Source organism: Anser brachyrhynchus, assembly GCF_964034855.1.
Source record: "Anser brachyrhynchus genome assembly, chromosome: 3".
Classification (NCBI taxonomy): Eukaryota; Metazoa; Chordata; class Aves; order Anseriformes; family Anatidae; genus Anser; species Anser brachyrhynchus.
In genome coordinates, this window is record NC_137696.1 from 28,456,330 (window position 1) to 29,490,127 (window position 1,033,798).

The 1,033,798-nt window shown below is 41.5% G+C and overlaps 19 protein-coding genes and 4 long non-coding RNA genes across 79 annotated transcripts; 11 read left to right on the forward strand and 12 right to left on the reverse strand.

The window, feature by feature from the left end:
• The first annotated feature begins 1,308 nt into the window (after window positions 1-1,308).
• Window positions 1,309-9,683, forward strand: SRP9 (signal recognition particle 9). Of its 2 annotated transcripts, none has more exons than XM_080586321.1 (3): window positions 1,309-2,455; window positions 4,540-4,608; window positions 6,347-6,517. In XM_080586321.1, exons 1-3 carry the CDS (start codon window positions 2,291-2,293, stop codon window positions 6,500-6,502), a joined length of 390 nt encoding a protein of 129 aa, XP_080442447.1. In that variant the 5' UTR covers window positions 1,309-2,290; the 3' UTR covers window positions 6,503-6,517. The 2 variants fall into 2 exon arrangements, with proteins under 2 accessions (XP_080442447.1, XP_080442448.1); XM_080586322.1 differs by lacking the exon at window positions 6,347-6,517 and adding an exon at window positions 7,175-9,683 and having other exon boundaries at window positions 2,298-2,455.
• A 5,762-nt stretch (window positions 9,684-15,445) lies between these two features.
• EPHX1 (epoxide hydrolase 1) lies at window positions 15,446-62,753 on the forward strand. Of its 4 annotated transcripts, none has more exons than XR_013948909.1 (11): window positions 15,446-16,217; window positions 16,685-16,836; window positions 28,396-28,580; window positions 30,032-30,212; window positions 32,343-32,570; window positions 33,261-33,390; window positions 33,968-34,182; window positions 36,594-36,702; window positions 37,083-37,208; window positions 38,782-48,848; window positions 50,049-62,753. XR_013948909.1 is itself a non-coding variant. In XM_080586306.1 (10 exons), exons 3-10 carry the CDS (start codon window positions 28,401-28,403, stop codon window positions 39,005-39,007), a joined length of 1,395 nt encoding a protein of 464 aa, XP_080442432.1. In that variant the 5' UTR covers window positions 15,446-16,217; window positions 16,685-16,836; window positions 28,396-28,400; the 3' UTR covers window positions 39,008-62,753. The 4 variants fall into 4 exon arrangements, 2 of the variants coding, with proteins under 2 accessions (XP_080442432.1, XP_080442433.1); XR_013948910.1 differs by having other exon boundaries at window positions 60,343-62,753; XM_080586306.1 differs by having other exon boundaries at window positions 38,782-62,753.
• NENF (neudesin neurotrophic factor) lies at window positions 61,913-67,392 on the reverse strand. Its single transcript, XM_080586320.1, has 4 exons — window positions 67,208-67,392; window positions 65,771-65,831; window positions 64,378-64,481; window positions 61,913-63,566 (listed from the first exon to the last, which is right to left on the reverse strand). Exons 1-4 carry the CDS (start codon window positions 67,352-67,354, stop codon window positions 63,390-63,392), a joined length of 489 nt encoding a protein of 162 aa, XP_080442446.1. The 5' UTR covers window positions 67,355-67,392; the 3' UTR covers window positions 61,913-63,389.
• Window positions 67,393-69,622: 2,230 nt separating this feature from the next.
• On the forward strand, window positions 69,623-90,162 carry PACC1 (proton activated chloride channel 1). Of its 5 annotated transcripts, none has more exons than XM_080586318.1 (8): window positions 69,623-69,828; window positions 72,962-73,058; window positions 74,815-74,916; window positions 77,020-77,174; window positions 78,729-78,871; window positions 84,238-84,382; window positions 87,755-87,859; window positions 89,444-90,162. In XM_080586318.1, exons 1-8 carry the CDS (start codon window positions 69,793-69,795, stop codon window positions 89,603-89,605), a joined length of 945 nt encoding a protein of 314 aa, XP_080442444.1. In that variant the 5' UTR covers window positions 69,623-69,792; the 3' UTR covers window positions 89,606-90,162. The 5 variants fall into 5 exon arrangements, with proteins under 5 accessions (XP_080442444.1, XP_080442445.1, XP_080442441.1 ...); XM_080586319.1 differs by having other exon boundaries at window positions 69,625-69,828; window positions 72,899-73,058; XM_080586315.1 differs by having other exon boundaries at window positions 69,625-69,828; window positions 74,707-74,916.
• A 923-nt stretch (window positions 90,163-91,085) lies between these two features.
• Window positions 91,086-135,886, reverse strand: PPP2R5A (protein phosphatase 2 regulatory subunit B'alpha). Of its 4 annotated transcripts, XM_080586304.1 has the most exons (14): window positions 123,212-123,259; window positions 123,005-123,092; window positions 117,360-117,556; window positions 112,128-112,229; window positions 107,077-107,169; window positions 104,673-104,803; window positions 104,417-104,476; window positions 103,106-103,214; window positions 100,683-100,736; window positions 96,689-96,739; window positions 95,582-95,701; window positions 95,372-95,499; window positions 93,109-93,210; window positions 91,086-92,331 (listed from the first exon to the last, which is right to left on the reverse strand). In XM_080586304.1, the coding sequence occupies exons 1-14, from the start codon at window positions 123,242-123,244 to the stop codon at window positions 92,199-92,201; spliced, it is 1,401 nt and encodes a 466-aa protein (XP_080442430.1). In that variant the 5' UTR covers window positions 123,245-123,259; the 3' UTR covers window positions 91,086-92,198. The 4 variants fall into 4 exon arrangements, 3 of the variants coding, with proteins under 3 accessions (XP_080442430.1, XP_080442429.1, XP_080442431.1); XM_080586303.1 differs by lacking the exons at window positions 123,005-123,092; window positions 123,212-123,259 and adding an exon at window positions 135,322-135,886; XM_080586305.1 differs by lacking the exons at window positions 123,005-123,092; window positions 123,212-123,259 and adding an exon at window positions 134,964-134,988.
• Window positions 135,887-136,002: 116 nt separating this feature from the next.
• On the forward strand, window positions 136,003-172,466 carry LOC308192591 (uncharacterized protein). Its single transcript, XM_080586323.1, has 6 exons — window positions 136,003-138,241; window positions 138,943-140,550; window positions 151,036-155,173; window positions 157,551-163,957; window positions 168,712-168,784; window positions 168,894-172,466. Exons 4-6 carry the CDS (start codon window positions 163,713-163,715, stop codon window positions 168,903-168,905), a joined length of 330 nt encoding a protein of 109 aa, XP_080442449.1. The 5' UTR covers window positions 136,003-138,241; window positions 138,943-140,550; window positions 151,036-155,173; window positions 157,551-163,712; the 3' UTR covers window positions 168,906-172,466.
• Window positions 172,467-174,565: 2,099 nt separating this feature from the next.
• On the reverse strand, window positions 174,566-199,426 carry DTL (denticleless E3 ubiquitin protein ligase homolog). The gene is made up of 15 exons (XM_080586294.1): window positions 199,123-199,426; window positions 198,875-199,000; window positions 197,976-198,074; window positions 197,573-197,634; window positions 197,361-197,481; window positions 196,827-196,892; window positions 195,518-195,633; window positions 193,963-194,036; window positions 192,905-193,008; window positions 191,818-191,922; window positions 189,180-189,292; window positions 184,714-184,803; window positions 182,790-182,925; window positions 177,930-178,774; window positions 174,566-176,393 (listed from the first exon to the last, which is right to left on the reverse strand). The coding sequence occupies exons 1-15, from the start codon at window positions 199,409-199,411 to the stop codon at window positions 176,325-176,327; spliced, it is 2,415 nt and encodes an 804-aa protein (XP_080442420.1). The 5' UTR covers window positions 199,412-199,426; the 3' UTR covers window positions 174,566-176,324.
• Window positions 199,393-222,896, forward strand: INTS7 (integrator complex subunit 7). 2 transcript variants are annotated; one of them, XM_080586292.1, is made up of 20 exons: window positions 199,393-199,522; window positions 199,599-199,728; window positions 200,185-200,331; window positions 200,908-201,045; window positions 201,549-201,595; window positions 202,098-202,297; window positions 203,845-203,967; window positions 206,396-206,513; window positions 207,225-207,359; window positions 207,895-207,992; window positions 208,665-208,904; window positions 209,510-209,647; window positions 210,546-210,752; window positions 214,347-214,541; window positions 215,250-215,353; window positions 215,748-215,816; window positions 216,938-217,070; window positions 218,367-218,465; window positions 219,315-219,500; window positions 220,400-222,896. In XM_080586292.1, exons 1-20 carry the CDS (start codon window positions 199,429-199,431, stop codon window positions 220,685-220,687), a joined length of 2,889 nt encoding a protein of 962 aa, XP_080442418.1. In that variant the 5' UTR covers window positions 199,393-199,428; the 3' UTR covers window positions 220,688-222,896. The 2 variants fall into 2 exon arrangements, with proteins under 2 accessions (XP_080442418.1, XP_080442419.1); XM_080586293.1 differs by having other exon boundaries at window positions 199,414-199,469; window positions 200,150-200,331.
• Window positions 222,897-228,965: 6,069 nt separating this feature from the next.
• Window positions 228,966-238,369, reverse strand: LOC308192593. Its single transcript, XR_013948915.1, has 2 exons — window positions 233,368-238,369; window positions 228,966-233,252 (listed from the first exon to the last, which is right to left on the reverse strand). It is a non-coding gene; the product is annotated as an uncharacterized lncRNA (long non-coding RNA).
• Window positions 238,370-243,267: 4,898 nt separating this feature from the next.
• On the forward strand, window positions 243,268-311,264 carry LPGAT1 (lysophosphatidylglycerol acyltransferase 1). Of its 4 annotated transcripts, XM_080586309.1 has the most exons (9): window positions 244,229-244,368; window positions 245,308-245,530; window positions 248,307-248,444; window positions 270,239-270,357; window positions 276,514-276,609; window positions 279,966-280,239; window positions 287,875-288,001; window positions 301,186-301,292; window positions 305,480-311,264. In XM_080586309.1, the coding sequence occupies exons 2-9, from the start codon at window positions 245,488-245,490 to the stop codon at window positions 305,629-305,631; spliced, it is 1,056 nt and encodes a 351-aa protein (XP_080442435.1). In that variant the 5' UTR covers window positions 244,229-244,368; window positions 245,308-245,487; the 3' UTR covers window positions 305,632-311,264. The 4 variants fall into 4 exon arrangements, with proteins under 4 accessions (XP_080442434.1, XP_080442435.1, XP_080442437.1 ...); XM_080586308.1 differs by lacking the exons at window positions 245,308-245,530; window positions 248,307-248,444 and adding an exon at window positions 243,268-243,807 and having other exon boundaries at window positions 244,110-244,368; XM_080586311.1 differs by lacking the exon at window positions 248,307-248,444.
• A 25,056-nt stretch (window positions 311,265-336,320) lies between these two features.
• On the forward strand, window positions 336,321-346,336 carry NEK2 (NIMA related kinase 2). The gene is made up of 9 exons (XM_080586302.1): window positions 336,321-336,492; window positions 336,616-336,833; window positions 337,545-337,782; window positions 338,489-338,571; window positions 338,804-338,930; window positions 339,579-339,798; window positions 340,786-340,840; window positions 340,923-340,993; window positions 343,503-346,336. The coding sequence occupies exons 1-9, from the start codon at window positions 336,397-336,399 to the stop codon at window positions 343,727-343,729; spliced, it is 1,335 nt and encodes a 444-aa protein (XP_080442428.1). The 5' UTR covers window positions 336,321-336,396; the 3' UTR covers window positions 343,730-346,336.
• An 18,489-nt stretch (window positions 346,337-364,825) lies between these two features.
• SLC30A1 (solute carrier family 30 member 1) lies at window positions 364,826-373,461 on the forward strand. The gene is made up of 2 exons (XM_080585863.1): window positions 364,826-365,640; window positions 369,092-373,461. Exons 1-2 carry the CDS (start codon window positions 364,998-365,000, stop codon window positions 370,006-370,008), a joined length of 1,560 nt encoding a protein of 519 aa, XP_080441989.1. The 5' UTR covers window positions 364,826-364,997; the 3' UTR covers window positions 370,009-373,461.
• A 10,429-nt stretch (window positions 373,462-383,890) lies between these two features.
• Window positions 383,891-390,201, reverse strand: LOC308192767. Its single transcript, XR_013949125.1, has 2 exons — window positions 389,269-390,201; window positions 383,891-388,695 (listed from the first exon to the last, which is right to left on the reverse strand). It is a non-coding gene; the product is annotated as an uncharacterized lncRNA (long non-coding RNA).
• A 17,753-nt stretch (window positions 390,202-407,954) lies between these two features.
• RD3 (RD3 regulator of GUCY2D) lies at window positions 407,955-427,996 on the forward strand. Of its 5 annotated transcripts, none has more exons than XM_080586371.1 (4): window positions 407,957-408,236; window positions 408,530-408,653; window positions 417,094-417,419; window positions 424,310-427,996. In XM_080586371.1, exons 1-4 carry the CDS (start codon window positions 408,001-408,003, stop codon window positions 424,605-424,607), a joined length of 984 nt encoding a protein of 327 aa, XP_080442497.1. In that variant the 5' UTR covers window positions 407,957-408,000; the 3' UTR covers window positions 424,608-427,996. The 5 variants fall into 5 exon arrangements, with proteins under 5 accessions (XP_080442498.1, XP_080442497.1, XP_080442501.1 ...); XM_080586375.1 differs by having other exon boundaries at window positions 407,963-408,177; XM_080586373.1 differs by having other exon boundaries at window positions 408,173-408,309.
• An 8,637-nt stretch (window positions 427,997-436,633) lies between these two features.
• On the reverse strand, window positions 436,634-438,262 carry LOC308192606. Its single transcript, XR_013948919.1, has 2 exons — window positions 438,188-438,262; window positions 436,634-436,686 (listed from the first exon to the last, which is right to left on the reverse strand). It is a non-coding gene; the product is annotated as an uncharacterized lncRNA (long non-coding RNA).
• A 306-nt stretch (window positions 438,263-438,568) lies between these two features.
• On the reverse strand, window positions 438,569-464,160 carry TRAF5 (TNF receptor associated factor 5). 6 transcript variants are annotated; one of them, XM_080586344.1, is made up of 14 exons: window positions 456,797-459,287; window positions 456,519-456,720; window positions 451,199-451,343; window positions 450,460-450,684; window positions 448,275-448,332; window positions 446,862-446,963; window positions 445,852-446,016; window positions 445,474-445,551; window positions 445,017-445,091; window positions 444,659-444,751; window positions 443,865-444,005; window positions 443,181-443,349; window positions 438,962-442,670; window positions 438,569-438,643 (listed from the first exon to the last, which is right to left on the reverse strand). In XM_080586344.1, the coding sequence occupies exons 4-13, from the start codon at window positions 450,672-450,674 to the stop codon at window positions 442,093-442,095; spliced, it is 1,674 nt and encodes a 557-aa protein (XP_080442470.1). In that variant the 5' UTR covers window positions 450,675-450,684; window positions 451,199-451,343; window positions 456,519-456,720; window positions 456,797-459,287; the 3' UTR covers window positions 438,569-438,643; window positions 438,962-442,092. The 6 variants fall into 6 exon arrangements, with proteins under 6 accessions (XP_080442470.1, XP_080442474.1, XP_080442469.1 ...); XM_080586348.1 differs by lacking the exons at window positions 456,519-456,720; window positions 456,797-459,287 and adding an exon at window positions 463,559-464,160 and having other exon boundaries at window positions 443,877-444,005; XM_080586343.1 differs by lacking the exons at window positions 456,519-456,720; window positions 456,797-459,287 and adding an exon at window positions 463,559-464,154.
• Window positions 464,161-465,926: 1,766 nt separating this feature from the next.
• RCOR3 (REST corepressor 3) lies at window positions 465,927-492,511 on the reverse strand. Of its 9 annotated transcripts, none has more exons than XM_080586352.1 (12): window positions 492,335-492,511; window positions 491,903-491,959; window positions 486,379-486,456; window positions 484,863-484,915; window positions 482,955-483,116; window positions 482,471-482,595; window positions 480,818-480,914; window positions 477,903-478,121; window positions 476,213-476,290; window positions 476,078-476,112; window positions 475,383-475,440; window positions 465,927-469,378 (listed from the first exon to the last, which is right to left on the reverse strand). In XM_080586352.1, the coding sequence occupies exons 1-12, from the start codon at window positions 492,429-492,431 to the stop codon at window positions 469,034-469,036; spliced, it is 1,404 nt and encodes a 467-aa protein (XP_080442478.1). In that variant the 5' UTR covers window positions 492,432-492,511; the 3' UTR covers window positions 465,927-469,033. The 9 variants fall into 9 exon arrangements, with proteins under 9 accessions (XP_080442478.1, XP_080442475.1, XP_080442476.1 ...); XM_080586349.1 differs by lacking the exon at window positions 476,078-476,112 and adding an exon at window positions 469,809-470,050 and having other exon boundaries at window positions 466,101-469,378; window positions 492,335-492,506; XM_080586350.1 differs by lacking the exon at window positions 476,078-476,112 and adding an exon at window positions 469,809-470,050 and having other exon boundaries at window positions 466,101-469,378; window positions 480,836-480,914; window positions 492,335-492,505.
• Window positions 492,512-492,784: 273 nt separating this feature from the next.
• Window positions 492,785-692,254, forward strand: KCNH1 (potassium voltage-gated channel subfamily H member 1). Of its 9 annotated transcripts, none has more exons than XM_080586329.1 (12): window positions 492,785-493,431; window positions 500,813-500,906; window positions 518,593-518,716; window positions 518,964-519,070; window positions 529,010-529,138; window positions 537,585-537,703; window positions 544,429-544,821; window positions 557,489-557,918; window positions 594,586-594,785; window positions 598,402-598,654; window positions 614,810-615,006; window positions 685,310-692,254. In XM_080586329.1, the coding sequence occupies exons 3-12, from the start codon at window positions 518,694-518,696 to the stop codon at window positions 686,156-686,158; spliced, it is 2,700 nt and encodes an 899-aa protein (XP_080442455.1). In that variant the 5' UTR covers window positions 492,785-493,431; window positions 500,813-500,906; window positions 518,593-518,693; the 3' UTR covers window positions 686,159-692,254. The 9 variants fall into 9 exon arrangements, 8 of the variants coding, with proteins under 8 accessions (XP_080442455.1, XP_080442454.1, XP_080442459.1 ...); XR_013948916.1 differs by lacking the exons at window positions 492,785-493,431; window positions 500,813-500,906 and adding an exon at window positions 506,859-507,083 and having other exon boundaries at window positions 685,310-686,347; window positions 690,194-692,254; XM_080586328.1 differs by lacking the exons at window positions 492,785-493,431; window positions 500,813-500,906 and adding an exon at window positions 506,859-507,083.
• A 2,321-nt stretch (window positions 692,255-694,575) lies between these two features.
• Window positions 694,576-695,599, forward strand: LOC308192605. Its single transcript, XR_013948918.1, has 2 exons — window positions 694,576-694,667; window positions 695,394-695,599. It is a non-coding gene; the product is annotated as an uncharacterized lncRNA (long non-coding RNA).
• A 6,422-nt stretch (window positions 695,600-702,021) lies between these two features.
• HHAT (hedgehog acyltransferase) lies at window positions 702,022-868,421 on the reverse strand. Of its 4 annotated transcripts, none has more exons than XM_080586361.1 (12): window positions 867,629-868,415; window positions 867,217-867,365; window positions 865,542-865,609; window positions 863,017-863,130; window positions 862,650-862,844; window positions 858,634-858,846; window positions 852,331-852,502; window positions 840,383-840,533; window positions 823,757-823,792; window positions 784,106-784,307; window positions 767,522-767,666; window positions 702,022-704,314 (listed from the first exon to the last, which is right to left on the reverse strand). In XM_080586361.1, exons 2-12 carry the CDS (start codon window positions 867,335-867,337, stop codon window positions 704,223-704,225), a joined length of 1,509 nt encoding a protein of 502 aa, XP_080442487.1. In that variant the 5' UTR covers window positions 867,338-867,365; window positions 867,629-868,415; the 3' UTR covers window positions 702,022-704,222. The 4 variants fall into 4 exon arrangements, with proteins under 4 accessions (XP_080442487.1, XP_080442489.1, XP_080442490.1 ...); XM_080586362.1 differs by lacking the exon at window positions 702,022-704,314 and adding an exon at window positions 704,321-712,087 and having other exon boundaries at window positions 867,629-868,420; XM_080586363.1 differs by lacking the exons at window positions 784,106-784,307; window positions 840,383-840,533 and having other exon boundaries at window positions 867,629-868,421.
• A 380-nt stretch (window positions 868,422-868,801) lies between these two features.
• Window positions 868,802-910,754, reverse strand: LOC308192603 (uncharacterized protein). Of its 3 annotated transcripts, none has more exons than XM_080586378.1 (5): window positions 910,550-910,754; window positions 898,276-898,328; window positions 873,350-873,464; window positions 872,468-872,547; window positions 868,802-869,815 (listed from the first exon to the last, which is right to left on the reverse strand). In XM_080586378.1, exons 1-4 carry the CDS (start codon window positions 910,728-910,730, stop codon window positions 872,513-872,515), a joined length of 384 nt encoding a protein of 127 aa, XP_080442504.1. In that variant the 5' UTR covers window positions 910,731-910,754; the 3' UTR covers window positions 868,802-869,815; window positions 872,468-872,512. The 3 variants fall into 3 exon arrangements, with proteins under 3 accessions (XP_080442504.1, XP_080442503.1, XP_080442502.1); XM_080586377.1 differs by lacking the exon at window positions 868,802-869,815 and adding an exon at window positions 869,822-869,989 and having other exon boundaries at window positions 910,550-910,751; XM_080586376.1 differs by lacking the exon at window positions 868,802-869,815 and having other exon boundaries at window positions 871,682-872,547; window positions 910,550-910,745.
• Window positions 910,755-912,696: 1,942 nt separating this feature from the next.
• On the reverse strand, window positions 912,697-925,599 carry SERTAD4 (SERTA domain containing 4). Of its 6 annotated transcripts, XM_080586370.1 has the most exons (5): window positions 919,790-920,144; window positions 919,231-919,444; window positions 918,797-918,912; window positions 917,029-917,182; window positions 912,697-915,717 (listed from the first exon to the last, which is right to left on the reverse strand). In XM_080586370.1, exons 3-5 carry the CDS (start codon window positions 918,844-918,846, stop codon window positions 914,977-914,979), a joined length of 945 nt encoding a protein of 314 aa, XP_080442496.1. In that variant the 5' UTR covers window positions 918,847-918,912; window positions 919,231-919,444; window positions 919,790-920,144; the 3' UTR covers window positions 912,697-914,976. The 6 variants fall into 6 exon arrangements, with proteins under 6 accessions (XP_080442496.1, XP_080442495.1, XP_080442494.1 ...); XM_080586369.1 differs by lacking the exons at window positions 917,029-917,182; window positions 919,790-920,144 and adding an exon at window positions 925,581-925,599; XM_080586368.1 differs by lacking the exons at window positions 917,029-917,182; window positions 919,790-920,144 and adding an exon at window positions 923,371-923,628.
• Window positions 925,600-935,189: 9,590 nt separating this feature from the next.
• SYT14 (synaptotagmin 14) lies at window positions 935,190-1,023,683 on the reverse strand. Of its 7 annotated transcripts, none has more exons than XM_080586339.1 (8): window positions 1,023,528-1,023,683; window positions 1,011,266-1,011,313; window positions 997,733-997,897; window positions 991,236-991,454; window positions 965,285-965,553; window positions 963,000-963,449; window positions 948,556-948,745; window positions 935,190-944,403 (listed from the first exon to the last, which is right to left on the reverse strand). In XM_080586339.1, the coding sequence occupies exons 1-8, from the start codon at window positions 1,023,538-1,023,540 to the stop codon at window positions 944,090-944,092; spliced, it is 1,668 nt and encodes a 555-aa protein (XP_080442465.1). In that variant the 5' UTR covers window positions 1,023,541-1,023,683; the 3' UTR covers window positions 935,190-944,089. The 7 variants fall into 7 exon arrangements, with proteins under 7 accessions (XP_080442465.1, XP_080442466.1, XP_080442468.1 ...); XM_080586340.1 differs by lacking the exon at window positions 1,023,528-1,023,683 and adding an exon at window positions 1,022,772-1,023,439; XM_080586342.1 differs by lacking the exon at window positions 991,236-991,454.
• Window positions 1,023,684-1,033,798: the final 10,115 nt, after the last annotated feature.

The window sequence follows — 1,033,798 nt, forward strand, 5'->3', positions numbered from 1 at the left end:
CGGTTTTTAAACCTGTAACTAAAACAGTGCTACTTTTAATCCAAATCAGATCATCGGTATGATCCCCAGCTCAGAGTTACAAACAGCTGGGGCAGCACAACTGTGGAGCCACAGGTGGTGGTGGTGGAAGGGAATAGGAAATCCTTAAGATCTGAAGTCAACAACAGGCTATGTGGAACTGTACATAGGACTGTATACAACTGCCATAATGACACTCTACATTTTCTTCAGAGATAACGTCAAATTAAGAAATCCCTCTCTGTTCCTTGCCCTGGCTGCTTCAGCTTGTCACCTTCAGAGTTTTGTACATGTAATAGTTTGAGAAGTTAGATCCTAAAATGGATCTCAGAAATCATCTGGGTTAAGGAAAAAAAAATGCATATTTTTTTTTCTAATCTTACTCCCTTACATTAGCTTGAATTGCTAATTACATTACCTCTGTTACATTGCATGAATTTTGGGGCTAAGAGCTGGGCATTGGCAAACTCTTAAGCCAGTTCTTGCATCACAGAACACATAAAGGATCCTGAACATTTGAGTCAAAATGAAAATCCTCTGAAAATCAACCCCAAGGTGCTCCTGACTACACAGCCCAAAACTGGGACACCTCCTTCAGGAAGAAAATACCCGTATCCCACTTAAAAACCTGGATCCAAATTTGTTGAGCTATGGTTCTATGAACTAGGTGCGTTACAGGTTTTGCACTCCCCACACCTTTCATTTTCACATATTTACAACCCTATGCGTCTGTAAAACACTACCAAAAGCAATTCCTACTCTGCAGTTATAAATGGCTATGCAAAATGTAAGATGGTAGAGAAATGCTCCCTCTAGGTTAGGTTCTGTGTTTGGCTGAATTACTTTAGACCCTATTGATACATCTATCACCTTTGATTAGAGCTGTTGATTATCAGCCCCTCTGAGAGACAACTCCTAAGTTTCTGAAGCTGGGTTCTCCGTGTTGCATCAAAACTCTGCGAGCAGTTCTGGAAAGAAAAGTCCTGAGCCTTTCCACTGCTCAGTCTTCACACATTGGTGCAAAACCCTTTAAGCGGAATTGTTTAGACCACATAACACCCACAAGTTGCAATTTATTAAAGTTTGGCTGTCTAATCACCGCAGACTTTTCCGAAGTCGATCTCCACAGTAACAACTATTTTCTGCTTTACTGACTCAGGGAAATTCATTCTAGTTTTTCTCCCCTTACCTCCCATCCACCCTTTTATTTCTGTGCCATGTTTCCTCACTCTCCCCTGCATCTACTGCGCCTTTTGCGGTCGAAATAACTACAGCTGGCATTTCCCAGTGTTGCTAGTGGAGACTGGGATGGTCTGCGCGATTTGTCCCCTCACCAGCAGATCTGCCCTAAACTTGCCAGTTTGTTTGGCCACAGTTTCCTCAGTTCAGTAACAGTAACATGAAATCGTGAGTAATTATCTGGAGCTTCTGGTAACAGAAACAGGTAATAGCAGGCTGCAATGTTTTGTGTTTGCCGTCGGTTACTTCAGGTTTGCGACAGGCAGCCCAGCAGCGCGCCGGCTGCGAGGTCACCTACCGACATGGGGCTGGGAATTCCCACAGGAGAAATCCTGGATTTTTTTTCTCTCTCTCTTTTCTGAGATTAATTTTAGTCAGCTTTCTGTAAATGCTTTATTCACACGTAAAATACATGAAAAGCGGGATTCCCCCGCGTAACGCCGTGGTTCCCAGCCTCGGGCCGGACCCAGCCGCCCTCACAGCCGCCGGCCGGAGCCCTTTGAAAGCCCGGCGGCCCGGAGCCGCCCGGTGTTTTTTTTTCCAGCACGCTTTTGTTCAGCGTGGAGCCACCCTCCCGCCGAACAAAGGGCCTTCCAGCCGGGAGAACTTGGACCGGGTTCAACCTCGAGAAGCAAACCGCTTCGTTCCTGCGGAGCCAACCTCACGTCTGCGCCCAGCTCGCCCTCCGGCGCCCTGAGGGTTGGTCCCCGGCCCCAGGCACGCCTTCACGGCTATTTGTGACCGGGACACAGACACCACCTCGAGGCCTGGACACCTCAGCGTGCGAGGAGACGGCCCGAGCCTGACCCGGACGAGTCCCGGTGGTGCCTGCTCGTGCGGTGCCCAGCGGCAAGCTGCTGCGGGATTCGAACCCGTAACCCTGCGGGAGGCTCGCGGGAGGCCTCTCTCTCTCCCCCCCCACCGCGCCCCGCCTCGCCTGCTGGGGTCGCTGTGTCGGCCGCGCGCCCCGCTGGCGGGGCCGCGATCTCTGAGTCACGCGCTTCGTGATTGGGCGGCCGCTTCCCGCCGGCCAATGGGAGGCGGCCTCTTGCGCCGACGCGACGCCCGCCGCGGGCGCCATCTTGCCGCCGGCCGGGGCAGCGGGAGTAGGGGGACGCGCCGCGCCATGCCGCACTACCAGGCCTGGGAGGAGTTCACCCGCGCCGCCGAGAAGCTCTACCTCGCCGACCCCATGAAGGTGAGCAAGGGCCGCCGCCGCCGCCCCACCTCGAGCCTGAGCAGGGCCCCGGGGGAGCCTCGGCGGGCCTCGGGTGAGGCCCCGGCTGGCGGCGGGGACGGCTCCGTGGCTCCGGCGCTCTCGCTGTGGTGTCCTTCGGCTGTGAAGCCGTGTCCCTTTGAATTTTTCTCACTAAAAACCGAAAGAAAGCGTTTATTAGCTCACGGGTTGTGTTATTACCTGCAGCGTTGCTTCAGGGGGTTGTTTCCTAAAGAACAGTTGCTCTAGGAATTCACTTCTTGCTATATGACTGCTCTCGGGTTTGGTAACTTTTTTTTAGGTATACGGTTTGAGCAAGCTTCAGCCTTGCAAACATTTTGGCCAAAAAAGCAGTGCAAAAGGTAATGTGGGAGTCATAAGCCTGAGAAGACATCAGCAAAAAGGACTTAGTTTTGTTCACCCGAAGTAGGGGACACAGAACCTCTAGAAGTGGAATAGAGGAATGGAATAGAACCTCTAGAAGTAGCATGTCTGTCTTTAATTAGCATAAATGCCCCCTTCGTGTGCAATTGTCATTCATCTACTGATAATAAAGTAAACTGTTGTGTTGTACCCTCTTATGCTCTGCAGTATCTAATTAAGTGAAGAGTTTGGGAAGGGTGTCAGCACAGCCAGGAGTTGCTTTCCCCCTTATGAAAAAGATTGCGTAGGCCCTGGTACTCTCCTTCTAACTTGTAGGGGAGCTAGCTTGAGAAGCTTTCATGCACAATCACACTCTTCAAGGAACTGAAGGAAGAGTAAGACCTGTGGGAGATGCGTCTGTGTTCTTTTGGGGCTGATTAAGCTTGGTAGTGAGTGGTCTTGCCTTTTGTGGGAGCAAGATAATGCACGTCTGTTTGCAACAGCCCCTGTCCTGATTCCGGGCTTGCTCAGTTGAGAGATTTAGTTAGTTGTTGTGGCCAGAGGAAGACTGTTTCTTAAACAAGAAGGATAAACTTGTAAACAAGAAGGATAAACTTGTGAAGAGATCCATCTCAGAGCAGAAATCTTAAAACGTATTTTGTAGTCAAGATGGTGGTTGATGATATAGCAGGTCACTGTATGACAAAGATCTCTTTATAGCAAGAGTTGTTTTAATTCAGAATGTTCTCAAAAGCACAAGTTGGTTTCCTTCTAGATAGTATACTAATGCTAGCTGACACTAGAAACAGTAGATAAGAAATCTCCTTGGCCAGTTCTGCATTCAGTAGGAAGCATTTAATGCTCAGTCAAATGCTGAGAGTGTTGATTTTTATCACAGTGTTTTGGAGAACTTGTGTAATTTGAGAGTCCAGAAGGGCTATGGGTAGACTGAATCTCAGGGCAGGTTACTACAGTAGGAATTATTTTTAGTGACAAGCTGAATGCTTGCTTTCTGACTTCAAGTGTAACCTTGTTGAGTCTTGAAAGCAGTTTAATTTCAAAGAACTCTCTTCAGTGCTTTGGTTTTAATTACTCTAAAAATGTTATTCTTGTATCTTCCCTTTCCACTTGTAAAAGTCTTATAATGCTTCAAGCCTGTCTATAGGCTTTAATGTTGCTATTGAATTAACTGCAGTGACTGGAAATACAGCATTTACACAACACTTTACATTTTTTCTTCTACAGTACCTAATGTTGAGTTTACCCCACTCAGCAGATCCTTTTCAAGTCTTCACATAGAACTATTTTCCTGAGTGTTTCTTGTCTATAAACATAACTTTTCTTTCACTTTTTCTAAGTGGGATAGATGGCGAGTGGGTGTCTTGTAAGTAAATTGCAGGAGTCATGCCATTGCTGTACTTACGGTGGTTTTGAACGTGCCCTATGTAAAGCTCACTGACATTACTGTAATACTGATTTAGCGTGTTAGGCAAGGAAATGTGGTGATGCAACTTCTAAACCACCCTGGCTGTAAGGTTTGCGGACAGTGGAGCTGAGGACCACCAAGAGGTAGTGAAACGGTGAAGCAGTATATAACTTCAGTAAAAGGCAGTCTGAATTTGGGCAGTCTTCCCTCAGATATGTTGTGATGGTAATAGATGTTAATTTATAGATGTTAATTTGTAAAATGTTTGTCATTTCAGGTGCGGGTTGTTCTCAAATACCGACACTGTGATGGGAACCTCTGTATCAAAGTAACGGATGATGTAGCTGTAAGTAAAGAACATAGTTCCCTTTAAAAGGCGTACTGTACCTCTCAAGGACTTGTGCTTTGCTGTCAGTCAGCTGTCAGCTTATGAACCCTTGTCTTGAGCACGTGGGGGTTTTCTAAAAAAAAAAAAAAAACTAATTTTGCTCAGATTTCCTTAGTTTCTGTCTGTGACATATGCTGATCTGTGTTCAACTCTGCATAATCCAGTGGAAATTTGAACACTTAAGTGTTTTTTAGAGGTCTTAATGTAGTTGTTAGGATTCTATGAAAACAAGGAAAAGAGCATTACAAAAATCTTAGACCCTCTCTCCATCTGAAAGTTCTTCATGGAACTACGTTGGTAGCTTCCAATTAAGTGCATAAGGATCATCTTCAAACAGCTGTTTACTAGTGAGAGTTCAGTCCTTTCAACCTGCTCGGAGCGGTGACAACTTGAAACTGTAGGGTTATCTGCTGCTTTGTGATGAGGAGATGCTGGAGTGGTACCAGACTGAACTGCAAGATTCACTTGCACTTCAGAGGTCCCATCTTCTGAAATAATGTTATGGTGCCATAACCATTTGTTATGCATTCAGCAGAACTTGTGCTACATACCTGTAACGCAGATTTTTGCAGCGCACTTTCAGTGGTTGCTGTACAAGGCAATGGAGCAGCTGCATTTATTGATTGCTCTTGTTCTAAATAGCACTTAGAAATGTTTGAAGTTAGGATATGAGATGTAGACAGCAGGTAGAAATGGATTTGCATGTGCACACCAGCAGCATGTTCCTGGTGCTAGTGATGTTAAAGCCCAGTTGTTCTGCAGTCTGAGTAACCATCAGTAATTAGTATGCCCTTCTCTTGGGTTCAGATTTGGAAAAATCAGATTTCTCCTTTCTGGGAAAAAGTAGTCTGGCATTGGTATTTCCAACATCCGGGAAAGATGCAAAACTTCAGTAACGACACTTCTAGATGGGATAATAGGGCTTACAGTGGGTGAGGTGTTGAAAATGGGGCTCTGGTAACAAGCCAGTGAAGGACAGGTCAGTTGATACCTTCCATGGTGGAAGACTGGAGTCGGGTGGTTTGTGAACTTCCAGCTGTTTTCAGTTATAGACCTCCTTATGTGCTGCCTGTCGTGAGAGGCTGTTACGCTGTTTGAATTGTTCGTTCCCTTTCTATAAAGGGAGAGAAGAGAGGGTTTCTTTGCTGCTAACTGCAGAACTAAGGAAAAATCAAACTTTTTTTCTATTCTTTGTCTCTGAATTAAAATAGTTTATTGCTGGCAAAAGTTGCTGTGTTGAGGGCACTGAAGGATGGACCATTGTTTTTTTTTTTATTATTATTATTAAATAGGCCTGAACAGCCATGCTTATCGTGTACAAGCATAAGAAATTATTATCATGCAAAAAAATCCTAAGCAGCCTTTTTATGATCAATCCCTGATATTACTCTTGTTCCTTTTGCATTTACAGGCTTGTAACGTGAAATAATTTCTCTTTATCTTAATCAGATATTTTCACTGTTTAGAACCGTCTCAAACAGATTTTGCTTGGGGTAGGGGATCCTCTTCACTAGGAAATACGGAACTGTTTTTATGTCGCTGGCAGTGTGTATTCACTTTCAGAATAGAGAATAGGAGAGTGTCCTGGTTCCAGTTAGGACAGAGTTAATTTTCCTCCTAGTAGCTGGTAGGGTGCTATGTTTTGGATTAGGATGAGAAGAGCGCTGATAACATGCTGATGTTTTAATTGTTGCAGAGCAGTGTTTACACCAGGCCAAGGACTTTTCGGCTTCTCGCTCTGTCCTGCCAGCGAGCAGGCTGGGGGTGCAGCAGGAGCTGGGAGGGGACAGACCCAGGACAGCTGACCCAAAGTGGCCAAAGGGGTATTCCATACCATCTGACGTCATGCTAAACAATATATAGGGGTGGCTGGCCGGGGTGGGGGGGCCGGCTGCTCGGGGATAGGCTGGGCATCGGTCAGCGAGTGGTGAGCAATTGCATTGTGCATCACTTGTTTCTTACACATTATTATTATTAATACTATTATCATTATCACTATTATTATTATTGTTATTATTATATTCCTGTCTTAATAAACTGTCTTTATCTCAACTCACCGGCTTCACTTTCCCGTTTCTCTCCCCCATCCCAGAGAGGGAGGGGGGAGGGTGAGCGAGCGGCTGTGTGGTGTTTAGCTGCCAGCCGGGTTAAACCACAACAGAGAGTAATTTTGTTATCTAAACGTAGTAGATTTTAAGCCTGAACAAGGGTGTCCTTAAAGACAGTTTTAAAATGCAAGTTTTAGCACCTTTTTTGAGAGAGAAGACACTCTCAAAATGATGAGCTTCACTACTTTTGAAATGGAAGGCAAGAGCCTCTGAGAAAACTTAATACATATACATCTGTGCTTAAAATTTAAAAGACGGTAGGCTTGTATTGGTGCTGCCTCATGGTAACCAAATGCCACAAATCAGCATTTAAGTACTTACCACCTTTTGTGTGTTCAGGCACAAATTTGTTGCAACTATGAACAGGATAAAAGTAGTGCAAGTGAAATCTGATATTAAACAACTTTCTCTTCCAGTGTCTGCTGTATAGAACAGACCAAGCGCAAGACGTAAAGAAGATCGAGAAATTCCATAGCCAGCTAATGCGACTCATGGTGTCTAAGGAATCCCGCAGTGCTGCCATGGAAACAGACTGAATTGCTGAAAAGAAAATGAATGCTCCAGTCATATTTCACTGGAAGAAAATATCTCTGAATTGAATGAATAGTGGGACAGGAGATGCTTTGATGTACTGAAGTGGACAAGCTGACAAGTCTGAAGTATTTTCTTCCCCAGACTCCACTTTGGAAAACTATGAAAATAAATGCTTTCAATCGAAAGCTTATATTTATTTTTGGGAATTGAACAAGAAACTATTCTTACACACTAAGTATGTTAAGAAGACAAATCTTTACAAATGTATAGTACTTTTGCCTGATTTTGATGGCCCATACGTGTATTTCTGGAAAGTTGCGATAAAATTTCATATAGATTTCATTGTGTTCAAATGTTATGCTGATGTATTCTTACAGTGAGGTTTATTAACCGAATACTGTAGCATGATGACTGGATCTAATAAATATTTACATAAATGATATATTTGGGGGGGGGGAGGGTAGAAGAATGGGTGTTTTCTGAATTGAAACGTTAAAATTGCCAATGTATACTAACACTGTCACTAGCAGGATTTTAGATCTTTGTATTGATCTTGGTCATATGTTGTGTAACAGTATCAGTGATGCGGTCTGTAGAACTGTTATTGGCTAAATAATTAAACTTCTCTATTTAAAACCTTAAAGTAACACTTAGATTTTTGCAGTTACCTAGCAATACTCAAGCAGATAGTTTTTCATGTTATGCAAATACTGATATAAAATATCAGAAGCTTTTTTTCCAGTACTTGAACTATTTTATACTAGCAGGGGGAACCTTTTCCATCCTTGCCTCAGGCGAAGAATATCAGCAAGACATATTCTAGAAACTGTTGCCTATTATGTTAATAGAAAAATGCAACCAAACGCTCTCCGGGGTCGTCATTTTAGCAGCTTGCTAACTGCATTTTCAAATGTTATATGTGGCAGATGGATGTCAGCCAACTGAAAAAAATGGATGAAAACCAACTTAATAAATACTTAACTGCTGCTGACAAAAATAGATGAATGCTCATGTGGCTTAGACTTTTTCCCATTGTTGCCTCTGGTAGGGTGATGGAAACTTTAGCTGTCTTTTGCAAAGGCTTTTTGCTTGACGACCCAGTAGCTGAAATTGATACTTGCTTTAACTAGGCTTTGCATACCTAAAACCAGATGTTTTTTTAATGTAATTATGCTATTAAGCCATGAAAGCAAAACAGAGCTGTACAAAGACTTGTCTGTGCTGGCATTTAAATATAATAAAACAGCCCTCTTAAATAACTACCTGTTCTCACTTACATAAAAATAATTGTGCTACTCAGAAGCAGTGGAATTCCCATATTTTCCAAGGACTCAAACCAAAACTGAGGCTTGAATATTGTATGAGAATACCACCCATTCAGCTGATCATACAATGTTGCATACTGTTGGAAAATTGAGTGCTGAATTGCTGGTGGCTACTCCAAATTCTAGTATGTAGGTGTGACTGACGTGTAATGTTTTTTTTCTTTTGGATTGTTTTTTGAAATACAGATGAATCCGGAGAGAATGCTAAGCTTTGTTCATAATTAAACTGTGATGCTGAGGATTTTAATTGGTGTTCCAAATTATTGTCTTAATACATGCAATTAAATATTAAGTATTTAAATGATTTTAACCTAATAACCTAAAGCACTGTTCTACAGTATGTATGGTTGCTATACAGAAGTCACACAGTAAGCTTTAAGCTGTTGACAGGTATAACGGCTGCAGCTCTATCAGTGTAATTTTTGGCCATCTCTTATAAATCAGTTTGTCACTTAGATGTCTGCTCTAAGCTAAGGTACAGAAGGGCTTGAGTGGTATTTGCTTGTGCATGAAGGATAAAAGTAGAGAGAAAGAGAACTGCAGGCAGACTTGATGCAGCAAGGGGCTGAAAGGCTTAAACAGGTTTTAGAGGGGACCACTGCTGACTAGTTGAGGGGGGATTACAGGAGCAGTTTTTAAGGAAAAGAGGCAAGGAAATGGATTTCTAGTTTTCTAAATTTAGAAATTATTTCTGTAAAACTATATGGAAATATTAATACTAGTTTCTTAAGGGTATTGGTTACTCGGCTTGTTCTCCAAATACGTGCAGAAAAATGCAGATGGTAACATGCAATTATAATGAACAAGAATATTGATAAAGCTATTGCTTAAAAACAAAAAAGGTTTTTGTAGGTCCTTTAGAAAAAGGACATGTTTCTTGACTTTATCCTGGAGTTTTCAACTACTTTGGTACTGTTTGTAGGATAGTAGAAATGCTGTGAACTCAAAGCTTCTTTTTCTTGCTTTTGCTCTTGCTGAGAGTATGGTATGCATGTGTGCATTGTACTGTAGTCACTGTATCCTAATAAAACTTTGTCAATGGGTTAGCCCATCATATTGCCAACTACCTGAAGGTGTCCATTGATATGTGATGAAAAATCAGCTTAATACGTCTGCTGCTGCACCAAAGAGTGATTGATTCTATCTGCATTTGAAGCACGGAATTTGGCAGCCCAGCATTATCACCAAATGTTTCTGTTTCCCAGCTGGCAGTTTACACCAATTACAGGAGCGGATAGGTAACTTGTGCAGTAATAGGTGACCTTTGCAGCAGAAGTGGAATGATTAAAAAAAAAATGTTTTCTCTTCCTCTCTTGTTTTGTTGCTGCATCTTAGTCATCTTCAGCAACTGTTTCATTCTGCGAGCACAGTGTAATAAACAATATGGGTCTTTTCCTTTAGAGGTTTTAATTCTGAGCTTCTGAATATATAGTCTGTTCTATAAGCATATTCTGGATTACAGGAAGATCCCTAAGTTATCTGTGGTAGTGAGAATTGGTCACAAAAGTTTGGGTTTAGAGATGCTTATGCTTTGCTTTTCACCAAAGTCCTGAACTAACACTTTGAAGAGCATCAGATTTATTCTGGAAAATTAGGTGCTTTTGTGCTTGAGCCTGTGAAAATGGGAAATAGAATTGAAGTCAAACAAGTGCTTCTAAGAATGCTATAACTTGTCAAAATAACTATATTTTACCTCTCCAAGTTCCTTCCTGCAGTGTAAAAAAGTGGGTAATATTATTGAATATTACTGTATATATTGCTGTATTACTGTTTTGCTGTAATAAATGTGAAGGAACCTTGGTGTCTGCCTGACATGCTCAGGAAGACTTTGATGATTACTTATTACAATAGGTTGATTTTGTAAGGGAATACATCATCTGGAAAGCATGTTGGCCCTTATGCTATACAAATCTCACTTCACTCCTATTAAGTGAGGATGATATCACAGTATTGTCCTCCAATGTACCTGTGCTTTTTTCCTTTCTTTTCCTTTCTTAGGGAAAGATATAACACAGAAATAGCCATCTTTTAAATGGTGCTTGATATCTAAAGTAGAACAAAGAATATATAGCAAATAGCTGACATGTGGCTTTTATTTTCTATGTACGTTATTCTCATCTAGAGACCAGATTCTGCAACAGTCCTATTTCTTCAAGAGACTCTGAGCATTAGCGGGGGACCTTAGGGAGTGGGATCATGGTTGAAGACAGTATTATTCTTTGTACAATGCACTGTGCTAAGGTACCTTCAAATGACCGAAACAAAGTTGTTTTGGTCAAGCATATCTAAGGAGCCTTCTTGTAAAGATTCTTTAAGAATGGTACCACTAACGACTTTCTGTTTTCTTTTTTCTTTCTTTCTTTTTTTTTTTTTAAGAAATGTCTAGTCTGTGAAGAACCACATCTACATTTTGCTTAAGTTAATAGTGATTTGATTCCCAAGACATGGAGGTGTCTATTCTGAAAACTTGATACCGCTTTAAAGGTAGACGCTGCATGACTCAAGGTAATGCAACTGTTTGTTTATATAGATGTTTATCTTTTACACAGGCCTTGAAAGCTCAAAGACGGGTATTTAAATACAGGCAAGAGTTGAATCGTCTTTGTTGCTGGAGATGACGTAAAAACATACCTTTCATCTGTTGCTACCTTTACAGTTAGTAGACTCTTCAGACTGACTTCCAGATAAAGCTCCCTAGCTTGTATGGGGCTGAATTATCTCATTTGAATTACCATGCATGGAAGGCAGATGGGCTTTTCAGTCTGTAGAGGTGTTCCTGAGATGAGAATGATGCTGTGGTATTTTAGGAGCAGAATAGTTACTCAGCAGAATACAAAGCATAGTTTTTCATTAGCCCCTGCAAGTGTGCTTTGGCTGTTGTAACACTAAAAGCTGTCAGGAGAATGTGGGCTTAAATTGGACCATGTAAAACTAAAGTCTTGAGGACTGACCCAATAAAAACACAGTCGCAACGTGACAGCAGAGTTAGTTGCCTTCAGGCTGGTGCAGGCACTATGTTGAACATGGTCTTTGCTTCTGGTGTATATACGTGTTTATTTCTTATGATGCGCCTAAGTTAGTTACAGGTGTTCTTGGAGTCCCGTAACTGAGAATATAATTATTTTTGGTCATTCTTAAAAACATCTTCGGTAATTCGTGGCATGTCTGAGTGCTCATATTTGAAAAAATGGCCAGGGTCCTAGCAACAGCCTTATGCTCAGCCTATTAGTACCCCCCATGAAGACAGTTCCTAGTTTTTGGACGTTTTGATATTATAAAACAAAGAGTACATTGTTTCTCTACTACTGTAATGATGGCTTTTATGAAAGTGTTTTCTATTTAAATCAAGACCACTGTTACGGATATTTTGCTTTGTTTTTGTAGCAAATTTTGATTGTGTGCTCACATTTGTCTGTCCCCTTTTAGTCATTTTGTTAGAACTTAAAACATTAATCATACTGAGAGGTCAGGGAGAGGTTTTTTATTTGTTTTGTTTCCTTTGAAGTTGTATTAGCACATTGGGTTCATTTTTTGTCTACAAGTGATATCTTCATAAAAGGACTATAGATATATTTTAAGCAGGTTGCTGATGCATATATGTATATCCGTCTATAATATAGTTATCATTGTGTGGCTAAAAGATTAAAGGCTTGTCTCAGGGCACTGACAAATGAACACTGGCAAATTCTGAGCGTGTCTTAAAGCTGTTAACTCCCAAGGACATCTGTTCCTTTAGGGAGTCAGCAGATGAACTAATGCTTCAGACTCGTGAACGTGAAAGTCAATGTCTTTAAATTGCCATAAAAGATACCTTTTAAATTTGGAGTCAAGGGGGAAGCTGACCTTTCAGTTAGCGTCTGACTGTTGGAAGTTTGTTTTGTTTTGTAACAAATTTTCTATGGCACTGCTACCTGGTAGTTGAGGACAGTAGCCAAAGAAATAAGAAAGATTCACCAGGGCTTATACCCGTGGAAAAACCTGTGTGTTGGTCATATAGCAGGACCACTTAACACATGACTGTATTTAAATATGCTAATAACCAACCATGTTTTCAATGTGTTTCAACGAGAGAGTCCAGAGAAGGACAACGAAGCTGGTGAGGGGTCTGGAGGACAAGTCTTACGAGGGGCGGCTGAGGGAGCTGGGATTGTTCAGCCTGGAGAAGAGGAGACTCAGGGGCGACCTTATCGCATTCTATAGGTACCTTAAAGGAGGCTGTAGCAAGGTAGGGGCTGGTCTATTCTCCAACGTGCCTGGTGACAGGACGAGGGGGAATGGGCTAAAGTTGCGCCAGGGGAGCTTTAGGTTGGATATTAGGAAGAACTTCTTTACCGAAAGGGTTGTTAGGCATTGGAATGGGCTGCCCAGGGAAGCGGTTGAGTCACCATCCCTGGAGGTCTTTAAGAGACGTTTAGATGTTGAACTTAGTGATATGGTTTAATGGAGGACTTGTTAGTGTTAGGTCAGAGGTTGGACTAGGTGATCTTGGAGGTCTCTTCCAACCTAGACGATTCTGTGATTCTGTGTGATTCTGTGATTCTGTGAGAGCAAACAGCTACTTTTCAAATACCTTCCTAACCACTGCAGCAATATTCCGCGTTCATCTAATAAATGTGCAAAGATTGGGATTCTGTACCTGGCTAGGTCATAATACAGCTGGCTGCTGATTCCTGGCACTCCATCGCACTGGCTCTAGTGTGCCTCACAGCCCCAACTGAACCATTTCAGTTTACCAGTGCTTCAGAAAACTTAATGTTCTGGAGACCTGCTGGTTTGGTATTGTCCCTGATTTGTGTGCTGAGATGGTTTCACAGAAGGTTAGATGAGTGCTTGAGGTGGTAAAAGACAGGATATGGGAGCTCCCAGAAGGGCTGAGAACAATGGGAGTGAAAAGCCACCAGTTAGGTTGGCTTAGAGAGCCTAAATAACTTGCATTTTGTAATTTCCTTAATTTGTTTGTAAAAACCTTATGTCTGTCCCATTAAATGCTCTATAATGTACATGCCTTGCAATCTTTACCTAAAAAACTGGCTGTGACTGAATTTATTTCAGTATTGTTCATATGGATAGTACTCAACAGTGTAGAACCAAGGATTGTAGATGATTTTCTCTCTAAAGGCTACAGCTCCCTGGTGGCCTCTCAAACAGAGTAACCAGAACTGAACACACAATTAGGAGTATTTCACAGTTTTATAAAACTGTTGTAATTCTTGTAATGGTGGGCGGTGTTAAGAGGGATCAGCGTGTTGAAAGGCGTGTATGACCACAATAGCAACTGTCCAACGTGCAATAGCTCCAAACTGGTAAATTCTTAAGGTGCCTCCAGAACATATTCAGACGGCCACTCACAGAAACACTTGCAAACACTGCAACACCTACTGGGTATGATTTCAGTGACGGTGAGAATGGGCCATTTTGATTTCATAATCAGAGAAATGTGTTTTACTTCCTCATTCTTTTGACTTCTGTATTAAGCTTCCTTATTTTCTGACTCTTCATTCCTTTCTTCTTTTCCATTTATTTTAAACCTCTTTCTCTTTCGATCTTTAAGACATATTCATCTTATTTTCTCTTTGTAGTTGACCATGGTGACTTTTCTTTGTAAGAGGAATGTTACACGTTTGCATCTTTACTTTCTTCTGCTTGTGGATTTAATAGCAGATTTTTTTTCTCAAATCTGAGCTGCAGTAGAGGGAGATTCTGCATTGTCACATTTGTGAAGACTACATGTGTAGGTGTCAGACATTAATAATAAACTGCATGACCAAGTTCCTTATTCAGTAAAAGAAAATATTTTTCTGGATATCAAATAGAGCACTTAGGCTTTAGCAAATGAGAAGTTTCTTCAGCTCAAACCCTGTTCTGGCATATCTATCTACATTATAGCAATTAATTTACTTTCCTGTAATGCAAATTACATACTACTTTACATTATTTCATTTGGCAGATGACTGTCTCCCAGTCTGCAACTCATGATGTTTAGATATTAGCAATTATCTATAGTAATTTCTCATCAATTTGTCTTTTAAAAAATAGTTCCGTATATTGTAAGATAAAAGCTGTTCTATAACCACATGCACAGTTTTCAGTTTCTCTGTGTTTATATGATCCTTAGTCAAAGCTCTCTGCAGTTTCACTCACACTACTGGTCCTGTAAGTTTCTACCACGGCCATACCCTTCCCCTAATTTTTGTTTGCTGTTAACAAACACCAGCTCTTTAAACATGGTTATAATGCTCCTCTGTCTCAGCTCTAGGGTCTAAAGCAAAAATAATTTTAAGGAATGCTGGACTGGGGAGTTTAGTTTTAGTGATATATGCATCTCTATTTTCCTTTGATAGTCTGTGGAAGTTGTACAGATTTCACAGAAAATGGCCCAAACAGTTCCAGTTAAGAGGAAAGCAGGTAAAGAGCTGACCTGGTGTAACCTTCCTCTGCTCTCTGTATGATTGAGGTAACTTACTTGCCCGTTGCTGTTAACTACTGCTATGGCCACAGGGTCTAAGAGTCCTGCTCATGATCCAGAAGCATGGTGTGCTTAATACTGTTCAAGTGCAGAAAAACTAATAGTTAAAGAATTTGCACTTGGCATCTCAAGAAAAGTAGCATGGAGCTGTTGGTGAGGATAGATGCCCCTGAAAGGGCAGAACTCGAAGCCAGCATGCTTGGTGTGCAAGAAGAAAACGATCAAGACAAGCCTTACTTTCAGAATAGATTGGACACATGCTGCTTTAAATTCCAAAAGTAACCTGATTTAACAGCAATTACTATTGCTGTTCATAGCAAAAGAGCATAAAAGCTCCACTAAACACTCTTTTGGACAAAGGATGACTCTGAGCAGACTGGGATGATTGAGTAGAAGAGGTTGAAAGATGTGAGGGAGAAAGGAATCCTTGTCTGGGATCACAAGTCTGTTTGCAATTAATAAGCAATTAAATTTTAATTAGCAATTAAAACAGAATAGAGATGGCCTGCAGGTAATGGAGAAAGTGAGATTAGAGTGAAGTGGTAGGTGAAAACGGATCGAGTGGAATGACCTGGAAGGGCCAATAAAGAATTTTAAGTTGCTCGCTATGTCCTTACTGTCGGGATTAGTCGCTACAGCCTGATCTCCTGGGGTCTTGGCCTGAGCTCTCTGACTGGGTTTGGAAGGCAGGCCTTGGAGGGCACAGGTTCAGGGGAGAAGCACCCCTACAAGACGCGTTGTCTGCCTGGTCCTTCCGTGAGGCACCTCGCTCCTCTGCCCAGAGCAGTAGCTGGGGAGGTGGAGGAGTTTGTGCCTCAGAGCTCAGCGCGTGCTGGGGAGGTTGACTGAGAAGTACTTTAGGAAGCTCAGCATCAGTTGCTACTTGGCCGTGCCTCGATTCTGGCATTACGGCAGCACATTCTGCTTCGCTGGGCCGAAGACTCGGCTATCGGTGCTCCTTCAGCCCCGGTGCGGCCGGGGAGGGCTCCGGCTGCTGCCCGAGCCCCGGCGCTCCCCGCCCCCGCGGCAGGACTACATCTCCCAGCGGGCTGCCGGCGGAGCGGCCCCGGCTGCCCCGTGCCCTCGCCCGGGGGAGCCGGAGGGCGAGCCCCGTGCCGGCTCGGGCCGCGGCAGGTAACGGCGCCGGGCGGGGGGTGCGGGCAGCGGCGGCCCCCGGGCGCGCTGAGGAGAGGCGCGGGGGCAGCGCGGGGAGCGGCTGAGGGAGCGGCTGAGGGAGCGGCCTCCCGCGGCTCCCCGAGCTCGGGCGGGAGCGAGGGGAGATGTTCGGGGTCCCTGCCCCGGGGCTGGGTCGAGTTGGGAAGCGGGCTGCCCCCCCTTAAACACCGGGATCTTCGGAGCGTGTGCCCTCCCGCCCGCTGGCGGGACCAACCGTGGTCGTTATTGGAGGCTAAATAACGGCAGCGGGCTGGGAGGAGGTCTTGGGGTCGGATCCGGGAACGGGAAGGCCCTGATGGGCTTCTCTAGGGGGAGAGTAGGTGCCGCCATCCCAAACAGCTCTCTGTCGCCAGCCCTGTTTGTCCGATTTAAGGTCGCTGATAAACTGAACTTTTTTTTTTTTCTTTTTTATGCCCCTTGCCAAGCTTGAAACTTCTTTGACCGAGTACCGGGCACATAGCTCTGCTGAAGAGGCGCCTTAGGGATGAGAAGAAAACCTGCAAAACCTACCAGCTGCGTTTCGTTGCCCAACTGAGCGATCTGCAGAATAAGCAAGTGACACGCTCACAGTCCTGAGGTTTGGCTCGTTTTGTCACAATTCAATTGGAGTCTTGACTTTGCCCTGCAGTTAAAACATTTCCTAATCAAGCGCATTGCTTAACTTTCCGCTTTTCCAATCCTGATGAAGTGGGCAGTTTCCCCTTACTTTCATAGTATGGCTATAGCTAAAATAAGAAAATTTACCTATTTGCTGTAGGTGAACCTGCAAGATAGGATTGATCTTAAAAGCCACTGTCTGAAATGTACATATACGTCCAGAAATGTGAGGTTAATGTTTTGATTGGCATTGTTCTTTTGAGATGTCATGCTTCTCATCTGACATGGATAGTGCTCCTTTCTGAAGTAAGCTAAGACTGAGACTTGAGTGCACAAATTGCTACTGCGGCTTGAAAATCAATGGAAGATCGGCACCAAAAGCAATTAGACAGCTTAGAGAAAATCAATCCACAGTTGAAATTGTCCAAAGACAAGGATTAGGTCATTGTCAGAGCTGAAGTCTTTGTGGAGAAGGATTTGGCACTTTGTCAGGCTCATGACTGTTCATTCTACATCTTTTCCCATCAGAATTCATATATAAAAACGTGTAGGTACGCATTTACATAAACTCTGCTTGTTTGTTACTTCTCCTGGATTGTATTAGTTGTGTGGTCTTTTGTTTTGTTTTGATTTTGGTAAATGTAGGCAGTCATGATGTTGAAATAACTCATTCAAAATAGATCACAATTGGTAATAACTTGTGTAGCTGTTTGTATGAGTTGTCTAAAATAGGTTTTGGATTTTCAGGTGTTTTAAAAGCTTTTTTTTTTTTTTTTTAACCCTCCTGTTACCCTTGATACTTCTTGCATGTAGTCATTATGTATGGTAAAACCATGTTTTCAGCCTGTATGTGCAGGATTTCAGAAAAGCTTTCAGACATATCTAATATTTTTAGACTTAGAACCACAGTGCTTTATTATGGTAAGCACTGTGAAACAAGTTCAGACTTTTTAATAGAATATGCATGGCCAAATTTGTTCTAATTAATTACAACAGGTGAATGAAAAGGTTTGGGGTAATAACTTTTGAATGGTAATACTCCCAGAAAATCTTGTTTCTTCCGTGACAGTTTGTCAAGTAATTTGTAGGTGAAGAAGTAGCAAAGCATGATGGAAGATGAAGTATAGCTTATTGCTGTAGGCAAAATGAATCGATTATTGTGTATATTCCTGTGCTCATTTCTCGCATTATAGTTGCTGTATTCAAATTCTGTGGCCAGACGAGCAGAGGAGCCTTTGTGGTAGTGTGTACTGCTTTGCTGAGCCCGCAAGGATACTTTGTTCACACAACACACGATCCCAGAATAAGGGCAGTCTTCTTTAATGTGCAAGTTCCAAATGTGGCAAACAGAGCTCTAATTACTGCTTAAGTCCCTAAAGAAAAGTGACTTGGAAAATAGAGCATCTTTCTCTCTGAAGAGTTTTGGTCTGCTTTGTAATTAAGGCTGAAAATACTTTTTTCCCCTTCTGAGAGCAGCTACTGAAAAATTCCCAAATTCTTCCTCTGAACACACTATTTTTAATTAAAAGCATCATTGTATGTGCAAATGGAACAAAGATCTACTTCTAAAATGGCATTTGCTTTAATCTCTTGGTCACATTCCACACATAGCAGGATGGCTAGGTAACATAAAGATATGTACTCCGGATTTTATGTTTCGTGGTTTTGTTTTTGCTTTTTGTTTGTTTGCTTTTTTGTTTTTTTTTTTTAGAGTGGCATTATCAGGTTCTATTTATATTCGAGCACATTATTATTGATTGAGTGCTTTCTGATTTGTAAGGCTGAGGATATTTTTGTGGGAATTGTGCTAGCCATGCTTCATTAGTTCCTGTTTTGAGTAGTGTGATGCCCTGTTCTAATAAGTTCGTTAGAATGAGGAAATGAGCTGTGCTCATGTTTGTGGAGGGATCCTACTGGGGTAAAGAACAGGAGCTGTGTTCTGTGTTTCTTCTCTGAAAAGTGAGCTGTTCTCCAGCATTCCTCCAACATCTTGTTTGACACATCTGTTGGAAATGATTAGTTGTAGTCCACAAGTAAGGGCTCAACAAACTTTTTTTTTTACTCTCCAACTCAAGCAGTTCTCATTTTTCTTGCACTCAGCAGTAGATATTTTCTTTTCTTTTTAACTCTGCCTTAAAGACACTTAATTATTGCTCTATCAGTTTGTTCTGGATGTCCTGGCTGGCCACTACATCTGTACCCTGGATGTACTCTGCTATCTAACAGATAGGTAAGATCTTTCTGTCAGGTGAAGTGACTAAGTATTATGCATCATAATTTGACTGAAGGACCTAGTTCTCCTGTCTGCTTCGTCTTGAGTGTTAATTGCTCTAATGTGGTGGGTACAGGTAGTACGTTTCTAAATGAAACCCTTCAATCCAAAGAGAAATTAAATATTTAGTTGTTATTAAGATAGAGAAGGAGTAGCAAGAATTGTTCTTGTTACATGTTTACACTGGCACATCCCTTGGTGTTGCAGTATTTGACAGAAGATGATGGCTACCATCTGTTCCGCTCCTCTTCTCATCATCTAAAGTTCCTTTTCTCTGTGGGAATGAAGTCTTCATAGAGAGATAACAAGTTTCTGTCTCTTCCTGTTTGCATAATCACAATTATTTAAGAAAAATACAATTTTTTAAAACTCTGATACACATTTTCTTTCATGCTGCCCTTGCTGCTTGGAGTTGTGATCTTAATTTAAACTTACTGTGTGACACCTCATCTCACTGTCTTAAGTGTTTCTGTCAGTCGTCATTATATTTATATGTTTATAGTATTAATTGTTACCATCTCTACACCTTATTTTAACTGAAGGATTATCATGTATTTTGTTCTTACATACTTGGAGTACAAGATTTCATACTGTCTGCACTCTTTCCTCTGCAAGGCACCATGTACATACCAATTCTGCATATGTTAATAATTAAAGGTTTTAATAACAGTTTTCTAACAACGCTAACCCAAAAAGCATGTAAAGCTGCTAGCTAACTAAGATCTCTCTGTGATTTCACCGAAGAATCTTAAGAGAATTAGTCTAACAGAAAATCCCCCTGTAAACATCATTGCCAAACTGCCAGCCAGGACAGGATGAATCTGAGTCTTATCTAGAGATCAGACCGAGCAAAACATTGGCAATAATACTGTCGCAGGGGAGGAAGGCAACGTCTTACTGTTTAGTGCTAGAGAATTTGGTGAAGCTAAAAATAGAGCCTAAATTTACCTTTTTTGCCATTCCTCTCCGTAAAATGTAGACATTGGCATAGAAAGAGGAGGTTACATTTGTTATTGCTAGAAACTGGTAGAAGGCAAAATAGGAAAATGTCCAATTCATAATTTCTTTTTAGACATTAGAAATTGTTTTCAAATTCAACATTTCAAAGCAAATGTGGAAGTAAAGCTCAAGATGTTCTTTGGAGTCTATTTTATTGGACTATGACATTTAGTTGGCTGGATATTGGCTGTGAACTGTTTTAAAAACTTGTTACTGGCATGATATACTTACTTTTTTAACTGTGGCTTGTGATTTGGGAGAGTTGTATCTAGTAGACCCAGCTTTCAGAGGCATTCACCCCTAAGTTGCATGCCAGGCTTCTGTCACTTCTTTGCATATGTGCAAATATTTTTTTTTTCTTGTTGGAATTTGAAGATCATTAAATAGGGTAAAGGTTTGACAGGATAAAATCTTTGCGTTAGCCAACCTTAATGTTGTAGCTATCAAATGTTATGAAAGCTTAAACAGTACTTTTTGCCCTCAATTATTGTAACTGAATGATGCTGATTTAAGAATCCTTTAGCAGCTTTTCAGTTTGTAGAGTCCTAAACAAGAAGTTATTGCAGATGCAAAGAAGCAGATCTCTTTTCCCCTAAATCATGCCCACCGTTCAGCCATTTGATTACAGTAATGCGAGTCACAGAGAGCCTAGGGCAGATGCTGTCGCTGTGTATTTATGCAGCCTGCAGGTTGTTGGTTGTTTTTTTTTTTTTGACTCTTTGAAGGAAGTGGGGGTTTGTTCAAATATCATAAAAAAAAAAAAAGAAAAAGAAAAACTGAGATTAACAAGACATGTTGGATGCTGGTTAAAAACATGTTTTTTAAAGAAAGCACAGATTTGAAAGAGCAAGTAATGCTGCTTAAATATACATTCTTGTAAAGTATCTTCCTCTTAAAAAATGCGGCTTACAATATTTTAAATTATGATTGTGAGATGAGCTTTGGCCAGCCAGGGGTTGCTTAAATATGCCTTCTCTGGGTGAGGCGAATTGGTGAACTTAGTCCTATGATACTTTTCATTTATGTTAGCTAGGCTTGGGTCTCAGTTCTTGTCAGATTTCAGTGTAGCACTAAAGAGAGAATACTGCTGGACTATCATAGTATTGGAGAATAGGTGGGAACGTTACATAAGGTACTCACATACTCCTCCAGGAAGAGGATGCACCAGGGACTAATTGTCATAAGCAGAAGTTTTGGGCGGTATTTATAGGTATCCTCAGAGCCTTAAGTCACCTTTCTGTTGATGGTACTGCTCTCCAAAGTGCAAGGTCGGTTAATGGTGAGACTCTGTCCCCTTACAGCTGCCACAGGCGTTGGGCGTTCCTCAGGGTAGCCCCTTGGAGTGGTGATGGAGGTGCATCTCCAGCCCTGTCCTGGGGGCAGCATTCCTGCTCCGGTGGGAGTCTAGCTGCCCCCCGCCCTGTCAGGGAGTAACAGGGTTTCACCTTCTCTGGGGAGGTGACCTCTTTTCTTTGGTTGTAGGCTTCTGTTTAGGTTCCTGCTGTACCAGCTGACTCCTGATGGCGAACAACCTAGAAAGAGATTGTAGAACAGGATGATACCATCTCTTCCTGCTGTTTTGGAGATAGCATAGTGTGCCACCTCCCTGTGGCAGTAAAAAATGTAAATGTTAAATTTCTTATCGAGACAAGTCAGAAACTCTCTTGGATTTGAGTTTACTGTCTTTGATTTGCTTCCCTGTGTAGGATGCTGTATTTAATCCGATGTCTACCTTTTTTTTCATACATTGTTAATGTATCATTTTATGCTCACCTGGGAGATATTATCAGTTCTACGCAAAGCAATTCCCGCATTGCTAGGCTATTTTGAAGCTTGTCACAATGTTCCATAAACTACATAAATAGGAAGCTTTTCTTATGCAAATGTCTTCACTTTGTGGTTTACTGTTTGTTTCTGGTGTCATAAAATGACAAAAGTGTGATGCCCAGAGATGGTAGGACACCAGATTGAAGGTGAAATCTCTGAACTGTGCCTTGTTTTAGCCCCTTTTAGGCTGCCAGTGCTAAGGGACCCTGTTACAGGTGCTGTGAGTTTGTGAAGCCCTTCAGTGGGTTGTTCTGCCTTTCACATCTCCTGGGAAGACTAACCTGGAATTGCTACTCTCCAGGCAAATAGATCTATCTGTAAACAATGATGATCTGGCAGAGGGGTGCATTTTCAGTAAAAACCTAATGGGGTGGGAGGTTATGTAACGGAACAAAAATAAACTGAAACATTTCTAAATTGAGTTATTTCTCCTGCAGGATAATTAACCCGTATCAGGATAATAAACCTCATATCTGACAGCATTGGAGTGTGCTGAGTGCTCTCAGCTACCTTGTAATCTGCTAGTAAACCAACCTTAGAGAGAAAATGTTGTTAACAATGATCATGATAATCTCTGGCATACGTCTGAAAGCAGTATGGTCTCTGTAGAGCTTTTGCTTCACCTGTTCTGCACTGATACGGTTTCATATCACCACTTAGAGTTGTTCAAGCCATAACAGCTGAGTTGCACGGTGTTTGAGTTTTTGAGCACATGAGATTTCCAAAGGTTAAGAGGAAAGTCTTTCATTTCCTTATTTCTCCAATAACGCATTTCCCATGGATTCTACTGCTGAAAGGCAAAGATGAACAAGTACTAGTAGCATAAGGTGGGGAATTTTACCACTAGGATATTTCATAGATGACTGCTCTAAAAAATAAATAGCACTGTTGTCTAGAACATCTGTTACTGGATACTGATGAAGATAGGGCATGAGACAGGACATGGCTTTGATGTTAATAACTGCTCTGTTCCCGTGGAGCTATTTGTACTGCTGTTAAAGTAACAGAGGGAAGTGGAGAAAAAAAATAATAAAGAAGCTGAAAAAGTGTCTTCAACATGGAGCAGTAAGATACAGTAAGTTTTGAGGTTTTCTTGTAAACAGCAAGATACCTTTCTTCAAGGGTATCTAATTTTGGGATGACTTATTGGGATCCATCGCATTTCAACGTTTTTCTTTTAAAACATGTTTTTGAAGTAGCAGAACAAAAACTTTCTTCCTTGGGCTCTTTAGAAAAAAAAAGTAGTTAAATGCTACCTAGATCTAAGGTATTTAAATGCTGTATGCAAGCAGTATCCACCCTGGGGAACAGCACAGTCTTGGAGTCCAAGTTCCTGACCGTGGGATGAAAGGAGATACTTCCTTCTAAGGTCAACATGCCACCATGGTTGAATCACGAGATTTTAGAGAATAAATTCGCCAGCACTTTGGTTACATCTCTGAAAACTGCAGGTATAGAAAACTTGTACCCATTTATCCTTCCACGTTCATGGTGCTGTATTGCTGTACCATGGAACATATGTAAGGGGCTAATAGCTTCTATCTCGTAACAATTCTCAATCACGATTAGGGCAGGCAGTTCTGGTGCAGATGCCTCACGAGGCTGCTTTATGCTGTTCAAACACCACACGAAAGTTGTAGAGAATTAGCTTGAGCAGCAAACTCGGGCTATCACGGAGTGTGTTTGCTTTGAGTGCTCTCCTCAGCACAGGCTGGAGAGGTTGGTACCGGCATGCAGTGGTACGGTAACTCACTGCTAGCAAAACAATCCCTTTGAGTGTGGTATAAAGTGGTTCAAGGTAAAATACTGCTGATGCACTTTGCCCTTTTCTCTTCCTGCAACGTCCTGAGAAAAATCTACAGCATAGCTGGAATTCTAGGCCCCTGTGTTCTTTGTAACTAGAAATTAGAGGCACTTCCAAGTGAACTGAGAGATTGAATGTAGAGAGCAACTTGGGATCTCTATTAGCAAAAGTAGTCCAACTAGCATCAGAGGTGGCTTCTTCAAAATCAAAACATCCTGTGCGAACTGATTGTCATTGATCCCAATTCTCTGCAATAGGAGACGGAATTGTTGTGAGACCTGAAACTGATTTTGGCACTTACCGCTGGACTGTCAGCAAACTCACCCCACACTGTATCTGGAACTAATCACAGAAATAAATATCTTTTCATGCAGTGAGTTGTTTGCATGGATGTACCTGGGTGAATGCAAAATGTGCACGTTTACACAGAATCCTTCCCACGTGTTCTGCTGCAAAAGATCTGATTTCTCAAGTCTCATTGAGAGCAGATGGGGAAGAAGAAATATTTTTGTGGCTGGGGTACTCCAGTGACTTAGGACATACAAGTTGCTAGCTAGAAAACAGGATGGGATTCTGTTCCTGGGTGAAGCAGTTCTGCATTAGGTGCTGCACCACTGTCATCTGTTGGTAGAAGCTATGGTGCTGATGATACCAGTGTACAGTTAACTCTGAGTGGAAGAGATAAAATATGTGCTTTGAGGGAAAGGCAAGATGACCCAGGCCTTGGAGATGTCTAAAGGGTGATTAACTGAGGAACTGCTCGTCAGGAAGACCATTACATTGATGTTCTTGAGGGAAGCATCCTGACCATGCCCTTGAATACATCACCAATCAACTTAACGTGAGTAGTTGGCTGAGAAACAAAGAACAGGAGTATGTGAGCTGTCCTCGTAACAGTAAAAATCCCACCCCTGGGGTGGGAGATGCCAGCCCAAGAAGGGACCCTTCCTCTCTGCAGATGTGCAGAGTGCTTCTGTCATGTCAGCAGTGTGCTAATTCTGTCACCAGTCAGAGGCTAGGGGATTGTACAAACGTGTAAATGTGTTGATAAAGGATTGTATAAAAGGTGGTGTGGGAAATCCTTGTGTGTCTCAGCTTTGTGGGAAACTGTCTGGTACCCACACTTGTGCGATTCTGAAATAAACAGCGTCTTGACCTAGTGTGTGGATTGGCTTGTTGCGCAGCAAGTAACGAGTCTGAACGTTTATTGGGCAACACTGAAGTGGCGTATGCCATGAGAAATAGTCCTCTGATTTCTAGGTACCCCAGCCATCCTGCCAGAATTTTGGGGCTGGCACTGAAAGAAGCTCTCTTCTTTTGGTGTAGCTCTTTGTGGTGGGTCTTGTAAATATACTGAAGTTGGCCAAATATTTGCCTTTTTTTTTTTTTCCCTTCTGTGGTGTTTACATAGCTATTCTTGCAAACCTTTGTAGTCTAGACATGGCCTGAGTTGTGCTGTGATTTCAGGGAAATTGCTGTTCTCTGTGAAGATTTAGTAATAGAAATCCTATCTGTTAAATACTGTGATAGGTATTATTTCTATGTAAAGTGCTTTGAGGTTTCTAAAAGCTCCTCCAGTTCTGCTCTGCAGTAAAATTCAATTGTGCTCTTTAATTCTGGGATAAGCTATGGTTCAAGTATGGTGGAAGTGGGAAGAGATTGCTGTCTTGTACTCCGGTGAACATGGCAGAGAAGTAGCACTTTCTCAAATGACAGATATTATGGAAGGACCAGTGAAACAAATAAAAATATCAAGTTCTTCCAGTGCCTGTCATTCCCTTTTCTCTGGTTTCTGAGGACTAAGGAATTTCAGGTCACTTTGCAAGACTAGCAATTGTATGTGTAAGCAATATGTTTTTGTAGCTTGCTGTCCTATTTCCGTAGTGCCTGACCTTCCTACAAATGTTTTATTGGGTGCTTATTTTCATGCTTTTATCCAGCTACCTTATTTATTGCATGTCAGCCTTCAGAAAATTAAACTTAAGAAGTTGACTAAAACAAGTCCTGCACTTACAAGACGGGTCAATTTTAATCCTGTTATAATCACATGAACTCCTAGTAACCTTAGCTACAATTTTTATTTTGATCCGGGAATACATTTGCTCCATTCTGTTTGTAATGGAACAAACTCTCCCTTGGAAAAGAAGAGGTATTGTCAATGTTTAATTGAGCATCCCTATAATCAAGTACCATTTATATAGTACAGGACAAAAGTTATGTTTGACATTTAACCTAGGTTCACTTTGATCAGGAACAAAATGCTCCTTCTGGAAGAAACGAAGGTAAGTTGGCAAGAGAAAGTAGCCTTAAGTAGTCCTTAGGTGGCATGTGACCATTTCAGATAAAAGGGGTTAGGGCACTTCTTCAGGGAAGACCACCAAGGACACCCCAAAGAAAAGAAGGCATGTGCAGAAGGGCCTGAAAAGGAGCCAAGAACGACACCATGCAATTACACAGCTCATGTAGATTAGAATGAATATGTATTAGATCGGTAGAATATGCATGAATTCAAGGTATAAATGTAACAAAGAAGCTGGCATTGGGTGTGCTTTATTTGTGAAAAATCCACCGAGCATCCAGGTCTCAATAAAAGCAGCATCTCTCCTGAGTGTGTGAGAATTGGCTTATTGCACACTGGGTAATAAAGGAGCTGCTTTTTTGGACAACGTGTTTACTCTGAACAATTTCAGAGCATCAAGTTACTCTGCAGCAGCAAAACCAACAAAACCTCTCAGCTTTGGAGAGAATGTAGGCTGTTCAGTAACATAAACAATGCTTGCTGTACAGAAGTTTTGAAGTACTTAATGTTTTATCATTTTCTCAGTGTATGAGTGTTTGAAACATGGCATTCATTAAAGTTATGCCTTAAAAAGGTGACATCGCTGTTTCTCAACCCCCTTTCCATACATTTTTCATACTTAAAGGTTTGGAAAGGCATTAAAAATGTTACTCATTCTCTTTAATAATTTTTTCTACTTGCAGAATGAAGCAGTTCAAATACATTGGAAATTTATTCATTTTTTTTACATTATTCTGTTTGACTAAAGCACATCATCCCTGTAGCTAGATTATACAGATGTGCTGTGAAATCAGGTTGTTCTTCACCTTGAGAGAACTTCATTGCTTGGGGAGGGATGTTTTAGAGCCTGGAAAGCATTTATGTGGTCTTTTCTTTTCATAAAAGTTCAGAGGGAGAAAGAAAGGGAAGGGCCTTCTGTCTTTTGCTCTTGCTGTTCAGGAGTTATACAAATATTCCACCCCCCCCCCAGCAAACTGGGAGATACAAGATGGCTGCCCTCATGTTCCTCACTTATTTTGTATACACATCTTGTTTTTTCATCCTCCAAATCTGTAACAAAAGATATGTAAGCCTTACTGAAGAGATGCTCTGTTTTGGAATTCGTGGGAAATCTAGACCTTCAGAGGGAGAGAAACCTTGAACTTATGTCCACAGTTACCCCTTTTTTTTTTTTACTTTTGAAGTTTAGCAGCAATCAACGGCCACTGAGGAAATGTGTTTAATCAGAGGACTACTTAATTACCAAGCCATATAGTCTCTTGACTTGCTTTGAGTTCTGTTTTTATCTGGACAGGTTGGGTCGATGGGCAGAGGCCAATGGGATGAGGTTCAACATGGCCAAGTGCCGGGTCCTGCACTTTGGCCACACCAACCCCATGCAGCGCTGCAGGCTGGGGGCAGAGTGGCTGGAAAGCTGTGCAGAGGAAAAGGATCTGGGGGTGCTGACTGATGCTCGCCTCAACATGAGCCGGCAGTGTGCCCAGGTGGCCCAGAAGGCCAACGGCATCCTGGCTTGTGTCAGGGACAGTGCAGCCAGCAGGAGCAGGGAGGTGATCGTCCCCCTGTACTCTGCTCTGGTGAGGCTGCACCTCGAGTGCTGTGTTCGGGCTTCGGGCCCCTCACTACAAGAAGGACATCGAGGCCCTGGAGCGTGTCCAGAGAAGGGCTACGAAGCTGGTGAGGGGCCTGGAGCACAAGTCCTGTGAGGAGCGGCTGAGGGAACTGGGGTGGTTTGGTCTGGAGAAGAGGAGGCTCAGGGGAGACCTTACTGCTCTCTGCAACTACCTGAAAGGAAGGTGTGGGGAGCTGGGGGTCGGCCTCTTCTTACAGGTAACTAGTGACAGGGCTGGAGGGAATGGCCTCAAGTTGCACCAGGGGAGGTTCAGGTTGGAAATGAGGAGACATTTCTTCTCAGAAAGAGCAGTCAGGCATTGGGACGGGTTGCTCAGGGAGGTGGTGGAGTCACCGACCCTGGGGGTGTTCAAGGAGAGGTTGGACGTGGTGCTTAGGGACATGGTTTAGTGGGAGACGTTGGCGGTAGGGGGATGGTTGGACCAGGTGATCTTGAAGGTCTCTTCCAACCTTAAAGATACTATGACACTACTGTCTTTTACATAAAACACTTAATTCCTCCCCAGTTGAGGTGTGTAGGTTAAAATACCTTATTTCTGAAATTTCACAGAAGTGTTAATATCCTGAGACTTACAGAACATCAAGTAAACATGTAGATCAAATCCTATCATAAAAAGCAAGTAAACCTCTGTAGTCTTTACGAAGTACATCACATGTCTCTGAACAACCTGACTGGTCTTATCTGAGTTCTGTTCTTCTCTTACAGGCATTATGCTGCTTGAGGTATTCCTGATTCTGGGGACAATCATCGTCTACTTCTTACGTTCCAGGAAGAAAGAAGAGACATTATCCTTTAAAGATGGATGGTGGGGCAGGGGCCAAAAGCCTGACACTGAAGAAGATGCAACTATTTGGCCATTTAAGGTGGAAACTACAGAAAAAGATCTGAGCGTAAGCAAATCTCAGTACGGGGAAAAGAGCAGTAAGAAATGGCTAAATAAATGTTTACTTGTTTAGAAGTAATTATGGGACTGCTTATATTATTTGTTTGTAATGGATTTCTATTTTCTCAGCTCTGGAATTTTTAGGACTTTTTTTGTTCTCCTTAGTAATATTGGTGGACATTGATCTCCAATATGTTTTTCCCTCATACTGCAGACATAAAGATACATAACTTCTAACCTACAGATTTTAAAGAAACACAGGTCTGCATTACGACAGCTATTACTACATAATCCATCAGTAACAAAACCTTTTTTCTAAATAAATTTTTAAACTAGGAGATTTAAGTTATGATAGGACATATTACCAAAACATTTTGAAAAGACATTGAACATGGAAAAAACATGTATGTATAGATGTGTTAAAAGCTTCATTTAAAAATCCATGCTTTCTGTACATGTTAAATGACCAAAAAAAAGTTAGCTTACATATTAACATCTTGTCTAGATTGAGACTGCCTGCTCAGTATGAGGCATGAGACAGTGTATGCAAGTAACTCATCTTAGCAAATGAGAGTTGTCCTTATCATCACTGTATTAGAAAATGCTGCTCAAGTTTAAACCTCTTAGAGGTTTGAGCAGGGATGGATTTCCAGACCTGTCTCTCACCCTCAACTATTCTGTGGTTCTGTTTCTAATAAGAAGCGGCTTTTGGCTCTTCTTCCCTGCTGAGTGATTTTGGACTGAATTTATAGTATTGTCAGCATTCCCCATGACCATGAAGTGCAGTAGCAAGGTCACTTGAAAAGTTAGCCTAGATTTGGCAACTTGCTCCAGTTGTTTCACGAACTTTGTGGCCCTGTGAAATCCCTCAGTGTTTCCTGGTGTGGATGCCCAGCACCTTAGTTTGGGAAGGAGAGCAAAAGGTCTCAGCCAGATCCATGCATTGATTGTGAGGCTGGGCTCAAAGGTAGCCCTGGGAACAACATACCACGGAAAGGCAACAAGACTTAAATTGTGAAGTCACTTTGGCGCTTTTGGTAATCACTCTGTAAAGTGCCACATCTTCTAGTGTGCTGGTGGGAAAAAAAAAAAGAAAGAAAGAAAAAAAAATAACAATGTGCTATGGAGGTGAGTACCATAAGCAAACTTCTTCACAGCTCCCTGTTGTGTTTTGGGTGCTGTCAGAAGCCCATATCATCCTCTGTGGTTATCAGCCTGGCAAATGGGTTAGCCAGTGCTGCTGAACAAAGACAGTGGAAATATTAAGAACATCTGTAAGTGGAAGAGGAAGGGGGGGGTATCTGGAGGAGAACAAGAGTTGAAACAGCTGATGGAGCATCAGCAAATGGCACAGGTATCATTGGAGACATTATTTTCATTATTGCTCTTGTTTCACTTGGCCGTAAGATAGTAGATGCAGTGCTTGTAATGTCTCTTCCTTTTTCCTTTTCCCTGCAGGACTTGTATAGGAGGCTGGACGAGGCTCGATTCTCTGAGCCACTTGAGGACAGTTGCTTCCATTATGGAACAAACTCAGTGTATCTCAGGAAAGTTGTCTCCTATTGGAAAAACCAGTTCAACTGGAAGAAACAAGTTGAAATTCTCAATAAGTACCCACAATTCAAAACTAAGATTCAAGGTGCGTGGCTTTTTCTCTTAAAAATAAACAGTAATACATAATCTTGTCTACAACGCATCACAGCCATAAGAGTGCTCTTGGTCATGTTGCATGGGCCTTCCCTCCCTAGCTGTCATGACATGGATCTTTGCTACTGCTGCAGCAGTAGTGAGAAGCTACCTCATTGTAACTGAAGCCTTTAGGACAAGGAATGACAGATATAATTCCCTTGTGCTTGGATGGGTTGTCAGTTGGTGTTAACAGGAGCCAAGCACAGGCATTTGGCAACAGATCTGGATCTTGAGATGTAGACGTGTTCCCTGTCTTGCATGCAGTCGCACAAAAACACCCACAGATGCCTCCTCTTGATCCATGTAGTTCCCCAGCTGCTGCTGTCATGGTGATGCTGTCAGCCTGGCAGCTCTCATCAGCTGGGTGTGCTGGCTGCTCAGGTTATCCCTCACTGGGAGGGCCAGTGTGCTCTGCTGCACCATTTCAAGCCCTCCTAGAAAGCAGAATGCCTTTCCCATAGGGTTGATGTGCTGCCAGGTCCAAGTGACTGCTTTGCATTTTCATTCTAAACGCAGACACCTTTTGAAAGAGGCTGTTCAGCTAAGGTCTGATAGTACTGGAACTTGGTCAAACTGGACATTTTAAATACTTCAGTTAGGGTTGTGCTTGGGTGATTTGGGGGTACAGCTGTGGATTTAGAGCAAAGCAGACAATTGTTTCATGATTGCAAAATTCAAACTTGAGATTGGGCTATCTTTACTTGCACCCGTAAAAGTAGATTATTTGGAATGGGGCAGTTAACCATAATACTTAAAATAGACTCATGAAAATAAAAGGAGAAAAAAAAAAGTACTATCTGAGACAAGAAACGGAAAAAAAGTTAACAGTGCAGTGTGTTTAGATACAGGAAGAGAGATTTGAACGTTAAGAATGATTACGGAGATGAGCCATGAAAAGACAAGATCGAGCATGTGGAGTATCAGATTCTTAGCTTCTGTCATCACTGGAAGGTTTTTTAAGAGAATGCAGAAATCCACAGAATTGTAAAGGATGAGGAAATCTCAGTCATTGAGAGAGGCTGGGATTGCTGATGAGGTGGAGTTGATGCAAGTAAAATGTGCTTAAATACATCAAGGAATGGGGCATTCAGGCTCCACTAAGAGCAGATTATCGTTTCCTGGAAAGCAAAGCCCTGAACAGGTTTGAGGAAAAGCAGTTAACCCGGAGCTCCTAGTACAACATTGTGTGATCTCTATTGCTAATATATTGTAAGGATCACAAAGGAAACAGGACTGCAATTTTTACCTTTTAACCTAACAATGATGAGACTGGTACAAGAACATTTCTTCTGCTCTAATTTATCAAAAAATATACCGAAAGGTTTGGACAAAAGGTAGAAAAGAATCACAAAATTGAATTCTTTAACTCTCCTTTAGCAATGTATTTCTCGAATCTTTGATTCAGCATGATTAGTTTATCAAAAGTTAATGTGTGTGACTGGTTTACAGGTCTCCACAGACAGACAATACTTACTAATGGCTTTTAAAATTCCTTTTGCTGTAACATTGGGGTCAGTGGCTAGAAACAGAAGCCAGACATGTTCAAATGGGAAGTCAGGCACACACGAAACAAGAGAAGTGATTAATGCCCCCGAATAAACTGCTGCTGCTTATGATGGGGGGCATCTCTGTCTCTTGGTGCGTTAAAGTTGCAATTGTATGCCTTTCAGGAAGAAAAATCTGTGGCTGGGCAAAACCTAGGTGGTGCCATATAGCGATATTTCAGTACAATTATAAGGGCACTTGGTCTAAATGATGTAATTGTCTCTTCTGCCTTTAAGCTGTGTGAGTCACAGCTTTACTTTTTGAAGATTGCTTCACTTCTATGTCTTAATTTGCCGAATTGTTTTAAAACAGAAATATGCCGACCTCATTTAGGTGCTGCGATGCTTAATTGCCCATTATAAAGTACTTTAAGGTTCCTGGATAAATGGATCCAAAGAAATGCAGGGTGCTTGCATGCTCACCAAAAAACAGAAAAACGAAAGATGTTAAAAGATTTATTCAGAATCTGTTCTGTGATTAGTTTCAGTGTCATGGTAAGTTTGGGCATGTTAATTACTTGTTTTATTTTTTACAGGCATTGATATCCACTTTGTTCATGTAAAGCCACCTTGTTTGCCTGAAGGCCAGTCTGCAAAGCCATTATTAATGGTTCATGGTTGGCCTGGTTCATTTTATGAGTTTTACAAAATTATTCCTCTTCTGACTGACCCTGCCAGCCATGGCCTCAGCGATGAACACATTTTTGAAGTCATTTGCCCTTCTATCCCTGGCTATGGTTTCTCAGAAGCACCCCACAAACAAGGTATGATATATGAGAAGAAACTGAACTAACACAAGCCTAGTCTTACAATGAGGCAACCCCTACTAGCGGAACAGTAACTTCTGTCTCTTGCTTTGCCAGTGTAGAAACAAAGATCCTGTGTGTCATGTGGAAGGAGAGAGGTGGATACGACTGCAAATGACATTAGTTTCAGGAGCAATGGCTGGATAATTTACAAAGGACTATAAAATGTTATGAAGTAACAACTCTATGAATTAAAAAGTTTCTAGTTATCGTTAAGATAAGGTTCTGCATGCACAGAGGCAAAATGGAAACACATTCTCTGGGCAATGCTTAGTGCCTCAGACAGGGCTCAGCTGGAGTATGACTGGTTTAGGAGGAGTCCAGCAACCCCGTAGCAGGCTAAATACATGGAAAACTAGTCGGGTTAGGAGAACACCAGGCTGTAATGAACGCTGCACTTTCTTCTCTTGGTTTCTGCCTGTTCTCTAAGCCTTACAGTGTGACAAGGGCTGGACAGTGTGACAAGGGCTGGACAGTGTGACAAGGGCTTTCACGTAGACTGTCAGACAGACAAGGAAAAGTGGGCTTGTTGTTTCTTAGGAACTTTTTTATGCCAGGGAGAATAAATGCTGCACATTCAGAAGAGCAGCTGGAATTAATGCAATAGTGTTTTTTTTAATTATTATTATCTGTTTTTTTCAAATGCAGGCTTTAATTCTGTAAGCGCTGCTTCAGTATTTTATGAACTGATGCTCAGACTGGGATTCAGCGAGTTCTACGCACAAGGTGGTGACTGGGGCTGGCTCATTTGCACCAATCTGGCCCAGATAGCTCCCAAGTGAGTACCCCTTTGGTACAGTGCTGCATGATCGGCATATAAAGCTGTTTTATTCTTTAAATAGTTACTGCTTATGTACTTGATTGTTCCTAAGCAAGTCCTAAAAACAAGCACTGTGTAGTTTTTCTCATCAGTGCTCTATGTTAAGCAGTGATCCAGAACTGTATGCCTTGGTTTCTTCTGAAAAGATGAACAGTTGTGTGTTTTGTGATGACCCCAGGGAATTCTGGAATGGGATAAGTATTCATTTAAAAAAAAAAAAAAAAAGAGGATTTGTGCCTGTGTGTGTGTGCTCTGACTCCTGGTGGTTGCCGCTTTGGCTTGTTTTTTGTGAAAAGCAACACTATGAAGTACAATTAAGGTCACGAGCAATGATTTAATTAGTGGACTGGAATTTAAGGATGTCTATTTTTGAACATTGTAAATATAACATCTGTTACAATAATAATATATATAATATAGCATTTAATATTTAAATAGAACATCTTATAACGTTTTGATTCATTCTAAATATAACAACTTTGAATCAAATTTTATTTTGGTAATTTGTGGGGCCTTTTTCTGTCTTTATTTTTAGCCATCTGAAAGGCCTTCATTTAAATCTAGCCTCTGTTACGAACATGGGATTCACCCACCTGCTCTCCATTCTGCTGGGCCGCTATCTTCCAGGGCTCTTCGGTTTCCAGGAAGAAGACGTTAGGCGGATGTTTCCCTTCTTGAAAAAAGGACTCTACAGGATCTTGTTGGAATCTGGCTACGCTCACATACAGGCTACAAAGCCTGATACTGTTGGTATAGAAAGCAAACAAACAACAATAAAAAACATGCTTTTAGAGCTCAGAATACTTAATTTTTAGCTATAATGTCACAGAAACAAAACATGCTGCTAAAAATAGGCAGAAAATGAGTTTTTCAGGGAAATGGAAGTAGAAAGGCTAGAGGAAATTGAAGTAGGAAGGTCAGAGGTTTTAAAAGACAGTCTCTCTGTATCGAGTTGTAAAAGGCAATAGATGGGTGTATAATATTAAACTCAGTTTTGCATGCAAAAGGGGTGAATTATGAGAACTGAGCATTCTCTAAGTATCACTGACCACATTCTTAGTTTTCATAAATAGTTTAATACTTTTCCACTTCTGCTGTCATTGGGGACTGTAATTCTATTGCAAATGCAGGTATGCTGACAACAAAAGATAGTTTCTCCACTGAGAATGGATCACGATCAAAATGATGTAAACTAAGAAGCTTTTAGCTGTTTTAGCACACAAGCTAATTTATTAATAGGCAGAAGTAATACCTGAAAAAGTCAAATCTAGTTCTTACTCACTGTTATGAATCACTTGCAGACTTTCAAGAAAATAAAATGTGTGTACCTATGAATTTTCTTTCTAGATGAGCTAATCACTCATTGCTTAATCACTTTACGTGTCTAAGTATTAAACATTTCTGTTTTAAAAATATTTTTTGCTACCGAATTGGAAATCTGAGTCAAGATACTGAGTATATTTTTATTTTAGTGCAGCAGCAATTCACTCTGTAGATTTTATTAAAAACAGCTATAGAAACTATTTCTTAATGTCTTTGCATACACTTAGCTACAGAAGCAGGCATATTCTTAAAGTATGTAGGCAAAATGCTAGTTTTATGGATTTAAAATAATTTGGCTTGCTTTGAGTTGTGATTTCTAAAAATTACTAGTCTCCGATTCCTTTTTTTGCTTTAAGAAAAGATTGGAAAGCCGGTAGCTGACAGGTACCAAGATGTGTTCTGTTCTTCTGTCTGATTCTTGCCCTACTGGTAGTCTGTGGTCTGTCAGAGCAGACTGTGTGGACTGCACAGACTGTGAACCAGCAGTAAGCTCATGTTTTGGGAGCTGAAGCAGGAGCACTCCTGCAATTTTGAGGACAGTGAAGAGAGGGGAATGATGTGGGGGAGGCTCCCAGAGGAAAAATGACACCCTGAGGAAGGAAGCTTTAGGTAGCTGGGAGAGGCCCAGCCTGGTAGGCTGCCAAGGTCTTCCTGAGCCTTCTGGTGGTACAGTTCTACCTTGCAAGAACAGGATTCAACACGGAGCTATCCTTAGCAATGAAGTCATTTCTGACTTTTGGTTGATACTAATCTCTTGATTGTTTCGGAACTGGCTTTTGATCGAACCGGTTTACATGGGTCTGATTTTATAGTTACTCATGAGGATATTTGGATGGAACTTGGGTTCATTTTCAGTTGATTGAAGAGGCTTGGCATTGCCCGTATTCTGTACTGTTAGGGTTGATAGAAGTTTTTCCTACACGTAAACTGATGTACTCTTCTTTGTTCCCAGCTAAGTGAAGTACATGAGAACAGGCTATTGCTTGTCTAATTCTGCACATCTAGAAAGCATACTAGCTGTAACTTTTTGGAACACTTGGCATCCGATACATATGTTACTCGTTTAATAACTGAAACTCAACTACATTTAAACAGTAATTACTGATAAAGTTTTGCTAGCTGTAGTGTCAGGCATCTTATGGGACAGTTGGGCTGCAGGGGTGGAACTTCAAATATATTGCTGTTCCTCAGGAAAAGGTTTTTCTAAGATTTTTCTGAGCAGCTGGGACAGTTTATGGTCCCTGTATTTCACAGCACTAGGATGTATTAGCAAAGTTCCAAGCACAGGTGTGTTTTGTTGTTTTTTTTTCTATCCAAGTAAAACAACTATAAAAAGTATGTTAAGACTTGTCCTACATTAAGGCAGTTGGCTATTGCTAATGTGGAAGATGGACCTTTTTATAAAGTCTTGCCCTTCTTTAATGACCTTCTAATAATCCTTAAAAAGTTTTTGCTGTTAGTTAATGGTGTAAATTCACCTGGGCAACTTCCAGATTAATAGAAGCAAACCCTACTTGGCACGTAGACCTTAATCTTATTAGCTCACATGTGCACACACACACAAGCCAGCAGAAATGCAATATTGCTACATCAGGTTGAAAACATGCGATGCGAGCTAAGGTGGAGCTTGTTGGTATACAGATACTATGTTTATGATCCAACAATAAATGGCTCTGACTTGTTCTACTAATTTATTTGCTTAAAAACACAGTTTGCTGGAACTGCTTTGTAAAGTTACTTACCCTGTATTATAGTGGGCAGCTTCTAAAGCAGTCTGAGGTCAGCAGTAGAATATCCCAATTTTAGTTAATTTAGTTAATTTTTCTCCTCCTTTTCAGGTTGTGGCTTGAATGACTCTCCTGTAGGACTGGCTGCATACATCTTGGAGAAATTTTCTACATGGACTGATCTGGAATTCCGTAGTTTAGAAGATGGAGGACTAGAGAGGTAAGCATTTCCTTTAATGCCATTTTGGATGAGGTGACTATGCCACAAGTCGTAGCTAAATAAGATTCTATCTGAATGGATGGCCTCACATCATATAAGGAGTCCGTAGTGACCACAAGCAGTGCAGTACTACAGCATGCAAATAAGCAAACAGGCCATGAATGCTGATATGCTCCCTTCCCCCTTGTATCTCCTTAAAAGAGATACACCCTGCATTTTTTTGTGGATTAAGAGCTGGCTTAGTGAAAATCTTAATGAGTTAACTGTTTTTCCTACCTTGTTTTTTTTCCCTTACAACAAAACCAAAGTCAAGTCCCTGCTAAAGTAATGCAAAATGGTATTTAGTTCTAACTAAGCAATTTCTGGGCTCACTTATTCAGGAAGTTTAACCTGGATGATCTTCTTACCAATATCATGATCTACTGGGTGTCAGGCTGCATAGTCTCCTCCATGCGTTTCTACAAAGAAAATCTGCAGAAGGGAATAGGCACACAGAAACATGAGAAGTAAGTGTTTTTTCCTTTAAATGTTTTTGCCTTGAACTTAATGTTATGATTGCAGATGGGTTGTTTATATCTTATGGTTGCTGCCAAGTTTATGAATGCTTAGGAAAAGGAATGCTATGTCACAGTGTATCTCTGCAGGACAGGTCAGTTGATGCACTGTGCTCAGAAAACACAATAACTTGGTTTGAATCCCAAACCACCAGCAAGGGCAGCTGACTGGAACAACACTGCTTGAGGACCTCCCCTTCGTGGTGTATCATGTGTCTAGCTAGGGAAGAGCATATACACTTACTTCCAGATTTGATTTCAGTTATTAAATTAAATTCAGTTATCAAATTAGATACCTGGATACTGAGTCACCTAGTCAGTTTTGTTTATGAAGTTCTGGTACTTTTCTGGACACAGTTTGCTTATTTCTGGAAAAAAAAAAAAAAGTTCTACCTTTGGAAGTAACTTCAGTATAATGACAAATGCTGCATAATTTGAAAGTTGGTAAGACTAATGTTCCTATGTGCAGACACTTACGATAACAGCTTGGTTGCATATACCTCTGTCAGGTTGAGTACTGGGGAAGGTTTAAACCTGCCCAGAGGCATTCACAACCCCAGTTCACTGCTATGGTATTTATTGAGCTGTGAAATGATGCTCCCAGGAAGCTGACTTGGTTTTTGAAGCTGTTGTGGCTACACTGTGGGCAGTATTCTGCTCCAGTTCTGCCTACATGAGATGAGCTAAACAAGCTTCTACGTGCCTAGAGGAAAGAGTCTCAAAAACATACATAAGAGTAAGCACCCTGTTCTGTCTGAGTTTTAAAACCTGTCACTTCTGATAATGCAACTTATGTATATGGAATATTTCAACCTAGGAAATACTGCTGTTTATAACAAGCATGGCTAGTTCCACTTTAAGATACTTTTCCTTTCAAATGCAGTTGCTTCCCTCTATTTGTTCCTATAGAAAACATTCTGTAGAGTACATTCATGCCAGTTAAAAGTAAGAGCTTTCTTCTATGGGAAGACACTTTAGAGGACAAATTCTCATGTTAAGAAATGTTTCCTTTGAGCTAGCATAGATTTACTATTATTGCTCTCTTTTTCCCCATCCCTGCCTTAGAGCGAGTGGTTCAAGATAAATTCTTCCCCTGCGTACCCTCCAGTTGTCCTGACAGGCTCAACATGTTCTAGTTGTAATATTCACTGTAAATCTCTCTTCAGCCCTTGTCAAATTGTTTGCTTTCCCCTCAATACATGACTCTTGAGCCCTGAATGTGGCTTGAGGAAACTTGCCTCCTAGGGCTGTCTTCTTAGTTTCCTTTCTTCTAACTCTTATGCCCTGGATACCTAGCAACACTGCCTTATATATCAGTGTATGCAAAAAATTATAGCCATCTTTCTTTTTTTCTTTTTTCCAGGAACGGGAGCATTGTCTAGTGCTCAAATTTAAGATTTGGAAGTCAGTTTTTAATTGCCTAACACATGTGCCTATCTGTTGAGGAACATTTTCATGGGACTTTCCATGTCTTGCCAAATTACGTGTCTCAAAGATAAAATTGTTGTTCTCTCTTCTCTCTCAGGCTCCCAGTACAAGTACCTACTGGCATCGCTTCCTTCCCTAATGAAATCATGCACACACCCCAGGCTTGGGCCCAGAAGAAATACACCAACATAGTGTCTTTCCATTTGATGCCTAAAGGTGGCCACTTCGCAGCTTTAGAGGAACCTGAACTTCTTGCTGAAGATATTCTGCAATTTGTTGGGAGAGTAGAGAAAGAGCAACTTTGCAGAAAGAAAGGAGAGTAATTCTCCTTAGGAAAAGCAGGGTAATTGCTTATTGCTTACTAAGTCTACTGTAATCAGATCTTATTCTTGACCAGATATGAGAGGACAGCAAGAAAACTGCAGGATAGCTGAGATAGGATACAGCCTTGGAAACCCAAGGATTTTTCTTTTTTAGCACAGCTATGCTGAGAATGTAGCATGAAGGTTACTTGGTTATTTTCTCCCGCAAGCAGAAGCTTCTAAAGCCTGTTCTCTAATACCACTTACTCTTATTTTGAAATTGAGAAATAGACCTTACCACTGCTAATACTCAGTTTAATTATTACCAACAGCTTTTCTTCACAACAGCAGTAAAAGTTGAGTTGATGTATGTGTGAGATTCCCCACATAGACAATGGGGAACAGTCAAGCAAGACCTGACTTGAATGACTGTATCAATTAATCAGCACTGATCTACAGTGCTCATTAAACCAACCAGCTGGCTGCTGCTGGCTGCCTTTCTCTTCCAGCCTGTGCTGTTAAGCAGCTTCCTGGCTGGAAGGAAGCTCGGCTCCCCTGCACCAGGCTCCTAGGAAAACAATGTGTGAGGAGCAGCTGGATCGTTAGCTGAGTAGCTGAAACACACAGGCTTTTGTAGTTTGGACCAGAAGGAGGGGTTGGGGGTAGGCGTAATTACAGCCCAAGTAGCCTCTGCACGGAATTTGTGCTCTTAACTAAAATCATAGTCCTGGACAGGCTCGAGACACTATGGCTTTGCACTGCTTGTACGGGGTACTACTGTAAACACCTCTTAAAATAAAATTTTAAAAAAAGATTAACTTAAAATTAAAGGAAATTTGCATTCAAACTTTGAATAACACTTGCACGTACATATGCTTTAAACTTTTGACTAGCTGTGATTCTGTGTCAGTTCAGAAACTATTGATTCTATATTGCATTTGTTACAGACGTCAGGTGAAAGGCAGACTGCTCAAAGAAAACTGAAAGGCAGTGTATTTTTGCCAACAGCAGTACCTAGTATGTGCAGCTGAGCTTCAAACACTTTAAAACTGTAGCCAGATGACTGATTTCAGTATGGATTTGTTCTCTAATCACTTTTGATATACTTCCCTTCCTTGCAAGCATAGGGAAATATAATCCATTAATAACACTTGCATAGATTAGTGTTAGTTTAAAATATGAATCTGAATGGGAGCTGTTAAGTAGCAGTTACTGCTCCTTCCCACAGTTTGTTTGCAGAAGGCAAGTCAACAGTGCTGCTGGGCACATTTGAATTTTAGTGCTCAAAACCACCTATAAGCTGTGACAGAACATCATTAGGGCAGACTGCTGGTGGACCAATTTTAGCCATTTTTCTGAGCAGAGATGAGAGCTCTCACTACCTTTACTCTGGCCTGCTGTTTCTGCACCTGGGTGCTAGCAGAGGAAAGCCCAGTAGCTCTCAGGTTGCCCTGCAAGATTTGACTGCAGTGCTGCCACGGACCCTTCAACTGTACTTGAATTCTTTAACACAGCTGACTGCTTCCAGATTAGTATTGAGCACAAATTCTATACTCACCTGTAACAGCTTTCATTAGTTAATATTTATGTCTGTGTTTACAAAATATTTCTGGTTTAGGCTGGTCAGTTCTGAATAGATAGGCAGAAAATAGTCATTCACTTGATCTAAAATAGGCTCTTCTCAGAAAGAAAAGGTTAAAAGGTTCAATGTTATCATAGAATATCCTGAGCTGGAAGGAACCCATAAGGATCATCAAGTCCACCTCCTGGCTTCGCACAGGACCACACAAAAATCAAACCATGTCTGAGAATGTGTTGTCCAAACACTTCTTGAACTCCCAACAGGCCTGGGGCTACGACCACTTCACTTCGGAGCCTGTTCCAGTGCCTGACAACCATTCCTCAGTGAAGAATCTTTTCCCAGCATCCAGCCTGAACCTTCTTCTCTGTCACAGCTTCATGCCTTTCCCTCAGGTCATATCGCTTGTCACCGGACAGACGAGACCAGCGCCTGCCCCTCTGCTCTCCCTCATGAGGAAGCTGTAGGCCACGACGACGTCTCCCCTCAGTCTCCTCGTCTCTGGCCTGAACAATTCAAGTGACCTCAGCTGCTCCTTACACATCTTGCCCTGTAGACTGTTCACCATTTTCATAGCCCTCTGTTGCATGCCCGCTAGTAGTTTTATGTCCTTCTTGTACTGCGGCATCCAAAGCCGCACACAGTACTTGAGGTGAGGAGGACAATCGATCGCCCTGACCCAGCTGGCAATGCTGTGCTTGATGCACCCCTGGATAGGGTTGGCCCTCTTGGCAGCCAGGGCACACGGGTGATTCACATTGCTTTTCCAGGAGGAATCTGCTTACCTCTGACAGCAACAGCTGCTTGCAGGCACCACTGTGCTCCCTCTTGCACTAGTCCTTGATCTCTGGCCATTTGTTTTTGTCTTACTTCTGTCTCCTGTGTGGTCTTATATTTCAGAGCTGGAGATCATCCTCTCTCATCTTTAACACACATGCAGACATCTGCTGTGGTGCTAGGGAGCACTGCCATATACTGATATAACTGAATACTTCCCTAGGGACTGTTCAGTCACAGCGCAGTTAAAGTAAGTGGGGAGGAAGTTTGCTATATGATGCCTGCCAAACCCATTTTCAGATGCAAGTAGAATTTTCTGTCTCCCTTCTGGAGCAGATCTCCTTGAGGGGGCCCAGCCTCAGTGAAAGAAAGCACAGCAGGGGTCTATTTAGCAATCTTATGTTACAGCAGCCCATCTAGGCTCAGTCACCAGTGAGAGCTTGACAAAAAAAAAAAAAGCCAACCACCACCAGACCTTTATTTTTAAATACGTCTCCCAGTGCTGTGCAATTTGAGACGATGATAATGAACACGGACAGTAAGCGTCAGTAAGCACATCCTTGCCGCACTCTGTGCACCAGGTAGAGTGCATTTCAGCCTACTGCAAATGAGCAGTCCATACTGACAGCTTTATTTCATATATAAAATAGTCACAGAGAAATTAATTCCAGCATGAAAATGAGTTTGATTAGATATTGTCTGAAAGAAAAAAAGGTGTAGACTTTAGAAGCTTAAAAATGGTAAACACCTGTTAAACAGTGAAGATTTTTCAAATTCTGGTGTCACAATTCTCAAAACTTAAGCCAACAGCTATCAGCAGCTAGTGTTCATCTCCAACTATCTACACTTAGATATAGACACAGTAAAATCCTACAACAACCTACAAGAGTGCAAAATTCAGCTATGTGCCAGTCATAAATCCTGCCATCAACTCCCCTCCCCTTTTTCTCAAAGTAATCACCTGTTTTTAGCAAAATGCAGCCAAACCCACTGCCTGTAGTGCAAAGTTTAATGCTAATGAAGTGTTTGTGGGCTAATAATAGAATCTGTATGTCTTGCTGCAGGCAGGAAATCTCACACAAGCCTGAGATTTGGATGATAACTGCCTTGAGTGAATCCAGACTCACTTCTGATACACACTCTGCTTTTGGCTAGTGGGCAATTATTTGGTACAGTACTAAAGTGAGTAGTGCAGAAGTGAGTGTCAGATAATCAGAAATAGTTTTAACATTTGTTTTAGCAAGTAACTACATATCAGATTATTGCAATAGTATTTAGTAAGACAGGACCCCTGCTTTGTTATACTTAAGCAAGCCAGCTGAGTACCTGCTGTTCGGACAGTAAGTGTCCTCTAACAAGGCTAAATGCAGCACTTGCTGTTGCTGGCTGAGCTGTTTCTTGGGAGTAAGGCTTTTTGACATAGTAGCTATATCCTTCAGGAGAACCAAGAATCTGCTGATGGTTTGGTTCTCGAAGCATTTTACTCTGCTCAAGAGCCATTTCTTGGTGAAACTTCCATTTCTGGACCAAAATTGCCCTAGAGTCCCTGCTCAAAGAAATTGCTCTCCTAAAGGCCACACCTCCTTAAGTTGCTCCAAAACATAGATCTATACCACACTGAAAACAGAAACAGGTGACCTAAATGCTAGTTTTTAATTAGCCAGTTACTGCCCATGAAGAGTCTGGATAAAAGGTTCAAAAAACACAGCAATGCCACTGAAAATAAGCAGAACTTACTTTCTGAAGCACTTCAGTTAGGGCTGGAATATATCTGTTTCTGGTATGGAAACATAGTTAAAGTCGCCTTGTCATATATCCAGCAAAATTAACTCTCACTACAACCAAATTTGACTTCTGATTATTAAACTACAAATCAAAAAGTCCTTAAAATCTAAGCCACTAAATGCAGCCTTTGGAAATCTTATACAAGTAAATAAGGCTTTGTCAGGCTTTGTCCACACTAAACAAAAAAAGTCAGGCATTACTCAGATTATGAGTTAAAAAGTGTAAGACACTACACTTTTTGCACTAAAAAGAAATTTAAGCCATCATTTAAAAAATTAAAAAATTGTTAAGTAGCATCACAAGTAGACGTCTAGATCCATAAGGGGCACTTACCCATCACCACTGAGTCAGCAAGGGGTAGGGATTTAACTGTTCAAGACAGTCAATCAAATGCACGTTCTGTTTTACAAGCAGGTACAATACATAAAATGCATTAAATCAAGACATTTTTGTCTGAAAGAGGAATGGAAGCATCCCTCTGGATACTGTAGGAAGAGACAAGGAATAAATCCATATTGATTTCAGGCTAGCTTATTTGAAAACACTGAGAAATGATGCCACTTGTTTGAGTTGCTGTAATAGCACTTTAAGGAACATAACTCACACTAAAAACATCTTGCTTAGGATTAGTTTTCTTCTGTGGAAGAAATATCCTGTGCAGTGCCAGACAGCCCTGAGAGCATATTGCCAGTGCTGCTGGAAGAAGTAGCCCTATTACAATTGTCAGTTGTTTTCTGGAGAGCAGTATTTATAAACCAATCTGGACCGAGTGACAGCTCTTTCCCCTTGCTAGATGTAGTCCAAACGTCAGTCTTCAAAATACCTTCCTGACTGGATTTTAAGATGTTTAGAAGGTTGCTCATGCTCCCCATGTTTGATAGTACCACCTGCAATTTTGAGGATAGGAGTAACAATGAGATTTTCTACTTAAATGATGAATTTCCATCTTCTTAAATGAAAGATAGACCCTCTTTGGTGGGTTCAAACCACCATTTCAACCTATTCAAATGGCTGAAGCCACTGCACATCACAGTGCAAAGGGAGAACAGTACAGAGAAAAGGTGAATGTGAAACATGAGAAGACAAAACCCCACACAGCCGCAAAGCTCCTGAGTCAAAGACACCAACATGACAAACTCCACTGTATCTGAAGACTGACTGGTAACTGTTTCAACAGTACAAGAGAGGTGCAAAGAAGGAAAGTGACTACTTCAACTTTTCTACGCTGCCTGTTCCAGCAGCTGCAAGGGGCCTGGCCTCCATCTTGCAAAAACCTCAGCGCCCAAAGCTGAGCGAAGGGGCCTGGCGCTGTGTCAGGAGCCCAGCTGTCTGCCCCTCTCAGCAGCTGCAGCCTGCTTCGGGCAGGGGGAGGGCCAGGCCCTGGAGGCAGGAATGGTGAAGGCAGCAGGTGAAAAGAAAAAGCAGGCCCACGGCCCTTAAATTCCTCCCAGTCCCTGATTTGCCCCCCTCTCCCCGTATCCCACTTCACATCCAATGCTAAAATCAACTTTTGCCTGTCCTGCTGGCTACCAGAAAAACACATTCCCACCCCTCCTTCTCAGCACAACTCACATAGTGTTGCTTCATTCCTCGTTCTCCACCGCACAAGTGTGGATGTGCTCCACCCAGAGGTATAAACCAAAGCCAACATAAGCACCTATATTCAAATAACCGATGCCGATCTCTTCTGCCAAGGGACCTGAAAGGCCTAGCCCAGCTACTGCTTCTGCCTCTCTTCTGGATGGCAGTCCTCACTCAGTGCAATCTTACGAGCAGGACGCTTGGGTTGCAGCTATGCTCTGGCCGAGTATACGTAGTCCCATTCACTTTTGGACTACATGGCCATCATTGCTTTGTCACCTCTCCTCGGAGTGCACCTGTTAACCTTTCAACTTCCCAAACTGACGTAGTCTAAGGACTTGATTTTCCAGCAGTTACACTCTTTTTTCAACCAAGCCTACATTGTTGGAGAGGTTTTGTATGGAAAATATATTTGTATCTCTCGAGTTCTAGAAATTCTCAGGCAGTCTCGAGGGAGCTAAGGTCCACCTCTAAGTATTTGTCTCACTGATTTTTATTTCTATCACCCTAAGTCTTTTGTGGCTGGTAAAGCTTTTTGCAGTAATCAGAAAGAATCCTTAATGTTTCAGAGGAACAAGAGACAAAGAAGGAATAAGCAATATCTCACACAAAACTGAGCCCTTTGCAGAATACAGATAAAATTAATTGTCCTAGCCTCTTTATTATGTCTTTTTCCATTTAAAGCTAAATAAGGGGAATTATAGCTTGAATGAGTCCTCTTAAAGGCACACAATTATTCCCCAACTTTTGCCCTTTTCTTCCTAATGAATAAGCAAATTACAATTTCTAGTCTCAGAGCAGAATGAATTCTCACTGTTTTAGGAATAATTCTGAAGTGATAGTTGTAAAACATGAAAAAAATAAGAAAAGCCTACTTTATTCTCAAAGATTATGTCTGCAGCCAAATTATGGTTCTTAGCAATTTTCTAAATCATTTTCCCTTTCCACTTAACTCTGTGGAGATAGCTACTGGTTTAATTTTTCTATGCCTATAGAGGAAAAAACAAAACACAGCTGATTTGCCTTATGCAAAAAAAAAAAAAAAAAAGAATTTGAGTTCAAAGTTTTGACATGGAACACCTTCATTTAAAAAAAAAAAAAAAGCAAGCTGGTGCTTTACATTTCAGGAGAGTGGGCTGTAATAAAGGTAATTTATCTGAAACGCCAAATATAAAATAACACTAAATGCATGAAAGATTTTCATACATAAGGAAGAGCTGTGTACCAAAATAAATTTCTTACATTCCTTCTGTTCTCAAGTCTTCCTCTGCTATGATTTTTTTTTTAATAAATACCTGAGAAGCATAACAAATTGATATCTCTTAAAAACAGCCTCTAACTTCCATCACAAACCTTCACTCTTTTGCCTCAACTACATAAAAATTGAAGGTTCACAACCATATGGCAGTAATGATTTGAGCCAGCAATAAGTTCTGGCTCTGCTTCCTGGAGTACCTTACGACATACGCTACATTAGATTTCTGGAACTCCGTTGTAAATATTGCTTTCGAGAACAGTGTCTTAACTAACTATGAAACAAACACTGAATTAACCACTAAGTCTAGAAACAGTTGTGAATATTTCCATTTCTCCTTGGTTATTTACAGTCCCACCCATTCCATTTGAATATCATGCATGGATCTAGTACAGAGAGTTCAGAGATAGCAGATCTTGTAACCACTGTTCTGTGACTTCCCAGAAAAGCTATTCTGCTTCAAAATCTAAACATAATCTTCAGTCTACAGTCAGGAAAAGTGTTTTAACACCCTAAAATGACCATATAACAGAGATACAATAGTGTACATATCACAGTGTTTATCTAGGATGTGATAGATAAGATTGAATGAAGCTCTGGGCTGCTGAGGACCACAACCTTTACATCAGGAGATGTTGCCAATGCAATATTAAGAACAACAGCCTGACAACTAAGAATCAGGATTTGGGTTGTTTTAGACATTTCCGCAAGCAAATATGTACTGAATTGTCTGAATATCTCTCTGGTAGCAAGTAAGTTACGGTCTGAGGAGGGTTATAGCAGAATGAATGCAGTTTCCCTCTGACAAACAATACCACCTCCAACTGCTCATTTTAGGAACTAGAAAAATGTAAGGTGAAGCTTTTGTGCAAGAAGTAAAATACAGTAGTAAAAAGTAGCATTTTTAAAAATGCAGACGATCTAACCAAATGACTCAAAGAAAACTATCATGGCTGCTCTGGACATTTCCAAACTAAATCTTTAATAGAAAGAGAACTTCACCCAGAACTGAAGCTAGAAATAGAGTTAACTCTATTGAGTAAGTTATGGAAATCCTTACTCACACCACAGAGTATTATTTTCCACTAGCCACAGAAGTTGGCCTTGAGGTGGCAATTTCAATTCATTCAAGCTTGTGACGATCAGATATATGTTAAACCATAACTTAGTTCCTACCTTCTTAGCAAAGCTGCTACAGAAGAGAATAAATCCTGCCTCAGGAAAGCAATGTTTGCTATCAACCAGGATTCCAGAGTCACAATACCAGAAACTGCAGGTTCCTGGTTGGAAGAGATCAGTAATGGAAACACATTGAACAGTGAGAAGCAGCTTCATATACCCCACCCGTTACATCATGGAACTACATTCATCGTTTCATCAGCAGAATTAAAAGCTAATTATGGTGCATGCAGTAGAAAGATAGCTGATCTCGATATACATTCTCTCCAAACAACAAATGCTTACAGATTCTATTGACAAGTCAAGATAACCCAAGAGCTCTATATCTGAGCACAAAATATTGGGAAGCTGCACTTGCTGCAGCGGAGATGTTACAGTCTAACCAATAGGATGTCAGACACAAAGCAGAAGTAAGGAGGTGATCCATGAACTGAAAAATCAGAGGGAAGAATGTTCTATTATAACGACCCAATTTTCAGTGCCTTCATCTTCAGTCATTTCTTCTCTGGTTTGATCTGGCAGACAGCTGTCCTCACAGAGAAGGAACAACTTCTGTACCCCTGAAGTATCTGAAACAGGCACTTGCAGCTGTTACAGACAGGTGACAAACAGAATCCTTCAAAAAGACTTGTCCAGATTAGCCAGAAAAGGAATTTGCAGGGCCACTTTGGGAAGCTGGGAACACGTCCTCTTAGAAAGCTATGGCCGTCGCCATAATATGGAATTAAAAGTGTACATTTGCTTGTATTGTTGCAGTTCAGAGAAAAAGCTGTCTTTTCTTTGCACTCAATGGACTTGTATTCATGTTAGTGATGGGAAGATTTGTGGAGGAGGGATCTTTTTCTGTGCCTCTCATCACTTTTGGTAGGAGATGGGAACAACAAACTGTGATCCTCTGTGGTTTCTTAGACGAGGAACCTCTTGTTGAGGATGTGTTGTACTTGGGCAGGCAAACGAGATAGACTTTATATACACCCGAACTGGCACAGAGCTAGGTAGTATCTAAACATAGTATATGTCATTGGTTTGTGGTTGTTTGCTGTTGTTGTTGTTGTTTTGAGTCTCAGCATACCATACAGCATTTTCTTCACTAAAGAAATTTAGTCTTTGCAGAACTGATTTGTACCAATTTTCCCTGGGGTCAGTTCTTAAACTTTTCAGATATTGTGTCCTCGGTTGTGTCACACAGAGTCCCATCACAGACCATTCCGTAGGGCTTATTCATACTTGAATGTCAGACTGCCCAGGATGCTCCTTCCACAGGAGCTCTGCTTGTGGCGGTTGCTAGAACATAAGTAAGGACTTTGCAAGCAGGGAGGTGTGGGGCAGGGAATCATTCCAAGTGAGCAATGCAAGGCAAGCAGCAGGCGCTGGAACTCAGGAAATATGGCTTCTGGAAGTTACAATCAGTAACTCCAGCTGGGCCACTTGCTTAGACTTCTGCCAAAAGATTTATTAAAAGCACACTGAAGAATGTGAAATGGCTTTAAATATGCATTTCAAATACAGTGCAGCCAACATCCACATTTGTTGAGCTTCCATCCCTCAGCTTTTCTCTAAGGCTCTGTAAGGAATGCAAGGAGTTTCTCCTACTGATCTAATTTTATCCTCTCAGAGACGTCCACCAGCACGAAGGAATGCATTACAGCCAGTGCAGTTTCTTTATTACTTCCAGCTCTCAGGGAGGTCCAAAAGACACTAGCAAGGTAAGTGAGCACAACCTAGCAAATCTGACAGACCAGCCTGTAATTTGTGTGCTGCTACGCACAAAGGTGTTGTGATAATTTACTGGCAGACAAAGTCTTAACAATTGAATTTCTAAGCCCTACTGTGCCCATTTATGTTTCCAAAGAAGCTGTATTTTTACATATAAGAAACAGGTCGGCTGTGACTGTAAAGATAGATACTCTTTATGACAAGTTCTGTAGACACCACTAGTTTATACTAGTAAATTTAGTATCTTTTTTCCTTGCTCTTACATGAAGATCAAACCACTTGATAGCAGCATTTACCACGTTGATTCTCTGGAACTTTCTATCAGTAATGAGAGGGAAGTCTATTTACTGTACAGATAAAATAAGTGGTACAGGGTTAAGGTTAGAGAAGGTATTTGAATTGAAGTTGGTAGGTGTGAGAAAACACATATGAATGGTGAGACATTTAGAATGAGATTCTGGGCTGACACAAATCACTATAGCTCCATCAAATGTAATAGACCTACACCAATTCCCTGAGCTCAGAATCAAACTAATGAAGGTAATCTTGCAAGAGAAAGTGAGGCCCACACATGGGACTTGGTGTACACCAAGGAAGTCTGTAGCTTGCAGGAAAAATATATAGCAGAGATGCCAGCAGTGCTTCAGCCAGTGGAACAATTTTTTTTTTGGTTCTGTATCTCGTAGTTGGAGTAGGGATGGTTTGTTGCGCATGTTAGAACATCACTCAGTTTGTCTCTAGGTAGGTTAAAAAATACACTTCAATGGTCCGGCCGCTGGATGTCTCCCTTGTTCTACTTTTATGAATGAAGACTGGTCTCATCTCAGAAAGATAAATGGGTCGCTGTGGAAGGCCGGCTGTCCGGTGATGCCCAGCTGACCGAAACTATATGACAGCAGTCCTGGACTTGCCAACTCCTGACGTGATGGACTATAAGTGCAAGATATAAGCCAGAACAACAGCTGAGAAATGCATTTTTCTTCCATTACTAAAGCACTTCTTACAAGCCCCATTCTTCTCCAGTGTCTAGCACAGCTGTATTAAGCAACCTGCTGCCAATAACTGAGTATTATTTGAGGAAATGAGTTAAAATCAACAGTGCCTTTCTCGAAAGTTACAATATGTAAGCAAATACTTTGTTAGGCTGCATAGTGAAATTCACCAAGTACGTCTTCTTTTTTCCTGCCAAGGTTTCTGGTTCAAGTTGTTTCAGCTTGGTGGTAACTTCAGCCAGACAAGAGCCAGATTTCCTTTTTCTGGAAAAGTCTGCAGCTTCTATATATTTCTCTGTTCTGAAGCAATTAAAAGAGACACTTTCAGAGCTTCCCATGGAATCCTGTTCTGGAAAAATAAACATTAGGAGACGCTTTTTTTTTTTTTTTAACCTGTGCATGTTGAGGGTACAGGCTGAGGTCCTTGTTTTTGCTTAAGCAATGGAAGTCTTTCTGCATGCACATTATGTTGTTTGAGCATCCTGAGGTGTCAGAAATCAATGAATGCAGGAAAATGCTTAACAAATCCTTTTGAGGTTAAGAACTTCAAGATCTCTGGCTTGTATTAGTGTCGAATGGAAGAATTTCATAGCATGTCAGAGCACACAGCGCATAGCCTCCCTGTGCTCTGAGATGTGGGGCAGAACAGAATCAAGCCTCAGGCAGTGATATCAGGATTTCAGGGATTTCAAGTGCTGAGAACACAGGGTTTCAGTGATTTACCTAGGACAATACAGGAATTTGGGATTTGGGAGGAGTGTAATAGAGATCTTTTAAGTGTCAAGGTAACATGAGTTACAAGACTGGATCCCTTTTTCCATGCTTCACACTTTTTTTTTCATTAGGTGTTTCATCAGTATATTTTGAGATGCTATCTTCCCTTATGTTAATACTATTTTGTATTTATTTACATTTTTTAAAAATGCAATTTTTGAATGATAAAAGCCTGATGTCTTGAAGAAATCTGCTGGATTTTTTCTCTCTCTCTCGGTATACATGAAACAATTTTATATAAATTTTTACCTCAGAGGTTGGCCAGTGTTTGAGATCCTCTGGTTTATTTCTGTCAAAATACTGATAGGAATTGACACAGCTTTGTGGACATTCTTTGTAATCAAAAAGGGATTAAACTTCATTCAGGACTTCAGCAGGAAAAAAGACAATATGACACAGCTCCTTTGGTGGCAATCCAAGCCGCTCTGCTCAGGCAGCAGCGCACTCAGAAAACTCTCTCCCCCTCTTCTTCTCTCTCTGTGTGCTCAGGATGATTCTACAAAATGTTTCACTGACTTCCATCTATGTCTGAATATATAACATTTCTGAGTGAGTCACTTACACAATTTTGTGGAAAACATGGATGTGAACACAAAGGTCTGTACACGTGGCCCAGGTTTTTTATTTGTCTGACTTTTAGCTGCTGCTTGGGGGGTGACACCCATTTTTCTGCATTTTGTGTTTGTCCACAGTTAAAATTCAAAACCATTTTCCTCTTTAGGACAACAAACTGTGCTCAGTTTCACTTTTCGTTTCACTCTATTTCCTGCCACTTTTCTTTCTAGCTGCTAAAGGGTGCTTGATGAAAACGGGCAGGGAAAGTGTGCCTTCCACTTCTTCATAAAAGTTTATTGTATGAACAGATCTACTGTTATGTTTTGAAATATGCTGAGATCAGATTTTTTTGAGCTTCATTTCCTTTTAGAGCATCTAATCTGCATTTGGTCTTCCAATGGATTTTGCTCTCTTGTGTCTCATACAGTGGAATTATAAGAATATCAGAAGTGGCTTTTAACAGCCTAAAGTACACCTTAAACAGGGGATGTACTAAGTGTAATGTTTTTAATGTCTATTGAAGGTAAACCTGCATTTTGCTATACTGAACATTTTAAGGTCTCTACTCCTTCCAGACTCCAGCTTTCTCCAGTTTGAGTGTGAAAGATGTGTGCCTAATATGTATCATGTATATAAACACAATCATCAGAAGTGGCCATTTAGTGGAAGAAACAAATTGTATGGTTGTTATTTTGGGCTGTGAAACCCCTGGAAAGTTGCTTAGTTTTGAAAATTAGCATGCAATTGGAAAAAGAGTATGCACACACACACCCACCCACACACACACACACAATCAAGAATAAGCATTGTCACAATGTATGGTTTCTTTTTAGAGCTTTCCACTACATTTAGCAATAGCTTCAATGTTCATTATTACTATCCTACACTGTATCTTGCAATAACATTTGTCCTAGTCCTAGTGCTGTCAGAACTCCCCGTAGCATAGATGCATTATCTATTAAACCTCTGCAAAAGGAGCTGTGAGGGCAAAGGGATAACGATGTATGCAGACGAGTGCAGTAGAGTGCTGAATTTGCAGTGTATTTTCCAGTCAGAAGCAAATGCCTGTCTAATTCAAGTATTATGGAAGAAAACTGAATCTATAATTATGTTCACAATTTGAGAGGTCTTCCTTTGGAGCGTAATCTAAATAATATAAAGTATGTAGGCCTCTGAGCACCCTAGAAGACATCAAAGCTGATAACATAGATTTTGGTGGTCCAGGGAGAGGAGGAGGTTTGGGATTCTAAAATAGTGAAAGTCAGCAGAGCTCGGTCGGAGCTCTTTATTGATGTACACTAGTTGAAAATTGGTTTATGACTTCAAGTTGCGTGGAAAAAAAAGCAAACCAAAGAAACTGTTATGAAAGCAACCATCTAGGAAAACATGAGGGAAGAAAAATACAGTGAAAACAGAACTCTTCCTAAATTAAATTTACTTATTAAATTTAATAAAGTTTCCTAGTGGGGAGTTGCTGGAAAATGTAGGTTGAAATGTGAAGCAAACTTTGATTGCTCTCTTAGCTGCATTTATGGTATACTTACAGCAGGAAGTAAATTTCTTTTTTTCTATTACTTCTAAAGAATATTTCTAGAGAAAAATGTCCATACTTCGCAACCACCTTAAGAAACATTTGCTATGGTTGTTGCCAAAGGAACAGCTCAACAGTTTCATAAATACCAAAGTTAACCAGCTCCTAAAAACAAGTAAAATTGCCTGTAGGTGATTTCTGTTTATAAAGAAATAGTTACTCTCTGAACTTAAACTTTCTCCCTGGGCCTGTTACCTATTAGTGCATACTTTACTGTCCTGTTCCTGCTTCCTTTAGCTGTTTTGAATCAACTGTGGGTACAAGCAATACTTGCGTGAAATGTACTTGAGGGAAAAACCTGATCTGACAAATTATAGAAAATAAACAGCATTACGGATAGCTTGTGACTACGATGAGATCAGAAACAGGCTAATGGGAACACGCATCTTTTGAAATTGCAGTGGCTCTGCCACATCGTTTTAAAGCCGTGTTTATGACTGGCTTTGGAGAAAAGGTGACATCGTTCAGCCAGGTTGACAGTACTGTACCAAAAGGCTTCACGGTGTTGGCACAGAAGCTGGCACAGCTAAAGCAGCCTCAGGTGCTCAGCTCAAATCATAGAAACATTCACAACAACGACAAGAGACTGAAGCAAGGGCGAGCAGCACGGGTTTATGGCGTGGGAATAGTCTGGTGACAGCTGCTGGTGCTCACCTGGTCATGGAGGAGCTGATTCCATTGAGCAAGTGCAAGTGGAATGCGATTTAGTTTGGCACATCTGTATCCCCATTTGGGTGTCTATTAGGTAGAAAGGGCCCTGCCCGTACCCTTCTTCACTGTTCCTGGGTTTGGTAAATTCATTTTATCTGTAGACAGCTGTTCATCATGTTAGGTATTTGTATTTCACATTCCTCAAGTCTCCTGAATTCTTTGTCAGTGGGGAAGAAGCATTCATAAAGTTGTTTAGATAAGAAGTTTCTGAAACTTGCCTGTGGATAAAGTTTTATGTAGGAGCTTTTATCAAAATCTTCAGTTTTGTAAGGTGATTCTAGAAGTACACGGTTACTAGTAACACCCTGTGGAGACTGGTTCCCTCTGGAAAATGTATGTCTCCTTAGAAAAGATGATGAGATGTTGTGGTTTTGACTGACAAGTGAGTTCGTAATTCCCTCAGCTGCTATTCTTTGACACATCCATTCCTGGTGCTGCATTGCAAGGCGTAGTGTACAATATGGAAAAACATTTCTTTCTCCTTCAGGCAGTAAGTAAGCCTCTCCTGCTCTCCTGCTTTGAACCGTGGTTAAACAAAAACCATTACAGAACCCCAGAGGGAGAAACAGAATGCAAGATTCTATATTTCTTCTAATCACTGGGTACAATATAAAATATAAGTAAATCTCCAACTGTTCTCTCTTTAATATGTACGTCTCTTCCTTCCCCCCTATGCTAGGCTGAAATAATGAGGCAGGACCCAACCAGGTAATTAGGCTGGTTCTGGTTTTCTCTTACTCTGCTGTGACTGTTGGCATCGAAATTTCTATTACCTCCCCATTGATTAATTTTGGGGATTCTTCTCTACTCTCCTCCTCCTCCCGCTGACCACCGACTCCTCCTCGTGTCACTCTGTTTCTTTTCTTGAGCCTTTCAGTTTGCTCCATGCTGGCAGGATTGGACCTGCTGTATATTTTGTACTGTCTGATACAGGAAGCTGAAACCCATCATCCCTTGGATTTCTCTGGGTGTTGTGTAATCGAATTGTCTGGAGTGTTAATTCGCATTTGGTTATTCTGACATTCTTGATGAAAAAATATGTACATTAGAATCATAATGTAATTACAGATTTTTGCTTTTAGCATGAATATATTTCTTCACAGTGACATTGAAATTATTTAGTATTCCCAGTATTTATATATTATTTTGACAGATAGGCAGTGGGCTATGAATAATTTCAGGGTGCCACAGTTTACTCCATACAGCTTAAGAGGAAGGATTTTTCCCCCTCCCCTTTTTCCCCATCACATTTTTTAGATTATTATTAATGGATAAACCTGAATTGTCAGCTTTCCCTAAGCCTTGCTGTATGGGCTGGAGTGAATAATGAACTGATCAAATGAATTTCATTGTTTAACCACATCATTGACTAAGTAGGAGTACTGTACACCCTCTTGTTCTGGTTTTATTTTTTCTCTAGCAGTTCTCCTTCTGTCTTTTGCTTCATCCTGTTAATTTAAACAGAAGAGTTCCAAGCTGAAAGAGCCCATCATGTGGAAAACACAGGCTTCCAGGGGTTGTGTGGGCTAGGAATAAACTTCTGATTTTGTCTGGAGGCAGGATGCTATGACTGCGCAGCTGGCAGGTTAGTGATGATTGTCATAAATATTAAATAACAGAACCAAAACAAAACTCCAGAGAGAGACTTTGCACAAATTTGATGCACCATCACAACCAGCTCAGACAGCTGGCTCTCTGTAGACTTTCTTGACAGGAAACAGTGCTGAGGCGTATTAGGATGATTTTTATAAACCTGAAGGCCAACTTGTAATGCGTTGTTTGAAAGTTAGATGTATTAATGATTTATAGCTTGAAGCAGAAATCTGTTTTCTGAAGTAGATAGATGACAGATAAATGATATCTGTGCTGTTCTCACTTTTATTAGGTGCTCAAAACATTTTTGAGTTTTGCACTTGCTAAAAAGCTGTAGAGGGGGTAAGCCTTACCCTTGACATTCATACCAGTTCTCTGGTGTGCAGTGAGATTCCTACTCCTTCCTCCACGGTTCCTCTATTTCCTCCTTTTTCTTCCTCTCTAAGAAGACCACAGCATCATAAATTACAGTTGGTTTTGTTCCTTTCTTGTTACTGTCTGAGACAGGATAGGAGCTTTCTCTTCACAGCGTTCTTTCTTCCAGAGGCATAAAGCTGGCTCTTGCTACATGGAAGAATTGCTCCAGCACAAGCAAAAATGAACATGCAAAAGGTTGGGATGGAATTGAAGCAATACCAGCATAGGTCTGGGATGATTCCACTAACAGCTCTGCAGTTATGTTCTGTTTCTAAGAGGGTGAAAGGTTTCTAAAGGCTTCTAAAAGTGAAACATTCTCTGTGGCCCAAAGAGTAATATTTCTATTACACTGTAAGTTGGGGTCAGGTTCTTGTCTGATAAATTTGCACATAAGTGCTTTAACTTTTATGGTTATATAAATTTATAACAACTTAATACATGGTTCAGTGATTTTCAGACACCAAAAGGAATGAGTTGAAATAGCAAAGCAGTTTTTTTTAAGATAACTGCATGTAGGCATGATCCATTTTGTGCTGTTATTCCGAGTTTAAAAAGATAAAGTAAATCTAAACTATTTTTAGGTGCAATGAGTCAGTCTAAATGAGTTGATGGAAAAAGATATAAATGAAAGGACAGTCCAGTTAGAGGAAGTTATGGAGTGTAATGCTTTTATATAAACATTCTGCAGAATTCATTTGGCTTTCCAAACACTGTCTGTAGATCTAGAAGTGCTTTGCAGTGGCTCATGGAGAATTCACAAGTCATATGCTGTCTCTCTTTGGCTTCAGTTCAATTGCATTAAAAACAGAATATATATTTTAAAGTAGAATTTTAAAAGTATTTATGTAAATAATTGAAGCGGTTCTTACAGTGCTGTTATGTGTCTATGGACAGTGTACACAATCAGAGATAGAAGTGGCCAGCAGGTTCCTAGCTGTGAAGAAAAAGCATTCAGTGAGATCATTTTTCAGTTAGTGTAAGGAGGACCCCTGATTTATTTCTGTCGCTGTTAAATCAAACAGTGTCGTGGAATGGGAATGATTTTTTAAGGGTAACATAAGCCAGACGCATTTAAAAGACTTAGCTAGACTAGTTTGCATTTGTGTTTTCACAGAATCATGAGGAATTTACACACATGCTCTCTGACAGTGCATGTAATATGGTGAGCTACAATATTCTGGAGTAGTATCATTCCCCTATGTATTGAATGTTCCCAAATATATTTAAATATATATATACATATATCGCTTTGTGTAGCTGATATAGCTAATATAAATATTCAAATAAAATCTTGCTTAAGATTTTACCTTTTTTCCAAGCTGAAAAGCTCCTTTAGGTGCTTATGGAAGTTGATATTAACTTACCTTAGTCTGCAAAGACTACAAACAGTTGTTTGGGGATTGGAGGCCCATTTCTTACCCAATACCCAGTCTTTTTTAAAATAAACTAGTTAAGCCTAGTGGATGAAAAGTTTACCTCTAGCTTCCAGCTGCACCTTCATTTTGCACATTTTAGATGTATGATTACACCTCCTGACAATGTTGTGAAACACCTTCTACACAGTATCTTTAAGCATCTGAGCCAGAAATACTGTGGGGGTCATCATTGTTTCTACCAGTATTTCAACAGATGACCAATGGACCCAAACAAATTCAAGTGATGACAGACATGGATGAAGATGAGTAAAATGCACTCACTTCAGCTGAAAGTGATACCTGTTTGAAGGGACAAAATTAAAGCTACAGCTTCAGTAAGTGGCATTCTTAGTCTTCTGGCCATGTTAAGGTCCCACCAGCCAACCAACATTACCTTCTTCAAATGACTGAAAGCCCCAGCGAGGATGAAAGACAAAGGGAATTCAAGGGAAACATCAGTTTGTTTAACAGACCTGAAACCTGGCTTTACAGATTGCAAAGTTGTGCTGGAGCTGGTAAGTGCAACACCTTCTCAGTGCCCCTGGTCAGCTCTTCAGCAGCAAAACTCCAGCCTTCGTTCTTAAATTGGAATTGGGTATCTTTTAAAGATAAAGAGAGAAGAATTGCTAAGTTATGGGCTGAATAGCAGCAGTATGATTTGCTATGAATCCAGGCACCTGCAAGGTATCAAAGCCACTTGCATCAGTATTTTTGGAAAATGAGACTGAGGATGTCAAACAAGGAGCCAGCAGTCACAAACTGTTTAATTCACGCTGATTTTCCCAGAACTGTATCCGAGGAGGATGTCACACTTTTCCGTTCTCATGTTCAACCTTTCCTCTGAGTGCATCAGCAGGTTTCACCTCTTCTGAAAGTGTACTCTCCTGCGAGTTATTTATAATCTCCCGCTGCTTTCCATAAGTAGAATTTAACTCACCTTCCTTCTGTCTGCCGCAGATTGTTATATTCCACTGATGTACTGTTGCTTTGCATATAAACTTTTCAACAGGCTGTTTTCTTCCAGCTCCAAGACATGCTAGACTCAAAGGAGACCACTCTGAGAACTGGGAAGGAAGTATTTATCCTTGGCAGCAGCAATCTGGGGATGTATGTAAAATTCAATGTACAGAATCGTAGAGGCTCAGCACATATTCCTAAAACATCTCTACAAGAACGCATTTTTAAAGTAGATCTAAGAGATGCACAGCTGCACAGTTCTGCAGTTCAAAATGAGAACTTTATATTTTGTGGAGCAATATTTGTTCTTTTCAATGAGACTGGTTTTAGGAGCTTAGTTCAAACATAAAAATTAATCTGTGATCATTACCAAAACAGAATTGCAATTAAAAATAAAGGGTCTATAACCACAGCCTCCAACTAGAAGTGTAGACTCCTAGGATATTCTTGACCTGCCACAGCTACTTTGGACCAGTTGTAAGTTTAATCTATAAAGTTTCCCTTCAGGCAGTTAATTACTTGGTAACTAAACTCTGCATATCCAACACAACTGAATTTAGTATCTCTGCAAAAGAGCATAGAACTAGGCACAGGGACACTTTCACTCTAATCATGATCTGTCTGCTGGGGTACCAGAAAAGAAAAATGCCCTTTCCTTTACTGGCTGAAGCAAATGTTACCCGTAAGTCTTTTTCATTCAAAGACTCTGTTGTCCACAACAGAAGGGTGCAAGGCTTTAAGTTCAGCTCTACCTTCAAACATCCCTACAAGCTTAGGCCTGTTTGGATTCCGTACATGTGTTTATCATTAGACTCCTATCTGTGTCATCGTAATCTCTTAAAGCCCAAGTAGTTATGCCAAGAAGTGGACCCAAATTTCATAAAGTGAGGGTTACACAAAAGTCTCTGCTGCCTTTGCACAATATGAGAAAGCTTTCAGCAAAATCTGGAAAGTAAAATACGGACACTGGGACATTGATTTATTAGCTTTTCAGAGAGGTTTCTTTCAGTTGGGAGAAAACAATGTCATACTCCGATTTTCTTGTGAGTGGCTTATCTCCAAGATGGCTTGCACCCAGATTTTTCTAAACTTTTTACTTCTCAAAAGGATAATGTCTCATGTTAGAAGGATAAAGGATAACTTCATGTCAAGAAGTACTGCAGAGCACAGTCACCTGAAACATTCATTACAGTGCAGAATTTCTGATTGCAACAGCTACAAATAACCTATGGGAAACAGTAATAGGAATTGTTTATTCAAGAGTACGTCCTTTGGCTCTGCAGTTTATCCAGGTGCACAAGCTCTATTTTTTCACAGAATGTTAGTTATTGCGGATTTCTTGTCAACAGATAACCCTAGCCAAGATCGGAGCATAAGTTTTTTACACAAGTAAATTAGGACTTGCACCTTCTACTGAACAGGAAGAAAATAAAAAGCCAAAACAAAAGGAGTTCTGTAAAGACCTACAGATAGGGAAGGATGTAAGTTTACATTGTTGTCATTGACCGTATTTAACAGAAATAAAACTAGGAAGCACTGTTTGTTGCACGTACTCCTTTGCCAAGTCTACCTTACCAGTATGAATTACCCCAATACCACCCTAAGATACATTCTTATTTCCCACCTATTCTTTTCTCTGGGTTAGTTTTGTTGTTGTTTGTTTTTGTTGCACCAAGATTAAAACTGTGCCTATGCTGTTAGAGTACTTCTAGCAGTAATGCTCACCTATCACATGCTTCGAGACTTTGAGTGAAGAAAAATTGTGTTTGGATGTAGTTGATTTTTCTGTCAAAGTAGTCGGATACATTATGTGTTGTAACTATCTGAATCAGCATTCACAGGTAGGGCTCTGAGTCAAATACCTAAAAAAGCCCGTTAACTTTCAGATTTGTATTGTTTTAAATCAAAGCATTCACAGACAAGGACTGATGGTCTTTGAAACTAGTAATTCTGTAGACGATATAAGTAGTTTTCAAGTTACAAGTTCATAGCTTTTTTATTTAATCTGAATATTCCTCGTGGTGCATGGATTTGTCATAAGTTGCTTGGCTTGTATACTGTTTCCTGACTGGACAGAAAAACTTTAAGCTAAAGTTTAAGTGGATGATGGGTAACAGCGTGCGATTGTCATCACCTATGTCAGTTCTAAGGATTTCAAGATACCTCTGAGAATATCCGGTATTCATCTGAAAATATGCAAATACTAATCACCGTGACTTAGCACATCTTACTGATGGTGCAGCTGAATCCTACTGAATGGCAGCTTTTTCACTCACAAAAGTACTCGTAAGTTTTTTCAATTTCTCTTCTGTTTAACCAGATCAGCTGAAAAATTTGTGTTGAATTTTCTCATCACTTGAATCTCTATGAAATTTTCTCTTGAACAGATGCAAATTACGTTGAACATATTTCAGATAGACTATGTTTGTAAAAGTCAGCTAAAATGTTTTTTCATTTTTTTTTCTCTTTCACTCTGAAGTTCTACACGTTCTTGGGAGTTCTGCAAGGGAAAGACTGCAGCAATTAAAGACCTTTCCAACCTAGCATTTGTAGAATATGGAGACTGACGGTGGTTTTGAAACAAAAGTTAAAGGCAGTGGTTTACAAACCATGTAGAGGCTTCCCAGTCGAAAGCACTGTACTTAAATAGACAAGCATCCTCTTTTAATTTTTACTGAAATGTGAAAGTCTGGCAGGTCTGACAAGTACAGGCTGAAATATGATCCTACACTGATTCCTACATAATACCAGATATGAACTCAGAATAATCAGACCACAAATATCAGCCTAGGCTGAAGTTTTTGAAGAAACAGGAGACCTTTCCTGCATAAGAAAACCATTACAAAAACTGACCCATTAAATCAATGAAATGCTCACATTTTTGACACAAACAGTGTCTACATGCACACAACAGTTAGGAAAGAAGTAACTTGGTCTAATACCAAAGACATGGACTTCTTGGAAAAATCCCAGCTGCTCAGCCTGGAGGATTTGGAGTCCCCGCATTCTGGCAGGTAGTGGTCTTTTGATTAGGATGCAATAATAACGCTGTAATTAACCTCTGCTAATACATCTTGCATGCTTTTAGTATGTCTTAATTTAACTGCAGCCTCTACAACTGCAAAAATAAAGATAATACTTTGACCTGCACTTCATAACCCCTTTACTGGATTTTGCTTGCTTATATTGTTAGTCCTGTTGCTCCAGTTGTTATTCAGAGGAGTCTAGATTAAGGATAATAGAATGTATCCTGTCATAAAAGTTAGTCAAATGTGTCAGGATAAAGTGAGGAACTACCAGAAAAAAGTATCGGGTGGTAAACAGCAGCTGAGGTTATGCATCCTCTGAGCCACAAGCCCACCTGATATTTCTTAACATTCTGAAGAGTAAACTATCATTAAATATTTTTGGCACAGCAATTCATTAAAAGCTCGGACCATTAAAAAAAAAAAAAAGGAAGTCAGTGAAAACATTTCTCTGTTTACTGACATGAGTGAGAGCAGGTTGGATCCACAAGGATCTCATGCTAAAAGGGCGAGGTTTATATAACCATTTCCTGCTGCATCAGCAAGTTTCTTCACTGAAATGCACCTAAATTTTAGTACAAATAGGAGGTGAGTTACCTTCTTTGAGATCAGCAAAGGAAAAAGCAGGGAGGAAACAGTAACACGAAGCCACTCAGTGGTACTGGTTACAATCCAGCTACAAAATTATGTGTGTAAAATTTTTGAAACGTTGGTGGATATGCTGATCCTGGCTCAGCCAAGACTATGACACTAATCACAGCAGCACAAGTGCTGCAGCTGCCCCGTAAGTAACTGTGCAAGGAAAGGAAGGGAAGAGAAGGGGGAAAAACAGTAGACATGGGGAAATGATTTGTGAATTCCCGGCAAAAGAACTGCCACCATTATCACCAAACCCATATGCATTCTTGTAAAGATGGCAGGTATCTTATCAAGGAGCCAACTCCCAGCTGCTGTTGGTGTCTAATCAAAAGGTCATCAGTTATGATAACAGCAGCAAAACAAAAATAATTACCTGAAGCAGTATTTTTTCTTAAACAACAAGTTATTTATTTCACCTGAGAGCACTATCAAATAGCAGGGGGCTCACGGAACCCATCTGACAAATTAAGTGGTCTAATAAAATACGAAACAGGTTTGGAGTAAAATCAGTAGCACTGAGAAAGTAAGAATAAATATATAGATTTTTTTTCTATTTTTTTTCACTGACAGGTAGCTGTCCCTTTCTCCCAGCACAATATGCAAACCAGAAAGTGGAAAATAATCTAAATATATTTCCTTCAAAAAATGCCACAATGCTAATGAAATACAAAACATCTTTGAGGAATTAGGAGCAGCTACTCAGTTTTTCCATGACAATTCAACCTAGCGGGTAAATCCACATACATGACAATTTACATTCTACTTAAGTTCCTAGAAGTCAGTGGTTAGCAGCAATTTATATAGTACGCGCTTTTACTGTCCTCTGGTTGCTGAAAGACTGCCAGACACCTGACGAAAGGGGGGTGCTTTCACTCTAGAGGATCTGGAGTTTTATATTAGATTAAAAGGAAGAGCAACACGTGAATGCTTATCTCATTGCAATAATGATGAGGCTGGATTAAAAACAAAGAAAAAACTAACAGAAATTAAAAATGAGATTTGAAATAGTCCACATGAAGATGCAAGAAATATCCACAGGATTCTGAACTACTATAATAAACTTGGGCTGTAAGAGTATGTGGTAAACAGTGGGTTATCATTTCCTTTTTTTTTTTTTTGTCAGAGAAAGAGCAGAAGAAGCTAGAAGGAAATCGTTATAATCTGATATAGATGACATCTCTGATTATTTTTTTAAAAATGAAAATAAAGTGTCATTTATTCAAAACTAACATATTAAGTCTTACTTGAAATGTTACAGTAGTTCTCATGAGGAAAAAAAGATTTTCTTGTTTTATATCTGTAGGCTTTGCATAAGTATTCTACTGTAGCTGTGTTTTGAGATCAAGTGTTTTATATCCATTATTCTCAAACGTATCAAATATTAAACCCACAATGCCTTTTAAAGTATAAGCATCTATTACACCTGTTCATGCACATGAGACCTATACTCACTTGAAGTACAGAGAATTGATGTTAGCTTGTCCAGATAATGCATTCGCTTCTCCAAGGAATGGGAAACAGCTTGGGATTTACAAAAAGACCACTCATGTTTCAACTATTAAAAACTTTCTTTTCTCTGTTAAGGAACGTAATTTTACATTATATACTCATAGACAAAGAAACACAGGCAGAAAGAACTTGAATATTAAAAAGTTCTTGTAAATGGCCTGAGTGTATGCCACTAATACAGATGTTTGATTGCCTGTTTTCAGGAATTCATTACAACAACTAGCTATCATCAGTCAGTCTTCTGTTTAGAAAATATATGAGCGTGTACACACACAGTTTACATAAAGCGTTTTGCCTTTCAGGAAATGTAGCACGCCCCTCCCCAGGCATTCTCCGGGTACAAAAATGTTTATCAAAACTCATCTCTGATGTTGAAATGTGGCTGATCTTCAGGTTTAAAGTCTAGATTGGGGCTGCCATCTTCATTCAGGATTCTTCGAGAAGTATAGCCAACAATTGGGTATTTAGCCTTGTAAACATTATTGAAGATATCATCCAGTGATTTTAGCTCCTCTTCGGTGAGTCCTGTCTAAATGAAATAGGGTCAAAAAAAAAAAAAAGAAGTAGATATTTACATTCGTTTTTCTTTTCTGTTGATTACTCTGAATCTGACGGTCAGGTTTGGGGTTTATTTGCAGAGCATGATTAACTAAACTGATAGTGTAACCTGTAATTTTATTGTTCTGATTCATTTTCAGCCTTGACAAAACTTCAATACATTCAGGTCAAACAAACTGTCTCCCTTCATTTCCTTGCCTAAGTAAATCACACCTAAAATAAGCAGCCCGCTGTCACAGTTAGCATCCACTGCCACATAAGTGACACAGAATAAAGTAAACCAATTGACAAAGAAAGTAATTTACTTTCTTTGGCAGCATCTTTTTAACCAGCAGGCAATTTTCCCTTTACATGCTTACTTATATAAATTGTTTTGGCTCCACAGATTAAAAACTTTCCTCTCCAAGGCTTGTTAGCACGGCAGCTTTCATAAGCAGTTAAGTACATGTCCATTTTATGTATTGAAAGAATATTAATGCATTTTGATTTTAAATTAAAATATGTAAATGTACTTAAGGAATAAATAAAGTACATGTATAAAAGTTAATGAAATTAATAAAAGATAATAAAGTTAATAAAAGTTAATAGAGTTAATAATGGTCAGGCAGTTGAACTCGATCTTTTTAAGTCTCTTCTAATTGAACTATTCTATTCTAATACAAATTAATTGAATATTATAATACATCATCTTTCTGAGCTTTTCATGTGCATTAACTAGCAGCACACAAAGCAAAAGAATAAAGCTCTGCAAAGTGCAATTAAGATAATAGTCCACTTCTTACTATGTCATGAGTAAGATCTGCTGGATCCAGAGACATCTTTGCAACTCCTCTTGTTGAGTCTTTCCCAACCAAAGCATTGTATGGAGCTCCTTTTCCATAAAATTCTGTCAGAGGTAAACAAAACAAAACAAGACAACAAAGTGATGATCTGACAATGTACAGGATAGGTTCAGCCTCTAATTTTCACCAGCCTATTTGACTTGTTGTTGAAACCAACAACTCGAGTCTAAGACCCTTCCTTCCGAAACTGACTTTCGATTTGCTACTTTTTTTATAATATATCCCAGTCCTTAAACAAAAATGAACAAACAAAACCAAGCAAAACAAACAAAAAAAACCAGAGAGTGCAGTTGTATAACACAACTGTTGAACTCCTATACTGCAGTCTTAAAATTTTAGGGAGCTATGCTTTACATTCTCATGAACAGTTTGTAGACTCCAGAATTTGCAGCAGCAAGCCTTGTCTAACTTAGGATTTGAAGATCATCAGATATATATGTCCAGACAAGGTGTATTGACAAGCTTAGTACAAGTAAAGCAGTGAGCCATGAGGGTGCCTACTATGCCATTAGGGCAAGTGGCCAGGACCTGCTTGGTGCCTTCAAACATTTTACAAATGTTTCCTGTCTTCTATAAAAAGAAAAATGAAAAAAAAAGGGAAAAAAATCAGTAAAATCCCAAGATATAATTCATAAAGATTACTTCTCTTCGCTCAAATATTTAAAAGTATTACTGTCTTTTCATCACTGGAACTGGAAACTGGATGAAATAACCAGAGTTCAAATTAAAACATCTCTATTTCTTAGGGAAGGCACAAACAGCAAATAGAGCACTAAGCCAAGTGTAAATGATGAGACAAGAAGCCTCATGAAATAACAAAATTTTACAGGAGAAAAAATTACTTAGGTCTCCCCATCCAAAATCATAGCCAACTCTTCCAACAGTTTTGAGCATATCACTGCACAGCACGGGTAAGCAAAGCATCAGCATGGGAATAGGCACGGAGCTGAGGGAATGCTGCTACTACGTGGTGCAATATGCGCACATCTGAGGTAGTGGTGGCCTGGTAAGCTCACGTACCCAGGGCAGTAAAATGGCTGACTCCACAGCTGGTGAGGACTCGGGGACCCAGGCAGCTGTCATCAGCCTGCAAGCTTACTTGGACTACACTGGGTTGTCTGTCTGTGTGTGTTCTGTAAGCTCAAACCAGAGTAAATTCTAGACAAACCCTTAGCATGGGAGGTGCCAGTGGCAGATATTTTTTAAAAGGAAAAAGTGTATTATTTTTGCTGCAGCTAAACTGCAGATTTTTAATAGTTTGGGGACATTTAAGAACAAATGACTGAATAATAGCACAAAACCAAAGCAGACAGCAGAGGCGATGCAAACTTACCTTTTCCAGAGGTGACATCAAACACTACTCCTTTCACTGCTAGGTAAATGGGCTGTCCTTCCTGGAAAGAAAGAAGTCAATATATCCTCAATTCTTAAGGGAAGGCAAAAGACAATTACTTTTAGCTCTGAAATCCATACTTACAAGAGAATGAAATGCTCTTTTCTATATTCTCAAGGAGCTTACAATCCAATGCACAGTAAATATATAGCCTGGCAATTTTATTTGACCCCATAATCAGCAGCCTGGTAAAAATTATATGTCTGTGTGCATCTGGGTAACACAGTACGTGGCATTTCTATACCTGGCCGCTCTGAAGGCTCTCCTCTGTCACCTATCCATACATCCTTGTGTCAGCTACTGTCATCATGCAGCAGAAAGAGAAGAAACAAAAATGAAAACAGCACTGGGGACTATAAAGGAGATAAAAAAAGGACGTGCACTCCCACATCACAAGCTGCTCCCTACAAAAAATCTGAGTGTCACCTGGAAGACTAGTGGCAACATCGTATTTCCAAGCCTCTCTAGTCTGAATAGGGAAAGTTGAGAAATAGACACGGGTTAAAACTCAGTTTATTTTGTGGAAATCTGCCTCTCATTTTTGTGTATACAAACATACCTCTTCTCTCTCTTGAAATTTCTTGCTTGTGCTTTAAATTGTCCCAGAGATCTTTTGAGGATTTAAGCATATGGAGTAAGAAAATCTGTTTAATCTCAATGATATAGAACATGTCCCTTGTGCAAGTCACCTCACGACACTTGTCTGCTTGAAGATGATAAACTACATCTTTCTGTTCGTCATGCAGATGGATGCTGTCCAAGATAAAAAGGTGTGTGGCAAACAGCATTCTTTATTTGATTAAGGGAGTGAGAGGTAAACACACAAACACACAGACCTGATCTGCTGACATCTGTTTTACTTAACCAGCCCCTGCCTCTCCTTTGTCTGCTGGGCATAAGATGTATTTTTAGTCAGAAGCTGGTAAGTTTCTTGGAAGGATCTAGAGAAGACCCGGAGAAGGTCAGCCAAAAAGTTTTTCAAAAGAGAAGACATCTGTGTATTGATGTAGGATTTTACCATCTTGAAGTTTTGCTGAGGTTTCTGTGTCACAGAAAGCTCAGAACTAAATTCCTTTGTAGCTTCTGTGAGCTTGTAGGGGGGGAAAAAAGCATCCACACGGGTGGTTTAATGAATGACTCGGAGAAAATTGTTTTACCCTGAAACCCACTGGCAGCACTACCTTGCCAAGCAGGCAGGGAACAAAACAGGAGTGCGTCACCTCATGTCCGTCCACTGCTGCAGGGGGCTCACAGGGGGACAACCCGAGCACCGCCCGACCCAAACAAGCCGCCCCCGTGCCCCCGGGGCACAACCCACGTCCTGCGGCGGCTCCCTCGCCCCGTGCCGCCCGGCAGGGCCCTGCCGGCCTCCCCTACCTGCTGCCCGTCGTATCTGGCCAGCTCGGGCTCGGTGAAAAGCCGCACGGGGGCCTCGCCCGGCGGCGGCGGCGGCTTGAAGCGCAGCTCCCGCTCGGCAGCAGCCAGCAGTGCCACCAGCAGCAGCCGCCCCGCGCCGCCCGCCATGCCCGGCCCCGGCCCCGGCCCCGGCCCCGGCCCCGGCCCCGGCCCCGGCCCCGGCCCCGGCCCCGGCCCCGGGCCCGCCTCCGCCTCCGCCTCCTCTCCGCAGCCTTCCCCGGGCCTACCCGGCCCCGGGGCCCGCGGCGGGGAGCGGGTGGCTCGGGGCGGGTGAAGTGGCGAGGGGGCGGTTGAGGAGGTTTCGCTTCTCGTCGCGTAAACAGTGGCAGTTGGTTTTGGTTTTGTTCAGCCGAAGGATCGAGGGAATAAATAGTGGTTTTTTTTTTCAAATGACGGGGTGTCCCCGTGTTGTAAATACAGCGTAGGGGAGCGTTCTGGCAGAAGAATAAACAGTTTGATGTTTGTAATTCTGTCAACAGTTGAGGAAATCAGAAACTTTTAAACATTCCGGTGTTTGTGTGGCACCCCTCAGCGTAGCACCCGCGAGGGAGGACCTGAGGATCCAGGAGCAGGTCGCTATAAGGCACCCAGCAGCAAGAGCCCTGGCGGCCAGGCAATTCAGCAGGGAGAGAGAAGTGGGTCTGCTCTTTAAGGATTTTGTATAAACTCTTCTTGCCTAAAATCCATGAGCCCACCTCAGGAGGACACCCATTGCTTGAGGGACAGCCCTTTCTCCCCAGGCAGTTGGGTGCATTGGTGTAAGCAGAGGTGTGGCAGCAAACCCAAAACAGCATCTCCGTAGATCTCTTCTGGTCAACGAAAGCATCACCAGACGAGAAGCCCAGCAGAGCAGGCCGTAGGGGTGACAACCACAAGACAGGTGACAACCTCAAGACACATCCCTGTGCCAGGGAGCTGGCCCGAGCCTGCAGAGCCAGGGCAGGGAGAAGCAAGAGGCTGAGGCTGCCTGGGATCTGAATGCAGTGGATTGCTCTGTGGCATGGCAAGCTGGGTATCGCTGCTGTTACAGTGGTGGCTTAAAAATTGTTTCTGTGATTCTCCTCAAGCAGCGAAGTTTGCCTATTCTGCCCCAGAAATAGCTGGGCTTCCCACCCTGTCTGTGCATCATTTCCATCTGCTGCCTTCACACGCCACAAGACAGATAGGAAATGTCAAGCAGAAAAGAGACCTTTAGTAAGGGATTGGAGAGAACAGCTCCTGAGCGCTCCTGTTATGCACAAGCAAGACCTCCTATAACAGCACTGGAAATAGCTCTGGCATTTGCCTGGTTACTCTGCCTGCAGACATCCTGCATGGCTTCCAGCAGAGACCCATGCTGCTGGGAAATATGCAGAAGACTAATTTGTCAGTTTGGTTCAAGTCACATTATACACTTACCTATTATTCTGAAATAATTAGTTATTAGTGTCTCCCCAGGGAGGGCAGCAAGTGCTGAATAGCAGCCAACATCTGTCAGAAGTGTTAGGGATTTGGGGGTGAGCTAGAGCCTGCCTTTGAGCCACAGCGATGTGCAAAATGAGTAACGAGACCTAAAGTATCATTTCGGAAAGGAGAGGCTGTGCATTAGGAATGCTGTCGTCAAGGGACTTCAGTTCTTGGTTATTAACGTACTGGCTGTGGGTCCTAGGCACAGGGAAATGGTCAGCAGCAACTCTACCGCAGCGTTACGTCTCGGTGCAAGAAATGTTTTGCGTGCTTTTCCTTGATTATGAAATGTTACCAATTACACGCTGGGGAAGAAAAATAGGTAATTGTGTACGGATGGCTCATGAGTCAGGTCTTATGAGGTTGTTTGGTGGGGTTTTTTTTTTTTGGTCTTTTATCTTCCTGGAGCACCCCATCATCGGTGCTGCTGTGCCAGGCTGGGCCCTTGCTTCGGTGCATGGCTGGCAGCCCCAAGGGAGCAAATACACCCTGTGCCTCTCAGGGAGAGCGGGAAAAAGTGTTTTAAGTTGGGTCGTTCTTGCCTGGGACAGCTTGTGTTGTGAGGTGTCTGAGGTAATAAGGTTAAATAAGGTAGAATAAGGTAAGGTAAGGTAAGGTAAGGTAAGGTAAGGTAAGAATAAAATAAAATAAAATAAAATAAAATAAAATAAAATAAAATAAAATAAAATAAAATAAAATAAAATAAAATAAAATAAAATAAAATAAAATAAAATAAAATAAAATAAAATAAAATAGGTTTCTCCATCACTAAGGAGCACACTGATGTAATTACCCCGGAGGGAAACGTTCTTACAACCCTCACAAAGAACCGCTTTCGCTGTGAGGAGAACCCCAACGTCACGTTACGCAGAGCAGGAGAATTGGGCCGAGATTCCTAAACACGCCTCAAAACCCGGCACCGAAGGGAATTACCGCACTGATCGCTCAGCCGGCCTCGCAGCGCCAGCTCCCCGCTCTCCTCAGCGAGGCGCCGCGGACTACAGCTCCCGGCAGCCCGCGGCGGGGCGGGCAGCGGCCGGCGGGGGGGGCACCCGGCGCCTGCGTGTCCCTGCCGTGCCGTGCCGTGCCGTGCCGGGGCTATGCTGAGGCCGGAGGTGGCTGGGTCCTACCAGGAGGTACGGGCTGGGGCCGGCAGCGGCAGCGTGAGCCCCCCCTCCGGTTCTGGGCGGGCTCGCCGGCGGCTTCGGGTTGCCTGTCGCGAGTAAAGGCGGTGCGGGTGGGCGCCTGTGTCCGCTGGGCATGGTGCCGTGGGGCTGTCCGGGGCTTCGCGTTCTCGTGGTGCTGGCTGTTGGGGCTCTGCTTGGGGTTTTCACGGCGGGCTGGGAGGCGGTGGAGCGGCAATAGACCTGCACAGAGGAGCTCTCCGCTTGTCTGAGGGCTGTGTCCGCTAGGAAGGCTTTACCCCGCGGTTATCGGGATGAAACTGACTCGTGTAAAGGCGTGTGTGTAGGAGTGCTCGGGACGGTTAGCCGTGCCGTGGTGATGCCTGACGGCACGGACTGGCTGTGCGCGGTGCCCCTGTGTGGCACTGCCACCGCTCCCCGTGCCCTGGGCTGGCCCAAGCCCCCTGGTGCTTGCCTGGGTGCTGCGAGCGCAGCAGCTGTGCTCCTCCGTGCCTCCCCAGCCCCCAGCCGGGTGCTGAAACGCCTGCGATCACCGGTCCTGAACCTCCCTTTGTCCCGTGCCTTTCTGCCCCCAGCACTGAAGGGGAACTGCTGGCTTGCGAGCAAGCTCCTGCGGTTGTTTCCCACTCAGCTGCGTGTGGAGCCTTGAGGATTGCTGAACAAAGTTGTTTTGTGCCCTCCCTGCTCTTGGTGTCCTATCCTATCTCCACGTCCTCTGATAGCTTTAACTGCCCTGCGCGTCCCTGTTCCTTGCACGCTGGCACCGCGCTTCGCCTCTTTATCAAAAATAACACGTGGGAAGAGCCGGCCTGTGGGCGCGAACACCCTTGGTTCCCTGCTGCTGATTGCTGTGCGCTGGGGATTCTGCCCGAGTTTCTGGAGGAGCCAGGATCAGCTGGCACAGCCGTGCAGCGTGTTGGAGGAGCGCGGCCCTGTACGTCGGCGTGATGCCGCGGTGGGCCATGAGCAGCGCGGGCTCTTAGTGGCCTCAGTGGGCGTGCTTGCCTACCTTCACGTCTTGTCCGGTCAGGTGCTTGGGATTTGCAGCGAAATTATTATTTTTGGGGGGTGGGGGGGGCTTGGTCTTGTGTCTCAGCTCAGCTCAGTGCACCTGAGGCAATGTGAGCGCTCCCTGCTTTTGACTAGCTGTACTGGTGGTATGCGTGAAGGGCATGTGAGACCGCCTGCCTTGTAGAGATAATAAAATGTGGTCACATATTGTTTTCCTGTTTGTTTCTTAGGAATGCTGAGAGATTACATTCTTCTGACTTTTTCTTTTCCTATGTGTTAGAGCCACCGTAGATCCTCTTGAGAGGATAGTGAGTGTTGCAGATGGAGTTCTCCTTTAACCTTGTGTTGATACCTTCTTGCTGTCAGAAATAGAGTTCACCTACCCTCTACATCACCTCAGCCGAGGAGGTGTCTGTACCCGGGAGCCCAACCAGAGAGGTGTGGGAGGCAGCTGTGGAACTGCAGTGCCTCAGTGACTTGTGGCAGCTGCCTGGATCAGCTCTGCTGTGAGGAATTTGCACGGGTATAACTGGAACCGGCTATTAAGCTGATTTAGCAAAACCGGTACAAAAGGCCCAGTGAATATTCTTCCTGTGTCAGAATAGCTGGTTTCGGGTCAGGTAAACAAATAGAACTGATGGGGCCCTACAGAAGTTAAATTAAGGCCGTCTTAAATTTCGTTTATTTTATGCAGGTAATTGAAACAAGTATCTTCAGTTGTACTCCAGTAAGTCTCCTGCAAATGAGCTGAGTGTGTAGCCTGTTATTTACCTGTGTGCTCCTTGCCTCACACCATGGGAAATCATACTTTATTTATGTGCAAAACATTTAAAAACAATGGGGTTAATGCTTTCAACTTGCTTTGGATGGTGGAAACGAATACAGAAGTACGTCAGGAGGTGATGGAGGCTTTACGTCAGTCTTCCGAGATGTGAAATGAGTGGACTCTTTCCTAATAAGTGCTAATGATGATTTGTTAGTGGTGTAATGATGATGATAATTTTGATGCCTAATTAGAGTTGCATGAAAGAAAAATATTTCATTACGGATTAATGCGTGTTACTGTTAAGTAAGTTGGGGGAGTAAAGTTTAACAGTATTCAGTGTGGCTACTGCATTAACTGCTCACCTGTTTGCCTTAAAGTAGGACCCTTACTTAATTAGCTATTTGATACCGAGTGGTTAGCTTGGACTGTTCCTGTGCAACACATGATAGGCTGCAAGCTTAGGCCCCAGCTCACCGTGCTGTAATTTGTGTGTTGTTCCCTGGCATAAAAGCAGCTTGGGGAACATACAGTAGATATGTTTAACACACGGGGGAGGGAAAGAAATCCAGCAGTTCATGATCTCATGTGATGCCTATCTGATGCGGCAAGCTTCTGACCTCGATGGAGGTGTCCTGGCAGTTTGGGCACAGAGCTCTGAACAGCAAAACAAGAAAACATCTGGTCTCTGCTGCTGATTTAGAAACACTGGGAGGCTAATTAGTTGCATAACCACTAATACCGAGTAATACTTATAGTGAGCTCAAATAAGTACCAGAAATGTTGGGGGTGTTCATTGTACTTTAATGACCCACCTACGTATGTGGCTGGGACTGCGTTTGAGTTATTTGCCCTAATACCTGTCCAAACGCAATTTACTTTTTATGCACCTTTATTAAGAAGTGCTAATGGTCTGTTTGCTGGTTTGTGCTGTGGTTTGTTTATACCTAAAGATATGTTCTTGAGTGACAGAACGGAGTTCCTGCTTATTTCAGAAGGCATTGCTCTAATTGGGGGTTCAGCGTGAGCTGAAGCTGCCAGGGGAACAATTACTTTGATCTCGAAAGAAGAGGTGATGCTATCCTTAAAGGAGCAGGCTAGAAGTAGGTTAAATGTAATATGCCATTTTTCCCTTTTGCAGTGTGCAAGTCATGTAATTTTCAGGTATAGGTCTACGCAAATGTGACTCTTGAATTGTGCAAAGCGGAACGGGTTCTGGGTGCTCTTGGACTGGGGGCATGTTTTTGTGTGTTTGGTTAGTTGGAGCCTCTCTTATTTGTACCATAGAAATTCCAGCAATTTCAAGTTGAGAGCATGTTTGGAAATTGAACCACTGTTTTAACTACACAGCTGAGTGAAGATGTGGAGCGAGTATCTGGAAACCCAGCAGAGGAGAGAGGAGGAGAGATGGGAGTTCATGAAGATGCCGGCTCTGTTATTTTACCAGGTGAGAACTATTGACCAAAAAACTACCAATTTAAAGTGACTGATAAGCTGCTTCTATGCAAGCTTTTTTTTTTTTTTTTTTTAATTGCATTTGTGAGAGCAAAAACACTAAGTGACTTACTTTGAGGAATAAGTATAGCTGGAAAGCTAAGGAGCTTTTCTAGGGATTGAGATGAGAATATTTCTTTGCCATGAAATGTGCTCGGTCGAAGAAGATTTGTCACACCTGGTTCTGAGATAGTTTAGTATGTCATCTGCCTTTTGTGCTGGCTGTATCTTTCCTGAGTTGCAGTGTTTGTGATGGCAGTGGATTGCAAACAAAGTCTGTGCCAAATTTACGTGAGCAAGATGCAGTACAAAACACAGGCTTCAAAACAGGTTTTAGTTAGACTATTTGGACCTGCTTTTGGAGGGTGTGGAGCAGTGTTAAATGGGCTTATTGCAGCCCAGATTTGGGTGGTAAGGTAAGCCAACATGAAGTGAGTATCCCCTAAATGTTTTGCAGCTGTTTAAGAGGGCGTTTTGTTTTGTTTTGTTAGTAGTGCAATTTTATGCATATCAAGGTCTTAATTTTCTTGGCTGACATCTCCTGGCAATGAACTTCAGAACACGTGCGTGGCCACGGACCTTTGTATGAGGTTATGTGCTCAACAGGAGCTACAATAAGGCTAGTGTTTGCTGTGGTAAGGACCAAATACCAAACCATGCTGTTATAATTGAAGGGCAGAGTGTGGCATAGCCTGAGAGGGCCTGACTCATTAAATTACACAACACAGAAAAGTCAGTATAAAATATGCCTATTTATCTCCTATATGTCGGGTTTTAATGCTTGTTTTGTGTGTTCAGCCATATATTGCTGACAATCAAAATATGGCATGTAACCCGAGTACCTAAACCTTTTCCTTACAAGTATTGTCAAAAGGAATGGAGAATGCAAGGAGTATGGGGGGGAAAAAGCATTTGTGTAGTTCTGTGTGTACAGGTGAGACTACTGTGACGATCTTCAGAGGATAAGCTTTAGAGGCAAGGAGGAAGGAATCGGGTCTGTCTTTTTCTAGATATAATTGGAAGAAACCTTCTTTTGTGAAACTTTCTGCAGTATGCACAAGGAGTTACGAATTAGACTCCAGATATGAGAGGGTAGCAAATGCATAGTCACTGCTACTATGGTGGAGGCATAATATGCTCTTACGCAGCTATTTGCATTATTAGAATATTAAAATCTCTCTGCTGACACACGTTAAATGTGGTCAGAATCAGTTCCGATTGGAAGGTGGAGGGGAATAAGTTGTATTTTCCAGGAGGAAAGACTGACCATTAACTGTTTCTTATGAACTTTGAACTTTATTTGTGGGTTGACATTCTTGAAAATAAACCTTGTTTCCTGCCATGTCCTTAAGTGAATGCCAAATTCAACATGTGGAGAAAAAAAAAAAAAAGGGCACAAGCATCCAAAGACTGCCTCATGCCGGAGAAGGAAGCAGCTGTCTCATTGATCATTAAAAACAGCAATAGTTGTGTTTTTTTAGATCAAGCTGAGTTTGAGATTTACTTTCCTCTCAAGTGGTTGATCTTTAAATCAACACTACATAAATTCAGCCCCCAAATCTGTGTTTTAAAGTCCTAATTCATATTCTGTTTGGTTCCAGATAGTGAACTGGGTACCAGTGCCCCTTCTTTGCGTTTCAGCAAGACCTGCCTAAAGAATGTTTTTTCAGTAATTCTCCTGTTTATTTATCTGCTACTCATGGCTGTAGCTGTATTCCTTGTCTACCAAACCATCAGTGACTTCAGGGAGAAGCTCAAGCACCCCGTGATGTCTGTCTCTTACAAAGAAGTGTCCTTGTACGATGCACCCGGTAAGTCTGGTAACAAACAGAATGGGTAGAGTTGTTGTTCACATTGATCTTGCACTGTTCTACGTTTTCAGTGTTGATTCCCCAGGGCCCGGAGTGCATATAATGCTTTGACCCAGATCTTTTACTTGCCCTTTTTTTTTTTTTTAATTCTGTGTTGTGTTGACTTTGCATGGAATTGTTAACATTATAGGACAGATATATGGGGGTTCCTGCCAATAACATGAATGACAGCAGCTGTGGAATGTGCTGCAACATTTGAAAGACAGGAAATGTTTGCACACTCTAGAATGAGCCCTCCTTTAGGGAAAGAAGATAATTCTTCATGAAATACCCCCAAAACAGTATCATTCAAGCAGGGTAGCACATAGGATCTGCACCATGATCTCACTCCTGCGCTGGGCAGGGAAGTGCTGTTGACAGTTAAGAAGGTGGATTCTCCAAACAAACCACAAAAAAACCCACAGTGCCACTTCCTACTGTTGTGCATTATTTACAATGCCGTATCACATCAGAAGGCAACGACAATGTGATGTGGCTGCAGAGAAGAGTGTTGGCATAAAAATGTGATGTGGCACTAGAAAACTGTATTGCAGTTTGCAGGAGGGATTACTCTGCAGAAACCTTTTTTGAATATTGAGTTCTGATATTATTTTTTTGTCAAATTATCCAGTAACCATTCATACATAGAGAGAGCTGTGGCAGCAAGTGCAGCTCAAACAGCGTTGGAAGCTACTTGTATGTCAGTTTCCAATTTAAAAAATAACATGTCTACTTTAATGTCTTGCCACATTTTACAAATCACTGTTCCAGTACCTGTGGTTGAAAGGTGAGTGTTGTTGTTGTATTCCTGTGTTTTTTTCTGTATGGTTAATTAGGCTCAGCTCTCTTAGTAGGTCTCTGAATTTGACCTGTATAGCTTTGACAGTAAATTAAGCAGGTGTTTTCCCTTTTCTTTCTTGTTTTTTCCCTTTTCTCTCTTCTCCATGTGAGCTTTTTATGCAGCAACAGGAAGAAAATGTCATTGAAAGAAACAGAGCAACATACTTATAAATCCAGAAGTATCGGCAGGGGATTCCTGCCAGGTCAGAGAACATAAATTAATGTAGCCCTTTGCTTCATTGCTCTGTTAAGGTTAGATGAGATGTCAAGTTGCAAGCATGGAGCACTGAAGAAAGAAAGAAAGCAGTCTTAGACTGATGTATTCTGACTACTTTGACGTCTTGCATTTTGGTGGACAGGCCATCTCAGCTGTGTGAGTTAATCGTATCTAATAAATTACACTTTTTTGGTAGTTCGTCTAAATTATCTTCAGGCAAGTTTGTTTCCAATACTAAATGTGGCATAATAGGATTTTTGGTTTTGGGTCTTGTATTTTGCTAGCTTTCTACAGCTGAGGTGACTGAGATTTTTTTAATGCTTGCTCTTGCTGTGGAACCACAGACTTATGGTATATACATGTGAATGAATTTCCATAAAGGTGAAGAAGTAGCCTGCCTGCCTAGCAATAAAAATAATAAGGGATTGGTACAGTTAGTACTTGTTTTATGGCTTTGATTTTTATCATGACATATTTTGTGAACAGAAGATGCTAGATGTTCTGAAGAGCATCTTTTTGCTTTTATGAGATCAGCCAGTGACCTTTAATCTCTCATGTATAGTACATGTGCTTTTTCCAGTGAAAATACGACGTGTTAAATGACAGCATCTGGAAACATGTACATGCTGAAGCACTTCATGTCCCATTTGACTTCAGTGGTCTCCTAGCTTACTTTACACATTCTTCTCATTTGGGGCCAGAGGAACTCATTCATTAGCTGCAGGCTTGTGGGAGGACTAGGGAAACTTAGTCACTTCTGTGAACTTTTAGTTGTGGTTACTGAACTGGAACCTGGATTTTCTGCAATGCATTGCAGGGCTTCTGTCCTGATGTGGCTGGCACTGTTGTCCTGCTACAGGAAAATACTCGAGCACGTAGTTTAATTTGATTGTTTTGCTGGATTTTGGCAAGATAGCTCAGTATCCTGTGGGATTAAATCCCAGAATGAAAATCTACGAACATAAGAAAGAAGTCAACTCTTCTCAATGTTTTTTCTCCCGAAACAGGTATTGCCTTTTACCCAGGCAAGGCTCGGCTGCTTAGCTGCAAGCATCATTACTATGATCACATTCCGCCTCTGATAAATCCAGGTCAGCAAGGAAAAATTGAGTGCACCACTCAGAGAATCAACTACACAGATCCTTTTACTAATCAAACAATGGTAATAATATAATAGAATAAACCTTATTCAGTGAGGGGTTTCTGCTTGTAATGGTATTTGAAAATAAAAATATTTCTGAAGTGCTGCAAAATATCCTTGCTTCTGGGGAAGGGTTGGTTGCTTTTTTTTTTCTTTTTTTTTTTCCAAGCCACTATCCTATTGTTTTCAAAAATGTAAAAGACCCCAGTCAGTGTGTATATATGTTAGGAATGATCAGCTGTCATGTGGCTGTGTGCAACATGAAAACCTGAATGGAACAGGAGTCTTGTTTTTCACAATGAAACTCTCCCTTAATTCCTCTCCTGAATGAATTGGCAAGCAAACTCCTTGATAATGTAAATCTAAGATTGATTGAAAGCAGTAGCAGTTATGTCATTTAAAACAGGATAACTTCTGTCTTTTTGTGTGTTTGCTAGGAGTTAAATACTATTTTTGTCACACTTGAAAAATTCTTAATTGGGCGCCAAAGCATTTCATTGTATTGAAGTGTTGTGTGCCTATAAGATGATATGTTGATATATCTGTCTTAAATTCCTCTTAAAAACACAGGGAATTTGGCCTCTGTACAGGTAAATGTTCAGAAAATAAACTATTAAATATGATCATTTGTATATCATCTAAAGTTATTGCTCAGGCCCTTTCTAAGGAAACTAAACACGAACAAACAATTTAGTTACCTCTTTGGTCACCTTTTTTTTCCCCATCTTCATGTCTTGCCTTTTTCCAGTCACCATTTCTTTCTGGGAAGCAGCTCCTTAATATCTTTGAAAATAATACTTTAAGTCTTAATATTTAATTTCTCCCAGTATCGCATTATTTTTGCATGTTTTAACAAACTAAGAACCTGCCTTTTATGCTGTGTGGTAGGTTTATTTAGAAACTTGTGGATCCCATAGGCTCTAGTCCTGCAACTGAATGGAGAGGCAGTGAGGCAGACCTCTGAACCACATAGAGCCATGGTCAAATGGGTGGAGTCATTTTGCAAGCAACAGCTTGCTGTCCAGTGTAATTCTTGCACTACTTTAAGTTGTATTCTGCCTGCTAGCTAGCTTTTTTTTTCTTTCTTTTTCTTCCCCTCATCCCTCCTCAGCAGCTTGCTTAAGGAGCTTGGGGCTATGAAACTGTTCCTTTCTCGAGGACAAGCCTGATGTTCTCCACATCAGACTGCAAATTAACTTGTTTCATGTCAAGAGCTGAAAGTTCCTAGGCTGTAATGCCTAAAACTCTTTTGATTGTCTGTCTGCAGAATGCAGGCTGCAGAGCCTTGACTGGTAATTCCACATGAACCCAAATGACTGGGATGGAACTAGAGCAGATTTCTTAGCAAAACACTAAATCTTGATTTAGAGACTTCATTTTTACAACCAAAAGGAGGAATTTGTTAATACCAAAGCAGGCATTATTTGGGGATATTTTAATAGGTGTGCACTTATTAGAGGCCAGGAAAATCTCAATGTGTATTAGATTTATGTAGAGTATTAGTGAGACGGCAAATTCAAGAATGGGAAATGAGGATTCCTCTCCTACTCTCACTGTCTCTTTGTCTGCTTATAGAAGTATGCTTTGGTTGTTCAAGGCCCTCGTGATGTGAAGAAGAAGGAACTGGTGTTTTTGCAGTTTCATTTAAATGAAACAGACCAAGATTTTAGTGCCATTGACTACCTTCTGTTTTCTTCTTTCCAAGAGTTCATCAACAGGTATGTAAAGGGATGATGAACCTGTAACAGCATTGAACTTGCAACCACAGCAATACTAGTGCAAGGAAGGTATTTTGGGTGTAAAGTTAGAGAGGCTTTTATGATGATTCTTTTTATTAAAAAAAAAAGTAAAAAAAAAAATTTGGGTTATTTCTGTTGGACTTTCATGTCTTAGATTACTAATCTCACTTTAGAAAATGAATTGAGGATACTTTCAGTGACAGAAAGTGCCCTTCAGCTGAGCTTCAGCCATTTGCTGCTGCGCTTTCTATAAGTTTTGAAGTTTTCACTGTCTTGCTGCTGTCCACTGCTGTGGGTGATCAGGAAGTGGGTTGTACTTGGCAGTGTGATAATGAAGGGCACTAAGAACAAAAATGTTTCTCTACCTCTTTTTATTTTTTTAAGCAGTTACTATAAAGATCAGATCCCTAGATCAATTAGTTTCATTGATTTCATTGAAAGATTAACTGTGTTTGTACTGCTAGTTTTAAGATTCTAAAGGATGATGTAATTTTGTAGATGGGGGTTTTAAAAATACTTTGTTTTGATTTGATAGCGATGCCATTGGAGTGACTGATCAACCTTTTGCTAATTTTAATAGGAGTGGAATTAATCCTGTATTGAACTTTCTTGAAAGCCCCACTCTTATTCCTTGCTGGTGAGAATAAACTCCATACTTAAGTTGCTTAATTTTTGCTTTTAATTTAAATTCAAGTTCTGTTCTTCTCTCTGTGATCCAGATTAAAAGCTAGTCAAGAGGCATTAGTCACAGTGAGACCTAATAGAAAGCCTTACTTTGGTAATGGCTGGATGCAAAGTGAAAAAAGGAGAGTGGATAAAGGGCATATGCAGAGTGAGTTAAGGTGATGGAGGGGAAGAGAAGTAACACTTTATTGCAGCGAAGCATTTTTGGAAGCTTGGGCATGATCATGCTGGTGTTTTTCAGATGGAGCAGAGGCTGAAAGTGTTCAGTCACAGTATCTGTGGGTGGCCAAAGACCAGTTGTCTGAATTCGCTTCTTACGAAATGTTTCTGGTTCAGTGGAGGAGACAGACATTAAGCTTAAGTTATCACGTACTTCCTGTAACTGTACAAAGGCACCTCAGATGCCTCTAGCATTCCAGGTATTTTGTGTTTCAGTATGAGAAAACACCAACGGAGAGTAGTGATGGAGAAGGTGCTGTTTGTTCCTTGTGCATTGGATTTTTCTCAGTTTTTGTGGCTTGTGCTGCAGTTAGCGGTAGGTACAGTGGGACTGATTCCAGTGAGGTGCACGGTTGGGTCTGTGCTTCGAAACACGAGCATTGCCTGAGACAATGTCAGTGGAGGAGAGATCAGAAGGTGTGGTTGCATTGTACCTGGTCGCTGTCTTTTTGCAGAACGAGCGAACTTACCAAGACACAAATCGGACTAGGTATGCTCAAGTCTTGGAAGCCACATTTCTCTGCCCGTTGTACCCATTTGCAGATAAGCCATTTTAAAGAGCTGTTTGTTTCCAAACTAAAACGTGTGTGTCCCATTGAAGCTGGCAGTATGTAAAGCGTCTCTTCCTGCACAGCGGTCTGCATGCCGCTGTCCGAAATGCTTCTACCACGTGTTGTGCAAAGGTAGGTTAGGTGTGCAAAACAACAGTAAGTAGTATTGCCAAGGTCCTAGCTGGAAGGCTGTGTTTGTGCCAGAGTAGGTGAATAAGCAAGAATCACCCGTAAGCTGCCTGGAGAAACTGGGGTTGCAACTTCTTGCCTCCAGGTTTCCCAGGTCTGACAGGTTAGATGGCAGAATCAGTCCCTGAAGAGAAGGGGAAGTGACACGCTGTTCCTAAAGAAGCTGCTTTGTCTCTGTTGGAAGGCAGCAGAACTGAGACTGGGGCATGAAGGCTGAGCCTGGGTTATGCTTGGAGCAATGCAAAAGGCAGGAAATGTTGTCTGTTTGGGGATGCATCCTTTGTGCCTGTTTGTGGCAGACAGGAACGTGAGGTAAGGCTGGTTTGGAAGCAGCCCAGGTAATGGTGAAATTTGGCGAAGGCGTGTAGGCCTTTAAATGTGGTGGTAGATGATCTGCGTGTCTGGGTAAAGTACAGACAGAGAACCAGTGTGTGCGAGATGCTTTGGTACTGTCTCTTTTGCAGCATCCTCCAAAGCTCAGTACAAACTGCATGCCTCACCTCACTTGGGATTGTGTAGTGCTCTCCCAGCGTCCCAGGGCACGAACTGGACAGGTTTGGAGCAGGCCGAAAACTTGTGTTTTCTCCTGAGCATGTGAAATGTCATGCATGTGTGGGGTGCGTTTGGATGTGGCATTGTTCTGTCCAGCTTCCAGCAGGAGAGGAAGCAGAAATGGCTTCCGGTTCGTCAGCTGCTGCTAAATTTAGCTGCTGGAAGGTCTGGACTGATATCCTTAGGAACTGTTGCGTATCGACAGTGTAATTTTGTCCTTCCATATAGCCTCTAAGGGCTTCAAACGCTCACTGCTGTTAACTACTTTTCCTGACAAAGTGCCTCACTTAGGGGTTATGAGAGCATGCTCTTAGCACCGTGCCCAGCAACCAACGTAAAGTGCTATTAAAGACCCTGAGCTACGTCCTAAACCCATCAGCTATCACAATCACCTTTACAGTTTTATTTGCAATGGCTGCAAAGAGCTGAGGATGGAATGGATAGGCAGACTGCTGTAAAATATGTGTGTAGGTATTCCTTCATCTTAAATCACAATCTGAACACCTTTGAAATTGGTGAGAGTAGTCCAGCTGTATCGACAGCACAGCTTCTTTGCAGGCACTATTCTGTGCAGCTTGCTTTTGCTTTAAATAACAATAATCTTATCAGTGAACAGTAATCATGTCATAAGCAATAATAAAAGTGGCATCTGGATTCTTGTATCTTTAAGGATTTTCCTGAGGCATAGCAAGTGGTAAGGACTCAGGGTCCAGTTGTTTCTGTCAAGGGTTTTATTCTCTGCAGCTCTTGTGTTAAAATTGGATCAACAGACTGCATGAAGCTGGCAGCGCTTGCTGGTTTTGTTCTGGCCTTCACAGAGCACTGCTGAACTATATGCTATTGTTGGACTGAGCTGGAAGGGTACTGCCACTGTTTTTTTTCTTTTGTATTTTTCTTTTTTTTTTTTAAAGACAGTGGCAGCTGCTGTGCCATATTAATTGGAGGGAAGGAAATAATGAAACCCTTGCAAATTACCCAAAAATTGTAGCTAAAAATATGAGTTCTTTTCTTTAACTATCATTAGTGTAATATGGATTTAAGAAGAAAATCCTCTGAACATATTACTGTCAAAACTATTGTTAGCTTAGCATGTAAAATAACTTCTAGTCATGTGAGATGATGAATACCAGTCTGAACAGGTCAGAGATTATTTCTGTGTCTAAACGGAGCTTCATCTTTACTTCTTTGGTCTGGATTGCTGCACGCAGAGAAATAAATAACAACACAGAAGGGTCGAGACTTTCGGTACCACATCTGACCCTTTATTACATCCCATGGCTGTCAGAGAGTTTCCAGTTCCCTGAGCACAGGGGAACTCTCAAACGTTGCTTGCCCTCTGCTATTATTTGTGCAAAGCTTTTGTGTCTCTGCTCTGTCCCTTCCCTCCCTCCTTTTTTTTTTTTCTTCCCCCCCATCTCTTTGGCAGTGGCCTGGGTTACGGGCGCGCGCAAGGAGATGCCATCTCAGATTGCTTCTCCTAAGATTCTAACGTTTCTTTTTCAAGCCCACAATTACTGTCACAGGCAAAGTACTGTATTGCTGCCTGCTTACCAAGTGCGTTGTGGCTGTAGTGCTCAGCTCCATGTCATAGCTTCCTGCCTCAATTTTCCACGTTGGTTTGGAAGGCTGCGCTGGGATGCTGTGTTGAGTCATGCATTAGGCGTGTGACTGGCTGGCAGGGTGCTAATTATGTCTGTTCCTCCGAGTGGCAAAGTACCATGTTCTTCCTGACTGTCCCATCGGCTGCTGCTGTACCCATACACCAAAAGGGGAAGAAATAATTGCCAGGGTAGGTCTCCCTACGTCAGTGGTTTGTACGGCAAGGAGCAGTCAGGTGTTGGAGTTTGCTGTGATGCTTTGCCCAAATCTTCTCAGTGGGGGCTGGAGAAGTGCGCTACCATCCTGTTGGGACAACTAAGCAAACAGCTAATGGTACAGATAGATAAAGATACCACAGAATCACAGAATGGCTTGGGTTGGAAGGGACCTTAAAGACCATCCAGTTCCAACCCACTAGATCAAGTTGCCCAGGGCCCCACCAGCCTGACCTTAACACCTCCAGGCGTGGGGCATCCACAGCTTCTCTGGGCAACCTCTTCCAGTGCCTCACCACCCTCTGAGTGAAGAATTTCTTCCTAACATCTAATCTGAATCTCCCCTCTTTTAGTTAAACTATTCCCCCCATGTCCTATCATTATCTGCCCGAGCAAAAAGTTGCTCTCAAAAAGTTGTTTGTAGAAAGAAAAGGAGCCCTAATTCTGAAGACTAAGGAAAAAGGGAAAGTGCAAATCCAGCCAATGCTGGTGCAGGGCCAGTCTTCCCGACTGGCCTGTTCTTCAGGACAAGAGCCCGCTTCTTCAGCTCTCCTTGTCTTCTTTACTTCTTTGCATCTTTCTCCTGGAAGATCAAAATGGCTTAATCTCCCAGCAGGCCCAGCCATGTGCTCCCTCTGCCTTGTGAACAAAAGTATGCTCTTTGCCTTCACCTAGGAAGATTTGTTTATTCGGAGTGAAAAACCCTTTCCTTCTCCTTTGCCTGAAGGACCAGCATAAGCTGGCACGGCTCTATAAGCTGAAATCTATCTTTAGTAAAAATCAGCAGTCTGCGCTTTAATGCTTCGTGACTCATCACAGTGGTTTACCCACTCATTTCGAGCGAAACCTTGTTGAAAGGCAGCTGCAGGGATAGGCTTATTTCGTGGAGGTGACGTGAAAGTGGCTAAAATCACAGTGCTGAGGAGCTCAAAGTAAATGGAGAGGTGAATTCACCATGTCCTGTGCATTTGGCAGACACCAGACAGGCCCTGGAGCTACCTCTTCATCACTTGCTGGGTGAGGGGTGTTGGGAGACTTAAAATGGCTGAAAGTCACAGCGTTAAGTCACAGCTCCCCTGTAAAGCAGCAGATCTGCAGGGGGAGGCAGTACTGGGACGGTAGGGCACCAGGTGGTTCTTCTGCGATTAAGAACATGAGTGCAAGTGCTAAAACATTACTGCTAACAATGTTTTAGTTAGGCTAAAATCGAGCCTATCTAAATATAAAGGGCATTTTGAACGTGCTTTGAAGTGTAGGCCTGACATTTCAGTGCCTTCAGTGCCCTGACACTGCTCAGAGTTTGGTCAGTAAAGTAATGGGTCTTTTTTTCCTTTAGTCCAGAAAAAGCAGAATTCATGAAAGACTGTGAAAGTTCATACTCCAGCTGGAAGTTTTCCGGAGGCTTTCGAACCTGGGTCAAGATGTCCTTGGTGAAAACAAAGGAAGAAGATGGTAGCGAGACTGTTGAATTCAAACAAGAGGTAAAAATAATATTAACTTCCCAAAGATTTTATTTTATTTTTTTAGGACCTGTTAGTTGATTTAAAAACCGGGTGCTGTCAAAAAGTTGCATGTTTTTAATGATAATTGTCTAACAGAACTACCTCTTGGAGCACTTAGCAACATGAGTTGGAGAAAGGGGTTGTCTGTTTTGAAGTGAAGTATCAGGAGGCTGGCTTTTGTTTAATGGCATTTGTTATACCACTTGCCACTGAGCGGTTTTGGAAGCTGAACTGGCTGTACAGTTACTTGTGTTCTTTCTCAACGTGGAGAGGCTCTGTCAAAGTGTAAATGTCGTGGTGTGCTCTGCTACTGGTATGGTGACACATCTCTTAACAGAGAGGTGAGAAACTCCAGGCCCTGCCTCTGCCATCAGTGACACCTGTAGTCTAAGGTATGGGTCTGAAGAGACTGATGCAGAAAAACTAACAGAGCTACCTTAGTTCAAGGTAGGGATTCTCAAAAGAATGATCTAAATAATAGTAATGGAAAGAGGTACTGTTTAGGTTACCACAGGGTCTGATATTAGGATGAAGAGGTAACATAAGCTAAGTACCCTTTATAGCACTCTTACATCTGCTTTTTGTTTGGATTTGGTATTTTTATCTGTTGAGTGTCCTTAGAAATGTGGACTATCTCAACTTCTTGCATCATTTAAAGCTAGAAAATACGCAAGCGGAAGATGCAGACTTAGCTAGAGATGAAGTAAGTTTGACTTTCATTCCTGTTCTGTTCACACTAATGGACAGGAGAATAATTGTGTTTTGAGTCTGTTAGCTTGCTCCCGGTGTTGGTGGGAGAGGAAGAGGCTCATCGGTGATGAGAAAAGAGAATTTTAAGAGCAGTCCTTTTCAGATACTCCATCTTCCAGGCACACTACTATGCTTTCCCTTAGTCCATGGTCCACTTGAAAAGGGTGCTTAAGTGGCAAAGCCTTGGGAAGAGCAGAGGTGTGACTGTGAGGTGGGTACCCTCTGGTTCCCCTGGGGGAGGGCAGCAGAAGAATCCCCCAGTCACGCAGTGAAGGCCCGAGTTTGAAGGAAGGGATGCAGCGGTCGGCTGATGTCATGTAAGCACTGGCAGCAGCCGTCTGTCTGTCCTTCATCACCTATAGCTCTGTTTTACTTGTCCTTTGGTGCTTGCCTAGTGTGGGATTTTTGAAAGTCCTTCTTTGTGTGACCAAGTCTAACACATCTCAAAGTAGAAGTAAGAGGCTGACCCAAAGTTAGAAAAAGCTGAGCTTCTTGTGACCGTAAGCATCCATTCAGTCCAGCAGTTACAGGCTTTCCAGTCATCTGTGTAGGTGAACAGTGTACTTACTGCTTTTTTAAAACGAAAAATAGGAAGCAGGAATTGGCACAAATGTGAATTTTGTGTGTCAGTTACCTATTAATAATACAGCACAAGTTGAAATAGCGCAGACAAATTGCACTTTCTTTGTTTGACAGTAGAACGTCCGCAAATTGAGTAAGGAAATCCATTCGCCTTTCCAGTCTGAAACTGGGCGACAGCGTGCCAGAAGGGTGCATACAAACACCAGGGCAAAAAGCATAGCCAGTCGGTCTGTGAAGTAGTCCCGTAGCCATTACTTGGTCTTTTCTGCTCTTCCCATTGCTTTTAGTTAGCTGTGTGAACTGGTTGTTTCCTGCTGTGCGGTTTTCTTGAATGAGTATGGCTGGGGTGGTCGCAAGCTGCAATAATTAAATAGGCTGTAGGGTAACGAGAGGTGGTAAAGCTCCCATATGCTCAGAACGGACACGTACAGTGCTTCTGTGTGTTCACAGCCTAAAATCTGGTCGGGCACAGGGTGCCTCCGTGGAGGGAGGAGTCTGACAGAAATCTGAAGGTACGCATAAAGAAAGTAAGCCATGGTAGAGAGGTAGGAGGTTTCTGTGGTAGGTCATTCCCCATGCAGTGTCTGCTGAATCAGTTTTCATCTCTATCGTTCCCGTTACAATCCTGGAAATGAAGTAACTGCGCTGCTGGATTCATTACTTCCAGGAAGAGCAACAGCACTGCCCCGTTCACACACCAAGATGTAGATATTCCTCTGAGGTTTGGAGAAGGGCAAAGTCCCTCCATCATTTGTTCATCTGTAACTTTGGTGAGCTTTCCTGTTAGGCGACTGGCTGGCTCCAAGTGGTTTGTGTTGTCCTCCAGTGGTAGGGGGGTAGTGCAAACTGTGCTAGTATTGCCTGCAAGTGGTTCCTTCTGGGCTCGGGGTGTGTGTATGTGCAGACAGGACAAGATACGTGCTTCTCTTAGGCCTGATGGCTTAAGGCCCACACTTGGGAAGGCATTAAGACTGCAGTTTCATGTGGCCATAACATCGGTCTGGTATCTTAAACTGCACCCTGGCTATCACAGCTCCTGGGAGATGTGATAAAGCTCCGTGCCAGTCAGCGATGGTTTCAAGTGGTAACTCAGTTAAAGGGCAGCACTGGAGGTATTGGCTTTTTCTCCAAAAAAGATTATTCCTGCACCATTGTGTAGTTCTCTGGCAAATAATAGTGATTTAACCTTCATTCATGAGAACTTTTCAAATGCCAAATTACCCCACATAAATGAATTTTGTAAATGAACTCCCCACACCTGGAAGGGGAAAAAATGTTTTAGTGTTTTTTTTTTTTTTTAAGAGTGATGTATAAAGGCATTTCCAAAGCTCAGCTGCAGTTATCTTGGGAATGGATAGGCTGTCTTTAACGGGAGTATTCTTGATGTTCCTAGAACAAAGTGCTTTCAGTAAGTTACTTGGGCAGTAACGCTCTAGATGAAGGCTTTGATCTGGCACCTCTCACTCTTCCTTGAATTATACCAAACCTCCTATTGCCTCCCTGCAACTGGAACAAATCTGGCTTGTCCTTGCCTGGGTATATGAAGTTAACCGTGCATCTGTACTGTCATTTTGACTTTTAAAGAGAATATGGGCTGTGAGCGTGTGGGGACAGAAAGGAATACCTGTAAGGCACGTGTGAAGTAAGACTTGCCGTGCTAGTGCATGGCTAAGCCCTGTGCTGCCGCCCCGGTGCGCGCTGCTGTTGTGCCTTTGTTGTGCTGTGTCAGCGTGTGTGAGGGCATCGCATACAATAATACAGCATTGCTGAGTATCACAAGGGCTACCAGCATAAAATTGTACTGCAGTGTTTGTACTCGGTGAGAAATGGGAAATTATAATGAGCACAGAACCGACCTTTCTGTATTTTGGGAGCCTAACCTTCCAGGTAGAGGAAGGCTGAATTGGCTGAACTTCTTGTTTTCACCTTCTAGCCTTTTCTGTTGCGCAGGCGATTGGATTACACAACTAAAGAAAGTAACCTGCACCTTTTCCACCTTTTTTTTCCCCCCTCTCCCAGACTAGTGTGGTTAACTATATTGACCAGAGGACTAAACCAAGAAGTGACCAGCTGTTTTTTGTCGTCTTTGAATGGAAAGATCCTTTTATACAGACTGTGCAAGATGTAAGTAACTTTCTAGCACCTTCTTGAATTGTTGTCAGGCTATACGTGCTCATGGTGTGTGTGTATATGTATGCCTCTGAGTTTCTACCTGGAGTGAGGTACCAGAGGAAGAGTAGAGTTATTTTTAAAATTTCGGTCTGGGGTGTTTGTTTATTTATTTATTTAATTTTAATTCAGTAATAAGTATTAAATGGGGCTCAAGACTATCTGTGGCCTTCCCTTGTCTTAGTGACACTCAGCATTATTCTTGCAGCTAAAGGTGCACGTAGCTGAGAAAAACCTGTCCCCTGTACGTTAGCAAATCGTAGCTTCAGGTCAAGTCTGAACATTTTGCTTAAATAAGTGTGCTTGGGTAAATTGATTTAATGACTCTTCCTATTAATTGACACGCAAGAAGCCTAGACTTAAATCAGACTAATAAAAATAAATTGACTGGTCTAACTTTTGGCCCTTATCTGACCAGAACTTGGTACTGCATTTAAAAAAAAACAAAACAAAAACAAACTCAAAATTCAGCTCAGTGTACTGCAGCCAGAGGTGCGCCATGTGCCAGACAAGATCGCTGTCAGTCACTGGAGTGCCTAAGAAGTGTGTGGATCCCTGCAGGTATATGTGCTTAAGCATGTGAGATGGATCTGGTGCTCCAGGGGAGCACAGGGGAAAAAGATCTATTTGCCCTCCTCAGAAAAATACGGAACAGCAAAATGTGTGAAGTCAATCTGTTTAAAAATTTGGCATTTAAAATGGCCCAGCTTGACAACCTGGTCTGTCATGAACAAAATCTCTCAAATTCTTTTTTTTTTTTTCCCCAAAGCCACTGTGATTTACAAGTAGGGGAAGCCTGTTTTAGGACCCTCTGGCTTGGGTGGTGACCTAGTGACACGGCACTTGTGCGCTGGCCGTCATCAGTGCTGCAGACCCCGTGGCGAATCTGAAAGCTGTGTTACTTTATTGCTGCCTAAGCCCAGATCTGCTTGCTTCATCTCGAGATCCTAGAAGCCATCGTTGTGCCTAGGGGTGAAAGGAGAATTGCAAACTATAAATAAGCTTAACTACTTTTGAACCAAATATAGTTAAAAATAGAAACATAAAATACTTGCTGCAATTCTACAGAAACAGTTGCCACCGTCAAAACCTGGTTTGGCATTACAATACTGTCTTGTTAAAGCTTTCCAGCAGTTGCTTCTTTTAGGTTTATCTTTTGGAATATCGTCTTTCATGTGACTGTTTGTTTTTGTAAATCTTTAAATAACGTAGTAAATGTAATCCTTATGGTTAAATTAGCAGTTTAATAATTATCTCCAACACTTTAAACAATTTACCATGCTGAAATAGTCTAAAAGGAATTTAGCAGCTAGTATAGGCATCTCCTGGGATCTGTGCGTTTCCTTCCTCACAGAAGGAATTGGAAAAATCGTAGAGCAAGGCAGATGTGTGGCAAAGGCACTAACTCCAGGCCTGCTGTGCAGCACGAAGGCATGTGCCACAAAACACTTCCGTTAGAAGAAGAGAATTGTTCGTTAATGCACAGGTATAATATGTACCAAGTCAGAGGAGGGGAATAATATTTTTAATCTCTTTCAGATAATCACAGCAAATCCTTGGAACATGATTGCTCTTCTCTGTGGCATCTTTTTGGCTCTGTTTAAGGCAGCAGACTTTGCTAAGTTAAGTGTTAAGTGGATGATCAAAATCCGAAAGAGACATCTGAAGAGGAGAAGTCAAGCAATGAACCACATAAGCTGAGACTGACTGCCTCTTAACTATTCACAGCAGAAGGGACAGAAAATAACTGGAATGACCTTCATTCAGCGAGACAGCAGTTAAAGATATAAACCAGGTATGTTTTCTTCAGGAAAAACACAGCTGCTGGAGTAACAGCCTAGTGAACTGACGTTTGAACTTCAGAAAAGAGCTAACTCTAGGCAGGGCTAACAAACTCGTGCTTTTCTATTCCAAATTTAACAAGCTTACCTCAATGTATGAGGGGAGTGGGGAGAGAGGAGAAAATTCACTAATATGCTGTAGCAGTTAAATTCTTTATATAAAAAAAATTCACTGTTTTGAATGCTTCTCAGAACAGGAAGCTATTTAACTTCTGCATGAGCTGCGATCTGCATCTGCTACCAGAATGCAGTTACTACTTTGACAGTTTAGTGGAAGGGAAAGCCCATGCAAAAAAACGGTCTGGCCTCCCCTCTCCAAAGTGTGTGTTAAAAACAAAATACACTGGAATTCTATTACATGTCATTTTTGATTTAAAGTGTATTGACTTTAATATTAAAACAAACACGGTCAAATAAGCTGTTGTGTACCTTCTCTTGAAACTGCTGGCTCTCAGCTGCAGCTAGAGTTTCACAGGAGCTAATCTAAATGGGAGCATTAAGGCAAAACACGTAAGTAAAAAACAAAAATCTATCAGTCTAACTCAAAGTAAACTCAAGCAACTCAAGAGCTGGGCATCTGAGCTGATGACAGATTTCAAAGTCTAATTCTCAAGACTATTACCCTTCCTTCCTTCCTGAGGAATTAAAAAAGTCTTTCATCAGCCTGGCATTTAAATGAGATTCTGTATTATACAGAGAATGTGCACTAACTAACTGTGCTGTGTGGCGTGTAGTCTTTTTCTTCCTTATAAGTCCCTTACTAGTCCAGATGCCTAAATGAGAATTGTGCAGTCTACAAGGCAGCAGTGCACTACTGCCTGTTTGCTCAGAAGGGTTTGCTGCAAGGAAGGGAGCATGCCGAGTTAACTTTTGCTTCTTCCATCCTCTACTAACGGAGAGTGCTAATAAAGCAGTAAGTATGTGAAGAGCACCGCCAAATTCTTTTTATATGAGCTTTTAAGGAAGTGTTTTGGGACAAAATGTACTACTTCCAGGTGATTTCTAGAGCGAAATCAAGGCACTTAGAAAAGCAGCAGTACTGGCTGCATGCGACATACAGGTTCTCTCCTGTGTCCAGCCAGGTGAGGGGAGGAGGGAGTCACTTGCAGTTCCTGCTCTTGCCTCTTCCTCTAGCCCCACGTGCTTAATAGAGCAGAACGAATCCTTCCACCCTACTCACTAAAGTTAGAAGCACGGGTCACTGGGGTTTAACAGTTTTGTCTAAATAACTCATGGCTTTTCATTAAGTGACAAGTGTAGTGCAGTTCAAGGGTTATTTGTGAAAGCCGTTCTCATTCTCCTGGTCTTTACAAGCACAAAGATGTGATTACAGCACTAAATACAAACATAAAGACTTTATTGAATGCTGCTCAATTCCCCAAAGATCTTTCATTACAAAAGTTTTCCACACAACTGCAATTTAAGAGATTGGAATGGTACTCTGATAAAAGATGTGAAAAATATTTGATCAAGTAAAACAGACAAGACTTCTATAGTCAGCTTTCCACCTTTAAAAAGCAGACTGCATTTTCTTTAAATAAAACAAGGAACTAGTTACTGACAGCCTTCCTGCTGCACTAAAAAAAAAAATCCCAATTTTGGTCTCGCTCTTCAGTCCACAAGGTGCTAAAACTAATGCAGAGGTGTCCGAGATCGTCTCTAGAATGACACTACTCTGCAGGGAGTCCTTGGGCTGACCAGGAGCATCATTGATGGGCTCTCTAAAGGAAGCTCCATCCTCAGCTATAGCAGGAGGAAATCTTGGAGTAGGCCCAGGACCAACAGGCAGTGGGAATTGGGTAGAGGCACTCACCAAGCGGCAGGCAGATGCACGGACCATCCTGACCTGATCAAGCTGACTTTTTTTCCTTTTCCTACTTTGCCTCATGCTAATGTGAACTTGCACGTAAATCTAAATCTGAATTCAATCACAAATTCAAGAACAGCACCATGTGAGAGTTCCTTTCAAGGCTGTAAGGGGCACATACTGCATTTTTCACGTTACTGGTAACGTACCTTGGTTTTATTTGAGAAAATACAGCACAACTAGAAGCCTTTTCTATATTCTTAACCAAAGTATGCAGCGATGTGAAAAGCACATATAAAACAAGGAAAAAATGTACATAGCAAACTATACCACCTATGTGCAACACAATCAAAAATTCAAGTCATAATTCTCACCACTCCCGTAATTATTTCACTCATTAAAGGATGATAATTCAGTTCTATGAAACGCTGGAAGTGACAGTATATCAATAATTAGACAAATTTACAATATGCTGTGGTAATGACATCACGTAACTGCTGTATTTAAATTCAAATCTTTTCATTTACATTGTGCCAGAGAAAAAGCTGGCTGTTTATATACTGATGAGGTTTATTTTGCAAATTCTTAGATATTTCAAAAGGGTACAAAAAAAAGTATGTCTGCCGAGTAGAGGTTGTCATTTCTTTTATTTGGCACTTGTACTGTGTGCGTTTAGCACATTGTGAGTGCTGTTCTGCTTTTCTGCCATAGCCTTCTTAAGCTTTAACTCCTCTAGCTTTCTCCACAACTCTTCACGTTCCAATTCTTTCTTTTTCTCTCTGTAGGAAAGAGCGAAGTATCAATTTCAGATGTGTTTTTAAGTGCAATGTGGAGATGCAGGTACCTAAAGCAACCGTGTTCTTCTACACCTAGTAATTCATAGCGTAAGTTCTTCCCCAAAGCTATTTTGAGGCAATCACAGTTTGCTCTATTAAAAAGTGAACGTACAAATTAGTAAAGGTTAGAGGTAAAACAGTAACTTTGCTCCAACTCAAACAATTGCTGTAGCATGGTTTTGCACAGATGACTACAGTTCTAAGGAAGTTCTTTATCATGTGCAAACAAGTAAGAAACAAGAGCGTTTTGGAGTGGTGGAAGCACAACTGTTGAAAGGAGCCTTAGCGTGTGCTTTCAGCCGGCCTAGGACCACGTACACCCTGCTCCAGCAGTACGGTTTAGTAGGTTAGTAGGATACGGGAGGCCTTGGCTGAGCTACAAAGCATTTTCCAGCGGAGCTTTCTCCAGACAGCGCAGCCCCCTGCAGCAGCAGCTGAGCCCGGTTCCCCCACCCGAGACGGAGCACTCCATGCCAGGCAGGAGCAACGCCAGGGGCATTCCTGCGCTGTGCACCCCGGGGCTTCAGCGCCGGCCACGGCGCTGCCACACACCTGCACGATGGGTGCCTCTTACTCAAGTGACAGCCTGCAGCCAGGAGCAAACATTCAGCCAGCGCTTCCACTACGGCACCCCTCAGCCACCACCATTAAGTTCTGCTTGTCAGCTGGTACATGTTAGGTACGTATTCATAACACACATTTGGACGAAATAATCAGTACCTTTGCCTTTCTGCTTTGTATGAGTTTGTAAGATCATCAAAAAGCTTGCCGTTCATTTCCATCAGGGTTTTCAGCACGTTATATACCAGTGCCACAATAGTTCTGGAATGGAAGAAGTACAACCATTAGAATTACTCAACGCAAAATAAACTTCAGTAAAATAGTATTCAATTTCCTTTTTGGACTCTGAACTTTGTATTTAAGACACTACTGTAAGGTTAATCAGTTTTTGAAACAAAAATCTACTATAATTTCCTCTGTAAATTAACAAAATGCATATCCAAACTCTTCTTTTTGAAAGGGCTATTTAACTTTAAATTTCCAACTCTTATAATCATACAGGCTATAATTATCGGTACAGTGGCTGTACTATAAAGCCATTCAGTTATGTTACGTGTTTAACAAGCTGAATTCTAACAACAATTTTGCAATACTTAAGTAATAAAACATGAGAGTCTAGAAAAATAAAACTCCTGCCTAACAAGTTTAAGTTTGGGCAAAAGAATGCAGTGGAGGAATCACAGCTGCACAGTCTAATACAGCAGCTAGAAGCTCTGCCAGAACACTTAAGGGCAGCAGACAGTTCTGCTGCACAGGAGTGTCATAAGAAGATCAAATGGTTGTTTCAGATACCATGGCATCTTCAAGAAACTGAACAGCTAGAACAATACTGGCTGTGTCTTATGTGGCTGTCAGTATTTCCACTTTAGTTATCATTCTTTCTTCTGACTCTTTTTGTGAAGGTATTATTATTTCAATAATTTATCTTAGGTAAGTGTAATGTTCATCTCCTTTAAGCCTACTCTTAATAATTACGCACAGCAATGTAGAAATTGCAATGAAATTAAACATTAAAAAGGTGCCTATCTTCAAACTTATCACTTAGCAAAAAAGCACGTAAGCTGTCTTCCCCCTCTTTCCCCTCCCTAGCAGTTCACCTTCACACAGCAGTATTGATTGTAAGGCTGTAGAGCAGGGGTGCCATGCGGTCATCACCTTGAAAAACGAGTGAAAGAAAAATCTAAGGAAGTAACCAAAGTATACTCTGTCCATTGTGGCACTAGGAAGTCTCTCTACTATTCATCAGAGGCTTTACGCTCATTCAAAATGCACGATACATTTAGTCTGTCTACACACTTTTTTGAACATTGGCATTCACGTGGTTTAAAGACAAAAGCTTATTTAGGTTATTGGTTTTCTGAGAGGAAAAGCTTGGTTTTAAGTGAGTAGTTAAGGCCATGGTGGACAGATGATAGATAAAAGTATGTTTCTTTACACTCTGAAACCAATTAAAAGAGTTATACTTTCTACCCCCAAACTTCCTGGTCCTCAAGGGATACAGTTATCTTGTGTCTTTCATGTCCTTCCTGAAGTAAAGGGCAACTTCTGGCCATGGCTAGGGAAAGAACGTTCTTCAGATTTGTTGAGACCTGAAGTATTATTAGTGCTCCAAGAATTAGTTCTCCAAAATTTATATTCAGTCTCAGCTGGTATGTTTGCAACAAGACACGCCATCTAGATAAATTCAGAATAATTTCAGAGTCTCTGAGGACTTAAATAGGGTATCTGATTTGCTTCAAAGTTGCAGAAGGCTCCTGCCTACCTTGCCTTTTGCCTGTACGAACTTTACATTCTGCAGATTTGACTTGCAGCTCAGTTTAGGTTGCTGGACACAGCCAAACTTTGCATTTTAGTATTTCAGTGTCATTACTGTTTCTTTTAAACAGGAAATAGAAATACTAACAACTTGTGGAATTAAATATAAAACGAAGCAGTAACTCGTTCTTATTGCTACCATCCTTTACAGTGGCAGGCACTGCTTTTGTATGATAGGATCTTTTCGCCTTCTTGTCTTGGCAGGCAGCAAAAATTACTTACACAGTCACTGACAGAATTTATCTGAAGTAGTAAAGGACATCAAAGCACAACTGTAGCAGAAGCATCACTTGAGAAGTTGTTTTAGTCTAAGTAATATTAATTTGCTTTTCAGCCAACACATAAGATCAAGTGTAATTAGAATATCAAGACCACCATCCAGTTGCCTCCTGTGTTTTCAGTAAATTCCAATTCTGCATCATAACAATGCAGAACAGTGAAAGGGTAATATTGCTGAAAAGGGCATCCATTTTAGCACCCATAATCTCATTGATTTCATCTGATTTAAGTCAAAAGGAAGACATGTTTACAAGCTTAAGATCTAAACTCGAAAGAGTAGAATAAAAAAAAATATTTATGGTACTATAGATAGTTAAACATTACATACGGATTCCAGTGTTCTTTGGAGATCTTGTATAAACTGCCAAACATAATTGGTAGAATTTTATCAATGTTCTCCTCAATCAGACTAAGAATATATTCATTATTCCAGAAGTACAAAGCTCTTTCTGCAACCTGAAATAGAAAGTTTAGGGGTCAAAAAAAACCCACAAAATAAATTACTACAAGTTATTTTTGATGTTTTTTTCTTTTTTACCTGAAAATGTGAACTTGACACACACTTGGATATTTGCTTAAATAAAGGCTCTTCTATTTTTTTGAATTGTGTCGGTTCTATTACGTCTAAGATTTCTTCAATTTCACCTAAAAACATCACCTGTTGGTATAAACGAAATACATCAAAAAGTATGAGAATGTTTTACATCACCAGTGTAAACAAACAAAATGCAGCTCAGACATTAGTCATGAATCCTGCAAAGAACAATGTACGTAATTGCAATTGCGTTAGACATCCACTTATTTATTTATTTTCAGTGTGAAAGAAGTCAATCATCAGGTTCAGCTACCTGGTTACAGCTCCCGTTGTGGAATTGTTCTTTTGTGTAATTGCTCTAAACACTTAACAGAGCTGCTTTTGCAGAATATTTTTCTTCACAGTTAAAAAGATGCTAGAACATTTTATTTCTTCACAAATTGCTGCAGAGGTTACCTTTACTTGAGATCTCCAGAGTAGCTTCTGTAGTAGTAAATAGTTAATATCTGATTTAAATTACAACTTGCAGAACACTAGGTAGGTGGCATAAAAAAATTCAATACCACTCAAACAGGGACAACAGAGTTAAAGAACCCCACTTGTCAAGAGCTATCGGGGGGAGATCTGGTGCCATGAGTCATACTCCTGAGTGTACTCATTTTAATTACATAGAAGACAGACAACCAGAAAAAAAATAAATTTCCCAAGACCATTTAAACTTATTTTCATGCTATGGAGAAAGAACATACGCATGCTTTATCAGCAACTGAGCTACCGAGTAGAAGTCTATGTCTGGGTCATGTTGCAGATGACAAACCCCAACCTACTAGTGTAACTAGTAAAACACTTCTCACCCAGAAAATCTTTCTCTATGCAGTATCTCAATTAGAATGTAACTTTTAACATAGTTTTTAACATAGTAGCACAATAGTAAGAACTGACATTAAAAAATGGCAGAGCTGCCCGGCAAAGGTGAGCACTCTTCAGTTTCAAGAACTGCACGTTTTCAGCAAGATCTCTTGAAAAGCACAGCAGAGGTAAGATGTATGAACCTGACATGCGGTGTTTTACATAACAGCAGACAAGAAACTTGTACAAGACAAAACCAACCTCTTTCTGACTGCAAGTTTTTGGCCAAAATTTGAGCAGTCCTCTGATTACCTATATGAAAAATACAAAAAAGTTAAAACCAGAACAAGCTTCTATTACATATTTTATATAATTTAAAAATGAACAACTAAATAAAATATGAATTTGCTTTTCCCTATCCAGAGGTTCAATAAAAACTTTGTTGCCTTATTTAAACATTTATCTTGTTTTGGTTATCAGAATAATATAAACCTTATCAAAAGTCTTTGATTATCCATTCCCACTCCACTCCCACCTCACATTAATTGATATCATGTTGATAACATCAAAGCATCACAAAATGAAGTTAAATCTCCTGTAGCTAGACAGCCCAGCATATTTTTCTCCTGATCTATGTGTTGGGGAGCACCTGTCTTGGTTTTGAAGCCCAAGAGCAAGCAGCGTACACTGACTGCACAAACAGGGTTATACAGAGGAGCCCTGTCCTCTACCACGTCCTTTTTTCTTCTTTAATTTGAAGTGTGACAGACTGGAAACTCGAAATGATATGAACTTACAGAGAAAATAGTTTCCAGTATCTACACTGGAAACTATCACATGTAAGACTAGAAAAAACCCTTCAGGAAACTGAATTAGAAAGCACAGCTCCTAAGAGGGGCAAGGTGGAGGAGGAGGGAAACAGGGAAACAACAACAAACAAAAAGACTGGAGGCCCGTTTCCTAGAAACAAACATCTGACACGGCATCTAAATTACAAAATTAATGCTGGCTAAAAAAAGCCATAACTGCATGTTTTGGAAGCAGAAACATTCTCCAAGCACTATAAACTTTCATTCTGAGCAAAGGACCTCTGCTTTTATGATATAACAGCACTTAACGGATCATACCCAACCATAAAGCTTACTCAACTACACAAATACTTTCCGTATTTGATTTTTCCCATGTTGATTTTTTCTTCTTTTAACCTTCCCAGCTGGCTTTTTTGTTCACAACGATGTGTACTTTCAAAAGTGACTTTCTGACAGTAATAGGATTTTAAGTGCTCACCAGTTTTGATCCTAGGATACACAAACATTCTGCTTCTACAAAACTGAGTGTCACTTCAGATGAAACCCAGCACGTGAGGAAACCCCAGGCAGCTCACAAACTTATGCTCAAATCCAGAAAAGCAGCAAGTTACATGGGAAGAAGAGCAGATCCCTTACAGAGCCTCAGCCCTGCAGTTGCACCTAGCTGGCGACGTGCCCCAGCCAACCGAACTCCCAACGCCACCATCCCATACCTGATGGAGGAGTGGGTGGCCTGGGGCGGCCCGGACGGGGCCATTTTGCAGCCTGGCCACAAAGACAGAGCTCGCTCCCTGCCCCGCTCCTCTGCTGCTGACCTAGCCTCCTCGCTGCCGGCTCCACGAACACGGCACGGTGAAGTGGGGAGGGTAAACTCTGAGCTCCATTTCCCTAAATGACCCGATCTGGCAGTCCTCTCATCACCTGCTTCCTCTCCCTCAAGGAGTCAGGCTGGCATAAATTAATTACGCTTGTTTGTCTAGATTCACAATTTAAATACACTTTAAGTCTAGGGCCACTTTTTGTTGTCGTTAATTAGCTCGTAACTGAATGGCTGTTACACACTACTGAGATTTTGTATTTTTGAAGAACAAATCGGAACATTTACAGGTGCAATAGCTCATTCTGTCAACACCTTCCCTGCTCCCCAAAACAATGCAAGAAAGCCAAAAAATGTCAGATGGCTGCATTTGCCAAAGGAAAGCTGTGAGAACCTACCATACATCTCTTAACTGGAGCATGAATTTCCTGGTCTTGGAAGCACAAAACTGGGTTAGCTACAACAGCCCAGTTTCCAGCACTCGGTAATGAGTGCCAAATGTGCTTCACTACATAGACTCACATTCTCAACTGAACTTGACAAAGAAATAACATGTTCTTAGCATAGAAGTGCAGACCTCAACAACATACCTAATCCTTGCTCTTTAGAGGAAGGATCAGTTTCCAGCTTGACCATGCTTTCACATTAAAAAAGCTGATACCTGCACATTTAAGTTCAAAGATTTTATTCCAAGAAATACATGAATGCAGATCTGAAATCTTACTGCTCTTACTACACGATGCACACGATTAATATTGTTCCCTGGGCTACAAAATTCCTATAAAGTTGACTTACAGCAGCAGACACCTGCTAGACAGCTTATGCACCAGGGCTGCACGTTTAGCCTGATTCTCATGATATGAAATCTCTTCGATGTAAAGGCTATGGCACTTAGCAGGGTTAGGTAATGAGCTCCTCTTGTCAGTTCTGCAAACATCAGGACTGACCTAAGGCAGACTACCATAGTTAGAAGAGCTCGGACTGAATGTCCTCTAAATTGAGCCTGAGTGACAATTCCTGCCAGAAAAATAACTGTGAGGTACTCATGAAGATAGCCTTCTGATGGAGTGCTTAAAATACTACTTGACCTGAAGCCAAATAAAAAAAATACAATGCTATTTCACCAGTTGCCCCATCAAATTTCAAGACTTATATTTCAAGCATTTCAGAAAGTTTCTTAAAGCTTCACTTACTATCATATTCTAACTTTTACTGCTCTTATAGCAAAACAGGTTTTATAAATGTTCAAATTAATGACCAGGGCAAGCACAGGTCTCATGTCTTCTCCATTCCGAATTCATCTTTACTGTTGAAGAGGTGACCAGAATTGTAAGCTATGACCCAGGTGAAGTCTCAGAGTTGTACTGTGGCACTCCTACGTCAGTAAGACCTGCCTTCCCCCTGCAGAGTTTGGGCTTGGAGCTTGTATCACAGTTCTGTAAATTCACATCAGGACTTTGCCATGTTGTCACTTCATTCAGCCTTGCAGGTTTTTATGTAATGTTATATGCTTGCTGCTCATATGTCAACTTTAACTGCAGAAGTACCTGGATTGTTTTATCCTTTGGCTTAAGGAACTGAGCTTACACAATTCCTTTCTCCTCACCCTATCCAACAAAATCGGCTTATTGACCAGTTAAGCTGGCAACGCTGCATTGCAGTGGGGAGGAAGGCTCTTCAAGCAGACAGGACAAATTTATAGATGGTCAGGCCTACTTCCACCACCTACAAAATAACTTCTTTTCTGATGAGGAACACCAACACTAAGCGACCCTGCAGAAAACAAGCTTCCACTGAGAAGTTGGTGAAGATTAACATTGTTTAAGAAAAAACAAATCACAAAAGCTCTTCACTTTTCTGTCACAGAAAGTGATGAAGTGTTTAAATTCCAACATATCCCTAACGGAGTGACATCAGATTGTCAAACTAACAGTTTCTCTTTGAGCTGGTCTGATACTAGTCTGTTTCCCCATGAGCTGCTGTGCTGCCCTGCCTGCATTCTTCTTTATGGGCATTGCCAAACTACTTGCACAAAGCACTGCAATCCCCTTTCTGGCTGAGCTGCCGATGCATGGCGTGGGAGATTCAGCCTGGCAAAAGCCTCTGATGCCTGAAGCACCTGTACTATAACTGTCAAGAGGCACCCCAGTAACTGAGAGGACAGAACAGAAACATCACATTGGGAATGTCAGGGCCTTTCTGTCTAAATAAAGTGCTGTTACTCTTTCTCACTTTTATTTTCTGACTGTGTTTTCCCTGAAAATTTTCAAATTTATGCTAGGCACAAGCCATCAGCACCAAAAACATTGAAATTTTAGTTGTTACCAGGAGGGAGTACAGTTGTTACATAAGATCTTATATAAGGTAATTCGCATGATCTCAGTGGTTCAAATTTTTATTTAAATTTGTGCTCCATCTTGGAGATGGACTAAGAGAGAACTGCACTTTCAAACCCAGGACTTTCTTAACAACTGTCCTAGATTTAACTATTATTTTTCTTTCCCCCAAATGCCTATGGATCATTAATCAAGATATCACAGATAACACTGCTGTGCAGTTCCAATGAGCTGCAGTGAAATACTACATTGAAATTAAAAATAGAAAAATATTCAACTGAAAAAACACTTACAGGCTCTGTTAAAGTTGTATCTTTTTCCAGGAACTGTACAACACAATAGGCGAGCTAGAATGTAATTCATATGGTTATTTAGTTTAAACAGACACTGTTTAGACATTGCAGCAAAACTAAATATCCCGACTTATAATGGAAGCACTTCAGATGAGGAAGAAGGTACAAAAAACCCCAACCCAAACACCCTAGAACAGCCATTTAAAGTTCTTCCAAACTAAACAAAATAGCAATTAAAACAGCAAGATATACAAGCTAGCTGTATCTTACAAAAACTTCCTGCATACCAAAAATCTTCAATTTTATCATCTTAGAAGACAATCACTTTAAAACTTGACAGTACTTCCTTAACTCAGATCCATTATCTAGACAGGTTTTCCTCACCTTCAGTTCCTGTATTAACATTACACTGTGAATAAGGTAGGATTTTCAAACATCTATTTTGGGGGACAAAGTTGATACTTTCATTCAGAAGAAAAGCTTTAAAACAACTTTGACTGAACACACATTACTCGAATAATAGGTGTCAAAATTCAGCAGTAAGATTACATGTGAAAGGATGTTTGCCTATCCCAAGAGCTCAGATCCAGCTGAGGATCCTGTCCCCAGCAGTGGCCAGTAACAGACACTGGTGGAAGAGTGCAGGCAGTGCAGGAAGCATAAGGAGACTAAGTCACAAGCATGCTCTCCTGGCCCAGGCCAAAGTGTGATATTGTATGTTACATAATTACTTACATTTACCTATTGTTTAGTTACTTAGCACACAGTTAAGTAACAAAACAAGCACAGCTCTGCCATGCACAGAACCATATGCTAATCCTATTGCTGAAGCAGTTAAAACCCTAGATTCCATTACGACTGAAATGGGGAAATCACAGTATGTTTCATCTCGCAACATAAATCAGAGACAAAATTATTTACGGGCATTGCATACATATTTCCATACTTAACATGTCTGAAATCAAGCATTACCTCTCAATTTTTTTTGAATCTGTTATCCCAAAAGAGGTAATTACAATGCTGTAATTACAACAAGCCTAACTTACCGCTCCTACCCTCAGGATAAGGATGTGTATGCATGGACCCAAAAAAGAACACAGCACACATGAATCTCAAAATCCCATTAAAGTGTTCCTGTGCAATATATCTATTGTTCAAAGACACAAAGGCTCAATCTTAAGCCAGCTTTAAGACTTTAAGAGCAGGCTAAATTGTGCTGTAGCAACAAAGCAATGGGCCACTCCTGACTGTGAAGTAGGCTCAGTGCTGGTTTCCGGATAACACACAGCCAGAAATATACAGTGACAAAACTGCTCCTTCGTTTCCAAGTGCTATTTGGTACATGGCACTGGTGGTTTATCAAGGGATAGGTGAATAGCCTGGCCAGCAAACCAAATGCTACTTTAAAGCACCCAGTACAGCCGAGTTTATAGGACCCTTCCAGGTACCAATGGCCCAGATTAATCATAGTACAGAAAAAAGGCTATAGCTTGCTGTACTATCTATCAATGAGAATACCTTTGGCATATGACGGGTCCCTTTCATATCACTGACTCATTCCATGGAGCAGCCTATCGCACAGTAATAAATCACAAAGACAAGTGATTTAATTAAATTAGTTCCTAACTCTCATATAAAGTTTTAACTGAGCTCTTGTCTTGATCCTGTTTGTAGGCTATATAGTCATAATGATTTCACTTCATTAGAAGCTCATTTCCTTGTATCTTTTGTCTATAAAGGAGCTATATTAGCAAGCTAAGTTAACAAAGCAAATTTTTAATTAGCCACAGCAGAATTACTTGCGAGTTTTCATCAAATATATTCAATACTCAAGTGCCATATGTCTGGAAAGCATATACATTATTCCTTCAGTAAGATGATGAACGTCTGTGCTAAGTATAAGAATGGAAGTCAAATGAATAACTGCAACATTTTGACAGCATGTCATGGATCTACATAATTTCTGGCTGATCTGGAGAGCTATTAAGCATTTCTGCCATTTATATCCAACACCCTTCCCCTCCCTTCAGTCACTGGAATTTTAGAAATAAAAAAGCACTTCTGAAATAAGCACCTGGCCATACTCAAGGTTCCTTTATACACAGCGTTTAAGTTACATACACAAAGTAGCAATGGAACAAGGTCCTGGGATTAAAGTGTGACTGAGTAGCAAACCACAAAAACTTCAGTTGATGTAACTTCGAATTGCTGTTACATTCTATCGTTTTGAGATATTTAGCGTAATATTAAAAATTAACATTTAGACAAGATATGTAAGATCTTAAAAATAAATAGGTATCCGAGATTGCATTTGCAAATACCTCTGAATATTGACATTATAACACATACTGCTTTAAATTTTCATTAGTTTCAAATGCAAATACAGAGAAAACCACAACTCTTAAAAATAGGTAAAAGCTTACCTGTGCATGAAACAAAGCTAATCCCTTTGCAGTATGCATGGGAATCAGAACTTTCATAAGGAACTGTTTGTGTTCTGCTTTCAGTGGCAGTGCAAAACCATTGATAATACTGAAAACATGAAGAAGTAGGATTTATTTTTATTTTAAAAAAAGGCACCACCATCACCACCACCAAAAACAACACATTTTTTTCTTATCAATAAATCGAGAATTCCTGTAAATTAAACCTGATAATTATGAAGCCATAAATTAACTTTACATATGCACAATCTCTGAAGTGTTGGCATCATGCAAGTCTGGCCTCTTGGTAGGAACACAAGAGAACCACAGTAGACGTCCAATAATACTCTTCAGATGAGGCTGAAGTATTTTTATCATGACCTCCACTGGACAAAATAATCTACAGTAAGTCTTGCTGTTTAATGGTAAAGCTTACACACATCAGGAAGCGGATTCATTTTGCACAGAATCACTTAAGACAACTTGCCTTGCAGGAGAAAAAAAATAGACGGTATATAATTTTTATGCTATTTTAACATTGCAGTTTGGACACTTATTCTGAGATTGTCGAACAACTTTTCTATACAAAAATGAAGTTAAAAAGTTGTCACTAACTCAATCTTCTTTTAAGAGTCAGTTGTAGAACAGCAGTCCTTCAGGAGGTTGTTTTTTTTGGTGTGTGTGTGGTTTTTTTTTCCTCTAGATTTTAGATTAATTTGAGAAAACAGTATCCCTTTCACTTGATTTTCATTATGATTTTTTCCATGATACTTGCACGGTCTTTGAATTTTTAGTAAGGCAGTAATATTTATAAAGTTTTCTACTGTGAATATATCAGTGACAGTTTTAGAAAACTAGTAAAATGCTACCACAAAGAACTTAAGAAGTAAAAATGAAATTAGTGAATTAATGGCAAAAATGGTAACTAAAACGCTTACAAGGCTTTCCTGAATATAATTTAAACAAAACCAGCCTGCTGAAGATTAAAGCATTTTATTCAATGTGAGGTGAAAAGTAAACATTCGTTGTCTGAGTCAAAGAACATGTCCTTTATTGGATATATTCTTCACAAGCAAGGACTCTTGAGAAATATTTTGCCTGTCATCTTTAAAACTTGTACTGAAAAAGAACAATTTATACTCGATATCCTAATTTTATATTCACATGGTAACTAAGACAGTATTAGATTATATCAGTGACTGCACTTTATCACTCATTACTATACTCCTCCCTTTCCCATTTCCAAAGCAAGAAAGCTGAAGCAAACACCCACAATAACACTTCATATTTTTTCTGTCAGATCAAACTTACCTTCCTAATATCTCAAGAAGTTCAGCAACACCATTGAAGTGCTCTGTTTCATATATAAACCTGTTATGAAAAGAGACAAAAATTGAAAGATAGATTCAAAAAAAAAAGTCTTTAACAAATTTTAGATATTTGAAAGCCTGATGACAGATCAAAACCAGGTCTTTTCATTCAAGAACAAATCACTGCAGTCACAGACCATGAAGGTAATATAAAATATTGCTCAACCTAGACAGACATACAGCCAGACAGAGCATACCTGAGGAAAATGTTGTTAATCTGTTTCCTGATGAATGCTCGTAAACCAAGGAATTTTCCATAAATTCGATGAAGAACTGTCTTTAGGAAATCACGTTCTCGTGGGTCTTCACTATCAAAGAGCTCCAATAACTTTAAAAATTAAATTGAAATTTATTACTTTTAGAAGACTTAAATTTTGCCATGCTACTAACCAATTTGAGCTTTATCTTGAACTTACAAGTTTGCATTAGAAAAAATAGAATCAGTTTGACCTAAAATTTTGTTTGGATGTCCAATGTTACTTTCAAAATTAGACTTTTAATAAAGCTGTTTTTTTTTTTTAATAAGCAAACCTAGCAGCTTCGTTTCAGTCATATCAAAAAGCCTGTATACAACAGACATGAACAAAGCTATTCCAACAATTACACTATCAAAATAAAAATGAAATTTTAAGAATGAGATTATCAAGTTTTAGGTAAGTGGTTTAGGTAAGTGGTCTTTAAGATATAAGAATGAATTAAATTTGTGTCATATATTTACAATTTCTTAATTAAAATCCTGTAATACTGCTTTCAATAAGCTACTCACGTCTTCAAGGTTAAGCAAACCCATAATTCTTTGCAGAATCATTTTGTAAGACAAGTCTATGATAAGAATCATGCACATTTCCCCAGGGGAAGAAGAGGGATACATATGTTTAACAGAATGATAATGCATTAAAAATGGGCTAGGGGTGGGGGTGGGAAATCACAGCAAGTAGAAGTTGGTTCATTTCTGTCTGAATCTAACAGTGTTCCCCCGTCTCCTTTTATCTAAACACCTCCCCACCCCTCTACCCCCTGTACCCCATTTTCTTCTTATTGATTCTGGGTGATGATCATGTTTGGTATTGTTCCTATACAAGGAAATTTCAACATTCAAGATTTAATAAGAAACCATTACAAAAATCTAAATTCATAAGAATTAAGCATAAGGTAATGAAATCAACCGATTCTCTAAAACAGACTAAATGTCCCAATAAGCTAAACTAGCAAGACTTCCCACACACTTTTGCTTGTGGAAGGTTTTCCAAGGATACAGAAAAGACCACACTCTTGAAGACATCAAAAGATATTCCAATCCCATTACAGGCCACTACTTTATTGTTGTTTTTTTTTCCTCCTGTTTGTCCAAGTAAGAGCATATTTAGAAATACTAGCTGTGCTAAATAAGTTAGTAACTTATCTCAAGTAATCACTACAGCCTCCTGCTCAGTCCAGGTCTACAAGCTTAGGTATGTCTACACCAACCAGCAACAGACACTGGAAACAGCTGTTCAAGAAGTTTGCTCGGGCTCATTTCATTTTTACATTTAGAAGGAATTTCTCAGGGCCGCTATCCCACTTTTTCTCCCATATATAGCTTTCTGAGCATTACGCTGTCTTTCCTGTACTCTAAAGATCACATGAAAACATCAGGAACTGAAATTCTGCAACATGGCTCCTAAGAACCACGGTCCAATTAGTAAATTGGATTTCCACGGCCAGTAGGTCAGCAGCAGCTTCAGCCTTGAATTTTGTGTGCAAGTTGAACAAAACAGAGAAGGGAACGCCTATAAACAAGAACAGTAAAACCAAACAAGCGGAAATATAAACAGTCACTGAAGGTGAGAAGGGGAAGTGTCCATCTATGTTGTTATTTTTCATTGCTGTACTCTGATGGCTTGCCAGCACTCAAGCTTTTCCTTGAAAAAATGAGTATTTTGACATGGTAAAAATCCCCACTGACGTAATATGGGACAAAAATTGTTACTGTATCATACAGCCTTGACGAGTTATATTTACTGTCTCACTTAACTTTCTTGCTCATAGTTACTTTGCGTGGTGAAACAATTTTCCATGTTTTTCCTATGTATATTCTTACTTGATTTTCCCTCCATGTTTAACACATGATAGTATGAGAATGACACTATTCAGTAACAACAGGTGCTGGAACACATTTCATATACAGTAAGTTAGTTATTCACAGGAAAAACAATTCTGCTCTAAGTTTTCCCAGTATAAACCTCTATGAAAAAAACAAACAAAAAGGCACTACAAAGCACTAAAACAGTTTAATTGGCCCACTGTTGATTTGACTGGAAATAAATTACAAATCATTACAAGCACAACTTGTATTCACAAAATACAAAATACAAAAATCTTGTATTGCAAAGCACTGAGGATACCACCTGAAAACAGTGTTCCTGAAGTCGCTAATTACATATAGCCTGTGCGATATGAAGTGCTGTTCATTTAGTGTTTGGCAGAAATCATTGTTGGAACAACTAAGGTTTAACCCAGTATCAAAACAGAAGCTTTACTATCTCCTTAGTGTACAATCAGCAGGTAAGTTAAATCTGAGAGGAGATCTTTGAATCTAAGATAGGAAACCTCTCTACTCACCTGCTGTACAAATCTCTGGTCAATGTATCTCTTTGCAATGCTAGGCTGAAAATCCGGGCTCTCCAAAAATCTTAGGAAAAATTCATACACCAACTACAAACATTAAAATGAAAATTTTGAACAAGTTAATAAGCACACCATAATACAGATTTTATACCCCACCCAAGTCAGTGGGACTATTTGCATACATAAAAGGTATAAAAAGGAAACTGAGGTCTAACACATCACTGCTTAATCATGGCCTCTAGTGGAATTTACTGTAAGAATGTATCAAGAACATTTTAACTCTCAGAAGAGAGAAAGCTTAATAAATAATTTACTGAAGATATCACTGTAACACAAAAATCAAGTGAAAGATCTAAGTATTACTCAAATTCACACTTCCTACTATATTAAGAACATATTATGTAGAAATAAGTTATCCAACACTTATCAACACTGAGGGTAAAGTTAAGTGCTCTAACATTATGTAATTCTGTAAAAACAGATTAAAGAAAGTTTGCTAAGTGCTTCTGAAGCCAGGTTTCAGCTGCAAGCTCCAAAAATGAAAGGTCATTAAAAAGCTGAATGAATACGTAGAAGCTTAACAGTTGGGCTTAGCGTTACATTTCTACATCCTGGGCATTCAATTCAAACAAAAGGACCTTCTGCAGATTTACCTTCAATATCCTTTATATTTTGTAGGACTTATTTCTATTGAGTTCAAGTCCCCATTCGCTATGATCCTGCAAGGCCCACAGATGGAAAGACAGACAGGAGATAGAGACAGCGAGGGCCTGAGGTAGCAGAGAAAGGCATGAAGAAGCCAGAGCACAAGTCCCGTATTTTTGGATTCATCAGAAGTCCAAGACAAATTACTGTTTCCATAACAATGGCAGGTGGGGGAGGATGCACGCAACTCTCCCAATTTATAAAATACACATCAGGCGTCTCTTAAGACAGAATTGAGAGGAAAAATGTCTTCAGTTTAGGTACATTCAGGGCCTCTTATGGTCTCAATGCCTAGTCTTAGCTCCACGATAGTTAAACAATTAGCAGTAATACTAAAATGCAGTTTAGATACATGCAGACATCACTGACTGGACTTCTGAATAAAACCCACACTGAGGTCATATACACACGGGCACGTATTTCAGCGATTACCACTACAAGTACCTATCAAAAACCCCAAGAGCCAACATCTGAGTAACGCATAATTACGAAGTTCACTTGAGAAACGCGCTCAGCAATAAGTACTTTTATCTAGAACATTTGAGATCGCAGTTATTACGCATAGCCTCAAGTGGGGCATGCTGTATCTGCAGAGCAGAAGCTCAAAACCACAAGTTCCCCTTCACTCTTTCCTCCCCTCTGACAGAGACCATAACAATAGCTTTTCAAATCAACAGTCTAAACATACACAAATGTCATATAAACAGAATTGTATAAAATTCAAGCTTCCCTGTACAGCCTTAATTTGTCTTCTTGTGCATAAACACAGCAGACAATAACAGTTGCAGAACAATGGAGGACAAATTTTTAGAAGTCTGGTAATAGCCAATCCAATAGTGTAATCATACGTATTTCCACACTCCATCTTCTGCCTTAGAGATTGACCATGGCTACTGATCTTTTTCAAGCTAGAAATTAGATAAATTTTTAGTGGTTTGTATTGAAATGGGAAGCATATGACTGGAGGGAAGTCATTAACAGTTTTATAGGATTTAATTTTGGAATTAAATTTAATTAAATATTCACATTATTTCATATATTAAACATTTCTTTAAGTGACTACAACAAATAATATTCTTATGATAACTGCTGGGGTGATGCTGCATGCAATATTGGAAGCTATCGCCGGGGGGGGGAAAAAAAGGAAAAAACAATATCAGGGTATCAGTAAGAAAGGGACAAGATGATTCTGAAGGCCTCAGGTAATAATAGACAGATACAGGACAAAATTCAGCAATTGCAAAGACAGTTAAAAAGACAAGAAAAAGCTCTGCTAAGCAACAAGAAACTATTAAACTGAGCAAAGAAGGGATGAATACTGGTCCTGAATGCTAGTTAACCATGGGATAACAAAGATCCAGCCACACAATGAAGCCATGTCAGCGACAAGTGAAAGCCAGGCATATTCCAGGAAGATACTGATGTACAATACAGTACAGAGATGCACAGTCCTATGTATGCTGGAGAAAATATATTAAAACCTGAAAGGATACAGAGGAGCCCCTAGCATCCCGTTGGGCCACAGTGCCTCTTACGAGTGAAGCCTAAACGGGTGTGTTTTGCTTCCCCTAAAGCAAGGGGGGGCAGGGAGGACAATTATGGCTTCTTTCCATAAATAGATATGGGAACAGGGATAAACATCCAGCAGAAGAACTAGGCTAAAGCATAATGCTCTAACAGCGTCTTGGTACAAACTGCCCAAGATTAACTTTAGGGTATCAGTCAGAACCAAACCCAAGGTTTTGGAATAGGTGTGCCTCGTCTACAAAGTAGAACAAATCAATACTAATGCAAGAGTTTTCCATCAGATATTGAGAATAATTAGCAGCACGTCTCATTTCTACAACAGAGAGAAGATGCATTAGTCACTGTTTGAATGCTTTGTATAATCCTTGCTATTGCAGAACCTCAATTGTTGCTATTGTTTTAGGAGAGGAGCTTTCAGAAAAACAAACATTTAGGGCTCAAAAATCCCTGAACGGCTAGCTACTCAATCCGTGCTCAAAAGTGAGTTGCAGAGCTGGTAGAAGTGTCGAGTAACTCTGGAGTTCCTTGGGAACCTTGGGAAATCCACGAAGCTTTATCCAAGGTGTTTCAGGAAGCAAGCACTAATGGCCATTTCTGGACAGGCACCCCTCTCCTGTAAACTAAGGCTTGCAAACTCAGAAGCACAACCCTAAGCATCAACAAGGAGAGTAAGGATGGATTCTATCTGTAACAGACACTGGCTGCTCCTACTTTAAAACAAACAAACAAACAAAAAACAGACAGGTATGCTCAACTTTCCTGAGTGTAAGTGAAGGGTTACCGTTAGAAATACTACTAAATCATGGGAGAACTGTTGGCTTTGGTAGTTCCAGTTCTCAAAAACTGGTCTGCTTGGGTAAAAGAGCAAATAATTCCTTTTACATTTTGGTGATTCCGTGTTCCTTCTTGCAGGGACCACTAGAATATTATTGCTTTAAGCTAACAACTACCATCCACAGGTCCCTAAATAGAAACACAGGGTGACTAACGCCAGCCTCTGCACGCTAGTTTAGTTGCTACAACTGTCTGGAGCATTGCTTTAAAGCTATGTCTTTCATGTTGCACCACTTTCAATGTAGGTCTACAGTCTTTTGTAGCGGCTATGCATGCTGCTGGTAAGTTACTAAGCCATTATATATAATGTTATTGTATAGAGAAGCGTCAACAGATTCAACAGAACAAAGAACAGTAGAGATTCAGATTTGTTCTTCTTCCCCCTCCCAGAAAATTGGCTATGTGACAGATCAGAATTTTGCACTCTACCATCCAGTTGTGGGCACACAAAATGTAAAAGAAAGGACAGGAAAACACAAACTGTTGTCACTGTGCTGCAGTGAGCAAATCTATTCCAAGGACAGGATGAATAACTGACACAGGAGAAGGAAATCCACGATCAATAATCAGGCAGCCCGGCCAAAACTCATTTAGAAAAAGACAAACACTGAAAATAAAATTTCAAATAATAACACATAATACTCTTTCAATTTCTCTTAGACAAGCATAAAGCACAAAGTGAAGCGGTCACAGAAACCACAAGCGTTTTTCTATAAAAAGAACTATAGTTTACTTATGTCCTAAAGTGAACTGAGAAAACATTTACAAGTTTTACTCCTGAGAGACAGGCATCTTGAAGTCAGGTGATGATGCCTCTACCGACCATAAGAGACATTTGCATAGCCCTTATGCAGACCTCCCCCTGCCCAATCAAGCCTCGCCATTATTTGAGGCATAGCCATTTCTCCTACAAATTAGACTCAGACATCCATGAGCTAATTATTATCACAGCCTTTAGCCTGCACAGCTATTTTTTGTGATATCTTGTTTCTTACTTGGTTTAAGTCTGAAATACTATCCTGAACATGGAAGTGTAAATATCCAGTATTAGAAGTCCAGGCTTTAATAACAGCATGTCTTGATTATATTATATCATTGATACACAGGGACATATATGTCCATGTGGTATTATGAGGACAGAGTAGCATCCCAACTCCCCTGAGAGAGGGGAGCAGATGGTATACAGATATGCAGCACCTATTACTCTTCTACCCACTATTAGGAGTTGCTGCACGATAAATTTTATTTAACAGATACTACTTTTACAAATTCAGCAATAAATAACCTGAGATATGAACTTGGATGATTACAAGTGACTTAGGATTGCTCAACTTTTAACAGTTTATTGAGAAAAATTCATCAGTAGTGCAAGTCAATCACGTGATTGATACAGCAACGCTATAAAAATCACGAGATTGGTACAGGAGCGCAACAATAGAATAACTAACCAACTGTTACCAAACAACAACGCCTATATTGTAAAGTTTTTGCACAGAGGGAGGGAAGAGGGTGGGAAGAATGAGGAGATATCTATTTCTTGCTCAAAAGACAAATAAAGGCTATTGCTCCATTTTTGTTATTGTCACAAGAAACTGAATTGCTAACATCTGCTTATATTTCATTGAAATCATACAAAAATTGCTCAAGTACAGAAAACAATCTCTTAAATAAAGAACATAATTACCTAAAATACCCACACGATTTTAAGACATATATACACACACCACACTTCAACAACGCAATCCCTCTATTTAAAACAAAAACAAAACAAAAGAGCATTTAAGCAATTTGGAACGCTTACATTCTGCCATATTTATACATGCAAGAAAAACAACCACTTTTTTCCCTTATGAGCACAGAAACTTACTTATACTCGTAAAGATCAATTCTGAAGTTCATATCAAAGGCAAAAAACTACTCAAGTATGCATTCCCGGTTCTTGCCTTACAAGATGATTTGAAAATAAAGGAATCACACACCTGTATGTGGGGCCATGAGGCTTCAAGAGTTGGCTCATCTTCTTCTGGATCAAAATCTGGGTTATCGCTAGGTGGAAGTGTTCTGAAAATATTAGAACTAATCTGTAACAAAAAAAAAGAAGTTTAATTGTATTACTTTTTATTCTTCCACAGAGCACACTGAGCAAGGTATTGCTTTTATCCTAAAAGTACATGAAATGACACCAGCTAATAAAAAAAAATAAATCTTTTTCTTTATATTTTTTAAAAGCCCTGAATTCAAATAGAGAAAAGCATGAAGCAGGCTAATGAAAATAACAATAAATTAATTTTTGGCTTCATTGTTTCACAGATTTGCTGTTAGATATTGTCATATCTAATGTTTTTCTCCAGAGCCATTAAAGTTAAAAGAACATTTTGTTTCCTCCTTAATAAAACTTTTTTTTTAAACTATATGACATCAAGAGCTGAAGTTTTATATAAGCCATCAAATACAGCATGACTAACCAATTGTGATTTAAACAGATCTCTTCACATGTAAGACAGACAATCCCAAAATATGTCTAATTTTAGAGTTCTTCACTTAACTTCATTTCAAGGTGTTCTTTACTTGTAAGAAAGAGATGAAGAACTGTTTACAGTTTTTCATCTTCCGTCATTTCAAGATATTTCAAGGTTTGGGGAAGTCAAACTTACGTAACAATTGTAACCTTTTGATCTAACCACAGAGTAGCTTAGGAGAAAAAAAAAAACACACAGAAAAATGGTAATCAAAGTAATTCAGTAGCAAAATAGTCATATCAAATCAATTTCAAAAGAGTGAATTTAAAGGGGATTTTTGAAGTATATGCAAGTCTGGATAGCAGACCCATCTTTCACATGTCAAAAGAAAAATAAATGTCATGTCATCTGCCAGATGCAACACACTGGATTTTAAATCTCTTTAACACGAACAATAGAGAACATGAAGTTAACTTCATTTCTGCATTTTCTACTGTTCTCTCAGGAACACGTTTAACCCAATTTTTCCAATTAACTTTCAAGCACATTAGCCTCTTCGATCAAGCCTGTTTCAAATAGCTGCTAACCATCCAACCCTGCTAAGCACAAAAGAAAGGCTGTTTGACAGTTCGCAGCAAACGCTACTGCACAGCTTCCACGGAGTCTCCAAGGTGCTGGAAGGATCCTGCAAGAGGGCTTGAAAAGATCCTGAAGTCACCCAGCTGGCTTTGCATAGCCGAATCAGCTTCTTCATTAAACAAGACTTAAAGCTACTGCATGAACTCACTTTTCAGTTCCTCCCATGCCCTCCATTCTATGCCCCGTCCCTGTGACCTGCTGGGCACGTTAAAGCTGCAGGTACTGCTGCTCTAGACTAGAAGGGCGATGATGTTCTGTGTGGATGGCCATTAGAGCACGATCTCCTAGTTTTCTGAACAGCAGAAGCAGCATTGCAGTTGTTTGGTGTTGCAAACATAACAGGACACAAGTAAAATTGGCTGGAGGAAGGAGGGGAAAAACAGGAGTTTGAGAGAATTTGCATTTTATTAAAAGCCAAGGACCAAGCCTTGGTTCTGTTACTTGATAATGTCTACTCTTATTAGGTATGCAAGAAAAGATCCACAAAAAATATTCAACATACAAATCTGTCCCCTACTGAGGCTACCCTACATCTGCTTACAAGTCTTCTGGTAACATCTCTTGACAATACATCCTTTTATTTCTAGATGCATCTTGCTGAACTGATCCAGTCAAAGTTCGTAGTCCAAAACAAAGGTATTAAACTACCACACATATTTCTGTAGCAGAAAAACAGCAGTTCTCTCTGCCAGATCTTTCAAAAACTAATTTTATGACTTCCAGAGTATTCCATACCTCTACTAGCACTATCAGTCTCTTTCTCTAGAAAATCTTAGAACAACTGTATACAATTTTTGTACTAACCAGTCTCCGCTAAAGAACTGCTTCAATGAATTCATTATGGTTAAAATAATTTTGCTACCAGTTTCATCTGCTTCTTCTACTAATGTCTTGCTAATGATATTGATCAAAACGTGGTTTGGGTTAAAACCCTCATTGCTGTTCAATGGGCAAACTCTTCTGCATATCCTCTCATATTCTTTAAAACACCCCTTTTCATTTGTAAGGGGGAGGTCTTATCCCAAAACAGTGATGTGAGACGTACAAATCATAACAGATTTTTACAGGCTTTTGCAGCTGGATCAGTTTCCAGAGAAACTCAGCATTAGCTTCCTAAGTCTTAGAAACGTTTGTAAAGTGACATCTGAAAATGTATCAGTTAAAGTATTAAGATACAGCATTTTTTAAATTAGTTTTTAATAGAAAGGAGTGCCCTATTATCTGTACACTTCCCAAGGAAGCTAAACATTTGGAGAGATACTAGAATCAATCCTGATTTCTTAGCATGCAGACAGGGATACCTGGTGTCTTCTGAAATTCTGAATACACAGCTCATGCAATCTACTAGCATAACCTCACTGACATTAGATTTCTAAATGCTGGTGGGAAATGAGGGGAGGTTGGCAGGCAAAAGGAGACGGAGGAGCAATGTGAACTGGAGGAACATTTCTGCCGAACCTGGTACAGGCTATAGCTTTCGAGGTTCCCAGGAGGTTTTAAAACTTTTAAAAGACTTGTAATGCCAACCCCTAATTTGCTGTTAGCTTCGGAGTACTTTCAATAGACAATTTCCAGACTGAGGAACTGCTGATTTTGGATGACCTAGAAAGGAGGTGCACAGCCCTTTGTGCTACCCCTTCAAAACTATTTGTAAGCAAAACTCTTCCTCGGTTCTTAACACAAAAAGACTTTGGCAATGGAATTACAGAAAAATCAGGTTGCCTAGTACACCAAAAAATAATCCTGCACATCTAAACAAAGATATTTTTATAATCTTATTCCATCCTTGATGGCCTGAAAATACACTAGCGTCATTTCAACCAGTGCTGCCTACCTCGGGATCCAAGCAGAGCAGGGACAGTTACAGGAGGCATGACTGCGTGGTTTTGGCTCAGCAGCTATCATGGCATCAGAGACCACGCGAAGGGAAGGAAGGCTAGGAGACCTCCTCACCTGCACACACCTTGCCTATGCACTGCTCAGCAACAACAATTTGTTTCCTCTTGATATCTGTAAGGGATTGTTGACTTTGCCTCCCCAAGACACAGGCGATTCCAATGAAACTGTGCTGCTTCCTCTGCAAGCTGCAGGAAAGGGGTCCCAGGCGTAGGGAAAGACAAGGGGCTTTGGAAAGAAATTAGCTCTGTTTCTGCCACCAAGGCCACTCTGGCTTTTCTAAGGAGATTGCTGTGGCCCGTTCATCCTTTACAACCAGCCATGGTAGTTAGGATTCACTAAGGCTGATTTCTACTTTTTTTTTGCCTCAAAAACACTATCCTTCAAACTCTGGGAAAAAAAAATAAAATCAAATGCCTTTTCTTTTAATACACTAACACTGAAGAGAAAAAAAATCTGAAAAATAAATTAAAAAAAGGAAAAGTTCTACAACTCATAGAAGCTACAAAGAAAGGCCTCAAACCTGACACACGTGTTGTTTGAAGGGAGAGACCCATCCAGAGCTCTTTCTGAAAGCTGGTACTTAGTCCTAATTCATAGCAAAGACCTTTGCTGCTGCCAGTTGCCAGGGAGACTAGAAATACTGTTCAGGCTTGGAGGGATCTTTTGTCTCAAGCTCTGGAAAAGCTCTCATTGAGTATTTAAGGCCTTCTACATTTTCTGTCATTTTAAAGGAGAAAAGGAGATGGAAGGTTGTTGGAAAGAAAAATAAGCATCCAGAGCCCAATCATTTGCACAACAACAACAACATCCTCAAAAGAACAGCTTAACACCATATCTCCAAGAAAAGGAAGCAGCTCCAACATAAAAGAAAATCTCTTCACCCTTCAACAAGTATGGTAGGCTAGTTAGTATACTCTTTCTTTGAACAGGATGCTACAGAGGACACACAGAGTAAGAAAATACTACAAGGATTCAGGCTTGTTGCCACCAGCAGTGGGGGAAAAAAAGCTGAGGAATAGGTGGACAGACTCTGTCCTCTATATTGTTGGGTAAAAAAACACTTAGTAAGGAAACACATCTCCTTTAAAATAAATAAATAAACAACAGAAGCCTCCTAAATCTTTTGTGAAGATTAGAAAGCATCTGGTGAAACAGACAAAATTATTAGAAGTGTTTCAATATATCTTAGTTCTTCAGTATAACAGTATAATTTCTACACTAGTTTATATTAGTGTTCTTAGAAAGAAAAAAATATAACAAACAGATAAAAACAACACTGAAGGAAAAAAGATTTCCGTGTATAGAAAACCATAAAAAGTTGCAGGCCACATGCTTAAGTCTGCTTACCCACCCGATAGCTACTTTCAAAGTCAGCATTGTGCATACGTAAACTTAACCAACGTTTAGACAACTGTTAGCCTCAATGCAAGGGGACTAACATTATTTTTACATTTCAAATATCTAGACAAATCAGTTTCGAAAACATTCTGAAGTATTTTAATAGTCCTTCAGCTATGTTCCCTGCACGTGGAGTAGTAGTTATATGTAAAACAGCACTTCTGTAGCATTTGAAAATGCATATTAAAATCTGGGAAAGTCAGCAGATACGGCCACATATTTTGTTGCTTATTCAACAAACCATTTGTAGAAATTGCATGGTACAAGTCATTCTGTGGTTTACAACTCGAGAAGACCACTTAGACTAATCCAGCACAGCTCTCTAAGGCCCAAACAGTAACAAACAACCACACCACGTATTTACAAAGCACAGTCGTTTTCTTACACTGATAAACCTTTCTGTTGACACTAGCACCCACAAGAATCTTTACCAGAAGACCTTACGCTGTCATTCCACTGCCATTCTTAAAGAAACAAAAACAGGTAGCACTGAAATATTTCCATTTTCTGAATGAGAATGACTTCAAAGCTTATCCAGAATGCAAGCATCTGCAGTACACCAGTTCTTTCATTTTAATTACCCTGAAAGTATCATATTTCAGCTAATAATTATAACACACAAGTAGCGTGTTTTTTTTTTCTTTGCAAGCCTGTAAGCCAAGATATCATTAACAAATGATATTATATTTTATAAGCAGAAAAAAAAACAACAGCAATTCTGAGTTAGGTGCCATTACAATTGTAAACTGATTCATTTAGGATATTTTATTCAAATTTAAAATATCACATGAACGTTCCATTCCAGATTCTACTTACCATTTTCACTATGTCAGCATAAGCTGATTCAACAATCACTCCACGATTTGTTGAAACATATTCAACCAGTTCATTCAGTGTTGCTCTTTTAATTTCCTTGCTTTTCAGGTCTGAAACAGAGTCCATGAAGTCAAAGAGTATACAACACTGCTGCAACTTCTGACAAAAGAGATCTTGCTGTTCATTGGAGGTGGCATCTGTAAAAGGAAATAAAAAAAACACCTAAGCCCATACAAGCGAACTCAGGATTGCTAAATCTGTTCTGTTGACTAAAATTCGCATAATGTGTCAGATCTGTAACTGAGGAATGGTATAATGCAGGACCAACAAATTAATAGACAATACTGTAAAAACGGAAAGATACTGAATGGATCTGTTTAAGTATGCTAGAATGAAAAAAAAATCACTATTTGAAACTTGTATTTCACAGAAATAGTGAATAAATATAAGGTTGTAGTTGTATATACGGAAAATAAGTGAATTCATTTTATTTGAGATACACAGACATTAGTAAGTACCAACTCGCCCTCACCAAAAGTCACATACACAAGCAGTGCATCATACTAACCTTTCATTCATCCGATTTGTCTCATTCTGTTCCCTAATCCTTTATTATATAACCTGCTTAAAAGCTGTAAAATCTGCTTTGAAGGAACTTTGTCTTTTTTTTTTCTTTTATTTAAACCACGATGCAACATACCTCACATACTTTTGATACCATGTGATGGACGTTTCTCTTAAGAATCAACTCCAATATTTCAAAAGGATTAATCCTGAATGTTCATGCTTTGGTTTAAATAATTTATCATGATCTTAGTCACGTCAGGCTTTCCAGCATTTTTGGCCCGCTAGGACAATGTGTTTGTCTATGACTCTGCATCATCATTTCATGGTGCAGTTTCTCTAGTAGTAGATAAGCAGAATTCCTCCATTAGTATTTCACACTAGCTCTACAGCAGATGGATTATTGAGTACTGTATACTTCAAAAATATAATACATCCTGAAAATATTATAACCGTTCGGAAGTTGCAGGATCACAGCAAAAGCAGCTGTGGTTTTAACTACGAAATCCGATAAATGTCATACTGCCTAGATATACGCTGAGAACCCAAGTGCCCTTTGTTTGCTTTTTTGCTTTGCTCATTGGGGTTCTTAGTCACTCCAGCAATAGTATCAGCTCTTCTATCAGTCACTTGGGATTTCACCTGTTCTGCTGAAAAATTTTTATTCCCAGTTTCATCTGGGACTAAGGAATGCTTTCTCCCTATAAAACTTTCAAGACCTGTCTATAGCCAGACTACCTAATCCCTTAGCTTCATTAATTCCCTGCAGCATTTACATTAACGCTGCCGCTTCCTCAGAAGGAAATTAGCACAACAAGGAAAGGAACAGGGCCTTGTAACACTGCATGTTGAAAATCCTAACTCTCAGTTTAAAGGTTGAACAAAACACAGAAAGGTCTCACACTTCTCTTTATTGTTTTAGGAGTATTCTAAATAAGCAAACTTTAAGTTTGTAAATTTAACAACTCTGACATTCTTTGACGAAGCCAGTTGCTCAAGTTTCTTACCAAAGCACCTCCCACTTAGTGGCCAGAACAACAACAGGGGTTTTAGCATTCAGTAATGATCTGACAGAATTCTTGCATTTCCATACAAGCAAAAAAGTAATTGCTAAAATGGCCTGAAATGCCTCCACTGTAATCCCAACTGCTCGCCGTGCCCTGGAAGTCCAAACACCAGAATACTGTATTGCATTGCACTCCCTTTTGCCATCTGACAGTTAACATCTTATTAACTGAGCATAACAACTTCAGCGGGCTTTTGAGAAAGCCGGAGGTTATTATTCCCTCATAAAGAGCGATCTGTACTACTGAATGCTAATTCTGCAATTCTAACCATTTTTCTTTTGAATGCAGATGCCGTAAGATGCTTATTTTTGCTCAGCTATCTACAAATCGCACGATACCAAAGCCGTGAATCGTTACACCCTGCAAAATAATGAACGTCAGCTGTAAAAACATTTGTAAGTTACATAACATTTCAGCTCAGCTCTTCTAATACTCGGCAGCGGGTTGCATGAGTAAGACCTGTACCATGGCAACAAAGCAATAACAGTGACACGCTGCGGGTAACATCCCCAAAGCCTCGCTGGCGGAACTGCCCCAGGACGCACAGCTTCCCCCGACGCTAACCTCGCGCTGCCAGCCGTCCGCACGCAGGGCTCAGATCCGCTCTTACTTCTGCCCACTGAAAGCCTGACCGTGCTCCACCTTAGCAAAGCCCAGTAGTGAGGTGCAGCAAATACAGCACCTTTGGCTGATGTTCGATTAAATCAAGTTTCATTAACCAAAATTTTAAGTTTTAGAAAGCAGCTGACGTCGTCTGAATTCTCCTCATAGTGGTTAAAACAAACTTGTTAAAACAAAGTTGAAATCAAGCAAGCAGAATTCAGAAGAAATCATCAAATCGCTTATTACCTTCCCTAGAACATCAAAGGAATCCTGGTGTTAGCCACTTTAATTTCAACATCAGAGTCATAGAGATCGTATCTCTCCGGCCACGCATCACCAGTCCCTTTCATTAGCAATCTGATCTATCTCAATTAGACATCTTCCTAAATGAAAAGCCTGCCCATAAATCAGTTTTGTTACTTGCACCATTCAAAGCCAAGCCATACAAAGTATTTTCTTCTACACATGCATCCATTACTCACAATGACAAGGGGAAATCGTGAAATAACGACACGTGCAAGAGATGAAAACTGTAAGGAAGGTAACAAGAGGACTAGTCCTGCGGCATCCGCATTACCTCTCGTGTGCTCAGCCCCTGCCTGACACATGGCACCTGTATCCCAGGAATGCTGGGACAGGTGCCATGAAAACCACCACCTGCTTTGGGGAAATTCATGTCAGATAGCATTCTTGGCTTCTTAAAGCCTTGTCTTTAACTACATCTAATTTTCCCAGCACAACAAAAGCTGGACAACCCTACGTTGCAGTAAAATCATATTGCAATAGTTTATTCCAGCTCTATGAACAAAATAAACTGTGCCAACATTATTGCATCAATACCAGAGCTTTAAGCTTTAGTAGTTTAACCTGTGGCATGATTTTTAAACAAGTTTTAATTTAACTTCTATCAAGATTTATTCCACGCATCTGAAGTTCATGGTAACTGCTTACCCTAAATACCAGAAGGGCCACAGAAGGTAACACAGGTTCAAAGTAGGCAGTGGATGCTTCAAGAAAATAACCCTAGGGACAGGTTGTACTTTCAAGTGGAAAACAAAACAAAACACCAAAGATTGAATTCTATTAACCACCTGTCCCTAAATTGCTGTATGTTGTTGGAAAAGTCACTTTAAAAAAAATAATAGAAAATGGTCTGTATGTTGTCTGCTCAGGTGATCAAAATCCAATTGGCTCAGCTTTATTTTCTAGAGGCTGCTCAACAGAGGCACGTCTTAGGAAACTCTTTAAATCCACCGTTACATCCGTTTGAGGGCTGTTTGTCAGTTGACCTGGGGTCCCTGGGAAGGTCCTAATGACACTTCAGGCAACCACAGAGAGCCAGTTCATAATCAGATATGACAGTAGGAAATCCTAAAGACAAAAAGTTGTGTCCAATACCAAAAAAACATTGTAAATTAAGATCCATTTTAACCATCACTCTTTCTAAGGATTGTCATTGCCTCTGGTCATCTGCACAATAGATGGTAAAATATGTTTGTAACTGATTAAAATAGTTCATTTGATCCTTGCGCTTCATGGTACTCAAATTCTCAACAGACTACTACTACTACTGTTTACAAAAGCCTAATCATTACATACAGTAGCCATAATATCAAAGGATAAAAAATTACAAACAAGTGGACTCACAAGCTCCTCCTGAGCAGAAGTTACTAAACATTAAGGCTGCATGATTGTACAGATTGGTCTCGAAATCAAATGCTTTAATACTTACCAGGTTATCAGTCCAAGCCTGAACATGGAGCACTGAGTTAAAATATGATATTTTTTTTCAGGGAGGACCCAACCAAAATATAGATAGGGAAAGAAATTTTACAGTCTGAGCTACCTCATGAGTATATAACTATAGAGACAGACACCGCCATACCACCAGCCAGGGGACTGCATTGACATCTTCCCACACTGTATTTATCTCACGTTCACAGGCATTTCTCCTGGAAGGAAAAGAAAGATGCTTCTCCTTTCTCAACAGAACTGTTTATCCAGGACCTCCTGTGCAAAGCCAGGGAACACAACACAATCCTCGCTTCAGCAGAAAGCAGAATCCAAGTCCCCGGAACTCCCCTCTCAACTGGAAAGTCAAAGAATCAGAACTCCCTTCACAAACTGGAAATTCAGAAAACCTTACTTTCCCTGCCAGTGCAAAACAAACCCTCTCAAACATTTGTAACAGGTTTCCAATATTTACTGTGCTACATGCAGCTGCACTCGATGGCAGTGGGGTCTGCTAGCACAGAATGAAGCCCTAACACTGACACAAAGAGACAAGCACAGGTACCATGAGACATCATACTTGCTTTTTTTTTCTTCACATCGTTTGAATATCAACACTGTTGAATCTCTGGCCTAGCCTACGCAAGTCAAGCATAAGGAAACCTGCCTAACCTCATTTTAAATTTTATTTTTGTTCTGTGCAGTTCTTGTGTACACTGTCATTGCAATCTCCTGAAGCACCTGAAAGGGTCAGTGTTTGTGCCACAGACCTGGTAAGGAGGCACTGTTAAAAAATCGAGTTTTGATGCAGTTGATGTTACGAGACGAGACACAATATCCTTCCAGGTTCTCAGAAGTCTGTGTCTGCAGCTTGGCAGGCAGCACAATGGTTGGCTGACAAAGAGGAAAGAGGTCTCTTGCCCTTCTACTCCCTTGTCATTTATTCCTCCCTTCCCCTCCCCTGCTCCCAGTCACATCCATCCCTCAACACCGGCTCTGCAACTTGTCAGCCCCTTCTGCGAGCTGCTTTAACTCAATAACATGGCCATATTAGTGAGGTTAGATGGCTTCTGGAGGGGCCTGATGATCATCAGGTCTGGCACAAGGTTAGTGGTGGGAGCAGAAACTCCTCTTTCAGCTGCAGCAAGTTGTTTAGATAGTTCATTAGCTCATTTGTAACCGTATCCTCCAGCTTCACAGGTATGAGGTAACTGAAAAATCCTAATTATACATTAACTAGTTGATTTCCATTTTTTTCCTTCTTCTTCTGGAAAGCGACTTTAAGCTCCTTTTTAAAGAAAGATGCAGCCCCTGTATAAAATCTCATTGTATACTTGGCTATTCCAATAGTCTAAAACTTTCCTGCAGTAACTCCTTACATCTGTAAGAGAAGTTTCCCCATTTCCAGCTTTTGGTAGCTCAGCAGCCCAGCTGAAACTGGTGAGGCCACTCAGACCAGTAATTACGCAGCATGTTAGGTATCCAAGGAATCTCATCACCAGTATTTTCTTTTTTTTGCCCCCCATACAGAAAAAAAAATACTGCCTAAGGAATAAGTGCCATTTCTTATCAGACTTACGGGGGTTTGTTTGATTATTTGCTTCTGTTGTGTTTTGTTTTTTTTTTTTTGCCCTTTTTTTTCCCCTATTCAGAGTTGAACAGCATATATATTTGAATTACCTGTGGTCCTGAAGCCTACGTCTCTTGCTGGATTTCTGGAAAGGGCTGAGTAAGTTTCTCTGCATGTTTTCACTAAACAGAGCCCAGACTTTGCAAGACAGATAAGGGAGTCAGACAGAACATCATGCGTCTTAGAAATTAGCCAGCTCCCTATGCAGAAGGAGGTTTATTCTTGAGGGAGGTTTGGAAGACAACTAAGCAGAATACCATTCTCAAACACGATGTTACAAGGAAGTCCATACCACATATGGGAGATGGCCAAAAAAAAAAAAAGACTTGGCACAGAACTAAAGGTACAGAAAGCACAGTGGTCAATCCTGTCTGGGATCTGCATGCTCATATGGACAGCCACAACCTCCCTATTTCAGAAATCCAAAGGCCCGCAAAGGAGCAATCAAGGCAATGAGCTGAACTTCTCCTTCCAGTCAAACTCTTCTGCTGATGCTCACCAGGCAGGACTTACACTACTGATCCACCGGAGCAGTAAATTAAAAATACACTGCAACACCCTGCTTGCTCAACTGTCCCCACAGCACGCGTTTTATCCAATTTAATGCATACCTTCCTCCAACCAGTTGTGCAAAATCAAATTAAAATTGCAAAAAAGCAACCGAACTGCTAAAAAAAAAAAAAAAATCACACCACCATCCAAGTAAATCTCCATTTTCTTTTGAAATAGCTAAGAAATCACAAGTTTTGCTCATTAGAATATTGTGAATTTAAGATTAACTCCTTGATACATGCCAGGGCAAAAAAAGAATTTAAAGAGTCTCACACAAGAAGTAAAACTAAATAAGGACACAATCTATGACGATTTTTATTCACATACTCTGTTGTGGTTTACAAAGATAGCTACATATTCTAGGCTATAGAGAATTTTAAAGTTGTTTACTAAAAGCACTTCTCCAAAGCTATGTCCTGTCCAATACCAGATATTGTTTGTTCAGTAAGGCTCGTCTGCCAGTCCATGTGGCCAGCAGTTGACCTTAACAAATCAGTCCAGAAAATCTGAAAAGCCTACGCTGATCCAACAACATCTGTCACAAATTTTCTCTGACATGACTCCTTGGACTGATGGTAAGCTAAAAGTGTCTTTCTTATCTAAATTGTTTCTGTCATCTTCCAAGCATTCTTATAATCTCATATGGCTAAGAGCTCCTACCACGTTAAATCCCTTGATTTTAATGAGAATTTGACTCAACCAAAACACTTCAGACAATAAGAAAGTACCCAGCTGAAGTGCTTTCATATTTAATAGCCTTATTTCCTACCGGTTAATTACAGAAGACAACGTGAAGACAGATGCAAAAAGTAATGCAAATTACACTCTTAGTCCTCAAAAAGTTAAAAGAACAGCAAGACTCGTGACCAGACCTGACACAATTCACCTTATTTCTCCCACAACTTTCTCAAAAAGAAGAAATAAAGCCCTACTCATTTCCTAAACAAAAGAAAAAAAAACTACAAAAACAAACACCATGCCAACGAGTCGAATGGGAACATTAAACACCCTGCAGTCATCTTTGACAAAATGTACATCACGAACCCTACTAACGTTTCCTCAAGAGCACCACTGACAGCTCAGAACTGAAACTCAGTTACATGCAACAAAAATTCCGAGGAGAAAAAACAATATATATATATATGTTGTCCGATGACAGGACATGGTTACGCTGCTTTTAACAGAAAGCACCAAGATGCTGAGCTTTGCATATGGCTACCTGTAGGCAAGCTTTGTTCAGAATGATATAATGAATTTATTATAAAAGAAATTCTAAAAGAAATCTTACTATAAAAGAAATTTCAGTTTGTGCAGTTGTATATTTTCAAAGAACAATTATGCTACTCCTCTTGAATTCAAAAAAGCTTTCTTCCACCAGTAAGCCAACTATTATGCTCCCCAGTGCATTCGCTTATGTTTTTGGCATACGCTGATACTACATTTGCTGTCTTCATTTAAAAACCATCAAGCAGTGGTGACGACTGATCATACGCCAGGACAGGCCCATCTTGAATGTAACCAGAGGCTCTAGGAGTTCAGCATTCTCTCCTGCATGCAAGCCCAAATAATGGTTTCACTGGCTTCATGAAGGTGGAACGGCTCATGATTATTATGTAATACTGATCTTAAATTAATTTAAAATAGGAAGCCTGCTTCTTTAAGGAAGATAGGGATAAATTTAAGGCTGATAAATCCCATCACAGAATTAACGCGCGCAGCCAGATCATTAAACTGGGGAAGAGGGGTAAGTAATTCACTTTTGGAATGGGAAATTGTTATTCTGGAGATACAAAGATGGGACAGATGGCAACCTTTAACTTTAAATCACAAAGGCTTGGTAATGTGAACTGCTTTCCCAAAGAGAAAGCGAGAATAAATAGCTTTTGTTACATACAGATGTAACAAAGCCTTTTGTTATGGTAAAACATATGAGCTTTCAAAAAGTCCTCTTAAAAAGAGGAGGGCAAATAAAGATCAAGGTAAAGCCCTGGGTATATAAAGAAGTCCTCTCTTAAAAGCCTACTAACTCACAATTACTTTCTATTAGCCACAAGCCAGAAGCACCCACAGATAGGCTCCTGGTAGCTCACTGCACGACAATGTGTGGGAAAACCAACCACCAGCAGGACCCTACAGAAAGGGAACAGGACCAGGGACCAAGCCTCTCGGCCCGTGGAATCAGAAAGATTGCAGGGAACTGCCTCCGTGGTGCTGCTGGTCCCCGAAATACACGCTGCATCCAAACAACAGAGCTGTTGTCCGCTTTAGACCAGATGTTAACTCTACCTGTCCCCAAACACACACATTTGCTTTTAACTAAATGCTGTTTCTTGAAATCTAAGTGTTGGATAGAATTTAAGATTTCCCCACCTCATTTTGAAGATGCAAAACAAACCCTTGAGGTTGTGAAGAGGCAGACTCAAGGAACTGTTTCACACCTTCCTGGCTCAGCATTAACCAAGCAACGTGCGCAGCTCTGTTTGCTGCTGCTCCCTCCTCAAACAGCCGCAGCACTCCACTCATATGGGAACCAAGGGATAAGGATGGCTTAAAAGCAAGTGACAAAGCTGTGTGCCACACAGACGCAAACTTCAGCTCAACAACCATCGTACAGCACGCTATTAAAAACATCCTCAAACACCTAAGAACATAAACACCTTGCTAGACCAGAGCCTGAAACAAATTCATTTGCACCTTTTAAGCTTGTAAGGATAGAAATTGTATTCGCTATCTGAATAAGCTCCTTTTTTATTAATTTGAATGCAAGACCTCTGACTGAAACTGTGGTTTTTTATAAACAGTGACTGCTGATAATGAAATAGGCCATAAATGGATCCATTGCAGGATTTTTATTTTTATTTAAAGCCTATTAGCTTATATTGTTCCCTAGTTATTTTAAGATCCCACCTGATCTAACAAATTAATTTTGAATTAAATGCTAAAGTTGCTCCAGTTTGGCATCACACTAGAAAACACAAGTCAACATTACAAATCAAGTTTGTTTTTATTGTCCAAAAACTGCAGAAATGCTCTTTGAATTTTCATATGGCAAAATCAGTGTTGAGTGCCATACAAAAATATCTTTCATTGGAAACCAAGGGCTAACTGTTAAACATTACTTCGCAGAAGTACAGAATCTCATTTTGTAGTTAATTTAGCACTTACGCTATTTTAAACATGTGAAGGGGATGTATAGGGGAGTAATTTAATAGGAAATCTGTGCCAGAGGAAACATGTGATCTAGGTCTTCAAAAGCCAAGGTAAAATTTCATCCTTCGAATCCCTGCATAAATTGGGGTGGAAGTTACAGGTATTGGAGTAATTCCTTGGATAAATGTACACTTCAATATTTGGCTGAAGTCATATTTCTTGGTTTTCAAAGTTTTCTCAGACAAATAAAATAATAAGGTACTTAATCATGACTTAAGTATTATAGCGGGAAGAACTAAGCTTAAATCAGACTAGGAATACAGGTGAAATCCTGGTTTTGCTGCATTCGGTGACTTACCTGCCACTGACCTCAATGGGAACAGATCATTGTCTAGAGCAGACAAATATTCAAGCACTTGCAAGATCTCCTTGTCCATCTCACTTGAACTAAGCATCTAGTTGCATACATAAAAGCTCAAAAAGCTTTTATTTTTCATTTTTAACTATCAACAGTTACTTTCTTTCTAACAAAAATTGTAAACATCAAGCATTCAGTAATGAAGGAGCGATCCTACACTTCAGTGTATTCCCATTTGGCAAAATCTTGTAGTTATTTTAAAACTCTATTTACACCATTCTGATGTAGTGAGTTTATTTTGCTCCCACTTCCTTCTCCTAAGGGAAAATACTCACAAATGTAAATTATCAAACCTTGTCCTTCCTGACTGTACTGTGGGACCCAGACCATGTCTCTCCAGGGAACTCTGACATTTGCTTCTAAATTTTTCTTCTCAAAAGTATAATAAGTGTTTGTTTTCCTCAGAAACCAACAATGCTGAAATGCACAATTTGATTTTACATATGCGATTCAAAACCTACGTGCAGTTCTCATCACTTCCTCCTGTTACATACAGATGGGACCAAAATTTATGCTGCTTAACAGGACTTCAGTCCTACTGCAAAAAGTTTACACCTACGCCATATTTTAAATAAGCATAGATTTTTTTTGTTAGAAATATCATCCAGTTTTCAAAAACCTTACCCAACTAGGCTGCATTGGAACTTAAAAAAAATAATTAAAAAAATACCCATTTCCCCCCCGCTTTCCCATAAAATTTTACTTGGGAAGAAATGAATACGATAAAAGCTGTGCTTTTAATTTATTATTTTTTTTAAACTTCCAAAGTTTTACTTGCTTATGCAACGATGCACCCTGCCAGCTCTCAAGTACAGCAACAGCAGACAAAAAGCTGTTTCCCCCTTCACAGTCAGACAAATGGCTCTAACTTTTTATTCCTGCTTTTCTTCGGATCTGCCTTCCTGGCCCACGCTATATCGCCCTCCTCGCTCGCCCCTCCTCCTTTTCCAGTTCTTCTGAGAAAATCCCCTGTGCTACTTCCACCCCTTTTATCCAGAGCTTGTCAACTCTTCAAGTGTGCGATGGGCTCAGGTGTACTGATTACTTTTGATCAGCAATCTGAAAAAGTAAACTTGTATAACATAAAGTATTCCTGCTATGGTAGGGAGCAGCTTTAATGCTATTAATTCTTGGGAGTTTACAAATCACTGACCAGAATTAGAAAGCCTTCCTTTCGCAGCACAGTTCCGGGTTGTATACACACATCTACTTTTTGTCATTACTTGCACCTCGACCTCCCAGCTCCACTGCAAAATTCACATTACTCGGGGATGGGAAGCTGACAAAAACTATCCATTGGGAAACAACAGCCAAGAGAGGGAACTTGAGACAAGGAACAAGGTAGAAAACCTTTCCTAATGGCAGCCAAGGCAACGCAACAGCACAATCTGTTTCTGAAATCCCTTTACCATATTCACAGCAGCAATACGAGCTACTCCTTTAGCAGGCTACGGGACACCCGGATCAGCCCAGACGCTGTCCCTCTCTACTACCCTGCAGTGCTACGAGCTGGCGTTCTGCATCGACGTTCAGGGAAGCCCTCCTTGCCCCACGCACACTGCAGCCAGTGACTGGTAGCTGCAGGTATGTTCTTCTAATCTTTACGTTCTTGAGTTAAGACTCTCATTTGATGAACCAACTCGTCTTCAATCAATTCCTGGTATAGCAAGCAAAAACCCCACGCATATGAAATTTCAAGACTGATTTACCTTTACAGTCAGGGGAAGTCTCAAAAAACGTGGTCACAATGAAAAGCCATGAAGAAACTCGCACAGGATATGGCAAGAAACATTTCCAGTACGTTTCACAGCCAGCCTTTGACATTCTGGACTTTTAGCTACCGGCAAGGAGCAGGCTCCAGCCGCACACCCTCCTGCCCTCTCTTCCCACCTGCATCTCCTGTCAGCCCACCGCTTCTTACCGTCCCACCACCTGTAACACACTTCTGGGCTCCTGCTTTCAGAAAAACATATTGCAAGCTTTCTATACACTTAATTATAGTGCATGAAAACCAAAGAAAAGCCACGCACAGCAGCCTCAAAAGAGGCGGTTCCTTGCAGAGCAGCACAGGAGGTACTGAATCATCATCAGTCTTGCTACCGAGCTACAAAAGCTGCTGAGCACATCCGAGAATTTGGACCACATTAGATTAATTTTCATCAAGAACTATAAGCTAAGCTACAAAGTACAGAAAACGTCAGAGCTCAAGACCATTATTATTATTTTAATATCAACAACATATAATGCATTTTTACTCTAGCCTTAGGAACGGTTTGAACTGTTTTTGCTGAAACTCAGAAAATCAGCCTGAGGAACAGTTCCAAATAAAACTGTCCATACTTGGCATGGAAAACTTCAGTCCAAACTGTTTAGCAATGCTGTAAGCAGCTGAGAATAAGGTCTTGTGAAGGAAAATTGTAGGCGACCTTAACTAAGAGGAGTCCTGCCTTGAAGTCAAACGTATACCACTGAGACTGACCGCGAGCTCAGCAAAACTTAAGAGAAACTAGCTCAGTGACTCTCTGATAAAAATCAATGATTCAGATGTTAAAATAAGCTGTCGCTGTTGGTCCAGTTTCCAGAAGAGCATTTTGCCAAGGGAGTTTTATACAATAGACTTTATTTACTACCTACTGGTCTCGTTAGCCTGTGGTTCCAACCTTCAGAGTTCACACACTGTGATGAGCCTGTATGTATAGTCTTAGCCTGCTGGATTAAAACAGGAGTCAGGATTACAATGGCACAAACTCAACGTCAAACCCTTCTGAAGGGAAATGTCTTTCTTCATAATAACACTGCACATAGCCCTTCTATGCTTAAAGAGAACATTACTCTGTCCAGAGCTGTTGGTACAGTGCCTTTTCAAAAGCACCAAATAATTTTAAGATAGGTGGATATTAAAAAGAATTTTGCAGATTGATATAATCTTCTTTTGATCAGATAGCCAGAGCAGTAAGTAATTCCACTTGTATTTACTACAGCAACTACCATTAAAATCAGCACCTGCAAAACTAATATCTGACTAAACTAGAAAGCAACGAATATGGAAAAAGAAATCTGATCCTAAGCTGGCACACAGAAGATGTGAAAGATTTAAATAGAAAAGTTCATGTGAAGACTGTCAATAGGCTCTATATTTAGGAGTTGCTCTTGATGGAAGTATATTCTAAGACCAAAAATTCAAGTCTAAGGATAAAAAAAGGTCAATTTGTTAAGAATTAAAAACCAAATGTTCCACTCCATAAACTAGGAACAGTTCCTTAATATAGAAGAAAATTAAGCAGTACATTTTTCATGGAACTACATTAGAATATTAAAATAAAAAGTTCTTAAGTCTTCTTTAGATATTGTAGGTTCTCTATTTTTCAACATTGTAACTCGACTAAACATAAGATTTGACTACTTCGTTGTGTGCCCTGTTGAGACTATGCATAAAAGCTAAATGGAAATTCCTCATAGAACATCCTCATTTTCATCTGAAAAATAAAGATTGTCTCTGTTAAGGAAAAAAATCAGCCGGGAAGGTCATAGTTGCAAGTGAAGTTGAATACAAAAGGTATAGGATAGGGGACTACAGAAGAGGAAATAACAATGAATCATCAGGGATTTAAGAAAAACAAAACAAAACAGTGCAAATCTGAGCGACAGAAAACTGTCATTTAACTTACAAATATTTATGAAGGCTGTAGTAAAAGTAAACCATTCTAAAATTTTTGAAGGCTATTTTCCTTTCTGGAGCAAAGGCAACTTAATGTTAGCATGAATAAAATTCCTCTCAGCTGTTTTTAACTCTGCTTATTTTTGTCACTCTGAAATACACACTGTATGATTCAAAGCATCTGAAGTTTAAGGTCTGAACTGACCCTGCTGGATCTAATAAGGTTAAAATTTTAGCAATAAGCAAGCTTATTAGGCCTTCCTATAATGCTTTCATGAAAGCTTAGCTTGAACGCAGCACCTGGTTCTCAGTCAAATCCAGGCTGTCACTTGATGGTTTAAATAAAGCAAATACTTTTGATAACACCCGTTTTGAACCCCATATTTGGATGCCGAAACTGCATACTGGAAGGTCTTTTTAGAAATGTCTTATTCCAGTATACTTCACCACTGTAACTCGCAGTCCCACAGAGATTCTTACAACCATCTCTAGTCTACGGTTGACAGATTTTTGGACCAGTTTCCAGCTGTTCTGCTGTTAGAGCTAGAGTTTTCTCTATGGGGAGAGTTTCATTTGGAAACGAACACTAAGAATTTCTTGTAATATTTTTGTGCTCTGTGCATGTTATAGGAAATAAGCCTGCAGTGACAAGCGTCTTCCCAAATGGATGCTCAGTATTGAGAAGATCACAGAAAGACATCAGGAAATGTTTATTCATTCCAGCTGGACTTGACATCTCTGGTAACAGAAAAAAAGTACATTCGGTTTACAACCTGACAGTCCACATTAGCTGTGCTAAATAAAAGCAACAAGCTGCTTTGAATAAGATTTTTTTTTTCTTTCATCATATCTGGTCACCATTTTCCACCTGTATCTTCACTTGCTTCTTCAACCAAAAAGATCACAGAAACACGTATGTGTAGTTTCATTGCAATTAGACAGACTGGCTCCCAAGGTCAAGTTGGTTCTCTTTTTCCAGAAATGAAGGTAACTGCACGGGCTATTACAGTGTTTTAAAACAACTCGCTATTGAGACAAAATGACCACTTCTTAAGAATTTTAAAATAGCAATTCCTTCATCAGATTTCTTTAAACTCAACACTCCCAGGACTGTTCACTAAGTGATAAAATCCTGCTGTTAACCAGCATGCTACTTTGGCTACAAATTTTCAAAGGATTTGTATTAAGTAAACTGCAAAGTAACAAAATGAAAAGGAGATGGGAAAAAACAGCTTCAACTTGACACAGGTCTAACACTTCCCCCACCACCACCTTTTTTTTTTTTTTTTTTTAAATTATTCTGGTCTTCACTACTGCTTAAGCACTACAGTGCTTACATTCAGCTTAAGCACTACAGTGAAGTGTACACTCTCCTGAATAACAAACACAGAGGAAACGTAATTGAAGAGCACGTTCCTCATTTATTTTATGTATCCTGACATCAGTTAGGTTTTGCTAAGCTTTCATCTAAAGATGATGCATAATATCAGAAAAAATAATCTGAATTGTTAATGATCAACACACAATCCTGCTACACCCCCTCAACTTCTCCCTGTCCCCCCAAAACCCAAACCCCTAAAGCTAAGACCATGCACTATCTGGGACTGTCACCTGCTAGTCACAGAAACATGTCTTTTCCTAGCAGTGACAGAATATTCAGCTAAATCCAGAAATTTTGGTAATCCCAGCAGCAGCACAATTAACTCCAGAAATATATAAATAAGTATGTTATCTTTCTACAGGCTTTCAAGCAATACCACTTGGACCTGTATGAAAGGGTGTTACACGATCTGATCTGGCCCTATTAGTGACAAACAAACAAACAAAAAATAGTCCCTAGATAAAAGGGGAAAAAATCTGCTCAGGAAGATGTTTGATAAAGTGAATGGTTAGTTTTTATTTTTTCTTCTGGAACATCCTTCCTTGCAATAAAATGGAATACAAGTATTTCAGGCCAGCCTGACAAACCTATGTGGGAGTTTCAGAATACTTGTTATTGTCTTGAAAGCGATCAAACAAGACAGTAACTATAAATCAAATTAAGTATTTTTACTGCAGTGTAACACCAAACTGCTTCTTCATCTACAAAATGCTAATCTCCCAATACAGGCTTCAAACACCCCCCACTTAGCCCCTTAAAGATACCTGGAAAAGCAAAACTTCTTAATCTAATTTCCTAAGTGCACGCTGAGGGCCCTTAGGCACCAGTGTAATGACTGTACTTTCCTTTTTCCGCCCCTCCCTGGGAACGCTGGCTACCAGTCTGGAGATGACACTACGCTGGCAGCATCACAACTATTACTGAATCCCACATTGGCTTTAAAGAATAAAGCAGAGCTTCATCTTCCTGAGACGTATGTGATTACAACAAGAAGTTTCACAAAACCATACATTCATGGAGAGCAAACTCTTTCTATCAGCTTTTTTGGTTTGGGAGGCAGGAGAGGGTCAAGAGAGGAAAGGAGAGAAGCAGAAGGGGAGAAAACATCAGATATCCACAGCTGTATTCACAACAAATCTAAATTCCCCATATATCCAAACATTACAAACCCATGGGAGAAAACATGCAGAAGAGTGCTGCCCAGCTTTCTGGTAACTGGCTAACTGGGATACTGTTACTCATAAAAGCATGCTTTGCCCACAATTTATGTTCTGAAACAGATTTAGAGGGCAAGACTCTCAATATAAACCATAAGCATGAAGACAGATGCGATTTTCCTTTAAGAATTTAAGGCAATTCGAGCTACTATAAAACTCTGCTTAACTGAACAAATTCCTCTGATAGTTTATGGCCTCAAATTTCCAAACATCTGAGCTGCTGATGCCACACAAACTTTCCCCGTACAATAAGCAAAAAGCTGTAAAACTGCACTCACAAAACTAGAGGACTTAATCATACAAAGTTAAAAATCTAACGTTAAAGTCCCAGTTCAGCAAAGAATGTAAACTTGGACATTTTGCTGATTTAAGCTGGAATTGCTCCCTGCATAAAGTACGTACGCTTAACTGCTTGCTGGATCAGGACCCAAACTTTCTGAAGTCTGCCACCTATGTGCGATATTTACCAAGTGCTTTTACAAGGTCTCAAGAGTGGTTTTATAAAAAATGATCTTTGAGGAAAATATACTGTCTGAACAGCATGTGAATTAGCCTTTCATTATGACTAAAAATTGGCTGAAGTTTAGTCATGCCAGTAGCAGAAACTGAATCTTGATTTCACAGAAATCATCTTGGTTATAAATCCTGTAAATCCAGCTAAAGGGAGGACAAAACTTCACAAAGAAAGCTCAAAACAAGCACCCTGAAGAACACCTTTTCTGTTTTTAAGAGTAACGTGCACAGCCACTGAAACTAAGATGCTAAAGAAAAAAATAATTCCCATGTTACCTTCCTGCCCAAGCTTATTTGCATTTAATAACATTCCTGCTAATAGCCAGTTTCATGATTCATGAACATCTGCCGTTCAGGAGCAGCAAGAAACTGTCTGGAAATACTACAGCTGTGACTGTATAATCCACAAAAATCAAACAGGAAAAAAAAATATTTAGCTTTTAGGACTATTTTTAAGTCGACCATACTGCACTCTGATTTGGGGTATTTGCTGCAAATCATTAGAGTTATTTTTTCCCACCATCATATGATGCAGCTTCAAAAACCTTAAGACTTCAACACAAGCAACAGTACAATTGATAGGGAGTAATGTTAAGGTAATATCTCATCCCTGTTGTTCAGGTCCTTGTCAAATACTTTAACAGGGAGTTTATATTCCCTGCCGAATAACTATTTTTGTAATTTTTAAGAGGGGGAATATAGAGAACTTTGGTGGTAAGGGGGGGGGGGGGGCGAGGCTGCACTTAACTTTTGTTTAATCTTTGCAGTCTGATAGCAAACTGAGTCTTCCTGGATTTTAGTTTCAGGACAAAGGATAAAACCTTCGGTATTGACTTTAATGCCAGGGCGTCATTTTTTGATTCCCTGTGCGAGCGCTCCTGCACGGCACTAAGCAGGCTTTGAGATAACGCCTCGTTCTTAAAATCCGGCAGGGAAAATACCATTCAAACACGGTCCAAAAAAGCGATGGGGAGGCCCAAACGAGCTACATGCGAGCCCTCCCGGGCAGCTCAGGACATTATGCCACAGGCACCGAGTTCCTCTTTGCAAAACCCCCCGATGGGAGGAGCCACTGAAGGCTTTCAGCGCCCCGTTCCCTGCGCTCCCAAACCCAACTTACCGTCTAACATTTCGGGCGGCAAGCCTTCCAAAAAAGCACGCGGGTGATTTAGGGGCGACTAAATCACCTGGAGAAGTGCGTGTGGGGTGAGAGGAGGGGGGGGTAGCGGGGGGCAAGCCGCACGGGGCTGGTTTGTTTACGGGGCGAAAGCGAGCCCATGTGGGCACGGCAGGATCGGTGCGCAGCACGGCGAGAAGCTCGGTGAGGGGACGGAGGGGGACAAGGGGGCAGAGCAGGGGGACACGGGGACAGGGCAGGGGGACAGGGGCCGGGCAGGGGGCACGGGGCCGGGGCAGGGGGACACGGGGAGCGGCCCGGGACACGCACACGCACACACGCGGAGGGTTCCCCGAGGTACCTTTGAGCTGGGGCAGCGGCGAGAGCTCCACCTGGCTGCCGTGGCTGCGGAACTGCGAGGAGCCCTGCGAGCGCCTCTGCCGCTGAGCCTTGCGCACGGATTTCCGCGTGAAGCCGTCCACTTTCTCCGCGGCTGAGATGGCCGCCGACATGGCTGGGCGGCGAGGCGGCGCGGGGGGACGTCGCTCGCCGCGGGCATATATTAACGCGGGCGGGCAAGAGGCTCGGAAAGGAGAAAGGGGAAAGGAAAAAAAAATATATAACAATAATAGTAATAATTAAAAATAATAATAAATCCTCCGCGCGGTTTCCTCCCCGCGCCCAGCCGGCGGAAGGGGAAGGGGGGAGCGGAGGGAGAAGCCACCGGTGAACCGGCCCCGGGGAGGGGGGGGCGCTCGGCAAACTTCGCAGCGGGCCGGGCCCGCTGTCATCCGCCGGGCTGGCCGGGGAGGCGGCTCCCCAGCGGCCGGCTTCCGCACGCCCCTTCCCCGCCTTCAGGCGCCGCCGCCCGCGCCCCCCCGTCGCCCCGCCGCCATCCCGCCCGCCTCCTGCCCCGCCCGCCGCCAACGGCGAGGGGAAGGGGGGGGGAGTGAGGGGCGGGGCCGTGGCTGGGTGAGTGACGGCGGTGGGCGCCCAATGAGAGGAGAGGGTCGTGGAGTTCCCGCCCTCCGCGCTGGGAGGGGTGGGGAGGGGGAGCGGGATTGACGGTAAGGTGCTCCAATCAGGAGGAAGGAAACGGGGGTGGGCGGGACTTATCGCTTCAACGTAGGGGGGCGGTTGCAGAGCGCGGCCGTTGGGCGCGAGGCGCGGAGGCCGTTAGGTCGTGGTGCTGCCTCTGAGGGGGCCCCGGCCCCGCGGGCAGGGGGGCTCTGTGCCCGGCCCGGGGCGGTCCCCGGGGAGCTGGGCCGTGAGGGGGTGCGGGGCTCGGGGCTCGGGAGCCCCCCGGCTGCTCAGATAGCGCGGGGGAAGGAGGAAGGTGGGGGGCTGTCCTCAGCCACCCCTCCCGCGTGGTACCGGGCGGTGTTCCTCACGGGGGAGCTGCGCACGCCGGGAGCTCCGGCAGCACCTGGCTGCGTTTTGGGATGCCTCTGGCTTTAGTTTTGCATCCTCCTAGCATCGCAACGTTTTGGGGCGTCCTTATGTCTCCGGCTGGATTTGGCTGCCCTGAATCTGGGTTACCGTGGCGTTTACTCTCTCACACCGACTCTCAATCTCGTTCTGCAGGCTGCAAAGCACAAACTGAAGTAAACACGTGCTTAACTTTCAAGGGGTGAATTTTTATGGAGTTTCTAATTGCTCTGTTGACTTAGGATGAAAATACTGAGAATCATGTAGGCTGGGGGTAGCAAGTGTTGGTGTCTGATCCAGAGAGCACTGGTAAAATAGATAAAAAGGATGGGGGAGAGAAATACGAGATTATAATCTTCCTGCCCAAAAGATTTAAATGCTACGTTTGAGTAAAGTTTTCATCAGGTGTCTCAGTTACAAATGAGTTTCAAAAAGTAAACATGCCGTATGGTTTATATGGTTCAAGCTGAAGTTAGGCTGTAAGAAGTGTGCATTGTGATTGCTGCAGCACATGAAAAACATGATGTTTGTGCATGCGGCACTGGGCTGCCTTAATGTGACTTTTGCCCAGGCCCATTTCCATATAAAAACAGCCCAGCTTTTGAACTGCCAGCATGTGGGATGCCTTGGCTTATGGTCATACAGGTACAGGGAGGCTTTATGCACATCAGCATGTTTCTTCCTAGTGCCTAGCTTTAGGTGCCAATTCAGCAAGTAAGCATTTTTAGCATTTTAAAGGCTAAAATCTCTAGCGTTTTAAAGGCTAAAATCTAAAATTTTGGTAGGACATAAATACTGTAAGGTAATTGCACTTCATGTGCTCTCATGAGCCAAAGTTTAAACTTAGTATGCAGAATCCATAAATCAAAAGCCATATTTGGATAGTAGCTTTATATGAACGTAAAAATGGTTGTTTTGTAAACAGAGATAACTGTAATATACTGTTATCTTTCTTGTATGTGTGCAGACATTTTAATATATATATATAATTCCATAAAATCAATTTTGAAGACCAAATGGCATACTTTGGACACTTGCCCTTTAAACTGCTGACTTGTATCCATTGCAGTAAAAGAAATGCTTGCATTCCTTACCTGGTTAATTCCCATTTCACTACACGGCCCATAGGTCCTACTCAGAGAACGCTAAGGCCCAGACCTCGTGTCCGTGTGTTCCCCTGTTCCTGCCTGCCCTGCAACAGCTGTCATTTTCTTCTGCACCCATTTTTAGAAAGTGACATGGTCCAGCGTGTCCTGTATACTGTTTATTGGCAACTCAACCCTTGCTGCCTGTCCCCCGTGTGAAAGTGCCTACCTTCAAGTTTCATCAATTAAACATTTTGAAAATGGTTAATGAAAAGCATTATGTAGGTTCTGAGTAACATAAAAATATTTTCTGAGATGTAAAATATTTTCTCCAAGGTTACTAGGCTTTGGGATGGTTGCCATGCTGCTTAAAACAATGTTGTAAAAACCTATTGGCGGTTGAAATTTGTGACGCAAAGCCCTAAGTAAATAATAGGTATAGCCTTGCAATGATGGAATTTTCATATCAGTTGCACTGGAAAATATTTTCAGACCGTATCTTCATGGACTGCTCATAAAAGAAGTACTGGTGAAATCTGTCAGTGGAGCAAAAAATAAGCTGCTTTATTGTTGTGAATAAATGAAAAGTATTTTTAGCTATTGAGTTTTCTGTTGTCTTTTTAATATAACTCTTCTGGTTTGGAAAAGAATGAGCAGCAGCTCTGTAAAGCAGCTACGGTTTCCCAAATCGAAAAGCTAATGGTTGAACTGGTGTTTGCTTGAGGACGGTGGAATTACGTGGACATGGGAGGCCGTTTGAACGTAAAGGTGTGCGGACCAGGGTGTCTGGGGGAGAACTGAAAGCGAGAGCTGCGGCTGGCAGTCTGAAATAGCTGCGTTCGGGAAGGCTGAAGTTTGCCTTCCCCGCTTCTGCACATGCTGCTGCTTCCTACACAGCTGCCTGAGCTGCTTCTGAGTCAGCTTCTGAACCCCATGGTTTTGACAGAGTATTTAAAGGCACACAGCGATGATGCCAGGTTATAAGCTGCCGGCTCCAAATCTAATTCATAAAAGTCTGCGGTGTCCACAGAGAATGTTGTGAATAGTAATTTTCTGCCAGGCTGTTCCCACTCTTCAATCAGAGCCTTCAGTGTGCACTGAAGCACTGATTCTGCAAAACCTTATGTGTGTATCTAAGTTTACTCGGAAGAAAACTCATTATCGTTCATGATCGTTATTCAAAACGGAGAAGCAGCATTCTAGAACAGATTTAACTAAAAGTCGCATTAGCAGTTCTTTTCATTCAGTCACAGAGATTTATTCCCTGTACCTTCCTAGCATTTTTTTTAATCCAGGAGTGGAAAGGTGAATGGGACCATGATGTATCATTAAGTTTCAGATCCCTGTCAAACTTGGAAGCGTGGGGCTTCGAGTACCGGGTTGCTGGTGAGATTTTGCTATGGGGATTTGTCTGGTTGCCAGCAGGCAAGGAGTTAACCACAGTTTTGCTTTCCCATTCTTCTGTACAGGTGCTGAGAGGCCAAGCTACAAGAAACGCAGTTGTCAGAGACAGTGGGAGGAATATTTTAGTAAAGAGGATGTCATAAGTACGTGAACCCTCAACCAGGAAGGTTTGTGGAGAAAGGTTATGAAAATTTATTTTGATTTGCTTCTCAAAATGAAAACTTTTAAGGAAAACCCTTGTTGGCTGCAGCAGTGCTTGTATTTACTGTTGTGCCATTCCATCAGTTTCTCAAGGTATGTCAGCTAACATAAAATGCCGTCTGGGCTAAGGCTGTGTTCCATTAAGTTTAAGCACTTGAACCATCCCAGTAAAACCAAGCGAACTGCTCACAAACGTCAGGTTAACTGTGTGTTCTGTGGTCTGCACTGGCTAGTCACTATCTAGCAGAAGTTTTCCTAAGTCTTCTGCTTGATAAATCCTTAAATAATACAGAATCAATTATCTCAGGGACCATCTGTCACCTTCCTCCCAGAGCAGGATTTGAAATTCTGGGATTGGAAACCAGAGATTAGTTGGCAAGACCTTCTTTTTAAGGGCGCTGAGTAAGATTTCCTTCCACATACCTATGAATACGTCACTACAGTCTTTCCAGGCAAAACTATGTGTATGGGTATTTGCAGGCAATGGGTCGTTAAAACTAGCTCTGATTCATGTTGTTATTTTAAAAACCTTTTAATTAAGTCTTCTGTCAGACAATCCAGCGTGACTGGGTTGCAAATAAAAAATTGTTTTAAGGAGTTTGTACACACAAGCACATACATACATGCATACAGTGATTGTCATAACTGATAGTGCAGTGAGAATGTGCCCCAATTTAACTCCTTAATTCTGTCTTTGTCTTGAACTGTCATTTTGGGTGGAAACGGTGCTGTCTGAGATAGCAATAGGAATCTGGCTTAGAAAGATGCAAAGCAACCCTTAGGAACATAGGTTTACAACTAAGCTTTCAAAATCAGCTAGTGTCTTTGCTGTAATGACATTTTCTTAGCAAAAACCTACAGAACATGAGCATATATGTATTTATTAATCTGTGCTCTGTGCTAAAGATCAGCCTGTATTTTATATGTAAAATGGGGAAAGATCTTAAGCAAAAAGAGTGGATTTGTAGTATTTTTAAACATAGCAAGTGGCACCCCTATTCACTGAAATGCCAAAAAAAAAAAAATACCAAACCATCACCACCAAAAAAACCCACCCAACTGTAGCCTTACTACTACCACTTTCTAAATGCTTTTGTCTGTGGAATACCAGGTCTTTGTAAATGCCAGCTAGCACTCTCCTCAGCTTTGCAATCTTCTATAAAGCTTGTTCAACACAACATTTCGAAAATAAAAAGGAAGTGTTTCTGTTATGAAATGTTTGCATTTAATAGCGAACACCTGGAAGCTAGAGTTCTTTCAGAAATAATTCTTAATGCTCAGTGAAGGGAATTAAACAAACAAACAGCAAGGTTTATTCTGTCAAGTTCTCAGCAGGCTAACAAGAATTACTGCATGCTAAGAATCAGCTGCTCTTGGAAACTTAATGAATGTGGCAGCCAGAAAAGTACAAAACATGGCCAAGAGATGTGAACCAGATATGTTGGCTGCAACAAAGAGAAATGAAGAGAAGGGTAAGTCTCTCAGTAAATCCAAGGTGGAAAGAGTTCACTGTACCAGAGTTTCCGAACGCTTTGACAGCATAGCATATGCTATAAGGAGTTAGTTTTGCATCTTAAATTGTAATTCTATTCCCATGTCAGAAATAGTAATTTCTTACTTGGCAAATAATAGCAGAACATAATTTTTATATTTTCACGTGTCTCTACTGTGATTTAACAACTGGAAACAAAGAGCCAAGTCTTCTTCAACAGCCATTTCTCGATTTCTCTGCAGTCTGCTAGCCAGTGTCCTGACAACCGTCGTGTGCAAGTTTGTCCCCTCTCTGTCACTCCTTGGTTTTAAACTATATCTTTTCAGGGACATTTAAAAAAAAATGCTGGAAAAGCAGAATGAGTGGTTTTTATTACTTTAGGAGTCCTAAATATTGAATAATTATAACCCATCCCCCCACTCACCGGCTAATGGATAAAATCAAGTTTTATGCACTTGTGGATTCTATGAATTTATCATATAGGTTATGAAGCTTTTGTGTGCAGTTGCTTCACATTTTCAAGTTTTACTCAACAGTCTTCAGAGCTGGAAAAGTTTTAAAAGAGACAGCTATCATTGTCCTGCAATAACATTATTCCCAGAGCTGAATCTTTGGGGGGAAAAAAAAGAGAGAGAGAGAAAGTCATGACTGTGGTAATGCCCACAAAAGAGATTGAAATGAGCTTTTGTGAGATCTAAGTAATGTTTATACTAATTAGTCATTTGTCTTTTTGTCTGTAGCATACTTATAGATTTATTTTTGCCAGCAGTTGAAGTAAACAGCCTTTCTCGCCATTTCAGGAGTACACACCTCCATGTTAGGACTTGTCTACCTTGGGGAAATTTACCGCCTTTACTATAGCAATAGAGCCATAGTGGTCAAATTAAAGCGGCATAGTAATGCCCATGAATTTTCCTTGTGTAGGTGTGCTCTTAGTCATGATGGTAAAGGAAGCGGCACTCGTTTCTGCTGCAGTGAAGCCTGGCATTACAGCAGGAGCTGTCTCTCACAGGTCACTGTGTACAGCAGAGTCCCAGCCTTTCTGCAGAAGGATGGAGCCCCTTAGGTGACCTGACTTGCTCTCCTTCCAGCGGATCTGACACCACAGGCACTAAGCACAGACCGTGCAGCAAGCTCACTTAATCCTACCCAGTGAACACATGAGCCACAGTTTGCGTTTCAGTCTGTAAATTGTTCTTTTGTTTTGCAGGCTTTACTGAACACAGTTTTATTTCATGTGACTGTGCTATTTATGGAGGAGTAAATATTGCCGGGGGTCTATTTAAAAAGGCCAATGACCTGGATTTTTTTCCATTTGAATTATCTCCAGGAGTCAGACATGTTTAACAGCTGATTTTTTCCCCTCGTTGCTGTAGACAGGAATCATTTCCAATGTCTTAAGTCAACACCATTTAAAAAGATAAAGATTTTTTGAGAAATAAAACTTCATGTACTATGAGAGTGATTAGACAACGTGCAACTTTTCCATGTTTGGAAAAGACAAATTCCATCTGAATTGCCAGCTATCAACATGACATGTCTTTAGCTCTGAAATATCAGCCTTTTCGTACTGTTGTGGTAATTTCAGTTCATAACTCTGGTTTGATCATTTTGTTGTTTTTTACAAAACCTATTATCAAGTGTGTTTCCACATATTCTAAATAAATAAATAAACCATGTTTTCGGAAAGGGAAGATTTAAATAGAGTAAATGTTCTTCCTGCTGTCCTTGCAATCTAAATAGCAGCATTGCTTTACTATTTAAGAATCAGAAAGTTAAACAGTGCCAGAAAAATATTGCTGTATTTTCACTTTCAAGAAAGAGCTTTGTGAAAGCAAACAGGTAGCCAAATGTCAAGAATATTAAACATGTTTGAGTATTCTTAAAAGATGATCCAACCATATTTTTGTAATATATAACATTTTTTAGCAGCATAAAATGAGTTGATCACAATCGCAGTAAGTATAAGGGGAACCGACTTGAAATTTTGTTGTAGACATACTTATATTTATGTGGCCACGTAAAAGCATTAAAAGGCAGAAATTTTATACTGAGTGACATTCTATATATATTCTAAAGCTTGTGAGTTTTCCCATGCAGTGGGAAGGTGCCCTGGCTTCAGTGCAAAGATGGCTTCAGAAGTTACAACCTGAGGAGGTGGAGAGGGATGGCACTCTCTAGGGCAGTCTTACTGCCAAAGCCATCACCTTACCTAAGTGTATTTCTTCAAAATCCCATCTTCATCATGGACAACACCCAGATAGTTTACCGGCAAAGTAAACGAAGAGCACGTCTTTAATAATCTTCTGGCTCAAACCGCACTACAGCACAGAGGAGCTGTGCTGCACGAGCTGCCTGCGCGCAGCCCCACCAGTCCTTCTTAGCCCGTGAGAAGAACGCCACAAAGCAGCGGCACACCTCGTCAGCCTGTTGATAGCTTAGCACAGACAGTGATTCAAGACATTTGGAAAAATGTTGCACGTTGCTAGTCAAACTAATAGAAATTCATACTGACGGTTCTTCAAATGAAACAAAACTGCATTCTTGCCCTTTCTCTGGAAAAGATACTTTACAGGGAATAAAACCTTTTTTGAAGGTTTTCCATTCACTCTCAAAACTTATTACTTCAGCCTTCTCATTTCTGGTGTCCTTTTTCAAGCACCGGAGTTTGCCAGCAGGTTATTGCACACTTTAGGAGACTATAGTCTGCCTTGAGTCAGAATTGTTACTGTAAAATTAACTGTTGTCATTGACACCTACAGCCTCCTTCGAGATCAGTTGTACAAGCGCTGTTTCCTTTTCCGTTGTGAGTAACATATGTTTTCAGTTCTCATTTGTATTACTAAACAAGGGGTTTCAGATTCTAACTCAAACCATCTTTCAAAATTAAATTAGCTAAAGCCTTAATTAGCCAGCACTGATCAGAACAGATTGCAGTGACTGCACATGCTACTCCAGTCTCTCTCTTCATTAAAAAGCTGCCAGCTTTTAAAGAAAAAAAAAATCAGAGACTATTTTCCATCTTAGTAGACCTCGGAATTGTCTGAGGGGAAGCAGAATGATTGTAGTAATAACCAAGAACCTCTGTAATCCCTTCCTAGATTCTTTCTCACTGATTAACTGGTTTGAAAGTAAGGCAGACCTTAAAGGAAAACTAAGCTAAACCATTTGGTAATGTATGCCCCCACACAGGGGTATGTCAGAAATCTCTTCCATTTTTTTCCTTTGTGGAAAAACTGGTAGCCTGATTCTTCTCTACTCTGTTTTTTGGAGACCATAAAACCACAAAAGTCATCAAAGTTACATTGACATAAAATGTGCTAACGTCATTAAGGACCAATTCTTCAAATGAGCCCAAAGGCCAGATATTATAATAAAAAATGTAAATATGCAGGAGTGCCATTTTCTGAAATTAAAATTTCTTTTAACTAATACATTTCCTTTAAAGTGATTACTAAAATTGGTGTCTGGAACGTAAAGCCATCCATTTTCTTACACAACAGGTAGGCAGCAGAACTACAAACGGGTCTGGAAGTCTCAATGCTTTTCTGAGAAGACTGGTTTGAAAAGCAACTCATGATCCTGATCTCTCTGCCCCAGTTAAAAACATTAAATGTATACAGAATAGAACTGGACTAAGACTATGTGTATATATATATGGTCTTAAATATACATACATATATCTTAAGATCTTTTGAAATAGGTATACTTCAGACCAGGACACCTCCATCACATTGAGTACATTGGCCTGGGTTAGACGTCTTGCTACCAGTGTCCATCTCCATAGCCTTTGCTTGTCTGATTGCCGCTAGCATTCTACCACTGTATTATGTTACATGACAAATTTGTATTTAATTTTATACTGTATGTTCTATTCTGGTATTTCTGTTACGATTAAATTGAGTTCAAGACAGTCCCTTGGCTGAACAGAATGAAAGGGTCTGGAATGCTCCTTTGTACCACACCATTTCAGTTGCTCTTCGACAGAGTATCTATCTGCCTAATAATTGCAGAGTTTGGTATCTGCTCTCCCAGATCCTTGCAATCCTCAACACCAAAAATCTCTGACAAAGACAGATGCATTTGCTGCATCATTCTGCAAGGTACCGAAATGGTCCATATGGATACCCCCCGTGAGCAGGGTATCAAAGTAAAGCGCTGGTTCTCAGCCTTGGCACCAGCTGATGCCACCCCCTCACTTCTGTGCCCTGCAGGACTGCACACACTGCCTCCTTGCTCCCCCAGTCACCCTCAGCATCTTTGTGCCCTGCTTTTTCTTGTCTGTGGGGCTGCTTCTACTGCTTCTCCTCCCTTTCTTACCCACACAGTGGCTTGTGTTACCACCACTTCCCCCGGCTGCAGCCAGGACGACTTCTGGCCCCAGATGGAAAATATATTTGTATGAGTCTGCCCTGAACCATCTCTGCAGAGCTGGCATGAGTCCTGCCTCTCCCATCTCTCCTGTATTACAGGCGTTCATTAGTTGGGAACCTGTGCAACAAATTCTAACACCCTGCTGGGATTTACTCTCCTTGTCCTAAAATAATAGCAATTAAAAAAAAAAAAGAGAGAGAAAAAAAAAAAAGCTATTATCTTTTCCATGGAATGCATCATGCATTAATAGGATGTATGTATGCACTGACTTCTCACTACCCCAGTGCTTGTGGAAACTTCTTGTGTTCTGGGCAGCCACTACTAGTGGTACATCTTTAAGCCTTAAATACTGCACAGAAAATAATGAGGCAGCTTAGAAATTCATGAAATGGGAGAGCATTACATAGCTGATAAATTAAGGCAATCAAGGAAAATCATAATTGAGTTTGGGCTTGGATTACTTTGTAGAATTAAGATATTTCAAATGTGTTTCTCACAAAATAACTGCAATGCACCTGAGATGATACTTGATAAAGGATGTGAAAAATAAGGCAGAAAAGTATTAGGTGTTCTTTCAACATAATAAAACAGGATCTCCACTGATCCCAAAATACTCGGTACTGTTACTGATTTCAACAGTGTGACTTCCAAAAATAGGCTTTGTTACACAGACCTTCTTGCTTGTCTCTAGCCTAAGAATGGTTACTCTGATTTTTGGAATATTTTTTTGCCTGTTAAGAAGTTTAAGTGAGAGGAAAGTCTTTGTAAGTGCTGTTGCCGTGCCCTGAGTTTCTTGCATAGTATTTTTTTATTCTGTCCATGTCAACAGCTGTACTGGGCCATGTGTCAGGTGTCATGCTGTGAAATCTATGCCTGTTTTTTTTCCATTGTGCAAACTGAAGTTTTCATTAAAAAAAAAAAAAGTACATTGTTAAAAGTTGTATTCCTGTTTTATTTGATATGGGCATACTCGGCTGTTTTTCTAGATCACTCGGAAGAGTAGAAGATGGGATCACTTCTTATGACAACTGCTGTTAATATTCGCTGCATTTCCAAAATGACATAGACAAATTGCTATAATAACCTCATATATCTGATTTCTGTGCCATTCCTACCTCCAAATATGCATTCTAAATCGTGAATTGTTTTGTCTGCAGCAATTTTTACCCCAGAAGTTTCAGAGAATGTAGCAGTACTTAACTCTTTAAGGAGTGTCTTCACTGTAGTCCAGTGTTGAATGTACTGCTGTCTATGCAGGTAATTACTAAACACTACAAAACTGCGTTGTCATTTAAGCGTCTTTAGTGTTTGTTTGTCCTGTAGGGCAGTGAGGATTTCAAACTCTGATATGTATTTCTGCAGCTTTATTATTACCATTGCCTACCTTTTCTGTAGGAGAAAAAAAAAAAAGTGAAACGTCAAAGTCACTGTTACCAAAGTCTTATTTAAATATCTGTATTGATTGACTGGGGTGGTCAGCTGCTGTTTATGAGACTACAGGAGGCTCAAAAGTGAGTCCTGTAATTTATCTTAGAAAAAAACTAAACCATCCATTTTAAACAATATTTAAACTCTATTTGATCCCAGGAATTTGGGGTGGCCAGTATGTTCTACACACATCTTATGAATCTTAGACAAAGTTATTATGAATATGTTTTATTTTTAATGTGGAATAGAACATTTGCTGACTGGGCCTATGCCACATACTTGTCAGAGTGAAGAGTAATTAACTTTAATGACTGTACCAGATAACGTGGAAAGTCCTCAAACAGGAAGAAGGAACAGAAATTAAAAAAGAATGGCAGTTTCAGAAGGGCTCACAGAGAGAACAAGAGGAAGATTTACAAGGTCTTTCAAAAGTTTTGAATAGGAAAGGCACTTTTCTGAAGCAGGAGAAGAGGGACGTGATTTGACTGTGGGACCCTACAATGTAAAGAAAGCCACCTTGATTTTGAGGAGGAGCAGTGAGATACAAAAAGAAGCCTATAGAAATGCTAGAGTATGTCTGATGTACTGCCAAGTAGTACTGCAAAGTGCTATGGAAACCAAGGATTGGAAAATATGGTCGAGGCTTATTATTCTGTGCACAATTGTATATTTCTTTTCTGAGCTTAGTGCAGAGTCTCTTGTTTTGGAGTTCAGTACAAAGTCTGCATGGTCATGACCTCTGCCTTGCACAGCCGCCCAGACACTTGGCACGGCCTGATCCTGCCCAGCTGTAAGCACCTCACTTGGAGCGCCTCACTTGGAGCCCTGCTAACCTAGGCTCTCTCAGGAGGCAGAGGAGCAAGATAGGCACTCTGAAGTGGAAAGTCACATCTTGGGGGGACTGAATTGCTCTCTGGAGGCTGCCTGCCATGACCATCATCCAGTGTAGGTGCTGGGTGTGACCTGCCCAGGCCTTTGACTTCTAAAGGCCAAAGTACCTCCAAAGCTGGAGCTGTAGAAAAAGATTCATGATGATCGCTGGCAACTGTGGCTATAACTGTACAAGTAAACAGTGTGGGGTCTGTTCCCAGGGACTGGGGCTCTACTATCTCTATCACTGTTTAGCAGGAACAGCGCCTTGCCCAGGATGAGATTCCCAAGCCCCCATTGTGCAGTGTACAAGTTTGGTTTTGAGGGTAAGGGAGTTTTCTGGAACAAATACTGGTTCTTCCAAGCAGGTTAACCTCGGTGCCAAGAACTGGTTTCAGAAGAGTTTAATTTATCAGTATTGAAATGTACTTAATCTATGAAACACTTGGAAATCAGCTCAGACTTATTTGCATTATGGGCTTGCACAACCTACAGTTACTCCCTGTCCAGGTCACTGTGCTAGTACCAAACTGCAAAACCCGTATGTGTTTTGCTTCAGTTTGACCAGCTGTTCTTCCTTTAGGAAGGAACCCTTCCCAGGCACTGGCTTTTTGCTTGTCATACCCTAGAAATCGGGTACCACAGCCCAGCCACTTTATGGTTTTGGCAAGTAGCACTGTGGGTCTGAAGATATGTGGAAGTTTGTGCAGATAACAAGAGGAAACTGTCATCAGCACTTGGAGGAGTGGGGTGACTGAGTTCACTGTGATATTAGAATGTTCTGTTCATCTGAGTTAATTATTAAATAATAAGCACACTATTTAAACTATTTTTCTTTTGCTGGATATTTCAGGGTGGAACTAGTTTTAATTCATTAATTTATTTTCCCCATTGTTCTTTTATTACCATTCTATTTTCTAACAACTGTTTTGAGCCAATTTTTTAGCTCCGTTGCATAACTGAGTTCATCATCAACACTGAAGATATACTAATTTACATTAGTTGAAAATATGGTGATTTCTTCGGTCTTAACAAGTTTCTTTTTATTTTCCTGCCCCCCCTTCCCCCTGTATTTATTGTATGACATTTGCTGTTTTCGCTGACCTCTTTTAACTGCAAACAATCTGTCACTGTAGGGATCGTAGCGCTACGTGATTTAATGTTGCTGTTAACTCTGCAGACCAGAGTTGAAATTCTTTGTGTTACTTTCATAGATTGTATCATGCTGAGTGTCTTTAATCAGATTGCAAGCTGCTATCATGTTGCTGTGTCTAAGCATTAATTAGGCCTTCGGAGGCATAAATAATTTTAATAAGTTTAGGTAAATTTTAGTAACTTGGTAAGGAAAGGCATCTTTTATGGATCAGATAACTGAAACAGCATGGGCTATTTTCCAGAGCAGAAGCATATGCAGTTAAAGAGGTTTGATTGCTCTTTGGTAAAGGTTTGTGTTATGGGAAGGAAGGGCACACAAAAAAAAGAGAAACTGAGATAGGGCAGTCAGAAAGTGATGGCCACAGCCACAAAAATGCCATTAGTCTGACAATGTTAAAAATAATAAAATAAAAGATAACATTTGGGCAGAATGCTACCGGCTAAGGGGATTGAATTTGTGAGCAAAGCCTCTCCTGCTGCTTGATTCCTTTTGCATTCAAAGACATTTTGAGAGATTTTTTTTTTCATCTTTATAAACTAACACAACTGAACAAAGTAATATTGGAACCAATTTTTTCTTCTATAGAAAACAAATTGTACATTCCCAATTCTAGTTAGTAAGTGGTTAAAATAATCTTAGTGCTATTCTCACAGTTGTTATCCAGATTCTGAAACTTTCCATTCTACTTCCTCCTGAACCAACCCGACAAGAATTGGCGATTCTGTGCTTTCCCAAGAGCACAGACCACATCCTCTAGTGGTTGTTATCATAAGGTGTACTGCTTTCCTGATGATTAGGGTGGTTCTACACAGAAGATGCTGGTGAGGATGGGGAAAGTGAGGAAATACACATTTTTCTGATGTTTTCAAAGATAGAAGATAGCACTGCAAACTGATGCTAGTATGCTCACCCAATTTCTCTTACTGCTCCCTTCAGGAATAACAGCTTCCTAAGATGCTTGTTCATTTTCACAAAGGGAAAACAGCAGAAAACTGCTTACACTGCCCATGGCAAGAGGTTGGAACTAGATGATCTTTAAGATGATCTTCCAACCCAAACCATTCTGTGATTCTGAGTTTCTATACTCTTCAGTTTTTACTCATTGCTTCATGTGCATTAGAGGACTTAACATAAAATTCCAAAAATAATAAGGAAGTAGGATTTTTTATTTTTTTTTTGTGAGAGCTTCAGAATGTTAATCTACAGATTATGTAAGCATCGGGAGTTATTTTAGTATAGCATAATGCTGTCGTGTTATAATGTCACAGCATGATGCATTTGAAACTATCAGCCTTTTAAAATATTGGCTTTTGACAACATATTCTTGCAAACTTTATCTCTGTTGTTGTGACCTTTAACAAGGATTTTATGTAGATTAATTTAAAGAAAGGAACAGCAAGCTGAGCAGCAGAACTGATGCAGCCTGGTTTCCTATGGTAGGTGTCCAATGTCCCACAGAACCTCACAAACCAGAAGTGTCCCCCACGAGTCCTTATGACCCCCCCGGTGCCCCAGTGCTCTTTGGGCAGGACACAGCCAGTTCTGTGGTGGCTCTGAGGTCTGCTGCACATTGACTGCCCACCCAGGACACATGTACCGACTGTCCCCAAACCCCCATGGCTGTTGAGCTCTCGTGGCAATTTATTCTCACACTGAGGTAACTGCTGCGGTCTCCTCACTGCAACCCATGTGCAGATTTGTTTGACTTTGGAAGAGCTTTTATCTTTAAGAACCTTGCCCTTCTGTCAGATGTGGTTAAAATTGACCAACAGACTCAGGATTTGTTGTAGGGGTAAATCTAACGGCCGTACCAACAGACGGTGTGATTGTGTAAGTCCCATTTCCTTGAGAACGCAGGCAAATATATAGCTAGCATCAGGTTTTTTTTTCAGGAATAATAATGTGACCTCCATTTTATATTCTAGCCCATCAGTCAGCGTGAGGCTGGACGTGGCAGCCAGGGAGACCTTGAGGAATGCAGTGCTGGGCACAGCTGGCCATCGCTGCCCTGATCAGCCCCACAGGATCCTAGATCTTCAACCCGATCCCCTTGTGTGCTCAGCCCTGCCCGAACTACACCTCACCCGTACCCAGCCCTGGCCACCACGGCTGCCCTGGAGCTCCATGGGACCATCTGGAATCTTCCATTAGGAAGATATATATGCTGGATACCCCAAATATCCTGGTTTTTGGAATCACTTTATTTTCACTATACGGCATTTCCAATTGTACTATAAGATTAGCAGTATTTGGTGAAATTTCTAAATTACATAGTTACACGACTATGGAAGAATCATTATCATTTTCCAGACTTGCCTTATGGATCTTGGATGCTTGAATCTGGCTTTATGCATGACAGAAAACCTCAATTTCATAGTATATGGAGCCAGTCTACATGCCCCATTGAAACATTTCCAAGTCTAATCAACCTTGTCTGCATAGTATTATGCAGCTACCTATTCAAAATTACTTGCAGCCACTTATTCATAATTATCTGTTTATCTTGGATTGATGTTTTTGTTAAGTCAGAGTGGATTTCCAGTGTGGAACTTTATATTTTTCAGAAAAGCTGTAATATATGTAGTAATTCTGATGTTAAAACCCACCTTTTCTTTCTTTTTCCTGTTTTATCTTTAGGGCCAGTAAGAAGATACAGCTTTCACTCTTTGCTGCAACCAGTGCCATTCAGGACCGAACGCAGGCAGTAACAGTACTTCACAGTCTTGTACCAGGAGCAAGAAGTTAGAATCTCACAAAATATTTTTAAGGAAGCAAAATTGTGAGGTAATTAACTTTTAAATTTCTACTGTCATATCTGGACAGCACAGAAGGGAGAACTGATAGCTCAGAGAAACTGTCTGCTTGAATATATATCCCTGCCAATCAGTAGGAGCTTGCATCACATCTCTTTTGAAGAGAAGGCACTGGTATCTTCACAGAGAGCCATCACCTGCTGTGAACTGCTGGCTTTGCCAGGAATGGGTTTTTAGAAATGGGAACTGGATTGTATATTTAGCTGTTCGGTCAGTTTGTTCAAAGTCCAAAAATTTTAAATACAGATGAAAACTCGTTATGATTCATAGTGTGTGGCCAGCATTAGTTCCTTATGCTCTAACAGGGAACTGCAGTGTTTGACATTAGATCCACATTTACAGGAGAAGAACAAAGCAGCTGGACAATGATGCTGTTGTGCAGTTTCCACTGAGTACTGCTGCCCTTATTTGAGTATTTTGTGGACTGGAAGAGTAGTGTGAGCTCTTGTATATTTTTTGCTTGCTTTTTTGCTTGCTTATGTTATTACCTTGCACTATTTTCCTTCTGCTTTTGCAGTGGCCCATTTTTCTTTGCAATTTATTTTGTTTCATGGTACATCTCGTTTTGCAAGGCAGTTGGTCTTGCTTTTGTGATATGTTGTCCCAGAGTCTTGCTTCAGCAGTTGAAAAGAAGTGTGAATTTTAAAACCTCATGACTGCAAGCAGGTTTTAAGCACATAAAACAAAATCTGTGGGCTGTGCTCACTGGCTTAATATGCAACAACTATGCAGGAAAGAAACAGATGTGAGTCCAGGACCCAAATGAAATATAGACAAACACAGTGCTCCTAACCACAGTGGTGAAAACACTCCATCGTGTTGAATATTGATGTCTTCTCACTATTGATAACAGTCTGCAGAGAGCAATCCTAATTGAGTGCTCATTTGTATGTTGGTTCAGATAGGAAAATTTAGGATCTAAATTGCCCCTCTTTAACGACCTAGCATATTTGCTTTTCATAAAGACTGTATCTGGCCATGGGGTTCTGAGATGATAACTCAACCGAGTCTACGAAGGACTGTTTTTCTGGGACAATTTTTCTACAAAGGCTTGAGAGACTGCACTTCTACACCATGCATACAACTTCTGCATGCAGTTAATTGGATGTGTATTTCAAGATAGCTCCAGGCCCATCATCCTGGGTATTGGATAAGCCCACAGAAATACAGTAACTTTTCCAAAGGAGATGTATGTTAGACCCCAATGCTGATGTTAATTAACACATACGACTACTACACACAAAGTAATCTGGCACACATCACCAAGGTGCCTGAATTTGGGATCTATGGTCTCCGTGGTCATTGGAGAGAGGCAGTTCATTGATGAGCTGAAGTCACATTCTTGCAGGGCCTGGCTCTTGGTGAACAGGGGACAATTAGGCACCGATGCTTAAGAGGCTCAATTAAATGTTTGGAGTCAGATGGAGTTAAAATTTCCACCAGTGAGAGATACAGTATAAAGGGAGGGAGAAAGGTGAAGGTGCCACCTTGGATGAAAGGCTATTCCGCTTTCACGCAGCAGGCTGTGTATGCACAGTCATGCTAATGGCAACCAGGAATTTAACAGGAATTTCATGGGAAATCTGTGCAAGAAGCAATAGAGGTAGGACAAATGGGGACAGGATTGTGTAAGAGGCCTCCTGGAATCATGGCCTAAACAAATTGATCACATGGCTGGAAAAGCCTCCTGCTTTAAGTACGTCATGCCTGTTTTGAATTACTGGAGCATCCAAAATGTTTGCAAATCCCTTGCCAGTGTCGTAACTCAAAATAGCACACTTGATAATTTCCAAAACTGTAGGTACACCATATATTTTTGGTTATAATTTTGGTAAAAGTTTTCTACCCAAATTTGAAATGCTGCTATTTTTATAAACTCTTGAGAACTAGTGAGTGATATATAAGAGCAAAACAACTAATTCATAAATTTGGAAGTTACCTTCTGCTGCTCAGGTTTGTTAAGCTCAGGCTCTTTGGGTCTTTCACTGGACCAGCCTTTACGAATAATGTAGGTTATCTAATTTTTTTATTATTCCATAATTTGAAACTGTGAATAATGTTCCCCAGGCCTCATTTCTGAGCAAAGTCATTTGTTCAGCTGACTGGGGACTACATTGACATTTTGCTGGACATTCAAATTACAGTCAAATGAAGTAGTTTTAATATCTACCTTAACATTTTATCTCTTGAACTCCTAAATCCAGATTGCAAGTTGTAAAGGTGTGGTGAATTGTTTCTATCATGTATTTACTCTTGTGGTGAATTTCTGTGGGTACATCCAGGGTAAGGCTTCCCTCTAGAATGCCACGTTGTGTTAGATATGCTAATAATATTTCCCCTGTTGAGGGATGAGCACAAGCCCTACATAGCACTTATGTTTTTAGACCCGCAAAATTATGTTTCTTTGCTTAAATTTATGTTTCTTTGTTTAAGGAAAATATAGCATTTGTAAAGTGTGGTAGATTTGGTTCCTAAATCCTTGAGTACCATTTATGAATCATCATATATGCAAAGAAAAGCAGGCTGGTGCCAGCAGTGGCTGGTAGAAATCAGCATATTCTGTAAAAGTTCATGAAAACTTGGCTTTTCTATACTTTTGAAGCTAATCTGAGATTACTATGGGGTTAAGAAATAATGTAATTTCCAATGTATTGTCTTTTGAGCAAGCCTTACCAGGCTTGAAACTACCCTGATGAAGCTTGTCTGCGCACAGTGAAGTCTGTCAGTTATAGATAGCCTCATATCTGAGGAGGCCAGCCAGTGCTCCCTGATCCCAGCCCCTCTCCTATTTACGTAGCAGAGTACCTGTTGACTGAGCCTTATCATCAGTCTTGTCCTTAACTGGTTTATGGCTGGCTCCTGAGCAGATCACCAGCCCCAGTCATTTTGTTGATATCCTTTCCAGATTCCTACAGTCATGTCATGAGGATAAAAAAAATATTTCAATGATTCTAATTGTTCCACTTTGGTTTATAGCTAAGAGAAAATGTTTGGTGTTTTTAGCATGTCCTATATTTTCACTGTGAAACCATTTACCCCATCTGAGAGGCTGTCTGTTATCAGGATCCTATTGGCTGCAGATGTTTGGGGCTCTTTCCTACAGTTAACAAGAATTATGTATTTGGGATACTTTTAGTTACTCACTTCTGGTTACAAGACAGTTAAATTTGTTTCTCAGCAGGTACCTCCATGAATATGTACTAAGAATACCAGATTTCATGGTCACCTTGGAAGACTATTTAATAATTTTCTCCTGTATCATCTATGAAATGTCCAGCTCAAGTTCTGGCAACATCCATAGACCAATTTACCAAAGACCTATTTATTCTTTAAAGCTCAGCCTTCCTTGCAGCACAAAAATTTTGTTTTAAAATCTGTTTGGCCATTATGATAAAGGACAACCCAAGCCACTGATGGTCTGCATCTGGGAGAGCAAGAAGGGCCCATAGATAGAGGGCCACATGGTTCCCACATGTGGGGAGGGTGCAGTGCCAACCCATCCCCTAACCGTGCACTGTTCTTTAAGACATGGCATGACTGTAAGTATCACAAAGTGTAGTCTTCTTTGTAAATGACCCAAGCAAGATGCTGTCACAAGGTCCATTCACTGCAGACTTTTCTCTCTTTATGTAGAATAAAAAGAAAAGGTGAAATTGCTGAGAGTCTTTTGCTCTAAGACTCATTAATTTAGGCTTCCAGACATCTCTGAGTTAGGAAATGAGTCAAGTGGTTATTATTTACTCATCTGCTCTGCAGTTTCTGCTGTCTTAATCATTTTGGTTGTCGCTGGGAGTGTTACCTTCTTCAAAACAGAGACTTGAAAGCTGAGGAACTAATGGCAGTCTTCACTACCCTGATTACAAAACGCCGGTTCTTACCAGGCTGGCTGCCATATTCATGCCTTGGATCATGCGCTTCACTGCAGAGGTTAAAGGAGATCCCCCATGTGTTTAGTCTGTAAGGTGAGTTAACAGAGATGCAGTTTGTAATTCGGGGATTTTTGGTGGTGAGGCCATAGCCCAAGGGCTCCACGTACTCCCATATGTGGATCCTGAGCCCCACAAGCTTCTGTGCTCACAGGACTCAGGTGCAGTCAGGACTGGTCCACAGAAGTGCTGCAGAACTGCCATCCTATCTTCCAAGGGTTAGACAGCCCTGCTGTGATACATCATACCCCATGGTTTGTCTCCTCCTAAAGAAAAATGAAAAAAATCCTCTTTTCTTGTTCTTTAATCGTCTCTACTGAAATGTTTTCTATGCCTGAGTACACCTGTGGCAGTCACCCACCGCTGTGCTGTCTGAATGCCTTACACCCCCATTGCCACGCGCTCTAACTGCTTGTGCTTGCTGGGGCGTAGGTGCAGAGGCTGTGGCACATTTCGGGGCTGTCCGAAGTTTGAAGTGACTTGTTTGTATCATCTTCCTTAAAGCAGCAGCCTAATCGCTCAGTGTCTCAGTGTTTACTTCTGTTACTTCTGTTATCAGAGCAGCATAGTAGAGGTACAGGCTTTTCTACGGAGATTCCACATTCACCCACAACTGATAGTGCTGTAATTTTTCCTTTGATAACTGATAGTGCTATTGGTGCCTTGTTTGTTTGTTGTCTCTATCACTGTCACATAAATGTACTAGATATCACTTATCATTGAACTCCTGACCTTCCTATTTGTGCTTTTCTTCCAGGTAATCACTGCACTTTCTCACTTCACATCCCTTTATAATTTATTTTTTATTTTTTTATAGCAGCAGCTAGTGGTTCCAGTGAAATATAGGAGCTGTGGTTTGCATCCAGCATGCAAATCCATGAGAAGAAATTGTCCCTGCCCTAGTTAAACAGCTTACAGTGGTTAAAAAAAAAAAAAAAAAAGAGCAGCTGATAGGAGAAAGTTAAGCCATTTCTCATGTTCCTAGCACCTAGCGTCCCTCTCAGGACTGCTGGCAGGATCGAGACACTGGGCAGGTGTAAGTGCTGGTTCCAGACAGGCTGGGAAGAAGGCGGAAAAGTAGGTTCATCAGCCAGCCAAAGAGTTTCTCCTTATTGCAAGACGTACACAGACTGTAACCCGAGTATCACACCATCATTAAGTCCTATCCACTTACCTACTTCATTAGTTCAAGGATTGTGGCGCTTTTAATCTTTGTGATCTGGGTCACCGCAGGATTCAGGCTAATGTCTGAATCAACATGGTGCTCCAGCTTCCTACTTCCAGCACTGTGTGCTTTGCAGCCTGTCTGTCCTCACTCAAGCTGAGTAAACATGAAGGAAGGCAGATTTTGAAGCCTGGCTTTTTTCCTCCTATAGTCACGTCAGCTAGGGTCTTTCCTTGTTTTGTTGTTAGCTTGTTTATATGACCAACACCCAGTAATCGGGGATTAAAACCCCACTGTACTGTACTCAATGCTGGTCAGCCCTTTGCTTTTCCAGCTTGTGTAGATACATGCTTGGAGCTGTTTGGGGGAAAAGTTAGTTTTCTGGGCTGGGATCATTCCCTGAGCAATGTTTTGAAGCAGCCCAGTACCTACCCCACCTGTGGAGAGGACTTCACCACAGTGCAGGCATTTCTCCAGCACCCTTCTCAGTGCTTCCCCTCCAAAAATCAAATGCTTGTGCAGGCAGCACAGCCAGCAGAGAAATAATCCTCAAGTTTACCAGCCCAAAGTGTTGCACCCTGTCCGGTGAGACTGCAGTAAGGAAACCAGACGGCTCTTTGTACTCATTTTAGTGGGTAAACCTGAGCCCTCAGACCCCTCTTCAAACCACCGGTGCCATCCTTGGCATGATGTGATGTCCGCAGAGGTGGCCTTTGCTTCAGGTGAAGGATTCTCCCCCTCGTTGCCTCCAGCTCGTGCTTGCCTGCGAGCAGGCACTGCTCACACGCATACGGGGCTGGGGGTGCTGGCTGCCTCGGGACGTGCAGGAGCTCTTCCAGCAGTGATCTCCTGGTGTCAGGAGTGACCATGCTGCTGCCACCAGAACAGCATCAGGGAAGACAGACGTACACACGTAGGTGCCTCATCCTGTTTTGTGGGGTGGCTGTAGATTTCAAATTCAAATGTCTGATAAATATAAATGGGCGAGAGCCTCGGAGAGAATTTGTGTGGGGGAAAATAAAGTCTATGCTTAGGGAGACCTCTTTGCAATGGAAAATAGGCTGGCGAGGCAGTCTGATGGTAAGACCAAAATTATACCTCTCCCAAATTGTATTCATTCCCTATCTTCCTGTATGAAAATGCAGGAATAAGCAGGTAACAGTATTGCTTAATACCCACCTGTCCTGCTGGAATAACTGGGCCTGCGTTGGCCACCTGCTGCAGCTGTTTTGTTAACCCATGTGATAGGGAAGCAGAGGAAGTGCATGCTGGATGGAAAACTGGAATTTAAATGACCAGACCAGTCACTGTGATCTAAAAGTGTTGTGAGAGGACTAGGAGGAGTCCAGTCTGCATCGAGACCTGTGCAGAGGCTCGGGAACTGTGGAAGTAAGTGTGCAGAGGTTCGGGAACTGTGGAAGTAAGTGCACAGAGAAGTACAGCATGGAAGGAAAAGGAGGGCTGTGATAAAGAGAGGTCCAAAGAAAAATTGTGGGAGAAATGATAGGGAGAAAAGTAAGCACGTCCATGTAAAGTGACTTTGGTTGGCATTTATACCTAGTTGATACCGAGGTTTTACTATGTAGAACGTGACTTTGCTGTTGATAGAAACATTGCCACTAAAAACTGCACTCTGCATGTAAAGCTGCAAAAATTTTTGTGCCAGTGCACCCTGCTTTGCTTTGTGTACCTGGACTAAAACACACCCTTATAATTGCTATGAAGCCAGAAAGGCTTGCTGCTCTGCACTACCATGAGTAAAGTGGCAGAACTTACAAGCATAGATGAATCCTTGAAGACCTCGGGATCTTGTCTGGAGTAAAGAGAGTTTCTGCTGTTTGTTTTGCACTGCTTTTTAAGAATATTTTTTCTCTTTTAGTTTTTGCACAGAAATACTTCCTTATTGCCATATAATCCTCTCGGAGTACTGCATGCACTTAACAGCGTATGCTGGTTTGTTTCCCAAAGGTTTCTTTTCAATGTGCAGGGCTGATGAAGCTTTGAAGAGAAATCTTGAATCACTTTTTTAATGAGGTGTGGAAAGCGAACTGTGGGAATAAGTGGACTTGGCTGGACTGTATCTTGCGTAGGTCCTTCGGGAGCTTTGAATGTCCAAGGGATGCAAGAGTTTGATGTTAAGAATATCCCAGAAACATGAAGTTCCTGAAGGAAATACTAATCATCTTCACATGCGTCCTAAACCCTCGCAGCTCCTGAGATTTCAAGCATTTATACTATATCCATTACTTCAAAGGACATGTGCCTGAAAGGAGTAGTTGGATGGTTCGCAGTAAAGTCTGTAAATATTACAAGGCAGTAAAAATATGTTCTAAGACAATTAATAATGTTAACATTAATAATATGTCTGAACTTCTGTAATTTCAGCAAAATGGTTGGGGGAGGATCCTGACCTCCCTTGCCTCTGGAGCAAGGCAGAAGCACTATTCAAAGTGCCAGGGAAAAGAATAACCGAGAAACGTCATGCCTCAGCCCTTGGGAAAGATAAGCTAGATCCAGAAAGTATGAGAGGCATTTCTGCACACGTCAGTGCAGAGAGGGGACATACTTTTCTCTGAAGTGCTTGAAATACTTCATCTGTTTAGGAGGAGTTACAGCAGCAGTAATCAATGAGGTATTAGCTAAGAACCTCACGAAGTAACGGGGAGGATTTTATATTAACCACAAAAAACCTTAGGGGCTCATACTTGTATGTGCAATCATCTCTCTTTGCCGAGAACACGAAATGGCTTTGTTTTGTGGTCCAGACAGCACTAAAAGCACAGGGACTCCCTCTTTGCACAAGTGAGAAGGCTCCTGCTTCCCTTAGCAGCCCTTGAGCGCTGCCCGGGCGGCGTGCTGTGGCTTTGCACGCCCGGTGCATGCTGAGTGTGCAGCCAGATGCCTGCGAAACGCCGGTGACCACAGACTCACTTCACTGTATGCTACGGCATTCTTTGGGGAGGAGAGGCTCCTAGCAGCTCTGTTCGTAATGGAAGTGTAAGCATGCAAGCTTTATTACCTGCCACTGCCAGCTCACCAGGAAAGTATGCCATTCCTGCGCCGACGGATATCTAGCTGCTGCTGTTTAATTATCATGTGTCTGCTCTGCCAGAAGCACTGGCCCGCTCCGTCCTTTGGCTTTTCACTGCTGTACACAAAGCAGGAGCCTCTTGCTCCTCTGAATTACTGCTGGATGTTATTACAGCCACTGCAGGAAGGGAAATGCAGAGCAGCAAAGGTTTTGCCTCTCTGCTTGTGAGGGAAGTTTTGGAGGAACTAATTTTTCTGCACGTCTGTGACTTACAAAGTCTGTGCCTGAAACTTACAATGTTTGAGATTTCATAAATCTAAAAAAAAAAAAGAAAAAAAGCATTTCTGCAAACATGGTCCATTGTAATGGTTTAAATGGAGGGGGCCTTCACTGCCTCTTCCTGTGCTTGCAAATGAGTGCTGTCAGCTCAGAGGCAGACCTGTGGTGTTGCCATTTAAGTGCTGTGCAGAAGTAAGGTTATACAAATGCTGTTACAGGCAGAAAAAAAAATACAGCAAAAGAAAGCTGAGGGATTAAGAAGGGAAAAAGAGCACAAAACCCAGCCAAACCAAAGCCACAGGAAATGGATTCTGAATGTAGGCGCAGAAGCTAGACAGAAAGGGATTTGGCAGGAGAGAAATTGTTGCAAGAACCTCAGTGAGAAATATAAGGCCCAGTCCTGTATAAGACATGTCGATGACGAGTCTTTAGACCCCAAAATAAACTAATCTGCATGGCAATATGATAGCCTGCTAGGTCTAGGATCTGAGGAACGAGTGCCTGATAAAAGGGTTAGCAGTGCTGAAAAAAGGAAGGAAAGGTGGGAGCGGTGCAGCGCATGGGAAGGAGGGATGGCTTGCTGTCAGCTCCTTGGGCTGGCGCAGTCTCACCTACACAGAGACAGGCAGCGAACGCTGCTTCGCAAACGGGTGGGGAGTTTGTTTGCAAAACAGCAGCTCCGGATCTGACAAAAAGGGGTACGCTTCGCATATGCTTATTTGCCAGTTCTTCTGTTTCAGGCAGGATACTCCTCGTTACGCTGGATTCTGGATCCCTTCCCAGCCTCCTGTAGATTTTGGAAAGTCTCCCATTCAGCTGCCATGTGGAAGGCTTTGAACTTAAAATGGGAACAGGCACAGCACAACCGGGGCTGGGGGTGGGTGGCAGTCCTCCCACCCTCTCGCCCTTCTCTCCCCAGTGCGACCACCGCGAATCCGTCCTAGAGCCCCGAGAGCTTGGGGAGAGGCTGTGGGGAAATGTGTTCCGGTACTATGGCAAAGTGTCCTGCTTCAACAGGTGACACCAGGATTTCTCTGTAAAAACAAAACAAAACAGAAACAAAACCAAAACACAAACAGCTTCCCCTTCAAGAAACGGACATGTTGGTAGAGAAAATGCCACCTGTGCATCAGCTCCCCTCTGATTATAAATGTGCCTTAAGTCAGGAGAAAAAAAAAACAAAACAAAACTGCAAACTACTCAGCTGATAAGCACAAGCAATTAATTTAGTTGTGGCATACATCAGGTAAACCTCACTCCTATCAGTGTGAGTTGTGTGCAGCTCAATCCGGCTCATAAAACAAACACAGCTTTGGGCAGCTACTCGGCAGAGCCCCGTCCTGCTTCATCCCACTCAGAAGCGTAGTCATGGCCCTCATATGTGACACACTTATTTGTAGATAGGTGTGATGTTTGCATAAAGGGTCTGAACTGAAAAGACGAAGAGATACCCTGAGATACTGTCAGCATTGCCCTCGATACCCTTGATACACCTGGTGCTGTGTTTACCTGTCATAACGCGTTTCCGAAGATCTCCGTGTTGGCCTGAGGAGCTGCAGAGAGCTGCCGGTGCGCCACAGTGCCACAACCCACTTTCCTCACTTCCTTCCTTGTGCTGTTGAGTAAAGCTGTGGTCACCAGCACAGAAGAAAAACAGAATGGATGTATTTCATCCATCTTTTAAAAGGCTTCATCAGGCTTGTTCCTTGATGCGGCAGAATTGTGTTTGATTACACTGCCTCCGCGCTCTCGGTGGCCAGCACACCATGCGAAGCGCTGCACCTCAGAGGAGGAGGTATGGCCAGGCTCATCCTACCCCTCCTGGTTTTACCTGGGATGGAGATTAGAAATGCAGTTTTCAGTAGTGATGGGAAGAACATCACACCGGCGTACACAGGGATTTCTCACAGTTTCAGATGTGCCAGCACTGTAACAAGAAGCATCACACAGGAAACTCAGACGTCACAGGGCTGAGCTCTGCATTGTTGGTGGGTTCGTGGGTCTTGAAACATCCAAGATAAGAGCTTTGTCCTTTGCAGAATGCATGGGGGAACGAGAACCATCACAGTGTACAAATGAATCATGAATCTAAGAATAATTATTTTTACATTTTCACATTTTTTTTCACCATTGTATTTGAGAAATAAAATCTTTCCATTTTGCTTAAAAGACAGCTTGTTTCTTCTGGGCAGCAAAACGCCTTGTAACTAAGAAGTTGGACTGTGCACAGATAATTTATTGACAGGAGGCATTGATATTTAAAAATTGATCTTTAAGAATGTAATCAAGTTAGCTGACAAAAGCAGCATAAGAAATGTGCTCTAACCTGTCTTTTCCTCCAGTAAAGTGGAAAAAGAGGAGTATGAGACTTCTTTTGGCATTGTTGTTTGTCTTCATTGATAACACCCAGTGGATCTTTTCTGAATATCTAAGAGAGGGAAGTGTGTTACGTAGCTTGGCCAGTCGCGGTGCTTTGTCCTCCCTGTATCTCCCATCGGTTCATAAGTGTCCCTGAAAGCGGACACGCTCACGGCCAGGTGATGCACTGCCAAGGTGACAAACACACAGCTACCCAGGAGCTCTGTTGAGCTGTCTCTTATCTTGTCTTGAAGCTACATCCCACAGGCAATGTGCAGGTACTTGTTCCTCCACACCCTCCAGAGGAGGTGATATTGGTGTAGTAAGAGATGCTAAAGCAGCTCAGGAGCAGAATATTGAACTCAAGAAAGCAATCAAATTCAGCAGGTTTTTCAGGGATTTTTTTTTTTCCTCTGGGGTCTCCGCTGCTGGTCACTTGCATTTGTGTAGGTACACAGCATCCAGCAGGAGAAAAAAATTCCCTGCTGAAGAGGTTTCCAAGACAGAACAGCAGACAAGATGTGTGAGCAGTCACTGGCAGAAGTTGCAATGTAGCACTCCAGTCTGCTGGTATTTAACATTCAGCAGTAGGCATGGACCGAGTCCTGCTAATTGTAAGGACATCTTTCTGTTGCACCACACTGGGAACCCTCTGAGTCAGCAGCATTGACGATGCTTCATACAAACACAGTAACGTCTGCCAATACGCCTCGAGGGAGGGGAGGACTTTCTGAAGTAGAGGATGCCTCGTGAATATTTTTGAGCTGTTACCCAAGGAGGAGGGCTGAGCTGCTGCTGCCTGTGGATGGTGTGCCCTTTGCTCCCCCGATGCTCCTGCCCAGGAGGCAGGCGGCACGCTGCAGGCCAGCTGGCCTGGCCCCCTCGCCAAGCAGGACACCGCTCTGCTGGGCCACAGAAACACCGGTGGCCACGCTTCCTGACCAGAACCCCGCTTCACCCAGCAGGGCGATGTTCCCTCGGGAGCAGAGCACCATCCCCATTTCTCCGTTTTCCCGTTCAGGAGCACTTTGCCTCCTTCTCCCCTCCTGCTTCCCCCGCGGGTGAGCATCGCTGCAGGCCTCCCCTGCGGCCTGGTCACGGGCGCCTCAGAGCGGCGGCTCCCCATGGGGGCTTTGCCTTAAAAACAAGCCTCAGTCGCGTGAGGGGGTTGAACGGCTGCGTCGGGAAAACTGCGTAATGAAGGGCTTTCTGAAGCACGCATTATACCCATTTCAAACTACAAAGCAATTGAAAGATCAGTGGTCAGGGATTTACGAAATGATTTATTGTGTCAGTGACCACGGAGATACTTCTTGCCAATGGAGTACTTTTTTCTGTCACAGGGAGAACAGTTGTTTTTATCCAGGGCCAAAACCCAAAGCCATTATTCATTTTATTACTTAGGCAAAATTCTCATTAAAGACTTAAGGGATTGGCTCAAGACTTGATATTTCAAAGGAGACTGCATTTAGAACAGAAAATAGAAGCAAAATCTCCGCAAACATCCGAGCGTCTCTTTAAACTCCTTCTACAAACACATTAAGTCCACTGTGATGCAAAGAGGGAAAGTTAGTTCAGCCACAATCCCCACTCTTCCTGCATGCCAAGAGATTGCTACATGGATTTGTCCTGAAGATAACGTTGTTTACGCTCTACCGAGGTAGCCTTAGCACAAGCCCGCTCTGCTGCTTATCGTCCTGGCGCCTGAGAAGGTCTTGGATAGCCTGCAACTAAAAACACGGATGGCGATAGAGCCCTGCAGGTGTGCTGCCAGAGAACCAACGATGTGGTCGCTGGGGCAGACCGAGATGAAAATAAACAGCGTACAGATTTCACATTGGCCCGAGGGTCCCCAGAGAGAGATTGAGGGAACGGTGCGCAAACCGATCAGCAGGCATCGCTGCTGCCTGCTGGGTGTATGTGGTTTCTCCTCCAACGCAGTCGGAGAAGTATCTGTGTACATGCGAGGTACTGGGCGATTCTGCAGGTATGTTTTAATACTTAATTGGATGTTTTTAAAATATGGAAGTGGTTTACCTGTAATACATTATGCTTCCATCAGCCTTTGCCTAGATTTGACAATTCCTTAGGGCAGGAATTATCTTTCGTTGCAGCGTGCATATGGATGACAATTAAAAATTTAGCAATGTATGTGAGAACTGGAAATGACTGTAATTGCCTCAGTGTTTCTGAAGAGCCTTGAAACTTGCTTCTGCAGACTCAGACTAGAGTAGCTCTACGTTTGTACGGAGCGAGTATCAGATTTCAGAGGTCAGTTTTCAATATTAGAGTTTCCTACTGTAAGTTAAACCACCTTCCATCCCCAAAACAAAATCTCCCTCTTCATCCATATATAATCTCCCTCTTCACTCATATATCAAAGCACAAAAATGACATCATTCTCTGAATTCTCAAAATTAAAGTGATGAGCAGGAAGAGTTCAGGAAGGAATGATGTAAATTTTACCTTGTCCAGGCTTCTTGATAGCAAAGACAGAAAATGTATTTTTTGAGTATCCAAACCAGCATGAGAGTGAAGCAACTTAATTCACTTTCCCTCGATACAGCCTTAAAATTTTGAATTCACATTGTCCAGCATGCACAGAATTCACATTGTCCAGGAGAGCAGTTTTATAATTCTGCAGTGTATTCCCCTGAGTCAAGCCATCATTACCTGAAATGACACTCTCAGCTGTTCAGCCAGAAATACATGTGTAGAAATACTCATTTAACTCCAACTGCAGGGCTAATCCTGGCGGATCATCATTCAAATAAAATGTGTGTCTGCTAGGTAACTTCGTTTAACAGCCTCAAATTGCACCAGGGGAGGTTTAGATTGGACATTGGGAAGAATTTGTTCACAGAAAGGGTGGCCAAGCAGCGGAATATGCTGCCCAGGGAAGCGGTGGAGTCCCCATCCCTGGAGTCATTTAAGAGATGTGTGGACATGGCACTGAGGGACATGGTTTAGGGATGGCACTTGGTAGGTCAGGTTGATGATTGGACTTGGTGATGCTGAAGGTTTTTTTCCAACCTAGACGATTCTGTGATTCTCAGAATTGTGTAGGGACTATCAACTATGGTTAGAGGAGACATTTTTCTCTCCCCTTCCTTCACACCAATGTTCAGCAAACAGCCGTTGTGCATATAGACAGTCGGCTTGCCCATAATTTGTGAACCTGGACAATGCCAGCATATGTCAAGTGTTCCAAAATGTCTTTTCTGTATGGTCTGGGGGAAAAAAAAAAAAAGAAAGAAAAAAAAAAGAGTTGCAGAGAGAGATCATCGTTCCTTCAACATGTGATCACCATATTTAACATGCATATTTAACAGACAGGCATCTGAGTCCATGGCCTCGGTGCCCTGCTTGTCCCCATGTCACCATCCTGCTGGTCCTGAGCGCACTGTGTCCTCCTGGCTGCCCTGGTGTGCTCGGGCACCAGCTGTACGCCAGGCACTTGTGCAAGCTTTGCAAGGGAGTTGGACAGTAGGTGACAGGTTTTCAGGGCAGCCTCTAGGTCACCTGCCGTGGGTCACCTCCCCACACGGGGCTGACACAGCGCTGGGACGAGTGAATGAAGCGTCGCTCCCTGCTATTAGAGCAGTGCAATCCATTCCCAGCCTGACCTCATGCAAACCCTGCTCCTGTATTTATAGAGTGGAAAGAACAAGCACGGCCACTGCCAGCAGAGCCGAAATGCACGGGGTGGTGCAAAAATCTTCCCTACAGGTCCAGATCTGCTCTCACGCTGACAGGGGCTGCCCAGCTCCCCATACAGATGCTGCCTTGTGCTGCCCTCTCCCCATCTGGCCCTTCCCTCACCTGCCCCTCTCTTCTGGGAATGTCCTTTGCCAGCAACAGTGAGGGATCTCCCTCAGCATACAGCAAGCAGCACCCTACAAAATATAGACAAGCTCATGTAGACAGAGCTAAACCTCCCACAAGGTGTAATTTTTCCACTTTTGTTGCTTTTAAATGCAAAACCAACATAAGAAATGTATACAGGAGGTAAACAAGCAGGAGAGAGACCTTGAGACCTGTCAGCTCTGCATTTGGAGAACCTGAGCCCTCAGCAACATCTATGCTAAAGGTTATTTCACAGTGGCTCAAAGGAGAGGCTTAAGGATTTAAGGATTTTGTTAATCAGGCTGCGACACACCTCGAATCGTTCACCTCCGTGGGCTTCCTTTGCAAGAAGCCCGTGCTTTTCCGAACATTTCCAAGTGTAGTTCTCATTACAGCAGCGAGGATGAAAGCAGAGCAGAAGCAGGTCGCGTAGCTTGCAGGCACAGCAGTGCTCGGTGGTTTCAGGGTCTGCGCTAGGGATGGGAGAGCTTTTGGAGCAAGCACCCAGTGGCCACCAGAGCAGCCGCTGTGCCACGCTGCCAGGCTACAGGCTGTGAGAGGCTGGGCGATGCCTGAGGGGAGCGGATGGTCCAGATGATATTCCCTCGCATGCGTTTTTCGGGTGGCAGCACCACAAGAGTATGCAAAGAGCGAGAGGTTTTTTTTAGGGATGAAGCACCTGCACATTTGGACCTTACGACTAATTTTGGGCGGCTTCACTGAACTTGAAACAGTGTAATAAAATGTCCACCATAAAGAAATCATACTGTAAAAGAGACTCTTTTTTACCGTCTTAAGACCCTGATCGGATGAATTATTAATTACAGGGTCTTTTTGCAGTGATCCTTTCCTGGGTTCCCCCCTCACCCCCAGGGAGGTGCCAGAAAGAGCGAGAGGTGTCTGTTAAGCAATTTTTTTGGCATCCCCAGCTCCAAGGCAGGAAGCCTGTGGTTATATTAACTCTCTGGATTTGGGGGGCAATGCACTTAAACTCCTCTCTCCGTCAGTTACCCTGGAGCAGCGAAGGGCACCCCTCTTTCTGCAATGATTTTAAAGCATTTTGCAAGGGGCAGGCTCCACCAGCACATGACGTGAAAAGGAGAGGAGCAGCCCCAGTGTAAGGGAGGAGAAACAAGCACAAACGTGTCAGATAACCTGCATAGAGCTGTGCGGAGAGGAGGGTGTCCCTCAAGCCTCTTGCCCCGTGGACATCGGCAGGTACCTGAGCAGCCTTGGCTCCTTGGGGTGTCCCTGGCACGGCACTTCTGGTGTGGCAAGTGACTCATCTCCAGCCTTGCTAAGCAAAAATCATCATCTGTGATAAGCCTGCACACAGACCGTGACTTCCTGCTGTACGTGACAGATAAAGAAAAACAAGAGGCTTCCAAAAAAATCGCAGAAGTGGTAGAGGAAACTGTTGGTGTGTGCTACAGCCCAGTGAGCACACCTTTTCTTTTTCTGCGGGTGTTTCAGTCTCGCTGCTTCGAGGTGCGCTGCTGCAAGCTGCGTTTCCTATCTGCCTGCCTGCACCCTGATGGTGTGAAAGCTCCACGGGGACAGCAAAGCTGCGGCTGATGTGAGATACAGCCCAGCGAGATCGGGCTGCTCGCTTTGTTCGCACTGTTTATCTGTTCCCCTGCCAGCACACTTCCCCGTGCCCCTCTGGCGTGCTTTAGCACAAGCCAGCCCTGCGCCATGATTCCCCTCATGCACACAGAAACCGCCCCGGGCAGTCATCGGAAAGCCAGGCTTAATTTAAGTGAGGCATACTGGCAAGAAAGGACAAAGGTGAAGCTTTTTGCCCTCAAAAAGTGTGAAGCTGGCTGCTGCAGTCTGCTGCAAAGGAGATTTCATTTAGGAGCACACACACAAACGTGGTCCAGTAAAATACCATTCAAACTGTACTGGCAGCAGATCGCATTCTTGATGCTGATGTGGTACAAATGGCTTGATGTTTAAGTCAGACAAGAAACAAGATAAATAAATGTATCTACTGCTTTTCTGCCTTTCCATTGGGTTCACACAACACTGTCTGCATCCCTCTTTTTGGCATCAGTCCCCCTCTCCATAAGAGGGGCTTTCTACTTCCCCGTGCTCTTGCCCTTTGAAATGCTTTCATAGGAAGTGCTGTGGGTCTCTTGTGTTTAAAGAGGAATATTGATCACAGAGGTATAGAACATACATTGGTACTTACAGTTGAGTTGGAAAAAGTGCTTCTAAGGTATCGTTACTTTGCCACAATAGGATGCTGCAGAGACTTCCATATTAATGTCTGATTTACCACAGCATGACTGATGGAAAATGAGCAATGTGCAAGTGCTGCGACACGGGACATGGAGAGAACAGCAAATGTTTTCATGCATTGATCTGTCTGATGAGTTGATAAACCAGTGAGTTCTGCCTTTAAAACACACTAGAAAAGCATCCGAGGCTTCAGTTTGAAGATACTAGTCTTTCCTTTCCTGGGGCTGAAATGAGTTGAGATTTTTGTTCTTGTCAACTCAACCTCCGTAGTGAAACCTCCAGCGAAAACGTTTCCAGTGTGATGATGACGGTGCCCGAATGGGACACCCAGCTGGGGGGGCAGGAGTGGAAACCCAGCTACAGCTAGCCCCAAAACTGCCATCAGGCAGCATTTGGGCTTGCAAAGACCCGGTGAGAATGTGGTGGCTCCATGAGCTGAACCTGTTTGGAAATACACGTATGGAAAACTCCCCAGACAGCCCCATGTTCTGCCCCTCGGCAGAGGCTCTCCCCCTGCGTGGGGTCAGATCCAGAGTTTGGCTAGCTACAATGACACCCGCTCTGTTTAGCAACTTCAGCCTTAATCTTGAAATGTTCCCTGGTGCTGGGTATCCTTGAAAGACTGCCTCCTGCTTTCAAATGTCACTGCAGAACCTGCCTGAAAGTCCACGGGATGGAGGCTTCTCAAGGGTTCAAGCACTCCCGAAGATGTTCTTCTGTGCGGGTAAGGATTTCTGATCCTGCCCCTTCCTGCCCACGTAGCTGTGCCAGATGCTCCTCTACTCTGTTCGATGGTAATGGTCTTTTTGGGGTTGTTTTTCTTTCTGTACCAGGTTGCAACATGAAATGGAGGCGGTTTGCATTGTGAGCTCCCACTTGGCTTCCCATCGGTCACGGAGGATGTTGTGCCTTGGTTGCTGTCAGCTGGTATTACGGGAGCTGCTGTGATGGTTTATTCGTGCTGCATTGCTGTGCCTAAACTCAAAAAAGGAGGCTCTCTTCCAGTATCGACGAGTTTGGCAAACCACAGTGATATGAGGCTAACTCTTGTACGTGGTCCGTGTGAGACTGAACTGCTCTCTCTGCTGTGGTAGCGGGGTTTGCAGCACCCCAGTCTCGCTGAGCGATGGAAATACTGGCAGCTCTCACAGCAGAAAAGGGATTTTCTGCCCAGCATAAACCATTAGCAGAGCTATAGCATATTTGGTAAATAGACTAAGAAGGCGAAGCGAAGCTAGCAAGCCACTATACAACAGGAGGCGTTAAAGAAACCACCGTGTTCCCCAGCTTTGTATAATTAAATAGCTGCTCTGCTTCACCCCAGCCGTGGTTAATCTGCAGCAGTTGTTGAGCCACTTTGTTTGTGTAATACGCAAAGGCAGCCTGCAACGGGCTTCGGTTAGATGCAGAGATTGTATTGTCAAGACGAATAACGCTTGATTACTAAGAGATGGAGTCCTAGCCAGGAACAATATATCTCCAAGTTTACGCCTGTACGATTGGAAGGATAATCTATTGATAATCCAGTTTTTAGGAAGAGTAACTGGAAAAACAGTGTGAGCAGCTGAGATGGCATTCTGCTGCGTGTGTTTGGTGAAAGGATGTATTAGCACTGTCCCCAGCACTTAATCATTGAGTGCAATACACAAAAATAGCCAGGAAAGTTGCAGACTCTGCTGAATGGGTTGAAAGGTTGTGGGAACATGTTCTGGCACAGCCTTGTGCTGTGGTGAGACACACAACAAGGGAGAAAGGATAAACCTTCGTCTCCCTTTCATTCAGCATCAATTTGCTTCCTGGAGCAGAAAAGAAATTCCATTACTCATTTAGGGTAACACTTTTCTAATGAATATAATGTGGAAATTTCTCAGCTGTAAATCTTCGGTCCTGCTCAAACACTGGGAAAAAGCTTTCGTATATTACACAGTGAAGTATTTGTAAACACAGATGAATTGAGTTTAACAGGAACTTTGGTCAGCTGAAAAATAAACCGACAGCGTATTACAACATGACAGCAGACGAGCCAGGCACGGAACCTGCCTGCGGCTCTTAATAAAACCGCCGCTGCTGTGAGTAAAGCCCGAAGCCCGCTGCTGGAGCGAGTTGGAGAGCAGATACCCAAGGAAATTAGGATGAAGAACCACCTGGTTGGCTTCCTGTGATATATGTGAAGAAAAGGTCTGTAAAAACCTGTCATTGTGCCACAGTTAACATCCAGTTAGGTGCCTTGATGCCAGCCTGGCCAAGGCATGAATGCTAACAGTGCCACGAGCTGCTGCTGTGCACACAGGCCGTGCCGTGCTTTTCGCTCTCATCGTCGCTGTTTTCCACCTGGTGTAGCTGGGGGTGCTGGGACGAGGACATTCAGAACTTGCTTTCATGTGGAAACACTTCCCTGTTGCCTTCTGGCTAGGAACCATTTCTGTTTTTACGTAGCACCAGTCACCCAGCGGCCTTGCATCCCTTTCTGAAACACTCAGCCAAAACTGACCCTTTCCGAGGGCAGATTAGGTTAAATCAGAGCAGGCACTCCCTACCCTGGAGTAAGAGCAGCCTTTCAACTTGCATTTGCTCTTAATCAGGTTGGACTGGCACGTGTGGACAACTGTCCCATTGCACAGAGGAAAAAAGCGAGAGGATACAGATAGCAGTCTGATATGGAGGCACAGAGCGGGCCTCCCAAGCCCTAATCTTTCTTTTATGTACCTAACAAGTGTGAGAGGTTTGGTTTCTCCTGCCAATGGCATCTCTTATGCAACGTACTTTGTCCTTTCAGTTTTGGTCTTACATCGATTATTTGTACCTCTGCTTACTTCTCCAAACATCAGCTTTCTCTTTATCATTCGTCTCACTTCTTAGAATAGCCGTGTGTGTACAAACAACTGACTTGTTGTGATGCAACACTCCCAATTTTCACATGACCACCTTGCCATCAACTATCTACAGCAAATCAGTCTCTGCAGGCAAATCAGAGCTTGTTTCATTTATTTCAGTCACATGTTGTTTTCAAGAATCTGATGGATTCCTTAATCTCACCATACACATGCTGCCATTTCCTCTGTCAGTAAATCCATGAAAATTAGCAGAACAGAAATAATGGTAACACTGAATAATTCAGTAATACACCCTGACAATATTTGCTAAGCTCCTGTCAACACAGCCTACTTGGCTCTTGCACCAGCATGCAGTGTAACAGTCCTATGGACTATTATTGGTCTGTTTTTTTTAGATACCTAACACCTTTTGCAGGAATATAACAACAGACTGAGGTTATATCACACTGGTGTTAACGTTAGAAGGATAAAACCCCAAACCAACAAGCGTGCTCTCTTATTTTGCCACAGTTACAGGTAGGTCGATGTAAGAATGACTGACCGGCTGTACCCAGCTTGGTCTTTGGTGCTCGGATTTGAGTCCATCTCCTCCTCTGCTGCGCTCTCAGCAACAGCACCTGAGAACACACTCATGGGGCAACCAGGCAGTTGCATAATTTACGAGACAAATAATAAAAAAAAAGGCATGGTTACAGAAGTGGATGATTGAAGATACTTTACAGAACAATTCAGCCATTCTTCCTTAGACAAGAGGGGAGAAGTAAATCATAAAGGTGAGTCCTTGAGGTAAATGAAAGACAGAGTGGCTTTGTGTTAATACCGGTAGAGCTACTGCAGTGGCACCTTGATGCGAAGGAATGCAGCGCTTCCCTAGCTGTGGAAATATTTTGGTCTTTTGTATGAAGAATCTATTTAGCTCATGAAAGAGACTGATAGGTGTTTCAATCTCACTTCTGAATTTCCTACATATTGGATAAAATACCAATAGCAGTAGAACTACCTTTAACAGAGACCAAAAACAAATAATCTGAGCTAATAATTGAAAGGCAAAGCAAAATGAGTCAGAATCTTTTCACAGTATTTCACCTTTAGAATAATTTATATACAACTGTAACAGACTTGTGATCATTTGAATTCTTTAAATCAAGGGTGAACTGCTTCAAAAAAAAAATAACTGCTGTAGCTTCAACACAGTTAAAGGCATGATGTTGAAATTACTGAAACAGGATATTTGAACTTCATTATACATAATCCTTTCTCGACTTTAAGTCCAAGCCTAGTTGTACAAGCCTGGAGTAGTGGGTCTTCATGTTGTAACCCTGCTATACTTGTAGTTCCTAAAATTTTCTTATAAGGCTCAAATTAGGGTGGAAAGTTACTTGCTCTGATTTAAAAATAAATAAACCAATTTGAGGCTTAAAAATGAAAAGTAATCCTTGGCTTTAATTTTGCTTTGTCCTTTCAGGACAAAGCTTTCCTAATAACATAGCGCATATTCCTATGAAATAATTGACATGAAATGTTTCTTGTTAAGGTATTTTATAATAAATTATACATGGGCTCCTTGCTGCACTTCATGGTTGCTTTCTCCATTTCCTTGCTTTCCATCATGTTTGGTATTTTGTGCAGTGCAGATGGAGCACTTGGTGGTGGTTAAAGATGGTTTTTGAAAGTCAACCCAAGAAGGATACCACATAGGAGCAGAATGTATTTTATTTATTGTAGACTGGGTCACAGATGAATCACAGAGAATAAAAAAATGCAAGCCATTGGGTTAACTGTTACCAACAAAATGTAGAGAAACAAAGTGTGATAATTTCAACTCACTTGGAAAACTGTTTAGGTCAGCTTCAGAAAGGAAGAATGAAATTTGATTGTCATGGACCTGAAGATGGTCCAAACACTGTTTTTCCATTTACTGCCAAACCAGCATTGGCTACAAAAAAAGTCTTAATACTTGACCTTGAGGGATGTCTTTAAAAGACATTCTGGATGCAAGGCCTACATATAAACCCTTGAGTATTGGGACAGTTCTAGCCAGCTACCAAACGCTTTTGGTAAATTCCTAGCTGAAAAACATCTATTTCTAAACAAAGCTTATTAAGAAATTATATACCACATACAGAGAGCACCTAGAACCTTTTTTCTATGGCACAACAGTGTATTTTCCATCAACCTTTGTAGATCAGTCTACAGGGTGGTATGAAGGTAAGAAATCCAGATTTCAGCCATGGTCAGCTGTGCCAAAGGAAGACTTTAGCAATCCCTGGCCGACAAGAAGTTACCAATTCTACGCTTCAAGAAGTAGTTTGATGGAACAGTCCCCTTAGTGGGCATTGGTGTCCCCAGATTCTCACTTCCATCCCCTCAATGGTTTTGGTACAACTGTCTACCGAGTCAGGGAACTGTGGCAATTCAATTTTTGGTTTTCTTTGTAGTTAGCTTCCCCAAGAGATTCTTAAGTAGGCACTGTTACCAGAAGAAATGCTTGCCAAAGCCAGCTGACCAGGCATCTCTACAGAAGCCAGGAGTACCTCTTTACTTTTGCCAAGTCAGGCTAGCTCAAAGCCACTGCCAGCCTGTAAAACTGCTAGTAAGCTAAACTAGTTGACTGCTCAGAGCTGAGCAGTGCACGGCATAACTTTCAACACAGCATTAGTAACACCTATTGGAAACCCTATTGGTAACCCTATTGGAAAGGGTACTGTCATAAGCAGCCCTGGCCATTCCCAAATCCCACTTGGCAATTAGAAGGTAAACACTGAGGAGAAAGACATCAGTAAGCAGTATCTTCTGTGTGGAAAAACCTGCAAAATAAAACCTGCATAAGGTGGGCTCGACGTACATATGGGGTTTGGGGAATAATAACTCAAAAGAAGATCTCTCGCAACCATGGAGTACAGAATTTCTGTCAGTCCTTTAGAAGGAAAGATGATTCAGAGATATAGCTTGCTAGCTGAAAATAAGAGCTCAGTTCCTTGAAGGCATAGCCCCTGGTGCTTAGTTCAGCAAGTGTCTCAGGTAAAGACAGCACCTGTTACCTTAAACCACTTGACATATGATTTGTATCAGTGATTTGGTGCTCCTGCAATCATGACTCTGTCACAAGATCAAGGCACTTTGACATGGAAGAATAATAAGCTTCAGTTACTTCTCCTAGGCTCTGAACCAGGCTTCCGCACCCTAAGGTGACAGGAATTACAGCCTATGTTCCAGAAAACAAGTTATCCTGCTAAACAGGTACTATTTAGGAGGTAAAAATCTCCCATCCCCACTAATGGTTACCACTGGGATGAACAATCTTTAGTGTAAATCATCTCTAGGTAGTCATTTACAAGATACAGGAGATAATACTTTGAGTGTAGAACATTCCTGGAGGAGGAAAATATTGTGAAATATATGGTGGAACATGAAATCCTATTGCTGTTGAAATAGCTGACAAGACACTCATATACTTTAAGACGGTCCTTATCTCCTTATTCTGCAACCTGTTATGGAAAACTGGCTGTAGGCAAGGCAGTTTGAACCCTAAGCAGTCACTCTTATTAATTACAGTTAAGACAGAATTCAATCACAAAACTACCAGATTGCCTTGTTACATTTCTGCTACTTCCACCTATACAGCTCAATATCCAGAAGTAGGTTAATATTAAACTAACAGATTTTTTATTCCTGTTTCACTCAAGATATTATCAATTCAAATAATCAATTTAAAAATCCTTTTTTTTTTTTTTTTTTAAAAAGAGCACTACAAAAAAATGCCCAAAGCACTACATTACCTTCCCCACTTTCTTCTAACTTAATGACATCTCCTCAAAGGTCATGGGATGATGGCTTGTAATTCAATAAAGAAGAGGAAGTTGTTCTGGTCCCTACACATACCTGAGTGCTCCTGCTAAAAGCTTCAACTTGATGATGACTACTGTTGTGTTTTTTTTTTCTTTAAATTACATTACCCATTTATTTTTTCTTTGTAACTATAAGAGACCTTTCATAGAAGCCAGTTCTTTCATGTATTTTACTTCCTTGCAAAATACAATCCACAGCAAAACACAAACCAGCATGTTTTCTTCTAATCCCTTTCAGCTACCATAGTAATTCAATGATGCTGTAAAGTAGGTCTGAAATTTTCAGACAGAAAACATGAGTTAGTTGGAGCACATCCCCATCAAATACCTCAATACTTTTGCAATATAACGACTTAATAGGGATTCTGAGGTACTATTTATTTATTTCAGTTCATAGGAACTATCATACCAGAAGACAGACTAAATGCTCCAATCTAAAATACAGATCTTTTACTAACCACCCCTCTGGAAACCATGACCACAGAGTTATTATCATTAGCCAGCAGGACAGTGATCTCATTTCAGCTGGTGACCTTGTTCTATCAGCATCAGTGATGACTTACAGATGGCAAAGCATGTAAAACATTAATATGTAAACGTTGTGAAGTGCTTTCTAAGATGTGAAGTGCCCCCTAATTTACTAGGTATTATTTTATAAATACTGTATTATAAGTGTTATAAAGGTATTTTACAAGCAGTTATTAATGCCTTTGCTGCAGGCTGAATCTGTAAGAAGTTTCTGAGCAACCAGCTGTTATGGAGCACTATTTAGGATAGATTAAACTAACTTTTGTAACACACCTTGCCAATATTTTATGTTGGAGAAGTGACAAGCTGTTGGTCTCAACAGCTGTAGTGCTGATGGTCCAAAAGCCAGCTAAGTTGGTAAATACAGAAGTTTTCAGACTTGGAGAAGGAAGGCGGTGGCAAGAGGAGTACAGGTATTAAGTACATGATTATACTCTCTCTCCTCTTGGAATATAATCAGCTGTGCCATTGGATGGAGGTGGATACAAGGGCATTTGAAAGTCTTCTGTATTTATTTACACTTTCATGACTTCCTTGCTCGGTTGTTGTTACTGTATGAGAGGAATAACTGGAAATGCCATTCACCATGAAGTGGCTCAGCTCTACCTCCAGCACAGGCTTCTTGACACACAACACTTGCTTTTCTGGAGGGTGCAATGCTTCACGCAGTACTCTTAAGCAGAGAAAATTTCAACAGCAGATTAGTAACATTAAAAGACAAGCTTCATGTACCTGTCAACAATGCACAGCAGAGCTGTTGCTCAATTTGGGATATAACAGTTGCCATGTAAAAAATACTCCGTTTTCTTTACAAAATAAGATCCATCAGCTGAAGTGATTTAAGAAACCATGAGTCTCTAAGTGTTATGATAATTTTCCATGCTCGGCCGATTTCAAATGTTAATGGCTTTAAAAAGAGGAGAGTAAAAACCCAAGTTTACTGAGGTCTGAAAACAAACTGTGTAATCCCGGCACATTGCTCTGGCAGTGCTGCTAAATCTGGTCTCAATACCACAGTGTCAACATCCATCAGGTGCAACTGCCACACACCGCTTCAGTCATTCTGTGGCTTTCTGTGGAAGTATGTGCAGATCTTCCTCATGGAAGATGGAGTGGTTACAGCCTAGAAAAAAAATCAACAACAAACAAACCACAAAACCAATAAGAAACGTTTCTTGGTTAACAGTTCTCATGCTGCAGGAGTCTTAAAGTCTCCCCTCCGTCATTACTCCACTTTGTTTAGCTTCCCAAATAAGATAGGAAATGAAAGGTTCTTTACTGTAATCTGTTTGTCTCACAGATAAGAAGCTTACCACCTACAGGAAACACTGGCGAAAAGCTGGGGTTGTCTTACTGCTGTAGGAAATGCACTCTGGCTGCAGCTCCAGCTTCCCTACTGCAGATTACAGGGCTGCAGATCCCCGAGATGTAACAGATCAATGAGCGCTGCTGCTACTCTAGGCACCTTGGCAAGCCTCGGGCGTAGCACAGGCCATGAGCATCACAAAATCTGAACTAGAGCATAATGGGCAGGACAGATGATTGCTGAACAGTAATCTCTCTCCAGGGCAAATCTTTACATCTTGTCTTTAAACCCACACTATAAGTACTTGTAGGTTTACTATAACCAAGTTTTCTTGGCACAACAATAACATGAATAGCTCAACTGCTACGCATAACCTAAGGAGTGGTGGCTTGCCCACTTCACATCTGCTAGAAATGCTGGAAGAGGTGAAATCAATTAAGACATGAGATACTTCACCAAAATAAGCCTTAAACTCGGCAACAACTGCTAGCATCAGATGTTCAGTTGAGAGCACAACTAAACTGTGACAACTGAAAATTTACCTGACATTTACTGAAATAAGACTCAGTCAAAGAAACTGTTGGACGTCAAGTCCAGTTTCAGAGAAGAGACGAGTTTGGTTTGTTTTTAAAAAATGTAATTATCATTTTTCAGTATGCATGCTAAATCCTCAAGCCCTCACACCAACTTTTTTAGCTGCTTTATAAGCTTAACTTTCAGATCCTAGGATGAGCTCAGTGCCAGGCTTCTTGTACATCAAAAGTAGGATTATGTAGGTCAAATCCTGTCCTCTGTCTCTTTTGCAATTTCTTTGTTTTCTGACAGTTTTCGATAGAATGAACTGAAGGCATTATTTAGCCCAGAGTTTTAAGATAAGTAACAAATTCTTTTGCTACCTGGGCTAGAATAAAATTTAGCTCTTTCTTCCAATGCTAACATGTCTTTCCAGTAACGTAAACAGGCAGATGTGACTGTGAACTCATAAACAATAGATCTGCCAGGAAAGGTGCTGTCATTACTGTGCTTCTTAGAGAAGAGCTGTATTACAGATGACAGCTACATCCTTCAAACATCCAGCTGGGGACTACGAGGATTTCTGAGCTCCTGTATGCTCTAAGTTCCTTTCAAAGGATGGACAACACCATCCTAAGAATTCTCTTCCTGCACAGAGGGGATTAGTAGATAACAGCATTAATGTATCTAACTTATTAGGCCAGAAATCATCTCTTTTGTCTGTAATCAGATAATTCTTTGAATGCCTGGGTGGGAGAGAGCTAACCATGCACAGAAAGCGGAGTGTGCTAGCTAGGGAAAACTTCTTTCGTTGCCACTGTCCCTGACCGTCCCACTTACATTTTTCGGTGAGGTGGCCACTGCCGCAGCATCCTGTCGTTTTGCACTGGGACTGTGAGATGACGGGGGGCTGCCAGCTTTGCCAGTCCGTAGCTTCTCTCCCAGAGCAGACAGCCAGTTTTTTCGTTCAGGTGAACTATTCTCTTTATCTACTACATCCATGCCTTTTCCACAAGGAGATTGGAAAAGAAGAGGGGGAGTTTGAACGTCGGATGGATTAATACGGCTTCCAGAAAGAGAAGGCTCTTTTGGGCTGTGGCTAGAGCCTTCGTGCTCATTATCCATGTCAGCCAGACTTAGAGAGCCTTCATCGCAAGCTTTCTGCTCTGCAGCCAAGTGACATAAATTCAGCTTGGACTTCTTAGCCACATGGTCCAGTTCAGTCACACAGCTGCAGGCCTGCAGACACTTCTGTCTCACGTCGCCTTCCTTGCTGCAGTCAAGCCTCCTCTTGGCACGCTTTTCAACCTGTGAGTGTGGTGCTTTAGGAGTGCTAGATGCTTCCAGGAGACCTTGTGTGACTTCTGCCAGGGCTTTTCTAGGAGAAAGAGCCTTTTTCCCCACTTCTGGAGGAGAAGAGGACGGAGTCCTGGTTACCCAGTGTTTAATGGACATTTTGGAGGAAGGCACAGGTTTGGGAGAAGCGCATGGGCTGGCTCCACTCCGCTTTGCTGGTGTGCAGGCTGCAGCAGTTTGGGTTTTGAGAGAGACCGTTAGAGTGTTTGTAGAAAGAGGAAGGTCTCCAGAATAACTGGGAGCACAGGCAGCCGGACGTGGCGAGGAAACGCACGGATTGCCCGCTGTAACAGCCTTGGCAGGAGTATTCTGTAGGCTGGCTGGTGATCCTGGTAGAGGAGAAATAAGTAGTTTAATGAGGAACATAGAACAGCAGATGAAAGGCAGACCTTTCATAAAGGCCCCTTCCAGGCAGGAGATGGATTCAGCACTCACCCTGCTTCTCAGACATACTCTGCTGAACTACAGATTGCATAGATGCTTCTTATTTCAGTTAAACTGATACAAATCCTATTTAAAATCCTTTATCATATGGCTAAGTATAATACAGTAGATTGTTTTAATGTCTGACTTCTATTCATATTCCTTCTAAAACTAGAACCCTTACTTAAGCTACAGCTGAGGGACTGATGGATAGGCAAAACAGATCTTGAATTTTCTAAGTTTATCTAGCCTTGCTGGCAGCTTTGCAATGGCTCAGTCCAGACAGCTCTGTTTTGGGAAACTGAGAACAAGGTTGGGTCCTTACCTGCAGCTGGTCATCTGCACAGTCTTTAATGGGGCCATGACTGAATTGAGGAGCAAAGGTACCGTAAGAAGGTCCCATAGGTAATTATAGTACCACAGAAACTTTATGCTACAATGCCTTCCCAAATGAATAATGCTGATAGTCAGGTGTTAACAGTTGCATATTTTTAAGATAAAAAAAAAATGTGAGAATGGGAAAGGACGTCCTCCTCTTGTCCTTTTGAAAGAACTTTCTGCAGTGCTGTATTAGTATGAAGTTGGTAGATTTTTTACCACACCCAGGGAAATGTGATAAGTTCTTCACCTCCTGAACAAGGACTTCAGTTCCAAAGAAAATAAAATCTGTCACTGTAGTTCAGTAATTTCTTTAAAATAAATGATCCCCAGACAAATATGTCACAATGCTATTTGAGCTCACTAGTCAAGATGTAAAAATCCCCTGCTCTTTTTTCCTGAATCCCTAGCTTAAGTTTCTGAATACCCAGTTTATTAAAACAGTAGTCATAGGCAGGTTTACACCCAGAACCTCATAAGGATCTCAGTAATGACAGTGGGAATAATATATAGAAAAGATCTCAATCTGCAGCAACATTGGAAATTTTTTTTTTTAAGGCACCCTCCAGAGACCACATTAGCAGGTCTCTTAGATGCCTGATTTCTCATTCATGTAACTTGAGGTGATGCAATTAAGTAGGATAGCACATGAGTTACCCCAGGCATTTCCACTACCGAGCACAAGAGCTCTAAATGTTTTCTGTATTCCAGGGGTTTATTCTGAACTCCTAATTCTCAACATTAGCTGCTGTACTGTAAAGCACTTCATTAGGACAATGAGAAGTCTACTGTGAATAACCTGCCATTTTCTTTAGGTCTCTAGGCTGTCTGACAAATAACACGTCAAGCGATCACCTACACAACTCTTTGATTACATACCCTAATAAACCTCTTTTGATCTTTCCTTTTACTGCATTATCTAGCCCTTTAAAATACAAGTACTGGTGCACCATATCAGGACCCCATATTAACAGATCCCACTACAAACCACCTTAAAGCATAAACAGAATTAAAGGCTTTCCTGATAAAGTGTGCTACCTCATAATAATTTACTTCAGCCTGGACTAGGAGAAAGTGACTGCCAAGATTGGTTCTCTTAACCTTTACTTTAATGAGCACTTACAAAACAATAATATTTAAGCTGGGGAATTTGTTATATTTAAAAATTTAAGCTACTAGAAGAGAAGCAGCAAGCTCAGCAGTTCTCAATCCATAATGACCACCTACAAATTCATACAGCAGATATAAATGTGGCATGATTACCTGGGTATGAGTATTCTCAGTCTCAAACCAATCTGAGAGTTATACTGTGGAGACAGTGGATAAGCAAAAAAAGCTATCCTGAGAGTCGGACGGGAAGCAAACTAGCTACATCCCTGAACTTGAGATAAAGAAAATCAACACGAGGCTTTTTAGTAAGACTGCATGCATTATTCAGGCTTCTACTCAGTTCCAGGCTGTTTCCATTCATGCTGCTGCTCCACATAGTGTTGCATGCTTGTGCATACTTTAAATACCTGCAGTCAATTTGCATAACACCAATGCAGGTATTTGAGATGTTTTCCACCTTCTCTGCTACAAACGCTCTAAAGTGGTAGTACAAATCTCCAGATTTAAGACTCATGAATTTTTCAGGCACAGGCCCACTCCACAAATTTGGTTTCACAAAAGCGAAGAGAAAGTAGTGCAACTTCGGGAAACCACAAAAATAGTTTCCAAAGAAAAGGAAATTGCTTGCTACACTTCGTGATATAGGTCAACGGTTAATACCCAACCTCAGCCTCACAACTTGTTCCACATAAATAGGTGGAGAATTACCCAGATCTCATCCCAGCAAGTCTGAAATAGTACTTAATTGCCAATGCTGAATCAATCTCTGCAGATAACTCCCATATTCCAACAGCACGTGCTTTGTGCTCAACAGCCAAGGTCAGCAGGAAGCCTGCTGTTGTGCTTGCAGTGTCTGTGTACTTCCTTTTCCCTCCTGTGTTGCTTTAATGCAGTAAGAACAAGGAGAAATAAGCTATTTTTCCAGTAAAATTGCCAAAGCTGACTTGTAAAATTTTAGTGTACAAATTACTTCAGGTTTTAGGCTTCTACACTAGACTCATGCTTACTTCTGTGAAATACACGAAGTGTATTTTTCAGCCCTCTCTGTGTGCATGTACACACAAACCGTTTACCAGCTACAGAGCAGACCTGGCACTCTCCCTACTATTGTCCTGCAAACTTCCTGCAAGAGTTACTCACTGGCAAAAGGTTAGATGTAATGTTATCCCATTAGTGGGATTTGGAGACCTTCAGCCTTTATTTACGTTAGCCAAGGTGAAATTCATTTGGAAAGTGGCTAGAAAAGATAGGTGGAACACAGGAAGTCACACCAACAGCTGCTAAAAAGCTATTTTATTCTTAGTTCCAGAGCTACGCTACAGAAAAGCTCATCCTATTTCACTCAGGGGAGGGGGGTGTGTTATTCTCCTTTCACCCACTCTGCTGTAACAAAATGCAAATTTCACGCAAGTCAAAGCAATGCTATGACCCAGGGCTCCTTTCTTTTTGTTCTAGGTACTGTCCAGTGAGTAGCTTCTCCACCAGAGGAGCAGCAATTCACAATCAAGGCTACGCTAGAGACATTGAACATAGAGACTGATTTTTCCTGCTGCCAATTCTTCAAATGTACATATTATAATCATTTAGGCATCATTAGGCAACCTTAGGCATTCTTGGGTGTGATATAGTCCAGACCTGTCTGCTAGCTTTGAAAGCATGCTGCATAGTTTGTTTGATCACCTAGGCTTTGTAGACAGGTATTGTATTTGAACTGATGAATGCTACTGATTAATTTTGGAACAATATGATCATGTTGTGATTGTCTAAAGGCATTCTTGAAGTCCTTTCACCAAGTGCCATTTGTCTGTATGGACAGTCAGTCCCACTGCACAAAGGTAAAGAAAGAGATGTAATATTAATATCAGCAAAGAAGACTGACCAGAGTTCAGCTGCTGGGCAGAAGGAAACAATTCAGAGTTTCCAGGCTGTGCCATCAGCCCTTTACTTGGTAAAATAGGAACTGAAAAAAACATTAGATCTTACTGCTCTCTGTTACTATTTGACATGAAAAAAAATATGACTTGTTGCTACAGCTAATAACCAAACCCTCTTTAGCTGGAGATGTAAGAAAGCAGCTCTGAAGCAAGTGATTCTGGGTTCCAGCGCTGCCAGTTGAAGTCCATGCACACGGCATCTCCTTTGGCTGTTCACTTATCAAACCCTGCTGATGCCCACTGAAGACCTGGCTGCCTGACAAGCTATATTAATATTTACTTTGCAGGCTGGTCATGCAAACTTCATCATACTGTAAGCTACTTCAGCCAGCTCATCTTGGTGGCGGTAGAAGTATTTATAAGAAGTGTTTGGCTGGCTATATAAACTATTGCCTAACACAAAAAAAAATAGAAGAGTAAGACAAGCCAAGGTCTTTTGTTGGTGAACAGCCAAATTTCAGAAGCCCTGCTGGAGAGCAAGATATCACAGGGGCCTTACCTGCTCCACGTTGTTCTGTTCTCTTCTGTGTGACCCAGCCCACCAAGTTGGTTTTACTGAACGCTGACTTCTCCTCCTCAGGACAATGTTGTAGGCGCCAAATTCTCACAGTGTTGTCATCAGAGCACGTGGCAATCTGCAATATAAGCGTGTTTGTTGCAGTACCCGGGGCACTGCAACATGACCTAGGACAGCTACACCCAACACACCAAGCCAGTATGAATGCAGGGTGAAATCTGGTTGGCAAGGGGACAAGATTTACCCTTAAAGCAAATGAAACAACTCAACTCTATTTCATTGTTGTACCATTGACAAGTGTTTGCTTTAAAGGGGAAGGCTGCCTCTCAGACAAAAAGCCTTCAATTCTTTTTGCTAGAGAAATCCCAGCCACCAGTAACCCTTGGCCTTGCACAGCTCTGTAACAGAGGACAGCCTGCTCAGGAAGGGCCAGCACATATTTTGCAATTTCCATCACTCAGTAGCCAAAAGCAGACATGCTGCTTCTTGCACCTGCATCGAGGTCTGTCTCTCTTACTCAGGACCTTTTCTGCTTGGGGACAGACATTCTCAGCACACTGAGAAGGTGACACTGGAAGGCTGTTGCACCAGCCTTAAGTGCTATCTCTGCAGACTCAGATGTCTGGCAGAGAAACCAATTCTGCTAGAAACATTCACCTAGATTCCTGCTGTTCCGAAATGATCTGCGGAAGTTATTTCAAACAAGCAGCAGCACCTACCTAAGCCACGCTTTTATGGCTCTGTTTGGACAGGTTATCTGGTGACTCACATGGGAATCACCAGCAAGAAGGAAATGCTGTAGCCAAAGTTCATAGTAATGTGGATGGGAAAGTGTCTATACTGTGACCTGTGACACCAATATTGCCCCCCCAGAAAGCAACTTGGCCTCTCAAATCACTTCAAGCAGCTTACTGACCTTTCTTAGCACCGCATTTTCTCTTTTCTCCATGCTTCAGAGTCTGTAAAGTGGGTAACTATTTTTTACCTGAGTTGAGATAGATTTTAAAGGCTGTATTGCTCTGCATTTCCAAATCATAACGATCAGGATGCTGGGCCACAGAGACCAGAGATTTTATCAAAAATACCAGTTCACATATTCTTCTGCGTCTTACACAGCTAGAACAATTCTCCCTGTCTGTCTGCAAGACTCCCACTCTCCTATATTGTAAAGTTTTTTTGAACACCTGATGCTGCAGTGAAAGCTAGGTAAAGTGGCTGACTTGCATACCTATGGGATGCAAGAAACTTTAGCTATTATTAGGATACTGTCTAGGATTTTTCGGAGTTATTTCTCAGTTTGAGCTAGGCCAGTCATTTAAACCAGTTTCCTCTGTTAATTCTCTTCCTTCTAGCGATACTTGGGGCATAATAACTGACATAAGCATAAACTGCAGGTTTTGGAGTCTACACACAAATATTTGTCAAAAAACAGCTCAGATCTTGAAAAAAGTCACAATGAAAGAGTCCATGTGTCTTTTAGAGGGCATTCAAAACTTCTTACCACTCTGTACAAGACTGGCAGATGTATCAGTGGTCAGACAGTTAAGTATGGAACCACTAAGCAAGCTTTTGGCTTTTGAAAGCCCTGATGACATAGTTTCACAATTTTGTCTCTCACAGAATAGTGTAACAAGCTCTCATCAGGAGAAGTCTTTGTTCATTTACAGTTTGCTAGGTCTTATCAAACAGCTCAAATTATTACAAATATCAGAACCTTTTCATTATTTTTCACTCATGCAACAAGCTTGGTTTACTGCCCACCCCCTCCTCCTGAATGAACATTTTTGGAAATTATTAACTAAGAACTTCCTTCCAAATCAACAAATATTACTGCAATTTTGAAAAGCAAATATTGTCACATTACATCTATTGTTTCATAGGGAAGACAATTTTTCAGAAAACAAACCTTTGTGAAGTCTGAAGGACACCAAGCAATGGAGGTAACCTCTTGAGAGTGACCAACAAGTATCCTTGGAGGCAGGCTGGGTTCAGAAACCTTAAAAATTCCATAGAAAAATAAGTATAAAATCACAAGACCCAGAGCCTAATATACACCACTGAGAAGGGCCTCCGCAGCCCACCTGTGAAGCGTGCAAATACTTTGTCTTTTCCATATGAGACAGGCAAGTTAAATGCTTCCTGCCTGTAACCATAGTCCATTGCAGCTGAGAGGCAAACCCAAACCTAAATCCCTGTTCCTTACTTCCAAGACTTCTTTTTGGCACTGGCTGCCTGAGGAGCTGTCGCACCCTCCCTGAAGACACCGCAGCTCTGCAGTTGTATAAAAGCAGTGTTCTCTGGAGGACTGAATGTCTCAAAGCAAGGGAACAATTTCACAGGGATGATGTTAATAAAGATGGCTATTCCATGGCAGCTGTTCAGTGGACCACGTAGAGTAAGACCAGAGTTTACTTCACCACCTCATGGACTAGCCAGAGATGTCTTAACGCTCTTCCTTCCCCACAAAGCATCCCCACATCACGTACTGCTGACAATCTCTTCTGAGAGACACGGACTGACGGAGCTCTGAGAATCAGTTCGTATTTCATCTCTAGAGCTGAAGCAGCTGGCCAGCACTGAGAGGTACAGACTTGCCTGGAAACACTTGCTTAATTCCTGCTGCACGTGGGATTTCTGCCAGAGCTGTCAACCCAACACACTACACAAGCGTTTTGCTACATTAAGTAACTATCTGTTCTAGGTAAGATGCTTAAAAGTTTGGGAAGCTCATACTTTGAATGAGAATAGGTAAATATATTCTGCTGCTGTTTTGCAAACATCCCTACCACAAATGGTTTATTAAAAAAAACAAAACCACCACCACCACCAAAGTTCAATAGATGAATCTTCACTGGCTTCAGAACCGGTATTTGTATGGCTGCCAAATGTCTGAACCTCTTCCAGCCAACCAACTGGACCACAAAGCCTCTTAAGAGTTCACAAAAATGCTCCCTATAGCACACACACCCATTAAACTCGAACCCCGTTTCTCTTTAACCGTTCATAAACCTTTCTCATTTTTATTATTAATCCATATTATTATTACTCTTCAATCACAGCTCATGTGACAGATACAGCTGAAGTTAGCATTAGGTGGCCCAAGGAAGAAAACACACAAACATACACGCATGCACACACAGATTACATCCAAGCTTTGCATGCTTTCAGCAGACAATCCGTTCCAGATCTATGAGTCACCATTATTGACGTGATATTATAAGGGGGATTATAAGGAGGATTTGCATATATGACTAAGTGAATGAACTGATCCTTTACTGTGTGGGAAAAGGAGTAGATGTTACATACAGGTTTCAAAGAAAGATGCAAAACATCTGGGAAGACTTCTGATCTACACAGAAGTTTTTTGGTTACGTTTTTATTATTTTTTTCCTTGTGGATCACCTCCTATAGCAGCCTGTGGAATTGTAATCGAATATCCAGCTTCTGAATCTAGTAACTTGTTCTGATATTGTGAGAAAAATCAGGTTCTTCGTAACAGGCCACTTTTTTCCCCTGACATAGCAGAGGCAATCACTGACTAAATATCCACTAAATGCCTTGTTCAGATTATTCCTTCTCTGCCAAAACATGCAACGTCATGGAAACTAAATCCCTATTTAGGGAATAATCAGAGGTGCAGAGAACACCTTCATTTACTAATAGTCTTGCAATGCACACATAACAGACTGAGTAGTCACTAGTAGTCGCTGACTGCTGAAAGGAAAGCAGAGGAAGAAAATAACTCTTGCTGGGCCAAACTGGTTTTACACTGCAGTGGTGTAAATTAATAATGTAAATTGGGTTTAATTGGTTTGTGTACTAAAGTAGGATAGGATGCATTCATTAGAATATGAACAAGGAGGAGGCCAACCTACACTACCCATACTAGGGCGCTAGAAAAAAAAAAGCATTAGCAAGAGTTTTGTATTTCCTTATTTCCCTGGAATGCTGAAGTATTCAGAGTCCAGAAACCCTCATTTTAAGCCTTGCTTCCTAAGGAAGGGAGGCTTCTGCAGCAAGGGGACCCATCTGTCTACTTCAACCTTTGGCTGAAATTGTTCAGCAGGTCCACACCCAAAAGAGGGCAGTGATCTTGAAACAGCTTCGTGCTGATGAGACAGAGCATGCAGCCAGCGTTTCCCGTGGAGCAAGACAGGCAGAACTGCAGCCCCGTCCGTTGCATTTGGCAAAAGACAGTTGGCCAGCCTGTGCATTTCACGTCAAGATTAGCCACAGCCCATGCTGCTTTTTGCCTGATTTGACAGGATATTGTTGGAAGTCAGAGCTATTGTGGAAAGGTTAAAAAACAGAGAAACTTAGGAAATGAGACTTTATTAGTTATTCTACTCATTGAACAGCTGTTGTATCCATTATCAGGATTCAGCATAAAATGGTGTGTATAGGTTTATGCTTAATGATACAGAAGCACATACATTCCAACACTGGGACAGACAGACCAAAGGGTAGCTTAATATAGTTATATTGAAGGATAATGGAACTATGGAAGTGTACACCTATAAAGTACGTTTTTTATTACGGGGGAAGTAGCTCAGCTAGGTACCATTTCTGCAGACAGAAACGTCTCTGCTCTCTGGCTTTTATGATCTTAGGGTTGTTTGAGTCAGTTCATTAACTGACAGATTAATAATTAAAAAAACAACCCAACACAATAAAGTGAATGTTCATTGTCTGAAAGTGATGTTATACACAGAAGCAGACTGAAACAGCGCCCTCGTCAGCAATACCTTCTAGCCACAGTATTCCCTGGGAACTGCTGACCCAAGCACAGCTTGGCAGTGCTTCCAAAGTTCCTCGAAGAAATAATCTGGGTGGACAACGTCTTACTCTGTCTTTTATTCCTTGATAAGGTCTTGGTCTGCCTTTATTTCTCTCTAGATGTGGAAAGCTAGCGCTCTTCATTAGGTTCTTTCCAACATTACCTGTTAACTGTTCATGAAATATCTAAGCACATATTTTCACAGCACTCTAAATCCTCATCCCAGGAAAAGATACATGTGTTTCAATGTCAGTAAAGTCTTCCAACATTTAAGACAAATTAAGAAGCCTCTGCAGATGACAGATCTGAAAAAAGAGACCAAGTTTTACTGAAGGTCCCTCTTTCTAACATGACTGTGGGAATAAAAGAAAAGTGATTACCTGATTACTTATTTAATAAGTATGCAATATGATCTGTCACCCACATGTGACAGCAATAGAAGCCTCCTGTATGCAAATACCTTTAAAATGTATTTGCATAAACATTGAGATGTTATGACGTCCTTGAATGCTCTTGACCCAGTTCCAGCCACTTTTCCACGAAAAAGCCAGAACACGTGAATGCAGGATGCGCAGCCCAAGTTTCCACAGGTATTTTTGCTGAACTTGCAAAGAACTAAGGAAGGCTAAAATTACACTGCTTGACATGGAACTGGCCATGCTACTGCACTCCTGCTACTTCTGAGTAAGCAACCTAGCTGCTTACAAGAAGTGTTCTCACAATCAAAGGGACTACATGCTCAAACTACAACAAAAGAAGGGTGACCCTCTTCCCTCAGAGCTTTCTATTTTACTTTCAAACTCATTCTGAACAGGGCAAACAATTCAACAGTCCCTAAGATTACCCAGAACCTGAAACGAGCAGTCATCTGCAGCTTCTGTCTGCTCTACTTCAGGTAGGAAGTCTACTCTATTCCTGTACAGCTGTAAACTATGGAGAACAGAACTTGAAGCACGCCTTATTCTGAGGTCCCTGCTATTAACTTTGTGACATTTGCATTTCCTACACGTCAGCACAAGATGCCAAGTGACTAAGCCTCTCAGCTGTCAGACAGTGCTTTGGAATTTTTGCTGAAGGCTCTGGCTGAGCCCTCGCTATAATACAAAGGCTTTAACTACTGCAAATTACGTATGAGAAAAAGCTAAGTCTGCACCAAGAGCTAGAAAAGTGGAGGTGGGGAAGAGCGCCCTTTAAAACAATTAAGTTGTTTTTTTTTTTCCCTAACATGCTCCATTGCTAAACATGAACCAAGAACTCTCTACTTGTCATAGCTGCTTGAATCAACAGGATTGAAAGAGGACTGTAATGCCCATTAAAACCAGATTACAATCAGCAACTTGCAATAAGCAGCAGTGATGATAGATGTATTGATGGCAGGAGAGTAGCTCTGTTTTACATTAGTTACATCTAGCCTGGACAGCAACACGCTCTGGGCACAACATGCCAGGAGCTAACCCCACGCTGCTTTAAGTAGGAGTGGGAGGCAGGGAGTGTCCTACGTGAACATGAAAAGCAAATGAAACGAAAGAGCAGAGCACTTCTGGGCAGCCAGCCTGGGCAGGCCCGCTCCCTTGGGTTTCTCCCAAGCGTCTCACCTTCCAGATGTACGCGTTGCAGTCACTCGAGCCGCTCACCAGAAACTGGTCATCTGGGCTAGTACTGGATTTGATGTAAAAGCTAGAGTTCTGGTGTCCGCTGAAAACCGCCACTGTGAGAAAAACAATGAAAGTAAAAACACCACTCAGCGCACAGCTGTGGGGTTGGGTGCATAAGCAGGGCTGATCTTACAGGCTTTTCCTGCCCAGCCACGTATCCTCTAGAGAAAGTGGTTGTACTGCTCCCTTGCTCTAGGGCTCGGAGCTCCAGCCGGCAGGTAGCAGGAAGCATCATTCAACAGCAGCCCTCATGGCCCCTCATACAAAGCAGGTTTACCTGAACGGCTCTCTCCACAGCATTAGAAAGCAGTGGCAGGTTTATTAAAGCTTTGACCTGGTTGTGATACAAGCAGAGCCCAGACATCACGTGGGCTACCCCAAAGCTCTGGTTATGGCCCCTCATCCCTTCTTCCCAGTGCTGCGGCCACCAGTCCCACTACATTAACAAGGACAGTCGCACAGAACGCTTACGCTGAAGCAACCAAGGCATTTGCTACTCCTTTCTCTGGCTGCCAGCATCTCCATTTCGTCAGCAAAACGTCCTCTGTGTCAGCTACGCTCGTCAGACATCTATATTTAACGTCCCCGTAAAGCTTCACCTCGAGGCCCTGAATAGCTGCTGCTCTTCCTATTGCAAGCACCGGAAGAGCCAACGGCCAACACAGGAGCTGAACATGGATGTGGAGCACCCCAGCCTCGTTATCGGGGTGGAAAGGGCAAGTTTCCTGATTTAGCACCACGTGGGGCTGGCACACCCTCGCCCGGCCCTCGGAAGTAGCGACACTGTGAACGTTGCAGGATCCACAAGAGCGCAGCAAGAAAATGGCAGTCAGCAGTCAGTTAGAGGGCTTTCAGACTCTTTTCCGTCGTGTTTTTGGCAAAGAAGGTAACCCACAGACCAGAGGACGTGGTTGCCTCTGGCTTTCTTTGAAATGTGGTGAGACCCCACAAGATGCTTTGATTTTAACCTGCGGCTCCTTCTGTGCAGTGGTTACAGGCAAATCCTATTACAGAAGGATTTCCTCACAGCTCCCTTCCAGCTAACGCTGTCCCGGTATTAGATCGGAGCTGCTGCCGTCTGGATAAAGACCAGCGAGGCTGGAGGCCCTGCGTCCCCGCCGGCACCTCACGCCAGCCACAGGCCCGTGCTGCCCTCTGCGGGAGGCACGGCACACCATTCCCCGGCCAGTTCCCCAAAAGGCACGCACATTTTTCAGCCGGCTGGATGAATCAAGATTTCTCTCCAGGTTTTATCTGCTACACACGAGTCAACGGAAGGCAATAGCTATGTGCAGAGGCAGGTAGCGGAGTGTCTTGGGCTTTGTCCCGTTCTTGCCGGGGGACAGGCCGGTGGGAGAATTTCCACAGCTCAGTGGTGGCACCCAGGATTAAAATCAACAACTGACCTATTAATATTTAATCCTTGCACTACTTCTCAGCTTTGGAAGCATTCCCACCCAACAGACTGCCTTGCTGAAGAGCATACAGAAGGACACATTGTTCATTTAGTTTCAATTAACTGAAAGACTAAGAAAAGGCAATGGAAACTAAATCATATGTCTGTCTGGAATGCATCTAATAAGATTTGCCGCTTTCTGAGAAGTGGCCATTGGCCTATGACAAAGAAGCTTAGTGCACCAAAGTCTGTGACCCATCTTGTCAACAAAAAGGTCACAGATGCTGAGCTGAAGGAATCTAAAAAGTTGAGAAAAAAATGAGAGAAAAAAAGAAGCATCTCCACGATATGCTGGGGATATTTTCTCCCAGAAGCTGCTGCGGAAGCTAAATTAAACAGACACCTTAGAATATCTGAGTATGACATAATAGGTGATCACTTCACATGGATTCAGACCCTAAAAGTTGAAAGATCAGAGATTGACGGTAAGCAGAAGATTCAAGATTGCTTCAGGCGGGCAGCAGGTGGACACTAACCATTCCTCGCAAGATAACCAGAGTCAATTTGCAAACTACTCTTAGTGTCAGTCTAGCTGAAGCAGCATCTGCACTTACATATGTTTTTGTGCTATTACCTTTATTTATGATGGTTTAAAACTAAATATGAAGTCTTTGTAATATTAATATATAAAAGTATAATATTCAACAGGTGCCTTCTTTCCCAGGTACTTTCAGACATAAGAGAATCAAATAGGTTTTCTATGCCTTCAAGCTGGTCTCTCTAAGTCACAGTGCATGAGGTAGAAACCTGTCTTTCTATGCTCTGTAACATCTGGCTAACGCTGCCAGATGTCAGTCCATAACATGCTCCTTGTCTCTCAACTGCCCCACAAAACTGCTACACCAGGGTTCCAGCAAGTGCCTTGAGCACTGAGGGCTGGGGATACCAAGGGCTAGGGGTGAGCTCTTTGCACCTATTCCATCACATCAGCTGCAGCTCTAACAGTGTTGTTTTCATGGCTGATCAAGAACAAGTTTGCAGCAGAAGTCTGTATCCATGCAACACAACAGCAAACCAGCCAGCTGTTTGATTTTAGTAGATGCTTGCTCTTATGGATGACCTCAAAACTTACTGTACACAGCACTATTTTTAACAGGTATTTATCACAGATATCACTCTTACCTGGAGTGGTCTTTAAACTTGTCATATTGAACATGTAGATACTGTCGTCAGTGCAGTTAGCAAAGAGATTAGCACCAGTGGAATCCAAAACCAGACTAGAATATCCTTAAAAAAAAAAAAAGAATTTCTTTCTAAGAAGTAACTCCAGAAAACATTTTGGACAACAGGCATTCTCAAAGAAATGAGAAGAGAGGGAAATTTGGAAGTGATATCTATTACGCAAGATAGATTGTCATTGGAAAGTTTACTTGTTTGACAGAGCACTTGCTGGAGAAATAAAGTGCCTAGAACAACGTCTACATTTTCTCATGAGGATTCAGGGTGCTATTTAGAGAGAATTCCCACCTTCAGAGCAGGCAAGCAATTTATCTGATAGTTTCAAATGGATAGCAGGAACATCCAATTGTAGAAACAAAGGTTAAAAGTGAATAGAAGTCCTCATGCTTTGGTGGCTTAAGCCATCCTTTGATATGCTAGTGACTTAGCTTTAAGCAGAATCTTTTCCTGCAGGCAAGTTATTTTATAGCCAGCTCCTCAAAGACTTCCCTCGTTCTTGGGACTTATACTGACCGTTACTTATACTGACACATCAAGACGGTTGACAAGTCATCAGCAATTACTGTGTTGCATCAGAGCATCATAAGGTGCTAAGTACAGAGCAACATGAACAAAGACACTATTGTTTTTGATGAGAAACAGCTTCAATTATTGTTCGACTCTCAAAGGTTATGATGTTAAAAAACAGCCCCTTCTGTTGTCTTTGAAAGATACAATGCAAACAGAGTTCAATCTAGATTCAACTCATGTATCAAAAGTGCTAGCTAAATTCCACCTACAGAGCTCTATTATTCCCTCATCTCCAGTTCTGAGAACACACTGCTGAAGCTTATGCAAATTTGTATCATTGGTACAATGATAAAAAAGTGGAGCACTTTCAGTTGTCAACTTGAAAATTTGGTATTGGTGATCAAAATATCCTGCTGAACTCAGTCTTAACAATATTTGGCTAAAAATACAAGAGATGGCATTGTCAGTACTTCTTAAAATCACCTTGCAAATTTAGTAAATACCTTATCCAATAACTTACCCAGTTTGCGAGTACTGGTGCCAGGGTAGCAGAAAGACTTGAAAGGCAACGGCTCCTGACGGTAAGCAGCATAGTTCTTGCGCAAGTCCCAAACTTTGATCACGCTGAAATATAAAAGCACATGTCTCTAGCTTGTCAAAGCTCAAAAACTTCTCTTGCAATGCAGATAGAGCCTTCAATAAACACAGGAAGACAGGTTGCTTATTGAGGAGTGCCCAGCGATAAGGAGTACAGCAGAGCAAAAACAGAGCAGAGATGTGCTGAAAGCAAAGCAATTATTCTGCCGGGTACGGATGAGGAAGCAGTATTGTCTTCTGTAACTAACACAACCTACAACATGAGCTCACAAGTCAAGTTTCCTCAACTAGTAAAAGGAAAGAACAAGGATGCCTTTATACTCCTGACAGTTATGTTTTTAAAAATCAAGTCTTTTAAGGTTTTTCTTGCTCTTCAGGAGCAAGCCTCTTCTTGAGCCATAGGCAAGAGTATTATCTGTCTCAGAAAGACTCTGGAGAATACACCTCCACATGGTGCATCCTAAAGAAGCAAGACCTGAAAGTGTAATCTCCATGATAATCGGTGGGATGTTTTGCTTGCGCTCCAAGATGCTGCAACAGATCTGGCAGCTAAAAGAATGCATCCTTTATAACTCAAGGCAACATTTTCTCAAATGCCCACACATATCCAGGCACCAACCACCCACTCACATCCCAAAACAGCTCCCTATCTAACAATAGTCTGTTTACTTGTGGTCCTATAGGTCCATGAGAACAGACAGAGATAAGAACTGTTCTCATTCTGCCCCATAGCTAAAACACTAAAATGAACATTTACCACATATGCAGTTTGTCCCAGTGCTGCAATCTTGAATAAGGAAGAAAAGCAGCATTCAGCTCTGGCAATGCAAGCTGGCAGCAAGCTCAGCTGACTATAACTAAAGGTAATTGTAGCTTTGTGGGCCACTGTGTGATCTTTGGAAAAAAAAATATCTTCCAATCTTTTTATGCCACTAAGAGCACACAGAATAGCATGGGAAAGCAGGCATCCTCCTTCCTTACCCATCAACAGCTCCTGCAGAGATAAGAGTATGCTCATCCTGAAGCAGCACCACAGTTACACTCTGTTGGAAATCCTTAAGAAAAAAAAAGAAAATTTTGTTTGCTATCAAGGTCAGCAAAATCTTGCTGCTTTCAAGGCCAAGTGAACATTATTGAGGACACCTCCTTTTAGCCAGACAATCTTGTTCCTCTTGGCTGTAGGCCAGCCTGAGTTTTGCTCTAGAACTAGCTTGAGCTTCTTGGGCTCTCTCCTAACAGAATTAGCTTTGTGCTTTCTAGCAAGCTGGTCCCCACAGGCAGGAGAACCTGGAATACCAGATGCCATTTCAGACACAACCATCCTTTCAACACTCCCCCACCCCATCAGTGAAATTGCCAGTGAATTCTAAGTATTTGGACAGCAGTTTAGGATTACACCTTTCAGGTCAGAGATAAGATAGTTGTCTTCATCAATGAAGATTTAATAGATTTTGATAGATTAAATAAGACCAGTTCTTAGTCTGGTGAGGCAGTCATTTATGTGGTCAGACTTAAGGGGGGGAAGAAAAAAAATATTGGAATGCTACCTATCTTCCCCCCCCCCCCCCCCCCAAAAAAAAAATGCTGGCCACTCCTTTCCTCTCTGGAAAATAAGAAGTAATTTCACATGGTATTCACACAAAGATGGCTTTGATGGCATGTGGGTTGTTAGACAGATACACAACATCTAAAATTAGCCATATCAAGTGACCAGTGACCATGACACAAAAACCTGCATAGATAAATTGGAGCATTTACCAAAAACAAGCCAAATACTTCTCACCATTCAGAAGGACTTAAGGGTGTTGTTTGATGAGAAGCTCAACACAAGCCAGCAATGTGTGCTTGCAGCCCAGAAAGCCAACCGTGTCTGTGCTTCATCAAAAGCAGCATGGCCAGCAGGGCGAGGGAGGGGATTCTCCCCCTCTGCTCTTGTGAGACCCCACCTGCAGTGCTGCGTTCAGCTCTGGGGCCGCCAGCACAAGAAGGACAGGGACCTGTTGGAACAAGTCCAGAGGAGGACCACAAGGATGACCAAGGGGCTGGAGCACCTCTCCTATGAAGACAGGCTGAGGGAGTTGGGGTTGTTCAGCCTGGAGAAAAGAAGGCACTGGGGAGACCTTACAGCCACCTTCCTGTGCCTAAAGGGAGCCTACAAAAAAGTTTGAGAAGGACTCTTTGTCAGGGATTGTAGTGATGGGAGAAGTGGTCATGGCATTTAAAAAAAAAAAAAAGTAGGTTTAGATTAGATGTACAGAAGAAATTCTTCACTCAGAGGGTGGTGAGGCACTGGCACAGGTCACCCAGAGAAGCTGTGGATGCCCCATCCCTGGAGGTGTTCAAGGCCAGGTTAGATGAGGCCCTGAGCAACCTGATCTAGTGGTGGCATCCCTGCCTATGGCAGGGGGGTTGGCATTAGGTGATCTTTAAGGTCCCTTCCAACCCAAACCATTCTGTGTTTGCTTAGGAAGTCTACTATGTATAATCTTGTTCTCAGAACAGAGGCCCCCATTTCACTTGTATACCAGATACCTACCACCAGGGGAGCAAGACCTCTTAAGTTCTGCCTCTTCTTCTTGGGCTTGGAAGGAGTTTGCTTGTCAACCACATTGTGTGCTCCACTGATTTGATTCACCTGCCTATAAAATCCATCTGAAAGAAATCAAAAAGACACTTCATTAATAGTTTCTATGTCTACACAATTTTGCCACCACTTTAATAAAACAAGCAGGACCTGGGAATAAATCCTAAAAAGTGGCTGAGACTAGCCTTTAAAATCAGTAATATATCCAAAGACAGTAATTGTTAGTTACATACTAAACTAATGAGAACATAGTAGAAAACAGGAGCATATACTGCAAAAAATTGCAGAGGTCAATGTAGCACAGGCACTGAAGCCAAGACTAGTATGGGAAGGCTGCCCTTGGAAATCATTACCCCGCAGTCTGTTCTTCAACAGGCCTCCTGATCTTGAATGTTCAGCTGATTTCATCCTGAGCAAAACTGCACTTACAGGAAGGCTTCCAGTGCTTTCTAATTTATTTCTTGATTTTCTATTTAGCCTTTTGTCCTCTAGTTCTCACTTTATAATAGTAAAGCAGTATAATTTTCATAAGGTTACTTTTCTCCTTTTCCCCCCCCCACCAAACCTTCCACTCCAGTCAGGTGCAGCCTCCCTTTTCCCCCAGTTACCAGGCTCAAGAACTAGGGAACCTGAGACAGACAGCACAGTGAGATGTTCTGGCAGCACACGCCGGGAAACTGCTAGTGACAGAGCAGGGAGCTGAGGAGTATAAGGGCGTGACCTGGCAGGGAAGAAGCTCTAAGAAGCAGAAAGAGAGGAGCAGAATCAGCTCAGCCTGCATTTAGGTGTTCCCACAATACATTCAGTTGCTCCTCAAACTCACAAGGTCCTCTGCTCTGCTCTGTCTGCCATCCTTCCTACTCTGGTAGGAGACTTCCCAGCTTTGTTTCATCCCTCTAGATGGCTCTGGCCAAAACACCTCTCAGCCAGCCCATTTTAGTGCTAATATATTCTGATTATAGGTACACAAGGATATGTTCTGTACCCTCTTATCTCTTTACTGAGACAGAGTATTAACGGGACAGTGCGTAGATCAAGCTGCAAATCTGAGACAGAGTGGAACAACATATTAGACAGAGAAGAAATACTTATTCCATCCTTTTAGTGTACTAAAGCAGTCCCCTATTATCCGATAATCTTCTCCCTCTTACTAAAGTGTTGCCTACATTGTAATTGAAAATGTTAGTTCAATAATTATATTTGATAACTGTTTAGCATGTGATACGGAGCTTTTCTGATACGTATCTGAAAGTTCAGTTACCTTTCTTGTTGCATCTGGTATCCCAAACCATGATGTTTCCGTCTCTGCCTCCAGTACAGAAGACAGCTGAGAGAGAAATAGAGAGCTATTAGCTTCCAAAATGTGATAATTTAATGATCTGAATGCCATCTATGTGCCCCTGGCCCTAGAAATAGAAAGATCAGGCCATTGGTCTGCTGTGCTTTTTGATTAGTTTCCTTATTCTTCATGACCTTTCCTTACTACTATTCTAGAAAAAAAACCAACTGCTTATAAAGAATATTTCCATGCTTATGTATGTAAATAAGGACCAAGTGACTTCAATATCACGTCTTGACATCATGTCTAACTTGTCCAAGATCAGAAAAGGGCAGACAGCATCAGACCACTGTGAGGTTCCAACAAGTTGCTTTTGCTTCACTGGCTACGTCACTGTTCAGCCTGCCCATGCTATTTGTCACTGTCATGTTCCAAAATCCCCTTTTAGCCCCATAAGTATAGATGCGCTAGGGGGATAGAAGAAGGAAAAAGACAACGGGGAATATCAACATTTACCTTTCTCAAATCTAGAGAAAGCAACTGACTTGAGGCTACACTGGTGACCTTTGCATATGCCAAGAAGCTCCCCAGCTCTCACATCCCACACCTTGGCTGTCTGGTCTCCTGAAGCAGTGACCTTCAGAGGAAAGAATAAAAAGCTTTAGTCATTTTCTGCATGCAGTTGCCAAAGCATTAAGAATAAAGGTAGATGGGAAAAGACTTCTTACAATCCTGTATTCTCCTGGTACCCAGGCAAGGTCAAATACAGCATTTGAGTGAGCCTGCCATTCTAACAAGAGAACAAAAGCCAGGATTAGTTCAGTGCGTTGCAGCATGATGATATTTTGCAGATGGATAAAGAACATCAGACATTTAAATCAGAAATCTCATTATTTGTCAGCAGCTTGCCCTAGGCAAGGAAAACAACACAGAACAATTCACCTATTAGTGCTTTTTCTAAGAGCACACTCACACGGCTGCTTTGTAAACAGGATTCAGCAATGTATATGAAAGGATACAAGTAATGCCCACAATTGTGTTTTTAATCAACTTTCAAAAAGCTTGCTTGGATTCCAGTAAGTCACATACTTGTCACATCAAATGAAGATCACATTCTGTTACAGAACTTACCCTTAAAGATCACTTTGCTGGTAGTTTGAGCTTCGGTATCATACAGTCTAACAAATCCTTCTTCATTTGCAACTGCCAGTATATGCTCAAAATTTGGCGCTGAAAAGAAATTGAAGTTTATTTGTCTATTATTTGGCTGACTCAGAATTACTCCCCTTCCTTCGTGATGGGAGTACAAGCACCTTAAACAAGGTGCACACCTAAGGGACAGCTCTAAGGATAAATAGTATTCACATAAAAATTTAAAAGTTAAAAATGCAGGAATATTGCCACGTATTTCTTTCTGGATGTTCTATTCAAGAACTGTAAGTGGGAAATCAAGTGGCAAGGAGCAACTTCTATAGTAATGCATCTTTCACCAGTTATGATAGCTCCTTTCCTCCATCTTTATGGCCTGCCCTCCACAACATCCAGTACTTTCCTTGGATGTGGGCTGGAAAAGCAGGAAGCTGCCTTAGAGAAAGGCATGAGAACTAGAGTAGTACACATGGGAGATCTAAAGATCTTTGTCCTAAAGATCTAGGAGCTTCCACACATGCCAGGGGCATACATCCATCTGTTTGATTTGTACTTACTATTCTCCATCCTGTTACATCTTTTATATATTTTGAACAAAGCCATATTTGCAAATATTGCATCAAGAGGATGTACCTTGAAACAGACAAAGCTGAAACGCAAAAGCCATTGGAATAAATGCTCTTCAGTCATTTCTGTAAGGAAATGTTTCCACTAGCACACCTAGGAGCACTGTGATGCAGTATATATAGGATGTAGGAGCAAACACAGTTACACCCTCACAGAAACACGAAACTCCAACGCCAAGCCTTGAAGCATTAAAGATAAGCACGGCACGCAGCAGATCCCACACCCGAGAACGGCCTCCCAGGAGGCAGCTGTACCTGCAGAGAAGCGGCAGCCGAAAGGAGGGACCGGCATGCCCGTTTCCCCGTAGGACAGGTGGTCATCTTCCCGGCGGCACCGGTAGCTGTCGAGGAGATGCTGGAGGGGGAGCGCCGAGGGCTGACCTACAAACGAGACGGACGGACCCGTGACCACACGGGGCACGGCGAACGCGGACCGGGGGAGCCCGGAGGCCGCACGACGCCGGGTCGGGGGGTTCCCGGTGCGGGGGTCCGGCGGTACTCACGGGGCGGCACGGAGGGGGTGGCGGCGGCGCGGCGGAGCAGCGCCCGGCACAGCATGGCCAGCAGCGCCCAGGCGCGCACGCCCTCCCGCCAAGCGGCACCGACTCCCGCCACCAAGCGCCGCGCCAAAACCTCCTCCGCCCCCCTCATTGGGCAGCGGCCGCGCGGGCGGGAACGCCCCTCCGCGTTGCGATTGGGCGGCGCCGGCGGGAGGCGAGCCCCGCGCGGGCCACGCCCACCCGCCGCCCATTCACCCCGGGGTAGGTGCCGGGGCGGGGGGCGGGTGCGCATGCGCGGTGCCGGCGGCGATGGCGGGTGGCGGCGGGAAGTCGTTCCTGGCCGAGGCGGGGTACGGCGAGCAGGAGCTGGACGCCAACTCCGCCCTCATGGAGCTCGACAAGGGTGGGTGAGGGAGGCAGGCGGTGCCTGGGGGGTGGGCGCAGGGCTGCCCGTGCCGTAACCTCGGCTCTCGCGCTAGGCCTGCGGTCCGGGAAGCTCGGCGAGCAGTGCGAAGCCGTGGTGCGCTTCCCGCGGCTGTTCCAGAAGTACCCCTTCCCCATCCTCATCAACTCCGCCTTCCTCAAGCTGGCCGACGTCTTCAGGGTCGGGTAAGCGGCGCCGGGTCGGGGCAGGAAGCCGCTTGGTGCTGCCGAGCTGCGGGGCCGGCGGGCAGGAGGGGTGGGCGCACGGCCGGCAGCAGCAGTGACACCTTCTGGCCTCACCCCTGCCGGGCTGCGCCGGGAGAGCCGCGTCCCAAAGCGTGCGGGGCTCCGGCGTCTGCTTCCGCTCCGCTGCTGGCAACGGGTTGACTTACCCGGAAGAGAATTGGGCCTAATGTAACACTAACAATGCTGGAAAACAACGTCCTGTTAATACCCCGTTCTCTAAATCAGCCCACTTAAACGTGCCGTTTCTAAAGCATACGCTTTACCTTTTTTTATTAACCCTCAGAAGTAATAACTTTGTATCAGTCGCTTTCATAATAACTCCTTACTTTGTACTTAAGGTGTTTGAATTTGCATTGTAAAGCAGCCTGATAAAGATAAGCACGTGTCTTCTGATAGAAACAACTTCCTGAGGCTCTGTGTGCTGAAAGTTACTCAGCAGAGTGAGAAGCACCTAGAGAAGATCCTCAACGTGGATGAGTTTGTGAAGAGAGTTTTTTCAGTAATTCATAGCAATGATCCAGTGGCTCGGGCTATTACACTTCGGTATGTATGCATAAATGAACGTGACGTACTTCAACACTCTAGCTGATTATTAGCATACTGATCCGCAATAAGAAAATCTGCAGCTACCATGAATGAAGCGTAGGAGTTTTCTTCTACACTTATCATACAGGTGAAAGCAGAGCTGATGCTGGACACGGTTGAGAACATGGTTGGCCCTCTTGGCTGCCAAGGCATGCTGCTGGCTCATGTTCAACTTGCTGTCAATCAAAACTCCTAGATTCTTTTCATAAAAGCGTCTTAAAAAATGCTTAGTGTTTCTAGTACCAAAGCATGCTCTTAGTTTTATAAGAATTCTTGAAGCTTATCGCTTTTTTCCTTTCAAGCTAAAGGTACCAAAATATAATTGATGTTTTTATTGAATGACAAACATAAGACTCAGGCCAACACTTTTACATTGCCTACCATTAGTGTTTGTTTGTTTCTGTAATCAGCATGAAAGGAACACACATAAAAAATGAAACTTCAGAGCAGTCCTTTCTTGTTTCTATTTGGTTTCATCTTGCGTTTCTTCATAGTCATTGTGCTTCCTGATCTCACTGTGATCTGTTTGTGTAGGATGTTGGGCAGCATGGCATCTATTATTCCTGAAAGGAAGAACGCACATCACAGTATTCGTCAGAGTTTGGATTCCCATGATAATGTGGAAGTTGAAGCTGCTATATTTGCTGCTGCCAACTTTTCTGCACAATCAAAGTAAGATGTAATTTTTTTCTCCATTTTTCATATTACAAAGAATGGGAACTCCATTGACACTGTCACTCACAAAATGTAGTATTTTCTCCTCTGGTGACAGCCAAGTCATTTATAATAATTATGTGTAATAACAGTATCGTAGGAAAGTCTGAATCGAGTTTAATAGGAATCTTTTTTTTCTAAAATACTAATGAAAAGCTCGTAAATATGGGAATGCAAGGCAATAGAGCAACTTTAATCAAGGATTATTTTACAGAAATTATAGTTGGCAACTATGGGTAATGTTGCTTGTCACTTCGATACATATTTAAAAGCTTCCATTTTATCATTTGATCATTCCCGTGTGTAGGAGTTCCAAAACCCCTTAAGACTGGGCAAGCACTCTTGTAAAAGGTTTTGTTATTAAAATCCAAGGTTTGGTACTTCTGTTGATTTTTATTATTAATAACAATAGTAATCTATTTATTCTTATTTCACCCAGTACTTTGTCTTTTTCTCTACAGGGATTTTGCTGCAGGAATATGTAACAAAATCAGTGAGATGATTCAAGGTACATACAAATATTGAATGATAAAAAGAAAAGCTCTAATTACTCTGAGAATTCTTTATTATCCATATATAAATATCAGAATACTGTTGTCCTTATTCTCAAATAATTCCAGTTTTGAAATTAAAATAGCTAAGAAATAATCCAATATCTGGCTCTTAAAATCCAAGTTATCATAACGCCCCTTTAGTAAAGAATAAAAGCTCATCTGTAGTCTGGTGAATGAGATTCTATAACACTATTGCAGGTTGCTTCAGATAAGTTAATATGTGTATTACCTGCAATGAGGCAAGGAGCCACCTTTCCAAAGAACTCTTAAAGTGTGCGGTACTGTTATAGTTATGCTGGTAGCCAGTGGACGAGTTATTTGAAACTAATGCAGGTGTCTGCACGATCCACGTTAAGTGGTGATAGTAATTAATGCAAGAGTGTTGTGTGGCTTGGTACTGCCAAAAGACAGTGCAACGGACTAATCGCCTGGCAATGTCTCTGTTCGCTCTTATAGGTTTAGCCACCCCTGTGGACTTGAAATTGAAGTTGATCCCTATTCTACAGCACATGCATCATGACGCTAGCCTGGCCTCCAGCTCCCGACAGCTGCTTCAGCAGCTGGTAACATCATATCCTTCTACCAAGATGGTCATTGTTACTCTTCACACATTTACTCTACTTGCTGCTTCTTCTTTGGTTGACATTCCTAAGCAGGTAATTCTTCCTGAATTCATTCCTTCAAATTAAAGTACAAAGCACATTTGAAACCAAACCAAACCAAAAAAACTCAGATGCTAGATGATGTTGAAAATATATTAAAGGATATGCTGATTGCCACTACATGCTGTAGAGAAAGAGTACTCTAAAACCGATGTCACTTTGATATTTCCAGATAACCCCTTCAAATTGGGAACCCTTCTTTATAGCTTATAAACTATCTTTCTTGGAAATCAAGTGAATTAAGAAAGCAAACAGGTCTTTTTTGTTGTTGTTTTTGTTTTGTTTTGTTTTTAATCTGAAAACCTCCATCTTTCGTGTAGAACCCATGCTTCACTTCTTACTGCTGTATGTTCTCTTGGGTAGAGGGTATGCCTTTCACCTTCCCTGCATGCAAGGAAATGAATAATTCAACTGCATAGAGTGCATTCAAAAATGTGTTTCTTGATGGACTCTGAAGAATTTGAGTCTGTTGTTATAATTTATGTCTATAAACCAAGTTGTGGGAAAGCAATGATGGAAAAATACAATGCTTCTATGTTCTGTTAATGTGCTTTGTGGATATGATTTATATAGCAAGTCTGAACACAGCGACATTTGAGATCCATCTAACTAATCCTTGTAAAGTAGTCATAAAAAAATTATTGGCCTTCCTTTAATGCCATACAGCTATGGAATGCTGGTGTCTGTTACTGTTAGACTAGTAGCATTGATCTGTCTGAAACTTCTTCGAATCACTGATGTCTGTATTTCAGAGATAGTGCTGAATCTAAGCCAACTGAAACAACACTAGAACACTTGATGTGCTTTTTTTTGTGGCAGGAAGATGGTGTTTTAGGCTGTGTTTCCACAACACAGCAGACTATGCTGCGTATGTAAGTTGAGTAGCCAGAATGGAGTTGGAGAGCAAAACCACGGTTGACATGTTCATGCAGTCTCCCATTTGCTGGTTGTTCTATCTCCAAATCTCCAAAAAATTAATGCAACAAAGGAGACTTTGTTAAGTGTCATTTCAATTAATTTGAGATAAATACTTCATGTGCTGGTGGGTGTTTTTTTTTTATTTTATTTTATTTTTTAATCTGTTTGGGGTTTTTTGGTAGCTGCTAATACATACTCTACATCTACTAATACATCTACTGCTCTATTTTAACTGCAGATTATGTAGGCACCTGAATTAGTGTCAAATGCCTGGAATACTTGATAATAGCATAATCGTGACAATGTGAAGTGTTTACTGAGGTTCTTGGAAATGTTTTATTAGTATTTCTGTAAGAGGTGAAACAGCTCTCAGGGCTTCTTGGGTACGCAGGGCAGTGAAAAACACGGTGCATGAGCAGAGAGGGAGAGAAGAATAGCAGGAATTGGCTGGAATCTTGCCAGGGAATCACAGACTGAGTAGAGGCTTTGCCATGTAGCAAGCAAACAGACAGGTAGGGCATAGTAGTTTTAGATGAATATTCCCAAAGTTCCTTCTTGAGTACTTCTGAAAAGGCTTCCTTCTAGTAGCATCTCTTTCTCTTAATTAATTTACTTTGTTATAGGTCCAGCTTCTGTTGCAGTACTTGAAGAATGACCCCAGGAAGGCTGTGAAGAGGCTTGCAATCCAAGATCTAAAGTTGTTGGCCAACAAGACACCGCATACATGGACTAGAGAAAATATTCAGGTTTATGCATTTTTAAGCTAAAGTGTATTTTTAAGCTAAAGTTTATTATGAAACTTTGCAATTAGTTATAGAACTCTTTCCAAAAGAATAATTTTGGAAGTGAAGGAAGAACGTGCCTCTTCATATCCTTAATATAGACAAAATCTGCCAGAGTAGCCAAATATTAATGAATAACTGAAGTGTTACAACTGAGGAAAGGCATTTGTCATGTTGTAGGCCTTTTTGACGTAAGGAAGTAACTTTTGCACCTGACAAACTCATTTAAGATAGTAGACATGGGAGATGAATGTTTTTGTTAATGCTATGATACTGAACGTGTATTAATGCCCTCATGTAACACAGAACGTCTGTGGGATGTCTCAAAGCATGTCATCCAGCAAGGTATACTTGAACAGATGAAAGTAACTTTGATTTTATCACTAAGAATCAATGGGTCATTTTCAGTAATGTCTTTGTGACTCTTCTTGTATGAATGAGTTCCTAAAAGGTGTTTATAGCGTATCTGCATTATCCGGGGAAACCATTGTTACATTGGAAATAAGATTGCGTCTGTCTTTCAATTGCAGCTGTACATTTACATTTCTTTCCCCCCTTGCCTTTCCCTTTTTCTGGTAGAAATGACTGTAGAAAATAACTTCAAGTTAGATTAGATTCTAATTGGAAAAGTAAATATTTCAAAAGCTTAATGGCAGAGGCTTATAGCTCTGCTTATCTGATTTTAGTACTCTTGGAAAGCTACTTTTGCTATATGTTGTTGGAGTATAAGGCAATTGGGGAGAAAAAATATGTAGTTTTTCCTATGTTAATAGTCACATGAGAAATAACACATGCTTTTCTTCGTCTCCAGTACAAAGAGATGATGATTTAGTGTGTCGAGGTTTTTATTTTAGTGAAATGCTTCATTCTCCATAATGTTTTAATATCAGAAATTTATTTCTCTTAGGAATTTTAAGGAATTGCGTAACGGTATATGAATTCTTTGTGGTCAAAATGCTGCTCTATACCATTATATCCTGGTGGTAGTTGTCTTAGTACAAGTGAGAGACATGGTAATGTGGCTTTCATCGTTATATGATGTCTTAAAATAAGTATTTTTGCTAGTTGAAATGCACGGGAGAAAGTTCTGCTGTCATTGGAAGTAGACCAGTGACTAGGTTAGAACCAAATGAGTTGTCTGAAGGATGTTACTGCTTGCTGAGCCACATACAGTGGTCATGAGAGATCTTTCTGAATTCTGAAGTTTAACATTCTGAGGTGGGGAACTCTTTCCCATATATTTAAACAACTTGATAAATGTTTATACAGCAGGGACTGGGACAGACCCTCTTTTTCTCATGGCAAAACCTCTTTCCGGAACCATTTCAGCAGTGTTAACTTTTTAGCATTTTGGGTCTGGGTAGGTCAGAGAGGAGGCTTTGTCTTCGGACTGTGGAGGCTTTACTGACTTTCAGACTTAGGTTTTAGAAGCTGATGCCTTTGATGCCTAAAGCAGATCGTTGGGGTATATATGTCAAGATATTTTCTAGATGTGTCTGTCCTCTAATGCTTATCAGGTGGGCTAAGGGAAATTCTGCTTTGATTCTTTGACATTTTTTCCATCAGTTTTGCCTGTTTTGGTCATAGGCCCTTCTCATGGTGTTTTTCAAGGTTTTGACTTCAGACCAGAATGTATTTTTGTTTATATATAAACACATACCTGTTTAATAACGCTACTGTGTAAGAGCAGCATTTGGTCCAAGAGTGCTGTTGCTGAGCACTTCAGATGTGTTAACTAAAGAGAACTTACCAATGAAGACACAAGCTCTTGTGTTTAATGAGATAGAAATGAAAAAGGGGAGTTCCTACAGTGCTGCATGTCCGTGTATCCTGGCTGTTTACATTGTAATTAGATTGGAAAGGGACAACTCCTAAACCATGATTTTCTGAAAGTTACTGAAGGTGCATTTCTTCCTACTGACTGCAAAGGTAACTGACTGCAGCCTGCAGTCTGTCCTGCTAATTCCTCTAGATTTCCTCATAGGTACTATTTCAAATATCCTCTGTCCCTTAGTCCTGCAGATTGTTTTAAGGCAAAATGCCCAATATAGCTCTAATAGACTGGAGAATTGTCTTTAAAAGCTTTTGCAATGTTTGATCTATGAGAAATGGTAATACGTTTGTCACTGTTTTTTAGTCAATAAAGTGGTTTGTAAGTGGTGTTTCCTAGCATATGAGACCCACTGTCAATTTTTAGCAAGCCATGTCCTCAATCTACTAAAACCAGTGCTTCAGGACATGAGTTCTACCTTCTGAATTCAGTATAAGTATTTTCAATGGGAAAAATTCTGATTCATAGAACTTCTCGCAGGCAAGTGCAACTAAATATTTAATACATATAGCTCATGGGACTTCCTTCCCTTTGTATCTTCTCCTTTCTCTTAATCTGTAGGCGTTGTGTGAATCTGCTCTTCACACCCCTTATGATAGTTTGAAACTGGGCATGCTATCCGTCCTCTCCACGTTATCGGGGACCATTGCCATTAAACAGTACTTCAGTAGTGCTACAGGTAAGAAAAACAGATCAGATGATTACTTTTAGCATTTTTGGTGGATTGGCTACCTACTGATAAACAGGTCAATCACTAACCATTTTGTGGCATATTCTTAAAGTCTATTTGTTGTCCAGGACGCTGATTATCAGGCTGTTTTCACTGTATGAAAACTTAAATGGGATAGTATATACCAATAGACCCAGTCACAATCTAAGCTTCTGTTCTGGATTTTGTGGCTAATAAACTTTGTTTACCGTTGGGTTTTAAACTTCTCTATATACACTAAGGAAACAGCATGCATCTTAACTGGTCAACCTGTATTCTGCTTAAGGTGCTTTGAAACCATGGATTTGCATGGTTTATTAGTATGAATAAACTGAACAATGAAGCATGGAGGCTTTATGGTGTGAGAAAGAGTAGACATTTCAAAATGATTCAGGATGTCTCGTTCTTAAAATGATGATAGTTCCTGAAACATCAGCCTTTAGACCTGGATACTCTCTTGTGTATGTTTAACTTGCATTCATGAAAGGCTTTTGTGTTTTTATATATTGGAATACATGTTAAAATGATAGGATGAAAACATGTGAAGTAAAATAAATGATTAAACAAACAAAAAAAGTACCCTAAGTCAATGTAGGTTTTGTGCATAAATGTACTTGAAAGATTTGTGGCACAACTAAGGAATGTGCTCTTTTATGTCCTGTCTGTCTTATCTTTATTTAGGAACAGCAGCTACAACTGCAAGATCATTTGATTTAGTAAAACTAGCACAGGAGTGCTGTTACCATAATAACCGTGGCATTGCAGCTCATGGCGTGAGAATTCTAACTAATATATCAGCCTCTTGTCAGGAAAAAGGTAAACGAAAGCAAGGATGATGAGTCAGGCTTACGCACTTAACACATGTTAACTGGTCTTGTATGTAAGGCTGTCTGATCCTTTACCCTGCTTAGGAAGAATGGGGACTGTAATCTAGTAGAAAAAGTTTTGTAGGATTTTATGAATGGTTGGTAAGATTCCATCTTCTGTTAACTTATAGAAAATTACCAGGTGCAGCAGAACTCCTGTTAAATAAAAGCTTGTCTTACCTATGCTGTAAATTACTGAATTTCTTGTTAGCCTTTGAAAACTCTTAGAACAAAGTCTGTTGCAAAAGAATAACATGATATTTAGAAGTCATAGTCTAGAATTTTTATGTTGACCCTACGTATGTCACAGTTGATGTGACTGCTGAATAGTTACCTGAGAGATTGAATTGTTTGAAATCAAAATAAAGTAAGGCAGAATTATTAGGAAAATACTCATTATCATCACTGCAACACCAGTGCAAGTATTATACTGATTATGATCAGAAATTGTAACAGGGAACTGACTGACTGTTTGTTTTTCTTAGATCTTCTGCCTTTGGAGCAAGATGCAGTTTTTGGCTTAGAGTCTCTTCTTGTTCTTTGTAGTCAAGATGGCAGTCCAGGAGCTCAAGCAACCTTAAAGGTGACCCTACTGTTGTCTTTTCATTAGCACAGCTGTAAGTTACAATAATAGTTTGTATAGCAAAAGGGCTAATGTGCACCATATCCTTTTTGGTGGAAGCATAGCATATTGGGAAAAAAAAATTCTGTGTTTTGCCAGTAGTTGGAGTTCAGAGTGGTACTACACAACTGTAACATGACCTCTCTCAGCTCTAGAGTAAGTTGATTGTCATAAGGCTAAAAAGATGCGTCCCTCTAATGAACAGCTGTTCATAAGGAAACGTAAACTTCAATATGGGATCGAGGTGTCTCTGGAGGATGGAGAAATTTTTGGAGAGAACCTGGTTTTTGGAGATGGGGATGCAATGTGTACATGATTACAACACTCCTATGATCTATTATTTTTATTATTTTACTTCATAAGCTGCTACCAGGAATTTTGTCTAGTTATTTACCTGTAAAGGCTGTTATGAGAAAAAAAGTTTATTGCTTCTTGAATTTGTGGTATGTTTGTGCTGTGAGCTTAGGGCTGGAGACTTGGGCTCTTAGGATATCTTTTCTGTGTGGTATGTGATTCTGAAAATACTATCTCTTCCGCATTTCTGTAATCACACTTTCAGTTAAGTATCTGATTTTGGTTTATTTTCAAGTAGACATTGTATTCATTGTACGTGTTGATGTGTGTGAATTGCAGATCACCTTAACTTGCATGGTGAAGTTGGTCAAGAGCCGTCCTCACCTGAGCCAGTCGGTGGTTGAGTCTCTGTTGACCCAGCTGCACAGTGCCCAGGATGCTGCTAGGATCCTCATGTGCCACTGTTTGGCAGCTATTGCCATGCAGCTGCCCGTCCTAGCAGATGGGATGCTAGGAGACCTGATGGACCTCTACAAAGTAATCGGACGATCTGCCACAGATAAAAAACAGGAACTCTTGGTAAGACCTCCTGCTGGTGAATAGCCCTTGATGGATAAAGCCTACTACAGATGGAATTTTATTTTTGTTTAGTTTTTGTTTTTGTTTTAAAGGTGGCCTAAGCCGTTGGTTATGCCCAAGTTGATGTGCCAGCCTATAGCCTTATTTTCAGTTTTCTTTTAAACTTTGACTATGTAGTTCAACTCTATGAGGTGTGATTTCGATGTTGAATGCTGGCATATGTGTTCCATTAGATTTGCCAGCAGATGGCAGTGCTTAGACAAAGCTAGCTATAGAAAGTATTGGGATAGTCTGTGAAATAATACTTACAGAAAAAACAAGATGGCAGATCTCAATTTGCATGTGGTAATCTGATACGTGTCATTTACAACAAATATTTTAGTTACCCCAAATATTAAGAATGACATATGACAGAGAAGACTTCTTCAGTTAAAATATGCGTTAAGTCTCCTGTGTAGTTTTGAGTCCAAAATCAAGCAAACCATTTCTGTTAGTTTAAGAAATGGGGCTGGGTTGTTTTTGTTTTCTTTGATTTTTTTTCTCCTTGTTTTTTGTTTTGTTCCTGAAATCCACTGTTCTTCCTTCATCCTTCTACTCTTCACTAGGTTTCTCTTGCCACAGTGATATTTGTTTCCAGTCAGAAAGCCTTATCTTCAGAAATAAAAACTGTTATCAAACAGCAGCTTGAGAACGTCTCCAATGGATGGACAGCCTATAGGATAGCCAGGCAGGCTTCCAGAATGGTAAGTGAAAACATCTGGAGAAAAATGTTCTGGTGTGGTTGGAGGGATACTAGTGATTTCTTTGACCTGGAAAAAGAAAAGAAAATGATAGGAGTCAAATGATAGGAAGAAACCAGTGTTGGGGGGAAGAATATATAGCGTTCCCTCTTAATTCACTAAAATGCTGATTCAGATATGTACCATTCAGGGCAGTCATCCCATCAGGATGGTTTTCCTAGCCATTTGTCTTTTGGAAGTATTTGAGAAGGATAAAGGTAACAACCTCAAAAATGTCCTTGTTTTGAGCACATGGACTCTGCATTGCCTGGCTGTAGTGATACAGGCCATCCTGGTGTGTGCTTCTCTTCAGTGTGAAGAAAGGAAGGAAAAGATACTGTTTTTCTGTTCCCTTCCATCAAGTCATAGCTGGGGTTAGAATTGCATAGAAACCCTAGTACAAGATGCTGACATAATTTTAAATAGATAAAGTACATAATGCAGAAGAGAGGACTGAGCATAGTGCTGTTTTGGTAAATCAGTCAGGGTTCCTGGTTTTAGCTCTAAGCTGACCTGATAGTTCCAAACCCAGTGTTACTGTGGGGATGAAAGAGATGTTTTCAGGTTTTTGTTGGTTTGTGTTTAAAAAAAAAAAAAGCTCGACAAGATAAGAAACAAATCTAGAAATTTACTGGTCTGTATAAATAAGTACTGTAGTTCATACAGGCTGATCTTTCCATAAAACAAGGCTTTGTGGTTTTATTTATTGTTAGCATTGTCGTGATCAAATGATTGAAGGAAGTTTCACTATATTTATTTTTGAAGTATGACTAATTCTGGTGATGTTGCTCTTCTTATTTGTATTTGTTACTTAGAAACCCATGGCCTTCTTTCTTACCCCTTCTAAACCTTGTCATTACAGGGTAACCATGACATGGCCAGAGAGCTGTATCAAAGCCTGCTGACTCAGGTGGCCTCAGAACACTTCTACTTCTGGCTGAACAGTTTGAAGGAATTTTCCCATGCAGAGCAGTGTCTGACAGGTTTGCAAGAGGACAACTATAGCTCAGCGCTTTCTTGCATTGCTGAAGCTTTAAAGTCATATCACAAAGGAATAGCATCACTGACGGTTAGCACAGAGCTTTTACTTTATTGATAGTGGTTTTGTATAATGTAGGTCTGTTTAGTTCCTGTTCTTAAACCTGTGAAAAGTTTTTGCAGATGTCTGACATCTGCCAGCCTCTTTTTGAGAGGACTGCAAGGAAAAGCCAGTTTTAACCCACTGTATCTTCAGAGACAAGGTTCTGTAGCTAAGCTGACTAGCTAGTATCTCTCTTTTCTGCCTTCCCACCCCCTCACTTCCTGTCTTGATCAAATCATGCGATATGACAATTTTATTTTTTTTCTTGAAGGTACAGTACTCGAAATTTTTCACTCCTTGTATTGGCTGAATAAATGCTGTTGTAATGATTTAGCCTGGGAATTTGTCTGAATTGGCTCCTAGCTTGTTGAGATGCAGAGAGGATTAAATTGTCCTCCTTCCTCCTCCTGAGTTCACATTGCCTTGTATTTGACAATATGATCCTATAGAATCCCAACGATAAAGCAACACCAATTCAGTAAGAGGAGGGAGGACAATTCAATCTCACATCCACAGAATTCATGTGGCACCTGCTTTAAGCACATATTTTCTGCTTCTCTAAAGTAGGGAAAATAGCAAGAAGTATGTGCATGTGTATGGTGTCTATGTAAACAAAAAGCAATAATGAATATGAACCTCCAGTTCATGTTGTCGTCTTTAACAAAAGATGGTCCAGCTTCCTACAGTACTTCTTCATATTTTGGTTTTCATGAAGAAGTTTTTACATATGGATTTCAGTATATCTTCTAAATAAAATGGCTTACTTCTTTTGCAATTACCAGAACTGTCAGTGTCATGACAGCTCAGATATCAGTATTTATTAAAGCTCAGATACTAATATTTATTAATAAACTGCCCCTATATAACCTGGAAGGACATAAATTTTGTGCCTTTGTCCTGTGAGAGAAAGCTCCATTGTTCCTGAAGTATCTGTCTTTAATTTGTTGGCTGGGTGAATAAGGCTTTTAATTCATGCTTCAATATTTCTCTAACATCTAGAAGACATGGGGAGACCCATCTAATTAGATGTTTATATTTAATACAGGCAGGAAAATATTGTTGCTGAAACAGGTCAGTCTGTGGCTCAGTAATTTAATCTCTTTCCCTAGAGTTTTCTTTTTTTTTACTGTTGAAGAATTACTGTCCTCATCTCATCTCCTCTGCTGACTTGATTTCCTGTGTTGCCATGCATATTGCACCCAGAAAAGCACTTCCTTCTGAATTGTTGTGGTCCGCAGGAATAAGTGCAGGTTTCAGAGGGTTAGAGAAAAGGAAGCTGTCTTTTTGTTGTTGTGATTTTTTGTTTGTTTGCTGGTTGGCCGTTGCTGACTCGTTGCACCGCTACAAATTTCTCACCACACTTGAGTCTCTCAGCTGTGAAAGGAGCTGCTCGCTGCTTGCATCTACATAACTCAGTGTTTCAAAGGGGAGCAAAGTGTCGCAAAGAGCACATGGTAGTCTAACTGCAGAAGATTTTAGCTGTCTCTCTTTCCTCTGGCTCCAGCTTTACTGTCGCTTCTCTTTCAGTGTAGAGCATCACTCAGCACTGTTGGCACTGCAGACCATTAGTGCAAGTGATGAAGCCTGTGTAGTTGTCCACCTTGTAGCTGGAAAACACTGTACCAGGTAATCTGTTGCAGATGTTCAGTCAGCCCAGTTTAGCAATGATGAAATATGCAGGCAGTGTCTGATCTCATCGGAAGATTTCTCAACTCCTTCTTGATATACGTGCACCCCTCCTTCTTGCATTGCTGTATGCAGAATGTTTTTTCATGCAAGTTTCTCCCCTTGAGGGAAAAAGTCCAATTACTTTATGGACAAGAGGTGTATGGGACCGGGAGTTGTCATCAAGTCTGTCAGCCACAGTCCCCTCTGTCTCACAGTGTGCTTCCTTGTATAGTTAGCAAGGGTTTTGAAGTAAGACTTACTCCTTTTGACACAGAACACTCATCTCTTTGGAAACTTTTCTTGTTTTTCACTGCTGGTAATCCAGAGAAGATACCGAACTTGAACAAAGCATTTGTATATTTAAGTAGCACTAACTCCAAATACGTTGATAAGTGGCATCATTTGAAGAACTTAACTGAGCCAAAGAACTTTTTCTGTCATTTTCACAAAAAGAACTGTAACTCATTTATTGGCCATGGCTATATGGGGAGCAGATAATATAAATTGTAGTATTAATGAAACAAGCTTGTATTTCCACTTAAAAATCAAGTCCGATTTGTGCTACTAAAAATGTCTGGATTTTCTGATCTAAAGTACTGAGACCTCACTCTATAAAAACATGAACTCTCTGTAGAGTAATTACAGTACAGTGAGGTCTTTTCCTCAGAGGATTTTCTGAAACAACCCTTGCAGAATAAACTGAAGAACTTCCATTCAAAAGTGGAGGCAGGGGGATGGTTATGCCCTTGGAGAAGGGGAAGTAAAGTGCTAAGGGGGGCGGAATAGCTTGAGTGGAGAACAGCTTGAGTCTTGTTTAAGACATTTTCTTTGGTTGAAATCTAACCCAGTAGTTCAAGGTGATTGCAGTTGGCTGATGTTTCCTCACTTTAGTCAATCGTAGGCCAGTTCTCAGATGACATGGGATGTTTGGTGAAAAACTTGTTTGTTTTCCTGTCAGAAAAAAAAATGGTTCTTGGTAAGGTATTGTAGAAGGGTTGTAACTTCTCGCTTCTAGAAGTGGCCTCTGCTGTTGTGAAATGAGAAGCACTGGGTAAGACGTGCAAAAGTTTAATACTTATCCATTCTCTGTGTAAAATAATGTCCTGGTGCTTTGTTTTGCAGGCAGGTTTCCTCTCAGCTAGAGAAAAAAGGGTGGTCCTCTCAAATCCATCAGTATAGAAAAATAAGTAATGGATTTTTGGCCTGACTAGTATCAAATCTTTTGAGTGCTGCAATTTGCCCCCTCCTAGATTTCTTAAGCTGTCACGGATGCTTCTCCGAGTCAGATAAGCTCTTAAGGAACAGAATTTCATAGTGCCATAATTTCTAAAAAATAGCATCTTTCCTCCTGGGGTTCTGTTGTTTACTCTTCTTGGTTGTCACTGAACTGTCCCTGTCTTCATCAAATGCAAGTGCCTTTGTTCCTGTCCGTTTCACAATTCCAAGAAAATCAAAGTTGATTACTCCTTTTTGGTGCAGGTATCTTTAGCCAGTTCTTTATCTTGTGGCTCATGCAGAGAATCACTTTTTCAGTCATCTGCGAATTGGTAGGCAAACACAGAGTGTTCTCCCTTATGGCAGGGACTACCTGGACTAGTCATTTGAAGTCTAAAGGCTTGGCCTTTGGAAAAAGGGGAAATAGGTGCCCTAATAGTATTGTAGCAGCTCAAGTCACACTTGACACAAGGATGATACACTTGAAATACGGCTTGATAATTATCTAAACTTCTGTGGCCTTAATATTCAGAATGATTTACATCGAGCAAATCCGTTAACTGTGGTTTTGAAAAACAGCTTTTGGAATTGACCTGGAGAGTTCTGTTGCCTGATGAGACAGTTCAGTGACATTGCAAAGTTATTTTACCATGTTTGTTTTTGACCCAGATTGCCAACATTCCTATTACTGTGTTTCAGGCTGCTAGTACACCACTTAATCCTCTGAGCTTTCAGTGTGGATTTGTGAAACTCAGGATTGACCTTCTGCAAGCTTTTTCTCAACTTATTTGTACCTGCAACAGCCTAAAAACAAGTCCACCACCAGCTATTGCCACAACAATTGCTATGACATCAGGAAATGATCTCCAACGGTGTGGACGCATCTCTAACCAGGCATGTGTTCTTGTTCCACTCTTCAGTGTAGTTACTTTTATAACCGGTATGAATTTTATTTCTCAGCAGAGATATCAGATGAAAGAATTGAAAAGCATCAGTGAAGAGTCTGACTGAACAGTGGGCCTTGGTTTTCCCCTATAACTGTAGGGAAGCAGAGCATGTTTTTTTCACACAATCATGCACACAGTTTCCAAGAATATGCAAGCAGTAACCCAGGCAATACACTCAAAATTGCAGCAAGACCTTTCCACCTTGCTTTGAAACACGTCAGGTACTGTGATTATATTAGTTAAAAGTAAAAATACACATTTAAGGCTCGCACTGTAATTCTTCCTGGTGAGTGTTGGCAAGCAGCTTGGTACCATACAGAATACGTGTGTTTCTAAATGCACGTAGCCTGCAAGAAGGAGTCAGTTGGTAGTCTTTGAAAGACAGAACAGTTTGGTTTATCAGTGGGGGAGAGTGGAGGTTGTTCGTGGCTTTTGTTTTTAACCCAAAAAAGGATATGTTTGTGTTTTGTTACGGGAAAAATACACATATAAAGCATGGATAATACTCTGTCACTTTAATGATCATTATCTGTGTGAAGAAACAAAAGCTTTCCATATCTGTCTGAATGTTGTCTTATTCCTTCAGTTGTGTATGCTAGTATAGTGGTTTTCTGGATATATGATTTTTTTTTTGACTGGTAACTTGTCTCTGTAGATGAAACTATCAATGGAGGAGTTCCGAAACCTGGCTGCACGGTATGGTGATCTCTATCAATCATCTTTTGATGCGGACTCAGCGACCCTAAGGAATGTAGAACTGTATCCTTTTAAAAGCTCAGAATTAGTCCTCTCGTCTTCTCATGCAGACAGCATGAAGCTTAACAGTCCTTTCTTCTATGAAAGCTGGCACAAAGCCATTTTGAAGCAGTTTACCTAAAAATCAGGTACCTTTGTTTTTTTAATCCATTTGGAAATGGATACTGCTGTGCTATTGTTTGGAATTAGTTTCTGAAAAAGTTATGACTCAAAACTTGCAACTTCCAAGTATAAAACTTGGAATTTCGGTAGTGCTTGCTCTGTTTCCTAAAGGAACAGTGATAGGATTACTTCATGAAAACCAGAGAAGTAAGGAAAAGCGCCAGTAAGTAGTACTGCATTTCTTGTTTTAGGATCCAAGTTTGTAAGTCTCTTAACTCCTTATTGTTAATATCAGACAACAGCAGAGCTGCCTGTTGATTTCGCATGCGATTGAAGCTCTGATTTTGGATCCAGAATCTGCAAAGTAGGTTTGATAGTTAACTTCCTACTCTTTTGCTTTTTATTTCTAAATCCTTGGGGCTTTAAGTCTAGGAATTCAAGGAATGTTCAGAAAGTTTCCCAGTGGACCCTTGTGATTTTACTCAGGGTAGGCTTGAGGACACCTGTTGTTACTGTGCTGTAGCTGGCAGTGTAGAGACTGTGTTTCAGATTCTGCGTTTTTAAAATTACTTATTTTGCTCGAGAGCTATATCGCACTCATCTTAGATATAGACTTCCATTAAAATAAACAGCTTTTAATCTCTGGCCATGTATTTTAATATGTGCCATTCTGTGTTAACTCTCAGAATTGCAAGTGCAAAAAGTAGGTATATGTTAGTCCTTCATGTCTGAAGGAAACATGTTAGACATGTTAGATTAGCTTAAGCTTTCTAATGTAAATCCAGTACTTTTAACTTTTTTTTTAACTGTGGACTAGTATGCACTAGCAAAATTATGTTGAAGCAACTGTGAATTGAATCACTCTTTTGAACTCTGAGTCAGAGATTGAAGGGAAGATAATGTAGATAAATATCTTTATAAATGCGTGATTCTTCTAAGTAGAAATAAAATTGGACACCCCAGATGACTGTCCTACTTATTATGAACTAAGCATTGTTCAGAAGATACATTAATCATACTCCTTACAAGTATGAAGCTGTGGACTTCAAAAAGTTAGGTGTTTAGGAGGCGGAATTCTATTCAGAACATGAGATTAAGTTTCCAGATTTATTCTTAACTCTGACTGGCATTCTCCCTTTTCTTTGACTTGTGAGGCTTTTTAAAACATTGTAAACACTGCAGGTTTAAATAAAAGCTAGGGGAAATAAGTGTGCTGAGTCTTTTTAGACCTGTAACTGCTTCATGTGAGAAAGGATGGAGACACAACATGGTGGATAAGATATAGTTAAGAAAGAGTTTAAATGTAAAGTGCAAGTCTTAGAGTGAAAAAATAATAAATCTGTCTGCCAAACTGTTTACTCTGTTTATTTCTTAATGGACTTTAAGTTGTAACAGAAATGGTCTGATTGAGAATGTTTGGGATTGAGTGCCCTAGATTAGGATGAGGAAAATATACTAGGTACAACAAAATACTTTATTTTCTAGTTTCCAGGAATACACTTCAAACGGAACAGCACATGTTGAGAGTGAATATGAAAGAAGAATGATGTCAGTATTTAATCGTGTACTAGAAGAAGTGGAATCCCTCAACAGGAAGTATGCTCCTGTGTCTTACTTGGCAAGTAATTGTTTAAACGTATTTTCTGTAGGTGAAGGTTCCAAAAACCCATCAGCTCCATATATATATATATATATATACACACATATATATGTATGTATATATCTCCATGGTGGTCAAGAAACCGAAGAGCACACTTTAGTTAGTTAACATAAGCTGTTAGTGGCACTCACAGCCTGGTCCCTAAGGATATACTCTAATACTTGAAAAAAAAGTTTGCTGAAATACCTGTAACCTTATTGGCCTGATTAAAAACAATGCTTTTAAAATTCTGATGCTAAGAATATGGCAGATGTTGATAAATGTCACAATACCTAAAAGTAACATCAAGTCTCTGACAGGTCTCTAATGACACCCACATTCAAATAGTGAAGCATGGTGTGTTTACTCATGATGTTGTCACGAAGGAGTTCTTCCCCCACCACACACAGTGCTGGAGGGTCCAGCACTAGCCCGGCTTCAGTTTCTGAGCTGTTGGCAGTTAATACTACGTTGCTGGAGTATAGTGTTTCTCTTATCAGTGCAGGTCATCAGAGAACACAATGTAAAGCTTGCTGAATGCAAACAGTGAGCTGATAACATACTCCTTTACAGTGCTAATATAGTGTTGTCTCTTACTGTTACTGAACATCATAAAGCTGAAGTGCGTGTTGATGGAAACAAGGTTGTTCCTTTGTTATGGCTGGCTTCTATTTGCCTTTTTTCTAAATTCAACAGTCCTTACCAATTCCAAATTGCATATAAAAAAAATGAGTTGTGTAAAGTGTAGCTGAGGTAAACCCTGTAAACTTAGTTGTCACTGTCTCTGTGCCAGCTAAGCTCAGTGGTTTCAGTAGCACTTGACTCTTCTGAACAAGAAGGATGGTACAATGCAGTAGGGGAAGGAAGAGTGGATAAAAGGCTTAAAACTTATATTATTGCACCATATTAAGTTGTGGGAGATGCCAGTCTTGTTTGCTTGGGGGGGGATTACTATTTATTTTAGAGAGTTTGGGTGTCAGAGTTTTGTGTATGAGTGTTTTAAGCTGCTGACTCTAACGCTAGGACTGAAATAATTTGCATTTTTCTTTTTCTTGGCCTCCTTGTGCTACCCCGAGCAGAAAACCTTCATAAAGGAGAGAACATAAGCAGAGGCTGAATGTAGTCACTGTCATTGTGGTGGCTGTTATCATATGATTATGTCAATGTATTTCTGACTTTTAGTGGAAATTACTGCAGTTTCATTACTGTGAGTGCATGTCTTTTCCATATTTATGAAATATTTCATCTTATTTGTTTTGTTTCTGTTTCTTACAGCATACAGCTTGTCTGTGCAGTGCTGTCATTGCCTTGTTGAAGGTACCTCTTTCTTTTCAAAGGTACTTCTTTCAAAAACTACAGTCTACAAGCATTAAGGTAAGTACTGCTAAAATGCGGCCTAAAATTTCTCTTTATAGAGTCTTTACTTCATAAAAAAAGCCTTACTGAAGGCACAAGGCTTCAATATCTTTAGTGAAGGTACTTAACAGGCAAACCCAGGTGTGTACTGTAGTTAGGAATAACTTAATATGTATGTCATAACTTGAATAATACGTATGTAATCGTTAAGAACCACTAGGCTGTGACTTAATCAACCAAACAGGATTGAGTTCTTTAATTGCAGGATCTTAAAATAAAATCTGACTATAATTTTTCTTGATTCTGCATCTGCAGAGCTAAATATGTTCTATGGAAAGGCAGCCTTTATAAGCTTGTATTGTTTCTCCTTTTCCTTCAAAAAGCAACATTTACTATCTTGAAATAAAATTGTTATATTTATCGGTTGACTGAATAAGAATGGCTATATGACACCTTCAGGAGTGGGGGGTTGAGTGGATTTTGTATTTTTAACTCAAATGGTCCTTTTTCTGGGAAAAGTGAGAGCCTTAAGATACATATATATTATCTATTCGTACAGCTTTTTACTTCTATGCTTAGCTTCATATACTTAGAGCTTACTTGTGGATGTTTTCTAGAAGACTTTTACTCATTTTGAAGGTGTTTAGTTAAAGAAAGAGGTGCAAAGACCATGCCTGATATTGCTGATGATGCTTACTAATTTTTATAGTAATCACTGATACAAATTCTATGTTTACATCTGCTGGTTTCTCTACCAAATCCCTCCTTGAACTTTTACTCTAAGATGATGTTCCATTTCATCCTGGAATTGTCTTTGTTTCCCAAGAGGCATAGGATTACATATTTGTCTGTCGTCTTGTGTTTCAGCTTGCTCTATCCCCATCTCCAAGGAATCCAGCAGAACCTATTGCAGTACAGAACAATCAGCAATTGGCCTTAAAGGTGGAAGGAGTGGTTCAGCATGGGTCTAAGCCAGGCCTTTTCCGTAAAATCCAGTCAGTCTGTCTAAATGTATCTTCCGTGCTGCAGAGCAAATCTGGACAAGACTATAAGGTATGGGTAGAATATGGCCAGGAGGAATCTTAAGCTTTCGTGCTCTATTTCCCTTCTCTTTGTTTGCCTCTGGTTGAAATTAACGGGTTCTTCTCTAATCCTCTCACTCTTGACAGTTGACACTCAAGCACCAGTGGGAGCTGATCATAGTGCTTGGAAGGGATCTGGGATTTCTATGCTTGCTGCAGCTTTTTAGTAACAACTTTTCTTCCAAACTGAAGAGACTTTGTTTGGAACCAGTCATTAGAAATTTGCTTGAGATGAGGGAAATTCAGTCTAGCTATGTATCAAGGGAAACTCTGGAGGGAAAAAAGTCAGGAACAAATTCTTCTCTGCTGTGTAGCCTCTAGAACTTCTTAGTCCTCATATTAAGGGTTTTTTTGAGCATGGAAATCAGAAGGACAGGCTGTCCAAATAAAATAGCACCTGAGAAGATGCCTGTTAAAATCAAGTGAACAGTTTTATCAAAGATTGCATGCCTGAAGTTCAGGTTATGCTAACATAGTATTTAGTGAAAGGTCTGTTTTGGTCGATCTGGGGATTTTGGGGCTTAAGGGAGGTAGTTGCTTCTAAAATAGGACTAGGAAGTGTGTAGTGTTTGTCTGATGTGCATTACTCTGTGAAAACCAGAACCCTGGGGGGTGGGGGAGACTTGGTGTTAGCTGCATCGTTGTCAATAGATGTTAAAAAAAAATGTTGATAGATATTAGATAAAAGAAAATTACATTTGTCAATGAAAAGCATGTCAAAACTGACTCAAGCATGCATGTGCATTGGTCTTGGAAAACTGAGGACAGAGTTGGTTGTTTTTTTTTCCCTCCTGTCCTTCAAACAGAGAACATAAAACTTATTTTAAGAGGTTATATAAAATGGCATTTTAACCTTTCATGTGTTCTCAGATTCCTATTGACAATATGAGCAATGAAATGGAGCAGAGGGTGGAACCACACAACGACTACTTCAGCACTCAGTTTCTGTTAAACTTCGTGATACTTGGCACCCATAACATCACAGTAGAGTCCTCTGTAATAGATTCAAATGGTATTGTTTGGAAAACGGGGCCTAAAACAACTATTTTTGTTAAGTCTCTTGAGGATCCATACTCCCAGCAAGTTCGTCTTCAGCAACAGCAAGGACAACCATCATCACAGCAGCAACAACAAAGAACAGCATACTCACGGTTTTAATTTTTAATTCTTAAAAGTGTCTCTTTTGTGGTCAGTGGTATGACAGTTTTTCTTTGATGCCTTTTTGGAAAGGTGTATACTTTTTCTAGAAGGTTAAATCTCAGATGTCAATTTGTTGCTTTTTAGGTTGATTATCCACAATAAATTTGAACTTGATTCAGCAGAGGAATCAATTCAAATTTGTAGTTGTGCTTAATATTAGACCTTCTCTGTGATCTCTTCACTCCTGTTTACAAACCTGCTGCAGTAGGCTCCATGAACTTTGATAGCAGGGGACACCATAAGAGCTGTTTCACTAGTACTTTCTGTACTTAATGGTTTCATTTTTATTTTTTTTAAGCACGTGATTTCTAATGTTAGGACATCAGTAAAAACTTTGGCTAGTTAATACAGAATTGAGTGTCATACCAACGTTTTTTTTTTTTTTTTTTTAAATGTGAAAGAATTGGCAGGAATATCCAGAGGTTTTTCTTTTGACATTTTAATAGCAACTCTCAGTATTCGGCTGTTGTATTTGTATTACCACAATTCATCAGCACTATTTGATGCATGCATATGAAAGAAAGTTGCAGCTTACTTCTCATACCTGGTTGTTACAAAGGAAGAAGACTAATGTCAGGGGAGTCTTATAAGAAGCAGGATTTTACAGGTGGGAGCAATAACTGTTTCTCAGATGACATAGCAAAGATTACTGTGATGTTTTTACCTTCATGTATATGTATTTCAGAAAGAATTTGGTTTTGGGACGTTTTGGTTTTTTGTTTGTTCTTTAAGAGGAAATTAACTTGCAAGTTCGTTTTTTCTTTTAACTGCTTTGTTTTTAAAAAAGGAATTTATTATGTCTAAGCTTTGTAGTCTTGTGTACTCTTTGAGTGATTTAATAATCCTAATCGTTAGTTTTACAGGATAACGTGGAAAAAAAAAAGGGGGGGGGGCAATACTAGAAATTGATTCAGAATCATTTTGGAAATATGTTGACTCGTACATAGTTTTCATGCTTCCTTTGAAACTTAAAGGGTTGAACTCTGCCTGTGTCTGGACTCCCAGACCGCATAACAAGGATCACATAACAAGTCACTCACCTGGTCCTAATAAATTAGCTTTGCTTCTCACTGCAAGAAACTCTCCCACTTGAATGGGGAGGAGGAAGGATGGCACTTCTTACAGACGTCACAACTTATAAATGGTTTAATCCTTGTCATTGGAGTAGAAATTTCCATTGTTTTGTAAGTGAATTCCTGTTATTTCTTCAAGTTGATTTCACTGTAAAAGCTGACTAGAGCTTGCAGATTCTTCTTGCTTGATATGCAGAGAGTGCAGTTATTAATTATTACAAGCCTAGGTTTCTTTAGCTTAGCTGGATGAAGAATCATTTTCACTGTGTCTTCCCTTAACAGTTGCTTAAGAAGTCAACTTTCTTCCTCTTGGCTTGAGACTAACAGGGGAAAAAAAAGTTGGAAGTGCTCTTGGAAGATTTCATAATACCTTAGTCAGATCCTAAACAGAAAAGACGATGGGATGCAAGAATAGAATAGGAAGATTACAGAATTGTTGAAAAAATCAAGTGTCCTTCTTAAATTTGATTTTTATTTTGTGCAGGAGGCAAACTACCGCTGTCTACAGAAAGTGGTGTTTTCTGTCCCCACTTCAGTGGTTATGTAGTTAGTTCTGTGTGTGTCCATACATATATAATATGTGCGTACATGCATACGCATGCCTATAACTACAAATAGCTTATAAGGTCCAGAAAGAGATGATTCACCCTTTGCACATGCAGCCTGTCATATTGGAGACCTGAACTATTTGTGGCTGGTTGTTTTTTCATTAAAGTCCCAGGTCATTTTCTTAGCCACAAAACCCTTCATATTGTAATACAGAAGAGAGGAAAAATAAAGCAAAAAGCTCCAGCCTAAAAGGTTAAGCAATTTTTCATACTGCATAGAGAATGTTTCTTGCTCAGTTATTGACTGATATGTTGCTGGAAACCTGTGATGGCAGCATTCTAAACCAGCTTAGAAACAAAATGAAATTCCCACATTTGGAAGCAGACTTTTCTCATAAGTCATACACTATTCACAGTGCATAGCTGAGCTTATGAGAAAGCTAGTAGAATAAACTTGGGCCAGGTCGAGGCTTTCCCTGGTTGAGCCTTAACTGTCTGCAAGCCAGTAAGATTAACCATGCTACAATGCAAAAAAAAATAAATAAATGTTCCTTCTCCAGACAAAATTGTTTGCCTGATTTGAGAGGCGTTCAGAACTCCAGGGACTCGTGTCAACTTTGGAGCCAATAAATAATACCTGAAATCTGAATGCTAGGTATGGGAGCTTGGGGGGTAATGTCTTCTGGAAAGTGCCAAGTACTGTTTATTAGAAATTAACTTCTATAAGATGGCTTTCTGGAAAAGTATGTGAATTTCCGACAAATTACGAAGGATAAATCTGCTTCTGGCTCCTTTGCAGGTTAGATGTGCATGCTGATCAGGCAGGACCCTGAACCTGTTATTAAACTGCCATTTAAGCAAGTACAGTGTTTTAGGTTATGTCAGTTTTATACTGAGGTTGATTTTGGCTGTGTTTTTGTTTTTAAATATGTATTTTTATTCCTAACGCAGGGTGTAATACGCTTGGCAAACAGCAACCAAATTTTTTCATAGAAATTAATGACTCAAAATACCCGACAAGAAGTGAGGAAGGGTGTTAGAGCTGCAGCAATGTACAGAAAGCTGTTGAAACTATCAAGGGTAAATGCGATCCTTTACTATTAATAGAAATAGAGAGGTTATCTTGCTTGACTCCTGTTTCTGGTGCCTGTACTTGATCCTTTGTCACACATCTTCTATGAAGTATTTCTGTGATATGGGCCCAAGTTAAATCTCCGTAACGTTTCTCAATAAACAAAGCAGTAACTTGATCACTATGGGTACTGCACACTAATAATGGCAGATGATTCAGGTCTCTCGCTCACTGGCAAAAGTAGGAAAATATTCAGTGGCTAGTCGTTGGTCTTGAGCCTGCTGCTAAGAGTTCAAACTGAAAAGCTTATGCATTGTCATTATTGTCAGCTATGTCATTATTTAGTCTTTATAATTAAGATACACTTTCATCTAGCTTTGATAAATTCTTGGGATGGGGGAGGGTGGAGCTGATTATCAAACTCAGATGAGTTTGGAAACATTCATAATACATGCAGTCCTGCATTAAGCCAATAGTAATCAGGGGCTAGAATTTAAGCTGACTTCCCCAGGGATGATGTAACCAGACTTTCTCAGACGTGGAGAAAATCTCTTAAAGCTGGAGAAAACACATCCTTGCGAACCTGTGCTCAGGCATATCAGAAAGTGGCATTTCTAGATGCCCAGCCAATCTCTTGCTCAAGCCAATGTGGATCCTTAACAAGAGGTAGGAAAGGAGTTTTTCCCATTTAAAATTATGACTTTCTCCAGAGTTTAATTTGCCAAGATCACTTGAGTGTTTTTCATAAATGTTTCCCTGAAATTCGCATCTTGGACTTCCCTTTCCTTTCTCCTTGAATAAGCACTCATTTTACCTGAGGACTGAAATGCCTTAATTTAGCTAAGGTGTTTTTTTTGTTTGTTTGTTTTAATTTGATAATAAGTATATGTATATCTTGGATTTAAATCCTCTGAAACTGTACAGGAGTTGGGCAGGTCTAGAAGCAAGTTTAATGGTCCTTTAAATATAGACATAAATTTTAAAGTGAATTTCTTTACTGATACCACAAATTTAGTTTTATATATAAAAGGAATGGGTAAGATCTGAAAGAATTGCATTGTATTCTTAACATCTCTTTTAAATGATGTTAGTATGAACATTTGTGGGCTATAAATATGTATAGAAAGTACAGTAGCTCTAGAGCTCTATGCTGAATGCCCCAGCCAGGAATGTTGTGTATATAAGTGCCTGAAGGGAGGGTGCAAAACAAGGAACGTCAACTGGCAGCGTGTGCTTGCAGCCCAGAAAGCCAACCGTGTCTGTGCTTCATCAAAAGCAGCATGGCCAGCAGGGCGAGGGAGGGGATTCTCCCCCTCTGCTCTTGTGAGACCCCACCTGGAGTGCTGCGTTCAGCTCTGGGGCCGCCAGCACAAGAAGGACAGGGACCTGTTGGAACAAGTCCAGAGGAGGACCACAAAGATGTTCAGAGGACGGGAGCACCTCTCCTATGAGGACAGGCTGAGGGAGTTGGGGTTGTTCAGCCTGGAGAAGAGAAGGCTCTGGGGAGACCTTACAGCGGCCTTCCTGTACCTAAAGGGGGGCTGCTTCTTCTAGAAAGACAGGGAGAGACTTTTTATAAGGACATGTAGTGATAGGGCAAGGGGTAACAGCTTTAAACTAAAAAGGGGTAGATTTAGATTCGACATTACGAAGAAATTCTTTACTCAGAGGGCGGTGAGGCACTGGCCCAGGCTGCCCAGAGAAGCTGTGGATGCCCCATCCCTGGAGGTGCTCAAGGCCAGGCTGGATGGGGCTTTGGGCAGCCTGGTCTGGTGGGAGGTGTCCTGCACATGGAACCAGATGTATTACTACACCTGGCTACCGTGACTATTAATTGTCACCTAAGGTTTTCAGACAAGGTCTGTTCTTGCTAAATAAACTAGAAATATGTGTAGATTTAAATAGTTAATCTGTAATTAGTGGTTTGGGGGGTGAGGTACGGAATAGGTATATATGAAACGCAGGAGGATGTAGTAGTAATCTTGTGAAATCTGTTGTCTTTCAAGCTGGATTGGGCCAGGAGGATTAGTGTAATACCTGGAATGACTAAAGGAAAAAACTGTTTTTTGGTTTTGTCCTCAGAAGGTACCTTCAGCTGGAAAAATTGTCAAGAATAACTTGAAGTCTATATATTATTTTTTTCTTAGCTCTGCCTATTAAGCACATTTCTCTCCTAGTTGACAACTTGTTTCAGCAGTAGTCTTGAAGTTTAGCAGCTTCTTAAAGGCATGTGATATGCTGCCTTGTACATCCTGAAAAGAAAATGTGCACAGGTGTGCGTATGTATAAGTGGGTATGCGTATGTGTGCATGGAGGGAATGATACCTTGGTATGGAAGCATTTTGCCTTTGGAATAGCTGTATTTTTTTTTTCTGTCTTCTTTCTGCTGGCTTATGGTGCTTTGTTGTCTCCTTGGTCAGCATATTTATACACGTGCCCTTTTGGTTCTCAGCAGCATCTTCTTCTGACACTGTTCCGTTTGTGGCAGCGCAGGTGTAGTCAGGTATTGCATTGTCCAAGCCCAGCAGGGGGGTAGGAGAAGTAAGGGAGCGAGGAAGGAGTGGATTTAGGAGCCCTGCCAGCTCACAAAGCAGTTCTGGGTTGAGAACTGGTAGTTCTCTGTGCTTGACTGCTGTAACCCAGCATCCAGCACTATTAGAGTTGCTCTTGCTTCACCCACAGAGATGCCTCCAAGGACACAAGCTTGGATGCTAAGCCAGAGGAGACTTATCCAAATCCTTGTCCTATTAATCTCCAAGGCATAGAGAGTGATAGAGACCAAAGCACTTCTTGAAAGCAAGTGGAAAACAAGTGTTACGTTGCTTTTCTTACAAGATATGTTACGCAGTGTTGCAGTTACCTTCTGTCTATGTGAATTTGAAAGCCAGGTGCTGTTTTCTGTTGCAGGGAAGTTATCTGTCTTAGCAGTGACCCTGGATAGCTTATGTTCTTTTGTGCTCCCAGGGACGTCTCCCTGACAAACAAACAGCTACTGCTCAAACTCACTGCTGAAGTCACAGACTGCGTGTATTTCAGGGAGCTGTCTCGAGTCAGCCATCCCTGTTGCTGTACCTGCCTACTTCCAGAAAGTTGCCTTACTCTGCTGCTTGTCAGCTTAGTGCTGAGAAATAGGGCGTACCTCCCTGGTGTGCTTATTTGCTTTTAGGATAAAGTCTTGATCTACCTCTTGCTTGCCCATCTCTAATGCTGTCCAATTTAAGGACACGTTGTTAATGGAACTTCCAGTTAACCTCAACCTCTCCATCCAAGGATCTCAGTCAAGGTAAGAAGGGGGTCACTGAACTTCAAGAGGAAATCTTTCTTGGGCTAGAAAGAGCCCATGGAGGTCACTTAAGCTCTTGAGTCTGCTGGATGCTTAACTGTAGTAAAAAGGTGTGTTGTTGTTGTTGTTTTTCCCTTTTGTCAGTAATGAAACAGTTGACCTAGTACAGCAGTCCAAGAGATGCTTGCATTACTTCCATTGCATAGAAATAAAACAGGCTATAGCCATGTCACAGTCCATTGATTTTTTTTGATTTTTTTTTTTAACCATATTCCCTTAGATTTGAGACTGATGAAGTCTTTCAAAAATCTGACTAATAAAAGCCATTTTGCGGAGTTTTTAATGGGTATCAGTGATGACTAAATATCTCCAGAGAAGATAAAGGTTTGGATTGGGTGATTTCAAATTTATTTCTCGATAGTTTAGGTATTTCACTTGCTGGTACTCTGTCTTATAGGTCTGTTCCCTGCTCCCTAGCAGTACTAAATTTAGATATGCAGTTAAATTGAAATCAATGTGTCGGTGCTTAATGCACAGCTTTTAACTACAGGGCAAAACCAATGAGTAGCAGTTGAACTAGTAGAGACTGGTAAATATAAACTGAAAGGTATGTGAATGGCTGGCCTCTGCCAAAGGTGATGGGTGAGCCTTCAGGGTACAGTTTCACACTTCACTTCAGGCTGTCTAGCTGCGTGTTGTTGCTCAAGCAGGCTCCCTCTGCTTCTTGTTCCTGCTTCCATCTTCGTTCTTTACATCAGGTAATAAGTTTATCTAGTTAAAGCTTTCATTTTGTTAGGGTGTTTTTTCAGCTGAATCAGCAGGTCTGTCTTGGCTGACTGCAGCAAATTGATCGGAGCCAGTACCAGGAGAGTGCTGGGAGAGAAATACGGTGTATCTGAGAAGTAATAATCAACTGCTGGACGGACTGTGCATCTGCGGTGTGTTTCTGTATTTAACACAAGTCTGGAGGGAACAATCTGTTTGGAGACATCTGAACTGTGGCATTTCTGCATGACCAGTTGGAGGGCAGAGTTCACTTCCCTGCAGTAGTCACCAGCCAGCTGTCTGGCCTTCCCTGGTGCTGCAAGTCCTCACCCAAATGCAGGGCAGAAGGGAAGAAGTGCCCTCTGTGGAGTGATCGATAAGGCCAGCTCTGCGCTGAGATGTCAGTCTTTGCTCTGGAGTGAGTGAGATGTACTGAAAATGTCCCAGTTTGCCAGCAATATGTATGCTAACAGTCGTGAGCAATGACAGCTGCCTGACTTGCATAGTTTAATAAAAATCCTAAATTGTGCAGACGTTAAGGTTCTGATTTCACGGTTTTTTTTAGTTATACTGGTGTTATGTGAACACTGTAAAATTTTAGCTGGAGTCTGGCTTTTGTCACTTAATCTTAAATCCACAGGAATTAGTTTTGTGTGTACGTATTTTCAGAAACAGGTCTATGCAAACGACTGTGCCCAAACTGTGCCATTGTCTTGCTGAGTAAGGTGAAAAAGCAACATGGGTTGTGATGTATCAGAGCTCATCACCCACCTCAGACAAATAGGAAGTTCCAGGAGTTCTAATAATTCACCAAAAAATGTTGTCTGACCTCGTCAGAAGGTCTCTTTCCATCATTTCATGAAGGAAGAACAAAAGCTGTTGTAACTAATAATGCTAATTGTTGCAAGTCATTCAGTGAAGCTGTCATCCTGGCACGTGTTTTTCATGAGCAGTGTAGATTGATCCTGACTATGATGTACAGACCAATACAGCTAGTTCATTTTATTTCCTCTAACATATATCACCAATAAAGAATTGACGTGCATTTTATCTTTCCAGAGGGAAAGATTCACCTGAGGGTCTTCTGAGAGAGAGGTGTGGAACCCTTCCAGGGCTAGGCTTTGGGAAGGGTTTGCGTGGTAATGTGGACAAGGTCTTTGTGAGTTGGGTACAAATTCACGAGAAGAGAAATTCTGGGTGGTACAGCCCACACAATCTCTTCCCTAAAGAAATCTGTATTTCTGTAAGCATATGTACACTAGGTTAAAAACAAGAAGGTACTCCTTGATTTTTATTTTTTTGGAGAGTGGGGAGGGGAACAGGTGAAACATGAGGGTAGCTTGAAAGCTGTTGGATTAGTTGCCTTCCTGATATTTCTGCCTGACCACAAGTAAAGCACTTAGCTACTGTGTGTTGGTGTTCCCACTTTAAAAAGAAAAGAGAGAGAATTGAGTTTACTCCTAATGCTTTGTTCTTCAGAGTTGGGGGGATTAAATTTCCTTTTTTTTTTTTTTTTTTTTTAATTCTTAAGGAAAACCTTTCTCAAAAAAAGCCAGTGTTAGGCCAGGTACTCGTGTCCAGGTCTCTCCTTTCATGCTACGAATGTACTAAATGGCAGATGAGAGTGCCGATGACTCACTGACTACATTTATGCATATATGTAAACACTGCCGTACCAGAATACAGCTTACCAAGAGGGATATGGTAATTTGAAATCTGTTTCCAATGGAGCCCATTCTGTAGTATAAACACAGCGAGCACTTGCTGTGACAAGACAGATGGGAGAGCCCTCTGTGATGTCTGCCTAATCACCTGGGCCGTGCCTTTCGGCTCCTCTTGGGCTTTGTGCTTTCTGGGCAATCCCCTTATCGTCATGGCTAATAACAGCATTTAAGGGCTAATAATCTACTGTCAGGGCGGCCGCTGTTTATCAGTGATGCGAAGTACGTCTCCTGATTCACCTCACCGATGTCCAACCGCTTACTTATGAGAATGCTCTTTGATAGGAGAAACTGCGGGGAGCCTGGGTCTGCTTCCTGCTGTGAATCTCGGGTTGCTTCCAGGGGCTGCAAGGCAGCCCAGGGAGAGGCAGGCATTGGCAACCTCAAATACTCGGCTACGCAATCTGAATAAATTTTCAGAAATTATTCAATTTTTAATCTCTTGAGCTTTTACACTGAGCTGCTTCTCCACGCTCATGATGGCCATAAATAATGATTTACATAATCTCATTCCTCCTTTTTATTTTTAGTACTTGACTCCAGGATGTGTGGCTTTAAAAACAAAAAAGGAACAAATGCCACCAATCAAATGTACAATAAAATCTATCCTTCTGACAACATTGTTAATTCAATTAACTTTGATTTGGCCTTCAAATGCCCCCTCTTACAGGGTTGTGCCTGATATATTTGGCCATTCAAGGAGTAAAGGAATAGCAGAATAGCAAATAACAAGCCAAGTGTCTTCCACTCAAAATTGTGTAAAAGGAAGTTCGGGCAAGAGGTGGGAGGCACTTGTGTGAGTGAGATTTGTAAATTGACAAAAGTTGATCAGAAGGAAGTTAGCAATTTAAAAATGTATCACTGCAATTATCACCTATTGCCTCATCTCCACCTTTTGTGTGGGGCAAAAACTGAGTGCTCTCTGATCGTGTTCACGGAAATGATTACAGTAAATGAATGATATGTACTTAGTAAACTGGAGTTTTCAAATATTGATATCACTGGGAATAAAAATCCAACTTGCTTTGTCCTTCACCTTCAAGGAAAGATTTTGTCCAGTTTTCTAAGGAAACTACAGAGCCATTGTTATTCATAGCAGTTTAGCTGGTTGTGCACTGATTCATTTGTACCACTTCTGAGCACTAATTGTGTTGTTGATAATGAAAAATTGATGTCTGGAAATTACACAAGGACAAAGATGAGAAGAACCTCGTCCAACGAGACCAGCAATCCACAGATATGCTGCCCAATACATAACTTGTTTGCCAGTGATTTAGCAACTCAAGTTACTCAGTCTAGATGGATTTACAAGAAACTCACAGGAATCAGATTTCTCAATAGAGCATAGACAAAAGTTTCCTTGAATATAGGACAAATCCTGTTAACACTATAGTAGGGTCAACACAGGACACAAACTCTTTGCTATAGTTCTATATTGGACTTCTGTTAAGACAAGGTAAGACATAATTTATGCTCAACAGAGGCAGTCAAGACTATGACTCATTTGTGCCACTCTAAAATATTAAAACTTCCAGGCCACTTCAATTACAAACCTGGCAGGACATATAACCTGATACAGTGAAATATTTACCTGTGTTATCCAGACTGGCAGAGAAAGAATCCAATCATTGCAAAGAATGCTACTTGTGATTAATACTGTCATTATTTAGATTCTTTCTTTATTATTTTGACTACCTAGGAGTAGAAGGAGCTACAGTTGAGTGGGCATTTCTTCTGTTAAAATATGTTGGAGATGCCTGAAAGCTTTCTACCTCTTCTTCGAGAGTTTAAGCCTTTGAAGTATTTGTGTTCATGCAAGCAACTGCTACTCTGAAGAGGGATGATGTGGAAGATAAGAGACCAGACAAGCTTATACTTCTGTAATAGCAAAGATAAAAGATAAATAAGTTTTCAATCAGTTGAGTTTCATTAATATAAGATATTTGATTGTATTTGCTAAATAAACTGTTAACACCTTATTCCCCCACCCCCTCAACACTTGACTACCTTGAGATCCTTCTCAGATTCTCATTTGGAATTGAAGTGTAGTTGATGATCAACTCCAATGCAACAGGAATTAGAATCAGGAATAAAGTTTGAATTTTTAAGCACTTCTAAATTGCTAAAACTAGAATCTTGTTTATAATCACCTGTTTTAATCTATCTGGTAGAAATTTCTGGAGTCTACTTGCTCTTGCCTTTTTTTTTTTTTTTTAAATGACCGATATCATTGTATCATCAATTCATATTTTGATTCTTGTGTTTATGTCGGCAGCTCTGTTGAATTCTGTTTGCAGAATAACAGTGTACTTGAGCGGACTTAGCCCAGAACAGAGTGCATGCAAATGTCTGTATATGTGAAACTGTAGACTAGCCAGAAAAATCTGAGTATTCCAGCTCATGTTTCCCTGCATAATGAAGTTACTGACTAGCTGGGATCAGATTATATAAAAGGCTTCTTTGGCTTATATATAATACCTAGGTTCACATTAACTGTTTTTAATTGGCAATTCATATTGTTTGTCTTGCATGATGAAAGCATACAAAGAGCTGCTCATTTGTATACACTGTGGTGACCTTTGTTAGAAACCCTGCAGGATTTTTATAACCCTTCAAGTGAAATTAAACGTGAACCAGATCAGCTGTTACAGGCTTGGTAGGATCTCAGCAACATAGCTCACAGGATGAAGAGTGCTGTGAACAAGGACGCAGAGACCTAGAAAGAAATGGTTATTAGAGATTCTACTGAAAAGCGGTGATAATACGGGAGACAGACACCCTTTGACTACAATATATTTCTTTTCTGCAACACTCAATGCTTTCCTATCAGAATAGAATGTTAATCCATTGTATTTAGTATTTTATATTCTGTATGGACATTTCATATTTTGTATGGATATTTCTTTATTACCTGTTTTATAAAGACAGTGACCAGAGACAGCGTGAGCAAGTCAGTATTTTCATCTTTACGTATTGTTCGTAAAGTCAAGTAGTGGTATGCACATGGTCATTCAAATATACCTACCTAGTGCTTCCTTCTGTCATTCTCAAATTATCTTTGCAAAAATTGTGATATTTCAGATTTTGTCAGAGAGAAGGAAGAGCAGAGGGAGGAGGGAAATAATGTGCACTTGTGTGGTGGGTTACCAGGTGGAGATCACCCTCGCTGCTTTACATCTACCTGACCAGGCTGCGTCAATGGCTGCCTTCTTCCTTGTTCGCTCTTCACTGAGAAAATGTGGTGGCCAGGAGCGAGTGTTAAGGCAGTTGGCAGCATAACGAATAGCAGAGATGTGAGTGCATTTCCTCAGCTGGAATGTGAGCCTTCCTTGCCATAGACTGGGACATGTGTACCTTCTGCTTGCTTGCAGTCCTAGCTGCTGCCCCTGCCATCTAACCGAGCAGAGCCCAGGGAATGCTGTTGTGGTCTCAGCTAATGAGTTGTTTCTTTTCCTCCCCACCCCCCCCCCCTTTTTTTTTTAAGTTTTTCCTCCATGTGACCCTTTCCTGCTCCATCCTTAGTGGAGAAGTGATCAATATCTAAGGTATGTGGCAACTCCAATGCTCCCTCCACTTGGGGAGAGGAGTGACCACAGTAAGTGTATGTTACCGGGGCTGGAATGTGCAATAGTTTGCATACCCCAAATTGCTGGCCTCCACCTCAGCCTGAGACAGCACCGACTGATGTGGGACTGCAAGGTGTTAAAGCCTCAGCTTCCATTCCTCCCTGCCTTCAGGAAAAGAGGCAGATTATGACACATGGTAGGTGCTCCTGCAGATCCCTGTGCCCAAGACACTTCTCTAGGCAGGGTTGCTCCTGACTGGGCAGTCCCAGGGTGAGCTCCCCACAGCCAAGCAGGCACCAACTTAGTTCTCCACTGCTCACGCTAGAGAATACAAGCGAGCTGTAACAAACCCAGTACAATTTGTTCTTCAACTGCTGGATTTTATTTTTATGTTTCTCTCTAGCAGTTGGCTTCAACAAGGGTCTAATTCCAGTGCCCCCGAGTATCAATAATGGGAAAGAGGATGGCAGGCTGCTTTCTGGAGGCAACAGTCTCCTGGAAGACACAAGTACAGAGAAGAGAACATTGAATAGTATGTTAAATACCCAGGCCTACCCTCTTCTGAATCTTCCTGCTCCCCCAGCATAGTGCTGGTTTGATCCTTACTTACCGTTTGCCCATGAAGACACATTTTATGGCAAGATATCTTCATACTTTTTTCATGTTCCTGCCCTGACTGGAACTTTCAGCTTCTCTGTAGCTTTTTGGCCTAAAAGGTTTGAGTTAATGTCTTCCCTTTAGATAGATGCTGCTATTTAGAAATGTTATCTAAAAGACATGCAATTAAATCTTGACCTCAATTAAGTCAGTACAAAGTTCTCGCAGCTCATTGTGATAAGCAGTTACGGTTCTATGATATTGCATTTGCTGTGATGTATAATTTTACCACTCAGCATTAACACAAGGCACATTTTGTTTGATAATTTTTCAGAGCCTCAACACATTAGCCTGTTTCCTGTTCTCCTCCCCCACAAAATCTAATTATAGTGGCTTTCACTGCTGTTTTCAGTCTTGACAATTATTAGTGGAAGCAAGCAGAAAGACTTGAGTTATACCAATAACCAGACTTCTCATTTATTAGTCTCATAGTTTCATTTATATATATGACATATATATGCACACATTTCACCTCAAAGCTGGGGTTGTATCCTCATCTGAACTACCTGGTGAGTGTCCTGGGGTAAGTGCACCACAGATACGATGTCCTACTCAAGTATGCTCTTGGCCCAGGATGTGATCTTCTGCTTCCTCCTTCTCTGGGCTCTTTTGGGCCCAGCTTCCCTTTTAATTCTTGGGGCTTGAGAGTGCTGAGAGGTGAGAGCTGGGACCCTAGCGAAAGTGTGGTATTTGAGACAGTAGGTATAAAACACTGTTTTTAGGCTAGATTAGCCAGGTGGGGTTAAAAAAGTGTGTCCAGAGCAGCTCAGAGAAACAGGGAGTATTGAGGGCAGATATGGGAATAAGGGATAACTGTTTAGCAAATGCTAGAAAAGCATTTTTCTTTTCCCCTTGCATCTGTTTTGTGTAGGAAAAGTCTTTCATTTGGAGTGTGGTTTTTCTGTTCATTCATCTTTTTTTTTTTTTTTCCTCATAAAATATGATAAATGAATAAATCTAAGCAAAAGTAGCATTACGGTTGTGTCTCAATCATTTTGAAATCTTTGTTTCCCTTTGCCTTTTTGTTATGAGCTTTAGGCTGATCAAATCAAGCTATGTAATCCCCCGTGGTCTGGCTGGATTCACCCGTGCCATTAGGACTGCTTTTCTTAGCCACAGTTAACAATGGTGTAATGGATTTTATAACATTTTATTAAGTTGAAAGGCATCAATAGCACCGATGAGAAACAATTGTGGTATTTTAGGAAGAACAATTTCCAGCATTTATTGCACATGCCAACCTGCAGACCTTTTGGGCAGCACTTTACTCTATGGCATGAAATATGAAGTATTTGCCCATTATAGACATGTTTGTTGTGTGGCACAGACTTGAGGAAAGTAGTCTTGGAGTCCTGTAGTAAGAAGTATATAAAAGCATTACTTTCATCTTTAGATTAAAATTCTTCATCTGATGATGACTGTTGCATAAGCCTTTGCTGCTGGTTAGTCTAAATCAGGAAAAAGTGGCCTAGCTTGGATTTGGTGGTGATGCCAGTCGTACAATGCGACAGTTGTAACATAGCCTCCTCCCTTTGTCCTCCTCTGATTCACATTGGGTCTGTCCCTAGATTAGATCAATAAGCTTAATGTGAAAAGACAACTTAGATGCGTGAGGATTTTCTGGAATTCAACCTCCTGCATCTTAAAGCCTGAAGAGAAAAAGGTTATTTTTTAATGCTTAACTAATAGTGTTAATAGTCTGACTTAATTAATGATTACTGATTAACTAATGCCAACAGCAGCTGTAACTGAACTTTTCCAAGGAAATGATTAATTGCTATTAGCAACAGACAACAGTATTCTACTAAATTCAGCAAAAAGGCAGCGATACTGTTTTTTAGCCATGCAACAATCAGGTAGTGAGACTGCAGAGGGTGTGGGTGAATGTAGCTTAGATGCAAATCATGATGCGACTTCTTCTTTTGGATTTCCCAGTGCAGGGCTATTTCTTCAGTCAGCTTCAGCTTGTTGTGCAAAAACTGTGTAACTGGCTTGCAGCATAGACATATTTATCATTACCCTAACTCGGCAACCAAGTCAAACATGGTCTTGAGGAAGCTAAGCGAAAGAGTTGCACATCTGTATATGGCACCATAAGACAAAAGGCTTGAATGCTGTGCTAATTTGTGCTAAACCGGGAGAGGGAAGTTGAGTTTTGTTTTTATTTCTCTCTAGACCCCAGTCCTGACCAAATTTCACTGATGGTATTTATTCTACAATACCTACTTCCTAGAAATGCTCAGTGGACCTTGGATCAGGCCTGATCATTTTGTCCCCAGTGCTTCAGTCAGCTCAATTGGGATGGATCTTTGCACTTTGCACGGAGTTGTTTGAAGCCACTGGAATTCACATGAACAAATATACTCACTCCCCTGCAAAGGTGGCTGTCATTGTTATATTGGACTCTACTTTCTTTTTCAACTAGAAAAGTAACACTTTTCTGGAACATCAGTATTAATTTTAATGATAAGGTAATCCAACAAACATAGGAAGGATGAAGTGGTTAGAAAACCTCTTTAATTTTATAATAAGCTATCCATTGGGGGTAGGTATTTATATACAGTTCTCTTGTATTTGCGGTTTGATCTACAAACATTGACTGGATGTTGATAAGAGTTTACCAAAAAACAAGTCAGTCAGTCTGGTAAATGTTGACTTGAACTGAACTTGAATGGGTTTTTAAGAAAACAGGAGCTTAATCTGGTGACTGACCTCACAGCATGTGATCTTTACAGTCAGGGCCATGCAGTGCAATGCACAATCTGCCAGTACAGATGGACAAAAATATTTGAGATTAATTCAGTGCAGACAACTTCCCATTTTTCACTACATGTTTTCAAAATGGCTAATCGCAAAGCAGTACGATAATAGCTAGTAAGTGGTAGAGGAGTTCCATCCGCCTGAAGACAGGCTGGCTTCAGTTTTCCATTTATACAATGACCGGATAAGCAAGCACTATGGGATTATAAAAATCTTGCAAAGTGTAAATTTATACGTAATCAGCATATCAAAATTGCCTGAAGTAATATGATTCTGTAGATATGATTGAACTAAATCAGTTTGTCGTGAATAAACAATTTCATAACCAAGACAGTACAGAGGTTAAAGATTCAGTAAGTGGTTAAGTGTAACTTTAGAGCTCCTTTCTTTCAAAAAAAACAAAACAAACAAGCAAAAACAAAACACACCACCAAGAAAAACCATCAGCTCAAACTTTCCTTGGTGATGGTAGTGTCAAAAGATGAAAAATGCCCGTGTAACTGAGATGCAAACCTAGCATTGCTCTTTACTTAAGCCACCCATTGACTGACAAACACAGTATGGCAGAAACACAGTATCTACAGTAACAAATTAAAGTGTTCCTCACTGACCATCTGGTTGCATAGTGGTGTATCTGTTATCCATCCTTAATAAGTAGTCTCAGTCAAAGTCTTCAGTTTAGTTTTAATGAGAAATTAAACACCTCAAAACATCTGAATAATTCAGCTCGTGGTGATGGATGTTGGTGTATGGAGAAATCTAGTGTTGTATGAGGTGGCACTGTAATAGTACAACCAACCATTTTCTTCCCATATGTATGCTTACTGCAATGTTGAGAGTCGCATCACAACGTGTACTTTGTGGAAGCAAAGGCACAAATCTGAGACTCAAGGCATTATCCCTCTATGGTTAATACTAAGTTCTTGCTCATCTTATACCTTTATGAAAATTGTAGCCAGAAGTGAGAACTTTAAGTTAACTTGTGCTTCTTGGAGGAGATTGAAGCATCTGTTGAATGGTTTAGCTGTCTAAAACCTAACTTTTTTTGAGTGCTAACCTCTCCTTTTTTTTAAAAGGAGATACTGATTTGGCAACTGTGAAACAGGTTACAAGTAATCTTATCAGATCTCCTTGAGTTACAGAACATGTAGATGCAACAAGAGGCTAACGCTAGACCAAAACCAACAAAAAATATTCTGAAGGTGTTCTACATATTTTATGTAAAATATTGAGATGGAAAATCTGAGTGGCACTGCTGTAAAGGCTAACAAGCTGCTCTTAAGTGGAAAATTATGAAATTTACATATGGCTGATAGAAGAGAGGGATGATTACATCTGCTTCATGTTCTGCTATTCTTAACTAAGTGGCAAATTGTTCAAATGTGATTCATTTATTTTTTTTTCACCTTTTTCACAAATGGTAAAGGACATGAACAAAGACAAGTGTGCTGTTCTCATGCAAAACTTTTCATGCCAAACTTCTTGAAAGTGTTTGGGTTTGATCTTGCTATGCTATAGAAACAGTACGTACATTCAGATGTGAATCTACCCAAACCCTTTTAGGAGACCAGGGTAGCCTTCACTGAAGCGTCATGTGGCTTGGGCCCCCTCTGTAGCTTACAGTTAGTCTTGTTAGATTCTTTGTAGTAAAAGTAGTACAGGTGTTGGTTATCACACCTGTTTTTGTAATACAAAGGTAATGTGACCAAAACCCTTTTTTGCTTGTTTGTTAAAAAAAAAAAAAAAAAAGAAAAATCATAAATAACTGAGCACTTCTAAATTTTAGAACATTACCTCCACCTAAAGAAATTTACAAACTATCATTTTCTATGTGTTTGTACTCATCAAATCTACTTTGGCACAGCCTTGGCCTCAGGAAACTATCGGTAAACACATGATAAACAAGAATTATCTCTCAGGCGGGACTAAAACACATTCCTGTAGAGAGTGCCCAACTCTGATCAACAGGATCAGGAACAGGTATGATCAACAGGAGGAATACCATTTGTTGCCTCAGGTCCGAGTTGCTCAACTGCTTGGAGCAGTGGTGATCCAACAGATGAGTCCGATCAGCAGTGCAGGGCAGGGAGTGTTGTATCCTTGCTCTCGAGATTTCTCACTGCATAAAGAAAATCCCTTTTGCTGCAGGACTCGCTAGACAGAATGATGGGATTGTAGCCAGAGCCAGCAATAGATGTGAGTGGTCCTCTCTTTTCCCTAGTAGCACACTTGATAATTTGTACTTGTACTCATTTAGCGTAGCTGTGTCTTCCATGTCAGATGGCCTCCTTGGCTGTGGCTCCTCTTGTTCTCCTCAGAAGCCGTGGGTAGAATTTTAATTTTTACTTTATGTTGGACAGAATTTTAAGCATCACACTTGAATGGGAAGTGAAGGGATGTTTCCTCGCTGGATCCAGAAGTTGTTCTGTCTGTGCCTAACTATATGAAATTCCCTGAAGTAAAATTACAGATGCAATGTACCCGGTTATAAAATGTTTTCTTGAATTCATTTAAGCTTACAAAAATATTGGAAGAAAGTATCAACTCAAAGACATATGTAATGTTCAGTTTTGCCTAATATTTAGTGAATTATGATTAAAATATATATATATATATTTAAACTCAAGCAACATGACATCGATATGTGACCACCATTTCTATGTACTCTAAAGGAATACCTTCTGCTTTTCAGTCTCTCATATCCTAGTGATAGCCTTTTGATTTCTTTGGGCTATTTAGTTGTGGTTTTATATGGTTTGTTTAAAACCAGGAAGTCTTCTTTGCCACTTTCTCCAGAAAAAATACAAATGCCCCTAGAACAACTTAAGGCCTTAACTTGGCAGCCTGCAGTCTTGTCAGAACACTGTCTGAGGTCTGATGTAAACTCAAGATAGTAGAGAGGGGGGACAAAAGTGTGCATTTATCATAAGCCTGAAATTTTGGACACCCTTGTGACACATTTTCTCTGAGGCCTATAATTTTTTAATGCGAAAAAACTTAGGCTCTCATCCAAGAGCTTAAAATATTGGAGAAATGAGCAAAAATGACAATGCTGTATGATAGAACTGTAGGAGCTGGCAAGGCAGGCTTGCCTGCAGCTTGGCTCATCTTGAGGGATGTAACAGGTACTAAAGCCATTGGCACAATTTACTCCATTTTAGTGGCTCCTTCGTATTACCCTGAACTGTCCCTAGGCAGAGGTGCCCCTAGGAGAAGATGACCTTTCAGTGAAAGCTGCTTTTATTTGCAGATAGGCTGGTGGTATTTACTTCCTGGGGAAAAATCAGAAAAGGAAAATGGCCGTTCTGTTTTGTTTTCATTTTGTGTGCGAGTCTTCAAAAGGAACTCGTGCATCTTAAAAGATAATTGAAAGTGGGGCTTTTAAAAAGGGTGGCCTTACCACTGGATCAGTAAGAGAAAGGACGTAAGACCCTCTTGCCACTGAAGATCAAGGGACTTTAACAAGCATAATTTCCCCCATTCCCCCTGAGGTGCAGCTTGTAGAGGTGGAGCAACAGATTGCCCTTTAAGAATTGACTTGGAGCACAGCGGTGGTTTTACCTCTTTTACAGAGACCGGAATGGCAGTGAGTGTTGGAGAATACTATGGAAGGTTTAACAGATATTGTGGAAAAGAAATGAAATGTTCAATGTTCTGAGGATGGCAGTATGAAAACCCTCCAAACCAGGGTATTGTACACCCTGTAAAGCACCTTAGAATTGGAGGCTGCAAATTTAACTCTCTCTCTTTCAGGCCCACAGATTTTTTTCTTCATTTTTTTTTTCTGTTTCTTTTCACTGCTTTCTTTCTTTACTGCAGCACATGGAAAACATAATTGCAAGGTTCTTGGTGTTTCTTTAAACTTTTATTTTTCCAAAATCCAATATCAACTACTCAGTTCACTTGAGATGCTTTCTAGAATTACGCTGCCTTGAGCATATGCCCTATTTTGTGTTGGGCATCTTCCAGCCGTCTGCACTCTGCACACGCTTCCATCTTTGTAGTTCCTCAGTGTCAGTTTTGTCTACTTTTATCTTCACTCATGCTACTTTTTCAATAAAATTTATACTTCTTTTTTCAAGTAGTAATTTGCTCTGAGAGGTGGGAAACAGTAGTTGTTTCCTGCTCTGCGGAATTTCTGAGATTTCTCAGGCTGTTCCCTTGTCTCTGTTGCCTGTATGACAGGCCTTCATGATTTTTTAAAGGCAATTTTGGTTTTAGTGTCATCTGCACATGAATGCCTATTCCTAAGGCTTTTTTCTCAGGCCATATGGCATCTGTGACTTCAGTTTGCTACAAGAAAAGCAAGCAGGGAGAACTGATTGAATCTGGTCAAGACAAAGGAGCAGCTTTTTATTTCCCAGCCTTGGACCTGGACGGAGGTTCAAAAGCATTCCAAAACTTTCTGTTTTTGAATTCCAGAAACACATCTTTAAGTCTATTTGGTGTTTACAGCTTTGAACCTGGATTTCATTATGCCTCTGTGACATGCGGCCTGCCTGAACGTCTGCAGCGCATTCTCTCCTCGCAGCTATGCTTGGAGGCAGCTCTAACGTGACGGCAACGTTGCAATGCAAATGCCTGCCCTCGAATGGTAGCGTGCGAGAATCACGGCGGCCAGGGACTTCTTGAAGGGTACCCAGGGACAAAAAAAAAACCAAAAACACGTTATCTTCTGCAAAAGTCTCTCAAGGGGTTAATGAGTAAAATCTGACTTGCATCTTGTAGCCAGATACCGTGATTAAACCCAGCCTGGTGAATTCAGAACCTTGCAGGCTGTGCAGCTTGCCTGCGGTCATTTATAGGCTGGTTGGGGTAACTTCTTAACATAACTCTCTGAGTGTAACAGATGTGTTTGTTTATTACTGTATAACACTCCCACTGCCATAACAACATGTTTTTTCCTTCTTATAGGCAGGAATAAGTCTAACCTTTTTCTCCTTTTTTTTGTCCGTAGGTTTTCTTGGCGGTTGTGGGAGACACTTCCAGTAGTGAATTATCTGCTCCAGCTATGCCTGACATCATTTAACCACCTAATATTACCAGTGTCGGTATCTGTATATTTCTAACAGTTAATAAGCACATTAAAACATGTTTTTCCAGTGATCAGTATCGACATCTTTGTCAGTATCGTCTGCTGGGCTGAGAAGCCATAGTTACAGTGAGTTGTTTAGTTGAAAAATGTGTAAACTGCAGAGAAATGGTTTAAAAGGCCACAAATCAAGAGTTGCTTATATTAATCTTTACTCCTTTTTAAATGACAAATTACACATTAAGAAAACTCACAATCTCTTAGAAATTATGAGGAATTGCCTCGAGGAATTGAATTTAAAACAAGAAAAAGAAGAAAGAAAAACCACAACAAGCCTGTTGTGAAACTGCAGAGCTTCAGCATTAACAGTTATCAACCAAATGAAAAAAGTTCACTGCTGCTTAGTTGTTTTTTTTTTTTCTTTTCCCTTTTTTATTTACAGTAACGGCACATACATGCACAAAGGTGTTACTTTATAACAGGAAAGTTTCTTCAGAGCCCCAGACTGGATGACAGGCACCTCGGGATCTGTAAGGGCTGTTTCCTTGAGTGAGCTTCCTACAACATGGGTTGCCCACATGAAGGCCAGGAAATGAGGACTAAGGGTGGGTCTTTGCTACTAGCTCTTTCAGCAAAATGTTAAACCACAGCTTCCTAAGCTTTAAGGCCGTCGTGCTGACAAAGAATGCTTTGTATGCCTGCTTCCCCATGTGCAATTCCTTTCAGCTGTATAAATTACCTAATTGGTTAGTTGTCTAACATAAATTCTGCGGACTCTCTCATTTTGAAGCATCATATATCAGGATTTTATTACAAATTGTGCAGTGAATAAAACAGAATAAAAAGAGCAACCACATTTTATATGAAAAACATGAATTACAATTCATTTTTATTTTGGAATAATATACAAACAAGGCTTCATTTTGCTGTTGAGATGTAAAAATTAAAACGTAACTGTAATTATTACCTAACAGTTGTCCTTTGTCTTTAGGAGTTTGGACTGAAATTTTGCTGAGAGTAAGCTCAAGTATATGCTCTGAGTTGTTTGCATGTGATAAAAAAGAAAAAAACCCAAGTCCTACGGAAGTTGATAACACTTCAGAACAGCTAAAGTTGACTCCATAATGATTACTGAGTGCACTGTCAGATTTAACCTAGTAATAAAAATAACATAGCAAAACACCCAGAGTTGGAACCGCTTATGCAAGACTCGTCCTTTTTGTCAAGAAGGTCAGCAATTTTGTTTTGTTTTGCTCGAATAGAACATGATGGCATTATTTGGTTGTTTGTGTTTTAAAATTCTGAAATGAGATTTATCTGCAATAACAACTTTGTTTTCTCCCTGGAGTGGAGGTTTGGATTTAATTTCATTGATGGTACAGTCATCTCTGAAGACTCGGTGTCTGGGAAACGGTGGACTAGCATTACACATAGTATGGTTTTTATGTGAAAGCGATATGTTTTTCAGTCTAAATATTACCGTTTGAAAATTTTATTTTTCAGTGCAAAAGATGTTCTAGCACATCTCCTTCTTGAGGTACATTTATTTATTTATTTATTTATTCCAGTCTGTGTCTGTTCCCTGAGAATCAAGCCAAGTTAAAATTACGTGCACAAACCATTCAGCTCAGCTGAAGCATTACAATGTTTGAACTAAGCTGAGGAAACTGGGCCTGGTCAGTCTGGAGATGGCTGAAGGAGCGCACCAGTGGGAGACGGGAGCAGATTTTTTGCCAGACGTGCACAGTGAAAGGACAGAGGATTGCAGCAAGGGACGCTCCTGTTTCGTGGAAGGCAACACTCCTCCCTTTGCATGGAACAGTTTGTGAGGAGGGTGCTGCGGAGTCTCCAGCGCTGGGGCCCGGCCTGCAGAGCCTGCCCTGGTGGGGAGCAGGGTCTTGGGCCCGCTGTTGCTGTGACAGCCCCTGGGGACGGCTGCGGCGCTTTCCTAGAGGAAGCAGGGGACGGATGAGGGAAAAAGCTGGAGATTTTGATCAATACGACGCACGCCCTGTGCGCCTCTGTATGTAGAGCCAGCAGAACACACCGCGTTGCTGCTGTCCTTGGCAGGACCGATGGCACCGAGCCCTGCCAAGCCAGACTGTGAGGTGCAGGCTCCCGTCTCCCACACGGCCCCCTTCCCTCACTCCCCCGTACCTAAACCCGCTGCCAGGGCTCGCGAAACCCCTTCCCCTCCCTCGGGGGGCCGCGTGCCGGGGGGCCGGGGGCCGAGCGGCGCCCGCCCGCCCCCAGCAGGTGCAGGGGGCTCCCCGCGCCCGGCCGCGCGGGGCCGGCGAGGGCAGCACCGGCACGGGCAGGAGCGGGCGCGGGTGCCGAGGCCCGGCTCGGGAGAACCGAGGTGATCCCGCGGTCTGCGCCTGCCCGCCCGGCCCGCCGCTCCCGCCTCCCCGCCGCCCGCCCCCTGTCTCTCCCTCTCCCTCTCTCTCCCCGCAGGCTGAGCGGCGCTGCCGCGGCCGAGCCCGCCGCCTCCGGCTCCATGAGCCGCCGCCAGCCGCCGGCCGGGACTGCCGCCACCGCCACCGGGCCCAGCTCCCCCAGCCCCGCCGCCGCTTCCGCCGCCGCCCCGCCGCCCTGCCGGAGGTGAGGCCGCCGCCGGCGGGGCCCGGCTCCGCTCGGCAGCGCCGGGCCGGGCCGGGCAGGGCAGGGAGAGGCCGCCCGTGACCTTCGCGGGGAGCGGGGGGGGGGAAGATAGAGGGCGGCCGGGGGTCGGGGTCCCGGCCCCGGCGGGGAGGGAGGCGGGGAGGGCGGCGGGGAGGCTGCCGCCGCCGGGCGGAGCTGGGGAGCTGCCCCTGGCAGCGGGGGTGGCCGGGCGGCGAGGAGCCTCCCGCTGCCCCGGCCCTGCCCGGAGCCTTCACCTGTGCCCCCTCTTTCCTCTCCCCCAGGACGGTCCCGCTGTGAAGAGGATGGCCGTGACTTTCGAGCAGGCCCAGCGGGTGGGCTATACCTTGCTGAAAGCACTCCTCAGGTTCGCTTTTATGGTCGCCAATAACCTGGTTGCTATCCCGTCCTACGTCTTGTATTTAATTGTGCTGCAGCCGCTCCGAGTGTTGGATAGTAAGCTCTTCTGGTATATCGAAGGAGTGTTATTTAAATGGCTTTTAGCTATGGTGGCTTCCTGGGGCTGGTGGGCAGGATACACAGGTAAGCACATCTTATTAACTACACAATGTACGAATATTAAGCTGTCGACAAGTATGATAACGCAGATGTTTTAGTGTGGGGGTGTGCAGGGGAATAGCTAAACGTAGTGGGCATGGGGGGGTGTTTCTCTTTCAGGTGCCATATACGAATGCATTGTATTTCTGCACAGAGATGCTGAGCGTACCAAAATGTTTTTTAAACCGTAGTTACAAATTTATTGTGCGTTAAACAATAGAGTTTCTCAATCAATACTTTGTGTTATCAGAAACAATGCTTTTTGGCATTATGTGTCTTGATCGGTTTGGTTTAGTATTACATGAAAGAGGCACGTCTATTCAAAACAGTGTTGATTTGTACTGTGAATATAGCTGCTAGAGCCAAACTCTGAGTGTGAACAAACTTCCTTTGTAAAGTGCATGCATCTCTAAATCATCTCCACTTAAAACTGTCAGGACACAAAGCTAAGAAGTTTGGCATGAAGGTCATCTCAAAAGAATAGGTCTTCTGGTCCTTGAAACAGCAACTGTCTTCTCTGCTGCCTGAGAAGGGAGGGAAACAGAAGCAACCTTTTTCACAGAAATAGCGATGCCTGGTGTTTCTTGATTATATGGCTCTTCATTTACTGTTAGCAAAGCTAATTACAGAACCTGTAGGTTTTTCCCCCCCCTCTGCATGCTTGCTTTGCAGTGATTATTGAACTTATTTTTACTTGTTAGTATTCATAGGCTGATCAAGATGAAGGACTGAACTGAAATATTAAGGAAAGCTCTAGTCTTGTCCTTGAATACACTGATTTTCATCCTGGCTACTGCACTTTCTGCAAGAAAACAGCCGTCAGATCTTTGTATGTGCTTAGACCTTGGAAAGGGGAGGAAATGAATCTACTGAGTGCAAAATATGAACAGCCCTCCTAAAATTCTTTCCCTCTCTTCTGCCCAGGCTGCATCCGCAGGTCTTGTCCATGTAAACAAGGAAAAAAAGGAATGGCAACACACAGCTCTGGAGTCTGGTCAGACTCCCGATTAGTCAGAATGTCAGTATTGACCCAGACGGAGCGCTCTTTTTGTTAGGCTACAAGAGCTGAAGCCTCTGTGATAATATGCCTTTTGGTACCCTGTCATGTGCCTTTCCGAGATGCACAAAGTTTCTGTGGATACTCTAGGTGAGCTTCCAGTTCTTCTTAAGGAGATGGTGGCAGCAGCAAGCTAGATTCTGGTCTGTCGGGCTAGAACTGTCGCAGCGTTGCACTGCTTCGAAATTGCCTTGCCTGGTACAGCTCAAGCTTTTCCAGATATGCTGTTTTAAAAATCTTTTTATATGTTTATATTTGCTCATTAAAAGAAGTCCACATAGTATTTGCAGTGGCAGGTACATTTTTAAAAGTCTGCTTTATGCCTTTAAGCAAAAAGTCCTTCCGGAAGGGAGGGTTAATTTTCAAGGTGTTGTGTGTATTATTATTAATTGGAAATGGGAAAGTTCATGGGCATAATGGGAACGTTAAACTCGTACAGCATACGACCCTGAGGATACGCTGCATATATTGAACATGCTAGTTAAAATTCAAGCCGTTGTCCCATGACGATACGATTGTCAATTTTGAAGGCAGTTTCTTTGGGACAGTTTTACTGCTGACTGCAGAACTGTGTGGTTTCTTTTGCCTATTGCTTGGAAAGTGGTCTTAGCATGATCTGCATATCCTAGAGACTTCCTGAAGCATCTGTTCATTGGTGTTGCTGCTGTATCTTGACGATTTGAAATCCTTTGTTTTGCAGTCTTGAAATGTCCTAGTATGTTTATGTGACGTATCATTTACAAACAGCTACACAGAAGTGTTTGCTGGGATGATGTATGGGTAAGGAGGCCCTTCTCTTCGCTTCTCACTATAAAGCATGGCTTTTGACTTGGGGAGGATTTTAAGCAAGCGCTAGTACGAAGTCTCAGTTTGAATATATTTTCTTATTTGGTATGAAGACATGAACATGTTTTATGCTGAAAGCTACAAAATAGCAAAAATAGCTTGTTTCTTTGTCCTTCCTTCCTTTACCCTCATCAGTGTTCGGTACCACACCCAGAACAGACCTGGAAAGGACAGGATACCTTTCTGGCTGCAGTACATGTAGACGGGGTAAATTTGTGCGTCTGTTTCCAGATGGGTAGATTTATAAAAGGTTGTTGCTGTGGTCCCCTCTTCATATAGAGTATGACATACATTAATTCAGGACTGAAATACTACTTTATTAGAGCTGGTGCCTAAGACTTACAGTGGTGTATCTGAAAGAGACATCGCTCTAGAACATTTCTGTTTTCAATTCCAAGACTAAGCCAAAGACAAGCTGCAATATATTCCATCTTCGTGAAAGTAAACAGAAGATCATAGGTATGTATGGGTTCATCCAGAAGATTAAGGATTTTTCTTTTTTTGGTGTGGTGGAGTGGTTGGTGAGTTGGATTTTTTTATTTTTTTTTTTCCTCTCAGTTCAGAGGGTTGCCAGCTAAATAAGTTTACCTGTCTTTTAATTGGAGGTAATGTTATGTTTTGCTTGCGTTGTAGGTGTGTTTCTATTTTTATTTTTTACTTATTTTTTCCCCTTCCAGGCTTGGGTCATCTGTTGAGTAAGAAGTGACATTAAACTATAATTAGGGACTTAAACTCAGCCTGCAAGCTAGATTCAGGGCAGACTTTTTTTTTTTTTAATCCCCCGTGTAAGTTTGTATGTAATATGTAGGAGACAGCTCAACACCGAATGAAGAAAATATGGCGAGTGTTAGTTTTTCCTTCTGGGCTTTGCTCTTGTTGCATAATTGTTGGTACACTTCATTGAATCACGCTGGAACAGCTGAGGAAAACTCATGAACTAGGTCTGCCCTTCTCCTCCCCACCCCCGCATAAACCTGTGCTTTTGTGCTAGGATCCCAGAGGATTTGTTAGAGAAAAGTGCATGATCTGTGTCTCTAATCTGCTTTTTGATAAACTTAGGTGTCTCTGTTTGCCAATGCACTTGATCTTACGTAAAGAGGTAGTGGATAACTGGACTAGCAAAATAGGGAAAGGAATGGGAAGAGAGGTTGTCAAGATCCTTCCGCTTTCCCTAATTTTTCCTTTTAAGTTGAAAATATGAGAGAGAACTTGGAACTTTGATTTTTCAAGGGCAGAGGATGATATGTTGTTCCCGTGAACTTTATAGTATTTAAGAAAGGGAAAACTGAGTATCTTCTTATGAAGAATGTTCAGATACCTAACGGTGTTATTTGATTTTTAGCTGTTTTCAGAAAGACCTTCTTGGAACTCTTGTAAGCCATTTTTTTGAAGGCTTTTTGTGTAAATGTATTGCCCTTGCAGGAGCAGTTCAGTTAGGGCACTCAGAATCTGCGTATTAGGGTGGTTTGAAAGGCACCTTTGAGTAACACTTCTCAATATTTTTCCTGCATTTGTTGGAAGACGCAGCCTGAAAGAAAGTGAACTTGAGAATGCTTGATCTTTTGTTGGCAAGTACCTTTCTTCTATGCTATAATTTGTCATTTAACATACAAGTAGAACAGAAGCCCCTAAATAGTACAGCAGATGTAATGGGAGGGAGATGGAGCATATCTGCAGAGGTGAATTTCTGATGAGTTCCTGCTCACCTACAAAACTCCTTTTAAAGCAGCCATCTTCTAAATTGGAACTTCTTCGGGTCAGTAGCTACTACTGAGTTAAGTTTAATATCCCTGTGTCTAATCAAATCTCTAAAAATAGTTGGGGCTGGGAGAATTAAACCTCGCTTGGCTTAAAAATGCTTAGATGCACTGTTTTCTTGTCTTCTCCTGCCATCTATGCAGCACTTATCATTAGCCGGTGATATTGCTGTTGCAGAATTGCAATTATAAGTCTCCACGATAGTCATCAGCAGTCCTGATAATCGTGATGCTGATCTCATGCTTCATTCCTCTCTGCTCAGCTCAGTCCTGCTCGGGGAGTAGCACCGTGTGCCTCGCCCTTACCCGTGGCGACGAGGAGCTGGCGATGGGCGAGTGTCCTCCGTCTGCAGCAGTGCTTCTGCCTCTCAGGGCCCCAGGGGAGAGGCACGTCGCATGGGGTCAGTCTCGGAGGGGCTTTGCATCAGAGTGGTGCTTGCAGCATTTTGTACTCCAGCGGTGAAGAAGGTAGAGGGTAACTCGGTGCTACCTTCCGTTTCAGCCTCTTGCCAGCACACACAAAGTCTCTCGATAAAGTTGGACAGGTTGGTGAAAGGAAGAGTGATAAACCTCGGCCACCATGCAGAAAGCATCTTAGTGGCGTGAGGATGCTTGCTGGTATCGTGATGCAGGTAAAAAGCTGAACTAATCAAATGGCATTGCCTGTTACCGTTCTGTACCAGCTGGCAAGGACGTTTAAGTAGTATCTAAGAATATTCTGTTTTTGTCAAACGAGGAGAGTTTTTGTTTCCTCCCTTTTGATTATTCAGCCAACAAGAGTAAAACTGAGATTTGGGTTTTCAGTTGTCTCTCCCCTCAAGTAATTTGAAATCTATTGTAAGACACTTACGTAAAATCAAGTAGTGACCAGTATTTAACTTCTTCTGTATAACTTGTTCAGCAATCACCCTTTTCATTTTTTTCCCTAATTCAAAACATTCTTTGTTTCATCAGTCAACAGACTCAACTCCTTAAACCCTTTACAAATGAGAATGTTTTGGTAAGACCCAGGTGGGGTTCTGATAACATTTCACTGGCACAGGCCAAGCGTGCTGTCAGCGCCGCTTGGCATGGCGAGGGCCCCTCTCGTCAGGCAGGAAGTGCAACACGAGTTGGAAAACAGCAGATGAGATAAAAGTACGTTTTTGGCACCAAATAAGGCAGGGGGTGTTATTTCAGGAGACGTATCTATGCATTTAGCCCTGCCATTGTCTTCTACCCCACTTTGTTCCTGCAGTATGATTTCTAATTGGTAATATTTGGGGATTGTTCACCACTGCGAGGACTGCGCAGTCGGCTGGAGGAAATAGTCGTGTTTTTGAGTTGTGGAAATGAAGAAAAGAGATTGTTCTTGCTTTGTGGTTTTGTCTGAATGTGCGACGATACCTGATGTGTCTCGATGGATTTGGAAAGCAACGTACCAGGCAGAGACCAACGTTGGGCTTCTAGGCAGTCCCTGACTTGAGTGCAGCTCTCCCCGATGTGTCTAACTTCTGCGTAGGCTAGGGTTAGAACAAGCTGGGATCTTTGAATTTATGTTGTAAGAGGAAGTTTGTGTGTAACTAGTGAGCTGCCTTGATAAGGAAAGGTCGGAGTTGAATGAGTGAGGGACATTGGAGCTGGTTCTGCTGCGGCCTCAGAGCAAAGGCTCATTGTGTCTTTGCGTAAGAGGCGGTGAGCAGTACAGTGAACTCACTGTCCCCTTCTTTGTGCAAGGGATGTGTGTGTTTGTAAAGGGTGCTATGTAGTGACCCTTGACCTATTTTAATCACATCTAAAATCACACCAGGAAATTCCCATCTCGCCTTTTTGCAACACGGGCTTTGCCATATTTCTTGCTTTGTATTTCATCTAGTGTCAGCATCGTGTCAAAAGCAGTAATGCTCATCTTTTATTTTCCTATTGTATCATTTAACTATAAGTGGTCATTCTGAAAGATTAGCTATTGAAATGCTCTCAAAATTTTATTTTTAGAAAGCTACTGCCTGCTGGCACAGAACTTAAAGCACAAGCACATGCTGTTATTTTTTTGCTAGCAGTATTTGTGTTGTTTGTTGCTATTTGCTTCCTCTTTTTGAAGGTGGGTTAGTCTATGCTCCTGCATTTCACCTGATCTGGATAAAACAGTATGTTGCAAGCATACCAAATCTGTCAGGTAGACCTAAGGAAAGTAAGACTGGAGTTATTGAGGAGCACTCGTACAGAAAGGTGTGAAGGGGAAATTACTTACTCTGGGAATGCCTGTGGAATGCTTCTGAACTGGAGTTCCATTCCTGCTTACGGCCAAGATTTCTATTTTTAGGACATGTTTTCATCCCTCCTAGTTCTGGGCCTGACATTGTTTTTAGTGTATCTATTCATGCTAGTCATCTTACTTCTCCCTTCATTGCTGGTTAAGTGCCTGGAAGGATATGACTAAGAATACCTGAGAGATGTCTCTCCGTTCTCTGTACCTTCTTTTTTTTTTTTTTTTTTCCTTGATGGTAGGGTTTTAGGAACCACGTGAAGTAATTGTAGGAAAGGTTTTGTCCAGCTCTGGTTTGGAGGAGGAACAGAATCTTAGGGCATTGAACTCTTTATGCGCCAATTCTCTGCAGCGTGTGTGAAGGGGGATTTGGAATATGTCAGGGATAATGCCTTGATGCCAGAGATGTGATTTCTCCTTCTCACGTGTGTTTAGTATAACTGCATTAAAGCAAAAAAATAAAATAAAATCTTAGAGCTTTTCAAGAAAACTAGAGAAAACAATTGTATGACAGGAATAAAACCTATTTTTCTCTGTCATTTTGTTCTGAGAAATTACTTTTTTAGAATGCAGCTCAAACGAATAGATGTATTACTTTCCCTTTCTCTGTTGGGTGTGTGAGGGACGGAGAAGCCTTGCCAAAGGTTAGTTTGGCAAGGTTTTAAGCCGTTGAAAACAGGACTTTAAAAATTGAAGAGTTGTGCAACCTTAATTAGACAGGGCAGTTAGTAAATCCTTTATGGAATATAAGCTTAGTGGTGTAACTTTCCGGCGTGAACTGAGCCAAAATACAGCTCCAAGATATGTAATCTGCTTGTGTTTATTACAGCGGAATATAAACTAATGCTTAAGATGACACGTCAAATGCAGGATTGCGTAGGCACGTAATTGCACTGCTCTTGCAGTTGCCACACTGGAGATAATAGTCCATCCATTCGTATGTGCAATTACCGAAATAAATAAGACCAACATGTTTGCATTCCTAAAAATGCTCCATGACACCAGTGAGGGATTTTGCATACAAGGCTGTATCTTTTCTCCCCACAAGCATTTCGAGCAGGGAGTGCCCCTGAAGAAGGCCGGTCCCAGGCTTTCAGTCTCAGGGTTGCACCACTGCGTCAGTGTTATCGCCAAGTACTGCAATGATTGTGTGGTGATCTGCATCACGGCCCTGAGCCACGCTAAAAACTCCCCACCGCCTTTCTCGCTGGAGTACTGACGGACAAACCCCACCAGGTCCCTAAACCAGTTCACTGTACAGGTGGGGCGAAAGAAGATGGGAGCAGACAGCAAAGGCAAAGAGGAACTGCATCTTTCGGTGGCACAGCCAGCTTTGCCGTAGTCGTTGAACTACTGCACGTGGCCCCAGTTCGAGAGAGCAGTCCTGTGCTGGACAGGGCTCCGGTATGTGGTGGAGGTGTCACTGAGGTGAACTTCTTCACCTCCTTCTGCTGTCTTGTGAAGCGATTATTGTTATTTGGGCTGTAAAAGTGCCTTTTGCAAAGTTGCTTTAGAGAAGAAAATCAAACATAGGGCGAGATCGAGGGGCTATCATGAACTGAGAACGGGTTGATTAGGGAATAAAAAGGCCAGTGTTCGTTTTAATGAAAGCTTAGCAGTGGGGTTCCTCGGAAGTTTTGTATACTTGGCTGTTTGAGTTTGTCAGCTGCAGAGACAATTGTAAAGAACTTTGAAAGTAGCTAAGCTATATGAATAGCCAACAAATTGCAGAAGTTGTTCAGTGTTGAACAGTCCAAAATAATGAACATTTAAGCAAAGTAGCAGCTTAGGAAAGAGGTCAGTATCACGATGGAGAGCTTAGGGAAAATTTTGGCTCAATGCATGACTGCATGTTCTGTTATTACTCTCCTTGTTCTCTACATATTTTAATAAAAGTACTGGCTTCACGCTTTGCTGTTCTTGTCTCAGTTATTTTAAAGCTATTTGAGAATTAAGAAGGGGCTCTATGAGGGTCAACAGTTTCATTAACGCAAGCTGAAATCAAATGAGAACCATTTCATTCACGGCTAAACTTGAATCAGAACTGAACTAGACAACTTTATGGTTCTTTTTCCTGGGGAGAATAACGTAGAAGAGATGCAATCTCCCCACCTGTATGTAAAAAAGAAGGGGACTTTAAATATCATTGGAAGGTAATAAATTTAAATCTTTTAAGATTTAATAAGTCAGCAGTGACGATTTTTTGGGTTTTATTTTCCTTATGGCTTTTCACAAATACTTACTTCGCAGGCTAGGTGGTGTCATACAATATGATCTCAAAACCTTCTAAAAGGAATTGTCCCTGTGTAAGGGATCTAATAGTTTAAGCTAGTTTAGAGTGTCACTACCTTTGTAATATAAGTAAAGGAGGAGAGGAAGGATTAACAGCTTTATTACTGCTTCTCACTTATGTAGAACTAAAAGTAGAAAGTGTTCTGCAAGCCAGGGCCAGCGTGCTGCTGTCTGAGAGGACGCGGGTTCTGGAAAGTTGAATCGGTAGGACAATAACATAATGCTTGTGGGGGTGTGTTTTTTTGGTGGCAAAAGGGAGGATTTTGGCTGACTGTGTCTTTTTTTTGGTCATCCTGTTTATTTAGTTTCATTTGTTTTCTAGCATCCTGACATTCCAAGCATGTGCAGTTTCTGTGAATGTCTGTTGCGTCTGTGCTTGCTTGCCAGAACGGGGGGAAAAAAAAACCACCAACCTTCAGAATATGTATTTTTGGTTAGTATAAGCATCAGTTATGTTTGAATGTGGTATTTGAGATAGGCCATTGAACACCTTTTTGATGTAATTTGGTGACTTGGTTAATTTATCATACATGTAGATAAATGTTTTTAGTGTTTGTAGTATAGTTTCCTTTTGGGATTAAGCCCCTTGTTTAACAGCTCTTCTTTTTGTCATCCCTCCCACATTTTTGATTTGCCTCCTCACAAATTTGTCTGCAGTTGACCAGATGGTTCAGAGAGAATGATGTTCTCGGGAGTTTTGTGAAAACTGGCAGCTGAGCAGAGAAGAGAAAGACCCGAGCCAGTGCCTCAGCTGAGGGCAGAGCAGGCGGAATTTGGCCATCGTCTATCTCGCGGGACATCAGCTGCACTGCCAGCTAGTGCATAGGTGCTTCTGGGTTTGTCCCACCGCTGGCATATCTTGTCCAGCACGTTGTGGGAAAGGAGGTTAGGCAACAAATCTTTGGGAAACGAGGCTTTGTTACTTCTGCAGCTTCCAGAACAACTCGTTAATCTGGCAGCGGCAGATGGCGTCAGATGCAGCGTCCTTTCCTCTGGAAGATGTTTAGTTCACCTCGTTTATCATGGCCTTTTAGATCCCAAAGGTATACATGGGTAGCTGTTTAGTGTTAATATAAGGAAAAGAATAAGGTGGTAAAAGAACTTAAAGTATTGTGGGTTTAAGACTTTCTACTCACTTTGTGTGTGTATATATATATATATATATATATATATATATATATATATAAAGGAGTTGGCATAGCATCTCTAAAAGGAAGGCGTGAAGGACGTCAGCCCAACTGCAGCTCTTGAGGCAGAGCAGTGATGCTTCGATTACCGCAGGCAGGGCAGAGCCAGAGGAAGTCAGTCAGAAATCTGACCCAGGGTTACGTGGAAACATGAGGCTTGAGGTGCATTTGAGAGTGTTTGAAGAGACCTGGGAGGGAGCAACCGTGTGGGCGGTGAGCAGCGTGACGATCTGTCAAGCAGGGCTCTGTACCGTCACGCAGCATGCGTGAAGGCACCGCATTAGTAAGGTGACCTCTTGAAATTTGTACCTGTCTGGTCTGTTTTGATATGCATAAATACATATAGATGGCCTGGCAAAACTCCAGGTCTGGTAGCTGCCAGCTTTCTTTCCAAATGCATTCGTTTCATTTGGATAACGTACCCATTTTTATTTCCTGCGCTTGCCTCTGGCATCAAATTCAGTTTTTGTTCCTCCTAGCAACAGCTTTTACTTGGAAACAAATATAACCATAGCCTGTGTATGTGCTGATACACCATACACCAAACACAAGACGTTTAGTTTACATTTGTAAAAGGGTTTTCAGATGAAGGTATGGTTAATGTGAATGTCTGTTAAGCCTCTTGCATGCATTGGATTACATGAAAAACTAATGGAGGAGTATTTTCAGTATTGGAGATTTCTATTCGTGTCACCAAATCTAGCACTTTGGTCTCCTAACCCAATAATATGGGAAGGGAGTGGTACAACAGCAAAGTCTTTATCCAGATAGTTCTGTTGCCTTGGATATATTTAAAGGATCATCTGATGCCCACCTTGGGCTTTGAAGTTTAACGAGACTTTTGTAGGCTGAAAGAAGCACTTCCATGAGAGAAAACATTGAAGTACCTTTTTATCTTTTTTTCCCCATTATTGCTCCCATTCTTTGCACATATTTTAACAGCCTACTGAAACTTAAGAACTAAATTGCAGTGCTGAGTTCATCTAACCACGAGTGGTGTCACAGTGCGTCACCAAAGGCAGGCTAATTTGGGTGGCTGGTGGTAAGGAACAAGCTATTCCAGGTGGCACACTCCTTCCTTTTTCAGTCCCATTACCACCCTTTTCTGATGCAAAAGCAATGTCTGGTTGCTCACTAGGTTTGTTTCGAGGCAGGGTTTCTTTGAGCAAGTCGTGGAGGGTTTAGTTGGATAGGTAGAGTTTGATGTTTGAATGTATTGACCAAACTCTTACACCGTGCAAGTGCTAGACTTTTGTGGCTGAATAAACTTATTTTTGCCCACTTTTTTGCCAACATTTTTGATCATTTGTCAGAGGAAAGAGTAATTTGTGAAACTTGCAGCATGTGCTTCCTGAGTAAGTAAAGATGCTTGTAGCCACAGGATATGACAAGTTACCTTTCAAGTACTGTTGATAAACACGGCCTTAGGAGTGTTCACATTAATCATTTAATTGTAAAGTGGAATGTTGAGATTTGCAATGTCTGTTTGTATTTGTGGCACGTTTGCTGTGTTTGAAATTGAGAAGCCTGTTTTTACGGTCTCTTTCACAACTTTGTTGTTCGATCCCTTTACTTGTGCTCTCCAGAGAAGCTGCTCTACAGTGAAGTACTGGTTTTAATTGATGTATTTGGAAGTTTGTTCTTTTTTTTTTTCCCACACAACATTTGTCTGCTGTCATTTTTAGCATGTGTTCCCAACGTTTAGAAGAACTTTCTGATCTGAGACATGTGGATTTTTTTATTTATTTACTTGGGAGTAAGAAGAGAGATATGAAGAGAAGCCTCAATTACTGTCATTGCAGCGACATACTTCAAAATTGGGATTTATTGGGTATTTCTTTGAAAGGTACATTGAATATTAGTCTGTGTGCTGAGAACGAAGGGTAGATATTAGAGCCAGCTATTCAGAGTGTTGGAATAAGTTTGTTGGAGACTATAAAAAGTACTACTGAAACTCCTGGAAAGACTCACCTGCAAATCCAAGGTATTTTTTGCAGTTAGCAGGTATAAGAGGATTATTTGTTTTGTAATACTAACAGATGCCAGAGAGCTAAACTTTTTTAAAAATTAGGAACAGTACACTTTTTGCTGCTGCTTTGAGGTACATCAGCTAGAATAACGAGAGTGAGGCTGCCTTTCCTTCTAATCACTTCATTTGTGACAGCCTGAGAGCGCCACAGCATCTCTTCTGATTTTATGGTAATGGACTTCTGCTTACTGGCAACCTGAAGCGTGGCTACACGCTTATTTCTTAAGAGTCGCTGAACTGCTATAGGATAATATGGGGTAAATTTAAATATGTTTACATATTTAACTTGGATCATTTGCTGCATCGTGCCAGCAAAAGTACTAGCGTAAGTTTCCAACTAAAATGACTTATATATACTTTCCAGCGTGCTTCTCAAAGCTATTTGTGGCCTTTTGTTCTTAACAGTGGGCCTTGCATAAACATAGAACTGAATATAGGAATTTGATGTTATGTTAATCTGTATCATTAACTTCTTATTGTTTTATGATTAGTTTACTTTTATTACATTTGTGGTAACAGAATATCTTATTTCCCTGGGCCTTTGTAAAATCCATTCATTGAAAGAATGAGCATAGTATCTCAAAAGCCCAGGGGGAAATGTTTGTAGTTCTTGTTCATGTTCTAACTTCTTTGTTTTAGACTGTTTGTAGCATGGGTGAAAAGTTTAATAAAGCCCTTGAAACCCAATAGTGCAAACATTTAAGGCTTCCAAAAGCCTTCCAAACCTTAAAGGTTTGTCCTTGTGCTTCCTTGCATCTGTATCCAGTTATTTCTTGATTCTTTGCACGCCTTTCATTGTTAAGTTTTGCCCTCCACACTGCAACCTGAAAATGTTCAATGACTTCGTTATGTTTTCTGGTGATCTTAACCCATTTTAACACCTGGAGGATGGCAAAAAAAAAAAAAAATGTGTGGGGGGAGGAAAGAATAATGCTGCAGCTGCTTGATTAGCACCCAATTTTACAGTCTGTGGATATTGATTTTTAGATTATGCTACTTCTGCAATCTCAAAATACATTGTGTGAATATGTATTTCTGTTCTTACGATCATTCAGGCACACAGATTTGTTCTTTTTCTGTCTGGAGTCAACTGAGTTGAGGAGCTTGAAATGGTCAGTGCCCTTCAAGGGGAGACAAACTCCTTGGTTCTGAGTTGACTGCAGGGGGACAGTAAATAAATGCACAGAGTGGCCTTTTGCCTTTCCCATGTAGGCCTTTTAACAGAGATAATCTAAAAAGTAAAGGGTGTTCTGAATGCATTCTGCATTTTTTTTTATATATACTCCAACATAAGCTGGGCTGAAAAAGGTCAGTTGTATAACAAGACAGCATCAACAGCACTTTGCAGTAACATAGAATCACAGAGTGGTTTGAGCTGGAAGGAACCGTAAAAGCCCACCTGCCATGTGCAGGGACACCTCCCACCAGACCAGGCTGCCCAAAGCCCCATCCAGCCTGGCCTTGAGCACCTCCAGGGATGGGGCATCCACAGCTTTTCTGGGCAACCTGTGCCAGTGCCTCACCACCCTCTGAGTGAAGAATTTCTTCTGAATAGCTAACCTAAATCTCCCCCTTTTTTTGTTTAAAACAATCACCTCTTGCCCTATCACTACATGCCCTTGTAAAAAGCCTGTCCTTCTTCTCTGGCCTCTTTGAACACTGGAAGGCTGCTATAAGGTCTCCCCAGAGCCTCCTCCAAGTTAAACACCCCCAGCTCTCTCAGCCTTTCTTCACAGCAGAGGTGCTCCAGCCCTCTGATCATCTTCATAGCCCTCCCTCTGGACCTGCAGAGACATGAAGAATCCAAAGAGGTAACTGCAAGCTAACTGAAGTTGATTTAGGTAAGCTGAAGGAGAGCTGCGTTACAGGAGCGATCGTACGACCTTTAGAATCTTGATTCCCCGTAATAGTATCGTTGGTTTTCTTGACTTGAACCTTCATCCAGTAAGTAAAGTCATGTAGTTTGCTTCAATTTGGAGGCAAAGTCAACAGTCTCATATTTTTGAATCAAGCCGACTTATTCAGAGAATATATGCAAAATCATGGTTCTCTGAGCCCAGTTGGATTTAAACACTTGGAAAACATTTACTTGCTCAGCTGTTTAATTCTGGTGGTGTTTCCACCATCAACAACCCCCACTTAGCAAATCTTTCAAGAAGTGCAGTCTCAATTCTTAGCTGTAGTTGCTCTGGCAGCTTTTCTTGGGACGTACAGTCTTGGCTGTAACACTTGCCTGCTCCCAGTCCTGGGGGAACAGTCTTAGAGTCCAACACTTCCTCAGGGTTTGATCACACCTTTTCACCATGCTGTTTAACTAGATTTGATATAAAGGGATGAATGCACGCTTTTACTTGGAGTTTTAGGCAAGTTCAACATCTTATTTAAGAAAAAGTAATGCTTGTTCGCCTCCAGCCCTGTTGAGAGTTTTCTGGGTTTTGTATTTGATAAACCTCAAGGTGCTTCAGAGCATTTCATGGGTACCAGAAAGCCCTCCATTAGCGAGCTCTCCAGCTACAGTAGAAGCACGCTAGAATAATGTGCTTTATTGATTTCCTGTGAGAAATTGCTCTCCCTCTTTGCAGAAAAGTGGTGCTGGACTGCGCATTCTGTGTGTGTCGTACCTGAAGGAGACTCTCATAGTGCTCTGAAAAGCTTACAGTCCCCAAATATACAGTGTTTTAAAACTTGCAGTGAAGAATGGAAATGAGGTTTCCACCTCATGTCTTCCCATCTCTGGCTAGCCTCTCGACGTCCTTGTGTGTGCATAACTACCTTCTGCTGAGGTCTTACGCTGTCCCAAGAAAGAGCTGGTATTCCACCATATTGGGATATTTGTTGTAAGATTTCTGGGTGTATCAAGTTATTTCTTCGGGAGAAAAAACATCTGAAAAGTTTCTAGTTGTTCTGGATTCCTTGAAACGATACAGGATGCTTGCAGTCTGCACGTTTTGAGAGGAGAACAGTTAGCCATCTCTTCCTGAGCGTGTTCATTGCTGTAAACCACCAGTTACCTGCAGTTTGAAGGCATGTTTTCAACTGGCCTGACACGGAAGCCTGGACTAAGTGGTGCCATAAACTTCTGTATGCCTAGCATTGAGCCTTTCCAAATACCTCACTTGTCATTTAAGCAAACTACCACCAACGAAAAACCACCCTGAGCAGCAGTTTATGATAAGCTTTGCTGTAACAGAGCTTGCTCCCTCCTAAATAACCATGAAAACTTCGTGCTGATTTTATCAGGCGTTCGTTTTGGGCTGTGCAGCTGTCACCACAGAACATACTTAAACTTTTTATAACAAGTTCCTTCGTCAGATCTTCTGGGTCTGCTGTCAACAAGCAGTAAGGCCTCGAATCTGTCCGCTTTAAAAGCAAAAAATCCCCTATGAGAGGTATACCTCTGAACGTGCTGCAGATTACCCTTGATTAATAGCAGCCTTAACTATTGGGCACGCTGCGTAGCGTTATCTCAGTGGAGCTAATGGAATAACTGCCGTGCACGAGCTGCAGCCACCCCTTCTGATTGCCACAGGCCTTCTCCCTTACTCTGCTCTTGGAGCCGCTTTGATGTGAGCACTTGCTTTTATGTGCCAGTATGGGGAAAAAAGAAAAACTGATTAAACCTGCTGGTGACATCTGCCTACCTTCCTATTAATGATGGTAGATTATTCTTTATTTATAGCCACTGGACTCTGCTATTGTCTTTTTTTTTTTTTTTTTCTTCTTGAAGCAGAATTGCAGTTCTTCTCCAACTGCTTGTTTGAAGGCTGCTTCTGTCTTGTGGCTGCATTTTTTTCCAGGGGAATCTTTGTCCAGTTTCCCCAGTATTTGTGTTTTTCTGGACTGTGCAATGCAGACTGTTTCTGTGATAGGGAGAATTTCTGATTCCTCATGGCAAATCCAGTGGCATTGCATTGCACAAGTCTGCGTAAGCAGCCAGACAGCTGGATGGAAACCATGGGAGTGCTGCGGTCCTGCAGGATGGCCTGTTGATTATTTGCTTTAGCCAGCTTGCACTAGGCCAGCTAGTTGGCTTTCTTCTCTTTCTCTTAATCAATATCCTCGGATTTAACAGCTGAGGCTGTGAAGCAGGTTTCAGCCACCCCCCTGCTTTTAAGAAGGTAGCTGTCTCTCTGGAGGAAACAGGACTGATATTTCACAAGTCATTTGCTTTGCACACGCCATTTCCCTGAAGGCATTTTTCACATGGTTGGTTTGGATGCACTGAGTTTTGGTGCTGATTACACGCTCTGAGAAGTGTCCCTTCAGTTAAGGCCATGAACCCCTGGCATTGCCTACACCTACTGGTACAGTAGCTGTGCTTGTGGAGCCACCTTAACAGCTGATGGAAATGAAGTACCTTATGAATGACTCTGCTCTGGCCTCACAGGGAATTTCACATCTGGAAAGACAAGCAACAGCATCAAATTAGTAATGCATACCATTGCCAGTGACTCAAAAGGAAACTGTAGTAATAGCATTGTAGTTTGTGATAATGCCCCTGGGTAGATTCAGCCGTGTAGCAGTTGACTCTGCAAAGACAGCTCAGGTTATTGTAATGATGCAGTAGTTTAGTTGTGACAGAGGGCGTGCTCTCAGGGCGCTCTCTTAGAAAATAATTTTTATTTTCTTTAAAATCTGCTTTCCCTAAACAAACAGCAAACCAAACAGCTGTCGCCCTATCCCTGCCTAAACAGCGGTTCTGCAGTGTGTGTGGCACATGCTTACACAACATTTATAGCAAGGATTTATTGTTTTTTGAAGTAACTCATAGCAACTTGGGTGGCTTGTGCAGGTTATGCTCTGTATGTTGGGTTGATGGGACTTCAGCCTAGCAGAGCACAGTTCCATAAGGATTCATTCTGGTTCAGCTGGTGCTGCTGTCATCCCATCTTCTTGATACCTCTGATAGTGCTGTCCCCCCTCCACCCCCTTTTTTTTCCTTTTAATTTCCAGCACAGATGCTCACGTGATACTGCTCTAATATTTGCGAAGCAAAAGAAAGCCATTGCAACTTGCCTAACAGGGAAAATAAGGGACGGTGGAAAAAGAATAGGGGAAATAATTGAGGCCCTCCCATTTTACAGTGCAGAAGAATATGTGCGTGCTTTTTTGTTTGCTTACTACTACTCTAATCTTTAAATCTTGTGTTTAAGTAGGTGGTAGATGGCTAAATCTGAATGTTAAGTAGTAATCTGAATGTCTTGGTATTTGAGTAAGTAAAAATTGCTTAATTCAGATATAACTGCCTGCATGCTTAGTGTTTGACATGCAGACAAAACAGTCTCAGTGAAGTAGCTTGTTTTGCCATATTTTGTAATATAGATAAAGATACAGATGAAGATCTGAAGTTCTTCATCTTTGGATAACTATCTGAAGATATTACAACAGTGAACACAATGCCTTGTTGTGGCCAAATGCTTTGCTGCCTCAAGATAGTGTTGTTGCTTACTGACCCCACTTTTTGCCTTGGTCTGGTGGTGCCAGGTGAATCATATTCTGCATCTTACATCAGTGAGAGTTGAACTGTCCTTCAAATGCATTTACATCTTTGCAGTTCTGCAGCAGTAGTGTCAGCAATAAGACAGAACAACCGTGCCAGTTCTTATTTGAAATGTGCTTTGTGACTAAAGGCTGTTCCTGCTGCAGGATGAACTGGGCCCGGTACTCCAGGTGTGGCCTCCCCAGTGCTGAGGGGAGGACCCTTCTGGCTCAGGGTCAGCTTGTCTGCCAGGACACCAGGCCTTTTTCTGCAAAGCTGTTCCCCAGGTGTAGGGCTTGGCATTTCCCCCTGTTGAACACGGTGAATTTCCTGCTGGTTTATTTCTCCAGCCTGCCCAGATCCCCCCGAATGGCAGCACAGCCATCTGGCGTACCAGCCGCTCCTCCCGGCTCTGCGTTGTCTGCAGGCTTGCAGCAAACTTGCAGAGGGTGCTCTCTGTCCTGTCGTTCGGGTTGCTGACGGAGATGTTGAGCCGTGCCTGTGCTGGTACTGACCCATAGCGTGCACCTCTGGTCACGGGCCTCCAGCTGGACTTTGTGCTGGATGTGATGATTCTTTCTCCTGCAACTTTCCATCTTAAAGCTCAAGTCCTAGTGTCATCATACTGAATTTCAGAGTGCCATATCCCTTTTCTGTGTTGTAAACGACACTTCCCCCTTCCTTCTTTTTTATTTCACGTTCTTTTGAGATTGTGTGTACAGGGGGCCTGCCTCTGAATTATTCTGACGAGAATCCAGGAGGGAGCAAGTTCTCCAGCTCATGCAGCAGTTGGAAATGTGTATGAAGATATCCTGAGTTAAGGGATTGACTGTGGTGTTCCCATCGTGGTCTGTGCTGTGGAGTTGAAAGATACAAAGTGCAAACTGGTAGAAAAACCTTCCATGTCTTGTTTTTTGTTTAAAATTTTCATATCCTTAATATCTTTCTGGGAAGCAAAAGAACACATGGACCAACATTTTTCAAAACAACATTTTTTCCATACAAGCAGTCTTGTGGGCCCTGCGACTTGTGGCAGGTTTCTTTTTTGATATGTAACGTTGTATAGTCTTGGTAAACTGCAAATCCTGTCTTTTATCAGTTTAAGAACTTAACGGAGGTCCATCTATTCAGAGCCTCTTTGGTGTTTGTGTTACATAAATATGTTTCTTTACTTCCATCATTATGGTGTTACAGCTTGTTGGCCATCCTTCAAATATTTAGCCAGCAAAAAGCAAAAGCCATCTTTAGCTAGCCTACGTTTCTCCTTTTGGTTTACAGTAATCTCAAAGGCAGTCCCATAAATTGTGTGTCTTTGATAATGTTAAAAATCCACATTTTTGAACATGAATTGTTTCTTTTCCACAATATAACTAGGAATGATCAGCATGTTACTGTCAGCTTTAAATATGAACTGAAGCGATAGCTGTTCATCTGTAGTGTATTTACTGTTTGTCACCAAGGTCTTAGAAGGATCTGAGTCGTGTGCTTCTAATTAAATCATTTTTTGTCTGTCCTTTGAAACTCCTTGTGATTCTTTTAATATTCTGGCCTAGTTGTTTTTTTTTTTTCAGTTTGCCTTTATAACCTTTACTTGTTGTTCTGATGTTTCATTTCATGTGTTTAAAATTATGAAAAATTATTCTTCCACAGCAAGAAAAAATTGGGACAGTGGCCCATTGTTTTTCTTCTTGTTGTTCTAGGCTTTAAACAAATAATGATTCTTCTGGCCACTGTATCATCTGCAATATGTTAGGTATTAGGGCTTTAAGATATTATATTATTTCACGAATGCATTGATGTTCCTCTGGGTAGTTAATGTTTAATGCATTTTATCTGTCACTGGGGAGGAACGTGCTGTACAGCTGGCTCTGTCTGCAAGTGGTCTGACTCATGAGCTTCGAGGTACTTCAAAAGGATTTCAGCGCTCCATCCCATTCTTCAGTCTTGGAGTTGCTTTTCTAATAATAGAGGCAGCAAAGCAGGCAGCCGAATTGCTTCTCGGCTGCTGCGGTTTGTTACCAGCATAGCCCTGAAAACCGACATCAACGGCAGTGTGCAAGTTGCGCAGGGGAATGTGGATGGTGAGGCTGTGAGCACTGACCATCTTCTGCCTCCACTTGGAAGTGGTAACCGCTGTATACGACCAGGGTTCCAGTTTCTGTGGTCAGAAGGAGAAGTAGTAGGGCTTCAGTGCCTTGTAGTTCAAGCAGAGTTGTGGGAGTGGTGTAAGGTTGCTTTTGGAGACCTCCAGCAAGTACGGAGGGTATGTCGAGTGAAAGATGCATCCTCGTAAGACGGGTGATACATTGGAACTATGCCTTAAGCATCTGGAGCCGCACAGCTCATCTGTCCTGACAGAATTTGACTTTACAAGTTCTCTTATCGTGCTAACTGATTGCCTTGTGTAATTACGAAGAGAAGCAGCTCTTGGAATGATGCTGTCTGTACTGAAGTCAGTGAAAGATTTCGCTTCACTGAAGGTGAGCTAAGGTTTCATTTCTATTGATTCTCAGTCACACGTGGGAAGAATGAGCCCTCTCTTCAGCCGCAAACATCATCTCTTGTGCCAGTGAATTACAGAACTCAAGAAAACTGTGCCCATGAGGTCTTGAATGTGCATTCCAGGAAAATGAAGTCAATGCTCAAAAGTAGTCATCACCAGGGGCTCTTTCCAAATGGAACTGCTGTGCTTTAGGAAAAGGATGGTTCTTGGGTTCGTGAGATACAAGACAGGGCATCTCTGTTCTAATTGTCACTTGTTTTTACCACCTCTTATTAACAGTTAATTGCAATAAGATGACGGATGGACTTACAGCATAAATATTGTGGCCACCAGTCCTCTTCTCCACAAAGCAGCAGTTTGTAAATTTCAGTCCTAAAAGGTAGAAGCTGAAAAGAATGGAACTGAAAGCAAAAGGAAATGCTCCTAAAGGGAAATGTGGAGGAGCGTGAAATAGTTTGCTACAGGAAAATTACGGTGGTGACTGGGACGTCTAAGAGCCCGACTCAGTATATTAACACAAGCTGTACAACAGGCTCCTTTTATTTGTGGGTTTCTCTTCCCCAGCTTGTTCTTCTCTTGCTTCTCTCTGATAAGTGTTTTTCTTGAGGGGAAATAAGAAAAATTTCTCAGTGGAGGCCTGAATTGAGTTAGCTGTAAAAGACACATTTTTTTGGGTATCAAAATCTTGTTTGAAGCTATTTTTACAACCTTAAGGTGTATGTATTGTAATTACATTAATATTTAAAATACTTTTGTTAGTAAAGACACATTCTTTAATAAGAAAAACAAGATAATGAGTGAAGCTGAGTTTAATGATATCTGATGTCGTATGCACATCCTTTCCTTCCTTTTCTGGATAGTACTTTTATTAATCTACTGTGTGCCTTGTGTGTACATAGACAATATACGAAGGTGGTCTTGGCAGTAAAAGTGAATCTGGAAAAGAAAGGGTAGGGTAGGAAGAGCTTTTTTCCTCTTTCCAATATTATGTGTCTGATTTTATATAGAGGTTTTTAAATGCCTTCTAACCCTAAAATATTTATTTAAAAATAAAACAAAACTAATTGTGTGCTAATTTGCTTAGCCCATTGTTGGTTTTCTTTCTTCTACCATAGGCAGGTATATCAATTTGCAGAGACAAATGCCTTTAGCCTTTTAGTTAAGGAAGTGAAAAAAAAACACCCTTAGCATGTCTTTATCCACTTTTTTTTTTTTTTTTTTTTTAACGGGGCCAGGAGTGCAATTTCTTAATGCCAGCTATCAAGGAATCCCATCTGTAAAGGAGACACAAATGACTTTGACAACTCTAGCTGAAACATGCTTTGACTGGACATTTGTGAACAACAGTAAAGTAAAAAGCTTGCCAAATACAAATGCTGGAGCATGAGGAAGGATGTTTAAAATGTAGAAACCCAGTTGTCATGAGTTACAATTACTACTGAGCAGATGATAATAAGGTCCCTTATTTTTGAAAGCAGGGTGACTTTTGAGGAAGCAAAGGAGACTGTCCATTAATAACGCCATTTGTTTGTGACTAAAGCTTTGCAAAAACCACAAAAGTTGGTACTGTTCAGTTCTAAGCGTTGCCAACCTGCAGCTTCTTTGAATTGTTTTTTTTGAAGTCTTGCTTCATGGATGTATGTGATTACAGGTGATCGGAAGAAAAATAAACCACGGGGTGGGGAGTTCTGGAGTAAGAAGTTCTTAGTTTCTCTGATTTGTAGAGAAGGTTGTGAATACTGTGTGTAAGAAAATCTAAAAGGTAAATAAAGTGGATACCCAAATCAATTACACATTTATGTATATCATAATGTTCAGATGATATATCTAACTGTTCTATCATAGAATCACAGAATTGTTTGGGTTGGAAGGGACCTTAAAGCCCACCCAGTTCCAACCCCCTGCCATGGGCAGGGACACCTCCCACCACACCAGGCTGCCCAAAGCCCCATCCAGCCTGGCCTTGAGCACCTCCAGGGATGGGGCATCCACAGCCTCTCTGGGCAGCCTGTGCCTCACCGCCCTCACAGTAAAGAATCTCTTCCAAATATATAACCTTAAATCTACCCTGTTTTAGTTTAAAGCTGTTACCCCTTTTCCTATCATTACACTCGCTGATAAAGAAGTGTTTATGGCGTTTGGGTTTTTAATAATGCAATTAGGACACTTAGAGTTTCCCTGACCTTGCCATAAGCATTGGTCTTTTCATGTTTTTTATTTATGGAATTAATGTGGGAGCTTTCAGATTTGGATGATGCTGGTAAGAGAATTGCGTCTGGTTCCTTCACATTTCCTAATGGCTGTTGAAATTTCTGGAAGGAGGTTTTCCTTTTTCTGCTTTCCAACTCTGTGGAGAAAGAAGTTGAAACCCAATGTGATTTCTTAATAATAAGCCCAAGTGTTCACTCGAACTTAAGTCATTAATTTGCCAATAAAATTAATGCTGGTTCTTACTGCACAAACTGTAGTGCAACTATTAACTATAATGAAGAGGCAGGGATAGAAAATCTTAAACACTTTTGACGTTTTAAAGTGCAGTGTGCAAAGTGAAGTTGTTCATATTAATTGCTATGCAAATCAAAGGACTGCTTCACCTGTAGACAACGTGCAGAATACTAGGCTGTCATTCTTGCCAGGTATGTTCTGAAGTACGACATAAACCTGCTGAATTGCTAGCTAGCTGAGTAGTGATTTGCACAGCCTAATGACATGCTGCAATTAGAGTGCTTGAATATTTATTCATAGCATCACTTACATGCATGCAGTTATGTTAAGGACATGATTACAAAGCAGCCAAGTCTTCTGACAGCTCTCCATAGCTGCATTTAGATGTGCAATAGTTGAGTTACAATGTGAAAAAAAAAAATCTTTTATTGCTTTTATTTTCTTCTGTAAGCTTTGCAAGAATTAGATCATAAAAAGCTCAGCTTGCAGCTCATTTTATGAAATATTTTCTTGGTTTTAGAGACTTGTGTACATCTTGGACTTGGAAGGAAAAGTCTTTCTGTCTTGCATTTACTTGCAGTTGCATGCTGTGTCTTCATCCTTTCCTGGAGAAACCTTTTGCTTACAAAACTAAGTCACAAATGAAGTCTCTCTTACAGCTAAGCCATTTTTGTGTCGCTCCTGCTGGTAAAAGATTTCATTACTCATCAGGATTACTAGATTTGTTCAGTACTGAATTTACCATGGCTTCAAATTACCAGGTTAAACTGATTTCCTGCTCCTCCCTCTCTTTATATTATTTCACTATGTTACACCACATTTACAGAAATTTGTTACAGGGCTGTAGACACAGAGCTGGTATCGTTATAAAATGTGTCCTGGCAATACAAGCAAGTTGTGGAGGAATGCTTGCTGGTTTTCGGGCACCCTGAGCAACAAATATTTGTCTTTGAACTGTTTTTGTCTTGTTACAGTGGAGCAAAGCACTGTTCCTCGTTCTGCTGCCATGCATCTGAGGCTTTGATTTGAGTGTTTCCAATTGGAATGGAGGAATGTAATGGCACAAGTATTTCTGAAAGAAAAATGCTCATTTTGAAAACTTGAGAGCAGTGGGAAAGTCTGAGAGGGACATTTATTCCTCCACTGAGTTTAAAGGGCACTGTGAATTTAAGCTAGATGGCTTTTTTTTTTTTTCTTCTTTAAAAAAATGTGGTAATGACAATGGTTCTTCTGCACACTTTTGTGGTTTGCTGTTCTGTTTCCCATCCAGAAATGCTATGTGAAGGGCTTGTACAAACTGCTTCTTTTCTCCTTGATAATCAGCTCAATCAATTGACCATAAAACGATATTAAGCACAAGAGACAGTCAGGTTGCCTGAGGAGAAATGACAGAGGGAAAAGAAGCTAGGGGATGTACAGCTGAATCACTGTGATTTAATAACTTACTACCTGTCAGCTGAGCTGCAGAGGTTGAGCTATTAGTCTTACCACTTGATTTACTCAATTCATTTTGTCTGTCAACTAAAGGATTAAATGAAACTTTTGTTAACCTTGCCACAGAACTCACCTTGGTACTACATCTCTGCTGAAACTCGTTAGTGCATAGTGAGCTGGTTGAGTGTTTGCCCCATATTATATCTAACAAGAACAGGTAAAATACTCTAGGCAGCAGCAGAAGCTTATTTTTCCCTGTTTTCACTTGACTGGGACCTATCTGAAAATGTCAAGGTCACCTCTTAGTCTTTGCCTAGTATGTTACTCTTTTATGTATATATATATATATATATATATATATATTTTTTTTGGCAAAACAAGCTTTATAAGTTCTCCTCTTCAGTTGTTTTCAGTTGTGTGTTACTTCTCATGACTTTGTTATGAACTTTACTTTAATCCTTCAGAAAGCTGGATCTGTGAAACGCATTCCAAGATTAAAAATAGTTTCTTTTTCAATTGCTTTTTTTAAACTGTTCTGTGGTAGAAGTGATTAATAATATAAACTGATGTATTCCAAGGAAGTCTCTTTGGTAAAGATTCCCCCACCCCCAATGACAGATCTAGAAGTAAAATGGTTTTATTTGGTAATAATTAGACATTTGTGAGCCACCTTATTTTGCAAATGCTCAGTGTATTTAGTGCTTAGTTTTTGGTGCTTTAGTACTTCAGTTTTTGTTGGAAAGCTACAGTTAAGTATGACTATTTGTGTATTGGCTCCTTAGTAAAGTTGCTGAAGTAATAATTCCAAAGTGGGCTTGATACATTTCCTTTAAGACGGTTTTTCTTTCGTCTGACTTTTTTGCATTGTTGGGTACTGCCATGCCCAGGAATGTGAAATACTTGACCGTGCACCTGCCTCATCAGCTAAGATTGCGGCATTCAGGTGTTTCGTACCTTCCATGGAGTTAGAGAGGACATCGGAGGGAATTTGCTTGTAATCAAGGAGGAGGAACAAAGATGATCTTCAAAGTTCACATTGAGAAGAATTAGGAAGGACCTGTGCTTAGTTTGCCAGGGAGAAGAAGGAAGGTCGGGCATTATGGGATGAACAGGCTTCCCCTCTCTGTATTTGTAGTCTGATTCCCTCTACTTGTGACCAAGTAGAGTGTTTTATTTTATTTTTTTATTTTACTTTGTGCTTAAGTCTCAGATCATACTGCTTTTGGAGCTGATGGAAAATAAGCAGCAAGTTTCAAATATATGATGCTAATCGGATTTCTGCGAGGACAGGGAAGCTATGCATGGGTTATTGCTCCTTGCCTTCAGTGCGTAGCCTATGGGTTTCTCCTCAGTTAAACTACAGCTGGGAACACAGCACAAGTATAACCCTTGACTTGTCCTGCAGGGAGGGCTGGTTGCTGCCAGGAGACCTGTTAACAAAACCTTTCTTAACGGTCCTAAAGATCCAGTAGTGGAGCTGACATATCGCCTTTGAGGTCAGAAATGGAGATAATAGCCAGTGAGAACCACTTGAGGTCCTGAACGAATACAGAAAAATACTCATGTCCTACGTGCATGGGCAATGCATCTTACTTTTCCTTTTGAGCTTCACAGAACTGCTCAGCCTTTCCATCCTTCCCCTTCCCCTCGAGCTGCAGTAACCATCTCTTTTGTTGACGAGGGTCAGACTCTGCTCTTTGGTCTCTTTGCCCCAGTAAGAGCATTAGGTGCATGCTGGTCTTTGATTTATGGCAGGCGTTTTTGTTTTCTATCCTGTGTTCTTCTGCAGGAGGCCTTCTACTCTCTATTTATTTTCTCTGTAATGATGCAACTAGTGATTTTAACTCCTCCTCCTCACCTCAGCATAGTTTTGTTAGTGAGTGTAGATGTTGGATGATCAACAGCTGTGGCTTCCTCCTGATGTCATTCTTGCCACTGGAGTATCTGGTCTCTGGTCTACAAAATAGTGACCTAATAGTTTGTCACCTGAGCAGCTCATTTTCTGAACCCACTTTCTTGCTTACAGCTAACTTGATTTGAATTACTGAGTTTGTTTAATGTAGTGTTTTAAACAGAATGTTCCAACTAAAGTTTTTTTTTTCTTTTACCCGAGTAGCTTAATAGTTGTACGTGTAGAAATGCAGCAAACTTGCCAAGTTTTTTTTTTTAAAAAAAAAAACAATAAAAAAAAGCTTTTTTTACAACATGATTAAAAAAATAAATCTAATGAGGCAAGATGGTTGAATTTGAAAGCTGGGTCAAAACCTTACGTAATTTTGAGACCCTAGATATAGAATGGTGTAATGACAAAAAGATCAATCTCTGCATATGTCCTGATAGAGTATTTTTGTTTTGTTCTTATTCTATGCATGCAATTTAAAACTAAGCTGGATACCCTTTGCTTGGAGAAACGGTCTTGCTAATATAGCACATCTTATGCTATGTGCCAATTTAAATTGACATGTAGCATGTAGGTTTTCCTTGTTATAAGTGTTTGGGTGTGGAGGTCTTTTTTTTGTTTATAGTGAAATTAGCAATGTGGTCATTACAAAGTTTACCTTTTATTTTTCTTTTTCAATAGTAGTGGAATGGGGTGATGATGTTAAAGCAGTATCGGAAGATGAAGCCATGGTGCTGGTGAACCATCAAGCAACAGGGGATGTCTGCACTCTGATGATGTGCCTTCAGGATAAAGGCACGGTAGGCTACAACTGGGGAACGGGTAGCTTCTGTTTGCAAGTTGTAACCTTGGGTGTGCATGTGGCTGTGTGCGGTGCTGATGACTTACTTTCTTTTGTCTGTTAATCCATCAAATAATCCCAAGGCTCTGAATATAGGAAGCTTTTTGTTTAGATTTCATTTAATGTAACATTACCTTGGAGCAGGTTTTTAGACCATAAACGTTGCCTTTAGGGAATGTCAGGTACAAGCTGACTCAGTGTGCAGGTCTAGGTTAACGTAGAGGGAAGCAGATATCCTTGCAGGTAATCATGTCCTCCACTCTTTCCTCTCACCACATGTCCTTCTGCAATTCATACCAACTTTGTTGAAACCAACACAGCTTCTTGGCTATGACTTTATTCCAGTGTAGAATTTTCCTCATGAAGTCAGAAGCAAGGTCTGTATGGGATTTTGGTTGGAGTTCAGAAAGTGGACGTGACTCTCATAGGACAGCACATCCAGGCTAGCTAAGGTCAAAATTGCTTAAGCTCTTATTTCACAGACTCTTAAGCATTTCTCGGTGAGAAGTGCAATTAATGTCAGTCACTTCACACATTGCTGTTCAGAAAATTCACGTCTAAGAGTGTAGCGCTAGAAACGAGAGTAATGGATCTAAATTGAAAATTAAATCAATGAGGAAATTAGGGGAAAAGGGTAAGTATGATTAGGCTACAAATGGTGAGGGACATACCTGGCAAGTTGAAAAGCTCCATCAGCTGTGTCTGTCTTAGTGTTGTTGGTTTTCCTGCCCTCATACTGTGGGGAAACAAGGGAAAAAAAAAAACACAGCTGCTCTTTGCACAGCTTGTAACTGACACTGTTTTTCTTAGTGTACATTAATATAGATAATGTATCCACTATATCTCTACCAGTCATTTAACATTTTTTGTAGAATTTTTCCCAGATGTTACTTATGCCAGCAGAGCCGATTTAAAAGACAAAAGAAAAACAAACCCCCTCAACGATTTGAATTGGAAAGTATGAAAATGCCACTCAAGGCTGAAGAAAGAGAATTACTTCTTCCTTTCTACTATAACCTAGAGAAGAAAATGTTCTAGAAGTACTTTTAGTTGCTTTTAATACCTTTGGGAATTGAGGAAGTTAGGCTTGTATGGTATTCTGTACTATACCCAAATGAAGGGAAACATTTATTCTGTCATAGTACTCATCAAAATTATGCATAGGACAGTCTTTTGTGATCAAGATGTGACTGTGAAGATACAGTCCTATGGATGTGTATATCATATAATCTTGACTATAGAAGTCTCATGTGCTTTAAATATCACAGAGGTTCGTTGACTCATGTGTGTTTCCTAGTGTGCGCATCCATATGTATAATTTAAGCCATGTTTATCCTATTTGACTCCTTAGCTAAAAAGCTTCAGTTTAGGACAGAGCAAGTTTCAGTGAGTGCAGAAGATCCTAAAAATGGAGGAAGGTGTTGAGGTGGCAAATAACCTTCACTGTGGAGAATATTAGGTTTGTGGGTTTTTAGAAGAGCAAAACAGCCTTAAAAATCAGCATTTTTCCCTTAGAGTTGCTGTTGTTGCTCTTGGAATATACATGTCCAGAGCCTAGAGTGGCTTTAATATTTTTTTAGCTAATAAAAAAAATAAGTACAAACTTCAACACATTCTTAAAATATTGCATGAGTGGTACAACTGGCTAAAAATAATGAGAAAGATCAAGATAGTTTATCCTTGATAGAACTTGCTGAATCAGGCACTTTTAAATAGCATGCTTCATATTTCTGACCAGGAGAATTCTCTTCTCTTTGAGAGAATGTGAAACCACTGGGGGAGAGAGGGGAAAACCTTTCCAAAAGAAATCATTATATAATAAACTGCTATTTAAATGAGGCAGTTTTTTTTTTTTCTTTTTAAATAGAGTTTAAACTTAACGTGGAGTCTTTTGTAACTCTGATATTTGTCTGTAAGTAACAAGATAGTAATTTCCAAGAATCGCCTTTATTACAACGGTTAAGTTGTGTTAGTTCCTAAACACTTCTTACCACTTGGGAGACACTTTTCAGCTCAAAGTATTTGTGAAAGTGAAAGGCTCATTTCCATCTCACACAGAAGAGTGTATAGAGAAGTAAAATAACGTACCAAAGGTGGCCTCTCAGTGATAAGGCAGTGGCAGAACTAGGAAGAACTTCCTCCTGTGGCGGTCCAAAGTGTTTTTCTTTATTGTCCTTTGCAAGGCAATATGGACTGAATCCAGATTTAAGCAACAACCATGTATCCATTTGCTGCTGCCTTTTTAATTGTTAATTTAAGAAGTCAGAAGTATTCAATTTAAGACTAAGTTCTGTTTTTCTGTGTAGCAAAGTAGAATACAAAAATTTTCTTCTAGCTTGAAGATAGATTTCCTAAGGGCCAGGTCAGGAACTGTGACTTTTTTTTTCTAGTGTTCTATAAATTCTTATATACAGATGATAGCATATCTTATCTGTTTTAAGCAGACTTAATCTTATCGAACACTAAGTTAAAATGCATTTGTTAAGACATTTATTCTCTTTCAGATTAACTTAGGTGGATAAAGAAAACTTAATCTTTTATTAGTGAAGTGGAACTTAGCAAAAAGTTATGCTTTAATGGAAGGGCTGGTCTGGTGTTGTTTGACTAATGCCATAAGACAAGTCACAGAGAGCAAGGTTTCTGCTGAATCAGACGTGACCTTATTACACTTTTTATATAGCTCAAGAAATTTGTTCCAATTTATGAAAGTGTTTAAACAAACTCTTAGTAAGTTGGTTGAGGTCTCATAATCTTTAATGCCTGTGTTAAAGAAGTAGATTAAAATACTGCTATTACTGCATTCTGGCTGGGTTAGGACTGATAAATTTGATTACTTTTTTCATTAAAAACAGAAACAGTACAATGGAGAGGAAAAAAAAATGCAGCTTGCAGCTGTTGTAGTACAAATTTCAAGACATGCATACCTGGCTTTCATTGTTGTTATGGACAGGTGCTTTAAAAATGAAAGTCAGTCTACTCAGGTTGCTTTGTTATGAAATCTAAGCAGGGTGAAATGAAAATGGGCCTGTGAATAGGAGACACCTACATTTCCTATTAACTCATTAAAAACTATTTTCTGCATCCTGAACTTCGCTTAAGTGGGACTGGTGTAGAAAAAAGGACCTGAAACAGCATCCAAAAACTCTCTGTTCATGAGCACCTGTGAGCCTGCATTCAAAAATGTTGAGTGTCTTTGCTTAACCTACTTGAAATACATGTGATTAGATACTCACATGATATGTGTTGTTTTGTTCCTGAGGACACTAAAAGAAAGAGCCACCACCATTATCCTGCAGTTTGCTCTGCTCTGCCCTTAGTAGCAGAACAGAAGGAATACCCATTAATCTAGTTTGCTTTCTGATTGCAAACAAGATGATTGTGTTTTACCCTCTCGACTCCCCCTTTTTGATTTTATGTGCTTGTGTGTATTCATCAATTAACATACATAAATTATTTATATTTCCTTTTTGTACTTTATAGTACACCTACACAGGCCTACAGGCAGATTTGTAATCACCGAGCTCTGAGATTTGCCTTTCTGTAGCCCACTTGGCAGCAGTATGTATGTTTTGTCCTAGTTAAAACTTGTGTTACACCAGTCTTTGACACAATGGCATCACTCCTCAGCAAGACTGAGGAAGTCCAGGGATGGTAGTTAGAAACTCTTGTGTCACCTAAAACATGGTGAGATGGGACTTCAGACCCTGCAGATCAATGATCAACCTTCAAGATAAAACTACAGTCGTCTGAATTTGTGATCTAAATGCCCAGCTGGCACACAGCCACAAAAAGTGGTTTGGGAGGAGGGAAGCCCCAGCATTGCTGGGCGGGAATTCTTCCTCTTGGATTGCCCCAGTACATCTGGGGACCAAGGCTGACTCCTCAAAAGACCCAAACTGTTTCTTTTCAGGGAAGCAGATTATTATGCTTGTTTATCTCCTCTGGCCAAGCAGATTATGTTGGCTTAGCTTCTACTTGATAGAATAGAAAAATATTTGTAAAAAAGCCGAAGTAATAGATGAATGCTGAGGGTCATATGGGTGCTGCTGCAGACTAAAGCATCGTCAGTGGAATTTGAGCAGTATTTTTAACTTGATGATGACAAAGGATGCAGTTCTCTACAACATGTCTTCTCTAGGCTGGTGCATGGACATGAAGAGGTGGTATTATGCTGCCTTGAAGAGCAGTAACACCTCTCAGTAATGCTGTGTTTTGTATTCTTGCCCTTAGGGCACACCTTTTATTTCTTTTTTACTTCCCTAAGGCTTTCTCTTTTACTGAAATGAAGAGAATGAGAAGCTCTGAAAAAAAAACAATAAAAAAATGTTTCACCTATATTAGTCTCAAGTGGGCAGTTGTATCCAGGAACTAATTTTGTTTTTTATTCCTCATTGTTCCCTTACATATTTAACATCTAGTAAGAAATGTCACTGGCAGACAGGAGAGGATACTAGCATGTCATAGAAAAGAAATGGATGCTTGCTTCTAGAGCAAAGTGTTTCATGTCTTTCAGAGCTGTCCTTTTCTCTCAGACGTGGTTTCCCCTTCCACTTCCAGTGATGCTAGAAAGTCCAGAAACCGGTGCTCTAGCGTTATTCAAAATCTTCGAATAGAAAGTTTGCTGATACGAAAAACCCAGAAAAGTTACAGTGTTCTTAATGCATTCTGTGACATTTAGATTTAGCTGAGGTATCAGCTATATGTATAAGGCAATAAAACATCTTAAATGTTCTTTGGCAGTTATGTTCTCCTAAGTGTGTAAAAATTCCACTTTGCTAAGCATCTGGCCGCAGTTGTTTAAGGATAAGTAAAAGAAGCAGGGTATGTAACAGTTAGCTTTCTCCAAATATATAACCTAGGATTCATTTATAGCTTCTGTGGTCAAAAGGGAGAATAGGTAATCAGAACACTCCAAGAGAGGATTAGATTTATTTGGAAGGAAGACTTACTGATGCATGCAATTCTAGACAGGTACTGCAAATTACCAAGCTTTTTATTTTTCTTTGCGCGAAACAAAATTCCCACAAAACATGATCTTTGGACCGTCAGAGAATTACAGTGGTTCTCCATACTTTTTGGATTGTAATAAATGGAAGAGTATTATGTTACATGACTGAGTTTCGCTGAACTTGGAGCAGTCTGTGCAGCCTTCTAACACAGGAAAGAGTAGAAGGCAGCTAGCCTAACGTATCATTGACAGCATGGATGAGACATTGGATCTTCCAGTGTTGGAGAGCCAACTCCTACTCCTCTTAAAATATACGTACATATATATGTACGTATACATATATGTACATATACGAGATATAGTGGGGAAGGACCTTGGGAGCAGAAGCTTTTGCCTTCTGTTATCTACTTCTGGAATAATTCTCTTATTTTAAATCTCTGAGGACTGAGCACATGTAGTATCTGCTTTCGCTGTCCTACAGAAGTGATGGTCAGGGGGAATTTAATGGCTTCACTCTGTTTCTGCTTTCTCGCCACGCTGCTTGGCCAGGACAAGGAGCATGACTTAATGAAATTCTCAGGGACGCATGTGGCTGCTCTGCCACGAGAGAAATCCGTAATGGTATGCGGGCTGTGCATAGGTCTCAGTGAACGCCACTGTTCAGAGATTGTAGTGAGCATGTGGGGAGCATGTGCGCGTCAGAAACAGGAGAACAAAGTGATCTCACCCCAAAATAATCAAGTACAAAAAATGTAAGGAAACATTTTTGTGGTAGATATAAAACACTTGGAGATTTCAAACAAACCTGTGTTGGTTTGTGACCTTTAACAGACACCAGAAATGGCTTTAGTTTGCAGATGACTTAAAATTGTGATGGTATGTCAATAAGAAGCATTATACCTCCTGTGCAAAAAGACTGAGTAGAAATGACTGTAGCATAAAGCTAATAGAGTACAACTGTATGTTATGTTGCAAAAAGGCAGTCTGTATTTGATTCTGTTCTTGAGGGAGAAGCATAGCATTTGTGTAGCTTTATACTTTGATGCAAAAGGACTTTATTCCATATGTTTGCTAGTTTTATTGCTGTTATGAGGGTGACTGGTATATGCATAAGTCTCTACACGTTGTATTTACTAAGCCTTTTTTTTTTTTTTTTTAACTTTTCAGGTTGTCCGTCAGATGATGTGGCTGATGGATCATATTTTTAAGTATACAAACTTTGGCATTGTGTCTCTAATCCATGGAGACTTCTTTATAAGACAGGTAAATGGAAACATGTAACAGTGCTTTGATTTATCCTTATATTTGGGATGTTTCGGTGTTACAGGACTTACTTGTGCAAGTCCTCCAAGGCTGCTTTGCAGGATGGAATAACTATGTTGAAATGTGTTTGTATTTTGGTAGAGTTAATTCAGTATATTCTGAAATTTGTTATTTTAAAGCTTATTTTCTTACTTGCATAGACGTGAATGTCTACAGGACTTGATTATGATGAGTCTTTTGTGAGAGCTGGACAAGCAAAGTACGTGGGTAGTCCTCTTTGTCTCTCCACTTTTGACTGCCCATTATGGTCCTCTCTCTTCTTTCCTTAGTGACCTTGAAGCTGTGCAGTCAGCCTGGTTAATTCACTGCTCTGACTGTCAGCATTTCAGATAGAGAAAGGCAGGACCATTCCTTCTGACAGTGACACGGTACCAGTTTAAGGCAGTGGTGGACCTGCATTAATAGCAGTGAATGGATTCTTGAGGATCAATTAGTATTTGAGCATCAGGAAAGAATGTGTTGGGCCCAGCATCCTAAATGTTAATAAGTGAAAAAATGATTTACTATTTTTCTTTCTTTATTTTTTTTCCCTGGGCTTTTGTTTTGTTTTTGTTCTTTTTGGGGGAGTTTGTTAGGTGTTGATAAAACTACACTGTAAAAGTAGAAACGTAACAGTACAGTGATAAGTATGGATCTGGTGCTATGAACTGTAGTATCTAGCATACACATTTCTTTCCTCTTTATTTTTGTCTGAACTTGAGTTCTGTCAGCAACCAGAGAAAATCCACGTATTTTGCATTTACAGTGGAGGATAAGCTAATTTACTCAGAAAGAAATACAGCGATAAACATCTACAGTGAGATTTTAACTAAAACCAGAGTCCTGTTTAGAAAACATCAGGCAAAATTAGATAATAATGCTAAGGTCTTGAGATACACGACAGTGTACTGTGAGAGTATTGAAAAGAACAGGTTTGATACTTCATAATATATTTCAGTGGTTAAAATTCACAAAATACACATTTTGAGCTACACGTGGCTGTCAGTTTGTTAATTATAATTTCTGAATGTGTTGTTGCAATTCCAGTTACAAAGCTGAACTATTACTGAGCTGCAAAAAATAGTTTTCCACATTCCTCTTCAAGTGACTGAGGTCTGCAACATCAAAAACAAAATATCATCCTAAGTCTACATACAAACATACTGAAAATAAAATGTTTCTGAGTCGTTTGGTAGCTTCTTATCAATGGGCGTAGCAGACATGCTTAGGGTGAGAGAGTAATGATCTTTTACCTAACTGTAGAAAGGCCCTAAGCTAAGACATTATTTTACAGAAATAATAAGCAATTTGATGATGGTGCAATATAACCGATTTGGTTAAAAAGGTACGTTAGCCTCACTTTCATGAGCAGCAACAATGGCAGTTTTAGGAATGCTTTTGGCGTGTACTAGAAGGAGAATGGTGCTTTCTCTTCTCCCATTGAGAAATTGACAGGTAACGGAGACAGTCAGTAACTTGCCATATTGATGGAGCAAATAGCATGGCACCCTAAAGAATTTGTCAGTGCTTTGCTGCTACCTGTTTTCTTTCCTCTAAAGGAAAGAAAGCTGAGCCTGTTCCCTCTGATGCTGATCCAGTAGCCATGGCTTTCCAGAACTGGTTGTATTAAGGAGTTTCTCCTGTGTCTGTATGACTTACTTTCTCTTTGTGCTTGGTGGTATAAGTGCATTTATCCTCCAGGGTTCTTCAGTGTTCCACTAGCTGTTATGGTTGCTTTTCACCTTAATTACAGCCACATCTTAAACCTGCCAGTGTTTGCTAAATTTCAGTTATCCACCTGTCGTATTTGCCAGGTATGTTTAGGTTTTGGAAAGTTCTGATATTTAACTTGCATACAGTTCATTGTTCACTGCTCTTTTCTTAAGTACTGTGCTATCCTGGAGCCCTGTGGTCTGGTGTCAAAAGACCGTTTTAACTGAGGAACTCTTATATTGCTCTTTAATTGCATTAATATGAGCAGGCAGAGCATTTCCCTTCCTTTTCATGAGGTAAGTTTGAAATAATTGCAGTGGTGAGATTTTAAAATTTAGGATACAGACTTTCACAAAACTTGTATTTAATAAAATACTGTTTCTTCTTGTTTTCCACTTAACACCACTACTTCCCTCTTCCTGCCAGGGGAAAAAAAAAAAAAAAGTACAGTGGAAGGTTTGTGACAGTACCTTGAACTTAGAGAACCCTTAAAATGCTAATTCATGTAAATTCATGCCTGTGAAAATTTGGGTGGCTTGCTCTTGCTTTGTGTGGAGGTGGGAAGAGGCAAGATTGTTGTTGAAGATGATGTAGATATTTCTGCAGTAATTAAAGACAAATTTTACTGTCTTAAGTGGAAAAAGTTGTCCTAATATGTTAAAGAGGAGAAATTAATGAGTCTTTTTCCCTACCCTTGGTCCTTTGGGTTTAATTATCACCTGGCTATAGTCCATATACAGCTAATTATCAAACTAGGAGTTGGTGTCATACATCTAGTTGGCTAGGCTGTCTCTCACTTTCATTGCTGTGGGCTTTTTTTTTTTTTTTTTTGAAGTTTACGCAAAGCAAAAAATGCTTCCCACTCAACAGTTTCTCCTAGAGGAAGAAAACCTGTAAACATTGCAGCCCAGCCTTTCATTTTTCAAATGAGGCTTTTTTCCTTTCGTATGTGGTATGGAAGAGATCCAGTCCCTAAGTGTGCCCGTCAGGGTGCTGATTTCAGCTGAGGGGAAGCACCAAGCGGCCCGGTTTGGGGAGAAATCCGCCGTTCTGCTGGGGTGGGGAACCTGGGCCTGGCCGTGAGGTCCGGCAGTGGCTTCTGGTGCCCGTGCAGCTCTCGTCCCGGCTGGGGCTGAAGGGAAGAGGTGTGTGGAAGATGATGCAAGGAAAGTTAGTGTTCGGCTAGTAGAAATTACTGGTGCTACGTGAACCTCAGAAACACAGCTTGACCCCCAGGCTGTATTGCAGAATTCAGTTCAGTAATTTCAGCTTGAGGAGTTCAATAAGGAACTCTGTGATGACATCCCCCTGTTAGGTGGAGTGCTCATTCACCGTCCAGACATGACTCCTGCAGAGAAGTCACCAAATAGGGAGTTTCATCCTTGCTAGCAAAGATTTTCTTTTCAGCCTGTTTGTGAAGCACCAGTGGGTACTCTGAGGAGAAGCCACCAGTGGGTACTCTGAGAAGTATATTGTTTTATGCCTCACAGAGGCTTGTTTGAGTCTCTGAAAGGGGAGAGAAATCTTTGAAATGTATTAATTATTGGTCTGATGTTGTCTCTTTTAAGCATTCATTTTATTCAGGCAATGTTTTATTCTTATAGGGAAAAGCACACCGTGACCAGCAGCTTGTGTTACTCCAGGAGCATCTAGAAAAATATTACAGGAGCCGTAATCGGAAATGGATTGTTTTATTTCCAGAGGGTGGCTTTCTTAGGAAAAGGAGGGAAACAAGCCAGGCATTTGCCAAGAAAAACAATTTGCCATTTCTTAAACATGTCACCCTGCCAAGACTTGGGGCAACACAAGTAATCCTGAAAACGCTTGTTGCTCCGCAAGAAAACGGAACTCCTGCAGGTAGAGACGCTGTGATAAAAGGTAAAGATCACTTAACTCTTGGGGATAAAAAGCAAATTGAATGTCCAAGATGTTTGCATTGTTAAGCAAAACCTTTTATGTATATTGAGTTGGTCTGTCTACACATCAAATACACCCATAATGCACGCTCATTTATATAAATGTTTTCATATTTGCTTTTATTTCCTCTATTTTTGATGTTGAGACAAAAAGAAAACCTTAATTTTAATTTGATTTAGTCTGCACTGTGACTGCATGAATGCTTGTCTCAGCACACGTGATGGGCAGAGCAGATACTGGAATGAGCACCTGGCAGGGGCGAGGAGGTGGGGCAGCTCCTTTCTGCAAAACCAATGGTTTATGCTGCTTTACAGTACTATGGAACTGCAGTAAAAGTATTTCTGGAATATGGAATAAGCTACGTTTAAGTCTTTATTTCTGGCTTTAAAAGTAATTTTGCATCCAGTGCTGTGTATTTCATTCTTCTTGAACTATTTTCTGTTGAGTTCAGTTTCCTTTATTCTCTCCAGATTTTTATGATGACTGTCCTTTTGTTACTGGGAGTTGTGCTGTCACTGACAGGACTTGAAAGATTGGTTTGGGTCTCTTGTATTGGAAGAGTTATGAGGGATCAAGACTATTCCTGCAGCATTATTGTTCTGGGATGCCTGGGCTGTAGGGGAGAGTACAGCTGGGATATAAATAATGCCTGTAGTTACGGGACTTGGTGCTTTTAGTCTCTCAGTTTTAAAAATGAACTTCTTGGCACTTTCAGACAGTGGAGTTGGATCCTGTTTAACCTAGTTGTGGATTTCTTTTACTTACAATGGATAGGGGATTTGTGTTGTTCTCTTATTGGTGGGTGGTGCTGGTATTTCCATACCAAAATTATTATAATCATTTAGCAGTTTTACTCATTTGGAACCAAATACACAACCTAGTGAAGCCACATTCACAGATAACATTTTTTTTCTGTGCTGAAGTTCAAATTTCAGGGTTAAGAGGAAGCCTCACACAGAAATTACTTCCAGATTTTTAGTTTCAAAGTTACTTTTGTCAACATTGGAAATGAATGGAGATGATGCTCTTGCAGGAGTGGAAGGAATATTTTAAATGAACTGAAATCAAGCTGTGAAATGCATTAGAATGTTTCCTTTCAGGCTACGTTCAGAAAAGAAGGACTCAAGAAAGCCTTAATTTTCTTAGAAAATTCTAGGTTCTAAAAAATGAGAAGGAAAAGTTCAGCCTGTTCCATTTCTTCTTCTCTCAAAGGCAGAACAGTATGAAAAGTAAGTTCCCCAAACGAATTGCAGGTCTTCTGGTGCTGGAAGGGAACCAAACACACTTTGTTTTCATGATCTCAGATTTCTATCTTAGAGTGCAACTTCTCTGAACATCAAGCTCTGCTAGTTTTTGTTTGTTTGTCTGAGTGGCATGATTCAGACCCTTGAGAAATGGATATCTGATAACAGTTGACTTAGTTGGGTAACAAAATAAATGACTCATCTCAGAAATATAATAGAAGTACATCTACCCATCCTTCTGAAAAGACAGAATTGGGGAAAAATAGGAGAGAAATATTTGTTTTTAGCTATTATTCTTTCAGAGTAAAAGAGCACTGGACATGAAAACATAATAAAAGGGAAGGAAAAGAGAAGTAAAAATAAATTTTGTAGGCTAGGAAAGAGTAATATTTGACACGTGAAACCGAGCTATTTATTTTAAGTCCTCTCCTCTCTTAAGCTCACCAAAATGTTTTTACCATGGTAAAATTTACCATTGTAAAATTTCTCTTCCAGAAATGTATGAAAGTTTAGTTCTTGATCTATACCTTGCATGGAAGACTCTTGCTTTAATCTTCTGCCTTCCAAATGCTTTTACTTTACTCTTGCCACTTGAGAAAATTGAGGAATATTTGTTCAGCTGAAGGAAATAAAACATTGCAAGCTTATACAATTTTAAAGTGTAACAGGTTAGTGGTCATCTTTCCTTTTTATCTGTTTTATTTTTCCCTTTTTTAACCACTTGAAGAAACCTATCTCAGTGAAATCAAACTTGGGTGTATCTTCTTTGGTTTACCATCATTGAGTTGTGGATGCCAGAACTAGCTGCGTGTACGGTTTTGTTTTCACCAGTGCCTTGCATAGAAATTGTGCGTAAACTTTGTCCTTCCTTACTGCACTCCCTTGCTTGGGAAGTGACTTTTTTGTTTTAGTAGCATCGCATTTGAATTTCACTGTGAAAACATTTTTCCTCTGCACTACTTGTTCGTGTTCTCTGCACTGTGTTATTTAACAGTGTCCCTGGTGTTCCACTGTCCTGGGTTCCCAAGTTATTCAACTTATTATAGTAAGCTTTCTGCTCCGTTATTTATCATTCTCCCAATCTTTTTGTTACTTCCGAGTTTCATTAATAATGATTAGAGTTCATCTCCCCCCTCACCTGATTTTTGTTAAAGTGCTTTATACATTAACTCCTTCTCATCAAAAATAATATCCCTTTCCTGTTGAGTTTCCTGGGTGTTAGTGCAGAATAGAAACAGGACAGCATAAAAATACTTGATATCTGTCCATCATCACCCTAACCCTGTGGGGACTGATGGTTGGGCTGTTTTTCTTTGGTGTTTTTTTTTCCTTTTTTTTTTTTTTTTTCTTTTTACAGGGCACTTAGGCCACAGTTGCAAGTGAAGTGTTTCCTGAGTTGGAAAGAATTGATAGTCTTGAAAGTTTGAGAGTTCTCTTTGCAAGAACTAGCCAAATCTTCTGGCAAAAATCAACTAGTCTGGTTTTTTTTGTTGTTGTTCTTTGGTTGAGTTGTATGTAGATCCAACTCTTAAGAAGGAACAGTTGGCAATTCAAAGGGGTTTGGAGCAGTTGCTGACTGAAGATATGCATTACAGAGCTTATTTTTGATCAGCTGTGCTCTAGTACACTTTTTTATCCCTTTTTTTTTTTTTTTTTTTTTACTGTGCAGTAATTTCTGTCTGATAAGAGGGTGCTATGAGCTTGGTCACAGCCATATTAAAATGTTACCTGACTGTTTTCAGAGGTAGCACAGTACACTCAGTTTTGTTGCTTTTTCTCGGAGAAGTTCAATTTTCCTTTCTGCAGAGCTGGACTCTGGACTTGGTTTTTTTAGCTCACATTTTGATTCACTTTTTGTGGTGGAATGTGACTTGAATAACATGTGGGAAGGTGGTCTTGGCTGTTTGTTTTAATCCTGGAAAGGGGGCTTCTGGTTTTGTTCCCAGGTGATTTCTTGCAGAGAGATCTTGGGATGATGAGTAAGATGTTCCGTCTGAGCACTAATCTTTGAGGAAGGAGTTGGTTTTGAGGTCAGTGCTACAGCTGATCACAAGAGGACAAGTAGAGGGTGAGGGCAGGCCAGAATGTGTTGCAGGGGAGGCAGTGGGCCTCTTTTGGCTACATGTAGAGCAGCGTAAGCTGTTCAGGAAGCCACACCTGAATCCTAGTGAATGCTAGCAAATATTTTCTTTCACAAGTGGAAGCTGGAGTCCCCAGGTTCACTGTCGGTTGATGATTTCTTTCCTATTCCAAGTGCAATTTGACAGTGTTCCAGAGCTTGGCTGGAGGCAAGGTTTCCAGCTAAGCCTCCCTTTATAGCTTATTCTTTTTCTCAGTGGTGACTACTGATGGTCTGCTGGTGGCTTTGAAGAGTCCTGCTCCTAGTCGAACCTGGATGGCAGCATTGGGTGGGAGTAACACCAGGGAATAAATGGAGGGGACAATGAGAAGCTCTGAGGCTCAGAAGCTCTGAGCCTAAGTAAATTTCCAGTTGGAGATGGTCAAGTGTCTGCTGTGTGAGCACCACATAAAATGAGAGAGCACTGACTGTCTTGAAGAATCTGCCTGAACTAAATAAAAAACAATGTACCATTGCTGAATGCAGAGTTAGACAAAAAATAAGACAAAATAGTTATGAAGATTTATCTCTGCTGGTGATTCAAAAAAAAAAAAAAGTAGGAGACTTTGTTTTATTTTGATTTTTGTCTAGATCAGAAAACTGCCATAACCTCTGATTGCTCAGTCTTGTCTTTGTGCACGTGTGCATGTCTTAGCACTCACAAGGCAAGTGAGTACCATTGATACTGAGGTATATTTTTACCATGTGGTTTGAGTACAGCTGTGTAGGACAGATCCCCGCAGGCCTGTTGTGAACGTTTATGTACAGTTTAAAAAGAATCGGACTGCTGGCATTTTGAGGCAATTTGAGAAATTAAAATCATCCACCTGGGCTGAAAGTGGCAAGCAGTCCGATGCTGAGGACAGGAAAAACTAGTCCTTGGAGAGATCAGCTTAAATTTGGCCTCTGCAGCTGTTCCTGCTGCTGAAGTCTCTGGCAGCCAGGCTGCTCAGTCTTTCAGCAGGTGCTAGAAATGAAGGATGAGGGTGTCTTTTAGCGGAGGTAGAATGTTCAAGAGGGTTTAGCTGCCAGAAACATCTGTACCTGCGTTGGCCAAGCCAAACCTGGCAAGAGGAGTTCTTGAACAGGTATACTTGATGCCCTCTTTTTCTGTTACAAATACCAGACCTGAGATTCACACCATATTATAACTGTCGTAGTAGCCTCTTCTGAGTTTCTGCTTGTTCAAAGGTCTCCCTACACCTGAAAGCAGCATCCTCGGAGATGTGGAGGTCCTACCCCCTTGTGTTGTGTGCAGTTGTCCATCAGGATCTGCTAGAGCTTCGTGGCTTTAAAAATAAGCATGCCTCATAGGACACAGCACAATATAACCCCTCAAAAAGGACAGTAAGATTTATTTCACAATTAATTTTTAAAAAATCCTTGGTGACTTTGGCGCTTTTTTTTTTTTTTGTCAGCATGAGATCTTGGACGATTATATAAGGCTTATTTTAAACCAGAGTATGCAGAAAGATGTCTGGTTTTGATTTGATGGTGCTTTTGTAATTGCCTGTGGAGGTAGCTGCACCAAGACCTAGTTGCTCAAAGGAAGGCCTATAGAGGGTGAAGTTGCCTTTAGAACTTTTTTTTCTTTAACTTGGGGTTCCTGGTGGACTGCCAGAGGCAGGTCTTTCTCCCCACGCTGCCCTAGAAGGGGTTGGAGCTGATCTGAGGAATCCACGCACAAATCTGCCCCACAAAAGCAGAAGGTAAGAAATCATCAATGAGGAGGACTGCAGCAGTCTTCCCATAATGAAGTTTGACGCATTATCCACTGAAAGAACAGTTTGAAATTCTAGCTAAATATTTAATAAATGATTTTAAAACATTTTACTGTAAATAATAAGATAATGTGCCCATATTTATCTGGCGCTTTTTAATTACAATTAATGATCTTTGTTGCTTACTCAGACAATTTACTTGTCTTTGTCCATTCCCACTTTACATCTGGGAAAATAATAAATCGAATGGCCTTGTTTTGAAATCCATTTCTAAATGAATACTTATGTGGATTTACTATTAATTTCATATTGGCTTTTCTCTAATACATTGCTACTTTTAAAATGAAGAGCTCTGCACTTAGTGCTTTTCTTGAGAGCGCCTTGACAAGCACTCCGTCATGATCCTGGCAGGCCTGGAGCCTTGTGTTCTCATTTCACGTGTCTGTCAGCATTTTGAAATACAGTATTTCCAGAAGGTGACACTGTGGATATTTCAGCTTGACCTGTGTAGCTTGCACGTTGTCAGATTTTGGAACACTGCAGGCTGCATTCATGAACTAAATGGTATGAAACACCGTCTCGCCCCACGCAGGTAGTGCATTTGCAATGGTAATGAAGTGGTACAGGTAGACACCGCGACAACATTAGGTGCTTTTTTAAGATGACAGATAGATGTGATAGGGTTGCTGTAAATGTCTTCACACACTTAATTAAATTAAGTACAAATTAAATGAAATGCAGGTGGAAACCTGTGAGTCAGTCAGGTATGTTCTAGTTGGTGTGGCTTTCAGAGTGCGCCTCAGACTGCATTGCAGATTTCTTCATGTCTGCGGTAGCTCCTCAGTAAAATTTGGGTGGCAATTTTGGACAAGACCAGACATTTGTCTAACCCCAAATCTTCTCTGTGGTTCCAAATGCATACCAGAGGAAAAGTATGAACAGAGCAAATACACATCACACTCCTCCCGTCACACTTCTCCCTTACATTCTCCTAGTTTATGATTATTTTCAGTGTGGCACGTTTCGTGAGCCAGGTGGGGGTTTCTGCTTATTTATTTATTCCTCCAGTGGACATTTCCCTTGTACATGTCCAGTTTCCTCATGAAACCCAGTCTTGGCATCCTTAGCATCCTTTGGCAAGGAGTTCCCTGTGGTTTTATTTCCCTTTGCATGAAGAATCATTCTCCTCTGTCTCGAAACCTTTCTCTCTTGGCTTCAGTTTGAATACCTCTACCTATACTTGTATTGGAAAGGTTGGTGAACAGTCTTTCACTGTCTCCATGCTGTTTTTTGTCTCAACCTCTATCATATTTAAGTATCTCAGTTGCAGGCTTGAAGAGTCTTGAACGTGGTACTAAGCTGTAACACCTCTTACTTTTGCCAACAGGTGGTTATTTATAATAGACACCTTTTAAAATTCTGTGAGATATACTGCTGGCTATGATGTAACTGTATGCTATTACTCTACTAGCCCAAATGTGACATGACCTCAGACACAAGACAACTGCAGTTCCCACGGAGTGGAAATAAAATTGACAAACTCAGCTCAAAAGTGCCATCTGGCAGTGTGCCCCTTCTTGGCTCGCTTTCCAGGTCTGCTGCTCTCCCCCTTGGTGAACCTGGGGACTGAAGATGGGCCAGATGGGCTGAAGCAAGAGCAGAAAGAGGGCTTGGCTAAGCTGCTACCTGTTCTTGACTATTGCTGGTAGTAACTTACATTGAGGTTTAGATATGACTCCGCTGAATAATTTTCACAGCAAGCATGTTCACCTCCTTTGACCCTTTTTCATTTTCTGTATATGGTGAGAAGCGTAAGAGCATGCCCTGCTGTCGGCCTTCCAGAGACCTTGTGGATGGAATCTCCATTGTGAAAACCGACCATCTTTTCCTCTTCATTGCTTTCCTGTCTTTCACACAAAAAGTGACCAATTTTTCTGCTTTATCCTCAGATTTTTAAGAACCAGTAAGGGCTTTTTTTTTTTTTTTATTTAAACAACCAACCAAAAAAACTTTGAAAATCCAACTGTATTTTATGACACAAATCACCTTTATCTCCTTGCCTTACTCCGGCAGTGAGGTGGGTTGCCCAAAGGGATCTGCATGGCTATTCCTTCATCAGCGAGCTGCAAATGAAATAGGTGCTGAGAGTTCTTACAAAGGCCCATCTGTAAATGTCCTTAAAGTGCAAAGAAAATTGGATCTTTGTTTTTTGAAGTTTTCCTTTTGTGGAATGGGGGGAAGCACCTAAGATTTGGGCCAAGGTGGTATATGACTATACTCAAAAACTGGAGTTGCTCTGTCGTAAAATGTTGGTCTTGCCAGAGTTTGTAAAGAGTATTTCTGTGCTCTGAAATGAAATCTAGATTTGATTTTTGGCTGTCTTATGTTTTCAAATTTTTAAGCTATATTTGAGCTTCATAACTCCTAAAGTAATCTAAAAATGGAATAACTATCAAATCAGTGTCATGCACTTTCTGATTAATTTTAATACAGCATTTCTTTTTACTCCTAGAGAGCAAATCAAAAGGCCTCCAGTGGGTGATAGATACAACCATTGCGTATCCCAAAGGTGAACCTATAGACATCCAAACCTGGATTCTTGGCTACCGGCAACCAACAGTTACACATGTACATTACAGGTAGGAAATAAACCTTCTAGTCGCACATTGAATTAAAGTGTGTGTGTATATATATATATATATATAAATTACTCAGAAGTTACTAGCAGCATGTTTCAGGATATGGGAAATCAATAGCAATGTCTTGTGTATATGTGAGTCTCACACAGGTTGGCAACTCATTATTTAACGATTTTCTTGTGAAAAGTTCAGTGACCATTCTATGGCTTAGCATGTTAGAGTTGTTAGGACAAGGAGTTATGGTTTTAAACTAAAAAAGGGTAGATTTAGATTAGATATAAGGAAGAAATTCTTTACTCAGAGGGTGGTGAGGCACAGGCACAGGAGGTGCTCAAGGCCAGGCTGGATGGGGCTTTGGGCAGCCTGGTCTAGTGGGAGGTGTCCCTGCCCATGGCAGGGGGGTTGGAACTGGGTGGTTCCAACCCAAACTACTCTGTGATTCTGTGAAATTTTTGACTAATGCCTAATGGTTTAACGTAGTTTTGCAGAGTATATTTGAAGGCTATGTCATCTTTTCCACTTCAGTGTTAAGTTGATGCTAAACCCAGCTTAGTGTTTTTCTTTTTCCTATAATAACAACAGACAAAAAAAATCACTTTGTTTTTAAATAATAGGGCTTCTGAAAGATTACTATGTATAGAATTTAACTTTCTGACAAATTTCAGCTTTTTTTGCAAAAAGCACACTCTTAATTGTTGAGCAGAGCAATATTCTTGCAATAGCAAATCTAATTGAAACTTAGAATGGGTTACCATTTAAAATCTTAATCCTCAGCAGTTCTTTGTCTCAGGGCCTACACTAATGGAGAGAGAAGTTGTGCATATATATATATATATATAACCATCTGCTTTGTGGTTCTGTCTTTTTATATATCTACATCTGGATGCACAGAGTTAAAACACATAAATATGCAGATCTAAACTGCTTCTAGGAAGTTGATTAAAAAAGAAAAAGCAGCACCACATACCTGATTGTTGTAACACAGCTGTTACTTGCTTTGCTTTCACTTGTTTTTCATCTGCCCACAATTGATTGGATTTGATATTGACTGCTCAGAAATTAAATATTTTCTTGGAGTTTTTTTTTTTTTTAAGAGGTCTTTGTCCCTGGACGTGGGTAAAACCAAATTTTGGCATACAAACGTTTTCTTCTTTAATCAATGAAGCAAGCAAGGGTATTTCATTAAGGCAGGGTGTATCTCCTGGGCTGTGTATCACTCATTGGTATGAAGATGCCAGTGATGTTGTAAGTGAATGCTGGCTGAGAAATAATTACCTTGGTTGCTAGGAAGTTGTCATCATGCATACTCTTGGGGTAAGAACTTGATTAAAGATTAAATTTCTTGAAAAAATCTTATTTGGAGCATATTAATAGTACTTCATGATCTATTAAACTCTGCTGTATTTCTTCTCGTGCTGCAAATGCATGTGTATATATAATAGAGTTCTTGGGTCAGGAAAAGGGTGTGAGGCCTCAAGCACAAATACTTTAATTAGTATTTCTGATATGTCTGGTGGTTGCATGTTTAGTTGTTTTTATGTTAGTGGTGCTGGTCTTGATCAATATTATTCCCCACCATCATTTTCTGGATGTTCTTAGGCATTTTTTAGTGATTGGTGCCCTAGGAAGTAGCTGACAGACACTTTCTTCCTTTACTGTTACTTCTAGCTCCTGCAACGCTCCCTCTCAAGTGTCTCCCTGTTCCCACCCCATACACTCAGGAGTTCAACCACCAGCTGAAGAGGTCATTTTTTTCCAGAGAAATCCTTGTTTTGCGTAGGCCCTACACAGAGTCTGGGGGTGATAATATGGGAACTTTTTTCACAGCAGTGCTACAGGCTTTATCACCTGGGAAAAGCAACTTGCAGCTGTCTAAGGGAAACCTGAGGCTGCCTTGCTCCTTAGTGTTGGGAGCAGCTTTGACAGAGTAGGAGACCTTGATCAAGGAGGATGGCACTGTTTCTGAAAAAAATAAAATAAAAAAATGCTACCTTTCCATGACCAGAAAGGATTTATCATTTCTCACTTCTTTATAAAAAACAGTCTTTTGAATGTCACGTATTCCAGCTCTCTGCTTCTGCTTGGTAATTTCAACAGTGCAGTTGTGTGATTCAGTAAAAAAAAGAAACTCGTGTTTGCTACATACTTGGAAGTAGAACAAACTAAAGAAAATAAAGATAACAGAAATCTTCTGTATTGATTGTGCCCTTTAAGTTCAGTGAGTCATTATGTGCTTTTACAATAGATTCCTGGTTTGGAAGTCTGCTGCTCTCTAGCAAGAAGAAGGCCTTGCAGAACAATTTAGGTCTAGTTTGTTATAGAGTGTACTAGGCTGGGGCTCCTCTTCATCCTAAAATAAAACAGCTGATGCTCGTACATCAAAGATCAGGTCCATCTAAGATGAGACCACTCTTCTTCTTATCAACTTCCCTTAAGCATTTGCTAGTAACCATTGTCAAAGCAAATAAAGTAATCCTATCGCTGATGTTTCGTAAAAGTATGATACTTAAATTACGCATTTGGGTTAATGATATATAAAGCAGCCTGCCTGCATATTGTGAAACCACCAGCAATCCAAAGACTACCTGTCCTCATTAGGAGTGCAAGTACCAGCACACAGTGTATCTTGGGGATGAGAGGAAGATGCTTCTCCCACAGAGCTCTTTGATCTCCCAGTGGATTACTTTTTTAAAATTCACCCTGCAGTTTTGTTTAGTGCACTTCTTGCTTTAAACACTGTACACATTGAATCTTTTTGGAAGAGAAGTAATTCACTGTCCTGTTACAGATAGTACCAAGATGATTTTCTCTCCAGAAGAGTTAAAATCTGGTAATGAGGGCAAGAAATCACCCCAGCTCCTGCTTTCAGGAGCTTGGCTGGTGTGCATCTGGGGAAGCTGTATCTCGACATAGCTATCAGAAACTCATAATAGAGGCAATGTACTGTTTTTTTCTAGTCTAGGGATTTTTTTCTTCAAGCGAGTAGATCTGACTGATTACCACTTAAAATATTCTGCAGCAGGTGATGTGAAAGCTGCAGCTACAGGGAGAAAAACATACACGCAACCCCAAAGATATTTTATTCTTATTTTCCTAACTGCTGTTTGGTTTTGATTTGCATTTAATTGCAAGTCTGAAATCTGCAGGAATATTTTAATGCTCTTGCTATGTCAAATAAGTTGATCACGTTTGGATCACAAAATTGTGTGGTTTTGTCTTAATTCTCTTTTGCTGTTTACTGAGCTTCTGGCCTCTTGCAGTAAGGTTTCGGATCTCCTTATGTGGGTCCCCTTAGATGGTATTTTAACTGGGAATGACCTTGTGTGAAGCACAGTACAGGATGCTCACTGGAGTTCTTTTCTACAGCCATGTTTAAATCTGTTCCTGCTTTTTATAGAAATCTGCCTTCAGGTTTCTCGAAGGTGAATGTACTTATAATTTGTATAGGACATCATTTACCTAATATGCCTTATTCAGGTCATCTTAGTACTCCCTCAGATCTCTGGGATAATTGCAAGTTGAATGTATTTAGAATTTCACTAAAGAGATTTCCAAGACTACTTAAAGTTTTTTTCTTTAAAAAAGAATAAATCTGCGGTTGAATTAACTTCCTGCTTCCAAACATGTACATTGAAAACATAATTTTTAACATGAGCATAAAGATGTTGTTACCTTCCTTGTACTGAACTTGAACATTACAGTGCTTGTAATACTAAAATTTTTAAAACTGTAAGAAATTGTTTATTGCTGCGTGTGGGTTTGTTTTTTCCAGAGGGTCAAAGTCACTGATTTGGAGGGCAGGGCCTCTTGGTTTAATTTTTAAAAATAACTTCTAGTTCTCGTGACTGACCCTATAAAACTTTTTGAAGTATCCCCCAAATGGAAACTACGGTAGCAGCACATCTCTGAGGCTGAGCGCTGTGTACCATGCCTCTAAAATGAGAATGGAGGGTCTTGGTTCTGCCTGGTGCTGTGGCTGACTTTCCAGTCGGGGTCGTTCTTGGTTGGCATGCCAGCTTGAGGTACGTGTCCTCTGGACCATAAGAGCTGCAGTTACACCCAGGACAGCGACTCCTGCAGATCTCTGGGAGCAGATGGCAGCAACAAGAGCGTGGGGAGGGAAACCGTGCGAGATCCCTCTGCACATCGATGCTTGGTGGCTGTAAAAGGCCAGGCTGGACGGGGCTTTGGGCAGCCTGGTCTGGTGGGAGGTGTCCCTGCCCATGGCAGGGGGTTGGAACAAATTGATCCTTAAGGTCCCGTCCAACCCAAATCATTCTGTGATTCTATGGACTTGTCTGATACCCTTTTTAAACTGCTTACACTTTAGACTTTTACAACATCCCGTGGGATTTACTACATGTAATTGTTCTGGAGGGTGGCAGTAGGGAGTTGCTTCCCTTTTGCATTAAACTTTCCACCGATGACTTCAGCGGGTGCACCCTGTTTCCCGTGTCCTGCCAGTTACGGATGAATCACTCGCTCTGCGACCGACCCATGGCTTTGCAGCGCTGTCTCATATCCTGCCTCGCCGTGCCCCTTCCAGCCTGACGAGTCTTCGTGCATTTGGTGTCTCCCTACCCCAAAAACCTCTCAGGTTATCTTTGTGCCTTTCCTGGTTCTGCTGTAACCAGTTTGGGAGATGACCGATGTCCCCAATTCCCCACAGTGATTTTGGGATCACTTAGCAAGAACAGCTCATCTCGGAGCCTGGGGCTGTCTGTGCGCGTGTAGCTGCTCGTGCTTGTTCCTTCCCTGGTGTTCATTGCCTTGCACGTACTGGTATTTGAATTTGGTCTGTAACTATTGTCAGGTCCTTCTGCAGCTCTTCTCATCTCTTTGACTACCCAGAAGAATTCTATACCAGAACTGTCATACCATTTTGCTGTCCTTTTTTTCAGGCTTACCATATCATCTATGAAAGAGATGTGAAGAACTAAAGTATCTGGGACTAGAGCTGTGGTTTGGAATGAGCGCAGTGAATTTTCGCCTTCAGTGTTTATGATAATCAAATTTATTTTTAGATATTTCCATGTAGCTTTAAATATATATTTAACATTTATGTGGATAAATGTATCCATGTTTATCCATGGCAGCATTGGCAGAGAGCAATTGAATTTTGTGTGTGCATGAGTTCACTCATGTTGCATCATCTTTTTCTGTTGCTTACACAGACATTTTCTGTTGGATTCCATTCAGGGCATTACAGCAAGTGCTTCTTTCTTTCTTTTTTTTTTTTTTTTCCTAGATCACCTGGCTTTACTCATCAAGGGTTATTTTTTAACAGAATGCTGCGATGTCATGGACACCTTCAGGGTTTTAATAATTTCAAATCATGTACTGATGGTTTGAACCAGGTTGCTGGTACCACTAAGAACCTGTAAAGATGGAGTATGAGCTTGGGAAACAGGGTGTCGGGTAGGGAAGAGTAAGGAACAACTGTTCTCTCCCTGAGAGTTACTGGTGGGAAAGAAAACCTTACAGCTCAGCTGGCACTTGATCAAACCTTCTCCAGCAATGGGAAGCCAGATAATTGAAGCCCAGCGGACTGACAGCAATTTCTTAGAGCTTATTTTTGAAGTTATCAGCATGACCAATGGAAAACTCTCTTTAGAGCCTCCCAGGTAGTGTCCTCACATGTCCAAACGTACAGCGATGACTTGATTCCATTGCCTTGTCAGATCTTAATCAGGAATGGTTCTGTGGTGGAAAAAAAAAACACAAAACCTTGTATGCTGGTTAAGCTGCATGTCTTGACCTGGAAACATGAGCTTCTTCCAATTTGTCTTCTGCATGGAAACCAAAATATTACTCTAACAGAACAACCGGAGAGTCTGGGGCTGTCAGCGTGGAGCACAGCTGCTTATTTTGCAGATCATAAATCTGTGATGGTTCCTCAGTGATTCTTAATTCTGAGAACCACTGAACATTAACTACTGCTGGTCCCCAGCTGCATGGGCAAGTATCAAACCAGTGACTGAAGTCTGAAAGGTCCTATGCTCCATTAAGACCTGAGATGTCCCTTTGAAAAAGATTAGTACGTTTCTTTGTTAACTTTTTGAAACAAACTCAGTTTGCAAAAGGAGATACTGAAGGAAAGTGAGTTTTATCTTTTCATATAATTCCTAAAACAATGGAAATGTCAGGATTGTTTCTGACACAGGAGATCTCTGAAATTGCCATGAAATGTGTATAGAATATGTCTGGATTGTTGTTACCCACCTTTTTACTTTGTTTGATACAATGAAATTTTGCTCATTACTTTTCCTAATTTTGAATGCTTTGGGAGTTTACATTTAAAATATTTTTAGGGAGGTTATTTTAAATGACTGGGGAGAGAGGAAGGTCTGTGTCAGCCTGCGCTTTAGCACACCAGTTTCTCATCTTCTGTTGTTTGAACTGAGTTCTAGGTCTAGAAAAAATCATTTTTAAAAAAAAGTATTTGGAAAAAGTAAACAGTAATTTCACCAGATGCAATCTCTAATGTAAGAAAGGAGACTGGGGACTTGAAAATGCTTTTTCTTTGTTTAAAGCAATCCAGAGAGAGATGTAGCTTTTTTCCACTGCTGCTGTTCATTTTCTGTGCTACTTCCTTGCTCTGAAGTAGAGGAAGAGATTGCAGAGCCTCCTTTGTTTCAGTCGTTCAGCCAGACCTCCCTGCCATCCCCCTTGGTCACAATCTGTCTCTGCCATACTGTCTTCCAAATCTGATGTTTTCCTTTTCTCACAGCCTGTCCTTTTAATGCAGGATTGTTTCTTTCATCCTACTTAGAGAGCAGCAGGAGGAGTGTAGAGGACACAGTGACCAGCCTTATTTTTTCATTTTTAGAAGGTTTTTTTTTTTGCTGATGGAAATGTCAGAGAGAGTTCAGTTTAATCCAGCAATCATTTTTGGTTGAAAGCTCAGTTTTGATAGGTGAGTTAAAGCTTGCTTTTCAAAATACCATTTTCTGTACAAATCACATGGTTTTCAGAAGCTCATGTTTAGGCTCAGCTATGGCCTCACTTTTCCTCAAGATTTTAAAAGAACTTTCTTGGAAAAATGGGCAATTACCAAATTTCACATTCTTCAAAACACAGAGGTGTGAAAGCTTACCCTTTGAACTATAGAATAAATTTTTGACCCTCACAGACTTTCCTCAAAACTCTCTGGAAAGTGCTGAAAAACCATTTTTGCTCTCAGAAACATAAGAAGCAAGGAGAATATCCAATTAACTTTGTCCAGGTCAAACGGTGCCGGTGTTTTGGGGGGAAATTAGGGTGGCTGTCTGTTAGAGCACTAAGCGAAAGAAAAGGTTACATGCTAGGAGGTGCAGGGTATCTTTAGCTAGAGGAATCACTGTAAGATCTGTCAGAAAGGTTGGTCTACCCCTCAGAGTAGTTTAGCTTTGTGCAGGGGTCATCCTGTGTGATGTGCATTAAACGTAAATCCAGACTCACGACATTTACACTCTGTAGAAATAAGTTGAGTGATTTGGTGTCTGTGTAACAAGACAGCATACTGGCAACCCTCCTCAGCTTCTACTTTTCATCCACACTGAGCTGGGTTTTGTTGTTTGGGGGGGGATTTTATTTTTATTTTTACACCAGTCACTCTTCAGTCTGGCTTGGCATTTCTCAGCTGGTCTCTGACTTTAACAGAAAGATTTCCCTAGTGCTGCCGTTTGCTGTCAAAACCCAGGAGTTTAAAATTGATTTAGTTAAAACAAACAAACAAACAAAAAAAAACAACAACAAAAAACGAAACAACCTGTCTGTGAAGTTTTTTTGACATCTAGACTCCACTCAGTTAGGAATGGCTTGGTGTTGTAAGGTTTGTTTTGCACTAAACTTCGCCTCCGCGTACAATCATGTCCCCGGTTTGCTTTGGGCAGTACTGAGGGTAGTGTAGAGCCCCGGAAGTCAGAGCGAGCCATAGCCCCCTCCACAGCTGAGAGGAGAGCCGTGGCTGTGCTGCACGGAAGGACCACATTTTATGAAGCTACCTCAGCCATCCCGCTGCCACAGTGCAGATAAGAACTGTGTCACCTTCCTTCGTCATACCAGTTTTTGCCCCGTGCTGCTTTTGAAGCAAGCTTCTAGCTACTGAGGAAGTTTGTTTTCTGTGTCTGCGTGAATACAGATTTATTAAAATAAACTAGACTCTTAGCTATAAATAAAATGGAATATTTTGTGGCTGCTGAATGAGTTTTGCAGAAGCGTCTCTGAAGGGCATCCAGCGCGGCAATACATTTTAATATGCTTTTTTTATGCAAGTAACTTATTTCTGGATGTGCCTGAGATCTACCAATGACCTCCATCATGCTGAGTTTATTTAAAGAGTCATTGGAATGGCAAATAAGATGAAGAAAGAGGAGGGGGTAATAAAGAATTCAGGATAGGACAGAGGATGAAAGGCGATTAGTACTTACAGGTGGTATCTATGAACTTCAGAATTTTCATACAGAATTAGCGGTGGTTTCTCCAATAAGGGCTGTTTAAAAGGATTAATTGTTCCTGAGAATGCCACATTTCTGAAAATTATTTGTTAGCTTTTGAGAAAAGAGGAGGTGTAATGTATCTTGAAGTGTATCATTTAAATTGTTCTGCAGTTGTAGATTTTAAGATAATTATCCTCGTTCTGTCTTCCTGTGCTTTGCCATTCCTTTCTCTACTGCACAGTTTTACAAAGGTATTCTGGCTAGTTCTTTTTCCACAAAATTCCTCTTGCTCTTCTGCCTCTCCAGGTGTAAAAATACTTGTTTTAGTTGGTTTGCAGTCTTCATATATCTATTGGCACGTGCAGATACTGCTGGCGTTAGTGATAAATCTGTCAGTTCAAGGTGGGCTTCTGCCTTCTCTTTGGTTTTACTCTTTCCTCTGTGACTGAAAGCAAACCCCTTCCCATCTGGAGGGGATGGAGGCTTGGCATGGCTGCAGGCGCTGTGCAGTGTCGTGGCAGGTGAGAGCACTGCTCGTAGGCTGCTGCTTGGGATGAAGGAGTCACTTCTGAAGGGTATGGAGTCACTTCCGAGGGGCATGTGCTGTTCAAATGTGGGACAGCCACCTTTCAAGTCTTGCATTCTTGTTGCATGGATCATTTTAGATGTGAGGAACAGAAGAATGCAGATTAAACTGACTAAAAATAATTCTGTACGTATCCTTTGCTTCTGCGTCACAGGGTAGGGAGGAATCTAGCAAGAGTTCTAGCATTCATTTCGTTACGTGTACTGCTGCACATGCTTCATCACGAGCTTGAAGTGCGGCAGTCAGATGGGGTAGGCACTCAGAGTAAGTTTCCTTTATTAAAACTAAACCCAAGGACAGTAAAATACAATTTTTTTTCAGCGCTTCAGAAGTGGATGGCCCCAGCTTCCCTGTGAGCCATTCTTTTGTTAACTTTGGGACTGAAGTTACAGTAACTGACAATGAGGTATGAAGAGCAAAATGTTCACATGTGGTGGGCTGGGGCTCTTCCAGAGTATGTTTGGTCCTTGTGAGGGCAATATTAATGCTTTATAATTGGTGGCAAAACAATTTTTGTGGTAGGCTTGTGAGTGCGCGCATGTAATGCAACAGGGCTTTGAGAAAACAATGCTGCACGCAGCAAGAAGAGTGTAGGTTGTTGTTTATCACGGTAGTGCTAACAAGATGAGGCTGATTAGCTGTTGTGTGTTTTGGAAACCAGAAAAAACATCCGCTCACAGCGTCACTTACAAAATACCCTCCCCTCTTCCGGGCTTGTTACAACCAGGCAGTCCCTGACTTTGGGGAGAGCCGGGGAAATCCCTGCAGAGGGACAAGCGCAGTGTGCTCTGCTTCCAGCTGTGGGGCTGGGCGGTCGGATGCCAGCTCTAACGCTGCCTCAGGGTGCAGGCCCGCAGGTGCTGTGGAGAGGCTGCTGGGCCGGTGCCTCAGATGTTACCTCAAGAAACCAACAGGTTCAGATGGTTGTGTTGAACCAGTTCTTGAAAACGTTTTATTGTTTATCTGATATTCTGAAAGAGGATCGCTTATTTATTTGCCCAAATATGCATTGCTCTCTTGCTGTATGTCTGGTGAAAGCTTTATGACCGTTGGTTTCACTTGCAGTCTCGCAGATGGAAAAAAGCTTTTCTGTTTGCTGAATCTCAAAGAAAAATGCTAAAATAAATACTTTTCCTTGTTCAGTCTGGGAAGTATTCTGAAAACTTTATAGAATGAAATTGTGCCTGAGCTGAAGTGAGGATCTCTCCAGAGTTCCGGCAAGAAGAAGCTGCTTTCTTCGGTTCATGTTTCATGGGTGAGGGAGTTACACATGTAGGAGTCTGTATGTGTACACACCTCTTTGTATGCTGAGAGAGAAGGACGTACAAAATGTTTGTTCTAGTCTTCATCATGGATGTAATTACTGACTTCCATCACGGTGCAGCCTTGCTGCCATTGCCGCTTCCAGTGCCTCAGGTCACAGCCAGTGGCAGCACGGTCATTACTGGGGTTTGCCACCACCCTTTATGGTACTGAAGCAGCAGTGCCCTTGATAAGAAATGAAAGAATTTCCATTCTGCTTGACTTTCCTGGTCAAGTCATCTTACCTGGTGCTATTAATTTCTGTGTTTGCCACATCAGGAATGAGATGTTTGTATTTTCATGCAGGATGAGGCCAGTGTTGCTCAAAAACTGGCAGGATTCAGGTGCCCGAGAGACTCCAGAGGTGTCAGATACTAAGTATTGACCCACTGTTCCCTGTCAGCACAGTTCTGTATGTCGATACATTTTATTTTCTTGAGGAGTTCCTCCTTTCTTGGCATTCCTGATGCTGGAAGCACAGCAGTGGGTTGGAGCCAAGCTGATGCTTAGGCTGTGACCACGTTGACCAGCGTTTGTGTATCATTGAAAAGACAGAACTGTTCCCAGAATCTTTGAACAGCAGAGCTGGCAGACCTCGCAGCTGATGCCTGGTGATGAACCTGTTCCAGTCAGTGTGGTGCTTTCATCCTTTGGTTTTGGATTGTCTCTGTAGAGTTCTGTAACATCAGGCTTCTCGGTTGCCTTTCCTGGACCCAATCTCCTTTTAGCCGTCTGATGAGCAGAGAATGAGGATAGCGGCAGTGAGTGTAGTTTCCAGTGTTTAAGGATTCTTTTAAACATTTCATCTCTAATTAAGTTCATACTCTGCATGTAAAATATAAACCTAGATAATCTAAAACTGTTTGAACGTACTTCTAAATACACTATCAGTTATCATTGATAACGTGACAGTCAATGTAGCATTATTGGGAAACCAGTTGTTTTCCACTCTACATTAATATTCATTGCAATTAATATTCATTCAAAAAGGGTGTGACTGTGATTGCCTCTTTAAAAGTTTGAGTAGAAGTTTGGGAGATTGGAGTATTCTGATACCGTATTGATTCATGCAAGAACCTGAATGGATTCAGGCATGAAACTGCTATGTTGCACTCCATTAGTCTCTCAAAATATTAGCATCCTTTATGCTACTTCGCTACTCCATTAAAGTGCCAGCTGATAAGTAGTTTCTAATGAATATCTTGTTAGCTCTTGTGATAACGTTTTCAGACTAGTGAGTACATTCTTGGAAAAACATCAGGCTTGATTAGGTCATTGAGTAGTCGGTCCATTCAGTAACTGACAAGTGGAGGTGAAGAATGCCTGCAGCTTACAGTGGAAAATGCATGTGAAGCCAGGTAATCCTAGACTTCTGTCCTGAGCCCACGCACGCATTCTGTTAGTTCTGAACCATCTTCAAACTTGCGTCAGCAAGCATCTGTCCTTCAAAAATATACTGTGAAACACAATATTCAGTTGCTGAGTCCTTTTATCTCTTCACACCAGATAGACAGAAGAGCGTAAAAATAGTGCTTGGCAACTTGGTTGTGTTTGTGGACAGGGAGTCAGTCAGCCTTAATGTTAAACCCTCAATAGAAACGGTCCATCAGTGTGTTTTCACTCGACTTTACATGCAATACCATTTAATATTGATCTGTGGTATAGCATCTGGGCTTCAAGATGAGATAGTTCTTTACTACCTGTCTTTTTCATTTTCTTAATGTGCATGCTAAGGACTTGAGCTTACTACACTACCAACTGTCTTGTACTCTGGACAAAGACTTTTGGTACAAAGAACTCTGTGCTTTGAGAAAGGTGCAGGTAGAGCTGCTACAAAGGCTACAGAACTATCTGAGTTAACACTGACGCCATAGTGAGTAAATAAAATTGTTCACTTCTTTATAATGAAGTCTTCTCTATCTACCAAAGCACCATTGGTTTTTATTCATTCATTAGATCATTTTTTTGCTTCTTTTCCACTTATAGCTTATTTTGTCATGTGTAGAACTATGAAAGGAGGAGGTACAAACGACTTAGCAACAAAGCCAGGATGTTGAAAACAGGAACAGCAACAAAAGCATTCTTCAGACGTGTCCCTTATTTCTGTAGTCTGCCAGTATCTGCTCAGACGCTTCCCATGTGATAAAATTATCACTGCAAATTCTTTTCAGTATAATCAGTAAGACTGTGTTTAAAAACAAACAAATAAACAAAAACCCATAGCATAGATGACAAGGTAAATGGGAGCTCACCTGAGAAGAGAGACCTACAGTAAAGGTCTTACATTTCTGAGTGTAAATTTTTCAGGCTAGCCTGATACGCAGATCTCTTTTGTTGGCCTCCCTGTGAACCACAGCAGATATATAGCCTCTTGTATATATCAAAAGGCACTCACTCCACTGAGGAAATTTCACACTTACCGTAAGACTTGAAATTTTACTTTGAAAAAAATCCACTGAGGTATGGTGGGGTGTTTTGGGGGTTTCTCTCTGTATATATCTTAGTGAATTCTGTCATGGACATCTGATTTTTCTAAATAGCCTAGTACGTAATTCTTCCCTTGGGCTTTTAAAATACTGGTTCTTCAAAATTGTGGTTGAACTTTCTCAGTATTTTGTATTTGATGGTTTCAGTGAATGAATGTCATTGCTTCTTGATTGGTAATTTCTTTTAAGGATGGTAATACAGTGTGGTATTTTTCCATTAAAAATAAAACCACAACTTATTATCTTCTCTCAAATGCTGTACTATTGTATTTGATAGAAGCTAATAATGCCTATGTCTTCTGTGTGCATTGGGCTGGTAGTTTTGTTTTGTATTCTTAATACTCGTGGTCTGTGAAACAGAGAGAATGAATTATGTTTTTTCTTTGGTAGGATTTTTCCAATTAAAGACGTACCTGCAGAGCCTGAAGCTCTTACACACTGGCTATATCAACGATTCATTGAAAAGGAGGATCTCCTGACACATTTCTATGAAACAGGTAGGACGGTGTCTAGCTAAGAGAATTGTGCTTTATGTCTTTTTTTATAAGGATCTCAAAATGATTTAAGAAGTATATGTTTTTCACATCAATATAATACAAATAGATACTAACACTTTTTATGTGGCAAAAGAATGTATGCTAAGAAGTGATGTAGAAAACAGTTTGCCTGGCTGTGATTATCACTGGGTAGCATTTGGAAGCTGTCACAATTGAAACAGAGCTAAGGAAATCCCCTTGTTTCATCAGTAACATATAGTTCAGCTGGGAAACTTGCTGCCAAAGGGGAATAACTTAACAAGATTCAAAGAGGTAGTGAATGTTTACATGCACCCGTAAAAAGTATTCAGAGTTTAAGTTTGGAGGGGATATAATATCTTCAGGGTTTAAAAATGAGCAAGTTCTTGAAAAAAAGAGAATAAATAAAGCTCTTATGTGAGGCAGGTTTTGTTTTATCGTAGTTACCTTATATAGCATCTTCCTCAGGCACTTGTACAAACAGAAAAAAAATGGCCAAGGTAGTCTGTAGGCGTAATCCAAAATCGTAGCTCTCTTCTGTTTCCAGCTAAGTTGAACAGAAAGATGCTCTGATTGGAAGGATCTGTAAGAACAATAAAGCATAATGCCTTTGGAGTCCTTGTCTGCCTGCAGCCCTCTGCTGTGAGCACTGGTCTCCTTGCCATGACATACTCTGGGTCACTTCTATCATAACATACTTTCAGTGTTAATAGATCAGAGAGATCTAAATAGATTTGGGCCATTAATAACATTACTGAAGGGATACTGGCAAATAATGTGATTTAAAATACCAGGTAAATGCTTAACTGGGGAGGTGTTTCCCCAAGGCTCTTTTTTTTTTTTTTTCCATCCAGTTAATGGCTGTGGGCGTGCTTTCAGAGCACAGACCAGAGGAACTTATTACAATAAAAAAGAAATTCCAGAGAGTAAAAAATACAGTTTTGTTTAAACATACAGGAAAGGAAGTTTGTCAAACAGACTGAGTAGAAAGACTCCAGATGAAATAATGCAATGTGTTTTTGAAGAAAAATAAATCCCTTAGTGATTACAACAACTGCTGAGGAAAAATACAGTCTGTTGAATCAACTGAGTTTAATATTCCAGAGTGACTAATCAAAGATGTTACTTCTGTTAGATGATTTACTGCAATAACTGTTTTGATTCCATTTTGAGTGCTTAATTTATCAATTCTACTGCTTAAAATGATTGCTTAATTGAATTCGTTAGCAACCCAGCGTTGTACTGTGCTGTATGAAATACTGCTGTCATTCAACCAGAATTGATAGCCAAAGTCAGACTCTGCTGTGTAACTTGCATCCAGATGCATATATTAGACAAATAACTTTGTGAATCTGCCTAAAAGTATAGTCAATAGGATGTAAGGAATTGTTGTTATTGAGACATTATTTCACGAATACTATTCCAATAACATGGTCATGCCTAAAAACCTAACTAGACCAGAATTTCAAACAGTATAATGAATATAATCAGACATACTCCTTGGAATGTGCTTCAAAAATAGGATGATTGGTTGTAATTTACTGGGTAATGAGCATGAATTAATAAGGCGCTATAAATGTAAATGCTATGACACAGAACCTTATTAGGCATAAATTAGCATAATTTAAAGTTACTACTAATTAAGCCAGTTGAGAACTTACTTGCATTTGCTTTTGTTGTCGTGGTTTACTGCAAACGTGCTATTGCAGTTTTTGGAAAACCCCACCAGTCCCAAGGACTAATATGAAGGGAATCCCTGAAGCTGCCCGGCAACTTGCTTTTTAGGCTTTTTTAGGGGCGCGTTGCATTGTCTCAAGTTAGTGCATTTTTAAGACGTGGGGATGTGGCAGCATTTTGACTTTGTAATACATGCTGCTTGAGAACTTGTCTGAGTTCGTAAGGTTTACTTCAGGTAGTAACTTTCATTATGAAATTAAAATATTTTTATTTGGTGAACTATTTGTTTTAAGCCCGAGTAACATTTAAGGCTACTTGAAATGTCAAGAGCTTGTTACTGGTATATATAATATATAATTATATATAAATATATAATATATAATCTCTTATCATCAATAGGAATACATTCTTTTGGAGTATTTTTATTTGGGAAGAAGAAGAATCTGTGCCTAAAACACTTTTTCCCTTTTTGCAGTATTGCTAACTAGTAAGGACTTCAATTGATCTAGGGAAAACCTGTAATATTTGATGTCTTTAAAAGAAAAGTCTTAAAATTTGAAGATGAATTCTTCATTCTGTCCCATTCTTTCTTATAGGTACATTTTACAAATTTCATTTATGAAATTAAAACTATTTACAGTAAATGTCTGTAGGTATGAACAACACAAATATTCCTAGCAGTTAATGGAAAACTTATATTGGCAATTGCATGATTTCTCTTGAGTGGGATAACCTTGAATAAAGCAGTTACACAAATGGGATTACTTAGCACTTGGAGACTAGTTTTAAAACAAAAAACACTGGAAACGAATAATTGTATACTGAAGACATCACACTCCTTGTTCATTCTGATCATAAGCCAACTGATCTGATGTAACTAAAAAAAGTAAGCAATGTCATCCTACAGGGCAGCAGGAGGGTATTTTCAGTAGTGGTACAGAAATACTTTTTCCACTGTACCAGATCTGAAACCTCATCTGGAAATTCTGCATATAGATCTGTCAAGAAACATGAGTTGAACGGGGAAGAGGGGAAGGTAATAGGTGCTAAGATGACAGAGGGGAAGGAGGAGTTGTTTCTGGGAAGGACAACTGAAAGTGCTCGTCTAGCAAAGTGAAGGATCGTTTTCCCTGTAAGACACAAGTTGGCTTGGGAGAGGAGGAAGGGGAAGAGGCAGTTGCTGTCAGGTCTGAGGAGCAAGGAGTTATTTAAACCAAAGGTCAGTGTTGGTACAGAAAAACAGATGAGCCATGGAAGAAGAAATGTAGTGTAGAGTGGGCAAATAAGAGATCAGCAGTGAGAATTACTGGTGAATAAACGGTGTGGCAAATCTGCCCATGTGTGAAAATATGTGTCAATGAGAGGAGGATGGGACTCATCAAGATTTTTTTAAATGTGAGATCATTCATACAAAAAGAAAAGCTTTGTCTTAAGTACTTGATTGCCATTCCTCCAATGATTGCAAATGTGAAGCACAGAGATAAGTTACTGATGGTATCTAATTGCCCAAATTGTGTGGTTTCTAAGATTCAAAATTGACGATGCTGTATCTGTTCTGTTTGAATCATTCATCTCTTGTTCTTCTCTGAGTAGCTGGGACTCTATAATGCTGTAGCAAGAACGTCTTCATCTAGTATATTTAGTTTTTGTATCCACTGTAAATAATTAACCAAAAAAAAGTGGTTCATATCATCTAGGTTTTGTGCATCTCAGCAACATGTAACACAAATAATTTAATATACAGAAGTAAATATATGCAAACAGTGTGCTTATGATCATAAAGTTCTGGTGTATTTGGACACAGTTTAGTGTTGTAAGTCATAAAAAGTCAAAATAGGGAAAAATGTATTTTTAAATTGTCAGCTGTAACTCCTGCCAATCTTTCTCATACAAACAGACATCTCAAAAGTTATTTCTAGAAAACAGAGTAGCAAATCAGAGCACTTCCTTAGTCTGTGTGACCTGACTGGCTAATGAATGTTCAAACAACATATAAAAATTATTGTAAGGGGAAAAAAAAGTATATATACATATTATATATATATGTGGTTTTGTGTATATCTTCATATTCAAGAGGAAATTTGAGAGTTTAGTTGCTCACAGTATACCAAATCATTACCAAACAGCTGCGAAGCTTTATGCAGCATCCATTCAGTTTGATCATATGGACACTAACGCAACTATAAAAATAACCCAGAAGACTTTAGTTGTCAGTCAGATCTCCTTGCAAAGGTTGAATACTGTCAAGATGGTTGCTTTTAAGGAAAGTTTAAGTTTATATCCAAATGAAATGCATGTTACTCTTAATAATAAAACTTATTTTATTTTCTCGAAGATGACTGGTAATAGTGGAGATTATTTTGAAAATGTACAGCATAATACAAAACTAACCAATACATTGTTGTGGGTCAGGTAGCAATGGTAAAGACTAATGCATTAAGCCTGTCATTCCTGCTGTGAAAGCATTACCTGTGTGTTCTTTTCTTTTTCAGGAGCTTTCCCTCCACTGCAGGGTCAAACAAAAGCTGTTTCTCGGGCGATGACCCTCAGTAATCTGTGGCTAGTTGGCATACAATCACTTGCATTTTTGTCAGGCGGTATGTGGTACTGCATCTTACAGTATTTTTATCATTGCCTATTTTAAAAGTCGAATGGGACCTGAGGACACAGGGGGAATCCAGGCTCTTGCAAATGAATATCATATTGTATGTGCAAATGTGAATATACAAGAGTAAAGGAAAATACTGGATGGACTCTTACCTCTCTCTGGGGAAATTTTAAACTCCACTGAAAGTGAAGATCAGTAACATAGTGACCTGATGATGTATTATTTTAAGAATTGTCTGTATTTTTAAAAAGTGTATACTCTCACCCACACTTAAGCAAATTCAGCATTTGGACAAAAGGTGCAATCGTACAACCACCGTAGAAGAATGTCTGCGACAAGAAAACTGTCACTGCAAGTATTTCTTGGCATTGTAGTTAGAGCTCAGAAAATTCAGCAACTTGTCTCTTCAGTAGTGTGTACAGCATTGGTGTGGTAGAGATTCCTCATTTGCACAAACTTGTACTTTATTGCAGCTCATTGTGCTGGAGTCTGAGATACTCTGCGGAGCTGATGGCGGTAACTTTGAGGCTACCCAGTCAGCAGCTGTTGTATTAGACACGTTGATCTAAAACCAGGACCCAAGCAAGGTTCAGCGTCAGGTGTGCTTTGTGAGGAATCAGTCCTCAAAAAAAGCATTGCAGCATCATAATGTGATTAAAAGTTACCCACATGTGATGAATCAGCCCATCCCTGCTGTGGTTTTACCATCAGCCGTCCGAATTCTGTGTGCTACCAGTATCTCGTATTAGGAGGAAACTTGGAGAATATTAAAGTCTTAAAGTCACTTGGTCTGTTTCCCCGTTGTGTTCAGAATGCATCCCATTGATCATTATCACTTTTCAAAATGCACTTTTAAAGGTGAAAATACAGTGAAGGAAAGACACACATCTTAGGGAGTAGGAGAAAGCTTTATCTGTCATGCATTGGAAGCCAGAGCAATTCTAGCTGTTTCTGAAGGTCTGCTGGTGCTGCTGGTGATTTTTAGCCACCTTTGTATTTTGTATACTGCGGTCCCACCAAGGTGACCTTTGAGTGGTTTCTAGAGGCCTTTTTCTCCCTGCTAGTTGCAACAGTGCTAAATATACTTGTGGGAGAGTTTAAATAATTCAATGCCAACCATCTTAATGTTTTGCTAAGGAATAATAGAAGGAAAACTAGTTTCTTAAAAAGAAAAAAAAATAGGTATAATAGCTGTCATAAATTATAAAAAGATACTACTGCAAAAACAAAAGGTACGCAAAATATTCTGAGTAACTACATGGAGGGCAGTACTAATTAGCTCACCAGTGTGCTAGAAATCACGGTGGAAGAATGAGTTGAATTTAAAGGCAAGCTGGAACAGAAGTTCCAGTCCCGTTTTCAGATGTGTAATACAGGATACTTCTGAAAAGGTGTCTATGATGTACGGGCTTACTTCTGGCAGGTCTAGTTGGTATTGTGTTTATGTGATTATACACAGATTTGAAAGAGCTGTTCCTAAAATAAAATTAATCTCTCTAAATACTAGCAGGATAGCCAGAACTTCATACTCTAATTTTACTGAGAACATAGTAAGCCCTCAGTAGTTTTGGCTCTGAATCAGCAATATTGATCCCCCCCCTTCTCTCTCTCTCTCCTGCTACAGGAATCAGTAGGTGGTGTGCTGAATTTAAATAAATAAATAAATAATAAAATTTAAAGTGTTTCCTCTGGGGGTCAGGAAGAGGGGAGCGAAGAGCATACTAAAATGAGGCAATGCTGATTCTCCTGGTTTAATTGAAAGATTGTCAAATCTTGTCAAATATGCCACCTCTTATCTCTCCCCAAAAGCAGTAGTTTTATCCTAGTTGCAAAAAACTAGGATGGTTGCAAAATGCTAGACCATAGTAAGTTTCCCTGAACCCAGAGTCCCCTCATGGACTTAAAAGTACCTCTAGCTGACAGACAAAGGACAGTGTTTGCCTACAGCTTAATATTTTATTTAAGGTGTCTCTAAATCCCACCTATTTACACCCAGTCACACACCTGAATTCTAGTGTAACATAAAATCCACTTAAAAAGAGTTAAAAAGCCCTGAAGAGGGAGGCAGTCTTGGGAGTATACTTTTTTTTTCCTGTTGCTCTTGCTAAAGTACAGCTGGCAAAATGAATGTATTTAATCTGCCGTTTTACAGGCAGGTGCTGAGGCAGCCGGTGCCATTACTGTGTAAGTGGTTATGTCTGCAGCACGTGGGCATAAGTAGACTCTCAAAACTGCAAAATGCAGATGGTGAGCTAATTATTTCTGTCCTCCACCAGGTGGTTTGATCAGAACCGCAGAGATGCCCATGATACAGCTGGTTTTATTTTGAGCTAGGACGGACTAGAGTGATATAAAAAGGGAAGTTTATATAAGCAGATTGCACAGCAGTAACTTGCATCAGGAGGTTCTTTATAGACCCAGTAAACTCCATGTAAGATCATACTGTTTTTTCAAATGCAGTTTTTTGTTGTTGTTTTTTTTTTTCTTCCAGTGGATTACAGTCAATAGTGAGCGTTCACATGCTGCCTGAAGAAATTAGTAATGCGCAATAATGTTTCAGATAATCCTTTGATTTATCTGGTCCTGTGCATTTTCAGTTAGTTCCTTTATACTTCTTACTATTGCAAGACATTTGTTTGCAAGCACTGATTGTTGTTTTGATAGGGTGAGTACATAGTGTTAGGTCCTAGGCTTCTTTTCCTGCCTGCACTGGAAAATGTGAAGAGAGCCTGATGTTGTCTCTCTCTGCGGCTGAGTCACTGTAGATGACAGTGGAATGAAACTGTTGTTAACAAAACCCAAAGCACCCTCCCAGCACGAATTTGGATGCTACTTTGTTACAGAGAAGTTGTTCTATTAAGGGAAAAACATAAAATGTATACAATATCTGAGAGATTCTGTGCTAAAAATACCATGCTGGTGAAGACTGGAGCTTAGCAGGCTGGTTTGTAGAACATAAATTCCTGTTGGTTGCAGTTCGGTTCTGCCTGCTGGGAGTTGGCTGGTGGTGGAGTTGTAGCGAGCATTTTGCTGCAGCATCCGTGGGTTTCCTCTTCTGAAGAGCTCGCGATGCATTTTATAAAAGTGATGTTAATGAACCGTACAGTTGATCACAAAATGGTTAATTACTGTATCTTTGAATTTGTATTAGGAGAAATATTATGGAAGAATGTATAAAGTGACAGGATGAGAAAGGTAAAGAGAAATAATTGTTGCGCGCACAAGCGAGAAGATAGTTAAGTTTATTGTGAATAAAGACGTTTCTCTGCTGGGGTTGCACACAACATTTGTAAGTTTCTATGTTTAATTTTTCATAAACAGGTTAAAAGTGAAACAATGCAAGTCCTAATAGTTTAGCTCTTTGAGTCCCGTTATATGAAGAATATCTGCCCCTTCAAAAAGAGCAGTGTTTTTATTTCAGTGCCCTTTGAGTGTACCTTCCTTACAGATTCTCTTGTATTTTATGTATGGTTGTAGCAAGTATTTCAACAATGTCTCTTGCAGGAGGGACTTTTTTTTTTAAGTTGCTCTCATCAGATTTTGAGAAGAAAGATTGCAATTTACCTTGCTCACCAGAAAACTAAAAGCTTCCTTCTCCCTCTTACATGCTCAGCATCAAAAATAAGATGCATCTTACTGCATTAAGAATCCAGCAACCACTGTGGTACTGTTCATTATTCAGTTGTTTTGCAAATGATGTAATTGTTGTTTTTTTCCTGTCTGACATTGCCATAAAGTGCTGTTAACTTTTTCACTTGTTTGTACAAGTTAATACAGATATACCGATCACTGTGTGTGACAGGATTCAACTGCTCCACTTTGCCTTGTCATAAAATGTTGGGACCAAAGGTACTTAAAACTGGGATTTCCAAATCATGAGTCTGGGAATGGGTGCGTTCTGTGATAGTCAGCTGGAGGTTCGGTTGTTGATCTGATACAATCACACAAAGTAATTATACATCTGGGGTACTGTATTGTTTGGAAATAATGGAGCCATATGAAATAAAGGGTTATTTTGCAAAATTGCATATATGATAGCTTTTACACTTCTTTTTTTAAGAAAAGACAATTGGAAGAGCAAAATTGAAACCATACTCTGATTTTAAAAGTCTGCATACATTATGAACAGTTCTGAGCAACTTTATTTTTTCTGTGTAAAAACTGTAGACTACTTGGCTGTGATACAAACCAAGTCTTTAAAAGAATTCTATACATTTTAAAGCTAAATCTTTTATCATTGGATAATGAAGTAATCATACACTGAGCAACTGTCCTGTTAAAGTTAGTTCCTTTAAAGTTACTCTACAATATTGTTTGTTTTGTATGATAACAATTAGTTTTCTTGATACCATTTATTTTAGCCTCCAATTTTCTCCTTCCCTCCTGTGTTACTTGCATTTTGTTCTGTATGATAAAATGGATGCAGAAGCCTCTAGTGAGTCTCTGTGATTCTGCAAAGGGATGGTTGTGTTTGGATTTATTTTACTGAATTTATTTCATTGCATTTTTTACCAAGTCTTTCCAGCAGCCAAGATGTCTTTCACAAATGTAGAATACCAGAAGAAGCATTTCTCCACAGAGATTATTAGGTGTTTTTTCCCATTTTTTGTGTGTCGCAAAATAAAGTTGATTTTTTTTCAAGATTATTTCATGTGCTTCTAATCCTTAACAGCGGAGATGATTTTGTTTGAGGGTTGTATTTATTGTGGTTGTATCTAATAGATGCACAGTCTCCATTGTGCTTGCCACGAGCACTACAAATAGTAGGATAACACTTTAGTTCACCATACAGCGTGAGTGTTAATTTAAGTGATAATGTTGCTTGTAGAGCTCTCAGGAAGGATACAGAGAAATCCTTCTGTGCCAGAAGTGGTTTAAGGGGAGGAGCGGAGCAGTAGGGCAGAAGCAGCTTCTGCTGTCCTTGCCTGCTCAAGCACCTGCTGGAAACTTCTCCGGCACCAAGACCGCAGAGTTTCTGCGCAGGGCACTGCGTGGCAATGATTCCCCTTGAAGTCTGTGAGAGTTCAGGCAGCACCAACAGCAGGACCTGGGCCCCCATCATCCCTGGACTGCTGCCATCCAAGAAAGAAACGAATCCAACCTTTTTGTGAGCAAGGCTGTAATTGTTTTGTAGATGCATATATTTTTTTTTTTAACGGAGCAGTCTGCTTTTAAACAAGTTCAGCTAGGCAAAGCAATATAGAGCGGGACGGCACCCTTCGTTCTGTGGCCTGGGACAGCTCGCTAAGGATAGCTCTCAGAGTACCAAGAAAAGGAACTCCTTGGAGCACAGTAAGGCATCTCGCAAAACTGCGCAGTGGTTGTAGTTATGTCTACCTCTTTGTTTCCCTTCTGGGTTTCGTCCTGTTTTCCTGTGTGGTGTTTTTTGTGAGGGGTGGGGGGAATCGGGGAGGGAAAATTTGAAATCTAAATATAAGGCACTGGTGGGAGATCCACTGCTTACCAGCTGTGTTGTCATATTGAAAAAGCCATTGTTTTTAATTCCTGCCTAGTATGAAATGTTTTAAAAATCTTTCCTGCTGGAAAGAAAAATGTATTTTTAAAAAACATAAAAAATCCTTCTTTTGGCTATGAGAATGTCAGCTGTATGAGTTGTGACCATATCATGACATGCTGATCAGATATAAATAAATTTTTATCTCTCAGGACTCTATCTTGTATTTTTACTTTTCTGGTAACTGTCGTGCGGGTTTTTGCTTGTTTTGTTTTTGAAAATATTCTTAATTTCAGCTGAGGCAGCAAATAAAAAGGTATGTGAATGTCATGTCACATGCGCGTACGCCTGTGTACAAAGAAACATCTCTTGCTGATCCTAAAATAAAATCACCATGTGGAATGTATTCAGAGGCTTGCCAGTTCACAGCAAAGGGGAATTGCTGCAATTAGCTTCCACTTCCAGGTGCTTTTCTCCTTCCTTCCCTTCCTGCCTCTCTCCTTCCCTTCCATCCTCTCTGAGAGCTTTGGCTCCTGTGAAATGGTGCACTTAGCCTGTCTGGCATGCAGAGTGTGCGCGCACCTTTCCAGCCGATTTAAAAGCAGCCACCTTCTTACACAGAGGGTGCAGTAACAGCTCTGGCTGTAGAGTGATGCTCGTGGGGTACAGCAGTGTGCCCTGTGGGTAAAAACGGGCAGCTGAGGTGGTCAGGTGTGTTACATCTGTAGTCACTTTATTATTTTTTTTTAAATTTTGCGATCACAGTATCTCCGTTTTCTGGCAATAAATAAATAAATAAAAAGTTTATATTAATTTCTTTGTATAGATAGACTTCATTAATACCTACATTTTCAATGCATCCTTAGATTCTCTGGGCAATAAGGAAAAGTTCTCTTTGGTTGTCCTTTCAAGTGTCAGACTGGTTTTGTACTGAGTTAAGTGGCTGGTTTGATAAAAGACTGCATTTTGAAGAGAAATTTTCGGTTTGCAGTTAACTAGTATAATTCTCTGCAGATCAGTGATATACAATATATCTTCATAAATGAGATTAAATGAACATTTTTTATTCTATCAATTTGTTGTTTATGAGGATAAGTCATTGAGTAGTCCAAATCACTTTGTAAAATGTGTGTTTGACAGTAAGCATCGTAACAGAGGCAAAAGGAAGGTTATATATCTAGCCACGAGAGATCGTGGAAGAGTTCATCAGGAAGAGGAGTCATCCCAGGAGGCAGTGACAGCAGAAAGAATGGAGACATTGACAACCAATGACTGAATGCAAGTTTCCATTGTAACTAAATATAAATAAATAAAAGGGCAGACTTGGCTCTTTAGGTAGATAGGCCAAGTAGCAGCAGAGCGCGGTAGGATTTCTGTCTATGGCATTAATGGGACCATATGTTGAATATTGACTCAAAAGCAAGACAGAACAGAAAAGTTAATAAACCATTTTTTCTGCCCTATCTGTTTTCCTTTCTGGACTAGGTATGGCTGGCAGGCTGACTTGAGATAAAACATGCTGCCCACTCCCTTAGAAAATTTGTCTCCTCCTCCTCGGGATGCTCGCTGTTCCTTGCAGCTGCCTCTTTGCTGAAACTGCATGCTCCCTGCTCTGAGCAGTGGCTCTCTAACTTGTCTGCTTGCCACACCCTGGGGCCTTCTGAAGTTTTCTTTCCTTTTGCCCCAGTCTTGGTTTTAAGGAAGAATCACTCATTCCTCTTCATCCACTGGCTCCCCCTTCAGGAGACTCTATCAAACGAGATTAGAGGCTGAAACTTCAGATTCAGACGCGACGGTGTAAACGCTGCTGCCGAACTCCCGTCTGTCACATCCTCACCTCCCACCACCGTATCCAGACAGCTGACCTGGTTCCCTCTCCTTGCACGCATCTCCTTTAGCGAGGTGAGGGCGATAGGTACAGGAGCACTGGGAAACCCCAAACCTGCCACTACTGTTCTCTAAGGTGAAGTCGCTGGGTTTTCTTTTCCCTACAGGCTTTTTATACCCTTGAGAACGCTGAAGCTGTTGGTTGGTTGTATTCACGTAGTTGTTGTATTTTTTGGTTGTTTCGTTGGGTTTGGTGGGTTTTGGTTTTGTTTGTGTTTTGTTTGTTTTTGTTTTTCCTGCTGCTGTTGTGTTCCTTCATCTCTGTGTTTCTCTTAAGCTGACACGTGGGGATTGTGCTTGTCAGCAAGCACCTGAAGTGGAGAAACCCATACCTAGCAGACTGGGACTGTCCCTCTGCACTTGTGGCTTGAAGTGCACATGGTCATGGAGTTGTGCATCCTCTGAAAAAGAAAAGAGTGCTTTCCACTGGATGAGACAACTTCACTGCGGCAAACTTAAACTTGTGGAACAGAATTGTTGGCTCTGGGATTTGGTTTTATTTGTCCACTATTTTGACCAAATCCTCCCTGACAACTGGTTAAAAAATAAAAAATAAAAAGTGGAACATTGTTGTATGTGCAGTGCTCTGCTCTGTTACACCACAACCAGTGAATTATGGGGTCTACACTTGACAAGCACAAATTCAGAGACTTCAGAGTTGAACCTCACAGGCTATAATTAGGGTGGGGCTGTTTTTCCAGGAAGTTTTGTAGTCAAAACTGATGACAAAATATTAATATTATTTTAATTCATTGTCTCTAAATTCATTTAATGTCATTGCTTACAACTAAGCTCTATTTATTGCCCACAAGTCTGCAGTAATAGTTGCTGAAACAACATGGATTAACCAGTGCTGGATTAATCTCTGGCAAATAAATGTTCTCCTACTTCTGCTTATTCCAATACTGAGTATTGATTCCTGTGTCACTTGAAGCAGATGGATTTTGTTTCTCCAACCATTGCCTTCCAGTAATACTAATGAGGTTTGGTATGTGCTTTGTGTTTACACTATAGTTATTTAACCTTGAGAAAAGTAGTACGTTTTGTAGACAAGTAGGTATTTGCTAAGTGGACAGAAGAACACGCACGGGAGGACAGTCTCCGAAGGTTGCCTGTGACACCTATAGCCATGTGGCACATGCACAAGTTCAGTTGTCCAAGGTGGAGTTTAGCATTAGTCATTGAATACATTTTGGCTTTTTTTCCGTCCAAGAAGCTGAAATGAAATTGTACCAAAATCCAAAAAAGACCCCAGACAGCTAGTTAAAGCTACGAAGGTAATCTGGAAAAAGTTAGTGGAAGAACGAAGTCTAGCCTGTTTATTTTATCCCATGGAAGGTAAAATAAAATTGTATTATGTACAAGTCCTCTGTAGGTACTTTCACTCATGGACTACATAGTCTGAGAAGAAAAGCCATAAGGTGCAGCAGTTCTGTGCGGAAGAAGCTATCCTGACAGGTATGTATTCGGTTCTTCAGTCTTGAAGTTAAAACTGTCAACTTAAATATTTTACTACAGAGCTGAAATAGGAGTAGGTACTGTTTACCCTAATTACTACACCAGGAGGTTGTGACCTACATTATGCAGATTACTAGACTAGATGTTATCATGATTAGTTTTTGGTCTGAAAGTCTATGGAACTTACTATTTTGCTTGTAACTAGATTACCAATTCTCTTTTAAGGCTTTTAAATTCATAGGATCACAGAATGGTTTGGGTTGGAAGGGACTTTAAAGCCCATCCAGTTCCAACCCCCTGCCATGGGCAGGGACACCTCCCACTAGATCAGGTTGCCCAGGGGCTCATCCAACCTGGCCTCGGACACCTCCAGGGATGGGGCATCCACAGCTTCTCTGGACAAATTCTCAACACAACAGGCTTACAATGACTCTGATCCTGCAGGAGATAGCAACAAATAGCAAGAAAAATACTACTTTTTTCAGGCTTTTCAATGATTTTTCATATTGGCACTATTGTAATGCCTTCATTCATTATGTAAACACAGCTCATAGCAGCTGTACGGTGAATCAGCCCCCAGATATGCCTGAGCCATTATCTGCTCACCAGGAATAGCCAGTGCTGGTGCCTCAGGGAAAATTGTAAGGATCCCTGGAGTGGACAAGTGTCAAATAACCTTGCTATATATAGGATTTTTCTTCCTAACCTTTCCATTAGAAGCTGGCTTGTGTCCTGGCCCACTGGAATTTATATCCCAATTTTGTTTTCTTTTTAGTTTGCCTCCTCACTGTCTGTTCTGTTTTGTAGTCCTGATACATTTTTGTGCTTGGGGAGGTTAATGAGTCCTGCAGGCCACTTACAGGCTCTTTCAAGAGTCCACTGTGTTTCATAAAAAGCTTCATTAGATCTAAGTGTTCTGTCTTTGCATTGGTTATTCCTTCCCTCTTGTGTTAATGAGCAGTTTAAAAAATAAAAAATCCCCAATTTGTTTTTTTTTCTGTTTACCTTTCCTAGGTTTATATACCTCTGTCAAGTCTACAATGACTGGGATTACTCTGAGCCAACTATTTAAACTTCTGCTCTCATTCCTGTAGCTTTATCACCTGCACAGTTAACCTCCTTCTGCTTGTTATTATAACATTCAGAGAACTGATCGTCCTGTCAGTGTAATTCATTTAAATATTAATTTAAATACATCTTGATGGCAAGGTTAGATTTATTAATGGATTTACCATTAGCGATATCCTGACTCCAGTGAAACATATATAAATCAAACAGTAAATACGTTAGCAGCTACTACTAGCTACTAATAGACTACTGCCAACGGTTCTTTATCCCCTGCACAGAAATACACATTTAGCTTCCTTGCATAAGGAAGAATCCTAAAAAGATAAAATGGTTCCATAAGGTAGTTTCTAAGCAATCAGAGAATTTAAGAGTATTTACTTCCTTCATCCTAATCTTTGTCTATGTAAAAAAAAAATAAAAATAAAAAAAAACCCTTTAACAAACCGCTCAAGGTTAATTCTAAGCTTCTGCTTGCATCCCCCTGAAATCTTTGAGGCACGAGCTGATGTTTATAGAAACCAATGTGCAGCTACCCTGAATACCCTAAATCAGTCACTGACTGAGCAATAGTCCTGGCTCTCTAAAGCATCTATGAAATTTGGTCTCTGATTTTTATGTGGCCATTTAATTTACTATATGAAAATAAATCCAAAATATTCAGCTAAGCCAAAGAGTGAAAATGTGGAAAAAAATTCTTATTATTATGCAAAAAGTTATTGACACTTGTTTTCTGGCTTGCATGTCTCTCTCTAGCACTTTGTTGTGTAAGGAGGTATTATATATGCTGCGTACGGTAGTTCAGGCAGCACAGCAAACCTGAGTGTATTAAGGGTAGATATCACAAGGTCAGAAGTGCCAATTGCACTGATTAGTGCAATCCTGACTAAGAACAGTTACATGACTTTATTTTTAATGCGTACAAGGATTATGGGAATTTAGATGGAACAATAACCTATTTTTATCTTGTATTTTGTAAGCTCAGAAGATGAGTCAGAAATAAGCTGTATACTAAGAAAGGCGAGAGCCACAGCTAAATGAACAAAACTGCAGAAGCAAAAAATTCTTTGCTTTGCAGCACTGTATGAGTAGTAGGAAACCTTGAGGTTATAGCAATAACCCTTACTTGGTACTGGAAGTACATATTATGATGACAAAATGCAGTGTGGTGCCTACCTAGGAAATTTAGTGCAAGATTATTTTAAAAATGCTTCAGCATCTGCAAGTCAGGAGGAAAAAGAAAATACATTTTGCTAACAGATATACTTGTTCCTTCTAATTGCTGCATTACTTCCTATAGAAGGTAAAGAAGGCTAAAAGTACTAAAAAAAAAAAAGGAACTGTAGAGAATTGCTGCTTTTCAACAGTCCAGTCTTTCGTGCACATCACAATCTAGCAAAAGGGGTATCAGCTTAATGCTTTAGCTTCTTCAGCGATTCTTTAGAGACAGCTCATAGTTGTAAATAAGGTTGTAAGGATGCTCAGTCTGTAAGTTATTCAATTGCATTGCAATTACTGTACGTGGTACTAATTAAAGAATGCTCTAAGGCAGCACCACATAGCAGTTTGACAGACTACAGGCTCAAAGTGAATTAGAACAAGCCCATACAATAAGGCTCCTGTTGTTACACCTGACAATTGAATAGGTTGTGCTATGACTTGGAGTTCATTTCTGGCTCCTTGTAATGTGTCCTATCATGCTTCAGGTTGCATTGATCTTAATTATGATTCTTGTTAAACTAACTATAGTCACAATAGTAGCGTTGTGCTTTTGTGAGAGGGCTAAATGTTGTTCATCTGAAATCCTTTAACACCCATATCTTCCAGAATCAGGACTGAAGATACGTCCTGTTGTTGTGATGATGGTTGTTACATAGGACTAGACTAAGAGACAGCAGTAAGTGTGCTTGTGGACTCAAACAGGCCCTGATTTCAGTTGGTGTGAATACACCAGGCTGAGAACGAAGGCAGCAGGAGCTGACTGATGACACTTGCCAGACCTAACCACACTGGTGGAAGAGGTTACCACCCACAGAGCTGGAGGGAACTTCCTCTGGTGTCCTGATTAAATCCAGGTGGGCTCATGAAACAACACCTTGATATGATGGTTTAACCACTTTTTCACCTAACTCTGCTCAGGTCTTGGCCACACGACAATTAAAATGCCAGTAGTCTTGTTCATACCTGTGCTCCCATCGCCACTGACACTGGTAGAATTGTGCCAAAAATCAGCAGAAGAAAAGTGCAGAGAAGAAAATCTAAGCAGACTACAGGACAGGGGTCTGGAGTGCTCACTGATGTGGTTAACAAGGTTATGGGACAAGTACTCAATATTCACTTTTATCAGGTTTGTGGCCCATTCAGAAGCAAATTTAATGTTCTGCCCTGCCCTCTTTTGAACTGTTCCTTGCTAGGGGGCCTATAGTGTTCGTAGTACAATTTGTCTCTTGCTGCCTTTTACCCTTTTCTGATAGAAGCACCTTACTTCTAGCTTGTTCTTTCCACAAATCTGAAGAAAAATAATTACTTGACTGAAGCAGCTAATTTGAATGTAAGAGATAGGAAACAGCTTTGTAGAAATAATTATGTACAAGCATGCAGTGGTTTAGTTAGATTGGCTCAAGCATGTGTAAGTACTCATCTTCTGCTCTGAAACATATCTTAAGCTGTTTCTGGTAAGTCCCCAGCCGCACTAGCTATATTGCTGTCAGTAGTACATCTTTGCTGGAACCAGTGCTACTGAACAGGACTGCAGGCAGACCAGTTTCTCCTTCTTCTTTCCTGCATTTATCACTGCAGAAGTAACACCATGATTTAAGAGCTTTTATAATGGTATAATAGCCTGTTCTATATATTAACATTTGAAAACAGCATAAGGAAACAGAGATGTTCTCGTTCTTCCTTTCAGAGGGAATGAGAAAAAATGTCTTAAATTGTCTTAAGACATGTCACCTGCTCCTTGGACCCATTTTCATGGGGGTGTCTGTCTGTTCATCTCTCGGATGCACGATGTTAAGAGGAACATTGATTCCTATGAGTGCATGCCTCTTGTTGACTAATGCATACCAGTAGATACTGTGGATGAAGCACCGTTATGTAATTGTGCTTGTTGCAGGCATTGAACCTCTCATGGCATAACAGATCCTGTATTAAAGACAGAAGCAGCTTTATCCTAAGTATTATTGCTCATGTGAATAGACCTAAACAGGAGCAGATGTACTGCAACTACATGAAATGTTATGTCACTATGATGTTAATAATTTTCAGTTAAAAAAAAAATTTTAAAAAGTTTAATTTCTTTATAGAGAAAAAAATAGATCTTTGAGTTCTGAACATTTTGTAGTTTAACATCTGTGACGTTATAAAGTCAGTACTAGATAATTGTAAGACGTACATTAAGCAACATATTTTGACCTTGACTACTCTGACCTCAATTATTCAACCCTTCCAGTTATTATAAAAGGGGTCAGGTCCTCTGATGTCTACTAATTAAAATTATAAATAAAAACGTTCCAAATTTATCTGAAACCTCAAAGCATATTTAGTATACCTTCAGAGAGAGAGAGAGAGAGAGAGAGAGAGAGAGCGGGCAAAAATTTGAAGGTGGGGGACCGTGGGAGGAAAGGCCTAATTCATCAGAACACTATAGATTTTGACAGTGAAATCTTGGAGACTGTTTCAAATATGTAAAGCAATACACAAAGCCTTTGGACTGTCATTGGGAGAGATTTAGAGGCCATACCCCTCTGGCCTACCAAGTGACTTTGCCTCACTGTGCTTTCATTTTCTGCGCTGAATAATCCTGACAAAAAATTTATGTCCACTCAAACCAACCGATTGCTTCCTGCCAGCACAATTTTCAGAGCTAGCTTGTGGAGAGATTAAACAGCAGAATCCGTGATTCTGGCTGAAGTGAAGCTGCAGAGGTTAGGTAACAGGTCGGCGTTTCTCCTGGGATGTGACCAACATGCCTTTCACCTCAGAAACGCAGGACTAAGGACACCATTTCAGGTGAGGATTAAAATGGGGCCCTACACTCTGTAGGATGTCTTCTGGGCCTCCTCTCTCCATGTTGCACCTCCCATGTCCCCGTACACTGTGTCCCCAGGTCTTCTGGACAACGATACCTCAGGCTCACTAAACATTACATGTTTTTGTGCTTTAACTACCATTGCAGCACCCCAGTACTAATATTGCAATATTGATCTAGGTATGTTCTGGATACTTATGGTATACCCATGAAATACCTTCATGAGAGAATGGGAGAGGATTTTTTTTTTTTTATTTCCAAGTCTTTTTTTTTAATGTTTAACCTTTTTATCTTCTTGAATACTGTCTAAAGTTCCCTACGTAGAGGCAGATTTCTCCCTAGAAATAAGGAGGAATTTTGCAAAACCACATCTTTTCAGAAAGGTATTTCTTTTCTGTTTGGAAACATCCTCAGGAATGCCTTCTGTGCAAAACACAAATACTGGAGGACACTGCTATTTTTTACAAGTAGTTTAATCACAGACAGCTAAAGCAGCAATCTTCACCTGAATTTTCCATTTCAGAAATGAAACCTTTTCAGGGAACTGACTAAGCTGGCAGAATGATCCAGCAGGTGACAGGATTGATTGATTTCATGGCAACAGCGCAGAATTCAGTGATCTGTACCTCTGAGAAGCACACAGCAAATGGTCATGCTGTTACTAAAGTTACTGAATGAAAGATTTCAGCTTAGTGCAGTGCAGGCCAATACATCTTAAGCAGAACAATTTGGAGCCAGTTCTTGTTAATTAGGAATCACATAATGACTGTACGGTATATTTTTCTATTAAAGACATTAGGAAAAGCCTATTGGGAGAAGAAATGTATTTTACAAATGTATTTTACTAGATCAAGTAATAAAAGATACTGCCTCTTCCTACAATCTTGCCTGAGTCATATCCTTGTAGTTGCAATGATGTACAGAAAGTTCAGAATCCATTTTTAGATTCTTTGACACGGTGTATAGCAGGCAAGAATGGGGCTTCAAGGAACTGTGCTGCAGGGTATGTCTAAGCTGAACAGATAAAGAAGTCATAGAAAGGTAATTTTTAATAGATGCATTAATGTAAGAGAGAGAAGTGAGTACAAAAGCTCATGAGAAAAGTCTAACCTCAGCTTAAATTATACCCTTACTCTTGTGTTTCTGAGCTGAGTTACTGGTCACAGCCAGTCACACACACTAACCTGTCACTTACTTAACCTCCACGAACATTTATACATTGACTGATGTTGATTTGAGCTAATCAACATATTTATTGTTAAGGCACTTTCACAGTAACACCACTCTCTTTTGGACTACATAGAGCTGTCTTGGGTCTCCCTGTTAGCTTAAGCAAAAGCATACTCTTGGTGTTAAAATGCTGTTAATAGGACTGGGGGTCAACGTCAGAGAACAAAACTGAACTTACCTATGACCTTCAAGTCGATGCTAACATTGTAAGCACAAGTGCAGTATGCTGTCATTCTCATAAACACTGAGATGCATTAAAATGACTGTATTTGGATTGTCTGCAGTTAGTTGGGCCAAAAACCAGGCTTTCTCTTCTACCTACTTTTTTTTTGATCAGACTGCGACTTAATGGGAAACTCATTTTAAGACTGAATATCTGGATTCAACTGTAACAAAGGACAGCTCTAAAATTAGGCTGAATACATTTACAAGGCATTAGAAAAGCACCTTATCTGTATATGACATTTTTATTTATAAAACTTATAGGCAAAATTATGCTGTCCATCCACTCAGTCATATTAGCGATTTACAGTGAAATATGCTATAGGAATATTGGATTATCCCAAACCCAAAAGGTTTTCAAATCTGGAATTATCAAATTAAGATATGTAATTATTAAATGTTTATCTAGGACATAAAAAGGATTCAGCTTTGTCATGGCAGTATAGGAAAATTACCTTTAAAACATCAATATGCCTTTAGAGTATTGTATTACATTTAATTGCCATAAAACAGAAGGTTTTCTGGGAGTCAATATTGCATTTCCATCCCATGCATTAGGGATGGGAGAAGCATCCCCAGTTTCCTAAGGGAATATGATCTTTGTGGTTGGTCCATCTGTTGTTACCCTGCCCCATAGCGTTCAGGCCTATTGGCCATACTCAGCTACATTTAAATCAGGTAGAAATCTCAAGTGTGATCCTAAGAGGGATTTTCATTGAAAATTTGATAGCTGCATGGAGGACAGGCTCACCATTTTAGTGAGTCCCATAAGAAAACAAAACAAAATACAGGTAGAATACATGCATTTCAAAGAATTTGGTCAGCTGGCCAATATGTGGGTGGCTGCACAGTAATTGCAGCATGTGCCTCCTGTGCCCAGTGGGCATCTCAGGGGAACATGCAGCAGAGCTACTATTATGTGGTGGGAAACAGCGTTCAGGCAAGAAAGAAAAATCTGTAGGAGCCCAGCGTTCATTGCTCATACAACAGCTTGAAAGAGTTTGTTTTCTACATTTCTTTGAGGAATAATTCTTGGTTTATGCAATAAATTATCACAGAATAAATGCATGAGAATGTTGATAATGAAAGCATCCTACTTTTCTACACTGCAACCCATCAAAAGATCAAAATTTTGATCATTACCTGTCTCCTGTGAAGTTTGTAGCAGTGCTCATTTCATTCCAGAGTTACAGAAGTGACTCACAGCCACTGCGTCCACACAGGAACACCAGCAGGGAGGGTTTCAGTAAAAAACAACCTCACCATTTTCAACAGCAGCATGTAGATAACTGACCTTCCTGTTGTCCTTGTTTAAAGGAAGGAAAAGGCTTATTCACTTACTATCTGAAGATGAGTGTGTTCTGGTTTTAATCCACTGAAATAATTTGCTACCTGGAAGTAGCAAGTATGTTGCTTGTTGGACCAACCAGGTGATTCTGTCATTCTTGTAGAAGTTAAGTTTATGGAAACCCCTTGAAATGGTCTTGTTTTCTGAAGTTTTTCACTTATATGACTTAAAGTGGTTTTTATAAATGATGCACTTATTTTATCATCACAGGGCTAGTTGCTAAAATAGTACTAATCTAGCTATTCAGAGTGAAGATAGAGATGAGGCACCTGTTGACTTGAACAGAGCTGAGACTTCATGTTAATACCTTAGTACAACATTAAGTTTTGATTTTACAAATTCAGTTGTGAAGATGTTAAAAACTAAGGAAATGCCTTTCATCAGCTGGACAGGAACCTGTCCGTGCTGTGTGTAAAAATATGAATAGCCCCAAAGTATTTTGTGAGCATGAATGGGAGACTCTTGGGGTGCTGAGTTGGGAACAGATTGGACTGAGCCCTATTCCCAACCCTCCCCAACCCTTTCACCTGCCTCTCCCTTGCACGTAATGCCTGTCCTCCCACATCTTCGTATTCTTGCCATGTTTGGGTTTCTTCAGCGACCAGCTTCAGCAACAGTCTTTAGCTTGCATCTACACGGGAAGGTTGCAAAATGATTAGGTCAGGTTGGGATCAGGGAGAGGCCACATCTGGGAACCTGGCAGTGAGCCTAGAGCAGCTCTGTGCGACACTTTCTGTGGGCATTTGTACAAGAGTGGGTGAAATAAATCTCTACTGAGTACAGGTGTCTAGCCTGGCAGGACCCATGCTCAGACAAGGTAGGTTGAAATTCCATTTCTTTTTAGAAAGGGGAGAGATGACAAAGGGAAGTGAGGCAGTTTTGAGGAGAATATAAAGAGAATACAGATCGGTTTTCTTCACCCTAGGCCATTCATTATTTCAGGACTTTGCCCTCATTCTCAACATTGCAAGGCCTAAATTACAGTGTGTACATTAATAAATCAAATCAATAAAGAGAGGATCCCCTGATGCTGTGTATTGTGGGACTGTAGCCAGTAGTATCTGCTTTTATAACTATATTGGCCTCAGTGCTGTTCATTCTGCATTGATACCAGTGTTAGAAAGAAAGGAGTTGTGTGTATTTTAAATTTAACATGTCCTGTTTTTCTTAGCCATGTACACAGAATGCATCCTTTCATCGTCAGTTTGCTTTGGGCACTGGTAGTGGAAAAAGAGCCAGCTAGAAAACAGAAAGTCTTCCTAACTGTTTCTTGATGAAAACAGCCTTTGATTTCCTACGAGTTGAGCAAGGTGTTGGGCCATATGTTCTCCAAAAATCCCAACTGACCAAAATTGTTCTAACTCTACGCCAGCCTTCTGTTTAGAAGGAATTGCTACATCCCGTGGACCTGTGTGTGTTATTGTGACAGTTCTCTTCCTGCAAGTGAGAGCTGCACTTCTGTGGGACTTGAGGACTCCTGTACACAGAGGCCGTCAAGGCCAAAGCTGCTGCTCTGCCAAGACAGAGCAGCGTACATGAGTGTGCCTTGTCCATGGGCCTGCCTGCTGTTCAGCAACTTCTTGTAACACCAAAACTTGGGGAGCGGGGGTGAAATGAGGACGGGATGGCAATGTTCAGAGCAGAGATACCTCACAGTAATAGTTGCCGTCTCCATTACTGTCAAATTAATTCTGAATTGCTGCACATCATACACTGTTTAGCTTGAGGGAAATGAAATGATGTCTTTGCTTCCTTGGCAAAAATAACAGTAGCTAAGCCCTCTGAGGAGCCTTGCAGAGTGGCAAAGGAAATGTCAAATAGCATTTGGTCAAAGAGTGTTTTTAAAGTCCTCTGACGAGCAGTCCTTGCTCCATACACTTATCTCTACTACATATATAGAACAAAGAAATAGAAGCTGCTTTTTATTTAGGAATTATCAGCTCTCGGACAAAGCTGGGGACATTTACAGTTGTGACTACATTTAGACTGAGACTTAACATTTACAGACCAAATAGGCACCTTCAAGCAGATATACTTTGACTTGAGATCAGAAATGAGCTGGTAGATGGGACAACAGACTGAAGTAATTCAGGATAATCAAGCTCGATTTCTCACTCAACAAATAGCTTGTCTTGTGGCCTCAGGCAAGTCTATGACACTATCACCACTCCCTTTCTAATCCAGCACAGTAAGAATCTCAGTGCAGCAGCCCCTTTCATCCAAGATAACTACCTCAATCTTTAAACTCTTAGATAAAATCTAGGCAACTGCTCAGTTGCTCTGATAAATGAGATTGAACAAGAATGACTGTTAAGTATCTCAGTAAATGAAAGAACATCTAATCAGATGCCTAGCTAGAATTAAAATCACCAAAGAGATTTGTTTCTACCTTCATACTGTACATACATTTGGAGAAATGAAAAGATGATCACATGCTGAAAAGAAAATAAATAAGGAAAACTGATCCCTCTGTGGTCTACCTTAATCAGTTTGATCCCTGGATGCTGCTCTATCAAGTTGCTGGTTCTTTTAAGCTTTCTCCTCCCTCTTCTTGAATCCTTCAGTTTACCAAATTGAAATTTGGTGGCAACATTTTAAAGAAGAAAACAAGAAAGTGCACCGCAAGTTCTGTCTCTAAAAGCCAGTTAGGGGTCTTGGTAAAGAGGCTGATGGTGCTGAATGAGCTTCCTGTGATAGTCTTGTCCAGAAAGCACTAGAAAGCTGAATGCTACTGGACCTGTACACTAATACCAGAATTATTTAGATGTATGGATTGTGAGATAACGATTAGGCCTTCTGGTCTATGGTGCTGCTGCTGGTGTGGAATTTGTACTGTACTGAGACAATTAAATGTTTGAGTCACACACCTTGGGGTGATTACACAAAAACTGGATTATTCTGTGGGGTCAAGCACCTCATGATGTTGCTTAAGGCTTCAGAGATTAACAGTCATCCTACATCTTGCAAAGTGACCTGAACATTGCAGTCAAAAACAAACATAGAAATTATGATGACAGGCTGCACTAATTACCCCGTTTGCCTGCAAGTAGGTACAAGTAGTTTCCTACATATGCATTCTATACGCCTGGCTAAAAACAGTGCGAGACTCTCAGCAGGAGCTGGCGAGAAAACAGCTAACAGAAGCCCAGGTGCAACCCGTACAGTCACCTCAAGGGCAGAGCAACCCCTGTAACTCCTGGCAGGGAGTTAGAGACCAGGGATTTTGCTCTCTCCCTTGCCTTCTCCCCTGGATTCGTAATGGTGGCTGTGTGGCTCCCTGTGGCCAGAGGGAGAATCACTTCTGTGGTGAGCAGCTTTTGCGAAGATCTTGTTTGCGGGGTCACTTTGAAATGATTCTAAGAGGTGGCATTATAACTTTTGGCTGTTAAGTGCTCCAGTCTATTCCATAAAGCTTTGGAGTATGACTAATTAATATAATAATCACCTCTAGCAGAGAACACATTAACTGCCTGAACGCTCAGGACTTAAAAGATGAGAGAGAACAAGTTGGAAGACGCTGAGAAATTGAATTAGCAGATTCTCAGGCTGGCAGACAGTAAGGGACTTCATGCTCTCATGTGTGGTAAGGGAGGAGCACCATGCCCCGGGGACCCAGGCAAAGCCACTGTCTTCTCTGGGATTACACCATGTAGGCATGTCCCCGAGGACAAGAAGGGAATAAGCTCTGGAGCCCTCTTTTTATTCAAACTGATATTCTGTGAATCAAATGATCTAATCAACTAAATGTGCGTTTGACCACAAAATGTTATGTTATTTTTAGCTAGCATTGCAAACCTGCATCAGGGTTGCTTATTTTTTTTTACTGAACCTCTGCATCAATTTTCTACATAATTACCCTGTTTTTCTGATTTAAATCCTCAGTAACCTGCGTGGCTGCTCTTGAATTTTGAATTTCAGAGCACATGATGTCTGTTCTTCCTTTTTAGTGATAATAGGCAATTGTAATCAGGTTCTTTGAAACAAGTTGTAGCCAACAATACAGGTACAAGTAAAGTTTTCTTTCTGTTTTCAAGTAGAAAAAGAGATGGAAATTACAGATCAACATGACCCCCAAATTACATTCCAATTTAGATTTTGATTTCAGATCTCCCAGGGTTCAGGCTGAGTTTGAGATGACATTAAAATCACCAAAATTGAAACAAAAATATTATCAGATTCTGAGTTTTGGCCACTCCAAAACTGAATGAGGTATCATAGAAATTGGATTTCACATGCCGAGAAAGTCTCAGTGGCCTTAAATATTTGTTTGTTGTGTTCTACAACAATTGTTATCATCTTAGTTTTGCAGACCTGGGGTTTGTGGGCTGCCTGAGGTGTCAGCAGCTGCTACCCTAAACTGTTTATTTTATACTGTAGCAACCAACAACATATCACCCTACTGTGTAAGAGTGCTGCAACATTTTGTCCCATTCTTAGTTTCCAGAAGATGATAACAATCTGGAAGAAAAAAAAAAAAAGTGCATGATCAAAGGCTGCACAGATGGTTCTGTAACAGCCGATAGGTAGCTGTGGTTGTTGATGACTGTTTTGTAGGTGACAGACTGAAAGGGCAAAGAAGAATTACTACCAGCATTTAAAGGGACTCTGCCAGGTCACAAAACAGTCCCGATGGAAGAAATGCTTCAGAAATTTTTCCAGCACTGAGATTTCTTAAATGAGAATAAATTCCTCCAAAAGACAGGGACAGCTCTCTCTCCTTTATTTATTTATTTTTAAAAAGGCCATTTAAAACCATGCTATGCATTAGGTATGTCAGAAAATATGACCCTAGGAACAGAAATCTCTCAGGTGTCTTGCGCAAGCTACTCGATGTGTGCTGCTGTGAACAACTACAGAATTACCTTCTGTTGTAATGTGGTATGTGCAGTGTCTTGTAGGAAAGAGCTCAGGTTGTAACAAGCAATAACCGTAGCTCCTACCAAGCTGACTTTTGACACCGTTCCTACCCAGGAGTGTTCCTGGGTCCAGGACCAGTCAGTCAGCCCCATGAAGCGGCAACACCTGCGCGTGCCCAGCAGCTGAGAGCAGCGCCCAAGGCATCCTGGCACACACAGCAGGCTGCCCGTGGAGGACCTGTGGTTCCTCCGAGTCCTCTGGGAGGTGTTACATAGGTCTGAGCCTGCAGATGGCACCTTTTTGCTACCTTTCAGTGCCCAAACACTACCACATTTAAAAGCTTAGCCACACAACCCTCCCATTTACTGCTGCAATGCATGCCAACAGCATAAGGAGGAGGCCAGGTACCGTGTGGGCATGCCAAAGTATCCCAAACTATCCCAAACAATTGGATGTATGATCGGGCAGTTGTCATGAAAGATAAGTATAGTTTCAGTATTGGGTATCTGTGGAGGAAAAAAAAAAAGTATGTATAACTTCAGCATGAGAAACTAGGGTCTGATTAGCAGTGGTCAGAGGAGACTTTCTCTTGTACCTCAACATATCTGAGGCTATTGCCTTCCCCGTAACCCCATCAGCAGGTTGGCAAGATGACTGTCAGATTGAAGGATGAGAGGTTTCTGAACATTAAGGTGTCCTAAAACAATGAACGGGTTACTGTTGCTCTGCCTCCAAAAGCCTGCCATCCAGCAGAGTTTTTTTAGGCAGTTGGGCCTTTCAGAAGTTTGGAGCCTGCCACCCACCAAAAAATACTAGGTAGCCAGCATCTTTTACAGCTCAGAGGCTTTCAGGTTGGCAAGTCATTCCATCAGCTCTCATGTGTCTTGGGAGATGGAGGAGTTCGTCCCCAAAAATGATCACTGAGCTTTGAGACAACGTTAAAGCCTTGGCCAAGTGTCTGGAGTGGGAGCTGAGCACTGCTGAGCCATTTTTTTTTTTTCCCAGTAATCCTTAGCAATGGCTTTAGCATGTGATAGTACAACCTGTCATGATTCTGAGATAATGTTCTCAAACATTAAGCAACAAATGACAAGGACCAAAGTTGGTTTGGGAGCTGGTCCTAGCTCCAAAATTCACATAGCCATTCCTGATGTATTTAGCCTCTTTACACAGTTCTGCTCTTGTTATAGGTGTCCTTGCTTTGCTTGAGGGCCCACTCCATGCGCAGACAGATAAGGTACAACCACCTGCCAGTTATAGTCAATATATCCCTATTACCCTTTTTACTTAAACACTCTGAGCTGCCTCTAAACTCTGACCTTGTGGTCCAGCCTTTCCAGGAGTCTATGACTGTAGGTATTTTTTATATAGACACAAAGCTACCTTGAGATGCAGTGGGTCTTTTTTTCCCCTTCTGCTCTGTCACGGGGCTGAGAACAAATAATTGTATCGAACAGGCAATCCCCCAGAAAGTGATATCAGCCCTGATTTCATGCAGCAGGTTCCCCCCGTAGTGCAAGACACGTCCAGGTAGATTTCGACATTTTCTGTTATTGGATTTGCCGAGTGCCAAGATAACTCTCCTCTGAACATGACAGGAACAGCTTCATTGACCTGGAAAATTGTGACCTGTTTTTTTCTCTTCCACTTGGAAAATTAACCTTGAACTTCTGACGCTTGCTACCAGCAGCTAAGTCTCACTGATTGCCAAGGTGCGGTGGGTGGCATGAGTCACAGCGCTACGACCTTAGCGCTGAGCCTGCTTGATGCCTGTGGCCATATCAAAACTGCAAACGTTCTCCCACCTATGGTCATAGGTGTCCTTAGCTCTCTCACTGAGGGAAGACTGTGTTCTCAGCCTGACTTCCCAGCATTGGCCTCAGACATCTTCTCTGCAGTCAGCTTAATGTACACCTAGGCAACAAATCAGTGTAGACTCTGAGAGGATAAATCAGGTTGTTGCTGCAGAATGGCATTCAGGAGCATGGCTGAGGTACAGAAAAGCCCACTATATCGTACTGGGGAATCCCGCATTAAAGGACTGTGCTGGTTTTAGGAAACAGCCCGACCAACAGCCACTGAAAGCAGCCACATTTTTGACTGGACAAGAAATGCATACACTTCTGTTTGAAGCATTCCTTCCCATTTCTTCCTTCTCTATGAGCAAAATCTGAAGAATAGAACAAGATTTCATGTCAGCATCGGCCACATCAGTCCTGCAGTAGCTGTCTTCCTGTTTTTTTTTTTTTTTTTTTTTTTTCCAGTTAATCTGTATGTATTATGTCTGTCTTTTCCATAATGACTTCTGCTCAGATATTACAATTAAACTTGGTGCTCCCTAGGCAAGAGGTCATCTTAATCTTATTAAGTCTCTTCCTGGAAGCTTCCTACAGTAATGAGGCTTAAGAATTGTGAGGGAAAAAAGTAAGGTGGCCACCTTGCTCTTTAAGGCTTAGGCCTAACCACTCTATTTGCTGATTGTTTCAAATGAGGACAGATGAAAATATTTAAACTTATTTGAGCATGAAATCAAAATTTGCTAAACTGCAGTTGTGAGGTGCCAAATAACCTAAAGGCATCTAAAATAGATGGGCCCCTGACTTAACAAAAGGGCTTCTTTAAAGAAAGAAATCACTTTATACTTGTATGTTTTTATATTCAGACATGTTATTTTCCTTTTGTTATTTCCGCTGATGAGAGTGGGCCTCTTCTGCAAGCCTGACTGCGTACCCCTTGCTTGCAGCATAAAATTTAAGCAAGAAGGAAACATGCTCTCATCTGGTCTGACTACCTGAATAGAAGATTTCACGCTGATTGTTACGGATAGAGCTTAATAATCTGCATATGGTTAAAGTTTGTCTTTCAAAAAAAGGCATTGTCTTGATCTGTAAACTTAAAAAAAAAAAGAGAGAATCTCTGCTTGCCTTAGCTGTCTGCTCTGAAGGTTACTTACTCTCTTGGCTAAAAATCTGTTCTTTTTCCTCTAATTTGTCTGACTTCGTCTCCCAAAAATCAGTTCATATTATGCCTTTCTCCATTAGTCTAAAGAGCTTGTAAGTACCAGGCATTTTCTCCACATGAAAGCACTTATTCACTGTAATCACCTTACTGTAACATAAGTAGGACTGGGTTTCAATTTGGTTTCAGAATAATACATGACAGATCAAAAAAATATATATAGTTAAGTAGAAAGGAAGCTTACTTTCCTGTGGATAGCTCATAGTTACACTCTCTGGTGTCCAGGGTACACACATTAGTCAAATATTTTCCCCCAAGCCAGTCAATATTAGTATAAACACATTCATCATCATCATCACCATCATCATCCACGTGGATTCTCTGGTTTAATAATATAGTTGAGCTCTTTAGGATGTTTCTCCTTTATTTTTTCGAGTTATTTTCTTGGAACTTGTAGGAATGTAGTATCTTTAGGAATAACTTCATGGGGAAGGGATAGCGACTAATAGAAACATATATGTGAGATGATCGGTTCAGTTCCATTTCCATAGGGAACCAGACAAAAATAAATAAATAAATAAAAATCAGTTGTGTGCAAAGTAAACAGCGTTTTCTGAACTTTTACAGTGGAAAATGCCACTCCAGGTGGTTGTATGTGGACTTTCTTGTTTTTAAAATCTTTTTTTGGTATCGTCATTGGGAAAAACAACAACAACAACAAAAGGGATTCCTGTAAGGTGATGGGTGTTACAGGGGTACAGCTGCACCAAAATTCAATTCTTTCCTCTTTAAAATCAGGCAACTTGTTTCTAGTAATTTGAACTTAGTGACTCCAGGGAGTTCTGTACCATAGGGTACCAGAATATGTCTTCTACCAAAAATTTCTGTCTCCTCATCCTCTGCTCCAACCACATGGCCTATTTTCCTTAAGTCAATTAAATCAGACATAACTGGTATTCTTGGCACAACAGTTTATTTGTCTCCTGAAAGCAAATGATTGTTTCGGGGTTTCTGCTTGCTTCTACATGTGCCTACAGTATGTCATGTACATGTACATGTACTGCCAAGAGTCCCAAAAGGGGCAGCTGTTACCTGTGCCACTGCTACAACTGTTTGTGGATCTTGCATAATGGAAAATGCAGTCTCTAGCCCATCTATCTAACGTAACCTGTAACATTACAACATCTGAATGCATGTTATGGGCAGTGCCTGAATAAGACTAGGCATTCTAATTTGAGATCATTATGTTAGAGAAATTGATTCCTTTGGTATATGCTACAAAATATCTCCGAAACAGGTATTTACTTGTAATAGATAACTAAACTTTTCTCCTTCTCCTTTTGCTACTAAATAAGCAAATGTAGGGCTGCTGAGGATTAAACTCTGCCTTTACCTAAGTAGAATAGAATAGGGGTAGTACTCTCAGTCTCTGCTCTCAGTCAGTTTTAAAAGTTTGGTCAGTCGGTGCATGCTTCAGCCAAAGAAATGTGCAGTGTGAATGAAGCTGGACAGGGTTTGGCTGTCCTCCAAGCCTAAAAGCTGAGATATCAAGACTTTGCAGAAGCCGTTGTGTCATTAACAAGAGTTCCAAATTACATAAAGCCTTCCATTTGAAGGCTTTGCTGCCTGTCTTTCCAGGCATGGTGACTCGTGAGGCAGGAGATATTTGGCAGCTCCACACTACCTTACTGCCTTACTACCTCCTGAGTGTACAGAAAGGTGCTGGATCCATACAGAACAGGTCTGAACTGCACGACATTGCCCAGGTGCAAAGACCTCAGAGAAAATGTGGAAGAAATTTTGCTGTCACTATTTGTGATTTTGCTTTAACATCTAATGTGATTCTTGAGCCTTTTTCTCCTACAGGAGACAGAAGGTAGAGGAAATAATATTGTTTTTGTGGATAGCATGGGTCCATAATCATGGAGATTAGAGAAATAATGAGTGGCCTGGCAACAAAACCATCTGTGACAACAATGGTGCAGTGCATGCAAACCTGGTGATGGCTTTACTTGAAAACATTTCTCCCAGTATGTCTGAAGGGACTACAATAAATAAATGGAAAAAATATTTGAGACAGACTGTTACACATAATAAGCCCTAAAATAGTTTATTTTATTTAAAAATAAAAATGTGCAGCTCTGATCAGCAAAATACTCACTTATTCTTTTATTTAAAGCATTTTTGTCAAACATTTTAATGTATACTACCTATAAATGTCAATCTGGAAGGTTACTATACTACTTCTCTTTCAAAAGAGAAGAAATTGAGGCATAAATTATAAACCTGTCTATTTCTGTAGAGATGAGTTAGCAAGAGAGACCAGAAAAGACATCAGAAATTGCCATAATATTTTTTTTGCTTGGAGACAATTCCAGTTCTTCAGATTTTGATGAGTTCAGGGTTTGATGTTACTCAGGAATTTCACATTTAAAGTTCAAAAAAACATCTCAAAGCACCTCAAAAAATTGGTGTCTTACTCAATTTAAATAGTACTCTTAAAGATCGATTCAAGCACCTTCTGTTGATGAAGTAAATGAATGCTGTCAGCATATACATGGAGACACATATAGCAGATAGGGCTGTTAGTTTCACTTCAAGACTCAGAGCTAGGTAATTATATACTTTCAAAATGTCCAGCCATGTATTTAAATATTCCCTTACAGAATTTAAGAAACACATAAAGCAAATCTGGAGTTAGTAGAATTCACATGCTGCCCTCTCTGAATGCAAAAATGTATTTTTATTTTCTTCAGTCTCTTCCTCATTAATTCCCACAGTTAGCTTTTTCTTTTTTTTCAGTGCTACATGCAGAAACTTAACTTGCTGCTGAATTTGTATTTATTTCATGTGTTTTTATGTTTTTCCTGATTTTAAAAGTTTGTTTTACAAAACTGTAAAGGTGTGGCTGCTGCAACAAACTCCTCTATTGAAGCTTGCTTGCTGCATGTATTTCTTTTAGAGTCTAAGCTGGCATTGAATCCTAACATTACAAAAAATGAAATGTAGACTGTACTTAAGCTCTATAATTGATGCTTCTAAATTTTGTTCCTTTCAGCCCTATCCACAGCTGTGTTGTGCAGAATTTCATCAATGAACATGTTCTTTGTTTCCCCCTTCAAACCAGTAGAGGAAAAATACTAGGAAATTTTACTGTGGTACTTTTTTTTCTGACATTTAATCACATGCCATGAATAAATATATTGGAATTTTTCTATTATTATGGAGCTATTATCCTCATCTTTCATATGTAAGTTTGTTGAACGTGGATGTCTGACAAAGGTGTAACCATCTAAAATTCTCCAATTCTAAGTACTGTAAACTGGAATATTCCAGAAAGCATTAAACTGGAATTTCCAGTAAACTGGAATATTTCCATGGAAAGCATTATTACATCTCAAAGTTGATAGTGATTATACTGAACTTTGTTTCACTACATTAAATTATTCTAGAAAACTGTTTCTGAATGTGTGTCGTTTTTTTTTTTTGTTTGTTTGAAATCAAATAAACAGTTCTGGATGCTTCATTAATCTTTGCTTACCCAGTCATCTGTTTAGATACAGAAGGTTTTCCACACTGGGGTGTTTCTAAAAGGAGAAAAGTGCTATGATGTAATATCCCAGCATTTTTATGATTTGGTTTTGTTTTAGTTGTAGATGTGAATTTTGATGATAAAATCTGTGTATTATAAGCCTTGGTAGATGTAAAATTTGTGTTCATGAGACTGAATGAGAAAAGTTGGAAGAAAAAACAACCAAACAAACACACGTTTGCTAATCAAATAAAAAACAATCTACTTATGTGGTGAAAATGAACTAAAATAACACACCAATGTCTCAGTCACTCCAATTTTTATAATTTCTCTTTTTGTCATTTAAAGGAATTCTTTAAAATCTCTTACCTTGCTAATGCCATGTACTCAATTCCTCCTTTTTGCTGGTAGGCTTCGATGTATTTCTGAGATCCTGGAATATGATTTCATGAGTCTTGAAGAGAAAAGACAACATTTTCTTCAGATATTTTTGTAATTATTTTTTACAAAGTGCATTTATTTTTCATTAGAAAACTCTGTCTGTGTTTATTTTGAGTACTTTTCCAGTTGGACATGTTTTCTGTTTCTGAACCTCTACTTCCATGCAGTTTTCTCTGAGTGGCTAACAAAAATTTGCCACAAAAATAATTTAACTTCCTACTGTATTTTAGAATACTTTATTTTTGCTATCAGTCTGTATAAATATACTCAGTTGGACTCCCACAGCAAGTGTTAGCCATTTATGTTACTTATTTCCATGCACAAAAGAGAAAACATCTAAGAGAAATAGAACTTTGTCTACCATATTATCTATCTTTAGTGTTTAATACTTTGTCAGGTAACTAGGCCCTGGAATAAGGAAAATGGTACCCCTTATAGCAAAAATGGCAGATACCACAAAAATTACCAAAATTTGGCAATGAACTATAGAAGAATTTTATTTTTTTACCAAGTTTTAGGAAACAATTGGTGAAAATTGATGTTAAAAAAAATAGAATAAAATATTACAAGCAATATTAAAAATAGATAAAATAGATTATAAAAAATGTTTTGTAGCTTTCAAAGACCTGAAGTCAGGACATGTATTTTCAGGACTAGAAATCTAAGAGTTGCTTCTGAATTAGAGATCAGAGTTGAAAATACAACACCCGACAAAAGTGGTCTCCACTTCAAACTTGAAATATATTTTTGGAATCTTTGGACTCTGGGTTCTCTTATATGGTAAGAATGAGAAAGAAAAAGAAAATTGGGCACCTACTGAAAATTTTAATACTAATTTTTAGAAATGCGTTTTTCTCACTTTATCAAGCTCTTAAAAATAAGTATAATCAGAACAAAAATGACTGTGCTACTGGTTTTTGGAGCATGACCTTTTGACATTTCTATGATTCAAACCAACGTTTCTAAAGAAACTTTTAAGACAGAGCCTAGATGAAACGCAGTATTCAAAATCTACTCTGTTTCTTTTGGAATATAAATAGAAAGGCTCCCATTGATACCAGTGGGGATGCATGATGACCTTTTGCTAATTTAAAAGTACAGAAGTTTGAAACAGAGAGAGACTTGAAACCAGAAATGAAGCTTACAGCCTGCATAATGCATATTGCAATTTGTGTCATTTTTATCGCATAATGCCATAATTTATTTACGAAGCTAATACTGTATATGGGAATTTTCTTTTAAGGTAGTAATTAAAAGTATTGATAAAAATGAACAATTTAGAGTACCCCGTTACTCATTAACAACAAAATTATATACTATATATGTCTTTATACTCAATTGCTCGTTTTTTCCTGTAATGAGTAGGCATCTACAGATTGAAAGCTATAGAATTCTTATAATGGAGGAGCTTTTGTGCCTCCTGATGATTAATGTAAAGGCTTAATTTTTTCTAACCCTTCAGAATATAAGAATATTTCATAAATGTTCAGTGAGAGCATGACATCTATGCCCCCCAAACCATTTTTAAAGTCTTAAAACTGTTCATTTTTGTACTTGATTCAGGAACTATACAAGTGTGTTACCATTCCTTGCTGAAGGAGTTCCTGCTTCAGTCATAGCCATTTCCACGCAATTAAGAGAGATTAAATTAAACTGAATCCAGAACCAGACTCCAGTATCACCCCAAAATTATCCTAAATGATGCTAAATCATACATCACATACTTAAAATCTCTGTAATGCTATTCAGTGTACTGTAGTGTTATACAATGTGATTTAAGAATAATACTCATAATAATTACTGGTTCAACATTGGGATATGGACCTACACATTCCTGCTGTCAAATTTACATTTGAGCCTTTGCACCCTTCGGTTTATTTTCAGAAGCTGTTTGTCTGTGGTAGGACAGCTGTTCTCATATGGTTTAACTGTCACTTTTGTGGAGTTTTTAACAAAGATTTCTTGAAGAATCATTTTTCCCCGCTGGTCTCGGAGGATTATTTTCCAGAACGCTTTCCTATCGTTTTAACGAGCGTGGTGTCTGTAACGCCCCACCTCAGGCCGCCCCCCTCAGGCCGGCCCCGCTGCGGCTCTCGCCATGGCTGCCGCGCGCCGCCTCCCGGCGGTTGCAACGGCCGTTAGTGGGCGGGCGCTGTTTACCGCGACAGCCAATGGAAAGCGGGGATCCCCGGCAGGGCGGGGCCGCTCGGCCAATGGGAGGGCGGGGCGGCGCGTTCAAACGGCGTCGGGGCGGGGGGCTGCGGGCAGCTGGTGGTGGCGGCGAGGCCGCCATTTTGGGCGCGGCCGCCATTAGCGCCATGCCCGGGCGGCCCGAGGACTATGAGGTGCTGCTCACCATCGGCGCCGGCTCCTACGGCAAGTGCCGCAAGGTGCGGCGCAAGGCCGACGGCAAGGTGAGGCGGGCGGCGGGCGTCGTTATCGTCGTGGTGGGGGCGGCGGAGGGTTTTGGGGGCTCCTCCTCAGCGAGGTCGGGTTGGGGCTGGGTGAGCTCAGCGCTGGTGTCCGTCCCCTTGTAGATCCTGGTGTGGAAGGAGCTGGACTACGGCTCCATGACGGAGGCGGAGAAGCAGATGCTCGTTTCGGAGGTGAACCTGCTCCGTGAGCTGAGGCACCCCAACATCGTCCGCTACCACGACCGCATCATCGACAGGAGCAGCACGACGCTGTACATCGTCATGGAGTACTGCGACGGCGGGGACCTGGCCAGCCTCATCGCCCGCTGCACGAAGGAAAGGCATGTGAAGTACCTCTGGGGCAATTTGGGGCTGCGTAGCGTGAGGCATATTGGGCAGTCAAAAGAGTGAGGTTAAAGTGAAATGTGTCTCTGAACTTGTGCCTCTGAGTCCATCCCTCTGGACCCAGCAACTGCTCTGAAATGTGCAAAGGGTTGTGTGAAACGCTGCTGAGAGATCTGCTAACGGATGCACCAGCTGATCGGATGCTTCTCTGTCCAAAGGATAAAAACTCTGTTTCTGAAGTATAATGTTAATCTTCACAGTCTTAGATCGAATAAGTACATAGTGCTGCCTGTGTTGCTCTGTGAGAGCAGTCCAAGGTGGCGTTGGAGCTGTATGAACCGAATTGGTGCTTTCATTTAAGGAGGGCTATATTGAAAATCAGGTGTCTTAGCTCTCAACTTGTCAATTACAATTTGATATTTGTGCTATTAGTAATGGCAATGCTGCATACCTGTTAGACCCTTTGAGGGAGGAAGGGAATATTATGTGGACAACAAAAATCTACACCTTACATGTTTTTCTCAATTTCTGCTCTTAAAATAATAGATGTCTGCTGATAGCTTATCTTTAAAGATGATGAGCTTGATTCAGTGGGTTATAAAATTAGTAACTTTTAAAAATATAGGACTAAGACTGGCAGCAACTACTGAAGTTGGTGCATGCTATAAAGCATCTATTAGCATTTGTTAAATGTTTTTGTCTTTCAGGCATTACTTGGAAGAAAGCTTTGTTCTCCGAGTGTTGACTCAATTGACGTTGGCCTTGAAGGAATGTCATAGACGGAGTGATGGTGCAGTCACTGTGCATCGTGACCTAAAACCAGCAAATGTCTTCCTAGATAGCAAGCAGAATGTTAAACTCGGAGATTTTGGACTGGCTAGAATATTGCACCATGACACCAGCTTTGCCAAAACATTTGTTGGAACTCCGTATTATATGTCTCCGGTAAGACCTCTCTTCTGTGCCTTATCTTCCCTTTTGTCCCTCTAAGAACTGTTTTCTGCAGTGTTGGTCTCAGTCCATTAATACCTAGGAGGATTTAATTAAGGGTTGCTAGTCTTAAATGCAGGTGACTCTTTGATAAAGTGTGTGTATGTTCTGGAGACAAGGTTATTTTGCAGATGGTTAGCTTGCAGATACCTTCATCTCCGTTCTTCCTCACACCATTACTACCTTCTAATCAAGGTTACTTTTCACTGTATAAGTTTTACGTGCTTGGAATATTATAGATGTAAAGTAATTATGTTGGAGTATCTTTCTGTAAAAGGAACAGAGAAGCTAGAGAGTTCTGTTTCACAATGTCAAGGTAAAGAAGTTATTAAATTACACACTGAAGGTAAGATTCTAATTTGTATTAGAAATGAACAAGAATGTGTTTCCACTGATAGTGCCTTTTGGCAGGGGGAAGATTAATGTTGCCTGAAATGTGGGGTTTTATCAGTTGAAAACTGGTGCAACACTTCAGTCTTCTGTAGCGTGGCATTGCTATCATTTGTTAAGACCTTACTAGTAAGATACCTGTGGAGGTTAATTAAGAAAGAACCTTAAAAGTACCCCCAGCAACCAATGGTTTAATTCAGGTTCAAACAGCAGCTGATCCTGCAATAGGAGAACAATGTCTCTAATATTAAAGATTGTTCTCTCTCTCTAGGAACAAATGAACCACATGTCATACAATGAAAAATCTGACATCTGGTCTCTAGGATGTCTCCTGTATGAGTTATGTGCTCTCTCGTAAGTATAGTAGCATGGTAATAAATGTAGAAGAGTAACTTTTAATGCGTAAGCGATTACATTTTGTATAAATGAAAGCTTAAAGGTTTCAAAGACCCGTCCTAAGATTTTTATTTCTATTGGTCTTGACATGAGGTAACTAATCTTGCTGCTTTTTTCTTAGTCTGACATTTTAATGAAAATAAATCCTGTAAAACTAGTGGGAGACTTCAAGAAAAATACTCTTCTTTAGGCCTCCATTTAGAGCTTACAACCAAAAGGAGTTGGCAGAGAAGATAAGGGAAGGAAAATTTAGACGAATACCATATCGTTACTCAGAGCAGTTGAATGAACTTCTCAAAGAGATGCTGAATTTAAAGGTAAGAACCAACTATTATTTTTCCACCCATGATATGAACTAGTACTGAAGTACTAGTTTTCCTTTTAAATTACGGAACAAACTGATCTGAAGTAGTGATGCCATCATCTTTTCACCAGCAATATCATTTGCATGGGGAAGTGGGGGAAATGGTGCTTTCAGGCCACTTAAATAAATAAAAGAAGCAACTCAAGCATTACGCCATCATAATAAGATATGAGATGGTGTCTCAGTACTGGCCAATGTGGAATTTTGTAGTCTAACTTTGGGGTTAAAATGGTTCCCAGTGTGTTTGGAACTTTGAAGAGGTTTTGTCTTCACTTGTGTTTTATATGGCTAATGTATAGCTTGCCCCACACAAGTGGGATGGGGGTGTTGAAAAGAGCTTTGCATGGGACAACAAAGCTGTAACAAGAACCTGAGTCTCTAACAGGTGTGTATCCTTTAGGACTTAAGTTACAGTGGGAGATGCAGAGTGTTGGCGCCAGAATCTTCTGGCCTCTGCAGGCTGCTCCCACCATGCTCTGAGTTTTTCTTTCACTGTATGGCACATAGCTGGTTCCCACCTGAGGTAGGTCTTGCTAGGGAATCCCTGGCCATAATGTTTCTTGGCTGTAGAAGTGACGTGTTGGTAATTTCTTTCCTCTAGGATTATTGCCGACCTTCTGTTGAAGATATTCTGCAGCACCCCTTGATAGCAGACCTGGTGACAGAAGAGCTGAAAAAAAACTCTGATAAAAGAGGCCGGAGATCCGGGGAGCCAGAAAGGCTGCAGCATCTGGATGCTCCAGTGAATGAGCTGAAACTGAAGGAGCGACAATTAAAAGAAAGAGAGCAAGCCATTAAAGACAGAGAGCAACGTTTGGAGCGTATGATATTTCCCTTTGGGAAGGGGGTGGCAATAGGATTCTGATTGAAAAGATTAAGTGCTGAGGAAGAGAAGGTTGACTATTTTCAAACCCCTCATCTTAGTGCCCTAGGCTGTCATATTCCTGTTGTTGCTAGTAGAACTCTGTCTAAAGGCTAAAACAAAAATGCTTGGACTTGATCACCAATACTAGTTTGTTCTGGGTTTCAGTTACTAGGATGTAGGTGACAGTTCAGAAATGGAAGTCTGGTCTGTGAAGATTATTAAAAATGAGCAATAATCTGCAAAGTATGCTGAAAAAGTCTGAATATACTGCCCTGCACTGTGCAGTGTAGGTTGCTTTTCACCTACTCTGTGTACATTAACATTAGCTACCTTAATGTATAGCCTAAGGTGAGCATAATGTTGGAGCAAAATAAAATATACCTGAATGAATGGTTAGCTGCTTCTATAGCAGCTGTACCCTACAGGTAGCTTACCTGTGAAACAACACAGATGGCTGTTTCATCTAGTCACTTATCTTGACTAGATAAAATATTACTTTGCATATGTAGTGGGCTCTGAAAACAGGTTTTAACTATGTATATTCAGCTTTCTGAGCCTGAATAACAGCTGCTGCTGTAAAACATGGTGTTCAGTCATAGCTGACTTGTTAGCTGGCATCTAAGTGATTATTCAGACCTGGTGTCATGTGTGCCATGATATAATGTGCAGAGTAGAAAGCTTGTATAGCTTCATTGTTGTAGGTGTGGCAGACTTTTAAAAAAAGACTAGCATTTTGGAGCTCTTGTCCAGTGCTTTATTAATGTTCCGTTAAAGCTTGTGTCCACACAGCAGCTACGCTGCTTTGTTTAGAACCACAGGAGTAGAAACATTGGAGCATTTGGCAGGCTGTTACCACTGTATTTTTCTGCAAGAAAATCCATCATGCACAATCCCTTTAACACTTACATTCTAACACTACATACTGCCATATTTCTACTTCCAGAGAGAGAACGAGAACTCTGTGTTCGAGAGAGACTGGCAGAGGACAAACTTACTAGGTATCTACTAACCTATAATTGCCTAGATCGTAGAGTTTCTAATCTTACAACAAAAAGCTTAAACTTATTTTTTTCAAAACAGAGCTGAGAACTTGATGAGGAACTACAATCTCTACAAACAGCAGAGGACATTAGCTTCTGCAGATGGTCCAGGTATGCAAGTATACGAGAAGCCAGTTGCACTGATAAACGTAGGCTGGTATGACCAGAAGAATGCCTGTGGTGCCCAGCGTGCTGTACCTAGTCCCACTGTAGCAATACAAACCCCGGTTATCTCTGCATGGCTGGGAAGAGACTTCTGACTTCCTACTGTACAGGAAGACTTGATGAACGATGTTTGCTCATGAGTATGAGTTACCACTGTCAGCACTGCAATTTTTTTCTTTTAAAACTATTTTTTTATGATGAAATACCAAAGTATTGACTTGTAATCTAAACTTTCTCAGAGCTGTACTTATTTTAGCTGATTTCTCACAGACATTGATTTAGTTAATAAATTTTTACATTCTTAATCACTTCAGCTTTAGTTCAACTTCTAAAGTCCTCAAAGGGGGGACTAATATTTGTTACCAGCCACCCAACTGTGATCAAAGCATCATGTAAGCTCTGAAGAATACAAAATGCTATTCACTTACTTCAGTTTAATTCACAAGAACCAAGAATAGCTTTGAAAAGGTGCTACAGTACTTGACCACCTCGAGTCCAGTCTGTTTTACTAGCTCATGAGTATTTGACGCTCACTTTGGCCTTGGTAACATTGAAGTCCTCTCTATAATAAGAGAGGTAGTATCTACTGTTTGTTGCAACTTAGATATCTTTAACAGTATAGATGACTAAATACTCTTGCTTTCCCTAGGAGAAAGGAAAAGTAAGACAAAGAGGGGGTATTAAATGGCTGTGTCTTGGTAGTAATTCTAGAACAGTGAAAGGTGAACACACTTAACATGTAGCAAAACATCTATTCATTTAGTTTTGGTCAGAAATAAAGTGAAATAAACATATGTTACTGTCACCACTACAAACAAAAACTCTTTTTTTGTCCCCCCCATGGAGTGTTTATACATGGCAGGAAAGAACACAAGTAAAATATCCCTGGAAGTTAGTGGTACCTGAGCATCTCTAACACACCTGTCTACTTTGACAATTCCGCCCCTCTCTATTTGATATGTTAAAGAACACAACATTAAATAAATTTGTCTTGGGCTTTCTGTTGCTGCCTCTAGCAGTGGATGACTGAAGCTAAACAAGCTGCAGCACATGCTTCTGTTCTCTTCTGATCCCTAACTCCTTCATACTATATTTTGATCTTCACAAGTACATGAATTTTTTAAGAGGAGCAAAGCCACTTTGAGTAACTAATGTGTCTAGATAGATAATGCAGAAAAGTGAACATAAAAGAGTGACCAGCTCTTGCTATGTTCTAAGCTGTAGATCATTTGATTAAACACTTCTATATCAATATTTGCTAATCTTCTAGTTTGTTCCACAATATTCTTGTAATACTATTTCTAAAATGGCTCTAGTCCTGACACAGATGGTGTTAAGTGTTCTTGAAATATGTTATCAAGATCACTTGCTACTTTTATCTTGAGTTGCTCTAATGTTACCATCTTTCTCACCCATATGCCTAATTTCTTCCTCAGTCAGTTGTGTGGTTCACTTCACAGTAAAAAGGAATACCAAAAATCCAAGTTTCTATGACCATGTCCTAGACACTCCCCGATCTCTGCAGAGATTTTTCAGCTTCCCAGGAGATGTTTTAATGTTTAAAAAATGTATCACTTACTGGTATGAAATTACACTGCTCTGAAACATTCACTGGCCTTTTCAGTTTGATCCTTTTCACCTTTCTGTGCTTATTGCATCCTTGCTCTAGCCTAACAAACTGAGAATTAGGGTTTCAGCAGAGTTATGATTAGGACAGTTGGACTGCTAATAAGGTCTTCTTCTGTATTTCTTATTCAACATAAGTCGTATAAAGTTGGCTCTTTTGAGAGACAGCTCAGCTGTTATAATATTGTTTGATGGTAGTTTTTGTACAGTAAGTCACTGAAAATACCAAACTGCCTCTTGATTGCGGCGATTGTGTGGGTGAGGCACAGCTATACTATGAAAATTCCTGTTTTGAAGGCTGCAGTGAAAGCAGCTTGTTAATTATTGATGCACCTGAACACGTTCATTGAGTTGGAGCCTAGTTTGTACACCACTGACTTAATAGGATAAGGGTTGGAACATTGTGGGTAGGACAGAAGGACCACCACAGGCAACTTGGGGTTGCCCCTGCTACGAAGGAGAGAGAAGGTTTTTAAGTAGCTGAGAGTTTAATTCTACATTTCCCTTTTGAACTGGATTGTTACTGCCTATTTTTTGTCCTGCAGGAGAAACTCAGTGTTTTTCTTCTTGTCTCAAGTAGTAATATTTCCTTAGATACTCTCTAGAAGCTGCAGTGGTATATATCCTTTTATCACAATGATTTTAAAACTTTGCTTTCAAATGTTTCTCCAAAAATGGGAAAGAACTCTTGCTATGAACTGAAGCGTATTCAGTTAGATCATTGAAATCCATAGGTAGGCAGCAAAATGGGTGACAGGTTTAAAGGACATCAGTTAAGCAATAAATGCTGAGATGCACTAATTCAGTTTTTGTTTGTTTGTTTCTTAAGACAATGAGCTTCTGTTCCCCCTTTCTACAACCAAGAAGAAAGTCCACTTCGGTGGAAGCGAAGAGAATGCTATGCCTCCTGCTAATGTGGAAAACTACCCCCTTCCCAAAGGGAAATGCGCGGATCTCAAAAGACGCCTGTATGCTGCAAATCTGCGTGCTCAAGCACTGTGTGAACTGGAAAAAAACTATCAACTGAAGAGCAGGCAAATCTTGGGCATGCGCTGAAACTGTAACATAGGTATATGGTATTTATCTTTTTGGAGTTGATTAAACATTTAGGAAGATATTTATGCCTTCTTTTAAGCTGGAACCTACTGAAAATAGAGTTTAACGGTCCTTATACGAATTCTTTTAGTCTACTATGGGTAGACATAGTAAGTCTAGACATAGTAGACATAATAAGGACATAAGAGATTGTTACAAAAATAAGTAGTTTGATACCCAGCTGAATTGTATTACTTAAAAAAAAACAAACTTTTGTTTTTCTTTGTTTACCATACATCTCTGAAAAAAAGTAAATAATGAATATAATAAAACAGATTTTTACAGATCTGGTGTAAAAAACATTCAGCTGAAAAAAATACAGAGATTCACAGTCTCTAGGTTAAAATGATGCTGTACATAATGTACAATACTTGATAAAAGTATTGATATTTTGTATATGTGGAAAAGTAGTGGCTTTTTATCTGCTTGTAAATATTTTTTTAACTCTCAAAAGAGCAAAAAGATTTTTGTATTTCCTCTTACTAACTAGGTGACCTATCAAAGCAGGCTACTTCTAGTTTAATGTCTTTGACAAATGATTGTCAGCTTAGCATAAGTGATGAGTTTATCGTCCTTGCTGCCTGGACAGCTGCAGGGCTTTTTGTCAGCTCCTAAAAGACTCGCTTTGGGGTATAGTATCACCAGTTTGTCTTGAAACTGAGACGTAGACTGATCCCCTGGCTCTGCTGTCCTGGACAGGACTCCATCCAGGGTATTAGCACCTGTGTTTCGGGGAGGGGCAATTCTACTTGGAATAGCAAGTCTGTATTTTCTAGAAGCTTTCTTCTAGAAGCTTCCCTCTTAGCTCTCACTGTTCTTTTCTAGAGTGGGTGTTGCATAGGGTGCTGTAAGTTTCATGAATGAACTCTGCGTCAAGATTCAAAATAAATCCTTTGGAACTGCAATGTCTGTAATATATTGCATACAAAGATTTATTATTTCTAGGTAGAAATGCTATAAAGCATTCACAGAAAACAGCTGATCTTTAAAACACTTGTTTTCTTCTTGGGCCATGAATCTTATATAAAGAGGTATTATTCTAAATGTCTTCTATATGGAAAAGAATCTAATTTGGAAAAAAAATATTTTGGCATATTTGCTGATATTAGTATCACCAAACAATATTAATAAAAAATAAAATAAAATTAGTATCACCAAACAATAGTTCTGCTCCAGCAAGGCCTCAAGAACCCAGCAGAGCTTATGGTATCTAGTTGCAAAGTGTTTACTGTTTTTGCTACCTTTGCTTAAAAGAATTAAAAGATAATCATTTTGTTTCCTAGTCTAAAACTACCAGTACTCTGGTGGTCACAACCTAGCACTAGGTGTGGTGGGAAGTATCTGTCAGGTGTGTATAGCCAAAGTAGCTGTGCCATGTGGCCCAGCGCAACTTTCCTTTTGCATTCTTAAATATTGCTTTAAGAATCTTACACATATTTGGAGGCTGAATCCCTACTTCCTTAACATGTCTGTATACTCAGATTTTTCTGTCCTGTGCCTCAACCAGAAAATCTGCAATGCAGTTCTTCTGGCCTTCATGTGGATCTTTATTGTGTAGCCCATACAACAGCAGAGGGTAGAATATGTGGTAATATTCTTCTAACCTGAAAAAATGTGGGATGCGAGCATTGTTGATGTAAGCTTTGTCATCTGCAGAATACAGGTACCAATTAGCCAAAGGAGGAAACCAAGCAACCAAGAAAGTAAATGAATAATTTGTGATTCAGGAAAGACTGTATTGTGAAATGGCTGATAAAATGCTTTGATTTTAACAAGATCAAACTAATAAAAAGTCTTGATATTATTATTTTTTTCTCGTGGACCATATGTAAATAATTTCTGTATTTAAAAGTCAAATACCTTCAGAGTAATTAATACCTGCACCTTCCCTTCTTACTTGGTTCTCTACTGACCTCAAGATGGCACTGTTGCCCTTTAATCGACGGGACTCTCCTGTAGCCTATTGATACATTCATTAACACAAAATCTGGTTGAAATATGTTTCTGCCTGTTTTGTTTCAGAAAATCATAAGTGCGTTGCTGCAGGATGGGTTTTTTAGGTTACAGTTGCTTTTGTACTTGCTGGTGCATTTAATTGTAATTATCTGTAATTTGCCATTTTGCATCTTTATGCGTGTTTTATAAAAATAGTTGAATCAAAATCCTAGTTAACAATTACACTATTATGTATAGAAAATGCTACAGTGTGTGCAAACTATCAATCATGTTGGCAGAAATAAATGAGAACTTAGCTTAAGATACATCTGTAGCATTGAGCTACTTGAGATGCCTTACCAACAATGTCCTCTTGAAGTATTATTGTTCTAGTATGACAAATATAGTCTTTCTGGAGTTTCTTTTTTGGAATAAGAGCTTCTTACCAGCGTATGTCGAACGTAGGGGAAGACATCCTGCGGATTGTCTTCATTATGTCTTGGGATTTTTCCTTTGGAATACTGAAATTTACATTTTTCTACAAACGCATAATTGTTTTTCCCATAGCATGCATGGGAGTCACATTCAGGTTTCCAAATACGTACAAGGAAATAAATAGAATGTGTATGGGAATAGAGATTGCTTATATACTGCTTGCCAAACATTGCCATCATGCTGAGGGGTATACTCATCTCCTAAGAGTAAGGGTGAATTTGTACATATATAGACAGTACAGCTAAACCTTCCTCTTGCATGGCATACAGATTGATGATAACAGTGTTCACTGTTGGATGTTGTGAGATACTCGCTACTGTTTAATATTAGTACCAGGAATGTTAGAAATGTCTATAGTTGTGGGCACTCGAAGGATATACAAGCGTCACCTCTGAAGTTACAGAAGGTTTCTGTGCATGGAACACACTTTGGCTCAGATAGATTAGAAGGAAAGTTGCATCACTTTTGGAAAAATGTGGACCAGATCCCTCGTCTTCAGCCTTTGTGTGAGACCTTGCTCAAGACCCTGCCCTGTGCCTTAGGTTCCATCTGTAACAGGCTTGTCACAGGGGGGAGCTCAGAGACAGCGCTGGGATCTCGTACAGGTCTGCACTTCTGGCAGATTTTTAAAGGAAATCAGGTTTAAAAGTAGAAGACCATCAATCCTATTCCTAAACATAAATATCACAAAGTCCTTTAATCTGTTCTGTATTATTGAATAGAAGGAAGGATAAATCCTCTGTAACAAGTAATTACAAAATACTTTTCACCAGGAAAATTCACATTTTTACCTTTACTCAGCAAATAAGCCAGGAGGAGGCAATCTGATCCTAATAATGACACAAACTGGTTCACAGGTGCTCACTGCAAGAGTCCATCTGCAGTTTCCCACAAGCACAAAAACGTGCAGAGCAGAAGCTCCCTGCTGCAAGTTCTCTTTGTCCAAAAAAGAGAGGTTGCTCTCACTTATGCTGTTCATCATCTTAGTGTCTGTGTGCACTTGCTGTGCTGATAAGGACAATGTCTATTTCCCAGTAAGCATAGCAATCATAATCCAAAATACAGTCGGACCTAGTGATGGTACAGCGACAGCCTTCGGGCCATGTCTGTGTCCTGTTCTTCCCTTGTGTAACTCGTGAAGCCAGAAGAATCCTGATAACCATAAAGCCGGGGAAGACTTTGGCATAATTAAGGCTACATATAATATAATCCACCTCAGATATAAGAAGTGAGTTTTATTTGTATATTTACTTTAGAAGTTAGCTGAAAGTTAAATATTAGTCTTTACAACTTTAAAAGGCTCCACAGACTGATAGTGTTGTGCCACATGTTATAGTGCTTTGTCATTTAATCTTGCTTTCAGCTAGATCAGCAATACTGGGAAGTGACTATACTTGAGGCAGCGACGCCTTTATCTGACATCTTCCTTTGAAGGCAAAGTGCACTTCTGAGGCTTAGCTGCCATGAAAGGATGAAGTTTTATCGGAAGAAAAATCCTCTATATTCTGCAAAATGGACTCCTGCCATTTGGATCTCACTTTCAGGCTGCACCCACGCTCAATTATTAGGTCCGAGATACAGAAATCTGCGGTCATTTAGTGACTTATACAACATGCATTTTTACTCTGTCAAAATGAAAGTACATAACTCAAGTTGCTGCCAATGATATGAGTCAGTTTTATGATACAAAAGGAGAAGAAAGGTCACAGAGGTACCTAGCATTATCTAGCTACAAATTGTCTTATTTTTTAATGTAAGCTCTTTCTGGATAAGAAACATAAGGTATTTATGAAAAAATATCACTAATTAACTTTCATTTTTTGACTGGTTCCTATCGTGACTGATGTATGACTTCTTGCTGCTTCACCTGGTTTGAGCAGAGGTAATTCATGGGCCCAGTTATTACTGCATTGTTTTCTACTGAGAATTATAAATATCTATGTTATTGGTCTCAATGCATGATGTCTATTTCACTTGGCAGCTGAAACTGTGGCTAGGATGTGACATGCAGCGACTGATAATTACTAAACAATGCAGTTTCTACTACCAACCTCCACATGCATTTTTTTGTCATAAAACATGCAACATGCAGATTTCTGAGGAATATGGCAGGAACTTAACAGGTGCTTGAATATTTGGCTAGAGCTAGTAATTTTTTCAATTATTCATACTAATCTGAAAAACTTTTCATTTGCAAAGATAGCTGCTAAAAACTTTTTTACTGATTAATCAGCTCTTTCAGCAGGTCCTGCTCTTGTAAGGTCAACAGAAGCAAGCTTATGCATAAGACAATTTTTTGCACGTATGTATCAGTTTAAGTCCCAAGGACACAACAGAAGCCCAGTAAAGCAGATGACAAACTTCCCTTCAAATTCAGTGAAACCTTGGCTGGACTTCAACTTCATTAGCATTAGATGTCTGTAAATACTTACTCTTGTCTGCGATACGTGGACAACGTGCATTGCCACGGGCACAGCAGGAACGATGCATCCATCTTATTCAACAGCAGTGAAGACAAGCCACTTTAGGTAGAGCTCTTAATCTTGGCTTCCACCAAATCGGACTTTCCTTGACAAGAAGTCACATCAATAGCCCTCTGGCAAGCTGGGGCACTACAGACCTCTCTGGAGTTGTATGTAGTATTTAGGGAACAGTGAATGCATATTTTTTTCCTGCTCATAATGCATTTTATCATCCAATTGCAAATAGAAGCAATATTATATACCTGACCTCTCAGCTCTTCACAGACCATCGGGGAATATTCCAGTGACCCCAGAGCTAGGTGCCTATTTAGGTCATCCAGGAAGTTTAGAAAATCCTGCCTGACAAACACCAGTGTTAAAGTCACGGACCAACTTGAGCGCTAATTGCCATTTAAAGTCTTTCCTGACTAGTGCTAATCAATCTCTAGTTGCCACTAGGGAAAGATAATATAGACTTTCTGAGACTTGGATGATAACATAAACAAAGCCATCAGGGCAAATGGCAGATCATGACAGATAATGATTTCCTGGGAGGTGAAGCAAATACCTCCTATGGCAATGATCCACGTAATTAGCGTGAACTGGATTGTAAGTACTTTGTGGTTGCAACTAAAAGCAGGAGGAAGCATTAGCATTAAAGAAAATGATATAATCAAGGAAGTATTTGGTTGATTGGAAAAAATAACCTAGTTCTGTAAGAATTATTACAGACTTACCTTTAGGGCACATTTTGAATTTTTCTCCCCAGGTGAACTGAAAGCTAGGAAAACCTTCTCACCATTAGGTTAGTTTCCAGAGGGACCAGTGTGTTCAGAAAACAGTTGTGTGATGTGCTCAAAGGGATCTGTCTGCCTGTAAGGCAGGCTGGGGCCTCACCCTCATACATAAGGTCACTTTTCACCTATTTTCCTTCAGTCACCCTCAGCCATGTGTTGGGCACAGATCAACAGCGTGGTGAATACAGGCGAGCAGCCAAGAATGTGTCGCTCAGTCTCTGCAGAAGATGCAACAAGTAAAGCTCCCTACTTTAAATTTCCCACTCTTTTTCAAAGCTAAATTCCTGACTCAGGGCTCGATGCCTCAAAAATGAAACCGGAAACAGGGGAACTTCACCTCTGTGCAAAACCATGTTCAATGGACCTCCATTATCAAAAAGCAAAAGGGCATGGAAAATTTTTTTCTAGTTACTGATCTTAACTAAGGTACTGAAAACGAGACCCTGCATTGCCTAAGTTCAGGGAATTTGTCCGGGCAGAGCCCTGAAAACCTTACTTCAGAAGCTTGGAAGGGAATTTGTGTATGAACAACCACAGCCTTCACTTGTGCATGTTTTTAACCTCTTTCCCTGTTCATTTTGCTGTCTCACGTTCAGACTAAAGGAATCCACAGCAGACTAGTCTTGTAGCTGCTGCTAATTTGCACATGCTGCTGGCATGGCTGCGGGTGCAAACAAAACAGTTAAGTGTTGGCAAGAAGCGGTGGGTTAATCATGGTCTTGGAAGCCTGGTCCTCTGCTTGTGCTCCAGGGAATGAGCTCAACTGAACAGCAGAGCCCAGCCAAGGAACTCAGCCTTGGGTTCGTGCCAGGCAATAACCATGAGTTTTGTTTTCAAATCTGGCTCTGCGGGAACTTCTTATATAAAACCCTAGAAGCTTGGCTTAAGTTGACCAGATGTTCTAATGGTCACTTGCTTTTTTTAAATTCCATTTTTGACGGTTTGGATTCCAGCTGCAAGGCCATTTTCTGGAAGTGAAGTAGCACTTGCTACAAGGGTCGATTCTAAGCGTTATCGCAATGTTTTGCAGCATTTGCAAGTGGCCTGCCATATCTGCAGTGCCTCAGTTGCATGCAAAACTCCCTGTCTGAAATGGGAACTGTTTCTAAAGTCCTGCTTACCAAGATGTTTCTCCACATCTTCAGCTTGGGCAAACAGACAACTTTCTTAAAAAAATTTCGCCTTAATAAGGTGGGACTGAAGCAATTCCTAGGCCATGGTGAAGTATTTTGAGAACAGTACATGCTGAATAATGCTATTTAACTGTTCAGAACTTTGGAGTTACTGGACATGTAAAGCTATCTCGTATGTAACCAATTGGCATTGGTACAAAGTTGGGGAAAAACTGTGTATGTTCTGCATGGGTTTATTATTGTTATTATCATATAAATGTATACTGCCAAAGACACTGCCAGCTTTAGTCCTAATCCAGTATCCCACAGTACCAGGCTGTGAACAAATATTTTTAGTGATCCTACGGTAAAATCACCAATTGTTCCCTTACAGAAAAACAGAAGCATCAACAAGAAAAACTGAATCAAACCAAATCTTTGCAGTGGTAAGGACAGCTTTCATCATATGCAAACACAGACCTGTCTTCTACTCTTCTTTTGACTAGCCAAACACAAAACAATTAGCCTCTTCCCCAGTTTACAGCCTCATTCTTCCTGGTGACTCAGCCCTGGAAGAATGGTAGCTGCTCACTTTTTTAATGCCAGGGCAACTCCTTATCATGCTCTAAATCATCCTGTCATGTTTCACCCTCAGCAGTGCTGAGAAACATGACGTGTATGCAGTGTTATCACCACCTGCCCCTAACTGCATGTAACACCTTTAAGACCCCCGGCTACTGCTGAGGTACTTTCCTGCACTTGATAAATAAAAAAAAAAAAGTATGAAAAGAACAACAGACAATTCTCAACCTGTCAGTTATTCTAGGGAATCTTATATTTGGGACTTCCGTCACCTGTCAGTAAGGTTTTTGTTTTGTTTTAAGCATGTTGCTAGTAGGAAAAAAAAAACATGCTAATATGTTGTCTTTACGCAGCTACTGGGTCATTCATAACTTACCAATGTGGGCTACTAGGTAAACTGGAAATCCCTCTATAGCAACATCCACCCTTCTAATTTTCTTAATTAATTTAATACCAGTCTTTGGGTTGACAGCCCAGTAGCCTGACTTCCTACCTTCACAGGAGGGGAATTCACTCTGAATTAACAGGGTGAGACCGTCACCACATGCACTCAGTGCTCTGTCTTCTCATCAAGGTTCCTCAGATTTGTGTCACTTTTGCTTATTTGTTTTAGAAAGTGGTTACTTCAAAAAAGAGGGAGGATAGTCTTAGGTAATTTTACACTGATTACTGAGAAGGTATCAAATGATAATAATATTTGGTATCCTTTCCCCTCTTTTTATTTTGTCTGAGCTAATCCTCCTTTGGCATGGGAGCAGGAGTGGCTGTTTAAACAACAGTAGTTTATTTACAGCTCCTTGGGGTTTCATTGTCTTATGTCTGGGGTGGTAGAAACATTAACCCTACATAAGCGTTGTAGGAAGCAAAGGATTTCCATGTAACTGCTTTTGCAAGGTGCACGTTCTAAAGGAGAATTCTCATTTATGACCATTTCACAATCTCTTCTTCTTCTATGGGTTTTGGGAGAATTTTTCACAAAATTGACCAAGAATCATTGGGGCCAAAAAGTCCACTGATCCCTTTAGTTGTTTTAAGGCCATCTCTTTGCAGCGTGTTACTTCAGAGGTGTTCTCTAGCACTGAATCCTGTTACCCGGCTGCACATACAGCCTACAGGATGAGAGGCTGGAGAGCTGCACCACAGAAAGGGATCAGGGGGTTTTGGTCAATGGCAAGTTGAATATGAGCCAGCGGTGTGCCCTGGCAGCCAAAAGGGCCAACCGTGTCCTGGGGTACACCAAGCCTGGCTTTGCTAGCTGGCTGGGGAAGGGATTGTCCTGCTCTGCTCTGCGCTGCTGCGGCCTTACCTGAAGTACTGTGTGCAGGTTTGGGCACTACAGTATAAAAAGGACATGAAACTGTTAGAGAGCATCCAAAGGAGGGATGGCCATGAAGATGGTGAAGGGTCAGGAGGGGAAGATGCATGAGGAGAGGCTGAGGTCTGTTGGTTTGTTCAGCCCAGAGCAGAGCAGGCTGAGGGGAGGCCTCATGGCGGCCTGCAGCTCCCTCACGAGGGGAGCGGAGGGGCAGGCGCTGAGCTCTGCTCTCTGGGGACAGCGACAGGACCCGAGGGAACGGCATGGAGCTGGGACAGGGGAGGGTCAGGCTGGGGGTTAGGGGAAGGGTCTGCACCCAGAGGGTGCTCGGGCACTGGGACAGGCCCCCCGGGAAAGTGGTCACGGCACCGAGCTGCCATAGCATGGGAAGCATTTGGACAATGCTCTCAGCCACAGGGTCTGATTTTTGGGTGGTCCTGTGCGGAGCCACGAGTTGAACTTGATGATCCTTGTGGGTCCCTTCCAACTCAGGATATTCTATGATTCTGTGATTGTTAATGTTTTATTTATCCACTCCTGAAACATTCCCACCATCTGGATGTGAGTGATTGTTGCTGCTCTTGCCAGAACAAACTGGCAGCCAGGGGACAGTCAGACTGCAGGGCTGGATGTACTGGGGAATGAGACGGCTTCCCCATGACCTGAAACCTTCTTACCACTGCTGGCTGGATTTCAGAAAGGTACTACGCAGTTCAGGCAGTAATCTTTGATGTGAGATTCTCTGAGTCAGGCTTTAAGGTTACTTCAATGCTACAGCTCCTAAGGATGAGCCTTTGAGCAGTAACTTCAGAACTTGTCTTTGAGATTACATGTTTTTCTTCCTCATTCTTTAGAGCATCTGTGAAAGGCATGTCTTTCTTTCCCAAAGAAACCTGTCCTTTCTTTTTGGCAAAATATATCCAACTAAAAACTATCCCACTATCCAGATAAATGCTGAGTATTTCCCTCTTTCCCCAGCTGGCAACTCTTTTAAGTTTTAAGGTCTGGGTGATACCAGATGTGTGAAAGTGTGGGTGCTCACAGCTCTGGCAGACATCTGCCCCATATCAGACACTGATGAACCAAGAGGTTTGCAAACCAAGGAAAGTTGCTGAAGTTTACAAAGCCTAGGGGAAGATTATAAGGCTTGTCCTTTGATTGTAAATGCAGGAGGAATCCTGGCCCCAGGGGAATCATTGATTCAGTTCTGGCCTGGGTTGCATATAAAGGCCTGCCTTTTTGATTTAGAATGTTTATTTGTTTCCAATCCTTTTCCCCCACCAACCCTCACTGCTGCTCTCCCTGGGGATGATTCAGTGGAATAAAGCCACATGAGTTTAACGCCCATCCAGCAAAAACACTTGAGGACAGACTTTAAACTGAGAAAGTGTTTTATTACTTTCTGAAGAAGAATGTTTTCATTAAGTGACACCCTTATGTCTAATACAAATAATAATGTCTTATTAATAAGCCAATTTAGCTAAAGAGAAACCTGCAGAAACTGCCCCACCATCCAATAATCAGGTGAGGCTGGCAGAAGGAGGCAACTCTGCCTGTTACTTGCTTTTGATTTTTTTTCCTCTTGCTGCCTTTGCTCCACCTTGTCTGCTTGTGCCATTTTCTTTATATTTTTCAGACGCCTTTTTTTTTTTTTTTTTTTAAACTGGGACAAGTGAAGCCCCAGATGGCACACTTTGACCACTATTCTAGTCTCCAGCACCAGGCAGCCAACACTGTTTTCCCAAGTCTTTGGACACCAGGAATCCTTGCTCTTTACCTCTAACCAACACTCAGCAGGAAGATGACCATATTTGTAAGACTGTGTGCAGACAGACGCCTGTGTACACTTTATGTTACAGTTGTGATCATCTGAAATTTCACAAACTAAGATTTGTTCTACAGTTCTAAACCATCTTGGAAACACAACTATTTTCCCATTTCATTTCAAAAGCAGCAGTCCCGAGAATTTTTAAGAAGGCTGAGGAACTCACTGGTCTTGCTGAAACCGTCAGGGGAAATAGATAGCAGCACAGACATTAGCATGCTAAATGCAGGCCAGTATTTACCTTGGGTATCTGAATAATCTCTTGATGTAAAGGAGTATTGTATTCTCCTTAGCGCTTTGCTGCAGAAGCATTTCTCCAGCAGTAAAACCGAAAAAGCAGGTTTAATTATTAGCTGCTTTGCCATCTTGGTGGCTTCAGCAGGCTGCATGCAGTCTTTGCAGATAATGGCACTCAGGCACACCCAAAGGCTGCACAGGCAGAGTCTTGAAAGAAAAAGCTGGAGGTGACCATTCCCCCCTACAGGCTCCATCTATCCCAGACAAACAGCTGCACAGGAGTGAGCCTGAGGTCAAGGAGCTGGTCTGAGTGCTGCTGCTCCTGCTAGTCAGCTTGCTGCAGGCAGGAGGGTCTCCATGCGTCTGTGCTATCCTGCTGGCCCAGAGGGACGGACCCATGCAAGGTTCCCGTGCTGGGTGGAGCAGATAATACAGAAACATGAAGCTGAGCTGCCTCCAAGTCTGGCGTTATGCTGCAGCACGTCAGTCACAGGATGACTGAGCCGAGCTTTAAGCTCTGTGGCCAGTGGCTGTGCTCTGCCTGGGGCAAGGGGTACTGAAGGCTGCAGCACCTGGCTGGAGCTGAGAATGGCACAGTCATTCAGCCCCCTTTGCTGGCTGTGGTCTGTCCTGCCTTTTGGACAGCCCCGAGGAGGTTTTAGATAGTCTGAACATGATGTGGGATCCACAGAGACTGTATTTGGTAGCATGCAAACTGTTGAGTTTTGGCTGCCTGTATGGCCTGCCTGCACGGACCCGTGTTACCAAACCAAGCAGCACAAGCAGGCTGTGTGACACAGCTACAGCAGGTGAGAGAGAGACTAAGAAGGTCAGGAGGACAGTACAGTATGTGGGGCTAGGATGAGTCACCTCAGCAAGAAGACTTCGCCAAGCTATATGTCCCAGCAGGAGCTGCTGGGCCATGTAGTGCTGCAAAAGTGACCCAGTTGCTGCAATCGCTAGATCAGGCCAGAGTCAATGCCAGGAAACCATTACATACGACCGGGGTGAACTGTAATGACAGCGATCAAGCAGCTCCTCCTCTCCCTCCTCTAACATTTCCTAACCTACGTGCTGCCTGCGTGCTGCCGTACTGAACATTTCGGGAGGGGCCATGCATGTACACACCTGATTCCATGTTCACCTACATGGAGTGTCCCGGAGGGCAATTCACAGCTGTGCTCACCTCCCACAGAGGACCGTGTCAGGTCAGCCTGTTGCAACTCCTTGGGGAAACATGAACGTGCGAACGCTATCAGTTGCCTTTCTGTGTGCTTGTAGGCTACTGTCAAGCCTACAGAAATCCAAAAGATCAAGTGGGAAACGTTCTTCCCATTTAGGATTAGACATAAAGTTGTTGGCTCTCATTATTAACAAGCATAGAAGCTCTGAATACCAGATAGACAAAGACCTACTCATTCATTGATTTTTAACAACTGGTGTTGATATATGTGCATATTGATAGTACTTATAGTGATTTTATATCAGTATAGTGGTATAAACGGCAAATACCAGTGCATTAACAACAGTGGGATGTTGTGATGGTGCTCATCAAATAAGTATATATTTTGCTTTTTTTATTATTCCCTTTTTTACATGGAGAATATCTTCCTACGGGGAAATTTCCAAGAAAGAGATAGGCTTTGGCTTATCTAATTATCAAAGGCACAAAGTATGTCCATCATATGTGACTAATAACAAAATGAATAAGCATATTCCTAGAACTCCAGTTCAGTTGGAACAGTGGACAATTCTAAGGTTATATGGAGTTTAACAGTAGTTTTTTTTGCACAAGAGCTTGACATACAGCAGGAAAAAGACCTTTACCCCACTGTTAACTAACTAGATGATATACACTGTTAGTCAATAAGGGAGATGGAGCAGATACTTTGTGAAAAGATTACTTGGAAACTTGATGGACGAGCCCTTCCTAGGACAGCTTCAGTAACTGCTGTATTTAATATTTGTTTTGCCACCTCAGCAGCGATAGAAATGGGTTCCTTCCATTGGCTCTGTGAATACTGTGGCACATCATTTCATCTACCCATGCTGATGTGAACTTGGTTTTCCCAAACATTATGACAGAAACATCTGGGTAGGTACTAAGCAGGTCAACACAAATAAGGCTTTCAAGAAGCAATATTCACAGTTGCTTTATGTGAATAGCCATTTGTAATGAACTGTACAGAATTAGCTTGTAAGAAATTTAGAAGAACATTTTAGAAAAGTGCCTGAAGTGAGGATCTTCCATGCTTAATCACCTACATAAATGTCCTGCTTTCCAAAAGTTGCCACCACTCTTGTTTGCTTCTGAGGGAACTGTTGGCTACCCAGGACTGACCATATCTAAATACTTCCTCTATGCATGTGAATTTTGGCTCGGAGACACAGCTTTGAACATCACATTTCTAGTATGTTGGTATGAGCATCAATATTAGCAGGAAGTGCCACCAGGTACTACTCTTCGTTCTGACATTATTCAGTTTGGGTCATTAAAGAATTCACCTAACTCACATTTTAGTGTACAAATAATAAATAAATAAATAAATAAACAGATTCCCTTACAATAGGCAGAACTAACACTTGGGGGCAGGAGTCACCTCATTAGCTGTTGACTTCATCTCTGAGCTCTTCATACCAGGCTTTCTTTATAGTCATGGACAGAAATGGGTGCTCTGAGGGTGGGATTCATCTCATCAAGTACATACAACTCTAGGAGGAGATAAATCACACTGTAGGCTCCACTGACAAAGCTGATTAGATCTCCACTGAGTCTACAGGGAGACTCGTGATCTGAAGATGTTTGTGTGTCAGCTACCGATTCCCAGGCATGAATCCCTCCCTTACTGTCCATTTGGAACTGTGGTTTCACGATCAGCGTAAACAGCTACGGGCTGTTGCTAGTTTATGGTCACACACTTTTCCCTGCCCTAATCACATTGTCCTATGTGTCAGCTCTAGCAATCCCGCAGCCCTTGGTAAATAGGATTAACTTGCTGAACTGGCTGAAAACTCATGCTGAAGAAAAAGAACTGGGTGTTGGTTGCACTACCAGGCAGAGCTGGTGCCCCTCGTGGGGCATCTAGCAACTGCTAGATCTGAGGCCTGGTTGGGGACGGGAATGAAATTTCCGGTGTGGAAATATGACTGCCCTTTTTGGCACCAGCTTTTAATTAGACTGGCTTAAGCTGACCACAAAATGGCCTCCATGAAAGGCAGTTACAAGTATTAATAGATTGAGTTACAGAATATGAAGTCAACATACTTATGCTCACTGTCTTGGGATATGATTTGACAAACATCAAATACAACTTGTCCTTGGAAAGAAAAGAGGTGATGAGACCTACAAGCACAAACCTTCATGTCTCCCTCCTTATGTGAAGGCCACTTTTCACGCCTGAAGAGAGGAGCAGTGTCCAGAAGGTCTCAGAGTCAGGTTCGCAGCATGTTCCAAATCACATTGGCTCTGGAGAGGAGAAATTTAAAATGATCAGGACTGACAAAATGTCACTTTTGCTCTGGACAAAGCTGCTTTTCAAACAGGTCCTGAAATGGTTACCTGCACAGAACGTTTATAGTGTTCGCAGGCTTGCTTTTAGCAGAAGGCATTGATCATTTGACACCATTTGCTAAAATGGCACCTTTCTAAATATCTGCAGCTTAGAAAGGACAGTCTTTGTCATGAGCTTGTTTAGTGGCTGAGGAACAGCTATCCACAGCACCTACAGACCTAAATGGGGAAGGGAAAGGAATTATTACAAAAACACTCTGAGTGGCAAAATAAATGATGATTTTCCATGGATATATCCATTGTGTAATAAAGGGAAATTTGTCCTTCTCAAGCTGATACAATTAATATCTAAAATATAAATGGTAAAATGAAGATCCCAGCTGCTTAAAAGACTTTACATGAAAAAACCTGTGTCATCAAGACGGCTGGATGCAGTTCTGACCTGATGCGTGTTGTGGCACCAAGTGCAGCAGAGCTGGGTGGGTAGACGAGCTGACTGGAAACACCAGGTGAACCTGGGTTGCCTGCCGAGGATGAGCCTGAGGCCGCCCTCAAGATCAGACCTGTTGGTGCTGGGTCAGAGCGGGAGCCTGTGAGCGTTTCACAGGGGTCCCCGTGCCCGAGCACGCCCTGCAACTCCTGTGCCACCAGGCTGCTTGGCAGGCTGGTCTCGCAGAGCAGAAACGATACGATGTGCCACATCCTGTGCTCATGGCCCTTCCAGGAACCATCCTTTAAACTCTGTACACAAAGCCAGCGTGATGGCTTTCGTTCCAATTTGCCTGGGGATTTTCCTCTTCTGAGCCAATACTGTTCCTGTACGAAGTTCTGACATTGGCTAGTTCAGTCCCTGGGACTGAAATAAAATATTTGCATGGTGTGCCCTTGATGTCACCGGGCTCCCAGGAGATGTGGAGGTGTACCAACATGACTCCATTTGTTAGGGCAAAACGTGCCACCATAGGGCATTTCTTCTTTCGTAGCACTACACGGAGGTGTTTTGCAGTCTCACATGATTCAAAATTGCACTTGTTGAACTAGTTTTGAAATGACTTTTCAGGTGCCAGAACATGCACATTTATGATTTCCCTACAATATTCACTCGTCTTGTAGGGACTTCTCAGGACTTATCTGGAGGGACCTGAGTGTCTTTCTTCCTGCAAGCAACTTTTAAAAGTCCTACATCAATGAAATCCAGCATCCTATAGCAACAGTGGAAACTCCTGCCCCCAAATGACCAATTTTAATGCCAGAAAACTTTGTGTAGTCACTGACAGACTTTGTAGGTAGGTGGGACAGGCAGCTGCTGGAAGCAGCACAACAGTGATAAGTGCACATCTCTCTCAGCGTCTGTGCTCAGTAAATACCCATTGATTCTCTGCCTGAAGGGTGCAAGTCCCAGTACGGAGGAAAATGAGCGTTGGAGTTCAAAACCACCTGGCTTCACTAGCATTGCTGACAAGAGGGGTGTCCCAGAAGTAGGCTGTTAATGACACCAGTGTAGGAATGCTGGAGTTACCACCTGACGTGAGCGATCAGCCTCCACCTCCCACCTGTCACTTGGTCCTCACATAGCAACTGCAGAACGGTAGAGAAAACTGCACTTATCCAAATAAACAAACAAACAAATAAATAAAACCACCACCAATGTGATGCCCAAGACAGGAGCCTAAAGAGCAAAATTTCCCAAACCTGTTTTTTAGGTTAGGCACATTCCACAGTCAGCCGCCTAGGAGTGTGGTTGCATTTCTTGTATATGCAGCTTGCGCCTCTGCCAGCTGTCGTGGGGGAATGCTGGGTGCCCAGCACCTTGGGATCCGAAACCTGAACGTGACAGGCGGCTCCAAAGTTTAACCACCACAGTCTGAGTGCATTGGCTGGAGGTCCAAGAGGATCTCTTCTGAAAGTGAACTTCAGAGCATGTAATAGATACTCTGTTTGTCCCACAGTTGTTCCAAACAACAAAGAGCTGAGATGAGTGTGCCGGGCCTCCAGCCACTTGTGAGACTATGACGTGTGTAAATGTTAGAAGCAAGAATATTTGTATCAATAACAAATACTTTGATTAGATTAATTAAGAATATTTAGATTCAGATAATGCTTAGATTACAGCTAGAGAACTTATGTTCTTTCTAAAAATAATAAAAGGCAGAGCTTAACAAATATGATTTCAAACGTCATATGAAGGATAATTTATTTCAATAATAATAAAAAATGTTACTGAAAGGTGTAAAGACTTTTTTTTTTTCATTTGATGAATTCTATATTTACAGAATTTTCCCATCCCTGTTGAATCATTATTACTTATCTTTCCAGTGGGAAGCTGCATTGTGTGGAAAAGTGAATAACGCCACATTTTTTCCTGGCTTTTTTTTTTTTCCTTTAATGATTAATATAGTGATGATTTTTCTAGTAGGGTAAACTTGAACATTGGTTGAATAAGTTATTAGCTCTAAAACCACAATGTTTGTTCACAGCTGATTAGAGCAAGAATTTTACCTGCTTACCTGTGAATTTTAAGAAAATACTAATTGTACCATAAGCAGAGCGAGTGATAACCAAACCAGTCAGGAAATGCTCTCAAGTCCATTGAAAAATGCATGTTGATTAAAACCAGTTATAGATCGGCTGTGCAGTTAATCGTGGCAGAAATTATGATGCAGCTGCAGGCTGCCAAATGCTATTGGATCAAATAAATGGACTGACAGCAAGAAAGCAAAACAACCAACATACAAAGGAAAGGTCAAAACTGAACATAAGAGGCACATTTTAAAACCATTTTCTTTATTAGAGAGAAAAAAAATCAAAAGGGAAATTATTTTTTTTTTCATCTGCTCTACAAGGTTCAGAAGAAGTATAAAGAATGTTATCCTGACCCCTCAACTTGTCTGGAATTCTGCTGCTGACTTATAAAGGGCCCAGATTTTACAGCCACAGGAACCAACTGGAAGAAGAAATCTCTTTACAGAGCAAGATGCTCTTCATCTCCTATCTTTAGGCCAATTACAGCTTATAGACTTTCTTCACAGACCACAAGTGAAAGCATTTAAGCACATGCTGAACTTGCTTCTATTCAAAGAAGGCCTTTTAATTAACTGCAAACACATGTTTAAGTCCTCGCCATGATAAAGCTGATTTCCTGCATCAGGATGCAATAGTGATTTTGACACAGAGCTGCGTGAACAGTAATACTTGCTTTTCATTTGTATCATTTTTCATTACAGAAAATCAGCTTGGCAGTACAGGTAACTGGGCAGTGAACGCTTTTGTTCTCTTTGGTGCTGCTGACCGGATCTAATTTGAAGAAACCTTGTAAGGACAGTTAACAGAGACACACTGCCTGCAAGAAACGCAGCCTACAATGAACACTGACAGCCTTGAAGTGGAACAGACAGATGGAGTCATGTTTGTCAGAGTCCCACAAGCCCTTATTAAAAGCAGACAGGTCTGATGACTGCACAGAAAGGGAACAAGTTAGGTGTTAAAAGGAGGCCGTGTGCTCTGTAATATGTGACCGCACTGGAGGCCTACAGACAGTCATTTCCAAGTGGAAAGACATGTAGCGACGAAGAGCCTTCTGTGGCTGACCTCTCTCCGCATGCAAACTCGCACAGAGATTCAAAGGAAAAAGCAGTGACTTTATTTACTCAGCAAACATGTGAGTAATAGTGAATCTCCCAACCAAAGTCCTAAATCTTCCCACAGCGCTTAGAGCAGACTTTGAGAGTTCGCCAGCACCCAGTGCACAAAATTTTGCCCAAGACCAGGCAACAAGCAGCAGCTGTCTTTCTAGCTTTTTCCTATCTTGTCACCCAGATCTGGGGTGGTGTGTAGCTGCACGCCGGAGATTCAGAGTTACTTCTCCCCTCACGACACGGGGCATTTTCAGTAAGCAAGCAGATTTGGAAACTGTTCATTCCACATGTGTGGACCGGAAGCAGAGCCGAGAGAAGAATTGGGTTAGTCACAATGCCTGGAAGCCTAAAAAAAAACCCCAACCAACACACACACACACAAAAACAACACCAGTCCTCCCCGCTTTGAAGATATAGTATTCTCTTCAAACACATAAGCAGGAACAAAATGTTCTCCTGTAAGCACATCATCTTACGGCTTGATTAGGTACCTTTAGCAGTCATCTTGCTATTAATCTTAAAATTCATAATGTTGCCACATGCACAGCCCTAAATTTAGGAACTATCCCTGTTCCTCTTGGATGCTGATATATGCTAAAACAATAGAAAAGCCTGGGAACGGCAGTGCAGAGCACATTGGTTAACAAGAAGGACTCTGGGGCAGAGGTAGTGATGGGAGCTCAGCTGCTGCTCTGTGTCTGACAGGACCAGCAGTGGGAGTGGGTTCCCACTGGGGACTATTAGCCCACGGCCCTATATTTGAAGTAAATGAATATAACGGTGGCTGCCGGGTCCCCTAGGACAAAGCTAGATGCCCATCCCTCTTCATCAGGGAGCAGAAGAAGGCCTGAGGAACCATTACCACTTCCAGCCTGGCAAACAGTCATGGCCTTCCAGTCTCCTGAGGTGTACGGTCCCCGTCTCATGACTTTTGGGCCCAAAGAATTCAGTATTCAGCCTGGCATAGCAGGAAGAAGAGCTATTGCTGGACAAGGGCAGGATCAAGAACGTGCTGTCCCTGAAGGGGAAGACAGTGGCAATTTGACCAGTTGTATGGTATCTTTGAAGAGATTAGGAGGTCTTATGGTGAAGAAATTTTAAAAGGATCCCAAATTGACCTAGACATTGTTTACATCCTCAGAAAGAAGCCGAGAAAGCTCTTTACACAGTTTATGTTCAATGTTGATTAAGTTTTATTAGTAAGTAGAGTATCAATATCAGTACCATCCTTATTTTGGTGAGGAGGGGACTGAGTACTTCCAGTCATCTAGAAAACCACGGAAACATCATGGGGGAACCAGCTTATGCTCAGTTGTCCTTCATTGCTACCTGAACTCCTCTGGATTAACACTGATCCCTGTGAAATGATAACCCACCCCACCTGCAGGAACTAAGAACGGTTTGAGCTGTATTAGTTTTCTTGACCCGTATATCTTAAATTTGGATAACTCTTCCTTATCAACTAATGGCTGTGGCAGTGGTGGTGGTGAGGAGAGGACACATGTTCCACTATAGTATAATGGCTGGTCAGCTGCTTGATTATGTGTAACACCCTATTAAATGATATTATGGCATATGGGAAGTCAAGTAGATGAGGAGAACATTATAGCAATCTAACTGCTGACACTCCTACAGTACCCTTAAAGTACTGGTTGTCATTAAAGCATTCCATATGGTTTCCTAAGCTGAACTAAAAACAGAGCAGACCTAGATTTTGACACACGAACAATCTCACAGAAGATACAGTTCAGGGTCATAGGGCAGTAGAGCAGAGCCTGTGGTGCCCGAACTGGGTCTGTAACGTAAAGAACACGACGCTGCGTTGTAAGTGAAGAGGAGACAGTGCACAAAGATCAGAAAGACATGGTGGACAGATGTGGACTTGCTGGGACTCTGCTGAGTCCAGCGTAAGCCGGTCCTGAACTACCGGTCTGTTAGGCCTGTTGACACTCCTCCCTTGCAGAAGTGTGACCGCCTTGTCGTGCTTTCCAACTCCAGCTGTCAGAAACCTTTGCACAGACCCTGAATCTCTATCTCTGTACAGCAACAGGCTCTGGCAGTCTTGCTCCATCTTCTTTTCAGAGCACCGTTTTGTTACTGCCTCCACACACACAGCTACGTTACACACAGCAGTGGCTACTTGTTTCCTCTCTCTTCATTTTCCACCCGTGGATACTCTGGGGCACCCTGTCTCTTGCTGCCATGTTTGCGGGCCCCCTGGAATGCTACTGGTGAAGGAAGGACTCAACTCTGCCTTTTTGTAATTACATTTTTCTAATTTTTCCAGATGTCTCAGGAGATCATTTTCCCTTGTCTTTCCTTGACTACGGCAAATCCAATAAAACGAATAGCATCTACGGAGTGATTTATTAGTGCCCAAATGCTTTTGCTACATTACAGCTTTCTCAAACTTCCTCAAGCAAAATTACCCCCTTCTTCTCAGTAAATTTGTTAACTGTGAATTGCCAGTTACATACGTTACGGGTGTTATATGTGTTATGGATGTTATATGTGTTATGGATGTTATAGGCTACAGATGTTACATGTGTTAGGTGTTATAGGTGTTATAGGTGTTATACGTCACACACGTTATGTATGTTATGTATAACATGCGCATAACACGTTATGTTACACACGCTATACGCCACGCACATGACAGGGCTGGCTGTGAGGGGGCCGCCTCGCCCCGGCACCCGTGAGGGGAGCTGGCGGGCGGGTAACGGCCGCGCGTGACGTCACGGAGCCCCCCGCCCCGCCCGCCGGCCGGGCCGTGTGGAGACGCGCACCTTTTGCACGAGTCCCGCTCGCCGCGGGGCGGGGCCGGCGGCGCGAGGGGGCCGTGGCCGAGGCGCCGCCGCCAATGGGCTCGGCCGCCGCGGGGGGGACGTCACGCGGCGCCCCGCCCTCCCCCCCCGCCTCCCTCGGGCGAGGCTGTGCGGCGGGCGGTGCCGGCAGGGCGGGGCCGGCCCGTCGCGAGGCGGCGCCGGCCAATGGCGGGCGAGGCGGGCGGCGGGGGCGGGAGGGGGCGTCGCCGGCAGCCAATGGGGAGCGGGCGGGGGGGCGTGGCCGGGCCGGCTCGGGTTCCGTGTGGAAAGAGTGAGGGGGCTCGGGTGCAAAGTTTGCTCGCCCGGCGCCGCGGCAGGGAGCGGCGGCGGGGCCGGGGCCGGGGCCGGGGCCGCGCTCGGGGCCGGGGCCGCGCTCGGGGCCGGGGCCGCGCTCGCCCTCGGGGCTCCGCCGCGCTCGGCTCGGCTCGGCTCGGCGCGGCGCGGCTCGGCTCGGCTCGGCTCGGCGTCCTCCCCTCGGGCCGGGAGCCCCCCGGCGGGATGGCGGCGGCGGCGGCGGCGTCGGGGCCGCGTCGCGGGCGGCGGTGGTGGTGGCAGAACCGGCGCGCGCGGCTGCTGTGCATGCTGGCGCTCACCTTCCTCTTCTTCGTGGTGGAGGTGGTGGTGAGCCGGGTGACGGCGTCGCTGGCCATGCTGTCCGACTCGTTCCACATGCTGTCCGACGTCATGGCCCTGGTCGTGGCGCTGGTGGCCGTGCGCTTCGCCCAGCGCACCCGCGCCACCAAGAAGAACACCTTCGGCTGGGTGCGCGCCGAGGTGATGGGCGCCCTGGTCAACGCCGTCTTCCTCACCGCCCTCTGCTTCACCATCCTGCTGGAGGCCATCGAGCGCTTCACCGAGCCCCACGAGATCCAGCAGCCGCTGGTGGTCATCGCCGTGGGGGTGGCGGGGCTCGTCGTCAACCTGCTGGGGCTCTGCCTCTTCAACCACCACGGCGTCGGGGGACACGGCCATGCCCACGGCCACGGCCACTCGCACGGCGGCGGCCGGCACCCCCGGCTCGGCGGCGGAGCCAAGCCCGAGCAGCCCCCGGGGGACGGGGAGGCCGCGCTGCACCGGGAGGAGACCAGCACCTTGGTGGAGAACTGCAGCAGCTCCAACGGGGTCGGCCAGGAGAAGCTGGGTAAGCCCCCGGAGTGCCCACGGCGCAGCCCAGGAGGGAGGCGGCGTGAGGGTGGCAGAGGTCCCTTCCCCGAGGGTGGCGGTGGGTGTCCCGGTGGCCCCCGGCACGAGCTCCGTGGGGACCACCCATCCTTCTCCTTGGGAAGGGGCAGCGAGCGGTGGCAGCACTACCCAAAGCCTTTTCTCCGGGCGCTAGGAGCACCTCGCATCGTGCTTTTGTCGTGCGGACAGGTGGGAGTGTGAAGGAGTCTTAGGGTAAAGCGGTCTCCCTTGGGAGAAGTTGGGGCTGGCCGCGAAGGCACGTGACGAGCGTTTTTTGCCTAGCGACACGAGCTGTCACACGGTGTTGCCCTGACGCCTTCCGAACTGGCCGCGCCTCAGCCCGAGCGCAGCTCAGCACCGTGGTCCTGACAGCCAGACCTCTCCGCTGGGTCGCTTGTGAGCTGCCCGAGGGGCTTTCTCCCTCTGGACGCAGCACACCGAAGTACGTTCTGTTGCTGTGGTGTTGTACTTCTTCGTGACGTGCGTATTAGAAGGAGAAATTCTTGGAAATTGCCAATCAGAGCTGGGGAAGTGGTGCGATAGTTGCTGAATGCAGAGCAGGTTTCAGAGCACGCACGTGGTTTCTTTGAGTTAGTTTCCTTCAGCTTTCCGTAGCAGGCAGCTTCCCACTGTCTTGTATGCAGAGCGAAAAATTAAAGCTTCCCTTCCCAATGCTGATTAAACTGTCTCTTTTTGTGGGAGGGAATTCCTTGGGTGGTTGTTTTTAACGGATCCAGAAGCCTGGGTGCTTTATTTGGAAGTCACTTGGTCTAAGCCAAGTCCTGTGTGCTCGCAGCACGGAGAGGGTGTGTTTGCCACTTCTCAGCCTCGGTCGTGTGGCATCCCTGTGACAGGGAGGAAAGGGTTTCAGTCTTCAGACCCGCGTCTCTCCTTTATTTCCAGGGCAGCATCAGGACACCACTGGTTTAGCTTATACTGCACTTTCTTCCTTGGAGTGAACTTTGCTACAGTTTCGGTATTTCAGATGTTCCAGTCCAAATGTGAGAAACTTGCAGTTTCTCTATTTATTTCTCTTTATCTTCTTTTTTTTTTTTCCTCTAGCGTTCTGCTGGTTTAGAAAAGATAGGTTTTGCAAGAGGATAGGAAAGTTCCCCTGAATATATTACACTATTTTCTTGACCACATAATAAGCTCTTAATGTTGTGTTAGTCCCAACAAAGGTATCTTAATAATTAGTTTCAAACAATGTAAAATTCATTTAGCCGCTGATCTAATTGATATCTTCTTGGCTTGTTGAAGGATAAATTGTGCTTTTAGCTACATTCTTGTCTGGTTGAAGGCTAAGAGGTTGACTTGTAGCATGGATTAAAATACCTCCTGTTTGGGGGTAGCTTGTCTGGAACATCCCGTGGATGTCCTGGCAACAAAGGATAATTTGTTGTGGGTACTTAGGAAGTAATGGGGCGTAATTTTGGTCACAGTGAAACTTTTAAGTAAGTTTATGTTTGCTTCTCTGCCATGTCATGATTATGTAATGGCTGGAGTTATTCACCGCTGCCCGGTGGACGAGTTAGAGGTGAAGGTGCTGGGAGGCTTGGAAGAAGCAGTGGGATGCGCGCGTGAGGAGAGGGGAGGCGACGGAGCGGGGTGCTGTGCCTCTGCTGGAACCGGGGCTGGGTAGAGCCTCTTCTCCTGGGGCTGACGTGGAAACCTAGCGATAGCCTTAGGGGCTGGGCTTGCACAGTATTACAGAGAGATTTAAATGAATCAAAATTCAGATTGGCACATTTAGCCATTTACCCTTAAAAAGACTGGCGCTTTCTGGAGCCACGCTTCCCGTTTTCTGCCCCTTGTAGATGAGGCTGCTGACTCTCCAGATCTCCTCGGTTCGCAGCGCTTCCAGGAAAGGTCCTCTTTCCTTGCTCTCATTGTGGACCCTGAGGTCTGAACTCTGTAACCTGAGCTGTTTTCCTCTAATTTATTAATTTCTCTGGAAAATTACTGGCCCCGGTGACATTTCCATACTTCATAACTCCTAGAGGTTGTGTGGAAAACATAGCTGGAGCCTGAGGACGACTTGTGGTGCCCAACATAACAAGCCTGGGGCTCGGGACTGCCCTGCTCAGCTGCCTTTGTACGAGCCTACCTCTTCTCTGGGGAGGAGAGAACCTGCAGACACTTTTATGATGGTAGAATTACAGTCATGAGAGCAGAGTGGCAAAAGCCGGAGGTCATACTAACATGTTAATGTTTACAAAGCTCTGAACTGAATGACCATGGAAGCACTAAGCGCTCCTTGTTTTACTTGGTCAGGCCCGTGGCCAATGCTCATTACATTTCTTTAACACGGGAAGTTTGCTGTCCAAAGATCTTCTAAAGAAACACAAGAGGTTCAACTTGTAAACTAATTTCAATTGTGAAGTTTGGAAAATGTATTTTTTTTTTTTTTCAAAAATTTCATGCTACCCCTTTATAATGGGGTGTACCTTTGCTCTTATATAGCTAGTTAGGTGTGGTGCAGTGGTAATATCACAGCCAGTTTTGACAAAGGAGGGCACTAAAATGTTCATTTACTAATTGTGTGGTTTGTGACGCATGGCTTTGGGCATCAGCAGCTATATGCCACTCAACAGCTATACGTTGCTTGAAAAAAAGTACTAAAAATATGTTTTCAGGTACACTAGAATACAAATAACGCTAGTTTGTAGCCTCTGAGAGTGTAAGTGATGACTTATGCTGTCCTGTAGTTAATGCTGCTGCTAAATTCTGCCTTTTAGACCTAAAAGCTCAGCTCGTTGTATCTCACAGTTCGGCTGGCTGCATGCGCCATCTCAGAAAAGCTCCCTCTTCCTTGACTTCAGAAGTCTTTTGGAAATGAACTACTCAACCTGAGAAGAGAAGAAGTGACTATAAAGTAGTATCCATGCTGCTTTTGAGCTTCCGGCCTCATAAAATGTGATATAAAATAGAAATGCACTCCTATGGTTCAAGAGAGATTTTAGTAATGTAATTCTCAGCCGGTATTCTCCTGGCTTTTTGGAAGAGGAAGCAAGTATCAGTTAGTTAGCTACCTAACCTGCTTGTATGCATATGCTCTGCAAGTCTGTGTTTTGTTTAAGAAATGAACAGCGATGATTAAACAACTGGAAAATGTGAAAACAGCCTTTTGGTAAAACAAATTAAAGTGCATTCATCTTCATACTTGGCCAGTTGACATCTTTAAACGCCGTGTACGAACGATTACCTTTCAGGCTGTGTAGATCGCTTATTGGAACAACTGAACGTTTCTCAGCCAGAGGAAACGTTGCTGAATGTTATGGGTCGAGATGCTTGTTTTTCGGTTTTGTACGGAACGTGGCAAGCTTCACATTGGTTCTTATTTTATACAGAATTGTGGTAACGTGTGGTGTGAGATCATGTGCCTAATCGTTGCACTGCTTTCTTGTCAGGTGATATGAAAGACGACACGACTGACCTACAAGTGAATGGGAATGCTGGCCATTATCCTCTGGACGTAGAGGAGGTTGAAGAAGACTCTAGCGCGCAGCTTAACATGCGTGGAGTATTTCTGCATGTTTTTGGAGATGCCTTAGGTTCGGTAATTGTGGTAGTGAATGCCTTGCTCTTCTATGGCTTGTGGAATCCGTGCCCCAAAGATGGGCCCTGCATTAATCCATGCGTCAATAACCACTGCATGGAGAATGCTACTTTAGCCCCAACACTTGGCAGAGCCAACACGTCTGAGCAAGAGAGCGTTACGGTGGCAGGTCCATGCTGGTTGCTATACTTAGATCCTGTCCTTTGTTTGATTATGGTTTGTATACTCCTTTACACAACCTACCCGTTACTTAGGGAGTCGGCCCTTATACTTCTGCAGACTGTTCCCAAGCAAATAGATGTTCATTCTTTGAACTCAAAGTTACGCACCCTCGAAGGAGTCGAAGCAGTCCACGAATTACACATTTGGCAGCTAGCGGGGAGTCGGATCATTGGCACTGCTCACATCAAGTGTCCCGACCCTTCCACGTACATGATGGTGGCAAAGCGCATAAAGGAGATCTTTCACGACGAAGGGATTCATGCGACTACCATTCAGCCTGAGTTTGCCAGCGTTGGCTCTGAATCAGGGAGAGGGAAATGCGAGTTTCCTTGCAGAACTCAGTGTGCTTTGAAGCAGTGCTGTGGAACAGTGGAAGATAGTACTGGAAAGAAGACAGAAAAATCTTCTTCGCTTAGTATTTCTTGCTCAGAGGTTGTCATTGAATTTCCGCATAACAAAACCAGAAGGACTAAATCGGAGAGCGTTCCTTCGGTTAAGCTAGAGGCAAACACCGATCAAAATGAGCAGTTTGAATCGTCGTTGTAACTCCGGGGGTGGTGCTGCCTGAGTTGTGGTGACTTTGACAACAGCTGCATTGCAGGAGGAAGAGACAGATGTTGGAGATGCAATTTTGCCAAGTAGTGTAATTGCTGAAGTCCTTGTTCTTGTCGTATTGCTAAACCTAGAATGCTTGTTTCAAAGAACATAATGTCACTGTCATGATACAATATTTGTGTTGACTTTGTACTGAGACAGACAGAAAGTGCACCGATGCTGTAACAACTTCAGAAAACCAGTTCCAACATTTCAGCCGAGACACTTTTTGTTGTTCTTCAAACTACTTTTTTCTTTCCAGTGAAAAGGCATCTGAGGGATAAGCATATAGGAACTCGATTGTATTGCAGATTTCTTGGACCTGCTCTTTCCTTTAATATTTGATTTGTAGATATTTTAATATATTGTTTATTTAGAAGCCCTAAGGAAACCAAAGTTGATAGAACGTTTTTAAAGATATAACTACTTAAAACTGGAAACCACTTTGTCAGTTTCACATATTTTTCTTAAACCTATATAATAAAAAATGTGAAGGTTTTTCTAATGAATTTATCGTATAGCATATTTTAAAGGAAGCATCATATGATCATTAGAAGCTGTCCCCGCTTTTTCTGGTAAGGTAGCGAGGTAAAGAAAATAACTGCCTGTGAAAATATCAGATGTGAAAGGGTTTTTATTGAAATGGAAGTTCAAGCTACTGTATACTGCTCTGTGATCAAGACGTGAGACTGGCAGATAAAGTAACGCATACTTTAATATTTTATGTATTTTCTGGTGTTTTTCATTATTTCCGCATTGTGTCTCATCATAGAAGTCTTCGACTTTAAAGAATATTTGGCTCAGTGCTAGGAATGAAGAGCTGGAGCTTCAACTGTAACTGATGCTCTGTTGGTAATAAAGAATCCCTTGGTTCTGTCAGCTCTATCGGGGGGAAAGTTTGTCGAGCACTGACAGCGTAACTCATGTTTTTCGAAAGCATGGACGGTAGCCTCCGTGCGAAGTGACTCGGTGATGCATTTTGCTTGTCGCTGAGTGTCTGTGAGCACTTGCAGTGACTGCAGTCCTGGTCTCCGCCGCACCCTCGGGAGCGCCCCACTGACTTCTGCTGAAGTGTTTGGGGGAGTAGGATTTCACTCACTGTATTGTACATTTTGAGACGTGTATCACGAATTTTCACTTACAGGTGTCTGATTCTATGGTTTAAGATGTTAAATCAGTTAACTGACAACTGGCTCTAAAGAAGCTGTTACAGTGTGCTGCCAACTTACACCTTAACAGAAGAGAAGCTGATCCGCGGACTCTGTGAGTTTGGCAGAGACTAGATGAGAGTCGAAGATGAAAGGAACCTGGTCTAAAACCCTGACCCTTCTGATCCACCTGGAAGTTGTGTATGGGAAATAATGTCTTGTGATGAATCAACTGCTCCTGTGCTCCAAACTGGAAAGCAGCTCACTTCTTCCACTGTTTGCTGTATGACTCTGGACGTGTCAGATAAACACTCTGCCTCAGTTTCCCTGTCTTAAAACGGGGATAATACCTACCTCACAGGGGTGTTGTGAGGCTTAACTCTTGTGTGAGGAACACTGAGATCTGTTACTGGAGGGCGCTGGAAGGAGTACGAGATACTAAATTACATTGTGTTTACTCCTGCAAATGCATTGCAATACCTTGGCACAACAGAGGGAACTGAGGATAGTCTTGGCCTTACAAAATTCTTTGATGCTGTGGTTTTCAGGTTTTCAACAGTATTTAAATGTAGATTTTTTAAAAGAATGTTTTGCTAGTGAAGGGAATGTAGCTTCACCTCCAGATACAGAACACCTTGCTAGTTTGCATTTCTACTACGCATCTTGTATGATAATTGCTCACACGTAGTTCAGAATAGCCTGCTGCTCATCGGACCCGGGTTGGCCCGGGTTGTGTCAGTAGTCTTACCTAACTTCTCAGCAGAGCATTGCAGTCAACTCTCGATTATCCATGGGTGGATTACCAGTGTTGTGCGTTAACCGTGCGGGCTGCCCGGCCTCGCTCCGTGCCCTATGCCGACGCGTTGGCCAAGCACCGCGTGCCAAGGGGGAGGAATAGCGGGGCTGAGCCCTGCGGGGCTCGGCCCCAGCGGGCTCTCGGGGGCTTTGTTAGCTCGGTGCTGGTGCTGTTGAGGTGCCCCCCACCTCTCACTGGAGAGGTGCATCCGCAGGGCGTGCGACTGCGTCCCCTCGGCTCAGCGCTGTGCCCCGCCAGCATCAGCGTTGCGGAGCCGCTTCCGTGGTCACGCTCGTTGTACAGTCTCCTGAACTAACTTAAATGTGTTAATATGCTATTTATATGTGGGTTTGTTTTGTCTGAATTACCTTAACTCTTTTCTCCTGTTACCTGTATATGATCTAGAGTTGACTGTTAACTGAGATCTTGTATGAGACTACATTTGCAAAATATGCTACCACTGCTAGTATACTACAAAGTATTATCCAAGTAAATTTTGAAATGAACAAAGTACTATTTTTTTTTTTTTGAAATGTGTCCTTGCTTTTTATGGTAAACTTTCACTAATTATTTTGCTTGCTAGTTTAAAATTGGTCTCATTAGTATGAATCTTTGAGGTCCTGCTGTATATCACTAATGCGCCATATAAATACTACTGCTCTTTAGTTTATTTAAAAAAAAAAATTACCAAAAATCCCCATTGTAGCACTGACAAGCCTGACTTACTTCTCTCCTGTTGCTTTTACAAAAAGAGAGCAACCCTTAAGTCGTGGCAGTTGCCACCATTGGCTGACAGTCTCTGTAAATGCGTCTGCATAGATGGAATTGTGCTCACGAATTCCACTGTAACTATTTAATCTTTTTTGTGCCAGAAGTCATATTTTTCTATTACTGTGTCCATTGCAGGCAATGGCTAGCTTAAAAGACAAGAAGCTCTCCCCCGCATTATTTTTATTATCGGGACAGGATACGAATGTGATGATGGTGGTGGTGATGGTGATGATGCCGATGAGGGGGGCAGGAGGGGGAGCCGTGCGGCCTCTTTGTCCTGCGGCGTGTTGCGAGCGCAGCACCAGCTGGTGTTAACGGGGCCCTCCAGCCTCCTCAGCCCTCAATGGTCAATGCACCGAAGGCAAATAGTCAGGTCAGGTGGCTGTGCAGCAGCAGCAACGCAATGTTGGGGTTCGTCCTGGCTGTATTTGACCCAGCCTCAGCCTCCTACCTTGCAGTACAGCTTGATTTTTTAACCTGACCTGTGTGTGGTTACACAGACCGGATTTATCCCGAAGATCGTGGTTCCAGCGTACCGGGAGCGTTCAAAACCACTGCGCAATCTGTCTTTTTTTTTCCACAAAGCATGAAACTAGTGAATCTCATGTAAGTGAACACTGCAGCGGTGGGGAGCTGATTGTATTGTGTATCACATTCCTGAATTTTTAAAATAAAAAGAAATGGAACGCTGATTTTAAGGAAAAATCAGTTTGTATTTCGGTGTCTAGATCGTTTATGCTTCTGATTAAATGTGTCGGAGATGTGCCAAACATCACCGGGTGAAATATTTTGTGTTTAGTTCATGTCTCATCCGGAAACCTGCTGCCTGTGGGGCAGAACTAATTTGGGCACTGACTGTGCTCGTCACAGTTCTGTGAAACTTACTCTTTTCAGCAGAGTAACTCGCTTCTGTGGAGCTCCTTATAATTTTAGGCTCGACGGCGTGCAGCATCCACTCTAGACTTTTGGTAATATCTTTTATTGCTGCCTCATGGTATTCAGCACGGGTGCACACGTAGTTATGTAAAAGGCAAGACTAGCTCCAACTTGTGACTCCCCAAAAGTCATGGCAAGGGCTCAGTCCTGCAAATTTCTGCTTTCATGAATCGTTTCATCGGGCTGACGAGTAGTTACTTGCATGCAAGGAATTACTCGCAGGAATGAGTCCAAAGCTCCTCTGCCAGTACAGCCCGTCTTTTGAAGAACGACTGGAAGTACCTGGATTTTATGGTTATTTTACAATCAACAGCATTTTGGTGTTTCTGAAAGTGCTGAACTCACTTCGTTTTGACTTCCAGGGTTGTACCAGGGCTTATTCCTTTCACCCACTCTCCCAAAAGAAAGAAAAAACCCACCGAGTGTCCCAAGGCTAGTTAACAAGTTGAGCTAAACTGATGCTGCTTTGTGCTTCTGCAATCCGGCCGTCTGGGTTTATTAAACGCCGACTGGTGGGGTTGGGGAGGAGGGATAAAGATTCTTGCCATTCTCCTTCCCCTGCCCCCTCTTGGGCTGCACCTTCTAATCTCTTCAGCTATGGAGAGCCCGGGGGACCGAGGGGGCGAGCCGTGCAGCTAGATGTTCCGAGTTCCACGCGGATGGCATGGGGAGCACTGCCAACTATTTTTAAAGGCAGATAAATATGCTCAGACTATTTTAGTTTCATAGCAAGGCGTCAGTTACTCCCTTTTCAGATATGTGTTTTAGTTGTTCGGCTCTGTATTAATTTTGGCTTTTTCCTTGCTGGACGGAAAGAGGCGGATGCTCCGTTTGCCTGAGCTAAAGCCAGTCTTGACAATTTTCCAAATCAAATGCGGCTCTGCTGATAACAGGAGGTCTGATTCCCTGTGACCTTTGCTCTGTGCAGTTAACTGCCTTTGAGGTACAGCACCATGTTTTAGCAGGCTCACGTTTAGATTTTTTCGCATTCGCTACGTTATCTCAATGGTTTAACAGCAAAACCACAACACTGAAAAATACATTTCATCCATGTCTCCCAAAAGCACGTGGGATTAATTTCGCTTTTTTTTTTTTTTCATGTCCTGGATCTTGTTTCTGAACAATGCTGAAATATAATTGGCGTAGCCGTATTTCATTGCTGAAATTACATTTTGGCTTCCTTTTAAATAAATGCTAATGTTCTAACTTTATGAAGTACTGGAAGTCCTGAGAAAATAAATGGAGCTCTTGAATGGCAAGTACTATTAGTTGGGATTTCTTTCTTAGCTCAGTCCCTAGGAAGAAATTTGACAAGTCACAGTGCACTTTCATGGTCACCCGAAATCTCAGAAACAAGTACAAGGAGCACGAGTAGAAGAGGAATTAAAAAATTGGATGTCAGATGGTGCCCTCCAACTGTCTGGATTCCAGGTGCAATTAAATGAATAATTGCTGAGTTCTGATACGTGAAGAGTTAATTGCAATTATGCAAAATGCACTTTTTTCCTAAGAAGAATAGCCTTTGAAAGGAATGAAAAAATCGTCCTGTCCTGTTGGTTGGTAGTTGTTAATTACCTAACACACAGGTCAATAAAGCGGCTTTGCTAACAAGTGCTTGTCCTGCTTTATTTGATTTCAAAATCTTTGGGACATAGCTGCCCAAGGACAGAAGATGCTTTGGTGTTTTTCGGCTTCATTTGCTTCAGTTTGGAAACACTGCAGCTTGATCACATTTGTTGGGAGAAAAGTACCGACTGCAGAAAAATGCAGCTGCCAGTAATACTACTGAGGGGGGCAGGACCGTTGTATCTGCCGTGAGCTGCTCGAGAGCTTGGTGCAACTTCAGCAACTCTCTCCTCTCCTCTCCTCTCCTCTCCTCTCCTCTCCTCTCCTCTCCTCTCCTCTCCTCTCCTCTCCTCTCCTCTCCTCTCCTCTCCTCTCCTCTCCTCTCCTCTCCTCTCCTCTCCTCTCCTCTCCTCTCCTCTCCTCTCCTCTCCTCTCCTCTCCTCTCCTCTCCTCTCCTCTCCTCTCCTCTCCTCTCCTCTCCTCTCCTCTCCTCTCCTCTCCTCTCCTCTCCTCTCCTCTCCTCTCCTCTCCTCTCCTCTCCTCTCCTCTCCTCTCCTCTCCTCTCCTCTCCTCTCCTCTCCTCTCCTCTCCTCTCCTCTCCTCTCCTCTCCTCTCCTCTCCTCTCCTCTCCTCTCCTCTCCTCTCCTCTCCTCTCCTCTCCTCTCCTCTCCTCTCCTCTCCTCTCCTCTCCTCTCCTCTCCTCTCCTCTCCTCTCCTCTCCTCTCCTCTCCTCTCCTCTCCTCTCCTCTCCTCTCCTCTCCTCTCCTCTCCTCTCCTCTCCTCTCCTCTCCTCTCCTCTCCTCTCCTCTCCTCTCCTCTCCTCTCCTCTCCTCTCCTCTCCTCTCCTCTCCTCTCCTCTCCTCTCCTCTCCTCTCCTCTCCTCTCCTCTCCTCTCCTCTCCTCTCCTCTCCTCTCCTCTCCTCTCCTCTCCTCTCCTCTCCTCTCCTCTCCTCTCCTCTCCTCTCCTCTCCTCTCCTCTCCTCTCCTCTCCTCTCCTCTCCTCTCCTCTCGTGTTTCCCTGTTACTCGTCACGCACCAGCAAGGTGTGTTTGCTCGTACTGTAAGCATTGCACATGAGTATGAATTTTGCCATTTTCCACAGCTATTTCTACCTCGCCATGAGATGCGATTTAGCCTTAATACGAACATCCCCTGTAAGACATGCTAATGAGGGGATTTTTAATTAATAGGATGGGAAGGGAAGCCTCAGGCCTATAGCTTACGTTTGCCTTTACCCGTGCCGCTCCTAGACCGTAACCTGCTCCCCTGGATGGTTTCATGGCCACCTCGGGGACCAGACGCAGCTCCCAGAACATCTCCCCCTTGCTGCTTTCCCACCCGAGGAGCTGATGCCCCAGGGGACCGTGTGTGGCTGTGGTTTATTCCCCCCTCACCTCAAGGCAGCCCCGTTTCTGGTCGCCGCGCTGTAGGCCCCCCACGGCTTTCCTCACGCCAGCCCGCGCAGCTAAGAATAGCCGCGGTGATGCTGTGGAACAGGACGTGCAACCTGCTGGGTTTCCTGCGTTTGTACTTGTGTTGCTGGCCCGTGCGGCTCCCTCTGCCCTGCTGGAGCCGCTGGGTGAATTCGTTAGGGCCTGGATTTGGCTCTGCTCGTTTGTTTGATGGCCGTGTCGCCCTCCCAGCGGAGGGTGCAGCGTAGCAGTGGCGCATACCGCGAGTGCCGCCCGGGAAGCCTGAGCAGGCCATGAGGTCTTCGGCGCTTACCTGACCCCGCAGCTCGTGCCCTGGGGACGGTGCTCCCGAAGAGAAGTGCTGCACGTGTCGCTAGAGCCTCGAGATTTTGGCGTTAGCCAGCATCGACTAGAGGCACAGCATCTGTGTCCCGGGACGTTCCAGGACTCCTCCCCAGCCCGCTGCAGATGAGCCTGTTTTCCCTTGAGAAAGGGATTACGGGAATTAACAAAATTGGGGTGATAATTTCTGCTTGTATTTTTGTGGCCACGTGGGAAGGTTCTGACCCAAATGAATGGGATTGCTTCCTGCTGAGCACAGGGTCTGGGTTAAAACACCAGGTAAAATCCAGGCTCCAGCAGTTCCTGTTCTAAATACTCATCGTAGGGGGCGGGTCTTGCACTTTTATGCCATGGGAGGGAATTTGCTCTTCTTCTCACACTGTTAAAAAAAATAAAGGACTGTGTTTAATTATCACGAGCGCTATTAGCCAGCCTCAGTAGCCGTGGGTTTGGTTTCCCTGAAAATCTCCCCGCACACGGTAAGCGCACAGCAGAGACTTAGACGAGTTAGCTGGCAAGCTATCACGAAAAAGGAGGTGTTTGGTCCATATGCTGCAGCCCGGGGGTGGAGCGACACCCGGCACCACAACGTCCCAGTTTTCTTTTCCCAAGCACCAGGAAAGCGGCAGAAGCAAATATTGAGGCAAACTCCGTGGGCAGAGCCCCTGCGTGGGGACCGCTTACGTCGGGCTGGCTGCGGGGCGGTGCTGGTGGTGCCCCGAAGGCAGACACATTGCTGGAAACCTCGACGGTATTTGCTGAAGACTCGCGGGTTTGGATTTTCCTTGATGTATTTGGAGGGGTTTAGCTGTGCCACTTAAACACCTGACTAATGATGCACAAGGGTAGCCAGAGGGCTTTAGACCACGGTCAGCAGCTCGAGCTGAAAACGTCCCATTGAACCCAGAGCTGAATGCCGTTGTCCTTGTGCGACCTTTCCAAAATTGTCTGTGGATGCCAGGTAATGTCAAAATAACGTCCATCTGCTGGAAGCTGTGGGGATAACGAAGCCCAGGGCCCGTGCAGCGGCTGCTGCCAGCATGCTGCCAGCTGCTCTGCTTGCAGGAGCGCAGTGAGACCCCCATCTCTGGTGCTCCTGATGGCCAGCTTCTGCTGGGATGGTGTTACCATAACCAGCATCACCCAGAACGAGAAGGGGAGAGGGACTGGAGGTTTGAGCCTTTTTTTTTAGCGGAATGGAGGCAGAACGCTTCACTGGGGTGGTGACTGCGGTTAGGGGGAGCAAAGGAAATTGTGGCATCAGTGGAGAAAAATGAGCAACTCCGTGTGTGTGGATTTTCCTTTTGGACCAGCTATCTTTTTTGTTTGTTTGTTTTGTTTTTGTTTTTCCCTGCAGCTGTTTTGGTGAAGAAGCGATGTTCTCTGCTCTTCCCCTCCAGCTCTGCAGTGCCCACGGCTTCTCTCTGTGAGACCTACAGGTGGTGTCTGCGGAAATCAAAGATCGTGGCCAGTAGGGGAAAAATCCTTAAACTGATCACAGGTGAAACCAAGACCTTCAGCTTTGCAGGACTGAGAAGGCAGCCAGCATGGCCTCAGCTGCTGCATCAGGAAAGGATAGCGCGGTGCACCAACCTCAGCACCCTGCTCTACAAATGGTGCAGAAAATCAGGTAGCAGAAGTCTGGTGTCACACCTCGCTGTGTGGGAAGGAGCCTCCGTGGAGAGATGGCAGCCTGGCAAAAGCGATGTCTTCGTGCTGAGGTCTTCTTGCTGGCAACACTTAAAATCCTGACGAAGCAGTATTTCTCCACATAACTTAAGGTAAAGTAAAATGCAGAGACTCCTTATGCAATGTGAAGTTCCCCTTTCGAAAGAGTGGTTTGGAGAGAGAAGCCCATTGGTCGGGGCTAGGACAAAAATTGCTTACACAAGATAAACGAGGGTGGACTGCTGCCATCTTTCCCTTCCCCTTTATCTCTAAACCTTAACCTTAAATTACAAATCTGAGGTTTACTCAGTGCAGTGCATCTGCAACTCCAAAACCAGCTAAATTTTAATAGATCTTACTACAACAATGATGAAGGCTTGTAAGGTTCTCTAGCTGACAGAAATGCTTCCAAGCTTTTAAAGTTCAAATGCAAATATTTTATATATTACTAAGAATGTTTTCAAATTAAATAATTATTTCTCCTGATACAGCGTTTCATAATCAACCAGAAAATGATTCACAAATTCTGTATCCTTGTTTCTAATCCAAGTAGTTCACAAAACACAGAAATAAACTTCGTTTTCAAAAACCTGTCCAACTTTTGTGAGCACAGTATTTCTTTAAACGTCAGCTGTAAAGAAAGTAGGTTTGGGTCATAACACCTGAGGCAACTCCACAACCTCGGTAGGAGGTCACTCGCCACTAACAAGCGCTTCAGCAGCGTGCAGAGCTCCGAGTGGCTGCGGAGCATGTCGTGAGACCGGGGACCAGAGCAACAAAACAGGCTTGGAAAACGTTTTCCTTAGTTTTACAAAGAAGAAACCACTGCAGAATTATGAAGGTAACTGCTCAGCTGATCCTAAGTGGCATTTTTGCTTCTGTTATACATCCTGCAAAAGTAACCTGCCATGGTGCTGACTGTGTGCTGATCGCTTTATTCCAGAAATACCAGGTCAGTCCCATCGATGGTTTGTCCAGGTGGTGAAAATGTGGTAGAGAGGAGTGGAGAGCATGATAGATGCATTTCTGGAGCACAGGCATTTTTTTTTTCCCATGAAAGTGTGCTTGGGGTTTTACCCAGATCTGATCATCCTGGGTTTTGAACACCTTAGTGCTGACGGATTGGTTCCGAAGGAGAACGCCCTACCCAAAGTGGCACTTCGCTAGCTAAGTGATATACTTTCTATTAACCAAACCTACACATGCAAGCAGAAAGACAGAAAACGCTGTGCCCTGCAATAAGAGAATTATACAGCTTCCTTCTTTAGCAGGAGCCAGGCCGAGATGCAGAGGGAGAGTTTACATGTTTGCTGTTTAGTTGTTTTCCTTTCCCGCTTTACATGACTTCTCATTAGACAGCTGGAAACGAGCTTCCATTAACTTTTGATTACTATGAATCCAAAGAGCAGTCCTGGAAAAAACCCGGGGTCCGAGAACACAGCAGGGCAATGGGAAACTTAATAAATACCCCGTTGTTACAACATCTGTCATTTTAGCATTAACAAGCTCATGCCTTTAGCTGCTGTATGATGGCAGCTACGCGCTGCAGATTAAGGGAGAGGCTGCTGGACCTTTCAAGCAAAAGCCTTCCACGTGGCAGGATGCTTTAACCTCTTCTATCCTGCAGCTCTTTCGCTAAAGCAGGCTGAAAGTGATACCGAGAGGCTCTTGTGTGGGTCAGCGAGGAGGGCTACAGAAGTGGTCTTCCTCATTTTGTTGTCTGTGAGGCCCAAAAGTCAGGAAAAAATATAAATTTTATTTTATTTTGTTTTATTTGGCCATGCTTTGGTTAGAGAGCCACTACTGGCTATCTACTGGCTGTAGAGAGGAGATTTAAGTGACTGTCTCAAAATGAGTAAAAATCACGGGGGAAAACCTACAGATTTCCACTGTCTTTAAGGCAGTGAGCTTACACGAACCGCAAGCAGCCAGCGGTATTTTGGTTCATTTTAAAACAGGCCTATGTGAGGAGCACAGCAACTGCACGAATACTGAACCCCACACAGCATGTCCCACCACCTGTTTCTGTGATTTCTTTAGCCTGTTGACTCATATTTTTCTTTTCTGGAAGCTAAGGAAAATGTCTGCCACGCTGAAAATGCTCCTGGTTTGGTTCTGGTCTCGGACGAAGCTCGTCCAAAATGACTCGGTGGCGATAATGTTTCTGACTCTGTTATTTTTTGCTTTTGCGTGTCAGGTGGTGGAAGGAGAGCCCCCCGCCACGTGAGGTGCAAGGGAGGGCTGTGGTGTAGGTAGGCTCCTTCATATGCCTGTGTCTGCTTGCTTCGGGCAGGATGGGGACTGTCCTGGCCATGTCACTGCTTGGGAGAAAAACCCAACAACTTAAAAACAAGTAAGGCCGGGTTTTTAGGGAGACTGCATCTTCTGTGGCATGACTGGAAAGCGCAGCCGTGATCTGGGGCGTACAAAGCCCTGTCTCAGGCCGTGAATAAGCAGCCGCTTTGCTTTGCGTGCTTTCAACTTCTGCTCCCTTTAATGTCATTAAAGCAAGAGCAAGAAAGGGAATCTGCATCCTCCCCCAAATTTTGAAATTCCCAGTGCAAACATGTCGCTAGCTTGTGGTGCTTTCACTGAAGTGATGACTCTGGGGGGGGGGCTTTGTGTGTGTGTGTGTGTGGAAAATGCTTTAACTTTCAGAAATATTTCCTGAAAACCTGCCTCTGAACCACGTTTCATTTTGCATTTTTTCCCCCTTTCATCAGTGAAATTCCAAGTTCAAATTCTCTCAGCATTTTGAGAGGAACAAAACATTTTGCCCCTGGTAGCTTTTGCTAAAGACTTTCCAAGCTGTGAACAGGCAAGAAAATCAGTTCCTGGCACTGCGCTAATTAGAGCCCGTCCAAGAACGAGAGAAGTGAATCCCAACAATGCAGCTCAATGGTAGCGCTAAAATCTTGCAATTAAACTGTGCTGTAGGATTATGCATATTAGCACATGAATTACTCTTTAAATGATAAACATCGAACCAAATAATTATCTAAAGCTTCTGGGAAGGGACAAACATTAAGGCTAGGCTGGTGAAATACAACGCTTTTCTTCTGCAAAGTACAAATAAGACTACAGCTTGCTGAAAACACACCAAATTGTTCCCTGCGACTGAATGGCCAGGTTAAGCAACACTGCTTCTCTGTGCCGTACAGGTGGCACGCTATGCGCTCTTCCCTTTCAAGCCGGGCAAAAATGAGACTAACCAAGACCTTGAGGAGCGCCTACCCGCTTCCAAAGGCTGGCTGCAGAAAGCCCGGGGGGTGCTGGTTCACCTCCCTGTCCCTCCTGCAGAGGGGCTGCTTTCAGGGTGGCGGGGTTGCAGCTGCCCCAGGGCGTTGCTCACGGTTTGATGCCGGCACAGGCCGGGGAAGAGCTGCCAGGAGCCGGCCGCACGCTGCTGCCGGTGGATGACTAATCGAGGAATTGCCCTCGTGTTGTAAAATGCACTTTGGGCAAATGAAACCGCTGCCGCCACATGCACCTGATGGAAGTGCCCGAGCGGCTGCTGCTAGCGCGGAAATTCATCTTTTCCAAGCCGCACAGCGGGCACTTAGCTGTTTTCTAGGGGAGCAGCTCTCCCGTTGGGCAGCCCTCAGCGAGCACTGTTCTGTGCCTGGGGTCTGCCTGTGTGGGTTTGGGCCCGGGGCCACATGTTATGTCCCGTGGCAGGAGGGGGACAAATTGCTCAGGAGGTGCCAAAAACCACGTGTCGATGACTGTGGTCAGGCGATCGATATCCACTCGCCACCAATAAATATTCCTGGCTTTTAAATGATGATGTGCAACAACAGGCTGACAGAGCCAGCATCTTCGCGTTCATGGCTGCAAGCCTGTCTCTCCTCTGCCGGCATCTTCACAGGGTTTTGTGTGTCTGGGTGTGTTTAGACAACTGAACCATTTTCCTTGAGCGCTCCCGCTGCCTGCTGTGCTGCCGCCCTGGTGGCACCCTTGGTGGCGGGCCCCTGACAGAGCTTTGTGTGCTTTGCACCCACCCCACCCCGTGTGCCTCTGGCTGGGTCACTCCTTGCAGCACCTCCTTGTCCTGGCTGCTTTCGGGTCAGGTACACGGCTCTGCCCGCACCGCCCAGCTGGCGGTGCCGCCTATGGCGTTCATCCGCACGCGGCTGCAGAAGTGCCAGGGTGCCCAAACTCGACGGATCGCCTGCCTGAAGTATCCAGACGCGGTCACAGCTGAAGCGTTTGTTAGGGCGTATCAATTCCTACTTGTGCCCTATTTTTTTAATTACAAAGTTCAGCCTGCAAATGGTCTTTGGAGAACTCTCTTTGGTATTTCCTCTTCCTGAAGCGAGAAACCCTTTGTCCGTAGCTTTCCTGCTTTCATATTGGAGGGAAAATAGGATTTTATGTTTGAGTAAGTAGGATGCAAAACACCATTCTCTTTGAATCTGGGCTGCTTTCCGTTGACAGGTGAGAAAACATTGCTGTTTGCTTTTCTTAGATGCTGGCGACACTCTGCTACGGCGCGAGATGAGCGCTGCCAGCCAGAGAGGAAGGCAGGGGCTGGATGTGGAGGGAAACACGCGGGGCTGGCAGTGCCAGAGAAATGCCTCCTCGCTTCCCCGAGGCACCTGGCAGCTTCGCCCGGCCGGCGCTCGGGCGCGTGTGCGGGCTGGGGCTTCCCAAATGCTGCCCCAGGCCGGGCCGGGCGCCAGGCGTCTCCCACCGGGCGCCGGCAGTGCTGGCAGGCAGGATCGGGCCCCGGCCCCACGCTCACCTCTCCTGCCCCTGCAGGGCTTTGGGTGCTCCTGGTGATGGAGGTGAGGGGGTGTGGAAAGCCGTGGGTCCCGCCGAGCTGAGGAGGAGCAGGAGATTAGCCGAGAGGAGAGACAGATGTAATCATCTGTGACAGACTCAGAGGCTGTGTGTGCAACCATTTCCTCCTGAAGACCTAGGTACACTCGAGAAAGAAAAACTTCCTGGTCTTGCGCAAAGACACATGACATCATGATTTATCACGGGTGAACTGTCCTGCCCTGAACCTCTGTTTTCCAGCTTTCAGTGCACCTGTGGCATCACCTGCCCCAGAAAAACAGCTGGCGAGAGTCCAGCTCAGAGGTCTGGGACAGCTTTGAGGTGCCCAAAGGATTTTCCTTTCTCTCTCACTCCAACCTGTGGGTTTCTTTTCAAGGTCCCAAATGGTTACTTCTGTCACAAGTAACACTAAGATGCTTTTTTTTTTTCCTTTTTTTTTTTTTTTTTTAAAGAAAACCTAAGGGAAAAAATAAATTCTGCTTTCCTTCTAGGAAAAAAGGTTTGAAAACAGATATGTGAGTGATGGGATGGGAGAACACTGCCTTAGTGTGGCTTCTGCAGCTGAAATGCCAAATCCCATATCGGTCTGAACTGCTGCTGATCATCTCTTAACCAGGAATATTTCACTTCCACAGCTGGCTCCAGCTTTTCCAGCCCCTTGTGAGGCTGGCAGGCTGTGGGAGCCTTGCACTGGGGTGGAGGAGAAAGAGGAGAGCCTGGTGGAGTGGGAATTGTCGGGGCTGCTGGGCAGCGGGGTCCGTGGGGCAGCTCGTGAGAAATGCACGCTGCGGCCTCCAGCACTTCATCCCTTGTTCACTTTGAGTTCAGGGCCTTTTGCTGCGCAGTCATGGGGTGGGTTTTGGTGACAGTAAGTGCTTTGTCCTAGTGACCCTATTTTGGTTGAATGGCTTGGCTTGGACCTCCTGCCGCTGCAAATACCGGTGCTGAGGGATGCAACGCAATGCTAAGGTGCCAACTCGAAAACATCGATACCGTGTTTTCCCCCTGGTAGTTAGCAGTATTTGCCTTTCATGTCCATCAGTGCTTCTTGGCCTGCTCTTCCTTGCTTTGTCTTGCATGGAGCCGCTCTGCATGGACAGAGGGGCAGAGCTGGCATCCTGCCTCTTCCTTGCTCAGTGCACAGCTCACATCATGGCTTTCCCTCGGCTCCGGGATGAATTTGCTGTCAGGCAGCCACACAACGGGGAGAAAACCCACGCTCCAAGAGCAGCAATGCACGGCTCAGTATCACAGACCCGCTAGCTTTCGACGTTTTCATTAGGAGGTTGATGGGGGAGCAGTGAATACCCGGCTGGGGGTGCTCGGGGCTGGTAGGAGCTGTACCCCTTTCTCGAGAGGAAAGGCAATGACGAACCGAAGCACCCACGCTGGGGTGAGCAGCAGAAATCACCGCGGGGCGCATCCCGCCTCTCCAGTGGTCCTTGGCGCTCCGAGGCAGAAAGCACTAACGACTCCGCCAGAGGGATTAACAGCGATCTGAATCAGACATCGCTAGGTACACGTCTCTCCACAGAGGTGACACAGTTCTTGGCACGCCTGCAGCCAGCAGGGCTGGGAGGTGGGTGCCTGCCCCACAGCAACCTCAGGGCTCAGGAGGAGCCAGGCTGGCGCTGGGAGGACGCTGAGGGGCACGCGGGGGGACGGACGCCCGCCCGGCGCAGATGGGAGCGGTGGCAGGGGGAGGAAAGCGTGGCGGAGCCGGCGCTGGGGGAAGGACGAGGGGTGTGAGAGAGAGGGAGCTGCGGACCGGAGATACCTGTTTCGTGCTGCTTCACCTGTGACTGCTCGGGCAGCTCATCAGGTCTTCCTGTGTGCTGCAGTTTTTAATCAGCCCCGAGATCTCCCGTAAACTCGCCTGCACAGGTGAGCGCTCCGTGTGTCCTCGGAGACTCAGGGCAGCCGTGTAAAATCACATACGTGTTGGTGCTGCGTGTATCCAGAGCAAACGGGGGTGTCAGAAGGAAGGACTAGATGCTCTTGTCCTCCAGAAGGGAGCTGCTGCTCATGGGGGCCCAGACAACCCCTCAGTGGGTTGTTGTGGTGTCCCTCATTCCCTGTTGTTCTCAGCAGGGATGTGCTCGCCCATGGTGGTGGTGGGTTGGGCTTAGCCCCATGTCTCCTGTCTCATGTTGGGGCAGCTTTGGCAGCTCTTGGACCCCTGTTGGGGCACCACCACTGCTGGGACACATGGAGATCACCCCCAGGCATCTCACAGGTGTAATGCCCCTAAGGACAGAGGATGGGGCACCGGGGCGCAGGGGAAAGGCACTCAGCGGGAACTGGTGGTGTCCCTCACTTCGGGCAGGAACACGTCTGGCCCCAGCAGCCACGCTGGGGATGGCAGGATGGGGCTCCTCAGCCAGCTGTGGCCTTGCTGATTCATGGCACAGGGCGAGACCTCAAACCTCCGGCCACCCCATGGGCGCCCGGCCCCATGTGGAGCTGGGACACGCGCCTGCAGTCAGGGGGCACCGACCTGCTGCAGGCCCCTGAGCCACAGCTTTCTCCAATGAAAGCCCATGGAGCCATTTTTCTCTCTCAAATACGGGCTCGTGATGCCCAGAGATATGCAGGGTTGGCATCTCCAACCGGGATGGCTACCTACCACGGGCCTGACACCTTGCTTGGTCTCTCGCTGGTGGCTCAGGGCGCAGGCACAGGAAAGGTGTTTTTGTCTGCTCTGTCAGGTGCTGCTCTGCAGGCCCGGCTCCTACACGTGTCACGCAAGCTGCTAGGTGCTCCCTTCTGACTCACGACCACAAACACAACAAAAACCAGTCACGGGGAGGCTGGCCGGTGGGCGTTACTTGCTCACCGCTGCTGTCCAGGCCTGGTGGCTGCTGCTGGAGGCCACCCGCTCCGTAATTACAGCCCAGCAGGAGCAGGCCCGCCTGTCTGCGCGGCGCTGCCGGGCCTTTGTGCCTGCTGGAGGTGGCTCTGGAGGGCGGCTACGTGCACAGCGGGAGGACAGGACGGAAACCTGATCGGGAGGATAAGGAGAAGATGCTCGGTGCCGCCGCAGGATTGCATGCGAGAGCCCGGTGTTGTCTGAAGGGAGGACAGCCGAGATACCATCGTCTACTCCTGTTATTACACCCCAGGTTCATCAAGGGCTGAAGACAAAGAGCCAGTTAATTATTTATGACATACGCATAAAGGGGAAGGCAGGAACACACAAAGGGCTATTTCATCATTTTTTCAGCCTAGCAAGGCTGCTTAGTTTGTATGAACCAGCACTTCTTTTAAGTCTCATTTTGAAATTTGCCAACAAACTCTTCCCCTCTGGCATCAGTCAGCCCTGTGGCAAATTCAATTTCTGCTCTGCTCTCTTTATGGGCACCTCCACACCCGGGGTTTATTTTGCCTGCCTGCTTCAGCTTGTCTCGGCCCTGACCTGCGAGGTCTCTGGGGAAGGGCTCGGTGTGTGTAACGGGCTAACCTATTTCACGTGGCACAGCTTTCCCTTTGGAAGAAGCTGATTCATGGAAACACTACGTACAGTGGTCTCGATCTTGCTTATATTTCCAGTTAACGTACTGGTCAAAGTGCCTCATTTTGCCACATTCAAAGTGCTTCCTCAGGCCTGGCATTGCAGCGTGGTGCACTGGACCTACCTGGCAGCCACTGTGTTGCGTGTGGCGCTGAGTGAAGTACCTCTGCCTTCGGCAATGGTGGAAACAGACAGGAGCTGGGCTGGGCTTCTGCCCAGGCTCCCTGCTTCCCAGAGGTGCCCAGCCTTGGTCTTCTCCTGCGGACACATCATGCGGCTCTTGGGCTGCCTTTCCATTACATGAGGAGTGTCCACAGGCTGGTGAAATGTATGCCTGAGCTCTTTCCTCTGCTGCCTCTTTGCCTTCGCACATTTTCCTGCAAGACCGAAACACCTCCATCCCCTGAAGGAGTGGCGTGTCTGCCTGCGGAGTGGTTTCTCCATCAACATATATTCGTGCTCCTGACTCTACCTCCTTTTGCTGCCCCGTTCCTCAAGAGCACTTTCATTGCAGCACAGCAGGAAGTTTTTAGATGGCACAATGTTGTTCGGATTCACAGAGCGGGCTTAGTGATGTTTCTGAGGAAAGTACACCTGGTAGAGATTATTTCTGGGAAGAGTTCGGGTGGGCATGTGAGAGGAAACTGAACGTGTCCCCTCAGCAATTTCCTTTCAGTGTGGGGCTGCCAGAAGTGCTTGAGCCAACTCTGGCCTGGCCTTGGTACCCATGGGTGCTGAAGGAGGGATTCGAGGCTGAGCCACTGTGGTGGGAGAGGTAACCCCTCCACCAGGACAGCCGGTGGCCTGCAAACAGCACTCCCCAGTCTTCACCACTGCACAGTTTTGCTGGCTTTTTAACTGGGAGTCCAAGCACAGAGAACCAGAAGCAAAGTAGTTGGAGACACAAAGTCCTCCTCATCCTCGGTGGCATCCTCTGTAACGTATTGCTGCGTTTGTCTGAAGCCTGAGGAGATGGCAAAAGCCTCCTGCATACCTCACGAGTACTCAATTCAATAAAATCGGAACAGGAGACTTTATGTTTAAGGGATACAAAAGCCAAAAAGATGTCACCTGCTATTTCAGGAAGTCGTGGGTTGAGCAGCTGAACTTCTATGAACTTTTTCCTCAGCGGGGGACTCTGGCAGGAAACCGTGCTATTTAAAATTTGGTGACTTACCAGCAGTTTGCTTCAAAAGGCTCTACCCTGCCCTTAATTATGATGCTTAGATCCAGGACTTTTATTTTGTTTAGGTGAACAAGTGTTGTGAAACGCCTTTGTGAATCAAATCTAATCAAGTCAGTGTTCTCCAGCTGGAGCCTGGAAACCTGCCCGGGGAGGACGGCGCGAGAGGCAGGGAGTGATGACAGCCTGCCAGGGCAGGGACGAGCAAGGTGGAGCAGTGAACTGGCCCTAGCAGACAAGGAGATTTCCACGCTTTTCTTCTCTAAAGCACCTGAACTCCAGGACGCACTGGGCGTGCGAGTTTACTCCAGCGAGCCCGAGGCAGTTTCAATTTATGCAACTGCTGTTTGCTCAGCAGCTGAGAGGCCCAGCTCCCTCTGATCTTGGTGATGCTCAGGGAACAGCCTCTCCTGCAGCTGTCTCCAGCACCCAGGTGGGCACCTGCACGACGCCAGGTGTGGGCGTGCTCTGCATTTATCCAAGCCATGAGTTTGAGGGGAACTGAGGATGAGCATCTGAGGTCCCTGCAGAGAGTTAGGAAGAAAATGTTAGCTTTCAGAAGAGCAGGCAGAAGGAAGGGATGTTGCCTTGAGTTTTTGCTCTGGATGTGTGACGGTGGCCCACCTCCAGGCTTGGGGTGACCACACCAAGGGGGCTCAGGCGCCGGGATGCGCAGCCCCATTGGTCTCGGTGCTCTGACAGGGACTGCCGGCACAGCTGCAGTAACGCCGCAAGGAGGGCTGTCCTCCCTCTGCACGGGCCAGGGTCCCCAGGCCTTCCCTGAGTGAGCTGCCAACGGCTCATGAGCAGATGGGGACTTTTTTGGTCCTCTCTCCACAGCTAAAGCCTTTTAACCAGATCACTCGGGGGAAAACCTGAGCTCCCGATCTCTGCAGACGTTTGTGTCCGTGGTGCAGCTCCATGTGCCTGCAGGCCCCCGTGTGCTCATCAGGGACGCTGGTGGTCCCGGAGCATCACTCCTATGGGGCAGCCTGGCCACAGGTAGGGATCCGTGGCTGCAAATCGGCAGTTTGGGAAGTGCCGGCATGTCTGTTCTGTAGGGCTGGCGTGACCAGCTTGGCTCGACGTATGCTCACCTGGAGGCAGAGGGGAGACTTCTCCACCGCCCTGTCTCCCAGCGGAGAGACAGCGTGCTCAGTGATGGTAGAACCGGGAGAAATCCGGCGCGTGGGGTGTCCGGGGGAAATGTCCTCCGGGAAACGCCACGGCGTGCGGGTGCGGGTGCGGGTGCGGGCGGCCGCCGCGCGGTGTCACTGCGGTCCCGCAGGCAGCAGAGGGAGGGCCCTGCCCGGCCCGGGTGCGGGACCGGGGCGAGCAGGGAGCGGGGCCAGCCCCCGGCCGCCCCCCGGGAGGGATGGGGAGCCCGAGGCGGCCAGCCGGCCCTCCCGGTGCGCTGAACCGGGCTCCGTTTTCAAGCAAGCTCCAGTTCATTGTCCCTAGAGCAGCTTTCAGTAGCTGTCCCTGCCTCCTCTGGTTTCACCGTTCCTCCAGCTTCTTGGTTTTTGCTTCCTCCACCGGTCCTTTCCCAGCCCAGGTACAGGTGTGTCCCCGGTCTCATGCTGAAATTAGGGAGCCGTGTGGCAGCCTTGCCTTTCGGGTGGAAAAAATAAGTCCCAGCACTCGTCTTTCTGGAAGGAAGCTTCCCAGCGTAACTGGCATGCACCCAAGAGGCTGAAAATGTGAAGGGAAATTAAAGTATCCCACATTCAGTTTTATTTTAAATCTGACAACTTTGAAAGCTCGTTGCGTGTGCAGGGGTGGGGAATGAGGGGATCTGGATTCACTCCTTGACTCTGGGGTTGGGCATAGCAGTCTCAGTGCAGGTGGAGGGATTTGCTCCCACCACACACCTATTGTGGATCTGGCCCCTGTGCGAAACCACTCAGGCACTGACCAGAGCCGAGGTGGGGCAGGGCCCCTCTCACCCGAATTTTTTCCGGAGACATTTGGGCCCAGAGATGCGATGTGGCACGGTCCTGGCTGTGCACAGTGCCACCAAGTCACATCACAGGGGGCTCCATGCTGTCCTCAGCCTCACCTCTTTAGGCAGATGTGGTGGAAACCCAGCCCTCAAGGAAAATACGGGTGTATTTATACCTGCTTACCTCCCCTTCGGGAGGTGTGAAATCAGGCACCGGTGGGCACAGTCCTGCAGAGCAGCAGTGGCTTTGAGGGGACTGAGCATCTGCCTGCCGGAACACAGCCTATACGTGCTTGAGGCCAGCACCTGGCCCCGAGAGCTCAGGAGATTTTGGGTGGCGTCTAACACAGGTGACACCTCTGTCACCAGCTGGGTTTCTGTAGCATGAAGGGAGTAACACAGCACCCGGGCAAAACACAGGCTACGCAGTCACTCTAGCTGCATTCAGGTGTATGGTCCTACTTGCTTGTGTATGGAAGAGAGGAACGAATTCCTGCACTCCCACAGATAAATTACATGATGCTGCATACAACAAATATTGTATAACGAGCTTAATAAAGGCTGGAGAAAGCTTGGGCTGCGATGAACAAAGATGTGGGTAGAGATGTGGATTGATTTGAATGCCTCTACGTGATATTTTTGTGTACAGGGGTATTTTAAACCAGCTTTGTAATTGGCAGCGTTGCCTTAAGTTGGAAAAAGAAGTCAGGCTGGATGTAGGGAAACAGCTTTTCCAGGTGAGGACAGGTGAGCAGCGGGGCAGGGCGTCCAGAGACGCTGTGCAGCCTCCATCCTCAGGAGCATCTGAGACCCAGCTGTCCAAAGCCCTGCACAACGCGGCCTCACTGCTGGCCCTGCTGTGAGCAGGGGCCAAGACTCCACGGCCCCTTCCCACCTGGGCTGTCCCTGTTCCCACCTCCCTTCCTGGAAGGACAGGGCTCAGCACCTTGCACACCCCCCCAGACACCCGCTCACCCCTTCCCTCCCACCCCGAGCAGCCGGCATGCTGCGGGGGGGTGATGTCATCCCATTTGCTTACTTAAGAGAGGCGTCATTAGCGGGTAAGTAATTTATGTAACTCCGGTTAAGCGGGCCCAGGGCAGTGCGGGCACGCTGTGCCTGGTGGGCCGGGAGGAGATTGCTGCAGGAGGCGAGCGGCAGGATTACGGGGGATCAGCGGAGGGAGGGATGCTGCCCTCGCTGCCAATCGCCCAGCCATCGCGGTGCCACCACAACGGAGCTCACAGGGGTGTGCTCCTCGCCCCGGCAGACCTGCCTGTGGAGGTCACACAGGCTCGAGTATCCGTACTAGATCCCCCTGCCCTTGTAATTCAGCAGGTGACGTTCCTGCCCAGCGCAGCCCACACAGTGCTGGTTTGCTCATGTGGCTAATAAAGGTCTCCTTTGGATTAGCACTCGGGGCAAGGCGGCCAGGAAGGACAAAAAGTGGTAGTCAGGATAATAATCATCACTCGCTGGCACACTAATAAAGACCATGCTGGTGTAAAAGAACAAATGTTATTGAACAATGTCCTAAACCCACTGCTCTCTGCAAGCAGTGAGACCACACCCACGGAGGAGAGGGAAGGAAAGCAGAACAGGTGAGCAACATCACCACCACAGATTTTCAGAGGTTTAAAATGTTGTTCGGAGAGCTGTCGGCATCCCTGAGGTGACCAAAGAGCGACAGGGCCCAGCTCCTGCCAGGGCTGTGGGCCGCACCGGCCCCTCGTGCCCAAGGGGAACGGCCCCGCTGAGAGGAATTACAGAAGTCAGGCCTGTGTCACGAGTCGAGCAGAGACCCCGACGGGGTATAGACGTGGGGTGGCAGGAAAGGAGCCACCCTTCGCACCCTGAGAGCTCTCCGGGGCTTTCCCAGCTGAGGAGGGGCCGCAGGGACTGCGGAGGCCTGCCTTCCGCACCCTGAGGTGGCTGGAGGGGACGGGAGGGGACTGCCACCCTGCAGCTGCGCCTCCGCCCTGACTGGGGCTAAGGACAACACGTCCCTGGGTCACTGGGCGTTCCTGCTCCGAGCATGAATGTCTGAGCACGAGAAGCACAGCCTGACCCCATACACAGGGTTATTCCTCACACAGAGCTCAGCTCCCCTCCACACAGAGGACAGCTCCACGACCCGTGCAGGAGCCACCTTCCTGCACTCCTGCCCGCTTCGGGGACCCCTCTACGCATTTTTGGGCATCCTTCAGGACCGCACGCCAGCGTGTTCACCCCTTCTGAGGGTGACTGAAATTGCATGGGATTTAAAAGTAAAATGATGTGTTACCACACAAACCTCACTAAAATTGCATTTGTTGTGCTATGTATTGTGTTTAAGAGGAGTTATTCTTATAATCACATTGACAATTAAAAGTTTATATATAGGATCTAGCTAAAAATATGAATTTTGCTTCTTGACTATAATGATAAATTTAAAAAAAAAAATAACACCTCTCTCTTTGTTCTGCTTTTCTTACCCGAAGCAAGAACCTGGTTAAATCAGTTAACTATTATCCTACACTTCAGAATAATGCTGCTAAAAATGAAACATAAAATTAGCCTGTCATTGTGCTGTCGCTCACATGAGATTCGAGCTGCCCTTCTGCAAAGCTTTTAATTTCCATTAAAACACCTTGGCAGTGGGTGGGTGCAAGGATTTTCAGCAGCAGCAACCAACTCCATACTGGTCCACCCTCTCGCCACCTCCAAGCACGCCCTGCCTGGCAAGGGCCGTCCTGCTCACCACTTCTTGAAATTTGGCTGCTTCTTCCAGCAAAAGCTGCTTCTTCAGGCCAGTTAAAGCAGCACCAGCCTCCGGAGACACACCGCTGGGATTTCAGCTGTGGGCAGAGTCCTACAGGATTTTGCAGCACAGCGTGCCTTATCTAATGGATGGGAGGCAGTGTTATTTGGGTGGCAATACAGGCTCCAAAACCCAGGTAGCCAGTTAGGTTGGCAAAAAGGATCTGAGAAAAAACTGAGGACGTATTAGTGAATGTTGAACCTAACTCAGCAATGGCATAGACTGGAGTGAGGCAGTGTGAAGACCACAGCAGGCAAGAGGGAATGGGCAGGGAGGCCCGACTGTGGTGGATGTGATGGAGGCCTTGTGTGGGTAGGAGGAATTAGCTCCACATCGCTTCTAGGAGACTATAAAGGGCTGAGAGAACAGTGGAAAAGAAGGGGTGAGCTAAAGTCGTCATGGCCCAGCACAATATCATTCACCATCACCTGAGAAAATGCGAGAAGCTGGCCCCTTTGTGATAGGCAGCGAGTACCTCTGCATTAAGGCAGCTGGGAGTCTTCCCATTCACATGTGATCGGGCTATTTTGGTGCTGGAGGAAATTTTGTCTCTAGTGATTCATGAAGAGGCTTGTACTGCTCCTATCTGTTCAAACAGTGAGTGCCACCGACTGACCAGGCAGGCAGAGCAGCAAAACTCCTCAGAGATTTTGTTGCTTTGGTGCTTTGCTTGTCCTGAACATCTCAGTTTTAACTTCAAGCCACCAGGATCAAAGGGAGGAATTTTAAAAGCCTAAGGAGAGTCTGGAAGTGACTTCACTTCTAGTTTTAGCTCGAGAAATCAGTGCATGGGTCATCTGGCGTGCAGCTGATGCTCAGTCCTGCCCAAAGCCAGATGAAGTACTCCATCTGATAGAAATTCTTGGACTTTCAGCTTTATGTCCTAAACCCACCAGATGCCATTCTGCTTTTTCAGACAGCCCCTCTGCTTACTGCTAACTTTAAGATGTCACCTGTAGCTTCTAGACCTGGCTTGGCCTTGCTTTTCCTCCCCAGGTTGAAGACTGTCGATTGTGTGGGGGTGCACCAATACGCGGTAAAACTGCCCATTAAAAATGCAGTAAATGTTCCCAGTTACTTAAAAGCTGTTGTGTGCCTTTGGTGCTGCCTCCAGTGAATGCTGGCTGAAGCCAAATCCTTTCTCCAGCAACATGTGGTGGTTTGCTTTTGACCTGCAGTATTTGGTGGGCTTTTTTCAGCAGAAACCCTCAGTCACATTAAGCAACGTGAATGACATGTGCTCTACTGATAAGCAAAGATCATCCAGATCTGGGAGCTGTTCTGCTTATTGTCACCTCTAACCAGCTCAGGAAAGGCTGCTCTCTCCTGGGCCCCTCCAGGCTCGTATCCAGAAGAGATGTCGGTCTGCCAGCAGCCCACCTCTGCTTTCAGACACCAGCCCACACTGATCCCAAACTCCTTCGGAGTGTAGGAGATCTGCTCCTCTTTGGTTTGAAAGCTACTTTCCTTGCAGAGACAGCAGTGACTGCAATTGAAAGGACCTGGTGTCCAAATACCCCCCCCCGCCCCTTTTTGAAAACATTCCTATATTTTCCAGTTATTAGCTCTTCCTCGGTGAGCCTTGAAACTCCTGCTGGAGTCACAGGAAGCAGACGCGGCGATGCTATGAATGCATGAAAAACGCTTCATCTATTGCTGCAGTTGGTCTGGGGTGCCCCAGCCGTGACTCACCCCTCCTCGTTCAGCTTTGTACACCTCCACACATCTGCCGGTGTTTTTAGAATTACGCTCCAGTGGGAATAACAGTTTGTTGACTCAGTGAAGGCAGCATTACTGGTGCTGCACAAAGCTCCGGATGGCTATGCTACTGATGAATGTGGCACCAGCATTTTCCAACGTTAGGTGAAACTGTTTTGATACGCTGTCAGAAATATTTTGAAGAAATAAATAGTGTGATTTTTTTTTGTGGCTTGATGCGGCAGGAGCTGGAATTTGCAGGCCTGTGACTTGCAGGTTACCAAGCCCTGCTCTGACCAGCTGTGCAGCATCACACTTCTCTGCGGCAGCAGTGCCTGGGGCGGTGTGTGGCCACACGCTCCCCTGGGGCAACACAGGAGGAGATGCCTGATCCAAAACCTGTTGCTAAAACAGCAGGAGCACTGTTTCTGAACTTTATGGCATTGGGCCGTCTTCTAGCTGAGCATCTTTTACTGCAGTCAGTAGCTTCCTCTTTTTAAGTTTCCTATTTGCACGCTTATTAAACTCACCTGCCTGCGGCCCTTATATTCCATCTCCTTCAAGATGACTGCTAAACATGTGCTCAGAAAGACCCAGGTGTGCAGCTTTCTGCATGGAAGGGCAGGCAGGAGTGAGACCTGGTAATAGACGACAGCAGGAGCTCGCAGTTTCCTGCTATTTCTGTTGCTTTCAGATACCTCTAAAACGAGGTGTTTCACAGCTATAGAGTGCAATCTGCAGTGATGAGACTACACTCTTACTACACAAGTAAGGCTTACTGGGCCACTGCTGGCAACCAGCAGAGACCTCGAGGACTAAGTGTCACTGGAAATCGAATGACCAGTGCCTGCACAGCTGATCCCCCCCCAGCCAGGGCAGAGCAGATGGCAGGCGTGAAGCTCTCCCTCATCTGACACTGAAAGGAAAGCAGGTCTTCAGGATGCTTACAGCTTCTATTAAGAATAAATAAGCCACCCACGGACCCGAATAATAGCTCCAATAGCCAGGGAACACCATAAGGAATAAATGTGCAGGTAAATCCTGACAGTCATCTGAATGAGGATACTGCGAACCCCCGTAGGGGCTGACCAGTGTTTCTGTTGAAAACAGCATTCCTGGCTGGTGTTATGCTGTCATTTTGGTATCATAACTCAAAAACACATTTGTTTGTCTTTGTTCATCAGGCACCACTACGCATAAGAGCTAAAACAAACAAACAAAGTGCTGTTGTACAAGCTTCAGCTTACCACAACTCAGTGTTTCCTTCGTCTCCTTTCCTTCACGTTACTGCCTCAGCTGTTTTTGAGAGCTGGCCCTACTACTTTCTAAAACACTGTAACGCCCGTGGCTATCACACAGCTGGCAGTGGTGCAGGAGCAAGGAGTCCTGCGGAAGCTGCTCGCGGAGCCAGCACCCCCTCCACCACCCCATTCCCAGGTCTCTTGGGCTCGTGTTGCCCACGTTCCCAACAGCATCACCTACCGGGGCGGCACAGGGCCTCACGGCTGGCGTTGAGGCCCAGCAGGCGCTGCGTTGGGCTGAAGGACTTGCTGTACGTGCCCATGAGGCCCTGAGCGGGTCATCGGCCTGGCATGGGCCCAGAGGGTTTTGAAGCCGAGACTCGCGGTGCTGCGGTTGTCATGAGCTGGTTCTGCTCCAGTTACAGAACTGGAAGAGCCTGTACTAATGCCTGCTGGAGTCAACAGGAAAGCTTTCCCAGTCCAGAAGAGAGAAGCACCCAGATGTTTTCCCTGATTGCTCCCTACACATGAGTTTCAGTCACCAAAGACATGCTCTGGACGGCTATGGGGTGCCACATGAAATGAGACCTTCTGTTACCACGCTGAGGAGCACCAGCACTCATTCCTTGCCTATTTTCCCCCACCTTCCAGCTTTCTCCTGATAGCACATAAAGCACATCAGTTCAATACCAAGGATTGGGCCCCACAAGTCAGTGCGATGTTTTGGCCACTCTCTGGGGCCCTTTTCAAACCCTTACAAAGCCTTTCACTAGAGCCAATGAATTATTCTGCAGTTTCTGGAACGCTGGACTCAGACATTACAGAGCTAATCCACCTGTAGCTCCATCAACGAAAACACATCAGCATTTCTGCCCTTCAGCTTCTTTGCCTTTGAGCTACTGGTATGGGATCGGGCTCATTCTGACAGAGCTGTGTTTCATGAATCATGGCAAGCTGCCCTTTGCAGAGATGATAATCATTCTAATCTTCTGCCATTATCTCCCAAAGCATCAGGAATGTGCTGGGTAAATATTTGTAGCAGAAAGAGGCAAGTCTAAATTCCTGTCTAGGCCTCAAGCCCCCTGTGGCTGAGCAGAATTAAAATCTGACCTTTTGCTCAGAGCCCAGCTCCAGTCAAAAGCCAGACTGTATGACAGACACAGATGATTTGCTCCAAGCAGGGCTGGAATGAGAGTAAAGATGTGGGGAAGGCATCCCAAGCCAGAGATTGCTCTGATGTACCCATGTGTTATATCCCATGGTGGTGTGAAGAGAGTGGAGTCAACACAACTGTGGTGACTTACCTTAAGCTGAATATCAAGTCTTTCAGGATAGAAGTTACTTAACTGCAGCCATCAGAAATTTACTTCATTAAAAGGTAAAATAAACAAGTGAGCTGTTAAGGCACCAGATCTGTTAGAGCGGGGCTCAGTCTCTCTCACATGCACACAAGCTGGCTTTCATGACACAGTGTTAACTACTACTGTGCTGTTTCTTTTAGCCAGTCTGCTGCTCCACAATCACTAGATCAGCAACAAAACATTAAGAAGACTGTTTCTCCAGCTGCTCCTTCTGTGGAGGGCAGCACAGCCCTTTGTGAAATGGGGCAGCTTCATAGCTGTACAGGCCCGTTGATCCCATGAGGTGGACGGCCTGTGTGGGCACCACAGTCCAGCCCCAGAGCCTCTCCACACCATGGTTCATGTTGGGCTGAGCTCTGAGGAGGAACCAGAGCCATCCACATATTAACTCAGTGCAGATCCCAAGGTCACTGTGGTCACTCTCTGGGCTTGGAAGCCTTTCATGAGTCTTAGTCTATGAAAGACCATGACGGAGGAAGGCACAGCAACTGAGGAGCACTGTCCCCATAAAAATGTTGAAGAGGTTGGGTTTCTATACAAGCCACCAAGACTGCCACTTGTGACAGCCATAAGTTCATAAGCGTATCAGAAAAACAGGGCAAGACAGGCAGATCAAAGTCCCATTTCTCCAGCTCAGGAACCTGTTGGGGGCCTGGGTAGGAGGATGTATGCTTACACCCCCAGGAAGAGGAGGAAGGCCAGCTTCGCAAGCTGTATGGTGAGCATGTTCTGGGGCAGTGAGGAAGACATGCCACTTTCCAAGAAGGCAGACTGCCCGCTGCTGCACATCAAAACCCAAGAAGTTGATCTGCCACTACCAAAATGCAGCCCACTCCTCAGAGTTTGCACAGCTCCTCTGCAGACCACCACCAGGAGGGTTTGAGGCCTGACAGCGGCAGGAGGGAAAGGTAAGATGGCAGTCAGGCCCGCTGCAATTTTGCTTTAGCAATATATAGCTGAAGGTGGAATGGATTATTTCTTTTGCATTTTGCTTTTTGTCTGTAATTTTCCAGGATAATCTTTCTAATTGTGCTACCTGCTGCTAAAGCGGGGGTCCTTCAGCAGCAGCAGCATCTGGCAGTCCCTCTTCAAGACACTAGCTTGGTCACAGAGGTTTCCATTTCATCTTTTGCTAGCACTTGAGGGTTATCTACACACACAAAAATAATAATAAATAAGCAAGCATTGAGTATTATGGAATATATTATTTAGGAGAATTATTTAGGAAAAAGCAGTCTTACAGCAGAAAAAGTGTTCTCACAGAGGCTGCTCTGAAATGAGACAGTCTCTTCCTTCTGGTAGGCGAACTCTGAGCAGACTACCATGTCACTGCAATGCCAGGAAGGAAAGGGGGGCTTTCTTTTTAAAACCATTCCTTGCCTCAGGGCTTTGCTCAGCAGCATCCTGCCCAGACTGGTGAGGTCCTGCTTTCCTCGCAGGTCCCACCCTGGAGCATGGCTCAGTCTTCATGCCCAACCCAGCAGGTAGCCTTTCTCTGCAGACCACAAACAAGGCAAGTCCCTGCACTATAAACAGGGGGTACAAAGCGTGTCCCCCTCAGAGACTGGGCTGGGAATGGCACCCACTGCTGCACTTCGAACGTTTTTCCTCTGTAAGTCTGGAGAGGCTGAGTACATTGGGACAGAGACTGTCTTTTCACAGAGAATTACTTGAATGCAACATTGAACAGAGATGTTCAGTATTTCTTTTGCTAACTTGCACGAGGGAATGGCTTGTCTTTTTTTTGATATAAGGGGGTGGACAGCTTTTGCATGTGAAAAGAATGTCTTGCTTCTGCATTTTCTCTCCAGACTGCCTCTGCTCTTGCTTGCAGAGCTCCTATCACCCAGTCCTCAGGTTTTCGGCAGGTTCAGCCCCCTTATCTCAATAAATGATCCCACCTACCAAACTGTTATTTTCTACAGTGGGGAAAAAGGTTCAGAGATCCCTCAGGTTATGGGATTTCCTCATAGGTAAGGTGCACAGGGAGCTCAGCACCTCTCAGAATCAGAGTCTGCGTTTTATGAATTTTCTTCCTGAGACTAGACTTCTCTGGTACAGTGGCTGTGATTTGCCTGGCCCACTTATAGGGAAGAAATCTTCAGTGAAGTTAACATTGGTTCCCCTTTTTCCCTTCAAGTTCCTGAAGAAAATCCAGGATCAAATCTTCCTCTGAATTTGAAAGCAGGTTTTAGCTTTGTCTTGAGAAGACACATGTCGTGTGCCTCGGAGGCTTTGTGTATAGATGTCCAAATGGCTGGCCTGATAGTTGGGGTTGGCCCTGGCTGCCTTCGTCTCACAAAAAGGCCGTGTTTGGGGACATATTTATCTGCTTTTCTTGCAACTCTGAGCACTAATGCTGTTCCTCAATCTAAGAATAGCTTGTCTTCATCTTGATGGCTGTTGAAACTGCATGGACCAGATCAGCAAATCATGGTAATGTGCAGGCCAAATCCTGCTCTTAGTGGCACAGACTTCTGTGCAGCTACTTGTAAGCTAATGGTGCACAAGGGACACTGTGGTGTAGATGGAGTACTGTAACAAAGAAGTGCTGGCTGAAAAACCACTCTCAGAGCTCTCTCTGGTTCCTTTATCTCAGCATAATTCAAATAAGGCCTCAGGGGGATTTGCTACTAGCCTGGCTTGGCTGGATATTTTTATTAGCATCCAGTGGGACTGACTGGAGAATATATTTATATCATTTTGCAATTACTTTCTTGCCAGGAAAGACTGAAAGCACCTGGAGTGAGGGCCTGAGATAGAAATGCTCTGGACTAACAGGGGAAACTGACCAGAATGAAATTCAATAATGTTGAAGGCAAAATGGTATATTTAGGAATGCACAACTATAAAAGCAGCAGAAGTACTGCAAAATAAGACCTGGAGGCCACAGCAGGTCACGAGATAAATACAAGTCACTGGTATGATACTGTGGCAGCTGTTCTCCCCGTTGACTTTGTTTAAGTTGAGGGGAACTTTTCCTAGATATGAAGAAAAATGCTGTTATTGTGAAACCCGTGAAGCACAGCTAGTAGCCAAGGGAGGCCACAGGATCCCTGACATTGGCAGTTTAAGAACAGATTAGATGAAGATGTGTCAGGGACATCCTCCACGTGCTTCATGCTGCCTCAGCACGGGTGGTTGTTGACATGACCACCTCGGTCACTGTTTTGCTGGTCCCTCCTTGCTGCTTTGCTGCTAGGCCTGGAGCTGCTCTTGCCTTCATTTGGAAGCACCATGGACCTTATCCTGAAATCCTCGTTTGAGGGAATATACTTCCACCACAGAAATAGTCCCCTAATGTCTACGGGCAGCAAGAATAAGGCCCGGAGGGACAGGATTTTTGTTCTGCACAAATTGTGGGACAATTGCGCAAAGTTGCTGAATTTCTCCACGTGGAAGAAGAGGTCATAAGAGGGCATTTCAGTAACCACGTGCTCCTGAAGTCCTGTGTGGACTTTGCAAACAGAAAAGGGAAAGTGACAGTCTTGTTGACATATGCTAAGAAGAGAAAAAGGAGAGCTGACCAGACTTTGAGAAAATAATTTAAGAGGATTGGATTTTGAAGCACTCATGTACACTTTGAACAGCTCCTTCTCTGCTAAAACCAAGATTATTTCAGAAAGTTGCCAAGCAACAGAGGGGCCATATATTGTAAAGTCTATATAATCCAGACACTTGCTCCTTAAAAAATGAAAAAGGGATCTGAGGGCCAGATCAGGAACATCTTGCTTTTCTGATCCTCTGTTGTGTTTTTCATCCTGCTTCTCCTCTCACACAGGACCCCTCTCCTGCCCCCACACTTCCCCGGCTTCATTTTCTGTATTGGGTACAAAGGAGAAAACAATACGGTTTAAAAAAGAGATGGATTTAATAGGATACTTTTTGTCATTTTTTTTGCTATTTTTTGTTCCACTTATTTCTCTGAGGGAGCCAGTGAATGAAAGGCTTTCAAGCAGCTGCCTGGCACTGCCATGTAAATGCTGGGGACGTGCAGACACTGTGTGTGCAGGGGGGTGGCAGGGACCTGCGCGCAGTCCCCGCCGTGCTGCTCCTTCATCTCCTCTCTGCACACTGAGCCCGAAGAGCCCCTTCCTCTGCATTCTGCAGCACACTCACCCTTCCCTCGTGTCATTGCAAATGCCAAGTAACAATGGTGATACTCTCTTCTCTTTTAAAAAGTACATGTTTTAAACTTCTTTTTTTTTTCTATAAGCAGGTTGTTGGAAAAGTTGTTAGCCTCCAAAATGTGGTTAATCTTCGGACAAATAGACTTTAAACAGCGCGCTGTTGTCTAGCAACTCTACTATAAACAGCCCTCCATTTGTCTCCTGTGGGTAATCACTGATTTCTCGGGGATTAAGGCTTAAGTAACACTCCAATCTAGGTGCGTGCATCAGACCACGGCGTATTACAGCAGATTACTCCTCCTGGCATACAGCTTGCTTAACCATTTAGAATCACAACAGAAAACTGATGGCTGCAGCGATACGAAAATGAGCACTGGTAGCTTGTCAAATAATTAATATTTTGAGTTATGATGTAGAACATTTATTGGCAGGCTCAAAAGCACTTCTGTCATACAGAAGGGAGGGGTGGTGGATAACCATCAAACTAGAAGATCTCATCTGGGCTGAGCCTGAGTTATTTCAAATACATCTTGATAGCTGCTGCCCGCCAGCCTCTGTGCGTGCTCTTGCACTTGCTGCCTCATGCCACAGGTATGAAGTTTTGCCTTCCAGTGGTGTACAGGACCATGCTGCAGTGAGATACTGCAACTCAGAGGCTTGGGACTGGTTGAGCTGAATGTCTACGTGTTGTGAATACAATTTACTAGATGCATCTGCTTCCATAGATCACCGTCTGTTTAGGAGACTGAAAACATGTGCTGTTGCTAAATCACTGCATTTAACACTTTCCCTAGTGAAGCTCCCCTGCAGCATGTGCAGTCTTTGGTTGCTGATAGTCTCAGCGTAGTGCTGGGTAATGGGTAGTTGGGGTGGCCTGGGGCTGGCCATAAGGAAAGAGCAAATGTTCAGTTGAATTTAAATGGGACAAAAAAGAAAGGAAAAGGAAAAGGAAAAGGAAAAGGAAAAGGAAAAGGAGAAGGAGAAGGAGAAGGAGAAGGAGAAGGAGAAGGAGAAGGAGAAGGAGAAGGAGAAGGAGAAGGAGAAGGAGAAGGAGAAGGAGAAGGAGAAGGAGAAGGAGAAGGAGAAGGAGAAGGAGAAGAAAGAAAAAGAAAAAGGAAAAGAAAAAAAGAAAAAGGAAAAGAAAAAAAGAAAAAGGAAAAGGAAAAGGAAAAGGAAAAGGAAAAGGAAAAGGAAAAGGAAAAGGAAAAGGAAAAGGAAAAGGAAAAGGAAAAGGAAAAGGAAAAGAAAAAGAAAAAGAAAAAGAAAAAGAAAAAGAAAAAGAAAAAGAAAAAGAAAAAGAAAAAGAAAAAGAAGAAAACAGAAAAAGAAATCACAGGCTCCAGATTTAGAATAAATCTCATCATTTGTGGGATTAGAGTTTCAAATGTTGACCTCCCACACTGAAAGAAATACAGGTCCGTGGGTGGGTAATGCTACATTTCCTTTGGAAAATGGGTGTTTAACTGAAGGAATAATGCTCAGGACATTTATCTTAGGATTTACCCGTAAGAATTCATATTCTGAAGAGATCAAGTTTGCCATGATCTGAAAAACTGAACTAGCACTGGGGTTCCCCAGTTCCTACCCTCATTGTGTAATCAATAAGGCTTGTTGGTGACCCACAAGTGGCAACTGAGGTCCCCCCTCACCCCTGCAACACTCAGTCTCTCCCGGCCTTAAACATGCAGTCAGGAGGCAGCAGATGCAACGCACTCAGTTCACTTGTCAAAAACCTGATGTGCAGAAACGCGTAAATTGTTGTGGTTGTGCTCTGTTTTTCCCAGCCCAGCCGAGCTGGAGCAGTTCTTGCAGCTTCTGCAGCAGCAGACTCCTCTGTCTCCTGGTGAAATTAGTGAAAATATGGGGAGAGCAGGGAGCAGTGCCCCGAAAGGAAAGGCCTTCTCAGGGCTGAGCCAAAAGGTATTTGGTGTGCTTGGCCAGTGTTCAAGTGCTTGGCAGGTCAGTGGAGCAGCACAAGGGGCACCTCAAATGGTGGGTTGAAATCTGTGTTGATACCACGGATGACCTGGGACTGTGGATATAACAAATATCCCATGGAATGGGGGCTTAATTCAAATGCACACCGGGTACTCCTCTCTGGAGCATCACCATTTCAGAAAAGTTATTCTTAAGTGGCTGTTGGCATTGGAAAGTGGTGGTCCTACTTCCCTAACTGTGGGATGTAGGCTTTAAGATCTTAGGATGTAGTGACAGGGAGACTTTATACTCGGTATCTTTTCCTAAACATTTAAAAGAGGCACCTGCTAAACCCACAAGCACACGGGCATGCTCTGGAGCTCAGAAGAGTGTGCACATCTCTCTCTAGGAGGCACTGCACAGAGTGTCATCCTGCTGGGGCTTGTTCAGATTTTCAGTTCTTGCCTCCAGAGGACCTTTCCACTGTTGTGTCCTCCAGTCTCAAATCCCTAAAACAGTTTTGTAAGGATCCTTGTCTTCTTTCCTCCTACTGGTCCCTCCTGCAGGACATGTATCTGAGAAGGTTAATATTTCTTACACAATACATCCCCTAACATTTCAGAGATATAATTAGTTCAAACACTGTGTGGAGCAAAAGTTAGAATCCCTATATGCTTTGCATTTGGATTAAAAGAAACTTATCATCTTTTTCCTTTTTTTTTTCTTTTCTTTATTTTGTCAGACTCCCTTCCAAGTCATCTCAAATCCATCCATTGATTTCAGCAGATTTTGGAACAAGCTCAGAGTAAGGGCAAGGTCTTGGTCCTGTAGAATTGAATGGCGAAATTCCTCTTGTACTGAGCAGTTCCTAAAGAGAATGATTCAAAGCCCATTGCGGCTACTGAAAAATTTGTCAATTGCTGTCAGATCTGCTTCAAACAGTGTAAGATAAAATAATGTGCATTTCAGTAAGACAAAGGAGAAATCTGCAAATATGGTGTGAAAGGAGTTAATGTCTTTTGTACTGGAAGAATTTTCATCATGTAACAAAAATCATTGCTCAGAAAACTACTACGCATATAAGTGTGACATTATGGACTGCGTCAACTTTTCAGACATGGTCATTTTAAAAGCTAACAACCTTGATAATGTCCTTTGGAGATTATTATATGTTAATAGTTTACATTAAGAACCAAGCAATCAGACAGAGTGCAATTAAGCACATAATCGCAGATATTTTTGACATCTGTCTACTTGTAGGCTCCATGGCATTTTTTAATTTTTTTTTTTTGCATTTCCCACCCTGCAGCCTAGTGTCTTCAATTAATTTACCATGACCATCTGTGTTGTAATTTTTGCTGCTCAGCTTGCCTTTCTACGTCTGTTTTTTGGCTGAATATTTCATGACACTTCATCATTTTCACTCATTCCGCTAAAAACATGGAACTAATATTTGCTCAGTTAAGTTGCTCGGTTAAGATAATCAGCCATTAAACAGCCCACCGCACTTCTGTTAAATGACTCTTTATAGTGGTAAACAGAAAGGCAAGAAGGAGGGAACATTTTAAAAACTGCGTATCGGATTGTGTGGTGCTGCATGGCTGTGAAGCACAGCAGTACAACAACCAGAGGTTCTGCCAGTTACTTATGCTACACACTTATGGGATGCCTCGGAGAGAAGGGAAAATGTCGTAGCTGGAAGGTTATTGGGTTATTGTACTCTGGATAATCTCGACAAATATACGTGTTTTTGAGGGCCAGGGCTAAGTACACTCCGTGCACCAGGGTTCAGGATGCTCTGAAGCACACAAGGCTCAGGGTACATCCAGCCTCTCTTCACAGACTACAGCATAGCAGTGGCAAGAAGCAGTTAATGCTGACTGCACTGAGTGGGCAATGGATGCAGCAGAGAAGAAAGACTTGTAGGAATTTACCTCCTACTGCTGCCAAGGTTAGGGGTTTAGTGTTCCTGGTGGGGAATTCACTCTGCCTCCCTCACTCTGCAAAGCAAACATTTTCTATTGCTTTGCCAGAGTCCTTTGAAATGTTTTGTTTTGGGACTTGTTGTCTACAGGAAATATTTGCACATGATGTAAACCTTTTATGTGAGTTCACAGCTTCTGTCTACATTTTCTTCCTTTAAATTTCTTCTTTTACTCTAAATTATATTCCTTTAAAATGCTCTCTTTCCATTCCTGGCATTGCAGCACCCCATGATTGTTTTCCACAGCCTTAGGTTCTTCATGTTTTAGTTAGCCATAGTGCCTGTCATTTTCTTCTAAAAGAGGGAAGGGGAGGAAAAAAACCACCAGCTCCTACTCAGACACAATAGCATGCCTATCACACAGGAGCTTGCGTGAGCTGACAGGAGAAAGGCCGCTCATTTCAGAGTTATCCTTGCTAGAACATTATGGTATGATTATCTGAAGGCAAAGGTCTCCAGATGGTGCAACTTATGAAGTACAAATGTCTCTGTAATGGTCCTATCTAACAGGTTTTCCTGAGAAACACCTGTATGCCTTCCTCTTCATCCAGCTGTGTGCTGGAACACTATATCCGAGTGCACATCTCTTTTACTGACCCAGGGTACTGTTGTGTGAGCTGCTCATTTTTAACCCTCTGGCCTGGCAGTCCCTGAGGGGGACTGGGGCAGGTGACACCCAGCAGCAGCTGCAGTATCAGCCCCAAACCATTCAGCCTTGGTGGACACAGCCCCATGCCCATGAAGCAGCAATAGTGTGCAGAGGGAAGATGGGGCAGCCCCACATTTTGAGGGGGCAGAGAAAGAGAGATGTGCTGGAAGAGACACACTAACCTTGCCAGTTTTTCCCAAGTGAGCCTCAGTGCCAAAAAGGCTTGGGACTGCTGCTGGAGAGTGAATGAACTTTTTCTTTTTCGCTCATAGTGCACTTGTGTGTGGGTGGGCTGACTGGATTTGAGGTAAACAGCAGGAAGAAGATCTTCCCAGTGAATGAAAAACTGCTTCGCTGAGGGAAAACAAGCGTGACAAAAATCTGACAAATAGCTCTGAAAATGGCACTTTTCTAAGCAAGATTTTAAGCCTTTGAGAAAGGCAATGTTCCCTCTGTGAGCCCCATTATATTCATTGACACACTTCACTAGCTTAGTCAAAAGCCAGCAGACCCAATATAACTCTGCCATATTATATTTGCTTTTTGTCAGTGATTACATGAGATTATTTGCTTATGGTTAAACCCATGCAGAGATAGTAGCAGCTCAATTACTACTGATTGGAGAAGCCCGTTTTAAGTGCCAGTGTCAGAGGGGTGGGACTTTGATGCTGCAATGCAAAGGTTCTGCATTCAGCATCACAGGGGCTGCAGCTGTGGTGCTAGTAACATGCTCAGGTGAGTCAGGACAGCATCTGATAAATGGCAAAATACAGCGGTCCCAAATGGACCGTACTACAAATTACCACATGGCGAATCTTGATTGTCATGCCATGTCTTGAAAGACATACTGCTGAATACAGCTCTACTCCTTCTCTGTTACTGGAGTACTGCTACTAAGCAACTGGTGATCCGACTGGTTACTGATCATCTCTGTCGTATCAGTGCAAGTGTAAGATTGATTGACTTCAGCTGCTAAATAAGGTGTGGGAGAGATGAGTGATTGCTCCTATATCTCCAAAGAAATTCTCCTGAAGATATTTGCCAGCCATCAGCATCCTGAGTTTGTGGCAGGAATTTCCCAGGAATTCACTGTGTTGAAACTACAACTCCTTTACCTGGTACCTCAGTGTTTCCGAGATGGGTTTTTTTCTGCATTAGGCAGAGATGATGACTTTAGAAATAAGTTTTAATGGATGAAAATATAAAGGTCTTTAGCCATGTAAGATGACTTTTAATTAAAACTCAACAGTCCTGGGTTGAAATGAGCCCACAGAGAACGTCATAAATCTCTGCATGCTGGGTAGTCTGCTGGGCTGGAGTTGAAGCTAAGGACAGACACATAATCCTCCACAAATAATTAGAGCGGAAAATGCTTCTAATCTCTTTGTTAGTCCGGTTGTGTCATTTGATCTAATAATAAACTAGACATTAAAAGAAACCCTCCTCATACATTTTAATTCGGACGGCCATGGACATCTTTTAACCTGTAATTGTTTCGCTGGGCTGTTTTGAAACTGAGGTTCCTCCTTCCCTCTGTTTCGATTTACGCATGTGCTGTACTGACTTAAAGAGTCCGAATCCCCGCTGTCCTCTCGTTGTGTAAGTACCAAGGTGTCAGAACGTGGGCCCTGACTTAGGAAACCTTTTCAGCATGGACTTGACTTCGCACACACACTTGGGTTTCACAGGTGCCCCAGGGTGAGGGCTGTCACACTGCTCTCTCGGGCAGCTCCAGGACAGTTCTCACTCCTCTCACCTTACCAGCCTCTCACTAAACACAGTCACCTCGCAGGATTCCTACAATCTCTGTTTCCCAGACCTCTCTCATGCCTCTTTTCCAGATGAAGTGCAGCCCTCAGACACCCCCCACCATCAGCAGCTCCTCCTCTCCGACCCCGCTAACACCTTCACCTCATCCAGCTTCACCTCATCCCGCCTCCCCTCCCCACAACACCAGCCACCCGGTGACTGAAGAAGCCCTCGGGACCTCGGCCAGCCGCCTTTATTAAACAAACTCATTAACCAAATGAGCGGCTCCGTTCAGCGGGCCGTTATTTATCAACCCCCCCCCCCTCAGGGCAGCGCCGCCTCAGGGCCCCCGAGCGCTATGGCGCGGTCGCCATGGCAACGGCGGCGGCCGCGCCTCCGCCCGCCTCAAGCCGCCGGCAGCGGGCGGCCCGCGGCGGCTCCGCGCAACTTCGGCGCTGCCCCGGCGGAGGAGGAAAAAGAGGAAGAGGAGGAAGAAGAGGAAGAGGGGACGCTGCCGGCGCCCGGCGGGACGGAGGTGGAGCAGCCCGCTCTTTCCCGGCTCTTTCCGCGGCTCAAAGCGGGGCCGGGGTCGCTGTGCGTTCGCTGTGAGGGACGGGGCGGCGGGGACGGGGACCCTGCCGGGAGGGCTTGGGCGAGGCAGCGTGCGGTGAGTTGCGTGCCTTTCTCCTCAGCCTGGGCTCAGCCACGAGCTTGGGAGAGCCCACGGAGTTTTGGGGGTTTTGGGGGGTCTTTAAACCGGTGCCGGAGCCCGCCCGAGCGCAGAGGTGCCCGCTGCGTGACAGGTGGCCGCGGCTTTTGGGGTCAGGAGGGAGCCCCAGGCGCAGTGCCGTGCTGCTGGAAGCACAGCTGTTACCCCTCGTCACCAGGCCTAATCCGTCCCCGATGCGGGTTGAAGTTTGCCGTGCCAGCTCTGAGGGCTTGACTTCGCGCCGTGTCCTCCTGCGGGCACCCTCCTCGCCCCGGCTGCCCACGCAAGCGCTGCTGCAAAAGGTGAGCCGGGTGGGGTGGGTGGGCAGGGAGGGGCTGGGGTGCTCCCGCGTCTCCCCAAAGCTGGCCTCAGCCCTGGCACCTCTGGGAGCTAGCGCTGGGCGGCTGGTTATGGGAAGAACCGGCAGTCAAAGAGGAAAGCGTGGCTTGTTTAACAACGCTCAGGTCAGGCACCCATCCCGGGAAGTGTCTTTGGTGGTAAGCCTGGCATTTAGTAACCCCACCTGCTACCGCTGAGGTCAGTCAGGCAGATTTGGGTTTCTGGAAGTGTAACTGAGAGCAGACTGCACTTTACATCCATTAATGCTAGCACAGAAGTTAAATTCGATCTCAAGACAGCACTGTTCCTTGCTGCCGTCTGCAGATGTGCTGTAGGCAGGGCGTTCACGGGTTGCAAAGAGAAAAGTGAGCTTTCGCAGAGCTCTGCTGGATGTGGTTTCAGAGCCTGTGCTGTAAGTGGTTTCCTCGAAGAGAGGCTTAACTTCTCGTACTGTAAGCTTAGCATTCATCCTTTGGATGCTAATTTTAAAACAATGTGTGTTTTTAAGTAATTCCTATCACAAGGACCAAACTTGAACACTGATCTTGGTATTCCTCAGAACAGGGAAAGCTCCCACATAGGTTAACAGTTCTGCAGTGAATTGGGGCGGAGTGAGACTTAAAGCCTGTCCTGTAAATATTCTTTCTGATGGATGCTGTAACCACGGTTGACAACTGATCAGAAATGTACAGGTGCCTGTTAAAATGTATTCTGACGTTATAATGCAATGAGTTACACTTGCTTTCTGAGCAGAATCAGTCCTCGATCTGGATGGAGAATACACATCTTGCCCACCTATTTTCACAGCACTTAGCCTGGTCTATGGCACAACATATGAATTAAAAAAAGAAACAAAACTACTTCAGTGGATGTGGCAACAGGTGAAATATGCTTTTGGGTCTGAGTTTCAAGCTCTCACTTTTATATAATTCTATAGCTATATGTATCTGCTGTGAACAACAGCATTAGGAACTCCTCGGTTTGTGACATTAGTGCCCATTTAATAACGTTGCGTAGTTACAGTAAGAGCAGACTAGAGAAGGATGAGCTGGGGATCTCTGAGTTTTAATTTTGAAAACCTTTTATGTTTGAGCCTTGCATCAGATGCCTGTTGCTGATTTATTGCAGCATTTTGTGGTTTATGTAATTTTAATAACAGGAAAGCTATGTGCCTTTGTTACTTTCCGAACTCTCACTTCCATGGCTGGTGGAGAATACTTCGTGTCCCTCTGCCCTCGCTGGAAACCTGACTTTGTAGTCTGCAGAGATCAAAGTGAGATACAAAACTGAAGGCGTGTTTGATCCACCACAGCAAGATAGCGGTATCTGGGAAAAATATAGGAGTTTTAATAACAAGTTAGGCAAACAGAGCAAATCGGTGTGTTTTCAACTTCCTGGCTTCAGTAGGTTTAAGTAACAGCCTCGTGTAAGTTGCATATGGTAGTGTTTGTGTGGTTAGTATTAGAAAACATTGTTTAAAAGCACGAGTGGGAATTTGGCACGAATGTAGGCCTGGTTCTCAGCAGATGGAACTCATTTGCTCTGATAAGAAGACAAACTGTAAAATGCTACTATGCTTCGTAAGCAGATTTGGGTTACACCCACCCTTTTGCTTCTGCAGATAACAGGCAGATTATCTTCTGTACAGAGTCCCAGCCATTAGTGGAGCTCCAGGCTATTGGGCTCTTCCTTCACTTTTTCTTTAAGATCTGTAGATTGGATTTTCATCTGGAGTTAATCAACATAGCTCTTTTATTTATTGCAGCGAGGCAAATCTGTTTTATATTGGTCCAGCACTACTGAAGATTATGAAGCTGTACCGGTTTAGATCACCTACCGTTTCTGCTTGTGTTTTGACTCGTGGTTGAAAAACACCTTTCTCATTCATACCTGAGCTTGGAGCCCAGCTCATGCTGAATTCTGGTTTCTTCACCATGCAGATACAAAATGCACCAGATACCTGTTTTCTAAAAGACTGTAGCTCTGAGAAGGGATTACAAATGACACAAATTCTGGGGAGGTAAAAGCAGTATTTTTAACATGTCCTCAATAGTAACGAGCTTCATTATTAAAAAAAAATAAATCTTTTGAGAGCTACTAGCTGTAGTGACATAACCATTGTAGCGTCTTCAACCTCGAGCTTTCTTCTCATAGAAATGGCACCACTTCTATTTCTGTTTTGTCTTGCAGCACCACGTGCTAGGCTCTGGCTGTCCTGTTATGCTGCCTAATGGTGATTTTTCACAGTGGAGCATGTTCACAAACGGTTTAAGTGACTCATGACTCTATGGCAATTGCACCAGGCAAAGAGCCAGGCCACTTCTACGATGCTGAAATGCAAAGTCTGATGGAGGAAAAAATAATATAGAATACAAAAAGTAGGCTGTGTGCAGACTGGCAGCGTGCTTCTCGCATGCTCCTGGGAGCACTCGTCATTCAGCAGCGTGCTGAGGTGGCAGCAGGAGCTGTCAGCCTGCAGCAGGCTGGGCAGGCCCTGTGAGTGCTGGCTGGGGACTGCAGCGCCCCATCCCGTCCTGCTCGCCCTCTCACACCACTGCGAGCCTCTTCTGCCTGTCCCTAAACACCTGCAGCCACACAGACTTGACAGCAAATATCGTTTCATTAAAGTCTTGGCTCGATCCCCTAGGCTTGTTATTCAAAACGCCCTGCTGCTTGAGACAGGGGTCATGTCTTTGGATGTGTTTTAACTGCTGTGAACATCCTTGGGCTGTAAGTAGCTCGTGTCCATCAGAAGGAGAACAGGCGCACTCGTGAAGCGAAACGCCCCTTCTCCTGCTGCGCTCTGTGCGCAGATCCCCGAGCGTCCCCGGGAGTTCTCTCTCCTTATTCTGCAGGTCAGAATGAGGAATGCTGTTGCATTAAAAACATGATATTTGCATTGCTTTTACGTTTCTTCATTGAAAAGCTCCATGTACTGCTTTTTCAGCATTAATTGCCTCATAGCAACTTCGGGAGATAGATGTGGGCTCTCAAGCTGAGGCTATAGTAATTTCCACTGAGATTACAATCGCACAGCAAGTAGCTGTAAACACGTACCCTCCCATGTCGCTAAACAATAAGGGAGCCTCCAGCCAGATAGGAAATAGGGTTCTTTGGGCCCTGCTGAAGTAAAAGTCCCTGTATGGAGAGGATAACAACATGAAACTGCAGAAAAGCAGCAGAGAGCAGAGGTTCTTACAGAGTTCAGGTGGGCTATAGAAATAAAACTGTGAGGGTGTTGGCAGCAGTTTCTTGATTAGAACTTGCTGAGATCCGTTGCTTAGAGCAAAATTAAATATCCTTTTCACGGGAGAAATAGCATTGGGGTTCATCTGTGACACTGTCCCTGCTCAGTATCTCATGCAGGTATGGGCAGCAGCACAGCCACGACCACAGATTCTGCCCGAAAGCTGGTTAAATGCTGCATCAGGTAGCACCTAGAGACTTCAGAGCTGGCTGTAGTCAAACCAGCTTTAATCTACCTCTGTGCCGCAGTGGAGAGAGTTGCTTAGATGCCCTTGCTGTCCAGAGGACATTGAGCTTCTGGCTTTTCTGGATAACATAATTCAATCTTTACCAAAGAAGCAAATTAAAAAATTAATTACAGTAGTGTGCTCCACAGTTCCACATGTTCTGTTTTCCCTGTAGCTACATCTTCTTAAAAAAGCATGATCATAAGCACAACTTGGGGATGGAGCTTGCCCCTCTTCTTCTAGAAATCGTTTTCCTTGTAACCCTCTGATCTGGCACGTGGAGAAGGGCTGGGTGGGTATCTTGCAGGCACAAATTCTGTCTCCCTGCTCTCTGACTCTAGTCGTAAGGAGCTGCCACCCACGAGGTGAGAGGGAAGGCATTTCCCCACTCCTCAGCCCGGTTTGTTGGTACGCTTTGCCTGGGTGATGGTGGATTTCTGGGGACTATCTATAGCCAGCGGAGTGACAGCTTTTCCACTGATGTCACCCAACTTTGGATTAGGCTCCTACCCACCCTGCCCCTTAAGTCCTTTCTCCTTCCGCTCTGACACGACTGCCATATCCCTACGACTGCTGAGAGTCACTAGGGACTGTCAGTAGTGCTCCTGGACCGGCAGACTGTAAAGGCAAACCACAGGAGAGTTATCAAACTGAGAACACAGCTTTATAGAGAGACAAACTATATTCTCATTTTTTCATAAATACCCATTTCCCACCCTCTGGCTACTCCTTTCCTGTTCTGGAGGGCTTTGGAAGCTGGGAACCAGGAGGAGTGTTAATGGAAAGGAATTTTATTTTTTTTATTCAGAAGTTTATTTCCTAGCACGGTGAACAGGTCCTGCTGATTGACTCATGGTTTACCGGAGAGCAGCCCTGCTGTAACAAGTCTTAGCAGGTGGTGATCTGGCCTGCAAGAGCCGAAAAGAGGCTGATGTCTGTCGGGTTGCAGGGGCAGCCTCCAGCTGGCAAAAGAATAGCCAGAGATCAAGCTATGGAAACATTCCATTTTCTGCTAAAAGAGCCAGGAAAACGTGAAATCCTGTTATGGGAAGGTGAGAAACCCAACGAGGCCTGTGGATGCTGATACTTGTGCTGATTCTTTGATACGTTCTCTGGAGCAAGAAGAGAAAATCGCAGGGGGAAATATGGGAGAAGGTAAAGAAGTGGAAGATGGGGAGAAATTACACAGAACATGTTGTGGGGAGGGAATGGAGAAAGCTGTAAAGTATGTGGGAAGGAGAGAAATGCAGTTGTTGCCAACGTGGAGAACAAAAATGAGATTTGGAGAGGCAGAAAGCTTCTTTAAAGCTAAAAGGAAACTTCTACATGAAGAAAGTCTGAGGTACTTACTAACAATCCCTAAAAATAGAAGAAAACCCTCAGAGACTGTGTGAGAGGGAAAGCGAGGTATTCCAGACTTCAGTGTAACTTAAGGTGAACGTATGCTTAAAATCCTGTACGGTGCTTGGCCAGGCTTGCAGTAACGGTGCGAGGGAAGGTTTGTCTTGGGGCGGGGTCACTGAGGCAAAAATCTTGAAACCTAGAGCTGCTCCTGGAGTGGAACTACTATAAACCACTCGGAAATTCTCATAAATAGCACCTGAGGAGCTGCTCAGGTGCAGGATAGCCTGTTACGAGGAACCAGAAAACTGACCAATTTCAGGACAAGGAAGGTCCACACTCAGATGGGGCTGTGTCTTTCTTTCTTTTAATAATTTTGACATGAATGCTCACGAAGTGTAAATTTGTCCTTCTCCCCAAAGAAGATCAGGCTGAAACTTTTGCCATCCTTTGGTTGCCCACATCCTGCCACCAGTCCTTTGAGCCTTTCTATTAGGAGAGCCATTTTGAGTCATTTAATGATTAGCCTGCATGTGAACTTTAAATTGAAACCAGCAGCTGCAATTAATGGAGCCCATGCTACCTTCTGCAGGCTGCAAAGGCCAGTAGGGGAAAGAGTGGAGGCTTGTCAAGCCTGCTAAATAGAGATGGCCGGCTTCCAGCTCTCAAAAGGAGGAGGTGATGGATGAGAGAGGGGGAAGGAAACAATCTCATACAAACAAGACTCCCTTAGGAACAGCCAGCACAAGCTGCCACCGTGCATGAAATGCTTGGACAGGATTTTCCTTCGTTTGAGGACTGGCCATTTCAGTTGCAGGTGAGATGCTTTTCTTGCTTTATATTGACCTCATGTGGAAGTAGATTTTTCAAATAACATATGGGAGATGAGAGCAAGCCCTGTTTGGAGCCAGTGGTATCTGTGTTCCAGTCTCACTTGTGTTCTTTTTCAAAAGCAAGTCCATTTGTGACCAGTGCTTTATGAAAGCTGTGGGATACTTCAAAGCTTGGGTCTGGCATGCCTTGCTCAGATAAAGTGTCCAAAATGCTTTTCTTACTGACTGTCCTCTGCCATCAGCAAAACAGCCCTCCTCAGGCACAGCTGCTTTATTCAGGGAGCCCTGCGGGGTGAAGCAATAAGGTAAAAACAGTAGGAATGCTGCAGGGCCCTGTGGAAGCCAGGACAGTCAACTCAGAGCCCACGTCTCCTTGCTCTGTTTCCCAGTTCTCACCTCCAAATTCCCCTCTTCTAACGAAGCAGCTGGTGAGCTAGGAATAACTGGAAGGATGCTCTTCAGCTTCACAGCTACTCTGCTGCACCCCGACTTGCCCCTAACTCGAGTCAGGTCAGCAGAGTTAAACCAGTGGGAGACCAGGTCACAGCCAGAATAAAAGCAAACGAATCCAACCTTTTGCTGGCAAAATACAACTGATAGGGTATGCTTTCCTTCATCTAGTGAAGGTGCAAGTGGAAATAATAATGATATCTTAAGAGGTTAGATACCTGTAAAAGTTTATGATAAATTGTAGTTGTCACATATGCTGAAAAGAAACGGAAGCGTTACAGTTTGTTACAACAGCCTGTGGTCTGCTCTGCTGCTCCCTTCTGCTACCTACGTGATACACGGGGTGATAAGAGCAAAGACGAGGCTCTGAGGATCTTCACCCGTAGCACGTCGTGGTGAGTGGAGGCCACCACGTGGCAAGATCTGGGCACATTTGGATGGTGGCATTATGGAGCTGACGGTGTCAGCACACCAGTTCCAGCCTGACTTCAGCCATCCTGGCAAGCTGGCCAGCAGCAGCGATGATGCGAGGGCAAGAGAGCAGCAAGCTGGAGGCACCGTGGTAGTGGAAGCAAAGGAAAGGACCCGCTGCTCCTCCTCCTGCAGAGCACAGGAGCTGGACAGGAGCAGATTGCTTCCAGCAAATGCTGACTCTGGCTGGGATCATAGGGATAGTCAGAGCTGATGCTCCAGGATGAAAACCAGTCACTATAGTGATTCCTCATGAATAGGCGTTGTAAGCTAGCAAAGGAATTAATGCTTATACAGGTCCAGAAGGGTACACGCAGCCTTACGCACCCAGGTAGCCAGATCTGTGTCCTTGGGAAGTTTTCACCCCTTTTATGTGTTCCTTCTGAAGAAACCAGGATTGCTTGCTGAGAGAGGTGGGATATTGGGCCAGAGAAACTTGTCCTTTGATGCATTTCGGCAAACTTTGTGATTGTAGAAAAGCCTAAGCGTTAGACCTTGAAATCCCTTCAAACTTGGGACACTGCACAGACTAGCCAGGTTTTGGGAGCATTTTTCTTTAATGGTGTGACATATTTCTGTGACATGAACGTTTTTTGAAGGAGAACAAGGCTACATGACAGCAAGTGATAAAGGTGCAGAAGCAACGGAAGCAGCCTTCTCACCCAGTGCGGATGGTGATGGGATGGCAGCTTAAAAGCATATTTTTCTCCCTTTTATGTCTGTCTGTGTGTCTGTCTCTCAGTAGCGAGGATTTTCCTAGGCCCTGCAGAATCAGGCTCTTTAATGCGCTGCCCTCACGTTAACTTGTGACACCCTGGCCTGACCGAGCTGTTGCCAGGAGCAGCCTTTTGGTGGTCCAGCTGCAGCCCTTGCTTGTGCCGCTCCTGCTCCCTGGGGGCCTGCAGAGGGGGAGCAGCGAGGCACGTAAGCGTGCTGCGTGAAGAAACAGATGCTGTTTTGCTCCTGTCCAGGTCCCTGGTGCCTGCTTTGGGCTCCATTGTGTCGCAGTACAAATACAATAGTTAATAACTCTGTTCCACGCATTGTCCTCTGGAAGTGGCTACACAAAGGGGAGTTAATTCTCGTTCAGCTGACTGGCAGGGCTTGTTTTGCCTTCTCTGTAAACCCCCTCAGCAGAGACCTGTGGCATCCGAGTGGTAACGCTCGAACCCCGCATGCTGCCACTCCGCTCTGAGCCCAGCCTCGTTCCCTCGGCTCTGTTGCGCCCAAGGTGCGTGTGCCAGCAGGGCTGGCGGCTGGGCTTCTCCTCGCAGAACAGGGGGAGCCTCTCCCTCCGCCTGCAGAAACGCTTGTTACGTGCCTGAGGCTCTTGTAGTCAGTGCAGCTGCTGCTTCTGCCAGCACCGACGAGCCCTATCGCTTGTGCTCCAGCTGGAGCAGACGTGCCCTGGGCGCCTATAGAGACGTGTCCACGTGTGGGGATTTTGCACGTCGGGTGCTGCGAGGTCCCGCTCTCCCGTGAGGTTCAGACAGGCGGGCGCTGGTCCCAGCCCCTCCGTGTGGGCAGGGGAACGCTTCCCCAGCCTAACCCGCAGGGAGCAAGGTATCCTTACAACTTCAGGTGTAGGAACTGCGCCTGTCGTTTTGATTATGTGGTGACTGGAAGTTCGGGGGAGATGGAGCCTCTCTGTGCTTTGTCTCTCTGCGCGAGCTGGCTGCCATGGGTGAGATTTCTCAAGGTGCTCAGCACTGACTAGCTCTTCTAATCCAGTAGCACTTTCAGGTGAACACTGGGCTCGAGGGGTGTGTGGGGGAGAAAGTTCTCAGCTGTGTTGAAGATGGCACTGTTTTTTTTCTCTCCCTCCCTGCCCCCAGTTTGTTCCCAGTGAAGACACGCAGGGCGCTATGTCGCTGGCATCCTGGTTCAGGTGGAATGAGCCCCCCAGCCGCATTTCCCAGAGGAACCCCACCGAGATGGTGGCCGAGACGCTAATGATGGAGCTGAGCTGGCAGATGAAGCAGGCGGAGAAGCAGCAGCGGGAGCGGGAGAATGAGTATCGCAAGATCAAGACTGGGGTGGACTACGGCTGGCTGGTCAGCTATCCAAAGCAGAGCTATGATATCAGCCCTGGAGAAAGGCTGCAGCTGGAGGACATGTGTACCAAAATACACCCCTCCTACTGTGGGCCTGTCATACTCAGGTACGGTAACAGATCTGATGGTACTGACCTTTCCCTTCCCCTTCTCCTCTTTGTGGCATGGGAGGGGGGAGCAAGAGTTTTTAGGACCAACAGAACGAAGACTCGGTATGCTGTATCAAAAGTTGTGTTGTGGAAGAAAAGGGATTGAACGTTTTCAGTCAGTTTAATGTGGTATCACTTCCTCCAAAAGGCGCTGTTGTATTTTTCAGCCTGAGTCATATGCCCAGAAAAAGGAGGGAGTGTGTGCTTGTCCCCCTCGTACACCTCCCAGATTCCTGGTAGGGAGCAGGGTGCTGGTGGGGCGCAGTTGGCTTGAAAGGCTGGGCTGCTTCTGCAGCGCAGGGGTGGGTGCAGCCTGGTGGGCCTTCCCAGCAGTCCTGGGCACGGGGCTGCTGGCCGGGCAACCGTGCGGGAGACGGACTTCAGGGATAGAGCTGACCCCCCAGTGGCATCCCAGCTGGAGGGGAGGGAGGCGCCTTTCTTCCTTTTGGAGCGGCTGTTCCAAGTTAAACCCTCTGACGTGGCACAGTGCGAGTGAGGAGTGACTCCGAGGTCCCAGGCAGTCGCAGCAGAGCTGGGAGATGGGCCCTTACAGCCCTCTTGCCCCATTTCTATGGGTTCTTCAGCTGGGACTGGGACGGTCCTAGCAGGTCACGTACGTGGCCAGGAAAGGATGCCCAAACTGCCTCTCTCGCCCTTATCTTGCCCAGGATTGAACCTTGGAAGCAGGGGGGCACAGGGCTTTGGCTATTGCAAAGGCTGCTGTGGTGGCAGAATCAGAGATCTGGGGGCACTCGGTGGCCGAGTTCTCCCCAGTTAAAGGCTTCTGGAAACAGCACTTGCCTTGTATTTGTATAGCTTGGAGCTACGCCGTAAACAAGCCACTAAAACCCCTTGGCGTTACAAGTAATTTTCAGCATCCCCAGGGCCACTGAGCAAGGCCTGTCTGGCAAACGGGAATTTCCATGAGAGCAGGCTTCAGTCACGGGAGCTGGGAGGCCCCAAGGTTCCCAACTGCCTTCAGAAGAGTGTTAAGCTGAGCCATGTACAATTTGCTACTTTTTCTTTTTTTTTTAACTGCGACAGGTCATGCAAGATGCTGAGTGCTTGTAATTTTCGATTAATTTCAGTGTAGCTTGTAGTGGTTATTCCCTCTTGTTCAGGATTCAGTATGTGGTTAAGAGCAGATAAACAGACTCAACAACGCTGAGGGGCTGTGTGCGCGCATAACTGAAAAATCACAAAGCCATCCTGTTAAAAGGCCTCTCAGAGGTTGCTCTGATAGGCTATCGCAAACGGCGTTCCTCTATCATTCAAGGAGTGGCATCATTTGTCTGTTCCATACTATGCCGATTGTGTGGTTAGCAGAGCCCCATGGAGAGAGGAGGCTCGAGTGCCTTTGTTGTTTCAGTGCAGTGGTTGAAAAGGGAATGCCACGGCCACACAAATGGCAGAGCTGGCCTGGGTCAGAGGGCTGTTTGATCCGGGTGCAGTGCTGGAGCTTCTGCAGAAAGAAGAGAAAATGAACAAGGCAAGCAGATACAACGGTGTGGACGATTACAGTATCTCGTGACTAGCCGCTGACTTGCTGTGCCTTGTAGCTTGGAGGCTTTCGGAGCCTGCAGTGGTCCTTCTGGCCGTAACTGCCCTACGTGGCTTCTTCTTTCAGTAGTTTGTGGTTTTGGTTTTTTTTTCTAGTTTGTTTTTGACCATGTAAACTTTTAGCGTTTGTGGTGGAGTTCTACATCTGAACTGTGGCTTTGCTGTGGAAAACTGTTTTGCTTGTCCTAAACTAACACGCACTGGTTTTATCTGCTAATCCCTTTTTCCTGTGTTGGAGAAGTGAATGGTTGATCCCTCTTCTTCCCTACCTCCTATCTGACCGGCCAGTGGTTCAGAAAATGAGAAAGAATGGGGCTTGCTGTGCTAGGAGCTGAAAATGTGCAAGAGAAAAGAAGGACTGTGCAAGCTAACTAGAAGACAGACAAAACTAGGTCAGTTCTCTTCTCAGAAAGTGAGATAACGTGGAAATTTTAATAACTTGCCCCAAATGTACAAGATGGGTATGATAGCTAGGAATTTGACTGAAATCCTCAAACTTCCAATGACGTATTTTAATCACAAGATCACTGCGCTTCTGATGTTTCTTCCTGAAATACCCCGTGACTTTGCAATACGTAGCAAGTTTTAGAAAAATCTTCCACCAAAAAAAATAACCTACAAACCTGGATTTGGAAATTTGGATGCAGAGTTTGTTCTGCTTGTGTTGTTCACGGTCTCCTCCTTTGTGAGATTCTGAGCTAATAGTCAAAGCTAGAACAAAACAGTTTTGTATGAGTTGTCAGAGATGTCACTTCATTCTCCAAAGGAGTAAACAGTTATCCAGGTTGTCCTTTTGTGTGGCTACGGTCACATCCACTGAGAGCAGAGTTTCTATGGGTGTGGAAAAGACCGGAGACTTCTTAAGTGGGAGTGTTTTTTCCAGGTCCAGTTAGCCTGTCCTGTAAAAGCTGTATTTTGAGTCGATAGAACTTTTATTTGAGCCTCTTGAAATTCTGTATTTGGAAGATTCAAATACCCTTTAAATACCATCACTTCTGCCATCAAATATCTGGAGACTCTGATTCACCTCACTGCAAATAAAGCTGCTGGGTTCAGGAGTAACTTAGCTTCAGGTTACTGGCTTGGAGATTGCTGATAATTTAAAATTTAATCCTGGAGTCATTTGAAGGGAGTGACAGTGAGTTTGGTCAGGCTCTTTCTTGAGGATGATCAAGGGGCTGGAGCACCTCTCCTATGAGGACAGGCTGAGGGAGTTGGGGTTGTTCAGCCTGGAGAAGAGAAGGCTCCAGGGAGACCTTACAGCGCCCTGCCAGTGCCTAAAGGGGGCCTGCAGGAACTAAAAGAGGGTAGGTTTAGATTAGATGTAAGGAAGAAATTCTTTACTGTGAGGGCGGTGAGGCACTGGCCCAGGCTGCCCAGAGGAGCTGTGGATGCCCCATCCCTGGAGGTGCTCAAGGCCAGGCTGGATGGGGTTTGGGCAGCCTGGTCTGGTGGGAGGTGTCCCTGCCCGTGGCAGGGGGCTGGGACTGGGTGGGCTTTAAGGTCCCTTCCAACCCAAACCGTTCTGTGATTCCATGGTTAGTGCCACAGTCCTTTGAGAGTCAAGCAACCTCCTCTATCAAAGCTGTTCATAGCTTCTTAATATAACCAGAAATCTTGCCCCAAATAAAGATTTGGAAGTCAGCAGCTAATTATTAGCACTGGGCACCCCGTGTTTTCTTTGAATGACTAACTCTGGAGCTCCCAGTTCAGACAGGTGCCCAGGAACACACTTACCTATAGGCATATTGTTTAAGTCCAGTGACTTGTACTGGATTTAACAGGTCTTTAAAGTTCAGGCTCTACTTAGGAAACCGTTGAACTGGGGACCCACAAAATAAGGTAGACAAGTGATGGCACTTAAAAAAACAAACAAACAAAAAACCAGTGGCAATACGAGCCAAGCGTAGCCACTCTTTAATGGCTCTATGAGGAAACTGAAGGGTCACGATTTAAACAGATTTGTTTGAACTGTGACCAAAGCACAGCTGGACTAGAGAACCTCCCTGTGTGTGCATGCACACACTCCTTAGGTTTCGGTGCTGGCTCAAGGTGGCTTTTGTTGATAGTCACGTCTAAGACGTCGACGTTACACTCACACAGTATATTACAGGTTAGCTACCAGGAGCATCACAACTTGTTTCACAAATAAGACAGATAGGTCTACTTTTCTGATGAGCAAGAAAACCCTGTTGATGGATTTTCAGATATGGTTGTGCAGTCGCCGGGTTCAAAACTACTCCATGCAGAAGCGCGAGGGCGTTCCCCTGCGCTAGAAGGCAGGTAACCCTTGTGCAATTCTGTGGGCTTGACCCCACCGAGCAGCTGTGCGCGGCGTGTTTTTCCCAGCGATGGCATGCAGGACACAGGCCCCCACTCCTCGATTCCAGAGGTTTCACGCGCCGCGTGCTTTGTGCACGGATCAGGCAGCTGATCAGCCGGCACGTCGCCTGGCTTGCACCGACAGCCAGGGAGGACGGCTTCAGCTGCGCACGGGCGGCTGCGGCAAGCATCGCCCGTCTTCCAGTACACGGACTGGTTTAGCTGGACCCCAGCCCCTGGGAAAGTGCCCGTCCGTGCTGCTGGGAAGTGTCTCGGGCGTGCACGCCTTCTGAACTTTATACACGGACTGTCCCTGACACAGGCATGCTGGTCAGCGGGCACTGGTAGAGGGACAGAGTTCATCCCTCTGTGGGGGGAGCAAGGGGCCCCCTGCCCTTCTCCGTCACGGTGACGGTGGCTTTTCTTTGGGTGACTGGCAGACGGGCTTTGGGATGGCTTTCTGTTTGGTTTTTAGACTTGCTCAAGTCCGTATTAAGCAGTTTGTGTGTCAGTCCTGGAAAGTCAGAGGTAAATGTTAACCACAGGGCAGAGTTCACAGCACAGTTCTCGCTGCCATAGTTAAGCAGAGCGCAAACAGGCAGGTGGCTGAGAAGGTGGAAAGTTGCACTGATTTTACAGAACTACTTCAGCTACATCCACTGGGAACGTTATTAGCACCACGGCATTACAGAGCTCTGTGCTCAGGGGGTACGTGTCCTGTAGTACCACCCCTGTTTGCTCTTGTTCCCAGAGTTAGGCGCTGGTCCTTGCTGCCACGTGCTGCTGTCCGCTCTGGGGCCACAAGCCAGCAGTGTGACAGCCTCCACAACCGGAGGCTCTGCAGAGGTCTTCTGGGTGCACAATTGCCAAGACAAAAGAAGGGGATGTACTGGTAGACGGATGTAGTATGACAGCATCGCTCTTTAAAATACACACAGAGGTAAAATAATGGGATGACTCATTCAGTTCACCTCTGCAATGAAAGACCTTTGAGGATGCTTTCCCCAGTATAATAATAATGGTGTGGAGACTTGAGTTTTGATGGAGACTTGAGTTTTGATGGACTCATCTAAGTGCCTGACTAGGATAAAGGGAAAAGTGTATTTGTTGTGAGAACTGCATTTGTGGCTCTGTGATAACGCCACTGAAGTGCCTCCTCAGCAGGCAGGAAGGGTGCCTGCAACATACAGCAAGTCTCTGGTAGCACTGCCGTGTGTGACCCTCAGGATGGGGGGTGATGAGGGCTAGGGCGAGGCAGATCAGGAACACATCCTAAGCAACTGAAATGGCTAAGGAACGTGGTGGTGACTTTGGTAGGCAATCCTCAGGTCCTGAAAGGGACTGGTACCTCTGCGGATGCTGTTTCCTCAGCGCCGTGCAATGCTGGTCTCTCCACGGCTGCACACGCCGCTGCCAGAACTTGCTGTGAGAGAACCAGCACTGAAATGTCTGGGCTATGGCATGGTGCTGGGAGAGGTGTCCAATACCAGCCCTGCACAGTAAGGGTCAAAAGGTGTAAACACACAGTGAATCTTTCTGCTACATCTTTGGCTTTCCTTCTGTCCTTATTGTCTTGGGTATCCCTTGGTACCATTAACCAGTGCAAATCCATAGTGTGTTGAACTCCCTGGTATATCCCTAGGGCTGATTTAAAATAAAACAAGAGGCAGGATCTTACTCTATCAGCAGCTGTCATATTAGGCTTATTTAAATACAATCTCACTGTTTTCCATCATCATTCAGTTCTTTAAAAAAAAAACACACCAAAATGCTTACAGACCTCACACGCTTCAGCTTCCATTAGGTATAAACACCTGGCTTTTAGTGAAGTTCTAACTTAGCTCTGTTTGTGGACAGAATTGTTAAGAAGTGAAAACTGATCACAAGAGTAGCCTCATTACCCTCTGTCATAAGCACACGCTCTTGCAGAAGAGCAGGATATCTGCACAACCAGCGCGGGAGCCTTGGGAGCGGCTCGCGTGCTGGCGAGGCCAGGGGCCAGGTCGCCCAGCCAGGTGTCCAGAAGGGTACGCTCACTTCTCGGCCCAGCCAGGGGCTCACTCACTGACTCCAAAACAACTACCCTGCTCTGCATCTCATCTTCCTCGCCTGCAAAAGAAACACTGGTAATTGTTCACTTCCCTCATATTGAGCTAGCTTAATGAATGTCAAATCTACCTATATATATATATATATATATATACACACATATATATATATATTTTTTTTTTTTGAGCTCTTTGCTGAGAAGGCACTGGGGTAATTCGGAGCTGTCTAATGAGATCCAGCATTGTGCTGCCAACCTGTGTGTTATCAACAGAGCCACTCTGTTATCTTACATCCATGGGAAGACAAAATGCCATTTCACCAAAATTTAAATATTAAGAAATGATCAAATGTATAACCAAGAAGTTTTACTGGGTAAGAGTCTGGCTAGTGGCCACTGGGTAATCGTATGGGGAAAGAGAACATGAAACATGGGAAGTCCAGGGGGACCCTCCCTGGTTTTATCCTCAGCTTCTGGTAAGCAGCAGTTCAGGCAGTATTTGAGCAAGAATTTGCGTTTGGACAATCGTGTTTAATCAGCACTGATGGGGACGTTTTCCACAAACTCGCCTAGTGATTTTGTTCCTCAAGCTACTGATAGCACTGAGCTCTGATTCAAGAGGTGCTGTGTGAAAGGAGCACTTTCCGTTTCAAACGTGGCACCTTCTAGCTTTGTTTGGTGCTCCTTATTGCTTCTTGTGCCTGTGAGAAAGAGTGATTCATTGCTTCCTTATATTCTCTGGCTTTTTTGTGATTTTAGAGACCTTGAGCATATCTCCATGGCTCCTCCCTGTTGTTGTTCTTGATCCAAGGAGACCCGTTTTGCAAGAGAGCGCGAGTTCTAAGCCTAGCGCTGTGCCTTGGCAGCAAGCCCTGATTTGATGTTCTTAATCAAAGCTGTGCCTTGACTGTGCTTGCAGATTCCGGCAACTCATTGCTGAATACGAGCCAGAAGTGCAGGAAGTATCCCGGCTCTTCCGCTCCGTCCTGCAGGAAGTGGCTGAGAAGATCAAAGAGGAGGAAGAGGCCAAGAAGCTCGCCAGGCAATGGAACACAAAGAACAAAACCAGCCTCTCCTTAACAACGTTTAAATCCCGGTCCAGGATTTCTCCGTTCATCAGCGACATCAAGACCATCTCTGAAGACGTCGAACGGGGCACCCAGCCCACCAGGAGGGTTTGGAGCATGCCCGAATTTCGGAACGCCAAGGATTACTGACTCTGTACTGAACAAGGTTTTTAAACAGTGATCTTTCAAACTCCCCGTTAACCCTTTTTTAGCCCTACCATTTTTCTCTGTTCCAGCTCTCCCTTCCCGTCTGTCTCTCTCAGAAGCTGTGACCATAGCAACTGCTGCTGACGCCCGCGGTGTGTGACAATTTGTTACTAAACATGCTAGCCTTTCCTTTAATTTAGTAGTATTCGGTAACCTTACGGGCAAGGCTCACTTACTGTCTCATTTTTATTTCTGCTTCCTTGTGGAAAATGAATTAGTTCTGTGATGTCTCTCTGCTCCCTCTCCCCCCAGCCTGGATGTAGTTCCCTACCGGAGCTATTGCCCCGAGCTGGTGAGCGCTGCGGGCTGGAGCAATCCTGAAGGCAGGGAGGCCGCTTACACGAGTAAGGCTTGCAGGATCAGGCCTGCGGGTTTGGGAGAGTAGAACTGAACTTCCTTTTTCAGCAAACAACTTTTCTCAGTGCTACAGCAGACTTCACAGGTAAAACCCAGCACTGCTCTTGATCAGCTTTTTGCTGACAATTAGCAACGCAGCCCGAGCGGAAACAGAGCCAGGCTTTTTGAGATGGGAGACCAGCTTTATTCCACAGCAAGGGGTTTGTGCGTGCTCAGGTTTCTTGGGTGTTTTCTCCCTTGTGCAGGCAGAACCCCTGAACCTTGCACCTGCAGAGCAGACAGAAGCACAGCACGCCCGGGGTACCTTGGTGCTGGGTCAGAAGCTGTTCTTGCCCCTTGGTGTGCTGTCTTGCACCCCAGTAACAAGTCACGGGGCTGATATTAATGGTTATGACTAAATCTGAAAGAGCACTGAAGTATAATATCACCAAAGGGTGAAGGGAATCAGCATTCATCCAGAGCGCTCCTAGTACAGCTCAGATCATTTCAATAAGCTGCTGCTGTGAGCGACTGAAGGGCTCTGGTACATGAAGGTTTGTTCCCTCAGTCTTCTCCCGAGCGCTCAGCTGAGCGCTTTCCCGTGTCACGGGCTGAGGTGACACCGTGACAGAAGCAGCTTTAATGCAAACCGAGTAGCCTGTAGGCCAGCACGGTTCTCCTGAGACCTTGCGTAAACGAGAAAATGCCACTGAGGAGAGCTACTGGGGCCCTAATTCAGCGTCCGCAGGGAAAACTCACCAGGAAAGGGAAGAGTGTCACGGAGTGATCATCATGGGTCCCGTAGAGAAGCCAAGGACTAGGAGGATGCTTTGTGGTGGCCAACAGGAGATGGGGAAGGAAGGAAGAGAGGAATCTCCCTGCGTGACTGGCTTCTGGGGAATCATCCCAGTGGGATCTAGCCTCCTGGAGGGCCCTCTGGCCTTCTGCCTGCTTCCAACTCCTTTCCCCAGGGATCTTTGCGTCAGCACGTGGGTACTACAGCCAAGATGAAATCCTTTGAAGCCATGCCAACTCTGGGAAGAATTCCAGCACATGAAATTTATCCTAGAGTAGAAATGTGCAGTTTCTTCCAGAGATGGGGGAGGGCAGCATAAAACAGAAATCAAGATGAGACCCTTAACCGCTCTCTAAAAGTCTGTGGGATTCTGGCTCCTTCTCCTGGCTACCCAAGATTGAGCACCAGGCCGTAGCTTCTAGCCCCCTGGCGAACATTGCCACCGGCACCCCTCCTAGGGCCAGAGGGCAGAGACTTCTAATCAAAAACTCAGGGCTTTCAAATAGAGTTTGGGATGGGCTATTTCAACTCTGGGTCACCGAGGGAGATTTAAAGCCTTCTGACAATCAGCTTGGTGTTGTTCAGCTCTATGTCACTGTGAAGTCCTGTGATTGTGTACGTGAAGTAAAACAAAGGCTCGACACGTTTGGCATAGCCTTAGCTGTCTAAAAGCTGTATGATTTCTGCCAAGGGATCACCACAATTTGCAGAAAAAATGTTTTGAAAAAAAGTTAGGTTTTTAAAATACATTTGCAAGCCACGGATGGTACTAACGGCTAAGATGAGGTCATGAATTTCATGCTACAGCTCAGTAGTCTTTTTTTTTTTAACTCACATTCTATTTTGACACCTTTAGTATTGAGTGCATTGATGCACTGTTTGATGGACTGCTGGGAGAGAGAGGCCCTTCTGATACATCACCTCACACTGTTACCGTACAGCATCTGTGATGTGCTCACTCTTTCCTAAGGAGACTCAGGAGTAACTAACTTCCCTACACCAAGGTACAAAGCCAAGGAAAGCCCCTGAAGGCTGCTCACGCTTAGCACAGCATCCTGTGATGGCGCTGCGTCCCTCATTACCATCCTCAGCTAGCAGATACCAGTCTTGTTTTACAGCCAGCACAGGGAGACTACTCTGACCTTTGGTCCAAGCCACGCACGCATGGAGGCCAGGCTGGCAGTACCCATGGCAGCTGCCGTGCCCCCACTCACCTGTCATTTCTATTTCCACAATAAAATGTCATCCAAGCTTTCAGACAGTGTCACTTTCTCCCTGTACCTCTTCTGCAAGCTACACTGGGCGCACAGTACCATCCGAGGATAAAGGGATGTTCAGGCACCAAGCCGTGAGGTTTATATTCTCACTACAGGACACCCAGTACCCCAAAGGTGTAAAACAAGTACTGTGCTTGCCCGTGGCCAGCTGCTTGGTGGCTGACTGTGCCCTTCTGCGCTGTGTGCGCACCAGCAGGTACTGAAGCAGAGCTGAGGAGGGGGCTAGGACTCTCAACTGCTGCACTGTGCTTGTAACGCTTGTTTTTTTTCTTAGAAATGCTGTAGACTGAGCTATAACTGATCCTTTGGTCACAGCAGCAAGTAACTACCCTTTTTGCCTTGTCCTAATTCCCTATTTTACGTGGCTGAGGGACTGCACTGTGCTTAGCCGCTCCTGAGAGCCCAGGGTCTTCACTCCTACAAAGGGTAGAAAGCGAAATAGCAGCACAACACCACCGGCAAACCACTGAGTGAACTGACCAAAAGTCTCTCCAAGTCCTCAATTAGTCTCAACACTGAGCAAAGATTTTGGTGTCAGCCCAGAGCGTCACTACTGCCCCAGCGCTGGTCGTGTTACGCTGTCCAAAGGACGTGTGACACGCAGGAAAGGCAGTCCGAGGCTTACTTCAGGCGCTAACACGTAACGGCAACGCCTCCACAGCGGCTCAGGTGCGCTGCTCGACTCGAAGGGGCTGACGTTTGTCAGTCCCTGCTCCCCGCTGCAGCCCTGCTCCTACAGCAGCCGGGCCGCGGGCGGTGGCAGCCCGCGAGGAGGTGCAGGAGGAGAGCGCCGCCTCAGCTGGCACACCCTGGGGAAGGGAGCGCACTTCACAGGAAATACCTGTCTGCTGAGAGCGCGCTGTTTGTACGTTTCATCGGGGAACCTCAGAGAATTAAAGCAAAGCTGTGAAATATAAAACAAATTTTTGTGTTTGTTGTCTTTAATTAAAGAAGCATCACCTGTCCACACGTAGCCAAACACGAGAGCGGTTCTACTTCTCTGCTGCACACTGTGTGTGTATCAAAGGAGGGAGGCAAGACTGGTAAGGGCACCAAACCTAAACAAAAACCCCATCCTCTCTCTACAAGGTACAAACGCAGCCACCTACTTTCTTCCTTGCTGCCTCTACAAAGAGATCCCAAGGCTTCAGGTGATAAATAGCTACAATTAAACAACTGCAAAGGCCTGAAGCTCTCTGATGCTAAGGGGTTTACAGATACAGCCTTGACTTGAAGCCTTCATCAATGTGCTTCCAAGCACGTCTTACGTTAATTGGTATTTTCACACAACGAGAAGATAAAAGCCACAAGAGGGGTGTTTTGTCACCAGATCCCTTTGAGTCAAGTGACTCCTATCGAGTCTGTACCTGATCCCAGAGACTAACCCCGTGGTATCAGCAGGTGGCTCAGGGCTCCCTGCGCTAAGCACTGCACAAGCACACACACGTGTGTGTTAAGCAGGAGGAAGCATTTCCCCCACACACGACGGCTGGCCCTTGGCTGGAAGGCCGTGCCGATAGTCCTGTCTCCTGCCACGCCTCCCAGATACAGGGCAGCGCACAGCAGTTTGGCCCCCAAATCACTCCAGACGCAGGGGGCTGCGGAGTCAGCACGTTTTTGGCGGCGCCCTGTGGCAGAGGAGGGGCTGCCAAGCCTCGCTCAGCTGCACCCACCTGTGCCAGGCAGAGCCATGCGACGCGGTGAGGGAGCCTGCCTTCCCCTGGCACTGCCCTGCGTGCCGCGGCCGGCTCACAAGGGGCCTCTTGTTCCCTCTGTGCGCTCGGGCGAGCTGTGTCAGTGTCAGGCTGACACCGTGCCGGCCCACGTCTCCCAGCGACTGGCTGTTCTCTGAGCGGCTGCTGCACAAGGGTACTCGCAGACAGGGACGCCTTTCGCAGGATGAGATCCTAAAGAACAAGGCAGGAAGGCGAGGAAAAGAGCTGCAAGAAGCACAATGCACTTGGAGGTGATTCGTGAGTATCTGCGTGCAGCACCCTTCATAAAGTTATAAAATCCTAGGGCCTTGGCTGGACGACCAGATTACAGAACCTCAGCTCCCCATTTTGGTCACAATTACATTTTGCCTCTACCAAATTAACCTAATCTGCAGCAGCGGCAGAGAAGGCAGGACAGAGGGGATGGGACAGAGCATGTGTATTTTCAAATCAGAGTATCTACCCGCAGATTTAGTAATTACTGTAAAAAACCAGCAATTACTGCTACACCCATTGAGTGATTACAACGCTGTATTCTCAGAGGCTTCTCTCAGGTCGAGGTCCAGGCACAGCGCCTCCTCCAACCTCACTCTCAGCAGCGTCAGGTTGCCCAAAGCAACAGATTGCACCCGATTTACTCTGAAGACACGTTAAATAGCCAGATGGGGCAGCAAACCATGACAGTGACATACTCCTCTTTCCTTTGCTTTTTTATTCTGGCACTGGAAGCCTGATGTTATTTAACAGATGGAGAAGAGCAGAGTGCAGTTGCTGAAGAACTCGGCCGTCCCAGGTAAGGCTGGTGCAAGAACACCTGGTCCTCCCGGGTCCCTCCCGGCTCCCAGCAGCTTGCTGCTGTTGCAGGCAGTACCTGGGAGCAGGACAGACCGGGGTCTGTTCAAAGCACAGCCGAGAGGGGGAAATGAACAAAGTGCATTAAATCCATCGGACAGCAGTAACCACCGTGCCCCATAAGCAACACATAATTAGCTCTTTGCAGGCTAATTAGAGGGTTTGGGAATACGAAAGTGCAAAGCCAATGCCCAAAGGGGAAAAATAAAAGTGGTATGCGGCAGCCCAGCCGGGCAGCAATGCCACCTGCTGGCAGGCTCCGAGCAGAGACTAACCAGGAACCAGGCAGCAACCTTGCAGCCCAGCCCTCCCGACAAACACCGATCCCTCTGCGTGCTCCCGCTCCCTCACACCGCTGTCACGCAGAGAACACACACGAATGAAGGGCAGAACGCACACAGCCGGCGTTAGCGGCGGTGTTCGGCACCCGGTGGGTGCCGGTACCTACCAGTCGTCTTCTTTAGCACCGCACCTCTGCCGGCAGCGCGCATTTATCGGACCGGACACGAACGATGTTCTTTGTGCTGCCTCCTTACGGCCACCAATGCCGTGTCCTGCTCTGCCTGCAGGAAATGCCAGATGCTTCATGCTCCTTCTGAATCACAGCTTAAGGCCCAAAATGAACAGGCAGGAAAAAAATAACTGCTCTCAGCAGCAGCCGAATAGATCGTGATCTCTGCACTGGGCACTAATTTTGGTGAGTCATGTTGTCCAGAGATGAAGCTAGAAGGCTGTGTGTCTGCTGACCAATTTAAGCAGCTCTTCAGAGGCTCCTCACCCCCCTGCTTCACATGGGGTGATCAAGTAACCAGCCTGGGGGGCGTTCAGGTGGGCCCAGGACCTCACGGCCTTCAGAAGAACCCACTGCCTCCAAACCTCCAGCCCTTTCAGAGCGCCCAAACAAGAGCCAAGCTCCCAGACTTACGGGCTGAGCAAGAATTCTGGAAACCTGTTTCTAAATAAGCACAGCAAAAACCGGGAGGACCATGTTTGACACCTACGTGAGGCAGAGCTCCATCCGGTGGTCAGGGCCCTGCCTGCACCTCGCCAGGTTCAGCCAGCCTTCGGGGTGACCGCGGGACAAGTTACTTGAGCCTCTCTGACCTTTGGTTTTCTCCTGCACACAGGGCTCGCTCTGTTTTTCCAACTGCAGAGGGAGATGTTCCAGGATGACTGGGAAACTCAAATGTTCCTGCAGCAGGAATTTTTCATCCATGTACACGACAACGGCGCAGCTTGCCCACGTTGAACCATTCTCAGCACTGAAGAGGTCCAACTGCAGGCCCTACCCTGCGCTGCAGGATGCTGCATCCTGGTTTGACGGAGGCAAGCACTTCCAAGACAAAATGGCATTTATAAGCATTTTGCCATTTTCATCTCTCAATGTTTTCGCACAGGCAAAGGAGTCAAGTTCAGGCAAATCATGAAGTCAACACAAATAACAAAGGACTGCATTGCCCATGAGAACCAGCTGAATCATTTAATTACTTGCATCAACCATTCTTTCATGTTTGGGTTTTTGCCTGTTTTCCCTAAGAAGAGACGTGTATGAAACTGAGCTCTCTCCTCTCCTGATAACTTTTGAGTCTACTACCAACTGCACCAACTGAAGGCACCGATTTTCTTTAGAAATACCAGGCTCCTTTCCTGTTTCCTCCCATTTGCTCACTACGCCCAGGAGCACCAAATGGGCCCCCACCATGGGACAGACAAAAACTGCGGGGCCAGCACACACCTGTGCCTGCCTGCCTGCAGCACACAGCCAGGAGGCAGCACCAGTGTGCTGCCAAGGGCTTAAAAGCAAGGGGCACGAGACCCAGGGCATCAAGTCTTATCAACGCTGCTGCTCGTGGCACAGCTTCTCATAAATGGGACAGAATACTTAAAAAGGACAGAGCCAAGGAGGAAGGGCACGGCAGCAGCACTTCAGAGAATGCATCTTCCTCCACCCTGTCCCCAGCAGTGACTCAGTTTCTGGAATTTCTGGTAAAAATGAATAAATCAGTCAAGTTCTGCATGATTCCCAGAATGGAAAATGGTGCAGGGATACAGAGAGTGGGAAGACTGTCACGCACATAAAATGTAGGCTTCACATCTGAAAGACTCCCATTACTTAGCATATTAGCTAGAACCTCACCTTGTCCAGCCAGGTGGGCCTCAGCATCCCCCTCCTTACCGCCCTGCCTCTGCCTCCCCGCCATGACTTCTGACAGACGCAGCCTCCCTTCATCCCCACCTCATTCCTCTTCCACTGTTCCAGGCTTCAGCCCTCCCCACGACGAGCGCTGTTCTGAGACCCGGTGGCAAGGCTGTCTACCTGCCATTTGCATATCGGGTCAGCATCCCACGCCGCTAGGCAGCTCCCTCATGCAGATTTCTAGATCCGTACTTCACCAGATTCCTCCGCAGCTGTTACCTTGCTGTCGTAACCTTCACATCGGGCTCAGCTGCCACAACGGAAATCTGACGCGCTATTAAGAAGTTATGCAAAAAGCAGATTATTTCAAATAAGTCCCAAGCCTCCAATCAGTGCAGTTCTTTACAAAGCGAGATCTCAGCGTTTCCTCTTTCTGACTACCTTCCAAATTTCTACATTCTTTTCTCCTAAATTTTCAGAAAATGATACTGTCTTTACATATAATAGCCCATGGAATGACAAGGACGTTAGAATATTTTTTGGAATTAACCTCATTAGGAGAAGTCAGGAGATAAGAGCTGCTTATCTTGGCATGACGCTTTGGCATCTCTAGAAAATAGCATAGTAGCATAAATCAAAGCACAGTCCCCATGAAGCAAAGGTGGAGTTGGATTCTTTTGTTTTCCCCTAGAGACATTTCAGAACACTGCTTCCAAAAATGCTTCCACCACTAGGTTGAAAGTCAAGGAAACTCCAGTTCTTACCTATGCGTTTTCATGTTTTATTTTCAGAAGGATAAAAGGTCTCACTCTGCTGAATCAGGGCGTTAGTCTCTAAAGAGTTACCTCTCTGAAACAACTGCAAAATGTTCCACAACAAAAAAAGCTACAGAAAAGACAGGATTCCAGCATCTCCAGAAGATTTCACTACTCCAATTAAAAAGTTAAAACTTGAGCAATGGTGCAAATCTTCAGATTTACTCAAAACACCACGCTAGACACAGGCTCAGTGAGCTTTCTACTTGCTTCCTCTGTAACGAGCTCCCCTCACTCTGACCACTGTACGCCTGGTACTCTTGTCAAAACCCACTGCCCCGACTCCTTTTTCTAAGCGCACCTGAACCGTGGCTCCTGAGGAGCGCTTCCCACACAAGCGATTCCTGTGGAGTTCCCACGGCCGGGTTACGTACACGGGGCCTGCTGCCAGGGCTCTGAAGGAAGCGAGCGCTGAGACTACCGAGGCTAATACACGCATGTGCACCCAAATTATGGATTGTGCTCCTGCTGCACACCCAGGCCTGGCTCACTCTCACCACAGGGCAGCAGCACACCTGGACGGTCACCGTCACTGCCTGCCTCAGCACCGTTCCTACAGCTCTTTCTCTTTCCCTTAACTAAAGACGCGTGGTGTGTGCCCGGCAGCACTTCACACAGAGGAGGATTTGATACCGGATCGGAAAGGCGGGCGAGATCTTCAGGCTTTTTAGCTCTAGGAACTGCAACTCTAGATACGGGAGTAAACTACCTACTGGGAGGGTGTGCTGCCTTTGAACAGCTGATCCGGATAAACAGAACCAAAGACCTTTCCTGCTTCGATTTTGGGATAAAAATTATTCAGCTACCATTATTGCTCCAGAATATTTTACTGTTGACGCTTCCTAGTGACAAGGAGTAATAAAACTGTCCAGAGAAGGACCGTATCTCACACTGAAAGAATATAATATATTAATGAATGAACTGTCAAAAAATCATTTATGTAAAAGGATGTTCTATTTACAAAGGTCAACCTGCTCTTTAGGACAAGTAAAACCACTACTGGAAAAAATATACATATAGAAATGTCTCATCTTTCAAATAGACATTTACAAATACTCTGCTTTGTTTAAGCGACTAGAAACATTAAGACATTTGAAATTAAAAGTGTGTTCTGCATGCAGTTATGATAGAAATTACATTATTGGACCTCAGCGTGTCACTTCTCATCATTGTCAGTGACACACTCTTAGGCTCTTCTAAACCACCACAGCCTGGCTATTACCTTAGGATCTCAAAAGGAGGACACGGATCTTCATTAAGAGGTTATCAGTCACTCTTCATTTTGCCATTAAAAAAGGGCATCCTGATTGTCTTCACAGCAGGAGAGTCTGTCTGGTCTTGTCGAACTCGGCGTCCTTTTCCCTGAGTTTCCCGCTAGTGTTTTGCTAGGCATGACGATCGTTGGCTTGGTGTATGTACAAGTCCTTGGTCAGCACTCCTCCCCTTACAAGGCAGAGTTCAGAAATTCAAGCAGCTCTGCGCGGTTCCGATCTCTCTGCAGGGCAGAAAAGCAGAGGCAGCAGATCAACAGCCCTGTGCTCAGCAGGCCAAGGCTGCACAACCCTGTTTTTGGTGGGGCCTTCACACGCTGGCGCCCTGCACAGCAAGCGCTACCACATCCGAACACCAGGGTTTTACAATCTCCCAGGTAGGTGTGAGTGCCTGCAGGAGGCGCAAGGCAACGGGTACTCAGGAGACAGACTTCAGGAGCCAAGCTGTCACCGCCGCTAACCCATGATATATTTTCTAAGTGGCTCCCTGTGGAGGCTCCACTGGGTTGCCATCACGTAGCTCACAGCCTGCTCAGGAGGGAACTCGCAAGCGGAACAGATGCGATTTCTGCTGTCTGAAGCAACTTTCGCTGCACACACAGCAAGTCTTGCTTTCTGGGAAGTATTGTTTTCTCTGCGCATAAGCAGCAGCTTGTAGCACAACAGAAGGAACCGGGAACTTAGGTTCTTGCTTTACATGAGAGACAGCCCAAACAGTCAGAACACTTTGTTTCCAGTGTTTTTAAAATCACAGTTTATGAAATGATTGTTGATTCTTAAAATATTGTGAATAACTGGTATTGTTCAATTCAGCATGTTCATGACTAGGGCCACCAAGCAGAAAAAGACCAGCGTCAAATATTTGACAGCAAACACTGAAGCAAGCAGGTTACTGGGAGAAGGCTAGCAGGCATTCAGCATAATTTAAGGTAAACCTTACTGCCACAAAAAGCAGATAATGTATTTTTGATCAAATCCAACTTGAAATGCTCAGGTCTATTTTGGTATAGAACTAAAGTACAAACAGTTATGGTTAAGTCAGAACCTACTGAACGGGATACCTCAGCAAAGTACCACTTTTTTAGCTTTTTAACTAAGTCAATATATTGACTCATATAGAAGCCCTCTGCAGATCACTCTAAGGTACGGACATTGCTGAAAAGAGTGACAATATTTAAATGCTGAGTCTAAACACCCACAGCAACAGTAGAAAATGCTACCAGTTCATGATATCTAGTGCCCTGGGTATCTCAGCAGAAACACCTGGCCACTTTGAGAGAATGCACAAGCACTTGGTCCAGATACTATTATCTTTTTTTTCTTCCTCTCCAGATAATGGCTAGTCTCACACTCATTAGAAAAAATAGAGTAAAGCAGGTATTGCCACATTTGATCATGGGAGACTGGAAAAAGCAGAGGATGATCAAAAATAGAAGAAGCTAAATCAACAGGGAAAGCCACAAATCAGCCACATCTTATGGTTCTGAGAACCTACACGTGTTTATCTATTCATGCCTAAGTATTCCAAGATCACACATTTAACAAAACCTGACAAAAGAATGTATTTACATTTCTCAGGTGGCATCACAGCCACATTAAATGCTACACCCGATTTACAACCTGTAAGATCTACTCCTCTACTAAAGAGCACTATTAGAAAAATATAAAAAGAGATTATATTTTCCATGAGGGATACACAGACTGTTTTTACTATTACCTCTTTGTCCTTCTTAGTTTTCTTTATTTTCATCTTAATTTTCTTTCCAGTTATCATGCTGTAGTTTTCATTCTTCTTTTTGTTTTTGAAGAACTAAAATGAGATCACACATGAGGAAAAAAAGCTTTATTTTATCATGTTACAAATATTAAAGAAAATTAAATGATAATCTTTTATACTTCCTAAATGTCTAAAAAAAATAGAAATGTATCCCCATTTTTTATGACAAAATTGGTGCTGTTAGAAACATTTTTCTGACAAGACATTGTTTAAGCAAGAGATACAATGGGAATTTTGACTTAAACAAGCATACCTTAGAAAGCTGGACAGGTCCTGTCTTCTCTCTTTTTTTCTTCTTTTCTTTCTTTTTTTTCATTTTATTCTCTTTTTTCCTTTTCTGTTAGAACAAGACACATACTGTAGTGCTTACAGATTCGCAAGTGCAGAAAAAGGAAACCCACAGAGCCTTTTCATACTCTGGCTAGTCTAAACAGCCCCTACTGCTTATTCTCATCACTGCTGAATAGGTCCTATGTGAAGTATGCAGAATATAATGCAGAAAAGTTAGCAACCCTTTGGATCTCAAGAAACAGGAACAGTACGATCCCTGATTCTCTCTCTTTTTTTAACGTACACCACCCAATATATAAAATCACTGAGCAGAAGGTCATATAAAAATGAGAAAAGAAAAAAAAACAACACCAGGAAACTGTTACTCTGACTATAAACAGTTTCTTCTGACAAATTCCATGAAGTTATCAAGATTTCCACTTCTTTTCTTCAGAGACTACTCTAAATTCTAGGACCTGCAACGACTGTTAAAAGGCACCATAAATTACTTCTTCTTTGGTAAACAGTCAAATGTACATCAGCTTAATCAGTTCATCTCCTGTTAGCACTACAAGTATGCTTGAGATTTACATAGCCACAGACAAAACCAGTAAGTATTACACGATATTTAGGGTTACCAAAACACAAAGAACTATTTTCTGTTTGTTAACTACTCACTACTACTTGTTTGTTAACTACTCATTATTGTTAGCAAAACTTTACCTTTTTATTGTGCTTTTCTTTTTTCCTTTTCTTTGATTTAGACTTAGGAGAATCTGGAAAAAAAAAATATCTAGGGTTAGTACTCTGTAAAAGGCATTTGGTTTTACAGATAAGGCATGTAGATACATAAAACATAAGAAGAAAATGCTTTAATTCAGTTGAATATATCAATACTGGTTGAAATTAATCCTGAGAAAAGCAACACATCAACTTACTGCCACTTACTGGTCTAACATGGAAACTGAAAATCACCTGAAAACATTATCACAGTATAATGCAAATGAAAAACTTTTCCTACTTGCTCAGCTCCTGTTTCAAGTGTTTCTGTAAAGCTGAAACTCACGCATTCTATAAGCTGATCATAAATGTAAAGATTACACTACGACTGGTACGTAAGGAAGTTGATTTTGAAGCACCAGCTCTGACTATGGGACTGTAAACCTAGAAAGACAGTGAAACAACCCGCTAGTCTTCCAACAAACTGCCTCCAAGCTACCAGCTCCACAGTTCCTTCGTAAGAAATTCCAGACAAAAGGTAATGTTATAGGAATACAGCAGAGCACAGCCAGGCTCAAAAGTTAAAAAGGGATAAGGTAAGGCTGGCTGCCCAAGCACCGTTCTTCTGGCCTCCTCACAACAAATACATCACAAGCATGTCAGAAGAAACGATGAAAATTGTAATTCCATCACCACGTTCAGTCTCTTCCTAACACCAGATGAACCTGGCAAGGGATGCAAAGAATCTTAACGAGATTTTACAGGTGCCTTAGCCAGGAAAGGAAGACTAACGAGGGCATACCCTCTCTGATGAGCAAGATGGACAAACTGGTGACAACAGACATGGAGAAGGCTGAGCTACGCAGCATTTTTTTTGCTTCAGTCTTGACTGGCAGTCACTCTTCCCACATTTCTCAAGTCCCTGAACCTCAAGGCAGGGATTCGGGGAGCAAAGTCACTGTGAGTGAAGATTGGATTTGAGACCATCTGATGAACCTGAGCATATATAAGTCTACAGGGTCCAAAGAAACACAACCCAGGGTCCTGAAGGAACTGGCTGATGGAGTTGCCAAGCCACTCTCTATCATACTTGTAAAGTCCTAGCAGTCAGGCAAAGTCCCCAGTGACTGGAAAAAAGGAAACATCACTCCCATTTTTAACAAGGTAGAAAGGAGGACTGGGGGAACTACAGACCGGTGAGCCTCACCTCCACGCTCAGGAAGATCATGGAACAGATCCTCCACGAAGTTATATTAAGGCATACGAAAGATAAGTAATTTGAGACACCCAGCATGACTTCACCAGGGCCAAATCAGATTGGCCTGACAGATCTGGTGGCCTTCTACGATGGAGTGACTGCATCAGTGGATAAGGGACGATGGACCAAAGTCATCTACCTAGTGAAGATAGACCTAACCAATTTTATCATTTTACCCATATCTCTTCCAGCCTCGTTGTCACTTTGTGGTGGTTTACCCATATTTAAAATAAGCTTTAAATGTTTCCAGGAGTGCTGTCAAAACTCGTAAACATCAGGTATACATGTCGGTAGCTTACCTCTGCTACTTGAAGAAGACGACCTTGACGATGAGCATGATGAGGAGGAAGAAGAAGAGGATGCAGTACTAGAAGATGATGTGGATGAAACAGATGATGATCTGCTTCTACTACGTTTTCGCTTCCTTTTTTCTTTACCTTAGGAAGACAGGAGGCAACAGTGACATGCCTGCTAGTAACTATGGTCTACAAAGATGACTCTTACAGAAATTTAACACAGTAAACTGACATTTTGATGAGTTCCCCCCCTTTCCAGTGTGCCACGGGGTACTGTCATTAGCAAGTGACTATGGTACATGTTACAGCCAAACACGGTAGCAGACACAAAGGATAACGCATAACACAGACACCACTGCTCCACTGGAGCCGATTAACAGCACCTACCTCGGCCTCTCAGCTCCTCCTGTGAGGTTGCACAGAGCGTCCTGCTTTTTTCATCCTTCTGGTTATCCATATCTAGCACGAGACAAAACCACGTTCACTAACATCACCTCCAAAAGCCTTTGAGGAAAAAGGGCATGCCTCGCACCCCTGTGAGGCAAAACTTTAGGCAGTCACCCTCCTGCAGCAGGAACCGGCAGCCCGAGCCCCCCTTCGACCAACACGACGCGATTTTTTATTTTTTTTTTTCACGCCAGGGCAGCCACCGCGAAGGCGGCCGGCGCCTGACGGGGCCGCGGACGAGGCGGAGGCGCGCGGGCCCCGCGGGGCGCCGCCATTTCGGGGGGCCGGCCCGCCGCCGCCTCACGGAGCCCGCCCCGGCCCCGCACTTACCGGGGGCGGCCACAGCGCTGCCCCGGGCCCCTCAGCGCCTCGGCTGCCGACCCGGAAGCGTTACGGCGGCGACCCGGAGGCGGGAGGCGGCGGCTCCCGGCCCTCCCCGGCCCGGCACCGCCTCCCGGCCGGGCGCCGAGCCCCGCCATGGCTGGCCCGACCCAGCCGCCGGGCCACGCGCACCGCACCCGGCTAGGGAAAGGCCCGGGGCGTAGGAAGAGACACTCAGTTACAAACGGTCAATAAATACATTAAAACATACCGTGTGCCCACGTAGAAATACCATACGCTCTTCCGTTACTTACTCCACACAATATTATTGAAAAGTTTTGGTTTTTTTTTTTTTCCCCACACAACAACAAAATTCTTCCCGAATACTCATACACCATTGTTTCTTTTCTTTATTGGGAATGGGATGAAATTTAAAATCCAGTGTACAAGTAGTAAAAATTGCTGAAAATCTTAAACGTACAATTCTCAACCACTGTAACAAAATGAACCGATTTAAATAAGGTTGTCTTTAAAAAAATCGATTTTCTCAACTAATTCATTATAAAACAGGCAGTATTTCAAAAGGGGTGTTTCCATCACCCAGGATGAATTGTTTGTGCTTCAAAATTTTTAAAGGAATATTCATGACAAACAATAAAACCTACTGGTAAGTAGAGAGATTGCAGTATGAACTTTCTACAACCAAACATGCTTTCAAACTCTGTCCAGCAACACACCAAACACTTACCCACATCACTACACCATCACCAATTCCAACAATTAGAAATGGAGTTTTAATAATACTTAGCTCTTTTCATGCTCAAAATTCTTCACAAACATTTAAACAGTCCTAACACTTCTGCAAGTATTATTATCCCCATTTTACGCTCGGGGTGGCGGAGGCAGAGGGGACTGGTAATTCGCCACGATACAGACCGCATCCTTTCCCTCTTGCCTCAGTTCTCCAAGTTCTTTGTCACTTCCTTAATTTTACACTTCATGTACTGGAGAGTCCTAGGAAATGCGGCTGACATGTTTCCATCTGTGGTTATTAGGCAAGCTGTGCCACTTTGGATGTTACATGACAAATATTAAAGGAACAATTAACATGAAGTCCACATCAGAGGCTCAGAATTGATGTCCTAAAATGCCACAACATCTTAAAAACAAGCTTACTCATTCTGTAACAAAGTGTTAAGGACATAAGGACTAATTCTCTCTGCTGTACGGACAAAAAGGACTGTAAAAGTCAGTCATGGTAGTACAAAAGAATAAAATTTGGCCCTCATCATCTTCCTGGGAACACTGAAAACCCCAACAGTGGCCCAGCATGTACTGACATTGTACAACAGAAAGAGCATCTAAACGAAAACAAAGTTTCTAGATGCGCTATCTTACCAGGACATACAAATAACTAAGGTTTTTCCTCCTCTACCCCTCAAATTTGAAAATACATGAGTCTGAATTACGTCTTAGAAACTGTGTGGAAAAGTAAATGTCTAGCAGTGAGCTTCCAGGTATAAAATATGGTATTTTGCCTTCATCTTACTGACAATCCCCAATTGTATTATTTCAGTTGATACTAATATTCTGCACAGAAAAGGCATTTCTGATTTTGCCACATTTGCCCTCTTGAATTTTCTACCTTATACCTTGTAGTCTGTGCCCCATTTTGATTTTTATCCTGCCTAGTTTAGTCTTACTCTAAACCCAGCATGATTTCATATTATCCTTTTCAAAAGCTTCAGCTTTGCTCTGCCACTGGACTGCAGGAGCAATGGATAACATTTCAATGCTTTGCTACCTGATCTCTAAGAGTTGAGGGACACAAAATTCTGTCACTTCTAACAGCAAAATGACCAAGTGTGCAAAATTACATCCCTCTTACAAGCACCTAAAAGGCTACAAAAAGGCACATAAATACTTTGTTGCTTGTTGTTTGGTGCCTGTTCTTGGCATTTTTAGTGTGTCTCCAATAAACGACATACAATGAACATGTTCCCTTGCAATATGGTGGGAACTTGGGATAAAAATGAAGATCTTCAGAAGTACTTCACAGCTAGCAGTTATTGCTCAGCAGCTCTCCTTTCAACAAATGCTAGAGCTGCACTACCACCTGTGAGAACCGTGTTCCTACGGCAACCTCAGTCCCAAACCTCATTCCCTAATCCATTTCCCCCTTCATTCCCAAACATCCAAATTTCTAGCAGAGGGGAACGATGCATGTTATGTGGTCTTTTTCCCTAACAGATATCCAAAGCTATTCCTGCCTTCTGTAGAGCTGGTAGGCCAGAAAGCATCTCTTTTGCACAGCTGAAGAAGCAAGAATGAGAGATTTGTCCCCCCTTGGCAGTGCAGCCAAAAGGTGGCAGGCTGGCTGAGCACCTCACTTATGGCCATGTCCTGAGAGGTGAGAAGCACATACGGCTTCTTTTGACTTCAGGTGGGGACTGTGGATGTTGATCACCAATGGAAATCAGTCCCAAGGCACTAGGCAGGAATGAAAAAGACATTAACAAAGCTGCTGTGACCTCCTATATAGTTGAAATATCAGGCTAGAAAAGTAAGAGGCATTGGCATCTTCCTTTGGGCTTCCTTGAAGGAAAATGGAAACAAAAAAGGAATGCAAGATCCCTGACAAATGTCTGGCTGAAGCCATTTCTCACTGCTTCAAAAATCCAGGAGATTAAGGGATCATGATACATTGATTCAAATGAGCTAATGTTGAAATGTTTCCATTTCAGACAAGTGCAATGCACTTGCACATTGTGTGAGAGTGGCAGGAGCCCACAGGCCTGCTTGGGCTCCACAGGGTTTTCAGGACGATTTTCATCTCCGAATGCCAGTTTCATGATGTGAGCCAAGCATTCACACCCAGCCTGCACTAAGCCAGGTCAAAGCACTGGACTGAATGCATGTTCACATCACATTGGACTTATAGCTGCCTTGAAACCGCAGCCCTGAAAAAAGGTTAAAAAAGGAAAGCCTGACACTTTGGCAATTCATTATCTGTTACGTAGTCCAAAAGCCTCAAAACATATCAGTAGCTCGACTAGTGGCAATTCACTATTGCATGACTGGTAGTCACAAAGAAAGCATTTCTTAATAATTAAAGCAGTCATATTGATTGGGTGCTTTTTTCACAATTCCTCCAGATCAGTTAAATCCACAACTACTTTCAAGAACAGCGTGTCATCTCTAACATAGGTATTCTTTGTGTTCTCCAGAACCGTGTGCGGCACAAAGCGCGGACATCCAGAGGCAATATTCATTTCTCCATCCGGCCTTTTGAAGCTGCTGCTGTTGGGGTCAGCTCTAAAGATTTCCACAATGTGATTTTTTTTCCCACTTTGGTCCAACAGCATAAGCGTAACTTTTTGCTTGAAAGGCCAAGGTAACAGTGAGTCAAACTCGCCTCTCATGACTACAAAGTAAAGCGAGACGTGCGTTCCCTTGCCTGAGCCATCCCCATTCAGATATGCTCTCGCACATAACCTGTACCCACAGCGGCTGGTGTAAAAAGGCTGGCTGAATATAGAGAGCACACGGCCTTCCACTGCTTCTTTTTTCTTCATCTTATAGTCCGTGATTTTCCAAATTAATTTCCCACTGTAGCACGTGCCTTCCAAAAGCTTAAATCGTTCTTCATTCTTATTGAGCTGTGCTTTGTGAATATTGATCTGGAGATCATGTTTGCTGGACTGACCTTCCAAAACAACTGGAAAAAAAAGAAATATTCAGTGAAATAAAACGGTCAGAACACTGTCAGAACACAAAGAGCGACCAGACTGGAGCTGACAATATGTAAGAACAATACTGAGTAGAGACTTAACTAATGCTAACAGCACTACAGCTGTTGACTTTTAAAAATTATTATTATTACTGTAATTGCAGCAGGTAATCGAACAAGGTAAAACATGACTGCAAGCCAGATTTAATGTCTGACAACAGACACTACCACTGCTAACATCACAGTGCTCCAGCCTGACCAAACCCAGTGCCTCAGGAATTCAGGAGCTGGGCCCTGCGGTGACACTGTGGAGTAGGGGAAGGTGGGAGGATGTAGCACACACAACCACAGGTTGGTCTTAGAAAGCAAGAATAAGCAAGTTATTTCTGGCTAAGAGCCGCAACTGACTGACTGCAGTACCAGAGCCTCTACTTAGCCACCACAACATCAGCAAAAATCCCAAACCCACGCAGAAAAGAGACAGAAGTCCCAGCATACCTAAGCGCTGATCGTATGACTCCATAAGGGCAATCTTCTGTTTTACATTTTCAATTGTGTCAAACAGGGGTCGCAAGTCTAATTTACTTTGCTGCTGGTTTGCCATCTGTATTAACTGTTTCACCTGCGATTCCAGACGTGCAGATTTATCCAGGTGACTGGCAAGAGCCTTCCCAGTTAGTGCCATTGGAAGAGGGTGGGAAGTAGAGACAAGAGACATTCATAAAATCAGCCATTCCATTTGCAACAGAGAAGTCTTTAATATGTCAGCAATACCAGCTACAACGTGCAATCAAAAGTAGTCTGCTGCCTTAGGAATGTAACCAAATGTTCCCTCTCTCGGCATTTACTGACTGAGAAACCATCCCTCATTCAGGTCCGTTCACTCTGCAGTACTTCATTCAACTACTTATTCAAATTTACACCTTCCTATTTACTATGATCTAACCATGGGGATTTATTTAGTGTTTTTGCCGGGATCAGATATCCAGACTTCTTTATTGGTTAAAAGAAGAAGACAATACTGTACTGTAAAAACCAACAGCAACGACAACAAACCAAGAAGGGCTTGTGAAATGTCTGGGAAGCAGTATTTGTTATTGTCTTGCTATTAATGACAACTGGATACACATATTTCAGGATGCAAGAAAGCAATTGGCCAAAAAGGTAAAATCAATGTCTCACCTGCGTGCTTACCATCAAGTTGCTATTTTTACCGAACAGCTGTGTAAACTGTCTGAATTCTTTCTCACACTTTTTAACAGCCTCTGCTAGCTGCTGGATTTTAATCTCTTTAGATTCCAGGCTCTTGTACAGGTCAGATATCTACAAACAGAAAAATACAGTGTAAAAACTCCAAACATAACAAAACGCCCAATGATTGCATTGAAACACACGTGATAGTACAGGAAAAAGAAGAAAGGTTTATAATGCAAAGTCTCTAGTTTAGCTAGATAATTCAAACTTTGTGGATGAGCTCTGGCAAATACTGAACATCCCTGCACCTTAAACCTGACCAGTTGCTGCCCAGCTTACAAAGCAAGATTTTTAAGCCACTGTGTTAATGTGGATTTAGGCAGGAGGCTCTGCACTGCTCTGTACTTCCTCTACAGAAGGGACACCTTGGGCGTCTAAGGGCTCCTTTTCAAAGCAATCTGACTGGCCTCTGAAACCTTACAATGCTCTATCTGCAAACCGTGAGGCAACTGTAACAAGAGGCTGAAAGCAAATGAGGTGAGCAATGGCAATGAGCCTCCCATTGTGCCTGCCAGAGAATATACGTGCCTGAGCACAAAGAGGTTTCCATCTAATTGCCTGACTTCAATAGAAGAGCTTATTCTGACTTCCGAGGTGTGCAAAGACAATAAAAACAGTCTTTTAAAGTATAGTTGAGCTAAAATAGGCAACAAATGCAAAATCTCGTATCGTCCTCCAAGCAGCCAAGAACTGTTGAAGAATGCTCATTAAATATGACTTACCTGTTCTTCCAATCTAGAGTTCTTGTCTAAAATCTGCAGCATGTGTTCCCTCAGGGCACCATTTTCATGTTCAGCAAGTTTTCCTCTTTTAACCTTAGTGAGGCAGAGGGAGAAGTGAAAGAATAAAATAATCAGATGCACAGATTTGTGAAGCTGGTGGGTAAAAAATATATTGATGCAAGCACTTAAAACATCCCCTCTGTGATTTGGAAGTCAGGGAATGGCAGTACTGGTTCTCTGTGGTAGCATCTTAGCCAATACTAGAAACGGTTGTGAAAGTACAAAAAAATGGTTATTTTGATTAATTATTCTGATTGGTTTGGAGCCCCAAAGCAAGCAAAGATTTATAAACCAGTACCTTTATAAGACAGCCATACTGCTTATACGGGCAGTCCACTTCAGTCTCAGGACACACAGCGTGATGCTTCTCAATCTGTATATATTAACAAAAAGACTTGTAATAAAATAAATATTAAATTACTTATTGCACTGATAAAATCTGAATACTTGCATGAAGGGTGAATAAAGGCCAATATCATGACTGATCACATAAAGAGGAAAATGAATATTTAGAGACAATAAGCAAGCTTGGTGTTCTCCCATACTGCTAAATACCAGAGCTTTGCCATGACCAAATACCTCATTTGTCAGGTGGGACACATATCACTTACAGGCGATTACACCAAACAAAGAAAATACTTGGAGTGATGAAGATTTATTGGTGCAAGCCAATGCTTGCGTCTATGATGCAAGTTTCAGTTTTCATAGAAGTGTGCAATTTACTGAATCACAGTATGTGAAAGAACTACTAGTACCTCCTTTTTTAGAATTATTTGTGAGCAGTTTTGGAGACAAGGCACAGGATAATCAGGACAGTCATCTTTCTCGTGATTCTGGGGAAAAAGAAAAACAACACAACAGTTTGCATTTTTCTAAAGTAGTATACATAAGGAAAGCTATTAAGTAATCATAAACATGCATGTACAAGCCCCATATCACATTGTTGGTCCTAAGAGAGCAACAGTAATTGGTATCATTTAAAGCAAATTTATTATGCTTTCTCCTTCAGCTACTCAGCCAAATTTTGCTTCATGAGTAGAAAATCCCCACTGCAGTGTTAGAAATTTTTTACTCAGAACTATTAGGAGGTAAAACATTTGCTATGGATTCCAGGGAACATTTTATAACCTTACCTTTATATTAATTAACATCACATATTTATTACAGTACTGACACATTTCTTCTCGAAATTTACAGTGCTGACTCAAGTGATCTTTCAAATCTTTTCGAAGGATTTGATCAAAACATCCATCGTTAGTGCACTGCAGACTTTCAAACAAACACTGTTGAAGATGCTCCTGCAACACATAACAGCAAATTAAAGCCCAGTGTGTTTCTCTGCATCTCCAGTTGTCCAACAGACACACAGAAATATTTGGCAGTCTGGTAACAAATAAAAGTTCGTGCACACCTTCCTAGTGTGAACTTAAAACTACAGCAAACCTGAAAATTTAGTCCTGTATTTGATTTCTACTTTTCATTCAAAAAGATCAAAATGGCCAGTACACCTTGGCAAGTTTTTCTGAATCAACTATCCCACTGTGCCTAAGTGTGCAGAAATTATGTACAGACACTATGGATATACTAAAGCTATCTCTGAGCTTACTCCTTGGATAGCTGGAGCCAGGAGGCTTACTGTCATGGCTCTGGGATTTCCCTGGCCTCAGGCCCTGCTTAGCAGCATGGCAGGGAGGTTACATTGAGCACCAACCCACTAATCTCCTTTGTGTCACTCTCCCTGATGCTGCATCACACTGCACAGACATTCTGATGTGAGTTATCCTTGCTATTTTTATCATTTTTAAATTCTCACATTATTAGTTTCTCACTATTGCATAGAAAACCCTCAGAATTTGACCCAATATGATCCTCCTGAACTTGCAAAATGATAGATGCATTCATAGCAACATAAAGCAAATGGTTCTTATTAAACCACCAAGGCAAAGCTGGAATAAGCTTACAGCCATAACATTTTAAGCATGGCTATACACTGTGAGTAACAAATGTTAAGTGATAGTCTATGCACTTAAACCACATTGCTACAAAAACTCTGAAATCTGAAGACAATCACTGAAATTTATCTTATAATACACAAAATTTGCATGAAAATCAAAGGCTTCAAAATTTGATTGAGCAAACTCACCTGATATCGCCCCAGAATTATTTTTGAATTGCAGTCAGGGAAGTTTTTGCAGAACACATGCAAGTTCAGAACTTCTCTTTTACAACAGTTGTCTTTGAATACCTGTAAAGGAGTTAAATCAGTCTTCATATATAGTTATATGGGATATTATAAAATATATAAAAAACAAATATTGGTAACAGATAAAAGTCCATGTCGAAAAAAAACTGCAACAAATCTTCTAAGCACCCAAGTGTAGACTCCGTAATTGTCAGTATGGTTCTTGGTAATTCTTACTAAAAATACCGTTAAAAACACAAACTAAAACTTATATTGTGAATCTTCTAGTAGACACGGTGTTCTCTCCCCATGTAGTTACTCCACAGGTGCTAATCCACCTCTCAGCCTGCAGGATTAGTAGCTCAGGAGCTACAAAACCAGTGCCTGAATGCAGAAGAAACTGGGCAGAGCTACAGGCCCCGAAGACCAAGTCAGCTGTGTGTACTGTTCCAGCAGTGCAGAGCACCTTTGGGATGGCGACGATGTTCACACACCCCATCTAGATAGGCTCTGAGAAACAGCACTGTTCCCAGTTCTGTAAGCAGAAGCAAAGTAAGCTCTCAGAGCAAACTTTCAGTCTTATTTAGAGATCTACCTATACAGAGCATTATACAGCTGCTCTGACGCCTGCTAATGTCATTAAGATTTCCACAGGGTAGAAGATAGCGAGTGAAAAACAACTATCACATGGACAGTCACAATTTCGTCTGAGGAGTAAGAGAGAGAGAGGGGAAGGAAACATTTGATTTCACTGGGAAATTCATTTTGGCAGGACCAAGTATGTAGCATACTTTCAAGCTTTGGCATATAAATAAGAACAAATGCATCCATTACAAATATTCAATAGGCTGCAAAGTAAGAAATATGAACTTGTCTTTTCTTCTAAGAAGTTACCAAAAAGCAAATTAAGTCTGCTGGATTAATTAGATATTACAGAAATAATCAAGGCAGCAAATTAGAACCAAGTCAAAAATCAAAGACAATTAAGTAAACAAGATCCCCCAGCAAGTTCGGGGATAAAAAAGTAAGTCAATAAACTCTCGCTATAAAATATAAAACTCCACTATAAAAAACATCCAAAGACTAGAGAAGATTTAAAACACTGTGAAACTACTTGACAGTTTACTGGAATACAGAGGACTGAAGTGAAATAAGTTCAGAACGTGAGGTGTAAAATGAAGCTTTAGCTGTACATCCCGATTTCCTTTCTGAGAGAACATCAGTGAATATACAATTGCACTCAGCATTGTTTCATACGACAAAAACTATTCTTCCCCTGAGGACTAAAAGACGCAGATCTGCCTCGTTCTCATCTGTCTTATTTTTTCCACGCAGATGGTCATTGCTGAAGCAACTGCAACTACAGCCACTTACCTCGTGCATTTTTATTGCTTCTTTGTCGACAGGACAGGTGGGTACTGCATTCAGTTCTCTAGATTAAAAGAAAAGTTGCATTAGCCCTCAGAAAATTTCATTTATTTTATAAAATGAGGCTATGCTACAATCTGCCTGGCAGAAGTCAGTACTAGATACATAAGTGACAAGGCAGAATACTCACATAATGTGAATGGCTGAATTTCAGTATGGCAAAGGGTAAAAGGGAGGATTTCCCTCCATTTTTATGAAGCCCTTTAAATGGTCAGCTATACCTTGAAGTCTGAATTTAAGTATCTCTTATTGCAAGATTTCATTCCATCTGTTGACACATTTCTTACAAAGCATCACAAAAGATCCTTTATACCAAAGCAATACTTTGTTTGTGAAATCACTAATGTTCTAGTTCGTTAAACTATCCAAGAAATACACACCCGGTCCTGTTAATTTACTAGCTCTAGAACAGAATGCTAAACCAGGCATACCTTCAATGTTCAAAAAACATTTTGGGGCTTTTGCACAAGCGCCAGGTAGTACAGAATACAAGCGAAAACAGTCTTGCTACATGGATTGGTACTTGAAGCAGGTGGTTACCTAACAAGTAAGGATGAGGAAAAGGCAGAAGCATTTAACATCTTTTTTGCCTCATTATTTAATAGCAATGGGAGATCTTGGGTAGCCTGGACTTTAGAGTTGGAGGATCATGACTGGGGGAGCAGTGACTTTCCATCTGTGGTCACAAAATTGTAAGGCAAGAGCTGTATCAGCTTGACGTTCATAAGTCTCTGGGGCCTGACAGGATTTGCTTCAGAGAGCTGCAGGAGTTAGTGGACGCTGCAGCTGGAGCCCCCTCAACAATTTACCAAAGGTCGTGGCAGCCTGGGGAGGTCCCTGCTGACTGGCAGCCAGCACTACACCCGTCTGCAAACTGGGCATGAGAGAAGGCCCAGGAAACCACAGAGCTGCCAGTGCAACCGACTGAGAGAGAAATGTGTTCACACTTGGCTGGGCGATGAACTGGCTCGATGGTAGAGCTCAGAGGGTTGTAGTGACTGGGGCTGCATCTGGCTGTGGGATGTCGCCAGCAGTGCTCCCCAGGGCTCGACTTCAGGGCCAGATCTGTTCAACGCTGCTGCCGACGGTCTGAGTGCAGCAATGGAGCACGTCCTCAGCTGGCTGGCTGATGGTGCTCAACTGGGAGGTGCTGCTGGCTCCCTGGAGGGACGAGAGGCCTTGCAGGGGATCTGGATAGGCTGGAGCTCTGGGCGACCGCCGAGAGCACACAGCTCAGCGCAGGAGAAGGCTGTGTGCTGCGCCTGGGTGCCGTGATGCAGGCCATGGGCTGTCCGGTCTGGGGAAGAGGAGGCTGAGGGGCAGCCTCGCTGCTCCCTACAGCTTCCCAAGGCAGGGAAGCACAGAGGGAGGTGCCAGGCTCTGCTCCTGGGAACTGATAGCAGGATGCACGGGAACAGCATGGAGCTGGGTCGGAGCGGGTCAGACTGGGCACAAGGAAATATTTATTTACCCTCAGGGTGGTCAGACACCGGGACAGGCTTCCTAGAGAGGTGGTTGATGCCCCATGCCTTTCAGTGTTCAAGAGGCAGTGGGACAATGCCCCCAGTAACATGCTTTAAATTTTGGGGAGCCCTGAGGTGGCCAGGCACTTGGACTTGATGGTCTTTGAAGGTCCCTTCCAACTGACCTATTCTACTCTATTCTAAAAATCAATGCAAGAAATACAAAATCCAATCTAGCATGCCCCAGTCCTCTTTAAAGAAGTGATATGGAAGCAAATGAAACCAACCTTAATCTAACCACCAGTACCAACCAATAATGTGAAATAATTCAAAAAAAAATCACCTGAATAGTACAATAATAGAAAGACAGACCTAGACAGTGTCTCTCTCAATAAAGTTTAAGTTTACATCAAAAATTTCCTTATGCTGACTTTCATGCAGTTACCAAAGCAATCCCATATTCCTTACCAGCACCATGTAAGGTCGTTAGAGATATCTTTAAAAGACTGAGTATGCAGTCATTAAATTCAACAGTTTCCACTGACTCCTACATATTATCAGACGATTACTATTGCTGTGGTATTTACTGTTGATTTATGAAAGGTCCTGACTTCTGTTCAGAACAGGAGGATGGGGAGCATGTAGATACAGAAGGAGTCTGTACTAACCGCAAAGTAAGAATGCACTGCTGGCAAAATCGGTGACCACATCCTGTCTGGTGGGGATTGTGAAGGACTAGGTGGCAGTAGGCACACTTGTACCGGTCCTCTAAGGTTTCCACAAACTTGTAGTCAGCATCAGGTTCGAAGTCCAGAGAAACAGCACTGGCAGAGTTCTGGCGTGTGAAGATGCCTGAGAGACCAGTGAGTTCGTCACAGGCCATGGAAGCTGCACTGTAAAACCACATACAGGAAGAATCCCGTTAAATGCTCACAGTCAGTCACGTCACCTCAGCTACAGCTTACAGCAGACTGCCACCCGTCTGAAGGTTTTCATTTGCAGAAAGGTCCAACAGATTTCAGAGGGAAATGGGGCATCGACTATAGAAGAACAACACAAGGCTCAGAGGACCACAAGACGGTGTTTACATGACAAGCACTAAAACACACTTTATAAGAAGCTTCATAATCTGAAAACTATTCCCCAGAACAGAGTAAAAATAATCCTTAATTCCTTAATCTTTTTGCAGCATCTGGTAGTCTCAAAAAATTAAAACAGTCAGAGGTGCAGTCGGGGAAAGCAGAGGCCTAGTCGTGACCTTAATGTTTGCCAGGAAAGTCTACATTTAATGTAAAGCCCTCCCACATGGTATTCCGAATTCATTGCACTGGTGCAAGCAGAAGACAGCTTTGTGATTCATGGCAAGGAACATACAAAAAAAAAAAAAAAGGAGCAAGGAGATTTTACCTTCAGTTTAGGTGTTATAGGAGTCAAAGCCTCTTAACTTGACATCTTTCTTTTTCCAGCTGATCACTCACAGCAGTAGACTATACTCCTATTTTTTCAAAATTTTACTTAATTACATGCAAGTTCTCGGCTATATTAATCCTGCCTGCAAGATGTGATGAAAAAAAAAAAAAGGAAGATTGCAGTCAGAAACGTGACATAAGTTTTTCACTCAACTTAGTAAAAGCTCACAGACAGCAGATGAATGCTATGTTAGTTTTCTAATAGAAAAAACCAGCAACATTTGTTTCCAGTCCTAATAGTCACAAACCTTAATGTTTGCCCTGGTCCTTCAATCTCGCAGTACTTTTTTGCAAGTAGCCCAAGACCTAGAGCTGCTCAGGTTTTCATTTCTTGCAGCTCTGCATTCAGAATACATTTATACTCACAGGATGTGTACAAACACGCAGTGCCTGCCACAACCACCTCCTCTTAAATAAAAAACATAACTCAAGAGTTTGCTCGTTGGCTTGTGTGTCTGTACCTCATTCCTGACAGCACAAAACTCACTGTGAACAGGCGTTACAATGAGGCAATTAAAACACTTACCCTCCATCTAAAGCACTGCCTGTAGGGTTATAGCGATGCAGAAGTTTTTTATTTGCGTGAACTCTAAGGCACCCTGCGACAGAGCTTTGGCTCTCAGGACGCTTCACAGGGAGGTGCTCGATTTTGCGGCCGCACTTCAGCAGACTGCTTCCCTGCAGGCACATCACCCTCCCTGTCAGTCACCTGAGTCACTTTTACTGGCAGCAGCTTCTCCCCGAGAGGTCTGACTCAGCTCCTGCAAGGTCACAGAGGGTGCATGCTGCTTTAGCGGGGAAGCAGGGCTGGCACATCACCATCAGCAACCCCACAGCTGGCATGAGGCAGCACGCCAAGTGCTGATGCGCTGGCACGCCGCGTTCAGCTGTGGGCTGCTGGCCTAAGAAAGCAGCGATGAGTGTGGTGCAGCATGGAGCTCAAGCATCTCCTGGGGTTCAGAAAGCAATGTGCATTTTCTTTGCTGCTTCGAAATCCCACTCTGGGCAAGGAGATCCTGAAGGTAGAGAGCCAAGCCTCCTTGTTGGCTCTGTGGGGTGCCCACCCACTAACCTACAGGACAGGATGTCAAGCTTGTCAGTCACCATTGATCATGTCATCTGACCCTTCCTCCTCCGAAAACAGGGTTTCCATTCCTCTGGTGCTTACTAAGGAGTGATTTGATTCTCCTCGTGCCCAGCGGGGACCCAAAGAGGCAGCCCAAAGGGCTTACCAGCCTTGTGCCTCAGCCCAGTGGCAGGGGGCTTCCATGGCAGGTGAGTGATGGCCACGGTGACCTGTACAGCATGAGCCATCTGCAGACAAATCTGCTATGAACCCACTGCTCAGCGGGAACCCCAAAACATATTTCCCTCCTCTTGGTTACAAATGCTCCTTCCCATTTAAGTAACACCCAATTTCTCCAGTCCTATCACACTACAGGACTCACATTGTCTGGTGTTACGGATTTAACAAGTTGATGCTGCACTGTGTAAAAATCACACCAAAGATAAAAATCCACGATTATCAACTTTTGCCTTTAAGGGTCTGCACCAAGACCCATCCACACCTAGACAACTCAGGACATTTACCATCGCTGCCAGCTGTTTTATGACTGCTGTAGGGTTGGTGGCCATTTTTATGAGGGAACAGGCCACAGGAGGTGTTTCTGTGAGGAAACAGGCCACATGGAGCATTTTTGTCAGGAAACAGGCCATGCGGGGCATTTTTGTGAGAAAATGGGCCATGTGGGGCACTTTTGTGTGAAAACGGGCCATACGACATGCATTGGCCCCACTAAGGACCCCAGGGTGGCCTCAGCCCCTTGATGGCCCAGCATCTTCCTGTCATTTCCTAGCACAATCCTTCAGCCCAGGATCAGCTCTTCCATAGGGCTGGGACTGAGCAATGTTGGGCATAACTCAGAAAAGGGGCACTTTTTGCCACATGCCAAAGCCAGGCCCACTGCCTAGGCGAGCCCTGAGGAAGGCTGAGGTGATGCCTGGGTGACATACCTGCCACCAGCCAATGCTCAGCGTGATGCATCCCCACCGCCACCACAGCGGCTCTGGGCTGGCTGTAGAAGCCCTTCTTCCCCTCCCAGCCCACGCCTGTTCTCTTTGAGCTGAAACCAGTGGGAAACCATCGGGGGAAAAAGCACATTTTGCGCGTGTGCGCCCGCCGCTGGTTGACTGAATCAACTTCCTGCTTGCGCCAGTGCCCGGCCCACGCTGGAGCTGAGGTGTGCTTTCACTTCTGCCTGCTCACGGCCGCGAACAAAGCGAAGGCATCCTCTCTTTGCATATGCGGCGAGTTTTTCTAGCGTGTGTGTGAAGTGCAATGTCGTTTGAAAATACGCAGCGCTGGTGGGCCCGTGCTGCATGGCGATGCTCTTGAAGCAGCCACGCACGACAAAGCGACCCCCCTGCAAAAGCACCCCAAAAAATGAAACAATCTATAGGCACTGAAAATCTACATGTCAGAATTGGATCTCTATACAACAAAATGAACAGAATTAACTTTGACCCCACATTAGAGAAGCGGTTTGAATCACCTGAAGCCAAGCCCAAGTCCTGCAAAGAGGTACCAAAGGGTGGGAGCTGAATGGCAGCACAGCACAAAGAGCTCGCTGCCACGTCCCCATGTCGTTTCAGCATCCCAGCCCTACCTACACCGACAGCAGAATACGCAAAACGCTTCTGGAACAACTTCTATATGTAACTGTGTTGCATGCAGATGCTTTAATCTCACTGGAAATAATCCAAGATGGAGAAATTTCATAACACAAATACAATTTCTTAATTGGGGGCTATCCAGTTTTAATTACCACCACACCAGATGAAGGCCAAGCATTTCTGGAAAAATGGTCCACACTTGGCATATCTTGCTGTTCAGAAAAGGAGTAAGACACGCAGAACAAAAGAAGAAAAATCAACATGGGGATGACTTCCTATCATATGGCCATTATATTAACATTTCTAAACCCACATTAAAGCAGTTCCCCCCAGCAGTGATGCTGCCTGTCCACGTCACCAGCAGTCAGAAAGGAGAAGACACAGTGTGCAGCACTGATATTGAACTATCACATTTTTTTTAGCCATGTACCTACTGCACACAGAGAAAAACGCCCCTGCAATGCGGTAGTTCTTTTTTAAGAAAGTATGTTTTTCCTGTTTTCTCTCACGTGAGAGTAAGTTCCCAAGAGAGGTTATCTCATTGCCACATAAGCTACGAGCACATCAGCCACCACAGCTGGCTGTTGCACCGAAATGTCCAGACTTGTAGAACCAAGGCCCAGGCACCAAATGCCACCATGCCTTGTAGACGGAGAAGGGCAAGTATGTGAATTATTATCACAGGTTTGGTCATTAAGCTTGGACAAGAACACAGGATGCTTGGCCCTGCTGGCTAGCAAGTAAGAGGCGCTACCAGCTGAGAGCACAGTCTCAGTCAGGTTCACTGTGTAAAGGAGGATAATGCTCAGCTATGCTCCAGGGTTGCGGCACTGCTCAGTAAAAAACACCGTGATCATTTCCTTACCTATCATGCTTCCATGAAATACATATAATAGGGCATGAAAAGAAGTTATACACCTGTATTCCTACACTCTAGCTCTAGTTCAGCTCTATTGCTTTGCCCCAAGATGCTTGCTAGGGAGAGGTCTTAGAGGATGCTGTGTCCCTCCCTCTGAAGATTATCTACCTTATACGGCCTACCAGAACTCGAAGCCTGCCTTAGTCATGACAGGGTAAGTTTTGTAAAAATCAATACACTTTAGAGGTTTAAGATCAATTCACTTCATTGGGAGCTGACAAAGAAATGATAGAGGGGAACATACCTTGCATTAAAATGACCCTCTCCAAGCTGCCTTATAAACTAGGTAGATTAGCTGCCTCCTGTACTTTTGAATTAAAATAACCAAGTTATATGATTTACTAGTAATAGAAGGCTTCTCCTTAAAAACAGGAGACAACAAAGATATGCCCCAACTCTTAATGTACACATCTGAACAGGTAACGGTCTGCTAAAGGACTACCATTAATGTCTACTCACGTTTAAAATACATACTGATTGAAGGTACAGTAGATTATATTGAACCACAGAAAGAAAAGCAGATGATGCCACCTGACATCACTGCTGGATCATCCTTGTCCCTCCTAACCCGGGAAGAGTTACAGTATCTTGACCGCTGATAACAAAACAACTAGCAGAGTCCCTGCAGGGAGAAGGAGCCTGGCTCCACCACTTTTGGCCTCTCAGCCCTGAGGTCACGGAGCAAAAGGATCCAGCACAGACTCACCACTGATAAGCAGGGCTCACTCCTTCTTCACCTGGCAGCAAATCAACCCCCAAAGCTATCCTGCTATTGTCCTAATTGCTTAAAAATCACAGTGCAGTGACCAACTGGTATCCACAAAAGAGTACTTCCAACAGCAATCATTTCCTATCGGATATGTGCCTGTGGCCCCATAGAGCTTGTTGCTGCAGAAGGCAGCAGAATCAAATTTGATTTCATTTGTATTTAGGCAATACTATCCCATTCAAATTCCAGTATCACCTTATTCTAAAAGCACAATAAAACTTTACTAAGCAAGCATCAATTTGCTAATTTCCAAAGGCAAATTTTCACTAAGCGGAGTAAGGCAGTATGGTTTTCGTAAGCATTACAGTAAATCCCAAAGCATTACAAAAAAAAAAAGAAAAAGAAAAAAAACCACTTGACTTCATTATTTTTAAGGCATAGATTACAACACAGATAGCACTTTAAAAATTAAAAATACACTCATACAACTAACAAACCATATTGGGTGCTGAAGTAGCTTTGATTTTACGGCCAGCTTGCTTATTTGCTATTTTCCCTGGACTTCCTAATCACTCATTCATTAATTTTATATCATCAATAAATCTCTCTCCATCTAACCAACACAATGTTATGTTACAGTAATATGGACTTTTGTCTTAAAATAATCCCATTCACAGCTGGGAATTAATTTTCTTCCTAACACTGCCGGAGGTTGCATTCAAAAGTCATTAAAAAGAAGAAGAAATCAATGAAACTACCCTATAACCTAGAAATTAAAACAAAACAGAACACAACACACTTTTCTTTTCCCCCCAATGGCTGCATTTCAAGCCAGAAAACCCTGATGGTCCTCAAGAAAATATTGTACAGGTCGTTCTCTATCAGACTACCGTGCTGCAGAACTGAGCAATTCTTTCATTTGACATTCACTTCTGCATCAACACATGGATGTTTTACCGTCTTCCTGAGCACCAGCAGAAATTCACGCAGGAAGGCAGCCAGCAAGTCTCACCGCCGTTACAGCCCGGCACTCAGCGCGACAGTGCCGGTGTGGCGGGTGAGCGCCGTTCCTGAGATCTTTCAGACTCTGAAGCCTCCTCCTAACGCAGCCACGCAGCACCCACGCATCCCCCTGCAACAGCTAGTACCTGAAGAGCCACTTAAGGATGACAAAAGGTTATAACAGTATTAAATTCCTGCCCTCATTAACGAGACGCGTTTTGGTAGGACTGTACCTGGAAACTGTAGCTGATCCTCAATGGGGAGAAAATGAGAGAGACAGAGAGAGAGTGAGAGAGTGCGCACGAGTCTGAGCTTTGTGGTTAAAACAACAGTACGAGCATTTTAAAACAGCAAGGGAGTGGAAATCCCCTGGTGTAGCTTTGAAAAGATCACGGCTAAAACAGTTTCAGAGGTGCTAGGACAGAAGAAAGCCATTGAAAAGTATTTTCCCTTGCAGCACTGATGTAGCGACTGCAGAATTTACTATCTGGAGTAGCATAAGGTTACCAAGAACTTTTCTCTTCCTCCTGGAAGCCGAGGAAACTGCACCAGTTTGAACACGGAGCTATATACAGGAACTTACGCTCAAGGCTGCATGGGCATTTTACATTTGAACTGAACTTTCTAAGTGAAATAAAATGACTTTTATGAAAATAAATGTTTATATTTAGATTTGCAATAACTAAAGTGGCCATACATCCTAATTATTTCATAGCCTGAAGTTAATTGCACTTGCAGCATTCCCGGCAGCCTTCACCTCCACAGACTGTGTACGTCACCCTCCTTTCCCCTGACCAAGCCACACTTCCCCTCCCGTAGTGCCACAGGCTCCATCTCTAGCCCCTCCACTGGCTTTCTGGTCTCTTCTCCTAATTTATTTGGTATGTTTACAAAGAAAGCCATCAGCTTGAGTACTGGGCCTTGGCTTGGTCAGTTAGATAAGCCCCTAACTAAGCAAAGTAATAACAATTACTTGCCCCGCGAAGTTATCTTATTTTCTATAAAAGCAAAACATTTGAGCACTCCTGTTGTTTAAAATTCGGGTATTCCAAAGAAAGCTTCTGTTCTGTCTCATAGCAAACGCCACACATACTCTCTTTAGCCTTTTCCCTTTAGTTAAGCTTGCTCCCAGAGCGTTTCTAACCTGGTTCAATCACTATCTCCCCTTCCAGGTGGCATTTCAGCTTACCACATTTTCCTGAACCTTCCCTGAAGCCCTGGAACAGCTGTGTCATCGCTGAGGTCAATACAACGCTGGTAAAATGAAAGATCTATTTGAAGGCCTGCTTCTTCTTTATGTGATCGATTAAACTGATCCAAGATGCATTTCGAGACATAGCCTAAGCCCACTTCTGTGTTTAAGCTCTATAAAACAGCAGGTACCGTTTCGTCCTTGCAATGTCCTTAGGATGTGCCTTGGTCGAGCAGCTGGCTAGGCACAGCCTCTGCAGGCTGACATCAGGAGAGTGAAACAACTGTCATGGGGATTCTCCTTGAAACGGGCAGCTCTGGAGGAAGCACCCGTCCCGCCGGTGCCGTCGGGAGGCAGCGCTGCAGAGAGCCTAACGCAGTGAGCGCAGCTCCAGGAAGCGCCATCTGCTTCTGGGAAGCTTTGGGGAAAACCCCAAATGGAGAAGTTGAGTAGGAGCAGGATCTTCATTTTAAACAATTTCACTCTGCAGATGAGTAGCAGGCGACGGGCCAGTCTTGTTCATGGGCACCCCTTGATTTCCTCCAGTGCTAAGCGCAGTGCTGAGGACTGACCACGGCAGGAGGAACCAGCAAGGAGCATCAGCAAGCACAGAGCACTCATGACAGGATGACAGTAAGTGAAAAGACAGAAGGGAAGAGCATTTAGGAATGAGGGGAAAGAAACAAAGATGCGGGAACAACATAAACAAGCAAAAAGTACGGAAATGAGGTAACAGTAAGGGATGGAGAGCAAGACAATGAACTTTCTTTTTCTTTTTTTTCTTGAAGGGTATCAAAACCAAAGCGAAGTCCTCACTTTCCCTAACAAATAATAGGCCACCACACATTTTGCATGACTAGGCCCAAGAAGCTTTTAACATTACCTCTCCTTCCCCGCCACGAGTCACACACCGTTCAGTCACTGCGGCCATTAGTACCTATTCAAGGCACAGAAGTCTTATTTTAATTCTCCGAGCACACAAGCATCTGACTTGGTCTTAATGAGTGACTTAATCAGCACATACACAGAAATCTGAATAAACTCAACACTTATCTCTCTGAATTACTAGGACAAAATCAAATTCTGCTAAGTTCTCCAGGACACAGGAGATTTTGGCAGGCCACCCACTTTTCAAATGCTCACTAGTTCCAGGTGTTAAAGACTTCTTTCACCCCAGCTGCAGGAATTCACGAGCCCAGTGGATTTTGCTCAAATACACACATGCATCTGATGACATACAGATACACGTTTCTTAGCCACAGTCCTCACTGATAGGGAAATCATGAACGTCAGAAACCGAATGGCAGCAGTGACCCCATGAACTTGCTGCTGGGGAAGTGATGACAACGGAGATTGTCACCATTGTCTTTTCTTAAAAACAAAAAAGGGGAAAGGACACATTCTTAAGAAGTCCTGATGAGATCAAGCAGGACACGCCGGAGGTTTGCACAGGTAGAGATGGGGAGGTGCTCTTGCAGAGCCCATTATCAGGTGAGCTGCCATGTAAGGATGCTAACACACTCAGGGTGGCACTCAGCCCCGCTCTTGCTGTTGGCACCACTTTTAGCTTTATTATACATATCATATAATTATTATACATATATATATATGTAAGTTTTAGCTTTATTATATATATTATATATATTATATATTTAGCTTTATTTTACTGAACAGCATCACTGCGTTTTTAGCGACCTTAAGGTGTGCCTCATGCATCGCCAAGGTCAATGTTGGTAATTCCTCAGGGAACAACTGCCCTGACACGAGGTTTAATGTCAATGACAAAGAAACAGACCAGTTTTCTCCACAGATAGTGCCCAGTAGCCTTGCATAATGTCTGCCATTGAATAAGTGTTCCGGTGACCATTGATACCTGCTGTCTCTAGGACAATGTTAAGAAATGAAACCTCTGATTTTGCTTTCATATTTAGTAAGGACCACGTTCCAGTTTCAAGTGCATGGATTCATTGTTGGCTTAGGGCAGAAACTCTGTGTCAGAAACTGATAACAGCCTCTGAGCAGATGAGGCTGAAAACTGTACGGGCTTACCAATGATAAGACCTCACAGCAACTATTTTGGGCAAGACTACTTTGCAGATTGCTCCTCTCCTTGAGGCTTGTTTCATCGCTAGGTGGCTTTGCGTAACAACAATAAATAGGTTTTGCATTTCAGTATTACCTTCCACAAAATACGGACACAGCAGCATAGAGAACATGGTATGCAGACGTCAATATACTACAAACATAAGCTTGCTTTAAGAGTTCCCCACACAAAGACAAATACGCTTATCTATGAAGCACTCTGGGCAGTTCCATATCAAAACCACTGTGGTTTAGGGTGCAGACAGTTTCTCACATACTTATTTACTTGTTGCAAGGCTGAGCCATGGAGACTATGGAAATTTTTGCTACGTTTTTATTAACAATATGCATGACTCAAGTTTCCTTACCCTCCCGAGCAGTGCTGCGCACCAGGGTAAAGAGGTTAGCCTCTTTCCTGGGCTGAGGGAAGAAGGTGGAACAACTGCATGTACAACCCAAACCAATGCAGATAAGAGTGGGACGACTAACAGCATGAACATTAACTCTTCACGGTCACGAGCCAAGAAACTTGGGAAGAAAAGGGCCAGAAAGCAAAACGAGGTTCTGACACTGTCACTGCAGATCAGGGCACAGACCCAAGGGGGCACTGGACGTGTCAGCGTGCTGCTCCTGGCAGGCCACCAAGCACTGCAGAGAATGGGATGCCTACAAGGTGAAAGAAAATACCTCTATCACTGCACTTACCAAGAAGATTAAGAACCCAACAAATTCATACAGACTCCTTGGAGTGCCAGAGAAAGAAATGCTCTCTCCATAGCCAACCACTTATTGAAGAAAAATCACCTCTATCTCTTTATAATCAAAGGCTCAGAAAAAAAGAACTGACGAAGATAAAGGCCTAGACGTTAGCTTAAAGAAAGGACACAAATAAAGCCAGGGAGATCAAGCACCCAACACGTCTGTAGCTGCACACTGAAAGCGTTTTTGCAGTTATCCAAACAATGTTGAGCACAAAACGAATAGTTCCTGCCCTATCTGAGACTGGGACTATTAAATAGGTTTGTCAGTGAAATGGACAGTGGGACCGAGTGCACCCTCAGCAGGTTTGCTGACGACACCGAGCTGTGAGGTGCGTTTGACTCACAGGAGGGAAGGGATGCCGTCCAGAGGGACCTGGGCAGGCCTGAGAGATGGGGCTGTGTGAACAACATGCCGGTCAACAAGGCCAAGTCCTACACCTGGGTCTGGGCAATCCCAAGCACAAATACAGGCTGGGTGACAAGAACATAGAGAGCAGTTCTGATGAGAAGGACTTGGGGATGCTGGTTGATGAAAAACTCAGTATGAGCCAGCAACGTGCACTTGCAGACCATAAAGCCAACAGCATCCATCTAATGCAGCGTGGCCAGCAGGGTGAGGGAGGTGACTCTCCCCATCTGCCCTGCTCTGATGAGACCCCACCTGGAGCCCTACAGTCAGCTCTCGTGCTCCCCGCACAAGAAGGACATGGATGTATTAGAATGAGTCCAAAGGAAAGCCATGAGGATGCTCAGAGGGCTGGAGCACATCTCCTACGAAGACAGGCTGAGGGAGTTGGGGTTGTTCAGCCTGGAGAAGTGAAGGCCCCAGGGAGACCTTACAGCGGCCTTCCTGTGCCTAAAGGTGAATACAGGAAAGCTGGGGAGGGACTCTTGGTCAGGGGGTGGAGTGACAGGACAACAGGGAATGGATTTAAACTAAAAGAGGGGAGATTTAGATTAGATATTAGGAAGAAATTCTTCACTCAGAGAGTGGTGAGGCACTGGCACAGGCTGCCCAGAGAAGCTGTGGATGCCCCATCCCTGGAGGTGCTCAAGGCCAGGCTGGATGGGGCTTTGGGCAGCCTGGTCTGGTGGGAGGTGTCCTTGCCCATGGCAGGGGGGGTTGGAACCACCTGGTCTTTAAGGTCTCATCCAGCCCAAACCATTCTGTGATTCTGTGACATGACCTGTAGCTCCTGACCTGGACTGCAGCTCTCTGCTTTTGATGGCTACGCAAAAATTATGTTCCTGTCTTCAGGAGACTGTTTAGCAAGCATGTGGGTGAAATAACGAGCTGTCTGGCTTCTGTTCTTTGAATTCATTTGAAATTCCTTTTGTCAGTGTCTCCAACAACAGCTTCCTAGCTTTAAAATCTTGTTCTCTCCTGGATGTCATTTCTCATGCTCTCTAAACTCCATAATTACTACTTTGGTGCATCTTCCCATGACCTACGCAGCGTCAGCGAGTGCCACAAGCTCTTCTTTCTTCCTTCCTGACTTGACTTCTCTCCAGGCAGTTAACACCTCTTTAGCCAAAGCTTCCTGCCAACTGCTCGCAAGTTCACCGTACCGCTGCAGACCATCTGCCTGCAGAAACTGAACTCTGGGTCCCTCCTCCAGCATCTGTGCCGGGGATGATGGCCAGCTCGGACGCAACCCACTGCCTTCCCCACGGGCCCCCTTCTGCCCAGTCCCTCGGTACCTGCGTTTGGCACAACCAGCCAGGATTACTCTTGGGTTCATAACCTTCATCTCTCTCTCTCTCAGCTTAAAGCATTAGATCTCCACAGTGTCTCACCAACTTTTTCTGCTTCGTATCTACATACAACAGAATATTTCTTGTCTACTTACACACATAAAAGCCTTGTCCATGCTCTCATCCTCCTCCTGCTTTCCAAATACCTGGTTCTCCTGTAATGTGATCTGTACTTCTTATTTATCCGTCCTGGATGGTTCAGGGATCATTTTTCTAAGCCACAACTACAACCACATCACCTCTCACTTCTCCACTGCACCAAAACCCCAACTTTCAAAGCCTGTTCTCCTCTCCATGCTCTCAGAGCCCAGCCTCCCTCCACTTGCTCCATCACCACCTCTGGCCAGATGACGATACCAGGCTCCGCTGCTTAACCGTCATACACCTGAGCAAGCGCGTACTGGCAGGGCAGGTGTTTCGGAGGGATGTTAGTCATCTGTTCTACCTCACACCTCCTTTGCCAAGCAGCTGCAAACAGCTGCCTTCTGGTGAGCTGTGGAGAGCTGGAGGGCCCCTCTTGCTCTGCCCTGACGCCAGCTGCAGGCCCCCCTGTGCTCGCACGCCGCGCTCCTGGCCCCGACGAGCGCTTCTCCCCGTGACAGCAGCGCACGAGGTGATCAAGCTGGCAGCGAAGGAAGCTCCTCTGGTGGCGTCAGGCTCTGCGTAACAGACGAGCACCGCGACTCGGGCGAAGATAAAAGGCACCAACGCAACGCAGCCGGCGGAGCCAACACGAGGCGCGATGCGGGGCCAGGTGGGCACCAGGGCTTTCTGCTCGGCACGCGAGCCGTGCCAGGTCGGCCGGGGCTGCTCTAAAACACCCGCTGCCAGCCCCCAACAGGCTTGACCCCGACACACCCCGCTATTTTCAGCGTGCAGCCGCAGCCTGCCGGTCACCCCGCAACTACCAGACGCCAGCTACGAGGGCACCTGCTCCTGGAGATAACGGGAGGCCGAGATGAGACCAGCAGCCAAGCCACCGGGCAGCAGCACGGGCTCCCCATTTCCCCTCTGACCCCAGCCCCGCCGCAGCCCACCCCGGTGCCCCCAGCCCAGCCTTCCCGTCCCGGTTACCGGCAGGAGACCGGCCCCCAAATCCCCCCAGATCCCCCCCAAACCGCCCGGCCCCGCTCCCCGCCCCCTCCCCTCAGCGGCCGCGGCACCTGCCGGGCCCCGCCGCTCGCCGCCTCCCGGCCCCGCCGCACCTGCCCCGGAGCTCGCTGCCCGCCGGGCCGGGGCCGGGGCCGGGGCCGGGGCCGGGGCCGCCGGTGGCGGCGGGTGGCGGCGGGAGGCTCCGTGCCGGTGTCGGGGCGCGGCTCCGTGCGCGGCGGTGGCGGCGGGGCTGGGGGGCGCGGCGAGGGAAGCGCAAGCGCCGCCGGCCCCGGCCGTGGCTGTCGGTGCCGCCGCCGGGAGCCGCTTTCGGTTTCACGGCGGCCCCGGGGCGCGGAGAGCCCGGCGGCGGAGCGGGGCGCGCAGGCTGGAAATAGCGCGCAGCCGCGCCCCCGGCGCGAAATGGCGGGGGGCTGCCGCGGCCCGCGCCCGGCCTGGGGCGGCGGCTGCTCGCCCGCCTCGCCTCCGAGCCCCCCGAAGGCCCCTGAAGCCCCCCCGAAGGCCGCCGCCGCCGCCTCAGCCCGCTCCAGGCCCTCCGGGCAGGGTCGGCAAGGCTGGATCCGGGCAGCCCGCGCGCACCTCGGTGCCTGCCCCGAGGATGCGCGCTTCCTTCGCTCTTTGCATCTACAGGGCCGAGGTAGCCAAAGGCCGGGCCGAAAGTGCCAGGAATAATGCCACTAGCTCTGCCGCGTGTCGTGTTCTCAAGAAGGAATTTGTACGAACTGAGAAACGCACCCATTCCCGAGCCAAGGGGACCAGTGCAGCCATTTCCACACAAGGTCCCCATCGCCTCATGCTGCAGATCGTTCTTTCACATTTTTTCATAACCCCCCCCCTTTTTTTTTTTTTTCGTTTTCCAACCTTAATGATTCTAGGATTAAACTGCCTCTAAGAAAACCAGTCTCTAAGGAAAATACCATCCTAGCGCAGGAACAAAAAAGCACGAAGGTGGATGAAAACCAACCAGACTCCGTTGCCTCAATTGTCTTAAGAGCATGCTCTAAGTAATAATAATAATAAAAAGTTTCAGAAAGATTCTTCTAATGCTATGAATGAAAGGGCTGGGGCTTGCCACTCACGTGTGTCTGTCCATATTGCATTAATTTTCCGGGAGTTCTGCAAAGGTGCAGAGACCAGTGCTGCAACTGAGAACTTACCAAGAACTCCCCCTTGCAAAATTGAGGATTTTTTCTTTTATGAATATCCTGATTAGTCTGGGTTCTTCCTCTCTGGGAAGTTTACTGAGACATCAGTCAGAGCAGCAGGCATTATATTTCTGCCAGTATTTATACATAAAGGTAAAGGAATAGCTTCTTTGGAGGTGGGATTGGGTTCCCAAGACGGACATTTTCTGTGCTCACAATCCTCAGCCTACTGCAAAATGTTTTAACTCCCCCAGAATGTAGCTTCGTGGTGACAAAGAGGGTCTGTCAAAAGGACCATCAGGTATCAGGGTGCCGACCTTACTTCTGACATTGCAGCTCTTGATACTCGGTGAGCGCAACACAAGACTTCTTTTCTATTAGGACAAAGTCATGTTCCTGGAGCAGATTGTGATCCCTGAATCTCTGAGACTACTTTTGTGATAGTCCTAAGGAAACCTTCCATGTCAGTAACGGCAATGAGGCTTTATTTTGCTGCTATGATTATTTTGATGTACAAAACTACACAAGTAGGATTTATTGAAAAGTTCTACTTCAGTATCACTTTTAGGATGTCCATTATATAAGTGGGCTAGTTGCTTACTAAATAGTCCAGATACTCTTGTTTGTATACTTTATTCTCTCCTCCCTACTGGAGTAGCGCTTTTTTCGTCCTTAATTCACCACTAACAGGCTACAAATGGTGTTAAAGAATTTACATTTTTCTTCTGTATTTCACATACAACTTCCTACGACCTTAAAGCACATCTCTTATCATGCCGGTGCCTGCTTTTAACTCACTCCGAGAAAGGTAAACTCTGAGGTTTAGCTATTTCAACCTCAGGAAGAACTGGAGGTTCACCACATTTATTAAAACTACTGAGTTGCATTCAGCACATTTTACAGCTACAGTGCAAAATGGTGCACTCTAACAGCTGATAGCTTCTCTATGGTTTCCTTTCCATTTTGAAATGCAAATCTACGCAAACACTTTCAAGAAGTTTCTCTTTGCCCTGGCTTTGCTTTCATCTCTGACAACTACATTTCTGCCTAGCGCCAGTTCTCACTTCAGCCTATTCTCTTCCTTTGCTAGCAAGAGGCTCAACACTGGTCTAGTAACCTTCATCCTAAACTCATACTTCAACTTCGTAATTCTTGTCAATTCATACTCAAGCTCTGTGGACTGTGGTTTCCAGAATAAGAGGTGTATGACTTAAGAAAAAACAACAAAGATGAAAACCAAAACCTAATGACACAGGTCATTATAATTCCTTTTGCTCGTGATCGACTGTAAAACAAATTAAACTGCTTTACTATGATGTGCAATGTTTAGTGATTGTTTTTATTAATGCAGAAACACCTGCTTAACTTCATACCCATTCTGATTTAAAGTGCAACAATTAAATCTGATATTTTTGTACATCCATATTTTGCAAGTGTTTTTCCTAAGAAGACATGTAGTTCAAATTATGCCTCGCATTTGTAAAACCTATCATTTTTAGTACCGTTTTGCTTTATTAACTAAAATAAACTGTACAAAAAGCTGTAGAGTTACATTAGCATTGAACAATGTAGGATACACGTTCTCTGCCAAACTTTAGTGTGCAAACATTTTACATTTTTTAAAGTGACAAAATTAAGCCAACCTTGAAGTCAGAGTTCATTACTACATTACAAAAACAGGAGACTAGATATGGCAAAAGAAATTCCCCACCGAAATCAACACCATTGTATAATTTTATTTCTAATTCTTAAAAAAATATAAATGAATTTAGAAGAGAATCACAGTATAAGGGCCCTAACATATTAGACCATTACAAGGTACATAAAAATAGAAGACACAGATTTCTTTGAAACTTTAATCCTTTGATTAAGCAGCAAGCATATCACTCTCCAGGCAAACACTGCTTAAAACAAACCCTACCCCCAAAAACAGGACGTGCAAACTGTATGCACATACTCTGCAAAGCACACAATAAAGACATTTTGCTATGTACATACTTATTTAGTACTACAAATGCTAGGAGATCCCTACTGTGTGCTACAGTGTTTGTAAATTAAAAAATACTACCTATCTCTGACCCTCCCTCCCCCATTCAAATACAGCACCTTCGCCCAGTTATAGAATATTTAAACAAGATTAAACTGAATTACAATGTACTGAACAGTTTTATAGCAGTTGGCGGTGGCCAACTCTACTGCAACACCCAACATTCTGCATACTGAAGTCTATCGACAAGAGACAAGACAAAAATTAGCAAAGGTACAATACGCACACCTGGGAGACTCAATGCTAAAAGAAAAAAAAAAAAAGAAAAGAAAACAAAAGAGAGCAAGAAATACTGATGATTTATCCTTTCACTATTAAAAATTAAACTGAGATACTTAGGCTATCAAAAAGGTTTTCGTATCAGTTTGGAATTCTGGACAGCAGCCAGATCAGACCTGTGTGTAGCTGTTGAGGGGACACTCAGGACTTCCAGAACAAAAGTTAAAGTGATCACAAATTCCTTGGTGCTTGTTCTATGATGCTGCTTCTCTTAGAAGAGAGGTCAACTGATGCTCTCATAGTGGCTAAGAACCTACTTTGATGCAGAAGAACATTCCTAAGAAGGACCTTTTTTGTATGAGACCTCAGCACACTAGTGATAGCTGTTCAGAAAGAAAAATCAAGTTTGATCTGGAAATATATTTGAGTGAAGAACTAAACTATGCAGGTCAGCACCTTAATTTCAATTCATGTCACAAATATCAAACTCTAATACAAGATTTAAAAAGGAAACATGATCTGAGGCTGTAAGAACTTCCCTTTGCACAAATGAAAAACCTTAGACAACTGCTGAACTGAACGTTAGACCGTTCAATTTATCTGTGAAAAAGCCTAGGGAGAGCACATTCCATTTTCTAATATAGTCTCATCTTAGTCAAGGGCAAATCTAGTTAATAACAGAATGGATTTAAAAGGACTTGCAAACACCACTTCAGTTATAAACAAAAATAATTTTATAGAACAGTATGGCAGTCAACACAAATGTTTCTACACAGTCAAGAATGCAATGTTTTTCAATAGCTTGATTCAGATCACAGTTTCAAACACTGCTACTCAAATTGAAGCCTGATTTCCTTGGAAGGTAGAAGCATCTATTATAAAAAATACAAAAAAAAAATCACTGCTGGGTATGAATCAAGGTTTTCAGACAACAAGAAAAAGTTAGCAAATGCACAGGAAAATAATAACCTTTTAATCTCCTAAAATTTGGAAGCTGTAATTAATAACCAAATGCAGGTTTTAGGTAGTGAACAAAACAAAAGAAAAAAGCCACGATAGCCTCAACCCAGCTATTCAACTCTGCCGGCAACAGCAGAAATCAGAGATACTCCTTCAACACTCAGACTGGGCCGGCAGCAGATAGCCCTATTGCCACAGTATGCTACCACCATCAGCCTCTGTACTTTCACAATGAATTTTTAGACAAGAGATCAATGAGCTAATGCATATGAACTGCTAACAGCCATTCTCAGAGGAATGAAATTCTACTGTACTTAAGTTAGAAGAATCCGTGGAATAACAAATTAAATGAATAGCTCTTGCTAAACAGTTCCTCTCCTGTAATCGCCCTGGGTGATGGATGTTGCTGCCTTTCTCTCTACCCCAGCCTACGAGTGATACTGCAGTAGGACACTGGACTCCTGTTTTCAGATAACTTCTATGATTAGAACACACATGAGATTTATTATGTTTGGTACAATAGCTCATTGAGTTTTTAGAACACTCTTTTAGAGGACTATTTAATAAGACCGTACCTTTTTTTTTTTTTTTAAACAAGAAAAAAAGTGTTCCGGGAAAAACATGGAGAAGAAACACCCACATTTTACAATTGCATGAAATGCTACTACCGTTACCTAAACAGGGCCAAAAATTCTGAACCTAAGGCCATTAGTTTTTTTTTTGTCCACTAAAAAGTACAAAAAATAAAAAACAAAAATCACACACACAAAAATAACGCTACATTTAAGTCTCCTACAATATTACTTATTCCTAGGTTTGCCAGACTACTTTTCTGTAATTAGATGTTTGACTACAAAGAACTGTAATAAAATAAATAGAGTAAAAATCAGTTAAACCAAATCTTGGTGTGTTGAACATTTATTCATGTAAGAAGTTAGCTTCCTTCAACAGTTATTCACATAGAGGAGGGCTGTATTGTAGGCATTATTCTGCTGTACAAGTCTTCTACAAAAAATATTTTTATACAGGTGGTCGTTCACGTGGTTCCATTTCTGGTTATTATCTCGCTCCTCTGTAAAACTGGTCTGATACCTGTGAAGGCTTGCTGTTTTCTCCCCTTCATTATTTGGAAAAAAAAAAAAAAGTACATTGATACTGTTTTTCAGCTGTAGGAGTTAGCATAATTCTGCTTTATTTCTTCAGTGCAGAGTGGACTGTGATTCTGTCTGAATTCCAATAAGCGAGGGTGGTTGCTGGCCGCTAACTGTGGTTAACACCGGCCTTGGGTTTAGACGAGGAGGCATGGAATTAGCTGGGCGGATGAGCGGCGGGGGGGGCTGATTTAGAGTTGGCCTTGGCTGAATAAATCGCGCCTGTTGTTGAAGTGGCGGAGGCTGACGATGGAGCGCAGGAGCAGCAGGAAGCGCTGGTCGAAGTAACGGGGGTGGCTGATTTAAAGTTGCCATGGGAGCGGTAGGTGCTGGAGCAGATGCCTGTGCTGGAGGTGAAGGGCCTAAACACTGAGTGGTCGGAGTGCTTTGTGCCTGCACAAAGGACAAAGACAAGATTGCGTGAACAGCCGTCCCAGCCGGAACGCCATGCCGTTGGGTTGCCACTGTCCACTATACAGGAAACAGCATTTATCAAACAAAACCGAAAAACTGAGAAGTTACTGAAAAGAAATCGCCAACCAAAATATTATAGACAGCAGAACTAAAAATATTTATGAAGCAAGAGTCTTCTTTCTAGAACAAGAACTGTATTTTAACAATAAAACAGTAACGTGATCGTCACTATGCAAGGTGCAGTCCTGTTCCCAGCGGGTTAACGACATTGGCTGAGGTTCTATGCAAGCTTATCATCATTCTTTAGAATGTGGTTTGCTACTCCGCACCAGTTAACCTTACATTATATCACTAAATAAAATGCTGTTCCTCAACCCATGCTTACTTATATCTGGTACACAAAACACACCTCATCTTCTTCATCAGTGCTCTTTCCTGATGGCACATTAGAAGTATTTTTTGTGTCCTCCCCTAAAGCAGAAGCATCACCATTAGAAGCCAGGGTTCCTTGTTCCGCTTCCCATTCCTGCAATACCTCCTCTAAGTTAAACCGACGCCTGTAGTTTACAAAGAAGTTCTTCACTTGGCCAACAGTCTTGTTGCCAATTACATCTGCAATAGCTTGAAAATCTTTACCATATTTGCGGACACCTGGAAGGCAAAGTAAATAACATAGCTGTGAAGAATCAGTCAGACACAGCTACGTGTGATGTATTTATAGAGAGAACCTACGGGACCTGCAAACCAAGGACTCACTAATTAGGCGGACTTCTCAATTAGGAGAAGGCCTCAATTTCTATTAAAACAAAAAAAAATTTAATTGCATAGCTATCAACATATAAATGAAGAACTTTATTAAAAGGTCATTACCCACTCTTCTTAAAGATCCTGGCTTACTCACCAAGCCTCCCAACCTAAAACCACAGAGATCCGGCCTCTGACAAATGCAGTAAATCTTTCAGTGTGCTTGGACTGAAGGCAGAAGCCCAAGCTAAGTTCAAGATGGGAGAGGGAGGGTGACTGAACAAGTGCGTACAGCTGTAACAAGACATGGTGTCAGAAATGCCAAGGAACAAACATTGACAGCTTCGATAGGTTCCCTCCGTGCCAGCTGCCCACCACCTGTGCGAGAGCTGGCCAGCAGGAGCACTGAGGGCAGCAGCCACCGGACCACGCACAGGGGCACAGTTCTGGAAGCCACAATACACGGCTCATTCCTCCATTTGTAGAACGCTCTACGGGGGCTACCGAGGGTAACTGGCCAGCATTCACTGGACAAAGTCTTTTTAAAGCTTTCGTTCACCATTCAAGCTGGGTAAACAAACCTGGAGTTTTGGGACAACCACCTAGGGGAAAGTAAATAAATATAAGCTATTGGTGTCTGTTTCTAAGACAGCCCAGCACAAGCCTCCAGGATCAAATTCTCCAGTAAGAAGCAGCATGACAGAAGATCTTTGCATTGTTCTTTTCACTCATTTTCACATTAATATCGGTAGGTTACACACACTCCAAAAGAAAACACTGTTGAACCTTTCCAAAAATACCAATACGGGCTTTTTAAAGTTCTAAAATGGCATTTGCATATAACAACAACAACAAAAGGTCTACAGACTTTTGTAATTTTAAACCTAAAATTGGAATTATGATCTGAACTTTATTGGTTCTGTTTTATTTAGGATACATGTCTAGTTACTCCTCTCTCTTGCTTAAGAAGAAAATCCCGAAGCTCTCCAGCATCCTTGAACACAGCTGCACAAAGTCTATTTTTAATCATAAGTGGCCAGAGGTTTAGAGCCTAGAGAAATAAAACATTACATGGTTGTACTCTGTGGTACTGTAAGGCACACTCCAGGCTCAATAAACAGAAGACTCATTTTTCCTCTCAGCTATGCATGAGTGAATTACAATTTGACTCCTTATGTGAAGCTCCTGATAGCTGAACTCATTCAGAATATATTACAGTGTTTAGAGGACAGGCACCCTGTCTCATGCCTAATTTCACGTCTTGCTTCAGAAAGTGAAACGGAAGATTCAGAAGGTGAGAGTTGTTTCAAATCCGAAAGCTATGCTTCTTTTCAACTTAACTGTTAAGAGTATGATCTTCATCTTGTTCTGCTATTTTCTACTTGCTTCATTAATAGGCCTTTCTGATGTGGCATGTACACTCTCTAACATTTAAGAGAAAATTTCTGCTTTAGGAGAGTAACAATTACTGTAGCTGAAGCTGATGCTACAACTGTCAAGAGCCTGGCTACATTATTTAAGATCTTTTCTTGGGCATACAAAAGAATCTAACCTCTCTGACTGCCAGAACCTTGGAAAGAAAACAAAAGGAGCTAGCAGAGCCTTGTGGGAGAGAACATATCTAGGCAAGGCAAATACAGGGATTTGGCTTTTCATTCTCAGGTGTTCAAAGTACTAGCTAAACCCCTTAACAGCTGCACATGCCCACAGAGCACTCCCGCCAATGTTTTAATATTGATTGCCCTGCCATTCTGACCCTTACTAATTTATGATGGCCGTTAAATGTCTACAGCAACATATCTAACATCCTGTAGAATTCCTTAAGGGAACAAAGTGCCCAGCAGAACAAAGCACATTTTTGTTTGAAAACTACTTCAGACTTTTAGTGATTTCAGGATTTTCTGTTATTATGCTCTCCGTATTTCTTCCTTCCCCTTAACCTGCAAAACAGCTGAACCTGTTAGCTAACTTGAACTGAAGCTGGCAGATGCAAGGTCTTAAAGCCTACTTCCAAGCAGACAGTTGGAAAACAGTGCATCGCGCCTTCACTGAGAGCCCAACGACGAGAAACATCTAAAGAAAAACAAGTTTCATCAGTTTAGCTACACACAGCACTTATCATTTTGGACTGTTTTCAGAGTGTTATTTAGTACTGCTATAGCATCACCACAATGGCGTATACACAACGATATAGTAAAGCATTTTTAAGCTGCATCAGAAACAGAGGGAGTTCAATCCTTGTTTGTGAGAGTTTTACATGTGTTGGCACACCTGTAAGAGTTCATGCCAACTCATCATCCCCTTCAAATTGGCGGGCTTTACATACACATCCTTCTACAAATTCTGTGCTAAACATCACCCAAATTATTTCCAAAGTGTTTAATATGTTATTAAATAATTTTATTAGGCTGCTGCAAGTGCAATTCAAAATACAGCTGCACAGCCTCACTTCACAGGCACGAATGCCCTTTCCCTGGCTCAGATGGAAATAGTCCTGTTCATGGGAACCCTTCAAGCTCCTCTAAACTCTGCCCAGGTAAGAGCTGCACTTAACCTTGCTCAATATTACAGTATTTCATCTTAGATGTGCAACTAGGGGAAACTCGTAAGCCTGAGTTTTACACTGCCTATTGCTGTCTGATGTCGTGCAGCACAGCACACACTGACAGGCGCACAAAAACATCAGCCTGAGTCCAAAGCAATATAATACAGCACCACAACGAGGCAGAAACAGTTAACCACAACCTCCAGGTTATGACAGCTGCAGTTCCACTGGGGTGTGATTATAGCGCTCCTGGCAACTAGCTTATGTAGAGTTGTTTTTTCCAACTGTTTTCCACTGCAATGATACGAAAATCATGCCTGCTTTTTGATTCAAATTGTGTTGTTTAAAACATTTTTGCAAATACAATTTTCAAATGGCTGAAATCTTAGTTTGAAAAGATGACTGCGCTCACAGGTTTCTACAGACAAATAAACTTTGTAAGTTAAGAACACCTTATATGACGAACTGTCAAAGTTGAACAGTAACGTGATTAACTATACTGCACAAGATTGGCTCAGAGATCATAAGTCTGAGTTCACAACCCCACTGCAGGCAGCCATGCTACTTTTAAGATTACACACTCAGCAATATCTTAAGGTCTTTTTTGCATTACCTCTCTTCTTTAGTTACTGCCAATCTCTTGAGACAGACTACAAGAGTTATTTCACGTTTAGAAAAAACAGTACCAAAACTGTGTTACTGCAGGTTATTTTTCTGATTCCGTGGTAGGATTTAACATCTGAATTACAGTGAAAAAATCCCAGAAATGCCACCTACCTGATTAATGCTTATGATTTCTGTAAAATTATTAAAATCACATGCCAAAAAAAATCAGTATTTGATGAACTATATCTTTTTTAAGCATACAAACTCAATGTCCCCATGCTCAAGTCAACTGGCAAGTTCAAGCCTAACACACACTACAGTGGCTTTTAGTACAGCAGCCATGGCTACTTCTTTTAAAAGCAGAGTCAGAGCAAAAGATAGCATGGCTCTCTCATATATTAGGCTACTAATTCAAATAATTATTTTGAAACAAGGGATGGGATTTTAATACCTACAACACTCATGTCAGGAGGGAGAGTTTAACACCAGACAAAAGGTAAGGGTGGGATAAGAATATTTTGTCCCTCATGCTAAGGTGTTCTTCCATCCCCATTTTATACAGTGGCCAAGGAAGGGGACCAAAACGGAAACGATATACACAAGAAGCTCATGGAAGTTCAGTGAAAATAGTTTTCTTCCAGCAGGCATGCTTTCTCATCCCACCCATAAGTATTGAGGCTGACTACCTTTATAAGACATGAAACATTCCTTCAGGGAGAGGCCAGAAGGCTAGAACTCCTCTCCAGGCAATCGCCAATCCTCTTTCTCTTTTCTCCATGCTCCAGTTTTCTCTTTTCCGTTGTTGATTACATAGTGCCATAGCTCAATAAAAGCTCAGCGCATTCTTATCACTTCCCAAACTGTTCCTTGGTTAGAGCTCTGATAATTAAACTCTGAAAATGCACGATGATTTGAATCCTTTCATCCTAAGGCAGGCACAATGAACCTGGATTATCCCCAGTTCTACAGCAAGCATTCTACCTACTAGACAATCATATTAAAGGTAAGCACCTCCTTCTGTTGCATTCAGAAAATTAAAAAGTGAGCTAGTTACTAATACTGAGAAAAAGAACTTGGGACAGAAAACAGTTTGGAGATGCAAATCCCGGTCTCAGAGTCATGTAAATTGAAAGGCATGACTTCAGACACACCATTCTCTTCAGTATTTCTATTCACATTTCAAAATAAGCCTAACTTCGGGATCAGTCTTCTGGCAGATGACTACCAGGTACGGCATGCCTGACAACTTCAAACTCCTATCCTGATCTAACTGAAGGTTTGGTACTAAAATTCAGTCTGTCATTTTAAAGCATGTGAAGAATACAGGGATATACTGTAGATACGTGTAACTAAGCTGATCTGTACTATCTTAGAAAAGATGATCCACAGAAATCAGTCAACATATGACGACTTCAAAACAGTAACAGGCTCTCCAGAAATTTCCTTTGCATGTTCTTTGATTAGGCAGTGCACACAGAAGCAGGACAAGAGTCCATTTTCTTTCATAGAAATGAAATAACAGCAAATTAGCCGTATTAGTAGCCTGCTAGAAAATAATCTTTTTTTTTTCTCCAATAAGACAGTTAGTTCAGTATCCATTCAGACTCTTAAAGGCTGGCTAGATATCTGCTCTTTTATTCCCTCTTGAGCAGAGAAAGAAAAAAAATGTTATTTCCTGTAAAGCAATTTTATTTCTGCCTTTTTGCTACTTTAAGGATATGGAAAGATGTCTTAACAACTTTTTGCTTCAAATTTTATTACTTCAACCACTACCTCAGTCTTCCATTTCAGAGAAATTCATGTAAGGTTATTTAGAAAACTATTGGAGGGACTTTTCAGTACTAATACAGCTGTTAAACCCATCTTAGCTTTTCTATTTGAGATTTAATATAGGTAACTGAAAGACTAGTGTCATGTTGCTTGAATAAATATCCTAAATATTCTCACTAGTTTTGTTGTTTTCTCAGTGACTTCCTTATAAGACCAGATAAAAGTTCATCTTTCATTAGAAGGAAACATAAACATACGCCTGAAGACCTCTTAAAATTCTTCACATCAGATTTCAAGTTGCTACTACTATTAACATACCTTGTACTGCAAGAAGCTGCTCTTCTGTGGTCCAACGGGCATTGATTTTCTGATTAGACTATTAAAATTAGAAAAATGGCACAAAGATCATTAAAATGTTTCAACAGCTGTAAAATATCTGAGCATTAGAATGTGTTTTAGTCACACGACAGACTGTATTACATAAGTAAAAATCTCTTGATTGTAAGCCATAAAGTTTTGCTTTCATGAACAGGACATAGCATTTAAGGATTTGAGCTTAGATCTATAGCAACTTTTTCCTCTGCTTTATTACGGCTCTTCACCTACAACATAACTTAAGCACAAGCTAATGATCTTTATGCAGGCAGAATACGAATTTAACTGTAAAATTTATCTAAACTATTAAAACTTGGTGTCGGGAATGTTTTGCATTCGTGTTACGTTTCATTTGCAAGCCCTTAAAAGAAGCAAAAACAGAACCTCTGTGGTAATATATCACTCACTTCAAATGCCCAAATTTATATATACTGATGTTTTCACAAAGAACATAGAATTTACTGCTAGCAATCCACATAAACTACTTTTAATCAGAAAAACAATATATCAGGACTCAATTTCAGCTCCGTATTGTCATGAACGGATACAACATTTCAGTTTCTTCTGCTTCTTTATTCAGCCAGTTGCCATAAAAAAGCCTACTACTAATTTCTTGTAAAAAGACCAGACGGACTCACCAAAGCATGTTATTCAATGGATCCTGTTTAAGCTGCTGCTGAAATGCAAACATTATGCTGCAGCAAATCATATTTCTGTAGCTTCCCACTAATGTAAGTGCAAGGCCACAAGTTCTGATATTTATTCTGATTTACCTCAGGAGGTTTGAATTCTTCAATCCCGCCTTCCATTTTCTGTTTAAGTGCACTGTTTACTTGCTTAGCATTTTGAACCTTGGTCAAAAACAACAAAGTTAATCAGCTCCACAAAGAAAGTTGGTCACTTTACACATATATCTTCACTAGGATTGCCACAAGTGTACCTCCTAAGTTAGAAAGAGAAATATTATGGTTTAAGGCTTCACTACTTTTAACCATTAAAGAAAAAAATAATAAAAGATACAGCACAGTTCACTATGGAGAGAAAAATATTTAAGCCAGTCTTTCAAAAGAACAGTCTGAAGAAATATTAAAAGAAGGACATAAAATGCAAGTTTTGATAATGATACACATGTTCTTGAAGAAGAATGCAGAATATATGGTTCTTAGGTTTCTAAGTGAAATGTACTGTATACATAAATTTCTTCCTTCTCCAAAAAGCACTTTGAAAAAAAATGGAAAAGTATGAGATGTTTCCAGTTAGTTACTTCTGACAGACTGCTTTTTATTGATCTAAGACCATCATAACGTGGAAATTACTTAAAATATGTAAATAAAATACCTTAGTCTACGAAAAGAAGAGAACTTCTAAATTGTACATATACATATCTGTTAACCATTTAAACCTGACAGTGATGCACATAAGGTAACACAGTGAGAACATAGTTTTGCAAACTATGGTGCATAGTTATTATAAGAGTGCTTTAAGCATGGACACAAAAGCAGACAACGCAGTGGAGGATTCCAAAGGCTGTGTCCCTGAGATCACTGCAAGAAAAGAAGAGAAAGGCAACCTCAAGGATGTAACTCACCTACACTCAGGCTAAACAGTGAAACCCACCTATGCTATTTAGTCCCAAAGTCCTGCTGTGATAGAAAGAAGCATATTTCTCCTGCAAAAGAATACAAGCGAGCAAGAAACCCACGAAACCCTTTGTTCACTCCATGACTTTGCAACATGGCAGCTCTTAGCAGTCTATAAGGAGGCAGAAATTCCAGGAGATAAGCCTTCAATTTGTAGCCACATCCCTCCTAGAAAGCAAGCACGCACATACTGCTGTACCCTTAGAAATTTGAATAGATTCTGTGTTTCCACTTAAGTGCCACAAGTTAACTTCTTCATGCAAAGGAAGGCAAGCAATAGTCCTCTTAAATGTGAAGACTACAAAGCAGTTGTTCTAAATTTAGTAAGAAGTAGAAAGCTCACCAATTCAAACAGAGAAATTAACAAGGCCCATGATTTTTCCCCCTTATACTTTCACGTGATGTGGGGTAAGACGTCCAGGAAAACAGCTACAACTTTAAGCATAACAAATACAACTTCCACTGCTTCATTAGTCTTATTCTCACTTGTCACATAAATGCTTTTTAACAAAGTTAGGAAAAAAAATAAATGTGACTTCAGTTTTCTCCTGTCCCCAAATCAATAACACTGTTTTCATGCCATACTCCCCTCCTCCCCTTTTTAAGGGGGTCATCTTGTTTCACGTTATCCACAAAACATGTGAACAAAAAATAAAACCGAAGAACAGCTAGTATCCAGCTTTTCTGGTGATAACTGTGGAACAAATTTGGAAGGCTTGCATTAAAGAAGGTTCACAATTTTCACAAATAATCTTATAATCTACAAAATCATTACAAGAACAATTTGAGATGAAAACAAAACAAGACCAATAACCCATGGTACCTGTCGCTTTAATGAGATTAGTTCCATATCCAGCTGTCTAAGAATTGTGTTGGCTGCATTGGGACTACAGGAAACAGCTATCACATCTTCCTGGGTCAGGTACATGCCTTTTGGTGGACGGCATTTGGAACGCTGAGAATGGTGGCGATGCTGCAAGCTCTGATACTCTCTTCTACCCAGCCCTATTTTGCTGGTCTGAACAGGCTGCTCATTATTGCCCTTTAATTTACAAGAAATAAATCATTAAAGAATAACAGTAACTTGCATTCAATTTCTCTAAAGAATAACGTATTGCATAGCATTGTAATGTCATGTTTATGACCCAGAAAACCTAACCTAACATCCTCCTCTGCATGCAGTATCCAAACTAAGTCTCACAGATGCAGTAACATAGCATACTAGCCATTTGCATTTTCAATCTTTTTTTCCCCCTCTTGAACAGAGATGAAAACACAGTAAACTGTAAAGAAATCACAGTATCAATACTGTAAAAGAAGGCTGGAATCACAAACCTCTTACGTATGCAGAAAGTAAAGAATATATACACTGTATGTTTAAACCAAGTAATCAGGGGATTTATACATTTCATTCTGGTTAGCTACAGAGATATCAGGTGAAAGATGGGGAGAAGAATCAGTGAAAGTCAACCAGGACTGGCAAGAATGCATGATGGCATTTTTCCCTGCTGCAAGTACTCCAACTTGGAAAGCAATAGTGCTGTTTGTTTTGAGAGGGGATTTGAGATTTGGAAGAGAAAATGAATTTACCTTTGCAGTCTTTATAAAAATCCATGCAATTTAGCAAAGTTAAACCTTTGTTTTTCACTTCTTTTAAGTGGAAAGGGATGGCAAAGAGGAGATAAAGTCATTATAACTGCTCTTTTGATATATTTGGACGCCTAGGAGATCTTTGCTAAAAGTTTCAGCTTTGTCTTCAATAGGCATTGTTGCACAACAGCTAGTCTGCACCTGTGTGACTCTTGTAGAGCAACTGGGTAACCTACAGAGCAACCTACAGACCAGGAACAGAAAAGCAAAACTGACTGTCCCTGTAAGGATTTTTCAGTTCAGAGCAACACTGACTACCAAAACAAAGATGGGATTCAGGCTTTTTTTCCTACCTCGAACAGCTACCCACTGCTCCTTCCTGCTGACATCCATGCAGGATAAGAGCAGGTGGTCAACTGATCACAATGAAAAGAACACAAACTGCAACAACAGCCCTTATCATGTTCTGTAGCGTTAGTACAAATTAGCAAACAGTATTTTGCTGTCCTAAGCTTGACCTTCTGGCACATCCTCTTCGCAGCTAAAGTAACATCTTAATCCAGTCCTCAGACTTACAGAGGCTAACTTAAAAGCACTTAGGATATTTGCTCCACCTTCAAAGTTGATACAAAACCTTACACCTTAGACATCTAAAAATCCCAAGCTTAAGCATAATTCTGGCCCACTTATACCATTTGTTTTCTGGTTCAGCATTGCTCTTTCAGTGTGAAATTGCAGTTCTTGGCTGTTCAGTCTAGACTTAAAGAGAAAACATTCCTTCAAGTTTCTGTCCTGCCAGGCTAGAGTGTTTGGCTTGTTTTAGCTTTCTCTGGTAAGAGAAATTAAAATTGCCCTGTGCATTCAAGTAGCCCATTCAGTTTGTGTTTTACTTAGGAAGTGAAAGTATGCAAATCTCACCAGAAACATTAGATCACATAATTATCTAGTGTAGATGAAATAGCTGTTCAGAACTGCAAAACTCATTGTCCTGTTCCTAGAAGTCTATGAACATACTACTTTCATTCTGGAACATGTGTCGTGATTCAAACAATAAGTAAATTGAACAAAATAGCCATTATTGACAAGTGGCTTAGGCAGCAACTCAAAGCAACAGATGGTAAGAACATCGTTATAATGGCAGAGTAAAAAGGTTCATTATCAGAGCTTGTGCTATTTCAAGTTCTAAAAAACATATACAAGCATGTAAAAAAATAATAAAAATCTCAAACTCTTATACAGAAAGGGGTCTTTGTAATTGTCCTTTTTTCCTACCTAAGGCAGTTAGAGAGAAAAAATGGTACACTGAAGGTCATGGAAAACAGAATGGAATCTAATACTGACAGTCTCTTACTCAGCATCATTTTTGGTAGAACCACAAAGTTTTATTAATAATCCTAGACACTACTTTATGAAGATACTATTTCAAGATGGGATATTGAAATTCTGCACTGTCCTTTCATTCTCAAGGAGCACGAACACTCAAATTTTAGGAAAATCACACATACATAAAAGTTGAGAAAGAAAACAAATGTTTACATCTGTAACTGAGCTTTTCTAGTCTTGCTCATAAATAACATTTATGAAAATAAAAATAATAACCTGAACATACCCCACACACAGCACTTATTTCTAAAACTAGCAGCAAGTGCTCATTTAATGAGACAAAAATATTTTTCTGTACATCTACTGGTAAGAAGCATCTCAATAAAGCCACAGATCAGTTGAAATGCATAACCTCACTGTGGCTTTGAAAGAACAAAAAAAAGTTATTCTTAGAAAAAATGTCATTTACTTTTACAACGAAAACATTTAGTTTCCAATAATTCACAACCAATAAAACTGTAAACACGCAGTAACAAGACAGAAGCAGGGGGCATGTTGTTTTGCCAGGTAGCGATAGCATGTCTCTTGTAAAACTAAGATCATTCAGGAGATAGCAAAGGTTTGAGAAATACATTAAGCCCACAGATAGAAAACAAAAATATAAAGTTTAGTTTCAGTTGGAAGTCATAAAGATCTCAATAAACTAAAGACCCCATGATTTCATCAGGCTGCAAACAGGTAGATGTCAGATTGTTAAATCTCTCTACTGCAAGTTATGCTCTTCACAGTAACACAGTCACAGAAAACAAACAAACTGACATTCACCATTAAGTTATCTGTTACCTCCTTTTTGGCTTCTTTTTTGGGGTCATAATCGCTATCATTTCCATCCATTGGATGAGCTTCTTCTACATCATCATCACTGCAGACAGATAAGAAGCTGGTCACGTTATCAAATTTTTAACCCCAAACATGTACCTTGGTAAGACAGAATTATCTACTCTAAATATCTATTCTAAGTAGTCAAGCTTTATAGTTACACATTATATGACATCTCAGCAGTACTTGTAGTTTTCAAAATAGAGCTTCTACAAGCCTGTTTCTCTTACTAAATTCTGATAATTATTGCGATAAACAAGCAACCCCAAACTGTAGTTTCAAAACCACTTGTAAGATAGTTTAACTGGTACCACTGCCAAGAAATTTGGTGTCACCTTTCTTCAATTCAACCACTTGTGCCAGCGTGAACACTTAGATGGTCAACTATATCAAGGCTAGAAATAACCTTTCATTTGTTGGGTTAGTTTTAACAGAGCAGTTTTCCAATCACTGCACCAGATGTATGAATAAACCCTTGTTTAGGTCTGTGGGGAGCAGAAGAGGACAATGTAAGATGGGAAAATACAGGGCTATTTTTTCACCGGTTAAAAGTGCTGAAGAACTAAAAGCTTAGGAGGGGAAAGAGAAATGTGCAATCTGCTGTATTTATTCAAAGACAAAAGATTGAAAAGAGAACAGATTTTCCTAGTCCGTTCCAGTCATTTACACAATACCATTTGACTAACCTGAATGTAAAAAAAAAAAGTTCTAGTTATCACAAAACCTCAAAATGCTGTATTAGAAGCAAATTGATTGTCTTCCATGATTTTTCAGCTATACGGTCATAAAGTAAGCATATGAATTTTTAAATTTCAGGAGGTTTTTCTTTTCATTAGCATAATTAATTACACTCTTTTACTCTGGTTTGTCAGTGTTTCATCCATTAAAAGTCATGCCTTCTGATAAACATGATTATGGTACTTACACAATCAAATTATTAAACCACTTTAAAAAAGGTGAAGGATAATACACAAGTATACTTAGCGCAATGTAATTTTAATTTCATAATAACCAGGTAAAATGTCATTCCCCTTTACCCAAGACAATTTAACACTGTTTTGAGCTTTGATTCCCTTTGACTCACAATAGTTCTATGTCTCCTGAAAATAAGATTTATACAAAAATGTTTTAAAGTTTTGCTATAGAACAGTACTTAGGCATTCTGATCGCTACAGATCTTCACAGCAGTTGAGCTTTTAGTTATAGTTCCATCCTAGTTTAAAAAACAAAACCAACCACACACAAAAAAAGCCTTGCACCCCCACACACTACTCCCAATAAAATAATAAAAGATAGGGTTACATTTCCCTAATGAAGTGTTATTTCTAAACCACATTCCCAAACTTTGCGTTCTTTAAACCCATTTTTACAGTTATCAATTAAGTATTCAGGTGTGTTATAACAACTGATACTGACCAGAGTAATATAGTTCTTAAAGCACAGGTATCAAACCCCTTGCTAAAAGCAGAGACATCACCACAGATGCTCAAATCTAAAAGTACAGTTCATGCTTAAGCACAATGTCTGGAAATTACTAAAAAATCTTTACACAGAAAGACTTCAAGTCTCTAGTTAGCTACTTAAGAATACAAAACTTACCTGTCACCTTGATTATTTCTATTAGCTAGCTTTCGAGCCTGCCGATCCATCAAACTTGTCCTAGAGCGAGTTTTTTTCCAAGAATAGTAGTATTTTACAAGGCTCGCAATAGTCTTGTCTGGAAGCTAGAAGAATTCATTAACACATTAATACAATTTTTCATTAACATTCCACCGAAGTTTATAATTCTGTTCTGTTTACAACCACCTTTACCCAAATACCTTAAATGCATGGATGAGATTGAAACGAGGGATTCATTTCGTGTGCATTTTTAAAAAGTTGGGGGGGGAACAAGGAGGAACTTTATTATTAGAGAGGAAAAGCTATAGCTCCAGGAGACATGAAGAAATGAACTTAAATCTTACATTCTAAGTTGTGCCTGAAGCTTCTGTGCAGAATTCAAGATGAAATTTTAGCCCAATGGGAGCCCTTGTTCCAAATGCATCTGAACTGTTTAATGCTACTGATCAAAATTTTACTTTACCATTTGCTGGATCCTGTGAAAGCTTTTTCCATGGAAGCTAAATGCTTGTTCAAATAACACTTTATCTTCAACTGTCCATTCATCAGGGAAAGGAGTGAAGTTAGGGAGATCCGCAAGGGACTTCTCAATATTGTGTTTATGCCAGAACAACATGCCGAGAGCCTTTGAAAAGAAATAGTCCCTTTTTGGATTTAGTCAATTTTCTAAAATGTCAAGACAAGTTACATTAAAGAGGCAAGCATTTATTTTACATAAAATTCACTATCAGAACCCATTCTCAAAATGTATTTACAATTTATTGGCTATGTACTTATAGGTTACAAAATTCTCTTTGGAGATGGTGTGAAGAGTGGGCACATCTGTACTTTATTAAAACTATGACAGCTAGATAATTTAAGGTCGGCATGGCAGCAGTACTTCTGAAATAGCATAAACAAGGTTGACAGGCTCAAATCTGACCTGCTTTCTTCCTTCACAAGTATGTATCACCTACATAGTTCCATATAGGCCCTCAGGCCTTTATTACCAGCCCACTCAAAAAAAGAAAATAAAAATACTTTTCAGCAGCCAGAGGATCATCCAAAATGCAAGTCTGAAAGTTCAAAGTGAGAGTGGTCTTTCTACAACTCTCCAATCCACACATAACAGCACGACCGCTCCCATGTCACACGCACCTAATAAGGAATGGAAATTTAAATGTATATTTTTTTACATGCTTCATTTCTTCATATTCTTAAAGAATCTTAGACTAATTAGACTTACTGCCAGAGAATCAATGACAGACTTGGCATCAAGTCTGGCATGGGAATTGAGAAATGCAATCCACTCAGTTTCAACCATACAGTGCAGACATGATCGCCAGTTGCTCATCAGCTCTCCAGACCCCCTGATACACATCTTCTAATAACCTGGACATAACAAACCTCTTCTCATGTTAAAATGGCAACCAACAAGCATCTCTTGCAAAGAGAATTTCTATTCCACTGTGAACAGCCTACAAAATACTTTGTACTATAAGTTGCTTTGAAAATTAGTCCTTTTGTAGACTTATTCTGAGATCCCTCCATTCTCTCTCTCCTAACAGAAGCCAAGCCATAAATAAACATTGCCAAACTGTACTACTCTAGGCATCATAACACTGGCAGCATCTTCTTCAGCTAGCAATTGACGGACAACTAATACGTCTTTGCTACCATGAGGTTTCATCTTCCAAAAGTTGATCATACACCATGTTCCTATTTGTATATTAAGTTTTTTTTATTTGTTTTTTATAATATGTAGCCTCAGTTTTACATAAGTTAGTTAATGTACAAAGAAAACTGCAACAGAACTATGTGCAGACCAGCAAAGTTATAACCTATACTTTTTATGGGATGGTGACTAAAAGTTACTAAAAAACATAAAAATAATCTTATTTGTTACTCTCAAACACAGAATTTGATTCTGTTTTCCTGCCTCTAGGAGAAAAAAAAACTCTTAAAATTGTTTTGCTTTTTTTAAAATATGCACGAGACCTTACCACTTCTGTCCCTATCCCAATTAATGGTTTAAAATTGTACCATATTTGCATTCTAATATTAAACACTGATTTTGTAAGCTACTTCCCTAAGAAACTCTTTAGCTAAATATACACACACAATTGCATGACATGCCCAGTGTATCAAGAAACATACCAAACCTTTCAAAAGTGCACATTACAAGCTGAGCATGTCATGAAAACAAAGAGCTCAATCTTTTGCAGAGAATCCAGAGCACAACTGTATGCAGATCCATTTAACTGCAGTGTTTGCTGCCGTGCCTGAAGAGAAACAGCGTTAATTAATGGTAACCAAGGGGAAAAAAAGAGTCGTGTTATACATTTATATTAAAAAATCCTTTAAATTAGCACTCTCGTTTCATGGCACTTACCTGTTCCACATTGTATCCATGTTTTTCCTTTGCTATTGCTATATATTCATCCACTGTAACAAAGCAATGTCAAAGTTATTCTTTAGTACTTAGAGTTCTGCTATAAGGTCACACAGAATTAGCCATCTAAAAAGGGAAGACAGTCTTCCCATGCCTTAATACACTACATAGGCCCTGGACTCCCTAAACAATAAATGTATTTGTAGCTTTATTCAAAGTAAAGAAGCTCGCTGTCTTTAATACATTTAATTTTGTATTAAAGTTTATACACTAGCTAATCAGAGACTAGCTGTTTAGAGAAAGACTGTCTTCTTGGAATCCGCTCCTCTCCTAAGAGCACAGACACAATGGGGGTGCCCAGACAAACGTTAAAAAATAGTGTAAATAGATTCTAGATCAATAACTATGCGTATCCTTGATGCTAATATAATTTTCACTGACCATCATTAATTTTAAACACCACATGAAGTCAGTTTTCAATAGAGAACACAAAAATCCAATGAAGTCATTAACTTCACCAATATTTTTTAAAATCATATTTTTGTATATTAGACCCAGCTTTGAGCTGAACATTTTCCATGACTGAGCAATTAAGTCTGATGGAAGTCCTGCTAGTTTTGATCTTCAACAGGTACTCTATTTCTAAAGAAACAAACTCATCCCATTCACCCATTGCAGTTCACAATTAAGTGGCAACTAAATTAAGTTAAAAGGAAGCATAATTGAGAAAAGGAAATAATTATATCCTCATTACTCAAATGAAACAGAGATGTCCTTGCCATAAACTGCTGCAGCAAAGAGTTAATCACACTCTAAATGAATGAAGAAAATGCTCAGTAATCAGACCTGTATTTTATTTCTAACTGTTCTTCAGTAGAATAAGGTACGTTCCCTCAAAGGCGAAGAGGGGCACAAACCTCTAACTACTGGTAATATGTAGAAACTGCCTTGAGGACCAGATTCTCATGACTGCATCCTCAAAGTTTATTACCCTATTCTACATATGGGGAATCCTATCATAGGAGGCAGGTTTAAACTGGATTAAGCAGATAATTGATTACATTTAGTCAGATAATTCTACTATTTCACATCACTTTTGCGGGGAGAAAATGCTCAGTTTTTTCCTGATGAGAAAGAAAAAATAATATTCCCTTGAACAGGGCCTTAACACATCTTTCCTGAACATATCCATTGCAATTACTTCTCTAAGAAATTTAGTGACAAGTGCCTCATGTTTAGGTGTTTTATTTCTTTCTTAATAATCAAAAGGTTTCAGACACTGGTCTGAAACATGTAACACAGGCACCGTGATTTGAAACAAAGACTTGACTACAAAGTAAGAGAAGGGGATCTTTCTTTTCCCTATGGTTCTCTAAATAAAAACAACGTTTCTCTTTTACTTCACTTTACTAATTTGGAATTTCACTATGTGTAAAGCAAAGAGCAAACAAGCATACAAGAAACAATTACTTAGTTTAATTTCAACATTCAGATTCCTAAGTAGGGCAGGACTTACACTTGGCATCTGGAATACTATGATATGGAGACCATACGAGCATCCCTCCATTATCTTTATCAGTATATTTTGTGGCACCTGTAAGAAAACAAGCATGTCTCAGTATTTATAAATATGATCCTGAGAACAACTATTCATGCAACACTAAGTAAAAGTCAACCATACTAAGAAGTCCGGCCCAACTAAAGTGAGGGGAAAAAAACACTAATTCCACATTAATTCTTTAAGACATTGAATAGCTGACTTTGAACGCTGCTCTAAGAAGGTTCATTCAGGACTGTCTAGATAAGATCCTACTTACCACAATTTGAGCATTACAGCCTGTTACTAAAGTTGGCATAGATGCCAAGTTTAAAGGTGCTTGTTTTGGAACACTTCTTAGGGATTCTCATTGTCTACCAGCACCCTAACGTTTATCACTCTCATAGGAGTAATGGAATCTACTACGTTAGGCTTTCTTAAAACAATAAAGTTATGAGATAGGGGTAGAACACAGTAACCAATCTCTGATCTTTTCAATAAGGACAAAGCTATGCCAATGATTCCAGAAACAATTCTGTTTATCATTGATCTCTACAGACAGTTTTGATTTCCATAGCCATGCAATTTTGATATTCACAGCCAACCAAATTGCTGTAGAAAGTATTCAGATTGAAGAGCCTTCGTTTGTTTGTTTCTGCTTCTCCTCCACCTGAATGCAGCAAGGGAAGCAGCCTAAGCCACCTAACCTACCAGGAGGACAAAGCAAGTTTTGCAATACCAATGCAACTTTGTAAAAAGCACTAAATCACAGTCTCTTTGATTTTAAAAACAGATATTTAAAGAAATTACCCAATATTGGAAAAGCGTCAACTAATAGTTATCTTCCATGAATATTCTACAAATGTATGGCAGTACAGAAAAGCTCTTACGGTCTGTTTGGTTACAACAGTTTCTCTTGCTAAGACACTGCTCAACAACTGGAGCATTTACACTAGTGTCAGTATAAACTCCTTGAGGAAGCACCTCAGAAGAATCTAGCTTGCATCTTTCCTGGAGGTGGACAGACTTATGTCCCCAGTGAAACAATTACTTTTTCACTCCATTTTAAGCTTTCACCCTTTATATTTAGGTTCTACATCTTGTTGAGGGAAATAAAAGAACAACAACAACAAAAAAAACAGTGCTTTGGAAAAGATAACTACTTAGTGCTTTCTAATCTTGTACTGTGTTTTGTTGTTCTTCCCTCTTTAGCTTGGCAGCATTTTGTATTTGCTATCATCTTTGCAGTCTTCAGATCCATTCCGATTGTGAACTTGAAAACGAGTTAATCAGAAATGCTAAAAGAACTCGTGTGTTGCCTAAAATCTGTATGACAAGGAACTGCAGCAAGTTTAAGAACATGCACAGAAGCCATAAAACAACACTTTCAAAGCGTAAGCTATACACCACAAACAAACAAACAAACAAGCAGCAACCTTTCCAAGTTTAGTATAAGAGCAAATTCCTTAATATAACACTCCACTTCAGATAAGGAAAGTATGCAATTGTTAATCGTTAGGAAAGCAGTATTTTCATGGAGAGTGATGCAAACCTGTTACAGTCACATCACTTCTCTCATCCAGTCAGTTTTTATCAGAAGGAAATGACAGTTACTCTGTACCCCACTCTTTCAGTAAGAGATGAGTAGAGAACAGGATGACCACAAGAGAAAACACGAGTTTACCAGTTTCCATTTATGTACATAAAATGACTAATGTAAGCATACCCTCAGTTTTTCCTTGGAAAAAAAAAAAATCCAGACAGACACCTGCAGACTAGTTTATATCATGGATATAACCAGCTATTGGGTATTCAAGTACTAAGGTAAAAAACTTAATTTGTCATCTCATTTGCACCCGTGGGAGATCACGCGTGCGGTGCCACGCTCAGGGTGCCAGCCGCCAGCAGCGCACCCTTGGGAAGCAGCGCTGTGCTCCGGCAGCAGTCAGACGTCTGCACCGCTCAGGTGCCACCTCCACACTGCTGAAAGGAAAGCAAGGTGACACAGGCAGCATGGGATGCGCACAGGGAGGTTGGTACTTGTAGGGAGGCATCCTGTCCTCAACCCAGGGTATCCATGGCTGCAGCACAGGGATTCCCTGTGCCATAAGCAAGCCCGGGATGTGTCTCATGAGAAATGCTTCTCGTCCTTTGCGCCCCAGGTATTCAAGCGAGCAGCACCACCCCACCCCTAAAAAGGCTGCATTGCTTCCCAAAGGTGACGCGATCCTTCTCCGCGAGACTTACTGGGGACAGAGGTTGGAAACACCGGGCAACACAGGAACCCACATAGGCTACAGGAGCAGAGCTGCATGCCGCTAAGGACGATAAGAGCCCACGAGCTACACCTCTGACACAGCCTTCCCTCCCCACCCACATCCAAGCCACTTCAGAAAAGGTTTCTGCACGCGGCTGCTGCGCCCCTGCCATCACCCCGTTGGGAACGGGGCTAGCTGGAGGTGACCCACGGGCACGCCAGCTGCTTCCACCACTGCGGCAACACCTTGGCACGTGCTTGATCTCAGTTTAGCATTAATAGAAGTTAGGTATGCTTGGAAAACGCTGTTCTGTACGCAATTACAAGTACTGAGAATAAAGTAAGTACCTAGAAGCATATACAACTTAACGAGGGCATTGGGGGGGCTTGGAAATTTCAAAATACGCTGTTTCCCAGCATATAAAGTCCCATCTCCTTCTTAAGAAGCTTTTGAGGCTTTTTGAGGAACAAAACCACAGAAACTAGCAGGAGAAAGAACTAAGCTTTGAAATTAAAGGATTGGACATCTTAAAAAAAATAAATCAGGGACAGATGGCAGGGAACAAACAGAAAATTGTATATTCTTCACCACGCCATTTAATAATTTCAATTTAACTAAGTCTGTTTTCATACAGAGGTTAGAAGGAGAAAATTTGTAAGGGTGTACAAAGAAATGGAATCCATAAATGACCTTAAATGCTACAACATGCTCCTCTTAATACCCTCCCTCCCCGCAAGAGCAGGGTAAATGGGAAATAAGTATTTCTGTCTTAAGCGAGCAGAACTCATCCTAAAGCCTTTGGGAACTCCTGACCTGGCAGTTAGGACTGCAGCCATTCTTTATTCTGAGTAAAACAAAACTTCTTTAGCAACATCTCATGCGGATCGCACAAAGCATGGTGCATCCCCAGTGATGGCCCGCAGTACAAGGACACCAGCTCCCTAACATCCTGCTACAGCAGGAGGTGAGGCAGAAAGTAGAGGCAGAAACAATTTCACCTCAAGAATATAAAAAACTATAGCAGGAGGAAACAAAACCCGGAGTGCAGGAGATGGTTTATTAACTCAGTAAATTAGGTATGGAGATCTAGGGGTTTTATTTTATTAAAACCATTTTTCACAGCAAACAAATTTATCTCAGTGTTTTTAATTGTCATTACACCTAATAGCAATTTGTTACAGCTCTGTCTGAAGGCTTGCCTGTAAAATGGGGGTGGTGTGTAGAAAGTGGAAAGAGTGAGTATGTTTAAGCTAACTTCTTCTAGTTGCTGCTTTCAATTGCTTGTCCTCCCCAAGAGGCTGACAAACAGTTGATTAACTTTTTCTTAAACTATTTCTTATTTCACACATGAACTCGGGTTAAAACAAATTTACTACTGTCAACCTTAATCATGAATGTCTTGTTCCTCAACATATTGTTGCAAAGCCTTGCTCACAAATATTGATAAATGCTGGCTAAGCGAGGCCAAAGACTTGTTATTTGTTCTACTCAGTATTCTGTACGTGTACCAGAAGCAGGCTTTGTACCTTAGACTGTATATCTAGTTTCATCTGACACTGACTCCTGCCTTCCACCTATTTGTTTTAAGGGGGCTAAGAAGCATTCAAAATACTGTAAATAAATATATACTCTAACATACCTGGTAAACAGTCAGAAAAAAGGGCCTTAAAACAATTCCAAGAAGAAAAAACATTAAAGTTAGTAAATTAGAGATAGTGCCTGCATCCATATATGCAAACCTGGACGCCTGATGGAATGCCCATTCCATCATTTGTGCCATGAAAAAATATCTACGTGCCTACGTGAGAAGACAACAAGAGTGCTGCTTTTTGCCCAGTATCTCTCACAGATGCTGCCTCAAGAGTCATCAGAAAGAAAACATGAAAGCATGAGATCTTGCTGAGATCTCCTCAGATAACCAATCTCATAACTAGGTACGTATTGTATTTTTACACTTTATGAAGTTTTTTAGCTTTTTATTTTTAATGTAAAAGATTTAGCTGTTCCAAGAAAGTTAGTCTTGTCACCCCAATAATCAAAATTTGTGCACTAGGAACAATATTATACATTATATATCTTCTACAAGACTTAAAGAAAAGTTTCCATCATTAAGGAGCTGCTCTGATAAACTAAAGAGTATATATTGATCCCAGTTGCTGGGGAAGGGAGCATCAATTGAATGCTAGCCCCCCAAACAACACGTTCAAGCCCCAAGATGCCTGGTTATAAAAGAGGATAAAATTAGTCCTGTAGTTATCAGTGCAACGATACTGATGTATATGTAAGTTAACAAAATTGAAACTACAGAATCTCAGTTATCCTACAAGGGGTGAAAAGCTCTTTTAATCAGAGGAAAAACAAACGCTCTGCATTTTTCTAAGTGGCCTGTAGGAAAAACAAGCCCAGGCTGCACATTAGAAATGATCATTTTTATTTATTTTTATTTAGGCAGTGTGAAAAGAGAAGGTGTAAGCGGTTAGTCTCATCAACAAAGAGACCTGGACTACGCTCTCCTTTCCGGGGGGGAAGGCATTCCCTTATGCCAAGAACCCGCATCCATTTAATCCCACCCTCCCCCTTTCTTTCCCCTGGCCTTTCTTTGGCCTGTGGGGACTTGTGCCCATCAACAGGGGCTCCGAGCTTTAGGAGGCACTGTGTGAGCAGCTCTGGCCCAATCCTCTTCCGGTGGGAAATCATCTGACACCAATGGAGCCTGTTTGGAGAACAGGAAAGTAGATAGGCTTCATCCGACCGCTACAGCGAGAACCGATGAACCCTCCTCGAAACCTCACCGCCCGGTGCGGCAACGCCAAGCTGCCGAAAAACCGGGCACCGGGCGGGGCGGGAGCGCCCGGGGGCAGGGGCTGGGGGGCCGAGGAGGATGAGGAGGGCGAGGAAGGCGGGCGGGGGGCGGCCGGGGCTGCAGCACCGTGCGGGGCGAGGTGCCGGAGGTGCCGGCCGAGCGCATCCTCGCCGGGCGGCTCCGGGGATCGCCGCCTCCTCGATCCGGGGAGCGGCTGGGGGGAATAATAGCGGTTAATGAAAGGAGATAACCTCGGTAAAAGCGCCTAACCTTGCGCTGCCTCGGCGGGGGAGCGCGGCAGGGCTGCTGATGAAGTGTATGTGGTGCTCCCCCCCCCCCCAGCACAAAGCCTCGGAGGACACCCCCCCCCCCCCCACACACACACTCTGGTGAAATAAAAATAATAAAGAGGTAAAAATTAAAAAATAAAAAAGCCATTTACCGGGCTCGAAGTCGGGGATGCGCGCCTGGTATTCCGCTCCGACCCTCATGCCTACATCTGCAACACAAGGGGGGGGGGGGGGGGGCGGCGGTTAACGGCCGCGCCGTCCCAGCCCAGCGCCGTGTGGCGGCTGGGGGGGGGGGGGGGGGGGGGGGAGCCGCCCGGGAGCCCCCCCGCCGCCGCTCAGCGCCGAGCCCCCGCCCCCGGCCCCCCCCCCCCCCCCCCAAGCCCCCCCGAAGCCCCGGCGACCGCCGGGGAAAGGGGCGGGGGGTCGGGGGAGGTGGCTCGGCAGAACAATGGGGCCGGCGGCGGGCGGGGGGCGGTCGCGGTGCCCCCCCCCCGCTCCTCACACACACGCACACACACACCTCAGGCGCCACACGGGGGCGGGGAGGGGGGGGGGGGCGGCACGGGGAAGCCCCGGGCTCGCACCGTGCGCGTCGCCGCCGCTCTCCGGCTCCGAGGGGCGCCCGGCGGAGGAGGGGGCGGCCCGGTTCTTGCCCCACGGGGGCTCCGGGCCCTTCTCCATCGCCACACGGGCCGGGGGGGGGGGGGGATGTGTGTGGAAAAAAGCGGCGGCAGCACTTGGGGGGGGTGGGGGGGTGTTAACACGGAGCCGCCATGTTGCCCCCTCCTCCTCCCTCACACCCCCCTCACTCCCTCTCCCCCCCCGGGAATCCCTCCGCGCCGGCCCGGCCGGATCTAGCCGTGAGGGCGGGGCTGCCGGCGGAGCCCCCGGCGGCGGAAGGATTCGAGTCGAAGCACAGCGGCCGAGGGGCTCCCCCGTAGGGAGGGGGAGCGGGGGGGCGGGGACTACTTTTTGTCGCCGCCGCGGGAACGGGGGGGGCTGCCGCGGGTGTGGGGGGACGGTTCGTACCGGGACGGGTCGGGGTGAGGCGAAATGAGGGCACGGGGGGGCTGGATCCAGAAATGGCAGCTCGGCAGGTAGTTCTTGGTGGCGTGATTCGCTTGCGCGTGGTGCTTTTTTGTTAAAAAAAAAATATGCTTATTTAATATTTTTATTTTCTTATCTTTATGTAGCTCGAGTGTACTCCCAAACGTCACCGTCCACGTCATGTCAAAATAACCGGTTTTTAAGAAAAGCGGCTGAGACCAGCTCCAGAGAGAGGCTGAGTTAGAGATGTGGCAACAGTCACGGCAGCGAACCTGGAGATGTGTTTGTCGCGTTTTCTTTCTACACGTACACATTTAATGTCACCGTGGCCATATTTTCAATATACGATAAATACATTTTTAATGCTTTAGTTACAATTTGTCAGTCTGATTTCGTGAGTTAAAAAAGCATAAACTTAGCAGCTGAAGTTGCCCCTGCTCTGCATGGCAGTCACGTCTCTCATTCTGCCTCGGACTGTCTGGCACAGTCGCTGTTACACTTTGTCACGTTTTAGCCATTCTTATCAAACTTCATCCCGGCAGCTGCCTGCCAGAAGTTTATTATTATTGTTAAGGAGTGCTAGCTAGAACGGTGCAGCTGCTGTCTTTCAGTGAGGTTAAGGAAAGGTGACTAGGTAAGTGTTGTTAGTGCTTGACAGGATCGCAACGGGATGTAGATTGCCGTGTTTGCAGGGAGCTGTCTTTTGATGCTTGTCTTGAAATTAGCCCACTGTGGTCAAATTTGAAACCTTTAAAAAATCTCTGATTTATTTGTGCTTGCTAGAATATGACAGAAAAATATTGCCAAGATTTTTCCTATCTGGGGAATATTGTGGTCTTAGGAGAACTGTTTTTGTCACAACTTTTGCAAGTTGAGCATTAAAAATGAGAGAGAAAAATATCTCTGATTCCTGTATGCTTACTGTTCACCCTCTCCAAGAGTTAATAAGGAAGCTATGGTAAGGAGAAGTAGGAAGCCCCTGCAGAATTGTGGATCAGGAGAATGTGGAGAAAAGGCTACAGAAACCCAAAGGTGAGAAAAAGCCATGTTCCTCGTCACCCTCTAGGTTTTCTTGAAAAAGCCATGGTGAACATTGAAGAACCAAGTATTACTGAGGAAAAAGTAATTGAAGAAAAGTCTGCAATGTGGATAAAATGATTGAATTTTGCTGATGATTCAAGATGTCATCTTTTTTCTTTAAGACTAGTTCCCTGTGACAGATTTGTGAGCTCACTCTGTGTGTCCAGTTGCCATTCATATCCCAGAAATTCTGGAATTGTTTGCACCTTCCACCCAAAATTAACAGAGGTCTCAAAGATAACTAAGCTCCCGTAAGCTTTGTGAAGGTAGTTGGGTACCTGCAAGTACCTCAACAACTGAGGAAAAAGCTGTCATGTGATCTCATATTTTAGTACACACAAAAGAATTCACATTAGAAAAAGCACTCACAAATACCAGAACCACAGGAAAATCTTCAGCCAGGGTTTACACTTTAAATGTAAAATCAATAAAGAAACCTGCAGGAAGGTGGGCTGCTTTAATTTTAGTCCTTCCAGAACAGACTATTTGAGGCTTTTTAGCTTTACTTTGATAGGATGTGAGATTTAGGCATACGTGTGGAGTTATAACTGTGTATGTCTGCCAGTTCTCTTAACTGATAAAGCCACAGAAAATTATACGTTAACGCAACTTTCAGGGTTAGTAAATTGTTAATAAACATTGTGAGGGGAACCTGAAAAGAAGAAAGATTCCTTGTCACTAGGGTTGGGAGGAGGATGGTCTTAAGAGTTTACTCCAAAGGACTGGTGTTAAAACTACGTTTCAAAACTGACATAAAAAAAACATAGATTCACTAAGTCCACCACTAAAGAGTTAGCAAATACCTGTAGTGAGTTTTTTTTCCCATGCAATCTTAAAGTTGCCTTGCCTCCTAAAATACTTTTGCTTGTATGGAAGCCTTCCATTGTTTTTTCCATAGTTCCTCTGTCGCATTCAGTAATCCTGGCTTAGATGTTGTATGCTAACACAGACTTGCTTGCGAGGTTGATCCTTCATTTATTGTAGAAAGTCTGCATAAGGAATTGGTTAGGACTATTTATCATGTATTTACTTATTCTTGATTTTTTCTTTCCACACATAGGCTACAGAGGACAGCACAGTGATCAAGCCAAAGCACTCAGAAAGGATGGCTTGGGCCTCCTTTTGTCCTCTCCCAAAGCAGAAAAATTAAAAGTTTAAAATACTGATATTTATACAGTCAAAGGATTCTTTGTATGAGCCTGCCAGTTTTTGAATCTTGAAGATTTAAGTGTTTCTTCTTACATCTCCAAGTTATAGTTTGGAGGGGAAAGGTTGTGTTTGGGCAGGAGGGGAGGGACTGCTGGAGTACAAAGCGGATTGCAACAGGGAGGAAGGGAATTGAGGAATGAAGAAATGTTGCAAACGAAGAAGGTGAAGTAGTCGCTTCCGCCTTTCAGCAGAGTTGCTAAAAGGCATTAGCAGAAATAGGAGATCAAAGGAAACAGCGTTCACTAGCCATGAGTTAGCTGCTCTTCTAACCCATATGGCTTTTGAGGTTGTTCCACACAGGTTTGAGGCCTCTTGTAATCATCTTTGTTAGAGCAGGTTCTTGGCATCTGTTGCTCAGTCTGAGATCAGGCTCTTAGATTGTGGGTTTCTGCAATTCATTATTATGTCCTTGCACTGAGGGATAATGAGAACATTAACTGTTTGGGGGGCGGTTGTGGGAAACTGAAGGCTGGCTATTCAGAACAAAATCATTTCTTGAAACACTGGATCTTTGCACATGCTTTTATTACTATGTTGTGTCCATCTCACCTCTGACATTTCTAGCACCTCAGAAGTACTGCAGATCACATGCTTGGCCTTTGTCTTATGGTCACAATTCTATACATTATTATTATTATTTTTATTTACAAAGAGTATCTTGACAGTTCCCCAGCTTGGGAAGGTCACTTTATGCAGTTTAAAATCTGTGTGTTTCTAGATCCCTTGAAACAGGTCAAATTAATTTGTGTTGGTTCTTCAGAAGATTTGTGAATATAGAGTATGTTGAGTGAAAAAGGGAGAAAATGGTATGACCACGAACCCTTTTGGCAATATCCAGCCTGGAAACTTGTCCTTTAATGCAGAGATTTATAATTTCCTTTGGTATGAATGTTTCATAAAGAAAAGTATGCTCTTTGTCTCCCTAAGCACATTGAGAAAAGCATGCCTGGAATCAAGGTAATTTCAGATAAATTACTCTGCTTGGAGTCTGTTCGCTGCTCTGCTGGAAAATGTATAGGTGTTACTTGTCAAGTACTATGTTTCTTTTATATTAAACACAGCTCAGCTGGCTGGATGCTAAGTGGGAGGCTTAGAAGTGGATAAGGTGAGATTTATTAGCTTCTTCGGACTGATGGTGGTTGCTCTGTTACGTGCAACATTCTTGAATTTTCCATCAGCTCCATGCTTTAGTGGAACCACTGGAAGATACTGGAAGCCACGGGTTTTCTACAGCTCTGCAAAATCATGCCGTCACTCTCAAGCTGGACACTCGCTAGTGTTTCTGAATTTTAGTATTAATATTTTTATTAAGGCTGAAATCAGTAAAGAGTGCAGAAGTTAAACTTTGTTCTATGACTGGCCAGTGAAATGCAATAAAACATCTGCTAACTGACTTGCTGCTGTTAATATCTCCCAACTGAAATTCGGGAATTCAGCTGTGTTTGCTTTATTTTTGTTGTGCTGTCTTCCCACTATAAGCTTCAAAAGCTATCTGCTCTCCAAATCCGGTCAGATTTTTATTTTTTTTTAGTTTAGTTAGCATCCTAGAATATAGATAGTCTGTATAATAAGAACAGTCAGTAACTTCTTCGTGGGAAATGGAGAAAATCATGTTGCAGTTTCTTTGAGAAGTCTAAGAACTTCAGCGATTATAAATACTTTTCTGTGTTTAAATACCTGCCACCAGCCGATCAAATTGTACTCTTCTGAAACCTTTGCCAAAATCGGAGGCTACGATGTGTTGGAAGATGGTGGTGGTTATGCTGAATGAAGCTGGAAATGTTCGGACTTCGCACTCTGTTAAAAATAGTATTTTGAAACCATTTATTTTACTATGGGATGGCTTATCTAAGAGCTAGTGTAATGGGTTAGTACTAATGTCCTCCTTGTTCATTACTTTGATCCTGACAATTACTAAAAGCAAAGGCTGCGGAGGAATTCATTTTGGGGCAGATGCCATAATCTGCATTCCTCCTTGGCGAGAAGCCTGTTCTTGGTCTTTTAAAGATTTGTTAAAGCTCTGAAGCGTAAAGCTTGATATCTTTTGAAAAAAAAAAGATAATTACATTTTCGAATCCTCTAGATACATTAGGAAAGTATCTGTTCCAGCTTTATGTATTTGTAGATTCTTCTTTCAGTGACTTGCTATAGCAGTGAGTTCCACTGACAATGTATGATGACTTTTTTGTTATTTTTCTTTTAATAGAAAAATGATTTTGTTTTCCAAATACCATCTCTTTCTCAACAGGAGAGACGGGTGTTCCTGTTCAGCACTTTCAGCCTCATTATTTCATTTTTGTACAGGTAACCTAAATCTCTGTTAAGCTGTCCCATTTACAGAAAGTAAAGAGGGTTCTGGGTTTAGCTGGTTATCATGATGGACTGTGGGAAAAGCCTCAGTTTAACTGGCTTAGCCTTATGTTACATAGACAACTTGGGACAAGAGGTCACTTCAGAAAGTCAGGCATCATTTCGCTACTTAAATTTGTCCATACCCTCTTCAAAGTACATTTTGGTAACAGCTATCAGTATGTCTTTGAATCACAACACTGGCATTTTGTATTGCCTGAAGATTCTCAGTCTGCCTGTTAATAGCCCATGCACATGGCTGAAAAGGCAGCTTCTCTTTACAAATAATTTTGGTTTAGGGTTATTTGTTTCCCACAGGAAAAAAAAAAAAGAAAAAAAAAAGAAAAATTAGGCATTATAATTTCTCTGGTAAGCCAGCGGATGTTTACTTTGTCTTGTCTTATTTTTGCATACAATTACTTAAACTGCTTCTCACTGGACTGAGCATTGAAAAGCCACCCTCACCAAATCGATACTTAAAGATGTTGGACTTAGGATCATTAACCATAGAATCATTAAGGTTGGAAAAGACCCTTCAAGATCATCTGGTCCATCCATAACTTGCTTAAGAAATGTCGTTTCTTTCTTCTGCACAGCAATGGGATGTCTGACTTTTCAGGCACCATTTTATTTTATTTATTTATTTTTTTCCAGCTGTGTTTTGATTTCCGGCACTTAGTGAACTGTATGGTAAACTCATGCTTTATTCTTACCTGCCAGTGTGTCTGTTGCTGTTGTACCTGAAGAAATGGCCATTTATTGTGAGCTAATGAAGTTTGTGCTCCTTCCTGTTTTTTCTCCTCCTTTTCTTTCTGTGAAGTAGCAGTACAAAAGGAGCAGACTATGAAGGATTTCATCCTGGGCAACTGGCTCTAGGTGGCCCTGCTTGAGCAGAGGGGTTGGAGAAGGTGACCTCCAGAGGTCCTTTCCACCAACCATCATGTGATTACATGATTTTTTTTTCTCCTTGCAGTTTATAATACCAAACACTTACTTGAGAAAAATATCCTTTAATGTACTCTAGAATGAAAAAATGACACTCTGTATTATTTTGTTGTGTGCCTTATCCTGAAAAAAAAAAAAGAGAATCTTATCCCTCTCAGTTTACTATTTAATATGGATCCAGTCACTGTAACAAACAGGAAAAACAAGGAAGGGGTACTTTGGAAAACACCAGTAATAGTTAATGTGAACAAACCAGTACTGTAACTCTGTACTGCCCACCTATTTAACAAGTGACAGGATCGCATGGAGTCATTGTAGGAGTAATCTCAAGAGATCTGAAAGAACCAAAGGCAGTGGTACTACAGACCTAATTTGAGGCAAATGATGTATCAGTGTGTGTAAAAGTATAAGGAGCAGCGTGGTAACAAGTAGCAGCAGCTTGTTTTGCTGTGTGTCTCAGGCCTTGGACTGTAATAACGTTTAATGCTACAGCATGCTGGCATCTCCTGCTGATTTTTTTTTTGTGGTTTAGGGAAAAAAAAAAAGGAAAATAGCACTGACTGCATGTAACCAAAAGAAGGTTCCTGAGATGTTACAAGAACTTTTTTTTTTCTTTTTGTTTTTTTTGTTTTCTGTCTCATGGTTTCTGTAGAAAAGTATATACTATTTTTGTAGCAATCCTTGTGTCATGGAGCTGTGCAGAATATTGGAGCCAAGCATGTCTGGACTGTGTAGATGCCAACACATTATCGCTATTAATGCATTGTATTGTTTCCTACTGTAACTATTGTTTGGCTGATGATCTGTATAGTTCAGGTATGCAGCTTAGGAGGGACTAACAAGAGGTTCCATTTTGATACAAATAAAACTGTTAATTAATTTTTCTGAAATGTGTAAGAATTATTTTTCTCTGTGAAAATTTATTATTATAATAGCACTTTATTAGATTTTCTACAAGTAAATATGTTTCTCTTGTATCTCTATTCTGTTAAAGAAAACTCTTCAGGTTGTATTAGATAATGCTTTCAGGAATAATGATTCCTCTTCTCTGGTCTGATGCAGATATACTTAAATATAAAACTGAAATCTTGCATTTGAGGATATGGGTGAATAGATTTAGGGTTAGTCTACACCGGGAAAAATTCTCCTTGGGAAGATTTCAGGAGTTAGACTCGACGATCCTTGTGGGTCCCTTCCAACTCGGGATATGCTATGATTCTGTAGTTTCCAGTATTTCTACCAGAGTGATTCTTAAACCAAGAGGTAAAACAAAAAATCATGCTTAAATAACTTGAGGGTGAAAATGCTGGATAGCACTAGGACCTTACCTACAGCTGGGTTTCCACACAAGATTTTAGAAAAATACCCGCCTCGAGTTCACTCTCAAACAACATCTAAATACTCTTATGCTGGAGCAGGTGATGTACCTACTTTTTCATATATAGTTCATCATCTTTCATCTTCATTGTATCCTTATTAATAAAGGTGGCTTCTATCCTTGGTTTAAGGATCTATCTAATGAAAACTTGGAGCATTGCAGTCTGGGAGCCTGTTATGATGTCCCTTTGTATTAGCTATCTAATCTTCTGAAAAATCAGAGATAATCCAGGTTTCAGAGTTGCACTCTAAGCTCACTGCGATAGATCAGTTCTGTACAAATATTATGGTACTGCCAAAAGCATCTTTGATAGACAATGTTTCTGCTGTTCTACCATATATAAATGCTTCTAATATCTGTGTTCCAGCCCAACCATTCCCTAACTTTGCCTTCCTTTGTGCCATATACTGGGTTTTGGTTAGGTGACTGGAGTCAGGTTTGGATATTGTGGTGCATCTTTTTTTAAAGAATGTCCTGAAATTTCACTGTCCTGTGTGACTTTACACACAAGCTTTTATATCAGTTAACTGGTATCGGTTGTCTTTGCCTTACAATAATCAATGGAAGCACATGAAGGAATCCTGTTCTGTTCATTTAAATACTTTTGTTTTCATAGAGCATGTATATTCCTAAGTGAACATCTGTAAAACATATGTTTCTTATGAGTATTGTACCTGGCAGTGCTTGAGCTGAATATATCATTAAAAAAAGTAACCGTAATTAGAAAGGGCAATAAAAAACCCTCACAACAGGTATCCATGTATTTACAAAAATCAATAGCCCATCAGACTTTAGGGCCATTTGATATCAGTCACTAGGACTAGGTATGATTCCAGTGCCAATGAAGGCCCTGGAAAAAATGCTATTAAGATACAATCAAACTTAGAAAATTAGGATTCTTTTTTTTTCTCAGCGCAGCTGCAGAAGATAACAGTACAAGATTGGTTAGAATGAGAAAATCACTAATCTCATTGTAAATTAAAAAAAAAAAAATAAGGAAAAAAAAGTGATACTAAGCTAGTTACAAAGTGTTTTTTTTTTTTTCTTCTCACAGACTCGTGCTCCTGAGTTGTTTAGCTACTTCTCTGCATATCCCTCCTGCTGTCAAAGAACAAGACAAAGTTCTAACTACGTAGAAAGCAAATACTGTGAGTAATCCACCCTGTTGACAGAAAGAGCAGTAAGTGGGAAATACATGAGGAAATGCTGCGTTCAGTAAGACTTTGAAATGAAGCGAGACAAGTTTTTTTTTTGTTTTCCTCCCCTGGTGTGGGGATTTGGAGGTTGAGAGTTGTTGGTTTCTGTCTGTTGACAAACCTTCTTAAATTGAAATCCTACGAGCAACAAAAATGTTCAGTAAAGTTCTGAGGTGAGAGATCGGCTTTATAAAAAATACAACTCAAAAAAACAACAACAAAAAAAAAACAAACAAAAGCAAAAAATACAAAAAAAAAAAAAGAATTCTAAGCATGTGTAAGGCAGAAGCAATGAATTACAAGCCTTATGCAAGAAACTCATTCATTGTTTTTAGTGTAGTTTTGTCCTGGGTACTCTTTGAGATGTATTTCTTGGAGAGGCTACATAAAGGAGAAACTAGCAGTCTACTACTGTCAGTTTCACAGGATGCTTCTGTCCAGAGAAAAAGCAATGTGCTTTTTTGAGATTGCTTTTTAAATTAAGCTACAGGATTTAGGCTATATATTATAATTTGGGGAGTCTGTTTCCATATTATTTAGAAATTCTTGTTTACATTAGATCCTTGGAAATTGTTGTACAGTAGAATCCAAAGTTTGTTCAGAAAGCTAATAGAGTTTTGGATCAAGGGCAGTGGCTAAAATTGGATGTCCTTGGGCCAAAGTGGAGACAGGAGTTGGAAGAACTGCTAGCTATCACAAGCGTGTTCGTAACTATGGGTTCCTAGGCTTATTGTGGACAGGGGATGCAAACAGAAATCTTTTCCAATTACTCAGTGAGGGCCCCTGCATTCTGTTGGAGTATGAGCAAGCCGTGTCTCATTTGCTTCGGTTTGCCTTGGTTTATATTGAGCCAGGCACAGGAAATATGAAGCAAACTGAAATACACAATAAGAACATTAACAGCAAACCTGCCAGACCTGAAGCCAAAGAAACCATGGTTGTTTTCTTTTCCTCCTCTGAGTAATAACATTTCAGTTGGTCACTGACTGATCTGAGGCTGGAAGAGACCACGGGCAGGGCAGGGCAGGGCAGGACAGGGTTGAGCTGAGAGGGTTGGTAGGGACACCTACAATGAGGAGAATTGTGATCTGATATCATAGTCAGGATGTTTTTTTCTTTTTTCCTAAACCCAGAAGGACAGTGTGTCAGCTCCTGTTGAAATAAACAGAGATAGACATACTGTCCAAATGGAGAAAAAAAATTGATGCCCTTTTGAGCTATTCTAAGAAGGAACAGTTCTTTCCTGTTAGCCCACACTCCAAATGTTGGATGTATAAATAAAAGACTGGCTGTGTACTCTCTCATCAGTTTTATTTTGAGAATTATTCCATTCAGAACATAGGATTTTTTAGTTATTTTTCCATATTTGTTCCCCAGAAAAAGTCTGGAGGAAATTCAGAAATTCCATAACTGGAAAAGTCCGTATTTAATTTTTGACAAACTTATTGTGGCTGTTTGGGATCGCTAACACTTTTCAGTTCTCAGGTCTACAGACTGATGTGCAACTGGATTATTGCTCTGAGTTAGAAGTCTCATTTAATTTTAGAGTACAGAAATAATCGGGTCTTAGGAACCTCAGGCTGAAACACACCAATGGCTGGAGCACATTGGTTAAAATGAGTTGAAGAAATAAATGTAAGTTTCAGTAAGATGCATATATGTCTTCCCAGATTCTTTCCTTCTGATAGTCATCCCTGTACTTGTTATACGATGGACTCATCTTCGTTTTAAGGCTGGCTTCTGTTTCTTGTTGCTCTTTTCATAACATAATAAATAATGTTAATCATGAGTAAATAAATACTTACACGTCTGAGTAGTTAGACTGGGGCCTTAGCCCACAGACCGCTGGGGGTAAGAATTTGTAGATTAATGACTGCTTTGTTGATTTTATGTAAGTTAATACAAATAACTTTTTTTTTTATTACAGTTTTTATTCATTTTTTTTTAAATCTATATGGCATAGTAACTTGTGTACTATCTTTTATGCTTCATTATCATATCAACGCATGTATTTTATTTTGACAGTAAATAACAAAGGCATATGGTAGCAAATGGAACTCAATGTAAACATCCAATGTTCTTTATATTTTCAGGATTGGTGGTAATTTGTTATAACTACATTGTTACATTTTTTGACAGTTAACTTTTTCAACAAAGGATTATGTTATGTGAAACAGGGTAGAAATTAAAAAGGCCTCGAATCAAAACTGTGATTTTCAGTATAAATTAATTAAATTCTGAGCATATGAGACTTTCCTAACCATCCTATGTTCCTTTACTGATTTGATGCTGTGAAGGTGAAATGACAAGTCCCAGAGAGCTAATAGACTCTCACAGTAAAAGTCCTGTTCAACTTTGGAAGAAGTGGGTTTGTTCAGACTTAAAAGTGGCAACAGCAGACAGAGGAGCATTATAGCAATTTTTCACATATTTGAAAACTTGCAGAAGGGTTGGTGAATTTTGTGTCCACAGGAGTTTTTATTAGCTTTGAAGACTGAATGACTTAGCTGTATTTTAAGAAAAGCTTTCTTATCTTGAGATTTGCTAGGGGTTGGAGCAGATTACCTGGAGACACTGTATGGCTGATGAATGGGAGGTTTTTAGGGGAAGTTACAGTAGTATCTCTCAGGAGTGAACCTTGCGAAGAGATGAAAGAAGGTCTCTCCTCTGTGCTTACATTTTTATTTCATAGGTGCCATGGGGTTTAGTGGCATTCCACTAATAAGTACATGGAACTAACGTTTTTATTAATGGCAGAGTTTTCGAGGTATTTTGTGTATCGACACTGGAACTTACAGTCATGTTACTGAATGGGCTGCTGCCAAAAAGGGAGGTCTCAGCTGGTTTTCTTCATTTACCACCAATGCTGGGTTTTCTGTCGGGATGGTTTTCAGTTCAAGTGGGGTGACACATATGCACAGCTTAGGTGAAGGCAAATCGGCACTTTTTTTTTTTTTTTTTTTGAGCAGCTGCTCAAAGGGCTTGGTGGAAAAGTACTTAAGGCTCTGCAGCTAGAGGATGGTGCCTTTCCAGAGTACTAGAAGTCCTAACTAGGGGCTTTTTCAGGAAAACAAAAACAAAAACACAGGCTGAAAGAGCCCAGTAATAATATAAAGCTGAATGTCCCCTATAATGGGTGATAAGAGGTCAGTAGTTTGCTGATCACATGAGCCTTATGTAGAAGTGTCAGGTAGTAAGTTCTATCCAATAGGCTTTAGCAAACAAGCAAATTTAGCAATTTGAGTTTTCAGCTTTTCAAAAAAACAAGATAGCTCAAGAGAGTTCCCTTCAGGTAACCATCTGAAAATGAAATCAGAAAGTGTACCTGTGCTGCTTCAAGTGGGGCCTTGCTTCCAGCTTTGTACTATTTGCAAGATTTACCGCTAATGGCAAGAAAATGAGTATAGAATTCAAAATAATCTCAGTGAAACATTAGCACAGTGTCCCTCTGCTCTTTGGTGAAAAATTCATATCACCAGGTGGAATCGTATTTTGCAATGGGGAGAAACTCTAAACAAGACAGAAAATAAATGAGAAATCTTCTGTTTGCTCTAATATTTAATTTATTTGCATTATGATGGCAAGGTAGGTGTAACCCCCAACCCAGCTAAAACGATATCTTTGATATGTAATTTGTGGGATCAGCATGATGCTCTGAAAAATTAGATTATCAGAGGTAGATAATCAGGGGCTAGATCAAATTTTTACATGTAAAATGAATGAATGGATAGGGGAACAAATGCAAGACAAACTGCAGCCAGCTATACTTCAGGGAGTTCCAGAAAATATATGGCTTTTCTTTCTTACTCTGTGTCTCCTTGCTCCTAATTCTGTGTACTTGCTGATTCAGTTTAATTTTTTTTTTTTTTTAAAAAAAAGCCTCCACATTTCTGTAATGTATGCCAGCTGTCGGATGTCTCCAAGACCTAGAGATTCCTGCAGAGCCCTGCAGACGCTCAGATAGCATGCCCTCTGTCACAGTGGCTTAGAGGAATAACGAAAGACTTTTGAGATCCGAGTTTTTTCAAAACCTCACTCTTAGTTATTAGGAGTTGTGCAAATTCAGTGTCAAAGGTAACCATTACAATTTTTCTGGGGAAATGGTCATCAGGTTTGTCCTGTGCTGCTGAAGCTAGCAGGGATGGAACAGCATGGGACTCTGTATGTACAGTTGTTGGGGTAGATTCAGATATATAAAGATAGCAATGAGCATTTCCATAGGATTTTTCAAAATACGATTTTCAGGGACAATTAATAGCCTATTTGCAACTTCGGGTGCTCTCCTAACCTGGTTTTCTGGCTATTGTACTGAATGAATGAAAGCTAACGAACAGTGTAGAAGTGGCTCCCATGGCACGGCTATTTCATGAGCTGTACTTTTAGGAGTCACCCGTCTGTCCCGCTGTGAGAGGGCCTGCTGTGGCTGCCAACACCAGCACGCTCTGGGACTGAACCTGTAGCCCCTGCTGCAGTGACGTTGTTACCTGCCTGTGCTGCTCAGCTCCCCCTCGTACTTAGCATGCACCCCGTGATTTAAAAACTGTGGAGGCAGAAGGCTGGTGGCAGCAGGACCAGGCTTTTTGCCTTTTGGTGACAACCACAGGTTGTGTGGCACAGCTGGATCAAACAGACCGGGGTCTGTCCTCCGGCCCGGAGGCCAAGCGGCCATGGCACAGCTCTCTGGCCCCAGCTCAGTGCTCCTTCCTCCCAAACAGCTGGAGCTGGCTGCGATCCCTGGCTGTGCCGTGATCTGTGGCCATGCCATGGCCCCTGCCCAAGCACTGCCAAGAGAGAGCTCAGAGGTCAGTACCAAAATTTTGTTGGAGTGCTAACAATTAAAAAGCCCGGCTGACTTGGACCATCATCATTGCCTTGCTTTACTTGCTAAGTGTTGTGGGAAACAGCTTTTCCACACGCGTATGATCATGTGAAACATACACGTCTTAAATGTGCCTTAAGTTGCAGAGCCCGAAGGTGCTGCAGTTACCGAGGTGTCACAGCAAGCAAATGCCAGTGCCAGCTAATTGTGTTTAAAGAGATCCGAGTATTTTCTGTTTGCTGATAGGTGGGTAAAGGGAAAAGGACGAAGTAGTTTTATCCCTGAATGAAAAACCTATGTGAATTGAATACTTCAGAGAGTTTAAGACCTGTCAAAGGTTATATATGTCAAAGGCTCAGGGGAGGCCTTATTGCTCTCTACAACTACCTGAAAGGAAGGTGTGGGGAGCTGGGGGTCAGCCTGTTCTCACAGGTAACTAGTGATAGGACTGGAGGGAATGGCCTCAAGTAGCACCAGGGGAGGTTCGGGTTGGAAATGAGGAGACATTTCTTCTCAGAAAGAGCAGTCAGGCGTTGGGACGGGTTGCCCAGGGAGGTGGTGGAGTCACCGTCCCTGGGGGTGTTCAAGGAGAGGCTGGACGTGGTGCTTAGGGACATGGTTTAGTGGGTGATGCTGGTGGTAGGGGGATGGTTGGACCAGATGATCTTGGAGGTCTTTTCCAACTGTAATGATTCTATTTAAATATTTCATCTCATTGCTTCCACTGAGCTGTAATAGTAAGTAGCCTTAAATGATTGTAGGAAGGGGCTGAGCTCAGCGGGCAAAGCCTCGGGGGGTCGAGGGTGTCAGGCCAGCCGCCTCCCCGGGCCGGTCGTGAGGTGTTTCACAGCGCACTTCGAGCTCCCAGGCCGGTGACGGGGCAGCCGGCCCTGAGGGACCGAGCCCCCCTCTGGGCCACCGCTGGGCCTCGCTCCCCGCCGCTCTGAGGCGGCTTCGAGCTCCGGGGCCCGGACGATGGCGCTGCGGCACCGGCCTGGAGGCGGCGGTGGCGGCGGCGGCGGCGCGGCGGGGCGCTGCCCGGCAGGGGGCGCCGCGGGGAGGTCCGGCGGCGGCGGCGGCGGCGGCCGCGGGGCTGCGGTGCGCGGGAGGCGGCGGCGGGAGGGCTGATGCCGCACGGCCGTGCCCGCGGTCCCGGCGGAGGCATGGGGCGGGCGGCGGAGCGGGGCTGAGCCGAGCCGAGCCCTCCGCGCCGCGCCACGCCGCCGGCAGAGCGACTATGGCCGGGGGAAGGAGAGGGCTGGTGGCGCCTCAGAACACCTTCCTGGAGAACATCGTGCGGAGGTCTAACGGTGAGGCGGGGGCTGAGGGCTCCTCGGAGGGGGCAGCCGGCGGCAGGTGCGGCGGCGCCGAGCCTCGCCGAGCCCCCGGAGCGGGCAGCCGGGGGCCAGGCGGCACCGGGAGGCGAGGGGGCTGCGGGGGGGTCCCCGCCGGGGAGAGCCCGGCGCTGGGCACCGCGGGGGGCGGCGAGTTGGGAGGGAGTCGGGCGTCTGGAGGGCTGAGGGGAGGCAGCGATGGTTATTTTCTTTTTCCCCCTCGGAGAATCGCGCCTCGAATTTCGCCGTTCGTGCGGGTATGCATTGGCGTTATCCAGGTTCTCGCACTCCGGGACTTACCCTCGGGAAGCCTTGCGGCCGTGCGGGCGGCTGTGTGCTTGCTTGAACCTGGGCACGGGCGGTTTTTGGAGGCTCCAAGTTCTGCCATCTTTAAGGCTCCCTTGGACTTGGGTGCCTCGGACTTACGGGGTTAAGAACTTGTGGTGCGATCGGGAATACGCAGGATCGAGCCCTGCCCCGAGACAAGGCGACAGGACTTAATTAAACAGTAGTCAGTCGGTTCTGATAAGGCAAAGACAATTAACCCTCCCGATAAGCAGCCAGAACCTCAAATTATCCAAAGAGTGATTTTCAATTATTTTCAATTACGGGATATTATTGAGGGGAAAAAAAGAATCGCCTTTGGTAGGAATGTGTTTTCACACGGCATTAATCGTGAGGCTATTTTTACAGGCTGCCTTTCTCTGCAACTTCCCTATAGAAGGGGGTGGAAGCTGCCTTCCCGAAAAAATACTAGCCGTCCTCGTAGTGAAGCCTGCCCTCTTTTTACAAAATGAGATGTCAACGTTTCATCAGATTCGTGTTGCTTCTCTAGTCTTCTAACACCGGTTAGCTAAGGCTTTTCTCAAAACTGTCGTGAGTTCGGGAATAATTTCCTTCATTAAAAACCAAATTTCTCTGTTGGCTCTCAGTGCCAAGAAATAAAATATTGCAAAGTGCAATAAATGGGTTGAGGTTTGGAGATGGGGTTATCGTGCAGGAGAAGCTTTGCTCCGTTTCTTCCTATTTTCCCCCATTGTTAAGAAGGTGCCGTAACAGAGCGTGGTGCCAGACAGCACAGGTAAAATGACAGCACTCCATCTCCAAATGCTTAGCAAGTCCCGCGGGCTGTAATAAATACAGGTTTTTAGATGAAGCCTGGTAGGAAGTGATGCACCCTTCAGACATATTAGGAGAAGCTTTGGGAAGTGACTCAGGTTTAGCAGCCCATTTCTCCTGTAATGTGCCTTCTAGTCCTTGCTGTAATGCGATGCCGTCACATACAAGCGCTGCATGATTCAGTTCTAATGTGGGACCATCAGCATCTTCTGACGTCCGTGGCTGTCAGGAGACGAGCACGGTGTCCCCATTCTCCTCAGCCGGCAGAGCTGTGTCGTCCAGCGCAGGGATGGCATGGGAACAGCCCAGTCCCGCGGTGCCTGCCTGCTTGGCCTTTGAGATGCCCATGGGACGAGCGCTTAAACGGGCCCATACACTTTGAGGTTTGGCTCCCCCTTCTCGGTTTCATTCGATTGGATAGTAACGTGACCCACAGTGAAACTATCTAGCCCCTTTGGGATTTGCCAAATAAACCCCGGGCTTGTTGTCAAACTCTATTTGCTGGCACCCGTGGGCAAGTTAAGTAGTGCCAACAGATATTGCATTGATACATATATAGCAATGTTGTTAATTTGGGGATTCCCTTTGAAAGGAGAGGAATTTGCTCATGGAACTGAAGGAGGTATAACTGAGTAAGTGCTTCACTTGAAGGCACTTGTGTATGACGTGCATCTACAGTCACAGGTGAAGTGAGAAAAATACGTTCTTGATCCAGGTTGTGCTGGGAGATTTAACTCAGTGAACGAGGGTTATGGTAACAAAAAAGTCATTGGCATGCAACCACTTTTGGAAGCATTACTCTAAGGACAGCACAAGTGATGCCATTTTAACCAGTAATTTAATAATTATTTGGACAGCCTTTCATATTAGGTGTGAGACTGGCAAGCGGATGCACCTTCAATGGCTAGAGGTAATAGCAGTATCTATATGCATGAAAGTTCAGGGCTTTTCCTTTAGGGTTAATATTTTGTTCATATCACACCATCTGTAGCAAGATGCACCTCAAACTCCAGTGGCCTGAAGTCTCCTTATGAGTTTTATGGATGAGAGTTTCCTCTTAGGTTGCAAATCAGCCGAGATGGGTTCTCATCCGCTAAGCGCCAGACAGAATCGCTATCCTAGGATTACAAGCTGCAAAAGATCTCCACTCCACAAACTGCGGAAAGAAGGAACTGAGAATTTGTCAGCCCATCTTGGGATAGGATTGCCTTAATGTAGCACACATGGGAAAGAATGTATGAAATGTCATCAGCCTAGACCTGTGGTCCTCATTTGGTCCTCTGTGATTTCTTCTCACAAGACCTTTTGGATGAAGTGTGAACACTAAGGTTCTTCCTTCTTTGAAAGGAGCATCTCTGACATCCTTCCTGTTGGAAGTCTGGAGGAAAAAAATAAGGACCGGGGACACTACAACCCTGCTTGTCGGTATTTAATGTTTAAAAGCTGTGTTTCTGAACTAGCCGTGTAGCTCTAGAAAAATAAATGTTGCATGTGGTGCTTGGTCGACAAAAATTTGTTTGAAGCATTGAAATATTTAAAGGCCCAAGCACCCAATGGGACAGAAAATGAGCCCATGCCATAAAACAGTGCAGTACGTAAAGAATTGCTAGCCTCTGATGGTTACTGCTAATGTGATATTAATGTTTTTCTTGGGTAATGTAATACACCCCCAGTACACAAGCACTATAACAATAACAGTTATAATCTTGGTTCATGGCCAAGGCACCGAATTCAAATGGCGTGGCATGTTATAGAGAGAACTGATTCTGTGATATTCTGATGTTTTATCAATAACTGGAGGCAAAAATACTTTTATGTTCACATAAATACCAGCTGGATTCTGCAGTCCTTCCCTGTTGCATGAGAATTTAGTGCTTGTAAGGATGGCAAAAGAGAGCCCTGTGTTTCCATGGCTTAGGAATTTCAGTGGAAGTCACAGATACTTTTCTGATTTATTGACAAAACAAGGAGGTTGGAAGAAGGGGAGGCTTGAGGGCATAAGGCTTGTGCGGGTTTAGTCTTGCTTCCCCTGGGAGCACCCTAAGGAGAGACCAGGTGTGGAAGCAAACCTTTGATGGGGAATGCAGTGAGTCCCCTGGAGAGGGAAAGAAAAAAGCACCCTGAGAAACAAATCCTGAGAATAACAGGTATTTCCATGATTTATGGCATTACTTCCACTGGAGACTGAAAAGTCCCAGTACAATAAACATTCTGCAACCTGGGCCTGCTAACCTTGTACCGCTGCCCGAGACCTAGGAGAGAAATTAACTTCATTATAAACAGCCCTGGAACTGAACAACCTGTTTTTGTGTTCAGCCAGAGACAAATGGGACGGAATCTATGACAGAATGAAGAACAAAACGGAGTTTTATTTTCGTATTTTTGCACTTTAATACAATGTTTATTTAAATGAAATATTTGCAAAGGATCCTTAACCTGACGGCACTGTTTCTGCTGCAGCCTGGCTTTGCTGCTTGCCTCCGGTTCCGAACCCATGAGCCTGGAGGCAGAGACATGGCTGCAGCTCATCTGGTTAGGGTCTAGAAGCAGTGCAGGCATGCTGCCCCAAAGGCAGGGTTTACTAGTTTAGGTATTAGCCTGTTCAATTCCAGACTCAGAGCTGTTACGTTGGAAGGGTACGTATGTACGGGCATGACACGTTCCGCATCGCTCTTCTGTGTGCGATGTGCCCAGGGTAAGTCGTGTCCTGGGTATCGCTGGGCTGCCTTGTACTGCCACAACACCTTTGGTAAATAGCATCAGTCATCAAGAAAGTATTTTCATTCTGAGAACAGGAGTGCTGCAGTTGAAATAAGGAAGCATGGTTTTGGGGTGGAGCAGGTTTTTCTGTTTCCTTCTGATAGAATATGTTTGGTTTCCTGCCAGTTCATAAATTCCCAAAATTTACAATGAGTCTTCAAGCAACACTAGGTGAAATTCATTCTTTGCAGAGGGCCAGCTCAGAAGCCTTGTGCTGCAGGTAAATTATGTCCCAGTGTGAGCTAGTGAGGTTCTATCTAATAGGGAAATGTAGTTTAGAGACTTTTCAGACGAAAGTACTGAAATGGACAAACTTAACTGGGTGCAGGGAAGAGCAACATTGAGGCTTTCCTAATGAGTGTCTTGGATAGGTTAAGCTATCCTAATTGTCAAGGCTCCCAAACGAGCTGGTTTGGAAGCCTGGAGCAGATCTCCAGGAGGCTTACTTCTGCATGCTCTCAGTTAAAGGCTCATCTATTTTCCTGACCTCAGTGGGTTAACTTCAAAATGAAAAATGGCAGTGGAATAGATGGGTCTGCCAAGAGACTACTCCTCTTACCTGGCATGGAAGGATCTTTGCCAAGCCAAACCTTGCAAAAGATGGCTGCAAAACTGCTGGGTAAGATGGTGCTGAGTGCAGAGCAGAGTGCAGAGTGGCGTTAGCTGAAGATGTTGCTTCTCTTACCTTTACTGTGGCTTGCCCTATGCAAAGCAAAGTGAATGTTATCCTCTACAAATCTGGCATCCAGTGGTTGAGCTCAAGTCTGTGCCCTTTCATAACTAATCCTACAAGACTGCATTTCCAAGGTTTCATGTAAAAACACGAGTGCGGGTCTGTCTGTTGGCACTGATTAAAACAAGACATCGAGATGTGCAGGCAGCAAACCTTCAAAAACTGCAAGAGAACAACTTGTAGGTTCTCTGTTAAGGACATTTTTCCAAACTGAGAATGAAACAAAAGAAAGGAGTTTGTTTCTTCTTGATCTTCCTTCTTTTCTAAGTTACCAATTATGGAGGCACCTTTATTTTCATCCACACTGTTGTACAACTCGTCGGTACATCAAAATGTCTATTGACTATTGGCATTTTTTTTTTCCTTGGTACATCTTGAGTTGATTATAAAATATTTCTTTGCTGGCTGTTATTAGGCCAGAAGCTCCTAAATCTGTGTGCACATCTTTATGCATTTAGAAATGCATTGACAACCAGATTTCCTTAAAATGACTTTTATAGATAGTAAGAAAAAAAAGTACAACACAGAGATGATAGATAATGTGCTTTAAAATTAATGTTCTGAAAGCTCAAGAAGTTCTACTGTGATAATTCAACGTATCAATCCATTTCTGCATTAAATCCTAGAACAAGGTCGTAAAACAAATCTTAATGAAACCCATTCATTGGAGAATTTGTTAATGCATTTTTGTAACTCGTATAGCTAAAAGTGAGCAGGGAGTTAGGTCTTGTCAAATGCTTTTAAGGCTCTTGATGGCTGTAGCTATAATCAGTAAATCAAAGGGCTTTTTTAAACTGACGTAAGACCCCTATAATTGATGCAACCAAATCATGCTTTTCCCTGGATTTCTTTCAAGATCAAACTGGAGGGGGAAAACCTGACCAATTAAACAGTGAAGTTGTGCTGTTAAACAGTGTTTTGAATGGAGCAGTGGATGACTTTTACAGCTGACGAACTTTCTAATTACTGAAAATTATCTCATGCTAACGTCACTTTTGTCTGCCTTTTTTTTTTTTTTAATTTTTCAGTATGGTCAGTACTTCAGAGATAGGCACAGAACAATGCTGTGCATAAATTACATATGACAGCTTCTGTGCACTTCCCATTTCAGCTATTCATCTTCCATTTTTCTGCTCTAATTTCTATTTTATTTTTTTATAATACAGATAATTAGAAGATTTTACAGCTACTAATGTTGGTAGGATGTATTATTCTTTCCAGTTTAAACTTTTTTCATGGTAGAGGCATACAGTGAAATGCTTACTATAATAATGCATAATAATAAATTTTGAGATGGAACCAGTAGTTTTTTATCTATTACTGCTGGCTGAAATTGGCATTCATTTTCTGTAATGATTCAAAGTGAGTCACTTGAAGTTGTTGTTTTAGTTGGCGTCTCTCTGTTATTTGTAGTAAGTATGATGAAGTACATTTTTAAATAATTCTTTTCAGCCTGTACTTGCAGTATGCTCTGCATACAGTGTAAGTCGTGTTTGAATAGAGCAATATAATGTCTGCATTAGTGGATTTTTTTCAAGTTCTAGCAGCCAAGAGTTTTTAAATCTTATCTTTTTTTTCCTGTAAAATACATATTTTGTTATTTATAACTTCTACAAAACGTGTAAGCTAAAATGAACTTATCTATAGGGTTTTGTAATACATTGTTTTACGTTAGATTGATGCTGTGGTTTAAAATAGTTTGATCTTAATGTTAAGGATATACAATTTTGAGGCCTCCATACCATTATTCTATAGAGAAATCATTTTTTTTTTAAATAGGATATTTGAACACTGATGCTTTCCTACTCTAGAAATGAATGCTAGGAGGTACTGAGTGAATGTATGTATCCATGTGACACCACTGACTTCCATAGCAGAGTGAGGGTGGAAGAGCAGGATTTTGTCCTATTACTTTTATTCTACTAAGTGAATAGATTTTTGGTCCTTTGAGCAGCTTTGTACTTTCTTTGAATGCAGGTACAGCACTTGTGTTAAGGTGCAAATTTGGTTGAGTCTTGTGTATTTGTCCCTGAAGTGTGAGCCTTGGATCACGTAGGTGCAAAGAAAGGATTGAATAAGTGGTGGAAATTCTTTTCAGTTTGACTTAATTTGTACTGATTGAGGGCCATATTTTGACCTCAGAAGTTACATTTGAACAACATAAGTAGTCTCTGTGACTAAATGCTGCTTTTTTTTTTTTTTTCCCCAAAAGGTAAGACTAAACATGAACAATACACACGTACCTATCCTTTGCAAACTGTTAAAGCAAAAGCATGGTATGTATGAGCTGCGTGGCTGTAGCAGTTTTGACAGGTGTACTTATAAGCAGCATTCTATTTCCACACATTGGGTTCCTTACAAGAAACAAAACCAACTCTTTCTTTCCCATGTCAGAATGATACTACTGGTGATACAGGTCACAAGTTCGTAAGTATCAGGATTGTTTGGAAACTTACCTGTCCCCCATGCTTAAGCTTAAGCTGCTTGATGCCCAGCTAACAGAACAGTAACTAAGGAGGCTGTATCCCCCGCCTCTATCCTCAGTGGCCGTGGATAGGGTAGCAACCTCTCCTCAGTGAGCTAGTCCTGACTGGCTGCCTCTGTGAGATGTCTCTTGTCCTCAGGTGTTTCGGAGCTTAGAGCTGACGGACAGTTTCCATTAAATAGAGCAGTGCAGAAAGCAACACAATTCTGTAGATAGCAGAAGTTTTGGTGGGGCTGGATGTTGTAGAGGCTTGCTGTCACTGCTGGTAAAGGATCTGTGTTATTCAGAACGGCGTTTTCTGGTTCTTCTGTGACGATGCATTTTGCAAGTGGAGGAAAGCACTGGTTTCGTGACTGAGCAAAATCCATCCTTACATTGTGGAAGGAGTTAAAATGCTGACCTGGGAAAACGCAGGCTAGAGAATATGAAGTGGGGCATTTCACAAAGTAGCCAGCGCTGCAGACCCTGGTCACAGAAGCTCTCCCTACTTCTGCAAGTGATTGTGCTGCCTGTGAGATGCTGCAGTTTGTACAGGTGTTTCTGCAGCAGGAGGTGCTTTGTGCTGCGCCTCTACACGTTTCTGTGCCTCCCAAGTGTCTGGCTCAGACTGTGCCAAGCGCAGCACAAGCCAGAACCCCGAGCCTTATTTATATGCGTTCAGACTCTCCAGCTCTGAGCTCAACTCTTGTCAGGGCTGATAAGAGGAGCCAGCAAGGCTTACAGCTTCTCCTTGGGCTGGGCAATACTGCTAAGCTAATTGGCGTTGTGTTAGAAATTGATTTCCTGGTAAGGGAGTCCTTTGAGTCCTTTCAGAGAGGTACCTCAAATCACTAAATAGTTTGAATACAGCAGCTATCACATGTGCATTTTATCCTATCTTTGAAGAGACTTTAGCAGTGGATTTCTCCTTCGTGGTCTTCCTCTGACCAGCTCCTGGCCTGGCCTTGTTGACCCACTTGTGAGTACTGTAGAGGCCTTGCTCTGTGATGCTCCAAGAGTTCACCAGAGCATCCCTTGTGCTTGTTGTGCAGCAAAGCCACAGCTGCTTCCTGGCCTCTGGGACCCTGTGTCCCTGCAGATGGAAAGGCAATATTTGCCTCAGTGGCTGTTATTTAATATTTTCTTATGTTAGGAACAATTGTTTAGCAGATTATGAGCTGTCTCCAAGCAGCACGTTGTCAGGGATGTCAATGCAATTGAATGTAAATGATAGCAATGAGAACAGCCCTTCTACCTCCGGGTTATCTGTCAGAATAAACTATGCAGGGGAGTTACAAGTGGGAGTCCTTGTTTTACGCTGTGTCTTGCCAGCATTCGCACAGGCAAAACACCACTGCCTGAGAAGAAATGCAGGCGTGTTCTCCACGTAGGCACAGAACTACCTTTGTATCATTGTTTTGTCTTCAAAGAGATCTGGGAAGATGAGTGAGTAACTGGAAAGAAACTCCTATTTGTCTCTGAGACCCCTTCTTTACTGTGTGGTGTGAGGGCAGAATCTGTCCCCTCCACGCGCTGTGTGGACGCTAGGGCCTGTGAGGACACAGTGGGCTAAGGAAAAAGAAGTGGGTGCAGGAGGTTGGGAAACCATTAGTGCAGATTGCCTGTCCCCTCACAGCAGCGTCAGGAACAGGGAGTTGGTCACCCTGAGCCTGGTATCTTCCCAAGGAAGGTGGGCAGAGAGCGGTGGCTTGGAAACCTCTTCCCCGGCCTAGCGATTTGGGTGCTGCTGTGCTACGGCTTCTCTTGGCGGCCTGGCTGCTGGGCGAATGGCTTCTCTGTAGGCTTCCAGCGACACAGGGAGTTCTAGAGCGCTGGTCCAGCTTCAGTATTTACTTTGTGCATTTGTGTCAAAGCTATGTAAGACCTGGACCACAGATGGTGGGTCAAGGTACATGAAGTGGAAACTTGCTAGAAGTGAGACACTTATCAAACAGTGGGATCCCCAAAACCTCTGACTTGCTCCTTGAATCGATAAGTGCACGCGTTTTTGCTGTTGAAGCTTGATAGTTACATAAAGGTCTCTCAGTGTGGTTGTAACTCTCATCTAAACCCAACCTGGATTCTTAGATGAAGCACTCTACCCCCACCTCCCTGGAAAGGCTCACACAATATAGGCTAACAGGATTGCCTCATATGGATGCATAAAATACAGCAATCAAGCCACACTGACTTAAAAACTCAAATGGTGAGGATGTTGGCATCCCTTCTCTTCAGCAGCTTGATGGTTAGAGCAGTCATTCAGGACTTGAAATGGAGGCTGAGCTTTCACTTCCCTCAGGTAGCCCCACATCTCCTAGGAGAACACCCAAGCTGCTAGGCTTTCAGGAGGGAGGAAAATGTATGCATGTTCTCTAAGCAATCTTTGGAAACTGGTGGTCCAAAAAATCAGGCTTCATTGGCCAAAAGGTAGGCGAGTGAGAATGTGATTCTTTAGCTCCTGCTATAGTAGCAAAGAATCTTGGGTGTTATCTGTGAGAGCTGGGTTTACATAAAATCTGCAAGAAGTGGTCTTACATTAAAATAGTTGGCATCATAAGAACTACAGGAGAGGAAAAAACCTCGATCTTAAAATATGAGAGCTGGGCACCTAGGGGCTAGGCTGTAGCAGTCTCGCCTTTCAGTGCTTAAATCCCCGTGTAGACTTAATGCCTTGTTTTTATCTGTAGAAAGGGGTTATGAGCACTGTCCTACCTCATGGGCTCTCTGGTAAAAGTAGGATCTGCATGGTATTGGCCATCAGAAAAGTATGCTATATAGCTTTTAGTAAAAAAATACCAAAAAATGAGCTTATTTATCTAAAGACAATGTTGAGATTTAAGTGTGCAAGGAAGGTCATTGCTTCAGTTAATAGAAGCTCTTCAAGGAGCTCTTGAAGAAGTGGAGAGAAGGGTAAATTACCTTTTGAGAAGGGGAGATGGTGAGAAGGAACGAATGCGTGAAATAATCAACACCATTCAGATCAGGGCAGAACACAACCTAAGATTTATATTTGCATATTTTTTTTGTACTTCCTGATGAAAATGTAAAAATATCCTAACAGTGCAGAGCAGTGTTTATAATAGACACTCAAAAGCACTTGCTTTAGCAATGAGAAATGACTTGGCTTACTTATTCGTAGGAAGGGGTAAAAGACATGTATTGTTTCTGGAACAAAGTACTTCAACCAAGCAAAAACCATGGTATTTAGAAGAGGCTGTGAGAAACAAAGCAGTTAAGCTGTCCTGAAGTTATACTACTGGTATATTTCATTCTAAAGAGTGTATAAAGATACACTTAATCTTGCTCATGGGATTGGGCAATGGATTTAGATAGCAACAGGAATGTTTTATTTAAACCTGCTTGAAGTTTGCAACAGGACAAAACATTTTGAAAGAGGAAGTTAAAATAAACAAAACTATTTGCAATTAATAGGTAAAAAGTCTTGTTTGTGTCTCTCAGTTGCAGGAACTATTGATGACAGCTATGTATATTTGAGCAGCTGGGGGCAGATCCTCAAAAGCAGATAGCATAGCAGATACCCTTAGAGACTCCCCTTCGATATGGATGCCTTGAATCTCATGTGGCTGCCTATGCCTTCTGTCAAAAGCTGGGGGTTCTCTGCAGCTGTGAGAAGAGCCACCATCTCCTCCTCCTGCATGTCAGTGCCCAGACACCAATGCTGCTGTCTGTCGTGGCACAGGTGTAGACAGTTGGCTGCACAAGAGCCAGTGCAGCAGAGAAGCAAGGTCTGGGCCTAGGATTGAGTATATTCATTGTTTGAATGGAATATTAATCATACAAAAGTAGCATTCAAAGAACCGGTGAGAATGGAGGTTTGAATCCTGCTCGTTCTTTTTTTTCTTACTGGCTGAAACTCATTCTAGCTTGTACAGTGAACAGAAAGGTCTTTCTGCTGTTGTAAGTATGGAGCCTAGCTGTCTGGTGTCTAGTTTGGGGTGCTGTGCTGTACACATCATGCAGGGAGTATTTGAGCTTGTGTGGCCAGGAGTGAAGGTTGTATATGTTCAAATGAGAAATACCTCTTGTACTGTTTCGGCTGTGAAGAGGCTTCTCATTCAAACTCGAGTGTCATGGTGGATCAGTGTATGTGGCACAGGGGGAGCCAGTTTGATGAATCTGTCCTTAGTCAAGCATGAATTTTACCTGCTTAACATCATGTGTTCATTTGCATAAAATCATCCTCCTTATCTGTGCATGAGTAATTAATATTTTCTTACCATAAAAATTGACTTAAAACAGGGAGTAGTCCTGTTGACTGCATTTGGAGTAGTATCCGGGAAAAAAACATGCAGGAATGGAAGCAATGAGTTTGGGATCCCAAAATGAGTCTTTCTACTGATGCAACCGTAGCCTTGTCTAATGTCTAACTGATGTGTTCTTTCATACAGATACTAATTTTGTCTTGGGTAATGCCCAGATAGTGGATTGGCCCATTGTGTACAGCAACGATGGATTTTGCAAGCTATCAGGATATCACAGAGCAGAAGTTATGCAAAAAAGCAGCACCTGCAGGTATTTGGGAACAGATTTATTTTCTGTTAAATAGCTTGTAGTGTTGTGCTTCTTGCTTGAGGAAAACAGTAATCTGTTTATCCCAGTTCTGTCTTTTATCTCCTGGGGCTGCGTCTGTCAAATATGCTTTTTCAGGTGAAACAAAATCAAAGAAGGGCTATTTCTAAATAGGTTCTTTTCACACTGTAAACAAATGGCTTTGTGTCTTTGTCTCGTATCTGACTTGAATTCCTTGCTTTATTTGCAGTTTTATGTATGGAGAGCTGACAGACAAAGATACAATTGACAAGGTCCGACAAACATTTGAGAACTATGAGATGAACTCCTTTGAAATCCTGATGTACAAGAAGAACAGTAAGTAGTTGATTGGTTTGTTCGTTAATGTAGGTGTGTAAAATTGTTTTAAATCATAACACGAGCTACAAGTCTGCCAGCCTGGAGTACTGTGTTTTACGTAGGGTTAAATAAACCCCTGTTCTGCCAGCTGATCTACAAGGGAGAAATGAGAACATTAGGGATGAAAGTCACTCATGGAGGCCGAGGAAGCTCTAATTTGTTCTGACCTTTAGAGCAATTCGTGTGTGATGATGACACCCAAGATTTCATTAGCAGTGTTAATGCCCAAGCTAGGTTTATGCAAACGATTATTCTTACAGAGAAGTTACTTTTAATTTTTTTCTCAAATTTGATATAGTAAAACCAGTGTTTAGATATGGCTTCATAATAAAAGGATGCCATATTTTGTTTTAGAAGTTGAACTACTTCCTTTTGATGTCTTGTGATGAAACTGTCTTTGCTTTGCATAAAACTACTCCTTAACTGTAGCATGACTTTTTTCTAGGAATTTTAGTCTGTCTGTAACTCCACATGTCAGCAGATGAATACTTGCCCAAAATTTGTTGCCCCACTCCATGACTATGGCATTGCACAGTTATTTTCATCTGCCTAATATGACCTGAAGTGCAAATTCACTGGTGTCTTCAGGCTGGCCGAATGTCAAGCTAAAAGGCTGCATTCTGTTACCTTCATTTTGCTCTTAACGATTTTGTTTTCTAACCATGAAACTGTTAGTGTCTGTGTACAGGGCAGGGTACCTTGCAGAAGCATCCTGCTAGCAACTTCTTCCCATTACTATGATGCTGTGATGATCAGTTTGATCAGTCTTGCTGTGGTGGGCTCAGGGTTTCTAACCAGAAAGTATAGCAATAATAGTATCACATAAACTGCTATGATGCGATTTTCAACAGTTAACCTAATTGCTACCTTATTCTTTGTCAGAAGGAACAGTTTTCTGAGGAAACATAATCCCACCTACTTTTATGCATGTAGCCATTGGTCTTTCTGTTGAAATAACCAGCTAGTATTGAGCGTGGAAGCAGTGTCAAGGCACATGCAAAACAAGGAGGTGATCTGAGACTGCCAGCACGGCTTCGTCAAGGGCAAATCCTGCCTGACCAGTCTGGTGGCCTTGTATGGTGGTGTGACTGCATCAGTTGACAAGGGAAGACCAACTGATGTCATCTACCTGGACTTCTGCAAGGCCTTTGACATGGTCCCACATGGCATCCTGATCTCCAAATTGGAGAGAGATGGATTTGAAGGGTGGACCATTCAGTGGATAAGGAGTCGGCTTGACAGTCACACCCAGAAAGTTGTAGGCAATGGCTCTATGTCCGGGTGGAGGCTGGTGGCAAGTGGTGTCCCTCAGGGGTCTGTCTTAGTACCTGTACTGTTTAGTATCTTTATCAATGGCATAGTTTTGATTGAGTGCACCCCCAGCAAGTTTGCAGATGACACCAAGCTGAGTGGTGCAGTCGATACACCAGAAGGAAGGGATGCCATCCAAAGGGACCTGGATAAGCTTGAGAAGTGGGACCATGTGAACCTAATGAGGTTCAACAAGTTCAAGTGTGCAAGGTGCTGCACCTGGGTCAAGGCAATCCCAGACAGGAGAACAGACTGGGAGAACTCACTGAGAGCAGCCCTGCAGAGAAGGACTTGGGGGTTCTGGTGTACAAAAAGCTCAATATGGGCCAGCAGCGTGTGCTTGCAGTTCAGAAGGCCAACTGTGGCCTGGGCTGCACCAAGAGAGGTGTGACCAGCAGCTTGAGGGAGGTGATTGTCCCCCTCTGCTCTGCCCTTGTGAGGCCCCGCTTGGAGTGCTGCATCCAGATCTGGGGCCCCCAGCACAAGAAGGATGTGGGAATGGTTTTAAACTAAAAGAGGGGAGATTTAGATGAGATGTTAGGAGGAAATTCTTCACTCAGAGGGCGGTGAGGCACTGGCACAGGTTGCCCAGAGAAGCTGTGGATACCCCATCCGTGGAGGTGTTCAAGGCCAGGTTGGATGTGGCCCTGGGCAACCTGATCTAGTGGTGGCATCTCAGGGGCATTGGAACTAGATGGTCTTTAAGGTCTCTTCCAACCCAGACTGTTCTATGGTCATTGGAGTTTGGAGAGAGAACCACAGGGACTCACAAAGCTAAGACAATATGTATGTGCTGTAATAGACAATATGTATGTGCTCATCTGTGGATGTGTGGAGCTGCTTGTTTTCTATCAGAATTTGTCTGCTCTTTCAAGAGCTGGTGGTGCCAAAGTACATGGAATTGGTTTCTCTCATCTTTTAGAGGAAAAAAGAAGTCCTTAAGAGATTTTGTCTTCATCTGTTTCCTAGTCTTTTTGTCCTGTTCAAAGCATCGTGACCTGTGACACGATGCCATTGCTCAGGGCTTTTCTGGAGCACAGCTTTGCTAATCCAACTCATTAGAAAAGCTGCATGCACTGTCTGGATGGCCTTGCTTTATGCTTCATGCCTTCCAGTGCTACCCACCTCCAATGTTTACCTATTTCTTAGAGCTGATTTCTGTTCCTAGCTAAGTTATTGGCCGTAGGGACATATGCAGCTCACCTCTATGCATCCAAAGCCAAGTAAATAAGCTGCAGTGTGGGATCTGGGAGGACACGGAATTCTCTCTTAGCAGTGATTTGGCACCAAGAGGCTCTGCAGCTACTCTTCTGTCATTGCTGCAGCATATGGCCTGTAGTACAGCCTGGGGCCTCTCTGTCTTTTATGCAGATTTAAAGCAAGGTAACTGTGGAGTGAGGAATATTTCCTGCCCTGCTGTGCGCTTCCCTGAGGAGAGGCGGCCTAGAACAAAGTCCAGCTGTGCAGGAGCTGTGTTGTGCGACATGCCAAAAAGCAGGGCTGCAATGGTTCTGCTGCGTGCATGGAGGGTCACAGGCATGGGAAAAAGGAAAGCACAGAGCTTCCTTTAAGTTTAACAAAACACAGTGCTCTTATGTTTGTTAGACTTCCAGTTTTAAAGGTACCTTAACTACTGTTAGAGAGACTGACTAATAACACTAGAGAGCTGTAACTGAGTAGTAGCAAAAGAGGGATGTCCTTGTGGCTCATTCTGAGAAAAACCTCATCACAGAAAATACTGTCTTGTTTACCAGTCTTCTAGCACCCAGACTGCTGTCTCCTTTGTCCTTGTAGTCACCTAACCTCTGCGTGAAACTATGGCAATTGCTTGCTTGGGCAATGAACATGATAGGTTTCAGCCTACTCTGAAGGCTTTGGAAAGAACCCTGAATTTTGTTAGGCATCTTTTTTTCCTGCTCTTCCTTTTCTTTCCTTCTTTTTTTTTTTTTTTTTCCCTCTTTCTAGTCTTCACTTATTCCATTTTTCTTCTTCAAATTAGCCAATAAATTAGCCAGGAAATATATTTTTGTTGTTCTTTACCTGTCCACTCCCTCCCTTTAAACTAACTGTTGTGATAAATAGCAATTTTTTTCTTCCATTTTTGTGCTGTTGAATAAATGGGACATTTTCGACAGCCTTTACATTAATGTACTTCTAGCTGTTTAACAATACAATCTCTCCTTTCAGGGAAAAAAAAAAAGAGGAAAATAAAGCAAGAGTATCAAGTGAACCAGGTTGTTGTTACTGCAGGTCAATCTTCATCTTGTATCTTTAGTGAATGCTTAAGAAATTGAATACCATGAAGTTTTTTGTTGTTGTTGTTGTTTGTTGATTTTTTTAAACATGGCTTTCCTCTTCCCCCATCCCTGTGACACACGTACCCTTTGGCACTCTTAGATGTCAATGATAAATAAGCCCAAAATAGTGATTTGGCAGATTCTGCTTGCACTTACCTTTGTAACCAGTGCTTTCTACAGAGGTAGAAAAACAAGGTAAAAAAACAACAACTCAACCCATTCCAATTTATAGAGAGCAAAATTCACTTTGGGGGTGGTAGACCTTTGATTGCCCACTGCTAGGGAGAGTTTCTCATAACTGGTATTGATTTAAACCATTTAATAATTTATATTTGTGTGTGCTGTGCTTCTCGTGTCTGCAGATGGATACTTTTGGTATATACATTGATAAACTAATGTTTGCATAGGACTAGAAGCAGGAATAAGGGAGCCAGTGTAAACTGTCATGTAGCCTCCTGAGCCTGCCACTGAAATCTAGCTCCGTATTTTTCAAACATTATACACATCTGCATCCTTTTGTGAAATCCATCTGCATGAGTTCACTTACCCTCAGGAAGGTTAAACCAAAGTATTCCGGATTCATAAAACTGATAAATTCCATTGACCTTGATGACTTCGGATGTGTTGGCAAACAAGACCTGCTGTCATCTCCTCTATGGTCAGTACAGTGAGACTTTCCAATAGTACTCCTTAAATATTTTATCTGAAGTAAATGGAAAGAAGATTTTCAGGCTTCCCTGTGTCTTACCCTTCCTTATACACACTTCCTGGTTTTGATTTCCCTGAAGAACAGGTAAACCATATCAACACGGCGGCAGTAGGGTGTGTGGTGAACCTTTTTATACTGTGTTGTTCCAGTGTCATAGGATAACTCTGTGCATAGCGATTTCACCTTTGGGGGCTGAAATTGATTTTCTTTATCTTAGCATGTAAAGGTCTGACCTTTAGAAGCATTAGCTGTCAGTACATAGCAACACCAGGTACGGAACCATGAAGGCAATATCTTTTAAAGTGATGGAAATGTATTGTAATGTCTGCTATTACTGGCGCAGCGTGGTGAGCTCTCACATACTGAGCTGGTTTGTTCTCACTCAGTGCACACTCTCTGCTGAAAGCTAAAGTCTATAGGAAGACTTTTGCTTTTTGTCTTGCATGGTCAAATGCCTGAGACTCCTCTGTGTTTCTAGTTTAAAAACTATGTGGATATAGTGGCTTGCCAAACTCTTCCAAATCAGCTTTTGTGTTAATTTGATATAGGACAAACTATTTGGTCTGTGGTGGTAGACAGAAACAATCTCACAGTGACCTGGGCATAAGTGAAACTCCAAAAAGGGTGACTGTACTGGTCAGCTGTGCTGTTTACATAACTGAAGTCCTGCTGTCTGCATCACTGCACGTAGTAATTACTGCAGACACAGCAAGTCCTAGCTTTTTCACTGCCATACTGCTTGACTGTTTATGTTCAGGGCAATAGCTGTCTGATGACCACTTGATCGAAACATGAATTAATACAGAAGTTGTACTGCTTTGGGGAGACTTGCCCCGTTCAGTGAGGAGGGTGAAGACATCAGCTGAATAGTCAAACGTGTTTTTTTTTATTCTATGTATAAATTAATTTCATTCTACTTTGTGGAAAGAAAAACTGCTCATTGCAGTTTTATTTAAACAATGTGTTTTTTGTAGTTTTGAAAAACAGCTGGTAAATTGACCTGTTTGGTTAAACGGTTCAAGGTATGGAGCAGAACATGTTTAGACGGTGATTTTGATTTTCATTATTAACTATTTTGGTTTGAGAGGAGGGAAAACTGAAGGGGTGGGGAGGTCATCAGTATGCTCAGGAGGAGAAGCAGGAATAGACCTTTAATGCCTCATTCACTTCCGTGCATTGAGTTTCTGAAGGACCTTAACCAAAGCCAAATCGCATGTCGAATGCTGGTGTTCCTGGCAGGAGGGTGAATATATCACTGGTGAAATACACAGGGCTGGAAAAGAGAAGGAAGAGACATTAGTAGTTGTGTTACAGATGGGAAATGATAAGGTGTGGAGATATTTAGTGTATGTTGGTCTGGAGAAGATATGGGACCTGAATCATGTCTCTTAAAATTGTCTTGCCTTTAAGGCACCGCCCTAAGTTCTGTGCTCAAGCCAGTGAAGACCATTACGAGCTGCACCTGTTAATTCTCTAATTAGCTACGTAATATGGGTACCGCAAGACAGGCTGGTGCTACAGATCACTGTCAGGAGTTCGTTGTAGATTTTAATCTTTTAGGATTTGTTCTCACTACTTCTCCACCAGCTTTGAAGTGACATTCCTTTTCTAGCAGGATTGGTCCTATGCCATTAGAAAAACTCTGGATTCTTTCACTGTTGCTTCCAAATCTAACGGAAGCCAACGTGGCTTACGAGTGTTTACCTCTTTGTTTGTGCATTGGCATTATCATTGAACTCCACCAGTGAGAGACTTTGCCAGAACTGAACACAAAATGTAAATGAAAGTAGATGTATTGTTGGAGACGCTGGTAAACAGTCTCTGAGTGGTTGTACATCAAGGCACGCTGGAGGCATAAGGGGAAGTTGCTCTTGTTTTGCTATGAGAGCTCTGAAACACATGCTGCAGTTTCTCTTACTGCCTGAATAGCCCATGGACTGAATCTGAAAATCACATTTTTCATTAGAATAGCCTGGTTTGTGCCTCTTGCCAGCAGTGATTGTCTGGCTGAGCAAGGACATCCGCTTTGACACCAAGAGTATGAGGGCTGCCTGTAGGAGGTTGAAATTCTAGTTTCCGACCTGATTTATAACTGGTTTATACTTCAAGCTTTCCTGTTTAATAGTTAAATAAACTGTTTAATGTTTAAAAAAGTAAAATTCTTTTGATAATTAAACCAGTATGCAGGGAAAAAGCTGAGCACAGCCACATACCGGCTAAGCCTCTCGGTGCGTTCTCACAGTTTGGATCCCAGTTCCACGATGAATGAAGTCCTGGTTGCAGAGTACTGTGGAAAGCCCACGTAGCTCAGCCCTGTGAACACTCACCTCATGTATCTGTTTTTGTATCCACTTGTCTTCTATTCCCAAAGGAGACTGACAAGATGGTGATGAACATACTGCAAGGAGAAGTTCCGCTTAGTGTCGGGGGAGGTAGATAGGATGGCTGGGCAGAATTTTCCATCTACTTGTTTCTGCTGTTGCTTTGTTACTATGTAGATCTCAAACTGGAAGATGATTTACACAGACCCTGTGTACCGCCTTGATTTGATACTCTTACCTGCAACACATCCTGTACATGGCACTCTGACACTCTGGAAATGATAGGGTTTCCCAGATAATGACAGTTATCAAAAACTTCTAATTTTAGTTAGCAAGGATATCTGCCTCTTTCTCATTGCCAGTGGGCAGATTGTGAAGATATATACTTGGTTCTAGATGAAAGAGTTGTGTTTATCCTTTTTTATAGAAATAATGCAGCACAGGAGTGGGAGTTGAAGGAGTCAGAAGGTGAGAACCCTGCTTCTGTAAGCCCCTTGCCCAGCAGCAGCCTCCTACAGGTTGTCAGGAGAAGTCTTTCCTCTTGCTGCATTCAGGACATGGGAAAAGTCATGCAGCAACATATCGTATCATAATCACACAGAGGAAATAACTGCATACATCTGACAAATAGCCAGAATAGGAGGATGAATTGCATCTTTTCTGTTTCTCTGATGTGCACAGCATCTTCAAAAGCAGGGTAGTAATTTATACAGCTGTGAGAAGCAGAGATGCAGCTGAGTATGGAATCTGGCCTCAGAGCTATAGGCTTAATATTACAAGTAGCCTGTAGCAGAATGGCTGTAGCTTGAAGTAAGAAAACAATACAAAATGTTTTGGGGAATGGAAAAAATCCCTAATCAAAAAAGTGAGAGCATGTAGGCTGTAGACAGAGATTCTGGCTGATTAAAAAAGTTGCAGTGTTAATGAAGGTTGTTGAAGTGGGTAAAATAAAAAGTAATTGGTCACCAAAGTGTCAGAGTAAAACCAGTGTACAGATTTGATCAGCCTCGCAAGAATTCACATATGCAATTGGGAAGAACAAGTAGGCAAGAAGAGATGGAGATGGGCAATTTTAGGAAATTGTGAGAAAGGGGAGTGTAAAGGGCATTGCTGTCTTGAAAATTACTGTTGGCTGCTTTGCAGCAGTGTCTTCTAAGCTCATTAACAAGTTAGTGATGATTTTGCTGGCACTGTTATTCTTTTGAATCTTTTCTTTCATTTAGCGTTTTTGTTTAATTATATTTTATTGGAAGGGCTTGTTCAGGAATGCTGGCTCTTAAAAACAAAATGCACACACACCAATATTGATCCCTGAATACTTCTTGTTGTGCAGGCATGCTCCAGAAATGTCCATCCGTGACTCCATTTGGATTTCTCTGCTCTTTGAGTGGAGGGCTCCTTGCATCATATACCCTGCTGTTTATAGAGGTGGCTGTACATATGGCATGGAAGCGCAGCCAGGCTTTGAAATTGCCTGTGCTATACAGGCACAGTGGGGAATCAAGCTTCATTTATGGAAGTTTTCCATGGGTCTTGGAGATGCCCTGGCTTTCTATGGCCAGAAAAGATTGCTAAGAACAGAGGCTGGGAAACAGCCAGGTGAGGCACTGGTAGCAACATGCTCTGTTATATTAACATAGGTGAAAAATGCTGCCTTTGCTTGCTTTGCTGAAGAGTAAGTTGTGAAGTACCTGAGGGTTCCTGGTGATCCTTAGACAGTAAGGACACAAGTTGTTAAATGTACTCACATTAAAATATCGAGTAATACAAGTGAAAGAGAATCTGGTCTCTAGCCTAGATGAGGGTCCTGTGGTCAGGACAGAAAAGAAATAGTCTTCTGAGATCACCCTTTATGAAATAGTCTGTCCTGCACAAGTGGCAAAAAATTAGATGTAGTGCTGTTTGTTCTGGTTTTCCCAGATGGTCAAAGCCTGCTGATTTTTACAGCTGGTATTGGCTCCTTGTATATAGATCCTTCTGTCAAGTCTAGTTCAGAAGGGAAACTTGAGAGAAATGTTGCTCACAGCAAGCAAGCCTGAATCCTCTCTTTGGCTCTTACATCTTAGGTTCACAAAAGCAATGAAGAATTTTTTCTTTGCGGTCACTGAGGGGATAGGGACAGTCTGAAAACTCATGTACAATTAGCCATCTTTTTAACACCAAAGTTAAGACTACACAGAAAAAATGGTGCCTTCAAGAAACCCATGTTATGACATAGGGGAGGATAGGAGGGGGAACAACTGTTTTTTTTTTCTGAGGCCTCCAACCTTGTTATACTCAAGTGTTACCAACATTGCTGTAGTGACTCCCGTGAAATGGGAGTGGTAGACACAGTCTTGATAAATGGAACTTCATTGCTGTCACTGTTGCCTTTCCAGCAGCCTCAGCAGAACGGCTAGAAATACAGAAAGGCAGGGCTGACTGACAGTTTCTCTCCTCAAGGTGATCTGTGTGGACAGATGTCAAGGAAAATTGACAGCAGCATCTGAAGGATCATTATCTGGGAGCATCTTTTTCTGTGATGTGCAGGCTCTAATCTCTGAAGCAGTTTTCACTAGGAGTTTTTCTACTGAAGTAATTAAAAAAGTACGGTTGTGTGCAGTACATCCTACTCCTGTCCACAACCCATGGCCTGGTGTTGATGGCTTATTCTCTCCTGAATTTGGTGGAGTCCTGTTTCACGCTAAGAGTGATTGTGAGCAAGCTCATGAGAAAGTCAAAGTCAGCTTGCAAAGAATATCCCTTGTATGGGAGGATTTGCAGACAAAGCCAGAGCTGACATAGTTGCTAGTGACTGGTGCTCCCTGGTTGCAGAGAAGTCTAAAATCAACCAAAATGGTCATGTTCCTGAGTTGGGACTCTATTATGGTCATGGTCTAGGCATTGCTGGCCTCTCTGCAAGAGTTGCATAGAACTAGCAAGACTGTGCTGCATGCACCCTTGCTTATGTGTAGGTATATGATAGGGAAACTTTCCTATCAGATCTCAAAGTATGTCATAAGTTCACATATGGGCTTTGTAGATGAAACCCAGAAGTAGTAAGTGATTCCTGAAGATTAAAAAGCTAATCAGAAGTAGAGCACAGAATTTAACTAACGCTTGTCAGCTGCTTTGTCATTTTTCCTGGTAGGTGTTTGCAAAAAAACCCAAAATATTCAAGTAACATTTATAGAAGGCTGATTTGGATGTATACAAATCTAAACTAGCACCTTACTGTTCTGTCTACCATTGACCAACTTCTTGATATGTTTGTTTCCAGGAACACCTGTCTGGTTCTTTGTGAAAATCGCTCCAATCCGAAATGAGCAGGATAAAGTGGTTTTATTTCTTTGTACTTTCAATGACATAACGGCTTTCAAGCAGCCCATTGAGGATGATTCATGTAAAGGTTTGTCTTTTTCACAATTATATATTTATGCTGTTTCTGTTCATTTGCCCTGGTCTTGAAAGAGATGAAGTCCTTTAAATACCAAAGCCAAAGGATTAGATGTTAAAATAACTTGTCATTATGCCAATATGGACTGCATATGTGCGAAGAATGGCTACAGGTTTCTTAAAGGAACTGGCTATGGCCTGAACTAGAACAGGTCATTGCTAATGAAACCCCCAAGTGCTTCAGGAAGCGGAGTTTACTTAGCAAATAGGTGCTGCTCTTCCGTTTAAATTCATTATTAATCCCCAGGTCAGCACAGTCTTCAGGCAGTGACAGTGTTGCTTAACAGTCTCTTTGATCTCAGAGGGAATTGAAGGGTATTGGCCCTGTACAAACCGCGTATGACACTTTATGTAGAAATGTAGATACTAACCCTATCTGAGTCTAACCACTATCTGAATTATTTCATTCTGCCTGGCTTGACATGAATTAGCATTCTTATGGGATTCTTATATTAAAGTTCAGGACTAGTGTCCTTTTACATCTGTGAAAAGATTACCATAGTCTTAAATTGAATCAGGTTCAAACTGTCAGGTTGAGTGAAGTAGTGCTGCTGTGTTTTGCTGTTAACCCTTTGCTGAGTTACACCCTAGAAGGCTGGAAGCAAACTCAGCTGTGAGAGAGGCATAAATTTGCACTCACATTCAGATCCTGTCAGAAACAAACCTTTTGTACCCACATGGAGAATTACACAGACTTGCATCCTCTGGGCGGGGGGAAAGGACGTAAGTTCTCCTGTTGTTTGCATTTCTGTAGTATTTAATAATATTTGTCGTATTAAATTAAACAGGAAACTTACTGTGAAGGTGAACTGATTTACATTTATTCTCAAAATATTAGTCTTTAAAAACGCAGTTTCTCAAAGTGGAAACACCTGTTACCATGAAAAAGGAAGTACAACCTTGACAAACATACCCTCTTCCAAGTTACATTTTTTTTTTTCTCCTTTTGAATACTATTTGTTTGGGCTTTCAGTGCTTTAATAAAATGAAAAAATGAGTCTTCTTGCAAAGGTTGGGTCTACAATATTTTTTCCTCTGACTAGTTGTCTTCACTGAATCCTGATGAGAACTGACATCATAGATAAATCAGCATGATGCAGTAAAGCTGTCTCTCATTTATTTGGTAGGAGTGAAGGCCTTTGCTTGAGGTAGTCAGTTGATAAGCAGAGCTTTCATTCAGGGGTGGCAGCTGTGCCTTTTCTCTTTGGTTTTGCAGAAGATCCTTACTGTAGCAGTGACCTGTGCTCTTCTGAGAAGTGTTTGTCCACTTTCAGTACAGGAAACACTACAACCTCTTTTTGGTTTCAGGAGAAGTATATTGAAGGAAGATTTTTTTTTTAATCTCCTTTGTTGGATCTTAAGATCATGCTATTCTTGCAGTGATCATGGTGATTATTAGCAGGTCCATATCTAAAACAATATAATGACTAAGCCTAAGTACAAGTGCACTAACTTGCAGAGGTGCTAAGCAAAATTTCTTCATCTGGCCCATGGAAACTTGCTAATGACTACTGAAAGTTGCAGACAGAGCAGAAGAACTGGACATATTATTTAGAGGCCAATTATTGACAGCTTTGTACTCCCTCCCCGAGTCGTACAACTCTATGTATGGAAGAGTAGGTGTACTAAATAAGTGTTCCAAATATTGCTTCCAAATCTCCTAAAATTACTGAAGTTGCACCAGTTTCATGCCAGTAGAGTTCTCTGTTGCTGTATATGCAAATCAAATGTGATACAAATGAAATCACACATTATTTTCTAACCCTTAATTTATCCTGTGTTTTTTCTCTTCTATAAATGACTTCCTATAGGCTAGCTTTGCAATTTTGTTGTGTGCTCTTATTAAGTGATATTATGCCAGTCACTTGATGGCTAGATGAGCAGCAGTTCCTTGTAAAAGAAAAGCTAATTTGCCAAACAGAATGTTACATGCATGACCATGTCTTTAATATCAGATCTCATTGTGCAGCTGGATACTGTGAAGGTAGGAAAAGCAGGTGTGGAGTGTTAGACAATTGATCGTCTCCAATGGGTTCTGGGACTCATGGAGGGGAAAAATATTTTTGGAAGTTCCAAAAGAGGTAAAATTGTATTAGCTGCTTCTAAAAATCACTACTTTTACAGACCTGAGCTTTGCAGAGGACATGTTCTTTGCACCATGTACAACATTACGTTGGAAATTTGTAGCATATATTTGAAGGATAGCATTTTTTGTAGGAACATCCCTAACATTTTGGAAACAAATGAGCTCCCAATCTGAAACTTAACACTGAATTTACGTATTTATTGTTTTTAATTTAAACAAAACTGGTTACTAAATCAATTATTTTTCATTTATCACTTTCAATCAGCTTTTATCAACTACTCCTCTTTTAGTGTGTTTATACATGAGATCAGTCTCGTGTATTTGACCAGTTAATATGTAATAGGATGCTTGCAAATGCAGAAATTTTGTTAATGTGTGTGCTATTTGCGTAGTTGCAGAATGGCATAGTGTGAAATATTTGAGTTCTTCAAAATTAATGCCTGTATGTCTATGCAGAGAAAAACATTATCCAGTACAAGAACATGGTTCATTTAAAGAACAGCTAATCTGTCAGGCTGAGCCTGCTTAGCTGCATTATATCTCAGTTTCCTATCACTTGCTGGCAATTTTAAGCATGACTGTTCAGCTGCAAATGATGCAGTCACTCCTTAAGTGCAAAATGTTAAACTATAATGAAAGGTGATTGACTTGTACACAAAAATTAATAGTCATCTTTTATCCAAAGCTGATTCATAGGAAGATAGAAGGTCCTAGTACCATTTATCATTCTAAATCCTTTTTTTAAAATTGATAATTTCAGAGATTGAAATAGATGAAACAAAAATATTTCTAAAGTCAAGCAAAAAGTAGGCTTCTAATTGTGTTGTTTCAGATAATTTAGTAGATATTTATTTTATGACTGCTATGGAAGTTAAGTAAATTTGCTTTTAAGTGCAGATGCTTTAAAAATAGTATGTTCTAAATAAAACAACTTAAAAATAGTATGTCAGTGATGTTGATGATATAATTTTTTAAACAGCTTCTTTCCATTTTTCCCTGTATACTGTCTCCTTTAAAAATAAAAAAACAAATCGGGAAGAAATAAGTGGGTAAAAGTAGCTTTGAAGAAGTAGGCAAAATCAAGTGATACCATAGCTAAATTTGGCTTGGGAAGTGATAGGTCACCATCTTAGCTGAATTTTAGAGTATATGCTATATTCTGGAATTACAGTCTGTCTGTATGTGTCTTTTTTGATTTGAGATCCAACACACCAAGTATGAGACATTTGAGAATAGTGTATAAAGCGGAATGCATCATTTTATGAAAACAATAACTTGTGCAAACAAATAAAGCCTGCATGCAGTCTGAGCAGCTAGTAGGAAGCAGGTTTTGCACATGTGAATATGATGAGAACGTAATGAGATGCATCTATGCTTTATAAAAGTTTGGGAATTGTGCTTTGGATTATAGATATATATTTTTTTTAATAAAAAGGTGCTATCAAGTTCAACATCACTGAATCACATGAGAGAATGGTTGTTAGCCTCATAGCTGTTTTAACCTCCTGTGCTTTGTAGCAATCATCAGTTATCTCTTCTGCAGAAGCTTTATTTTATTTTGCAGCTAAGCTGCCATTTGCATCACAAGCAGGGCTGCACAAAAAATAGTATTTTGATTTCCTCCTTCATCTCAATTCAGGGAAAACTCCAGCTTAATGTTTCATTTTTTTTTCTTCTTGTTTCTCTATTTTTTGTTTCTAATTTTTTTGTTCTGTTTTTAAAGATGTATTTATATGAGAAGAGCCAGTATTTGAAATATTTTGATTGTTATACTTTACTTTCATCTAGATGAATTGGTTTCTTAAAAAGGAAGCAAATGAAAGGGAAGCAGTGAGTATATTAAAAACTTCACTATGCTTTTCCAGTCCAGATGGAAAAATAACACAGTTTTAAGTTATGAAGTTTCAAAGGAAAGGAGCGTTAGGACTGCAGAGAGGCATGATGGATGTAAGCAGGGACCTTTGATATGCCAGAAAGCAATGGTGGTTCCAGTGGAGGTGATAACTGCTGGAATGCTGATTTGCTTGCATTTACGCATTTCTGTGTGAACAACAGACGTGGCCAAAGTTACTTTTTCTCTGGCAGTCATGTCTTTGTGGTCTCACTCTAAGAATTGTTTAAGTCCTGAATCAGCAACGTGATAACAAGGATTCTGTAACTGCCATGGCGCTTAATGTTTAAATTTGTGAGTCATTATTATCAAATAGAGGATATTTATAGGAAACAAATAACTACCTAAAATAAATAATAAATGTTGATGTGGATTGAGTATCAACAGATCATACTCATCTCAAAATACAGCAAATTGGTGTCTTTGGCTTGAACAGTTTGCTAGTGAAGTGAGATCTTGGTGCATAAAATATCCCAAAGGTGTATTCCGATGCCATGATTCCCCAAGAAACAAAGTTAAGGAGACAGCTTTTGTCCCTGTTGCAGGCATGTTGTTGACTTGGGTGTTTTCAGGAGCAGTTTTTAGTTACATTTTTACTGTGAAATAGTGAAAGACTGAAAGAACATCATGGAATGCAGGACAGCTGAAGTTAGTGCTGGAATCTTGAAGGCTCTTCATCCTTTCGAAGCTGGAGACATGAGTGCCATCTGATTGCTTTGCAGAAAACATCATGCAGGGACAGAAGTGGAAAAGGAGACCAATAATTATAAAAAATGAATTAGAATCAAAGCCATGAAGAAGCACAGGCAAAGCAAAACCATGGGGCTGGCATCCAGTTTTATGTTTTGTTTCTGAATTCCAGGCTGTCTTCTCTGAAGCTATGTGAGCTCATGCCTGTTTGAGGAATATATATACCTATATATGAATCCCATAGTCATTGGATTTCAGTTTAATTTATATTTTATTGATTTCCAGAGGAAGAAAATGGATGTAGGGATCTTGCAACTAACTGCTTGTGTTGAAAGAGAACTTGTAATCCGTATCATTTGGTCCTCTAGTCTTAGCAGTACTAACATCAATATGTTCCTACACCACTGTGGAACCTATTTTCTTTCTTCGGAAGTTCTATCTTCTTTCTCTAATTAGCTCTGTGACACTAAGAAAATAATGTTTATGTTCTCTTTTGTGGCTAAAGTCCAGTATTTGACCTGTGTTCACTGAAGCGGTCTTCACAGCTGTAGGTTGCTTCACTGCTTGCTGTAGGTTGTGTCTGTCTTTAGCATCCTGAAGGACGAGTTGCAATACATTCAGTACATACTACTGTCTTTTCGAGTAGTGTTAGAGAAGTTATTGTTCAATAGGATTAGTGCTGACTTTCTGTCTCCTTTTCATTTTTTTTCCTATGCCAGAATGTGTAGATGCAATATAACTATGCTTCAGAGTTCCCACATTTTTTTATTCCTTTCATTAAAAAAAAAAGGAAAAAAAAAAAAGAAAAGAAAAAGAAGAGAGGAAAAAAAGAAAAGGCAATACAAGAAGGAGAATGTCCTGTCCTAAAGATGAGATTCATACACCTGGGATACAGACAGAGTGACTCAGTTTTATACATTTCATCATACAATGTCATGTGCTACTTCATGCTGGGTTCCTATGTGCTCACCCAGTCTATGGGGAGAGCACAGGTATATATATTCCAAGCCTCCTGAATTCAGGTCAGCAGTGGTTCAGAAAAAGCTAAAAAGCCCTGCCTGTTGACATAGTCTCTTGCTTGTACAGTTACATCATTTTCAGGTCAGAGTTTGGAGTATGTGGTAAGAGCTAGCATGTTTGTAGAACAGCTCATTTGCATACCATTTGGGCACCCACGGATGAGAAATTTGCAGCATGACGCGCAGGGTAGGTGCTTACAAGAGATGCTGAGACAGAGGAACAGGTTAAGCTCTGCTACTCTGCCTTTCAAACGGGGATTGAAGAAGATTGGGAAGAGTGCATGACAGTGCTCAACGTTCATAGCCACAAACCACGTCCACAGAGATGCCTGGCAGTGTTTTTGTGCAAGATAACCCAGGCGAGGTGTTTCCTTCTCCTCCTCCCTCTCTGTATTTATGTCGAAATAGCCTGGTTATTAGACGTCCTGCTGACGGGAAGAAAATCGACACTCAAAGTCTGCCCTCTGTTTTTGAATCCAATTTTGCATCCTTGAGCAGAATGGTTTATCAGTCTGTTTTGGGTTAGTAAAAGGGGCTATTTCAGTTGGGATTAAAGCTATCGTGTGCCTGGTGGGGGAGGCAAACAGCTCCCAAGGGAGGCTTCAGCTCCGTCCCGCGGGGCTGGCGCTGGCCAGCAGCGGGGCCTCGCTTCAGCACCGCGGACAGCGCCCGGCCGGAGCGGGGCATGCCCGGGGATGGGGCCGGGGAGGCTCGGGCGCTCCTCTCCCGGCCTGGAGCACGGGTCTCCTGCTCGTATCCCCTACACCAGCCTCCCCTGGGCCTCATCAGTCCACATTTACAGCAAGGAAAGCCTCCCCGTTCCGCTGGTCTTCTCCCTTGGTCCTGAAAAACAGGAGGGAAACATTGCATGGAAGTTTGGTGAAAGCCATAGTTTTGGGGCAGTGTAAGTTGCTGTAGCTGGCTTTGGCTTCACAAAGTCTGGTCTGATTACATCACCTGAAGATCATCCCACCCGATCCATTCTTTTAACCTCTGCCACCTTTTATGAGAACATGGTAAGGCATTCATGCTTCAGCCTATCAGTGGTAGTTGGACTTCTTCACGTATTATGAAGAATACTCTTTATGAGTCTATCTATTACATATAAATAAATAAAATCTACCACCTTCTATGGAAATGTATGTGAAATTGAAGTGCTTTGGGTCAGGTTTACAACAGATACGTACTGACCTCAGTTGAGGTTCTGCCACGTTGATTTGTTTCTTTGAGAAATACTGCTTCACAGTAGCTAATCTTACATGGGTTTACCAGGAAAGCTTGGCTTCCTGGGTAGAAATCACGCTATCTACTTTTTGCTGAATATTGCCAGAAAGAGTTGGCTAATTTTATTCAACTTGGCTATTAAATTACTCGTGCCAGGCTTCCTTTAAAACATGCTTTAAGGTCTAAGAAAATGTTCAATTGTGTTCTTGATTTTAGAGGGGTATGATGTACATGATTCTTCCTTTTAATAAATGCATTGCGTGGAATATTTTTAAAGGAGAAAATGCTAACCTGTCTTTTCAGGTATGGTCTGGAAGACCTTGTTCAATAGCCAATCCAGGCAATTTGTTAATTTTTTGTGTTCACTTCTCAAATTACCAAATGTTTCTGCAAACTCCATCACAGATGTCAAACAAGGATACGTTCAAAGTACTGGATGGTATTTTAACCACCCATGTTCCTTTACTTGTCATGGATCATTGCAGGCTAAACTCCAGAGTGGTCTTTAAAAACAGTCACTGTTAATAGTATCGCATCTTTTGGTGATGAAATTATAATGTAGAGGGAACATTTTTCCAGAAGCAGGATCTCATTAAGAACTGAGTCTGCAAAGTGCTGAACATCCTCAGTTGGAGGAGGTGAGACTGCTCAACAGTTCCCAGGTGGTGCTAGCATTTTTCAAGATTGGGACCAAATGCACTGATACTTTCCTTTCAGACTACCAAAAATATCCAGACATATACTCTGCCTGACTCTTTTTGTTATGCCAAAGCGCTACACGTAAAGGTTATAGTTAAAACTAGTTCATGTGACTGTCATTCAGGCCTTCTGTTTTGAAGGGTATTTGAAATGACTGTAAAAATATTCTGAATTAAAATTCACCACATGACTTCTCTGCAAGAACCTGCTAAATGTTTTATTAGAGTTTGAGAAAATCTATTTGTATATTTTCCCCTTTTGTTTAGAGAGGATAAAATTAATGATTTTGTTTGTTTCACTTTGTCTGCTCTGCTTTTTATTATGTTATGTACTTTGCTTTGCTTTTGCCAGAACTACGCTCAGTACATCTGAGGCCAGATTCACTTCTGTTACAGGCAGCTGTAATTTTCATTGTGCCTGATTCTATTCCTACATCTTTATTAGTCTGGAGAGTCTTCTGCAGGGTTGTGAGATCCAAATCTGGCCATTGAATTTAATAGAAGATTGTTGCGAAGTGGACGTTTATCCTTACAAAAGATGCAGTTTGTGTAACAGCACTCTTGTAGAGCCATTGAATACAAAGTCACTGCAGTCACTGTGGGTTTTATTACTTTACCATCCTGCCACCTTTTCTGTGTCTTGCTTTTACCTGATACATGGTTAAATTATACTCCAATGTGGTCAATACTAACACAGATTGCTCATTTTTAATTTTAACTTTTTTTAACTTTATGTGATACACTTCCAGATTTTTTTTTGTAACGTGTATAATCTTTCACGTTTTTTTGAGGTTGGGGAAAGTTTGCTCGCTTGACCCGTGCCCTCACAAGCAGCCGAGGTGTGCTTCAGCAGCTTGCTCCGAGCGTGCAGAAAGGAGAGAATGTTCACAAGCATTCACGACTTGCTGAGGTAATGTTTCCTTTTCACAAGAAACGGCAAAGAAAGGTACTTAGCTTTTGTGGGTATGCTGTCTCTGCATGAGCTGAACACACCCTTGCCCTGGGATTCTGAAGCCTGGTGGCAGGCACAAGAGTTCAGCAGTATGTGATGTGCTGTGAAATGTCTGTTGTGACAGTGGAATGGAAGCTGGTGTTTAGAAGAGACTTGAGGAAACCTAACTCCTGTTTTGGCTTCTGTATCTCGGCAAAGTCTTACAATGGCATTATTATTAAAATAATACGTTTTCTTTATTTTCCTTTCTTCTGAAGATCTCAGTGCTAGTAGGATCTTGAACTATTTGCTTGTTTAAAATTGAGGTGAGAAAAACTAAGACTAGCACAGAAAGAAATTCTGGAGAATCATTGACACAGTCGTTCTCTGCATTCATTTATATATAGTTCTCCTTTAGTAGGATCCCAATGTGCTTTACAAATTGGTTAAGATGTATTTAAGGTACTGCTTTTGTGGACAGAACAGCTATAAGGTGTCACAAGCAATACTACAGACAATAGAAAAATGAAATTTTATGGTTTAAGTAGACTCTGAAAGTTTTGTGAAAAGCTCTAGGCAGAGAAGAGGCTTCTTGATTGAAGTACCAGGGTTTTAGGGCTTTCGCCACGAGGGGGAGAGACTGTCCTGAATTTCCTGTAGTTGTTTCTAGGATCAGTAGCAGGGTCTCCCTGGTGTTAAAAAAAAAAAGCTTGGGGAAAGTCTTGACGTGGTGTTAATGACAGTATGGCCAATACAACATGGCACTCCTGTATCACCTATTGCTGTCAATGCCATGGCAGCAGCTGTGATTCTTGACCATAATTCTTAGTCTTCCTTTGTAGCTGGAGGCGAAAGCCACTGACGGGCTCCGCGAGTCTACATATAGTCAGTACTCTTTAAGTTTGTCCTGTGTATGATTTAGTTTCTATGCAAAACATGCAGCTCCTGCCCAAGTCTGCATTATTATCACACTGTGACCATGAAATTCCCATGGACAGGAGCTTACCCTTTCTGTATTTAATACAGATGCACTCCAGAGTGGAAAACTGATTTCTGTTGTGAGCGTTTTTGGAGAAAATAGCTTAGATCATACTAGCACAGGGGAGGGGCAGACATTCACATGGGCACTATACTGTAGGAATACCATGTGATTATCACATTTCCACCCTTAGATTGTTTTAGTGTCCTAGAATTTGGGACATTTTCCCTCATAATCTAACTCAAGACTTAGCAGCAAATAATTCTTCTTTCTCTTTAGATGTTTGCCCTTGAATTTTAGTTCATGCTAAAATTTAGGCAGTAGAATATAAGGCAGAGAATCTGAGGTTATTCTGTTTGGCTCTTTGAACCTCAGTCTGGACCTCAGTGGCTACGTTGCTGAAACATCTTGCTGGCTGATATGTTAAACAAGACTTTGCAAGTATTCTAACTGGCACAGTCAGTGGATTCATTACAAATAATAAAGGGCAAGTGTATAGTTTATGTGTCTGAAATGAGTTTTTGTAATTGCTGACTGAATATTGCCGTCGTTATTTTAAAAAGAACATTAGCCCCAGCTGTGATGTTAGGCACCTTGTAGTATATCTTCTGTAATTCCACTAAAGTCAATAGAATGGCACGAGAGAAAAGCAGAGTGCAGATAATCACACAGACAAGCACACTTTTCTTCCTGAGAAGACAGGGGCTGGCAGGCTTCTTATTCTACAAAGCTCTCCTGATAATATTGAACGTGGGATCTCTAACTGTTCCCCACTGTATTTTCAAATCTCTTATTTTTTTTCTTCATTTCTGCAGTAGCCTATTTGAAATTTTAAGCTCAAATGAGTGCGCATCCTATTTCTTTTACCTATTTACTATGGCATTTCACATACATCTTCCCTTTGCTTGGGAAGGCGCTTAATTTATTGGAAAATTATTAGTGTTACTCCATTATTACTTACGTTTTTGAAGAGCTGAAGAGCCAGTTGTGTCCTAGAAGCTGAATGGGGCAAGGTGTTGTACAAACACAAAACACAAGCCTGCCATGAAGGCTTACAATTTATGTTACTGTTTATGATAAATTAGTTTTAAAAAGGTTTTATTGAAAAACAGCTTTATTTTATCCACAGGCCATGGATAATACAAGCAGTGACTGTTAAGCTTCGGTCACTGATTTTTGCCAGGGTGTGTAGATTTGTCTAGCATGACTTGCCTAATAACAATCATGTAAAAAACTGCCTAAATTTATTATGCAATTAATGCAGGGGTGTTAGGTATCTCTGAAAGTCCATTTTGCAATGAGAGTACAAAGTAGTTAATATGTTTTTGTGGCTTTATTACTAAGGAATTAATTGTAGGAACCATTCTTTCCTGGTCACTGTAGAGTGTGTGTGTCCTCTGCATCCATTGTACTGGCTGATGTATTCTGTACATTACCAGGAAGCTCTGGGTAAAAAAGATTGTGTCATAATTTAAAAAAAATGTAATAGTTATGAGGAATAAAAGCAGAAAAGTTACAATGGTGCTTAGCAGCATTGCCTAATCAAGAATTTTATGCCATTTTTTCTGGTAAACCCTGTTTACCAGGGACTTATAACTGCCATTAGTATCTACTTCAAGTAGAGACTTAGCACCTAGCTCTTGGCTTGGGAGCAATTTGTGTGGGTGCCTGTAAGAACAAAAGCAAGGGAGAATTAGAGAGAGCAAACATGCAGTTGCAAACACAAAAAGGGGGAGGTTAAGCTGAAAATGAATGATTGTTTTTTCCCCAGTCACGTGGTCTTAAAAATAAATCATCGTAACCACTTGTTGATGCACTTTTGTAAGTCCTGACTGGTTATATATTCACCATTTTTCAACAAATCTAGGATAAATGTGTTTTATGTTAATAAAGAAAGAAAGAACACACACTTGTGAAACCACTGTTGAAATTTGTTATTTCTGCTTTTGAAGTAATATTCTTTGGCTTTAAAGAACAATTAAAACATCATGCATCATTACTGCAAATAATAAATGCAGATAATGTGACTGTAGTCGCTGATGAATCATAAGTAATTGGAATACTTCCATTAATAACTTTCTGAAACAAGCATTTCTTTTACTGTGGCATAACTGTGCAATGGAGAAAAAATCCTCCAAAACCAGGGCTGTTTCAGTTATTTAGCAAACGATATTAATGAAATATTTCGTCATTGCACATGGGTGGAGGCTCAGCATGTTGGTTTGTTTAGTTGCTTACATTTTCTTCATAATTAATTTCATATTTCTGTCGTTACCTCTTCAGGAAGTATCTTTACAAGCAGTTTGAATCTAGTTAGTTCATGTGGGTGGGGAACCACACACGACTGCTTCAGCAAATACTGTGGTTTGGGTTGGCACTATTCTCCCCAGAGGCTGGAGTACAGCGAGAGTGGTTTGGAGTAGGGCAGCAGGTACTTCTTGCATCTACCTGGCTTTGCTGTATGGTGCAGAGAGAGTGGGGTTTATAGTTTATAATCTCCAGGTGACCCAGTGGTGGTGTGCGTGTCTGGAAGGATGGTGAATAAGTAGACTGTGTGTGGCCCTTGGTGTGACACGTGGGGAAAAGTGCTCTCCCAGCTTGAGTGCGGCAACCTAATAACTATGATGTAGAGTTTTAGCCCTAGGCTCCGTGGAGCTTCTTCCATTATTTTGTGTAGCACTGAGCTCTCTGGTTGTATTTAATGCTAAAAACACACACTTGTTCTCTGAGGCAATTAAGTTGCATTAGAGGGGATTTTCCCCTTTCTTCAATTAAAAGAATAATTTGGTGACTTTGAAAGCTCTTGGCTGGCAGTCCTGGAGGATGCAAGACCTTTGCTAATCCGTTAAGCAAGTTGCCTTTGCAGGCAGAGGTAGTGTGCTGGGGCCAGCACCCTTCTTCCATCTCAGCCAGTAAAATGATAATTCATCTCTTTGGCAATTCCAGCAAGATGTTGGAGTGGTTTTATGTGTGTGTTAGTGATGTAGTGAAAGGGAGCCAGGGCTAGAATTCGTCACCCCAACCACCTGAACAAAAAGCTGGAGACACCCTGGGTTTTCTGCAGGTGGCTTTCTCCACCTTGCAGCTGATCATCATGTCTGTGTCATTCCTTGATTCCCGCCCTCCCCTTGCTCTTCCCTTTGAGATCCACACGCACACTGCTGATGCACATCCTTCCATTGGAGACCGGGAAAAGCCATTGCCCCCTGTTCATTTTAAATAGCTGCTGGTAGAGTGGAAGTTCAAAAGATTTATTAATAAATCTAGCCATTCAGATAGTTTAGAGTACATTTTCTTTCTAAATAAAAACGGAAGGAGACATTGATCCTTTTACTTTCCTGTGCTGTAGCCTTTTGGATCTCAAACAAGCTAGTGGAGAGTGCTTTCTACTTGGTGATGACATTTTAAAACACTGAAGCAGCAGATTTGTTTATTTTCCTAATGATTTGAAATGAGAAGTCTGTTTCTCTCTGCATGCAGTTCAGTTTTACATCCATGCAGTTCCACTGGCTTTACTGGCATTCTTTGTGATTTACAGCAAAATAGCTGACTCCATAATTAAGCTCCTTCTTTATTGCTAAAGAGAGACTGTTCTTGCCATTGGTCCTATTATTCATATATATGGGAATCCATTAGTACATTTTACAGTAACTTCAGTACGGAGGATGTAAAATCTCCACAAGTTCTTGGAGTGGAGAGAGGTTGGGGATGGCCAAAATGGGATGCATTATACAATTGTTAGTTGAGAATTTAAATGTGTGTGTGTAACAACCAATCTGAAGACAAGGACTTACAAAGTGATTTTTTCAGTGTTTCATAGTTGAGGTTCCTGTACCGATTGGAATCCTTATCAAAATGTTTGACTTTTTCCTATGGTATCGGTGAGGCCAAAAAAAATAAGCTCTAGGAGTCATCTGATAGCAAAAGAAGAAATCATGTTTCATCCTATATTTAAAGGGTGATAAAATGTTACTATGTGATTGAAAGTACTTGGTTTTGCTGATCAGTTATTTCAGTGAGTGAATATTGCCCAGTGGATTTCAGGATTGGGGTCTTACGTTAGAGCTGCCGTTTGTGCACAGCCTCATAGAAGCCAGAAGCCAGGAGGTGTTTGAAATACTGATCTTGGGCTAGAAAAGAAATTCTAACATCTGTAGCTGGGACTGCAAACAAGCCCTGAAGGAAACACGTGCCCTGAGTACACATACCAGCTCAGTACACAACATACGCCTCTTGCAGTCACTACCAGCAACTTCTGTGGACTGTGTTGGCTGGCCAGTGCCTCCTGCAGAAAAGAGACTACTTCAGTCTGGTGCTTGCTTTCAGCTCCTCACACCACAAACCAATGTTTGTTTCTAGAATGGAGAATCTGAGTGAATCAGGTTTGGGACTGGCAGACCACTTAATGCTGCAGTGGCCATGTCCGACTCCTAGTTTTGTCTGCAAGGGGTCTACTTAGGGGGAAGTGTTTCATTCCCCTCTTTGCTGTGATTCTAGAAACTTAGCGAAACAAACAAGTTGTTGTTTGTTTTGTTTTGTTTTTGTTTTTATTTTTTAAGTGTTGATGCCCTTAAGCTAATCTGCAGTTCTATCTAAGCAGGCCATGCTATTTCTCTTCTGGAGAACACAATGGACTTAAAGTCAGCAGGCTTGTTTTGTGCCTTGCAGCTCCCATAGTCATTTACGCATGTGCAAGGGGCTGTGATCTGACAGCGTCTGACCCCTGTTGTGCACAAGAGTAAGTGATTATGTGAGGTTCAAAGCAGCGGGGAACCTGATCTGAGGCTGTTTTGTCCAAATAGGACTCTTGTAGCTGATTGTTTTCTTTTTTGTCCCTTTTGGCTTAGTCTTTTGGAAAAAAGCCTACCAGTTCACACACACGCACAAAAAAAAAAGTACTCAGAAAAGCCTGCAGGTAAAAATCGGTGTCGAAATAATTGACGTTAAAAAAGCTGAGATACGCACATGAAAAGAAGACATCCTCCTATTATAGGTATGCTCTCTGATCTTTTCCCAGAGAGAGTGGCCACTTACTTTCCACATCTGCTTCCTCTTGCTCTGAACTACAATGTAAATTAATGTGAAATGCTTCTAAATGTTTCTTCCAGGTTCTGTGAGTTTGACATGAGGAAACACATCTCATTTGAGCTAATCTCCATCTTCTTTTCTGTTTTCACCTGTAACTCATCCAGTAGAAACTTCAGTTTATTGAGGCTAATGAATGTCATCCATGAACTTTAGTCCTGCGCAGCTCAGAGAAGAGGAACAAAGGCCTGTGCATTCATGATGGGTTGTAGGTCAGGGCTTGATTGCAGATGCAGTATAGGGAAGAGTTAAATGACCAGCGTTGAAAAACAATGTCCATGTGCTGGACTGGAAGTCAGATGTTGTGGTCTTCTTCCTGGTTTTGCCATTGATTCCTGTTCACAATTGCCTTCCTTCTCATCATTTATCTGTCTCGTCTATTTAGACTGCGGAAGGAGCTGTCTGTTCTCTGTATGTCTTGGATGCACAGCACAGTAGGCATAGTCAAAAACAATTAATGACATTAGAAGAAACAGGTTGCTGATATGTTTAGCAGAATACTTATCCTGACCATTTGCTAATTTTAAAAGAGGCTAATGAGCATGTCTTTTTTATCAACTGAGCTCAAAATTCTAAAATGTAAAAAATAACATTAAAAAATTAATGTTTCCTTTTTCTCCTGAAATCCTTGTCACTACAGGTACTGCAGCTGGGCTCTGAAATCCTCCCACAGTACAAACAAGAAGCACCAAAGACTCCGCCACATATAATTTTGCATTATTGTGTTTTCAAGACTACCTGGGACTGGATCATCTTGATTTTAACCTTCTACACCGCTATTTTGGTCCCTTACAATGTCTCCTTTAAAACCAAACAGAACAATGTGGCCTGGCTAGTAGTGGACAGCATTGTAGATGTCATTTTTTTGGTAGACATTGTGCTTAATTTCCATACCACCTTTGTGGGACCAGCAGGAGAGGTGATCTCTGACCCAAAGCTGATTCGCATGAATTACTTGAAGACCTGGTTTGTGATCGATCTGCTCTCATGCTTGCCGTATGATGTCATCAACGCATTTGAGAATGTTGATGAGGTCAGTATACTTGTTCCACTTCCACCCCCCTAATTATAACTTAACGTTCGGGACTGGGGAGGGGAGAAGAAAGAAATGGATGCTTTTAGTTAAATATGTTGGATTAGTGTACCTATGTCTCTAGTAGCTGCCCTCAGCACATGTAAAAGCTTTGCTGATGAGTCCTAGCCAGAAGGGTCCATCTTTAACTGGAATAGAGAAGCTGAGGTTTTTGGTGTCAGAAATCCATATTTATTTTCCTTCCTTCTGCATCCTGAGAGTTCAGGAGGACAGGCAGAAGCAGATGGCAGAACCTGTGTACAGCACTGAGGAAAACTGCTTCATGAGACTTACCATAAACAGCTTGAACTGGTGTGTAAAGACGATTTCTTAGGGCAGGATTCTCTTCCTTTCACTGATGACTGAGCAGGGTATGTTCACTAATGGCAATTTTTCACATGAACAATTGGGAAGTAGAACGCACTTTTCTCATCTACTTCTAAAGTGATGTATCAGGCGGCAGATGCAGGCAGTGACTGACTACGTCTTAGATCAGCAGAAAGTACTGTGAGGGTGCCTGGTGATCCCTGATCTGTTATTTGGCAGCAGTTGTTTTAGAGGAAGATAAAGCATTTGATGCTTGTTTGATAATTACATAATCAGAGGAAAAAGCAGGGAGAAAACTGGAAATCTAGGCTTTTCCTTAATTCTTGCACATTTGTTTGGGAACAAGTCACAAGCCAGCAAAAGAACTAACATTCAGACGCTTAAACCACAATACTAGTCTAATATAACTGCTTATTTTCCTTCTGTATCAAGTTGCCAAGAAAATATTCCTAAATTAAATGTCACATGAAAGTTCCATGCCCAACTAGTTCAGAGAGTTAATGAACTGTTAACAGAATCTTTATGATTACAGCAGTCTACTTTTTAACTATGTCTTATAAAATCTGTATCATCAACTTGCTAGGTGTCTATATTTCTATGTGATACTAAACCTGTAATGTACATGCACATTTCATCAGAGCTTAGTATTTAATATTTAGCCTGTAATATTTAATTTTTATGAGTGTCTTTGAAATATGCCCATGTTATAAAGGACAACCTAGCTGTTAAAAGAAATTATACCCAGGAAAATATCTCAGTAAAAACATAAAGGCTTTGCTCTTATAAAAATACACTACATGGGTTGTTTATCTAATTTAAAATATTTTCTCTATGACTTGAGGATAAGTAGGAAAACTGTTGGATATAGGGGAATAAACATGACGTTATTTGATATTTATCTCTCTAGAGAGATTTTCATTTTATATAAAGCTACAGACTGAAATAAGACAAATGAGAGCATGCAAAAAGCCTTGTGAGACCTGTCCTTAAGTATTTGTTTGTCATAAAATGCATTCAGGCTGCAGATTCAGGGCTTTCACATGTTACTTCACCATGGCACTGATAAAGCAATGGAAGGAGTGGCCATACATCAGTTTCTGACATTTAGACTGAAAGATTAAAAAAAAAAAGGGGGGGGGGTGATTTTCTCACCCTTTGCAAATAGTGGCAACCTGCTAATGATTTTGCTGGAGGGACGTTTCATAACTGGAGACTGGTGATGTGACCTACAGAACATCCCTTGGGAGAATGGCTGTACCAGAGGCCATGCGAGCCCCTGAGCTGAGCAGACTCCCTGCGCTGAGAGAAATTCTTGTTACGGGGGTTTGAATTTCTCCAGGTTCTTAGTCTCCGTGTTGCATTGTAACAACGAGGAGCTGGTTGGTGCTTCATTTTTCCTGTGGGTCTTCAACAGTCTCCTTAATCAGTATAACAGTGTTAGTTTTAGTTATTCTAGCCATCATGCCCAAGGAAAAAAAAAAAAAGTTGATGCTATCCTTTCAAGACTGTTCATCTCTGTTTTCCCTAGTGGGTTCTGACATTTAACTGGTATAAATCATTGTAGGGCCATTAGAACAGAGTTTCCACTGGTGTAAATTGCTGCTCTTCTGTTAAGGGCTCATAGACTGGCTTACAGGCCCTGAGGGGCTTTGCCAGCAACGTCAGCAGAATAATGTAGTGCACATCAGGTGGGGATCTGGGACAGTGCATGCTGATCTCTGTTTTGTGAACTGCCTGTAGAGAAAAAGATAACCTCTTATTGAAAGAAGAAAAAAAAAAGCCACATTCAAGGAGTCTTGAAAGCAGAAAGGCCTTATCTTATATATTCTCTGCCGAGTGCAATATTCCCTTGTGGGCCAACACCCTTTCTCTTGTTCTTGCTGGTTTAAATTTTCCTTGCCTCTCACCCTGTTTTGCGTGCCATATTACTTCGCTGTTGGATTAAGTCAGCTGCAGGGCTGAGCTGCTGAAGTTACAAGTGGCCAGACTGGGTTGGTACCCATGTGTTACTCTGACTTTGCTAAAGGTAATTCCCTTGGGACTATGAGACTGCAGTCACTGGGTGGCTGTGGCTGCTGTGAGATTTTTTCCAGAGAACGCACTCAAAAAAATTTTCAGGGATTAAATGATGCCCACTGTCAGCAGTGCCTGTAAAATGAGATAAAGTCTATGAATTACAATTTTCCTGTGTCGGTGTTTTCCATATATGATTTTAAACATGAGGAAATATAATCCTGGCTTTGTTGCAGTCTCCATAGTAAAGGCGGACTGGGGCAGGTTAAAATTCACTGTTTTTTCTGCCTGTTATTTTGTGTTAAAAGAAACATCACCAAAACCACTGAAGATGTCATGGAGGAACTAACTTGACAAGTTGGTTTATTTCTAAGAGTGACATTATGACTGTGAAAGAGACATTGAATTGATTTGCAGTGGACACAGGGTCTGGACCTGATGAACTAAAAAGTAGTGTAGACAGGGTGTTGAGACTTTTGTGTCTTTGGGTAACTTTGGGACTGTCCCAACACTTAGCTCTTGATAGATTAGTAGTGAAGCCTTTTTTGTCTTCTTTAAAGTGTTCCTATAATGCAAGATTAATTATAACATATGAAGCTAGAGTTGATCAATATTTTTGACAAGAAAATACCCATTTAAAAAGAAGTCTGATTTTTTCTATATTTTGAAACAACTTTTAGTTTTGCAAATTTACCTCAATTCTCATGTAAAATTTAAAGGAATGTTTTTAAGCCTATTTCAGAATTCTTGGGTTTATTACAATTTGGAACATTACTATATTTTCCATTCACATTTTTAAAATATAATTGAAATTCCAGTTTCTTCTTTGTACTGTTCAGAATATTTTTTTCCATAAAAATTCTTTGAATTCATGAACTATTAATCAATACAACTATTAACAACTGCAATTAATACAAGAGGAACTTAGGTATGAATAACCACATTCTACAGATGGAAGAAGAAAGAAAAAACATTAATGTCTTTGTTCAAGGCCGTGGAATTGAGAGTCTCAATATGAGAATATCTGAAATTTTTTATCTCAAGTGCCGTACTGAAGGAGAGTGCAGCATCTCATATTCAGACGTGAGCAGAATCCAACAAATGAAGAAACAAGTAGCTGCAGAGAAATTTCCATTGGTACCCAAATGAAAGAAAAGTTATAAATGTTTCTCCTTTTTTTTTTCTATACGTTGAGCTGATTATACAGTTAAATAGAAATTACTTTCACGACCTGCATAGAACTTCAAGAAAATATTCCATTGATTGATGAGTCAACGTAATGCTAGGCTTAGTCTTTCTCCTGTTAAAACAATACATCATGCTGTAATATAGTTTGAGTAAGAAGAGAATACATTGGTCTAAAATTTACACAGCTCTTAAAACATGGTATTAATATCTTTTGAATTCGAATAATGACAATAACATTTGCCAGTGATCCTTTACAGTAATTAGTATTATTCCTCACGTAAGGAAATACCACCTACTTTGGGGGATAATGTTATCTTTTTGTGTTCAGACATCAGTCAGTTGATTTAATAAAAAACAGGCTTAAATAAAATTCCACAATTTTTGCCAAGAACAATGCAATCTAAGTCCTCAAATTCTAAAGGCAAGTTGAAGTATTTTTTGCAATGTCAGCTTGAGCAATTTTATATTGTGGTTTTCAGCCATAATACTATAAGATATAATTTACGTTGGAAAAAAAATGACATTACATGTGACACCGTTGTGAAATTTCATGGTAGGAGTGGAATCCAGTCATGTCAATACCATATAAATCTCCAAAACAGCAGTTTTCACTACTAACTCCCTGTATGTATTTGAATCAAACACTGATCAATTGTTGGCTGATACCAAACTGAGAACCATATATTATTCTTATGAAATGGGACCGGCACTGTTTAACACCTGTGTCGGTGACATGGACAGTGTGACCGAGTGCACCCTCAGCAAGTTTGCCGATGACACCGAGCTGTGTGGTGTGGTCGACACGCTGGAGGGAAGGGATGCCATCTAGAGGGACCTGGCCAGGCCTGGGAGATGGGGCTGCACTGAACCTCGTGAGGTTCAGCAAGGCCAAGTGCAAGGTCCTGCACCTGGGTCAAGGGCAATCCCAAGCACAAATACAGGCTGGGCAGAGAATGGATTGAGAGCAGCCCTGAGGAGGAAGACCTGGGGGCATTGACTGATGAGAAGCTCAGCATGAGAAGGTGTTATGTGCTTGCATCCCAGAAAGCCAACTGCATCAAAAGCAGTGTGGCCAGCAGGTCAAGGGAGGTGATTCTCCCCATCATGAGATGCCACCTGGAGTCCTGCATTCAGCTCTGGGGCCTTCATCACAAGATGGACATGGACCTGTTGGAGCAGGTCCAGAGGAGGGCCATGAAGACGACCAAGGGGCTGGAGCACCTCTCCTACGAAGACAGGCTGAGGGAGTTGGGGTTGTTCAGCCTGGAGAAGAGAAGGCTCTGGGGGAGACCTTCCAGCGGCCTTCCTGTGCCTAAAGGGGGCCTGCAGGAAAGCTGGGGAGGAGTGATAGGACAAGGAGTAATGACTTTAAACTAAATGAGGCTAGATTTAGATCAGGTATAAGGAAGAAATTATTCATTCAGAGGGCGGTGAGGCACTGGCACAGGCTGCCCAGAGAAGCTGTGGATGTCTCATCCCTGGAGGTGCTCAAGGCCAGGCTGGATGGGGCTTTGGGCAGCCTGGTGTGGTGGGAGGTGTCCCTGCCCATGGCAGGGTGGGGGTGGAATTAAATGGTTTTTAAGGTCCCTTCCAGCCCAAATCATTCTGTGGTTCTTATTACATGAGGTAGAGAAGAAATAAATGCATAGTGAAAGATCATCAGGAAAGATGTATTCAATAAAAGTGATCTACTATTCACTTAAGTGCATGAAAAAGAGAGAAGCTAGCATTTAGGCAAAGATGACATAGAGCTTTCAAACAACAAAATTTATGATGATAAAAAAGTCACAGGAAAAACACAATACAGAAGTAATCAAAGAAAATTAAGCTATTTAGTGCTAAGTGAGCATGATGCAGCTTGAAAGTAAACAGTGAGTTGTAAGAGAGGAAAAAATGAATGTGTTGCTTGTCAGATTTTTGGCAAATGTGAGGCAGTACTTTTGCAATAGATTAATTTAAAACCTTATTAGTGAAATAATCTCTCATGCTAATACAAATTAGCTATCTAGGAATTACTGTAGTAGCTCTACTGAAAAGCATGCAAATTGCCTTGATTTGTTTTACCATTTTTTTGCAATAAAGGGCAAAGTAATAAATTATCATGATATTTATAGTTTTATTGAATAATCAGGGGTCCATAAAGAATTTTGGTTGAATTTTGCAAACTGGAAAATATTATTTTTAAAGTCTCCTAAACTGCAAACAGCTATGTAATTTGAAGTCTTTGAAACTTCATAGTTCATCTCTCCTATTTGTGCCTGTCTTATTAGGCAATACTGTAACTGTTTAGGATGCAAGTCTATTGATAAATCTGGTAATTAATTAATATTTTTTATGTGGCTAATTAGAGCTAAAGCAGTCATAACCTACTTTTCTTTGTAATGTCTATAACAAAGCAGCTATATATCAGAGTATGAGCCAGGCATTGCAGAAATGTTGGTTAACTGTGGTTCTTGGATGTGCTGACAGAAGATGGGAAGGGATAAACTCCTAAAAAGCCATCCTCCGTGCTACTAATGAAGTGCCTCCTTTATGCGACTGTCGTGAGGGGTAGGCTGCCTTTTTCTTCTAAACCCTGTTTTCCAAACTGTGTTGGTTTTATATGTGAAGGCACATACACCTCCTCGGTATAGGTTCTGCTTGTGGCTGTTAAGATGCCAGTTAGCTCTTCTGCACTACTAACATTCAAATTAGTCTTTTTGCTATGTCATGGATAAGTAAGGGTGCGATTACGTTTCAAGGCTACTTCCTAGCTTTCAAAAGCACGACATGATTTATCATGCTGTTAAAGACAGAATAGTAGTCTACATAAGCTGTTCAATCTATATAAAGCTAAAAGAATTAAAACACTGAATTACATTTTCAGTGATAATCTATGGTGATAGCCTTTGTCCAAGAAGGAGAGCTAATTGAATTTATTAGATTCTGAATTATTTCAAAAAGCTGCTGTTCGAGTGATGCTTAGGCTACACATAAAGGGAAGCATGTTTCAGAGATAGGGATCAGTTTCATTTTTTCCCCAGTTCAGCATGCTTTTATTGATCTGAGGCAGAAAGTCAGATGAGATGGCAAAGGGTATTTATCTGAGTAGCTAAATGGTTGCTGTATAGTCTATTTCATATTAGGGATTGGATTAGAATTTAAGATGGAGTGGTACTAGATGCCAGTAACGCTAAATCTTATTTGGGTGTTTTGCCTATTTGAGGTAAGTAAAAAGCTTCTGGAACTGGCTGGTTCTTTGAAGCAGAGGCATTGAGGGAAGAAGATAGGTGTCTGTTAGGGGTAAATTTTTGATTTGGTAGTGTGGAAAGTGGGATGGAGAATAGCACTTTGAAGCTTTAGATTACTTATATGTTATCTTTATCCATGTTCTTCCTCTTAAAGTCAGCGCTTTTAAAAAGTGCTTGCTTCCTGGATATGCTGTTTTCTGGTGAGGCAAGGATGGGCGTAGATTTATAAATGAAAAATCAACCTTTTCATCTCTTCCCACACCCTGTGCTCGTATGCATGAATTATTGTTGTTTCTCCCTGGAATCTAACCAAGCTGGGAAATGTCTGACTGAAATAAGCATTTTGAATTTAGAGACCTGACTTCTTCAGTACTGAGAACCACAGCAGTAACCAGAGAGTTTAGGTACTGATTTTTACCTGTATGCGTAATGTTATCTCATCTGTTGGCTGTTAAATATGGCAGTCTGTAGGAAAGGTTTTCAGAACCTGATTAAGAAAATCGGAAGAGGCAAATAACAAAAATGAGAAGTCCTAGTAACAACCTGATAAAAAAGTGTTGCTTTCCATGTCTCATGTCTCACGTATGCTAGTGATAAATTTGGTTCATTGTCTGCTTTTCTGGATAAATAATTTATTTTTTTGTTCTGTTTCATTCCTTTAGTGGTTAGCTTTTAGTCTCCTTCATCTCCCTTTAATTGAGGTAAAATCAGAGCTTCAGCTGTTGTAAGTGAGAAGAAAGTGCTGGAAAACCTAGAGCAGATTTGTGTCAATACTAAATGTTTTTATTTTTAAAAATAGGTAATAGGTAGGAAATAAATTATACTTCCTTTGAGCCTAGAAAAAAATTGTAATGGTTGGGTTAAGTCCATTTTCTTTCTGTATATGTAGAAAGTAAATAATGGCCTAAAAAGTGAATATTATACTGTCATGCAGATTGAATCTTACTGATGTCCTAGCTTTAGTACAACTCTAGGAGGTGGGATGAAAGTTGCAATTTACTTCTTCCCAAAAGTTGTTCATTCTGTGTCCTGTTTGTTTGGAAGGGAAAATGAATATTTTTCACTTTTTTTTTTTTTTTGCCTGTAGGTCATTTTTATTGCTGTTCTTTAAACTGTATTTTTTTGTTCTAGGTGCAATTCTATTACACAGTAAATTTTGGGTTGAATTTCATTTTGCTTAGCAAACGAGCAGCAGTAACTTCTTTTTATTTGTACAGCATCTAGTACTGTAGTGTCCACTGTTGCTGTTCATAGGCACTGTAATGACACAAGAAACAAATAGTTACTCTGCTACAGCCCTTATGTTTTCACAAACCTTCACAAAGTAATTAATCACAGTGTCTCATCTCTTCAACCCTTTTCATGGATGTGCCAGTAATGGTATAAATCTTCTGTTGTCTGATGCAAAGCTAAAAACAAAACATTGATATCCTGGATCCTGTGCTTTGAGAGAAAATTACATCTGAGATATCAGTGCAAGACATGGGGTGCACTGACAATAGATCATGTCTTGCAGAAAGCAGGGAGATACAGAAAGAAATCTATGTGTAAATATGCACAGTATCTAGTGAGTAAGTCAGATTTACAAGTTATGCATGGAAATTTAGTTCTGGCGCTATTTCATGGATAAACTTCTGAAGCATTCTCTTTTAATATAAAATGTGGGTTATGCTTTCCTCCAGTACTAAGGAAAACTGATCTGTTTTTCTGTTGGTTTTGAAGTGTAGTTCTATTCTGCAAAGACTGCATAGGAGGAGAGGAAAGGGGAGGGAGTGGTTGTATTTATTATTTTAAGCACTTTTGACAGGTTTGCTCAGTCAGAGAACACAGAGTTATTTCTTCTGGCTGTCAGTGCTTTGAGCTTGCCCTTTGGTTTGGAGGGGACTTGCTACAGATTCTTCAATTTTCATGCATCAGCCATCACTAGCAATGAAAGTAAAACTACCAGCATATTAAATATCTGAATAAATGTCAGCAACTTGTTGTGGTTTAACCCCAGTAGGCAGCTAAGTACCGCTCAGTCGCTTGCTCACGCTCCCTCCAGTGGGGTGGGGGAAGAGAATGAAAAGGGCAAAAGTTAGAAACTCATGGGTTGAGTTAAAGACCATTTAATAATTAAAAAATAAAAATAGAAAAAGCAGTTGCTTGTTACGAGCTGACCAATGCCTAGCATGTCCCTGAGCAACAGCCACCTTGGAAAATTCCTCTTCAGTTTTCTTGCTGAGCATGGCACCATGTGGTGTGGTATGGTATATCCCTTTGATCAGCAGGGATCAGCTGTCCTGGCTTTGCCCCCTCCCAGCTTCTTTTGCACACCCAGCCTCCTTGCTGGTGGGGCAGAGGGAGAAGTAGAAAAGAGCTTGATGCTGTGTGAGCGCTGTTCAGCAACTACTAAAGCTTTTATCTGGTATCAACACTGTTTTTGTCACAAATCCAAAATGTAGCACCATACTAAAGAAAATTAACTCTATCCCAGTCAAATCCAGTCCACAACTATATGTGGGTATCATCTGCAGAGTATTTAGTTTCATTCGGTTATTTCAAACAATTTGATATATAAGCTTATGTGAAATTCAGCATTTGATGCCTTATTTGTGTTAGTGCTGCACACTAGTTTCCCCTGTAACAAAAATATATTAAAAATGTACTGGTTTTCTGCCTTGGCCACAGAACAGATTTCTTAGCTTTTACATACCCCCATGAGGAGGGATCTGTTGGGTAGAGTATGAACAGCTGGAACCGTGTATGTGAAAATCTGGCCCAGGTAGGACTTTGTGGGATATTATTTAATCTTGTCCTTTCCTAGGCTGACACGCAGAAGTGCCTTCTGGTGATCCTTTACAGCAGAGCATCTGAGGGTGCCTCTCTGGGCAGTCTGGGACCTGTGGTACAATTTCTAGCTCTTTATGAACCAAGGTTTCCTTTGGGCAGAAGTAGCTCTGAGCATCTCTTAGTTTGCAACTCAAAGGCTGTAGCAGGAGCAAGAACTAAGAGGGTGGGATGTGCATCAAGGGGAGTAAATTGAGTTCAGGCTCTTCTTTTGTGTGACATCGTGGAGCCATCTGTATGATAAAAGCATAAAAATAATCTGCACTGATAGGAGCATTAAAATGGACAGTAATCAAAAAACACAGTTCTATTTTGGAAAGTGGCAATCTAAAAATGCCAGTTTTGAATCCAGCAGATCTATTCCTGGGAGTATTAAAATATTACTTGCTAAATTTAGTGACAAAAAATACTGTTTTAAAGTCTTGGGGAAGGATCTGATTTTTTTTTTTTTTCTGCTATATAGTCTATGAAATAGGCTATTATGTTTCCATTGTTTATACCCATTTAAAATTCTGTCACTTAGGAATTTTTAAGAGAACTGTATAAATAATTACTTCCCTGGGCATTTCTTCATCTTGATATTGATCTATTTAGAATAGACAAAACCTTTCTTCCCTGAGGAAATCAAATAGAAAATACCATTAATGCTGAGATTAAAATTGTGATTTCTTTTTTTGCTTTTGCTGAACTTTTAGAATCTTAGTGGCAATGCAGTTGCATGAAATATTGTGACTGATTTAAATATTAAATGCATCCTTTGAATGCAACCAAATCAAGCATTTATTTTCTGTAAATAAGCAAGTTCTTTTTGTACAAAAAACTTAATTCTCTCTACCTCTGATCAGAATTTGGTAGAATGCCTTTCTCCCAAGTGATACAGTTCTATCACATTTGAAATGTTTTACAAAATTCCTTTTTGCATATTTCACAAGGGAAATTAGGATAAGAGTACAGCGATCTCCAAATAATCTGTTCTGAAGCTCTGAAAGCAAAGTAGCTCGCTTTGAACTTTTTCATCTAATTTCAAACATCGTATTCATATTTTTTATCTAGTTTCATCTCCCTTTCTGTGATTTTTTTTCCCCTAGTATTTCTAATCCTTATTTTCAAACTAATTTGATTAAGAATTTACCAAATTCCAAGAATTCCAAGTCCTTCCTGAATCACTGTTTTTATTTGGTAGGACTCTAAATGACAAACAACTTTTTTTAACCTTTTTTTTTTCTTTTTTTTCTTTTTTTTTTTTTAATCCAGCAATAAACTTTAATTTATAGAACAAGTTTTGCATCATCATTCTTGGGCAAAAATAAAACTAGTATTTAGAATGCTGGGTTATAATTTTTTCTTGCCATTGCCTGAGACTGTGTGATTAAAGAGTTTGGCTTTGAGACTAGAGCTTAAGGAAGGTCATTACTGGATACTTCTCAAAATGTGGTACAATACAGTTTTCCAGTTAAAGTTTGTAAAGGAGCGAGGGAGAAATGGGTTTTGGTCTTGAGGAAAAAGGCTGGAAGGCTGTGCGATAGTATCAGAATGCAGATATTTAGACTGTAGAGACTATGCGTGCTCATCACTCAGGGACTTGCATGTCTGGTTTCTAAAATATGGTTATCACTTTATAATTTGTTGTTGTTAAGTCTTTTCCCCCTCTTTCCCTCTCCATAGTGAGTCTTCAGAAGTACCTACGTTCCCTCCCCTGGAGGGAAATTGCTAATGTGTTCCCAGGTAACAAATTATATCTGTCTCTGAAAATGAGTCAGTGTAATCATGACAAATTCATGAAATAAAGAGGAAATACATTGCTGCAGTCCCAGGGAACATGAGTCAATATGCTTTATGTAATTATTTAATAAAACATCTCTTCTAGTGCATTGAACCAGCCTGAGATACCAAAGCAGTTGTATTTATGCAGGAATAAACAAACTTCCAGTAAAAGCTGGTGACCAGAAGCATGCAATTATACATTTCCAGAAATACTCATTAAACCAGTCTGCTTAAATTTTAATCAGACTTCTATGTATGAAAACCATCTTGATAAGGGGGGGGAGAGGGAGGGCAGGAAAAAAAAAAAAAAAACACAAAAGGTTTTTATGAAAGGCTGTTTAGATATTTTGGTTTCCGAAATGGCTTTGAATTTTTGTTTTTATTTAACTACTTGAGCTTGGGAGTACAAATCTGTCTGAAAGTTAACAATGTAAAATCCTACATGCTGGCTTAATTCTGTTTTATGGGAGCTGTATTAGTATCAGCACAGAAATACTACATTGATAGCAAAGCTGTCAAAAATAAAATAATGGGGGGATTAGACAGTGAGATATTTGAAATACCTAATCTTTGTGTAGTCCGTCTGAGAAATGTCGTAAGACTGATAGTGAGTGAATGCTTACATGAAAGTAAAGTCATAGGAAATGCACTTACACTGAAAAATTACAAATCACCAGGTACTTCCAGCATTTTTTGGCCGCCCTTATTTATCTTGCTGATGTCTGAGCTAAATACTGCAAACTGTGTTATATCAGAGAAATGAGAGCACACGCACTGCCCTGGATCATAAAGAGAGTTGATGGGAAAGTCAGAAATAGCTATAAGAGGTTAATGAATCCAGATGCTGGAATGAATTCAGTAGGTGTCTTATTATGTTTCTCTCAAACATTAGATTTGTATAATTTAATGGTTGGTGACTTCCATATGTATTTTCAGTCAGCCTAAAGTAGCATCAGGATACTCAGGGACAGTTCACTTGCACAACTGGGCACGCAATAAATAAGCTACGGTTTGGAGCCTTTACAAAGGTATTTGTAGACCTATTCAAAGCATCTGAGAAGGGAGGTCAGAGAGCAACCCACAAAATGTTAGTGCATGAAGACAAGAAGGCACGTATCCATCCCTTAAAAGGGTCATTAAGCTGTTCGTGTTTCACAATCTTTTTGTCTGATGGATACCTACTTGTGATAGATCACCTTGTGTCTTTGCAAACTGCAGTTATGAATATTGTTGCTTTAATATTTGATTCTAATGGCCACTGTGCTTTATCCTTCTAGGGCATCAGTAGCCTCTTCAGTTCACTTAAAGTGGTCAGACTACTTCGACTTGGTCGTGTAGCTCGGAAATTGGACCACTACATTGAATATGGAGCAGCAGTCTTGGTTCTGCTGGTGTGCGTGTTTGGTCTTGCGGCACACTGGCTGGCCTGCATTTGGTACAGCATAGGAGACTATGAAGTTATTGATGAGGATACAAACACGATCCGAACTGAGAGCTGGCTCTATCAGCTGGGAATGTCGATAGGAACACCTTACCGCTTTAACACATCAGGCTTTGGAAAATGGGAAGGCGGTCCAAGCAAGGACTCTGTCTACATCTCCTCACTGTATTTTACGATGACCAGCCTCACCAGTGTTGGTTTTGGTAACATCGCTCCAACTACAGATGGGGAGAAGATCTTTGCTGTTGCTATGATGATGATTGGCTGTAAGTATTAGAGATTCTCTCTCGCACGCAACATCTGATAGCCATGTGCCATGAATTCTGAGTATCGTAAGAACATCTAGAATCATGCTGAACATTACTGTGCAGTTAAAACCAAAATATTTTGGGTGGCAACATAGTTATCACGCTTTCTTACTGGTTAGTTTTAAAATCACAGATGGGAACATTGCTGTGACTAGCAAAAAATCTGTCATTTTGGAAGCAATATTCTGTCAATATCCTTTCAATATTCTCTTGTAAGTAAAATAGAAAATGTACAAAGCCTGAGGTATTAAAATTAATAGAGCGAGCATAGACAACCCTTGTGCCTCGCTTTGGTATAAGCTGGGGGAGGTTGAGGAGCATCTCACAAGGAGACAATAGTAGCTCTCTGGAGGCCATCAGCTCCACTGAGGGCTGAGAATACATCAGATCCTGAAGCAAATAAGATAATACGGGCCTTGGGCACCTCTTCTGGCTCATATTTCCTTGTTGCAAGGGGATTCGCATTGCCAAGCTGTCCAGCTTTTGGTCATGTTGTGTCACTTCAGTGCAAGATCTTACTCAAAGTGCCTGGAGAGCTGCTTGCAGTTAAGAACTGTACTTTGGCCACCCTTAAACTCGGTCATGCTTTTCTGCATAAGGGTGGGATTTGGACCAAAATAAGGAGGAAAAAAAGTTCACACATGGAAAAGCATGACATTGTTATGCAGAAAGAGAGAGAAACTGCTGTACAGTGATAGTACATTTAGAGGGGGAAAAAAGTTAGTCCTTGCTCAGCAGAAAATTAAAACGCAATATATGATGAAACTCAATTAGCACCACAGTGCCTGTTATATCAACGTGCAGCTTTGATTCTGATGTATGTGTCATTTTACAGCAGTACTGAAATCATGCACTGAAATATGCATGCGACATTGAGCAGGCTGAAGGCCATCAGTAGAAAGACAAGCATTCTTGATTGAGTAGGGATTGGGAATTTTTAGTTATAAAAATTGTTAATTGAATTCTCCTAGCTTTTTCCACTGCTTAAAGTCCCATTATTGTATTAAAACACAGTGGTAGCAGAAGTGGAATTTATATAAAAGTTGGAGGCAATTATGCAATTTCCTCATGACAATGAGTTAGACAATGTAGCAGTGGAGTACAAAACAGGCTTCCATACATATTTCTTGATGAAGGTATCTTTTTAATAGGAAATATCCTGACCTTTGGCTTATTGTTCATTATGTTATGCTCATGATACTAGCTAGACAAGAATAGCTAGTACTCTTCAGTATTATTATTCAGTACTGTGAGTACTGGATAGACCTAACCTTTAAAAAATCAAGAATATAGTGGGGATGTTTTGGAGTTGTCCCTCCTCCAGACTCTTCATTTCAAAGTGTGGTGGAAACAAACTGAATTTATGCAAGGTGAAAATTGATAGATATCTGCTCTGAATTCTAAAATGAACTTTAGTTTCAGTAAGTTTTTTTTAAAAAATAGTGTTCTGGCAATTTTAAATGTCATGAACACAATAATATTTGACAGAAACAATTTTGTTTGTATTTGATTGGATATCTGGAACCTTAAATATCTATCCCTATAAACGTCTCTATATCTGAGCATCTTTATCTTGTGAACACCTACTTGGAAACCATTAGGAGTGTTCACAAGATGTGTTTGTAGGAATGGCAACTAGGTCATCCAGTCTTTCAGTTTACCTCTGTGGACTTTGCAGGTTCTTGATTGCTTTTGGCATGCTGATGGTTTGAGCTGTGGTCAACTAAAAAGATTTGTTTAGCTTGCAGCTATTTGGAGCTTAATTGCTGATAAGGTTTCTTCCACTGTAAGATTTCATGTTAAAGTAATGCTATTTTGTCTTTAGAATCAAGCTCTCAAACATTCATCTGAACTTGAACTAGGGTAGCTTTATAAGAATTTTATCGGAACCTAAAAGATACGTAGCAAATGTATTGGGGGACAGATGTGGGGAAGGGAAAAGGTGTGTCCTGGCTAGAACTTCTGTACGTCACTTAGGAAAATCTGTATTTGTACCTGGCCAAGTAGAATGTTTGCTAGGAGCTGAGCTTGTAACTCGTATCACAGTTGGTGGCTGCACGTTCCTGTTATGCTCCCCAATTTGCCTGTGTCAGATCACATAGGTTTGCACATGGGGTGGATAGCATCTGTGCATGTCCAAAGCATCGGAAAGAAGCTACTGTCTACTAGTAAAAGTTCAGGGTATCTGATATCTCTTTAATACTTTACCATTGATACTGCAATTAATTTAGGATGTATTTAGTGATGCAGATCTCGAAAACATGAAACATTACAGATTTTGGGGTGTGCTTATACAAATCAGACATACGTGTGCTGGACAGAAAGTCTTTTGCAAGTAAACTTCAAAATAAATTAAAATTAAGTTGGCAAACAGCTGAAAATTTCATATTATTTATTAATAAATGTGATTATACAATAAATTATATGTTTGGGGTGAAAAATGATGAAAGCAAATACTTTAATAAGCTTCCTACCCAGGTTGGTTTGTATCACAAGCTTTCTGACTTTGACAGAAAATAGATTTAAAAGAGGTCAGGCAAATGTGTTGAGGTAATCTTCCTGACACTTCAGATCTAGTTGTGTTAGGAACTCAAAGGGCAGAAGCCTTGAAAACCAGAGGACTATACCACAGATGTCTATAGATTTATATATTTTCTGAAGATGCAGTCTTTAGGTCCTGCGATTAGCTGAATATCTTTAAACTATGTACATGAAAACTGAAGTGTCCTTGGTGTGATAATTAGACCTATGGCCTGTAGTGGAAAAGAAGAAAGCCATTTTCACTAACAAATAAGCACAAAAGTATAGGATTACATTGAAAGTCCTCTTTTCCACAGTTGCATCAATTTGGTAGTTTTCTTCTCTTTCCCACAAATGTAAGAGCATCCAGGTGCACACTAACTCTCAAAACTATGCTCGGGTGGTGTGTCTTCTCATCTTTCAGTAGCACGGGGAATGCCATTTTCTTTCCGTGAAGGCAGAGAAAGCCAAGTGGTTTGGCTATCTAAAACTCCAGCTGAAGATATGTGGGATTTGCAGTCCAACTTCAAATTCATTACTCCATTAACTTCTCCCCTGCTAGAGGTTTTCTTTAAGAAGTGTGCAAATTTGTCTTGTGTTTGGAATGGCTAGGTATAGGCAAAAATACATACCTGTATATTTAAATAGTCCAGTGAAATATGTGCCAGTCAGTTTACAACCTTTTGTGTATGAAATGGAAACACTGCTGGCACTTCTTCTTTGAGGGTGTTATAATTTTTGTGTAGTTGAGTAAGCCAATATGTTAACAACATTGTTTTTGAGATCCCCAAACTGTCACTATAGTGTCATCAAAAATGGATATTTGGGGACAAGTGTATAACAACCAGCATTAATACTTCGAATTAATTCCAGCAAAATTTTACTTTAAATAGGCTGGAAATATTTGATAGGAGGGATTTTTTTTTCCCCCTTGGGCCAATTAGCCTCCCAACTGTGAATGAATGGTACAACTTCCAGTAGTCTGATGGGGACAAATGTAGCTGATCAGAAAGGAAGTGAGAAGATTTCCTTCTGTTTGTGGGTTTTATCCTCTGTGCTTTTAGAGTGGCAATAAGAACTGTGCTGACAAACTAGCAGCTTGTTAAACAACACCATGGCCAGCCAAGCCCCTCGTCACAATTTCATTGGCAAGACCGCCTTTGAAATTTTGATCCACTCTTTATTGTAAAAGAAACTGAATTTTATTGAAACAGAGGCGGTGGTCAACACGTGAAGATGTCTGCGACCTCCACCTTCTTTGCATGGGCTGGCAGCTGACACGCAGAGAGTCGAAGCACCGGTGCCGCATCCGTGCATGGTGAGCGCCTGCCTCCCGCTGGCAGCTGGCCCAGGGGCTTCAGGAGCATGGAGCTTGCTCCTTCCTCGAGGTGCTCTCCCTGCCTCCAGCCGGGTTGTAGCACTGCATTTGCACTCTGCTTCTCGCTTGTGGTGTGGAGGGTCTTTACGTCAGTTTGCTGTGGTAGGGGCATTGCAGAACTGCTTACCTGCAGCATGGATGCTGGCATCGAGTGGAGAGAAGTCAAGAATTTACTTTTAGAAGTGTGAACTCTTCTGACTCAATGAACATAGAAATAAATTATTATTATAATCAAGGGGCTGGAGCACCTCTCCTACGAAGACAGGCTGAGGGAGTTGGGGTTGTTCAGCCTGGAGAAGAGAAGGCTCTGGGGAGACCTTACAGCGGCCTTCCTGTACCTAAAGGGGCCTGCAGGAAAGCTGGGGAGGGACTCTGTGCCAAGGGGTGGAGTGATAGGACAAGGGGTAATGGCTTTTAACTAAAAGAGGGGAGATTTAGATGAGATGTTAGGAGGAAATTCTTCACTCCGAGGGCGGTGAGGCACTGGCACAGGCTGCCCAGAGAAGCTGTGGATGCCCCATCCCTGGAGGTGCTCAAGGCCAGGCTGGATGAGGCTTTGGGCAGCCTGGTCTGGTGGGAGGTGTCCCTGCACATGGCAGGGGCGTGGAACTGGGTGGGCTTTAAGGTCCCTTCCAACCCAAACCATTCTGTGATTCTATACATACATGTGCATACTTACGTAGCATGTGCATACACATGCAGCCCAACAGAGAGAGTATCTATTATGATGTTTAAAAGAAGAAAAGGAGCGTGTTTTTTTTTTTCTCCACATGGATATTTCTAAAATGATTTTTAATAGAGTGGATTTAATTGTGCAAAGTTCATGTACCTCTGGGGAAGGCCTGGCATGGAGTGTGTTGCTCAGAGTAGCATTGCCAGGTCATGCATTTTTGCAGGCTGTCTCATCCTTGTTTCTAGCAAACTTGGCTTTTGGTTTGGTTTGGTTTGGTTTGACTGAGTATCTTGAATAGTTTCTGACAAGGAAGGTTGTGAGTAGCAGCGATACTGTTTCCTTTGGTTTTGGACTGTTGTCTGCTGAGCCTCTCGGTTTTCAGGAGAGGAGTTACTGTGTAAATAAACAAGGGATTTCAGGATGTGTGTTGCTGTCTCCTCCAGTGGAAAACTGACTGAAAGGCTCCTGGTACAGTCAGCACAGGACTATGGTGAAATCAAACCCAAGACATTTGTGTCAGAAGGGCTCAGAATATTACAAGTATTAGAAAGCATAAGCAATTTATAACTAGTGCTCCCTCCATGTGTGTTTAGTGTGCTTATGCAAAGAGTGCTGGAATTCATTCTGTTATGCTCAGCCGCTGATAGATCTCCTTCTCCTCACTGCTTACTCCTGCAAAGCTGATCCCGAGGCAGAAATACAGTTGTGTAATGTTAACTTTCTGTAGGTACATTTACCATTGGTAATAGCACTTTGCTATAAATATTAAATAGGTAACTTCCATTTTCCTTTTTATGCAGTCTTTTGTTACGGTAACTAATAAATCCAGGTAACTTTAATTAACTTCACTTACGTATCTCTGTATTTCATCCTGGACCAGTGGGAAATTTGGCTGAATGAGCGCAAGTGTTGGCCGAGTAAAAAGTTTAAGGTATGTGAACGTGTGGAAGGAAGGGTGGGTGTATGTCTCACTAGCAGCACATAGAACTGGAAGGGCTGGTTGAGGTGAAACAGCTGCATGTGGGCACTGAGCCTGTAGGGCCGCCTGTTTTGGTTGGTTTTACACCTGGGGCGAAGCAGAAGAACCTTGGTGTGCCTTGGTCGCAGCAGCCCTGGTCTCTGCTTGGGAGCCAGAGCTGGAGGTGGTCTTGTCTTCTGAAATGCAGGGTCCTGCTGACCTCGTGGTGGCCGCAGGTGTCAGGGAAAAGGTGTTTATTCGTTATTTCAACATGGGTAGGTGCAAACCCTGGAGTTGCGAGGCACTGCAGTGTGCTCATCACGTAGCCCTGGGGATGTATGGTCCATTGGTCAGCCCCACCGAAGGGAGACGTGGGTAGGTGAAAAATGCTCTCGATTCTTGACCTCATGTAATGCACATCTGCTTGAGAAGAACAAATTATTTTAAGATAGATGTGAAGTATCATTTGTCTGCTCTTGAGGATTTCTGTTCTGTGGATGCTTGCTGCTTCTGATAGGCAGCAATTCATATTGCTATGTAGCTGTTTTCCTGCACATATGGTAAATTATAGTTTTGTAAAACAGGCTCTGTCTCCACACCTGTCAGTGAACTGACCTGCAGGGTTTTGCCTCTATTTATTTATTGAGTGTATGCATGTATATATATATATATATATATAGTCATAGGAATGCCATTACTGGAAGTAAAAGCAATTGGCTCCTCAGCTTCAGTGTAGATGAATCAAAACATATTTGCTTATCCCTTTTCACAGATGAGCACTAAATTTCCGATTAATAGGGTATATATCTACAGACATCTTTCAGAGAGGCTGATGCCACATAAAAACAAGTTTAAAACCACTTTCTGTGGCTGTGAAAAGACATATTTTCCATTTTTAATATTTGGGGGAAAAAAAAAGTTAATGCAATTTTTAGTTTCTCCCCTGTGGAGGCATATACCTCAAAATAACAGTTCTCATATATTTTGTTCAGTGAAGCTGTCAGGTTGGGTTGTGTATTGTTTATTTTTTCTAAGCAGTAGCAAAAATGCGAGGACTTTCATTTGCAGTTTTCATATCTGGGCACTGTGTCAGCAATCACCTTGCTCTGCAGGTAGAGTAGGGATGAACAGCTCTAAAAATGCTTTGCATTTTCCACTTATAACATAATATTGATGGATGTTTGCCTATCTGGATTTTGAGCAACTGAGCAAAATCTGTCATACCTGTTTTGGAAGCCTCTCACTAATGTTTTCGGTTGCCCTGAAAGGTCCCAAACTTTTAGTACCATTTTAAGGTAAATTACCCTCGGGAAGTAGGAACCCCCTGGAACTGCAGAGCTTGACTCATCCAAAGGAGGCAGTTCACTGAGGAAAAGACGCATGTTTGAGGGCTAAACTAGATCACAATTTTCACTGTGAGCACTCTAATTAGTCCAGGTAGTGAGAGGGATGATGGAAAAAAGAACAAAAGTAGGAGTTAAAAGGTCAGACTGAAGCACATGCATGCTTACGTACTGTAATAAATTTTCAACCACTGAGATCATTAATCAAAACAGAGCAGACACCAAAAATACTCATCTTCATTGATCTTGTGCAAAACTAGCATCATGCGATCCCTGCTGCACTTCAGCAGTTGTCTCTGTTTAAGGTAGATGCACATCCCAGGTCTGTGGATAGCTTCTTTCTCATTACACGAAAGGGAGAAAAAAAAAAGGAATGAGGATAGCATTAAGTACATTTGAAAGCATAATCAAGTAGTCTTATTTACAGTGGTCTTGCTGAAAGGAACAGCAATCTGCCCTAGCAATGTGAACATCCCTCTGAACTATGAGAAAATGGTGGTGGTTTGTATGCTGACACAGGTCAGTGTTGCTATTTCACAGCGTCACAGGGGAGTAGCATGCTTTGGTGACCCCCAGCAGGACAGAAAGTGTTCAGAGGCACTTGTCAACGAGGATAGCCAGAAACAGATGAAAAATGGACTGTTGTTATCAAAATACCTGAACAAGAAACAGGTGCACTGCAGCATCATGTTTGGTGATGGTACTGAGGCATGCGTTCCCCTTGTGATGCAGCTCCTCAGTTGTTAAACAAATGGCTGTGGCCATGCTGCGTGTACTTATTACCAGATTATCTAATTGTAAGGGAAGCATGTGTAGCGCACACACTGAACGGTTCCTTGCGACTGTGCCGCTTGTGCTACTCGTCAGTAGTGATACTGCTTCAAAACTAGATGCGAGACTAGATCCTCAAAGCAGTTACCTTGATAAACTCCACCTCTTGATCCAGAGTTTATCTGTATAATCTGGAGTAGGGAAGAGGCAAATTATATTGGCAGAGCTCTAGCAAAAGATAGCATGCAGTACTAGTACCCTTTCAGGTGCTGGGGGCCAGGGGCATTGCGAAATTGGTTTGCTGGAGGTCAGTGACCAGCCACGTGTCAACTGCTGGCTCGGTCTGCTGAGGATATCACTCACGGGCTGAACACAAAGGCCTTCCAACCCAAAGCATCTTCTGTATACGTGGTTATTGCAAGTGTGCTGTTTTGATTTGGACACATGCTGGGAAAGAAACAAAGAACCTTACCCTGGAAAAATGGTCTCTGGGGTCTCTGTTCCTCATCACTAACCCTGGCGATGTGGCAAAGATCTTTTAGATGCCACAGACTTCTTGCTAGCCACTGCGGTTGCAGTTGGCATGCTCCCCGTATGGCTGATAGCTTTGATTGCTTTTCATTCTCGTCTGTCTTAGCTAGGAGCAACAACAGTCAAATTACTAATTCCTAACTTTTTCCCCCCCTTTTTAATAAGTAGGGGCAGTCTTTCCAGATCTATTCCCTCATCCCTCTCTGCTCTGCTTTATTGGTTGTTTGTTGAAGCTGCTCATGATATTTGAAGAGCTGGTGTGTTATTGGTGTAATTGCTAAGCAACTGTTTGGGATTTCTGAATGTTATTTTCCTTGGATGCTTTCTCCATTAGAAAGAACCACCAGATGTGTCGTAGATATGGTTTTCAGCTACATCAAGTTTCAGCAAATCTGGATAGAGTTTCTCTGAAGGAGGCTTTGGCTGCCAGGGCAGAATTTGGCCTGGTTATCTCTAAATATGAAAATACCCCATTTTTTCCTGTTAAGAGTAAAGAAAGTTTAAAAACCAGAAATCAAATGAAAATAAATGACTAAAAACCAACCAAACAAAACACTGAAACCCCAAACACCAAAGTCATTGTGATAGCAAAAAGAAGTGGATAGATGACATCGTTGTAGGCTTTTTGGTCGTATAAACAATCCTTCAGCTGAGTCCTGAGCGACGCAGTTTTCAGCGGAGCGAATCGGTACCTCTCATCAGCAAGCGTGGGACCGCACCAGCTCACAGAGGCATTCTCCAAACCGCCGATGAGCTAAAGCGTTTGTGTCTGGCCGGCACGGAGTTACATAATTGATATTCAGCACAGACAGGACACGCTGGAGGGATGCGGTCAGTGCTGACGGACTTCACAGCACAGCAAACTCAAACCCAGAGCTGCGCCTCGTAAAAGTTGCCCCCTCGTAGGGTAAGGCATCAGAGGCCTGCGGACTTTTAAAGGATCGCTACTACTGCAACATAAAACACTGGTGGCAAAGCCAGCAAAAGGGCAGGCTCTAGGTGACACGTATGTAAATAGCTCACTCCTACAAAAATCATTGTCTCCAGGCTAAGATGGGCTGAAAGGTTTTTTCAGGTTCGCAACGCCAGTGCTAATCCTGTAATAAATCTGTCTGAGCTAACGACCGTAGCTATATGAGCCGTGCCCCATTCATATGGGGTTAGTCATCTCCTCACCACAACATACTTCAGGGCAATATTTATAGAAGAAATAAAATGGTTTTTGTGAGTATATTAATTTGGTAGTACTTTGTTTCCTGGCCTGCTTTTAGGAAATATAAACTAACTCTGTGTGAGCTGTTATTTCATACGATGCAAAATTGAGTAAGCAATACTCTTTTTCTTGTTATTTGAAGTGTAAGATGAAAACTAGATGAAATTCCTGCTGTTGAACTCCCTGCAGAAGGCAATTTGCAAATGGCAATGGTAAGTTTGCCACGTCCATTTGTTTGTGGGGGGAGAAAATATATCCAGAGGTGTATCACAACATTCTGGATGAATTGTCCCATGATGTGTTGTCTTGCCTTAGTGACTTCAAAAATTTCAGCCTGTACTTCAGCCTGATGGATTTAGGGAATGTTCGTACCTCAGAATACACTAGAATTTAATTGCTAGAATATTCCCATGAAATTTGACTCCCAATCACTGTCAGAATAATGCAAATCCAATCAGGATAATTTCTGAAGCGAGGTTTTTGTGAAAAACTGTAATTCACGAAGTTCTTACAATCTGTTGTCTCCTGCAGAGTTTAACCTGGATCTCCAAGCCACTGGAAATTTTTGAAAGGACTGTAAACGTAAATGGAGAAAAAAACGTTCCGTTTGACAGGAAAGAAGATGAAAGCTGTAAAGTGTTAATCATTTGTTTGCTTTTTTGAAGTTGTGGATGAGAGCTCACACTACAGTAATGTTATAGATAATTGCTTTTTCTCTCTGTCGTGGAGTGTTTCTAAATCTGTACCTTGAGTTATTTAATTGTAATGAGGAGAATGAGGAAAACAAATAGGTATTCCAGCTGTAGGTGTCTTTATCACCTGATGTCTTTCATATCACAGGCTTCTGTAAACTTATTAGTGCAGAATTTTGCTTTTCTTAGGCCATCTCTTATACTGCTTCCTATAACTAGATTTAAAACACTGAAACCTGGTGGCTTTTTCAAACTTTTGTCAGCATGTGCAACCAATTTGTTTTGTGATTTTTTTTGGATTGTGAAGGAACATCATTTACTCAAGTTCATGTTTGAGAGGGAAGAGCCTGAGGTGTCCAGAACGTGGACTGGAAGGGGTGAGGAGAGGGAAAGGAAGAAGGGCTTCAGACAAGGGGATAACATACAGGGGATAACATACAAGATGAGTTTTATGCTTAAATTACTGAGGCACTCTGAAAGAGTGCAGTTTGTCTGGTCAGAATTTTATTTTGGATTCCCACCTGTAAAATTAGCTAAATACCATGCACAAAAAGTGTGACAGATTTTTGTTTCTTTTGCTGTCCCAGAATTTTCTTAAGCAGCAGCTCTGTTTCTGAAGGATAGAAATCCTGAAAAAGGATTTGGTTTTGCATAAGAGTAATCTGTATTTCAAAGTCCATTCCTGTCTAAGAAAAATCCAATTAGACAGGCTTGGGAAAAAACAGCAAAATAGTGCACCTAGTCATATGACACATTGTGCCACTTCTCATCTTAAACGGAATATGACAGAAGATCTGAAGCATCTTCCAAGCACCTTTCACCTCTGCATCATCTTCAAAAAGCGTGTAGTTACTTTACTGTCTAATTGCTATTGGACTCAAAGGCTTGCTGTAGGTTACAAAATGTTGGAGTAGAGACAGCTCGCGTCGCTGTAATGTGTAAGTGGTTTACGGATCATGAGATGTCCCTAACTACTCAGATGAGCTATCCCATGACATCTTAAGACTGAATAAGGATTAGTTGCGCTTTCCAAATCAGTGAGTTTTAATTCGTTTGGCTGGTTTTTGTATTTTAAAAAAGAATTTTTCCATTTTAAAAAAGGATAAGTAATTTTCCATAGGATGTAGGTGCTGCAGTGGGTCATACGCAGTTTGTTTCTTGAAGCTCTGAAATATTCTAGTGCTGAACTTGAGTTGCCATCTGAAGATATATCCTAACATAAGCAGCGGTCTGATGGAAGAAATTCTGATCTTCTGAGAAAATATGGACTGCGTGTGAAAATGTCAGTAACTTTTATTCCCAGTACAGTGACTCTTGCTGCAACTGGTGTGAAAAAAGTGCAAGGAGAGAAGTAACTTATAGCTCCTCTTGCCTGGAAGGAAAATAGAAAATTTATTCTTCTAACTGAAGGGTTTCAACAGCCAGTAGGGCCTAAAGTCCTATGTGCCGTAGTCTTTACCATAGGATGCCTTATGGTAAAGAATGAAACAGTTTAGATATTAAAACCTGACATCAGCGTGAACTGGGAATGCTTTTTTCCTTTTTTCAAAATCAGACCAGTAACTGCACTGGGTGTTGTGGAAGTAGATGCTTCTGGTCAGATAACGGGCAAACCTTGCCTGTTCCTGCTACTGCCTTGAGAAGTGATCGCAAGTGAGGGGGGTGATTCATGGTCATGGTTCACTAATTCTTCGGTGTTAACAGAAAGATCCCGAGAGATTTTCACTACAAGATATGAGGGAGCTGGAGACTGGTAACATATCCGGAGTGCTCAACGGCCAAATTGAAAGAGAGAAAATTGGACTTAAGATAAAGAACTACTTTCTTTGTAATTGAGGTCGAGTGAACTTTTTGTGATTTTTTTTTTTTCTGGTAAAATTAAGATTTACTGCAAAAACTTGGAAAGCAATGGAAGGGTTTTGAGTCATCTCTGGCACAAGAAGACCTTAAATAGTCTCAGAGGTTCTAGGCAGTGCATTTAAGGCATTATGATAACCCCAAGCTCACTTGTTATAACCGTATCTCTTGTTGACAGTTTGTAGTCTTAGTGTAATTTTTTTAAAACACTAAGTTGCATATTTACAGGGATTTTGAACCAACCCTATCGTAATTTTCCTTTTAAAAAACCTGTCAGCCCTCTCAGAGGGCAAAAGAGTGGAGTTCTACCTCCTAATGATCCACTCTACTGTGGCACTTTGCATGCATGTTCCTGGACAGTGTGTCCAATGACTTTGTTAGTGAAAATAACACAGTATCTGCTGAGAACAGTTCACAGATGCACACCTTAAATCTAATGTGGCTGTTCTCCTGTTTCCAGTTCTTTCCAGTTTCTTCCTCCTACTTTTCTCTCGCTTCCCCGCACAAACCTTCACTTCTTGGCCTGTCACTGCTCTGAGGTTTGCCATCCTGTTTGTTTTTGCACAGGGAGAATTTACTAAGAAACAAGGAACTGAAAAAGCTATTCAACTTGCCTTGTTCCTTCTCTGCTTTTAGGGAGGGGGGTTATCATAAACTATAATCCCTTGAACATCTTTACCCATTAATTCTGTTGGACCTTAAGCTGCTCATTCAGCCTGGTGCATTTAAATGAAGGGGAAGGGGACAGGAAGGTGTTTTCCTGTAGTGTAAATATGCAAAGTAGGCTTATTTTCATGATTTACTTTTAATTGCCTTTGATTTGAATATTTTTGATTCTACTTATTTGTCCCCATAAAAGCCTTTCTTCACATGACTGGGAAAACAATAAAATGAATTTTATCTGGAACTAATTATGCCAAAACCAAAATTTCCGCCAAAGCTAAATTTTCCAGGAACTGGCTTTCTCATGCTCTTTGCAAATAAGCTGACTACAGGTTAATAATGAGGTGATGGCAATAGAATGTGGGAGGGGAAAATGAACACTTTTCTGGAAGGGAGGCTTATTCCACATAAAGTTAGCAGCCTCCTGTGATAATCATAGAGGGATTACCAAACAGGCAAATTACTTTGAGCAAATCACTATGTCATTGTAGATATCACACTGACTGTGAGCAGCTAAAAGGAGAATATCTAGCTACATGACTGTCTTTGTTTCCTTATGCTATTCTGACCTGCTTGTTTTTCTTATTTCTCATTTTCAAACTTTTAAACTTGTTTTTCAGTGGATTTCCAAGAAACAGAATCTTGCATGGTAAATGCTTAAGATGGGTGTTTCTTTGTACTAGTTACTGACCTGTAGTCCAATTGATGAGCAATATTTCAGTTCTTCAGTCTTCTTGGCTGAAAGAGCATAGTTTGAAACATGAAGCTTCGAAGCAGACAAAGACTTAGAAGGGCAATTCGATATATTTATTTAGTTGGAGAAGAGAGTGTGCTAAGGCATGAGGTAAGTATAGTCAATTGACTGCTGATTTTATCAGGATTATTTTACTCTACAAAGTGTTGTGATCACAATTATGCCAACATAAAACATACCTCACTGCATGAGGGTGTAGTTCAGATGCAGAATGGAATTCTCTTTGATTTAGCCATAGACTTCAATAATGCACAAGTCTGCAGGGAAGAGTAGTGTTTTGAGGGACCATTGTGTTTTATCACTGGGCAGTCAGACATGAAGAAAATGCTCTCAGCCATTACCAGTTTGGGTTAAAATGGAAAATATGATGCAGCAGGCAGCTCTAACAGAAAGGCATGACTGGCTGGTTCAGTACATGGAGTACTGGCAGGCTTGCAAGGGTCTGCAGCACAGTTGAGCAGTTCAGTGGCCAGTGATAAACCGGAGCAGATCGGACATACAGAAAAGCAGGGAAGGTAAAGGAGCCTGAGTGCAGCCACACTTCTCCAGCAGTTTGCCTTGAGTTGAGAAGGACACGATCTGCTGTGAGGGTGGTCCGTCCCTCCTGCACAGAGGGAATGGTGATGGTAGGACGGCTCAGGAGCAGAACTAACTTTCTAGCCTTGTACACTTAGCAAATGTGTGTAAAGCACTGTTGGTGACATTATTAATACTGTCCTTGTAGAAGCAGTTAGTTATGGGGTTTCCATCCTTCCTTACAGCTGTTCTGTAAACCACATGATGGCTGTGATCTTTCTTCAGCAGAGATGTAGTGGAAGAGTGTCAGAAGTGGAGAGCACTGTGGAAGGACTCAGGGAAAGCACCTGAGTGCTGCTTGTGAAGGAGAAGTGCTGTCTCCTGTAAGCTGCTGACGTTGGCTCTTGACAGGTCTCTGTGCAATACGCTAAAGTCCCACTGACTGAATGAGACTTGGGGGAGTGTCTTGGGGCTGGGTTTGTAGTCCCATGCTTTAAGATAGCACAGGGGGTGGCTCGAATGGCTCGAGTTCAATAAAGTTTGGGTAAATGGATAGTGAAAGAAGCACCTTCCCAGAAGGAGGCAGTACAGTGGAGAAAAAGAAAGAAATCTGAGATGGATATTCATGTGTGTGTGTGCTGCTAGCATTGCCTTCCTCCTCTAGTTGCTGTCTCTAACCTCATACTGCAGGAGAGTACTGCTTTCTACTTTTAAGAGGAAAGTATCTGTTTTTTTACCATTTTCTATGCAGCGATGCACAAAATGGTTGATAGATGGTAATGTTTGCCTAAGGCTGCACAGCCAAATTCCCTGCTGGTTGCTCACAGGAAAGTTTTGTCTTTCAATAGTTAGTTGCTACCGGCTACACGTTAGTACCTCTGTTTTAACAGCTCTGGAGGATTTTGCCTTCAGTCTCTGGCTGCCTGGTGGACCAATTGCCTTCCCATAAAGCAGGACTCCTTTCCCAACAACCTGCTGCTTGAAATGCCCATTAATTAATGGGCATTTGAAATGCTATGGGAGTGCATGCTTCTCACAGTTCAAAGGCTGCAGATTCAGCTCAACTGAAAAAAAAAAAAGAGTACTTGCTTTAGTTATAGCTGAAAAACAGCAAGTTTCCTCCAGTCTGTGCGGAGCCTGTGGCCAGGGTATGTAGAGAAAGCAAGCTGCTCTTTTGTGTCCTGCTTCTGAATGATCAGGTGCTCCAGGAGAGAAGGCGGCATATAAATGCGCCAAACTGAAGAAAATAATCAGCACACAACCCACAAAGCATGTTTACCCTAAGGAGCAAATTTTACTTTCACACAGGTTTCTTCCTCCACCAGCTGCAGTGGTGCTTTTTCCTGAAATGTCCTGGGAGGAGTTTGGAAGGCGCTGGCCCTGCAGGAACTGCCAGTGTTTCTATTTCTACTTTGAGAGTTTTTGCAGTAAAGGAGGACAAAACATCTTTCATCGAAGGGCTGGATTTCTTCTGAGCTTGACTCAGAGTCTCTATTTGTAAATGCTCTTACTGTTCCTCATATAATGTTATTGGGGCGGATTTTCAAATTATGTAAACACTTGAATGTTCAAACAAAAAAATGCCTGTTGACAGAGTTGGACACTATTTCATGTGCTATCACCTCTTTTTTTTTTTACCCTTGGCAAGTCATTTTGACCACTATTTTTGTGGGTGCCTGATAATTTGTGTGTTAACTTCTGGTTTTCCCCACTTGGTACGCTGCAAACCTTGCTTACGTTGTTAAGCTGATGACACAAAATAGAGCTACGAGTACGTAGCACCTTAAAAACAAAGAAACAAAACAATGAACCTGGTCTTAAGAATTTTAAATATCTTCTACTGGTGACCCATTGGAAAACCCTGACCTTGGAAGACGGGGAATGGGTATAATAGTATATGAATTGTCAAGTTAATGATGTAGACACCTAGATGTCAACAGCACCTAAGCAGGATGCTTAATAGAGAAAATCTAGATGAGATTGTAAAACTAAAATGCAAATGAAAAGCTTTAAGAGTGAAACCTGCTAGCATAGGCTAATTCTGCCAGCTTGAACCCCCGAGTGGTTTGCGGCAACAACTGCACTTTCAGTGCTGGTTTTAATTGTCGTGGTCTTGTCAGGCAGGAGCTGCAGCTCGCAGATATGCGGTCTCTCTAGTGAGAGGTGAAGGCACCTTCCCAGTGTCAGCTGATAAGTTTAGCGCTGGTATCTGCGCAACAACAAAACCATACTGTGCTTCTGTATTCCTTGCATGATCTCTCTGCTGTTTCTGTGTTTTATCATTGTGCAATGAACACACTGGGTGTGCTGTAATTCAGACTGTGGACTTTTAAAATTACAATCAGACAAGTAAACAGAGCATAACAACTATGATCATCAATTCAAAACAGCTTGATTGGACCAATGTCTTCTCATTAGAAAGGGAAAAAAACTCAACCCCAAAACAAAGAGACTTTTTACTGATGGCTTTGTGCCTTCCACAGGCTGATGATGTGTTTTATGTTACTGCTTGTGTTCTGAGTCCTTCCTACCATTTCTGATTTTACTGCTATTATCTGTCTGCTGCCATCATGATAGTATTAGAAACAGAATGTAGCAACATCTATAATTAGAGTTGTCTACACATTTTCTTTCTATTTTCCATTTGACTCATATTTCTAACTTTCTAAATCTTTCAGTTTTCAAGTTGAGATCATCAAGACCAGCCATTTCTGAGAACAAGGGTGGTGTTTGTCCATTTAACTAAGCCAGATTTTGGTCTTGAGAGCAAATATATAAGAAGAGCAGGGCTGGAAATTGAAATTTGGCAAAAGAGAATACCCATAGAGGAGAAGTTTTGGAAAAAAAAAAAAAAGAACCTTCTTTCAAGAAAGAGACCAAAAATATGAGGACCTTTAAGTGGTGACCTATCAGAAAATGCTGTCTTTAAAAGATGCATAAAATTGATGCAGTTATCTAGGTAGGTGCATGTGTACCTTAATGACGGTGGAAGTGCTGAGCAGACATTAGAATTATATGTGTTGTTTTCTCTGGATGAGTTTAGAGGAGACCGAGAGTCATGGGACGGGCAGGGAGATAACTGCCTGTAGTGTGACTCAGGAGAAGATGGACATGCCTAGCTCCCTAAAGCCCCTGCCCTGCAGATCAGCCAAGGCACCATTTGGCTGCCAGTGTCAGCAGCCCAGCCAGGCAGGCTGAGCACATCTGCACGTTATAGGGAGGCACCTGGTGGGAACAGCAGCATGGGCTGGCAGCCCTGTACCTGCTGGGCTGACTAACCTGATCCTTGGTACCTCTGTCTGTAAGCTCCTCTCCAAGAGGTTTTCTGCACAGTCAGTATTGGCTAGACCTCACCTGAGCTGTGCTACTAAGCACAGATGTGTGTTAGCGGTGTGTGTAAGCCACGAGTGACTTGTTGGTGTTATGAGTCGTCTAAAGTTGGAGCTTTTTGCATTATTTTGTTTGTTAAGACCCTTCAAAGCATCCTGCTTTGTGTCATGTTTTGGGGAGTAAATTCCCTTCTGCTGAGTTCCTTTCTGCTCTCACTGTGATACCAGAGAGAGCGCTATGTGCGGTTCATTGCAAGCACAGATTTTTTAGATGTGTGGGACTGGCAATCTGTGAGTTAATTGTTGATGTCTGCATGCTGCAATTAACCTAATTATGGTTTTGATTACATTAATTAAACTCTTTGTCCAGGACAGCAGCTGTTTAATCATCTGCCTTAAGGCACTCCCTCAGTTGGGGTCATTCTGAACCCTGCTGTTTTGGGCTGGCAGAATTTGGTGAATGTATGATAGTCACCAACAGTACCTAGACCCTTTTCTCCCTAAGTCTTAAACTTTCTCTTTTTAAAACCCTGTTGTGAAATTTTGAATGCCATTGGTTGGCTTCCCTATTCCTGTTCTTGGGAAGCTCTTGAAAGTGTGGATCTTCACCAAGGTGGTGAGAGAGTTGTCTTTTTGCACCAATTTACACACATTTGCCTTCTGGTGAAGTGCTGGATGCACAAACCCTGAGAGAAAAATTAAGTCTTGCTTTGCTGCTGTAGCATTAATTTTTATTTATATATTTATTTATTCAGTACAATTAGCTGCTTTGCATTCCAGCTTGTTTTGGAGACCTGTTGACTTGTAAGGGTTAGGATTTGGGAGCTGTGCCATAATGAACCTCTGAGTCAGTTTTAGCAGAACCAGCAGTGGCATAGCATGATAGGTAAATAAAGGTACTGGTTCGGGGCTTTACAAGATGTTCCTATCTTTGGTAGCTATATTGAAATAAGTAGTAAATTGTGGTGCTTTTGCTGTTCAGAATATCTGTAGAGATCTGGTGTAAATCAGTAAGGGAGGAGGATTTTCAGTGGAGAGCAACATTTTTTAAATTTTATTTTCAAGGTAGAGAAATGTAGACTGATTATTTGGAAGTAGATAATGACGGAGGCTCACTGATTGTGTCTTGTGCTCTTCAGCCCTGGTTGCTTCTCCTTTATCTTGTGAACAGAGATGCTGCAATGGCTGTTCATTCCCTTTGCAGAAGTTTTATAAAGATATAAAACTTTTATAAAGATATAAAACTGTTAGAGAGTGTCCAAAGGAGGTCTACAAAGGTGGTGAAGGATCAGGAGGGGAAGATCTATGAGGAGCGGCTGAGGTCCCTTGGTTTGCTCAGCCCAGAGCAGAGCAGGCTGAGGGGAGGCCTCATGGCGGCCTGCAGCTCCCTCACGAGGGGAGCGGAGGGGCAGGCGCTGAGCTCTGCTCTCTGGGGACAGCGACAGGACCCGAGGGAACGGCATGGAGCTGGGACAGGGGAGGGTCAGGCTGGGGGTTAGGGAAAGGTTCTGCACCCAGAGGGCACTCGGGCACTGGGACAGACTCGATAATCCTTGGAGGTCCCTTCCAACTTGGGATATTCTATGATTCCAAGTGTCAGTGTAGCTGTTCAGTGTCTGTCAGCTAAGGGGTGCCTGGCTGATGTGAGCAGGGAGAAGGACTTGGTCAGGGAAGAAAGTCCTTTCCTCCCCCACTCATCGTGTTGTATACTTGTTTCTCTGTGTTAAAGCTCCAGCATTTGGGCTGACGTTTTAGAGCAGACAACAGCAATTCAAACATGCTACTAACGTTGGGCTGTTACATGGGAGCCTGATGGTAGACTCTATTGCTTACTGACATGGTGGTTTGATTTAGTTCTTGAACTGAGAAACCTTCACCAGGGGTATTTTGACAGTAGCTTAGAGGGATAAGAAGGTGTGGACATGGGGAGGGAGTATTAGTTTAGAAGTGAGATGCATTTTACATAAAGGCATTACAAACAGTTTATGCCTGGACAGTAGTCTCTGATCTGAGACAGTTCAGCACCTGTGGTCAAACCATACTTGTGCCACATCACAGCACATTGCCATGTAGTTGGGAAAGCTTGGCCAGACCATGGCTTTCCTGAAAGCAAGGAGAGATGTAGAACTTTGGTATGGATTGGTAGCTGACAGAAAGCAATGAAGAAATGGTTACTTTAGCAACAAAAGGCTCTAGACCTGGTGGAATAAGTCCTATGGCAACATTAATACCATTATACCTTTCTTAGAAGACCATGGGTCTTTTAAATGTGAATGCTTCAGCACATGCCTAGGAGTGGTTTCTCCACAGCCTTGTAGCAATTGTGATCATCTATATGCCTATAAAAGTTTCTGTGCTGATTTTGTAGCGTGTTATCATTTGGTCTATGCAGAATGGTCTAAGTGACTGTAAGTGCAGTGAAGAGGGAAACCGGGCAGTTCCATGCAAATATATATTACATGGAAACAAGGGCTTTCCTGGTGCTGCACAGCTAGGCCTCGTTGTTAATGCTCAGGGAATGAGCAGAAGGCACTAATGCAAGAACTGTGTTATCTTAATGGTGGTTTATTGCAATTGGTGAAACAAAAGGAGGAGGAATTTAGCTCTTCTTGCTGTTGTATAAAACGCCTCACAACAATATTTCTGTTTTCTGAATGCTTTGGTTTGCCCCACTTTGGGGGTTCTGGTCTTTTGGGGCACATGGAAACCCCATGCCGTTTGGCTTGTGACAGCTGAGGGTGCTGTGCGGCTTGAAGCATCAAGCCTCAGGTTAGAAAGATTGCTTTTCAGAACTGAGAAGCATTTTAAATTGATGGCACTTTTACAGTGAATACCTTTCCAGAAGACTGAACAGCAGCAAGCCTACAGAAGCCAATTCCTTTATACATTGCCTTATCCCTTGTGATTGCTGTGACGATTAAATAACTTCAGAGTAGAAAAAGTTTGAATGGCATTTGCCTTGAGCATTCTTGTGCAGCGCTTTTTTAATGAGTTCCCACACTTCCAGCTTGCAACTTTTAGTATTTAAAGCTTTTTCTGTGCTTTCAGTCTTATTTTAATGTTGATGAAGGTGTTTTTTTTTTTTAAGGACTTTTATTATCAGTTGTCTTTTTTATGTGGAGTATGAAACTGGATTAAGAAAAGGATGTATATTCATTACAACTTAATACTGCTCTAAGTTTAGTCTAGCTGGAACCCTGAGTCTATCAGATGGTACAAAGTTAGTATAATATATGAAGGAAAAAGCCCTGATAATGAACACTTGACCATTCCAAAGTATTTTTAAACACTTCACAAAATAATTATGAATGTTCATGAGACTGCTGTGACAACACATTCCCACTATCTGCTGTTGGAAAAGCAAACAAAAAGCAGTGAAAGACATTGCTCCCCTTCAAGGCTAAGGAAGAGGAGACTGAGCAAGTACAAGCAGAGGGAGTCAAGACTGGGCATTAGCTGCTGGTAATTCTCAGATCACAGTGGTCAGTGTCTGGAAGGGGAAACTGATGTGCAGGGTGAAGTATAGAAAGAATTCTTTTAAGAATCTTCTGCCTTCTTTGTGACGCACGTGTTTTCTCCCTCTTGCACTTGGATTAGAAACATGAAAATGCAGTCCTGAGTGTTCTGGGTTGGGAATCCTGATGGTGAATCCAGTCAAACATGGTTTACTGAACAGTTTCTATTTTACCTGTGCCCTTCTCAGACCACACTAACATGAGGCCTGGCATGGGGTTGCATTTAGAACTGTTCAGAATTTGACAGCTCTGCTTTGTCAGTGGCAGAAAAATAATGACAAATAGGGAAGGCTTCTAGTAAAACAGATCCACACAACTGGGCAGGAAAAAAGGTTCATGATATCAGCAGCATACACAGAAGAACCAGTGCCTCATCAATTTCCAGCTGCAGCGCAGTGATGTCTAGATGGATGGATGCTGTCCCTAAATGGCACAGTGATAAGGAGAACTTGGGTAAGTGAAAATGCTGTTAAGAGACTTGTGGCTGTGCAGAAGCTCTTGAAGATCCCTTCTGCCAGACTGCAGAATAGCACAAAGGACGTCAGCCCTTCCTTTCACGCCCTGCTTGTGACAACCTGTTTACTTAGGCTTTGTATGGACGATACTGTTAGGACCCAACATTTTTGTTCTGTTTAGTGCCCTCAGCGATAATCTGTCTGGATTTCTTGTCTGTTCCTCTTGGCTTGTTCTGAAGTGTTTATTCTTTCATCTTTCTGACTTATTACCTAAGCTTTCAGCATTGGAAAAAAAAATGGAGAAAAGTAAATAACAATCATAGAATATTTGCTTTAAGATATATATTTAAAAAAGCAATTTATTTTCATTAGCCTCTAGCAAAGACAACATTCTCACTGTACTATTTGTTATTACAGCCACTGTGTTTCTCTGAGCTGACTTGCACAGTCTAATGTGTCGTGCATTGCAGTCAGTGTACTGACACACAGGCTTCCAACAAAGCTTTTAGGGATGCTTGGTAGGTACAGCTCAGCCTACTACTTCTGCATTTCACTTGCTGATCTTAGCAAACATCTTCCTAACTCCTTTTTTCATTGAGCAGGCTTTTGGTATGATTGCTTGCTCCTGGATAAATGGCAATTCACCCAGAGACATGTTTCTGTGTCCTACTGGGAGCTGGTTACCTCATGTTCGGAGGCAGTCAATGCTTGTTAGCCTCTAGAAGCTGCAGAAGGTTCTGGACACACAGAAAATGGATCTTATGGCCTGCAAAGGATATAAGCTGATCGGCAAAAGGTGAAAGAAACCCTGCTGCTTACCTCATTGATGCTGAAGAATGCTGCAAGTGCAGTGAGAGCCAGCGGGGGCTGGTGCACAGGGGAGCGGGCCTGAGGAGGCCGGGCTGGGCTCAGTTCCCAGCTCCGGCACACACTGTCCCGTGGGACCTGATGCAAACTGCACCGTGTCTCTACTCCACAGGCCTTGCCTCTCGTGCTCTGCACTTCTTGCAAGTACAGACCTACCGTCTTTTAGCGTGCTCAGTACACACCGTACTACTGTGCAGCTATTCCTCCTCTGCAGTGCTACTGAAATGTCTTTTTGACTTTAAGGACTTTGGTACCAGCAAAGGCAAGCCTGTCCAGAAACTGGACATTTAAACTCTCTCCATACTGTTGACCAGTTCAGCTGTCATCTGGTGCTTTCTGTTCCATGTGACTTATTCCAGTTTTTGTTTTTCTCTGTTTCTGTGCCCTCCTAATCTTGTGTAGATTCTTTCTCTCCTCTTCTGTCCCCACTCTTACTTATGCTCGCATCCCTGTCCCTCCCCCTCTCCAACCTGTGAAGGCTTTCTCTGTTCTCCTGACCATCTAATTTAACTTTGATTCCCTCCTAGTCATTAGGCTTCTCTAGTGAGGCCAAGAAGGTCTGGCAGCCTCTTTGATGGGTCTGCTAAGCTGTTGATTTAAATTTTGCAGGCTCTGCGGTGCAGAGAGACTGCTAAATCACTGTTCCCATGACAGGTTTCCGAGAGGCTGGAGGAAGACAGAGTATTGAATAGAAAATTGGAAGAGGTGAGACAAAATAGGAGGGCAGAACTTCTGGAAGGATGCATGAAGAATATTTTTGGGCCACGCAGGTGACAAGAATTTGATAGGGGGAAGCAGTTTAAAGAAGAGTGTGTGCTCTCACATGGGGTATATGGAGAAGGCAGGATAAATGTTTATCCATCAAAGGGACATTTGTCAGAGGGAGCTGAAACTGTGGTGACCAGATCCAGAATGCTCAGCATAAGGAGCAATATTTAGGAGACAAGAGACACTTATCCAGAAAATCTAGCTGTGTAGTTTGCAGGCAGATTCTCTTATTTAATTTAAAAACAAACAAACAAACAAAACCATAAACTGAGGCTGTGTTCCATTCCAACCGCATCAAGTGAGCTAGACAGAAAAATATTTTAATAGCCTGGTGCTCATGTGCTGATTGATTACAGCAACAGATCAAAGATAAGTATTCTGTCAAGAATCATTAATATATGTCAGCCAGTAGTAGCTATATAGTATAAAAAATCTTGGCTGCTGAGAGGTTTTCTATCCGTGCTTTGTTCCTAAGACGAATAAATGAATATTCACAGTAGTGCACACAGCTTACAAATGGTTCTTCACATAGCTTTTAAAAGATGAGCATGCAGATTATTACCACAATTTGTTAAGTGCTAAACTGCGTTCCTGCATTTTTACGTCTTTATAATTTGATAACTTCAATGCCAGTAAATGACGTATAATATATTTACCATGACTGTTTGCCCAAATCATATTGTTCCTCTTCAATGACTGCATGAGCTGTAAGATCTTGTTTTGTCCTCTGTCAGTGGAAAGGAAGAATTTAAGAAGAGATGGTAGATGCTATTTAGGTGATACTGTATGTGGCAGAGAATTACAGAAGACAAGTACTTCAGTGCTGAAACAAGGGAAAGACTTGTGATAACTGCAAAAACTCCTCTTCTGGAAGTCCTCTGATGTTGTGAAAACGATTCTCAATCTGCTAGAAGAATTGGGGAAAACTTCCATAGTGACAGCCTCAAGACTGGTGCAAAATTAAGCAGGATCTGGTATATAGCGTCAGCAGAGAGCAGGAATCTCCACTGTCGGGACATCTTGTTCTGGAATCCAAAGATCAGAGTTTAAGTTCAGGAGAAGTCACTGTTCTCATATTACCTGCCCTGTATTGTGATGATGAACTGTTTATTCTGAGGTGTGACCCCTGATGACATGCTAGGGCTAACATAAAACCTGAGATTCTGAATACTTTTACCAATTGCTACAGCCACCTTATATCCCTGTGGTTCCTGTGATTTTGCTGATGCACGCATATGAAACCACTTACACAGGCCTTAGAAAGTACATTTTTCCTAGGATCTTTTTGGAGTGCTAGGGTTGTAGGTGTTCTCCTCTTGTGCAGCTGGCCAAGTAAAGCTTCCTGCCTGCCAGAAAATACGTAAATCTAGAGAGAGGTGAGAGCAGAAATGCAAGTGTCTATGTGCAAAGATATCTGCCTTCCCCATTCTAATTAATGATACTACATCATTACTTTTCACTATATAAATTAGTATATGTGCAAATATATTTGTGTTTTGTGCTGGTTTGCTATCACACTCATCAAAGCACAAGGCTCAGCTACCTGACATACTTTATAGATTTATACAGGTGACTTCTGTGTAATGTTTACTTCAGAAAGAAATTAGGCAGTATCGCTTACACAATGACATCTACCCCCTGAGTATAATGATGTTTTTTTAATAAGTTGGGTGTAGAACGCCCAGCTGTATATGTGCCTGCCTTTTCTGCTGCTTTTAGTCGTGCTGAGTTCTCGTAAACAGCAGGGTCAGCCTGGAATGCAAGTGTTTTCAAGATTGAGGTCATAGGGACAGTAATGATTACACATTTCTGAAAGTTAGGCTATAACCCTCTTCACCGTTCCAGAGAAGAGTATTCTTCTCACATGCAGTCATCCATGGTTTCTCATTAAAAAAACCCATATGGTTGCTTCAGCTACTTTTTAATAAGTTATGCCTTCGCTAATCTGTCATTTCGCTCATCAGTAAAGCAGGCCCCCTAGAGAAGCCACAGACTGTGAACTTTTCCAGTCTCACATTCTTGCACATACTGTATGCACCTATTGATGCTGGTTTGCAAGCACATCTGTGATTAGTGTGTGGGAGGAGCATGACTCAGACCCAGTCATTCTGGTGACAATTAGTCTTTAACCGTCTCAAATTAGTCTTCACCTGTGAATGTCATCTGTATTGCAGACCTCACTGGCTTACCCAACGTAATTAAAAACTTCAGTATTCTTATTTGTGTTGTAAACAACATTAAATATTTGGAGCTATTTAATGACATAAGAAAAGGGAAGCTTTTAGACCAGTTTGTCCCTAGGTTTCTTTGGGAAGCATTTGAAAACCTGGTGTGGAATATAGTCACGTAACCTGTTTGTACTTGTTGCAGCCAGAAGTAAAATGTGTGTATGTGCAAGATGGGATTTGCAGGTCACTCAGTGCCAGCTGAAGAGCATCGTGCAATCTTTCTGTGGTTATTGAAGTAACACTACTCTGGGAGCCTGGCTTACCAAGGTTATTGCATCAGAAGCCTCAGAACCCAAGCTGCAGGGAAGCCAAGCAGTCACCTATAAGTCCAGTTAAGTGCAATAGCTTTAAGGGCTTAATTTCACAGCAAAGTGAACCTGAAGTGAGAATTAGTTGTTGTCCTTAACTTGGGTATCCGTTCATCCTCGTCCACACCACTATCAGGTCAAATGCAGTGGTGCTCTTAACTCCAGCTGGCAGGCCTGTCAACTAAATGGGCTAGACAACCCCTTGACGATTAACACAACCGCTCTGTGCAGCTAGTGTATAGATCATGGGTTGTTTTGCAGTGTGACCACCTGGAGCAAAGTTAGCTTCAAAGGTGCTGGTAAATGAAGGCCAGGTACACTACAGAAGACCCAGGTTTTCTCTCAAATATACAATTTGTTTTGAGGGTTTTGTTTAACTAGCTTTTTGGTTTGGGTACAAATGTAGCTAATCTGGGGATGTCACTTCTCTGTGGAACGTGATGTGGAACAAGAGATGTACAATTTTTACATCAGCTAGTTGGGTAAGGCCAGCACTCTGCCACCCACCTCTGGTTCACTTCACAATGGAACCATAGTGCCTTCGTCCCACTCTGCTTTTATACTGGGATAATTAATAGGCATTAAAATCTTACCTTTTCATTTTTTCCCAGAGAAGACAAAACCTATAAAAAGACTGTGATGTACTTGCTGCATAAACAGCAAAAGCTTTTCTAAGTTAGTGGTTGAAAGCTAGTGGTCGACGAGAGCTTCTTTGTCTCGGCATTTCTCCTAACAGTGTCCTTAACTTTAATCGCAGGCATACATGCTCACACCTGTAGAATAGTGTTTAAAGCTTGTGTTTAAGTGCATAGCTAATAAGAAGTAAGATCATTGCAGCCTCAGGGGAGGCCTTGGGTCCTTCCTCCTTGTATTCTTACTGCTGGATGCAGATCTGAACTTACTCACATGAAATGCAGCCAGCTATGAACTTACATGGGCACTCTGGTGGGAGTAGAGAGGATCAACCTGAATCCATTTATCAATGTGAATGTAAATGTATATGTAAATATCTCACTTTAAAGTATGAGAATCCTGAAGAATGCTGCTGGGGCACTTCTCAGCAAGTGACTTTAGCCAGCGTACTTTTGTGTTGCATGTGTGGTCGAGGAAAATACGGTCTAGGATTCAGTATGTGTAAGTTCTGGTTGATGTGCAGCAGGATTGTAGGGAAAAGGCCAGAAAGTCTGGGTAAATAACTGTCTCCTAAAGCCCCTCTATTTCCCTCCCCCAAGGCTTTGTGGAAAACTTCGTACAAATCACAGAGGAAATAGCATAAACAGGAGCCAGAAAAACCACAAATGTAACCAGTTTCACATGAAAAGATAACAACTCTTCCTCCTTCCTTTAATCTTTTCCTATTTTTTTATTTATTTCTTTATGTGTAGGTCTATTTCAGTAATAGATTAAAAAAATCGGAATTTGCTTCTAATTGAGGGTAACCATTTCAGATGAGCCGAGGGTAGATAAAAAACAACTTTCAAAGCAAAAGCCTTCGTATGGGTACAAATCAGTAAAAACCTATAAAGAGTATCTGGAGATTTAATTTTAACCAAGTAATTGAAAATGGCCATGCATTACCCTGTATAAATTGTAGAAGAAAAATGATGCCCTTTAATGGCTCAGTCTTCATTTAAATAGTGATCTGTTCATTAGTGCTGTGAAATGAAATGGAAATCCATTTCAATTTTCTAGACAATTTAAATTTTATTGTCCATAAAATTCTACAAAATAGTAAAATGGTGTCCTTTCTTGCAAATTGCAGAGGATTTAATCAGATTTTACTATTTTAATAATTTTCCTCATTATGAAACCTGCTAGTGAATATGTTGAGCTAAAGTCATCCCATGTTGGTAACTGTCCCAGTGGTGAATCTGGCCTCATATGTTTGGAATACAGATGGTTTTTGCAGCTGTAATCTGTTTGTGCAGTTAGTTTCCTCCCGATAATCAGATTGGCGTGGTCTAGAGCAAGGCTTAGCATTCGCTGGAGAACACATGCTTAAAAGTTAGAGCATCATCAAGATACTGCTCCACATTTATAACCCTTCCTGACCCCCTGAAGATGTTCAGATAAATATCTTGTTATTTATAGGAAATGTAGCTGTTGGGTTATTTTTCCCCCCTTTAACTAGTTGTGAAAATCAGGACATTTTCTGGCTGTTCTGCCTTTTCTTATCAGAGATGAACCCGTGTTACAGGGGATAAAGCATGAAGAGGTAACTGGAAAGTACAATTTCTGTGGAATTATCTTTCTTTTCCTCTAGTTTTACAGAAACCTTTCAGTAAGCTTGCTGACATTTCCCCTTGCCTGTCTTCTTGCCAGTTGCTCTTGCTATTCCATATTGTTGTATTTTGACTGAAATAAAATTTGATTCTGCCAGGAGCTGTCTGTGGGCTCATTGATCAAACTGCAGCAGCCCTCTGAAGGTCTTTTTGGTGTCAAAGGCTAAGGCCCTAATTTCAATTAATTTCTAGGCATTACTGTGTTTGGAGTTAGTCATGGCAATTATTCAGGTTTAAGAACTTACCTGTAAGCTGAAGCAGAGCATGTATTTTCATAGCTATTTTATGATAAACCTTTGGATATAAACTGATGTTTTCCCATTGGGCCTAACCTGTAAGCGAAGTACAGAGCCTTAACAGAAATATTCATCTCTTCAGATAATTTCAGTGAGAAGAGTCAGGTGAACTCCTTGATGTGCAAGTGCTGTTAATAGAATAAGGATATAGAATAGAATAGAATAATTTCCTAAATGTGAGAGGAGCACATGGCTGGAAATTCAAAGTCCCCTGGCTTGACCTCTCACACCCAGGATGTTCTTCTCTCTAATTCCTTTCAGTGTCGTGTTTATGTCTTATGTTGGCTTCCTTTTACAGCAAAACTGTAATACACAACTAGACTCTTTAGTCCTTCGCTGTGCAACCAGGAATACATCCAGCTCTTCACAGGCTAGTTCCCACTTGCTGTGCATCTGGTTGCTTTGGTAATCTGCTTTTCTGCAAGCATCTTGGCTGCACTGGAGTCTGGGGCTGCCATTAGACCCCCCTCTGGATGGCTGTTTGCACCTTTCACTGTAAATACAACGCTGAACTGTCAAAACAAGTGAATGACAAGTTTTGTGCATTGGGATTCTTGCCATTTTACTTGTCTAGATGCTTCCTAATTTGTCAAAATCCAGACCTTACAGTGTTAATTTGTGTTAATTCAGTCAGGTGCTGCTGTACACAGGTAGGAGTTTAGGCCTTGGCCCTGGAGGTGATACCCACGCTTCCTTTGCACAGATTGCCGGGGGGCCTTTTATCCTCCCTCTTCAGAAGCAGGATCTTGGATCCGAGGAGCAGCCTTCCACAGAGTGCCGCCTGGTGTTGGCCCTCCTCTGGAGCTGTTTGCGTTGGAGAGCTCTCGCATGGCTCGTGCTGAAGTTTGTTTTACTGGCTTTTATTCGCTTTGGCTCTGATCGCTGCTCCGATCAGTTTTGGTCTGTGTTTTCCTGTGCTGTTTATCTCAGCCCAAACATGCTGCAAGCGAAAGCAAAGCTAGTCAGAGATCGGCGGTGCCCGCGATGCCCAGGCTTGTGAAATCCTTGTGAGCCAAAACACCTGCGATTGCAGCTACCAGCTGCGTGGGTGCTGCCAGATCAAATCAAAATCAAGAAACTTCACTTCTGAAACGTCCTTAAGGATGCTGGAGTTCAGTGTCGTTGGAAGGCTTGGTGGTTTGCCAACACTTACTTCTCTTCTTCCATATTAAGCCTTAAACTGGCAAAATGTAAGTGGTGTCAAGTCCCTGAGGTAACGGGAGGTTATTTGCCTGTAGGTCTCTACTGCTGTAGTAGCAATCTGCTTTTATTTTGTATTGCTAGGAAAGGGTGCGAGGAGAGGAGGAGTGGGACTTGCCTGTGGTGTTTGTTCCAGAGCTGTTCTTAACTCTTCCCTTTGTGCCCTTACGCGCTGCAGACAGCCTATTTTTAAGGTGCACAGATGTTTCTGTGACTGCAGTCCTTGGTAGTTGCTCAAGTGGCTTCTTAGAGCAGCTGTTCCCTTGTTTATGTCTCTGACTTGTATTCCATTGCAGTTCTTGGTCTATGTGGTTGGTTTTCTTTTTTGGAGGGGGGATGGGAAGGGAAAAAATGATGTCTATAAAGCTCTGTTGTTTACCCCTTCTCAGCTGTCTCCTTCCTAGTGGCCTGTCCTTCTGCACGGGGATATTTCCATTGTAGCTGGGGCTTGGTGTTTCTTCCTGTGCTCCATCTGTTGTGAGCAGCGTGATGTCAGCAAATGCAATGACAAGTGTGAGAAGATTTGCAGTAGGATTTGACTAGGAGTTTGATATAATTTGCCCATGGTCTCTCACCTTTCATCCTAGAAGTCAAAGTGGTTCTGCCACATAGCTTGATGCTCATTCATGTCCCACGTGGCCCATTCAGGCTTTCTGCTTTGCTCTTTGTCATCGTGTTGATTTTAGGCTTGCTCAGTTGATAATAGTGTGCCAGTCCTTCAGCCTTTGCCATTGCTACTGCCCTACTCTTGCTTGTGGGGTACCTAAACTGAGGGGGAATTTAGAAGCTGGTGGAGTGAAAGTGGAGGGAGGTGGAGCAGTTCAGTGCATCAGTTAGTCTGGGAGAATAGAGAGCCGTGGGAAGAGCCAGCGCTAGCAGTCACTGGAACAGCAGGGGTGACAGTTCCTCTGGAAACTCACCTCAAAAACCATTTTTTTCCCAAGCTGTAAAATGCAGGAATTCATGTACATGCTAAGCAATTGTAACTTGTTTTATACCTTGTGAAAGTATTATGCAAATACGTTGTGAAAATTCACAAACTATGTAATATTAATTGACCTATTAGATTGTGGCTGTTTACATTTGTTTCTTTTTTTTTTTACTAGCAGAATGAAATGATACATCTCTACATTGCTTTAATAACAAATAAAAGCTAGGCAAAAGATTACAAGTAAGAAAAACATTTGTAAAATACAAAGCCTCCTAAGAAGAACCAAATTAAGCAGCTCTGCGCCTGTCTTGATAGAAAATGGTGCAACCTATTTAAATTCTCTACTGTTCTAGAAGGTTATATGGATACTAGATAAGTAAATCTTACTTTAGATGCTGCGATTGAAAGTTGCAAGTCTACAAATAACAATTCTATTAAACTAGTACTGTAAATAATGCCTTGATAAGATACCTGTTCAGTTTGGTATTTGCTTGCTGGCTGTAATTAACAGTGCAGTGTTTTTCTTTTAACTGCATACTCTCTACCCTTAAGTAGGAATAATTACCACTAATCAAGACCCCTAATCTCAAGCAATTATAAGCTCTTACATTGTTCTAATTGCACATTTAAAAACAATGTGTTTTCCTCATATGATTATGTTATAATCCATACAGTTATTAATTTCTGCTTTTCTTTTTATCTGATCAATGTTGATTTTGTGTGACCTCACAATGTGTTATCTGAAAAATGCCTCTGGGACATGCATTTTTTTGTGGTTAATTTACTGTTGTGTTTCATCTTCAGTGAGAAGTGACATATTACGAGTTTTCAAGGCTGTGTTTTCTCTCAACTCATGCATGAACTTGATGTACACTAGGAACCCGTTAGTGAAACAAAAGTGCAGCAATACGTTTCAGTCATCTACTGTTTGTAAACCCAGGTGATTGCTCTTTGAATATTATTTAGATCAGCACAGAGTAATCCTTAAGTATGTAAGAGAGGTGCTCTGTTTTAGAGGCTTTAAGAATTGTTAAATAGAGCTGATATGCAGGCAGGCAGACTTTCTGGATCAGCTTTCTAGAAAGTGCAAGTGAAGGTGGCTCAGTTTTAGGAAGAACTGCAGGTCTCAGGGGCAAGATGTGAGAGGTTGTTCGCTGGTTGGTGTTGGTCTCACTTGTTGCTATCTGGTTCTTATGCACGCATTTTGTATGCAGGGGATTTGGATGAGTGCATTTTGAACAAATCATCATCAATCTGATGATTCATCTCAGGAACCGCATGCAGCACTTACATCTGTAATTGGGGTAATTGCAAACCTCTCATTCTTACAGATAGAAATTCTTCCTCTTAAAATTCTAAAATCAGATCCCAGGTCTTCTATCCGTGGTAACTGAGACCTACCGTGGCTTGTATTTATTTCTCTATTCTTATTTGTTACATCATTAAAAGTAGCAGATTATTTGGTGACCTTTCCAACCTGTATCTGACCTTCATGATTCACTCATGCGGGTAATTGGCTATTGAAATTACTGTGCTTTTATCTTTGACGTTATTTAAACGCTGGCTTAAATGGGGTGACACAGACTGCATTGTAAATGGGTGGCCACATTGTTGAGGACAATGTGTTTTTCTTTATCTATTGTCAGAGAAGAATATTTATGTCTTGGTGGGGAGAAAAAAACCTCTGTCCTTTCTGAGGGATCTTGACATTCATGGAGGGGAGGTGTTTGCTCTCTGCCTGATGTGCTGCAGCTCTGTATGCAGGGCTAGAACTCGCCATTGCTTGTTCTGCAGCAGATATTTTCTCCTTGGTCAATGCGTAGGCATGGTCACTACAGGTTTATTCCTAGACACCGTTTCTCAAAACCCACCACATTGCCTCCTTCCAGCGATGCATCCAATGAAGCTTTTAGGGTCAAATTAATTTGTGACCTTCCTGTGTGGCACACTTGTGGCCTTGCTTGAGTCAAATCCATGTCCCGCGAGGACATTCCCCTCTTTTCCCCCAGTCCTTTTTCTTTATTTCTATTGTCCCTTGCACATAGGACCACTAAAGAACTCATCATTTCTACAGAGTTCATAAGGCAACGCCACAAACTGCAGCAAACAGCTCCAGGGACCTTTGGGTGTTGGACATGAAACCATATGACCCGCGCTGTCACTGTTACGGGGCAGCAGTCTAATGTCACGGCGTTCAATCAGTCCTGAAACAAGGATCTTGAGGTTTTGCTCTGTCGTAAATTCTCCAACTTTCTTCCTGTGGGAGAGTGTTTGTTTCTGAAGTTTCTGGGGCTGTGATGTATTGCAGTGGATTCATTTCATTGTTCCTTTGAAAGAAGGGAAAGGGACACAGCTAACTATTTCTTTGCAGGAAAAGGTCAGTGTTTAATATGCTAATGTCTCTACCCAATTTTAGGCAGCAAATATCCATGGCTTTAATGTGTCTTTAATAGTAATAAAGTGGTTAGCTAATGATAAATTAAGGATTGTAAATTTGGGGATTTTTTTTTTTTAATGAAAAATTAATGTAGGCAGCAATAATTTTTCTTGCCAAGATAATTGTCGTACTGGAGCATCGTAGCTGCAATTTGCAGTGGAAATTGCTCTAGGATTGCTCACCTTGTAATAATCGAAATGAAGAATCAAATATCCTCTTTTTTTTTTTTTTTTTTCTTTAGGCTTCATGTAGCTGGACAGTAAAGGGGTGGATGGGGACTTCATTTTTCTTTTGCTGGCATAGGCCTATACATCCCTAGACATCAAATCAGCAGGTCTTGCTGTTTGCCAGAACACGAGACAGTTGGATGCCCACAAGTATGGTGGCCCGGAAACCCGCAGATAAGAATTTGCTTGTGACCATGTGCCGTACCTGTCATCTGTTTTCAATGTTGTATTGGTTGGCAGAAGAATGATGTTTCTGGATGACTTTTCCTACTGCAGAGTTCAACCAGTGGGTCTTGCACAGTTTGGGATGCCCTGGTTTGGTTTCTTGTAGGGAACCTGGTAAAGGTCTGTGTAAATAGCAACGTTTCAGGGGTCGTGTTTGCATCTGCATGACAGAGGGCAACACAGGACATAGTAAGGGAAAGGTAATGTTTGTTTTTAAAAGCAAAGTACTCATAGATTAAGGAGCATATATAGTCAATCTGTTTGGGTTTTCTTCTCTGAAGCATTTCTTCATTCTTCAGGACTCATTGCATCAGAGCTTCAGGTACGGTTTAGCTCAGGCATAAATTGAGGTTAAACAGAGAAATAATCTATACATTGCTAGTCCCTGTGTCCCTATTAATATTCTCTACTTTAAAAAAAAAAATATTAGTTGGCATGGTTTTGTATGTATGTGTCAAAGGAAGCTGACATCTTGTTGTTCAACAGAAGAAAACATTTGAATTGCAGAAATGGGTAAATCCTTCTTACCATCTGTTTCTGCAAGCCTGAGTTGGTGAGGCTGCACTTGAGAATCAAGGGGAAGGTCTGTTTTATGAGATTCAGCCGAGGCTTTAAATGGACTTCCTTTGCTCTCCTGCAGAAACAGGTCAGGAGCCTGCCAAAAGAAGTGAATTTTTAGGAGAAAGGTAGTCTAACTTAAAACTAGGACTGTGCATTAAGATCTTTTTTAACTTCATTGCAACTCCATGTGGAATTCAGTTTTCTGGACATATATGGAAGAAGGAGAAGGTATCACTCTTTGGAAACCTAGTTAGAGACCTAAACTCATATTCAGCCTTGACTCATATTCAGTGTTTCAGCCTTGACTCGTATTCATTTTTTTGAGGCTTGAGTCTCTTTTGATAGGCTTACTTGGAGAAGTTTAGATTGGAGTTTTTAAGTGTACTTGTCTGTGAGGTGTGGTGTGAGTAGCCTCCTAGGTGGAAAGAAAAGTTCCAGAGTAGGTCTGGAGTTCAAATTCCATGCCTTGATATGGGCCTCTCACTATGAGAAAGTGCTTTTTTTAGATATTTTATCCAGGTGTATGTCTTGGACAAGGTTAAATATTGCAATGCCAACCAACTGAATTTGGCTGAGGCAAAGCTGCCTTTTCAACCTGTCTGACCATTCAGGTCATTCTAGGCCAAATGTAATCATATCCATAAATTCATAGCTTAATTATACAGATAATTAGAGGATACAGAATCATATCCTAAAATAATAGTGCAGTTTTAGCATCTTTAGTAGTTTGAGTGACCAGCGTTGTTTTAGCTCTGGATGGATATTGCATGTTAAGCAGCGTTGTTAATGGTGGCTTGCTATTTTAAGTAATGCCCTTTGTTTTCTTACCTTGGTTGTGCTGCAGCTTGTTACCCTAAAATGCAAGGTAATCATCAGCTGCAGTACAAAAACTGCACAGGTGTCTGAAGTGGTGTTTGGTGCCTTGTAAGGAAGCTTTATTTTGAACAGGATAAAACATCGGACCAAGATTTCTTAGTGCTAATCTTTTAGGAAATAAGTAAAATCATGGAAAATCAAGGACCATCCCTGAAGTGTTTATGCAGCCACTGGAGACATAGATACTTAAGTACAAGCTGTGTGTCTAAATACCATTTTTTGTATTTGCTCCAGAGAGTAAGTTATATGGCAGCTTTCCAGCACATCAGACACTTGAAGGCAGACTGATGAATTGGTCCTGAAAGAGGAGCTCAGGATTTGTTAGAATTGTCTCTCAAAGCTGAGCTCTGTACCTTGTTCTCCTTTTAATAGTTGCTTTTATTTGTGCCATTTCTGATAGCAAAATCCCTGGATCTACATCTACAGAAATAGCTGCAATTGGCTAAAACCTGAGATTCCTGTGCAGCCTTTAACCTGTCTAGCATTCCAGAGGTGTTATGGAGCCTATCTGGCTTGAGAGCCTTTCATAGTTAATTCACTCAGGGTTTGCACTGTGGATACCAATATTTGTACTTCATAGTGCATCCTGATCAGTTTAGGGGACTGAGGAAGCAAAGAGGTAGCTGTGCTGACTAAGCCAGGTAAGTGCCCCCAGGTCCAAGCTCCCACTTGTTGGTACAAAGGGGTAGTGGGAAAAGAGGGGAGCTGGTCCCAGCAGGAACTCATGAAAATCAAGAAGTTATACAACATTAAGAAGGAATTCTGTAGAGGAACAGCTGGGTAAAGACCTTGAGCTAGTCTAATTTTAAATTGCATCTCTCGATGATCAGGGAAAAAACAGTCCTGTAAGCTTCTCCTGCATGTTATTAAATTTTATTTTTTTTTTTTGTTGGTCATAAAACCCTAAAGAGTCTTAGCTGGCTTATGGATATCTGACTACAATGCTGACCTGAATAAATAGCTGCACTCTCAAAGGAATGAATGAGGAAATATATATATTAAAAAAGAGGGGGTGAGGGAGGAAGTAACAGCAAAAAGGGGGATTTAGATAAGGCAAAAAGCTATTTTTTTTAATAAATATGATTTTCAATTATTTATTTTTATCTCAGAGTGGAACATATATGATACTGACAATTCAGTGCCTGTTTTAGGGGACAGGAAATGATAAAGAGGAAGAATGTCCTCAGCAAACCAGAGCACTTACTGGTGGCTGTCAGCACGTTTGCTGTCTGACTGTTCCTCTCCCTGACTGCAGAGTCAGCCTCTCACCTGCTTATCGCCAGCCTGATTCCTGACACAAGAAAGCTCCCTGTGAGGTTTCCTGTCCGTCCCTTTCTTTCAGAGCTGGATTAGCTGAAATAGCCTCAGCCCCAGCCTCTGCAAGACATCAAAACATAACCACCAAGACTGCCACCAACCTCCTGTCCCATCTGGGGCTTTGGAAGGTGGATTTTCTTGAGTCTTGTGCCTTTTCATCTACTTCCCTCCACTACTGGAAATACTGCTTTTTTTTTTTTTTTTTTTTCCTCACATTCATTATTAAACACATTTTGATCTACCAGCTGGCTTTGTATCTGTGCCCTGTGCAGACAGAAGAGCAGCGTGGCGGTCTGCGTTTGAGGGCTTTAGCTCTTGCTTCAGGCCTTGCTGTTCTTCTGCCCGAAGAATATAAAACATAATGTGAGTTTTTATGTATTATTAAACTTACATCTATAAATCACTGACCCATGGTAGCTGTTTATTACATATTCCATCTTCTGCTTTGATGCATTGTTGTTGTCACACTGAGGTGGGTAATGATGACTCGGCTTACTACTGTGGTAATGCACTTAGAGCTTGGAAATCTGTCACTGATGGCATTTCAACACAGGCACTATAAACCAGAGATGAAATTTTAAAGTGTCTGCTGTCAAGCAATTTGTCTCAAAATTCTTGTTTCTTCTGTTGTGGTTCCGTAAGGGTTTGGATGCTACTGAATTGTTTGATGGACAAAGACAAATAGTTGTGCTTCGGTAACTCTGTGCTGCAGGCCTCGTCGTCACAAAAGCTGGCGGAGGTCCTCAGCTTGTAATGCTAAATCTGACCTCCAAAATGCTTGTGCTCATCAGGCCTCCCTAACAAAGCACCGAAGTTGCATGCGTTTCTATGGACTTTTGGCATTTCTTGTCTTTTACAGCACACTAATCATATACGCTAATCAACACAACATATTATTTATTATACCTATTGTTTTTCTTTTCTTTTTTTACAGCCCTTCTGTATGCAACCATTTTTGGTAATGTGACAACCATATTTCAGCAAATGTATGCTAATACGAACAGATACCATGAAATGCTGAACAGTGTCCGAGACTTCCTAAAGCTCTACCAGGTCCCTAAAGGACTGAGTGAACGTGTGATGGATTACATTGTTTCCACCTGGTCAATGTCCAGAGGAATAGATACTGAGAAGGTAAGTAAATTAAACTGCAAGGAAACAATTCACATCCTGAAAGCATTGTATTAAAATAAACAGGAGGTACTTCCTTAGTAAAGACGACAAATATTCTTTAAATAGTACCGGGTAGCAGCTTCCCTTAATTGTAAACTCTCAACTACAGCATTTCAGCTATTCTGTCATATCGCCACTTACATTAGTGGTAAAAGTGCATATGTGTTGCTGGTGATATGGCATGAAGTAATATAAAAATGAGTGAAAGAGCTTGGTTTTCAGAAAATAAAATAACTAACTAAGTTCCAAGTTCTAGCACGACCTCAGAATTTCTTCAAATGAGATTTTAATGCAATTTTTCTGTTATAAGAGGTTGTTTGCAAGTATGGGGGCCTGAATGCAAAGTATAATTTGTCTTGTCTTGGTAGAATTTGATTGGAATATGAGAGATACAATAATGACTTCCAGATTTCATTAATAATAATAATGTATTGTTTGAAAGCTATCTTATTTGAGGTGAATGTTATCATCCTAATTCACTGAATTTACAAGTAAAATTTCTATTGTGTTTTTTAATGTAGTAAATGGCCATTCGCCAGAACAAATGTGCAAAGCAACTACTTTCTGCTCTTCTGTTATTTGCCAGCTTTTATGGGGATAGATACTGTTTTTCTTCTGCTTGTGAAGAGATGTAGTTTTGGAGGGGGTTCATTCAGGAAATCAGATCAGTGCTCCAGTCACCAGCTTTCTGCTTGTCTGCTTACTTTCGTATTCAGACCTGTAGATGCTGGAGTTAAAGAGCAAACAAAGTCATTTCTGTCTAGTTGTTAAAGTGTCGTTGTGGAAGAGTAGAGCAGATGTGGCCTTGCACTGTGCGGTCTGGAGACTGCTGGGTACAGGAGGTACTGTTTGCTTTCCTCAGTGGTCTTCAGCATATCTGCCAGTTAGATCCCAGATTGTGATTTTGGGAAGCACTCTCTAACACCAGCTTTCAGGAATAAATGGTATTGTAGTGCTAGATAGTGCTGATTATAAGCTGCTCTGTGTGTTTTCTCACAAAATGTCTTTGTGTGTGGTTGTGAGCATTGAGGTAGGCACATTTGGGGAAGGTGAAGAGGCAAGACCTGAAGATACACAGTGTAAGGAACGCTGGTGCTTTCATTCACTCCTCAGTACAAGCTTCTATCATCATTTTAATGTGGCAACAAGAAAAAATTGCTATGTAAAACAAATTTGTTTTAGCTTATCTTCAAAGTCCATTCTTGTTTTCCTCTGATAAGAGGAGAAATGCTTTAGGAATGCCTTTAGACACAGCAGGATAACCAAACCAAGCACAACTCACTGTAGCCTTTGAAAATTACCTTAATAAATAGGGAAAAAAAAGTCTTAAATTATCAAAGCATCAAAGAGCATAATATGGAGTTGATTTCAATAACCGGTGTGTGCATAGCTGAACTGCCAGTGGTGATGACCATAAAACCAAGAAATCAACTTTCATCTGCATTGCAAAAGCTAACACAATGTAAGACTGACTAATGGCTCTGCCAATCCGTAAATGCTCGGGCCTGAGCTCCATTGGTTTGATGCCTATGTATAACTCCTCGGATGCCATGCAATGAATAAAACATGTATTGTTCCTGTGATAGAACAGCGGTAGTTGTGCTGCTGTGTAATGTAATACAGTTTTCTACTGGTGAGGCAGATATTTAAAGATGAATTTAACACAGAACCAATCTTTTCACTATTTTGTAGGCCACAAATTTGTCAATTCGGTGTTAACTGCAGGCATGCCAAGGAGTGAATAATCAGCTGAAAGCAAAGTCTATAAGTCTAGTAAATGCCACTACAACAAAATTTAACCAAGAGCTGCTGAGATTCTAAAATTAAGTCATGATGATCTGGTTTATACCTCCCATATAAATGAAAATCTTCTGCTGTTTGTAACTTTCAGATGTGTTTAATTCCTCTTTATTTTTATGAAGTCTGGAGACAACTTCTATTAAATGGAGAATGGAAAATTAGCTAACTTCCTCTTAGAATGAGAAACCAGAAGGTTTTTGGATAAGAGCCTCTTTTTAAATGTTCTCTTGTATATTCAGGTTTTCTTATTACTATTTCTATTACAGCAGCCCTTTGTGTGTGTGATGTTCAAATGACAGTGAAGTGTACTTGTGTATAATTCTGGTGCCAAATATTGGCAAGCATCTACAAATACAGAATGTTTTTGCTGCCAGAATAAATGAGATAATTGCAAAGACAGCTATGGCCACTGCCTATGTTCCATGTTTAATGCTGGTCTTTCTGTCCCGACCCATTCCTGTGAGCCTAGAAGTCTGGGAACTGGCAGGTTTGGGGGCTGCTCGTTGTAGAGCAGGTGAGAGAGATCATCCATGAGTGACCTACAGTTAATTGCTATAGAAATATCCCTTTCAGAAGTGATATCCGTAATAGCAGGTCTGCTTGGAGGTGGGCCAGAGATGATTTTAGCAGTGGTAGAGCCATTTGCTCTTGGAGTAGCAAGCCTAACACCTGGTGCCACTGCCTTGCACAGAGTTATGAGCTTAGTTCTTTGTTCAGAGATCTTGCACAGAGCATCACTGAGGGTGTAGGCATAGCCATTGTGCTTCATGTGTTACCTTCACGTTTTCCAGGAGTGTTTGCATCAAAGCATCCATCTCCTTCCATCCAGGAAAATGTGTGGGAGTAACTCTGAAGCTCACCCAGGGTGTTCCTTAATTGGATGAAATAGTTATTACTGGGGAAAAATGAGGCAGACACACTACTCAGAAAGTGTTCTGCAAATAATGCATCTCGAGATGTACTTCATCACAGTCTTTATCTTACAAGGATTTTGTCATCCTTGTTCACGTTATGTGTTTCCAGAGTTTTTGCCAGGAACTTTTAACCTGTACATGTAGTAGTGATTCTGTATTCTTTCCACTCAGCTTTCTCTATTATATTAAAAACCTTAAGAAATAGTCCTGACCGGTACCACTGTGCTAAGCATTGATTTATGTACCCTTGGGAACACACATCATCAATAGCCAAAAGTCATGCAACACAGTATAATACCTGAAATCCCTTCTTGTGTGAGGGGAAAGAAAAAAAAATAAATCTGGTACTGCCACTGAGGAGGTGAATTTGAATACATATCTGCAAACCTGAATATTACGAGCTAATGAAACTAGCAATATTTTTTTTTTGTAAAGGGTTATGAGGTTATACTTCTTTCTATACAACTGTTCTCACACTTGGAAAATTTGTGCGGGTTTTTCACAGAATATGTCTGTCTAAATAGAGACCTACCCACTAGAAATGATCCCTTCAGCAGGCTTTTTTCCACCACTTCCCATACTGATGTACAGCTAATTTTTTGTCTTAAAAACCTGAGGCCTTATCAGGGTAATTCAATATCCAGGAGAGCATGTTGCTGAGATGAAAACATTATTTTCCTTCAAGTATTGTAAAGTAGACTGAGTATTGTGGCATATGTGTACCTATAGAAATAGGAATATGGACTGAGATTAGAAGTCTTATGGGGAGGAAAGCATTTCATAAACCTGTGTAGTAAAACAGGGATAATCATGTGGCACTCTTAAGCCACACGCAGGAATTGATTGCCCAATTTCCTTTTCAGGTTTTGCAGATATGCCCTAAGGACATGAGAGCAGATATCTGTGTGCATCTGAACCGTAAAGTTTTCAAGGAGCATCCAGCCTTCAGGCTGGCAAGCGATGGGTGCCTTCGAGCGCTTGCCATGGAGTTTCAGACAGTGCACTGTGCCCCAGGAGACCTGATCTACCATGCCGGCGAGAGCGTCGACAGCCTCTGCTTTGTGGTTTCAGGGTCTTTGGAAGTAATCCAGGATGACGAAGTCGTTGCTATATTGGGTAAGTTTCACAGCTGATACACACGTTGTGTACAAGTATAGATGCACAGAGAGTTTTTATAGCCTCTTCTACTCAAGCACTTTCGTTATTCTTTAAAAAAGCTCCAGTCAGGTTAGCTTTACCACAGCATGGTGAGGTATATTTTAATGAATTTGGCAGCTCTATGGCATTAAACATTTGTTGTCTGTCGAAAAATTGAAAGAGAAAGGAACAAATACTTGCTTAAGGTCGGTCATACAGGAACACTGCATAAAGTCATTGGCTTGTCCTTCCTGTTCCACGTAGGTAAATAGGAAGGGCAATCATGTCATCTCCAGATTGCTCCAGCTCTGTTTCTTCTGGTCAATGGCAGCTGTACTTGAGCACTGAGATACTCGACATTCTTGGGGTTGTTCCTTCCTTGCCACATCTCCCTTCATTAGAAATTCCATTTAGAATTGCAGAAAACTTAAAGTGCCGGGCCTCCCACCCCTCTGATAAAAATCCAGTTTTGCTGAAAATTTTTCAGTTAGCTTGATTTCAGATTGTGTGTTGATCTCTTAAAGACAAAATAATATAAAATATAGAATATATAATAGTAAAGAATACATATAATGATCACAATATACAATCATATATAATATATAATGTATGAAATATAAAAATTTAAAGCCGATCTGCATTAACTTGGAATGACATTTTTAGTCCAGAGGCACTCAAAAGAAGCTGACAGTGCTGTGAACAACATTCTGAAGTAAAGCTAGGAGAAAAGAGTGAGATTATCCAATAGATACAGATAAATGATGGGGTGGCTACAGCACTGAAAAGGTGATACTTATCCTTTGATTCTGTCAGACCCTTTTGTGATAAGGTAAGTTCTCACGGTGGCTTTATCCAGTACCTGTCACTCATGGCAGCCTGGCAAAAAAGACAAAAACTTTCTAAGTTTAAACTTTGTGATCACATACAGCCAACTCTAAAAGGAATGTCTACTGGAAAATGAGGGGGCTAATAAATATGCAGAGTTCACTTTTCCTCTACTTCTGAACAGGTTTGCATATATAGCATAGTATGAATTTCATGTCCTGAGGAATCAAGTTCATGATATTTTGTACTACACAGGAACCTAAAAAGGTGTAAAGTAGTGGGGTAACTAGTTCTTTTGTGTTCTGGAATCGGTTGTGTAATTCAGTGCTGTTTAATACTAACAACTGCTCCCAGGTGCAAATACATGCTGAGCGGAGAATGGATTGAGAGCAACCCTGAGGAGAAGGACTTGGGGTTGTTGGTTGATTAAAAAATCAACATGAGCCAGCAACATGTGCTTGCAGTCCAGAAAGCCGAATGTATCCTAGGCTGCGTCAAAGGTTGAAGCCCCTCTACTTTGCTTTTGTGAGACCCCACCTGGAGCACTGTGTTCAGCTCTGGGCCCCCAGAACACACGAAGGACACAGACCTATTATAATGAGTCCAGAGGAGGCCATGAGGATGCTCAGAGGGCTGGAGCACCTCTCCTATGAAGACAGGCTGAGGGAGTTGGGGTTGTTCAGCCTGGAGAAGAGAAGGCTCCAGGGAGACCTTACAGCGGCCTTCCAGTACCTAAAGGTGACTACAGGAAAGCTGGGGAGGGACTCTTTGTCAGGGGGTGGAGTGACAGGACAAGGGGTAATGTCTTTAAACTAAAAGAGGGGAGATTTAGATGAGATGTTATGAGGAAATTCTTCACTCCGAGTGCGGTGAGGCACTGGCACAGGCTGCCCAGAGAAGCTGTGGCTGCCCCATCCCTGGAGGTGCTCAAGGCCAGGCTGGATGGGGCTTTGGGCAGCCTGGTCTGGTGGGAGGTGTCCTGCACATGGCAGGGTCTTGGAGTTAGATGGTCTTTAAGGTCTCTTCCAGTCCAAAACATTCAGTGATTTTGTAAGTTGGACATCAAGAGCTTACTACCTTTTAACATACTGAGCTGCCATGAATTAACATGGCAAATGTTAAAGCCTCTCAGTTTGGGTCATCTTGTATCCCATGATGCCTCCTCCTGTGTCCATCACAAGGAGAAAAGCTCAGGAAAAACTTGCTGTTCCATTTAATCAGTGTGAGTTAAAAAATATTGAAGCAGGCAGCAAAATGCCTTTTAAAGATATGTTTCCTCCTAATCTTTAACAGTACTTTCCGTGTTTTATCATGATGTTCACTTTAGAAAACGTTCAGCCCAGGTTCCTTGAAAAATCAACGTTAAGGAAACCTGAATCTCTGCTGCTGCAGAGTGATGGCTACAGATAAATGAGGCTGATCCCTTGGTATTTGAATGAATAGAAATATTTTATGTTGTTTTTCTCCCGGGACAGTAGCAATTGATCCTTTTCTCTCCACACCTTTTATTGGAAATTTGGAGTCAGTTCTCTGGCTGCCACAGAAGTTGATGCTCTGTCATTTTCTGTGTAAATCTAGTAGTTAGAAATGAAAGCAAAATGAAGTGGGTTCAGTGTGATTTGGCAAGATTTTGTTTTGGATAAATGTATATCGATTTTTGCATTTCAGTTTCTTCTGGACTAAGGAAGATTTTTTCCCCTCACTCACATGTACACACACACACAGAGGTTGTGAAGCCATCCATTGGAGATTTTTCCATCCAGATAAGAAATGATGTAGTTAAGTGAAGTTTTTCCCTATTCTGAATCATGAGTTTTCTCCTTTAGAACTGCAGAACTGCAGAACTGCATAATGTAAGAACCACATTACTGAGGACGCTGCAGGAGATAGGACAGGATTTCCTGCCTAACCTCTTTGCAGTCACAGTTTTCTTATCAGTAGAACAGCAACGATTTTTTTTTTTAAATTTCATGTTCAGCTAAACTTGCCAAGCATTTGATAAAAGCATACCAGATAAAACGAGCACTCAAGGAAAAAAAATAAATTCTGCATTGTACAAGAAACATGATTGTTGGTGATCATTCAGCCAGAACAGCCAATTCCATAAGTTTTGTTTGCCAGTCACAATGAAGCACAGCTCTGAACATCTGGCATGTAACAGCTAACCACGTGAGGAATTCTGTAGGGTAATTTCAGTTAACAGATACGTCAGAGTGACTGTAATCTCCTCACAGACATTCTTGAAATAAAAATAAAGTGTATAAATTATCCGAGGTGAATTATTTTCTCAGCTTTGGCTGTCACTTAATAAAGCAGCCTTTGCAATTTGTAATGTAGCCTGTATCTTCCGTACAATAGAGAAATAAATTGCATCTCTAAATTACTGTGTGACTGCTGCACAGCATTACATAAACCAAAGGTAAACTACACTTAAGCCTTAAAGGATCCAATTCATATGAAAAATTTTCAAGTTTTGAAATCAGTTAGCCTTGCAGGCTAGGATATAAATGTCTATCATGTAGCCTTGGAGTTTGGAGTGTAGTATGTGCAATTGTGTCCTTCCAGATTGGTTCTAATACCCATGTGAGAGGTAAATTCTCAGATTAGGCTTATGTTCTTATAACAAAGAACTAATTTTGACTGACTTGGGTTAATACTTGAGTTAGAAGAAATTGTACATGGGTCAGAAGTGAAAAAAATGTACTCTTTTTTTTGTGTGTCACCTAAGATTGCATTCCCTATTAATTTGACTTAGAGATAAACACAAAATGTATAAATTTCAAAAAAAAAAAATTCTCTGCAATGTTTACAGTAAAAGTTTAAATAAATTGAGGTATTTTGTATTAGGTTTGATTTGTTGGGATGAAAGATACATTTTTTTGAATCTATCCAAAATTTCTACTGAAGCTAAGAAATTACTAATGTTCATGTAACACAATCTTTGGACTTGATGTATCACAGAAATAAAAAATAATAAAAACAAAAATAAAAAAACACCCCCCAAAATAGAAAATTGCCTTTAAGCAAGGTGATTTATGTATTTGTGATTCATTTTAATATGAATGAGGAAAAAAAAGCAAGGCGTTGCAAGGCAAGCCACTGTACCACTGTGTTTTTTTATGTTAATGTGTAGGTTATGAGGGGAATTAAGTAGCAGTGATGATTAGCTAGCGGGAAGCAGCCTGGATGAAATACAATTCAGTTTTCTGTAGCTCTCTCTTCTTCCATTTATACCGTTGTTATTGCTTAGGATGAAACGCTGAGGTACACTCATCACTTTATGGAAGACAGAGACAAATCACCCAGTCCCTGCCCTGAAGAGAGCTGAGCAAAGCATAGGTCATGCAGAACTTCCATTAAGAGGCTGTTTTCAACTTGGCTTTGCTTTTAACTTTTCTAAGCCTTACCCATTTGGGCTGTTGCTGCTTTATCCGTCTGAGACTGACTTACCTATTTGAACTACTGCTGCTTAAAAACTTCCCCATTTATCCAAATGTGGTTAGGGGAAATGAGTTAGTTTGTTGCTGCTAAAAAACAATCAGCCATTTATGTGCGCTTCATTTGGCAGCACTGGTTTCTCTGCTTTGGAGCAGACCCTTCGGGCCGATCCCCTGGCCTTCTCAAAACCTGACCTTGTCACAGGTCATTGAAAAGTTAAAATTTATTCATGCTTAGGAGAGGTTTGCTGGATTTTAATGTCATGAGTATCTTGAAAAGATTCCCCCTGAATTAAACGTGTTTCAGGCAGGGGCCATAAGATCTGGCTGCAGCCTTCTTTGAGATATGCATGAATTAAGCTTGCCCTAGCTAGTTGTTGTTTCTTAATTTAGGAAAGCTTGAGAACCAGAACTGTCCTTCAATGTACTTTTTGTATTTTTCACATTATGAAGGTATGCATTTCCTTAATGCAGCATGAGAATACAGTTGTTTAGAACTGTTGTAATCAAGAAACTGCTAGAAATCTGGCTGAGCAGATGCTATATGCCATTGCTGAGGCTGATACGGCACTTACCTGAGGCCTTCTAGTCTGGACCTTTTTAATCTCTCCTCACAATTATAAGAGGAAGTACTGGTTCTTGTGTTATGTCTCCAATTGCATGTGTGCATCAGAAATTTATGTAAAATTGTAATAATAATAAAATCATGAAGTAGTAGTAAACTTCTTATAAATATTTTCTAGAAATACAGTGAAAGAGAGGATAGGGGGCCTTGTTAGAAAACAATTTAAATTGTGTTGATATAAATGTACAAATACCTGAATGATTAAGAGTGCCATTTTTGATTTTAGTAGAAAATCGATTCTAAATTAGAAATGCTTGACCTGGTTGTACTCCAAGATTGAACAGAAAATCCCTCTGTTCTAGTGTAGCTGAAGGAAACAACTGATTCTTGAACCCAGGTTGGATCCGACCCATTCTGTTTGAAACTGGGGTCATCTTTGACATTTGGAAAAGCATTTCAGTAAAAGACTGAAACTGAGAGATGAACCTTGAAATTAGGGTGACGAGCTGTTTTTCTATAAAATAGCGTCTTGTCCTTAAATTTTCAGACCGCTGCAAAAGTTGTCAACTAATGACTGCCAGAGGGCCTGACTAGGCAGCAATTCTTCACTTCTGTGAGTTGTTCAAAGTTGCTGAACTGCAAGGGGGGGCTGTGTACACGGATAGCAAGACTGGAGGTTAGTCTTAAAGATTTGATTAGACTGGGAGCCTTTAAGCCTTTGTTTAACAATTAAAAAAGAAAGCCTATAAAACCACTGTGGTCTTCAGAGCTGAGGAACGGATGAGAAAAATAACATTTATTAGAAGGTTTAGTTTAAAAAGAAAAACAAAACCCCCACAGAAAACAGTTTATCCCAAGAGTAAAGCAATTTATTCCCAGGCCTTACATCCCAGCTGTTTTGCATTTATTGTGTTTTTGCTATCCTTATTTGAGCTAAGAACTTTCAAAGGAATAAACTTTTTAATTGACTTTTGGTTTAGCGAAGAGTATTAATGAATTATATCCCATGCTGTTCCACAGTGGTGTTAAAATTTGTTCTGTGGACCCTGTTTAGAGATCAGCTATTAGTATTAGTGGAATGATGTGTGATATAAAAAGTCAACAGAGACCTTTATATGTACACTTAGTTTTCCCACAGGAGACTGCTTATAAAATTTCTCAGATTTCAGGCAGGTAGATAGGATCATTCCTTGTTTGCCCTGAACAAGAGTAAAGGGTCCCAGTCTCATCGGCAGGTTGGAGAATTGTGCACAGCTTTTGCTGTGCTGTGCTGATCTACAGCCCGATGACTGTCATAGTAAGTCATCCAAAAGTCATAAGACAACATGAAGAAGATTAAGCTTCAAAATAGATTTATTAATCCGGCATCGCAGTTCAATAAGAAAATGATCGTTCCCCATTGTGCATTGTCCTGTGATTTGGTTCCCGGCTGCCTTGTTCCGAGTGCATTACTGTGCAGTTGCACACAGGAATGCCTATAGGTTTCCTTGGTACAGCCACAGGCTTGGATGACTTGTAACTGACAATGGCCTGAGAAATAATGTGAAAACATTATTTGTGTCGTGTGTGTGCTGCTAAAATGCATTCTGTTTGTGAATGGCTGTTCATAAGCGATGGAATCAGCAGAAGACTAGGTATAATTTCCCCTTATGTAATATGGCCCCGGCACTTGAATGGGAAAGGGAAATAAGAATAGAATACATTATTTATTTATTTATTTATTTGCTTACTTATTTATTTCCCATGTCACTGGGTTCAGCTGAGATTAATCATGGCTGAAGAGATTTTTGCACCATTGAATCCTGTGGCTAGCTTGGTTGTAGCCTGGATTGCACCAAACAGATTGGGGCAGACCTGCCTGCCTAAGGAGGGAAGGATTGAGACATTTTGCGCTCTCCTCATTCTCTCTCTCTCTCTCTCTCTTTTTATTTATATATTTTTTCTATTTTTAAATCATGCTTATGGGGACTTAGTGGAAAGCCATTAAGATGGTTGATCTGCTTTTAGACTTATACTTGCTGTAGCCATCCACAAGAGCACATCCCTGAGTTTCAAACCCTGTAATACTTGTCTGCTCTGTAGTCTTTGACCAACTACTGCAGCAATTTCCCTTTTTTATAGTTGAAAAAAATGATCATGACCATAATAGGGCAGAGGGACTTAAATGGCTGAATGTCAGATTTGACCTTGGCTGCGATGAGTTGGGAACAGTGTTGTCCCAGCACTGTACATGTGTGTCTCTGCAAGTGTACAGTAGCTGGTGGCTATGCATAAGGCATCTGCTAAAAAGAGTTGGATCCTGTGTCACAGTGTAGACAGAAGATGGAGAGGCAATGCAGAGATTATTGGGTTTACTCTGACATTCGCAGAAAGTGGTGGTTCCCTGTCCCCATCTTAAAAACCTGTTGCAGAATCTTACACCAAAGCAAGCAGAAATACCAGGACACAGCTGCCTGCAGGTGTAAGTAACCACCTGCCCTGCCATGTGTCAACCTTAGCTTCTGCTCCTGGTACACTTGTCAAAAAATGGCAGTACTCTTTCAGTCCAAAGGGAGGAGGCCACACGCTTATTTTTCCGTACATAGAGTGTAATTTTGCTTTCAGCTGGCAGGTAAACGTGAATGAGATAGGAAGGGAAATCAATGCGGTAACTTATTGTGTGGGAAAATCATTGCCCTCCACAAGGACAGTTTGCTTTTGCTATTTCTTTTGCTGTTATCAAAGCTAAAGGAAAACAAAATATGGATAGTACATAATTATGAGAATAACATATGCAGTAACTGAATGTCAAGAACAGGAATTAGTAGTCTAGACCTGACTGCATTATTTCCTACTGGTAGAGGGAAAGTGGGATATAGATATATCATGTATTTCTGTATCATCTATATCTCTACCATCTTTATCTCTTGCTTTTTCACTTTTTATTGGAGGGGCAGGTCGGGAGCTGCATAAGTTGCATGTAGATTTACTTTTAAGGTCCCATGTAAGTTGGAGGAAGTGAAAATTGAATGTCCCGAAAGTGCAGATCTTTTATTGTTATTTACAAAGCTATAACATTGACTAGATTGGAGCCTGTGGTTTTAACATGATATCGTAGGAGAGCTTGGTGTGCCATGTTTTATTTCAGCAGGATATTAAATGCTCCATTTGCTTTGTGTGGAGAAATTCCTGCTGATTTAATTTTATCTAATTGCAATCTTAAAGGAGCATTATAAGAACAATTGTTTGTTTTCTTCACAATTGTTTTAGCTTACTCATCTAGCCATAATAATTTCATTCAGATGTAGACCCAAGAGGCTTGATTCAGCTTTTGGTAGGGCAGATTTGCATCCAGATAGGACAGTGCAAATTGTAAGTGTAAATGCACCAGAGGGATGGTTTATTTTAAAGGAGTGGAAACAGCAATGCAGAAGTATTGTCTGTCTTAGGCCTTCTCAGTGGCAAAGCATTGCATCTTCCGCACAGTTATGTGGAGATTGCTTCTCAGCAGGCTTGAAAATGTTGGAGGTTAACTGCGCTAAGCCCAGGCCACTATCTTTATACCGCCTCCAGTACCTGAGCTAATTCAGGTTTCCCTGAACTGAACTGCTTTGTGTACAAATCAATTTTCAGAATTTGTATGCTTTGGGGCTTGTTGATTATTTAACACCAAGTCTTTGAAAAAATCCCTTATTTCTTTATTTTTTATCTGAGCTTTAAAATCAGGTAAACCTGACTTTGTGTCAAAAATGCCTAGCTGTTGTGCTCTTGGGCTTAAGAAGTGAGTGCTGGATTATGGATGGTATTAGACTTTTCTTATTATTTTCAGACACAGTGTCTAACGTCAAAGCATAGTTTGTGCTATTGAATAAAATAACGTGATGTGAATCGTGCTTTTTTTTGTTTGTTTCTGTTTTTGGAAAAAGGAGCGATTGAAATTAAAATCCAGCTTTATCTTCAGTAGTTCTACTGTGCTCTTTATATTGTTTAAAGCTGGTTTACTCAGGTTGACATATATAGGCAGGTTGGACAAGTTGCATATTTCTATGAAATGATACAGTGAATATCAACTGAAGGAACAATTTTTAGAGCTGATTTCCTCGATGCCTGTCTAAGCACACTATTAGGAAAAGAATTGGAAGTGGAGATCATGCCAAACTTTTAAAAAGATGCCATCTAACTATAGCATAATGGAGGTCCACAGTAATACAACATTTTAATTTCATGGTGGAGCAGCACGAAAACTTCTTTTTCAGAAGTACAGGTTTACTCCAAATGGTATTTTTGGAGAGAGAATTCCTTATCCCTGTACTCAAGACATCCAGAAGATGTTTGGATTGACATCAGGAATTGGCTATTTTGAGACTTCTGTATGACATTACCTGTTCAGTGTCTAGTTTTCGTAGAGCATTAAAAGTAGGAATTATGAAACAGCCATTGTCCACTGTTATATATAAATGCTCTAAAACTGGACCTGTGCAAGTATTGGAAACACAAACTTATGATTTATAAAACACTTAATGAATGACCTACTGGAATACCTGGGGAGAAGGGGGACACACCATGGATAGAGGCCTCAGTCACAAGCTTCTTGACACTGCAAATCAGATGACTTTTTCTGTGGCTTCATGATTTATTGTGCCAAATTAATGCACCTTTGGAGAATGTGCCAGCTACTCTTAAATAGTCTGATACCATCATGGGCAGAAGAAGCCCCGTTTTGAAAATGGTAATGCCTTGGATGCTACTGGCAACAGTGGTTGATCATTCACTGACAGCCAACATTAGGATATGGTGAAGATGAGACCGTCTGTTCTGCATACTCCTTGATATCTCAGGGTGGCTTAGGAAGGCTTATCCACCGTGTTTGTATACAGACTCCAAAGACAGGTGTGAAGAGTTTAGAGAAAAACAAACAAAAATAATCATGGAACAGTTGCACGTTTTGATTTGTTTTCTCGAAGTTTCACATTAAAACTTTTCTCAGATTTTTGTTTCTGAAACAACGTTGTTAAATTTAACCTCAGGGAGATGCTAGAAATATTAAATAAAAGAGAAGTATACTATAGTTATGAACTTTATGGGTTTTTCAAAATGTTTATGTACTTTAGAAGGCAAAATCCACTTTAAACTCTTGTAATGCTTTTGACTGAAATTAAAAAAGAAAAAAAGTTTTTCAAATGTGAGGGCTTTAAAGTAAGCTTTAGGTAACAGCTGTAGCATAAAACCTGTTTCTAAGTCATCAGAGAAGAACCCCAAGGATACTGCAAAATGAGCCTCTTGTAGGTTTTTTGATGAGAGAACTAGGACTGTCCATGCAGTGACAACATACATTGAGCTGTGTTTTTCCCATTATTTAGCAAATGCAAATAACTTCAAGTACATTTGTGACTAGTCCTTTGACTAGTTATTTAAGCTTGCAACTTCTTATCTTCTGAGTTTGTTACAAACTGGCCATGTCTTTATAACATCCTTTTAGGTAACCACTAAAAAGAAAGTAAGGACAAATGATTCTGATGCAGCTTCCTAGCTTTTTGTGAGGGAGCCATGTAGAGCCCAGCTGACATTTTAAAGCTGTTCTTCTCATCACAGTAAGTCAAATATTGAAATATAATCCACACTCTATTCAGAGAGACAAATAAACATATTAATTATAGCAATAATAGAAATCTTAGCTGTAACTATTTCATGTTGTTGCTAAACAACAAGACAGTGCTCTAAAATAAATGTTTTCATTTTTTTCTTGTACAGTAATGTTCTTCAACAGAGAAAATTGATGCAGTTGTATAGTAAGCTGTCTGCAAAACCAATGCAAACTGTTTTAAAGCATGAACAGATACATTGTGTTTCCATCCATGCACCTGGCAAATCACTGAAAGTGTAATTTTAGTTTATTATTACTGTAACATTTCTTTTGATTTCAGTGGGACTGATACTCATTTTTTTTTGTTGTTGTTGTTCTTCCCTCCTGCCTTTTGGAGGAAAAGTGATTAAAAAACTCTGGTTAATGAAAAATAATACTACATGTTTTAGTCCAAACTTGAGAAGTCTTAAGAAAATCTAAAGCAGCAAATCACTTCCATGCATAATCTCCTGCCAGCTGTAGTGTGTTGGAGGACCAAACTACAGGCTATTTAGTGGCTGTCAAATTGTGCAAATTATCTGTGGGACACATGCTGTGTGCTCCACCTAGCTCTGTTTCTTCTGGCTGGCAGTTACTCATTGCCTAAAACAATGCACCATCAAGAGGAAAATTTATTTTTGCTCTGGTGCTTCTACTTTCCTTGAATCTTTCTTCTCTCTGTAAAATGGGAAAATTTAATTTCCATGCCTTGTTCAGATAAGGAAGAGAGGAGAGGGAAAGATTTTCAATTCAAGCTAAGCAGACAAGTGCTAGTCACTGAGGGGATGACCCAAGTCTTGCATCACTAGCTTTGAACACCAGGGGTAAATATACTGTCCTTAGTGGAGTTATGCTTGAATACCATTGGTAGGTCCCTGCACTACGGGATAACTTCACTTCCTGTGGTTCTGTTCGTACTCGCTCAGGAGATTGAAAATAAACAAATAAACAAAAACACACAACAACAAAAACAGAAAATCAGACCAACTTGTTTGTTTTGGTTGGTTGTTTTTTTTTTGTTCTTGTTTTTAAATTTCATTAGCATCTTGCCTGAGTAGTCACTAGGATAGAGAATGTCACAGAGAGAATCTGTGTTTGCCTTCACAGCAGCTGGTAGTTCCCTCTGCCTGGAGGTGGAGAATGAAACCTGGGGGCTCCAGGTCAGTGTGGGCACTTTGGAGAGCAGCGCCGGCAATCTGCTTGCACAGGTGCAGCAGCTGCTGTGGATGTCTGAGCAGCACTGCACACATTTGCTGACACCAGATTTCCAAGATGAGCTTAGTGCTGCGCTGTTGCTGAGGTACCATCAAGCACGGTTTGGTTCCTCCTGCTTAGGTTGGTTCTGCTAAGTCTGTCAGATCACAGTTCTCCTACAGTTCAAACATGCTAATGAAGGCAAGTCTAGAAGGGACCTGCGCCAGATTCTGGTATGAGCTGTTTTAACAGCTATTACTGTTGATTTGAGAACGATTTTAAGATAAATATTTTGGTTGATGTGCTGAAAATCCTTGAATTTATGTGAATCCCGTGAAAATCTATGCTGACTTGGAAGACCTTCAGCATACAAATCCCTGACCTCTTCTCACCCAGCTCCTATTATTAGCATCATACCAAAGCTGTACCACAACTCCCAGACACCCAGAACCTGAAGGTGATCTTAAGTGTATTGTCAGTCAAAATATTTCACGTTGTGTCATATTTTATGAGTAGCGTGGAATACCTTCTGTTTGAGAACTCTTCGATACTTCACATTTGTAGCCCTGAAGAAGCTAGGTGTAGGTCTGGTGGGCACATCACGGCAATGCATAAAGCATGGTTCTGTTCTTGGCTAGGTTGCAATAATCAGATCTTGATTCTGGGTGCTGCTTTTAGGACAGTGGTTGTGGGTTGACCTTTTGCCTGACTCAGGGTGAATTTGCAGTGGTAACAGAAATCCTTCTTTCACTTTAAGATGAACAGTAAATTTGCTATGGGGAAAAGATTGGCAAAGAATAAGTACAGAAACAGAAAGTGCTGGTTTTATGAAATAATTCTTCGGAGTTTAAGTTTATCAGGGTTTGGGGACTTACAATTAACACAAGCAAGCAAACATGAAAGGCAATAAGCTATTCGTTTTTCCAGTGCATGCTGAGCTGACAGTGGAAAAGGTTCTCATCCCACAAATCCAGCAGGGAATATAAATGATTGATGGTAAAAGCTTAGATCATCAACTTCAAGTGTGATTGACAGATAGTGTTCCTGGCAAAGGCCTGGAATTCAGCGAGCTGGGAATGAGAAATGCAAAGTACTGACAAACAAATGGCCATCTGCATTTCCCTTGCTTTTTAATCTTTCTTCAGAGAGTAAGGTGAGATGTATAAATCTTGGAGTTGTATGTAAACGGAGGCGTTTTGCTCAGGTTCTCTAATGATGCCTTAGACTTTGCCAAACACATTCTGACACGTTTAGAAGTGTTACCTTACTCTTCTTTCTTTCCAATTGCAAATGTTTTTGATAAAACAGCCACTTCTTTTTTTTTTTTCCTTCCCTTTTCCCAATTGATTGTTCTTTCTTTATGGAAAACATGTAAATAAAGGGAGGTGGTACACACTTTCTTATTACATACGGGAGGACAATGTTATAATCCAGAGCAGATACTTCTGGGTGGAAATTTAATTCCTGCTTGCTGAAATACTTCCAAGTGCTCCTTCTCCCCTGCCCCCACTCTTCTGTGAATGTCACAAGTTTTCTTAGAGTCTGACAATCGAGATTGATGCATTAAATATGCATCATTTAAAAATGTGCTTGGCAGAAATAAAGCAGTGTGATGCTTGCAAGTCTGCCTCGCTTTGGAAATCTAACCATAATGTGGCATTGATTTTCATCTAGAGCACTGGCTGTTAACTCTATTAACTTCAAGGAAATTGTTAATGATGGAAAACTGTACAACTTCTTGTTTTAGCCTGCTTTGCTTCTTAAACTGTGAGGCTTCTGTGATCTGACTCAGCTTTTGATTCACGTGTTACTTTTCTCTGTTTGGCTTGGCTAAGTGAGCACCCAGCAGATGTAGTGTGCTGCTCCTTGCTGCAAGTGGGAAGCAGCTGGGAGCGCCTTACTTGGGGTGGCAGGCAGCCGCAGCGGGGAGAGGTTTGGGAGAACTGCAAATAACAAGGGGAAACTGGGGCTGCTGGCACAGGTGAAGGACACAACTGTGAAAAGCAAAGATACATTTTTAGGGTAAAACCTAACTAACTTGTGTGCTGCATGTCATTTCCTATATAGGCAAAGCAGCACCATAGTGTTTGTAGCTGCTTTGTACTAATTAGTCTTCATGCTGCTATGGGGCAGTAAAATAACCATTGTCATTTTAAGATAGGGAAACTTGTCTGGAGATACTAAGAGAGAGGCTTAGAAACAAGCTGGAATTTCTCTCCTTTATGCTTGGACTACCAGCTCTGACTGTTGCTCATCAGTGATGGCACATTTCTATACTTGATAGATTCCAGAGCGTTAATTAAAACAGTTGTTTAGCTAATTGCCTGGAAGATTGCAAGTAAAAGCATATTTATTCCAAAGGCAAACAATCCATTTTTATCCAGTGAAGCATATCAGTTTTTATGGCGCATAAAAGTTGTTTCACTTCAATTTTGAATATATTGTGTGTTTGTCTGTCTAAATGCCTCATGGACGATGATCTATTTTAAGTGCATGGAAGCTATTTTCTAATTTTCTTTTCCATTTCTTTACCGTTTTTAAGGTATCTACTGTAAGAGCATGTGTTTAAATAACTGAAAATGTGAAAAGTCAGTGCCATTAAAAATGAAAAGTTGCTTACTGCACTGACCTGTTGGGCTACCACCATTTTTACTGATATGCAGCCTTTGTAGTATTTCTGGATGTTGGCACTGCCCTATGTAAAGGAGCAGTGGTAAAAAGGATATCATTATGGTGCTTTTGCCCAACTTTGTGGGGAAAAATGTGCTTCTGGTACAGGTGGTTTCAGTGGATATATGCATTAGAAAAGGAAAGACATTATACTCCTACAAAGCATTCAAGGAAAAACTGGTCCCTGGCAGGTGGATTGCACAGGCATTTTGTGGAAGACTGGGAGCACAGCAGTGAACCACAGCTTACTATGCTACAGCGTAGCATGTCATCAGGATGGTAGCTTCTCCTCAAAGAGAAGATGCTTATTGTCTGAAGAAGAGATCACGTAATGGTGGAAGTACGGCTCAAGAGCTGACCTGGGCTCTCTGGGTTAAATTTAGAAGGCATCTTGACCTCTTTATTCATGAGAGTTCTCTTGATTTTCATGTAGACTTTTATGCTTGACTACTTATTTAGGGAATGAAATCTAAAAAGACCCAGGTGAAGTCAATAAACTAATATGTATCTTGATGCTTTGGCTTTAAGAATTACTACAGGCAAAAATATTACTTGTAAGACAAGGGACTGTCTGGCGCATCCCTGCCACAACTTAGTAGATGTGAGCGCATTTCTTTTGTTGCTTTGTCTTAGAAGAGATTTGCAGTGCTGACATAACACAGCAAAGATTTAAGAGAAAAGCACCATTCAAAACAAGAACAGTGTAGTTATTCATTATCAAGAAAACAACTGAATATTCTTATCCTGTTAGCAATAAATGTCAGAAAACGGGGGAAAATAGTGACCATTGCTCTTCAAAGCAGCTTGTAACTTTCTCCTAAACACCCCTTCTGTGCCCATCCTGAGCTGGGGTATAACCAGTGAAATCCTCACTGGGGGCTTCTGCTCAGGCAGATTTTGGTATACTTGCACCGTGTTATAGTGCCTAGATTGGTACAAATGTCCTCGCTGTAGTATTTCTCAGTAGGAATTTCACTGGCTGTCTCCAAGCTCAGGAACATGGGGACACTTACGAGAAAGTTGTAAGGAAATGGCCTGTTTTCTATCTTTCCATATGTAATAACCGAATATTCTTGTCTTGTCAGTATTATTTTGATAACATCTCATCTGTACTTGTTTTGGACCACACTGTTACCTTAAACCTTCAGTGTATTGTAGAGTGCGCACATGCACAGCTACTGAAAGATTTTTTCATGACTTACCAGCTGTAAAGCCCCTAGAGCTGTGAGATCTGCTCTTTTATGCTGTGGTAAAGGCGGACTTTTCCACTGATGATCTAGCAAACTAGACCAAACTTACTTGAATTCAGATGTATACTGATGTATAGTAGTGTTTTGTTATAGCCTGTAACTGCACTGATCTGTTATACAAAATGAGTTTATTGACACAATATTGAGTGATATTTAGCCAGGTTAAGAAAACTCAACAACATAGATGTAAGAAACAAATCCTTTGCATGTCAGTTACAGGAAGAAAGGGAAAAGGCATTTCTTCTCAATTAATCTCTTTGAAAAGGCTCAGAAGAGAATATGAGCCAAGAACAAAGTATTTTTCTTGATTCTTAGAGAAAAAACTTTACTCATATTTAAAGGGGAATCGTCACACGAAACACCTTTTAATTGTGGTTTATTTTTAGAAAATTTTGCTGAGCTGTAGTAATTAATAGAAAGAAAAAAAAAAGGTTATCAATGGAATATTTAAAAGATTTTGTTTCCAGACAGAATTTTTTTCTGAGTGCATAAGATAGAAGAACCTTGACCCCATGGAGGAGATGTATGTTCTTTTATATTTTTGGCAGAAATAGCATCATTATTGAAAGAAATGCTGCTTCTTTTCTCTAGGCAAAGGAGATGTTTTTGGTGATGTCTTCTGGAAGGAGTCTACCCTTGCCCAGTCCTGTGCTAACGTAAGGGCTTTGACCTACTGTGATCTTCATGTGATTAAGAGAGATGCCTTGCAGAAAGTACTGGAGTTCTATACAGCCTTTTCACATTCCTTCTCCAGAAATCTTATTTTGACTTACAACTTGAGAAAAAGGGTAAGTAGATTTGATTTTTAACATACTCTATAAAAGATCACTTCTAAGGTCTGTCTGTATGAAAACCTAAATTGTGCAAAATCTGGCATTCTTTGTAGCCTCTCTTACAAGATATTTTTTCAGAGCTTGCTTAAGTGACATGGCTAGCACGTAGAGTCAAAAGCCATAAGCATTTATTCCAGTGCTAATTTTAAAGGGAGATGGTCTGTGTATATCTGAAAGCTTTACTTTTCTATGAATTGGGCAGATTTCAGCATATTTGCAAACTGTCATGTACTTATGATTAAATAATGTTAACTACTTTAATTTGTAAAACAGCTACAAAGATGTTAAGTGTGTTGCCTGAAGTTACAAGGAAGGTGGAAGAGAAGGTGTGAAATCTAATAATGTAGAATAAAAATCAACAACTGCAATCACACTGGAAAAGTAATAGGAGCATGACTGATTCTGTCAAGAGTTTTTCTTTTATTATCAATCACATTTTGGAGTTACTTTGCCCATCTAATTAATGCTTCCATTTTCTTATCCTTGATATTTTGGTTGTCTTAATTTCTTCCTGGGTGCCAGTTCAAGGTGTTTTGTCAAATGTGAATCATCGTAACCTAATATTCCGTTTTAAATTCTCTGTGTAATCTTCGGTGAACCACTACTGTAGAAATTTATTAAGATTGTAATAGGTGTAATTCAGGTGATATTATGGTTCAGCATAGAAGGCAATAATATTACAATGAAAATAACTTGCAGCAGCTATACTTGTTTTAAAAGAATTTTAAAATATAAGGATACCTGAGATTAGCTAAAGAAATATGTTTGATAGTTCTCCATGGTAACTTCCAGGTGCCAAGTAAGTGCCTAGATAATTATACCTGAAAAAATAGAAACCTTTTCATCTTTGAAGTCTGTTTGGAAAATTAGACTTCAAGCCTAGAGTATCATTTTTTCGTTGTTGTTGTTGTCATTGTTTATTTGTTGTTACCTAGTGTTGGCACACTGAAATTAAAATAGTGTGGTAATATTTTCTATCTGCATGTTATCAATATCAAAGCATTTAGTGTTTGTATTGGGCGATGCAACATATCTCCATTTTGGAGATATGCAACGTATCTCCATCTACTGTCTCTGTTTTGGTCAAATAAATCAAACCTCTGGTACCAAATCTATATAATTAAAAACTAAGAAGCAAATTTACATACTGGAGGATTTTCTCATAAGACATTTTGTCAAATGATCTTGAGTTCCTTCAGGACAACGAGAAGACACACAGCTGCAAGAAGATTGAGAGACACATCCAGTTAAGTTTAAAAAACAGCTACTTACCTGGTATTAATAATGTGAGAAATAAAAACAATGAACGACTTGAGTATTGAGATCATCGGAAGTATCTCTGTCACTGACTTTGGCATGTTCTAAAATAACACTATGGGTAATGTAGTAAGATGGTCTAAGAATGCCTACTTTTTTTAAATAAAAAACCATCAATAGAAATAGCAGACTGTGACATAGAAGACCAACACCTTTAACGCTCACAGTAAGGCTAGCAGAAGCACATCATTTTGGTTCAGCTCTGAGCCAAATGTTCCGATTTGAGAATCAAATGTCTGCTCCAGAAGTGACGCTCATTCCTTCCATGTTCATCAACGTAGCTTTTCCCGGCCCATCTTACAAATCACTTTTTAACCACAGTATCATAGTTCCTGTGCTGTCAGTTTTCTTCACAAAATGTTCCTAATAAAAAGGTACATTTTATGATAGCAATTTCCATCCAGTTATTCAAATAATTGGATTTTAATTGAGTTGCAGTCAGCAGAAAAGTGGCGTTGATTGATAATGGAAGTGAGAGTTTGATGGTTCTAGGTTAGCAGACTGTAAATTTATTTCTTTTATTGAAAGAAGACTGATTGCAATCAGAATGCAAATGTTAAATAAAATAAATAGTGTATGCTTTTGGAACTGCACAGACGTTACGGTGCCTTAGAGACTGAAGATAATGCACATTAAAAGGCAGCTTTTTAGAGTTTGGAATTTAATCTGGTTTAAATGTCTGCGAATTTCAAATAGAAATAGCTCCCTGGCTTGTTGCTTCTAGCACTCCTCCTGGTCTATTTCTGCAAATGGAATTTTGTAGAATTCAGATGAACCGGTGCCTTCTGTGAGTTACGTTTGTGATGTATCGCATGTCCTTCAGAATATAAATACCAGAATTGCACTTTTCATTTCAATAAACACTTTCATCCCAGGCTCCAAAAACCTTCAACTAGTTGAAGGGTAGATACTGTATATTCACTCCAAATATATTCATACAGCTTCCAAACAAATGGAAAAGCAGCTCTGGTTGTTTTTTCTTTCCCTTCGCCACTCCAGCTGTATAATATCTCAGGTATATTTTTAGTCTTGGTGACTCCTTTGAGGTGTCCCGATTTCCAGGGTGCATCTGCCTTCACGGCCATGGTGCTGGGCCTTACTGCATGGAGCAGGGTGTTTCTTGGTCAGGCTTCCCTTAGCTGTAGTGAGCTTTAGCATTGCCCCACTGTTTCACCACGTTCACACGTTTCTTGGCTGCCGGGTCTCCTGCAGTGACCCCTTGGTGGAGCTGGGCCTCCCTGGCCCAGAGCAGAGCCGGTGAGAGGGGCTGACCCTGCCGGTGTCCCCCCCACATACCGGGCTCTGGCCCCACCTGCTAATGACTGTGACAGAAAAAAGCAGGCATGCAGGCGTTGTAAGGCACCACTCAATCTTGGTTTTAGCTGTAAGGTACTAGTCGGTCATGGTCCTAGCTGTAGGGTACCGATCAGTCATGGTCTTAGCTAATTCTAGGGCTGGATTTAGGCAAAGTAAAAAGCACCTTCCCATTTCCACCTCTCTCTCCATTCCTTGTGCTGCTTTTCCTACTGGCCTGGAGCATGCCTGGAGCTGAGCGGGGAGCCCAGGACGCTTCTTACCCCCTCCCTAGCACGTGGCTGCAGTTATGAAATGCCATCGCCCGTCAGGCCTGAGGACTTCGTGACTGAGTGTAACGCTGCCAGTGCTCTGTCCCTGGCGTACTGTGGCTGTCAGCGGCCGTGCTCTGAAAAGTTTCGTTTCACTCACTTTCTCCTTTCTAAAACTGTCAGTCCACTGTCAGGTGACTCCCTGAGCAGTTTCCTCAAGTGACTAAAATCCCTCACAAAGTTATTAGCTGTCTAGTTACCTCTGGCTGGAGCTCAGACTTAGAAAAATTTTTATTTTTCCTAAAGGGGAAGAGAAAGGAGATCTCTAATTAACTCTTTCTGCTGCCAGTCATTAAAATTTTCATCTAAATGGAAGCAAAGGGAGAATCAGCTGCTGCTTCTGGGGCTCCAGCATCTTAAACTGAAACTGCAGGCTGGGGCTGCAGGTGGCTGTGTCAGGCTCAAGGGTTTTGCAGCTGAGAGGAAGCTGACAGAGGATTTCTCAGTGTGCTTCCTACTGTAACAATGTTGTGAAATTAAAGCAGGTTAACGTGATGTGTTTTTTTTTTCCCCTTTTCGGAATTTCACGGCGGAACCAGAGTGTAGGCACTGGGGGTGTGTGGGATGGTCAAGTGACAAACTCAGCCTTTTGGAGGCTGTACTACACAAAGAATGATTACAGATTTGGAGGGCAGCAGGTTGGATGGTGGTCTGTTTTCTCCCCAAAAATATTTAAACACTTCTTTCCAGCCTGGACTCCATAGCTCCCAGTTAGAAGAACCATAAGAAGCTTGTGAGATAGCTACTTGTTGTCGTTAGCTTGGGATGAGGCACCTTCTGTAGAAAGGTGAAGGGCCTCTGACAGCATTTGCAGCATTCTGTTTTTGGCAGATGTTTCTTTTCATGTCTAGGAGCTTTGTAACCAATATTTACTTATAGTGGGTTGCACCACAGTGTATTTGCTCAGTTCATTCTGCTGCAGCCATAAATGATGTTATAGCTCGAAAGATCATACACGCTACATAAAAGAGAGAATTCTTATACATAATTTATTAAGCTGAGATTTCTCTAGTAAGCCATTTTAGCCTGGATAGAGATTAAATGACTAATTCTGAATTCTTTGGAGCATCGTGATAGAAGGCAAAAGCAGTTTCTCCAGAAGTTGAAATTTGTGGCCTGGAATAAAAGAAGCCGTGCAGTAGCATGTAGGTACATTATTTGGAATTTTGTAAGATTGAAAGAAATGGCAAAGAGCACTGCGTTTTTACAAAACAAGCATGATTTAGTGATTTAAAGCCAGAGCTCCTAGTCAGAAGGTATTTCTTGACAGAGCAGTGATTACAGCAGAGTCTCCCTGCTGGTATCAGATTGCCTTGGTACATTTAGTGGTGTGCGTATTCTATGCCATCCCAACTGTGCCAGTGGAAGGGGTTCCTGCCACCTCTTTCTAAAAGCAATTTTAAAATATAATTGTGTTTTTCTGTTCAGCATTAGCTTCACTTTTCTTCCCTTTTATACTCTAAGGTCTAACTTGAGAGACAACCTCTCTCAGATCAAGCATTTCAGCTAGGAGTGCTTGGAGTCATGATTTGAAATCTCATGGGCTTGGCAGCATGGTGTTTTCAGAGGCAACGGCCTTGTATTTTTTCTTTCCACATGACAAGTTTTCTAATTTTTTTTCATGATGTAGGTTCAAAACGGTATCCCAGAATTCTTTCTGATATAGAAGACTGAATTTCTTGAAGATTTTAACAAGGTTTCTTAAAATAAAGGAGAAGAGTGAAAAGTTTTAATTTTAGAATATTGGCCCATTTGTTGATGGGTTTCAGAATTGTCAAACTGACAGGTTTCTTCTTTCTAGTCTGTTTGTATTCACTGAAATAACCCCACAGACCCTGTGGGAAGAGGGTCTTGATTCTTGACTGGCATACATCTCACAGCACTGAAAATCCAGAGCACTGGACATGGCTAAAATGTCTGCGTGGCTCTGTGGCTTGGGAGTTACGCCATATTTGCTGCGCAGAAAGAAAAATTGTCATTTTCCCAAGAAAAATGCATAAATGTAAATAAACACAAGTGCTCACTCTGTTCTTTCCCACAGTGCTTATTAAAAATTATTCAAGTAGTTGAATGTTCTTATATTCCCTGTTTCTCCATGCCAATTTAAGCAAAATCTATTTTATTCTGCTTCCTCGTAGGTATACTTCATATTGCATTTTCTCTCTGACCTTGGACAAATTACTTAACTTTTGTCTCTGCTTAACAGATAACTGTTTATCTAGCTCACAGATTTTTGTGCAAATGGTCCTTATGCCCTGATCCTGAAGTGCTTTGAGGCATCTTACATGTTGTTAGGTTTGCACGTCTGCTGTGTATTATTTAAATGATGTGACTGAATGAATTAAAACCCCATGCTCTAGGGATGATGAGCCCTTCAATTTCTTCCTACTCATCTCCTGCAGCTTGTTGGAACCCTTCAGGTAAAGCCTTAATACCTAGAGTTTGAGAGGATTTGGCCAACTGCAAGCACTTACTATTCATTTTTCTACAGTGATTCTAAGTATTCAGCCCAGAGTAACTCCATTACCTTTCAGAGACATCACCTTAAAGTTTACTTACCAAAACTTTCCAACTCTAAAGTTATTTCTGTTCTATTTAAATCTGTATGGCCTTGAGCTTTAGGGTCCTACGCTTCTGCAGAGAAGGATTGGGCTACAAACAATTGATGTATTTTATGTAGTGGGAACGTATATGTACAATAGCAAGATGAACTAGGAAGTTCTAAGACTACGAAATTGTTCTGTTGCTTGCATTTAGTACATAATACATTTTCAGGTAACTTTTAGCTGTAACCTAAATTAATCTATGCGGGTAAGTATTGAAATGCTTCTTTAAAATGTTCTTAAATAGCTAATCCCTTCAAAATTGATTAGACCAATTCATCATTTATTTGAGTTGCCTTCTACTGTTAGTAATGAGCAGTTCTTCACACGTGGATGCTGCAATATAATGTCTGCAAGTGTTATAAAAAAAGTAACTTAGTTTATCATACAACAGCAAGAAGTGTATTTCCCCAAAGGAGTATTAAATTGGTGAATTTTTGATAGGTCATTCACTAGTAAATTGCATTAAACTAAAGTAACCTAGTGATCAATAGGTATTAATAACCATCTATAAATGAAACTGGTGGAAAAGCTGGTAAAGATGAATTCTGAATTTGAATTCTGACCTTTACAAATCGTGTAGTGTTTACAAAGGCTTTCCATATATGGTAAACCTATTCTGAGTAGATGAAAAATCCAGCTGATGAATTAAAATATAATTTGTCTTCAGAATATTTGAATCTTTTAAATATTCATATTTTGATTTTGTGAAGCTATTTTCAAATGAGTAATAGAAAGTTAACATAAAAAATGGTTTTCTCTCATTTTTAACATGTACCACCACCCACACCAATTCGTTTATCCCAAGAGAAGAAAATGTATGACTTTGATTTCTCCCCTCCTGCACCCACACAGACTAAAGCATAGAGATAGTTTTAATATAGATAAAGGTTACTTAGTGTGAATGAGGATTCCTCAGAATAGCTCCCCTGGTGCTTTTTAAAGTAGAGAATTTATTTCCTAGGTTCTAGGAGAATTCTGAATGTTGGCCCACCAACTGGGACAGAAGATGATAACCCAAGGGACAGTTACAGCTGCTCTTACGCAGTCTGGGAATCTGGTCTTCATTGCAAAAACAGTGAAATGCTTGCTAGTACTTTTACAGTAAAAAGGATCAGTACTTAGCTTAAACTGGTATTTTTCTCTCTATTGTTTGCCTATGTAAATAGGGGAAGCATAATTTGGATATAAGGGAGGCTCTGTGTAGTGTGATTCCTGTTTTCAGCATGCACGCACACTGCACTGCCACTGCTTTCAATTAAGTGTAGTTAAGTTTAGTCCAGTTTTGGACTATGCTGGCACAGAGAAGGGGGTTGCTCCATGCAAATTCAAAGAGTTTCTGTGCTTTCTTCGAAGCTCCAAGTCTATCTTCTGCTTACCATAACCAAGTGGCTGTACTTTCTAGATCTGTTTTTCCTTTTTAAATTATGGTGCCTGTCATTCCTGTTTATGTACATGTGTATATATACATATATAATGACCGGCCTACTTATTGCTGGGTCTCTCAAGTAAATCAAACACATAACAGATACATTTTCTAATAAACTACCAGTGCTGCCCAGGCTTCTGCCTGTATGTGCCATGTTCTATATCATAACTGCACTGATCATTTCAACATCTTGGTAACCTTTGTGCCCTTGTATTTTCTGATTGCCTTCACTCTGATGCTGCACACACTGTTGAGTATTACTGACCAACCAAAAGACAAAACAGTGGCCTAAGATCCTTATGTATTTTTTTTTCAACTCTAAAAATGATCTCTGATGTCTGTGGTCTAGGAATATAGGTCTGGGAAGCATCTGACTCTAGGACAAACTCTTACTAAAAGGGTGTGATTTCCTGACGTAACAGCTTTGATCTTGTGGTCTTCTCTAAGGTCACTAAAAGCTTAACTCATGGTACTGCAAGTCCAAACACTCAATCCACTCAAGGCACTCCATGAAGGAAAGAGAATGTTGTTAGCTGTGCGATATGAAAGCTGAGTTACAGTGGCAAAGCTACATCCCTGAGCAATCGAACTTTATGGTCGAAGTGATCAGATGGGTCCTTTCTTCAGCTCTCCAGTGAAAGCTGGAATAGCTGCCACCTTTTAAAAAAAGAGAATAGAATTAAGGAAGTTTTTCTTAAACTATGAGGCTTTTATTGTAACTGTGAGCTATTGCCCGTCAAGACAAATGAAGCTCTTTTCCTCTTTGCCTGCTTGCATCAGATCTCGATACCACCTCCAAGGACTCAATTTGTTATGCATCGTGATGTGCACAGAACAAGTAGCTTACCTTAAACTTGACAAATGTTAAGACTTCTTTTTGAAACAAAACCATTTCCCAGCTTGATTTATGAACACTGGGAGGTATCTACAGCATTTGTGTTCAACTATCCTGTATGATTAGACACCTGCTATTTTTCCTATATGCATCCCTGAGAATCAGCCTTCTAGTTGTCTTTGAACAAGCGTCTTGCTGAAGGGGTGCAGCTGGGACCATACCACATTCCTGAGTCTCAAGCCTGCCTCAAAAGAGTAACACAGGGGATGCGGTGTCTGATGTAAACCTGCTTAGCAGGCTGCTGCCCCATTTCATTATGTGGAATTGAAGTGTTTGACTGCTGACCATGAAGTGGAGTAACCTTTAGGTGTGGCCTTGTGAAGGTTTTTGATTTTAAAATCCAGTAAGCTTTAATATCATGGGAATGAACCAACTGCAAACAAAACTCGATATGGCATGTGGCACTTTGCCAGTTGCCTGCTATGACCATAGCTACCCACTATTGCCACAGCTTAGTCAAGTGGTAAGGAAGGCGTTGTACTGGGCTGTGGCTTAGTACAAGAACCTACAGAAATATGGTGAGAGTACAATCATGAATCAGCCCCTCTTTCTTTGGTATTATTTTTGCACCAGGCAACTGTGTTGGTTTTTTTTTCCCTTTTTTCTTGAATTGTGTGTGATTGCCTCTTCAAAAGAAGTGCATTATCACATAAAATTCTTGTTTAGATTCAGATTTTCAAACAGAAATGTGATACCCGACACTGATGTAGAATATTAAAGCCCTGTACAAATGAACGTACTGAGTGTTTTTAGGGTAATTTTTCTAAATCAGTGAACTGGAGAGGGGACTTAGCCCTGCCTGAGAACACTTTTTATTCTCCATCTTGCTTTCACTTTTTTTTTTTTTGTTCCAATTCATTTTCTCTTTCCATCTATTACATTCCAAAATGAGGTGTGCACTTCAGAGTCCTGCGTAAAGGTGCTTGCATTTATACTGAGTTTAGTAATATCTTCCTCAGCTGAAGCCTAGTGGTTGGCTACTCTGGGTATACTTACTGTCCCAATATAGAACTTGGAATAGGTATGGCAGTATCCCCAACAGCTGTGCAGCTGGACATGTAGTGATTTTAATTAACCACATGCTCAAATCCATTGCCTCTCTATTCTTTCCTAAGTTAGCTGTGAGACTGCATAATATTTTCACCAGATTTTTATCAGGAGTTGTATCTGCTTAAGCCATTTTTAATTAATACAGAGTTATGAATATGAAAACCTGACACTCAATTAAAATAATATTTGAGTCTCGAATAATGTGTGGTTTTGTTCCCATACACTTAGGTCTTTCTTCTTTTTGTCACCATCTTCTGGGGTCTTTTCGAAATACAGAAAGCAAAAAGCTCAACACATGCCTTGTTCTAAGCCTTTGTACCTTGTCAGGCACCATCTACACAACATCTCCAGCACATGTTCCCTGGCACCATGTACCTTCAGAACAACCTGGTATTTTCTTGCAATTCATCTAAGATACTGCACCTTCATCTTGATATTCCAGAGGATCTGCTTCTACCATCCTAATAAACTTCACCCTTGGTCATTTCTCCCATATGCTCTGTAATAAACATGCCATGCAACAAAATTATTTTGTGATTCATTTGCAGAGCTGACATCAGAGGATCCAAGAAATCTCTGCCAAAATCATTTTGTAACGCAGTGGATGATTTATTTTGTAAACTGCCTTAAGCTTTGTCTTTTTGTGACAATGCACAGATATGTTCCCCTTTTGGCTTTTTTTTCCATTATTCTTAAAAAATGCAAAAATCTCAGGGCATTACTTTTTTAAAAAGTTAATGATATACCCAGCTGCACCAGAATAGATGAATCCATTTCTCCAATCTTCAAGGTTGATGCCTATTGTTATTTTGTACAGAAGTTGAATAAATAATGTCAACTCCAGCGTTTTTGCACTGTTGCAGAAGTGAGGCATGTTGCAGTCTTCCTGTAAGTAAGAGGATGTGCAATTTTTTAATTGTTTTTCAAGGTTTCACTGCTACTTTGCAAGAAAGCTGTTATTTATGGCCAGTTATTATCTTGATTAAAGAACACAAAATTGCTGTTGACTTCCATCATATACTTGATATGATAGTTTAGACTACAGCTGGAATATTAGGATGGTGTAACCCTTACTCTTTGCTATTAGAACTGTGGTATTGTCTAGAAACATATTATTAGCCTTTAATTTCTCTTGCCTGTGTTTTTAAATTGCTCAAGCAGCAAGTCTTGTAGGACTAAAAGTTGTATCTGGCAGTTCAATAGCTTACATGCTTTCAGTGATTATCAGTGAAACAGGAGATTCACTTTTAGTCCAATGACAAATTCATTGGACTAAGTGGAAGAAGTAATAATGAAAAGCTTTTATTTGGGATGTCATTTGGGAACAGTTCTATCCTTTAACATAAAAGCATTATGATGTTCTTTGTCAGTAACATTCAAAACTATAATTTGTTTTTGACAATCAAGACAGTTCAGAAATGACCTTCATTGTTCATGCCCAAACCATCCTCTAGCACAGATGCAGCCATGAAGGGAGTTTGAAAAACTTGATACTTATGGTTTTTATTGCTCTGTTATTTTTATGGTATGCAGTATATTTGTTAGTGATATGAAGGCATAATTTTGAAAATAGTTTGAGGAGATTCTTAATGTGCTCTCTGAAAATCTATCATTAAATATTGTGTATCGCTTGCTTCACCATATTTTCCAGTCAATAAGATCATCCAAACCCAATCAGTGTCATTACAGAGGTGTCCAGGAAGGCATACTCTGTAGAATAATAAGGACCCTACCGAGACCATGTGGATGAAAAAAAAGCAATTAAGACCTGACATTGTCTTATTCAACAACTTGTCCCCTAGCTGGCCATCAAGTAAACCTTTCCGATTACTCCATTTGCCAGCCTATCTGCCATCCCTTCCTGCCAGTAGAAGTTGCAACACAACAACATCCACACTGTCATGATCCCTGAGGAACATTATTAAAGCAGCCAAGAGAACAACATGAAGAAGTCCAGAGCACCTTCTAGGGATGTTACGGTACTTGAGGTGCTTTCTCAGCTACCCCGACAATCCAGGATCACCCTAGTACCCAAGTCTAACCCTACCAACATAGTACCGTATAGGTAGTCTGATGTGAGACCATGGTGGTACAGGCTGCGTGTCTTACTGCCACAAAGCTTGCTAGAACCAGGTGTACCCAACATGCTTCTTCAGAAGCTGTGTGGCATGGCTACAGAGCCCACCTTCCCCTGCGCCATGATGACCATCAAAAGCAATCTTACTCGGTATTTCCACATGAGAACCCAAGTGGGGCATGATTGATCCTGCTGCTCCTTCTTCCCCTGTGTAAGCATGAGTGACAGAGCTGCTTTAGGGACCAGAGATGTAGCACTTGCATCCTGCAACCCTCCCACTGCAGAGAAGCGTGTGATCAAGCTGGAGGCTGCTGCTCCACAGTTTCTGGATGAATGCCACATGGGGGTTTGTCAGACTATCCAGACTTAACTTAGCAACCGTGCGCGGGCTCGGGATGTGCCAAGCCAGCCTTGGCACACTGGGCCGCCTACCTTTGCTGGAGCGTGCCTGCCGGGTCACGTCAGCTGCAGCAGGGAAGGCTGCAGTCACGCTCCAGCTCAGGGCCATCTTGTGTGCTTGGTCCTTCTATTTAAGAACATCCTCGTCCTTCTTTCACCGGTAATTTCTTGTCCCTTAATTTTGGTAAATGCCGAATCAACTCTTTGCACAGTCAGAATGAAGTGCAAGAGAGTCTGGGGAGGAGTAGAGTAGGAAGAAGACTGTTAATGCAATGATAAAATGAGGTAGACTAATTGCCTTTGTAATGGGTGTAGCGTAAAGGCAGCTAATGTTAGGCACTATTTGGCTGTTGTTGGATCAGCAGCTCTTTTGTTCCCCCATGCTTACCTTAGGACATTCACCATCTAATGCATCATTGCGTTAGGAAGTTTCCTGTTTTCTTTTTCCTTTGATTGTATTGTAACTTGCACTTAATGCAGGAATAAAATCAAAAAGAGAAGATTTCAGAAATACTTTAATAGCGTAACATAAATTGGTAAAAATCCTTTTCAACCCAAATATTTTTTATTTACCATTAAACAACTTCAATTGCCTTTAGATATCCTAAGTGATTTAGAGAAACAGGCAAATGATTTAATTTTGATTTTGCTTTATACTTCAGTGGAGCAAACAACAGATTTGGAACAAGCTGCTTACTAGACCTTGGAAATTAAACTGTTCTTCATACTGGGCACTGGTAGAGCTTCTCTGCCTTTCCTGGTGGCAGACAAGCCCACAATACGTTGACTCATGCTTGTTTGGATTCCATCAAGCTTCTTTTATTTCCTTGATTATAATTCTAGCACTGCTGCCCCAGCCAAGCTCCTGCTTTGATTTCCCTTGAAACTCATGCTTTCCAGAGAATGTCTTCGCCCTAGAACCTGGAGTGAGTTATATGATGAGAGCCCAAGTTACAGGAATATGCCTAGTCTTCAGAAAGCTATTGAATGCAGAACACTGAGGCTTTTTCTTCTCTCCAGTGTGAATCTGTGTCCATGCAGCATTAGGTAAGATTGAAACAGGGGCTGTGGAAGACAGCAACAGTCTAATTTTAACTTACAAATCTAACTGTTTTGGTAAGCCCATTGTTGAAAGCCCATGTTTTGATGACTGAACATGATATTTTGAAGCACTCTTGTTCACGTCATTCTTGGCCCTTTGTAAATCTCCTCGAATTTTGAAACCAGTAGTCAGCAGCTTTTCACAGAAGCGTGGGAGCTTCAGGTGAGTGAACCACTAACCTAAGAACACTGAGTAACTCATGAGTACTTTTTATTTGGCTTTCTTAATTCACTCTGAGATATGATGTTAAAAGATCAAGTTTCTTGCTTGGGTAACATTTTTTTCAGGCTCTAGAAGTGCTATTAATAACCTGTGTTAGCCTTCATGTGGATTCCAACTCTGTGTGCTTATTGGTGGGGCACTCCGGGCATGAACCTACAGACAACAGTTTCACCCAATTAGTTTTATTTCTTGAACCACTAAAATAACAATTGCTATACTTATTTATTTTTTAATTTGACTTCTGTTCAGGTTTATGGAGGTTCTTATTCTGCCTTTATCACCATGTTACCTGAGCGTCTTCTGGTGAAACATAAAGCAAAAGCACTAACATCTGAGCACATGTAGTTTATTATTTTGGAACTCTTTTCCCTGAGTAAGTAAATGTATGTTCAGTATAGTGGTTTGTTTTGGTAGGGTTTCTTATTTGTCTTTGTCAAAGAAGGTGGATCCTATGCCCTGGGAACAGCAATTGGTGGCAGTTTCTTAAAAGTGAGGTGAAGTAGAGCCCCATCTAATATTTTACATTACTACATTTCCTCAATGAAATGCATCTCACAAGCAGTTCCGTCTATTTCCCTAAGAATGAAGGGCTGAAAGATCATTCCCTGGAATTACTTCTGTCTTTAAAAAGACAAACCACATTTCCTCTCTTAAGTGTTTCAAGAATCTTCAGAATATGACTATGTAAATATTAACAGACAACACAGTGGCAATCTGATGGTATTTGTTTTCTTTTAAGAAAAACATACAATAAAAGAATATTCCAATCTTGGTCCTCCACAGGACATAGTATTTGATATATCTCTTAATTTTGTGACATTTAAATGAAATCCCTGACTGTGCTAAATCTAAAGTATGTTCTTTATCTTAATGCTAAATAAAAAGAATAAGTAGACAGTTGTATTTTCTGTTGGGAGAAGAGAGGATTAATTCTTGGCTGTTCTCTTCAGTTACTGTTGAGAAAAGAAATCTATTACCTGTTCCAAAGTTGCCCTGTTTTTTTGAAGATCCAGTCCTTGCAGTTGCTGCATCTTGGTAATGAACTCAGTGCTGCCTAAATCTGTGGGGCTTTTTAAATGATGTGTTTATAACCTCCCTCTTTTTTTGCTCTGACTCACATCTTGGATGTTAAATTGTGTAACCTGCCAGGCAGTTGCCTGCTATGAAAAATGTTGTAGCTGCAGGGATTATTATTAAGTATGTCTAATAATTTTCATATTTTACTGATCTATTTCTGGATCATTATGCAATCCACTAGTTAGTGGGACTAAGCTGAAGGGGATAGGGCAGGTTGGGGTGGTAATAAACACAGATCTTTTGGTATGCTCAGTCAAGCAGTGGGGTGTGCATCTGTGTGCAGGTCATCATTTAAAGCTGTCTTGCTTTGTAGAAGGTTTCTACATCCCCTTCCACCCCCAAATACCAGGCCATTTCCTCCCACTTAAAGCTCTGCACAATGGGGACAGGAGGGCTTTCAGCAGCTGCTGGATTGGCAGGCCTCTCCTGCTATCAGGTAGACGTGCCCCTAAACGTAGAGCACGTGTATTTATGTTTGTGTATGCAGTAGACAAGGATTTAAGTGCAATTCAAAACAGTGTCAATACATGCTGGAAACAGCACAGTAAATCACCATATGTTCCAGAGGAAATGCCAAACAAAGTCATGATCGCTTTATATGTGCACAGCTGACTGGCAAGCATAAAGGCAGACTCCTGATGGGGGATGCCATCATATGCTTTTCTTCTTCCTTGCTATAGCGAAGCATGATTAGAGCCCATCTGTTTCCCTTAGTGCTGGGGAAGGGTAGGAAAACATTCAGCCCAAAGTTTTGCTGCTGGAGAATACACACCACCAACAAGGAAGCTAAAAACAAGCAGCTCTCAGATGTGTTTGTTCTCCATTTCTCTTGAAGTACAGCATTTAAAAATTGCTTTGAAATTCTCTTCCTTCTGTGCATCATATTGCTTTATGTTACTGTAGTGACAGCCTGACGTTTGCTGGCTCTGGTTCACAAACCGGGCATGTTTGGGAACAAACCCTAACACTGTGTGCCCATTAGGTTCACTCATACAGTTGGGGAAGGGGCAATAAGCATCTCTGTTCTTTTTACCTGTGCCAGCATGGATTATTTAATGTCTGACAAAGGCTCTAAGTGCAGGTGTAAGAGTGGTGGTATTTACTGACATGTTTGGCAATCTGTTTGTTTTGCGTATTTTCCAAGCTCTTTAAGGATACTTGATATATCTGATAGAAAGCCATAGAAAAGCCTAATGACTTTTTTTTTTTTAATTAAACCTGAATTAACTACTGTAATTTAGCTCTCTTCAAACTAGATACCTATGTAGATTGAAGTCGCTGTACAATGATAACGTTGACTGCCGTGACACCTACTGGTCGAGCTGAGCTGAACAAGGAAAGCCTGTGGGTACTTGCTCTTTTCCCTTCCTAATGATGATTCCAGGTAATGTTTGACTCTTGGGGCAAACACAGCAGAGGTGGTGTCTCTTGGAACAACTAACACATCTTATTTCAATAAATCTTCTGTTACTTTGTGCATAGATATAGATAATCACTTTTCTTTTAGCTTTTAACTTCTGTGCTTTCCATTCCTAGTAGCTCTTTAATCTTCAGCCTCTTTATTTCATCTGTCTTATCTCCATTCAAGTTTCTTTTTTATCATCCATTAATACTATTGGGAACTGCAAGGATATCACTTTGAAGTCTTCTCTGAATTGTCTTCCTCTCTTAGAATAGTTCTTCATTATCTGTGATCATTTCTTTAGTGCCAGAGACCAATTACCATTCTTACTGCCCTATTAGGCATTCCACTTTTCTGGGAAAGGTAAGGAGCCCTTCATGCAACTTCTTCCATGAGATTTTGTACTAGAGGATGTTTTACAAATATTGAGAAAATTTGAGCTTTTCCATACATATAGAAATAAGGATGTTAATAATTCATAAAAAAACAGCTTTACATCTCCACTGAAGAGTGGCACATGGATAACATTTCATAACCGTAGAAAAAAATTATGTATACTTTTTCAGAGGGATAGTTTTTCTGCACTCAAGTAGTGCTGCAGTCTTCTTAAAAATGCATTGTCCTGTTTGAATCTGGAATACAGTATTAATTCAAAAAGCTACACAGAGGTGTTCTTAGGTTGTACTTTGAGAGACTTCCTTTGAAAAACAATCTGTAGTCTAGACGTTTGTGTAGCTTCAAGTACTGGAAAGTTACATGAGGTGACTTGACCTGATCTGGTTGTTCCCAGTAGCTGAGAGGGGAATTCCTTCAGTCTCCTCTTCCGTGTTTCTCATTTCATGTTCCTGTCACTTGTTCTGTGTCCAGCAACTCCAAGACTGTCCAGAACCCATTCTGCAAGCCCAGTCAATACCTAGCAAAAAAGAGAGAGGATATTTTTTTTAATAGGGTGTGTTATGGTAAATCTGGTCAAGTGCTTACCATTGGGTATCAGCAAAGGACAACATGGCTGAGAAGAAGGGGTGAGGAAGGAGCTGGAGTGGAAAGCAGGTTAGTGAGGCCTCTCAATTTTTGGCAGCAACAAGGTGACAGATTCAACTGTCGTATGTAGTTTTCTCTAGGAAAAAGCATTTGCCATTTCTTTCTGGCTTTTTCCTCTGCCTGATATGCCAGCTCTGCAGATTTTTGATGTGAGCTTCTCTTCCTCTGTCCCTTTCATTTTCTTTGATTCTGGGTGGGTTCCTGCATTGCGCTCGTTAGAGTAGGATCTGACTCCCATCTTAAGGCATCCCTCAGCATGACCAGCATGCTTTTCCTCTCTCTTCCCTTGTGGGAGAGTTGGGTGTTCTCAATAACTATTTAAATTTTTGGCATGTGTGGCATCATTTTTATTAGAAAAGGCCGGGGGAAGAGCTATCAACTTTACACTGAAGGTTGAAATATTTGTGAGGTTCCTAGAGTACATGATGGTTCTGATCTTTAAGAAGCATCCACATCCTGCACAAGTAAACATTTACAGTATAAAGTCATTGTACACCAATGGGCAGAATATTATGCAAGGATTTTCCTCTAGAAATTAAATGGTCTTTAACATACTCCTAGAAGTTACAGAGATGAAGAGAAGATGGGAGACTTTGAGCAAGGTTTTATGTTCCTCAGGAATTTAATGAAAAGTTGAGTTTGTATATGATATTATCACAACAGAAAATGATACTGAGGATTCATGTAGGTGGTCTACACTAATTAGAAATGTTGTGTTGTGTATCAGTCTGTAGTCTAATTAAGAAACACCATGAGGTGAGTAAATAAGCTCAGCACTGGAGAGGTAGGGATGGAATCTCTATCAGATGGCTGAGATGGTTGGAGTGTTGCTTGCAGTAACCGCTGCTCCTGAGCAGATGAAGTGACTTTGCTATGCCAATCAGAATGAGCTTGTTTTGCTTTTCAAGTCTATTCCAGACTTACTTTTAAAAAGTTGTTTTGAGGCAGTGGTGTTATTGCAAGGTGCTGAAAAGTTCCTGCTTACCTGTGCCCTCCCTGAGTGTTGAGGGCAGTGGCTGTGTTGATATTTCATTTTTTCTATGTAGTAACAGTTAAATGCCCTTAGCAAATTGAGACCCTCAAAGTTGCCTATTGCTGTTTGCAAGGAGCAGTCAGCATGTCAAAGACCGTTATCTGAAACAAAAGGAAGGTTTATAGATTAGGATGCATTATTCCTGTTGTAACAACAGGGAATTAATCTCTCTCTGTCCGAAGGGTTGGAATTACAGAAGTGTTCAGTACGTTGCAGGATTTCCTAAACTTGTCAGGGTCCAGCTTCCTATAAAAGTTGCTTAACCTTAATAATTTTACTCTACATTTTTTGTATCCTGTGACATTAAATGGCCCGCCCAAGTTCACGGGGGTAATCTGTGACAGACTTTGGAGCTAAATCTTGATGGCTGGATTCCCAGTCCAGTTCCTTAGGCACTTTCCAGGCTGACATACCTGAGAGCTAGATCCTGAAAAGAGCCTGTCAGTCAAGTGGCACTTCCAGCAAGCCATAATACTGCTTAGACTACAAACCTACAAAGTAAACCTGCATTTTGTAGCTATTTTCACACAGCATTAGTGTGCTGTATAGTGACATATGACTAAAAACTGTCATTTGAAATCTCAAATTATAGAAAATCTGAGTCTTATTTTAACCACAATCCTATGTTTAGCTAGAGAACCCTACGTAGAGATGACTGACCTTGACTTAATTATATACTTCCACAGTGCCTAATTTGTGGGGTTGTCGTTTATCTCTTGGTAAAGTTTCAGAGAGTGGGGAAGTGAGGGACTGCGATTGAATTTCACTGTTTCCTTGTGCTGCTGTGGCAGTTTGACCTTGGCTTCAAGATGTAGAAAGGCACTGTGTCCTTTAGAGGTTTCTGTATGGACTGGCTGGACCACCCTCCTGCCGGGTTTGGGTACAGCTCAGACACCAAGGCAGAGCTCTGTTGCGCTCTCTGGCCCCAAATGAGCTCCAAGCAATGCGGTTCTGCTGTCTCTAGTGCAGCCACTATATTGAATTACATTTTATTTCTTTTGCATTCATGCTGTGAGATTGAAAATTAATTACCTAGAGAAGGGTTGTTCAATCTGGGGACCTCCAAGGACAGTTTGTTTGGTGCCAGATGCAGCCGTGATACTCTGCTTGCTGAGGGCCCCTCAGGAGCAGGACAAGGGCTGGCTGGGTTTCTCCATAGCGAGCTTCCATTCGCCATCCTTCTCAGGGGGTGTGAAAGTACCTACAGACTCCTCTGTGGTAACAGGCTTACTTACAGCATACAGGACTGTGCCACGCATCCCTCGTACCTCGGTGACTCTCCTCTCAGTTTACTTGCTCACCAAATCACAGAGTGGCTGAGGTTGGTAAGGGACCTTTGGAGGAGCCCCTTGCTGCATGCAGCCCGTTGCAGGTTCTGGGATGCTGACAGGCCCCCCTGGTGCATGTAGCCTTCTCTGTCCTGAGGATCAGCTGCGATGCACAGGCAGCTGGAGAGATGGGGCTGCTTGCAGGTGTGCCTTCTGCTCATGGGGCAAGGAGGCAGGCAGTTTTCCTTCCATATTAAGTCTCCTTCATGGCATTGTCTCTGCAGAGCTACAATGAAGAGTTTGTCAGCATGCCCGTTAAATGTTTGCAATTAGTAAATGGGAGTTGTTAGGCTTACATGCGCCCCATCTACTCAACGTCACAGAGACCAAAAATAGAAATGTGATTTTCTTTCTAACCTTGTGCGTCAGCCTGAATAGTAAGAGCTTCTGCGCCTTTGTGTTGCCTTCTTCTTTTGCGTTACTGTAAAGATATCTGATTGAATACTAAGTATTCCTTATTCTATCAAAATCACAATTGGATGCTCCTGCAATCTTTCGTTATTATGTTGAGCCTCTTCTTTTGTAGCACAGATAACAATCCCTCATAAATTTTGTGCCCAGTGCAGCATCTCTCTGCTTCCCTCTCAAATTTTTGTATGGTGGCACTGCATTGTCTGTAAGCAATGAAATAAGGAAGGATTTGTTGTGAAGTCTGAGTGATTGCACGTAGCTTCTGAGATCACATGGTTGCTCACTGAGAATTAGTAGATCTATAAGCTGTTAAAAATAAATAAATCACATCTCTTTCTGGCTTCTGCGCCTGGGGGGGACAGAAAGAGCAAGTTTGGAGTAAACACCAAAGATCTTGCAGGGACTTGTGCTGCCTACTGCCAGCTCTTGTCTAGGGTTTGTATTTTCATGTTAGAATTTAAGTATTGCAGAACGACATGATAAGAGCCATTGTACATGTCAGGATAAACTCTGTTAAGTCTAAATCCCTGACTTTGGGTTCCTTTCTCTTTTTTTCCTTACCAGGACTCTTTGGTCTTTTTAATGTACTGTTGCTGGAATCTGCCTTTTTACATTAGTTACCTTTTTGAAAAGCTCTTCTCAAGTTCTTAGGAAATAGGTACTCTTCAGTATTTAGTCCAAAGTACATTACCAGTCTGCTGAATTTCTGATGTAATAGTTAAACTATATTGTGTCTCAACATGGTAAGTGCAAATAATTGTTTGTCCTAAAACATTTAGAGATAGGCAAACTCAGACCTGATGAAAACCCAACTTACAGCATTATCATTCAGACCTGGTAGCAGAGGCAACTCCAGGCTTACTCTATATTCATTTCTGCTTGCAAGCATTGGCCTGGTGCAGTTGTGCTCCAGAACTGTGCATGCAGTCATTTAGTTTGTCGTGGTTGTGCTTACATTTTTACAAGCATATCATTCAAGGATTTGGATGCTGTGGTTTCCATATCACCTTCATTTTGGGAGAATGTAGTCTTGCAAAGACAGTGAAATTATTTGGTGAAGATGAAGGTGAGATCTCTGCTTTTCTATCAGGTATGTAAAGCAGAAGAAAGGATGACTGTGGTCTGAGGTAGTAGCTATGGACTCCACAGTTATGTGGCTCTAGTTGGGTTGGTATCTTTAACTACATATTTACTCAGCTTCCTTTGGAGCATGGGTACCACTGTAAAGAGATTGCTCCAGAGGTCCATCTAACCAGGTGCCTGGTGTTGGACAGTGACCACCGGTACTGCCTACAGGAGAGCACAACTGCAGGATATGAATATAACAGTACTTTTGGGGATAATTTCCTGGCATTTGGTTAATTAAGGAAAGGAATCAGAAGCAGTGTATTTTTCTTTTGTGAATTTGTCCTGGTACCTTTCGAATCTCCTTAAAGCTAAAATTAAAAAATTTGAAAGTCCCATGACAAGGAAATCCAAAGGTTAGTAGCAAGCCATGCGAGAAGAGCTGCCTGTCTTGTTTTGAACCTGCTAATATTATTTGATACTCCCAATTCTTATATCAGAGCAACTGTTCCCTGTCCTCTGCCATGACACCGATGATTTTGTAGCTCTCTGTAGACCCCTCTGTGCTTTTCTTCTCCTCCTTTCCTTTCTTCTCTTCCTCCCTCCACCCCCAAGGTGAATGTGAGACTACCTGTCGTGCACAATTTCATTCTGAATTTGACTAATAAAGCATGATTACAAAAAGTGATGAGGTAAAATTGTTCTAACATTTTCAAAGTCAGGTGGTTCATAAAAGTTCATAAGGTTCATAAAAGTGTAATTTGGAAACACTGAGCAATATAAGTAGGAAAGAAAAGCTTTGAAACGAAGCATTTTTGCTTGATTAAAAGTAGATCTTCTGAGGATTTTTTTAGGAGCTTATTTCCATGATAAAACAGCATTTTTTGAGTTTATACAGGACAAGACAGATAACAGGATTTTCCTTTTTTTTGAAAATGGAATCTTCTCTCCCAGCCCGTGCTGCGCCTCGCAGCTCTGCAGACCTTCAGACCTGTGCCCGTTCCACAGCAGGAGCCAGGTCAGTGGGACACCAGCTTCTAGCCAAAATCCAGAGTCCAGTGTGCACAGGGTGTAAATGAAAACAGATTTCGCTATGAAGAAGTGGTTCTCCCTGCAGCCTTTAAGCAGATTTTGGTACAAGAGCATCTTCATTTTTCTGCTTCTGGTTTGGATTCATACCCTTTTCTGATTGATTTAACAGCTAGCTAAGGACTCTGGCTAATCATCAGTTTAACTCTTAAAGTTTCAATATAGCTGCTTATTAGAAAGTTAAAAATAATGCACAAAGGACCTAGTTTATTTTTTTTTTTAAATACTGTAATACTACCCAAAATACTATGGACAAATATGGACACAAGGCAATTTTAGTCTTCCTAAGTACAAACTCTCAACCTCAGAAACCACAAGTACGTCATCAGGTATAAGCTTTTTTCCCTCCACTTAGCTTTAATCTCTTTATAGCTAACTTGCAGAATCATCAAAACTTCTCGGTGGCCCTGTGGTATTAATTAGCTTTGATAGATGGGTTTTATTGATAAATCTGAAATTCCGTGCGATTGAATACGTTATTTGGCTCCTAGCAACTATGGCAGTGGTCTCCATAGAGATTACCCAAACACTCCTTCGTGGCCAGATACTTCTAATTTTGGGGTGACTAAATCTTTGATTATCTGGTTTGAGACATTTGGGACCTGGCTATCAGAGAAACTGGGACATTTCTGCAGCTCTCATCAGACCTGTCTTGAACCAGAGGTCTAAAATGGACACAGTCAAAACAGAGATTGCTTTGGAAATGTTGGCTGACCTTTCTTTAACTTAGTTTACACAAAGGTAAAATAGGAAAATTATGCCATCTGCTCCACAGCAAAGTAACTGTTCTGAGGCTTAATTATGTTTTAGATTGCAATAACAAACATAATGAGGGTAGCGAGAATTTTTTAGTTAGTGACTCTCAGCAGATTTTGTCCATTTCGAACTTCCTGGAGGTGCACAGAGGACGAACATATAAGAAAATGATATGGGGGTTGAAAATAAGTGATTTGTTAAGCTGTTATCACTCAGTTTTCTTTGCAGTGGGGAAAAGTATGAGAAACTTGATGGTGAGGAAATTTTTAGGTTTGTATAGGGAAGTAGTTGTGCTCTATACGTATGTACATCAGTGTGCATCTCAAGCATCTTTCAGTTTCTTCAGTGATAGGCAGAATATTGAAAAGCTTGAAGTGACAAGTCAGAGCCCCCTTATTAAAAAAAAAAGGGGGGGCTTAACAAATTCTAGAGCAGATAGTATAACAAAGTGGTGAGAAAAACCCAGAAATACTGCTAGACGGGGAATACACAGAAGAAAATTATATGCTTTTTTGTATGTAAATTGTGTATGGGCTGAACTTAAGTATTGCTTTTAGTTGCAGGCATCTTGTTGTTAGAAAGATGTAGGAAGACAAACTGAAGGAATCTCAGAAATTCAGTGTATGATTTGGGTAAGTGCTACATATGATTAAACACCTTTATACAATTTCTTATAAAAAAATAAGGTCTTTTAATCCAGTATATGTTAAAATGCAAACAATAAACTGGGATCAAGACAGAATAAAAATTAACCATCAGAAAACAAGAGCAGTATTTAATTTATTTATTTATCTATTTACTGTGGAACAATAGCGCAGAGCAGCACAGTGTTTCTCTTTCACTGCAAGTATCACAGAGAAAAAGAGATTAAGAAGAATCTTTGAAGCAAGCAGAGTATTTTACAAACTGATAATATGCAGCAAGGTAAATCAGCTAGATAAGTAAGTTGCTACAAGCCTGGATAACTCCAAATTAGATTTTGTCCCCTTTTTGAAAAGTGAAGGGGTTTGTTTTCTGTTCTTGTACCGTAAGGAAAAAAAGGTGCAGGTACATGAATATGCGTGCTCATGACACGCTGATCCCATGCCCAAGTGTTTAGCGGGCTCAGCTGAGATGCGAGCTGTATTTTAGAGGCTTTGGCCCAGCCTGCTGTGCACTGGCCATGCTCACGTGCACTTCTGGAGGGAAACAGGTGTGAAGGGGCTGTGGTAGATGGAGCAGTGGACGGGCCGTGCTGTGTGGGTGCTGTGGAGCTGAGTGCCGGGTCTGGCAGGGTTATCTCCATCCTCAGCTCTCCTCCCCAGAGGCAGCAGCGTGTGTGCGTGTGAGCCCACTGGGGCCAAGCCGAGCCGGGGGAAGAGGAGCAGGCGTTGCAGCAGGGCTGAGCAGGGCTCTGCTGCCCTTCCTTCTTCAGCCTGGCACCTTGCGCTGTTAAAGGGAATGGAAATATTTGCAGAGTAAGGTACCACTTACTACTATTAAAAGAGCCCTAGTCTAGCCTTATATTAATATTTATTTAACCCCACAGTGCTAAGGAAACAGTGCTGTGGAGTAGGGAAGCTATTTATTTTTCACACAGCAGAGGCATTTTGAAAAACAAGAGCTGGTAACGCAAAGCTGCTCCGAGGAATGGGCGACACGGGCGTTGGACGTGCGTGTAGGGGGTTCTGCTTTCAGCTCACCGGGTGGAAATTAAAAGCAAATGATCTGTGTCAGTGGGACAGCAGAGGATAATTTGGGAGCCTGCTGTTGTTTTCAGATTTATGTTTTTATTAATTTACTTCCTGATTTTAAACCCAACACAGATAGTAAAACTATAGGCCTAGTAATATGTTACAGTACGGCCTGGGATCTTTCAAAGGGTGAATAAGCAGAGGGATATTGTAACTGGTTTTGGGTGCTGCCCGACTAACCTTCAGCCATTCTTTTCCTAAGTCTCACCAGAACGATGAAGTGGCTGGGTGGGAAATGCAAGTGGGTTTGTCAAAGCAGAGACCTTGTTTTGTATTTCAGAAGAATGTTTTGTAGTCCTTCTTCCCATTCGGAATATACAGATTTCTTTTCTTTTAAAATATTGAAACCATCATAACCAGTATAATTTTCATGACGTGGTTGAGACTCTGTGGCTGGTTTTGCCCATGAAGCCAATTTATGCAATCAGATCTGCTTGCTGTTGCTGAGGAAGGGTGACAAACATCATGAAATGACCTTTTGACCAAACCCTTTCCTCTTCCTTCATCATGAGGTGGTTTGCAGGGAATCCACCAGCTATAAGGACATCAAAGAGAGCAAGGCATAGTCTGCAGTAATTCAGAGAGGGTTTGGTAAAAGCAGTAGGATAAAACTAAGCAAGCAGGTTTTGATGTGCATGATAAATTTTGAAATGCTGCTGCCTTGGAAAAGTCATCTTTCAAGTGGTTGTGATTCAGTCCAGAGATGAGTTCCGGGGAGAAATGAGAAGTAGAAATGCACATATTGGCTGGTAATTGTGTGAATAGCAATGAGTGCATAGTTCAAAGCCAGCAGATTTCAACTGTTGGGTTTCTCTCAGCTTTTTTTTCACAAGTAGTAATATAAGCTGGGGACAACCACTTTTGTTTGTTACTTTGTGGGGTCCAGACTGTTTCCTAGATAGACAGATGCTCCTGTGTAACATGATAGATATTAGAATTTTCTTCTGTGCCATATTTCAGTGGAGATTCAACAAGAGAAAAACCTCTTTCATTTGATTATTTTATGCAAATTATCTCCTGTAGCAAAAATAGTTTCAAGCATTATCTAGGTCATTACTGGTAGAATGAATTAGTTTATGAAGAAGTACCACAAAAGAAATGTAAATCACTGTGCCCATCTATTCTGGGTAGATCATTGGCATTGCATGTACTGTAAAAAAAAGAAAAGAAAGAGAGAAGCAACAAAAACATTTTCTTGGCTTAGGAATGGATAGTTCTTTCCCTTTCCCTTTTCTATTTTTAACAGTGTGGTGGCAGCCAACGTAACTAGTTTTGTATAGATGAAGACTGAGGTGGGAATATCACAACTCTGTACCATTCAGAATTGTATTTTCAGTGAATTAAAATTATACCAAAAGTGTGGACTTCAATTTTCATGGCATGGTGATGAAATACGTTGGATGGCTAATGAGGCAGAATCTGTTTCCTTGCTGCTGTTTAGCAGTTTATAATCCAGGGTGAACACATTTAGCTGTGTTTAAAGTTTGGCGCTTTTTACACAAAAGTATGGTCAATAGTGATCATGCCCCGCAGCCATTTTGCTCTGCTTGCTGCACGTATAGGAGCTACGCATGCTTTTGGCTGAACCAACACGAAGATGTGTCAGAGCCCACAAATGCAGTTCACCCTTGGTGGTAGCAGTGGAAAAACTTGTGCTTCCCCCAGCTCATGCTACCTCTGTGCTTCCTCTGAGCAGGACGTCAGCGACCACCTCTTCTCCTTGCAGTGTCTGTGTGTGCCTCCTTGACAGAGTGCCAAGGAGGCTCAGCAGCTGCTGCAGTCACCTTCATTCATGATTCCACTTCTTTTTTGCTTAGGACAGCATTATTCTTTCTTGTACTGCATGGAAGGAAGAGAATACACTGAAGAACTGAAGCGTACAGATGTTCTACCACCTTCAATGCAAACATTTCATTTATCACTTTTTTTTTTTTAATTGGAAACACATTGTACTTTGAGATAACCATTCATTAAAGTGAAGGCTTAATCAGCATTTTGGGGATATCCGAGACATGAACAGTTTAATGTTGAGCAGTGGTTTCTTCCAAGGAGTTAATGCTTTATGAGCAGATACCAGAAATCAGACGTGGTATGAGCTGTGAGAGTAATTGCAGTTACAATATTTAATTTCTTCATAGATTCAGTGCTGCAATGATCAAAAAGGTTTCTTACCTTCTTGTAAGTCTTCAAAGGGAAAAAAAAAATATATATATATTTCTATTTGAAAATGTCAATTCTTGCAAGAGAAAATGAACAGACAGAAATGCTGAAAAAAAGAATTTGGAAAGAGGAGGAAAAAATCTCCCCTTTCCCCAGCTTCGGTTGTTTTTCAATTGGTAAAATTAGGGAAGCTAGCCAGTTTGGAAAAGTAACTCTAAAAAGTGAATCTTAACACACAAGTTAGCACTTAAAAGTGAAAGACTACTTAACACATTACTTCTCTTTTTTTTTTTTTTTCTCCTAAAAAAGCTGGCAAACCAGGCTTCTTTGGTAAATCTTGTCAGGAACAGGGAAGACATCTTAAAGGAAATTACTGAAGGAGAACGTTTTCTGAAATTACAAAATACTTCTTTCAAGTTACATTTTTGTTTTCCCAGAAGTTTTCATTCTTATATCTTCCAAATGAAAAGTTTTACTTCCCTACTGCCCCAAATTAATTCTGAGCTAATTAAATTTTAGCAGTATTTTTGAACATATCTGTCATATTTAATTAGTCCAATTCTGAAAAATATATGGCCCGTGTAACACAAGGCACAAAATTCTAATGATCATAAAACGTTCATGATGGTCTAATTCATTTCCTGGGCTTATTTTCGTTGCTCCTGAGTTATGCCATTGAGAGTTTCAGAGACAAAAGCAACAGATTAGATTTCGGGCATTGGGATGGGTTGCCCAGGGAGGTGGTGGAGTCACCGTCCCTGGGGGTGTTCAAGGCAAGGTTGGACGTGGTGCTTAGGGACATGGTTTAGTGGGTGACATTGGTGGTAGGGGGCTGGTTGGACCAGATGATCTTGGAGGTCCTTTCCAACCTTAATGTTTCTATGATTCTGTGTTACATTGATCAGAGGCTAGAGCATGAGCTGGAAAAGGTCATGTGGAACATGTGGAACAAGGCGGATAAGGCTGCAATTTGCAAGGTCCTGCATTTTTGCCACCTAACCTAACCCATAGAAGTGGCCTAAAAGAAAGCTGGAGAGGGGCTCTATCAGGGAGTGTAGCGATGGAACAAGGAATAATGGCTTTGAACAAATGGAGGGGAGATTTAGATTGGATGTGATGTGAGGAAGAAATTCTTCACCCAGAGCACAAAGCACACATGGGAATTAGGGCTGAAGATGCACCTTGCTATAGATAGGTATCAATTTCATTGAAAATTTTTAAAAGTTATTGATAGAGGTTTTTTTTTGTTTTTTTTTTTTTGACATAGAGGAATAGGTTTAACTAACAGCCAAGTTCAGCCTCAGCTCTTCAAGAACAAGAAAATACTCCTCTGAAATAAATATGGAAACAGTGCACAGAACAAGGGGCTCAAATGTAGATATTTTGGTATAACCTGTTGATGCCATTTTGTACCACTTTCCTCCCAGTATGGGCTGTTCTAAGTCTTCTGTGCATATATATGAAAAGACAAATTCTGCTTACTTCCCCTCTGGTTTTGAGTGTTTTTGTTACAGTTTTTCCTTCCCTGATTCCAAAGGGAAAAAAAAAACGTATTGGTAGAATGTGAATATCTGTTTTGCTGTGGGATACAAATGTCCTGCTAGAACCATGTTACTGGCCCCAGTGTTTGCAAATTACATTTCCAGACAGAAAAAAACACACAGTTGTTTTGTACTTACTCATAAATTATAATTAAATTGCATGTTTAGTGCTCTCCTCACCAGTTTTTCTAACAGTTTCCTTACAGTTGTTTGGCTAATGTATACGTTCTGTGATTTCCCATAAGAACATTCCAGTGAAAAACGTAAGATTTGTTAAGAAAAACAAAGTAGAATTATTAAACCATAAAGAATGAAATAAAAAATTTGATATTGAATTGCCTTTTTTCACCCATTTCTTTCAGAATAAATGATTACAGCAGGGATAATTTTCAACCTATTTTTTTCAAATGTAAACACAGTGTCAAAGTGCAAACATTACACTGGAATTAAGGGTGATCTTTGGGTATTTATTATGCAGAGTTTGCCTACAATTTTAATGATAGGCTTTGACATCTAAATTTAACCAACTTTGTACTTCATCAGCACAAAAGGAAAGCCACTTGCTGTGTTTATTAATTGATTTATAACTCCTAAAAGCATCTAATAGTGCAAGAGCAAAATGCTTATTTACAAAATGAAATTTGTAATGAATGAATTAAATTTGGTTGCAGTTAGTAATGTTAGAATCAGAGTTGTTTTCTCAACAATACTAAAAAAATTGTACAAAATGTACAGTGGCTTGGATCATCTTTGGCTTTAGTGAGACTGAAACTAGAGCTTTGAAGGAAGCTCTGGAGGGAAGGAAATGATATGATGTGAAAGAGATGCTTCAGGCATTTTTGGAGAATATCGAGTAGAATAGTTTCTGCAACAGAGGATGGTCAAGTCCCAGGTCATGCAGGGTTGCATGCAGTGCGCTCTTGTTAACATCTTGCTGCACAACCAGAAGCGATAAGAAAGCCAGTTGTAAGACTTAGACTGATAACTGCTTTCGTGTTTCCCCTGTGGTACCACTGGAGAACATCCTGTTTATTCAGACGCTCAAGGCTTCAGATGCTGGGGGTGGGTGACCACCCTACGTGACTTGTTGTCTCCTGGCCCTGCTGCCCCTGCTTCTTCCACAATGACAGCAACTCCAGCACTGCTTCCCCCTCCTATATTACCAGCCCCTCTTCCCTTCTTGCACGTGTGTCTTCTAAATAACTTCTCCATGGTGTCCCCTGAATAAACCCTATAGAACTTTTACAGAAATTGCTACTAGTAACCTTCATCTTATTACTAAGCATTTCTCTCCTTTTACCATTCCACCAGGGGATGAAAAATAACATGACTAGAAGCTGCCATGATTCTAGCTTAAATTTCTGAATGTGAGGATGTGGACTGGACTTTCCCACAAATTTCAGTAGGGCCAGCTTGGCTAAGAGGTTTTTGTCGTTACTGCAGTCTTGTTCCTTTTTTTTTTTTTTTTTTTTTCTGATAAATTCAACCTACTACATGCAGGAAGTAGTGGTCTGTAATGCTTAGAGAAGTGAGCTTTATCCTAGACTTATTTATTGTGTGGCAGGCACTGTTAACTTTTAAGACAATTAGATCTTTAAAACCTTCATAAACTCTTAGTGCTACCTAGAGCCAGTTGTGCTTTGTGTTGTTATCATGCATATTTTCCAGGTTAGGAGATCCTACAGAGAAGCTGGTGCTGGAAAAGTTGGAGGTTGTCTCATGTTTAAGAGGGTGTTTGAAATCATGTTAGTGGCTTTTATAAATGATGTACAATATGCAACATTGGCCCTTAAAATGTTGTAGTTTAAGAGCATTTAACGGTGTAGATATATACTGATCAGTCATGGGAAGCTTGAATGAGCAACTGGTTTGACTAATTCCTGTGGAACTGAAGCCACTGATGTTAGTAGAAATGGCTTTAATTTGTTTCTCTTCCAAATGTACCTCATTATGATATTTAAAATGCTGTAGCAACCTGCTTTTAGTTTATTCCATTCATTGTGCAGTTCAATATAGTGTCTCAGCATTCAGTTTGGTTTTCAAGTGCTTAATTGACTTCATTTTTCTACAATGAAGCTCATGATTTTGCTTATATAGTCATAATTCTCTTTGATATTATTTTTAAAGTCTCAGTGCTGAGAAACTCCCAAAGTAGGGAAGAGTAAAATTAAAATATTGCAATATAAATGGTTTGCTTTTTGGTATTAGCTTTAAATTTGTAATTTGTAGGAAGGGTAAAACATCTTTGAAATTACAGAAAAGTGTGATCCTCGCTGAGATCTGCCAAATGAACTGTGAGGCACACAGAGACTGACAGCAGCATACCAATAATGTACAACAAAGCTCTCCTTGTATTCCTGCTCTTCCTTCCCCATTTGTTTCTGTCATCTGCTGCTGTTTAGCCTCCAGGTTATGCTGAGATGGGAATGCTTCATGGAATCTAATCCTAATGCAGAGCTGGATTTTGCTCTCAACGGGTTCCATATCCAAGGTGTATTTCCCTTTTGTAAATCCACTTGAGGCTGGCTTGCTTATGTTGCTTGAATAAAGTGTAATGAATCTGCAGACATACTCCCCAGGCTGTTCCCTTTTTTCCCTGTGGTTGCTTGGTTGCTTGGAATTTTTCAGATTCTGAAGCTGTGATAACTCACAATGTTTTGTTTTGTTTTGCTTTGTTTTTCCATTTTCTGATTGACTTTTCATGTTTACCTCTGTTAAAAAAGCACAGTTTCTGTGCACAGTCTCCAAATGATAAATGTCTGGTATTTGACTGTTTTTCTGTATGTACCACATGTTGGGAAAATGAGGGATATTAATGAAAGATCCAGAAAAGAAACAAGTGCACTTGCCCGATGTTCAGCAGCATGCATCTCTTCTATCTCACTGGATTTCGAAGGTGAGGGCAGAGCTGCTTTCTCGAGAGTACATGGAGCAGAGAGGAGAGGTGGAGCAGAGCAGATGGGGTAAGATGAAAGGTTCAGGCTGGGCCTGAAATCTCATTTTACATGGTGGTGAAGAATTTTGTAAGTGCACATTTAAACGAACACTTCTGAGTGCTAGCCAGCCTACTGTTGTAGATCATCACTTATTTTTTCTTTGCATATTGAACTTATTTTCATTTGCAGGCACTGTTTGGTTCTGAGAGCTAGGCCATTAAAAAGGCACTTTATAGTTTAAGATGCACAATAAAGTAGCAAGAGTCACAATGCTTGCCAGCTCCTGTAATTTCATGAAAATAGTCCATTTGGTGCTTTTTCCTCTAAGGCACAGTTCCTGGAGACAAGTGTCTTTGTAAGAAACCCAACTCATACATTCAGGAATCCCAGAATTATAAATCTTTGGAAATGTGTCTGGTACAAATCCTAAAAAGCAGGGTATTTTTGGTTTTTAATTTTGTGAATTCTGAAGCTACTCACATGGCTTTTTATTGATTATGATAAGCAATAAAATCGTTGATAACACTGCCTTCTCCCTGTTATGAAAAAAAGAGGAAAAAAACAACAAGGTTATTTTATATTCTTCTTAGCATTGCCATTCAGGGTCTTTTATTTGTCCTCTGTTCCATATATAACCAATATATTTTAAGTCAACTATTTTATTTTTATTTAAATTAGGCTATAATTTCACAAGCACAAAAATGGTATTAAAACTTTTAGTTTTGTCTGCTTTAACATTTATTTATAAAATAGCTGCTTCAGTATGAAATTAGGGAAAGGAAAAAAAAAATAGTCATAAGCTACAGGACTTTCTTTAACGATTTGGGATATGAAAAAGCTTGCACAGGAATGTATTTTGTCATTCTGTTGTAAAGATGTAGGCATACATTCATATAGAAAAACTACATTTTACTTGACACAGAAGTATAACGCTTTTTTTTTTTTTTAATGTATATGCAATTATCTTTTGTGGCTAACTGATTAAGGTGCTAAATAGAAACTCTGCTAGACTTACTGATATATTGATAGTCCAGAAAAAGCCCTAAATCTTTGTTTGACTGCCAGCTACTATATCTACTTGAATAACAACCAAACTTATTATGACAAGATATTCCAGGAATAAGGTCCTTCTTTTATAATTAATAAGTATGACTAGTACCAAAAAAAAGCTACCTGGAGAAACTGGGGAGAAATCCAAACAGTTTCCAAGTAATAGGAAGCAGGGTACTGCTTCTTAACAGATATGGAACAACCTTGCTGCCAGCTGGGAGCCTGCCCTTGTGGACAAATCTGCCTTTTTGAAGACATTTTCCTGGCCACAATGAATGCTTCACAGAGTGATTCAGGTCAATATGGCATCCATCAGTAATCTTTGTTTTTCATGGGCTCATCTCTAAGACATATTGTTCTTCCAGCCCTTTTAGAGTTGGTGGTCAAATAGTTTTCTGCCAATATGTTTTCTTTAATTTGAAGGCAGAAAATGGCATGACATTGCTTTTGATATAAAATATTATAGTGGAGAGCTCAAACATTATAGTGGTGAAGAAGAAATAAAATGGGACTTCAGGACCATTACTTATGAAGAAAAAAAAAAGAGTAAGGCTAATGCCAAATAGATCTACATTGATCAAGGCTAAATTTAGATGGAATTCAAAACAGGGTTTCTAATTATTGAAAGAGTGATATAATGAAACTGACTTCCAGAAAGACAAAAAACGTCAAAGTAGGTCTAAGTCAGAACTTGCCAAGCCAGTGGAAAGGATGCAGTTGTCTGTAATAGCACAGCATTGGACTTGGGGGAGCTGTCTTAAGCCTATGTTCCCCTGTCCCACTTGCAAGAATTATTTTATTGCTATGTTTTTGTCATGTTATTAAAGCAATCAGGCGGGCCTTGAGGTCTGTGCCTCTGTGAGGGTGTTGACGCTTGGGGCGCAAAGTCTGGAATCGGGGGTGATGGCAGAGCCAGAGGGGACCTCAGAGAACCTTTGGCATTTCCCTCCTTTGCAACTCCTTCCTTTGCCCAATTCAATTTGAGTGGAAGCCACTACATCATTTTCTGTGTGACGGCGCTATAGTGGGGTGTCAGTGAGTCACTGATTTAGCACAGAGTTTACCCCTGTGCCAAATCTGCCTCTTGCCAGTGGAGTGTCTGGCCTGGGCAGTGGAAGTGGGTTGAAAAGGTAGCACTGATTTGCATCTACCTCTAATGTACATTGTTGTCACGAGAAGGTTAAGCTAAAGGTTTGTTGTTGGTTTTGTTTTAATTTGGTACACTTCAAAGAGGCAAAATCTTTTTCTTACAGAGTAGAAAGATAGACTAGTCTGTTCTTAGTCTGCCATTTTGCTGTTAGATGGGATATTCTATAGCCTGGGCTAGGTTCTCATTTGATTATAACTTAATACATTCTCTAAAGAAACATTTTAAAATGGAAAAAAAAAAAAAGGTATGTTTTATTTAAATATCAGTACTAATGGATTTCAAACAATAAAAACAACAGCTTAGTAAAAATTAGCTTCATGGATGAGGTTGCAGTATTGCAATGTGGCAAGTTTTTCTAACTCCTCCTGGGAGGAAAGAGTTAATCTCAGAATATGGTTGTGTTGATAACTAATATTAAACGAGGCTTTATTGCAGTGGGAATCAAAGATGTCTCAGAGAAAACAGTGACACTAGCTCAGGTTTTAGGAAAGCTGGCATTTAAAAGGCTAAATGATTCTCTTGTCACTTGCCCATGACTGGAAAAGTCAACATGAAAGGAAACTCTGATTTATGCTGTGATTACCACAGCAGTAACCGTGCCTTTATCTTGATTATTTTGCCCTGCTAAAAAAAGAAATCTTAGCACAACATTCATTAAAAAGGGCAGCTTTTGTTTGCTAACTTCGAGTGTATGCTGTAATGTTCTGGTGATGCAGAAGTATTTCTGATGAAGAGATGATAAAAAGCTGTTTGGTGATTTAAATCTCCATTGATTGCAAAATGAATTAATCTTTATTTAGCCTATTTAAAGCATGGCCCAGCAAAGAAAACAGTTATGTAGCTCTTAATCCATTTTTAACAGTGACCATTGAAGTGCTCCCAATAGCATTGTTATACTACAGACAGAAGAGCGCCAAAGTGTGTGTATGAACTGTTCACTGTAGGGAACACAGCTCCCTAAACACATTCAGTCCCTCAAATCTGCTCTTTGTTTCCACTTGTTTTACAGAACCTGGGGTCTGCCTTGGGAAACAAAACATTGCAGGAGCTTGCTAGTGTTGGGAATGGACAGTCACTTAATGCAACAAAGAGCTGATGTTTAGAATAGAAGCACTCATGACCACCAAAAGGCGAATGTGGACAATTAAATGTCAGAGACAAACTGAAACATCCCTTAATCACAAGAGCCATCTCTCCTTCTGTTGTTCCTTATGGTGGGGCACTGGCCAGAACCGTAGTGAAGACCGACAGTCCTCAAATGTGCAGGGGCTCACTGATGGAGTTCAGCAGGGAGAGCATCAAAGATGAACAGAACTGGGGAGAGGCCATGAGTTTTTCTGAGGGACTTTGGAAGATCTGTACACTATCAGAGAGTACATTTCCTTTCACTTGTGCCTGAATTAGTCTTTATGTAAAAAATCACATAGGCTCTGTGGACTACTTTTGCTTTCTGTTGCCACACAACTACCTGGCCTCCCCTTGTGATACTGCACAAACCTTCTTGAATAGGACTAAGGGTTGCAGCACAGCCTGGTGATAATACAGGTCTCAGTGCTGATCTGGTATGAGAGGGTAAGGCCCAGTATTTGTAGGGTGGTTAGCCAAAATGGACTTTTAGAACAGAAGAGGTACCTTTGTAGAATTATTTAGAAAATCCTTTTTTTATTATTATTATTATTTTTATTATTATTATTATTCTCTCTGTAGTCACTTGGAAAGATCCAACTTTGTTCTTCATAAGTCTGAAGTAATTCTGGTAGGGGAAGAAAAGCAGGGAAGAATGCTTGATTTGTGTCACATAACCAGAAGGAGTCAGTACAGGTGATGGCATGGGTAGACAAGGCAGTAGAAGTTTTGAATGGCTCTGATGGATAGGAGGATGACTAGGGAATTTTACACAGAAGAGCAGAAGTCAAGATCTTGGCTTAAAATATTGAAAAATACAATTCCAGAAACCCTGAAGAATATCTCTCTGGCTCCATATTGGACAGAGAAGTGGATATGGTAAATCCTTATATCTACAAGAACTGAAATATTTCAATTACCTCCTACCCAGGTGTCCCATTCAGGATCAAAGTAAAGATTTATAAATTGTAGAACAAATAAGTGTAAAGAATAAAATTCCAGCCCAAAGAACCTATTAGTCTAAGCAACTTTAAATATTGAGAACTCCAATAAATTCAGTGAACAATAGAAAATGACACTCTTGTCAAGAGTTCATTTGCTAGAAGGGTGCTTAGTTCTGTTCCTGTGTAGAACCAGCAGTAGTCAAGCAAAATAAATGACTCAATCCTGGATGTGTTAGAATTAAATGTGTTTGGATCTTGGTGCAAGTTGCATCTGCTGTCTGAAGATTATGAACAGTAAAAGGATAAATTTGATGGTGCTGACTTCAGTAAAGAATGACATTAAGGTAGCTGCAGGCATGCAGCTTTTAAGATGCATTCATGAAAATTCACCTTGCTTATGACTGCAGGAAAACTAGTTAAAAGGCAAACAAACATTGTAAGAGAAGTGATAGGAAAGCTTTTTCTCACAGTAATTGAGAGAAATCTGTTATGAACTGTTGGATCTACAATGTAATTTAAATAAATTATTTCATGATAAAATTAGAGTTTAGAAGGTGCTGGCAGATTGTCCTTGTTGAATATTGTGATGCTGTTTCTCATCTCTTCTTTCAAATTTGTACATCAGTTTTATTTCTAGGGAGAGCTAGTCACAGGGAGATCCCTAATTTCTTTCCAACTTTATTCTAGAAGGAAGAATACTGGCCTCTGGCTCGGCATAGCTGGGGGTAATTCTTCTCCTGTTACGTACCCTTCCAGTCTCAAATTGACCTGCGGATGAGACAGTAGTCACTAGATGTCCCAGCAGCAATTTTTGCCTTTGTTTTTGTTTTTCTTTTTTCTGTGATCAGCACCCCTGACCTTCCCCTGCTCCTCTTTGGACACGTGCTCCATCGTGCTACTGGCCTCGTGGCAGAGTGACACAGCTTGTTCTGACCTTTCGATGAAATCTGAATGGTGCACATAGGTTACCCCTAAACGTTTCAGCACTGCACCTCAGAGGTCTCAGGATCCACTCTTAAGGGACTAGCAGAACAATTCCAAGAAGCCCATTTTCAAGCAAAGCTACCTTACAAAAGCAGAACCATGAGCTGGTTGTAACAAACATAGGGACACTTGATGGTGTTAATGGATGTAATTTGTTTACACACAGTTTGAGCAGACAGAAATATTACATACAGTTCTTCCAAGTCAGATTTGAGTCATAGCAGAAGGGCAGTAAAAGAGAAAGCACTGCTGTTGCATAGATTATACCACAAATCACAAAATACAAAAAGAGCAAGTGGTCCTTTACTAAGTCTCTCACTCACAGCTTATGCAGAGAACAACCTGTTGAGTAGAGGGTCGTAATGCCACAGATTTTTATATGTTGTTAAGAGGAAATTGTCTAGTCAGACAGGGCAATTCTATCTTTCAAAGACATCTTTGTAAATGGAAATCAATATGGTTGTTAATAGGTTTCCAACACTAATATGAATGTACCTGGTAATTTCTAAGCAACTGAGTGATAAAAACAAGTTCCATTATACTCAATGGAATTTACTTTTTGTCCTCTTCATAAAAGCGGTGCTAAAAAAGACTTGGGAATCTTGGTTTAGCCAGACAGTCTGGTTTCAGTCCTCATGTTTAGACCGAGGTAGAAAGCTGCTAGTTCACTGTGTTTATAATTTGCTTCTGTCTTTTTCTTGTATTTTTCTTTTTGAATATTGGCAATATCTATAATTCAGGCTGTGCAAATGTGTATCAGTAATCTCTGAAACTTTGCACTGATTTCAGCTTGTCACCAGGAGCAAAATATACTTCTGTGGGAGACCATCAAATCAAATGGGAAGTGGCTGTTTCCAATTAAATGCTGTGACAGTACTGCGAGGTTCCTACAAGCCTGAATTTTATTTCAAAGAATGAAGGGCACCACTTTGAACTGAACAAAGTCAACCAAGATCTTTAACTGCAATTGCTATGTATATACATATTTATTTATTTACTTATTTATTTATAAAATCACTGCAACAAATGCTGTATGAAACTACTTACATGCTCCTTTTTGATAACCAGATCAGCCTCAACATTGTTTACAAAATACTGACAGTAAAGGTTTCACTTCAAAATGGATTTGGACACTGTTGTCTTCCATTCATTGGAGCATAGCACCAATAAATTGGTATGAGTTTTTACAGACAGTGGCATATAAAACAATCACAGAATCACCCAACAGCTATGATTTATTATCAGTCAGCTGGAGGTGCCAAAGCACCAGAAGCAAAGAATTGTTTTTTAAAAGATTTGTATTGGTGGTGTGTCCGCTTTTTGCCTCTGTGGCTGTTGCCAACTCCAGTAAATTCTGGGAAAAGATTTACAGGAGAGTGATGAGCTTAGGTAAGAAAAACAACCATCAGTGAGATGGGCTTTCATTTACATCACTGCAAATTGGTAGATAGATCATTGACAACTGTTGCCTATCTGCAGTGTCCTGCATTACCACAGGCTGTTCACTCTCTCTTGGCCTATACGTCAGCTGGTATTTGTTCTTTTTGACCACCTGCATAGAGGGAGGGGATGAACTTTCTTTAACTTGGTGTGTTGTGCAGCACTGAGCTACTGCTTTCTCACTGTGAGGAGAAAAATGCAAAAGTGAGGTTATATTTTCTTTTGCTCTTCCACAAAAGATACCACCGTTTTTCCCTATGGCACTGCATTTGTACTGCATGTTTACTGGTAGTCCTACAGGCAGCCTCACCACTCAATCAGTTGATTGTAATATTCAGAGCATTAAGGAGAAAGACCGAGCAAATGGAGTTTTCACCGTAACAGTCTTGTATGATTATTGCTGTAGACATCTTGCAGTGATTTAATCTGTTTACTAGAGACAGAAATGTGTAGCCATTGCAAACTGTCTATAATAATTAGTTCATGATAACAAAGTTATGCCTGGATGATTGCAGTGCAGAATCCTGAGTGCATTTTTATGGAAGATATTAACAATGATGAGTTAGATGAAACTGAGCTAATCCTAATGTTTTCTATTCTATTTATATTTTATAAGCAAGAGCTGTCAGCTCTTGACCAGTGCAATAGAAACAACATATACGGTTATTTATGATACTCTGGATGAAATATCAGTGGCAGGTAGTGAGCCTGTGCTGACCCATTGGAGAATGTGGCAGGTGGCAGTTGGTGATTCCTCTAGACCTTTCTTCTAGACCTAGAGGTATGATTCTGTGTATGTGTTTGTGTGTGTTTACACCCCAATTTCTCCAGCTAGTCTTTTTCTTGTCTTTCTTGAGGTCTGCACTGCAGGTGTCTAAAGGTATAGCCACAGTTTCTCATTCCAGTTGGTTTTACCTATGGTGGAAGGTTTTCTACTATGTTTTTTTTTCCCACTAACACCCTTTTCCCTGACATTTTGTTCTGACGCAAGTTAGCTGTGAGCAGCTTTTCACTGGAGCATGATAGTTCTTGAACTGCTTCATGTGAATAGCAGAAGCTAGTTTTCATCAGTCTTCCATTCCTTTTTTTGAAGGGAAATAAATCGATCCCCAAATGCTAAGGCCACCACTACAGCATATACTTCAGAAGTCAGCACATGGAGAAGGATACTCATGGTCCTTTCTGTGGTATGAAAGCAGAGTAAGAGTTTTTTCATACTCTAAAACCCTGCCACCGAGCTGAGAAAAATAGCTGCTGTTCTTTGCATTTCCTGTGGGAGGCCAGGAAAGCATCTTCCCAGTGTCTGCAGAGTGCTTTGTTGGAACGCAGGGAGATGCTCCAGGTTTTTTGCAGGGACACACTGAAGGAAGTGTGTTGCCTAATGGTTAGATGCTGAATGCATGCACAGGTGACATACACATCTCTGAGTGAGGTTTACCACTGAATTTCTACAGATATGGGTGGTGTGTGGTGTTGTCTAATATAAAAATTGATGTTGACTTCCTTTAAAATGGAGTGAGGCTTTTGTGCATTTTGAAAAGGTAGGAGGAGAATTCAGTAGCTGATAGGGTGACCTGCACGGAAGTTGTAATGCTGTTGGGGACAGCAATGGCAGCTGTAGTCACAATTACCTAATTTGAAGTTCACTGAGCATTTTCCCTGAAAAGGTACCTTCTGGAGAAAACTGCACATACGTCATATACTTATCCCTGCACATGTACAGGCCCCCAAAATAGGACACAGCAAATACAGCAACACTCGGCCCAAGACTTTACAAATCAGATGGAGTTGAGGTCCCCTTTTCTGCTTGCTCTTTTCCTATTGTCCCTTTGAGATTTCCTAAATGGCTACCTAGTCCAATAGCAGTTTCTGCTGTAACAGTGGTAGGCAGCTGCTTTCTTCCTGAGAAAGGTACCTGGTCTATTTAGGGCTTTGTCAGCTGGGTGGGAAGTAGGTATTCCCTAATTCAGGAGAGGAGCAGACCTCCATGGGACTGGAAGAAGTGAAGAACAGGGAGCAATCTCTTCCAGCAGTGGCTGGTAGTGGAGGTAGGTGGTGCGTGTGGAAGGAGCAGAGTGAGCTGTGGGGGCCGCAGAGCTCCCACTTGGTGCAGCAGATGCTTAGCTGTGGTCTGCTTCTCCTGCTGCAGAAGCTCTTCTGGTGGAGTAGGTGCCAGGGGAAGGGATTTGCATGTCTGACATCTTTCAGCCAGTTTTAAAGGAAAGCCAGAAATAGCTTTTGTGGGGGAAGAGGGAGCTTAAAAAGTTTCATTTCGTGCTACTCTAAAGCTGTCCCCTTTCTCAGTGATTTTTTTTACATTTGTTTAATAATTCTTTTAATATGCAAAATGTCAGTGGAAATGGATCTTTAGGCACTTGTTGCTTACGCATGGTTTAGCTGCGTGGCACTTTTAGTCTTAATAGCGCAAACAGAGACCAGGCACTGCCTTTGGGAGGGAATGTGTCTCCAAGCCAGCCGCGTGCCTGGGATCTGCCATACAAATACATTTCCTTTTATTTATTTATTTGGAAATGAGGGTTTTAAGAACAAGACCAAGTGAATTGTTAAATAGTGGTTGCAATGACTACTTCCATCTAGAGGTATACAATAAAGCATACAACTTTTAGGAAATATATTAATAATACTGTTCTTTATAATGAAGAAACAGTGGATTCCCAGCACTGTAGAGTTTCAGCAAAGGTTGACTGATATGGTATCTTCAGTTTCACAAGTCACTATGGAAAGATTAACTGGGTAGCCTAGCCATACATTTTAGGATAAGGAAGGTATCTTTCCAGGTCTTGTGATGAGCCTATGTGTCTGCTCTCAGCTACATTTGAAAAAAAAAGAACATGATTGATAAACTTTAAACTGGACAGTCCACCTGGCTGAGCAGTTAACTGCTCTAGATTTTACATTCGTTGGTGTCATTTCTCATTCCAGGGCTGCAGCTCAGCTGATTAGAGGTGACAGAGGATTTACCTTTGTCTTCTCAAGTGCTTCAGAATGTCAGAAAATTAGATTTCCTTTGAAACTGAGCGAGTAGATGTGCCCATTATGCTGCTCTGTCGCTGTGTGTTTTGCACAAAGTAGGCGTTTCTATTTTAAGTATTGCTATAATCATTTCTCTCTATATATGTCTGGTTTTGTAATGTAAGAGACATCCTTAGCTAAGGCAGGTTACCTGTTATTTACAGTTGCAGTTTTGTCCTCCTGGGGGTCACACTTGTCTGTGCTTACCTGAAGCCTTAGTTACCTTTGGAAAATTATGAACCACAGAATTATAGAATGGGTTGGGTTGGAAGAGCACCTTAAAGATCATCTGGGTCCACCTACCCTGCCATGGACAGGGATGTCTCCCACTAAACCAGGTTGCCCAAAGCCCCATCCATCCTGGCCTTGAACACCTCCAGGGATGGGGCATACACAGATTCTCTGGGCAACCTGGTCCAGTGCCTCAGTCCCCTCACAGCAAAGAATTTCTTTCTTGTATCTCATCTAAATCTTCCCTTATTTAGTTAAAAGCCATTAGCCCTTGTCCTATCACTCCATTCCCTGACAAATAGTCCCTCCCCAGCTTTTCTGCAGGCCCCCTTTAGGCACAGGAAGGCCGCTGTAAGGTCTCCCCAGAGCCTTCTCTTCTCCAGGCTCAACAATCCCAACTCCCTCAGCCTGACTTCTCCAGTCCCCGGGCATCTATTGCTGGCACTGGCATCAAACTGGTAGGAGTTGGATGGCCTGAGGTTTCCCCCCCTCAACAACTTTAGTGTAAAGCCCTCTTCACCAGCTTGACAAGCCTGTGGCCGAAGGTGCTCTTCCCCTCCTCTGACAGATGGACCCCATCAGCTCTATTAGACCAGGTTTCTCAAAGCAAGTCCCATGGTCTAAGTAGCCAAAGCCCTGGCTGTGGCACCAGTTCTGTAACCATTTGTAGGTTCACCAAATTCAACTGGCCCTTTTAAATCCCATCGCTTTGACCGGAAGGACTGATGGAAAAAACTGCCTGTGCTCTAGGTGGTAAAGGTCCCTTACTGCCATTCCCAGGGCTCTGTAGTCCTTCTTGATACTCCTCAGACTGCTCCTGGCTGCATCACTGGTGGCCACATGAAACACCAGCAGCAGATAATAGTCAGTGAGCTGTACAAGGCTTGGTAGTCTCTCAGTGACATCCCTGATACATGCCCCCATTAAGCAATACAGCTCTCTAGAGTGCCTCAGGTCAGCAAATGGGTGCCTCCATGCCTCTCAGAAGAGAGTCATCTACTACAATCATCCATCACCTTTTCTTAGTTGACTTCCATTGACTTTCCTGACGTGACAAGTCTTTCCTCTTCCATCCGCAGAGCAGGGAAGCGGTTCTGCAGTGGCACCTCAGGCACTGGGGCAAGCCTCTTCCTCCTGCTGGTCCTTGTCATTGCAAGCTGCCGTTCTTCTGCTTTACCGGCCTCCCTCCCTTCTGCACGTGCTGGTGGGGGAGTTTTTGGCCATGTGGCCACAGGCTGTGGGTCCACTGCAGACTGCGTTTGGAACCAGCTATCTAGTTCCTTCTCAGCCTCCCTGAGAGGAAGGCCCAGGCACTCCCTGCAGCCTGAGGCCTGCACTGCAACCTCTCCCTTTGTGCAGCTGCAGTGGGAGTCCTCAGGGCAATTTTTTGCTCACAGGTGTGAAGAGCACATATGTGCAAAGCTTTTGATACAGAAGGGATGTCTGGGCTGCATCCCTTTGTGCTCCTCTCCCATGCCCCTGGCAGGAGGCTGGGCCAGGGCTGCAGGATGCTTTTGACACAGGACCACAAGCAGAAAGCCCCATGCCTGCATATAGTCTGTAAACCAGTCCGTAGCCAATGTCACTGCTGTCATTCCCTAAACTAGCGGTTGTCTCTTTTTGGCTGTTTGCTGCCCATTGCCTTCAGCTTTACTTTGGCTAATCTCTGGTGTGTGGCAGTGGCCAAGGAGACACAGCAGGCTGTTGGCACGATGCTTTGTGCTCAGCATCACTTACCGTACCTTCCCCGGGCAGGGATGCTCTCCCAGCTCTGCTGTGGTACTGCAGCATGGCTCCTTTGGTATTATTCATTTGAACCACATGTCCAGCACCACACAGGCCATGACTAATACGACCCAAGACTCCTGTTGACAGAATGCCTAATAGTCCTTATAACAAACAGTGCAAAGCTGAGATACTACAGGGCTCTTGAATCACTTAAGGTATTTTGCTTGCTTCTGTGTGTATGTGTAACATATGCAAGGGTTCAAGGCTTAGTTCTGATCCTTCTAAAGTAACATAAGGCCTAATCCTGTTCCTACTATGATAGATTTATCAAAGCATCACTGTTAATGCTCTAAAGCTGACTGAGAGACAACTATGTGCTGCGGACAGACAGCAGCCAAAAGTTCACTCCTACAGCTACCATGGGAGCAGGAAAACAGTGATGAGTAATAAGAGTGAGTGGGGAATTTACAGCAATTAAACAGCAAACAAAATGAATGTAAATTGATAATGTGCCACCTGCATTAATATTAATTATTTCTCTCACCAAAACAAAATGAAAGGAACATTGTAAGCACTCATTTTTAAATGTTAAGACTATATTATTGTGGTACTTGTAAGATGCATTAGGAACTTGCTTTCATGTTTTATATCAGAAATAAGAATCTTGGCACAAGACAAACTAGTAAAAAGGAAGAACAATATTTAAAAAAGAAAGTCATGAAAATTTCTCCTTGTATTCTTTCTTCCTTGTCCCCCTCCCATTTGTGGTGCTGCCCTGCTGCCACAGCATGTTCTGCACTTCCTATTCTCTGAGAACTTGATTGATTGCAGTAGGTCTCTTTGTAGAGTTCAGTCCTGTACGAGGAGTGATTTAACTTGGAGAGTACAGCCTTTGGTCACAGTTCATAATCCTTCTGTAAATTGCAGTATATAGCGGTGCTGCTCCTCACAGAACCTTAAAAAGGATTATGACTCCCTGCTTTGTTCCGAGAAAATAGTAATTTGCAGCCTCCAGGAGAAACACTGCATTTGTTATCTGTCCTGGCTATTGTTTCTTTTTCCCCCAGGCGCTGCTTGGATGTGTGGGGTAGGAGCTGAGGATGGGGTCCCTTGAATTTTGCCCCAGTCATATATGCAGGTAGCTTCTGGCTTTACCTGTGTGCTGAAAGCTGCGAGGATGCAATTCAAGGGTGTTTCTAAGTGATCTTATGGTAGCTGTATAGTGTAGGGTATCACTCCTCCCCTTAAGCCAAAGGTTTTTCTTCGTACTTGCACATATAGCACATTGCATGTTTTAGACTGATATTTAAACAATCAGCAATGATAATGACATATGCAGATAAAAATATTGCAGATCCATCCCCATCAACTGTCAGAGGTGCATCAGGGCTCCCCCTATCTCTCCTGTTCCTATTGATGTGCTGTAAGTGCCAGGCCCTTCTTAGGTGCATTGTGTCTGCTACCACAGTGAGTGACGTGGCTGTACTTCGGGATATAGGTACAGACGCAGGCAGCGGCAGCCGCCTGTCAGCACTGAGAAGTCGTTCTCTGCAGCTGTTCCCAATCTCTTCTGTGGAAAAGGTAGCTGTGCAGGTAGAAAAATCCTGAAGGATCACTTTGGCCTACAGAGCTGCCAGCTGGATCTTAGTGATCTGGGCTAAGGTCTTCTAAGCATGCTGAAGTTGTTTTCAATTTTCCATTACAGAGAAAGAAAAAAAAAAAAAGCTGGAAAATCAATATAATTTCTGTTTTCCATAGGAGACAATGGACAGATTGTATGCTTTAAGGTCAAACAGATGTTTCTTCTTCAAGTGTTTTTCTCTTTTTAATCCATAAAAACAGAGTGGGAAAATATTTAAAGAGAAAAACTGTTTCAAACAGATTAAGGTTGTATTTTTGTTTTATTGCAAATATTTTAAAATGTCATCTAGAAAGAAAAATGTTTAGCTTTGATATAGCTAATAAAGTCCAGTCATTTCAAAGCCATCTTCTTACTTGTTCATTTTATACAGAAGCAGGGTGAGCTTTCTAAGTCATGAGTGAAGAAAAGAAGAAAGAAGATGATTTAATTCTTGTTAATAATTGTCAGAAGATGAGATTCTAAAATGGCTGGTGTTTTGGTATTTAATGTCAGGTTTACTTCAACTTGAAAAGCCATATGCTAAATTACTTAGAATAGTTGTGAATACAAAAATTCTGATAGTACTATTTAAAATCTCTTACTAAGAGAAACAGAGAAAGCAAGCTGTGCATTACATGAATATGGCAGTGTACAGAGAGGGGCGTCAGAGCTGTCAGCAGAATGTATTCACTGAGTTTGGCACATTCCAGTTTGCAGGTGCAGCAAAGTGTGGGTTTAGAGCATGGAAGTATGGAGTCAGTGTTATTCTGATTGCTGGTAGATGTCTGTGTTTGCACTAGGGTGACAGAAAGGGTATCTTTCACTCCTGCATATTTAAACCAAAGCTCATTGTGGAAAACACCAGGTAGTATTTTGTGCTTATACAAAGTCTGGTGTGGAAGAGCCCATGTGTAAACAAATGGTTTCTTTCCAGTTTCTGAACCCAGAGTAGCCTGTGAGTTAGGAGCTGGGGTAGCTAAACTTCTTTGCCTTATTATGTTCACTGGGAACTTGTGCAGACAACACGGTGACCTGCCATTGATGTATGATGTAGGCTGGGGGAATAATGCATCCTTCATCGGTGTTCTGGGAAAGGCTGCACAATTTAATATACCCTGATCTGTAAAGTTTATGAAGACTTTATTCAAAGAGCACTCTTGTGTGCCTTCTGCATGTTCAACATCAGATAAGAAGCTTTATAACCCTGAATTATTTATGGGTTGGTAATACAGTATATCTGACCTTTTTATGGGGTGGCATCATGCAGAAGGGAATGCAGTATTTTAGCATAACGGTCATTTATGCAGGGCACAGTCTTACTGTTTCAGTTGTGATGTCTGCTAGCTTTGCTCTCTTCTAGCCATTTTCTTTTGTTTGTTTGTTTGTTTTTTCAATGGCACTTCTTGTGTCTTAAGCGTGAACTGAGAGCAAATAATGCAAAAAACTTCTCGTACATTTTGAACAACAGCTTTCCATTTCAGCTGTGATTGATCAAGTGCAGTGCTATAAAACCAGCTTAGTTATATCCATTCTGCTTGTCCCATAAGGATGAGCATCAAGGCCTGTATTTCCCAGTTTATTGAACTTGAGCCATATCTTTTACTTGCTCTAATGCAAGAATCTCGAGTTGAAGAAAATTGGCATTGTATTCCTATGAGTCACCAGAACAGTAGTGGAATAAGATTTTATCTATGGCATAGAAAAACTAAAAAACTGTTTTAATATGGTCTTTTGGTCTGAACCCACAAGCATGTCATAAATCCACATACCTTTCTTGAATGCTCTATTTTGATTTCAAATCTAGTTTGCACATATGTGGTTTTAACCTCATCCCCCCCCCCCCCCCCCCAGTAATTCTCATGTGGGGTACTTCATACAAGTACAAATTCTACTGTTTATCCTTGTCATTAATGTATTAAAATATTTACCACCTGTTTAGTAATTACTCTTTTTGGTATCTGATGGCTTTACAATGTGCCACATAATTGCTGCTTACTCCTGCTTCAGGTTAACCTAATTTCTTCATTGCATCTTCCAACATAAATGTGAAAAACACGTGGTCTGGAAATTTGCCTGTTCTTCATTGTGAAGGACACACAGAGCAATACACAGAGATTACTGATAGCCAACTAAAAGCCAAATTTTGAACATCCATGTCTACACTTCGGAGCAGCCCAACCCAGAAGAGCTCCTTTCTAGGTAGGGAACAGGAACTAGACACCCTGAACGGCAAGTGTATGCGGGTACTTGCCTTCCTCTTGACCTTGATAGGATTTTAAAGGAAGGATAAAATGGTAATGTGTTAGGTAGGCTCCTGAATGCTCCTCATGTCCTAGAGTTACCTCTCTGGAAAATACAGACTTGGGCTGCTTGCATTTAACCTTAACACATTAAGTTTGTAGAGGATTTGCACTGCAGACCCCAAGGTAGACTGAGGCTTTAAAGCATACCTAAGGTGAAGGAAGCAAAGATAAATCAGGCAGTGGTATTGCTCATTTGGGCGCTGCTATTCAGTAGGGCTTTTTTACTTATCTAGGAGGGTAAAATAGGGATATTAAAGATTCAAGCTGAGCAAAACATGAGTGTGAAATGGCTGCACTCTCTCAGTGGTTTTAGTATTGTAGCACAGTAAGGAAGTAACGTGGGGCAGTGAATGAAGGCAGAATAATGACTGCATGTAGGCGACTTCAGAACATCTCCGTACAATGCTCTTAGATTCTTGAAAATTTTAATCTTTCCTTTAATTTGTCACAAGGCCCTTCGAAAGCTTGCACTACAAAAGTTTGTAGCTCTTCAACACTTACTCCTGTAAGTGCTGTGGCTCAGGTGTCCTCAGGGCTCCTGTATGGCTCCAACTACAGCCATTTTCAGCACTTGGCCTCCCAATTTCAGCATGTTATGGAATTTACTTCAGCTAAAGCTTTAAAGATGGTTTGTAACCTTTATTCTTGTAATTACAAAGATACTGTAAATCTTCTTTAGAGAATTTGGTAAGAGAAATATGATGAGGCTGAGCTCTGAAGTGAGGTAAGAGTTGAATGTCTTCCAAAATTAAACAGATATTTTTTTAATTTGCTGGATTTTTGTATGGATTTATTTTTACTCTGAAACTTCAGGCAGTTCGAGTAACTTCATTGGACTCGATGATCTTTTGAGGTCCCTTCCAACCCCTTCAATTCTGTGATTCTGTGATTCTGTGGACATGTGTGTGCTCCTAAATTTGGCTATTTTAAGGGCAGGAATGGCCCATAGTGAAATTCAAAGACCCATTGCCCTGTCTGTGTCATGACAAAATCCCAGACCTTGTACCACATGTACCAGTATTGTGTCTTTCATAGACTTTGTGTCCAGAACGGTTTTCTTATGTGATTGTCTGCAAAGAGCCATGCAGGAAGGCAGCCTACAGCTTCTGCCCACAGCACTGTCACCAGAGGAGACATTGATGGACCTAGGCTTGTAAGGCACTTCTTCGGCATCATTATCCTTTTCTGCAAAATTAAAGGAGTGAAGCCAAGGCAAAATGATCTCTAAGATTTTCATTGTAAAGGGCGATTGAATCAAAAAAGAGTAAGCTTTTTGTACAAAATTTTGTAATTTTTTTTGTACAAAATAATTAAAAAGGTATGGGATAACTTTATCAAAAATTATCTGTCTAGATATTCTTTCTTTGTATGGTTGTCAGCAGTAGAAGTGGCTCTTCAGTGGAGCTCAGAGCTTCTTCTTGTCTGTTTTTATTGAAATCCCCACTAGCTGAAGTATGTCATCCCCATTGTGCAGAGTTACAGCAGGTATCTGTCGGAAAGTTGACAATTCCTTCTTTGCAGGGTGAGGGTGGCTTTGCACAGTGTGGGCACTGCAGACCGATCTCTGCTTGATGTCCAGCGTATTGACACGGAATGAAAATGGCACATTTTCTCAGTGTAGGAAGCTGTTTCTTGTTGTGATTGCACGAAATCCTGGCTTACTGTGTAAATATAACATAGCATATAAATATGATATACAGATATCCATACGCATATGCTGTATGAGAAAAACATGGCACCAATAATCTCACTATGACTGCAAGGCTTTTGCAGAGCACCATTAATTCTGTCCTATTACTCCCCATTGAGTAGATTGAAAAAAGCATAATGTTCCTCGAGTTGCTTGCTTCTGAAAGCTTCTACATTTCAGGAGTTCTTCCAGCTCTTTTGAATCAAAGGAAAGGTGGATCCTGCCCTAATTTACTGCTGACTCATGCCTCTTATGGTACTGTTCTGTTGCACAGTTTCTTTGGAATTCTTCAATGTAAATGTATCAAGATGATAAACCAGCCATTTTAGGAGATATATTTTCTTGAGTCATAGCTAGTCTCTGTTTGAATTTTCCTTAGACTCAAGGAAAATTTCTACTGCCCTAGCATACAAAGATCTTCAGAGAGGTCTTTGTTTGTTTTTGTTTTTATTTTCACAGCACTGGTTTTCATAACAAAAACAATTCAATGCATGTGCTTTGTTGTTTCTTCTGGATTTTTTCTTTTAATTATTATTTCTTGAAAACAGACTTTTCATCTCAGGAAATCCTTTACTTCAGACTACTGTTTCTTCCTCTTATCTATCACTTCCTTAAAGAGCTGCCTAGAAAAAAATGGCTGACAGCCATCTTACAGAAAAATAGATCAAAAAAATAGTTTGATGAGTTCCCCTTAATTAACACACACAAATATATATATATATATATATGTAAAGGAGTATGGGGTGACATGTATGTATAAGTGTTGAATTACAATAGGCTTTAAACACTTCCAAAATCCTACTGAGTTTCCAGCAGTTCTGAGAGATGTGCTTGCACTGGGGCTTATGACATTTCCCTCCTTTTCTGACTATTCAAAAATGTGTAACTTTCTATGCTCCTGACAAAGTCATCCTTCAGGCACCACCAGATTCGTACAGCTCTTTACAGACTGTTTCAAGCTTGAATGCTTGTGTGCTTCTGTATGCACAGACGTCATAACACGTTTTGATCCTTGTTTTAAGTTAAAGGATGAACTACATGCATTAATATTAAAGAACCAGTCTGGCTTGATTATTAAACACAAGTCTGTACTAGGAGCACTCAAACAATCTTTCTTCTGCAGGTAAATGCATTGGAATGTCACAGGGCATTGAGAAGAATGCGTTAATCTTCGGAAAAGAAAAAGCTACTGCAATGAAAAAGCCCACAAGGAAATTACTCTTTGGGCTGTGCAGGGTTTGGATGCTGCGTATGCCTGTGGTTGAGAGACTGGGTCGTGCAAAATGCTGTGGAAGAGGAGAGCAAGTGATGAACTCAGCACCGCTCATAAAGCAGGAGCCCTGGGTTAGAGGGCAGCACTTGCGGCTGCATGAGTAATGACCGTGGCATGAAAGGGGAGTTGTCAGAGGCAACCAGAGCCTGGGATTTCTTAACACTCCGGCCCCGCACAAGCCTTGTGTCGGTGCAGCTAGTTTCTGAGAGTGAGTGCTTTAGTCTGTGAGGGAGGGTTTTCTGTATCTGGGGGCTGCTCTCAGAGGTTGAGGAGAGGTACCTGAGCTGAATGCCGGTGCCAAGCGCTCTGCGTAGCCACTGAGCTGCACGGAGATTGGGGGCGTTCAGCTCCATTGAGTATCCAGCTGTTTAAGCTCTGCTTAGGCTTTTAAATCCATCTGGGTTTGATTTTGGAGTTGCTGAAATCCCCCAGCACTCAGAAGCTGAAGTATCATCATCTGGCGATGGAAAGATATGCAAATTACAGGCTTTATGTGTGCAGTATTTTCTACCTGAGAAGCTTGGCCTGGGACTGTCTGACAATATGAGTTTCTTTACAGTAATGCAAATTGATGGGACCTGCACAACATTGTAGGAGTGAGATCGATTTGCATTTACCTAAAGTGATTTTTCTTTTTCTGTATATAAGTCTAGTAGGTAATGGCATTAATGCCATAGGATAAACTGACCCCGATTTACATTACAGTGGTAGCAGGTAGAATCACGGTTTTACCGCTATGATATCCTTCTTGCCTGAAAGCAACTGATCACACTGAACCAGAAGTGGGACCACCTAGGATATTACTGTTGCATTACACAAGTCAAAATCATATATTTACAGCACTGATAATTAAATGCGCTGTACGTAACTATTTTGCAAGCATATATGACCTTTGGAATATTTGTTCTTGCAATGAACATCCTACATTACCGGGAAAACTGGGATTGCTTTTCTCTCACCTGCCAGCATCTAGTGTAAAGACTAGGCTGAATATGCTCTATTTTCACTCTTGATGCAGGCAGCAAAAGCAATAATATTTTCCTTGCCTCAGAACCTGTTACGAAGTTGAACCTACTTGAGATTCACAGGCAAAAGGTAGTATTGAAGTGGGCAGATACTGTTTGTATATCTGTTTCAGGCAGATACACTAAAGCTTGTGCCGCAGCCTAGATAGGTAGTCAACAAAAAATAAGTGAAGTTGACTGTTGGTTATAAACTTCAGATCAAATCATACTTATTTTTACTGGGAGACCTGCTACGCAAAATAGCTTCAGGACCTGTTCATTTTAAAGTTCATTTATGATCTTCTAAAATAAGAAAGAATATGGTATCTCTTATGGAACCGGAGATTTTTCCTTTTTTTTTTCCTCTTGGGAAAAGAAAAATTTCTGGAGTTGGTACTTACACCCTACATTTAGACTATGAAGATGTAATGTTGCTTTTTTCTTTCTTCAATTAATTCCTTACTTCTGTAGTTAACAAAATACACAGTCAAGTAGAAGGCAGATGTAGGACAAAAATGGTTATGTACTTGGACCTTGTTGCACAAGAAAACAATAGCTAATTGTGCTACTTGCAGTATATTTTAGTTTATCATTATAATTGACACCAAATACTCTACTGGTCTTGATAGGATTGGTCATATAGCAGCTGACAGATCCATTTGGTCAGGTAACCCACTTGTGCCAGTGGTCAGTATTTTGTCCTTTAGAAGCACATGATCTTGCTATCCGCTAAGCTGCAAAACATGAAATTATTTTATTGTCACAGAGGAGGAGAGGAATGATGTTTTTGTCACTGCAGAGGGACATGATTCAGGGAGGTAGTACCCTGAGTCCAAGGTTTTATTTTTCCTATTGCTTCGTCTTTGTCTTGCATCACTGAAGATGTTATCAGTGGTCATCAATTTATCCATCTTTTCATGAAATTTTTGTCTTTCAGCTATCGATTCTTAGATCTATAAATTCTACATATTTCCTTGGAAAGAGTTTCAATATTCCTTTTCCAGTTAAAATGAATGACTTCCCATACGCCTGCTGTCTTCCTCCACAATGCCATCACACCAGTGGGAACTCCAATTACTTTGTGTCCCGGAGCCTTCCGTGAGGTTTGCGCCAGGAGGACAGCAGCTGCTGGAAATGTGACCTAAAGGTTATAGCTAGGGCTTTTTCGTCCCATCTTAAGAAAAAAACAAACAAACAAACAAAAAAACTAAAAAGTTAAACAAGATATACTGTAAATGTCCTGTAGAGGGGTTTAAGTGTGGTGTTTAGTGTTAATACCAAGCCACCTGTAAAAAACACAATCTGACACTTACTTTATTTGAATCATTTTTTTTCCTTTTTTCCTTCCCACTGTTATTTTGGTGTTGATTCTTGATCCATTTCCTATATATGACAGACAGATGCAGCAGACATTTCGATAGCTGGGTATTTACAGAATTGATAGAAAGTGACCAGGAAATGAAGCCGTGTGGGTGATGCCTGTTTCTTCATCTGAGAACAGGATTTGTTTTTTTTGAGCCTTTTGCTTATGGCACATACTTCCTGTATGTTATTAAACCAAGTTTGTTATCTGTAAGACACTTTGAACTTTCCTCTGTTCTACTTGTTTGGCTTTGTAATCCTAACACAAACTGGAAATGTTTCCAACAAAATCATGCTGCTCTAAAGCTGTGTCCGGCAGCGTGTAGAGGCCGTGGTGGCATCCACTTGTTGCTTAACGCTGCCGGTGTTAAGAGGGTGTCGTCAGCTGCGGTTAGACACAAAGTTTAGCCTCAGTCTGGCAGAGAATTGCAGGAAGAGGGAAGATGCACATCCAACTTCAGGCCCTGCCTCAGCTTTGACAAAGTAAAGAGAGTAGATCCGTCACTCTCCTGTTCAGGCCTTCAAGTCTCCTGTTAGAAATATCTGATTTTAGAAGACCTAATTAGAGCAATGGCCTCATCAGAGATGATGAGTTTTCCCAGTGCATCTTCCACTGCCCAGGAGTGCTTGACCTTCCCAGCAGCAAGCTGGGCTCAGTCCTGGCTCCTGACTCCAGTGCCTTTGGTCAGGTCAGATTAGCAAGCAACAAAAATAGCCAAGCAGCTGCCGTCAGCCACGGGGAGTCTGAGCTGCCCTAGTCCCGGTTCCCTTACATGCAGAACACATCTCAATGCAGTGTATCATGCTCACACATTTCTCTCAGTTTGTTTCTGCAGTTAAAGTGAGGACACAGGCCAGTCAGCGTTCCCTTCGGGTGTTTGGTCTGCGAATCGTTGCTGTGTTTGGAGCCGCGTTGGTTAGCCAGAAACCTTCCAAGTTCCGCTTCTGGGTGTGTGGCTGTCTACAAATCCAGCAAGGCATAGCTGGATCGTCATACTCCTACATCAGCCTACTGCCATTATGCAGCACTCTGCAGCATTTAGGTCCTGCAGGACCTCTGCAGTGGCTGGTACTACTCACTGCACAGAAAGCTTTCGATCAGCCAGCCCCAGGCCAACAAGAGAAAGAAGGACCTTTGTGTAGTATTAATCTAAGACTTGGGAGATCTTAGTCCACTTCTCTGCCCTGCAAGAGATTTCTCTGGTGGCCTTTAACAAATCATTTATTTTCTCCCGTCTTCTGTTCTGTCTATAAAACAGATATGGCATCGTCGTGCTGGCCTGTGGCTAGGAGAGTTAATGGGCTGTGCGTACTGGAAGGGTAACGTGCTCTGTTCCGAGTTTTGATTTCACTTGTTTGGCAGGTGTCACCCCAGTCACCAAGCTGTTTTCATGCAGTCCAGGAGGCTGGTTTGTGTCTCCTGAGGTAACCAGCAGGGAGGCAGAGCAGCCTTGCCATAGGACTCCCAGCTCGTCAGGGCTGAGCTGGATGCTGCGGAGCAGCCAGGTCACATCTGTGCTGTGTGACTGGTTGCCGAATTGCTGCATGGAGCTGGCAGGAGAGGAGACGTGCTCTTTCCTTGCCCTGGTGCCCACTGGGGTTGTAAACACAGTTAAAGTTCTGGACGCAGCAGTAACAGGGTAGGTCTGTCTCTGAGAGCGTGAAAACCAGGAACAGTGACAAAGCCAACAGCAACAACAAGTTTTGGAGTGCCTTAGCAAAGAACTGCGTGCTTCCTCGTCACCGCTTTGCTTTGCTGTCGGTAGCTTTGTCCTTGAACAGTTTTTGAATGCGAGGAAGCCTCTCGGAGAGCAGCATTGTTGTACTCAGGCATGTAAATGCCTTGGAAATGCTCAGGCAATTGAGTGACTCACTGCTTTAGCACCAGTGCCGGGGATCATTTGACAAGATGTGGCTTAAATAACAAATACATTCGTGTACATGGGCCAAGTGTTTTTGGAGAGTGAAGGCTTGGCCTAACCCAGTGTTACGACGTGGTGCAGAGCAGGGCCATGCTTCTCCCTGCCCCCAGTATATGGGTTAAGGTATTCTTATACTCAGCCAAGTCATCTTATCTGCCCAATGACTGCTTCTTCAAAGCTCTGATGTGCGAGATGTGTCCAGCGAATGATGGATTCAAGAAGATAATGAAATGATGAAATGCAACATAATGTGCCAAATAGCTATTAAGGTAAAAAAAGTTCCTGCTTTCCCCCTCAGGAATCCTGCTCCCTCGAGCTGGGCAAAGATGAGCTTTGTGTGCTGATGAGTTAAAATATCTCCTGTGAAGTAACTTGGCTCAGCTATCACTGCAGCACCCTGTGCCTCTGCTAAACCCTTCTGGGTCTGCATGCTGTAGCAGCAGCAGGCAACCAGCTGCTCATGGCCAGCTCTACACCACTCCCTGGCCAACCTGAGGCTCTTCCCAGTGAGAAGCTCTAATACCGAAGTAAGAAGGATCTTCTTTTAACCACCTCTGCACCTAGACAAAGCTGGAAGGTTGAATGCAGGTGATGTAAAAGTAAAAAAAAAAAAAAGGCAAAGAAAAGTCAAATGATACTTCTGTAACTCATATTTTCAGCAAACTCAGTTCCAGCATGTGCTGAGTGCAGCTGGTTTGCAGAACAGGTGATAATACTTAGCTGTACTACACGTAAATACTGAAAACCACGTATGACACTAAATAACGGCTTTTCAACTTGCAGTGTTCCAAGGATGATGTTTCTGAAGAGCAGTAATTTGAATTTTAGCTGTTTTAACCAAAATTAATGTTGTAGAAATAATCCTCTCTATTAATAAACCAGATGTTTTATTTCCTAAGAAGTCACATGTGAAATGGCAAGTGCTAAGTAAAAGGAATACTATTAGTGTAAAAGGCAAAATCTGTTTAAAATGTTGGATTTGACAAATTTTCCTGTTCAGAGAAACATCTAACAGAAGCTGAGGTGGCCTTTTCCTAACTTGGTAAGAAAAATTGTTGTGGGGGAGAAGATTGATTTGGACAGACAGTTGAGAAGTCTCCTGGGCAGTGCGTCTTTAAAGGGTGTTTCTGTGCAGTCCAGCATCCCAAGTGACACCTACCTTATTCCTTGGAGCTGCTGTTGAGGTTACTGTGTCTGTCTGCAAGCGGATGCCTTCGTGCAGCTGAGCTCACGTCCTGCCAGGGTCTGCAGTCAGGCGCTGCACAGCTGCAGTCAGGCCTCGCACCGCTCTGCCCGTCACTCCCACCCAAGCAGCAGGTCTTCGTGACATGTCTCCCATTCCTCCCAGCACCCGTGTTCAGCCTGCGCAGCACATTTCTGACACATCTTCCCAAGGGCCTTCTGAAAGTTGAGAGGTCAAATACACATTTATTTTTTTTTTTAAGAAAACTCCTTTAAAAAGTTTAGCATTTGGCACTGTGTTAGAGAACAATGGATTCAGGAGATATTGGCGATATCCAGCATCTCTCACTGTCTGTCCACGAAAGAAGGGCTTCGTGGGTCCAGCTGTGCGTGGTGAGGAGAGTGTTTTGTCCCCTGCCCTTTGTCCCGTTCTGCTGCTGAGCTTTGGGGAGCAAAGAGAAGGGAGGGCAATGAGCCCCCCTTGTATGGTAACTCTTCGCCTCTTCTGGTGCAAGACCCGGCTAGCAGAGAGAAAAGGCAGTTCATCTGCTGTTCTCACCCACTTTTTGGAAGCAATGAGACACCCAAGAGTGCCACCTTGCCCCGACACTGCCTGATGGCGAGGACAACCCCCTGCCCCGTGAGCCACCATGCCATGAGCTGGCGGTCCCGAGGGCTCTGCTCTGAGCACAGGCACAGCCACCCAGGCAAGGCACGCAGTGGGGCCGCTCATTTACCACCCACTGAGCTGGTGCACAGCTCTTCCATGCAGAGAAGGCGTCAGGCACGTCGAGAGATGCTCCAGTACTGGCGTCCTGCCTGGGGACTCTTGTCCTGGGGCTGACATCAGATCCAAGTTACAAGTGAGCGGTTTTTGGAGTTCAGGGGGATTAAACGATCTCTGCCGGCAGTGCCATGCGCTCTTTGACATCATTTTCCAGAGCCTTCTGTCACTGAAGAGCAAAAGCTGGATCCTGGCAGTTGCCTGGTGCTTCCATCTACTTCAGCCAAACGGGCGATTTGGGCTGGATGCCTCCGCAGCACAATGCGAATAATGGAAATCATTGCTGATTTACTGAGCAGCAGTGCCTCGGAGCCAAATGGTTTCCATCTGAATATGAAGCAATTTGCCCGTGCGCTGCGTAACAAATGCCGATCTCTTTGCCCGTTCTGTGCCTTTGTAGTCAAATGTTTGCTAGAAAGTCCAGTAGGAGATAAAAATTGGGAACGGAGGGGTAGGAAGCCACAACCTTTAGAAGTGAGTTTCTCTAGATTTAGCATAGATTAGGAGCTCGAAGTGTTGGAGAATTAATAAATTAGGAAGAATGTAAACCTGCTCTGCACAGACTCGCCCAGGCTTCAGCAGGGATTGATGTGGAGTGCCCACACCAGGAGTCGTGAGGGTTATGTTATTTCTTGTTGAGAGAAAGTGTTTGCTCCTCTGGCATTTTGAAAACCTGCTCAAAATCCAGAAGCGCTGTAGCTTCTTTGTATGAAGCCAGTGCCAAAACCTCTGCAGCGAAGCCCCTGTGCCATCAGTAGCGTGGAGCCAGATGAAGTCTTTTTAAGGACTTTAATTTGCAACCTGATCTAAATCTATGCCATGGGCAGATTGGCGATGGAGACACGTGGTGGGAGGTCCCAGGGGCATTTGAGAGGACCGCGGTGGTGGGGGAGCAGATGCATCCTTGCCAAGCTTGTGAGTCCTCTAAAATCTGGTAGTCCTTTCCAGCCCCCCCCGTGATGGCTCACGTCCACCTGCTCGGAGCTGTGATTTTGGTGTGGCTGCTCATGCAGGAGTCAGGGATTTTCTAAAGGGCGTGCAGAAGTTAGGTGACAAATCCTAATTGATGGGCGAGGGCCCATGAGAAACAGGGTTATTATGCAGTACGGAACGTGGTCCTAAAAGCAGTCCATTTGATGAGGACGTCATTGTGCAAAAAACTACGGGCACTTTCCCTTTATGTGGAACGCTGAAACTGTTGCCAAAATCCTGCTTTCTGTCTCTGGTGCTAGTTGTAAAATGACAACTCGCTCTGTGTTTCTGGGTTTAGTTGAAAACAACACCACGAAGAGGTTCTTCGGTGTTGTTTGCTGTTAGTGCAAGCACTTTGATTTTCCCTAGGCTCTCTGTTAAATTCTTCAGCTGTGTCATTGCTGAATATGCACGCCCAGATTGGTCTGGCTGCTGCTTATTCAGGTTCAGACCAGTAAACTGGGCTATACCTACTGTTGCCATTGCTTGAATTTAGATCCATTCTAACATGAGTTTGGATGATACTGTCTTTTTTGTTGCTAATTAAAGTACTCCATTAAGTGACAATTCCCAGTATCTTGAAACACTCTCCTTAAGCAATCTGGTATTATTTCTATATGCACTTAACTGCTGAAGTGCCTGCTGCACCCGTCAGTTGCTAAGGAAATAGTTTCCTTTTCTGGCTGTATATATTTCATGTCTCAGCTTACGCCTGTGGTAAGATCATCCATCTTCTCACCTGAACATTTTTAAGTGAGTTTTGGGACCAGTAACTCTAGCAGGCTGGATGTCTTACAAAGGCGTAAGAAAGAGCAGAAAGGAGAGGAGAGCTCTCATGGAGGCAGGAAGAAAGTGAATTTTGGTTTTGTTTGCTTAATTCTGAACAGTTAAACAAATTTGTACACTAGTCAAGTACAGTAATTGTTATAACAGAAGATGTTTACAGCACCTATTGAAGCGTCCACTTATAGGTTACACTTTACAGTGGGAACTGTTCCCAACTCTGTCTCAAGGACATAAGGCCCTGGTTGTGTACCCCAAGTTGCACAAGGTGTGTGGCAAACCTTTATCTCCTCTCCCTGAGCACAGCAACACAACGTGACGGCACCAAAGCAGAAGGTCACTGCACCTGCTAAAGCAGCATGAAACCCACTGGGCTTCCAGAAGCTTCTCCAAGTTCTCTGTGTCTGCAGTTCTTCCAGTTTGGGGGAAAGTGAGAGTAGAGCCTGCAGCTTACAGCCTTTACTTCTGGCCAGGATGGTGGTGTCTTATATTCCTGCACGTGGGGTAAGAATCAGTTTGTGTGAAATAAGACCAGAAAATGAGTAGTATAAAACATAGTATGACAGCCTCCTTGAAAATACCTTCATGTTTTAAAGATAATAAACTTCTATGTAAATATGAACCATAAATGCACGTGGACAACTAAAAAGCCTGTGGCACAGTGTAAGCGGAGGTGTGAAGATGAGATTACAAGGCTTCACTTCCCTCCTTACCTGGGATATGGCTTTGGTGGTGGCCTCTCCTGGATACTGGTACAACTCTGAAACTCAAAATACACTACGTTTCAGTGAGGCTTGGAAGTTAATTGCAGCCCAGTTTTACCAGTGGAAGAGAGACAGCTTGATCAATATAAAGCTACAGCAAGGGCAAGATCTGTGTCACATCTCTTTCTTCCCTCATCTCAGAACTGTGGAACAAGGAGAAAACTGTGTTGCAGTGTCCCTTAGGAGAAAGCAAGGAGATGTCACCGCAGGTGTTTAAGTTTAGCCCAATGTGACATTAAAGAGGCAGAGATGGCAAAGCATGATAGTTAAATGATCAATATTTTATTGATCACTCAGAAGCACGTAACCATGTCAAGGCAGAGTCTGTACTCTACCTCACTTAAGATACAGCTGAACTCTTCAAATCTGCCCCTCGAACAAAAACTAAATGTTTTGCATTGCCTCGGTAAAGTGGAAAACTGTGGGGAGAGGTGAAAGCTTAAACGAAATATTGCCTGTAGGATGAAACGAGACATTTTAGTTTGGGGAAATGAGAGGTTAGAGTTTAAAAGAAGAGAGAAGAGGTTATTAGATGAAACTTTCAGGCTCAGGACGTTCATTTTTTGTTGATTTGAGAAGATGAGGAGGAAGGTAAAATTCTTATTGGGGGTTTCTGGGATTAGGTGTTGGAGCCTCTCCAGCAGAGACTTTCCATTCTGAAGCAATGGTGGAGGCGTTTGCTAGAGCAGAAACCAGAGTGTGGGGACCCCACCTCTCTGGTGAGGGCCTGTACCTCCAGGCAGGAGCACCATTTCTGCCATCTCCTGCTCCCTCCTGCCCTCGGCCTACTTGGTTGTCCCTGAAAGTAGAGCAGCTCCAGCAGCAGAGAATGAGAGTGCCACATCCATGCCCATTACTACCCGCGATGTGACGCTGACAGGAAAGCTGGGGGACCTTAGTTCAAATCCCTGCTTTTAAAGGCAGGAGGATTTCCTACAGCCCTTGCTTTTAGACTCATTTCACTCATTTGGAAAATTATTTGGTGCGAAGGACAGAGACTGGCTCTGCAGCCCTGAAGACAGAGTGCTCTGTTGTGCATCCAAAGTGAAATGGCAAGGGAGACCAAGAGCAGCTTTCCCAGAGTCACTTACCTCAGCCATTGCTGCCTGTGCCTTGCTGCAGTGAATGGGCACTTCTTGTCACAGTGCAGAGCTCGGGGAGGGGAGGAAGGCAGGGAGAACTTCCCTCCTTGCATTTCTGGGTGCCTCTGAAGCTGAATAGTTTTTGTGCTGGCTGAGCAGCCCTAACGTGGTGACTGGAGCACGCTCCTGAAAGGAAAGAGTGTTCAGATCCTTTTGGCAGAGGGGAAAAGTGAATTTGCTCTCTCTGCTGTCTGTGAGTGCTCTCAACTATACAGAAAATGGGAGATGACACCACGACTGTGTAGTCCAAGAGTCTGATACAGGCATAATTTTTCTGAACAGAATCTTTTAACAAAAGTAGTTGCAAGCACAGTCTGAATTTATGATGACTGAAATGGCATTTGGGGATGAATAAACTATTCTGAATACATATTATCTGCTTATATCCGTATGCAAGAAGGAGAGGTGTGATATAAGTGAAGGGTGGGCCAAATGCGGATTTTAGGCTTTCATTTGATGGTGCCAGGGATTCTTGAGTTTGCAGTTGCTACTGTTCCTGTAGAGGTTTGCAATATTTGGATTTTATTTTGTCATTTTTTGAACTCACTTGATGAGAAATATTTTTAAAATGACTGTTTCAGTCTGCTTGCCGGGAAACAATATGCTTGTGTTATCGTGTTTACCTCTTCTAGAGCAACTGTTTTCTTCAGGAGAAACTCCAAAATATTCAAGCTAGTTGTATTTAAAAACCTGAGTCTTTTGACAAATTATATTCAGGATCTCTTCCCTGTAACTTTTAAGGGTGAACCTTTACCAGCCGTAACAGAAAGGGACATCTAGCACAATTAGCATTTCGAGGTGCTCATAAATTCTTGTGTGGCTGACATCAGATATTTTGTAATACGTGTTGGGTCTGTGATGTCTCCCCATGAAAAGGACCATTTTGTCACATTGAATAATGGCATTTTGATCTGTGTGTGTATAAACTGAAAGAATAATAACAACCTTAAGCATTGCTACTGTATAAATAATAAAAGTAATGGAGTTGTCATATTTGAAGGATTGAGGAATTGCTGTAAAACATTCAGAGATGTGTGAATGAAGCACACTGATATGATAGGAAGCATCTACCTCTATCAGTATTTGAGTCTGTATTTGCCACGGGACCTAAGCGTCTGCTCTTACAGAATAAAAATACATGAAACAAAACCAAGTACAGCTCTAAAGGATTCTCCGTGAAGTTATTTGGAGGGATCTGTCAGTTCTTGGCGATTTTAATTAGCTCATCTGTGCATTTACTGAATGGGAGACAGGTAGCAGGTTTGACAGTTGACAAGGAAGATAGGGCCGTCACTTCTCACCAGATGGACCGGACGGCAGCAGACTGTCAGAGACCTGTTCCCAGGATCTGCTAGCGAAGAGAAGCTCCTGGTAATGAGATCTGAGACAACTTGCCACAGTCAACTGTTTTCTTTCTTTCAAGGTTTTAAGCTCCTGGCTGTTAGTTAGGGCTGAAGAGCTTTGACAGCTGCTTTGGGAAATAGCGAGCAATGTACTTTTTATTGCTGATTCTCATTCAGTTATTAACAGTTTGCTTCCTTCTTGCATAACATTATCCAAACAGTGCTCTTTAATAGGGAGGGGACAGACCGGCTGAGTGGGACTGAGCTCTTGGATGTGCACGGCTGTGCTGCCACGCTGGGCTAGCTAGTGTGGAGAAGGATTAGTTCTCTTATTAAGCAGAGCTGCAGGTTAGTTTGTTTATCTTCAGTATTCTGGCTGAGGCAATTTATGCAACGAACTTTCAGCTGAGCTTAATGTAATTCTCAGTTTATAATTTCAAGAGCTGCACAAGCCTTGTACATCAGGGACTTTGAGCATTGTGTTTGTGTGGATCAGTTTATGAGTGGGCATTCAAAAGTAGCTGAATGACTCGTAAGCTCTTGGGACTGATGTTGCCTGATTGATTTGAATACATCTGAAAACACATTTGATACCCTCTTGGAAAGTAAAATACCTGTCAATCACTTTAAGTCTAATGACAGAATGCAGACAAATGAAAGCAGGAAAAAAAAATGCATGAAAGACAGACACTGGCTAAGAGAAAATTATCTTATTGGGAAGCTGGTGTCTAAAACGTAATACTGAAAACAAACTGCAAAATTTAACCATTATCTGAACACATAATTGCTTTCCTCAACTCTACAACCTCTGCATCCATTTCAGATCTCAAGTGGAGTTGTCTCTGTGTTAGAGGGAGAAAAATCCCAAATCCTTGACTCACACACGTTGCCCGATTTTTTTCAGAAAGCACTTGACAAATCGCAGCAAGCCACAGGAGGTTTGGGGAAACAGCCTCTGACTCTTGAGAAGGCACGCTGTACTCTTTAGATGTTGGATTATGTGACATTTTGTATAGTTGTAATTTAGGTGACAGAGAGGTAAGTTCCTGCTGTGCCTTGGGCTCTCCTTAAAGCAATTCTTGAGGCAGACTTGTCTGCCCAAGAATGAGGGTAGTGTCTTGGTCTAGAAGAAGAAATGAGTCTCCCTGAGCTGTTTGTGTGTCTGGTGTGTGTGCACCAGTACCACATGTACTAAAAAGGCAAAAAATAAAAATATAAAAATAAATTAAAAAAAAACAACCATGAAAACAGTAATTTCTAAATGTTGCTGCTGGAAACTACTGACAGTTGTTAGGCAGAAAGCATGAACATTATTTTTTCCTCATTTACAAACAAGAAGTTTCTGCAGAGCACTTCGAACGTTGGCAGACATATTAGTCCTCAATCGGTGTAACATTCTCCACTCCGATCTAGCCTAAGTTCCCCAAAGCCCTTGCCCACATGTTCAGTATTTGCTTGTAACAGGTACTTTTCCTCTCACAAATAATGAAGATCTAGTAGATCTGTAGCAGTATATATTTTGGTGGATTTCTGTATTATTCTTTTATTTTTTTTCCATAAATTAGTGAACAAGGTTGCTAAATGTGCTGTAATTGTGAATTTTTGGATATCCAAACTATTGACCAATGCCAGAGGTGTGTCTTTTCATTTTCATTGTGTGGTTCTCTACGTTTACTATTGACAATGCTTTAGATCCTACTTTGGGGAAAAGGCATCTCTTGAAGGCTCAAAACTTGTTAGTGTAGGCTTGTAGATAAGGTTATAACCAGTTTTAATCTGCTATTTCCACTGATTGCTCTGGACATATAATTCTGCCTTGTCTTCAGTAGTACTTTTGTAAAATCTTTTTCCTTTTCTCTCAACACTAGCATAGCCTGTAAACATGAATTAGAATGAGGAGTTTGACATAAAGGAGTAGAGCCTTGAGTTGTGCAGAACTTTTAAATAAATAATAGTGACATGATTAAATGCTAATATTCAAATCAGTATTTCTAGAATTTGTAACTAGGCTACAAAATGTGCTGTCACAGAGAAGAGCTTCAGTGCAGTTGAAGCTGCTGGTGCTCATGACAGTAGCAGTTAGCCCAGATGTCGTACTGTATAGACTAAAAACCTTGTTACCTCTATTCATCTGTATAGCATGAGTGCTTGTTAAATTATGAATTAGTGTTCCTTCCAAACACTCGCATACTAATGATCTAGCTGTGCCCAGAAGTCTGATTTTTGACGAGTAAGCAGGTACCGCTCTGCCTGAAGGGCAGGGCTGAGTCCCCACAGAACAACGTCCTCCTGGAGGTGGGAAGGGGCCGTGCCCACCCACAGCTCCTGGGCTGCATGTGCCCCAGGGACAGCGGAGGGTTCCTGGTCCCAGCACTCTGATAACAGCACTCCTTTACAGCCCCACCACCAGGACCTTCCAAGCCTTGCTTTGCTCTGAGTTTTCAGAGGTAGGCATGTTTGGGAGTGCCCTGGGAGGAGTATGACATTAACTGGTGAGGAACCTGTTCCTCTTCAGAAGCAGAACCCAAATTCTTCTGTTGCAGCCAGTAAACCTGGGGAGGACCTCCTGACACCTGCCACGTTATTGCAGATGTGAGTTTTTGCATGACCCTAAGTCCCACGTACAAATCGTCTGCTGAAACCCGGGGTCAAAGCTGAACAACACACAAACGGGGTAATTTGCACCAGCCTTTGAACAGGTATCTGTATTTTGTGGCTTGTGCCTTGAAGCTTGAAGTGCGTAGCGGAATCTGTTCTCTCACCTGTCATAAATGTGACCCGTGTACTCATATACCTTCTCACACAAATTCCCTTTATGTCCTAGAGGTGCAACTGAGACTAGTGCTTAACCCAGGAATCATCTAGGTAATGGCAGTGAAATCCATTGCAGATTTTGGTAGGAAGCTTTATGAGCCTGCCCTTTCAATCCTATATTATGTGAGGTTAATTCGCTCCTTTCTAAGGACAGAATTTGTAATTGTAAAAGACAAAGTCTTGTTCCTCCACCATTTTCCCTGTGACCTACTAACGTACTGCTATAAGGATTTTTCACCATCGCACACTATGTTGATCGCATGCAGCTTTAGTTTCTTCAACGTCAGTGTCAAAAGCATTTTTGCCAAGCCTGTCTCTAGCATTTTTTCTCATAGTTTCTTCTAAAAAAAAAAAAAAAGGAAAAAGATTGGATCCAATTTTCATTGGACTAACATCAGCCTGAAGATATTTTCATCAGTTCTTGGCAGATGCTAGATGGGCTGCGTAGTAATAAATGCCTTCTTCATAATTGTTTTCCTCACACTTAAGTCCTTTTTCTGTGAGCACCGTATGAAGTAATTTTAAGCTTTTAATTGTTTATGATATCTGGCACTTCCAGGCTCTGTGAATGTTTCTGTATCCATGAAAGAGAATTATTAAGCACCAGAGGAAAATGCTGCGATGCTACTTGCTGTTAATGCTGAGGACAACCTGCCAAATCTTGCAGTATTTGTGCATGCTATAGAGGTGGAAAGGAGGGAAGCTTGCAGAGCTAATAATAGCAGCAGCTTCGTGGCTGGGAGCCTCATAATTGTAACTCCGTGATGACAGTCTGATTCGAAATGTGTTGAAATCCATATTTCTACCTATTCCCGTGGGTCTTGGATCAGTTCTTACAAATCGAAGTTGCAAAGAAATGGGGGTATTTTTGTGGAAGACTGAACAATCCTTTCCACTTCAGATGCAAGCAGGTCTTTTTTAGCCTCTGACAGGATACGGTTTGTAATATATTCATAATGTGTTTTAAATGAAGCTCCCCCTGATCTTCAAGACTGTCTCATGCAGTGCTGGCACAGTGCTTGCATTTACAATCAGATAACAACAAGACCAGAATACAGCTGCTAACACGTTACTTCTGCCTCACTCTTCTGTTTGTTACCTTCCTGGGACCGTGCATACGTTCAGGGCAGAGTGTTAAAGAAAATGAATTGCTATTGTTCTGCTGACAGCATTGTTGTAGAGTATTTTGCAGCCTACCAGCCGCTCAGAGATGGTGACGCCCCCCAGTAAGCTGTTCATTACAGCAGCAGCTGGAGACAGTGGACTTCTTAATTTCCCATGTGCACCAAGTGGCCTTCCCTGTTGTACCAAATTAACACGCCAGTTTCAGTTGTTTCATTCAAACCTGAGGAGGTTACAAAGCTACGTCAAATCTACGTAGTACCACAAACTAATGGCTTTGTTAGTCCTGCCTCTCCCTATATGCAAGTGAAGGGTGTAATGAGAGTAAATATTTGTCTGTAATATGTGAACAGCCTGCTCAGATGTTTAAGGCTTGGATCTTTGAGCCTTTATTATATTTTCTTCTGATGTTTTTCCCTCCTCTGGCACTTCCTCTATCACCTTCACTGAAAATGTTTCCTTGGTACTGAGGCAGCAGTTCCAGATTTGACCTATATAATTATTTAGGGTTGCCTAGGGATAACTAAGGAAGCAATAAGAACAATGCTTTTGTTTGTGACAATTCCTGCAAATAGCTTTGCAGCTTCCAACTATTTTTAACTGAGGAGATTTCCTGAGCAGGTTACCAGTTCTGTCTGTTTTTGCATTCAGAACATCTTTCTTTTTTTTTTTTCATGTTTACTGCATTCAGGTGAAGAACAATGAACTTGTCTTTTTTTATGTGACTCCTCCCACTGTCATTCGTTGCCGTTGCTTTCATATATTTTCATACCACACTGTATATAATCGATCCTTGTCTACTCTTCTTGGTGTTGTCTCTGATTTTATACACCCCTGTCCTATTATTCACTCCACACCCCCCAGTCTTTGTGTAAAGGGAGTAGGCACTTAAGTTACTCTACCTCTATTTGAGTCTGCTCAGATGAGATGACACTGTTGTCTGTTGAGCGTGTCAGGCTTTTATCTTGTTGCAAAGCAGTCTTCTGTTGCAAAGGCCAACTTGGGATAGGTTCTCGGAAGTGTCTTCATGAAACAAAGCAAGCAGCCCTGTGCCCATTCCCATTTTGTTACTGCTCAGGAGAAACAACTTGGAGCTATACTGGATAGTTCCAGAGAAGCATCAGGTCAGTGCAAATAGTGAGATTGGAAGAGGGATGGATAGCAGTGAACCAGCAGAGGGAAACAGCTGAAAGACTCGTCGTAGGATTAGTTGTTTTACTTGACTTTTTAAAGGGACCCGCATATTTCACTAAATCAACTACATATTCTAGCTCTGAGCAAGAGTGAGAATTTAAGCACTGACTATAAAAGAGTTTGGAAGGTAGGGAAGAATTCAAATCTCTTTGAAGAGTTAAAATTGGAAAGCTTAGAGTTAAATTGAAAATTCTAAACATTGGGACTTTGACTGTTTAATATCAGTAAAACCTCATTGTCTAAACCCTTCACAGTAGTACCTGATTAGCTCTACTACTTCTGAAGAGATTTTTGAACATAAGACTCTATAATCAGTTTCTAAAAGTGAATGTTTAAGAGTGTGAGGGGGGAAGGAACAGAAGTGTCGCTGATGTCAGACAAACTCAGTATTAAAGCAAAAATTGCAGGCATCTTTTATCAAGATGTGATGATGGATTCTTTATTGCCATCAAATGGAATATTTTTTCTGAATGATGTAATCTCGTTGCTACAAGGTGGCTTTCAGGGAATGCCCCTCCAGAGCAATCCTGTGACCTGCCTTACATTGGAAGTCACACTGCAGTCTGTTCTTCTGGTCCCATTGTAAAGAAATTATGGAAGTCATAGCAATGAAAAATGCCCGCAATGAATTATTGAAATGATGCTTGTGTTTCAGTGCCGAGCCCAGGAAAATCCAAGTAATAGTTGATGGGCACTCCACATTTGATAACTAAATGGGTAGTTCGAGTGTTCATTTATGTCCACCTGATTTTTTGAATACTTTGGGGATAAATCTTGACCTTAATCTCTAAAGGCATTGATTCTACGAATACAGCTTGAAAATTCGTTGAATGTTAAAAAGAGGATGGAACCTGTCCCCAGATTTTCTGAAGACTGTGGCATCTTCACAACTGCTTAATACTGAGGAAAGGAAAACTTGCTGGGTGTAATCCTGTCTTTTTTCCTTGGACATTGCTCATGCACAGGCAGGAATGTGGCAACAGGGTATATGCTGTCATAGGTCAGTGGGACATATGGGTGCATTACTTCTCTGAGTGCATCGTCCACAAATAAAATTGATACTGAGTCATCATAACTGCATACCTCAGTCAAATGTTTATGAGGTGACTGCAGTAATCTGTGCCTAACAGAGCTATTTTTCAATTTAATTTAATTTTATTTAATTTTATTTTGCAATTCTAGGCTAATATTCCCACAGTACTCAAGTACTCATGTTTCTGGCTTGGGAGTCTTTCCTGTGGAGCTACAAGATGCAGCACCTGTTTAATAAAGATGGAGTTATGACACTAGACTTGAGAATGGATGTGTGATGCATGCATTTTTATGCCTGGTGTTTACATTTCTTGCTACTTTATCGCAGTTCAGGTTCTTCATACATATTTAGGTCTTCACATACTTTTAAAATGTTCCCACTAGATTTTTTTCTGTGTGCATAACTCCTGCACTATCCCTTCTCAGAAAATAATGAATGCTTGGAGAGAGCGATAAAGAGAAATTGAACTAAAAACTGTCTTAGGAGCTTTGCCACATTTTGGGATTTAACTTTGATTAAAATTTATATTTGTAGCCCTATCAAATTCCACATGAAAACTGATGTGTAGGACCGGACTTCTCTTCCTTATAACAAATGAAAACTATTTTCATTTCCTTTGTACTCTGACTGCTTGTGGGGGCAGGTATACATATGTCAGCATAACCACCACATTTTCTGAATGCCTTTTATTCTGCCGAGGCTGTTTTACCATTTAAAATTTTTTTTTTTTTTTTTTCCTCAACAATTGTAAGAAAACAGTCCATTTAAAGCAGCTATGGGTATTTTTATGTGTTAGGGCTTGCATTTAACATCAAGAAAGACAGCAACAAAAATCCAAAATGCAGTTACGCAGTCTTTTCAGTTCCTGCTGAGCTTTGCATAGTTACAAAACTTCTGCTTAATCCATAAGTATGGATTTCTCTTAAGAAAATGTGGCACTGGGGAGCTTGCCAAAAACGAGACCTGTGGCAGCTTTTCCTGGGCTTCCCAAAGACAAGCTGCACTCTGACAGGTATTTATCCAGTGTCTTACGAGGTCGGTAGGAGAAGCCAACCCAAGATTTGGAGTCTGTGTGCCCTGGCAAATGTGCGTAGATTCGATTTGCGCTGCATGAGCGCAGCTTGTCACATAGATGTATGTGTTGGACAGGATAGGAGACCTGAGGACTGCATTTTTGCATTCATGCAGGTGATTGCTGCAGGGGTTTATTTGCCTTGTAGCTGGTATAAGGCCTCATATACAAAATGGAAATGAGGGATCTCCTCGGCATGGTAGCAATACCCATGACAAAGGCAGTATCTTCTGTAATTGCTCCGTCCACCTCTGCTCCTGCTTCTGTTGTGATCTGATCTCCTGAAGGTAACGGCGTGGGCACGGTCAGGGCCCTGAGGCTGAGCCTCACGCAGGGAGAAAGCCGGTGGCAGGTCCTGCGTGGCCAGGTGTGCCAGGTCTTGTCCAGGCAGCGCAGTGGAAAGCAGTGGGGCCTGTGGGTATGATGGGCACTGCCAGCAGCATGTCGCCCAGCGCTCGCCTCTTTGAGTTTGCTGGTGAATTGGCTTCTCTTGTCCTGCAGCATGGAGCCTGTGCGACTGGCTGCGTGAGGTGCAGCGTCTAATACAGGTATGGGTCAGGTTAGGCTGTTAAGAAGTTATTGCTTGGGGCTTGCTCCACTGCCCTCTCATCTGTATTGTGCAGCAGCAGGGGCAGCTTCTCACAAATAACTCCCCAGTTTGTGTTAGAAAAGCCAGTCATTAAATAGTCAGAGGTACTCCAGTGCTTACCAGACACGATGCTGAGCAAGCTGTGTACAGCAGGACTTGGACTAGACACGGGCTCTACGAAGCAGCCTGTCCTCTAGCTCTTCCAAGCACCCAAGTGCCATCCCCGGTGACCCTGTGAGGGTGACAGCTGCACCACCCGGTCATACGTCCCTTCTGAGCGTTTAGGGAAGGAGCACAGTCACACTGACACTGCGCACGTGCAAAGACACACTTGTGGGCAAAGTCACAGCAGCCCCACTATCTGCATGTCTGCCTGGCATGGCACCACGCAGGCCATGGATGCCACACCAGCACCAAGCATGCAAGCTCTGGGAGAGGGAGTGCTCGCGGACGCCAGAGTTTGCAGAGACAAATTGCCCTGGCTCCTACCTGCCTTGGTTCGCTGGGGCTTTGTGCCCCCAGAGCCGGCCTCAGCCTGCTGCAGGAATGACCCCGAGCCCCTGCCTGGCATGGCTGGGCTCAAGCTGGGCTGACACTCTTCCTTCAATTAAAGCAGGGGACTGCCAGTGTGTGGGAAGCCATTAGCCTGGAGCACTGTATTGATTCTTCCTTCCCTGTGAGTAAGTGCTATTCCTTCACTTCTAAGGATTATGCTTCTTTGTCCGCTTTGTACTGAGCCTACTGCAGACTGAGTTTCCTGGAAAAAAAAAAAAAAAGTACTGTCGAGTGCTCAGTTTTCTTATTCTTATCTAACATTTAGATTCCTAATTGCAGCTTGAAAATAAAATATCCTTCATGCTAATTTTATTCTTTTGCATTTGGGAAACGCTGCCAAGTCTGACAACTTCTTCTTTCCAAATAGGAAGCGTTAAGGTATTGTTTTCTCCCTGCTTCACAATGACAGAACTGTCAAGAAGCATTGAAGTTGAGAGAAACATGCATTTTATGTGTGCCAGTGAAGCAGCGCTTATGATGTTTATTTTTATTCAAATCTCTCTGCAACAGAGGGATGGGTTTATTTACACATTTGCTAATAATGATTTGAACCTGAAAGTTATTTCTGCACTGGAGTATAAGGATTCAGAGCAGGTTTTCCCAAAGGCAACTGAAGAGATCAGGTGGCACAGTGCTCAGTAGAAGCTGGGGGATACAGCAGTTATGCTCCGTACTGAGACCCTCGGCTGTGGGGACTTGCCATTTTCAAACCAAACTGCTTGCTGGTTCACCTTTGATACCCCACAGGAGGGGCTTTTGCTTGAAAAATACCAATAATAATGTAAAACACACGGAGTTTTTTAAGAGAACGTGTTGCCAGCAAGTTCAGGGAAGAAACACTCCCTTGCTGTGTTTTGTGGTTGTGTGGGCGCTGTGAGGCTTTCATTGGTACCAAAGACATTTAGGCTGCTCCCACAGGGGCTGCTTAGCTTACAGGCTGAGGTAGGAATAATTAGGAATGTAAACTGAAAATTAGTGTTTCTTTGTGCAAAAAAGTCCACTTTTCCATAAAAATGAAGAAATAAATCAGAACATGAAGCTCTTCAGGCTGTTCTAGTAATCAGCCATGGGTGGCTTCCCCTCAGCTCTCAGAGCCCATTCCCCACTGTTCTTGTACCCCTGGGACTGCCTTGATCTTCGTCTCGTCCCTAAACTGTGTGTTGCTTCTAGAAGAGGGTATGGGATGGATGGGAAGGCAAGAAGCACTTTGCAAAATGCTGCTTGGAGAGTCCAGGGTGTTCTCTGCTCTACTGACCCCACCAGTGGCCAAACCGAACTAAAATAGTACCAGAACTTTTGCATGATGTGTAGCAAGTGGTGCTACACATCGCCCTGAGTGTAGCTAAGGGATGAGGCTGCTGTAAGACAAGGGAGTGGCTCTTTATAATACTAGAATATTGGTGCTCAACTCTAGACTTAGCAAAACAAATATAAGAAGTCTCTTGTAAGACAAAGCAGGGCAAGTAACTTCCTGGCTCTATTATATGTACGATGGCACTGCCTTGGTGACTTCTCAGAACTGGAGAGCATATATATATTTTTTTTCTTTCTGATGTTATAAGACAGATGATCCTAAATAATGAAATAAGCCATGTTCACAAAATAAGACACTTGAAAACTGCAGTAGTGTTGCTGTAAATGCGCAGAGATTGTGCATTTGTTGGTTATAATTAATTATTTCAAATAATTCTTTCTACAACTTCTCCCACTTGAGAAGGGTGCAGTTAATGACAGCGCGAAATCTCTTTCCCCCTGTAGATTGTGTTCCGGAAAATCAGCGACGTGAAACGTGAAGAAGAGGAGAGAATGAAGAGGAAGAACGAAGCCCCTCTGATTTTACCGCCAGATCACCCGGTCCGCCGGCTGTTTCAGCGCTTCAGGCAGCAGAAGGAGGCACGGCTCGCAGCGGAGAGAGGGAGAGATCCGGATGACCTGGACGTGGAGAAGGGCAACGTCTTAGGCGAGCACTCCTCGGCCCGCTCGGTGGTCAAAGCCAGCGTGGTGACCGTACGGGAGAGTCCAGCGACCCCCGTGTCGTACCAGTCGGCTTCGACGTCTGGGGCGTCCGACCAGGCGAAGCTGCAGGCCCCGGCGTCGGAGTACACGGGGTGTAAAGCCTCGGGGGATTACCCTCGACGGAAAGGCTGGGCCAAATTCAAAGATGCCTGTGGGAAAGGTGAAGACTGGAACAAAGTCTCCAAAGCAGAATCCATGGAGACTTTACCAGAGAGAACTAAAGCTTCGGGAGAAGCTACCCTGAAGAAGACAGACTCTTGTGACAGTGGCATCACAAAAAGTGACTTGCGCTTGGATAATGTTGGGGAGACACGAAGCCCGCAGGACCGCAGCCCGGTCCTCACCGAGGTCAAGCATTCCTTTTATCCTATCCCAGAACAGACTCTTCAGGCCACCATGCTGGAAGTGAAACACGAGTTGAAAGAGGACATCAAGGCTTTAAACACAAAAATGACCAATATAGAAAAACAGCTTGCTGAGATACTTAGGATATTAACCTCAAGAAGAAGCTCCCAGTCACCACAGGAGTTGTTTGAAATATCAAGGCCCCAGTCTCCAGAATCAGAAAAAGACATGTTTGGAGCTAGCTGAGGTGTTTCTTTATGAAAAACAATCAATCAAACAAACAGACCACCCCCCTAACATTTTAAATTTAATCTCGAAAACGAGTGAGGGACCAATTCACTAAGCATGTTCCCTGTGTCTAAAAAGGTACGGTAGCAGGAATTGCAACCTCATGTCAAGATGGCAGCTGACTCTGAAGCCTTTTTGACAGCAAGGGTACAGTTTATAAAGTTTTTCTTTTCTGCATTGGTTCCCATTCCCCCCACTCCCTCTCTCCCTCAGGATGTTGAAATAAGAACTCGGAAAGCAGCAGCCATCCCAGTGAGCGCCAGGTGACCTCTTAGGTTATTGGAGCATGCCTTATGTAGTTAGCTCAGTTTTGGCCTATATGAATAAGGACTTGCCAGGGTGCTTATGTTTTCAGCTTTTATTTTATTTTATTTTATTTTATTTTGCTGCTGTCACTGTCTCAGTCACCTGTTCAGTATGTTGAATGCCACAGTGTGTTTTCATATACCTGTAATAAAGCAAAGAGCAGTAGAATGAACGTGTGCTACTTGATAGCAAAGTTCATTTTGGGATGTTAAGAGAGTTGTAAAAAAGGGGAAAAAAAATGTAAGTTTTTGTCTTAATTTACATATTGCTAAACCAATTACATTTAACAACATCCTCAGAAACAGGGATAGCATTTCAGGTCAGTCAATAAACGGGATCATCCACATTCTCATTCTGTGAGCCAGGATACCGATTTCCAAAAGCTTAACTTCTGTCTCAGATGTCGTTGAATATCGTTACCTTTGCTTTTAACTCCAGCCACTGGAGGACAGAGGTTTGGATGTGCAGTGTGCCTGCAGAATGTGTCCTGCCCACAGCAGAACGTACCGTGGTGCATCGGTGCCAGTAACTGTTCTGCAGATTTTCCTCCCTGTGAAAATACACTGTGGCATTTATGTCCCATTTTTGCTATGAATCTGCTCTTTTAGTTCTTGTTAAATTATTATTCAGAAGTTTCTGTTTTGGTAATGTTCACTGTAGCCAAAGGCTTTCACAGAACTTTTAGAGGTTTTAGATTGTGGCATTTTTCTCTACACCCAAATGTATTGTTCCTGATCTTATCTAGCTAGAAAGCAAATGGATAATAGAGGTAGAAATACAGTGCTTACTGTATACAAGCACTATTGTAGCAAGGAAACAAGAAGATCTGCTTCTTAAAGATGTTTCCAAAACTTATATTTTCATAACTTCTTTGGAGGAAGATTGAAGCACTTTACCAAAACTACTGTTCATTATTCATTAGGTAGGGTAGCGCAAATGGTATCAAGGCTTGGGATAGAGGTGTGTATTCACAGTAAATTCTCTCCACTGATCAGGTACGTTCACTATTTATCAGTAGGTTATTGCACAGAAGCACGATGCAACACTTTTTTGGGTTTTCATTCTTAATGGTAATAGGTCAATACAGTTCAGTAGTAGTTCTCATTCTTTTTCTATGGTACAAACTCATTCAAAAAAAAAATATATGACATGATTTTGGGGGAAGAAAATTTGGTTCAGGTTAAGTAAGGAAGAGGTAAGGGAAATGACCAATTTGAAAGGATTTTGGGTGGCCTGATGCTTGCATGGTGCCATGCAGAACTGTGCCAGCCATCCCTGGGGAGGTGCAAGGTGCCCTGGTGAAGTGGCACAGCATTGGGGCTGTGCTGTGCGAAGCTGGGAGCTCAGGTCTCGAAGGCAGGATATCTGTTAATATCTGTTCTTCCAGTAACTGCCTTGCTCTGAGATGCTGATTATTCAGAGCAGCACTGCGGTTTGCAGCTGGTTTACGGTTAGCTTTCAAGGGGCATAGGCCTTGGTTCACTACAGAAGTGTCCAGAGATTATAAAATCTTACCCAAGGATTGAAAAATTCCAGAGGAACATCTGTCAGGATCAAATTTGTATGCTTCTTTCTTTCCCCCATTCCCAAGAAAAGGCATTAGTGAGGTGACTTGCTATGAAACGGGTGCCATTTCCTGAATTTACTTCTGGCTTCATGTTTAGGTTTTTCCAGTGGTGACTGGTGTCTGTAACAGCTATGTACTGAAGACACACAGTACTGAGGAAAGCTCTTTTTGACCAAATCACAGTGTGTGTTTGGTGCTTTAATCACTGTAAATGGCAGCGGTTACCTGCAATGGCTATGCCATGGTTACCATAAGAAATCCACACAGCATTGGTTTCAGTTAGAAACTCCTACATGATTTTTCTCTCTAGTCTTGTCAGTCAGTAAATTCATCCAACAGTAAAATTATGCCAGAATAAACCACAGGTTTACAAGTATATACGTATTTCTAATTGATGCCCAAAAGTTCCAGCAGGGTTTGAGAGGCTAACTTGGTGTCGGTTTTGTAATCCAGGCAAAGTGCTCTTCAGCATTATATTCCCAACATCGGGTTTCCTTCATAAAATTTGTGAAAGGCTGAAAGTCTTGCTGAACTCAGCAGGTACCCATCTCCGTGTACCTGGATAAACATGAAAATTGGCTTATCCTAGGCAGATGGGGGAGGAAATGGTTATAACCCCCAAAGGCTGTGCCTGATATCTCGAGTATCGCAGCGCAGGCGTAGAGTTAAATGTGCAGTTGCAGGTTACCTGGCCCTTTGCTGCTGGCGCTGTGTTGATGTTTCTCAGCGGTGTGTTTCATGTGCCCTCAGGGATGTGCTTAAGGTTTTTCTGGTGTTGCTGATTGCCGAATCCTGGCGTTATGGCAGGGTTAAGCCTAGAAGCCCCCCAGTTATCCCCTCTGCCACATGTAGTACTGTGAGTAAAGGAGCCCAAGTCCCCATCTTCTGGGGGCACCTCTCATGCAGCCTGACGTGCAGCCGGCGTGATTTGGTGTGCTGCTGCCTGCTGCACTGCGAGGGGTGGGTGTAGCAGAGCCCATTTTGAAGGCTTTTATGAGGCTGTCATAATAGCCTATAAAGCCATTTATAATCCATTTGTGAAGCCTTGAAAGACTGTAATATACTACGGAATTACACTTAAAATGTAATGTCTTTGAGGAATATGGCCAAATTTGATTCTGTTACAGTCATGAAACTCCAGAAAAACTCTGCTCCCTCCAGTGACACCTTCAAGGCGTCTGCTGCAGGCCAGCACTGGCAGCAGGCAATGTCATTCACATTTGCACAGCTGTAACAGATCAGACCCATTTTATGAGGGTTTTATGAACTGGTAGGTACTAAAACTAGTTGTAGAAGACTGCATCATCCCTCAGTAACCAGTATGTGTTGTTAAGAGAATTTGAAATAATATAATAGTTAGGATGAGCTTTTGGTCTTTGGATTCCCCGGGCTACCTAGTGATTAAAATGAGCACAACTCTGCCTGCTATGGAACTAGTGACTGCTTTGGCCCTCAGACTGGTTTGGAGCTGTAGTGTAGTGCCCAGGCTCAGCAGATCCAGTGCTTCTCCTTTAGGAAGTGATTGAAAGCACCTCTGTTGCAAATCTGTCTCTATTGAGCCTTAAACTTAGATGCCTAAGGCTGGGTGGTGTACATACCCATGGTAATTTTTACTTGTTCTTCCATTTCTTTGTCAGCTTTTCCTTTTTCTCTCCACATGTTGAGCAAGCCTTCTCACTTAAATTATTCTTCGGCTTAGAAATGAATGACCTCTGAACATGAGATTCTGCCCCTTCACAAGCAAATGTTTGTACAGTCTGTAAGAAAAAAGAAAAAACAAAGCCCCTGTTTTAACGGTGTTCTGGCATAGTGCTTCTACCATTTAACAACCTGCTAAAGAGCCTGTATTAATCAAAAAGTGATCATGCATTCTGTTTTTACCCTACATTCGAATGAGATTTCAGTCAAAAGCTGGTGGTTCAGGGAAAGAGCCTGGGTTATGAATTGTTCAAATAGAAATGTGTAAAAGTTTGTACTTAACCAGAATACCAATATGCAGCACAGGATTAAAAAAGCAAAAACCAACCCTCACCCCTACTGTGTTCAGATACATTAACTTCTGTCTGGTATTACCTGTATACTTTTAAAAACACCCTTCTTGCTTTAAATCTCTTTCACAGTGCTGCTCTGAATCCCAGCGAGCACCCTGTTTAACAGCTTCGAAGGTGATGTTCTGCCTCTACAGTACTTCACTTTAATGAACCGAACAAGATATTTACTGTGAATATCTGGTGATACTTTCAATCACTCTTAACCAGTCTGTGAAAGAATTTAATACATGATTTGTCTTTGCTATATAAACAACGTGTATGATTACACTTGTGCAAATGCGTGTACATACACACATATATATAATATCTATGTACAGATAAGTCTATGGATTGTGTTCTGTTCCGTAAAAGCACATCCCTCATTTAATGATTACAGTTCAAGACGGGAACTTAAATCTTCCCAGTAGCTACCCACTGAATGTCCTAGTTATTATCTTGTTTGTTAAATGTTGAATTTCTAAGGCCAAGACTTTTGGTTTCTCTAGCGGGCCTCAACTTTATCCTGTTAGTCTGGCTAGCTGTGACTGAGAGAAGATCTGGCAGGTGCTGTGATAGGAAAAGGAAATCGTGTGACATTGGAAAAATGCTGCATCATAGTTGGTGGGAATATGGCTCATAAGCCACCATTTGTTGCTCACTCACAATGTCTCTGAAGCTAAGCTGCCCTGGTATCGCTTCTCGTGGCTTCTCCTGCAAGAGGGACTGTGGAACAGGCGGATTTCTTTTTCCTGGTACCAGGGGATGTCTCAAAGGTGCTGAGCCTATCCTTCTTCTCATGTGGCACACAGTCACCGCACCTCTGCTTTCTTGTCCTGGTATTAGGTGGTGAAGAGCACCTTCTGAATTCTTCATTTCCACGTAGTCTCCTGTGGGTGTTTTGGCAATAACAAAGTCTGTGTTTCAGCTGCACTTCCGATTCATTGCAACAAACTTTTTAGAGAGAGACCCGTGCAGGGAAGCGCCAGAAATTTGAGGTGAGGTACAGTAGATTACTGCATCCTTTAATCAGACATAGTTTTGACCACATTGTTGTGGCAAGCGTTGATTCAATTAAATGAAAATAAAGCTTTTTGCAATAAGATATATCCAACATTTAGCCTTAAGACCCTTTCATAAGTGACACAATTCAAACTGTGATTCCATTCTCCTTCCTTCTTAATGTTCTGTAGTATTTACAATGTTGCCTAAAGATAAAGCACTTTGATTAGCTTTCTAAATCTGATGGAAATCACTTGTTGGTAATCACATTTATTTCTCCACTTATTGCCTTCTTCTTAGTATAATAAGTTACTCCAATAGTCCTCTCCCCTTACAAAACCAAGATACATAATTATTGTCTAAACACTTTTGTACATCAGGGAGCCAGCCCGTCATATCATGAAAGTGTTTGTTTCAAAGATTTTTTTACAGTTCAACAACGCTAATGTGAATTTACCTGCGACTGTAATTTGTTTCAAGCTGATTGTTGAGTGTTGTGTAAACATATTTGATGTGTAATCCCAGGACATCTCTGTAGGTGGATTTAAATGCCTGGTGTTAACAAAAGTTTGGGGTTTTCACTCTCTGTTCTGAAAGGCTAATGTCCTTTTTTCTTCTTCCCACTGAATCTGTGACCACTAACATAGAAAAAGAATCATTTTAGCTGTAGATGAAAGACGTTCAATAATCTTGTATCAGGATGAACTGCTATATAAAGAAATACGAAGTTTTCTAATGAATGTGTTATATTATTGTACCTACATACAATCAATATTTGTACATCTGTTGGAAATCTGTCTGCGTTTCAATATTTAGCCACCACTGCATGGACACTTTATTGATATGCAGTTAATGCAGTCGCTTTGGCGCTTTTAAATGTATTTCACTTGGTTTTATCCTTTCTGAAATCCACCAAATACTCTTCTTTCTTTTTCTTGGCATTTGTCACTTTGTTCAATGAAGCATGACTAGACAAAGAGAACAAGTAGATACTATTTTTGTGGTCAGCAAAGCAGCTGCCAGTAGATAGACAGTGTGTGTACGTACATATACACGCTGTTTGGGAATGTTTCAGTTACAAATGCAGCCACCTACATTAATGATATCCCTGTTCAACATTTTTAAACAAGCACAAATAATATTTGTAAAAAAAAAAAGTTTAATTTTATTTATTATAGTAATAAACTATTTTATACATTATAATCGCCTTGGTGTGCTTTTCTGTGTGTAGAATACATGTATATAAGAGCAATGAGGGGATTTTGATTTACACTCTAGAGCTTCTGGCTCACCGTTTTGTTCCTGTTGCTCTGTGTGTGGAGTGCTATCAGCAGAGAAGTTCGGTGTTACCGTTTTAGCTGTAAATGGTTCAGGTTGTTTCCTCAGACTTCGGCCTGCTGCATATCAGCACAGCCAGGATTTACGCTTGCAGGGCCGCTGGAAGCTGGAGGCAGGTTTTCTGTGGAGCAACCATCCTAGCACCCTGCATTGTGGATTCCAGCCTGGGCCAGGAGAGGCAAATCCATACCGAGATCACTGCTCCTGCAGCCAGCAGCCGGTCTGGGGGTGTGTACAGGATTTTACTCTTCAGGATGTCAGCCTAGACCCCGTGAGCTTCACACCTGTTTGTGTTTCATTCTCCGCAGCATGAGCTTAGCCCATTGCCTCCTCACCCTTGTGGGTCTGGTGAGCGCTGCTGTCACCTGTACAGCAATACTTCATGGGATTGTGAACCCAATCTTCAAAAGAACAGCAATAAAGCATAAGCTTGCAGCCTACAGGGCTGAGGCTAAACTGTACCAGCTACAGCCAAGGAGCACAAGAAGCTATTTTTACCATCGTTTCTGCATCCACAGCAGTGTGTCCTGTGACTGGCTCTTTAGCTGCTACTATTTCACTGACCAGCACGACCAGTCTCAGCTTTATTTTGTCTGATGTTATATACTGTGCTCCCTGTACTTAGAACAGGGGACAGTAACAGAGTGAAGGCATGTACTTTGTTATTTCATTCTGAGGTCTCTGAAGGCTGCTGTTCCCATTTTCTGATCTCTCTGTTTTTCACTTTGCTCAGGCTCCTTGTGTGCTCAGCAGCCTCGCCAGTGGTGTCGCAAGCTCGACTTAATGCAGGGACAGATAGCATTGCCTGGACAATGTTCCCCATCCCTGCTGCCCTCCCCTTGCCAGCCCCACAGCCCCATGATCATCTTGGTGGCCCTACAGTGGACCCACCAGTACATCTCTTGTACTGGGGGAGAGAACTGGATGCAGTGCTCCAGGTGCAGCCTCACCAACACCGAGTAGAGGGGAAGGACCATCTCTCTTGACCTGCTGGCGATACTCTGCCTAGCACAGCCAAGGATGCCATCAGCCTGCTTAGTGACAAGGGCACATTGCTGGCTTGTGTTCCCCTCTGCGTCCACCGGGATCTCCAGGTCCTCTTCTGCCAAGCTGCTTTCCAGCTGGGTGGCCCCCAGCCTGTCCTGGGGCCTGCGGTTGTTCCTCCCCAGGTGCAGGACCCTGCCTTTCTTGTTGAACTTCATGAGATTTCTGTCAGCCACCTCTGGCAGGAGGGAGACTGCGCAAGGGGAAACATGTCCAGGCCTCAGTGTGCACACCACGGAGTCTGACTTCCCTCAGCAGTAAAAGCAGGGCCCGCTCTTTCTGTTTTATCACAAGCTCACGTGCAAAGGGCAGCACCTCCAAGACACATGATGGTGGGTGGCCGGAGGAGAGCTCTGGTCTGGAGCTTGTGCCAGACCGAGCGCCCTCCTCCAGCACCTCCCTCACATCCCAGCCCAGCCGGGCACCCCTCGCCCACTTGCTGCGGCTGCTGGGGAGGCAGCGTTATCTTGTTTGGCCACTGCGAATTTTGCATTTTGCAGCTGCTGCTGTGCCCCAGCTCGCCTGCTGTGCCACCGAGGCAGGGCTGGCCGGCCAGGCTGCCCGTCCCGCTGGGCAATGCCGAGGGGCGCGGGGTGGCCATGGCGTTCATGGCTGCCCGCCGTGGGAGGGGGTTAAAGGCGGCAGGCACAGGGCGTAGGGAAAATAACAGCAAACAAATATTGTTCACCTGCATTTCCGCTCCCTTCATTATAATTCAGCATGGCCTCTGTGATGGGATGAAGAGGCTGGGGGAAATAACCTGTCCTATTCCTCAGTGACAGGAAGAGTAAAAACCAGTGAGAGAGCCAGAGAAGGCATTAAACAAACTCTGAATATAGTTGTCAGCAGCAAATATGAGGACGGTTGTGCATAGGTATAGCTGCAAAACACACAGTCTCAGGGCTGTCTTCTTTTTAATCCTCTTTCCTTTTCCATTCCTGTTCCCCCTTGCTAATCAAGGTCAAATTCAAGCCCTCCTACAGCACAGCCACATTCAATTTAAGTGCCTCCACCCCACCCCCCCCACCCCCTGCCCCACAGCACAGGTGTAGGTTTAAAAACAAGTTTAACTGCAGCATCTTTGTCCATGAGGGCAACTTGTCAGATTTTCACCCTAGAAATCCCACCTGGTACAGATGGAGGAAGGGAGTGCAGGAACAACCACAGAGAGCTTGCTTGTGAGGTGACACACTTCTCTCGTTTGCCACAGTTTCTTCTCTTCTCTCTCTGTCTCTCTTTTTTCTTTTTTTCTTTTTCTTAGCTTTAGTCACTTTTAGTTTTCCTTAAAATGATCAGAGTTGAACATGTCTGTCCCGGTGGATGAGGAATGAAGTGAAGGCACATCTTTGCTGTTAATGCCTCCCTGGGGGGGGCGTGTTGCCCCTGTGAATGTCTGTGCATTTGTAGACGTGGCTCTGAAGGGGATGCAGGTATTGGTACAGGTATTTGCTTCCACATCCCCTCCTCATAGCTGAAATACACAACTCGGGGAGAAGGAAACTCTGCTGGACGATCTACATCAAGTGTGGCCTTTCCATAAACAGAAGACTAAGGCCTCTTCTTCAGCAGGGGTCACCATTTGGAGAGAAATGCTCAGCAGCAGTAGCACACTGAGTGCGGTATTAAACCTGGGAGCTATTGTGGGCTCAGCAGCTGGGCAAGAATTGGTTCTCTGCAAGCGGTGGCTTACAATGAAGGAAAGCACAGATCGCTTTCAAACCTCTCCAGTATCTTTAGTGTGTGTGTGAGTTTTACTTTCACAGTTAAGCAGAAGGTATTTTGGAACTAATGATAACAGGAAAGTTTATTGAGAATTGTCAGCTGTGGCAGGGGGATAAGAAAGAGAGTTAAGATAATCTGTATGTAGCCCCAAGCCAAAAATAAATTATTTGTTTTGTTTTTCCTTCAGCATGGTATTATTGCACATGCATCCGTATTGAACCTGGCTATTGGAGGCACGGAGACAGAAATGGAAACTGAAACAGCTCAGCTGAAAGCTAAATTGAAAAAAGCACCCATTAGGCAACTGTGCAGAAACTGCACATGAACTACTGCATGACATTACAGTTCAGGCACCAAGAATTGTAAATGGAGCTGTAAAATTGGGGTGGTCATGTCTCATTCGTGAGCAGCAAATAATACACCTGTAGTCAGGCGTTCAGAGTAGCTGCAGGCTGGTTGCTCTGACTTTAGTGCAGGTGACCAGATGTCAGAAGAGTGTAAGGTCATAGCAGTAAATGGAAGAAGGATATCACGTAGCAAAAGCATGGATCCTAAATGCATGTTTATAGCTGTCAGTGCTCTGAACATGAGGCCTGTAATAGATTATTGCTTGCTGTGCCAGACGTAGAGGTTAGGCACACCCCTGGATCTCCAACAATATGCATGGGTGGCATCAGCTTTCATCCCCTTGTTGGTAAACCCTGTGCACCTTTCATTTTTTTGGATAACAAGAATTTTAAAAACTGCTCCACTATGTTGGTTAACCTATGGGATGACAGTGTCTTTGGCAAACTGAAGGGAGATGTCAGATGCTAAAGGGCCAGCAAGGGGCAGGCAGTGAACACCTTGAATTATTTTCAGCACTAAGATGTCTCCAAGTGAAAGCAGAAAGCTTCTCACGAGCTGGCAGGTGAGGTCTGGAGCCCCCCCCAAGCTTCAGGTAGCCTGGGAGATGCTCCATCTGCATGAGTACAGGGGTTCTTCAGGACATCCAATGCCAGTCTTGTGCTTACCCTGTGCCACATCCCTCCCCTGCGGCACCTTGGCCCCATCTCACCTTAGGCTTGGCTGCCTCTGGAGCAGGAGGAGCCCTTGGTAAGACCTGCCAAGAGGGGAATGATGGCGGTGCTCCCCGACACAATGTCCTTACCTCTGCATGTCCAGTGAGAGACTGTGGGACCACGGACACTTGTGAAGTGAGGGCAACTAACAGGTAGGTAGGGACAGGGATCATGGCACACTTTGCTTGCAGCCTCTGATGAGTAAGACGTTACTGAGAGGGGAGTCCCGGTGGAATTATGTGAGTGCTGTGAAATCTCACTGACGCTTTCCCCAAAAAAGCTTAATAATGAGTGGGATTGTGAGACTTGCTTGTTTGCTGCCACCATGGCGATGAGCAGTCGCATTTTCATGGCTGTGGTAGTAGTGGTGACTGCCATCTGTGGGTGAGTGGAAAGAAAAGGTACAGTATTGTATTTTGGATGACTTTCATACTTTTAAAACCCGTATAACAAGTCAGTGTTCATATTTAACCTGCAATTTTTCTTGGTCAACCAAATGTCATTGGTTATTGGCATAACCACTCAAGGTAAGCAGGACTTAATACAGAAAATCCTTTGTAGGTCTCAGTTTTCACAAACATTTGACAGGATTTGGTCAGATTGAGGAACTCTGAGAATAAATAACCTGAGCAAAAGCTGCTAAGGTCTGGCCAGAAACACCAATGGTGGCATACCAAGTGTGGGTCAGGAGACATCTCAATTAACAAGTTCTGAGGTCAGGACCCAGAGCTTGCTTGCTCACATGTCCTTGGTGACCTTCTGGGCTACCACTGGGACGTTGCTATCTGGAGCACTGGGGGCTCCAGCATGTTTGGGGCTTGAAGGAGTTAAAAACAGTTTCCTGAAACAATTGCTTTTGCTGCCAGGCTGGAAGGAGGTGCAGTCAGAGGCCCTTGTGCTGAAGGGTCCTACGGTCTCCAAGTCACAGACTCACAGAATCATAGAACATCCTCAATTGGAAGGGACCCACAAGGATCATCAAGTCCAACTCCTGGGTCTCCAAAGCACCAACCAAAAAATCGGACCCTGTGTCTGACAGTGTTGTCCAAATGCTTCTTGAGCTCCAGCAGGCTCAGTCCTATAACCACTTCCCTGAGGAGTGTGTCCCAGTGCCCGAGCACCCTCTGGGTGCAGAACCTTTCCCTAACCCCCAGCCTGACCCTCCCCTGTCCCAGCCCCATGCCGTTCCCTCGGGTCCTGTCGCTGTCCCCAGAGAGCAGAGCTCAGCGCCTGCCCCTCCGCTCCCCTCTGAGGGAGCTGCAGGCCGCCATGAGGCCTCCCCTCAGCCTGCTCTGCTCTGGGCTGAACAAACCAAGGGGCCTCAGCCGCTCCTCCTGTGTCTTCCCCTCTAGGCCCTTCACCAACTTTGTAGCCATCCTGTACACTCTAATAGTTTTATGTTCTTTAGTGTTGACAGTGTAGTAGTGTAGATGCTCTCTAATAGTTTTACTTCCTTGTGTTGTGGTGCCCAGAACTGCACACAGCACTCGAGGTGAGGCCACACAGCACAGAGCAGAGTTGGACAATCCCGTCCCTCGGCCGGCTGGCAGTGCTGTGCCTGACGCACCCCAGGATACGGTTGGCCCTCCTGGCTACCAGGGCACACTGCTGGCTCATCTTCAACTTGCCATCGGCCCAAACCCCCAGATCCCTTTCTGCAGGGCTGATCTCCAGCATCTCGTCTCCTGGTCTGTACATACAGCCAGGGTTGCCCCTTCCCAGGTGCAGAATCCAGCACTTGCTCTTGTTAATCTTCGTAATGCTGGTGATGGCCCAGCTGTCTAATTTGTCAAGATCTCTCTGCAAGGCCTCCCCACCCTTGACAGAGTCAACAGCTTCTTCCTCTTCAGTAACATCTGCAAACTTACTCAAAACACCTTCTAGTCCTACATCCAAGTCACTTGTGAACACATTGAAGAGAGCTGGCCCTAAAATGCAGCCCAGTGAAACCCCACGAGTGACAGGCTGCCAGCCTGAAGTAACCCCATTTACTACAACCCTTTGAGCCCAACCCACAGGGGGTTTTCTCCATGTTTCTTTCTCCTGTGTTTTGTCATGTCATAGTGTGATTCACAGTGGGCCTGCGGTAAAGCAGAGCCCCAGTGGGGCTGGACTATGATGCTGCCACACGGTGTTTTAGCGTGGGACCCACAGCAAGGCCACATGCAGGCAGGGTACCGAGGGCAGGCTTTTACCTGCCCAGCCCCAGCTGCAGGGTAGATAGATGCATGGCTCACCTGCCCCAGGCAGACGTGAGCCAGGGTAGCAGCGAGGCTGTGCCAGCCTCTGTGTTTGCAGCAAGAACTGACCCTGACCGAAGGGGCAGCCTTGGGGCAGGATGCCAGGCTGGGGGGAAGGCGGCTGAAGGATTGCTGAAGTAGCCTTAAGGAGAGATGTGACCAGATGAACATTGTTAGTCCGTAATTTCAGCACAAACCACCACCTCAGCACAAATACTACTGCCATAAGAACAAAGAAACCCATAACTATAAATTAGCAATAATACCACTGAAAAAACTGTCTCGTAAATGTGTACTTTTATCTCTGTGCAATTTGGATTACTATAAGGTAATACTCCCACATTACCTGTGCATTTAAAACAAACTTAACTCTTCCAGCAGCAGTCTAAAAAAATCAGCTGAAGTTTCTTCTTTCCATAGGATTTTTCCTTTTAAATTCCTTCACCAATGGTGTGGATGTTTCTGGGCTTCAAATATCATTTCCAGTTGTTCTATTTTTGCCATCTAATTTGGAAACTCCAATGCACTAGTGCAGGGATATCAGTTCTGTGGTCCATAAAAATTAATTAATTTTGTCAAGAAATATCTAGAGGGAGTGCTGGTGCAATTTAAACTTCACAGGTTATAACCAAAGTCATGTCTCTGTTTTATTTCTTCAGTAAACTTTAATTTTTCAGTGCTTGCATGATGCACCTGTCAGCAGTGATTCACTTCAGCTACTCAACCGTATGTAAAGCTTTTCCTAAATCCCTGTAGATAGTGATGTATTTTTGTTACCTGTATTCTGAATGTTGCTCGTGAATTCATATGCCACAGGTACCCCATTTTTGTCTGACCCATTTCTGACAGGATCTGGTACACCAGTGCCTTAGCTTATTTACACTCAGACCCAACTGGCCCCAAATGTGATGAAAAGCGGTGCAGCCCAATTTGTGGTCAAAATTTGCCTGTTAAAATGTTCATGTTAGCTTTATTTGCTCTCGTCCAGAGCTTTGTGACTCCCAGCATATGGAATGAAAAGGTTTTCCTAGTATCTGTGTGTTGGATTCCCTTACCTAATGCTGCCATGCAGTTCCCACCCTGCCATGTTCTCTGTTGGCAAGAGCCCACTTCTTGGAGCAGCAGTTTCCAAGGCCAGGGATGCTGACAGGAGGCTGGAGGGCTGTGGCAACTTCCCTGAATGGAGAGGCTCAGAAGCTGCTTGGAAGTTGGACCTTGAGAGTGTTCTCCTAAAATATAGGGGTCAGGTTCATTAGGCTTTTTCTTTTCCTCTCCCTCTCCTCCTGGGCACTGGAGGCACCCCTGGAATCTGCTCATGCTTGGAGCTGACAAGGCTCATGCACAGGCCTGGGACGCCTGAGCCTGCAGGTCCACCTGCAGTAAGCTCAGGTGCAGGTGACTCGCGCCACCATGGCTGGGACACAGCTCGGTGTTAGCTGTTCTCAGCAGGCCTTTAGCTTGACATTATCTCCTTTGCTGAAAGTGGAAAACTCGAGCAGAGCAGTTGGCTTCATCTCTGCTTCCTTTTACAAGTAACTAGCCAAGACACTGCTCCACAGGCAGCTACTGGTGAAACTGCTGAAATGGGTGCAGGGGCACACAGTGCCCTGGGCACCCCAGCCTGAGGGGGCTCGGCAGAGAGGGGCACCAGGGAGGGGCAGTCTCAGAGGTCTCTTAATGCAAGCAAAACTCTGTTGTAATGCAGCTCTTCCCTCATTCCTCACAGGTGTTACAGATGCAGAGTTCTTCAGAGGCTTTGTGGCAAGCAATATGTCAGCTGTCCCTGCTGCATTAAAATATATGACTTGACTAACAAGCGGCTGTGCGTGGAGAGAGTTATTTTGCAAAGCAATAACAGGGAGAGCTACCAGGGGGGTGTTTGACTATAAAGCACAGGCAGGAGAAGCTGTGACACACCATGCATAGCAATCCCCTCGCTCTTCACAGCTCCTTGAGGAAAATCACGCCAGCATGCCTGGGGAAGGTAAGCCTCCCGTTATCAAGTGTGGGCTGCAACCGGCTCAAGGGGCAGCAGTGATGCAGGAAATGAAGCGGGTGTGCAAGAGAAGGGAGAGGCACTGTGCGACTGCTATGACTAATAACAAAATTGCTGCAGGTTTTCATAGTTAAGCTGTTTTTCTTATGACCTGTGGTAAGCTGGTTATTCCGACTAATCTGCTTTTAGCTCTGAGATGTGAAAAAGATATGTGAGCAAAGCCTCGCTTGCCCTCTAATCAATGCAGAATTAAAGAAAGAGCCACTTAGCGTAATCCTGCCATCCCCAGTAATAATTATGGCTGTGAGCACTTTGTTAACCAAGTAGGGGTTAGGGGATGAACGCATACGTGCATGCGTGACTTGATTGCTACAGCTTTGTGGTAGCTGCTAAAGCCATATATACGATGCTTGCTAGTTGCTTAGCCGTGCTTTTCACAATCACTTTTGACCTGTTTTTGTCAGCAGGCACCACGCGCCTGCCCAGCTGTTTCACAGCCACCACCTCGTGCTTTCGGTCACAGCAGTCTGACTTCCAGGGCTACCAGCAGCACTGCCCCTGCCTCCCCCAGCCTACAATCGCCTCCCCTTTGGTTTGAAATGGCCAATGTCCGACTTTGGAAAGTTCTTTGTCAACTGTTTCCTAGGGCCTGTAATTAGCTTTTCCTTAGTGTCTGGAAGTCACCTTCTCCTCCTCCCCATACCTTTAATTTATTTATTTTTTCCTTTGGCAACTGGGGTCATTACTTCTGTCTCTTCCAAGCCTCTGCAGACTCCCACCTCCCTAGGACCATCACAGAGGACACGGAGGACGGCACTTCTGGCTACCACCTAATTTCAATTCCAGCAGGCACCATGTGATAATGAAAATGTGCAGGTCGTGCTGAGGAACGGGCCTCCAAGCTGAAGGTATAGCTGACTACACACATTTAGAGTGCTTCAGGCACAGCCTGTGCTCTGAACAGAGCTGTCTGGGTGACCAAGTGTGCCTTACGCCTGGCCTACTGGTGCTCAGTAAGCAGGATGGATCAGAAACCTTGAGAGTGGGCTTGTTCGTGAAAATACTTCAAAGTAGCAGAAAAGGAACCCCTGGAAAGACTGAGAGCGAAGAAATTTATTTACTTCCTTGATGATAAATATTTAAGAAATAGTATCTATTTCTTAAATTGTGCTAGCAATCTTCATGCTTTTGACTATGGACCAGATTAGCAACGTTAGAAAGGGAAGCATCATTTTACTTTCATCCTTTTACTTCCATCCTGCTCGTGTTGACCACTCACAGAAGCTTCACACACTGAAATGTCACCATAGCTAATATACCCATGGTGTATTTGGTTTTCAAACTCACCCCATCAGGAAATGCACGTTCCATATGTGCACAAGGGGGACAAACACAACCAGTCTGTACTGCGCCCATCCTGCAGGCTTCCAGCGCATTGGAGCGTTTCTAAATGGCAGGGAAGCACTTACTTTTCTTATGCCAAACTGTAGGTTTCTAAGACACAGTTCTCAAACCAACTGTCAGTTTCAGCTTTATTTTTTGAAACAGAAAAGGATACAAAATTAGGGAAGATGTATAAAGCACTGAAAAAATACATATAAAAAACAATTTTGTTTTAGAAAGAAGCATAGTCTAGCTGACCTTCAGGGTCATTGCCATATTAGAGCAGGGCACTTTGCATGCATACAAATTGGAATCCCATCACTCAGTAGCCACTCGTGTCATGCAGTAATGGTAATCGATCAGACTGAGGAACAGACTCATGACTTTTCACTCCAATGCTAATTCCACTTAATTACAAAGTCTGAGTTAAGTTTCAGGAAGTTCTTGCCCTTAGCTCAGTGCTACTCCAAAGCTGAGGCCAATTTCAGACCTTTTTAGAAAATTTGCAGGCTGAGAGCAAAATACTTCTCTGGCTGAGAGGAACCCTGTAATCACCGTAAATCAATCCAGAGGGCCACGTCTCTGGCCGGGCAGCACGCATGGTGCGTCTTATTTTCAACAGTCCATCGTATCTCCTAGAGATAACTTCCAAGGGAAATAACTGCATTTGCACAGTGGAAAAATCCTTCCCTAAAAATAAAGGGCTGGAGGTTCTGCCCTGAAATAGTAAGGGAAAGGCTGGGTCTCTGGATGGGTAGACGGCTGAAGACTCTGCCCTTTTTTCTGCAGCAACAAATGAAGGGGAAGAAGGCGTCAGAGCAGCAGAGACATCAGAAATGCAGGCACTGAGCTGAAGCCTATCTCAGGGACTGAATTTCTTGCTGAAGGGATGATCTCGATCAGACTGTCCAAAGCTGCAGGAGCGACGGACAGCAGGACACTCATCTGTGCCTCCCGACAGGCTGGGATGGCTGCCGGGGGCACGGAACCAGTTTGGAGAGGAGCCCTGCTGCTTCGGGTGCAGGAGCTGCTCTCGGCAGAAGCAGTGCTCTTCTCCAGGGCTGGTGGCCTTTTGCTGTGCCTAAAGGAAAGCCCAGCCACATACACTAAAGGCCTTCAGGCTGATTAACAGGGAACAGACTGGGAGGTGCCCCTTGTACCAGAGGTGGGTAGGGTCTCCCTTCCCCCTGCAAAACGGCGCGTGCCAGCACTCGCAGCCTCAAGGCTCGCAACCAGACAGGCAGAACTTTGCCAGCTCTGGGCAACCCCGTGTTTCAGCAAAGATGCTGCTGTGACAGGTCTGGCTGCGGGCAAAGGACATGGAGCTCTGGCTCATTTGGTGCCACTGTAACAGACAATTTTTATTTTATTTTTTTTTTTAAAGCTCTTATAATGCTGCTCCTAGTCTGTCTCTTTAATATTGCAGGAGCTAATTGCCTGGACAGCAGAGGATGAAGCAGACCTACCATTCAGTCAGCCCTGGCTTATCTCCTTTCATAGAAAAGCACCAGAGGCAGACTAACCAGCTCCCCTGAAGGTGGGATTCACTCCATCACAGAGGTAATATTACACGCTTTAGTGCTAACCCAAGGCAGACAGCACTTAAAGCCCAAGGAGCTGTAAGGTCATATTAGATTTAAAAATAAAAGTTGACTTTTTTTTTTTTTAAGGCCTGCCTTCCTCTTTTTGAATGATCAAACACATACACTCCCAAGAATACCAAAAAAAAGTGTTTAAATGAGAAATTAAAGAGAAAAAGCAGACTTTGCTACAGTAACTAGAAAGTCCTATAAGGCTGAAAAACTGCAAGCAGTGAGAACACCAAAAATGTTCTACCTTAAATCAGAAAGCAATCAAAATGAACTGATGAGCACCCTGCCTGTCACAAGTAATGTAAGTGCAGGGCACAGCCCTGTGTGCCCCTGGACAGAAGCTGAGAGAGATTGGAGGTTTTTTTTGAATTGTGCAATGTAGGAAAAAAGAATTTTCTTCAGTACGACAAAATAGGCAGCAAAATATTGGAAGAAATAAAAACAGTCTTTATCATATGTGAAATACATATTTTGAGGTGCACACTTTCAGCGTACAGTCACAGACTTGTTTTATAAAAATAACATCATTCAAAATGCTTCATAATTTCTCCCCACCCTTCATATAGCCCATTAGTGTTTCTGCTTAAATTCCTGAATTCACCACCCAGAAGGAACTAAATGAGCTTTTAGTTTTAACACATTGACCAAATACTTGGTCTGGCACATTGTTCTGCGGATAAGACGTCCAGTGTAGAAAACCGTCGACGTGTAAGCTGCCATGAAACTCGTCGCTCTGCGTCACCCTTAATTCACAGCGTAAGTGCGTTCCCATTCGATTCCCACGTGAGAATAGCAGTACAGGAACCCGAGAACAGTCAGTGTTGCCCATGGCCAGCCTATAAATAGAAAGACAGACAATCCTAGTCAGAATAATTAATGACTGCTTCACACAGAAATACTCCTGGGATGACCAACTTACGATGCTTTTAATTAATTTTATTAGCAATTTGGTATTATAACTAGAGCCAACCCACAAAATTCGAAAGGGGAAACCTGGATTGACTAAAGCTTCAGTCTTTTCCATTTTCAGCGAACTGGTTCAGGGTTACTCCTGCTCCACATCCCCGAAGGACACTTGCTGAATTATAGAGGTCTGTTTCAATCCTCTCCTTTGTGGCAGGTTTGTCTGTCAAGCAAAATCCCTGAACGCATCCCGATGCTTTACGCTGGCTACAGTGCTTCCTATGCACACAGGCATGCATAACCATAATGCAGGTTATTAAAAATCAGCACAAATCCAGCTACCTGTTCTGCAAAAAGAGTCTGAAGAAATCTCTGACTGAGGCTGGTTTGGATACCCTGCAGCTGGGTGTAAAATTGATGCATGTGCTCTGCAGCCCAGTGACAGCTAATGGGGTCAGAATAGCACCGTGCCAGTGCAGAAGAGACAGCCCCATTTGCCTGATCTGTACTTGTTAGGTTTTTATTTATTTATTTAATAAAAAAGAAATACTCCTCTAGTATATAACACTTTTGCTGGGGAAACGTCACATTTTGTCATTATTTTTAATTCTGTTTAGCGGAAGTCACCCTTTTTCACTGGAGCTTTTAGCAGCTAAGCAAGTGAGCAGCAGGAGGTCACAAGCCAAAAGGACAACCCTTTCCCAGGGCAGTTGCAGATCACTTGAAAAATCTGTATCAGTGGATTTCAGAATCAGATAAATGAAGCTGCCTTTGTTGATACTTTTCCTCCTCTGCTCATTTTCTCCATCCTCATCTTAGAATTTACAGGCTGAAAGCCCCAGCATTAGGCCCTAATGTTTTGTTGAGGGGAAGGGAAAGGGAGGAAGGTATTTGAGGTTTTTTTTTTTTTGTCTTTTTGTCATTGTCAACACAGGAACTCTGGTTGTGTGTTTGACTGGTTTTCTATATGCCACCCTTGAACCAACAACTGCTGCTTTCAAAAAAAGGGCTTCTGCGCTCCCATTTGGAGAAAATTCTGAGCAGAGGAGCCTGCTGGCAGAAATGAGATTCCTCAGTGGCCTGCAGAAGGGATGGAGAGAAGACATACCCTCTCCACAACAGAATACTCTTTCTGAAGCATGCTCACGAGGTATTTTGCAGGCTGGCTTTGTCCAGGCTTCAAGCCCATGCTAGACTGGGTGCTGCTGAACTGTGCTCCCGTCTTGCTGAGCCTTAACAGCCTGCCCTCAGCAGGGCTGGCTGCCTCGGGCTCTGCCCTGCACTTCTGGGGACTGTGCGTGCTGGGACCCTTCCTGGGCACACAGAGAGCCCAGGCAGTGCAATGTTTGACCCTGCAATAGAGCTAGAAAACGTTATTTTTTTCCCCCTGTGAAGAGCTGTGTGTTTCATGGATCTCTTAATTGTTCTGTCCTTGTTTCATGGTGAAATACAGTCATGGGACCGGAGTGATTTTCACCGAGACATTTACAAATGTTCATCAATTGTCTTCACAACACCCTAAAGCAAAATTATACTTTCTCATTTAATTATTTGTTTCACAAAACAAAACTGCTGAGGTATCTCCAAAGGGATTTTTAGCAACGAACTAGCTTAGTTTCTTCAGTAATATTAGGCCAGTGTAGAGTGGGTTTTACCTTCAATAGCAAGCTAAAGCCTGGATGTACTTTGTCTATGGTAACATTTAGCTTGAAAGCATGTCAACGGATGCAATAAAACCATCCCTTTCCTGGAAGCAATATTCTGGTGTCTGCTCTGTGCAGACAGAGACAGCACGTTAAAAGATGACAGGCTCTAGAGCTGCTTTTTTGGTTTGGGTTTTCAAAAAGGGTACTTTTGGAAACCTTGCCAGATAGACATCAAGCATTTTTTATAATGCTTTAAAGACCTGGCACACAGAAAATGCGCCGGCAGTGGTCCTTATGACTTGGTTGTTATCGCAAGCCAGTACATGTACATTAAATCCTAGTTATAAGAGACCTTGGCAGGATACGTAGGTACACGCTAGAAATCTTTTCTAGATGCCTCAGACTTAAGATAAAATTCCTTCTCAGTGCCCACGACATGGCTTTATGGGGCTCTCATGGCGCTATAATCAGGCCTGTGGTAATCCTCTTGGAAGGCAGGGAGTTTCTCCTGTACAGTAACAGGTGTCAGGGATTGCATCCAGCAGATTATCTCCTCCTGATCTAATTAAGCTGAAAAGGAAGGGGGGAGACAAAGTCACCCGCTATGGGACAGGGAAAAGAACTTTTTTTAATTTATTCTTGCTACAGCTGCTCTAGGAGGAGCCACACAGATCCCAAAGCACTTCTTGCTGCAGGGGCAAGAGGCAGCCCTCTCAGAGCTGGGCTGGAGGAGGAGGTACCTCTGCCTTGCAGGCCCATCCTTGCCCTACAGGAATCACGTGCACTGCTACGAGGTGTGGGGAAATGCGTACGGCACCTCCACTGTCAGTCAGCAAAACAAAGGCATCGTGTTCTGCTTCCACACGATCCTGGATTAACCAATTCACTCAGAGCAGATTTGCACAAGTGCATCCACACCTGAAAAGTGGCCCGAGGACAGCCCGAAGCAAGCAGGGGCTCTTTAAACTCTTTTCACCTCTCTGTTCCATTTCATGACTGGACACAGGATGAACCTGACGAACAGACTGAAGAACTTTGTCTCCAGAAGGTGATGTTGCAGGGAAGGACGCATCGAGCAACACTAACCCAGCAAGGACGTCATTTCCAATTCTGTCTGGCGTTTTTTCTGATGCAAACGGCCCACGTGTCATCCTTGTGTGTGACCTCCATAATCAGACAGCAGCACGAGCTGCCCTCTCGCAAGATACACTCACAGGAGCCTTTTCCATGCTTTAACAGTTTCTCTTCATAAACCCAAGCAACCAGAAGTTACTGATCTATTCAGGTCCATAGTTCCAAGGAAATCACACTTTTTGCCCTGGGCCAGCACTGTAATGTATTTTCTTTTCTCAGGCCTTTTGCTCTCCCTCATTCTGCCCTTACCCTGACATCACAGTTCAAGGGCTCTCCTTTCTGGTGGGTCCCCAGCTTTACCTTATCACCCTAAATCACTGCATCCTCGTACAGAAAATGTCATCCACCCCATAACGTCCTTCAGACTCCATTCAGAAGTACACATGCCTGCATTCTGCACCAACATTTCTCTGCAGAATCGTATATATAAAATGCACTTCTGTAAACAATATTACTAGGGTCATACTAAGTACTAACCTTAGGAAATGACTGAGGTAGGTTTGCCTATTCAAATACAAGCCACACAGCACCTTAAATCTTAAAATTTGTTGACTGTCAGCAGTAATTTGATTTTAGACTTGAAAACCAAGTTTCGTGAGATGACTCAGATTTTCATAATCTTTTTTCATGGAAAGATGAATTAGTATTCACTAACATATGCTATCTGTACATCTAAGAACAAATTCATATGCTATTACCTAATCTAGCAAATTCTGTAAGATTTACATACATATTTTTTATTTTTAGACAGCTGGACTTTTAGCAAAGGGATGCTGGGTGAGAATCATCAGTGGAATCACAACCAAATTCTCGACTTACCCAGGTGAACTGCTTCACAAAACTCCAACAGGCTTTTTTGTGAAGAGGACTGTGAAGCCTGTGTCAAGGTAACAGCAACGCTTTATCTACCATATCACCTCCTCCCAAAAAAGTCTCCAACCCCAAGTGGGCAGGAGACACTGCTCTGTCACACACAGCTTATTCAATAGTCTTGCTGGTTTAAAACTGCATTTTGACATGTTATGTACTCACCTTTCAGTGTAACGAATATGAAACTTGTTTTCATTACGTGCTCAAAAAAGAATTAACACAAACTAACTGCAGCAGGAACAGCTTTTGGAATAGTTCCTTCCCTTGAACTTCCTATCTCCTCTTCCAAAATGCTTCTAGATACTTTGTGAACATCTAGATAAGATCATGTTTCTGGCCCATTCTAGATTTTAAACTGAAGATAGTAGGGTAAAACTAAGCTTTCAATCGAAAAGTAGTTGCTTGGATCACAGCTCTCAAAAGTCTGGTATGTCTTCATTACCTCACTTCAAATCATCTGAAAAACCATTTAATTATGTATCCATAATGAAATTCATTCACATTTCCTAATCATCTACCGTACTGCAAAAGAATCATGCTAGCAATGTGCTGGGGCCTCTTGAGCTATCACAAAATGTCCAAACGCTAGGAAACGGTGTTTTGTTTCCTCCAGCCTGTGAGAGCTAAGAGAAAGGGGCAGCAGTTGCATCTTACATTTCCCAAAAGTGCCTTACTTGCTGTGGGACCTTCATACTGTTTTTAGATGAGACTTGGCCACACAGTCCTCAAAAGTCATCAAAGCACAAGAGTAGTTATTAAATCAATTAAAAAAAAAAAAAAGGTCTCTTTGAAAAGCTTGACTTCAGGAGCGTACATGTTACTGTGACTTGGATTTGGAAGCACCTAAGTTGCTGCCAAGACTTTGCACTCAGGAAAATCTATCCTTAAACAACTCTTCACATGTGACAGGACACTGAAGTAACCACCCTGTACAGAATCAAGGAGACACAGCTGTGGGGATGAGGAGGAGGACCAGGCACTGATTTGTCAGGTTGAATAAAAAGCCAAAGCAAACCAGCATTTGAGGCCAAGACCTCTCTTACCTACAAGTGCTAACATCCTTATGAGATCAGTAAAACTGTCACATTTTCAGGAAAAATAACACATTCAAAATTAAAGATTAGTTGGAAGAAACCTATTATCTGGTCCAACATCTGAAATAGAGGGCAAACTCTGGATTTTTAACTTTAATTTCAGGTCTGTCCCTCGCTTCCAGGTGGACCGCTGCTGACCATTCACGGCAGGACATGCCCAACAGGATGCATGACAAGCACTGTGCAGCCTGACACCTCGTTACCACCTTTAGGGGGCTGGAAAAGTAAACCCTACCTATCTTCAGCTATCATTCAACACACAGATACGGGACTGCTAACTTCAAAGCCCACCAGAGGTGATCCCGCTGGCTTACACAAAATTGCTCCATGGGTTGTGCATCAAATTTTCCAGCTACTGCATCTACAGAGACATGATGCATGCGGCCCTGTGTAATGCTGGGCACTGGGTAACACTGTGTTATAATGTATGCCTACTTCTCTGTTTCTCCCAGAGTGCAGTCCTACTCTGAAGGTACTAAATCAGACTATGAATGAAATGATAATTTTCAAATTTAAAAAGTTATTTCTGAAGGATACTCTGAAGCTTTACAATACGCTGTTCAAAATACAGCATTCAGATGATAAATAGCAAAGTCACCCTTTTCAGAGAGTGTTTCTACAAACCCCTTTACAGTGCCTTTAGATGCTAATTCCTTCCAGTCTGCCTCCCCTTACTCACAACTCATCCAGACAGGAACCTGGGCATTTTCAATTACCGTGCACAGAAAAAGACCCAAGCACAACTTTTGTTTGCTTGCTTAAATTATTTTAATATTCATTAAATAAAGCCAAACACTTCAGAAATACTTGCTGAACTGGAACCCATAATAGTAAACAACTGCACTCCCAGGTGCAAAGAAAAACCAGAGGCAATTATGGAAGCATTAGAACTATTTGGAATTCAGTAAAGTTAGCTTTTATGCTTTTATATATGTAAATATATATACTAGAGAAGAGGAGGCTCAGGTGAAGAGGAGGTCCATAAATACCTGAAGGGCAGGTGCAAAGAGGACAGAGCCAGGCTCTTCTCAGTGGTGCCCAGCGCCAGGACAAGAGGCCGCAGGCACAAAGCGGAGCACAGGCGGTGCCCTCAGCACCCGGCAGCCCTTCTGTGCTGTGCGGTGATGGGAGCACTGGCACAGGCTGCCCAGAGGCTGTGGAGCCTCCTCCTTGGAGATGTTCAACATCCAACTGGACACGGCCCTGGGCAGCCTGCTCTGGGTGTCCCTACGTCAGCCTCCAGAGATCCCTGCCAGCCTCACCAGTTCCGTGATGCTGTGATATATCCCACCTCTTCAGTTCCTAATCACATTCCGTCATTGCTTCAGATTGCTGGTTTATTAGTGGCTGGCAGCATTGTTTAAGCAGTGCTGTGTTACAGCCTATCCTAAGAACAAAATTTAGAGGTGGAAAGATGCAAGTAGACCTGGTAAGATGCCAGGAAAAGCTCCTGTATTTGTTGAATTATGACCACTCTGCAATAAAGTAAACTGCAGTATCACGTAGCAGGGCCAAAAGCAGAGAATTATCACGTAAGATATTAACTGAAGCAATGCAACTCCCCTGCTGCATGGCTGCAGCATATCCACATTAAGTTTTACTACACCGTTGGTACAGCAGCATAATTAGACTCATGGAAAATTTATTAATGTATCTTAATCACCCAGCTGTACCCTACCCCAATCACTGAGGCATCTCTTAAACCTGCCCAATCTCTGCTGACCTCTGTATGCGCTGCTTGAGCTGACCTGAGCTGGCAATGATCTAAGCCTGATTTAAAGAGTCCCCCCCACCCAGTTTGTCCTCCCATTGATTAGGAATGCAGTTTCTCAACAGCCTGTGTGTTCTTGAGCAGTGCTATTAAAAGACTTTTTCTGTGTGCATCGTGCTGTGGAAACGGCTTTGGTCAGGGAAGCGGTCTTCGCATTATTTGAGTTCTTCCTAATCTCCTGGAGTTGGGGATCAATTTTTTTTTAATTATTATTATTTTCATAATCCACTTTTGAGGACAGGCCCTTAAAAATACAAGGTTGTGCATAACTACTGGCTGTAGCTGTTCCTCTTCAAATCCAGAAGAAATTTTAATCCTTGAAATCTTAGCCTAAGGACTAATTATGGTTCCTGGGTTTAAAATGTAAATTGAACAGTCTAGTAGTTTTTATTGCTCACATATTTAAATGCGACTGTGGTACTTTTCTAAATTAATGGCCAACTTAAGCGTTACTGTCTGAAAACAGCCTGTATCCTTGTGTAGGAGTTCTTACTAATAAGCATTTTATTTTTGCATACTTACAGTTCAGCTACCTATACACTCACGTCAGTTGATAATAAACAGGCCTGGAAAAAAGACCTGATGCACAGAATTTCACTTGCATTTCACTGGCTTTATGGCTGTTGTGTGGGAGCACTCAAACCAGGGATATCAAATCACCCCCCGGCACGCATTCAGGGATAACTGCAAGGATGGTGAGGTAAGGTGCAGCACACAGAGGACTGTGAATTAAGTTGAAAAAAATGCATATGGCAAACAAAGCCCTAGCATAAACCATAGCACGGTTATTTTGCTGCTGCTTTCAGCCTTCACGTTGCATGCTTTGCTCCTCCTTGGGCTGGGTGAAGAGGAAGTCTCACCTGTGCCACGATGGAGGAGCGACAACAATTCTGCCAGCACGGGCACAGCCCCAACCCCAGCCGTCCCCCACCCTGTAAAGCAGCGCCCAGATTCGCGGGGTCTCTATATTCAAGGTGCCACCTTGCCCCACTACTAGAGCCCAGCAAAGAGCTCCCACATCTTTCCCCTCCATCCACAGCAGAGCTTGGGAGCAGAGCCAAGCAGCACCAGCATGGGAGACTCCAGGCCAACTTTGCTAATTGTTACGGATTTTCAGGTGTTGATGCTTCAGCTTCAAGTGTGGGTAAGGTCCAGATATTCAGGCAAATCACCACTGTACAGCAGGGGGCACTGCAAAGGAAAGCCAGGGAAGCACCGTAAGGATGACTCAGAAGCTGTCCCATACAGAATCCGTGAACAAGGCTGAAAAGCACAAAATGCTCAGCTGCCAGGTCTAGATCTGAACCTCACCCAGGTACGTTGGCAGTAACCACAAAAGCTTTGTCTTCAGCAGACATGAAGTAATTTCCAGCTAAGGACATTAACCAATGTATTACATAGTAGTCTACTTATGTGAATTTTAAATTATACCATCCTGGAGAATGCTTACATCTGTGGCTTTCCGAGGAGTACTTATCGCTGCTGAGAAAAACTGCAAATGGAGAGATAACAGTCAAAGACCATCATCTGCAGTGCAGGATGACTGCAACTCAGGATCAGCACTGCTGAGAGCAGAAAGCTGTAGTCTCTGAGCATTGGCATAACGCAAACAGGTTCCTTTTAGCAGAAACAGGAAAAACAGATACAGATCACAAAAGCTGTAACTTTTCTTTGTTCTTATTGAGAGTGGATCCACACTTCACCAATAGCTAAAATAATTTCGCTTTTATGCTTGATGGCACTAAAGAAAGCTGCCTGCTGACAAGGACTGCCTTAAACAAGAAAGCAATTCAACCTACGTCAGGGATGTAGAAAGCATGTTAAACACACTAGATAACTAAGATATCAACTAGATAAGATGCAAATAAACAATTTCATAGGTAGCTCAAAATACCGGGCTATCATTTTACAAAGCACCCCTTGACATGATTCAGTGATGATGCCAAAACCATTTGCATTGCACTAAGCATGCACCTGAAAGAGAAAAACTGCTGTCTTATTTACAAATGCTGCTAAATGCCCCATGGATGTGGGTACCCATACAGGATATGATTGCCTTTGGAGCCAAACCCCACTTACTGATACCTAACCACGATACTAGCAGCTCTCCAGATGCTGTACAATGCAGATCAGAAGCATTATTTCCCTTGTACATAACACATGAAGTGAGCAGGGGGATGCTGGTAACTTCACTCTACATTGTTTGATTTTTTGTGGTATCGCCTGACCATAATTCTGACAAGTAATTTACTTGAAATACTGTATAAAGAACAAAAGAAACACAGCAGTTACGCTTTCTGCCTCATGTTTTAAAATAAGCTTCACACACTAGTAGTTTTTCCAGTACAGCTAGTCAGTGGAAAAAAGTCTGAGATTTTAGGCTGCAATCCTGGTCTCACACGTTGACTCTGGACTAATTCAACTAAAATCAAAAGAACCACATTACTGCAACTGCTGGACCTGAATTTAGAGTAAAAAAAAGACAGCTTAAAACTGCCTGGCAGAGTCTTTCTGCCACAATTGATAATAGGAAAAGAAAAGAAATCCAAACAGCTTTAGTTTCCAGATTAAGAAGGGGTGAATCTATAAGCTAGAAGCAACTTTCCTGCTCCTCCCAGGTCTTTAGTTGGGAACCGCACCAAAATAACGTGAAATCAAAGCAAACAAAATAAGAAATTGTGCCTTTTTTCTTTTTTTTAAAACAACAGAGACAAAAGCTTCAAAAAGCAGCACTGTAAATAAAGATGTATCTTCACCCGGAAGCAAGGCAAAAGAGCTACCTCTTTGAAGTGTCATGCAACAAAAACACTTTAAAGTAATCTACCTGTCTTGCCATGCATAATGAGGGCAACGCTATGCTTATCCTTAAATGTCTGCTCAGGCATTCCCAGAATAACCTCCTTAAATAGAGTGTGAACAATTACGGAAAGCTAACACTTGCAAAGATTTTATGGTATTTTCTGCTTGTAATTATTTGTTGACAGCATTACGGACACCATTCAAAACATCAGAGCCACGAGAGTCCTTTTGTTACGGCTGCATGATGAAATGTGAGAATACAGAGCTAACTCCCCAGACCAGACACGTCCCAAGGGCAGAGCTGGACTGCTGCTGCCTGGCACAACCCCGAGTCGAGTATCTAGTTATCTGTTGTTACTGAGCAGAGATACCCATGACACACAAAGAAAGACAGGCTGAGCACAAGGACGAGTTAACTTCCCCTTTACTACAGCTTGAATTTCATGAAGATTTCTTTATCAATCTAATTGGGGGTCTCCCTTCTCGGATTTCGGTTTGTGTGTCAGCCTTTTTGCATAGTGCTTGGGAGCTCTGGAGAAATCAAGGCTGTATCAAGGCTTTGAAAGGGTGAGAATTTAAACCACCCATCATCAGCAAGCAAACATCTGGGTAAAATGGTGAAGTACTATAATTTAATTCCCCAACCCAATTTCTGAACAAGGTATCCTGGAATGGTCATGAAAGTAAGATGCTTAAATGATGAAAAAAATAATAAATTTTTAATTGTGAAGTATATTTACGGATCAGTTATTCTCTGTCCTCCTCCTACTTGCAGCAACCTTTAGTCTACAATTTTCTCTTCTCATCCACAAAATCAGTTATGTTCCTAGATCATTTCAGCAATTCTGTGGCGTTGCCTTGTCTCTCGTGGTGTTAAGCAGAAGAAAGCAAGCAGTGCAACAAATTTAACAACTACTTACAACCAGCTACACGAGCAATACACAAACTGCAATGTCTTATCACAGAGGCCTTGTACAAGAAATTCTCTGTGTAACAAAAATTATGTTACCTGTTACAGCTCCATGCAGTAAAAGAAGGGCTGAGGACACATCAGTAATTTACAGGAACATGGCATTTGGGATAATTGCTGTATCGGTATAACACTAGTACTACAAGTGAGGACACTGAATCGAGTCCTCACTTAAGAGAAATCCAAACATCTCAAGGGATGGAAGTACACAGATAAGGGAACCAAGCAATCTTGCAATCGCTTATCAAGCCATAACAATCAATTCAGGACTAAGGTGTTTTTAATGCTGCTGCTCTCAGGCTGTATGCAGTTACTTCACTTCCACTTGTGTCTTGTTTCCACAGCATCTCCAAACAGCGACCAACGGTGCAGTTATCGCACACAGCTGTGGAAGGACAGTGGCACCTGAAGCTGGCAATCAGCCAGTAGAAAACATAGACAGTGAACAACCTCCACATCGCATGAAATATAATTATTGCATAAAAGTTATCTGTAGAAAAAGGGCCATATGTGGTTAACCCCTTTTTGATAGAACAGCTGTTACACTTCTCATGTGCGGAGGCTGACCTGACCCTGCTGTAGCTCATATAATCATAGCAACTAAATACTAAAATTATCATAGAAAGGCTTGGGTTGGAAGGGACCTTAAAGACCATTCAGTTCCAACCCCCTGCCATGGGCAGGGACACCTCCCACTAGATCAGGATGCCCAGCGCCTCACCCAACCTGGCCTTGAGCACCTCCAGGGATGGGGCATCCACAGCTTCTCTGGACAACCTGTCCAGTGCCTCACCACGCCCTGAGGGAAGAATAGTTCAATTATAGATACTTTGTAGGTAAGATTGAGTTCTTTTTGGGTTTTTTTTGGAACAAAAGAATGCGTTAATCCACCATCAAGACCATTTGTAAGAGAGAAAAAAAAAAAACCAACTTAAAATTACTTGAAAGATAACAATATTTAGTTGACTTTAAGGTCAAAATCAGACAATTTACTTGTATATTCTAAGAAAACACGTTCTGGATTTTATGAGTACATCTTGTGAGTTCTTGAGGCCTCATTCCCTGCTTTCTGTGTGAATTAGCAGTGTGACTCTGTGACAGAGCTCAGAGAGTATCTGAAATTACAGATTTACCTCTGTAAGCTGCACAAGCTTGAAGCATATCTGAAGCAAAATCTAGCAATCCCTTTATCACCTGTGTCAGAACACAGGAATTAGGAATACCCAGGAAGCTACCTCAACACGCAGCTTCTGTCAGCACTGCCAGCCGCAGGAAGCTTGTGTCCTGAGCCCCACTCTGCCTTCCTGGGATCTGCTCTCAGACCAGCAGGAGACCACCTGAGGGAAGGAATTTTGATCAGCATGGATCTGAGAAAGTTATGTACCAACTTGGTAACTGCGATCAAAAAGTCCGTCAGGCCTAGCCCCTCCATCTGTGCACTGAGGATAACAACACTTCTTTGCCTTTGTACCCTGCTCAGAGGAGCGCATATGAAAACTTCAGATGTTGTTGTTGTTGCTCTCCTTGCTTTCCTGTTTTAAGAAAGCTTCCTAAACAGCTGCTGAATAGGACCATTCACAATGTTGCTTGAACATTAGATGGCTATGCTGGTGGAGCAAAGCATACACAAGAAAAATTTGATTTCTAAAAGAACCCCCAATATGTACTTTTTTCCCAGTGATGTCTTTAGCAGGATGTTGCATTTTCCAGAAGGAAAAAAAAAAAGCCACAGCCATGAGCTCCTTTACATTGAAATACAACCGAGTAAAGCAGTATTACTGTGTCTTGCTAAAAAGCTGGTGCCAATATTTAAACTATCTTATTTAACAAATCAGATGTGATCTTTCCATGTGCTTTCCTGGCCCACTAGAGTCAGCCAGGATCATTACCTGATACAGGCTGTTATACCCTCTGCTCCTCTCCCACCCTTGCACCTCTACTTAATGTAATAAAAGCAGTGCTGCAAATGTTTAACAAGACTGCTGATAGCTCTAATATACACATCATGCTCAAAACCAACACACGCCTCTCCGAAGGAAACAAGTGACCCATTTATACACATCAGCTCCACGGTGTTCAACTAGCTTCTTGTCTCCTTGTCCAGGAATGCAATGAAGTGACATTTCTGTGACTCATTCGTCTCTGCCACTTCACAGCCTGGATCATGTTTGCTACTGATGCAAAGCAAGAGCAGAGAAGTTGAAATCAGCTGTACAACCCCGAGGGGTGGATCTGCTCGGCTGCCTCACCAGAAGATGTATGGGACCTACATGGATGCCAGGGCCGAGAGGGCACCAGCAGGCTCTCATTGCCCTGACCAAGCTCACCAGGGGCCTCCAGAGAGCCATCATCCTCACAAGCGTATTTAACTGTATTATCCCATATTGCATACACCACACACGCTGTGCCTGACCCTGACTTGACGTCCACCTCAGCCCTGCCTTGCCACCCTCGGCCTGGCCCGGCCCCGCTCCCCTCGCCGAGGCCGCTGTGGCCATGCCGTACCATGCCGTGGGACAGGGCCTTGCTGCCCAGCCCCGGCGCAGCAGCCCAATGGCAGGCATTCGTCTTCAGTCCCGCGCGGCAGCGGGATTTCTCCCAGTCCCGATTTCACACCTCATGGGAGAGAAGTATAATGAGAACTGGCTATGAAGCAGTCATTTCCATTTGTAAAGAGGGGAGCACAAAGGAAGTAATGAGAACAAATTTCCATATGTACAGCCCCTTCTAAACAACATTTCTGTAAGCCTCTCCGCACTGTGCACGCTTCCTTTCCTCGCCGGATCAGCCACGCACCCAGAATAATGAATGAATTTAGACAACATCATATCAGCTCGGAGGATCCAGTATAACAGAGCTGGATCTGATTTGTTTTATTTCAAAGATCACACTTCACACATGATGGTGTGACCACACAGATTAGCCATATTAAATATAATTTGGGGCTAAATAATGAATGCCGCATCTGAGGCGGGCCCAGACTCCCTTCAGACATCGTTGCTTACAATCACTACGTGCCAAAACAACACCTTATCACATCCCTGATCTGAAACTAAAGCATGAGGTGGGGAATGCCTGATGGGAGAGGTGCATGCAGTGGCCACAGAGGGCTGGCAGGGCACGCACGAAGCCCGTGTGGAGGTGGGACAGTCACCGCGTTCACGTGATGGCACACGGCTCCCTGGTGTGAGATGGAGCCCGCCCTGGGAAGAAGACCTGGGGAACAGCTGCACAGCTCAAAGGTCCCACTGGGCTGTTCACCTCACTCCCAACATCTCCGTTAGGATCAATAGATGGCCCAGAGAGGTCTCCTAATGCAGATCATATTTTCAGTGTGGCGTAAGAAATAGAAGAATGATGTATCGTAAAACCTGAGGTTAAGAAAATACCTTACTAGATCTGACCCGCTTAGACAGGTGTGGTGAGATGGCAGAAGGAAACCTAGCCATGGAAAACAAGCTACCAAAAGAGGTACCTGTGATTTTGTAATGGCTGCAGTAAAAATGTGCATGGGCTTAATTTGACTAGGAGTTGCTTCATTTTAGTTAGAATTGCCAAAGCTAGAGGTTGGCAGTCTTTGGTATGCTGGTGAAAGCCTGTTGCCAAATGAAGATGTCAAGGTGTCCATCATTTTGACTGATGAGCTGGAGAAGAACCAAAATATTGCCATTTGCTGTGGGGGGGACATGGCTCACCGCTCTGCAATAGGCGATTTTTCTTCTGAAGGCAGTATTACTCCTGCTCTTGTCAAGGAGATTGATGCTCATTTCTTTGGCAAAAATTAGGATACCTAATAGAAAGGAAAGATAGTTTCTCTTCTTCCTTTACCTCTTTATTTTCAGTTGGATTTTCTATTGGTACTAAATGAATTATTAGTAAAATTCCTCATACCAAACTACACATTCTGGATGAAGGAAACACTTCTAAAAATGTATACATGCTCACTTAAAACACTTAAGTGGATGTTTAAAGAGAAAAGTATCCTTTTAATTTATTGGTTCTTTAATGTCTAATGCACAATCTGTTTCTCCAGCCTTACTCTTCTTCCCAAAAATCTTTTGAATGGATACTGGCACACCCAATACAAATTTTGAAAGTTTTGCTTTTTGGATCAAATTTACTGACATGAGTGTCAGCATCCTTCATGTCTACTCACACTGTGTTTATCATATGGAGTAAGGCTGCTCAGGTAATCCTCTATTTCCTCTATAGAAAATCATTTTGCATTGGGATTTGGCTCAGGGTTCACTTTAGTGCAGTACCCAAAGACAGCTATGGATAAAAGACCTTCCTCTGTCCTTTAGTGTTTCACTGAGTACCACACTCAAGCGAAGAACTCAGCTGCAGTCAAAGTTTGTTGTAACAAAGAAGCCTGATTAAATAAGAGAAATTCATCATTTGGCAGAGTCCTTCAGCCATTCTTAAAAGGAAAAGTCAAACACAATACTTATTACTTTGATCAGAAACTCTGCTTGTGTCTTGGACCTGCATCCCTGATGACCTTTAAATTGCATTTGAATACATTTCGATTACCAAGGCAGGAAAATTACCCTGGCAGATGGACCAAGGTCATTACCAATCTACTATCATATCTATCTTCCCTTTTGCTGAAGTCCCTATATCTTCTATGGCTTTAGAATGATAAATTATTTTTCATTCTTCAGAGAGTAATGGAGCTTAATTTGTTTTAAATCCTAACCCAAACTCTCCAACAGATGTTGTAACTGTTGGGTAGGATACCTGAGAGGCCGTGGCACATCTCCATTTTGATCTGAAGCATCAAAGTAAAATAAATAAAGAGGATGGAAGTAAAAGGGTGACTCATATGCATTGTCATTATTCTAGACAAAGACTGAAACAATTAAGATAAAAGGGTTAAAGTGATCAAGTGAATCTCTGGAAGGGAGGAAGAAATGTTAAAGGTAGACTCAGAAGTGAACTAGCTAATTGGCAACAGAGAAAAGGTGGTCTAGGAAGCAAGAGTCAAACTCACAAATTTGAACAAATTCTCTTTTCACTACCAAGAAAGCTATCAGTGGCTTGCTCAACTCATCAGTTCTGATCTAACAGTCCAGTTAGGAAATGGGCTCTATACACTACATTTGAGAACAAATGGTCTTAATCAAGTATGTTATGAGACAGTAAAACATTAAAGTTCTCTTGTTAAACATTAATCATTTTTTAGAAAAGGAGAACAGAAAAAAGATTCAATAACAATACTTTTTTCTCCCCCCCCCCCCCCCCCCCCCAAAATCTTAGATAGTTATTCTTAGTCTTAAGAGGGAGAACAAACAAAGCCCCCACCGCTCACATATCAACATAAAACTTCCCCTGTTGCTCATGAGCCTGCCTCTGTAGGGATCCTCCTTAGGTAGCTCAGCTTGCCTTGTGGCTTTGACGTGCACATGCATCATCTGTATATGCCGAAAGGATACCAAAGGTCATTTGGCAAAAGACCCCCCTCCAAAATGATCAGTTTATACAGGTGGTTGCTACTAACAAGGATGGACTTTACCTGGTAAAAACAAGGTCCAGTCTTTCTAGCCTTCATTCAGAGCTAATTATACTAATTCTTTTTTTCAGACTACCGTGGAGCTGTAGGCATGGTACAAGTTGACCAGTAGCTTAGCTGTAGCTGCATTTAAGTCTGACTAATGCAGAAAAAGTTTATTACCTTCCCTCTTGGAGATATAACTGGATTTAATCTTACATCTCAATCAAGCTTAACAGAACATTAAATATAAATGCTGTCAGTAGCCAACTTCTTTAATGAAGACAGCAGTACATAAAGCTGAATTGAATTATTAATGAAATTACTCTTGCGGAACTCGTGTGATACAAGAAACTCACTGCAAAAACGTTAAGTAAATTGTAACTTTTTTTAACGAAATAATCACTATCTTTGATTAATGGAGATCTAATCAGACTACACATTAATTTTGAATCATCTAAAAATTTTCATGGAAGCAATTTGTGTCATCTTTCAAAACCAGTGCAAATTTGGCAAAGTACCATGCATAATACAAGGTCTTTAAGTAATTAACTTTAGTGACTAAAATGCTCATAAAGTGTGTGTCCTTGGCTATGTATGGCACTGCCGTGGTCTCAGTTTCAAGAGAACTGATGGGTCAGCACTACTATTGTAACTGAAATACAGGAAGGTTACTGTAGGCTGACCTTTACAGTTGTTTTATATGCTATGTGCCTGCACTGAAAAGAAATTATAGGTACTTCACCTAACACTGTAGATAGTGTGAAGATATAGAACGCAAAGTGTAAGCAGGACAAAAAAAATCTTTTCACAATCACAGTCAAGACTCAGCATTTTAATATGTGACGTGTATGTACAATTAGTTTTCTTCTTTCATTTTTTTTTTTAAATTTGTTAGAGGCCAGTAACAATGCCTGAGCCATGCCCACAGTAGTGCCTGCCCACCATATTGTAGCAGCAGCCTCTATTGCACTTGCTGGGGCAGTAATTATATTGGACCAGATTTCTAAAGAGAAACATGTATGGCCCTGGGGAGTCTCTGCTGGCATTTGCCCTGGAGCTGGTCCCTGGTGCTCGGCTCAGCAAACCACCACAGATTTTCTGTACATTTGTGGCTTGTGCACTTCCCTCCTTGCTTCACACACCAGATTTTGTTTCTATCCAGTAACTGTTAGAAGTAAAACAGACTTTTCAGGACAGTCCATCTGGCAGAAACTAAACCAAATGCATCCTGCAGATGCTTCCAGCTTGTCCTTAATGTTCTCTAGGAGGCATCTGGAGCTCAGGCAGGACTGAGGACATCCCACTACTCCATTTTACCTGGGCAGCAGGCAGTAAAGCTGAGGGCAGATTTTCAGAGGAAGAAAAAAAAGCAAAGAAAGCAAGCCTAGAGCATCATAAAGCACCCTAACCTGTGCATGACAGATACGTACATTAAGACAGACAATGCTGGAGGAGAAAAGGGGGATGGGGCAGAGTGATCTCCTCTTACGTGATATATTTTGCCATTTCCTCTAGACTGTGGAAGCAGGTAAAAGCTAGCTGTCCCTCTTAGTTTCTCCTGTTATCATCTCACAGCCTTTCATCAGCAATAATGTTACTTAAAAAGATAAAGCTCGTGTCTTTGACTGTGATGCAGGAGCCAGCTTTACTGAGAGACAGCTCAGAAATGCTTACTGCAACATAAAGAAGGCACCGCTGTGTTAGTGAGCCATCATGACTTTTTAAACAAGGACTTGACCTTTCCAAACTCGGCATAGGTCGAACAAATTAAGATGTGCCTAATTCATGGAAACTCCTTTTATTTACAAGGCAGTTACTGCTGTCACTGAAGACTTTGCTGTCAGCTCAAGCAGCACAGAAACCAACTCACTGAAAGGATCTTCTGACACTGCTGGTTCTTCCTTCTGTGCGACCGAGCTCTGTTCATGAATCCCCAGAGAACTCGGCGTTTAAGCAGGACTGTGAAGAAGCACATCTTAAGGAGGAATGAATGCTGAAAAACAGACTGACAGCAGTCACGAAAGCCAAGATCTGTTCCCCGCTCTGCTACTGACTTGCCACTTCTCTTTGTGCCTTTGTTTCTCTTTGTTATTTGTTAAGTGACTGGAATTACAAAATTCTTCAAATCTTTGGGTCAATATCGGACTACAAAAGGATACATCAGTCTATTGCCATATTTTACACAGGCTGCTCAGAAGCTTTGCAACCTACTGCAACCTTAAAGTTGGCCAAAGGATGAAATGACATCAGAAGAAACCATTCGCTCTGTCTCTCCTCAGGAGTGGCAATTAGAAACAAGGCAGGTTTATAAGGAAGGGTGTTCTGGGGCATTTTTGAGCAACTCTGCCAGTGTGACGCAAGTTTTACTGCAATAAAGACAGCTGCTATTTTAGTGTTTTTCAAATAAATGGCATCATGATGTAAAATCTGCATCTTATCAAACAGGTTAGCTCATACAGCAATAAACGCAGAGCTCCATGACAGCATCACCATCAGTCAGCAGCAGGCTCTGTGGAAAGGATGCCTTGGAAACATCCGAATGATCTTGCTGCTGCTAGGAAAGGCCTTCAACCCTGGCTGCTGAGACAGGGTCTGGGACTTTGTTGTTCAGCAACAAAACTGTATCAAAATCTCTAGCAAAGCTGCATGTCCTGTACAACTAAACTGCACACATCAGTTTGAACTATAACAAGGTTCAATCCTTGCTCTACGTAGTTTTGCTGGTAGAAGTTACAAGAGTGTTCCTGCAATTCCATGTCATTTCAATCCAGGGAAGAGTGTTACTGAACCAGTAAAAAGCATGGATTTATGTGAGATGTCCTGGTGGTACAGCCTGTGGGTATTCCTGCACCTGCAAAGGTGCCCTGAGCCTATGAATTGGGAATACAGAACCAAGCATCAGCCAGACAGAGTTCCCTTCACGTTTTTTCCCCACTTTGAAATGTGGTCCTCCAAAGAAATCCCAGACTAACTCCAGACATTTGTTAGTCCTTGAGAAATGAGGCATCTTCAATTTATCCTGCATCCCTCAGGGCTAACCTCCCCTCTGTGTGGAGGCCAGAGCTTAATTATGATGTTTCTCTAACTACAGATACCCTCTGTCCCTTATACCAAGAGGGAGCCATTAGCAATTTTCCCCCAGGGAAGCACAGCTCATTATAAGCTATTGTCAGGTATAAAATAGCTTTTGGCTCATTTAGATTTTTTGTTTTGCAGCATGATAAAGAATAAAAGGCAATGTGCATTGAGCTGTCTATGTGATAAAGGCACTAGTGCCACTACACAAGTTGAAGCAGCTCAATAGCTGAAAACAGATGCTTCCTGCAGTGAATTGATGTGACAAAACTTGAACTCATTTTTTGGAGTCAGGCAATAGATCTTCAGCCTAGTACAGAGCAGCAAGTGTACCGAATGCAGGCTGTGTAAAATTCAGCATGCAGCTAGCCTCCAACTAGCTTACTGTGAGGTGGCCTTGGAGAAGATCACAGAATCATAAAGGTTGGAAGAGACTTCCAAGATCATCTGGTCCAACCACCCCCCTACCACCAATGTCACCCACTAAACCGTGTCCCTAAGCACCACGTCCAACCTTGCCTTGAACACCCCCAGGGACGGTGACTCCACCACCTCCCTGGGCAACCCGTCCCAGTGCCTGACTGCTCTTTCTGAGAAGAAATGTCTCCTCATTTCCAACCTGAACCTCCCCTGGTGCAACTTGAGGCCATTCCCTCTAGTCCTGTCACTAGTTATCTGTGAGAAGAGGCCGACCCCCAGCTCCCCACAGCTTCCTTTCCAGTAGTTGTAGAGAGCAATAAGGTCTCCCCTGAGCCTCCTCTTCTCCAGACATGCCTTTCTTGAAGAAGATTTCTTAAGAACAACACACCTTGATGGTGTTTTCTAAGGCTGTGAAGGTGCAAGTGAAAGAAACAAAGATGGACTGCAGTAAATAAAAGTTTCAACATAGCTGGAATAAGCTCCTACTAATATTTTCATATGACATAATAAAGCCCAGATTTAAGTACTGTGGCCTTCACAGGTAATTGGTTTACCTGAGAAAAGATGATCCAGACATTTAAAACTGGCACTGATAAAATCAGTGGTGATTTTGCCATCAGCCTTAATGGAAATAGGACCAAGTTCCTGGGGCACAATGCTATCAGTTGCGTGGTGACCTCCACTCCCAGCAACTCAGGCAGAATTTAAAAGCACTCAGTAATTTGGGGAAATTGCTTGGAAAGCAGCTGAAATATCAGTGCCTACCACACCTTGGAAATATGCCATTTGCTTGTGACATTTGTTGGAGAATTTCACATCTATGAATAATGAAGAGCAGAAATGACTACCTAATGCACAATGATCTGGTTGGAGGACAGGACCTTCTCTGACATTCCCCTCCCAAACTCTCAAACATATTCCCCACACCTTCCAATCTAAAAAACAAACAAACAAAAACGTGCATTAAATATTTCATTAAGTAGCAATACTCATGTATTGAATGCATCTCTAATAAAATAGTTGAAATAGAGGAAAGGAAAATAAACAGATCTTTTCCATCTGCTTCAATGAAAAAAGTAGATACTATCTGGTATAGACAAATCATAATACTTCTGGAAAATGAAACCTGTTTAACAAATAACTGCCATACTCCTGTAAGGTTTTAGATCTTCTACTCTAACTTTCATGCAAAACATTTAGAAAACTGAAGGTGACACTTGTTTCTACTCTGAATGTGTAAATTTCCCTTCAACAAACTCTGCTACAATGCCTCCATCTATCAACTTCTTCACTGCAGCATTTGGTTACCTCTCAGCTGCCAGCTTATTTACCTACATGATCATTCTGTGCATGGAAACTGTCCTACCCGTTCATCATCCCTGTTGCTCTTCTCCAAAACCTGCCAACCTCTGATACATGCTCTCTCATATGCAGGAAGGCTGCAAAGCTCGACAGCTCCTGTGTATAAATACCAGCAGGTTTAATCACTGCCTGTGAACGTTGCAGAGTCTAACACAAGTCCCATCCAGGACTGACAAACACGGCAGGAGGAAGCCCAAAGTAACAGGCTGTAAAAGGGCCAAAATGAGGTGGGGATAGGAAACAAATGCAGGTGGAATGGTACATAGAGCAGGTATCACAAGAGGAACAACTGTCTCAAGAGCAGGACGACAGAGATAGTGAAGCCATCACGTTGAAACCAGTAAGGGGATGTCCAAAAAACCACAACATTGGAGCGGGGAAAGCAGAAAGGTAAATGGCACTTTCTATGTTGTGCAGACGAAAGTCTGCCATGCTGGCTCAGGACTATGTAAAAAAACCATGTATGCTTGAGCCATACACTTATACAACTGACAATGCTTGTGTGTGATGCCTTTATGAACTTGCGTATGGGAGGCTCAAGTACCAGAGAAACCCAACCAGAACTGGCATGTGTCAATGGTAAGGCTCTGTCCTGCAGTCCCCACACAAACTGTTTTAGCTCAGACTCCAGCCTGATCTACACCAGTGATAAGTCTCCCAATAACCTTTGTGCACCAAAAAAATATGAAGCGCAACTGCCCTTGTTAACTAGAGTATGGATTTCCGAGTAGGAAAAGAGCGGTTTCTTGCTTCCTGAAAAACAAGAGGCCAAATTCCAACAGATACAGCTGTTCCTCACCTCTGGGGCACAAAGCTAAGTCCTCCCCATAATTCTCTTCCCCTTCTCCTCCACTCCTACCTAACGCCAAGTCTTGCCTCCAGCCTTTCGCAGAAAACTGCCAGTCTGGCTGTATGTGCTTCAGCCCCACGTTTGGAAATGCCTGAAGTGTTTTGGCTGAGTCTTTTCTTCTAGGAATTGGCCTGAGAGACAGCAGAAGTAAAACCTCCAAAAAAACAAGAAAAACAAAAAATCAAGTACAAATTAAACATTTTTGTAGTGAGAAACCTGAGGTGCTCGTAACCTTATTTATAATACATGAATTCAATCTCTTTCAGGATTAGTATGATACAGAAACATTAAAATTAGTCTTCAGTCTCCTAATTTCATTGTAAGAAAAAAGAGAAAAAAGCAAAAAGTCTTATTTTAGCAAGAATAAGTGCTCAGGGTGCAGATATATAGAAATATTTAGGTAGATACTAGCTCACAGTCGTTCAAAATTATTTTGCCTGTCAGTTCTTGTTCAGTACCTCTTTAACCAGTTGGCAGGAAAACTGCTTATAGTTATCTTGCAGCTCATCCCATTGGAGTACATTTGAAAGCCACAGAGTTTCTAAAAGGCCCGGAAACTTTTTCAGATGGTAGAAGGGAAGGCTGTCACAGGACGCCTCATGAGAACCCACGGAGCCAGTGAGATGCGTTATGAGTGCTGGTCAGGTAGGTACCAGCTACTCTGTATGTGGGGTTTTACCTCAGTGAATGTGTTTCAGGCATCTGGGGTACTTTGGGTTAGAGAAAAAAAGGAATAATTCTCTAAGAATCAAAACCTGCAGCCTGTCTGGGATTTTCTTTAAAGCCTGTATAACATTATAGTCTGTATAGTGACTGATCAGGAACCAGCAGCAGAGAAGGCTGGCCAGCCTTGAAAAACACAACTATACGCAAGTACAAACTATTCTGAACCCAGATTTGCCTTCAGTGTGCACACAAAACACACAACTCAGCTAAAAACAACAGAGTGACACAGATTTACTTCTCTGCCATGCTCTCAGAATTTCCATTAAGACTCTTTTTTTCCCTGATATTTCCAATCTTCTTTTCACATTAAAAGATCTCTGGAGTTGGCAGGAACAATCTCCCTTAGACTCTCCTAAATGAGCAGCTCCAGGCTTTGTAGGCGTTTGCTGAACACTGAAACGCACCAGCACAAACCAGCCCTGAACACTGACAGGACCAAGAGACGGCTCTTCAGCAAAGGAAAAGGGGGTTTTCAGGAAATAACACAGCCTACGAAATAATCACTACCCAAGATCGTTTTTAATACTTAACATTGGAATACTGCCATAGAAGTAAAAACGGAGCCTATATTTTCTTTCCCTGAGAAAAAGAGGTAACTTCTCTTAGATTTATGATTTCGGGTATGCATTGGTTCAGTCACTAGTGCTCTGGGACAGGCTTTGCAGCCTAGCACGTGGCATTAGTGTGCAACGCAAGGAAGAAGAGTTCTTCCAGCTCCGTGCTGGGAGGATTTTTCCTCCAAGTGACTTCACATGGTAAATCCAGATTGTTCATCAGCCACCCATGGCTGACAGTCACCTTTCAAAAACCTCTTAAATAGTTAACTTTGCATTTTGTAATTTTAAGCCAAGTCCCTGCAGCAGGAGACCATGTGTGATGAAGATGAAATGGAAAGTTTATCAACAGCCTCCCAACCTCCGTGAGATCTGTTAACCTGGAAGACTCTAAACAGCAACGCCTGGCACTTCAATACAGCTCCAACATCAAAGCACTTTGCAAGCCCCACATACGCTGCAATAAAAGACCTGGAGAACATAAAACGCTCCTCTGTCAGGATGACCGTGTCACTAATTGCAGTTTAACTACGCCATGTCAGAAGCCTTCCACCAGCTTCCCTGGGGGCTTACTCCTAATCTCATGTATTTCACTGTCCAAGTCTTTCAGACTCTGCAGTTAATTGAGCAATTGCTGTGAGTAAAACTTAGGGCCATACACAGATCGAGACTGAGCATCCAATAATGGGCATATACACCATGTACACCTGGTGGCAGAAAGCAGCCACGGGCTCTCGTTGAAGTTTGCTTCCATAGCAGAAAGAGGAAGAGCGACGTAGGCACCAGGTGCAATGCACCACGAGACTTAAATACAGCAGTGGAAGGCGACACAAAGGACCAGCAGTTCAGACTGAAGACATGGATGGAGCAAAAGCTGTGGAAATCAGCACGTGCTGGTGCAAATGGTGCAGAGCTAGACTCAGGAGCTGAGGCACAACTGGTAAGAGCAAAGACACAGTCCAACACTCTAAGAGTGTTACTCTTACTAGCTGTGTTCAGGATTGGATGGAGATTAAGGAATTTATTTCAAATGATTTTTTTAGCATGTAAATTAGATTTTAATGCATTTTACTTTTTAAACAAGTTTAAAATTTAATAAGAAACTGATGATTTTCTTGAATATCTGTTGTTTTTTTTGTAATCTACTGAAATAATTTATATAAGAAATATTGCATTACTGAGTCATTCTATGAAGTTTCATAAGTTAAAGCGTGATGATTTTATTTGACTAGGAATGGAATAAATAAGAGCTGTAGCTATGGATGTCAATTCAAGCTTTATAAATAATGCAGCAAATAATACCACGACAGAAATATCTGTCTGAGAGAACTCCTGCTCTATTTTAAATACTTTTCTACTATAAATGCAAGTGTTTTTGAATCCAAGCATGAAAATGAGCAAGTTTTGTCCTAAATTATTTTCGGTTGCAGTTTGCTTAGGAGATGCAGGGTGGTGTTTTCTTTGAAGTAGCTAAAAGTCAGACAGTGATTCTAGACCCAGCATTCTTTGCTTTCCTCTCCTAACCAACAAAGAAAAACTGACAGAGTATATAAAAGCCACTGCTAAAAAAAAAAATCAAGTATATGGGCCAGACTTTCTAAATGTCTTAGATATCCAAAGGTGCCAATGAGTTCTTGAGTGCTATTGAAAATCCCCCTAAACACAAAAGTTGGTTACTGTTGTTACATACTGCTGCCCATGGAGTATCTGCATCTTCAGAGACTAAAGCACATGCTTTTGATTATCAGTGGTAAGTTTTCCTCATCAGGATTAGTTTTCAACCTGCCTACTCACAAGATGGGTTAAAAAAAATCCCTTAAGAAATCATTTAATATGAAGCGCACTTTTCAAGACCTACTTTTTGTGTGTCCAAAGTATTTCAGGCAGCCTCATTTAGCTACTAAGCTACTAAAATACACCTAAACTGTAGTACTTTTAGTTCGGTTTTCCACTTAAAGCTTGGTATTCCTGTTCTCGTTAAAACCCACAAAAAGTTCACTACCCTCACACCTAGCAGCACTCCAGCAACATTCACATTATTCCAGCAGGGATCTCTCTCCAAACCTCCTACCCTTACCCACCCCTTCTGACACCCACTGCCCCCCCGCTGAGGTCTTCTCCTCCCCGCCTTCACCCAGCACCTGCCAGTCGCTCAGACCAAGACTGCTGCCAGGATGTGGCATTTCCTAAGGCTTTGTAGATGTTGCCCAAAGGGAGCCCCTGCTGCATCTTGCCTGCATTACAGCCAACAGGCCAAATCACCACTGCTCTGGCAATGCAGAGCAACACCTAGATCCCTTTAAAAATGCAGCCTTTAGGTACCTATTCACCCCATCTTTTTTTTTTTTTTTTTAATGGGACCTCAGTGCTGTCCTTGTTTGGTGCTAAGGATCTTCTTCAACTTCTGTATCTTCTTGATCTTCTCGATCTCCTCTATCAAGAAGAACATAAATACACATAAACTTGCAATCTCTTTGCTTTTATCACTGTTCCTGTCCCCTGCTCTTCCACTAAATCCATTCATGATAACATGATGTACTACTCTTTCTGCTATATTTCATTAAAAAGGTAATGCAACACAACCACTGAAAACCAAAGTCAGTATCTATGTCCACAGAAAGACAACACGTGTTTGTATTTATCCTGAGGAGCAGTGGCTGGAAAGGATCAAAGTCTCAGGAGGTGATGTGTAGAGAATATGCATGAACTACACCATCAGGAAGAAAGCTGTACACTTTGAAATTGAGAAGCTCTATGCAGCCTGCCAGCATCAGCAGCAAATTTTGCTATTGTCCTACAGCGCATTTGAAAGCAGTAACTCAATTTTACAATATGACAGTATTCATGTTTACAGAGTTTTAAAATATTAGCTTTTCATAGAACTAACCCATACTTCCAAAACTTTCTTTTGCCAGGGATAAAACCCATAAATAAAAATATGAATTCCCTCCTGCTCCTTCCTATATTTTGAAAAGCACTTATATCAACAATTTCCTACGTTTTGAATGTATATTTTTCCTTTCTGATTTCAAGAAAATATAACAAACCTCTGAGTGTTAACTCTAAGTAAAACCTTTGCGTCCCACAATATCTCATGACTTGCACAGGTGAAGTAATCTTTCTATATTCAGATCAGGAGCAATGTCCAAACATTGTTTTAACCTTGAACCTACGAAAAATCAAAAAGCTCATATCCTCTTTCCAGAGGTATGAAGCAACCCTCCTACTCCTATCAGGTTACAAGATGTTAAACAATAAAAAACACACTATTTTTACCATCTGACTTTCCATTTATCCCTACGTTAGAACTACAAGATGACTTTAACAGGTAAAGAAAATGGTCTCAAAATCCTAAAGATAAGCATATCCCCTTTCGTGGTACAGACCTCTGGCATGAAGAGATGGTGACATTAAACTGATACAAGTAGTGTAATGAAAGAGATTAAAGTTTGTAAGAATATATATGGTGTTCAGACTTCACATTTTCCTAAGCACTACAATAATAACATAAAATGATAAAAGCTTGTGTTGATTATTAGAAAAAAATATCTCACTTTAGGGTTCTTTTCCTGCTTTTTTAGTGCAATTGCTCACATTTTCTTACAAAACAGCTGAAGCTTTTTGAGAAAATCATTCCAAATAGAAGTTTTGTTTCAGCAAGGAGGTAGCAACATGACACAAAACAATCTGCTTATTCAGCTTTTAGAAGATGTTAGATGGTGATAGGTAGTACTTGTCATTTTAGTTGAGGATGAGAACTGTACTATTTAAATAACTACTGATAATTAGATAAAAACTAATAATTAGATAAACAGCCCAAGAACTGAAATGTTGCACTCAGACACTCATCATTACTTTTCAGAGCACTGCTTTTTAACATTTTTAACCAAACTTCGTAAAGCCTGTTTTCCTCAATACTGAGTGCATGTTCATTGGCGACGTTTGTTGGACCAAATTCATATAATTTAATGCAGTCTCTGCACGAAACGCTTGAAAGTAGTTTGTCAGAAGAACCCAGCTAGAAAGCTGAACCTCAGCATTTCATTTGTGAAAGCCTGAGCTCCTGTGTCAGACAGAAGGTCCTCGCTACAAGCAGATCTGGAGAATCCTGTTTATAATAAACAGAGGCAACCGATAAATATTACTGCAACTAGTCAATTGTGTGACTGGAATGTCAAACTTTATACAATACTGGTAGTTAAATTGCTTCACTGAGCAGAAATTATGTGGATTTGAAAGGATTATAAAAGGATAAATTATCCCAGCTGTTCTCATTCTTTTAAGTCACTTGTATTAAAATATTTGCTGCAGGCAGTATTCTTCTGCTTAATTTTCACAGCCACTTTACAGCCCCGTAGAACAGCAGAGCTCTTATTGACCGGATAATGTTTATGTGTGGCAGACAGACAACCAATACGATCTTTTTTTTTTCTTTTTTTTCCAGAAATCAAATCAAAGGGTTACCATTCTTAGCAAAGTTGGTTTCTTTTATATGTTGTTGAATAGGCATACAATTAATTTCTGTCCAGTTTGAAGAGCAGCATACTGTACTGACTGCTAGTTATTATGCACTTGCAATGTTAAATTTATTATCTTAGCTCATCTATTTCAACTGACAGTTTCATTGACAATTTCATTGAAATGAACTAACAAAAATGTCAGGAACAGAAGTGAGAGAGGTGACCACGTCCTGAGCTTCAATATTAGCACACACAGAAGGAAAGAAGGCAATACTTTGTGACACTGCATACACTTGTATTTCCTTCCTGACATCACTCTCTAGAAATAATTGTGCTCTGGATTTCCATCTGGTGGAACAACAGAAAACGAAGCTGGATCAAGAACTTTTCTTCTTCCTCCTTCCCTTCCTTCCTTCTATGAGCTTAGGTGAAAGCTCATTACCATCTACCAACCTTTTTCACATTAAATAAGGTAGTGATGCTTTCCAGTCCTTGAAGGAAAAGCCCATCTGCTATTACTTGGTATCACTTGGGATGGGATCTCACTACAAGTAACAGCTAAAAGAACAACAACAAAAAAAGCTGCTTTCTCATTAGTAGAGGAAGCCTCTGCCAGCTAAGTTTAAAACAGGTGAGCATGTGCAAGTCTGTGCTGTTCTACATCTTGGGATGACGACCAGCTTTTCCATCTCCAAATCAGATGCGGCACTTAATTTTCCATAACACCAAATTCATTCAAGTATGCATGCATGTGTGTGCATGTGGCGGTCTCCTTTTAAGCCAGGACAGCTTGATACAGTGTGTTATATGACAGCATTTAACCATGTTTACTGATTTTACAACACGACAGCAATCCTGAAGAGTAAAACAGTCTTGTTTTTCCTTCTCTGAAAAGGTAAGACACTATATTTTAAAGTGAGACCCATGAAAACACATTTTCTGTGTTCACTATATGGTATGGTACACATCAAGAAATATATGCTCAAACATACAACAAGGTGAATTGGTAGAGGGGGAGAAGACAGGATAAAAAAACCCTCTCCTTCTGGGTTCAGATCTTTTGCTATATTAACTACATTCATTACATATTCAAGGGGATTTTAACGGATGCCAGACCAAAAGAAATAACTTCAATTACTTTAATTAGTTTTCCTTCATAACCACATATAAAAGTGACAAATAGGAATGATGAAACTGTTTTCCATATACTTGCTTCTTAGTCACCAAGGAGTCTGGATTTCTCTCTTCCCCTTCTCTGTTTCTTTTATATAATTTTAAAGCATATTTATTAAATCTACAGCATGAAACAGATTGTCCCGCAAAGAACTATCACCTTTCTATGTCACTGTCAGGATATTGTATTCTGGTAAAACCAACAGATTAATTAGAGAACTGGCAATTCATTCTCCAGCTATGGATCTTTTTCACCTCCTGGTAAGTTAATGAATCAGTACACATACATTTATCAGGGAACACCTGCTTTTAACTGAGACACTTATTATGATCAAAAAACCCAGGATCAAACCAGGAAGACAATGCTGAAGGCTTTTTTTTTTTTCAAAGTTTTCCTCCCCACAGCAGTATATTTTCAGTCTTTTCTGTGATAATTATGCTGATCTTTTTCATGTGTAAATACACTGAGTTTTGATTTCAACTCAGAGCCATGGATGTCATTATTAAATAAAAATACACCATGTGTTTTTTAAATGCCCTACTTCTAAATATCCTGTCTGGGTGCCTGGGGGAGGAACGGGTCAAGGAAGCTATTCAACATCCTTTGCCTAGACATTTAATGAGAGAGGCAGCAGTCAATGCAATGCTGTCACCTGAACACACCAGAACTGCATCAAAAAATCAGAAGTTTTCAGCCACAGTTTTCAGTGCAGTGCTTTCTGGTAAAGAAAAACTGAACTGATGTCAGTTAGCACCATGGAGCTGATGGGTTCATCGAATGGCTTGGGGGGGCAACTGTGAGCTGAAGAGAGCCAGAAGTTTGATTTTGCCCCCTGAAACACCGGTGTGAGTGATCACAGCCCCTTTGTTTAGGGGTGAAGCCTGGCCAGCTTCTCAGCAGCTCCACGCTCTGCGCTTCTTTAAAAGCCTGACTTTTGCACAAATACTTTGCTCTCCAGCAGGAACAGCTCTAGCTGCCGCTGCGGGATCCTGAGCAGGCTGCAGCCAGACACGCTGCCAGCATGGACTTACTGACCTGGTCACTGCACGGCTTCGGGCATTTTGAAGTCATTGTTAAATGGGGTTGGGAGGCAGGGACAACAGCTGCCTCTGATTGAGAAGCATTACAACTTCCTATTTTAATCAAATATTTTTATGAGGACAGCAACAAAAGAACACATCTGTCTGCCAGAAAATTAGCAAAGTGCAGATAACAGGGTATAAAAATCAGAGAAAATGCAGTGAGCTTCAGATTTGTTGAAGTCCTTCTCTATCGAAGGATCATTTAATGCCTTACGCAGGTAAGAAATCAGCCAGACACTTGAGCTGGAGCTGAAGGCACACAATAGAAACACTCACCAGCCGTATATGCAGCGTTGCAGAGTATGTCATAGTAAGAAACCAATTGCAGACAGATAAATCTATACTGCACTGTATGTCTGAAACTATACTGATGTCTCATCTCCTGTCTTATACAGAGCTACCATAAATTGGCACCTTTTCATACAGATTGATTATGACCAGCTGTAAAACACTGTATTGGTTGTCAATGGTTAGAGGCAAAGATTGTTGAAGGACTTCATTTAACCTAGGACTACAAGTGACCTACTGTTTTCGCAGCCTACTTTCTCCATCCAGGACTTCTCATACTTTGTAGTCCTGCTTGAACTTCTCTCACTTTGAAGAATCTGATGCTGAAATTGCAGAAAGAAACACTCAAACTTACCATGCACAAGTATGGCACAGTAGGAGCACACTGAAACGTGCTGGATTCAACACAAGGTATTTAGGTACTAGTGGCTGACTGAGAGCTTTTCTGACCTCAAACATACTGACACACTGAATCTGCAGCTCTAGGCAGGCAGAGCCTAATTTACATTAACGTGGTGCTTAGCTTCTCATAAGTAAACTGTCATGAAACAGACCCTCTTACCATTTCTTATACAAGGAAAAATATACAACCCCTGCCCCCATAATCTTGTTTTGAAATACAATCTAAGATTTTATTTTTCAATAGGAAAAAAAAAATCTAAATGAAATTTAAACCTAAGACAAACACATCTCCCTGGGCCCTATCCGACAGGTCAGCCAAAACAGCTGGTTTTTGACTTTTAATCCCCTATCATGTCCTGAATTTTTTTGGAGAGACAAATACCCCCCCAGGATGGGAAAACAATTTCCCGTCCTGCTCTGGCTTCCAAGAAAGGCTTTCCTGGATTAGGACAACGAGTCTAACAGAAAACTGGCTACGCATTGTCTATTTGAGTTGAAAGAGTGCCCACTGACTATCAGTGGGAGGAAAATTCAGAACTGTTACCTCCAGCCATATGCTATCCAGAAAGTCCAGATAACTGCTATGAAACTGGCTGTCTGTATCCTGGCAGAAAAGAAAGAGAAAAAAAAACAAGCAAGCTTTTGCTGTTGCTGTGAAGGTGGCTCCAAGATGCCAAACAGTCAATGCCTGCCAAAGCACAGAGAATAAAGTGTTGCAACTGTCCTACCTGATTGATCGTGCAGCTCTTTCAAAGCTGCTCCTGAGTCACTTCTACATCACAGCCCTAATAGAGAAGCTTTCCGCAGTACCCGCTTCCATCAAGCATATAAATAAACGTGACAAGGTTTTAGAAGCAACCTGTTAGCACAGTCCTTGCATTAGCAGCCTATCATGAAGAAATGGCCCAAAGCTTTTAAAGATGAACTAAGAAGTGCCCCCTTGGAAGGACTAAACTGTTCAAATGCGAGAATTTAATTCCTGCTTAGCGATGTTCACAACACAGCGTGTTAAGCATGAATTTAAAATGGCCTTTGGTTTGCAACTACACCACTTCCCCTCTGCCCCCCAGCAAAAGCTGGGGATGAAGGCTTCATCACGAGGGACTGAAAACCTCTGAATTCTTTTACATGGCTCTAGCAGCAAAAAGGAAAAAGAAACAAATTAAGAAGCTTAGGTGCCTAGTCTTTCAGCTTTAACAAGTCTTTTATATTTACCAGCCTTTGTGCTCTAACGCCTCATTTCAGCGGGGACAAGACTTGGGAAGACTTGCTCCCACCAGCTGCAGAGCAGTGATGAAAGCAGAGCCAATGCCCTAACCCCCAGCTTTGCTTCACGCCCGGAAAGGGAGGCTGCCTCGCTGCGTGGTGTGATTGACCATGTAGGCAATCACCTGCGTACACTCTGACCGAGCTCTGATGGACAGGGGGGTGCCAGGACGTCAGGGAGCGGCTGATACAGCCCATTATTAGAGTACAGCCCCGTGCTGCCATCCAAAAGCATGCAGGTGTGTGCATGCCACCTTAAGCTGTTTTGATTCCTACCTCGAAGACGCACTTTGATCACCTTAGTAGAAGAGCTGACCTTACAAGAAAACAAGACCAGAAGCTGCTACAAAAGACGGCCACGGGCACACAAAAGCTTCCTGCAAAGCAGCATTATTCATAGCCGGCTGCTGCTGCTGAGCATCAGCACTCCCATCGGCTCGTGAGTCAGCAGCACCTGCTCCCCATCACCTTCCTGGAGGATGCACAACTCACTGCCACGCTCAGCAGCCCTCCTAAGCATCCAGCCGCCTGCGGTAGGACCTCGCCCACGGGACGTGGACTGCATGCCAGCCAGCAGGCACTGGTAGACAGGAGCACACCTTGTGTTAGTTGCATTCATTTTGCTTACGTGCAGGAGAAACTGAACAGCTATCTTATGAAAGCATTATTTCTAAGCAGAATCAGATTTGAGCAGAATTAGTACAGAAAACTTTGAGAATACCTTAGGAATTTTTTTTTGGAGGGCTCAATGGGTGATACTTTAATCTCTGTGTAATCCTCAACCACTGTTTCAATTTAAGTATGCCTCTATGAAGGCACGTACACAGAAACCTCATATATAACACTTGTATTAAACACAGAATTTTCTCTTATTTTGACCGAAAAAAACATGCAATACTATCGTACCTGGTGATCAGTTAAAAAAAAAAAAAAAGAAAGGAATTTAAGATTCCTGTGTAGGATTTCCATACAATAATAAATCATGTGCATACAACAATTCTTAAAGAGTGTTCTATTTAATACAGCAGCAGCTGCAATTTCCGTAGATGTGAAAATTCTTGACAGGTAACAGGCTTACAATACTTTGAGTACCTCCAGTGTTAAGTAATTTACCATCCATCCAGTAAAGTTATGATTAGCCTAATGTCCCGTTGCTTATTAATTATCAGCTCTACAAGACATTTAAGCGGGAAAAAAATGCCTAACAGGCTGCTTCCTGCCATCCTGCTTATTTGCTGTAACGAATGCTTGCAGAGTTTGCAACAACACATTTGGAAAACTGGGTGGGATTCCCAAAAGCATTGTTGTTCGAAACACAGAACAAATCCTAGCATTTAAGATGGGGATATTTGTTGTGGCAGTGTGAATTCCTCCTTCTCTGCAGGAAGTGGGACGGTCCAAGGAGGTGGCTTTAGCTGACTGAAGGAATCCCTCCTGCCCCCACCAAGGTAAGTCCCAGTCTACACCACACCAACCAAGCCGGAGCCCCCAACTTCAAACAAAAGTAACTCTGCCTTTTAACATGAACTGACTCCGCTGGGCTTTGATGTATTTCACAGTGGAGATACTGATCTTGAAGTCTTTTAACTGACTTCATAGTTGCCTGCTTATTTTGGAGACCGGGGTTTTAGGCAGAGTCCAGACACCACTGAAAACTGTGGGAATCTTTCGCATTCCCATCATTCAACCTTGTAATTTTGGGCACAGTTGCACAACGTAGGTATCTACCTCTCTGACCTGCACACAGTCAGATAGCTGTGTATCCAGTTTGACCTAGACTGCACCAACTTTAAAACTTTAAAGCCAACTTTGCGCTCAAGTAAGTACTGCCCTCTTAGCTCTATTTGTTTCAGATCTGCCCTGCACAAAGTACATGCTGCAAAGAAGGAATCCAGCATGGCTCTTGGAGCCAGGCAATCCACATCACCTTTCATCACCAAGGGGCAGAAGCCTCCGCATGCCTCATTGCTTTCTCTTCTGTGAAATTAAAAATAAAAATTATCCATTTCAGTCGATACTGTAAGAATTTCTGCACCAGCTACAAGTTTTGTGTTCTTTATGTAGAGAGTGAATGGAAACGTGAGATGTAAACATCATGCTACAGTCAGTCACATACGTGTGGTCCACACACAGATCACTGTTACTGGAAGACCTCCGAAGTTACCTTTGTTCCTGCTAACTCTGACAGCTTAAATTTGATTTTTGTTCTGGATCTCTTTCTAGAGGAGAAAACGGCAATGATCACAGAATGTTGATAATGTGCACAATAAAAAGCAGACCTCACTATCATCCTCGTTTCATTGGCAGTATATTGGCATTTTGATGTGCCCTGTTGACAACATCAGTTTGTAGACCAGCCCTGGATGTCTCCTTTTTCATCTAAGAGGTTCAGCATGTGGTGGCTCCCTCATTGTTCCAGTGGGGGCTTCAAAACTTCTCATTTCTAAGGTTTACAGAACTTATTTCCTGGAGCATGCAGAACCCTTGGACATCAGCAGGAACTAGAGAAGACTAAAACTGTCTCTATGCTTTTCATGTGCCTCATTAAGTGCAGTGGGATTTGAATATTGGGAACCACACACTAAAGACAACAATTTTCCTATTATTTAAGAAGCCATTCTTTCACAGATGCAGTCTTTATTTGACAAGCGCTCTGCTGAGCATAAGATCAAGCAAAGCAGACCGAAGTCGACTTTTGATTAAACTCAACAGCTTTTCCTGATTCATGTAGGACTTGACTCCAAGCATAAGACATCTGGCACAAACTTTGGATGCTAGGATGTCATGTTTACTTACTTCTTCCCTTTGAATACACACAGATACATGCATATGGAAGTGGCATGAGATAATTTTGTTAAAACCCCATTTATTTATTTAGTGCACTCACTTCCCGCCATTCATTATTGCTGCCTGAAGTACTTCATCTCACAGAGAACATTATTAGAACCCAACGATACAACATATGGCCACGTTCGCTGTTCTGCATACAGACTGCTTCGACAAAAGAGCAGGATCATCACAAGATATAAAAAGCACAGGTTCAGAAAAGGACTGCTGGTGTGCAGGTACGATAATTTGTTTTCTTTTTTATATTCACCCTATGGAGAGCCTTTGGTTCAGAATGACTATGTCTACTCAATGTGTTTGCATTCTTTTCTCCTGTTAATTGTCCACTTTATGTCACAGTGGATGCTGATGTGTGTTCTTTCACATGTAGCCAACATCACTCCCATGAGCATTATCTGAGTATACTTCAGGAGTGTGCTTGTGCCATTACTGTATCATACATTTTCTTATAATATGGCTATGCAACAAAAGCCAAGGGATGAATGCAGGGTAGTCTCCATCTTACATAAAAGACAATGAGAAAAAACAACAACACGCAGGCCTAATTTTTCTTGTTCTATATGAGCCTATTTTCTGTCACTGTTGTACATAGTTCCCTATAGCTTAGAGACAGGGTCTCATGAGAGTCAACAGGTTATATGATCAGCAAAAGCTTGTGTTGTGCTATGTATATACCACTTTAACTGTAAAACTCAAAGCAGGGTAAGAGGATGGAGCTTTAGACTAGAATCAGAGAATCTGATTTCCACCTGGAGCTTTGCTACAGCCTTGATAGGCAACACGAGACAAATCAGTTCACCTCTGTGTGAAGTCTGCTGAAAGCCGGACTTCTCTGCAGGAGTGTAGAAAACAGGAAGTTTATGTAAGTAACATCTGCAAAATGCAGAAAGATAATGGGCTAAAGGCTCCCACACTTCCAAATAAACAAAGGTGATGACCAGAGCCCAACTTCATTAAATATTTTCTCTTCTCTTCACATGAAATGACCAGACTGAACACCCTGAAACATTTCTGGCAGAACAAAGCTGTTATAACAAAAAACCAACCAAACAAAAAACTCTTAAAATAGCACTAGAAATCAACTAAAAATGTTGTAACTAGGAGAGAGAGAACTTAACATTGGCCCACAGAGAGCTACATTTCCCACGCAGCCTCCGCAAGTCCATCTAAGAGCTCCTCGTATGGTTACTCCCACCTTCAGAGTTCTTTTTTTTTTTTTTCTTTCTTTCTTGAGTTGGAAATCAGCTCCAAGATAGAGATGAAGTGAAATAGTAATGCTGAACTTCTAACTGGAGCTATCAGAATCAAAATTCCTACCTTGTGAAAAGTAGTTTTGTATTTAAAAAAGCTCCAGATCCTGGAGCTACATTAAAAAAATCAGCTTTTCATTCAAGCTATTGTTTGTACTCAGCCTTCATATTCATGGACAGCTACCTGAAACGCAATTAGATTTCAGTCAAGAGCCAAGAAAACAAAACTATTTTAGAATATGCAAATGAAATAAAGTTATAAAATTATTTTTAAGACTTTGTTTATTTAGTTAGTTTTGTGATCAGACTTCTGATATTTTGATATTCGCATTTGGCAATGGTGAGGAGATCCAAGTGAAACCAGTTCACAGTCTACTCTAAATCAAGAGTGTCTTTATCTGTGGCCAAGTTAGTTCTTTTGTGACATTTTCCCTTTACCATTTAATAGTGCATGCTCTCAGACAAAGAAGTGAAGGTAGATGAGGACTCCCTTGGCCCTGGAAATAAGGCCTGCAACTTTTGTCTTTATTTTGAATCACCACCCTGAAAATTCAAGGTAACTAATTTGGAAAACAAAACAACAAAAAAGGAGGGCTGCTCTGCAGGAAAACCAGACTAATACGTTTAGCAGGCACAACATTTGTTCAACAACAACAAATGAGGAAGAAGAATATTATCATTTTGTTTTACATCACATCATGTTTCCAGTTGAATTTATAATTAGTTACAATTCATTCAGATTTGGCCTTTACTGGATTTAATAAACTATGATGTTCCCTACTGCCCTTTAACAAAACTGCACAGCAACAAGAAGTAATGGAGGTAACGAGGGACATCAGGAAAATAGTACTAGACAAGCTGATAAACACATCTGTACATCACGATACGGGTACTTTTTCTCGATGCCTGATTTTGCTCAGTTAGAGAAGAACCGGGAGATGTGCTCAATGTTATTGGAAAGCCATTGCCAAGTATTATAAAAATAAGACAATGAAGTTTTGGCTCACTAATACAATTCACATCCAAAAATCAAATGCTAGCGAAGTGAGGGTTGCAGCGGGGTCGACTGCCACACCTGAGCTGGCGGAGAAGCGCTGGGACAGCGGTGGCTGCTGCCGAAGCTCCAGTCCTGCTAAGTGCTGTGGCCACCTGCCCATAGCTGCCTGCCAAATGTATGCTGCTACTAATTATAACTAGTTCAAATATGAATGAGTAAAACGAAGCAGGGAGCCCATTATTACAGAGGAACACTACAAAGCACAGCCTTATTTTACCTACATGAAAGACAGATTTTTGTCACTTGATAGCAGCATGAGCAGAATCCTGCTAATTTCCTTGTAGCAAAAGCAGTGATTCTCAGCAACAAAACTCCCGCAGCTCCTGCTCTGTCTCAGAATAGATTTATTAGTTAGGTTCCATACTTGAAGTCTCCTATTCCTTGCTTTTTTATTGTCTGTATAATTTGGGTTCAGTACCACGGATTTGGTGTCCTTGGTCTGTTTTGCCTAGTAACTTGCAGAATTTGGCCATAAACAAGTAACTCTTTGCACCAGGAGTTTTATGGATCCAACTCTTCCCCTTAGGTGCCAGTCACTAAAACACACGTTACTGCTTCCAGGTATTCAACTTCTCCTTGTCTGTAGCTTCTGCGGTTTGAATCTCATTTGAGGATGCCAGTGCCAGTCCCTGTCTAACTACAGACAGAGAAGGGAGAGACAAGAGACTCAATGTGCTGTGTGCACATTGTCAGTACATCTCTTTGTTTGCCTTTCTACAAAGAAAGAGCGATTTCTACAAGGCTCATTTCCTCCATCAGACTCAGAACAGCCCTTACAACCCTTGCAATTGTGTCTGGTAGGCAAGACACCAACACAGCAGCTCTCCCAGGAACAAAGGACTTCTCAAAGAAACATTCCCGGGACGGCATCACGCACTGCAGTCCTACAATGCCACCGTTTCTCTGCTTGCTCTTGGCACCTGACTTGAGATGGCCATCGTGAGCTGGCACTGCCTGTTGTAACAGGACCTCCACTTAGCTCATTCCCCTCTCTCTTGCAACTTCTTACAGCTACTTCAGCCCCAAGAGCAAATCTACACAAGCCCAGGATGCAAAAACAATGCGTACTGCTTGTTTTCTTGCCCAGAACCCTGTCTGTACAAGCAGCCCCAGGAATACGTGCCAATGCTGATCAATACACATCAATGAAACGACCCATTTCATTAGCAGCAGAGCTCTGGAGGCAGCCTCTCTCACTGCAAGCTGGCTGGGTGCCACGATGAGCTGCTTTCAATCTCATCTTCTGCAACTTGCTGCATAACTGGCAGACAACAGATGAAAATTCAGGTAGACTGTGTTAATTCCATCATTAATTTTACTGAAAGAAAGGCAACTTGGGAAATAAAACACTTCCTCAATTTCTCCTCTTAAACATGTTGAATTCAAGTCAAAAGCTGGAAGGTTTTGTAGTATACAACACCATATAACTCCCAGCAACGATGACGAGAAACACTGACGATAGGGCTCTGGCAACTTGTGATATCACTGTATTGGCTGAACCCTAAAAGCACCAGGCTTTGGACCTGACATTGCTCAGCCCACACCGTGTCTGAGGCTACAACCAGCATAACTAGAAGCCGAGCATACTCTGCTTCTCTGCTTCCATCTGTCTAAGTCCCAGGTGCAGGAGCCAAAGCCGTAACTCATGAGGTTTACCACTGACCTGTCATTTGGATGACTGCTCCAAGCAACGAGTACCAGATAATGAAAAATTGTGGGGAGAAACAGGGATTCATAGAACCAAGTGAACGTGCAAAAACAAGCTCGAGCAATTAAGGTTTAACGAGGCTTTCACTGACCAGAATCAATCAGCAGCAGTCAGAAGAGTGAATTTGTACCAGGCTAATCGGAAGTGACAAAGAAAAGAAACTTGCTTTGGAAAGGACTCCTGGAACAGGTCACCCTTGACAGCCATGAGCAAAAGCCTACAAAGGCACCGCATTTAGCTGCATGCCAATGGCAAGCTCGGAGCTCAGCAACACAAGCCACGCAGATAATTCCTTGCTCAAAACACCTCTCCAGCTCTGCAGCCCTGCAGGACCTGCGCCCAGTTCTGGACTTGCTGCTGCTTCAATGCCAGCCTGGTGTAGGGAGGCCTGAGGTCCGTGTGATGGTTGCTGTTAACAAACAGCCATTTCAGCGAGCTGCTTTCACTCTTCTGCAGAAGCAAAATCACAGCTGTCCATGCTTGAAAACAGAGTAAGGAAGACGCATTATATGCACCACAATAACTAAGGGTACAAATGAAACTGGGCTGGTGCACAGCTAATGCCAAAGCTGGTTATAAAATAGGCAGAGAAAATGTCAGGGTAGCAAAAAAGGAAAACAAAAAAGGAAAGACCTGCAGAATAAGCGGATAAGGAAGTGTCAAAACAGAAATTCTGGGGACAGAGTATGAGAAAATAGCATATGCAAAAGGGAGAGGAAAATGAGCATGGAAGTAGAAAAGGAGACAGAAAATAAAAATGAACTAAAAAACAAAACAGCAAATATTTGGCAAGCACAGAGTGGAACGCTGAACTGTCTGTCAGCATCCTTACACTGTACCTCAGACACCAAGGATTTCAGCCTGGCTGCCTCTGCATCTCGTTTGCAGTGTTCTGTTGCATTTGTTAAGATAAAGCTAATCCTCTCTGTATTGTTCCCATTTGAAACTGGAAGCAACTTTTTAAAATGTTGAACAATACAGTAGAAGAGAGATAAGCTGCTTTATCTGCCATACTCAGCCGCAAGCCTCACCAACAGACAGCTAAACCTACATTTCACTGTTACAGCGGTTCAAGTAAATCTAAAAGCTAAACTGAAATCTGAGAAACCAAAAATCTATCACAGTACCAGCGAGCAGGAAAACAGATGAGGATGAGAAGCAAGTTGGAGATTTTCCAATCTACTGCAGACTGCTGGCTCTTCCAGGCTGTTACACAGAGAGAGGTTCTGCAACAACAGTTTTTTCACCTGTGATTCATTTTAAACAATAGATCTGATCCTGAGTAAGTGTTACTTATCTAGTTCATGCTGGATGTTCCTGACACAGTGCATTAGAGTGAGTTTAAAAAAATATAAAAAATAAAAATCACTTTCAAAAGGAGCAGATTCACTTCTGAAATGACTCCTCTGATCGGCTCTGCTCACAGCTCTTTGATTTGCGTCACACAGCAATCATGACCTGCCTGAATTGATTCCTGTCAGCTGAAATTAAAACCTTAAAATGCTGCCCAACAAACCCCGTCTGAAGCAACCTCTTCTCTTCATGAAACGCACTTTGCGTAGACGTGTGGGCGTAGGCTGGGACTTCAGACTAATTCAGGTCAGAAGGGACCTCTGGAAGTCATCTGCTCCCATCCCCTGGCTGAAGCAGCACTGACCTAGGTTGCTCAGGGCTTTGTCCAACTGAGCTCTCCAACCTCTCTGGCCAATCTGTTCCAGTTTTTAAATATCCTCATTCTGAAACCTTTTTTTTACATAATACTTAATTGGGTTTTCCTTTGTTGCAACTTTGTTGACTCTGGTCCTGTCTTTTTCATACCCTTGAGAAGCTGAAGAGAGCAAAAAGATCCCCTTCACCCTTCCCTGCTTAAAGCAGAAATTTTTAATGTGCACCTAAGCTGCAGTACCGACTCTGAGGCTGTGACGCCAGGCAACATTTTCCTTTTTCTTGTCAAAAGCATTTTGCAATCAGCAGGCCCTCAGCACCGACTGTGCAGCTCTGCTCTGGCTTATGCAGATGCAGCCCGCACCTCGCCGGTCTGCGTGCGGCGAGCACAAGGACAGGCTGCCTGGGAGCACTGCAGCGCGCTCAGACAGGTAATTTTTTGGCTTGGCTACGAGCCATAAGAAGCTTAATTGCATTAGCCCAGATAAGTCATTCAGCAAAACCATTTCAACAGAGATGGCCAACAAGCAGACCCTTGGCTACGAACTCATTCGTTCAGTATTGGATCTGGATTGGAATTAAGGAGAAGGAAAAAGCTGCAGCTCTTACGGACCTCTGTGTGAAGAGGCTGTTGTTTAGGTGGCTGGAGGGACTGTGCCACTGTGTCACGGTCCTCCACAACCTCAACACTAACACAAAGCTACCACGATACAGTCCTGACTCATCTCTGCTTTTTTGTATATTTAAAATCTCAGTTGCTCCCAGCAGCAACTAATTATTTATTAATCCTGCCACAGAAGATGCTGTGAGGGATTTACAGTAATTAATACAAGCTAATCTGCTTTCTGCCCTGAACGTGAAATAATGAAGCAGTGACTGACCCCAAGCTCCAGAGCTGCAAACAGAAGGCTGAGGTCTGTGCCACCTTTTCCCTGGTACTCAGGAAACGTACCAGCAATGTGCAGGACAGTACCTTAAAACAACTGTCTCCTCTATTTTAAACCAACAGAAAGTGGACAATTGCATCCATCGCCTCTACATCCGTCACCTTCCTGTCATCTTTCAGTTTATTTCTGTCACTCTTTGTGGGAGGAAAGGTATGTCAATGCAGCTCATGATCACGGGCCGGGGTCACTATTTGTATTACAATCCATTCCATTGCTAATACTTCACAATCCCCATTCTGGACTTGTTTGCCTGTGCAATAAAGGTATGAGATTCACAGTGCTGGCTGTATTTACAAGGTACTCTGTACTGATGAGCACCATGAGCAGAGGGAGATATGAGAAAAAATACCTGTAAATCAGGTCTGAATCAGTTCAACTTTGCATTTCAGGTATGCAGACAACATGCATCATGCCATTCATCACGTATTCCCTTTCTTAGATGCACTCATGATTAGCAAGACAGGAAACAGTAAAAAGAAACCCTTCTTTCCCTACTTGACCCAACAGACATTCCCTGGCTTAACATACCCTTGTGCTTCTCCACTGACACCAGCCCAGCATTTCCAAAGAGCGAGATGCTACACACATGCTAGGGTACCAAGTGCCCCCTTCCAAATCACTAACCCATTTTTCCTACACAATGAAAAGGTAGCTGCAGCAGAGCAGTTAGTCTCATTTTAATGAAGAGCAGCTGGAAATGCTGGCCTGTATAATTAGTAAAAGAATGCAGCAAATATTTAGATAATGAAATCTACAAACAACCTCTGTGATGACAAAGGTAAGAGTGATAAGCAGCCATGATTTAAAACAAACTAATTATTTCAGATAAATCTATTCTCTTTCTGGATAAAGAACATAGGAAATTTACTAAATCTGGTAATGAGTAAAACATAGTGGGATGGAGTGCAGCTGCAGAAATGTCAAACTATCCTCACAAGGTTATCCTTGACATTCTGGGAGAAATGCAAACAACAGAAACTTGGAAGAAGAATTCCTAAGTGTCCTTAAAGAAGTATAATTAGTTATTGCAGGTCAAAACTATACCAAATAGCATGATGGTGATGAGAGCAAAAAGCAAGCTGATTTTGCCTCTTGCACTTTGCCACTAAGTAAAAGAAAGAAATGATAGGCACCCCAAAATTCAGATGCTAATACGGTATTCTAGAGCAATGCTAATGTGGTAATGATTATATTGTTATGCAAAGCTGTACAATTTATTTTTGCTTCTTCTTTTAAACTATAGAATGCAAGCTCATTCTTGAATGTAAATTCTCCTTCATCTCAAATTCAATTTCATTTATGCATTTTAACTTGAATTGCCAGGAAAAAATACAGATTTTTCACATATTAACTTATTAAAATTATGTAATAATAACTGTTGCCCTCTTTAAAAGCAGAAAACAAAAACAAAACAAAAACCTGCAACAACAACAACAAAATCTACAGAACATAATTTTCACTGTGAGTTTTCTGCTTTTTTTTTTCAGACAGAACAGGACTGCAAATTTGAAGACACTGAAAGCACGGCTTCAGTGAATGACTTCCACATATGCGCTCAAGTGTACAGTCATTTGTTTAACATACATTTAGCATGATGACACAAAAAAAAGCATTTACCCATCTCCTAGCAAGTTTCTTTCTGCTCAACAAGGAAAGAGTACTTGAAGTTGAAACCACAGTGGGGAGTGGTTTCAATGCCTTCAGGTTCTGCTGTTGACCATCTGTATGTCTGAGAGATACTCCATATGGAAACAAAATATTAAAAAGAAAAACAAATAAACCTTTTGTAATTATTTCAATTGGAAACTCATATTCTGAAGAAAACTACTGTATGTTCGCAAGTCCAGAAAGAGGAAAAAAAAGTTGCTGCATTGCCATGGACATCTATTTGTGGTATAGCTATAGGGCTTTTTCAATATTGCTCCAAAGTCAGAAGAGATCTTTATTTTACAAGAAAAATATATTTGCCCTCTGTCCCAAGTCACAAAGGTGACGATATTTCTAATGCAATATTTGAAAATGTGTTTTGTTTAGCAGAAAGAAAACACCCAAGACAAGAGATCCCCCAAATTCAAACTCACCTGCCCCTCAATCACTAATGCCTAATATTTCAGAGCTATTTTCCACTTGCCATAATACAGGTTGTCTAAGACATATCAGTTACTTGTGTTTCTTCACTGTTATGGGAGCATCAGACTGTTAGGATAAAAAGCTCCATACCATGTCTCCAGCAAATTATTTTTCCCTCCTTTTTCAAGGGAAAAATGCCATGTCATTAGAACTAGAATTAAGAAAAAGCCAGACAAGCAGCTTACATTTATGATCTGGATGCCAAACAATATCTGTACTTCACTTGAAAAAATAAAGAATGGCAAGGCTTTCTGCTCAGCAGCACTGACCAGGAGTAGGCCATTCTGCGGTAACTGGCACTTGAAATTCAGTACTCCTTATTTTGGAATTTTAGCATTGCTTTTCTACACAGGCAAGCTGTAAAAACCACTAAAATTAAAAACACTGAAACAAAATGATTATTTTAAGAAACAGAAATCACTAGCAAGACAAATTAAGAGATAAAAGCTAATTACTGTCCTAAAGGGGAAAGATGAAATCCTGGAGCATACCCATAACATTTTACATAAGTTATGTGGAAGCACTGAGAATCACAGCAAATTCTGCCATCAGCCACTACTAATTATGAGATCTGGAGAGCACTGATAAGACAGGAGGTTAGACCTACGAAAAGAAACCAAATACAAAAATTACAAAATGCAAAAACAGTGTTAACACATCAAAGTCAAGACAAGATATTTGTAAGAAGGTTTTCTCACAACATCTCGTAAAAACATTTAGCATATTAACACCCGTTTTCTCTGTTTGAAAACTCAAGCATTAGGAAATTCGTCAGACAATATTCAAGGCAAACTTCTACCTGACTTGAGCAAACAAGTGGTCTCAGACACTTGATCAACTTTTAAAAGCTGCTGTTTATAAATTATTGTGTGATAATTACCTCACAAGTGCTCTTTACTCACTGTGAAAGAACAGTTTCTCTCTGGGTTTCCTCAATTTATGGTTAGTAAAAGGAAAAATGGCAGAGCCATTTCCCTTCAAAATTTATTGTATTTAAAGACACACATATCTATTTGGATTGCAGTTATATCAGTGTTAAAACTCAATGTCTATTTAATACTCTACCTGCAAAACTGTAACTTAATATTGATTTGATGAAAAGGAATGTTTTCAGCTCATTTTAATTACACAAACACAGTAATGACCACGTGAGCACTCCTACTCTAGGTTATTAAGACTGATGCCAACAGTGGCATAAGAAAATTTGTTTCTAATCTGCTCAGCGTAAGCTGAAATACTCTGTTAGGCACTCTTTGCAATAGCTCAGGGACTGTGATTAAAACTTCTTCAAAACCAAGCACCTGACTACACTCATAAATTACACCTGTTTTACCTGATTACCTGAAATTAGCTGAAGGTAAAATGATGCCAGGCAAGCATTTATCCTTATGCTTTAGTCAACTGGAAGACAGTTGTATTCAAACCAATTCTGTGTGGGTAGACATCCCAATGAATTTACTTGTAATTACTCCAGCATAACAGGAGGCAGACTGTATCTCCGAGGTTTTAATGAAATATAAGCACTGCATTTCCACAGCATCAGTAGGTAATAACCTGAACATGCGGGCACACCTGAAAGCACCCAGTAAGAATGGTAAGAGACCTGGAGGCAGCACAGAAGAAAGACTGATGGAAAGATATACGGAAAAAATGATGGGGGAGCAGTCAAATCTGTAAAAGACTGGAGGGCTTATTCGAGTACCTGTCTGAAGTTACATAGCCGTAGCACGCACACGCTGCCTGGGGGCTGCAGATAGCAGGAAGTCTGCTTGAAGGCCCTGCCCAGGCCTACCTACCACCTCCACCTGTGACGCACAGAGATCACATGCAGTTATAACCACCCTCTCAATGCACATTTTCAATTACATTTTCTGGTACATGATGGAGTGTCAGTATTCGGCTCAGTTCTACTTCTTGCCTGACACGTTCACATATAACAAGGAAAAAAATAACACATGTTCAATCTGAGGAGTCACAAACTAATAAATCTTCTATCTGTATCCAGCAAACTAGTGAAATGATCCTATTGCTTCACTGTTTTCCACACGTTTTCAATTATTAGGGGTGCATAGTTTTCATATAGGAAATTTATTGTACCTATTACAACTACAAGACCACGAATGAAAGAACCCAATTAGCATTCATCATACAGGCTTCCAAAAGTCTTTTAATAAGGTCATTCGCAAAGAAGGAGATGAAGAACACCCAGAAGCCCAACAGAAAAACAAAATATTTTGAAAACAGAAGAACTATCCCGAGACAGAATGCAAAGAGGGAAGATAACTCTGTTCTATAAAAACTAGCGAGCTTGGGTCTTGAAGACTTCCCATTAGTGCTGTTTGCTTTAATAAATCTGAAATTTAAAGAGGGGTGAGATAGACAGTTGCCACAAAGTTATCAGCTTCTTCATGGGACCAGCAAAGGACTCATGATGAAGAGATATTTCTTATGCAGTGGAGGAACCTACTCAAGTTCCCTACAAGAGTATGGGAAACTAATGCAAAGCACTAATGTCATCTTCACCAGATACTGTACCAATCCAGTGCTCAACAGAGTTAAAAATTTGAGTTTGCTGTTTGCAGTTCACATGAAAATCCTTCCTGCTCCTGTAATATCAGTAGACATTCAGTAACACCTTTGTGAATGCAATTTATCATACTGAAATCTCCTTTTGTGCTTCTTAAATCCCATTACTGATTTACTTCCTCCTGAATACATTATCCAAAAACTAATGCTAGTAGTGCCAAATACATCACCTCATTAATCATTTGTATGCTACCCAGTTTCCTCAGGCAGTTGTCTGTTCTTCAATGCCCTCAAACTACTCTTATTCTCCTATATAAGATATGTGCAGGGTGATCTTGGGATTACGGATGGGAAAAAGCAAAAACCCCAAACCATGATATCCTAAATGGTCACCAGTTTGTGACAGTTATTGCAGAGAACTATTACTGTCAGTCTGTCAGCAGGCAAGAATGATAGGCCACCCATCACACATCCTGTAGCCTGGATTGAATTCTCATGTCTTTCAATGACCACCAGTAATATCTGATGTTATCAAAAGGAATGATCTCACGAAGAATTAACAGAAATAAAAGTAATCACAAAAATAGTCGAGCACTGATTTTTTTCCCTCAAAAAGACTAAGAAAAAAAGGATATAAGAGGATTAAAATATGAACAAAAGAAAAAAATAAAGTCAATGTGCCTGCTCTCATGCTTTGCAAGAACACAAAGCTTCACTAATGTCTTACAGTATTTCAGTGAAATGTTAAGTGTTGATGAAGTCAAATTCATTTATGCTTTTCCGGAGCCAGCTCTACTGATAATAATGATAATAAAGGCTCACCCCATTGTTGGTTTATTGTTTGCTTACTTGTGGTTTTCTGTTTGTTTGTTTTTGAGGGAAACAATGTATGGAAAAGGACATTGCCAGTGCATATTTGTGAAAACTTGAGATAACTGAATATAGTTTGGGTTTTATTCCACATGACACTATGGAAAAAGACATATTTTCTGATCCTTTCTAAGGTTTTATTCTTCATGATGTTTCACGTCAAAATGGTGGAAATACCAGAGAAATAAGTCACCCTATATGTGATACATGAATATTTCTTAAGATATAAAGTAAGAGAACAAGCGCTCAGGGGTAGCACAGCCAGAATAGCTGGGCTTTACATCTTTGATAGACCTTAATCAGACTTCATTAAACGATAGCAGAGCCTACTGTATTCTGCAACCTCCAGTCTGCTGACATTTCTTGTAAATTATCAATTTCAGCAAAAACTGGAGAAGCTTTGAGGCTGCTCTAACCCCTACCAGTAATGACAAAGTTGCCTTCATCACTGGAGAGTCCAAAGAGTTGTTTCTCTCCTGTCTTCCCAACATCATTTGAGAGAATCAGCTTTGACATGAAAACACACAATCTGTTTCCAGTTGAGAGCTCCGACTGCTGAAACAGCCTTCACAGGCTGGGTAATTTTCTCTAGGTGACATTAACAGTGATGAGAAAAGATCCAGTTCACACTGCAAATAAAAATCAACATGCAGGCAGTTCACAAAATACATTTATGCACTCTGTGCTTTGGCCTGCAAATACAATACAAACAAGGGCTATAGTCTAACATCAAACCCACTATTAACCCAAACTAAAGCTCTTACCACAAGAAAGTGGTCTCTTGAATGAAGTCTTCTTGGATATGTATTGGATATGTTAACTGGAATTCATGATTATGTGCATATGTATTGAAAAGGATTAAACTATGAACTGCCATGATGCACTCCCTTAACAGCGGCCCCACAGTCCTGCAGCCTCAGAATGAGCCCTTTCAGGTGACTGTAAATTATCAAGAGACAGCTACCAGCAAAGTCTGCCTCAATAGCCATGACGACTGAACGTTTTGATGGAGAAAACAAAAAGAAAAGAAAAGAAAAAGAAAAAAGAATCCTTTTAAAACTCGGAGAAGGAGAGAGGATGAACAGGAATTCAAATGAAGTCAGCACAATACTTCCTTGGATATATTAGGATCCCAGATGGCAGATGCCAGTCAGAGGCTCTGACCTGTTCCCAGTGTTGGAGAAGCTGATTTGTACCTACCCTTTACACAGCATTAAAAACAACAACAACAACAATCATAATAAAAGAGAGGGAAAAATGACCTTACTGTTCATGCTGTGTTACAGTGCTGAGGTCAGCTACCTTGCTCAAGTTGTCCTTGGCAGTTGTGTCAGTGCCAACCATGCAGGCTAAAGCAGCCACCCATGAGATTTGAATCCACACTCTGCTTTATAGATTGAAAGTGTTGGTCCATATTACATTTTTAAATAGGTATAACTTATTCATTCATGGGAATGTACTCTTGCAGTGAGTTGCTGATCCCGTTGGAATCTTGCACTGCATGACACACTGCCTTGTTCTCTGTGCTATGTTGTAGTGGGACTGTCTGCTACATAAACCAGTCCAGTGAAGGAACTAGACAACAGCTTTTCTGCAAGCAAAGAAAGAGTGAGACATTATGGAAAAACAGATGGAATCTCCAAAGACAGAGTAGGATTCAATGCAGGTCTCTCTTCAAGATTTGTTTTGTATGAACTTGCACTGTTAAGAAATGCTCAAGCTAGACTTTTTCCTTTGCTGAATCTACCTTGTTTCTTTCCATTTTTTTCAGTCCTCCCTCATAGCCGTTGTCTTCCTTTCATCTCTGCTGGAGCTTAAGGAGGAGCTGAGCTTGGAAAACTGAGAATACAGCTCCATTTGTTCAAAGCAGCAGTCAAAAGAATATTAATTAGCTTTTGTCTTCTGTTGTTCTCATGCCTTAGCTGTAGTTAAACAAGAATATGACTTTTAACTGGTTTAAGCAGAAGGGTGCAGAGACCAAATACATATTTGTAAGATAAAGAAATAACAACTGCTTCCTCAGTTTCATAAGAGAAATTAAATCCCACTGTTTAAGGGAGGTGTAACATTACATACTGCCCTATGCAATTACACAATACCGCCCAGCAATTATGGACTCCCCTGTGCATGAGGGAATCCACTGCAGCCAGTGACACATCTACCAGCCAGACTTTCAATGAGGCCCAAGTAACTATTGTCCCTGCCAAGAGCTTCTTCAGTTCTGCTAAAAGGCAAGCCGAAGGAGCATGTTTACACAACCTTGCCATGGCCTCTCCTTTTGCTCAGACTAAGGAGTGTATTGGCTCTCACTGTAACAAAAGATTTTGCTGTCCTGCACTCTCCAGACCTGGAGTGTTTCTTTTGCTTTTTTCTCTGAACATCTGGGTGCTAGCTGAGACATGACAGTACTAGCTGAGACATGACAGTACTAGCAGACCTTTGAGTGTGCCAGGAGTGGCCAGTGTACTAACAGTCCACATGAATGCCTGTCACAATGCTGAAGGAATATTTGCACTTTCTTGGCAAACTGAGGTTGGGTCTTTAACCACAGCTTGCTTGTAATTCTTGAATTAGTGCCTGTGGTGGTTTCAGACTGATGGACAGCTCCCTCACTCCCGCTCCTCAAAGAAAGAGTGGGAGAAAAGCCCTTTTACAATGAAAAAGGGCTCACGGTTTGAGATGAGGACAGGAAGATCACTCACCAATTACTGTCACAGGCAAAACAGACTCAGAATAGGAAGATTAATATAATTTATTGCCTATCACTAACAGACTAGAGCAGTGAAAACTAAAAGCAAACTACAAATACCTTCCCACATCCACCCTCTTCCACCTCCTCCCCATGACTGACGCAAGGGAATGGGGGCTGCGGTCAGTCCCTGACGCTTCATCTTCGCCGCTCCTTCACGGTCACTCCCTGCCCCTGCTCCCCGTGGGGTCCCTCCCATGGGATGCCGTCCTTCCCAAACTGAGCCTGAGGGGGCTGCCCACAGGCAGCAGCTCTTCAAGAACTGCTCCCACATGGCTCCCTACCACGGGGTCCATCCCCCAGGAGCAAACTGCTCCAGCACGGGTCCCCCACGGGCGGCAGCTCCCCCCAGACCCCCTGCTCCTGCGTGGGCTCCTCTCCACGGGCTGCAGCTCCGGCCCGGGGCCTGCTCCTGCGGGGGCTCTCCATGGGCCGCAGCCTCCTCCAGGCCACATCCACCTGCTCCACCGGGGGCTCCTCCACGGGCTGCAGCGTGGAGATCTGCTCCGTGTGGGACCCATGGGCTGCAGGGGGACAGCCTGCTCCACCAGGGGAGGTCTTTTGGCATGTGGACAAAAAATAGAGGTGCTAAACAGAGTAATTTACTCTAGTAGAACTATGAGTCCAATAACATTACAAGACTCTCTATACTGTTCAGGGCTATACTGACGGTTTTCCCTTGAGGGTCTCAATGACCCTCCTTTTGCCTCTATATACCGACTCACAGTGGCACTTTGCCATATGTATCACTCTGATTGCCTGTTATTTATAAGTGGTGACCAATCTGTCTTGAGGAGATAGATGAGTGGAACTACTTTTGCTACTGGAAGCAACATTCAAAGCTCTATGGAAGTTACTCCTCCTAGCATAGTTGGGGTGGGACAAAAACTGTATCCCTGACTTTTTTGTAGCTTAGCTGCTGTCTTGTATGGCCAGCCTATTGACAAGAGAAGGACGGAGGTTCAGTCTCCAAACTTGTTCCACTGCTAGAGCAGTCTGCAGACTGCTTCATACTGCTGAGTTCCTGCTCAAAACCAGCAACTTTACCCGAACCCTTCTTCTCAGTTTGTATACCAGAGGCAAGGAAAAAACTATCAGGTGGTATAAACTCTATGCTGCTACTGACCTGGAAAAAATTTGAACTTAAGCTAAGGTGAAAGACTGTACATGCCATTAGCAATTCTCTAGAGCTATCCAGTCATTTCATTTTCCACATTTCTAATCAGTCTACAGGTTGACTGGTCTTAAACATTTAAACATGCTATTTGGGCAGGAACAAGCAAGTTGTCTCCTGTCCCAATACTGAAGTAAGAAATAAGATATCCATATGATGGACTTGGTCTATCATGAAGGGTGCCAGTGTCTTGAAGATTATCTTGTTTCACACGCAAGCTTTAATTTCTGATTTGCTATACTAAAAACATAACTGAGACAGTCTTTAGACACAGCAATGAAGGAGTATTAAACAACACTCTCAGTTGCATGCAACAGACATGCTGGAACAAAGATCACCATTTTAAGCATTTAAAATCAAAAGTAATAGCAGCTTAAGAACATTAAGATTCTCTGATATGCTGCTTCCCAATCAATTACATGCAGTTTATTTGTTAAACAGAAGATGCCTTCAATATATACATGTAATTAACAGACTGAGAAGTTGGCAAAGAATTATAGTCACAATATTCAAGTTTAAAACATTTTCAATTATTTGCAACCTATTCTTTACCATATGATGCACATTAACCTGCAGGTAATGGAATAAAACACACATTTTCGTCAATGTTAAGATCTACTAAAGAAGATATTTTTTCCGTCTGAACAATGTAGCTACTTCAATAACTCTCTATTATTTCTAAAGAGATAAACAACCCTCCCACAACAATCCTCCAGACAAGTACCATGATTAGAGCTTTTGTCCAATCCAGATTCAAGACAAATCTTTATTCTGACATAAAAGTCCCACAATGGGGAGATTTTTGTAAGGATAATTTGTATTATAAAACACAAGAGACTCTTCTCTCAGGGACTGCTTCAAAGACTAAGTTAGAATTTGTACAAGGATTATTATGTTTGATAGAAGGTTTAGCTGTGGGTCTAATGAAAAAAAAATATGTGAAAGAGGGCAGAAGTAATAAAAATCAATAGTCCTGTGTTGTTATATGGTTAGAAGTATGGATGTTAACGATACAAAACCTATCATGTTATCTATTGGGAGACCTGGTTATCCAGGATATGGAGAAGGATGAGGTACTCATCCTCCTCAATGTTTTTTTTTTGCCTCAGTTTTCACAGCCCAAGTCACAGAAGTCAAAGGCAGGGATTGGGAGAATGAAGAACCACCCACTGTAGGAGAAGATCAGGTTTGAGACCAGCTAAGGAACCTAAAGGTGTACAAGTCCATGGGACCTGATGAGATACTTCCACAGATCATGAGAAAAATGGCAGATGAAGTTGCTAAGCCACTGTCCTTCATATTTTAGAAGTCACGGCAGTCTGGTGAAGTTCCCCCTGACTGGAAGAGGGGAAATGTAACCCCCATCTTTAAAAAGGGAGAAAAGAAAGACCCGGGGAACTGCAGGCCAGATAGTCTCACCTCTGTGACTGGCAATATCACGGAGCAGATCCTCCTGGAAACTACACTAAGGAAAGTGGAAAATAAGGAGGTGATTGGTGACAGCCGTCATGGCTTCACTAAGGGCAGATCATGCCTGACAAATCTGATGGCCTTCTGTGATGGGGTTACAGCACTAGTGGATAGGGGAAGAGCAACTGACATTATCCACCTGGACTTGGGCAAAGCATTTGACACTGTCCCCTGTGATAACCTTGTCTCTAAATTGGAGGGACATGGGCTTGACGAATGGACCACTCAGTGGGTAAAGAATTGGTTGGATGATCAAACTCAAAGAGTTGCAGTCAATGGCTCAATGTTCAAGTGGAGATCAGTAACAAGTGGTGTTCCTCAGGGGTCAGTACTGGGACTGGAGCTGTTTAACATCTTTGTTGGTGACATGAATGATGAGATTGAGTGTACCCTCAGCAAGTTTGCCGATGACACCAGGCTCGGTGGTGCAGTCGACACACTGGAGGGACGGGACGCCATCCAGAAGGACCTGGGCAGGCTTGAGAGTTGGGGCTGTACGAACCTCATGAGGTTCAACAAGGCCAAGTTCAAGGTCCTGCACCTGGGCTGGGGCAATCCCAAGCACAAATACAGGCTGGGCAGAGAATGGTTTGAGAGCAGCCCTGAGGAGAAAGACTTGGGGGTGTTGGTTGACAAAAGCTCAACATGAGCTAGCAATATGTGCTCACAGCCCAGAAAGCCAACTGTATCATGGGCTGCACCAAAAGAAGCGTGGCCAGCAGGGTGAGGGAGGTGACTCTCCCCCTCTGTCCTGCTCTTCTGAGACTCCACCTGGAGTGCTGCATGCAGCTTTGGGGCCCCCAGCACAAGAAGGACATGGAAGTATTAGAATGAGTCCAGAGGAGGGTCATGAGGATGCTCAGAGGGCTGGAGCACCTCTCCTATGAAGGTAGGCTGAAGGAGTTGGGATTGTTTGGCCTGGAGAAGAGAAGGCACCTGGGAGACCTTATAGCGGCCTTCCAGTACCTAAAGGGGCCTAGAGGAAAGCTGGGGAGGGACTTTTTGGCAGGGGGTGGAGTGATAGGACAAGTCATAATGGCTTTTAACTAAAAATGGGTAGATTTAGATTAGATATAAGTAAGAAATTATTTACTAGGAGGGTGGCTGCCCAAAGAAGCCGTGGAGGTGCTCAAGGCCAGGCTGGATGGGGCTTTGGGCAGCCTGATCTGGTGGGAGGTGTCCCTGCCCATGGCGGGGGTGGTTGGAACCACATGGTCTTTAAGGTCTCTTCCAACCCAAACCATTCTGTGATTCTATGATCTACTGTTTTTCACATGCAAATAATAAAGTACCTTAAAAATAAAAATAACGAAATCATTTATTAACATCAGAGCATATTTTCTGGTTAAGATGCTTAAATACTGCTATGTTAGTCTGTAGCTGCAAATGACTCACTATTTACTGCTAATTAGTAAAACAGGTGAAATTACACTGGTCTGGCAGCTTCACAGGGATTTGTGGAAAAAGACTCAGGTATCTCAACAACTGTCAGAAGTAAAATGCTGGATCTTGTTAAATCATGGAGGGCAAAGACATTTGTATCATGCTTTTAAGTTAATCTATTAACCATGCAAGTTCAACACCTTCAAGATATCCACACTAACACATCACAACTGGGTTTCAGTATATGCTCTCCTTATAACAGGATTTTTTCAAATAAGTGAGAAAAGGGAAAGATAAAATGGAAAAGGAGTTGGACTTGATGATCCTTATGGGTCCCTTCCAAATCAGGATATTCTATGATTCTATGAAAACATCTTGTTAATAAAAACCACCCTAATATCAGAAGTCCATTATTTAGAATAAATGTTTTTGAGGAATTTCACTGCTCTAAAATTCATCATTATTTCACTACAGAATGAACAGCAAGCATTAGATGTAATTTGTGACAGTAAGTGGGAGAGCTTATGATGATCTCTGACTTTATAACTGAATTTAATATATTAATATTTATTGCATTTATTTAGTCTAGTATCTCAGCTACATACTTTTAGTAACATGCACTAACAGAAAAAATGTAGCATTTCTAGGATTGTTAAAGTTAAGTCTAAGAACTTTATCTTATGCTCGGTTCATTCCTGTTGCTTTTCTTTCCTATGGCACAGGTGACCCATCTTTTAGAAGACAACAGCCTCCTCTGTAGCCCGTGTACCTTCACAACACAATTGTTAAGAGCATCTCTGACTTCACTGCTAGAGATGCAAGAGCCAGAATGAACACAGCTTGATTTTCTGATCTCAAGCTGATATGCAGGTCTGGCATTTGGAAAAAAAAGAGTCTCCATTCAAACTTGTGTGGCAGTTTTAATGTTACTTCCAGGGCTGAGAAAATTCGATCTAGCAGGCTCTAAGTGGCAATAATTGTGGAACCCCACAATGCTGTTTTTCACTTTCCAGAAAATAAACAACTTAGAAAGTTGCCATGAAAGTCTCAATGATTGCAAAGCTAAATACAGCTGGTGTTCCAGTTCCTGCTGTTAGATGGTTACTTTCTGTATTTGGGAACTGTTCTCTCAATGAGCATTTGAAAAAAGCGAAAGAGTCAGGACTAGTTAAAATTTGAAGACAGATGAAAAGAACTGACAGAAGGAAGAAATAGGATTCAATGATGAGAAAGAAGTAGCAGCTACAAAGCTCCTGGAAATTTCTGAGCAAGGGGAAGAAAAAGATTGCATCATTCTTTAGAGAACTTTACTCGACGGTTCCAAGACTTAGCTGAAATTATTGCTATTACTGATCAGTTAAATACATGTTACCACATCCATGAGTTCACATACGTACACATTTCTCAATAAACATAGCGACACAGTTAGCATAAAATAGCAGTTCCATGTATTTTATGTAACACTATGTTACTGGGAGACACTGTGAGACTTTTGCTGTGTGCCCATACAGAGGAATCAGAAGGCAAAAACATGAGCATCCTCTGACCTCCTAAATTTCTTGGCTGGGCTAGTTTGCCTTGCAAAAGCTAGCAAGTGCAATGGCAGGGAAGAAAAACAGTCACAGTCTGTGTGGGTCACTAAACTTCTTCCTCTGCAAGATATGTCCAAAATTAGATCCCTCCCCTCAACACTAACTATGAACAGGGCCTGGAGTGGGAAAGAAAGCTAATGGTCTTCACAAATTAATCTTCCTGATAATGCACAACAAGAAAGATCTAGCATAACCACAAGGGAACCACATTCCCATCTTCCACTGTTGCCTCTGGAAGCAACAAGTCTGCTGCTCCCTGTGGCAGTGCTCAGCCCTGTTCCTCAGTGGTTAACCTACCACTCGTTGGGAAACTAAGGAGCACTACTCCCATCTTGTTAACAATTCCCAAAGAACAGTTTCAAGAAGAAATGGTTCCGAGGATATTGCTACATGGCCTGCTGACATGTTTGTTGTACTATCTGATGTGCATAAGGAGCCATCTGAGAACAGCATTTTGGAGGTGTTACAAGATTTTTTAAAAAGCTCTTCCATAAATTTTAAAACCATTCCCACACTCCTACTTCTTCGCTGAGCTCTGCTATAGGAATTATAAGTCATGTGTTGAAGAGCAATCACAAGGACATGGCAATTTTAAGCTTTCTGAGACAAAAACTGGTTTTATTTCTTATGCTCACGCTATGTTTAATACATGAGGATTCCACACATTCAAAGTGCTTCAGTCTCTGAGAGATGTACTAAAATAGCACCTGCTGATCTGCCATACCACCATAACATGCATGTTTGGCTGTATCGTTTATTTTAGCTTCCACACTAAGCACATTGCTACCAGCACAGTTATACCTGTAAGACGGATTTGGCCAACCGAGATACACCAACTGCTCACCATAACATCCTACACCTTTACCGCCATTACCATAATGGTAAGAAAAAGGCTGTACGAAACCTGCCCAAGTAATTGAAAATCTGGGGGCATTTTGCCTGTGATAACAAAGCTCACTAGGTAGCAAACTTGTTCTCTTTCTGTAAAGTAAAACTGCCAAGAAGGCAACATGACGTACAAACAACCCCCATTTTCTGTGCACTGCAGTTTATTTACTTCTTTAAGTCATGTACATCATAATTCACAACAATGAACATTACTTCATTGATGTGATTTCAGGATCAGATCCTAAGAGTTTGAAGATAAATGGTAAACTATTGAGATTCGCCAGCAACTGTTAAATTTAAACATGGCAGTCCTCCAATAGTTTTCACCCAGAATGGCAGCTCAAACCAATATGATTCAACACAAAATGGCAGAAGAACATACTTTATTGTTTCAATTCTAAAAACCCTCCAAACATATGAATATCTGCTTTTATAAAGCTCTAATCCTCTGGGAGGTGAAGGAGAAAAAACACTGCCTCCTTATTTTTGCAGACCAAAATTTGGTTTTCTTGGTATTTTGCCAGCTCACTTCCCAATGAACTGCACCCACCAAGCAAGGTCACATAAATGATTGCAAAAACAAGTTTCCTTTGTGCATAAAGAGGAATGAATCATTTGGAAAAATGTGACATCTTTAGTACTATTCCTGCCACTCTGCAATATTTCTCTAAATTATGCAATCCATCAATATAGCATTCATAAATGTATTTTTGGAGAAAAAAAAAAAATGACCTTAAGTAAGTTTCTGCATAACAGCAGCAAGTGGGACTTCTGAGTGAAAGTGAAAATCTGGAGGAACTAGAATGCTGGAGGACCAGACGCCAGCTACTCTACAGCAAGAGCTTCCAAACCATAACAAGGGCCACCCAAAAATGCAAGCGCCAACTCTGAACAGTCAGTCATTGTAGCAAACCTCCTTCTTCTTTCAGTTGTAAAGAAATTTGAACGAAGGCTTTGTAACAGCTGCACAGAATAGACAGCAAAGTATCACACAGACACAGGGACAGCTTAGCTGACAGGTTTGGGGGCCTCCTTTCAGGTCTTTTGCTACTTGATTTCATTCTTCCTGTAACTTAAAGCCCCTTCGTGTCTAGATAGTTATGGATATCTGCTACCAGTCTCAGAAGTTATTTAACTGCAATATGGCTCCTAATACTTATGTAGTAACACACGTACACATGGCAACACCTCAGAGTTAAGAAGTCCAACAAAACACTTCTATTCAATAACAAATTCTAACTTATTTGTTCCACTTCTTTTTGTTAACTTCCTTCAGCCCTTAAAACGCGTTAAGTCTGTTAACTAAGCTAACTAGCAATATTCAGAAAGCTTCTGAAAGGAGAGATGCTGTTGTGTGAACTGCTGGTCATCCTGAGACATTTTCCCTACACTCATTACTGCAGCAAATGAGGCATATGATCAGCAACATTAGTCAGATATGGGTAGGCATGATCTTACACGAGCCAGACCACAGCATGCAATAACTGACACAGGAACTTTTTTTTTTTTTAAATAGAGAAAGGACCTAATTTTACTGTCTTCAGAATCAAAGGCAAAACTTTTAAAGACAACAGTAGTCCAGGACCATATCTCGAAGGAGCCTGATACCCTTTGCAACTCTCAATTCATTCACTAGATGATTTACTTAAAAAGAAACAAATATAAGTTCGGAAAATAATCTTCAATACTGTGATATAGTGTAATTAAACAACATCATTTGAGTTTAACATCATAAGATAACGATGTACTATTTTTGCCAAAGCAAGCCAAAAATTCCACATTTATGCATGTTATACCAAATGCGTCACACCAAACTCTTTGGTTCACTCAAACCTTCAAATACCATTTGCCACTATCATGGAAATTCCCACTTTCAAGTCAATGGCTAAGATATCCCATGGAACACAGTATGAGATAGGGTTGCAGAGCTGAGGAGAAGAATTTCAAAGGCTCCCTACCTCCATAAAGTTGGTCAGATAATCATTTGGTAGTGACAAGAAAATCTCATTTTTTCCTATAAATTAATCAAATAATTGAATTCTAATCAACGTAGGATCTGATTTTGCTTAGAAGAAAGCCAAAAGGGAAAACTGGAGGCAAAATAAAGGCCTCCCCATCTTCAGTTAGGGAACAAATACTGGACATTTGGAAACCAGCTTTAGTTTTGTATAGTACAATTCGTTTTAAACGCTCTCAGAAATGTATCTAATGAAATATCCATATATAGCACTACACATTCCATCCTGAATGCTAGAAGAGCAAGTATGAAACAGGAAATATTTCAGACTTCTCCATGAGAGTATTTGTTGGTAGTTTAAAGTTGCACCATCACTTCCACTATATTGTATCTTGGTCACAGTGCTAAGGGCTTTTTCCACTACCTGATTGCCAAACTTCAAAAAGAAATGTTCCTGAAACTGCAATTTTATACATTACCAAAGTCCTTAATTTGCTGAAGAAAAATATAAACCCAAACAAAAATCCTGCGATGCCACACAGAGTTGTCTGTATCACGTAAACAGCTTTATCTGCTGATAAACCACCCACAGAAAATAGGGCTTGGAATGGGTCTGGAGGCCATTTGGAGGTTCCTCCTACACCAAGATGAAATCAATATTTTCTACATTGCTTGAAAGATTTTCATCTACCTGGAGACTGTCCTCCAAAGATGGCAATCCAACAGCTTACCTTGGTAACATGTTTCAGTTATTTACCATGCCTCACATTTTGAAAGTTTCTCCTACCTCAACTAAAGCTTCCTTGCTAAATTGTACAGTTATTTTTTCTTCTCCTGACCTCACTGGAAATCGAGACCAGTTTGTGAACAGAATTCTTTGCAGAATCTTCTATTTACTTATTCCTCCCCACAATACTTTCCTTTCAGAACAAAACAATGCCATTTATTTTAGGGTCATGGCTCCCAGACTTCCCACCATTTTACTGTATTCCACTCTCCCTAATTGTCAGATGATTCTTTTCTTTTTTTTTTTTAACTGCAGTAACCAAAATTGGACATTATTTTAACTTTAAACTTCAGAACATCAAGTATGAGAGGAGGTTATTTTACGCATTTTACACTGCTGTCAACACATCTTGGCATAAGGTCTATTTTTGTTGGAACTGGTATGACATTTTTGATTCACAAAGTTTGCAGTCTGGTAGAACGGTCAGATACCCTTCACTGCAGAACTTCTGCCTAGCCAGGCATTCTGTACTCCTGCAGTAAATCATTTCTAACTGGGGGTGAAATTCACTCTTTGCTGGATGTCTGCTAAAGGACACCTTCTCAAAGGTTAGATGTCTAATCTGATCTAGACTAGTCCCTACAAAACACCTCTGAACACAGTGAAGAGTGCCAGTGCATCTCATCTCATGCTAAGATGTATGTGGGATGAACTGCCCTCAGGAGAGGCACTCTTCTCCTCACACTTTAGTGAGGTAAATTGGATATTTAAATACTGGTTTATAGTTAAGTTTAACAATAGCTGTCCCATGTCCATGAGTAAAATACACTTCATATGCACTGTGCATTTTCCTCATTGATCTGGACTCTGTTCCTCACCAACCAGGAAAAGAACATGAATCATTTTATACACTTTATGCATTTAACAATACCCAACACACTTGTGTCCCCTCCCAGCTTAATGCCTCTGGCCACGCTTGGTAAGATAATTAAGCCTCTTAACCAAAAGCATTGCACAATGCCAGGACCAGGAGAGAGCCCTTCCAAACAAAACCCCCTAACCCTAAGTTAAGTTTTTAGAAACAAACAATATGGATGGTCCAAAGAGTCTGAGAACAAATTTAAGAATTTAACACATACAAATAAGAAACACACACATTTGATATCATAATTGACAGTAGTGTTTTTAATGATGCACAGAAATTCATGTTTAAGTCAGATAAATTAATTTTCCATAAGAAGAAAGGAGACCTTTAAAAATTGCTGCTACCTGGCATGCTCAAATATAAACTCTCTTTGTCAATGGAATGGGATCTGCAGAAAGCACTGACAAGGCACTCCAAAACAGTTCAAATGCCAGTCAAACAAGAATTCCAGAAAAAGAAAAGGGATAAATATGGCACGGCAAGGGGTATTACAGCATCCAGAGCTTACCACATATGAAAAATATCCTCATCTAGATCCTGTTCCTTTCTAGGAAGAAAGCAACCCAAACAGTTTTGATCGCAGCGGTACCTCACTTGCATGGTTCTCAGATCTATGTCCTCTCCTCCACATTCTCAGACAACTATATAAACTTTTCGTAATACTCAGTCTTTGCAAAAGAACACAGTAGATCCTCTTCAAAGCCTTTTCTCCACATAACCAAACAGCAGAACTACAAGTCATTTTGTACATCTTTACCTTGACCAGAACTTCCATTTAAGAGTTGGCCACTTTAAATCTGTGTCACTGTCACACATATACTAATGAACAAGTATCTCTACTACATGCTCAACACCTATACAGACACTACTCTGTTTTTTGATAAATTCAGTGCACATGGTGGGAGTGATAGGGTAGGAATAACTGGATACAGAGTCCTGGAAGTTTGAGAGGGAAGCATCCCTGGATCTTTCCATGTATTTCAGTCTGGTTAGAGAAAATGTCACCTCCTTGGAAGCCTCTCTCTAAGTGCTGTTTTTAGGTATTACACAATATAATTCAATTTCTGACTGTAATACACTGGGCATTTGAGGTTTTAAAATGCTGATGTTCTTGATGTTTGCTTCCTTGCCAGACCTGGCAATTCCATGCACACACAACACCTGAAGTTCCACCTAAAACTGGAGATTTGATTCCTGCCCTGAGATGTATTTTATTGTTCAAATTTGGCATACGTGTCCTTGAATAATTTTGCTAGTGATCTACAAATGGCGGTTGTAACTGTGGAATGATTATCTATTCTCCTTCTGTTTTCTTCCTACTTCTATATATACAAGTCTTTGTACAAATAATTCTGTGGGATTTAAAGGAAGGGAACTGACTATTATTCCTGTGCAGCTGATGTGCATGCAGGTGAACAGCTTTCTTTCCACAGCTTTTCTTTTGGGCTGATCTCTATTCCTTACCTCAAAAGGATTTTATTTCACACTACTGCTGCAGAGTCCCCTGCTTTTTCAGTCAACCAACCTCAATCCCGCTGCGCATGTTGCCGAAAATGCAGAGGTGTCCTGCAAATGCAAATGACTACTCTCTAGATTTGGTTTTACAGTGGTACAAAAGATACTGCTTGGGTTTCCTGAACTAAAATGAATTTCAAACAGATTAAAAGCTTTAAATAGAGCAAGGACATTATTTTTAATATTTTCTACCAGAAATTCACTACATGCATGCTCTTCTTTCAACCCAAAGGTAACAATTAGTCACTCAATCAAATAGATACATGATCAGTATGTCTTACTAATACACTGCATAGCATAATATTGCTGTGTCTACCACATGTGAAGCCACAGGCATGTATATTATGTAGAGAAGTGGCTTGGAGGTCCCTTGCCACTCACCCACTACTACCACTCCTACTTCTCCAAGCAAGTCAAGCATATTTACGTTTAATTTCTCACAAGGTTAATAACAAAAACTCAAAGACAGAAAACTAGATCATCTCACTTGTCCCTGGGCTAAAAGGGATGACCATACAATTCATATTGAAGTATTTAATTTGAATACAACAAAATCTTGGCTGATTTTCAATTTGTACATGTGAGTTGTAAGGATCAGTAGTAGAATATGTGCATAGTTATCTGTGTGATCTGAGGATACAGGCATATAAATCTTATCACCTAGATTCCTACTAGTAGAGTATAAGCTGCACTAAGGAAAAGCTTCAAAGTTCTAAAATAAAATTAATTTGATAAACACATCATGGAAATACATCAAGCATAGTGTCCCTGCTTGATCAGGGTTCTTGGACCAGATGACCAGAGGTCCCTTCCAACCTCTACCAGTCTGTGAAACCCTGTTGCAAATGACCTCATTTGCTCTTCATATCTCAGACACCTGGAACTTCATACTGAGGTAACTACATGCGCTCACAGCATAAGACAAACAGAAGACCAAAGAATTATAAATAAAATGAAGAAAAAACCAAAAACTCTAGAAAAACGGTCGATAATTGATCTGGTTTAATAAAATACTGCTCAACTTGCTAAAACATTGTCCTTCTTCAATGCAAAAATCAGCATTCTGCCAACTGTTAATCCTTCTGATGAGGAAGACATACTTTCTCCACTTATAATATATAGATTGCATTTAGAAAATACTTTGCATTAAATTATAACCATGAAATGGACAATTTCAGTAGATACTTTTTTTAATCCATACAAATTGATGTCTAACTCTACTTCCAAACTTATTCTCTTAGTTTTATTTTTATACTGAAACTATTAGCCAACTGATTGGGAGGAGGGGAACAATTTAACAGAGGTTTTTAAGAAAATAGAGGATGAATCTCTTATGTTTTCAGACCAAAAATCCAAACATGAATAAGTATTTCACCCCATCTTCCCTGCCTAGTATTAAAAAAGCTTCAGCTATGTGTTATGATGAAAATTTTACCTTCTCAATGTTTTTTCAACCTTTATCTCTTGAACACAGAAGAAAAATAATTCATTTTATGTACAAAACTTACTTGTTCATTGTTTCATTATTTTAGGATTCTTAAGTAAGACCCCAGAGCTGACCTCTAAACCACCACACGGAACACGTGGAGAAAAGACTGCACAAAGGAGCAACAGATAACGGCGGTCCTCATAGTGGAAATCTTCTAAGCACAGAAGACTACTAGTACTTCTCTGGCTAGGAAGAAATATTTCTCTACAAGATCTTTGTTTGACACAGTAGGGCCCTAGCAGCCATGAAAACCTAAGAAGTGAACTGGTCCCACCTGAACTGAGCTCTAGCAAAAAAAATAAAGTTGGATTTGTTCCCAATACCACCATGAGCTTATACCACCACCCAAGTTCCCGTATACTTAAACTCTAGCTTCAGTATTCAGAAGGTCCCTACCCTGATTGATCCACTGCCAAAAAACTAATTGCTCAATTATGCTGTATTATGCAGATGTTATTCAATAACCTTCTGCAGAATCTATGGGGTTAGCTTTAGCATACCTTCTCTTACTGATGTACATGAAATACAGAGCAGGAAAAAAATCTCATTTGGCTAACCTGTCACATATATATTACCAATCTTCAGTGATTTCACTGACAGAGATGCCTGATAACTCCCTTTCTGCACTTTATGAGAGAAATTCAAAGTTACTTTGCAGTCACGCAGCATGCATCATTATTTAGATTTTATCAGACAGATTTTTGTTAGTTTTGAACAGGAACAGAAAAAAAAGTTACTCCCAACTAGTGCACTGAGAGAAGTACCTGGCTCAGCACATCCATGGTAAATTCTGGAAAGTTCTATTATATAGAAAGCACATAAAAATAAACTTGCCTTCCATAAAGATCCTGTTCCAGTAGATTTTTCCAACATGATTTCCCCCAAGAAATATTAGGTTTGATAAAATCAACATCGAAGTGCAAACAGATGCTAGGACGGCATGAAGTCGACGACGAATTCTTGGCGAGAAGAAATGCTCCTGAGGGCCGAAACAAAAGGTGCAGATGAACTTAACAACCCCTACAATTTTTCAAGCAATGTTAAAAAAAGACATTGTAGTTATGACAAACAACTTTTATACCAAAGTTCAAATCCTTACGGAACAGATCCCAAAGCTTGTAACATATCTAGCAGAACTCCCACCAATGTCATTTAGGTTAGGGCCAGATTTTATGATATAAAGCAGTGTTGAATTGTAGTTCAGGGTGTCAGGGTGGAAGGGACCTCTGGAAGTCACTTAGTCCAACACCCCCGCTCACAGCAGGGTTGTTAGCTAGAACAGGTTGCCCAGAACTGTGCCAAGTTTAGTTTCTTCCCCCACACTATTAGGTACCTATACGCTTTGTAAGACACCCCCAAGCCTTCTCTTTTCCATGTTGAACAGTCCCTGTTCTCGGAGCCTGTCCTCATATGGCAGATGCTCAAGTCCCCTCTTCATCACGTTTGTTGGACTCACACCAGTATATCCATGGCTTTCTGATACCAGGGAGCCCAGAACTGGACACAGTTCTCTACACATTCTGTGTCTTAATTCTTTGCTTCTTAAACGTAGTCTTTGAAGAATTTTTGTTGATGGATGTGAACACTAACAACAAGCTGCTGGGGTGGATAAAACTATGCAATAGATTCCAGTATGGTGTAAAACACATCAGTACAAATCAAGTAGCATAAAATATTTTGGAAGTCAATAATGCTTTGGTTGATTAATAAGACTTCACTGAAAGATTCTAGAGTCAGATCAGAGTGGGTTACTGGAATGAGTCTCTTAATAAACAGATATTTCCTTATAAAAGTGACTTAAATACACATGCAATCCCAATGTTTTTTCATTGCAAGTATTACTGCTCATATTCAAAAAGTACAGATCTGTTGTAAAGCTCTTGGCTCTTAGTACTGTCCTAATGATACAAATAAAGCAAGTCTCCCTCCGTCATATACTAGCGTACCTTTTTCTACATTTGTATTTTGCATTATCACCTGAGGTGCAAGTGCAGCAGGGAAACTGCAGAAAGGCAGTGAAAGAAGAATGAGAAAGTTTTAGCTTCTTACAATTCTCAGTTGTTAAGTCATAAAAATCATTATAGCACAATATGGGGAAATAGTGCCTCATTACAGTACTGCATAAGAAAAAAATATCTTGTTCATCATGTCCCCAGGCTGAAAGCCTCTTTACATAGTGCCTGAATCTGCAAAAGACTGAATGGTTCTTGCAAAGTGATGAGCATTGCCAGTGTATGGGAACTAAGGAAAATATCACAAGGTGCTTAGCCTTCAAGTCATAAATGTTGATGTTGCAGAAAACAAACAGTCTTGTGACTGTAGTATAAAAAAAAAAAAAAACAGTAATAAATCTTTAATAGCTGCAGCCAGACTAGAATTCATGCTCACATACCTGAACAACAGACATAAAAATACATTCCCAGACAATTAAATTGCTAGTTTGATATGCATCAAAACAAATGTTTCAACTTATAGATTATTAAGTCACAAAATTTCAAATAAATGAATTACAAACATGAAAATATAACTTTAACATATTAGTGCAAAGTACATCTCTGGTATCTAGTGTATGAGTCTATCTCAGTCATCACAACAATGGGGATAGATAAGCTTCTGTCAACCTGTATGCGCAATACTATAATAGCTGATCTTCCATATAGCACTGGGAAAAATATTCATATATGAACACAGAGATTGAGACTTTCCTCTTAAAACTCTGGATCAAAACTAGGGCATCATAGGGAAAGGGAGGAGAATTTAAGGTATGTATATTAACATTCACAGACACAGGCAGTTAGTGAAACAACTCTTTCGCTTTCTAGTACTTTGCATTCCCAAAAATGCCCATAATGTTCTCCTTCAGTCACAGACAGGTAGAGGATATCTTGTCTCCTTCTGAAATGCAGAGTATGAACGTGTATTTGCATGTATAAAAACATAAGCCTTTTCAGAACACATGAATGTACACACACAGATGAAATGTTCCAAATCTTGCTAGTAAATCCATGTTAAAAACTAAGATTAAATAAGGGACAGTTGTGGTCATTTTGTGTTATGACCTTCTGTGTTCAGAGTCACCAAGCTTACCATCTGCTCACACCACGTTGGATAATTCTGACTGAGTTGTAGCTTATTTACATAGTCTACCACCAGATCTATTTTCACTCTCCTTCTCTCTAACAAACTTCTATGTCAACTCCATAGACAAACAGTTTCACTTAGGAAAAAGCGTTAGAGATGGGCAATCCATCAGACAGTTTGTGTTTGACTGCATTTTCCACCAAGGCACTGATTAGACCTGTTAAGTTTGTGAGGTCTGCCTGTTTTGCAACCCAACGCAGTAAGACTAAGACAAACAACATGTCTAGCTATAAAAGCTCTGACACTTTTTTTTTTTAATAAATGAATACAGTTACTAAAAAAATAAATAAAACTGTCACATATAATGTATCACCCTCTACAAAAGTGCTATATGTTAAACAGTACAAATGAACTGTAGTATGTACCATAAAAGCCTCTGGTCATTTATAAGGTATAAGGGAGCAGTTTAAGACAGGAACAGTTTAGACAAACACCAAGCCATTTCTGGGCTGTACTGTAGCTAATTTCCATTAACTTTGCAAGGCATTGATCCAAAAAGTAGTACAAATTTTCTTGAGGGTCTTAGATTTGATGTCTCTGCAGCTTCTACCCAGCTGCAACAAAGGTTAAAAAAAAATTAAAAGTTCTTTAAAAATCTCATGTCATCTAGAAAAAGCTAACTATAGAAGTACCTGAGCAGTTATTGTGCTCAAATTATTACACTGGAAGCATTAATTTACGTATGAAAAAGGACTGAGGCTGGTCTTGATAATCCATTGTAATGTTCGTGATTTAAATATCTACTGGCGTGTAGATTTTTTCTCAATCTACAAGTCATTTTCATCAAAGCAGACAAAAAAAAAAAATCACACCCACAATTCTTCATCATCCTATTTAATGCCTTTACCAATACATTCCATTGCCACAACACAAGCAGCTGTTATGGATTTGTGGTGTTTCTCTGGAAAAGAAGAAACTGTCTCCTTGTTTTGCTGTCTCCTTCTCTCCTCTCTCTTCCTGTTAGAAATACTGCCAGGAGAGAAAGTAGTGAAAGAATACCTTGTGTTAAAATGACAATGAAGCTATAGTTGCCTGGATGATACCCTTAGATTTACATCCTTCCTTGATGCTCAGTCTTACTTAGAATCACAGAATATCCTGAGTTGGAAGGGACCCACAAAGACCATCAAGTCCAACTCCTGGGTCTCCAAAGCACCAACCAAAAAATCAGACCCTGTGTCTGAGAGTGTTGTCCAAATGCTTCTTGAGCTCCAGCAGGCTCAGTCCTATAACCACTTCCCTGAGGAGCCTGTCCCAGTGCCCGACCACCCTCTGGATGCAGAACCTTTCCCTAACCCCCAGCCTGACCCTCCCCTGTCCCAGCCCCATGCCGTTCCCTTGGGTCCTGTCGCTGTCCCCAGAGAGCAGAGCTCAGCGCCTGCCCCTCCGCTCCCCTCGTGAGGGAGCTGCAGGCCGCCATGAGGCCTCCCCTCAGCCTGCTCTGCTCTGGGCCGAACGAACCAAGGGACCTCAGCCGCTCCTCATGCGTCTTCTCCTGACCATTCACCATCTTTGTAGCCTTCCTTTGGACACTCTCTAACAGTTTTATATCTTCCTTTTACTGTCGTGCCCAGAACTGCACACAGTACTTCAGGTAAGGCCGCACAATTGCAGAGCAGAGCAGGACAATCCCTTACCTCAACCGACTAGCAATGCTGTGCTTGATGCACCCCAGGATACAGTTGGCCCTCCTGGCTGCCAAAACACACTGCTGGCTCATATTCAGCTTGCTGTCAACCAAAACCCCCAGATCCCTTTCTGCTGGGCTGACCTCCAGTACCTCATCCCCCAGGCTGTATGTACAGCCAGGGTTGTCCCTTCCCAGGTGCAGAATTTGGTACTTGTTTTTGTTAAACTTCATATTGTTGGTGATTACCCAGCTCTCCAGCCTGTCTAGACCTCTCTGTAAGGCCTCACCACCCTCGACGGAATCAACAGCTCCACTCAATTTGTTATCTTCCACACACTTGCACAAAAAACCTTCAAGTCCTACAAACAAATACTTTATGAAAACATTGCATTGAAGATGACTGGTCCTAAAACGAATCCCTGGGGAAATCCACTAGTGACAAGTCGTCAGCCTGATGTACCCCATTTACTATAATCCTTTGGGCCTGAACTGTCAGCCAATTGTTCACCCAACTTATTTTACTGTTATCTAACTGTATTCTGGTCATTTTGTCTAGAAGGATACTGTGAGAGACAGTATCAAAAGCTTTATTGAAATCCAGAAAGATTACATCAGCGGCCTTCCTTTGGTCAACTTAGCAGGGTGATCTTGTAGTAAAACAAAGTCAAGTTTGTTAAACATGACCTCCCTCTTGTGAATCCATGTTGGCTGTTACCAATGACTGCATTGTCCTTCGGGTGTTTTTCAGTAACTCCCAGAATAATCTTCTCCATAATTTTACCAGGCACTGAAGTAAGACTGACAGGCCTGTAATTGACAGGATCTTCTTTCTTGCCCTTCTTGAAAACCGGGACCACATTTGCCAGCTTCCAGTCAACTGGGAACTCTCCAGATTACCATGACCATTGAAAAATAATTGAGAGAGGTCCCACAATGACATCAGGACTGTGTCCAGTCCTGGGCTCCCCGGTACAAAAAAGACAGGGATCTCCTGGAAAGAGTCCAGCGGAGGGCCACAAAGATGATATGGGGCCTGGAGCATCTTCCCTATGAAGAAAGGCTGAGACCTGGGTCTGTTCAGCCTGGAGAAAAGAAGACTGAGAGGGGATCTCATCAATGTGTACAAACACCTGACGTGTGGGAGACAGAGGGATCTGGCCAACCTCTTTTCAGTGGTTTGTGGGGATAGGACAAGGAGTAATGGCCACAAGACAGAGCACAGGAAGTACCGCACCAACATGCGAAAGAACTTCACAATGACGGTGACGGAGCACTGGAACAGGCTGCCAAGAGAGGTTGTGGAGTCTCCTTCTCTGGAGATGTTCAAGGCCCGTCTGGACGCCTAGCTGGGCAGCCTGCTCTAAGGAACCTGCTTTGGCAGGGGGATTGGACCCGATGACCTTTCGAGGTCCCTTCCAACCCCTTCAATTCTGTGATTCTGCGATCAGCCAGCTCTCTGAGTACTCTGGAATGAATCCCATCAAGCCCCATGGACTTACATGCATCCAAGTGGAGCAGCAAATCCATCACAAGTTCGGGACTGACTGGGAGTTTATAGTTCATCATTCCCGCAGTCATGAACTCATCACTATTTGTGATAGAGTCACTATTTGTAACCTAACATCGACACTTCATAATACTTTACTTCTACTAGACACTTTTTATCTCCTAGTGCAACATAAATGGACTGTAGCCTTTAAAATACACATCGCCAGGATAATCAGTCCAGGGGCAAGCAATATAACACAGGAGGTGACTTTAAAAGGTTAGCTCAGGCCACCTTTCCTGGAACTGAATGGAGTTCAGGTTGGCATTTCAGTCCAGTTCCTGCTGTAAATAAAGATCGGCTGTGGACATCATTTGTGTCTAACGTTGGGAAAGACCTATCTCTGCATGCTGGTGGATCTAGTAAAATTGGCTACCATCAGATCTCTCTCAACTTGGCCCTCTGTCATCTTAAAAAAAAATGGTACTATTGTAATGGGGTACCTTGAAAAGTAAATTTCTGTATGTGTTTGAGAGGGGTGAAAGAAGACAGGACAGAAAAGCTTTGCACTGTCCAAACCCTCCTATTCCTAAATCCATTTCCCGTTATACATGCATCTCATATTTAACCTCTAATTGAAAACTACACCAGAAATAGGAAGTGTGTATAATAGCTGTTTCTTGAGAAAGACCGTTTATGAAAGACAATACACACCAGAATAGATTATTTAGATTAGAATTAAGAGTCAAGTTAAGGTACATGGTGGAAGTTAGAAGTCAGATAAATACTCCTATTTATCTCTTAAAATGCTCTTATTTTGCTTACTTTGCAAGGCAATTATATCACTATCAGTCAAAGTGGCTTCAGGAAGCACAGAATCATTTTAAAGAACTAAGGTGAACTAGAGCTCATCAACAAAAGATTTGCATATTCACTGATGTACATGGTACAGTGATATTACTGAATGGCATGGAGTGAAGAAATTGAGAGTCAAGAAGTGTTTTTCCTCAATATGTTTACACCTCACAGTTAGTCAACAAAAGAGAAAATACTTTGGAGAACGTTGATAAGAATACACATCCATCCTCCCACGTGGAAGTTGAGGGACACCCAAGATGGAATTCTGCACAGCAGTCAAAACCAGGCAGTCCTATACCAAATATCACACTAAAGTCTTCTTTTACTAAACTATATTCCCCAGCATTTTATCAAAGACCCAATCCTACACCTTCCCACAGCAAGCATTCTTATTCTGTACCTTTTTCTAGCAACAATGGTGGCGCCATGGTGATTTGGCATGCTCCAAATGCTCTTTATTCAGAGGGCTGCTGAATTTGCATGCAGGAGCTTGCTGCAGTAGCTTGTTCTGGGAGCATGTCACATGCTATGCTGTTTTCAGGAGGGCTCAGGAACTGGGGTGCTCCTTTTCCATCACTCTGCAAAATCAGCTTGATGATGGGATAACAAGCAACAAGAAGCCTCCCCTAACAGAAATTACTTGGTAAGTTCTTGGCAAGCACTCAGAAGATGGAAGAGACTTACTCGTGCTGCATTCGCAATGCAACTCATTTATATAGCTGCACTGGGACAGATTAGAGCGAACTTCTACATAAAGTCAGTGATGTTATCAAGCTTGCTCATATTGAGAATATTTAACAACTCCCATGTAAGGGAACTAAACTTGATGAAATTTAAGCAAGCATACATCTTCATGGAGCAAAACAGAGATTCGCAACGTTTATTTAATTCTGGACTACCCTTCCAGAGTCTTGATATTCAAAGCATAAGACAAAGTAAGATGAGCATGGTAAAACTGGAGAAGCAGTTGAGTATTTCTCATGGGAACATATGCACTGTGGAATAAGACTGTCAGATACTATGGCCAGAGTGACATGAAACATGTGCTTGATACTACAAGCTTCAACAGTACAGATGACATTATTTTATTTTCATCTGCCTTTGGTCTTCAAAGGGTAAAAATACTCTGGTACAATTTTTAGTAGAGTTGTTATTTTTTAAACAGAATATCTCATTACTATCTGCTCTACAGATTTCATCCTCTCCCACTTAACCCTATCAGTCAACTTATCCATAAAAATTCTAAAATAGGAGAACAAAATGTGCAATATGTTGTGTTGAAGAAACCAAGCAAATCAATTATCATGTATGTAACACCTAGTCCCTCCATTATCCTTTAGTGCCTCTCCCAGTGTATGAGGGGGAAGTGAGCATGCTTCCCAAGGTTACTAAAGATCCACCCCTTCAATTTCCTGAAGGCTTTTTTTTATTCGAGAAGTAACATTCAAAATGTTCATGTGATGTTTCAGTCACTGCAGTACAGAAGGTGCACATGTGGTACCATTATGCATATCAGGAAAATCAATGGAGGAAAACCTCATGTTGCTTATTGGAGTTCCTTTTGCCATTGTAACCTAAGGACCCGAACTTTGGTTTCCACCACCCATTGCATCACAGCTAAAGAGTAAGGCCTGTACTTGCTAGTTCTCCACAGAAGCCAGAGAGAATATCCAAGTGCTTAAAAGCACTTCTAAGTGTTTTCTTTCAGAAAATATCCATAGATAAACACGGGCCAACTCTACTAAGTCCATCCCTGAGCCCTGGCGATCACCCTCATAGACACACGAGCAAATACCTCGATGCACCCCTTGAATCTGGGTCATCCGCAATGCAGCCATTTTCCAAAAATAACAGCAAAGCAGAAAAGCAAGAGCACGGGAGAAAAGCTGAAAGAGAGCGAGGAGCAGATGGGACAGTGGGAAGGGAAGCGATACATCCTGACTAACAGTTATTGGCTATTTTATCTATCTGCAGTTAGGCACACTGAAAATGGAGGGCAGGGTGTGACTGAGCAGCTGGGGGAGCAGATGGGACGGAGGAAAGGCTGAAAATTGTCACAAAGCTCTGCCAAACAGAATGTTGATTTATTTAATTTTTAAAGTGAGCAGTAGAAATGAAGATGGGCTGGGTCCGAGCAGCAGGGCAACTTCTAAAAACACTTGTTAATACAAATTGTCAATGGGTAATAGTGACAAAAGCGCATGTGAGAGACTGCAGAAATGAAGGGAGGCAGTACATGTACTCATTAATAAAATGTTGGTAGAAACCAGGCTTGAGGAGCAGCAAGAGCAATGGAAAGGCAGCTGGTGAGAGGCTGACATGTCCTTGTGAGACCACTTCTTCACTCTGAAGCTCAAGGACAGCTGTTGAATAGGTAATTGTAGAGACTTTACCGCAGAACAGAACAAAAAAAAAGCAACACAAACAAAGAATTTAGGTTGAATACCCAGACAAAACATCCATTTATGAAATAATGCAGAAGAAATTGTGGAATCCCCAGGGCTGTAAGAGTAACAAGATAAAGGAACAGGCCTGCAAGTAGAATGTGAACAAGATGCACTACCAGATCTTTCATCCATCTACAATGGCCACAGCAAATGGAAGGATAAATTTAATTTCCCACCAGCATACATTGTACTCTTCAGTAATCGTGTAATCATTCCTGTTTGCTCCATTCTGCATCTAGCTCTAACCCAGACCCAGCCCTTTACTTTTGTTTGCTTTATTTTTTTGGAATCTTGTTTTGCTTGCGGTTGTTCCCTCCCTTCTCCCCAAGTCTAACTATGGCCTGAAGCTATCTGTGCTTCCAAGGCATGTACTTTCCTTCCAAAGCAAACATAAAGATTAGCTCCTGGAAGGTTCACACAGGAAGGAGGGAACTGACGACACTTTTTCTAAAAGTCAGGATGATGCAAATGACCTGTAATTCCCTACAGACAATACATCACTCCTATAAAAAGAGGACCACACAATTAAAATCAAGCAGCTGACAGTTAAGATCTACGTTCACAAATGTAACTTGTTTCTGAATTTAGAAATAAATGCTATATATAGTATTTGAGAAGATACTCATCTTCTCTATTGATGCCTTACTAAACATTCACTCAACAAAACGTTGTCTTGCACTAGCACCAGTTCATTTTTAGATTTTTCCAAAAGATCTACATTTATAGCATCGCTCAGCAAACAGCCAAACCCCCTTCTGTTTGAAGAAAGCCTCCTACCAGCTCATATGTATGCACCACACTGACGGATGCATGTGTGAAAGTTTGACATACACAGAAGTAAATTTCTGTGCTTGCTCCTACATTTCCTCATCACCCTCAAAGAACCTGCCTAAACATTTTTTTAAAAAGTGGCAGCTTGTGAAAAGTGCAAAATGAACAGCATTGAAACGCACCATCCTCAAGGAATCTAACCAAGTAACGGCAGTGTACATATTTCTATAAATGTGCCTTACCTCTCACCAAGGAAGACAGTTTGCAAGAGTTGCGCACTCTCCTCTGTGTCCAGGCCAACATCCTTATTTTTGTTCTTCTGGTTCCCACTCTGCCTGTTCTGGCTCCCTCAGATCCCTTATCCCATGTTTTCATGTTTTTACCTTTTAAATTCTAACCAAATTGGGACAGGATCTAACTTGTCTAATCATTAGTGCAGAATTTTGCACAAGGTCCTGCTCATAATGGTCTTCCCGCATTGCCACTGTGAAACTGTTAACAAATAAATAACACACAGTAATAATCCCCACAGAGACATCTGATAAACACTCAGCAAATTCAGACCTCATTTTCCACATGGCAAGTTTCTGTAGCTCAGAGTTACGCTGTGCATTAACGCACATGGCTCTGAAAGGCACAGCAGAAAGACAAAAGTGTGCAACCCGCTCCTTGGTACTTTAACTTGTATTTCTGTAAATGCTAACATCTATTGTCTGGATTAATTTTTAAGGTGAACAAGGCTGTATTGATGTAACAGTAACAATCATCAGCATCACTCTACCTTCTTTTCACCCCATAGCATGATGTACTTGCTTTTAAAGCCACATTATGGCCAAAGTGCCAGAAAACTGCCTGATGTCTCCAAAGCAGAACAGGAAGTAAATAATGCTGGTAGGTGGGAGAAACATTTATTTGTTACGGTAAATGGGTAGCGACAGGAGGGGCTTCCCAGCTCACATTGCTGTCTGAAGGATAGCAGCAATCATCTGGTTAAAAACAGATGGAAAATCACTACAGTTTGTCACTGCTGACCATCAAAAATAATCTTTTTTTTTGCACAGATTTGACAAAAAAGGGAAGTTTGTACTCAAAAGATAGAAACAATAGGATGTTATCTCTGAAATCTTATTGCAGGCACTTTGTCATTAAAGTCTGTATCATATTGTATGTTTGTTCCTAATGCAAAACAACACTTACCAGATTTTCTTTGTTACCGAGTCTAGGGCAAGAAGTTCCCTAAGTAAAGAAACCAGAGTCAGAGTGCAAGTGTGTGTGTCTGTCTGCATTTTTACAAGGGCTCTCCAAATGTTCTGGGATCCACTTACATGAAGATAAATGAACCCTTACAATAAGAAGGCAGAGAAAGGAGAAAAAAATCAAGCAAAGCAGAAACATGGCAAGAATTTCTTGACTCAGAACTACTGTTGGCAGAGCTAAAAGTAATTGAAAAAAAATCTAGGATACATCAGCCAGCCCACGTTCACCTTTGATGGTCTTTCAGAAGCTCAGAATGAAACAGCACCTTGATGACTCAGCTTGCTGCTTCTGGGTACCACACATAACGACCAGTTGTCACAGATCTGCCCTGGCTAAGATTTACGTCTAGAGAAAGGAGTTTCCATTGATTTTGAGTCAGACCACTTCTACTTTGGACAGCAGCGATTTCTGGTTAGATGACTGATATGGCTGAATTCAAGGCTCAGAGGGAGGTATCTTCACCCCAGGTAGAGAGCATTTGACCACTGGGTCATTCCTCCAGGGATGCAGGATGCCTCCTATTTGCTATTCAGAGCATAACAGCAAGCCCTATTCACTGGTTGTGCTTTTGACATTATAGGTGATACCTATATCTCAAAAAAGATTTCAGCACTACGGACAAACAGTCTGATTAAGGGACTTTGTTCAATTACCTTACCTTATGTTATTATAAATTCTCAGACAGTTGAAGAGACAAACCCAGCAGAAATCTACAGCAAGTACATAAGAGGATTATGAAGAAAGGATCATCAGCACTGCCTGCCACTTAACTGAGTTACCATGTTGCAATAAAAATATGCATGAATTACACAAAACTATTAGTAAAGGAGAAAAGGTGAAACAAGCTTCTGAGATTAGTAAACCAGTGTTATAAATACTCTTTCCATCAAACGAAGCAAAATAAAGATCAAAGCCTACTACGTGCTGAAGAACAGCTGAGAAGGGTTTTTATTTATTACAAAGATCTTATTAAAGATCTGATTTTGCAAGGTGGTCTACATACATACTTTCTCCGGATGAGTTTGAAATGTTTGGTCAGATCTTGCCACTGACAGTGGCAGAAGGAAGTTTTACAGCTTTGTCATGGCGATTTTAAGTGAGTTATACTTGCAAAATGAAATTTGTCATTAAATGAGAGTTCTGTTTTCTTAATGTATATAGGATTCAGTTGTGAAATTCACAGTGTCTTTATCTTGGTTTGACTGAGTTTGGGCCCTAATAGGGGGCTAAGCAATTCCTGAAGCAGGACCTAATTGTTTTGTTTGTCCCACTCTATACAGGGAGGCTCAACTTACAACTTACTACTACGTACTGCTCAGGTATGCTTGCAAGGGAGAAATTCCAAGCGGTTAGTAAGCTCTTCCATTCCCACTTCCCTTCTTTGACTTGTCTCTCAGTTTGTACTGCTTTGGGTGCTTTTTCAGAGTCCAAACCATGAGACAAATCATCTAACAATAAAATAATCAGAGGAAGTGAAGTTTTCTGCTGGGGTGAAGAGCTAAGTCAGCTCAGCAAAGATTCCAGCAGAAAGGAGTGCAGAGAAGAAAGCAGGAGGACTGCAAAGAAGTGAGGAGAAAGGGAAATTCAGCCCTTTCCCTTTCAATAGCAGTGCCTTGTTAGATCAGCTTAGTACCCTGAAGAACCACAGCACAGAGGCTGGGCTCACCAGGCAGTATCTCTCCATGTTCCACTCCAGCTGTCTGCAGGATCACCGCACCATTTGTTATGAATAACTACAGAATTTTTGATGCTCCGAGCAGAAGAAATACAGCAGACAAATTTAACAGATTAAAAAAAGGACAAAAAAAAAAAAGGCAGACCAAAAGAACCCTGACCACATTCAACCTTTTGAAAGACTTCTAAAATCCTGTTCTCTTCAATGCTGAGACTGCCAATTATCATTGACCACGTCTCTAGTACCCAGAACAAAAGTGATATTTTTACTATAGACACAAATACATGGACTTCATTTTATAAGATGAAAAAATCCCCTAATGTTACACACTAACCAAAACCACAGACATTATAGAAAATATTTCCCCTTTTACAAAGAGGGGAAAAGAGGCAGTTACAGTGAACTGAAATGGACTTAGTGGCACCTCATCACAGCTAGAAATAAAAATTTAGATATCGAAGTATTTTATACTTAAAAAAAAATAAATAAATATAAGGATAGTAAAAAAAAATATTTTAAAATTAAGTTATACTTAAAATTAGCTGGCTTCTCAAATTGAATTACTAATGGTGTATTTAGCTCCTTAGTACATAAAGCTAGAAATAAGCTCAAACTAGAAATTCATCATAGCGTGATTTTTAGAAGAGATTTTTACATCTCAATTAAAAAAAAATCTTATGAGACTGAATGACATGTGTTCACTTTACTACAAAAGAACTAAGAAAATAAATGTTACTGTTTCAATTAAGATTAAAACATTAATTTTAACAATCTGCCAACTTCACCCTCTTTGCTATGTCTTCTTCTGAACAATTTCCAAATCCATTAAAGATGTTGTCAGCTATTCTAAGGTTTAAATCATTCTAAATGTATTTTTAAACCAAGATGTCATTTCTTGTATAGATCTCTATCTTGTTTTCCTTAAGGAAAAGGAGGAGGGGGAAAAATGAAATCACTAGAAAAATGATAGCCATTAGCATTTTTGTTCAGAAATCTGATCCATTATTTATTAAAAGTCATTACAAATCTCATCACTGATTTCAAATGAGTTACTGCTGGGGTCTCTGTTCATCTGTGGGAAATTAATACAGAATCAGTGAAAGAAAACACTACTTTGCTTCGTATGGTTCTAAATAGCTCATGAAAAAGTGAAAACAAAGGCCTGACAAAAAATCCTATAAAACTCTCCCACATTAATATACAGTTCCCACATACACCTTAGCTCACGATGCACAGCAGTTATTGTTTTATATACAATGCTTTAATAAAAAGAATTAAAATGTTACTGGATTCAGCTCTAATTTTTTGATACCTAACAAATAATCTCTATGGAGAAAAAAAGATACACAGTTAACTTCTCAGAACAAAACTCACTGAAACACGAAGTTCAAAGCAGTGTAAATTGAAAACTACATTAAAAGGAGAATAATCTCTTTTAGAGCTGAAATCAGGAAGCTAGGTACTGTTCTGCAACCAGTACAGATTATAAATTTCAGGTCCAAATTTATGGGTTAGAAAATTTACTGTTTTCAGTAAATAATTGTTTATATACTGAATTTAATTCTCATAAATAATGCTTACTATCCCTCGGTTATTCCAGTTCAATACGCCTGAGATGACATTTAAAACCTGTCAGACTCAATTTAAAGCTATAGAAGTGTTTTTTGCCCATTCTGTGCTAGGTTTGATGTGCTGAGATTTAAACTACCATGAAATCTGCATAAATGTAGGGTCCGATTCTTTTTATACGTATTCTTAGTCAGCATAAGGATTCAGTGAAGGACAATAATCAAATGTGCTTTATTTAGATTTCTTTTGCAAGAGAATTGAGGGAATATAGTAGGGAAAAAACAGAAGCAGTTTTGCTTTAATTACTGTTGTTATTTGTGATCACTTTCATTTAAAAAACAAAGCAGAATTAAAGTTCAAGTTTTTTTCAAGGTTTTCTTTTTTTTTCCCCCCCCCTTTTTTTTTTTTAAAGTATTTTACCAAATAAGTACCTCCAGCTCAACTCAATTTTTTAAGTCAACTTTAACAACAATATTGGAGAGGTAAATAGACTGGTTAAAAACCCATAAATCCGCACTTTGTGTTTATTTAGAAACTCATCTGCTATTCTGGGGCAGAAATAAACTTTCCTTTTCAAAAATGGCCTTCAAGAGCCAACACAGCAAATGAGTGAAGCACAAAGCTTACAAAGATTTCATCCGATGAACAGATGAAATTTAAGCGAAACACCTTCTCTCAGAAGGAGGTTCTCAAAGTCACTGAGACTAGGCTTGCTGAGACAGGGCTATAGGAACACTTGCAAAAGCCAGAGTGTAAGGAAACAAAGAAATTTATAAAGGACATTAGAAAACATGAAGCTCATTTTTGATGGAAGAGATATTTCTTAGAGAATATCATTCCACCTCTTGATAAGGAAGGGTCAAAGTCCAGCTACTCATCTGCCCTCCAGTCTCAGCATTTGACAAGAAAATGGGAGTTCGTTGGAAGAGTGCAGAGGGAGCAGTGAGGGGCAGTTTACAAAGACTGCAGCTCGTGTTGTTGTAGAGAAACTTTCAAGGCACAAGGTAAGGTATGACTTAGCCATAACCAAATGTGGCAAGATGTGCACGATCTACTAACTCCAGGGAACATATTTTTCCTTATGGTGGGCACTAATTCAGATGCCAAAATGATTCATAGTAAAAATGCTGGTTTCAGCAATATTTCAAGGAAAGAAGAGAAAGTACCTCCTCAGGAACATCTACAGCGATGTTTTCAAGCAGGAATGGAAAACCATGGAGTCATGGAAGACACTGAATAGGCCTTTAAAAACACTGGATGACAATGAAACGGATGAGGGGGAAAAGGCACTTGGGTTCACCGTTCACAATTTAATTATACAAAATTTGCCAGCACTGGTTAGCTATAATTAGAATTACATGTTAGAATCAATCCAGCACGTATAACCCAACCTTCACAATGCCATGCCCCTATCATTTTAATGGTACTTAAGCACTTAATTCCTTAAGAGTTCTTTTTAAGAATTCTAACACAATGGTATCAAGTACAAGATGCCCCTACACTTATGTCTTCCTCATATAGCTAGATGCCTGAGAAACTGTTGTTTTCCAGTCCAGAGACAAATGTATGCAGCTGGTCAGATGCTGAAGCTCAGTTTCACCCCAGAGGGCAGATTAATGGATCTGATAAACTCATTCTCTATGAACGAAAAAAGCTGCTTCCATGCTGTCTCCAAATTCACAGTGATGGACACTTGGATTGTATAAGGTAGCACTGGCTACTAAATTACTTAGCTGTATCAGCTGCCACACATGGCATGCCACAGCAGTGAAAACTGAAAAGAGGGGGATGGAGAATAAACATAATTACTTGAGCATCAGGGGTTCATCAGACTGGAGACTGAGTCACCGCCATCTCGGTATTATAAAGGAGTATGAATTCTAAGCACTTATCACTACTTAGGAAGCGAGGCATAGGAATTACCCTTACAAACAGTTATTAGAAGATTTGGGATTAAATACTGAGCAAACCTGCAGACTAAAATGACCATCAAAATTAAAATAGTGCTTTTTTTGAGTATGACTGTGCATTAAAGATGGTATGACGGTGAAAAGTATAAGCAAATGGAAATGAAATGCATAAGAAAAGTCAAAATACCAGAGGTCTTCAAAACAAAATAATACTTTCTTTATGGACTCTTCACAGTGGCATAAGATATCTTAGCATAAGCTTGTTCCCAGATGCAAGCAGCTGCCACATGTACTTTTTTCCAGGAAACACACGGTTAGAAAATTACACTCCTAATTTTAGTGAAGATGAATATTTTAAGGCCATCCTGAGTGAAATCAGAATACAAATACTAAAACTGGCTTCTGTTTAACCTTATACAATGTGACAAGCAGTTGCTTGCACTAGCATTGCAGAGAAAGCTTTTAAGACCATGCATATTTCAGTGTTGGCCTAGCTGTTTTTTGCAAAATTCTAGTCATATGGCTTACGTCAAACGGCAGAGTGGGGAAGGGAATGTTGTTTTATTTATTAACCACCACTTTTACTATAGATTAAATCAAACTAGTAACCGGGAACTTCAGATAAGCATGAAGCTAGGAAACAAGAACACAAAGTGAAGAGAGATTCAACTTACAATTAAGTCTCGAATAAGTGAAACAGAAAGTATCCTCTTGACGCCATTTTCCACAATTACTCCAAGACAATTAAGAGCTCCCCAGTACCACAGATAGCTCTGTCCTCCGTGCCAATAGCTTACAAAGGCAAAAGTGAGGGCTGTGGAAAAAAGCATTCCTGGCAGACTGGACTGAGATCCTCCCATGGGAACATAAATGTACCTGTAGGTGAAGTGATAGATAAGCAGTGTTATTATGGCTTTCACAGAAATCTCAGAAAAACATCCACTGCAGAATAAACTCATTTTGCAGCATTAAAAAAAAAGAATTTTACTAATTTTACTAATTACCTGGCATTCTGTATTTACATTGCCTGTTCCAGTTTTTGCAAAGCTGTAGACCACTTCATGAAATATGTACGCATACCATTTGGCAAAAAGACAGTTTTGTGGTCAAGGAAACTCTGCATTAGGCAAGTGTAGAGGATAAGCTATATTCTCAAAATTGCAAAAGATGTTCAGGTTTTTTAGATTGTGGTAGTAGTAAGCCAACTTGTATACACAAAAATTACAAATAATCTTCGTGAGAATTTAAATTGTAAGACTGAACAATAAAATTAAAAAAAATCTGTAAAGTCATGTATAGTCATAACCCACAAAATGTTTTCCATTTTTCAGAAATGTAGACATATGCAAACATACTCTATTTTTAAAAGCTTCTAATTTCTGCATCTTTAAATCTTTTATTAAAAATTGTATTTACTGAAAAGTATCTTCTATCCAGTTCTTGTGTTACTCGCAAGATCTCATCTGCCTAATGACATTCGCAACACACGTACCGCCGTCCCGTCCCAAAATACCTGTATGAAAAACCCTGCATGCAATTATATTTTGGATTGAAACTGAATCCAGGAGACAGAAGCTCAATCTTTAATTGATGCTTATAAGTGTCAAGAAGGCAGTACTCGTTCAACAGAAGCACCAGCAGCAATGGGACTCTGAAAGCTGACACTGTTTTCTGGGTCATTTCACTTTCCTGCCTGCCTAGAGGGCTACGTCCACTTCTGGCAGTTGCAAAATAAGGCATGGCCACTGCCCAGCCTTTATTTAAAGAGTTGCATATTTCTGTCAACACTTAGGGGAAGCTCATCAGGCAGCAGAGACACCGCTCTGCCCATGAGCACCAGCGAGGGGACGCAGTAGGTGAGAAGTGCCAGGGACAATTCCCTCTAGCTGTCACTCCTTCGACATAGCGCGCCGTAGCCTCGTGTGAGACTATTCCTGCTTGGTAAGATAATTAAAGGATATTTTTTCTCCACTGAAAATCTCATCACTGGTTTTCAGTTTTTTACATTCAGAGACAAAGATCAGCTCAAAGATTTTAAAGGGAAATTAATGTAGTGCTTTATTCTTAACCTTGGAAGTAAAATACTGTATCAGGGTAAAATAGAGTGATGAGAGTAATTAAGACGTAAGTGGAAGTCATTCAAAAAAACCCTTTCAAATGCTCCAAATCCTCTCTAAATATAATATCAATACACCTTTATACTTCCACCTGCCACAGGGAACATCTGATTACATTTATAGAGATTTTCAGTGTGTTTTTTTATTAAGCATACAAACATAAAGAGAAATTAAAGCCAATAGTTTTAATGTATGTTGTATTTCTCTTCTCTCTCCCCTTCCTTTTTTTTCTTTTCCCCTCAGGCCTAGCCTTTTCTCATCACACAGATAAGAACACGGTGTGGCAATAATACATACTTGCAGCTGCAATCAGTAGGTCTAACTGCAGAGAAGCATGCCATAGCAGCCTGTAAGCAAACAGATCCCCTTCAGGGCTCTCCCTGGGATCTGACATGCAGGATGATGAGAACAGAGCCCCAGACTGTGGCTGCAGACATTTCATAAATGGCCAGACAAATTCCTTCTACTCCAATGACTACAAAGGCGAAAGACCAAGGAAGCATCACCTCTTAGGACCTCCTTGCACGAAGCCTCCCTTCTCCCTTTTTAAAGGCTGGCTGATGGATTTTCCAGGGAGTAATAACTCAGTTCCTTTCGCAGGCGGTGTTCCTCACAGAACCATGACCTGGGCAGTCTCTCTCACGCCTCCACAGCACGGCACCTCCCGGTTCCAGAAAGGTTCACCCACAGGAGCCAAAACAGGATGCTGCAGATGCTGCCACCCTCAGCAAAGCTCATCATGGTCATACATTTACTGAAATGCCGTGTTTAAAAGTAACCCAGATGCCATCAGAGAGGACATCTCCCTGTGACGGACACCTTACTCTAAGCCCCAAGGAAATCTTTCTACTGACCTCTAGAGGGCACTGAATTAAATCCACTGTACAAAATGTAGCTTTCACTGCAGAAGCAGCTCTGGGTTCTGTATGGCCCCTTTCCCTGAACTGAATGAAGGACAGAAGCTGTGGTATAGGTACTGGCCATCTTCTGAGCACACGTAGTCTGTCACTGGCTGTCGCTGGGACTGGCACTGCCAGGAATGGGTGCAGCAGCACCAGCTTATTCATTTGCAATTGTAGTTCATTTTAGATTGGGCTGAATGGCTTTCAGAGCATTGTGCAGAGAAAAATAGGCTATTTTACAATTTTTAGTGTTTAATGACAGCAGTTAGTTAATTGAGCAGCACTAATTCAAATCTTTGTGAATCTTCAAGGTCAATGAAGTTTTAGCTCCTAGCAAGGCCCATGGCAATTGTGCAATTGAAAATTTGCTTCCACTGCCCTTGAAAAGGCCTGTTTGCAGAAGAACAGAAGCCAAATGGAGCCATGAAATCTTTGCTAACCTTTCCATCCGCTAGTGTGGGGATTCTGCCTCCTTGCCTGGTGGAAAAATGCAAAGCAGAAAGCAAGGCCTCTCTCCCTCCCCTCCAGCTACCAGAAGAAAACAGAAGCAGGCTGGCAGCCACTTCTTGTCACAAGGCCACTAACTGCCTTCAGATCATGTGTTCATGCCTTTGCTTGGCAGGGCGCCCACTGGCAATTTTCAAGTAGGTATAAGAGGCTGATGGATGTTGAGTCATTTCTCTCAAGCAGTGTGAAGAGCAATTCTGTATGTCCTTATGTTATTTACACAGAAAATTAATTGTGCAAAATCCATTATTACGTTACAGAACCAGCTTTGGTTTGACATCAGAGAAAAACAATGTACATGCTATCTCATCGCACACACACCTCATATCCATGTTGCATACCAGCGTTCACAGTCTTAAGTGGACAGGCCTGTATACAAGCAAGTATGCAACTCAGACACGGTGCAGCCGGGGCCAAATCCTTACCCCATGCCAGCTGCTTTGTGTTCTCTGTTATAGCCAAAATTGTCTCGCTAAAGAACCACAACAAGAGCCCTCTTCATTACAAAAAACACATTTTGCTTATTTTTGAGCATCATGGTAGTTTAGAATCTAATTTCTCAATACTTCCCCTGTGATTTTGACATAGAAAAGTACTCATCTGATTACAGAAAGCTACATTTATGCTAAAGGTAAGTGTGAGAGATAATAAAACAGTGAATGGCATTATTAAGCCAGAAAATAGAAGAAATGTATTCGTTCTGTATTATCATTTATGACATAATACATGCTTTGTAAATAACAATTATGTCTCCAACAAGGAGAATAGCCCAAACTGTTTAGAAGACACTTTTTCTGCAATGGTTTCAACCTAAGATGCTTCCTGAAATTAAATGGTGTGCCCCTTCAACTCAAGAATAAGGCATTACACATGCTAGTAGCTGAAACACAAACCCCAAAGGGACGGCACAGAACCCACCTCTCCTGATGTTTCAGATGAGATTTCTGGACATGGAAGAAAGCAAGAATCAGGTCCACATTCCCTGTGTCCCTGTGTTAGCACTTCATTAACTCTTTCAGATACAAGAACCCTGCCCTAAGATCAAATTCAGCTGAGGATGCTTTGATATACAAGCATGACACTGGTATGCAATACCTTCTTTTCCCTTTGTGTCTATCCCTTCCTTCTGAAAGAGAGCATGAAGTCTTTACACTCACTGTGGCACCCAGAATCTCCAATAACTGGAGACGGATGAGATTTGAACAAGAGAAGTGGGATGGGGAAGAAAAGGAGTCTCTTACAGTGTGTTAGATAATTGGTCCTCCCGTTCACTACCAAAATCTGTGAAGAGGAAAGGACGTGCAGAGACAGAGAGAGAGAGAGAGAGAGGTCAAGGGGTAGTGGCCACTACACTTTCATGTCTTATATGTCTGTATATAAGATATGTATATAAAATATATATATAAAAGACATGAAAGTGTAGTGAGAGAGAGATCCCCATGCTTCCCAGCTTCCCAGCTTTTGCCTTCTTATAAATACTACCCTATACCTTCAGTCTATTCTGTGATCCTTCTGTGATTCGAAACTGAAAGTTTACACATGCAGAGGGGTTACTGCAGAGCATACTGATCTGCTGCACCACACACAGAACAGCATTACATAAATATCTCATTTTAAGCTTCCGTGCAGTTTTTAAGACTATTTCCATCTCTAATCACAGAAAATCCACGGAGAAGCTCAAAACCCACAGTTCAGGACTCTTAGCACATAAAAGTAATCACGGATCTTCATGTCAGACTAACCCAACTCAAAGGAACACCCTTGTAGCAGAATCTCTTAACAGCTCATAAGCAGATTACACATTTACTGCAGATGTGCAAGGAAGGCAGACTTATCTGAAAAAAACGTGATGCCGACGTGCAACAACTTTATCTTAATTCACATGCACACACAGAAAGAAAACTCAACAGTTATTTGGTGATCAATGAGCCAAAGACAGAAAAAGGAATGAAAGCACCAGAATATTTTGCAAAGACAAACGGGTATTAAAGCAAGTGGATTTGAGGATGGTAGCTTGTCATGTCCCTCCAGGTTATTTTAGTGGGACAGGTAACTGCCCCCCTCTTAAGACCCATGAAAATTACAGGTAGGAAGATTAGACCTGTCATACTTTGGATCAAAAAGATGCAGGCTAGGTGAGCATTAAAAAATAAAATGTCACTTCAGTGGAAAGTTAGTCCCTGCTGAAGCTCCAGAGGTGACATTTGTCAGCCCTATAGCACTTTTCTGTACCACTTTGACTGACTGATCCCAGGTCATCGTGTGCTTGGTGGGGTGTACAGACACAGGGACCCCCAGCTTGCCAACGCATGGCTTCTGCGGCCCTGAGCCTGGCCCAGGCACCTCCCTGGCCACAGCATGGTCCTGCTGGGATCAGTGAGGTCGGGCAGACAAGGCCATCCAGGAGAGCCGAGATACTTCCCGCTGAAAGGACTGAGGAGATGTCATGGCAGGTTGTCGAGCAGAAACTCATGAATGCCACGGGCCAGGCCTTGCAGGCCGCTCCCAGGCTGGCTAGACCTTCCCTAATGACAACAGGGTACCTCGGAGGGAAGGGAAGGGAGAGCAGAGAAATCAATGTAGATTACATATCTCAAAACATCTGGGGGACATCTGAGATGCATAAATATTAATAAATACTGAAAGAATGCTATATAGTAAAAATCAGTTGTCTTCCCCCCCCCAGGCCTGACACAGCTAAACATACATTCTCAGGCCTCCCCTCCCATGGCAAAGACGCCACTGATCTTCACGTATTTCCACACCCTGTTTTCATTTCAAATTAAAACTTTGTGTGGGTAAATGCCATGCTACTGTCACAAATAAAGCATAACTGTGTGGGGGTCTTCTGAATAACCAAGCACCTTACTTTTAGTCCCAGTTAGAGTAGCTTAAATCAGCTTATCTACAGCCAGCAAGCTGTTCCATTTAAACAACTTATCTGAATTTTAACTCATTAAGTGAACATCAGAGAATTGGATAAAATATGTAAATGGTACCATTTAAATCCCTAAAGTAATGCAGGCATAAACACAATAGCTGAGGTATTTAAAAGTGACATTTACTTCAAGAGAGTAACTTTTAAATCCAACAACCATTTTGTTAGCTTTCTTGAAGTGGTAATTAACGGCGCAATCGTAAGAGATTTGACAGTCATTTTCTTAGAAAACACTTATTTTTTCCTCTTTTAATGGTATCTACATGATAAAGTTTTTAAGTTTGATAACTTTAGAAAACCACTAAGAGGAACATTTGCAGCCAGTTCAGAACCAGCCTGAAGGGCTTTATTCCTCAAGGCCTTACGATATCGTTTTTAATTCCATATGCCTGTAACTTCAAACATTTAAGTCTTGAAGTAAGTGCAAGTAAAGCACCTGCTTAAATGTTGTTCTGTCCAGGGCTTTTCTTCTACATGTGCGTAAACTTCCTGAACCAATGCCACATTGCAAGATGCATGCCATCCACGATTTTTCTTCCCCTCTCCTTAAGTCTTGGAATGTTATACCCAGAAAAAGGTATAATAATATACCAGAAAAGATATATACCCAGAAAAGGTATAATGTTATACACAGAAACAGAAGAAATGTAAATAATATTTTTTTTAAAAGTGAATTTGCTTGTAATACCAAACTGCTTGTAAACACAATAATTTTATGAGCCTTTTCTGGTTTACTTCTGGGAATAATGGTACTCAAAATTCCCATGCCTCTGTAAAGTTCAAAGCATTCAAGAGCTTGCCATACTATTCTGAGTTGTACAGTTACATAGCCAATAGAGTCAAAGATAAAAAGCAGTAATAAATTTTTCCATCTTACATCATGACAACAGAAATGGCTTGGAGTTCTGTACAGTGAGAGTGCCCATTTGTAAGCATGTATACAACGTTTTTTCTCCATGCAGCATTATGCCTGGAGAATCTGATCCTTTAAGAAAACAAAAAGATCTTCATCACTAGTTAAGAAATCAATACTCAAGGGAGCCTGAACAATTCTGAAAACAAATTTATATAGCCAAGCTACTGTTCGTTTTGCTTCTAAACATTTCCCAAGGATTGTCACCACAAAAGGGATGTGGATGAAATATAAAGTGTTGCAAGACACAGGGTGAGAAGTAGAGAGCAATTCCTTCTAAAGCTGGGGCTGGGCTTCCTTCATTTATCCATTTATTTTTTCACCCTATGTTTTCTTTTTGCGGCTTTAGACCATTGATTTTAAACTTTGTCTCTACAGTATATAATAAAAAGATTTCAGGCCAGTTCTGCAAATTCTTACTTCTGGGTGAGCTCTTACAATTCCTATGTTGTCAATTCAAGCTGTCACTGACTTTAATGGAGCTACATGGAGTGCATAAGTAAAGCATATCTGTAAGTCTTTGCAAGACTGTGTCCTACATTAATAAACCTATTTTAAATCACAGAAATATTTCCTGTAAACAAGACTTTGAAGGCCGAGCCCCACATTTCCACCTGAAATCAAAAAATAACAGCATCATTTGGCAAAATTTCCATTAGGATAGGTAAGCCTTGTTCTTACTGTGAAACTCAAATTTTTACATTGTCTAATAATTTTGCTGGACTGTTGGCAAAGCTTCTTAAGCCCTCTAAGATTCTCTCACCTCACCAGCTTAATATGATGTTTAGACAGACCTTGACGAATGCAAACCCTTTAAAATAAGTAAGCTAAGGCTGGCTCCAGGCAAACCTTGCTAAATTACCACAAAAATGTTTAATGAGAAATTAAGTCCATTTAGGCTGTAAAGCATTAATGAGAATATTCATATGCAAGAAGACCCAGCTTTATAATTATGACCTGAATTTTCGTTCACTTTCCGGTTTTTAATGTGTTTCCCAACAAAGACTGAGTGTGCAGTTTCCTATTAAAAAACTGAAAGGTATTTTATGTATTTTTCTTCCCTTGGATTCAACACCAAATATGATTCAAGTCAAGCCCGTATGTCAAAGGGCAGATTACTGTGGAATATTGAATAAATCATTTTGAATTCACTCTTGTAAGGAAGCTCATGCTTTCGAAGAGATCCATTTATTTCAAATGAAATTTTAATCTTAATCATAATACGTCCTTTTAATAGAACGAGTTTCATTGCTGATAGACTGCTGTGTTTAGTTTTCTCTTAACCTCATCTAGGAATAAAAAAAACCCTGCCTACTACCTGTTTGCAGTCAAACACAAAGCTACCAGACAGCTCTCTTCGATCGCAGTGGAAATGGGATAGGTTACACATGACCAAAGAGCCAAGAGAGTGTTCAAATCCCCGAAGTCCAAACCAGGGTCCCATCTCCTCTGCAGATGGTAGGAGGCTACTTGTTGCTGCCGAAACCCCAAGCTCAGTGGCTGTGCGGGAGGCAGGAGCAGGCACCTCCTGCCTTATCCCACATAGAGTTTTGCAGAGCTCCCTGAGGATGTTCTGAGCTGCCCTTCCTTCAGGGGCCCAATTCATCCCTGCTGCTCACAATACACCTACCATGTGCTGGTAATATCCCAGCTCAGCACGAAGCTCAGCAATCAGGCTATATTGCTCTGACAACCTGGCTGGAGGAGGGATCTATTAATAGCACTGTCACTCTTTGCTTATAAAACAGCAGAGGTCAGGCTCTTTGCCAAGGAGAACAACAGATCTTGTCTCCCAGAGGAGTGCTCCAGCTGCCTGTTACCAGGCTGCCACCAGGCAGAAAAGAAAATGAGATTCAGAGAGTAAGTATGCAAGAAAAAACAAGTCTGTGGCTAGGGCAGGGCACTACCCTGAGACGTGCAGGGATCCCAGCCCTGGCCTCTGCACTTGCAGTTGCTCCCCGTGCACTAAAGAATCATTAGACAAAACACATAAGCAACCCCGCGAACAAAATTATTTTTTTCTCATTTTCTTTACTTCTGACTATGGCACGGGAGGGCCCACCTCAAAATTCAGATCTCTACAAATATGGACCAGAGGTTGCAGGGGCTTAACTTCCCCATACAAAGAAAGCCTTTGCAGCAAGTCTCTTCCCTTGCCATCTCCCTCCTCATCTGAAGTGTGCACTCACAGCAGCATATTTTACAGTAGTTCTCAGTGACAGCTATAGTGACAGAGACAAATTGCAGTGTGTTTTTTCCTCCCATGCATGTCTGCCCATACTAAACTATTTGTGTTCAGTAAGTGAAAAACTGTTAAGTATATGCCATTTGCTGCTTTGACCTTGCCAAAAATAAAGCACTACTACTTTTCCCCTTTCTTAGAAAACCACTTGACTTCCATACATTTAAGTAAAAGCTATTTAGCCATCCTGCTAATCTTAGTGTGCCAGGTACATCAGACAAAGTGCGGATCCATCCACATCCGGGGATTCAGACATTTAAAATACACTCATCACTGTGGACTTAAAAGCTACCATTTCCAGTATGCCGTGGCCAAAAAAGTGCATGACATGCCGTCAGTATAATAGAAACTGTATTATTTCCCTTATTAAGATATTTCCACTTATAGACAGGGCGAGCAAGTTTAAGAGAACCCTGCAATTTTTTAGGTAACAGAAAAGACTGTTTAATCTTCACAATACCTTTGTGGGGAGCTTGATGGATCTTTTGCATTTATGGGTCACTGTGTACACATGCATGCCAGTATCCACAGACCACAAGGTAATTTCACCAAACCACACAATACCTTTGCCTTGCTGGGCTACATAGACAAGCAGAAACCAAGGCTTCAGAAGACTTTCACCTGCTACTTCAGAAATACAAATCATTGTGAGACCAGAATAGTGTTTGAGACCCTAAGTCCCAAAGTCAGTGAAATGAACGCTCAGTAAGCTTTCAGACAATAACCTAGTGTCAATAAAATGTACATGAAAGACATCACTAAAAGAAAGAAAAGGCCTGTAATCAACGTAAAGCAGAAATACAGAAGAGATGCTGCTTAAATATTGCAGGAAATATGATGAATACCAATATATCTACTTAAATACCGAGCAGCATTACACATTCCTCTAAGTTACACGTGCACAAAGTTCAGAGTTGGGCTTCTGACATTATTCCAAGCCAAGTGTTTCACTCTCTGCTCTTGAGTTCACATTTCCTAGAATACACTGTCTACAGTTCTGGGAAATGACTATTTATAAAATACAGCCAAGGCACTGAGATGTCTAGGCAGAGCTGGGATGACTTAAAATTATATAGCACCTTTCACACTAAAGAACTCTTACACTCTTTGCAGCCTGTGTCAGAAACACTTCAAACAGCAGCAGGGTTAAATCCTTTCTGAAGTAAAGTACAATCCTGATTTATCAGTACAAATCAACACTGCCTAATTGTTATATAAATGAGAGTGGACACCAAATTTAATCAAGCAGAGTGAAATAAAATATTTACTTTTCTCAAAGTGGCACCCTTCGGTAACGCTGATCTCATTTTTTCTCATTTGTAAAGAAAGCCTAGTTAGGCTCTCTTCGTACCAGCTTGGAACATGGTTCAACCCTGATACAAACGTAAGGGGGAAATGTCAGTTCCTGTGAAGTCATGAGCTGGCAGGGGACTGGAGCTGAACAAAAAAAGAAAAATTCAACCCACAGCAACAAATTATCTCAATGTAAAGGTAATATACTTCAGTCAGAAACACTGTAGAGCTAGAGCCAGAAATTTAAATGTACTTGTAAGTAAAACCATGCCAAGGAGGGGAAAGAAACAGAAGCAAAAAGATGCATGCTTAAGGAAAAAGGAACAGTAAAAGCCTGCCAGGGGAAAAACATCAGTTAGGGTATCACAGAAAGGTAAGTAGAAAATGTCCTGTAAATCTTACCCTCCTACAACGCTTAGTCGCCTATATGTCCAGTTGTCTGAAGGAAGTCTGCTTGCTATTAAAGAGGGAACAAAGAATGACTGATAAAACTGAAATATTTAATGACTTCTCTGCATTGCTCTCCATGAAAATACCCAAGACAATGAATCAACAAAACTTCAAAACTTGCTTTTGTTTTCTGTTTTTGTTTCTTGTTGGTGATTTTTTTTTTTTCTGGGAAGTACAGGTGTAGGTCAGAAGACGGAAAAAAACAGGTTACAGACTACTGCAACTTGTCAGCAGCATTGCAGTTGGTGCATCTTCAGGAAATTCTCTGAAAGATACTCAGGGAAGAAACTGGCTCACACACTGGGCCACCAGTAACTTTCTTTCCTGTTTTCTGCTTCTTGAATATTTCAATAGACTGCAAAAGGCAAGCATAAACTCCATTTCTTTCCTCAAAAGTGGGGGGAAGCAAGCAGGAGCAAAAAAAAAAATCCCACAAACATCCAGCTTGGGAACTGCCTAACCTAATTCTCAGTAGTGCTTGGGAGCAAACAATTAGATAGCAACTTCTGCTCACTCCAGCTTTAGTACTCAGATGGCTTAACTGGCTAACCAGTTAAGAAATAACGTGCAGTTTTAACGAGTTAAATAGAAACAGTAATATCAAGCTGGTACGCCTTACCTGAAAAACCTCAATCATAACCCAATCTGTCAGTTAAGGTCTGAACAATAACCTAAAGAACCTAATGGAAGGATAGAAGGCAGAAGCTCCGGTGTAGCTTTGAAACTGCTTGAAGTATTCACCAAATGTTCAGGAAAGTATGAAAGCTGATTCAGGATTCAATAGTGGTTTCACTTCCTAGTGCCCAGAAAAATGGAAATTGCATACAGAGTGTACATTACTGGACTAATTTACATCTAAGACCACTAAAATAGCAAACTAAATATAAGCCTGGAAAAATGCAATACGCATTTTTTTTTGTTATGGACCAACTCTCTTGCTTCAATTTTAGCTCATGCCCCTCAGCAACAGAGCTGTAAGCTCCACGCCTGGGAGAGCATCAGCACAAAGTAACTCCCACCCCACTGTAGCTTTGCACGATGCCAGTGAAGGTGACAAAGTAGGGAGCACACGTGAACAGACAGCTTCCCACCACACTGAATGCAACCAGGAGGGTCTGCACCGCACGCCATGGGTGACACGGGATGGTGAAGGAGCGCTCATCCTTGACTCCAGCCTCGACTGGGAGGCAGCGGGCAACCACTGCTCTCAGCCACGGATTTTCCACCATTGTGCTGCGACTGGTGTCTGACTGGGTCATTGCATCTCCCTGTCATGGTCACCACTTGCACAGGTATGACTCCGCTGGGAGAGCAACAAGCAGAACGACATCACCCAAGACTTTCTGCCTCCCAGCTGTGACAGACAGCAGCCTCCAGGAGCAGTTTTCCCTTCCACAGGTTACTTCAGAAGGAAGCAGGGGCACAGCATTTACACAGGCACAAGGTTTCAGCTCCTGGCTGAAACCAAAAGCTAAGACGTAATGAAAAGGAATGTGAATATTTCCTTTTATTGCCAACAAGATTTTTGCCATCCATTTCAGACGGATCAGGATCTGGGCTCTGTGCTCATTCTCTTTGCCAGGTTATTTTGGCACTGAGCCTTCTCTGCTCGACTCCTATAATACACCCAACTGTAATCTTTTCAAAATTTGGGGACAGAAGGATCAGAAAGATTTATTGACCCTCCCAGAGTTAGAGATGATGCTACAACTCACTGTTATTTAAAGAGAAACAAAAAATGAATAATTGTGTGTTTTATCTTTTTTTCTGCATGTATTCACACACATGCTTAGGCTGGATGCATGCATGTTTTGTGGATGCAGGGGTGGGGTTCATTAAACTGAGCATAAATTTAGTAGAGCAGCAAGACAAAAATAAATTCTTTCATCACTAACTTAGTGTGTAGATTTGATTTAGCAGAGTAACTTGACAGATATTTTTTGATTTTGAATAAATGTTATTTCAGTTTGTTCAATTTCCGGAGTGCACGCATTAAAGGATTCCATTTTAATCTAGGAAATAACGTTTCCCACATTCAAAAATCTTTATTATAGAAAAGCTGATACCACATGCAAGATACAATGATTTTCTTATACGCTGGGCAGAATGGCCATATGTAATTATGATCTGGCTGTTCAGTTTTAATCTTTTAAGCACTCTTGTAAGAGAACTCTTACTACGCTTCCATGATCTATTGATATTTTTACTTGCCTATTGATTGAGCAGCAGTTATCTCCATAAGGTAGAGAAACCACCATGAAAATACAGTGCAAACTGAACTGCAGTCCTTAACATCAAGCAGCAGTTAAATCCTTTTCTGAGTACATGTACAGTCCCACCTCTGCAGCTAAACTGCGAGGTGTCAGCGTTAAGCTCAGATTTTGTTTTCAAAAGGCATGTACAAACATACACGGCTCCTGTTCTCTGCCTCTCAAGCTCTCTTCTTTGCCTTCATGGGATAAGCTAGGCATATGACAACACCAACAGAGGTAATTCCTCTCAGATAGCCATTCCCTCTCTCCCTCATCACCTCACCTCTGAGCCATAAAACACAAGCTGCTGGGGCTACTCCTGAGATCCCGACAGGTAACAACTTTCTGCTCCTGCCTGGCATGATGCGAAAGCGATAAGGCTGGAAGTTAAAGGATACGATCACAATCTCATTTAAGCGAGCTCCTATGTCCCTTTAAAGCTACAGGGGACAGCATAAAGCCAACTGTAATGGTCAAATGTTAAAACCTTTAAAGCAGCCACTGGTGGCAGAAGGAAGTTGAGGAATTTAGGGAGCACTGCTGCCAATCAGAACACGAGGTGACATCTGCCTCCTTCTGTCCCATGAGCAAAGAGTGGATGAAAGCAAGTGCAGGCAAATTTTAAATTGTAAATTGAGTTTTAGACCTAACTCTAGTTCTAAAATACACATTTCTTAACAATCATAGTCCCCATGATCAGCAGAATCTTGGCACAACATCGGATATTTTTATTTGCTAGCTATATCTGAGCAAGAAAACTTAGCTTCCATACAGCACTTTTTAAACTTGTTAGTAGAGTTCAATATTAAATATCATTACACTCTGCAAAGGAAGAATAGTTGTGATTCCTCTGGCTCTTGTTTTGCTGAAAAGGCTGAATTTAAATCAATAGCAAGGGCATTCTTCCCCACCTCCTACCTTCAGCCACCTTTGCTATGATTTTTCACTTTCTAAAGGAGAATAGCAATAGAAAACCAATCCATGCTGTTCCATTTCAACTCAGAATTTTTGAAAGGTAGGATTATCAAGAAAATGCCTTTACGACAAATCTTTGTGTATTGAATACTTTCTGTATAATTCAAAGACTAAGAAAGTACAGACCCAATCCACTTTTCAAGAAAGAAAGAAAGAAAAGAAAACAAAAGTACCAACGGCAGGTGACTGATAAACTCCAACACTACTTAAGCCATTGCAGGAAGGAGCATGCTTGGTAGTATGACACAAATACATTGCTTCTTTTATATTAGTTTACTGGAAAAGAAACAGAGAAAGCCTTACACCATGCAGGCTTGTTTCCTACTTCTTGGATTTTTTTGCACTGGGCGCAAACAAGATAAAGAAGCCAACTGCATCTCCTGTTTACCTGGGAGGTCTGTTCAAAGCAACCAACCCACGCCAACCCTGTTAGTTTGAACTGAAATACAATACTTACACCAAAATTTCAGCATTATTTCAGTACCACTTCTAGTCTACTAATCAGGATTCCTGCTAGAAAGGAAGCAAACAAAAGCTTTCTCTTTCCAAATTTATTACAATAACAAATAAAGCAGCGAAGCACCTTTTTCTCAATCCATGTATCTCGTACTTCTGTACAAAGATCCTGCAAGGATCACTGATACCACACAGCCTTGCCAGACCTACGAAGACTGGCTGCAGGTAGCATCCAATACCAGGCAGAAGCCTGTACAGACTGTTTGATTCATAAGACAGGCCTCCGTGCTTCCAAATTTCCTAGCTGATAATGCTACTAAGATTTAACATTTTGCCAGTTCAGACAAAATCATTATAGTACAAACACTGCTCTGCTGCAGTTACTGGCTCTGGAAGCCATTATGTGAAAGAAGAGGACAAGGCAAATTCTGTTATTATACAGCCATGACATATTTAAAATCTACTGATCCGATGTTAGGCACAGACCTGTTTTGCTTAGTTGGGGCGGTATGTACATACTTAAAATCAGGCATGTTTTAAAATAACATGCAGCACCCAAACCTTTTAAAGTGATCCAAAAAGCTTTCAGTTTTTCCTCTTTTTATCCAGTTTCCATCCTCTCTAGTAACTAGCGCTCAGCAGTCCTGCTTTTCACAGACTCCTGCACTGTGCAGACACAGGATTTTTTCCAACATTCTCCATGTTGCAAATTCACCTCTTAGTTACTGCGCCTGGAGGATTCTCTCAAAAACCAAAACCCCTTAGGATCACCTGTCACAAAATCTAAAGCACATGGACTGATTCAACAGTGCAAAGTATTTGACTACCCCATTTCTGCCCCCCCCCCCCAAAAGTCACAAACCAGGACAATACTGTGACTTACACAGGGCAGCTCTTTCATCCTCAGCACAATCCAGCATCTCTGGCTCAGCACTTACCGTATTTCGTGCTCTGGCAGGAAACCAAGAAGCACTGGGCAGGATTTTACATTGCTATCCTGGTCTCTTACCCAAGGAACCCTTACTAGCTCACTGACAGGTAACACCGTACTGGGATCGTTAGAGCACTAATGAGCACAGCAAGCCTCGCACCCCCACAGCTACCATTCAGCTAACTCAAGGTGGATTTTTGCACGTGTGTGAGAGAAAAAGGACAGGGAGGAAAGACAAGAATGTTTTACTGATAGCACCTGGTCAGCCCAAAGGTAGGCATGAATCAGGAGCTCTCATTTATATTTGCTGCTGGCAGGAGATGATCAAGTATACAAAACATTCAAATTCTCAAATTTGACCAAGAGCTGCATTATAATACGAAAATAATTGCTTGGCATCTTCATCTTCATATTCTAGGCTTTCTTAAGTCACCATGACTAAGACAGTAATAACACACAGAATGTCCCTGAACAAAAAGAGCCAAAATATTTTACACAGACCCAAAGTTTTAACCCCTGCTGTATTGCCTCAGGGTCGGTTTCATCTAATTGCTAAGTGACTGAGCACACATGCTTCAAAGCAAGAACAGATTAGGACCTATCTAGCTAACTGTGCTGGCACCATTTGCAAGTACCTTACTGCTTGTTTTCACCAGCAGGTTTGCAAAAGTGAAAAAAATATCATTAAGTATATATGGAAGTGGACTGCAGAAGGGAAAGAAATGTGCTTTTTGTTCCTTTTCAGCTTCTTTCTTTTCCTATGCAACTAAAATACAAGACTCAATTTATGAAAATTAAAGCAGAGCTGAAGAAGGAATTAGACAGAAATTAAATGCATCTTAGAAATGACCATTTGACCGATAATGATGGAAATGGACTTACTGCCCAGATGGTAATTATGTTTTTGAATTATATCATAATTATTCAAATGCAAGTGACCTTGCCATGTATAAGTCTTAAAAACTGCTTGTACACTAGCAAGAACAGACTTTCAACTGTTTTCAAGCTGAAGGTTGATTATCCTGAACCAGTGCATGCCGAGCAGTAATGTGTTCTGACTCAGTGAGAACGCACTGACTGCAAGCAAGGTGAGACACAGTAATTACAATTTGTGCAGCATCCTGAAATTATATAGTGATTTAAGTGTGAAGTGCCATTATTATCAATGTACAAATACAAATCTCCTCATGGGTGAAAGAACACATAGGAAGCACATAGCCAGCAGTCATTGTCTAGACCCTTCAGATGACATATGAGTTCTGGACTGACATGTCCATTGCTAAACATTATTTTTGATTCCTTATGACTTTTCAGAAAAGGCACTCTTTCTTCAGCTTATTTGTGAATGGGAGTTACTTTCAAGGTAGAGAAATTACCATACTCTTTAAATGCATAGGAAAATCCCTTTAAAATATGCAATTTGATCTAATGTGGTGTGACCAGTCCACGTTCTCTTACCAGGATTCAGTAAAGCTCCCCGTACATTGCCTGAGTGAAATAGATCCATACAAATCCATAATAAGGCAGATAAAAAGGTAAGCAAAAGAAGATCTGTCATAACTGTACACGTTATAAATGCAAATTCCATTCTTTCTACTTCTCTCTCAGACAAGAAAGTTATGTTGAATGTCACCATAACATAGTGCTTACTCACCATATGTCACGTGTGATCCAGGATAGTGTATCTATTCAAAACAATGCTCAAAGGATTTATGTTTATTTTGAAGTTATTTTGGGGCACTGGTGAATGTTCTGTATTTTATTTGAAACAGTCGGTGGTTGTCAAAGCACATTCTTTCTTGTTCCATAAAAACGTTTACTGCATCCCCATCACTGCAGGATCTGAAGGCCTTCTAGCACTCTATTAAAACCACCACCACCAAGACCATACTCTGTGCTTTCTTCACTCACCACAGAAGGGAAAATGTGTGTGCAATACAGCATGGCAGTTCGGCACAGAGGAAGACTGTGTACATTTTTCTAAGCTTTTTCTTTTCTTGTAAGTGAAACAAGCAAGCCTCAAGAACCCTGTTCGTCATAAAGCCTAAAAGGAAGTAACACTATGGCCCGTGGTCTGGCTTGGTGCTCAGTACAAAGCTAGGGGCTACAATGCCAGACAGAATAATGTTCTGAAAAGATCATCTTCCACTTTTAAGCAGAAGGACCCACTGCCTTTGAAGATAAGGGTCGCTGACCTTAGTCCACCTTCTAGACCTTTCCAAAGAAAACTTTTGGGTCTCTGAGCCGCCCCTCAGGGCCCAAATCTTGAACTTGATTAGTACTTAACAGAGCAAGAGATAGTGAATACAGATTAGCTTTCATGTGTTAGCAGTAGTCCACAGAAGTGAAAAACTGCACAACAGTATTTAGTGCCAGCCCGACTGTTTGACGTGTATCACAACGTGGCACTCTGTCTAGGAGCAAGATAAGTTTCTCAGCAATGGAAGTCAAAAAAGACAGAGCACTCTGTGAACATGGCAATATTCTTTCAAGGGCATGCTCCGTTGTGCTGTGGAAGATAGCTATGTTAGAGACTGGCACAAATGCAATTGGGAAAAAATATATATACATATATAAAACCAAGCAGAGTTGTTCTAGATTTCAGTTCCAAATTCTGTCCTGCCTTCCCCTGACACTTAATTTGTATGAGCTGGTAGTTGACTGCACTGAAGAAGGAAACTGCTTGTTATATTAGCCATTATACTTCTGTAAATATATATACAAATAGGCACACCATCTATAAATATGAAACTGCATAATGACAGCCGACAAACATGTAAGGTCAACAGGGAAAAAAACAAAGATGATAAGGAGGTTGTAAACAGCCTAACTCAATGTGCTGGTAAGAACCACCCTCAAAGACACCCTTCCAGGGGTAAAGGCAATTGTTAATAATTTGTAAATGCACCTAAGCCGCTTATTCTGGAGGAGTGGAGAGGGGGAAACAAACACGTGAAGCACCTTCAGATGATGAAACCAGCGTTATGCCACCCAAACAACCCACTGCACTAACAGTGAACATCCCTGTGAACCATATGGAGCCTACTGCACATTTACAGCATTTCCATATGCACTGGATGTGTACATATCGCTCAGCACAGGTATTTTTAGAGAAGCCCTGAAATGTTCATCAAGGCAGAGGAACGCTTCCCATGGACACCATGGAAGCACAGGGATGCAGCAAACTCTTTCAGGGCAACCACAATGCCACCGAGGCTGCCCATCAATACTACATCTCTTCCAGCTACCTACACAGGAATAACAAGACGGACTTCTGGGAAGCAAGAAAACACACTGGGTATGCAGAGCAGGGCTGAGTGACACCATAACTAGCTGGTACTATTCACTATCCTTCCCACTCTTCATCGTTTATCATCATTATTGCAAATTATTTTGAGTCAGTAGCAAGGTAAGGGCAGCACAACTCTAAGGAGGCTATCTAAAGGGGAAAAAAAACCACCTATGATTGGCAAAAAGGATAAAAGGCTAGAAAAAATAACAAGCTGACTGAGAATAGGAGAAAGGCTGAGATGACATGAATAGACATTTAAAAAGATGGAATAAATTCACACATTGCCCCCCAAACTCCAAACCCTTAAATGCACTGAATGGAAAGGTTACTTCGAAGAATTCAAATGCAAAAGGCAGAGAGACAAGAGAGACTGGCTAGCAGAAGGAAGAAAGCTACAGAAACAACTTCAAGAGAGATTGCACTGCAACAGAAAAGGCTGCTGAGGTAGAGTGATAAAAAAAAAATGTAGTTTTTATCAATTTTCAGTAATATTCATAATTATTTTTCATTTTTTAACCAAGAGGCCTCGAAACCTGTGAAAAAATCTAAAGCAAAAATTGGGACTGACAGCAAGGAGGCATAAGAGAATAATTTTGGATGTCCAGGATTCTCTATCACATACCATTTAAACACCTTTTTTCTTTTTTTCCCCTTACAGCCAAAATTAGCACATTTCATTTTCTATAATTCTATTCTGTAGATGTAACCCTGCAAGTAAGATGTTAGAAAACGGTGTTGTACCAGAAAAATATGATTGGACAGCATTTTGTTTAACTAGTGTCAGTGAAAATAGCCTACTTATTTCAATGTTAAGGATTTCAGATTATTTATTTTTGATTGAGATCCTAATGCTAAAAATAACCAAATAATACAGGACCTACCTGTAGAAAAACTCCTAAATCAACTTATGAATCCCATGCAATTCTTTTGGAATTTCTTCCTCTGCATTTTACTTGAAATTATTTTGATCACCAAACATATTTAAAGAACAAAAAGTCATCCACCAGCAGGTCCTAATCAAGATCTGGGAAATGTTTAAATTTCATTTGGCTTCAGGTCATTACAATTTAGTTCCTAGATCTCCTTCTAGTAATAGGAATCAAAATACGGGTTCTGATCTTTCTCTCTCTCTACCTCCCCCCATTCACGGGTACAGCCTTGAGTTTTCTTCTTAAGACTGCATGAAGCAAGGTAAAAGAACATCAGTCTCCAGAGTCTCAGGCAATGTTTAGCATATAGCTAGGTTCTCCACTTTCTTCCAATTTGGAAGCTAGCCACAGCGCTTCAGAACCTTCAAATGACACATTTGATCAGCTACTCAGCACCCTTCAGATAGATTTTAAAACCAATAAAATAAACCATTTATTTTCTTCTTTTCAGGGCACTTCTGTACAGATCTGTCTGCAGAAGTTGTAAACGAGGCAATACACTTTTTGCCCAAGTATATTTTTCATCTGTTTATTATTCATTGCTTGGGTTGTGTTAGACACATTGCTAAAAAGCATCCTGAAAGCGAGCACGCTCGTGGCACGCAGGTGGCAATCTTGGTCATTTCACATGAGCATTAGGACAGCACCACTGCACAGGTAGCAGACGGGGTATTTCAAATCCTCTTTTGCTCTTGCTAAGCTGAAGGAAAATGGTGACGATAACCGGCTTTCAAGCTGTGAGGATGCAAAGTAAGAGTGCGTGTGGACGCCACCAACCTCCAGAAGAAAAAAGAAATTAGCATCCCCACTGCCACAAAGGCATAATAGGAGGTAATGCAAAGGAAAAAAAAACAACCCTGTAAGATTCGAACGGACTATACAGTGATGTTTCGTACTTGCTAGCAACAGAGATTCAGGAAGGAGCATAAAACCCACTGCGCTGGCACCAACTGCTGGCCTTGTCCCAGACATCCCCCCAGCAGGCAGGAGTAATCACCCAAACAAATGAGGGAACAAGCAGTAGCATTAGGCTGGAATTGGTTTGCCACTGTTGCTCATTCAGCCCTGATGTGATTATTTCCAACTGCTAAAAAAAAATAAAATATAAGGAAAAGGAGTACAAAGTAGCAGAGCAGGTACAGTTCTGGACATTGGTAACTTGGACTTCTGTAAAGCTTTCAAACTCTGTATTTAAAATGTTAAAAGATATTCATTTAAAGATGCATTTCTGATATCACCACTGAGGCTGAACATCTTTGGGAAAGGAAGAAAATTGTAAATAGCACAAGTCCCCTGAAGCTGAAGAACCACTAGGAACACATTCTTTCCATTATCTCCTAATACAAATAGGGAAACATTTTATTTGTTAAAAAAACCAAAGACTACATAACTCATAAGCACACACTGTGTTTATCAACCATATCTATTTGGGCAGATGGTAATCTTTAAATAAACTGAAAGAGAGCAATGAAAGAAAACTCTCATCTCCTTGGATCTGCCAAACGCACAAAGAGAGACAACAACAGATAGGATGCAGAGGGGAAACCGAGACTGAACAACACAGATCATACTTGGCTGGTTGTGTCACAGATAGGAAATAAGAGCATCAGCAACCTGTGACCAAATCTGGCCACTGTCCTCCTCTCTGGAAAAAAATGATTTAAAAAATAATCATGTGGTTTACTCTGATATTTGCTTGAGTCTACTTTGTGAATGTAGAGAGCAAAGTGTTAAATTGTTGGCTTACGGACTGGCAGACAATGCAAAATCTAGCAAAAAGGTGGGTTCTTCTCAACAAAATACCAGAAAGCAGAGGAATTACCTGATGCATCTACAGTAACTGCATAGCGTTGGGACAAGGAGAATGCACTGGCCTTTTATGTTTTTGTCCAGAAGATAAGAGTTGCTCAGGCAGAACAAACTGTGATTCCAGTGAGAGAACAGTTTGGTAGATGCTTCCAGAAATCCCTGATTTCCCCTATTTTCCCCTCTCAAACTGCAGCCTGGGAACATATCCTCCCCTTTGTCTCCACCTTACCTCACGCTGCCATCCTCATTACCTCCTCTCCAGATCGTCTCCCTCCCTTAAACCTTGCTTGCACCTGAATACCTGTGTGATGAGGTCAGGGCAACTATCCAAAGTAGAAGCAGTGTCTTGGAGATGCTGGCAAAGGCACTTAGGCCCAAACTCACAGGGGACTAAGCCAGATGGCACAGGACAGGGCTGGAGCTGACCTACATGCATCCAGGACACCTAGAAGACACCTAGAGAATACCTAAAAAGATACTCTCGAGCCACATTAGCTGCCTAAAGATCCATTTTAACACCTAGGGTGAAATAAGCACCAGGAGGATGAAAAGAGGTTTTCTTAGCAGCCAGACTGCTGAAAACCAGCCCCCATAGCCAAGCGTTCCCAACAGCAAACTGTCCCCTGGCACCTTTCTGAGAGGGGGAGTCACTGCCAAAGACCTGCGTTAGAATCAGACACAAAGTCGTGGCCTTTAGTGTATTGTGTTAGGAAAAAGAAATCTATAATCAATCATCTAAGGAAAGCAGCTGCTGCATCTATAGGCGGCACATTATAAAACACTTTTACCTTCACACATGGACACCTATATTACTATAATATTCGGGAGGCCCATCCGTTTGGATAACAGGTAAATAATGCACCCAGAACAACAGGCTGCTAGCCTGGGCACACGGTGCTATCTGCTCTCTTGTACGAGATAAAAACGGCACATTCCTCTATTAATGCAGAGGCTGGCCAGCACAGCGCTATGATTTACCGGGATTGCAGAATCCAGACGTTAGCAAAATACTGACAGCAGAATATATGAACACCGTTCCCAGGAGCTGGGCTTTTCATCTTTACGGACCGGGAAAATAGATGGCCCTGATAGAAGAGCAAATGGTGCCAACATGCTGGACATCAGCTGAGGAAGATTACTCTTGCCTAAGAAGATTAATGGGAACCTATTTCAGCAGCTCTTGAGTAACTTGGAAAAAGATTTTCTGGAGACCTTTTCCAAGGGAGAAGGTTTCCCTTTCCTAGATCAGAAAGACAGAAAGAAAGGAAGATTCATTCATTTCTGCCTTAAATAACAGAGAGACTGTTAAGCAAAGTGGCCATGGCAGTCTCTTGCCAGGGCTGAGAGACAGGGAGATAAGCCCAGCAGCTAATTACAGCAGCAACTAACCTAAATTCTCTTTGAATCTGTTTCATAGAAATACCGCTTTTCTGTGGAATAATTACCTCGAACATGCCCAATCCTATTCCTAACATGTGTATTTTAACGTTTTGACATTTTAATGCCATCTGTCGCCAAAAAGCCTGGTCTGCTGCACTGTCAGAACCCAGTCCAAGCGCTGACTTCCACTCCCAGTCGTTTCACTGCTGCTCTGAATTCTCTGGAATTGCTTCTCCAGTGCCTAGCATTATGATTTACCATTTGGCAGAGTGGGCAGGAGACACTACCCAAAAGCAAATGATAGTGATTTTTAGCCTATTTGAACATTTTATGGCTACGGTTTCTGTAAAGTGAAGAGGAATCAAAGCCCGTTGCTCTTGGAAGCACCAACTGCCTTTAAATTACGTCTTCTGAGACATTTGTGTATGTACTAGAAATAACTAAGTCCTGCTTTCTCCTCCTCCTCAAGCCATGCCAATGAAGGAAAAAACGTGAAGTGTCAATTACCTCAAATCAGCGAAGGGGCAGAGAAGAAGCCATTACGAAGTGCCTTCAGTCAGATGGGATTAGTTGAGGCTCTTACCTTCACTTTCCAATATTTTAAACATCAGCAGCATTGCCTTGCATACAAAACAGCACGGAGAAACAAGCACATACACCAGAGAGAGACAAAGTTGTCTCAGACAATTTGCATAGCAGGAAGAATTATCTTTTTTTTTTTTTCCTCCTAGATAGTATGGCTTTACATTTCAGATAAAATTAATAAAGCACTAAGAGCGTTTAGGAAATAGTTACAGTCACTAAATAGTATTTTTCCATATGTTCAGGCATTTTAGCAAGCTGGGATGTGCACTGCACACTAATTGCTTATAGTAAACGTGCAAAACCAAGGAGACTAAAAATAATTCCAGCGTTCCTAACTCTATGTGGTAATGGTTGATTTTAAAACTGATGGACCCAATCCTGCTTCCAGCTACATCAGTTATGAGATAGGTGTGCTTCTACAAAGGTGAAAAATTACAAATCGTAGAATCATGAAATCGTTTAGGTTGGAAAAGGCCTCTAAGATCATCTGGTCCAACCTTTAACCCAGCACTGCCAAGTCCACCATTAAACCATGTCCCTAAGCACCACATCTATGCGTTTTTGAAGACCTCCAGGGATGCCCCTCCTGGGCAGCCTGTTCCAATGCCTCACAACCCTTTCAGTGAAGAAATTTTTCGTAATATCCAACCTAAATCTCCGCTGGTGCAACTTCAGGCCATTTCCCCCTTGTCTTATCTCTTAGTGCTTGGGAAAAAAAGACAATCCCCACCTTGCTATAGCCTCCTCTAAGGTAATTGTAGGGCATGATAAGGTCTCCCCTCCTGAGCCTCCTTTTCTCCAGGCTAAATGACCCCAGGTCCCTCAGCCACTCCTCATATCTGCAATTTTTGAAAACTCAGAGGCCTTTTCCAAAACAACTGAATTGCTGGTACTACTTACGAGAAGACAAATAAAACCTTGCCACTTTCCTGCATTCATTCTGTTCTTGCTCCGCCATGCTGTATTCTGTACTTCCTTTTCCAAACCTAGTGACTGCCAACATGGATTATCTACTCCTATCAGGACTGCAACACCATCAGCATTGCTGTGGCACTGCTCCCCTTCTCGTAGGCTGCCACTAATAACAACTTCTCTGGCTTGAGATTTCTCAATGGAGTTGGCAGAACTGGGCACAACTGCATGGTTCCAAATTACCAGGTGTTCATATATATAAGTAGTCAATACCTTTTTGTTTAGCAGCAACAAATAAAAAAGCACAGATGGAATGAAATTAAACTCAGGAATAAATTAATTTCATATATATAGACTGACTACAAACTGTTTAATTAAAGAATACAAATAAACAAGCTCCTTCCCGAGGTCCCTTCCATTCTTCTGTATATATATTAAAAAAAAAAAGAATAATTAGACATGTTTCCAAAAAAAATCATGCTGCTCTTTGAAATTACAACTGAGATAAACCAACAGAACAGAGGGAGCCATTTTCATCATCCAATGTACATCTAAATGGAGTCATCTGGGAGCATTCTTCATTAGCATAATTTCCTAAGGTCTAATACTAAATTGATTACACAGAAAAAGAACCCCATGCCCCTTCGATATTAAACATAAATTAAAAACAAATAAAAACATGGGAAATGTAGACATCCAACAAAGATTACTGGCTTAAAGCAAATTTATAATCTGTTATAATTTAAATATAATTTAGCAGTAGGACTACTAAAGTATATCTCTGTATATTTTACAATACATTTTGTTCAAAATACAGCAATAGAGCATGGAATGGTCTTATGGGGAAAGCTCTCAAGCCTGTTCTGGGGACTCAGCACACTCAGGTGCCTCTGAAATGCCTCTGCACTGGAACAGGAAGCCTGGGGAGCAGGTGGAGGAGCTAGGAGGCTGCGTGCTGCTACATGACTGGAGTGCGGCAATGGCAGGATAGAGGGCAGGCTGGGAAGGCATCAACAGTTCTCAGGGCAGCATCAGGACCTAAGGTCATGTAGGGCCCAGAATAGAGATAGTATCACCTGTATTTTCATAAAACACACAGGAACAGATTGAGAAGTCTGTTCATCTCAACAGATGAACGTGAGAATGTCTTTGAAACAAATTGTACCTATTTTTAAGGTGTGAAGCTACAGGGACACAGACAATAAAGCACAAGATACAGATCTAACACCATGACATTAATAGCTTATCTTTTTCATTTAATAATGAGAAAGAAATACCATTATACTCCTGTGGAAAGGGTCCTAGCTCATTTATACACATATATGCACAGTTTATTCACGTTACTCCACTAAAAAAAAAATATATATAAGTTCTTCTTGCTATCAGCTGGCATAAAATGTCAAGTGGACTGCCAATACAAATATTTAATATCTAAATAAGTCATAGCAGTATGTTTCTTACGAGACTTCTGTAGGAGACATGGAGGAGCTAGCATGCTGTGACCACTCTGCGTAGCTTCTGGAGGTCTGTGCTACTGCACTGAAATGATCATCACCCTGTCAAGATGCATGCTGCCTTCAAGAAATGATCATAATCACCATAAAGAGAGTCAGAGAAAGACTTTGTGATTAAATGATTTGTCAGTCTGATCCTAAAAAGGATTTGTGCATCTACAGCTCCAGGGAAAGCACGCAATCCCAACACATTTCCTTCCACAGCTGAAACATCTTAATGAAAGGAGTCATTATTTTTCTAATTTACTTCTGAACCCTTCAGAGACGCCATCAGCTGAAGCGAGACACTTCTGCCTGAATATTGCTTTCTGAGCCTTTTGTTATAAGCCATGCTTAAGGTGAAAGAAATTTGAGAAAAATACTTTCAGGCTTTCCCCGTCGATTTGGTCCATGCACTTGACAGCACTTCATAAAAGTTTGTTTCCCTGCTTCTTCCTTGAGGTGGATCACATTTTCATCTTTCCTCAGTTTAATATAAGAAGGGGGAGAAAAATCATTTAAAACATCAAAGTTAGACAAAAATAATCTGATGAGAAACTAGGGGCATGAAGGGTACTGGAAGGTAACTTTCGGAAAGTGGCTTTTGATCAGTACGCCTCTGAGCTGCATGCTGAGCTCCCTTCCTTAAGAGATGTCCAAAAAGCAACAAAATACTTTGTAATACAGATATTTGTCTCCTAGCACAGAAATTTCTTTTAACTTAGTAACATTAAGCAAATCAGACCATGTCTACTGTAAGCAATCTCCATATCGCTATTATTCCACATCTGCAGTTTTGTTGGCACATGCCCCAACTCTTCTCCTCCTACACAGGATTCACAGATTGTGCCAGAAATTCAGCCACAGTCAATTCAATCACTACTTTTCAGTTAGTTATAGCTATGCTAACATTGTCATTACTAATTACTGAGAAGAAAAAAAAATAAAACTGAAGAAAGCTTGATATCATATCTGCAGGGGGGTACAAATAACAAGTCTGGTCTGCATGAGCAATTCCTGTTTATTGCATTCAACAATTTGTTCCTATTAAGGATATCACTTTTGTTTGTTTGTTTGCTTGTTTGTTTTTACAGAAGTGTAACACTGATGGCTTCTATACAATTTCCGTGCTTGAAGCCAGGGCTTTATTCCCACCAGCTAGGACAACTCCTTTAGGCAACTGGAAACTTGCATTAGGCAGCACGCCCTGCAGTACCACAAACCAAAAACTGAGACAAAACCATGAGTAAGAAATATCAAAATGAGTCATTTGAACTTTTGTCCCTTAACCACTGCTGTCAACTCATGCAAAGCTCTGATCGGGCACTTTAAAACATCAAGCTTAGTTCTGCAATCAGGAACCAGAGGTGACAGGGACAATCTTGCAAAGATAGGTGTCTCAAAGAACCAACACTGCTGCCTGTAAAAGCAGGTGAGAAACTTCCAAGGAAAGCGATGGAAATCCTGGAATCTTAAATTCTTAACACCAGACTGAGTGCAGCACAATCAGGACTGTAACAAACAACAAAACAACGCTCCAGACCACTAGGAAGTTTTACTCCAACTCTGAATTACCGAAGTCAAGGGACAATAAAAGCTTCCAGGTAATAGATGTCTCATTGCATCTAATCATTGAAGCTAGATTAATCCAGGAAATAAAATTTGGTTTTATATTACTGAAATCGATTGCTTGTTTGACAAAGAAATTAAAGACCACTAACCCTCCCAGCTGAGTTTGAGCTTAATTACTGTCATGCCAACATACACGGAATCATATTAAAATTAGTCTACAATTATAATATGAATCTGAAGCATTATCATCAAACTTTAGTACACTTTGGCATTTCTTAAAGTTTTTTTTAGATTATGTAAGATATTTATTCTTTATTCACATTTTTTTATTATTTTGTGAGGAATTAATTAGAAAGGCAAATAATACTCAATACCTGGTTTCTTTCTTACAGCACTTCTAATGCTGAAGTCTTATGATTTCTGAACATAAAACATAGTCTTTCTTTTTTTTTTTCTTTCAGTTCTGCAGAATCACGGATAATCAGCTCTGAGAAACCTACTTGTATTTAGGCAACAGGCCACGTAATCCAAAAGGTAAACAACACTCACCCCTTTAAAAACTGCTAAGTGATTATGAGTGCCAATAAAGTGTCTCCTCTACTCTGAGAGTTTAAAAAGAAGGGCGGCATGGATAGCCCCCTCCTCAGAGGGCATTTTGCCTTTACAGCACTAATTCCAATCTAAATCCAGAGTCCAAAGACTAGTTAGTACACACTACAAACCATCACACATGAAGATGCCACTACTGACTCGACAAGTTCACAAAACACAAATCACCGAAGGTGTTTCAGTGACGGGGCTTGACTTGACTGTCCGCACCTCCTTCTTGCTAAGTGCTCACTGCTGACTGCTAGCAAAGAGCATCTAACTGCTTGGCCAGGGTGAGCTCTGCTCTGACCCCACATGGCTGCTCTTATAATTGTCACTAACTTCTGCTCTGACCTACCAGGTTCCTCAAAGGAATGTCTCTCAAAGTTTGAAGAACCAAACAAGAGACTTCAAGTGACCTTCTTTTCTTCATAGTGGAGGCACCGTCTCCAGTTTGTCTCTGCCCAAAAGAAATGATCATTTTCTCTAATGATGTTTTGATCTTATGCAAGTTAGCACTCATATGTTTGAAGTATCAGTTAAAAATAATTAAAAAAAAAAAGATGGATAACTTGTTTTCCTTATCCAGCTTCTCACAATGAAAAAACGCCAATGCAAATTTGAAGATGCCATTTTTCAGAAATGCAGAAATCTACTTCGTCCTGTCACTACCTGCTTTGTACGGTTACATACAGTTACATACAGTTATTTGGTACCACTTACTTTATTCTTGCAGTGTTACCTGAAATAAAGGGTATGAATGCAAACTCTCTTTTTAAACTGATTATACAAATATTGGTCCATTAGTTGTAAGTAAATAACTTACCACTTATATTTCAGTTTAAAGCTCAAAATATTTTTATGGACTATTTCGTTGGTTCAGTTCAAATCGCAGTGAGGGGAAAAAAATCATAAATATGATCAAAACCCACTTCTACAGATACAGAGAGAGAGAGGACAAAGCAGGTTTCCATGGTTACTTTGTTAACCATCTCCATTTTGCTGTTTTCATAGTTTAAAAAGTACAAGACACTGTAAACATGAAGAAATTAAATATTTATTAAGATCTACATTGCAGAAAGCTTCCACCATATGCCATGTCTGTTTCACCAGCTGAGTGTTAAATGAAGCTCTCAGAAATACTAACATCGACCAGTTGCTGGCGCTGTTAACTACATATATAGGACAAACCCTTTCTGAACATGCAACGAGGAAGCCCTTGGTTAAAGTTCATTTAGCATTATTTCATCAATAAAAACAATCCCTTGCCGTGAGACCGGTGATGACATTTTAGATGTCTCACTGAAAAAGCTCTCACTTGGCTGTCAGCTAAAACTTACCGACCACCAAAGGCTGCTCTCAGCTGCCATCCATTTAAGCAGCTGCTGTTTTAATCAGTTACTTCTAAGGCAAAAGAAGTTCTCTTATCTCGAGTCATAATCCTAAAAGAAACTTTAATTCTATAAAACAGCTCTTTTCAGCAAAAAAATGTCATCCAAATCAGATGATTTTAATTTTGATCTCCTGGAAATAACTTTCCTATTGCTGGGGAGAGGCATGCAGTAGCTGTGTGATACCGCTGGCACAGGGAAAACTCCAGACCCACACTCAGAAGCTCTGTACAGAGTCCCCAGAGAGGGAAAGTCTGGAGGTATTTTGGAGTCCTTCATATTTGGATATAGATTTTGTTCAGTTACGAACAGGAACGTGGTCTCCTTAACTTCTAAATGCATCACACAGCAGTGAAGCACAAATAAAGCCAAGGTAGATAACAACAATACTAACAGCAGTTTGATTTTAGTTTAAGGTGATAAGAAGGACAGTACAGTCTATTTAAGTAACATGCAGAGACTGAGACAGACTTTTTTTCTCTAAGTAGCAGCATTTTTGCTGCTGTCTCCTTAACCAAAATGTCTCCTGGAAACTGTTCTGTAGCTACAACGCTGTCAGCCTGTCTACCATCCTACAGACACACTTCTGCTTTTCATTTTTGCTGAGCGTTTGCAAAAATTTCAATGAACACATTTATTATTATTATTTTTCTTAGACACTCTGTGAAGCCTGCAGAGGGTGGCTAATCTCTCCTCCATGGTGAGGTCAACTCTGCCTAGGTCACTACTGAACAGTATTTGCTCCTGAGTTGTGCTACACTCTGAGAGCATTCAAATGAGAAAAGTTACCTGAGCAACTCATGGCTTGCTGTTTTGGCTCACCTTTTCCATCCACCCAGAAAAGATCTTTTTAAAAACATGTATTTGAGTTTGGCAAAACTCAAAGAGAAACACTACTTAAGTTTATATTCCAATGTCAGCTCCCAACCATTGGTCAAAAAATTAAGGTCACTATTTTAAAATACCATGCCCCACTAGCAGGTTATAAATGTCTACATTTAATATTTTCAGAGCAATAGTCTAATCCAGATTTGAAAAGCAATTCATTGTACCAAACTACTAGATACATTTTAAAGTAATCTCTAAATCTACCAGAACTAGCACAGGCCAATACCATTATCCTTATAGCTAGATAAGATAATATTTATTATATAATATCCGCACTCACAAAGAACAGTAGAACAATACTTATCCTTATACATCCTTATATTCTTTACATCAGTCCAGGTGGAATTCTGCTTTATTTCGTGCTTTTTAAGTTTGGAGTAACATCATCCAACTCAGGCAAGCAAACTCCATTTTGCTGTTCACATAGAACAACATCAGAGGCTGGCTGAAAAGTGCAGAGACTTTTCAATGTCCAGTTATGTTGCTTGCAAGAAAACACTAAACCTTCTTCAAGAGAAAGCAAACACGAACTGCATTACAGCTGATAAAAAGTATTATCCTTTGGTTTCTATGACCTTTGCTCATTCAGGACTGCACACAGGCACTGCAGTTACATTTTGGGATATACTAGGAGGCCTACAGCATGTTTCTTTACTATTTCAGACAGTAAGATAAGAAAAAGTTTGCAGTTTTTGACCCCTTTCCTTAAAAATTATGAGTTCTACCCAATTATTATTTATTTCTGAACTCACAGATAGAAATCTGCATGACATTTTGATCCACGTGCTGTAATTTCTTCAGGAGCTTGAGAAGGAGTGTTCCCCATTAAGCTGCATATCTTAAACAATATATATATGCAAAGAAGGCAACTGAGTTTATAAACTATTTATTGATTTTTCCTTAGTTTCTAAAAAAGACTTTTTTTAATGCAGTTCTCTACTTGCATTTATAGTCTGACCAAGTAAAAGCAGTTAAAAGCACATACAGATTGCAAAGAAAAACATTTTTATTTTTTTTACCGTAAATTTATATCTGTGATGGACTGTGATTCCAAATCCAATAGTTACTTCCTGTCCTGTTTTGTCATCTGTTCTTGATGTTATGTAAAGAGCTTACAATAAATAACAACGCTGAGCTCTTATATAGCATTTTTAATCCATAGATCTCAAAGCATTTTACAAAGGATGACCATCATCCTACTTCAGCTATGAAAAGAAAAAGCATAGAGAACTTCAGGGTGAAACTCTGATCTTCCTGAATTCCCACAGTCCGCAATGAAGCTAGGATTTTAGGATTTTACCATACATCACAGCAATGAAGGCCAGCCGGAACTTTTGGGGTCAGCATTTGTGTCCTCAAATAGCCACGTCCCAGAGCCTTCCAAAACACTGGGGGACTATGATCTGCACTCAGCAGCAACTCACACACCATTTAGGAATAAATCCAGAGAGAATATGGCTTTCAACACAGCATCTTATTCTGCTTGGCATTCACTAGAATATTTCCCTGTCCCGCACAGGCAACACTTTTAAGCCTTTTACTCCACCTTCTCCTGTGTATCTTGCTTACAGCTCTAAACACACTAACATTGCCATCAGTGTTGTAAAAAACTGCAGTCAAGCCTTCTTCTCAGGGTTTACTGCCGAAATCAATACTACTGCAGACAGAAACACAGACATCAGGATCTAATGATGCCACTCAGGTGTCTCAAAATATTTTTTACCTCCATGCTGAAACCCTAAATCCATCCGATCTGTAGGGAAGTAGGTATGAATAATTAAGCCTCCTGCCTTCATCCTTTTTGTTTCTCATGCCCACTCTTTGCATCTCTCCTTACCATAGATGTTTAAGTGCACAGACTTCCTTCGCTCTGGTACCTCTGCTGGAAAATCTGAGAACCCAGAACCAGGTGTACATGCTGGTCGTACTGGACAGACACCAAGCACCAGAGGTACATACACAGCCAGGGGCAAGGACTAAAAGGGGACTGTGTATTAACACTCACTCTGTTACTGGGGTATTGATCTGATCAACACTGCTGCATACTACTGCAGTACCATACAATGAGCAAGCAGTAATAGTATCTACTCCAGCAATACAGCTGACAACGTACTATCCAGATATGAGGATCTAACAAAAATTAGGAATTCAGATTAAAGATAAAGGGTTGTTGTTCTGTCATTCTGCATCACCAGTGGACTCAACAACACACGTCTGCAAGGCCACACCTGATCATTATGCCTTAAAAAATCGCCTTAACAGGTGACTGTGTAACTGTGCACCCAGGTGAGCCCTGTGACCCCGAGCACAAGGACCAGCTGCAGAGCCGTGATCTCCAGCAGAGTGCGGAGTACATCTGTCCCCACAGCACTCCACGTGCAAGAGAAACACATGTAAGCTTTGCTGCCCAACAGGGCTGAAGGTGGTCATTGCGTATTTCACTGTTTTAGTGCACGTATGTTGTTCTGAGCAGCTGTTCCTGGAGTCCTGTACGTTACACAAACTAGCTGCTGTCGGAATTGGGACGCTCAGGGAGGGAAGGCAGGTGCACAAAGCGGAGGAGGTCACAGAACAGGCCGCACCTTCCCTGCTGCGCATTTCCTGAAGTGAGCCTGCCTTCCCAAGCCACAACAATACAGCTGAAGCCCCCGGGAAGCACTACAGACCAGCTGCAGCCCGGCTGTGCGGGCCGGCACAGCACCACAGCGGCCTCGCCCCGCTCCCCGCCGGCCGTGACCAGGCGGCTGCGGCCGGCAGCCCCACGCCAGGCCCCGGCCGCCCTCTGGCGGCGCCAGGCCGCACGCCCGGCCGAGAGGTCCGGAGAGACGAAAACGCACATAAACTCCAGCCAAATCCGCGGTTTTCAGTCAAAAACGGGGACAAAAATGTTTCTGTGACGTGACTTTACCGGCACATGCTTTCGCCTCTCGCACTGACAAGCATCCTTTGATCTAGCTTCGCGAAGCTACTCGGTGAAACTATTTAAAAGTGGCCTGAACTGAATCCTACAATACTTCACGTTCCACAAACTGCGCATTTCTTGCTTATAGATAGGAACTGAAATGCCCTGCAACAAAAATAACAAACTGTTTTAATTCACAGTTGCAACACATAAACACGACGAGATCTGTACCTTGTTAATCCCGACTTCCCCACTCTAACAGTTTAAGTTAAATGTCACATTTACATAACATTTACATAAAGATTCCGTTTTGTTTATACAAAACCCAGCCTTATTTTTGCAACATGCTCAATGCTAATTTATTATGTAACAACAGATTGTTTTCTCTATTTTAAGAAAAGACTTAATTCTGAGAAGGCATTTGAGAGACTGCAGTTGTTCTGAAGCAATTTGACGTCATTTTTCATTATTCTCTGATCAATTTTTTTTTTTTTGTCGTTTTTTTGGGCAACCTTAAGGTTTTTGGACACTGTCCCCCTCTAAGCAAAGTGCCTCAGCTGATTTTATACATTGTAGTTGTTTCTACAGTTCATACTTCGGTCTAGTACGCACACAGCAGAACCTCCAAAGAGCCTCCCACTGCAACCCACAGGAGTTTAGCTCTGGATTTTAAGGGCAGTAAGGCTAGAGCTTGTTGTTGAGCACTTTTTAGAAGCTTCCAAGCACTGCTCTTTTCTATTATTATTCTTTTTATTTTTATGTCACTTCAGCATTATCACCAATTTCACCAGCAACACAACTGGACCTTCTGAACTGCAAAACCTCCAGCATGTATGAAAGCAGAGCTCACAGGATTCTGCAATGTGGCTTGATGTAACTGCAGTATTTTACAAAAGAACTACAGCTTTCAGTTCCTCCATGCAGGGGTCTCTGAGGATAAATTGATTGCTGTTCTCTTTTGTGTTTTAGAACTTTCAAATGAGTTTTGCAGAAACCCTAAGGTCACATATCGAACGTAAATTTAAACAAGAAAAAACTCTGAAGCTAATATCACTACCTGTTCACAGTAATAAACACTTAAGCATTAAAACTATTTCTAAATTAGACACAAAGGCCTTCAATTGCATTACTCATTACTAGATAAATTGCTTTTATTATCAACAAGACTATCTTGCTGATTTTTGAATGTGCTAACTTAACTTCACAATTTCAAGCAAGTCTCTTCAAGGGCTTTCTCCAATACATCGTATCTACATCACAGGCTGCACGAATGACAACAAGAATCCCCTTTCATTCTTCTTAGCTCCCTGGCTAAGGACATATTGTTACAAAGGGGCTTCTTGTCCAAAAGGATGTTTTTCCTATGGAAAACTTGGAAACAGCAGTTTGTGTGTTAGTCTGATCTCCTCTAGAAGCTTGTTTCACAGCCAGACACCCTTGACCAAAAATGTTGCTTATGCAACTTCCACTGGCTTTATCTGCACTTCTCCAGAAGAGCACAGTGATTCAAGGCAGACAAAACTGGTGAACAGTTGTGATAACCTCATGCCCTACTAGCCCTCGCTTGGTTTAAAGGCAGAAAGGACACAGAGGAGAATGACAGCACTGCAGTTGCATTTATCTTAGGCACAGTAATCCCACCTGCATATGACAAACTACGTACCATTATCACTGCATTGTTTCTCAGGAAACTATCAGTAGATGAAGGCAGAGTAATGCAGCATGCCACTTGCATCTTTGGCAGATTTTCCCCTGAACATTAGGTTTTGTGCTGCTTTGGTGACTAAAGATTTTGTTTTCTTTCATTCACATATGGTGCTGCTTAATCACTAGAGGACCTTTGTGCCAGTACTGGTCCAAGCGAGAAGAACAAGACAGGGACATACAGGGACATACGCTGGGCAACACACACACACAAAAAAAAAGGGTACTGCTTATTCAGAGGGCCTGTACAGACACACAGGCTACATATACAAAGCCAAAGGCATCTGCTCCAGCACCCCAGGACTCACAGGCAAAGTGGCACAAATAGATTCAGCAAAACTGGTTAGGATTAGCCTTCTCCTAAACCAGATTGGCCAAATCCAGCCGATGCAGAAATTGCCTTTTAGGGCACCACACTGTACTCTCAAGGGGCATTATAATCTGTTAGTTTTTCCTCAAGGTGTCTGAGTGAAGGTGAGGGCTGTTCTGTGGCCATTTTTAAGGCAAAAGACTAAGGCTACATGCTGACTAAAAGCATGGCCTGAAAAGACAGAAGGGAAGTGCTGATGGCGAAAGCTACTGAGGCAATATTAGGGGAGTGGATAGGGATCAAGAAGACAAAGTTGTTGTGATCTTATCCATACCACCTATTGGTAAGGGTCTGTGGAGTGAACAACCCACAGAGCCAAACTCAAGATTTTGTTCTCAAGTACATAATTTGGACAGTTTGAGCATACACTGTCATTCACACGGTAAGTATGGCTACATGACCAAAACAGAGTGAACTGAGAAGCCAAACTTTTTTGACGAAGCAGATGCACTGAAACAGAAAAGCAGAGGAAGAATGTATCTCTGTGGGACTTCACACCTAATGACTTCAAAGTCAGAGGTAGTTATCCACATGTCTCTATTGATCCTGTTTCAAGACAAGTGGAATCTCTTTAATACTGCGCTGTCTAGCCCAGCTACAGTATATTAGAACATCAATAGCATTTTATAGGCAAACACGTTCAAAGCAGCACCAGAGACTGTATAGCATCAGCATTTGTATTTGGCTCTCAGAAAAGGGCAATCTTTTAGGCTGCACCCCATGTCACACCCCAGCAGAACATCTGCATCTAGATGATGGAGCCCAGAATCACCATGGAATGGAACTAGGGAAGGGATGCAATACAAAGCAAAAGGGACTGTTGCAATCAGATGTTGACTTTCCAAGACCTGGTTGTGTTAGAAGGGGAAAGTTCAGATTTTTATTTAATTATTATTATTTTATTTTTAAACAGACAAAATACTGACAGCAAGAACTGCCTTTTTTTTTTTTTCCTCTCTCTGAATAGTAGGGACACAGCTGTCTTAAGCTTGGGATAGCTTGAATATTGTTGAGGATTTCAGTGACTCTCCATGGAACCACACTGCCCTTGCATGCAGGTGTCCTAGTTGAAATTAAAATCTATAGATGTGGCAAAAATTTATTAACATTTGATCCTAGAACCCAAACTATGCCTTGTTTCATCTGAGAAAACTAGGGGATGGGTTTTGAAGTTCTGAATTTGCAAAACATCTGCGGACAGAAATAAACAAAACCTATATAACCTGCAACTCTCAAAAAGCTAAAGTTATTGCAAAGCACAGGGGCAGCTGCGAGCACTACTAACAGATGGGCACCTCTGGGTGATGTTATAGGTATGTGGTCCTGCAGCTCTTTTCAAAGACACATCTGTATTACAATGAATGATTCACATTTTTTCAAAGTCTCAGCAGTGCTGAAAGTGGGGAGATTTTTCAAAAGGATCATGCCTCCAGGAACTGTCATTCTTCTCCACTGCCCTCATCAGCCTTGCCCTAAAGGAAGGACTGTTTGGCATTAAGACAGTAAATATTCTCATACATTCAAGATTTTATTTCATCTAATGCCCTAGTCTCAGCACTGGATGAAATGGCTTCAGTGAGGTAACAGAACCGTGCAGCCTTTCTTGTTCTTTCCCCTTTAAACTGCTACTCCAAAGGCTACTTCTGTGCATTTCAAACTCTGATAAATCACCCATTGCTCCATAACAAGAATGCCTAGATTTACAAAACATAGGGCTTTGCTTTTTTTTTCCTATACTGATGATGAAAAAAATATTGTCTGTACAGTGATTGTATAACACTGATTAATAATTCTGCTGAACCTAAAAGAAGAGGCAACAATTACTTTTTTTTTTATATCGCTGTGAGAAAAGAGTAGGCAAATGATCTTCGAGTATGGTAGTACAATTTAATGGGTAGTATAAAAACAGTTTTCATCATGAATGTTTTCATCATGAAATTGTTGATCTTTCCCCCGTGAATTTTCAGGATCCCTGTTTCAAACAGGACAATTCATAGATTTTCAACACTTCTGCAATTCTGCTTTTTGTTATTATTTCACACACAGCAGCCCAAACTGTGAAAAGGACTTCTCATGACAGCTACTATATGAACACAAGAGAAAATCTGCAAGATCTTGAGAGCACAGACCAGTTAAACAGACAAAAATAATGAAGGCAATAACTGTCTAAAGGTCACATGGCACAATGGCAGAGATGAAAGTAATACCAAGTCTTCTGTTCCAAATTCCAAAAGTCATCTACTAAACAATGGCTTCCTTTTCTTTTCTAATAAAGGAAAACCAAGCAAAATTCATACTGCTATAACAGAAGGAAACAGTATTTCCTCCTTAGCAGTACAGTTACAGAGGAAAGTGTCTGAGGACTTCCCAGGTTAATAACAGGGGGAGGTAACAGTCTGAGAATGAAGTATTACTAAAGCTGCCTCTAAGTGAGAGTAACACACTGCACTGGACCTACAGTGGGCTTTGAAAAAAGGACATATTAGTCAAAAAGACGACATTCAACTCAATCAAATTCAATACTTGCTGTCCAGAGATTATATGAGCATATAACTCCAATACTTCATCTCCAGAGGATATAAAATAACACAGTATGTAAGTGTTATCATCTTATATTCTGTGGCAGGAGCATTACCAGTGGCTCAAAGTTAGTACGTTGATGCTTACTATGATTCCATTCTTGGTTAAGAAGTTACCTGCTTTCCCAGGAGACCTTGCTGTTCAGTGTATTCCCTGTACAACAGCAGCATACTTCTGAACGTTTCTTACATGATTAAAAAAAATCTGATCAAAATATAGATGTGACTCTTTTTATAGAATGAATACCAGAACTTAAATACATTGTGTAGTAAAAACTGTATCTACATATTGAAATGTAGACTTCTTCAGTGATACTGACACTACAGCTTCAGTGAAGAAAGCTGTATGAAATGCTTCTGTGTTATAAGTGAAGAAATATGTAAAATAACTTAACAAAATCTACAGCTCAAAGGTTATGTGATTTTTATTTTTTATTTTTTTTGTATTTCATTTAAACCACAAAAGCATGGTGTTCAATAGGAGACTACCCAGCATTCTTCCCATCAAGGCATGCCCTTTGTATTACTGTTTGAATGGTACCCAGACCTTGTACAGATACAAAATTACTATTTTTTCCCAGATTTTGTCATGGAGCTGATAATCTAAAGGAGAAGCTGAATCTGAAAGGGATATCTTAGATGCCATTAGAAGACTCAGTGGAAAGAACGCTCAGGAGTAATGCTGAACCTAAGGCAGAGAAATGCTTGTAGGCACTTGTTATTCTGTCTGGAGCTGTATGCTCCTTGTATAAGCTAAAGTCAAGGGCAATTAGCAGGGTACTGAAAACATTATAAAAAAAAACAAACACACTTTGAGTGTGTGACCAGAAGGGTGAAAAACAACCAGGAGTGACCACCCTCCTTAAGAGCTCCAGGAGTCTGTGGACCAGTGCGGCAAATCCCTGCCTTGACACTGCAAGGTCTCATACCTGTGAAGGCTTTACAGAGAGCATTTATCCAGGAAATACAACACAGGAGCCTAACAGAACGAGCTCAGTAGCAAGGCGAGATCAAGGGAAGCCTAAGTTCACCTGGTCTTTATGGAGGGACTCCAACAGCATGCTTTGTTTCACTGTATGTGTTACAGTGTTAGACATACAGTGGGTTAGTTCTTCCAAGGTAAAAGCCTTCACAGATGGATATTGCTCAGTTGTGTGAGGGGCAACATTTTAGTGGGATGAAATAACTGACAAAGAGTTCTCCGAGGGCCTTAAGATGATAGCAAACTATTCCATCTTTTACAATACATATTGCATTTCTTTGTAAATATAAGTAGGTAGGGATACGTATGTTATTGAGAATGAATGCAAACACATTTTTAGTGAACACCTGAGACTTTGCTCACACAAAAGAACTCCAAACAGCAAAAACAGTTCCTCAGTGTAGCATTCAAATGCATTAACCTCCCTTTTCTTCTTGAAATGCCCTGCTTTAATCATGATATTCCTCCCAATGTCAGTGAACAAAACACACAACAATTACTGCTTATTCATCTTCAGAGTATAGTCCAGCCCATGCATCCAATCTATCAAGTTTTCTATTGAGGGAAACAAAACTCTCCTCCACGGAGTCACAATTGTCTATAAAATCCAAGGCCTTATCAAAAAGTATGAAGGTGCTTGAGTTTGCGGTGGAAAAAATACTTAGAAAAATGTTTGCTTTTCTCCAGTTCCAAAAAAATAACAAGATGAAGGAAAAATATACTTCCTCAGAATGACTGGAACACCTCTGCTGAAATTTCCTGAATAAAGGATTTCCTAAATGACTCCTAAAGAGGTTCCTTAAGAGTTTTACATTGGGTAAACATCCAAGCCAAATAGTAAAAGTTTATGAAATATAAAAGGCGATCTTGCCACAGAAAGTATCAAGCAATATCAAGTTCAGACGGCTTTCTACACTAATAACAGAAATGCTTTTTGATATGGAATTGCAATTCAAAATAAACATGAGCTTACCTGACCAGAAAGCGATGGAGCCCAACATCAAAACTTCTGTAAGAAAAAAGATTAACCATATTTTAATTAAAGAACACTACTTTGTTGGGTATTATATATTGTATTTCAAAATAATTATTATCCAAAATAAATATAAAATTTTTGCTTCTGTTTTATGAATGACAAAAGCTACTTATGCAGTTTCCTGTATCTAATGACATGGCATTTACTATGTTCACCACATGGAAAGATTTAGATTCATGTTAAAAAGCTCACCAATCCATTGTTTGAGGATTTCTTCAAGAAAGCAGTAACATTCAGAGCAGCATAACATAAAGACAGCATGAATATGAATTACTGAAAAAAAGTTTACAGCGTCCTTATGACCACTGCGTCTGCTTGTTTACTATGCAACACATACATACTACAAGGGAAAGGTAGATCCTTTCCTTTGGTCTCCTCTGTGCTGCACTAGACAGCAAGGAATTGCTTTGAATTCTCTCCATGACAGAATAATCAGAGCTCCTTTATTTCTCCATCAGATACACAAAACATATTGAGATGTGGGCCTTGCAAGCACGTTCTCACAGCTCTGGTGAGGAAGGCAGTTCTGAGGACTTTTGTACAAGTTAAATCACCCTGAAGGACAAGAACCATGCCTGAAAACCTGGGGACTCACAACATCTGCAGGCAGTTAATGTCAGCATTTCTTTTCCTTTTCTGTGCTTCCTCCATTGCTCTGCCAGCTCAGGAGGAACGAGCTCCCCAACCACGTACTAGCAAATCCTTGACACTACAGGAAGGCTAAACATCTGCTGATTTCTGAAATTTTCCTCATGTCTGAAGCATGTTCCATTTTGATGGGACTATCAATATAATCCCAGATTAACAGTGCGCATAATGGCACAACTGGAAAATGAGTCTTATTTTCAGTGCTGAACTTGCTCTGAAACAGGCTTACATCCCATACACAATCTGAAAACATTTTAGCAAATATTAAGCTCTTGAGCAGCCTGTTGCAAAAAGACTAATCGGTCATCTGAGTTCAACGTGATTTTATTTTAATACTACTGCTTGCAGTGTGCTGCCTTCTACCTGAAGCAGCAAGAGAAATCATCAGATACTGTTCTTGGTGGCATCCTGATAACAGAAGAGAGATAACGAGCTGTAGAAATTATAGACATTAACATGGAGGGAAATTCCACTGAATCAGCAGGGTGGAGAGGAGGGCAGTGAATTTCTCTTGTAAAAACTGTCTCAAGATGGAAAAGGCATTCTGCCAGGGACATGAACATGGTCATCATTAAACCTTTATTTTACATTCCTTTCTTAAAAGCATTCCCCGTCTCATATTATTGTTATATTACTGTGTAGCTAGTTACACTGCACAAAGTGCATCCTCTTATCTTTCTGTATTCCTCCTGCTTAGAGGCATGCTGTAATTTGGCTCCTACTCTTCACTAAAATATTCTGTGCTGTACAGGAGAAGTCTTGGGTATCAGAGCTGTCCACAGTCTGTCCGTATTCATAACCCTGAAAGCCTTCTGTTCCCAGGACCAAACACTTCAGTATGTTTGTGCTGGGATGGGGAGAAGAGAGCTTGTACAGCTCCAGGGAAGTGTTGCATAATGAATTAACAGCTATCTTAAACATCTTCAGACAAGCTCATCTTTTCAGGTACTGCTGGCTACCTCTGCTGGCAATGACCAAATCTTCTACTGTTTCTGTGACTGAAGTTTCTGAAGGGACAGAATAACTTCTTGAGGGCAGGGATGTGGAGCATGAGAATATCACCACTTTTGACACGGAACTGAAAGTTGAAGGACTTGGCCTAGAATGGCCGTGGAGACGGAATGGTCCACCTAACCTGAGAAGTTCAGAGCTGTAGTAGGTTGGGATGGACAAAGCTGAGACAGAGTGGGTTCAGAGAGGAAGGGAGAAAGCGACAGTTGGCTGTAGACTTATGTGCCATCTTTTCACAACATAATGAACTTCCTTTTAATAAGATTTACAACAGTCCATTATTTCATAATGGCTATCACAATTAAAATATCTCCGCAAAATCTTCTGTAAGTATTAAAAATTAACACGCACAGACCCAATTTATTGCAATAAATGAAAAAGGTAGAAAAAAGATCAGAGCCTCACTTGGTAAAAATCAGTGCAGACAAACAGGCCTTGTTATTCCTCAGGTTGATACTCTACTGATAGACTTCACCTGACTACACAAGACTCTCAGTTTTCCACTGTTTAAGTAGTAATTTAAAGTACAACTACGCTACAAACAACAGAGTAACAAGAATATACAGTAGTGTCAGACTGTGTGTCTACATCTTAAAGATACCTCAGGACAATATAATTGATTATTTCCAAAAGCAAAACCAACAATGCTGAACAATCTCAAACTATAAATGGGAGAACTAGTCACGTTACTAGAGATCTGTAAGGCTACGGGCATTGGGTACATACATTTTTAGGCACCTAAGTTAATGAACAGAGACATTCCAAGGCAAAAAGACTGAAAAACTAGGATTCTGGAGGCTGGTTTTGCCAAGACACTACCAACAGACACTTTCAACTGTTCTGCTTATTCATACTTAAATAAATACTGCATTTGAGTCTACAAGAAAGTGACCTGAAAATAAAATGAGACAGCAATGGCAAAAGATCTCATAGATGTAGTTAATCTTTCCACTGTCAGATAGAAAAAAAAAAATCAAACATCAAATCAGCAACTTTAATAAATCAAAAAAAAAAAAGTAGTCAAGTATTAATTATTTCATAATGATCCCTTCAAAACCACCTATCAGACATGCCAGGATGCCCCTCACAAGTAACTCAGAATTAAGTCTGCCACATAAGCATGAATACCATTCTTCTATAAAGTGAACTTACTTGATATTGCAACATAATTTATGATCAGCTTTACTCAGCTTGCTCAATGCTGAAATTCACTGCAAAACACAGGATTTACCTAGTACCACTTGCACTTCTGGATGCCCAGTTACAGAAAAAGTAGCTTCACAAATGCTTTCTGAAGTTCTCTAAGTAGCAAAATTTTCCCCACAAAGAAAAGTTTTAATTAAATTCTAAAAAGACAAAAGGACATCCAAACCAAAATGAGTAAGAAATTATTTTCCACCTAAATTCTGTAAACTGCTCAAACGTCAGTAACATAATACGCTATTTTAATTTTTGGAGATGTAACTGATAAAATCTAGTTTATCAAAGTAATAATGGTGGTCTTTGAACAGAGCATCTTTAGAATCTTGCCTAGTTTCCAGCATAGAAGGGGAAACAAGAGCGTCCAGAGGAGGGCGATGAAGATGGTGAAGGGCCTAGAGGGGAAGACATATGAGGAGCAGCTGAGGTCACTGGGCCTGATCAGCCTGGAGAAGAGGAGGCTGAGGGGGGACCTCATCGCAGTCTACAACTTCCTCGTGAGGGGGAGTGGAGAGGCAGGTGACCTATTCTCCGTTATCACCAGTGACAGGACCCGCGGGAACGGTGTTAAGCTGAGGCAGGGGAAGTTTAGGCCGGACATCAGGAAGAGGTTCTTCACCAAAAGGGTGGTCGCACACTGGAACAGGCTCCCCAGTGAAGTAGTCACTGCACCAAGCCTGTCTGAATTTAAGAAGTGCACTTAGTCACATGGTCTAAACTTTTGGGCAGACCTGTGCGGTGCCAGGAGTTGGACTTGATGATCCTTATGGGTCCCTTCCAACTCGGGATATTCTACGATTCTATGATTCTAGTTAAAGGGGAGATTATTTCACTTCCATTTCATAATCACGTTACTCATTGCAGGCAATTTGATAGCCATTTTCTTTACAAAAACATCTCTAACTCAGTTCATCTGAAAGTTTGCATTTTGATTCACAGTTCTGTATCTGTATGCAACTTTAATGCTTTTGTTAAGTACAGAAGTTTTAGTTTTTGATACATTTGAGCAGATTACACATGTAATCCTTCACAATCAAATGTATCTTTTCCCAGCATGTTAACTAGAAATCAGTGACTAACAGTGTACGTATGCTAAACCAGCAAGGATCTTTTCCAAAATATAATCTTTGAAATCTGTCTTCAAGCATACATCTTTGCCCTCAAGATATGGTTTTAAAATGATTTCACTGATGTGCAGTTTCTGCTTGGAAAGCTAAAGGCATAGTGCAACAAGCTGCCTCCAAATTTGCATGCAGCACAAAGCTTAGAGGTTAAAAAAAAAGTCTTCTTATAGAGAGAAAAGACAGGAAAAGGCAGAAACATGCTGGTATGAACCACAGTTGGTAGGAAAAGCACATTCACTAAAAATACAATCCTGATGATTCCCAGAAAAAACGTACACAAATCCGCTTTTTGTTCCTGGGATGCAAAAAGCATATATATATATATATATATATATACCTACATATTAATATAAAAATGAAATGGGCTAAACCATGACAAGGTCCTGTTTATAGTGCAATTAGGGTATCAGGTGAATCAGTTGTTTTCCCCTTGTGTCACGGGTATTTTGCACTCGCTCTTAAATTTCCATTTGTCCAATTTCCCTATAGCTTGTCCTTATTTTGGAATTCTGTGCCTGCCACTTAATCTAGAGCTCCCTATTGTAGGCTGGTGCTTTCTGATACAAATCAGGACCAAAGAACAGTTGGGACTTTCACATGGGAGATGGTGCATGCCTTCCTGGCTACCTACGCTAATTGCAGCACAGGTCAGCAGCTTCGGTAGCTCCCAGCAGAGCTGGGGATTGAATCACAGAATCGCAGAAACATTAAGGTTGGAAAAGACCTCCAAGATCATCTGGTCCAACAAGCCCCCTACCACCAGTAAAACCCACTAAACCATGTCCCTAAGCACCACGTCCAACCTCTCCTTGAACACCCCCAGGGACGGTGACTCCACCACCTCCCTGGGCAACCCGTCCCAACACCTGACTGCTCTTTCTGAGAAGAAATGTCTCCTCATTTCCAACCTGAACCTCCCCTGGTGCAACTTGAGGCCATTCCCTCTAGTCCTGTCACTAGTTATCTGTGAGAAGAGGCCGACCCCCAGCTCCCCACAGCTTCCTTTCAGGCAGTTGCAGAGAGCAATGGGGTCTCCCCTGAGCCTCCTCTTCTCCAGGCCAAACAACCCCGGTTCCCTCAGCCGCTCCTCACAGGACTTGTGCTCCAGGCCCCTCACCAGCTTCGTAGCCCTTCTCTGGACATGCTCCAGGGCCTCGATGTCCTTCTTGTAGTGAGGGGCCCAAAGCTGAACACAGCACTTGAGGTGCGGCCTCAGCAGAGAGGAGTACAGATCACCTCCCTGTGATAACAGGCTTTTGGTTCCTGAGCACCACCATCCAAACACCTACCCCCTTCTTTATACACACATATATATGTTTTCTGATGGATTATTTATCGTCAAGCTTCCCACAGCACTGGGCCTTTACCTGAGGTCAAAACTCATGTTCCCTCCTAGCAGAGCTGTGCGACCCTTTCATATTCAACTTTTAAATCCAGTGAAGTTACGCCACCTTAGGTTATTTAAGGATCTGACCCCACACCTACGTAGATTAGCACTGCTGCTCATTAACTGTGTTAGAGAATTGCCCTTCTCTTTGGCTCGCTCACGGACCCCATCTCACAACAAGGTTTGATTGTGAGACCTCATTCCCAACAATTCACATCATAAAAGAAAGTAAATGCCATGCACATGTCAGGATCATATTAATCAATTTAAAGCTACGCTTGTTACTGGAACCCCTTCTGTATAATCTTAATTGCATTATTTGAATTGCCAAACCTTGATCTTGTATATACGTATTTTTAAACCATGTGCTGAAGAGAAGCGAGCACAGCTTTGTTTTCCAGCAGTTCCTCCCTAGGACTGCTGGGCTACATGCTATTCCTGGAAACAAAGCCCAACAACTCATGCATCACGTAGCATAATCTGGGAAGTGTTTGGCTGGACACTCACTTCAGTGAGGATACCTGTTGTAAGCAGGGGGAACGGCTGCTTTCTGAAAAACCTTATCTGCACAGACTTACAATAGGATACCTCAAAGAAAGAAGTGGGAGGTAATTATCTTCTCATTTTCTTCAAGACAAAAAGCATAATGAAATCAAGAGTTACTACCCTGACATCACTTAGACGAGGGACAAGAAAGCAAATCCACATTGTTTAAAGAGTATAAAATAATTAACCTCAAAAAAAAAAAGTAAAAAAAAAAGCCCTAACAGATCTCTTATGTGCACCATCAGGGTACACTGGTCTGAGGCCTAAAGAAAAATCCGTCCATATTTTTCTGTTACTGGATATAACACACTGTGTGAGGAAAAGTAGCAGAAAACACCATTTCTTCCATGTCGGGAATGCAAAATGTAAGATATCAAGAACACAATATATCCATCACTCCTACTGAACAAAAAATAACTGCAAATATTAGCAACAAATACAGATAACAAATATATTTATGATAGGGGAAGGACACAAGGGGAGCTATTATGGCTAAGATGAGGTAAATTCTGCATGTTTTTGAACAAACAAAAATTCATCATACCCACAGGAGAAATCCCTCATAATTCTGGAGATCCTGGACTAGAATCATGCACGTTACCAAAAATGTCAATAGTTTTATTTAAGAATTGGGGTCATTGGTCTGTCTGTGCCCGTTCTGTCAAGGACCAAGAAACTATTTTTGCAGCAGCTAATGCACAATTTGACAACAAACCGCCCTGGCAGCATGCACAGGGACAGTGGCACCATTCTACCTTTGGGCCCCACTTTTGGAGGGATGGACCTAGGGGGACTAGTTTGCCATTTGTGAAGTGTACAAAATCAGCAACATAAATGGAGACATGTAAATGAGATACTGTGTGCCCAGGTCTACATTCCCACAAAACTAGGGATTGGACTGCGGACAGAAATATCCCAGAGAGCTTAAAAACAGTCATGCTGCCTCTGGAATAGGACCACAGAAAAGAATGTTCTGTGTTCTAAAAGTAGGAATTCAAGCAGCAACACTGTCCCACATTTCACTGGAGCAAGAGCAATACTGTAACTGCACTGAGATCTCTTCAAACCAGCAAGACTAGTTGCCATTTCTGGTGGTGATGAAATCCAACAAGTGGATTACTATTTATTACAGATTCAGTACTCTCTACCCTGAGGGTATTCACCTTCTCTTAGAAGTGTTGTAGTTGTTGCAATGTTTCGACAAAGCTTCACAGCCCTTCCTAGTACAAACATAGCTAAACTTAACATTAGAAAATCTAACTCATTCATATATCCTCAGAGGAACCTGTCCTATTTAACTGCAGAAAAGCATTTAGAAGACCAGCACTTCCATTAGCAGTCTTTGCAAATAAACCTTGCATTCTGCCAGCGAGCTGCTGACTAAAGTCTCTATACACCAGAACATGTTGCACTGGAGACTGAAAGGTTATTGAATGATAGCTGCTTTCACTGACACGAGGCTCTTAATAGGTTGCTTCACTGTCCCTTGTTTCTCAATGTCTTACAGCAGCAATGCCCAAAAGACGGTGTAAACAAGAGAATTCCCCTGATGGACGCCCCACCACTTGGCAGTGCTAAACTACTTTTCCTCCTTTATCTGTTTGAGCTAACTTTTCCTCCGATGTTGCCTGTGGCAACTTCCCTAGCTGGCAATCTCCAAATGATTAAAGTTTCCAAATTACAAGTAATTACAACTCTGTGACATAAGTCTGAAACATGTTTTTAAGTATTGTCCAAAGAAAAAGATTACTATAGGGAAAGCAGATACAAAACCTGCATAAAGACTTTGCTAAGGACTATTATTTAATGTCTTGATTAGAGAACTATAAAACCTTGCTAAAGCAAATCCTAGAGGGGGTATGCCTACCAAGCAGAATAAGTATTTTCTCATTAATGAGTGCTACCAATTGACTCATCACTATCTGCATTATTAAAGACCTCAGAAAGCCATCCATATTTTTTAAAATACACTTTTGTCTGTTTATAGCTTGCACAGATTCAGAGATGCTGTTTTCTGCAAGTTTACTTGAAACCTACACCTTCATAGCAAACAGCTATGTTTCAGTGACAAACAGCACACTGCTTTGTAAATAATGTAACTGGCATCATGCTAGGATATACTATTTAGAAAGTGGATGCAAAACTTAAAACAGAAAAATGACAATTAAATTGTCACAGAAGGTACTTTTCAGTACAAATATAGCAAGCAAACTGAAAACATTTAACTAAAAAGCGAGAGCTGTCTACTGCTTATAGTTCTCAAAATGAAGGTGGGAAAATGCAAGATGAGGCAGATAACACTGAAAAATGAGATCCAATCCAACAACCCTTAGCAACAATTTATCTATTATCCAAATTACAGAATATCATTTTCAACATTGAGCCTTGAAAGCCACACTGCAATGCTTTCTGGGCACTCATGCTACACACGTTCTTGGAGCTCTCATTTTCAACTTTAGCCATTTAACTAGATAGAGCAAGATACGTGGTAAATTCCACCCATACATGGATTTTACCATTTTCCCCCTGATACGGTGCTAGGATCAGGAACAAAAACATATACACAGCTCTTCAGGCATTCCTTCAACATAAACAGTAGCAAAACCTATCTTTTCCTACTCAAAAAACGAAACATCTCAATCTTTAACATACAACATGCAATGATACAAATCTTGGCTCAGCCCACTGAGAAAATTTTTGCTCAAGTGAACTCAATGTTCTTTTGAACATCAAGACCTTAAGAACAAGCTTTAGCCCAGACCTCAAACTTCGATGGGCTGTCTTGTGTTCACGAGCTGTGATTTTAAGCTTTAACCATCTGCAATGCAGCAAACTAGTAGTAGCAGCTTTCTTTTCAGTGTAAAAAAAAAGCATTCAACTAAAAAGGTAAAAAAAAAAATCAGTGTTATTTGAAAGAAAAAATATGAAGACTGTCAAATGCTTTTACATCGTGCGTTTGACAAGCAATTTCTCGCCATAGTAATAATAAGCAGGACTTGTGTATACATAAAGATATCTTTATCATATTCTCTGACACTTGCTTAAGGACATACAGGAATCTTAACACTTCATTTTTAGATAAAACACTTCCAATTTCTGTTCTGTTTCCTCCTGCAATGATTCAGCAATATCAAGTTGTCTTTTGGTTTCCTACATTTTTTTTGAAGTGAGGTGTTATTCTAACAGAGTACTGTGAATAAGTGGTGTTTCCAAGGCTGAACCCTAAACCTTCTACCTGCAAAGTATCTCCTGCATGGAGTTGCGGGGAGAGGATAGAGCTTCCTCCTATCCATAAGGATGGAGGGAATCCAGAATCAAACTCTGACCCTCTCAAAACCAGTAGCAAAACTCTCATTGATTTCAACAGGAGCAGAAATACCTGGACTGACTCTGGACATTCTATATACTGCAGGATGCAGCTCAACAGTGGTATACTTCCTTACAGAGACATTCACCTCTGAGAAAAAAAACAAACATCAGTAAAGAGTATACCAGAGTTTCACCTATGGAGTTAAAGTTACCAGCTGGGAGCTCAGTCTGGAAACACGGATAGCAAAAATGTTTTAAAGCAGGATGGCCCCTATGAACATGAGCCGGCAGTGTGCCCAGGTGGCCAAGAAGGCCAACAGCATCCTGGCTTGTATAAGGAGTAGTGCAGCCAGCAGGAGCAGGGAGGTGATCGTCCCCCTGTACTCGGCTCTGGTGAGGCCGCACCTCGAGTGCTGTGTTCAGCTTTGGGCCCCTCACTACAAGAAGGACATCGAGGCCCTGGAGCGTGTCCAGAGAAGGGCTACGAAGCTGGTGAGGGGCCTGGAGCACAAGTCCTGTGAGGAGCGGCTGAGGGAACTGGGGTTGTTTGGTCTGGAGAAGAGGAGGCTCAGGGGAGACCCCATTGCTCTCTGCAACTGCCTGAAAGGAAGCTGTGGGGAGCTGGGGGTCGGCCTCTTCTCACAGGTAACTAGTGACAGGACTGGAGGGAATGGCCTCAAGTTGCACCAGGGGAGGTTCAGGTTGGAAATGAGGGAAGATTTCTTCTCAGAAAGAGCAGTCAGGCATTGGGACGGGTTGCCCAGGGAGGTGGTGGAGTCACCGTCCCTGGGGGTGTTTAGGGAAAGGTTGGACATGGTGCTTAGGGACATGGTTTAGTGGGTGACATTGGTGGTAGGGGGCTGGTTGGACCAGGTGATCTTGGAGGTCTTTTCCAACCTTAATGACCCATGAGAAAGCTCTTTTATGGACTGCATAAAAGATTTTATGAACTGCTAGTGGCCTCCAGCATATAAATTAGATTCCTGATCTAATTTGTTTTATTGTTTTGTTCCAATTAAAACACTCAACTTGTATTATATCAGAAAGCCTGAGGAAAGCTTTAATGATTCTAGAAAATGACTTTTTTTTTTTAAAAACAATCTCCTGTCCAGAGACACAAGCACCACTCCAAGCAGGCATCAGTCATTGCTAGTGTCCATGTAAATTTACACACAGGTCCTGGGTACACAGGAGACTTTAAGAAAGAAATTAGTTCTTGTTCCTCATGTATGCCTCACACTGGATTCGGTTGATACAATTAGGCATACACTTTCCTGAAAAGAGCAAATCTCATTTATATTCTGTTAATCTCTCCTAGAACCCTTCAGAAGAAATATTGCTTTAATTTTCTGCTTTCCACATTTCTTCAAAAACCTGCGGTATCTCCTGGAGAGTGGATGAAGCTTAATGCCCATTAGTGGCAAACTCCCGTAGGGTGAGTTTTCCTTCACTTTTCCTTGAGCAAGTCTTGCCAAGCAGAGCGACTATCCAATTACTATGAGAGTTCCCTATCCTTCCTGCAAATGGAACAATGAAGTTTATTAATAGCTATTACTCATTTTCTGTAGTGGTTGTGAGCAGACAAAGTGCTGTCGGCCAAATGTGAGCAGCAGTAACAGTTTGTATCTATGCTGAGCTCATGTCCAATACTACAAAGAATGTGCTTCGTGGGTGATAAGCAGTAGGTGGGCTTGACTTGTTCATTAAAAAAAGCCCAGGAATTTCAAATTACAGTAACAAAGCAGTCACCACGCAAATAAATTTCCAGTAATTATGCAATTTAGACCGAAGACGGATTAGGGTGCTCTGTTATTGCCTCTTTTTACACTCCAAAGAGACAAATAATAGATTTTCTCTCCACTGAAAAGATTTATAGACCCTTTTAAAGCTTTATTATAACCAGAAAATCGAGCTGTATAGTAGGTAAGAAGTGTAGCATACACTAATTTAGCTGACGTCAAAAGCAGTTAACTCTGTTGTCTCTGTGAAGCAATGACTAAGCAGTCCAGAACTGAAGCATCTTTCATGTACTCAGGTTACATATTTTCTAAAAACAATGTATCACAGATCAATGCCTGACTTTAAACATCATAACAGCTAATGAAAAAATACAACAGGTCAGTAAATCAGGAAAGATGATATTTTTCAACTTAGAAATACGTTATTTCAATACCAAAAAAAGTCTAACAATTCTGGAATTAAATACTCAGCAGCTGGGCAGGCAGCTTAACTATTCTGATATTGGCAAGCAGGTTTACTATTTGAAGGTTATGCTTATATCACACCATACATGCATGATGCAATCCAACAGTGGACATCAGAAAAAAATTGTACAAATATATTAAGTAACATTCACATAAAGATTTGCATTAAGCTAGTGGGACTGCTAATTTAACTACAGAAACCAAGGTGTGAGCACATAGTTGGTTACAAGAAATTTTTGAGTGCTACTGAAATTTGACCTTCTAAGTAAGCAGTAAAAGTACATGTTAAGGTATAGTATATTATAATTAACAAAATATATTAAATGAACGCATAATATGAATACCATATTATCTGAGAACTTGTCTTGTATTTTCTGTATATAAAATCCTCATAATTAGAATGCTTTCATCATACAACCTGACAAAAATCTGATGTGTTACATTTACTAAAACGTGTTGTATTTGCTACAATACCTGATTCAAAACTGAGTGTTCCCAAATCTAATGATCATTTCAGTCATTTTTTGTTTTCTATTTCACACATAACTGTGGTTAAATGTTATAATGTAACCTCCCACAAATAGCATTCCTCCCCAGAGCAAGACAGTTAAAAAAAAAAAAAAAGTTTTCACCAATTTCAGCTAGTTAAATAAAAACTGACCACTCCAGCCACATCTAGGCTGTTTATTAAGCTTGTAGTTGAGTGTTATATACACTAATCTTCTTAATTGAACAGGCAGTTACAAATAGCTGTCTCACCACTGAACTACTTTCAGTGACAACTAGGGTACACTTGTGAGAGACCTTTATTTCTTTAGGCCTCAGTTCTTAAAAAAAAAAAAAAAAAAAAGGTGAAGCAAGTGCTAAGCATCATTCTTATGAAAGGCCAGCCATCTCAAGCATTTGCTTTACACTTTGCATATTCTTATGTTCCACTGGCACTAGCAGTACTTATGGATTTGCTTAACTCAGCAAGTCCATTTCAGTCCAGTCCCACCAGAGATGTTAAAATGAAACCCTGGCATCACTAAATCCAATCACGGGTTTGACAGTGACTTCAGCAAGGTCAAAATTATACCCAGTATTTTTATCCCATCTCTATGAGGAAATAAACAAGAATGCCAATCAACACTCCACTGTCTACCTTCTTATTCAGGTACAGCTATGAGCACCATACCATCTATTCTCTAATTCCCCAATTCAGCATATGCATCCAAAGAGGAGAAACAAAACAGATCTAACTGACTTTCTAGGGTTAAAATTGGCAAAAAGAAGGTTTAACATGGCTTACAGTCACTGAGGTATTTCTGCTTCTGCACACTTCGGTGATACCCATTTCTTCTGTTCACAGATTTCAATATAATTTCCCCTTACTCACAAGCACCAGGCCATTTCAACACTGCAGATGTAATTCTATTTAATCTAACTATCCTTTTCAAGTAATCCTCTTCCATATTTAAGAGATCACCTTTGAAAATATGGTGTGGGGAAAAATGCCTTTTGATTTTTAAACAGAAATGGTGTGACATTTACATTTTTTAAAATGAAAACCTGTGAGAAGCTAAATCATTAAGATACATTTTTGTTTTACCTCCTAGAGTCTCTGAAACGCACTGGACAACTTCTTTTAAAAATCAAAGGCTGGAAATAGACCAGGAATGACATTCCCAATCTCCACAGAAAAAGGCAGAGATGCACAAGCCTATCTTTACTTTTCTTGCTTCTCAGAGTCAGCTGCTGCTTAAGTCCCATCAGAGGGCATGGAATAGAGAGCTTTCAAATAATAGCTGTCCAGAATTATAGGATAGATACAAAGCAAATCACCTCAAAATACCTGATCCTCTTGCAGCTGACTGCTATATCATTTATAGCACGTATTTTGAGATAAGGCTTTTGGGAATGTGCAAATTTTAAGGTGGACAGGCATGAGAAGAGGAGGAGCTGTGCTTCTACAAACTTCATATCAGTCTCTTACCAGAGATAACAGGATACTTGTGCCATGCTACTTCCATCCCATGGCATGTCAAAACATATCTGATCAACGTGTCCAACGTCTTTGCAGAAAAGCACTCAACACAGTCAGTAACGTAGCATGGAAAAACAAAAATGACAGCTTTTTTTTTTCTTCCTTTTGCTCTTTCTCCCCATGAATGGCATCTGGGCTAAATGCCTAAACTATGAACTGACAAGTTTCTTTGTGTAATACATTGCCAAAGTCATTCATTGATAAGTCAAAATTGACATAGGTTTTAGTTGTATGCTATTATTGCTTCTCTAGTTTCCACACCCTTACTTCTCCACTAGGATATTTTCCATATTGAACTAATTTGCAATTTTCAGCAATGCTCTAACAGTAGCACATCTTTTTTTCTGTTGCACTACACTATTGGCTACCATGGTGAGAAGCTGCATAGCAAACACTGGCCTTGATCAATTCTTCAAAAGCACTTACAAGCTTCCAGCAATGGCGGTTCCTCTCATGCCCTCCAATACCTCGCTTTTACCCTTGGTAACAACAAGTTTTAATTCCTCCTGACTTAAACAGGATACAGCAGACACTAAAAACTAAGTTGGTGTGCCACTGAACTGCTGCCCTATCTGGCAATCAGGAGCTCAGAACCTCCTTTTTGCAATTATAGTCGAACTTTTGAATAGTAGTAACTTTATCATGCATTTATTAGCTATGCAACTGCATATTTACCAAGATGATGATATCCTGGTGAAATGAAACCATAGTAACACATTCTACACCTGTATTAGCCATGAGACTAGAAACAAGATTGCTAATTTTTTAATCAAGACAGCCTCCCAAGTCAAAGAAAATGCAGATTAGGCAGAATCTACTATAAAGTAGATAATTTCTTTTTAATTACAGCCTCTATTTATAAGTCTGAATGGACACAATTTGGTTAAGTGTTTAGTATCATAAATGGGGAAGCAGAGTACCCGATTTGTTTTTCTAATACCTGCTTTGCTTTTCAGCTCCAGAGAAATTTTAGACAACGAGCTGCGGTATTTTTCTTACCTTGATTGAAAGCTCTTCCACCTGCTATATTACACAGTGAAACATGTCAGCATGCACTGATTATAAGTTACACTGGTTCAGATTTGTCACATCAAAATCTTTTATTGGTACGCTCAAAGGACACCAGGTGGTGGTGCAAAACTCTTTAGTAGCGTATTTGTATTCCTTACATTGTGACATTCACGTTGTCTTTCTCTTCAGGCTGTCTTATCTACTTCATAATCTGCACTGCTAATAACTTTGAGACATTTAAATAGCAATACTGGTTCTTTTGAAAGCCTACCTAGCATAATACCCTGTGTCCGAGGGTAGCCTACAGTAGCTTCTCCCCTATGCCAGGTAGAAGGGTAAGAGCAAGCCAAGCAACCACAAGCAGCCACGCAGATGCCAGACATGTGACACTGCACTCCGTCATGTAACTTCGGTTGTTCCACTCCACTCCGTTTCCCGATCCTGGTTCTAAGAATCTTAAGGAAGCTTTACTAGGCTATCATTTTATGAAAGCAGAATCTGGTACATGCAAATCTTACCATCTTTAAATTATGAATGTTTATAACATTGTGCCTATTTGAACTGCTCTATGATGAAGTTGTTAGAAATATTCATTTAAAAATCCATATATTCAGAAAATTACCAAAAAATATTTAACATTTCAAGGAAAAAAACATCACTGCTCATGAGGCTTCACAACACAAGTTATTTGCTTTCGCCATTTTTTCCTAGCTTGTATGCAAAGCTCATCACTTCAACACTTGCTGGTCTAGGCCAGTCCTGTCCAGTCACACAGTTTGGAGACAAAGGCTATTCCCATTTCTGAAAACTGATGTTCCTATACAGCACAACAAAACACAGAAAGACTGAAAGCCTCTGGGTAGTAGTGATTCATAGGTTTAACTGTAAAGACACAAAGGCATCATAATTCAGGGATTCACGGGACAAGCTATGTGAGATTTCTTAGATAATTGAGAATGCCCCATAATTCACTAGCAGCCATAGGAAATGCTACTATCCACATGGCTTTCAGAGCAAGAAATCAAATCAGCAGTACATGAACCGATTTTTCAACCTACAGAGTAAACAAACAAATCCCATCCGTGAAATCATTTTATTATTTCTGGCATCAATTGTTTGCTACTTATATGAACAAAATATCTGGGCAAGTGGTAAATAGCAGTTCAAGTTTTCTTCCTTCTGTAAAAAGATAATTAAACTTTATCTGTTTAGATACTAGTTTCAATTTTGTTATAAGAAAGTGTTATGAATATTTTGTAAAAGAACACCAGATGGTTTCACTGTGATATACCACACCCATCTTTGCAGGCAAAAATGGGTGTACAGAGTACTTTTTGCATTGTCTGTTACAATTACCTGACACAACAGCATCATTAGAATTTGTGCTAAAGTTCAGATTCATTTGACACCTCCAGAGCAATGTTCAGATTCCCTGGTATAATAACTGGGAGAGAAGGAAAAAAATGGTGCTGTTTGAAGCTCTGCTTGCAAAGGCCAGCAGGCCAAGAGATGCAACTCTCAGGAGACTGCCCAGTAAAAAACAGAGATTTCTAAATTAACTCTGTAGGTCAGAAGTTCAGTTCAAATCCTTTCTGAAAGACAATTTAAACCAAGGGATTTGTAGTAGCTCAAATAATTTTTTTAACAGTTCATCTGTTTTATCCACCCTATTTATGCTGCATTTCTTTGAATACTTGATATCAATAGTTGCAAACTATTACAAACCATAAAGCTTGCCTATTACAACTAGCTTCAAGCAGGAAACAAAATGAAAATCTCATCCAATAAAGCTCTGATAATAACAGGCCCGCTGTTTTTATGACTAAAATTAAAATTTTACTCATATCACAAAGCAGTCAGAGACCAAACAGGGAAAGCCCCATTGTGCTAGGCTCTGTGCTAACACAATGGAAGAGAGAAGCCTCTGTGCTGAAAAGCTGACAAGTCTAAGTTGTTTTAGGTAATGTTTCTAGAAGTCTGGGGTACAGCCTACAAATGGGCAGGCATGTACGTGACTGTGAAAACACACACGTACGTTCTTATACATTTACTGTCATGTATCAATAATAAATTTTCTAAAAAGCAATAATGACTAACCTCCACATTTTAGTGAAACTGTGCATCAGGCTCACACAGCAAGGAAGAGCTGGAGGTTTGAGTCCATCCATTCGAAGGAGGAGGGCAGGAACACCGTACAGAACCAGGTACTTCACATAAAAAAATAATACTTGAGCTAAAGCCAGGCCACCTAAAAAAACAAAACCACCACACCAAATTCATACCTTAAACAACTCTTGAAATACTTTTGAAGTCTGTTGATACTGATTACTTCTCAATAGAAATTATTCAAAAAACTGAAGCAAGCACTGTTGTTTGATGGGATATACAACACCTGATTTTGTAACAGATATAGGACATGGAAGCACATGCAGTTTGACTCTAGGCACACACAAAACAGTACTATTATCCTAATACAAAGGCATAAGTAAGCACCTGTATTTCCACTTCCAAGATCTCTTTGGACTGTGGGCACTGACGTCTACAAAAAACAAATACGGACTTAGGCTGCATGAAAAATCAGAACTTACTGATACAAGTGATGAATGTTTACCCCAGCGACAACAAGCTTTCATCTTTGGAAAAAAAAAGTCAATACTGGACTTGTACGGCATCCTGACCTGCATTCTTCACTTGCTCCTCCCAAAGAGCTACGAACAACAGTCATCTTTGAAGCTCACCCTGACAGCTTCACAAACAGCCCATGCTATGTAGACTGTACCCCCTGCAACACTCCCAAGGTGATCCCTCCTGACGCAGCTGAGGCACAGCAAGACTGGAACTCCATCTGGCATAATACTGAAGGTACATTTCTGTTTTAAACCCACAGGACAAAGACCTCAGCCTAGAGTGCTTTAGTTGCCTGAGTGCCAAAAGAGAAATTTTGGTGGTGTGCTGGCTCACTGCAACCCCAGGATATGGCACAAAATGCAGTAATCTTACACAGGTGAGATGAAAATCAGACTGGCTATTCTTACAGGTTTACCGTGAGTCACAGTCCTAGAGTAGGATATATAGGATTGTCAGTAACAAATTCAGGCACCCTGAAACTCAGCCTGACAACTACCAGCACTGACAGCTCATAACTTCATGCCGAGTCTCATGATGCTTGGCCTGTTTCCTCAGAAGCATGTAAGGTTTTAACAGTGACAAGAATCACTGACCATCACCAAAAAAAAAAAAAGGATAGTAGTAGTAAGCTTCACAATAACGGAAGAAAACTCCCCCCCCCCTTTTTTATTTTAAAATATACACAAGCGTACACAGAAAACCCCAAACCCAAATAAAGCCCAGATACGACTCAAGTTTTTGAATACCAGGATTTGGTGGCAGGGTGGAACGCACAGGGGAGAAGATGATCTTTTAAACAACTCTGAATGCTCAGACTTGTAAATAAAACAAGATGGTTCATATCAGTATTCTAAATATTATTCTGCCGAGTAAAACGGAATTTGACCAATAACCATCAGAAGCAAAACTTTATAAAAAGCAGAGGGCAATACCTTCATTGAAACAGATGGGAGCTCACTCCTCCAAGAAGTTGCTCTGCCTTGGGAGAAATTTCCCTCCGATCGTCAGTTGATACTAAAAAACTAGTCCCAAAGGAGGGGAAGTGAAAATTGTGTCATTTGGTAGAGTAAAAAGCTATAAAATGCCATTGTTATGTTTCCTTCCTTTCCACTGTTTTGCTTTTCCTAACTGATACTAACTACCTTGCAATTTGTTTGCAATACTTTAGATATTTAATATAATTTCAAAATCTTCACCACACTTTCCGTAGAGCCTAAATTTTCAATCTGACTCCAGCAATACAAGCCTATGAACACTTAAATCATCTGCCTTCCCCCAGCACCAGCGCCAAAGCATCCCTTTTGCATTCTGCTGACTAATGGGCACATGGCGAATGATGACCTAAAGTTCAACATTAAAAAAATTCATCAAATATGTAACAACCTAAGGTAAAATTCTGGCACTAGCAATGTAAATTGCAAAACTCCTGCTGGCTTACACATGGCCAGCATTTCGTTGCTGCAATACACCATTTTTAGTTTTAATATCATCATCCACATGCATGATATGAGAAACAGTTGTGCCATACAAGATAAAAACTGATGGTAGAACAAAATACCTAGACATGAGTCTTACAGTATTTTCCTTCAGGGAAGCAGTCATCTAATATTCAGTAACATTCTTTCCCAGAGGAAAACAAACAATCAAAAGCACAATTTGGATACTAGCCAGTTAGCTACACATTAGATTACTGCTAAATCATTTATACAGCCAACTTTCTGGTTTAATTCCCATCTCATTCAATTTCTCATTTCTTTTATGACAAATTTCTTTGGAGAGCTGAATGCTAACACCCACACAAACTGATTACGAAGATCACAGCTGTCTGTGCATTGGTGAAATTCAAAATCCTTTGGCTGTGCATGATGGATAAAGATTTAGTGACCCAGACTACCACCCTCTTGGGACACAAAACAATCAATATATTTAATTTTTAAATATGATGATTAAGCGTTCAGAGTTTTCAGATATAAAGTTATAACAAACAAGTTGAAAAAAGGGAAAAAAAAGCATTTACACCATCTCTAGTACTTAATGTAAGTCTGAGTTGTTATTGTTAAGTAGCAGACAGTTCAACAGCACTGGTATCTTAAAAAAGCATAGGCAGCACATCACTGACACCACTGCCTGGCACATACTGGGTGCTTTGTGTGTGGCAGTTCTAATGCTCATAAGATCAGTGATGTGAAGGTCCCCATCAATATGTGAATGAAATTCTTGATGGTCTTCAACCCATCCCAGCTGTGCGAGAGGTCTGGGCCACACACGGAAAATCTAAGAGCAAGGTTCACAGCTGCACAACAGCTGGTCTGCACTGGCAACATGCACAGGCTTTAAACCTTTGCATACTTGAAATATTCCAGCTGCTTTGCATTTGCTCCATTATACCACAAAGCAGCCAGAAGTACACTGCTTTATCTGATACAAAACCATGAAATAAAAGAAATTTAAGATCAATGCTAAATTTCTCAAATTCATTATCAGTAACACACTTCGTTCTCTAGAGTTCTATTTAAAGCTTAAAAAGAACTCACACAAGAACATTATCTTAAATTGGAAACAAAGCTGAGAATCTATATCAAGTGTATATTAAAAACACTTAAGGGAAAAAGCATTGCAGCAATGATATCTATTCCCTGGAATAAATGATCTCAAAGGGTTCAGAGTCAAGGTGAAGTTTAAGAACTAAATACATTACGGTTTAAAAATTATTGAGCTAAAGTACCCATACAATGTGAACCCCGTGCACTTCAACAGTCAAGCTGCTTGAAATCCCAGATTAAATTAACTGACTTGTATAGAGATTGATATTTTCAATTTCTTACCTTGCAATCCTTATAAAGCATTCCAGATTTTCGTTGACTTTAAAAACACATTTCTAGACCTTCAGCAAAGTTTTACCTTCTTTAAATTTACTCCAAAACTGCATTTCATAACTTTATTAGTGCTTTGTTTTAAGAATAATTAAAATATTCACAGGGCTGGTTTTGTTTGTATAATAATTTTTGACAGAAATTATCACCTAGATCATCTCTATAAGTTAATGACAGAAAATATTCATATAGGGATTAAAAACCATTTTTCCTGTCCATAAAACATCACCAAAACGTATTTATGGTCAAGAATTTTAACTGAGCTTTCAGTTTTACTGGTGATGCATGAGCCTGACTGCACAAATTTCCCTTTTTCACAGCTACACTGACCTGCAACATTAACGATTGTAGATGCTTGTTTCTGTCAATAAACAGGACAGGTACAACTAGAAAACACATATCAGACAAATATGCAGTCATTTTGAAAGGGTTACTGACACACGGCATAGGTCTAATAAGAAACAGACATTTACAATGGCTCAGAACTTGTGGCCATATCATCAAATTCAAAATATTGAGCTTTGGGGGTCATTTACCCTTTCTCATATTTTCTGCATCTCCTCTCTTACAGGAAATATATATATACACACATACATACATATGATGCATGGATTTCCTCACAAATGGATGCATTTATATATATATATATATATATATATATATATATATATATATATGATGCATGGATTCCTTGACAAATAAAATTCTCTTTACTCAACCAATAACAGCATGATTATTGGCAAGCTTTGTGTGCTGGGCTACAGCATCTTCTTCCTAGCATCGCTCTCCTCCCTGACAAGAGCCCCACGGCAGGACCGACTCTGACCTTCTCGATTTGGTACTGCCCTGTCCCCTGGTCAGGGGAACAGCACCCTCTTGTACAAGCTGCACTAACGTGAATTACCACACAAGTAACTGCTCAGTTCAGTTACTTTGCCCCTATCCACTGCAAAAGAGGACAGTACAATAAGCACCCTAATTTCATTAACTAACAAACAGAAACCAATGCAGTTAATAATTAGGCTTGTATTGCTCAGCAGCGTCTTTCACTGCTGCTTGGCAGTGCTTTGAAAGAGGTGCCGGCTCACAAAATCAAGATGAACGATGGAAAGAAAGAAAATATTACCGGGATTCATGCAGCCTGGCTTCACAGCCCAGCCTTCAAGAGTACATGAGAATAAAAATCCAAAATGTATGGAGCGGTGACAGGAAAGTCCATCCCACAATGTTTGCCCTGAATGCTGCGTACTTCTTTTAAGACAACAAAGTTGAACAGATGCAATGATGCCAAAGTGAAGTTGCTTAAACAAGGCTGAAGGTCTGGCACAGACAGGTCTTCCAGATCACTTAAAAAAGAAAACCAGAAAACTTTTAAAGGACAGACATACCTGAAAGCTACCTACCTACCTTAAATACTCTCAAACACCTACAGTAGGCATTATGTTCTAATATTTGTGGGAAAGAACTCTCTAAATATATCGGCAGTTACCACGTGAGTAACAGACTAACCATAAAAGTAGGTTAACTAATAATATTATCTGAAATTTTAGTCTGCAGGGGGACTTAAAAATCTAGCATTTTCCCTCACTACTTTTTTAAAGCAGTGAACTAACTACCCAATGTTTCAGAGAATAAAATCTTATTAAGATTTCTGAATCATGTTTATACTCCAGTTTCCAAAGCAGACAGAAAGATGCCACATATTTTAATCAGATTTTCCTTAGCAGTATCTTGCAAGATAAAAAAAAATCTCAGATTACTTTGTTAGTGGTTCATTACTATTTAGATGGATGCACAGACACCCTAGTTTCAATAGCAAAACACTTAGTGCCTCTTAAGAATGAACTCAAACTCATTTTCCTATTTATAGGCTTATTAGAAAAAGAACCACACATATCCAAAAGAGCACTCTGCATCTGACTTGCACAGACTGCTCTGTAGGTCTTACTTTCTCAAAGAGAAACCTACATGCACTTCTTTTAACAAATCAAAAATGAAATTCACCAACTACAAATTCAAGCAGATGGCTCCACCTTTAAGCAGATCCTATCACTTCAGATTGTTTTTATATAAGTGGCATGATGTTCAAAGGGAATTTCCTTTCAAAGCGCTGGAACCTAATTAATAATAAAAATAATGATAGTTAACCAGCACGGTAAGTTGCACATGCTTCACTAGAAAGAACAAACAGCACATGGTTAAGACCAATACAGCAAGGCCAAAGATCACTCATCGCACATGCACGCATCTCTCCATCAAAGAAACACCTCTGACACAAAATACACATACATACAAATTCCTGCTCAAATGTATTTTTAAAAGGACATAATAGGAGATACAGAAGATGACCTGAATTTATTTATATCTAAAGGTACCCCAAAGAGTCATTTGCATATCTAAAAGCACTTCTAACCAAAGCCAGCTCTCACCTCCTCCTCCACGTAGGAGACTAATGTCTCCTTTTAGATGTTATTCTTGCTAACGAACATGAGCCACTGGTAAAACAGAACATGACTGTGAATGCAACAGGAAATTACACTTTCTTCAGACCAGTACAATGCAGATTTTTGCTAATGCATGTGGCATTTGCATTCCAGTATCTGAACTAGCGGCCCGTGTAATGCTGCAGTCAGTCAGATGAAAACATCTCAGCCACTCTGGACATGAGCAGTCAGTCTGAAAGGTGACATCAAAAACAGCAAAATCTATTCTGCTGTTATCTCTGATACCGCTCTCTCCCCATCGTTCTGCTGCACTGAAAATAATCAGAGGCACCTGAGCTCCAACCCTTTTGGTATCAAAAACAGTACCACTGCCAGCATGGCAGCTCATGAGGCCCTCCCATTTCAGAACTGAATTCTTCCTGCATTATGACCAGCCCAAGCTCAATGCTAGATAAGCACAGAAGTTTAAAGCAGCATGTGGGAAACACTAAACAAAATTTACGTGTCAGGAGCAATATGTGGTAGAAGAAATTGTGACATTTATGGGCCACGTGAGTGTTGCAGTACGGAGCAGAGGAGGAGATTGCCTGAAAAGACAAATCCGTAATAGTTTTCTTTGTAGTTTTAGCCAATGGCAGAGGTGCATGCAACTTAAGGTCAGGTTTTTTTTCACATTTTAGCTGGCAGAAATCCAGCTAAAAATAATTTTTCAAAATGGAAAAAATTGAATCATACTATCGATTTTGTATTGCCTGAAGAACTTAAATAATGAATGTTCATTTTCTCTTTCAGTAGAAAATCTCTTCTATGTAATAACAACAACAACAACATGAAGAATAATTTTACAAAACTGCTGTTCTTCACAGGACCCTCCAACAAGGACTCCAACCATTTTTCATTTAAACTCCCCAAAATCCAGGAACCTTAGTTTAACAAGGCACTTACTTTTCTACTCATTAAAGACTGATGCATAGGGGATGCAACTTGCTCTGTCTCAGTGCAGGTTGTTGACTACGTACTTCCACAACTCATTGATTCACAAGGCACGAAAGTAAGCTGCCTTTCTGATAAAAGGTATACTCCAGTGACTGCCAGGCACAAATTAGGAAACGTAGGGAAAGATGTAATCCAGGAAAACACAGATGATGGGAAGAAAATTGAAGATTTTACCTTTAGATGAACTACACATACACTGTCTTTAGTCTTCTGCTCACAGTTTCCAGTGTTATTATCACCCACATTAAGACCCAGAAGCTTGTCCACTACAAATACAAACTGCACAAAACAGCCATTGAAGAGAATTCACAAAATATTTCAATTATAGCAGTTGTTCCATCTATAGTACAGTAACTACTCAAGTGAAAGGCTTCACTTACCCAATAACTGAGACAACACTTCAGTCCCTGGAAAACTTGTGTAACAAATCCTGTTAGAAGCCATTTATAAACACATCAAGGACAAGAAACTAAATGGGAACAAAGAAAGGGGTTTACCAAGGGAACATGATGCCTCACCAATGTCACTGCTTTCAGTATGAAGCAAGGGGTGCTCTCAACACAGAGAGAGGAGCACAGATGTTGTGCACCTTGACTTCAGCGACAACTTTCACACATTCTGCCATAGCTTCCTTATCACCAGAGATGTGAGACATGGTTTGTATAAGTAGATAACGTGTAAGAAAATTTGGCTGGGACTACCAGGCTCAAAGCATAGCAGTGATCAGTGATGCAAAGCACAGCTGTTGGCCACCAGTAACTAGTGGCATCCCCTCAGAGACCACAGCTGAGACCAGTACCACTCACTGTCTTCATTAGCAACCTGGGCGACAAAACAGAGTGAACATTCAGCAAGTTTGCTGGTGACACCAAGCTGAGGGAGCGGGCAACACACCGAAGGGAAGGGTTGCTGTTCGGAGGGACCTGAAGGTGACAGGTCCAGAGAAGTGATCTTTTCCCTCTGTTTGGCACTTGTGAGGCTGCAGCTGCCGTGTTGTGTCCAGCTGTGGGCTCTGCCCTCACAAGAAAACCACTGACATACTGGAGCAAGTCCAGCAGAGAGAATCACTAAGACAGTTGGGGATAGAGCACATGACATACAAACAGAAGCTGAGAAAAGTGAGTTTGTTTGGGTTTATGTAAATAAGGTTTACAGGAGCCTTATTGCTGCCTAAATCTTGAGCAGAGGTTACAAAGACGGAGCCAGTGCATAGCAATACGACAACAGGTAACAGACAAGTTGGAACATGGGAAATTTCAGTTCACTATTAGTTCACCATGTCTGAAGGACTTTCTGGTTCTGGGCAGTTTTTGTTTACCGTGACACTGGTCAAATACCAGAACAGGTGCCCAGAAAAGTTGGGAAACATCCATTCTGGCAGCTGTTCAAGACCTATCTGGACAAAGCCCTCAGCAAGTTGGCCTAAATAGACCAGCTATGAGCAGGGCACAGGCCTACCTCACCGCTGGAAGATCCTTCCAACTAATGATTTAAAGTATTCTACTGATATACCATTTTTCCATGGTCTAACCTCGCTGTTTCACAATGCCATTCAGCACGAATAATTCCACGCAAAGACACATTCAAACTCCTCTAAAAAAAATAATACAAAATACACTCTCCTAACTCATTGCACCAGTCTGCACCTTACTGCACCTCGTCACTACTTCTAACACCATCACCGCCACTACCGAGGACACTACCAGAACTGCTCCAGGGGCTATGACAGACTACTCAGTTATATTTGAACTGCAGTCAAAGTTTGCTATGACACAACACAAACACCTACTATCACTTCCAAACTTTGGGGGAAATTCTTCCGAATTCTTACTATTATATAACACTGACTGCTTTCACCATTAGCCTCCATGCTGTCTTGTGGCAAAGAATTTTACAAGCCCTGTGTACATTGTGTGAATGTATTTCCTGCTTGGTGGGTACTTTTGTTGTCTTTTGCTTCCAGAGACTCTTTATCCTCACGATAAAAAAGAGCAGACAAAGAAACAAGGATGGTCACAGAAGTAAGAGAAGATAGTTTACATCAGAAGTAAAAAGACTGGAGGATATTCAACAAATCAAGGGTGAAGTAAGGCTACAACAGCCTCTGATCCTTTAAGACACTATGACAATAAGTGTCACAAGAAACACGTAGCCCAGCTGGGTTACTTGGGACAGAAGGTGGTTTCCTCTATGACAGGAGAAACTCTCTGCTGATTTCCACATGTTCACATTCAGAAGAGTAGGAGAACACACAGAACTATGTATTTGCAAATTAATCAGAAAGTACGAGGTAATCTCATCTCTAGGCAAGACTGCTGTTACCATAACGCAGGTACTGACTTGTAAATAGCATGGAGAAAAGAACCTGAACATTTGACATAAGGGGATCTTTGGATTAACTGCAGGTATTAAAAACATACATGCACTCTTTTGTATATTGTTGCTTCCAGAAACTTTTGTCTAATTCCTTCCAAACAAGAGAAAAATATTTCTCTAATTGGATGGTCACACATTGTCCCATGTTTTTTTTATATATGTGTGTGTGTGTGTGTGTGTGTGTGTGTGTGTATTTGGATGGCAAATAAAACGATGCACTTAGTTATGTTATTTTAGGTAACTTCAGCATTTTTCTTGCCATTTGTGGCCATGTAAGTTTAACAACAGTGAACAGCGAAGTTTTTAAACAAGCAACTTAACTCAGTCAGGTTTTATTTCTTTGCTATCTCACTTCACAAGAACACTACATAAAGCGATCCAGAACACCGTGTTGCTTTGTGATTCTCTGAGGTGTATTCTGGCCAGCATCAATGCCTTTAAGATCCCTTGAGCAAAATCTCATAGCACTCTTGTCTTTACCTGAATTGCTGGTGTTTAATGCCTATAATTCAAAGATGTCCCAGAAGAAAAATGGAGGCGCAATTACAATTTCCCTAATTAGGGTTGATTACAAGACAGCCTAACGCCTTTTCCCCAAAATTTAGCCTGTTATAAGGGGCAAATATGTATCACCTGATGGAAGTAGATGTTCCATGCCACCTTGAAGCTACTGTGGGTTAAATGGGAAACAAAATGAAAAATAGTAGTTGAGAAGGCTAATATACCACGCAGTTAATCCTCTTGAGTCAACAAGCTTCTTGGTCTCATGACTCCATTATACAACATAACTGGTTTTAATAACACAGAATATAAAGTAACAGAGGGGAATGCTTGGCTCTGTACAAGAACTGGTATAGAAGTATAATTAAGATCTATAATGACCTAGGTAAGGATCAGTAGAAAAATATCAGATACCCTTATACACATCAGTGATAGAAGACAGCCTGTGTAATTACTGGGATAAAACTTGTAGAGAAAAAATTTTAAAGAGTGATAGATTTCTGCAGATAGATTCTGCCACAAAATCTTATTTGAACTATCATATGTAAGCAACTGCTTTCACTACTAAGACAAAGCTTAATAAGTGTGGGGTTGCACTCTGAACATAGTTCTTCTAAAGCAGGGTCTCCAAAGGGCACTTGTCTCGATTCAAATGATTGTATCTTGATCCAGCAGTTCTACAGTCCAAACTATTTCTACAGTCCAAACTTGCTTCAAAACAGGCTTTCATCACCTGAAATTGCCTTGAAGTACTTTCTAAACATCTGCTCGAAACCAGCTTCAATTCTTAGGATATAACACTCAACTCCATTAAATGAATATACAGCCTACTTTTTTTTTTTTTCCTCTGAAAAGTAACATGTGACTGCGCACCGTTGTTTTAATCAACAGTTAGAGGTTTTCTTCAAGGCAGGGAGGAAACTGCCAGTAACACCAAACCTGGAATACCCCGTCCCTAAATCTGTAACCTTGCCTGCCCTGTCAGCTGGTCAGTATTTACCAGGTTCCATATGCTCAACACCACCACAAAGCTTTCTGTCACACATACAGACAATGCTGGGAGCTAGCTGATTCAATTCATCAGTGAATTCATATTTACAACAGAGATGCAAACTCAGAATCTGCTTCCTAAGTGGTGACTGCGTGGGGAGGAGTGAAATGAACCATGGAGACAATCCACTAAGGCTTACTGCTCTGTCTCTTTTTATATACATAGTATATATGTGTATACAAAATTATATATAATGTGTCTACATGCATACATACAGAGAGAGAGTGCGCACGCATTGCCCTCTACCGGCCAAAGCCTGGCATGCAGAGGTCCTCCTCTTCCACCACATTGCTCTTAAGTGAACTTTAATGAATGCTTGACAGGACCGCACCAGTATGTGATACCAGTTCCTGCTACTCGCTGATATAATAAGAGGCATCCCCTTCAATTCACTAAACTTCAAGGCTTTCTCCAAACCCACTTTTAAGACTTGGCATTTTGCTGCTTCCTCTCCTCCTACGCGGTGATATATGTAGCAGGACAATGGAAAATCATACAAACCATGCACCCAAGTGGCTTACAGGCTAGCCTGTTTCTATCTACATACCCACAAGCAAAGCTTTTACCATATTATGTTACATTCATAAGCGCCCATTTTTGCCCTCACAGTTAACCATTTTAATCAAATTCCAGGCTGCTGGGAGGTGACAGAAGAGGAAGACAGGAAGGAAAAAATGAACTAAGGAGAGGCACAGACAATTACTTTCAGGCCAATTTGTTTCTAATTTCTTCCCCCTACTCTCAGTAAGTATAGTCATTTTATGTTTCAACATGAATATGAACATCAAAGACAGAAGAGATCAATAAAGGGTGTGAGATGTTTTGATTCTTAACATCTCCCTTCCTTCTTCCCTACACTAAACAAATTTTTTTGTTTTAAATGTCCACTTGTATGTTTAAAAAAAAAAAGTAAGGACTAAAAATGCACACATACGTTAGACAAAAAAAAAAGTTCTTGAATTTTGGAAGCAGTTCAATAAGTTCAACAAGTTCAACTGTAAGCTCCTTAAAGAATCTGCATGTTATCTGAATAGTCTGTAATCATCTTCCTGACAGTGAGTGGCCATAATGTACTATTCATAAGTACTAACAGATGGACATAAAAATAAAAGTAAACTGGGGTTCTTGGAAGTGGGGGGAGAAGGATGATTTCTTTGCTGTTTTTTATGTACTCACCTAAGGCCCAGTATGACACAGCTTCCAAAGGTGGAGAACTGCTGCAGATAGCATGGATATACATGAGGTGTATCATTAGCTCAGCCAAGCACCACCAAAAGAAAATACGAATTATGCCCACGATTAAGATGCCAACATTGGTCTTCAAACTGAAGGCTTCTTGTTTCCTCATCTAAATGAAGAAACCCAAAGAGGTTACATGACACACAACTGACTGTTTTACTCGAAGACTCATCTTAAGAACCCCCTCCCTTTTTTCATTTACTATTCATTTCATTTCAAAGGTTTCATTTACTATTCATTACTATCAAGGGGGCATTTGACCATCCCATTTGAGAATTCCAGGCACACCGATGGAGCCTGGTTTCTTCTTTCTCAAACTCACTAAGAAGTAGAAATCAGCAAGTAGAAAACTGAGAGGTAAGCAAAGCCAAGCAAGTTTCCAGTTCAAGACTAGCTGCAGTATTTAAAAATATTCAGTTCCATTCCCATGCAGTGAGATTCTCCCTTCCTCCAGATGACATTTCCATTCTCTCTGCATTGCAGAAACTACTTGTGTAGCTGAACCGTACAGGAATGCAATGGCATCTGCTGGTGTGGTGCAATTTCCACAATAGGCACCCTAATGCAGGGGGATCCAGACTGCTCTTCCCTCACAGTATTCAGGTGCCAAAGGGTCTCTGGATTGCTTTGCTATTATATGCTGCCCAGTGCTTTAAACATATGATCTTTCTACCTGCTTCCATTTTGCATTTATTCCAAATGGACAGTTTAAATGGCCTGATTCCACAGGCATCTCTCTGAATGTACAATGACGCAAAAGATGTCGCTCTCTTGTCCCTACACTGTCACTTCAGAAGTTACATCCCAGTCACCAGCTGCTGCCAAACAAATATACTGCCAGGAGGCCTAAGGTCCATTACCCAGAATGTCATCACTTTCAGGATGGCCTGAGGAAGGGCTGCCTTGGCAACAGCCACTTTATTTCTGGAAGGCTGTCAAACTTCAGAGGAGTTTATTAAAAGCTGACTCTGACCACACGAACAAGTTCCTAAGCATCTAATCCAGACAAAAGTATCTACCCAGGAATAAGCATACATTTATTTGCAGTTTTAAGTATGGAATATACCATAATAAATACATGAAGCACAGGATAATAAAATATGTTCTTTACTTTCTTTTTTTCTGCATGTCTTCTAATGGCACTTGGTATTCTGAGGTCTGTTCACACAGAGACACATAACAGAAAGAAAGGGACATACAAGAGCAAACTAAAAGGCTTGGAAGAAGGTACTTACAAAGAAGTACTTACAAAAAGTAGAAATATCAACCTGCCCACCTAACCTGGACAAAAGGATTAAAAGAAAACATGGAGCTTTCACAGAAGAATCTTACCATGTAACTGTGAATTATTTTTCCTTGCAAGTTTTGTGAAAATTCCCTGACATCATGAGAATTACTAAAAAAACACACGCAAAAAGTCGGTACCCCTGGCTCATTCCTATCATGTTGTTAAATTCTCAGAGAAAGCGCATCCCCTTCAAATTCTTGTAAAAATTTGCTAGAACTAAAACATCTTGAATTGACAATGCTATTCCATTTCCAGAAGTATGTCATCAGTAACAAGTCTCACACAGGAAAATGCCCTGTCCTTCCTTCTGCAGGCAGGCACAAACATCATGGTATGCAGACACTCTGGGAGCTCAACAAAAACAACAAAAAAAGCAACACCATCTGCTACAGAGTATTAGAAGGACTACTTGGTCAAACTGTCCAAGCAGCCTACAGACCAGGCAGGTCCAATCCCAATGACCAACCATGAAAGTACCCTGCATCAAACAAATGTTTTGGTCCTGAGGTTACATTAATCATTCTCAAGTCTTAAAGAACAAATCTGTTGTAGAAACAGCCACGTGTTATTAATCTTAACAGAATCCAGAAGAGATATGCATTTCTTAATTCCTGTACTTAATATCTGTGGATAATGGAAAAAAAAAGTTTAAAGATACTACATCTGTGAAGAATAATATTTTCTAAGCAGCAATGCTACCAAATACAGAAAAAATAACTGCTTGCTCAAAAATATCTCAAACTTCTGCCACCTGTATTGGATTGACTACCTGAGAACAGCTCTTCATTCTTCTCCTGTAGCATCACCAAGGTCAGTGAGACCTATGTGACATGCTGAGCAAATGCCAGCTAAGTGCAAGTTAAAAATCAGGTAAGACAAAGTTTTGCAGCTGACACGTTTCTCAGGATACCCCAGAAGATTCTTACCATGCTAACTATAGTAAACAAATTGGTATACTATTACTTTAACTTCTTTCCACAGTAAAAAGTGAATATGATGAAATAGCAGAAAGATAGGATTGCCTCAAAATTATTTTTTTCATCTGTCATTGCATGTATGCCAAGTCACATTCTTCAGTCTTTAAGTGGACACCAACAATGCACATACATAAGCAACCCACCCATCTGCATGGACAAAAACCTCCTCAAAATCCCAATCATCTTAATGCTATTAAAGCTTAATGCTATTAAGGTACATTGTGCTACAATATACCTACCTTGCAGTTAGCTCTGTTCACTTGAAAATGAAGCAGCATACTAATTTTATAGATAAATTTGTACTAACTAGATGACATTTCGGAGACTACCATTTAATCACAGGTATTCACACAATTCAACTTCACATCCATAACAAGAACTGGTATGTTCTGCTTCTACCCAGAAATTAAGTAAGGCCATTGGTGAAATACCACGGCTTTCATTCCTGTCTAGCAGTGGATGCAAATTACCAACATTATTATTAACCTTTTTTATTCATACAACAGTTTCTCTGCTTCCACTTTCAATACCTCTGCTTTCCAGCACACTGAGCAGGAATCCTCTTCTCAGTCTCAGCTTCAGTTAAGTGCTTCTGCAGTTCTCCATCTCCTTTTCTGATAGCAGCAATAAACACATTTTTTGTACTGTGTGCTTTGAACAAACTGCCGAGAGCTGCTATCTTCAAAACTCTTCTCTAACCTCAGCTGTCAAGTTGATGACGTGACTCTTCTAAGAATACTTTTTCATGCATTTTGACATACACCAAGAAACAAATTGTTCAATATTTTGTCTTCTTTATGGCTTTAACAGAACAGGTCTGTGCATATTTAAATGACAACGTAATGCAAATATACGCATCCCATTCTCCATGTTCGTTTTTCCCCTCACTCTGTCTCAAACCAAGAATACAGACAGGCTTCGCCCAGGTCTTTACTGAGCTGTACCAGATGAGCTAAGTTTCATTTCAAGACTCCACACACAGTTTTTGCAGACAGCTAGCTCCAAGCTGCCCTCTACTCACAGTCTGGATGTTCTGAAACATGACTGTTCTACATGTTCTGAAACACTCCTTGAGAAAAATCATTTCTCTCTGTTTGCAGTACAGGAATATAGGTGGAATTTAACACAATTTAAAAGCTATAAAACAATAAACAGTAAAGAAAAATTTCTGGGTATCCATATAAGTCAGTCTAGCAGAAGAACAATCTTACTCATTTGAAGGCTTTTAGTCCCCATTTCCCCCAGTTGTTGTCTTTTCCTGAAAAGGGCATTAAAGATGCACAGATGATTGGCTTGTTCTCAGTGAAGCCTGGAAGATTGCTTATTACACGCTTCTGTCAGTCTCACAGATGCTTTTGCTTATCTGACTCATCTCCCTTAATGACATCTCACTGGCAGTAAGCACTTGAAGAAACCAACTTTTCTTCAAAGTGGTGAAAGATCACTTGACTCTGCCCCTTTAATTTGTATAACACTTCCTCCAGTCACAGCTCAGGGAGCATCTTGGCATCTCTGCTTCCTACCTGACAGCATCCAGTCTCCAGGTTCATTTAAGAACTCACGCTGAGATATTCAAACATACAGAGAGGATTTGGACACCTGCCTACTATTAAATGTAATGGAAAATAAGCATGCAAATGCATTAGTCAGCCTCAGAACTTTAGTGTCTATTTAGGGACCTACCTTGCCTCTCCTACTTCATTTGTATGATTCACAAAAGCTTAAGGGCTTTTAGTAAAGGAATCAGACGTTTCCTGCTGCAGCGGAAGGCAAGTGGAGCCGATCCTTCCAGGCTGACTCAGCTACAAGGACACCTTTTCTGGAGCTCTCCCAAAAGTACAGGCACGGCGCAAAAGTTCCCACCACTCCTTGGATCGCGGATCACGGTGAATTGCCACTCAATCGCATCAAACAGCTTTGGCCTCATTCAATACACCAGTATCTCCGTGGTGCCTTAAGATCCCATGTGCTGCAGCAGTAACAAAAGCTATCTGATTGCTTGCCTTCACCAGAGCGACCACGTCCTTCACAACTTCACCTCTATATTATTTGCATATTAAGCAACCAATGCAAGACCTCACTTTTATCAGTGTTTCTTCACTGGCAGAAAGCAGCAACCTCAATGAACTGGGATTAATCAGACTTTTCTGAAGTGCTGACTACTGGGTATGTCTGATGTAGCAAAGAGGAGCTGCACAAGAGAATCTTTTTTGGTATTAAAGTTATACACCAACTGCCCATGATAACCAGGGTTAAACTAAGATTTGCCATGTTTTTAAAAAGGCAAATATTTTTTTAATGGAAAAAAAAAATGTGTCGTCAGAGGAGTTCCCCTACCACGCACACAACAAAAAAAACAACACAGGAATGATAATTTGCGTCAAACTTGGGAAACAATACCGTAGTATAAATTTTATGATCAAAGTAGATATCTGACCAAAATCATCCACCTAAATGACAGGAACTCACTAGTCACAAAAGCATGAAACCAAACATTTACTTAGGCTTCCCGTCAGTCTAGATAAACTGTGACTTCAGATAAGTAAAAAAAGTCCCACAGACTTTTTCTACGTCTTGTCCAGGGATAACAGAATTTAGCCTTGCATTTTCCAGAGCTATTGAATACAAATGAGTATCAGACCTGCCACTTGTGCTCACTATAATCTCAGTTTTCACTTTCATAAACCCAAGTCTCTATTTGTTACAGTTTCAACAGAAACTTTCCAAAAATGAACAGAAGCAATACACAGACACCTATATACAAACCATAAAACTCCTGTTTCAGCTTAAACCATCCACTCATCCACTTTACCCAAATGTTAGCTATAAACATCATTGATGGTTATGTCATTGCTTACTTAAGTGTGCAAGAAAACAAGAAAAGCAATAAAGTGTCAGACAAAAAAAAATATATCCTAGGGCAGAAGAATTTCAGCTTCTAAACTGGTGGGGAAAGGAGGGCTGTCTTCAAGCTGGCATGCAGGACACTATCACATTCCCAGTGATTCACTCCAAACTGTCCAGTCTTCATGTTCTCATAATATTATTCGATATTATCAAAATTATGAGGAATATTATTTTAGACGGCCAAACTATCCTAATTATCTAAAGACTACACAGAAAGTGAAATCATTTAAATAAGAAAAGTATTATAGAATTAGTTATAGATACATTTTTATGGAAGCTACAACACACATGAAAACATCTTTTCTGTAGGTTTTTTTTTGAAGTAACTAGTTGAAAGAAAAATATTTATTTCCAAAGGAAAGAGTCTAATAGAGAAGATTACTGTCAGCTTTCAGTAACTATTTCGTTTCTTTCTACCTTCTCCCTAACAGAAGAGTCCAATCAACCTCTCTCCACCCAATCACTAGATATAAAAGCTTATTTTGACATTTTTTCCATCAACCAACCAAATATATTCTCAATGTTAATTATCAGCCTCATACGAATTCACTATTATTTCATGGTTGGCATGTAAACACGAAGACTTAAGATTTGTTTCCATGCACAGCCTTCCCTTTTGCAAGCAGCTTACTTCAACACTCGCCAAGAAAGGGACAAATACATACTAATGTCCCTAATGGGACACCTTCTCTTTCGAAGTCTCATCAACATCCATTTTGTCAAAAATGTAACTAGAAAAACTCGGAGTCATCTGCAACCTACCTTTTGAAATACACTACAAAAAAGTATCTCAGGGTATGAAATATCTCTTCATATTATTTCAAGGGTGAAAGAATCATCATCTACCTAAAATTTTCCTCATGATCATTATTAAAATCTCTCAAAATATGAAAAAAAAATATGAAAAACCCATCACATCTAATCTACTTTTAATAAGCTATAGGTTCTGTGTCTAGACTTGGCAGCTGAAAAGAGATCACCATTTTCTTCAATATTTCTTAGTTAAATTTGACTCAGACATGGATGCACTGGAAGTCTGTAACTGCATGGTCTTAAAAATACTCTTACCTGCTTACTAAATTCATCAAAGTTCATAATGGGTCCGTTGTGGAACAAGGGATAGTAAAACACGTATGCCAGCATCCACAGGAACGAATGTGATGATTTCTGGGCAGGTTCGTGCCAGCAGTATTCCAGGCTGAAACTTGTGTAGAAGAGGCAACGGACAGACACCGTGAAGAGAAGCAGATAATACTCATTTTCAGTGTCGTACCACTTTCTCTGTAAGACAAAACAAAGTCAGCTCATAATGGTGCAATGCTATGGTTTTAAAATTCCAAGACAATGTTACCAACCAAGACCCTGACTTTTCAGGTCACTAGCAACAGAAAGTAACTAAAGCTAACAGAGGCCAGAATGAATGTCTGAAGTGAACATCGCTAACATCCGAAGAGTGAGCACTGGCTGCTGAATGAGCTGCTGAGGGCAGAAAATTATAACAGCTTAATTCCAAACTGTAGTACATTTTGAAGAACTGTGAAATTAGGAGAGCTTTTCTCACAGCAGTGCCATTTTTCCCCCCCTCAGGTTTTGTCCAGTAATAGAGTATCCAAAATAGCTGGCAATCGTATTGATAACTAAAGAGCTACTAGGACTGAAGCCAAGGCTGCAATTCAGATCTCAAGAGATTGAAACACTCACTAGGAAGCCCAAGGCTAGGAAGATTTTTCTGACCCTTTGCCATGTTTATGATATTCCCTGTCACACATTTTCAACAAAAAAACCATATATTTTTATATACGTATATTGATACACACCCATCACAAAAAAAAATCAGCAAATTTGTCTGATTATATTTGTATTGCAGTGGGCTTGAGAAGCCCCTTCATCTCTCAGTGAGACAAAAATCTACCTATACCACATGAAAAGACCCTACCAGCTCATCTTCCTTCCCCCTCAAAATTAGAACAAACCTTACAACATATTCCTAGTTTTTTTCTCTTAGTCCAAATAAATGCAAGAATGACATTTCTACACAACTAAGAAGCATTTTTCCTAAAATCTGTATTGCCAAAAGCATTAGTGAAACAGGATAACTGAGTTTGCACCAAACAGTAGCAAGCAAACAACTTTTTGGTATAAATGAAAGTGTCAGAGCAACAGTCTTCATTTCCATGTAGAAGCCTGCAGACACCAGTTAAGATCCTGTTAGTCTTGACTGAGCAACTCCTGGATATGAACCCCAAAAACCAGCACTTTAAATTGGTATGATTATACCTCTAACAAAGGAGAAATATGTTTACTAGAGGACTAGCATGGTATTTATCATGCTCCATCCCCATGGGGTAATCCTTCCACATTAAGGCACATAATTTCATCTCAATGCATTGATCAGCATGACTGAGAGGAACATCCACAACTACCCATAAATTACAATTAAGTATGGTGAGGCCAAACCACATTTCTAGAAGCATCAGAAATCCAGATCTCAAATCCAAACCCCAACACTGGGGCGAAGTGGATTTTTCAAACTGAAATCCTAATGAGCAGACCAACAGGAAGACAGAAAAATATCTGTGGGTTTTCCAAATGATTAATCATGTGGATGTTATGTACAGCACTACTCTCAATGGACAGAACAGAGGATGTGTTGGTGTCTCAGTCTCACAGGCATCTGAGAAATTTAAAGAAGTCTGACAAAAGAAATTAAAGGGACACAAGCTCATCCATAGCAAAATGAAGCAGATCCCACCATACACAAGTAGTTAGCAATAGCACAAACAAAAACAGTCTTATACAAAAAGGGCATGGATCTGAGTAACAGCAACAAAAAGCAAGCAGAAACAGTCGGTAAGTATTTGGAAGACTTCCACTAACAGCCATCAGCATTTGGAGTGGAAAAGGAAGGGAAACACCTTATTTGTGTCACAACAGTCCTTCCAAATCTCCAGGATTTTACTCCAAACCACAAACCAAGTAAAAGAGAACAAGAAAAAATAGCCAGAAACAAAAATAATTCATAAGAGGGGAAAAGTAACAACATGTGGGTCACTCAGCAATATGCTTCAAAGGAAGGTGAAAGAGAGGACAATTTAAAATGCATGTCCAGTGTAGTATCCATATTGTCAAGCGAAATTTTGACCTGCTGCTGTGACTGTAGAATTCCAAACTATTCCTTCTGTCAGGATGACAAACTTACATCAAGAGCACATGGCTTAATAAAAGAACTGGGATGTAATTCTGTATTGCTTGCACAGTCTTCAGTATCCTTGTGAAGTCATTCCTTCCAAAGTCACATATCAATTCCTTCAGAGTAAGTACAAATAATTTAACATTTAGAAGATACGGTATTTCATTCCTGCAAGGTATTCGGTATTTCATTTCATGCAAGTTACCAACAAGTTTGAACTGGCTTTTGAGTAATGCCTCAGCAGCAGACTTTGCTTTTAAGGAATGCAAGTGCTGGCTTCTGCTATCCAAGATGCAACCTAACGTTCAAAATAACGAACAGAATCTTTCCAAAAACTGTATCAGCAAACAGGGACGTTGCCAATTTCTGGGCAATAGATAGAGATGTTTACAGTAGATACAAAGGCTACCCCAAATAAACAACGAAGGCTTGTTCATCAGCTTTCCTAGCGGTATCCTTAAGCCACAACCATGTGGATACCACTCTGTAGCATGGATTGCCAGCTCTATAAACCAGGTGTGGGGGGGAAATCCGTATCACTTTCTAATAATATCTACAGGCTATTAATGAAAGAACACATTTGCCCCAGATCTTAACTCCAGTTTCCGCTACATACTTAAATAACGAAGGATAATCTCATGTGCTGCTGGGTCTGACCAAAAGAGAGAGAAAGAAGTCTGAGAAAAATACTTCGGCAACAATATTCAGAAAAAGAAAGACCAATCAGTAGGTAAGATAGGAAGAGAGAAGTGTAAACCTGTCTCCCATTTCTTTCTCAGTTACCCTGTATTTAATAATTGATACAGGGACAGTCATTTATTTTCTGAACACAGGCTGGAAGTCACTGAGAGTGTGAAAACATGCCTCTGTGGCAGTGAAGGAAAACAAGACTCGGGAGTCAGGCCACTGACACTGAACAAATGTCTTGTCACCACTTCTTTTCAAAAGAAGAACCACCAAAAATTCAGTTAAGGTCTTTGATATATTCACACATTTTCAATTTATCAAATTCATATGCATTAGAGCAAGGCTCACGTTTTGTTTTCATCTCCAGTCGCCAACCTCACAGCAAGGTGCTAGTGTATGCTTGTGCTGTGAAAATGTATTCACAGGCACGGCTGCAACATCCCAATTCCTGTTTCTGAAAACCTCTCTTAATCTAGGTGTGTACTACAGAGTTTACGCACTGTATAATTGATGCTGTGCTTTTTTCTTATCATCAGCCAAAATTCTATGCCTGATCACAGGCTAAAGCCTTTCAAGCTACCAACATTACGTTGGTAGTCCTCCTTCAGAAAAACCGCAGGGGCATTTCTCAAGCATCAGACCACCGCCAATTTCACTCCTCTTGTTTGCTGTTTGAGAGTCTTGCAGGATCTGCAGCTTCAATATAGAACAAAGAGAAAGGAGGGAACAAAGATGTGCCTGACAAATGCAAGAGCTAGAGATGGCAGCTTCAAAGAAGTATAGCCAAAGCTTTAGAAGATGCGTGTAAGCAGGCTAGCGTGTACAGTACACTGAATTTAACCTGATTGTGTCAGCTGTTATATAAAAGACCAAAGAGCAGTAACTGTGACTTCAGTCACACGCACCATTATGAATCAGGTTATGTGTTATTGTAGCGAGCTACCTTTCACTTTAGTGTGGATTTGGGTGTTTTTTCAAGGCATAGAGAGCCCACTAAAGTGAGGGCTCATCATGCTTATGAACGTATCCACATTTATAACTGTAGAAGCTCTCACGTGATCCATATGCAGTTATACTTCCTGAAGGTTTTCAAGCCAACCTCTGCTTCGACCAACTGAAGGGACAGTAGTTGGTCTAAAAGATGGCTACCGTAACAACAAATAACACTGTAATTAATTTGATGCTTAATTCATGCTTCTGAAATTACCTTAGCTTCTTCCACAGCTGGTATGTGTAAAGTGGACAACAGAACAAGAGAGCACATCCATGTCAGGAGCGATATCTGAAACTGAGCCACAGCAAACGAAATAGCTGCGTATAACAAGATGACCGCAAAGCCCTTGATTCCTAATAAAAACCAGCAGGCAGCCATTCCATACACCATCAAGCACCATGGTTTATACTGTTAGAAAAAAAAAAAAAAAAAAAGAACAATGAACAATTTTTAAACTTTATTTCTAAAGCAAAAAAAAAAAAGTATACTGTTCTATATACATAGTAGAGTGCCAGGCCTACCATTCCCATAGCTAACTAAAACACACAGAAATTCACCACTGAATTAAATACATACATACCTTCTCCATGAAGAGCCTGCACATTTGCGATACCAGCAGATGACCAGCCAGAAGCAACAGTATACGTTCCCTTCCCCATTCAACCCAGTAGCTCCACTCAAAATCCAGGGGATCCTGGGCATACAAGAGGAATGATAAATATGCCTAACCACAAAGCCATATTCTTAAAGGTCAACGAAATGTCTCAATAACATATGAGGTCCATTATCCAATACCTCAGAACTCAGTAACTGCGGATTTTTTGTTTAAGCAATCATGTCTGATTATATACAGTGGTGAGCTCCAACAACTCCGTTTTGCCTTCAGATGCCCTAACATCCACAGAAAGAAGCGGAAGAGCAGAGGGGCACTGCCAGCACAGAACAAGAAGTGCACTAAATGGAGCTGATACCTGCCCCACCTGCACACAAAGCTGACACCAGCAGGAGCCTGCAGGGCCCCAGGTGCAGCATGAAAATACTGCCACTGACAAATACAAGGTTGCAGATGGCTCAGACCCCAAGTCAATTTCAAAGCACGTAAGCTCTTAAGCATACCCATGACAGGGAGCTACATATTCCACTTCTTTCTGCAGGACAGGCTCCAGATCACTGGATGAATTAATCCAAAGTTTCCTTGTGCTGCTGCAGGCTCATTAGCAGGTTATAAGGAGGAAAAATGAGTGCTAGGCACCTTCAGTATTTGCCTGAGCACTTTCTTTTGCTGAAACCTATTGAAAACAACACAACCAAGACATGCTCTAAGCCGGAGGCAAGCACATGGCCCACACACTCCTCACGGTTGCTTTTGAGATGGCCTGATTTCACAGAAAGGTAGGCAAGGCAAAGCAACTGCAAACAAAAATAAGTAGGATGGTGCCAAGGAAACCCTGCCTGGTTACAAGTGTAGGCAAATCACATGCAACCATACCGATTTATCATGCCATCCAGCCTGGACAGCATGAAGGAATATGGAGTACCAACCACTATTTCTATTCCCAGAAGTAAGAGAGGGCAATCAATAGACTTTCAGGTGAGAAAAGGTGAAAGTGAAACCAAGTCCTGACTGCCATACGTGTGTACCTACACTTTTCTGAGGGATAAGGAAATTAGCTTGGCAAACTTACAGTCTGGATGAAATGACACCTTGCTCTAAGAGAATTTTTACTCAGTGTTTCCATAAAGCCTAATTGTGACCAGGTGAAGCCAGATCAGCTTGAAACTCCTGAAACTTGCATATGTCATTTTAAACTAGATAAAAGGGATCAGCTGGCAGCCCCCATTTCCCTGCTAAAAGTTAGGACTCACAAACACACACAGCTGCCTGCATGACTACGCCTAGTTTCAGCATCTCATATGCTTCCAATCTCCAGACTATTTTACGGCCTTCTTGAAAGCACCTGTAGAGGGGCCCATACCAATGGTAACGGTGGGCCTATATAACAAAATAATTCCACAGATATGCATTCTTGGCTTCGTTTAAATCACCTTCAAAATTAGTTGCACGGTTAGTTTTCTTCAAAAAGAAGTGGGGTGTGTTATCTGGGATTTAGTTTGCCTTAAAACAAAAACATGTTTCTTTAAACATTAATGCTTCAAAATCTGTTCTCCTCTATGGGGGACTACAGGTCAATCAACGGTGCAACTATTGTGTAACATCAGTGAACATTACCCAAACAACCAAATGATATGAAAAATGGAAAAAAGGCTGGAGGAAATGTAAAGGATGATCAAAGCTGTGAAGGCCAAGTAGCAGCACAGAAGATTATTAAGTGATATTGCTAATGAGAAACACTCAGACCAGCAACCAGAAAAAAACTGCCATTATGGTGCTTAAATCTAGATATGCCTGGCAAATCTTCTTCCTCATTACAAATAAACAAAGGAAATTAACTATGACTGTGAAAATCTGTAAAGTTACTATGAATTTCTGAGGCTAAATTTGTACCTCTGGTGAACAAAAGGCACTTTTGGAGCTGTTTTGTTAGCATTATTTCCATGTTATTGAAAGGTAGTTCAAGGTTAGCCTAGGTCACAGAGGAAAATGTGCTGGAAACAAGAAACTAACAGTGCTTATGTTATATCACTCCACCCCTCCAAGAAAAATAAACCTGCTTGATCTCACAAAGGGTAGAACATTAGAAAAAGCAGATTAAGTACTATGGTATCTCTCATCTTGGAGGCACTTATCTGCTTATTTGTGTATAAAAAAATACACAGTGCCTATGCTTTGAGTTTTTTCTCTTGTTCTTCACAGAGCTTTGGACTCTGGAGTCTATGGGAGTTTGGCTACGGCGGGAGAGAAATGTGTCAACAAAACAGAAACAACATCAAAACACTCCGAAGTAAAGTTTCCTTACAAATTACCATCACAGGAAAGAACAGCCCAATAAGGAGCACAGTAAATTGTTCTATGATCTCTGCCTCTCAGCAAAGCACTGCTCAACACATCAACTTACCGGAAGGAGGACTTTAAGGAACTGCAAGGATAGAAGCTTGCAGCAAATCAACAAAATAAAAAGTGCTGGTAACATTCATTAATCCTACCTTTTTAAGGCCCCAAAACAGAGTCCCTTGTTCCAGTCCAAAGTTTCTGTCAATTTCACCTTCATATTCTGCAAAGAATAATAAATCTTCACTAATGACATAATCCTAAGAAAAGCAAGGGTCAGCAACAGGGCACTCTGCTTCTAAATAGCAACAAATTCCCCTCATCTTCTTCACAGATGTGGATGCTTAGAGCTGGGGAAGGGGAGATGTCTGCAAGGAAGGAACTCTGACGTGAAGCCAGCACCATTTCCTCCTTCCCAGTAGGCACAAACAAGAGGCCCTTCTATAGCCAGCTCCCGGACTTTGACCTCTGCTCATCCTGAGCCTTTGGATAATGAATGCTGAACAGCCTCGACCACTAGACCCTGCACGTATTCACCGCGACAGGGGGAATTAACCCTAATATGCACTTAAAGAAACATTTTCTGGTTCCCTTTTCCTCATCCCCACCCATCAGGTATTTATACACTTGCCTAAGTTTCCCCAGCGCCTCTTCACCTCTAAGCTGAACAGTTATCATCTTGGATAAAAACAATATTAATTTAAAACAATAATTAGTCCAAAATAATAAGCAGGATTGATGCAACAGAAAGCTGAGCTTGAGTCATTTAACCCACGAGACCTATAATAATTATAATTCCCTATCTTTTAGGACTGTTTGATATCTCCCTCTAGTGGAAAAGGGAGACATGGGACGTGAAGGCAACTTAACAAAGAGCGTGTAGTAAAGCTTTTCAGTGAACAAGCCTCAGGAGTCAGTTTCAACTAAGCATTTTGACTTCTTCACGGGTGAGGTTCTGCAAAAACGCATGCATACCCCAGTGTGCATTTATCAAGTACTTGCCCACTTTGGTGGGAGCGCGTTTCTGGCTTTACTGCCACTAACTTGCACAGTTGGAAGGCAGCAAGGTTAGTTAGCACAAAACACCTTGCTAATTAAAACCTAGCACGATGCAGTACAAAATTCTCTAACTAGGTGTTATCCTGAATTATGTAATATCCACTTTGTTACCATTAACATATGAATGTGATGCACTGGGAGGCGCACAGCCCACACTGTGCATCAAAGCCACAGGAGCAAGGTCTTAAATTGTGCACCCAAGGTCAGCAGCTCCTGGATCCCAGCCACAAACGGGGCTCACTCACCTCCACCGCCCCTTCTCACAGAGGTTTTGTCCTTACCTAGCCTCCATGTGTCGTTCCCTTCTGCCACGCACACACACATCTCTGAATTTTACAGGACCACTCGCTGTCTTAAACTCAACCACGTGTACTAAAATTTGCCTTAGCACGGTCTCACTGCTCTTGAGGGGAAAGCAAAGAATAAAGCCACCACCTACAAAATGAAGGGAAATGCGCCCAACAGCCCCTTTTCCTAAGAAACCCTGAGCTTCAAAGGTGTCCGTCACTTCTGTTTTGACAGCTGAGTGCCAAGGTGCCATCACCGAGGGCATTCCCAGCGCTTTAGGCACAAACTCTTCATGTGCCTCAGAACCAAACCCCTGGCAGAGCGGGCACCTCGCTAGCGGTTGCTTTCACGTTGCCAGCTTACTGCCAGAAAAAGCACTGATGCTTTTTGGAGCGAGGAAGAAACTTAACAGTGCAGACAAACCACGCCGAGCCGCGGGCCAGAAACACAGGAGACGTGAGGCCACCGGCACCGCAGACTTACTTTGAGAAACTCGGTGCACTTCATAGAAAGAATAGAAGTGGGAGCCAACCGTAAGGAACAGGTAGGTGGCCATTTCCCAGGCCGGCAGCATCACCAGCCCCGGAGCCGCGCCGCCGTCCATCGCCCCGACGGCAGCTCCGCTGTAAGCCCTTGAAAACATCAAGGAAAACAAAGACGGGTGCGAGGCAGCTCGGCACCCGGGACCTCCGCAGCGCTCTGCACACCCACCGGCATGCTGCGAGCGCTCCGGGCGGACAGAGCCCTCCGTGGAGCACGGCAGCACCTCCCCACGAGGGTTGGGGTTTGGGTTTGCCTCACGGCTCCCCACGCGTGCCCGCAGGCGGGGCACACGGCCGGCGGCACGCCCGCAGCCACCTCACAGAGCCCCGCGCCCCGGCAGCCGCTCCCCTACCTGCTGAGGGGCCGGGGCGGCAGCACCTCGGGGGCAGCTCCGGGGAGCCCGGCGGCCCTGCCCCTGCCCCCGTCCCGGTCCCTGTGCCCCCGCTGCCGGCCGCCGGGCGGCGGAGCGGACACCGCGGCCTGCACCGGCCCCGCCGCGTTTCCGGCTCCGGGGCTGCGGCTCCGCCCTGGCACCGGCCGCTGGAAGCACCCGGAGCGGGGCCTGGGCTCCCCGCCGCGGGCTGGAGGAGCCCAGGGAGCCCCCAGGGGGCTTTGGGAGGACGGGGGGGATCGGGGAGAAGAGGGGCTGTCGGTGAAATGGGGTGGTCTGAGAACGCGAGCTGAACGGCTTCGTTCTGGGGACGGTGCTTGGGAGGATGCTGCTCGTGTCTCGCCGTTTCTCTGTTCGTTAGAGTGCTACACCTCTCGTCATCACGTAACTCAGTCACTGAAACATCGTCTTCTTCGAGCATGAAATATGCAATAGATGTATGGTGAACATTGCCTGAGGCACTGCCGCAAGACCGCTTTCCCGGCCCATGGCTTTCACCTACTTTTGCTCCCCTTTCTGGCTGAGATGCCTTTAGGGATGTAAAGCGCCTATCTCCAATTTCAGGTGGCATTTTATATCCCTGTCCTACCTGTCACCTCTTAGCGGGAGTCAGCTGTTCCTGTGGAATTGTCTGTGTTGCCCACTTAGAATCACAGAATCATTAAGGTCGGAAGAAACCTCCAAGATCACCTGGTCCAACCACCCCCCTACCACCAGTGTCACCCACTAAACCATGTCCCTAAGCACCACGTCCAACCTCTCCTTGAACACCCCCAGGGACGGTGACTCCACCACCTCCCTGGGCAACGTCCCAGCGCCTGACTGCTCTTTCTGAGAAGAAATGTCTCCTCATTTCCAACCTGAACCTCCCCTGGCCCAACTTGAGGCCATTCCCTCTGGTCCTATCACTAGTTATCTGTGAGAAGAGGCCGACCCCCAGCTCCCCACAGCTTCCTTTCAGGTAGCTGTAGAGAGCAATGGGGTCTCCCCTGAGCATCCTCTTCTCCAGACTAAACAACCCCAGTTCCCCCAAAAAATATAACAACATTTACATAACAGCACCAGAACACCACCACTGTTAAAACTTATTAAAAATTCCCACAGTACTGTAGCAGTTCTGGCCACTAAGGGTCAGTAAAGCTTATATTTTCCTACAGTTTTGTGGTTTCTCTTCAACAGCATGAAGTCAGTACAGAGAGAAGGCCCTCTAGATGGCTGCATAATACAAACTGTATGCGTGTAGAAGCGGTTTTTGCCACTTTAAAATGGGAAGAGGTTACATCTTGTACATCAGGTTACATTGAAAATGACATATTTTTAATTAGTTATGTGGTGACATCCAGGGGGCCATGCATATTCTGTGACCATGTAAGCAGCTCTGCTTTCATAAAGTTCACTGCCAAGCTAATTGAGCAAGAACACCAACAAACTCTGACAATGGTCCCATCTGGAAGATTTTCCTGTCTGGACTTCTAAATTAGATGAGATTTTTTTTTTCTTTCCACATTTATTCAACGGATTTTATACAGTAAAATGTGAGAAGAATCTCAATGAATGACTTTGCAAGACTAGCTGTAAACTAAGCTGTTGAACATAGCTGGCATGAGCTACATACCGACACAGCCCTTACAGTTTTGGATGGCATGAATAAGAAGAGAATCCTGCTGTTGCGATAGTCAGTGACAGGCAGTTGATGAACTAGAAAGCCAAAACCTTAAAAAGTGATACCAGAAAGCCCCACTTACAATTTGATCAACAAGAATATGAAGTTTTTTAAAAGTCTCTTGACCTGCATCTAAGCACCTGCAAAGGCCTGTCAGCCCCCCCAAGGCACGCTGTCTTTTATGAAGAAAGTGGTTTGATGCTGTGCAGGTTTCTCCAAAGTCAAAACGCAGCAACCCAGTTTGGGCAGAACGACGATGGAGGTGCTTCCCTGGGACTTGAGGAAGACAAACTCGGGGTATCATTTCTGCTTGAGGTTTTTTACCACTCCTACTCATTGCCAGAAGGACTACAGGGTGCAGAGGTAACAACCTGCCAAAGAGATCCACGTCCCTCTTCATGACTGGGAGTCAGCAGGAAGGCTGACTGCTGTCACCTTGATGAGAGGTGTAGTGCCAACACTCCTGCAGATCTGTCAAGGCCTCGCTATAAGAGAGAGCCCATCTTTAGTACACGTCCTCGTCACCTTTTTTATTTCCGTTTCTTCTGAAGCTGATATATGCGCTTGAGTTTGAAGTGTTGATTTTTAACTATTAAGTTCAAATGCTCTTTGAGTCTCCCTTTCTTATGTGATGCCACTGTAGATGTGATCATCAGAAGCTAAAGCAAAAAAAAATCCAGAATTAAGAAGGAGAGAGAGCAGATATTTTAACAGGGCCCTTACTATTGACTTTTTGTGGAGGTTTTTCAGAGGTGAGCTCCTTGTAAAACAGTTAATTACTAGGGCCTCTTCATGACCATGGTGAAGGGACAGGGTGGGGGAGTAAAAGACAATGAGGTGGAAAATTAGGCATTCTGTTCCTGAAAAAAAGTAAACCAAAGCTCCGGTTTTTGAGAAAACCCTCTTTTCAAGTTGTAATTTTTTAGAATGAAATTAAGAAGTCAGAGTGAGTGTTTATGAATTCAGCAGTAGAGTGTCCTCATGCAGGCTAAATCACTGGGGTTCTTGTTTTTCTGAATATAAATTCCACCTGAGAATTACAAGCTGTGCCCTAGAAGTTACCCTTGTAGGTTTATATATCACAGCATTGAGCTGAGCCTCTTGTTTTCATTCATTCTCTGTAAATCATATGGTAATACCCCATGCTCCCAACATCTTAATGACGGGACACAACCAGCATCTACTGAGAGTCTGCATATTAGAAGCTCAGCAGCATACAGAAGGATTAGCCACGTATGTTCAAAAGAAATAACAAGTGTGACAAGAAATCTCCATGTAGCAAAACAGCAGTATTAAAAATGGGGAAAGTCAGAAATATAAAAGGTGTGGTATTTACAAAAAGAGCCAAGTGAGTCTTCAATAGCCAAGTTAAATACAACACAAGTGGGGTTAATGCGAACCCTCCCTCAAGAGGTCTCAGGCATGAAGTTACGAATTTTAGGGAGAAAACACGTAAGTTAGCCCTTTTTTGTCTTGTTTTGCTTGGCTTTGTGAAAAGGAAACATTACACTATAGTCTTGCAGATAGTCCCCTCTTTACAGGTTTCTCTCTTCTCTGACTCCCAGCCTCCAAACTGGGAAATGCAAAGAGTGGTTTTTTTTCCATCGCTTTTAGCAACATATATGCAGACATTATTTATAAAGAGATCCTTGCAATCACAAAGTCAGCGTTTCTGTGCACACAGATAAAATCATTTTTCTGGTTTCTTTTTAATGAATCCCTTGCATCTTCAAGAACTTGTTTCATGCTTTATGGCTGGAAAATTACCATCATGCTTCTGACTGGGGATTCATAAGATTACTTATGGAAAAATACAGCAAATTAATACAGTATTGTAACTAAGCAGTTCACCATTGGATTCATGCTGAACATCTCAGAGGCTTCCTCATAAACACACCACATGCCTTGATAAACCTAAGCCCTGAAAATCATAGCTCCTGGTCAGAGCCTTCAAGGGATTTCATTCCTCATTACCTAGTCCTGCCTCCAGCGAATGCAGAACTGTAAGCTGAGTCCTTGCTCTCACCTGGATGTAGGGTTCGCTCAGGTACAGTTACTGTGGCTGGGATGAAGTTCAGCTGTGCTACCTTGATCATGCTTGAGTCTTACTTAGCAGTCCCTGCACAGCTTGCCCCCTTTTATAGTCAGCTATTAAACACAAAGCTGTGTTTTGCCTTGGTTTGGTTTTCAGCGTAATATTCTTTAAATGCTGTCTAATTCTAAGTGCCACATTATGGGATTTATGTGGATAGTGAGTCAACTCCTACCTGCCCTAGCCATCATATTGAAACTTCCCACGATTCCTAGTGAGGAGGTGAATAACCCACTACTGGAAGAGACCCTTCAAAAAATCCCTTCTTCAGATACTTTTCTTACTGTTTTTAAAAAACAGTGGAATGAAATTCAGGGGAAAAAAAGGCCACATCACAGCAAGCTTACTCAATTATAATTTAAATTAATACAAATGAGGGCAAGATTCCCACCTGACCTCAGACAGGGCAAGTAGGTGACAAAATGTGAAGCTATCCTTAAGGTGTTTAAAATTTAGATATATTGAGGCTGCAAATCGGATGCAAATCTGTTTCTATTATACACACCTCATTATACATATCTTTTTCAGAAGCATAGGAAGTTACTCCTATCTATGTGCATCTATATTTAATCCATAGTCATATTGCTGAAAACAATGCCTTTTTAACCATTTCAGTGAATGGAATAAATGTAGCAAAAAATCCCCAACATCTCAGATTACTATACAATTGACCAAAAATATCCAGACAGAAAGCTCTCCCTCCCTGCCTACTGAGCAAGTTGTATAAACTCTCCATCTCTTGACACCTCTACTCTATTCAGCTGCCACAACAATCGGCAATTTACTGATTTATCCCTTACTTCCTATTGTTTGCCCTAGCTTTGTGAACAAGGAAGCATAAGTATCGTTCCAGGTTGGTTATGTTTATTTCTATTTGGCAGAGTATTTTTCTTTTGTCCTTTTAAAGTCCATGGAACTAAGAAGGCTCAGTGGAGCTGACTGTTCACAGCACCACAAATGGAGCCAGCGCAGCCCTGTGCAGTAGCCAGCTATTCAGACAGAACCAGCAGTGGGCTCAGAAACTCGATGCATGCTCCTTGGCTACCTGGTGCAGTTGTGACCTTCCGGCTGCTGTGGGGTCCCATTTCCTCTACACACATGTACTGTCTGCATCTGCCTCCAAATCTTAAAAAAAAAAAAAAAAAAAAAAGCATATTGTTTTTGTAGTTTGTTTTTTTTTTTTTCTATCTGAGTATATGGATGACATCTTAAGAACTACATCAACATTATATTACTGGACAGGAGGAGCCTTCCTCTAAGGATATTTCAGAAAATAAATGTTTTTGTATGCTTTATCTGAGCAGCTTTCTTGCTTTGTGCACTGATTGCCTGCTAATTTATCTCCACTTTATCTTTTACCTTTCCTGAAAGAGAGGGTAGTACTCCAGAAAGGGCTTCCAACTCATAAAAAACTGACTTTAGGAAGCGGATAGACATCTTCTATTCTGTTTATATGTTTATGCAGCAGACCATAAACGTATATAAACGATAAGAAGTGCTCTGTCATACTTGAAGCATTTTTTAGATTGTTCTGGAGATTATGCCTTTCAATAGGAAAAAAATTCAAAAGCCCTCTTGGTGCTTGTGCAAAATGTCAGCAACATCTCACCCTTTGCAGATAATCTCTCCATATAATGGTGCTAAAATATTAACAAAAATTGCACTGAACTCATAAATATTTACAGCTATTTGAAATGCCAAAATTTTGCTCTGTGACTAGCACAAATCAACTGAGTAACATTGTGTACAATAAAAAAGTGGGTCACTGCCAACTGTGGCTTTTAACTGCAACGTGATTTGCAAATAAGTCGAATTGCTGCCTGAGGACCAGGTACTGCTTTCAGTACACAATGTCTTCATTGACTGCTGTAGGTTTGAAATAGGTCTGAAGCCTCACATCTACCATGGACTGCCATAAGCTTCTTACCTTCTTTAGTTTGAGAGCTTCTTAGTGGCAAACAAGAAGGGGATTCACCTCCTCTCCCATCACATTGTTTTTCGCCTGCTTGCTTCTGTGATGGAGATGGTTGGAAACTCTGAGGCTGAAGAGAATAAAGGATCTGTCACTCCTGCCTCCTGAGGTTTGCTCTGATCTCTAGGTTGTGCCAAAGGGACATAACCATTTATATTTTATATAGAAAGTGGTGATGGCTGCATTACGGGTGGGGAGGGTGGGACCCGCTCTGGCTGCTGGGGCAAGTGTGCTCAGCACAGCCCTTAGGGAGAGCAGGAGGACCTTTGCCAAGCTCAGAGTCTCCCTGCAAGCTTTCACAGCACTCTCTGGGACACAGGAAGCCTGCACAAGCTCCAAAGCAGAGCTCCAGGTACCTGAAAACATTTGGGGTCAAACAGCAAATTGGCATTATCAGCCAATTGGCATTAAATGGCTGATAATGCGAATCTGCTGTTTGATATCAAGCATTGGCATTAAATGTTTGTAAGCGGCGATGTTCAGTGAGGTACCTCCAGTGTACCCAATTTGTGGTTCAGGTGCTGGTCCCTCTTTGGGAGTAACCCGTCACTCCATGGGCTGTTCACAGCTGGGACCCTTTCTCCAGAAGGCAGTTTCTAGCAGAAGGATCAGACCATAGGCCTGGCTCAGCCAGCCCCATCATTCAGAAGTCACAGCTCATCCCCAGAGAACAAGGCTGAAAAATGAAGGCCTACCAGTCCACACAAGACTGAAATTACTTTCAAATTGTTTTGAAGTGTGTTGTTTGAGAAGAGTCTGCCCGCTAGTGCCACTTTTTTCCACCTCCCCTCTCGGATGGCCTGCTTTGTTCTGCTCCAGACTTGCTGCTACTTGATCTGTGGCCGCACAAAGGACACTTGAGCTGCGTGACTGCCCCGACCTGTGCTCAGAGGCCTCGGCGTGCCCCGTACCACTCCCCACCGAGCTGTCGGTTTGTTTTCGGCTGAAGGCTCTGTGGCCATTTTGAGTGAAATATTCTGAACATATCTCTCTTTGCCATTTCGGTTGCAACATTCTTACCACAAGGCAACAGCGGGGAGCATTTTTGTTTTTCACTTTCTGTAGCATTTTCTAAGGAAACGCTAGTGTGGATTGCTCTAAAAACACAGCTGTAGGTCCTGTGGTATGACTTAAGCACTTAATCTGTCCTGATTGCTTTATAACAGAATGCAGAACACCATTCTTATGAGCTGTTTGCATTAAAGCTCACACTTGAAATGCACTTTTTATCGTTGAAGTGTTTTCCAAGCATTAATTTCCCAACATCCTGTCAAATTATGTGGCAAAAAAAAGTAGCCTTATCACCGTCTTACAGATAAAGAAATGGAGGTAAAGCGATGAAGTGACTGACTCGAAGCCCTGGAGAGAGTCATAGTCAGAGGTAGGACTGGGAGCTTCAGGTTTTGTCGTGCTCAGAACAATTCTTCATCCTTCCCCTCCGATGACAAACTCTTGCCAGTAACAGTCCAGCTTTATCATCCTTCAGGGCATGCTGCAAGGCACATTTGCTTTCCCGAACTGTAAGGAGCTGGGAGAATGGCTTTTTCACCAGAGCCAACGAGCCTTCAACTACTGGGTTATTAATGCCTGGGCCATATCTGCTCTTGGAGTAGTCTATTTGGATAATTGTGTTTTAAAAATGTGCCAAGGAGTGCTTTGAGAAAAGCGCTCCTTTTTAACTAATGAATGTTTACAGGGAACAAATATGTTAAAATAACACGTCAATATTCTTCGCGTCAACAGCTACTCTCATTTATGGCCATTTTCTGAAACGGGGGGAATCAACAGAAGAGGCAGATGAAACAACTGTAAGTTAGATATATACCTTCTTGAAGGGCATAAATGAAGAAATTGCTAAGTTATTATAGCTTGAAAGCAAGTAATTTCAGGGGGTATTTTCTGAAGAGGGGAGAAAATAGGTAGAGAAGTATGATATTATGGTAAAGAGTGCTTCGGGAGGGCACTTATGTTCCCTTCCTGAGATGCCTGCTATCTGTGATTCCTCAAAACATTATTGTTAAGATGAAAAACATTCAGTACAGCCTCAGAAGAATTTAAAAATTTGTACAATGTTTCAAGAGAATAAATGTGACCTATTAGCGAAGAATACTTTTCAACAGTAATTTTCAACAAATTGGTTTGTTTTGCACTACTTTATAGCATCAGCATCTTTTCTTTTTCATTAAAACTAGTCATTTCTTGAGGCTGAGTGGGAAAAAAAAAAGACAGAAGAAAATAATTGTTAAAAGCAGCTTAAGTGCACACTACAAATTTTGATAATTTTCTGCTCTGTTACCACTTCTATTCTTGGTATTGCTCTTTCTGTGGAAGAAACCAGCAAATCTTATTTACTACTAATACTTTCATCCACTGTCATCCGTAAATCCCAGATGTTCAGGCACAAACTGTGCAGGAGCAAAAGTTGTCCATTTCCAAATAACCTTTTCTGATTCCCATTCAAAAATCTGCAGTCACTTAAACCTCACCTGCTTGACAGCACACACACCCACACAAACAGGACATTGTTCTCTATTCATCATGCTTGAAAACCATGTCTGAACTTGTGTGATTAACAAAAAAAAAAAAAAAAAATCATGTGGACTTAGCTGTGGGGTAGATATTTCACTAGCATGGCCAACAGCATTTTTTTTTTCCTTCTGTTAAGAGCACGCAAAATAGGTGCAGCACAGTTTGAAAAATTAGGACTGGATAATGCCACTTTACCAGAGCAACGCAGCTGGTTTTTAACTTTGTTTCAGGAGCTGGCTGGCAACATGTATTGGCTGTGTAGCTCTTCAAGTATCTGCATCAGAGAAAGTTGAAGTGGCAGAGACTCTAACACCTTTCTTACATGAGATCATAGCTGGATTAGAAAATTAGCTTGAGAGTAAGACAGCCTGAAAAGGGATGTTGGTCAAAAGGAAAAGCAGATTCCAGTTCTGATGGACAAGAAAACACTATCTGTACACAGAAGAACCCACAAACGGAGAGGACAAGCCAACAGTCCATGGATCCCAATCTAGTATCCACAGGTTAAAACTCTGAGTCCAGGAGTAGAAGGCATTCCTGGGAAGCCCTGCAGCCAGGGGACAGCAGGTAGCAGGAGCCAGCAGCAGCAGGGCAAGGAAGCATGTTTAAAACATTGACGTGCAGGGGGCTGCAGTCAAGCTGGGTGCAAGCGCCACTCAATCATACTCACAGCTGCCCCCTCAGAGTTCGTATAAGCCTCCAAGCCCAGTACCACTGATGTGATTTTCTCTGGGATGTTTTCTGCCCTTCAGTAACGCTTCGGCAGGCAAGCAGGCCTACAGAAGTACATAGCCATTCCTGACTTGACTGTACTTCTCCAGAAGAATTACTTCCCAGCTAAGACAAGTGTTTTGTAGGTGCGAGAGGGAAGCTTTTTATCATGTGTTCGAGTAGAAACATCATACAGGTCCAAATTACACTCTCATATATACAAATAGATCTGCTAAGCGTGGATCTGCTTTTCTTCGTTTGGACAGACACTGCTTAACTAAGGAAAAGTTACCTCCACCTGGCAGCAAAGAGGTGTGTTTCATCGGGCACACTTATGTGATGGGATTCCAGGAATGAGGAAATTATTCTTTGAGAGAAAAAGTCCGGGTGCTTAACAGTCCACATGATCTTCATTTGGTCATGTCTGCTTTCTTAAGGGCGTTCACTTTGGAGCTGGCGTAGTGCCAGAACAACTTCATTTTGAAGGTGTTAAATCACTCTCTGTCCTCCTCAAGAGGTGATTCCTGTTCACCAAGCAGCCCATTCTCCCTCGGGTATCGATGTGCACTGCCCTCTCAGGGAAGTGGGAGCTGTGTGCACGTAACCACCAAGGAGAGCATTCCCATCCTGTTACACCCCAATGCACAAACCATACCCAAAGCATCTGTCCCTGCTGCAAAGAATAAGCACAAAACCTTGTGTGGCTACTAGGGACCCTTCAGGCTCCAGGTCAGAAAATGGTTCACATTAATGGAACTGAAGTGCACACTCAAGTGGTTTGCTGAATAGGACTGATTTGCTTAAATGAGACTTCTGTCTTTGAGGAGAGAGTCGTGCTACCAGCACAGCTCCCGTAGGCAGCCTTACAATAACAAAACACAGAATGTGTTCGTTAAATAAGAACATGAAAATACCACCAGGTGAGTAAGCAGATTGCAGTTTCGATAGTGTTTTCATCACAAACACTGTGATTTGTTTTTTTAATTTTTATGAAAAGCTCTTTGACAGTGTCATTTTAAGTAAATCATTCTCCACAAAGCTTTTCTATTTATTCTTTACAATTTCCATCATCAGATATTAGCCTCTTCAAAGAAAGAGCAACTTGTCAAAAACTAAAAAAAAAAAAAATCCTGTCTCAGAATTTAATGAGAACATTTATTCTTTCTTTTCTCTGAAGATGATAACAATGTGATGGATGAAATATAGAGATAACTATCCCATTGGAAAGTAAACTCCAAATAATATTTTCACTTTTCACAATCCAAAATGGATAAATATGATTTGGCTTTGGTCACTCACCAAGGAAATCATTAATGACCTCTAATTGCAAAATCTTTATCCTGGTTGATGTACAAATATTAAAACACCCATCCTGGCTTTCAGATCCCCAAAAGAGTCTGTTTCCAAGAAATAGGTTAGAAAAATCCTCCTTTCAATTTCACGTTCTGGATATCATTGTTATTTTACAGCTACAACACTGAGCTCAAGCCAGGCGTATGTCCGGATAGGCAGGTTACTCTTCCTTATGTGAAATGCCAATTGACAAGTCTGCAGAAGGGTTTTTAGCACACTCAGTTTAGATCCACAGCTGGTATAAACCTGCACAGCACTGAAGACATGAACTAGCTAAGAGTTTTGTCCTTTAATCTCAGAATCCCTACATTAGACATAACATGGCCAAATGGACCAAAACAGACCAAGGACAGGGGGGAAAAAAAGATGTAGTTACAATAATGAAAAAAGCAGAAGACAGGCTCCTCACTCTGTTCATTTCAGTATGTTTTAATATTTCATTAAGAGCGAGTCCTTTAAAGTGCTGAGGGATTTTCTCAGGGCACAATCCATGTGAACAGATGGAGCCTTTCAGAAGAAGAGACAACACTAGGACTGAGGTTGAGGCAGTTGGGCATCACTGGCACCACTGGCTTGAGGGGAATAAGATGCTGTCAGTTGTTAGCATAAAAAGGAATTGTTCAGGGCTCGAAAACCAGCTGGTCAGCTCTGCAGGGAAACTGATCTCCATGTCAGGGTCCTCATGTTATCTCAGCTTACAGCTACATTTGGGCAAATTTTATGCCAGTCATGGAGGCCTCTGGTAATTCATCAAGTGTAAGCAAGTGGGATTTTAGATATGCTCTCACACTGTTCATCATGCTGATGGGGCTATGACACAGGCAGCACACAGACACGGATACCTGTTACACTATCCAGAGCCCTTCCACACAAGCCTTTTGGAAGCAGCTGGGGAAACTACACAGGAATTTCTGAGCCTCGTCCCGATTCACGGTCCAGGACTCTGTGCCAGACTTCCAGGCTTGTCTGGCTCCCAAAGAAGCCTCTGTCATCCTTGTTATATGTTGAAGTAATCTGCAATGAAATGTGGTAATAGTCTTTCTTTTTTGGAGTGGGTACTAATGTGGAAAGATGTCTGGGTAGGGCGTTAGTCCCCTGGGAAATTATATTCCAGACACTATATTCCTGAGATGATCCCACTTTGTAATCAGACTTCGGGCCCTTTGCCTTGAGTCAAGGCTGGTCACAATGTGAGAAAAGATGACTTTTGTCTCACACCCTCACCCCCTTGAAACCCAGAAAACAAACAACTTTCTACTCCCAGCTCTAAAGGACAGAGCTGGGAAAGTGAGCTGCTCGTTTCCCTCTGACTGGAAACTAATTGCTGCAACCACAGAATACAAAATGAAAGAGAAGCAAGACATAAAAATGCAGGCAGTAACAGTCCTGGCTGCTAAATGAACAGAATTATACTATCTGTCTGAGAGACCATGCTGAAAACTTGCTGTATTCCAAATCATACTCTTTTTTTATGGTGGGTTAAGGCAGCATCTTGCTTTAGTTTATCACCGCAAACGTCAAAAAATAAATGATTTAAACCAGACGTGTGGAATTTGTGCACATTTTAGGGCAGCTCCGATTTAGCAGATGCCTTGTATTAATAATATACAGTTGTGACAGGAAATGTGGTTTAGGTTCCTGGAAAAACATAAAAGCTAATTCCATTACTCCATTTCATGGTGCTTTTCCTCAAATGCTAAACTGGTTTTGATTATCCTGAAACCTTATAGTGCGAGAACTTTGTCAAGAGTATTAACTTATCTGTGCTTAACCTGCTTCCTACACATCTCCTCCTGTTGACCTACATTCTGAGCTACCTGTGAACAAGCCTAAAACACACAGACAGAGTTGTCCTACAAGACCTGGAAATGCTGCAGAGAGTCCTTTTTCTAGGACTATTTCAGCCATTATTTCTCCTTAGAGATGCTGTGTTCTGCTTCCTGTTCTCTTTTTATTCTGCCTGAATGAAAGCATTCCAGTTTCATCCAGTTTGATGAAATGTTTCAACAACGGCCCCCCAAAACCTCTTACCCATAGTAATGAGACAAATCATGGCAATTGATCTCTACAGGGAGTTTATTAGAGGCCTTCGTACAAACACTTTCCAGAACAGTGCTGCAACAGGCATGAACTCAAACAAACACTCCTTTTGCTATCTGCGTTTTGTCACTTGGTACTTTTTGAGCAGCCCGTCAGCTGGAAGAGGCTTTTTCCAGGAAAAGGGAAGCACGTTCTGCTGGATTAAGAAATAATACTGAAGTGAATTCACTTCAGCTAAATTTTCTTCAATACCATAGAACTTACATAGCTTATGTATCACTGCAAGTAAATAGAAGTCGTAACAGGAACATGTTACTTTCAGTGTACCTAAATACATATGTTTTTCAGCAGTAAACCTCAATGAAGTCCTGAATTCAAGAGCATTCGTCTGATGATTAGCAAGCTATTGTATAGCCAAAAAAGGATCAGATATTTAATTCCTACCTGACAACAGAGAAGGACAATTCAGACAACAAGCAATGAAACAACCCACACACAAACACAGACAAACATCTACAGCTAATATTGTGTTTGGAGCAAAAGCAAATGTCTGGAGGTGAATTACAAAATTAGAAAAAGCTGAGTTTAATAAGAGCTTAACTCGGCTGCCCACAGTGGAAAGAAAGAACGTTGAGGTTTCACAAGGCTCAGCCCTCCCCTCCAAAAATCTCTCCATCAGGGTATCAAATGGCAGCACGCTTAACCAATGAAAAAAACTAATCAGAAGCATTACAGCAAGCTTGCATTATTTCATCACGGTACAGGGACACAATGCTGGGATCTTCTGAAAACCAGTGTGTAATATCCACCCCCACCTAGGTATCACATGCATGTGTGGATTTGTCATTAGTCCTTCTGAATTACATCATTTGTCACGGTATGACCAATTCCTGACAGTCTGTGTGTTGTTGTGGTTCGTGAAGTCTTAAAAGGTTCCCGTATTGTAGGCTTGGTTTTGTCCTGCACCTTAGCCTAGGTGTTGGGTGAGTAAATAAATGTATGATACCCTCAGCAAACTCAAGGTCAGCTTTGGAAATCTAGGGATGAACCTACTGTGCAGCTGACTAGTTTTCAGATGTGGCTATGGTAGTCCTCACAAGAGTAATATTTGGGAATATCATCAGCAACTATGTCTGCATACATTTAGTTTCGGTCAGATTAAGAAAAAGCACAAGAAAGATCTCCCCTTTGAGCTGGCTGAGCAGATGGGGAATGGAAAAACTCAGTTCGTCATTCCAAAATGTTTTCTTTACCCTTACCATTATCGCATACATTTACCAATTTATAATAATCAGTAATTATTTGCTGGATTGTTCTGAAGACTTTCCTCTGTAAACCATACTTATTATAATACATTGTGTAGCACCTGAAAGTGCAGCAAGTGATTTCATAAGTAAACAAGAGTTATGCTTTCTGCTATGAAGTTTTCAGACTAAAAAGGAGTGTCAAATAGCTTATGAATACAATTTAACCTTGCTTACTGTGAGTAGCAGAAAATGAACTAAATGGATAATTTGTTCTGAAGAACGTACCCAGAAGTCCCTTCTGAAGCCACAGCTGTTCAGAACACTCACAAATATATATATATATATTTATGCTTTCTCAATAATCCTGTTCCACTGCTCCACACCAGAGCAGTAGACAGAAACAACGTCCCTTAACTTTCCTTCTGCAGGCCTCCATCAATACAGATCACAGCAGAGCCCTGGATCCCATAACCACCTTAATATCATATGGTAGGGAAAAAAAGAAAAGAAAAAATACTCTGATAACAAGAAATTAAACGAATAAAATCTACTAAAGAACATCTCAACTTCAACTGTAAACATTGCACAGGAAGATTATGTCAGATAGTGGAGAAAAAAAATGCATGAAAGTTGAAACTAAAATGTGAGTTGGAAGAGACCTCCTGAGGTGAGCTAGTCTGACCTCCTGCTCAAGGCAGTGTTTCAGGGGAGCCGTGGCTTTGCCTAGTCAAGTCTTGAAAGATTTCAAGGAAGAAAATTCTATCATCTCTCTGCATAACCTGCTCTGGAGATACAGTACCCTCCTGACAAGTTTTTCCATAATATCTCACGAAACATTGCATTCCAAGTAGCAACAGATTTAATTAATTCACTAGTGAAAGCCTCCAAGAAAGAAGCTAGGAAAATCTAAATGAGTGTTTCATAGGGTGTGAAGATCATTTAGGGAGGCCGAACGGCTCAAAGGGCTCTACTCTGTATGTACACTTTCACATGGTTGACATATGACACACTGCGGTGACAAATTTCTGAGGATTTTCAAACTTATATCCCAGCACGTTTCAGAGTATGGTCTTCTGGGGAAAGAGATGTCAAATGGATTTCTACATTACCATTCTGAGCACTACATACGTTCATGGGTATTTTCGTATATATATACATACACTGGCCCCATGCACACATGAAGCTTTTCTGTGGCAAGAAACTGTCAAAACCCTGGCTGTAGTTCTGTGTTGACAGCAGAAAAAATTTAACAGGAATATTTTGAGTACTTCAGAAATTTTTCTATCCCTTATTACACTATATGTTTATGCAACTTGAATTAAACAAGCCTTAGTGGAAATACTGATTTGTATGTCGTTGAGTGCATGGGCGTATAGCTAAATGCAATTTTTAAGTATGGAGTGGCATTCTCAGAACTTCAGACAGTATTACCAGGGGAAAAAGGTATTCTCAAAAGGCACCATAAGCAATTTGATAGTTTGATAGGTAAGCATTCACATTAAACATACTGATGCAACTAAAGGTTTGAGTACCTGTGTTTGGTGTGACATCAGATGCTTTTCACTGATTCCCACTCCACGCTCCTCCTTATGTTGAAAAATACATGTACATAAGACTGAAACTGGATAGATTAAGATATCCTAAACATTGCAATCACAGTATTCTCATTGTTGCCTTGCTCTAATAATATAGTTGTGAAAAAAAGAGGCACCCTCATGGACCTGACTTCATCTGCTTTTGATATGACACTGAAAGCACAGAAGAAAGGAAAGGCATATATAATGACGACCCCACTAATATTTCCACTGATGCAAGGAGCTCCCCCAGTTGGCTTACCGAATGACCATATGAGCTAAAGATCAAGCACCACTAAAGCCCTGAGGTGCGTGTCTGCACCATAGCTGTAACATACTGCAGAGATAGCTAAGCTGGCATTAAATAAGCTTGCTCAAATGCTGGACACAGTCAAACTGCAGATTAGCCTGCCAAGAAGTGGGGTAAGCCCTCTGCTCATCTCCAGGCCACTGCAATTAAATTGATCCCGGTATCCGAGCCAGCTCAGGTATTTCCACAACACTCTGAAGAGTGAGCACGTCCTTTAAAGTGAAGAACGAGTCAAGACTGAAAGAAAATGAGAACTTCATCAGCACAAACATCGAAAAGAGCTGACTTGACCAATTTAAGTACAGTTGTACTAATGAAACTCTAATTAAATCTGACTCTTTGGAAAGGTTAATAAATACTGTTGCAGTTGGTGGATTTCCATCCACGGCTACTGAGTTTTATTAAGAAGCTTAGTTTTTCCGAGAAAGGATTACCAAAGAAAGGACACTGCCAATTTTTTATGGTTTACAAAAATAGTGAGTCTAGATTGTTAGAATAGCATTACATTTCTTCTGAAATGTCTGCTCTTCTGTAAAGGACCAAATCATATTGACAACCTGAACAGTGTTTATGCTAATACAGAGGCTGAGGATTTTTAATGGAGTTTGATCACACAATCTGCTTTGAGAGGAAATCTCTGGGACTTTGGCAAGTGTACAAATTGTACAAGCACAGTGAATTCCTGTACTGTGATAAAGACAGTGAACAAGGTGTCTCCCAAGAGTCCCTTGAACCAAGAGTTTATGATCTGGGAAAGATCCATACTGGAGAATGGAACACTTTTAGGTGCATGTAGGGTTAGCTGTTTTTATTTTTTTCTGGACACATGCAGAATTATGTATAACATAGGGCCAAATGGAAAGTTCACATAATTAAGAAATATAAAATGTTGCTTCTTTTTGTATTTGGCTTAATGGAGTTAATTGATTGTTCCACCAAAATTGGTTAGAGTCCATCCTTTTAGAAAGGGTAAGGGGATTAAACAGATATACTTCTGGAAAGAAGTCTTGAAGGCATGGACCATGTACACTGGGTAGTCCTGCAGTGTTGTGGATTTTGTGTCCATTGAGTCCTTGGTCAGGAGAAGTACCAGAAGCTGCCATTTAGGAAGTGATGCAAAGTGCACCTCATCCTCATTTCATATCAATTACAGGCTCCCTGTGCAATCTTCAGGGGCTTTTTCGGTTAAATTTAGTTTCAGAGGAAAAAAGGGGATAGAGGGATTAACAGGCAGAGTAATAATAGCTTCCGATTGAGAAACAGTGTAAGCTAAATCTGAAGTTTTTTCTGCGTGTACAGGCCTTGCCTATTCATCAAAGACTATCAAAACTATTCAGCATGGAAATACACGTGATGTGGATCTGTTGTATATATTGAAATGTGGATACAGTCACTGGTTGAAGAACCCCCTAGTTGCAGATTTCCAGAAACTGGAAGAGCACACTGAGAGAAGCAAGACTTTATGCTTGTCTGGTATTTAAACTTTTTATCCAGGGCTCTGCTATTAGCCCATGTCACTCGCAGAATACTGGAACAGGCAAATCTCTGGTCTGACCCATTACAGCTGTTCTTAGCCTATGGGATTTACAGCAATCATGAGAAAACATGCAATTGCCTTTCACTCTGGTTTCATTCACCATTTCAGTCCTTCATTTTCCTGCCTGTGTGAAGCTTAATTAATTATCTGTACAGAGGCAAAGTGAATGTGACATCCAAGCCACTGACCTCTAGCTCCTTGTTCGCCTGGACATGTACTCACTATTTAGCCTCCTACAGTATAAGACAAAAGAGATGTCACAGTCTGCTTCAGCATGCAGCTCTGGAATTTAAGACACAACTTGGTACTCATGTCATTCTGTATTTTAGTTTTGTATTGCTCATTTAGTTTAACCTGTCAGAGCTAAGCAATGAGATATAAAAGACTATTCTATCCTTGGCAACAGAGAACAAAAAGGTGCAGCAAGCTCCTTGCACAGAGTTAATAGTGAAGATCTCACAGTTAAGCCCAGGCAGACTGGGCAAAACATGGGTTCTCTCTAGCCACATCTCCCATGTAGATGATGATGGATGAGTACCCCCAGGCTCTCTGCCACACAAATATATACAGTCTGTGCTTTAACATGAGGTTTCACGGTATATGTACATCCCCAAACACAGCAGTATGGAGCAAGGAGCAGGTCCCTGCATAAACATGCTGTATCTCCCAGGTCCCTGTTCTTCCTACAGAGCCCTTCTGCTCCCCACTACAAGAAGTACGTACATACATTCCCCTTCATTTAGCCCCATACCTTGGAGTCACTATCACTTTACAAGATTTGGCAGGCAATGTCCTATTTGGACTTCCAACCTCTCGTCTGAAATACAGCAGGCAAACATCACTCAACAAGCTGACAATGGAAGGAAAAATCTTTGATACACCAACTTAGTAAAGCCCAATGTCCTGGTTGCAAATCCGCTGTAATCCCGTGTTATCAGAAGGCACTCCCACTTGTTGAGAATCAGAAAGCTTTCTACTCTGCTATTATCCTCTCTAGCATCCACGCTTCCCCTGCTGCTTTTCTTTTCTTGTGCAGATACTGCAGCACGTGGAAAATGCTGAAACTGAACTGCTGATAACATCACACCTTTAACAAACTTGCAGACTGATGGATTCCTACCAGAAACTGTGTTCACAGAGCAAGCTGTAAATTTAGAAAGGCAAGCATGTAGTTTGACTGAAGGGAATGTAATCCAAGAACTGATGATACTGTTAGATAAATGCCTGAAAGGACCAGCTGTAGTAAAGAATAAGCTCTCAACATCTTCCCTAATGGAGTGTGGCTCTTTCTAAGAAAAGAAAAAAAAAGTGTTTTTATTATTCCAGTCTTTTACCAGAATGTGCTATCATAGCCTATCATCAGGATATGCATGAAGGAACAGGAAAAGCAGCATACATATATGCATGACCATGTCAATTCAAGATATGTGGGGAAAAAATACTTGTAGGATTTCAAACATGTCCATTAAGATAAAGTATCGCCCATTTGATATAAGAAAAAACTCTGCTGGAGTGAAACCATACAACTGCTGCAGATCACAAACCCTAGATGCTGTGCGTAACAATGGAAACTGTAATCCCTCGGGGAAAAACAAATGAACAAATTAACACCCCCTTAAATATTTTTAGATGTCTCTTTACCAGCAAATGTACAGTCTCCTGATATCCAGAAAAATAGAAATAGCTCTTTCTCTACACAAGATCCTTGATGCTCAGGTCTGCAGAGAAAAAAAGACCAGATCTCTGAGGAGGATCAAGGCTTGCCAGACAGACCTGGTGTGGATTTACTCTCTTTCGTCATACCTTTGTTCCAGCTGCCTGTTCGGTAAAAGTGACTCCCTCCTCTCTCATTACACTGCCTGTTTTCACATGAGACACTCTTTTAACATAGAATTCTGCATTTTGTACCCAATGTCTCTTTTTTGCTTCCTCCCTCGTTTCACCACTTGACTTCAAAGCGTGTCCCCCCAGCATGGCACGGCCCCCTCGGGCAGCCTCATGCTGCCACAGGGGCCCCTCTGGGTGCTTCCAAATGCAGCCCAGCTCTCTTGTTCAATGAGAGAGGCAGCAATGCAAGAGAAAACAGCACCCAAGAGTCTGCCAGCTTCCCTCTCCCTCTCTCCCCTGCCACAACCATTGTGGCCATAACGGCGAGCAGCCTGACGTGCCCCTGCTGCCACTGCCATGGCCTTCGAGTGCCGGCAGCGGGGGACACCGCTTGCCATGTCACCCAGGCTCTACTGCGGGTTCCCCGTGGAACTACAGCTAGGGGTTGAAATGTCACCTCAAAGCCCCATCCATCTCTGTGGGCCTGGGGACAGCCCTGCTGGGACCCTCCAGCCCAGCGGCCCCTCTGGAGCAGCCGTGTGGGGTAAAGGAGGCCGCCCCGCGCCACATCACCACCCCCTGCCCCCTTACGCTGCTCTCTCTGCTGGCGGTTTGCGTTTCTCTGGGAGCTGTTGAGGAGCGTATCTGCACTTAGGGAGATTCCCACTTTGCCAAGCAACCCCACAGCTTTATAAGTGCCCATTCTGAGCGGAATTAACATGAAATTCCCAAGCCCATTGTATTTCCCATTGCCTGTGGAGAGAACCCCCAAACAAGCGTATTTGAAGCACTTGTCTTGTCTGCTACTTATTTAGCTGCCAGTGACAGAGAGAAGTCTCCAGGGAAAACGGCATTTTGCAAGAACTTCAATTTTATTTTAGCCAGTTGTGACAAAATAACTGAGTAAATTTTAGCCCACTTTGGATCTCCTTTCCCCATAAAAAAAAGTGGGCTTATTAAAAGACTCTCCTAAAAAAACAGTTTTAAAGTACAGTCACATAACAATCCATGTACAAAGACCATAAAAAATTCCAGACATCCTTTAGTTGTGGTGGTTTAATTTCTGGAAAAGGTTTCTTTTTGAGTCTCCAGTTACAAGCCCAAAATCCACATTTCCACACTCAGAATATAACAAAGGCCCCTGAAATTGAAACAAAGGGACAAAAGTGACTTTCTTTTTAAGGATCTGCAAGCTGACAGGGAACTACTATGGGAAACAGATGAGAAACACAGACTCCAGCTGAGCTGTGTGAAACAGCCAGTCCCTGTTTGTTACTAGACAAAATGGCAGGCACGTAGAGAGCTCTCTTTTTTTCCCCTGCTTTTTCTCTTATGCTCTATTTTATATTTCCGTGATGAATTGCAAGGAATTCTTTGAAGGGATGGACCAGGGGCAGAACTATCCATACCTTCCCAAGGTCCTCACACCCCTAGGAGAAGCAAGGCAGAGTTTATGGGTGTCTCACCCCATGCCCAGCTGAAGCACAGGGGAGGGATGGAGCAGGCAGCTCTGCTGCCGCTGCGTGCAAGAGGACACACGTGCACAGGGAAGGACAGTTGCAATGGCATTAAAAATAAATTGGCCCGTGGGGAACTTGGAGTCATTGACAACCAGCTGGTCACCATGAGCTGGGTGGGACCAGTTCTCACAGAGTTTTTGAGCAGGCTTTTTTTTTTTTTTTAAACAGGAAAGAAAAGCTATTATCTATTTTTGCCAAACAGTTTAATTGAAAAAGGAAGAAACATCAGTCTTAGAGACTGTTCATCCAAATATATTATTCTCTGAAAGGCACGTATTATCTGCATGCTTTAAGATGAGTCACCAGTGTCCTGCTATGCCTGGAGAGCGAACAAATTGAAGAGCCAAACCTGTTTCACAGCAGTGAGGAGCAGGCAGTTACTAAAGGGATAGTTTAGTACTGGCACAGGTTACCAAGGGATTCTGTGCCACTCCCATCCTTCTAGATTTTTAGACAAACAGCTGCCAGAAATGATAGATGGGTGTAAACCAGAAGGGAGAGCGCATCTTACAATCTCATGTGATTCTACATAGGTCTGAAGAGATCCTTCAGGACAACACTTTGCATTTCATTACCAGTCATAAGAGAAAGTATTAAAAAAAAAACCCACACTTTCTATACATTTATCAGTCAGAGCACACAGCAATAACTCTGACTTTGAGTAATTATTTCTGTTTTTACCCAGAAATTATTTTCAGGGGACAATTTTACATCCTGGATTTGCCTATATTAGAATATGCTGCTACCTGCCTATGCAATAATTCACTCTGATGGAGGAACATAACATACATTAGCAGACCTAGCCTAATCAACCTCTACAGTTGAGCATTTGAGGGCTCTTGGCAACTACAGCAATTCAAATATGAAAAAAAAAATTTAACACTCAAGAGCCTAATTGATAGAGGAGCTTTATTAGCTAGTAGGTATAAAGCTTCATCTTCCATACAGAAAAAAGGTACTTGGTTTTGTTAATTGGTTAATGATGAAGCAAAGCCTTTGAACATTGGCCTATTTATATAGTAGCTGGACTGTTACAACATTAAGGATTTGATGAAATATTTGAAGGATAACTTGACCCTGCAGATGTTGTTAATGCTCAAGTGCTGAAAACATAAACTAACTCACATTTAAGCAATAGAATAAATTGCCACCAGTACATGTGGGATGTATGACCATATATGACTTACAATAACTATAAAGCAGCTTGAGTTATAAATGGCTTGCTTCAGGAATTGTTCTCTGGAACTTAACCCCAAATCATTTTTCTTTTCTTGGTCTTATCCTGTTTCTGCCAGGATAAGGAAATTATGTGGATAAAAAGTGATGAACTGCTAGCAAGGTGTTGCTTGGCATAGAGATTTTAGAAATAGAAGATTATTGATGTTTTAACCCTGGCTTCAGCAGAAATAAAACAGTGGGGTTTTTCTTCATAACTTAAATGTGAGTAGTGAGAGATGAAACTAGCAAAAAGCCACAAATACTATTTTGGTTTTATCTAGTCTCTGTCTAATTTGATAGTCCACATGCTGGGTCCATGGCTTCTAGCAGAGACCAACACTGCATTTTTCATGAAGGAGCTGTAAAAATAAGTGATGTTCTGTTGTAGTTCAGAACTGGGTGGCAGATATGCCTGGAAAGTGTACTTGTAGAAGCCGTCATATAAACTTGAGTTGTTCTGTTGACCTACTTACTAGTTTAGTGCGGACATACTGTGACCTGCTTCAGAATTTGCACCAGGCTTACTTAATAAACTTGTACTTTGCAAGACAGAAAAAGCCCACACAGCACAGTATACTGTATAATAGGTAACTGATGAAATCTAACAGGAAGTCTACAGGAAGTACTGCAAACCAGATGGGAAGGAACATAGGCATCCAAGAATACAGCCAGATTGCCGAGATAACTTAGTAGCACAAAATAGTAACCTTAGTTCATTTCTTCCCTCATCTCCATGAGTTTTTATGCCCACTTGGCTTTGAGAAATCTTCATTCTGAGTCTTTGAACCTGTTCGCAGTATGCAGCATATGTTTTTTTAGGCATATGTTAAACATGATCTCTGTTATGGAATGCTGTTAATTCCTGGCCACAGGACTGACAAGTTGGAGATGCACGGCACCATACTCCCCATGGGGTAAAGAAAAAAGTCAAAAGAGCTCATCCATCTCATGGCTCCTGACCTAGAAAATAGCCTCTCATCTCAAGGGAGAATCTTGAAGACCAAGACGGTCCAACCAAACTAAGCGCCGTATCGTGAGTAAAAGAGCTGAAAGAGTGGATGTGTTTGCCAGCTATTGCTGAACTAAAGATAGAAGGCTCTGCTTATGGATTGACCCAGAACATCTAAATACATGAAAAGAAAGCATTTTCCACTGTCTACAAAAGGAGAAATTCTGGAAGAAGGGATTGATGCCAAATATTTTTCTAAGCTTGATGTGTCAGAAGGGCTCTGGCAAATGCCTTTAGAAAAACAGCTCATGTTTGCACATATTCACCAACCTTTTTGGGAGACAGTTTCTTCAGACTGCCAGTTAGGTTGTGCTTGGCACCTGAAACATTCTACTGGAAAATACAACATGTTTTTTGTTGCTATAGAAGGTAGTAAGGTTTACAAAGATTATGTTTTGGTCTGGGGAAAAAGAGTAGAAGTGTATGACTGAGGACTTGAAGTAGAAAGAGCTGAAGTTTCTGGCTAAAGCTAAACAAGCAAAAGTATAAACTCTAATGGAAATAACATACTTGGGAGAAAAATTAACACAGCAAGGAATACAAACAAACCACAGTACAGCTGAGGGCATTGCAAACTTGCCTAGTCCAATAGACAAGGAAATGTAATAAAGAATTAATGGAATTATGAAGTTTGTAACAGCATTTGTACCTAATTTAGTTGTTTTTTTTTTTCTGATTTTCTCAGAATTACATTGCTTATAGCTTTGTTATAAGGATTTCAGATAGCTACGCAAGACTGGCCCACTGTCGTACATACAGCAAGTTTTGAAAAAGTTGGAATGTTTGCCTGTGACTATGTGAACATACGCCTACCAGCCTGCAGCTTTGCACTAGGAAAGGTGTTTTTAGAAATGAGAATCCGTACAGCAGTACTAACACCAACCTGCTTTGACTGCAGCAATGACTTGAGATATATCTTTCAGTAGCACATGTCTTTCAGTGGCCCTAAGGTCCTCACACTGTATCTTCTTAGTCCTTGCAGTGTGCCCAGTTGACTCACATATTCCCCAGGTTGTCTTAGCCCTTAAGCAAATATAGGTAAGACCTTGAGACCTTGTGTCAACTGTGCCACTAGACAAGTTTCAAGGGTTTACCTGTTGCTGTCATTTTTATGGTAGTCTGCCTAGATTTAAGGATTACTTCAGCTGATGAAGCCTGTTATGAGCTACGATGCCTTGTTATGAGACCTGCTTGGATTTGGACAGGAAGAAGGCTCAGGGCTATTGCAGTACAAAGAACAGGAGATGAAGGAAAAGTCAATAGAAGAGAAAGTTCACCACTCTTAAGATCACCATAGGGATCTATTGCCTTGTGAAACTCAGTTTAACCAAGTTGCAGATTTTTGTACGTAATGTGGCACCAGTCTTCACTGATCTCCTCACTTCCAGTTTCACTTAAAAACACATGCTGAATCAGTTTGAACTCTGAGTTGCACAGTCCCTGTGATCTGCCTGGTAGATCGCTCCTAAGAAAGCCAAGAGCCCAAGTATCAACTCTATGGCTCCTGAATCTTCCTCATGTGCTGCCCAAGGAGAGTATTACACACAATGCCAAGGCAAATAGCTTTGGCATTCTTTGTATAGATCAGCAACAGATCTTTCAGTACAATTTGCTGCGGTCACAATTGTGACATTCCTTTTTTTAAGCAATTGTAACACAACTGATCTCTTGAGTTACAGACTGTTGAGGAGGGATCCCTGCACAAACAGCAGCGAAGGGAACTGTGCGAACACTGAATTGTACAGGAATGAGTCAGTGGTGGTTTTTCTAACAAAATAAGTAATAGTGAAAAATGGAACTGGACATCTGCTATCCGTGGTTTCTAAAAGGGATTCTTTTCCCCTAAGATGAGGGAGGGACTTTAAATGGGGGGACCAAATTTTTTTTGCAGTTACACGTTTAACAGCAGGAAGCTAATTCACATACACAAGTACATACATTCTGCATCACTGATACTGCCTAATTCTCCAAGCTGAGCCCACAAAACAATACAGTCATCAGATCTCTCAAGATCTTGGCTCCCATCCCCAAGACTAGATTGGAAAGGTACATCATTAAGAAAAAGATGTTTGTGTGTCCTGTAAACAAAAAAATGCTTACCACTAAAAGACCACCATGTATAGGAACAAGGCTGTGAAACAGGAGTAGAGTGAGGGTTGAGGTCCAGTAGCAGAAGGCTGCAGCTGTCAGCTTAAGGCTCACTCTCCAGCAGTGCTTACCCATCTGTAATGACCAGGAAGCTCCAGAGCTCTTCAGGGTTTCTCCAGTAAACGATTTTCCTGCATCATTATCAGAAGCTGGTCATCACAGACACTATGTTAACATCAAGTTCTTAATGAGGGAATGACGGTTTAAACCAGCCAAACCCTTGGGGTTTGCAATGTATGCCTGTGTTAAAACCTTGACACCAAAGGTAGGATTTCTGGCCTTCAGCTCATAGCTGGGAGTAAGACTATACTAAAAAGAATCCTGTTTTTTTTTTTTTTTTTTTTTTTTTTGCCAAAGCTGAGGTCAGCCTGCAAAACCTGCCTCAAAACCCACTCCAAGTGCACCCATGAGACTACCGAGCACCTCTGAAACAGGCTTTTCAATGGGAAGCACGCTTGTTTGCATGCAAACGTAGCAAATTCAAATCCCAGCCTCCAAAATGTAACACACCACTGATACTGAAGCACCATATTTTCTATTTCTTAAGATTTGGAGATCCTCCTGTGGTTTTTTTTTTCTTCCAAACATGGCCTTTGTATTTCTGTACCTCAATATTAAAAATTTTGCAAGTGTTGCTACAACATAATAACGTCCCCTAAATTAATGCGGATTCTTGTTTGCATATTCTTCTATGCCCTATAATCCTACTCTTAATCACTTTTTTTTTTTTTACCTTTTTTCCTTCTTTTTTCTTATATAAGGATCTTTAGACATTAACAGATTCTACACGCTTTGAAAATCTTAGGACAAACTATGCTACCTTAGATGTTACTGTGACACATGCTCTCTGACAGATACATCTCCAGTGTCATGTCTTCCAGCAGGTTCTCCTATTCTTTGTAAAGGAATTAATCTGAAAAAAGTGCATGTAGCTCAATTCTGCAGCTTTCTGCTCCAAGTGGTAGGTAAAATATATCAACACAGACAGTAAAAGGATAGTTCTATTTTTTCCATAATATTTTCCCTTATAACGTAAGAGCAAAAACTTCACACCATTTAGGTCAGCATTTCCCATTGGGCCAAAACACAATCCTGAAAATTCTGTGAATTGCTGAGGATATTAAACGCTGAGGATAAGATTACAGAGAAACAATGCAGCCATTTTGAGCCGAGCTTTCCCACAGTGAAAGGTTCAGGGAGGCCCAGCTGGTTGTTTTGACTTCAGACACTGACTCAGGGATTGGAAAGTTGGACACCAAGGGTGGAGTAGAGAAACGATTTGGCAGGCAAAAGGAAAAAATTAACCTTTTTCAGTCCACATGCTGTGTTCTGCAGCTACCAGCCACTGTAGGGTCTAAAAACAGATTAGCTTCTGTATGTAGTGGGATTTAGTAGCATGCAAGTGATTATAATACCTTGTTTTGCACCTCTTTCATTTATGTTCTGCTTTTAGCTGGCTGCCTGGAAGCAACTTGTGTACACTGTGTATCTTAGAGGGGCCCAATCCTGTTTGAAAGTCTCAATAGTGCCATGACAAAAACTGCATGTTATATCTACAGAATAAGATTGCGGGAAGCCATCTCTATCTGAGCTTCTAAAAACTCTTCAGCTTTTTACAGAAGCTTCCTTCCCCCCCCCCCAAGCATTTGAAGTTTATTCTGAATATTTCTTTTTTTTGGAATAAAACCAAACATATTTTCTGATGGTACCTCAACAGTAGAGCAGCTATTTTGGTGGTTGCTTTGTTTTGTTTTCTTACATGCTATAATGTTTGCTCACTCCTGCTCCTTCCCTGGACAAAGCATGTTCAGTAACATATAGAGAGACGCCCTCAGAAGTGCACAGGCTTGCTCCTTGCAAACAATTTGAGTCTTGCTTCTGGCTTGCTCCAGAGCGAGAGACGTGGGCGCCGGGGCCACGGGGCAGGGCCACGGGGCAGGTTGGCGTGCGGTGGGGAGCCCTGGCAGGCAGCAGGAGAGCAGGGCGGCTGCCCCAGCGTGGGCTGCTGCTGAGGCAAGCCCGCCAGCTCCGCCGTGCCCTCTCGCTGGCGAGGTTGCAGCTGGGTTTTACAGCTGCACGCAGGGATGCTGTTAGGGCCGCGGCACACACCAGCGTGCAGGAGGCCAGCAGACACCTACTTGCTGATTTATAGGCATCGCTTTGTTGTGCATTCCTGCTGCCTGCGGGATCCTGCTGACTTTACACATGCTTAGCTCCCAGTAAGATCAGTGGCAACTTTGCCTTCATTGAGATCGTAATCCCGGAGCCTCCAAGAGGGAATATCGACAGACAGTGCCAAACCACTTGGTATTCTGTGTTTAGAAGGCTGTGCAGGCTACAGCAGAGAGTAATTCAGGGTGTATTTATTGCTGCAGCGTGACACTGGCAGGACGTCTAACCTCCTGGTGCATTGGCTTGCCCAGCTGGGGAATGCAGGCTACGAGGGGTGTGAATTCCCGTTTGGAAAGCGTGTTGAGATGCTTCAGAGAGGAAAAGAATTGTTTCTACAGAGCTGTTATTGTCTGAAGAGAATTATGACTTTTACAACTGAGAACTACCAGCTTTAAACAGAGATTTCTGTCTTAGCCTCTCTCTTTTTTCCAGCGAAGCATTTTTACTTTTTATACTGAGGAAGCCCCAAAGGCATTATTAGTAACATGTTTTCTTTCCTCTTTCTAAAATCCCACTTTTCAGTTTTCCTTCACTATCCGGTCCCAGGTTAGTGAGTACTGACAAATACTATCAACACATCTCGACAAAGAATAAAGTTCTGTCTAGAGCCATTTCACTCCCTCGAACATGTTGAGCTAAGAAAGCTGAAGAAGCGGGGGTGGGGGAAGAAAGACAGAAATGAGAAACATTTCCAAACATAACATAAAAGGTCTTGCTTTAAGACCATGGATTTCCTTTTTGGTACTTTCAAAGAATGCGTCTTTAGTTCTCTCTGGCTGTGTGACCAACAGTTGTGGGGTGTGTCTGTGGTTTTCTTCTCTTCACAGTAACACTATTGTTCAGAAACTGCAGCCAATTTATGGAAAGAGGTGGAATGTTTATGTAACTTACTTTGCTTTAGACAAGAAATGAAAAAAAAATGACTGGTGGAGGAAGGCCAGTCAAAACAGGATTTTTCTTCCTTTCTGGACACAGATGTTGGGGAAAAAAAGCCAGCTCTGTCTTCGCATTAAGCGAAACAGCATTTCCATTTTTAGACACTTTTTAAATTAAGTAGGTCAGAAAAACAAAATCAACCATTAGATTAGTGCTATAATTTACTTGTTTCAAAATGTGCCATGCTTGAGAGCTGCTCTGTTGACATGCTTACAACACTATAAACTGAGAAACAGATATATTAGGGTCAGATGATAGCACTTTTGCCTAGTCTGCTGTGTCCCAAACATACAGTTGGCAAGTACTGCCAGACTGCAGATGGCGAGTGTCTCTTCGTAACTAGAATGGAGTTTCCTGCCATTTCCAAATTAGCTGAGCTACAAATATGATTTGCAATTGCAGACCAAAGCAAGGTAGCCAAAAGAACAAGTCTCCTTATTTATGTGCCCCCACTGTCCATACTGGAAAAACTGAGAAACTAGAACCACTGAATTTCCACCTTACCTACCTAGTGCATTAACACCTTGTTTGACCGCCCTTCTTTAACTAGAAAGCCTATCTAAAATCTTTGGGCCAAATTCAGCTTTTCTAATTGGGGGAAGAAAAAAAAAAAAGATTTACTTAAATTTTTTTGGTTCAATGAAAATTGGGATCTTTAAAGTTTAAGGCATTCTCATGCGGACTCTCAGAGCTTGCATCAGTACAGGTTGGGCCTGATCTCAGCTAGGCAGGTGCAACTTGCCTGAGGCAGCCCCATTGCATCAAAAATACCTCAAAATGTGGTTTTGAATGTAAGAAACAATTTCCAGCCACCACTCAACACCATCACAAAACATATCCTGCTCATACTTTAGTGCCACCAGCTTGAAACCAAGCGGGCATCAAGCCAGGCTGTACAGACACCAGTTCTGGCCAGACCGGACTAGAGTGCCTAAATTCAAAATTTGCTCTTTGTCTGTTTCAGACATACACAGAAGTCACACAGAAACAACACGGAAAATATTATAAATAGAAAACAGAATAAAGTTTGGTGGATCAAAACCCCAAGTGAATGCAGCGTTCTCTTAAACCACAAAAAATACTGCGCTCAAGAGACACTGAGGAAGCTGCCCCTGCCAAAATTTTTCAGCCTTGACAGGGAGAACAATTTCTGGAGGAGGATTCTGTTTCTATAATTATCTGGTCCTTTGCCTCACTAAGACCACCAGCTTATTGCATTGGGCCAATAAAGGCTTTTCAGGTGCCAACAACATCCAAGAGCTTCCATCCTAGCCCAGTGCTCCTGTGGCAGAACACTCTTAAGCTACTACCAAGCACATAAGATTTTCAAGTTCTCTGAAAGGTGGGGCTGCACCAGCGTTAGCGAGGGCTGGAAGTTGTTCCAGCAACATTATTCAGCTTGAAACCCCTACTCAAGTGTGCAGAGAGTTTATTTGACCCAACGGGCCAGATCGAGCCGTGATTGCCTTACCTCCTTGCCAACTGCAACAGAATTGCACAAGCATGAGCTGTGCCTGGTCCAATAACAAGTAATCTGCCATATGGAAGCTACTGAGCAGACATCTGCAGGACACTGAAAGTGCTTTTCTATATACAGTGCTGAGTGCTACAGTTGTGCGTTCCACAGAGACTCGGTTTGCAAAGGGATAGAAATGAAACATTACTTAGGGTTTTGGTTTCTTGGCCTTGAAAACAGAAATCTGAAAACAATTAAAGCCCAGTGCCATACCAAATCAGTTATGCAGTCATTCCTGGATTTTCCCATGGAATTTTTACATAAGAACTAGGCTGTATCCGATGCAAGCTAATATACAAAGAATTGTGCTGGTCAGAGGCAGGCCAGCTTATATATGAGTTTCAGAAGTTTTTGCAAATGCGTGTAAAAATCAGAGGGAAACACATTGCTAAAGATTACTAGAAATTTGATGGCAACTCACTCATTAAAAGCTCTATCATGCCTTATATCTTGTCCCTAGCAGACTGTTTTCAGTACCCTCCCATTCAGACAGTGCTTATCTTCTCTATCAGTGCAAGCTTCCCTCCCCAGCACACCTTGTACACTCTGTCCCACAAACTGGGGCACTGGAAATACCCTTCCCATCTCCATTTGGACACCTTTCGGTTGCAACATGGCTGGGGGATGGAGCAAGCCCTGTGCTTTCTCAAGGAATGGGCAACCTTTGATGGCAGGTTGGCTGCTGTCCAGTAACACACAACGAAGAGGCTCCCTGCAGCTTTCTCAGCTCTTTGTGTATCTGTGTAGCAGCTGGGCACAATCTGGACTCACAATGGTGCGTCTGTAACAACACAACCAAATCCAGCCCTAGCATGGAAGGGAAACACCGTCCCACTGGAGGTCAATTTTTGAATTATAATGGTGCCCTCCAGCCTGCAGATAACTGAATCAGCTGCTTCCCCCTCCACTCAAACCACTGTGGCTAATGTTTCTTTATCCCATTAAAAGTCCAGTTGCCTTGAAAAGAGGCAATTCTTTCAGAAGTGAAATTTTGCCCATACAAAGGAATGAAAAAGACATCATATTCATCAGGCAGGAGAATCAGGCAGTCAAGTCGTGTTGTTTTGCCTTCTTTGCAAAGGACATTGCACAAACTTCTAGAGAGCATGACTGTGCAAGGGTAGGTCTCTGTTTTCTTGTATCTTGTTACCCATTCATGAGCACCACTGCAAAACTCACTACATTTAGTGACTGGTGTTACGACTGACCCGCAGAGTTCTGGAGGAAGCCTTACCCAGATCTGAGATGTGGACACAATGGCTTGCAGCACAGAGTCACCACGACAGACTGGATGAAAAAAAAAAAAATTGCTTTCCTTGAGTTTGAACCTATTCTGAGCCTTTTATGGTTAACTCAAAGCTTTTCTTTCATTGAGCTAAATGTTGTCATAATTTTCACTGCATTAATCTCTAGAGTTCAAATCCCTTTTTTTAACATGACACTTTGGATGTGAGATGACAAGTGTTAATATTCATTATTCTACTGAGCTATAAATATCATGAGGTATAACAACTCACTGGAAAGGACACAACCAAGATGATTTCCTCAGCCCTCTGCTTACATTCAGATCTTCATAACGGATACTATTTTTCACATACTGAAATGCTTTTGTTGCACTTCTTTTGGCACTAAAGTTCACTTACGCACTTCTATTTTAATGGATACTTGTAAAGTTAAATTAAAATAGTCATACTTTCCAGTTCACAGTAGGCAACTTGCACACTCATATTCATGTTCAGTCTATACACCATTATCCTGTTGCAGTACATGAAGAAAAGCAGTCATTTCAGAAACTACTGGAGTTTCCCTACTAAATTTTTCTAATAGATTATTTTTCTAGCAAGATCTTACTTGCAAAGTGTTTTCCCACCAGAAGTTTGCCAGATTTTTGGGGCAATGCTGAACAAAGGTCTCACCACCTTTGTAACACTAAACAGCATTTAGTCTCTTTCATAAACCTGATAGCCTGTAAATCTGAGATGGTCCACACCCTCTGCATTCCTATGTCGCATACTAACAGCCTCTTCTTTAATTACAAGGTGTGGCATTTCTGGACAAGAGACAGCTAATCCTCCAGACGTGTGTGTTATTTACATTTACCCTAGAATTTCTCCTTTATGCAAAGCTTTGGCTCTGAAATTGCAAAGGTTAAACCTCACAGACAAAATCTCTAGCTCATGGCCACACTTTGATGCCATTTAATATTCTGGTTTACTAACGATTAAGTGGAAGTGTTTTGAGCATATAGGATTCAGATCTAAAGGCTGGCAGCTATTTGGATCTAGGAGTTTGGTTCATGCCAGTATCTGTTACAAAACGTTAACCATCTGCAAAACTAAAACTTCAATAGGACCCATATTAACACATTACTTTAAACCACCTTCAACTGCAGTTGTATTGGTGAATTCTGATTTAGAAATAAGATGAACTAAAGCTCTGGGCTTCTTACGCAAAACGCCATCAGAAGACTGTGATTTCAGCTGTCTTAAACAGTCACTACTTCAGCTCCTGCAGCCGGGTAGGCAGCACTGCCCCGGTTTGCACCCTAACCCCAGGCTGTGCAGCCTCCTGGAGCTCCCTGGCAGGAGGCTGGGAGCCCCAGCTCTGTGGTTCATGCTGCAAGCCAGGGACAGGAGGCCCAGCTGCATGGGCACGACGGGACTAGCCCTGCAAAGTGGCAGAGCCGGGTGTGAGCGTGGTTGGCTCCAGTGGCTGAAGCACACCGCGTCCACCACTGCCTGGTGCAGGGGAGGACAGACACTCCTCCTGGGCCCGTTCCCGCCAAGCTCGCCAGGCCATTTCCTCACCTCTGTCCAAGTCTGTCACCCTCGGTGCTTCCCACATCCCACAGCTCAAGGAAATCCAAAAAGACTCAGCCCCACATACCTCCTCCTCTCCTTTCCCTTGAAATACTCCTCTTGTTCAAGGACTTCACTCCTTCTTCCGTCTTTTCAGCCTGGAGGGGAACATCCTCACTTCCTTCCTGAGAAACATCCCTTCAACATTACCCTTCCATGAGCCATCACAGCATGGACAACACTTGGCCACAGGGACCATGAGAGAGGGTGGCAGGCTGTGACTTCTGAAGAAAGCCACCATGGGACAGGACTCCCACTGTGGATCTGCCAAGATCCTCAGTGTAAAAAAAGACTTCCCTCCGTAACTGGGAATTTTGTTTATCACACAGCAGTGAGAACTTCCAGAGAAAGAAAAAGCTACGTAATTCTGGAGACTGCCTAAAAAAAGGAGCAGCTCTGCCTGCTTTTTTATATTGCCCATATTATAGGCAGACACCTACTAATGCTAGGATTACAACACAGCTCTTCCTTCTGTCTCTGCATCAGTCCCACTGACTTTAGAACAAAAAACCCTCTTTCAGGTGTGCAGCAGACTGGCAAATTCACATGCACCCCAGCTGTGGCTGAGATGCCCAATTTTGCTTTCCATAAAGAGGAACCAATATCTCACTTTGGGCTTGCACATGGCCGACATGGCCCCAGGTCTAGTGACCTCAGCCATGAGCCCTGACGGGAAGCGCCTGCCCAGGCAGCAGCAGAGCCTTGACATGTTGAGGGGCTACAGGGATCAAAATCTTGATTTCAGTGTCTCCAAAAGGGCTTTCTGACTGGAAGTCATTGCACTGGGCGTCCAGTGAGATGGAGGTAGATGGGCTGCAGGGGCCTCTGTGAGGAGAGGCCAAGGCTGCCCCGCGCCACACACAGCCAGCTCCAGTGGCCCCACCTCAGGGCACGGCCGGGCCCTGCAGCCAAGATGGTAGCACCCAGGGGAAAGTATACTTAAGAAAGGGCAAAGCACCACACAGGCAGGGAGTTAAAATGGGAGAACCAGCCCTGCAGAGCCCCATGGAGAAGGATGGGAAGAGGTGCTCCAGGTGCTAGAGCAGGGATTCCCCTGCAGCCCATGGAAAGGCCCATCCCAGAGCAGTCTGTGAAGGACTGCAGCTCATGGAGAGGACCCACACAGAGTAAAAGTGTGAGGAGGAAGGAGTGGCATGGACAAACTGTCATGGACTGACCACAAACCCCCATCCCCATCCCCCCTGAGCTGCCTGGACAGGGGGGCAGCTAGAGGAGCTGGGAATGAAGCTGAGCCTGAGGAAAAAGAAAGGAAGGTGTTGTTTCAATTAGTCCTTTTTTTTTTTTTTTTTTTCACTTTCCAAATGTATTTCAATTTGCAATAAATTAATTTTCTGAGTCATCTGCTTTACCCATGCCAGTAACTGGTAAGCCATCTCCCTGTCTTTATCTTGAACCACGAGCTTTTTTTCCATCTTATATTTCTCCCTGTCCTGCTTAGGAGAGGGAGTGAGAGAGCAGCCGGGTGGGTGTCTGGCAGCCTGACAAGGTCAACCCACCACAGTCATAAGCTGGCGCAACCGCAGGACAGAAAGAAGAGAGGAGGTCAAGAAGAGGAAAGAGTTAGCCTGGCACTGTACACAGAGCCCCATTTCAACACGAGCTCGTCATGAGGTTGACTTTGCGGGTTTGGAAACTAATTATTTGCAAGGACAAGGCTATCCCTGCCTCCAGCCCAGAGGCAGCACTCAAATAGGATAAGATCTTGCCTGAAGCATTCCAGGGAAAGTCCACTTGCAGGAAGGATCCTGCATGAAAGGTCAGAAAAGACACAGATCAGGAATCAGCAAGACTGTGAAGAGCCCCTCTTCATGGTTACTAAGAACACTATAAAATACCAGTATGGGTTTTAGCTCATAGCCTTTGCTAACCAGTGTATGCGTTGGCAGATGCAGCACTATTACACTAATACACTCTGCCCTTTCTGCCTAGGTCTCCCTTACCCTGACATCCCACTATGCCGCTTAAGAATGCCAGGCAAGCACATAAACTGATCCTGCTCTGTGACTGAATGCAGCAGAAAATTTATTAATGGAAAAGAGAAGAAACTCAATAGGAAAATCATCTCTGAACATAGCCCAGGCAAAAGGTAACTTGCCGTAACACAGCCCTGAAAGGCACTACTAGCAAAAATACCCTGGCATGTTACAGCATCCTCCTGACTTGTACAAAAGCTGCTTTATTGCTGATCTCAGTTTACTCTATTCCCAGGCATAACTGAATTTTGTTGATTTTTTATGGGTCACCTGGCTTCGCAGTAGGTGTTCTGGGCCATCATTAAAGTTGTGTAAGGCAAAGCTATTAGATTTTTCCTTCTTTTTGCAGAGCTTCTCTCTATCCTTTTTTCAGCTGATCTGCAGAAGCTGCAGAAAGATATACAGGTCCTCTCCTGAAGCAGTCCCTGAATAACCAACTGCTTTTTCTTCCTCCCAGAGCTACATGCAACAAGGGAGAGGCTGCAGAAGGTGGACAGTATCAACAACATTGCCTCAGCTCCTCCAACAGTCCTCTTTGTAGCCCAAAAGCAACACTGGGAAGAAAGTGAACTCTCATACAAAATTCACTTTCTGGGTGAAATTCAAAAAAGAAAAAGTTTTTGGGTGAAAAACAAAAAAAATCCAGACTCAGAATGACAACTTTTGTAGGCAAAACTGCTTCCTTCCAGTTTCTCCAGCTTCACCTGCTTCCCATGCCTGATGCAGCAGAAAAAATCCCATAAGAAGCTCATCTATTCATACCCAGGAACTGCTCATGTTACTAATGTGCATAATCTGGATGAAAGTCATCAAAACCTTAGTGCATTCTTGAATCTGTATCCTGTCATATTCATTGTGGAAAGCACAGGGGGGAAAAAAAGTATCAACTTCTATGCAAAACCCTGACATTTATCAGTGCTGCACATAGCAAGTATAGAATAATAAGTCTGCAAGGTAAGTCAGTCACCAATTCATCAGGACCCTCTGGTAATGCAGCAAGCAAAAGGGAACTATTAGTAAAGATGTTCAGAAAGGTGCGTTTAAGGTAAGGACTCTGCTTCTGTGGCTGAGTACTCATCAGGGAGAAGGTTAGCTTAAAGAAAACCAAAAGAAGCATGACATGAAATTGGAGGTGAAATGGAGGAGAGAAAAGGAAAATCTAATGAGAAGCTATTTGTCCATGGTAGGAGTCATAGGAAGGCAACAACAATTTTCATGGAAATATTTCATGGAAACGTGTGTCTCACTTCTCTGTGTCCTTCCAGCCTGCCCTGGCAATCCCCCTTGCCATCACCACCTTCTCCAATTTGCACACATCATCCAGCAAGAAGCCCTTAATCAGGAGGAGAGCACCTGTGGTGTTTGCTCGACTTAGCACCTGCTCCACAACTGAGGAAAAGCAACAGGCCACTGTTCATGTGATAGCTCATCAGTCCAAAACGCAGCATTATTTCAGGGTATTCTTAAAGTTTAGAACCAGCAGGGTGACGTAGAAGTAATTGCAGAAATAATTGCTGTGCAAGCCTACATAGTGCCAGGGGGTTGCTAACAGATCTATAATCATCTTTTAGAGTGACAAAAACAAGTTTCTGGATCACAGCTGCCTGTGCCACCTTGACTCTTTACAGCTCATCAACTGAAGGAAGCACTTGTGTAGCTCCAGGAAGGTGGCTTTATCATGCAGGCAGTCTGGACTCTCTTCTAGAGTCTTCATCACACCTGAGTCCCAACCACAGCACTTGTAAAGAAAAGATGGGAGACAGAGGAGGATGTAAGGGAAGAAACAGTGTAAGGAAAAACAGCCTCCACTCACACCCTTACATTCAAGAAGTCCAATGGTATTTGTAATTGCCGATCACTGTCACTGCCCTGGAGAAAAACAAAACAAAACCAACCTGTCTCTGATACACTATCTATAGCTCTTGGCAGCAGCTTCTACAGCAGCACAAGTCAGAAACAAAGAAGCTGTACATCGGTCTTGCCACTGTAGAGATACAAACCTGGATCCAAATTTCTGCCTGCAAAAAATCAAGGCTCCAAGACTAATGCTGGCTTAAGTTTGGATTAAAACTCCTAGGCTTGTCCTTTTCTAGCTAATATGAAAATTCACTAGCTAGGAGTCTTAACAAATGGTTTGAGCCAGGATTTCACAATGAATACGTGATGATTAACTGCAGGATCACAGAGACTAAAGGTGGGAAAGAGCTATTAGATCATTGCAGCCCTGTGGCAGTTGCAGAATTGTTCTCTGCAGTGTCTCTCTCCCAGCACCTTGTTCAGGCTAGTTTTAAGTGGCTCAAGCAAAGGCTCTCCCAGTTTCTTTCTGGAGGCTGTTCCACACTCAGGCAGATCTTGCTGATATTTACTTGACATTAAATTTCACCTTGCTCCACTCTGTAGCCAAGAGCCATCTTAAACAGTCCTTTTACCCGCTGCTCTCTTAATGTTGGTGTTCTCTACTCTTTGGTCACTTCGTAAATTAACATCTACTTTTCTGTTTGCCATTATTTCCTGTGATCAAGATCATCAGAGGAAAAAAAAATAGCGTACTTCCCTTGTATACTATACCCCTCCCAACCTCCATTAAACCAATCAAGCCTTTCTTTGGACATATGACATTGACATTTGGTAGTTTGACCCACTGTATCATTTCCTGCCCCTGCTTTTGACTCTCCATGAGGTGCCAGAGTGACAGAGAGCAGGACCTGCCAATTAATGAGATGTAAAGACGCAGGAAAGGTTTTCTCGAGGTAATTGTTTTTGACAGCTTAGCATGACAGGAGCTCGATGCGAGGCCCCATGGATGGCTTCAGGTCAGCTCCCTCTCTGAGATGGATTTGTAGTTGTTTCCACCCCCAGCTGCATTGCATCATGAGTTCAGGCATAAAGTGCTGCAGTGGGTGCTGGTGAGAGGACGTCTGAGTCGGCTGTACTGCACAGAGCAGCAGACTGCAACCAATTTCACAGGCTGAGGCCGGGAAAAATAAGTTCCTCTCTTCGAGTCGCATTAATGGAATATTCTGTGCTGGACCAGGATCAGACATTGCAAGGTAGACATTGTCTAATACCGAGAAGGATGTGGGATGAAAACATGCCAGAGTGAGCAGCCCTAATGACCGTTGCTTTAAGGAGCCCAGAGACAAGACAGAACACGGCCAGGACTCCGGGAAGCAGCCCAGCTAATGCATGCACATGTGTGTGTCCTCCAACGAGCTGTGCCCAGCCTCCCTCCGGCACACCAGACACAGCCTGCTCTGCCTGCAGGCAGCTGGCTCCTCAGACGATTCAGGTTCCCATGCAGAGATAGCAGCGGCGTAGCAGTTACACGGCTACACACACGGTTTTCACTCCGATGAGGATCACGAATGCAAGTGCCTGGTGTTGATCCCAGCACTTCTGAATTTTCTGAATTCCCTGCTTACTGGAGAGTGAAATTAGACTCACGCTCGTAACTTGTGGCTTGCGGAGAGCAGCTCGGAGCAGGTAGCGGAGGGTATGGCACAGAGAGAATGAAAAAAAGACAATTGTGGGTGCGGAGAAATGCATTCCAGCAACACATTTTGTTTTAGCAAAGTTCAGACTGGGAATTTGCAATGTGGAAATTCTTTATGAAGGTACTCAAATTAACAACTTGAATTGCACTCTTAAGAGATTAGAGCAGTTAGGGAGAGGTAAATGAGCTCTGTCAAAACAGGAACAGCTCTAAGTAATTCCCCAAAGCAGGATCAGGGCATGCACTGTGGCAGATTTCCTCCATATTCTGGCACTGGCAAGGGAAATTATGGAGGTGTTTCTCATCTGCTTCAAAGCAGAGGGTCTGGCAGCAGTTCTTGCCCAACAATGTGGAGTTCAAAAGATTTGAGTCAAAGCAATGTTGATACAAAATAAAAATTAAAAAAGAAAATAAAAACCTTTAAAAAATAAAAGTTGAGGCTGCGGTTCAGCCACCACCAAGCCTCCTCCAGTTTCCCAGGGTCAAAGGCACAGGTCATGTCCCTCCAACAGATCTGTAGAAAACGGACATTGGCAACTGTATATGGTTGATAAATTTGTATGGTAAGTAGAGGGAGGAGGGCAAACCCATCTTCTGGAGCCGTGGTGAAACAGGTTCTGAGAACAGACCTGATGGTACCTCTGCAAGCACCGTTGCAGGAAAGAGATTTTTCACACAGAGGGTGAACTGCATTTGCTCTAGCCAGAGAAGACTGCTTCAGAATCCCTTGCTGTGCACCCTGAGGACAGGATTAAAGTGCTGGGGGCTGGCACAGCCCATTGCTCCCAAACCCACAGGGAGCTTACCTGAGAGCCTTGCTTCCGCAGCTCTTGCTTTTTAAATTCTCATCAGTGCCCTTGTGTGGTGTTTTATTCTCTGTTGTAAGAGGAAACAGTTTTAAATCACTTTCTTTTTAATGAAATGAATGAATATAAAACATCACTCCAACGACACTCCCTACTGCCGAATCCATCAGCACCCTTTGTGCTTTCACGGTCATATTTGCCTTATAAAAAACAGCTCCATCTTCTCTGCTGCTATGCAAAAGGCTCAAACGAATGTCAGAAGCCTGACTGGCAGACTGCACAGCCAAAGCGCAGAACCCGACTGCGTTCAGGGGCTGTCAAGTGCACAGAGTAAACAAAAGAACAGATCTATGTAATTTTTCCTCACAAACCTCTTTCAGCAGCAACTCTTACTTTAGACATTACTTGTAAAGGAAAGCATAACACCACATCAGTGCATTTTAACTGTAAAAAAAATCTTATTAATTTTGATAAATATGTTTCTCCGATACATTTTATTATAACTATTGGAGGCATAAAGCCTAAACAATGTTGTGTTTTTAGTAACCATTTGAAAGTGATGGCTCCCTAAATGTACTATGGCTATTTAAGAACCCATGCACAACCAGGACGGAGCAGCAGGATCTTCCAAGCTCTTTGCTCGACTTCTTACATCTCCCTGCTTGACGAGGCAGTGCTGAATGCAAACATCTGGGCGAAGCATACCCAGGTTTTGCAGAAGTAAACAGCGCAACGGATGACAGAGCATACATGGCTCCCCGCTGCAGTACAGACTGCCCGCGGGGCTGGCAGAGCCTCCCTCCTGCCCTGGGATTTACTCTCCTGCTTTGCCAGGGACTCTCGATTCACGGGAGCAAGAGGGAGAGCTGCATTCGTGGGTTTGGTTTTAAATCCCTCTTTCTGAGGGAGAGATGTGTCTGTGCGCTGCAAGCGCATCTGACAGACATCCAACCTGGGAGAGGATCAGCTGTGAAAAACCTTCCCCGGGATATTTTCGCTCCTCTTATTTTATTCTCTGTATTTCTTCTAACTCCTGGGGTGGGTAATTTTCCTCAGCCAAAAACCAGACAGAAGGGGGAAGGAGGAGGGGAGAGGTGCACGCAGCACATGGGCAGCTGGGCACTGCGCATGCAGGCGGCACGGAGCAGCTCACAGGGAAGGCAGCGCGGGTGTTACAAATGCCGCAGGCATTTGGGGCAGCTCTGTGGCAAGCAAGGAGAGAGAGGAGCGCAGCACACCAAGCAGCTTCCCACCTGGTCCATGACAACACCTCACACCACTAACGCAGTAGAAGTCACCAGTGCCCCCCCAGTGCAAATGTGCTGATCGCTAACCATGAACATGGAGCAAAACACAACGCGTTTGCACCCACTGCCTTCCCCTCAGCAGCCTAATGCCTGAGCACGCCCCTTCCACTGCTGTGCCGTGGGGCAAAAGCAGCCGATGGGGATGCCAGGCCCCAGCACATCTCTTCTGGCCCAGGCATATCAGGAAGACTCGGCCCTGCATCCCCCTGGGACCCTCCTGCCAGCCGGGGAGAGCCACGCTCCCCAACACCACACCAGTGACCACTGGCACCCCGTTCAGGTGAATGCACCCACAGCACTGCTACACCCAAACTTTACAATATTTTAAATGAATCATATTCTTTTTGCTTTAAAGGTGGAGGGATCTTTTTTTTAATTTTGTGTTTGTCAGATTATACCTGGAATCCAGATGTACACAACACGCAAGGTATCTGAAGGCTCAAAATGCACAACGCAATACTATAATATAGCTCTTTGTTATGCTAATTATTTCTTCCCAGCTGCTCCTGCAATGAGTGCCAGCCCGACCTATCAAACAGGAACAAAACCTCTAGGCAAGCCTGCTGCTGCAAGGTCCCTTACCTCCGAGCTCGAGCGGCCAGGGGCTGCCACTGCTCTGGCACCCGCACACAAAGCAGAGAGGTGAAACAAAATTTCAGATCGCAGCTCCACTGCCACCGGGAACACAAACCGGGAATTAAAAAGTGATACCCTCCTGACAGCCAGGTTGCCATGATTTACGTCTTCCCTCAGGTCCCCTCCCCCTCCACACGCATCTTCTCAGCTCTTGAGTAAAAGGAAGAACCGAGGCAGTGGGAAAGCATTCAGGCAAACCTCAGAGGCTCAGTCGAGGTTCTCATTTTGGCACCCACCAGGGCAGCGCTACTTGATCACGAAGGATTTTCAGTGCATGGGTGTCATATTCATGGCAGTCTGAAAATGCTGTGGTTGCATTATTTAAATTAAAATTAAGTTTCCAAATAAATAAATTTAAAAAAGGCTTTATATTTCCTAAGTGAAAAGGATAAAATTATTGGTTTGGTTGCAGTTCTATTATTTATGTTGACATTCAGTTAAAAGAGTTTGTCTTGTTCCTGTGTTTCTAGGGCCTAGGAAGATATTTTATGCATAGCACATGGAAATATTCAAAGGAGAAAAGGAGCTTTGGCAGCTGGAAGGGGACTGACTACTGGGAGCTGCTGGCAACTTAAGAGGCTCCAAAGACCATTGGGAATGTGGGGCAAGCTCATTACCCAAAAGCCTTTTTTGTAATGGTCACTGGTGAAATACCTCAAAAGCTGACATTCAATCATCATCTTTAAGCCTCAGAATTAGCAAAAGGAGCGCTTTCAATGGGTGAATAAACTCAGAGTAAAAATCCTCACCTCAGCCTGTATGCAGAATAAGGGGAATGATCTGACAGTAGCTTAAGCCTTACTCGCCGTTTAAGATTTTCCTCATGACTGATGACTATACGGGCTATTTTGAGGTTTCTGTAGTGGAGCAATTCTACAATGAAAGTATGTTTCACAACTGCAAACGTAATGCATCTTACTTCTCACAGCAAGCACAAAGTTTGCCACTATTACACTAATTACTCTGCTGGTAAACCAGAATCCAAGCTGTCAAGCAAAGGAAGGGGTCAAAGAAAGAACAAAGGGCATTCAGCCTCCAAAGGTACAACATAGCCTGCTCAAGATCAAAAAATTATTCAAACTATTTTCATGAAAATTAGAGCAGAAATTGAGAAACATAGGTCATTTTGGTCATACTTGTTGAGACTCATGAAGGATAAATTTGGGAAAAATGTAGTACTGACAGTACATTACACTTAGACGGTAGCAATACAATGTATGCATACTCTGATGATTTGTAATATAAAGGGCAATTGCATTTTGAGCCATAACTAAACTACTTCTTTCAAAGGAATAAAGGGCCCCACAGCAGCCATATGACTGAGAGAATATGGCTAAAAAGTGGGGCTTAGTCACATAAATAAGTATAAAAGATCTTGTCTCAAAAAAGCAATGGATGGAGGTAAAAGATTACGTGGATTTTTAGAGTTGATGAATATAGCACAAATTGTACACACATATTAAGAGAGAAGCAACTCCGGAGTTGGGAATAAAACTGGATTTGAAAATAATCTGTTGCTCATCTCCTATTTCCAGAGACAGAGGCTTTCTATAACAAAGAGAGTGGACAGTCCTGCACCGCATGGGTGGAAGCGGGCAATTGTCGTTTGAACCCTGCTTTGAGAACAAGGTGAGGAAAGACAAAACCAACAACAACAACCAGAGCTGTGGGCAGCCAGCAGATCAGACTGGGCACAACCTATCCGACAATCCATGGCGCATCATCATCTCATGCCAGCTGAGGGACTCATCACCCCTCACCCTGCTGCAACAGCCACCAGAAAGCACTGGACATCAGTCACAACCTACAGGTGAAAATGCTGCATTAGAAACAGAACGGGGTGAGCAGACGGTGGAAATGCCATTGGAAGGCCCCGTTGTGCTTGCTGGAGGATCACAGCCATGATGACTATGGGTCAGGTTTCCCTGGAGGAGGCACAGTCACCAACCCCTGCTATCCTGTCACCTCCTCCACAACTGCCAGAGCCTTTAATTATTTCAGGAGGCAGACAGCCCACAGTACAGAAAGATGAGCCTAGCAGGCTATTCCACAGGGAAAATACCACTGCAAGACGTAGAAGCGAATGAAGTGACCTTGATCAGACAGACCATTTATCTTGTTTCTGCAGTCCCAGCATGACAGATTAGATGCTCTACGCAGTAAATTGGACAATGATGCTGTACTAATTGAGAGGAATTGCTAGCCTTGGGAAATAAGTTGTTTTTCAAATTCAGCAGCTCACTGTTTTGGGGTTTTAGTTGGGGTTGGTTCTTTTTTGTTTGTTTGTTTTTGCTAAGTAAGCGTGCTTCTGAGCACATGCAGACCACGCATCTGTGACTTCTCCTCGCACTCCCTGGGTTCATCAGAGAGAAACCTGAGCACAAAGATTAAAAGAAGTTAATGCACTTGCCTACCTGGTCTTTCAGCTGGATCTGGTGAGAAAACTTCACATACTTCACAGTCCACACCACTTTTGCAAAGCAGAGGAACTGAAACTCCACCTTCCCCAGGGCTGCATTTGCTTCCTTTACTTGACTTATAGACTAGGGAGAGCAGCAGCAGCAGCAGGCCAACTACAGCCCCAGGTGCAACCATTTTTGCATGACTACAGCCTACACCTGCCCACAGCCCCCCGACACAGAAAGCCACCGAGGCTCAGCGGTGAATTCAATCTGGTCGTGCAGCCGCAGCTGCTTTGCTTCACACTTTCTGTGGAGAGCCAAGAGAGGAGTGAAGGTCTCCTCCTAACACCCCTCAGCCCCAGGGGTGATTTGTGTTCGGATCACCATGCAGACCAGGCCTTTGGTGTATACCTCGCATTATCAGCCTTCAGCTGAGCAGGATTAGCTGCTGCAAAGGCACTAGGCACCCTGCCATGGCAGTGTTTACATTAGAGCAAATGGACCTCACAGAGACAGTTTGCAAACACCACAAGACGAACTATTGTAAACTCCCTCGGTTTAGTCATCTTTCCCCATCTGTCAGAGAAGTTAAAGTGAGATTGAAAAAACACAGGAAATTACTGTGTATTCCAGGCGGTTGTGACCGAGCGGCTTGGCTGTTACACGGGATGCCTTGCGGAAGGCTCGCATCTCCCGGCATCTCCACCAGGATCCTCTGCAGTGCGGCCCCAGCTGCGCTCTTCCAGCCAGCTGCATGTGCCCTGCCAGGAGAAGCCCCCCGGGGTGCTTCATGTGGCTGTCGAAAAGCTCATACCAGTGCTGAGGAGCCCCAAAAAACTCCTACGTGAAGCCAGGGCAGCCCCTGCTTTCGAGGCTGCAAAGCAAGGGACGGGCAGTGACACAGTTTAGGTGTCTCTGGGAATGTGAGAGTCACATTCTCTGAATAAAACGCCAGATTAAATCCTTTCCCTGTCGCAGCTTAACCCTTTATCTAATGTGACCAACTCTTTTCTGATAAAACTTACAAAACATATTTTATCAAGGCTGCTTGCATTAGTAAGCAGCAATTGCATCTGTCACACCTCTGGCTGTTGCCTTTATCTCAAGAAGCCAGTGAAAGGGCATGAGACGAATGCAGGCCAGAAATCACCTTCACGCCCTGCTTCGACCGGCAACCCTCAATCACCAGGTCGCTGCCATGGCACAGTCCAAGGGCTGGCAGCTGGCAGGGCCATTCGGCTGCCCGGGCCACAACTGGCACGGGCCTCCGGTGGCACACGAAGTGGTGAGATGCCCTGCAGCCTGGCTAATTTGTTTAACGCCCCTTCAGACCACACTGCACCTCTGAACCCAGCGCATCGCCCCAGCAGCATCACAGGTCTTCAGAGAAAGGACGGGTGGTGAGGTGAGAGATGAAAGAGGAGGATGGATGGAGGAGCACTGGAGGATGGACTGTGGAAAACACCTCTTCACCACAGCTTTGCTCCAGGGTGTAAGGCCTGTATTTTCTGGTAGAAAGCAATCCTTGATAATAAAATGACATTTTGTCCACAATGACATTAAAATAGACCTGACAACAGAAACATCTTTTTTAGTTTGTTTGTTTTCCATATATTAGGGATGTACCATCATAAGCGGGGATTAGCCTGCTGAACAGCACAGTGCTCTGTAGTGTTACACTCTAGCAGCAAAGTGTCTCCTGCAGGGGGTAAAACATTCACCGTGGAGATAAGCTCTTCTGTCCAGTTCTTCAGGCAGATAGACCAGCAACATGCTCAGGAGCATTCATTTAGTAGTTATGCATGGGAGATGCGGATGAAAGGCATTAATACAATCTTGGAAAAGAACTGTTTCTTGTAAATTTGTGGTAGTAGCAAAATACTCCTAGGACTGGCGCGTGCAATGGGGAAAAGACCTATCTATCTGGTTTGCGCTCTCTACATGCCACAGATCAAAATAAAACTGAACAAGGAAACCCACTAGACTGGCCTGAAGGTCCCTGAAACCCTGGTGAGGCTGAGCTCCATCCTGGCCTCAACCTGAGGTGCAGGAGTTGACCGCTGTGTAACCTCTTCAGCACCAGAGCAGCTGGATTGAATGGTATTTCCTTGGGTGAGGGAGGGAAACATGAGGAAAGGATCCAGTAGCCATTGGAGATGTAAAATTAAAATGAATTTTGGTCATTTTAATAAATATATATCAAGGAAATCTCACTTTACTACAACAACACATTAGTATACAAGCATCTAATATTTAAGCTTAAAACATCAAGTGTTTATCAAATATTGGAAAAGAGCAGACATTACTAGACTATCTGGGTATAACACAAGAAAAATCATTTTTTTTTTAATTGGTCCTTGTGGACAAATGTCTAAATGATGATCCTACTCATACACTGTATGAATGAGATCTATATTTAATATTATTATTATTAATAAAAAAGCTTCTGTCTTGGAGAAATCAGGTGGGATTTGCACTTTCTTTATCCGTCATTCTTCACAGCGATAACCCTTACACGCCTGCCAGTTCCCACTCACACGACGGCGCAAAGGTTATCACTGAGTTACATCCTAGATGTTCTCCTGGGGTCACCTTGGCTGGGAGGGGGGACCACTTTCCTGCGACCACTGCACTTAACTCATAAAAGCTGCCTGGGCTGCAAACCTGACCGTGGGGTGTGCATGCTGCCCAACCTAACCATGGCCCACTAGGACCAAGGCTGAGCTGTGAAGCCCTGGTGCTCTGCGAGGCGCCCAGCTTGGCCACAACCCACAGACCTGCCAATGCTTTGGTGCCACTGGCTCCGGCACCGCACCAGGGACAGCCTGGGGACAGGACCCCTGGGTGCCTCCGTGGAAGTGAATGTCCCCACTGGACATGAACTGAGGTGGGAAGGTGTCACTTGGATCTGTGATTCTGTGGGAACAGGCAGCTATTATGAGTCCACTGTGGCTTGGATGTGGCTACTTTGCCGAGCACATCCTGCAGGTTGTTATGGGGACTGTGGGAACTAATTAATTTGGTAGATCTAAGACCCACAATACTCTCTGTCCAACCCCAACAAATGCCTTCTGGGCATTTTAAACAGCACACTTTTGGAATCAATCTACCTACGGATGACTAAACGTTGTCCTTAGCCACTGAAATCTCAGCTCATTTCTCCAAAATGTTCTTTTTTAAAATTAAAACCCTTACATTCATTCAGATAAAATCATGTTTATCGCCACATTATTGATTAACTAACATTGTGCTTTTTGTTTCCTGTTGTTGTCTTTTTTAAATCAACAGCAAAAGTAATATAAAAACTCCCGCATGCTTTTGCAATCTAAAAGAGAGGAATTATGCGAAACAGAATAAAGTATAAAACATGCCACTGGTTCATGAACTTCATTATACGAAGAAGGAAATAAAAGAGCCCCAGCAACAGACAGTTGCCATAGAAACACTCAAGCATCGAATGCTTGTTTACAAGAGACATCTCTCTATTGTTTCTTAAATCCCTTCCTAAGGATGGCAAATCAAAAAGCAATTGAGCATCAAAAAGGAAGAACAGAGATGTTTGAATAGGAAGTTGAACTCAGTACTTCAAAGGTTAAAGGTTTCTAATAATATTGATCCACCCTGTGTTGTTGTGTTGTTTGTTTTTTTTGTGGTTTTTTTTTTTTTCCTCTGCTTAGGTTAAATCCCTGCTGTATCACTGATTTATACTTAATTTTCACGCTGGCAAAAATTAAGACAAAAAGTAAGGCACCAAAAAAAAAACCTGCCCTGTATAACAACAAGCCTCATTAGTTACTACAGCCGAGGTGAAAACGTGCAAGTACTTGAGCTGCATGTTGTGTTTCTGATTAAGATCCCATAAACAGGTTATTTCCTTATGCTATGTCCCATTTTGTCAGTTGAACGAGACGCTGAATCCAGGAATTCAGAAGTATCAATACAAAATGTAAGGATGGTTTATTCCCAGTCCACATAGCCAGTCCTTTGTCAGAACAAACACCGAGTTACAAGGAGCACATCACCCTTGCTGGTAGCATCAATTTGTTTACCAGACTTCTAATTCCTTAGTAAACAGAATGGAGGTTCTTCTTAATTAATGGCAGACTTCTTGGGGGCGGGGATGTATAAAACGATATGTTTTCCCCATCTGGCTGATTGGTATTTTCAGTAACAAAAGCTGCACCATAGCCACACAGACTACAGTGCTAAGCGGTAACGCAACTGCGTTCTTTATGATAGTCTCCATACTTATAAATAGCCCGCTGATGCAGATCATAGCGACGCTCTCTGCAATCTGCTCTCCAGTCATTTAAAACTACGTGTAATGTTTGTGGCATGATTGTATCATTTGTAGAAAACTATAAAAAATCCATTCAAAATAAAAATCTGATAGACAAACGAACATGCTGCGCATGCTTCAATGGAGCAAGAAAGATGCCTCATATTTTACTTCCTTTGCTGCAGCACATTTTATTACTTGGTAAAGATTCCTTTTTCCTTAAGCATTTTTTCCAAGATTCACTTCCGTTGCTCTTGTCATTACATCCAGTCTCAAAATAGTCATAAAATTTGCCTTTACATTCGGGAGCATGGGTGCCTCTTAGAGGTTCACAGTTTAGGGGGGCACTGTCTCGCTCAGGTTCGTTACTGCCTTTCTCGTCAGCAAATTTTGCCTTTTCCTGATTACCGTGAGGCCTGCCATTGGTGACGAATATTTCGTTAGCGGGTATCTGGTCGTCGCTCCTGTAAGAAGGGGCACTGCCAATGTCATAATCCACCTGCTGGGAACAGCTGGGCAAAGAAATGGGGGAAGAGGAGGAGGAAGAGGAGGAAGTATTTTCTGTACTGGCACTGACCGAGTAGGGTAGGTTTAAATAGTGACTGCCACACTCTTGATAGAAGCAGCACGTGTGGATCTTCTCGTACTCCTCCTTGGCCATGCGGAGACGTTTTCTGTACGGACAGTCCTGAGGCACGAACCACTCCTGTGGTGAGGTGCCACCAAAGGAGCAAGCAGAGAAGCACCAGTTGTTCTGCATGATGATTTCTCCGTGGATTCGCTTCATTAAGTTGTTGATGAGGACGGATCTCCGCAGGTAGACTTCAGGGTCGTCAATGAACTTCAGCTTTTCCAAAGACATGTAAAGAATATGGGCCCGCTCCTCAAACACTGAGATTGTCTGAAAATGCAAAAGACAGAAGATACAGAACTGAAGTCAACCAGTTTTGCTCCAGGCAAGAGAAAGAAAATGAAGCATAGTATTCACTCCATGTCACTGCTTTTCTCATCCTCTTTCTCAAGCACCTAGAAGTGGCTTCCCATTTTGCACACCCGCATGACTGGGGACCTGCTTTTTCTCGTCCACAGAACACCCCGGGCTGAGGTGTAACCCCGTTATACACCCAGAGGCACAAACCCAGGGTGGGAGAGTGAAATCCCAATCTGGCTCTTTACTTGCATCTGGGGCTTAATCATAAATTTGTAGTGCAGTTTTGCTCCAGTCATGGGGGGGCTCTTTGATGTAAGCAGACCCGATCCTGTTCCCTGTGGGGCTTTACAGAGCCCTGAAGCCAGGTGAAGGTCCCTCCGTGTGGCCTCTGCAGCACGGACCGCCAGAGGTTTGTGAGACGTGGCCGGCAGCAAGTGCCGGAGCAGCTAATCCACCGCCAGCAGGAGAGGCCCTCCAACCAGGAGGCCTCCACATGCCATGCTCTCGACCACTGCTCTTGTGAACAAAAACGCAAGCAGGGAGGGAGGCAGGGAAAAACCCATCTCAAAGCATTGCAGCATCTGGAGAGCAGCTGCTGGCCCGCACACTACACCCTGCGCTCCATGGGACCGATGGGAATGCGGGTAGGCAGGGACTAGGTCAGGAAACGAAGAGGGGATGGGGATTTGCAGAAATCCTGGCCAGGAGCCTGCAGATTCGTTCCCCCTGCCACGGTCCTTCCAGGACTCCCTTTCTCGGCACTGGCAGCGGGAGCAGGTTACTGCCCCCGGGAGGCCCTGGGATCTGCACTGTAATCGCTACCCTGGGAATCAAAATAGAGAGGGGGTAATGCACGCTACTGTAAGCAGCATTAACTAATTTTCATTTTTAGTAAGAATTTGGTTTGCGTAGGAGGAGAGAAGCACATCACAAAGAGAGGCTGCTCTAAATCCCCCCCATCTGTGGCTTGATCATTCTTCCCTTTCCCACATGGTTACAGCATTTTTGCAGAGTGGAAGTCGTAGCTATGAGGACTGAAAGCGCTTAAAGCACAGCTGCTTTTCACATCCATTCAGCTCTCCTCAGCCCTTCAGCTCTTTCCACAGCCTGGGCCTGGCTGCAGGGCTCAGAAGCAGCACAGCGCCTCGTAAAAACAAAAATTGGCCATGTTTCCAAGCAAGTTCACAGCCGAAGCTCCTCTTTGTTAGAGAGAATAATTCTCTATAATAAAAGACCCATTTTGAATTATATTAACCCTACAGGTTAACCTGCGTCCTTTACATGTGCTGTAGTAACTGACAGGGAACCCTTAAAAGCCTTGAGCACGCAAGGATCATCCTGGAGAGAGGCCCTGGAGAGCCACCAGCAGGAACCAGTCATCAGAGGCCTTCTACCACGAGTGGTCACCAGCAGCCCTGGAGATGGGCATTGGGGCCTACGGGACAAACCACCCGAGAGTGTAATGCTCTCCTTGCTGGGCAGAGGAGGCACAGAAAGCGTACAAAATTCAAAATAATCTGGGGGGAATCCTCCCTCCCCCAGATCTCTGGGTTGCAAAGTAGGGGGGATATCTGTGCTGGACAGCAGGGCCTGGTGGCCCAGGGTTTCTGGCGTGATAGGTGTCTACAACAGCCCAGGAGTCTGAGACAGGCCTCTCTCGCCAACACCTCTACAATGCTTTTAGGTGCTATTAGAAAGGGACAGGCAATGACTCCTCTGCTTTGTGAGGAAAATAATCACTAATGCAAAAAATCCACCCATCTATCCAAGGAAAAAACTGGCCGAAATCAGAGAAAGGTGTGACACGTGGGAGACACGCTTGCTAAACGTAGGCCATTTTTTGCCACCCTCGTTGCTCTCTTCATTGCTCCGGGTGCAGACCGAGCACCTTCTGTAGTTAACGGTGGGGCAGTTTTCCACCTGCCGGTCAATCACTTATTCCCAGCTGAGGCTCTTCGTAGCTGAAAATTCCTTCGGCTGCTCTAAGGTCCAGCTCAACGTTATGGCCGGCTTCTCCTCCAGGACAGCAGTCGGGGCTGACCTCCCCACCCGGCACCATGGCAGGGGAGAGGCACTACACCCTCCGCTCGTCCCGGGAGGTTGCCTCCACGGTATAGGGAAAGGTCATGGAGGAGCCTCAGTGCTCTGCACCTAGTGTCCATCTCCGGGGCTCTGGCGGCACTGCCACCTTCTGCGAGCGGGGCTTCCAGCAGAGCGGGGCGCATCCTGTCCTCTCCACCTGCACCAGTGACGGGGCAGTGCTGGGACCCGGTGGGATGCTGCGAGGCAGGGGGGGTGTCCCGGGGGTGTCCCGGGGGTGTCCCAGGGCACAGGACATCCTCAAGCACGTCAGTCCCGGTGTTGGGCTCCTCACAGGGCTGCACCCCTGGCGAACAAGAGCACCATGTCTCCCAGAAAAAAAGTCAGATTTCAATTTACGTATTCACCGGCCTGGGAAACGGCTGCTCTAATCCCTCCCTTGATGGCTTTCGTTAAAAAAAAAGAAAAATTCTTTCACTTACTAATCTGTTCTTTCGGAGTTATTAGCTTTTTAATAAACAGGATTAAATACCGAAGGAGCTCGTACTCCCTTTTCGAGTCATTCTGCTTCTCCAGAGGCTCTCTAGCCCATCTGGGGCACAGGGAACATGCTGGTATTTTCTCCCCTGCAAAAAGTTTGGAGTGAATGGGGAATTGTGGGCCCTTCTTATTTACTTTCGTTCTTCATTTCTGGTGTTCAAACCCTACAGAACTGCTTCTGTACGCATGGTATAAACTATCTAAGAACAAAAGAATCTGGAAAAAAAAAAAGTTATTCTGAGCATTGACACTTAGAGTTGTTATAAATGCAGAAACGCCTTTGCTTCCTAGGCAGTTTGCTGACAATAAAACAATAAATGTGAGCAAGCGACAACTATTTGTTTCTGGGCAAACAGCTGGATCGCTCCCCTAATTTCAGCAGAGTATTTCAGCCTTCTGGAAACGGGTCAATGACTGGTGCTAAGCCTCTGAAACTCGGGGTGAAAATAACGGCTATGAGAAAACATACTTTATGCGCACAGCTGCCGAGCGGTGGATGGAAATCCTCTTCTTCCACATATTTCCTTTTAAAGTATGTGATCTTGGATGTCGCTACAGGATCTGAAATTCCCCTGTAATGCGATCCTGCGGGCAATAAATCAGACAGGACAAACGACACGCGGTTTGCCGGAGGTCCTCCAACCCAAATCCTTTTTTTCCCGATGAGGGGAGCCCGCAGCCGGGGCTGCGAGTGGGGAGAGGGGACAGGACGGGATGGGGGGCCGTGGGATGGGATGGGATGGGGGGCACACGGGACAGGATGGGGCAGGGTGGGGGGCCATAGGATGAGATAGGACAGGATGAGGGGCCACGGGATGGGACGGGGGGCACATGGGGTGGGACGGGACGGGATGGGGGGCCACGGGACGGGACGGGATGGGCACGGGACGGGACGGGACCTACCTGAGGAGGGGGTCCCGGTGGCTGGCGGTGCCGGAGCGGTGCCGGGGGCTGCGGTGCCGGTGCCGGTGGCGGTGGCGGTGGCGGTGGCGGTGCGGCCGCAGGCGGGCGGCTCCCAGAGGGCTCGGTAGGCGGCGAGGTCGGCGGCTCCCTCGGCGGCGCTGGGGCGGCCCAGCCGCTGCATGGGCAGCACCAGGGTCATGGCGGGGGCCGGATCCTGCGAGCGAAGCGGCGCCGTGAGACCCCGGCCCCAGGACCCCCGGCACCCCCTCCGGACCCCCGACACTCCGGGCACCCCTCCTGCTGGCCGGCCGCCCTCCTGCCGGGCGCCTGTCTGCACTGTTACCATCGCCGTCATCATCATATTAATATTATCATTATTATTACTATTAGTACTATTATTACACTATGATTATTTTGCCTTCCCGCGGCCGGAGACGGAGCCGAGCTCTCTGCCACAAAGGGCGCGGGGGCCCCGCTCCCTCCGCCGCCCCCGGCCCCGGCCCCGACCCCATCCCGGACCCCATCCCCGTCCCGTCCCGTCCCGTCCCGCCCCGCTCACTCGCTGCCCGGCTCGGCTCACTCGCTGCCCATTCTCCTCCTCCTCCGCAGCTGGCTCTGCCCGGCTCTGCCCCGCCGGGAGCCGCAGCCCGGCACCGGGAGGAGCGGAGGGGGGGGGGTCGGGGCCGGCCGCCCCCCGGCGCCGGAGGGAGCAAAGTTTGAGCGAGGGGCAGGGGACGAGCCCGCAGCCACCCACTTCTTGGCAGAGAGCGCGGAACAATGCGCCCAGAGCCGGCCCCTCCCTCCCTCTCCTCCTCCTCCTCCTCCTTCTCCTCCTCCTCCTCTCCCCGAGGAAGAGGGATGCGGTTCCCCCTCGCGCAGCCCCCCCGGAGGAAGGCCCGCAGGTGGGCAGGTGGGATCCCAGCGCTGGCTTGCGGTACCAGCTAGAGGCAAAAAAAAAAAAATAAAATGAAAATAAAACAACAAACCGCAGTAGGAGAGGGAGGAAAATAAACCATCCGCATCTGCCGCTTGGCTCCCCAAGTCCGGGAGGGAGGCACGGGGCTGCTGCTGGGCTCGGGTTTTCGGCTCCCGCACCCGCGGGGCTGCCCCCCTGCGCCCCACCGAGGCAGAAAATGGGAGAGGAAGGGAAGCAGGCTGAAATCCCCCAGCCTTCTGCCCCAGTAAAGGCCACCCTGCAGATGTACTGGAAGACGCCCAAGCCCCTTCTTCCTCATCGATGTATTATTTTGTAGCTTAAAACATGCTTACGAGCAAGGAAACCTGCCCTATGTGAGACCCTCTGACATTTTCTCTCACGTTAATGCCCTCTTGCTTTCCCTGGGCAAAGAAAGAACGAGGCAGGGAATGACGAGCCACCGGGGAGGTAACCCGTGGCACAGCCGAGGTCCTGCATTTATTCCCCGCACCTTCTGTTTCCAGCTGAGTCCCGACGCACGGAAAGGCTGCTCAAAACCACAAGTGGGTCAGGGCCAAAAGAAACAGCTGAGAAGCAGCTCAAAAGTCATGCATTTTGTGGCTGAAAAGGTTGGGCTGCTGTTAGAAAGCACCCATGGACTCTCCTCGTTAATCTGTGCCGAGGAATCGCTCCCAGGGAGACATCAATCTTCTGATGTTGGCCTGATGTCAACACTCAGTGCTCGTCCTTGGAGAGTAAGGGCTGGAAGAAACTCACCGCTGCGCTGGGAAAGTAAGGATTTCTTTGCTCCTAATGAGTTCAGCATCCCTTTGTGGAATTCTTTTATGAGAACAAAATTGGACTCGGAGCTGTCGACCATGCATTTTGTTACCATATTTCATCACAAGTAAGTCTTTCTGCGCTTAAGCAGAAACACACAGGAAGGAAGGAAGGAAGGAAGGAAGTGTTGGGATGCCTTCTGCACACTGCTGCTGATTTATCTCGAAAAAACTGACTTCTCTGGACAGCCTGTAAAGTAAATGAACTGCTTCTGCTATTTACAACATGCAAAATTAATAGAGGCAGGCCAGTTAACTTCCATAAACAGCTACTGTCCATGCACATTCGCCGTGTTTCCAAATGGAATAAAACCAAGGCATAAATAATAGAGCTTTCCGAGGAAGAAAAAAGAAAAGGAAAACCAAAACCCCAAACCAAGCTTGTGGGTCTGGGCGTGCTTTACAAAGCTGCAGAGGTGGCACTCAGCTACAAAATAAGCCCCATTTTGTAGCAGAGGAATTGTTTCAGTGCAGGGAAGCAGAGAACCAGCCTTTTTAAGAGGCTCCTGACGCTGGGCATGCTATTTGCTCTTGTTTGATTTTCAGAAGCGCTCACTGCCAGCTGCTGCAAACGAGTGGGAAGGGAGCTGCGGGTACGCAGCACGTCGGCAATCAGCCTCCTGCAAGGTGACGCTGGACACCGCAGAACCGAGAGCCTGAAGCACGAGGGGATGTTTCTGAGGCAGTGTGGCTGCACCCAGCCCAGAAACAGGACCTCTGGCTTTGCTGTGGGAGCTGCCATGCCGTTTCTCCCCGTTACGGGCAGCAAAATCCCCTCCTGAGCGTTTTGCCAGAAGTCACACAGCAAATCAGTGTCAGAGCCAGAACGAGAGCCAGATCACATCATCCCCCAGCCATAAGCCCAACCCATTTATAATACATTATCGTATGCAATGGAGGGATTTCATCAAAAATCCCATTCATTTCAATGAGACTTTGCAGAACAGCACACGCATTGTTGCATTTCCATTAACACCACTGGAAATAAAGGATGAAAGATGTACGTTTGAGCATACAATACATTTACTATACAAAATTACAGCGAAAGGTTGACACTCGGGGCTGGATTCAATTTTGAAAAAGCCATTTGGGAGCCTTGTGTGGGCTTCAGTGGCATGGAAGCCAGGCAGGGCTTTTTATTGAACCCAGCCCTCCATCCTTAGGCTACCACAATTTTTCCATTTTGCCAGCCAAATGCACGCAGTGCGAGGACACCCTGAGGAACATGCAGCAGCCCGAAGGTTAAAACGTCAAACTTTTTCCGTACGCAGCTTTACACAGCAAGACTACTACGCATTGCTGCTCTACTCCATTTGCTGGGTTTTCTCTCACTATTCCTCCAGAGCCATTATGATGTTAATGAGAGAACTGTAATGATGCCATTCACATTATAACAAGCCTGATGCTATGTCAGTGAAAAGGGCTTTTTATACACTTCCAGAATGCCTCGGAAAAAAAAACAAACTTAAATATAAAATGCTTGTTACCATAATGCTGCAGGTCTTACAAGATCAAGAAAGACAGGGGAATAGACTTAGGATGGCCATTCCTTTCCTAACTCCTGGGTTTGCACCCAAGCGCTGCGGAGTTAGCACATATTCTGGAGCATTCTCAGTGCACAGCAACGTGGCTTAAGGAGAGACTTATGTCTCCTAGCTGTACGATGCCACTCTTAACATCTGGACTGACGTGCTTAGAAAATATAATTGCCATCAGCTTGGTAGCTGTTCCCTTCCTGGCATTATCTGAAATTCACACCACAGAAGCAATGGGAGTCCCCCATGGATGAGACCCAGGCCCTAACCAAGCAAGTGGCACCCAGAGAGGAGGAGGGAAAGCCACAATCCAGCACCCAGACCAGTGCAGGAGCACGAAAAGTGACAAAACCAGCCATGCCCTGCACGCACTGTTCCAGCCTAACCTCACTGCTAACTCCCTGCTCTCTGCCACGCAGTTTGGGGGCCCCAACTTCCCTGCCGGAGGGCGGGTGCCCCGTGGGCAGCCACGTTGTGGAGAAGGGCACAGAGGCTCCCAGAGGAAAGCAGTGGATGCATGAGGACACCAGCAGGGACAACGGTGGAATGGTGACAGCTTGGGCAGAGCTGTGACAACCTGGAGTGTGAAATTAAAACCCTGCTGCCGGAGAGGTGGGGGGTGGCTGGGGGCTGACCGCAGCGCTGGATGGAGAAGAGGATGTGGGAGCTCGTGGCTGAGCAGATCGAGCTGGCCGATAGGCCTGGAGCTCGAGGAGGAGGAAGTGAGAAACAGAGATGGGAGATTAGGAGGGCCTTGATTGAAACTGGGTGAAATCTTCTGGGTGGGTGAGCACGGAGCTGCGGTAATGTTATCGAGGAAGCAGTGGGCACACTGGGGACACCGACTCACCGTGCACTGGGGAAATCAAGTCACGGTAAACGAAAGTGAAGAGTCAAAGGTGATCCCTGCACCCAGGGCTCTGGTGGCAAGGAGAAGGGTGAGGCCGCAAGCACTGGGTAAAGAGGAACAGCCCCTAGAATTAGCATTCGGCACATCAGTTGTGCTGAAGTTAATCAGAAACTGAAGTCGGAGTTCCAAGGGGCAGCTGGCAGCAGGAGGCCGCGAGGCTGTGCGGCTCAGGGCTGCGATGGCTTTCTGCTGCCTCAGCCTCACCTGGCTTCAGGAGCACATGTAGCACCGCAAGCGCGATGTGAGGGTGCAGCAAGATGGTTACGGCTGGCCGGAGTCCCCGGGCTGGTCGGGCAGCAGGTCTGGGTGCCAACAGGGTCAGTTCCGCTCCTCAGCCTGCTGAGGTACAGATAAACCACAGGCCTGCCAAGCCCACTGCTTTTCCCTGTATTTCTTGGCCTTCACTTCAGGGAAATTCAAGGAATCCACTGTTTTTTTCTTTCTTTCTTTCTTTTTTTTTTTCTTCTTTTTTCCTTCAAGAAACAGACTTACTGCTCAGTTGAAAGGGAATTGACTCATAGTCTGAAATTGTGTCAGGATATATCCTTTCCATGAAAGTGTTTCAAAGGTATCTTCAGTTCCTTAACTCCTTTCCTAATTTGAATGGTACAAATCCAGATGCTCCAGTGTCTCTTCCGCAGGATGGAATTTCAAGCAAATATTTCTCTGCCTTTCCCAACTCCCACATGCTAAATATTTTTCTTTTAATTATTTTCAACTGAATTCTTCCCATAAAAACCTTCTGGAATTTCTTTGTCCCGGTTTGTCAGAGTTCCCCGGTTTTCTTAGCAAGCACACTTTCAGATTAAAAAAAAAAAAAATCTTTTGAATTCCTAGCAGTTGTGTTTTCTTCTGCTTCTGGTTTCTATAGGAGGTTTCTATGCTGATAGCAGAGGTTTCCTTTTTTATGTCTTTCTTTGGAGGTACGTCACCTCCCGGTGCTCTTGAGGGCCTGTATGCAATGAGCTCCTAAATGGTGGTTGTAACAGTTACAGTTTGCACCAGAACTTGTTCAAGTATAGAAAATGCAAATAAATGTGCAAATTGTTCCCCCCCCCCCCCCGCCCCGGGCAGATCTGAAAAAGGTGGCATTAAGTTTAGTGCAGCCACCTCCTGAAGCGTGCGTGTCCTGCCTGCTCCAGGAGAACAATAAAGCTCCTTCGGTATTTATTCCAATAAGCGTAAATATTTTTTTCCAGTGTTCTTCGCCAAAACGTCTCGTACGCTCTCCACCTCCGCCCCGCTGGTGGCTGCGTGGCTCTGCCAGACGAGCAGAGCTCCCCCCAGGATTCAGCTCAGTTTGCCAAGCCAGGTCAGTGTCCCGGTGGTAAGCAGTGCTTCTGCGGCAAGGTGCGAGGGGCCGTGCGCCTCCGGTGGGCTTCCCTCTGCAACAGGTCTCGGCACTGAATAGGGGCCAGGTGTTGTTGCAGTGACCGAAGTCAGAGAGAAGACGGGGTTACACCACTAGGGCTGGTCTGAGGCAGCAAAGCCCTTCTGCTACATACGGAGACTTCCCGAATCCCAAGGCAGTTCTCGTTCTTTAAGAGGTACGAAAGAAAACCGCTTCCCCAGCTCGCTTTCGCTCCCGTGCAGCAGCGTACGCATGTCACCGGCATCATAAATTAGATGTTTTATGGGGTTAATTATATCGCCTTCTTCACTTTCTGTCTGCTGAAGAAAGTAAACAAAGCAAACAGAGAAGTGTTTGGGAACAAAGAGCGAGCTGTCTGCCACTGTGCCCTGTGCTACTTTCCACGAAGAATGACTGCTATTATTATTCTTTTACAAGTTTCCTTCTAAGGGAAATAAACACCAAAGGTAGGATTCCAAGGAAATGACTCACAAATATTGGCAACAGGCTCCGAAAATTGGATCCAGTCTTCGCAAAAGCCTTAAGCAGAATGCTAACCCGTCTTATTGCAAAATAAACTTCTCCCATACGAGCCGCGCACTGGCTCTGTGCGTGTGTGCGCGCGTGCATGTCAGGAAGCAGGGACCGGAGCGGCACAAACCATTTCACATCCCCCCCCCCCCCGCCCCTTCCCTCTGGGGCACGGCTCCTGGTGCCATTTTTAGCTGGAAGCTGGAAATTTTTAATAACTGCCTGAGTCATCCCCGAGAGCGTGCGGGAGGAAGGGGCCGTGCCTCACCTTGCCATGCAGCGCCTGCCCTCCCCGCCTGCAGCACCCGGGGGGCCAGCGGCTGATTCACTGCAAGGTGATTTACAAGGGCTGGCAAGCACTTCCACCCTACAGCTGTAAAAACGCGGGGCAGAGCGGGGAACAGATTTTTTTAATTATTTATTTTCCCCAATCCCCTGTCATTGCATTGGATTCAGCGGGGCGGGATCAGCCTGTAATAATCTGTTCCCAGACAGCGAGCTACCCGTTCAGATGTGCAGAAGGTAACCGTGCCCCATGACTCATATTTTATTTCTTAACCGGGAACCCTGGGAACCAGGAATGCAGACATTGGAAAATCAGACAGCTGAGCAAAATCAGTGTGGCAGGATTACCATCTGCAAACAGAATAATCTGCTTTGCATATTTATTTCTCAGCTGTTAAAAATTTTGAGTCACAAATGTATTTTCTGTATCACTTGTAATGCACACGTCCGAAAGCGCTACTGCTCGCTCATGTTACTTTTGGGGGTTTGTTTGTTTTGGTTTTGAAAATGTAAATTCGGTTAGACAAGAGCAACAAAAACTGCAAATCCTGCACCAAATTCCTTTGCAGCTCGGTTCTTCTTAAATAAGGCTTTCAACTTAGAGAATCTGGTCCCCCTCTTCGTTCCCTTTGCAAAATCCTATTTAACCACTCCAAACCAAGCTGAAGTAAACAGGGACCCCTGTCTGGAGTCAGATTTTTTTTTTAGAAAGTCCCTTTACAGCACGCCTAATACTGACTGGCAGCCAAGTACCTACTTAAGACACTAAAGGCTGCATTAGTGGAAGTTTTGTTCTGGTTCATGGTCTCTGGCACTGCCAGGTTGTTTCTCAAGCCTATAATTCATTGAGTGCCCACCAGACGCTTTTTCCAGCAGGACACTTCAGGTGGGAATGGATTAGCCACTCACTTCTGTGCTCTGGGGACATCTTCCCAAAGACAGGCTTGCTGGGATAGCGCCACAAATTACAGTGTTAATAGGAAATACCATATTTTGATGTAGAACTTCTTATTGGACTGAATTTTTTTTTTCATCCCAAGACTTACAGCATTCAGATCAACGCTTACTAACATGGCTTCATCCATTTGTCTCCCAGTCTCCTTGTCTGTGCTCCGGTCTTCAGACTTCAGCATTACTGATCTTTAAAAGCAAGCAAACAAAATCAGATCTATTTCATCAAAATTTACAGGGCTTTATTTATTTTTCAATTAGCAGTGCAGAGTCAAAATATTATTTAAAAAATAAATAAATAAAACCCTTTTGGTTCAGTGACTCCAACCTATTGATTTAACAGTTAAGTGAAAGGCCATCTCTTACAATCAGGGAAAAACAACATAAAATACTCATATGGTATAAGTTAACCTTGCAACCAAGAAAAGTGAGAAAAAAAGAAGTTTGGTGCAAATGAAATTGAGGTGAGAAAACCAGTGGAAGTAATGAGAGGGTTAATGTAAGATCAGAGACATTTACAAGAAAAGCACTCCTCTGCACAATTTGTCATTGCAAAAGCAAATGTGGCAGATTTTGACTGTCCTTGGACAGATATTCTGTTAGCATCGACGTTCAATTATTTAGATGGTGCTACAGAAAGTGATTATTCTTTTTACTTGAAAAGTAGCATAAAAAACATGAAGTTATTCTGATTTTCATTTAGCAATCCGTTCTGCAACACGTGTCCTCATCGGGGCTAGGAGCGGTAGCGCCACAACGCACAGCAGCGGTTCTTCCTCTAGGACTGAAAGGCGCCCTTCATTCATGCTGTGTTTTTTGGGAGCACTCATTACTGCGAGGGTGGTGCAGTCCCAGGTGGATGATGCATGGATGGTCCTGGAATACCTCAGAGCCCCAGGGCCTGGGGGGATGCCTGAGCTAAGCCCCGCAGAGCCCAGGGCAGCAGTTTTCTAGCTTGGGTGAGTTGTGGCTGGGGACTTGCGATTGCTGTCGTTTAAACAAAATTGTGCAGCAACGCCTGCGATTTCAATGGAGTACACAAGTCCTCAAATTAAAAAAAAAAATAGAAAAAGGAAGATATGGGGAAGTGCTTGTGTATTACTCTATATCTCCACTTTACCTACAGTGTTGATACAGTATTGTATTGATACTCAGTACAGTGCCTACATCCACACCTGCCGTCACCTTCAGAAGCAATAATAAAGACACCATATATGCTGCCCTTCTCAAGCATGCACCCAGGAGCTGAACAGAGACTTTTTTTTTTTTTGCTAAAAGGAGAGATTTTTAAACTTCACTATCAGTTCATCCATCAAACCACCAAGAAAAACTGAATAATGATCAGCTTCGGCTCAGTTATTCAGTTGATTTATTTTTGTCATTGCAATCAAGCTATAACAGGAACTCTGTAATAAAATTTAGATATCATCTTAAACTTCCAAAGTTTTCTGCTTGTTTGTTTGCTTGTTTGTTTGTTTTTGAGCTCTAACTTGGCTACTGTTCCACGATAATGAGTTAAAGATTCGTTTCCTTCCTACATCTGCTTCTGCTCGACACATTCCCGTTCACCATCGCTCTCTGTCACCCAGGCTCTCTGCTTCTCACAAGGACTTTCCTCGCCCCGCTGCCACACCAGCCCCGTTCCCCAGGCGCACCTCCCTCTGTGAGCAGTGTCACTGAGCACAACGGGACCGCTCAGCCCAAATAAAGCTGGCAAAGCCCAGCCCCGTGAATAAAAACTCAACCAGTCCAGAGACAGAAACGGCCTCAGGGAAACGAAGCAGGGCACCACGCCGAGAGGGACCAGCCCAACTCGAACGCCGCCAGAAGCAGGGGGCCAAGTTTCTGCTGCAGGCCTGGGAGAAGTTTGTGCAAGGTTACCCAAGATCACCCCAAGCTGGATGGGCGGCTTGCTGTCGGTAACGGGCTCGAGCAAGTCATTAGTAAGGGCTAGCGAAATACGCCCTGCTTTTCTTTAACATAAGGACATCTCAGCCTCCGAAGGATATATCATCTTAAAAAATAAATCCCAACAGCTAAAAATCTGGATGCTGAGAAATATAACATTCAATTACAAAGAAAATTATACGAGCCTCCTGTGTGTGGTTCTGCTCTCAGAAAGCATTAGCAGCTTCTTACGACTCCGCAACAATAAGAGAGCAATTTCTTCACTTAGGGAAGCACAGTAAATCAGAAATAAAAGGTCCTCAACAAAAACATCTAGGCAGCAATTTCTAATCTGAGGGGCAGAAAAGGAGTTAAAAAAAAAAACAAAAACATAAGAGCATAGCCAACGATTGAGAAATAAATTGGTAGGAGAAATTATTCTGGGAGCCAGAGTGGGTCACAGTACGTTAAACTGCAGACTGCGTTTGTTGGTTTGTTGTCTGAAATTATTCCAAAAACAAAATTATTCCAAGAGAGAAGGATAAATATCCTTGAATAATCCAAACCAAAAATCAAATATAAAAGCAAGAGTATTACTTAGTTGGATCTCAGGTCTGTGTCATCTTGAAAGAATTAACCACTTGCCCAGGTTTTGCTCTCTGTTTGCTTTTAAGTACACAGGGAAAGAATTAGGGAACGTAGGGAATCAGGCTGGGCACTACAATTAAGTTTCTTATTCAGTTTATATAGTGTATGTGTTTTTAAACACAGTTGACTTTTTTTCTCCCCAGATCTGATCCTGGTAATACAGAACATACACCATGTTTCAAAGTATACTTGTACAGAGGAAGTGATCACTTCAGTAAAAGCCCAAAGTTAAATATATAAATTTGAACGCAGATTTCGGAACTGGGATTCATTCCTGGGGCCACTACACGCTGCAGCACGGTACCAAGCAGCAGCAGTCGGATTTACCTGGTAGCACCTCAGCAATTCCACACGCAGGTGTCAGCATCAAGGCTTGTGACAGCTCCTGAGCGCTCGCTGATCCTCGGGGTGCCAGGCCCCTCTGGGTCTGTGTGCTAGGAACTACACATCCACCATGAGGTTAAGAACAGAGGTAAATGTGTAATTGAAGAAACAATGAACAAACTGCTATTTCTGCTAAGTGAGCAACAATATAGTTTTATCAGAGAGTTTCACAAAATCTAAACGAATGGATTCACTCTTTATGCATTTTCATCAACGAAAGCGACCAAGCCAGTTACCTGTGGCCTGTGTGTGCTGCTCTGGGGCCCTCCTGGTGCGAAGCAGCCTAACGCATCCGCGCTTTGAATTCCACATTGAAAGATTTAAGCACCCGTATAAAGCTGGACTTTCATAGTTTTTAAATCTGTGAAGTGAACACCTTCATATGCATTTTAGAGGCTGTTGCTTTTAAGGTGACTTCTGTTTCAGTTGATAAAGCATCACGCAGTAAAGGTGGTTTAAAATAACTGAACGTGACCCCCTCTGTACGTACAGTAACTTACATTTGGGGGGTTAGCAGGCTGACACCGTTCTTTTCACACAGAGAGTTTCAAGCTAAGCAATTCCAGTATCCGCAAAGCATTTTCCTTCATTTTTATGCTGCCAAGGACTCTTATGGTCATACTTCTTTTTCTCCAACAATTCGCTATATTTGGAAATAAATTTATTAAAAAATCCTAAAGAACTGATGGATATAGAAAATCCTGTCTATGGGAAGCTGCAGATCTACAGACCTTCATCTTGTCCATGACATCTGAAGAGCTTAAACTTATCAGAAATCTTTCTGCAAATCTGCAATATTTCTGAGATTTAAAAACAAAAACAAACAAAAAAACCCCACAACGATGTACTTCAATTCAAATCAGTTAAGGATTTCTTCTCTTGTTTAGAGGCTAATTCTCAGTATCTGTAGGAGCATTATGGCTAAAATACATGAGCCAGCTACTCCTCCTACAGGTCAACACATTGATATCTTGGCTGTTCAGAAAATGCTTCTGGTGGCAGATTTTTTCAATGCCCCAGCCTGATGATAGGCAGCATGGTATTTCTAGAGGGAAATGAGCATTTTCTGCTCTCTGCTGCAGAAGAGATGAAGCTGTGATCTCATTTGTTTGCTTTCATTAAAGATCCTGTAAAACATTTTATAAGGGTAGGCTCATTAAACTCAAGGCTTTGGCCATATTCCAGCTCCATTACTACCTACCTGAAAATTTTCCCATTAAATTAGGATCAATGTATCTGTCTCTTCCTTTAAAGTGGTGTGCAGCAGTGTCCTGAACTGCCAAGCACTTTCTAGGCTTCATCTTCAAACTGGCTCATTTCAGGGTTAGGTTAAGACTATCAATCCACTCACTTGACAGAGGACCATAGGCTACAATAAGTATTTGTAAAATGTTTCAATATACACTTTGAAGTGAAAAGCATAACTCTACATCGTACCCAGAAAAGAAACCAGGTAAGATTATGTGCAGTAACTTGACGAGAAATCTAGTGGATACCAGTGAAGGCTGAAGATCTAAGTACATACCATTACGATGTTGTAACGTTTTTAAAATCCACTCCTCACATAAACGACATCGCTATTTTTTGTGCAAGGCAGAAGCGTTTATCTCACAGTGGTTATATGTGATAAAAATTCATTGAATCGTTTTACGGCTTTTGTTCTTTGGAGTGCAGCATTTACTGGGGATGTTTAATTTGGATTGCCCAGAATGACAATGAACAGGGTAAGTGTATTCTGGTCTTCAGGCTCTTGATATAATAGATGTTATGCGGCATGTCTACCTTTTGAGAAAGCTTTCAGTGAAATGTTATGCATAATTAGAGAGGGTGGGATATGCACTAAGAGAAGAACAATTCCGTGAAATATTTCTGGCAGCGAAACGCTTGCCTAAGGGTGAATCAATCCATTCCACAGAAAAGCCAAAAACGAAGTGGAGGCGCAAATCTGCGTGTGAGATGTGCGGTGGCTTGGGTACCAGCATCCTTTATAAACGGTCTGGAAATGTCTGCTTTTGAATTACCTGCAGCTATTACCATCTCTCAGCTTTCTGGTGCTCCCACATCGGTCATGCACCACCACCCTTTCTCTCAAAGGGCTCTCCCAGGGTCCAAGCGCAGCTATCAGCAATCCTTCTACAGCGACTCCTGTCAGAAAATGCCTCAGGGCCATCTATGTCCTTGAAGCGGGTTGGGACAAGTGGTCTGGGGGTGGAAGGGGGGGGAAAAAAAACAGAAAAAAAGAGGGATTGTTGTTGGAGGTTTAGGAGAACCCCCAAAATAACATCAAATGTGTTAAATGTATGTCATTTTAGATGGTGACATTCCCATATATTTTCTAATTGATTTTTTGAAAGGCTAAATTATACCAGAACCAAGTAGCAATTTCTATCCCATCAAAAGGACTCTCTGCGGTATTTCAGTGATATTTAGAATCAGTTCTGCCTGCCCCTGTGGATCTCACTTCTCAAGTTTTACAGGATTTTTTTCGAAGATGAGAAATGGTTGGACAAATTCCTTGCAGGCAACAGTCATCAATGCAAAATGCCTCCATATTCATAACAGTTGCGTTTTCTTTTTTTTAAGGTGGTATCTACAGGATGACATTTAGCTAAGTGTGGATTACCAGGGGAAGGACAACTCTGCTCCAGCTGAGCACTTCCACTCCCCTCCTTATGCTGGCACCAGTATTCATTTAAGCTCATATCCAGTCATACTGGTGAAGTGTCCTCACTGAAAACTGTTTTAAAATCTTGTTTGGCTTATTCTGATCCTTCAGTGGTTTGTTGATATTAAGACTGACAAAAAGACTGCATAGCTGAGGCATTCAGCATACACATTCAGTACGTTGAAGCATAAGCAGAAAAGCATTCTCGTGTCTGCATCAAATGGGGAATTAAAGAGGATCCCCACCTCCCAGTCCCACACTTAGACCAACAAATACAAGTTGCTGGTCTTGCTCTCATCCTGATTTATTAAAGGGTGTGCTCAAGGTGCTGGAAACAGCCTGACTGCTATTTCCCAAGCAATGCTACTACTCTACAATACGCACCAGCTCTGTCGATGACAGAAATACATAGAAGTACTCCATCCCAACTGTCAGCTTGGCTGCATGCGTAACAGATGGGAGAGACTGAACGGTTAATGCTGTTACTTAGCCTGTTGGCCTGGCTTGTGTGCTCCTAAGTGTTTGATATTGTCTCAGAAAATTGCAACAAGCTTGTGTGATGGTTTGCCACTGGGGCTTAGACCTACTTTTTCATGACCTTTAGCCTCGCTGATTGCTTTGGAGCTTTTGTTAAATGGCTGATTAAATACCTCCCCCTCACCCTCCTTTTTTTTTTTTTTCTTTTAATAAATATGAATGATGCCTATGTTCTATATCTCCCTGATTTCCTAAGAATGCCAGACATTTTCTGGTAAAGGCATTAATTAGCAAAGGCTTGTGTGACTGACATTTTAGTCTACTGGCACTTTAGGTCCCAGCATCAGCAGCTGAGAATGCTGTGATGTCAGGGAAATGTGTTCTTGACTCCAAAAAACAAATGGGATACAAATCTTGTCTCCTTTGGCAGATTTGCCCTTTCTTAACTGTTACGCCACTGCAACAGAACTGATATGACAAGATATAATAATTTAAGCTTTGATTACTGACCAATTACAATCTTTTATGCCCTTATTATTTGTTGAGATGAATTGGCCTGGTATTCTTAATCCCTCTGTAGAGCTAACATTTACTTGTAAACAGTGGGCTACAGAGGTTGAACCATCTTCATCGTGGTTCTTGAAATAAGGACTTTCGCTAACAGCAATGAAGACAGAGTTTTCTTATTTTGCACTAACAGAATTAAAGGAGAATGTCTTTTTTTTTTTTTTTTTTGCATAATGAAATGAAATAATACAAAAGGCTATGGGGGGAGATTTTATTCTGCCTCTAAAATATACATATTAGTTCAACATGATTTTACACAAATTGACAAGAGGATTTTCATTATTAATAAGATGAAATGTAAGGCTTCTAATTAAGTGGAAAACAAACCACTGTAAACTACACTCAGAACACACAAACCTATTAGGTTTTGAATTTAATACTAAATCATTTATCTAACCCCCAGATGATTTGTTGCATGATCTTCCTTGATGATAATTTATTTAATTTGAGCATTTTTAGGCTTATTTGCTTCCTTCTATCCTTACTATTCTTAAAGCTGATGCAACAGCCAAAATTTTTAGACCCCTATGCTGAAATGTAGCTACTCAAAACGATTAGCAGGTAACAAAATGCCTTAGTACTGCTCCCATTAATTTTGGGATAGTAGAGTAATTTACAAGTAAAATGAAATGTCTAATATGAAGCAAGCACTAAATTAGACTCACACTGCTGGACTGTAAAAACAAAAACACCAGAGAGAAAATGAAGATTACAAATTTTAGCAGGAAAAATGATAAATAGCCCTTACCCACAGGAGTTTTGGGAAACAAGTAACTAGTGACTTCTAAGTGATTTTAAAATACTATCTAATGTGGAATTTGCCACACGAAGACAACTATTCAGAGAAAACCTTTGACAGGTAAAGGTGCATCTGCATAGAAATGATGCAATTTGGCTCTGTCTGAAGCAATTACTGTTGCATGGAAAGCTATTTAGCAATGAGGAGCATTACACCTAATTCTGCTCAGCTACATACATGAAACATAGCAGACTGAAAGGTGCCACACATACAGCTGAAAGCTGAATTTGATTCACAGGGTGTATTAACTCTTCTTCACTGCGATCTTTGAGTAGAAAATGGCTGTTCATAAACAGTGAACAAGTACTACCATACTGACTACACATTTCATTTACTCTACCATGTTTTCACAGCTTCATAAATCCTCAATTTTTAAACAAATATCTGATAGTTCATATATTCAAGTTTTAATAGATCTTGCATCATCTGGAGAAAAACATTTGTGTTGTTTTTTTTTTTTCGTTACATACAAGGGTACCAAATGTCTTATGACATCTTCTAAATAATATGGACACAAAACAAATGCTTTTCTTGAAGTTTCTTAAGTACCAAGTATGTACCAGTCTCCATATGGAATGACAAGTTATTTTTAAGTGTATAGTCTTTTGAAAATGCCAGCCTTAACACCAGCAAGTACCACATTATCTTGTTTGTAGAAATCCTAGGATTTGCACAGATGGGTCCAGATGATCAGGATCACACAGCAATAAACATACCACTCTCTCTAGTTTCATCTTGTAAAAGTCACTGGGCTATGCTCGTTTCATCTGCAGAAATGGGAAGAAATGCTAGAAGCTCTTTCTCTTATGCCTTCCTAGCTTTAGGGTAGGAAAATATGCTTTAATTTTGTAACAATTCTTTTTTTTTTTTTTCCGTGTATGCTAATACCTATTAAAATGTACACATATCCAGGCACATCCTAAAGCAGACCTGCCATGAGGGCCCAGAAAGCTTTTTTCTAGCATGTACTACAAAAATCATTAGAGGACAGTATAGAAGATCTAAGCTGGGTCACAGTGAAATTACAATTGTTACTTATTTCATGTTTAAATCAACCTTCAATTATTTCACCCTACCTGTTCCTTAGAAAGTGGAAGTTAGGCGCATTAGATGAGATCCCTTCTGAGAAAGGCACGTGGGACAAAGAAGCAGACGCAATCAAAAATGACCCCAGAAGAAAACTGCATAAAGCCAATTTCCAAAGTCAATCAGAATTATCACCTGAGTGTGTCTTTATTTGCCAATATACACATCATATTTGTCAGAACATTATCACATTGGTTAATTTAAATTTCTCTAAGTAGAAGATTCATGACATCAACAAAGACTGTGAGAAATGGAGAGGGAATTGGGGAAACTTAGGAAATTTGGAAACAGAGCCAAGAAGTATGTTAGGGAGAGGATTAGTTAGCTTGCCAAAATTATTGTTTTTCTTTTAATGCTGACAGGAGTTCAAACAGTTGTCCAAGCATTAGTATCTCCTAAACAGTGAAGTCTACTACATTTGTTTAAGATCTAATTAACTCCAAAGGAAAGTGACAACAACCAGTTTTAAAGGTAATTTTTCCTTTTTTTCAAATACTTTCCAACAATTAAGTTCACATGCAAAAAGCTGATTCCACATACAGAAAGTAGTTTGAATTAACCAAAGAATATCCATTCCAGCCCCAAAACTGACAAAAACACGTTTCACAGAGTAATCAATACAAATAGAGAGAGCAAACAAAATAGAAAACCACAGCTGCAAAGCTTCAGGTACGTAAAATGATTATTTTAATGTTGTGACAGATCCATACTTTGAAAATATACTATAGCATGTTTTCATCAAACTAATATGGAATTAAAGTTACCTGTGCTGTACAGGTAAATACAACTACAAATAGCTGGTGGCAGTTTGCCTCTCCCCAAAATAAGAATAGTAATGGAATGCATATGCTGAAAGACCAGCTTTTTATTATTATTTTTTTAAACAGAAAGACAGCTGACAACACTAACTAATCTCATACACTGGAAACCCTCAAGATTAATATATGTTAGCATAAAATGATAAAAGTAGGGTGTTGGGGTGGTTTTTTTTTGCTAGTTAATAACAAAGGAAACAAAACAAGATGTAACTGACATCACACAATTGGAGATGCTGTAGGTACAATGTGACACATAATTATAAATCCCTCTGGGGATTTACAATTTGACACCCAATATGCAGATCTGTACATTCATTGCCAGAACTCCGTCTTCACCTGCTGTGGACTGAAACGCCATGAAAGGTATGTCTTCATCTGGATTATAATGGCAGTTTCAAATGAAGTCTTAAGAATTTAATAAGCCATGTAAACAGTTGAAAACAGTCATTCACTCTTTCTTACTGTCAAAACGTAAAAATAAATAAATAAATAAATAAATAAATAAATAGAGAATTTTAATTACTGCTTATTCAAATTAAAAGCACAGCAAAACAGAAGAGAAGCTCAAGAAATTCTAAAAGAGGGAAAATTCAGTCACGGACATTGCTTTATAGGCTCCAAGATTCTGTACAGAAATGAAAGCATGAAAACAAAATCAGCAAATTCAAGAAAGAAAATGAGCAGTGATGTTTCACGTCTAAAAAGTTCCGCCAAAATGCTTTTTATAAATGCATATAATTAGGAGCAGTGTTGGTAACATGACTTTAATATGCCCATTTTCGATGATCTTTGATTGACATATAAAAATAATTCTCTGATTTCTAAACAGGACTTGCAAATATAACCTATTCCCTTTAAAACTGTGCTTAGTGTCTTAAAATGTTTAAGGCTATACATGCACTGAATTTTAAGGAATTTCAAGTTGAAACATTAGTTGAAAACCATGTTATATTCCATAAATTATACAATGAAGAGGATACTAGTAGGAAATGTATGTATAATGCAGCATGAGTCTGTTTCCGTAAGACCAGCATATGCTAGACAGTTATCATATACTATCAGGGCTTCAGACACAAAAGCTGAATCTGTTCTCAAAGTTGCACACTTCAGATATATGTATAAAATGAGTAAAATAAGCTAATTTGACAGCACTGATTTATATTTTTGATGTGATTTTGATTAAAATACACAAAGAAATATAAATCAAACACATTGCTACCGACACAATAATGCACGACCAGTCAGAAAAGAGGTATCTTGAATTCTCAGCTGCGAGTCACATTTACAGAAGCCTATTTTATATTTGTTCAAAGAGATCCGTTATGTCATTTCTGTCTTTAAGTAACAGCAAGTCCAAACAATATTTGTCCGAAGAATTCGAAACAGACTTGGTTCTTTGGTTAACACCATGTGACTTAGATCAGACACAGGAATCAGATAGGAATAAACAGTCGTGTGAGGAGGTTTCTTGGAGAGGCAGGATGAGGAAGGGAAGGGGAAAGCTAAAAACTCAAAGAAATGCATTGTGTCAAACCGAACTGCCATTTGAAACCTCCCGTACTAGGAATCACCGGGTTAAGACATCTTCTGATTTGCAGTGACATTGCTTACATGTGATAACATTAGTTTCTCTACATATTGGTCTTGTACAAAAGAAACAAGGCACCGAGTGCATCGGTGGCATACAGGCAGTATAAAAGTAAGCAAGAAAATGCTACATACCGTATATTTCATACACTTATTAAAAATGCGGTGAATGTGTGCTATCTCTATGCAATAAAATGCTTCACAAACCCAATTCCTTATATCCCAATGAGAGAATGAATTAAAATGTGAAACACATTTTAATAATCTTGCTGATAACAGCACAATTCGATATTCGTATTCACTACCATCAGTTATTAGCTTATAGTCACCAGAAAACAAGTTCAAAATTACTGAAGATCAAGGGAACTATAATCTATAACTACACTTTTGGGACAGAGCCAGCAGCCTTTACTCATGACAGATGTCCCACTAAGAATGGAGAGGAGGCTCAGTTTTACCACTCTTCTTCGTGTTAATTGTACCTTTCCCTGAGTCACTTCAGGGAAATGGATGGAACTGCTTATGGGGAAAGGTTCTGCCCGACACGAAGAAAGTGCAGTTAAACCAAGACCCGAGTAAAAGGCAGTAGGTTCAGGCCCTTAGTCATTATATTAGCACTTTAGATTGTGTAACAGTGATATAGCTTGCTCATAGAGCATTTAATTTTACAATGTTAAATCATCTTATAGAAAAATAGGTAAGAAAGCTCTGTAAGAAAGTATATATACTATATAAGGAGAAATCTCTCCTTAAAAAAAGCAAAGAAAGGGAAAATTGAATAAAAGGTTTCACTAATTACACTTTGTCATGAAAATCACATTAAAAACTGTTATCATAAACAAAACAGTACGGAGCACTAATGAACCTTGTGGTTTACTGGAAAGGACAGCAAACTAGCTGTATAGTAAAAAAGATCATTGCTCTATTTCCTTTTTTTTTTTTTGTAAATATTCCCTAATACATTCAACCGCTTAGAAATTTTCTTAAAATGTCATAATAAGCCATTTGCAAAATTCACCATCAAAATTTGTTCAAAGCCCTGCTCCTTGCTTGCACTATGGCCTAGAAATTACCTTACATCTTAAAGCTATGATAATGCTTCTAGTTAATTCTGAAAATTCACTCAAAGTCATGCTTTGGAAATGAAACAAAAGTTATAAAGCAATCCACTTTAAACCCTAGGCATGCAGTGAATGTCCATAGGATTTGCAAAACACAGAAAAAGAATTAACTCGATAAAAAGGGCAAGACTCCTGTCCTCAGATATAAGACAAAAAGGATGACATTAATTACATCCCTGAATGTCCATGAGGTATTCCTTCAGTGGTATGGTAGTACTGCTTCTGCTCTCCTGAGTAGGCTCCTCAGAGACAGGCAGCTTTTGGAGGCTTTGTACCAGCTCAACCAGTAAATGCTTCCAAGGAAGTGAATGAACGCTTCTTGCTATTAGGCTAGCCTTGCCCATTTTCTGGACATAGTTGTTTCCTGGTCTTCATTCCTAAAGGAGCAATACTACCCACTTTCCTAACTCCTGGCACATTCCTCCCCATACAGATCTTATTCTCTATTATATCAGCAAAACCCTGTGCAGCAAAACCTGGCCCAGCACGTATCAGACCAATTTATTAACTCAGTCACACCACGTCAAATACAAACTAAGCTTGCTACCGTTAATCTAATCGTGCCGTATGCAGGTAGGCATAATATAAACAGATACATTGGGTGCATAAGATTTCTGCATAGTCTGCAGAAAGGAAGAAACCCTGCTTGCAATTAAGGAGGGGCAGTGGTAAGTTCTTAAGGCTAAACTAATCCACATCACTGTAGGCCAGTTTGTACTCACCCTGCACATAAACACTTATTTACCCTTCTTATGTCTATAAAATACGCTAGGTTAGCAGCTGAGGGGCTCCCACACAGAGCAGCACGTGCAGCATCAGATGTATGAGCTCCCACAAAGCACACACCACCATTTCTCTGAGTAGGGCCCTCCAAGGACCGCAAGGCTCCTCGAGTGGAAGTGGAGTCACTACAGCTACCTCAGTGTGAGGCCCTCTCTCGTTTTAGCGCCCTCACTCTCAGACGACGTCGCTTTGTCAGGAATTCTTTCACTGACAAGCGAATGCTCCTATGACTTCCCCTTCAAAAACTACCACCAGAACAAAGTAGTCTGAAACCCAGCTGTGAAGCACTACAAAATCCAGCAGCTGAGTTAAATAGAACAAAAATACAGAGCATTCTTGACAGCTTGTTCTAACAATAACTTTGCTGAATATTCCAGTTAAAGCAATCAAGATGTTTGACGATTGCTTTAACATTTTTAATGTTCAAGCATTTCCACAAGCTGAGGAACAGAAGAAACAAAAATAAGAGATAATGATTAAATAACTAAGTATCCTGATATTTTTATTTTTTTTTAAACGTCCATTCACAGTTGGAATCACATTTGATCATGTTGCAGGTGCCCCGCTGTACCACTGCCCTACTCTACTGATCCCATTACACATAAAACCTCCAGGGTCAGGTCCCCCACTCCTGTTGATGCCCATGGGTTCCTCTTATTAACGTTAATGGGAGGTATGCATGCACATCGGTGGGAGAGTTAAATAAATGGTGAACTTTTACTGAGAATTCAGCTCAAGGAGGAAGTCAGTCTGCCTTGCAGCTGGACAAGCCATAATATTAAAACCTGCTTTAGACAAGACAGCCATTTTTCCTCCAGAAAAGTGTGATGAATAAGAGCTTAATACAACTCTTGGTTAAATGAAAGGGCAATGTGTTGGCAGTTTCACATTGAAATGGTCAGGCCAAGAGGCTTCCCCTCAAACATCATTCTCTGATTTTACCACAGCCTTTTTGTTAGAATTTATACGTGTAAGAGCGATCTGTATTCAATTCATACATGAATTGAATTCATCACGCCTTGCCTAACTTCTGCCTTTACACTCAGACTCGCTGCTTGGACACTGCGTAGCTGTCCCTTAAGTCCTGAGCATGGGAAGCACCACAGGGACCAAGCTTTGAATCCTACCAGTGCCACCCTCCTGAGCAGGGAGCAGAAGCGTGGCTCTGCTTACTCCATGCTTCCACATATGTGGGAGACAGCAATGTCCTACACAGACTGCGGGCCCTCTCATACTCCTGCACAGTGATTTCATACTTGTCTGTACAGATCGCAACCTTGCCCATACCACATACTGAAAGGAATTAACCACCTTTCCTCATAGCTATAATACCTTAAGATGACTTTACCTTTGCGAACACCTATGTGAAATATTCTAAACATTAAAGCAAATAGATTACATGCAGAAAGAATGAAATATTTTCCAGAATAGAATCTGTAAGAACTTCACTGTTCTACAATTATTTAAGGCTACACTGTCAGAAAACTAATTCAAGAATTGTAATCTCTACATGGTGTATTGGCACACAGAAAAGTAATTAGATAATTTGATAAACTCTTCCAAGTACTAATTGTACTTTTGAACAAAAATAAGCAACAAAAAACTATGAAGAAAGCACCGACAAGTCTGAGGAAAATATAACTGTCTCTTTCTAATTTGCTTCAAACACTTTGTTCTTTAGAAATTCTGTTCCATGCTTGAGACTTCAGTTAATGCACCAAAATGCACTATATGCTTAAGCCCCTATGGGGGCTTCTGCATCTAAGGCAGATTTCAGATAGGAAAGTATCGGTTCGCATAAAGCAGTAAGAAGAATATAATGACAAACAATGCATAAGAATGGGATCTACAAAGAAAGAACAACATGACAGCTACTGATACTGTAACTAATTCATAAAAATCCCAGGGTGAATCCAATTATTGGTGTGACTGGTTTTGCATGGAAAATCCATATTCTACTGCCTGAAAATTAAACATTCATTTCCATTCTTTACACATTCAGTTTCCAGCCTTTGTACAGAATAAATCCAAATAAAGCAAACCCTCTTCTGCAAAGCACAAACTGGACCTTACTACTGTGGGAAAAGTCGCATAATCTAGAAAGAGATTCTTCTTCCCAAATATGCCCAACACAGATTATTTTAAATCTCTGCTATGACTAAATTAAGGTTTCAGTGTCTTCGAAATCTGAATAATTAGATGTAAAACTGAAGCAATGCAACCCACAAACATAAACCCAAATCATGACACTTAGTTTAGTTTGGATTCTGTAAGAGGTTACTTGCTGCACCTTCCAAACTCACTTCTTCAACGGCAATGTTAAATATACCCTCCACTGGAATTAACTTCCTCAGTTCCTACTGTTAAAAACTGTAAATTATTTTAAATCAAAATCTGTACAAAGAGACAACAATTAAGAGATAAGTTTCAGCTTTAGGAAAGAGCATTCAAACATCCACAAACAGAATGAGTAAAAACACTTCCACGTCCATTGAAAAGTTGCTTTTGATCAGCTTCTAAGACAGTTTCTATCATAGGAAAGCTATAAGGATTGGGAAAATCTGAGAATTTTCCTTATGCATATAAAATTAATGTTGATTATTATTATTATTATTATTAAATTCTACACTCAACATTACGTTTTACAAACCGAGCAACAAAAAGGATTAAAAGAGACAACTTGTAGCACTGCAAGATCATTCCTGGTTAAAGAGTTTTTGGATTATTTGTATTTAATAAATAAAGCTTCTGTAAATGAAGCAGCAATGTAATAACAGATTAAAAATCAGGCCTGTTAATCTTTAAATCTGAAAACCTGGCTCTGCAAATAAACCCTTCAGAAGGCACCAAATAAAATAAGAAGTGGAATTACAGTAGTCTTTAAAAAGGCCCTAGTGAACTTGTTAAGTACTATGAGAATTTGAGAACCACATGAAATTTCTTTAGTATAGTATAGTCACTGTCTCCAATCTCACTGTACTTGACCGTGTACCCTAAAGCCAGGATTGTTCAAAGGTATTATAAAGAAATCTGAGAGGAAAAAAAAAATGTCCTAATGAGAATGTTCTAGGCTACCACTAATTCTCTTAATAGTATCCAAAACTTCTGTCTTCTACCCACCAAGTGCTAAAAAACAGTAAGACATCACCACCATTTATAAGGAAAACAAATTTGCTTGCTTTCCATACAGCAATAATTAAAATTTTAAATGAAACATCACTACAGGCAAAGACAGTATTTGAATTGGGAAGCGTTTAAAAAAATAACGTTTACTCAATAATCCACAGTTTCAGTAATCTGACTTGGATTCAGCAGTCGGACAGTTAGTGTGATTCCAGTTAAAATATTTGGGACAAATCGAAATCTCAGAAGCACAGATATTTCCCTAATTTCAGTGGAAGCCAGAAGTGTTCATTTGATAGTAAACTTTTCTTGTGATACTGTGGCTCCTTTTGTTGTTTGAAAGCTGCTGTTCCCAACCTGAATATAAGCAAAGAAAATTTCTATGTTGGGTGTGAATATTAATTCTTTTGCTGGCCAATCACTGAAAAAAAAAAAACCAAAAACGAAAACAAAGAACTCACTAATGTTGTCTTCTCCAAGAAGAAAGTTAAAAAATTCTGGTCTGACCTGTACTTCCAACAAATGGCATACAGTAATCCCTAACACAGCTCAGAAAAGACTCAAACGAATGTCTATTCTAACAGAAGTCACAATATTTCTCATTCATTCTGAGCAGTTCAACTGCTTCCACTTCCTTCAGTCTTTCAACCTAACTTCCAACTGCTGACATTTTAAAGAAATACATATCAAATTTTTTTTAACGAAAAAATATTTTAGCAAAATCGTGCTCTATGAGCTTCCTACATTGGAATACACGAATACAGGAGGTGCTTTCAACAGAAAGTTACATAGTTTTACAGTACAACCTGTCTAAGGAGATTTGGAAGGGACCAAACTAATGATCTGGTCTCTTTGGATTAGGCAAAAGTACAGGCAAAGGGAAAACCCCAATTTATGCCATATAGAGAGCTCGTTCCTGTCACAGACTGAAGAAACATTTATTTTATGTCAAAGTTCACCTGATGCCCAAATGCTAGTATTTTTCAAACCAACTGGATATCAAAAATGAAAACTTAATTGTACTAAGCTCCTGGAAAGAAACTCAGTGTTAAACAACAGTATATTCATATATGCCATATTACTAAATGTTCTTCTCCACTGGTGGTCTTGGTTTTTATGGTGGTGTTTTTCATTGCTGTTGACTTTTTTTCTTCACAGATCATCAACTTTTTCTCATAGTGCAAATTATTGACCCTAAATCTGAATGCAGGCAGGTCAGAAGCTACAGTGTAAGAGCACTACAAAAAGTACACAAGAAGGAGCGTACGTCAATTTGGAGAACCTTACATAAAATATTACTGAATTGAAAAACACAAAACAAACTCAAACGAATACAGCATCAGGTGGCTGGGGGAGGGACTGCCAACATGTTTGCATATAGCAAGGCTCCTCTAACACCAAGGAAGTGCCTGATACTAAACGACGATTATATATTAAATCTCGCCATTTTGCATGTTGTGCACTCTTTAAGATGGAATGTTGATCTCAATTTTCATTTTCCATTTCCACAACAAATCTGTTGACTGTGACCAGAAATAGTGATCATCTTGAAAGACAAAACTCCCTTAGAACCACAACTGCACTTTGTACCGTCCATTAAGATTCTAGTAAAGTATGCCATCTACATACTTGCTGTCCTTTAGATTCTTTCATCTCAGTCCAGTGATTAAGTTCATCTTCTCCTGAGCTGTTAAGACCTAAGGAAATCCACCCTATCATCTCTTTTCGTTTCATGCTGCGCTTATTATATACAGACAATATGAGGGTCACATCTGAAAGCTGAAACAGTGCAACTTGGAAAACGAAGGTTTCTTTGTATACTGGATTTGGCTGTCCTCGGCGGATTGAAGTTTTGCATTTGGACATCTCTTGCCCCATGGAGTTCAGCAGTGTTAACTTAACGTATGTATCTAAAAAATAAATCATAGTTTAGAATATTAGAAGTCTTAGAATAAACGTTTTTGATAATGAGATATTTACAAGATTCTCAAGGATATGGTGTATACCAGGCTGATTGAACACAGATTAGATTAGACACATGAAGAAGATGACAATTAAGTAAAATAGTACAAACACAATAACAAAGTAATTAACTTCAGTACTATGTAAATGGGTTAAATTAAAGGTATACCTCATGATCCTTCTTCCCATCAAGCCCCTTATTTGTTCCAAACAAACTTAAATTAACACTTAGCAAGCTCCAACTAGCCACAACACTGTAAAGCATACCACTGAATTTTCAGAGAATAAGAATGAGGTAGAATAAAGACAATGAAGAGAAAAAGAAGAAAAAAAAAAGTTGATATGCAGTGATGATATCAAAACAGCCAGGATGAAATGCTTAAGAATAATCTCTGCATGGATGTGGTTCTCATTTTGGGCTTTATTTTATTCGTTTTAAAGACCAAAACATAGCAAAGTGCATTCAAAAGTGAAAGTTTACAAAATAGAAAGAAAATTAATTTCTAGATTCATGAAGGAACACACTTATTATACCTTTAGAGAAATCATTTTTACACAATTCAATATGGTTGTTTAAAGTGCTCTTAGCAAGTACGTTTAGGAAGCTGATGCAAGTAAACGTGGCTAGCCTACACAGAATGTTAGTATTTGGGTATAAATACTTATTTTTAAAGCTCTATTTTCATTTGACTAGAAGCATCAAGCCATGCTCCTGCAGAAAGTTGTGCATTTATGAAGTCATAACTATAACTTATTTTAAGAAACATGCCACTATTAAATAATCTGTGTTGTTTTTTTGTTTTGTTTTGTTTTTTTCATTCTTTATTCCTGCCATGAATAATAGTGAATAATATTATTAAAAGATTCAAGTTTCTGTAAAAAGAAACACTGCGTAATTTCACTTTGCAGGTACACTGAAATCCCATCATCCATAATCAGAGATAAATGCAACTTGTGCATTAAAGAGTGCCACAAATAATAAACATATACTGTTATAAACCAATAAAGTAGGCAGCTGTGGATAGCTTTACTGCTGGCAAGTTTTCTTTTGCATGAAAAAGACAACACCCAATTAGTGTCTACAGGAACTCACCTCGGATTATATAAACCTGTCCACCTATCAAGTGTTTTAGACAACAGAACAGTCCATCTGACAACAGGGGGTGGAAAGCAGTAAAAGAAATAATGACCAGATGTCAATAGCTGGGTGAGAGAGGATCAAAGGTTAAAGTTTAAGAGGAAACACTATTCACTGGAGTGGAAGAACACAAAACCTTAGCAGCATAGATCAGGAAAAGGATTGAACAAAAGGATTGTTGGGTAAAATTTCATGAAATGACAATTTTGTGCAGTTTTTGTGTAATCTTTACAAATTACACTGCTTATATAATGGGTTATCTTAGCGCTTACAGCTACTGGGTTCTAAAGCACACTGAGCACAGAAAGAATCATGCAGACGATCAGGTTACAGAAGACTGGGTTAAAATCGCTGTATCCATTTTATCAACCCTTATGCTTTTTCATGCAAACTCCAGCATATTAAGAAAAACTGCACATGGTGGTTATACTTATACATTAAAAGCAATAAAATGAAAAATCACTGACCTGAAAACTAAGCTTCTTGTGCCCTTAGGTATTAGTTACAGCTACATGATTTTAACACTATTTCTTGCGTAGAAGGAGTTGGGCACAAGAATGACTAATCTGAAGTCTACCCAAAGGTGAGGGATGCTTACATCCAAAATTCATGTATGAGTCTCTCTATTTAAATGTAAAGATCTCAGTTGTTAAAATTCATATATTTATGGATCTTGTGTGTGTGCAAATACACATGCATGCATATAACGTGCAAAAACTTTTCAACAAAATGTTAAGAGATACTAAGAAGCATCCTTCTTTTCTCAGACAAAATATTAACTGTCACAAAAAGAAAACAAGACAGACTCTATCATCAACTTTGACTGCTTGCAGGATTTAGCTTATTTGCTTGTATAAGTTCCTAAATGAGTTACTAAATAAAATTTAAAATATGCAGCAGAGGAGCATAGACTACCAAGAAGCAGAAACGAAGAACTCAATTCTATTTGCTGCAGAAGCATTTCACAAAAATTGCATAGGTTCGTGATCCCTATGATACGGAAGGATCGCTTGTGAGAAATAAAAATTGCTACCCTTTCTATTGGAGTTTCTCAAGACCTGAACGAAAACTGACCTGTGCATGCACTTTGTAACACTAGTAAAGATTTTGGAGCACTGACTGTTCAAACAACAAATGTGGTCAGAGCATTTCACTATCAACCTCGTGGGCCTTAGTTTTCATTTTATGGAAGTGATGGCACAGAGAAAGGCTGTCATATGGTCACAATACACTTGGCAGGGAGTTAGAAAATGGCAATAGCATGCATCTGGGTCCAGGAATTTACAAGAAGTTCTTCTTGCTTGGTGGGGGTGCACAAAACAACCAACAGAAGAAATTTGGATTCCACAATATTGTGTGCACTGTCTTACCAGACCTAGAAGGTGCATTACTTTCCATCTTTCTAGAAAGAAAACTCTAAACCCACATATGTGTAAGCAGAAGTGGACTATTATTAGTATGAATATCAAAACTTTCTCCTGTCCTTCAGAAAGTATGACAGAAGGTAACACACAAGAGCAGTTATTTGGAAACTTTTGTCATCAGGAAACCTACTCTCCAAAAAGAAGACAGAACATGCTACTACAGAGTTGTGTGTCATGTTCTATGCTGCTTTCTTGCATTCAAAGTAAAACTTTTGACCCCGGTGTTGTACGCAACTGTTAGCACAAGAGCACAGTTTGGGAATTAACTTACAGGGGAATAAACATACCTGTCATCAAACCAAGTATGGACTTCCTGTACCCAACTAATTCACATATTCTAAATGTTCAGAAAAACTTGACTTTCCCTAGAGATTTCAGTGTCCTTGGCTCTCCTTGGCTTTCCTCATCTATTTCTATGCTTTGTCTCCAAATAGGTGACTCCAGGGCAGCTACCTAATTATATAAAAGTATTTGAAATTCTTCTTTGGCCTTCCTTCTCCGGCCATATTAATGAATTCTGGCTCCATCAGTGCAAAAAGTATACAGAAAGCAGAGCAGAGTGTAGCTGAGCCAAACGTAATTAATGAATGGAATAAAACATGGGTCAAGAAAGAAAGAGAACATCAGTCTCAAGTTGTTTGGCTTACTTCCTAAAATCTGAAGGCAATGTGAGATGTGAAATCACTTACAAAACATCGGAAGCCTACTGGGTAATCTAGTAGTATCATACAAATCTGGGGATTAGAAACAGAAAGATAGACTAAAACCTGAGCCTCCAAGACTAAACCAAGAGGAACAGGTAGGTGTGTCTGGCTACAACAGATATAAATCAGACTCATCATTTAAAGAACAAGGAAAAAAAAGTTCATTACTAAAATTTCTCAATCTTTATCAAAGAATTAGAGACAGTAAAAATATTCTGTGTGTGACATTCCATCTGGCTGAAATTTAAAAGTTTATTTCAGACAAACGTATTTCTGAACAAATGCTTGAACACACAGTTCAAGTCCTCGATGATTATAAATCTTCCTTCTGCACAGTATATATGCCAAAGGTCTCCATTTGTTTCTATGCTGTCTTCACTGACATTCCTAAATTAAATATATTGCTACCACGTATACACAGGCACATAAGCAATTAAAGACTGCAGTAACAAACCCTCTAGGAACAGCGGTAACTGTTCACAGTGTTTAGATTAATATTTGCTGGCATGTACTTTCTCTTTAAACACTAACTTTTTATTCTTGGCCCATGATGTGACGCATTAGTAATTTAGCAATTAATCATTATGATAAAGGTAATTTATTACTCAGTCATCATGAAAAATTAAAGCAGTCTTGTCAACTTTCAATTAATATTTTGAATTTCAGATTTTTGCTATTTCCCAACTGACTAGAAATATAAAACATGAAACAGATTAGTTGATGATTGCTCTATTTCATTTTGATTGGGTAAGACTAAATGATAGGATTGAAGTCCTTACTACCAAGATCCCCACCAGTACAGAAGCATTAGAATGAAAAAAGATTTTCACTCACTGGGTGGTCTGTTTGCTGCCAAGTTTTTGAAGTGGCTGCCTTTTATCACTTCTGCTGATAATCTTCCAGTTGTAGCATTATAAAGGAGGCCAATGAGGATTTCTGGAGCTGAGCCATGCACCAGAGACTGACAAGAGGAGGTACTTTCACTGCAGGACACTTCTGACATGCTCATTTGAGAGTCACAACCCTATAAAAGAAAAGAAAAAGTTCTATGCATTCTATTCAAGTATGTTATTGGGAAGTTAATTTTTAAATAACACACTGAAAACTAGAAAAGCAACTTAATGACAATAACAAATTCCATTCAGTCACCCAATAAGAAATGTAATTCCTTAATATATACTCGGTTCACACATGCTAGAGGTAACAAAGACTAAAGTAGCCCAGAATTAAAATAAGTCTTAATTTTGTGTTTCCGTTGCTTCATCATTCAGGAGAAATAATTAAAGAAGATGAAAAGCAGTCTTCACGGTCCCTATTTACTTCAATTGGTAAGATAAGACTTGTAACATAATTTGTTAGCATCCTGGAGAACATTAAACCTTGGATCCTTTACTTTCCAAGAATGGAAAGCACTAGCAGAACTTTGAAGATAATAAAATGCAGGAGATTCTTATTCATCTTTTGTAAAGGTTATTCTCTAGACTGAGAATTTGTGACTAGTAAAATAACAGAACACATGCAAATAGAAAAATGCACTCTCTCTAGAATAAATTAGCTTACAAGAAATTTAATTGATTCATGGTTACAGAATTCTTATAGAACCTTTATCTTGGGTGGGACAGGAAGAATGTCATCATAAAAGTTAGCAAGTGATGCATTAATTTCCACCATGCAAGCTTCCAAAAAATTCAGATCTCTCACACATTCTCTTGCCTTTGATTGGAGCTTCTAATACTCACTTTTATCCTTTTAATCCCCTCATTCCTGGCATTAAAAAAAAAGTAAAAAAAATACACTTTTGCTACACTGCCATGTTAATCATATCACAGCCATTTCTACTTTAATTTCCTGCTTTCATGCATAGGCATGTAGAGTTGTACCTATTAAAACAAGAAACTGGACAATATCTAGCCAATGGCATGGCCATTTGCTTGGCAGCCAAGAACTTTGAATCATTAGCACGTCCCTTTATGACTCTCTAAAAAATACGTAAATTGGATCCACAGATTTTTCAAATATGGCTTGACTCATTTGGGAATCTGACAGCACTCTTTCAAGGAGTCATGATGATTTTGTGAAGCTGATTATTCCTGATTCCAAATGTCTCTATCATTTCCAGCAACAGCTGACATGAGCATGAGATCAGTACTAAAACCTAAATTGCACAAATCCTCATCAAGATAAAAGTTAGCTTTAAAAGCAAGTAACTTAATTTGACATATAAAGCCCAAATGCATTACAGAATCTCAAATTATAGAAGAAATGGTACCTACAAAAAGAAGCGATCAGCCTACAAGATCCTTCATACTGACATTTGAACTACTTCTCAACAAAACGTTTCCAAGAAGTTTGACAGAACCTTCCAGTAGCAATCAATTTCCTCATTAGGAAACATTCACTGGTGCTAACAAATGTGTTCTTAAAACTAAAGAAGGACATCAAGAAAATTCTCTGACTTCATCCCCCAAACTGCAAACTCTGATTTTAAATCTTCGGTTCTTTCTCCAGAAGTTCTTTACTCAATTCCAAGAACAAATTTCAAGTGGGTTACAAATTGTAAATGAATTACTGAAAATGAATTACAAGTATGCATTGATTCCCTTGTTCTTGGCACTCTCAAAACAGGAATCTTTTGATTCTGAACTTCAACAGGAAAGTACAAAGTGGAAAGTTTAAAAGAAAAATGACTTGATTCAGCAGTCAGACTATGTACCGCACATACATTTGAAAACCTCAGCCTGTCACAACTGCAGATCTTACTTAAGTTTTCTAGCCTTTCAAAAATTTAACATGTTATCCCTATGGTGCTTAGTCATATTATTTTGTTGAGCCAGGAATTTAAACACAGCCAACCTGACACTGTTCAAAGCATTGGTCTCTAATTTGATTGTGGTCACGCTGTAAGTCCACAAAAAAAAGTCTACAAGAGAAAGAAGGTGCGGCTATATTTTGTCAGTTTTCTTCTGAAAGAAAACAAAGATCCTACATGGAAATGAAAGAAGAAGAAACAGGAACTGGGGAAGGTAGATTCAGTAGAGACCATCAGGACTTAGATCAACAACTGTAGATTTTTAACAACAAAGTTAAAATCAGGGATACTGAGTATCATTAGATGTCTTCTCAAAAGTATTTTCTCCAGTACAGAGTTTGTTGTTCAGACTGTAGAAATCTCTTCAGCATTTTAAGCAAGGCATTCTGAGATACTCACAGGTGTTGGTAAATAACCTGACTTCGTGACAAGTCCATAAGCCGCCCCAGGATTTAAAATACAACAGGCACTTCTCCAAGTTCAGTCTAACTGTTTGTTTTTCCTGGTTACATGGTCAAAATTCAAGAAGAATGCTAACTCATCAAAAAAAGAGCAAGGAAAGAAATTGCATTTTTACCTGCTAAGAATATAAGCTTCATGATCACATGCCAAATTGTGAAACATTAACACTGAAGTTGCTAATTAGCACAACACGAATAGAAACTTAGCTACAACAAAGCTTTCATCTCGTGTCATTACAGTGCTACCAGAGTGCTTTTCATCTCCATATAGATCTGCATTCAATCCTTCTGTAAACGTATGTATAGGTCGCTTTGATAATGTAGTTTCACTGTGGGAAATGTAATATTTAGACCCAAGGTTTCCATTTATTTGAAATAATCTGTCTACATAAGTTTATTTTTATAACTCTTCACTTTCTTCCTCTATAAACACTGCATATAGTTTAATATACTGACTAAGTTTAATGTAACGACTAAGATTTCATAACAGCAAAAAGCCTTTTAAGGTCAGTGACGTACCAGAATAGGCTAGGAAGGAATGTAATTTAACTGCAGATTTTGAAGAACCTAGATGAACTGTCAAGGTAAGATGGTCTTGCCACAGTACAAGAAGCTGAACTGGATGGTATTTTGAGGTTCTCTCCAGGACATAAATCTAAAACTCTAACCTATTTCTCTCAATTCAGCCATAGCAAAAATATTTTATTAAGAGCAAACATTAGAAACAAACAAATCAAAAAAACCAACCAAACAAACAAAAAAACCCACAACTTTAGATAAAGTCTCTTCCAAAAAATTAGTTCAAAGGTTTGTCTTACTATGGTGAATTAAAAATTTTCAGCTTTTCAATTTTATATCACAGAGCTTTGCCCAAAGGACTTAAACTTTCTGCATATACACCACAGGACAGTACTTTATCACAAAGCTAGGCTGATTTTATTTGACCAATTCGTACAAGAATCACTGTTTTTCACTGTATTATAGAAGTAATACGCATATTCTACAAAAACTTAATTACTCCAAAATACTGTCCCTGATGAGTTTTTTTTTCATACCTAGAGAAGAAACATCACTCTTTAATAAATACATAATAAAAACATTTCCATTAAACAGTATTTGTATTTCACGTGCTGTACAAAAGTCAGCAATCAAAAAGAAGACACATTTTCCCTTGGTGCCAATAGAAGAGAACACATACAATGTATGATGTCAGACCTGAACCCCTAAGGTATATTTTCTAATAATCTTTTTGCTACTCACTGACAACATACAGAACCTTGTATTTGCAACGACAATATATGTAAATGGATTTGTCTTTCTTCACTATAAATTCCATTTACTATTACTTTTGTATACTGCTAAATTTTGCTCTTCAGCCAAATGAAGTTAATCATGAGGAACAATGTGGCCATACTCAGACAACAGTGAAAAGTGAATTCCCCTCATTGCATAGGTTAAAATCATGCCTCTGTAGGCTTGCAAAACAAGAACATCTGATTCTCTTGGCTTTTCAAAATATACACAGGAAAGATGAAACCTTGCTGACAATCCTTCAGCAACAAAAATCTGATTCACAGCATGTTACTTGTCAAAATGTCTCTCTCAAATTTTAAATGTTAATGTTATACCACTAATCTCTTAAAGAACTTTGTTGCACATTACTTTCTTCTACTTCTATGGCAATACAACTGAGAGGTTAGGGAAAGAAATTTGAATCCTGTTAAGCAAAAGGAAGAACTGAATCCAGGCCTCCAACATCAGCCCAGTGCTGAACCCCAAAGTTACTGTTCCACTTTGGGGTAAAAGCTCTCTGAGGAGGTGACGAGAATGCCCAAGCACCACACAGGCTGCAGACCAGCTCTCAGCCTGTAGCCCATCCACTACCTCTGCTTGGAGAGCCAGACAGAAGAAGAGAAAGCCAAACCCAGAGGCTCCAGGTGCTCCATTAGCATCTTAAGCACTAGATACTTTATAAAAACATGTTTCAAAGCTAAAATACTTTTCAAAATGTACTGGGCTCATTCCTGGGAAAAAGAACAGAAACCACCTGAAGAGCTTAGCTCTGAAAACAGAGGTATGTAAAACAATCAGGTATGCCAAAGAAGTGAGCTTTATAATTTTGGATTCTGGTATCCAAAACCCACTCACATACTCTACTGGATGCTTCGTTGCCTCTGTGGCAATGTCAGCCTCGGTTCCTCATCACTTGCGTGGCAGTGATTCTTCTTCCCCTAGCTCATGGAAGAACTGTGAGGACTGATGTATTTAAAAACACAAAATCCTTAAAAATATGAAAGATGTAACAAAACAGTTCCTTAGATGAAATGACTGGTACCCTTTCAGTATACCAAACTTGCAGGAAGTATCAAGTTTTTGCTTTTATGGGTAGAACTCAGAAGTTGCACGACAGTTATAACAATCTCATATATATTTGAAATAATAAGATTATTGATAGTAATATCAATAATAAGATTTAGAAAAAAAAGTCACTGCAAAAAAAGCAATTAAATGAATAAGGTTTCTTTTTTTGTTGTTGTTTCTTTCTGTCCTATATTCCACTGTCATTTTGAAGCTTTGTCAATTTTAAAAACTACAATTTTAAATGCTTGTCAATCTCTGTAGGTTACAGTAAAAATATTTATTTATTTAAAGAAAACCAATACTTTTGAAATCAAAGTTACCTATCTTCACAATATATTAGGGAAGAAATTCCAATTTCTGTTGTAGCTGCCAGTCCTATTAGTCAAACTAAGAAAACACATAGGTTATTAGTCTTTTGCTTTAAACTAATAACCTGAACTTAGAAACATTGATACATGGTTTTATTCACCTCACCTAAGATTAAGTCTTAGGAAAGCATCGTTATTTAAGACACATAGGTGTTTTGCTGTTGTTGTTTTGTTTTATGTAATTTATTTATCTATTTATGATTTACTATTAAAACTTGAAGCGGATTCCACTTAGGTAGAATGTGCATTTTTTACTCATGTACTTACACTTTATAGTATTAATATCTTTCAATCTATATCATAAATGTGACAAAAAATATTCTGACAATATTCCCAGGAAAAAAAACACACTTTTTTGGGGGTAGAATGGTATTCTTTAAATGTTAGCAGCATATCCTATTCACAAATTCCAACTTAAAAAAAATCAGCAAATAAATTCATTCAACATTAATGGTATTCTTCACATTAAATGTGATTTTTTTTTAAATTATTAAAACTTATTAATGTAATTAAAAGGCAGATTATCTGAAGTGATAAAATTCACATTTCTTGTCAAAAGCTTCTGCTCTGCCTTCTTTTTGTAACTCTTGAGAAAACACTTAAGGATGCATAATTTTACAAAACAAGTTGTTTTGTCATAAATGAAGCACTCACGAACGTAGATCATATGAAAAATATAGTCCTTTCAATCACTACAGACGAGAGACTGAAACCTTACAAATTCCATGCACAGCTTTAATTTACCACATAAACTACAATGTTACAGAGTATAGATGCATGATGATAACATACTAATTTCACCTTTGTATATTTTCTACTAAGACAAATATAATTTTGAAATGTGGTTTGTTTTCAAACTTTAGGATACTATGAATAATAATGGTAAAATTAGGATGACAAAATAAAATTTATATCTTCTTTATAATGGCAAAACAGAATTCCACTTTCCTGTAATATTTTTAACAAGTTCACAGTGACATTTCTGGTGCTTTTTTATTTCATAAGAATTAGTGTTTTTTATCTGAAAGTCCTCTAAACGATCAACTCTGCAGAACAGAACATTAATTATCTACAGATAAGGAAGCATTTTAGGTTTTCTATAAATTCCACTTGTTTGCATTTTAAATTACACTTTTGGTTTCCTTGCCATACTGTGAAAGTGCACGTAGTTGCTACACAGACCGAATACGCCTGAAATTTGCACAGCAAACCCTAGCAGCAGCGGAAGGAATTTGAAATGAATGTACAATGGAATTTACTGCATTTACAGAAGTGTTTTGTCTTTACATTGCAGAAAAGTCTACTCGCTGCTTATATAGCCATATGTGAGGGAGAGAAACTGAACTCTGTTTTCTTAGGTAAAAGACACTCAACACAAAGAAACACTGAAGCACTAAAAGCTGCTAGATGTTTGTACTAGCAGTTCAGGTAAGAATACCTTACATAAAATGCAGACATTTTCTTACATAAAAAAGCAGACATTCCTGCACTCCTGATAAAGCTATGCTAACAGCTCCTGCCCAGACTCACTTCCACATCTCCTCTACTCCCTGCCAAACGTGACCACGGAGATGTTATTGTGGGACAGAGTCCAAGACCAGACTATGTAATTAGCAGTACTCTATCCAGACAGAGATACATTTACAGATCCAAAGCCACTTTCAGAGCACCCAGGCTCATTACCCAGCTCTCAGATCTGCCTCCTTACTACCTGTTTCTCTGAAAATCCTCCAAGCACCTTAGTCTTGTAAGATATTCCATAGAATATGCTCAGTGGGGAAAGCAATGGCAAGTAGTTTGATTCTTCCCTTTTCTCTCTTGATCACACTCTTTCAAATTGGGAAGGGAGAAAAAGATTCAGTGATCAAACAGTACGCATAATTTATGAAAAGTCAATCTATGGACAGGTATTTGATTGAACAAAAAGTCATGCAATTATTTTTCACAATAAGCAAATCCATAACATAAAAGGCATGTTTATGATGCATTTGTCAATTAAATTATTTCCTTTTAATAGTTCACCTGGCTCTAATTAAGCCTGCTAGTGGTACCTCTTTTGATTTATTCAGGTCATGTTTAATCCCACGATGTGATGATCACTAGGTGTTTGCAGTTGGAATGGATCTGCTTTAGTTCTTAGAGCTCTCATACAGACTACAAAGAAGGGCAAGAAGTGGAAACAAGCTGGGTTCTCTGGGGGCCAGCTGACAGCTAACTGAGCACAAAAGACAGAGACTGTAAAGTGAAAGATGCAGCTCAAGGGCAGACAACGAGGGCCATCCTGACAAGAAGCTAACACGCTGGGACAAAAAGGATCCCTTGCAAAAGACACCCTATGAAGATAAATGTTTATCTGATGCTGAATACAGGCAGTTTCAATACACCAAAAAAGTGATTATCTAGAAATACTCAAGTCTGAAATGAAGGACGCTAATGTAGGACGCTTACGTTATACTGCAAAGCCCAGGAGAAGAAGAATCAATCAGTAAGTAAACTCAAAAGTAACATTAAAAGTCCCACAAACGTTTAAATTATACATTTGCAGACTAGGTAATTTCACCTGTTTGTGCAATATATCTGATGAGGGTTTCCCCCAGTGGAAACAAATTGGAGGAAAACAGTGTAGATGCTCTTGCTGAAGGGTGCTCAAACCTGCAAATGGTAACTGTTTCTTTTTCCTTTTTTTTTTTTTCCCTTGAAAGACAGTAACAAAAGTGAGTAGAGTGTATAGGCATACAGACAAACAAGAAAGAATTCAAATCATGAGAAAACAAAATAGTTAGGAAAGTTAGTGTCTAAGGGAAAGGAAGTTCTGGATTCAAAGCTCGAAGAACTGCTCAAGGAGGACTTAAACAGCAGCTTGAAGTCTTCAGAAGTGAGAATTTCATGCCAGTGACAACCTTGTTAATGTTGACTTGTAAACTCCTTCTCAAAAGCTACTTCTGTGAAATTTACAATATGTTTTTGCAGCCTGACTATTTTGCTTACTGCCCTTTGAAACTGTTCCCTGGGTTGGTAAATCATATTTATGCCACTGAGAATCTCACAGATACTTGGTCATATTCACATTTTTTTCTAGCTTTATGTATTGATTTATTCTAGATGTATTCTAGCTTTATGTAGATAAAAAAAAGTGATCAAAACTAGACATACCATATCAGATAATGTTTGTCAATGGCAGACTGGCCTTCTGAGAAGATACGAATTTTGCGTAAGTGGTTTACTTTGATTTAATATAGAAGTTGTTCATGGCCTGCTGTCATTTGCCTGGGACATTTTAGAAACTCAAAATCACCTTCATAACACTCAAAATAGCAATGCTGTGTCTGAAATGTAGTTATTTGCTGATATATAGAAATATCAAAGATTGTGGGGATCAAACTGAGTAAAGTTTTTTTCAAGGAACTTGATAATTAAAAGCCAAAGTATACAAGTTTTTAATTGCTATTTTATTCAGGGCACATAGATTAAGATAGAAACACAAGGAGCAATCTTATTTTTTTTATTTTTTATTTTTTTTTTCTCTGGCCACACGACCAATTTAGGATTTTGACATACAAATGAAATTCAAAGAATTCTCCAAGTATCCTTCTTATTTTCAGGGTCATGGTAAGTTATTCTGTATGGGACTCAAATGGTCTCACAATCTCAATGCCTAATCAAGTGCTTCTTGGTTGAATAGACTAATTTATATGTCACAATTTGCCATGAAAGATTAGGTGTATTTACAGAAAAATCAGGAAAAGCAAACAGCACGGATTTTAAAAGCTAATCAATTTTTAACCGTGACCACTGAACTCATTTAGTGGCAGGTCCTTGTAATCCGGTCAGATTCCAGTTGAGTTCTTGAAACTTGCATCTGTTGGTGCACTGCAGACAATTGTTTCTCAGAGCACGGCTGCCAGTCTTTGGGTTTTCCCCTGTACCCAGAAGACCTGAGGAAAGGAAGCCATGGGCTAATGCTTATGTTCTCAGCTGACAGGAGCAGTGCTGGGGAGCACCAGGTACACCGGCTGAGGCAACCATGGCACTGAGAAGGAAATGGCTGCTGCCTGCAGGGTCCTCCCATAGGATACTGCCTTGAAATGCTGAACAACCAGGCAAACGCAGGGAGGCCACTTCGTTTACCAAATCAAGTTCTCCTGTAGCCACAGCAACACGATCCCCACTTCCCAATCTCCTAATTTCCTTCAAAGAAAGTGCTAGAGCCATCTTTTTTGTTGTTAAAGGACTAATTCTGATCTTCCATGTTTTACCCCACTAACTCAAATGAATTCAGCCAGCTATTCCCCTGATAAGAATGTGTTTGGTATTTAAAGATAATTGCCCCTTACTTTGATAGACAGAATATTTACAAGCTAAGTGAAAGCATTTATGCACCATCACATAGGAACCAAGTCTTTTTGGTAGAATTCGAGTTAAATAAAATCCTATGAACAAAATTTTCCATTTGAATCCTTTTGCCTAGACAAGTCTAAACCATCTTTTTCTTAGCTGATTTAAAGTATCGTAATTGTAGCTACTGTTTCATAAAATACATGTATACATGCAAACTTCAGTATTTAGTCTTCCAAATAAAATCCTGAATAGATCATACCATAAGCATATAGCAGTAACGTCATCAGGAGGCCTAAAATGCTAGGATTTGCACAAAACCTGACAGCTCAACTCTAGGGGGGCCAAGAATTTCCAAAAAATAAATGCTATTCTGAAAACCTTTTTCCTGAGTTTATGAACTGATAACAACCATGAGAAGGCATACTAAAGATATGCCACACAAAGGGTAACATGAAATGAATACTATAAGCACAACACATAAACAAGTGCATATTAGGTGATTGACACAAATAAGTACATACGAGATAACTAACCATTGTCCTCAAAACTGAGAGCACATTTCTATACATTGCACACAGAAATGTCTTACATTGCACACAGAAATGTCTTACATCACTCAAGAGATGTAATTAAAATATTTCTCTAGTAAGGATATACAAAATAATCCTTTATGCACATATGATTGCATATGCCATCCATGCTTTGCTGTAAGGGTCACATCTGGGAGTTCACTATGTTAGAAGTGGAGAATGCTTTAGAAAGTAAGAAAATTTAATTTAATTTTCCACAGCAAACATCTTGTTATTGGCAATGATGAAAGATTACTAGATTTGCTTAGCAGGAAGAAGTATGTTTGTATCTTCTAAACTCTACTTATAAAACCAATCAAAAAATATAAAATAATTGTTTGTTTATATTCTACACCAGAAAAGCAAGATGGTGAAGGTGACTATGCTTTTTTCTTTGTTTTTGTTCTTTTTATATATATATATATGTATATATATACACACATATATATATATAATTTCCAAACAAATTCTCTGAATAAAATGCTTATATGATTTTATTATCATGTACTGGAGGCTGTTGTTCACTGTCAGAAAAACATCTTTGTGTATGAAGAACGAAGAACAACTGAAGACAGGGCCATGGGGACTTCTTGAAGAAAAATAAACAACATTGCAATGGATTCTGAACTCCAAAAGAAGAGAATAAAAATTGTCAAACGTTGTATTAGAACTCGAATACCTTTAAGAGCATCAGGTCCTCCTAAACAAATTATACACAGACAAAACAACAGTGTCCATCCCTGCTATTAACTTTTGATGCAATGGCCAATTCTATTGAAACCGAAAGGGACAGGGAGTCTCAGATAACAGTGACATAAACAGTCATATTAGTTCTGTTGCTTCTTGCTCAGTCAAGCATACATGGAAGGCAGCTAGAGGCATTTTACTCAAGATGTGATAAATATGGGGCCTGAGAATATTGTGTGAAGAGGAATTCCCTGGTTACATAGGAGAATTACAGCAACTCATAACAAAGTGGTCTTAGGGAATGTGATGGAAGAGTTGAAACTACAGGGGCAGACATGGGGTAGGATAAATCCAAAGGAAATCATGCCTCGACAATTTAACTGCTCATGCAAAATTTGGTATGTTCTGAGGAAGAAAGGAGTCTGTTGAGGAGGAAATAATATATGACAACATACCTAAAGACAAATGGTGGTAAGACTGTGGACAACAGGTACTATGCAAGCATTATTTGAAGCATGGAAAGGTGAGGAATAGGCTGAAATCTTCGTTGAGGAAGATGGTTTGTGAACATATGAATCTGAAGCCACTTGTAGCTTTGAAATCTATTTAAGGAACATACTAGTATTGTGTATTCACCATGTCAGGTACTTGTCCACACTTTAAAAATAAGCAGAGAAAGCTGCAGGAACAGCTCATGGAAGCATACCACTATGTTTCAAAGGCACTGAACTTGCTGGTCCACTTTTACGCAGATTCTGTTATGAACAGTTTTAGTATATAACTGAAAAAATACTAAACTTCACAGCATATGAACTGTTCTTATAAGATTATAAGGCAGATGATTAGCTAATAAAATACATTAATATGCTATCAGAGCAAATAAAATACATTTCTGCAGAAGAGATTAGCATAGATGTTACAATGGGTTAAGAATTTCAGTGACAGAAAGTATATTTAATATATAAAATCCATATAATGAGAATCAGTGGGGAAAAAAAGGGCAATTGTCATGTGTCCAAATATCTTCATAAAAAGCTGTCAAATACAAACATTTCTCAGCAACAAAACGTTCTACAACTGAGCAAAGTATATTTAATTCAGAATTTATGATGTACCCTCATCATGGATTTTATAGTTACAAATATTCCTGAACAGATGGATCTCTCCAAATTGAAACAACACTTACCTTCTCCTGTTCAGTAACTCCTAAATGGCTTATGATTAGAAGGGCATAAAGGTTGTTGTTGGCCTATTCTAGCAAAAGAACAGCTGAGAAGGAATACAACCAATGTGTATAAATGCACCCACAGGCGAACACCTGAGAACTAATTAAGCTAAGAACAAATGGTTATAAATTGGCCACAAAGAAATTCAGGTTGGAAATGAAACAACCTGATGTTTTCAGATGAAAATTCAATTTATTATTTATTAAAAAAATAAAAAAATAAAAAAAAAACAGGACCACTTGGCTGTCTATAATACCCAGGGCTTGAACTCAATGGTCCAGCACGTCCTCCCACTTCCAGTCAGATACTCTAAAAACATGACAAATTTTAACATTCTTGTAAAACAACTATGTTAAATCCTATAATAGAACTGCTCACTGAAAAAGCATGATATAGGTTATAAATAATATAAAAATAGATACTCAGATGTGAATGAATTTCTAAAGGTTTAAAAATTGATTTGCTTATTTGCATAGTTAAATAAAACAACAAACACAACCCATGGATGCTTATTCAAGCTATCAGGACTATGAGGGTTCCTTTCAAGCAATAGGTAAGGCTAACAGAAATCTGCCTAAGCACCATTACAGCAACAATCTCTAGACCATTTCACTTCCTACCAATATTACTTATTTGCATTCCCTTCCTCCCAAAAATAAGGACGAGAGAAGAATGCAGACATGGCAACTTTACAGAAAATGAATAACAATCTTATTATCTTTGACTCCTTTTGGAATTTGTTTCTACTTTCCCTGCCACAAAACCCCCCCAAAATAATAAAGAATAACGACCAAAGTGCATATGGGATGTACCAATCAAAAGCCTGGCCCAATGCACATATGGGATATACCAATCACAAACACTGGCCTCTTTCACTGACTTCGGTTTTTTTTTTTCTTTTTCCCCTTTTTTTTTTTTTTTAACCAGACCCTATTGAGAATACACACAAATTTAGCAGTACATTTAGAATATTCAGTGCTTTTTTTCATGGGGCATTTTTTTCCCTAGCTGCTAAACTAGCATACTTGGCATTTTTAAAGTTCACAGTAGGTAAGTGGAACAGACTTGGAACAGACTGATTCATACATCTTAAGGTATCAAAAAAAAAAAAAAAAAGCTGTTTCATCATCAGCTGATGCTCCATCAGATCCACATTTTAGTCTCAGTTTTTACTGATTTTATGTAATTTATTTTTAATCATGAAATACAATTGCATTTTATTTTGAATGCCTTTGTAATACTCATGTTTGATAGAAATGCCATTTTAATTGATACATACACTTTTTTTTGGAAAATGCAGAACAAATTAACTGCATTTTTTTTTCTACCTGAAAAAAATCTTTTACTTTCTTTTCCTTCTCCTCCTCTTTTTTTTTTTTTTTTGTTAAAAAATTGGGGGGGGGGGTGGGATTCCCTTGCTAAGTCACATTCTGTTTCTCCAAGAAGTCTATTATTTAAAAAATAGGCATATCTTAAGCAACCAACCCTCCTTGTCTAGGAAGCCCTGACTAGAACATTACAAACATTCTCTTTTTGGACAAAAGCATATTTAAATACTTACAAAAACAAAAAGGAGATACACTGCCCAGACAGTGATGCTATAATCATTAATATGAATCCGAAAACCAACCTCCTGAAAGACAGGAGATGCAAGCTAAAGATCCCATGGGAAAAAGGGAAGTTTATCTGGAATCTGCTATACTATTGGTAGCCACCCTCACCACTGGACAGCTGGATAATACAGATACAGCTAACTCCAGTGTTTTTTGATAGTGATAACTAAGTTTATCTCTAATTACAGTTGCTTTGCTTTATTTAAAATAGTACAGATAAATTATTTTGGCGGGACAAAAAATTGTCCATCAGACAGGTAAGCTTTTTTCCATCAAAAAATTCTTCGCTAGTAGTTTGCACTACTTTTCACACTATTTTTCACTTCAGACTGAATCAGAAATCAATTATTTACAAGATTCTAAACTGAAGTTACTAAAATGTCTTTGCACTCTCAGAATTCCTCTTTCCTATCTTTCCTTCCTGAAAAGAAAATAACTATTGCAACCAAGATTTAATTGCAACAGATGGAGGGCACTGGCTAGTATAGCTTTTTTTTTCTTTCTTATTTTTTAATTGAAGTGCTGTGGGTGGCAGGGTAAAGATTATACAATTAAATACATACATATGTAGCATGCATGTATACATACATACATATATTCACCACTATATGCCTATTTATAAATCGGAAATTCTAAGTAATTAAAAGGAAAAATACAGGCAGCTTTTGCAGGTGGAAATTGAATGTATTTACAGAAGCTTTAAGGAAAACATCTTTGTGTTAATACGGTGCTATGACTGTCAAAAAAATCCAATGAATGCGATGACTATAAATATACACACCATTCTTACAAAATTCAGGACAATGTATATCACTGCATTGTTATTCTGCTTCATTTAATACTCACAGACAGACTGTAAGAAGGTTCCAATATCACTGGTACTGACATCTTCCCTTGAAGATTCAATTTTGTTAAGTAAAAAATCTTTTCTCCCACAATCCTCTCTTTTTTCATGCGACGTACGCTGTACAGTCTAAAGCGAACTGCATAATTCCCAATCATCTCAGACTCAACGTGATTAAATTTGAATGTCTCTGTGAAGACAGGGCATGGTCCCCGCTGGATGCTGGTTTTTGCTCTCTGTTTCTTTATAGGGAGAAGAACTAGGTGTACTTGCCATGAGCTTCCACCTGTCCTGCTGTATGTAGGAATATCTGTGACAGCTGTCACTGTCACCAAAAGCTTCTGTTCCTGTGAGTCATAGTCAAAAGTCACATCCAGTGTGCCATATTTAGCTACTGGCTCAGGATCAAAAGGTTTAGGAAGCTGTGAAGATGATCCTCGGGCTGACATATCCTGAAGAAGAAGAAAAAAGCTTTTATTTATTTATTTATTGTATTATATTATTAAGCCTAGCATGGAACTGTATAGCTTTCTCTAAGTAACATGAAGCGACTATGATCTTTTTGTTCATTTCATAAACAAAGTAATTAAACACTGAAAGCCTGAAGAGATGGCTGACTAGCAGCCAAGAAAAAAAAATCAAAAGATTTTACCTGGCCAATACTGCCAAAAGCCAGGAGCCAATCAGACAGAGCTTGGATTAAATTAGGCTGTATTTATGATCTCTTCTTCTCTGCCCCACATGTTAAAATGCATACACATATGTTACAAGATATAATTACCTTACTTTGGTGTGAGTATACACACATTTTAAGTTAACATTTTGTAGTGCTTTAAGACCTGGCTGGTGATTGAGAGCACAGTGAGATGCCAGCAAAGAATACAGGAATTACAATACCTATTTGCACATGCAGCTCTTGCTGCAGTGAACAAAGATTCTATAGATGTGCCAAAAATTATCATGGCTTTATTAACGCAATTTTACCAGAACTGTGTAAAGTGAGTCCTTTCTGAACTTTCCATAAACAGCATCATTCCTAAAACTACACTGTAAACTTAATTTTAAAACTGCTTATTGTCACTTCAATTTTTGAATAAAATATTCATCCACTATGTTTTTAAAACAGCTAGTTTGATAATGATACTGAAACAATATTTAAAAGGGGTCAACATAATATTTACATAAGTTATACCAAATAGGTAAAATAAACATATTACCTGTGTGTTTTCATACTATCAAAGATATGCTTGCTTATATAAGTAGATACTACAATATAGTCTTTCCAATCTAAAAACGTTATGTTCTTATTTTAAACTGGATGCTACATAGCTATGGGAATTCCTTCCTCTGACAACTTCATTCTACAAGTTGAGAGGTTATAAAAATACGCTGACAATACCCCCCATTCTTATTGTATACACTTACACTATTGCCTGGTGTGACATGTAATGGGAAGAACCAGGGTTAGATCTCCTGTACTTTGTTATGGTTTGAGGATCATATGTACACACTACGCCTTTTTCAGCAATGAAATTGGTGCTGACTGTGGTCCTAGCTGACGGCCAGACACATGCAGACAGCTAGGTACCGGAGGACCTTGCACTCATACAGCAGGTGGGCCCTCCAGATGTTGCACCAACACCTCAGAATGCACCAACTTACCACGGGGTTTACTAAGACAGAAACAGCTGTTGGCACATCAGGACTGCTCCCTAATATGTACTTCAAAACTTCAGTTAAAGACAAAAGACAAACTGTACCAAAAAAAGACTCTTCTGCACATTGTGTCAGTAAAACAGGCTTACCCATTACATACCAGTGCAGTAATTGGTTGTTAAAGATATATCAAGGAAATGTCAATAAAAGATGAATTCTTTGTAGTAATACTAAATAGATATCATTATAGTTTGTAATGGAAAAAGGGAAAATTAAGTGGACCAAATCTCTATTATACTATTAACAATAATAAAAAAAACTTTATAATTTTTTTCCCCCACCATTAAAGATATATTATGAGATGTTCAACTTGTAAAGCGTTAACAGATTCATAGGAAAAATATGTGGAAGAAAAACAAAAAATAATTCACTCTTATTGGGAAGTTGTCTGAAAATTAAAACTTAACAATAAAGAACAATCTGAAATCCCATTGTAATATTTTCTCAATTTTTTTTTTTAATGATGAGCTGTAATATGTGTGTTCATATTTCTGTACACTGGTCTTTAGAAAAAAGCTCTTAAAAGGTTGCATTGCACGATACTTCAGAATATTCAACTATGTTCCTTTACCTCTGGACTAAGGACAGCTGTGCTATCACTTGGTACATCCTCTTCATATCCTTTGTTATGAAAACTTTCTATTTCGTGTCCTGTGCTTCCCTCACTTGGACACTTATATGAACATCTTGGACTGTTGCTACACTGGGAAAATTCACATTTACTGTCTCCAACTTCAGAAGGCGTACATGAAAGATGAGGAGAACCACTATCATCCTGGTATGGAGGTGGCTGCAGTTCATCTAGTGGAGGTGTCCTTCTCATCCTCTGAATGCAGTTAGCTGAGAATAATGAAAATTCTTTACTTACTTTCTGATTATTTACTGTTTAAAGTTCTGTAGAAAACAGTAAGTCCAATTCTGGACAGCATATTTAAAATTGTTCTTAACAAATACTACCAAAAATATTCATTCAAAATGGAAACAAATGATCTCTCAGATGAAAGATGTGGAAAAAGGCAATGGATTAAATATATAGTCAAAATGAACTGTGTAAACTATATATAAATAAATATAGCACAAATATGACATGACGATAAGTCTAGGTTTGAATTCTTAGGTTCTAGGTTTGAAATGCTTACCTTGCAAAAACCTTTGGGTATCTTGAGTCACATTCTGCACAGGTGGAATGTAGACCAATTAAGGAAACAAAATACACTCCCTAAAGCCATGATATCAAACTTCTGATTACCTCACATGTAGTTGCTCAGTCAGGGAGATAGTAAATTAAACTCTGAGGACAAATAAGTAGTAATAAATGCTGACACAAGCCTTTTCACACAAGTGAACTCTGCTCACCTGTGAATTTAACAAAAGAAGCAGTATCTCAGACAGATTCCTTTATACTTATTTAGAATGGCTACAGGTTACATACCCAGTGTCTAAGAACGTAGCCACTGGGTCCAGCCACCGAAAATAGCAGAAAAAGTACCACAAGCAATCGGGTGCCTGGGGGTGAATGCTTGATGCTTAACATCTTTGTTTCATACAGACAGATGAAACTAGATAGATGATAGATGGAACTGTGGTTATACATGTCCTCAGAAAATAAACCCAGGATGCATGGCTATGAATACAGAAAGTTAATTCCAAACAATTACATTTCAGTTTTGGTCTCATGTTTTACACCATGCAGTGTTACAGAGTTGGGAAAAGACAGTAAGGTATGCTGTAGCTGAAATGAAAGTAGTTCTAAGGACACGTAAAACCTGTTTCACATATCATTTCTGTCAGCTATAGAGGTTTTAATGAAGGTTTCAATGCCCCTCACATATAAGAATAACTTAAACACAAAAATTTCAGACATACCACTTTCACACAAACGAAAAATCTATCAAAAAAAAAGGAAGTTAACAAAATATGAGCATTAGTATGACACAAGTTTTGATTTCAGATCCTGCTAAGAAAGAAAATTATTTTCCTTCCTACATGACAGAGGTGGTATATTTTAGTTTCACCATCAATTTTTTGCGTAAGGGATTGCCCTGCCTATGTCCTAAATTCTCACCAAGTATACAAACCTTTTAATTACTTCAGAGGCCATAACCAGTTTTTCAATGTATCACTTGAACAAACAAACTATGCCTAAGAGTTACCCTTTATGGAACAAAGTTGAAAACAGTAATGCGGCACTCTCAGGCAACAAGAAGTCTCACCATTCCTGGGAAGCAAACCCAGACACATTGGCTAGACGACAGCCACAGTCCATTGCGATTGCCAAAGTTGGGCAATGGAGGGACAGAACAGCACAGCTCATTATGGAGCATATCTACAGCACCAATATTTACAGGCCTCAAAGTTCATCTCTTTTGGGGAATGCAGGGCTCTTCTCTATACCACGGGGCTCCTAATGGAACTTCTCTGAGTTTTAGCTAAAACAAAAGAGTGATTACAACAATGCAAAATGCTCCTAGCAAATGATCCTGGAGTCAGGAATCCTCTCTCCTCTGATAAACCCACCAGAGGCAGCCTACATTCAGAGTGATCCCAAGTAAAGTTCCTTTGCTATTAGCTAGCCCAGCGCCACTAACTCCCGAAATGCCCGTCCCACAGAGCTGGAAAGGAAAAAAAGAGCAGGCAGGAAATCCTACACTCCACCTGCAGCCATTGGTCCTGCAGATGTACATAGAGCCTTACACGTGAAACCGAGTTCTCAGGTAGGACAGTCAGAACCTTGAAATCACCATGCGGGAACAATGGGAAAGATCTGAACTGCAGAAAACTGAGAGATGTGGGAAAGCACTTTTTTTTGGACATCAGATAACTCATGCCTGTGAAACTAGATAGGCACCAATTTAGGTTCTAAACTGAGATTTTAATCATAATAAAATAATAAATATCCTTTGACTTTCTATACGATCAAAACAGGACTACCTTTTCACTACTTAAATAATTAAGTATGCATTTAAACTTAGAGCAACAAAATTTCTGTTCATAGTTGCTCAAAGGCAGTAACATCCTTAAAGATACAGTAAATATCATGCAACTATGACTAAATGTCATTCTTTTTTACTTGTAGTCTGCAAAGCCTTTTTAACCCCCAGCTTTTTCACAATCTAAAGAAACAAAAATGTGTCTGGGTAACTAAAAACACCATTATTGTCTTACATTAGTAAATAAAAGGCTCTATGACTCACTTTTTTTCCACTTTGATGAACTCCATTATATTTCCCTATGGGAAGACTGCACAGGCTGCATGACAGAAAACGTACTTTTAATGTAGGTGGGGAAGAAGTGAAGAAAAGAAAATTCTTATTAACCAGCTGTGATTTAAAAATCTCAGAAAAGCAGAACACTGGGGCAGGTTTTACCCACTTATTTTTGAAAGTTTAGTTACCAAACAGAAATAATGTGTAAATGCTTAAAACAAATAACCCATATCAGGTTTAAAAGTCTAAGGACATCTTTATCAACAGGCATATACTGTTTTTGAAGAAAGGGTTTCTCTAAATAAAAAGACATTTTTAAATGACCTTTTTAAGTGAACAAATCTCATCTTAAATTAATTTCCCCTTCCCCACAGTAAATGACTTGCTAAAATGATGATTTCATGTTACAGTTCTCTGAAAATACTGTGATGTAATTTGAACGACATGATTACATAATTATTGATGATATCAAAAATAAACAGTATTACATACAGAAGTGAATACAAGAACACTGAATAATGTCTGATACTAGGTATTTTCCTTAAAAATTACATAGAAGTAGTAACTAAAATAATCAATCAATCAATCAACACTTTGCATATGTATCAAAGTTTAAAATAAGAAAACAGTGTTAATGCATGCTGGCCTACCCCTGGTTACATTAAAGAAAAATGTTTGGATCTGAAAAAAAAGGATGTTCTGAAATGTCTATTTACATATGGGATCTATAAATACACCTTGTACCTTTAAAGTGTAACTTATATGCAGTTACATTTGTGCGTACTTGTATACTGTGACACAAAGAATGCCTTTCAAAGACCTCTGAATGTGGCTAATAAGATTTGCTGAAGAGTTATTCTTAATCAAATGGTTACACTGATAATCCAAAATTAATTGGAGCATCCTTTCTATGCAAGTTTACCATGAATTTTTCTGCTCTTAAACAACATATAAAATAAATTTTACCAATTCCCCCAGTAAACTTCAGCATATTAAGTTATCATAACATTTTGGACCAGTCAGTGTGAAAAACAAACCAACATATATCCCAAATCCTGAAGACATGATTAATCACAGAGAAACCAAACATTGTATAGCCTGAGGTTCCTCCTATACAGGAAATTCAAGAACAGGGAGGAAAGAACAAAAAGGAAAAAATAAATTTACAGATAAAGATCCAACATCCAGTTTTCCACCCAAAATAAGTGGATATTGTCATAACGTGAATGAAACAAAGTTGTTTAGTAACAAATATTGAGTAAACTCTAACTTGAGAATATAGTGTATTGCTCTCGATAAACAGATTTGCATAATCAATCTTAGGTGTTAACTGCTTTAATTAAAAATTTCTTCCTTTAGTGGGCTGGAAAAATACTCAATTTTAACAGTATAATACTAGCTCAACAGCTGAAGAAAGCAGACATTACAAGCAAAATACCTGACAAAGTCAGATTAGCATTTTGCTGGTACGCTCAGAAATTAGAGCACATAAACTGTCATTAGCACATTTAAGTCAGAAGTAAATAAATGCTTTCTTTTTAGTACTGTTTGTCAAACAACCAAGGTTAATCTGTTTTCCTAAATCTCTTTACGTGGGATTGATTGAAAGCCGAGGGGACATGATACATATCTTGCCATCAGCCTCAAGAGACTGTCAATAAATCTGACTCAGCAATTACATTTGTGATTAAGACTAGAGTATTCCTAGAACACACAATTTATAACTATGAGAAAATACATGGACTTTTTCAAAGTCATTTTTTCATGTGGAATTCCAATTTAAAGATATATGAACTTTCTATATGAAATGTTTTTCTTTTAGGTTTTCAGTTACTGTTTGATCTTTCTGCTCCCAACGTTCTTCATTTCTTCTCTCTGCCCTGGTCCCTTGTGGACCACACTAGGCTGTACAACATTTTACCATGAAGCTGGCAATGTTCCTTTCCACGTTTACAATGTTTAGACTTTGCTATCTTAATTAATTTTCCCAAAGGTTGTCAGAAACAGCATCAGAAACCAAGCTTTCTTTAGCCTGTATTTCCTAATTCCATGAATGTCCATCCCAAGATAAAGAAATTATCCCCATGGTTGTAATTCCCATGTCTCATAAGCAATAATTAACTACACTTTTGCAACTTTTAGTTTCTCATATATATTACTTTTTAAATATTCATGCTTTTGTGGGAGGCAGCATTAACAGAAAACCTATTTGGGAATCTGGTTTCCAGTTACTTCAAAACAAATAATCACTATATAAATTAATAATTTTGCAAGTTATATTTTGTAATTACCATGAATATCTTCATTCTCAAAGAGTATCTTTTCCTCCTATGTCTCCACATACACCGTATTTCAAAAGTTTTTTTTAATCTAACATAAATTTCATAACATAAGTTTTCAAGCCTTCAAGGGGCTCTATGTAAATGTTAAGACAATTTAAATAAAACATAAAATGAAATACTTGTTTAAAAATTAAAGAAACCTTTCTTATTCTGAATGATTAAATACCCTTAGAGATTTCTGATATGCAGCACAGACAGTCCAAATGGAATTTTCATGTTTGAACTTTTCTACCATCTAAAATATTACGTTGACTGAATTACCCCACATTACGAGGAGTATAAAATATAAACATTAAATATTGAATGAAACCTCAGGGCTCTCCTTCCCTTAAAATGAAAATCTTACATGTATATTTGTGAGGAAAAAAAACCTTACTATTTCACAATAAAACAAATTATCTCAGCATTACGTTATTTCTGTTCCAAAAGAGTTATGGCATAAGTCTTGCTGAATGAAATAAGGGGAATATAGGATTGGTTTTGAGTGATTATGGGCAAGTGAAAAAATTCTTATCAGCTCTCTTCTTCCATTTGCTATATTTTAGACTTTTATTCATAGTAAAACTACTGTCTACATTAAGCAATTCACCTTTAAACAAGAAAGCAATCACACACAATTTTTTGGAAAAATAATCCTTTGTTTCCTAATATTTAGAAAATTTACGTATACTACAAGCTTGATCCCAGACACATGGAAATTAAAACAGTGTTTAAGGACTTAAAAGTTCTTAAGATACTTTCAATTTTCTTCCTCAAGAAAGGTCTAAGACCGATTGACGCTACTGATACTTGCATAGTAAATTTATTATTATAATTTGCCTGTTTACATCATGAGCCTGCAGAACTACCAGCTTGGTTTTGGTTGCTGAAAAAAAAAAAAAAAAGCACTTTTTTGCATTTTCTAGACCACTTCTGATTTGTAAGACCTTTCTTCTTGTCTAGTGACACGAAGAAATATTCATTCTGTTATAAAGAATATGGAACACTGCTACACTGGTGAAAAACTCCAAGCTTTCTCTTTCCAAAATTAGCCTAAATTAGAACATTTAAACTACAAATGCATTATTAAAACATTATAGTGAACTAACTGTCAAAGACATTCTTTTGTTTCCTTCCCAAATATTTTGGTCGTCTTTCAATGAAAATTATATATTAGCATCTCTTGAATTCATTTCCTTACAATTTAAGTATCATTCTCAGATTACTTATACAGTATTTTTATTAATTTGACTAGAAAATAGTTCAACCTAGTTCTTTTTGAACAGCTGTCCAAAATATATCTAAATACCGTATAAAACTATTGGTTAAAAATGTGACTTTTATTGATGCAAATCAACAGAACTTCTCTCTGGAAGATTTTTTTTGGGATCTTTTAAAAGGAGGTTTTAAAAACTCCACTTTTGTGAGCTTAGGTCCAACTCTGCAAAACTTTTTTGAAGCAGAGACCTTTAAGAAGTGAAATTATAAAATTGTTTGCCTTTACTTCCACAATTATATTTCCTTAGGTAAAATATTTGTAACATGTTCATTCAGCATCCTAAAAAGAAAAACTTATTTTCTGTTCAATTCAGATGTTGGTTTCACCTTTTAGCCAACTTTTTACACGACTTTTCAGACCAAACTGTTGACTAATGTCCTAAATTAATAGCTATTACTCTGCACATTTGATCACTGTTAACTTTTTCCAAATTAGCAAAACTGATGGAAAAAAACACCACTTATTAAGTGAATAAGTGAAATAAGTGAATAAGAGAAATTAAATCATAAAACTTTCCCTTTTTTTTCCCCTCCTTTTAAAATACACTGGAAGTCTTACTTGCTGAAGGAGATTGACAACCAGCTTTGAAATCTTAAGAGTGCCTTGGTGACAAGGAAATGCCTTTCATCATCTCTGAAAATGTATCCAAATCCATCTCTCTCCAGCATTTATGGATGCATGAGAGAAAATTTCAAGTTTAACAGCTAAAAAGCTCTGAAGAATCCACCCACTGTAAACAACCTCAAGACCCTGAAAAAACCCATTTCTGACCAATCTGTGGACTGTAGCAGCTGGATGGGGACTGTAGAAAAACTTTTCTTGTCATTGCTATACTTCAGTTGTGTACATTTACCACTTTAAATTACAGCTCAAGTTCCAGTCCCATTTAATACTACTACACCTCCAATACAGGAGTCATGTAGGAGGATGAGGTGCTGGAAAGGTGAAAAAGACCCCAATGAGATACAAAATCAACTCCCAGTAAAATATTGTAACACACAGCTAATATTCCTGTACTGTTCTGTCTCTCATTGTATTTGGTCTCAAGTGAGGAAAAAAGTATGATTTGTAAACAAGATTAATGTGTTTTATATATATATAATGTTCTTGAACATTTTAATATTTTTGGTTTATTTCAGGCACATTCATTTTTGATTTGACAAAAAAAAATGCAAAGTTTTCCAAATATTACAGAAAAGACCTCCAAGTTGTAAGTTATTAATTTAATGACACAAATAAGATCCACGCAGCATTATACACTGCACTTAAATGTGTTCCTGAATCACCAAAATTCCATTTATTCATACTTTGAATTTAAATAAGATGCAAGTACTACCTTTAATGAGAACTCTTCCTGCAGCTTAAAATACTCAAACTTCAGTTTCTTAAAAAAATAACTTCACCTCAGTAGCTGTATTTTGTAACTCTTTACGAAAAATTCTGTAAAGCTCCCGTGTATTTTAGCTCTCTAATTATTGCTACCTTGATTGGTTAAAATGAAACAGGAAAGATATTTTCCATCAAGAACTGCTTCCAGAATAGAAACACAAAGCTGGCTTTAATTCCTTTGCCTTGTTTTTATTGCAATTTTATGATATAACACTCTGCTGGAGTGAGTCACTACCACAGAGCTGCACTACAATGATTCTACATGAACCTTTTCAGAAGAGCATGTGTTAAATTTTCTGTCCATCCACTTAAGATATTTATGTGATGCTTATTTAGGCATCTCATAACTGCTGATACTTACAAATATTGTGGTGAAAGAGTAGAAGTTAATGTATTTGGCATTTTACAGACAGAAAACTTAAGTACAGATTTAAACGACAGGCAATAAAGATTGTTGTGAATCTAGCTCTGAAGTACTCATAATCATACAGAAAGCTTTCAGTGAAGTGTGGAATTGAAACCAAGGCTTTGAAGTCTAGTACCCTAGCCATCTCTACTGGGTTTTATTTGTTTATTTTTACTTCAAGCCTTCTAAATTATTACTAATCTAAGAATACACCTGAATAGTTTACCACTACCAGGTAAACCTCCAAGCCACTAGCTTAAGAGAGAGAACCCCACAGAACTTTCCATTATCAGCTTTGCATTGAAAAATAAGGAAAAGAAAATTAAAAAATTACAACATTAGTGTGGGAGAAAAGGGAAGAAGAAGAAAAAGGCAAAAAGAAAAGGTATGCATGATGATTCAGAAAAAAAGTGATGGCTTGTTGGTAAATCAACAAAGGAATGAGGAGAAATAAAGGGAGAGAAATTTAGTAGATCTGTAAAGAAAATGAGAAAAAGAGCAAACAGCAGAAAAAAAAAAAAGAACAGAAAAGATGCAAGCAAGAACAAAAAAAAAAAATTACAAACACCTAAAATAACAAAGCAAAAAATGACAGAGAAAGGAAGGTGAAGGAAAGGGGAAAATAAAACAACACATGACATGCAAAAAAAGTGGTTCAGATCTGAGAAAAAAGGAATGTCAACAGAGCAAAGACATAAAAGAGAAATTAGAGATACCTGATGGGTGGAAATATTTGTATTTGTAGGTGAAAATCTACACAACCTAGAGAACACAGCCAGCTACATTCTAGCAGAGGTAATAGGCTTCTCAGAATAGGCATTTTTTTATATTTATATTTCATATCATATCTTTTTTTTTTTTTTTAAACTTATGGGGAAGAGACAGTAGTAATTATTCAGATTTTGAGATTCAAAAGGACCTCAATTTCTCCTGTCTGTTCAGGCACTTTTTTCCCTTCTTTTTTTGACATTGGCTCAGTGACATCCTTTAGTAAAAATGGACGGTATTTCCTACAGTACATTAGAATATTCCTGTAAAACCAGTTCTAGAAAACTCAGTTGTTTGTTTATTTATTTATTTTAAAACAGATCCTATAGCTTTACCAAATAATAAACTGCTAGAAGCTATGTGCCAGAAAAATTAAGGGTCATCTTAGTTTGCAAGAGACCCTAATAGTTTAACAACAGCAGAGAATTGTCTATATATGCTCACGAACTGTATATATGCTCACGCCTGTAGAAAGTATGCTTAGAGATAATGGCACAAATACCACTTCTGTGCACAACCATCCAGAAAAATAAAGGAGAAATAGACATTATTAAGTCAGAGAAAATGAGTATGCTTTCAAACTAAGGTATCTTTCCTTCACACATCCAGTAAAAGGACTAAGAATGCACAAAAAAAAAAAGACATGGATTAAGCAGCAGGGAGCACATGAGTCTGCTCCATTCACTCCAGCAAAGCCTCAAACTAGTTTCTCAGGGTATACAGAAACATGACTACTGAAAACTGAGTTTTTACACTTCTTTGCGGTGATTCTGAGACCTCCCACTGTCACAGACAAGTTGCTTTACTAGGCTCGTATATACGATGCAGCTGCTGCTATGTTTCCATAGTCATATAATTCACAAAACAGGTAAATTGCTGAATTCTGACAGCACTAGATGAATATATGCCTGGCTGGTGAAGATATTTTCATTCAGCCATACCATGAAGTCACAAAATCTTTGGGTGAGCTTGTGAGAGTCAGAGAACAGTGGCCAAGCTGCATATTGCATACAGAGGGCTCATAAGGTCTCATCAAACAGTAGGAGACAAATTGTTCTTCCCCGTCATCCACCCAAAGAAACAATAATGCTAAACAAACAAGGATCAGAGTGCAGCATATTATTCTCAAACCTTTTAATTTCCCAAAACACTGAAAAACTGAAAAAAAAAACTGAAAAAAAAACTGAAAAAAAAACTGAAAAAAAAACTGAAAAAAAAACTGAAAAAAAAACTGAAAAAAAAACTGAAAAATTGTGTTGTTGTGAGCACAGTTCTATACTTAAAATATTAAGCTTATTACGGGCTGTGACACTGAGTAAAAACATGCATATCCAACAAAATTTTTTCTCATAAAACTTTCTTATATTACTTAAAAGAATAAAGTAAAATGTATATACCTAACCCGAAACTGCTGTTTGAAGCTGCTTGTTAAATAAGAGACTTAAAGGTGATACACAGCAGTTAATTAGCAATCAAAGTCTGACAGCTACAGCTGCAAAATGTTTGTATGATAATTTCAAAATTGAAAATTATTTATTTCACTCTACACGAAATTAGTGTACACTCATTAGAAAGCGAGTGATTATCTTGAAAAGTATTACTGGAAGATTTCAGTAGATTTGCTACAGCATCAGAAAGCATACAACATATTTCTCCAGACCTATTACCATCATACCCGTTCTTATGATTTGGTGTAAACATGGTCTTTAGATCTTGACATCACAACTGAAAACATACTCAACAGAATGATGTTTAACAGAGTTCACAACCAGAACACCTTTTTTTTTGCCCCCCTTTCTTTTCTTTTTTTAAATCTCAGCACTCATAGTTTGAACTACTTTACTAAACTATATATAAAGCCGGTATATGCAACTGATGTACATACACAATGCAACAAAGAAAATTCTCATTAAATGTAAGGAAAAAAAAAAAAAACACTTTGGAATGAGATCGTTTATAGACCGGATGAGTTTACCCACAGACTCTGTGTTATCCACTGCCTGGAAATCTTTAAAAGGTCTACCAGCTAAGACCCAGAGCAGCCTGTTCTAACTTTGAAGTTAGCTCTCTTCCAGATCAGACCAGATAACTTCCACAGGTTCTTTTCAACCTGTGATTTATTGATTCTACAATATATATTGGAAAAACATGATCCCCATCCCTGATTATCTAGCACGGGACTATCTCAAATATAGACATCTCAAATTCTATAAAGCCACTTCTATAATACAGTAATTTAATAATTTATAGTGACATATAGCTCCTTATAGCGCTATATATATATATGTATAAATATAAGATATACTAATTACACTGCTGTATTCTGATTTAAATACAAATACCTTATCAGCATAACCTTTCATCATATAAAAAAATAAAACTACAGAAAGCAAAACGGGAAGTGAAAGAGATTTAGAATACTTTATTATCTGGTGCCGTTATACTGCAGTACACCTTGCAGCTGAGGAGCCTTAGACAATTCAGCATCACTGACATTTTTACCTTGATAAAATGAACATGTCAACATACTGGTTTTAGGTAAAAACCAACCAACCAACATTTAAATTCTGCAAGTAATATAAAACTGTTGTTAAACACATACTTGTAAATACAAATATATACATACACACATACCCCAAGGCCACATATAAGAAACAAGAAAAATTCAAGGTTTATGAAATATTAAATATAATTAAGATTACACTGAGGAAGTAATATCCATAACAAAATGCCAATGTCAGAAAGCAAATATTGACCTTTATAATTTATCAAGTGAAAAAGCCTCAATTTGCTCACTATTCAAACTTTAACAATAAGTATGATAGCTTAGATGGCAGAAAGAGGAAAAAAAAACAGTATTTGCTATCACTTTGCATTAACATTTTGACCAGTCAACAATTCGGTAGTGATGAAATATGCAGTTTGATTCAAAGTAAGACAAGGCTATTTAAATAACTCAAAATAAGAAATTGGTATTGAAACATTAGAATTTTGATAAGCGATCACAGCTGCACTAGAATTAGTTTCTATAGCAACAGAGGAAATAATGTGGAGAATTGCACTGCAATACAAGATGGATTCCTTACAAACACTGCTGTTCAGATAGAAAACTTTAAAATTATTCAATGTATTAAAATATTTCTATTAAAATGGTTATTCAAATATCCTATACCTTGTACCCCGTACATCGTTCTATTTTGGTGCTCCACAATTCAATTCTACTGCATCTATTCAAGTTTTATATTACATTTTCACACTTTTCCCCCAGTGCTTACCTCCCTATTTTAAAACTAAAGTGACTTATTCTGGAATATACTGGAACTTCAATCTCAAACTAATCTGCATTTTCAATATTTATCTTTTATTACTCCCACATAGAAGCACTTGTGTTTATTTTTCCAGCAGTGCACTTGTAAAATATTACAGAATCCTTTTGCTTTGCATGTGCTATTTATAAGAAGCTGCATCACTGCCATGTGAATGAACATCACTATGGAACTTCTAAAACTTGTGGTCATAGGAGACCTACACGAGCTTTTTATCAGTGTGCACTCTCATGTCCTAAGCATGATTAAGAAACCATAGCAAATCCATTGGTATTCATGGTCTGAATGCCCATAAGATGGTAAGATAAAAGCCTTTCAGTTGAGCACATCTTTAGATTCCAAATGTTGCCCATTTCTAGCACTAAGAACTATTGTTCCATTGCATCATCTCTGATTCTAGCTATTTTTGGCAACTAATTAAAAGCATATGCATGAACCTTTTATGTATTTTGCCCTTATAATGAGACCTATTACTCTGGCTTATTCGATCCCTTTGAGTTCCAAAGTATCTTTCGAGTTACCATGGATACAAGTGATACGCTTTCTCCCACAACTGCTTTGTGTGCCTTATCAAACACCAGAAAACTGACACAGTAGGAATCTGAGCCATCTATACAGGATGAATACCAAACCTCTTGGAAGTATTCCCCCCCCCCCCCCCCCAAAGAATTGAGGTATACCATAAACAGCACTTGTAATGAAAGAAACAAGCAGGTTCTTTTCTATCACAAGGAAAGCAAAATGAAAAGATGCAGACATCAAACAATTTAGTCTGATCAATTCTGAAACAGCAATAAAATGAAAACAGAAGTACACAGAATACTTCTGAGTTTGCTTTCTTGAGTTGACAGAGTTTAACTGTTTCTAGATCAACAGATCCACTGAAGATGTAAAACGTAGCAAATCTCAGCAAGCATTTCATAAAAGAGTTGCAGAAACATTGTATTCAACTCCGAGATTATGCACAAACTTGAGTAAATAAAACTCCCTTAAATAGAAATTGTTAGGCCTCTTTAAACCAATTTATTATGGGCATTTTCAAATGTAAATTGCATTCCAACAAGCTGTGAATAATTTGTACTAATCAGCGAAGAAGAGGGCAGTTAGTAAACTGATTTTCCCATTTTATTTCCCTATTCTGACCTGTTCTTGAAAACAAAAGATCCTCTCCACTCAGACAGCAAAATTAACAATGGATTCAAAACCAAAGTGCTGACACTAACATAACCTGAATGAATATATGAGAAATAAAAGGGAATATCCAGAAGGGAACAATATCGTAATATGAAATCAATATAAACACATTCAGAACCATCACTCAGCTCTGACTCCGTTTATGGTAAGACAATGGCTACATGTAAGTGCCAAAAAGGCAGATGAGTATTTGAGAGCCATAGAAGGGATAAGCACAATGCTCCTCTTGTCCTTTTTTTCTCAGTTATCTAAACTTCTCTAAGTATTAGAGCAAAATACTCCACAAAAACTTACCTGACTTGTTCATATCCATAAGCTCAGCCTTGCTTTAAAATCCACAGATTTCAAAGCATAGTATCTGAGCTAGAGACACTGAAGTATAAAAGACACAGACACTCGTTTCTACTAGCATTATGAATTAACTGTATCATTCTGATACATTTGTTTTCCACAAACAGATATATACTTAAGACATATTGCACATTTTCATTTTTTTTTAACAGTATCACTGTACGTTATCCTCATGTTTGGCTGGACGTCATAAGATTCATTTCTTTTAACTTTTAAATTTGACTTTGAACTTTCTCAGGTCATGTTACTTCCATTTGGGGATGAAAAACATTTCCACAATGCTTTTACTGTGAACACAACCATAATTAAGCCTCACTTTTTTTTTTTTTTTCCCCGAAAAAAATATTTTAAAAATAATTTAGAGCTAGTGTACAATGAAAAGGAACTTAAAGTTGACTGCTACTTTGGCATTGATGACAAGTCATCTGTATTATCAAAATATTATTAAATCGTTAGTTTAATGTTGGAACCTCTTCTAAAAACAAAACAAAAAAGCTTCTGGAACAGCAGTGGTATTTGCACAATGGCTCTGTTCTCCTGCCATCGCACTCACCTCTACTCCTGCTTATCATTTTGTCTGTTTATAATACTCTCCTGGGTTATATGCATTGTGCACAAAATCACAAAAAAGATCATCCATTCCTCCTCAGGTAAATATAGTGCAAACTGCTACTTTTCTTTTAAGAAATAACGAGACTAACACAGTTACCATCCTTCGTAAAAAAAGGTTAAGCTCTTCCTTAAGTGAACCTCAAAGATTTCAAGAAGTAGCCACTGCTGTTTCCTGCATCTTTGAGGCCATGAGATTGCCCTTAACACTAAGGACAACTGAAGTTTTTATTAGCAAAGATGTTGTTCTTTTAAAGCCTTTTTTTTTTTTTTTTTTTTCCTGGTCAACAGGTAGGAAACAGCACCAGATAAAAGCAGATGATTCAGAGCAGTGTCTCTCATTGCCAGGGAAAGGAATTTTGCTCTGATAACAGCCATCATGAAACACGATGATGAGTTTCTCTGATGGAGAGCGTTAGACATTAGTCCCTTAACAGCTGAGTTATTTCTCCATTTCTCAGAAAATGACCACCAACTCAAACTGTCTTTTCAAACTTCACCAGATCTACTCAAGAGTCACCTACCTATTGACTGAATTTTGTGTGGACCAACGACACGTGATTCTAAATGTGACAGGAAGAGATCTCAGGGCAGAACAATCAACTTCATCTTCAAGAAGAGCTTTTCAGCAACACATTTACTTGACAATTTTCATGTGATTATTTCTATACTAGGAAGTAAGCAAATAAGCACTCTAAAGTTTGTGGGAAATACATCATTATTCTCTCTCATTATTCTCATTATGATCTAAAAATGGTTCCATTCTGGCATTACATGCAGAATTTAACATAACCATGTATGAAGTATTTCAAGCAAAATAATTTTGAAAATGTAGTTGTAAATTAATATAAAAAAAATAGACTAGTTTTGTTTTGTATCCATCACTTTAAAATAAGTACAACATATTTGTAGATTTTTTTTATTTCTACTCAGATTGCCACAGATGCCACATTTACAACACAAATACAATACAAACACTTCAAAGTATAATAGATGTTAATAAAATATAACTTAGATGGCTCTGTATTTTTCATTTCAGAGTTGTCTTTTGTTCTATTAAAACTCACAGGAACCTTGAAAAAAATCTGAAATATACTAGCTGTTTGAAAATTCATTAAAATAGTGTTTTTAGTGCTGAGGATTTCAAAATAAAGTTACAGAAGTCACTGCACGTATTACCAAACTACAGATTGCTGAAATACAGGGAAAACCAAGTAGATATAACAAAAACAGGAACTACAAAATACTGGAAGCCACAAGAGTTTGAGCAAATTCAAGTAAAAGATTCCCTGAATATAAGAAGAAAAGAGTCTAATTACTAGCATTAATCTTGAGCAATTTAAACAAGAACAGAGCCTGTCCCTCTTTTTTTGCCCAAAGATGTACGGTTAGCCCTGACCTTTCGGTTATCATCATGTTTTCTGGTACAAACATCAGCTCTTTGCAGTAAACAACAGCAACCATGTCACCTGTTCGAGTCACATATGTAAGCGATATTTGCCTGGGCTGAGCATTTTCAAAGGAAAGAAAACCACACCTGAAGTCATCTTCTGGAAGAGACGAACATTTTGTAGTTTTATTCTCCAAGATTTGGATTTTCCAAATACACATGCTCTTATCAGCTCTATTTTTAACCTGCCGCTCATATAGGATACTTAAAATTCTGAACATGTTTACATTATCCACCCAGCAGGCTAATGGAACTGCATACCAGACAGTCATGCATAATTCAAATCAATATCCTCAGGCTTGCAACTCTAAGTCAAAGCTGCTTTTAAATAAGCTGGGTGTGACTTTAACATGAATAAAATGTATCTAATTTTTAACCTTTATCTGACAAATTGATATATTTGCAGAGGGATGTCATAAATCCACTTTAAAAATTGAAACAAGTAGAAAATCAGGATAACACCTTTTAAGAAACATTTTTAAGGACAAAATTTAGAACTTTCAATAAGACAGCACGAAGGTTAAAAATAAAGAGGAGGGTAATTATTATATATATTTCTTTAAAAAAATGTACAAATGTATATGTAAAAACAAATGGTAGCAGAATACTAAATGGCACAGAAGGTGAACACAGCAGGATTTCCTATTTACAAATTTACAGATCAAGCTTTAATTGAATTGGGCATAGGCGATTCCACACTGGAAATCCTATACCCAGCTAAGCATGTCTGCTAGCTTCTCTCTAAGGACCAGAATCAGAATTTCAGTAATAAAATAATTTTGCCTTCGAGTATTCCCATGTGTTTCCATGAGACCGTGATTCATACCATCACAGCGGATAACCTTCAAACACGCTGAAATGACCAGAAGCATGGCTGTTATACTGGCTAAGGATCTATTTCCAGGTTACTCCCAAATAAACCAGATGAAAAGTAACTGGAGGAAAAAAAGAAGAAATGACAGGGGACACAAAACGGACAGTACAGGATGGGACTTTCACACTGCGTGATATAAAATCCTCATCCTTTTCCCCAAGGAGAATAACCCAACAAGTCCTAAAAGTTAGGGTAATTCTACATCACAAAAATGTTGTAAATAGCACTTACTTTAACAAGGGGAAAAATAAAAAAGAGGGCAGATTTTTGCCACCACATACCATCTACTCAGATGCATTAAAGTCCCAGTAAACAATATATGCAATTAAAGTAGCTATGAAAAAAAGTCTTTCAGGGAAGTTAGAGTTAATAAAAACACCTTTAAATAAATTATATCCTAACGATAAAATACATATTACTAGACAAAAATGGTTCATCTTTTACATAGACAAACTAGTCATGGAATAATTCCAAGGGAATACTTATGATATAGTTAGAGCATACACCTATGAAATTAATACATATGTGCATAAGGAAAATGATCTACTCCGAACAGACGACAAAACAAAGAGTTCAATTACAAAATCAACATGTTCTTCTTTTGATAAGACTGGATTATTTAAAAACAAACAAACAAACACACAGTCCTAATGATAACTACTCTTCAACTGAGGGGAAAAGAAACTGGTTCCCTCTATCACTAGATATTACCTTAATTTCAGGGAACAAAATGCCCATACCCAGAAGCTTAGTAAAAGAAATGCCAAATTTTCAATGTGAGCTCTCAGATTAGCAAAAGTGCAAGGTTCATTGCAGAAGTGATCTTTCTTGCTGATAGTACTACCTCTTGCGTCTATATGACCAATCATTCTACTAACGTGGAACACCTGTGTCAAATAAAATGCCACAAAGAATTATTTCAGCCACAACTATATATGTAATCTTTTCCCACTTAATGACTGATCTCAGTCCTTTCATGAATCCCAGATGCAAACAGATCAGCAACTTATTAAAATAGTAAGTTTAAAATAAAATAGAAACTTTCCTGTAATTATTAATGTATGATTTACATCACTTCAGAGACATCACATTGCTAAGAGTGACTTTCTTCAAAGCCTTCACATCACTGCAAAGGGTATTTCTTCAAAGACTTCAAAATGCTGGCAGGAGGAACCTATTTTGTGAGATTGCTTTTCTCACTTGCACACATCAGAAAAAAGTCCTTTTCCACTGGAGGGCAGTTGTTTTTCGTTGTTGTTATTGTGTTTTTGTTTGGTTGTTTGGGTGGTTTTTACCCCCTTTTAGAGTTGATCTAGGTGGAAAAGGAATTTTCATGTTGAAAATCTTATCATCATCATTGACTGATTTTTATTACTATTTTCTTCTCTCAGCAGTAGATGACATGCATGCTTTAATATCTTTTTCCAGCATCTCTACTGTTAATCACACAGTAAATCCATGATTTCAGAATTATTAAAATTAATTCTATTGAGCTATCCTTTGTGTTTCGTTTGGTTGACAAAATACTTAACGTGCACAACTTGGATGTCATCTATATGACTTTTCAACTTAAATTTCTCAGTGTAACTTTTTTCTCTTCCAAACTGTATGTAAATTCATCCCTGAATCTCCTTTGCACTTACCTCCCCTATTTACCTCAACAGCTCCATAATATTCCCCAAGAAAATTACAAGAAAAATATTGAATTACACATGTATTTCCTATCTCTATTTATGGACTCCATCCATTCTGTATCTCTTGACTCTGTTTGTAAACAACATGCTTATCTGCCATTCATGTGGTTAAAGAACCATAACCACAACATGATCATATTCTAATAAGTGAATAATATTTCTTTACTATCGGGAACCTTTCAAAACACAAAGAGTAATATTTTCTTGGGAAACAAAAAGTATATAAATTCCATAAAACCGAAGAAAAAGCAGAGCAAAAGTTAATCTTTAAATAACTTTAGTCTTCGCAATGCTCAGTTCACTATATCTTTTCAGAAACAGGCATCATAATTTCAAACACTTAACAGAATTGACTGTCTTCCACTATTATAGAAGAATAATAGAGGACTGTCATAATGCACTAGGAAGCTACTTCAAAACTCTTAAAAAAAAAACACAATATAAGAGAAACGAAATAGAAAGCACGGCGAATGAAGTTTTCCTGGACAATTCTCTGTAGATCCTTGAATTTCAAAAGTATCATGCACTACACAAAACTACCCCTAAAACATGGATACAGATTACTATAGCAAGCTCTATATAGCGCTTGTTACAGATATGGATTGAACTGCCACACTCCCCAAGGCTTAAAAACCACATGAAATTCTCTTGTAAGGGCATTGAAGCCAATGAAGACTCATTTTGATTTACCAATGCACAGGAGGCAGATACACAATAATCAGAGACCAGAATTTTCGTATCATTAGCATTGCAACATTGCCCTTTCGACTGTACTACATAACAATTTCAAATTATTCCTAAGATAAATATTTTCAAGAGTAGATATCCATGTAATAAAAACCAGAAGCACAAGTAAGCTAGATCAAATAAAGAAATGGTATAATAATAAAAAAACAAAACACCTTTTTGTTCCCAAAAATCTGTAAGAAGTGCATCAAGAATCATAAAAACTAATAGTATACAAGTATACTATCAGCTAAGGTACATGAGCATGAGTAGTAGAATTCCTCATAGCTGTAATGTGACTCAGTCCCCAAAACTCTGAAACATTTGGGAATTACTGCTCTGAAGATTACCCATGACTTTTTAAGTGTAGTTACGTAAGACCCTTTCAAAAGTATCTTGATGAATGTACTGTTTGAAGCACTGTGTCTACCCAAAGCCACAGAGCAAAAAGAATATTTTCTTCCAACAGATACTACACAAAAGCAATTTCACAGATAATCTGATAAAGACACAGAGAAAAATGTGTGTTCATCTTTGTCCTAAATATTCTTTCCGTTATATTTATTCCTTTAAAGCACGTGGAGGAAAAAAAAAGAGGAGTGACCATTTAAGTTAACATCACAACATGACAAATTATTCAACTAAGTTTCACTCTTCTAGTCTCAATACTAGTTCAAAGTTCTTATTCCACCAAAAACATCTTCTTGGCCTGTAATTCTTTGCGTCTGAAACATACAGATAGGCCAATTTTGAGAGAACTTTATGGCTATATTTTACTTAACATGATACAACTATACTGTGGCACTCACTCCACAATTTTCCAACAGTAAGTCGTCATTCAGACTTGGCTTGAAAATAGATCTGCTTATATGTAAGGAACAATGACAGAAGCTAAACTGGAAACCATGTGATTATCAGGGGATTCACTGAGGGATCCATTCTTCCTCTCTCAGCCTGTACAGTGGCTTTCACCTTTGCTTGACAAGTCTGAGGAAGGGCTTTAACAAAATGGGGAGATTCATCTGTATACCAATTTTGAGGTGCTTGTGAAAGAGCTTTTGGTTATGTTGGGAAGATACTGACATAAAATCACTCTATACACTCAAGTTGTGCAGTGAAGACACTTTTCCTGATAAATGAAAACTAACAAGAGAGAAAGAAAAGGCAAAAAGCTGCAAAAAGAATCAGATCCAAGACATTCCAGAAGAACAGTCGCCTTCACGTGCAAAGATTGACACTGAGGAGCAAGGCAAACATATGTCCAACAGACATATCAACATAAAGTGCCGAAAGCCTAGAGAAGAATAAAAGTGGAGAAGATAAACTACAAAAATAACATCATATTCTACCTTCACAATATGGAAAAGATGGACAAAATCCAGTAGCATATGCCTGCTAGTGCAGCAGATTCTCATTTAAGAGAACTTATGTTTTCTCACTGCAGTCTTTTAGTACTTCCATATGTTTCCAAAAAACCTTGTGAAATGTAAGACACTTGGGCCAATCTCAGAAATAGAGCCTCTGAACAAACATGTCTTCAGCCGCAGGGCTTTACCAATTGAGATGTTAGAAAAAGACTTTAAAACAGGTTGGAGACGGAACCTGTGGCCGTACCAAGCTAGTAATCATAAATAAAGCATATTTGAGTATGCTAAGTAAGTTTTCTACTTTTTCCAGTATGATGCCACTTACTCCAGAATTGGGATCAGTTTCCTTGATTTGCTTGCTAACGTCTGGAATTTTGCACAGCTGTTAAAGAGCAAGACATGCTTTAAGAACAGCATAAACTAACTACAAAAAAAACAGAATCTTTTCTCCCCCTCTTCTCCCTTTCATTTCTGATAAGAGATTCAGAGAATCCTGATTGCAAAAGCAAAGAAGAACCTACAGCTTTTGACATTTGCCTGCAAAACACTGATTTCAATACATTTACCCTAACACTTAAGCTTAAGAACCTCCACTTTCCAGAATTTAGACTGCTTCATTAAAGAAGATATATTGTATTTGCCTATGAAGCTTTCAGAGACAAAGACACAACAACTTGCCTGTATGAGGTTGAGCTTTTAAAGTTCATGAAGTAGCCACTGCTTTGGAGATGAAGAGGCTAAATTAATATACTGTAAATGCTTTGGAAATTGAAATTATTAAGAAAGTGGGGCCCATTTAAGATCACAACCAATACAGATACTTAAAAATACTTCACTTACCAAAATGCAAAAGAATAATGTCAGCTTTAAATGTAAAGTCTGTAAACAAATGCACTTTCTTATTTAGATCACCACTTCACAATAGTCTCCTGGTTAGCAGAAATATCTTACTGCGTTATTTAGGCTTTTTTTTCCTTCCTATTTTTGTTCTTTACTTTCTGAAACTAATGTGTAATACCACAGCCTACACTAATCCTATACTACCTACTCAACATGATAATAACAGCATTTAAAAGGGTAGGGAATAAAAAATAGGATGCATGTTGCCAAAAATGAAAGGGAAGTTATATCAGGATATGTATCAAGAAAAAGGAGAAAAGGTCACTTCAAGTAAGTATCCATACTTTATTGGATAATAAGGCAAAGAACACAAAGAATATTTGAGAGAAATAAGGTTTCAGACTGAGCTGACCCTAGGAATCTGGGCCTAAGCACAAAGACTGGATTTAGTGTACATATAGTTACCAAGAAATATTGTAATTATACAGGTTTCTCTCTTTTCCATGATTAATAGTTTTGAGTCATTTGTACAATAGTCAAGCATCTTCTGAACCATTTACATTGCCATTTTGTACTCTTCTATTTCTCATCAACTTGATTTTCTAATGAAATAGATTTTCTTTTAGAGATACTCTAGAATCAAGTCTGTCTGCGAGGAGCTCACTGGGAGAAAAAAAAAGTATTTTCAAAAGCTTGGAGCTTGCAGAAATGCTTGCATCTAAGCACTTTTTTTTTTTCATTTAAAATATATATTAAAACTCATCAGAATCTAAATGCACCCAATGCACTATATAAATATATGAAGTAGGTCAGAATCTGTCCATGAGCCGGTATCTGTGAATCAAAATTTTAAAAACTAAATTTCATAGAACAAACAAAAGAGTAACTAGAACCTTCCATCGTCAAAATATACCCAAAAAACCCATAAAATATCTTGTTTTCCTCATTTAATGATTAAAAACATTATACAAAATTCTATGTCAGTTCTACATAAATATACTGAAAAGGAAGATTAATATGGCCATCTAGAGGAGAAAAGAATGTTGTGAAAACATGCCACACATTTTCAGACTTCAGAATAAGACATTTTTAGAGACAGGCCGACAGAAAATCTATGTAATTCTGTAATTGATAATAAGTGGTTTTTAAAATAATATGATCAGACATTTTGGTGATTGTGGTAAAGCAAACAATATATCACACATGTTTTTAGCAGTGCAAAGTTTACAAGATGTATTAATACAGACAAGACTATATTTTTGTCTCTTGCGGAATTTTTGTGCAATGTTAAGTGCAGACATGTCTAAACAAACAAATTTTAAAAGTGAAGATTAAAGTGTAGTGCAGACTAAATACTTATTAGGAAAACCATTTATTGACTCCTTTGAAAACACACAGCGCTCTGTCACAAGATACAACATGTGATAGAGATTAACTGCTCTAAGACAAAGTAACACAGGTTTTTCTGAAAATGAAACATCCCATTTTCATCACTCATTACTCTACCTCTGATGGAATTTTTAATGATATCATCAGAGGCTGATTTACCAGAAATGAGCAGGAGGAAAACAGAGATGAGACAAAAATGAGTTCTCTCTTCTCATCACTGCACTGCAATACTATCAATCCCTGGTCAACGTATGGATTGATTGGTGCCTTAGGCTGGAAGTGCTGCTGAAATGTTTACTTCTCAGAAGTAGAAACAATAACATACATATGAGGAAACAGAAGAATACAGACACCAAATATATTGACAATTGTTTCTCACGTTTAACAATGTACATAGGAAAACACTGCTTGCTCCCCTTCCATTACAAAGAATCAAGACACAGTTCTATCTTTTGCCTTTAAACTTCTTATAAAAATAAGTCAATATCATATAAACCAATTATTTTACAACAAGTTTCAGGGTTCCCATGGCATTAGGTCTCTTATATAAGTATGCCACAACCTTAAGGAACAGTAAAGCTTTGAAATTTTAAAAATTAAACTGAAACATCAAGAATGTTGATGCTATCCCACCTGCAACAGATGATTTTTAACCTCACCTGTTCAGTAAATCATTGCTCTGAAAACATATGAACTGTTTGGTAGCGTTGGCCAGTCTCTCTCTCTCAACTTTTGACTGCAGACTTTCATATGAGGTTTCCACCTTCTCTTTTTATCAAAGTTCTTGGTTGAGCATCTTTCCCTTTGTAATGAGCATAATATAATGAGGCATACTCTGGGTGCTTCTCTGGTCAAACACATTTTTTACATTGTGCAGAGATTCTTGTTCAATATGAAGAACAACAAAAAATTACTAACACTAACTACTCTAGTGTGCCACCTTCAGGACACAAAAAAGTGTAAAATACTAGGCTATTTTGTTGCCATGTCCAATTCCATAAAAAATATTTTTAATACAATTGAATATACTTGTTTGAGATCAATTGATTAAAAAAATAGTTAAAATCAGTCTAACTTGCAAGCATTTGAAAGCTACTTTGCATGACTTTTTGCAAGCATGGAATGATTGCAGGTTATCAAATAAACAACCATGCTGATTCTCCACTTGTAAAATGCTGGAATGCTCTCACAAGCAGCAGCAAAAGCAGAACACTGACAGCACTAAAGCTTTTTGCAAGTAGAAGTATGTGGTTAAAAACGTACAGTTTTCTAAGTTAGAATGTTTTGATAGCTTTTGCTTTTTTTCCCCTCCCAAACTCTGAGTGTTCTTTCATTATAATAAATTCAATTTACATACTAATTTTAGAGCATGTGTGTGTGTGTGCATATATAAAAACGAGTTTTACATCCAGCCAGCTTCCTGAATGGAAGAAGTGTTGAGAAAGGATAGCAGCTGGTGATAGCTATCTTTAGCAAGAGAATTAAGGAAAAAAAAAAAAAAAGGAGGGGGGGACACAAGCATTACTTTCCTGCTGCAATGCTTGGACTTGCCAACAGGGTTCTTTTGTCTTGCATTTTAACCATGATAAAGATTTCAATACTGAAGTTCTCAATCCTCAGAAGAGCATTAAAGTCAGCTAGTATGAATTTTGACTATGTGATAGGATGACAAAAGACAATTATTAAAGAAACAAAAGGTAGATACAAGCTAAAATAATGACATTGAAGCTTAACACTTACAGGGCCAAAGTGAAATGCTCAGATGAACTGAGAACTCTTCACTGAAAAGATGAACTAAGATCAAAAATCTGAACAACTGTGAAATAGAAAAAGGAACGTCATGTGTTCCTTCCAATATGAATCATTCCATGACTATTTCAAAAAGTGGCCTCAACAGTTTGAAAAGAGACAAATACATTATTCTGGGTATCTAGAAGTAGTGTTCTTATAGAATTTTAGAAATACAATTCAGTTTTCCATTTCCTGTTAATATACATCAACATTCCATCCGAACAGTGTCATCAGTCGTAGTATCTTATCTTATTCCCCCCCAACAATGCTGTTGATAAAGTTCAGTGTGTATATGCATATATACATACATATATGTGTATAAATATATAAACACACACCCCACAGGATACTTTGGTTATGTTTACTATCCCCTCCTTGTTGTTGTCCACATGACCTTATTACCACCTGACCTCTTTTCGTGTCTCCTTCCCTGTTTGCTAGAACTCATCTCCCAGCCTTCCTTCTGATTAACAACAAAGGACAGAACTGAAAATTCTCATGATCAGAAAATACTCCTCTTACTCTGCAACTTACTTCCACGTCCTTTGTGTCTTACCACAGGACGCATGCACTAATTTCAAATTGTAGTGACAAGCAGACTTTCATATAATTGAATTACATCACGTAACAGAAAGACTAAAGTTTTCTAGCTCTTCTGGACCATATACAACATTTAAGTATAGACATATTTTAATTACAGGTGTCCAATGCTTATTAGAAAAATCCAGTATCAAAAAAAACCCTGCACTTCAATATATTAAAATGCATCCAACAAATATCTTACTGTAATACAGCATCTATATTAGAACCTGACTTTTACATAACTTCAATTGAGCTCATTTTTCATGTCGGAAAAATGACTACAGATACGGTTCTCACATGCAGCTATATTAAGCACAAAAAGCATATTGATGAAATATTGATTGCAGAATTCTTAGCCTCTACATCAGGCAGCTGCTGTCACCCTTAGTCAAAATCAAGAGATATATACCACAAAAGGAAATCATCCCATTGTTTACATCCAACTTTTACCTCCATGGAAAGTTCAGATTAATCTAATAATTTCTTTTTCTGATTCCAAAAGAGAAAGTGCAGAACATTCTAGTAACGCAAACTCCAACAACCATATGCACTGAGAACCAATAACTGATTCCATTTACTTTGCTGTTATGACAGGTTATCAATAAAGGCATAACGGGTTTTATTTGCATTTCCAATACCACTGAATTCATCAAACGTTGCCACATTTCCCTCCTAAATCAAAACAGTTTAAGGTAAATTCCACAAAGAATGAAATGAGTAATGATAAAACTGTATGGAATTTAATATAACAAGGTATTATATCATTTGCAGCATTTCTGGAAGAACACGCAAACAATTCTGTGCCAATTTTTTTGGAGCATGCACACATATAAAAGATATCTGGATATTTCTTGCTGACATTGATTATTTGCAAGTCAAGCTATTGCTGTCTACAACTTACTTATCCACAACATAACTCTGAAATTTGGAATAAAAGGAATGCTTTTAAATCAATCTTACCTTCATCTATTGAGGCTTCACTACTGTATCCATCATACTCTGCAGACAGGGGACTATATTTTTGTCTGGTTTCCCATACATAGTTTTTTTGCTGTCTGCCATCCACCACTGGCAGCCTGGAACTCTGGGTTCTAGACAAGGCCTCATGATATTTACCCAGTGCTTCATCTTCACTCTCAGATGATGAACCATGCTGATCTTTACTCATATAAGAGTTGTCTGTTTGAATAAAATAAAGCAAATCGACTACAGCTCAAAATAGAATACAAGAAAATAACCATAAGAGGTTATCACTGAAGATATTTAAGCTACTTCAACTACGATTTCTGTAATATTTTTAAACACCATCTTTCTGTTATTGTGATTTTGTTATTTGAGAGCTAATTTTATTTTGGACAAAAACTGAAAGATGGTTAAGCCCCCAAAACATTCTAAAACTTATTCAATAGAGAATCAATCCATCTTTGTAAGCAGCACACACTGAAGTTCTTGAAACGCTTCATTAAGGAAGAAAATGCTCGAAGTATTTTATGTGAAGTAAAGTCAACGCTGCTTCACTATCACACTTGGATACCTAACATGTCACAAAAAGGCAACTCCTGATGCTCCACTTCCAACTGATTTTTGCTGCAAGCATGCAAAATAAAGAAATTAACCTGACTTATAAGAACAAGCCTACGACAAAATCATTTTAGGATATTTGTGTTAGTAGTGCTTAAGCTCACAGCAACAAATGGAAAAATGTCAGTAATGGATGTTTACATGCAGAATTTTGTTTAATTTAGAATAAACAACCCCTTGTTCAATAACTCAAATTAATGCAGATTCTCATTACAGACACCTGGCAACAGCCAAAGGTGCACAGAACAACCTAACTAGTTAACTCTCTTATTCCAGTTCCTCTGCAATGCCCACTCCCGTGGCCAACTTGATCCAACTAATCTCTCAAGTATGACTTCCCCCACAAGTCAAAGAATCAGCTGCATTTTTACTTCTGTAAAAGGAAAGTTTCCCCCTCCCTTTTCCAAACATGGCTTCCATCCATATTTAATATGCTATGCAGATGTTTTGTAGATCTGATATTCTAACAGGCATTAAATGAGTTCACGTAAACTTAATAAAGGTCAGCATTACCACTACTCTCCGTGAGAAAGCCTACAGTATATAATTTGCCTACTGAAAGCAGAACTCCAAGATGCCCATAACGCTGTTGTTACGCTCTTTATTCTGCTAGTGAACATTGTCTAACACGTGACCCAGACTAGCTGAGCCTCTTCTTCTCCCTTTCATGCCCTCATCCTAGTCCCTGGCCTAGCTCTAGTTCTGCATTTGGGCCTCTCAGTACAAGGAGGACATCGAGGTCCTGGAGCGTGTCCAGAGAGGGGCTACGAAGTTGGTGAAGGGCCTGGAGCACAAGTCCTGTGAGGGGCGGCTGAGGGAACTGGGGTTGTTTGGTCTGGAGAAGAGGAGGCTCAGGGGAGACCCCATTGCTCTCTGCAACTGCCTGAAAGGAAGGTGTGGGGAGCTGGGGGTCGGCCTCTTCTCACAGGTAACAAGTGATAGGACTGGAGGGAATGGCCTCAAGTTGTACCAGGGGAGGTTCAGGTTGGAAATGAGGAGACATTTCTTCTCAGAAAGAGCAGCCAGGCATTGGGATGGGTTGCCCAGGGAGGTGGTGGAGTCACCGTCCCTGGGGGTGTTCAAGGAGAGGTTGGACGTGGTGCTTAGGGACATCGTTTAGTGGATGATAGTGGTGGTAGGGGAATGGTAGGGCCAGATGATCTTGGAGGGCTTTTCCAACGTTAATGATTCTGTGATTCCATGATTTCAGCTCCTATTAGTTCTCATTTCACACCCAGCCAGTCTCACTCCTCTGCTTGGGCATTCTGACTAAAGAAGGGATTCAGCTGACTCAGAAATCAGCCATAGGAAATTTGAGTAATTCAACCCATACTAACTATCTAAGTCTCTTTTACAGTCAAGTTTTTGTCTCTTCCTACTACAAAGGTCCTTTCTTCCCACTTTTAGGTAAGCTTCTAGGAGTATCTGACATTGAAGAACTGCTTTCCTACGTTTAAAGTACGTACTCCAATATACAGAAGTGCTAAAGTGTTTTTTCCCATACTGGTAACAGCTAAAATTTTAAACTTAAAAAAAAAAAAAACCTCAGACAGAAAGCATGTCAAATTTCATCCCAATTATTTCAAATTTGGCACCCTGTTAAAAGCAACTGAAAGTAAGGTCTTGCAATGGAAAATGTCAGGAAACCTTATCTGCAGATGGTGCTACCATTTCCACACGCGATGCATACATAATCTTAATTTAGTATTTGTAGGAAAACTGTTGCCTTAATAGACTGCTAATGAGCAACTAGATCTTCCAGCTCTAGGCTATCAATTTTAATTCACATCCAACAGACATAGTGCTTCCCACTGTATGGATGGCTCTAAAGCAAATTCAATTCCACTGTTCACCTGTTAAGAATGTTACACTAAGCATGATATATTTTGGTTAGCAGATTCACTACAAGAGACTGCTCAGAAGAAGCAGTCTCCTTCACTGCTACACATAGTAAAATTTTGCATCTTAAATGGCCCTCAGCAGGTTGAAAATTGTCACCTGGGAAACTTCCATAAATAAAACAGGGCAAGCCAGGATTCAAAGACAATGCTAGACATCAGCACTAGATGTGTCATTTACAATGAATGTATTTGCAAATATGAAATCAGGTTAATTAATCAGTCTGCATAAATTATCAAAAACAGAACAGCATAAATCATGGAAGCAGCATGTTTGAAACAAGTGCCAAAAGTTATGCCTCTAAGAATACACTGAAGTTTGTAAGCAGCCAGAAGTTCTCAGCGATACCACATATTTTTTGTCCAGTTCGTAGCATAAAAGAACAAGAAAGAGAGGATGTACACTACTAATGCAAGTCATGAAACGACCTCTTCAGAGGACCTGTTTAGAGTTAAAACACAAGCTGTCCATGGAAAGATTTTTTAAATGAACAATATAAATCTGTTTCAGTTTCTCTGAAAAACAACAACAACAAAAACACCTTCCTCCAATATTTAAAAAAAAATATATCCCTAAGGATTTTATGCCTTTCCTTGCCACTTCTCTTTTAATGTTTATATCTTAGTTGGAAGCCTACCTAAAGAGAATTCATTTTCTTCTTAAAGACTTCTGTTTATTTGGCTAATGCTGTTCATATAGCATTATTAATCTATCGAAACCTGTTTATTTACTTATTATAGCAGAGAAAATGCAACTTTTGATAAAGAATATACTTTACAAATATTGTATCACATGAGGAAATAACAGATAAGATCACATTTTGTGATACAAACATAGTAATCACCTACTAAATCAAATTTTAAAAAACTTAACTGAAATTTTCAGATAAGGAAACACACTGAAAAAAAAAAAAACAAACCTAAACCTAATTTCCTTTATCAGATTATTCATTTCTCTACAGAAGCAGCATCTCCAGAAAAGCCTGTTGCTTTTTAAAAATTCACTACACAGCCTGCAACACAACTTCGTAAAAACACCGGATTTCACTTCTTGTTCACAAACTTTTATTGCAATACCTTTGTCATATTGTTTAAAACTGGATGTTGAAGACAGCACACACAGCACCCATATCAACAACACACAGATTTCCTCTGTAAGACTACAACTTTTTTTTAAGACAAACCTTGTTCTTTCTATACTTAAAAGACAGTTCTTTGTATACTTAAAAGCATTAATTGCCACTTGTCATTCATTCTGTCTTGAAATTACCTTACATATCCTGGAAATACATTCTGAAGATCCGCTATAATGGCAATGTAACAGAAGTTCATTTTTCCCCTCTGTCATCTTTTCACATTTTATGCAATGGTTTTAAAATATGCAAAATCAAAAAATAATTTAGTAGAACAAGTCTTAATTTCCAGTATTAATTAATCTCTAGTCTTCAACAGAAGCCACAAAAGACACTTGAGAAAAGGTAAGAAAAACTGTATATAGAAAAAGAAAAGTTTGAACATAGGAAAGACATTTATTAATCAGTTCCTTTAACTAATACTTTAAAAGTAATTAACTTCCAAGAAATATCAACATAATTATAAAACGAAGCCCTGACAAAACAGACCTACTTTCATTGACAGGAAAAACTATTATTAAAGTGAAACGTGTAAATTATGTGAAAGAAGTAGGAAGTATCATAAGTTTCAGGAAAGGTTGCAGAATGCAGTTTGCTGACAGACTTCTCACCTTTTCCTGCTGTCTTCTTATTACATAGCTCTCCTGATTTATTTTCTGATTTCTCTGAGTATTTCTTTTTACCTATTTTTACAATGGTAGCTGACGCATCACCTTCACTCTTTGTTATAGATTTTCCTTTTCTGTCAAAAAAGGTTTCTGATTTCTTTTCTTTGATTTCATTAATGCAATTGGGATGTTCATTGTGCATCTTCCTCAAGCTGGAGTCTGATAATTTTTGCTTCTGTACATCAACACATTTTGTTTCTAAATCTTGTGGAACAGTCATACTGTGCACTTCTTCAGAATCATTACACTCAATTCCAGGAGATCGTTGTTTGTTTTTTTTATTCAATCGATTCTTAGAATTACCTGATACTGCATATAGGCAACTACCTTGTTTCTCAGTAGATTCCTCCATCGTAAGTTTATTATTTTTCAGGCTACCATCCTTCAGTAACTTATCACTTGCAAAGTACTCATTTTCTCCTACTGCTTCCCTTTTGAAAGATCTTCCTAAATTCTTCAAATCCCAAGGTACTTCTGTACCGTCTAAATGACCATTACTATCTCTGCCTTTCAACTGGCACTGTTTTTTGCCCATGACATGGTCAGATACTCCATCTTCATTTGTACCTTTTTTTACAAGATCTAATGAATTGGAATAATGAGTCTCAGCAATACCATTCTTTGCTTTCATATAAATTTCCTTAGGCTGAGTTAACAATGGTGTATTTTCCTCTTTACCACCTTGCACAGGTTTATCATTCTGTATTTTGGAGCTTTCATCTTCTGCACGAAGGCCACTTATCATGCTTGTAACTTGTTCAGTTACTGTATCGGCTACGCTGTAGCTGACTTCTCCAACAACACTAGTCAGATCATCTACAGCATTGCTGAGAGTGTCCACCAGGGAAGACACAGAGGGAAGACTCAGATTTTGGTGGAAGTTTCTGAAAAATGCCATTTGTCCAATCTATTCAGCAGCAAAACAAAATTTTATACGGAAATATCTTCCATTTCACAAACAGGTCAACATCATTTCTTCAAGTTCTATTTCATAGCTACTTGCTTTTGCTACCTCAAACTCGATACATTTACCAGGGGAGGCTGCAGCTTTGCTCTTTCCATTCAACATTCATTGAAAATAATAATTTAAGTATCAAAAATAAATATCTTGAAATGAAGCCACAAGCAACCAGCAAAATGACAGTCTTCTATCAACTGCAGCATCAACTAGCCATAATAAAATTCATTATTTTCAAAAATAAGATAACTGTGTGAGGAACGAATATGTATTTTTATTCTAACCTGCAAAGAAGAAGTTGTAAGACATTTAAATTATGACCTTTCATGAATGTCACTACAATAAGTTTTTAACATACTAACTGCACAAACACACACATAATGGAGAATTCCTGAGCCCCAAATATGTGTTGTATTTTACATAACGTAACATATTTCAAAACTCAAAGACTTGTTCTGTAGCAAAAAGAATGTTAAGAAGGAAGACTTGATTTCCAGAAGCAATAATTTTTTCTGTCTCCAAAAAAACTGAAAATTTAGCCGCACTTTTTGAAAAGGCAGAAGGAAAGAAAGTCTCAAATTGCCTATTCTGTCCTCTGGTGTTTGTCTCTTCTCTCAAGGCAGCTAACAAAGTGCATTCAATACCTGCATCTCAGAAGTACTGAAAGTTTTGTTTTAACTAAGCCTCAATATCTTTTAGGAGGTCTGCTTTTTTGTTTGTAAATACCATCCTTAAAGACATTATTAAAAAACTGTAGAGATAACTTGTTAGCCAATTACAAAGATCTACTTAGCTTCTGATGTTTTACTTCTTTAAGATTATTTTCCAAGTGAGTAAATATAATACCTGATCCAAAACGTCAGGAAAAGATTTTAAAAGGCTGAGTGAAAACTCAAAAATTCCACTCACAAATTTACTTGAGAAGATTTAATTGTACACAATTATAGGGTGATTAAAGTACGTTTAGGAGTATTCACACAGTGCAAGAGAAATATCTACATAAGTAAATGTCAACTCTTTAGTTGCACAGTGCTTGAATTTCTGCAGCTTGTGAATACAAAAGTTTCTTCCTTTCCACATAATGTAGAATGACAGTAAAGAGTCAACGCTGTATGTTTTCATCACTTGAGTAAAATGATTATCTGAGTATTTCTACACCTCCTTGTAAAAATACAGATTCTTGTAACTTGAAGTTTAATGTTATATTTTAGATACTTACAAAGTTTATCTCGTGAATTTGTTCTTGTAGTGTATCCAGAATCAAGATCTGGGAAGCCACCAACATTTTCAAAACACATCTTCTTATTAATATATAGGAAAAGTAGCAGCATGAGGATAATGAATACCCCGACAGCAGACAGGAATCCAATTGCTTCAGGAGATACTAAAAGAAACAGAGAAAGACACATACAAAAAAACAGTCTTGTAAAAATAAAACTTGTAAAAGTTTTTTACCTATCAGGATTGGTCATTAATAAACACTACTAAAGTTTCAAGTATAAGTAAGATATAATATACATCGGCTTCTTCATTAGAGTTAATGTTTAACAGTGTTGAATTTCATCAGTTTTTTCTCCTCCGATCATCTTTTCAAAGAACAGAAAGTATCTGGTTCTAGTAAGGGATGACTGACATTGTAAGTGAGAGGTTCTGCTGTAATACTGGACCCCATAATGAGACAGGACCTCTGCAGAAAATGGGGGGATTATCAGCATGCACTAAGACTGATGACTTCTGATGGAACGCCTCGGAGCATCTCCCCTTTCCAGAAGGGGCAGGAGGTTTGGCTACCTGGACTCAGGGCCAACTCAGAGACAGCACTGCTGGGGAGGGACTGGGCCCTTGCTGGCGAGGACGTTGCCTCTGCCAGCCTTGCTATGCTCAGCTTCTGGCTCCTCCTTCCTTAGGGACCAGCTGGCCCTTGCCACTCCTTAACAAACAGGATTCTGTGTGAGCAACAAAACTGAAATAAAAAGCACATGACTCTATGTTCCTTACCCTGGTATTTGTACCGCTTGCATATAAAACAAGAAAGCTATGTGAGATAAAGCATACTTAACTGAAACCTGGTAACGGAACCAAGGCTGAAGTAGACTGATTTGTCTCAGTGTGTAAAATAAAGAATATGTAATCACCACAAAGCAGATAACTGAAAGGGAGTTTTGGGCATCTTTTGTGGGAACAGAATCTTGCAAGTCCATCACAACCTAAGTATTCACAGCTGTAATACCACATAAGGCCAAGATTATTCAGGAAATTGTTTTAGAAATACAGAACCTGGGAATGGATATATGAAATGGGACCAATGAGGAAAAAGTAATTAGGGGCAGCTTTATTATTTGAAATGTGTGTTCTTCTATTTACAGAAGATTTATAAAGATTTATTGGATTCATTAATACCATTTGCAAAACCCTTGGCATTTTACATTAGGAGTGTAATATTGTGTGGCAACATCTCCCACTACATAAAACAGAGCAGGATAAAAGAAAAGTTGCCAGCAGACTCTGGCTTTGTGGAGATGCAATACAGAAAGACAAGAAGCAACAGCCAGAAGTAGCAGCAAGGAAAACCCCAGTTGGATATGGGGGCAATGATGGGTGGAATTCAGAATAAGAGGGGTTAAGCACTGGAATATACTGCCTAGATTGTCCCCCTGCAGCCCATGGGTCCCACACGGAGCAGATCTCCACGCTGCAGCCCGTGGAGGAGCCCCCAGTGGAGCAGGTGGATGTGGCCTGGAGGAGGCTGCGGCCCATGGAGAGCCCCCGCAGGAGCAGGCCCCGGGCCGGAGCTGCAGCCCGTGGAGAGGAGCCCACGCAGGAGCAGGGGGTCTGGGGGGAGCTGCCGCCCGTGGGGGACCCGTGCTGGAGCAGTTTGCTCCTGGGGGATGGACCCCGTGGTACGGAGCTGTGTGGGAGCAGTGCTTGAAGAGCTGCTGCCTGTGGGAAGGCCACAGAGGATCAGTTCGGGAAGGACGGCATCCCGTGGGAGGGACCCCACCTGGAGCAGGGGCAGGGAGTGACCATGAAAGAGTGGCAGAGAAAAAGTGTTAGAGACTGACCACAACTACCATCCCCCTGCGCTGCTTAGGGGGAGGAGGTAGAAGAGGGTGGATGGGGGAAAATGTGTTTTTAGTTTGCTTTTAGTTTATCCCTGCATTATTCTGTTAGTAATAGGCAATAAATTACATTCATATATTTTGTGTCCGTTTTGCTCATAATAATTGGTGAGTGATCTCCCAGTCCTCATCTCAAACCTTGAGTCCTTTTCATCATATTTTCTCCCCCTTTTCTTTTGAGGACTGGGAGTGAGAGAGCAGTTGTGGTGCAGTTTAGCTGCCCGGCAGGGTAAAATCAAGGTGCTCTTTCCTAAAAAAACTATACAGCAAAGAAATGCACCTTTCTAAAAGGAACTGCTCTGATTTGCACTTCCATCTTGAGCTGGACATCCAGACCTATCTGAAACAGTGCAAATAATTTTTACTCCACTTTTACCTCTGACCAAGAGATCATGTAATATTGTGCTTAAAACCCTCACCTCTCCCCCTACAACCTTCAGAAGAAAATGAACTTCCCAATGGCTTTGAACCATCCATCCTGACACAATTACTGAAGAAATACCAAAATGTCAACCAAAGACTCAAAGAAACAAAATAGAAAACCTCATTAGATTAGAATCTTGTATTTAGACAAGCTTCAGTATTTTTTTTCATGTTTTATTAGATTATATCAGAAAAGTTGGGAAAAGCATGAGCAATTTTTAATTAACTCAGTTAAGCTAGAAACTCTGTCTTATGAAGAACCAAAGGCAAAGCTAGAAATGATTGAAAGCCTTCAAGATCTCACCTTCACCTTCCAAACCACTGAAGTCCAAGACAAAACAAGAAATATAAAAACGCAGTACAACTACTGAATAGAAACAGAATTTTAAAAAAATAGTCCAATGGGGTAGAGCAGGTGAGCCTAATTTTCAATTTCAGACAACGTACAGAGACCTATATAGTTAGAGCTCCCCATCAGTCCTTCAGGATGAGACAACCTGCTGTCTTGTAGAGCAACAAGGTGAGAAAAGTGGGATTTCTGTCCATAGATGAAAGAAGGTTATAACATTATTATTATATATTTTGTTAATTGTTTTCATTAACATGAACAACTAGAAAGAAAAACGCCTTGGCTTATGCAAGTTCTTGGTTGCACATGCTACTCCGATTACCTGATATTCTCTTCAGAAGTCTGTTTGGAAATGCTTATGATTTTATTAAAATCACTTGCTATGGCTGAAGTTGATGGCAACTCTGCCTCACACTGAAGGTCTTTATATTTAATTTTCAAGAAAAGTAGTTAAGCCGTGACCAAGAATGTGCTGGAAAAAAGCACAAAAGCACAAAAATTCTGTCCCATGGGGACAGAATGCACAGAAAAAGATGACAAATTAGGAGGAACAGACAGATAAAGCAAGTGAAACCACACAAATTTATCTGAGGACAATTGCTTTTTTTATGGGAGCAGGCTGTCCTAAGCAACTTTGCCCAAATTTAACATCAACGCTGCTTTGAGCAGGAGACTGAGTTGCAATCCAGTCATTCTACAACTCTATAGTTCACAATAAAGGAGGACACTGCGTGTTTTCTTTAAACAGATTAACTGTACAATACTTTATGAGAAAAAAATTGAATTATTTCACATTTGATCTTTTAAAACTTTTTTTTTTAAACATATTGCAATGTAGTACATATAACTTTTTTTTTTATATTGTTCAGCATTCAAATTTGCTTTGATCCAACAAAATATGCACTTTAGGAACCTACAACCTAAAAGTAGCTTGAAAACACTTGTGATTTTTCCAGTACTTCCTGGATACTAATTAGTTAAAAGAGACTTAGTACAGCTCTCTCTATGGAAACACAGTATCTGATGACATCTTTCTGGAATAAAAAACATTGGCTGATAACTTATAAAAGAATGAAACTTTAGCTGTAGCAAGACTAATTATTTATGTAATTCAGTGTGAACATCGGACTTGAAAATTATATTTTAGTATAAATTTGCATCCATGTAAAGAATTTTAGAATGCTTGTTCACAGATTAAATATGTTATCAAGTTCAAAGACTTTAATATAATATCATTATAAAGCCAGAAAAAAAAGTTGTATGTCAATTTTCCACACATAAATGCATACAGATTCCCATCTATGAATGAAGGTTTTATGTATCACATTAATGCTTCAATTAATTTTGTATAGCTAAAGTGTTAACCAGGTATATTTTGTAGACAGAAATAAAGTTATGTACTGTTTTCCATACAAAACCCATCTGTGCCACATTCAGCACAGGAATTACTTTCATCCAAAACATATTAACATAAATTCTAATTTGTTTTGGCATTATTTGTACCATGAAAAGCATTTTAAAAACTCTCAAAGATTCCCAATGCTTTTTTCTAGAACCACGAACTGGCAGAAGGGCAATACTTCAGTAGTCATATTTCAAATTCAAACGTCCTATTTTAATGAACTTCACAATTATCCTCAGCTCCTATGGAAAAGCAACACGGAATGTTTGAAATTTATAATAATATAACAGTTTTAGAAACACGAAAAGAACAAATGACTTACTACAAAGTTATTAGAACTAATTGAATTGCTGGCTATGGAAATGACATAGAAAGTTATATTCACTACAGAATTATTAAATTAACAAAAGTGAATTAGCCTTGTTATTATCACTAAAATTAGAATTATTAGAACACAGAAACTTACCATCCCTTCATCTTAAATATCAAATTAGCATCCTTCTCTAATACAGCTTTCTTGTTACTAAACATTTTTTTCTTTTCCAAAACAGATTTTAAACTCTTCAGAAAATATTTGCATCTTCAAATAAATATAACCAAACAAAAATCTTCAGATGTATTAAAAAGTACTTTTTAAAATATGTATCCACATACACAAACCTATACTGTATTTAATATCTGTATTGTCCAGTCAAGTATGCTTGGAGCTTTCACTGCACATCTTACGGCTTACTTAGCCAGTAAAGTATGAAGCCACACATCTACCTCAGTGATGTTTTAATTATTCATTTACAAATGCAATACTATCTCTTCCGTGCACAAATTAAATAACTAGGGGAACAATCCGAAGTAATTCAATTGCCTTTACAACCCTAGCATAAAAGCATTTGAAATGAAAAAGGTAGCTCATTTTTCGTTTCAAAGCTTATTTTTATTTTTTTTTATACAACTTGATCTAAAATATTTCAGTCTTTTTTAATTCTCTTAAATATAGAGGAGCACTGCTATTTGCATTTTGTCCTGCAGAAGCATTACATAGTTATTAGATCCACTAATTTGACATTATTCATTATTAGATCCATCGTTGACATTACGTGAAATTAACCTGTAATGTCCAGCTCAGAAATATTTTTAATTCAAACACTATTTATTGCCACATCGCTTCATACCAACTTTCTGACTTGAAGAGAAATTAACATATCTTCAGAAAACAGGTTACTGAACCACAAAATAACATTTATACCTTGAGTGCCTTTTGTCAATGTTTAAATTATTTATCTTGACACAGCACATGTTTATTTCTCACAAACTAGTCATGTCATAATGGGGAAAAAAAAACAACCAAACACAAACCCCCATGCCTCTGAGACAACTTTGAAGTAAAATACCCGTCTGACTGTTTATTTAACAGGAGTAAGAACTGCACTTCCATGTGTGCTGGTTTACAAGTAAATATTTTTCCTATTATGAATAATTACATAATATGGTCTCTTCTGTAAGTGTAAGTAACTGAACCCGTTTCTAAACTTTTTTTTAAAAAAAGGTGATGTCAATACACAAAGTTCACAACTGAAAAGAATTTAGTTTACACTTTCAACACTTTAAATATCTATATCCAGTATATTAGCTTGAGACATGCAGTTTTAAGTGAATATAAACAGGAAATGACAATTGAATTTCAATGCAGTACTGAAAAGAGCATTCCCTAAATAAGAAAACTATTAACAATTTTTAGTAACATGAACCTTTCTGAAGTTTGAAAGACTGACAGAATGAAATCAGGATGAAAGTACTTATTTAACTTTCTATCTGGAATAGCAATGCCCTTCAAAAATTTCTATTTATATACCTTTCAAAGTAATACTGTGGAAAAGAGAAAACTGACATTATCTGAAGCGATACAAGATGCCATTTAAAGGGTAATTTATTAAAAAAAAAGTCATACACAACATTAAGTAAAAAAACAAATGTGCTTGCTTACATGAAAAAAATTACTGCATGACAACAGCTACCCTGCCATAATGCCAGTGTTGCCTTTATTCTAGTTGAAAGCTCTCTGGAATAACAGCAGGTTTTTTTCACCATTTGGGTTATGTCTCTTCATCCTGGCTGAAGGGTATCTGTACTGCTATAGAGATAAAGCCAGACACCACCATCACCCCTTTTTTGTTTTGTTTTTTCTTTTTACAAGTACTAGTTTATTTAATTTTATTATGAGCACTTAAATTACTTGACTATTTACTTCAAACAGAGTTCAACATACTTTGTAATTTAGTGTTAAAAAGGCCTTGGTTCAGCACGTTAACTATTCACATACATAACTGCACAGAATACTTGTAGCAACTTTCATACTGCTGCTGCAGATCGTCATTTACAGGATTTCTTCCCTTTTCTTTTAAAATACCAAGCTAAAATTGTCTTTTAGAGATAAATGTAATTATATGAAAAGGAGGACCTTGGGCTCTGAATAATCACTGAACTAAGAAAGAATTTAGGAGTAACAGAAGCCATAGTCTGAAATGAAGATTTAAACTTTTGACAGAAATCTTTAAATTCGTAAATCCTTGTGAGCTGAGGGTGTTCTCAGCCTGCCACCCCTGCTGATTTACTAGTCCCTCGATGTCTTCTCTCTCTAATATGGAACACATCTACTTGTAAGTAGTAACTCACAACAGAAATCTCTGAAAGAAAACAGCAAAGGAAACACTGCATTTCTACTTAGAATAGACATAGATCAGGGGATACTCTTGATTACCTTCAAATCCCAATAATCTGTTGCAATCATATAGCATGTCACATGCCTGTATTCTCCACATGGTGGGTGAGAGAACAGCAGTGATCATAGATATTTAATGGATATTTAACTCAGATAATCCTCCCAGTGCAAAAGCGTTAGAGACCTGCACAGACCTAGAGGCTTGTGCTGTCTAAATCCATAATTACTACAAAGTTGCCCTCTGATACCAGGGAAAAATCCACGTAATAAAAATCCTTTATAATCGCATTGCTATTAATTGTAATGGTTAATTGGAAAAAAGTGCTGGACAAGCCAGAATTGCTAAACAGCACCATGATTAACTAGCATATGTAGCAAAGTATTGTGCTGTAGAAATTTCAATACAAACATTTTAAGTGAAGAAATGCCAGGAAATCAAAGTTTGGATATTGCAAAGTTCTTAGCAAGCTTTGTGTTTAAGAAAGGGAATTGAGACAGCTGGAACTACAAGACCCCAGCAGATGCTGCTTTCCAAAGGACTACAAAACACAGGAGAGCAAACAGAGATGTACTTTGCTTCCTGAAGGGGTATAAATCACCAGAAGGAGAAGTACTTGTTTCATATTATACTTTCGCTAGTCCAAAACGTATCAACCCAGATTAGCTTTCTAACAGAGAGTAAGATTTAGTATTTACTCTAATGTTGTTAATCCTGCTTGATTACTTTTATTTTTCCAATGAAAGTATCACCCAAATCTATTAAGTTTAGTATTCTCAGAACAAAATACATAAAGTTTCATGTGTTTCTAAACTAAAACAAAATACCTGTATTTCTCTATTTAAAGTTAATTACTGCACAACTATGAATAGATGAGTTACTATTTTCTGAGTATATTAAAGAAGTAGCTTGAATTGCATAAAGTTTTAATAAAAGTTATATTCCTATCTGTAAAAAGGGAAAATGCCGTTAACTTGGCGCTTTTCCTATCTGAACCTTAAAATGAGTAGAAACAACATATATTTATTTGTAATGTAAAACATTACTGTGAGCTTAAATAAATTAAAGAAATTTGCTACCATCTGTGGTCTCATATTTCTCATGACAAAGAACTATTAGCACAAGAAGCTCTACCAACTGGATGGTGACCAAGATGAAGGAAAAATGATTTTGTTTCTTTTTCAGTAGCATTTATTTAGTGTAAACTACCAAAAACTTCAATATAACTTGAATATCAGATGCAGTTAACTTTAAAATAAAAAAAAAAAAAGTTTGTAGTTGTAACAGGAAGCTCATGAATAAGTATTTATTACCACTTCAATGAAATGCAACTGGCAACTTAACATTCAGATACATGCAAATAGATGAGGATAGTTGACCACAAAGTTAAAAAGGACATAGTTCTACTTAGAATATACTTCTGACAAAACAAAAATTCATACCATCTTTTCAAAATTATTATTAGAAGTGACATTTTACATTATCAGCCAAAGACATTGTCTCCTTGCAACTTCTTTCTTTTGCATATTAAAGACCACTTCTGTTCCATTATTAGTCACAAAGACGGTTTGCTGAATAATTTCCTTTGTTTGTAAGACTGCTACAACAGAAAGAACATCTTGCAAAGAAAAAAGGTCTTATAAAAATAGTTATAAAAAATCTGAGCAACTCAGACCTCAGTCAGATACTCGATCTACATTTCCATGAATTAAATACAAAACACATTGCCGAGTTGGAAGTATCACTTTACATTACTTCAAAAATACACAAATGAACAATGAAAGGTGAAAGAGACCTGAAAATAAAGTATAAAATGCATGATCATGTTAATGAGACTTTCATATCATACAGTGAATATTATACATATCAGAACGCATTAAAGATAGGAGTTCTTCAGTTATAGTTCAATATGATAAACACTCATCACCTGTCCAGCTCATCTGTACAAACAGAACCTGAAAAACAGCCTTAATTAAGATATTAGTACATCTAACAACAGCTAACTCCAAGTTAGACTAGCAGCCTAGCTACAGTGCACTACACAGCCAAAGACGCATGTTTCTGGTCTGTTCTCAAGTCCCCTAAATTCTGTTATGCCCATAGCAAATAAGCAAAGGAACAGCTTACATAATTCTCATGATTCTCTCAAAAACAGGTGGGTGTTACCAGCCAGAAAAAAGGCAGACCTTTACCAGAGTAGAATAAGCAGCAGAAGTACATTTCAGAAAACCCCGTCCTGCTCTTTTGCTATGTTAAGAACCCAAAGGGACTGAACTAAACCAAGCAGGGCTACTCCTTCCTTAGACATGTCTTGAACTTGAATTGTCAGACAACAGGTATAAATTTGAAAATAAGCACATCTCCAAACTTGCAGTAAGTGAAAATAGAAGCAAGCAAGAAGTTCACCTGTAATACAAGGAAAAATCTTTTTCCATTTTCAATTTCCAGATTTCAACAATGTGTAAATACAACACCATATACACAGTTCAACCACTATGCTACATTACACACAGAAGTGACATATTTCAATGCTGTATTACCAAATTTCTTGAGTAATTGATTGTATTTCCCTAAAGTACTTTATTTTCTTTAGCTGGGAAGTGTCTTGTTCTATATTTTGCAACCACCAGATGTTACATAATTGCCTTAATATATGCACATTTTTCAAGACATGTGTAGTATATTTACGTAATTATAAGAAGCTTTTATTTAAATATATATAAATTAGTTTTTAAGGTTTTGCAAAAAAAGTTTATCAGTCTTCTTACCCCTAATCAACTTTTTAGACATGGTTCACAAACCTGTATGAATCCGCAAAAGGAAACCGTACAAACAAGACACCACAGATATATGCAGTCCTTCATGTACAGATTAGAAGTAGACCCACCACAGTCTACCTTGCACTTCTGTGAAGCCACAACAACATTATGTGAAGTGGGAGCAGCCCCTACCTGGCATCACCTTTAGTTAGCAGATCTGAGTTCTGTATTGGTACTGTATCGATATCATTCACATGAATTCAGACTATCTCAGATATTCAGTAAGCATTACAACCAGTACTGGCACACCTTTGAGTCTTAGAAAGCTAAAAAATAAATCTACAACTCTAATTAGTTTTATTCGATTCAGCAGAAGCATTGATAACTTCAAAGAAACTTTAATGATGCTTTTAAATGAAAACTCAACTCTTCTGCATCGTTTGTAGTCCTGGCACTGCAGCATGGAGTACATAAGAAAATCACAGAAGGGTTTGGGTTGAAAGGGACCTTAAAGATCTCCTCGTTCCACCCCCCCTGCCATGGGCAGGGACACCTCCCACTAGACCAGGCTGCCCATAGCCACATCCAGCCTGGCCTTGAACACTTTCAGCAAGGAGGCATCCACAACTTATGATAAAAAAAAACAATTATATAAATAAATAAATGAAAAATGAAATTTCATATGATTTTAACAACTGAATATATTCCATAGCAGAAATTTCAGTTTTGCATTTTATTTTTACAGTTATGCCTTCATACAGGTATTTAATAATGTGAGCTCAATGGTGAGGCCACACAGAGCCTTGCAGACCTTTCTGGTCCTTTTCTCCATTTCGGCATCAGGGATCCCAAAGTTCTTACTTCCTTAGCAAAAATGAGTGAGCAGACAAGAAAGATAATTTACGAATTAATTTGTTTGCTAACCAGCAAGAAAAATTGATCACCAACAGACGTTCTTCAAGTTTTATAACCCTTGTATAAATTCTAGTTATATGCCATCCCTCAAAACCAGAAGTTTTCTGTTGCATTATCCATAGAAGACACACGCCTGCTTGCTTTACTCTTTTCCCTATTTAGCACAGGAGAAGGGAGAAGGAACATCCCTGTTTACCATATTAGCTGCTTCTCAGAGACAACATATTTGGAAGGACTATGAGAAAGATGGACAAACAAAGCACAGACGTGCACTAGATATCTTGATGAACTCTGGTTACTTACTCTGGTTACTTACCACTAACTTTCTTTGAAAGATTCCACACGAGCACTCTAGCTACAGTCACCAGGCAGTCACCTACTGCCATCTGGCAGAAGGTATCGTAGGCTTTCAAGCGACTATCAAAAGCAGAGCCATTTTGTCAAACACCTTGATGAAAATGAATGAATAAATGCTAGGAGTGTGCAAGTGCATTCCTCTGGTACCCACAGCCACGCGGATGCCAGTGAAGAGCGAGAGGGGGACAGTGCACCTCGCACCAAACAAGTCAAGAGTACGGGGAATTTTCCATGTGTTAATGTGAATACTTCATTTGTCCATTGAACTTCCACAGTGACTTCATGAGCCAAAGAAGCCTTTGTTTTCATGGCACAGTCAAGAGATGGCAAAGGGGAAGGTCTCTATGCCACAAAACTTTTCAGCTTGCTCCTATGTAAGGTTGAAATGAGTATCCAGGGGCATTAGGGACAGGGCTGGGAGGTCCTGATGGGACCAGTTCCAGATTCCTGGTGGCCAGGAATTCTCAGATTGGAAAGGACTTCATATTCTGAGCAGGTAAATACGGATCCAGATCACGCACCCAGATCCTGGCAAACAAGCAAGCCTGGACACCAGGCACAAAGCAATCCTTAGGAGCCTGGCCATTGGTCAGACTAAAAAAAAAAAAAAAAAAAAAACACATTTTGAATGCACCAAAACGCATCAGATGTTGTGAAGTCTTAGATAAAGTAATCAATATATTAAATGCAAGGAATCAGAGCACTACACAACTGGAAGACGTGTAGTACAATAGCAAGCACATTCTGCTTTATATGCACGTCAAGCAGAGAGAGGACAGACAAAAATGCACCCGTTCCACACACTACAAGCAGAAATGTATCAGTGACACGGCAGGGCATATGGAGCACACAAGGTTACAAGAATATACACGGAAACTCATCTAAAGGAAAAAGGAACCCAGCCAACTACAGGTATAAATGGCACTAAGAGGATACTTCCCTTTTAATCACACTTATCCCTAGGCTAATTTATAACTAATGCTAAAACACACTCCATGCAACCATTAAAAATTCATTTATAGTATCTGATCAATCACTAAAGCAGATTAGACTCCAATGTCCAAATATCACACAGAACCTTAAAAAGATACACCTCTCTTCATTTGGGCTTCCCAGCAATAACAAAAACAAAGTGCTGCCTCCAAGAATGCACGCTTTTTTCTTAAAATCAGTACAATACCCTGAAATAAAAAGGGGCTAGCAAGATTAATGGACTACGCAACATCATCAGTAGGCTTCCTGAACTTTCTAGTTCAATGAGTTTCATAATTCAGAAAGAAAACCAGGGCCTATTACAGAAAGAATACAGAGCACTGTGGGCACTGACTTATCCATCAAGGGGAAGACAGAGACAGCAATAAAGAGCGTAAAAAAAAAAAAAGAAAGAAAGAAAGAAAGAACAAGCTCCCCCTCAAATGAGAAAGAAGTTACAGAAAGCAAGAATGGAATGATTTAGAGTTTTAAAAAAGCAGAGAAGTGTTTTTAATTACAATACTGTCAAATCACATACAAGTCTCAATTATTCTTTCAATAAGTTATTTGGAAAAGAACTTTTGGCCATAAAGCTGTTTTTCACTTCAACTGGCAGACTAAATTTTGACACTAGCAGATAGTACATATATATTTTTAAAATATATTAAAACCTAAATTGTTGCAATGGGAACTAAGATTTATTCACAGGCCAAACAAAATTTCTTCCTACCACGAATGATGTAATAGGAATTTAACAATACCAGGGAGCCTGTCTAACAGTTAGCTCTTGTCAAGTCTAGCAGCCCTCCTCATCCTCTTCTGCCACATTTTCTTACTCTTTACTTTTTGAAAGCACTGAATACTCTTCTGACCTAAGACGCGTAGATGTGGTGCTTACGGATGTGCTTTTGTGGTAGACTTGACCGTGCTAGGTTAACAGTTGGACTTGGTGATCTTAAAGGTCTTTTCCAACCTAAATGATTCTCTGATTCTAATGGTGAGTCAATTCAAGGAACTAAGCCTTGAAGAAATTATACTTTTTTTGGTAAGATTAGCCATCAAATCAGAACACAGACACTCAGCAACACCACTGCAAGGGAAGAAGAAATGAGTGTAGGGCTGGCAAAAGGAGAGGGCAGAAGACAGAACTGTATCTTGTCACTGTATCACCTGAGCTGTACCATCAAACTGCAACTTCAGCCACTGTAACTCAGCTTTAAACCTATGAAAGCCCTCTCTTGAGCATAGTTCTGTTTCATATTCTACCCATTCCTGGCGTTATTTCTGACAGAGTCGTTTTCAAAGAAGTCTGTGTCATGAGGACCTCAAGAACACATAGGAAGAAATTGCCAGTCCACTATATCACTTATTTAAAATACCCTCACAACAATCAATCACTACTTGAAATCAAATCAACCTACAAAAATCTGAAAGTACAGGGCAAAGATCAAAGTTTATGTATTTTGTGGTTTCCTATCACAGATGAACAACATTAACAACTTCCATGTAACTCAGGGACTATTGGAAGAAAAGTTTATATTTTCATGAAAATTCATTTTATTTCGCAAATTTCAAGTTTTCATTTTATTTTTTTTAAGTGACAATGTCAGCATCAAAAGATTTTACAATGCAAACGTGCAACATTAAGATCCAGAAAATGTGAGACATTAACATTAGGTAGCAGATATCTCAGCAGTACTATTCACAAGCTAAGAAGTTAACTTTCACAAATCATTGCTTACCTTTTCTAATGCAGATTAACTCATGTACACCACAAGTTCGTTCACCACCTATTTGGAAATAAATCATTAGAAAATATTAGCAATTAAAATGTACTTGGCTTCTTAATAAGACTTACAAACAGCATGAAAGAAAAAGCTGCAAAACATAATATTTAATAAAAATGCAAAAGACAGTTTTCTCCAAAGGATATCCTGAATAAATTGAAAACTTGCTAAATTAATAAATGTATCTTTGGCTTAACATTGCTAGCAACAGTGCAATTTGAAGAGTTTTACAGAGAATTTATACTGACAAAAAAATGCAAGCAAATTAACTGAAACCATACTAAAACTATTTGCCAAATATAAAGCTTGATTTCCTGTTCTGAGGGAACTATCGTCTACAGAAGATTTCTCAAAACGTCAGAAATATTGGTAACACAACAGAACACCAAAATAATGTTTTGAGGCAGGACAAAAAAAAAAAAAAAAAAAAGAAAGCCTGTAACTAAAGGCTGGGTTTATCTGGAATTTATCTTCAAGAGTCTTGTTGGGGTTTTACTTAAGCTTTTAAACAGCTGTACAGAATTTGAGAAAATAAGGGAATAACAAAGTTGTTGGTAGAAATATTATACTTTAAATTTCAATAGAAAAACATTTTAATGTTATAACTACAGCTAGTGAAGAAAAGACTAACGGATAACATACCCAGTAAGGACACTGAAAGAACCACAATGGAAGAAGAATACAAGCAGTCAACTGAATTGAAATAGGAAAGTGTGACACTGGGGGATCTGTAGGGACCTACTACTGAGCGCCGCAGCCAGAGGAACAGGCAGTTACAAGCCATTGAAGAGATTCTTTTAATGGTATTGAGAAACTGTTGGAAGAGTTGATTTTTATTATCATGACTTTATATTGAATGAATTTACAGTATTCATCATCTTGTTCTCTATTAAGTAAAACATTTTGGAATGATATTCCCCACGGTCAAACCTTTAGCAACACCAAACTGTGGCCTGCCTTAACTGAACCCTAATGCCCACTAAGCCTTTTGCCACTGACAAAGGTCCATGTTTATCTGAACAGAACACAGAACTGAAGGGCTCTGATCACACAGATCACCATACATGGTGCTCTTAAACTTCATGAAAATACAAAACTGTTCCAAAAAACCACAATCCATATATGTCAATCTCTATAGGATTCCAAACACTTCACAACACTCTAAAACAAACTCCAGATAATAAAATTCTTTCCATCTCAAAAAAAACACATGGAAATCTGTCATACATCACTTACTACTCTTCTTCATTCCATAATAAAGGAACTATGTCATATAATAAAGGATGTTATGATACAATATCAGCTGATATTTAAAACTCATAACTGATAACATCGCCAGCTGCTGTTATTATTGTTTTAAGAAGATGCATATATTTGTAGTGAAACTTACATTCTAAATAAATAATGGTAGGAAATGCATATATTAGAGAAAGAAGGATAAAAAGGACCAAATAAGTGGAATAAAACAACTTCTACAACAAAATTAAATGTCTGTGAGATATGAAGTCAGAAAGCATCCTCATTTTGAGCATACAATGCAACTATTGTTTTTAATACTCAGCAATCTGAAATACAAGCCTCAAAGATACTCTTGAATGGGAAATCAAAAATCAATGACCCTGATTATCCCAGAACTTCTTTACAGCCACCATCATTACAGAACACAGCAACGTAAGAGTGCTCTTCTAGATAGCAAAGAGTGCTCTTCTAGGAACTGACCAGTATCATTCTTACGTTTTGCTTTCAACATCTTTTCTGAGTAAGAAAAAATTGGTTTAAAAGAAACTGTTTTTATGACAGAAATGCATTAAAAAAAATCAGATTTGGGGAGAAGATTACAGTCTTCTTTCAAGTCAGTGCAGTCATCCTCAGGCTACAAAAGAGAAATTCAGAGCGACTGTAACACTTGTCTCTAGATTTTCTCCTCCCGATAGACTTAAATTCAGAAGTGAAAAAAAAGTTACTGAAAAAAAAAAAAACATTTTTTTATTCCACAAGTGCTAGGCAGTTAAAAATAAAGATTCACATAGAAATGACTGTGAGAAGACCAGTGAGCAGCATTAGACTTTACTTTGCACTCAGTGACTTCAACAAGCATGAAATCTCATTATAAATTAATGTTAGTTGTGCATTTTGCATTGGTACCTTCTGTTTTCAAGAATACGTGTAAATGATTGAAAAAGCTATTTAAGACATTGTAATGTTCTACTAAATAAAGCCTTTACATTAAGCCTTCTACTGTTTTTTAATCCACTACAACACTATACAGCAAATGTACAAAACTTAACACGCATTCGTTCAGGACTTAAATTTTGTCTTTTTTTTGTCCTGGAAGCTCCCAAATTATATGTCTTATTTAATGGGCGACTAATCTTTTACTCTTTCAAAACCACTTTTGAATGGAAACTGACTGTTGAATAAAAATACATCATGAACTACGTGTTCTGAAAGCAAAGTTGAAGAAAGCATCTTTGATATTTAACGAATTTATTAAACACAAAATATTATCCTCACGTGACTCAGGCAGATTTTGTTTTCCCTAGTGCTCTTCAAAATCGTGGAACTAATACATTTTTCACACCTTGCTTTTACTCACAGTTTAACAAATGAACACAAGTTTTCCTGTCTTTCCAACTCCCGAGAAGGCTCTCAGCTTTGAATAACCTTGTCATTGAAATAAACTAAAGTGTAAATATGAAAACATTCTACATGACAGCAAGGTGTCAACTGTTAACCCAGCACTCCTGCAGGCTGAAAAGGCTGGCTTTGTGTCTGTTAGCCCACAAATCCCACTGGTATGACCCTCTTAAATTTTACAGTCTTCAAATGTTAAAGTAATTAAGTTTAATATAGTGGTGGGTCACCATGCTTTTATAGTTAATAGTCTGATTTAGATACAAATTATTATTAATTCTACTTCATCATGACTGTGAACATCTTTTCTATTTAACAGTTTAAAGTTTTAAGTGGTTTTGCATATAAGATGAAGTAATACTGTACCCAAAATGCTGTAGAATAAAAACTGAGGATATGAGAAAAACTGGGAATGAAGCTTTTCATATCTTTTCAGATAATGGAGGCAAAATGAGAAATAATGAAAGATGAATTAATTTTATAATTATACATTCAAACACTTTAGTTTTCTTGAGTTAGACTGACCATCTAGTGGCCCTAAGATCTACATCATTCAAACATGTAGCACAAACTGAACAGACAGAGACTTTACTTACAACAAAAGGCAGCTGCTGAAACATTTGACAAAGTTTAATTTTCTCAATTTAAATTCTCAATTTAAAATGAAGATTTTGTACCCCGAGCCTCTATCTGTGAGGATGACTATCATAATTTATTGCACCAAAAACACGTAAAGATGTTCACCAAAGAAAAAAACTACACCTCAGTTTTGTATTGATTATATTGTAACATTTCATTTCCTTCTGAATTTTGAATTGTACTAGTTTCAAAGGTCTGCTATGTTTGGACTCGAGTTGAAACTCCATTACCAGGTGCTGAAAGTAATCAGCTAGAAAACTGGGAGCAACCTGTGGCTCCCTGAGAGACTCCAGAGCACGATCGTCCTCGAAGGAGGTTTCTCAGGGCCTCAACCAACCAAGATCTGCAAGGACAGAAATTCTGACAGCTGGTTCACAGTGGTGCCATTGTGAACATGTCTTCCTTATACCCAGTCAGGATTTCCCATTTTAGCCCACGCCTGCTACCTCACGTGCATTCACTGTGCACTCAAAGAATCCACCTCCCTTTCCCAAGCCCCTCCTGATATGCCAAGTACTACAGCCCGCCACCAGCTTCGCAGCTCTCTTCTGGAATCCCTCGTGTGCCGATCTGTCTCACACCGGGTTAACAGCCCACACTGCTGCTGAGGCATGCGGCTGATCCACTTCCAACTTGCTGACCACCAGGACCTCGGGGCTCTTTTGTGCAGAATCCTAGAATCATTAAGGTTGGAAAAGCCTTCCAAGGTCATCTGGTCCAACCATCCCCCTACCACCAATATCACCCACTAAACCATGTCCCTAAGCACCACGTCCAACCTTTCCTTGAACACCCCCAGGGACAGTGACTGCACCACCTTTCTGGGCAACCCGTCCCAATGCCTGACTGCTCTTTCTGAGAAGAAATGTCTCCTCATTTCCAACCTGAACCTCCCCTGGAGCAACTTGAGGCCATTCCCTCTAGTCCTGTCACTAGTTACCTGTGAGAAGAGGCCGACCCCCAGCTCCCCACAGCTTCCTTTCAGGCAGTTGCAGAGAGCAATGGGGTCTCCCCTGAGCCTCCTCTTCTCCAGACCAAACAACCCCGGTTCCCTCAGCCGCTCCTCACAGGACTTGTGCTCCTGCCAGCCTGTCCCAAGCCTGCAGTGCAGCATGGGCTTGCCACCCCTGGACTGGGACTTGACATTTGTTCTTGTCGAAGTTCACACGGTTCCCGTCAGCCCTGCCCTCCTGCATATGAACTGCTCCCCTCCCTGCTGTCACCCACAGCTCAGTGAGGGTGCGCTCCATCCCTCTGACGAACACATCCAAGTCTTGGTTCCAGAATTGAGACCATGGTACCGCTTAGGGCACTGTGTATACAACACATACTTCTTCAGTTTAGCAGCAAATCCACACATTACTACTTGCAACACAACATTACACTGTACCACTGAAGTCTTTGTCAGCAGGTGTAACTTCGGGGGCACACTTTTTATGTGATACATTACTTTCCTACTGAGTTTTGTATTTTAATTTGCATTTTGATAAGTTTGGACTACATTCAACAAACACGCACTTGATGTTGTATTCAGCATTAGCTCTCTTTTCCCTTGACTAACCCGCAAAGTCTCAGTGCAGAATGCCAACACCAAAGGCGCTATGTGGCTTGAAAAGAGCAAGTGGCAGCAGTACGACCCACAAGAGCCCGTCTTGCTGCGCCACACAAATGGAGAATGGGACAAGCAAAAAAAGTCTAATCAGTTGTGTGATGGGCTAACTTGCCTGGTGCACATGGAAAATACCAGTGCTTTGGGTATGAAATGCAAGATACTTAGGAAATCCATTCTTAGAAGAATTATGCTGTCTCATAACATATACCAAATTTATTCTAAAATACAACTATAAGGAGAGTGTTCTGGCTTATGCATACCAACAAATCTACTCCTTGAAAAATTGTCTCAGATTGTGAACTGATCTTAAGAAAGAATCTGATTTTAGAAGGAAGGACAGCTAACTAAAAGAAAAACAACGCTGGAAACACTTCCACAGAACAGCAACTCTATAGCCGGTATCAGTATGGTATTTTTTCCTAAAAGGTTACATACACTTATGAGCGCATCCTCACACTTGGTGTAAAATTAACTTTGTATTCCTGCAATAAACTTGTTACAGTTTTAGTCTGTAAACAATATTGCATATGTAAAAACTGAAATGTTTACAGTTGAATGCTCACTAGTGGTCAAAAAGCAAACAACGTTAGAATTTATTAGTAAACAGACAGCAAGTTAAAAAAAAAATGCTACTTTATGTTCTTATTATGTATCCTGCACATTTTGTGTGGTTGGGACTCCTCTCTGTCCTTCCATCCCAAAGAATAAAACAGAACTACAGAAGACACAAAGAAAGGGGGAGAAAAGTCCATAAAAATACACAGTGGTTTTCATAGGAGGAGTTATTTAATAGACTCTTGGACTCTGGAAAAAAGACTCAACAGATGGTGTACATAAGCAGGTAAATAAAGAAGAGTTATTCACTGTCTAACCCACTAATAAGAGAAATAAGTATCTGATTAAATTAGCAGCAGATGTGTTCAAGGCAAACAGTTTTCAAGAGTAAATTAGGGTTATAAAAACATAAGATTGATTTCCAACTTTCACTGTAAAGACCATCTCCTCTGCTTGCGCCATTTAATATGCTTGCACCATATAACTATCTAATAATTCCTTAGCCTATAAAATCATCTAATCTGTCCTGAATTAATTTAAGAATATTTTGTTTGTTATCTGACCATAAAAGTAGTGACAAACATTAGAACTTTTCTGACACGCAGAATACTTCATTTTTAATTATATTTATATTCAACAGCACTGATGCCACTGACTAATGAATTAGCAATCAGTGACAATTAACCAAGAATAGCATAGCCATTTCTGTTTCTCAAACAAATGTTGGGTCCAATCCTATCCACAATTAAATAAATGGAAGCATCTCCACTGAGTTTTAGAAGCCAAGAAAAAAGGAGGTTAGACAGATTGTATAAACAGATTATATCAAAAATTGAGAGGTTCTCAGGGACCATCTTCCCCCACCATGAAAATATCATCTCAGTTTCCTTTCTACCCAGAATCACAAGACACTTATCTTTCCTCACTCTTCTGACAACTGAAATACAATTTTACCTTGTTTTCAGTCAAGTACTTCTTCAAATAAGTCTTATTAATGGAAATGAAGAGGTACAGTATGTATCAGTAGCAACAGAAACAGTATAAATGGTTTGAACCTGACCTAAGACCTGTGCAGTATTTTTCTTTAAATATGAGTAGAAAGAGAACCAGCAGCTACAGTAAGAATGGTTATCTCACTGCAAATGACAAGAAGATAGTAGTGCATATTGACTGGGGGTGTATACTCTATCAAATGCTCTGGAACTAAGAAAGAAGATGTCAACAACAAAAATTGATAGTAACAAAGAGATAAAAAAATCAGTACAACTCTTGACTAATTCCTACAGTTTTTAGCTAATACCACTGAATCAACACTCGAGAGCAAAATTTCACAACAGAAAGTAAGCCAAGAAACAGGATTTTTTTTTATGATGAATGATCTATGGACTTGTGTATAATTTATTTTAGAAGTATATGTTTTAAATATTTTAATCAAAGAAATTGCGAGAAGAAATAATTCATGGAAATAGTACACGTAAACAGCTCTCGTATTTCAGATAAAGCAGTAAGGTTATGATACAAAAAGAAATTACACCAAGAACTTGTATTTTGAAAGATCCCAGATAGTAGGAAGAATGCTCACTTTAGACTACAAAACAAAAATACGTGTAAAATGTGTCAATCACACTGAACCTATCATTTTTCACATTGAAGATTATGTTCCTCTGCAGCATGAGGTATATTTGACAACAGATTCAACTTTCATTTGCTGTCTTACAAATAACTTTCCAAACCATGCCAAAGTTTCTCCATCTCACTCCAGAGATGGTTTTACACAGAAAGCTCTCCCACCTCCAAGAGTTAAATACTCAAAGATTAGAAAGTGCAAGGATTAAAAGCTGACTTGAAATCCCCACTGCAATCCCCAGGTGTACATTTAGCTTGGCATATAAGACCTTTGCCTTTTTCATTGTGAGACTTGACAATATTTAGAAAAAAGCCAGGACTGTCAACTGTGGGTCCCTCACATCAGTCCGTGCAGAAGCTGGAAGAAGCCTACAGGGTCAGCCTATGAATAAGGTGAAGAGAAAATATGACCCAACAGTCACAGCAGTTGAAAGTTTTCCAGAAAACAGCTAGACTTTCCTTTTATTCATAAATCTCCTGCATTTTGATGGGCAATATAAGCCACCATTTTTAATCAGGTAGCCACTGGGTGTTTGCTTTCTTGTGTGCCCATCCTGAATGCCAAGAGTTCCCATTTGCAATAGTGCTAAGCGTTCAAAAATGAACCAGATTCCAGAATTTCGCTCTGAACAGATCACCTCTTCTTATATGAAGTATGATAACTTCAACTCAGCCCACGGGGAGCTTGTCAAATAGATGTCTGTAGAGCATCAGAGGTTAGATGTTTTTAAAAGGCACCCCACTCTATTACCATAAAGGAGGCAGAGAACTAATGGCTTTTTTATTTCAGTAGCACCCTAACACTCCAGTGATGATGATGTAACGCAAATCCATCCAGCAAATTGTTACTTTTGCACACGGCAAGGCTTTACTCTCATCAGCAAGTAAAGCAGGGAATCATACTTACAATGACAACAACAACAAAAAATAATACAAGATAACACCCACTGAATACTTTCCACTACAGACAGTGAACGAGCATAAAATAGTATTAAACAGATTCTGTGTGGCTGATCAAATCCAATACCCTGACACTTGATCCACCCCACATTTAACAAATGTGTTGAAAGTGGGCCTAGGTACAAAATAGGGTTTCTTATGTTTAGGCTTTATTCAAAACTGTGGCTGCTCCTCAACAGGCACCCTGGCTGCAGCAGCGCGGATCCAGAAGCACCACAGCTTATTCAGGTCAGCACCAACTGGACCTCCGTGTCACCTCCTGCCCGACAGCACAGAATATCCGGGGTAACCTGGAGTCAAGGTAAAACTGCTCCCTAGGCCAGATTCATCCCGCAGGCCACACATACGATACTCCCACCTAGGCACTGTATGTAGCTTGTTCCTTGGTTTCTCCTCCGGATTATGAAGTTTGCTCCTAGGAATGGTTTTCACATAACCCATATGAAGCAGTGTTCTAACTCCCCTCTCTTCTTATTTCCAGAAATAAAAAGTAGGTTCATTTAGCAATTTTGGCTTTGTTTCCCAATGAAGTGAAGGTTATGTAACTTAATCTACTGCCAATGAATTCAGGGGGTAATTTACATTAAAATTGACACAAAGTTGTCAGAACTTAATACTTTTAGGATTCAAAGCTTCATGAACATCAGCAGCCAAACCCAAGACAGCCACCAATCTCACCAAACCCAGGGACGTCCAGCCAGCCAATAAATCCATGCAAACAGCTGCACCTGCCTGCTGCCAAACAAACAGCTGGCAGACAAGGATTGGAAGGGAGAAACGAGCTTGTCAGAAACATCAGAGATCTGAGTACACGCCAGAGACGCTCTGGAGACCCAGGGACAAAAAGAAAAGCACTCAAAAAAGCCTACACACATGAAGAGGACCTCAGAGTACAACAGGAGTGTAAGAGGAAACTGTAACGGGAAACGGTTACACTGGTGAGATCAGAAGGGGAAAATATGGGAAGCCAGGTTCATTAGTCTCACTACTCAATCAATAATTTAGTAAATGACAGCACTATGCTATAACTCCTTCTTCTCCGCTACATTCATTTTATCTGTACAACTCACTACTCTCTTTAACACTGCTTCTGAATTCTTAGCACTGAACTCCTCACAATGCAAGGTAACTCGGTCTGGAACAGCTCACCTCTGAACACACTCCCTTCCTTGAGAAATGCACAGCTTTGTATAGCCTGCACCACATTACAGCACGTTCAAGTGCAGCCCACAAACCTGGCACAAGCAGATCCACGAGGATACGCAGGTCTGCCTCAGGTTATAAAGCCTCCCACTGTGACCTTTACCTTTCTCTTCCCTCCTCCCTGCAATATGATTTCCATTGCTAGCTCCTCACCCAGACCTCAAATCCCAACTCGTAAGGCAGGTGCCTAAGTCTTGCGACTGCTCAGAAGAGCAAAAGCAGCATACAGAAACCAAATTAACGCTGCCATGAGGAACATTACCATGGTGATGCTGAAGGACTCTCAGAAACGGCTCCTCCACTCTCGCTCTTCCCATCCCCGGCAAATGGCCACCAGACCCCATGCCGAGGCAGCCACCATCGGGAAGATCCAAATCCCAGGCTGCCCACCGTGCTGGTCTTACCGCGCTCCTCAGTTTTGCCTGACTGTCCTCCGTATCTGCCATCCTCCCCATCCCAGTATTCTCTGTACTGAATGAATTTAGCATTCTTCTACATTATGTGGAAACATTACACAATTAATAACCTTGCATCTCAAAATAGAGCTGCTACTAAATACTAACACTCATTTTGCTTAGGAAGAGAAATATGACAGAAATAAGAACTGCAGATAAAATTATTTAATCCTATTTAAGACAAAACTTTTTCCCAGTAGGTTCCCTGCTGTTGTTTCCTAGCAAATCTGATTGCCCGCACTATGCAAACTATATACCTGATGCCTGTATAAAACAAAACACCTAACAAACAAATAAAAACATCTTTTAAGATGACATTAACTTTTAAAGAGAAAGGTTTAACTGCTCCTGCAATCACTAAATTAGGGCTTTGAACTTGGTCACATGAAGAATATCGTTTGTTTTTTTTATAAAAGGTCCAGCAGTAACCACGACGCAAAAAAAGTAACTAAGTGTTGGCACTGACCAAAACAGCAATGATCACTGCCCATGGCCACTGGCTCCTTGGTTCTCTATACCACTTTATACAAAAAGCTTTTTTTGTTTGTTTCTTAAACAAAAAATGCGTGTTAACAGTAGAACTGATGTAAACTTGTAAGCTGACAGAGTGACGCTAGAAACAGCACTTATAGATTTTTAAAAGCAGTCAATAGACTAAATTTCTTGCAGCTAACAAATCCTATTTTAATTTTCTGCACTTTGCACATATAACTATATATAACCTGCTTCAAGGGAGTTTTGAACTATTTTACATTTATTCTTCAGTCAAAAGTTATTAGCCTTGCTTATTGCATATGACTTTACCACCCCTCAAAAATCTGTGCAACTTATAAGTCTTTTAAACCAAAGTATTTTTTTTCTGTTAACTTAATTACAAACATTTACAAATTTGCTTGGACAAAAGCAAATCTGTGTTTTGCCCCTTTGGGCTATAAGTCCTGGGGATTCATCCTGTCTTCAAGAGTCAGTATTCACCCAAACAAAATCCATACTTTTAAACACTGCTGACCAGGAAATCATGTTGTTCAAAGCAGGATACTGCAACACAGACAGGAGGAGGAGGAGCTCACCAAGATGAGGAATAAAAATTGTGACACCTACTAACAAATCTACAGGAATCAGCTATTTGGTTGTGAACAAAGAGGATGCCACATTCCTGCTACAGACTACACCAGAAAAATGCATTTTGCTTTCTGTCTTCAGGCAGAGAACTAAGTGAAAAACCTAGTAGGTCAGTTTCATGATTGGATATTTTTACCCTGCCTCCCCTTTAATAGTAAACTACAGAGCAAATTCTAGATTCACAGAATGGTTTGGGCTGGAAGGGACCTTAAAGACCACTCAATTCCAGCCGCCTGCCATGGGCAGGGACACCACACCACCCAGCAGATCAGGCTGCCCAAAGCCCCATCCAGCCTGGCCTTCAAAGACTTCCAGAGACTAAGTCCCCCGATGACAATTTCACATTCGTACAAGACAGGCTATTTCTACATCTGGCCTTGATGAGAGAGGTGTTGCATTCTTTTCACAGGCTAATTTGCTTAACTCATTCATGATCGTTTGCTTTAACTTTTAAGGAGTGATGCCCTAAATCATCTGAAAATATCAAACACGGATTTTATTTTTTTGGTGAATATTTTCCTTTTTTTTTTTTTTTTATATTACAAATTCTCACAGCTTTCTGGCATAATGCAGCCTAAAATGGGAATAGGGACAGATTTTGAAGGACCGACAATTGTTTTTCTGAGCTCGAATTGCATAAAAAGTCCAGACCCACCTGAAAAAATTGCCGTCTTCCCGTTACTATGATGTGGGCTTTAAGAGGACCCGGCCAACTCGAGGCTGGCCAGCTCAGCTTCCAAGGCAGGGTGAGCCCGCGGCTTTGCCTGCAACTTCTCCTTACGGAGGCCTGAATTACTGATCCAAGGAAACCGACAGCACAGGAGCATCCCACATGAAAACAATCAAGAGCTGTTTGTGTGGTTTTTCCCCTCGCTGTTTTCCTACCCTGGAAGTTACGACAACCGCTTTCGGAAGCGAGCGCTGCAGCCAGGGGAGCAGCATACCTTACAGCCTTATTTCCCTGCCATTAAAGTTCGGGGATTTATGTTTTATTTTTTTTTAAAGGAATTCCCCACAAAAATTACTCTCAGAACGGAGAGGGGAGGCGTCGGGGCGCAGCCTCCATCCCCAGGCGAACCAACAAGTGCTGGCAGCACCCCTCTCCTTTTTTCTGCTGCTGTCTGAGCGGGGAGCCTCCCTGGAGCCCCGCCAGCCCCGGGGCCGGGAAGCGGTCGGTGCAGAGGAGGGCCCGTTCATCCCGGTTTTTTTTTTGTTGTTTTGTTTTGTTTTTTATTCTTTTTTTACCCGGGGCATCCTCTGCAGGAGGAGGAGGAGGGGATGAAGGGGGCGCCCCTCGCCCTCCCGCGCGCCCCCGCGCCGGGGGGGAGCCGTGCCCGGGGGAGGGGAACGGAGGAGGAGGAGGCGGCGGCGGAGGGGGAGGAGGAGGGGAGCGCGTTATTGGCCTACTTACCGTCAATCGCCATGATCCCGGCGGTGGGCCGTGCCGTGCCGTGCCGTGCCGGGAGGGCGGGGGGCAGGCAGCGGAGGCGCTGCCGGCCGCGGCGCTGCCGGGCGGGAGCGCGGGGCGGGGCCGGGCCGGGCCGGGCCGGGGGCTCGTGGCTCCGCCCCGCTCCCGCCGCCACCGCCCAACGGCCGTGCGCGTGCCCGAGCGGCGGCCGTTTAACCGGCGCGGCGCGCGCACCCCCCCCCCCCCCCGGAGCCCAACCGCCCCGCCCCGCGCCCGTCCGTGAGGCGAAGCCCCGCCCAGCCGCCTCTGCGTGAGGGGCTGCGGCCATTGCCCCTCACAACTGCAGTTAGACGGGGGGTGAGGTTGGTTCCCTCTCACGATAAATAAGGCTTTTTTTGCCTTTGTTTTGTTTGTTTTCCAGCCCGTTAGGATAGGCGGGGTTTTGAAACGTTGTTGCCCCCAAGTTTGGGGAGAAAATGATGAAGGTCGCACCACTTTGCATATTTTTATGCTGCTGTTTTGTTTTTTATCATTATTATTATTATTTTTCCAGAGCTATTGGTCGAACCAGACAGCAAAACCATCGAAGCGTTAGTTTCAGTCAGACTGTGGTTCCACAAGCACCTCCCTAACTCCTCAGTCAGGTGTGCAGAGCTCGTCTGTGCAGCTGAAGAGTTGCACATCACAGTAAAAGCGCTGAAAAAAATAAAAAATAAAAACACCCTACTTTTGCCAAGTATAGCCATTGAAAGACAGGAAATGTCAGAATTAAAATTACCCGAGTGGTCGTAACCCGCCGCACAATGCATCGCAATACAGTGCCACTGCGCGATGGATCACAGACGCTGCTCCCTCCTGTCGTACCTCTGACTGACTCGGAGCACAAGACAGATGGCATCTGAGAGTGAATCAGGACACAGTAGTGAACAAAGTTACCAGAAATCTCGTTTTTGGTAGCTTTTGTTCCCAACGTTAATATTCTGTAACCATAATGTCCAATTTCCTCTAGTTTTGTGGGCATATAACTGAACCGACACTGTTATGTGGAGCCATGTTCACAAGCACGCTATGTATCTTCAGAAGAGCTTGACACCTTCACATTTATAATGATCTTCAACAAATGCTTGAAGCACATTTAATGCTAGAAGGGATTAGAAGAAATTAGAAGGGGTTAATGGATCTGCGGTACTTTACATAGTTGTTCTGGGGGGAGCAGGTTGTTGTCTGGTGGAAACCTGGCTTTGGAGACCCTTTGCTGCGTCTTGCATGCTGCCTTCACTCCTCCTCCCACCTTCGGCTCCTGCACCACTGCTTGCTCCTCTCTCTGTCACACTCCCTCCTGAACTTTATCCTTCATCTCCCTCGTTGCTGCTTCTGAGCTCTGTTGCCTCCAGCACTCCCAGCCATCTCTAAAGGTCTGCAGAGGTTGTCCCCCACGGGATGCCTTGCTTCTGCGCCCTGCTCCTCATCCCCAGGGGCCCCCTACTAAAGAAGCAGCAAAGGGTAGGCAGTCTTGCTGCTCCCTGGCCCTACAGCATTTAACACAGGACGCCTGAAGCCAGAAGGAAGTCCTGCCGGGCTGCGAAGAGCTCCTACAATTAACAGAGCAAACAGAAGGATTGTGTTATGGATATTATAAAAGACAGCAGCATATATGTAAAATGCCTTTGCTGCGTAGGAAAGCTGCTTGTACAATTGGAGCTGTACGGGAAAAGAACACGTTTGTATACCTGAACAGTTTATTTGGACATGAACTGACCAAACAGGAAAATTTTCACAAGATCATGAGAAGGAGCCAATTTGGTACCAATATAATCCTTCTGTTAAATGATAAATTGCTGTTCAAATTATGGAAACATTAATCTCCTTCAGCCTAACTGCCTTCAGAAATGTTTTGTCATATGGCAAAATCAATGCGTTTTCTCAATTTCATTCCTCACCAAAGTTAGAAAAAGCAACTTCGGAGCTGAAAAGCAAAGTCAGGCTGAGCAAAATGGCCATCTCAGAAATCACGAGTCCCTAATGATAGACATTTGTCCAGATTAAAGCAACTGTAAAAAGGATTTTGAAAGAGAAAATGTCACCAAAGCTTACAAGCAAATATACTTCTTTGTCCCAGCACTGACATTTACCTCAGATCACCCCTATGATTTTCTATTCTTTCCTAGAAAGTGTTCCAGCCTTAAAATTTTCTGCACAATTTGTCTTGATCACCATCTTTCTGACAGCATTACTGTGTTCAGCACAGGAATGAAGACTCCTGGGGGATCAAGTATGTATGAGTTGTTAGCTATTCTTCTCAAATTTTTTTTTTTCTTTTAACCTTTTTTTCTCCCTTTTAGGCAGCATCCCAGAAGAAAGGATCTACCAGCCATAGATGTCAGCAGAACGTCCCAGTGCACAAACTCCCACCCATACAGAATCTGAGATGCAGTTTGCAAGATGTTTAAAGGGTCATCTAAATTTTTTGAGACCCTCACAAGCTGTCACACTTAAGTGATTCATGTTTGCAATTGACATCATGGAATACTTTATTTTCATAAGGATATGTTTAAAATTTCTAAGCACATTCGTACATCATATACTTCTGCCCACCACCATAACAGCCTAAGTTTTTCAATGTTACCAGGAGGGACACCGCTTGGACAAACTTCAAAAGATCAGCTGTTTTGTTTTTTTTCTTATGTTATGATTGCAACAGTGTAAGCTGTGTCTTTATCCATTCGCCTCATAAAAGAGCCGATCGGTTCTGAACGTCAGAGGCTTTCTCCTAAATCCAGGGGCAGCACTTTTTGCTGAAGGCACTTAAACTACTTGTCTGCCTGCTGCACGGAAGGACAGCTGTGCGCAGACAGCTCAAAGTGAGACCTTAAGTACCTGATAAAACAATATAGACTACAAATGATTTGCAGCTTCTCACTAGTTTCCTACCAAAGGGAAGAATATCATCTGTTGCGACGACACATTTGCCAAGAGCAAGTTTACTACCATAATAAAACTAACTGATGCATCTAGATAAGTTTTATCCCGTAAGCCCCAAAGCTTTCAGCAAACAACCTACACAGGAGAATCTTCTCCCACTGCACAGATGTGAAGCCATTTTGGTGATTAAAATTGAAAGCTGCTGGAAAACTTTGGCATGAGGGCCACAGGAGAATAAACACATTAAAAATCATGAAGATCTCAGTTACTGCAAAAACAAGAACAGTAATATAATATTATATAAGTGTATATACGAGATATAGCATAGTTTAGTCTACATAGTATAGTGACAATTGCATCTTAAGACTAACATATCGGTATCATTTACATACATTTGTATGTTTGCTACATATATTTGATTTTTCTGAGAACTCTAAAAATTTTTCTCAAAACCAGCAAATATTTATTATAAGAGATTACCTTGTAATTCTAAGTTATCTGATCCCTGTTATAAATGGATTATTTGAATGTTTAAGGTAAGATCTGCACCAAACCTACCCAAATTTTTTCTTCCACCTTGGCTATACCCATTATTGTATGAGTATATATGTATATATTTATACACGTATAGATATGACTAGAGTCAATGCTTAATGAAGATAGAATATACAAAAACTATAGCATATATGAATGAAAAACCTAACTAAAGGGTTAGAAGACCTAGGCTAGCAGTAACCAGAAAGATTGAGGCTCTAGATTAATAACCTCCTATTTAAGATTCCAGACAGATATGCTATCTATAATTGTCCTGACATGAACAAAATGAGCTCAGTTAAATAAGTTAAATGCAGAAATATGATGGTTTCACTGAAATACCGCTGGGAGTGATGAAATGAAGAGCATATGCAAGGTATTTTATTCAAAAAAACACAAAAAACAACAAAAAAACACTTTTTGTTTCAAGTCTTTTCACTTCTTACTATATTTAACTTAATATTGAAATTTAAATGAACCATCTTGATCTTATCAAAATAAACTGTTTCTGTAAGAGAACTCAACCATTTGTTGAAATTTCACTTAGTGGGGTCTTCCAAGAGTACGTGTTTCTGTGTGCATACACGTGTGCATGCACTCGCACGTGTGTGTTCCTTTTGTCTGGTTGCCTTCCAATCTGGAATGAAAACAGATTTTGAAAGAATAGATGAAAACTCCCATGGAACCGAAATTATGTGTTGGTTGTTTTTTGGTTTTTTTTTTTTGGTGGTGTTATGGAGTGGAGTTTGTGGGGTTTTTTTTTTGGTTGGTTTATTTTGTTTGCCTGTTTTTTAAACCAGGAGCCTTAATAAAGTTCCAGTAGTTTGATGTACATTTCTAGGGTATTCTACCCTTGCAGATTATTTACAGCAATGTAAAAGCAACAGCAAGACAAATGAGACAATCCCAAATGCTCTAACCCAGAATGTTGAAGTTAAAACATGACCTCTGAGGTATCTTCAAAAGATAGCTCTCAAAGCTATACTTGCTCCAGTAGCTGAAAAGATGGCTAAGAATTATAATACAGTGCTGTTGTCCTAATTGATTTGGGATATCAGTTTACATCTTTCCCTAAGAATTGCTGGCAGCAATTTTGTGTATGCTGCCAATCAGATTTGGAACTTAAGTCTATTCAGATTAGTTTCTCACACAAAGTGCTTTTTACTAGGACATTAAATGCCTGACCTTTTAATACTAAGGTTTGCATTATCAGGCTGTTGGCACTAAGCAAACAATCTGTGACTCTCAGTCTTAGCTTCTCACAGTTTTTGTGAAAAGGTTATAAAAGACAGCCTGGGCCCTCTGACAGAAATTGCCTGGCTACATCTGGTAAGAGAGATCTACCAGATACCATCAAGTCTGCCATTGTTGGATGACGATCATAAACCCGACTCCTGAAGCAAATTATCTGGCCAAATACCACTCAGCGTGTAACTTCATATTCATGAATAAATGATTGAGAAACTCAGAATATTTCCAGCAGCACCTTCCTGCTGCCAAATACAGGACTCCATGAGGTCAGATTTTCAACTCGGCTACAGTTGGAAAGGGTCCTGTGAGCTAAGACAAAGAGCAAGCAAAGATTTTTGTTCGATTTCATATTGCTAATCTGTGGGTAATATGTCTGCTACAGAAATAAAATCTGAAAATGTAAATAAAAATATGAATTTTGGTGCTTATTGTTTTCGCTGATGTTCAATTAGCCACACAAGTTGTGCGCAGACTTTAGGGCTGGATAAATTCAACAAGTACTCTTAATGGTACACTCACAAAGAACTCAGGTGGCTCAGGTTACTGAAGTAAACGTAATTCCACTGTGCTGCACTGTTCCGAAACAAAAGCATCGTGAAGGTACAGTTAGGACTGCTAAATTCAATCCCAAAGAAAATGTGCTTATCGGTGAAAGCATGGCCTCTTACAAATGACAGAATTTGTAAACTAAAACTGTGACAAAAAATCTTGTGTCAAGTTAATCCAAAACCCATGTGGGCATGCCATTTTCTCCCACGAGAAGACGGGTTTCCTGCAGACGTAGACCTTCACCACTTCCCTCCCTCCTCAGAGGGGTATCTTTAGCTCACCCCATCACATCCTCTGCTGTATCCCCAGAGGTAACAGCACATGATTCAATTATTCCAGAGCTTTGCATTTGACATTTGGTCAGTCAAGAAGCTGCCGACCAAAATGTAATAACAATGAACTGTCATAATTGATGACATTTCATCATTTCTCCTGGCCTTTTCTTCAATGGGGGCACTGATTTCATTTTCCCCTTCCTCTACATGGAAGTACATTTCCATGAAACTAGAAGGAACCTACTTATCTCTGGGATCTTGATGAACTTGATCAACCGTTTCAAAGGTGAGGCTCCCCTCAGCTTTGACAGGCAAAAGCATTTCACAAAGCAAGCATGTTCACAGAAGCCTCATTTGCCTGGAAAATCAGGCTAATCATTTCAAAGACCAGCAAGCAGCCTACACAACTCCTGCAAAATAGGAAAAAATGAGCTACGGCAGCAAAATAGTATGTACAATTTAATATAAACGTTACATGAACAACAACAGAAAAATGTTGCTTTTTCAAAGAAATGTATCACATGCAAATCTCTCAACATACAAGTGGATGGAAATGATGGTACTTTCTTACAGAACAGTTCTGTGGGCTTCTAATTAGAGAAAACATAGCATACAATAGTGATGTGAAAAAGAGGCAGGTAGACAGTATGAACAAGCAGCCATTCAGAAAATCGCGTCTATTTTTATGGAATAAATGTTCTTCCTCAAAAAGTGATCAAAGGTAATCCCGCAGAACAAAACAAACTATATATATTCCCATTATTCATACTTTGCAGACATGGGCGGCAGCACCAATCCGCAAAACAAAGTGCTGGACCAGCACTGTCCCCTTAGCAACTGGCAATGCTGTAGCCGCAGTCAGACCACTCAGGGGCTGTTCTCAGCAAGGAAAAGATGCTGGTTGGTATCCTCAGCCCATTTAATTTCTGTCTAAGTGCAGTGACTTAGCAGGCACATGCTCCTGAGAGCTCAAAAGCCTGTGGGGTGCCCAGTGCTTTCCTTTTCCATTGGACTTAGACCCTAGAAGCAGCATTGCAAAATTGATTTTAAAAGTCATAAGAGTTCAACATGCTGCATCCAGCTAATCTGATGCTTCTTTTACCGATAAAAGCTTTACTTTGCCTCTTAATTATTTTGAATATTCCCAAGGTACACAGCAACATATGATCTACTCTGATTTCTGGACTTCACAGAGCCGTTCTTAATGCGTTCTGAACATATGTTCTGTTCTTACTTTTAAAATAACTTCCAGAATATGTCATTCATTCTTATGGCACCACAAGTACTCTATTGATGCATTAATAACACTACTGCATTTAAAGAAACATTTTCCTAAAAATGTATGCAACCTGCAGAATTGTTAAAATCATTGTTAAATGCAGGAAACCTATTTAAATAAATTTTATGATTAATATCTGTACTGCCTTATTAAAAGATTATCTCTGATGAAAAAAACATGTTATATGTAAACTGGAACTACAGTCCTGTTTCTTCTAAATATTACTTCTCTATAGGGTCCCAGTAAGATTAAGAATTCTGCAGAAGAGCTATAGAACTGAAGTTATAGTATAATTAGTATGAAATACTCAGGCTTTATTTACATCTTTAAGGTAATTAATAAAAAATATTGAAAAAGTTCATTAAAACCATTTTGTATTTGTTAGCTTAAGCTTTACATTAGCCATCTAAATGATTTTCACGAAAAGATGTATCTTAATTCTCTGCTTTTCTAAAAGCTTAGAGTAGATGTATTGAAGTAAAACAGTGTTTAATTTCAGATTTGTTAAATGTCCGTCTAGTGCTCACACCTTTTCCAAGAGAGGAAAATAAGTAAATACCTTTGGGAAAAAATGTAATGGAAAATTCAAATAAAATGGGAAAAATATTTACGAATGTACTATTTTTTTAAATGATGCTCAAAACAAGTTACTGTGCCATGCTGTTATTACAATATTGATAAAACTGTGAGGCAACAGCTAGAATAACCCTTTCTAACTTTCTGACTTTTTTGTCCCTCTCCAGTACGAGGCTTCTATTTTATTCTCTCCAGCTACACACTACTCCCCACACCTGGGACCACTCCGCTGCCAACCTCAATCTACCCAATTGTTCTGCCTTGGCAGTTCTTGTTGGCTCCCAGAATTGCTCGAAGTCCAAGACGTGGCCCAAGTGAAAGCTGCCTTCCCCACCTCCATTTTCTTTGCCAATTCTTCCAAAGTCATTGGTCCTCATTGCTGGTTATCATCTGTTTGTTTCATTCCCTCTCCTCTATGTACACTTCCCAGCCTTGGAAGGTCATTCTTTGGCTCTGTGTTTCATTTGAACCCGCTCCCAAGCCTCAGCTTTGACATTCCTCCAACTGCAGACTGTCTGACTCTCCGAAAGAGAAAAGCACTCCACTGGAATTACATCACTGTAGTTTAAGATGGAATCTGGCGCTTCCTCTTTAAATTATTTAACGAGACACTTACCTGATTAACCACTTGTTGCATAACAGAATATTTTAGTTGAAGAGAAATCAAGACCCTTTGGTTAAAATTTCAGCAAGAGCTGCTTCAGCTTGAAATAACTACAGACATTGAACTAAGCTTTTTCACTACTGCTAAATTTCATTTATTCCTTAGCACAGTGTAATTATTATTATTATTTTTAATCTCAAAGTCTGTATTTGCTGTCATTAAAATGGCAAATGACTTGCCAAACCACATAGATTACGCATTGTGTATATCTTAAATGATATGCAGGAACAGCTGGTTTTGTCAGCATTTCCTTACATTTTTCATTCGTTACAAAACGTATAAATTTATTGGTATAAATGACATCCATCCTGAAAAATGCCTTTGACTATCCAGAGTTTTGTGCCTGGAAAAGTTTAGTTCTATTAAGCAAAGAAAATGTAGAAAACACAGTAGGAAAGACTTATGTGGCAAATCATTTGAGAAAAATGGAATTATGTCTAGTCTACAGGCACGTCAATAAAAGATTATATCAGATGGAACAATGATGAGAATGGATGCATCTCAGACTAACTGAACCTTAAATATAGGTAGTAGCTGCATAAACAAATGTAGCAAAATTTGCACTTATTTTATATTATGCCTACACTTTACTGTCTTCACTGTATTGATCTCCACAACACTACTGCAAAGTAAGGAAATATGTTTTTCTTTATTCTACAGAAAAATAACTGTGATGAAGAAGCCACACCTACATTGCTCAATAAAAAAGGACCAGGGACTGTCCTGCAGACCTGGGGTCACTTGGTATAGCCTGGATGTATCCACCGTGTATGGCCCTGCGTTCTTTTTTGGCCTCATGCAGTGCCTCTGTGGTCCAAATATATTATTATTGTATGCATGCTTTTTTTTTTTTTTTCCTACTCAGAATGCCTGAAATAGTATAAGAGCCACATGCAGTCTATAAGAATGTATATTTGTGGCATTTTTGGATATGCAGATAGATGTTGCATACCATTGGGCATGTTATGATGGTACAAAGAAGTGATTAAGTCATCTGGAAATTTGTTCAAAAACTATGTAGGTAGGGCACAGGGACCTGGTACAGGTTTTTCTGAGCTACCCAGTTGCAAAATTTTGCTGTGACAAATGGCTTACAAGCTTTTCATGAGGTTAAGGGGCTGAAGCAGGGATCTCTATCCCTTAATTAAATATACCAAGTAGTCTAGATGTACTATGGACACTTTGCCCAGCCATGAAAATCTAATGGAGTCAATTTTTCTCACACTGATTAAGTGCAGGACACATCTCTAGGATGTTAACTTACAGACTACAATCTGTCTTTCAGAATAGGGATAGCACAATGACACTGATGCCAGGCAATTCATAACGTGGAAGAAGACACCGTCAAAAAACAATTTGGCTTTGCTCATTCTCTCTATGGAAAGGTTGTTCCCATAAAATGTGAGGGAATTTATTGTCAAAGAGATCTCATCCTCAGCACTATTTCTCATGGCTGAGTTCCATTGGGTTTATTTATTTATTTTTAAATGAAAAGTGCATTGACTCCAATCTTGTGCTCTGCTTTTCATTAAGTGGTTTGAAATGGAAACAGGTACTTGCTCATTTAGCTATTAAAATAAGTTGGTAAGATCCATAATTCACAAAATGTGAATTACTATACAGACTGAATTAATGAGCTTATATGAATTCATAAATTTATGTTAAATGAATTAATACACAAACTCCAAGAGGAGATAACACACGGGGCTTGACGTTGCATGGAAACACTCTGCCACTCAACTGCATGTTAACATCGCTATCAGAAACAAACAAACCTGGTGTATTCAGTCTAGCAGACCAGTGCCTTCATTTAATCCATCTGAATGAACAGTGCTGTTAGATACTGCCATGGCACAAACAGAGTACAATTCTCATAGTTAAGGCAAATCTGCCCAAGTCTAGACAGCATTAAAGTGGAATCTTTTTGCTACCACGATAGCACAGCAAACAGAGGTCGGAGCTTACGTTCATGAGTTACATGATATGATGGGTTTTAGACAACGGAATAGTCTCTTGATGAAAAGAAATAGTTTGTATCTAAGATGCATGATAAAAATACACTTCAGATGATTCACAAGCGAATCACTTACACGTTACCAATCAAGCAACACACTATCAATGACTACCAACATATAGTTTCTCTGTTCCAGTCACTAATCTACTGAGTGTCTCTAGGTAATATTCACACTAAATAGGTTCAGCTGCAGTTGTTTGGTAAGGTACC

Excerpts from the sequence above, each read along its gene's own strand:
- PPP2R5A (XM_080586303.1), bottom strand. The coding sequence starts at position 135,472 with ATGTCGGCGGCCATCTCAGCCGCGGAGAAAGTGGACGGCTTCACGCGG. Across the intron at positions 104,804-107,076 it reads ACCAGAGATTTGTACAGCAG|TTATTGGAGCTCTTTGATAG; the intron begins GTGAGTAGAGAG and ends TAATTTTTAAAG. Across the intron at positions 93,211-95,371 it reads TCCAAAGAACACTGGAATCC|AACTATTGTGGCACTGGTAT; the intron begins GTATGTAATGTT and ends CTTCCATTCCAG.
- INTS7 (XM_080586292.1), top strand. The coding sequence starts at position 199,429 with ATGGCGGGTGGCGGCGGGAAGTCGTTCCTGGCCGAGGCGGGGTACGGC. Across the intron at positions 200,332-200,907 it reads GCTCGGGCTATTACACTTCG|GATGTTGGGCAGCATGGCAT; the intron begins GTATGTATGCAT and ends CTGTTTGTGTAG. Across the intron at positions 202,298-203,844 it reads TGGTTGACATTCCTAAGCAG|GTCCAGCTTCTGTTGCAGTA; the intron begins GTAATTCTTCCT and ends ACTTTGTTATAG.
- LOC308192603 (XM_080586378.1), bottom strand. The coding sequence starts at position 910,730 with ATGGTTGCACCTGGGGCTGTAGTTGGCCTGCTGCTGCTGCTGCTCTCC. Across the intron at positions 898,329-910,549 it reads AGATCCAGCTGAAAGACCAG|TCTGTCGTGGTGACTCTGTG; the intron begins GTAGGCAAGTGC and ends TTTTTCATCCAG. Across the intron at positions 872,548-873,349 it reads AAGCTCTCAAACTAAAGAAG|ATTTGGAGGCAGATGCAGAC; the intron begins GTAAGAAGCTTA and ends TTTTTTTTTAAG.
- EPHX1 (XM_080586306.1), top strand. The coding sequence starts at position 28,401 with ATGCTGCTTGAGGTATTCCTGATTCTGGGGACAATCATCGTCTACTTC. Across the intron at positions 33,391-33,967 it reads CTGGCCCAGATAGCTCCCAA|CCATCTGAAAGGCCTTCATT; the intron begins GTGAGTACCCCT and ends CTTTATTTTTAG. Across the intron at positions 37,209-38,781 it reads GGCACACAGAAACATGAGAA|GCTCCCAGTACAAGTACCTA; the intron begins GTAAGTGTTTTT and ends CTTCTCTCTCAG.
- LOC308192591 (XM_080586323.1), top strand. The coding sequence starts at position 163,713 with ATGGCGATAGAGCCCTGCAGGTGTGCTGCCAGAGAACCAACGATGTGG. Across the intron at positions 163,958-168,711 it reads GGTACTGGGCGATTCTGCAG|AACCTGCCTGAAAGTCCACG; the intron begins GTATGTTTTAAT and ends ATGTCACTGCAG.
- TRAF5 (XM_080586343.1), bottom strand. The coding sequence starts at position 450,674 with ATGGCCTGTGACGAACTCACTGGTCTCTCAGGCATCTTCACACGCCAG. Across the intron at positions 446,964-448,274 it reads AAGCAATAAAAATGCACGAG|GTATTCAAAGACAACTGTTG; the intron begins GTAAGTGGCTGT and ends ACTCCTTTACAG. Across the intron at positions 444,752-445,016 it reads AGTATGGCTGTCTTATAAAG|GTTAAAAGAGGAAAACTTGC; the intron begins GTACTGGTTTAT and ends TGCCTCACTAAG.
- HHAT (XM_080586361.1), bottom strand. The coding sequence starts at position 867,337 with ATGGACGGCGGCGCGGCTCCGGGGCTGGTGATGCTGCCGGCCTGGGAA. Across the intron at positions 852,503-858,633 it reads TTGATGAATTTAGTAAGCAG|ATGAGGAAACAAGAAGCCTT; the intron begins GTAAGAGTATTT and ends TTCTTCATTTAG. Across the intron at positions 823,793-840,382 it reads AGTTTCACTAAAATGTGGAG|AAGTTTTGATGTTGGGCTCC; the intron begins GTTAGTCATTAT and ends TTTTTCTTACAG.
- LPGAT1 (XM_080586308.1), top strand. The coding sequence starts at position 244,131 with ATGGCCGTGACTTTCGAGCAGGCCCAGCGGGTGGGCTATACCTTGCTG. Across the intron at positions 244,369-270,238 it reads CTGGTGGGCAGGATACACAG|TAGTGGAATGGGGTGATGAT; the intron begins GTAAGCACATCT and ends CTTTTTCAATAG. Across the intron at positions 276,610-279,965 it reads GAGACTTCTTTATAAGACAG|GGAAAAGCACACCGTGACCA; the intron begins GTAAATGGAAAC and ends TTATTCTTATAG.
- NEK2 (XM_080586302.1), top strand. The coding sequence starts at position 336,397 with ATGCCCGGGCGGCCCGAGGACTATGAGGTGCTGCTCACCATCGGCGCC. Across the intron at positions 336,493-336,615 it reads GGCGCAAGGCCGACGGCAAG|ATCCTGGTGTGGAAGGAGCT; the intron begins GTGAGGCGGGCG and ends GTCCCCTTGTAG. Across the intron at positions 338,572-338,803 it reads TATGAGTTATGTGCTCTCTC|GCCTCCATTTAGAGCTTACA; the intron begins GTAAGTATAGTA and ends ACTCTTCTTTAG.
- DTL (XM_080586294.1), bottom strand. The coding sequence starts at position 199,411 with ATGCGCACCCGCCCCCCGCCCCGGCACCTACCCCGGGGTGAATGGGCG. Across the intron at positions 197,635-197,975 it reads CAGCAAAGTGATCTTTAAGG|AATGGCAGGCTCACTCAAAT; the intron begins GTAAGTTCTGTA and ends TTCTCTTGTTAG. Across the intron at positions 197,482-197,572 it reads TACCAGGAGAATACAGGATT|GTCACTGCTTCAGGAGACCA; the intron begins GTAAGAAGTCTT and ends TTTCCTCTGAAG.
- SRP9 (XM_080586321.1), top strand. The coding sequence starts at position 2,291 with ATGGGAGGCGGCCTCTTGCGCCGACGCGACGCCCGCCGCGGGCGCCAT. Across the intron at positions 2,456-4,539 it reads ACCTCGCCGACCCCATGAAG|GTGCGGGTTGTTCTCAAATA; the intron begins GTGAGCAAGGGC and ends TTGTCATTTCAG. Across the intron at positions 4,609-6,346 it reads AAGTAACGGATGATGTAGCT|AGCAGTGTTTACACCAGGCC; the intron begins GTAAGTAAAGAA and ends TAATTGTTGCAG.
- NENF (XM_080586320.1), bottom strand. The coding sequence starts at position 67,354 with ATGGCGGGCGGCGCGGGGCGGCTGCTGCTGGTGGCACTGCTGGCTGCT. Across the intron at positions 65,832-67,207 it reads CCAGATACGACGGGCAGCAG|GAAGGACAGCCCATTTACCT; the intron begins GTAGGGGAGGCC and ends CTTTCTTTCCAG. Across the intron at positions 64,482-65,770 it reads TGATGTCACCTCTGGAAAAG|AATTTTATGGAAAAGGAGCT; the intron begins GTAAGTTTGCAT and ends TACCTCTGACAG.
- RCOR3 (XM_080586349.1), bottom strand. The coding sequence starts at position 492,431 with ATGGAGAAGGGCCCGGAGCCCCCGTGGGGCAAGAACCGGGCCGCCCCC. Across the intron at positions 491,960-492,334 it reads GAGCGGCGGCGACGCGCACG|ATGTAGGCATGAGGGTCGGA; the intron begins GTGCGAGCCCGG and ends CTTGTGTTGCAG. Across the intron at positions 478,122-480,817 it reads AGGTAACAGATAACTTAATG|GGCAATAATGAGCAGCCTGT; the intron begins GTGAATGTCAGT and ends TGTAAATTAAAG.
- PACC1 (XM_080586315.1), top strand. The coding sequence starts at position 69,793 with ATGCTGAGGCCGGAGGTGGCTGGGTCCTACCAGGAG. Across the intron at positions 78,872-84,237 it reads TTCCAAGAGTTCATCAACAG|TCCAGAAAAAGCAGAATTCA; the intron begins GTATGTAAAGGG and ends TTTTTCCTTTAG. Across the intron at positions 87,860-89,443 it reads TTATACAGACTGTGCAAGAT|ATAATCACAGCAAATCCTTG; the intron begins GTAAGTAACTTT and ends AATCTCTTTCAG.
- SERTAD4 (XM_080586365.1), bottom strand. The coding sequence starts at position 920,465 with ATGAGGAAGAAGGGGCTTGGGCGTCTTCCAGTACATCTGCAGGGTGGC. Across the intron at positions 918,913-919,230 it reads CACCGGGACCCCCTCCTCAG|GATCGCATTACAGGGGAATT; the intron begins GTAGGTCCCGTC and ends TATTGCCCGCAG. Across the intron at positions 915,718-918,796 it reads TCGGCAGCTGTGCGCATAAA|ACAATCTCAGTGTTTGAGGA; the intron begins GTATGTTTTCTC and ends TTGCATTTTCAG.
- RD3 (XM_080586371.1), top strand. The coding sequence starts at position 408,001 with ATGGCGCGGTCGCCATGGCAACGGCGGCGGCCGCGCCTCCGCCCGCCT. Across the intron at positions 408,654-417,093 it reads CGCAAGCGCTGCTGCAAAAG|TTTGTTCCCAGTGAAGACAC; the intron begins GTGAGCCGGGTG and ends CCCTGCCCCCAG. Across the intron at positions 417,420-424,309 it reads TGTGGGCCTGTCATACTCAG|ATTCCGGCAACTCATTGCTG; the intron begins GTACGGTAACAG and ends CTGTGCTTGCAG.
- SLC30A1 (XM_080585863.1), top strand. The coding sequence starts at position 364,998 with ATGGCGGCGGCGGCGGCGGCGTCGGGGCCGCGTCGCGGGCGGCGGTGG. Across the intron at positions 365,641-369,091 it reads GGTCGGCCAGGAGAAGCTGG|GTGATATGAAAGACGACACG; the intron begins GTAAGCCCCCGG and ends CTTTCTTGTCAG.
- KCNH1 (XM_080586328.1), top strand. The coding sequence starts at position 507,011 with ATGGCCGGGGGAAGGAGAGGGCTGGTGGCGCCTCAGAACACCTTCCTG. Across the intron at positions 507,084-518,592 it reads CATCGTGCGGAGGTCTAACG|ATACTAATTTTGTCTTGGGT; the intron begins GTGAGGCGGGGG and ends TCTTTCATACAG. Across the intron at positions 544,822-557,488 it reads CATTTGAGAATGTTGATGAG|GGCATCAGTAGCCTCTTCAG; the intron begins GTCAGTATACTT and ends TTATCCTTCTAG.
- SYT14 (XM_080586336.1), bottom strand. The coding sequence starts at position 996,453 with ATGGCATTTTTCAGAAACTTCCACCAAAATCTGAGTCTTCCCTCTGTG. Across the intron at positions 991,455-995,498 it reads TAAGAAGACAGCAGGAAAAG|ACAACTCTTATATGAGTAAA; the intron begins GTGAGAAGTCTG and ends TTATTCAAACAG. Across the intron at positions 944,404-948,555 it reads GGCAGCAAACAGACCACCCA|ATACATACGTTAAGTTAACA; the intron begins GTGAGTGAAAAT and ends TTTATTTTTTAG.